The following is an 869,238-nucleotide window of genomic DNA, read 5'->3' as shown; positions in this document are numbered from 1 at the left end:
ATTTTATTGAGGTATTCAGTACCACCTTTAACAAGGAGAAAGCAGGAGCCATGTGTGTCAATCTTGATTAAAGACCTATTTGTCTTCTTTTAGAGATGGCACTAAAAGCAGATTCCTTTCTCACTAAGAAGTGGACAGTTAACTGGAGACTTAGATCCACAAGACAGGGCCTCTGGAGACCTGGCAAGAGAAGGAGATGGAAAGTACTAAGCCAGTAAGGGACCCTAGGGCTACACTCTTCCCAGTGCAGGCAGAGCTCTAATGTTGAACCCAGAGAAGAGAGGAAGGGTTTTTTTTTTTTTTTTTTTTTGGTCTGCCCAGAAAAAGAATAGTCCAAGGTCAAAGGATCTCAGCAGGTGCAACAGCAACATCAGGGGAGGGGGACTGCTCATTCTGTTTCTCCAAGCCACCCTGGGGAGATGGCTCCTGGCCCTTCTCTTTTCATGGGGCCAGTTGAGTGTAGTCCCTCCTGTTAACAAAAGTGGTCAGATAATCAGGGGCTGTCCCTCTAGACACAATCCAACCACTAGTCCTTTAAAAGTTAGAGTTTTTTTTAAAAAATCACATTTTAATTTTTTTTTAAAAAAGTATGTATGTATGTATTTATTTATTTATTGAGACAGGGTCTCCTTCTGTCACCCCAGCTGGAGCGCAGTGACGCAATCATGGCTCACTGCAGCCTCTACCTCCTGGGCCCAAGTGATCCTCCCACCTCAGCCTCCGAAGTAGCTGGGACCACAGGTGTGTGCCACCATGCCTGGTTAATTTTTAAATTATTTTTGTAGAGATGGGATCCCCCTATGTTGTCCAGGCTGGTCTTGAACTCCTGGCCTCAGGTGATCCTCCTGTCTCAGCCTCTCAAAGTGCTGGGATTACAGACATCAGCCACCATGCCTGGCCTACTTATTTATTTATTTTAGAGACAGGGTCTCACTCTGTCATCCACACTGGAGTGCAGTGGTGCAATCATGGCTTATTGCAGCCTCGAACTCCTGGATTCAAGAGATCCTCTCACCTCAGCCTCCCAAGTAGCTAGGACTACAAGTGTGTGCCACCATGCCCAGCTAATTTTTTAATTTTTTGTACTTTTTATTTTTTGTAGAGATGGAGTCTCTGTGTTGCCAAGGCTGGTCTTAAAGTCCTGGCCTCAGGCTATCCTTTTGCCTAAGCCTCTTAACATGCTGGGATTACAGGCATGAGCCACTGTGTCAGGCTAAAAATCACATTTCTTCATTTTATACATAACATTGGTGCCTAAACCAAAACCCTTGTATTATCATCAAGGGTCATCCTTGATTAACCGGCTTAATCCTTAAGGCCCACAACTGATCACCAAGGTGAGTTCTCATTCCAAAGGAGTGTCTACTTGTTGGGGCCATGGGTTGGTTCTCAGGTCCTATAAATGGACTTGTCCCAGGAGCCCCAACCAAGACTGTGTGACAATCCAATAAAATGTAGTAAGAAAGCCAGAATCCAATGGTCTCTCTTAAATGAGGCAGTGTTAATGGAGCAGACAGAGATTTATGTGCAAGAGGAAGAGACTAAAACATCTGTTTGTGGTAGTGCAAAAATTCAGAGAAAGTTTCTTTTGAGCCCATTTTTGCTTTCAGTTTGGAAACCCAGCTCCTGGGGCAATGGAAATACCCCTAGTATCCAATAGTTACAGCAGCAAGAAACCCTGTCTTCATAGGGAAAGGACAAAGACCCTGCTATCTTAGGCTAGTACTGCCAGTTTAAAGGCCTCATTAGACATGTAATGTTAGAAATGTTACATTTCCAATGATGGGCAGCTTCAGTGCCTTTGCACTTTGCAACAGAGTTTAAAGGCAATACTTTCAAAGCAGGAGTTTCTGCAATGTTGCCAATGACTTTAAAGTAGACGATGCCAGAACCTGGAATTTGGCATATCCCAAGGACTCCCTTTCCATCACCACAACATTCTTATGTCTAAACCATAGGAAAGACAGTTTCCCATTACTCCTTGCATCAAGGCTACTGTTGTTTTACTGAGGTAAGAAAATGAAAATGATAAGAACCAGAGGGCAAAGCCTGCCCTACCCAGTGGTGACAATAATGAGGGTGTGTCCAGCTGGGGAGAGGGCAGAGTCCCCAGATGACCTTGTTTGGGGCTGGCACAGGTCCTCCTTCCCTGTCTGGGTGCAGTTACATATCAACAAGTGTTACTGTTGATATATTATGTAAGGATCAGAGGGAAGGTCAAAAGCTTGCCTGCCCTTGGGAAGCTGGGTGGAGCTTCTTGGAGCCTTCAAAAAATAATTTTAAAAGACAATTTCCTATTACAGAAGCTATATGTATTCGTCATCAAAACTTAGCAGACATATGTGTATCTTTTATTATTATAATTAACAAAAATGGGAACATTCTATTTTATAACTGGCTTCTTTCACATAATAATACAGTATGGGCATTTTCTGGTGTCAATAAATATTTACCTATATCATTTTTAGTGACTGAATAATAGTTCAGTAGTATAGATCTACTGTACCTTATTTGAAATCTTTTATTAGGTATTTAGATCATTTCCAATTTTTTACTTCTATAAACATCACCATACTGGACATCCTTGTAAAACACATTTCTGTTGTCTTTGCCCATTTTAAAAAAGCTTATGATAGATATTGCCAAACTGCCCTCCAGAATTGCACATTTTCACTAGTCATAAAGTAGCATGTCAATTTGACTGTTGGAAATTGGTAGCTGAATGTGGTTTTAATTTACATTTCATTGATCAATGAAGTTGAACATTTTCCTCATAGACTTGTTGCTTGAGGCCATTTTCAAAAGGAAATAGGATCTCTGGGTGAGGAGTGTTCTGTTCCTCTAGTCTCCCTATCAGTGCAAGCCACTCTTTACTCAGTAAGGGAAAGGGCCAACCTGGAGAAACATCATTAAGCAGGCAAGACTCCTCACCAAGAACCCATCCTCCCAGATGAGATTCCAGTACACCCACTCACCCTGCAAAACCCACCGTCAAGGAAGAACTGAAAGCTCATTTATACTAGAGTAGAAGTAATTAATAGCACTTTTGCTGAGCTATCCTTCCCAGGCTATTTAACCCCTCCCCCGTGGGGAGGGGGGCGAGCGGGTATTTGACCCTTCTAAAAGCCTCAAGTGAAGGGAACAAAGCTGTCAAAATGACAGGCTTTCCTCAGGGGGTGGTAGAGATGTTTGGGGCAGGTGGAAGAAGCCAGCTTTTCCAGATCCGTAAGAATTCTGGCACCTTCCTTACCAGGATGTAGGCAGGCCTGGAGAAGAAGAGGCTGATCACTGGACAGGAGGCTTGTATTTCAGCATTAACCCCTGTATTCCCTGAGGCTCCATTCTGAACTTTAGTTAGGAGGTGTCTTGCAGAGTTCTTTGCAACTATTGGTGCCTAATGTGTGTGGATGGTGAGTTCCAGTGTGGTGGCATGATATTAAAATAAATGAACTAACACCTTTTCTGCAAGATAACAGGCTGCTTCAGATATAACATGAGATCCTAACTTGTGACTCAATAATATTTCTTTGGAGAGTTTTTTCATGGAAAAAAAATTACTGAAGGAAAAATCCTGTATTTATGAAGATGTTTTTTGCAACACAATTGGCCAAACATTTAGAAATGGGGTAGTAAATTATGGTACAATTGCTAGATTAAAAATTACACAATCATTAAAAATGATCATCAGGACATAGGAAAATGTTCCTTTATATAAAAGTAAATGAAAAATTTATACATATACATATGTATATATAAAAAATTATGCCCAATCATACTTTAAAATTTATATGTAGGCTGGGCACAGTGGCTCACGCCTGTAATCCCAGCACTTTGGGAGGCCAAGGCGGGCGGATCACGAGGTCAGGAGATCGAGACCATCCTGGATTAACACGGTGAAACCCCATCTCTACTAACAATACAAAAAAATTAGCTGAGCGCGGTGGCAGGCGCCTATAGTCCCAGCTACTTGGGAGGCTGAGGCAGGAGAATGGCGTGAGCCCGGGAGGCGGAGCTTGCAGTGAGCCGAGATCGCGCCACTGTGCTCCAGCCTGGGCAACAGAGTGAGGCTCTGTCTCAAAAAAAAAAAAAAATGATAATATAAGTAAATAAATAAATAAAAAATATATAAAATGAGTTCAGAAGAAAATACAGCTAAAAGTTAGCAGGGTTTATATCTGGGTTCTGACATTAATAGTAATTTAAATTTTCTTCCTCATTCTTTTTGCATTTTCCAAGTTTTTGGCAGTAAGTGTGTTACTTTTAATAATAATTTTTTAATCAAATAATTGTGAACACTTTTATCATTATGTGATTGTTGTACGGTAGAATATAAATGAATAAAAGCAGATTTTAAACACGTAGGTGTGCTATTACACATATTACACTTCCATTTTGGGGGGTATATTGCAGATGAGCCTCTCTCTTACACCAGTTTCCATTGGTGTTGGGACTATATTGTTTGTAGAACTATTACTAGTTACCTCTGTGATTTCTAGATCGAACAGGATATATTGTTTGGATAATATTTCTTCTGTTTCGGGGAACAGAACCAATATTATCCAAACAACATATCCAAACAATAGGATCCAACAATAGTGGGGAGAGGATAAGTAGGCAGAGGATTGTTGGATCCTACTGTTTGGATATATACAAACAGAGCTGCTCCTCCACACAGCCTGGGGGCTGTGTGAGAATGCTATTAATATGCAGATTATGACAAACAGCCCAGAATTGGTAGCTCACTTGATGCTTTTGAAATCACTTGTACACAGATTATCTCACCTCCCTCTCAACAACTCCAAAAGACTGATTTAGGTCAAGAACAGATGAACTTGTAATTTCATAGAACTGGAGGCATGGGAAACTAAGGAAACCTGTAATCAAAGTTGAACAGAAGGTCTTCAAACCCAAAGTACTTGATTTGAATTAATAGTGTTATAAAAGTTTTTTCAAAAATCTGAGTGGCGATGAGAGGGTCAGATGATGACCCAGCTGTGGGAAGAGAGGGTGGGGATGGGCAAAGAGCAAGGTATGTACATTAGTGCTGTGCTTCCTGTTCCTTTTCTACTCGTGAGCCCTCAGGCAAGTTACACAAGCTTCCTGAGCCTCATTGGCCTCATCTGTAAAATGGGACTGGTAATAAGAATGGGTTGTTTGAGGCCAGGCACAGTGGCTCATGCCTATAATCCCAGCACTTTGGGAGGCTGAGGCAGAAGGATTGCTTGAACCCAGGAGTTTGAGCAACATGGTGAGACCCCATCTCTACAAGAAAATTTAAAAATTACCTGAGCCTGGTGGCGCGCACCTATAGTCCTGGCTACTTGGCAGGCTGACACAGGAGGATCACTTGAGCCGAGGAGGTCAAGGCTGCAGTGGGCCATGATTACACCACTGCACTCCAGCCTGGGCAACAGAGCAAGCCTCTGTCTTGGAAAAACAGGAGAGTGGGGGGGTCTTGTTTGAAAACCAAATGAGTTAATTTGTATGTATAACATGTGCAGAGTATGCTCATTAAATGAGTATTATATTTCTCATTTTCTGAAAAACCAGGAAAACAGTACTTTCTTACTTCTTCTTCAGAAGATGGGGCCAAGAGGGTGGGGAAGCCCACAGCCATTGCCTTGTCTTAGTAGGTCTAGGAGGCAGGGGGAGGGCCTCTGCCATCCTTGCATGGTTGGGAAGAAGTAGAATTACACAGCAGTGACCCCAAAGGCCGACCTTGAGCAGCTGGAGGATAGGGGAGGTGGGCATCACTCACTTTGCAGTTTTGCCAGTGTGTCACTGTGGCTGACTGACCACCTCTGGCCAAGTTTGAAATAAAGACAGGGTGAGTTGAAATTCACATGACTGAGAGGCAGTGGAGCAGAGTGGTTCATGGTCTAGATTTCAGAGCCAGTTCAGCTGGGTTGGAATCCCTGTCTCTCCACATCCCGGCTGTGTGCACCTGGCCATGTTACTGAGTCCCCCTTTGCCTAAGTTTCCTCATCTGATGAAAAAGGAATGATGATGATGATGATGATAACAGTACCAACCTCTCAGTGCTGTTTTGAAGATTAAAGGAGTCCATTTGTATGAAGTGTTTAGAACTGCATCTGGCATGTGGCAGGGGTTTGCTCTTATTATTAGGCACACACTATGGAATGAATAGGAGAGACAATTTAGGTAAAAAAGGTATCTGAGATATTGTTTCCCTGGATCACAGTTTACACTTGTAGACAGGTGGCAGAGAGCTTCAGAAAGGCTTGTTCAAGCTCAGATAGTCAGATGGCAGGAGGGAGGCCGAGAACCTTGGCTCCTCAACCCTTGGTCTCTGTGCTCCCTATGTAGCCACACTTGTGAATCCAGGCAAAGTTGTGTCATGAATATGAGACATCACCAGCTCTCTCATTGCTATGTCACCTCTGTGGGACCCCAGGAATCTATAGGCTCCCCACCTTAGCTGGAACAAAAGCTGGAATAAAGCAGGTAACAGGGTCAGCAGAGTTACTCTAAGTCATTTGGGACTGCAGACAAGTTCATGGGAAAGGAAAGTTACTTGTTTGGTACCAAAAGCCACCAGCCAGCTAAAGAAACAACCCTGCCCTGGGGGTTAGAATGGCAGCCCCCGCTGAGGCAACTGGCCCAGCATTCCAGGGATTCAGACAACCCGAGAGCATGTACTCTGGAGGGAATATCGTGGCAGAAAACGGGGCCTCACAGTTGCTGCTGGTCACATGACCCTCTGGTAAAGGCTAAGCGCAAACAGCAGAGAAGGAAATCTGATTTTTCCATAGGAAGATATGCTCTAATAAGGTTCTGATCTTTTCAATATCATTCATTACTTAATATAAAATATTATGCCAAAACATAATACCAAATAAATACCGAAGTAAACCATGCTAATCATAAACAATTAGAAAACATAGAAAACATAATGAAGTAGAATTATCATTTTTATGTGGTTCTTTTCGGCTGTTTATGTGTATATAATATATAACTTGACACAATTTAGGTTATAAAGTACATTAAATTGTATATTCTGAATTTGGTATATTATTTCTTTTATTTATTATTTATTTATTCTTGAGACAGGGTCTCACTCTGACACCAAGGCTGGAGTGCAGTGGTACGATCATGACTCACTGCCTTGACCTCCTGGGCTTCAGCAATCCTCCCACCTCAGCCTCCTGAGTAGCAGAGATAACAGGTGTGTGCCATCATGCTTGGCTAATTTTTGAAATTTTTTGTAGAGCTAGGATCTCACTATCTTGCCCAGGCTGATCTTGAACTCCTGGGAGCAAGCACTCCTCCTGCCTTGGCCTCCCAAAGTGCTGGAATTACAAGGGTAAGCCACTGTTCCTGGCCTGCTTTTGGTATATTATAAGCATTTTTCCATGTCATTAAATATTCCTTAAAAATATTTTTAACAGCTGCAAAGCATTCTGTTGGATGGATGGACCATAATTCTTTGAAATATTATTAGGTTATTTTCAATTGTTTTTACAGCTACAGGAATGCAGCCCTAGATCACTTGTACTTCAATATGTGTGCTCACCTCTGATTATGTCCTGAGGTTGAAATCCTGACATGGACTGGCTACTGAGGTTTTGCTTCTGCCCTTAGGAAGGACTTAAAGCTCCCCTTTCAGGGCCCCTTGGGAATGAGGAGGAGAAGGGGTGAAGTTAGTGGAACAGATGCAAAATCATTATCAGGACATGGTGGTAAAAGGCGAGGGTGTCAGTGATGGCAGGTTGGAAACGCTAGTGTCCACATGGGGGCCTCTCTCTCTAGCTTCCCACTTTTGGGGATTCTGTTCTCTAGCCTTCTGACCTGCCATCTTAGAAACCTGTCTCAAATGACTTTAGCAAAAGGGAGGGTCAATTGGAAGAATCCTGAAATATCTTCTGTAATCAAAAGAAGGGCATTTGACCAAACCATGGGAAGGGCAGGATACAGCTGGCCCTGGACCAACCAAATAACCCCATGGGAGGGCAGGTTCTCAAAGAATATGAAACTTCCGCTTTGACCTCAAGGAGTTGGGGCAGGACAGTGCTCTCAGAAAAAGGAGATACTAGTTCCTGGAGAAAGGGAAGGCTCATGGCCTTTTGGGTGTTGTTTTCTAAGAAGATGAGGTGGCAAGATGGACTTGGGGCTGCTGCCTCCCACTAGGGGCGCTACCTGCCCATGCTGTGGAAAAGTCTGGGCATGGGAGCCTTTGTTCTGGTTTTGCTCTAGGCCTGAGGGAGGAACATTCTTTTAGATTGTCTCTCCGTTTCTTCCTGCTTTCAGGTTGGTGAGTCCTCTAGGACAAAGAGATTCAAGTATGGACCTTGGGGACAAGGGTGAAGGCAGCCAGTAGAGGGTTGCTCAGAGGTATACAATTAGCACTGTGGGCTTCCATAAGGTGCAGCCCAGCTCAACAACCTGAAGCTTTCACACAGAGATGTGGGGCCAAAATGAGTCAATAACAAATGCTGTGCTGATGCCTAGAGTGTCCCTAGTGCATATCTTTCTCCTGTACCTGTGGTAGAAGAAGGCTGGGAGTCCTAGCCAAATATCTGTCCAACTCTTCATCACTATCCAGAACAGAAGAACATGTTTAGGGCTTTTGAGACACATTGCCAAATTGCTCTGTTGAAAATGGAATATTTTGGGATCAAGTGAGAAGTCCAAACCAGGGGGCTCTTGCCAGTCCTGGGCATGTCATCCTCTCAATCAGCTTTAAGTAGCATGCCAGCATTCTGCACAGGATAGAGTTCTCCTTAGAATCAGTTGATCAGACATGACAGTCACAATCATACCAATGCTATTTGACAAAATATCATATTGCTTTCTTCAATATAATGTTCTTATATCATTTTAAAAAACAGCTCCTGCTTTTTTTTAAGTAAAAAAAGTTGCTAGGGGAATGGAGTACTTTCAAACGGTGTTGAATTCAGAAGAGCTTCATTGGGACCCTGTTTTGCTGTGCTTTTTGTTGCCACTGAAGTTTCCTTCTTGAGCACAGGCATTAGCGTTCAGGTTGTAGGCTTTCTGCTTTCTCAGGGGTTGGTATTTCTTTGAAGACTGGCCAAACATGGATGAACACTTCATTGCAAGGACTGCCTACCATGACCTCTCTAAGCAACAACATGCTGTGATTGGCAGTGGGCCAGGAGGGCATGTGACAGGCTCACACCAGTAGCCACAGACTGGTATTAGCTGAAATGTCAACCCCTGTGTGGTTGTTGTATAGTTGCATGATTGAATCAAAGAATATTAGAGCTGGAAGGACCCTTGGAGACCATAGATTTCAACCCTTTCCACCAGATCTACCCACCTTACAAATAAAGGAATTGAGACCCAGGGAGAAGAAAAGGCTTATCCATGGTTACACATAAAGAATAATCAGAATCAAGAATAAGGTGAGGCCAGGCGTGGTGGCTCACGCCTGTTAATCCCAGCACTTTGGGAGGCTGAGGCGAGTGGACCATCTGAGGTCAGGAGTTTGAGACCAGCCGGTCAACAAGGTGAAACCCCATCTCTACTAAAAATACAAAAATCAGCCGGGCATGATGGTGGGTGCCTATAATCCCAGCTACTTGGGAGGCTGAGGCAGGAGAATTGCTTGAACTCGGGAGGCAGAGGTTGCAGTGAGCCAAGATCATGCCATTGCGCTCCAGCCTGGGCAACAGAGCAAGACTGTCTCAAAAAAAAAAAAAGAATAGGCTGGGTGTGGTGGCTCACGCCTGTAATCCCGGCACTTTGGGAGGCCAAGGCAGGCGGATCACCTGAGGTCAGGTGTTCGAGACCAGCCTGGCCAACATGGCAAAATCTCGTCTCTACTAAAAGTACAAAAATTAGCTGGGCGTGGTGGCAGGTGCCTGTAGTCCCAGCTACTCAAGAGGCTGAGGCAGGAGAATTGTGCCACTGCACTCCAACCTAGGTGACAAGAGCGAGACTCCATCTCGAAAAAAGAAGAAGAAGAAGGTGAAATTTTTACAGTGTTAAAAAATAAGAACCATCAGCCTAGGATCCTGTACCGAGAAATTATCCTTCCAAAGAGCAGAAGAGGCTTCCAGTTTTCAGTCTGGCATGTAAAGGGCATGGAAGTCATCACTTCATCCTGGCAACAAGTAAAAAGCAAAACAAACTGAAAAAATAACTCATCCTAGATCTGTCAAGGAAGTGAGGTCACAGGACAAACTACTGCCCCCCAAATTACAGACAGACAGGCAGATAATGAGAATCCAAACTTACTGGAGCAGAAACTCACAAGCAGAAACCTCTGAGAGCCAGTGTCACTGCAGGAAAAACCTGCTCTATGATTAACAAACGAATGGCTGGAGGCTTGGCAATGACAAGTCTGAGAGTTAAGAGCCCCATGGACCCAGTTATAGGTAAAACAGTTTTGTGAGTTTACCTTCTGGAGCTCTACCAGGTTCTCAGAGTGAAGACTGAGGGAAAATCCCTTTATGTTCCTGGAGGAGGAAGGGAAAAGGAACCATTTTGAAATATACCAGAGCATTCTGGTCCCATTAAGGCCTGCCCCAAGAGAAACTATTTTACCAGGATCTACCCTATTGGGGTTTAATTAGAGCTGACCCAGGGAAGGGAAATATCCAACTCTAGCCTCTTTTCCCGTTCTGTCTCATGTAAGGGGTGGAGGGGAAACTGAGGAGCCCTTATAAAGTTCTCAGCCCTGATGCACAGGCTCCCTAAAAGACTGTGACCCAATTACAGGACTATAGAATGCTACCCCCACACCTCACACCACACCACTAAAGGCCTGTCTACCTAGTGTGTCATGCCTGCCTTTCAAAAAAAAATTACAAGGCATAAATTACAAGGCAAAATTACAAGGCAAAAAGTTACAAGGCAAAAAACACTGTTCAAAGGGACAGAGCAAGCATTAAAACCAGACTCAGATGTGGCAAAAATGTTGAAATTATCAGACAACATTATTACACCAGGAACATTATCAGGCCAGGAATTTAGAACATTGTGAGGCCAGGAATTTAAAACAACTATGAAGAATATGCTAAGAGCTCGCATAAAAGTAAGTAAACAACATGCAAGAGCAGATGGGTGCTGTAAGAAGAGAGATGGAAAATCTAAGAAAGAATAAAAAAAAAATGCTAGGCTCAAAAACACTGCAACAGAAATGAAGAATGCCTTTGATAGGCTGGGCATGGCTGAAGAAAAATCTCTTCAGCTTGAGGATTACGTCCATAAAGCGCCTAAAACTGAAAAGCAAACAGAAAAAGGACGGAAGAAACAAAACAAAAACAAAAACCCAGGACAGAATAGTGGGAACAACTACAAAACATACAATATTCATTTAATGGGAATACCAGAAGAAAAGGAAAGGAAGAAAGGAATAGAAGAAATATTTAAAACAATAATAACTGAGGCCAGGCATGGTGGCTCACGCCTGTAATCCCAGCACTTTAGGAGGTTGAGGTGGGTGGATCACTTGAGGTCAGGAGTTCAAGACCAGCCTGGCCAGCATGGCGAAACCCCATCTCTACTCAAAATACAAAAACAATTAGCTGGGCATGGTGACACACGCCTGCAATCCCAGCCACTTCGTTGGCTGAGGCACGAGAGAGAATTGCTTGAACCCGGGAGGCAGAAGTTGCAGTGAGCCGAGATCGCCACTACACTCCAGCCTGGGCAACAGAGAAAGACCCTGTTTAGAAAAACAAAACAAAAACAAAAACAAACAAACAAAAGATAATAACTGATAATTTCCCTCAAATTAATATCAGACACCAAACCACAGATCCAGGAAGCTCAGAGAACATCAAGCAAGATAAATGCCAAGAAACTTGCACATTTAGCGTATTATATTCAAACCGTAGAAAATAAAAGATAAAGAAAAAATCCTGAAAGAAGCCAGAGGAGAAAACAACTTAGTACATGGAGAAGCAAAGATAAGAATTACATCTGACTTCTCTTTAGACAGCATGCAATCGGCCGGGTGTGGTGGCTCATGCCTGTATTCCCAGCACTTTGGGAGGCTGAGATGGGAGGATCACTTGAGCCAAGGAGCTTGAGACCAGCCTAGCCAACATAGTGAGACCCCATCCCTACAAAAAATTTAAAAATTAGCTGGGCTTGGTGGTGCATACCTGTAGTCACAGCTAATCTGGAAGCTGAGGTGGGAGCATTGCTTAAACCCAAGAGTTCAAGGCTGCAGTGAGCTACGATGGTGCCACTGCACTCCAGCTTGGGTGACACAGTGAGACCCTGTCTCTAAAAAAGTTAGGAAAAAAAGAAAAGAAACCATTCAATTAAGAATAGAATGGCTTGAAACTGTGTTGAGTTGAGAGGAGGAAGAAAAAAACCCAACACCAACCTAGAAGTCTATAACCTGTGAAATTATCCTTTGAAAGTAAAAGAGAAAAAAAGACTTTTTCAGACAAACAAAAATTCAGGGAGTTTGTCACCAGCAGACCTGCCTTGCAAGAAATGTTAAAAGAAGTTCTTCTGAGAGAGCAAATGACATGGGTAAGTGTGATATTATGATAGCTATGTATTGGTCTTCGTCTTGTTACAGTCTTTTGTTATAATGTTGGGACACTTTAGGTCTCCAAAGCAGGCCTCAGGAAACAGAATCTCTCTCTCTGACCTTTTCCTGCCCCTCCTTCATCCACCAGAGAGGGTCCTGTCCCCTACCCTGGAGGAAGGAATGCTACACAGACAGACCAAAAAGAATCTGGACAGGCCTTGCCGAGTTTCCCCACTCAGTCTATTCCTATGAGATCCTACCCTTTCGGTCCAATCACATTTCTACATGGTGGTTAATCATGCCTTTCCAGTGACGTCTCCATAAAAGGCCCAAGAGAAGCTGTGTGCTTAGCATGCACCTGTAATCCCAGCTACGTGGGAGCTTGGGTGGCTGAGGCAGTAGTTCAAAGCCAGCCTGGGTAACATAGCAAGACCCCCCCTCTCTAAAAAAAGCAAAACCAAAACCAAAACCAAATGCCCAAGAGGACAAGGTTTGGGGAGCTTCCTAGTAGCTGAAGACCTGGAGATTCCTGGAGGGCAGTGCGCCCAGGGAGGGCATGGAGGGTCCATGCTCCTTTTTCCATACCTCACCCTATGCATCTCTTCATCTGTAATATCCTTTATAATCAGCTGGTGTCCAGCAGCGGTGGGGGCCAGCCTTGGGGACAGAGCCCTCAACCTGTGGGATCTGATGCTATCTCCAGGTAGATAGTGTTGGAGTTGAATTGGAGGCCACCCAGTGGGTATCCACCGCAGACTTGATTGCTTGCTTGGCGGTGGAGAGAAACACTTCTCACATGTGGTCACAGAAGTCTTCTGTGTTGATGACTGCTGTTTTGAGTGAGAGAACAGAAAAAAGCAAGTTGAGGGTTAAACATAAACACACACATACACACACACACACTCACAGTAAGGTATGCAGAGCCACATGAAGAAAAGAAGAGCATAAAATGAAAAATTTCCCATCTCTGCAGTAAAACACCCAAACAAAACAATAAATTCCCAAAACATCTGCTTCTGGACTGAGTGTATGTAGTTGGAAGAGGGAAAGGAAAGATGACCCAGAGTCGTTGGGGGAAAGATGTTGCCCTGAAGGAAAAGGGAAGGAAGGAGCCCCCAGGGCTAAAGGAAGGGGCTCAGTGACTTGGTCGAGCCTGGACTGGCGGGGGTTACTTCTGCTTGAGAGTGGGGCCTGGAACACCCCTACCCTGGGCGGAGAGAGGAGTTAGAGGAGGGCAAAACCTGCTCAGGGACGTCTGTGATGAGAAAAGGCCCATGAAATGGCGTCTCATCCAGCCACAAGCCGAGTATGGATCTCAGGAAAGGGCTGGGCATGTGGCTCATGCCTGTGATTCCAACACTTTGAGAGACCAAGACAAGAGGGTTGCCTGAGGCAAAGGAGTTTGAGACCAGCCTGGACAATATAGCGAGATCCCCTCTCTGCAAAATCTTTGAAAAACAATAGGCCCAGCATGGTGGTGCATACCTGTAGTCACAGAGACTCAGCAGGCTGAGGCCGGAGGATTGCTTGAGCCCACAAGTTTGAGGTTGCAGTGAGCTATTATCACACCACTGCACTCCAGCCTGGGTGACAGAGTGAGACCTTATCTCTAAAAAATTTTAAATTAAAAAACAGATCTCAGGGAGGGAGGCTTACTCTCAACTGGAGTAAAGGAAACAGCAAGAGAGGCCATGAGCAAGGGAGCAGCGAGTCTGTGGCAGCAAGCAGTGGCTGCTCAGAGGGGCCATGGGGCAGGGGGAGCAGAAGCCCTGGGTGTGGGATCTTTCTCATGGCTTTGCTGGGAAGCTGTGGGTGGGCTCCCCAGTTGGGATTCACTTTTTAGGGACTTTTCTCTATCAGCTTGTACTTCTGTCCAGGTCAGAGACTGCATGGTTTTCAATCTTTAGCTTGTGTTGGAATTACCTGCAGAGCTTGTGAAAATACTGAAGGTTGAGTTTCTGATTTAGTAAGTCTGGGGTGGGGCCTGAGGGTGTGTTTTTCTAACCAGTGCCTAGGGGCTGTTGCTGCTGCCTGTCGAGGACTACATTTTGAGACCCATTGAACAGGAAGACAATTTTATTTTATGTGACACCATGGTAGGCATGTGTAGCCTCTCATGTAACACTCACCACAGCTCTGCTGGAGAGGTGCTGGACAGTTTGTGAACCTCTGTTATGGGTTGAATTGTGTCCACCAAAATATGTTGATGTCCTAACTCCCTGGACCTCAGAATGTGACTTTATTTGGAACTAGGGTAGTTGTAGTGTAATTAAGATGGGGTCCTATTGGGGTAAGGTAATCTGATATGACTGGTGTCGTTATAACAAGATACAGAAGCACAGAGAGTGAAGAATGCCACGTGAGGACAGAGACAGGGAGAAGACAGCCATGTGACAACGGAGGTGGAAATTCAAGTGATGCACCCACAAGCCATAGAATGCTCAGGACTGCCAGGCACCAGCAGAAGCCCGGAGAGAAGGAAGGATTCTCCCCTACAGATTTCAGAGACAGCATGGCCCTGCTGACACCACGCTGTGGCCTTCTAGCCTCCAGAACTGTGAGACAGTAAATGTGTGTTGTTTTAAGCCACCCAATTTGTGTTACTTTGTTACGGCAGCCACAGGAAACTAATACACCATCAAAGCCAAACCAGCCTTAGGCTGTTCTCTCCAGGTGACTCAGCTGTTCTTTGAGTGCTGTGACTGCAACTGGCGGGACCTGGGATCCCTTCCTGAGTCAAAGAGAGCTATGGACATGAGGTGACCTGGTGCAGAAACATTGCCCAGTGGGGGCACTCTTTCCCGGATAGTGACGATTGGCCTAGTCAGCTCCTTTGACTGTGTGTGAGTGATAAAGAGGTAACAAGACTCATCAGAAGGAGCAAGCAGGGGGCATCCTGCAAAGCCATTCCAGCCACAGTCATCTCCTTAATGAAGAGGGGCTTGTCCCAGGTCTCCAGGAATCAGTTATGAAATTGTCCTGTTCTTCCTAATAATTAACTTATCTACCTCATCTGAGCGACCATTTGTGTGCCTCTCTTCTTTGCAATCTGGAAGGACCTAAAAAAATAAGAAGAATTCTAAATTAAAAATTACTATCTTCATTTCTCAGTTGAGCAAACTGAGGCTCAGAATGGTTAGGTAACTTATCCAGGGGCTAATAAACTGCAGAGATTGGTCCTAAACCCCTGGCTTCTATTTTACCATCGCATTCAAGTTATCTCTCAGGGGAAAGGCCCACGCAGAGTCTCTCGGTGTGAGGTGGCTTCTACTGTGAGCACCCCGCATATCAGACTATGTGCCCTGCAGAATGCACAATGGCCACACCATGGGCTTGGGCAGGGGCCAGCAAGCAGTTTCCTCAACAAGCTACTAAGAAAAAGGTGGCTGCTCCCTCTCTGTCTTTGGGGCCCAGAGCTTGCCTCATTCTTGCCTCATGCATGTCTGCATCATTCATTCAACAAGCACTTATTAAATACCTTCTATGCTTCCCAGCCTTTGAGTGTTAAGGGTTCATGCAGTTCTTTAATTTGAGGAGTTATCCTTCTCACCCTTAACCACTAACTCAGTATCCCCCTCCCTAAGCAAGCAATATGATTTTTACTATAGAGGAATTCATACAGGAAAGGGATTTATGCCTAAGGCTGTCCATGTATTGTCTGAAGAAGGTCTGCCTTCGAAAACATGTGTTCATGTGATGTAGAATATTAGAGGTTCAGAAAGGGAAACAGCAACTCAACAAGCTTTGGTGACTACTGAATCCAGTCCTTGGCATATCATAGGAGCTCAAGAAATGTTATGGACTAGTTGAAAGGATCTGGGCAATGCCTCTGTTAGAAATTATTTATCACCAGGACCAGTTAAAAATCAGTGTCTTCATTTATTTATTTATTTTTATTCATTCAAGAAATATCTATTGAGTCCCTACTGATAATGGAAAGGTGAATGAGTCAGTCCCTGCTCCTGAGAACATTAAGGAATAATCAACATGGAGGGTCCCTGGAACCAATGTTGCTAAATAAATAACCGACCCTGGGGAAGAGTAACCATACTTAAAAGGTATCTTATGCTGGACTGTGTTTAGTTCCTGAGAAGTGTCCCCCTTGGGGAGGCACCATGTGTAAGAATGGGAGTTGGGCCATTTGCCAGTTACTACTTATGTAATCCTAAATTATCTAAACTCATGAGCCTCAGTCTCCTCTGTAAAAGGGGTGTAATAATCACACCTACCTGACAGCGCTGCTGTGAGGATTTGAGAAGAATATGAAATAATCCATGTTAATAATCAGTTTGCTCAGTTTCTGGCACTCAGTAAGAAGACATACATTTAGTAGATATTTATGGGCTGAGTTCCTTGTGGAAAGGGATTACATTTTAGTCTCTTTGTTAACTACTTCGAGGAATAGGCCCATCAATCACACAAGAGGTGGGATCTATAATGACTCTTCATAATGATGTGGCCCAAAGAGTGTTTCTTGGAGCACCAAAGCCAACAAACACTTTCTTCATAATTAAATAATTCGAGAAACTCTGCTGGCAATGCAATTGCCTTCTCTTGAAGATTCATAAGGTATATCAGTAGATTAAGGATGTTAGAAGAGTTTGTAATGAAGAAACCTGTTTAACTTTATTTAGTTCAGTGTTTTCCAATCTTATCGGACCAATAATATACCCTGGAAGAACCCAAACTCCTGAAGCTTCAACTTGGAAGGAGATTCTGGGCAGAGAGATGGTTGATGCCAGAGCTCCTGCCTCTCCTGAGGGTTTCTCCTCCCCCATGGAGTTCTCACTTTACTCTCTGCTGTTGCCATCTATTGACTTCCAGGGTTGTTCTGACACCTCATTAAAACTCACAGTAGAGCTGATGCTGGCTGAAATATTACAAAGACTTTGCTAAACATCAGAGGGACTTCCAGAAAAATACAAAGAAACATCAAGAAACACATCAGGCTGGGTGCGGTGGCTCACACCTGTAATTCCAGCACTTTAGGAGGCTGAGGTGGGCAGATCACTTTAGGTCAGGAGTTCGAGACCAGCCTGGCCAACATGGTGAAACCCATCTCTACTAAAAATAAAAAAATTATCCGGGTGTGATGGTGCACTCCAGCCTGGGAAGGGCAACAGAGCAAGACTCTGTCTCAAAAAAAAAAAAGAAAGAAAGAAAAAGAGAAAAAAGAAACACATGGGATGCCTGATGGGAGTTGCAGCCCCGACACAGCCGGCTGCTGGCAGGCATTGTCCCCTTGAGACCCTGCCTCCTTTTCATCCCTAAAGGGCTGGTTGACCCATGATCAACCCAATCCCAATCCCCAATGCCAGCGGCCCCAAAGGAACCTGACCCTTGATGACCGCCCACACTGGTCTGGTGGCCACCGCTGGCTCTCTAAGATATCACGCTTGGGCCCTTGAAGCTTCTCTTAATTAACTGACAAGCAGACACTGGGCTGGACCAATTAAATGAGCTCAGGGATGGCTCACTGGAAGGAAATGCAGAGATACAGAACCAGATAATCTGACTCACATGGTCAGCCTCTCCAGGTTCTAGCTTATTTACCTGCAGAATGTCAGAGATAATGGATTTATCCAACCTCTGACTATAATTCTAAAAAATCCCATAGCTCGGATCTCCCTGTCAGATAATAAGTCAGTTCTACTGGATTATTTTTTAATGTAACAAGATAAAAATGCTACGTAGAACTTACTTCTTTTTGAGACAGAATCTCGCTCTGTCTCCCAAGCTGGAGTGCAGTGGTATGATCTCAGCTCACTGCAACCTCCGCCTCCTGGGTTCCAGGGATTCTCCAACTTCAGCCTCCCAAGTAGCTGTGATTACAGGCACATAACACCACGCCCAGCTAACTTTTTTTATTTTTAGTAGAGACAGGGTTTCACCATGTTGGCCAGGCTGGTCTCACTCCTGACCTCAAGAGATCTGTGCACCTCAGCCTCCCAAAGTGCTGAGATTACAGGTGTGAGCCATCACACCCCACCAGAACTTTCTTTAAAAATAAAAAATAAAAAAACAAGCCAAATCCCAGCACTTTGGGAGGCTGAGGTGGGCGAATCACAAGGTGAAGAGTTAGAGACCAGCCTGACCAACATGGTGAAACCCTGTCTCTACTAAAAACACAAAAATTAGCCGGGCGTCATGGCACGCGCCTGCAATCCCAGCTACTCAGGAGGCTGATGCAGGAGAGAATTGCTTCAACCTGGGAGACGGAGGTTGCAGTGAGCCGAGATCCCGCCACTGCACTCCAGCCTGGGCGACAGAGTGAGACTCTGCCTCAAACAAACAAACAAAAACAAAAAATAAACAAACAAAAAAACACTGAAGTTCTTTAGCTCTTAAAAAGTCTGAATTAGTTTTCCCCACACAGACATGGTCAGGAAGAAATTAAAAAACATGACTCTGACCTTGGACAATTTCAGTTTCTACCTGATCCCTTTCCCTCCCCTTCCCTTTCCTCCAACATTACTTTTTTTTTTTTCCCTGAGATGAAGTCTCGCTCTGTCGCCCAGGCTGGAGTGCAGTGGTGCCATCTCAGCTCACTGCAACCTCCGCTTCCCAGGCTCAAGCAATTCTCCTGCCTCAGTCTCCTGAGTAGCTAGGATTACAGGCGTGCACCACCATGCCCAGCTAATTTTTATATTTTTAGTAGACATGGGGTTTCATCATGTTGACCAGGCTGGTCTCGAACCCCTGACCTCATGATCCACCCACCTCGGCCTCCCAAAGTGCTGGGATTACAGGCATGAGCCACCTTGCTCGGCCCATTACTCTTAAAATTATAAGATCTCACCCAAGGTGGAGGAAATCACCTAACTCATCCAGGGATAAGAAGTTCTGTCAAAGAGTTGGTTTATTCCTTTACACACTTCACACACACACAATCCTTCCCCCATCCCTGACACCCTTTTCAACTATTTAAGGTCTGGGGGCTACTTCCGGGTATTTTTGGGTACCAGCAGGGAGACAGAAATGAGCAGGATTTATGGGAGAGTCAAATGCCCCTCTCAAAACAGTTAAAGGCCTTCCTTATAAATGGCCTCTCTCTGTAAATATAAAAACTAACTATAAGAATCTCAAACGGTCAGCCCTAAAAGACCAGGTCTTGTGGGATTGTAGAGTTGGCCGCTATGAAGGGAAGACTGGAAAAAGTGCCTCCAGAGACACAGGGGTGGTCCACAGCCTAATAGTTAAAATGCTCATCACTTTTAAGAACTTTCCTAACCCCTTTAGTTCTTTGATGCTAAGCAGGGAAGAGGGAGGCTTGGAGACCAGGGATGTCCTCCCAGGTGGTGCTGGGGCCTGGGTAACCCTCAGGGTTGCCCTCAGGAGCCCTCTGCCTCTTGAACACCGTGCTTGGTAGGAGTTATTGAAGGGCTGTGTACAGTGAGTAAGCCCTTTCTTGTCAGCAAACCTTCATCAAGTCTTCAGAGCGATACCTGTCAAGAAGGATATGATATTTAGGGTGATGGTGACTGGGTAGGGAAAGGCTGATTTCTTTCAAAATTGGAAATAGAAAAATACACTGAAACAGACAATTGTTCTTAGTGTTGAAATATCATCCTGATTTCTCTGATGGTGCTACTTCCTAGGAAGTCACTAGAGATGAGATCTGAGTGACGGTTTAGTTCACTGAGGCTCTACCATGTGGCAGGCTCTGCGCCAGGCAATGGAGATACAGAAAGACGTAATCCCCACTCTCACAGAGCCCAGGAACCAGTGGTTGTGTCAGACATGAACAGGTGATGTCACTGTCATGCAGTAAGTGGTAGGATGAGAATATGAACGGGGAGCTCCTGGCAACCTTCCATAGTCTCCTGCAGGATTTTTAGATGTGCGACCCCATTCCTCTCACAGTGCTTAATAGGAAACAGCAAAGACTAGGAAGACTTCTCAGGGACAAATCCTAGCTCAACGAACCCAGTACTGTGTAACTGTGATGGTCACCATTTGCCAAATGTTGTAGAGGGCATCTCTGTCTTTCTCTCTGTGGGATCCCTTACTTCTTAATTTGGTGACAGCAATCTAGATTCTTCCTGAAGAATTACTCCTTCCCTGTTGCCTTAGCCTTGATGGGGTGTTAAATACCACCCTTACACCCCACCTCTAGACACTTTATGCCTGAGCAAGGATTTCGCATGAGACCCAAGCTAGCCAAACAAGTGTGAAAGTAGTCAGAATCAAAATGGAGTCACTAATGTTAAGAAAACCCTGACAAATTGAACTCTGACAAATGAAAGAGGCTTCTCATGCTTGTATGCCTGATAACAAAAGACTGCAAAACCGCAGCCTTGCACAAAGGCCATCACAACCTTACACAAAAAATACTGCAAGGACAACTGCCTAATTACTGCCTGTCCAGTCTCACACTGAAGTCACCCATGTTATTGATCTTTGTAGCCCAAAATAATTATTTCAGGACAAGGATGTAATCCTCTTCACTTTTCCTTTAAAAACCCTTGTCTTCCTCAGTGTGGCGATTCCTCAAGGATCTAGAACTAGAAATACCATTTGACCCAGCCATCCCATTACTGGGTATATACCCAAAGGTGTATATGTGGCACATATACACCATGGAATACTATGCAGCCATAAAAGAGGATGAGTTCATGTCCTTTGTAGGGACATGGATGAAGCTGGAAACCATCATTCTCAGTAAACTATCACAAGGACAAAAAACCAAATACTGCGTGTTCTCACTCACAGGTGGGAATTGAACAATGAGAATACCTGGACACAGGAAGGGGAACATCACACACCGGGGCCTGTTGTGGAGTGGGGGGCTGGGGGAGGGATAGCATTAGGAGATGTACCTAATGTAAATGACGAGTTAATGGGTGCAGCACACCAACATGGCACATGTATACATATGTAACAAACCTGCACGCTGTGCACATGTACCCTAGAACTTAAAGTATAAAAAAAAACAAAAACAAAAACCCTTGTCTTCCTTTACTTCCCTAAATATGCACATAGTTTGCTATGGCACATTACCATTGCACTGCTTTATTCCTAAATAAACATCTTTTGTTTTAGAGAACCTCTCTCTGTGTATTATTTAGTTTGATGCAAGATTCTCCAAGGAAACTGAACTTGTACACAGACAAAGATGAACATGAACAAAGCTAATTTCATTCTGGTGGCAGCAACCTGGAAGGTCATCCATTAATTCTTGCTACCTGTATCCCACAAAACAACTTCATCCTATTCCTTCTTCTTTTTTTTTTTTTTTTTTTTTTTTTTGAGACAGGGTCTTGCTCTTTCACACAGGCTGGAGTGTAGTGGTGCAATCATAGCTCATTACAACCTCATTCTTGTGGGCTCAAGTGATCCTCTCACCTCAGCCTCCTGAGTACCTGTGACCACAGGTGCGTACCAACATGCCTGGCTAATTTTATTTTTTTGTACAGACAGGTTCTCACTATCTCTCTATGCAGCCCAGGCTGGTCTTGAACTCCTGGACTCAAGCAACCCTCTCACTTCAGCCTCCCAAACTGCTGGGATTACAGGCATGAGCCACTGCACCCACCCCCTATTCCTTCTTAGGGACAGGCTTGCTCATATTTTTCTATAGTTTTGGGGACACCTTCATAACCTCCCATTAATTTTCTTAAGTAGCCAGAGTTTCTGTTGCTCACAACCAAAGAACCTGGACTGACACAAGGGTTTGCTCCATGCCAGACACACTAGGCCTCACCCTCCCTGAGAGAAAGAATTATTAGGTTTCCATTTTGCAGATAAAGAGACTGATGTTGACAGTCTTACACACCAAAAACACACGGCCAGTCAATGCTGGAGCAAGCATTTAAATCAAAATCAGAACCCAGAGCGCAGTCTCTCTCCTTTTTGTCCCTTCATATCACCAATCCAGAGCCCTGCCATTCAGGTATAAGCTGCTGCTTCTAGATCTCACATTGGTATGATTTACAGTTTACACAATGTTTTCACACACAATAACACAGGTAATCCTCATGGCCACCTGGGAGGTAGATATCTTCATGACATGGGAAAATAGATTTACTGCAAGTCTGGTCAACCCACTTTTTTCCCTGCTTAAAACCGTTCTGTGTAAGGTGTAAGGAAGGGATCCAGTTTCAGCTTTCTACATATGGCTAGCCAGTTTTCCCAGCACCATTTATTAAATAGGGAATCCTTTCCCCATTGCTTGTTTTTCTCAGGTTTGTCAAAGATCAGATAGTTGTAGGTATGCGGCGTTATTTCTGAGGGCTCTGTTCTGTTCCATTGATCTATATCTCTGTTTTGGTACCAGTACCATGCTGTTTTGGTTACTGTAGCCTTGTAGTATAGTTTGAAGTCAGGTAGTGTGATGCCTCCATCTTTGTTCTTTTGGCTTAGGATTGACTTGGCGATGTGGGCTCTTTTTTGGTTCCATATGAACTTTAAAGTAGTTTTTTCCAATTCTGTGAAGAAAGTCATTGGTAGGTTGATGGGGATGGCATTGAATCTGTAAATGACCTTGGGCAGTATGGCCATTTTCACGATATTGATTCTTCCTACCCATGAGCATGGAATGTTCTTCCATTTGTTTGTATCCTCTTTTATTTCCTTGAGCAGTGGTTTGTAGTTCTCCTTGAAGAGGTCCTTCACATCCCTTGTAAGTTGGATTCCTAGGTATTTTATTCTCTTTGAAGCAATTGTGAATGGGAGTTCACTCATGATTTGGCTCTCTGTTTGTCTGTTGTTGGTGTATAAGAATGCTTGTGATTTTTGTACATTGATTTTGTATCCTGAGACTTTGCTGAAGTTGCTTATCAGCTTAAGGAGATTTTGGGCTGAGACGATGGGGTTTTCTAGATAAACAATCATGTCGTCTGCAAACAGGGACAATTTGACTTCCTCTTTTCCTGATTGAATACCCTTTATTTCCTTCTCCTGCCTGATTGCCCTGGCCAGAACTTCCAACACTATGTTGAATAGGAGCGGTGAGAGAGGGCTTCCTTACACCTTATACAAAAATCAATTCAAGATGGATTAAAGATTTAAACGTTAGACCTAAAACCATAAAAACCCTAGAAGAAAACCTAGGCATTACCATTCAGGACATAGGTGTGGGCAAGGACTTCATGTCCAAAACACCAAAAGCAATGGCAACAAAAGACAAAATTGACAAATGGGATCTAATTAAACTAAAGAGCTTCTTCACAGCAAAAGAAACTACCATCAGAGTGAACAGGCAACCTACAACATGGGAGAAAATTTTCGCAACCTACTCATCTGACAAAGGGCTAATATCCAGAATCTACAATGAACTCAAACAAATTTACAAGAAAAAAACAAACAACCCCATCAAAAAGTGGGCAAAGGACATGAACAGACACTTCTCAAAAGAAGACATTTATGCAGCCAAAAAACACATGAAAAAATGCTCATCATCACTGGCCATCAGAGAAATGCAAATCAAAACCGCTATGAGATATCATCTCACACCAGTTAGAATGGCAATCATTAAAAAGTCAGGAAACAACAGGTGCTGGAGAGGATGTGGAGAAATAGGAACACTTTTACATGGTTGGTGGGACTGTAAACTAGTTCAACCATTGTGGAAGTCAGTGTGGCAATTCCTCAGGGATCTAGAACTAGAAATACCATTTGACCCAGCCATCCCATTACTGGGTATATACCCAAAGGACTATAAGCCATGCTGCTATAAAGACACATGCACACGTATGTTTATTGCAGCATTATTCACAATAGCAAAGACTTGGAACCAACCCAAATGTCCAACGATAGACTGGATTAAGAAAATGTGGCACATATACACCACGGAATACTATACAGCCATAAAAAATGATGAGTTCATGTCCTTTGTAGGGACATGGATGAAATTGGAAACCATCATTCTCAGTAAACTATCGCAAGAACAAAAAAACCAAACACCGCATATTCTCACTCATAGGTGGGAATTGAACAATGAGATCACATGGACACAGGAAGGGGAATATCACACTCTGGGGACTGTGGTGGGGTGGGGGGAGGGGGGAGGGATAGCATTGGGAGATATACCTAATGCTAGATGACGAGTTAGTGGGTGCAGCGCACCAGCATGGCACATGTATACGTATGTAACTAACCTGCACAATGTGCACATGTACCCTAAAACTTAAAGTATAATAAAAAAAAAAAGAAAAAAGAAATTCCCAACTAAAAAAAAACCGTTCTGTGACTCAACACAGCCTACAAGATCAGTCCAAAGGCTCAGCGTGGTATTCCAGGCCCTGTGGCGCCCAGGACCGGGGCCTCAGGCCTGCCACTCCCTTTCTTGCACTTGGAGCTCCAGCCATATGGAACGACTCACAATTCCCTGAAGCTCACCAGACCGGTCTGGGGCCCTGAGCCCTAAACCACTGGGATGTCACCTTCCCATCCTCACCCCAAGTTATGGTTGGTGAATGCCTACTTAACTTCCACTGGACTGGCCTTCATCTCATGCCTATGAAGGTGATCCCTACTTACCTTCCAGACACAAACACAGCACATCTTCCTCTCAAGCCTCTTCTGTACCAATACCCCCATTGTACCCTAGACAAGAATCTGGGGTGGCTCTAGCATTATTAGATATTGTAGTGAGCCCTGGTGTTGACTCTTCAATATTTTTCCACCCCAACTAGTCACAAATGGCCATGGGATTTACCACGTTTCTGATTTATTGGTGCTCTTCTCTGCTCACCTGTGAGACTTGGGCCATGTTCTCAAGACTTCAGCCAGCTCTGTGCCCGTGTTCACCTGGAACCCCTTTCCTAATAGAGCCCGGGAACTGATGGAGCCTCCTTTGCTGCTTCCTGAGAAGGAGCCACACTCAAGGCCAGCCCGAGGCCAGCAGGCCACAGCTCTTGCTCTCGGGTGTCTGAGGGAGGAGGGAGTCCCTGTGGTCCTCCATTTCCTCCACCCTCCTGGCTGCTGGGGCTTCCCCTTTTGAACCCTGCCTAGCCATGCCTCGATTCTATTCCCTTCTCTACCTCGCCACTATCCCCTCACCATCAGAACCTCTCTGTCCTGGGTCTCTTTACGTCACAGCAAGCGCTTGTTAGCTGATTAACAATTAGCCATGGCCATGAGTTCATAGGCTCACCCCAAGGACTGGGCACCCCCTCCGAGCTGTTTGTACATTCACAGGGAATTCGCAGAAGCACTAGCCTTTCTCAATGAACAACTTGCCAGGCACTGTGCTAGATGAGTTGACATATGTTATCTCATTTTTTTTTTTCAGTTTCACTCTCGTTGCCCAGGCTGCAGTGCAATGGCTCGATCTCAGCTCACTGCAACCTCCACTTCCCAGGTTGAAGTGATTCTCCTACCTCAGCCTCCTGAGTAGCTGGGATTACAGGCATGCGCCACCACGCCCGGCTAATTTTTTTGTATTTTTAGTAGAGACGGGTTTTCTCCATGTTGGTCAGGCTAGTCTTGAACTCCTGACCTCAGGTGATCTGCCCACTTCGGCCTCCCAAAGTGCCGAGATTACAGGCATGAGCCACCGCGCCCAGCCCATATGTTATCTCATTTAATTCTCACAGCAATTCTGTAATTATTCCCTATTCCTATGTTGCAGATGAAGACGGAATAGCTCAGAAAGGTTAATTAACTTGCTCAACGTCTCACAGATAATAATGAGAGCTGGGATTCAAGGCACCTGTGAGGCATAGGCGGTGAGGACTCAGTAGTGACTGGGATGTGGCCTTGCCTTCTCTGCCTTCTGAAGAGCCAGTTCTGTTCAGCTCCTCCTATGAAAGGGCAACAGGACTTTCTGGGATTTTCAGGCATAACCCTGAAGTTCAGGTAGAAGTTGTTTTCCCCAAATCTTTTGAGCCAGGGGCTTGTAGCCTTCCCAAAAGGGAACATAGTGGACGCATGGCTAGCGGGGACCGAAAGCGGAAGCCCGAGCAGCTGGCTATCAACCCTCGTTTATAGCAATACCTCTGCGGGGTGTGTGAGAGAGCAAAAGCTCACAATATTGTGGGGAGCACTGAAGAGGGCCTAAGCCCCAAGCAGGATGAGTCAAGAGGATTCTGGCTCCTGAGCACTGTAAGCAGATGCCAGAGGCATCTCTGGCCCCTTCATGAGGTGGGCCTGTGGTGCCAGGCGGCCAAGCCCACTAGGTGGCAGCAGAGAACCAGTCAGTGGCCAGCGAGGTCTAGCAGGTACAAATCCTAACCCTGGGGCTGGTGTGGGGGCTGAGCTGCCTCACAGTAACAGTTCACACTATTGTTGCTACGTGTATTCTGTGCCACGTGCTGTACCAAGCACTCCCAACAGGATCTCGTTTAACTCTCACCATGAACCTATGAAGCAGATGCTGCTATTATCCCTTTCATTTCAGATGCATGCACTGGGGCTTTCAGAGGTTTGAGATTTGCCCAAGGTCACACACACTGAAGAGATGAAGTGCAGGTGGTTTGGACTCTAGAGCTCCTGCTGTTAGTTTGGGACTATATTGCCAGGGGAGAAAAGGAAGCCACTTGGAAGTGTTGAAAATGAAGGCAGGTAGGGCCTGACTTGGGCTGGCTTTGGTGTGGACTCTGAGGCCCAAGGCCAGCTCAAAAACAGAGACTAAGAGCCTAGTTAGAGGGAACTTCTAGGGGGCTTCCAGGAAACAGGATGTGGTAGGTTTTTCAAGTTGAGGTGCCCAGGGAACCCTTATTTGAAGAAGCGATAGCCAGCTTATCCTGTTCACATAACCCTGAAAGGGCCAGGCACCTCAGAAGCTGCAAACCACTCAAAGACCCAAAGGGATGCCTGCGAAAGAGCTGGTCAGGTCTCCCTCGTTGAGCTCAAAGAACAAACAAGGGCCAGGTGCGGTGGGTCGCGTCTGTAATCCCAGCACTTTGGGAGGCAGAGGTGGGCGAACCACTAGAGGTCAGGAGTTCGAGACCAGCCTGGCCAACATAGCAAAATCCTGTCTCTACTAAAAATACAAAAACTAGCTGGGCATGGTGGTGCATACCTGTGGTCCCAGCTACTTAGGAGGCTGAGGCAGGAGAATCGCTTGAACCCAGGAGGTGGAGGTTGCAGTGACCTGAGATCACACCACTGCATTCCTGCCTGGGCAACAGAACAAGACTGTCCCCCAACCCACCCACCAAAAAAAATCTCAAACAAGCTGGAGAGCATGTTCCCAGACTGGCCATCGTGTGCCCAACGTGCTGAGTCTGGTCCTGTAACATCCTCTGGGGGAGGGGATGATGCCAGCTGCCTGTCATCTCCACCCTGGAAGAATGCCAGGGCACACTCAATCCCCAAGTCAGCTCACATCACCAGAGAACTTGAATGAGACCTGGGAACTTCACCTTGCCCTGAGATCCAGGTCAGTACTCCCTCCTCTGTGGTCTTGCCACCAGTCATACATGGGCCAGGCTATTATAGAACCCAGCTCAGTGCAATGGACTTTTCAGCTCAGAACTGCATCCCTCTTTGTAGACTAGTACTCACCACTAGGACTTTCTGGGATTTTCAGGCATAACCCTGAAATTCAGGTTGAAGTTGCTCTCCCCAAATCTATTGACACAAGGGGCTTATATCCTTCCCAATTTTTGCACAAAATTCCCTGAGATAGCCTCCACTCTGGGAACTCAGTCTAAGTCATGCTCTATTGTTCTGCCTCAAGGTCTCCAACTGGTTGTTCTTTCTGAAATGCTCTCTCTCCATCTTTTCATGGCTGACTGCTTCTTACCATTTAGGTCTCAGTTTAAATTTTCCCTCCTTTACAGATAGGCTCTCCCTGTCTTGCCTAATAAAGATCAACCCTTCTTTGTTTTCTTTCTCCCTTACCATTTTCAGTGGTGACTATCCAGTATCTGGTGGGTTGGTACTGCCCTTACACAGGACAGCCTTTGTCCATAGCTCACGATGGAAACCAGAAAAATCACAGGATCTGAAAGGAATGGGTCCTCAGGTATTATGGGAAAGGGGACCTTAGAGGTCATTTAATCTAAGTCTTGAGCTGCTAGGACTGTCATATTCCTGTGGGGTTTTTTTTTTTTCTTTGTTTTGTTTGTTCACAATGGCTATGGAGAGCGGGTGAGCAAAGGTGACTGTTGTGTCCCACTGAAATGCTTCTGGGCTATCCAAGATAGATCATGATGTTAAGTAGAATCAGCTCTGGGGTCAATTATTAGGTGAATGCAAAAGTAACTGTGATTTTTGCACTGTCGGACTTTGCTGTTTGATATTAAATACATTCTTAAATAAATGTGGTTATGTTATACATCATTTTAATGGGCATTTCTCACTTTATGTATTTTTGCTAAAGACATCACTTGTTCTTTGTTGTATGTTTATTTTAGACTATGGAAATGTTAGACAAAAAGCAAATTCGAGTGATTTTCTTATTCGAGTTCAAAATGAGTTATAAAGCAGCAGAGACAATTTGCAACATTGACAATGCATTTGGCCCTGGAACTGCTAACGAATGTACAGGGTAGTGGTGGTTCAAGAAGTTTTGCAAAGGAGATGAGAGCCTGGAAGATGAGGAGCTGGCCATTGGAAGTTGACAACGACCAGTTGAGAACAATCATCGAAGCTGATCCTCTTTCAACTACACTAGAAATTGCCGAAGAACTCAACGTCGATCATTCTACAGTTGTTCAGCATTTGAAGCAAATTGGAAATGTGAAAAAGCTCATTTAGTGGTTGCTTCATGAGCTGAGCGAAAATTTAAAAAATAGTCTTTTTGTAATGTTGTCTTATCTTATTCTACACAACAACAAGGAAGAATTTCTCAATCGAGCTGTGATGTACAATGAAAAGTGGATTTTATATGATAACTGGCAATGACCAGCTCAGTGGTTGGTCTGAGAAGAAGCTCCAAAGCACTTCCCAAAGCCAAACTTGTACCGAAAAAAGGTCATGGTCACTGTTTGGTGGTCTCTGCTGGTCTGATCCACTACATCTTTCTGAATCCCGGTGAAACCATTATATCTGAGAAGTATGCTCAGCAAATCAATGAGTTGCACCGAATAGTACAACACCTGCAGCTGGCATTAATCAACAGAAAAAGCCCAATTGTCCATGACAGCACCTGACCACATGTCACACAACCAGTGCTTCGAAAGTTGGAATAAATTGGGCTATGAACTTTTGCCTCATCTGCCATATTCACCTGACCTCTCATCAACCGACTACCACTTCTTCAATCATCTTAACAACTTTTTGCAGGGAAAATCCTTCCACAAACAGCAGGATGCAGAAAATGCTTTCCAAGAGTTCATCGAATCTTGAAGCATGAATGTGTATGCTACAGGAATAAACAAACTTATTTTTCATTGGCAAAAATGTCTTCATTGTAATGGTTCCTATTTTGATTAATAAAGATGTGTTTGAGGCTGGGCACGGTGGCTCATGCCTGTAATCCCAGCACTTTGGGAGGCTGAGGCAGGTGGATCATGAGGTCAGGAGATCGAGACCATCCTGGCCAACATGGTGAAACCCTGTCTCTACTAAAAATACAAAAATTTGCCAGGTGTGGTGGCGTGCACCTGTAGTCCCAGCTACTCAGGAGGCTGAGGCAGGAGAATTGCTTGAACCTGGGAGGCGGAGGTTGCAGTGAGCTGAGATCCTGCCACTGCACTCCAGCCTGGGCAACAGAGCGAGACTCCATCTCAGAAAAAAAAAAATGTGTTTGAGCCTAGTTATAATGATTTAAAATTCATGGTCCGAAACCACAATTACTTTTGCACCAACCTAATTGATGTCTAAGTAGGTCATATTCTACCTGCAAAAAGAAAATTTCATCTATCCCTTTCACATAGATGGAAACTACTATCTCCAGTGGACAGTTAACACCAAAGGCATCACAGAGAACTCATGGAGCTCAGCTAAGGAGGTTTCAGGGATTTTTCTATTTCCTTTTCTTGATTATGAGAGTCTGGGACTAGATGCTCTCCAGACCTGTGCCTAAAGACTCTTCAACCCTTTGAGATGGAGATGAGGGAGGGAATAGGGAACCCAGTTTAGTTTGGATTTCAGATCCTTTTGTGGTTCATAAGCGTGATGATTGGGTTTCCATGTTCATGTGTGAGATATGCCTCCCTCAAACCTTGTTACAATGACATGGGCACCTTACCTATCTGACATGAGAAAAACAAACGTGGATTTCAGATAAACAAAAAATAACTTTTTTAGTGTATGTCCCATAGAATATGTGGACATATTTATCCTAAAAATATTGTATGGGACATAGTTGTATTAAGAAACTGTTCATTGTTTATCTGAAGTTCAAATTTAACTGGGCATCCTATATTTTATGTGACATGGCAATCCTATGGAGGAGGGACCAACATTTAAAATAAATGGCTTCCCTAGGATAGAGCACCGGGACTGGGGAAAACAGAGGCCACAGTCAGCTGTGACTTTTTGAAGGAAGGAATAAAGTTGGTTTCTTTCATGCCAATTTAGCAATTACAGACGACCCTGTCAGAAATCTAAACCCGTGACTATCATGGGACTCAAAACCAGGAAAAAAAATAAGTCAAAACGATTAAGAGCCAGAGAAGCAGTCTTCATACACGCGGCCAGCCAGCAGACAGAGGACTCTCATTAAGGAAGGTAAGAGCGTTGCCTTCTCGCCATAATCATAGTCCTCTTCTCCCAGAATAGGATTTGGGAAATTCTGGCTAAGTCCTCTGCCTACCCTCATTGCCCCGCTGATGTGTGACATCAACAGAATTTCTCCGCAACGTTTGTCAGTCTCCAACTTCAGAGGGCTCACAAAGCCTCCTCCTGAATCCTCTCTCAGTCCTCCAAGACTACCAAGAAGAAAAGCAATTATTCAGGATGGCATCTTGCTGGGGAGAAGCAGCCTCCCTGAGGTAGATGTGTTCTCCTGTCACTTAAAGAACCACTTCTCCTGGTCTGAGTAGTAAGAGGCGCATTTGCTGTTGCTGCATCATTTGCCAAGGCTCTGAGTTTGAGGTATGGGATGTATTAAAAACAATTTAATGAAGAATTAAGATTCCATTCTGTCATTTTGAACACAGGGTTCAGTCCTATATTATTCACTTGAGAGGATTGGTGAGTTTGACTTTCATTTCTTTTTTACAACTGGGAAGGGCAAATTACACATAAAATGTCCCAGTGGAAAGGGGTCATGTGTCGAAATCCCCACTCTTCTGTCTCACCTCTCCCTGTTGTTTTAAACTGGGGCTCATTAATATAATTCTATGGGGATCAGACCTTTGAAATTCATGAGGACAGTAAGACAGCAGAAAAATACACAATAATAAGGAAAGGAGCTTCCATTATTGGTTTTTAATGAGTGTACTTGAATTACGGCCACTGCAGTTTATGGATATTTTTTGTTGTTCATTTGTATGTGTTATAGTTAGAAAAAAAAAGAATCCTAGCCAAGGGACTTGAACCAGAGAGAAGCAGAAATTGACTTAAGTAGGAAGGGAAACACATTGTTAGATAAAGTCAGGTCCTGGGCTTCCTTGGCTTGTTTTGGGTGGAGTGCCTGGGGACAGGCTGAAGCCCCTGTGTGGGGTGGTTTCCTTTGCTGAAAAGCTGGGCTGGAAGATGTTGTGCTCAGCACTCAACCTCATGCACCCTCGCGAGGCACAGGCAACGGGTGCTCTGGGAATCACACGTTATGTATCATAGCCTCTGTTTGTCTGTGGATTGATATCCAATAATAACTTTGGAGAAAAATAACTCCTCTTATTTTGTTAGCCACAGCCCTGGGCCAGGGAAGGTGGAGAATCAGTAAAAATGCATTTTGTTTGTTTCTCTAGAAGTTTATGGTGCAGAGTCAAATTGAAGGCAAATGAGGAATATTTTTTCACCAAATAATAACCCAACTTGAAAGTCTTTTTGGCTTTTGTTTGTAGTTTCTTCTTTGAACTTAATTTTCAGTTAGTAGGAGGGGTTAGAAACCTGAGCTATTGCTAAAGCCCTTGATATGAATGAAAGAAGCAGGTGCAAATCCCCTCACAGTGAGAAACTAAAGGGTCCTGGCTATGGATATTGGTCACCTAGTGAGGATGCTGTTGTGGGTCTTTATGAGATGATGAATAGGGTGGCTTTGGATGCATTAATGATGCCCACATGCTCCTTCTGTTAGGTGTCCTGTGCCCTGACCCTACAAGATGCCAAGAGAAGATGCTCACTTCATCTATGGTTACCCCAAGAAGGGGCACGGCCACTCTTACACCACGGCTGAAGAGTAAGTTCAAAACCAGACCCAGCAGGGCTTCCAGTTTGCCGTTTGCTGACACAGCCTGCTGACTTCCACCAGCACATGCCTGCTCGTAAATCTCCCTAGTGTTTATCTCCCCAGACAGTAACATCCCTGGCAACAAGGGAAGGAGATTCTGTGCTTCTATAAGGGGCTCAGTCAAGCTTCTCTGAGGCCAAACAGGCAGGAAGATGGGAATGGTATAAGGTTGGATCTTGCCATTTTTGGGTGTACTTTTGACTATTGGGTCTTATCTGTAGGTTCCCAAGTGGAAAAACATCTGTTCAGGATCACAATGCCTCTTTCCTCAATCCTTGTTCTGTCTCCTCCACTCAAATTCCTGAAGGTGGTTTGCAGACAGAATAAAAGTGAGTTGCCAAGGAGCCAGTAAGGATGACGGGCAGGTGTGTGTGACTCAGCCCACAGCCAGACTCAAGAGGAAGATGGAGGTCACAGCCTTTGCAGTATAACTTTATCCTAAGGAAAGGCATTGGGTATTATGAGCGAATTAGAAATAAGTATTTATATGATTAAGCATTTCTAAATGCTAAGCATTGTACACTGGCGTGAGACACTGTTTTTATCTTTGAAAAAACTCACAACTTAGTGGGAGAGTTAGGCATGAGATTAATTTCAGCAAATGTAAGTGCAGTAATGAAAACCCAGAGGCTGCAGGGACATACTCTGTATGTGCTGGGAGTGGGAAAGGGACATACTCTGTACGTGCTGGGTGGCAGGGGCAGGGGAGGCCCCACCCTCTGTGTGGGACTCTAACAAGACAACACCCTCTTATGTGGTCTGTCCAGAACTCCCTGTGAACCTGCTCTTTCTTTGGAAAGAGCTGTTGAACAATCTTTGTTAACAGTCAACTGCAGGGACCAGCAAGATGTAAAGCCCAGCAAAGGCACTGAGGAAGAGTTCAGGCAGACAGCATTTCCTCAGAAGACCCTGGTATAGGATCCTCTAATATCCCTGGCCAATTGGAGATGAGGGTGGCGGTATCCTCTCAGAAAACGTCCTGACAGCAAAAATATACTCTTTGAGGGAGGGGAGCCCATTGCCCGTGCTATTAGTTAGGGTATCGTTTCAGCTTGTGTATAATCACTCAACAGACTCTTTAAAATATACTTTTATGTCTCGTGTAAAAATTCAAGAGTAAAGAGTTCAAGGCCTGTTCGTTTTCTTCTTGCTGGTTACTCCCTTGGGATGTCACTTTTGTCCCCATGGCTGAAGATGTTGTGCCATCACCTCCACATCTTGCCAACAGAAAGCAGGAGGTGAAGGAGAGGCTAGGACCATTCCTTTCAAGGGACACACGTCACTTCTGCTTATTGCTCCACCCCACGCCCCCCGCCCCGTGGCACCCACCCTGGTGGGTATCATTCTTGCTGTGTTGTAAACGAAGAAAGGTTTAGAGAAATTAGGAAATGTGTGGCCAGACATGGTGGCGCTGGGATTTAAATCCAGGTCTGTTTGCCTCCAGAGTCCATGCTCTTAAGTGTTATGCTGCAGGCCAGCAGAGGCAAATATTTGCACAATCCCATCCGACGAGAGGCTAGGGCAGAGGTCAGTATCTCTCAGTGTGAAGCTGGAGGCTGATGCTAGTCAGCTCAGTAGGCTGAAAGTGGAGTTGTCCTTTGCCATGTAGGGCCATCACACCCAGCTGGGGAACCTCATAGCCAGGTGTACCCACAACCTGAACAAGGTAACTTTCAGGGTCTAGTCAGGAAGAAACCAACTAGATGGTTCAACATAGAGACTTTAATATAAGAAGCTGGTTAAACAGGCATGGGACTGAGACTGAGGAGGCAAAGAAGGCATAGGGGCAACCAAGGCTGTACCCACAGAATGCTGCTTCTACCCCTGTGTCTGGGGGAACAAACGGAAGGGTGAGGCCATCAGGACCTAGAGTTGGGAGGACGGACACCACAGAAATGGGACCCAGATCTCTAAGGAGAGATTTTTGTTTGGCTGGTTCTGGTGTCTCAAGAGCTTAGAAGTGAGGGGCATGAATCAAATACTCAGGCCTCTGAGGTCAGCCAGTGCTCTGCGGGGGAGGGGCATAATGAAGCTGGCTCTGACAATGCCGGAAAACGAGCTGGTGCTTGGCATATACAGACAATGTGAGCATTGCTGGGGTGATCCTGACAGGAGCCGGAAGCACACTGGAAGGAGCTGCTCCTTCTTGATGCCCCAGGTTTGTAGGCACTCTTTAGAGTACACTAATGGGAGCCAGTGGGCAAAGGAGAAGTGGCATTTGCAGAGTCCAGTCCCAGCATCACAGAGCAGAGCATAGAAAGGTAGGTTTGGAGTTGAGGGACAATGGCTTAATAAAGGGCAAAGGGGGTTATGACCACTATCATGTGAAGGAACCCCTTGACTGAAGGCACAAGCTTTCTGTGTCTTGCAACCTGAATGACGTGCATAAGCAGGGTCAGGTGGGTTATCTGACATTTTCCTTGAGAACAGGAGGGAGCCTCTGGATTCCAGCACAAAAGAAAAATACCCACTCAACCCGTATGCGTGGGAGCTATCCTATAAAGAGAAAGTAATTCCTTTTGACATTTTGCTGTCTGTAGAAGGGTCAGATGGCCAACGCTTCCAGCACAATGAAACACTTAACTTCAGTCTGTGAGTGTAGGAACCCCTGAATACATGGAACATCATCATCTTGTGCAGGTACTGAAGGAGATCGGTCCAGAAAATAAGTAACTGCACATGGCCACCAATGTCAAAAGTCATTCCTCTCATGAAAAGTCCCTGCCCTCACTGCTGTTTGTTTAAATAGGTGGGATGGAGGTAGGGGAATGGGGCCATCTTCTTTTTTTTTTTTTTTAATTTTTTTGCATAAAATCCAGATCCTGCACAATGGGGCAATCTTCATTAAAACAATGCATCCCTAAGATCTGAGAATATTTATCCTTCTCACAATTGTGCCAGCAGGTGGAATGAAGAAGAATGATGCAAAATAAGTTCCCACATCCAGCCAAGAAGGACTACATACCTGCTTTGGGTATTATGTATCTCTTTGAAACCTCACTGGAGAGCAGTTCTCACAGTTGGGTGGACACAAGTCATCCATGGAACTTGTTAAAATGCAGATTTCTAGGTGCTGCCACCTAAGAGGCTGATTGGGTATGCCAGGGGTGGAGTCCTATGATCTGCACCTTAACGTGCATCTCAGGTGATTCTGCTGCAGGTGGTATTTGGAAAACACTCTGAGGCGCCCTGCCAAGCTGGGCAGTGGGTTCTTCCAATGTGTCAGGCATACCCTGGTGCTTTTCGCTCTCAGTCACTTGGGCATGTTGTGAGTACCATGTGACCATGCATAAAGTGCTGGAACAGAGCTCTGTCTGTGTCAAGATGTTCAAGTGGACGCCACAGGGTAAAATGAGAGCACAGGCATGTTGGGAGTTGAATCAGCTGCCTTCAGTCACGAGAACACACTGAACACTCCTTGTGACAGCTTCAGTTCAGGAAAGAGTGACTCTGCAGGAAAAGCACTGGCCTGGGAGACCTGGATCTGGCCCAAATTCTGGTGCTCACTTGCTTGGTCTCCAGTGCCAGTTGCTGTGAATGTTGGTTCTGCCACTTACTGGTTGTGCAGCCCTGGGCACTTGACCAGCATAATGTCAGCTGTAAAATGAACATCATTCCTAACTCAGAGGACTGTGGTTAGGATGAAATAAAAGCATATATGTGGGGGTGCCTAGCCCAGTGCCTGGCACAAATTGGTGCTCAATGAATGGTAGTCACTATGGTTATGGTAATGTTGATGAATCTTCATAGGTCTCAGCTTCCTGATCTATAAAGTGGGTGGACTGACCTACATAAGTCAGAGTTTCCATCTAGCACTGTCATCCCATGGTTCTCTCTATCCTGTTTGGAGATGGACAGGATAAGCTTGATGTCTCCTCAGCCTTGAGACAGAAGTTGTCCAGTAGATGGTACTGAGCAAAAGTCTCTCCAGCAGAAGCCTTAGTTAAACCTTGCTTCTCCTGTAGCTGCTCAGTCTCTTATAAGTCACTCAGCTCTGCAGAAACTTTCTTAGCGAGTTGACAACCACAGATAACAGAGTCAGTTCTGTCGATTTTGATCATGCTGTGATCAGGCAGATGTTAGCTAATTGATGATGCTTGCCCGGAGTGAACAGCTCCAGGCCCTGTTTCCAGGGTCTTTGTGGTAACTTTGTGGTAACTGTAATGCTTCCCAGGGGTCACTGAACACAGGGCCCAAGAAACTGGTGTAGACCCCCAGATTGGCACCCTGCTGCTTAGACAAGATCCTTCTCAATAAGTAATGCCACAGCTTTGCTGTAGGTTCAGCCCAGACACTTCTCCCTAGGGCTGCAAGGAGCAAAGCGGGGAGTTTAGGGAAGGGAGGGCACGAACATAATTGAGACGGATTCAAGTTCAAATCCAACCTCTGTTTTGTGCTAGCTCTGTATGATCACCAGCGAGTCATGTATCCTCTGCCTTTTATTTCCTCTTCTGTGAAAATAGGGGATGATAAATTGTGTCTACCCTCCAGTGTTGATGTGAGAATTGAATAAGCTAATGAATGTTTAGCACAGCACCTGGCTTTTAGTAGATGAGTCAGTGTTAATTTCTATTTTCTCTTTGTGGGCTGAATTGGAGAAAATGTTTTAAAACAGCCTGATGAGAAGAAAAGATAATTTAGCCCCAATAAATACATTGTCCACATAAAGACCAGTTACTATGGCACTTCTCGTACCTGGAACTTGGGTGCCTGGGCCATGCCAATTAGCAGCGTTCCTGTGGGCACACACTTGAGAGGCTCCTAAAGACCTGTGTTAGATCCAGGTGCTGGAGGCCTGGTGGGGTGCCCAGTGTGGGAGGTGGGAAACTACTTGGACACTGGGAGATGCTGCTCTGGGTAGTCTAAGTCCATACGAAGAGGAAGATCGATTTATGCTTCATCATAATGTAGAACAATGTTTCAATAACAAAGTGGATTTGTCTATCTCTTGGGCCAGGGCCGCTGGGATCGGCATCCTGACAGTGATCCTGGGAGTCTTACTGCTCATCGGCTGTTGGTATTGTAGAAGACGAAATGGATACAGAGCCTTGATGGTTGGTAAAGTTCCCACTGCTGAAATCCCTCCAGGTCCAGGGCCCTCTTTCCAGTTCTTTCCTCTGAATCTCTGTAGAGTCAGATAATTGCCTCATTATAACCTTCAGCTCTGATTCCGGCCTCTGATGCCTCTTTTGCTACATTGTACTTTGGCAACTCTACCTTTGCCTCTGCTCAGGCATGAACCTCAACCAGGAACTTGCCCTGTGTCTTAGTCTGTGACTATAACATAATACCAGAGACTGTAATTTATAAATAAATGAAATTCATTTGGTTTACAGTTGGGAGGCTGGGAACTCCAAGATCTAGGGGCCACACCTGGTGAGGACTTCTTGCTGTGTCATATCATAGTGGAAGGCATCACATGGGCAAGAGAGTGAGAGAGCAAGAGGGAGCTGAACTCATTTTTTTTTTTTTCTTGAAACAGGAAATCCTGGGATGGAGCGCAGTGGTGATCATGAGTCACTGTAGCCTTGACCTCCTGGGCTCAAGCCATCCTCCTGTCTCAGCCTCCAGAGTAGCTGGGACCACAGGCGCGTGCCACCACACTGGCTAATTAAAAAGAAACTTTTTTTTGTAGAGACGAGGTCCCACTATGTTGCCCAGGCTGGTCTCAAACTCCTGGGCTAAAGTGATCCTGCCTCGGCCTCCCAAAGTGTTGGGACTACAAGTGTGAAACACTCCACATATGGCCCAAACTCACTTTTATAACCAACCTACTTTTGCAATAACAAACACACTCCTGCAATAACAACATTAATCCATTCATGAGGACAGAGCCCTTGTAACTTAATCACCTCTTAAAAGTCCTACCTCTTACCATTGTTGCATTGGGGATTAAGTTTCCAATACATGAATTTTGGGGGACACATTCAGACTATAGCACCTGTCTCTTTGGTTCTACTCATAGCAGACTTGGGTACCTGGATGTTGTGTGTAGCTAAGCACTGACGGTTTATAGGGCACAGGGGAAGGGGTTTGAGGTTCCCTTATAGCAAACAGGAGTATATTAGACACCTCAGGTTTTACCACTTCTGGGAATTCTTGCTGGTTCTGTTACTCCACTTTGTGACCTGCTCTTCCTACTTTTCTTCTTCACCCCTTTCCTCACTGGTTACCTGTGAATTCGAAGTTCTTCTGACTCTACACTAAGCATCCCAGGATATCATCAGTGTGATGAGGAAACCATCCTCCCTGCATCAGCACAAAGGGTCACTTGTGTGTTTTTTAACAGGCTGCATCCTTCTTAGATGGCCAAAGGTTTTAATAGTATTTTTTTCTTCTTTACCCAAATATGCAGGAAGCTAACACAATTACACAATCCAATCTTCTGGTACCAGTATCCTCCATGAATGGGAAACATCAACTGAGTTTATAAGCTATAAAAACTACAGGTTTCAGCAATCTTGCTTAAAGCCAGGTAGCACTTCAGCACTTCAGCACCCGAAGGCATTCTCCATAGATCTCGCTGTCTCTCTTTCTTGTTATTACAGATCTGAAAGCTTTTCAGGTTGATGCATAATGGAAAAAAAGTATCTTTCCAAAAGATGTTGGAAAGTCCCATTCCTCATTCAGCAAGCACTTCATTTAGAGGAAAAGGTCCTGTGAAAGAGAGGAGGGTTGGTGTGGGGTGGGGATTGAAGCTTGGCAAGCTGATGAGAAGAAGGTGAGAGATACAACTCTGGATTCTTTGCCTCTTTGCCAAGAAACTTGGGCAGTCTCATGTCTCCTGTTCCCCAGTGTCTGTCTTTCCAGAGCATAAATAAAATACAAACCATCAAAGGCAAGTCAAGTCTGGGGGCTGACACACCCAGCGAGCATAGCCCTCTAGTGTGCTGACATCTAGTGGGAAGGAGGAGGAGTTGATGAATCTGAACAAGACTCCAATATTGGAGGAAATACTTGAGGAAAGCCTTGGGTTAGAAAGTTAGGGATAGAATTCCTGCTCATACGGCTGTCCACAACAGGTCAGTAGGGGAGGACTTTAATCTCTGCCATAGATCTCCATTTGTAACTCTAGCATGGGGTTATGACATTGCCTTGTAATTGGCTATTTACTTTTTGCCTCTTCGACCCCTCCGCTTTCCCCTATGTATGAACCGCAACAGAGAATATTTCTAACTCATCTTCATATCTCCAGTGCCTAGCACAGTGCCTGGCACATGGTAGTCACTCAATTGTGTTGCATTAGGACTTGGTCCCATTGTCTGCCATTGAGTTGCTTGGAGACTAGAATTCAACTTCTCCAAGATTCACTAGCTCTATTCTACACCCAGACATGTTGGAAATCTGTGATGTAACACAATGTATATCCATTTTTATTTAATACATATTTTCTTCTATATTTTGATTTCATTATATATTTGTATATCAAAAACAAAATGTTTAGTCTTTCAAGAAGTAAAGCTATACAAACTCAATATGTTGGTACTCATTTCCTAACTAACTATAATCATTAGCTTGATCCTATTGAACACAAATGCAGTAATTTTTCTTTTCTGCTTCAATGCTCTCATCTTAAATTCAATTAATTGAAAAATAACAGAGAGTCTTAATGTCATGTGCTCAGACACTGTGAACATTTTGCTTGGTAAGTTTCAAATTCAAACTCTATGCCTCCATTCCTCTAGGATTAGATCAGTGGTTTGTAGTTTCTGAGACTTTTTATTGAGAGGTAATCGTGTTTAAATTTCCTGGTTTATTTAATTTCCATATTTATTTTTTAAATTAATATTAAAATCTTATTTTGAGATTTTCATATATCTAGAAAAGCCAGTTTGGAGATCAGCAGTCTAAGAAGTTTAGGCAAAATTATGTAAAATAGTGCATTAAGTATTGCATTTAATTACATAATTACCTCCCTTTCTGTCTTCAGTGATTCTATTTTCATTTTAAAGCAAAGGGATGTAAATGACATTAAATATAAGCTTTGGGCATGTTAATTACTCCACCTTTAACAATCTTCATGAAGCTTGAAATGTCTACTTTTCAACTTCCATTTGTCCACAGAATAGTAGAGAGGCTGGTTGGAATTTAGATCTCTTAAAATTTCTCCCTTGGTTAACAATTCCCCTGAGCCCTGGAAAACATCTTTTGAAAGGAAAGGCTGCTTTTTGTAGCAACCTGTTTCTGCAAGAGGAAGTGGGAAATGATTTGTAATAAACTGAACAGTGGTTTTTATATTAACCAGTTTTACATCTTCACTTGGAAGTTCAGGACAAAATACTTTTGATTCTTGGAGAATTTCATGGCCCTTGCTCTCAGCTCAGTTTACACTCATGTGTCAAGGCACTGTGTTTTTCAATGCATGGTCAGTGGTCACCTGCACTGGAATACTTTGGGGTTCTTGCTAAAAGGCATATTCTGGGATCATCTCTGGTGGTGGGATTCAGGAATCTGTATTTTAAAATGTACACCCAGTTTTAATGTAAATACAGAGAACTGGCAGTGAACTGGTAGAGTGGATCATACTCTTAACCTATGGTGAGTGAGAGGCTTAAAAAAAAAGAAAAAGAAAAAAATTGACAAGGGCAGTTTTATTTTTTTTCCCAATCAGTACACCTTTTATATCCTTTTCGTTTATTGCATTAGTTATTTGCAACTTCCAGTATGATGCTGAAAAGGAGTGGTGAGACAGGACATCCTTGCCTTGTTCCTGATCTTAGCAGAAAAGCTTCAAGTATGATGTTACCTGCTGATTTTTTGTACCTAGATATTCTTCAGCAAACTTGAGTAAGTTTCCCTTTATCCCTAGTTTATTGAGAGTTTTAAATTATGAATGGGTGTTTGATTTTGTCAAATGTTTTTTCTACATCTATTGATACAATCTTGCAAATTTCTTCTTTAGTCTATTGATGTATCAGAATAATTCATCTCTCTTTTTCTTTCTTTCTTTCTTTTTTTTTTTTTTTTTTTTGAGATGGGGTCTCATTCTGTCACCCAGGCTGGAGTGCAGTGGCTCAATCTCAGCTTACTGCAACCTTCACCTCCCAGGCTCAGGTGATCCTCCCACCTCAGCCTTCCAAGTAGCTGGGACCACAGGTGTAAGCCACCATGCCTGGCTAAATTTTTTTGTATTTTTGGTAGAGATGGGGTTTCACCATGTTGCCCAGGCTGGTCTCAAACTCCTGAGCACAAGCAATCCACCTGCCTCAGCCTCCCAAAGTGCTGGGGTTACAGGCGTGAGCCACCACGCCTGGCCTGATTTCTCAATATTGAACCAGGTTTGCATACCTGGGATAAATCCTACTTTATCATGGTATGTAATTCCTTTTATACATTGTTAGTTTGACTTGCTAATATTTTGTTGAGATTTTTTGCATCTGTATTCATGAGAGATATTGAGCTGTAGTTTTCTCTTTTTGCAATATCTGTCTGGTATTAGGGTAATGCTGGCCTCATAGCAATGAGTTACAAAGTATTCCCTTTGCTTCTATCTTCTGAAAGAGGTTATAGAGAATTGGTATAATATCTTTCTTAAATGTTTGGTAGAACTCACCACTGAACTCATCTGGGTCTGGTGCTTTCTGTTTTGGAAAGTTATTATTGATTCAATTTTTATAATAGATATAAATCTCTTCAGATGGTCTAGTTCTTCTTGCGTGGATTTTGACAGATTGTGTCTTTCAAAGAATTGTTACATTCACCTAGGTTTTCAAATTTGTGAGCATAGTTCATAGTATTCCTTGCTTATCCTTTTCATGTCCATTATTATTTCTGATAATAGTAGTTTGTGCCTTCTTTTTATTTCTTAGCCTGGCTAAAGGCTTATCAATTTTATTGATCTTTTCCCAGAATCAGCATTTGGTTTCATTGATTTACTCTACTGACTTTTTTTTCTTTCTTTCTTCTTTTTTTTCTAGAGACAGGGTCTCATTCTGTCACCCAGACTGGAGTGCAGTGGCACAATCATAGCTCACTGTTACCTTGAACTCCTGGGCTCAAGCAATCCAATCCTCCTGGCTCAGCCTCCTGAGTAGCTAGGACTACAGCTAGCTACCATAGTAGCTAGGATTATAGCATGTGCCTCCAGGTCTGACTAATTTTCTTTTTTTTTTTTTTAATTTGTAGAGACAGAGTCTCACTATGTTGCTCCGGTTGGTCTCAAACTCCTGGCTTCAAGCAGTCCTCCTGCCTTGCCCTCCCAAAGTGCCGGCATTATAGGCATGAGCCATTGTGCTCTGCTGATTTCTTGTTTTCAATTTCATTGATTTCTGCTCTAATTTTTATTTTTCCGCTTACTTTGGATTTAATTTGCTGTTCTCTTTATTTTCCTAAGGTGAAAGCTTAGATGACTGATTTTAGATCTTTCTTCTTCTCTAAAATACACATTCAATGTCATATATTTCCCTCTAAATACTGCTTGCACTGCTAAGCAGTATCCCACAAATTCTGATATCATTTTAATTTCATTTAATTCAAAATATATTTAAATTTCTCCTGAGATTTCTCCTTTGACTCATGTGTTATGTAGAAGTGTGTTGTTTAATCTCCAAGTGTTGGGAATTTTTCAGTTATCCTTCTGTATTGATTTCTGCTTTAATTCTATTATAGTCTAAGTGCAAACATTGTATAATTTCTATTCTTTTAAATTTGTTAAGATGTGTTTTGTGGCCCAGAATGTGGTTTATCCTGGTGAATGTTCTGAGCTTGAGAAGAAAGTGTATTCTGTTGTCGTTGGATGAAGTAGCCTACAGATGTCTATTATATCTAGTTAATCGAAGATTTTGTTGAGTTCCACTTTGTCACAGTATATAATTCCTTTTATATGTTGTTAGATTTGATTTGCTAATATTTTGTTGAGTTTTTTTGCATCTATATTTATGAGAGATAACGAATTGTAGTTTTCTTTTCTTGTAATATCTTTGTTTTTGATATTAGGGTAATGTTGGCCTCATACAATGAGTTAGTCCTTACTGATTTTTTACCTGCTGGCTTTGTGTTATTTCTGATAGAGAGATGTTGAAGCCTCCAACTGTAACTCCAACTTCATAGTGGATGCAACTATTTTTCCTTGCAGTTCTATCAGTTTTTATCTCATGTATTTTGATGCTGTGTTCTTAGGTACATGCAATGTTAGGTGTTGTTATGTCTTCTTGGAGAATGAACACCTTTATCGTTATGTAATATCCCTCTTTATCCCTGATAACTTTCCTTGAAATCTCCTTCTGAAACTAATATAGGAACTCCTACTTTCTTTTCATTAGTGTTAGCATGGTATATCTTTTTCTATGCACTTACTTTTTTTTTTTTTTTTTGAGACAGAGTCTCGCTGTGTCACCTAGACCGGAGTGCAGTGGTGTGATCTCGGCTCACTGCAACCTCCACTTCCTGGGTTCAAGTGATTCTCCTGCCTCAGCCTCCCAAGTAGCTGGGATTACAGGTGTGCACCACCAAGCCTGGCTAAGTTTTGTATTTTTAGCAGAGATGGGGTTTCACCATGTTGGCCAGGCTGGTCTTGAACTCCTGAGCTCAGGCAATCCGCCTGCCTTGGCCTCCCAAAGTGCTTGGGATTACAGGTGTGAGCCACCGTGCCTGGCCTCTATCCGCTTACTTTTAATGTACATGTATCTTTATATTTAAAGAGGGTTTCTTGTAGAGAACACATAGTTGGGTCTTGTTTGTTGATCCACTCTGACAATCTATCTTTTAATTGGTGCATTTAGACCATTGATATTCAAAGTAGTTATTGATATAGTTGGATTGATATCTACCATATTGTTACTGTTTTCTACCTGTTGCCTCTGTTCTTTGTTTCTATTTTTGTCTTTACTCTTTTTCTGCCTTTTGTGATTTTCACTGGACATTTTATATGATTTCATTTTCTCTCCTTTCTTGGCATATCAGTTATACTTTTTTCTTTTTGAGACGGAGTCTCACTCACTCTGTCACCCAGGCTGGAGTGCAGTGGCACGATCTCAGCTCACTGCCACCTCTGCCTCCCAGGTTCAAGTGATTCTCCTGTCTCAGCCTCCTGAGTAGCTGAGATTAAAGGTGCATACTACTATGCTCATCTAATTTTTGTATTTTTAGTAGAGACGGGGTTTCATCATGTTGGCCAGGCTGGAACTCGACCTCAAGTGATCCACCCACTTGGCCTTCCAAAGTGCTGGGATTACAGGCGTGAGCCACCATGCCCAGTTCAGTTACACTTCTTTTTTTTTTTTTTTTTTTGAGACGGAGTCTCACTCTGTTGCCCAGGCTGGAGTACAGTGGTATGATCTGGGCTCACTGCAAGCTCTGCCTCCCGGGTTCATGCCATTCTCCTGACTCAGCCTCCCAAGTAGCTGGGACTACAGGTGCCCGCTACCATGCCTGGCTAATTTTTTGTATTTTTAGTAGAGATGTGGTTTCACTGTGTTAGCCAGGATGGTCTCAGTCTCCTGACCTCGTGATCCACACGCCTTGGCCTCCCAAAGTGCTGGGATTACAGGTGTGAGCCACCGCGCCCGGCCTTATACTTCTTTTTTACTTTTTTTCAGTGGTTTCCCTAGAGTTTGCAATATACATTTACAACTAATTCAAATCCACTTTCAAATAACACTATACCATTTCATAGGCATTATGAGTATCTTAAAATAAAATAATCCTAATTCCTTCCTCCCGTAAACTAAAAACAAAATCCTAAATCCTCCAAACAACTGAATGGACCCCCTCTTCACCAAGGGGACCCCAGGGAAACCTGAAAAACTGAGTCTTGGCCATGACGGGAAGGGAGGTGAGAGATGCCTCATTATACTCCCTCCCTTTTAGAGTTTTAGGTACAACTGACCAGCATTAATTTTAAAATAGAGATTACAGGACTGACAGAATGAACTCTTTGTGGCAATATCAAATTAGGAACAAGACAATGCAAGAAAAGGGTTAAATCATGCCCTTCAAACCATAAAAATTTTTTTTTTAATTAACCCCGTATAATGTGGTATACTTTCCAAACTGACTCTGGTATAGCATCACATGACAGATTGCAGACTCCCTTATCTTAAGCATTCCTTTATACTGACTTCAAGTCTTAAGACAGAGCTGAACTCTTTCAACCAACTGCTAACTAAAGAATACCTAAAACCCACCTGTGACTTGTAAGTCTCTGCTTTGCGATGTCCTGCCTTTTCAGGCTGACCCAATGTATACCTTCCGTGTATTGATTTATGATTTTTACCTACAATTCCTGTCTTCTTGAAACATATAAAACCAAATCATAACCCAACCACCTCAGGCACACTTTCTCAGGACCTCTTGAGACTATTCTCCCGGCCATGGTCATTCATATCGGCACAGAATAAACCTCTTTAAAATATTTTGCAGTTTTTTTCTTTCTGTTAACATTCCTTTCCCTTGTATCATTGCTGTTATTAATTTCAAGTGTATATAAGCATACATAATTAAATACATTGTTGCTATTATTCATTTTTGAACAAACTATTATCTGTTAAATCAACTAAGAATAAGATAAATATGTTGGGTGCCGTGGTGCATGCCTATAGTCTCAGCTACTCAGAGGCTGAGGCAGGAGGATTGCTTGAGCTCAGGAGTTTAAGACCAGCCTGGGCAACTTAGCAAGATCATGTCTCTTAAAAAAAAAAAAGAAAGAAAGAAAGAAAAACAAAGTTTTAGGAGGCTGAGGCAGGAGTATCACTTGAACCCAGGAGGCAGAGGTTGCAGTGGGCCGAGATCGTGCCATTATACTCCAGCCTGGGCAACACAGTGAGACTCTGTCTCAAAAAAAAAAAAAAAAAAGAAAAGAAAAAAAAAGTTTTTATTTTACCTTCACTTATTCCTTCTTGGATGTTCTTCCTTTATGTAGGTACAAGGTTCTGACCTATGTTATTTTCTTTTTCTCTAAAGAACTTCAAATGTTTCCTGCAAGGCAGGTCTACTGGCAATGAATTCCCTCAATTTTTGTTTGACAAAGTCTTTCTTTCTGCTTCACTATTGATGGATAATTTCACAAGAGTGTTCCTTTTGTAGATTCACTCTTCTTATCCTTCCCTTCAGAAATATTCTTTGGCCAACTATTGGGTCTCAGGTACTGCACTAGAGCTTTACTTCTAGTTAATTCCCACAGCAATTCTGAGAGGTAGGTAGGTATTATCTTCCTAGATGCAAACTCAGAATTCAGAAGGTAAAGTGATGAGACTGAAGGCACACAGCAAGCAAGTGGCAGAACCTAGATTAAAACTCATTCTTAAAACTTTGGCTTCCTTCTCTTTTCTTTAATGGATTCAGTTACTTCTTCTCACCCACTCACCTTTATCAATTTACATTTCAGGATAAAAGTCTTCATGTTGGCACTCAATGTGCCTTAACAAGAAGATGCCCACAAGAAGGGTTTGATCATCGGGACAGCAAAGTGTCTCTTCAAGAGAAAAACTGTGAACCTGTGGTAGGTTAAGATCCTTCATAAGGGTATTTTCATGAATGGCTGTTTTTAACTCAAGTGAATACAATTATTTCCATTTAAAAAGCAAGGACAATGTGAACGTACTCATTGCCACTGAACTATATACACCTAAAAATGGTTAAAATGGCAACTTTTATGTGTATTTTATGAGAATAAAAAATAAATAATAATCAACAACAAGGGAAGTACAGATATTTTCTTAATTGTGTTGTCACATACCCAGTGTTTCCAGGGTCAATAATGAGAGCCCTACATGTAAGATTCAAAGGAAGAATTTAGTCCTGGATACAATATTCTTTTACGTTTTTAGTTATATTTGCCTTTTTAATGGATGCAGATATATACAGAGGGGAGGGATAAAGTACCTATTATTTATTGTATAGAGCTGTGCTGTCTGATGGCTTAGCCACTAGTCACATGGTGCTATTGAACACTTAAAACAAAGGAGTTTGAAATAAGATGTATTATAATACATATCATATTTCAAAAATATTAGTATGTAGAAAGGAAGATAAATGGTTCATTAATGATTTTTATATTGATTCACCTTGAAATAAATATTCTGAAAATATTAGGTTAAATAAAATATTTTAAGATTAATTTTACATGTTTCTTCTTTTAAATGTAGCTACTAGAAATTTTAAAATTACATATGGCTGGGCATGGTGGCTCACACCTGTAATCCCAGCACTTTGGGAGGCCGAGGTGGGTGGATCACCTGATCTCAGGAGCTCGAGACCAGCCTGGCAAACATGGTGAAATCCTATCTTTACTAAAAATACAAAAATTAGCCAAGCGTGGTGGTGCATGCCTGTAATCCCAGCTACTTGGGACGCTGAGGCAGGAGAATCACTTGAACCCGGGAGGTGGAGGTTGCAGTGAGCCGAGATAGTGCCACTGCACTCCAGCCTGGGAGACAAGAGCAAAACTCCATCTCAAAAATAAATAAATAAAATAAAATTACATAAGTGGCTTGTACTATATTTCTATTGGACAGCACTAGTACATATACAACACAGCATAATGGTTGAGAGCACTGACTCTGGAGCCAAATTACTGTGTTTGATTCTTAGCTCCACAACTTACTAGTTGTGTGACCATGGGCAAGCGAGTTAACCTCTCTGTGCCCCAGTTTCCCATTCTGTAACATGAAAATAATAAAAACACTCCCAGAATTGTTGTGAGCATTAAATGAAGCCCTGACACATTTGTTCTGGATACAATATCCTCTTGTTTTATATTTGGTAGTATCAATGTGCCTTTAGACACAATTACAACGATCTCTGTGGTAAAGATGCAATGTATATAGTGTCTGTAAATAGCATTCAATGATTCGTTAGGGCTTGAGACTTTTACTGTCATGGAAAATCTAGGTATAGCTAAGCTTGTGAGATTTTGGGAACTCCTTAACCCTACTTTTCTCTACTCTTGCCCCCAACAATCAGCCTATATACTTGTGAAATTTAACAATTACTTCATTGGGCAGAAATTATATGTGAACACTTAGAAATTTCAGTCCACAGGGAAAGTATAAATATGTTAACTATTTTAACTTAATCCCTTCCTAGAAACACATACACTGTTGCCAAGCCCATATTCTCCCTTTCTTGTTCTCACAGGTTCCCAATGCTCCACCTGCTTATGAGAAACTCTCTGCAGAACAGTCACCACCACCTTATTCACCTTAAGAGCCAGCGAGACACCTGAGACATGCTGAAATTATTTCTCTCACACTTTTGCTTGAATTTAATACAGACATCTAATGTTCTCCTTTGGAATGGTGTAGGAAAAATGCAAGCCATCTCTAATAATAAGTCAGTGTTAAAATTTTAGTAGGTCAGCTAGCAGTACTAATCATGTGAGGAAATGATGAAAAAATATTAAACTGGGAAAACTCCATCAATAAATGTTATAATGCATGATACTATCTGTGCCAGAGGTAATGTTAGTAAATCCATGGTGTTATTTTCTGAGAGACAGAATTCAAGTGGGTATTCTGGGGCCACCCAATTTCTCTTTACTTGAAATTTGGCTAATAACAAACTAGTCAGGTTTTCGAACCTTGACCGACATGAACTGTACACAGAATTGTTCCAGTACTATGGAGTGCTCACAAAGGATACTTTTACAGGTTTAAGACAAAGGGTTGACTGGCCTATTTATCTGATCAAGAACATGTCAGCAATGTCTCTTTGTGCTCTAAAATTCTATTATACTACAATAATATATTGTAAAGATCCTATAGCTTTTTTTTTTTTTTTTGAGATGGAGTTTCACTTTTGTTGCCCAGGCTGGAGTGCAATGGCGCGATCTTGGCTCACCATAACCTCCGCCTCCCAGGTTCAAGCAATTCTCCTGCCTTAGCCTCCTGAGTAGCTGGGATTACAGGTGTGTGCCACTATGCCTGACTAATTTTGTAGTTTTAGTAGAGACGGGGTTTCTCCATGTTGGTCAGGCTGGTCTCAAACTCCTGACCTCAGGTGATCTGCCCGCCTCAGCCTCCAAAAGTGCTGGAATTACAGGCGTGAGCCACCACGCCTGGCTGGATCCTATATCTTAGGTAAGACATATAACGCAGTCTAATTACATTTCACTTCAAGGCTCAATGCTATTCTAACTAATGACAAGTATTTTCTATTAAACCAGAAATTGGTAGAAGGATTTAAATAAGTAAAAGCTACTATGTACTGCCTTAGTGCTGATGCCTGTGTACTGCCTTAAATGTACCTATGGCAATTTAGCTCTCTTGGGTTCCCAAATCCCTCTCACAAGAATGTGCAGAAGAAATCATAAAGGATCAGAAATTCTGGAATGGTGTCATTATTTGCATAGCAACATTGCAATTTGTTTTCCTTTGGCTACATCAACGTATCACCTACACTATTATTTATCTAATATTTCTCTTTCAGGCAGCTCATTTAAACTTTTTTTGGCTTTAATTCCTATTGCCATCCTGAGTGGAAAACCAGTATCATTTTCCATAGTAGAGGATAACTATAAAAACGAAGATAATGAAAGTAATTTTTTTAACCTAAGAAAATACTAATGGTCACAGAAGGCTATGAACCTGAGACCTGCTCTCTTTGTCAAACAGAGATTAACAAGGATCAGAGAAAAGTTAAAGGCTGTCTTTGACATAACTGGAAGGCTTACGAGAGTTTTAAAGAAATTACTTTCTCATTATATGATTCATTGCTATTTAACGGTGAGTCAGTAAACCACCTAAAAATCATCTTGTGTCATCAGAAACACTAGTGTAACATAACTGCATCATTTTCTACTAAAGACAAAATTTCACCAAAGGGGAAAAAGAAAACACAGGATAAAGAGACGTATTACACACATCGAAAAAAACAACATTTAACAAAATATTAAAATATTTCCCCACTCTTCTGATACTGTCAAGTCTTACTACTTAAAATAAGGCTTCCACCTCTCCCACTTCAAACAAATAAATGAATTCTAAACCAAAGAAACTTCATCAGGCATTTGGGTACCTCCTCCCCTCACCACGAGGTCTCTGCTGAACCTCAATCCTGTACACTGAGGAACCTGTGGCTTGAACCCTACATCCCTCCAAAACCCCCAGACTGTCACTCACTGAGGGTGCTCTCATTTCTCTGTGGAAAAGGCTCTCCTCACAGAGTTCCTCAGACAGTGTCCCAGGTGATGGACATGGAGACTTGGGCTGAGTCTGCCAGAAAGAAATTAGAAAAGTGAGATATTTTTGAAAGGAATAGAAAGTGCCAGATTCAGAAGACTTACTCCCCACTTTACAGAGGCACCCACACCTCTGAAGATGACTCCTTGGATTGGAAACCAATTGCAGGGCAACCCTGGGAGCCATGTGTTAAGGATGGAAGGTCACATGATGCAAGGAGCCTGGGTCATTACATCACCACTGAGAGCTCCTTATATATTCTGGTTATTAATCCCTTGTCAGATGGGTAGTTTGCTGCTATTTTCTCCCATTCATGGGTTGTCTCTTTACTTTGTTGATTGTTTCCTTTGCTGTGCAGAAGCCTCTTAACTTGATGTGATCCTATTTGTCCATTTTGGCTTTGGATGCCTGTGCTATGTAGGGTATTACTCAAGAAATCCTTGCTCACTCCAATGTCCTGGAGAGTTTCTCCAACGCTTTCTTTTAGCAGTTTCATAATTTGAGGTCTTAGATTTAAGTCTTTAATCCATTTTTACTTGATTTTTGTATATGGCAAAAGATACGGGTCTTGTTTCATTCTTCTGCATACAGGTATCTAGTTTTTCCAGCACCATTTTTTGAAGAGACTGTCCTTTTCCCAATGTATGTTCTTGGCACCTTTGTTGAAAATGAGCTCACTGTAATATATGGATTTGTTTCTGAGTTCTCTATTGTGTTTCATTGGTCTGTGTTTTTTTTTTTTTTTTTAAATGCCAGTACCATGATGTTTTGGTTACTATAGCTTTGTAGTGTAATTTGAAGTCACATAATGTGATCCTTCCAGTTTTGTTCTTTTTGCTTAGGTCCTTTTTTTTTTCTTTTCTTTTTTTTTTGGAGACTGTCTCTCTCTGTTGCCCAGGCGGAGTGCAGTGGCACATTCTCAGCTCACTGCAACCTCCACCTCCCAGGTTCAAGCTATTCTTGTGCCTCAGCCTCCCGAGTAACTGGGATTACAGGTGTGTGCCCCCATGCCCAGCTAATTTTTGTATTTTTAGTAGAGACGGGGTTTCACTATGTCGGCCAGGCTGGTCTTGAACTCCTGACCTCAAGTGATCTGCCTACCTCAGCCTCCCAAAGTGCTGGGATTACAGGCATGAGCCACCATGCCCAGCCTGTAGGTCTTTTGTGGGCTATCCTCTTTGGCTATTCTGGGACTTTGTGATTCTATATAAATTTTAGGATTATTTTTCTATTTCTATGAAGAATGTCATTGTTACTTTGATAGGGATTGCACTGAATCTGCAGATTGCTTTGGGTAGCATGGATGTTTTAACAGTAATTGAGTCTTTCAATCTGTAAACATTGAATATCTTTCTGTTTTTCTGTGTTCTCTTTGATTTCTTTCTTCAATGTTTTAGTTTTAATTGTAGAGATCTTTCACTTCTTAATTTCTAGATATTTTATTTTATTTGCAGCTATTGTAAATGGGATTACTTTCTTGATTTTTCAGGTTGTTCCCTGTTGGCATACAGAAATGATACTGATTTTTTTATGTTGATTTTGTATCCTGCAACTTTACTGAATTTATCAGTTTGAATAGTTTTTTGGTGGAGTCTTTAGGTTTTTCCAAATATAACATCATATTATCAGCAAACAAGAATAATTTGGTCTTCTTTCTTCCTAATTTGAATGTCCTGTCTCTTGTCTGATTGGTTTAGCTAGGACTTCTACTATGTCACCACTGAAGGTGACCCTAACCCATCTAAGAACACTTGGATTATGTCGGGGGGGAGGGGGGCGGTGGTTGGGGAATGGGCCTTGAAGAAAATTCATGAAATATTAAGACATTGCCATTCTGATACTGAAATCCAGGGCTGTTACTTTATGTATTTGTTGAGACCCTTCAGCGTTCTGTAACAGCCTGGACTGACTTAACACAAATGAGGAGAGGAGCCTTCAGGAAAGGGAGATCCTTGTGACCTTTGTAGATAGATAGGATGAGGCTTCCCTGCTGCTGAAGGAAACCTGAACTCAGGAAAATGAGCCTCACCCATAAGCATGGGCACAGGAGTCCTCTACTGCAGCGTGCCCTTCCTTTTTGCCCTGACATACCTGTGGGCTGGGAATGGGTAATGGCATGGCACTGCTTTGATCCCCTAAGCTTCCTGCAGGCCAGGGTAGGGACTAGAGTGACCAGAGCTCATGGCTGGTCTCCTCTGGCTGCAATAAGCATTTTCCACTTGCCCATATTCACTGTACAAATAATAGTACTTTTATTTGCATGGTGACCAAAGTTAGAGAGCATTGTTTTATAGAACCTGGGGTTCCCCTTCCTGTCCAGCCCTCAGTGGTGGTGACTGATGCTTAAGACGAGGCTCAAGTCTCTATGCATTTCCCTGCAAGATTCTGATATGGTCTCTCTGATTGTTTTTATAGTAAAGAGCAGGCATACTTTAAGGAGGGAAAAAGAGCTAGCCAAAAGATTTTCTGCCCAGGTTAAAGTCAGTGAAAACTCAGACTGATTATACAAATCAATGAAGCCTTCAAGCTACCTCTGGTGGAGACCAGTCCTCTGAAGTCACAAATGTTAAATTTAGCATTTAGTAAATATCTGGACAGGTTTACTTGTCACTTGAGAATATTGTAGACCTTCTCATAAAAAGAACAGAAGGGAGTCTCTAAACTTTCATTTCACGGTTCAACAGTTACATGACGATGCATCAAAATCTGTCAACCTCAAGTAACCGGTGCCAAAAACATCTTTAAAGTTTCTCAAAAGAACTTTCAGAAGGAAATAATGGGTCGTTTGGATGAAAACACTCATTTTTAGGAAAATCTAAAAGCGTTATCCCAAGAAGCTGTGAAATGGAATAAAAAGTGTGAGAAATGGAGAAAAAAAATGCTTGACAACTTGAAAACATAAAGAGGTTGTAAAAGAGAGCCCTTTAAAATCTCTTAAATCATATGGAAGGTGATACACTTGCCTGTCTTCTTTAGCAAAAATTACATGGGTGATGGCAACTTGAAATCAGACAAACACAAATCAGAAAATTGAGAACTTCTAGGTAAATCAAAAAGCAATTTGAAGAAATACACTGATGCTGTTAAATGTTTCCTTAAAAAGGCTTGAAGGAGAAAAACAAGGACTATTAAAAAGAAAATCAAATAAATCACTTACAGTTCAAAGAAATGGTCTCCCACCTGAGTAAGCATCTTTGTAGTCTAAAAATGTAGCTCATATGAAAATATCAGCTGTGTAACATCAGAAGCATGACGCCTACAGGAAGATGGCCTCGAGAAAGTCTCGGAAAGAAGCACTTTCTGCTATCAAAACTTGATCATTTCCCATGAGAAAAAATGCTCAAGAAAGTTGGATGGCAGCTTGGCACACTTAAGAGAAAGCTCACTGAAATAAGAAAAGAAAATGATCACAACAGACAAAGTTGACTAAAGCAGTTTAAATTTCAGGTTTTCCCAAGTGGTTCCTGCTGTTCCACGTGCAGGGGATCCCATGCATCATCATGTCTGCAAGGAAGGTTAAAACTGTAAGGGCTTACACATTTGGGTCACTAGGTTTGATTCAGGTTTACAGCAACCAACTCCTAAATATATGCTGGAGGACACCTGACCGTGTTTTCCTCACTTAATAATTTAATCTCTTTTTATTGTTTTTTCTTAGTTGATGGCACATTTGCTTAAATTCAAGCCTGAAAGAATTACAGTTCCTAAGATGGTGTTTTACAAATCCAGATGGTTTTTTTTCTTTTTTTTTTTTTGAGACGGAGTCTCACTCTTGTCACCCAGGCTGGAGTGCAGTGACACAATCTCGGCTCACTGCAAGCTCCGCCTCCCGGGTTCACGCCATTCTCCTGCCTCAGCCTCCCAAGTAGCTGGGACTACAGGCACCCACCACCACGCCCGGCTAATTTTTTGTATTTTTAGTAGAGACGGGGTTTCACCGCATTAGCCAGGATGGTTTCAATCTCCTGACCTCGTGATCTGCCCGCCTCGGCCTCCCAAAGTGCTGGGATTACAGGTGTGAGCCACTGTGCCTGGCCAAATCTAGATGGTTTTAATAAAATTCTTGACTATTTTTTAGATCATTCCATGAGACTCCCAGAATTAGATCCATTTAAGTACTGTATTTAGGCTGAATTAAATGGTTCACTATTATGTAAACCATAATTGAATTTTGTACGATCATGGAGAGACACAAATCAATAAAGGCCATTTATATATATGTTATGAACTGTTACAAAAAATGTGAATAACAATATTTACCTCAATAAATTTAGGTTTAATAAAGAGAACCCCGCCAAACCCAACAAACAAAAGAACAAAACAACAATACCCCCCAACTAAATTTATTAGTATTTTTATTAGTTTAGCACTAAATTAATAGATTTAGGGGAGGTAACACTTTGTTCATGATATTATTTGCTGTTTAAAAGTTTCTAAATTTTATACAGTCAAAAATAAAAGTTTTCCCTTAAAAAATACCTTTCTTTATCCTTCTCAATCTCAACAGTTTCTGTCTCATCTCTAGCATTACTAGATACCTGATTATGCCAAATATCAGGTCTTCACACCACTTTTCTGGCCCACCTAATATCCTGACTGGTCTCCCTGTCTTCAGTCAGGTGAATGATGGCAGCTACTATTTAAGTATTTACTATGTGGTAGGCACTGGGCTAAGTACTTTAGGTAAATTATCTCATCTAACTTCACAGCAATCCTGCAAGGTAACTGTCCCCATCTTAAGTTTGACTATTACTACCTTTGCTTCGAAAGCTTCAATAGTTCCCCCATATACTTTCAGAATATTTTTCAGTCCTCTATCAGCTAGCTCAACCTATTTTTCTAATCATTCCCTATGGGTCCTCTTAACCTATAGCATTTCATTCAAATTCAACTGCTGTGTTCCCTACGTGCTCCTTGGGCTTTTCTGAGACTCAGTCTTTGTGGGCCCAGTTATAAACATACTTGCAGTCATAGCACAAATGCCACCTCTTACATGAAACCTTCTCTGGAAACTCCCTGCTAAATTCTTATAGTTCTTTATTCCTCTAACTTATTATTATTTTACTATTTTTTGTATTGAGGACAGGATGGAATCCTACTCATCAATATCGTTCCTGCAACATCTTCTACATTATATGGTTCTCAATAAGTGTGTAGAATACATTTACAACTCTGGTAGATGCCTTGAATTTGTTTGATAATTACTTTAAGAATGTTTTACATGCATCATTCTTAAAGTAATTAAGATGATTACATACATCATTTGATTCTCTAATACTACTTCATACATTTTTAACTATATGTTTCTCACATTCACATTTTCTCTCCAGGTTGTAAGAACCTTCTAAACTATGCTATACCCTTCAACTTTTCTAAGCATCAAGCACCATGCTGTGGATAGTAAATGCTTCCTGAATAAATGTGTAAGAATAACTGGGGCAGATGACAACATTATAGTAACAATAAGCCAATAAGCTCAGATGATGGCAAAACTACTTCTGGAATGACTTCAGGTAAACTGTTTATCATTTCTAAGTTTTAGTAATTTTGGCTAACTAAAATCCCTATCAAATTTCTCAGATCTCTTTCAGAATTTGCCACTTTCTCAAGCTTTTAATGTTAAAAAATTCTAAATTTAAGTTGATCTACTGGATCAAGCAAACATTTCCACTGATTTTAGTGTACATATTCTAGCTATCACTACTTTAATCATAAAACTATTTCAATTAATTATTAAATACACCAATAAAATTGGAGACTTGGGACATGAGCAGGACTTCAGCTATTTAGTATTACACATGTATGTGTGTATATATATGTATATATACGTGTGTGTATATATAGGCATATATAAAACTAATCACTATATATAAAACTTATATATAAAATATATATAAAAACATATATAAAAAACATACATAACATATATATAAAACTAATCACAAAGGAAAAACTTTATGTGGGGGCAGGAAAAACCATAGGAAATGAGGAAAGGGAAGTGCTAATACACCAGAAGGAGGCAGGCTATTTCAGCATCTTTTAACTTAGTATTTTAGGTGATACAGAACACAGATATCCAAACGGCTTAATTCTATACTAAGTATAAAAACATGACTCTCCAGTATCACAAATCTTTTCAGGTGGCACTGTGGTGACGTTTCTTCCTTTTCATGTATGCCTTTATAGACGCCCTTTACAGAACCCTTAATAACACTAAACACAATGAATTCAGGAATTTAACTTTGTGCTCTAGCCACGATCTCAGAAATCCACATGACCTACAACACTGGAGGCAAAGGAATTTGGATTTTTGAAGATATAAATCCATTAATCGAATTTCTAGTTTAAAAAATGGAGCATTAGTTTTAAAAAGTAAACTAGACCTTAAATAAGAGGTTATCTAGATTTGTCACCCACCTACTCAACAAATATACATTGAATACAGTGTGCCAGGTGCTGGCACGATAATGATGATGATTGATAAGATTCCTGAAATTAAATAATTTCAAACAAGTAATTATAGTTTTGAAGAAGTGCTATGTTGTTCTCAGTCTGAGTGACTGCACAATATAATGATGCTGGCTGAGGTATGACAAGGACAGGGAGTTACGTAACATGTAATAAGAACCTGTAATGGAACATTAGGTCAAAGAAGACATCTGGGAAGACCTTCAAGTGTCTTGAATTTTCTAGAAACTAAAAGAAAATTAGAGTACAGTGAACAAGAGGGAGAACAGGTTGAAATGAAGCTGGAGAGGTAGGCGGGAACAGACTGAAGAGCTTTTTAAACTTTAAGTGGGGACTTCAGTACGAAGGTTCACCAGATCACACAGACCTTTGAAGGTCATATTAGAATTTTGGATTTAGGAGTTAGAAGAGATTTAGTGGCTGGGTGCAGCGGCTCACACCTGTAATCCCAGCACTTTGGGAGGCCAAGGTGGGCAGATCACCTGAGGTGCGCGGATCATCTGAGGTCAGGAGTTTGAGACCAGCCTGACCAATATGGTGAAACCCCATCTCCACTAAAAATACAATAATTATCTGGGCTATGGTGGTGCACACCTGTAACCCCAGCTACTCAGGAGGCTGAGGTGGAAGAGTCACTTGAATCCAGGAGGCAGAGGTTGCAGTGAGCTGAGATAGCACCACAGCACTCCAGCCTGGACAACAGAGAAGACCCCGTCTCAAAAAAAAGAGAGAGATTTAGCGGTTAATTAGTTTAGGTCCTTCACTGGGATTAAAGTTGGGCCATAGGTAATTCAGTAAATTAGTTTCTTAAAATGGCTTAAGAGAATTCTTCTGAGACAAAAGGCAAACAGTTTTGGGTCATTTTGTTTTAAAAGCTGAGTAGGTAAATACAGCCATTTGTTGAGCACCATCAATGTGCAATGCAATGCACTTGAAATACCACCCACTTCCCCAGGGCTTTCTTAACTGACAGAAAAAGGGGGAGACTGACTTGAGTAGAGCATAAACATGACTAGGAAAAGTACTTAGAGCATAAATAGCGGTTTCTGAGAGCCTTTAGTGACTTTCTAGGAATATTTTCACTACCCTCTCCACTTTGATAACAAATACACTTTGATGTAGTCTCAAAGGAAATCTTTAGGCCTATGCTTCCATATCATTTCCAACCCCCAACAATAACTTCATGTGATGAAGTTTAACAACATTATAAATGGAAGGATGAGTATACAGTTCAGTAGCTCAAGATAATGGATATAAAGATCCAATAAATATAAAAGCTACCTTTTATTTAAAACGAGGCATATTCTTGGGTGCGGTGGCTCATGCCTGTAATAACAGCACTTTGGGAGGCCAAGGTAGGTGGATCTCTTGAGACCAGGAATTCAAGACCAGCCTGGCAACATGGTGAAACCATCTCTACAAAAAATTAAAAAATTAGTCAGGCATGGTGGCCCATGCCCGTAGTCCCAGCTATTAGGTTAGTGAGAAAGTAATTGTGGTTTTTTGCCATTAGTGGCTTTTTTTTTTTTTTTGCCATTAGTGGCATTAGTGGCAAAAAACCCACAATTACTTACACACCAACCTAATACTTGGGGGGCTGAGGTGGGAGGATGGCTTGAGCTCAGGAGGTGGAGGTTGCAGTGAGCTGAGACTGCACCACTACACTCCAGCCTGGGCAACAGATGAGTCAAAAAAAAAAAAAAAGGCATTTTCTGAAATACAAGATTTAAGTGAAAGTAGTATTTGTAAGCTGGAAAGCCATGTACAAATGCTAGCTCTAATTCAAATTTCCCAGCCTTAATTCTTTCTTGTAAAGGACTGTCTTCAATTACATCCTGTATTCTTTCAATGGAACAAGAACACACGTTAAAAATGGTATTCAAACAAAGAAATACAGCAACTCAGTTTATTACATGCAGATTCTTCTGCATTGTTGCTAACAGTTCACTGGTCCAAAATTGCTAAAATACTTAAAAAACTATACATTATGTAAACAAAACATAAATAAGACAGCATAGTTCTTTGTACATATATTTAGTACAGGTTGTTAGGGATTCTGGAATATGTACAATTTTACATCATGGACTGCATTTTTCACAATGCATAAATATATATATATTTTTTTACAGAAACAAAAATAAGATTTCACTAATGACACGGAATACCATATCATAGATATGCTGCAACAGTCCAAATTCAAGAAGAAACATGTCAGTGTAAATGTGCAAAAGGCTAGCTTACTCTAAACTATTCAAACTTTGTTCACTTTATGTTCTACAGACAGGTAAATCCTGACTTTAAACACAGAACCTTGAAACCCTCCTCAGAACAGTAAGTGAAATGGAACAGATCTTTCCCTCCCCAAGAAAACAAAGCCTTGTTGCAAGCTAATGAAAAGATACATTAAAACACACACACACACACACACACACACACAAACACACACACACACACAATGTATAGTATGCTTTCAACAGTATAATAAACATTTAAAATTTTTATGGGAGTCAAAACAATGCCCCATTATTTAAAAACTGGCTCTTTTAGTCTAAATTCAAGATGCAGCTCTGTCAGGCTTCTCTAAGCCCGACGACTGAAAAGCAGGGCAGACAGACGCAGGACTTCGACTGGCAGATACAACAATCTGAGAGAGAGATGGAGAGAGTGAAGAAACCTTAGATGCTGGAGTATTTATGGTATTCAAAATGGCTCCTTCTGGGCTAACCAACAATTTTTTGACAGGTGGGTCCAAATGAAACACTGAAGTGCTACTTGGCAGTGGAGGATTACTGGGGCAAATGGCAGAAACCAAAGATGTCTTAGCCAAAAGGGTAGCTGGAGACTTAATTACTGAAGTCAGTGATACTGTTGGTACAGGAGGTGGAACAGGAACTTTAGCAGTTGTGTTTATGAGTTGTGGTGATGTATGTACTGTGGGTATAGAACTTGCATTCCCAAAAGAGTTTATAAATTTTGTAGGGCTTCTTAGAGGATGTTGTAGAGGTTGCCCACTTAAAGAATTATTTGATGTTAGTGTGATCTTCTGGGCAGAGTTATCTATTGGTGTAGATTGAATGCCTTGGCCACTGTTAAGAACTAAGGGGGCTCCATATTTTGGATTAGTAGATATAAGGAGAACATGGCTGCCAGCTCCAAGACCTTGTGGTGGAACAATAAACCGGGTTCCGTTAATCATAATCTGAGTACCAGGTGCCAAAGGTGTACTGGTATTGATGACTATTTTTTGCTGAATACAAGGTTCACTGAACTGACTCCCGACTAGACTAGTTACATTGGATGGTGCCGAAGCCGTGTGAATGGTAGTGCCACCTGGAGCAGAACTGTAACTGGGGGTTTTTACTAAAGCTTGCTGATTTGGCAGAGAAGCAAAATTGGAAGTATTAATTATTTTACCTGGACTTGGTGAAAGGGACGACAATTCAGTTTGAGGTTTATTTGTGTTTACATTTGTTGGCACTGTAGTTGAAATCCCTGGTGAATGAAACTGGAGTGAAGTCTGAGATTGTCTTTTAGAGATAGATACAGAACGTGTGGCTCCTGGTACTGCTGCCGAATGTGGAACTGTGTTTATTATTTTAGGGGATGTAGTCACAGGTGTAGGTAAGGCAACCGTAACAGGAATTTGCAAAGCTGATGTTAAACATTTAGGAGACACTACTGGTTGCGTAGTTGAAATCAGAACAGATGATGCAAGGTGTCCTGTTTTCACAGTTGATATAGCCACAGTGTTTCCGAGACTTGATGAGCAAAGTCTATTTGACAAAATAGGCATAATTCTTGAAGAGGTATCATTTCCACTGACTAAAACAGGAGGTCGTGCCCCAGCTGAAGCAGAGGCTGAGGTCACTGGAAGGGAACCCAAAGATAAATTTGCTCCAGTAACTGAAAGCACGTTTACTGCTCTTGCTGCAGAAACCACTGATTCATTAACAGGGGTAATATTCTGACTCACAAAATTTGAGCTTACTGGAACTGGATTACCACTTGTTGACAATGGCAAAATATAGCCTTTGCTACTTTTGTCTTCTCCTTTTGGGGTTACATTTTGTAATATGTTAATTGATGGTATAGCTGGCACAGTGCCTGAAGTATTTACAATTGCTTGACCTATGTTTAGTCCAATTTTCACATCTTTTATCTGAGACACAGCTGGTGATGAATTTATTTTTATTGGTGTGCCCACTGTAGATGGAATCAGTACTATTTGGGGTTGCTCTGGAGTCTTAACATATGCTTTATTCAATGGAGGAGGAAGAGCTTGTTTTAACGATTCTGCAACAAGAGTTGGGGTTGATGTACCACTGGGAACTGGGGCATTAATAAAAACTAATTTCTGGGCAGAAACACCTGTAGATGTCAGCGCAGGTGTCATATTAATTGCAGTTCCATTGCCAGAAGAAAGAATAGATGGAGCTGATACCAGCATAAGTTTCTGAACTGGAGTCCCACTGATTACATCTCCATTTGTTGCTGCTGTTGCTTCTGACCTTGTAACAGGGTAACTTTTTGTGATATAATCTACTTGTTGCTGTTTAGTTGGAGTATGAATAATATTTGCATTGTTTTGTCCAAAATTTGCTGCTGATATGCTAATTACACTTACCGAACTACTTGTTGTTGATGGTAGTAGAGTACTAGAACAAATAGAGGACTTCAAGGGAGAAGAGGGCATGTGTGAAGTTTTATCTATCATGTGGCCCAAATTACCACTGCCAGTGGGGTGGCCTAATGTAAGTTTGAGATTTTTCCCCATGGATGGGGTAAAGCTAGCTGGAATGGAAACAGAAGTCGGTGTTTGGCTAAAAGGTGAAAGACTAGATGTAGTAGTTGTTCCAGCTACAGGTGAAAAAGCAGAGGAAGAAGTTGTTGATTTTGGCACCAGAAATGCCTGAAGCTGAGGAGCAAAAGTGAAAACTGAACTTGAAGATACAGTATTGGGTGAATTTTGATCTGGGTTGGTCTGTACTTTTACAACTCCAGTGTTCCCACCTCGTGTCCTAACAAGAATTGACTGTGAATCTCTTATGCACACAGTTTTCAGCTCTTGCTTTGCTTCGGAAGAATCAGCAGTCTGTTGTGCAAAACAGTTGAAGGAACTACCAGGATTTGTAGACCCATTTAGTGTTGTTGTTGATAACAGAGGCTGACCTGTGGAGGAAATGGTCGGTGAAGCACTGGGCAAGGAGAATGTGGCTGCTGAAACTGCATTCTTGGCTTTTCCTGCCTCACTCTGGCTAGTCTTAACTGATGGTGTTAATAAGTTACTTACAGAGGTTACAGGCGACAAAGGCTGTGGTCTAGCACTACTTATATTTGATAAAGGTGTAATTGTTTTGTTGAAAACTGCATTTGGTAGTTGGGTAGAAACAGTTCCTGGTGAGTTGACAAAAACTGATGCTAAAGAAGAATTTATATTTGTTGTCTGTGGGAAAGATGAACAATGTTGTTCTGTACCTTTCTGTTGAAGTGGTGGCATTTCTTTTGCAACTGCTTTTCCTTCTTTATGCTGAATCACAAAATTCTTAGGCAGAATAAGAACTTGCTGCATGATTTTTTCTCCTGTTTTAGGATCCATCATAGGCTGCACCTGAATCTTTACAGAGCTATTTTGAAGATCTATTGGCAACCACTGGCCACAGGGCATTTTGTATACCATTTGTAAAGGACCTTTTGTATTGGTGTGGCAGGTCAATGCTGGCTTTATCGGGCTTGCTTCCGGAGGAGATAAAACTGGTTTTTCCACAGCAGGAGCATTTCTACCTGTGGAAGGAGGCAGTTGATTTGTTAAGGTCACTTTGTTCCCAATATTCTTTGCAAGCAAAGCCTGAATGGGTTTGGTCCCTTTCTGGAGAGTAGACACTGGTACTGAATCCAATGAGGCAAATGACTCTGGAAATGATGGCTCTGTATGCTTTGATTCACTGAAACAGTCAATCTGCACATCACTTTCTAGATTCTCAACTGTTGTCTCATTTGTGCTTAACTTTGCCTTCTTCCTTGGAGAAAGCTCTTTTGTGCTGTCATCCACATAACCAGTTTGTTTGGACTGTCGTTTAAGTGTTTTAAGCAGTGTCTTCGGTAAGTCTTTTGAAGGCAATTCCTTTTTCAACAGCTTGCTTCTAGCCATAGGAAAATCTATTTCTGACAACTTCATATCATCTGAAAATTATAAAAACAGGCATTTTGTTTATATAAAACAGCAACTAAATAGTAATAACATCAACTGTAAAAAGAAAGTCAATCTTTGAGCTGGCAATGTATTAAGAAATCTACTGCAGGGTGATTCAAAAGCCTTAGCACCACTGATGAAGACAAAGGTAAGGTCATCTTTGACATGATAATCTAGGTATCATAACCATGCCCAAGAAAAACCTATTATTGAGAAAATTTTTTTGGTCAAAATTTTTGGTCAAGAATTCTGCTAATTCTTCTGCCAGCGTAAGTGCAAAAAACTGTTTCATTAGAAATACCCAAGTCAACAATCAGGGCTCAGAATTTAATTTGGAAAGGAATCTAGTTCTCTTTTTCTAGCTAGGAACATTTTTGATACCATAGAGAGATGGTTCTCCAATCTATTCTATTTCTAGAGACTCTAAAGGACAAAAAATATCCAGCTTTTTCTGATGTTCATCCTTATAGTGAAAAAATTTATGTTCATATTCGGTCAAACTAGGTTTATAAGACATTACTCTTAATTTGCCAAAGATGGCAAACAATAAGTTAAAGCATTTCTAACCACTCTGTTGCCTATATTAACCTCTACATAACCAAAGAAAGTCATTAAACTAGATTTACATAACGTAATCTGATAAACTGAAATGAATTACAGGTAATCTAATCCATCCCTTTATCCTTATTAAAATGATGTGTTCATTCTGGTCTCATTAGGCCATCAACCATGGTAATTCCTGAAAAAATAATCTTCACAATATTAAGAACTTGTCAAATTCTATTTCTAAAGTAAATTTCAGATACAGTGCTTCAAAAATACTAATAATAAAAAGAAGAGCATGAACCAATTTCAAAGGGATTACAGATCAAGGGTGTGTGGTTTGTAATGGGCAATGACAGGCCTACAGTTTGGAGTCAAGCACTGGCTCCTGAAACTCCTAGAAATGTAATAATGACTCCAAGAAACTTTTTTTTTTTTTTTGAGACAGCATTTTGCTCTGTTGCCCAGTCTAGAAAGCAGTGGACAGCTCACTGTAACCTTAAATTCCTGGCCTCAAGTGATACTCCTATCTTGACCTCTTGAATAGCTGGGACTACAGGGATGCAACCACCATGCCTGGCTAATTTTTATTTATTTTTTTGTTGAGATGGGGTCTCGCTATGTTGCCTAGGCTAGTAGAAACTTCTTACAAGGATGTGGACACTACTTCTTCAAAACATAACAGATTTCCCTAATCAATGTATTTCATTGACCATATTATCTTTTGCCTTCACAGCAAACAAAAACTTCTCTTTGTGCCTTCAGTGTTGATTTAAAAAAAAAGTTTAATGCTTACCTGAATCAAAGTGATCTTTCTCCAGGATATCCAGAGGTTCTGTTGAGTCTATAGACTTACTGATTTCTCCCTTAGGAGAGTCTTTTCCAAGATCTCCTTCACCTTCATCAGTGGTCCATAGTTCTGTATTAAATGTATCATGATCAGGTTGTCTTCTGAAATCATCATAGTCTTTCTTCAGGCGGCTCCTGAAATAAAATGCCCAACATAACAAATAATACAGATGCATTAAATTCTTGGAATCTAAACTAACTTTTAACATTTTAAACTACATATGGAAATATTTTTTATTAAGTCACTAGAAATTATGCTTTAATCTTAAGCGTGTCTAAGACGCTTAGTTCAGTCTTGCCAATGCTCAGGAAGACAGAACCTATGGTATAGGCATAAGAAACTTGAAACTTAAAAAATTATATGTATCTGGCCAGGCATGGTGGCTCATGCCTATAATCCCAGCACTTTGGGAGGCCGAGGTAGGCGGACCTCTTGAGCCCAGGAGTTTGAGACCAGCCTGGCCAACACGGTGAAGCCCTGTCTCTACTAAAAATACAAAAATTAGCCAGGCGTGGTGGTGGGCACCTGTAATCCCAGCTATTCAGGAGGCTGAGGGACGAGAACTGCTTGAACCCAGGAGGTGGAGGTTGCAGTGAGCCAAGATCATGCCACTGCACTCCAGCCTGGGCGACAGAGCGAGACTCCATCTCAAAAAAAAAAAAAAAAAAAGAAAAGAAAAAAAATTATATGTATCTGCAAATTTCAGAATAAAGATTTGAACATACCATCTGATCATCTTTATAAAGGTTGCTGTTAGACCAATTAAATGAGACAACTAATTTTTTTTCTAGCTGCACTGACAGATTAGAGTCTTAAAATTACTGACTATAACACATCTTAAAAGGTCATTTAAAAAAGTTTAGCCAGAAATTCTAAGCACCAGTATCTATTTTTGTGACTATTATACAGAGAGTAACAAATCTATCACTTAATCCTGGGAGTAATTGTATCTAAACCTTTCAATCTTAATAGAAATATTTTAAAAAATTACGCCTAGGAAAACAAAGCTGAAAAGTAATCTTTCACAGAGATCTTTTTCATATAAAAACATAATAGCTTTATTTCTGAGAAACTAGAGATGGAAACATGGTATTTTAGAGATCCTTCATTATTCCTTTTGTTTTCAACTAAGTGTTCTACCTTATCCTCAACTTTTACCCTTAGTGTTGTTTATTCAAAAAATAAACATGAACATATGTTCTCCATTTCCTTCTTCCTTCCCTTTCCTTTTTCCTTTCCTTTCCTCCTTCGTCTTGCTCTGTCACCCAGACTGGAGTGGAGTGGCACAATCTCGGCTCACTGCAACCTCTGCCTCCCAGGTTCAAGCAGTTCTCCTGCCTCAGCCTACTGAGTAGCTGGGATTACAGACACGCGCCACCACAACTGGCTAATTTTTGTATTTTTAGTAGAGACGGGGTTTCACCATGTTGGCCAAGCTGGTCTCAAATTCCTGACCTCGTGATCTGCCCACCTTGGCCTCCTAAAGTGCTGGGATTACAGGCGTGAACCACTGCGCCTGGCCATGTTCTCCAATTTATTTTTGCTATACATTCTTATTTGTGCACATTAGATTTTAAGTCCTACCCCTGTCACTTACTAGTTGTAAGACTTTCAATTTTAACTTAGTTTTTAGAGACAGGGTCTCGCTTTGTCGCCAGGCTGGAGTACAAGTGGCACAATCTTGGCTCACTGTAACCTCCACCTCCCAGGATCAAGCAATGCACCCACCTCAGCCTCCTGAGTAGCTGGGACCACAGGCATGCACCACCATACCTGGCTAATGTTTGTATTTTTTGTACAGACACAGTTGCACCATATTGCCCAGGCTTTAAATTTTTTATTTATTTATTTTTTTTGAGACGGAGTCTCACTCTGCTGCCCAGGCTGGAGTGCAGTGGCGCGATCACAGCTCACTGCAAGCTCCGCCTCCTGGGTTCATGCCATTCTCCTGCTTCAGCCTCCTGAGTAGCTGGGACTACAGGCGCCCGCCACCACACCCGGCTAATTTTTTGTGTTTTTAGGAGAGACGGGGTTTCACCATGTTAGCCAGGATGGTCTTGATCTCCTGACCTCGTGATCTGCCTGCCTCAGCCTCCCAAAGTGGCTTTTAATTTTTAAAACATTAAAATTCCTTAATTTTCTAAGCATCAGTTTACTTATTACAAATGAGAATAATAATAGTACTTACCTCTCAGTATGTGTGGCACATAAATATTCAACAAATGTTAGTTAATAATTGCTTTCAGTTTATGTAGGTTTTCAATTATTGTTAAGGGTTTTATGGAAGCACATGAGGGCTGTGAAAGGTATTAGAATGGGTTACCAAATGATAATCATAAAATGAATTTCCCTTTCAATCTATAAGATTGGAATGAAAAAATATCTATGTGGGGATAGTATAAAGTTCTCCTCCCTTCTCACTCTCAGTAACCTTCTTGGTCTCAGTTAATGGCTTTACTTCTTATTTCAAGAAAAATGGAGGCAATCAGAAGAGAACTTTCACATGCTCACACCTCATCTGCAACTCACCTTAATGTATATTCCTATTCTCCATCTCCCTACCTAAGCTAACACCTCCATTTAAATGCATCCTCTTACCTAATCAAGGATAACACTCTACCAAATGTCCCTTCCTTTACCTGAATCCATTTTTTGTCTACTAAATCATTTCCATCAGTACACAAACATGTTATTCTATCACACAAACAACGACAACAACAAAACACACTCTCTTAACCTCTTTTCCTTCCAGATACTGCTCCATTTCTCTATTCCACCTTATAGCAAAACTCCATGAAAGAGGACTCTTCCATTTCTCTCCCCTAATTCTCCTGAATAGACTTCTAAGACTTTCATCCACTCTTCTACTACCACAGCTCACCAAGGTGATTAATATGATCCTCATGTTGCCAAATTAAATAATAAATTCTTATTTCTCATTTCCTCAACCCATCATGAGCAGCCCTCCTTTATGAAACATTTTCTTTACCTGGTTTCCAAAACACTTCTCTTCCTTGACTATCTTCCTGTTTTACTGAGCACTCCTTCAAAGTCTCTTCTACTGAGTCCTACTCATCTTGGCCACTTCTACATGCTGGAAGGTCTAATGCTCGCTTTTCTTTTCTTCTCTATCTATGCTCATATACTAAGTGATTTCTACCAGCCTTATGTCTTTAAATACAATCAAGATGCTGACAGCTCCCAAATTTGTACCTCCAGACTCCCTTGAACTCAGACTCCTATACTGAACTGCCTATTCAGTAACACCAATTAGATGTCTAAGAGCATATCAAAGTTAACATGTTCAAATCCAACTCTTCAATCCCCTCTACCTCTCAAATTTGCTACTCCTTGAGTTTCCCTTATCTCAGTTCATGGCAATTCCATTATTCCAGTTGTTTAGACCAAAAATAGTGGGCATCATCTTTTTCATTCCTCACTTTCTCTCATACTCCACATATCCAATCCTTAAGCAAATTCTACCAATCCTACTTTCAAGGTATATCCAGAATCCAGCCACTCCTTGGTATCTGCACTGCTACTATCCTAGTCCAAGCCTCTACCATTTTTCTCCTGGATTACTGCTATAGCATACTGGTTTCCCTGCTTTCATCTTTGTCCCATTACATTTATCTCCACCCAACAGAGTGATTGCTTTAAAACATAAATCAAATCATGTCCCTTCCCCGCTTAAAACCCTTCAATGGCTTCTCACCTCACTCAGTGTAAAAACTCAAATTCTTAAAGATCTACATGATCTGGCTTCCTTCCTCCTTACCTCTCTGACTCTTGCCTGTTACCACATTTCTCTTCACTCGCTCTGCTCTGGTTACACTTGCCTCTTTGCATCTCCACTAAACGCCAAACATGCTGTCAACTCTAGGGCTTTAGTACCTTCTATTCCCTCTGCTTTCCCCTCAGAAATCCACACAGCTCCCTTCCTCATTTCTTTAAGGTCTCTGTTCAAACACCAACTCATCAGGGAAGCTTTCCCTGACACCTGATTAAAGAGTAACCTTCATCCTGCCCAAATCAGCCATTTCTTAACCCCCTTACCTTGCTTTATTTTTCTTCACAGCACTTTTTTTGCCATCTGACATTTGAGTGTGTTTTTTTCCATGAGAATGTAAGTCACAGAGTGGAGACTTTGTTTAGTCAACAATATTTTCTCAGGGCTTAGAAAGAGCCTTGCACACAGTGGGCAGTCAAAAATATCTGCCGAATTACAAATGACTGGAAAACTACTAAATGATTCCAGGACATCATCCAAAAATCGTAAATTAAGGACCATAAAATAAGTAAAACAGATTATAACGTTAAAATTACCTGTTTCTTTGGAAAGCCTTCATTAACTTTGGTTCCCATGGCAGCAATTCATTTAAAAGACGTATCAATGTACTATGTAATTCTTTTACAGCTTGCCTCCGATGATACCATTTTCCCTAAAAACAATGTTTAAAGTAAATCCCTTAGATTTATTCTAAAAGTAAATGTCAAAACTTATTTTCTGAGTAAAATACAAAAATGCCAATACTCCATAAAAACGTATTTCTTCTTCAGAAGCTTGCAGAAAGGGGGAAAATATCCTGTAATAAATTTTATTCAATATATGTAACAATTCTCAATTCTACCAGAGAAATCTGAAACCTGTTTCATTCAACTTGAAGACAAAAATTTAAAAAATGTTTTAAAATTGCATCAATTGTAAATGTTTTAATAAATCATTTGTTAAATATATGTAAAAATACAAACATTTATATAAATTCATTAAGTAAGTACGACATGGGTCATTTCAGTAAAGTTACTGTAATTTTCCCAAAGACTGGGGAAAAGGGAGAGAAAAGGTAGGTTTGTTATCACGTCTAAAAGCAGTCTTTTTAACAAACTTCCTAGGAAATTTTACAATTATTTTATTTTACAATGTTTCTAGCCCAGAAAAGCAACCAAGCAGTTACTGTTTTCAATACCCTAATGCTATACTAAGAGTTAATAATTACTGATGTCCTCTCAATTTGCTAAGTATTAACCTAGGTATTTCACATATATATATATATCTAGAGAGAGCTCTAGCATTTACAAAAAGCCTTCTGAGATGTGTGCATTGTTATGTTCACTTTACAAATGATGAAAATAAGGCTCATAGAGATTAAATGACTTGCTTAAGGTCCTATAACTTAAACCCGTATCTGCCTGATTCTGAAGTCCAAGCTCTTAGAACCACATCACTACCTCTTAAAAAGTACATCACATGAACTCAATCTGACACAGGCTATAGAAACCTCTAGAAGATACACCTCACCTGTATATATAAAATTATTTGAATAACATAGGAACAATAAATTTATAGCTGCTAAGCCACAGTATATACCTATTATTACCATCACCTACTGTTACATAATCATGTTGGGTTTTTTTTTTTTGTAATGGCTTTGAGATATAATTCACAGATCACACAATCCACGTGTTTTCTTTCTAACAAAAGATACATAATTATATACGTTATGGGTCATATTTAACATGCATAAACTTAGATTTTGTCCTATAGCAACTGTTGAGTCCATTTGCATATAAGTAGAACACTAAGGCGGAAAAATTACCACTATCTAGAGCAAAAACTATTACAAACATGTGCATAAATTTCCCAACATATATAAGGAGATATATATATATGACCTTCAAATTTCAGTCATGAAAATTTTAGTCACATATAAACCTGTGTGACGAACAGTACAGTTTTACAAAAAATATTCTGTGCTTTAAACCAGCAGAATGTTTATGCACATAAACAGGTAAATTTCTACCTCTGAGGTTTTTATATCTTAGAAGAGGAATTGCTTACTAGAAGAGTAGGAAGATACGAGATTATATATGTGCATGTGCACGTAATGAACATGGAACCTAGGCTCATGACTAATTCTTGTTTCTTAATGGTATGATGAATCAAAGAATTAAGAAAAAAAATTCAAGAAAAGTAATTTTTATTTCATATATTAATCTAGATAGGCCTCTTTCTTGTTAAATGTGTTCTAAAGTACACAAAGGACCCAAGTTAAAAATGACCTACACCTTACAAGTTTATTTTTCTCAAAGAAATGTTATAGAAGTGTTTATTTTAAGCCATGAACACAAAACTATTAAATGATACATTATAAAATTGAACAGGAAGTAACTTTCATCTAGAAAAAGTGAACTTAAAATAGAAATTAGGTAGACTTGTAACCAACATTCTTCCACTTCTCAACTATTTGGCTTCAAAAAGTCAAATGGTGAGAGTGGAAGTAAATCTTTCCTAAGTTAAAGAGAGAAGAAAGAGGAAAGATATGATAGTAGGGAGACTATACTCTTTGTGGCAGAATTAACTGGAAAACTGTTCAAAGGCTAGGGAACACCAGGCATGCTGAATTCCTCACCGGGAGTTACAGGAGAAAAATGACAGTTGTAGAGTTACTCTGGGCAGTATGACTACTGCCTGGATTAGCAAGTGGTAGTGTGGTGGGGGATGCAGAAGGACTAGCAGTATTGTGGCACAGAAGACCTTACTAAGGCCTAGGTAGATGAGGCACAGGATGGGGAGACTGGGTAGCTGGGATGTTGTTATTTCAAGATATTTGTCAACTGTATTTATGCCTCTGTTGGATTACAATATTAATTTTTGTAGAAAAGTTTTTAAAAGATTAGAAAGTTTTTACCTTTTAATTTTATGTTTATTACTAATCTTAGAAATTTAATCCAACATGGAGAAATATACTACTGAACTAGAAGACTGTATATAAGGAAGGAAGCTTAAATATTATGATCAGAGAACAGACTTCTTTCATACAACTTACCCACTAATCTGTTTTGAAATGTCTGTTATCTTTTAACATTACATGTTTTGTGGCCTTCTTCTCTTTCTTTATGTATTTTCAGTCTGGGGTAGTGGTGGTATAGTATTTCATTCATAATTTGAAAATGCTTATTAAATCATTCTATATTTTGAAAACAAACCCAAAAGTTTATTATTTTCATAACACAAATTATAGAAAAGACTGATAAAATGCTTTGTCTAGCAGATACATATGAATATAATGACCACAACAAAGGGCACCCCTATACCCTGCCATGGAGAATGTGAGTCAAGTTTTTACGTTGCTCAAAAGCATGCAGAGGTTTAAAAAAGTTGAAAATTATCTGTTCTGGGATTGCTATTTGAGGTAAGGTGCTTTAATTACTTAGAGTAAAAGGGAAACTCACACTGCCTGTTTTATGTATCATCTGCTTTGGTCAAAACATGGTGCTTATAACCCCAATCAAATTAAAATAATGACACTGTCCCTTTCTACTTAGTAGTGGTCTCAGAGTTGCATGGTATACAATGAAATTAATGTAAAGAGAAGAAAAGTTATATAAAAGAAATTAGAGATGATAATCTGCCTTATCTTGGGTCTAATATAAAAATCTACTTAAAACTCAAGCAAATATTTATTGAACTTTAAATTAGGTCATTAACTAAAAGCTACTAATAGCTTTTCTGATTGATCAACTTTATTCATATACATGGACAAGGGAAAAACAAAGAACAATGATCATGTTTCATCTAGGATGAAATTATTAAAGTTGAAAGGAAACTAAAAGGGCATTTATTTTCTAGAAGAAAATGGTCTAAAGTTATACAGGGAAGTACAGTTGACCCTATGTATCCAACCACAGATATAAAATAATTTGGAAGAAAAAAAATGAATGGTTGTGTCTACACTAAACACATACAGACTTTTCTTTCTTGTCATTATTCCCTAGACAATATAGTATAACCAGTATTTAAATCACATTTACATTGTAGTAGATATTATAATACAGAGATGATTTAAAGTCTACAGGAGGATGTGTGTAGGTTATACATAAAGACTACACCATTTTATATAAGGCACTCGAACATACATGGATTTTGATATGAAGGTGGGGTCCTGGAACCAATCTCCCAAGGATACTGAGACACAACTGTATTTGCCGACAGAAGCAGCCATTAGACTAGAATTCTACACTCTAAATACTAACGTCTAATCTCCTTCCACTATACAATGCTGTATTTCTTGGACCCCACAAAGACAATTCCTAAAGAAGACATAGATTATATTGTATAAGTACCTATATTTACATGTAGGTATCTCTGTATTATAAGAATTAAAATCTCTAAGACTTATTTTAACTTTTAAAATTACAATAATAATTAAAATTATAATGACCTAAAGTTAAAGGTGAATTAAAAGCAAAACAGCAAGTTCTTCTGTCTTCAAACACAAAGACAGAATGTGGATGTAATAAAAATCAGAAAGGTTCTTAAGACTCTTTCTCTATACTGATTAATACAGAAACAAAGATAAAAATGGCAGATAGATAATTTAGTAAAAGATCATTTGTGGAGCAGTGCTATGACTTTCTCTAATAAAAATATATTTAATAAGCTTTATGCATCTAATTTTAGTTCTGACTTTCCTTTATAAACAAGTATGTGAATACAGGGATAAATTAACTGTTTCCATGTTAGAATTTTCACTATTTTCATAGGCAAACAATACTTTCTAAGAGAATCTCAATGCATTACATGAATTTCATAATTCAAATATTTACTGAAGGTCACTTTATAAAGGGACAAGTAGTATTTTTCTTTTATGAATCAATAAAAGTATGAATTTCAAGTGTACATTATGGAACCAAAGACATACAATATAATTTAAACTTGAAGCTTACCTTTCATGCTTTGTCATCCAATGTCCACGGCAGCTGCAGATTGCCAGCTCCCTTTCCATAAGATGGCCCAACTACCAAACACTGGAGGTTTTATAACCCCATAGGCATTGCTACAACAAGGAACTGGTCTATGGTCACAAGATTAAGTCCTTCATTATATCATGCAGTTTTATAAGTCTTTGAGTGTAACAGATTAATAACTTAAGGAATCATAAAGGAAAATAAAAAATAACTTACAAAACTACACAATATTGTAAAAAGAAAAGCTGCATCTCTATGTATGTGAAATGAGTGGGGAGGGAAACTTACCTCACAACTAAAAAACAACTGCATTCTGCTACAGTAATCTGGGATGGGTATGACAGCACCAGCATAACACTGGCTGGAGTGTGGCAAGGAGAGGGAGTTGGCAATCTACTGATACTGGGGACATTGGATACCTAAAAAGGAAAAAAAGAGGGACATAAATAAATTCTATATTAAATGTCTCATTACAACAAATATATTTTGCACACTTTAATTTAGATAGTTTGTACATTAAACTTAGGTGAAAGTCACTTGTATACAAGTCATACAGTTACTTACATAGATTTTTTTTGTAATATTATATCTAAACAAAACAGGTATCGGCAGTCATATGAAGAAAAAATTAAAATCATATAAAAATATACAAAGAATGCTTTTTAAAATGGAGATGGTATTATTGTGGAGATAACATTTTTATTAAAAAGAACAGTACAAAACATATACAACAAAAGTATGAATGCTTTTTTCCTATATGCTTTTATTTACAAATATGTTGTTAGATCACAGACACATGAAGCACAGAACATTTTTTGTTACAAGTTTAATTCTTGTCACAGACATAAATTCTGTGGTAGAGAAGGTATTAAATATCAATATATCAGGCTTTTCTTTTTTTTTTTTTTTTGGAGACAGGGTCTTGCTCTGTTGCCCAGGCTGAAGTGCAGAGGTACGATGTCGGCTCATGGCAACCTCCACCTCCTGGGTTCAAGCAATTCTCCTGCCTCAGTCTCCCTAGTAGCTAGAATTACAGATGCCTGCCACCACGCCCAACTAATTTTAAATTTTTGTTTTTTTCAGTAGAGATGAGGCTTCACCATATTGACCAGGCTGGTCTTGAACTTCTGACCTCAAGTGATCCACCTGCCTTGGCCTCCTGAAGTAGCGGGATTACAGGCACGAGCCACTGCGCCCGGCCATATTATGTTTTTTAATTAAAATGCAAATACCTTTTAGAAAAGCTAAATGGATCCCTACAAAAAGAAGTCTTATTTAAGCGTCTCGTGCTCTACTGACTGAGTTAGCTGGGCACTAAAAGATGTCTCATTTAAAATCACTAACTATATCCAAAGGTATAATCTAAACTCACATGTATAAAAACAGTATATAATAAACTGTAACTAAGTATTTTAATAAACTAATTATTTGACATTCTCCTTAGTCTAAGTACTATTAAATGAAAAGGTAATACTATATTCAATAAGTATTCACCTATTTTTCTTACTGCTTACCTACAGAAACTACCACCATACTAACATATTCCTGCATATTCACAGTTTTGGGGGTAAAACATGATGTTAATCATGTTGGTACACAGTCCCTGAAAAAGTGCTATTTTGACAGTATAATACATATAAAGATGAAAAAAGTTAAGAAGTATTTTAACACCGACAGAAGCTCTAACATGAACTATTATATATGCTATTATTTTCTCTTGATACTCTTACCAATTTTTACTTAAGACTAGGAGAAAAGGAACGCGTTTGTACTTTAAAGCCATCCCACACTGAATACATTTAATAGTATATCCAACATTTCCATTATATTTCTAAATTAGCATTTAAATAGAAAGCATGAAGGCAAACTACAACAATAACAATAATGATAACATTGCAAGTTTCTCTGTCTTCCAGCTTTGTAGAGGGGGAAAAACTGGGTGACAGGTCACATTCCTGGTAAGGTAGTTCACTATCACTGGGGAAGAAAACCTAACAATATACATTTAAGAGACAATGTGCTACCATTTTCATTTACAAAGAATGAACTGTGGACTAGAAATTAACCACTGGTTGAGTATCTGAATTTGACTGTTTTCAATAAATTGATGTTAAGCCAACAAACTGATGATATTTTAACAGATCCATATGTGCTATCAGAAAGATGGGTTCTCAAACAATTCACAGCACAATCTAAACCACAAAGTAATGGCATGTTTATTTGGCATAAGAGGGGCATAAAAAGTTCCAAGTAAGTGAAATTAAGACGGGAAATATTTGAAAAGCAGGGACAGTATCCTACTTACTTTTATTTTTTCATATTCTCTCACAATGCCTAACTCTGACAGAAAAGGCCCACAGTAAGTGTTCCACTACATAAGCACATTTCTCATGTAACTGAGGTTTCTTCCTTAGATACAAAAGGTTATTTAAGATTAAAATGTTCCTAAAATATAAGTCTTTCAGATTTTCTGACAATATAATGAATATAATCTAACTTGATGACTTGGGTCATCATTATGAACAAGTTATTTTGTTAGTTTTAAACTCCTAAGACCTGCTTTTACATATTTTTTTCAATTGTTTTTCAAAAAAATTATTCATTAGCCGGGCATGGGGGCTTATGCTTATAGTCGCAGCATTTTGGGAGGCAGAGGAAGGTAAATCACTTAAGCCCAAGAGTCCGAGACTAGTCTGGGAAACATGGCAAAACCCTGTCTCTACAAAATATCCAAAGATTAGCCGGCCATGGTAGTGTGCACCTGTAGTCCCAGCTATCGGGGAGGCTGAGGTGGGAGGACTGCTTGAGCCTGGAGGTGGAGGTTGCAGTGAGCCAAAATCACACTACTGCACTCTTGCCTGGGTGACAGAGTGAGACCCTGTCTCAAAAACAAATAAATAAATAATTTATCAGTGTTTCATGCTGTCAGTAAATCTGCCTTAAACATCTCCTGTCCTAATTAAAGGCAGCTGCTACTACTTATTAGAATTACATCTTAAAGAACTGGTTTCCCATAAGGTCTTTCTATTTTAAAGTAGTGGAACATCCACATGTGTACTCTGTGCTCTCTATTTAGGCTCCTTTGTGCTCTCTGCTGGATTCTGGGTTAATGTTCCTTCAATATATAATGTATAATTTTTTTCTTTTTCTACAGTCTAGTAAGATGCTAAGAAAGTTTTATTAATATTCAGTCCATTGAGTTTTGACATAATTTCCCAACTCACAAAAGGCACTGAATTAAAGTCTTTCCAAAGATTTTTATATCTTCTATAACACAAAAACTAAGAATGATGTAAAGCTCATTTTTTTACCTTAACCTTCATAGATTTAAATTCAATTTTCCAGAACCATGGAAGGTAGTAATCAAACTGTTAAACAGAAGACAATACAAATTTATTGGGACTTTGAAAAATGTTTGACATTTAAATTACTTATATGTGAATAAGGGTATGTGATACGTGATTGAAAAAGGTTTAGGCCAGGTGTGGTGGCAATCATGCCTGTAATCCCAGCACTTTGGGAGGCTGAGGTGGGTGGATCACAAGGTCAGGAGTTCGACACCAGCCTGGCAAATATAGTGAACCCCTGTCTCTATTAAAAATACAAAAATCTGCTGGGTGTGGTGGCACATGCCTGTAGTTCCAACTGTTCAGGAGGCTGAGGCAGGAGAATCACCTCAACCCGGAGGCGCAGCTTGCAGTGAGCCGAGATCATGCCACTGCACTCTAGCCTGGGGCGATAGAGCAAGACTCTGCCTCAAAAAAAAAAAAAAAAAAAGGGTTTAAAGCAAATTATAAAAGACACACTAGCCTGTAATCCCAGCACTCTGGGAGGCTGAGGCGGGTGGATCACCTGAGGTCAGGGGTTCGAGACCAGCCTGGCCAATATGGTGAAACCATCTCTACTAAAAGTACAAAAATTAGCTGGGCGTGGTGGCACATGCCTGTAATCCCAGCTACTCAGGAGGCTGAGGCAGGAGAATCGCTTGAACCTGGGAGGCAGAGGTTGCAGTGAGCCGAGATCATGCCACTGCACTCCAGCCTAGGCAAATGAACAAGACTCCGTTTCCAAAAAAAAGAAAAGAAAAAGAAAAAGAAAAAGAAACACTAGAAAGCTCTTGACTACAGAAGGATCTGTACTTAGGTCAACTCCTCTGAAACTCAACTCTGTGCTGGGATATATGGAATATACAGCATTAACTCCCTGCCTGATGTAAAAACAATGTACAATCTTTCTTTGGAGGAGAGAGGGTTTCAAACATTGTTTTCATGCAACTTTCCCTGATGGGATTCAAACCATCAAGCCAAACTGCAGTAAGTAGAAACAGTGAGCACTGTAAACCAAAGTTAAAATCTAGTTCTTAGTTGTGCAGAGTAGGATATGAATGAAGATAATGCATTCTCAAATAATTCAGTGACTACAGTCAACTGAAGCTTTGTTTGCCTTACCAGTCATATATGTCTGGTTCACATTTCCTATCATCTAGGTCCCCTTTTTCATTATTATTCTGAACATGTCAGTTAACATTTGATTCTCCATAAAATTCATGTTATTTGCCCTTCTACCCTACTCCCAAACAACATATTAATATAAACATGTAATTAAGGGAAGTGAGCAAATGTCTATGGTGTCTGGTGACTTATGAATAAACAGCTTGAAAATAAAAGATTAAATATTTTATAAAAGGACAGGGGCTAGCCCAACCAACCCTAATTAAAAATAAAAATTTTAGCACTTTGGGAGGCTAAGGCAGGAGGATCAATTGAGCTCAGGAGTTTGAGACCAGCCTGGGTAACACAGCAAGACCTTATCTCTACCAAAAGATACAAAAATTAGCCAGGTATGGTGGTTTGAGCCTTTAGTCCCAGCTTCTCTCAAGGCTGAGGTGGGAGAATCACTTGAGCCCAGAAGGTCAAGGCTGCAGTGAGCTAGCTATGATCGTGCCATTGCACTCCAGCCTGGGTGACAGAGCAAGGAGCCCCTATCTTAAAAATAATAAAAATAAATTAAAATAAATAAGTATTTTAACCCACAGGTTGAGGATAAAATCTTACTCTGTAAGTGAATTCCTTGACGATAGGAACTTAGTTTTAATCTCTGGATTCCTACCAAGTTCCTGGTACTATACACAGCACATAGAAGACATTCAGAAAATAGTTACCTAATAAATAAGGCTAGAATCTGTAACTAAGCAGGTAAAAAGCACATTTTGTCTGTTGTGCAACATTTCCAAAAGGTCGTTTTAATTTTTAAAAGACTTAGTGTAACTATTTAAAGGTAGATTGATTTTCTCCCACAGCTGAGACAGTTTTCAGTTTTGTTAACCATTAACGAGTTTACCAGAAGATCTAGAATAAAAAACATATCGTACACCTGATGTGACTGTTAAAACCCTAAATAAAACTAATTTTAAGAATAATTTAGAGATTATTACAACCAAAGCCATCAAGTAAAGTAATTAGGGCTTACTGAGAACTCTGAATATACTTAAAGCTCCTTATACTGTAGTACAATAGATTTTGTATTCTAAACAGCTGGCTATAAAATAATATTAAAAATATTGACTTGATACCTCACTGAGAAAATGGGACATGAAATGGAGAGAAGAGGGAAAATTCCATTATCCTTCAATATAATAGAATAAAATTTATTTTTTACAGGTGTTAGAAAATAAGATTAATGCACAATAATTTCTTTGCCTTATATCAGTATTCATATAGTGAAAGCCGTTATTAATGTTATAAAACCACTTATTACACGTAGTTTTATAACATAATTAACACACTACCATTACATGTGTAATAAGTGGTTTTATAACATTATATGTAGTTTTATAACATTATTTTATAACATTACTTGTCAATATTTTTCCATTTACTTATGTTATCGTTCCTTACAATATCTTCAGTTAAGAACATATCACATCATATTTCTAAAACTGAATAAAGAAAATACATATATAACCATATTGTTTGTAACATATTTCCTATACTAAGGGAAGCTAAGGTCAAGAATCTTTCTTAATCATCGATGGAATCACGAAGGGTAAAGGTTAACACAGACATTCAAAAGTTCCATCAAGTACAAGTCTTAATTAGAAGTATATTATGTAACAGAATTCTCTCTATGATGGGATCTGGTATTATGATTTCAGTGATTTCTACCTAACTTTCAAAACATCAACTTGTTTTCTCTCCAAGTAAGTTGGCAGCAGTGGACAGAATGAAAGAATAAGGCCCTTAGCAAATACAGGCTTTTACCAGGGTTTTACAACCTCAGCACAACTGACATTTGGGACAAGACAGTTCTTTGTTGTGGAGGAATGTCTGTGCATTGTAGGATCATTACAGTGTAGGATGTTCAGCAGCAACATTGGTTTCTATCCATTAAATGCCAGTGCCACTCGTTCAACTATGACAATGAATGTGTCCTAGGGAAGGGGAGCAAAATCATTCCTGATTGATAACCACTGGCTTATACAGAACTCTGTGACCAAAAAACTGGGGGAGTTAGCATCTCTGATCTAAGCTTCTGACTTCTCTAATATTCAGTCTAGCTAATGTACACCCTTTGGTTAGGTAAGAGAAGTATTATTATTGTATTCTGAATTTACCTTATTTTAAGAACATAATAAAGATTAATTTTATCCATTACTTGAAATTTCTTTAATTCTTTTTAACATACCTTTTTACATACTGTAATCATTATGTACATATTATTTTGTATGTCTTTTTGTTTTGAGATAGTCTTGCTCTGTCGCCCAGGCTGGAGTGCACTGGTACAATCTTGAGCGCAGTGGTGCGATCTTGGCTCACTGCAGCCTCCGCCTCCCTGGTTCAAGCAATTCTCCTGCCTCAGCCTCCCGAGTAGCTGGGATTACAGGCACGCGCCACTACAGCCTGGCTAATTTTTATATTTTTAGTAGAGACAGGGTTTCACCATGTTAGCCAGGCTGGTCTCGAACTCCCAACCTCGTGATCCGCCCACCTTGGCCTCCCAAAGTGCTGGGATTACAGGCGTGAGCCACCGCGCCTGGCCTATTGTGTATGTTCTTAAAACTTAACATTTCACAAATATTTCCGTATTGTAAAAATGATCTACCAATTTTGCTAGCTATATAACAGTGTGTTAATATTGTCTGGTTAGTCATCTCGCTACTGATGGACATATGGATTGTTTCCAAATTTCCACTACTAGGGGTGGTCTGCTAAATACACCATTGTGTACATTACTTTTGGGGGTAGGGAGGACAAATGGGGAGAACAAAAGTTAAATTCCAAATAGCATCACAGGATCAAAGCAAACAGGCGGTTGTGCTCAATATGTACAGCTTTCCTTACATATTGATTATAAAATTTAGAAATAAATAAAATCTTAGATCTTACTCAATGTTGAGGGGCTTATCTGATAAAAGATGTATTAGAAAAGATGTGGTCTTACATTTAAAATTTAATTATCAATATTTATAAGACTTTCATTTATCATCACATAACCCAGAAGAGGTTTTTTTCCTTATAAATAACATATTTATTGCAAAATTTTCACTTTTCCTCATGCCCAATCTCTACAAGGGTCTTTCCTTAATTGAAAAAGACTGAAACTTCTTTGAAAATCAGAACTATGATACAGAACATAAAGGGCATTAAACAAATATGAGGGAAAAGGGGATTATATGAAAAACTTAGAAATATAAGTTTGGCAAAATCTTCCAATTTTTATTATTTAGAAAGCAATACTGTCTAACAAATTTCAAGTACAATAAGATCAGGTAAAGTTATCAATATCTTAGCTCTATCTTTCAGGAAAACTAATAAATTTTCTACATTAAAACAGGTATTTTTTAAATAATTAAGCAAAATGCAAATTTTATCTGCTAACTAAAACCACAAAAATAAAAACAAAATGTTCTGATTTCTTCTTTAGATCATGAAAGAATGCTATCACGTAAATAATGATGAGAAAGCAAAAACTAAAGGGCTCTGTCAAACTACATATTTATCTCAACCAGAGGTCTCACTTTTAACAAATACCTGGTAGATAAAAAATTAAGTTCAGTACCACAGGATCTAAAGGATGATGAGGACTTTTTGGACTAAACCCCTAAATGGAGTGATGGGATCAAGTGAACTGCGTATAAATTGCAGAAAATTAAGCATTTTTCTCTTCACATTAACCATAAACAAAATTAGTTACTTTGCAAGAATGAGTAAACAATCTAAATTTTAAAACACTAAGTCTTCCAGTACAATGAGGAGTTCAATGACAAAACCTCTAAAAGGTTAAAAAGACTTTGTTATGTAAACATAAAGCTGCTCTAAAAAATAAAGTTTACTAATTAAAAACAAAAAAACTTTTAAAATGGAATGTTTACCTGAGTGAAAAAATGGGACCATTCTTCCCTGCTGCTTTTCTACTTTGGTAGGAAATACTATCTGGAAAGTCCCTGCAGAGAAGCCTCCTGATGCAGCTAGGTGTTTGTATTATATGAATCCATGTTAAATCCTCTATCACATGTGTAATTTCTATCTTTAGTAATGACACTTATGATTTATAAAAAGAAATATTTTATAAATATATTTCCAAAATATTATAATGGAATATATCTTGTTACTGGAGCCATTATCATAGATATGAATGTTGATAATAAAAGAATTGTTTTGACTCCAGATACTTAGTTTTGACAGTGATATACTCTTATGAAGATCAGTATTAATACTTCATTTGTCTGACAATAGTGAAGGAAGGCTTCCTATATATAACAATATAACAATATTGTTATTCATAACGATGACCCTCAAGTCATAAAGAAAAGGTTAAATTGTGTTTAGTACAAGGAGTCAGGGAAGTTTTTCCATTAAAATTGTTTTAGTATCAAAGGTTTACATTTCAGTTATCTAGAAATTCAGTTAAGTGGAACACCTTACTCCCAAATGATGCTAAAGAGGCAGTAAACATACATAACATAAAACATAACGTAACATAACATAAAGTAACATACATTACATAACATAAACATTCAATAAAGTTAATTCCTAGAACATCTATCGCAATCAATATTAGCTTTTGTAAAAAATAAGGAACAATAGATGCAAACTTTTATTGTCTATTTGCTTTATGCTGTGTGGCTGTTTCATTGGTTAAGATAGTCTGTTCATGTAAACAATCTTTTAAACAGTTTAAATTAAGGAGAAAGAGCTCTTATGTTAGTAATCTCAGTAAGATTATCCCTGCTAAGTACAGTTCCAAGAATTTCTACTTTTTGAAGGGTGGAAAACATATTTTAAAACTAATATGCAAACATCAGGGGGCATGGACAAGTTAAAAGTTTAGAGATACAAATCAAATCAACTAAACCCTAGGGTAATCTAAAATTTTCTGATTAACATGCCCTCAAGGAATACAATGTCAAATATTTGTAGTTTACGCTTTCTTCTGTTTTTTTGAGTCAGGCTCTGGTTCTGTTGCCCAGGATGGAATGCAGTGGCATGATCACAGCTCACTGCAGCCTCGACCTCCTGGGCACAAGTGATCCTCCTGCCTCAGCCTCCTTAGAAGCTGGGACTACAGGCATGCACCACCACGCTGAGCTAATTTTTTATTTTTTGTAGAGACGGGGTCTAGCTATGTTGTCCAAGTTGGTCTCGAGCTCCTGGGCTCAAGAAATCCTCCCACCTCAGCCTCCCAAAGTGCTAAATTTATAGGCCTGAGCCACTACGCCTGGCTGTGGTTTATGTTTTCTTTTATTCTTCTTCTACACAGTACCAATGGAAATGAGGTGAATGGCTTTACAGAAGCCTCTAGAATGCTTGCAGAAGTGTTTTTCTCCTATAATATATACCATAAGTACATAATTCAACTATGCTTAAAACTATGCATTAAAAAATGTTCTAATTTATAATATGGGAATAAATAAAAGTTATGCTTAACTGTAGCATAAAAAATTGGCAATTTTATTTAACAGAATTGTTTAGAACGAAATATGGACACCTCCCCAAAAACAACCTCTGCAAAAAACAGTAACACTCTGATATTTTAAAAAGACTATTCCTTCCCATTAAGGAACAGAATTAGTCCTTTCTGAGCATAAAACATAAAAAAAAAAAAAAACGCTCTGGCTACAGAGTAAATGACATTTACATAACATAAACATTTGAGGAATATATCACAGCAGTAAATTTTAATGAAACAGATGGTCTTCCACATCAAGAGACTGCCTATACACCTAAAGTGTATACATATAAAAATATAAGAATCTAAACCATTTTTAATGAAAATATTTCCAAAATATGCAGTTTTCCATATTCTCAAGTTAATTATTGAACATAATGTTTTCTTGCTAATTGATGACTATCATCATGAGCATTTATTCTCTCTCTTAAATTACCATGATACTCTCAGGGTTATCTGTCACACATGAGACTTCTGAAATGCTTAAGGCTGTTTCATCCTAGTACTAAGTAACTTCAGAAGGCTGTACTTTTATGGTACTGCAATCTCCTCCTTTCAGAGTGCTACCAACATGTCTTTCCTAACAACATATAAAATGACTAATACAAATCTGCCGATATCAAACTTGCTGAATCACTAACCATATTTTATACATATTTATATTAACAGGTTCTGAGCATAGATCTAAAAGTGGCTTCATGATATTCCTAAGGCGCAAAACGAAAGGTTTAAAAAAAACTATTTTCTTCAGGTTTAAAGCCTTTCCCATTTATTTACTGGTATGTAATTGTGTTTAAAATCTGTGCATAGCCCAACTATAAATGCTAGTTAAATAGGTGTTATTGATTTAATAAATAGCACAATTGAGTGTTTTACCAAGTATCAGGTGAATAAATATATGCCCTTAAACTCTAGTCTCTCAAGAACAATAAAAATATTAGAAAATGAAAGTAAAGATTAATTATAATTTAGACGATATAGTGAAAGTTAAAAAAAAAAACTTTCAGCAGATAAAGGTTCTTTAAAAAGTCATATTGTTAAGTATGTATCAAAATTATCTTGGGCAGTATTAAACAATTTACATCTGTTTTTATGTTACACTGAATTAAAATTTTATGTTACTAAGCAATAAACTTCCATTAAAAGCATATAATTATTAAGAATATTTGCAAGGCAAACATTACCCAAAAAACTACCAGTCAGAAAACAACCAGCCAGTATACTGGGAAATATCTAAAACCATACCTGATACAAACCAGGCAAACAAAATTAATTTAACTGCCCCTGGCACGATTTCTGTCTATTAAAAATGAAAACTAGACCACACAGGAGAAATAAAAGAAACAATGTTTCTATCTTTCATGGTAAATTTTCATGTAATCCAGGAAAACAAGATTTCAAAAAGGCTTTAGGAAAAAGCAGGAATAAATTTTAATGCTGACAATAATAGATAGAACTTTTGGATCAACACCTACCGATTTTTTTCTACTGTTTTCCAGATCTTTGAGTTCATTCTCGATTTTTGTGATTAATTCCCTGAGTTCATCAAGATTAGTGCAAATAAGCTAAAATAAAACACAAAAACACAGCTTGATAACACATAATATAAAACACCCAAAATGTGGTAACAGAAGTTGTTTTAACACACACTGAATTCACAATTATTTTTCTCTGTAATAGTAAAAAGCAAGAAAAGCTCTGCAGTTTATATTTTAAAATATATTTACTTGCTATGATGTATGAACTTCAGGCTTAGTATAAAAGAAGCTGAAATTTCAACATTGGTGGTTTCATCCCACATCCCCACCTTTCAGTTTGCTTTATAATTCGGGTACTTTCTTAACATCAACTTTCAGCCCAGAATGACAAAGATCTGGAAACTCACCCTAGATTTCACAGGTTGTCAAATCACCTTTAAGAAATGCTTCATCAGGCAGTCTCCCAGTAGGTGAATAAACACACTCTTGGAGAACTGTTATACCTTTGCCTTGGTTTGCTAACTATACAATTTAACAAACCTTAGTTATTGCTGTTGGGGTTGCTAAAAGGACTGCAACTATATGTAATACATTCAAAGACCTAAACAAAATGAAGTACACATTCTTAATATCAGTTTAGTAGTCTTTAATAAAACCATCTCCACAGACAGCATCTACTTCCTTTCATAATTGTGTGGCTCATTTCATTTCACCTGGTAACATTGGCAAATGGCCAAAATAATTATTAATTACTAACAACTAAACTAGCTTGGTTTAATTACTAAAGTTTTAGTGAACTGTCAGCAACAGTAACAAAAATATTAGTAACTACATCTTAGATTTTGTAAAATTATACTGAATTTCTCCAATTCATTCAATATACTTTTTTCCTAAAATAATTTAAGCTATTTTAAAAAAACTGTGAAAAAGAACTAGATTTCTGAAACAAAACTACAACCAAATAGAGGAAAAATCTCAGATTAATGAAAAGTCTTATTGTAATGTTTATACCATGTGATAATTAAAAAAAAACCGTACTTATAAATTACTAATTCACCATTAGCTTTTATCAGCCCCAAGTTTGTTACATTCATTAATTTCAGTGTAAGGGGACTGTTTTCCTAAAGGGCACTTTCTTTTGTTAGAAGAGCAAACAAAAACAATAAAAGCAAAAGTGGGTTACAACAAGATAATTCCTTGTGGCTACTGAGTGACAAAAATAAGACAGAGCCCCTTAAATTTCTTTTATTAGGTTAAACCATATGAAATTGCTGATATGCTTTTTATCTACAAAAATGGCAAGACAGTTCAACCTAAGAGATTAAGAAAAAATGATCACAGATAATTTGTATTAACAATTACATATTAGGAATATCTACATAATTTCAAAATCATAGAATTGACCAAGTAGGGAAAATATGTATTTAAATAACCCAGATTAAACAATTTGAGAGTAGAAACAATACAATGATGTAGTGGGACAGTGTAGCTGGTATTTATTAGAAACTACACATTCCAATTTGCCAAATTTACTTATGAAAGAAATGCTGATGGTCAAGCAGTGGACTGGCCAACCAGGTAAGTGGGTCTAGAACTAGAGAGCGTCTTCAACTTCTATTGTAACTATGAAGACTTGGAACAATGTTGTCCCTACCGTGGATTTTTATTAAGTATTCAGTGAGGACTAAACTTTTCATAGTATAATCTGCTATTATGATGACTGTGTCAAATTTGCCCCAGAGCTTGCAGATGGATGGCTATACCTCTTTCCACCAAACTTGGTGTACTTGTTAATATCAAATCATAGATTTCTTATTTGCACATATGGCAAACCACAGAGGAATTTTTACTTGCATCTCAGTTGTCTCACTACACAAGGAATAGGGTATATTTTGCATGCAGTTTGTAGAAATTTACAGGAACAATGAAGACATATACCCCTCGAACTAAATGAAAACATATACTCCAACTAAACATGCCCTAAAACATTTTGAGATCTTTTAATTACCAATTAGTTATGAAGTCAACAGGTATTTATGTTCCATTTAAAGGAACAGATAACACAGTCATCTCTTCATAGAAACTTACATGAACAATGAAGACATATACCCCTACAACTAAACATGCCCTAAAACATTTTGAGATCTTTTAATTATCAATTAGTTATGAAGTCAACAGATATTTATGTTCCATTTAAAGCAAGAGATAACACAGTTCTGAAGCCAAACCATGAATGAAATCACACAGCTTAAGAGCTACATAAAATAACACTGTCAAGTGGCTGTATCTAGTTAGTAAACTGTACTAAATTTTAGTACTTTTCAAACTTTAATGTGCATAAGAATTGCATGGGGATCTTAATAAAACAGTTTTTTGTTTAGTAGGTCTGAGGTGAGACCTTGGATTCTGCATTTCTAACAAGTTTCCAGGTATTGCCTGCAAATAACATTTTTGAGTAGTAAGGTACTAAATGACTATGAATTATAAATCAACATGGCTACTGGAACATTCTGGTACCATGGAGCTAATGAGTATGAAAATACAAGATTAATTTCCAAATAGGGAATGGCATATTGAATTAAATGTACGATGATAAGACAATTGTTTCTTAAAATATTTTTAGCTATAATATTTATTCTGAGGCTATATTAAAATGACGTTAATAGCTACATAACAATTAATATATTAAAACTAATATATATTCACTCTACATATATATTTAATGTATACCTAATATATATACCCAACATACAGAGTCAAATTAACCTTTTATAAAACTGAATAGGAACACAATTAGTTTGATTTATGCCAACTCGATGTCATATACAACTCTACTGCCTCTCTTCTGCCTCCGAAATAAGGCATATATGTGGCCATTACATTCAACTCAACTTCATATGATGTTTTTAAAAACAGAATCAACCCAATAAACAAAGTTCAACTTAAAAAAGGAGAACACAGATTTTTTTTTAAAAAAGCAAAACACCTTATTAAAACCTCCTTCTCATTATCTTGCATTTGAAAAACATATCTGAGGCACAGGGCCTGCAGGGGTGAACACGAAACTCCATAGCAGCTCAGATTACAGTCAGGTCACATTGCTAACACTTATGAGAGGAGGTTTTCAGTCAAGCCACATAGGTTACAAGAAGAGTTTTATCTCCCAGCAAGAACCTCTCCAAGGCTGTCACACTCCCTCAAGTTAACCTTTCATTTAATACAATCCATGGCAGAGCTACAAAATCACAGATCTCAGAGCTGAAAGGGACTAAAAATGTGTAATTTGTCCAAGCCTTAGCCTAAAGAGACCTATCTCCAATTCATATAAAAGGTAATTAAACTAACAGAGGTAAAGTGACCTAAGATGACACACTGATAGAGGAAACCACAGAACCCAGGACTTCTCCTACTATATTATATTCTTTTTAAAAGGGTCTTTATAACAACACAAAAATAAAGAAATCTAACAACTGAACTTGTATTATAGTTTTAGGATTTAGTTTATATCTAAGCTTTCATTTTTATTAAATGGTAATATTAAAAGGTCCCCTCTTCAACTCAACAAGCAGCAATATATGTATGTGGTGGGAGTGGGGAGGCCCTGCAGAGATAAAAAAAAACTCCATGACCATATCTCAGAACTACATAATAAATCATTCCTTACTTTACTGATACTTCAAACTAGAAATTACGTCCTTTGGATAGAAATTCAATAGGTCTGAAAGATATTTACTTGCTCCAAAAAAGGACATAAGGTAACATTAAAAAATACAAACAATATGGTAGATTATATTAAAAAGCAAAGCAAAAGGAAAACAATGTAGAAAAGTAAAAATGAATAGGTCCAGACAAAAGGGATCACACATTCACTCCCATTCTAATAAAAAGATCCTGTAATTTATTATAAAAATTATAAGTGAAATACTAAATGCATGGTATAAATTCAAAATTTATATTGTATTTAAACTAAAATTATAATAGCATCTGCTAAAACTATGCAGATGGGAAAATTTCTTTTTATTTCTTATCATCACCATACCAGCAATAAGGACTACTTAAAAACTTGCAAATAAGGATATCACTTGTGACGTGAAAGCCAAATTAGTCTGATAAACAACCATGTGATTAAACACAGATGTTTCTCTCAATGAACTATATATATTTTTAAGGGAGAACTATATTAATTTTAAGGGAGAAGAACTCCTGCTGTTAAAAGTGAAACAAAAAGCTGAGGTTAAAAATATTCATTTTAAGAGGGAGCAATTCAAAATAATGATATAATCAAAACATCTTAATACAGTAAGCAGTTAAAAAGCTGATTAAACTAACAGAGGTAAAATGACCTAAGATGACACACTGATAGAGGAAACCACAGAGAATCGCTTGAACCAGGAAGTCAGAGATTGCAGTAAGCCAGGATCGTGCCACTGCACTCCAGTCTGGCGGCAGAGCGAGACTCCGTCTCAAAACAAACAAACAACAACAACAACAACAACAAAACCCTAATTTTAATCTTGGTTTCAATTTGTTATGTTGCAGTACTTTATTTCTTATCCCTTAGTTTCTCCATTGGTTAGATGGAGAAGTATAGTTTTTTCAGAGGTATGTTAAGGATCAGTGAGTTTTTTTCTTATGTTTGAAAACAATGTAATATAGTCTTAGCAGCTGGATTCTGGAGTTCTTCTGCAAAGCAGCTTTTAAAATCAATCATGCATATGAAATGGGAGCAAGGGCACACTGCATGAAAGTTTTTTTTTGGTTATTGTTGAAAAGCAGACTTAGGGTAACTAACGCTGTTAAATTATTTTTAAAACTTATGTTATTGAGACTCAACACATTAGTTTTTAAAAATACTTCCTGTAACTTTCTGTCATAATTATGTACAAAAGATAAGTCATATAACATTAGATTTCTCTCTTAAATGTTAAATGAAAAGACTTTTTAGGAAAAAGTAACTATTAGGAAAACTGATATTCACTTTTCAGTCTAATCGTCTTTCTTTCATTACAAAACAGATAAGGGAAAAAGAATTTTACCAATCTAACAATGTCATAAGTAAATGTTAAAGTTGATATAAAAGCTTAAATCACCAATATTCTATAATTATCACTAAAAAATCCAACAATTTCCCCTACATGACAAATATATAATGCATCATAACAATAAAATAGGGATAAACATAAGTTTTCACTCTCATCAAACATAATGATGCAAATACTATTACTTGGTTTTCCACTTTTCAAATTCTTGTAGGCTTAATCATGTGCCACTTTCATTAAGACCAAATCCAAGATTTATTTCAAGGTTTTAAGTAAATGGAAAGAGTGCTAAGGGTCAATAATAGATGTTTTTATGCCATTTTTAATTGATTTTCCTATTCATAATTCAGTGTTTTTCATCAGAAGCGACTGACCTGCTTATTTGAAAACAATAAAAATGGCTAAAACGGTAAGCTGTATCGTTCAATCCTCACAACTCTACAAGGAAGGTACTATTATTACCCCATTGTACAAATGAGAAACTGGAATCATGGAGAAGTTAAATAACTTACCCCACAGAGTTAATCAGTGGTAGAGCTGGCATTCAAACCCAAGTAGGTAGCCTGGTTGCAGAACCCTTGTGTTTAACCACTATGCAGATTACTGGTACCCACTGAATCAAGGTCTTTTGGAGGATGAAACCAACAATCTTCATTTTAAATAAAGGTATCACATTATTTTTATACTATCTAAAGTTTGAGAACCACTGACATAACTCTTAGGAAAAAGTGGCACACATTTGGTTAGACCCTTTACAATATACAGTCGTCCCTCGGTATCCATGGGGTACTGGTTCCAGGACTCACCTCTGAACCCTGTGGATACCAAAATCCAAGGATGCTTAAGACCTTGATATGAAGTGGTATAGTATCTGCATATAACACATCCTCCCATATACTTTAGGTCATCTCTACATTACTTATAATACCTAATACAATATAGTTGTGATATAAATTGTTGTTATATCATATTGTTTAGGGAATAATGACAAGAAAAAAAATCAGTACATGTTTAGTATGGACACATTTAAGAAAATATTTTCAATCCAAGGTTGAATGCACAGATGCAGAACCTACAGATACAGAGGGCCGACTGTACACACACACACACACACCCACACCCACCCCACCCTGCCACACATACAAATCAAATCCACCATTTGAATGCTCACAGTGTATACTCTAAATAGGAGTAGGATGATTATTTTCTAAACCTGGGTGCAGATATTAGGTGTGTATATAAACATGGATTCTTTCTGAAGCAAATAGGGGGGCAAGTTCAAGTTCTAGCTTTAAAAAAAGTCAACAAAAACATTGTCAAACTAAAAAGCAGCTGAGGTCAAAACATTTTTAAAAACTCATTAGGACTTAAAAAAAAAAAACTTCACAATTTAACCCTTTCATTTATCTCTATCTAAGCATGCTTTCTGTCAATTTAAAGAAGACTGGTCCTTTGGCAAACTGGTCAGGTTTTACAAAAGGGATCTATTATCTATCCAAAAACAGGTTCATTATTTTCAGAAGCAAGATATTTCAGAATAAATAATATGAAGATCTTCTGACTAAATATTTCTATATTTTTATGTTTAATGCTAGAAATGTGATATTTAAAACACCTTGGACAAAACAAATAATTTACAGAATCTGAGGTGCTAAATACCATACCGCTAGAACTTTTGGGCAGGGAATAAATTCACTTTATTATATAATAGTCTTCTTACACGTGGAAGACTCAAATAAAGTAACACACTACATAAAATTATTTTGAGAGACAAAACTAAGTTTTGCATTTAACAGCAAAGTTTACTAGTGACTAGCACTATCTCCTATTTTATTAATGTGTGTATTTGAAGCAAATGATCTATTTCCCTGTGAGACAGTTGCCAAGTTTCTTTATGAGTAATGTCGTGGCATTCACATTGTAAACTAGGCATAAGAACCACTGCTTTCATGAGACTATTACTCCTCTCTATCCTCTCTCTCTCTCTTTTTCCCTCTCTGTTTTCTCTCCCTCTAGGACACCTTGAGAACCAGGAAGAGACTTATTTATTTATTTATTTATTTAGTTAGTTAGTTAGTTAGTTAGTTAGTTAGAGACAGAGTTTCCCTCATTGCCCAGCCTGGAGTGCAATGGCGCGATGTTGGCTCACTGCAACCTCTGCCTCCCAGATTCAAGTGATTCTCCTCTCTCAGCCTCCCGGGTAGATGGGATTACAGGCACATGCCACCACACCCGGCTAATTTTTTTTGTATTTTTAGTAGAGATGGGGTTTCATATAGGTCAGGCTGGTCTCGAACTCCTGACCTCAGGTGATCCGCCTGCCTCGGCCTCCCTAAGTGCTGGGATTACAGGTGTGAGCCACTGGGCCCGGCCAAGACCGTTTTAAACAGCTCAATCTGGCAAAATATTTTGACCATGACCCATGCGCAGCAACACATTTTACAATGCATATCCTTGTGTACACACATACAATTGAAACCAAAGTTTCACAAAACAATATATGAGCGTACATATTCACATTGCTATATGTAGCACACTTACTATATGTAATTGTGCTGATTTCTTTTCTAGTTTAATTTTGTTAGCTTAAAAAAGAAACACTGGTCATGCAATCTGCTAAAATGATTTCATGCCTCACTAATGAATACCACTGCAATTTTAAAAAACACTGGCTATGCAGCCTGTGCTGCTTAATATATGGAAAAGTCTATTCACTAAGATGGGTATAGAGGAAATATTAACAATGGGCCAGATTTGCTCTAACATCTACATTCCCAGGGCTGATGCTTTGAGGATTGAGAAAAACGTAAGTCGGAGAAATAGTAAACACAGGTGTGACAGCAGTGGACGCATGATGATGTAATACTAAAGCATTAAAATATATGTTACAAGAAGTGGTATAAAGGCCTCTAAGTGAACAGTAAAATTGTTATTTTTTTATTAACTACTCTGCAACCAAGGTTATATAATATATAAAAGGATTTTGTAGAAATGTTTGTAATTCATCCTAAGAATACCATTAAAAATATTCTAAAGTACTAAGAGAAAAACATGTCTATTTTCTTTAACTGTTGATTTAAAAATGTTAAATTTTTACCAGTTAGTAACTTCCATAAAAACACTCTCCAAAATAGAATTTTTACTGAAAATGAATGTGTCCACATTTTTAGATATATCTAACTATTAAACTCACATTATATATTATCAATATTTTCATAGCTATTGTCCCTTTATTTTCATCTCTACTTGACTTGAGACTCACAAATTCATCTGAACACCACTTTCATCTTTTGGTCATTAGGTATGAGTTTATAAAACTTTTGAAAATTGACTAGACACATGAATACAAAGACGTTTTTAAAGAAAGTGTTTATTGAAGAAAATACATCTTTTATAAAATAGAAAATAAAAGCATTAATTAGGGTGAGATTCTCTGCTTAGTATTAGCTACAAATAAAAAACTCCTCACTTAATCATATGGCAGTACATATAATTACTTTTTATTTCCACAGAAATGTTTAAAGACCATTTCAATTAACCTTTACTTAATATTCTCTCTGAAGATCATATACAGCTAAGAGTTGAAAGATTTGTTTTCCAAGTTAATAAATCTACCATTTATTTCTACAGTGCCCAAATAAATGAAAACGAACTATCTAGGCAATATTACCATCTCCAAATTATGATTTGTTCTTGGAAGAGTTTCATTCACACATTTGCTTTTATGCATTACATATATATATACATACACACACACACACACATACTATATAGTGTATATATATATTATTTCTATTAAACTGCTTCTAGGAAATGTACTAGTAGAGATTAAGATATAAAAAAGGGTTTTTACTATTAAAAGACAAAAATAGAGGTAAAAATTATGAAATACTAGCAGATTAAATCTTGGTTACATCTGCACTTGCAGGGAGAAAAGTCACTGTCAGAAACATTTCATTACAAGTATGTGTGCTACAGTTTCTTGGAATTCAGCCAAACTCTTGAGGAATGATATGAACACTGAAAAAATTGAAAAATTTCGAGACAAAGTTGAAACATTTACCTGAAACTCTGGTACAGTAGGTGACTTTATGACAGTTTTCCTCTTCTTTGTGACTGCTTTTTTAGAGACGGATTTTTTTCCTTTCAAGATTAAAAGAGAAAACCTTCATAATGCTGTTTATAGCACTTCATTAACAAAAAACAAATTACGCAGATCCTTGAAAGTTAAATTGTAACTAACAGATGGCTGCTAGTGAGTCAAATAAAAATGATGAATCAAAACAAGCCCCAGTAAAAACAAACATTAAACTATTAACTACCTGTTAACAGACATATTAACAAATGCTGTTTTATGTTTATATGAACTGAACTATTACCATCTCCAATGTGTTATACGGTAGAATCTACTGCAAGATTAGGCAAAAAAGTCACATTACTACTGCTTAATTAAAATCTACATTTGCAACTTAAGATGAGACTACATAGGGAAAAAAACCTTACCTTTAACATTGACTTCGCAGTCAGGAACTTGCATAAGAACTACAGCTGAAGACTATGGTCTCTAGCCAGCCTAATGTGAAAATCCCCTTAGCAGCTTAGGTAACAAAGTTTTTCTACTCCTTTAGCTCTGCACTCACCTAATAGGCTGCCCTTGGCGGTATCAATACCCAAAGTTTTAAAAGAAGATAAACATCTCCCTTTAAAGTGCACCTAGTTATTTGTGGAATCAGAAACCACTGGAAAAAAATAAACCTCATACTTAGAGCCAATTCACAGTATACACTGAAATATATCTACTTTTTGTATTTAACTTGACAAAAAAATACATACATGCATAAAAATTCTATTTTTAGACCAGGCGCGGTGGCTCACACCTGTAATCCCAGCACTTTGGGAGGCCAAGGCAGGCGGATCACCAGAGGTCAGTTCGAGACCAGCCTAGTTAACACGGCGAAACCCCGTCTCTACTAAAAATACAAAAATTAGCCGGGTGTGGTGGTGCGTGCCTGTAATCCCAGCTACCTGGGAGCCTGAGACAGGAGAATCGTGTGAACCTGGGAGGTGGAGGTTGTAGTGAGCCAAGATCGCACCATTGTTCTCCAGCCTGGGCAACAATAGTGAAACTCTGTCTCAAAAAAAAAAAAAAAAAAAAATTCTAGTTTTAGTTAGAAACACATTAAAAGTTTCCCCCCAATTTGTAATTAGCAAAATCAATTAACAAACTGTTAATTACTCAACAAATACTAGATACAGGACACTGTACAAGTTACGGGGACAACAAGGAAGTAAAAAAATTATAAAAAAGAAAAATCCTATCCTCTAGGAGCTTACAATCTACACAAGGGCACAAAAAATATTCAGCAATACTTTTCTGTCATTTTTAGTTCACAATCATTTGCAGACTAAAATCCACTTAAACGTCAATATTTTTTTCAAAAGGGAAAATGAATGAGTACATAAAGTAACTTTGCTGTACATAATCCTAATGCTCCTTTCCAAACATTTTCCTATATAATCATCTTGCAAGAAATATGTCAACTCAATTGACACAATTCCAGTTTATAATTTGTTTTTTGTATTACTTTTTAATCATATCGCAGAACTGTAATTTATAAAATTTCTAACTTTTGGCTCAATGAAATCCATGTATACTATGACTGAACTGCAAATTTTGAGTTGCTGAGGTTCACAGGGGTTTAACTGTCTTATTTTAATAAGTATTGACGGCTGTCATTTGACATCTGCTTTCAATTAAATTAAAATAACCCAACATATATTTCTTTATTCACCATTGTTATTTACTTCTGTGCTTACACAGTACCTTATAACAGAAGTAAACTCCTACAAAGATAGGTAAGTGGGTGGGCTGCTTAAATAAGCAATACTCAGGGAGAAGTGATTAAATTCTTGGTATCTCTATAATACAGCTAGTAATTGTTTCCTAAACTGAGTGCCATAAGTATTGCTGAAGGGGGCTCATGAATTTGAATGCCAAGATGCCTTTCCTCTATACACTGCCTTTACCATTTTTTAAAGTTCACAAGAAAAAACTGAATGATCTTGCTAACTTATGTATGGGAAGGTTTTATAAAAACTAATTTGGAGGAAATAAAATTCTTCCTCAACCTCTCCCCACCAGCCCTACTCTGATTAGCTTAAAAAAAAAAGCCATTTGGTTTTGTATTCATTTATAAGCACAACAGAGGTCACCCTTGATAGTCCCATGAATTTCATCTTATTGTTACACAGGCACTAAACACAGGTACTAAATTCTCAGTTAACTCTAGCAGCTACTCTATTTGAATGGACTGAGAAGCTAAGGTGGTTACTTGGTATTTCAGTTCACCACGTCATTAGGATGCTTAAATATTATTAGGAAATTGGAGGTAATGTTACATATTGGTTATAAGCTTGAGTTTTAGAACTAAACTACCTGGGTTTGAATGCCTGCTACAACCACCTACTATTATAGAGGTCATGTATAATAGCTACTACATACAAGACCTTGAGCAAACTGCTTTATTTCTTTGTGCAATTTCTTCATCTGTAAAACAAGGGATAATAGTATTACCTACTCTGTGAGAATTAAATGGGTTATAACATCCCAAAAGCTTATACTACTGCTAGGCACATGGTAGGTGATCAATAAATGTTAGCTATTGCTTTAGCTTTAGCTAAGCTATGGTGAGAAAAGCCTAAACAGAAAATCTTTTAATTTTCTTTAAATTCTTTTTACTTACTCCATCTCAGTTCTTCTTATGCATGTCCTCTAAACTACCACTCTACTTTGTACACAAATCAATGAATGTAATACTTAACTTAGAGTATTGTAATTGTCTGTTCTTATGTTTGTCATCCTTACTATACTGTAAATTATTGGTGACAGAAATCACATTATTCACTCTGTATTTACAGCATTTAGCACACATAATTCTAAGAAGTGATCCCTAAATACAAGAATCCTACTTTTTTCAGAAATGTCACCAACAGTCTAGGGGGTAGGAAAAGGGATGCAGGTAATTGTTTACAATTCTGAGGGTCCATTTAAGTCTATTTTATAGTGAAGAAAACACTGACAACGATTTTAAATAATTTAAACAATTCACCAAAGAGTTTCAACATGACCTAGTAGTGGTAGTAAGAAGATTAACATTTATTGAGAACCTGCTGTGTGTCAGATACTTAGTAAAGTGGTCTGTATAAATTATTTATTTCTCAATATAACCCTCCCAGGTAGGTAATAACTCTACTGTAATATGGGATAACTGAAGATCAAAAAGATTAATTAACTTACTCATGTGTCACACAGTAAGTAAGCACCACAGTCAGGGATTCTAACTACAAAGTCCAAGCTCCTTCCATTATGTAATTCTACTGCACAAATATCTTAAGTTACCATTTATTGATTCCTACCATGTGCCAAGCTCCAAGTGACATACTGTGCATTTGCTATTCTAATTAATCTTAACAATACAGCCAAGTAGGTATTACCTCACTTATCACAGATAAAGAAACAGGCTATAAACAGGTAAAGAAACTGATGGAGGAGCTGTAGCTAATATGCACTAGGAGCATACATGTGAAATTAGGTCTGTCTCACTTCAAAGCTGTACTCTTTTTATGGTAAAATACTGCATTCTTTCAAATTTTTGAAACGGATGTAATCTGCTTCTGTTTGGTTCAGAGCATTCCTTTTTATTAGGGTTGGATGACTTGTACATTTACTGTTTTTTAATACCTTCAGTATATATCCTGAAAAAAAACAATTTCAGTATAAATTTTCCTGTATTCTTCAGTAAAAAAATCAGCACTTCAAAAAAATTAAATATTATTTTAAAAATCGAGCATGAGATACTACAAAATCACGCCTTTATTTGGTAACTTGTTTTTGCTTCAGGACAAAATACATACAGGGCAAGTTACATACTACCAGTGGGCTTCCCTTCCCTTATCACTCAACTTGATCATATCCCAGGCCTTTTACTTCCACTGCCCTAAGTTACTTGGTCATATAAAATAGAATAAAATTCTCAAACCTAAAATTATGCTGAAATCAGAAGTCAAATTAAAACATACACAGTATTTCAATACCACTCTTGAGCCTAAAACAGAAAGTGTCAACCTGTACCTGGAAAATGCATAAGGAAACATTAATAAACCTTAGTAATTAATGTTACAAAAGTATACTCTAATGAAGCTTTCTAAAGCACTATGCTTAGAACAACTTAAGAAAAGAATGCCCAACCTGAGAGGGAAAATTATAACTAAAGATATATTTTATACTGTAACTGAGGCATAAAACTCCAGTTTTCTAGAATCTGGAAATATGCCTTTTATAAAAGAAATGGCATATTTCTTTACATAAGAAGGTGATTATCATCCCCCTTTCAGTTCCCCTTTCTCAGTTTCTTATTCCTCATTCTTTACCCCTCTCCTTCACCTGGTTTTCCTGTCTTCACTCCTCAGACCTCTGGGCTACTCATACTCAGACTTCCACTTTAAGCCAAGTGTGGTGGTGCATGCCTGTGATCCCAGCTCGCCTGTGGTCCCAGCTACTTGGGAGGTGGAGGTGAGAGGATGGCTTGTGCCCCGGAGTTCGAGGCCAGGTGGGCAACATAGCGAGATCCTGTCTCTCAGGGAGGGATAGGAGGAAGAAAAAGAAAAGAAAAAAAAAAAGGTACTTCAATGCTTTCCTAGATTTAGCCTTTCCATGTTTTAAAATTATCCCAACACATTCACTCCTCCCTCTGTACTTTCGCCTTAGGAACCTTAATAAATAAATGAATACTAAGATATTAATCATTGTTGCAAGTAAAAACTCAAGGGTATTTGTATTATTAAACAGTGAATTTGCAAAGTGCCTGGGATGTAAAGTCACAGAACTAGAGCCTAAACTTGTCTTTTATTTACTAAATGTGCATGTCTTGAGCTAACTACATTCTAGGAGTTTCTGGAGTGTTCTATCTCAAGTAAGCAATTTGACCTTAACAAAACAGTTTATTTTCCTTTTATTCTTCTTACCTATAAGCAAATTTCTTATCATACTGGTAATTCTTTAACCCTATCACATAATTCAGTAACTCCTGAACACCCATTTCTTTTTACCCTTTAACTTAGAATATTGAATCAGTTGCCAAATTCTGCTACTTATTGCAGCATCTCTCTCAAAATAGAATTTTCTTCTATCATTGTGACAGAAAAGTCACATAATCAATCCTTACCTGGATTTAGAATTTTTCTCGTTATAGTTATCATCTACCCCTTCATCTTACCCCTGCCAGCTTCTTTTCATAGCTCTTTAATGGTATCCTAATTATCTTGCAAGATCCTTTCTCCTAATCCTGTCACTTACTAGCTCTAGCTGTGTGACCTTGGACAAGTAAATATCTCAATTTTTAAAAATCTCTAAAATCTGTAATAACGGGGAATAATAGTAATATTTATTTTTTGAAGTCTTCATGAAGATTAAATGAGATAATATGTATAAAGGCTTAGAACAGTGCCTGGCATACAATAAGCACTCAATGAGTACTAGGTTTTTTAGACAAAAAGTAGAAGGATTGAAAAAATAAAAGGACATGGAGTATAGTAAATCCTTTCACTCTCTTTATATTTTGAAATCTTCAGCTGGTATGCTAAAAGTTTTCTCCATAAGACACATGTAGTTACGGTCTCTAGTGCTATCACTACAGAACTATATAATAACCTTTTCACAGATATGGGCCTGGAAATAATCAAACACTGTAGATTACATTATCTTCTCATCATTTCCTATAAAGCAGCTCATTACTTTTTACACATCTGATATATCTTATTTCAAGCTCAATTCCTTGCACTGGACTCTTGATTCAATTATTTAACATAGTACCACATGCCTAGAAAGATCACCCAAAAATGACACCCTTCTATCATTCGAACAGCTTCTAAAACCTCAACTTTTCCACAAAAGTTTTCTTTAATTGTGCTTCTTCCAGTGACACTTCACTTAATTATACCTATATGCTTTTGCTCGTGTTATTCAACATTTTCCACCTATCCAATTCCCATTATTCTTCAAAGTCCTTCATCCCTTGTAAAATCTTCCCAGACTAGCATAGCACATTGATTTTTTCTCTACTTGACCTTTTATTGTGTTGTCTTTATCTGTACTTAACTATTATTCACTTGAGGTCACTGACCACTCTTTAACTTAGTTTTTTCACCTATAAGAGAATAAGACCACTTGTCTTATTCATTTTAGTCAGTTTAGAGGTGCTACCATAAAGTGATTTGGGTGAAAATAATAACTACTGGCCGGGCGTGGTGCCTCACGCCTGTAATCCCAGCACTTTGGGAGGCCGAGGTGGGCCGATCACCTGAGGTCAGGAGTTCGAGACCAGCCTGGCCAACATGGTGAAATCTCATCTCTACTAAAAATACAAAAATTAGCCGGACATGGTGGCACACGCCTGTAGTCCCAGCTACTTGGGAGGCTGAGGCAGGAGAATTGCTTGAACCCAGGAGGTGGAGGTTGCAGTGAGCAGAGATCGCGCCAATGCACTCCAGCCTGGGCAACAAGAGTGAGACTCTGTCTCAAAAAAAAAAAAGAAAAGACAATAATGACTATTTGAGGGGGGAAAACTTTCCAAACAAAACTGGTTGAAAGTATCTTAAAACACCATAAGCTTTTTGTAACTGTTAATGCGTCTGTAACCTTTTTTGCATTTTTTCAGATTTTATAAAAAGTCCCAATTTTTAGAATTTCTAATTCATTTTAGCCAACTCTACTTGCTCTACACAATCTATAATAGTATATTATTGAAAACAACCAAAATGTCCAATAAGGAGACTGGTTAAATTAACTGCAAAATACAACAGGATCCTACACAGCCATTTAAAATGATGCTACAGGGACCTATTTATTGCCCAAAGATGTTCATGGTATACTGATACGTAGGGGAAAAAGAGCAGATTGTTAAAACGGTATGTATAGTATAATCCTATTCAAAAACACATAGTCTTTGAAAAAGTGTTGAAAGATACATATTAAGGAGTTAGTTTTAGTTACGTCTAGGTGAACCATATTAAATGTGTTCATTTATTTGTTCAGTATATTCCCACACAATGCATCAATCAATCTGCTAAAGTGCCAGGGATGCAAAACCAGAAATAATCCTTCTGTCCCTAAGACTGTTATAGAACAGAGAGGAGACAATCCTCAAAATAACCTAGAAGTAAATGCAACTATAATAAGTATTACGAAGGAGAAGTGTCTGGTGCTATAAGCATGAACAGCAGGGAAAATTTTAACAAGTCAAAAGATAATGGGAGGCTTCCTTAAGCAAGTGATAAAAGAATAAACATTTACTAGGTAATGAGGAAAGGGCTATTCTTTTTGCTTGTCTCTATATTCTTTAAAGAAAATGTACTGCTTTTATAATAAGAAAAAACAATGAAAGAAAACCAAATGATCTGAATTTTTTTTGCTCTGAGTTTTTTTTTACTCTTAAATAATTATTTTTAATTTATGCACAGCTAATCTTGCCTGTCTTGCTTAAATGACAAAGTTTTCAGAAACATTTAAATTTTGAAAACAGGTCATCAAGGAAAAATTTCTAATCGCCAGGACATATTTTTCTTTTCTATGATTGAATAAAAACATAAGATCAAGCATGAGATAATGGACATTATATTGTTTCCACTGTCTTCTATTTATTCTATAATGTTTCCAATAGTAAGGAACAGGCCTAAATGAGTAAAAATGAATTCAAAACTTAAAAAGGAGGAAAGAAACCCCAATTCTGAAAAGTAGATTAAAATGCTTAAATATTACCCAAACTGCCTCAAACTGTGCTAAAATTATCAAATCATTTTCAACCAAATTGTCTTTGTGCCTTCTACTAAAAATCACCTGCCAACACAATAAGAAGGCTTACTAAATTTGGAGATACTACCAAAAATTAAAGCCTGTATTACGCAACATAAAACAGACCAGATTAACCACATGTAGAACTTAGTCCACCCTAAGTGAAGGTTCATACATCAGTCATGAATGACACAGCTCATCCCAAAGCGTATTCTACAGAATACACAGGTTATTGGTAACCATTACTTGAAAAAAAGCTGTGTTAAAATAAATTTGAAAAAAAACACTACGTTAAACAAAATTAAGCAGTTTTCTTTTCTTCAAGACTTTCCAGAGTCTTTAATAAACAGGCCCAGAATAACTTAACAATTTAGAAGTTCAGAAGATTTTGAAAACTCAAAGTCTCAAATATAATTTATATGGTAAGAAAACCTGACTTCAACTTAAGGTTTTCTAGTCTTTGTTTTATTTAGTCTAATTCATACATTTTTCCGTAGAGATTATATGTTTGATTACAGGAGTAATTCCCACTGGGGATATTACTTAACCTAAGCCCCACTGGGGATGACTTAAACATTATATACACCATAATGCCCTTCTGAAATCTGAAGATTTCTGAATTTCAAAACAAATCTATTATCAGTTTTGCAAAATGGATTGTGAACCTCTACTAAAGGACAATGTGAATCTTTAAGAGGAGTATTTTCCAAACCTATGATGATGGAGCTCACTTTCAAAAAGAGTGAGAAAGTAAAGACTGGATTAAGGTATGCCCCAAACTGACTATGAAAGGCCTCAATGTCTCACACCTAATAAAGAATAACAGGGTAAAGCCTCAGATAGACAAGTGGATTGAAAATTACATAAAACAAATGTTTAGTTGTTATAATAACAGTTTATGTAACATTGTTATATCAATAAGGAATTCAATAACTGATGAAAAAAGGGAATTGGCCAATGTTTACCCAGTATTAACTAGGTAAGCAGACAAAACTGCAACTACCAGATCCAAACATTTTTGTCACTTAAGATCTGACTTCCTAAAATTTGCTCTGAGAATAAAATAAGTATACAAACAAGTGTATTCTTTTCTTCTATTTCATGCATGTAAGTCTTCTCTCCTCAACTAAGGTTTAGAGTACTTGCTGAATACAATTTATAAATTTGCCTTCCAAGTGTTTCTATTCATTTTTCTAGAACTGGATACAAAACTCCTCCTCCCAATTTTCTCTCTGATCTACAGCAGTGTCTATTTTATAAACCACTTCATTGCCTTTGAGCACATGAACAGTAGTGTAATAAACAATAAAGGGTTCTGGGTTACAATTATATTAATAATATACTATATACTTGAGTTGGGAAGTAGTTCTAATTTTAAAATATTATTTAATATTTTAGAGACTAACATTTCCTTTTTTTTTTTGAGACAGAGTCTTGCTCTGTTGACCAGGCTGCGGTGCAGTGGCATGATCTCTGCTCACTGTAACCTCAGCCTCCCGGGTTGAAGCAATTCTCCTGCCTTAGCCTCCCGAGTAGCTGGGACTATAGGCGCATGCCACCATGCCCAGCTAATTTTTGTATTTCTATTAGAGACAGGGTTTCACCATATTGGCCAGGCTGGTCTCCAACTCCTGACCTCATGATCTGCCCCCCTTGGCCTCCCAAAATGCTGGGATTACAGGTGTGAGCCACCGTGCCCGGCCTAGAGACTAACATTTCAAAGTGAATTTGCCAAATTCATCAAACTGAATTTATAAAAAACAAATGGATCGCTTATAAAATTTACAAGGCTTATTTCTAAAAGTAACTTTTAAACATTGTGGTTTTTCACCACCTGGATCAATGTGGACCATTTTGAAATTTTCAGTCCATTAAATTAAGCCTGTTTTTGGTAATATATTTTATACTACTTTATCAATGATACATTATATACATGTTTTAAAACACATTCAATTGTATTTAATGATTTAAATAACTAAAACATAACACCAATTATATTAGCTAAAAGATTCATTCCCTTATTTTCCAATTCATTACCAAATTTTTTCCAAATCTTACTTTTGCTACCGAAGAAAGAAATAAAAAGCTGAAATCCACAAACAATGATGATGAAGAGCCACCAGATTTTAATGTTAATTCCACTTTTTTTTTTCCCAATCAAGCAACTTCTTATTAGGGTTAATAAAGCTGATCATCTGCTTTTATCTCACTTATCTGCTTGATAAATGAGACATAAACTGATTTAAAAGACAGACAACAAGAAAAGCAAAAGCACCTAAGAAATTCAAAAGCAGAGCAATCAGCCACTGAAGACTTCATAGAACTTTTTGTTGTTTAAATAGGCTGTTGACAAATACATAGGGCATTTAAATTTGGTGAAAGACAAATTTACAAATCCTTTCACAGAAATATGCTTCAGGTCTTATTAATTGATGTAATTTTCTTATATTCCACATATTTTCTTGATATAAAAATATATACTGAAAACATAGTTCTGAAAAATACATGATGTGGGAAAAAACAGACCCAGGAAGATAATCTGACTACCCTTGGTTTAAGTAGCTAGTTGCTATGAACTTTAGTCCTGGGAATGTTACTTCCTGAAATCAGTGCTTTTCCTACTACACTGTACTGCCCTTAGCCTGAAAAAAAACAAAACAAAACAAAAAAAACACATTTCATCATAAGCGATGGGAAAGAAATTGGTCCAGAGAAAGGTAAAAACATAATGTCCAAACATGTTCAACTGAAAATTAAATTCAAACATACTGCATCAGTAATTTTTTTGTTGTAAGTATATAAAATGTCATCTGCTCTGGCTTTTTAACACATGGAATATAAAATAAAATTTGACCCTCAAATATACATGCATGCATACATGTGCATTTTAGTCTCTCAATCAAAGCATCCATGATGCATAATGGAAAAAACAATTTGAATTATACTTAAATATAACTCCCATCCATTTGTGTTAGCTTACCAGATTTGTGCTTCTTGTGTTTTGCTTTTTTTTTGATGATCAATAACTTATTCTGGATCTCAGGTTTGTAAGACTTGAATGCAAGAGAATGAAGACCTTCACGCTTTCTCTGTAAGTTTTCATTCAAAACATCTTTCAATTTCTTTTTTTTCTTTTTCTTCTTTTTTGCCCTCATTTTCGTTAGTTTGAGTTTCTTGTGGCTCTGTAGTGACTGCTCTAATAGAATATCCCTTACAACTTTGTGGCAGTTAATTTCTGGATGATCACTGTGACTTCCATTTACATGTATTTGGCAAGATTTTAGAGTATTTTCTTTTAATGGACTGGGTTCAATCTTTATTCTGGAAGCTTCACCGTGTTTTTCCTGATTTTCTATAAACCTTATTTCACCTGGACTGAGAGGCTCTCCAAAGCCAGTAACTTCCCCTGGACTCCCTGGTTTCTCTAAATTTTCTTTACAACAATCAGTTTTTTTAATTTCACAAGGCCTGCGAATTCTAATTTCATAGTTGGATTTTACTTCCATTTCAACAGAGATGTCATGATTATCCAAGATCATTTTAGCAGGACAGCAACCTGGATCAAAATTATTTTCCTGCTCTTTCTTGAAGGAAGAGGGCAGGCTATCTCTGCTACATCTATGTTCTCCATTACTTGTACTAACATAGTCACACTTCAATTTCTCCAATTTAATCCGAGGTACTCTTTGTATTTTAATGGGTGGAACTGGAAATTCTGGGGCCTGAAAGGGTCTCTGTTTATAAATCCGTACATCTGCACCACAGAACTGTGGAAAATGTACATAAGCATTCTCCAAATAATCATAACCAAGAATAACTTCCCTGCATTCATGGATAGGCTGTCCAAGCACAGCATCTTGAACTTCCTTTTGTGTTTCATACACAAAGTCACAAAGACCCTTAAGTAGCCATACTTTTTGGTAAAAAGGTAGTTCGTGAAAAGGTTTTTCTTCCAATGGATTAACTTCTCCAAGAACTTTAAAAAACTGAGGACACAACCCCAGTTTTTCAGCACAGTTATCAGGATTTTCAGTTTGCCCTACAGCAGTGTACCACTGTTGTACTTTCTGCCTCAGCGCTGCTTCCCAGGTCCTATAAGGCAAAGTAGGTCTTCGATGTAAGGTAGGTCTGCGATGGGGAGGACTTAATAGAGAAGTCATTATTTTCGATAGAAAAGCATTACACTGAGGCATCAGAAGACAACGTTCCAATTCGTAAAAGACTATTTCTGGCAAATTTAGAATTTGTTGAGCTAAACAAAGGAAATGCCCAATAGCTGGAATTTCCCACATGGTCTCCATACAAGTTGGAGCTGCTTGAGCTAGAAGTTTTCTTTCCCATTCTTCTATTTCCTTTTGACTAGCTTCTTCTGCTTCTTTTCTTTCCTGCTCCCGAAGCCTAAAGAAATTTAACAAATTATACTATTGTTATTTAGAGGGTACCATAAAATGATAAATTTTAAGTATATTTATCTTTAGTCAAAAAGGCAATCAACTGTCCTAGTTTTATTTATTTATTTATTTGACACAGAGTCTCGCTCTGTCCCCCAGGCTGGAGTGCAGTGGTGCAATCTCAGCTCACTGCAACCTCTGCCTCGCGGGTTCAAGCAATTCTCCTGCCTCAGCCTCCCAAGTAGCAGGGATTACAGGTGCCTGCCACCACACCCAGCTAACATTTTGTATTTTTTAGTAGAGACGGGGTTTCACCATGTTGGCCAGGCTGGTCTCAAACTCCTGACCTCAGGTGATCCGCCTGCCTCGGCCTCCCAAAGTGTTGAGATTACAGGCATGAGCTACTGTGCCCAGCCTGTCCTAGTTTTAAATATCAGTACAAAGTGTCTCATAAAAGTACCATTTTGCTTTTTTCAGATGAAGAAATACACATATCACTTCAATCTGAATTTGATGGAGGATTGCTGACATAATTATCCTCAAGGTAAATTCTTCAATTTATAATGTATATCAACTTCATTTACTAAATGAAAGCACAGTAGAATTTGATTACAATAATTTCTAGAAGTAATATGACTTCATATAAGAGCTGTAAAGATATTTATATTCTCTGACCCCATAATTCCATTCCTACAAAGTTATACTAAGAAAATAATTCAACAGAAGCAAAAAGTTACGTACTTACCAATGTTAACTGGAGTTTTATCATATAAGAAAAACAAAACTATGAAAAAATTGTTTTAAAATTGGGAAATAAACTGGAAATATTGTGTAGCCTCAAAAATTAAAATTATTAATATCATGCATAAATACAGAAAATGTCAGAATACAACATAGTACTTAATAATCATAATGAAAATAAGTATATATTAAGCAGGGAGGTGACAGTATTGCAAAAGTAAATAATTTCTAGGTTAATGGGAATATGAGTGCTTTTCTCCCCCTTAAGATTTTATTAGCACTACTATAAAAACTTAATTAAAAAAATGAAATTAGATGCAAAGATAGGTATTTAAGTCTTCGTGACCTTAGATTAGGCAATGGTTTCTTAGATCTGACACCCAAAAAATAAGCAACAAGAGAAAAATAGATAAACTGGGTATCATCAAAACTAGAAAATTTTGTGCTTTTAAAAGACATCATCAAGAAAGTAAAGACAACTCACAGAATGGGAGGATGTTTTTGTAAATTATGTGCTTAATAGGAGACTTGTATATAGAATATGTAATGAATACTTACAACTCAATAATGAAAGGACAAATAGCCCAGTTAAAAAATGGACAGGCTGGGTACAGTGGCTCACGCCTGTAATCCCAGCATTTTGGGAGGCTGAGGAGGGTGGATCATCTGAGGTCAGGAATTTTGAGACCAGCCAGGCCAACGTGGTGAAACCCCTTCTCTTTTAAAAACACAAAAATCAGCTGGGCATGGTGGCACATGCCTATAATCTCAGCTACTAGGGAGGCTGAGGCAGGAGAATCGCTTGAACCTGGGAGGCAGCAGTTACAGTGAGCCGAGATTGCACCATTGTACTCCAGCCTGGGCAACAAGAGCTAAGCTCCGTCTCAAAAAAAAAAAAAAAAAAAAAAAAAAAAGGTGAAAGAAACTTGAACTTGAATAGATGTTTCTTTAAAGATGTGAACAACAAAATGAACAACAAAAGCACATGAAAAGATGCTCAGCCTCATTATCAATTAGATAAATGCAAATCAAAACCAGAAGGAGATACTACTCCAAACCTACTTGGATGGTTATTATACAAAAGACAGATAGTAGTAACAAGTATTGGTGAAAAAGTGAAGAAACTAGAAACCTCATACACTGTAGGTAGTATAATTGCTTTTGAAAACGTTACTATATGATCTAGCAATTCTACTCCTAGGTATATACCCAAGAGAAATAAAAACACTTGTCCACATGACAGCTTGTATATAAATGTTCTTAGCAGTATTATTTACAAGAGCCAAAAATGGGAACAAATCAATGTCTGACACTGGCTATTTTCCTATAAATCAGATTGCAATCCAGTAAGATAAATACACAAATAGTAAGAACACTACTTTGGCAAATATCACAACTTGCTCTTTTATAGAACAGCCTACTTTTATATTTTTGGTTGAAATGTCATACTATAACTGTCATTAGTGATTTGGTATTTATATATATTACATTTGAGTACCTAAAAAATATTAAATATTCTTAATAAAATTCAACTATTTTCAAATGTGCTTAGAGTTTTATGGAGTTTTATTTTTTACTGAATGAGGATGGTAGTGGGCAGGTAGAATTTGGCTTCCTCTGTACAGAGCTAGGACTCCAAAAGCACACACACTCAGTAGAGGGGCATACTAGAAAAAAGTCCCTTCCCTTCCCCTCATCCTCAACTAGAGGACTGCAAGAAAATTTTTTTGTCTTCACAATAGGAGTGGTGAGGGGAAAAAAAAAATCTTAAGAATTTGTAACTATAAGCTGACTCATATGGATTTATTGCCCAAATTCACATTTCCTGAGTGCTCAGAAAAACATCACACTAAGAAATGAGTTTAATGTGGTTTCATGCCAATATTGCTGTCACGTACATGAACAACAACAAAATCAAATCTCTAAGGGAATGCACCTTAAGTCTAGACTTTAAGGAACTCCTACTACTACAGTGATAAGAAATGAGTTCACAGTCAAAGATAAAACATAAAAGGAATTAAGATATTAGGAGGGATAGGAAGAAAGAATCTGGCCCCGAGATAATAGATGTAAGAATTATAGGGCACAAGGAATACAATGTTCAGTGAAAAGAAACTGAAAACATGAGCAAAGAGAAGGAGATTATAAAAAATGACAAAGCAGTTTTGAATACAAATTAAAAAGAACTTCTAGAAATGAAAAATACAGAAAATAAAATAAAAACAGACTTACAGCTAACTCCTTGATATAGTTTGGATATTTGCACCCTCCAATTCTCATGGTGAAATTTGATTTCCAATGCTGAAAGCGCAGCCCAGTTACAGGTGTTTGAGTTATGGGGGTAGATCTCTCATGAATAGCTTGGTCCCATTCTCACTGCAGTGAGTGAGTTCTCACTCTACTGGTTGTCACAAGAACTAATTGTTAAAATGGGCCTGGCACCTTCCTCCTCTCTCTTGTTACCTTTCTCACCACGTGATATGTTGGCTCCCCTTCACCTTTTGCTAAGAGTAGAAGCAGTCTGAGGCATTCTCCTGATGCAGATGCTGGCCCCATGCTTCCTGTACAACCTACAGAACCATGAGCCAAATAACCCTCTTTTCTTTATAAATTACTCAGCCTCAGGTATTCCTTCACAGCAATGCAAAATAGACTAAGACACTCTTCAACAGCAATAACAGAAGCCAGCACACAATGGAGTATCTTTAATATACTCAGAAAATAAGTGCCAACAGAAATTGCCATTCAGAGTAAAAATATCTCTTAAAAATATAGACAAAAAGATATTTTCAGACCAAAAAAATGTGATATTTGTGACTGAAAAACACAATCTAAAGGAAAATTCTAAAGAATGTGCTTCCAGTGGAAGAACAGTGATCCCTAACTAAAGCACAAAGATACGAAAAAAAAAAGTAGTAATACATAGGTTAATTTACATAGATATGGCATAAATAATGATTTAAATGCTCTATGGAGTTTAAAAAGAAGACAAGATAGAATTCAAATACACGACAACAACAGCTGGGCCCTGTGGCTCGCGCCTGTAATCTCAGCACTTTGGGAGGCCGAGGCAGGCAGATCATTTGAAGTCAGAAGTTTGAGACCAGCCTGGCCAACAAGGTGAAACCCTGTCTCTACTAGAAATACAAAAATCAGCTGGGCGTGGTGGTACACGCCTGCAATCTCAGCTATTTAGGAGGCTGAGGCAGGAGAATCACTTGAACCTGGGAGGCAGAGGCTGCAGTGAGCTGAGATCACACCACTGCACTCCAGCCTGGGTGACAGAGTGAGACTCCATCTCAAAAAATAATACTAATACTAATATAAAATACATTACAGTAATAGCAAATAAGCTGGGAGAAAAATGATTAAACTGAAAAGGAAGAGACAGACCAAAGAAACACAAATCAATATCTAACATACAACAAATTGATTGGGCTGGGTGTGGTGGCTCACACCTGTAATCCCAGCATTTTGAGAGGCCGAGGTGGGAGGATAGCTTACGCCCAGGACTTCAAGATCAGACTAGGCAACATGGTGAGATTTCATCTCTTAAAAAAAAATGGGCCTGGTGTGGTGGCACAGGCCTGTGGTCCCAGCTATTTGGGAGGGCGAGGTGGGAAGATCACTTGAGCCCAGGAGGTCAAGGTTGCAGTGAGCTGTGTTCATGCCATGGCACTCTAGCCTGGGCAACAGAGCAAGACCCTGTCTCCAAAAAACCAAAACAAAACAAAAGCAAGAGACGAAAAACAAATTGTAGCTTCAGAAAGTAAGAATAGAGAGGTAGGAAAGTAATGGTGATGGTGATAGTTGAAGACATAATGGCTGAGAATTTTCCAGAACTAATGGGCACAAATCTTCATTTCAGGAAGCCCCCAAAAATAAATGAAGAAAGTAAGCCACATTTGGGCACATGATAAAACAATAATAAAACATCAAAGACATACACAAAAAAAAATCTTAAAAGATGCAGAAAAAAGGACAGATTACGTATACAGGAATGACAGACTGAGAGATCTATTAATAGCAACAAAATAAACCAGAAACAACAGAACAGTATCTTTAAAGTGCTGAATTAATTAACTGTCAAACTAGAACTGCATAACCAGCTAAACTATCATTCATAGATGAGAGTAAGTTAAAGTCATTTTCAATTAGACTAAAATGAAAACTTCCATGTAGTGTCTTCTGCTTCCAACCAAAATGAAGTAACAAAGAATCAAATTTATACTTTCATTTGAACCAACAACAAAAAAATCCTAATACATGAAATAATGGTTTTCAAGCAAAAGACAGTGATCCATGACACATTAGAAAGAGATGAGGTAAGCCCAAACATTGTTTCAGTTTATTGCCTTGAAAGAGTATCCAGATCACGATGCAAACAGACAGAGAGTACCCAGGCAAAGCCTAGCAGACTCCCTTATTGAGAAGGAGCCAAGAGTCCAGAGAGACCAAGGCAACTAGAGTCTGCAGGACATAGTACCTGCACAGTACCAATGAGTAGAGAGCTGCATAAAGAGAGAACTCTACAGATGTGCGGAGGATCTCCCTGGAGTATTCAGAGTACTGATTGGTACAGGGACAAACTTACAAAATATTAGAGAACATAGTGCCTGTTCCCACTAACCATGCTAGAAAACTAGACTCATAATTCACGGAATATTGGGTAGAATACTCAGGAAGGTCTTACCTTGGTAGTAGAGAATAATTAGACCTGGACTAGTGCTCAGGATCCAAGTAAAAAATCATAAAAGAGTCAGAATAATAAAGCTGTTTCCAACTAACTTAACTGCATTCCAGGAAAAAGCTCAAGATTTATAGAAATCCAAAAATATCCAGTGCTCACCAAGGTAAAATTTACAATGTTTGGCATTCAAACCAAGGCTACTAGGCATGCAACAATGCAGAAAAATCACCCATGATGAGAAAAATCAATCAAAACTGACCCAGAAATGATACACATATTAGAATTAGCAATAAGGGCTGGGCATGGTGGCTCGCACCTGTAATCCCAGCACTTTGGGAGGCTGAGGTGGGTGGATCACTTGACGTCAGGAGTTCAAAACCAACCTGACCAACATGGTGAAACTCTGTCTCTACTGAAAAAAAATACAAAATTAGCTGGGCGTGGTGGTGCATGCCTGTAATCCCAACTACTTTGGAGGCTGAAGCAGAAGAATTGCTTGAACCTGGGAAGTGGAGGTTGCAGTGAGCCAGGATCGCACCACTGCACTCCAGCCTGGGCAACAAGAGTGAAACTCCATCTCAAAGAAAAAAAAAAAAAAAAAAAAAAAAAGATTTAGCAATAAGGTCATTAAAGTAGTTATTGAAACTATATTATTCCATTTGGTCAAAAACTTAAGTAGAGACATGACAGATATAAAAAAGACCCAAACTACACTTTTGGAGATAAAAACTACAATGTCTGAGATGAAAATACACAGAATGCGATTTATGACAGATTAGACACAGCAGAAGAAAAGATTAGTGAACTTGAAGACAGAGATAGAAACTGTCCAAATTGAAATATACAGAAAACATACTTCTATAGTATATACTTAGAAGAGAAGAGATGATTACCAAAAGAAGTTCTAAAATGTGAGAAGAACTGGGAACAAATAAACTTAATCATGGGTAAATATGAATAAAAAATACATTATAAAAACAGTAATAATGGTTAGTTTAGGGGTTAAAAATGAGACAGAGCTAAATTATTAATCAACAATAATATATGAGATGGACAAGGCAGAAGAGAACAAAATTAAGAAGAGGAACAGAGCTTCCCTATCAGTGGAAGTAGGTGTAAAAGAATTCCACAGATAAATAGCAACAGATAATGCCAAATGGAAAAATCAAGAAATAGCAACATAGCATTTATTTAGAAATGTGAACATGATTACCAGAAGAAATAGCTAAAAGTTAAAGGTAGCTGATTCTGAGTCATGGGCTTGAAGTTCAGGTGGGTAAGACTGCTGCCTTTTAGTAGCCTTAAAGATACTCTGTGACTTTTAAACTAGAGAGCGTGTAAAATAAAATAAGTCTGAAATCAATTTTTCAAAGCTAAAAAAAAATCAAATGATTTAATCACGTTTATGTTAAATTTATAGATACTGTGTACTTTACCATGAAACTGAGTTTCTCTACACTTTATGTACTGAGAAGGGTAGAATATTTTTCTTCAATATACTGTTATTAACAACAGGCAAAGTTTTCAAGTTATTTCCCATAAAATTTAATTCAGAGTTTGTTTAAAAGTTTCTAATAGGATACTGTATCTTAGAATCAACCATCAGAAACTGGGTTTGTTTATTACTATTCTTGGCAGAGAAAACTGATTTTGGTTAATCTTGTCATAATTAATCCTGACTATGAGCTCACTATAAAATCACTTATTAGTTATAAAAACATCTCAGACTGTAAGTCTAGAAATTCTCCCTTTTTGGTTATACATATAAGTAAAATATAATGTTGTTTATGGCAGATTTCTATTTTCAAAATTAAATGTGACACTTTTTTTCCAAAGGAAATAAGATAAAGGAACTAGGAAGCGCCAAATAGTAGAATAGATGTGAAGAGTCAACACTAAGTAGGGAAAGGACAGCAAAAAAAAAAAAAAAATCTGGGAATCCTGAAGGCAGTGCATACATGACTAACATCAATGAAATACATTTTGTTCTGATAGAGAAGAGTGTTACATGTTCTGCAGAAGTGAAAGAGTGACAACTAGTGCTTGGGGAAGAAAATGAAAGGGAAAGTTGGAGTAGATGAAAAAACTTTTATGGACTTGCTTTGCCTAAAGCAGTGAAAAGCAACTTTTGGCCAATATAAAGATTGGTGATAAGGTAATTTCACAAATTATTTACCTGCTGCAAATATTAAGGACATACAGAAAGGTGAAATAACTTCCCCCAGGTTTTCCTAGCAGGTCAGTAAAAGAGACAGAAACACAGTTTGCCTGGTAGGCCAAAGTTAGCACCAATTGACTTGCTCCTAGAAGAGGAAGAAAATTCATGACACAGTTGAAGTGTGATAATGCCATCTGTGTGCACTATCTGAAGCTGATCAAGGGCTGCTACTCACACTGCTGCTGTTCCTCATACACTGTACCTTTCAGGGGAGGATTATGGAATCTAGCCTCAGACTATGAATACTAAAGAGATGTGAGGAAGGACAAAAAAGTACATGGCTGGTATAGGCCAGCATAAGGCAGAATAGCCCTTTACCTTTAGAAATACAACTATGGAGTCTCTTTCCTGATCCTCAGTAGTGTAGTAAATAGGGAATGGGAGCCTGCTGAAGATCCCTAGAGTTAATATACATAATCAGCCATTTTTAAAAAACTTTAACACTTATAGTTAAAAATTAAAAACAGTATCTTAAAAATGCTGAAGTGGCTGGGCGCAGTGGCTCACGCCTGTAATCCCAGCACTTTGGGAGGCTGAGGTGGGCAGATCATGAGGTCAGGAGATCGAGACCACGGTGAAATCCCGTCTCTACTAAAAATACAAAAAATTAGCTGGGCGTGGTGGCAAGCGCCTGTAGTCCCAGCTACTCGGGAGGCTGAGGCACGAGAATGGTGTGAACCCGGGAGGCAGAGCTTGCAGTGAACCAAGATCACGTCACTGCACTCCAGCCTGGGCAACAGAGTGAGACTCCGTCTCAAAAAAGAAAAAAAAAATGCTGAAGTACATCACATTTTGCTGGTAAGGCAAACAAAAAGCCACCTTCCAGAATTATTCTCATTTAAAAAATTTATCCAAAAGTACAGTACTAAAGGCAGATAAAGCAGTGCATGTTTCTAAAATACTAGCTCAAAAAATTAAGCCTTCAATGTTGGGAAAATACCAAAAGACTGCCTAAGGATATTTGCAAAAATAACATTTGCTATTTTTAAAAAGAGGGTACATAAACAATACTGAATAAACAAGAAAATTGGTTCAATTTTTTTTTTCTGGATCAGCTCTCATTTTTGATGTTGCTCCTTACTGGGCTGTGGCATGTTTGCCTGCTACTCTGTGAAATACTAATAGAAGCTGTGCCTAAGGTTATTTTAGCCATGCACGATTTGGGAAAAACACTAGATTTCCAAAAGAAAATTAAGTTTTAAAGTATCCTAACTTTACTATTATAGTTTTATAAACTTTTATTGAATGCTTACCATGTGTGACAACACAAAGAGGTGAGAAAACATGGACCTCACTCTCAAAGACACTGCAATTTAGTAAAAAAAAAAAAAAAAAAAAAAAAGGAGCTTTAAGAAATAATACAATGTACACAAATTGATGGCATGAAAAAGGGAAGCAAGATATTTATTTATATTTTCTAAGATGAATAACACATAATATTATATTTTAGAAAAATTAACCATTCATATCAAGTCCATCAGTCAACCTTCTTATTTATCTGACAACAACAGAATCTCCTCTGGCTAGCTGAAGCAGAAAAGGAATTTATTTAAGGATTAGTACGGAGCTTACAGAAGCTCTGTCAAGAGTCAGAGAGCCAAACTTAGGTGACAAAAAGCCAGAAAACAAGCCCAACCACACTTAGAAGGTTCTCCAGGAAAAACTACACGGTCAGCACTAGTTGGCACCTTTGATACCAAGAACCTGGAACAACCAGAAACTCCTACTACCACCTTTATCAAAAAATAAACCCTCTCACTCAAGATTGCTACCTGATGTTGTTCATACAATATCAAGTAAGAAGTATATACCTGCTCATATACCTCTACCTTACCTGTGAGGGGGTTCGAGAATATAAATTTTCTGGCATCTATCCTGGGAAGTTAAAACTTGTACTATAGGAAATTACCAAAATGTAAGAAAGCTATTTAAAAATGCTGGGTGGCCACAAATGATGAATATATATTTAATTAAGTCACTGCTACTTTGTGTTATAGAGAATATGAAAATAAATCACTTAATTATAAAGTCATAGTGTTTATTTTACAAAAATAATCACTGGAGTTTAAAAATCTGTTTCAATTCCAGTGATTTCCAGATCAGTAAAATACCAGCAAGTTTGTAAAAGTACATGAAATAAAGAGTACTAACAAAATACACACTGGCTGGGCATGGTGGCTCATGCCTGTAATCCCAACAATTTGGAAGGCCAAGGCGGGAGGATGGCTTGAGCCCAGGAGTTCGAGACCAGCCTGGGAAATATAGTGAGACCTCGTCTTTACAAAAAATGTAAAAATCTGCCAAGTGTGGTGGTCATGCCTGTAATCCCAGCTACTTGGGAGGCTGAGGTGGGAGGATAACTTGAGCCTGGGAGGTGGAGTCTGCAGTGAGTCGTGATCACATCACCCCAGCCTGGGAAACAGAGTGAGAACCTGTCTCAAAAAAAACCCACAAACAAAAAAAAATCCACTATTTCTGAAAATCCAAATGGTTTTGCAAAAAAGGAACAGTGAACAGATCTAGTATTTTTAAGACAACTAAAGTAGACTTAAGTTATCAAAACTGCTATCTAATAATGTCATATTCCAGATTAATAGAAATTTACTTGAGGAGAACCAACTGCCAGTTTTCATCGATTTTATTTTATTTTTTAAGTATCTAAAATAGCCGGTATGGTGGCTCACACCTATAATTCCAGCACTTTGGGAGGCTGAGGAGGGCAAATCACCTGTGGTCAGGAGTTCGACACCAGCCTGGGCAACATGGTGAAATCCCATCTCTACTAAAAATACAAACATTAGCTGGGCATAGTGGCAGCACCTGTAGCCCTAGCTACTCAGGAGGCTGAGGTGGGAGAATCACTTGAACCTGGGAGGTGGAGGTTGCAGTGAGCCAGGACTGCACCACTGCACTACAGCCTGGGCAACAAAGCAAGACTCCATCTCAAAAAAAAAAAAAGAAAAAAAAAAAGAAGTATCTTAAATGTGTTATTTACTTTCCTGTTTAATAAACAAGGTATACAAAATATTATTCAATGATTCCTTAATGGCTTTAGGTCATCATTATAAACAGAATGTGGTGGTGGTTGTGATTAGCTTAAAGACTATTTCAGCAATAAATTAATCAGCTCTTTCACTCAATTTTCTCAGACTTTCACTTAGAGGGCTGCTGTCTCCTAAATCAACAGGGTCTCTCTACACCAGTTCCCCCGAGACTGCCTGTTGTCCTATCAGCATTTTCTTGAAGATGGCCAGACTACCAAGCGTTTCTCAGTATTTATTCCTCTCTGTTCAACAGGCCATCACTCGCCATCTCCTTTATACTGGTGTCCAATGCTGTCCAAACTAATAAAGACAGCAATAGAGGAATGCCAGGATTTTAAATCTGGCAATCTAAGAAGCCATTATTTTGATAGCATATACTGCACAAGGAAGGTAATCAGCCTACTGTATAAAAATTAAAATATAGAGTGGGGAGCTTCCTTCCTTTAAATGGAATAGGTAACAAATTAGAAACCAAATTAGGTACATTTAAAGATTGTAAAAAATTTCTGTAGACCAGGGTTGGTTTAAAAAAAACTTCACACACACACACACACACAATGTATATATATATATAGAGAGAGAGAGAGTAAAAATTTTTAAAAATCTACCTTTTAGTTTGTGTCTGCCCAGATGATCAGCTGTAAATTATCAGATGTCCACCAGACACCAGATAAAGTATTACCATATTAAAATATATACTAAATTTTCAGGCTGCTGCTATCTTGATCTCAAACTTCTGATATAACAGGTGTTTTAACCTACTTAACAAAATGAAAACTGTTTTCCCCACTTCTTATGCCAAAGGTTTTAATTAAAACAACAACAATAACAACAACAACAACAAAACACCTTCCTCTTCTAACATGACCTTCCTATGATTTCAAAGTCCCTTCCCTATCTAAATTTATAAAATCTATACTCTCAGCTAGTCTCTGACTAACTCTTGACAGGGTATTAGATTGACAGATTAGATTGTTTGCCTCTAGATCCATTCTCCATCCTTCACTGTAAGGTTTATCTGTATCAATAGGCAACCTCATTCTCAGTCTTCCCTTGGGTTCATCAATGGAGAGACCTGGGAGGTAATCGGAAAGATAAAATAAAGTGGAATGAAGCATTTATTTCCCTGGCTCTCTCCTCATGAGGTTGCCTTGGGCTTTGTCCTTCAATAGAAGTATCTTCTCAAAACAGTCTCTCCTCTATAACTGTTTCCTGGGTACCAGTTACTCTCTCTGCTTGCCCTGGTTACAGCCTTATTTCTTAAGATTCTGCTACATTGTAACCCCTTTGAAAATAAACCCTCTTTGAAATATCCTAATTTGAATGTGCCACATGTTTCCTGGCAGAGGAGAGACACTGATATCAACACTGACAGATACGACATCCAGAGAAGATATTAAGCAGGCAATTAGGTCTGAAACTTAAAGGAGAGACCTGGACTATCTATCTATCTATCTATCCATCCAATCTATTTATCATCAATCTATCTATCCATCTATCTATCTATCTTCTATCTATCTATCTATCTATCTATCTAATTTAATCTATCCATCTCTGTGTCCATCCTCAAGGGAGACACAAGAATGTTTACCATAGCATTCTATAATAATGAAACAACAGAAATACTTCAAAATGTCCATCTCTTCTGGAAAATGGATACACTGAAATACAGTCACATGATGTAATACTATTACATAGTTATTATATAAGGCTTGAAATAAACTAGAACAAAACAGTTCAACATGAATAAAGCTCAGATACGTAAATAAATGGAAACAGAAAGTTGTAAGGGATAAAAGACTATACTTTGGGTAAAGTGTACACTGCTCGGGTGATGGGTGCACCAGAATCTCAGAAATCACCACTAAAGAACTTATTCATGTAACCAAACACCACCTGTTCCCCAAAAACCTATTGAAATTTTATGTATGTATGTATGTATGTGTGTGTATATATATATATTATTTTTAAGTTGCCAATTATATGAAGGTTAAAGACATGCAAAAGAATGTTATATATTATCTACAAATATATACCTATGTAATTAAAACATTAAAAATGCATGGAAATGACCACTTTTTGCGGTCATGATGAAGTAATTGAACCAAACTTACCCTCCTACTGTAAGCAGCTACAAACTGAACACAATATATAAAACATACATTTTCAGACACTGGACAAACAGTGCAGGACTGTGATCACCAAGAGAAGTGAAACAAATGAGATGATCCCTACAACTGCCCAGTGCTAGGACAGTTGGTTTGAATAGTTGTCCCCTCCAAAACTCGTGTTGAAATTTAATCCACAATGTGGCAGTATTGAGAGGTGGGGCCTTCAAGAGGTTATTGGGTCATGAGGGTTCTGCCCAAATGAGTGGATTAATGAGGTATCATGGGAATGAGGCTGATGGCTTTATAAGAAGAAGTGAGACTTGAGCTAGCACACTCAACCCCCTCACCATGTGATGCCCTGTGCAGTTTCGGGACTCTGCAGAGAGTTGCCACCAGCAAGATGACTACCAGATGTATTCCCTGACCTTGGACTTCACATCCTCTATAACTGTAAAAAATAAATTCCTTCTCTTCATAAATTACCCAGTTTCCAGTATCCTGTTATAAGCAACAGAAAATAAACTAAGACATCCAGCTTTCTGACTGAAGGCAGTTTTTAGACTATGAGAACAGAAAGTCGGGATCAGGGAGTCCAGTGGAGTGGAGTTGAGGGGATAGAGATTGACATCTGGGGAGGATGAAGCACCTGGAAGTTGTGAGATAATTCCAAAAAGAAGGAAGTTATACAGAACAGAAATCTATATTGTATTTTAAATTTTGAATTTTTAAAATTGTGGTATTGTTATTTTTATTGTTTTTTTCCCCAAACATGGGAAATATTTGGGAAATAAGCAGTTGGTTGGATCAGTGCATGTGGAACCTGCTGACACGGGAGAGCCGACTGTCCTGGCTGTGACTTCCTAGAGTTAAACTCCACAAAGTTAAATCTGACCAGAATATTAATAAGGTAGCAATTCGGACAGCCACACAAACTGGGGAGGTAACTGATTTCTGACCAGCTGAAGCAGAAAGTCTTCAGTCACCACTTAGGGGCATTTAGCAGAGGCCTGAGAGGCATTATGCTGTTGTAGGGCTGAACTGGAGTGAAGGCTATCTCAGACACACCCTAAAACAGCTTAAAACCTGGACTTTTCAAACTGTTCTACAAGAAATTTAACTGCTTGCCAGAACAAAGCCTAATCCTCCTCAAAGGAAGTAAATAAAACTCCAGACTCAACAAAGCAAAGTTCACAATGTCTAATTTCCAATAAAAATTACTGGACATGCCAAGAAGCATAAGAATATAACTAGGAGAAAAACAACACAAAGACTTAGAAATTACAAAGATGATGAAGTTAGAGGTTAGAAATTAAAACATGAAGATAATGAGAGAAATGAAGATATATAAAAAACAGAACTAAATGTAACTTTTAGAGATAAAAATTATATTCAGTAAACAGTTCACTGGATTAGAAACTGCAGAAGAAAATATGAGCAACCTTGAAAAGAGCACAGAGAAGACTGAAAGTCTATGGATCAAAGAAGCGAAATGAACCTCAAGCAAGATAAACACAAACACACACACATAAGCTCACACCAAATGCACATGACAAATTGCTGAAAGCTAATTATAAAGAGAAAATCTTAAAGGCAGTTAGAGAAATAAGATAGACCACCCATATAGGAACAAAGATAAGGAAGTCAGCAGGCTTCTTTTAAAAAACTATGCATAGTAAAACATGTCATACTTAAAGTGCTGATAGGAAAAAACCTGTCAATACAGAGTCATATATGTATATGCATTACACACACACACACACACACACACACCCCTCTCCATCCTTCAAGATGTAAGGAAAAATAAAAACTTTTTCAGACCAAAAAAACCTCAGAATTCATTGTTGGCAGACCTATATTACAAGAAATGCTAAAAGAGCTCTTTAGACAGTAGAAAAATGATATCAGATGGTATCATGGATCAATATAAAGGAAGGCAGAATGTTGGGAAGGGTAAATGTGTGGATTAAATATAAAATACTTCTTTTCATTCTTTGATTTCTTCAAAACACAACTATTTAAAGCACGTACAATAACAGTGTATTGGGAGTTTAAAACACATGTAGAAGGAAGGCATATGACAACAGCACAAAGAATGAAAAATGCTATACAGAGGCATACTGTCAAGTGGTACAGCATTATTTGAAACTGACCATGATAAATTAAAGCACATCCTGTAAATCCTACAGAAACTACTTTGAAAAAATAAAACAACGAGGCAGAGCATTATAATGGGCCAACACTGGAGATAAAATGGAATATTAAAGAATGTAAGCAATATCACCAGGGATAAAAAGGGACATAATAAGAAAGAAGTCAATACATCAGAAAACATAAAAGCCATGAATATCTATGCATCTAATAGCACAGTTTCAAATTACATGAAGCAAAACCTGACAAAACTCAGAGAAGACAAAAGGTTACTGTACTAAAGTTTGTATTTCTAGATATATTAGCAATAAATAATTGTAAATTAAATTTTAAAATGACTTACAATTGTATAAAAACCATGAAATATGTAGGGAAAAAGGTAACCAAATATGTAAAAAATGTGCACACTGAAAACTACAAAATACAGCTAAGAAAAAAAGAAAACAAAACAATTATCCAGAAACTGATAACTTCCACGTAATCTCAATCAACCTTCCCAGGCTTTTTCTGCAGAAATTAACAATATGATTTCAAAATTACACAAAATTGAAGGTCCTAGTATAGACAAACGAATTTGAAAAAAAAAACCCATAAAGTTGGAAGACATGCTATTTAATTTCAAGACTTACTGTAAAGTTAATCAAATCAATATAGTGCTAACATAAAGATACACCTATAGCTAAATGAAACAACACAGTTCAGAAAGACTCACAAATAATACGTTCAATAGCTTTTCAACAAAGATGCAAAGGTAATTCAGTGGTGACAGAATAGTTTTTGTTCAACAAATGATACTAAAGGAACTGGCTATCCATATGGAAAAAAGTAAAGTTTTTCCTTACTTCATACCACACACAAAAATTAACTTCAAAAGAATAAACATAACCAGAAAAATCAAAACTTAAAAAATTCTAGAACAAAAATTTCCATAACCTTGGGTACGCTAAGATTCCTTAGGTAGGTCCACAAAAACATTAAAAAAAAATGGATGATTTGAACTTCCAAGACAAAAAACTTCTCCAAAAACACTGAAAATGAAGGCCATGGACTGAGAAAACACTTGCGAACACATATATCTGACAAAGGGCTTATATCCAGAATACATAAAGAATTCTTGGCTGGGCACGGTGGCTCACACCTGTAATCCCAACACTGTGGGAGGCCGAGGTGGGCAGATCACCTGAGGTTGGGAGTTCAAGACCATCCTGACCAACATGGAGAAACCCCATCTCTACTAAAAATACAGAATTAGCCGGGTGTGGTGGTGCTTGCCTGGGATCCCAGCTACTCAGGAGGCTGAGACAGGAGAATCGCTTGAACCTGGGAGGCGGAGGTTGTGGTGAGCCAAGATTGCGCCACTGCACTCCAGCCTAGGCAACAACAGCAAAACTCCGTCTCAAGAAAAGAAAAAAAAAAAAAAAAAAATTCTTACAGTTCAATAATAAAATGCATGGGAATGAGAAACAAAAAAGTTAAGATGGGGTATCTTCTATAACAGAAGTACAAGGAAACTAGATGGCATTCATGGCTAATTCTTAAAAAACAAAATTGTTGGGTTGTGGGCACATAGGCTTTTTTAAAATTATTATTATTATTTTAAGGTCCAGGATACAAGTGCAGGACGTGCAGGTTTGTTACACAGGTAAACACGTGCCATGGTGGTTTGCTGCACCTATCAACCCATCACCTAGGTATTAAGTTCAGCATGCATTAGCTATTTATCCTGATGCTCTCCCTCCCTCTACCCCCCTTACAGGCTCCAGTGTGTGTTGTTCCCCTCCCTGTGTCCATGTGTTCTCACTGTTCAGCTCCCACTCATAAGTGAGAAGATGTGGTGTTTAGTTTTCTGTTCCTGTGTTAGTTTGCTGAGGATAATGGCTTCCAGCTTCATCCATGTCCCTGCAAATGACATGATCGAATTCCTTTTTATGGCTGCAGAGTATTCCATGGTCTGTATGTACCACATTTTCTTTATCCAGTCTATCATTGCTGAGCATTTGGGTTGATTCCATGCCTTTGCTATTGTGAATAGTGCTGCAATGAACATAGCCATGCACGTACCTTTATAACAGAATGATTTATATTCCTTTGGGTTATATACCCAGTAATGGAATTGCTGGGTCAAATGGTTCTAGATCTTTCAGGAATCATCATACTGCCTTCCACAACAGCTGAACTAATTTACATTCCCACCAACAGTGTAAAAGCCTTCCTACTTCTCCACAGCACAGGCTTTAATTTTATTTATTCTTTGTTCTATGCTTAAAATATTTTATAATTTAAAACGTTAACACTAAAAGAGATAGCTTAATTCATATAACTCCATTAAATTATCATAGTTACTATGATATTTAACAGAGGGTTTTCCTCCCATGGCTTATTCTCCCATGTTTATTTGATGTCAGGGCACACATAGATTGATTCATATTCATAGTTTCCTGCTACGCATTCCTGCTTGGATATGTAAATGTTTTCATTATCATATTAAACAATTTATTCAAAATGAATTCACTGCTTTTTCCCCTACCTGGACTCACATTTTCAAGTTCTTCTATTTTCTTTGCCAGTTTTACCATTTTACAAATCAAAAAATGGTATACTGCTTAGGAGCAAAAGCTCTAGAGCCAGACTGATTGGGTTCCAATCTTGAGTTCACTACTCAAAAACTGTATGACCTTGGGCAAGTTACTTCATCACTCTGTGCCTCAGGATAAATGCTGAATACAAGGAAGGTGCTTAGAGCTAAACCTGGCAAATACGCTCAATAAACATTAGCCATTCTTTTTTTTTATCTTATTGTTTATATCACTACTATTATTACAACTACTTTTTGACTTATCTTTGTCTCTTCCTTTGTTCTCCCCATATCAAGGAAGATACTAAGTCCTATTAATTGTTCTCAGGACAATCTGATTTCTTCCAATTTCTGGTGACCAGTATTGGAGGTGGTGACCAGTAGTGGAGATGTAGACTACTACAGCCTTCTTCGTACAAGCCTTCCTTTTCTTCAATTCTCCCCATTCCAATCTACTGTACGCTACTGTCAAGTTAATCTTTACCCCTTTCCATAAGCCCTCCTTTCCTATAGTAGGAGTAGTTCTGTGAAGCTCTGCACAAGTAAAAAAAAAAAATACTTTACAGCAGGTTTCCAAATTAATTACTGCTGGAAAAAGTATGATGGTAGAAAGTCTCAAGGCTGAGTTTTAATCCTACAAATTTCAAAGCAAGTTACATTTATTATTACAAGAAGAGCAACAAAATATTATAAATTGCCTCTGACCAGCATTAACAAGTCCTTATAACATTAGTAATCACTCCTAACATAGTTCGCAATTTGATTTAGTACTATAAAAATAACTAGTCTTTTTTTTGTTTGTCAGTATAGAAACATCAGTGTCACTTACCTCTCTGAGCCCTGGTTCTCTTTTTATAAATTGAAAAGTTATATAAATGCCATCACTCTTATGCTCCCAGACCCTAGAAGCTACCACTAACTGAGCACACGTTTTCCTGATCAGCCCAGAGTAAGCACAGTTATCCAGGATATTAATTCCAATGGAGGAACAGGCAGAGGTGAATTTATGTCATGCTTGAACTACATAATCTCTGGAGATTCTCCTGATTTTAAAGGTCTGTGATTCTGTTCTAAAACTACAAACCTATAGAAAATTCCTCTAATTTAAAACTTATAATTCACTTGAGAATGAATACTACTAGAAATCTAGAAAGCACTCTGAAATATTCTGTAGAAATTATTTTTGTATAGCTTCAAGATAAGTGGTTTTAAATTTTAAAATTATATTTTAAACAAATTTTATTGTGATATTTCATTATGAATTCATACTTTTGTAACAATGCATTTTGGAACACTACTAAAATGGGCCCAGAAATCTGATATGGGCATATAAAAATTATGCAGCTGAAATTATGAAATTTTTTTTTAACATTTACCTTTTTTCTTCTTTTGCTCTCAGCTGTTCTTCCTGTCTCAAAACTTGAACCATTATAGATTCAAAAACTCCACTTGTTAAGCCTGCCAAACTTCGCAGTGTTGACCGACGCCTTGTTGAGGTACATGCAGTTCCCTTCTCATCCTCCAATCCATAATAGCCTCTAGATGTAACTGCTATCGTTGTCTTTTCTCTCAAGTGCCTTGGAGAAGAATAAGTCAATTCACAAGGTCAAATCTTCTGGATAAGCAATAAACCCCCTTAGCCAGCAACTTAAGAATCCCTTTTGCTAAATACATAAAAGTATTTAAACCTTACTTACTTAGCTTTGTTCTAAATTTTTATCCTCCCTACACAATTTCTCATACTCCTGATGTCATAAAATCAGTCAGAGTGACAGTCTCTTCCCGACATAAAAAAAAAAATCTGAGACTGAAGCATTTAAAATATTGACTAAAGCACTATCTCTTTAATAGAAAACAAAGTTTATTGTTTGCAATATATTTCATACTATCTATTATTGGTATGAGAAAATGTACAATAATACAGAAACATTTGGAAAAAGAAAATGTAAAATGATACATAAACACTTTGAAAAAATTATAAACAGCCGGGTGCGGTGGCTCATGCCCGCAATCTCAGCAATTTGGGAGGCCAAGGCAGGCGAATCATCTGAGGTCAGGAGTTTGAGACCAGCCTGACCAACACGGAGAAGCCCTGCCTCTACTAAAAATACAAAATTAGCCGGGCGTGGTGGCGCATGCCTGTAATTCCAGCTACTCGGCAGGCTGAGGCAGGAGAATCACTTGAACCAGGAGGAGGCAGAGGTTGTGGTGAGCCGAGATCACATCACTGCACTCCAGCCTGGGCAACAAGAGAGAAACTCTGTCTCATTAAAAAAAAAAAAAAAAAAAAAAAAAATACAAAACTTAGTCAGGCATGGTGGTGAGCGCCTGTAGATCCAATTATTAATATATTAATACTTGGAAGGCTAAGGTGGGAGGACCGATGCTTGGGAGCTTGAGGCTGCAATGAGCTGAGATCATACCACTCCACTCCAGCCTGGGTGACAGAGTTCCTACCTCAAAAAAAAAAAGAAAAAAAAAAAGAAAATTTATATAAATTAAAAGTTGACCCTATAGTTATATTTCCCTGCTTTCCTACAGGCTTTAACATAAAATAGGCTAAAGGTTCATTAAAATGTAAATTTTTTTTTTTTTTTTTGAGACAGAGACTCTGTCACCCAGGCTGGGGTGCAGTGGTATGATCCTGCAGCTTCAACCTCCCCGGGCTCAGGTGATCCTCCCACCTCAGCCTCCTCAGTAGCTGGGACCACAGGCATGTGCCATCACGCCTGGCTAACTTTTGTAATTTTGTAGAGACAGGGTTTCACCATGTTGCCCAGGCTGGTCTTGAACACCTGGGCTCAAGCGATCAGCCCACCTTGGCCTCCCAAAGTGCTGGGATTACAGGCATGAGCCACCCCACCCAGCCAAACATAAATCTTTATGACATAAAATATAATAATTGAAGTCCTGTCCTCCTCGGACTACGTCAGAGTGATTTATTACACTAAATTAGAATAACTTTGTAACAACCTTACCCTCAGTGCCATCTAGGTCCCATGAACAGTATGAGTGTAGAATTCCACCAAACTGTAGCACCATTATGTGTTTCCTCTGCTATACGGAGATAACAGTATAACTAATTCAGCTTTAATAAGGGCATGAATGTTAAATTGGTTTTCCAAAAATACTGAAGAATTTGGGCTAATCTAGCATACCATTTTAGGCTGTGATCCTTCAGTATACAATGGCATACATCTGTATGATAGCTAATTGGGCCGGAAGTAAGGAATTGTGGACCCAGGGAAGATAGCTAACTGGCAACAACAGATACTGAATTGGTGTACTTGAATTTATTTTAGTATAATATTTTTAGTAGGTGAATTAATTAGCTATATAATTTTAACTACTTCTTCAATACTGATGAAAGAGAACATTAATGGACAATATTGCATTGAAAAATAATGACATCTCAGAGGTCACAGCAGGTATGTAGAGCATTGAGGATAAAAATTCAGTAAGTACACAGAACACTGGAGATAAGGAAAATTGAGAAAAATGGCAAGTTACATGGCTAAATTGTTACATAAGGTCAGAAACTGTATTTTACTCTTTAATTTCAGTTTTATAAGTAGATAAGATAAAGGTATAAACTTTCTAAATCAGTATTTTCTCAGAACAAAGACCAAAGAGAAAGTAATATCCTTTATTACTCATCAGAAATTAAAATTTATGAGCTTTGATATTTATTACTCATAATTAAAAGAAAATCCAACCAACCATGGTGCTGTTTCTCTCTCACCAACATGTAAAGATAAAAAAGACTGATATTACTCAGTGTTGGAAAGGATGTAAGGAAGGAAAAATTCTTAAACATTAGTAGAAGTGTAAACGTCTTTCTAGCAGTCAATTTAGTAATAATCATTAAAGTTTAACATGAACATATCCTTTGACCCACCATGCTTCTCAGAATTTATCCTACAGATGTAATTCAACAACTACAACCAAGAACACTCAGAATATTGCCTGTTATTTTTTAAAACACTGGAAACATAAATGTTTTTCAATATGAGACAGATTAAATAATGTACTGAACACTACAACATGGAACAGCATCCATCCATTAAAACAAATCAAGTATATGTATATGTATTCACTGTTAAAGATGTCCATATTACACTGCTAAATGTAAAAAAAGTTTCTGAACAAAATATATTTTTAACCCAAAAATAATTATATATGTGCATGTGTGTTTTTTTGTGTGTGTATATATACATATATCATGCATGTACAGACACACTACTAGATGCCATATGTGTATTAGTTTTCATATGATATGTACGCATACATCTAGTAGTATATCTGTACATGCATCTAGTAGTGTGTCTGTACACGCATGAGTTCAAACTCTCATCTAGACTACTGCAGTTGCTTTGTGACAGGCCTCCTGGCTTCTGCTCTGATATTCCTAGAGTCTATTCATATAGCAACCCAGGTAATCCTTTTAAAAACCAAACCAGGGCCGCGTGCAGTCACTCACGCCTGTAATCCCAGCACACTGGGAGGCCAAGGCGGGTGGATCACCTGAGGTCAGGAGTTCCAGACCAGCTTGGCCAATATGGTAAAACCCCATCTCTATTAAAAATACAAAAATTAGCTGGGCCTGATGGCACATGCACCTGTAGTCCAAGCTACTCAGGAGGCTGAGGCAGGAGAATCATTTGAACCTAGGAGGCGGAGGTTGCAGTGAGCCAAGATCGTGCCATTGCATTCCAGCCTGGGCGACAGAGGAAGACTCTTGTCTCAAAAAAAAAAAAAAAAAAAAGGCAAATCAGATGCCATTACCTTGCTTTGTCTCCTCCAAAGTCTTTCAGTTAGAATAATCTAAAGTTCTTATGATCTCCAAGACCTAGCATGATATGGCCTTCGCCTACCTCTCCAGGCCTAATTTTCTGCCATTCTGACCTTAGCTCTTTGTATTCCAGCTACAAAACTCTCCATTTTATTCTCAGTCATACCAACACATCTGTTTCCATGCATCTTTGCACTTGATCTCTCTCCTCTAAGACGCTCTTCCTCCAGATACTCATATGGCTACACTCTATCACTTCATTCAAGTCTCTGTTCAAATGCCACAACATCTGAAAGACCTTCCCTAACTAAGTTATTTAATAAACGATACCCTATCACTCTCTGTTCTTACACTAGTTTCTTTTTCATGTCACTTATCACTACATTGCATTATATAATTACTATTTTTTTGGTAATTATCTAATAAAATGAAAGCTCCAGGAGGATAGGAACTTTGTTGTGTTAATGACTGTCATCATGCCCTCAAATTGTGCCCTATATATCTATATGCGCATAGAAAGTATTTGGAAGAACACAAGCCAAGTTATTTTCCATTTTAAATTCACACACATAATTAAGGTTTAAAAATTCCAGTCATCTATATTGTCCATAGTAAAAGAATCCTGATTAAACATGTTACTATCTACTTGAGTTCCATTAATCAGTGAATAAAATAAGATAAAAAAATAAATTTACCTTTCAAATAGGATTGTCAAATAATCAATGGCCAAATAAATACACTAAAATAGCTCTCCCATTGCAAAAAACACACTAAAATAGCTCTCCCATTGCAAAAATTCAAGCTTTTTTTCTGTCTATTAGGGAAATCATTTCATGAAATCTGACAGTAGTTTGAAAATAATAATATACTGCTATCCATAAGCAAACACTAACCAATAATTATGGTTACTTATTGAGTTTTACATTTACTTTCTTTCCTCCCCTTTTTTTTTTTTAACACAAAGCATGTAAAGTCTTTTCTGTGTTAATACATTCCAAATTTCAGAATTCAGAGGCTTGATTCTGTTTAAAATTATTACAATAAGTCTTAACAAGAAAGTGAGTTGATATTAAGCTTTACTTATAGTTAATATACAAACTGACACCTACTCCCCTACTAAAAATAGATGTTTGAACACTTTTGCATTATGTGATTTTCTTTTGCTATCAAAAACAATGTACATGTGTCACCTATGAAAATTCTATCAGCACACTTAAAACTCAGGGTTATCTAATCTGTTTAAAAATATTCTAAATGAAGCCGGGCGCAGTGGCTCATGCCTGTAATCCCAGCACTTTGGGAGGCCAAGGCGGGTGGATCAAATGAGGTCAGGAGTTTGAGACCAGCCTGGCCAACATGGTGAAACCCCATCTCTACTAATAATAAAAAATTAGCTGGGCATGGTGGCATGCGTCTGTAGTCCCAGCTACTCAGGAGGCTGAGGCAGAAGACTCACTGGAACCTGGGAGACGGAGGCTGCAGTGAGCCGAGATCTCACCACTGCACTCCAGCCTGGGTGACAGAGTGAGACTCCATTAAAAAAAAAAAAAAAAAAACTAAATGAAGAGTTTCAATCACTTAGTTCACCTATCCATTTAAAAATATTAAAATGCAACTTTAGCCCTAAGGGTCCTGGAAAGAAATAGATAATATGTAAAAAGATGTGATGTTTATTTAATGAAGGGACTATTTACAAATGTGCAGGCAAGGTTGAGAGAAAATAGGAAGGGATAGTGAAGCACTCCAGGGCTAGCCACAGCAGAGAACTATTTTACCACTCTAAGCCCAATATGGGGAGGAGAGTGAATAGTTACTGGAACCCAGAGAGCGGTGACTGTAGGAGAAGCCCATAACGATGGAGCACAGTTACTGACAACTTGCAACCCAGCAAAAAGGAAGCTGTAGGAATAAATATGTCTGTCCTCTCTGTCCTCCTGTCAGTCCCTCCTATTGGCTGAACCCAATCAGAAGTCAGAGGTCAAGGCATACCAGTTTGATCCTTATAAATCAGCCTTCTGGGGCACAGAGCACAGTGCACAAGGGTAGAAAATGCATTTACAGGGCAAATGGAGATTAACAGCACAGCACACCTTAGGAATACTTTTCAAGAGCAACTAATTAAATTAGGAAAGACAGAAAATTTTACTGGGGAATTTTGACAAAAAAATTTGCATATTTGATAGATAAGCATCATCCATCTAAGCTTCTGTCTACATTTATGTATCTTTACAAGCTCTGTGCTACAACAGCCATTAAAACCAAGTATCAAAATAAACCTAACTTAAAACAAGCCTTTCAAATAGCTCTACAGCCAAGTATGAAACCAAGATTCTCAAAACTAATGAAGTATCACAATGCCCTCATCAAAAACTTTTTATACCATCAATAATGTTAAAAAAATTTTTAAATATGCTTATTTACTCTCTCATTTTAAGTATCTAGCTTAGCTTATGTTTTATAATATATAAAACATAATAGTAAAGTATCCATATATGATTTATAAATAAATATGCATAATCGAAGGTACATATTCAAAATGTTTGCTGCTTGAGAAGCCAGATCATGAAAGTCTGGAGACCACTGCTCTTATCTGCAGCTATAAGCTACCTCATACACAAAAAGGTTTTCAGGAAAAGAAGAAGTCTGCATACCCACAAAAAAGCACTTATCAAAGTCCATTAAACTTACTTTCTACTTGATTTTTACCTTCTATTTTCCCAGTCATTACCTTATTCCCCCTGAATTTCTTTTTCGTCTTCCTTCAGACCTCTAGTCCCTTGTCTGACTCTCATTTGCTGTAACATAATTCAACTTCTTTTAGCTATTCACATAGATAACCAGTTGAGACCCATAATACATGACTAACCTCTTCTCTTATCTCCCTGGACCAATTATATTTCTGTCTCAGGCATGTAGCCTCTCTCTTACATCTCAGCCAAAGGCCCCTTCACTCCTATACTTCTCCTACTGAGCAGGGTAGAAAAAAATAATCCCCTTATAATCTGTTGTCTAACTATAACCTCAGCTGGGCTCAACTGTATCTAATATGACTTCTTTGAAGGTGGTCAACTTCCTCTTTCATTCTCCATAACAGCAACTTCAAATGCTATCATTATTCTTTTTTTTTTTTTTTTTTTTTTTTTTGAGATGGAGTTTCGCTCTTGTTGCCCAGGCTGGAGTGCAATGGCGCCATCTCGGCTCGCTGCAACCTCCGCCTCCCTGGTTCAAGCAATTCTCCTGCCTCAGCCTCCTGAGTAGCTGGGATTACAAGCATACGCCACCACGCCCAGCTAATTCTCAGTATTTTCAATAGAGACGGGGTTTCTCCATGTTGGTCAGGCTGGTCTCGAACTCCCGACCTCAGTTGATCCACCTGCCTTGGCCTCCCAAATTGCTGGGATTAGAGGCGTGAGCCACCATGCCGGCTCAAATGCTACCACTATTCAAAAGCTTCATTCCATCACCTCGCAGGTGACTGCCCATAACTTATTTCAGAGAAAACGGCAGTTTTAAAGTAAGAGCTCCATTAACTTCCTGCTTCTCAAAAACCAAAATTATCTAAATCCAGGCCCATCCTTACTTTATGTTTCAGTGAAAAATGTGCCTCCAATCCTCTAATGAAAAATGAATCACTACACAGGTCTTCAGAATTTTTATTTCATTAATTATCTTCTAAGCCTTCAAACTCTCTTTCTCTATCTGTTAGCTGCTTTAGCATATAAACAAGTCCAAGTTTCCCTGAGGAACATCTAAGCTGCTGATCCAATTCATCTTTCATTCACATCTCAATCTATAATGTGGCATCTGCTTGGAGCTACTCCACTGAAATCCCTCTTCCCAAAGATCTCCCAGTTAGGAAATGCAGAGGATATTTTTCAGTTCTTATTTTAGTCAACCTTTCTATACCATCTGGTCACCCTTTGTTAAGAACTTGAATTGGACTTTGCAGAAAGAACAGTTTTAGATAGATAGGAAAGAGTGGAGAGAGAATACTAAATAAAGACAAAAATATTCATTCATATTATTCAAATATATTCATCAAAATATTTACTGAGCAACAGGGATTTAGCAAAGAACACGCTAACAATTTGTACATATGGAATTAAAAGTATAAACATCAAAGATGACTGATACATTCAGGCTGAAACAATGATAACACCACTGACAAAAATGTGAAAAGTCAAAAAGAAAAACAGGAAAACTGGGAAGGAGATTTGGGTTAGAAATATACTCAGTTTTCAACATTTTGAGATAACAATTACACAACCAACTGGAAAAGTTCTATGGACAAAAATATGAAACTAAAACTAAAGGCGGGGGGTTCAAGATACTGACTTAGGAGCCCTTAGTGGTAAGTAAAGCCATTAAACAACAAAAATAAATAAATACATATATAAAAATAAATGTATTTATTCCTCTCCAGAGGAGAGGAATACAAACAAAACCTTCCAAAGCCATTATTCATTTCTGCAACAGCAACAGGTAAATGACATAACGCCCCAAAGAACAACTGAAGACCACGTAACTTGGTTTTTCTGTTGTTGTTGTTGTTGTTGTTTTTGAGACAACGTCTTACTCTGTCACCCAGGCTGGAGTGCAATGGCACAATCTCAGCTCACTGCAACCTTTGCCTCCTGGGTTCAAGCAATTCTTGTGCCTCAGTCTCCCAAGTAGCTAAGATTACAAGCATATGCCACTATGCCTGGCTAATTTTTGTATGTTTAGCGGAGTCGGGATTTCACAGGGTCTCTCACCACATTGGCCAGGCTGGTCTCAAACTCCCGACCTCAGGTGATCTGCCCACCTCGGCCTCCCAAAGTGCTGGGATTATAGGCATGAGCTACCATGCCCGAGCCATGTAACTAATTTTTAAAAAATCGTTTTGCTTAGAATATATTTATTCTGTTTTTCTGAATTTAGGAAAGGCACAAAGGCAAATGCAAAGTTTTTATTTACAGAGAAATAGTATTTGAAAAGTGCCTTATCAACCTTGACAAGTTTGATAAGCATTTTTAGTAAGTTAGGGCTGCTCTGCTGAACATACTACTACTGCTACAGCTATTCCTACTTCTCAGGAGTTCTCAATGCAGGCAGAACAGAAGCTCTCTAGGTCACTAACTCTCATACTGTCTCAATACGCTAATGTTCCCTAGAAGATGCTAAAAATGTAATGAGTCTGCAAAGTACGCAGGTAAATACCTTGGCTTCCTGTCCCTGGCCAACTCTTCTATTTATCTCCTAAGCATTGATGAGGCTTTAAAGTAGCTGATTGTAAATTTAGGACACTTTCAGATTCAGACAATGGCACAAGGAAGAAAGGCAGGAAAGCTAGAGCAAGTCTTAGCGCCTGCCTACCTGAAATAACAGGTCTTAACAAAGAGATACAGGGACTTGGCAAGAGCTAAGGACATAATTAAAATGAGAAGAATGTAGCAAGTGGCTATTACAGTGTCCACAGAAAATAAGTAATGCTATCAACTTTTCATCTTTCACTTCATGAATGAGAAGAATACCACTCTTATTCCCCACAAACTAGTGATTTTTATTGTTTTCTTGCATATTTCTTATGCGAAGTGAACAAAACACGGGTGATGCAAATGTTGCTTCTGCTATACTTATTTAAAAGCCACATAACTAATGGAAAAATAAATACATGAAAAAATGGGGGTTTTTTTGACAGAGGACTCACTCTACCAAATATATTAAAATAAATTCTAAAGTCACAGTAATAAAGTTTAATATCAGAAGATGAATAGTTAGATCAACAGCACACCAGAGAAAGTTAGATCCAAATACACTAGAGACATGATAAAGAAAAATAGATCCAAATACACTAATAATATATCATAAACATGGTAATTCAAAATAATGGAGAAAGTTGATGTTGCAACAACTGGCTGGGTATTTGAGAAAAAAATTAAGCTGGATTTCAACCTCACTTCTTCACCAAAACAAATTTCAGGCAGATCCATCCATCCATTCATTCATTCCTTCATTCAACATTAACTAAGCACTTATAGGTAGTGGGGTAGGTTTGGCAACAACACAGACAACATTCCTGTCTGCTCTGAGCTTACATGGATAGCAAAGAAGATACACAAAAAGTAAGCACACATAATACATAATAAATAAGTTCAAACTATAAGTTACATACTGTACGTTTTGTAAAGGACAGTCAAGAACACTTACTTAAGTGGTAACAATAGAAAGAAATAGGCAAGATTTAAAATATACTTTAGAAGTAGGAAGAATCAATGAAAAATGCTATTTTTTTGGCTACAGCAACTTGGTGGATGGTCAAATCTCTAAGACTAAACTTAGTAAAAATAAACAAAAAAAACAAAAGTTCTGTTTTGAACATGTTAAAGTTTGAGATGGCTACTGGACACTCAATTGGATAAAAGAAACTATTAACAGTAGGATTGGCCTCTTAACAGTAGGAGACCTGGAGACTGGTGAAAGAGGGAGATTTTCTCTTGTACTGTTCTATTATTGTCCCAGATGTACACATTTTAAATTAATAAACTATTGCGAATATAAACACTAATCACTGGATTGCTAAAAAGTCTACATATATTAGTTACAATTCAACTATTTTCTTTAGATTTCCATAATATGTATACACATAATATTTTAATAATCTATATTGCAAATACTGTCAATCCTACCACCACAGGTATCTAAATGCTCTCTACTCCTTGAAATCTTTTATGATCCTTTTCTCTCCAGTCTGTCTCTCAGGAGAAAAGACTCCTTTCTCTCAATCCTTACAGCTTTTGTTCATAAGCAACCAAGCACGATGATTAAGTGCTATATAGCAAACTCAAAGTTTGCATTTAATTTTTTGTGTGTAAGTAAATAATACATGTGTATATATGACATAAAAAAGGGTTTAAATTGTTAATAAAAAATTAAGAGATTTCAGTTATCCTATAATTTATATACTCTTCTCATGAAACTTTTAAAATAAGTCTTGGATATGATTAAGAGCCTTTGACTTAAATATTACTATCAATCAAATTCCCTAGCCTGGAATTAATAAGTAGTAGAAATCACTAGCGTAGTAGAATTGTACCAAGGATTTAGATAAACTTAAGAATATAAATGGTTCTCATACTTGTCAGTAGTCTGTGGAATACCTTGAAATACTATCATATTTAATAGTTTTTAAATACCTTCTACTAGCAACGTTGTATTTTTTAAGGATTATGTTCTTATAAGTATTAAACTGTTACAAATATAAATTTGTGTCTATAAAAACTAAGCTGTCAAATTAAGCATATTGATATTGTCAATATGTTTATAATTTATTAATTATATTTGCCATAATTCTTTTTTTGGTTATTGGCAAAGTTGCTAAAAACAACTTGGTAGTAGACTAACTTAAATTGATAAAATTCTGTATTTAACATATTTTTTTCCCTGAGAACAGAGAGAAGATTGAAATTATTCAAAGAAACAAAACAACTAAGTCTGACAAATTATTTAGAGATGTAAATCTAGCATATTATCTCAATTTGGCAAAATTTCTCTTATATCTAGCATTGCTCTAGGATTTCTGCTATATATAAAACTAATTTTTCCTGATACATTTATATATATATAATCACCAGACCTAAAAGAAACATAGTCAAACGCAATTCTTTTAACTTGGAAGTCAAGAATAAGCAAAGCTGAAAATTGAAGTATGGGAAAAGATCAAATTGAGTCTAGTTTTCCCCTTCTCTAATTCATTTCATCTATGCATCCCTTGTAATTCCCTAGCTTAAAATCCTTCATACAACTCCCTAATATTAGCACAGCATATTAGGCCCTCTGTGATCTGGCTACATAATCTGGCCCTCACCGTCACACCTGTCACTACTTTTCTATATATAATTACACTCTAGCCAAACTAAACTACTGGCCATTCCCTAGCTACACACAGTAGCTCTTTTTGCCTTTGCACTTTTAGATATGGTATTCTTATTGCCTGAATAACCTCTACACCAATTTAGTTTATCCACTTGTGTCTTTCTACATCCATCTTTGAATCTCCCTATAGTGCCTATCAAATAATAAGCATTGTAAATATATGCTAAAAATAATGAACTGAACTTGTCTTACCACATTAACCACATACTACCTTCTTGCATGCTTTTGAACACTGTGTCCATCCCTTAAGGGAGGGTATGCTGTCTGTGTTCCATTTTAACTTATATGGTTTATTCAGAATTGTAAATATTAACTTCCTTTCAATAAAATATATTTTTAATATAAAAGTAATATGCTTATTGTAGAAAATCTAGGACATATAGAAAAGTTAAAAGAAGAAAATGAAAACTACCTAGGATCTTTCTAATTAACAATAACAACTACTAACATTTTCTTGGTTTTCCTGAATCTTTTTTCAAAGTGTACATACTTAATATTCTGACTGTAATGCACGCTTATTTCTGTAACATTCATAGGTCTCAGGTGGAAGACGATATAACAAAGGGTTTGGTGACAGATACTACCACTGGGGCTTATTAGCCTTTCCCAGTTAAAAAAAAAAACTTCTGGTAACTTAACATGAATTTTAAGATTCATATTATTATACAAGTTCCTGGAAAATGAAAATGGCTATTATTTGTTCTGGGCAACTCTCATCTTACAGAGGTAGCCTAAAGATTATCTGAAAGCTAAAATAAAACTATGAAAGGGATGACATTTTCTCTCCAAGATATGATTTTTCTTCCCTGCTCTAGTGTTCTTCTGGGAAATAAAAATAAATACAAGGGCACAAATACAAGGAGAAACAAACTATAAGGCAAAATACATTAGAATCTGTTAGGACATTTTTATTGTCTTAATTCTAAATCATTCTCAAATTAATATTTTCAAACGGAAGAACAATCTTTTTAAATAATAGTCTGTAAGTTCAGCATATTTCAAATAATACCTTTTTACTTATTCCAGAATAAATTCTTTTCAGCTTCATTAACTACCTTTTCTAAATTAAGCATTTCAGCTTTTAATATACATTATACATATTTTAATCATAACCCTAATCTTTTTTCTTTTCAGTTTGAAGACATTCAATCCTCACACAAAGTTCTGCCATTGGCTCCCTTGTATTTTTACTAGACTCTGTCCTGGGCAATTTCATTTACTCTATTTATTTATCATCCTTCAGCAAGTTACCCTCTAATTAAACATCTCTAGCCCTTGTCACTATGCTGGACTCCACATGCACTCTTATAATTCTCAGCTGGATATCTTCAAATTAATGCCTCCTCTCAGGTCCCCTAAGCATCACCACCAGCTGGGCTCAAATGCTTCTATTCATTTTGGACATCATCTGCTCCTTCATACTACACATTCAACAGTTTGCCATTTACCACTGATACCTGTTGAATTTACCTCTTTTGTATCCCCATCCACCTTTCTATTCCTACTGTTTATTATCTCTTGATGGAATTAACTCAATAATCTTTTAATTGGTTTTCTTCCCTCATTGTCCTTTCACTTCTGCCTTCAAACCTCAAAACACTACTAGTAAAATCTTCACGTTACTCCCTTAGTCGCAACCTGTGATGGATCTACACTGCCTAGATTCTAAATTCCCTAGCAAGCATTCACGGTACTTTATGATTGGCCCCAGACTATCTTTCTAGACTTAGCTGCCACTACATATCCTCACCATCCTATACTCTAACCACTGGGTATAAACTGTTCCCCTAGACTACTCTGTACTCTCCTGCCTCCATACTTTAACTTTTAATTATGCCTCCAAATACCTAACTTTTAATTATGTGTTTCTGTTTACCTATCACCTTGAAGGGACAAGGTAATGTTTGTCATTGTATCTACAGGGCTTTACATATTATCTAGCACATAATAGTTCAAATAATTGTTCAATGAACTACACATCTTCACCTATCATTATTCTACCCACTCTTCAAAACTTAGCTCAAAAACTATAATCTCTTGAATAAAATCTAATAAAATATTTTTAATCCCAGCTATCCACTCCCAATAGTTATCCCTCCTCTGCACACTATAATATAGCTCATCACAGTAGTATACATCCTCAAAGTATGCTCCTTAGAACATGGTCATTCATGAGCTGAACCAAGATTTATCACCTAAAATCTGAAAGTGATTATGTTTTCCCAATTTGTAGGGGGAAAAAACTAAGACAGTACATAGAATTTCTTCAATTAAAGGTTCCCTCCCATTATTTGTTTTAAACCTTTTAGATGTCCTAGAAAAAAAACATGATATAATTAAAAACATATTTCAGGATGTTGTGCAAATAGTACCATGACTTCTAAGTGTTCTGACAATGGAACAAGTTTGAGACTCATGGTTTAAACATACTTTACCTTTTACTATGCCTGTATATGTGTTTCTTCCTATCATCTTTTAAACCTGTTGGGGGTGGGGACTGCCCCCCGAACCCTAGAACAAAACAGGTGCTCAATAAATGTCTTGTTAATTGAACTCTTTCATACTTCTGTTACTGCACTTAAAACATTTTCTGAACCTTCTTGAAATAACTCTATTTTTTAAAGAATGGCTACTATAATAAATAGAACTACATGGAATATCAAGCTGTAACATTCTATAGGTTCTGAACATGAGGCAAATCCAGATTCTATTACCAAAGATCCCCAATTTGTAAAGATTTATATAAAAAAATGACAGAATCCAGTGGTAGGTAGGATGGGTCAGATTTACTGAGGAGAAATAAACATTTTGTTAAAATTTCCAATTACTTTATAGGTTTTGATCTTGATTGAGGATAAGCAAACCAGTAAGAATTCAAATTTAACTTAGGAAAAGATTAAAATAAAAATTCATTTTTAATTTGATTACTACTTGTACTTGGAAACCTCTATTTTCAAATTTTTGAGCCTTCATGAGGATGCTGTACTTTTTTTTTTTTTTTTCCACTCTTATCACCCAGGCTGGAGTGCAGCAGCACCATCTCGGCTCACTGCAATCTCTATCTTCCAGGTTTGAGTGATTCTCGTGCCTCAGCCTCCCAAGTAGCTGGGATTACAGGTGTGTGCCACTACACCTGGCTAATTTTTTTTGTTTGTTTGTTTAAGTAAAGATGGGGTTTCATCATGTTGGCCAAGCTAGTCTCAAACTCTGGGCCTCAAGTGAACTACCCGCCTTGGCCTCCCTAAGTGCCGGGATTACAGGCATGAGCTGCCACACTTGGCAAAGTATGCTGTACTCTTACCCCAATCCAAAAAATATTCTGCCAACTGAAAAGCAATTACAAAACCAAATAATCTTCAGCTATATTTTAAGAAAGTCTTTTTATCCCATACATGTACCATTTTTTTAACAGTAACTATGGAAATCAAGAATAATTTTAACAAAGATATACACAAGCTTATTTTCACCAAGATATTATCATAAATGGCAAAATTAAGAATTTAAATTTAGCTTTATTAGTGTCACTGGTGATGCATCTTTTCTAATGACAGCCTTTCAAAACAAGAAAAAGCCATCTTCAGGCTACATAGCAATATTCTTAAAGTTTTCAAAAATATCATCATTTAAAAATCAGCCTTGGAAGAGGTAAAAATTCATACAAATATTTGACGTTTTCTAAAGTTCTTTTCATAATTTCCTATTAAGTATTTTCTATTCCTTTCCACTTAGATGATCTTCTCCCTGTTTCTAATGTTAATTGCTATTTCTCACAGTTGCCTCAAATGGATGAATGAGATCCCTTCTAAAATATAACTTTCTTGAGAATAGATACGTTATCTAACAGAGAAAATTGTATCTATAGCAATGCGTGGTCAAAACTGTATTTTTGATACTAAAAATTTAAAAATCTGTGTTGGGACTTTCAAAATACGTTACCGCCTTTGAAAAAGGCAATATACACACCAGTAGCCCAATTTGGAATTCATTCTGAGAATTAATCAGCTTTTGGACACTGAAAGAGCAGACCTGAATTTTAGTCCTACTTCTCTTGAAAATATATATAGATAATATAAAAATCATAAATATTTATAAATTATTTATAGATTACATGCATTGCTGCTTTAAGCATCACAAAAAGCAAACAAAAAGATATTTCAAAAGGTAAAATAATAACAGAACATACTTAAGTCCTAATATTTTCTTCTCTCACCCCAGTGGGTCATCCTGTCTACTTCCTGAGATGCTGAGACTACTCTGGAAACCACAGTGAAGCACACAGAATTATTTGTAGTTTCCAGAAATACTATGCTGTTTCATGCCTTGCACTCACTGTAGTTCAGCATTCGGAATGCCCCAGTTAAACCTTCCTAAAAAGTTCAGTAGTAATATTCAACTCCTTCAAGAATCAATTCAAATATAAACACCTCTATGATAGACTAGTCTCTTTCTCTTCCTTACCTCTTCTCACTTGTCATCCCCACATTCACCCCTTCCGCTTCAGATTTATGTCATCTTCCTTTAAATTCCTCTTGTACTTTGTTCATATATCCATTACAGAATTATTCTATTTTTAAGTAACTGTTTCCCTACTCAACTACAAACCACTTAAGGGCAGGGAACTTATCTTTTGATCTCAGGGACATGAATGCCTAATTCTAGAAGATACTTAAATACTTGCACAATTATTCTACCCTAACACCCTCATTATACAGATAAGGAAACTGAGATTCAAGTTATATGCTGTGTCCAGGGTACTAATGCTATTGGGCTGCTCTCTAATGAGAATGTGGTATCCTCTTTACCTAATGTACCTCATTTATTGCTCACTAGAAAGCGCAGCAGTATAGGGAACGGCTTTAAAGTCTCTTTACACTTTGAAAATAAGTTCCTTTAGTGTCTTACAAATATATTCCAGAAGACAACAGAAAATTCAAATAATATCTAAGTGATTCATTGGTTTCATTTCTAAAATACCATATACCACTTTGAGATATTTACAAATAAGCTATGAGTCATCTATATGCTGAAAATCACACTCCCATGAACACTCTATAGAATATTGTTTTGAAACATCTATATACCTTAGTTGCATTTCAAACAGTTGTGACCTATGCTTTTCTCAAAGTTGTGCCCATTGGAAGCAGTTAGTAATGACTCAGATTTTAGGCTAGAAGAACTGATGTCCTACTATCCACAAGTGTGGTCTCGCAAACCTGATCTGTTTGCATACATCAACTACACAAAGGCGAGGGACTCGAACTTTAATTAACTGAGGTCATACTACTTTTTGCTACTAAAATAGCAAGAATTTTACCTCTACTGGCCTAAGAATGTCAGAAATACATTATTTTTATAAACTATAATGTTGTAAGTTTAATTTCTAAATATGGATACTATTAGATCACATGGGAATATAAGTATTCTGAGCATTAACCACTGAGAATGATGATTCTAAGCATTTAGAAATTTACCTTTATGTAGTTTCTTAGGCTGCTTTTTTTAAGACTAAGAAATGTTTATTATAGGCCGGGCGCGGTGGCTAGGGCCTGTAATCCCAGCACTTTGGGAGGCCGAGGCGGGCAGATCACCTGAGGTCAGGAGCTTGAGACCAGCCTGGCCAACATGGCGAAACCCTATCTCTACCAAAAATACGAAGATTAGCCAGGCGCGGTGACAGCTAATCCCAGCTACTTGGGAGGCTGAGGCACGAGTATCGCTTGAACCCGGGAGGCGGAGGTTGCAGTGAGCTGAGATCACGCCACTGGACTCCAGCCTGGGCTATAGAGGGAGACTCAGAGAAAAGAAAATAAATAAATAAATGTTTATTACACACAGAGCTTTTGAAAACACCAGTAATTCAAACCCATATGCTGTCTCTTAGCACTTTCATTCAGTCATTCTCTTGTCTCATTCTAAATCCCTATTCCCACATCTGATAGATCAGATGAACTCTAAGGTTCTTCCAGGTCTAAAATCTTGTGACATCAATCAGGAGGATACTTTATAACTTCAAAATAATAACGTGAATGGATTGTTTTTTATGTGAGTCACAGCAATAATGCACTGTGGAGACAAGGGTAACAAACATACTACAGAAATACAAAATTACTAAAGTATTAAAAGTAATTTACAAAGCAAATATGTGAATATTCTATTACTAAATAATCCTACTCTTATGAAAGGATTCAAGAAGAGGTTCCTTAAAGAGAGCTCACTTAACGAAGACAGGCACTATGTTAACTGTTTTTGGTGAAAAAAATCACCGTTAGTCTTGAAAATAGCATATGGGAAGCCAATGACAAAGGTTACTTTTAAATTACAGTGACAAATCAAGAACCAAAAAATTAACACAATTTCTAGGAGCTATTCTGTAAGAACACAAGTATAATGCCCAGTTTCAGATATGAAGTATACACTCATATTATTCAACGACTGCTACTACTTACATTAAAATGGCTAACACTTATACTGGGCTAACTATGGGAGCAGCACTGTTGATTTCACATTTATTAACTCATTAAATCCTCAAAGCAACTCTATGAGAGAAGTACTATTATTATCCCCGCTTGATAGATGAGGAAACTGAGGCCAAAAAGGTTAAGTGACTTGCTAAACTTAAATTCATTCTAATAGTAAACAGTCAAACTACTATTCCACTTCAACTACCAATACCAAAAACATTGAATTTTTCCACTCCCGAAAAATTTAAACTTTAGAAATTAACTTGGCTGACACAGACAATTATTATAAAACAATACATTCATTTTAGTATCCTCCTCTTGTGTTAAATAATTGGATATATGGGTGGCGAATACCAAGAGCACAGTATCATCTGACTTGCCTATGATTTCTGGTAGAATAAACATAAATGTATAAACTTTAAAAAATGTGTGTTGATGCATTCCCTATTATTGCAAAAATTGGGTGTCCTCAGATGAAACGGAGAGAAAAGATCAGTAGTATGCAAAAGTAACCATTAACCATTTAGTAACATTCCATAAATCTTCGATGACCGACATGGGTAGTAAATGATAAAATTATTTTTTAATGGTTTAAGACACCTTTTTACATAAGCCAAAATTATTTTTCTAGAGATATTTCATCCTAAACGCTGTTTTAAATGTCATGCTAAAACTGTCTAAAAGTTGCAGGTCCAACCTCCATCCCACAAAAACTGTTCCTCTGCCTACACGTGCAATTCTTCCTACGGGACCCATTCCATTTTACATCTGCAAACTACACCCAGCTCTTCAGCGCTGCAGACCCGGGTTTCCTTCTCAGTCTACGCGCACGGTTCGGCCCACACCCACCACACCCCTCCGGTCCCCGCCCAGCGCCGCTCCTCCTCCCGGGCTTCTCCAGCACCGACTCAGCACCTATCAGCGCCGCCCCCAGGCCCCTGGCCCAGCCCATCCTCGGGCACGTGTGAGTGTGTGTTTGTGTCAGTCTGTCAGTCCCACCGGGGGCCGGGCTCGCTTACCGAGAGAGAAGCGCTAACTTCTGCTCCAGCATCATCTCCAGCTTCTGGCCCTGTCTGGAGATCCAGTGGTCCACTCCGTGCAGGCGGTAGCACGTCTCCAGCATCAACCTGAAGTCCGCCACGAACTCGGTGATGCCCCCGTACTGGCCGCTGGCGAACTTCTCTTCCATCTTCAGCAGACACATGCCCTGTCCGGGCTGCTGTGGGAAGGCGCGACCGCCCCGGCCCCCGCTGCGCGGCCCTTCCGCCACCTCCTCCTCCGCGGTGGCAACGCCCCCCAAGGGCTGCAGAAAGGGGGCGGTGAGGCCCCGGTGCTTCTCCTGCAGGAACTCGCCCAGGATGCGGTAGCCCTGCTGTAGCTCGTAGGTCAGCTCCTGCTCCTTGCAGCAACCGCCTCCGATCACCATCGCCTCCATCTCTTCCTCCTGATCGTCCGCGTCCTCCAGCGAGGAGGCACTCCTTCCGTGGGCCGGCCCTGAGGTCTGGGCCGCCGCTGCCACCTCCTCCTCGTCGTCCTCTCCTTCGGCCACCGGTGGCGGCCGCTCTTCCTCCCCAGCCGGCTCCATCGCTCCCGGCGTCCCAGGCACACTCATACCCCGGCAGGCCTAGGCTGGGCGGTGTGGACCAGCCGCTCGAGGTGCTGGGGGACGCGTGAGCGCGAGCCACTTCCTCACGGCTCGGCCGCGGCGCGTAGCCCCCACCACATCGGGCCTGGCTCTCCTCAGCCGCCGGCTCGGCTCGGTGCGCGCGGGGGTCTTGAGCTCACCGCCGGCGGGGCGGGGTTACATGGCGCGCGAGGAGGGGGGAGAGAAGAGGAGAGCCTAGGTGCCCTCCTCTCCCCTCCCCCCGGCGGCGGCGCGCGCACGGCCCTCGCCGGCCTCACCCCTCCGCACCCCGCCCGCCTGCTCTTCACCGGCCAGGCCCTGCCGGGTCGCCGCGGCCTCGGCGCCCCACCCCCTCCCGGGCCAGCGGGGGGCTGGGAGGGGGCGAGGAGGAAGGGGGTTCTCCTCTCCCCTCCCCGGAGGGGGCCGCAGCGGCGGCTCCGGCTCCTCCTCTCCCTCACACCCCTTCCCGCCCCCCTCTACCTGCGGGGGACACGGGCAGAAGGAGGCGGTGCACGGACGGGGCCCGGCGACAACTGTCAGTTAGAAGCCCCGCTGGGCGGTGGGGGGGAGAAAGGGGAGGGGCAGGGAGAGAAGGGGGAGGGCATTCAGCCCCCCGGCTGGGAAGAGCTGTGGAGAGAAGCAAAGAAAGAGGCCCTGTCCCCATCCCCGGTGCGCATGCGTAGTAGAACAATTCACCCCCGCCTCCCGCTACCATCGTGCCCCGCCCCGCTACGCAAAAGGAAGAGCTTCGGCTCAGCTACAGGCCCAGAAGCCTGCTAGGGTTGCGCGGACCAATGATGTAATCAATCGTAGGCCAATCGAACATGTTGATGGAGGGGGAGGCAAGGCGCCTGCGCAGCTTAATTTGCTACCGCCTGGGAAGGTGGCCAAAAGGCTTTTTTTTTAAAGCAAGTGCTTCAAGAGGAAACTTCTTTTGCAAGACCCGTGTTAGCCCCCCAAACTAAAATTAAAGTTGCTAGATAACCTTTGTTAATGGCAAATGAATAGTGAGAAAGCGCAAAATGTAAATCTTCTCTACTATAAAATTTACATTCTGTTCCCACCCTTTCTCCCTTGTGACTGCGGGTCTTTTATATATAACCAGAATTTTGAGAAGTTTAGAAAGAAAGTTTAAGGACTCGACCATACGTTCACATGCAGAAGAAAAGGAGGTGATTTTTAGAACCCCAGCTCTTGACATCAATTCATATTTTGGAACTAATTCCATGTTTTCAGTTACAAATTTCCACCCTCCCGATTCTGGAGATCTGTTAAGAATAAAGAGAATGGAACCTCATTTAAACAAATTCTTGGGACTGAAAACAGTCAAAATAGTTCATGTCTGAGTTGTACAGCATTAAACAGTTGTTTGCATGGGTTGACAATCTCACTACATTTTACAATTACTGTTTAATGACTAAAAAGTGGACTCATCATTCACATTGGTTTACATGTTACTTAAAATTAGTTGGGAGGTAGGAATTCATGGTTCCATAAAGCAAATACTACTATTTCCTCATGTTCTATTTGAAAGACGCACATATTATTTTTTCTAGGTACACAGAACCCTCGTTAAAACCTAGAATTACCTAAACACAAAAACAAAATTACAGAAATCATGCATTTTAAAAGTAAAATGTGTATAACTAAATGATTAGGATACTCTGACTCTTGCAATTGTTTACTTCTCATTAATGTGAACTTTAAAGCAGTGATAAAATTTTTTTTTAACCTCAAAGCTGTTTTTGTCCAGTAAGTTAAGTATCACTCTTAAGTAAAATAGTGAAGCGGGAACGCTCTTTTAGTTAGGGTATTCACACTGTCCTCCACACATACCTTTTATCTAGTATTCGAGGTCTCCTCTCATCAGACATTTGTAATATATAACGCATTTACAGGGTTCTCTCCCCTCAGAGAAGAGTCTGTGGACTCTGAAGAGTCCACAGAAGAACCTCAGCTCACAGAAAAAAATGCAGGGATCAGTCTTACTTCAGCACCTGGCAACCAAAAAGTGTGTCTGACTAGACATTCCTCCTTTCTTTCGAGAAAGCCCAGGAATCTGAAGCCCAACGTACCCAAGCAAACATCCTCTACTCCTCTTTAGTCATCAGCCCTATTTCATGACTCTTGGACAATATTAGCTTACATTATTGAACCCTGTGCCACTAAGCACTTTATATTCATTGTCTCCTTTAATTCTCACAACAAGCCTATCAGCTAGGTATTAACCTTATTTTTCAGGTGTGGAAACTGCCTCTTAGTTTAAGAAAGTTGTTAACCAAAATTAAAATCTAGGTCTATACTTCAAAAACTCCAGGTGCCTAATTCCAAGTCATCTGGCAGAATTTCTAATTCCTCATACATAAAAGTGTAGGGAATTGCTAGAAATGTTGATAAAGGGTTTCTTAATTAAGATTATATAAAAGAGAAAGGTGTGGGTGAGTAGAAGGAACCTCAACTCTAGGTTATGAAGAGGTCAAGATGATAGCAACTTAACTATAATGAAAGTAGGATCGGGTCCTTGATCTTAAAAAAGAAACTCTATTACACAAGAAATATGGGCTGGGCACGGTGGCTGACACCTGTAATCCCAGCACTTTGGGAGGCTGAGGTGGACAGATCACCTGAGGTCAGGAGTTCTAGACCAGCCTGGCTAACATGGTGAAACCCCGTTTCTACTAAGAATACAAAAAATTAGCTGGGAGTGGTGGTGCGCACCTGTAACCCCAGCTACTCGGGAAGCTGAGGCAGAATTGCTTGAACCTAGGAGGCGGAGGTTGCAGTGAGCCGAGATCGTGCCATTGCACTCCAGCTTGGGCAACAAGAGCAAAACTCCATCTCAAAACAAACAAAACAAGAAATATGTTGGTTGTAGGTAAATTAGAAAATATAGGTAAGTGAGGAGAAAATTTGCCACTTAATCCTACCACCTAGAGAAAACCTCTATTAATACTTTGAGGTGGGATTTTTCTATTCATTCATCTATACTTTATTTATCTTAAATATACTAAAAATTGTGATCATACTATACATAATGTCCTTAATTTTCCTTTTTCCCCCATTGGTAATAATTACATGGAATGGACAGAATTGCATATCTAAAATCTCAACTTTATATTCTTGTCAACAATAGCCTAAATAGCCTGCCAATATGAATGAGTAGGGAATGGATTGGGAAAATTCTAAAGTAAAAGAAGTTCCAGACACAAGAGAGGTACAAACAACAACAGCAATAACAGCTACAATTTATTGAGCACTTACTAGGTCTTAAATATTTGCTAAATACATACACAGTACTCACAATAGCCCCAGGAAATTATAGATGTATTTAAGTTTTGGATCAATGAGTAATCATTAGCTGAATAGAAAGCTCTTTTCTACCCTACAATAAGCTCGACATTAAAGACCGACATTCCAATTAATATAATTAACCCTGGACTTATAGAACTGTTTTCTCATAATAATGCACATCTACTGCTAAATGACTACTCTCAAAGTTGTTTTCTTTTTCATGTTCAAAGAAAATTACATTTCTTTCCTCTCACTTTTCCAATAGAATACTCTTCAGTTCTACTCTAGAATCTATTAGGAAATTATTTGAAATAGAAATCAATTTAAGCCCTATAACTAGAGCTTTTTCTCTTGTTGAGCTGCTTTGCAGGGAGAAAATGGCATACATACACAAAATAATACTCTGCTGAAACACATAACACTGACTCCCAAGAATATTGCTTACTTACTCTTTGTCAAACACTGTTACATGCTACCAATATTAGATGTATCAGGACTCCCTTTTCAGTAACTATGGTTCTTGGAGTCCTGGATAACTTAAAAAAATAGAGACCTGTCTGGCTAAAGAAATTTAAAAGTTCTCTAACTCTCAACCGGACAACTTGGGAACTACAATATAGATATGTCCCACCCAGTTCCCAGGAGTACATTATGAAAAAGTTCATATACATCCCACATCCACTGCAATATCTCAAAATTCTCCTAGTAACAGCATCCTCCCATCACCACAAATACCAAGAGTATTAATCAAAGAGGGACAAGCCTGCCACTATAGCCTTCACTCACAATTCCAAAGATGTTTGTCCTGGAAATTCTATCTTATTTTTGTGAGCTCTTAGCATATTGTGATAGCATGACATCTTCACATCAAGTATACTGCTTGGCTAGCATCAATAATAGTTCAAACAAATAGCAACAATTTATATACTTTACATCAACTAGGGGAAAGGTGACAAACATTGTTTAAGACAGTTTGAAGCACAGGTTATCACCAAGGTCTGTGTTTGGAAGATAAAACATGCGAGATAAACAGAGGACTAACACTGATTAATTCTGGAGAAACATGGAGAAGAACTATAAACTGCTTAGCAGGGAGAAAACAGTTCTCTGATTTATAATAAAATCTATTCACAACACTTATTTGTAGTTACTTTTATAGTAGATAATATTCAAGTTATATTAAAGTGCTTCAAGCAAAATTTAGCAACTCCTGTAAGGCTTCCTGCTGTTCATCATCAAGTTGTGATACACATTCCAACCATAAATCTTCAGAAGTCTGTACCTGACGCACGACATTAGCTAGGCGTTTGGCACAAGGATCTTCATAGTTAATAGTCTCATTAATTTTTCCTTCTGCAATTATACTGATTATTTTGGGAAGATTGGAATTATTTGGACCAATTACAACTGGGTGGTTACTTTCAATTAGGTCACAGAGAAAACTCAAAGTCTGAATAGCTTCCTCTTTATCTTCATGCAGTGGAAGCCATGATAACCAGTGTGGAAGAACTTCATCTACATTTACACAGTTAGGCTTAAACTTCAAAATCTTCCCTATTGCTGAGATACAGTTCTCTGTAGCAATGACATTTTTTTTGGTTTTGGAATTTGCACACTTAATAACTTTTACCAGCAGTGGAACAGCTTCTGAACATAAAGAACGATAATCATCTCCACCAAACTGTGCCATGACACCCAGGCCATAAGCAGCAGCTTGCCTGACTTCAGGGTTGTTATCTCGCATATTTAGTAGCATTGGCCACCGAAAATATTCTACATATTTAAATGAAGTTGGACTGCAGTGCTCTATGATGTCATCAAATATGCACAATCCCCACTGTCTGTCTGGCCAAGGCCTACTTGAACAAATTAGATTTACAATTAATGGAAGTAGTTGTTCAAACCATGGTAAAATCTTTTCCTTATAAGTACTAAATAATGAGTGCAAAATATCTGATACTTTGGTCAGAATATAAACATCACATTCATCCTCATCTTGCAGAGACATCTCAACCTGTTGATCATAGTTTTCTTCCTGTCTTTTCACCTGTCTCAATTCTTGGTTTTTAAAGTGCCCTTCAAGTTTTGCTTTCAGTATTCCTCCCAGTTCTTCCAAGTGTTCATCATTAAGGCAACCATCTCCCATAACTTCAATGGACTTTGCAAAAGAATTCATTATTTCTGAGAGCACATCTGTATCTGGTTCAGTACCAATAGCCTTGATTAAGGGGTCACATATGAATTGCCACATCTGTGCAAGATACTCTGGGCCACGAATTCTTGCACATTCCAGGAGAAAAGGCATGGACTCTGCTGCTGCCACTCGAACATTGTCATGGAAATAAAATTTCAGTAAAGGAACCATCAGCTTCACAACTTGTTCTGTATATTCCACAAACCCTTCCCTTAACTCCTTAGCATAGTAAACCAACATTTGGCAAGCAGTTGCTTTTGCTTCAAGTCCTGAAGTTTTAATTCCAAAACTCTGCTGGTCTCCAAGATTTACAAATTGCCAGCCATCATCGTCACTCATATTTTCCACATCCTGTGTGTCTAAGAGAGCAACATCAGGTTTAGCTGAAGCAGTCTTAATAAGAGGCTCGATAACCAGTGGAAGGTACTGTTGAAAATCTTTTCCAAGAATTTTACACATTCTAGCCCATGCTGAAACCATGTAAGAGGTCTGAGGGTCATCATCTTCCATATTATTTAAGTCTGATTGTGTCTTCAACAACAGCTGCATCACATTTGATGCATCTTGCATAAATTTTTCCTTCCCAACAGCAAGACCAATATGGCTAATGCACTCGATAGTTTTTCCTCTCAGAAGCTTGAGTTCCTTCTGAACAGCAAGCTCAACAATGTGCTTTAGTGAGGGCATGAATATATCATAATATGGGACAAATTTTTCTTCTATTGTATCTGCAACTGATGCAATCGTTGTCACAAGTTGTTCCAAAGCCAACTTAGTTCCATTCCGAATCAACTCTTGAAGTTTAATCACCAAGATGGAATGTAGATTTTTCACCATACTATCCACATATAGAACTAGCAATGATTTAGGGCAGTCTTCAATAAAAATAATAAGAGCAGAAGCTGCATGTGACTGCACACGCTGATTACCTTGATTTTCCATGGTACGTAACAGAGCTGCAATCACTGTTTCATGAAATTTCTTTTGGAAATTAGGTGCAAAATCTGTAGCCATCTGTCCAAGTGTAGTACAGGCTGCAGCCCTCACCCTTGGATGAGGATCCTGAAGAAAAAGCAAAACGGAGTTAACTGTTTCATCTAGAATTGATTCCATTTGTTGATGGCATCCTTCTCCAATGGCAGATAAGGCCATTAATCCAGCATGTCGATACTTCCAGTCAGGGCTCTGAAGCATCTGCATGATATGCTCCTTGGTCATTGGTAAAACAACTTTTCCACCAAGCCCACAAGCCAGTCTGTCTAGTGCACTCTCCGCAGCAACTGCATTGCTGTCAAAATCATCTTCTTCCATTTCATCAGCATTTACCCAGTCCTCATCATCTTGTAGATCAACCATCATTGCTAATATATGAGGAACTGCCTGTGCAATAATATTTGTATGTTTTTTCAACATCGGAGTGGCAGTTTCAGACAAGGTCACTATAACTTCCAGGGCCAGCTGGCGCTGCAGATTACTAAGCCTAGAGTCTCCACATAACTTCAAACTCAACTGTAGAGTATCTTCTAAATAAGGACCCAAGTACTTAGGTACGGTATCTGCAATCTCAACAAGGGATTCTAGCACTGAATCATCATCCTGGTAGCATGAGTCATTCACAGCCTGTAAGATTCCAGGAAGCAAGTCTGCAAAGTCTTTGAAAAGAGCAATATTATTCTCATTAGCAAGTACAAATGCAGCTGCAGCTCTAGCGGATAATGTCCTGATTGCTGGATGTTCTTGATCTTGAATACACTGGTCCAACAACCGTTTGATGATATCCAAATCATGCCGCTCTTGGGTCCCAAAAATCCCAGGAAAGTGCCAGAAAACGTGAAGTGCAACTTCCCATAGAACCACATTTTTGGAGTAGATTGAATCAATAAGAAACTTCAGACCTTCCGGCCAGTGGTTAGTGCCATCCTCATCTATCAAATTCCTGGCCAGCACTGCAAAAATATCACAAAGTTTTTTTCTCATGCTAGCATGTGTTTCTAACTTAACAGCCAGAATCAGTTCAATCTTGACATCCCTCTGAACATCAGCAGGCAGATTTGGATAAACCTCCTCAAACCCAGAGGACAAAAGCCGTCGTAGCAGTGCGGCAGCCATTTGTCTCACCTCATAACCTGCTCTTCTATTTCTGACGGCATCTAAGAGGAAGGTAGTCTTACACAGACCTGGGATATTTTCATAGATTTCCTCTGCTTGTCTCCGCACCATACAGCTTGGATTGATCAGGTTCTTCAGAAGCTGGTAAAACTCTTGCTTTTCTGACACGGTCGCCGGCACCCCTGCAGACGCGGTCGCCGCCATTGCGCTCTGTCAAAGCTACCGCGACTGGGAAGGAGGGAGGGGGTCTGCGGCTCGAAGCAGTGACGTAGGCGAGGCGCCGGCGGGGATGGGCGGGGTGCTTCTCCCTCCTCTGCCTAGAAACTCTAGCTGCGCTCTGGCAGGCTGCGAGCTAGGTTTTGGAGAGAGGTGAGAGCCGTGTGGAGGCCAATGGCATCCTCCATTTGTTTTTCAATAAGATAAACGTGCACTTGCAGAGGAGAGAAGAAAAGCATTGATTAGAATGGGATCATGACTTTTTTTTTTTTTAGATGCAAGGTCTCGCTGTGTCACCTAGGCTGGAGTATAGCGGCGCGATCCCTGCTCACTGCAGCCTCAACCTCCTGGGCTCAAGCGATCCTCCCCGCCTCAGTTCCCCCAGTAGCTGGGACCACAGGCGCGCGCCACCACGCCCGGCTAATTGTGTTTTTTATAGAGACAGGGTTTCGCCATGTTGCCCAGGCTGGTCTCGAACTCCTGGGCTCAGGTGATCTGCCCGCCTCGGCCTCCCAAAGTACTGGGAATACAGGTGTGAGCCACTGCTTCTGGTCAGATTATGAGTGATTTTTTCTTTTATTTCTAAACTATATTGTTACTTTGATAATTTTAAAACAATAAGTCTATCTTGAAAACATGCCAAGTGAAAGAAACCAGTCACAACCACATATTGTATGATTCCATTCGTATGAAAGGTACCAAACAGGCAAATTGTATAACAGAAATTAGTGGTTGCCAGAGGTTGGGGGGAGGGGAGGATAGAGAATGACTGCTATCAAATAGGGTGTTTCTTTCTGAGTGATGAAATGTCCTAAAATTAATTGTGATGGTTGCACAATTCTGTGATTATACTAAAAACCATTGAGTTGTAAAATTTAAATTGGTGAATTGTATGGCATATAAATAATACTACAATAAAGCTTTATAAAATAATAAGTGTGATAATAAAATAATAATTACTTCCCCACTACCACATCTAATGCAGTAGAGTGGTAGCTCAAAATCTGGTGTGTGTCAGAATCACCTGGCCTGTTGGTTATAAAAAAGAATGGGAAAGACAACTGAGTAAAGTATGGTAGAAAGTGATCTGAACTAATAATCAGAAGACAGACTTGCATCCTGGCCTTGTCACTAAATTAATTTTGTATCCTAGGACAAGTTACTCAAGATTTTCCTTGCATCTTGTCTAAACTGAAATATGAAGGGATGCGGTTACTAGAATCCTAACTAACCATTAGTGGGAAGCTGCTGAGGTTATTCCAAGAAACAAATGTTGATGAAACTAAATTTGTTTCTTTTTTTTTTTTTTTTTTTTTTGTGAGATGGAGTCTCGCTCTGTCGCCAGGCTGGAGTGCAGTGGTGCGATCTCAACTCACTGCAACCTCTGCCTCCTGGGTTCAAGCAATTCTCCTGCTTCAGCCTCCTGAGTAGCTGGGACTATGGGCACATGCCACCACGCCCAGCTAATTTTTGTATTTTAGTAGAGACGGGGTTTCACTATGTTTGGCCAGGATGGTCTCGATCTCTTGACCTCATGAGCCACCTGCCTCGGCCTCCCACAGTGCTAGGATTACAGGTGTAAGCAACCGCGCCTGGCCAGTTTGTTTCTTTAATTCAGGCAGGTGTGTCAATCAAAAACAAGTTTCATTCCTATAACAATGATTAGGTCTTACTTTTGTATTAGCACTTGCCACACTCATTTTGACCCTTATACAGAATTGAGAGATTGCTAGGATAGGTATGATACTAAATTTAGGTGAGAAGTGGAAACTAAGGGAAGTTACAGGATTTGCCTAGGATGACACACCTGAGTCTCAATTCTACCTCTTCTGAAAGTGACACTGATGCTCTTTTCACCATATTGCTTCCCCATTAAATACTCTTGGTTTTGCAGCATGATCAGAGGCTTCACTTACTGCAAATTCTGTCTTAAACTTTTCCAAGCAGGCTTAATTTTGTTTTTGTAAAGTGCTGCCGCATATACCCACAAAAATTAGAAAGTCGTAGCTTTTAACCAGATGATAGACAAAGTAGGTAGTCTCATAAATTACACTGTAGCCGGGCATGGTGGCTCACACCTGTAATCCCAGCACTTTGGGAGGCTGAGGCAGGCAGATCACGAGATCAAGAGATCAAAACCATTCTGGCCAACACGGTGAAACCCCATCTCTACTAAAAGTACCAAAATTAGCTGGGCGTGGTGGCACATGCCTGTAGTCCCAGCTACTCGGGAGGCTGAGGCAGGAGAATCGCTTGAACCTGGGAGGCAGTGGTTGCAGTGAGCTGAGATTGCATCACTGCACTCCAGCCTGGCGACACAGCGAGACTCCGTCTCAAAAAAAAAAAAAAAAAATTACACTGTAATATGAAACAGAGCTATTTTCTAAAATAGCATTTCTCATTCTGTAGACTGAAAACCAACTGCATTAGAATTGCTTGGGATACCTATTTTAAAATATAGATGTTAGGGCCCAAGTTCCTATTAACCCAGAATTTTGGGGGGACTGAGGACTAAGAATGTACAATTTCAACCAGCACATTGGGTTTTTATATAAATACCAACATTTGAGAATCACTGATAAGATCAATTTTGGTTCTAAGATTATGACTACAGTTCTGCATTCATTGGTTTTCTTTCTTTCTTTTTTTTTTTTTTTTTTTTTTTTAGATGGAGTCTCGCTCTGTCACCTAGGCTGGAGGGCAGTGGCACGATCTCAGCTCACTGCAACCTCTGCCTCCTGCGTTCAAGCAATTCTCCTGCCTCAGCCTCCTGAGTAGCTGGGATTACAGGCATGCACCACCACACCCAGCTAATTTTTATATTTTTAGTAGAGACAGGGTTTCATCATGTTGGCCAGGCCGGTCTCAAACTTCTGACCTCAAGTGATCCACCTGCCTCAGCCTCCTAAAGTACTAGGATTACAGGCATGAGCCACCATACCTGGCCCATTCATTGGTTTTCTTACTGTTCCTTCAAAAAGTCTAACTGGAGGGCCTTTGCATTTGCCGTTTCAGGAAATGTTAATAATAATTAATTAATTACTTAATATTATATCCATTAGCATATGAAAGACATTGAAAAAAACCACAGTGATACACCACCACAGACCTACCACAATGCTTTAAGTTTAAAAGTCTGACAAAGCCAAGGGTTGCTGAGGATGTGGAACAACAGGAAACTCAGTTATATTTTTGTTGAGAGTATAGGTAAATTGGTACAACCTCTTTGAAAAAAATGTTTGAGCTGGGCGCAGTGGCTCATGCCTGTAATTCCAGCACTTTGGGAGGCTATTGGGAGGCTAAGTTGGGCAGATCACCTGAGGTCAAGAGTTCGAGACCACCCTGGCCAACATGGTGAAACCTCGTCTCTACTAAAAATACAAAAAAAATTAGCTGGACTTGGTGGTGCGCGCATGTAGTCCCAGCTACTCAGGGAGGCTGAGGCAGGAAAATTGCTTGAACCCAGGAGGCGGAGGTTGCAGTAAGCCAAGATCACACCACTGCACTCCAGCCTGGGTGACAGAGGGAGACTCCATCTCAAAAAAAAAAAAAAAAAAAAAGAAAAAAGAAAAAGAAAAAAATGTTTGAAAAATTCTGGGTTAAGATTATGCAAGTATTTGGCCGGGTGCAGTGGCTCATGCCTGTAATCCCAGCACTTTGGGAGGCCGAGTTGGGCGGATCACGAGGTCAGGAGATTGAGACCATCCTGGCCAACATGGTGAAACCCCATCTCTACTAAAAATACAAAAATTAGCTGGGCGTGGTGGCGCGTGCCTATAGTCCCAGCTACTTGGGAGGCTGAGGCAAGAGAATTGCTTGAACCCGGGAGGCGGAGGTTGCAGTGAGCCAAGATTGTACCACTGCACTCCAGCCTGGTGACAGAGCGAGACTGCATCTCAAAAGAAAAAGAAAGAAAAAGATTATGCAATTATTCAATTAGTCTCTCAGCAAGCATTCATTGAGGGTACACTCAAGCATGGTGCTGAGTTGCTGGTATTAAAGATTAAATTCATGAAGATATGTGAATCTCATAGTAAACAGAGATAGTAAATGTCACATAGCGTAGTGATCACTATAGTAATGATAAGCCTGCCATGGAGCCATATGGGGTTATGGAGGCAGCTAATTTACTCTGGGTATGGGGTTGATCAAGTAAGGCTTCCCAGAGGAGGTATCAGAGTTGACTTTTGAAGAATGAGTCCTCATTAACCATTTGAAAAGAGAGAAAGTTGTTTTAAGTAAAGGGTACAGCTTTTTCAGACACAGAGAGGCCTTCAGGTGTACTGTGATGAGAGTTCTGCCAGTGTTTCAGTAATGCTGGGGCGGTGAGCATGGGATTTGAGGGGGTCTGGGGATGATACAGGAAGCTGGAAGGAGGAAGACAGAAGGTTAAATAAAGGCCAGATCATGAAGGGTATCATATCTGTCAGGCCTCTAGCCCAAGCTAAGCCATCATATCCCCTGTGACCTGTACGTATACATCCAGATAGCCTGAAGTAACTGAAGAATCACAAAAGAAGTGAAAATGGCCTGTTCCTGCCTTAACTGATGACATTCCACCACAAAAGAAGTGAAAATGGCCTGTTCCTGCCTTAACTGATGACATTACCTTGTGAAATTCCTTCTCCTGGCTCATCCTGGCTCAAAAGCTCCCCCACTGAGCACCTTGTGACCCCCACCCCTGTCAGCCAGAGAACAACCCCCTTTGACTGTAATTTTCCTTTACCTACCCAAATCCTATAAAACGGCCCCACCCCATCTCCCTTCGCTAACTCTTTTCGGACTCAGCCCGCCTGTGCCCAGGTGAAATAAACAGCCTTGTTGCTCACACAAAGCCTGTTTGGTGGCCTCTTCACACGGACGCAAGTGAAATTTGGTGCCGTAACTCGGATCGGGGAACCTCCCTTGGGAGATCAATCCCCTGTCCTCCTGCTTGTTGCTCGGTGAGAAAGATCCACTTATGACCTCTGGTCCTCAGACCAACCAGCCCAAGGAACATCTCACCAATTTTAAATCTGGTAAGCGGCCTCTTTTTACTGTCTTCTCCAACCTCTCTGACTATCCCTCAACCTCTTTCTCCTTTCAATCTTGGCGCCATCTTTCAATCTCTCCCTTCTCTTAATTTCAGTTCCTTCCCTTTTCTGGTGGAGACAGGAGACATGTTTTATCCATGAGCCCAAAACTCCCACGCTGGTCATGGACTTGGGAAGACAGTCTTCCCTTGGTGTTTAATCACGTGGGGACACCTGCTTGATTATTCACCCACGTTCCAGAGGTGTCTGACCACGCAGGGATGCCTGCCTTGGTCCTTCACCTTTAGCGGCAAGCACTGCTTTTCTGGGGGGCAAGCACCCCCCAGCCCCTTCCCTCCGTGTCCCTACCCCTTTTCCACTTTCCTGGGGGGCAAGCATCCCCCACTCCTTCTCTCCATGTCCCCACCCCTTCTCCACTTTCCTGGGGGGCAAGCACCCCCTACCCCTTCTCCCCTTCTCTCCGTGTCTCTACCCTCTCTTTTCTCTCCACTTTCCTTGGGGGTAAGCACCCCCCAACCCCTTCTCTCTGTGTCTCTACCCTCTCTTTTCTCTGGACTTGCCTCCTTCACTATAGGCAACCTTCCACCCTCCATTCCTCCTTCTTCTCCCTTAGCCTGTGCTCTCAAGAACTTAAAACCTCTTCAACTCTCACCTGACCTAAAATCTAGCATCTTATTTTCTTCTGCAACACTGCTTGACCCCGATATAAGCTCGACAGTGGTTCCAAATAGCCAGAAAACGGCACTTTCGATTTTTCCATCCTACAAGATCTAGATAATTCTTGTCGTAAAATGGGCAAACGATCTGAGGTGCCTAACGTCCAGGCATTCTTTTACACATCGGTCCCTCCCTAGTCTCTCTTCCCAATGCAACTAATCCCAAATCTTCCTTCTTTCCCTCCCACCTGTTCCCTCAGTCCCAACCCCAAGCGTTGCTGAGTCTTTCCAATCTTCCTTTTCTACGGACCCATCTGACCTCTCTCCTCCTCCCCAGGCTGCTCCTAGCCAGGCCAAGCCAGGTCCCAATTCTTCCTCAGCCTCCGCTCCTGCACCCTATAATCCTTTTATCACCTGCCCTCCTCACACCTGGTCCGGCTTACAGTTTCGTTCTGCAACTAGCCCTCCCCCACCTGCCCAGCAATTTCCTCTTAAAAAGGTGGCTGGAGCTAAAGGCTCCTTTTAACCTGCTTTCAAGGTTAATGCTCCTTTTTCTTTATCCGACCTCTCCCACATTTATATTTGATGAAAAAGAGCATATATTTTCATCAAATATAAAAATCCAGCCCAGTTTATGGCCTGTTTGGCAGCAACCCTGAGACACTGTACAGCCCTAGACCCTGAAAGGTCAGAAGGCTGTCTTATTCTCAGTATGCATTTTATTTTATTACCCAATCTGCTCCCGACATTAAATAAAGCTCTGAAAATTAAATTCTGGCCCTCAAACCCCACAACAGGACTTAACCTCGCCATCAAGGTGTACAATAATAGAGTAGAGGCAGCCAAGTAGCAACGTATTTCTGACTTGCAATTCCTTGCCTCCACTGTGAGACAAACCCTAGCCACATCTCCAGCACACAAATATAACTTTCATAGGAGTGTAAAAATAAAAACTCAAGTGTGAAGACTGGAGGCATTTATGAGGCCGATAACCTACTTCAGTTAAGCTGGAAGTCTAAACCATACTAGTGGTGCAGGGAAAGAAAAGAGGGCATGGATTGGAAAGGTTTTAAGGAGTAGAATTGATAGCACTCAATGGACCAGGAGAAGCCTAGGAAATCTCCCTAAGTTCTGGCCTGGGTATCTGGTTGGAGGTGCTGCTATTTACCTATTTATGTACCTATATATAAAGAAAGAACAATGTTAATGCAAATCAAAAGACTACTAACTCTTCTGGAGGAAAAAGAGACTTCAGTGAGTCCCAGGGTCCATATTTTGTTCTCTAGTTGCTCTCAAGTGCTATAGTGATGGTTATCATCTCAGCAGTAGGAGCTAAACTGCATGCACTTTAGGAAAATTACTTATGATCTTGTACTTTAGAAAAACATAAACTGATTCAAAATCTTAAGTTGCTTCCTTTTTAGACTACATAATTCTTTTTGCATTGTCATTTTTCCCCTCCTAAGGAACACACATAATACTCAAGATTCAAGACTGGACTTGCAGATTTGGTTAGAGTTGAACAACTATATTAAAGTTTGTAATTAAAATTGGCTTTGTTTGCACTGGTGAGAGGCCATCTCAAGAATGTTCCCACAAAGTGGCTCAATACCAGACAATTCAGGTGTTTATTAGCAGCTTACCAGGTAGACAAAGTTCATTGTAACTTGCAAATATCTTCCAGGATCTGAGAGATTTAGAGTCAAATGAGAGGGATAGTATTAAGTTGGACATAGTTGACATTTTTTAAAAGAATAATTCAGAACCAAAAAACAAAACCAGAAAACAAAAAACACCATGAAAGCTCCCACTGACCAAAGATGGGACAATCTGAATATAAAAAAGAATAATGCCTGCAATGGATTAAAAAACATCAAATATATAAATAAAAGTGATGAGTATCTAATATGAAAAAAGGTTGCTAACTCATTGATCATCTCTGGAGATTGCTAGGTCATTGACTCTGATTTTTTTATTTTTTATTTTTATTTTTTAGAGATGGGGTCTCACTCTGTCACCCAGGCTGGAGTGCAGTGGCATGGTTCACTGCAGCCTTGACTTCCTGGGCTCAAGGGATCCTACTGCCTCAGCTTCTCCAGTAGCTGGAACTACAGGCACATACCACTATACCCAGCTAATTTATTTTTAAATTTTTTTAATTTTTAGTAGAGATGAGGTCTCACTATGTTGAACACGCTGTCTTGAACTCCTTGGCTCAAGCCATTCTCCCACCTCAACCTCCCAAGGTGCTAGGATTACAGGTATGAGCCACTGTACCCAACCCAACTCTGAAATGATAAAGAGAAATAATCAAGATCTTTCCTGCCTTTCCTGTACAAACTGTATTTCAAAATAACCAAATAGTTGATGAGGGAATGTTCTTCTTTATAGAATTCCAGCTAATAAATGCATAAAGGATATTAAAATCAGGAAATTTATGTGTTGTGGCCACTAATAAAATAATAAATTATCTAGGTAACAGTAACCAATGGATGTTAAAACCATTAGATTAAACACTGAGAATTTAATAATGGACGGATTAGGCTAAAGTCACCTAAAATCACTGATTAATCTTTATACGATTAAAGGTAGGATTAAACCAGAGATGCCATTTACCTGTTGTCTTTTAGCTCCACTTCCATACTTTCTATAATTTATTCTCTGATGCTAAGGTTAGGCCCTGGAAACAAAATTTCTCCTTTCATAGCTGGGTCACTGTTAGGTTCTATCAACAGAAGCCACTAGTGATTGAAGGATAAAAAGGGGACAGAAAAGGTATTAATCCTTCCTGTTTTTCCTGTTCTTGACTGGATTGCTCCAATAGTGGCCCTTCCTCCTGGTGGCAGCAGTTTCTTGCTTCTTGCAGGACTCTTAGAAACAAAAACAGCAAAACCCAGTCATATCCCATGTCTGCAGAGATACCAGCAGTAGCCTGGGGTCAAGCCTTCCTCAATGGTTTTACCCACAGCTCTGGCAAGCCTCTCCACGGAGTTCAAAAGTGCCAGTTCCACTTTGTTCCCTCAGCTTTAGTGGTGGCAACAGGTACTGCAAGTTGTCATCTTTCAGTTACATTTTGTATTAGTGCTCTTTGATCGTTGAGCTTCTTACACCTGTATAACCAATCCCCTAAATTAAATCTTCTCCAGAAGTACATAATGTGGTTTCTGTTTTTCTGATTGGACCTTGACTTATATGTCATTTAACGATGCATAGGCAGTACACAGAACCACCTAAAAAGAATTTTTATTTTATTCAGGTTTGTTGAGGTATAATTTATATGCAATAAAATTCACCAATTGCAAGTGTATAATTGATAAGATGGATTTTGATGGTGAAGTTATCATTACCATAATCATATATAGACCATTTTCATGACCTTGAAAGTTCCTTTGGGTCCCTTTCCTGCCCCTGGCCCCAGGCAACCACTGATCTGATTTCTGTTGCTATAGCTTTGTTTTTTCTAGAATTTCATATAAATAGAATTATTCAGCATGTGGCTTTTTGTATCTGGCTGCTTTCATTTAGTGCAATGCACTGAAATTCTTCCAGGTTAGTGCATGTTTGTTCCTTTATATTCATATGTCATATGAATATAGTGTTATTTCATCATATGAATATACTACAATTTGTTTATGTATTCATCAATCAATAGACGTTTGAGTTGTTCCCACTTTTAAGATATGAATAAAGCTCCTATGAACGTGTGAGTACAAGTTTTTGTGTGAAAATATGTTTTCATTTCTCTTGATAAATACCTACGAGTGGAATGCCTTTGTCATATGTTAAAGGTAGTTTTATAAGAAACTGCCAAATGCTTCCCAAAGTGGTTGCACCATTTTTCATTCCTAACAGCAGTTATGGGAGTGCCAGTTGCTCCACATTCTTGACAATATTTGGTATTGCCTTTTAAATTTTAGTCACTCCAGTGAGTATTTTGCAGTATCTGATTCTGATTTTAGTTTGCCTTTCCCTAAGGAATGATGGTGTTGCACATCTTTTCATATGCTTATTTGCCATTTGTATATCTTTGGTGGAGTGTTTATTCAAATCTTTTGTGTATTTAAAAAAATCTAGCATTTTGTCCTCTTAGTATTGCATTTTAAGGGTTCTTTATATATTCTGAACACAAGTTTTTATCAGATATATGTTTTCAAATATTTTTGTCCTTTTTTCCATAACTGTGTCTTTTGAAAATCAATAAATTTTAATTTTCAGGAAGTTCAGGTTATTAATTAAAAAATTTTAGGGTTTGTGCTTTTTATGGCCTATTTAAGAAATTGTTACTCAATTGCAGGTCGCATATATTTTCTCCAATGCTTTCTTCTATAAATTTTGAAGTTTTGCTGGGCGTGGTGGCTCACACCTGTAATCCTAGCACTTTGGGAGGCCGAGGCAGGCGGATCGCTTGAGGTCAGGAGTTTGAAACCAGCCTGGCCAACATGGTAAAACCCTGTCTCTACTAAAAATACAAAAAAATTAACCAGGCGTGGTGGCACATGCCTGTAATCCCAGCTACTTGGGAGGCTGAAGCAGGAGAATTGCTTGAACCCGGGAGGCAGAGGTTGCAGTGAGCTGAAATCACGCCACTGTGCTCCAGCCTGGGCAACAGAGTGAGACTCCGTCTTCCGTCTTAAAAAACAAACAAACAAACAAACAAAATGGAAGTTTTAGGTTTTACATTTATATCTATGATCTATATCAAGCTGGTTTTTGTATATGGTATGAGGTATGGATTGAGGTTCGTTTCTTTTTGCGTATGCATTTACACTTCTTCCACTTTTCCTCCATTGAATTACTTTGGCATCTTTGTTGACTATCAGTTGAACTACCAATTCTGAACCTTCTATTCTGTTCCAGTAATCTATTAATCTATGTCTGTCCTTTAATACCATACTGTCTTGATTTCTATTCCTTTACAGTAAATCTTGAACCCATGTATAGTTTCCATCATTTCACTTCTTTGAAAATGATTTAGTTTCTCATCCAAAAAGGGAAGGAGAATTGTTGTAGAATAAAAGAGATAGATATAAGACACAAAATATGCACCTCTCCACTCCCCCATTGAAAATATAAATTTGGGAAAATGTCTAGCAAAAATATTCATTGTTTGTTCATTTATTCATTCATTCTAATAATGTCTCCTTTTGTTATGATCACATTTCTTTTAAAGTTTCTAATTCTGGCTTTAGCGTAAATAGGAAATATCCATAACTCAATACGTTAACTTAGATCTTTTTTCTAGCTTTATTGTGAAGAATAATTATTAAATAAAATTCTAAAAATCATTGAACACTGTAACTTTGAGAAAGTACTTTCTAGGCTACAATAAATTGAACATCCTTTTAAGCTACCTAAAGTCCACACAATTTGTAAAATTTGTATATAATTAGGAACTTTTTGCAATCTATACTCACTGCATCTTGAAAGATTAAATATTAAGCTAGATAAAACTAAAAACAAATTCCTTAATTCTTTTCATTGTGAACTTATTGATTTAGAATAATATCTCAACTTCTTCACCCCACCCAGATCTTCTGCAAAAAATAGCCGAGGACAAAGATATTCCTGACATCTGGGACTACAACCTTAAGCAGCTTGTGTTTTAACTTAAAATAGTTACGTAAATATGATGTTATAATTGCTGATATTTTCAAGTTTTTAAATATAAAACTGCTATCTCTCTAAGCCTTTCACTTCATTGATTTATTCAGCAAATATTCATTGAGTACCTACCATATGTCAGGCACTGAGCTGGAGCATTGGGGATGCAATGCTGAATAAAACAGAATGTCTATCTTCATAAAGTTTACAATCTAGTCCGGAACTCCTTAGCTCATGCCAGGAAGAACAGCCATGTTGAACCTGTGGTTACCTCTTACCTCTAGATGTATGAGAAACACAGTAGTAAAACACCATTATCACCTTTAAGAATTGTGTGGCAATTCGGAATATGCAAAGTTGAATAAAAATGCAAAACTCTACATGAATACTCAATTGGATTATTCTCCAGCTGGTTGAGAATACTTACATAGTACTTGCAGGTATTAATTGATTTAATTCTTACAACAAATTTTTTAAAGGGTAGAAACAGGCATTGGAAAAAATTTTAAATACAGATTTAATAACTGACTCAGAGGAAAGTTATAAGAGTGATGGAGGATATCTGCCATCCAGACATTTGATGCTCATTTTGTTCTCCTAAAATAAGAATGTTTGAGCTGGGCGTGGTGGCTCATGCCTGTAATCCCAGCACTTTGGGAGGCCAAGGCAGGCGGATCACCTGAGGTCAGGAGTTCAAGACCAGCCTGACCAACATGGTGAAACCCCATCTCTACTAAAAATACAAAAATTAGCTGGGTGTGGTGGCACACGCCTGTAGTCCCAGCTACTCAGGAGGCTGAGGATGGAGAATCTCTTGAACCCGGGAGGTGGAGACTGCAGTGAGCCGAGACTGCGCCACTGCACGACAGAGCGAGACACCATCTCAAAAAAAAAAAAAAAAAAAAGGAATGTTTGGCTCCTCCCAAGGCTACAGAATGCCCAGTAGAAGCAATGCTTGGGGGAGGGATGGTGGAGAATGAGGAAAGAACCAAAGCAGAAATCAGATTGACATTTATTAGACATTTTATTAGCTATAAATTTAAGGAAAAAAGACACTCAGAAAAAAAATCTCACACTACAGACATATTAAACTGTATTGTAAAAATAAAGCACTCAGAAAAATATCTTTATAATATTACTAGTAGGGTTACAAAAGTGAAAATGTATCTGATTGATTAGACCTACTGTTTTGGACAGTTTCTTGTGTAACAGAAAAAATAAAAATTATATAAAGGACCTGCCCATTTGGGTAGTGTACTTGGTAGAAAGATCTTAAGATGCCAAAACATTTTTATTTGCATCTTCAGCTGGCATGAGAAATAATGCCAGGTGTGGTGGCTCTCGCTTGTAATCCCAGCACTTTGGGAGGCCAAGGTGGGCGGATCTCCTGAGGTCAGGAGTTCTAGACCAGCCTGGCCAACATCGTGAAAACCCATCTCTACTAAAAATACAAAAATTAGTTGGGTGTGGTGGCATGCACCTGAAATCCCAGCTACTTGGGAGGCTAAGGCAGGAGAATTGCTCGAACCCAAGAGGTGGAGGTTGCAGTGAGCCAAGATTGCGCCACTGCACTCCAGCCTGGCGACAGAGCAAGACTCCGTCTCAAAAAAAAAAAAAAAAAAAAAAAAAATCCTGGCTAAAACAGTGGAACCCTGTCTCTACTAAAAATACAAAAAATTAGCTGGGCATGGTGGCAGGCGCCTGTAGTCCCAGCTACTCAGGAGGCTGAGGCAGGAGAATGGCATGAACCCAGGAGACAGAGCTTGCAGTGAGCCAAGATCGCACCACTGCACTCCAGCCTGGGCAACAGAGTGAGACTCCATCTCCCAAAAAAAAAAAGAAAAGAAAAAGAAATTGTTTAGCCATTGAATTAGAAGTCCTGTTAGTATAAAACTGCCATTAGTGTACTGACCTGTTTGCAGCCATTGTATCGTGATATGTCTAATGTATTATTATATGTATACTTTTCAAGAGCTTGTGAAAATCTGATACATTAGAACTGTGACAAGTGTAATTGGTTAGAAGTGTAATCGGTTAAACTTGGCCACCATGTTGGCCAAACGAATTACTTTGCAAATAAAGGGTAGCCAGGACCAGGGTTTCTTGATGGAGGACTTTTAGTCCTGGGAGAGTCCTAGGCAAAGGGGGACCCTAACTTTTCCCTAACTTTCATCAACTTTTAAGTGTCAGAAAAATATTTGTTGTAAAAAGATTTTAACTATAAAGGTTAAACCAAATTCAAGTTAAACATTTTTAACAAGAATACTTTATAAGTGATGCTTTGTAATTCATATGCATTACATCATGATGAACATAATATTTGGTTGTCCTTTGATTATTGTTGCTAAGCTTTAAGTGGTGACTGCTTGATCTTTCTATTTTGTTTTTCTCCTTGAGATCAATAGCTTATTTTAGGGTGTTGATACTTTGACAAACTTCAGATTGTCCTTGTCTGAATCAGTTATTTCATCAGGAGTGGGGACAAAGGTGATTGTTTTTCTAATTCCGTATTTTTTCCTGTATTTATAAGCTGCTGTTATTCTGTAAAGAGGAGCTCTCCTTCATTTTCTAAGGCTAATTGGCCACTGTGAAGGAGTGCTTAATTCTTACTCTTTAATTACAATTTGCAGAGTAAGGAGTTAGTGTAATAGCCACCTCCAGTGGTGACAAATACGGTTGTTTTGTTATGTTTTGTTTGATTTTCTTTTTTGTTGATTCATCAGGAACTGTGAACGGTCAGATTTTACCCTACTTCAAAGTGAACAAGCTGGCCTTCCAGTTATGTTTTTCATCTCTGACGCAGGAGTCTCGTATCTTTTACCAGCGCTGGTAAAAGATACAAGACTCCTGCGTCAGAGATAAAAAAATAATAATTTATTACTCACAGCAAGAACAGTAGTCAGAGTACCAGCATTTTTTCCCCTCCAGTTCCCAACCCCCAATTCATACAGAATGATGCAAAGAGAATGACAGCTGCATGCACTGTGGGTTGTGTACAGGAGAGAAATGCAGAGCTCAGAGTACTGGAGTCTTTTATAATAAAAAAGCCTGACTTTTCCAAAAGCTTGGCTGCTTTTGCTCCAAAGGAGGACATTGTCTTTTCATTCTAGACAGTAACCATGCCTACCCTTTGCTCCAGAGGGAGACATTATTTCCATCTTCCAAGGCTATTCACTATTCAAACATCCTCAAAAAGATAGTTCAGCATGTCTTCACTCACAAGACGTGCGTAAGTGTGAGAGACCATGAGTATCATTATGTGCTAGTTGTTCTCCATCCTGGCATAAACCAATGGCAGTCAGGCTTCCTTGCTGTCTGGCTTCTGGTTGGATTAGCCAGAGAGGCATCAGCAAGGGACTGGAATGGGGGCTAGGGTATTTATTCCTATCTCTCCACCCCATTCTCTCCCACCTTGCTGCAGTTCTGGTTCTGGCTGCAGTCTATAGTTACCTTTCTTATAAGAGGACCCTCTTTCAGGCTACACACTCTTTCTAGGCTCATTCTCTCCCATATCTCCTTTAGGCCTATAGGTGGTAAAAGTATGTTATTGTTGCCAGATTCTGTCCCTTATTGTGTTCTCATAACCTTGCCTATATCTCTGTAAATAATCCCTTCAGTACACTTTCTTCAGTAACGCTTTCTAAATATACTTTCTGTTTCTTGCTAGGATCCTGACAGGAACTTACAGATTTAGTTAAGTTTCAAAAGAGAAAAACTAGAAATTAATAGAGCCAAGGGTTAGAAAGATAGTAGTTTAACAAAAAATGATTTTAGAATATAGAAATATTATCCCAGTATGCTAATTTGTGCTAATATATTTTCTAATCAAGGTTTATAATTTATAATCTAAGGTCAGTAAAATATAAAGAAAGGCAATAATGTAATTTATTACATTAGCAGGAAAAATAGTAAGAATCATGTGAACATAGCAATAGATACCAAAAAGCATTTAATCAAATTAAAAGTCAATGAAAATGAAATATAAAGGGTGTTTTATAAATGAAGAGTCTTAGAATGAATTGTAAAATTCATTTAAAATAATTTCTTTAAAAATGAATTTTTAAAAGTCCTTTATTTAAAACCAAACCATCATAAATAATAGAAAAACACTGCAGCACTGCTGTTCGAAGTCTGATCCCCTGACCACCTGAAACAGGATCACCTAGAACATTTGTTGAAAATGCAAATCTCTAGCTTCCACCCTGAGCTACTGAACAAATTTTTGAATCTGAATTTTTAACCAGCATCTCAGGTTCTCAGGTGATTCTTAGAACCACTGTAGTATAGTCATTCTTTTTTTTTTTTTTTTTAAGAGATGGGGTTGCCTAGGCTGGTCTTGAAGTCTTGGGCTCAAGCAATCCACCCTCCTTGGCCTCCCAAAGTGCTGGGATTACAGGCATGAGCCACCATGCCCGGCCATTCTTTTATAATACTTTTACATTTTGAAAATTAAAGTAACAGTGAGCATGTTAAAAATCAAATAGTACAGCACAGAATGTAATAAAAAGCAGAGGTTCCTGGTTCCATATCTTCCAACCCTGAGTCCTGCTCCTCAAAATCAGCTGCTTTTAAAGTTTTCTGTTTTTACATTTTCTGGTGGTTATTTCCATAACTCTGATTAATAGTCATTGTCTTTTAAAACAGTAACAAAATGAGACACACTCCTGTTACCATTCGAGGAAAGACTGTGCTAGAAGTGCTGTCAAAAGTTCTTTAGATAGAACAGAGAAGGAGACAGTCTAATCATAGGAAAATAAAAATCACTGTCACTTTTTTTTAATTTTTTTTTTTTTTTTGAGATGGAGTTTTACTTTTGTTGCCCAGGCTGAAGTGCAATGGCATGATCTTGGCTCACTGCAGCCTCCGCCTCCCAGGTTCAAGGATTCTCCTGCCTCAGCCTCCCGAATAGCTGGGATTACAGGTGCCCGGTCGCCATGCCCTGCTAATTTTTGTATTTTTATTAGAGACAGAGTTGCAACATGTTGGCCAGGCTGGTATCTAACTCCTGACCTCGTGATCTGCCCATCTCGGCCTCCCAAAGTGCTGGGATTACAGGCGTGAGCCACCGCACCTGGCCTTGTTGTCACTTTTTAATGTGACATGTATGTTTAGCTAAAAGCACTAGAGATAACAGTTAGATAAAAATATAGAGGATAAGGGCCGGGCATGGTGGCTTACGCATGTAATCCTAGCACTTTGGGAGGCCGAAGTGGGCAGATCATGAGGTCAGGAGATGGAGACCATCCTGGCTAACACGGTGAAACCCTGTCTCTACTAAAAATACAAAAAAAAAAAAAAAATTAGCCAGGCGTGGGTGGTGGGCACCTGTAGTCCCAGCTACTTGGAAGGCTGAGGCGGGAGAATGGCGTGAACCCAGGAGGTGGAGCTTGCAGTGAGCCAAGATCGCGCCACTGCACTCCAGCCTGGGCAACAGAGCGAGACTCCGTCTCAAAAAAAAGAAAAAAATATACAGATAGATAGACAGAGAGAGAGAGGATAAGGTAAATACTCAAAAATCGATAGCATTTCCTATTTTCTATTGACCCAAGATTAGGGAATACAATAATTTTTTTTGTTGTTGTTCCACTCTGTCGCCAGGCTGGAGTGCAGTGGCGTGATCTCGGCTCACTGCAACCTCTGCATCCCAGGTTCAAGCTATTCTCTTGCCTCAGCCTCCCAAGTAGCTGGAACTACAGGTAAGCACCACCATGCCCAGCTAATTTTTGTATTTTTGGTAGAGGTGGGGTTTCATTATGTTGGCCAGGGTGGTCTCGATCTCTTGTCCTCCTGATCCACCTGCCTTGGCCTCCCAAAGTAAAATAATTTTATGAAGTACAATGAAACAAATACTTGGATAACTGAATTTGGGGGAAAGAAAAGGTTATTTTGAAATTTTAGGAAGAAAATAAATGAGTAAAAGAGTCATAATTTGCTTCTAATGTTAAAGGCTAAATGCAATAGAAATAACAATTTTCATATTAATGTACCAGTTAAAGCACTATTCTTTAATAAAAAGAGCCTTTTATTAAAGGCTTTTTAGGATTTTATGGAAGTTGATGACACATTGATAAAGAAATTACTTTAAAAATAAAAGGTCAGATACCAAAAATATTAATGTGTTTATTTTATTTATTTATTTTTAAAGACAGTCTTACTCTATTGCCCAGGCTGGAGTGCAATGGCACAATCAGAGCTCACTGTAGCTTCCAACTCTGGGCTCAAATGATCCTCCCACTTCAGCCTCCTGAGTAGCTGAGACTGCAGGCATGCACCACCACACTCGGCTAAATTATGTTTAATTTTTATGCTAGAGTACCAATATCAGACACTGTTTTACAAAATGGAAACAATCCAAATCAGTAGTTATTAAATCAAATCCATGGAGAATGTAATAAAATAGATTTCAAAAGTAAATCCCAACTATCGTAAGAATTTAGTATGTGACAAGTCAAAAGCAAAACAATTGCTAGTCCTGGCATGAAGGATTTGGATGAGGTGGAAGTCTGAGATATCTCTCTTGCTGTCAGCTGGATTCCATCAGGTGACAGGTGTCCTATGTAATCTGGGAGATGTGTCACAAGTGGCAATTAGAGATATATATTTTGGCAATTGGAGATATCTAGTGTTTTGTGGTTACTAGTAAAAAATAATTAAAGTAGTAATATTAAAATATTTTTAAAACGTGAAGTTCAATGATAAAGGCCAAGTCAAACATTGGGGAGAACAAAAGTAAATCAGAGACAAAGTAGCAAGTGAGTCACAGGACGACTCAGACTATCCAGTCACTTTTTACCAATCTTCCTTGCAAGTTACTTTGGATACATTTTATTCACATGTTCGTATATGAGTGAATTTCATCTGAGGATGTTTTAAAAGCACCGATTGGCCTGGCCTGGGCGCAGCGGCTCATGTCTGTAATTCCAGCACTTTGGGAGGCCAAGGTGGGTGGATCACCTGAGGTCAGGAGTTCGAGACCAGCCTGGCCAACATGGTGAAACCCCTGTCTCAACTAAAAATTCAAATATTAGCCAGGTGTAGTGTGATTACAGGTGTGCGCCTGTAATCACAGCTACTTGGGAGGCTGAGGCAGGAGAATCACTTGAACCTGGGAGGCAGAGGTTGCAGTGAGCCAAGATCATGCCACTGCATTCCAGCCTGGGCAATACAGTGAGACTCTGTCTCAAAAAAACCCACAAAAAACAAAAAACTGATTGACTTCTGACAAAAAACAATTAACATTTAAGAAATATTTATGGGTCAATTCGTTTAATAATATGAAGGGATGGTACATCTCACACCATGTACATCAAAATAAGCTCTGGATTCCTGCAGCAAGATAGCTGACTAGACACAGCCAGGAAGAACATCTCCCACCAAGGAACCAGATCTTCAGACAGAAGGCATTGAGAGGGGTTGGAGGGAAGACACAGAGGCTGGGCTGAATGGAGTAGAAGTTGGGAACCCTGTGTGAGGCTACCACTACTTCTTGCCTGTGAGTTCAACAGGCAAGAAGCAACTCTCTCTTGCTATGGACCTCTGGAATCCCAGCAAGAGGAGACCCCTCTACCATTAGGGATACTTGAATTGGCAGGGAAAGCTGCTTAAGGAAGTGGTAGGGCCAGAACTCCAGCTGGAGAGGAGCTCAGAGGATTTGGTGAGGGAGTGTCTGGAGACGCCAGGGACACCCATCCCCCTAAGCTCAACTTGCTCCCATAGGACACTTTAGCCCTAGGTGAACTGTTAGACCTGAACTCTGAATGGTGGTCTTACCCATGAGACGAGGTCAGTTGGACCTGGGCAGCTCTTGCTCTGCTGGCCTCTCCTGGGGCTCCAGCCTGGCTGTGCCTGCTTGCAGGGCAGACCCCAGGTACCTCTTGAGGTCTGGATTGTAGCTTCTGCACTGGCAGACCAGGCCTGACTAGCAGAGTGCTCCAGCAAAGCTGCCCATAAACACACAGCAGCCCACTTGGGCCCTCCCCTCACTGCAGCCTCCGCCATCTGCCTTGCCTGCAGGTACTTGCCCACAACCATTCCCTCTCCCCCCATCACTTCGCCAGTGTATGTGTGTACTAGAGGTCCTAGCCTTCCCTTCTCCACCAGCACACACATGCACATGCCTCCTACCATGCCAGTGCTGCCAGAGCGAGTGCACCCCGCTTCCCCCTCTCCCCACTGCACAGCCATTGTCATGAGAGTATTGGCAGCACAGGGCCCACTAGCGTTAACATGCACAGAGCATGCACACAGTCCTGTACCCGCCAGTGCCCTGCCCCTGTGCTAACACCACCACCAATGAGAACACATGCACAGTCACTGGCAGGAGCCCCACCCCCCTTAGTCGTACTGCTACCACTGCTGCTGTAAACACTCACATGAAGGCCAGTACCCCAGCACCCACTAGCATCCTGCTGCAGCTGACCAGGATGTACCCTGTTGTGCTGCTGCTGACACTGCTGCTGACACGTGCAAAGAGGACTGATCTGACTGCCACTGCTCTACAAAGTGCTTTGGCTGGCACCATCCATCACAGTGTTGTGACCAGCAGTCTGGGAGCGTTTTGGTCCCTCCAGTGCAACAGGTTCCTAACCTTGAGGAGCCAGAGAACAAAGCTAGGGTCTGATACCAGTCCCCTAGAGTTAGAGCATGCAGTCAGGAGTCCTGAGCTGAGCCTTGGACCCCTAAAGCCTTCCAGTAATGAAAACAGTCCACTGAAGCCTCCTTATACCACAATCAAACCCCCAAATACGCCCAGAAATAAGGTTGCACACCTAAAACCATCTGATCTTCGACAATGCTGACAAAAACAGGCAATTAGGAAAGGACTCCGTATTCAATAAATTGTGCTGAGATAACTGGCTAGCCATACGCACAAGATTGAAACTGGACCCCTTCCTTATACCATATACAAAAATCAACTCAAGATGAATCAAAGACTTAAATATAAAACCCCAAACTATAAAAACCCTGGGAGACAACCTAGGCAATACCATTGTGGACACAGGAACGGGCAAAGATTTCATGATGAAGATGCCAAAAGCAATCACAACAAAAGCAAAAATTGACAAATGGGACCTAATTAAACTAAAGAGCTTTTGCACAACAAAAGAAACTACCAACGGAGTAGACAACCTGCAGAATGGGAGAAAATACTTGCAAACTATGCATCTGACAAAGTTCTAATATCCAGAATCTGTAAGGAAAAACAAACTTACAAGAAAAACAACCCCATTAAAAAGTGGGCAAAGGATATGAACAGACAATTTTCAAAAGAAGACATACATGCAGCCAATACATGTATGAAAAAAAGCTCAATTTTACTGATCATTAGGGAAATGCAAATCAAACCACAATGAGATACCATCTTACATCAGTCAGAATGGCTATTTAAAAGTCAAAAAATAACAGATGCTGGCAAGGTTTCAGAGAAAAGGGAATGCTAACACACTGTTGGTGGGAGTGTAAATTAGTTTAATCATTGTTGAAAGTAGTGTGTTGATTGCTCAAAGAACTAAAAATAGAATTACCATTTGACTCAGCAATCCCATTACTGCGTATATATCCAAAGGAATATAAAATCATTCTATCATAAAGACACATGCACACATATGTTCATTGCAGCACTATTCACAATGGCAGAGACATAGAATCAATCTAAATGCCCATCAGTGGAAGAATGGGTAAAGAAAATGTGTTACATATACACTATGAAAAGGAATGAGATCATCTCCTTTGCAGAACATGGATAGAGCTAGAGGCCATGACCCTTAGCAAACTAATGCAGGAACAGAAAACCAAATACCACAGGTTCTCACTTATAAGTTGGAACGAAATGATGAGAACACATGGACAAAAGGAGGGGAATGACACACATGAGGGCCTACCAGAAGGGTAGAGGTTGGGAGGAGGAAGAAGAGCAGAAAAATAACTCTAGTACCTGCATGATGAAATAATCTGTTCATCAAACCCCTGTGACACAAGATTACATATATAACAAACCTGCACATGTACCCCTGAACCTAAAATAAAAGTTAAAAAACAAAATAAAAAACCTAAATAGATGAAGACAAAATATTTTCAAAAGTCCATAAAGCAAATAAATTGTGTATCTATTCAACTTTGTTGGGGAAAAATAAGTTCTTCATCTTCAATGACATGTTGAATATTGGAAATCTTATAAGTATGCTTAAATAAATATAAGAAACTCAATTAGGTATAGCAAAATACATATCAGTTAGAAAGCAACAAAATATAAAACCATATGGCAAATCTTATAAGAATGTACCCTTTAAAGAAATGATACAAATATGCAAGACCAATAAATACCAATAAAACTCTTTTAGGATAATTTATAGAATGTGACTACACAGTAACCATGAAATTACTTAAAAAGTCAAAGGGTCAAAGGTAAAAAAAATTTACATCCTATATGCTAAATGACCAGAGAAGATAATTTATTGACAAAGAAATATACAATCTAAGTCACAACATGAAAAATTTCCAATTTGGTAGCGATTAAAGCAAAGCAAAATAAAGATACAACCACATTTCTACATAATTATCCCAGATAAATCAAACCAACAACACAGCACTGGTGAATCGTTGGAAAATAAGTATATTGCTGGTAGTCTTTGAGGACTTTGCTGAGAATCTACAGCAGCAGTTACAAGTGTTTGATGTAGCAATTTTGTTTTGAGCAATAGATCCTAAGTGGATGATATAAATGAAAACAAAAATCAGATGTATGTTTCTCTACAGTAGATATATGTTAGAGTACTGAAAATTGAAAATAACGATGGGTGGAATAATTGTTGAATAAACCATGATACTTTTTTCAAAATATATATATTTTTTATTTCAATAACTCTTCCAGTACAAGTGGTTTTTGGTTACATGGATGAATTGTACAGTGGTGAAGTCCAAGATTTTAGTGCACCTGTCACCCCAATAGTTTACATTGTGCCAAATATGTAGTTTTTTTATTCCCCACCTCCTACATTCTTCTGAGTCTCCAATGTTTGTTTTTTTTTTTTTTTACTCAAATGGTTTTTATTTTCCTATCTGACATTTCTAACAAAACGCCAGGTAGACGGAGTTAAAAAGAATCCACCGCACGAAAGGTAAACAAAACAGACCCTCAGAAACTCCCTGGCAAGGATGTTCCCCTCCCCAGATTGGCCCAGTTTCACCAGCAACTGGTCTCAGCTCAGCCTTATGCCTTTCCACTGACACCCCCCACCCCTCCACATTCTCGTGATTCAGACCAGCTGAGTCTCCAATGTTTGTTATACCACTCTGTATGCCTTTATGTACTCATAACTTAGCTTCCACTTATAAGTGAGAATACAGTATTTGGTTTTTCATTCCTGAGTTACCTCACTTAGAATAATGGCCTCCAGCTCCAACCAAGTTGCTTCAAAAGACATTATTTTATTTTTTTAATGGCTGAGTAGTATTCCACAAGTGTATATATACCACATTTTCTTTACTCACTCATCAGTTGATGGGCACGTAGGTTGGTCCCATATCTTTGCAATTGTGAATTGAACTGTGATAAACACATGCATACAAATGTCTTTTGATATAATGACTGACTTATTTTCCTTTGGGTAGATACCCAGTAGTGGCATTGCTGGGTTAAATGGTAGATCTACTTTTAGTTCTTTGAGAAATCTCCATTCTGTTTTCAATAGAGGTTGTAATAATTTACATTTTCACCAGCCACTGCTGATGAGTGTTTACTTTTCACCACATCCACGCCAACATCTATTTTTTTTTTTGACTTTTCAATAATGGCCATTCTGGCTCTGGCAAGGTGGTATCTCATTATGGTTTTTATTTGCATTTCCCTGATGATTAGTGATGTTGAGCATTTTTTCATATCTTTGTTGGCCATCTGTATATCTTCTTTTGAGAAGTATCTATTCATGGCATTTGCCAACTTTTTTGATGGGATTATTTGTTTTTTTCTTGCTGATTTGTTTGAGTTCCTTGTAGATTCTGGATATTAGTCCTCTGTCAGATGCATAGTTTGCAAATATTTTATCCCATTCTGGGTTGTCTGCTTACACTGATGATTATTTCTTTTGCTGTGCAGAAGCTTTTTAAGTTTAATTTGGTTCTATTTACGTGTTTTTGTCTTTGTTGCATTCACATTGGGGGTCTTGGTCACAAATTCTTTTCTTAGGCCAATGTCCAGAAGAATTTTTCCTAGATTTTCTTTTAGAATTTCTTTGGTTTCAGGTCTTAAAGTCTTTAATTCATCTTTAGTTGATTTTTGTATATGGTAAGAAACAGGGGTCCAGTGTCATTCTTCTACATGTGGCTTGCCAGTTATCCCAGCACCATTTATTGAATAGGGTGTGCTTTCCTCAATTCTTATTTTTGTACGTTTTGTCAAAGATCAGTTGGTTGTAAGTATTTGGCTTTATTTCTGGGTTCTCTATTCTGTTCAATTGGTCCATGTATCCACTTTTATACCAGTACCATGCTGTTTTGGTTACCATAGCCTCGTAGTATAATTATAATTTGAAATTAGGTAATGTGATGCCTCCAGATTTGTTCTTTTTGCTTAGGGTTGCTTTGGTTACTCAAGCTTTTTTTTTTATTCCGTATGAATTTTAGGATTTTTTTCTAATTTTATGAAAAATGATGTGAGTATTTTCTTTCCTACTTTTTTTTTTTTTTCTATTTTTTGAGATGGAGTTTCACTCTTGTCGCCCAGGCTGGAGTGCAATGGCGTGATCTTGGCTCACTGTGACCTCTGCCTCCTGGGTTCAAGGAATTCTTCTGTCTCAGCCTCCTGAGTAGCTGGGATTACAGGGGCCTGCCACCACGCTGGCTAATTTTTGTATTTTTTAGTAGAGACGGGGTTTCACCATGTTGGCCAGGCTCATTCTGAACTCCTGACCCAAGGTAATCCACCCGCCTTGGCTTCCCAAAGTACTGGGATTATAGGCATGAGCCACCTAGGCCAGCCTGATGTGGGTATTTTCACAGGAATTGTATTGAATCTGTAGATTCCTTTGGGCCGTATGGTCATTTTCACAGTATTCATTCTTCCAATCCAGAGCATGGGATGTATTTCAATTTGTTTGTGTCATCTATGATTTCCTTCAGTAGTGTTTTGTCATTCTCCTTGTAGAGCTCTTTCACCTTCTAGGTTAAGTACACTCCTAAGTATTTTATTTTATTATTTTCAGCTAATTGTAAAAGGGATTGAGTTCTTGATTTAATCCTCAACTTGGTCATTGTTGCTGTATAACAGTGCTACTGATTTGTGTACACTGATTTTTGTAACCTGAGACTTCACTGAATTAATTTATCAAATCTAGGAGTCTTCTGGAGGAGTCTTTAGGGTTCTCTAGGTATACAATCATGTCATCGGCAAACAGATAGTTTGACTTCCTCTTTTCCAGTTGGTGTGCCCTTTGTTTCTTTCTCTTGCCTGATTAGTCTGACTACCACTTGCAGTACCATGTTGAATAGAAGTGGTGAAAGTGGGTATTCTTGTCCCATTCTAATTCTTAGGGGGAATGTTTTCAACTTCTCCCCATTCATATGTTGTTGGCTGCGGGTTTGTCATAATGGCTTTTACTGTTTTGAGATATATTCCTTCTATGCCTAGTTTGTTGAGGGTTTTTAATCATAAAGGATGCTGGGTTTTATCAAATGCTTTTTCTGCATTCATTGAGATAATAATATCATTTTTGTTTTAAATTCTGTTTATGTGGTGAATCACATTTATTGACTTGCATATGTTGAATCATCCCTGCATCCTTGGTATGAAACCCACTAGAACATGGTGAATTTTCTTTTTGATGTGCTGTTGTATTTGGTTTGCTAGTATTTTATTGTGTTGACAATGTTTGCATCTGTTTATCAGGCATATTGGTCTTTAGTTTTCTTTTTTCATTATGTCCTTACCTGGCTTTGGTATCAGGTGATATTGGCATCATAGAATGAATTAGGGAGGATTCCTTCTTCCATAATCATTTGGAATAGTTTCAGTAGGGTTGGTACCAATTCTTCTTCCTCTTCTTCTCCTCCTCCTCCTCCTCTTCCTCCTCCTTCCTCCTCCTCCTCCTTCTTCCTTCTTCATCTTCTCCTTCCTCCTTCTTCTTTTCCTTCCTCCTTCTTTTCCTTCCTCCTTCTTCTCCTTCCTCCTTCTTCTTTCTTCTTCTTCTCCTTCCTTCTTCCTCTTTTCCTTCCTCCTCATTCCTCTTTCTCCTTCCTCCTCCTTCCTCTTTCTCCTTCCTCCTCCTTCCTCTTTCTCCTTCCTTCTTTTTCCTTCTTCTTCCCCTTCCTCATCCTCCTTCTTCTCCTCCCCCTCCTCCTCCTTCTCCTCCTCCTTCTCCTCCTCCTCCTTCTTCTTTTTTTTCTTTTTTGAGAGAGAGTTTCACTCTGTTACCCAGGCTGGAGTGCAATGGCATGATCTCAGCTCACTGCAACCTCCGCCTCCTGGGTTCAAGTGCCTTGAACCCAGGCACTCAAGTGCCTCAGCCTTCCAAGTAGCTGGGATTACAGGGGTGCACCAGAGTACCTGGCTAATTTTTGTATTTTTAGTGGAGACAGGGCTTCACCTTGTTGGCCAGGCTGGTCTTGAACCCCTGACCTCAGGTGATCCATCTACCTCGGCCTCCCAAAGTGCTGGGATTACAGGCATGAGCCACCATACCCAGCCCGAATTCTTCTTTGAATGTCTGGTTGAATTTGGCTGTGAATCCATCTGGCCCTGGAGTTTTTGTTGTTGTTGGCATTTTTTTTCTATTGCTGATTCAATCTTACTGCTTGTTATTGCTCTGTTAGGGATTTTTATTTCTTCCTAATTCAAGATAGAAGAGTTGTATGCTTCCAGGAATTTAACCATTTCCTCTAGATTTTCTAGTTTGTGTGCATAGAGGTGTTCATAGTCTTCTTGAATGATCATTTGGATTTCTGTGGTGTCAGTTGTAATGTCTCCATTTTCATTTCTAGTTGACCTTATTTGAGTTTTCTCTCTTCTTGGTTAACTAGTGATCTATCAAGTTTGTTTATCTTTTCAAATAACAACTTTTTGTTTCCTTGATCTTTCGTATTTTTTGTTTCCACTTCATTTAGTTCTGCTTTGATCTTTATTTTTTATTTTCTTCTGCTAGCTTTGGGTTTGTTCTTTTCTTGTTGCTCTAGCTCCTTGAGGTGTGATGTGAGGTTGTCAATTCGTGATCTCTCGGGCTTTTTGATGTAGGCATTTGGCACCATAAACTTTCCTCTTAGCACTGCTTCTGCTCTATCCCAGAGGTTTTGATAACTCATGTCACTACTGTCATTCATTTGAAGAATTTTAAAATTCCCATCTTGATTTAATTGTTCACCCAGAAATCATTCAGGAGAAGGTTGTTTAATTTCCATGTATTTGTATAGTTTTGAGGGTTCCTTTTGGAGTTGATCTCTAGTTTTATTTCACTGTGGTCTGAGAAGATACCTGATATAATTTCAATTTTTAAAAGTTTATTGTTTTGTGGCCTATCATATGGCCTATCTTGGAGAATGTTCCATGTGCTGATGAAAAGAATGTATATTCTGCAGTTCCTGTGTAGAATGTTCCATAAATATCTGTTAGGCCCATTTGTTTTAGACTGAACTTTAATTCCAGTGTTTATTTTTGATTTTCTGCCTCAATGATCTATCCAGTGCCGTCAGTGGAGTGTTGAAGTCCCCTACTATTATTGTATTGCTGTTGCACTCTTTTCTTAGGTCTAATAGTAATTGTTTTATCAATCTGGGAGCTCAAGAGTTAGGTGCATATATATTTAGGACTGTAATACATTTTTGTTGGATTGATTATATTATTATTGTATAATGACCTTCTGCAGTCATTATACACTAATAGCTACTCCTGCTTGCTTTTGGTTTCCATTTGCAAGGGATATCTTTTTTCACCCCTTTACCTTGAGTCTATATGAATCCTATGCATTAGGTGAGTCTCTTGAAGACAGCAGATATTTGGTTTGTGATTTTTTAAAATCCATTCTGCCAATCTGTATCTTTTAAGTGGAGCATTTAGAACATTTGAATTCAATGTTAATAATGACATGTGAGGTACTGTTCCAGTCATCACGTTGATTGTTACCTAGATACTTTGGTTTCTAGTATTTCTGGTATAGTTCATTGTGTTATTATTTTATAGGCCCTGTGACTTTTATGCTTTGAAAAGGTTCTATTCTGGTGCACATCAACTTTTTGTTTCAAGATTTAGAACTCATCTTAGCATTTCTTGTAGGGCTAGTCTGGTAGTGACAAACTCCCTCAGCATTTGCTTGTCTGAAAAAGACAACTTCTTTTTCTTTTATGACACTTAGTTTTGCTGGATTGAAAATTCTTGACTAACAGCTGTTCTGTTTAAAAAGGCTAAAGATAGGACCCCAATCCCTTCTGGCCAGTAAGGTTTCTGCTGAGAAGTCTGCTGTTAGTCTGAAAGGTTATCTTTTGTAGGTTACCTGATGCTTTTGTATCACTGCTCTTAGAATTTTTCATTCATGTTGACTTTAGACAGCCTGATGACTGTATGCATTGGTGATGTCCTTTTTGCAATGAATCTCCAAGGAATTCTTTGAGCTTCTTGTATTTGGAAGTCTAAATCTTTAGCAAGGCCAGGGAAGTTTTCCTCAACTATTCCCTCAGATAAGTTTTCCAAACTTTTGGCTTTTTCTTTTCCCTCAGGAATACCAAGGAGTCTTAGGTTTGGCCGTTGTACATAATCCCGTATTTCTTGGAGACTTTGTTCATTTCTTTTAATTCTTTTTTTCTTTATTTTTGTCTGTTGGGTTAATTCAAAAGTCTTGTCTTTGAGCTCTGAAATTCTTTCTTCTACTTGGTCTAGCCTATTGTTAAAACTTTCCTCTGCATTTTGTAATCCCCTAAATGTGTCTTTCATTTCCAGAAGTTCTGGTTGGTTTTTCTTTAAAATATATATCTGTTCAGAAAATTTTTCATTCATATCCTGAATTGTTTAAAAAATTTCTTTAAGTTGGTTTTCACTTTTCTCTTGTATCTTCTTGAGTAACTTAATAATCAAGCTTTTGAAATCTTTATCTGGTATTTCAGATTTCTTTCTTTTTTTTTTTTTTTTTTCTTGAGATGGAGTCTCACTCTGTCACCTAGGCTGGAGTGCAGTAGCACGATTTTGGCTCACTGCAACCTCTGCCTCCCAAGCAATTCTTCTGCCTCAGCCTTCCAGGTAGCTGGGATTACAGGTGTCCACCACCACGCCCAGCTAATTTTTGTATTTTTAGTACAGACAGGGTTTCCCCATGTTGTTCAGGCTGGTCTTGAAATCCTGACCTCAGGTAATCTGCTCGCCTTGGCCTCCCAAAGTGTTAGGATTACAGGCGTGAGCCATCGTGCCCAGCCTAGATTTCATCTTGGTTTGGATCCATTACTGGATAGCTAGTGTGATCTTCTGGGGATATTACAGAACCCTGTTTTGTCATATTGCCAGATTTATTTTTCTAGTTCCTTCTCATTTGAGTATACTATTTCTTCTAATTATTTTTTATTTCTTATTCAACTGTGTTTATTTTTTAATTTCTTTTTTTCTCCCTTGAGGATGTGACTTTAATGATTATAGTTTTTTTGCTTTTTTTTTTTTTAAATAACCAAATTCAGCTCTGAATGCTTTCAGGGTTAAACATTCTTTATGAGTTTCTTAGTTATAGAGAGTCTTTTTATGATGGCTTTCTCAGATGCTGGGTGTAGTAGCAATATGCATGGTGTGTGAGCAGATTCACTGTCTCCTGTGGGAATGGCAGAGGCCTCTTGAAGCTTATCTCACTCCCCAGTGGTGTGCACTTTTTATTTATTTATTTTTCCCCCAGTATTTCATTTACTGGGTTGAACAGTTCAGGCTTCAGGCCAGTAGAGCAGGTGTCCATGGTTAAACATTGGCTGTGGCTAAAGCAGTTGGGTAAACGCAATACCCAATGGTGGGCAGAGGTCCCAGCCTTGACAGAAATGGCTGGGGGAGTTCTCAGTGAAACACACTGAGGTCTTATCAGGAGGAAAAGTGGGAGCCACCTCAGCTTCCCTGCCAGTCCAGCTGGAAAGCTATCCACTTGCCAATCAAACTCCTGACCCAGTGTTCTGGCTATTCAGATCAGACAGGCACCTCTTTTCATTTGCAGGAATGTCGATATTCCATGTAGAGAGGGATGGTGATCTCTATTCCTCATGCAAGTCTGAACCTGGAGGGTACTCCTTCTGTGGGGATGCAGTCACCCTAAAGTGTTCCCAAAAGGCTGTCTACTGTTTGCACCCATGCTGAGCTCCTATGGGAGAAGCCCCAGCTGTGTCTGCAGTGGTGGGTGAGGGGAAGAAGAAATCCCCTTCTCCAAGACCCTTCATGAGCACCAGGGCTGCCTGTGGGGTAGAGTCATAGACTTTCCCCCACTGGGCTCAGCACTGCATCTGTACCTCTGCTGAAATAAACTTCCCACAAGAAGAAAGTCCTGTGACTCAAGGTTTGCCACCTGGATTCTTTTGTCCCATGGGGGTACTCCCTTGATATGGTGTACCCCTCTTTCCCCAGGAGTAGGAGTCCCTGAAGGCCAGACTACTGTGAATGTTGCTGCTCCTCTGTGTCTAGCTGTCCAGTTGGGCTGCCATCCTCCAGGCCGGTGCTAAGGAATGTCTGCAAGGGATCCAATGATGTGACCTGTCCTCAAGTCTCCCAGCAGTGGGTACCAGCACCAGATCAGATAGAGGTGGCTGGGGAGTGATGTAGACTCTGTGAGATTCTTTGGTTATAAATAGCCTTGATGTGTTGGCTTTCTCAAATGCCAGCTGTAGTAGTAATGAACTGGTCACATGGACAGACTTAGGACCTCCTGGTTAGTAGGGTAACGAAAGCAATTGTGATAGCTGAGGTCATGCACAAGTTTTCGCCTTCCTGAGCACTGTGTTCTTCTGCCTGAAGATGCTGTAGTGGCTGTATCAGCTGGCCTCCATCTTTGATCGTTTCATCACATCACTTCCTAAAAAATGTGCTCATGTGCCAAGCTACCTCTCTTCCTTCATTCAAGTATTTCCTGAAATGTGACCTTCATTTGTGCTTGCCTTCTGTTACCCAGGGGAAGTACTCTGGTATCTCAGGCAATGAGCAGGGCCATAGGGCTCCCAAAAGTTTCTGTCCTTTGTGTTAGGTGATTAGCTCTGGTGGAGGGGCAAAGCCAAATAGGGGCTGGGTCTGGCAAGTCCATGTTCTGGTTCTCGGTGTGCAGACGCAAGCAGTGGCCCCAGTGGGGATCGGAGAAGTTTTCTGGCTGCTGGAGCAATGTTCCATGAGGGAGTACAGCTGCTTCTGCTGAACAGAAGAGTCTACAAGGGGAGTGGGGAGCAGCAGGTGGCAGTAAGCCGCACCTAGTTTCCATGCACTTGGCAAGGCAGGTCTTGCACCTGGAATGTTCCACTAGCAGCAGCTCACTGGGTTTAAGGCCTATGATCAGAACTCAAAACTGCCGCAGACCATAAGCCTTCTCCATGGAGGCAGATATTGAGGCTTTCAGGCCACACTCCTCCTGGTCTGCCCAAGAAGCAGGGGCACGCAGCTCCTGCTTAATCTCCATTGGGAGCTTCTCTCGTCTTGTGACTGCTGCCTGAATTAGCTGGCTGACTTCTAAAGTGAAGTACCCTGTGAGGCAGGATCAAGAATGGCTTCCCTCTCTCCCCACTGGAGACTGGGAGTGCACACACAGCATGTCCCAATGCTACTCCTTCTCATATGCTCCCCACCGTTCACTGCATTAGCTCTAGCACTGGGTAGGGTTAAAACCTTCCCTTGTGGCCTGGATTGCCAGGTTCTCCGGTGGAAATGTATATCCCAGAGGCAGCTTCTCCCCGCTCACACTCTGGGGATTTTCAGGTTTACACCTGGCTCATGGTGTAGGCTGCAGCCTGCCGCTTCTTTCAAAGGGTCTGGTTTCCATCAGTTTTCCTGTTAAGTTTCTGTGTTGCTTCTTGAAATAAAGTTCACAGTGTGAATCTCTACACACAATTTTGTCTTTCCAACTGAGAGAGGCATGCTAAGGATGCCTCCAACCCGCCATCTTGGAAAAAACACCCACGATACTTTAAGACATGTTGAAATGTTTATATGGAAAAAAGAGGATACACAATATGTACATACTATATATACTTTGTATAAAAATATGGCTTTATGTTCATTGGGTTTTTTTTGTTTTCCTATAAAGTTTCTTAAGAGCTCTGATTTGTTTTAAAGATGTTGCTTTGATTTACATAACAATTTAGTGCAATATTCTAAGCTTGTGGCATTTACTCGATCTTTACCCCTGTTTTTTTTTTAATGGAAAAAATGATGTATCATTAAAAATAAAGAAAATGTGATAGAGATGTCATAATGGCTGGACCAGTGAATATGCTCCTTCTCATATACTCCCCACCACTCATTAAATTAGTTCCAGCACTGGATAGGGTTAACACCTACTTAACTCTTTGAGAATAATAAAAGACCTTTTCGATTAGCATCATCACAAGTGATTCATTGACTATGGGTCAGAACATTTCCTACTCTCAAAGAAGTTAACTTGTCTGAAGTCATACAATTAGAAAGCAGCAGCAGAAGACCGGAACTTAGCCTTTCTGGCTCTCAAGCTGTCCCTGGTGTGGGAATGGGATGCAAAGTACAAATGGAAAGGATAGATCATGAAGGAAAAAATGGACACGCTTTTACTGAGGAGGAAGAGATCCTGGATGAGATGCACGTGAGGTAAGTTTGCAGTTGAAGTGGTAGGTAGGCAGTAATTGAAGGAATTTTTTAAAACTAATGATCAGGCTGAGGTGGGCAGATCACCTGAGGTCAGGAGTTCGAGACCAGCCTGGCAAACGTGGTGAAACCCCGTCTCTATTAAAAATACAAAAATTAGCCAGGCGTGGTGGCAGGCGCCTGTAATCCCCCCTACTCGGGAGGCTGAGGCAGGAGAATTGCTTGAACCTGTGAGGCAGAGGTTGCGGTGAGCCGAGATCATGCCATTCACTCCAGCCTGGGGGACAAGAGTGAGACTTCATCTAAAAAAAAAAAAAAAAAAAAGATCTCTATGTCTTTATTATGTATTTATTTAGAGATAGGGTCTCACTCTGTCACCCAGGCTGGAGTGCAGTGGTGTGATCTCAGCTCACTTGCAGCCTCGACTTCCTGGGCTCAAGTGATTCTCCTGCCTCAGTGTCCTAAGGAGCTGTCACCACAGGTGTGCACCACCATGTCTGGCTAATTTATTTATTTATTTTTATTTTTTGTAGAATCGGGTCTTGCCATGTTGCCTAGGCTGCTCTTAAACTCCTGTGTTCAAGGAACCCTCCTGCCTTGGCCTCCCAAAGTGCTGAGATTTATAGTCAGGAGCCACTACACCTGGCCATGGTTGCTATTTCTTAGGGAGGCTATTGTCTATAAGTGAAAGGGTAAGAGTTTGAGGAAAGAGTCAAAGGTTTAGAAGAAGCCACGGGAGTGGTGGGGTGAGAGGTGAGGGAAATGAACAAAGATAAATATAAGAACAGAAAAGAAAAGAATTGTCAACCTTTGTCCAGTTGAGATTAGAAACCAGGTATTTACAGTGGTGACAATCCACCAATTCATACTCTAAAGTGAAAAAGCCATACCATTGGTTTGATTCCATTTTATAAAAAACAAAGCCTGTAGTGTGTGTAACACGTGTAGGAAAATGTGTCCCTCCTAGGGAAGAGAGCGCTTTGTTTCTAGAAGGAGAGTGTTTTTGAGATTAGGAGAAAGGACTGTCACTTTTACTCTCTATTCTTCTGTATGGTTTGAATTTTTTATGACAGAAATGTATTTTTTCCAGTACTTGTGTAAAACATGCAGACTGTGAAATGATGGTCTAGTAAGGGTTCCTGAGCTGGGGCATGTCTATGTCTCCACAGAGATCATTTAGGACCTATTCTACAGTAATTTGAAGCTTCAGAGCGAGCAAAAGTCCCACCTGGCTCCTTCTAGCACAGCTTGCATCTCAGCCTCCCAAATAGCTGGGACTACAGGCCCCCACCATCACGCCTGGCTAATTTTGTTTTTGTATTTTTAGTAGAGACGGGGTTTCACCATGTTAGGATGGTCTATGATCTCCTGACCTCATGATCCACCCGCCTCAGCCTCCCAAAGTGCTGGGATTACAGGTGTGAGCCACCGTGCCCGGCCTGGAACAGCTTTTAATAAACAGATGCAAGCACTATGGCTAGCTGATACCTCCCACCCCAGCAGCAGTGGGATCAGGTATCACTAATCTTCCAGAGCGGGCTCTGTTTTAGGCCACAGGTGCAAGCTGTGCTAGGAGCCAGGTGGGACTTTTGCTGGCTCTGAAGCTTCAAGCTACTGTAGAATAGGTTCTAAATGATCTCTGTGGAGACAGAGACATGCACCCAGCTCAGGAACCCTTTTTGTGATATTAATTCGTATGGGTTTTTTTCTTTTTCTTTTTTTCTCTTTCCCATTTCCAAGAAGATCCATTATGTACCTTTTCCTTGGGGATTACCTAGTAGGAGAAAAGCAGTTGTTCAAAGACAAACATTTCTCTTGTGTTTTGTGAAAGCTTCAATTCATCAAGGAGATTGTATTAGGTAGGGAGGGTGGCAAGGAGGAGGAGAAGGTGGGAGTCCTTGCATGGAAAGATATAGAAACAGAAAGTGGATATTTCTGCCAACTTTATGGAAGAGATGAAAGATGTTCCATGAGAATTGGGAGCTACTGTTCTGGTGTCTAGATTTCCACAGGTGTGGGGTATATAGGTGAGACTGAATGGTAATACCAAGGCTCCCAGCCCTGGAAAATATTACTGTGCCCAAAAGGAAGTGGTATGTTAACTACATACTCCCAGGGGACTAGTGGGCTTGGGTAACGAACATCTCAGTGGTGGCTTACGTGGATCAAAGCCTGGATAGGGTTTTCTATTTATTTTTCTCTTACTAAGACCCATGGGAACTTTTGTATTACTCAGTTGGATATTCCCTTGAAGTCACAGTTTGAGGTAAAGGCTTGAATGCAGGTAATTTACTTAGGAATTAATCCAATGGAACAATAGTATGAGACAGAAAGTAAGGGAAAGTTAACACGAGGTTGCATTATTTAGTTGGTTACTGCTATGGGCTCAAAAATTGTTCACTTGAAGGGCCAGGAACAAGCAAGAGAAGCATTCATTCATCTGCTCCTGCCCCCTACTGGTTGGGGCAACAACCTCTCTGGTTTGTGTGTATGGTAACTGCTGAGTAGGCACCTATGGGCACACATAACAAGGACTCAGAGAAGCCCTGAAGCAGGAAGTGAGAAAAACAATGCTTAAGTCTGAGGTGAGATACTGTCAGTGCAAAGAGGTGGAAGCCTTCAGAGACCTTTTTGTCACAGCTGGAATCTGAGCTGAGGCTTAGAGGATGTGAAGTGGGGCTGATACATGTTCCCTGTGGAGTCTGATACAGGGAAAGGGGCTCAATAATGACTAAGCAATATGGGGCATAGAGACTTAAACATTTTTTTTCTCCTGATTAAAAAAGTAATACAGGCTGGGTGTGGTGGCTCACACCTGTAATCCCAGCACTTTGGGAGGCTGAGGTGGGAGGATCACTTGAAGCCAGGAGTTTGAGACCAGCCTGAACAACATACTAAGACTCTGTCTCTACAAAAAAGTTTCTTAAAAAATAACTGGGCATGGTGGCACATGCCTGTAATTCTAGCTACATGGGAGGTTGATGCAGAAGGATCACTTGAGCCCAGGAATTTGAGGTTGCAGTGAGCTGTGATTGCACCGCTGCACTCCAGCCTGGGCAACAGAATGAGACCCCCCAATTCTAAAAAATGTAATATATATATCTTTGGAGTCAAAATGAATTTAATTTGATTAAATGCAAATGTAATCCTTCTGATTTATCCTTGTTTTTGGTCTAAGGTTTATTCCTGTTATAGTAACACAATGCCTCATATAACAGGCATGTCTTAGTCTGTTTTTGGTTGCTGTAACAGAATACCTGAGACTGGATAATCTATAAAGAAAAGAGGTTTGCAGTCAGAATGGCTATAATTAAAAAGTCAAAAAATAACAGGTGCTGGCAAGGAGAAAAAGGAATGCTTATACACTGTTGGTGGGAGGGTAAATTAGTTCAACCATTGTGGAAAGCAGTGTGGTGATTCCTCAAATTGCTAAAAACAGAACTACTGTTCAACCCAGCAATCCCATAACTGGGCATATACCCAAAGGAATATAAATCATTCTATCATAAAGGCACATGCACGTATATGTTCACTGCACCACTATTCACAATAGTGAATACATGGAATCAACCTAAATGTCCATCAATAATAGACTGGATAAAGAAAATGTGATATATATATATGTATATATATACCATGGAATACTAGGCAGCCATAAAAAAGAATGAGATCATATCCTTTGCAGGATCATGGATGGAGCTGGAGGCCATTATCCTTAGCAAACTAATACAGGAACAGAAAACCAAATATCGCATATTCTCACTTATAAGTGGGAGCTAAATATTGAGAACACATGCACACATAGAGGGAAACAACATATGCTGGGGCCTACTGGAGGGTGGAGTGCGGGAGAAGGGAGAGGATCAGAAAAAATAACTAATGGGTACTAGGCTTAATACCTGGGTGACAAAATAATCTGTACAACAAACCCCCATGACATGAGGTTACCTATATGACAAACCTGCACCTGTACCCCTTAACTTAATAAAAAGGAAGAAGAATAAGAAGAAAGAGGAAGAAAGAGGAGGAAGAAGAAGAGGAGGAGGAGGAAGAAGAAGAAGAGGAGGAGGAAGAGGAAGAGGAGGAGGAGGAAGAGGAGGAGGAGGAGAAAAGAGATGTGTTTTGGCTCTTGGTTCTGGAGGCTGGGAAGTCTGAGATTGAAGAGCTGTGTCTGTTGAGGGCCTCATGGTGCTTCTTAACATGGTGGAAAAACAAGAGACCACATGACAAGAAAAGAAGCAAGAGTGAAACAAGAAAGCGGAACTCACCTTTATAATAACCCACTCTTGTGATAATAACGCTCCCTCCCATGAGAACTAACTCACTCTTGTGAGAATGGCATTAATCCCTTCATGAGAGTGGAACCCCTATGACTTGAACACCTCTTATGGACCCTACCACCTTTTAACACCATTACTTTAGGAATCAAATTTCAACATGTGCTTTGGAGGGAACAAACCACATCTAAACCATAGCAAAGCACTAAACAACAACAACAACGTTAGTTCCTTTTTTCTAATCATACATCAGTTAAGCACACACATGTATATACATACTTGTCTAAAAAATATGAGGAAAAATTCTTAGGAAGTTCCGTGATTCCATTGTGAGTTTATACTGGTGTCATGTCAGCATTTGGCTCTGAATTTTCAAGAAACTGACCCGGGATCTCTTTGCTTCCCAAAATAGTTGTTTTGGGATCTGGCATGTATCCCCATTCATTATTCTGCAAAGAATCCCTGTAAAGATGGCTCCATTTAGAGCACAGCTCCTCAAACTTTAATGTGCACACAAACCACTCAAACTGATGCTCATCTACCATCTCTGCTTTGTGTTTCCCCTTGGCACTTATCTTCTAACATACTACATATATAACCTACTCATCCTGTTTATTGTTTGCCTCCTCTACTAGAATGTAGACTTAATGAAGGCTGACATTTTGTCTGTGTCTCTGATGATTCGCTCAAAGTAAGCACTCAGTGTCAGCACTCCAATACATATTTGTGGAATAAATGAATAAATACGTAAATTCATCAAAGTAAGTTGCATTTGAAAGTATAATGAGTATTTGCTAGATATGAAGCATTGTGGGAGGTAGTTTGTGGAATCCCAAGACAAAATAACACTGGAAATACTTGGAGTCTGAAAACATGCTCAGACTAGATGCCTCTGCTATGTGACCTCTCCTGGCTTTCAGTGAATTTAAACAGGCTTGGTGCTATCAGTCATGCTCTTACATCATGAGAGTAGCTTACCTAGAAGCTTTGTACTCTTATACCTGAAATAAGGTCAGCTGAGGAGGGTAGGGTTTTACTAGTACTGTTTTAAATTTTAGGAAAAAAAAGTAAGCTCTCAATTCAGCCTTCTTATTATAAATAAATCCAATCCCTGCCCCCCGAACCCCCCCCGCCCCCACACACACACAAAAAAAAAACACTGGGCAAAAACCAAAAACAAAACACTGGGACCCTCCCTTCAGGAGTTGACAGGTTAGTGGGGAAGACAGACATGTATAAATAAATGTAATAAAGACAGAATTATCAAAACTCTGGTACACATAGAAGCCGAATACTGTAAGAGCCCAAGGAATCAAGTCTGAATTGTGACTTGGGACAGCAAGGGGGTACTACATGAAGGTGGAAACATTTGAGCGATGGTAGAATTTTTACCGATGGGGATGAGGAAGAAATTTCACAGAAAGGGAACAACTGGAGCAGAGGCCTGGGGACATAAATATATTCTTAATGTTTTATTCAAGGGATAATAATCTCTATTGTAAATGACCTGTGGAGCACTGTGTGGACAATAAGTGAGAAAAGGTTAACTGGGACCTGATAGTATAGAAACATGAAAATCAGTCTTTCATATTAGGGTCTTCCACTGTAGCCACATATGAAAAAAAATACTTGCTCAGGCCCTGCATGAATTATGCATGTGTATTTGAAAAGCTCCCTAGGTGGTCCTGGTGGGAGCTAAGATGATGACTTAAAAGATGATGTGGAAGGCAGTGTGAGAAGTGAGATGACTGGAGGAGGGAGGAACTGGAGGCAAGGGATCTGGGTGGAAGATTTGCAAAACCAGGGGAGAGTTTGTGGAGAAAGAAGACAAATCCAGTTCAAGTTACTGGAGAGATTGGCAGCACTCTTATCTGCTAAATATTGAGGGTAACTCAAGATCCATAGGCTAGAAGCTAGGTTCAGTGATCCTTCCTCTTGCATTTCTGGCTCCATGAATTTCTCCTTTCTTTATTGGGAACATGTAACACAGATTCTAACTGGTCTTGGTATGTAGTATAACATAGTAATTAAGAAGCATGATATAAGGTCAAAGGACTTACCTTGCTCCATGACCTTGGGTAAGTCCTTACAGTTTCTAAGCCTCAATTTTCTCATCTGAAAAAAGGAAAAAATAAATATATTGAGAGGATTGAACATGCAAATACTTGGTTGAGTACCTAGCTGTGATAATCAAAGTTATGTATGCTCTGCTGCAGTAAGCATTAATCCCCAAATGCCTGTGGTTTTAGATGAGATTTATTTTTGAATCATGTTACTTGTCCACTGTGGATCAGCAGGGGGACTCTGCCCATTGTAGTTACTCAGGGACCCAGGCTGACAGAGTAGCTACCATCTTGAATATTGTTAGTACTTATGTCAAGGGGAAAGAGAACTCTGGAGGGTCTGGCACCAACAATTCAATGCTTGGTGCAGAACAGATACATGTCTGTAATCCCAGTATTCCGGAAGGCCTAAGCGGGAGGATTGCTTGAGGCCAGGAGTTCAAGATTAGCCTTGGAAACATAGTGAGACCCTGTCTCTACAAAGTTTAAAAAAGAAGAAGGAGGAGAAGAAGAGGGAGGAGAAGGAGGAGAAAAGAGATACATACCATCCCTGCTGACAACTTATTGGATATTGGCCAGGGCCAATCATATGGTCCTACCCAATACAGGAGGATTAAGAAGTGCAGTCCTACCATGTACTCAGTAGATGGGGGAGCCTGAAATATCTGGTAAGGCTTTATTACTACTATTTACTTATAACCTAAGATCTGCAATGTTAACTATCTTCCTTCCTGCACCTTGAGTCCTCTCCTTCCTGCCTCTTCCTTGAGTTCCCATTCCAGGGGGCCGCCGTCCAATAGCTCCTCTCACCTAACTGGCAACAGAGTCCTCACAGTGCCCTCTAGTGGCACCTAGAGCTACTTCATTAGCCCTTGGAGGGAACTTAATTCTGAGGCATCTGGAGCAAATTTACCCAGCAGGGCTGAATAACATTAATTGTCGAGTTTGCTTTACTTTGTAAGCCTCATAAAAGCATTCAGGATAAGCCCTTATGCCTTGAGACTACCCTTTCAGGAGCACTCTGTGGAATCTATCCTTCCTTTTTGGCAAGAATATCTAAACTTCAATAATTTAAAGGACCTAGATACAAAACCCAACATGTTTTCACTGTGTAGATGCTTTCTATTTTATAAACTCCCCTACTGTCTCCAACAACCTTTCCTTTCTTATAAACCATATAAATACTTACAGATATAGAGCCAAAACCATTATGTAATTCCTGAAAGCCTATCTGCAAACTCAACTAGAATAATGATCCTTAATTATGAGAACAGAGAGGAGTTGCTTCTGAAGGAACCAAAATGTCATGTTCCCAGTCTCCTATTATGGCTTCCTAACTAGAGTCCATGGACACCTGACCACAACAGTATTTTCATATAATTGATTTCCTTTGTAATTCCATGTATTGTATTTTATACATTTAAAAACTTTAATATGAGAAGAGGCCCAAAACTTCACCAGTCCTCTAGAGTCACTTGGCATCTTAAAGTTGTAAGATTGAAGTTGTATTTGCCAGTGTGAGGAAACATTTTAAATCTTGCCACAGGGTGGTGCTATTGCTTTAAGGGTAAGAAAGAGTAAGTCAGCAGGTTGAACAAGAATCTGTTACCTCCAAGAAGATTGAGAAACAGAGTGGTGATGTGGTCACAGAAACTTTGCGATAGTCTTAGTCTTAAGTGGCAGTTCCAAATTCCTAGCAGATAAAATGCAAATCCATTAACTAAGAAATTTTGGTCTAGTATATAAGATGTGGTTGGTAATGGGTTTTCCTATTTTAAAGTAGTATATAATACAAAAATTATATACCCCTCAAGGTTCTGAGGAGCTATTAGCCAAACAATTACCTAAACATTCATTCTACACAAGATTAAAGATTTTCTTCAACACGCAGGTGGGTGACTGTGGTATCGTTTCTCTCAACCGTGTTGTCAGAGTTTTATTTTTCCTGTTGGCTCCATTCTGGGTTTTTGTACGTAGACATCATACTTCACATGTACTGAATTCCAGCAAGGTGTAATCATGATGAGATGCACACGGCAAGTTCAAAAGTAGAAGACACAACTCCTGAATAGGAACTGATAAATCAAATGATGAAAATTGCACAAAGAACCCAAGGAACAAACATAAAACAGAGTTGGTTATACTGGCAAAAGCAACATATACTTACAGATAAGACAACTTACTTCAAAATAATCTGGGGGAGAAGGTATAGTCAAAATAAGATGATTATGTGATAATTGTTAAAGCAGGGAGATAGGTAATTTGGAGTTCCTTATACAATCTTTTTTTTATACATTTGAAGTTTTTCATTAAAATAATTAACATATCCATAAAATAATATAATGTTAAAGGGTTGAATTTTTGGTGATCAATGAGTATATACCAAGCCCTTATTGGAAGGGAAGGAAGGATGAACACTGATGCAGAAGAGGTTGTAAGTCACAGAAAACGGATAAACTTCAGGAAGGTGTGATACTGAGTTGTGGTACTCAATCCCTATTTAGATTACATTTTTTTTTTTTTTTGAGAAAAAGGTTTTGTAACATTTTTCTTTTTTTCTTTTTTCTTTTTTTAATTATACTTTAAGTTCTAGGGCACATGTGCACAACGTACAGGTTGTTACATATGTATACATGTGCCATGTTGGTGTGCTGCACCCATTAACTCGTCATTTACATTAGGTATATATCTCCTAATGCTATCCCTCCCCCCTTCCCCCACCCCATGACAGGCCCCAGTGTGTGATGTTCCCCACCCTGTGAACAAGTGTTCTCACTGTTCAATTCCCACTTATGAGTGGGAACATGTGGTGTTTGGTTTTCTGTACTTGCAATAGTTTGCTCAGAATGGTGATTTCCAGCTTCATCCATGTCCCTGCAAAGGACATGAACTCATCCTTTTTTATGGCTGCATAGTATTCCATGGTGTATATGTGCCACATTTTCTTAATCCAGTCTATCATTGATGGGCATTTGGGTTGGTTCCAAGTCTTTGCTATTGTGACTAGTGCCACAATAAACATATGTGTGCATGTGTCTTTATAGCAGCATGATTTATAATCCTTTGGGTATATATCCAGTAACGGGATGGGTGGGTCAAATGGTATTTCTAGTTCTAGATCCTTATGGAATCGCCACACTGTCTTCCACAATGGTTGAATTAGTTTACAGTCCCCGCAACAGTGTAAAAGTGTTCCTATTTCTCCACATCCTCTCCAGCACCTGTTGTTTCCTGACTTTTTAATGATCGCCATTCTAACTGAGATGGTATCTCATTGTGGTTTTGATTTGCATTTTTCTGATGGCCAGTGATGATGAGCATTTTTTCTTTTTTTTGTATACCAATGAAAAGTCTTATTTTTTTAGGTAAATTAGGTACAATAAAGGATCAGTATTACAACGCAAGTTCTACAACGCTTGAAACACATCAAAATGTCCTGCATACATTTACATCTTTGTCTTTTTCCTCATTTTCCTAATTAAGCCATTAATTTTCTCAGTATTGCACGCAAACAGGATAAATAAATCAGTATCCAATTTTTTTTCCTAAATTGCTAGTTTTCCTCTAGCATTATTTTCTATTCATTTTCCCTGTATTTGTCTTACCCTTCAGGAATATTACTTATTTAAAAGAACATTGAAGGCTAGTTTATGATGCTTACCATAATGTGTAACAATATTTGATTATTTATTTATTTTTTTTATTATTTATTTATTTTTTATTTACTTTATTTTATTTTATTATTATTATACTTTAAGTTTTAGGGTACATGTGCACAATGTGCAGGTTAGTTACATATGTAAACATGTGCCATGCTGGTGTGCTGCACCCATTAACTCATGATTTAGCATTAGGTATATCTCCTAATGCTATCCCTCCCCCCTCCCCCCACCCCACAACAGTCCCCAGAGTGTGATGTTCCCCTTCCTGTGTCCATGTGTTCTCATTGTTCAATTCCCACCTATGAGTGAGAATATGCGGTGTTTGGTTTTTTGTTCTTGCGATAGTTTACTGAGAATGATGATTTCCAATTTCATCCATGTCCCTACAAAGGACATGAACTCATCATTTTTTATGGCTGCATAGTATTCCATGGTGTATATGTGCCACATTTTCTTAATCCAGTCTATCATTGTTGCACATTTGGGTTGGTTCCAAGTCTTTGCTATTGTGAATAGTGCCGCAATAAACATACGTGTGCATGTGTCTTTATAGCAGCATGATTTATAGTCCTTTGGGTATATACCCAGTAATGGAATGGCTGGGTCAAATGGTATTTCTAGTTCTAGATCCCTGAGGAATCGCCACACTGACTTCCACAGTGGTTGAACTAGTTTACAGTCCCACCAACAGTGTAAAAGTGTTCCTATTTCTCCACATCCTCTCCAGCACCTGTTGTTTCCTGACTTTTTAATCATTGCCATTCTAACTGGTGTGAGATGGTATCTCATTGTGGTTTTGATTTGCATTTCTCTGATGGCCAGTGATGGTGAGCATTTTTTCATGTTTTTTTGGCTGCATAAATGTCTTCTTTTGAGAAGTGTCTGTTCATGTCTTTGTCCATTTTTTGATGGGGTTGTTTGTTTTTCATGTGTCTCTTGGCTGCATAAATGTCTTCTTTTGAGAAGTGTCTGTTCATGTCTTTGCCCATTTTTTGATGGGGTTGTTTGTTTTTCATGTGTCTCTTGGCTGCATAAATGTCTTCTTTTGAGAAGTGTCTGTTCATGTCCTTTGCCCACTTTTTGATGGGGTTGTTTGTTTTTCATGTGTCTCTTGGCTGCATAAATGTCTTCTTTTGAGAAGTGTCTGTTCATACCCTTTGCCCACTTTTTGATGGGGTTGTTTGATTTTTTCTTGTAAATTTGTTTAAGTTCTTTGTAGATTCTGGATATTAGCCGTTTGTCAGATGAGTAGATTGCAAAAACTTTCTCCCATTCTGTAGGTTGCCTGTTTACTCTGATGGTAGTTTCTTTTGCTGTGCAGAAGTTCTTTAGTTTAATTAGATCCCATTTGTCAATTTTGGCTTTTGTTGCCATTGCTTTTGGTGTTTTAGTCATGAAGTCCTCGCCCATGCCTATGTCCTGAATGGTATTGCCTAGGTTTTCTTCTAGGGTTTTTATGGTTTTAGGTCTAACATTTAAGTCTTTAATCCATCTTGAATTAATTTTTGTATAAGATGTAAGGAAGGGGTCCCATTTCAGTTTTCTACATATGGCTAGCCAGTTTTCCCAGCACCATTTGTTAAATAGGGAATCATATCCCCATTTCTTGTTTTTGTCAGGTTTGTCAAAGATCAGATGGTTGTAGATGTGTGGTATTATTTCTGAGGGCTCTGTTCTGTTCCATTGGTCTATATCTCTGTTTTGGTACCAGTACCATGCTGTTTTGGTTACTGTAGCCTTGTAGTATAGTTTGAAGTCAGGTAGCGTGATGCCTCCAGCTTTGTTCTTTTGGCTTAGGATTGTCTTGGCAATGCAGGCTTTTTTTTAGTTCCATATGAAATTGAAAGTAGTTTTTTCCAATTTTGTGAAGAAAGTCATTGGTAGATTGATGGGGATGGCATTGAATCTATAAATTACCTTGGGCAATATGGCCATTTTCAGGATATTGATTCTTCCTATCCATGAACATGGAATGTTCTTCCATTTGTTTGTGTCCTCTTTTATTTCGTTGAGCAGTGTTTTCTAGTTCTCCTTGAAGAGGTCCTTCACATCCCTTGTAAGTTGGATTCCTAGGTATTTTATTCTCTTTGAAGCAATTGTGAATGAGAGTTCACTCATGATTTGGCTCTCTGTTTGTCTGTTATTGGTGTAGAGGAATGCTTGTGATTTTTGCACATTGATTTTATATCCTGAGACTTTGCTGAAGTTGCTTATCAGCTTAAGGAGATTTTGGGCTGAGACGATGGGATTTTCTAAATATACAATCATGTCATCTGCAAACAGGGACAATTTGACTTCCTCTTTTCCTAATTGAATACCATTTATTTCTTTCTCCTGCCTGATTGCCCTGGCCAGAACTTCCAACACCATGTTGAATAGGAGTGGTGAGAGAGGGCATTCCTGTCTCGTGCCAGTTTTCAAAGGGAATGCTTCCAGTTTTTGTCCATTCAGTATGATATTGGCTGTGGGTTTGTCATAACTAGCTCTTATTATTTTGAGATACGTCCCATCAATATCTAGTTTATTGAGAGTTTTTAGCACGAAGGGCTGTTGAATTTTGTCAAAGGTCTTTTCTGCATCTATTGAGATAATCATGTGGTTTTTGTCTTTGGTTCTGTTTATATGATGGATTACGTTTATTGATTTGTGTATATTGAACGAGCCTTGCATCCCAGGGATGAAGCCAACTTGATCATGGTGGATAAGCTTTTTGATGTGCTGCTGTATTCGGTTTGCCAGTATTTTATTGAGGATTTTCGCATTGATGTTCATCAGGGATATTGGTCTAAAATTCTCTTTTTTTGTTGTGTCCCTACCAGGCTTTGGTATCAGGATGATGCTGGCCTCATAAAATGAGTTAGGGAGGATTCCCTCTTTTTCTATTGATTGGAATAGTTTCAGAAAGAATGTTACCAGCTCTTCTTTGTACCTCTGGTAGAATTCTGCTGTGAATCCATCTGGTCCTGGACTTGTTTTGGTTGGTAGGCTATTAATTATTGCCTCAATTTCAGAGCCTGTTATTGGTCTATTCAGGGATTCAACTTCTTCCTGCTTTAGTCTTGGGAGGGTGTATGTGTCCAGGAATTTATCCATTTCTTCTAGATTTTCTAGTTTATTTGTGTAGAGGTGTTTATAGTATTTTCTGATGGTAGTTTGTATTTCTGTGGGATCAGTGGTGATATCCCCTTTAACATTTTTTATTGTGTCTATTTGATTCTTCTCTCTTTTCTTCTTTATTAGTCTTGCTACCAGTCTATCAATTTTGTTTATCTTTTCAAAAAACCAGCTCCTGGATTCATTGATTTTTTGAAGGGTTTTTTGTGTCTCTATCTCCTTCAGTTCTGCTCTGATCTTAGTTATTTCTTGCCTTCTGCTAGCTTTTGAATGTGTTTGCTCTTGTTTCTCTAGTTCTTTTAATTGTGATGTTAGGATGTCAATTTTAGATCTTTCTTGCTTTCTCTTGTGGGCATCTAGTGCTAGAAATTTCCCTCTACACACTGCTTTAAATGTGTCCCAGAGATTCTGGTATGTTGTGTCTTTGTTCTCATTGGTTTAAAGAACATCTTTATTTCTGCCTTCATCTCGTTATGTACCCAGTAGTCATTTAGGAGCAGGTTGTTCAGTTTCCATGCAGTTGAGTGGTTTTGAGTGAGTTTCTTAATCTTGAGTTCTAGCTTGATTGCACTGTGGTCTGAGAGACAGTTTGTTATAATTTCTGTTGTTTTGCATTTGCTGAGGAGTGCTTTACTTCCAACTATGTGGTCAGTTTTGGAATAAGTGCGATGTGGTGCTGAGAAGAATGTATATTCTGTTGATATGGGGTGGCGAGTTCTGTACATGTCTATTAGGTCCATTTGGTGCAGAGCTGAGTTCAATTCCTGGATATCCTTGTTAACTTTCTGTCTCGTTGATCTGTCTAATGTTGACAGTGGGGTGTTAAAGTCTCCCATTATTATTGTGTGGGAGTCTAAGTCTCTTTGTAGGTCTCTAAGGGCTTGCTTTATGAATCTGGGTGCTCCTGTATTGGGTGCGGATATATTTAGGATAGTTAGCTCTTCTTGTTGAATTGATCCCTTTACCATTATGTAACGGCCTTCTTTGTCTCTTTTGATCTTTGTTGGTTTAAAGTCTGTTTCATCAGAGACTAGGATTGCAACCCTTGCTTTTTTCTGTTTTCCATTTGCTTGGTAGATCTTCCTCCATCCCTTTATTTTGAGCCTATGTGTGTCTCTGCATGTGAGATGGGTTTCCTGAATACAGCACACTGATGGGTCTTGACTCTTTATCCAATTTGCCAGTCTGTGTCTTTTAATTGGAGCATTTAGCCCATTTACATTTAAGGTTAATATTGTTATCTGTGAATTTGATCCTGTCATTATGATGTTAGCTGGTTATTCTGCTCATTAGTTGATGCAGTTTCTTCCTAGCATCAATGGTCTTTACAATTTGGCATGATTTTGCAGCAGCTGGTACCGGTTGTTTCTTTCCATGTTTAGTGCTTCCTTCAGGAGCTCTTGTAAGGCAGGCCTGGCGGTGACAAAATCTCTCAGCATTTACTTGGTTGTAAAGGATTTTTTTTCTCCTTCACTTATGAAGGTTATTTTGGCTGGATATGAAATTCTGGGTTGAAAATTCTTTTCTTTAAGAGTGTTGAATACTGGCCCCCACTCTCTCCTGGCTTGTGGAGTTTACGCCGAGAGAGCCATTGTTAGTCTGATGGGCTTCCCTTTGAGGGTAACCCGACCTTTCTCTCTGGCTGCCCTTAACATTTTTTCCTTCATTTCAACTTTGGTGAATCTGACAATTATGTGTCTTGGAGTTGCTCTTCTTGAGGAGTATCTTTGTGGCATTCTCTGTATTTCCTGAATTTGAATGTTGGCCTGCCTTGCTAGGTTGGGGAAGTTCTCTTGGATAATATCCTGAAGAGTGTTTTCCAATGTGGTTCCATTCTCCCCATCACTTTCAGGTACACAAATCAGACGTAGATTTGGTCTTTTCACATAGTCCTGCATTTCTTGGAGGCTTTGTTCATTTCTTTTTACTCTTTTTTCTCTAAATTCCTCACTTCATTTCATTCATTTGATCTTCAATCACTGATACCCTTTCCTCCACTTGATTGAATCAGCTACTGAAGCTTGTGTATCCATCACGTAGTTCTCGTGCCATGGTTTTCAGCTCCATCACGTTATTTCAGGTCTAATCTATGCTGTTTATTCTAGTTAGCCATTTGTCTAATCTTTTTTCAAGGTTTTTAGCTTCTTTGCGATGGGTTCAAACATCGTCCTTTAGCTCAGAGAAGTTTGTTATTACCGATCATCTGAAGCCTTCTTCTCTCAACTCGTCAAAGTCATTCTCCATCCAGCTTTGTTCCATTGCTGGCTAGGAGCTGCATTCCTCTGGAGGAGAAGAGACGCTCTGATTTTTATAATTTTCAGCTTTTCTGCTCTGGTTTCTCCCCATCTTTGTGGTTTTATCTACCTTTGGTCTTTGATGATGGTGATGTACAGATGGGGTTTTGGTGTGGATGTCCTTTCTGTTTGTTAGTTTTCCTTCTAACAGTCAGGACTCTCAGCTGCAGGTCTTGGAGTTTGCTGGAGGTCCACTCCAGACCCTGATTGCCTGGGTATTACCAGCGGAGGCTGCAGAACAGCAAATATTGCAGAACGGCAAATGTTGCTGCCTGATCCTTCCTCTGGGAGCTTCGTCTCAGACGGGCACCTGGCTATATGAGGTGTTAGTTGGCCCCTACTGGGAAGTGCCTCCCAGTTAGGCTACTCGGGGGTCAAGGACCCACTTGTGAAGGCAGTCTGTCAGTTGTCAGATCTCAAACTCAGTGCTGGGAGAACCACTACTCTCTTCAAAGCTGTCAGACAGGGACGTTTAAGTCTGCAGAAGTTTCTGCTGCCTTTTGTTCAGCTATGCCCTGCCCCCAGAGGTGGAGTCTACAGAGGCAGGCAGGCCTCCTTGAGCTGTGGTAGGCTCCACCCAGTTAGAGCTTCCTGGCTGCTTTGTTTACCTACTCAAGCCACAGCAATGGCAGACGCCCCTCCCCCAGCCTTGCATCTTCCTTGTAGTTTGATCTCAGACTGCTGCACTAGCAGTGAGCAAGGCTCTTTGGGCGTGGGACCCTCCGAGCCACACACAGGATATAATCTCCTGGTGTGCCATTTGCTAAGACCGTCGGAAAAGCACAGTATTAGGGTGGGAGTGTCCTGATTTTCCAGGTACCGTCTGTCATGGCTTCCCTTGGCTAGGAAAGGGAATTCCCCAACCCCTTGCACTTCTTGGGTGAGGCGATGCCCCGCCCTTCTTTGGCTCACACTCCGTGGGCTGCATCCACTGTCCGACAAGCCCCATTGAGATGAACCTGGTACCTCAGTTGGAAATGCAGAAATCACCCGTCTTCTGCATCACTCACGCTGGGAGCTATAGACTGGAGCTGTTCCTATTCGGCCATTATGGAACCTCTTTTTTGTATCAGATCTAAAAATTAGTTTTTATGAAACTTTAAGTCTCTTGGACTTCTGTTTGGGAATAGGTGACTTTGGAGTAAGGGAATTGGTGAGAGTCAGCAAAAACCAGGTGTTAGGAAAGACAGGAGACTCTCTCTTCAGCATTTTTAGGCAAAAGGGTCAGGAAGAAAGCTGGTCTTTCCTATTATCCTTGTAAATTCTTCATGGTTTTAAAAACAGAAGACTTAATTAGTTTATTTTTAGTAACTATGACCCACTTGAAGATATTTGTTTTGAGAAATCTATTATATGTTCACTGACAAAAGAACTTTTCAGGTTGTTATAAATGCATGTCCATGGAATTTAGTATTTTTGAAAAGGTCAGATAGAAAGGCTTTTTAATCCATGAGATTAACCATGGATTAATCTCCATATCTGCTCTAACCATGAGAAGAAAAAAAACGCCTTTAAATTGACCCTTCTTAGCATTCACAAAACCCCTCATTTTTTACTTTTAGCAGAATAACTAAGGAAGACCTATTGTTAGTTTTACAAGGACAAGTAGGAATTGCAACTTACTCTCTACCAATACAAAAGTAGTACTTTATCCTGTTGTATAAAATAAACAATTTATTAATGGTAATGCAATACAGTTTTATTTAAACCAAAAATACCTATAAGCCAATTAGTAATGCAGTCATTTAAAAATCATCTAATTAGTAAGCCGATTTTTTTTCTCCCATATCTTGTCTATCATTAAGATTCCACCATGAGGTTGGAGTCTGCAAGGGAGGATGTGACTTAAAGGAAGTGGAAAGCATGAATGTTGCCCTTTCGGGTTCCAGGGGATTGTGGGGAAGAAGGGAAACAGATTGAAGAGAGATGAAGGGTGAGGATCAAGTGGCCTAGTGTCCACTCTCTGAGCTTTGACCAGAATGAGAGCATTCATGTTGAGGGGCATTGCCTTGTTCCACATTTGGGGCTCCAGAGGGAGCTTCTATACCAACTGGGAGCAGCCACAGCAGACATCTCTGTGGCACAGCGTGATTGCATAGAGTTTGGGCCTGAATTAAGTTTTCCTGAGTTGTCCTTGGTTTCTAGATGGCAAAGATGAAAATCCCTGTATATTGCTGAAGGGGCATGAGGAAGGTGGGCCTGCTATGGGGTCTGCTATGGTAAAAATGGCACAGCTTAGGTAGGCATCATAGCTCAGGGCTGGATAGGGAAAGGCAGTGTCTTAGAGGAGTCTTCAGCATCAGTTGAAAGCCAAGGCAAGGCTGAGCCATCTGGAAGAGCATAACCTGGTTCTGAAGAAGCTGAGGTACCACACTGCACTTCAGCAGCACTGGCCAGGAGAAGGCACAGGGATGGGACCAGTCACCCTTGAGCACTCACCAGGGAGCGCTGGGGAATAGCCACTCAATGGCAAAGACAAGCAGTGGTCCAGATGCCATCACAAGGATTTGAGGACTTCATGTCACCTCTGCTGTCATTGAACACTCAGCTATTGCCCATGTTCTATGAACCCAGATGACAAAAAAGAGAGGCTCTGGAAGAAGGTGGTGAAAATTTGAGAGACTAAACTACTAAAAGAGATTTCGTGCTTATCTAAGGGTTATTTAAATTATTTCAGTAGATTAAGTTTATTGGAGTGGCATAACAGTTAGTGGTTCCTCTTCCCCACAATACCTGACAAGTGGGAGCACATGAAGGGAATCTGATTCATTATACACCAAAAAAGATATTACTGTACATGTTCTCTACACATCTAAGTGTAGTATAACTATTTTTGAATCCTTGTTTATACAACTGCTGTAAATAAATACAAGTATTTTATGTATAGAAACTAAAGACCTTTAAAAAATCAGAACCCTGTATAATGAAAAGATTAATGAAAACTCCTTTAATGGCCTCTTCATAGTTTAAGTTTATGATTGATACTGCCTTTACTTCAGAAAAGAGGTAGAGATAGTTAACAACAAAATAAGAATAGCTAATGCTGACTGAGTGGTTTTTCTTTCTGCTAGGTACTGTTTTAGATGTTCTAAAGTATATTGTTGAATCTACAAGGTAGCAGCATTGTATTATACCTATTGGACAAATGAGAGAAATGAGGCTCAGAAGGGTGGAGCAACTGGCCCAAGTTTTCATAGCTAGGAACTGGGAGAGATGGGCTACAAACCTACTTAGCTTTCATAGCCTGTGTTTTTAACCACTATGCTATCAGAATAAACACTTAAATATCTTAGGGAAAGAGGCAACAATTATATCCAAAGAAGGCTAGCATAGTCTTCATAACCAAACCTTAAATTTAGCTTACCAAACATCCAGAGCAACTAAAACTTATCTTTGTTTATCCGATGACCAGGAACTGAACTCAAAAGGAAATTATGAAAAGTAACATTAGACATTCTGCTCGATAAAGTTTACAAAAATTTTGCCAAAGAGCTCAAGAAAATAAGCATATCTGCTAACTAAGAAAATAAAGGTAGCTTGGACTTTTTGCAATGTGTCAGATATTATGCCAGATCCTTCACATGAATTATCTTCTCTAATGCTCACAATAAATGCTCTGAAGGTAGGACTTTATTGTTCTTATTTTACAGATGGTCACTGCCAGGACCAAGATGCTGCTAATGTATACTGGAACAGCCCCATGGTTTATCTGTGATTGGCATCCATCCTGACTGGTCTGTGCCTATGCTCTCACTTGTTATACATTTTAAATATCATCTCTGTCAACTTCCAGTGAAAACGTTAGGGAGTCAAGATATGTCCTCAACCAGTGAGAGCAATCCCTGCTTTGAAAGCACTTTTGCACGAATGAAATAGAAATACATAAACAAATAAATTCCAAAAATGTAAAGCCATTATTTCAAATGATTTTAAATGGCCAAACTGAATGTTTTGGCAGCTTGGTGACTTTATGGAAAAAAATAAATTGCTGATGAATTGGCAACTTGGTTAAAGTCCTTTTTTTGGGGAGTGGGAAGCAATAAAATGGGAGGATCGGAAAAGAGCAATTTATAATCATTAGGTTTGCTGTAGGTCACATTTTGTTTCTGATGTACGGTATCAAGGGATGTTGGTGGTGAATTTAAGTGCTAGGCATAACCCTGGGGCCAAGCAAATGGTGGGCAGGTATAGGAAACAGGAATTTGGCTCAGGCAGAATGAGTGGGAACTGAAGGGAGCCACTCTAGTAAGCATAAGTTCAATGAGGATGTCAAAGCAGGTCCAAGTATGGCCTGATTATCATAAGGCAAAGAAAATGAAAACAATTGAAGACATAATAAATGCCTGCTGAAGTTTTAACAGAAACACAAGTTTTTCTCTTGGCCCTTCAACTCATGGGAGAGTCTTTTAGAAACAGCACAAATGCGCTCTTTGTTTCTCCTTGTTTCTTCCTCCATCTTGTTGTTCAGAATGTGGATATCGAACGTGGTCCATCTTGGACCATGAAGTCAAATGTCTACAAAAGGAGCAAGAAGATAGAGAGAACTTGATCTCTGCACCAAACCATGATGCACCATACTACCTCTAGATCTTTGATATGGACTTTGATTTGGGGGGAATAAATTTCTGTGCTACCTGAACCATTATTGTGTTGGTTGTTGATCACCTGCATCTGAACTTAATCCTAACTAATAAATACCACTTACCATAGGTAAAGTTTACCAGGACGCAGACTGCAATGAAGATTGGCATGAGGAAGTATATTAGGGGGTGCCCTTGGAATCCACAATTGTGGAAGGGAAGGAGGCAGGATTGGACAGATGGAGAAGATGAGCTGTGATGTAATCACAACAAAAGCCCCAGCTGACTACATGAAAAGCTCTCATGCTGGCATGGTCATTGAGAGTTATCTTGAGTAGGGGATAGGTAGCCCAGCCTTTATGTGCTCATGCTGACCAGCCATTCTGTGTGGGCTGCATCCAGGGAAGGGAGTGTGACTTTGGTTGAGGCAGATCTTCATAGTCAAAGAACTTCCCAAAGAGGGATGACAGCTGAGGTCTTACAACAGGTTGGGGAACCTGTTCCTGGTAGTTGAACAGGATGGCACGGCACAGCCCCCAGTCTTAAAATAAGAACCACTTGTTCTTATTTTAAGATGATGTATTTTTGAGTTACTGATGGCTTGAAAGTGGTACTCAATCAGTTTTAATGCTTTCAGTTGCATGTAACAGAACATCCAACTTAAAGGAAAGGGGCAAGCTTGCAGGAAAGGATCTTTAAGTCATCTACATTTGGGTATAAATGACAGCCACAGAATATTTACCCTTTTTTGGAAGTAATTTTATCAGGAGACCAAAGCTTTTAGCTAAAAACATAAATTTCAAACAATAGGACAGTCATTTTACAGGAACAAAATAAATAATTTCAAAGAAACTATTACCTTCTTAAAGACTAGACCGCGATTGTGAACCCCTGAAGTATCCACAGATCCTGAGGAGTGCCCAGCTATCTTGACAAGGAAACGGAGAGTCAAGAAGTTTAGTGAGGTCAACAAGAATCCTGCAGCATCTCATCTTCCAGATCTGCAGCAGCCTGTGTTGCAGTCCTACTAAGCTGAAGGCTTAACCATGTCTGCCAGTTCAGGGTATGGAACCCTGGTTACTATTTACTTTCCTTCTTTCTTCCTATAGTGGATATTCTCCTTCAGTGGCCACACAACATCAAAGATTCGCCTTCATTTTTGTATTTTCTACATTGTGTGTACTACCTTCTCAATGTAGAAGCCAGAAAACTTACACATGCTCAGATTCCTGTATAGTTATAGTGCAATCATGTGACCTATTTTCTATGAATCATATGTATCCACATGAGACCAGGATTTCTTCAAGGGCAGTGTGACGAGATAGTCACAGACAGCGGGAGTGATCTTCTGGTACTTTATCCTGAGCATAATAGATGTTTAATGACAATGACAGTGACATTCCCCCAAAAGCACCCGCACCCCCACCTTACCCAAAGTGTGGTCTGGGCACTGGGTTTGGCTATGTGGCCTCAGAGTCTGGCCTCTGATCCTCCCAGAGAATCTGTGAGCTATCAGTTATTGTTTAACGAATCTCTCCACCTTATTTTTTTCTTAGACTAGCTAGAAAGGATTCTGTTGTTTGCAGCTAACAATATACTCCTGAAAGGCAAATACAGTCAGTAAAGGCCCATATCAGCCAAATCCCACCTTACATGTATTAGTATATTCTGAATTTTTCACTCATTAATATCCTGACTTCTGCTTTAAATCTATAGCCTTAACCTTGCACCACATGTCTTACATTCACTTTCTCTTTCCTATAAGGAAGCGGTGCTAACTGAATGACATGGGTGTCAGCAGAACATGCTGTGGCTTCACAACAATGGTTTGTAATATTATGAGATAGCTTTGTTCCTTTTCCTTTTTGTTTCTGATCTCTTTTTGTTTTTCAGGCAGATGAAATTGCTAAGGTAATCTTCAAAGGCAAGGCATCAAAATGGTCCTTTTTTTTTTTTTTTGAGACAAGTTCTTGCTCTGTTACCCAGGTTGGAGTGCAGTGATGTGATCATAGCATAATAATGCAGCCTCAGCCTGCTGGGCTCAAGTGATCCTCCCACCTCAGCCTCCCAAGAGCTAGGACTACATGCGTGCGCTAATTTTTTAATTTTAGTAGAGTTGGGGGGGGTCTTGTTATGTTGTCCAGGCTCATATAAAATCTTAGCCACTAGAAATACCATTTATGGCCAAAACCACATATCAAGGACTTGACTGCCCTTTCCCTACATGGGTGTTTCCCTGAACTGTTTTTTGTTGTTGTTGTTGTTTTGGAGACAGAGTCTCTGTTGCCCAGGCTGGAGTGCAGTGGCACAATCACGGCTCACTGCAACTTCCACCTCCTGGGCTGAAGCAGTTCTCCTGCCTCAGCCTCCCGAGTAACTGGGATTACAGGCCCGTGCCACCACACCCAGCTAAATTTTGTGTTTTTTTGTAGGAATGGGGTTTCACCATGCTGCCCAGGCTGCTCTTGAACTCCTGAGCTCAAGTGATCCACCTGCCTCAGCCTCCCAAAGTGCTAGGATCATAGGTATGAGCAACCATGCCCGGCCCTGAACTGTTCTTAACCTTCAAAATAGCGAGCAACGACCACTTCTAGCCTGACACCCAGTCCACAGGGAGACTCATGACTGTCTGCTCTCTTATTACTTAACAGCGATTGATTTTGAGATTGGGCAATGTTATGGGGATTGACTTATTGAGAATATTTTCTGACGTTTTCTTTTTTTGGAACTGCTTTAGAAGTGATAATGTGAACATTCTCCAATGACACATGCTTTTGCTGCTGCAATTATACAAGCGCAAAGAACTGTTGCACTTGGATGTGCCCAGGACCTACAGTCTTCCTCTTTGTGCATGATATGTGGGAGCTCAGGCATGGAGAAAAATATCAGAAAATCAAAGTTCTGACGGGCTTTGAGAGGGCCAGGTTAATATACTTTTAGTTTTACTTCTGTTAAGATTAGATTAAAAGTTCCATATTATCATCATCTTTAAGTGCTAATTATTTACAAGATTTCAATGAAAAATTCTAATAGAAGAATCCATATTTAAGATCTGCAGTAGACTGAATTAAAGGCCTAAATTCTTCATCTTTTCCTGTATCCATGCCATTTGCCACCTAACTTTTCAGTTTCTCCCTCTAAAGCAGGGTTTCTTAGTCTCAGCACTATCGACATTGGGGCTGGGTAATTCTTTAATGTGGAGAGCTGTACTGGGCATTGTAGGATGTTTAACTGCATCCATGGCTTCTGCCTAATGGATATCAGTATATTACTCACCACCTGCTATTGTGACAACCAAAAATGCCTCTAGACATTGCCAATGTCCTCCCATGGGGGACAGAATCTCCTCTAGCTGGGAACCACCACTTTAAAGGTGGGTAGTTCTCACACTGACTTCGGACTCAAGCAATGTAACTTTCTGTGTCAAAGAAAAACTTGAAATATGTTTGTGTAGTGAAGCTTGCTCTCTTGTGCCTCTTATATCACCATGAGCAGAATGTCTCCAGGGAAGCTGCTCTGTCTTCATTCTGAGCCCTAGAATGAAGCATCTGGGGCACAGCCACCTTGGCTGATTCAAGAAGTGTGTATCCAAAGAAGTATGATCCAAAGAAGTAGGACCACCCCAGCTACCAAGTCCTGAAGTAGAGTTGTTTCATCCAACTTCAGACATGTGAGAAATAGATGGACATTGTATGCCACTGAGATTTTGTGGTTGTTTGTTATGCAGCAAAAGCTGACTGATACAGACTGCTTAGCCAAAGTAAAGTATATCCAACTCTTAGTTATATTTATTGGATTTTTTAGTTGCTTACTATGTCTTGAGACTCTCCCTCACTCCTGTTTCCTTCCCTGATTGTAGCTAATCCTCTCTGTCAAGGATGCTTCTGCTTCAAACTAATCCTTCCAGCTCTCTTTTGAGAGATACCTGGAACCACTTGACCACCTACTTGATGTGAATTTAGGCAATGAAACTGGATTGTTTGTCCTTTTAGTATTGAATTTTATAGGGATTCTTTATACATTCTGGATACAAATCCTTTGTCAGATATATAAATTGCAAATATTTTCCCCAATCTGTTGCATTTTTTCAGTTTAATAGCATCTTCTGATGAGCAAAAAATAAAAGTAATTTTGATGAACCTAATCTATCTTTTTTTGTCTTTTCTGGTTAGAGCATTTTTTGTTCTAAAAAAGCTTTGCCTAGATTGCAAAGATATTCTCCTCTCTTTTCTTGTTTATAGTTGTAGCTTTAGTGTTTAGCTTCTATAGATTAACTTCATAGTCTTAGCTTTTGTATTAGGGCTATGAGCTACCTTGAATTAATTTTTGTGAATGGTGTGCGTTGTGGGTCAAGATTAATTTTCATTCATGTAAATACCCAGTTTTAGTAAATTTTAATATAATATCTTATGTTATTGAAAAAAGCAGGATGTAAAATATATACTGTAGGGTCAGAATCATTTTTAATCTTATTTAAAGAAATAGGAAATAAATGCAATCAGATTAATAGATGTTGTCATTGGTAGGACTTTGGGTGAGTTTTTTCTTCTTCCTACTTTTCTGTATTTTCCAGTTTTCTATTCTAAAGTTATATTAATTTAATAATTTGGAGAAAAGCTCTAGTTTTCTTTTCTTTTCTTTTGAGACAGAGTTTTGCTCTTGTCACCCAGGCTGCAGTGCAATGGCACAATCTCGGCTCACTGCAACTTCCGCCTCCCAAATTCAAGGAATTCTCCTGCCTCAGCCTCCTGAGTAGCTGGAATTACAAGTGTGCACCACCACGTCTGGCTAATTTTTGTATTTGTAGTAGAGATGGGGTTTCACCATATTGGTCAGGCTGGCCTTGAACTCCTGACCTCAGGTGATCCGCTCACCTCAGCCTCCCAAAGTGCTGGGATTACAGGCATGAGCCACCATGCCTGGCCGAAATTGCAAGAACCTTTAAGGTGATCCCCCACAAACTGGAGCTAGGATTAAGGTGGTTCCTCAGGCCTTTGTTCTGCCTACAATGTTCATGAGAGTTGCTTTCTAGGTTTGATTGCTGCTCAAACATTCAAAATCTGAAATAGCAAAGAAAGAAAAAAGAGGAAATCTATTCCAAAGCAGCTACTGTAACTGAAAGTTGAATGCATGCTGAGAAACAGTATTATAATTTGATATAATTTGATATTTCAGCCTTATTTATTCTGAATTCCTAAAGCTTTGTAGGTATCCAATGCATTATGAAAAAATATTATTTACCTAGAAGCCTAGGGTGCCAAAGTGTATACCTTCTGTGTTTCATTTGGCCTGTGGACAGGGGAAATATTACATAATTCTGTAACTAAGGCCATCTCTCTGCAACTTCTCCATAGCATTCTGTGTCCTTGACCTTTACATAGTGGGCTGTACTGTCCCTGTCACAATGCTTGTGCATTATTCTTCTCTCAACCAGACCTCCTTATTTACTCCTAAGTAGCTAACTCTTATATTAATATACTGTCTCTAAACCCCATTCACTCCACCCAGACCTTTGCCCCTTCCTTTCCTCCTAGACCACATGGTTAGTTATTTCTAGTAGATTTGTTCTATTACCACAACTACCTTTCCTCCTATAGTTTCCTCCTTGACAGTGCTAGCTTCCAGAAAACATTTTGCTACACAGCCTTGTAACATTGTCACCTGTCATATTACAACTGATATGGGAGTGCTGAGAAGGGAAGAGCATCGTCGCTTTAAATGATACGGAAGCGGAAGCGGGGAAGGGAAGTGCTGGGTAGAGTAGGGCGTGGTCCCTGGCTAGGGATCCACCCCCAAGGACCTAGCGAAGGACAGGCACTCCTGCCTTGGAGCCTAAATGTTGCATTTCCCAAGACCACCCTGGCCTGCCATGCCCCATCCTGTGCCTATAAAAACCTGAGACCCTAGCAGGCACACACACACAAGTGACTGGACAGAAGAAGACACAAATAGCTGGTCATGGAGAGCACACCGCAGAAGAGCATGCTGACAGGCACCAGCAGGCCATCAACCAGCAGAAGACGAAGTTTGGCCAGAGCAGTTGGAAAAGGGTCCAGCGGCAGGACTCCAGGAAAAAACCATCTCCCTTCTGACTCCCCGATCTGCTGAGAGCTACTTTCACTCAATAAAACCTTGCACTCATTCTCCAAGCCCACATGTGATCTGATTCTTCCGGTACACCAAGGCAAAAACCCCAGTGATACAGAAATCCCTCTGTCCTTGTGATAAGGAAAGGGGTGTAATTTTGAAGGTTAACACAATCCGCCTATAGACAGCAAACTAAGAGAGCGCCCTGTAACACACGCCCACTGGGGCTTCAGCTGTAAACATTCACCCCTAGACACTGCCATGGGGTCAGAGCCCCACAGCCTGCCAGTCTGTATGCTCCCCTAGAGGTTTGAGCAATGGGGCGCTGAAGAAGTGAGCCACACCCCCACTGCATGCCCTGCGAGGGGGACAAGGGAAACTTTCCTGTTTCACAACCAGAAAACAAATGGCATTGGAGGTAACATGGGAAGAATTAGTAAATAAAAATAAACAGAACTGCAATTCTATAGAGAATCTGACTAACCAGGATAGATTGTTTCCAGAAAGTGTCAAATTTCAGAAATATGTAATCTGGGCAATGAGAACAAAGACAGCTTTAAAAATATAAGGCAGGAAAAGTAGGATATCATATAAAGGTGGGTCATGTAGGGAAAATTTGGGAAAGACTCCAATGTCTGAGTGTCTTCAGTGGAAAATTAGGCCTCATTTAGCAGAAAACCTCCAGGTTATCTGATTCTATGAGGTTTGTGCCTTTTTATTATCTTTGAGCCATTTTATAACTGTAAATTTAGACAATGACTAGCGATGCAAATTATTCTTGTTCCTGTTGTGCAAACGATTTCTCTAGTGGAGTGACAATTGTTTTCCCTACCCCTGTCCCATGTGGAATAAGCCAGTTTTACTTTATTTGTTAATTCATTTCAGTATTCTTAAGTGTCTGTATATATGTGTGTGTGTATGGCTCTTAGAATTCTCCTTTGAACTGGTTGTCATGACTTACTTGGATAAGAGTAAAATAAGGCTGGGCACAGTGGCTCATGCCTCTAATCCCAGCACTTTGGGAGGCCAGGATCACTTGAGGCTAGGAGTTCAAGATCAGCCTGGGCAACACAGCAAGACCCCGTCCCTACAAAAAAAAAATTTGGCTGGGTGCAACAGCACCTACCTGTAGTCCTAGCTACTTGGAAGGCTGAGGCAGGAGGATTGCTTGAGCACAGGAGGTCGCGGCTGCAGTGAGCCTTGATTATGCCACTGCACTCCAGGCTCAGCAACAGAGTCAGACCTTGTCTCAAAAAAAAAAAAAATAAAAAAGTAAGTAAAATTTTGACAACGTTTATTTTATATTTGTATGAGTCATTATTCTGCCTTTAAAAAATATCTTTTAACAATAATTTAAAGACATTAGTTAAAAAATAAATTTAGGAACTGTGACAATAGGGTCTTCCTTGCACAAATGGGCCTAGCAGAAATCATGGCAAAATGCAAGTCCCAGTTTGAATCTGGGAACTTCGTTTCCACTCCAATTAGGTGCCAGAACCCTGAGTTAGTGGAGAAATGCCATGTACTCAAGAACTCAGATTTGGGGGCATTATGTGGGATTCCTGGCCACTCCACTTTGCATTTCAGAGGTTTACCACCTGGTGGCATTCCCCAAAACTTGGGGCTTCTGTCATCATACAAGGAGCAGCTATGGTTATTTATAAACCTTGTCATTTTGTAAGTGAGTATTATGGCTGTTAGGTTTGGCTAGCTGCTTCTTGTTTCAGTACAAAGTGGTGCAGCCCCAGAGAACTGCACCTGGAATGGAGTTGTGTCAGTATAGGGATTCACTCATTTTTTTCTAAGGTCCAATCCTGGATTGTAGTGCTATTCTCTTCCTCTGTTCCTGTTCCTGTGTTTCAGAGTTCAGAATGTTCCTAAAAGAAATTTCAGAATGAAGCAGACTGAAATAAGAAAATTCATTATTTTTTCCAGTCTACCATGCTACTCTAATCTAATTGACTTCCTGGTTATACTTTCCTTTCCTCTCTACCTCCCTCCTCCAGGCTCTCTTTGCTTGGAAGCTCTCTTTGCTTCCCTTTCTGTTATTTGCCTCACTTTCTACAGCCACATTCTGTTAATTTCACCCTAATGGCCCTCATCCTGGAACCATAATCTACCCTTAGAAATATACACTCACCAGGCCGGGCGCGGTGGCTCACACCTATAATCCCAGCACTTTGGGAGGATGAGGCGGGCCGATCACAAGGTCAGGAGACTGAAACCATTCTGGCTAACACGGTGAAACCCTGTTTCCACTAAAAATACAAAAAATTATCTGGGCATGGTGGCGGGCACCTGTAGTCCCAGCTAGTCCAGAGGCTGAGGCAGGAGAATAGCGTGAACCCAGAGGCAGAGCTTGCAGTGAGCCGAGATCACGCCACTGCACTCCAGCCTGGGCGACAGTGCAAGACTGCATCTCAAAAAAAAAAAAAAAAAAGAAATATATACTCATCAAACAGGACAATGGTTTCCCAGCAATCCTAGTTATGGTTAAATTATTCTCAACGTTTCCTTTTCCAAAAAATGCTGCATTTCCTCTTGATTCCACCCACATAATATGACTCCTCAACTTACACAAAGCCACGCATTATTTCTATTTTTTTCTTCTCAGAAACATTAGTCATCTTCAAGACTTCCTCTTCCAAGCTTCCCGTCATATGCATAGTTGCCCAAACCTGAAGCCTTTGTTGTCATCTTCCAATCTTCTTTCTCTCCCAGCTTCACTTCTTCTCTCAACCGAATCAATCCCATTTCATCCCCTCCTTTGTACTAAGACTCAGACTGTTTGAGTTCAGACACTCATTACTCCTTCCTGGCATTAACACAATGTCTTCATATCACTCACTAGAGGTGAAGATACCGTCCTAAAGATTACCTCTGTCCTTTCTTTGCTCTTGCTTTTTCAGTGATGCCTTCAGAGACATATTTCTTCTTTCCTTTTTTTTTTTTGGCAGGGGGTGTTATAGCAGCAATAGGACAGAAACATTTTTCAAAGGATGTGCCAAGGAACAGTTACATCCGGGCTTGTTAATTATTATTTGTAAAAACAATTTATAGGCTTAAATAACTGGGGAATATTGAGTTAAACAAAGATGATATGGTTTCTTCGCTTAAGACTTTCGGGCCGGGTGTGGTGGCTCACGCTTGTAATCTCAGCACTTTGGGAAGCTGAGGAGGGAGGATCATCTGAGGTCAGGAGTTTGAGACCAGCCTGGCCAACATAGTGAAACCCCGTCTCCACTACAAATACAAAATTTAGCCGGGCATGTTGGCAGAAGCCTGTAATCCAAGCTACTCAGGTGGCTGAGGCAGGAGAATCGCTTGAACCTGGGAGGCAGAGGTTGCAGTGAGCCAAGATTGTGCCACCGCACTCCAGCTCGGGTGACAGAACGAGACTCCATCTCAAAAAAAAAAAAAAAATACTTTCAAAGCCTGTAACATGATACTTATTATGAATTGCTAAGGGAATATGGGCTCCATCCTATTATTCAAGTATTATCTCATTGTATATTCTGAACAAAATATAAATTCTATTATACTTTTAGCCTCAGTGAGGAAAATCAAAAAAGCAGTTTGGAAGGTTAGTTTCCAGAATTTAAGATACAAGTATTCAATTGCAAAGGCTTTATATTCTAAAATTTCTTTAGAACAGGAAATTAATAAATGAGATATGTGGATGGGATTTCTTTGCAGCCCAGAAGAAATTCAGAAGGGGCCATTGGGCAAAAACACCTTTAAATGTCTGAGCCTCCAGGCTCTGACAGAGAGAAGAAGATTAATTTCAAACCTACTTATTATATCACAATTGTGCAATCCAATGGATACTTTTCAGTGCTTGCCTTACTTGTGTCCCTGTGGTCTTTTTGTCTTGGAATTCTTTCCTCTGTCAACTTCCATTACCCCATCCTACTATTTTTCCTTCTACCTTTGAGACTGCTCTTTCTCAGCTTCCTTTCTGTATTTTTTTACATAGTAATATCCCTAAAGAGTCCTTCTTACTCTGGCTCCTCTTATCATTCTCTGTACTCTCCTTCAACTGTACTACTTGTCCTGATAACTCAACTGCCCACCAAATGTCTCTGCAAAAGCCGCACATCCACTGTGAACTCAATGTGTACAAACCTAAACTCACCACTCACCCTAAACCACTAAATTCTCTAGATTCCAAATCAGAAGAGTCTCTTGTCTCCTCCATTTTAGTAAATGACACCACCAGCCCTCTATAGCTTTTTAGGTGTGGAAATATGATGAGGTTTCTTTTCAAATAGCCTGATCAATCCTTTATTCTTTAATTCATGGTACCCCCCACCCATTTTTTCTTTTTCTTTTTTCTTCCTTTCTGCCTTTGTTACATACCCAGACACACCACAGTACCGGGCGTTATCAGTACCAGCTCACATTCCTTTCCTTATTTGGAAAGAAGACTAGCTCTCTAGCTCATTGCAGACACCCCTACTCCTTTCCCCTGTCTCCCTTATATGCCCACCTTATCTAAAAAAGGTTCAAATGTTTAGCCAACTGGGACTAGTTTAGATTGTAGGGCCCGACCCCAGCCAATGGGGAAAGGGTACAGGGTCAGGACTTGCATTAGGAATAAAGGCTCTCATGCCCCTTTGTTCAGGTGTGCTCTCATGGTGACTGGCCAAGGAGAAGCACCCTTCTGTGCAAAAGTAAAATTGCTTGGTTAAGAATCCTTTGTTTGAGTGTTCAATTTCCTTAGGATTTTGGGCATTATTCTCAACAATTCTGGTGCCCAAACGTGGGGCTCAAATACTCTCCTTTGGGAAGGGGGTCTTTGGTCACCTCACCCAGGGGTCCCACTGTCTTGTTATGGTGGCCAGAGGGTGAGGGGGATCAGGGCCCACCCATTGTGATGAATAAATCTGGGTTCTCAGCAAAGCAGGGAGGAGAGGCTTGCAAGACCGTGGCAATAAGAGGACTAGGTAATTCTTGTACATGGAAAAAGGTAGGAGACTTCACAAAGGTGACAAAGTATTTCCTTGGTGGTCAGGATAATTTGGAGTTTGACAGTGTGTGAATGGGGCTAAGCATTATGGTTGTATGGAGTGAGTGAGTCTTCTCTGCGGTTTTGTGTTGCCATCTATCGACTAGGGGCAGGAAGAGTCACAGTAGACAAAGAGAAAGAAGGGTGCAAGGAGCCTCCAGAGGGGTGAGCTATAGGATATACAGGAAACCCTTAAAGGGAGAGGCTAAGCCTCCAGAAAGGGGGAGGTAAGACACCTCCAACACAACAGGTTGAACCCCCTCTTAAAGCCTCATTGAGCCTCTAGAAAGAGGGGGGTAGACACCTCTAACAGGAGAGGTTAGAGCCCCCCCATAACCCCTAAGATGGGGAATGTTTCATGTAAGACAGGAAAACTAAAGAGTCAAGAGAGCAATGAAATTCCTTCTGATAGCCCCTTGGGGCTTATGCTAAAGTATTGGAAAGATAATGAGAGGACCAAGTATAAACGAAAACAGCAGATGATAAAATATTTTTGTTTTATTTGGGCTCGAGAACCCATCCTGAAACCCTCACTTTTCTGGCCAAAATTTGGGTCAAATGAGGAGCGGATTTGTCAGCTCTTAATTGAGCATGTTAATGATAAGAGCCCTGTTTCCCAGGAAGAAATTGATTACACCCTCTATTGGTGGCAGGGACCTGTCCTCCTTTACCCTTTAGACTCCGGAGGGAGAAAGCCAGAAGCCAACCCCTCTGGCAGGGAAAGAGTTCCCATGTCTAGACAACCCACACCCACTAACACGTGGGACACTCTAGATCACCTTCCTCCATTCAGTACCCCCATCCCACTCCTCCAGTTCCTGTTTCAGGTCCCTCCCCTGCTTGTGTCACTCTTCCAGCTGCCCCCAATCCCGCCCCTCCGGTTCCCGTTTCAGGTCCCTCCCCTGCTTGCGTCACTCTTCTGTCCGCCCCTGATCCCGCCCCTCTGGTTCCCATTTCCGTTTCAGGTCCCTCCCCTGTTTGCATCATTCTTCTGGTTGCCCCCAGTCCCGCCCCTCCAGCTCCCGTTTCCATTTCAGGTCCCTCCCCTGCTTGTGTCACTCTTCCAGTTGTCCCCGATTCCGTCCCTCTGGCTGCGCTTTCGGGTTACTGCCCAGCTGTTTCAGGCCACTCCCTCACCTGTGTCACTTGCCCGTGTTCCATTCCCCCAGCTGCTGCTGCAGATCCCTCCCCAACCTGTGGTTTCTATACTCATATACTCATATTGCTCCTCCTCCCTATAATCCTCACTTTGCAGAATTACCATCTTGTGAGCCTGCCCCCCTCCTCAACAAAACTATTAAGTATCCCTCTTTAAAGGGGCTTCAATGTGAGATAGAGCAATGTAAAAAAGATATTCGAAACTTTCCATTTCCCTCCACACCTAAAGAGCCAGATCCAACTTTCTTTCCTCTAAGGGTGGTACCACAAGGACAGGGGGTGGCTATTGGCTTTGTAAACTCTCCCTTGACCAGTTCAGAAGTCCAGAATTTAAAAAAGGAGCTTAAGCCATTATTGGATGACCCTTATGGAGTAGCAGATCAAATCGATCAATTTCTAGGGCCTCAGATATACACTGGGCTGAGTTGATGTCCATTTTGGGTGTCCTCTTTTCAGGGGAAGAACGAAGTACGATTCGGAGGGCTGCTATGGTGGTTTGGGAATGTGAGCACCCTTCTGGTCAAAATGTTCCTCCTGCAGACCATACATTTCCCACCCGAGACCCCCAGTGGGACAATAACAATGCAAATCACTGGGAAAACGTGCAGGACCTAAGGAAGATGATAATAAAAGGAATTCGAGAATCAGTACCCCGAACTCAAAATCTTTCTAAAGCATTTGATATTCAACAGGAAAAAGATGAAGGACCTGCTAGATTCTTAAATAGACTGAGGGAGCAAATGAGACAATATGCAGGCCTTGATTTGGAAAACCCCCTTGGACAAGGAATGTTAAAACCTCACTTTGTTACTAAAAGTTGGCCAAACATTTCAAGAAAATTACGAAAGATAGAAAGTTGGGAGGACCAGCCTCTGAGTGAACTGCTCAGGGAGGCTCAAAAAGTATATGTGAGAAGAGATGAGGAAAAAACAAAAACAAAAACAAAAGACAAAACTCATGTTTTCTGCCTTCCAACAGATGGCTCCAAATCCATATATCTCTAAGTAGGGCTTTCAAGGGGCCAGAGATTATAAGGGGCCTAAACCCTCCTTTAGAGGACCAAAGCCTCCATCTGGAGGGTCAAGGTCCTCATTTAATAAGCCCCCTAAGGGGTATAGGGGAGCAAGGGCTGAGAATGCTAAGACTGAGACGGAAGAAGGACAAGATAGATGCTACAGATGTGGAAGAACAGGCCACTTCAAGAGGGAATGTCCTGAACTAAAGAGAGAGAGAGAAATTTTTACACTCATGACTTCTGAAGAACAATAGGGGAGTCAGGGGCTCTGCCTCTTTTATTTTGAGTCCCACCAGGAGCCCTTGATAAATTTGGAGGTAGGACCTAAACGTGAATTTATCACCTTTTTAGTTGATTCAGGGGCTTCACACTCCTCTGTTTGTTTCCCTCCACCTGGTCTTACCTGCTCTTCAGAAGAAGTTTTAGTCAGCGGAGTAAAAGGAGAAGGATTTAAGGCAAAAATTTTTAGAAAGCACAGAAGTCAGATATCAAGATCGATTTACTCATATTCAATTTTTATTAATTTCTGAAGTGGGAACTAATCTATTAGGAAGGGACTTAATGGTAAGGCTAGGTACAGGCCTTCGAGTGGGCCCTAAAGGATTCCTCACTTCACTACATTTACTCACTGCTGTAAATGAGAAATATATTCATCCTGATATCTGGTCAAAGGAAGGAAATAGAGGGAAATTCCAAATCTCTCCAATACATATCAAACTAAAAACTCCTGGGGAAATAGTAAGGAGAAAGCAGTACCCCATTCCTTTAGAGGGCAGAGTAGGGCTAAAGCCTGTAATTAAGGGTCTCATTAAAGATGGGCTGCTTGAACCCTGTATGTCTCCTTACAATACCCCAATCATGCCTGTCAAGAAATCAGATGGGTCCTATCGATTAGTGCAAGACCTTAGAGCTATTAATGAAGTAGTCCAGACCACTCACCCCATTGTTCCTAACCCTTACACCATTCTTGGCAAAATCCTATACAATCATCAGTTGTTTACAGTGACAGATTTAAAGGATGCCTTCTGGCATGCCCTTGGCTAAGGATAGCTGAGATATATTTGTTTTTGAGTGGGAAGACCCCCACTCAGGGCTGAGACAACAATATTGATGGACAGTCTTGCCCCAGGGGTTCACAGACTCCCCCAACCTCTTTGGTCAGATCCCAGAACAAGTACTAGAGAAAGTCACAGTCCCTAAGCAAATATGCCTGCTTCAGTACGTAGATGATCTTCTTATATCTGGTAAAGATATAAAGGGAGTAAGTGACTTCTCTACACATATTCTCAATCACTTGCAACGTGAGGGGTTGTGGGTCTCAAAAGGGAAACTTCAGTATGTAGAACCTGAAGTTAAATACTTAGGTCACCTAATCAGTGCAGGTAAATGAAGAATAGGACTTGAAAGAAGGGAATTGTTTCTCTACCCCTGCCTCAAAATAAACAAGAATTCAGGAAATTTTTAGGACTAATTAGATATTGCTGTTTATGTATTGACACATATGCATTAAAAAGTAAACTTCTGTATGAGAAACTTGCCCAGTGCAAACCTGATTGTCTCTTGTGGACTTCTGAGGAAATCCAGCAAATTGAGGAATTAAAAGAGATGCTCATAACTGCCCCTATTCTAGCTCTACACTCCCTAGAGTTTTTGTTAACGTAAATAATGGGGTAGCTCTAGGAGTTCTTACCTAAGGGCATGGAGGCAATCGACAGCCCGTGGCCTTCTTGTTAAAGGTCTTAGACCCAGTCACTTTTGAGTGGCCCCAATGTATCCAATCCATCACGGCTACAGCAGTATTAGTTGAAGAAAGTAGGAATTTAACCTTTGGAGGAAAGTTAACAGTAAGCACACCCCACCAAGTTAGAACTGTTTTAAATCAGAAAGCAGGAAGGTGGATCACTGACTCAAGGATTTTAAAATATGAGGCTATCCTACTGGAAAAAGATGATTTAATATTAACTACTGAAAATTCACTTAATCCAGAAGCCTTTCTGATAGGGGATCCAAACTTAAAAAGAGAGCACGCATGTTTAGATCTGATTGATTACCATACAAAAGTTCGACCAGACTTAGGAGAAACTCCCTTCAAGAGAGGGGGGCATTTATTCATAGATGGCTCCTCCTGCGTAATTGAAGGGAAAAGACATCATGGGTATTCAGTGATTGATGGAGAAACGCTTGAAGAAGTAGAATCAGGAAGACTGCCTAATAATTGGTCTGCCCAGACGTGTGAACTGTTTGCACTCAGCCAAGCTTTAGAACATTTACAAAACCAAGAAGGAACTATCTATACTGACTCTAAGTATGCCTTTGGGGTGGCACACACATTTGGAAAAATTTGGATGGAGAGGAGTCTTACCAATAGTAGAGGCCAAGATTTAGTTCATAGAGAACTAATTGCTTGTGTCCTCTATAATCTCCAATTGCCAGAAGAGATAGCTATTGTACATGTCCCAGGGCATCAGAGGGACTTGTCTTTCACAAGTCGGGGAAATAATCTCGCAGATCAGATAGCAAAGCAAGCTGCCGTTTCTTCTGAAATGCCTGTTTTTCATTTAACTCCATGCCTTCCTTCTCCTACTGCAATCCCCATTTTCGCTTCCATTGAAAAAGAGAAGTTAATAAGAATAGGAGCTAAAGAGAACACAGAAAGGAAATGGATATTATCAGATCAAAGGGAGATGTTGTCAATACCTCTCACGAGGGAGGTCTAGTCTCAATTACATCAGGGGACCCATTGGGGACCCCAAGCAATGTATGATGCAGTTCTCCAGGTTTATGGGTACATAGGAATTTACACCCTGGCCAAACAAGTTATAGATAGTTGTTTAATATGTAAAAAAGACTAATAAGCAGATTCTAAGGAAATTGCCCCTTGGAGGAAGGAATCCAGGGCTGAGACCATTTCAAAGTGTTCAGATTGATTATACTGAAATGCCCCCAGCTGGTTGTTTAAAGTACTTATTAGTAGTAATAGACCACTTTACCCACTGGGTAGAGGCTATCCCATTCTCAAGTGCAACCACCAATAATGTAGTTTAAGCATTAATTGAAAACATCGTACCCAGATTTGGACTAGTAGAAAATATTGATTCAGATAATGGAACCCATTTCACTGCACATGTCATTAAGAAGTTAGCCCAGGTACTAGATATAAATTGGGAATATCATACCCCTTGGCATCCATCCTCCTTAGGAAGGGTAAAGCAGATGAATCCGACTCTAAAAAACCACTTAAGTTAGTTTTAGAACCCGATTGCCATGGACTAAATGTCTTCCTATTGCTTTGTTAAGAATCCAGACTGCCCCTTGGAGAGATATTGGCCTTTCCCCTTATGAAATGCTCTACGGATTGCCCTACTTACACTCTACTGCTGACATCCCTACATTTGAAACAAAAGATCATTTCCTCAAAATTTATACACTTGGTCTATCCTCTATCTTCTCCTGCCTTAAGACTAAAGGTCTCCTAGCACAGGCGCCACCCCTGGAGTTTCCAGCACATCAACATCAGCCTGGAGACTATGTCATCATCAAATGGTGGAAGGAAGGGAAACTCGAACCAGCTTGGGAAGGACCCTACCTAGTGCTCCTAACTACTGAGACTACAGTCCGGACAGCGGAAAGAGGATGGACTTATCACACCCAAGTCAAAAAGACGCTGCCACCTTCAGAATCATGCACTGTCACTCCAGGGCTCACCCCCACCAAACTAACTCTAAAAAGAGCTTACTAATCACTTACTTATTTTCTTTTCAACAGAAGGTCATCTTGTCATCAATGTAACTCAGGCTAGCCAACCTTTAACCCTTCTGTTTGACGTCTGTTCAGTCATCCCGTGCGGAGATGAGCAAGCTCAAAGGAAGGTATCCCATGGTGATAAGTATCTATGTCCATACTGCAAAGAGTCAACCAAGTATAAGTATGGAACTTCAAAACGTCCCTGTAGTGACTGGGCAGATGTTTGGTGGACCACTAAGTACAAAGGGTGGACAGCCAGGCTGCCTGCTTCAAATAGGTTACAGGGACTAAGATAAAAACTCCAACTAGTCCGTGGTCACACCCCACCAAATTGTAAGCTGTTGCACTGTTACCCCTTGTTGCTGATTATAAATCATCCCTGGACAATAGCCCAAGAACCCTCTATATTTGAACGGTATGGGTTAGAAGCAGATGTTTCAGGATAAGGCCCTGTAGGAATCTTCTCCCTAAGGTTAGTTAAACCACTGGTTAACAATAATAAAGGAATTCAGGCCCAGAGTCCAGGAGACATGTGGAACCCAATGCTCTCCCCAAGTATAGCGAGTCCAACGTCCTCCTCACATCTCCAAAATGACCCAACCAAGGTAACAGTTGTGGAGGTAGAAAACTTAAGGCAAACTATAGCTCTAGAAACAGGATATCAAGATGCAAATGCTTGGCTGGAAACGATTAAATATTCCGTCCGCACTTCAAACAAAAGTGAATGTTACGCTTGTGTGCACAGTAAGACCAGAAGCCCAGATTGTCCCCGTTCCGCTTAGATGGTCTTCCAGCTGACCAGGCATGAGCTGTATGGTAGCTCTCTTCCAAAACCCCTCAGCCTGGGGCAATAAATCATGCCAAGCTCTTTCTCTGCTGTTCCCTGAAGTTCGACACCCTGTGGGTCTGCCCCCGAGGGCCATTCAGCATCCATCTTCCAATGCCAATTGTACTTCATGTCTCTCATGACAGGGAGAAAACTTGGCATTCCTGGAAGCCTTAACAGGATGCAGTAAGCTTAAGTCCTTCCAAGAGCTTACCCATCAGTCTGCCCTTAGCCATCCTCGAGAGGATGTGTGGTGGTATTGTGGTAGACCAATACTGGACACTCTGCCAAGTAACTGGAGCAGAATTTGTGCTCTAATTCAATTGGCCATCCCTTTCACCCTGACATTTCATCAACCAGAAAGGATAGGAACCAAATATCATCAAACAAAAGAGGCACTCCCCATGGGTCCTTCAATTCTCATGTTTATATAGATGCCATTGGGGTCCCAAGAGGAGTGCCAAATGAATTTAAGGCCCAAAATCAAATAACTGCCGGATTTGAATCTATGTTCTTCTGGTGGCTAACTGTAAATAAAAATGTGAATTGGATAAATTACATTTATTTCAATCAACCATGATTTATTAATTATACTAGAGATGCTACTAAAGGGATGGCTGAACAACTAGGACCCACCAGTCAAATGGCCTGGGGAAATAGGATAGCATTAGACATGATATTAGCAAAGGAGGGTGGAGTTTGTGTCATGATCGGGACCCAATGCTGTGCTTATATCCCTAATAATACTGCTCCTAGTGGGACCATAACTAAAGCATTACAAGGTCTTACTGCCTTATCAAATGAACTAGCCAAAAACTCTGGACTAAACGATCCCTTCACAAATTAAGTGGGAAATTTGTTTGGTAGATGGAAGGGACTTATGTCCTCAATCCTCATGTCTCTGGCCATTGGAATAGGGTTGCTTATTCTTGTAGGATGCTGTATTATACCCTGTGCCCAAGGACTAATATAAAGACTTACTGAAACAGCTCTCACTAAAACCTCTTATGATCCTCCTCCCCCTTATTCAAATGAGCTTTTCCTTCTAGAAGACCAAGTAGAACAACAGAGCCAAATTATGCTAAAAAGATTTGAAGAGAAAAAGTTATAAAAAGAAGAAGGGGAAATCTGTGGGATATGATGAGGTTTCTCTTCAAATAGCCTGATCAATCCTTTATTCTTTAATTCATAGTACCCCCCCACCCCTTTTTCCTTTTTCTCCTTTTTTCTTCCTTTCTGCCTTTGTTACATGCCCAGACATGCCACAGTACCAGGCGTTATCAGTACCAGCTCACATTCTTTTCCTTATCTGGAAAGAAGACTAGCTCTCTAGCTCATTGCAGACACCACTTCACCTTTTCCCTCTCTCCCTTACATGCCCACCTAATCTAAAAAAGTTTCAAATGTTTAGTTAACCGGGAATAGTTTAGATTGTACGGCCCAACCCCGACCAATGGGGAAAGGGTACTGCGGCAGGACTTGCGCCAGGAATAAAAGCTCTCATGACCCTTTGTTCAGGTGTGCTCTCATGGTGACTGGCCAAGGAGAAGCACCCCTCTGTGCAAAAGTAAAATTGCTTTGCTAAGAATCCTTTGTTTTGAGTGTTCAATTTCCTTAGGATTTTGAGCGTTATTCCCAACACATGACTTCTAAAACTGTTATTTTTTTCTGTAGTAATAATTCTTTATTTTCATTTGCCTAGTGTGCTGTGCCTTTATTAATTAGTCCCAATTTTTCATGGAGCAGCATAGCTACTGTCAGCAGGAAAAAATGTCTCGAATAATTGGTTCCATTTTGCTCCTAGAGTCTTTAATATTCCTGACTCAATCTGTATCTGTTTCTCTCTAGGCTTTCTGTATAACCCTCATTCTTCACTGTCAATCTGGAAAATCTCTACTTTTCTCCTGTAATGGATTCTACATTTCCTATATCCCATGTCTTCTACTTTTTGGGTTTATTTTTGTGAAGAGTCTGATGGTTATATACTTAATATTCAATTTTTTCTATTTCTAAGGGGAATCACAATTTATTTGTAGGTGGTAGTGTGTCCAGCCAAAACCTATATTTCTCAGTCCACCTTGCAGATAAATATGGCCCTGTAACATGGTTCTGGTTGCTATAATATAAGCAGAAGTTTTTGGGTGAGGCTTCCTAAAAAAGCTCTTAAGAAGATGGGAGGGGACAGTCTCAGCTGGCATGCACATTGTGTCCTTTACCCTTCCTTTTCTTCTTGCAGGGAATAAAGATGTGAGTCTTCCCATTGAGAGAGAATGTATATGTCACATGGACTTAATGATTTAGTTCTCTATAATTTAAAATTTCTCACCATAAATTGATAAATTGACATTCTAGTGCATACGTCACTCTATGGACCTATTTAATTAGAGTTTACCTTGAGAGATAAACCCAGTCTTGATATTTTTCAAATTAGTTTTCTTAGACTACAAGATTGAAGAAAAGACTGAGAAATTCTTCACAGCTTGTGAGGCTTTTTAGGAGTTAGACACTACCAGCCTCACCTGGCAACAATCTAAATACAAAAATAAAAATATAAATGAAATACATAATATAAAAGTAAAGCTTTTCTTTTGAACTTCAGGGGATTACATATTTGTATTAATAATACATAAAAGCTCCACTGAAGAAAAAATAAAATGTGACTTAGAGGCAACCCATGAGGAGGCGTAAAAGCTTTCTTCTTCACAAGGCTACCCCACGTTGGCTAACGATTTCTTCAACCAATTATATTCTCTCTTGAGGAATTTGAATGTGAGACATACAGAGAAGTACACAAATGGTCGAGAAACACAGAAACAGACAGCAATGCAGAAAACACTATAAAAGTCAAAGCCATGAGGTAGCAAAGTCATGAAATAAGCAGAAAATCATGAATAAGTTGAAACAATATCAGGTGGTATGAGTTGTGTTAAATCTTGATGATGATCCATATATCTTTGAAACCTGCTGAAAATATGTAGATAGTTTCACATTTCTTATTTTCTCATTCATCTTTATAATGTACTACTTAAGATGATCTTAGTGGGCCTATGTACCTTACAACTTTTAATAGTTATTAGCACAAATATTTCCCAAATCTATTACCTCATATTTGTGCCCATTTCCCTGCCCAGATTAAGCCTTCATTCTTATTCATATAGATGACTAGAAAAATAATTCATAGCTTCCCAGCTTTCACTTTTCCATCACATAACACAGATCTTATCATGTCACTCTCTCTGTGTTCATGAATAATGCATATGTGAGAACTGGATGTCATAAAACAGTGAATCATGGGGTTGGCTGTAGAACCATTCCATCCGTGTGTGTGCATAGGCCTGAGAGATTGAGAGTTGGAGGAGCCTTATCATACACTTTGAGTAGGGAGGTGAGAAGCAGAAAATTAGAGGTAGTTTCATTCACTCCTCTGGTTTCCATCACCTTGTATATGCTGATGACCTCTACTTCAATTTCTCCACCCTCTTCTGACCTTAGATGCATATAGCCAACTGTTTACCCCACATCTCCGCTGGGAGGACTTATAGGCCCCTGAATCTCAACATGTCTAAAACAAAGCTCATCAGCTTTCCCTTCCTGTGAGGGTGATTTCATTTCTCTATTTAGAGACTGGCATCACTATTTGTTCAAGCCAAAAAACCAAGAGTCCTCTCCCTTTTCTTCTCCCTCATTCTTCATTTATAAGAAATCATCAAGTTCTCTTAATTTTACTTCTTTAATGTTTTTTCAATCTGAGCTCTTCTCTCTATTTCACTGAATTACTTTAATCTGATCCATCTCTCTCATGTAGGTAATTCACAGGTCTTTCTCACCTAATCTAGGATCTTCCCAAATGCATTCACTATGCTGCATCCATCCACAGGTGGCTATTTAAGTAAATTATGATACACCTATACAATGTAACACTGAGTAGCCTTTAGAAAGAATGAGGCAGATTTGCATGTGCTGAATATTTGATAAAAATGCAAATAACTGAATAGCATGTATTGTATTATCTTCCTAGGCAAATTTACAAAGTATATGAAATGTTGTTGCTATAGTTTCATTTGTTTGCCCCCCTCCAAATCTCATATTGAATGTTGAAGCCCAGTGTTGGGAGTGGGGTCTAGTGGGAGGTGTTTGAGTCATGGGAGCAGATCCCTCATAAATGTCTTGGTGCCATCCTCTTTGTAATGAGTGAGTTCACACTGTGCTAGTTCCTGCAAGTGCTGGTTGTTAAAAATAGCCTGGCACCTCCCAGCTCTCTCTTTTGCTTCTTCTTCACCATGTGACCTCTGCACACACCAGCTTCACTCTGCCTTCTGCCACAAATGAAGGGGGCCTGAGGCTCTCATCAGAAGCAGATGCTGGTGCCATGGTTCTTGTACAGCCTGCAGAACCATGAGCCAAATAAACCTCTTTTCTTTATAAATTACCAGCTTCAGGGTAATTTATAAAGTCTGTTGTGTTGTTATCACAATACAAACAGACGAAGACAGCTGTCATATGCACATGTAGATGATTTTAATTATTTTTCTAAGGATTCCAAAGAAAATGCCTACAGGGAGAAATACTCAGAGCCTAGAGTGGTTGAGGCAGAGGATGTGGATACTTTCCTTAAAAGGCAGAGGGTGTGGTGACCTTCTGTTATGAAAAATTCTAAACATACACATAAGTAGGAAGAATAGATAATTCCTTTCTTCATGATCACCCAGCTTCAATAATGATTAACTTGTAGTCAATCTTGTTTTGTTTATGTCCTCACTCACTCTACTTCTAGTTCTACTGTTATTATTTTAAAGCAATTTTCAGGTGTTACAGAATTTCATTAGTGGAATACTTCAGTATATATCTCTAAGATAATGTTGTCCAACAGGATTCTCTGCAATGACGAAAATATCCTATATATGTACTTTCCAATACTATCTACGAGCCATACATGGCTAATCAAGCACTGGAAATGTGACTGATGTGGCTGAGGAACTAAACTTTTTAAGTTTTTCCTATTTTAATTGACTTAAATCTAAATGTAAACAGTCACGTGTGGCTAGGGGCTACACAACTGGACAGTATAGCTCTTAGATATAAGGATTCTTTTAAAAATTTATAACTAAAATAGACCAGGGCAGGGTGGCTCATACCTGTAATCCTAGAACTTCGGGAGACCCAGGTGGGAGGATCGCTTGAGGTCAGGAGTTCAAGTTTACAGTGAGCTATGATTACAATGCTGCACTCCAGCCTGGGGAACAGAAAGAGACTCTGTCTAAACAAACAAACAAAACAAAACACAACTGAAATATGTCACATCTAAAAATGAGTACCATTTCCCGAATATTATCAATTTTCAATTGCAGTGCTCAAAATTTTTCAGATATATCATAAATATTTTTTGTTTGCTTTTTTTGTTTTTGAAATGGGTCTTGCTCTGTTGCCTGGGCTTTATATAGTGCAGTGGTATGAGCATGGCTCATTGCAGCCTCAGTGTCCTGAGTAGCTGGGACTGCAGGTGCACATCACCATGCCTGGCTTTGTTTTGTTTTATTTTGTAGAGATGAGGTCACTATGTTGCCCAGGCTGGTCTTGAACTCCTGAGCTCAAGTGATCCTCCTGCCTTGGCCTCTCAAAGTTCTGGGGTTACAGGCATGACTCATTGGTCATAATTTTAATAGTTGCTTTGCTTGAAACTAAATCCATACACTTTATTGTTTGTTGATATGTTTCTTAAGTTCTTTTAATCTAAAGTTTTGATAAGGATGCATTAATTTTCATTTTATGCCAATCTACATAGTTTGAATTTTTAAACAATTTTAAACCATGAATATATCATTTTTAATCACTAGTGTACCATCAGAGATTGTCTAGGTGGTAGGACTATATGTCAATACTTGTTATTATTAAACAATGCTTGCCTTTTTTTAAGTACAAATCTTTTAATATAATTTCTGTGCCCTAAAGGGCTCTTCTTTTAAGCTTCTAAAATTTAATATCCAAATTCTTTTTTTCTATTTTTTTTCAACTTTTATTTTGGATTCAGAGAGTACATATGCAGGTTTGTTATGTGGGCATATTGTGTGATACTGAGATTTGGGGTATGGATTATCCTGTCACTTGGGTAGTGAGCATAGTACCCAATAGTTAGTTTTGCAGCCCATGCCCCTCCCTTCCCTCCCATTTCTAGTAGTCCCCAGTGTCTGTTGTTCCCATCTTTATGTGTATGTGTACCCGATGTTTAGCTCCCACTTGTGAGAACATGCAGTATTTGGTTTCCTGATCCTTTATTAGTTCACTTAGGATAATGGCCTCCAACTGCATCCACGTTGCTGCAAAGGACATGATTTCATTCTTTTTTTGTGGCTGTGTAGTATTTTATGGTGTACATGTACCACATTTTGTTTATTCAATCCACAATTGATGGGCATCTAGGTTGATTCCATGACTTTGCTATGGTGAATAGCACATTGATGAACATGTGAGTGCATGTGTCTTTTGGTATAATGATCTATATTCCTCTAGAATATACCCAGTAATGGAATTGCTGGGTGGAATGGTAGTTCTAAGTTTTTGAGAAATCTCCAAACTAATTTACATTCCTACAAAAAGTATATAAACACTTCCTTTTCTCTTCAGCCTCACCAGCATCTGGTTTTTTTTGTTGTTGTTGTGTTTGTTTTTTTTTTTAAACAATAGAATAGCTATTTGGACTAGTGTGAGATGGTGTCTTGTTGTTTTGATTTGCATTTCTCTGATAGTTAGCGATGTGGAGCATTTTTTTTTTATATGTTTGTTGGCCACCTGTATCTCTTTTCTTGAAAAGTGTCTGAGATAATTTCTCTTGCTGTGCAGAAGCTCTTTAGTTTAATTAGGTCCCGCTTAATCAATTTTTGGTTTTGTTACAATTGCTTTTGGAGACTTAGCCATAAATTATTTACCAAAGCTGATGTTGAGAAGGGTATTTCCTAGGTTTTCTTCTAGAGTTTTTATAGTTTGAAGTCTTACACTTAGATATTGAGTTAATTTTTATACATGGTAAAAGGTAAGGGTCCAGCTTTATTCTTCTGTGTATGGCTAGGCAATTATCTTAGCACCATTTATTGAATAGGGAGTTCTTTCCCCATTGCTTATTTTTGTTGACTTTGTTGAAGATCACATGGTTGTAGGTGTGCAGCTTTATTTCTGGGTTCTCTATTCTGTTTCATTAGTCTATGTGTCTATTTTTGTGCCAGTATCATGCTGTTTTGGTTACTGTAACCTTATGGTATAGTTTGAAGTTGGGTAATGTGATGCCTCCAACTTTGTTCCTTTTACTTAGGATTGCTTTGGCTATTCAGGCTCTTTTTTGGTTTGATATACATTTTAGAATGGTTTTTTTTCTATTCTGATAGGAATAATATTGAATCTGTAAATTGCTTTGGGCAGCATGGCCATTTTAATGATATTGATTCTTCTAATCCATGAGCATGGAATATTTTTCTATTTATCTGTGCTGTCTCTGATTTCTTTTAGCAGTGTTTTGTAGTTCTCCTTGTATTGCTCTTTCACCTCCTGGGTTAGATGCATACCTAAGTATTTCATTATTTTTGTGTGGTTATGGTGAACAGGATTGTGTTCTTGATTTGGCTCTCAGCTAGAATTTTATTGGTGTACAGAAATACTACTGATTTTTGTACATTGATTTTATATCCTAAAACTTTACTGAAGTCATTTATCAGTTCTAGTACTCTTTTGGCAGAGTCTTTAGTGTTTTCTAAGTATAGAATCAAATAATCAGCAAACAGAGATAGTTTTACTTCTTTTCCAATTTGGATGCCTTTTATTTCTTTCTCTTGGTTGATTGCTCTGGCTAGGACTTCTAGCACTATGTTGAATAGGAGTGGGCATCCTTGTCTTGTACCAGTTCACAAGTGGAATGGTTCCAGCTATTGCCTGTTCAGTATGATGTGGGTTTGTTATAGATGGCTCTTATTATTTTGAGGTAAATTCCTTCAATACCTAGCCTACTGAGGGTTTTTTATCATGAAAAGATGTTGGATTTTGATATGGTTTGTCTGTGTTTCTACACAAATCTCATTTTGAATTGTAGCTCCCATAATCCCTTATGTTGTGAGAGGGACCCAGTGCGAGATAATTGAATCATGGGGGCAGTTTCCCTATACTGTTCTGGTGGTACTGAATAAGTCTCATGAGATCTGATGATTTTATAAGGGGAAACCCCTTTTACTTGGCTCTCATTCTTTCATGTCTGCTGCCATGTAAGACGTGCCTTTCACCTTCTGCCATAATTGTGAGGCCTCCCCAGCCAGGTGGAACTGTGAGTCCATTAAACCTCTTTTTCTTTATAAATTACCCAGTCTTGGGTATGTTTATATCAGCAACGTGAAAACTGACTAATACAGATTGCATGAAAAACTTTTTCTCTGTCCATTGAGATGATCATATGGTTTCTATGGTTTTTATTTTTTTTTCTGTTTATGTGGTGAGTCACATTTATTGATTTCTGCTTGTTTAACCAACCTTGCATTGCAGGAAGGAAGCCTAGTTGATCATGGTCAATTAACTTTTTGATGTGCTGTTGGATTCCATTTGCCAGTATTTTGTTGAGGACTTTTGTGTCTACATTCATCACAGATATTGGCCTGAAGTTTTTTTTCCATTGTGTCTCTGCCAGATTTTGGTATCAGGATCATGCTTGTTTTGTAACACAAGCAAGGGAGAAGCCCCTTCTTGATTTTTTAGAATAGTTTCAGTAGGATTGGTACCAATTCTCCTTTGTATGTGTGGTAGAATTCAGCCGTGACTCCATCTGGTCCAGGGCTTTTTTTGGTTGGTAGGTTTTTGTTGTTGTTGTTGTTTTGTTTTGTTTTGAGATGGAGTCTCACTCTGTTGCCCAGGCTGGAGTCCAGTGGCGCGATCTCGGCTCACTGCAAGCTCTGCCTCCCAGGTTCACACCATTCTCCTGCCTCAGCCTCCCGAGTAGCTGGGACTACAGGCGCCCGCCACCACACCCAGCTAGCTTTTTTTTGTATTTTTAGTAGAGACGGGGTTTCACCATGTTAGCCAGGATGGTCTCAATCTCCTGACCTTGTGATCCGCCCGCCTCGGCCTCCCAAAGTGCTGGGATTACAGGCGTGAGCCACCGCGCCCAGCCGGTAGGTTTTTTAAATTACTAATTCAATTTAAGAATTTGTTGGCCAGGCACGGTGGCTCACGCCTGTAATCCCAGCACTTTGGGAGGCTGAGGCAGGAGGATCACGAGGTCAGGAGATCAAGACCATCCTGGCTAACACGGTGAAACCCTGTCTCTACTAAAAATACAAAAAAAAAAAAATTAGCCGGGTGTGGTGGTGGGCGCCTGTAGTCCCAGCTACTCAGGAGGCTGAGGCAGGAGAATGGCATGAACTCAGAGGTTGTAGTGAGCCGAGATTGCGCCACTGCACTCCACCCTGGGTGACAGAGTGAGACTCCATCTCAAAAAAAAAAAAAAAAAAGAATTTGTTATTGGTCTCTTCAGGTTTCACTTTCTTCCTGGTTCAACTGTGGGAGATTGTATGTTTCGAGGAATTTATCAATTTCTTCAGATTTTCTAATTTGTGTGCATAGGGATGTTCATAAATCTCTAAGGATATTTTGTATTTCTGTGGGATAAGTTGTAATGTCATCTTTGTCATTTCTGATTGTGCTTATCTGGATTTTTTTTTTTGTTTCTTTGTTCTCCCAGCCCTAGTGATGATAGCTTCTTTCTTCAATATCCGTATCCAGGATGCCTTTAGTGTTGTCTGTTTGTCTTGCCACTTCTCCAGTGCCTGTTAACAATTTTTTTATACTAAATAGGTAATAAGATATCATGTAAGTAATCATCAGTAAACTTTCAGGTCATCTGTCCATTTATCAGTTAGCTATCTTTTCCTCTGTTTACCTATTTTTCTTTCTATTGATCTAGCCAATGCATTTTTATCAGAAAATTTCCATGTTTTTTGTCTGTTTGTTTTTTTGAGACAGAGTCTTGCTCTGTCACCAGGCGGGAGTGCAGTGGTGCGATCTCAGTTCACTACAACCTCTGCATCCCAGGTTCAAGTGATTCCCCTGCCTCAGCCTCCCAAATAGCTGGGACTACAGGCGTATGCCACCACGTCCAGCTAATTTTTGTATTTTAGTAGAGATGGGGTTTCACCATGTTGGCCAGGATGGATGGTCTCAATCTCTTGACCTCATGATCTGCCCACCTCGGCCTCCCAAAGTGCTGGGATTACAGGCATGAGCCACCAGGCCCTGCCAAAATTTCTATGTTTTGTGGAGACCACTTGACAGTCTGACTTGATGTAAATAATTATCTTCAGAGTATAGTTTGAAGTATACCTCTGGTCCCAGCACATCTCCCTCACTGCCTGTTGCCTACCAAAACTTCCACCATTAGCGGAATCATCCTCTTGGGATAAATTTTCTATCTCTGAAGATTCTCTTAAAATGCAGATGTAATCACCTGATGAGTTCTTCCTGCCTGCATCACAGACAAAACCAGCTCACTGAGACCATGGTATTGCAGTAGAGAAAGAATTTGATTAATGCAAAGCCAGCCACATGGAAGATGGAGTTATTACTCAAATCTGTCTCCTTGAAGCCTTGAAGGTTGGGGTTTTTCAAGGATTGCTTGGGGGCAGGAGGTAGAGAATGGGGCAATCAACCAATGTTGACTGGTTGGGGATGCAATCATTTTGGTGTGGAAAAGAGTCCTCCTGAACTGAGTCAGCCTCTGAGCAGGGGCCACAGACTGGTTGAATCATGGGTTGTGTGCTCTGACCTGGATCCATGACCCATATTTCTACCAGTCTGTGGCCCCCACTTGGAGGAAGCCAGTCAGCCAGTTATCAGAAATACAAAAGTATGAAACAAAACCTCAAAAGCCCAATCTTAGTTTCCACAATAGTGATGTTATTCACATGAGTAACCAGGGAAGTTACAAATCTTGTGACCTCTGGAACAATGGCTGGTAATCGTTTAACTATGCTTACATCTTAGCAGAATTCAGGACCCTCTGGATGGCAGCAGGAGGCAGCCAAATGCCTAGGCAGATAGGGGTGGGTCCCCAGTGAAACCCCACCTCCAAGCCAAAAACAGTCTGAAGGCTGAAAACCCAGACTGCTGGTCCTGGATGAAACCCGCAACCCAGAGGGAGAACTTCTGTTCCTGTTTGCCTGCACTTTCCTGATTGATTATTTCTGAATAATGCCTTTTAACCAATCAATGTTGCCTTTTCCAATACTACCTAGGCCTGCCCCTTCCCCATTCTGAGCCTCAGATGCAGCCATATTGAAGGGGCTTACCACCCCCACATCCTCTCTCTGCTGAAAGCTGTTTCATCACTCAATAAAACTCCCTGTCTTGCTCACTCTTTGAATGTCAATGCATCCTCATTCTTCTTGGGTGCAGGACAATAACTTGGGAGCCAGTGTATAAGCCAGACTTGGCCTGGGTGGGCTGAGTAGGCAGGCCATCTCCTGCAGCAGGTAAAGGCCATCTCCAGCAGCAGGTAGTGTGGCTGAGTGAGGCCCAGGTGGTGCATCACCAGCCAGAGGTTCCTGGCTTGCAAAGTGACCAAGAAGAAAATTTTGTGTTACTCTCATAATCCTAACCTTGGCCTTTTGTTAGTTTTACAAAGGGGGTTTAGTTTTGGGAAGGGCTACTGTTATTCTTGCTTTAAGGTTCAACTATAAATTAAACTCCTCCCAGAGTTAGCTTAGCCTACGTCCAGGTATGACCAAGGACAGCTTGGAGGTTAGAAGCAAGATGATGTCAACTATGTCAGATTTCTCTTACTGACATAATTTTGCATTGGTGGTTTCAGAGATATTCCTCAGCATGTAGAGTATGGTGTCATTCATATCATAACATAGATTAGCAGATCATATTGTTTATTCACCTGTCAGAGCAATGGCAAAAAGGAGCACAGAGCATTGTAAGTTTTCATAACTTGAACATGAGCCCTTGTTTTCCCATTTCCTTGGGATTTTCTTGGTGACTTGTATACATTATGCTCTGAATGAGTGTGAATAGCGTGAGGCAGTTGAGGTGGGAGAAAATGAAACAGAAGATGGAGTGTGGCACAGGAGGCAATGTTAGAGTGTGGCAACTTCTCAGCCAGGAGGTGGTCTCAGAGCCATGGCCACCTGAAAAAGGGAAAGGAGCAGAGAAATGGCAGGAAGGAGTGCTGAGGGTAAACTTTGCTTATTTCAAAAGTCCTGTCTCAGACTGGTCCCCTGATGCAGAGATTCTGCTTAAGGGAAATTAAATTGGCAACAAATAATCTTTTCTGAAAACTGTGATAAGAAATTATTGCTTGCACCATAGCACTGGCCTTCCTTTCCTGTACTGTCATTCTGTATCAGTGTAAAGTTAGTCATAAGATCATGTTTATTGAGAGTCCTTGACCCAGGCAAACTCAGGATGTGGAATAATCCATAGACTGAGAAATTGTATTTCTTCTCTTATTAGGAAAGACTAGTTTCCCTTAAGCAGCTGTGGGATGGGAAACTGACAAAGACTTACTCATTTAGGCTCTGTTATTTACAACTCTTTTTCATTCCTGCTTACAAGGTTTTCAGCACTGACACTTTTTATCAGACTTGCACTTTTCTCTTCCTCTCCAAAATTTGTCAGAGAAATGTTTATCTATGTCAATATCTATGTCCAAATCTATATTTCTTTATTTTTTTCTCAGCACAGCTTCCCTTACAGAGGCCTTCTTCATATGCTAAGCAGCATTACAGAAGTACTAAAAAACTACAAAAAGATGGATCACTCTCACTATACAGGTATTTGATTGCTCTTAGGTTTTCAGAGGGACTTTATGGTCTGGAGCCTGATGTCCTGATTGCAGGCTGTGAGCGGAAAAGAGGAGAAAGGAAACTAATGTGATAAATAGAACAATTGGACTTCCACTCTTGTAGGCAGAGTGATGGGTTAATACTGAGTGTCAACTTGATTGGATTGAAGACTACAAAGTATTGATCCTGGGTGTGTCTGTGAGGGTGTTGCCGAAGGAGATTAACATTTGAGTCAGTGGGCTGGGAAAGGCAGACCCACCTTTAATTTGGGTGGGCACAATCTAATCAGCTGCCAGCGTGGCTAGAAAATAAGCAGGCAGGAAAATATTGAATATTAGGAATGGAGTTCTTTCATTATTTTGGGGTTTTCTGGAGTTGGCTGCTTAATATGATTAGACCCCAAAATGCTAAGGACTCTACTTCTATTAGTATAGAGAACACTGATAGTCCTTGATGTGAACTGTAGAGAGTTATGCAAAATAAATGCATTTGGCACTCCTGATTCATTACTTATGAGAGGCAAGGAGTTTAGTGACTCTATACGTAATACCTTTGACCATATGTGGAGAACCAAGGAACATAATGAAGCTGGTTGGTTGCTCCTAAGTTCAGTGGACAAAGTGATGAAAGAAAATTATGAACTCAGGGATTCTGTCTTCTGGCTTCAGAAGCTGATACTGAGCCTCAAATCTGCTAAGATTGCCCTGAGTGAGAGTCTTATCTCCTGTAGAGAAAGAGTTGAAATTGTGGAAAAACAGAGACAAGCTCTTATCATGCAAGTGGCTGACCTGCAATGAAAGGTGCATGCACAGCCTCACCATGTGTCTATTGTTAAAATGAGGGCATTGATTGGAAAAGAATGGGAGCCTGCAACTTGGAATGGGGATGTTGGGAGGACTCTGATGAAGCTGGAGACACTGAGTTAGTAAACTCTGATGAACCTTTTTTGCCAGAAGAAACAGCTTCCCCATCCCCAGTAGTGGCAACATCCCCTCCCCATCCTATGCTGCCATAAGCCTTTACACCTTTGCCTGAGGAGATAAACCCTGCCTTGCCTGAGGCAACAGTGATGGCCTCCCCTGATGGGCAGTTGCCTGGCAAGATAATGTTGATTTTCCTCAGTAGTCACTACTAACGACCCTGTTTTGCTTCTAGACCTATAACTAGACTAAAGTCCTGGGGGGCCCCTAAAGGTGAGGTTGAGATTGTGACCCATGAGGAGGTGCCCTACACTCAAAAAGAACTGCTTGAGTTTTCTAATTTACATAAACAGAAATCTGGAGAACAGGCATAGGAATGGATATTAAGGGTGTGAAATAATGGTGGAAAGAACGTAGTGTTGGATCAGGATGAATTTATTGATTTGGGCCCACTAAGTAGGGACTCTGCATTTAATGTTGCAGCTCAGGGAGTTAAAAAAGGTTCTAATAATTTCTTTGCTTGGTTAGCTGAAATATGGATAAAAAGATGGCCCACTGTGAATAAGCTGGAAAAGCCTGATCTCCCTGGGTTTAATGTAGAGGAAGGGATCCAAAGGCTTAGGGAGATTGGGATGGTAGAGTGGATTAGTCACTTTAGACCTACTCATCCCAGCTGGGAGGGTCCAGAAGATATACCCCTGACAAATGCCTTGTGAAATAGATTTGTGAGGGCAGCACCTACATCTTTAAAGAACCCTGTAATTGCTCTTCTCTGTATGTCAGATCTAACAGTGGGAACCATAGTCGCTCAACTACAAGATTTAAATACAATGGGAATAATTGGATCCCAAGGTGGCAGGGGCCAAGTGGCAGCACCCAACCGTCAAAGGCAAGTTGGGCGTAGCTACCATAATGGACGGCAGAAACAAAGGGGCAATCAGAATAGTCTGACTGGTGTAGAGCTCTGGCATTGGCTAATAAATCACGGTGTTCCTGGAAGTGAAATTGATAGGAAGCCTACTGCATTCCTACTTAATTTATATAAGCAGAAAACTTCGAGGTCAAATGGACAAAAGACTTATTTGAATTTGAATTATAAAAACAGAGAATCATGGCCCCTCAATCAATTTCCAGACTTAAGTCAGTTTACAGACCCATAACCCCTTGAATGAAGGGGAGGCCATGTCCCCTTGAATGAAGGGGAGGCCATGTCCCCTTGAGGAAGGACCCCACTACATTACTGACAATTTATGCAGTAAATCTTTCTCCCATCCTTCCCCAAGGAGACCTCTGGCCTTTTTCCAGGGTAACTGTGCACTGGGGAAAGGGAAATAATCAGATATTTCATGGACTACTGGACACTGGCTCTGAGCTGACGTTGATTCCAGGGGACCCAAAACGTCATTGTGATCCTCCAGTTAAAGTAGGGGCTAATAGAGGTCAGGTAATTAATGAAGTTTTAGCTCAGGTCTGACTTGTAGTGGGTCCAGTGGGCTCCTGGACTCATCCTGTGGTCATTTCCCTAGTGCCAGAATGCATAATTGGCATAGACATACTTAGCAGCTGGCAGAACCCCCACATTGGCTCCCTGACTAGTAGGGTGAGAGCTATTATAGGGCAAAAGGTCAAAAGGAAGCCATTAGACCTGCCTCTACCTAGAAAAATAGTAAATCAAAAACAATATCACATCCCTGGAGGGATTGTGGAGATTAGTGCCACCATCACGGACTTGAAAGATGCAGAGGTGGTGATTCCCACCACATCCCTGTTCAACTCTCCCATTTGGCCTGTACAGAAGACAGATAGATCTTGGAGAATGACAGTGGATTATCTTAAGCTTAACCAAGTGGTGACTCCAATTGCAGCTGTTGTACCAGATGTGGTTTCATTGCTTAAGCAAATTAACACATCTCCTGGTACCTGGTATGCAGCCATTGATGTGGCAAATGCCTTTTTCACCATTCCTGTTCATAAGGCCAGTTTGCCTTCAGCTGGCAAGGTCGGCAATATACCTTTACTGTCCTACCTCAGGGGTGTATCAACTCTCTGGCTTTGTGTCATAATCTTACCTGGAGAGATCTTGATCGCTTTTTGCTTCCACAAGATATCACACTGGTCCATTACATTGATGACATGCTGACTAGATCCAGTGAGTAAGAAGTAGCAAACACACTGGAATCATTGGTGAGACATTTGCGTGCCAGAGGATGGGAAATAAATCTGACTTTCAGGGACCTTCTACCTCGGCAAAATTTCTAGGGGTCCAGTGGTGTGGGGCCTGTTGAGATATTCCTTCTAAGGTGAAGGATAAGTTGCTGCATTTGGCCCCTCCTACAACCAAGAAAGAGGTACAAAGCCTAGTGGGTCTCATTGGATTTTGGAGGCAACACATTCCTCCTTTGGGTGTGTTACTCCAGGCCATTTATCAAGTGACCTGAAAGGCTGCCAGTTTTGAGTGAGGTCCAGGAGAAGGCTCTGCAACAGGTCCTGTCTGCTGTGCAAGCTGCTCTGCCACTTGGGCCATATGACCCAGCAGATCAGATGGTACTTGAGGTGTCAGTCACAGATAGGGATGTTGTTTGGAGCCTTTGGCAGGCTCCCATAGGTGAGTCACAGTGGAGGCCTCTAGGATTTTGGAGCAAGGCCCTGCCATCTTCTGCAGATAACTACTCTCCTTTTGAGAGACAGCTCTTGGCCTATTACTGGGCTTTGGTGGAAATTGAACATTTGACTATGGGTCATCAAGTTACCATGCATCCTAAACTGCCTCATGAACTGGGTGCTTTCTGACTCATCTAGTCATAAAGTGGGTCATGCACAGCAGCATTCCATCATCAAATGAAAGTGGTAAATACATGAGCGGGCTTGAGCATGTCCTAAAGGCACAAATAAGTTACATGAGGAAGTGACTCAAATGCCCACGGTCTCCTTTCCTGGCACCCTACCTTCTCTCCCCGAGCCTGCACCAATAGCCTCAGGGGGAGTTGCCTATGATCAGTTGACAGAGGAAGAGAAGACTAGGGCCTGGTTCACACATGGTTCTGCACGATATGCAGGCACCACCCAAAAGTGGACAGCTGCAGCATTACAGCCCCTTTCTAGGACACCTCTGAAGGACAGCAGTGAATGGAAATCTTCCCAGTGGGCAGAATTTCCAGCAGTGCACCTGGTTTTGCACTTTGCATGGAAGAAGAAATGGCCAGGTATGTGATTATATACTGATTCATGGGCCATAGCCAATGGTTTGGCTGGATGGTCAGGGACTTGGAAGCAGCATGATTGGAAAATTGGTGATGAAGAAATTTGGGGAAGAGGTATGTGGATGGACCTCTTTGAGTGGTCAAAAACTGTGAAGATATTTGTATCCCATCTGAGTGCTTACCAACAGGTGACCTCAGCAAAGGAGGATTTTAATAATCAAGAGGATAAGATGACCCATTCTGTGGACACCACTCAGCCTCTTTCCCCAGCTACTCCACCATCGCCCAATGGGCCCATGAAAAAAGTGGCCGTGGTGGCAGGGAAGGAGATTATGCATGGGCTCAGCAACATTCCACTCCCTAAGGCTGCCCTGGCTATGGCCACTATTGAGTGCCCAATTTGCCAGCAGCAGAGACCAACACCGAGCTCTCGATATGGCACCATTCCTTGGGGTGATCAGCCAGCTACCTGGTGGCAGGTTGATTATATTGGACCTCTTACATCATGGAAAGGACAAAGGTTTGTCCTCACTGAAACAGACACTTACTCTGGATATAGGATTTCCTATCTTGCATGCAATGCTTCTGCTGAGACTACCATCCGTGGGCTCACGGAATGCCTTACCCACCATCATGGTATTCCACACAGCATTGCCTCTGACCAAGGCACTCACTTTTTGGCTAAAGAAGTGCAGCAGTGGTCTCATGCTCATGGAAGTCACTAATCCTACCATGTTCCCCATCATCCTGAAGCAGCTGGATTGATAGAATGGTGGGAAAGCCTTTTGAAGTCACAATTACAAGGCCAACTAGGTGACAATACTTCGCAGGGCTAGGGCAAAGTTCTCCAAAAGGCTGTGTATCCTCTGAATCAATGCCCAATATATGGTACTGTTTCTCCCATAGCCAGGATTCACGGGTCCAGGAATCAAGGTGTGGAAGTGTAAGTGACACCACTCACGATCACCCTTAGTGAGTCACTAGCAACATTTTAGCTTTCTGTTCCCACAACATTACATTCTGCTGGCCTAGAGGTCTTAGTTCCAGAGGGAGAAACTCTGCCACCAGGAGACAAAACAATGATTCCATTAAACTGGAAGTTAAGATTGCCACCTGGACACTTTGGACTCCTCCTACCTTTAAGTCAACAGGCTAAGAAGGGAGTTATAGTGTTGGCTGGGGTGATTGACCCAGGCTATCAAGATGAAATCAGTCTCCTACTTCACAATGGAGGTAAGGAAGAGTATGCATGAAATACAGGAGAGCATTAGGGCATCTCTTAGTATTACCATACCCTGTGATTAAGGTCTTCCATCATGGAAAGGGCAGAGGTTTGTCATCACTGGAATAGACACTTACTCTAAATATGGGTTTGCCTATTCTGCATGCAATGCTTCTGCCAAGACTACCATCTGTGAACTCACGGAATGCCTTATCCACTGTCATGGTATTCCACACAGCATGGGAAATTACAACAGCCTAATCCAGGCAGGACTACAAATGATCCAGACCCTTCAGGAATGAAGGTTTGAGTCACTCCACCAGGTAAAAAAAACACAACTTGTTGAGGTGCTTGCTGAAGGCAAAGGGAATACAGAATGGGTAGTAGAAGAAGGTAGTCATCAATATCAGCTATGACCACGTGACCAGCTGCAGAAACGAGGACTGTAATTGTCATGAGTATTTCCTCCTTCTTTTGTTAAAAACATGTTTGTGCAAGTATACATTTGTACTAAAAAAATTCATTTTATTTCCTTTCTCCTTTATCATGTGACATAGATTTACTGACTTCACATCAGCATTTAAGTATTAACTTTATGTAATAGTATTTGGTTTGGGGATTGGGGTGTTTCCGGTTGTATGAAGGATAGTTGTATTATGTTAGGCATAATTATGACTTTATTATTGTCTTTATTTGAAGATTATGTATGATCTCAGGAGATGTGTAAGGGTTCAAGTTGACAAGGTGTGGACCTGTTGTAGTTAATACTGAGTGTCAACTTGAATGGATTGAAGGATACAAAGTATTGATCCTGGGTGTGTCTGTGAGGGTTTTGCCAAAGGAGATTAACGTTTGTGTCGGTGGGCTGGGAAAGGCAGACCCACCCTTAATCTGGGTGGGCACCATCTAATCAGCTGCCAGCGTGGCTAGAATATAAGCAGGCAGAAAAATATGGAAAGAGAAACTGACCTAGCTCCCCCAAGGCTATATCTTTCTCCCATGCTGGATGCTTCCTGCCCTCAAACATCAGACTCCAAGTTCTTCAGATTTGGAACTGGGACTGGCTCTCCTTTCTCCTCAGCCTACAGATGGCCTATTGTTGGACCTTGTGACTGCATGAGTTAATACTTAATAAACTCCCCTTTATATATATATATATATCTATTCCATCAGTTCTGTCCCTCTAGAGAACCCTGACTAATACAGGCAGCAAACACGTAACTGTTCACAGCATTTCACTTCATTCCCAGAATTGACAGGCAAGCAGTCATATGTCCTTTCTTTATGCTCATGGGTCCTATGGATGCAAGGTAGTGTTTTCTAAAAAAAATAAAATAAATAAAAAATAAAAAAGATAAGAAAATTTGAAGGTATCAGGGCTAGTTTTGAATCCTGGCTCTGCTCTGACGCTTATTCCACACCCCAGAACAAGTTATTTAATCCCTGTAAGTCCCACTGTGCTCATCTGTGAGATGGGAATATCAATCCCTACAATGTTGGGTTGCTAGAAAAGATATATGAGCTAGCACCTGGAACAGAGCAAGTACTTCATAAAAGTTGGTTTTTAGCCCTAGCCCTTTATGCCTCCATTTCCTGCCTTTGATCATCATTGGTGTGAACTTTTCTGCCTACTGAATAATAGAGAAATGCTTTGTGATGATAAGAACATAGCAAAGAACGAAGTGTGTAAATTCTGGGGCAGAGAAAATTCTCTGGACTAAACACACTTTAGCATACATGAACATCCCTCCGAATTTTATCAGGCTGGTGCCTCTATGTTTCAGCTTAAAATATACTTCCTGATAAGCAGAAAGACAATTTTAAGTAATAGATAAATAACATGTACACATGGACATACAGTGTGGAATGATAGACATTGGAGATTCCGAACGTGGGAAGAAAGCGTAGGGTAAGAAATTACTTAGTGAGTAAAATGTATATTATTCTGGCAGTGAATACACTAAAAATTCAGGCTTTACCACCACTCAATTTATCCATGTAACAAAATTGTACTTGTACTCCCTAAATTTATACAAATAAAAATTAACTTCTCTCTCTCTCTCTCTCTTCCTGGAGGAAAATAACTAGTAGGTTTCTTTTGGGTTGGATAGGACTTATTTGCTTTTCAACACCCAAAGAATAACTTTGAAAATGTTATTTTCAAAATAAATTGAGTGTTCCCTGGAAGTTGCTGTATTTTTTTAATTGGTTATTTTGGAGTAGTCTAGAAGACATCCCTACAATTATTGTTTAAGCCTTAAAATAAACCCTTTAGTATACAAATTTGAAAAAATTAAAGCTTTCTTGAAAATAGATTTATATATACTCTATCAGAGTGCAAGCAGGAAACAGAAGCTACACCAGTTACTTGAACATAGAGACTTTAAGGAACGGTTGGTAACTAGGTAACTGAAAGGATTAAATTAAAAAACAAACAAACAAACAAAAAAAACAACAATGAAAGTAACATGGAGATAGCAACTGCAGGAAGCAGCTACCACTCCTGGGGCTGGGGATAGCAGAGGGAAGTGCTTGGATTTAGTAGAAGTTAGAAACTTTGAGAAAGGGCCCCACAACTTGTGCTGGCTGTGAGCTGGGATAAGCAGCCCTGTGGGCCTGCCACTGAAACCTTTGAGGACAGGGCACTATTTATAGCTCACTTGTGTCTATGAGGTGGGGGCATGATGAAGCTGTTTTTGCAAAAGTTGCAAAAACTGCAAATTGGAATCAGCTGCTGCTACGGAACAGCATGGGTGAAGAAGCAATGCTGGAGTGATCTTACAGAAACCACAAGCTGACAAGCCTGTAGGGAACAAACTGAAAGGAACCTGCCTTTCTCTCTCCTCCAGCCTGGCTGTCTCCCTCTGTAACACCCTCTAGTGACAGAGCCTAACTGGAGCAGCTGGCAAAGCTAAAAATGGTGTTTTGAGTCCCAGGCCTGCATTGCATAAGTGTATAGAGAAGGGTAGCTGAGAGACAATAACTTAATGTAAAACTTGTTTGAAAATAGACCTCTAATGCAAAGGAAAGACACGTTGAGGAATTGATATCCTCTCATTCCTTTTTCTTCCCAACTTCTAATTCAAGGCTAAGAGAATGTTCCAAATTTTAATGGTATTTGGAGGATGATACAAGATGAAATGTGACCCAACATTTCTTTTCCACCTTGCCATGACTCCAGTGGCTCCAAGACATTTGTATTCCACAGACTGGTAAAATTTTCTATTTGTGGCAATTGACTTAGAGTTGATTGCTTTTTATTTTGTCTAGTGATAGCATTAAGTACCCAGTAGCATTTCATTAAAGAAAGAATATTTCAACACCAAAACTCAGGAAGAAAATAATCTCAGAGTAACGAGTAGTTCTTACATGGATGATTTTGCTTTTTTGAAAAACCCATTGTTAAAATGCAAATACTGAGGGACAGAAATAAATTAATATTTTTTATTTTTGTTTTTAAAAATACTTTATCTTATTTATTTGTTTTTATTTATGAGACGGAGTCTCGCTCTGTCACCCAGGCTGCAGTGCAGTGGCGTGATCTCGGTTTACTGCAAGCTTTGCCTCCAGGGTTCACGCCATTTTCCTTCCTCAGCCTCCCAAGTAGCTGGGACTACAGGAGCCTGCCACCATGCCCAGCTAATTTTTTTTGTACTTTTAGTAGAGATGGGATTTCACCATGTTAGCCAGGATGGTCTCGATCTCCTGACCTCGTGATCCGCCCACCTCGGCCTCCCAAAGTGCTGGGATTACAGGCGTGAGCCACCATGCTCGGCCTCTTTTGAGACACGGTCTTGCTCTGGCACCCAGGCTGGAGTGCAGTGGTGTAAACACAGCTCACGGCAGACTCAAATCACCTGGACTTAAGTGATCCTCCCACCTCAGCCTCTTGAGTAGCTGGGACTACAGCCACCACACCTGGCTAATTTTTAAAAATGTTTTGTAGAGATGGGGTCTTGCCAAGTTCCCTACTGGTCTTGAAATCCTGGGCTCAAGCAATCCTCCTGCCAAAGTGCTAGGATTGCAGGCATGGGCCTCCATGCCCAGTTGAACAATCTTGATATTCATAAATTTGCATGGGTTTTACAGTTACAGTAATTGTAATAATAATCTGTAATTATTAAGAGCTTACTATGAACTAGGATTATGATGAGCACTATATATATGATTTAATCTTCCTCTTAAGTCTCCCAAGTGGGTCCCATTATCATCCCCATTACACGTTAAGGAAAATGAGAATTGGTGAAGATGTGAGCCTAAGGTTACACAGCTAAGTGGCAGAGCTATGCCTAGAAGCCAGATCTTCTGACAACAAAGTCTGGCTGGGCTGCCTGGCTACCCATACCTCTCTGTCTGGAATCCCTTTTACATATTCCCTACATGGATTCCTACTGAAGGTATGGGCCATGGGCCCAGGCACCACTGACTTTATCATATGGCCCTGCCCTCCTGGACAAAGCTTGTTCTAACTTTCAAGATAAAGATTATATAACTTTCAGCTACAGCCTGGCTACATGTTGTTCCCTGCCCTTGTATTATTTGAGTTGTTTTCTTAAAATGAACAAACTTCTCTTGGCTTGAGATATTTATGTTACCATTCCTTGCATTCTTTCTGTTTTTATATTCTTTGCAAATAATCCTTGCTTGAAGTGTTCAAAATCTCCCCCAAGATGGGCACCCCTGGTAGACTCAGAAAGCCTGAGCTGCTGCTGTGCAGTCCAATATCTACTCATGCTGTTGAGGCTGGAGAAGGGGAGATGGAAATGGTGCTCATAGCCTTCCAGCTTTGTCTGGTTCAGTGGCTCAGTGGCTGTTTGCAGATGGAGTTTTCGGCTGGGGCTCAAGCCCTAAGGTTGGAATACTAGCTTCCCTGACTCCATGTTTCCTGCTCCTTCTGCTCCTTCTCTCACTGTTCTGAGTAGTGGTTCTGTACCATCTGCTTAATGCAAATAATGCAGTATTTTATTCCTCTTTAATGAACGTAGACACTTGTGATGGAAAGACACATAACACATAGCATGCACAGGGAGGGGATTTATGAGTTCTGACCCAAAGTCGGGGCAGTGAATGCGACCTCGTACACAGAAATTCATTAGAAAGTCTCCAATGTCAACATATGGCATTTTTTTACTCAGTACTGTCAGGTAGCTTTTATTTTATCCCTTTACTCGTGAAAAAACAGATTCAGATGCATTTGCCACAGGTATCATAACTAGCTAGCCACTGTCAGAATCATGATTACAATGGAAGGATTTTGATTCCTGTTCCAAGACTAGACTACCTCTTGGCAAAAATAAAAGCATTCATTCATTCTTCATTTATTCAGCACATATTTTTCTAATACTTTTTCTGTGCTAGGTTTTGGGGAATTCCAAAGGGAGCAGAACATGATCACTGATGTCATGGTGAATACAGCTCTGTGTCAGATCAGACATGAGTCAGATAATCATATAAATAAAAACATTAACTTTGTTTAGAAGTAAGGGAGTGATAGGTAGCCCCAAGAGGACAGATGACAAAAATGAGGTTAGTAAGAATTCATGTAAGATGGGTTAATCATATTAAAAAAGCAAGAATTTTAATAAACACCAAGCAAAAAAAAAAGTTTCTTTTCTGAAATCATCAATGATCAAGAAATCACCACTACACAATATATCCACGTAACAAAACTGCATTTGTACTCCTTAAATTCATACAAATTTAAAAAGAAATCTTAGATGTGTCAGTGTTTGAAGAAAATCATATCTTTTTCATCTGTGATGCCACCAATCAGATCACAGCTGATCTGATTAGAGGCTAGATTGCTAACAGCTGCTAGCTCCTTCAGGCTGCAGAGCTTGTGGTTAAATTTGATACTTAGGAACACAAATTTTTAAAAATAAATTGCTTATTCTGGTTTCTTTTAGCAGAGAAATTTTCCTCTTGTCACCAGGCAAGTCTACTTGGATTATTCCCCATGGTTAGAGTAAGAAAACCTTCTCTTTTCCTTGCCCTTTAGCTGGGCCTAGACTCAGTGGAAGTTAAAAGACATGAAGACACAAGCCTATGAGCCCTCAAACCATCTCTTCCACATAGGACACAGCCCCTCTGGCCTTTTCACTTCTGGAAAGTTGCTTTGCTGTCTCCCTGCCAAGTCCTAGAAGTCTACGTATTCATCTAGCAGCCTGTTTCCTTTGTGGGCTTCATGCAGATGAAGTGCTAGGTAACATTTTATGTTTCTCTCTTTACAAAAGTAATACAGGTTTCCTATAAAAAACATAGAAATGTGAGATGTCACCACTCATTGTTATCAAGTTTCTATTGTTTCTCTTTGTTTTTCAAAATTGAGAAAGAATGGAATTATAGACTCCTACATTTCCTTTTGCTTTAAAAAGATATTTCATAAAATAATTGCCCCCAACCTAACCTTTCTGGTTCTTTTAGGCTTTTAGACAAAGCAAATCAACTGAAAACCCCAGTTACAGTGGATTGTGGGGTGCAGGGGTGAGGAGAGAGGGGAGGCAGTGGGTTTTAATCTTGCTTTTACTCTATATTATACTTTGTGGTCTCTGTCAATGTGAAAAAGACTTGAGCATTCCATCACTGTTGGTATAATTGTCTTAGACCTCCAGAGCCACCACTTTTACATGTGGTAGTCTTGAGTTGTGCAGTGTACAATGTGCACAGCGGTACCCTTACTCACTCTTTCTGCTCTGTTCCAGGTCTATTCAACTTCTTTAGCCTTTCTCTTGGTCTCTTATTTACTGTTCAGCACCCCTTAGCCTGAAACTTCATGAGTAAATTTGGGCTTCCAAGTTTGGCCCTTTTATACACAATTTGTCTTTATCAGTGTGGCTAGATTTAGCAAATAAAAATATAGGACACCTGGTTACATTTTGGGGACATATTTATACTAAAAATTATTCACTGCTTGACTGCAATTAAGATTTATTATAGTTGGGCATCTTATATTTTATCTGGCAACTCTTATCCTGACCCTAGCTGTTTTAGGACTTAGATGTGTTTGCTGATCCCTCTGCCTGCTCAGGTCTCTTTAACCCTACCCTGGGTAATGTTCATGTCCTCTAGGGGACAATCGATTTTCTCACAGGAGGTGTAAGAAGCAAAGTTCTTCTGATTGAGGAGCATGGAGGAACACGATCTAGCTAAAATAAAGGAATCTTGCCTCACAATTGTCTATCACTAGCAATTTCCTATGTGTTTATATTATTTCTGTTACATTGCAAGTTCCTGGAAGACAGGGACTTGATTTTTTTCTTTAGTGTCACAGTAGGTTTTATTAAGATCAGAGAGATTCAATTGCAATCAAATCAATCAAGCTTTAATATACTGGCTAATAGACTTCTAAGAAAACCAAGCTTCCCTGAAAAAAAAGAACAATTAAATATTTTTTAAATTCAATTTATCATGCAAGTGTGAGTAATTTACTTTCATTTGTTCAAGTCTCACATAGCTCAATTTATAAGTATTGGAGGCTATAGGTTTAAGAAACATATTTGTGTAAAGTTGCTGACCCACATAGCATTTACCACCATACTATGTTGTTTATCTTGAGAGGCTGAATATACAAATAAACACTGGCCAGACCATATATGACAAAACAACTCTGACCATAGTCTCTGCAGCAACCAGCCCAGGAAGTCCAACCACAACCTTTGTAGCCATTGGCCCAAATTGGTCAGAACCTGGTCAGTGACTCCCAGCTTTCCTAATGTTTGCCCTCACTTCTAACCCAGAACCAACCAGAGCAAGAAATTATGCTCCCCAAACCAATCATAGAGGATGCCAACTTCTACACAACCCACATCCAGCTTCCCCAGGCCAACATCTTTTGATCAGGGCACGCTTGAAGCTTTTCCTTTTTTTTCTCCTATAAAGCTTTCCCACTCCTCTGTGAGTCTCTGTCAAACAAAAGTGATGGTACCTGACTTCCTTGCAAGCTCTGGATGAATAAACTCTACCTGTTCTAATTCAGATTGTCTTTGTCTATTTCCACAGTGTTTACTAGGATCTCTATACAGAATTTCTTCAATGGCAAGATTAACCCCGCCCAGGTTTAGGAAATCATTTAGGGCCACTGAATATCAAATACGGTCCCAGAAAAAGTGTTGACACTGGTTTAAACTTGAGTGAAGAGTCCCTTGATCTAGCTCAAATCTGTGATAATTTGATATTACTCAATCCTCTTTCCAGCTCATCTCAGCAAAAGTCTCACTGCTTGTCAGTGTCCTGCATACAGTCTGATTTCGGTGGTTGTTTTCTTTGTGGAACTAATCAGAGGTCATATGACATTTACCTCTGGATAGTTCAAATTGACTCTATTTCCTTAGGTCTATTTTGCCCTATTCACTGAGAAATGTATGGTCTCTGATATTAGATTGTTTCAATTCGAATTCCACCAATATCTTTTATTCATCTTGTGAGTCTGGAAAAGTATATGGGCTTATTTAAGTCTTAAATTGCTTATTTAAAAATTGTGATAGTGACATTAGCACCTACCTTATAGGGTTGTTTGAGAATTAAAGCATAATTTCTGTAAGACAATTACCAAAGTCCTAACATGTAATAGTTATTCAACAAGTAATAGCTATCATTATTACTATTATTACATCGAAATAGGTGCTTATATTTCCAAATTAACAATCTTTTGTACTTTTGATGTGACAATATGTGCATTAAGTGGTACAAAGAATTAAGGCATTGTCTTCATAATTACATGATAGCAACTTTCTTCTTTATTAGAAATCAAGCATCTCAGAACCTTCATGATTGGCTATTAGGCTTTTTGACCTCAGCATTGTCAATGGCTTTTACTGGTAGGGCAAGTTACAGCTAGTAACTTGGTCAAGGTTTTTGGATATGAACTTTACTTTTTAGAGTTTAAACCAATGTACATTTAAAATATGATACTCCAGAGGCACAGAAAAGTACATGACACAGCCAACTGAAGAGGTAGTATGTCCTAAAATGTTTTCTCTATTCTCTTTTGAACTCTATTATAATCAAAGAAATCTTTATGGTGAAATGCTCATTTTGCAGACATGCCGTGTGTTTTAATTTCAAAACTGAACAAAGGAAAAATCCCTGGGCATTTTATGTGCATTTTTGTTAATATGATCACAGATACAAAGTTAGTCATTCAATCCCAAATGAGACATGATCTCACTGGGAGGGAAAGGACACGTCAATCGCACTGCCCATGCACTCCTGTCTCCTCACTGATGTCAGGGATTTGTTCTGGGAAGTCTCTAGCAAACATTTTTGGAACAGGTATTTTGTGAGAATCTCACCGTTTTTGTCACAAAAGTCACTCAGTGGTCTAACTGGAACCAAGAATGGAATGAGTTACCTTATTAAAAATTTTAAATCAAAAAGTGTTTATTTTGTTTGGTGGGTTTCAGAAGAAATTAGAGGAGCAGCAGGTCATGATGGAGAAGCAGGGGATCTATCAGGAGCACCAGGAATGCTTTTTCAAAATATATATATTCTATTAGATTAAATGTTACTAAGAACAGGCCCTCAACACAGCCCCATATAGCATATTTTCCCACTTTTCTACAGTGGCTATTTTAAATATTTTCCATTCTCTTCAAATCTCTACTCCTGTCTCCTTTATCAACTACCCATAATGATGGCAGCAGCGGGCCATCTGGAGTGGCCACCACCATCATGCTGGCTGCAGTAGGGAGGCGTGGCCAGGGCTGCACACTCCATGGAGCCAGTGGCAGCTGGGGACAACCGGGAGCCCCACCTCTTTCGAGTTGGGGCGGGAGCTCCCTGGGTGCCGCTGCAGCTGCCCAAACTTCAGCTGCAGACCTGGGCCTCCTGCTCCACAGAGCAGGCAGAAGCCCCGTCCCCCCACCCGCCAGTCACAGTTGCAGCCACCCAAACTGCAGAGGCGGTGGACCCAGGCATCCCTGCACTTTTGGGGGCCTGGGAAGGCCCCCTCTACCATCGCAGGCTCAGAAATGCCTGCTCCCACTGACTGGCTTCTCCCTGCTGTTGGCACCCACTCTGATCTTAGAGCAAAGTCAGGGCCAAGCCTGGCCACTGTCACAGCCCAGCTGGGTGTGCACACGCTTGGGCAAGTGCTGACATGCCAGCCCCCTGCCACCTTGGCCCCCTCTGGACTTTGGGCACTGACAAGCATAGGAGAGAAGCTGATGGAGGGCTGAGGGCAGCTCAGTGCTTGTCTGCAGGCGCCCCTTGGCACCTACAGCATGGACTCCATGAATGGCAGCAGGAGCCAGACACGTTCCTTGGAGGAAGGGGGTGGCCTGAAGGCTGGGGGCCAGGCTGCCAGTCCCATGAACTGGCGTGGGAACTTGCGATGCCTTTTCTGGGCCCACCCATGGCTGTCCATGGACCAACTAGTGTGTGCACTTCCTCCCCTCTGAGGTGCATAGCCCCGGGCTCAGCCAGAACTGAGCAGATGTCAGGATGACTGGTTGCAGAGAGGAGCTACCCACTCCAGGGCCTCTTCTCTGCTGACAGCTGCAGAGACAACAGGACAACCTACCTGCAGAGAGGAACTACTCACTCCAGGGCATCCTCTGAGCTACTATTGCTCAATAAAGCTCCTCTTCATCTTGCTTGCCCTCCATTTGTCTGTGTACCTCATTCTTCCTGGGTGCAGGACAAGAACTTGGGACCCACTGAATGAGGCTAAAAGAGCTATAACACAATCAGGGCTAAGACATGTCCCTTGTTTGCCACATTGTGGGTGAAGAGAAGAAAAGAAGAGCTGAAGCTCTTTGGGGAGCTTAGACTTGGGAGCTCCCTGAGCCAGGGCTGTGACTCCTTCTTTGGGGCCTTGTGGTTTCTGGCATCTCCAAGCTTCTGGGTGCCACTGTGCTCCCAGTGCTAGCTGTGGAAGCTGTTTGCAGTATGCCTGGTCCAGCTGCAGCCTCACAGAGAGCTGGCACCTGGGCTGGCACCTGGAGCTGCCTGCCCCACTGCAGCAGCTAGCATGTCTGACTGTGCAGTGGCTGGACCCAATGCTTGCTCACACACACCTTACTGCTCCATGCAGTCTCCCTTGGCAGGTGTGGGATCCAGACCAGTAGTGTGAGCTGAGTGCAGTCTGTCAGGCAAAGTGGACAGAATGAGCCCCATGGGCCCAAGCAAAACTCAGGCAAAGGTGCCACCAGCCACAGGTTTCTGACCAGAAAAGCGACAACCTAAAGATCCTGTAACACTATTTAACAGGAAAAATACAATCACAAACTTCTTGTCTCCCAACCTATATACCTAATTGCATCTGTACCAATTCTTTCCTTGGAAAAAGACTTGACTCTTTCCCATCCTTCTACTCTGCTTCACCTCCTTTACTTTCCCTTTCCTCCATTATGAATTTCTAATTTTTAAAATTTTTTATTTCAATAGGTTTTTGGGGAACAGGTGGGTATGTGGGTACATGAATAAGTTCGTTAGAGGTTATTTCTGAGATTTTGGTGCACTCATCACCTCAGCACTGTACTCCATACCCAAGGTGTAGTCTTTTATCCCTCACCACCCCTCACCCTTTCCTCTGAGTTCCCAGAGTGTCATTCTTATGCCTTTGCGTCCTTATAGCTTAGTTCCCACATATAAGTGAGAACATATGATGTTTGGTTTTCCATTCCTGAGTTACTTCACTTAAAATAATAGTCTCCAGGCCGGGCATGGTGGCTCATGCCTGTAATCCCAGCACCTTGGGAGGCTGAGGCAGGAGGATCACCTGAGGTCAGGAGTTCAAGACCAGCCTGGCCAACATGGTGAAACCCTGTCTCTACTAAAAATACAAAAAACTAGCTGGGTGTAGTTGTAGGTGCCTGTCATCCCAGTTACTTGAGAGGCTGAGGCAGGAGAATCCCTTGAACCCAGGAGGCAGAGGTTGCAGTGAGCTGAGATCGCATCACTGCACTCCAGCCTGGGCAACAAGAGCAAAAATCCATCTCAAATAATAATAATAATAATAATAATAATAATAATAATAATAATAATAGTCTTTAATCCCATCCAGGTTGCCATGAATGCCATTGTTTCATTCCTTTTTTTTTTTTTTTTTTTTTTTTTTTGAGACAGAGTCTCACTCTGTCACCCAGGCTGGAGTGCAGTGGTGCCATCTCGGCTCACTGCAAGCTCTGCCTCCTGGGTTCACGCCATTCCCCTGCCTCAGCCTCCTGAGTAGCTGGGACTACAGGTGCCTGCCACCGCACCCAGCTAATTTTTTGTATTTTAGTAGAGATGGGGTTTCACCCATGTTAGCCAGGATGGTCTTGATCTCCTGACCTCGTGATCCACCCACCTTGGCTTCCCAAAGTGTTGGGATTACAGGCATGAGCCACCGCGCTCAGCCAGAAGTTTTTAATTTTAATAAAGTGTGTATTAGTCTGTACTCATGGTGCTAATAAAGACATATCCAAGATGAGGTAATTAATTTTAGAAAAGAGATTTAATTGACTCACAGTTCTACATGTTGCGAAGGCCTCACAATCATGGGGGAAAACAAGGAGGAGCAAGTCACATCTTACATGGAGGCAGGGAAGAGAGAGCTTGTGTAGGGGAACACCTCTTTATAAAACCATCAGATCTTGTGAGACTTATTCACTATAATGAGAACAGCATGGGAAATACCTGTCCTCCATAATTCAATTACCTCCCACCAGGTCCCTCCCACAACATGTGGGAATTATGGAAGCTACAATTCAAGATGAGATTTGGGTAGGGACACAGCCAAACCAGTGTGCATATTAAAATATTTCCACTTTCTTTCATGGTTTATGCTTTTGTTGTTGTGTCTAAAAACTCATCAGCAAGCCAAAGGCCACGTAAAATTTTGTCCTATACTTTCCTCCAGAAGTCTTGTAGTCTTGCATTTAGGTCTTAGATCCATTTTAAGTTAATATTTGTGAAAGGTATAAGATCCGTGCCTGTGTTCATTTTTTAGCATATGAATGTCAAGTTGGTCCAGCACCATTTATTGAAGACTATTCTTTCTTTGTTGAATGTCTTTACTCTGTCAAAAATCATTTAACTATATATTTGACTATTTCTGAACTCTCAGCTTGTCCCACTGATCTGTGTGTCTATTCCTTCATCACTACCATCCTGTCTTGATTACTGAAGCTTTACAGTAAATCTTGATATTAGGTAATGTGAGTCTTCCAATATGTTTTTTCTTCACCAGTATTGTACTAGCTATTCTAGGACTTTTACATTTCTAGACAAATTCACGAATTGGCTGGCCAATATCTATAAAACCTCTTGCTAATTTTTTTTTTTTTTTAGATGGAGTCTTGCTTTGTCACCCAGGCTGGAGGGCAGTGGCGCAATCTCAGATCTCTGCAACCTCCACCTCCTGGGTTCAAGTGATTCTCCTGCCTCAGCCTCCCAAGTAGCTGGGACTACAGGTGTGCACCGCCATGCCTGGTTAATGTTTGTATTTTTAGTAGAGATAGGGTTTCACCATATTGGTCAGGCTGGTTTTGAACTACTGACCTCTTGATCTGCCCGCGTTGCCTTTCCAAGGTGCTGGGATTACAGGCGTGAGCCACCGCGCCCAGCCTTATTTGTAGTTCTTATAGGTGGGGATTGAGGTTCTTCAATTGTTTTGTTCTATTTTATAAATAAGATTATAAAAGGCCAATGAGTGCCTGGCTAGAGATAAGTATAATGTGCTACCTCTTTAAAAAACTTTTCCTTCTATTATGGAACTTTGGAAAAATGTTAAAAACCTTTTGAAGACTTTCTCATTACAGAATCTTCAATGGTAGTGTCCAAGCTAGTCAGCTGGTTGTTGTGCTCCCTAAAACATGGGATTATTTAACACTATATACAAAAATGTTTGTCAATATTATTACTATTAGCTCCAAAACAGAAAAAAATGACTGCTCCCACTACCACCTGCAATTTGTTGAGTCCTATTATATGCCAGATATTAGTCTAATCTTGGAAGACAGCTAGTATTATACTCAAATCAAAGAAAAGGAAACAGAGGCACAGAGGAGTTATATAATGTGCTCAATGCCATAGAGCTAGATTAGCAGGAAGCTAGAATTCTGTTCCAAATCTTTCTGGGCTTCTTCTCAGTATATCTTTTCTATTTCTAGAGCTGTGGCCATTTTTAGGGGTCTGTTAACATTGTGAATAATTCTGTGTAATTTTCTGTTTATTATTTTTTTTCATTCAGCTAAGAAATTTATATTTCAAGATCTCTTCATTTGAAGTCTTCAGAATTAGTGTTTTTATATCTGTATAAAACCTCTCTCATTGCTCCATTTAAATAGATTTTCATGTGTAAGACTTCATAGGGGTAAAGAAGGCAGTCACAAATGCAAGGATCAGGAAAGTGTCACCTATAGGATCCTCCATCAGTTTTTCTACCTATCAAGGCTTCTGTGAGACTGGAGGTATAGGCTATCTTTGAAATAGAGGAAGAGTTTGGGAACCACTGTAACAAGTCAATCACTGTGAATGCACTGGGAACATGAGTTAGAACTATTAAAGATGGCTGAGTTTACCCAAACAGTGGACTTGGAAAAAAAAACCACACCAAACTATTATCTCATAAGAAATAACTACTTCCTTTCAGACAATGTAGTTACCATTCCTCTGAAACAGTAGAGGAAGATGGATTTAAAAACTTTCTAAGAGATAAGAAAATATAACTAGTCATTGGTCCACTGTGAAATAAGATGAAAATCAGATAATTAATCTAGTGTCCAGAAGAACCTGCCTTATCTTGGGATGACAGAAATGTATCCAAAAATGTATCCTCAGGGAGGGCCAACCTTCCTCTTAAAAAAACAAAGAAGTGGCAATTCCACAAGAACCTAAAACTCCAAAGAACTATAGAAACTTCACGTCCTCATGCATAAAATCTAAATAAGTTGACATATTTTTCTAGAGTCAATGAATATTTAAATGGATATATGGTATTAGTTATAATCATATTTTATGTCAGACATTATTCTTTACATTTGAACTAGCTTCTTTATATCTCATTATTTCAGCTCCAAGAAATAGAAATCTGTGTCCACCTAATTGAGACAAGCTGGTTCTCTACAGGAAGGTGCAAATTAGCTCAGAAGTCACAGATTGGTGGGGCATAGTGGCTCATGCCTGTAATCCCAGCACTTTGGGAGGCCAAGGCGGGCAGATCACTTGAGGTCAGGAGTCCGAGACCAGCCTGGCTAACAAGGTGAAACTGTCTCTACTAAAAATACAAAAATTAGGTGGGCATGGTGGCCTGTAACCCTATTAGGGAGGTCAAGGCAGGAAAATTGCTTGAACCTGGGAGGCAGAGCTTGCAATGAGCTGAGATCTTGCCACTGCACTCCAGCCTGGGTGACAGAGAGAGATTTCATCTCAAAATAAATAAATAAATAAATAAAATAAAATAAGAAAAAAAAGTCAGATTATCGATTAACTGTGACATGGTGGGGAAAAGGTCTTGGACATTGGGAAGACAGCAGTATGTCTAAAATTTTAAAACCAAGAGAGTCCTTTTTGGATGCTGCCTTAATTTAAAAGGGATTTATTATCCAAACTTAGTATCAGAATAACCATTTTCCCTCTGTTGTTTTTAGTAACAGTTGTATTAGGGTACAATTCATATAACATAAAATTATCCTTTTAAAGAGTACAATTTAGTGGTTTTTAGTGTTCAGTTGTGCATCCATCACCACTGTCTAATTCCTGAAAATTTTCCTCATCTCAAAAGAAACCTATACTCATGAGCAGTCATTCCCCATTCTCACCTCCCCTCAGACACTGGTTACCACTAACATACTTTCTGTTTGTCCCGATTTCCCTCTTCTAGACATTTTTTAATAAGTCAAATAATACAATGTGTGGCTTTTTGTATCTGGTTTGGAACTATTTCTCTTTTGCATTCATCTTCTAGACAAAGCTTTACAAGATGTTCCTGTTGTGCCCAGGAACTTTTGAACTCTCTGTTTTTTTATAAATTTCTACACCCTGTGCTTGAATCATCCATGTCAACTCTGAGTCCTCCCAGCATTTCTCTGTGGGCTGTACTGCTGATATTTCCAGTCTGGGCCCAACATGACTGATCTGACCCTACAGAGAAAAATCCCAATCAGATCGGAGTTCCACCAATTGTGCTCAGAAAGGTCATGAGAAGGCTTCTATGTGCTACTTCCTGTGGTTTTCCAATTAATATTAATATATTAATATTAATTATATTATAATTACATTAATTATATATAATTAATATAATTGTATATAATTATATTATTGTATATAATTATATATTGTATTATAATTGTATATAATTATATACTATATAATTATATATTGTATATAATTATATATTGTATATAATTATATTAATTATAATTAATATAGTAATAAGTGGTACATAAAATTATTTGGAATTACAGTTGCTAAAGAAAGCTCTCTGTGGCAGATTACATTATTTTGAGGCCAGTTTTCGAAACAGATCCTTATAGTTTGGTTGATGGGTTTAACACTATTATATACACATTCCTGCTTTGCCAAATGAGTAAAACATTCCACAAAGGTTATTAATAATATCAGATAACTAATAAACTGACAAAACCAAAAAGTAAAAGAAATTATAAAAATAAATTGAAAATCACCCATCCAATTACTTTGTAGTTAACAATTCTCACCTTTAGAAATGACTTTTTAATTTTCTGCTATTTATATTATCATTTTCTTCAGCTACAACAAGTATTATTTAAGGATCATGCTTATTCCTTTTTAATCCAACACACTAGTTTTTATTTTGTTTCTATTTTAAAATTATGATGGTATAAAAGCAAATTTTTAAAGAAAAAATTCATCTATAATCCTCATAATGCTAGGAAAATTGTTGCTATTTCCCTATTCATTTTTTTCTTTGATTTCCAGAAAACTTTTATAATTAATTGCCTTAAATGCCTCGATAATACATTTTCTTCTATATTTTTGTAGAAAAATGTGGGGAACCCCCACACATCAAGTTTCTTTCATATACCAGCTAGAAAAGATGCATTTGCTGTTTCTAAGTTTCTTATAAGTTTGTGCCTGCAAACACTGGAATCAGATAAATCCTATGTTACATGATTACTACAATTTTAAAAGTTTATTTCCATGTGGACCTTTTCATAGAATTTCTCCCAAGCATGCCAGCTGGCTTCATTAGAGCATGCAAGCAAGAGGGCAAGAGAGCACGAGCCAAAGAGAATACGCTCCCTTTCTGCTTTTCTACATACACCATTTTTTTTATAACTATAACACAGCTTGCATTCATTTGTGTGTTGTTCTTGTTCCATTTAACCCAATTAATTTATCCCATGTACTACAGAATGACTTTTAAAATTTCACAACAGATTATTCTATATTTTACATAATATTTTACTTACAAATTCTCCAACTGTTGTGTAATATGGTGGTTTCAAATTTTTCTGAAACATAACTTGGGTAAGGGGCATGCTGAGTCTACCTCGGGGAAGAAATGAAGGAGACTTTGGGCATGGGCAGGGCCCCAGAGACTGTTTTTAAAACTCTATCAAATAAAGGAAGATTAAGGCTAAGTTTAGAGCCTGGAAGTAGGACAGAAGGTCCTGGCCAGAACCTCTTGCTGATGTTAGAGGGAAGAGATTTGAGGTCCTCCTCAGCTCCTGGCACTGCATTAGAGGACAGTGCACACAAGATCACTCCTCTTCTGCCATCCACTTCCCAAAGAATTTCCTGTTGACTCCTCCCTAGGAGCAGCCACAAACTTAGGTTGACCAGATGGCTGCTTGATGGTTACATCAGGTACAGGTCATTCTTCCTGAGGGTTGGTGGAAGAGCTGGCCCATCTGCAGGGAGCAAGCTCTCTCCACTGGGAAAGGAGCACCATGGCCCTCAGGGCAGTCATTGGATTCAGTAGCACTGGCAGGAGCAGAGCTGGTGACTGTCATTTTCTGAAGCCAATGTATCTCTTCTCTAAATCTGCTTGAGTTCAGCTCTTCCACCTGGTTCCCTGATTTACTGCAGGGCCCACTGTCTACCCCATCAGCCAAATCCCATGCCTGGATGTCCGTGTGACACTGTCAGCTTCCTCAGCTCCTCAAATCCATTACAATGAAAAAAGGGTCTTGATGCTTCTGACCAAGTATTTCGTACTTACTTTACAGAGGAACACTTCTGTAAACAGACAATCTACTCCATGACCAAATATTGTCAAATGGTCAAAGGAATTAGTGAATAAGTGGATGACTAAATAAAGGCTTTTCTGTGTGTAGAAAATGGAAAGCTGTAGTAGTAGACTATTTAGTACTAGACTCTTCCATTTAGATTAAGCGTCTATTAAAACAATTCTGACCAATCACAGTTTACTGCGGATTGTTTGCATCTGGCACATAGGAAGAGTTTAATAGAACTGGTCTGGTTTTCACACTATGTTCACAATCACCAGCAACTTTCTTTTTCCTTTTTTTTTGTTCTGGCCAAAGACAATTATTCAAATTGGCAGAGCTGCTTTTTTGCCATGTTTAAAATAATAATATTTAAAAAATATCCCGATCTGGTTTCTTTAACAAATAAATAACAAACAGAAAAGGCGAGGAAGGTCAATCTTTAGAGAACGAAAGAGGCTTAAAAGACAACCAAATGCAGAAGAGGCTTTTGTTTGGATCCTGATGTAAACAAATAGAAGGTTAAAAAATATGTGAGAGAGACAAGAAAATCTGAACTCTGGAAGGAAATTTTATAACATTAAAGAATTAATGAGGCCAGGCACAGTGGCTCATGCTTGTAATCTCAACACTTTGCACAAAGCCGAGGCAGAAGGATCGCTTAAGCCCAAGAGTTTGAGACCAGCCTGGGCAACATAGCAAGACTCTATCTCTACAAAAATTAAAACAATTAGCCAGGCATGGTGGTATGCACTTGTAGTCCCAGCCACTCTGGAGGATGAGGTGGGAGGATCTCTTGAGCCCAGGATTTGACATTGAGCTATGATCACACCACCACACTCCAGCCTGGGTGACAGTGCAAGACCCTATCTCTAAAAAAATTTTTAAAAATTTAAAATAAAGAATTAGTATAATTTTTAAGGTGTGATAATGGAGTTTTTCTCTTTCAAAAAAGAGAGTCCTTATCTTTTATGGAAACATAATAAATTATTGACAGATAATTTGAGACAATGTCTGGGATTTGCTTCAAATGATCCGGAGAGGTGGTGGGAGTGGGTGGGTAGAAAGTGGACTAAACAAGACTGGCTGATGTGGCTGTTAGGCTGGCCATGACCTCTCATGTCCCACTTCGCCTCGAGGCCCTGACTCTCCCCACCTTCTGGCTACACCTTGCATCCTTTCAACTTCAGCTCCTGCTGGTAACTACCTCAGTTACTAATTCAGAAGTAGCAGGAACTTGGAGCCAGATGTCCCATCTCTTCTATAATTACATCTGACAGCTCAGGTTACTCTCTGCAGCACAGAAATAATACTCTCCATGCATCTGACAGGCTTAATTTAGCTAGGTGTCATTCAAACTTTTCTCATGGGCAGAAACCTGTTCTCAAAATAAAATCATACATAAAATGTCTGTATATGAACATATGAAAGTTGAGCCACTTTCATGGACACTGCTCAGCCCTCTCCAGGCCTGTGCCTCTGCCTCAATACTCAAGGGTTCTGCAAAAGAGAATGTGAAAACCACACATCTGTGTGCTAGTTCATGTCCAAGAAAGTGCATGTTCTAAGACCAGCTGGGAGGGATGATAGATGTGGGGCTATACCAAACAAGCGCTCCTCCTTGGAGCGTGGCTGGACTGAGCATGATGAGAAATGAGGCAGGAGAAGATACAGTCAAGGGTCTGTAATCTGACTTTGGGCACAGCTTCTGCGCCAGTCTATGGTCATGTTTTTCCTCCAGATCTGCTATTGTGGAGCCAGCCTTGGGCAACTTCATCCTCACTGTGAGACCTGCCCTACTCTTGCCCACTATGGTAGTTTGCCCATCCTACCTTGATATGCAAAGGCATTTTGCATTCAGGCTGCCCCCACTCACAATCACTTTCATTTTTCCCTGTACATGAGGATTTATTGTGTCACTGATTTACCAATGAGTCCAACCCCAGCATATGTCATGCTTTACAGAAAGTCTATGAGTTTTCTTATTTCTAAGAACTGGATAAATATTGGTCAGGTTCAGGATAGCTTACCATGTATAGGAGAATCATTTATTTGGGAACTTCTGATTTAGTAAGTGCTAAGCTACCTGGAACGATTCATGATTTCCTTCTATTAGAAGTATACTTGGGATGTGCCTCCTAAGGCCCAAGATTCTTTGTCAAAAAATAGCTGAAGAAGAATGCTATAGATATGGATCTTAAGGGCTGAACTTTCTGGATTCTTATTAGTATATTATGTTAATGCACATTCACAATTTTTCTCTTTGTCAACTTTAACATATATTCATCAGCTAACAAATTTAGCTGTAGTACTCGTGAGGTCAAAAACTTGAGGCTTCTTATTAGTAGTTGTAATTGTGGTTGTTGCTTTTTAAAAGACTTTATTTTTAAAGTTTTAGATTTACAGGAAATGTTATTGTTTTAACCTACACATGGTCCTTGTGTTAATGGCACAGGATCCTTTTTTGTTGTTGCCGTTATGGATGTAACTAAATATTCAATCCATTCAAGCCTAAGAATATCGATCTCTCTAAGACTTTAAAAACATCTTTTTTGTTTTTAACGCCCCTTTTATTTACCCTTCTTGGCTTATTTAACAGTAAGAAGCCAGAGAAGCTAAATTGTCTGCCTGATTGCTTAAAGCAGTGCTTGCCAAACTTCACTGAATAGCACACATAGCAAATTACAACATTTGTACAGCCAGCTGGGATAACCAGGAGAGGCATCTCCAATCTAAACTGACCTGCGGATTCTGGTTCAAGAAGAGCCTGAGGGGATCATATGTCCTTGTATCTATAACTCTTCCACACCACACATGGTGGAAAGCCCAAGAGGACTAGGATGGTGGATGGAACAGGAAACAGTTCATGGTGACAGGTGGTCCAAACACACCATGCTACATGCTCTAGGGCAGCAGATGCTAGTATTTGAGAGTACTGACTTTGTTAGTCAGATCTGAGTTTCTGTCTGGGCTTTATCTTGTTGTCATTCATTCATTTATTCATTCATGGAATGTGTCAAAGGATACCAGCAATAGAGTGAAAAGACAACCCAAAGAAAATAAAGTATTTCCAAATCATATCTAAGAGATTAATACCCAAAATATAAAAATAAGGTTTAACAAAAACAAACAACTGAATTAAAAAATGAATAATGACTCGAATAAACATTTCTCCAAAGAAAATACACAAATGGCCAATGAGCATATGGAAAGATGCTCAACATCACTAATCATTAGGGGTATGATTAGCAAATCCAAACCACTTCATACTGGTTAGGATGGCTATTACCAGAGAAATGAAAAATCATGTGTTGGCAAGGATGTGGAGAAATGGGAATCCTGGTGTATTGCTAGTGGGAATGTAAAGTGGTGCAGTCACTGTGGAAAACAGCAATGTCAGTTCCTCAAAAAGTTCAACATAGAGGCTGGGTGCAGTGGCTCACACCTGTAAATCCAACACTTTGGGACGCCAAGGCAGGCGGATCACAAGGTCAAGAGTTTGAGACCATCCTGGCCAACATGGTGAAACCCCGTCTCTACTAAAATACAAAAAAATCAGCCAGGCGTGGTGGAGTGTGCCTGTAGTTCCAGCTACTCAGGAGGCTGAAGCAGGGGAATCGCTTGAACCTGGGAGGCAGAGGTTGCAGTGAACCGAGATCGTGCCACTGCACTCCAGCCTGGTGACAGAGCAAGACTCGGTCTCAAAAAAAAAAGTTCAACATAGAAATACCACACGATCCAGCAATTTTACTTCTAGATACACATGTGAAATATTGAACATAGGGACTCAGATACTTCCACATCCATGTTAATAGCACATTATTCACAATAGCCGAAAGGTAGAAACAACCCCAAATGTTCATCAAGAGATGAATGGATAAACAAAATATGGTGTAGATATACAATGGAATGTCATTCAGCCTTAAATAGGAATGACTTTCTGGATGTATACTATAAGATGAATGAAACTTGAAAACATTATGCTAAGTGAAATAAGCCAAACACAAAAGGACAAATATTTTATGATTCCACTTATATGAGTGTGTTAGTCCATGTGCACTTCTATAAAAGAATACCGGAGGCTGGGTAATTTATAAAGAAAAGAGGTTTGGTTGGCTCACTGTTCTGCAGGCTGTAAAGGAAGCATGGCACTGGCATCTTCTCAGCTTCTAGTGAGGGCCTCAGACAGCTTACAATCATGGCAGAAGGTGAAGGGGGAACCAGTGCATCAGACAGCAACAGAGGGAGCAAGAGAGCATGGGAGGAGGTGCCAGGCTCTTGAAACAACCATCTCTCATGTGAACAAATAGAACAAGAACTCACTCATTAACATGTGGAGGGCACCAAGCCATTCCTGAAAGATCTACTACCCCCATGACCCAAACATCTCGCACCAGATCCCATCTCCAACATCAGGGATCACATTTCAATATGAGATTTGGGTGGGACAAATCTCCAAACCATATCAATGAGGTACCTGGAATAGTTAAATTTGCAGAGACAGAGGGTATAACAGAGGTTACCAGGGGCTGGGAGAAGGGGAAAATGGGGAGTTATTATTTAATGGGATAATGAAAAAGTTCTTTGTGATGACTGAAAGCTCTGGAAATGGGTAGTGATGATAATTGCACAACACTGTAAATGCATTTAATGATGGTAGATTTCATGTTCTGTAAAAAAGTTTTTTTAAAGATCAAATAAACATCTTCAGATATATGAAAGCTTTGACAATTTATTAGGCATTATGCTTGAAGCTTTATTTGTATTGTTTTACTTAATTCTAATAGTTCTATAAAGAAGATATAATCTCTATTGTATAGTTGAGGAAACAAAGACTTGAAAGACAGACTTGCCTAAGGTCAAAGACCAAGTAAGCGGGTAAACAGTGATTTAAACCTAGGCCCCCATATTTCTAAAACCCATGGCTTTTCCACTATATTATTTTTTTAAATTAGGTTGTAAACTCCTAAAGGCTATGATTACTATACTTTCTCTGGTTTTATAATATCCCTCCCTTGACTTCTAATCACATCCAATAGCACATAGCACTCTTGACTGAAAATGTTAAGACAATTTATTATTCCTACTGGAAATTTCAAATACTCAGACACTTTTAAGTATGTAAATTACATATAATTCACCATTTTATATCCAAAATTTGATTATTTCTCCTTTTAAATCTTCTTTTTATTTCAAAATATAAATCTGTTTTTATCAAAAATAAAATATGCGTTGATTTTTAAAATATTTTAAAAGTCCAGGCAAGTAAAAATGTCCTCATAATCTTATGCCCCAGAGATAATCCTCCAAACCATCATGTGAAAATTTAATCATTTTAACTTCATGCCAACTTATATAGTTTTGCAAATTAAAAAATAATAATTGTAATTTCTGTTTCAGTCCCTCTGGTTGAAATTAGCAACCACTACTGAAACAAAAAATTTAAAAGTCACACATTCAAAGTTTACAAAGCTAAGTATAAAAGAAATATAAGTAAACTTTTAAGTTTTTAGCATTTGTAACTCTGAGATAAATCTTAAAAGTTCACTAAGATTTTTGACATACCTGTATTTCTAAGTCAGTACATAAAATTTTACCTTATATTTTTAACTACCAGATACCTTATTTTGAATAGCTGTGTCACAGTTCAAGGTCTCAGGGAGACCTCGCTTTGGTTTCCATCTTTATGAATCGAAATATTTCTCTCCTTATTTTTCCTTTAATCAGGAGAAGGGGATTTGGTAGGCTGAGACATCTCCTTTGAGGATGCAAGGGTCTGTGGAAGGCTGGAAAAGCAGAGAGGAAAAGGCCTCCCAAGACACAAGACCCACACATTCCCGCTCACATGATCTTGCTTTCACTTCTGGATTGGGTTGCAGGTGCTGCTCAGCTAATACACCACACAGGCTGCAAGGAGGCAGAGCTGGCAGCGGAGACCTATTGGATCAGGGAATCACCCTCCCTAGCTACTCCCACCTTAGAAAGAGATTCAGTGGTCCAGGATGCTTTTGCCAAGCTAGAAGCCTATGCTTTGTCAACAGATTCTTAAAGCACAAAATCTGGTTTAAAAGCTTCTCACGCCAGACTTAGTTAGGTGACTCCTACAATATAACCCAGTAACTATGCAAGCTTCACTTGGTCAACAGGTCAAAACTAAAACTGACAAACTGAGCATCAATAACGGTAATAATTGTTGTGGATTGAAACATATTAAATATGTTTATAACTTTGAGTTCATAATGATGCCAATCACTTCTTGGCCTTTTGGCTAAGATCAAGTATAATGATGGAAAAAACAACAACAACCCTAACTGTTGACCTGTGGAAGATGCTAAGGAACCAACTATTTATTTTGAAAAGTAGTAGTAAGTAAACTGCAAGGCTCAAACATTTATCCTGACTTTACAATAGAAACTGTACTATTGGATAGCTAAATACCAGATGAGAAGACGTGTCTTTTGATATAACATGCAAAAAAGTAAATAAAGAAGAAATGATAGAATTGGAATACCATTTTGCAATATCTAATGAATTAAGGATATAAACATTGAGCTCCAGGGCTGCTGACAATGCAAACCAGACAGTATGTGCCTCTTGGCGAACAGCCCAACATCAACTTTGAAGCACTCTTCATTCTAAAAAATCAACCTTCATTCTGATTATCCTTTAGATCCAACTACTGATGTGTAGAAAGTATAGAGGACAGATATGCACATTTGGGTGATAAAGCTATAAATGAAAATAAGGAAGCAATTCCCCAAAAGGTTAGGACCGTGATTACTCTTAGTGAGGTGCAGGGGCCTGTATTTGGGAGGGGCCTCATAGAGAACTTCTGGGATGGCTGGTAAGGTTCTATCTCCTTTCATGGGTGCTCGTTAAAAGAATGTTTGCCCTCTAATGATTCATTAAGTGGCACATTTGTTTTATGCCTTTTTCTGCGTATGTGTTATTTTTAACAATAAAACACTTCTAAAGGTAAGTTAAGTCTGAAGACAATTTTGGCAGATTTAGGTTTGCAGTGATATATAGGGAGCAGAGTCAAGAATCAGTTCCAAGAGAGCAGGGTGGACAGAGGCATCATGTTCCAAGGGTTCTTCCAGAAAGCAAAGGGAAGCCCCAGCTGCCTGCTGGGAAATAACAGCCATGAGCTGTAGCTCAGGCTCTGGGGACCAGAGGAGAATGGAGGAATTCTGGGAACTGTTGGCTAGAGGGAAATTGGTAGAGAAGGTGCCTAGACTCATAAAATGTTAAGAAGGACAATATGATATGGCTTTGGATTCCATCAAAACCTATTCCTGCTGTGAAAACAGTTTGGCAGGCTGGGTGCAGTGGGTCACATCTGTAATCAGGAGTTCGAGATCAGCCTGGCCAACATGGCAAAACCCCACCTCTACTAAAAATACAAAAATTAGCTGGGCATGGTGGTACATGCCTTAAATCTCAGCTACTCGGAAGGCTGAGGCAGGAGAATCACTTGAACCTGGGAGGCAGAGGTGGCAGTGAGCAGAGATCGCACCACTGCACTCCAGCCTGGGTGACAGAGTGAGACTCCATCGAAACAAACAAACAAACAAACAAACATGGTTTGGCAGTGCCTCAAAAACTTAAACATAGAATCACTGCATTCTCTAGCAATTCTCCTAAATAAATGTACTTAAACAAATAAATGCACATACATGTTCAAAGCAGCACTATTCACAGTAGCCAAAAGGTAAAAGCAACCCAAATGTTCATCAAAGGATGAAAGGATAAACAAATTGTGATATACATGTAACTATAAATATTATTTGGTCATGTAAAGAAATGAAGTAGTAATACTTGCTACAACATGGCTGAACTTTGAAAACATCATAGTAAATGAAAGAAACCAGATACAAAGGGTCACATGTTGTATGATTCCATTTATATGAAATATCCAGAACAGGTAAAATCTATAGAGACAGAAGGCAGATTGGTGGTTGTCAGAGGATAGGGGAATGAAAAATAACTGTTTAATGAGTATGAAGTTTCATTTTGGGGTGGTGTTTTGGGGCTAGATAGAGGTGGTGGTTGCACAACAATGTGAATATACTTAATATCACCAAACTATAAGCTTAAGAAGACTATAATAGTTATCTTCATGTTATGTGTATTTGAACACATTTACTACAATTAGAAAAATCTCAAGTTTAACAACCTAACATCGCAACTAAAAGAACTAGAAAACCAAGAGCGAACAAATCACAATGCTAGCAGAAGACAAGAAATAACCCAAATCAGAGCTGAACTGAGGGAGCTAGAGAAACAAAAAAACCATTCAAAAGACAAACAAGTCCAGAAGCTGGTTTTTTGAAAAAATTAATAAAATAGATAGACCATTAGCTAGACTAGTAAAGAAGAAAAGAGAAGATTCAAATAAACACAATCAGAAACAACAAGGGGGATGGATATACCACTGACCCCACAGAAATACAAACAGCCATCAGAGAATATTATGACTACCTCTATGCACATAAACTAGAAAATCTAGAAGAAATGGATAAATTCCTGGACGCATACACCCTCCCAACACTGAACCAGGAAGAAACTGAATCCATGAACAGACCAATAAAGAGTTCTGAAATTGAGGCAGTAATAAACTGCCTACTAACAACAACAACAACAAAAAAACCCAGGACCAGGACCAGACAGGTTCACAGCTGAATTCTACCAGATGTACAAAAAAGAATTTTTATCATTCCTAATGAAACTATTCAAAATTTGAGGTGGAGGGGGGCTCCTCCCTAACTCATTCTATGAGGTCAGCATCATCCTGATACCAAAATCTGGCAGAGATACAACAAAAAAAGAAAACTTCAGGCCAATATCCTTGATGAAGATCCATGCAAAAATCCTCAACAAAATACTAACACACTGAATCCAGCAGCATATCAAAAAGCTTATCCACCAGAATCAAGTAGGCTTTATCCCAGGGATGTAAGGTTGGTTCAACATATCTAAATCAATAAATGTGATTCATCACATAAACAGAACTAAAGATGAAAACCTCCAGGATTATCTCCATCGATGCAGAAAAGGCTTTCAAAAAAATTCAGCATCCATTCATACTAAAAACTCTCCGTAAACTAGGTTTTGAAAGAACATACCTCAAAATAGGAGTCATCCTAATACATAAAGGTGGGTATGTAAGAAATAAAATGTTTTATTTTTCTCTTATCCTACCTCATTCTTATTTGAAGATTTTATTTCATCAGAGTGGCAGAAACAAGATTTCGGCAAATCTGGATTCTCCTCTCCTTTTTCCAGAGCTGTATCTAAATCCCTGAAGCTTATAAAGTGTGAAGACCTGGAGAATGCAGTGGTACATTAGGATCTGTCTCTGCCTCCCTGATAGCCCTGGAATCATCCAGAGGCTGAACTGGCTACTGGACTAAAAACATTGGTGCTGAGATAATATAGTAATAATGACAGATTATCTTTTCATAGTGCTTACCATGTGCCAGGAATTAACTAAACACTTTGCATATATTCATTAATTAATTTAATTTAAACAGCAACATTCAAGGTGGCACTCTCTTAACAAATGAAGTCAAATGACACATAAGTTGCCTGATTTGTACAAGGTCACAAAGGCTGGTGAATGGCAGAGCTAGTACAGGAACCCATGGAGTCTGGCTCCAGAGTCTGCATGTTTAACAAGTCCATCATACTATTCCTTAGGCTTCTCTGTGAGACTCCCTTCAAGAGGTCAGCAATCACTGCTGTTTCCCTGACACACTTGAGGTCTCAAGAATTTTTCTGCTGCTTCTATCTCTGGCCCCCTGTTTTGGGTATGCTCTGTTTGCTGGTCAGGCATGCCACCCAGAAATTGGGCAGAGGACCACTTGCCTTTCAACTCTCATCTACCTCCTTTTCTTTTTCTCTGACCTTCCCTGGGGAATCCTATTCTAGTCTCTAGGAGGAAAGCATTCTCTCTATTAATTTTGCTGTTTTCTTTAAACAATTTGTTTTGTTTTCAGACTTTGAGTTTTTAGAAGGCAAAGCAAGAAATAGTCTCCTTAAAGTATTTGTGTAAAAGAAAGGGGAATGGTAGGAAGTTAGGGAAGAAGACAGAGGGAAATATCAAAAAGAAAAAAGAAGCTAGGTAAAACATTCTGCCAGAGTGGCCTCTGGTTAAAGTGAGTCGATTTGACTACCACGTTTATTGTCTTTCTGAGTACTGCTAGTTTTCTCAGGGTGTCCCTAAAGACATTTCATAAGTGTACTCAACCAATCATCAACAATGCTTTGTTCTGTTCCCTGGAGTCAATGGATGTATACTTTTTAGTATCCGGGACTACCATCTCATCAGTGATGTAGTGTGGCTTTAGTCATTCTTTCTCTCTCACAGCATTCAGGTAGGAAAAGGGCGCTGTTTTTCAAAAAGCTGGGAGTCTAGTTTGGTAGATTGATTACAAAATGGCCTCTCTATTCTACTTTCTTATACTGATGCCCATTGTGATAAGACTTTGAAACCACTCTCATCAGAAAGTGAAGTCTACTTCCCTATTTCTTGAATCATGGCTGGCCTATGACTTGTCTAAGTGGCAGAAGTGTCTGTGCTCTTTCCCTAAGCCAAAGGCCTCAAAGCCCTTGCCCAGTCTACTCTCCCTTGCTCCTCTGCCTGCACCACAGGACAACGTAGCAAAGCCATTCTTCCCAGCTGAGGCTGTCTTCATCAACCAAAGGCCAGTCAACCACCAACAGGTGAGTCCCAGCTATGATAGAACCACTGACAAGATCAGCAGAATCCACAGACTTGAAATAAATGGTTGTTTTGAGCCACTGAGTTTGGGAATGGTTTGTTATACGGCACTACTGTGGCAAGAGATAAGTGCTCCAACTGTGAACTCTCAGTTTCTTAAAAGGTTCCTGGTTTGGGGACTGTATCTGTTTTTAAAGCTCACCTACATCAGTACTCTGGCACAAATCCCTTAAAAGACAGAGTTGAGAGATAAGAACACCCCACCTTAGGGCAGGGGTATAGGAACCTAGGAACTACTTTTGTGCTGTGAGCGGAGAGCAAAGACTCAACTTACCCATTTCAAAAATTGCAAAACATTGTCAGCCTTTCCTTAAAGCCTTGGGACCATAACAATTCATTTCTGTTCTTTTCTCTTTGGTCTGAGACAAGTAAAGAGGTATTGCTTGGTTTCACCAGAAATACCAACGTGGGCACTGGAATCCCAGACCCTAGTTTGAATATGACTGTTAAAATCATCTACTGTTGTTTCTCTTTCCGCAGTAGACCAGCCACTCTTCAAGGACCAAGACCATTCATCTGTGTCCTCAGAACCCAGAAAAATGCCTGGTCCAGAGAAAATATTCAGTATATGAATTAAATAATAAATAGATCAGGAGTGTCAAGACATTCAAATCTGAGAAATGGTAGGTAGATGAGAGTGTGGCAATCAGAGACTGCAAATGTTAAGACTGGCTTACAAAGGAAACTGGGATTTCTAGCGGGGAGGAGAAGCTGGTAAGGCAGGATGTGGTCAAGAATAGTCAATAGGGCCTGGCTAATGGTGTCAGATGCAGATGCTATGAAAGATGTGGAACTGGTAATTGCTTAATCAGAGAGTACTGGTTAAAATACAGGAAATCTGGGGTAATGAGGCAGAGAACCAGGATACTTTGAGGTCAGGGATGAAAACTAGAATTTTTTGGTTTTTTTTTTGCCTGAGAAACTTGCTGCTTTGAAGAGGCCCATGTATTAATTGCTTTGATCTTCCTTTTCTTACAGCTCTTTCAAGGGCAGAGCCCTCCTTATCCTGAAGGAATCTTATCCTTAGCTATAGTATGTACTCTCTGCTACAAAAAAGGAAGAAATCTTGAGGCCTATTGGCATTCTCCCTGAACATCATGAAGGTCCTCTGTGTGTGTGTGTGCGTGTGTGTGTGTGTGCATGCACGCGTGACGGGGTCTTGCTCTATCTCCCATGCTGTAGTGCAGTGGCACAATCATGGCTCACTGCAGCCTTGACCTCCCTGAGCTCAGGTGATCCTCCTACCTCAGACTCCAGAGTATCCGGGACGACAGGCATGCACCACCATGCCGGGCTAATTTTTAGGTTTTTTTGTAGAGGCAGGGTTTCACTGTATTGCCCAGGCTGGTCTCAAACTCCTTGGCTCAAGTGATCTGCCCACCTCCACCTCCCAAGGTTCTGGGATCACAGGCATGAGCCACCATACCCAGCCAAATGTTCTCATTAATATGGTAAACACAAATTGCTAATGGCCCCTTGAATAACTGAGATATAATTTTGTTAATTAAGGTTAATTTTTGTTGCCATATTTCTGGATTTCACAGAACTATAATTTGTTGTTACTGTAGTTGGGTTTGGAGGACTGACATAGGGTTGCAAACATCTCTTTTAACAATCAAGTAGGAATGGAATAATATCATAATAAACATCAGTATTTACCAAAAGGGAATAGTTGGCCACCTTTCACTCATACATGTATATTGCATTGTCCTCATTTTTCTCATTTTTGTCCTAGCCCAGTGAGAGCATTGTCTTGGGTCCATACCAGTCTATTGGTCTAAAACTGCTAGAATGAAGAATAGAAAATTGTTTAGTAGGCAGCAGTAACAAATCTTGCACTTTAATGGACTATAACAATGAATCACCAGAGAAATATGACATTAACGGCCTGGAGTTAACCACTCCCCCCAAAATTTATTGCTTCTATAGAAAATGTAGTGTCTTTTCTGTTGTCCTGGAGCTATCAAACCACACCTAAACTATTTTGATAAAGAATTCTTTGCCAAACCTGAGTGTGCCCCAAAATTAACCCTCAAGGTGATGGGAGGATTTGCAACCATATTATACAATGAACTAAGACTTATGAGCTGAGAGAACATGTGGGTATATTTGCAGGAATGAAGGGAATAGTGATTAAAGTGTATAACTTTTGAATGGTCTGCCCAGTGTACAAGCCAATGACTTACCCAGGAACCTTCCTCAGAGGGCCTCAGAGGCCCACCTTTTCCCCAGCAACCAAACTATGACCTTGCTCCTCGAGCCATGGTTGACCAAACCTAGGCCAGCTGATTGTCTCCCAGAGTTTGGAATTGGGACTTAGATAGTTTGAGTTGGTGTTTGGCTAAGGGAGTGTCAAGGAGAACTTATAGAAAGAGGTCTTCAAAATCAAAAAGCCTTCTCAGAGAGCAAGTATGTGTCCCTTACCTGAATCAAATCTCTCCTCTCCCTCTCCTCCTCCTAAGTAGAGAAAGCTGGCAGCCATTTGCCAAGGTTCTTGGTCTGAGGGATTCACATATCAGAAAATTATTTCAATCAGATAAAACTGTTAAAGAACCTACAAACTCTGAGAGGCTGTAGTACAAGATGATGTCAGGTGATTCCATGGATGGATTCTTTTACTTTAATGCTTATGTTGATTAGTTTATTTTCATGTATTTCAGTAAAAGAAAAAAAAATACTTCTAGGACATCAAGCTCATGAATTAATGAATATTGTTTAGAAAAAGGGCTAATCGGAGGAGCCAAGATGGCCGAATAGGAACAGCTCCGGTCCACAGCTCCCAGCGTGAGCAACGCAGAAGACGGTGATTTCTGCATTTCCATCTGAGGTACCGGGTTCATCTCACTAGGGAGTGCCAGACAGTGGGCGCAGGTCAGTGGGTGCGCGCACCGTGCGCGAGACGAAGCAGGGCAAGGCACTGCCTCACTTGGGAAGCTCAAGGGGTCAGGGAGTTCCCTTTCTGAGTCAAAGAAAGGGGTGACGGACGGCACCTGGAAAATAGGGTCACTCCCACCCGAATACCGCGCTTTTCCGACGGGCTTAAAAAACGGCAAACCGGGCCGGGCGCGGTGGCTCACGCCTGTAATCCCAGCACTTTGGGAGGCCGAGGCGGGCGGATCACGAGGTCAGGAGATCCAGACCATCCTGGCTAACACGGTGAAACCCCGTCTCTACTAAAAATACAAAAAATTAGCCGGGCATGGTAGTGGGCGCCTGTAGTCCCAGCTACTCGGGAGGCTGAGGCAGGAGAATGGCGTGAACCCGGGAGGTGGAGCTTGCAGTGAGCCGAGATCGCGCCACTGCACTCCAGCCTGGGCAACAAAGCAAGACTCTGTCTCAAAAAAAAAAAACAAAAAAAAAAACAAAAAAAAAAAAACAAAAAACGGCAAACCACGAGATTATATGCCGCACCTGGCTTGGAGGGTCCTACGCCCACGGAGTCTCGCTGATTGCTAGCACAGCAGTCTGAGATCAAACTGCAAGGCGGCAGCGTGGCTGGGGGAGGGGCGCCCGCCATTGCCCAGGCTTGATTAGGTAAACAAAGCAGCCGGGAAGCTCCAACTGGGCAGAGCCCACCACAGCTCAAGGAGGCCTGCCTGCCTCTGTAGGCTCCACCTCTGGGGGCAGGGCACAGACAAACAAAAAAGACAGCAGTAACCACTGCAGACTTAAGTGTCCCTGTCTGACAGCTTTGAAGAGAGCAGTGGTTCTCCCAGCATGCAGCTGGAGACCTGAGAACGGGCAGACTGCCTCCTCAAGTGGGTCCCTGACCTCTGACCCCCGAGCAGCCTAACTGGGAGGCACCCCCCAGCAGGGGCACACGGACACCTCACACGGCAGGGTATTCCAACAGACCTGCAGCTGAGGGTCCTGTCTGTTACAAGGAAAACTAACAAACAGAAAGGACATCCACACCAAAAACCCATCTGTACATCACCATCATCAAAGACCAAAAGTAGATAAAACCACAAAGATGGGGAAAAAACAGAGCAGAAAAACTGGAAACTGTAAAAAGCAGAGCGCCTCTCCTCCTCCAAAGGAACGCAGTTCCTCACCAGCAACGGAACAAAGCTGGATGGAGAATGACTTTGACAAGCTGAGAGAAGAAGGCTTCAGACGATCAAATTACTCCAAGCTATGGGAGGACATTCAAACCAAAGGCAAAGAAGTTGAAAACTTTGAAAAAAATTTAGAAGAATGTATAACTAGAATAACCAATACAGAGAAGTGCTTAAAGGAGCTGATGGAGCTGAAAACCAAGGCTCGAGAACTACGTGAAGAATGCAGAAGCCTCAGGAGCCGATGCGATCAACTGGAAGAAAGGGTATCAGCGATGGAAGATGAAATGAATGAAATGAAGTGAGAAGGGAAGTTTAGAAAAAAAAGAATAAAAAGAAACGAGCAAAGCCTCCAAGAAATATGGGACTATGTGAAAAGACCAAATCTACGTCTGATTGGTGTATCTGAAAGTGATGGGGAGAATGGAACCAAGTTGGAAAACGCTCTGCAGGATATTATCCAGGAGAACTTCCCCAACCTAGCAAGGCAGGCCAATGTTCAGATTCAGGAAATACAGAGAACGCCACAAAGATACTCCTCGAGAAGAGCAACTCCAAGACACATAATTGTCAGATTCACCAAAGTTGAAATGAAGGAAAAAATGTTAAGGGCAGCCAGAGAGAAAGGTCGGGTTACCCTCAAAGGGAAGCCCATCAGACTAACAGCGGATCTCTCGGCAGAAACCCTACAAGCCAGAAGAGAGTGGGGGCCAATATTCAACATTCTTAAAGACAAGAATTTTCCACCAGAATTTCATATCCAGCCAAACTAAGCTTCATAAGCGAAGGAGAAATAAAATACTTTACAGACAAGTAAATGCTGAGAGATTTTGTCACCACCAGCCCTGCCCTAAAAGAGCTCCTGAAGGAAGCGCTAAACATGGAAAGGAACAACCGGTACCAGCCGCTGCAAAGTCATGCCAAATTGTAAAGACCATCAAGACTAGGAAGAAACTGCATCAACTAACGAGCAAAATAACCAGCTAACATCATAATGACAGGATCAAATTCACACATAACAATATTAACTTTAAATGTAAACGGACTAAATGCTCCAATTAAAAGACACAGACTGGCAAATTGGATAAAGAGTCAAGACCCATCAGTGTGCTGTATTCAGGAAACCCATCTCACGTGCAGAGACACACATAGGCTCAAAATAAAAGGATGGAGGAAGATCTACCAAGCAAATGGAAAACAAAAAAAGGCAGGGGTTGCAATCCTAGTCTCTGATAAAACAGACTTTAAACCAACAAAGATCAAAAGAGACAAAGAAGGCCATTACATAATGGTAAAGGGATCAATTCAACAAGAAGAGATAACTATCCTAAATCTATATGCACCCAATACAGGAGCACCCAGATTCATAAAGCAAGTCCTGAGTGACCTACAAAGAGACTTAGACTCCCACACATTAATAATGGGAGACTTTAACACCCCACTGTAAACATTAGACAGATCAACGAGACAGAAAGTCAACAAGGATACCCAGGAATTGAACTCAGCTCTGCACCAAGCAGACCTAATAGACATCCACAGAACTCTCCACCCCAAATCAACAGAATATACATGTTTTTCAGCACCACACCACACCCATTCCAAAATTGACCACATACTTGGAAGTAAAGCACTCCTCAGCAAATGTAAAAGAACAGAAATTATAACAAACTATCTCTCAGACCACAGTGCAATCAAACTAGAACTCAGGATTAAGAATCTCACTCAAAACCGCTCAACTACATGGAAACTGAACAACCTGCTCCTGAATGACTACTGGGTACATAACGAAATGAAGGCAGAAATAAAGATGTTCTTTGAAACCAACGAGAACAAAGACACAACATACCAGAATCTCTGGGACGCATTCAAAGCAATGTGTAGAGGGAAATTTACAACACTAAATGCCCACAAGAGAAAGCAGGAAAGATCCAAAATTGACACCCTAACATCACAATTAAAAGAACTAGAAAAGCAAGAGCAAACACATTTAAAAGCTAGCAGAAGGCAAGAAATAACTAAAATCAGAGCAGAACTGAAGGAAATAGAGACACGAAAAACCCTTCAAAAAATCCATGAATCCAGGAGCCGGTTTCTTGAAAGGATCAACAAAATTGATAGACTGCTAGCAAGACTAATAAAGAAAAAAAGAGAGAAGAATCTAATGGACGCAATAAAAAATGATAAAGGGGATATCACCACCGATCCCACAGAAATACAAACTACCATCAGAGAATACTACAAACACCTCTACGCAAATAAACTAGAAAATCTAGAAGAAATGGATACATTCCTCGACACATACACTCTCCCAAGACTAAACCAGGAAGAAGTTGAATCTCTGAATAGACCAATAACAGGAGCTGAAATTGTGGCAATAATCAATAGCTTACCAACCAAAAAGAGTCCAGGACCAGATGGATTCACAGCCGAATTCTACCAGAGGTACAAGGAGGAACTGGTACCATTCCTTCTGAAACTATTCCAATCAATAGAAAAAGAGGGAATCCTCCCTAACTCATTTTATGAGGCCAGCATCATTCTGATACCAAAGCCAGGCAGAGACACAACCAAAAAAGAGAATTTTAGACCAATATCCTTGATGAACATTGATGCAAAAATCCTCAATAAAATACTGGCAAAACGAATCCAGCAGCACATCAAAAAGCTTATCCACCATGATCAAGTGGGCTTCATCCCTGGGATGCAAGGCTGGTTCAATATACGCAAATCAATAAATGTAATCAAGCATATAAACAGAGCCAAAGACAAAACCACATGATTATCTCAATAGATGCAGAAAAAGCCTTTGACAAAATTCAACAACCCTTAATGCTAAAAACTCTCAATAAATTAGGTATTGATGGGACGTATTTCAAAATAATAAGAGCTATCTATGACAAACCCACAGCCAATATCATACTGAATGGGCAAAAACTGGAAGCATTCCCTTTGAAAACTGGCACAAGACAGGGATGCCCTCTCTCACCACTCCTATTCAACATAGTGTTGGAAGTTCTGGCCAGGGCAATCAGGCAGGAGAAGGAAATAAAGGGTATTCAATCAGGAAAAGAGGAAGTCAAATTGTCCCTGTTTGCAGACGACATGATTGTATATCTAGAAAACCCCATCGTCTCAGCCCAAAATCTCCTTAAGCTGATAAGCAACTTCAGCAAAGTCTCAGGATACAAAATCAATGTACAAAAATCACAAGCATTCTTATACACCAATAACAGACAAACAGCCAAATCATGAGTGAACTCCCATTCACAATTGCTTCAAAGAGAATAAAATACCTAGGAATCCAACTTACAAGGGATGTGAAGGACTTCTTCAAGGAGAACTACAAACCACTGCTCAATGAAATAAAAGAGGATACAAACAAATGGAAGAACATTCCATGCTCATGGGTAGGAAGAATCAATATCGTGAAAATGGCCATATTGCTCAAGGTAATTTACAGATTCAATGCCATCCCCATCAAGCTACCAATGCCTTTCTTCACAGAATTGGAAAAAACTACTTTAAAGTTCATATGGAAACAAAAAAGAGCCCGCATCTCCAAGTCAATCCTAAGCCAAAAGAACAAAGCTGAAGGCATCACACTACCTGACTTCAAACTATACTACAAGGCTACAGTAACCAAAACAGCATGGTACTGGTACCAAAACAGACATATAGATCCATGGAACAGAACAGAGCCCTCAGAAATAATGCCGCATATCTACAACTATCTGATCTTTGACAAACCTGAGAAAAACAAGCAATGGGGAAAGGATTCCCTATTTAATAAATGGTGCTGGGAAAACTGGCTAGCCATATGTAGAAAGCTGAAACTGGATCCCTTCCTTACACCTTATACAAAAATCAATTCAAGATGGATTAAAGACTTAAACGTTAGACCTAAAACCATAAAAACCCTAGAAGAAAACCTAGGCATTACCATTCAGGACATAGGCATGGGCAAAGACTTCATGTCTAAAACACCAAAAGCAATGGCAACAAAAGCCAAAATTGACAAATGGGATCTAATTCAACTAAAGAGCTTCTGCACAGCAAAAGAAACTACCATCAGAGTGAATGGGCAACCTACAAAATGGGAGACAATTTTCACAACCTACTCATCTGACAAAGGGCTAATATCCAGAATCTACAATGAACTCCAACAAATTTACAAGAAAAAACAAACAACCCCATCAAAAAGTGGGTGAAGGACATGAACAGACACTTCTCAAAAGAAGACATTTATGCAGCCAAAAAACACATGAAAAAATGCTCACCATCACTGGCCATCAGAGAAATGCAAATCAAAACCACAATGAGATACCATCTCACACCAGTTAGAATGGCAATGATTAAAAAGTCAGGAAACAACAGGTGCTGGAGAGGATGTGGAGAAATAGGAACACTTTTACACTGTTGGTGGGACTGTAAACTAGTTCAACCATTGTGGAAGTCAGTGTGGCGATTCCTCAGGGATCTAGAACTGGAAATACCATTTGACCCAGCCATCCCATTACTGGGTATATACTCAAAGGACTATAAATCATGCTGCTATAAAGACACATGCACACGTATGTTTATTGTGGCATTATTCACGATAGCAAAGACTTGGAACCAACCCAAATGTCCAACAATGATAGACTGGATTAAGAAAATGTGGCACATATACACCATGGAATACTATGCAGCCATAAAAAATGATGAGTTCACGTCCTTTGTAGGGACATGGATGAAATTGGAAAACATCATTCTCAGTAAACTATCGCAAGAACAAAAAACCAAACACCGCATATTCTCACTCATAGGTGGGAATTGAACAATGAGATCACATGGACACAGGAAGGGGAATATCACACTCTGGGGACTGTTGTGGGATTGGGGGAGGGATGGGGAATAGCACTGGGAGATATACCTAATGCTAGATGACGAGTTAGTGGGTGCAGTGCACCAGCATGGCACATGTTTACTTATGTAACTAACCTGCACAATGTGCACATGTACCCTAAAACTTTAAGTATAATAAAAAAATAAAAAAAAAAGAAAATGGGCTAATCTCTTTAAGTAAGAAAAAGATGAGTTTAAAGAGAACTATTACATAAATAATAGTATATAAGAAAAACATAATGAGAATGAGTCACAAAGGAGGCTCAAGTACCCCCAAAATGTTTTCAACAAAAGCAACTGAAATGTTAATGCCCATTGATCTTATTAGTAATAGAAATTGACACATAATAAACCAAACAGTGAAACCCATTGAGGCACTGGGCTTTAAGAAACTGGCTTGGATGATTCAGAGAGTGGGTAATAACTAACATCTTTTGGGTGGATAAGACCTGTCAGGCATCATTTAAATGCTCTGCAAGCATTAATTTAAACTCATTTGATTTCTAGAACACCTTTATGTGGTAGGTGATTATTGTTATGCCCATTTTCTAGATGGGTTAACTCAAGGACAGAGAGGTTAGTAACTTGCCCAATTATCTGCCATTTGTAAGTCACAGAGAACCTGCTTTTCCTTAAGTCTGACAACCCAGTCTGCTTATTTTGAATGTGAACTGGATTTTGGTTTCTTGGTGCTATATATTAGTCATTTATAACTCCCCAGTGTTAGCACAATGCCCTGTACTTTGTAAGAAAAATGAAATAAAAAATAAATGAATGAGTAAAGGAATAGGTGTGATGATGGTAGCAGTTTGAAATGACCCTAAAATTTTCTCCACATTTATTTTCCACTTAAAACAATAAGAGTTAGGCAAACCAATCAAAGTACCGAATGGAAGTGCCAGGTCAAAGGATTCCCTTCTCTCACACACTGGGCTGTGGCCACAGCTAGGACTTGGCAAACCCTCAACTCAGCTTCTTAGAAGCATGATGAGGTAAACCGAGGACTTACTTGACTCTGATGCCTTAAAAAGTCCACTTTGCCTACTGTTGCCCCATGGCCCTTTCAATTTGACTACTCCATTGCTGTCATAGTTCTCTTTCCTCCATTAAGAATGTTCATAAGACCTGGAAGAAATTCTTCCAATTGGTCAGTTATCCTGCCAAGTGCAAGTATCTCAATTATTATTTCAGTGCTGCCTGGGAGACTTGGAAGAGGGTGTGGGAAGGGGAGAAGGGACAGTGACACTTTAGGCCTGTCTTGTGCAAGCCAGGCATAGCTGCCATGACTTCAGGGAACAGGGATTTCAAGCTGGGGCTCTTTGCTGGACTGTGAATGGAGTATTTCCTCCTTTCTAAGTTGTCTACTGTCCTTGGCAGTTAATCCATTGGTATATGATTCAGGAACAAATATGAAACTTTAATCCTTTTAACAAGTGAATTTAAACCTTTTGTATTAGGGTCATATCTAGGGCAGGGGAAATCCTTCATTCCATAGCTTCCTCCACTCACTTCTCCACTCTGCCTAAATTATGTACAAATTGTGTGCTCTATGGAAGGCAAGGCATTTTCTGCTTTCACAACTTGTGGCTATACTTGGCAATTATTAAATCAATATGTGATTCAGGAACAAATATGAACTTTAATCCCTTTGGCAGGTAAAGAAGACAAGTCTTTTCATATTCAGCTCAAGAATTTGGTCATGTTAAAGCCATACTAATCCATAGAAAAAAATAAACTTTATAATTCATCATATTGTTTTCCCACTATTCCCAAATGCTCACTCATGGACAGAGAGAAGGAAAACAGATACAGGTCCAGAATCTTCTTTTGACTTTTCTAATCTCTCTAATTAATTTTTTCACTCATTCATTTATTCATTCAACAGACATGAACCATCTTCTATGCTTTATACTTAGCTGGGCCTTGCTGGGCTTGATTCCAAGCTGCAGGTTGGTCCAATAGGCCAGCGGTCTCCAATAGGCCAGCGGTCTCCTTTTTGGCATCAGGGACCAGTTTCATGGAAGACAATTTTTCCACAGACCGGTTGGGGAGTGGGAGATGATTTGGGGATAAAACTGTTCTACCTCATAAGAATCATCAGGCATTAGCTTCTCATAAGAAGCATGCAACCTAGATCCCTCGCATGCGCAGTTCACAATAGGGTTCACACTCTTATGAGAATCTAATGCTGCCACTGCTCTGACGGGAGGCAGAGCTCAGGTGGTAACGCTCACTCACCCACTGCTCACCTACTGCTGTGCGGCCTTATCCTAACGGGCCATGGACTGGGTACTGGGATTTGGGAACCTCTGCAGTAGGCTATACAGGACATTTCTTTTTCCCTCACGGCAATGGCAGAAGTGCAAAAGGGCAAGCCCAGTTTCAAATCCGCTAACATCCCATTGGCCAAAGCAAGTCACATAGCCAAGCTCTAAAAATTCTATGTTCAGAGAACACAGCCTTCCAAAAGGAAGGCGAAATAAACATTTTCAGACAAATAAAAACTGTGAGAATTTGTCACTGCCAAAGAAAATAATAGAATTCTTCAGACAGAAAAAAATGAATACAGATGGATGCAGACACATGAAAAAGAATAAAAAACAACTTAGAAGGTAAATAAATTAATCTAAATGAATTTTGACTGTATAAAACAGCCCCAGTAAAGTTTTAGGGTATACACACTGTGTAAATGTGAACAGAGAATTTAATATATATAAAATTTATATGTGTCAGCAATTGTCATAAATGGTAGAAGGGCAAGTGGATTTAAATATTCTAAGGTCATTACTTTCTCCCAAAATTGACCCGTACAATAAATACAATCCTGATTTTAAAAATCAATAATATTTTTTGTGGGGGTGGACAATGAGAATGTAATAACTAATTCTAAAATGTATATAAGGATACAAAGGGTCAAGAATAGCAAACATGCACAGCTCAGTTATTAGGCTTGCATTGTCTAGTCTTTCAATACACGCATATCTTTACTATTTGAAAGGTGTTACAGCTGTCGAAGAATCGTCGTGGACCTGAGGATAATTTCTTGCAAAGCTGAATGCAAGGGTACTGTCATTCATAGTGTTGATATAAAAATACCAGAAATCTTCACTTTTGCTACCTAGATATAGCATTGGGCTATTATGTTACAACACTGAAATATATTCATTTATTTTTAAAATACTTTTATAAGAAAAAAAGAATAGCAAAGATAATTTTATCTTTCTTAACCTCTTATGAAAAGTGTCAAACATATACAAAAGCAGACAGAAAAATATAATGAACCTATTACCCATCTTCAATAGTTTTCAGTTCATGGTCAGTATTGTTTTATCTATACCCCCATGCCCACTTCTTCATGTAATTTACTTGTGCTTTCAGGGCCTACTCAGGTCCAGTCATGTATATACCACTTCCATTTGATAATGAAGTGTTGCTGTGCATGCCATGCCCAACTTTATGTCTCGGTGAATCAGATAATACCCAGTTATGATGAACCACTATAGTCACATGGTAACTTGGTAGTCTGTGGTCAAGTGTTGGTTTTTACTAAGGCCCAGCAGCAGGCAAAGGGCTGCCTCTCTCATCATCTGTGGTGATGGCAGGGCCCTGTCTCAAAAATCCTAAAGGCTTGTGCTGTCATTCACTTATAGGTGCCTGGCAAAGACTCCAAACAGCATCCCTATCTGCCACCGACACTTCAAGCACCATTAGATCTGCTGGATCATATGTCCCAAGTGGCAGAGCAGCCTGTACAGCAGCCTGGACCTGTTGTGGAGCCTTCTCTTGTTCTGGGCCCTAATCAAACTAGTAGCTTTTTGGTCACTTGAAAAAGAGGCTGGGTAACACACCCAAAAGAGGAATATATTGCCTCCAAGATCCAGATAGATCCATTGCCTCCAAGATCCAGATAGATCCACGAGGCATTGTGGCTTTTTCTTGGCTGTACGAAGGACCATATGCAACAACATTTTCTTCACCTTAAAAGGGCTATCTAAACATGTCCCATACCACAGGACCCCTAGAAATTTCACTAAAGAAGGCCCCTGAGTTCTAGTTGGATTTATTTCCCACTCTTTGGCATACACATGTCTTACTAGTCTAGAGTAGTTGCTATATTTGCTAACTGGGGCCAATCAGCATAATGTCATCAATGGAATGCACCAGTATTAACCCTCGTAGAAGGGAAAGGTGATCAAGTTCCCTGAGAACTAAATTATGACATAGAGCTGGAGAGTTGATATTCCCCTGAGATAGCACACTGAAGGCACATCGCTGGCCTTGCCAGCTGAGGGCAAATTGCTCTAGTAGGCCTTATGGACAGGCATGAAGAAAAAGCTGTCTGCAAGATCAATAACTATATATGAAGAAGCAGGAGATGCGTTAATTTGCTGAAGCAATGAAACCACATCTGGTACAGCAGCTGCAATTGGAGTCATCACCTGGCTGAGATTATGATATCCATTGACATTCTTCAAGATCTCTCTGTCTTCTGCACAGGCCAAATAGGAGAGGTGAATGGGGATGTGGTTGGAATTACTATCTGTCCATGCTTCAAGGCTTCACACTAATCTCTGCAATTTATCCAGGATGAAATATTGCTTTTGGTTTACTATTTTCCTAAGTAGAGGCAGCTCTCATGGCCTCCAATTGGCCTTTCCACCAAAATAGCTCTCACTCTGTAGGTCATGGAACCAATATGAGGATTCTTCCAGCTGCTAAATACGTCTATTCCAATTATGCATCTAGAACTGGGGAAATAACCTGGATGGTCTCAGGGACCCACTGAACCCACTGTGAAATGAACCTGAGCTAAAATTCCATTAATCACCTTACCTCCAAAGACCTCTGTTAGGAAATAAAAAATAAAAAACCCACAAACTGTTTTTTCCTCTGCTCTCACATCGCAGCAACAATCACCACAGAAGATCCGTGACTAAATGTGTGGGGATTTCTCCCCACCAAAAAGCAAGCAAGCAATTCTGTACCAACTAGGTGTCCTCCAATTCAATTAATTTTGATGCTTTATACCTAGAGATAACCTCAGAAACCACAAGTTGAGGGCTCAGTCTCTAAGACTGTTCTTCCTTCAGACACCAGTTATAAGCCCAGGCCTCTGGAACTTCTGATCAACTGGCTTCAAATTGGAGTTCCCACAACCTCTTTTTGGGGTTTATTTTGCTAGAGGAGCTCACAGAACTCAAGGAAATACTTGAGTTCTGAAGCACTGAAACCACAGGACCCCTAGAAATTTCCTCAAGGAAACACTTGAGTTCAGTGAGCTGCTCAGAGGCAAGGTGTTAGGGAAGGGGCATACAGCTTCCATGCACTCGTTTGGTGTGCCACCCTCCAGGAACCTCCAGGTGTTCAGCTATCTGGAAGCTCCCCAAACTCAGTCTTCTTTGTCCCTTTATGGAGACTTCATTGGATAGACATGATTAAAGCATGAAAAACTATGTAGAAATGTGATTGGACAAAAAGGATATGATCTAATAGTAACAGTCTGAGTGGGAAAACCCAGAAAGACCTGTATATTTAGATTCTTGGCCTCTATGTGTAGCATTTCTTCCTCCAGGGTATGGGACAGGACCCTCTCTGGAATGCGGGCCTTATGACTTACTATCAAACAAGGTAGTTCAGATAATTTCTTTATGGACAGAAAGGTGGGGGCTTATAGCTGGCTTTCAGGAAACAGAGTTCTGGTTTCTATGATTCAATCTGGGGAAGAAAGACTCTAGTTTCTAGCGATGGCCTTGAGGGAGAATGAGAGTCATAAATAGGGCCAGAGAAGGTCAGAGAGAAACTTTTGTTTCTGAGGCCTAAAACACCCTAACATTATAACAGAAGACTGTAACAAGGACTATGGGAGTTATGAGCCAGAAACTGTGAATGAAAAGATATGCATATTTACACATCTGTGCATAACATTACAACCTCGTGGACTGAATGGAAGGCCACAATGATGTTTTGGATCACCTGGAATCAGTCAGTTCAGAGCCAGTGTCTAAGTAGTTCTCAAAAGCTCTGATTATTTTCTTTTCCCCAACGCACAGTTACCCTGGTGAAAGGCAGTAGGTACCTTTGGGGAAAGCTGGGATAAAGATTAGCAGTATACATTTTTGGTAATTTACTTGGGTTCTTCCTAAAGGGAATCCAGCCTCTACTTCATTTGAGGGGTTCTGAGCCTATAAACTGACTCAAGTCTGGAAATCGATCAAAGGGCCATGTTTTTATGATTGGGGTTAGATGTTTGTTCACTTGACATAGTTTTTTGCTTGTATAGATAAAGTGAGAATTTAGTAGGCATCCTATTTCACTTCTAGGAACACCACGATCAAGTAACCAATGTTATAGGCCTGCATGAGTCAGACTATTACGATTGTTGCTTTGACTCTGCTGTCCATTGTGGTAACTACACCCACCTTGCTTTTGGCAGCTGAGTGCCACCATTTGGCCCCTGTCATCCTGGAATCCAATCACTCCTAATTCATTTAGGTTTTCTTATTGAATGGCTACAGTTACCACTCTGAAGTCTGGCCTACAAAGGAGAGCTATCACAAAGCCCTTCATAGATGCTGGGGCTACCCTCACAAATGTATTTCTCACATTCGTGGTGAAAGATAGGTCTTCTGTATCCTCCCAGTGTGAGTGAGTAGGTCTTAAATACAAATCTACTCTAACATTTCAATATTCCCATGCTGTGGTTTGAATGCATCCCTCATATTTCATGTGGTGGAAACTTAATCCCCAAATTCATATATTGATGACTTTTGGAGGTGGGGCCTGTAGGATTAGTTAAGGTCATTAATTAGGATTAGTTAAGATATTTAGAGTGGAACTTCCATGACAAGACTGGTGGCTTTATACAAGAGAAAGAAAGACCTGACCTGGCACGTTCTTGCCCTTTTGCCATGTAATGCCCTCCACCATGTTATGATACAGCAAGAAAACCCTCAACAGATGCTAGAGCCATGCTGTTGAACTTCCTGCCTCCAGAACTTTGAGCGAAATAAACTTAGTTTCTTTATAAATTACCTAGTCTGTGGCATTCTGTTATAGCAACAGAAAACAGACTAAGACACCCTAAGCCATTGAATCCTTCCTCTACATTAAAACAAGTGGGGGTCAGGCATTTCCAATTTGCCCATGGTTTAGCCAACCACCTAACCAAACAATTAGAGCCCTTTCTGACTCCCCAAACTGCAACATTACATGAAAAATCTCTACTTAGTGAGTTCATGTCAATAAATTCTGCATGATCCAAGTTTACGTTCCTTTCACCATTACCCCACACTGTTAATAGCCACTCCTGCATATGTTGCCAAGATTTCTGCTTGTATAAATTAGAAAACTCAAGTATTAATACCTTTTTTTTTTTTTTTGGAGTGTAGTACAACTCCTCATGGGTCACACTTTCTACCTCACCCTTAGGGGCCTGCTGAGACTTGAGTCTAATTACAGTTCTAGAAGCAAAAAGGGATGATGGGGTGGATTCTGAGGAGAAACAGTGTTGTCTTGCATGGCAACTGTCTCAGGACAGGCCATTACTATTTTCTCAGGAAATGCTGGGTTAATGCCCTTAGATGGAGGTGGAAAAATTGGTGGAAAGGCAGATACTACTGGAGTTGGAGAGGCCACATCTTCTGGGGGTGAGGAGGCCTCTTTCATTGGCAAAAAAGACCCATCACAATTTAGGAGTCTAAGTTCCCAGTGAAAAATTCTCCCTGGGACCTGAAAGCTTAAGGAAATGAATAACTCCTTCCTCCTCAGGCTCAGTGCCAAGGTACAAGGCCACTTGCACCAGCAGTGTGCGTGAGCGGGATAGCAGAAGCAGGAAGAGAGTTGGCCGGAAGACACGTACCCCCTGAAGACTGCGAGAGAGGCGATCTGGGTACTATGTAGCAGTCACATTGGACTGGGGCACTTCCTGTTTACAGGAGACTATAAAACCCCTGCCCCATCCTCATTTGGTGCTGACGCCGTTTTAGGCCTCTGCCCGCCTGCACCCAGGAGCTCATTCAAACAGCGTGTTGTCTGCTGGCACGCTCTTGGGGTTCGAACCAATACAGGAGCCTTGCACCCAGCTTCATCAAGATCTTCCAGTATGTCCCCATCCCAACTTATAGGATGCTATTCTTTCCCAATCAATGCCCTTACTTTAATAGTAGATACCCTGTGAGGATGGGAGTTCAACTTGCATTGTAATTCAGCCAATCATAGGATAAGGTTCTGCATTTGATTTTTCAGCAATTTCAGCCCTGTGGCTATAGGAGATAAGGCTGTCTTTGAGGGTATACCTATAGATTCTTAGGTCATTTGTGCAGTGCTTAAACTAGGAATTCAAATCTCTGAGCTCATCCTTTTCTTTCACTGCTTTATCCAGCAACATTAGGAGCAATAAACAAATGTCATTATGTTCCCTAATTTAAAAAAAAATGTCTAAAAGTATACAACATATAAAGTTACTTAGCCCATTACATTCTATAAGTTGTTGATTAGGTATATCCAATGTAGATATTTTGTGTATCTCTATAAGCAGGTTATGTCATGAACTTTCTTTACTACTGGAAATAGAGTCACTAATGTCTTTAAATCTAATCAAATTAGGGACCCAATTCCAGAAATCATAGAGCCAATTCAGAAAATTCATCTCTAAAATTCTATTCCTCTAGAACCACTCTTGATGCCAAAATCTATAGAAGTTAGGGTTTTCCAGAGGGACAGAAACAATAGGATATATATATATATATATATATATATAATTAAACAATAATAAGAATAATTTATTATAGAAATTGGATTTATGGAGATCAATACATCCCACGATTTTATATCTGCAAGCTGGAGAACCAGGGAAGCTGATGGTGTAATTCAGTCTGTCTAACAGTCCAAGAACCAGGATTGCTAATGTTGGCAGGAGGAGAAAGGTGTCCCATTTCAAACAGAAACAAAACAAATTTGCCCTTCATCTGCCTTTTTGTTCTATGTGGGCCCTCAGTGAGTGGATGATGTCTGCCTACATTGAAGGGGGTGATCTTGTTTACTCAACCGATTCAACTGCTAATCTCTTCTGGGAATATTCTGACAGGCACACACAAAAATAATGTTTTGCCAGCTATCTGGGCAACACTTAGCCTGGTCAAGGTGATGCATAAAATTAACCACAACTCAAATGTCCACCAACTGATAAATGGATAAGTGAAACGTAGCCTATTCATACAATGGAATGTTATTCAGCTATTAAAAGGAATAGAGTACTTTGCTACAACATGAACAATATGCTACAACATGAACAAACCTTGAAACAATGCTAAGTGAAAGAAGCCAGTCACAATCTCTGTCTTTCTCTATCGTCCATGGCAATCATTCACTAAGTCTTCTCAATTCAACCTGTTTTAACATTTCCAAAAAATATCACTTCATATTCAAAATTCGTTTGGTTGTGAGCAAAGGAAATTTACTCAGACCAACTTACACAGATATCCTTTTAGTAACAACTCCTGAGGTGTGTCTCTTCCTAAATTCCAAGGGTAAGAGAGTGCAGCCGACTCTCATGAAACACTGACCTGCCTTACTATGATCATCAATGAACTTCCTATAGTCAAAACTAAAGGACTCTTTTCCATTCTTATCCTACTTGACCACCCCACAGAATTTGATACACTTTATTCTTTCTTGAATCATGCACACATGCTCTCTCTCTCTCTCTCAGAATGGGAAAAATTGTTTTACACAAGAAGTTCCAATATAGGGTTTCTCCATGTATACATAATTCATTGGTTTAATAATGTCATCCATATTCCTTCCATGTTTTTATTCTACCATCCTCCTTTGGTCAGCTTTGTCCCTCAAAGTATCTCCCTTCACAGTCTCCAATAGCTCTGTTTTCTTTTAAATCTTAGGTCTTGCTTCTGGGGTCATTTTTGGGAGTTCCTGTAGCAGCTTGAAGCAGCCAGAATGAACAAAAAGGATCCTGTCCTCCAAATATTGGGGATCTGTATTTGGATTGCCAATCACTGCTTCTGATCACAGTGGTACAGACAAAGAAGTGAACAGCTATTGTTTCACCTCTACCCTTTTTGCAAGCCCCTCCCATCCATATGAGATGACTTCCAGGGGATTCAAAGGACCAGGGCCATTTTTCCTCCTTAATATTTTTGATTCCCTTTTGGGAACCAGACGTTAAAGACTAGGACTTTCAGAAACAACTTCATAGAGGGGGAAATTAGAAAGTGACCATGCATACCCAGGGAAAGGCTCAGGCTCAGAAAAGACCTGAAAGGACCTTAAGTTTATATATATCACACATACAACAATAAAAAAGAGTAAACAAAAACAATGACTAAATCTAGCAAACTCTGGAAAAGGAGAAGAACTTGATTTCCAGATTTACCACATTTTTAGATTCAAATGTCCAGTTTTCAATGTCAACCAAAAAAAAATCACAAGACATACAAAAAAAAAAAAAAACTAGGAAAGTATGGTCTATTCAAAGAAAAAAATAAATCAACAGAAACCATCCCTGAAAAAGATATGATGTCAGATATACTAGATGAAGACTTTTAAACAGACGTCTTAAAGATGCTCAATATTCTAAAGAAAGATGTGAAGAAAGACCAGAAAAAATATATGATACATGAACAAAATGGAAAAATCAATGATGATACAGAAAAACCTAAAAATAAACCAAAAAGAAAGCAAGGAGTGGAAAAATAAAACCAAAATAAAAAATTCACTACAAGGACTAAAAGACATACTTGAGCATCCAGAAGATAAAAATAGTGAAAGGTGAAGATAGAACAATGGAAATCACTGAGTCTGAGGAATAGAAAAAAGGCTGAAGAAAAATAAATAAAACCTAGATAAGCTGTAGGACACCATCATATACATTTTGGGAGTCTCTGAAGATTAGAGAGAGAGGCGGGTAGAGAGAATATTTTAAGAAATAATGGCTGAAAGCTTCACAAATGTGATGACAGACTTGAACATAAACATACAAGAACTCAACAAACTCCAAATAGGAAGAATTTAAAGAGACTCACCCAAAAACACATTATAATCAGACTTTTGAAAACCAAAGACAAAAACAGAATCTTGAAAGTGGCAAGAGAGAAGCAATTTGTCACTTACAAGAGATCCTCAATTAGAATATCATCAGATTTCTCATCAGAAACTTTGGAAAACAGAAGCCAGTGGGTTAATAAATTCAAAGTGCTAAAAGAAAAAAAAACCTGTCAATCAAGAATCTTTTATCTTGCAAAACTCTCCTTCAAAAGTGAGGAAGCAATTAAAATATTCCCAGATAAACAAAAGCTGAGTGAGTTCACTACTAAACCTGCCGTGCAAGAAATGCTTACATCTTGCAAGGTGAAATGTAAGAACACTAGACAGTAACTCAAAGCTATATGAAGAAATAAAAATCTCAATGAAAGTAAATACATGGACAATTATAGAAGCTAGTATTATTATAAAAATGGTTTGTAACTCCATTTTTGTTTTTTGCATGGTTTGAGATTCATACATTAAAAACTATTAGTCTAAAAGCTAGTATTATTGTTAACTTTGGCTTGTAACTCCTATTGACAGAAATTAAGGCTGTTGAGGCAGAAATAATTTGATAAAGGTTTATTGGAAGCCAAATGTGAGGATCAACCTGGGAAGACACATCAGAAAGTTAGGAGTGTTCCAGAATCTGTTACAAGTTGGAAGGCTTTTATAAGTAAGTTTAGGAGAAGGGAGAGGGGCTCCTCATAGTGAAGTTGTCCTTTTTCATTGGAGGGTACAATACAAAGATTGGCTGCAAAGTACGACATACAGGGCAACATACAGGTTAAAATGTCTATGCACAAGACAATCAGTGAAACTTCATGATTCAGAAACAAATCACCAAAACTTTATGATTCAGAAACAAATCAGCAGCCTTTTTGATGTCAGTAGGTTATAAATTAATCATTATACGTCAATAATTTGAGAAACTCAGATAAGATTCTTTAGTCATGAACAGGATGTTGCCATGAATCACAAGACTGCCCCAAGATAGGTTAATTTAAGAAGTCCTGTTTACTTTTAAAGTAAACTGCCAAATATGAACTGTAGGTTATCACCTCACATTTTATTTTCTACTTTTTTTTTTTTTTTTTGAGATCGCATCTTGCGCTGTTGCCCAGGCTGGAGTGCAGTGGTACAACCTCTGTCTCCTGGGTTCAAGAGATTCTCATGCCTCTGCCTCCCCAGTAGTTGGGATTACAGGTGCCCGTCACCATGCCCAGCTAATTTTTGTATTTTTAGTAGAGATGGGGTTTCACCATGTTGGCCAGGCTGGTCTCAAACTCATGACCTCAGGTGATCCAACCACCTTGGGCTCCCAAAATGCTGGGATTACAGGCATAAGCCACCATGTCTGGCCAATCTTCTAGACAATTTAAGAGACTAATGTATGTAAATAAATTATTACTTTATGTTTTGGGGCATGAAATATAAAAAGATGTAATTTTATGACATTAACAACTCAAAGAGGTGGGGACAGAATTGTAAAGAAGCAGAGTTTTGTATGTTATTGAAGTTAAACTGGTATAAATTCAAATTAGAGTATTATAACTTTAGGATGTTAAGTGCAATCCCCATTAAACCATAAAGGAAATAGCTAAAGAATGTACACAAAAGGAAATGGAAAGAAATTTTAAAATTTCACTGCAAAAAATCAACTAAACATGAAAGAAGACAGTCAATAAATGCAGGAAATGAGAGGCAAATAAGCTATAAGCCATAAAAAACAAATAGCAAAATGAAAAAAAATTAAGTTTCTCCTTATCAGTATATACTTTAAATGCAAATGGATTAAACTCTACCATCAAAAGACAGGGATTAGCAGAATGGATACATACATGGTCCGACTATTTACTGTTTACAAAAGACTTACTTTAGATCCAAAGATATAAACAGATTAAAAGTGGAAGCATGGAAAAAATATTCCATGCCAATAGTAACCAAAACACAGTAGGAGTGGGTATAATAATATCAGACAAAATAGAATTTTTTTTTTAACAGGGTCTCACCCTGTCACCCAGGTTGGAGTGCAGTGGCACAATCTTGGCTCACTGTAGCCTTGACCTCCTAGGCTCAAGCAATCCTCCTACCTCAGCCTCCCAAGTAGCTGAGACTACAGGTAAGCGTCACCATGCCCCGCTAACTTTTGTATTTTTTTGTAAAGATGGCATTTCACCATGTTGTCCAGGCTAGTCTAGAACTCCTGGGCTCAAGTGTTCCACCTGCTTCGGCCTCCCAAAATGCTAGGAGCACAGGCATGAGCCACTGCTCCCAGGCAAAATAAACTTACAGGGCTATAGTGGACAAAGAAGGACATTATATATTAATAAAAGACCCAACACAGCAAGAAGATATTCAATTATAAACATTTACCCATCTAAGGACAGACCATCAAAACATATAAAGCAAAAGCTTACAGAATGAAGGCGAAAAAGAGATAGTTCTATAACAATAGTTGGAGACTTCAATACCCAACTCTCAATAATGGTTAGAACAACCAGACAGAAAATAAGCAAGGAAACAGAAGACTTAAACAATGCAATAAACCAACCAGACTAACAGGTATATACACAATCCTCTCTCCAACAACCACAGTATACAAACTTTTCTCAAGTGCACATGGGACATTTTGCAGGATACATCATATGTTAGGCCACAAATTAAGTCTCAATAGATTTTTAAAAGATGGATATCATACAAAGTATCTTCTCTGACCAAATGACATAAAGTTAGAAATCAATAACCAAAGTCAAATGGAGAATGTATAAATTTGTGGAAACTAAACAACAAACTCTTAAACAACCAAAGTAAAAATCACAGGGAAAATTAGAAAATACTTATAGACAAATAAAAATGAAAACACAACATGCTAAATCTTATGGGACAAAGCAAAAGCAGTCTGTGGGTGGAAATTTATAGCTATACCTGTTTACATTAAAAAACAAGAAAAATGTCAAATCAACATCCTAACTTTACAAGTTTAGAATAAGAAGAACAGGCTGGGTGTGGTGGCTCATGCCTGTAGTCCCAGCATTTTGGGAGGCTAAGGCAAGCAGATCACTTGAGCCCAGGAGTTCAAGACCAGCCTGAGCAACATAGTGAAATCCAATCTCTACAGAAAATACAAATATTATCTAGGCATGGTGGCACATGCCTGTGGTCTCAGTACTCAGGGGGCTGACGTCGGGGAATTGCTTGAGCCTGGGAGGTCAAGGCTGCAGTGAGCTATGATTGCACCACTGCACTCCAGTCTGGGTGACAGAGTGAGATCTTGTTGGAAAAAAAAAAAAAAGAAAAGAAAAGAAAGAAAAGAAAAAGAAGAACAAACTAAACTCAAAGGTAGCATAAAGAAGGAAATAATAAATATTAGAGCAGAGGTAACAAAATAAAGAATAGAAATCAAGAGAAAAATCAGCAAAACCAAGAGTTAGTTCTGTGACGAGATTAAGAAAATTGACAAATGTTTAGTTAGTTGTATTAAGAAAAAAAGAGAGAACACTCAAATTACTAAAATCAGAAACAAAAGTGGGGATATTACTGCTAATTCTACAGAAATAGGAAGGATTATAAGAGAGTACTACGAACAATTGGGTATTGACAAATTGGATAACCTAGATGAAATGGACAAATTCCTTGAAACAGAAATCCTACCAAGACTAAATCAAGGAGAAATAAATAATCTGAATAGACCTATGACTAGTAAAAAGATTTAATTAGTAATGAAAAATCTTCTGACAAGGAAAAGCCCTGAACCTGATGACTTTGCTGATGAATTCCACCAAACATTTAGAGAAGAATACCAATCCTTCTCAAACTATCCCCCAAAAATTGTGGAGGGAACCCTTCCTAACTCATTCTATAAGGCCAGCATTACTCTGATACCAAAGCCAGACAAAGACACTACAAGAAAAAAACATTATGTCATAAAATTCATTTTGCTAATATTTTGTCAAGGATTTAAAAAACCCTTTTAATATTTTGACTATTTAATGTCAATGTTAACCCTTTTAACATTATGACTATTAATGTAAAAATCCTTGACAAAATATTAACAAAACTGATTCAGCACCATATTAACAGGACTAAATACCATATACACCATTACCAAGTGGTATTTATTCCTGTAATGCAAGGATGATTCAACATATGAAAATGGATTAACAAAATATACCACATTACACAGTGAATAGAAACAACCACGTGATCATCTCAATTGATACAGAAAAAGCATATGATAAAATTCTATACCCTTTTATGATAAAAACACTCAACAAACTAAGAATAGAAGGGAAGTTCCTCAACATGATAAAGGGCATTTATAAAATTTTCATGGCAGCATTCCACTCAATGGTGAAAGACTGAAAGCTTTTCTTCCAAGATCAGGAACAAGGAAAAATGTCTGCTTTGTCTGCTTCTATTCAACATAGTACTAGAAGTTCTAGCCAGAGAAATAAGGAAAGTAGAAGAGGTAAAAGGTATCCAAATCGGAAAGAAAGAAGTAAAATTCTCTCTGTTTGTAGATGATATAATTTTATATGTAGAAAACCCTAAAGATTCTACAAAAAAACTGTTGGAACTAATAAATAAATTCAACAAAGCAGCAGAATACAAAATCAACACACAAAAATTAGTTTTATTTCTATACACTAAAAATGAACAATATGAAAAAGAAATTATTAAAATTCTGTTTGTAATAGCATCAAAATGAATAAAATACTTAGGAATTAACTAAATAAGTAAAAGACTTGAACAATAAAACCTACAAAACATTGCTGAAAGAAATTAAGACATAAAGAAATTGAAACAAATCTCATGTTTGTGCATTAGAAGAAAATATTGCTAAAATGTCAATACTACAGAAAGAGATCTTCAGATTCAGTGCAACCCCTAGCAAAATCTCAATGATTTTTATTTTTTATTTTGCAGAAAAACCCATCCTAAAATTCATATGAAATTTCAAGGGATCCTGAATAACCAAAAACAATCTCAACAAAGAAGAAAGCTAGAAGACTCACACTTCCTAATTTCAAAATTTACTACAAAGCGACAGTCATTGAAACAGTATGGTACTGGCATAAAGGCAGTGCCATAGAGGCATAAAGTCAGACATACAAATCAAATAAATAGGATTGGGAGCCCAAAAATAAACCCTCGCATGTATGGTCAAATAATTTTTGAAAAGGAAGCCAAGACCATTCAATGGGGGAAAGAACAGCCTTTTCAACAAATGGTGGTGGAAAAACTAGATATCCACATATCAAAGAAGAAAGTTGAAACCTTACCTAATTATATACAAAAATTAACTCAAAATGGATTAAAGACCTAAATGTAAAACTTAAAACAATAAAACCCTTAGAAGAAAACATAGGGAAAAATTTCACAACATTGGACTTGGCAATGATTTCTTGGCTATGACAGCAAAAACACAGGCAATAACAACAAAAAAATAGATTGGTCTTCATAAAAATTTGTGCATGAAAAACTACTATCACCATCTGCTGCATAATCCACCTCTAATTGGTTTGTGAGTTTCTTTTCTCACACATGAAATTCTTGCATTATTTGAAATGGTTTCAGAGCAATTTATTCAGCATGTATCCCACCCTCCTGCCCCCCACCCTTTCCTTAGAGACAGGGTCACACTCTGTCCCTCAGGCTGGAGTGCAGTGGTATAATCATGGCTTGCTACAGCCTAAAATTCTTGGGCTCAAGTGATCCTCCTACCTCGGCCTCCTGAGTAGCTAAGACGACAGGCTCATACTTCCATGCACAGCTAGCTTCCTTCCTTCCTTCCTTCCTTTTTTTTATTTTTTAATTTTTTTTGTAGAGACAGTTTCTTGCTCTGTTGCCCAGACTGGTCTCAAATTCCTGGTCTCAAGCAATCCTCCGCTTTGGCCTCCCAAAGTGCTGAGATTACAGGCATGAGGCACCGTATTTGGCCTTTTTTTTTTCTCATTAATTTGTTCATTGATTCTTGTTCATACAGTCTTTTTACTTCCTTAGGTTACAATCCATTTATACCCAGCCGAGAAATTGTCTGTTTTTCATCTTATTTTTTCCAAATATTTTATAGTAATCTTACTTGTTAATTTCCCAGGTGAAATATAACCAGGAAAATTTTGTCCATTTCTAAATTCTGATTGTGTTAAATTCTTCTAGAATTTCATCTGGAAGTGTGGTAAACTATGAATTACTCAATTACTCAGAGAGGAATTGAAGTTTTTAAAAAGAGCTTTCCATTCAAGAACACATATTTTTATATATTTACTCAAATCTTCTTTTATATTTTGTATACATCTCACACATTTATTTTTAGGGGTATTCGGTGTGTTTTTTAATTGCTATTGTGGCTGGAATATTTTTTTGCCATCACACCTTTTAACAGGTTGTATAGAAACAAGTTAAACAGTAAGTTAAAAAAAAAGGCAACGGCATGAGAGAAAATAACCTGCAAATTATATATCTGATAAGAGATTAATATCCAGAATACATGGCAAACTCCTAAAACTCAAAAACAAACAAATGAATAAAAAACACAATTCAAAAATGGGCAAAGGAGTTCAATAGACATTTTCCCAAAAGAAATATAAATGAAAAGGTGCTAAACATAACTAATCATTAGAAAAATGCACATCAAAACTCCAATGAAATACCACTTTACACTCATTAGGATGGTTACTATCCAAAACAAAACTAAACAAAAGTAAAGGTTGGCAAAGATGTGCAGAAATTGGAACACTTGTACACTGTTGGTGGAAATGTAAAATTATACAACCACTGTGGAAAACAGCATGCAGTTTTTCAAAGTTAAAAATAGAATAAAAAATAGAATTACCATATGAACCATCAATTTCACTTCTGGGTTTACACCCAAATGAATTGAAAGTTGTTATCTCAAAGATTTATTTGTACACTTGTGTTCATAGAAGCATTATTTACAATAGCTAAAACATAGAAGCAATCCAATATCCATCGACAAATGACTGGATAAGTAAAATGTGGCATATCCATACAACGGAATATTATTTCAGCCTTAGAAAAGAAGGAAATTCTGCAATATGCAACAACATGGATGAACTTTAAGGACATTATACTAAGTGAAACAAGCCAGTCACAAAAAAAGACAAACACTGAATGATTCCACTTATATGAGGTACTTAAGAGCAGTCAAAATCATAGAAACAAAGTAGAATAGTGGTTTCCAGGAGCTGGGGGCAAGAGAAAATAGGGAGTTATTGTTTGTTTAATGGGTATAGAGTTTTTATTTTACAAGATGAAAAGAGTTATGGAGATGGATGGTGGTGGTGACTGCACAAAATTATGAATGTATTTAATACCACTGAACTGTATACTTAAAAATGGTAAGATGAGGCCTGGTGCGGTGGCTGATGCCTGTAATCCCAGCACTTTGGGAGACTGAGGCAGGTGAATCACCTGAGGTCAGAAGTTCCAGACCAGCCTGGCCAACATGGTGAAACCCCATCTGTACTAAAAATACAAAAAAATTAGCCAGGCATGGTGGCACCTGCCTGTAATCCCAGCTACTTGGGAGGCTGAGGCAGGAGAATTACTTGAACCTGGGAGGCGGAGGTTGCAGTGAGCCGAGATCATGCCACTGCACTCCCAGCCTGGGCAACAGAGTGAGACTCTGTCTCAAAAAAAAAACAAAGGGAAAGGTGATAAATGTTATGTATATTTTATCATCATAAAAAACTGGAAAAAATACATAATCTGCCTTATTTCATTTATTTCTATGTAATCTCTCTTTTCGTTATCAATGCTTTAAATATATCTTTATCTTTGGTATTATGCAGTGTCTAGTCATGAATTGCTTTATTCTGATGTATCTAATCATGAGTTGCTTTCAAAAAAAAAAACCCTAAATGGTATACAATATGCTTCCTCAGCATGTGGACTCATGTATTTCATCAATTCTAAAAGTTCTCAGCCATTATCTCATTAAATTTGTCCCTCCTTCATTTTCTTTAGTCCTTTCTTCTAGGACTCCAATTATACATATATTAGCTCTTCTCATACTATCTTCTAAATTATAAACTTCTTTTTCATATTTTTATCTCTTCTCTTCTCCTCTCCTCTCTTTTCCTCCACTTGCCCTTTCCTGAATTCTAGGCATTTTATTCTGTTCTGCTTCCAGTTAATCAGTTCTCTAATCACCTAAACCACTGTTAACTTGTCCATTAATTTAAGAAATTTCTACAATTATACTTTCATTTCTAGAAGTTTTCATTGTTTGTATTAAAAATAGTCATTTGTTATAGTCTACATACTCATCTTTTGTGAAGTATGCTTTACTTCTTTAAACATTTACACATAACTTTCTTACATTATGTATTTGAAAATACCCATATCTGTAGTTCTTAAAGCTCTAAATCTATCATTTGTTGCTGCTGCTGACTCTTCCTCATGGTGGCTTACCTTCATGCATGCCTAGTGACCTTTGATTCTCTTGACCATCTCTTTCCCATTAACTTATAAGAAACAAAGCCCTGGGAGAATATTTGGAAATTAAAGGAGTGCTCCCATTCTATTTCTGTCTTTGTTTCTGTATCTGTCTCTCTGTCTTCCTGTCTGTCTTTTTCTCTCCCCTCGACCTCTTCTCAGTTCACAGGTTCTCTCATCTCTGTTTGTCTCTCTATGTCATTTACATTCTCTTTCCTTTTTCTGAGGCCATGCAGTTCTCTACTTCTTTTTACGTTTTATAGAAGATGGCTGTCCCACAGTTTATATAATCCTCAGTTTCAGTCACACACGGGGACTAACTGACTGAGAAATAGAACCTGACTGATCCATCTCAGGCAAATGTACCCCCTGATCCAATCAGCTGTAACTACAGGTCAGGAACACATAGCACAAAGATGGCTGTGGACTTCCCAGCCCTGAGGAAGAGAGGACCAATTCTCAGACAGGAATAATTGAGCAAAAATATGTCTTCCAAACACCCTGTCCTCTCAATCCCCGTTGTTGTTTCTGCCTTCATTCATCATTTCACTACGAATGGCTGCAAACATTTCCTGACAACTTGCCTTTCTTCCAGCCTTTTCTTCTCAATCCACTCTCTACCAGAGTGATCTTTGTACACTGAAAATCGCATCATGTTACTTTCCTAATGAAAACCCTTCAAGAATTCTCTATAACCTCTATGACAAATTCCAGACTTCTTAGGTTGGCTGGAAGAAGTAATTTACTAATTCGAGTCCTAACGCCTAATCTTTTTCTTTACCATAATCCTTCCACCCTAACTCCAGACATTCCAAACAATATTTTGCTTCCCAAAATTTCCTGAGTCTCTCATTCCTCTCTGCTTTCACTCATGCTGCTCCATCTACCCACAGGGCCCTTCTTCCCCTTGCCAGCTTGGCAAATATCTATCCATCTATGAAGAAACAACTTGCTTCTTCTGGGAGGCTTTTTTCCTAAATCCAATTATCTATTGGGAATTGACCTCATTTTTTGTGTCATCCCTATTCTTTTTTATTTTTTATTTTTTATTTAGACAGAGTCTCACTCTGTCACCCAGGCTGGAGTGCAACGGCATGATCTTGGCTCACTGCAACCTCCACCTCCCGCGTTCAAGCAATTCTCCTGCCTTAACCTCCCAAATAGCTGAGATTACAGGTGCCTGCCAACATGCCCGGTAATTTTTTTGTATTTTTAGTAGAGACAGGGTTTTACCATGTTGGCCAGGCTGGCCTCAAACTCCTGACCTCAGGTGATCCACCCGCCTCAGCCTCCCAAAGTGCTGGGATTACAGACATGAGCCACTGCACCCAGCCATCATCCCCATTCTTATAAGCCATACAGTACCTTTCACACTCTAACCCAGTGATTTGTTTGCCTGCCTGCTCCAGTCGTCATTGAACTATTAGCATTTTTAAGGTAGGAACTGTGTCTTATTATCTTCATATTTCCATTTCCTAACACAGAACCTGGTACATACAGTGTTCAAAGAAATGCTTGTTGAATAGACGAATAATTTCTTCTTCCTGTGCTTCTGTGGATGTTTCAAATCAAAGGATCTCGTAGCCCTTGGACTCATATTCTGAAAGAAAGAGCTAACATAGAATGCCACCTCTAAATTTTTTCTAGAAATATACATATTGTATCTTTTTCAAATTGCCAATGTTAATTCCCTCTGACCATGGAGGATATCTGTGAGTGGACTAGAAATTAAGTTTTCTAAAGCTCTCAATGAAAGACCCCAAGCCAAATAGAGAACCAGTGGCATTTTCAATCTAAAATAATTTAAAACCTTCAACATAGGTGTCACTGAACTAAAGCTAAGTGAGGAGAGCTTAAATTCCAGCCCACTAGGTAAAATGGCATTTGAATAATCAAATTCCAGGAAGGGCCCCAGTTCAGAGCTCAGCACACATCTGAGGGCCTCAACTGTGTGTGTGTGTGTGTGCACACGCGAGTGTGTGTGTAATCTCCACATTTCCTAATAAGATCTTTTAAGTGAAAATTACTGACTGTAATTTTTTCAAAATACAGAAGTAATTTTTAATAAAATAAACAAAAAAAAACAAAGTTAACTTTATGTGTACTCAGCACACACATACACAAACACAGCTTTATTCAACATCTTATTCAATTGTGTAAGCTGCATTCCTCACTCAACATATTTCTGTGTTAATCAAGTTTTTATGACTCCATTATATTCCACATTATGGATGTATCATAATTCATTTATCCAATTCTCTATTAATAGAGAATAGTGCTTACTATGAGTTCTAGACATCTTATATATACAAAGCTTATTATTCACAACAATCCTATGAAGTAGGTACTATTATCCACATTTTGTATATAGGGAAATTAAGGCACAGAGAACTTAAGTAACTTGCCCAAGGTCAGATACTTTATACATGGTAGAGGTAGGCTCCAGAGTCTGCTTTTGATGATTATGCAATATTATTTATCTGAAACTGGGGTTAAATTGATTAGTAGCTGGTTGTGAGCAAGGATAAGTAGGAAGGTTACATTTTGCTGAGACTTTGTGTTAAATATGGCTAAGAGCACATGTTCTAAGTCAGGCTGTCTGGCTTCAAATCCCACCTTTGCTACTTATTAGCCCTGTAGCTTTGGGTTATTTGATTCACTCCCTATATCTCACTTTTCTCATCTGTGAAACAGGGTTAATAACAGTGCCTACTTCAGATAATACTATTAGCGCCAACTATTAAATACTTAAGCCTTCAGATAGATGATAACTTTTATTAGAACACCTTGATTCACCATGGGGCAATTTTCCTGAATTGTAGAATGACTCCCACAAAAAAAAAAACAAGAAAACAAAAAAACCTGCCTTTTTAAAACTCACTTAGCCTTCCAAGTCCAATCTTAGGAGATAAGAGAACTAGCCCTAACTAGAAATAATGGAAAACAGAAAGAAACATATCTGCAAATCAGTGGTGCTATATTACATATGGTGGGGAGGAAATGGTTCCATAATGCCCAAAAAGGTACCTGAACTGAAGTCACTGTCCTTAAAGTTCAGTCTTTGACATTGTGCATTTTCTCCTGATGTCAAGAGGGCTGGCTCAGGTTCCAGAGAAATCTAGACAATGGTGGAGTGGAAATGACAAGGCAGCTTTCCCAAGACAGAAAAGCATGTGAAAAAGTGAGCATTAACCCTTTTTCCCCACTAGCTTTTAAATTTGTTAATTTTTGGCATCCTTAAAGTCTCACTTCCCTAAAGCACAGCCTTAATTACCCTGCCTTAGCTGTGATTCAATAATAAAGAAGAGTTATTGAGTGCATGAAATGTGCTAGCACCTACACTTGACATTTATTATCTCATTAACTTACAGCAACCCAGTGAGGTGGAAGGAGCCAATGTATGCCAGAGGTTTTGTGTGTGCGGTTTTTTGTTTTGTTTTGTTTTGTTTTTAAGAGACAGGTCTCTCTATGTTGACCATGCTGGCACTCCTCCTACCTTAGCCTCCCAAGTAGCTAGAACTACAGGTGCATGCCACTACCCCCTGCAGAAAAAGTTTTAAATGGCATGCCCAAGTTTACTTAGGTAACAAATGACAGAGCCAGAATGAATCCAGGAAGCCCACACACTTAATGGCACAGTTTTACATGGCACAGCTTCTCCGTGTGGTAATGGTCAACCAGTTAGAAATGTTAAAGATGGAAGAAGCCTTAGGAATTCCCTAATCCAAAGTTTCCCAAAGTGCAATATATATCTCTATCTAGTATAAGAGGTGACTTTAAGGGGTGTAGAGATAAACATTTTAAAAGTAATATGTATGTTTTTATATTAACATATAGTAGAAAATATAGCTAACATATCAAAACTGTGATTTCAGTCACAATGTATTAATATGTGTAAGTGTTGGTATATCATAAGTGTTGTGTAAGTGTTTGCTATGATGACCTAGATCATTATGATGAGACTAATTTTTTAAGAGTCAATCTTGAAAATAATAATAGTAAAAGCAGTACACAGAAATAGCAAAAGTCATAAAATTGATTCTTAAGTTACTAAAGTTTGAAAATACTAAACTCTTCCAACTTCTTTGTAACAGCACAAGCTTTGAATTACTGTTCAGAATTATTAGGTTGAGCCATATTAAATTGCCATTTGTATAGCATCAGTATGGTCAAGTATTGGAAATGCCGTTTGGCTCAACCTAATATTCAAGGCTCTTCCTATGCTTATTAACTGTGAGAACGTGGGTAAGTTATTTAACCAGGCAATAAAGAGGGTCCAGCTCTTTGTCTATATTGGTTATTTTTGCTCCTTTTGCTTCTCTTGCTAAATGTCTCTGCTCTCAGGCCTGGTCCTGCACTACGTATCATCTCCTGCTCTGGGTGGGCCCAGAGAATGCCCCATTGTGGCATTCTTTCCACTGACCACAGGCATGGCCATGGAGGCTTTCACTGCCTTTCTCAAGACCAGAATAATTAGTGGTTGCCTCTTCAGGTGTCTCCTAGCCACCCCACACTGAGGGTGCTATGAGCAACTTGGGAATAATCTTTATCATTCATGAAAACCTTGATTCAGTGCTGGGAAAGCTAACCTTTCCACTCCCTGATCAGGTTTGTTTTCCCTTTATCAACTCACAGTATAAGCTTCCATCCCCATCTGCTGTACTCTCATTAGGCTGAGATTACCCTTATAAAAACATAGGTGGAAGCCGTCATCCTATCATATGACAATTTCTGCCCTGAAACACACAGAAAATTAAACATGTGCCCTGATTTAAAACAAAACAGCTCCAAACTCAGACTACTAAAGCTGGTGTATTCTACCTATAAGGAGATGCAGAAAGTAAAAGGTATTTTTCATTGTTGTGTGACCTTCTTATATTGGTAAGGACTTGACTGAAATTGATATCTGGAAGTATCCTGCCACTTGGACCTTTCTCTATTAGTCTTGGAGTGATATGAAAAGAATATTATTTCAAGTATTGCCGGGGTAGGATTCAGTGAGTCAATAAATCACATGCACAAAAGGTATTTTTCTTTGTGAAGAATAAGAATGTGAGCTACCAGATCAAAACTGACTTGGAAGGCAGAATTTTAACACATTTTTTTTTTTTTTTTTTGCAAACTAAGTGAAAAAGACACATTTGGAAAGTGATCACGTGCTGTTAGTGAGCAACTTAATCAGTTTTGTTCTGAGTTTGAGGGTAATTAACTAATAAGAAATCATGGTTCAAAACAATAAAACTTCAACATACAACATGAACATGTTCAAAGATGGTCATGAATGTCCATATTTGTGAACATAGAACTGTTTAGGCAGGTGCCTGACCTTCCCTCAAATCATAGATCCCACTGAGAGTCTCCTGTTTTCTGTACATATTCTCAAGCCACAGGTGTTAACTCCCTTTCAACTTCTACTAAAGTTTTCCTGTCCTCTGATAGCCATTTTTCACATGTGAAAACTCGTTTCCATCTTTCACAAATGTAGTATGCTACAGTGAGTGAAATTCAGCAAAGGCAAGATGAGACACAGCTGAGCGGTCAGAGAGGCATGCTCTTTGTCAAAGTAACTCCAGCTTTAAAATAACTCTCATTCAGGATCACTTGAGCCCAGGAGTGAGCTAATGTGATTCAAGCGGCCTCACAATCTGTTCAACAAATATTTTGGCATTACAAAAAGAACCTTTTCAAATTTATTTTTTAGTTTCCTTGGCAAACGGGTTAACCAAAAGGATCTTCTGTAGGTGGACAAGGATTGAGAAAACTAAGGAATTTGATCCATTGAACCTATTGTGACAGAAATGCAGTGGTTTTTTATGGACCTAAATAATTTGGGCAACATAGCGAGACCTTGTCTCCACAAAAGAAAAATTGAGGCCAGGCGCAGTGGCTCACGCCTGTAATCCCAGCACTTTGGGAGGCCGAGGCAAGCAGATCACAAGGTCAGGAGATCAAGACCATCCTGGCTAACACGGTGAAACCCCGTCTCTACTGAAAAATACAAAAAATTAGCCGGGCTTGGTGGCAGGCGCCTGTAGTCCCAGCTACTTGGGAGGCTGAGGCAGGAGAATGGCGTGAACCCGGGAGGCGGAGCTTGCAGTGAGCCGAGATCGCACCACTACACTCCAGCCTGGGCGACAGAGCAAGACTTTGTCTCAAAAAAAAAAAAAAAGAAAAATTGAAAAATGAGCCAGGCATCATGGCATGTATCTGTGGTCTCAGCTATTTGGGAGGCTGAGGCAGGAGGATTGCTTCAAGCCCAGGAAGTTGAGCCTGCAGTGAGCCATGATTGCACCACTGCACTCCAGCCTGGGCAACAGAGTGAGAGCCTGACTCCAAAAAATTAAAGAAAATATATGTAAATAAGTGAAACAATAAATAAAAAATAAACACACATGATGGGAAGGTATGATCTCAAACACACATAATGGGAAGGTGTGATCACTTGCAAAGAGTTATCATTGAAAAAGTTAAATTCATAAAAGCTAAGTGTCTACTGCAGCAAAAATTACATATCAAGTGAGAACGTAATTGTTTAAAAGTGCCTGAGACAGGTGCAGTGGCACATGCCTGTATTACCAGCTACTTGGAGAGCTGAGATGGGAAGATTGCTTGGGCCCAGAAGGTGGAGACTACCCTGGGCAAGATAGTAAGATCCTATCTCTAAAAGGAAATAAAAGTGGCTGAAAGAAAAAAAACTTGCTGAACATTCTTGTGAACATCCTTGTGTTCCAGTGCCCCAACTGCAGTCCATACTACAGAACTGTTCAGAGCCTAGAAGCTGCTGGAGCCAGAGGGTGGAGATGAGCCATAGGAGAAAACTGACCAGAGCTGCTAGAAGAAATAAACAACAATTTGACCTAATAACAAGAGCACTTAAAGAGATATAAATATAGCAAAATCAAAATATACTGGGGGGCTAACAAGCCATTATTTGTGAACCTCCCTTCCCACCCAAGTCACCTCCTTTATGTGTGGTAGGATGTCCCCAGTCTAAGATTTAATCTATGTTCAACCTTCCAGGTTCTGTTTTGGGATTTCCGTAAAAACTAACCCTTTTCTCACCATGGACTTTCAAAAGCCTGGTTTTAAACTCAGAGCTGAGCAATTCCTTTCTGCCTAGACAGTATCTGCCTTTCCTTCTCTAGGGCAATAAACCTCAGCCTCAAAGGCTAATCTTCCTGTCAGAGGGGTTATGAGAAGAATCCATTATCAAGAAAAGAAAATACTTCAAGTGGTATTTTGACATGATACCAGGACACAAGAAATGATTATACCCAATTCCCAGATAAAATTATATTATGAGCACCTCCTCAAATTTGCATTCTCTGGGACCTAGGGATACGTCCTTTAAAGGTGCATCAGGAGGGAACATGTCAGAGCTCAACGCTCTTCCTTTCCTAAGTCAAGTGCATGAGACTCCACACTCCTTCTGATTGTATGGCCTTGAACTCAGGAACTGTGCATCATTTTTCTTTGTATCCTCTGTGCTTTAAGCAGCACAGTGCACATTGCAGTTGTTTAGGTCCATATAAAACCACTGCATTTCTGCCACAATAGGTTCAATGGATCTAATTACTTAGTTTTCTCAACCCTTGTCCACCCACAGAAGATCCTTTTGGTTAACCACTTTGCCAAGAAAACTAAAAAATAAACTTGAAAAAGTTCTTTTTGTAATGCCAAAATATTTGTTGAACATATTGTAAGGCCACTTGAATCACATTAGCTCACTAAAACGTCTATCGCAAAGTCACAGTCTTATGTTACTGAATTCTTAGAATTCTTATTCTCCTCTAATCCCACAGAAACAAAAATTGCTTAAAGTTCAATCTATCTTTAAAGAAAAATATTAAAATTTGTAATGTCTGTGGATAACTAGGAGGCAAGAAAGTTGAAAACTGAAATCCTGCGTCATATATCACTAGTAGGTCTTACCTCTTATTGTTTTTTGACATAAAGCAATTATTGGATAATTCAGCTTGGTAGAGAGGCTGAATTGTGATATTTGGGGTGTCATAAAAGGCACTATTTGCAAGATCAAGTGGGAGACATAATACACAGAGTAAAAAATATGCAGGGATAGGAACTGTAAGGGAAAAAAACCCAAGAGACTACAGGCTAAATAAACCTAACCCATGGATAACTGAAGTTCTAGAATGAGAAATAAAAACAGATAGAGACAAGGTAATAATACTAAACTATTAGAAGAAAATTTTCCTGAAATTAAGAAAATTTTAAATCTGCAGTTTGAAGTATTCAAGTTATGTATAGGAATGCTGGAAAAAAAAAAAAAAGCCTGATAAAATTTCTAAACTTTTAGGATAAATTTTAAAACTTCCAGACAGAAAGAATCTATGCTATTATATTAATAAAGATGCTTTCTGGTGGCGAGTATCAGAAACATCAAAGTGACTTTAAAAATAAGGAAACTGTATATATACATATCTCATATACACACACGTGCACACGTACACACACAAAGCCCAGGGGTAAAGCCACTCTAGAGTTAGTTAATTCAGTGGCCTAACTGCACCAGTAAAGACAGACCAGATTTTTTTTCAAACTAATAATTCTGCCTTTATCCTCAGACTACCTTCTTTCATGGCAAAAATTACAGCATCACAATGTCCAAAAGCAGCAAACGAATTGTCTCTCCTCTTGTCTTAGTGGCAGTAGCTGTTGATTACCTAGCCAAGATCCACCATCTTAGTGGCAATAGCTTAGTGGCAGTAGTTGTTGATTACCTATCCAAGATCCACCATCCTCTTCTTCACTAAAAGAACCTTGATTTTGTGCCCAGCTAAACACACTTTCTAAGACTTCTTTTTGGTCAAGGGTGACCATGTGATATAATTTTGGACTATAAGATGTAAGCAGAAAGAAGTTTGTGTGATGGTTAGTTTTATGTGTCAACTTGACTGGACCATGGGGTCCCCAGATGTTTGTTTAAACATTATTCTGAGTGTATCTTCAAGGGTGTTTATGGATGAGATTAACATTTTAATCTGTAAAGCAAATTGCTTGCCATAATGTGGGTGGGCCTTATTCTATCAGGCCTAAATAGAACAAAAAGTCTGACTCTTCCCTGAGTAAGAGAGAATTTTCCAGCAGATGGCCTTTGGACTTCATCAGAAATATCAGTTCTTCCTGACTGATGACCTTTAAAGTGGGACATCAGCTATCCCAGTCTGCCAACCCATTCTGCAGATTGGACTTGCCAGCTTTCATAATACTGTGAACCATTCCTTATTTATATTTATTCATCATATATATGTACACACACATATATGTAAATATATATATTTACATTATATTCCATATATATATTCTGTTTCTCTGAAGAACCCTGACCAATCTAATATATTTTGCTAAATGGTTTCTAGGAAACCATAAGCTTTCTTGATATGAAAGGACAGTAGCATGTGGTACAGACATTATCCTACCTATTTTTCCTTCTTCTTGCTTTGAAGTGATGACTGGAGCTAGAACTGCAGCAGCCATCTTGCAACTACGAGGGAAAGGTCAAAGAAACTAGAGATATATATGCCTTGATATCAGAAATGCAACATCAGCAACTGCCTGCCTCTGGGCTTTTTGCTATCTGAGAAAACTATCCCCCAATTTTTAAAGGTCATTTTTGTTTTATGTTATTTTGAATTGAAAACTTTCCTAATTGATAGAGTAGTGATCTCAAATGCTAGAAAACTTTTCTAAAAAATATTTCTTACTAGACTTTCCTTGATGTATCATTGACTAGAGCAGAGTCACATGCTCACTCCTAAGCTAATTAGAAGTAAATGACCTTTTCATGATTGACTTAAACAAATCAAAATCTACAATTCCAGAACAAGAAATGGGATAAATACCATGGAGAATAGGATAATACCTGAGAAAATCAGTGCTGATGTTAGGAAGCCAGTAGATGTTGAGTGGGTAACCAAGAGTGTCTGCCACACTTACAAAGGAAAAAGAATCAGATTGGCATCAAACTTCCTGAATACATACTAAAATCTAAAAATGAATTAGGTTATTTCTATAGGCTACCTCCAAAAATGAGCTGAAACCCAAAAATTCACTGTCTAGCCCTGTCAGGATAAAAATATATATTTGCAGAAACTCAGGAATTCAGAGAACATTAATCACGTACTACATGTGAGAAAAACACTGCTAAACTACAAATGTTAGGACAGAGATTTCAAAATGAGGGGAGAGGAGAAGTAATAAGCAATACATCTGGCTCTATAAGTAGAAAAATGTAAGTGAATAGTGGCAGAGTGACCAAGAAATTATAATTTTAATTCTAAATAAGGATTTTTAAAACAAAAACTACATATTGCAAGGAAAAATATAAGAATCTTTGGGTCTTAGAGTATTAAATATTTCAATACTTGGTTCTTAAAATATGATTTAAAAAACTCTAGGATTTGATAGTAGTGGGTGGAAAACAGATTATGGGAAATGAAAGCATTCTAACAACAAATTAATTAGTTACAGTTTGTTTTCTTTTCTGTGTGGCTTGTTTTCTTTTCTTTACAGCTGGTTTTCATTTCCTTTCAAATTTAAAAGAGTGTATTTAACATTCCATCTTAAGGCAATGTGATAACCATGAATTCTTTGTGTGAGAAAGGAAAGAGGGAGGTTAATTTTTAATGAAAGTCGATAGTGTAGAGGAAAGAGGGTCTTCCCTGGCATCCTTCAGCCATTTACAACATTTTACAAAACAATGCAGGTAAGGGAAAAGCTTTCACCCATAACTAGAGGAAAAAAGGTTCTAGCTGCCTAGGTTACAGCAGCCTGTGATGTGACTCAAGCCTCATAATTCACATTTTTTAAGGCTCACAATAACTTAGAGTTCCAACAGCTTTGATTTTGAATTACTTATTTTCACAATAACACAAACAAAACTTGATATAATAAATGCATATATCCTTAGAATTGACAATATATATTTTATATGACCATGATTTGTACAAAAATTGTATTTGCTGCAAAAAACATTAAAATATAAAACAGTAAAGATTTTTAAAACCACAAACTCTGATCCTCATCCAATAAAATCAGAAATATATCATATAAAAATGAAGTGACCAAGAGGGCAGAATAGAAGGTAACCCGCTCATATCTCCCTATAAGAATTCTGCATCCATCCATGGTAAAAAGTCACTCTGCAGGAGCCTCAGGATTGAGGTAGGAGTTTGTGAAACCCTAGTCAAGTCCAAGACATCAGAGGATCATTTGCAGAGGGAAGACCTACACATAGGTGGCTGATCCACCAAGCTTGTTCCTGGGTTCAAGCCAGAAAATGACCCAGTCTCCCAAGGGGTTTGGCTACAACCCCACTTGGCCTTGATCCTGCAACCAAAGCCATCTGCCAAGGAGTCAAAAAGGAATTGTGCACACTAATAGAAAGGCTCATCTACCCACTGATAGTCGTGTTGGCAGTCAATCTGAACGTTGCTCTCTGGTTCTGCTCCAGCCCCCTCAGGTGAGGTCCCAGCTCAGAGCTGCTTACATAAGGATCCAGAGGGAGACTTGCCCATAACTTGCAGCCCAGTAGTCTGAGCCTCTCAGACAGGCTAGAGCTTGTAAACCTCTGTTCCACAACAGATACCAAGGAGGCCCAGTCTCAGCTCTAGCCTCTCACACTGCAACCAAGGAACTATTCCATCTTTACAGAAACTTGCTGGGAGAATGTGTCTCTCTGAGCCAATGAGACAGGGCTCTCCAGGTTCTGCCCCACAGTGGATGTCAAGGGGGCCCCATCTCAGCTCCACTCCATCCTGCTGCAGTTAGGGAACTATCCCATGTATGCTGAGACCTGCCTGGAGATGTATACCTGTTTAAGCCAATGAGAAGGGCTCTTCAGCTTGTCCCACAGCAGATCCTGAGGGGCCCTAGTAACCGCTCTGACTCCTCCTGCTGCACAGAACTATCCCATCTATCCAGAGACCTACTAGAAGATGCGTACCCATATAAACCATTGGGATAAGCATGCCAGTGTCTGTCTCACAGCAGGTCCCTTGGAGGTCCAGCCTCAGCTTTGGTCTTTCCTGCTGCAGTCGAAGAACTACCCTGCTTGTGCAGGGTACTGCTGGGTGGCATATATCTGTCTGAGCCAACAAAATAGGCCCATCAGCTTCCTTCCCATAACAGATCCTGAGAGGGACCAATTTCAACTCCAGCCTCCCTTGCTGCAGTTGGGGACCAATCCCACATGTGCAGAAACCTGCTGAGAGGCATGCACAGGTGGGATGGGTCCCCAACTGGGGATAGCCATCCATCTTGGCCACCAGGACAGTCTTCTGGATTCAGGTCCCTGTCCAGCATTCCCACACAGCCCAAGTACCCTCCTTGAGCCTTCCCCTGATCCTTCTGGGCTGGAAAGCTGTGCCAATCTCATAGTCCTCATGAGACTTGCAGCAAGCCTGTACTTAGAGCATCTTCTACTGCTGAGATGGCTGCAGAGGTCAGAGGCTCAGAGAAAACAATAGTCAGACTGTATAGAATCCCTACAAGGATAAGCACAAAGAAAGCTAGACTACAAAGACTAAAATATTAAATAAATACCTAACCTATCAATACGCAGACATCATTTCATGTTCATAGCATTAAAAACACACACGGAAATATGACTCATCATATGGAAAAAATAAGGTGCCAGAGGCTGACCCTAAAGTGATAGAGATATGCACTTTCTTAGACAAATAATACAAAATAGCTGTTTTAAGAAGCTTGATTGACTTCTACAAAATATACAGAAACAATTCAGAAATGTATCAGAGAAATTTAACAGAGATTAAAATAATTAAAAAAAAAAAACCAGAAATCCTGGAGCTGAAAAATACAATGAATGAAAGGAAAAATGCAATAGATCAGCAGAACTGATCAAGCTGAAGAATCAGTGAGCTTGAAAACAGAATATTTGAAAATATACAGTCAGAGGAGAAAAAAGAATGAAAAGTATAAAGAAAGCTTACAGGAATGACAGGACAACAATAAAAGAGCAATCATTCATGTTACTTAGTTAAAGAGGGAAATGAGAAAGACAAGAAGGTAGAAAGCTTTTTCAAAGAAATAATAACATAAACCTTCCAAACCTGGAGAAAGATATAAATATCCAGGTACAGGAAGGTCAAGGGTCACCAATCACCTTCAACCCATATAAGAATACCCTTAGGTATTACAATCAAACTCTCAAAGATCAAAGACAAAGAAGCGATTATGAAAGCAATGAGAAAAAAGAAGCAAATAACAGATAAGGTAGATCTGAAATGCCTGGCAGCAGACTTCTCAGTAGAAACTGTACAGGCCAGGAGAGGTGAGATGATATATTCAGAGTGTTGAAAGAAGTAAACTGCAAAGCAAGAATACTGTTTCCAGTAAAGCTATTCTTCAGAAATTAAGGAGAGATAAAGGCTTTCCTAGACAAACAAAAGCTGAGGGAATTTGTTGCTACCAGACCTGTCCTACAAGAAATGCTAACGAGAGTTCTTTAGGCCAAAAGAAAAGGATACCAATGTGATTGTTACACTAATACTGTAATTGCGGTGTGTAAATCAATTAAATCTTTACTAAGAAAACTAAAAGATAAAACTACTAAAAATAATAACTACAACAATTTATTAAGAGATTAGCAATATAAAAATGTAAATTGCAGTATCAAAAATTCAAAATGTGTGAGGAAAGGGGAATTAATATGTATAAGGTTTTATTTTGTTAGTTTGTTTCTTTTTGTTTTTTGTGATCAAAGATAAGTTGGAATCAGTTTTAAGTAACTTGTTGTAACTATAGAATTTTTTGTAATCTTCATGTTAACCACCAAACAAAAACTTATGATAGATATACTGAAAATAAAAAGCAATGAATTAAAACATACTACCAAAGAAAATCACTTAACCACAAAGGAAGACAGTGAGAAAGGATGGAACTGGAGGCCATTGGTAAGCCAGGCACAGAAAGACAAATATCGCATGTTCTCATTCATATGTGGGAGCTGAAAAAGTGGATCTCATGGAGATAGAGATTAAAATGGTGTTTACCAGAGGATGTAAAAGAAAGGCGAGGGAGGTAGGGATGAAGAGAAGTTGGTTAAAGGATACAAAAACATAGAAGGAATAGGTTCTAGTATTTGATGTATAGTAGGGAAATTATAGTTAACGATAACTTATTGTATATTTCAAAGTAGCTGGAAGAGAAGATTTGTAATGCTCCCAACAGAAAGAAAAGATAAATGTTTGAAGTGATGGCCATCCTGATTACCCTGATTTTCTCATTACACATTATATGCAGGTATCAAAATATTGCATGTACAACTATTAAATATCAATTTTTTAAAAATTTAAAAATCAAAAACACTTTTCAAAAAGAAACCTGTAAGTCCTAATGATGGTGGAGTAACCATAACACTCCTATACTGCCTATACACACATGAAAGAAAAATAAATTTCTATTTGGATAAAAGAAATACATGATATAAATAAATATGATCTTAAAAATTAGAAAAAGCAATCAAAAACCCAAACTAAGAAAATAAAAGCTAAAATTGATGAAATAGAAATGTTTTTACATGCAAGAAGAATGCATCAACTGAAAAGCTATTCCTTTGAGAAGACCAATAAAAACAACAAGCTTCATGAGCCTGATTATGGCCAAAACAAAATATGCCCACAAGAAAAAATATACATGATTAGGAATGAAAAATGATAACTATCAAAGAAATAAAGAGATTTTTTAAAAAATTGTAAGAGCCAGGTATGATGGCTCATGCCTGTAATCCCAGCACTTTGGGAGGCCAAGGCAGGAGGATGGCTTGGGGCCAGGAGTTCAAACAGCCTGTGCACCATGGTGAGACCCTGTCTCCCACAAAAAAACTAAAAAACTAGCCAGGCATGGTGGCTCATACCTGTAGACCTAGCTACTCAGGAGCCTGAGGCAGGATAATTGCTTGAGCCCAGGAGGTTGAAGATGCAGTCAGCTATAATTGTGCCACTGTACTCTAGCCTGGGTAGTAGAGTGAGACCCTGTCACAGAAAAAAAAAAAAAAATATATATATATATATATATATGTATATGAGTATTATATGCACATCTATCAAAACAAATTTGAAAACCAGGAGGAAATTGCTGATTTCCTAGCAAAATACAAATGTCTAAAATTGACCTAAGAAATAGAAAACATTAAAAGGCCAATTTCCATAGAATAGATTTGAAAGGCGATAAACCATAGCTGTCCAAAGATGTCTGTGTTCTAACCCCTGAATATGTTATTTTATATGGCAAAAGGAACTTTACAGTTATGATTATGTTAAGGATCTAGACATAGGGAAAGTACCTTGTATTAATTCCAGGTGGCCCCAATGATGTAATCACAAGGGTCTTTATAAGAGGGAGTGTGGTAGGCTGAATAATGGCCCCCAAATATATCGAAGTCTTGATCCTTGGATCCTATGAATATTACCTTATATGGCAAAGGGATTTTGCAGGTGTGATTAAATTAGGAATTTTTTTTAGATGAAGAGATTATCCTGTATTAGCTGGGTGGGCCCTAAATATAATCACAAGTGTGCTTGTAAGAAGGAGAAAGAGGGAGATTTGACCACAGTAGAGGGTGATGTCATCATGGAAGCAGAGAGAGATTTGAAGATGCTATACTGCTACCTTTGAAAATGAAGGAAAGTGCAATGAGCCATGTAATGCAAATGGCCCCTAAAAGCTGGAAAAGGCAAGGAAACGGATTCTCCTCCAGAGCATTCAGAGGGAGTGCAGTCCTGCTGACACCGTGACTTTAGCCCAGTGAAGCTGATTTTGTACTTATGACCTCTACAACTATAAGAGAATAAATTTGTGTTGTCTTAAGCCCCTAAATTTGTGGTAATTTGTTACAGTAGAAATAGGAAACTAACACAGGTGAATTTTTTAAAAAATTTTTTTATTTTTTATTTTTTACTATTATACTTTAAGTTTTAGGGTACATGTGCACAATGTGCAGGTTAGTTACATATGTACACACGTGCCATGCTAGTGCGCTGCACCCACTAACTCGTCATCTAGCATTAGGTATATCTCCCAATGCTAACCCTCCCCCCTCCCCCCAACCCACAACAGTCCCCAGAGTGTGATGTTCCCCTTCCTGTGTCCATGTGTTCTCATTGTTCAATTCCCACCTATGAGTGAGAATATGCGGTGTTTGGTTTTTTGTTCTTGTGATAGTTTACTGAGAATGATGATTTCCAGTTTCATCCATGTCCCTACAAAGGACATGAACTCATCATTTTTTATGGCTGTATAGTATTCCATGGTGTATATGTGCCACATTTTCTTAATCCAGTCTATCATTGTTGGACATTTGGGTTGGTTCCAAGTCTTTGCTATTGTGAATAGTGCCGCAATAAACATACATGTGCATGTGTCTTTATAGCAGCATGATTTATAGTCCTTTGGGTATATACCCAGTAATGGGATGGCTGGGTCAAATGGTATTTCTAGTTCTAGATCCCTGAGGAATCGTCACACTGACTTCCACAGTGGTTGAACTAGTTTACAGTCCCACCAACAGTGTAAAAGTGTTCCTATTTCTCTACATCCTCTCCAGCACCTGTTGTTTCCTGACTTTTTAATCATTGCCATTCTAACTGGTGTGAGATGGCATCTCATTGTGGTTTTGATTTGCATTTCTCTGATGGCCAGTGATGGTGAGCATTTTTTCATGTGTTTTTTGGCTGCATAAATGTCTTCTTTTGAGAAGTGTCTGTTCATGTCCTTCGCCCACTTTTTGATGGGATTGTTTGTTTTTTTCTTGTAAATTTGTTGGAGTTCATTGTAGATTCTGGATATTAGCCCTTTGTCAGATGAGTAGGTTGTGAAAATTTTCTCCCATTTTGTAGGTTGCCCGTTCACTCTGATGGTAGTTTCTTTTGTTGTGCAGAAGCTCTTTAGTTGAATTAGATCCCATTTGTCAATTTTGGCTTTTATTGCCATTGCTTTTGGTGTTTTAGACATGAAGTCCTTGCCCATGCCTATGTCCTGAATGGTAATGCCTAGGTTTTCTTCTAGGGTTTTTATGGTTTTAGATTGAACATTTAAGTCTTTAATCCATCTTGAATTGATTTTTGTATAAGGTGTAAGGAAGGGATCCAGTTTCAGCTTTCTACATATGGCTAGCCAGTTTTCCCAGCACCATTTATTAAATAGGGAATCCTTTCCCCATTGCTCGTTTTTCTCAGGTTTGTCAAAGATCAGATAGTTGTAGATATGCGGCATTATTTCTGAGGGCTCTGTTCTGTTCCATGGATCTATATGTCTGTTTTGGTACCAGTACCATGCTGTTTTGGTTACTGTAGCCTTGTAGTATAGTTTGAAGTCAGGTAGTGTGATGCCTCCAGCTTTGTTCTTTTGGCTTAGGATTGACTTGGTGATGCGGGCTCTTTTTTGTTTCCATATGAACTTTAAAGTAGTTTTTTCCAATTCTGTGAAGAAAGGCATTGGTAGCTTGATGGGGATGGCATTGAATCTGTAAATTACCTTGGGCAGTATGGCCATTTTCACGATATTGATTCTTCCTACCCATGAGCATGGAATGTTCTTCCATTTGTTTGTATCCTCTTTTATTTCTCTGAGCAGTGGTTTGTAGTTCTCCTTGAAGAAGTCCTTCACATCCCTCGTAAATTGGATTCCTAGGTATTTTATTCTCTTTGAAGCAATTGTGAATGGGAGTTCACTCATGATTTGGCTGTTTGTCTGTTGCTGGTGTATAAGAATGCTTGTGATTTTTGTACATTGATTTTGTATCCTGAGACTTTGCTGAAGTTGCTTATCAGCTTAAGGAGATTTTGGGCTGAGACGATGGGGTTTTCTAGATATACAAACATGTCATCTGCAAACAGGGACAATTTGACTTCCTCTTTTCCTAATTGAATACCCTTTATTTCCTTCTCCTGCCTGATTGCCCTGGCCAGAACTTCCAACACTATGTTGAATAGGAGTGGTGAGAGAGGGCATCCCTGTCTTGTGCCAGTTTTCAAAGGGAATGCTTCCAGTTTTTGCCCATTCAGTATGATATTGGCTGTGGGTTTGTCATAGATAGCTCTTATTATTTTGAAATACGTCCCATCAATACCTAATTTATTGAGAGTTTTTAGCATGAAGGGTTGTTGAATTTTGTCAAAGGCCTTTCCTGCATCTATTGAGATAATCATGTGGTTTTTGTCTTTGGTTCTGTTTATATGCTGGATTACATTTATAGATTTGCGTATATTGAACCAGCCTTGCATCCCAGGGATGAAGCCCACTTGATCATGGAGGATAAGCTTTTTGATGTGCTGCTGGATTCAGTTTGCCAGTATTTTATTGAGGATTTTTGCATCAATGTTCATCAAGGATATTGGTCTAAAATTCTCTTGTTTGGTTGTGTCTCTGTCCGGCGTTGGTATCAGGATGATGCTGGCCTCATAAAATGAGTTAGGGAGGATTCCCTCTTTTTCTATTGATTGGAATAGTTTCAGGAGGAATGGTACCAGTTCCTCCTTGTACCTCTGGTAGAATTTGGCTGTGAGTCCATCTGGTCCTGGACTCTTTTTGGTTGGTAAGCTATTGATAATTGCCACAATTTCAGCTCCTGTTATTGGTCTATTCAGAGATTCAACTTCTTCCTGGTTTAGTCTTGGGAGAGTGTATGTGTCCAGGAATTTATCCATTTCTTCTAGATTTTCTAGTTTATTTGCGTAGAGGTATTTGTAGTATTCTCTGATGGTAGTTTGTATTTCTGTGGGATCGGTGGTGATATCCCCTTTATCATTTTTTATTGCATCTATTTGATGGTTCTTTTTTTCTTTATTAGTCTTGCTAGCGGTCTATCAATTTTGTTGATCCTTTCAAAAAACCAGCTCCTGGATTCATTAATTTTTTGAAGGTTTTTTTGTGTCTCTATTTCCTTCAGTTCTGCTCTGATTTTAGTTATTTCTTGCCTTCTGCTAGCTTTTAAATGTGTTTGCTCTTGCTTTTCTAGTTCTTTTAATTGTGATGTTAGGGTGTCAATTTTGGATCTTTCCTGATTTCTCTTGTGGGCATTTAGTGCTGTAAATTTCCCTCTACACATTGCTTTGAATGCGTCCCAGAGATTCTGGTATGTTGTGTCTTTGTTCTCGTTGGTTTCAAAGAACATCTTTATTTCTGCCTTCATGTCGTTATGTACCCAGTAGTCATTCAATGGAGCAGGTTGTTCAGTTTCCATGTAGTTGAGTGGTTTAGAGTGAGATTCTTAATCCTGAGTTCTAGTTTGATTGCACTGAGGTCTGAGAGATAGTTTGTTATAATTTCTGTTCTTTTACATTTGCTGAGGAGTGCTTTACTTCCAAGTATACGGTCAATTTTGGAATAGGTGTGGTGTGGTGCTGAAAAACATGTATATTCTGTTGATTTGGGGTGGAGAGTTCTGTAGATGTCTATTAGGTCTGCTTGGTGCAGAGCTGAGTTCAATTCCTGGGTATGCTTGTTGACTTTCTGTCTCGTTGATCTGTCTAATGTTTACAGTGGGGTGTTAAAGTCTCCCATTATTAATGTGTGGGAGTCTAAGTTTCTTTGTAGGTCACTCAGGACTTGCTTTATGAATCTGGGTGCTCCTGTATTGGGTGCATATAGATTTAGGATAGTTATCTCTTCTTGTTGAATTGATCCCTTCACCATTATGTAATGGCCTTCTTTGTCTCTTTTGATCTTTGTTGGTTTAAAGTCTGTTTTATCAGAGACTAGGATTGCAACCCCTGCCTTTTTTTGTTTTCCATTTGCTTGGTAGATCTTCCTCCATCCCTTTATTTTGAGCCTATATGTGTCTCTGCACATGAGATGGGTTTCCTGAATACAGCACACTGATGGGTCTTGACTCTTTATCCAATTTGCCAGTCTGTGTCTTTTAATTGGAGCATTTAGTCCATTTACATTTAAAGTTAATATTGTTATGTGTGAATTTGGTCCTGTCATTATGATGTTAGCTGGTTATTTTGCTCGTTAGTTGATGCAGTTTCTTCCTAGTCTTGATGGTCTTTACAATTTGGCATGACTTTGCAGCAGCTGGTACCAGTTGTTCCTTTCCATGTTTAGCGCTTCCTTCAGGAGCTCTTTTAGGGCAGGCCTGGTGGTGACAAAATCTCTCAGCATTTGCTTGTCTGTAAAGGATTTTATTTCTCCTTCACTTATAAAGCTTAGTTTGGCTGGATATGAAATTCTGGGTTGAAAATTCTTTTCTTTAAGAATGTTGAATATTGGCCCCCCACTCTCTTCTGGCTTGTAGGGTTACTGCCGAGAGATCTGCTGTTAGTCTGATGGGCTTCCCTTTGAGGGTAACCCGACCTTTCTCTCTGGCTGCCCTTAACATTTTTTCCTTCATTTCAACTTTGGTGAATCTGACAATTATGTGTCTTGGAGTTGCTTTTCTCGAGGAGTATCTTTGTGGCGTTCTCTGTATTTCCTGAATCTGCATGTTGGCCTGCCTTGCTAGATTGGGCAAGTTCTCCTGGACAATATCCTGCAGAGTGTTTTCCAACTTGGTTCCATTCTCCCCGTCACTTTCAGGTACACCAATCAGACATAGATTTGGTCTTTTCACATAGTCCCATATTTCTTGGAGGCTTTGCTCGTTTCTTTTGATTCTTTTTTCTCTAAACTTCCCTTCTCACTTCATTTCATTCATTTCATCTTCCATCGCTGATACCCTTTCTTCCAGTTGATCGCATCGGCTCCTGAGGCTTCTGCATTCTTCACGTAGTTCTCGAGCCTTGGTTTTCAGCTCCATCACCTCCTTTAAGCACTTCTCTGTATTGGTTATTCTAGTTACACATTCTTCTAAATTTTTTTCAAAGTTTTCAACTTCTTTGCCTTTGGTTTGAATGTCCTCCCGTAGCTTGGAGTAATTTGATCGTCTGAAGCCTTCTTCTCTCAGCTTGTCAAAGTCATTCTCCATCCAGCTTTGTTCCGTTGCTGGTGAGGAACTGCGTTCCTTTGGAGGAGGAGAGGCGCTCTGCTTTTTACAGTTTCCAGTTTTTCTGCTCTGTTTTTTCTCCATCTTTGTGGTTTTATCTACTTTTGGTCTTTGATGATGGTGATGTACAGATGGGTTTTTGGTGTGGATGTCCTTTCTGTTTGTTAGTTTTCCTTGTAACAGACAGGACCCTCAGCTGCAGGTCTGTTGGAATACCCTGCCGTGTGAGGTGTCCGTGTGCCCCTGCTGGGGGGTGCCTCCCAGTTAGGCTGCTCGGGGGTCAGAGGTCAGGGACCCACTTGAGGAGGCAGTCTGCCCGTTCTCAGGTCTCCAGCTGCATGCTGGGAGAACCACTGCTCTCTTCAAAGCTGTCAGACAGGGACACTTAAGTCTGCAGTGGTTACTGCTGTCTTTTTTGTTTGTCTGTGCCCTGCCCCCAGAGGTGGAGCCTACAGAGGTAGGCAGGCCTCCTTGAGCTGTGGTGGGTTCCACCCAGTTCGAGCTTCCGGCTGTTTTGTTTACCTAAGCAAGCCTGGGCAATGGCGGGCGCCCCTCCCCCAGCCGCGCTGCTGCCTTGCAGTTTGATCTCAGACTGCTGTGCTAGCAATCAGCGAGACTCCGTGGGAGTAGGACCCTCCAAGCCAGGTACGGGATATAATCTCGTGGTTCGCCGTTTTTTAAGCCCGTCAGAAAAGCGCAGTATTCAGGTGGGAGTGACCCGAGTTTCCAGGTGCCGTCTGTCACCCCTTTCTTTGACTAGGAAAGGGAACTCCCTGACCCCCTGCGCTTCTGAGTGAGGCAATGCCTCGCACTGCTTCCGCTGGTGCACGGTGCGCACACCCACTGACCTGCGCCCACTGTCTGGCACTCCCTAGTGAGATGAACCCGCTACCTCAGATGGAAATGCAGAAATCACCATCTTCTGCGTTGCTCACGCAGGGAGCTGTAGACGGGAGCTGTTCCTATTCGGCCATCTTGGCTCCTCTCAGGTGAATTTTGATCTACCATTAAAACAAGGTGCCAGGACCAGATGTTTCATAACAGTGCTCTCTCTAACTCTTAAATAACAGATAGTTCTAATCCTATTTAAGCTCCTTCATTTATTTGATGAAGTCAGCATAATCCTAATTCCAAAGCCAGATGGAGAATATAAAAATGTAAAACTCTTACAAATGAACCTAGATACAAAAGTTCTAAATAAATTATTAGTAAACAAAGTCTAGCCTCTAATAAAATGAATATTATTAAGTTGTGTATATTTTAGGAATGCAAATGTATGATCTAAAATCAATCACTTATCACTCATTACAACAGCAAATTAAGGAAGATAAACTACATAATCATATCAATACTTACTGAAAAGGTAATGATAAAATTCATCCATCTCCCCTAATAAAACCTCAACATAACATAGAAATAGAAGGAAATCAATGAAAAAAAAATGAATGGCAAGTACATGAAATATAATAAGCTCTCATTCATTTAATATATTTTTAATATACATTTAATATACATTTAATATATATTTAATATATAGTTCCTAGTACCAGGCACACTCTGGTGATACAACAGTGACATGATAGATACAATCTGTGCTCTGCAAGGCTTACAGTACAGTGGGAGTGACTGGAAATTTATTGGAGGCTTTGATGTGGAAGAAGGATATGGAAACCCATGAGAAAACACTATGCTTAGTCAGGGCCATGTGACAATAGAATTTCTGCAGACAGTGACAATTAAATTGAGATCTGAAAAGTGAGAAAGATGTATACAGATTAAAGAGAGGTTGGTTGGAGAAAATATTTCTGGTACAGAGAATAACCCTTACAAAGGCCTGGATAGGAGAGAACGAAAGTAAGTTGAGTATGGCGGAAGTACAGAGCAAGAGCTCAGGATGAAGTGTGTAATACAAACTGCGAAGAAAGGCTCAGCCCAGATGAGGAAGGCTTTGGAAGCCAAATCTAGGAGCTTGGACTTTACCCTACATGCAATGTGAAGACATGGCTGGGTGTTAAATAGAAGAGTTGCACTGGTTCTTTTGTTTCCCATACCTCCAGATCCATTCTCTGCCCTGGAAATCAGATCCCCATAGGGTCTGTCACCCACTCTCCCTTGCCTACTGGCTTCCAGATGGGTTCAGCCAATGCGGTGCCTTTTCCCTGGGTCCCCTTGCTTCAGTGCTACACCCGATAGTAAATGTATCCCTCCTTGAACACAGGTCCTGCCAGGCAGCCCTTTTGTGGCTCCAGCTTTCACTAAGTAACTATTTCTTGTCTCTTCAGACCTACAGATAAATATGGCTTCCCCTGTTTCTAGTCTCTTTAATTCTGCCCACACCTCTGTAAGTAGCCCTTTCATCAAAGCTTTTCATTTGAACCATCTGAATTAAAGTCTATTTCCTTTTGGGACCCTGACTGATACAGGCATGATTAGGTCAGATTTGTGTTTTATAACAATCCCTCTGGCTGCTTTATGGAAAACAGATTGGAAGATGGCAAAGACCGGCTCCAAGGAGACCAGTAAGGAGGCTGCTGTAATTCTGGAGGTAAGAGAGGATGGTGGCCTGGGCTCAGGTAGCAGAACTGGGGTTCAGGAGTGAGGAGTTTAACTCCTGGCCAAAACCATATGTGTGATATTTCAGGCCCAGCCACAGGCAATTGCAAAGGCTTTGCCTGGAAGGCCTCATAGGAAAAGCTGCCCTTCCCACACCAGACTTGGTACAGAGCCAATGCATTGCAGTGTCTGAGGAGAGTTGCAGTCAAAGATTCAGGCCTCCTGGCCAGCTATGCTCTTATACATATCCGCATTCATGGCCCAGGCACCTCCATTTGGAAGTCTTCTTCTTTTCAGGGAAGCTTGAAGACACTTTACCCACTCTGACTCAGTACTCGATATTTTCTACTTGCAGCCCTCCCATTCTTCCTCACTTCTGGCTCCAGGGTCCATAAAACTGCAGGTGCCTTTTGGTTGGAGATCCCTAAACAGTGAGTTGACTCCACCAACACACTGTTCCATTGGGGGAAATGAAACAAAGGGGAGTCAAGGTTTGACTGTTACTTTCATTTTGGCTCATTTTTAATCAGCTACTCTAACACCTGAAAGCTTAGCTGAGTGGCTGATGGAAAGAAGCATGTAGATTCCAGAGATATTTGGACGATAGAGTTGACAGGATTTGGCCATTGATTAGATTGGGGGATGGGGTAGGATAGAGAACAGTGAGGGAAAATAAAAAGCCAAGGAAACTGCATAGGTGATTTGGGCAATAGAGTGGATGGTGGTGCCATTCACTGGACCATGAAACAAGGAACAGGAGCTGAGTGGCAGGAAAATACTTTCATCTGGGCATGACACTTCAGAGAAGCCTGTGGGTCATCCAAGACAGATATTCAGAAAACAGCTGGATATGTAAAAAGGAATTTAGCGGAGAGGTCTGAATTGTTACGTAGATTTGAGAATCATTCATTAATAAATGGTAAGTATAGATACTGGCATGAATAAAATGAAGCTGGGAGAATACATAGAATGAGAAGAAAAGATGGCCTGAAACTGAGGCTCACCATGGTCTCTTTTTAGACGTGTCCTCTTTTGGTTCTCTAGATAATTCTCCAATGATATGTTTTTCTATGACCCTCTCAAAACCTTTCTTAAACTTACTAAATAAAATAGAGACAGCAGGTTATAATGACAGAGCTTGGAACATTATAGATACTCAGTAAATGTGCACAACCTTCCTTTCTAACTCTGTATTTCTCAGGATTGTGTTAAGAATCCTGAGTTAATTAAGGTTCCTGGCTAAAGACAAAGCTATGTCTAAATGAAGGCAGCTGTTATCATACTTGCAGGTGCTATATTTCTTTAAATAATGAGTTTTATATATTTACTGTAAAGGATTCTTTTAGTTCACATATTATTTCTTCTAAACAGCAAAGGATACCGCCTTTAAACCAAACCAAACCAAATCATGCCTCTGAGTGAAGCTGTAGAATAATTTTTTTGAAACTTTAACATTTTAATTTTCTGTTAGCAAGCTAAAACAAAGCAGAGGCTAAATTCCATAGTCTCCAGAAATATGGGGATCGCTATATGTAAGTGTATTAGTCCATTTTCATACTGCCCAAGACTGGGTGATTTATAAAGAAAAGAGGTTTAGGAGCCAGGCACGGTGGCTTACGCCTGTAATCCCAGCTACTTGGCAGGCTGAAGCAGGGAAATTGCTTGAACCTGGGAGGTGGAGGTTGCAGTGAGCCGAGATGGCGCCACTGTACTCCAGCCTGAGTGGCAGGGTGAGACTCCATCCCCAAAAAAACAAAACAAAACAAAAACAAAAAGGGAAGGAAGGAAGGGAGGGAGGGAGGGAGGGAGAAGGTGAAGGGGAAGGGGAAGGGGAAGGGGAAGGGGAAGGAATAAGAAAAAGAAAAAGAGGTTTAATGGACTCACAGTTCAACATGGCTGGGGTGGCCTCACAACCACGGTGGAAGGCGAAGGAGGAGCAAAGGCATATCTTGCATGGCAGCAGGCAAGAGAGCGTGTGCAGGGGAACTGCCCTTTATAAAATCATCAGATCTTGTGAGACTTATTCACTATCATAAAAACAGCATGGGAAAAACCTGCCCCCATGATTCAATTACCTCCCACTGGGTCCCTCTAATGACAAGTGGGGATTATGAGAACTACAACTCAAGATGAAATTTGGGTGGAGACACAGCCAATTCATATCAGTAAGTTCATCCTGAAAGGCTGAGAGTAAAGCTATCATAAAGATGGGGATTTCCTGATTTTCTCATTCTGTTTATATTTTTACATCCTGTTTTGTCTAAAGTGTTCTTTTGAAACAAAGACCTGGAAAGAAGTCCAAGTAGACTCTGACCTCTCTTGCATCTCCTGTACCCATATTGGAGGTAATACAGACCCCATACTTCTATGAAAAGAATGCAGGTCTTGGAATCAGGCTGACTTGGGCTCAAATATGAACTTCATCACTAACTAGATATGTGAGCCTTAATTCTTCTGTCTTTGTAATGAGAACTTCTTTGGGGTTCTGATCTGGATTAAACAAAACATTGTGTATAAAGCCCCAGGCACATAGTAGGTGCTCAACATAGTAAGTGCTCAATAAGTGGTAGCCACAGTGATATTTATTATGAAGTGGGCCAGACTTTGGGAGGAAGAAAGAAGGTAAAGAAAGATATAGACCAAATGGGAAGATAATGTCATGGCTTTAAATTCACTTTTCATGGAAATTAGAAGAGATTGTGAGTAACAGAAGGTCACTTGGGGAGCTGTCCAGGGTGCAGAGGATGCCAAGAAATATTTATCTGATTGAAGAAGAGAGTTGAAAGTTCATTAAAACATCTGTTTACATTTGAGCAAAACCTCCTCTTAATAATTACTCTCAAAAGTTGCAAGCTAAAGTAACTAGATGATTCAATAAATATATAGATACCAGGCCTGAGGCTCAGAAGGACTGTCCAGGGTGGGTCACCAAGCTCCAGGCCACCAGACTAGCAACAAGAGTTAGGCTGCAATTCCCAGGAAGGAAGAATGGAAGCCATTATCCCAGAGGAATATAGAATAGGCTATATTCTATAGGGTGGAGGGAGGAAAGTAGAGAACAGTACCTGGTAACAGGGACTGCAGGGGTAGCTCGTTTTGTTTGTGTGTTTTCTGCCCAGGAACAATTTCCATATCTTTGGGTGACAGATCCCTATTTTACTTTGCCAAAATTACCTCTCCTAGTGAAGGTGCAGGCCTTCCCAAGGTTACCAATTCATTTTCTTCCTTTGAATGTTGAATCTTCAGTAGATATTTAAAAATGAAAAATGGTTAGTATGAATTCCTCTGAGCAGGAGTGCTTTGCAGAGCCCCTATTCCATCCTTATTACCAGATCCTGTTGTTTCCTAAACTAGATTCTCCAGGTTTCTTGCAGTTCTGTGAATTGCTCAATATCCTTCCAACAAATCCATTTTCTGCTTAAGTAAGTAAAAGACGGAAACCCAGTCACTCATCCCTGGGACACTGACTCACAACACAGTTTATATGAAAAGAGGGGATGCTCATCATCCCCTGAAGTTCAAGAACAGGCTGAGAAACATAGTGGGACTCTGTCTCTACAAAAAAAAATTCTAAAAATTAGTCAGGCTTGGTGGCACACACCTGTAGTCCCAGCTACTCGGGAGGCTGAAGCCAGAGGATAACTTGAGGCCAGGAGGTCGGGGCTGCAGTGAGCCATGATTGCACCACTGCACTCCAGCCTGGGTGACAGAGTGAGACTTTGTCACAAAACATAACAAAACAAATAACTAAATAACAAAACAAATAACAACTCCCTGGGAAAGCTGACTTTTAGCTTAATTCCTGCCCTTCAATATTCTCTATATTGTAAGGTGCTAAAAATTTACAAACTAGATTCCCAAGTTTCCTAACTAGGTGGTTTCCAGTTAGATTTTCCCAAAGGCAGGTCTCAGAGAAAGACCAGAAGGCAAAAGGAAGAGAGAAGCTATTTTTTCCTCCATTTTCTGTTTCTGGATCTGGCAGTAGCCACAGGCAGCCACAGGATCCAGACGTCTTGGCAGTGAGTCCAGTAACATCAAGGGGACTATGGGCTCCCAAGTTCTTGCAGCTTCTGTAAATGTGCAAATTCTCAGCCTCTTGAAAGGTAACAGCAGCAGTGGTTTCAATAGCAGCAGCAGCAGCAGCATTCACAAAAGGATGCTGGCAACCTCAGCAACACAGCTCTTTTGAATTCTGGGTACCATCACTGGCCCTTTTTGCCCCTCCTTGGATTTTATTCTCTCTGTTTGAATGCCTAGAGAAATTCTGCCTTTCTAATTGAACACCAATTAATAACTGAGAGTGATTTACTATTACACTTTTGGTGGGAATGTTAACACATGAGTACAATCAGTAAGATGCAGTACAATTGAACAGACTTGTGTTTAAACCAGGCTCCCCCATCTATTAGCAGTGTTATCTTAGGCAAATAACTTAACCAAACCTCAGTTTTCCTTATCTGTAAAATAGGGATGGTAGAATCCCTCATAGGAATGTTACATAAATTATGACATAACGTTTTATATGTAATGATATAATGTATGTAAAAAGTACCTGGCACAAAGGCATTCAACATATTTTGGTTTCCTACATCTCTTTCACCCAGCACTTGCTTGGTTATGGCTTAGGTGCATGAACACAGACACATTCCAGAGATGTTTGTCTCAGTCAAGCTTCTATCAGGAACTAGGGTACAATAGAAATGGATTACATGAGTAAGTCAGATATGGAGGAAAAATTAAGTAGTTGCTGACAGGGAGTGTTAAATGGGATTTCTAGAAAGGACACTTCTCAGAAGAGAAACATGATGCAAAACAAATTTTAAACCCTTACTTAGTGACAGCCTAATTCAAATCACAAACATAGGTCTATACTCAGAAAAATTATGTTCCTACATATTCTTTGGAAGAGAGAAACCCTGGCTGCTGGTCTTATTGTGGATACCTTCATAATTCACTTGGAAGATGGAACAGATTATTATTATTGTTATTATTATTATTATTATTTGAGACAGGGTCTTACTCTGTCACCCAGGCTGGAGTGCAGTGGCACAATCTAGGCTCACTGCAACCTCCACCTCCCGGACTCAAGTGATCCTCCCATCTCAGCCTTCCAAGTAGCTGGGACTACAGGCACATCACCACACCCAGCTAATTTTTTGTTTTTTGTTTTTTGTATTTTTGATACAGACAGCATTTCACCATGTTGCCCAGGCTTGTCTTAAAACTCCCGAGCTCAAGCAGTCTGCCTGCCTTGCCCTCTCATAGTGCTGGGATTACAGGCATTGAGCCACCGCACCCTGGCCAGAAGATACAAAATTATTTTGTATCTGTCTGTGGAGACATTTCACACTTATTATAATTTAGTATAAGTCATGGTGAATGTAAAGAGACAAATATGGCTTTTCACAAGGTGCCCCTTTGACCCTTCAGAGCACTAGATCTCTAAAATGAAGTATTTAGAGTCCAAAAGATATAAATAAGAATAAGAGGTCATGATGGTGTCTTCATGAGAAAAGATTAGGAATTAAAGATGTTTATGCTGAAATAGAATTATAAGATACTAGTAGTGGATGATGCTTTAAAGACTCTCACCTCTCATATTTTAGATGAGAGAACCTAAGCTCAGAGGAGGAAACTGTTCTTAAATTACACAAAAATTTGGAGGCAGAAATGTCACCAGGTTTCTTATATCTGGGAAAGAGACCAAAAAAAAGGTATTATCCTTCTGGAACAGTCTTGGCCAGAGCCTTTCTCCTCTAAGAGTGGGACTGGATGATGGAGCCAGGTCAGTGGTGGGTCTGTGCCATTGACTAGTGGAGAGCTCCCACATAAAAATATGCCACCCTTTGAGTGCGGCCACGGATGTTACAATCTAGTATTGAGTAAATGGACACTTGATTTTACATATCTCCTTCAATATATTTCATCATAATATTAACTGTCATAACTACAAATTATCAAAAATTCCCTACTTTTGAAAAATGTACATAAAATGAAGAATGATGGCTCTCCTCTGTCCTAGCAAGGGACAAAGATTGGCCTAGAAAGCAGGTCTCTTGATATCCAGTCCGATGTTCTTTCCAGTTTCCCCAAAATAATAGTAGCATTCAAAGGTATTAAAATATAGTGCCTTACATGGGTCCAAAAGGCAGATTTTGTTCTTGCTTGAAAAGAGAGCTGTAATAAATAGTCTAAATTTCTAGCAGGCATAGTAGAAGAACCTAAGGTAAATGTTTTAATTTTATGCTAATGGTTACTAAGGATTATCATAGAATTACCATTTTTGGGGAACTTGAAAAATAGGTGTGACAATTTGAGGGATGAAAAGATAACCAAAAAATAAATTTAGCTCCTGCTGTTGCCACTGAATGTGATGACAAATGATACAGAGAGGTCATTCTCACAAGACCTAGGCTAGGCCAAGGAAAATGAAGAGGAGACATCACACCAGCATTTAACTTAAGAAATCAGGTGTGTGGGTGGCTGTTGTGGTTGCTTTTAACGACTAGTTAAAGAAAAATAACAGCTTTATTGAAATATATTAATAATTCACATACACACAATTCACCCACTTAAAAGTGAACAGATCGATGGTGTTTATACTATATTCACAGAGTTGTGTAACTTCAGCCAGAATATTGGAATATTTTCATGACCTCAGATGAAACCCCATACCCATTAGCAGTTCCTCCCTTTCTCTCCCTTCTTCCTACCCCAGACCCTGGCAACCACTAATCTACTTTCTATCTCTTTGGATTTGCCTATTCTGGACCTTGCATATAAATGGACTCACACAAAAAACTCACTGATATGTAGTCTTTCGTATCTTGCTTCTTTCACTTAACAAAATGTATTACAGGCTCCTTCATGTTGCAGTACGTACGTACTTCACTGCTTTATACTGTCGAATAATATTCCATTGTGTAGAGCGTATACTGAGGAGTGAAAAACTGGGTCATATAAGAACTCTACGTTTAATCTTTTGAGGAACTTCCAGATTATTTTCCAAAGTGGCTGCACCATTTCACATCCCTACCAGCAAGATCTGAAGGTTCCAACTCTCCACATCTTTTTCAATACTTGTTATTATGTCTCTTTTATATTTTAACCATCCTATCATGTATGAAGTGATATCTCACTGTGGTTTTGATTTGCATTTCCTGATAGATAATGATATTGACTCTTTTCATTTATTGTTGGCTATTTGCATATTTTCTTTGAGAAATTGCCTTTTTTTGAAAGATTGTTTTGCTGGACATAAACTTGTTGATTGACAACTTTTTGTCTTTCAGTACCTTCAAAATGTTACCTTCTTGCCTTCTGGCATCCATTGGTTCTGATGAGAATTCAGCTGTAAGCATCATTGGCATTCCACTATACATGATCAGTCCTTTTTCTCTTACGCTTTCAATATTTTTGCTTTGGCTTTGGCTTTGGCTTTGAACATTTTTACAGTAATGTGTTGTGTGTGGATTTCTTTGCATCTATCTCACTTAGAATTCATTGAGTTTCTTAGATATGTAGAGTAATAATTTGTATGAAATCTGGGGACTCTTCGACCACGAATTCTTTGAATACTTTCTGCTCTATTTTCTGTCTCCTCTCCTTATAGTACACCAATTACACTTATGTCTGCACAGTTAATGGTGCTCTGACACTTTTTTCCCATTATTTTTCTCTCTGTTCTTGAGATAGCTTAATCTCTCTCAGTCTCTCTTCAAGTTTACCCATGTTTTTCTTCCTCCAAAACCAACACCTGAAGGTACCAAATAGAGAATAAAAACAGATAGATACTGAGGGAAGTCAATGCTGGGCAGAAAAGAACAGACATCAATTCCCATTTTGCGTGTGTGTGTTTTCACCATGTGGGGTGGCTAAAACTCTTATAGAAAATCCTAGTTTTACTGGCTTAAGAATCAGAGAAAAGGACTTGTGTTTGGGGAACTAGATCCACTGGAAAGTGAAGAAGAAACTCCCAGAAAGGAGAGAGCCAAACAGTGGGTCTCATATTCTAGGTACAAAATTTTCCCAAATCTCTGAGTGATCCTTGAACATGACTATTGGGGAAAGACTCAAAGCAAATTAGTTAAAGTTAAAGGAATTGAAGTAAAATTTCAGCTACATTCATCATAGTGGAAATACAGTGTTACAGTTTCATTCTATAAAAGTTAAATATATGCTTAAAATCAGTACTATTCAGAGGAACATTCAGATTCTGGAATTTCTACAACACATCATTCACAATATTGAGGATGCAATCCAAAATTATGCAACATTCAGGCCGGGTGCAGTGCCTCAAACCTGTAATCCCAGCACTTTAGAAGGCTAAGGCAGGCAGATCACCTGAGGTCAGGACTTCAAGACCAACCTGCCCAACACAGTGAAACCTCATCTCTACAAAAATACAAAAATTAGCTGGGCATGATGGTGGGTTCCTGTAATCCCAGCTACTCAGGAGGATGAGGCGGGAGAATCATTTGAACCTGGGAGGCGGAGGTTGCAGTGAGCTGAGATTGCATTATTGTACTCCAGCCTGGGCAACACAGTGAGATTCCATCTCAAAAAGAAATTATACAACATTCAAAGAAGCAGGAAAACATGACCAATTCATAGGAGAAAGATTAATAGAAAACAAGCTAGGATGACCCAGATGTTGGCCAACAATTATTTTAAACTGTATATTAAAATGATGCTCAGTAGTAAAAAGGAAAATATGCTCACAGCTAATAAAAAGTGGGAAATTTCAGCAGAAGAAAAGAGATTATTTTTTTAAAGCCCAAATAGAAATTCTAGAACTGAAAAACAAAACAGCTGAAATATAAAATTAACTGGGCAAGCTTAAGAACCAAATGGAATGATGGAGGAAAGAAACAATGGACTTAAAAGTCAATAGAAATTATCTGATTTGAAGAAGGCAGAGAAATAAATTTTAATTAACAGAGCCTATGGATCTGTGAGACAATTCAAAACTGAAGACCTGAAAGAAGAAGAGAGAGAGAATTGAGAGGAAAATCATGGCCCAAATTCCCTAAACGTGGCATAAAACATATAGTTACAAATTTATGAAGCTTAGAAAGAATTAGTAGAAAAAACACTCTTATTTACATCATAATCAAACTATGGAAGAAAAATATTTGAAGACAAAGAAAAATGACACATTGAATACAGGGAAACAATTAAAATGATGGCTGCTTTCTCATAAGAAGCAATAGAAGGGGAGTCACAAGACAGTGAAACAGAGTTCATGTCCCTTGTAGGGACATGGATGAAATTGGAAATCATCATTCTCAGTAAACTATCGCAAGAACAAAAAACCAAACACCGCATATTCTCACTCATAGGTGGGAATTGAACAATGAGAACACATGGACACAGGAAGGGGAACATCACACTCTGGGGACTGTTGTGGGGTGGGGGGAGGGGGGAGGGATAGCATTGGGAGATATACCTAATGCTAGATGACGAGTTAGTGGGTGCAGCGCACCAGCATGGCACATGTATACATATGTAACTAACCTGCACATTGTGCACATGTACCCTAAAACTTAAAGTATAAATAATGAAAAAAAAGAAAAGAAAAAATGTACACCAATAAATTAAATAACTTAGAAAAAAATTAAAAAGCATAATCAAACTAAATAAATAAATAAATAAATAAAGTACAAGGGCAAAGCTTGTCCACTTGGAATTCTGCATTCAGCAAAAATGTCTTTCATTATTGAAGGTGAAATAAGAGTATCAGGGAAAGAAAAATAAGAGAATTTATAACCACCATATCTGTGGTGAAACAAAACAAACAAACAAACAACAAAACTGAAATAAATTTTTCTAGTCTAAAAGGAAATAAGCCTTCCTATGTGCCAGGGCTTACCTTAGGCACAGAAATACAAGTTTGAGTATAATGAGGTTCACCAGGGAGTTTATAGCTTATAGATGAAATGGAAACCAAACATTGTACTTCATGGCAGTACCAATGGGAGCAGGAATGCCTGGCCTCAATAACAATAGGAGCCAGAAACCACACATGTATTTACTAAAATGTCTTTCAAGAGGGCACACCTGTAAGTCTCTGCATTTTGCCACTTACACAACTTCATCTTTGAGCGCTTACATAGGGTCAGATTACCTAACAATAGCTGTAAGCCAAGAGAAAATTGGAGGAGGAGAGAATTAATAGATACCTGATACAGGATATAAGGGCTAAGCTTTAGATTTTTCTATCCTGACTAGATCCAGGGTATTTGGTTTCTATTGTTTTTCACTAAATGAAGATAGGTCTTTCAACAATCCCGGCTTCTGTGGAATTAGCGGAAAATAAACCAAGAGCTAGAGACTCAAAGTATTTACAGTAGATACATTTGAGTAGGTACATTGCTCAAGTCACACTGTAACTGCCCAGTGGGTTCATTTTGCCTGCTGCCCAGATAAACTCAATTTATTAAGACAGAGGAATTGTAATAGACAAAAAGTTTAATTCATGCACAGCCAGCTAAACAGAAGACAGAAAATTCAGAGATTGGAGTTTTTTAAGGGCAATTTGGCAGGTAGGGGGCCAGAGAATGAGGAGTGCTGATTAGTTGGGTTGGAGATGAAATCACAGGGGGTCAAAGTGGGTTCTTCTTGCTGTCTTTGGTTTTTGGACAGGATTGCAGAACTGGTTTAGCCAGATTACTGGCCTGGATGGTGCTAGCTGGTGCATCAGAATTTTAGGGTCTGAAAAATATTTCAAGCACTAATCTTTGGTTTTACAATAGCGATGTTATCCCTAGGAGCAATTGGGGAGGTTTGGAATCATTTGGCCCCTGGCTGAGTGACTCCTAAACCAAAATTTCTAATCTTGTTGCCAATTTGTTAGTCTTACAAAGGCAATCTGGTCCCCAGGCAAGAAGGACATTCATTTCTGGAAAGGGCTGTTATCATCTTTGTTTCAAAGTTAAACTACAAACTGAAGTCCTCCCAAAAGTTACTTTGGCCTTTGCCCAGGAATGAACAAGGGCAGTTTGGAGGTTGGAAATAAGATGGAGTCAGTTAGGTGAGATCTCTTTCACATCATAATTTTCTCACTGTTACAATTTTTGCAAAGGCAGTTTCGATACCACAGTTAGATCAACAAATATTTTGAAAATGGGAAAAAGGGCCTTTTCAAATTAATTTTTTAAAGAGATAACCCCAGAAGGTCTTGTATGGGGTGGAAAAGCAATAGGAAAATTATATAATATGATGATTCTGTGAAACTAGTGGGTCAGAAATAAGTGTTTACAGGCCAGGGCCTGGTGGCACCAGAATGAGCTCTTGGAAGTAGCTGGCTTTGTGTGTTGGGTCCATATGCTGGTGCACCCATGTGGCTGCATACCTGATCTGGGTGGGTGCCGAGGCTAGGGAGCCTGAGGCATTGTCACCCCTGAGCATTGCCTAGGCATTTCTCGTGGCCCGCTAGAGACCAGTCCCACTCCCTTGTCCCCTCCTTCCCCTGCACTCTCTAAGAAGTTCATCTGCTCCTTCCAGGACTGTATGTAGCACCAATTACAATAAGGTCCAGATGCTTGAAGAGCACCTATGCAAGCACACGAGGAAGAGACCATTCATTTGTGACTATGAAGGGTGTGGCAAGACTTTCCTCAGGGTCTACCACCTGAGTCACAACATCCTGATTCATATGGGAGAAAAGCTGTTTATGCACTAGTGGCTGTGATAGAAAATTCAACACAAAATCAAACTTGAAGAAATATTTTGAACACAAAGATGAGATTCAGCAAACAACATATATGCAATTTTGAAGGCTGTAAAAAGATCTTTAAGGATCAGTAGCTGAAAATCCATCAGTGCCAGCATACCAATGAACCCAGAAAGGATGTAGGAAATACTGCCTGACCCAGCAGGCTGAAACGACACACAGAGGTTCAGGAGGGCTAGATATCAAAAGAGATGTTCCTTTGTGGCAAAAACATGGGTTGAACTTCTGAAATATGTGAGGAAAAAAAAACCCATATAGAGGAAATAACATGTGAATATGGTAGAAAATTTTTAAACACAAAGATTATCTTAAGCAATATATGAAAACTCTTGCTCCAGAGAGAAATGTTTGCCAATGTTCAAGAGAAGGCTGTGGTAGAACCCACATGACTGTATTTAATCTACAGAGCTGTATCCTCTCTTTTCATGAGGAAAGGCACCTATTTGTGTGTGACCATCCTGGCTGTGGCAAAAGGTCTGCAATGAAAGTCTCACATAGACATACCATTGCAACAAGAAGAAAATTAAACTCAGAGTAAAACCAACTCATGAAAAACGGAGTTCGGTGGGGTGTAATGGCTCATGCCACTTTGGAAGGCTGAGGCAGGCAGATCATTGAGGTTAAGAGTTTGAGACCAGCCTGGGCAATATGGCAAAACCCCGTCTCTACTAAAAATACAAAAATTAGCTGGGCATGGTGGTGTGTGCCTGTAGTCCCAGCTACTCGGGAGGCTGAGGCAGGAGAATTGCTTGAATCCGGGAGGCAGAGGTTGCAGTGATTCCAGTCACGCTATTGCACTCCAGCCTGGGTGATGAAGCGAGGCTCCATCTCAAAAAAAATAAAATAAAAAGAAAAGTACAAAGGGAGTTTGGCCTCTGGTCTCAGTGGATATACCCCTTCTGAAAGGAAACAAAAATAAGGTTTACCTTTGTCTAAAAATAGAAAGACACTGAACTGTACTAGAGACATGGTGCAATAAGTTAAACCTCAACTAAATATCACATTACTTTGTTTAAAGGACTACAAACCAGTGAGCTTTCTTTCTTTCAGAGGCGTATTTTTTAACTAAAATCACTGATGCAGAACAACAATGTGTTTTCCACGTGCACTTGGTCAACACCTATATCTTTACTGTGTCTCCTATGAGCAGGTACTGGACACAGAGGATGTAAAAAAAAAAGAAATAAAAATGAGGCACCATCAGGGATTTCCTCCAGGAGGCAGTGTCACTCTAGAAAGACACGAGTGACCCAGGGATTATGTCGCCAGCTTCAATTCAGTCTAGATTCCTGGCCCTCAGAGAGACATGACTGCTGAGGGCAGTAGCCTAAAAAAGGAAACCCCTGGCCTTTTGGCTGGATTCCTCTGTGCACCCCTCCAGGCCCACTCTCCACCTCCCACAACCCTGCTTTATGACCACAGAGGCTGACTTTCTAGGCTGCTCCACTGGGCAAACTTGCTCTCAGTCAAGGTGGTGGGATTTAGTGAGCTTTCGCTAAGTGATGCTTCATGGCCAACAACCTCAGATTATTACGATAAATATCACTTCCTATTTCACGTTACATAAGGGCTTGGGGTAGGTGGTACATCTGTGGCTGTGTGGCTCAGCTGCAGGTGTGGTGACACCACAGGTCTGTTGCATATGTCTGTCTTCTCATCCAGGGACCCCTACTGAAGGATCAATCATTCTTGGGGCATACACTGAAGTTAGAGCTTTTCTTTCCTGAGCTTCCTTCTTATCAGGATTTTGTGGTTGGCAGATCCCCTGTACTGAATCCTTAGCTGCTGCCTAACAACCCCTTCCTAGAGCTGTGTTCTCTGGGCCCAGTCTCTGCTCCTCCTTGACTCTTGGCTACAGAAAGTAGCACCATCCTTGAAAGAAATCCAACCCTGCCAGTACTGTGATCTTTGTCTGGTGAGCCTGGTGTTGGACTTCTCTGACCTGTAAGATTATATATTTGTATTGGTTTGAGCCACTAGGTTTGTGGTTATTTATTATGGAAGCAATAGAAAAGTAATAAAATCTCTCTCCTGTTTTCAGGTAGTAAAGGAAATCTTGAGCCTTGAAAAGCACACTCCTGGGATGATGAAAAGAATGCAACCACTGAGTGTGCCAAGTAGCTTAGCATCCGCTTAGCTCTTCCCGAGATTGTAAACCACTCTTCCTGATCTAAACCACTCTTCCTGAGATTGTAAACATTGCTCAAGGCTATTTACCTTAGAAATAAGGAAATTTGCAGACTCTATAAAACATCCCTTACAGTGGGTAAAACTCACTGCTGAATCAGTTAAACAATAAGGCCTTGTGTGAAAGGAAAAATAACGTGAGTTGGGGCAGCCCAAGTGGGAAATGCCTCTGCATAGGGGAGTGGCATGAGAAAACGACACTAGTGGAAAGGAGTAGGGGGTGTTCCATGGTGGGGATGAAGTTGCCCAAAGTAACCACCCTAACAATAGATGATCTGGAAGAAAGGACCATAGACTGGTACAGAAGCTGTACCCAAAGTCAGACTACAAATCCTCAACTTATCTTCTCCCACCTCATTTCTCACCACACTCAGTCCAGCAATACTCCAAGGAAGAACACTTCTTTGGTGTAGCTCCCACATATCTTCTCTCCTGGCTTGTGATATGCACCTGTCATAACTTCCTGGGAGGGGAAGACTGAAGGCTGTTTCTCTTAGAACATGCTGTTTCTCTTAGAACATGCTGTTTCTCTTAGAATTTTCTCAGATATGAACCAATGCAGGACATTCCTATAGATTGGTGGTTTTCAAATCTCTTCTGCAGAATCCTAGAATCTCGAGGCCTCCCGCAACTGGGATAGTTTAAGCAATAGTGATCTTATTCCCCTTACTTCTCCTTTGACTACAGGAGCTCTGCATCTATATGTTGACATGTATGAATTCTGTGTTGAGATTTTATTTGATGACAGTTTGTGCTTTTAAGAAAAATCTGAAAACTACTGAGCAAAATCAAGTTTAGTAGTGCATGGAGAGAATATTTTCTGTCCCAGACTTGCCTGAGAGCTCACTGTAGAAAAGACTGGGCATTTGATGCCAAGTATAGTAGTCCCCCTTATCCATGGGGGATACATTCCAAGACCCCCAGTGGATGCCTGAAACCATGGATAGTACCAAACCTTCTATATTATACTGTTTCCCCCCATACATACATACCTTTGATAAAGTTTAGTTTATAAATTAGGCACAGTAAGAGATTAGTAATAACTAATAAAATAGAACAGTTATAACAAAATACTGTAATCAAATTTATATGAATGTGGTCTCTCTCTCATTCTCAAAATACTGTAATATTTTCAGACCACTGTTAACTGCAGAAAGTGAAACTGCAAATAAGCAGGGAGTACTGTACCTGCTATTTCTCAATTAGTGCAGCTTATGGATTACTTTTCTAGGCACCAGGGATGGAAACAGAGAGGGAACTTGACCTCTGTGATTTCCACAAAACAAACAAAAACGAGGCTTATTGGTGTATAGCAGACTAGACAGTTCTAAATCCTGGCACCATTCAATTGACAGGCAGCACTTTCCTTTCTAGCTACATCTCTTATCAAAGAAAGAATGAACTAGCAAACAGGTTGAGAGTAAAATCAAACATTGGCTTGATGATCTCCCAGGAAGGGCAGTTGTCTGCTGCCCAGCACTTCTCTTCACCCATAAATCCACAATACAGCGCGTTGGGATCTGTCCAGTGATCACTGAATAAGGGGCATGAGGAGCACAGGTAGACTACATTTTCCAGAGATTTTCATTTTTATATACTGGATGCTAATGAGCAAACCTCTAATGGAGGACCCACTGATTATTTTTCTAAGGGGTTAAATACGTGTTCTAAAAAAAAAAGTGTTAAGTAAAATTTTTCAGAATTGGCTGTGGAGCACGTAACTCACTCTTCATACCATGTGGGGATGGTAGGCATTCTAGAATGTCTTCCTTCTATCCCTCAGCTCCTCTCTCTCTCCCCCTTCTTCTCAATCCAATCATCTTCCCCTCACAGAACTCTCACTATGTATCACTTCCTGGTGTCCCTGTTCCCTTCCTCAAGACATACCATCCTTACCTCTCCACAATACAATGTAGATTTCAGCCCTAAGTCATCCAGAATCTTGCAACCTGTCGTCACCTGAGACTTCGTATGCCTGTCACTAGGGGATCTGCTCTGGCTTCTGCTCAGTGTCCTCCACGAGGAAACTCTGGTCCCTTTCAAAGGGGGAGGAAGGAAATGGTGGTGCTTCGATTTCAGCTCAGTCTCTTTCCACGAAAGTTTCTTCACAAGAAGGCAAACACAACTTATTAATGAAAGAATGTCTCTTTTCTTCCTACTAGCTGCTCTGGTCTATGTGAAGAACATAGATCTTTATCATCTCGATTGTGACCTGACTTCTTATGAAATAATCACCCTGGTGTAATGGTCCTAAAATACTAGACTTCTTTCATGACCTGGATTTTTCAAATTAATGGTGTTTTATCATAATCTTTTTATTGTAAGGACTAGCTTAATTGCCTTGTGACCAGAGAACATGGTTTGTTTGAAACAGCAACCCTCATATATTCTGTTGGGAGTGTAAAATGGTGCAGCCACTACATAAAACAGTTTGGTGGTTCCTCAAAAAGTTACACATGGTATTACCATATGGCCCAGCAATTCCATCCCAAAGTATATACTCGAAGAATTGAAATCAGGTATTTAAATGAAAACTTGTACCTAAATGTTTACAGTAATGCCATTCACAATAGCCAGATGGTGGAATCAATTAAAATGTTCACCAACTTATGAATAAATAAATAGAATGTGGTATATCGACATAACAGAATATTGTTCAGACATAAAAAGGAATAAGGTACTGATACTTGCTACAACATGAATAAAAACATTATGCTAAGTGAAAGAAGCCAGACACAAAATATCACATAATGTATGATTCCATTTATATGAAATATCCAGAAAAGACAGTCCACAGAAATAAAAAGCAAATTGATGGTTGCCAGGGGCTAGAGGTAAGGGAAAATGGGGAATGGATGCTTTATGCATACAAGATTTCCTTTTGGAGTGATGAAACTGTTTGGAACTAGACACAGGTAATGTTACACAATATTGTGAATGTACTAAATGCTACTGAATTGTACATTTTAAATTGTTTAATTTTATATCATGTGAATTTTACCTCAATTAAAAAAAATTACTTTTAAGTGGACATTTTTGTAAAAGCTGTTTCATATTCTCCACATACTCAACAATAGTTATTTTTCCTTTTTCTAAAAAAAAATTACATGCATCCTAGTGGGTGAAAAGTAGCATTTCACTGTGGTTTTGATTGGCATTTCCCCAATGACTGATGACACTGAACATGTTTTCATGTGCTTGTTAGCCATTTGTATATCTTCTTTGGAGAAATCCCCATTGAAAGCTTTTGCCCATTTTAAAATTCGGTTACCTTTTTGGTTTTGAGTTATAAGAGTTCTTTACATATTCTGCATATTAGATCCTTATTAGATATATGATTTGCAAATATTTCCTTCCATCCTGTACATTGTATTTTCACTATCTTGATAGTGTCATTGAATCACAAATATTTTAATTGTATTGAAGCCTAGAGGTGGTGGCTCATGCCCATAATCCCAACACCTTAGGAGTACAAGGCAGGAAGATCACTTGAGACAATTAGCTTAGGAAACATTGCAAACCCCTGTCTCTATAAAACATACAAAAATTAGCTGTGTGTAGTGGCATGCACCTATCATCCCAGCTACTTGGGAGGCTTAGGTGGGCGGATTGCTTGGGCCCAGGAGGTCAAGGCTGCAGTGGGCCATGATCATGCCACTGCACTCCAGCCTATGCAACAGAGCAAGACTCTGTCTCAAATAAATAAATAAATAATTGTAATGAAATTCAATTTACCTATTTTGTTTTTACTTCTGCTTTTGTTGTCATATCTAAAAAATCTATTACCAAATCTAAAGTCATGAAGATTTACTCCTATATTTTCTTCTAAGAGTTCTATAGCTTTAACTCTTACATTTAGATTTTTAATCCATTTTGATGTATTTTGTATATGGTGTGAAACAGAGGTCCAACTTCATTCTTATGAATGTTGATATTCAGTTGTCTCAACACTATCTGTCAAAAAGACTATTCCTCAAGACAATTCCTTTCCTCACTGATTTTTACTCCCTTGTCAAGAACCAATTGATCATAGATGTGAAGGTTTATTTCTGGACTCTCAAATTTATTTCACTTATTTATATGTATATCCTCTGTCAGTATCATACTTTATTACTGTTACTTTATGGTAAGGTTTGAAATTGGAAAACATGAGTACTCCAACTTTATTCTTTTTCAAGATTGTTTTGGCTTTTCTGGGTCTAAAATTCTGTATCAGTTTTAGAATCAGCTTCTCAATTTCTACAAAGAATCCAGCTGGAATTTGGCCTAGAGAATGTGTAGAATATTTAGATCAATGTGAAGCATGTTGCTATTTAATAATATTAAGCCTTCTTAGTGATAAACATAGGATGTCTTTCCATTCATTTAAATCTTTTTAAATTTATTTCAACAACATTTTGTAGTTCTCAGTATTCAATTATTTCACCTCCTTAGTTAAATTTATTCCTAAGTATTTCATTTTTGACACAATTGTAAATAAAATTGATTTCTTAATTTTCTTTTCTGAGACATTGATATTGTGTAAAAATACAATTGATTCTTAAGTGCTGCTCCTGTATCTGTAGCTTTGCTAAATTCATTTATTACCTCTAATAGTTTTTTGTGGGTTCTTTGGGATTTTCTATATATAGAATTATGTCATCTGCAAATAAAGATAATTTTATTTCTTCCTCTTCCAATTTGTCTGTCTTTTATTTATTTATTTTTCTTTTTTTTTTTTTTTTTTTTGCCTAATTGTTCTGGATAAAATTTCTGGTACGATGTTGAACAAAAGTTTTGAAAATGGGCATTCTTCAGAAGACACCTCATACAGGAAAGCCCTGGCTGGCATCTGGCAGGTACCCCTCTGGGACAAAGCTTCCAGAGGAAAAAACAGGCAGCAATCTTTGCTGTTCTGCAGCCTCCGCTGGTGATACCCAGGCAAACAGGGTCTGAAGTGGACCTACAGCAAACTCCAGCAGATCTGCAGCAGAGGGGCCTGTTAGAAGGAAAACTAACAAACAGAAATGAAGAGCACCTCCACTTAGAGACCGCATCTGAAGGACACCAACATTAAAGACAAAAGGTAGATAAATCCAAAAAGATGGAAGAAACCAAAGCAAAAAGGCTGCAAATTCTAAAAACCAGAATGCCTCTTCTCCTCCAAAGGATCACAACTCCTCACCAGCAGGGGAACAAAACTGGATGGAGAGTGAGTGATGAATTGTCAGAAGTAGGCTTCAGAAGGTGGGTAATAACAAGCTCCTCTGAGCTAAAGGAGCATGTTCTAATCCAATGCAAGGGAGCTAAGAACCTTGAAAACAGGTTAGATGAATTGCTAACTAGAATAACTAGTTTAGAGAAGAACATAAATGACCTGATGGAGCTGAAAAACTCACCATGAGAACTTCATGAAGCATACACAACTATCAATAGCTGAATTGATCAGGCAGAAGAAAGGATATCAGAGGTTGAAGATCACCTTAATGAAATTAAGTGTGAAGACAAGATCAGAGAAGAAAGAATGAAAAGGAACGAAGTCTCTAAGACTCACATAGTCTCTAAGAAATATGAGAATATGTGAAAAGACCAAACCTGCGTTAGATTGGTGTACCTGAAAGTGATGGGGAGAATGGAACCAAGTTGGAAAACACTCTTCAGGAGATTATCCAGGAGAACTTCCCCAACCTAGCAAGACAGGCCAACATTCAAATTCAGGAAATACAGAGAACACCACAAAGATACTCCTCGAGAAGAACAACCCCAAGACACATAATCGTCAGATTCACCAAGGTTGAAATGAGGAAAAACTGTTAAGGGCAGCCAGAGAGAAAGGTCGGGTTACTCACAAAGGGAAGCCCATCAGACTAACAGTGGATCTCTCTCCAGAAACCTGACAAGCCAGAAGAGAATGGGGGGCAATATTCAACATTCTTAAAGAGAAGAATTTTCAACCCAGAATTTCACATCCTGCCAAACTAAGCTTCATAAGTAAAGCAGAAATAAAATCCTTTACAGACATGCAAATGCTGAGCAATTTTGTCACCTCTAGGCCTGCCTTACAATAGCTCCTGAAGGAAGCACTAAACATGGAAAGGAACAATCGGTACCAGCCACTGCAAAAACATACCAAATTGTAAAGGCCATCGACAGTATGAAGAAACTGCATCAACTAACGGGCAAAATAACCCGCTAGCACCATAACGACAGGATCAAATTCACATATTACAATATTAACCTTAAATGTAAATGGACTAAATGCCCCAATTAAAAGACACAAACTGGCAAATTGGATAACGAGTCAAGACCCATCAGTGTGCTGTATTCAGGAGACCCATCTCACGTGCAAAACACACACAGGCTCAAAATAAAGGGATAGAGGAACACTTACCAAACAAATGGAAAACAAAAAAAAGCAGGGGTTGCAACCCTAGTCTCTGATAAAACAGACTTTAAACCAACAAAATCAAAAGAGACAAAGAAAAGCATTACATAATGGTAAAGGGATCAGTGCAACAAGAAGAGCTAACTATATTTAGGATGCACCCAATACAGGAGCACCTGGATTCATAAAGCAAGTTCTTAGAGACCTACAAAGAGACTTGGACTCACACACAGTAATAGTGGGAGACTTTAACACCCGACTGTCAATATTAGACAGATCAACAAGACAGAAAATTAACAAGGATATTCAGGACTTGAACACAGCTCTAGACCAAGTGGACCTAATAGACATCTACAGAACTCTCCACCCCAAATTAACAGAATATACATTCTTCTCAGCACCACATCGCACTTATTCTAAAATTGATCACATAATTGGAAGTAAAACCCTCTTCAGCAAATGCAGAAGAATGGAAATCATAACAGTCTATCAGACCACAGAGCAATCAAATTAGAAATCAGGATTAAGAAACTCACTCAAAACTGCACAACTACATGGAAACTGAACAACCTGCTCCTGAATGACTACTGGGTAAATAACGAAATGAAGGCAGAAATAAAGATGCTCTTTGAAACCAATGAGAACAAAGACACAATGTACCAGAATTTCTGGGACACATTTAAAGCAGCGTATAGAGGGAAATTTATAGCACTAAATGCCCACAAGAGAAAGCAGGAAAGATCTAAAATCAACAAACTGACATCAAAATTAAAAGAACTAGAGAAGCAAGAGGAAACAAATTCAAAAGCTAGCAGAAGGCAAGAAATAACTAAGATCAGAGCAGGACTGAAGGAGATAGAGCCATGAAAAACCCTTCAAAAAAATCAATGAATCCAGGAGCTGGTTTTTTTTAGAAGATCAACAAAATAGATAGACTGCTAGCCGGACTAACAAAGAAGAAAAGAGAGAAGAATAAAATAGATGCAATAAAAATAGATATAGGGGATATCACTACTGATCCCACAGAAATACAAACTAACATCAGAAAATACTATAAATACCTCTACACAAATAAACTAGAAAATCTAGAAGAAATGGATAAATTCCTGGACACATACACCCTCCCAAGACTAAACCAGGAAGAAGTCGAATCCCTGAATAGACCAATAACAAGTTCTGAAATTGAGGCAGTAATTAATAGCCTACCAACCAAAAAAGTCCAGGACCAGACAGATTCACAGCCAAATTCTACAAGAGGTACAAAGAGAAGCTGGTACCATTCCTTCTGAAACTATTCCAATCAATAGAAAAAGAGGGAATCCTCCCTAACTCATTTTTTGAGGCCAGCATCATCCTGATACCAAAACCTGGCAGAGACACAACAACAACAAAAAGAAAATTTCAGGCCAATATCCCTGATGAACATTGATGCAAAAATCCTCAATAAAATACTGGTAAACCGAATACAGCAGCACATCGAAAAGCTTATCCACCATGATCAAGTCGGCTTCATATCTGGGATGCAAGCCTGGTTCAATATACGCAAATCAATAAATGTAATCCATCACATAAACAGAACCAATGACAAAAACCACATGATTATCTCACTAGATGTAGAAAAGGCCTTTGACAAAATTCAACAGCCCTTCATACTAAAAACTTTCAATAAACTAGGTATTGATGGAACATATATCAAAATAATAAGAGCTATTTATGACAAACCCACAGCCAATATTGTACTGAATGGGCAAAAACTGGAAGCATTCCCTTTGAAAACTGGCACAAGACAAGGATGCCCTGTCTCACCACTCCTATTCAACATAGTATTGGAAGTTCTGGCCAGGGCAATCAGGCAAGAGAAAGAAATAAAGCGTAGTCAATTAGGAAAAGAGGAAGTCAAACTGTCTCTGTTTGCAGATGACATGATTGTATATTTAGAAAACCCCATCATCTCAGCCCAAAATCTCCTTAAGCTGATAAGCAACTTCAGCAAAGTCTCAGGATACAAAATCAATGTACAAAAATCACAAGCATTCCTATACACCAATAACAGACAAACAGAGAGCCAAGTAATGAGTGAACTCCCAGTCACAATTGCTACAAAGAGAATAAAATACCTAGGAATACAATTTACAAGGGATGTGAAGAACCTCTTCAAGGAGAACTACAAAACACTGCTCAAGGAAATAAGAGAGGACACAAACGAATGGGAAAACATTCCATGCTCATGGATAGGAAGAATCAACATCGTGAAAATGGCCATACTGCCCAAAGTAATTTATAGATTCAATGCTGTCCCCATAAAGCTACCACTGACTTTCCTCACAGAATTGGAAAAAACTACTTTACTCTTCATATGGGACCAAAAAAGAGCCTGCATAACCACAACAATCATAAGTAAAAAGAACAAAGCTTTAGGCAACATGCTACCTGACTTCAAACTATACTACAAGGCTACAGTAACCAAAACAGCATGGCACTGGTACCAAAACAGATATATAGACCAATGGAACAGAATAGAGGCCTCAGAAATAACACCACACATCTACAACCATCTGGTCTTTGACAAACCTGACAAAAACAAGAAATGGGGAAAGGATCCCCTATTTAATAAATGGTGTTGGGAAAACTGGCTAGTCATATGCAGAAAACTGAAACTGGACCCCTTCCTTATACCTTATACAAAAATTAACTCAAGATGGATTAAAGACTTAAATGTAAGACCTAAAACCATAAAAATCCTAGAAGAAAACCTAGGCAATACCATTGAGGACATAGGCATGGGCAAAGACTTCATGTCCAAAACACCAAAAGTAATAGCAACAAAAGCCAAAACTGACAAAATTTCAAAGGGATCTAATTAAACTAAAGAGCTTCTGCACAGCAAAAGAAACTATCATCAGAGTAAACAGGCAACCTACAGAATGGGAGAACACTTTTGCAATCTATCCGTCTGACAAAGGGCTAATATCCAGAATCTACAAAGAACTTAAATTTACAAGAAAAAAATGCACAACCCCATCAAAAAGCGGGTGAAGGATATGAACAGATACTTCTCAAAAGAAGACATCTATGCAGCCAACAGACATATGAAAAAATGCTCATCATCACTGGTCATTAGAGAAATGCAAATCAAAACCACAATGAGATACCATCTCATGCCAGTTAGAATGGTGGTCATTAAAATGTCAGGAAACAACAGATGCTGGAGAGGATGTGGAGAAATAGGAACACTTTTACACTGTTGGTGGGAGTGTAAATTAGTTCAACCATTGTGGAAGACAGTGTGGTGATTCCTCAAGGATCTGGAACTAAAAATACTATTTGACCTAGCAATCCCATTATTGGGTATATACCCAAAGGATTATAAATCATTCTACTATAAAGGCACATGCACACATATGTTTACTGCAGCACTATTCACAATAGCAAAGATTTGGAACCAACCCAAATGTCCATCAATGATAGACTGGATAAAGAAAATGTGGCACATATACACCGTGGAATACTATGCAGCCATAAAAAAGGATGAGTTCATATCCTTTGCAGGGACATGGATGAAGCTAGGAACCATCATTCTCAGCAAACTAACACAAGAACAGAAAATCACAGAAAATCAAACACCCCATGTTCTCACTCATAAGTGGGAGTTGAGCAATGAGAACACATGGACACAGGGAGGGGAACATCACACACCGGGGCCTGTCAGAGGGTGAGGGGCTAGGGGAGGGATAGCATTAGGAGAAATACCTAAAGTAGATGATGAGTTGATGGGTGCAGCAAACCACCATGGCACATGTATACCTATGAAACAAAACTGCACGTTCTGCACATGTACCCCAGAACTTAAAAGTATATAAAAAATTTAATAAAATAAAATGTTGGGCTAAAAACAAACAAACAAAAAACAAACCAAAAAAAGAAAATGGGCACTCTTGTCTAGTTTCTCATCTTAGGAGGAAAGCTTTCAGTCTTTCATCATTGAGAATAATGCCACTGTGAATTTTTCATAAATGTCCTTTATCAATTGAGAAAGTTCCCTTCTTTTTCTAGTTCATTGAGTGTTTTTATCATTAAAGGGTGACAGATTTTGTCAAAAGCTTTTTCTGCATCTATTGAGATAATTATATGGGTGGGTTTTTTTTCTTCATTCTATGGATGTGATTTATTACATTGATTGGTTTTTATATGTTGAACCACTCTTGCATTTTTGGTATAAACCTCACTTAGTTATGACGTAGAACCTTCTTAGAATGTTGCTGGATTTATGCAGCAGTTCTTATAGGGCAGGTCTGCTAGTGATGAACTCCCTATGTTGCCCTGTTTTTCTTTATCTGATAACATCTTAATTTCTTAATGTCTTACTTTCTCTCTCATTTTTAAAGAATAGTTTTTCCAGATATAGAATTTTTGGTTGACAATGTTTTTCTCTCAGCCTTTTAAATATGTTGTCCCACTGTCTTCTGGCCTCCATGGTTTCTGAAGAGAAACTGGCTGGTAATCTTACACATGAGTATCCCTTATACATAGTGAGAAATATCTCAGTTGTTGCTTTCAAGATTTTCTTTTTGTCTTTGGCTTTTAACCATTTGGTTATAGTGTATCTCAGTGTGAATCTTTTGAGTTATCCTGCTTGGAGTTCATTGAGTATTTTGAATGTTTAGAATCTTGGTTACTAATCAAATTTGGGACATTTTTACCATCATTTTGCCAAATATTCTCTCTGTTCCATTCTCTCTCCTTTCCCTATAGGACTCTCATTGTCCACGTGTTGGCATGCTTGACGATGTCCTACAGGCCTTTTAGACTCTGCTCATTTTTTTCCTATTCTTTTTGCTTTCTTTTCCTCGGACTGGACCATTTCAATTGACCTATCACTGGTTCTTGCTTCTGACTGCTCAAATCTGCTACTGAATCCCTCTAGTGAATTTTTTATTTCAGTTATTCTACTTTTCAACTTCAGAATTTCTATTTGGTTCCTTTTTATAATTTATATCTATTATTTCTATTATTGATATTCTCTATTTGCAAAGACATAATTTTCATGGTTTCCTTTAGCTGTTTAAATATATTTAAGACAGCTGATTTAAAGGCTTTGCCTAATAAGTCATATATCTGGTCTTTCTCAAGAATGATTACTGTCACTTTTTAAAGTCCATACTTCTTTGTTTTAGTATCTCATAATTTTGTGTTGAAAGGTGGACATTTTGCACATTATAATACAGTAACTCAGGAAATTCAGTTCTCCACATCCCCATGGTTTGTTGTTGCTGCTTGTAGTGGGTTGTTGTTATCTGTCTGTTTAGTGACTTTTCTAAAGCATTTTTCTACAGTCTGTATTCTTTGTTATGTGTGGTCACTGAAGTCGGTGTTCCATTAGCTTAGTGGTCAGCTAGTGTTATGACAATGATTTCCTTAAACAACTAGAGCCAAAAATAGAAGCTGAAGAAAGAAAAAGAAAAATTATTCCCCTAGTGTTTTCAGATTGGCTCTGTGTTGGGACATGCCTTCAACGCATAGCAAAGCCATTTACAACTCTGCTTTGGTCTTCACTTCCTGCTTGCATGGAACTTGAAAGTCAGCCAGAGGTGAAAGCCTGGGGTCTTCTCAGGACTTTTCTGAACATGTCTACCTTCCTAGCAATGAGTGTTGTCTTCTTGATTCCCCACTATATGTGGGAACTTTTCAAAGTCCTTATTCCCCTCATGTATCTCCTTTTCTAACCTCTTTCTTCCCTGGCTTTTTTGATATGTCTATTGCTTGTTCTGACTGTTATCCCTTGCCCCAGGCTGCTGCAGCCAATACTTTTACCTTTTAATGCTTTTGGCAAATGCCACCTGAGAAGCCATGCCAGCCCTGGAAACACTTTGAATCAGATGAAACAAAGGCAACTCGTCACACTAGTCCTTAAGGGAGCCCCCAGACAGGCTGAAACACACAATCACAATTATTTGAGAAAAAGGTCCATTTAGTCCCTCTGGCACTAGCAGCATGCACCTGGAATATGGGCGACCATCTTGATAACTGCCATTGATCTGGGGGATAGCAGATGAGGGATAGCAAGTAGGCAATTTAAAATGCCACAGCACTCTCTTCTGCAATGCATCAACTTCTTCTTTCTTCATTAACTTTTCCATGGCTGTCATAAGCTTTCGACTATATGCAGAGTTCTGTGAAAGTTGATTTTGACAGTTTTCGCCAGCTTATTAGTTGTTTTTGTGGAGAGATAGACCTTGAAGTTCCTTATTCTGCCATTTTTGGTGACATCAATTGAAATAATTCTACAACTGACTTGATAGATAAGAATATGTTTAATTTTGCAAATGTTCCATGTGTGCTTGAAGGGAGTACGTATTCTCTACCTGTTGTATTGTGTTATTTATATATCCATGTGTCCCAGCTCATTGTGTCAACCAAAATTTCTATATTCTTCTTAATGCTTTTCCTGCTTGACAACATTGCTAAGACATAACAAATTTCCCACTAGGATAATAGATATTTGTATCTCTCTCTGTAATTACTTTTATTTTCATTTTATGTAGTTAAGACTGTGTTAACAGGTGTTTGTGGGTGGGGATTTATTTCTTCCCAATGAATTTAATTTTATCATTATTCAGTAGCCTCTGTTTTGTTTTGTTTTGTTTTGTTTTGTTTTTGAGATAGTGTTTCACTCTTGGTCTATGCCTAGGCTAGAGTGCAGTGGTATGTTTAAAGCTCATTGTAGCCTTAAACTCCTGGTCTCAAGCACTCCTCCTGCCTCAGCCTCCCAAGTAGCTGGGACTACAGGCATGTGCCACCATGCCTAGCTAATTTTTAATTTTCTTTTGTAGAGACAAAGACTATATTGTCCAGGCTGGTCTCAAATTCCTGGGCTCAAGCAATCCGCCCACCCCAGCACCCAAAACACTGGGATTACAGGAAGGAACCATCATGCCCGATGTATTGGTCAGGGTTCTCTAGAGAGACAGAAGTAATAGAATAGATATATAAAGGAGTTTATTAGGTATTAACTTACAGAGTCACAAGTTCCCACAATAGGCTGTCTGCAAGCTTGAGGAGCAGGAGAGCCAGTCTGGGTCTCAAAACTGAAGAACTTGGAGTCTGATGTTCGAGGGCAGGAAGCATCCAGGACAGGAGAAAGATGTAGGCTGGGAGGTTAGGCTAGTCTCTCTTTTTACATTTTTCTGCCAGCTTTATATTCGCTGGAAGCTTATTAGATTGTGCCTACCATAACTAAGGGTGGATCTGCCTTCCCCAGTCCACTGACTCAAATGTTCATCCCTTTTGGTAACACCCACACAGACACACCCAGGATTAATACTTTGCATCCTTCAATCCAATCAAGTTGACACTCAGTACTAACCATCACACCTGACCAGTAACTTCCTTGTATCTTTAGTATATGTCTCTTTAAAACAGCGTTACATGGATCTTTTCTTTTCAAGTCTAAGTATCTTAGCTTCTTCGACTGGCACCTTTAGTCCATGTAATGAGATTATTGATATATTTGTGTTAAATCTATCATGCTTTGTTTTTTCTCTTGGTATTACCTTTACTATGCTTTTTTGTCTCTTCTTTCTTGATTTCTGCTGGGTAGACTGCTATTTTTTTCTCATTCTGTTTTTCTCCTCTAATCATTTGGAAGTTAGTTATATGTCCAATTTCTATTATTCTGAATTTTTTCTAGAAATTTAAAAATGAATACAGAGCCCAAAATTCAGCAATATTTTTACCCTCTTCCTGAGCAATACAATATACTTGAGAACTCTCATTCCTATCATCATCTCTCCAGACATATAGGCTATTTTTGTAATGTATTTAGTTCTAGTTTGTTTTTCTTAACCTTACAAGATATTATTGTCAGTATTTACCATTAATATGTCTTAGCATTATCTCAATATCTATCATACTTTTTATTCTTCAATTCTGCTTATATCTCAGGCCTACCATTTGGGTTCACCTTCCTCCATGTGAAGTATATCCTTTAAATTTTCATTTTTTAAGGTCTATTGGTAGCAAAACATCAATTTGAACTTTCTTCCTTTGGGAATAAAATTGTGCAACCAGAACAAGTATATGTCTATGAGTCAGCAAAATTTTAGACAGTCACCCATATACCTTGCATCTACCCTGAAAGGAGGAAGTTAATAAGGCAGATTTGGGATTTGGGAAGTAGTGGGGTTAGGGATGAAGAACTATAAAAGTCATAAAACCTGGGGTAACCATATCTCAGTGTTTTCCTATTATTCTGGTCAAATGATTAATGACATTCTTTTCATTCTCAAAAATTTATGATTCAGATAACAAATTATATGGTTACTAGAATAAAGTCTGTACGACCTAACCCTTAGTCGTCCTGCCTTCTAGAGCCATGCTTTCATCTTCATTCAGCTAGCTACTTGAACAGCATGGAGTAACTTGTGGCAGTCCAATATTACCATTGAGAACAACCAGAAAGGCAGATCAGGAGAGAGCTGCTGAAGCACGAAGGATGAGGGGCTAAGATTCCATGGAGAGATTAGCTAACAGTAGTTAGCTACTTTTCACAATAGTTACAAGAGCATTGGCCAAGGCAGGGAATCTGTATTTTACCAAGGTAGGAGGTCACTGCCAGGAGACAGAGAAATCACTGTTGATTGGTGTTGTGGGAATGAAGAGACAAAATTGGAAATTGGAAGGGCCAAGCCCCCAGCAAGAAGAGAGGGCTGGAGAACTGAACCTACATATAATGAGTTTCCTCTTCAAAACACTTGCCGAATTATGCAGCTGCATGGGGGGCAAAGGCAAAAAAAAAAAAAAAAAAAAATCAGCCTCTTAAAAGCAGAGCTGTGGTTTTAGCAGCCTTTTTGGTTTTGTTCTTGTTTCATAAAGAGTCAAGAGTATAGTTCATGACTGCTGGGAGAAAATTGAATAATTTTTAGAAATTGTTTCATCCAGGCCACAGTGGCTCACGCCTGTAATCCCAGCACTTTGGGAGGCCAAGGGGGGCAGATCACGAGGTCAGGAGATTGAGACCATCCTGGCTAACACGGTGAAACCCTGTCTCTACTACAAAATACAAAAAATTAGCCGGGCATGGTGGCGGGCACCTGTAGTCTCAGCTACTCAGGAGGCTGAGGCAGGAGAATGGTGTGAACCTGGGAGGCGGAGCTTGCAGTGAGCTGAGATCACGCCACTGCACTCCAGCCTGGGCGACGGAGCGAGACTCCATCTCAAAAAAAAAAAAAAAAAAAAAAAAAATTGTTTTATCCAAAAAAGAGCATAAGCCAGGGGGACAAAATAGCAGAGAAAAAAAGCAAGATAGTAGAAGCAAATTCAAATATATCAATAATTACAATAGATGTTCCAGTTCAAAGACAAATTATTGTCAAACTGGGGAAAAAAAACTGTATACTACTTATATGTGACACATCTTTAATGTAAGGACACAGAAAGTTTGAAAGAAAAAAGATGAAAAGAGATACACTATGTGAATACTAACCAAAAGAATGTTTGCAAAGCTCTGCTAATGGAGAAAGCAGACAAATGGACAAAGCAGACTTTAAGGCATGAAGCATAATTAGAGATAAAAAGGGAAATTTTTGAAATAATGAAGGAGGGTTCAATATACATAATAAAGATACATTATTCATCCTTTGTAATTTCCTCAGTATTTGCAAGAATTCCCAGAGTAGAGTATGCTAATATTCCCTTGGCTGTTACTTGTCACCCCTCCCTCCTATTTATTGCACACAGCTCAATTCCTGATTCATTCTTGTCATGTTGGCATCCTGTCCGCTTGCTTCACTGCTTTATCCAAAGGGCAGACATAGCCATCTTTCTTCATTACTCACAAATGCAACACTATGGCTTGTAGCAGATGATTGCTCAGGTTTGGGGATGATTAAAGGGGATTACTGCACAGAAAATGAAACAACTTTAAACAAGATAACAGAGTTCCTTAGTTGTTTTTTCCAAAGGGGACTCCATCATAGTCACATTTTCCCAAGCCTGGTCAGCCATCTGTTGCTGTCTCATTTTCTCTTTCCCCTGGATTCCAGAACCCTAACATTCTATCCTTCAACATGCCATGAGAAAAACTAAAAAATTCCTATTTCATTTTACAGTAAACTTTTTTCTGGGGCCCCTTTGTTTCAAGTTCACCCTTCTAATCTTGTAGATTGAATGGATGTAGGGGCTTGCTAGGGTAACAGTCCATTACAATATCCTTCTAAGTACAGCAGCAGTCTTCCTTCCAATGTGTGATCTTAGGATGTGGAATCAGTCCAAGTCTTAAAAGAGCATTACTTCATCCCTTTATTTTCTGCTACAGATGCCAAACGAGATGGAGAGAGGGTGAGTAGGAGCAAAATTTCTCATGAGGTAAGAAGAACAACTTCTCATGGGATCTATAGTACAGGATTTGCTTTTGTGATAAAGTATTATCTTCTGTGAGATTTTTGAGATAAATAGAAAGAAAAGATGAACAGTGGGGAGCAGGAAAGCCCGTCAGATATGTTGGAATACAGAGTATTTCAGAGCTTTTATTTGCAGACGAGCTGCTTATTACTGATAGGCCAAAGGGGGTCGCAAATTTCTATTATAAAGGAATTTGGAAGAATACACTGATCTCTTAATGAAGTTTGTAAATTAAGAAGCCAACGGCCAAAAGTGAATATATAAATGGCAAAATAATTTCAAAATGAACAGTGCTGAAGTTGAAGTTTAGGAGTTCAACTCCAAAGAGAGCCAAAACATAAAGTTTAGGGGCAGAAGAAGAATCATAATTGCTGGTTTAAAATATTCAGATGGAGGGAGGACGCAGAAAGTAATGAGCCTTAGATGTTGACAGAATTGTAACTCTGTTGGCTCTTTACATGAGATTTCAAGCCTGCTAAAATCTCACCCGCCCAGATCTCCCTTCTAAGGCAATTTGGGTCTCTGCCAAACTTTGGTTAATAAAAAGAGTCTACAGACTCCTCCGAACACAGAGCTGCAGCTCTTCAGGGAAGAAATCAAAACAAGATCACAAGGTAAGACTGAATATTCTGGGAGATTTTTAGTCAGATTTTGCAAAGTTAAACCTTGGGAACCATGGAGAACTGTGTTGTTTTTTTTTTTCCTGAAAAATAAATGATAAGGCCAATTTGTTATTATTGCTAATAGCAGTAAAAGTCAATGACAATAGCTGTTACTAACTTATAATTCCATTTGCTTTCATTTGGGTGATTCGTAAAATTAATAAATTGCTGAAAGAGATTGTAATAGTTTTTATAGTAAATTCTGCCCCCTCCATGAAACTTTATTTTATTTTATTTTATGTTTTTTAAGAGATGGGATCTTGCTCTGTAGCGCAGGCTGGAGCACAGTGGCGTGATCCTAGCTCACTGCAGCCTCCAATTCCTGGGCTCAAGCAATCATCCCATCTCAGCTTCCCAAGCAGCTGGAACTACAGGCACACGCCACTATGCCTGGGTAATTTTTTTAGTTTATGTAGAGATAGGGTCTTTGCTTTGTTGCCAGGCTGGAAACTTTATAAAGCAAGTTGATAATTCTACTTCTAACTCCTAATGCTTACTCAAGACAAACATGCTTGCAATTGTTTACAAGTGGTTTTCAGTAAAAGGGGGACATCGCTAAGTGTGGTGGTTCAAGCCTGTAATCCCAACACTTTGGGAGGCCGAGGTGGGTGAATCGCCTGAGGTCAGGAGTTTGCAGCCAGCCTGGCCAAGAGGATGAAACCCTGTCTCTACTAAAAATAAAAAAACAAACAAACAAAATTAGCTGGGTGTGGTGGTGGGCACCTGTAATCCCAGCTACTCGGGAGGCTAAGGCAGGAGAATCGCTTGAACCCAGGAGGTGGAGGTTGCAGTGAGGCAAGATCATGCCATTACACTCCAGCCTGGGTAACAAGAGCTAAATTTCATCTCCAAAAAAAATGATGGAAACTTTGAATAAAAAATAGCTTCACAAAGAGGATTAGAGATGCACTAAATGAAGTAGTTTGGAATTGTTCTTTAGTTCTTTTTTCTTAATGGGACCTGACCCTGGACTTTAATCTCTGATCTGCACAGACAAAACCAATTCACTGAAACCATGGCATGGCAGTGAAGAGTTTAATTGACACAGGGCCAGCCAGCCATGCCACAGAGGATTCAAAGTTGTTATTCAAATCTCCCCAAAAATTTGGAGGCTAGGGTTTTTCAAGGTTAGTTTGACGGGCAAAGGGCTTAGGGGAATAGGTGCTGCTGATTGGTTGGGAATAAAATCACAGGCATGTGAAAAATGGTCCTCGTGTATGCACTGAGTCTATTTCTGGGTGGGAGCCACAGAGTAGTCACTGGTCATCAGAAATGCAAAAGCCTGAACAGACATCTCTGAAGGTCAATCTTAGCTTATACAATAGTGATGTTATTTACAGTAGTCACTGGGGAAGTTGCAAATCTTGTGACCTCCAGAATCATGGCTAGTAATCATTTTACTATGCCTACATCTTAGCAGAATTCAGGCCCCTCTCAAACTCCTAACTTGGTGGTCTTTCATTATTTTTACCAAGGTGGTTTACTTCTGGTGAAGGGTTATTATCATTTAAACCATACCCTAAATTTCTCCCAAAGTTAGCTTGGCCCAAGCCCAGGAATGACCAAAGGCAATATGGAGGTAAAAGCATGATGGGGGTTGGTTATGTCAGATCTCCTTCACTGTCATAATTTTCTCACTGTTATTTCTCACTGTCAGTTTCAAATACAAGAATTGAGAGGTACCACCCCCTCAAAAATAAACTTTTGTGGAAAAACAAGGAATTGATACCCTAAGTGGAGAAATACAAAAGCTCATCAGTTTTGCTACTATTCTTCATTTACAGACTTTCCTTTGAAGATTGTTTTCTTTTCTTTATTCCTTGCTTTATGCCTCCTCACAATTTTCTCTGCCTTTTCTTTCCATACATGAATATATGCCTCCAGACTATTTTAATTAAGAAAATAGCACAAATCCAAAAGTATGTCCTGTGGCTGCATACAAGTCAGAGACTTGAGAGTGAAGTGTCTAGGGCAAAGACCCGTATTTCCTCCTCTGCACTGTGCTTCTCCTGCTGAAGCATCCTTCTATGCCACACTGGGGTCCTATACTGTTTCCAACATTCTTACTTATTGCTTCTCAAATTTGTCTTTTGAATACTTAATGCTCCTCTTTTGATTTCCACCCAGAAAATGTACCTCTCTGAGTTCAGAAAACTTCAGAATCCTCTATTTCCCAAAGTTTAGGATGATTGAACTGAATCACACAGCTCGGTATTGTCTGAAACAGTTAAGAACTTCTAGCACAAGCATCGCACTTTCCTCAGCTCATATTTCACATTTTCTCCATTCTTCTCTGAAAGGATCCTGGACCTTCTACCAATCTTTGATTGGTTACTTCATAATTGATTTCTTAAGCAACCTAGATGTTTATCTCTTTCACATCATTGTTTAGCTTACAGTATCTACAGCCAGAAAGCACCTCTTTCCCTTTCCCATTTATAGAGAGAAAATAATCCTGAGGCAAACTTTCACTTAGGGGTTGAAATAGCCAGAACTGAAAATAATGGAAGAGATTGAGAAACAGGAAATGTCACTCTTGGCCAGGGTTTCCCAGTGATTAAGAAAATAGAGCTTACAACTAACTTCGGGGAAATAGGCATGAAATTCAATTGTGAAAAGTTAAGCTCCATCAGGGAATTAAATCATTACAGGGAAATACTGAAGAAGGGTCAGCATTGAGAGAATATATATATGCATATATATATATATACACATATATATTCTCCCTATATATATATTTTTTCTCCCTACATATATATGTCCCCATATATATATACCCATATATATATATATTCTCCATATATATATATGTATGTCTACATCAGAAAATATATATGTCAGTAAATCTGATACCATAAGGGTTTTTCTGGAGATGTCAGTCAGACTGTGCCAAAATCAATGTATCTTTCAGTCAAGTTGAAATTTTGGCAAACATGGTGGAAATCAAGAGGTTCATTGGAATTCACCTTCTTTGTATCTCAGTTTGTAGCAGGAACATTTAGAAACATTAAGACCAAATATAAACTCCTGGAACAGCAGAAAGAAATGGACCTTAATTCTATCAACAACAAAATGATTGGGTTGGGTTCAAGAACTTCAGGAAATCATGGTAGAACCTCTAATCTCTTCGGTTTCCTGTAGATTCTCTGGTGCTGATGTCTGCAAGCAAAAGTAACTTTTAAGGGGACACAACCTTAGTGGGCCTCAAAAAGTTCAGGCAAAGTTCAGTATGCAGGGAGTGGTAAGGGGGAGTGAGGAATTGGGGGCGCTTCCTCCCTATAGCGGACTCCTGGCACATGCTGCTCATGTTATTATCGGTAGATTACAATATACCTACGAAGGTATTTATTTTTGTTTTGTATTTTTTAAGTGAAGAGTGCAGTATAGCATAACAGTAAAGACACAAATTTTTAGAGGCAGTCAGGCCTCCAGTCCATCATCCATCATTGACCAGCTGTGTAATTTTGGATCTTACTTAACTTTCCTGAGCCTGAATTTTTTTCTCTTGTGTAAAATGTGAAACAAACAAGCAACAAAATCCCACTCAAGACAGGTGTTGTGATGGGTAAAACAAGTTAGAAGCAGTCATCAAAGGTAATTTATTAATCACTGACCATTTACTAAAAGTGAGACATTTATCTTCCACATTATCCCTCACAGCACCTCTGTGAGGTAAATATTATCTCCATTTATGAAATTGAGACAGTGGGATTTGAAAAGATTGCAGTACTAACCCAAAATCATAAAGTCGGTAAATTTCAGATCAGAGATTAAAGTCCAGGGTCAGGTCCCATTAAGAAAAAAGAACTAAAGAACAATTCCAAACTACTTCATTTAGTGCATCTCTAATCCTCTTTGTGAAGCTATTTTCTTATTCAAAGTTTCCATCATTTTCAAATATGAAAATATTGATGAAGTGACATTAAAACCTTCTATCTATTTCCTTCAGGGCTACATTCACCTTTTGCCCTAGGGAAAGAGTTCCTGCCAGCCATTGTTCTCTTCTGTAACTTTTTTTTGCCATTCCCATTGCTATTTCCAGAACTAAGGAGAAGTTCACCCACCAACTTGGCTGAGTGCTTTACTTTTAATCAGCACCCAGTTTACATCTAATTCCCCTCCATTTTGAACATTCCATAAATTAAATGATTGTCATAATTTTCCCTAGCCATATTAGTGCATCTGAGACGTTTTGCAATGGTAAGAATGTTTTGCTCATTATTTCCGACATAGTTCCTAGCAAAGATTCAATATTTCCTTAGAGTTTAACAGAACTTCATAGTTTTGTGTGTCTGCTGTGCTCAAATCTCAGCCACTCTAACTTCTTAGCCTGCTGGCTTATTACTGGCAATTGTTTAAGAAATGCTATTTAAGCTGTTTGTAATTTCTTTTTAGGGGACTACATGCTTTTCTCCACTTGTTCTTTTCTTTGGAGAATTATTAGACCCAAACATGAACTTCCTCAAATCTGAATTTATTAGTTCCAAAGTTTTTCCTCCCTAAATTTTATTTTTCCATTATCTCTTATACATATATATTATTTGTCCACGTTCTTTAGCAATCCTGTTTAACAATACTTGATCAGTAGTCAGCATAACTGCTTCATATTTGTAAATTATTGTTATTGTTATTATTATTATTATTTATTTTTGAGACAGAGTCTGTCACCCAAGCTGGAGAGCAGTAGCTCGATCACAACTCACTGCAGCCTTGACATCCGGGGCTCAGGCTATCCTCCCACCTCAGCCTCCTAAGTAGCTGAGACCACAGGCATGTGCTGCCTCACCTGGCTAATTTTTTTACGTTTTGTAGAAATGAGGTCTCACTATGTTGCCCAGGATGATCTCAAACTCCTGGGCTTAAGTAATCCTCCTGCCTCAGCCTCTCAAAGTGCTGGGATTACAGGTGTGAGCCACTGTACCTGACCCATAATTGTTAAGTTTCCTTTAGTAATATTTCATTCTAAACTTTTGAACAAGTTTCAGGCACAGAAATAAGTACCAATATTCATTCTGATGTAATTTAGTGACTATCTCCAGCTTCCTGTTTTTTCTCCCATAAGAAAAAAGGTCCATATTACCTGCACGTATGGTGGCATTATTTTTTCTTCACTGACTTATTCAAGAGCCATATGGTTTGTGGAAACTTAATCACAATTGTCAGTATGTGGTGGTCATTTAATATAAAAAATTAGATGCTATTAACTCAAAGGAGTATAAGCTGTTTTACAAAAAATGTTTGGAGGATACCATGCCTAGGACCTGACAGGTAATGCTTACATCTGGCTGTCCAATTATTATTACTTTCCATTATGTCAAGTGGAAGAATTTCTGCTCATTGCTATAAGGCCCATGAAAGCAGATTCAACATTTAGAAGCATTAAGGTCATTTGCACTGTGATGTGACAGAAAAAAATATTTTTAAGTCTTTATATTTCTTAATTCATAAAAGTATAAAACTTAGAAGTCTATTATTTTGTCAGCATCCAATTTTTTTTCTAGGCATTTATGGCAAAAGCTGGTAAAAGAGCATCTGGGTTTAGACCCGTTGGTTCTCCCTACTATCTAGGTGGAACCATGCAGCAACTAGTAACCTCTAGAATGGCAGTTCACTGTACATATTTTATGAAAAGTGTCTTGGCAAAGGAAAGGCTACCAATTATATTTATTTCTCTGTGCATCAGTGGGTACACTCAAGAAGAAGTCATATCTGTCCAGAGTGGGAAAATAATTTAGCCTTATCTTTGGGGAGAAGAGAGGTGTTTAACAGAGTCTTTTCATTTTAGTGGCTTTCACACTAAGCCCAGCTACCAGGTAAGTAAGGCTGAGCCAACTAAGAATTCCACAGAGAAATAATGAAGTCAGCAATTTGGGGAATAGCTGGAGTAGGAGTAGCCCATGAAGGAGGCAAAGTGAAAAGCTTGTCATACCATGGTGGTCAAGCTTCCAGACCTTTGACTTGCACAAGGCAGTTCTGTTAAAACTTTATGGAAATGAAATATCCAGGGTGCAGATTGTGGCTTATTTTATTCAGATAAATGACCAGGAAGTTTCATATCTATGAGAAGCCTCTGTACTCTTCAGTTTTAAATGGCTTGTAATAATCAAATTTAATTTCATCTAACAATGTTGTGTGTTAGCAGGCAGCCATTTGGTTGTACAAGAAAATCTCATGCTTTCTACCCAGGTGATATTCAAAATATTTAATAGCTGGCATGGCATTAGCAAAGAGAAATAAGAAAGGAACCAGCCTTGCAGCATACCAGCTAAATACCAGCATTGAGAGGGACTCTCATTTTGGCTTTTGACTATGCCAGCTAAGTTGAATGGTGTGGCAGTGAAAGTGTTGTGGAATATATTACATGCTTTACAAAACTTTTAATAACCTGTTCTATAATATCAGTTATTTCTGTCACTATTCAATAAGCATATCTCAAACATGAGGAAAAAAGCCTGCAAAAGTTATGCTTTCTGTAACTTTAGTCTTGGCACAAGGAAAAACTTTCACATATTTTTTGTTTTAGTCAAATTGTCACAATTTAGCACATGGAATCCCCTTTATACTAGCCCACTTGTTCTTTTAATATATAACCACAGAATTTTAAATAATGCATTCCTGCTTTCAGGCAGCAATTTCTTTTTAATTTTGAAAGTGTTGATGTTGTATTAACTGATTTTTTTTTTTACTTGGTAGCTACATTTGTTCCTGGAGGATAGGGAACAGTTGACTTTATGAGTAGAATATTAACTGAAGATTGATTTTCTTTCTTTCAAGCTTTTTAATTCAGAAATATATCATACACATAAACTAATATATGGAATGCATATGTAAGTGTAAGTTCTGGAGAAAAATAATAAAACAAATACCTGTGTATTTATCATCCAGTTTAAAAAATAGAATATTCCTTATACCTTTGAAGGCTCCTCTGTGTCACTACCTAATTGCATCTCCTTTGGTTTCCCCCAGAGGTAACAACCAAGAATTTGTGTTTATTTTTCCTTCCTTTACTTTAGGATTTTATGAAGTTTGATTTTCAAAGTCTTGGCAATTCATTTCATTTTGTCACTATTTGTCCCACAATGACTTAAGGCATGATTTACATGTATATGATATTCATAATCATTTTATAGATAAATTTATAAACACAAAAATTTTTTGTAAATGAACGTAATGATGTTTTACTGTTTTGCAAAAATAGAATAGTAATAACAGTACTATTACTGGTAATCTGCACTTTTTTTTTTAAAAGAGTACCTCAAAGAGTTACTTATAAGTTTTTAAAATCTTGTTCTGATACAAAAGATTTTCAGTTTATTTTTTCTATTTTTTGATATATCATGTTTTTCTATCATATATAATATTATTTTCTTGATTTTTAGCACAGGAATTTACATATCCATGTTATACTAAAATTTTCTTTAAAACATAACATTATTTAAACATTAAAATGTTTAAACAATTCAACCATAAAGATATTATTAAGGCAATGTCCAGAATACATTAGTTGTTTGCCATTTCTTTAAAGGATTTAGAAAAAGTCAATGCAGATTATACTTACATGAAAAATAAAGATAATTTATATCACTTATATACTTTTAGCTGCAACTGGGGAACACAGAACTGAACAAGGCTTAAAACTTAAGGACACTTTTTGCTCGCTTAATCAGAAGTTTAGTCGGGCAGTTTCAGAGTTGGTGTCAAAAATCAAGGATATCATCAAGGACTCAGGGTCTTCCCACCCTTCTACTCTACCATCCTCAGAGCATCTATGATCTCTCTTCATGGGAAAAAATGGTTAACCCAGCTCTGAGCATCAGATACTCAGAGGAGCCAAAGGAGTAGAAGCCAAGAAGCGCTTACTCCTCACATGCCCCTTATTTCAAGGAGAAAAATGTTCCCAGAAGTCCTAGGCCAACCCCTTCTCTTGGTCCTAAATTTTAGAGACTAAAGTCCTTCTTTCCCTATTTATATAAGCACTTAATTCATCCTTTCAGAAACTCCTCTTGTTATTCCTTGCTATTTCCTAAAGCTGCCTTCAGATGAAGGCTCCCAGAATCAATTCCAGTAGCATCTAGTGGCATATCTATGTAGTGGGAATAGAACTTAGGCACACTTTCACTGGCTCTAACTATATAACTGTAAAATCTGGAATAAATATCTTATTAATGTTTTATGTGTTTGAGAAATGTGCCACACCCAAATTAGCCTGCTTTTCTACAAAGGAACTAATTTAAAGATATATATTGCATCCTGTTTTGAAGATGGGTATCAAAATCCAAAGCTTTGCCATCTGAAAATCTCATGCTTCTCTTTCAAAACAAACAGCAAATCAGCTGATAGGATTTAGAGTACTGCCCAAAGAACTATTCTTGTTAGCATTTGTAATTAAGTCATGCAAACCACTTTAGGCTTTAGAATCTGGGTACTATTCCCAGAATCAAAAGTGACTTAATAGGCAAGTTCTCATCCTTGGTTAAGCAATCTGTTTGATTGTATTGTTGCCAATTTCAAATGCTCTCCTACTTTTTGGCATGTATTTGTGGTGAATTATGCATAGAAATAATTTTTCATGTATACATGCACATACATGGAATAGTATCTTTTCATGAACAAACAGGGTGATACATTTTGATATATCGGCATTACCTACCCCTGCAAACTGTTTTCCTTTGTGGATCTAAGGTATGAACTTTTCAGAAAACAATCCAAGCCAGGTCCAAAGCAGTGAACTCAGGCAGAATAGATTTTTTTTTTTTTACAGTTTTGTGAATTTATTTGATCTACTGACTCAGGTATATATAATACATGCTGTGGCTTGGCACCTGCCTTTCCCCTGTGTATTTCTCAGCAAAGCCTTTGTATATGCTGAGATTTGCACCCACCTCTTGTCACCCTCACCACCTTCTACAGAATGCTGTGCCAGAACTGATTTCCATGACTGAGATTTAATCACATTTTCTAAAACTTCCTCACACTACCCTCACACTGTGTTATAAGCTAGAAGGAAACAAATCAAGACTGCATCCTCTTACCCCCATCCAAAAAATGTGAGCAGTTTCATTGGTTCCTGGTGATGGGATATTGCCCTGTGTAAGAATGTATTCAAACAATTATTAAATTCTATACATGAAACATAAGGAATCACCAAAAAGTTCCATGATAAACTGAAACTCTACTTTTCTTCACATTTTATTTTTCTTTGTTGTTGGTGAATAAAGAAATGGCAGCAGGATAGAGGGAAGATCAGTCACAACTATTGCTCTGTGAGTTGAGAGACCTGAGTTCTGGTCCTGGCTCCACCACATACCCATTTACTAGCTCTGTGACCTTGGGGAAGACCCTTCGCTGGCTCTGAGTGGCACTTTCCTCATCTGTAAAATAAGGAGTTTTAGGCCACCTCTGCAGTTTTTAATAATGCTCAGTTGACTGCAAGAAGCATCTTGGTTCTGCAAATATCAAATGTTTATTTCACAAGTTCTAGGGCTACTCTAAGACTGTAAACTTCCATCCATATTGGACGGGTGATTTTTTTCCTCCTCCAAATAGTTTTATTGTCCTCAATGACTGACATTACAATCTTCTCTTTTCTCTTTCCTTTTGAAACAAGGTCTCACTGTGTCACCCAGGGGCTAGAGTGCAGTGATGTGATCACAGCTAACTACAGCCTGGACCTCCCTAGCTCAAGCGACCCTCCTACCTCATCCACCTGAGTAACTGGGACCATAGGCACATACCACCATGCACAGCTAATTTTTCTTTTTTACGTTTTGTAGAGATGAAGGCTCATTATGATGCCCTGGCTGATCTCACTTTTTTTCTTTAATATTCTGCAATTTCATAACTAATATATGAAGATGTGGATTTTTCTTCTCTCTCTCTCTTTTTAGAGACAAGCTCTTGCTCTGTAACCCAGGCTAGAGTGCAGTGACATAATCCTAACTCACTGCGGCCTCAAAGTCCTGGGCTCAAGCAATCCTCCCACCTCAGCCTCCCCACCAGCTGGGACTACAGGTGTGTGCCACCACACCCAGCTAATTTTTTTAATTATTTTTTTTGTAGAGATGGGGTCTCGCTATGTTGCCCAGGGTAGTCTTAAAACTCCTGGTCTCAAGAGATCATCCCACCTCAGCTTCCAAAAGTGCTAGGACTATAAGGCTTGAGCCACCACCCTCAGCCCTTTCTTTCTTTCTATCTGCTTGAAATTCATTGAAACTCTTGGATCTAAGGATTAGGATCTTTCAACAATTCTGGAATGTTGTCAGCCATTATTTCTTTAAATGTTGTTCCATCTCTGTTCTAGCATCTCCTTCTACCATTCCAAATAGTTATAAAACAGTCTCATTTTTCTTCCAAGTCTTTTACCCTCTTTTCGTATTTTCCACCTCCAAGTATCTCTGGATTATATTCTAAGGAATACTTCAGACATGTTCTCTAGGTCACTGACTCTTTTCACTTGTGTTTAATCTTCTGTTTAATTGAACCATTGAGTTTTAATTTCAGTAATATATCTTTTATGTCTAGATATTCTATTTGGATCTTTTTCAAATATACATGTTCACTGTTCATATTTTCAATCTTTTAGAATACTATCTAACAATATTAAAATCAGTTATTTCTGCTTGTTCTAATACACAAAGGCTTTGTGGCTTTCTGCTACCTGTTCCTTTTGTGGGTTCTCACCACGGTGTCTCGTATTCTCATTTGCTTTGCAAATTTTGACTGCAGACTACTCATTTGTCCTGAAGACTTTTCTGTGGGAATGTTTGGTGGTTTGTGTAGCAGCTGAGTTCTTCAAGATAAGACTTGTATTTGCCTTGGGGCACTGCCAACCTAAAACTACTTTATACTTAATTCTCTATTTCAGGCTTTCGGAAGCACACAAGTAGTTTGATTTCAGACTACAAACCCAGGTAGGGGCTGACTTGTCCTGAGAAGGTAAATTCTTAGAGATATGTGTTTCCTTCCAGCAAGGGCTGGAGTTGAGACAGACAAGGTTTCTGGATATTCCCTTCTGCCGAGTTTATTTATCTTGATCACCTTTCTATTGTGAATGTAGCCCTTTGAGAGTCCAGGTTTATGCAGCAGTTTACTGTTAGACTCTCCATCTTAGACATATCCTGAGCTTTATCTCCTGGTCCTGATTCTTTATGTAATTCTTCCTCTTTGTCTCTAGGATATAGTAGACAACTTTAGAAAAAAGCCAAGTTTGCTAGCCTCCCATTCATGCCCCCTCAATGTAGTTTGAAAAGATATTTAAAAATACATCTTGCAGCATTTTAGTTGTTTTTATCAGGAGGGCTGTTCATGGTAACTAATCCATTATTATGCTGGAAACAGCATATTTCATTAAATAACTTTATAATGAGTAAATATAAATGTAAACTTATGAAGCATATTTATATTAATAAGTTAATGATTTTGTCTTCTGTTATCTATTAGGCTTCCATGCAATATTCTTTTTTCAGAAAAGGATTCTACTCTTTACAAAGTTTTGAAAACTTCTTCCAACCATTAAGTGTAATGCTTTCTCCTTATAATGCTACTAAATCTTCTCTAGCTTGACTACCACTGATGGTATATGAACTGAGCCTCAGTCTATCACCCTCCTTACAGGGTCAAATAATTCAGGTGGAATGGGCCTAATGACATATTTTCAAACTTTTAATTTTGTTTTCTTACCAGTAAAACCTCTTCTACCTAGAAAACTTTCTATGTAGGGGTTTTCTGCTCTGGATGCAGGGGCTAGGGAGGAAGATCTGGAATGCAACGGATTTGGATTCCTCCACCCCTTTCCTGAAGTACCTCATGAACTCTGAAAATGTTCACTTGGGGTTTCAGCTATGAGGCCTTGGGCATTTACTTGATCCCTCTGTACCTCAGTTTCCTCATATATAAAAGAGGGATAATAATAATGCTACCCTAACAAGATTGCTGTAATAATTGAATAAGTTAAATATGTGAAGCACTTAGTACAGTTCTTGGCACATAGTAAACACTATATAAGGGCTAATTGTAAAAAATACAGGAGAGCTAGGCATGGTGGCTCATACCTCTAATCCAAGCACTTTGGGTGACCAAGGCAGGAGGATCACTTGAGGCCAGGAGTTCAAGGTTGCAATCAGCTGTGCACTTCAGTCCTGGTTACAGACCAAGACTCTGTCTCTAAAATAAAAAACAAAAACAAAAAAAGGGGAATTTTTATTTAACTCTACATGCTTTTGCTAAGTATTTCATACTCCTTTGAATTTTTACAAGATTCAGAATTTTTACATTACTTGTCCAATTTTATGTAAAATGCATTTAAAAAGTAAAAGAAGAAAATGATCTCAACTTTAGAGTTAAACTAAAACCAAAGGTCTCTATGTTCCATATTTTTTTTTCTTTTCCATACATTGCTTTCTTCTAGCAGTGAGAACTTTCTGAATCCATTAAACAACAGCCAGGCATGGTGGCTCACACCTGTAATCCCAGTGCTCTGGGAAGCCAAGGTGGAAGGATTACTTGAGGCCAGGAGTTCGAGACCAGCCTGGGCAACAAAGCGAGACCCTGTCTCTACAAAAATAAAAAATTAGCCGAGTGTGGTGGCACACACCTGTATTCCTAGCTACTTGAAGACTGAGGCAGGAAGATCCCTTGAACCTAGGAGTTCAGTGAGGCAATGATCATGCCACTGCCCTCCAGCCTAGGTGACAGAGCAAAACACTGACTCGAAAAAAAAAAAAAACAAAATCAGCTTTCAGATATTTGGGTACTAAAGAAAAAAACAAGTAAAAACAAAAAACCAAAAAATGCTGCAGACTCTGTGGACTTTTCTTTTCACTGTAATTTTGTGCTGCTGTAAGGTTAGTAGAAAGGAGAAGAGGAGATCACAAGGCTGAGGCAAAATTTGTGTGTTTTCTGAGGATGGTACCCTTTGTGTGAATAAGGGGCTAGTGCAGCTGCCAGTATAGAAGGGGCCCTGGGAGAAGGAAATAAATGGGCTAAATGAGGAACCTGTACAGGAGCACAGGAAAGAGTCAAGGAGGAAAATGCTGGCTTTCACATACCCTCCTTGTTTTGAAGACAAGGAAACTGAGACCTGGAGAGCTGTAGGGACTTGAGGGAAAGGAGAAAATCCTAGGTCTAAGCTTGGGAAGGGGATGCCAATCTACCTTTGCTTCTTCAAAGATTACTACAGACTTGATCCACTGGGGCCCTCAAAGTATGTGAGGCATGGGAGGGGGCCCAGAAGGAGAATAAAACAACTTGTACTGAATAATTTGAAATGTTCAGTCACACTAAAACTGCAGAGCCACAGGCCAGCTGGAAAGTCAGCTTTTAAAAATGCTTTACAAAGAGCACTGACCCAAGAACAAGAAGACGTGCATTCTATTAGACTGAGGCATTTAAGACTGTCATTTCTGTAAGTCAAAATGGTGAAGTAGTGCCAGCTTCATAACAGCTCAACCAGGGAATCTACCCCCACTGCTCTGCAGATCTTTGGGATTTGGGTAGGGTCCCCACATCTGTCTAGTGGATGATGCCTGCCTTACTTAGTTTATAGGGTTTCTGTAAGCACTGATCCAAATTACACGACATTTACTGAGTGCCTGCTGTGGATAATTTCTGGGGAAATAAAGATGACTAAAGCACAACCCTTGTTCCCAAGGACCTAGCAGTGGAGGAGGTAGGAAAACAAACAGAGTTGGATATATTATTATATATATAATAGATAAGGAAGGGAGAGAGGAAACTATAAAGTCGGCTTGATTGTGGGTTGCCAGGGAGATCAAAACATTTGAATTGGCCTCCAATAGTTAAACAGAGTTTCCCAGACAAAGGGATGAGGTAGCACTAGCGAGAGGAATAGTTTGAGCAAAGCCATGGAGGTGTGCAAGTGCATGGTGAATTGAGGAATGGTAAACAGTCTAATTGGTCTAAATGTAGAGAGTATGGAGGGAGGGGTAAGTAAGGTTGGAAAAGTTGATGGGGCAGGTAGTGCCAATGTATAGAAATGACTGGATAAGACCACATCCAGGAAAACCATGGCAAAGCACAGAAGTACTTTACAAGTGATAAGAACTGTTTACCTTAAAGACATAAAAGAAAGCTTCCCTAAAATCTCACACTATCCCTCCCTCTTCTCACGAGGGGTTTGGCTTGAGAAATAGATTGATCTACTAGGTATCTTTATAGAGTATTTCCTTTCCCTAGGAGAAGTGTTCTCCCCAGGGTCCAGGAAAGTGGCAGATGGAAACTTTCAGAGTGGTGGAGGGTAGGGGACAGGAAGTGATCCAGATTGGGTGAGGAAGGTGCTGTCTCATTATTCCCCAAACTTCTATCTTCCCTTTTTCCATATCATGTATTCTAATCTCCCTTAAGAAAGAAGTGAAACTGCTACACCCAAGGGAGTAGAGGATTGGTGTGACGCCCTCCCCTGTGCTCCCATTCCCCGCTTCTCCTCCACTTCTGCCCCTTTGCAAAATCTCCCAGAATGAAGTCATATTGTGTTGGCAAACTTAGTCATAATCCCCATTTCTTCTCCTTATCAGCCAGGACCTGTCTTCTTCCACTGATTCCACTGGTATTGCTTCCAGTACCCAGCAATATGTTCATTCATCCCACTATATCCTCATAGATCCTCTTCCCATTCAAGAGAAACCAAGCTTGACAAGGCCATGAATCAAATATAAGGTCCTGGGATTCAATTATGCCCCATTCTACCAATGTTCTCCATGAACTAAGAGAAAGAGCCAGATAGCCCTAATATCAGATTCTGGCTTTGCTACTTCTTACCTATGTGACGTTTTGCAAGAGCCACTATTTCTTCACTTCTAAAAGGGAGACAATCATATCCAAACTCCAGAATCACAGTGACATTGGAGATAATATACGTAGAGCATCAGTCTTACAGAAGACGCCAAACATTGCAGCTACTACTATCATCATTATCATCATCACCACAACCACCATTATTAAGCATCTGAATTAATGCAGACTCCTGGCTGGTCTCATCCCTTCCCTCTTATTGCCCTCCATCTGTTTGTCACATGATAGTCACAGCACTAGTTTAAAAATAAAAATCAAATCACATCCTATGTTACTCAAAACCCTTCTTTGGCTTCTCAATGCACTCTGAATGAAATCCAAGCTTCTTCCTTTGGCCTCCAGGGCCCAGCCCAACCAAGCTTCTGTCCCCTTCTGTCTCCAGCCCCTTCACATTATGCTCTCCCCATTGCCCGCTCTGCTCCAGCCACACTAGCACTCTCTGTTCACTGAGCACTGCGGCTTCTGTCCATCTCAGGGCCTTTGCCCCTGAAGTTTTCTCTTCCCTGTGTCTCTTCCCTTTCATATGTTCCTCACGCCCTTTGGGTGCAGTTTAAATGTCACCTTCTCTGACTACACTACCTTAGTACCATTCTACTTTATCTTCTTTACCAGTCCAATTCTTTTTTATCACTGTTCATTAATAACATATTTGTACAACTATGTGAATAACTTCTATCTCCCCAATAGAAAGTAAACTCCAGGAGGGCAAGACAGTTTGCTTTGTTCAGTACTGTATCCCCAGCACCTAGCCCAGTACTAGAAGCAGTATTTTATTTATTAATGTTTTTAGGCAGCACTCCATGCTGTAGTACAAGCAAATGCAAATCCAACATCATTTGTGCCCTCAGGATCTCGAGGAGGTTAGGATTTCCTTACAATGATTCCCAGTTGTGTCTCTTTTCAGAGAATTTACTCTCTAGGACATCAAAGGTCAAACTTTCTCTTTTCTGTATTATCTAAATTTTCCATAATGAGTATGCATTTTTAGTAAGAATTTCTCATAAACTCAGCATTGCAACAAGACTCATCACAGCAAATCAATCTGATTAAATGAATTTATTTTGAAAGTAAAATTCACAATAAAAGAAGAAAGTCCAACAGCCAACTTAACATTCTTAAAGGTATTAGCATTTAAAAGTGGGAAATTGCTAATCAAAGAGCATTGTCTGACATATAAGAGGTTAGTGATTCAATAAATGATTTTCCAGCTGATCAGATGTAGATAATATGACAATGTGAAATGAAAAAATTCATGCAGCACCCCATGAGTTAATGATGGTGGAATACATAGTCCTTGGCATGTAAAGGGTGCTCAATATTTGTTGGATGTAAGTTTCTGGAAGATTTCTTCAGCCAAAGAGAAAACTATGCAAATTTGCATCTTTGAAAATGACAGTACCTCATATATTTCTCACTGTTGTTGTTGTTCAGAGGTGAATGACCAACTAAGAAATTTCTATTTAAATTATTTTATTTAATTATTATTTCTTGACAGACTAAAATCTTTCAGGTTGTTTCCCTAATTTAAATGTATGTCATTTCCTCTGGGATGTTCCCCACCCACACACAAGCATACTCCTTACTCTTTCCCTCCTTTTCCTTCAAAAGCACTATTTCCTATGATTATCTAAAATGTGACTTTCCCCTGGTGATGCCATATTCTTAAAACCCACTCCATTTTCTTGTGTGCACATTTCCCAGGGCTAGTAGAGAAAGCCTTTCTAACCCCATCCCCCACCCTGGGCGCAACTACTTAAACTAATGTTTTTCCTTTCTGGTCACTAGGGACCCTGACCTCCTTTTCTGTTCACTATTGCCTCTGCTGCTGTCACCCTTGGTGATTTCATTGCTGTTGTCACCCTTAGTGACTGCTTTGACTCTTTAACACTCCTCAGCAGTTCACCCAAAAAATCTCATTCTGACCACCATCATCATCAGAACATCTTTCTCTCTAAGATAAGGAACACTGGAATTCTTCTGTTTATGAACAAACTCCCATCTTTCTACCTCCTCCACTCCCATTTAAAAAATTCCTTTTTGAACCATTTTTAAAAATTGTGGTAAAACATACATAATATAAAATTTATCATTTTGACCATTTTTAAGTGTACGGTTCAGTGGCATTCACATTGTTGTACAACCATAACCACTCTCCATCTCCAGAACATTTTTTTCATCTTCCAAAACTGAAACTCTATGCTCACTGAACAATAACACCACATTCCAAAGTTAATTCTTTTTTATATTCTCTAAGGATCTGTTTCAGATTTTTCCCACTTATCCTTAAAACTTCAAACCAATGCTTATTTCTCTTAATCTCCGTCTCTTTCAGAACCTACATTACAAAGATTGAAGCCATTTTATAAGACCCTTAAGTTCACATCCCTAGACCTTAAAACTTCACATCTTCTCTCATTCTCTCACTAGTTCCTCCTCTCCTGCAGGAAGAAGTGTGCCTCCTCCTTTTCAAAGCTGATCCTTCCACTTGTGTTCTTTCCCCCTCTCTTCTGTATCTCCTCTGGAAATATTATATAAGTTTTCCTCTTTTCATTGGCTACTTTCTTTCCGCATTGAAGCACACTCAAGAGTCTATCACATCCCAATATAAACCTCAATATTAATGACAATAATAATAACAAACATATTGAGTTTCTACTGTGCACCAGCTACTGTGCTAAGTGCTGAAAATATATCTTCTCATTTAATTCTCACAACAACCTAATGAGTTAAATTATGAAATTATTATGGGTAATATAACAGTTATTATGAAAATTTTCATTATTATTAAGAAACTGAGGCTTCAGAGACATCAAGCAACTTGTCCAAGGTCACCTAGCTAGTAAGTAGCATCTTCCCTTCTCCACACTACTGTGTAAAGATACCATTCTTTCTTTCTTTGTTCCCTTTCACTACTGTATTATACTTCTTGGAAATGTCTTATTTCCTCCTTCTCCACTCTGTGCAGTCCAGTGCAGTTGTTTTGAGATTCCCACCATACTTAAATGACTCCTCCAATGTCTCTTAATCTTCAACCAGGTCTCTATAGTACTCATTACCAACTGTTCCTGCTTTTTGAGACAGTGTTCTCTCTTAGCCTTCATAATATGAACTCTTCTTTTTTCTGCTTCTCTATCTGGTCTTCTTATTAACTTCGTTTCTCCTCTTTCCCCTTACATGTTAGATTTCCCAGAGTTTCATCTTCTCACAGCTTTCTCTTCCTGCTCCACACTCAGCCAAGACAATCTCATTCACTCCCACACAATAAACTATCATGCCTTCACAAATGAAGAGCAAATCCACATGGCTAAGTTTGGCCTCTGGCCACCTAGTTCCAACTCCCTGCTGAAATGTCCATATAACTGTTCCTCAAGTACCTCAAACTCCATCTGCCCCACATCAAACTAAGTCCCTGTCCCTGTCACTGAACTCCCCACCTGAGTTTCCTATTATTAACCACTGGAATTATGTCCACTTCCCTTCACCACCCTGCTTCCCCTCATCCCCAGTCCAGAGCAGCTACACCCACATCCAGAAAGAGCCGAGGAGGCATTGTGGCAGACGTGCCCCTAAACTGGGAGTGAGACTTGGGTTTTAATCCTGACTCAGCCACTTGGTAACTGCATGACTTAGTGGAACAGAACAGGAATCTTTGGGGCCCTTACTCACACTGACCTGCAAGGACTCTATGAAGTACCTGTAGCACTCATCATTCCATCCCCTCCTCGTTAGTCCCATTAACATTGCCCTCACTAGGTCCTCACTGCTTTTTGCCTGGGATATTTTAACTGGCCTCCTAACTATTCATTCTTTTTGCCTCCGTCTCCCTTCTTTCCTTCCTTCAGATGGTGCTTCACACAGACATAAAATTATATTCATAAAACACACTCTAGATGATGTTTCTCATTTGCTTTAGAAACTTTCAAAAGATTCGTGTTGTCCATAGGATAAAATTCAAACTCCTTATTGTAGCATTCATAGTCCTCCGCATACTGGTCCCAACATAACATGTGAAACTTCACTTTGTCTGAACTGAATTTCAAATGTAGTTGTGGTATGTATTTGGAAGGAAAAAAAAATCCCAAATGTATTCTTTTTTCACTATCTTTATTTTTTTCATTTTTGGTGACAAGAGTCTCACTCTGTGGTCCAGACTGGAGTATAGTGCTATCAGAGCTTACTACAACTTTAAACTTCTGGGCTCAGGTGATCCTCCCACCTCAGTCTCCCAAGTAGCTAAGACTGCACGTGCACACCACCAAGTCCAGCTAATTTTTAAAAATTTTTTCTGTAGAGACAGGATCTCTTTATGTTGCCTAGGCTGGTCTTGAACTCCTGGCCTCAAGTGGTCCTCCTGCTTAGGCCTCCCAGTGCACTGGGATTACAGGCATGAGACACACACCCAGCCCTAACTTATTCTTTATACCAAAAGTAACACTGAGTCAATCAAAGATTTATGTATAAACTATTAAACATTAAAGTTTTAGATAATATCATAAGTAAATTTATTTATAATCTTGGAAGAGGAAAGGTATTTTGAAGCAGAACACAAAACCAGAAGTTCTCAAAGAAAACACTGATTATATTTTACCACATAATATTTGAAAACTTATGTATGGCCAAAAAATGCCATTAGCGAAATCTAAACATAAATGACACAGGGGAAAAAGTTGTAACACAAATCACAGACAAGGGTCTAATTTCTTAGTTTAGGTAGAGTCCTTAAAAATCAATAATTTATAGAAATTAACAATACACATTTTTTTAAAGATGCTCAATATCATGAAATAAAGGAATAAAATTCAAAACTATCAGATATTTTACACTCTTTAGAAAGGCAAACATTTCAAAGGTAACGACACTCATTGTTGCTAGAAAGATGGAGAAAAGGGTACGCCCCTGGATTGTTCACAAAACTGTTAATTAATACAAGTTTTTGGAAGTCAATTCATTAATATCTGTCAAGCTATAAGATACATGTACCCTCTGATCCAGCAATTCCACTACTAGGAGTTTATGCTACCAATAAACTTATAAATATTTTCAAAGAATCACAACACACACCCACACACACCCACACCCATACACCCATACACACACACACACACACACACACACACACACACAAAACTGTCAGTTGCAACACTGGCAATATTAGAAAACAAAAACAAAAATAAAATCTGGAAACAGCCAGTGTTAATCAGTAAAAGACTCGTTAAGATATATTTCTATGATTGAATGCTATTTATAATGTTACTTGTAAAAGAATGTTTCTAATATGTGAAAATATTTATGATATAGTGTTAATTGGAAAATGCAAAAAAAGCTTAAAATATATTTGCAGTATGATTCTATTTTTTAAATAAAAGAGATGTGTATAATTTTTTACATAGAAAAAAGAATGTCAGGACCTACCACGCATACACTTTCCTGTCATTTACATATTTTCTAAGTGCACATGTATCTTTTTTATAATCATAAAAAAATTACTTTAAATGTTTTCAACTTTCTGTAGAAAAGAGAAAGGAAATTAAACAATCTGTGTCCTTCTATATTATATGTTATGCAATAAACACTGCCTAGAGCCTATATTGCAAAGATTTTATAAAAGTTAATGATTAACTAAGTGTAACTCTTTGACAGTGCTACAGCTAGGCCGGGTGCAGTGGCTCAGGCCTGTAATCCCAGCACTTTGGGAGGCTGAGGCAGGAGGATCACTTGCGGTCAGGAGTTCAGGACCAGCCTGGCCAACATGGTGAAACCCCATCTCTATAAAAATACAAAAAAATTGGCCAGGTGTGGTGGCATACACCTTGTAGTCCCAGCTACTTGGGAGGCTGAGACAGAAGAATTGCTTTAATCTGGGAGGTGGAGGCTGCAGTGAGCTGAGATCGTGCCACTGCACTCCAGCCTGGGCAGCAGAGGGAGACTCTGTCTCAAAAATAAATAAATAAATAAAATGAAAGTGCTACAGCTAAAATAATCTCTGTTTAGGATCTGACGGTAGGAAAAAGATAAGCTCCCACACGTTCTAATGCATTTAAGTAGCTCCATCTGCATTGCCTCATACATCAATACTGTCATCCAATGTTGCTTAATCCATGTGTGTGTGTGTCTATATAAGTAGAACTGGGATGTAACTGCCTTAAATACTACAATTGCTGACTACAGGAAACCTCATCATTTGAGACCAGCACTTTATAAATTAGGTGAGTATCATAACCAGTGTGCAGGGATATTTGCTGTATATCATTGGGAATAGCAGCAAAAAAGAACAAGTGATGTTCCTATTGCCATATGTTCTGAAATATTTCTGATATAAAAATAGGAGACTAATGAGTCAATTTTAGTATGAAAAAATGGTGAAAAGAGTGATCAAGGCAAAGAATTTGCAGGTTATTTGAAGAAAATACTTTTTCAGAATAGGATTTGAAAATATTTCCTGACTATGCTTTCGACTTATCATGTGGTTCTATAAAGGGTGTTGACTTTCTCTGTGTCAATGACTCCATTGTAAATGTGGTATTTTCAGCTTCTCTATCTTGCTCAATTATGCAAGCCAATACTGGTTTACGGCAAAGTTCTTCCAAGTGCGTTCTCTCAAACTAGTCCATGAGGGTGATAAGAGGGGAGAAAAAGGTTATGAGATCAAATAACTACTGAAAACAATAGTTAAACAAAGGTACCCATGAGTCTTCAATAAAGGACTATCAACACCTTTTCTATGCTAACATGACTCTGACTCTCCTAGAGATAGAATGTAGATTGGAACATTTCCCATATTTATTTGAAAATATAACTTTTTGTTAAAATATTCTAAGATTATTAAAAAAAGTAACTTTTTTGAATGACCAGGAATTGTTTTCTCTAGGATATAAGTATCTTTGGGTAGAAGAGAAAAAAAACAATCTCAAGGCAATGCAGTTTTTATGTTAGTAAAGTGTTACTTCATTATCTACTGTGTGCAGGTTACTATTTAAACTATTTTATATACAACTTAAAATACAACTACAATTGGGTTCCCTATCTTATTATTCCAAATGTGTGATTACAAATTAACAACCATATTCAGAAACTTATTATTTCAAAGAAGTTGGACAACTGCTTTGTGTATAAGAAAGGCTGAGTGTTTGGAGTTAAATTCCCAGTTCTGATTATTTTCTTCCTGTTTTGAGGAGGAAAGGGAGAAAGAATGGAGGGAGACAGGATAGGGAAGTACTGGCATCAAGATGGAAGTCAGGAGGCTAGATTCTGTTCCTGGTTCTGTTTCATAATCCTGGGCGAGGCACTTAATCTTCAGAGTTTCAGTCTACTCATCTGTAAAGTTAGGGGCTCAGTAAAATGATATGTAAGATCCTCTGCTTCTAAGCATTCTTGACCAACAAAGGTAGGAGAATCAGAGGAAGAAAATAAAAGTTCATGTGAAGTCTTCAAGCTGTGTGAGCACAACATTTACTCCCATGGCAAGACTGAGGGACAGAATAGGTAGTCTTCAACTGGCTGACCATTGAGGATTTTGCACATGGGACTGGATGTAAATAGGTGGCATGCACATAATGTTATAGCAGTTCTACCTAGACAAGATCATCTGGAGTTTCAGGCTCCAGAGGTTTGTCCAGGGACAAAATAAGGGTGCCTAAAGTTTACCTTCTAACGAGTCCTCTAACCCAAGAACTCAATGCTCTTCTTTTAACTGCTAGAAGAGATTATTCATATGAAGCTCATAAGAGATTTAAGTTGTAACCACTGCTGGGATAATTTGGTCTGTTTGTTTGTTTGTAGTGTGGCAAAACAGGAGGCCAATACTTAAAAAGAAGAAGCAATAATTATTGATAGAATTGCAGGCAATGTCAGAGAGTTTAAGACTGGAGAAGAAGTCCTGCTCCCTCCACAAACCACAGCACAGTGTCATACCCTAATGTCGAAGCCAGATTGCAGAACCATACTAAGAGAATATGGAATTTTCTGCAATTTATGATACAGAACTCCATATTTTTTCAGTACGATACAGTGACCCAGCTTGATCATCAAGGTATCACATCGACTGTCCCTTGCTTGAATCAAGTATTAAATTGGGGGTTGCAAGATGGTGATTTTCTGATTCTGAGAGAGAAAGAAGAAAGAAACCAGCTAGGCAAATAGGGCAAAGTCCTCGGCAGAACTGCTCTTCTAACAAAGAGCAGCCTGAGAGATCAAGCCGCAAACATAGATAAGGAAGCAAGCTCCAGCACAAAAGAGTGCCTTCTGTGTAATCAGCAAATTTCAAATTTCATATACATTCAGTTGGCCTCAGTGAACACATTCCTTTCCTTCTTTGGTTATATTCAAATAAGGAAGCTTGCTCAGGAGGGCATGCTTGGAACATGCCTACAGCTACACAGATAAGGGGAGTTACACTGAGCTAGGCATGTCCACAATGGAGGATTCTATCCCCAACACATGCACAGTAAGGGAAGTCAAACAACATGAAGTAACTTAGGCTACGAGCCCACATGCACACTGGAAGGACAGCGTGGGGGTTGTCAGAAATTCATGCCTTCTGCAAATGACACACCTAGTCCTAACCAGTTTTTCACACCTTATGTAAATAAAGTACCCCCTCCCCACTAGCTCATTTATAAAAACTCTTGTATTCCACTATAGAACAGTAACCCTTTTTCAGGGCCCCTCTCTGCAGCAGACAGCTTTCTCTCCTTCTTTCATTTATTAAACTTCTGCTCTAACCTCACCCTTGGTGTGTCCACCTTCCTTGATTTCCTCAGTTGTGGGACCAAGAACTCCGGGTGGCATCCCAGACAACGAGGCCTATTTCAATGCTATCATTCCTTCTGTAATGACTAGACCCCTCCCTATTCAACTAGCCTCACTAGTTTTTTAGTGACTCTGCTTTCTGGCACAACAGGATGTTCCATGTTCACCACTACTTTACCAGCTCCAGATCTGGAGCAGCTGTTCCTTTCAGTGGAGAAAGTACTAAGAAACTAAGATATGGGCACACCAATATTGCTGACTCATATTTAACATTCCATAGGTTTTCTCATGACTTATTTTATGTTTGTGTCTCCTTTCCCCTACAGTCAAAACCATGTAACATAATATATCTACTTATTTCCTCTATACTAAAGTATAACAAAACAGTCTCAGAACTTCAGTACCAGTATTTCCACTATCTACAAAAAGAGTCCAACCTTGTAAAATAGTTGAAGAGATTTATTCTGAGCCAAATATGAGTGACCACGGCCTGTGACAAAGCCCTCAGGAGATCCTGAGAACATGTGCTCAAAGTGGTTGATGTGCAGCTTGGTTTTATGCATTTTAGGGAGACATGAGACTTCAATCAAATACATTTAAGAAATACATTCATTTGGTCCAGAAAGGTGGGATAACTTGAAGCAGGGGGTGGAGGGGTTCAGCTGGGAGATGGGTAAGGGATAAAAGACTACGGTCAACTGGGATCAATAAAAAGGAATGTCTGGGTTAAAATAAAGGATTGTGGAAACCAAAGTTCTTATTTGCAGAGGAAGCCTTCAGGTTGTAGGCTTCAGAGAGAATAGATTATAAAATGTCAATTCTAATACAGTGGTATTTGTGTATCTAAACATATCTAAACACAGAAAAAGTAAAGTAAAAATATGGTATGAAGATTAAAAAATGGTACACTTGTATTGGGCAATTAACCATGAATGGAGCTTGCAGGACTGGAAAATGAGTCTAGGTGAGTCAATAAGTAGTGAGTGAATGTGAAGGCGTAGGTCGTTACTGAGCACGACTATAGACTTCATGATCACTGTACACTTAGGCTACACTAAATTTATTTAAAATTGTTTCCTTTTTCCATAATAAATTAACCTTGCTTACTATAACTTTTTTACTTTATAAGCTTTTAATTTTTTTAATGTTTTGACTCTTGTAATAACACTTAGCTTAAAATACAAACATCATACAGCTGTACAAAAATTTCTTCCTTTATATCCTTATTCTATAAGCTTTTTTCTATTTTAAACATTTTTAATTTTAATTTTTTACTTTTTACGCTTTTTCCTTAAAATCTAAGACACAAACACACACACCCTAGTCTAGGCCTACACAGGGTCAGGATCATTAATATCACTGTCTTTCACTTCCATATCTTGCCCTACTGGAAGTTCTTCAGGGGCAACAACGTGCATGGAGCTGTCATTTCCTATAACAATGTCTTCCTCTGGAATACCTTTTTGACAGAACTGCCTGAGGCTGCTTTACAATTAACTTGTTTTTTAATAAGTAGAAGGAACACAATCTACAATAATGATAAAAAGTATAGTATAGCAAATACATAAACCAGTAACACAGTCATTTGTTACCAAGTATTATATACTATGCATGATTGTATGTGCTATACTTTTATACAACTGGCAGTGCAATGGGTTGTTTACACCACCATCACCACAAACACGCAAGTAATGAATTGTTCTAGGATGTTACGATGGCTACAACAGCACTAGGTGATAAGAATTTATCAGCTCCACTATAATCTTGTGAGACCACCATTGTATATGTGCAATCCATTGACCAAAGCCTCATTATGCAGTGCAGAGTACCATATCCTAGCATGAATGCATAGTTAGAATACTATGTTCAAACTTCACTGAAATAATTATTTCCTCTATATGGTTATGTTACCAATTTGGTAGTGAGCTAGCCACAGTTGTTTCCGTTTGTTTTTAAGTTGAGACAAATGAACTAATATTATATTTTAATCCAACAGAATACTGAAAAATGAAGCCTAAAATGAAGTATTCAACCAACAAAATTTCCACAGCAAAGTGGAAGAACACAGCAAGCAAAGCCTTGTGTTTCAAGCTGGGAAGTAAGGACTTAAGTATCTCTGAATGTTTTACGCACTATTTTTATCTGTTATCAAATATTTACTACTCCAATGTTTATACATGCTATCTTATCAAAATCTACTAAGAATACAAGAACTAAAATAAAAAGAGATGGCACATAAGGGTATAATACAGCAGACTGGTTTTGAACCAACCATATATAGCCAACTTTGGCATATTTGATACATCACCAGGCAGGAATAGCTGAGATAATCTGAACCTGTGAATAGTGATAAACTTAATTATAGCCTTTTATATCAAGCACTTTTTGCTCCACACACCTCCTGCTGCCAAACCCCCAAAACCTTTTCCCTGATAAACTAGCAAAATTTTAAGCAGGTCCACTTTTATTCAACAAATATTCATTAAGACCTTTGGTGGTATCAGGCATGTGGTCTTAACTTGCGACTACTGATGAAGAAGAGAATAACAGATGAAGATATTTGAATAATCATCTTAGTCAATTTGTGTTGCCATAAAAATATACCGGAAGCTGGGTAATTTAACCCTTTTTCCATTTAGAAAATCAAAGTGCAGCTTGCTGCCAGCGCTTATTTAATTTTACATAAACATCTCTTTGAGGCTGAAGCAAATCTGATTTTCAATGCAAAAACAGAATACAAAAACTGTTCTTGGAGTTATTTCTAAACAGAACTACCATCAGCATTGTCTATTTCAGAAAAAATGAGATTCACCAAATGAAACTTCAGCAAGCAACTAACTGTTCAAGAAGTGTTCAAGAATGTTAACATCACATGTAGGAATGCTACATTTTCTAGGATTTGACATTTTCAGCGATCAAGAATTACTATATTTTATAAATGAAAATACCACTACTAAAAACAGAATGCTATAAATAGAATGATGTCTTTTGTTTCCAAAGTTGATATACTAGAGAGATGTAAAAATAATAATAAAAGCAAGATCTTTTGTGGCAAAGTTATCTTAAACACTGCAGAAGCGCTGCCAGTAATTATTCTCTGGGCAAATGGGAAAGGGTTAAAAACAAAAGAGGTTTATTTGGTTTACAGTTCTGCAGGCTGTACAAGAAGCATGGTGCTAGCATCTGCTTCTGGTGAGGGCTTCAGGCTACTTCCACTCATGATGGAAAGGGAAGGGAAACCAGTATGTGCAGAGGTCACATAGGGGGAGAATAGAGGGAGAACAGAAGCAGGAGAAAGAGGAGAGGAGGGACCAACCTTTTTTCAACAACCATCTTGCAAACTAAGAGTGAGAATTCGCTCTTGTGAGAATGGCACCAAGCTGTTCATGAGTGGTCTGCCCCATGATCCAAATACCTCCCACAAGGCCCCACCTCCAACAATGGGGATCAAATTTCAACAGGAGACTTGGTGGGACCAAACCAAGCAAAGCCAAACCATAGAAATAAAGCAGAACCAACAAATGATGCTCAAGTCTATCTAGCTGCAAACTCAGAGTTTGTAGTAAGACAGAAGGTAAGTAAAGTCAGGTGGCAGCTATAGCTCTGAGATTAAAGGGCTGTATAACTCTTTGATCCTTAAAATTATCTGTCCTAGGAAAGAAGCATGCAAATTTATTTATTTATTTATTTTCTGTTGAGACAGTCTCACTTTGTCTCCCAGGCTGAAGTGCAGTGGCGCCATCTCATCTCACTAAAACCTCTGCCTCCTGGTTCAAGCGATTCTCCTGTCTCAGCCTCAGCCTCCCAAGTAGCTGGAATTACATGCACACACCACCATACCTGGCTATTTTTTTGTATTTTTAGTAGAGATGGGGTTTCACCAGGTTGGCCAGACTGGTCTTGAACTCCTGGCCTCAAGTGATCCACCCGCCTCAGCCTCCCAAAGTGCTGGGATCACAGGCATGAACCACCGCACTTGGCCAGAAAGCATGCAATTTTAGGATCTGTTTTTCATATGGGAGCAGTAACACAAAAGTAAGTTAATGGAGCCTTGGTGAACAGGAAAGAAAATGGAGGATAAGGAACGATGGTGGGGACTGGCATAACCTTGTCCTTCATGCTCCTTTCCATTTCTCTGTACATCTTTAAAGCTAGAAGAGAAAGCAGAGTTAATATCATTTCTGTCTCATTCTGTCTTCCCTGAGACTCTGGCCCACCCACACTGTTCTTTGGTGACCAAGGAAAGCACTAATTTGACTGTGGTTTCTGAACAACCAGGAAATCACAGCTAAACCAATCCTTTTACTTGTAGCTGAGTCAAAATGCTCTCTATAGAAACAGTGACTCAGTGACTTTGCATCCCTAAATTGCCTCTCATAAAAAGTACATTTTCTTTGTACCTCAGGAAGTATGGGCTCTTTATAGAAACTGGAATGAGGGAGTGGGCTAGAGTTTATGCCAGAGTTGGTGGTATTGATACAAAAGTTAAAATGTAACCCCTCCTTTAAGGGAACAGTGGCCCTAACTACTTACCTATACCATTTAGAGGACAGTGATAAAAATAATCTCAAACTCATTTGTATGGCTTTACAAATACATCACATTATTTTAATTGTCCCTTAACAGATCTTTCTTTCCAATAATATTGGCTCAGTTAAATATTGTCCTCCCCTCTTATTTGCAGGAAATATGTACCAAGACACCCAACAGATGCCTAAAACAATGGATAGTAATGAACCCTATATATACTATGTTTTTTCCTACAGATACATACCCATGATAATGTTTAATTTATAAGTTAGGCACAATGAGAGATTAACAATAACCAACAAAAAAGTAGAGCAATTAGAACAACATACTGTAATGCAAATAATGTGAATGTCTGCTCTCTCTCTCAAAATATCTTATTGTATTTCACTGTGGGTAACTGAAATCATGGAAAGTAAACCCACAGATGGGGGCAAGCAGGATAGAGGTACTGCACTAAAACTGTGATTATTTAAACAATCCTGGTGAAAAATTTGACAGATATCTCTGCAGTATGTGACAGGTGTAAACTGCTTCTCAACTCAAAATGCAAGATATGTCATATCTTGTTTTTCTAAATAAGCTGCTGCTCTAAGATGCCAAGACACAAGGCAAGAAAGCACATTTAATTCCTTCTCTTCTCTTGAGCTACCAGGATCCAACACAAGCCACAGTTCACAATGCCACAAAACTTAGTAGCCAACCACTGCAGGTGTCCCCACAGTCAGTCCCACATTGTGGTCACCCCCAGGGCATTTTGCCTCTAATGCCAACAGGGTACAGGACTTCATGACCTGGAGGAAAGCCTCTCACAACCCTTCCCTTCCCAGTTTCCAGGAAGCTACTTCCCTACTTCCCAGGGTCAGGCTTTTCTCTTCTCCTACTTTCTTTCCCCCACATCCATCAACACTTTCTCTTCCCTAAAAATCCAGCTGTCTTCATTCATGGATCTAGCCAGAGGTCACAATATGGGAGCCTTGGGATAGATCCATCCAGAAGGAGTATTTTATTAGGATTGAATAGTGTTATTGATATTTTCTAATTGAGTCAATTTTTTAAAAATAGGATATTTTTAATGAAAATCTAAATGTGTATAGTTTCTCTAAAAAAATCCAAAGATCTAGAAACACTGGGTCCATATCTTGCATGGCAATAGTTGGCTAGAACTGAGTAGAGATCAACCCCTTTAGTTTGAGTCTATCCATAGAAGATCTGTTACAGTAAAGGAGATTTGACTTTATCCTGTAGACAGTAGGGAATCATTGAAAATGTTGAACTGAGGAATGATAAAATATTTTTACTTTACAGAGATCACATTGGTGAAGTGTGATGATAGTAGTGTGATGATAAAGTGAGGAGGCAAGAGTAGAAACAGAAACTGGTTAGAGGTCTACTGCATTAATCTAAGGGACTAATGATGAAGGTGTGACCTAAGACAACAGAATAGAGAGGACGGACTAGATTTCAGATATATTCAGAAGGTGAAATCAAAAAGACTTAATGACAGATTGAATGAATTGTAAGAATGGAAAGAAGGAAAAATAAATGATTCTCAGCTTTTTGATTTAAGAATTGGGTAGACGCCAGGCGTGGTGGCTCACGCCTGTAATCCCAGAACTTTGGGAGGCTGAGGCGGGCGGATCATGAGGTCAAGAGATTGAGATCATCCTGGTTAACACGGTGAAACCCCGTCTCTACTAAAAAACACAAAAAATTGCCTGGGCATGGTGGCGGGCGCCTGTAGTCCCAGCCACTCGGGAGGCTGAGACAGGAGAATGGCATGAACGCGGGAGGCAGAGCTTGCAGTGAGCCGAGATCACGCCACTGCACTCCAGCCTGGGCGACAGAGCAAGACTCTGTCTCCAAAAAAAAAAGAATTGGGTGGATAATGATAGATAGTTGTACTATTTCTCAAGATAGGCAATTCAGGAGAAATATATTGGGGGCAGAAAAAGATAAAGACATTTTTTATTATAAGTACTGCCATGGTTTGAATGTCCCCTCCAAAACTCATGTTGAAATTTAATTACCATTGTGATAGTATTAAGAGGTGGAACCGGCTGGGTGCGGTGGCTTATGCCTGTAATCCCAGCACTTTGGGAGGCCAAGGTGGGTGGATCACGAGGTCAAGAGATTGAGACCATCTTTGCCGACATGGTGAAACCCCGTCTCTACTAAAAATACAAAAATTAGCTGGGCACCGTGGCTCACGCCTGTAGTCCCAGCTACTCAGGAAGCTGAGGCAGGAGAATTGCTGGAACCCAGGAGGCAGAGGTTGCAGTGAGCCAAGATTGCACCACTGCACTCCAGCCTGACAACAGAGCGAGTCTCCATCTCAAAAAAATAAAAATAAAAAAAAAGAGAGGTGGGACCTTTAAGGGGTGATTAGGTGATAAGGGCTCTGCCCTCATTAATGGATTAATGCCATTGTCATGGGAGTGGGTTAGTTATTACAGGATTGGGTTTCTGATAAAAATGATGAAGTTCAGTCCCCATCCTTTCTTTGCTTCATGTGCACTCTCACCATGTGTGATGTCTTCCACCATGTGATGACACAGCAAGAAGGCCCTCATCAGCTACAGCCCCTCAATCTTGGACTTCCCAACCTCCAGAACGAGACACCAAATAAAACTCTTTTCTTTATAAATCGCCCAGTCCATGGTATTTTGTTATGGCAGCAGAAAAGAGACTAAGACCAGTGTACTTTAGTTTAAGGTAGCTGCAGGTCACCCAGGTAGAGATATCCAGAATTCAGAAGATATACACAGAAAGAGACAGCTATGCTTCAAAGTAGCTGGGTCAAAATGACTTGGGGAGAAAGAAAAACAGATAGAAAGCTCAGGAAAAAGACCAAAGATAGAGTTACAGTTTGGGGAGTCATCAGCCTCTAAAAAGGTGATTGAAGTCATTGGAGCAAGCATGATTGCCCAGGAAGAAAGTTTAAGAGTGAGAGAAGAAAAAAAGTCAAAACCCTGAGGAAAACCAACATTTATGAGCAGACAGTAGAGGGATAACTAACAAAGAGACAAGGTGCAGTAGTCAGAGAGAAACAAGAAGAACCTAGGGAAACTGGTGACATGGCATAAGGAAAGAGGGGTTCAAAGAAAGAAGTGGTCCTGAGAGTCCAATGCCACAGACAGGTCAAGGGTAGTAAGCAGCTAAGAAGACACCTTGGTAAAATCCGTGCTTGGGGAAGAAACAAAAGATGGAGTGATTCACCTCTGTGGTTTCTATCAGCCATAGTCTGGTTCTCTGAGTGGCAGAATTATAGAAAGATTACCAGGGCCCTTCCTATTTACTCACAAGAAATCCCTGAGGGATTCATGCTGCTGTTATGATTAAATTAGCTATGGGAATTTTCTTAAAATTCATACTAAGCCATTGCCCTCAGCGAGCAGGCAGGATAGAGACATGGAAAGTGGTAACAGCCCTTATATACATTTGAGCTGGCTCTTTGACCCCAGTGGAATACTCTCTCCTGCAAAGTCCACATGTCCATGCCAGCTTTGCACTTTCCTCTCCAGAACACAACCCTCACACTTTCAGCTTCCCAAAACACCAAAGCATATGTTCTTCAAAATTCTCCTGATGCAAAGTGTTTTCAATACTTCAAATGTAGTAACCCCCATCCTTGAACTATAACCAGTGCTTGTCCTACTAGATGCTAGCCCCCACACGTACATCTTTAACTTTCTTATCTCCTAAAGACTTCCACATCTTCAGTACTTCCTCAGTATTGTGACCCTCACTTTTAACTACCCAAGACTGATATCCTGTTCCCCCCAGAGTCCACACTCAGTATTAGGCATGCCTATCACATTCCCATGTGATGCTGACTAAAATATAAAGAATATAAGGAGTGAGTGTTCTTTCAGTTATCATATTATGCCTTTTAGCTCTGAAAAGACAATGTGATATAGTTGCTGTGGTTTGAATGTTTCCACCAAAACTCATGCTAAAATTTAATCACCATTGTAACAGTGTTGAGCGGTCAGATCTTTTTTTCTTTTCTTTTCTTTTCTTTTTCTTTTTTTTTTTTTTTTTTTTGAGACAGAGTCTCGCTCTGTCGCCAGACTGGAGTGCAGTGGCACTATCTCACCTCACTGCAACCTCCAGAGAGGTCGGATCTTTAAGATGTAATTAGGTCATGAGAACTCCACCATCATGAACAGATTACTGCTGTTATCATGGGAGTGGTTTGGTTATCAAGAGACTGGGTTTGTTATAAAAGTGAGTTCTCCGGATTTCCTCTCTGACTTACGTACTCACTGCTGCCTTCCACCATCAGATGATCCTCACCAGATGCCAGCATAATATTCTTGGATTTGCCTGCCTCTAGAAGTGTAAGAAATAAATTTCTATCTTTTTTTTCTTTTTCTAGAGACAGGGTCACACTCTGTCACCCAGGTTGGAGTGCAGTGGCATGATTATAGCTCACTACAGCCTCAAACTCCCAGGCTCAAGCAATCCTTTGGTCTCAGCCTCCCAAGTTGCTGAGACTATAGGAGCAGGCCACCATGCCCAGCTACTATTTTTTTGTAAATTTTTTGTAGAGAGGGTCTTACTGTGTTGCCCAGGCTGGTCTTGAATGCCTAGCCTCAAGCGATTTTCTTGTCTCAGCCTCCCAAAGTGCTGGGATTACAGGTGTGAGCCACAGCACCTGGCCAACAAATTTCTTTGCTTTATAAATTACCAAGTCTATGGTATTCTGTGATAGTAGCAGAAAATGAGTTAATACAACAGTCAGTAAAGTATTGTATTAAATTACTTGTCAGGAGAATAAGTACAATGCTGGCTCTGGCACTAGTTTTCTTTATGAATTATCTTTGGAAGTGTAAAAGCACTAAAATATAAATACAAGATACCACAGTTGATATTTCTGCATTAAGAATCAATGGTAGAGAGTTCTAGAGTGGGTGTGAATATAATTAAGTGGTCTTCCCTTATTAAATCAGTTGAAGATAGTTAAAGGTACCTACTCATCTGAATTGGAAGCAAGATGTGGATTAATTCAAAATAATAGCTAATAAAAGCTTTTCCACTTATCTTTAAAAAGCATTATTTTAGGAAGGCAAATCCTCTGGAGAATTTTTTTAACTCATAAAATGAATCCCAGAGTCACAAATAATATTTTATTTTCTGAATTACTGTGACTAATTGAAATTTGACTTCATTGTATAAATTGCTTGATAATTCATTTACTACATAATGTTAAAAATTGAGATCCTATGACTCATGTGTTACAATTTTCTTTTCTACCTGATTATGAAAGACTTTTTATGATTTTCCAAGTAGCAAATTCAATTTTCTTTTTGAGACTTAGATTTTTCTTTAGCAAAATGAAATAATTACCTAATAATTAACTTTTTTACTTTGACTGATTTAATTTGAATTTGCATTTTGTTAGTCCCTCAAATTGCAGTGTAGCATTTTCTTAGATGGCGGTAAGTGGATGGTGGTGGAAAGAATAGGTTTGATTTTAGGCACACTTCAGTCACAACTTCTCACCAGCTCTGTAATCTTGGGCAAGTGGCATGACTCCTGAGAGCCTCAGATTATCATCTGTAAAATGGGGACAATAATTCCTATCTTGCAAGATTATTATGAAGAATTAAATGGAGACATATGTAAAATCATTAGCACAGTGTTTGGCCCACTGTAGACACTTAGCAAATGGTAGTTATTTTAATATCAGTAACCTTTGTAGACATCAGCAATCCCTCCAAAATTATTAAAAGTGTTCTAGACAAGGAGAAAAGATTGCACATTTCATATGAGTAAAAGATCCCCCTCAATTAGGCAAAGGTTGATATATGTTGGATACAGGTTCACACTCCCTCATATGGAATTCTGAAAACCAAAATTTTTTTCTAAAGACCTGAAGTTTTTCAGAACTTATTTGACAGCAAAACATGACCTAAACTCATTTCTTGGTTAACTCCTGATGTGAACTAACATAAGGTCTTTATTTCACTTTGTGTAAATTTTCCTATGTTTCAATATAAAATTAACTAATTTTGATTATGGGGTGCTGCCCCCATCTCTTCTGGGGTGCTACATATGTGCACTATATGCTCTATATTACAATCCTAAAATCTAAAAAACTCTGAATTTTGAAACACAGCTGAGTTAAGGATTTCTGATAAGATACTGTGAACCTGTACTTGCTTTCTTGGTCTGCTACACTCAGGATTTGTAGAAGGATAAAGATGAATGGAATGAAACAGTCTCACAAGTTTTTCAATTGTTTAGAATCCCAACAGAAGGCCAAAGAAGTTTGCCCCATGTACTTTATGAAGCTCCGCTCTGGCCTTACAATAAAAAAGGAGGCCTGTTACTTTAGGAGAGAAACTACCAAAAGGCCTTCACTGAAAACAGGTAAGGGGAACTGTACATTCTCTGGCAATAGTGATAAGTATCTATTTGCCTTCACTTACCACATCTAAATATGCAATTATTTTTCCTCACTCTAAGGTTCCTTTTGGAAAATATTAAGAATGATGAACAGGTTTTTAGCTATTTTTAAAAGGGCATATAAAGAATTTTCAATAGCATGACAGAAATGATTATGTTATAATGTTAAGTGAAAACAAAAGTTACATAACTATGTGTAAATATGTTTACAATATTTTTAAGTGATTTTTTTAATCTAAAGGAAATAGGTTTAAGCATTAATAGTGCTTGCTTTTTGGCTGTTGAGACTGTGGGTGACTAGTTTTCTTCTTCCTGATCTCTAATGAGTGTGCTTCTACTGGGGAATAAGTGTGCCAAGAGGTATCAATCCCTTTGGACCATGCAGTGACCAAAGCCCTGGAGTCAATCACTACTCTCAGCAAGCAGCCTTAACTGGGAATCCTCAAAGGGGTATTTGTGCAGAGTGGGGATTGATGGTCCATCCCTAATCCCATCTGGTCTGCAGGTAGAAAGCACAAAAGACATCTGGTACTCGCTGCCTGTCAACAGCAGTCTACTGTGGAGTGCTTTGCCTTTGGTATATCAGGGGTCCAGAAATATACTAAAGCACTTCATGATTCAAGTATCACAGGTATGACTGGTTACAGGGGTCATGTGGGAGTGAGGAGGGAGGTATGACACAGGACCCCGGAAAGTGCTACTCCAGGTAGCAGTCCCAAGTCTGTGTCTTTAACGTGTACCAGAAACTTCTGCCCATTTGCAGCTGATGTACCCATCTAATAGTATCCAAAGTAGGTGCAAGGTAGCTGTTCTAATAACGCACATGCATTCTCTAGTTAGCACTCCATCATTATTTTGAAATACTTGCTATGGATTGGAATCCCATGGTCATTAGTTTTGGTGAAAATATGTCATCTTTTGGGAAAAAAACACATTTCCCCCCCAAATTTCAACATTTTGACCATGAAAGAAAAGAGCTCTTATATTTTTAAATATAATTCTAACACTTTATACATTTTAAGTAGTAGTTAAGATGGTTTTAAATTTTATCACGTCCTTGTATAAGGTTCCAAGTTGATGATGACTTCAAGAAGTGAAGAGATCATCATTAAAAAAAAAACTTGGCCAGGTGTGGTGGCTCACACCTGTAATCCCAGCACTTTGGGAGGCCGAGGTTGATGGATCACCTGAGGTCAGGAGTTCAACACCAGCCTGGCCAACATGGCGAAACTCTGTCTCTACTAAAAATACAAAAATTTGTCGGTTGTGGTGGTGTGCACCCGTAATCCCAGCTACTTGTGAGGCTGAGGCACAAGAATTGCTTGAACCTTGACAGAGGTTGCAGTGAGCCGAGATCATGCCAGGGCACTCTCGCCTGAGCAACAAGAGCGGCTGTCTCAGAAAACAAAACAAAACAAAACAAAACAAAACTTTACCTGGAAATTGCATTTGCCATTTCAAGCATTATTCCTGCTATAAATGTCCTAAATTCCAAGAAGCAACACTGAAGTTTCTCATTAAGTATTTCTAAATCATTTACTTTAGAAGAAGTTCATGTACAAATTCAGTATGTAACATTCTCCTTAATATTTTGTATACTATTTTTTTCCAGGCCCCATCTAAGTAGTCCCTAAATCTGCTCCAGTTTACCTCAGCAGGCTATAAAAATATTATCATTTTCTATGGGTATTTTGACACTTTTTAAAAGTTGGGAGCACTGCACTAAGTGTCCCTGTTATTTAGCCAGAGGAGAGAACAGGGCTTATATCCGCATTCTCCAGGACTGTCAGAAACTTCTGGGTAACTCCATACTTTATAGATGAACATTTATTTATCCATGTCTATCAAAATACAGTCCCTTCTTTACCACAGTCCCCAGACCAAGTGGTGTCATGAAGTGAAGGTTTCCTCAAGCAATGTCTGTTGCTTTCCATTTTCTTTTTCCCCACCAAACCCTCCCATAAGCACACTCACATGGCCTCCCAGGGCCTTCATGCAGGACACCAGCACCTTTAATCCCATTCAAGGGTCACATCTCAGCCTTTTTGCTATGTAAAACTTGTATCAAAGGCTTTAATCTAGCCAACAGTGACATACAAAATGCAACTCAAATTGCAAAAATGTTTTTTGAGGGAGCATTTTTTAAAAAGGTTGCCAAAAGAATTGTGCCTGACAAATTTTTGAATTCTTAACAACAGGAATTTCACCTATTACAGAGTATCTTGCTTCTCTAAGCACATACAATGATCAATCCATTACTTTTGCTTTGGAGGATGAAAGTTATGAGATATATGTTGAAGACTTGAAAAAAGATGAAAAGAAAGGTAGATTATTTTCTTTTTCTATAATGATGTAATAATGACTAATAAAAGTAAAACGTTTTAATAAATCTACCAAACTTTAAACAATGGATTAACTTAGACATGGCAAACAGGTCATGCTGTGTGCTAACTCTAATGCATTGGCAATGGGTGCCTGAATCCCTTCTATGTCAAGATGGATTCAGAAGCTTTGTCAGGTTCATCAGAGAAGAATGCTGACATTGAAATGCAGTATCTGTTGTGAAAGATGGAAAGAGGGGCCACATGTATTTGCTGTCTCTAAATTATCCACTAGATCTTTCTAGCCTTATTAGTATCACCAAAGTACAACCTTTATGCCACTGCTATGAAAAATATTTTAAATATTTTAATAACAACTATATTGGAGAATTCATCAGAGCATATTCGTGCATTTTTAAGACCTTTCTCAAAACCACAAAAGATTTGTTTTTATTGATATATAATAAAAGGGGAGGATATTTTCTGATGTTATGTGTGTGTTGGAACTGAAAACTTAACAAAATTGTGTCTCACCAGAGGGATTTTATGCATTCTCTTTCAGATAAGGTGTTACTGAGTTACTATGAGTCTCAACACCCCTCAAGTGAATCAGGTAATTTGGAGGGCTGGGTAGCTGTAGTGCTTGAATTCTTAACTATGGGGTACAGATAAATCCAAAACAATCCTTTTTGCCCCATAGGAAAAAATATAGTCTCAGAAGGTTATCTCCAACCCAAGCTCATGGTAAAACCTTAGATTCTCAGAGGATGCATTCTCATCCATTTTACAGCTTAATCGTTAGGATAAAGTTTTAGCTACACTTAATACAGATCCAAAACAAGAGTGGTTTATGCTAGATAAAACTTTCTGTCTTAGCCAGGGCTGCAATGGCTCAACAAGTTGTCCAGGGAACCCATCTCCTTCTATCTTGTGGTTCTGCCAACATCTACATGGTTCAAGAGTACTTGGGAGCATGACAATGCCTGGTCAGCAGGACACAGAAAAACAGATGTATGCATTCTATTTCCCTTTAAGGGTACAACCTAGAAGTTGCACCTAACACTTCCTCTTATCTCACATTGGTCAGAACTCAGCTGTATTACTACACTTAGCCATAAGAAGGTAAGCTGGGGAATGTTCTATTACTATCCCAAAAGAGGAATGAATATTGGGGGACACTATGAGTGGCTTTACATGCAGACAGGAAAGCTGATGCCCAGAGAAGTAACCATTAGGGTCACAACTCTCCAATTAAAAAGCATATAAGAAAACTAATTTCTCTCCGGTTTATAAGTACTCTCTACTTATCAGTGCCTCTTGAACTTGGGTACAAATACTTCTAAGATAACAGTTAGTGAATGAAGTAATTATTTTATGTAACATCTTAGACTCTTTTCCTGGGTGTTGAATTCATTTAAATAAAGATGAGTTACAGTTCTTAACTTTATCATTTATACTTTCTTAATTGTAAGGTGACGGTGTTGATGGTAAGATGTTAATGGTAACCCTGAGTCCTACAAAAGACTTCTGGTTGCATGCCAACAACAAGGAACACTCTGTGGAGGTAAAAAAAAAATTATCTATATCTATATCTATATATATGATTACAGAACTGTCATGAATAACTCCACCAACTTGTGTAGATTTGGGTGTTGGGGTATTTTGCAGAAGGATTTTTTTGTGTGCTATTGTATATAAAGCACAATCACTTACTACAAATGGCTTGCTTCTAGAGTAAGGAAGGGAGGAAAGTGGCATGTATGGCTTTGCTATTGAAAGTCTGCTCTCTGCCAGCAGCAGAGAATCACCTGGGAACCTGTTAGAAATGCAGGATTCTAAGCCCCCCAGAAATAAATCAGAATCAGCATATTTTAATAAATCTCCAGGAAATTCATATGTGCCTTAAAGTTTGAGAAGCACTGTTACATAGAATGATCTCAAATCCTTTCTATTTGGCTTTAGCAATTACTATGTTCCTCTAGGAAACATTTCTTTGTAAAATATCGTTTTCTTAAACAAATAAAAAAAAATTTCCATTCTGAGCCTGCTTAAGGGAGAGTCATAAGCGTTTCCATGTGCCAAGATTTATAAATAACCTAACATCTACATTCTGAACATAGAATTACTTGCATATTCTTCTTTAGTTAGCAAATGGCATTATTACGTTGGTCATGATGTGTAATTATAACTATTTTGACAAACAAGCCAAAGGTAGAGGCATGGAAGAAAACAGAAGAGAGCATAATATAAAAGATAAATTATACAAACACACAAAAATATAAAGCTGACTAACACAGCCATGTAAGGCCTTATTAACATAAATAGTGGATAGTAACCAGCATCTTCCTAAGCAAAACATTCCTAAACATATATAATCTAGTGTTTGGCATGTATAACTACTCAATAATAGAGCTACTTAGACTGAGCTCTATTATATAGCAAGCACTGGGCTAAATGTTTTACAAATATTATTTTATTTAATACTCACAGTAACTCTACAATGGAGTTGTTGTATTGGTCAACTGTTGCTATGTAACAAACCATCCCAAAACTTAGTGCCTCAAAATAATAATCATTTATATTTACTCATGTCTGTAGATATTTTGAGGATTGAATGATCTAGAAAACTGGTTAGACTAAAAAAAATGAGGCTTGAGAGATAAAGCAACATCCCCAAGGTCTCAGAGATAGTACATGTCAAAAGAAGGGTACAAATCCAGAACTGTTGCATCCAGATCCAATCACCCTAATCCATACTGCCTCTCTATGTTGACTATCAGTGAATCAAATCAAATCCACCCCCTACCCCTCTGGCCCTCTACTCACTTCTCCCCCTCTTCCCTCCACAACTCACTAAGCAAGCTTGCTAGAAATATCAAGTCATAAGTAAGTATTCCCCTTTAGTTTCCAATACAGGCAGGTAAAGTTGACTCTGAACTTCCCGTTCACATATGGATTTCTTTCTCTCTTGTTTCCTCAGCTCCATAAGTGTGAAAAACCACTGCCAGACCAGGCCTTCTTTGTCCTTCATAATATGCACTCCAACTGTGTTTCATTTGAATGCAAGACTGATCCTGGAGTGTTTATAGGTGTAAAGGATAATCATCTTGCTCTGATTAAAGTAGACTCTTCTGAGAATTTGTGTACTGAAAATATCTTGTTTAAGCTCTCTGAAACTTAGTTGATGGAAACCTGTGGGTCTTGGGTTGAGTACCCAAATGCTACCACTGGAGAAGGAATGAGAGATAAAGAAAGAGACAGGTGACATCTAAGGGAAAGGAAGAGTGCTTAGCATGTGTGGAATGTTTTCCTTATTATGTATAAAAATATTTTTTCTAATCCTCCAGTTATTCTTTTATTTCCCCCTGTATAACTGCATCTTCAATACGAGTATCAGTATATTAAATAGGGTATTGGTAAAGAAACTGTCAACATTCTAAAGAGATACAGTCTGACCTTTACTTTTCTCTAGTTTCAGTCCAGAAAGAACTTCATATTTAGAGATAAGGCCACTGAGGAGAGAAAGAGCCATAGCTTAAGTCTCTCTGTAGACAGGGATGCATTTTAAAGAGCTACTTAGAGAAATAATTTTCCACAGTTCCAAACGATAGGCTCAAACACTAGAGCTGCTAGTAAAAAGAAGACCAGATGCTTCACAGAATTATCATTTTTTCAACTGCAATAAAACACCAGGTTTGTTTGTAGATGTCTTAGGCAACACTCAGAGCAGCTCTCCCTTACTGTCAGGGGATATGGAACTTCAAAGGCCCATATGGCAAGCCAGGTAACATAAATGTGTGAAAAAGTAAAGATAACTGAAAAATTAAGAAAAATAAATCCAGTATTTGTAAAGTGAATAACTTCATTTCTAATTGTTTAATTTTTAAAATTCTGATTTTTATATATTGAGTTTAAGCAAGGCATTCTTACACGAGGAAGTGAAGTAAATTTTAGTTCAGACATAAAATTTCACTTATTAGGAATATGTAACACGCTAAAACTTTTTTTTTTTTTAAAGAGTACTGAGTCACAACATGTTTTAGAGCATCCAAGTACCATATAATCCAACTACCATGGTAAGGCCAGAAATCTTCTAACCTACCAGAGCCTAGATGAGACACCGAATTAACATTAAAATTTCAGTAACTGACTGTCCCTCATGTCCATGGCCTACCATCCCTTCTGACCCTGGCTTCCAGGGACCTATGTCTTTTAATACTCACTGTCACATTGGGCAAAGTTGCTTCTAATCCTTGTTTCCCATGTGCACTAGTCTTTTTGTATTCCAGCTTCCTGATAACACTGCTTACTGTGGAATATTCATTTGACATCTGTCTCTTTTCATTTCTTTTAACTACCATGCCTTTGATACGTCTTTTGCACCCGCTGAACTTCATTTCTGTATCACCTGACCTCTGGATGCCAAAACGTTTATACTGCTTTGTCTGTTGTACAATTTTAGATAAAGCTATTAATGGCAATATTTTTTTGCTAAACGTTTTTGTTTTTTACTGTCACTAGGGCAATAAAATTTATACTCAACCATATAATAACATTTTTTAACTACTAAAGGAATAGTTTTTATTTTAAAGTCTTAGCAATTTCTATTACAACTTTTCTTAGACTTAACACTTATGATAAATGACTAACATACTAACAGAACCTTTATGAAATATGACCTTTTCTGAAAATACATACTTTTAAATTTCTACTTTATTGAGACCTATTAGATGTAAGTGCTGGTAGAATATAAGATAAAAGAGGCTGAGAATTACCATACAAGGGTATTACAACTGTAAAACAATTTATCTTTGTTTCATTGTTCCGTCAATAATTGTTACCAAAGAGATAAAAATAAAAGCAGAATGTATATCATCCCATCTGAAAAACACTAATTATTGACATGTGCATCTGTACAATAAACTTAAAATGATTATTAAATAATCAAATATATCTACTACATTGTTCATATTAATGAATAAAGTATATTTTCCAAATGTATGTGAGACTATAATGATTTTATCATATGATGACTCAATATTCTGAAATTTCTTTTTTTATTATACTTTAAGTTCTAGGGTCCATGTGCACAACATGCAGGTTTGTTACATATGTATACATGTGCCATGTTGGTATGCTGCACCCATTAACTCATCATTTACATTGGGTATATCTCCTAATGCTATCCCTCCCCCCTCCCCCCACCCCACAACAGGCCCTGGTGTGCGGTGTTCCCCACTCTGTGTCCAAGTGTTTTCATTGTTCAATTCCCACCGATAAGTGAGAACATGCAGTGTTTGGTTTTTTGTCCGTGCGATAGTTTGTTCAGAATGACGGTTTCCAGCTCCATCCATGTCCCTACACAGGACATGAACTCATCCTTTTTATGGCTGCATAGTATCCCAAGGTGTATATGTGCCACATTTTCTTAATCCACTCTATCACTGATGGACTTTTGGGTTGGTTCCAAGTCTTTGCTATTGTGAATAGTGCCGCAATAAACATACGTATGCATATGTCTTTATAGCAGCATGATTTATAATCCTTTGGGTATATACCCAGTAATGGGATGGCTGGGTCAAATGGTATTTCTAGTTCTAGATCCTTGAAGAATCACCACACTGTCTTCCACAATGATTGAACTAGCTTACAGTCCCACCAACAGTGTAAAAGCATTCCTATTTCTCCACATCCTCTCCAGCACCTGTTTCCTGACTTTTTAATGTTCACCATTCTACCCGGTGTGAGATGGTATCTCATTGTGGTTTTGATTTGCATTTATCTAATGGCCAGAGATGATGAGCATTTTTTCATGTGTCTGTTGGCTGCATAAATGTCTTCTTTTGAGAAGTGTCTGTTCATATCCTTCGCCCACTTTTTGACGGGGTTGTTTGAGTTTTTCTTCTAAATTTGTTTAAGTTCTTTGTAGATTCTGGATATTATCCCTTTGCCAGATGGGTAGATTGCAAAAATTTTCTCCCATTCTGTAGGTTGCCTGTTCACTCTGATGGTAGTTTCTTTTGCTGTGCAGAAGCTCTTTGGTTTCATTAGATCCCATTTGTCTATTTTGGCTTTTGTTGCCATTGCTTTTGGTGTTTTAGACATGAAGACCTTGCCCATGTCTATGTCCTGAATGGTATTGCCTAGGGTTTCTTCTAGGGTTTTTATGGTTTTAGGTCTGATATTTAAGTCTTTAATCCATCTTGAATTAATTTTTGTATAAGGCGTAAGGGAGGGATCCAGTTGCAGCTTTCTACATATGGCTAGCCAGTTTCCCCAGCACCATTTATTAAATAGGCAATCTTTCTCCATTTCTTGTTTTTGTCAGGTTTGTCAAAGATCAGATGGTTGTAGATGTGTGGTATTATTTCTGAGGGCTCTGTTCTGTTCCATTGGTCTATATGTCTGTTTTGGTACCAGTACCATACTGTTTTGGTTACTGTAGTATAGTTTGAAGTCAGGTAGCGTGATGCCTCCAGCTTTGTTCTTTTGGCTTAGGACTGTCTTGGCAATGCGGGCTCTTTTTTGGTTCCATATGAACTTTAAAGTAGTTTTTTCCAATTCTGTGAAGAAAGTCATTGGTAGCTTGATGGAGATGGCGTTGAATCTGTAAATTACCTTGGGCAGTAGGGCCATTTTCCTGATATTGATTCTTCCTATCCATGAGCATGGAATGTTCTTCCATTTGTTTGTGTCCTCTTTTATTTCATTGAGCAGTGGTTTGTAGTTCTCCTTGAAGAGGTCCTTCACATCCCTTGTAAGTTGGATTCCTAGGTATTTTATTTTCTTTGAAGCAATTGTGAATGGGAGTTCACTCAAGATTTGGCTCTCTGTCTGTTATTGGTGTATAAGAATGCTTGTGATTTTTGCACATTGACTTTGTATCCTGAGACTTTGCTGAAGTTGCTTATCAGCTTAAGGAGATTTTGGGCTGAGACGATGGGGTTTTCTAAATATACAATCATGTCATCTACAAACAGGGTCAATTTGACTTCCTCTTTTCCTAACTGAATACCCTTTATTTCTTTCTCCTGCCTGATTGCCCTGGCCAGAACTTCCAACACTATGTTGAATAGGAGTGGTGAGAGAGGGCATCCCTGTCTTGTGCCAGTTTTCTAAGGGAATGCTTCCAGTTTTTGCCCATTCAGTATGATATTGGCTGTGGGTTTGTCATAGATAGCTCTTATTATTTTGAGATACGTCCCATCAATACCTAATTTATTGAGAGTTTTTAGTATGAAGGGATGTTGAATTTTGTCAAAGGCCTTTTCTGCATCTGTTGAGATAATCGTGTGGTTTTTGTCTTTGGTTCTGTTTATATGATGGATTAAATTTATGGATTTGCGCATGTTGAACCAGACTTGCATCCCAGGGATGAAGCCCACTTGATCATGGAGGATAAGCTTTTTGATGTGCTGCTGGATTCAGTTTGCCAGTATTTTATTGAGGATTTTTGTATCGATATTCATCAAGGATATTTGTCTAAAATTCTCTTTTTTTGTTGTGTCTCTGCCCGGCTTTGTTATCAGGATGATGCTGCCCTCATAAAATGAGATAGGGAGGATTCCCTCTTTTTCTATTGATTGGAATAGTTTCAGAAGGAATGTTACCAGCTCCTCTTTGTACCTCTGGTAGAATTCAGCTGTGAATCCATCTGGTCCTGGACTTGTTTTGGTTGGTAGGCTATTAATTATAGCCTCAATTTCAGAGCCTGTTATTGGTCTATTCAGGGATTCAACTTCTTCCTGGTTTAGTCTTGGGAGGGTGTATGTGTGCAGGAATTTATCCATTTCGTCTAGATTTTCTAGTTTATTTGCATAGAGGTGTTTATAGTATTTTCTGATGGTAGTTTGTATTTCTGTGGGATCAGTGGTGATATCCCCTTTATCATTTTTTATTGTGTCTATTTGATTCTTCTCTTTTTCTTTATTAGTCTTGCTAGAGGTCTATCAATTTTGTTGATCCTTTCAAAAAACCAGCTCCTGGATTCATTGATTTTTTTGAAGGTTTTTTTGCGTCTTTATTTCCTTCAGTTCTGCTCTGATCTTAGTTATTTCTTGCCTTCTGCTAGCTTTTGAATGTGTTTGCTCTTGCTTTTCTAGTTCTTTTAATTGTGATGTTAGGGTGTCAGTTTTAGATCTTTCCTGCTTTCTCTTGTGGGCATTTACTGCTATAAAATTCCCTCTACACACTGCTTTAAATGTGTGCCAGAGATTCTGGTATGTTGTGTCTTTGTTCTCATTGGTTTCAAAGAACATCTTTATTTCTGCCTTCATTTTGTTATGTACCCAGTAGTCATTTAGGAGCAGGTTGTTCAGTTTCCATGTAGTTGAGTGGTTTTGAGTGAGTTTCTTAATCCTGAGTTCTAGTTTGATTGCACTGAGGTCTGAGAGACAGTTTGCTATAATTTCTGTTCTTTTACATTTGCTGAAGGGTGCTTTACTTCCAACTATGTGGTCAATTTTGGAATAAGTGCAATGTGGTGCTGAGAAGAATGCATAATCTGTTGATCTGGGGAGCAGAGTTCTGTAGATGTCTATTAGGTCCACTTGGTGCAGAGCTGAGTTCAATTCCTGGATATCCTTGTTAACTTTCTGTCTCGTTGATCTGTCTAATATTGACAGTGGGGTGTTAAAGTCTCCCATTATTACTGTGTGGGAGTCTAAGTCTCTTTGTAGGTCTCTTAGGACTTGCTTTATGAATCTGGGTGCTCCTGTATTGGGTGCATATAGATTTAGGATAATTAGCTCTTCTTGTTGACTTGATCCCTTTACCATTATGTAATGGCCTTCTTTGTCTCTTCTGATCTTCGTTGGTTTAAAGTATGTTTTATCAGAGACTAGGATTGCAACCCCTGCTTTTTTTTGTTTTCCATTTGCTTGGTAGATCTTCCACCATCCCTTTATTTTGAGCCTATGTGTGTCTCTGCATGTGAGATGGGTCTCCTGAATACAGCACACTGATGGGTCTTGAATCTTTATCCAATTTGCCAGTCTGTGTCTTTTAATTGGAGCATTTAGCCCATTTACATTTAAGGTTAATATTGTTATGTGTGAATTTTATCCTGTCATTATGATGTTAGCTGGTTATTTTGCTCATTAGTTGATGCAGTTTCTTCCTAGCATGGAAGGTCTTTACAATTTGGCATGTTTTTGCAATGGCTGGTACCAGTTGTTCCTTTCCCTGTTTAGTGCTTCCTCCAGGAACTCTTGTAAGGCAGGGCTTGTGGTGACAAAATCTCTCAGCATTTGCTTGTCTGTAAAGTATTTTATTTCTCCTTCACTTATGAAGCTTAGTTTGGCTGGATATGAAATTCTGGGTTGAAAATTCTTTTCTTTAAGAATGTTGAATATTGGCCCCCACTCTTTTCTGGCTTATAGAGTTTCTGCCAAGAGATCCGCTGTTAGTCTTATGGGATTCCCTTTGGGGGTAACCTGACCTTTCTCTCTGGCCGCCCTTAACATTTTTTCCTTCATTTCAACTTTGGCGAATCGGACAATTATGTGTCTTGGAGTTGCTCTTCTCGAGGAGTATCTTTGTGGTGTTCTCTGTATTTTGTGAATTTGAATGTTGGCCTCCCTTGCTAGGTTGAGGAAGTTCTCCTGGATAATATCCTGCAGAGTGTTTTCCATCTTGGTTCCATTCTCCCCATCACTTTCAGGTACACGAATCGGACGTAGATTTGGTCTTTTCACATAGTCCCATATTTCTTGGAGGCTTTATTTGTTTCTTTTCACTCTTCTTTCTCTAAACTTCTCTTCTCGCTTCATTTCATTCATTTGATCTTCAATCACTGATACCCTTTCTTCCAGTTGATCGAATCGGCTACTGAAGCTTGTGCATGTGTCACATAGTTCTCGTGCCATGGTTTTCAGCTCCACCAGGTCATTTAAGGTGTTCTCTATGCTGTTTATTCTAGTTAGGCATTCATCTAATCTTTTTTCAAGGTTTTTAGCTTGTTTGCGATGGGTTCGAACATCCTCCTTTAGCTCGGAGAAGTTTGTTATTACCGATCTTCTGAAGCCTTTTTCTCTCAACTCATCAAAGTCATTCTCTATCCAGCTTTGTTCCATTCCTGGCAAGGAGGTGCGTTCCTTTGGAGGAGAAGAGGCACTCTGATTTTTAGAATTTTCAGCTTTTCTGCTCTGGTTTCTCCCCATCTTTGTGGTTTTATCTACCTTTGGTCTTTGATGATGGTGATGTACAGATAGGGTTTTGGTGTGGATGTCCTTTCTGTTTGTTAGTTTTCCTCCTAACAGTCAGGACCCTCAGCTGCAGGTCTCTTGGAGTTTGCTGGAGGTCCACTCCAGACCCTGTTTGCCTGGGTATCAGCAGTGGAGGCTGCAGAACCACAAATGTTGCAGAATGGCAAATGTTGCTGCCTAATCATTCCTCTGGAAGCTTTGTCTCAGACGGGCACCCAGCTGTATGAGGTGTCAGTCAGCCCCTACTGGGAGGTGCCTCCCAGTTAGGCTACTCAGGGGTCAGGGACCCACTTGAGGAGGCAGTCTGTCAGTTCTCAGATCTCAGACTTGGTGGTGTGAGAACCACTACTCTCTTCAAAGCTGTCAGACAGGGATGTTTAAGTCTGCAGAAGTTTCTGCTGCCTTTTCTTCAGCTATGCCCTGCCCCCAGAGGTGGAGTCTACAGAGGCAGGCAGGCCTCCTTGAGCTGCGGTGGGCTCCACCCAGTTAGAGCTCCCCGGCCACTTTGTTTACCTACTCAAGCCTCAGCAATGGCGGGCACCCCTCCCCCAGCCTCACTGCCATCTTGTGGTTCAATCTCAGACTGCTGTGCTAGCAGTGAGGAAGGCTCCGTGGGCAGGGGACCCTCTGAGCAAGGCACAGGATATAATCTCCTGGTGTGCCATTTGCTAAGACCATTGGAAAAGCGCAGTATTAGGATGGGAGTGACCCGATTTTCCAGGTGCCGTCTGTTACGGCTTCCCTTAGCTAGGAAAGGGAATTCCCCAGCCGCTTGTGCTTCCTGGGTGAGGCGATGCCTCACCCTGCTTCAGCTCACGATCCATGGGCTGCACCCACTGTTCTGCACCTACTGTCCAACTAGCCCCAGTGATATGAACCCAGTACCTCAGGTGGAAGTGCAGAAATCACTGTCTTCTATGTCGCTCACGCTGGGAGCCGTAGACTTGAGCCGTTCCTATTCAGCCATCTTGGAACCAAGACCCCAATATTCTGAAATTCTTAAGTGAAAGTAAGCATATTCCAATCTACCAATGTTGGTATCCGGAGTAGGTCATTACCTGATAATTTTTGTTATTCAAAACTAAGTAATATTTTCAAGAGAAGAGATTGTATCTTTTTCACCTTTGTACTGTCAGTGCCCATACTGGTGGGTGGCAAAAAGGTGTTCAGTGACTTTTACTCAGAATCAAACATCTAACAGGTACCTGCACCAGAACCTTGATCTGATCATTCTGACTCCTTAGGTAGATAACTTTCAACTCAGCTCACAAGTATTTTCTGTGTTTAATTTTCCTTTTTTTAAAAAAAAAAAAAATCCACCATCATTATAGTCAGTATAATTTGATTAAAATATTCAAATATGGGGTGGCATTTTTGTCACTTACCTGTATGTGTTTTCATGGTCCAAATACACATTACTGGAAAGAATTTGTTCATTTCATTGTATCAGTAAGGATAATTGTGTCAAAACTTACTTTTTCCTCATTTTATTTGTCTTCTTTAGGTTTTTATGTATTTACTGACTATCTTGAAATACTGTCAAGAAAATTTTATTTGAATGAGTAAAATGACTTAGAATTGGGAAGAAATAAGTAAGAGTTGAGATTCAGGAGGAATTTGGAAAGAAAATTGCCAAACTAATTTGAAAACAGCAGCTTGATTTAAAACTGAAACAATTTATTCATAATCCCCACTTCTGCAGAACAAAATAAGCCAAAAAATAATTTCAATCCTTGTGCCTCACACTGAAAAATTTCATGATGGATAGAAATCTTCAGCTGCAATCCCATTACTGGGTATATACCCAGAGGAATAGGAATACAAATCATTCTACCATAAATATACATGCACACAAATGTTCATTGCAGCACTATTCACAATAGCAAAGACACGGAATCAACCTAAATGTCCATCAGTGACAGACTATATAAAGAAAGTGTGGTACATATACACACTAGAATACTATGCAGTCATGAAAAAGAATGAGATCATGTCTTTTGTGGGAATATGGATGGAGCTGGAGGTCATTACGAATTTATAAATACAAGTAGACTGGGGTCTACTTGAGGGTGGAGGGTGGGAGGAGGGAGATGAACAGAAAAGTTAACTATTGCGTACTTGGCTTAATTCCTGGGTGATGAAATAATCTGTACAAAAAACTCCCAAGACATGAGTTTACCTATGTAACAAACCTTCACTTGTACCCTCTAACCTATAACAAAAGTTAAAAAAAAATAATTTTAAAAACAGAAATCTTCAGCTGTGGTATGCCAGCGGGTGGTTGGAGTAGTAGGCTTGTCCCAAAACTCCTTCTCCCTTCAAGTATAAGCCTATACATCCCTGAAATCTCATCTTCTAGCAGTTGTACATCAAATAGGTGCCATATGTACTGTGACTTTGCTAGGCACCATGACAGCACAAAAGAAACCTAAGCCATGCTCCTTGTTCACATGGAAATTAAAACATGTACCATATGTATTATTATTATTATTTTTAAACAGAGTCTCACTCTGTCACCCAAGCTGGAGTGCAGTGGCGTGATCTCAGCTCACTGCAACCTCTGCCTCCCAAGGTTCAAGCAATTCTCCTGCCTCAGCCTCCCTGGTAGTTGAGACTACAGGTGCCTGCCAGCACGCCCAGCTAATTTTTGTATTTTTTTAGTAGAGACAGGGTTTCACCATATTGGCCAGGTGGGTCTCGAACTCCGGACCTTGGTTTCCGCCCACCTCGGCCTCCCAAAGTTCTGGGATTATGGGCGTGAGCCACCGTTCCTGGCCCCCTAAAACGTGTACCATATGTATTATAACTCCAACTCTGCAGTACAGTTGTACAAAGGTGAGAAAAATCAGTGTGGATTTGTCATCAGGGAAAGAAATATAACTGAATTGTCTATCCCCATACCCTAACGCCCATCCCTATCTATTCTTATATCCATTCTCAAGGTCTTGTTAAGCAGGTTCCTCATGTAGGTCTTAGGTAAAAGGGGTAAATTCAGTTGTTTTAACCCCTTTAGTGGTCAGGATTGGATATGGGGACTTAGGAATCTGAGGAAATAAATCAAGAGATGAAAGTGAATGTGAGTTGGTAGAGGGAGGATTGATGAATTATTTCCTGCTGAAGTGCCAAGATGACTGCGTTGGTTAATATTAGGTGTCAACTTGACTGAATTGAGGGATGCCTACATGGCTGGTAAAGTATTATTTCTGGGTGTGTCTGTGAAGGTGTTGCCAAAGGAGAGTGACATTTTTGTTTGTTTGTTTGTTTTTGAGACAGGGTCTTACTCTGTCACCTAGGCTGGAGTGCAGTGGAGCAATCTCAGCTCACTGCAACCTCAGCCTCCCTGGCTCAAGCGATCCTCCCACCTCAGCCTCCTGGGGAGCTGGCACTACAGGCACGTGCTACCACATCCACCTAATATTTGCATTTTTTTGTAGAGCCAGGGTTTCACTATGTTGTCCAGGCTGCTCTCAAACTCCCGGGCTCAAGCAATTCACCTACCTCAGCCTCCCAAAGTGCTGGGATTATAGGCTGAGCCACCACATCCTGCCAAGATTGACTTTTGAGTCAGTGGACTGAAAAAGGAAGAACCACCCTCAATGTGGGTAGGCACCATTCAATCAGCCACCAGCACAACTAGAACAAAGCAGGTGGAAGAAGGGTGATAAACTTACTAACTTAGTCTTCTCACTCTCTTCCCTTGCCAGGCACTTGCTTCCTTTCCTCCTATCCTCTGACATCAGACTCTAGGTTCTTCAGCTTTGGACTCTGAGATTTGCACTAGTGGCCTCCCAGGGGCTCTTGGGCCTTCGGCCTCAGACTGAAGGCCACACTTTCAGCCTCCCTGGAATTGAGGCTTTCTGTCTTGGACTAAACCGCTCTACCAGCTTCTCTTTTTCCCCAACTTGTAGATGGCCTATTTTGGAACTTCACCTTTTAATCGTGTGAGCCAATTATCCTTAATAAACTCAGATAGATAGATAGATAGATAGATAGATAGATAGATAGATAGATAGATAGATAGATAGATAGTGTGTGTGTATATATATATATCCTACTGGTTCTGTCCCTCTGGAGAACCCTGACTAATACAAAGATGAAATACTTGTCCAAGTTTAATTACAGTCCCTAGCACAGAGGATGCGCCCACAAAGAGATCACGTGAATCAGTGTCCAATGTATTAAGAGCAGGGTTGGTTTGCTGCTTATAGGCTGTGCAACTTTGGTAAGGTAAGTAACCTCTCTCAATATCTATTTCTCCTCTGTAAATAGGGAGTACCAAATATTGTAATTGTCTACCTAATATCCACAACCACCACCCCTACTGCTTTACCAATAGACCCTCATTTTTTTTTTTTTTACCAGACAACAGTGCACACAACTAAAAATACACTCTTTCCCAGATTCCCATGCAGCTAGATGGGGTAACCATTTGGCATAGTTCTGGACAATAAAATATAAGCAGGATAATGGTTTAAGAAAAACTTCTTTTAAAAAGACATATTTGACTGGCATGCCCTTTTTCAGTCTTTTACCCCTTCTTCTCTTCCTGCCTGAGCCATAGATAGGATGCTGAATGCAGAGCAGCTAACTTCTGACCACAAGGTGATGAGCATGGGGACAAAGGCCTACACATTAGAAGCGGCAGGAGGGGCCCGGCCAGGCTCACGCCTGTAATCCCAGCACTTTGGGATGCCAAGGTGGGCAGATCACTTGAGATCAGGAGTTCAAGACCAGCCTGGCCAACATGATGAAACCCCATCTCTACTAAAAATACAAAAATTACTGAGTATGGTGGCGCACTCCTGTAATCCCAGCTACTTGGGAGGCTGAGGCAGGAGAATTGCTTCAACCTGGGAGGCAGAGGCTGCATTTACCTGAGATCATGCCACTGTACTCTAGCCTGGGTGACAAAGCAAGAGTCTATCTCAAAAATAAAAAAAAAGGCAGGAGGGAAAGATGAAGGAATCCTGGTGTAGTAGACAATATTGGCGCTCTGCCCAAATTCCCTTGGATTTCTTTATATTGGATTATTTGATACTATTTCCATATGTGCCACACACCCATACCACTATCTTCCATGTTCTTTCAATATCCAGCATTTGCAGCTCTTGTAAGGATTGCCTTTGTGGTATTGATGCTGCTTTGCCCCCTCGCATGGAGAGATGAAAATGTCTATGAGTTTACATTACTCCCACCAGTCTCACAAGGCTTTTGAAAGCCCAGCTCCCCAGTTCTTGGGTGGAATACCTCTGTCTTAAATTTCACTCAAAAATTCTCCCATGGGGCTCATGCTGAATCTGCCCTGTTCTGCACTTTAGCATGAGATCACGTTCTTAGATTCCTGCTTGTCCCTGCCCTGTCTTGCCCTGCCCTGACCTGACTGCCTTATCAGTATTTCTTGGGAATACTTCCTTAGTAAATCACATTATCATAATCCTTAACTCAGGATCTCCTCCTGGGGAACCTAATGTAAGATACCAGGTCGCATGTGACATTGGAGAGCTGCCATATCAATCTTGTAGTACTAACCGCAAACTTTATGTTGAGAGAAAAATAAACCCATGTTTGCTTAAGCTAGTGTTGGGTTTTCTGTTGAATATGCCTTAAAGCAAACTTAACCCATAGAAGACATGATGGTAACACCTGCTTCTCAGGCCACTGATAAGAATTGCCTGGCACATAGCAAGCACTCAGTGAAAGTTAGCTTAGAAAAACCAACCAACCCGACTGATAAGAAGAACACTTTTTCTTAGGTACAATTAGAACACAATCAAATGACTCCACAACTTTAAGAGAATTTATTTTCTGAGAGATAAAATAGGAAGCAGAAATCAGAAAGATGAAATCTGACAGGTATTAATCTACAAAACAAATCTACAAAACAAATAGGTATTTATTTATACTTCTCAACCTACAAATAGGTTTCATAAATTCTTTCATATATGTCTTAGTTCATTCAGGCCACGATAACAAAATTAACTGGGTAGCTTATAAACAACATAAACTTATTTCTAACAGTTCTGTAGGCTGGGAAATCCAAGATCAAGGCACTGGCAGATTCATTGTCTCACAAGGGCCTTTTCAACCTAGACAGCATCTTTTGGTCATAACCTCACATGGCCAGAATGGCTACCTAACTCTCTGGAGTCTCTTTTATAAGGCACAAATCCTACTCATGAAGCCTCCACCTTCATGACCTAATAACTTCCCAAAGGTCTCGCCTCCTAATACCATCACCTTGGGGGTTAGAATTTCAACACATGGGGGGACACAACCATTCGGACCATAGCAATATGCATGGAATATTACATTATAAATACAAAAAATGTAATAGTAAAAATCCTTCAAAAGATCATTGCATAAAAGTGCAGATGTTCCAAGACACAGGAATTGGATAACTAAAAATTATATAATAATTTATTAATATTAAATAGATCAGAAAAAAATAGAGAAATCAAAAGTTGTATATTGAAAAAAATCAATAAAATTGATAAACCTTTGTCTAGACTGATCAGGGAAAAAAAAAGAAAGAGGACACAAATTACCATTATCCATAATAAGAGAGTTGACATCAGTAGAGATTCTAAAGATATTAAAAATAATAAGATGGAAATATTATAGGCATCACTACATCAATAAATTTGACAGCCCTAATGAAAACAGACAAATTCCTTGAGAGGCACAGACTACCAAGATTCACTCAAGAAGAAACAGGAAACATTAATAGCCCTCTATCTATCAAGGAAATTAAATGTAAAGCTCAAAATCTCATAAGAAAACTTCAACCTTCATTAGTGAATTCTTCCAAGCATTTAAGGAGAAATAATATGAAATATATACAAACTCTTTCAGAAAAACTGAAGAGGAGGAAGTTTTATTTAATTTTTCTATGAGGCAAAATACACTGATATCAAAAACAACAATACAAGAAAACTACAGACCAATGTTTTTCATCAACATAGACACAAGAATTCTACAGAATTCCATAAAAATTTTAGCAGCCAGGCATGCTGGCTCACACCTATTATCCCAGCACTTTGGGAGGCTGAGGCAGGAGTATCACTTGAGAAAATGACGCCATCAGAAACAGAAATGAGGAGGTGAGAAACAGAAATTAGTACGAAGGAAGATAATGAGTTTGTTAGGACAGGTTGAGGGTCAACTGACAATGGGATTATTAAATGGAAATACAGTTGGAAATATAATTGGTACATTCAAAAATCTTGAAGCACAGTTGGTAATCAAAACATTAGTTGTCTTCCACCATCCCTTTATTCAACTCCTCCCTCGTATACTTTTCCATTCATTCTTAAGTAATAGACAGTCCTACTGTCATATTAAGTTGCAAATACAGTCTAAACTCAATAATTAGAATGTCCAGTTCCATGAATAGACAAACCTCTGAACTCAGTTTAGCCTCCCAAAGCCTCTGCTGGTTCACTCTGCTCTATGTGGCCCCTCATAGCATGTTGGGTTGCTCTTTCCCCACCCTGTGTGTATATGTGACTAATAAACCATTGCCAATCTCATCTGACTGGTATTGGCTGTTGTGTGTTCAGCCATCTCAAGGTCCTCCCTTTCCTTAACTAACAGAGTGGATAGGAAGTGTTCAGAACAGCTGGAAGCCTGCTGCAGGTTGAGGAAGGAGTAGTTAACAGACATCAAGGACTCTTAGACCCCTGATCCTCTTCATTCCTCACTCCACATTGCCCTCCACACTCCCCTGCCCAAGATCATCAGCTCCCAGGGTTTTAGCTGCCCCTTTATTGACTGATAACTCTCCAGACCAGATATCCTTCCTGAGTTGCAAGCCAGCTGTGCTTCCAATTGCCTATGGAACAGCACCATTTAGATATGATGCATGGTCACTGATCACCTGGACTTTAGGTTACTTCTTTGCATGATCTTCTCTCTCACAGCAAGACCTTTTGGGTCTGTAATATCTGAGACTGAGATAAAAAAGAGACTTGTTTTATCCTGAATTCTGACACCTGGAGTTGCCTGCCTGCCTGTAAGCGTTCTCTTTATCAATCTTTGGACTTTCCTAGTCCCCCCTTCCTGCCTAGGCTGAGGCCCTAAGCTGCTGCTCACTATTCAATCCTGACATTGAGCCTAATATTTGCAAAGGCTGGAGTCCAAAGAGATGTCAGTATTGTACAACGTCAAATTTATCTAAGACAAAAATAGTCAGGTTCTGCTTAAAGTACATGACATGATCAAAGCTTCCTTAACACACTAAACGTAAAGAGAAATGTGGCATTTTTATGGACTCAACTGTCAATCACATTTGAGTAGGACCATTCCAGAAACCACAGAACTAATCAATAAAGCAGCCACAGATTGTGGGTTACTTTTGTGTTGAGCCTCCATATTAATAGAAGCATGATAGACAAAAAAGAGCATGAACTTTGGTACTAGAGAGATCCTGGTTCTAATTTCAATTTCTTCCAGCTATGGGACTTCATTCCACTCTGAACCTCAGTCTCTTTGCCTATAAAATGGGGCTAATACATCACTTAGACAGGGATTTTGAGAAGATGGGATAAGGACATGACCGTAAGCACTTAGCACAACGCCTAGCATAAATTAGGTCAACCAGTGTTAATCCTATTTCTCCTCCTCCACATTCATTTATAATTTAAAACCCAACCAGCCTTTTTCTTTCCCCTCAAAAGAGGCCTACTTGTCAAAGAGTCACACTCAAGGAAAACAAACAAAAATGGCTAAGTTTCCTGCTGCTTAGGCTCAGAGGAACTGGCCAGATGCTCCCTTAGGTCAGAACATTGCAGCTGTGTGAGTCCTCAAACAGAGTGTTTTGTAAGTTAAACACAGCCAAGAGAGCTAACTATGTTTCTACTTGTTGGTGCTGATAATATGATATTGTGCAATAGTGGCCTTTGCTTCTGTTAAAAGAATTATTTTATTCCATGGCATTAAACAAACAGTTTGGAATTTTGGAATGAGCCTTAGCTGGGACACTACCAGTTTGGCCTAAACAGTATCTATTCAGTGAGCAATCTAAAGTAATTACGGTAAAGCATTTTAAGGAGAACAGGATGAACTGATTTAGTAATTCAGTTTCATGCAACTACAACTTATTTAATAGAATTTTTCCTATTTTTCCCTGGAACTATCACCAAGACCCCATTGCTAGAAACAAAAACAGTAAAGTACCCAATATTTGAAATTCAGCTATTTGGGGCAGCAGTCTCTCCCTTGACACATCCTTCCCCTTCCATGTAAAAGAGCACTAAGAGGTGATAGAAAAGTCATCTTTCTTTTTTTTTTTTAGCAGGGTCTCGCTCTGTTGCCCAGGCTGGAGTGCAAAGAGGTAATCACGGCTCACTGCAGCCTCAACCTCCCACCTTATTAAGTGATCCTCCCGCCTCAACCTCCTGAGTTGCTGGCACTACAGGCATGTGCCACCACGCCTGGTTAATTTTTTTCTTGTTTCTTGTAGAAATGAGGTCTCACTATGTTGCCCAGCCTAGTCTTGAACTTCTGGCCTCAAGTGATCCTCCTACCTTGCCCTCCCAAATTGATGGGATTACAGGTGTGAGCCACTGCACCTGGCCAAAAAGTCATCTTTTTGAGGAACACTAAGTTTGTAAAGAGGAAAAAAAATCCCCTTCCCTTTATTTATTGGAAACCAAAAGTGAGCATTTCCCATAAAATCAAAAAATATGGCTAAATTTGGGAAGCCAGCCAAAGGATACTAATATTTGATTACTTGGCTGGTGCCTGCTCTACTACAGGTCCTGCCCAAATACTACTGAGCCAGGGAAGGCATGTTTAGGAAAGAATCTGGAATGGTCCAATAACAGTTTGAGAAACTTTATAAGACTGTTCTTTCAGTATTTGACAGAATAATTATACCAAAAAAAATCATTAATTATAGAGAAGACTGACAACACTATCAACTAAATTGACCTAGTGGACATTTACAGAACATTCTACCTAACAAGAGCAGAATATACATTATTTTCAAAGCACCTAGAACATTCACCAAGAAACACAAAACAACTGAAATCACATTAAGTATGTTCTCAGGCTGGGCGCAGTGGCTCACACCTGCAATCCCAGCACTTTGGGAGGCTGAAGCGGGTGGATCGCTCGAGGCCAGGAGTTCAAGACCAACCTGGCCAACATGGCTAAACTCCAACTCTACTAAAATACAGAAAAAATAGCTGGGCATGGTAGTCCCCACGACTGTAGTCCTAGCTACTCCGGAGGCTGAGGCACGAGAATCTCTTGATCTTGGGAGGTAGGGGTTGCAGTGAGCCGAGATCATGCCACTGCACTCCAGCCTGGCCAACAGAGTAAGTTTCTCCCAAAAAAAAAAAAAAAATTATCTGACCACATTAGAATTAAATTAGAAGTCAATAAGAGAAAGATATTTGGAAAATCTCCAAGTATTTGGAAATTAAACAATACTTTTCCATAACTATATACCCCAAAAAAATCACAACGAAAATTAGAAAATATTTTATTTAAATGAAAATAAATGTAATATGTCAAAATAAGTGGGACACAGCTAGAGTAATGTTTAAAGGGAAATTTACAACATTAAATGCTTATTTTAGCAAAGTCTCAAATCAGTGCTATAAACCTCCACATTAAAAACTAGCAAAAGAAAAGCAAATTAAACCCAAAGCAAGAAGAAAAGATATAATAAATGGGAGAAATCAGTGAAATAGAAAACAAACAAAAAAAAATCAAATAAATAAGCCCTGGTTCTTTAGATAGCTCAGAAAAACTGATAAACCTGCGACTAGACTGATCAACAACAACAACAAAAAGATGTAAATTATCAATATCAGGAATGAAAGAAGAGGCATCACTATCAATCCCATAGGACAATAAGAGAATACTTTTAAAATATTTTTGTTAATATATTTGAAAGCTTAGATGAAATGGACAAATTCCTTGAAATCATTACTCACACTCACTGAAGAAGAAATAGATAATTTGAATAGCCATGTTTATTAAAGAAATTGAAATCATAGTTAAAACTTTGCCACAAAGTGAACTCCAGGCCTAAATGACTTCACAGGTGAGTTCTAGCCAGCAATTAAGGAAGAAATTATACCAATTTTACACAAACTTTTCCAGAAAAATAGAAAGGAGGGAAACAAAAACTCATTTTATGATGACAGCATTATCCCCAATAGCAAAACCAAATATGTTTCAAGAAACTAAAACAGAACAACCAATATCCTTCCTGAATATCAACTCAAAAATATTTAACAAAATATTGATAAGTTGAAACCAGTAATATATAAAACATAATACATTATTAAATGTGATTTATTCCAGGTGTGCAGGGTTGGTTCCACATTCGAAAATCAATCATAATCAAATTCATTATATCAACAAATTCAAAACCAAAATGATATCTTAATAAATACAGAAAAGGACTTGCAAAATTCAACATCCATTTGGGATTAAAAACTGTCAGCAAACTAGAGATAAAAGGGAACTTCCTCAACATGATAAAAATCATCTACACAAAACATAAATTTAACCTCATCTTCAATTCTGAAAGGCTGAATGCTTTCCCTCTATAACAATCAGCAAGGATGTCTGTTCTCACTATGTCTACTTTAATATTGTACTGGAGATACTAACCAGCACAATCAGGCAAGAAGAATAAATAAAAGGCAATAGATTAAAAAAAAGCAAAACTATCTTTATTTGCAGATGACATGATCTTATATATTGAAAATTCTAAAGAAGCAACGAAAAAAGTTATTAGAACTTACAAGTAAATTTAGTAAGGTCACAAGACATAGGGCCAATATACAAAAATGTATGCAGTATACATTTCTTATATACTATCAAAAAATAATTATAAACTAAAATGTGAAAAAATATATACAATAGAATCAAAACAAAAAATACATAGGAATACACTTAACAAAATATTTCAAGGCCTATACCACAAAAACCATAAAATATTACTGAGAAAAGTTCTTAAAGATGTAACTAAATGAAGAGCTATACCACATGTATGCATAGAAATAATCAATATTAATATGTTAATTCTTCCAAATTTATCTATAGATTTAGTGCTATCCCTGTCAATGCCACAGCAAGTTTTTTCAATAGAAATTGATAAGCTGATTATAAAATTTAAATGAAAATCTCAAGGACCTAGAAGAGACTCCTAAAAAAAGTTTAAAAGAGCACTTGAAGTCTCACACTACCTGATTTCGAGACCAGCTACAAAGCTACAGTAATGAAGACAATGTGACCTAAAGATAGACATATAAGTCAGTGCAACAGAAGAGTGTAGAAATTGCTCCAACCATATATGGTCAATTGCCTTTCAACAAAGATGTAAATCAGTGGAGAAAGGATGCTTTTTCAACAAATGGTGCTTGGATAATTGGACATCTGTAAGAAAGAAAGGGGGGAGAAAGGGAGGAAAGGAGGTAAAAAGCAGGGAGGGAGGGAAGGGAAGGAGAGGAAAGAAGAAAAGGTAAGGAAGCAAGGGAAAAAATGAACATCTGTCTTTATTTCATGTTATACACAAAAATTAATTTAAAAAGACACAGACCTAAATATAAGAGCTAAAACTATAAAACTTCCCTAAGAAAACGCAGGAAAAAATCTGTAAGAAAGAAGACATCTGTAAGAATCTGTAAGGGCATCTGTAAGAATCCGTAAGGGCATCTGTAAGAAAGAAGAGGGAGGGAGAGAGGGAGGGAAGGAGGAAAAAAGCATGGAGGGAGGGAAGGGAAGGAAGGGAAGGAGAGGAAAGAAGAAAAGGTAAGGAAGCGAAGGAAAAAATGAACATCTGTCTTTATTTCACGTTACACACAAAAATTAATTTAAAAAGACACAGACCTAAATATAAGAGCTAAAACTATAAAACTTCCCTAAGAAAACGGAGGAAAAAATCGGCACCTGACGCTGAGCAGCCGAGCATGCGACGTGGCCTGCACCTTGCACAGGGCCTAGGAACCCGTGGCCGCCTTGAGGGCTGAGGGTGGGCACTACCGACGCTGCCACGGCCAGGTTCAGCCCTTGTTGCACAAATTCACCAAAAAAAAAGAAAAATGAATGGATAAGAGAAAATGGTATTAGAACAGTGGGAGTCAGCAATAATGCACAGGAAGCTTTTTGGGAGATGTTTACTGTAGTCTGCCTGAAATTGGGACAAAATCGAACAAACGAGACTAGTTTAGTGCTTTGGAAAGTGTGAAAGCTGCTACTGAACTTTATTCTCCTCTATCAGAAGAAGTTACCAAAATTAATGAAGCTCTTGCAGAAAATCCAGGACTTGTCAGTAAATCTTGTTATGAAGATGGTGGGCTGATCAAGATGACACTGAGTAACCCTTCAGAACTAGATGAACTGATAAATGCAGAGGCATATGAGAAATATGTAAAATCTACTGAGAGGTGAAAATGGAACCCCTAGAAAAATTAGTATGAAACAAAATTATTTAAAAAGAGTACACACTCTATGATTCTATTTATATAGCATTCTAAAAGCCAAACACTATATTAGACAGTAGTGGTTGCCTAGGGCAGGGATGGATTACAAAAGGACAACCTTTTGCAGTGATGGAAATGTCCTATATCTTGATTGTGGTGGTGGTTATACATCCGTATACTGCTAAAACTCATCAAACTATATACTTTAAAATGATGAGTTTTACTGTATTAAAACTATCCCTCAATAAACCTGACTAAAAACTAAAGTAGAATGGCAGTCGGCCTGATGCCATGCAGTGTGGAATTCACGTACTAACCTGTGAGTGAAACCTTTGACATTTTTAGAGAGAACTGAAAGTGCAATGATTTTTATAGGGTCTCTTTGTTTGTTTGTTATTAACCAATTTGAAGTCTGGTACAATGCTAAATTCCGCAGTGGGACTGGAATTTGGTTTGCCTAGAATAACAGGAAAACGAACTGCTGCTTATAGTGAGAGGTGGTAGAATATAATGGTTAAAAAGAAAACATGATTAAAATAAGATGCAACTACATACCTATTCAAATGGCCAAAATCCAAAACACTAATAATATCAAATGCTGGCAAGGATGTTGCGCAACAGGAATTCTCATTCATTGGGGGTGGAAGCAAAATGATACAGCCACTTTGGAAGACAATTTGGCAGTTTCTTACAAAACTAAATATAGTCTTACCATATAACCCAGCAGTTTCGCTCCTAAATAATTCTCACTTAGTTAAATTCTAGTCAAATACTTGAGTTAAAAAATTAAATCCACATAAAAACCTGCACATGAACATTTATAGCAGCTTTATTCATAATGGCCCCAAATTAAAAGCAACCAAAATGCCCTTCAATAGATGAATGGGCAATCCAGACAGTGAAATGCTATTCAGCAATAAAAGGAATGAGCTATTAAGTCACAAAAAAATATGGAGGATCCCTAACTTACTAAGTGAAAGAAGCTAGTCTGAAAGGCTACATACTCTGATCCCAACTACAGTCATGCACCACACAATGACATTTCAGTCAGTGATGGACCATATATACCACTGTATCACATAAGATTATAATGGAGCTGAAAAATTCCTATTACCTACTTATGACATAATCATCATAACATCCTAGCACAACACATTCCTCATGTTTGTGATGATCCTGGTGTAAACAAACCTACTGCACTGCCAGGCATATAAAACTATAGCACATGCAATTATGTACATAATTTTTACATACACAAACATTGTACAACTGTATAAAAATATTTTATTTATATCCTTATCTATAAGCTTTTTTCTATTTTTTAAATTTTTTAATTTTTTTTTTACTTTTTAAACTTTTTTGTTAAAAACTAAGACACACACACCTTAGCCTAGGCCTACACAGAGTCAGGATCGCCAATATTACTGTCTTCCACCTCCACATCTTGTCCCACTGGAAGTTCTTCAGGGGCAATAACACACATAGAACTGTCACCTTCTATGATAACGAGGTCTTTTTCTGGAATACCTGGAAAAATCTGCCTGAGGCTGTTTCACAGTTGCCCTGAAAAAAACAAATAGAGAGTGGCGGCGTCTGTGATGGTCCGGAGCGAGGCCTCGGCCAATCTGGGCGGCGTGCCCAGCAAGAGATTAAAGATGCAGTACGCCACGGGGCCGCTGCTCAAGTTCCAGATTTGTGTTTCCTGAGGTTATAGGTGGGTGTTTGAGGAGTACATGTGGGTTATTAGCCAGGGGTACCCAAACATCCGTATTGAAGGAGAGAATTACCTCCCTCAACCAAGGTATAGACACATAGCATCTTTCCTGTCAGTCTTCAAACTAGTATTAATAGGCTTAATAATTGTTGGCAAGGATCCTTTTGCTTTCTTTGGCATGCAAGCTCCTAGCATCTGGCAGTGGGGCCAAGAAAATAAGGTCTATGCATGTATGATGGTTTTCTTCTTGAGCAACATGATTGAGAACCAGTGTATGTCAACAGGTGCATTTGAGATAACTTTAAATGATGTACCTGTGTGGTCTAAGCTGGAATCCGGTCACCTTCCATCCATGCAACAACTTGTTCAAATTCTTGACAATGAAATGAAGCTCAATGTGCATATGGATTCAATCCCACACCATCGATCATAGCACCACCTATCAGCACTGAAAACTCTTTTGCAGTAAGGGATCATTCCAAGAGCAGCGTGACTGACATTATGAAGGCCTGTACTGAAGACAGCAAGCTGTTAGTACAGACCAGATGCTTTCTTGGCATGCTCGTTGTACCTCTTGGAAAACCTCAATGCAAGATAGTTTTTCCGTGCTGGCATATTTTGGAATTCTTCACATTCATGGAGTGCAATAATACTGTATAGCTTTCCCCACCGCCCACAAAATCACCCAGTTAATGTGTGTTTTTTTTTAAGGTAGACATTACTACTTGTAACTTTTTTCCTTAGTCGTATTTGAAAAAGTAGAAAATTGAGTTACAATTTGATATTTTTTCCAAAGATGTCTGTTAAATCTGTTGTGCTTTTATATGAATATTTGTTTTTTATAGTTTAAAATTCATCCTTTGGGAATCCAGTTGAAGTTCCCAAATACTTTATAAGAGTTTATCAGACATCTCTAATTTGGCCATGTCCAGTTTATATAGTTTACAAAATACAGCAGATGCAAGATTATGGGGGAAATCCTATATTCAGAGTACTCTACAAATTTTTGTGTATGTGTGTATGCACGTGTGATTACCAGAGAACTACTAAAAAAACCAACTGCTTTTTAAATCCTATTGTGTAGTTCAAGTGTCATGCCTTGACCAATCTAATGAATTGATTAATTAACTGGGCCTTTATACTTAACTAAATAAAAAACTAAGCAGATATGAGTTAAATTTAAAAGTTTCAATTTATTGCTCAATGTTCCTGTTAACATTATATTTAACAATTGCTTAATTTTTTGTTTTTGATTTATGGATAATTTCTTAAGAGTACACACTTTAGACACACAAATAATGGTTCATTTACCATCTTTAGGATCATTGAAACTCATCTCACTAGAGAAAGTTCACTTGAACCTCTTTATAGCATTGATACTAGGTGAACAGAAATTACCTGGCTAATAATTTGTCTAACATCATATATCAGAATTGTATTGTATATGATGAACAAAACTTAAAATTTTTTTAATTTAATTTTTAAATACTGTTTCAGAGTTCTAAAAAGCCAGTTTTTTAAAAAACTTAAATTGATAAAGACTGTAAGAATAATTTAGCAGAAATAGAACCACAATGTAGAAAAATAGTCATGTAACAGCGGTAATAACATACTTCAGCTTCCATATAGGGATAGAAGTGGTAGAGCCAAAAGTTATAAGGAAGTTATAAGGTACAGGTTGAGTATCCCTTTTCCAAAAATGCTTGGGACAAGAACTATTTCAGATTTCATAATTTTTTTCAAAGTTTGGAATATTTGCATTATACTTACCAGTTGGGCATCCCAAATCTGAAATCTGAAATGTTCATGAGCATTTCCTTTGAGTGTCATGTTGGCACTCAAAAAGGTTCAACGTTGAGTCCACTTAACACTTAGGTGTTAGAAGACCTAACTTTCTGTAACCTTATAATTAATTAACCTTATACTTTGTTTGTCATCGAATATTTGTTGAATGCATGTCAGGTAATAGTCTTGATTGTGATAGCTTCAAGGTGGAACATACTGTAATCTCCAGATGCTAGGAAGTTAGTCTAATAATTCACTGCAGAAAATTGATTAAATGGCTGTCCTTTTAATTGAGTGTGGAGCCATTAACTTAAGTTCTTCATATAGTGACAAGAGTCCTTAGAGATTGTTATTCAAGTTCCTTAGAAATTGTTATTTAGGTATAATATCATCTTGTCTTTGACTAGAGCTTGAAACCTTGTTATCTGATTGTGTACCACTCCAAATTCCCTGCCTTCTGCAAGTTGAATGTCTTGCTGAATGTGTCTAGGGGTTCATCTTCAGTAATCGACATTCCACTAGTGCCAGTTAACTTCTTTTTTTTTTTTTCCAGTTAACTTCATGACATGTAGACATTCAAAACTTGAGCCTTGGATGTTCCTGTGGACCTGACAGTTAAAAATATAAAGAACCTAAGATTCAAATCCAACTTTCTCTGTTTGCCTTGGGTTGAATAACTTATCTTTTGGAGAATAGCTTTAAGTGGCTTGGACACTGATAAAATTCAGCTATATTGTTGACACTCATCTCTTTTGTCTTATGCTTAGCCATATTTAAATCTTAAATTTAATAGAGTCTAGTGAAAAAATGAGTGGGAAGAATGAATATAAAAGTAATAATATAAAGAAAAAGGGAAAGTAAACTATTTAGAATGTAGTTTTGTTATATTCCCAGCATTTCAATATTTATTAGTTACTTGTAAATTACTGTGGCTGTGTAGCTTATAAATGTCTGTGCACTATATTAATTAGAAGACCATAGAACATGCCAGCAGGTTGGCTAATGCTGTGGGGGATTTTACCACAGTTGCCATTGTGGAAGAAATTATCTGGTACATTAATAAAAAAAGTTGGTAAAACATGGTTTTATACCTCAGTGTATAAGATGTACAAGACAAATATGCTTATTTCTTTTTCTAGAATGTAAGTGATATTATTTGCTTATGACACTAACACTATGAATGACAGGAGTCAATCAGCCTTTACAGCTATCAAAATATAATGAGATCCCAATGATGATTCTTTTTTACTTTGAATGTTAATTAGTTTGGGACTTTGATTGGCTGGCAAACATTTTATCATTGTCAGAATTTAATTTAGATTTCAAAAATAGCTTGCAGGATTTTAAACATGGTGTGGTATTCTAAAGCCTTTTTTTAAAAAAAAGATCTTTTTGAGAGAAACAAATGAGGATTGTAAAGTTTGGGGACTTACCTCTGCAGCATTGTGAAAATAAACTTTTATTAAGCTGAAAAACAAACAAAAAAACATATAGAACAACTACACTAAAATAATAAAAAGCCGAGTATGGTAGATACATAAACAAGTACAATAGTTTGTTATCATTATTGATAACTATGGACTCTAGTTAGTAACAATGCAGCAATATTGATTCATCAACTATAACAAAGGTAACACACCAATGCAAGATGCTAATTATAAAGGAAGCTGTGGGGAGGTAGGAAGCAGTATAGGTGGGAATTCTCTCTACTTTCCACTCAATTTTTCTATAAGCCTAAAACTGCTCTAAAAAATAAATTTTATTAATTTATATACATATTTGTAAATGTAGATGATAGATGCAGACTACCTGAGTTTAAATCCTGGCTTTGTTCCTTACTTAGTTGGGTGAACTAGGCTAGTGATTTAATCTCAACTTTCTTGTGTATAAATTAGAAATACTGCAGTGACTACTACATTATAAGATTGTTTTGAGGATTAATATGTATAATTTCCTTGGAAACTTGCTATTTAAAATATGGTTCCTAGACATGCAACATTCTCATTCACCTGGGAGCAAGTTAGAAATGGAGAATTTCAGCCAGGTGCAGTGGCTCACACCTATAATCCCAGCACTCCGGGAGGCTGAGGCAGGCAAATCGCTTGAGCCCAGGAGTTCAAGACAAGCCTGGACAACATGGAGAAACCCCATCTCTACAAAAAATTTAAAAAACTAGTGGGTGTGGTAGCCCATGCCGGTAGTGCCAGCTGAGGTGGGAGGATCGCTCAAGCCTGGGGAGGTCAAGGCTGCAGTGAGCTGTGATTGTGCCACCGCACTCTGGCCTGGGTGGCAAAACAACACCCTGTCTCAAAAAAAAAAAAAAAAAAGAAAAATAAAGAAAAGAAAAGAATGGAAAATTTCACACCTCATCTCAGTCATACTAAATCAGCATTTTAACAAGATATACAGACTACTCACACATCATTGCACTGATTCATGTGAATGGTTCCCCTAGTCATGCACCATGGGGCCTCTGAGAAAAGCACAATATTGAACTCTATCCTAGCCTTCCAGAGATTTTTAACCTCTACTTCCTCCAAGAATTTTTGTTCCTGGACTTAGAAGTCAGGGCAGAGGCAAGCCAGGAAAGGCAGCAAACCAGTTTAACTTCCTCCTCTCTCTCGTTGTCTTATATCTTCTTTTGCCCCTTTGCTCTCTGCCCCAAACCTCACAATAGTTAACACCGACTTTACCCAAATATCAAACTAGCCAGTGAAGCTACTGAACATGGTCATTTAAAAAAAAAAAAAAAAAAAAGAACTTTCTTGGCCAGACGCGGTGGCTCACACCTGTAATCCCAGCACTTTGCGAGGCTGAGGCAGGCGGATCACGAGGTCAGGAGATCGAGACCATCCTGGCTAACACGGTGAAACTCCATCTCTACTAAAAATACAAAAAAAATTAGCCAGGCATGGTGGCGGGCGCCTGTAGTCCCAGCTACTCAGGAGGCTGAGGCGGGAGAATGGCGTGAACACGGGAGGCCGAGCTTGCAGTGAGCCGAGATTGTGCCACTGCACTCCAGCCTGGGAGACAGAGTGAGACTCAGTCTCAAAAAAAAAAAAAAGAACTCTCTCAACTAGGAAACCTCTTCAGCCATTACTCTTCATCCCTTATTTGTTTGGTTGGGTTTTTTTTGACAATACTAGGACTTGGCCAATCTAAAATTCTAACAAAGCAACTTGCCAAAACTGAGAAGATATCGACAATCTGCCAGGCAGAGCCATCACAGCTTCCATTCTCATGCTCAAAAACAGAGGCTCCTTCATAGTGTGCCAAAGGTTTATACTGTGTCAGTTAAATTCTAGTGAATAAGACCACAGTAGACTAAACTCTTTCCTAAAGCAACCGTCCTCCTTACAGATGCCTTTGTTTTTTTAAAAAATTATATTTTTAATTTTTATGGGTACATAGTACGTATGTATATTTATGGATTACATGAGACATTTTGACACAAGCATGCAATAACAATAATAATAATCACATCAGGGTAACTGGGGTTTCTATCACCTCAAGCATTTATCTTTTGTGTTACAAACCAATTATACTCTTTTTAGTTATTTTTGAATGTACAATCAAATCACTTTTTACTATAGTCACCCTGTTGTGCTAGCAAATACTAGGTATTATTCATTCTTTCTATTTTCTTGTACCTATTAACCATCCCTACCTCCTCCCCAACTTTCCCTGTCCCATTGCTCTTCCCAACATCTGATAACCATCATTCTATTCTACTCTCTTTCTCCATGAGTTCAGTTGTTTTTAATTTTTATCTCCCACAAATAAGTGAGAACATGCAAAGTTTGCCTTTGTGTGCCTGGCTTATTTCACTTAAGGTAATGACCTCCAGTTCCATCCATGTTGTTGCAAATGACAGAATCTCATTCTTTTTATGGTTGAATAATATTCCATAGGGTATATATGCTACATTTTATTTATCCATTCATCTGTTCATGGACACTTAGGTTGCTTCCAAATCTTGACTATTGTGAATAGGGCTGCAATAAACATGGAAGTGAAAATATCTCTTCAATGTATCAATTTCCTTTCTTTTGAGCATATAACTAGGAGTGGGATTGCTGGATCACATGGTAGCTCTATTTTCAGCTTTTTCAGAACCCCCAAACTGTTTTTCGTAGTGGTTATACTACTGTATATTCCACCAACAGTGTATGAGGGTCCCTTTTTCTCCACGTCCTTACCAGCAGTTGTTATTGCCTGACTTTTGGATAAAAGCCATTTTAACTGGGGTAAGATATCTTGTTGCAGTTTTGATCTGCATTTCTCTGATGATCAATGCTGTTGCACACCTTTTCATATACCTATTTGCCATTTGTATATCTTCTTTTGAGAAATGTCTATTCAGATATTTTTCCCATTTTTTGTCAGATTATTAGATTATTTACCTACAGAGTTGTTTGAGCTCCTTAGATATTCTAGTTATTAATCCCTTTTTAGATGGATAGTTTGCTAATATTTTCTCCCATTCTGTGGATTGTCTCTTCACTTTGTTGATTGTTTCCTTTGCTGTGCAGAAGCTTCTTAACTTGATGTGATCCTATTTGTCCACTTTTGCTTTGGTTGCCTGTGCTTGTGGGGTATTACTCAAGAAAGCTTTGCCCACTCCAATGTCCCAGAGAGTTTCTCCAATGTTTTCTTTTAGTAGTTCCATAGTTTGAGGTCTTAGACTTAAGTCTTAATCCATTTTTATTTTTGTATATAATGAGAGATAGGGTCTACTTCATTTTATGCATATAGGTATCCAGTTTTCTCAGTACCATTTATTGAAGAGACTGTCCTTTCCCCAATGCATTAAATATGTTATTGGTACCTTCATCAAAAATGAGTTCACTGTAGATGTATGGGTTTATTTCTGGCTTCTCTATTCTATTCTGCTGGTCTATGTGTCTGTTTTTATGCCAGTACCATGCTGTTTTGGTTACTATAGCTCTGTAGTATAAATTGAAGTCAGGTAATGTGATTCCTCCAGTTTTGTTCTTTTCGTGTAGAATAGCTTTGGCTATTCTGGGTCTTTTGTGGTTCTGTATAAATTTTAGGATTGTTTTTTCTATTTCTGTGAAGAATGTCATTGTTATTTTGATAGAGATTGCACTGAATCTGTAGATTGCTTTGGATAGTATGGATTTTTTACCAATATTGGTCCTTCATATCCATGAATATGGAATCTCTTTCCAATTTTAAGGTCCTTTTCAATTTTTTCATCAATATTTGATAGTTTTCATTGTAGAAACCTCTTACTTCTTTGATTAATTCCTAGGTATTTGTTTTATTTGCAGCTATTGTAAATGGGATTGCTCCATTGTTTTTTTCTTACATTGTTCACTCTTGGCATATAAAAATGCCACTGGTTTTTGTATGTTGATTTTTTATCCTGCAACTTTACTGAATTTGTTCATCAGTTTTTGAAATAGATTTGTGAGGGCAATGCATGCATCTTTGAAGAGCATTAGATTAAGAATATTGTAAAACACTCAATACCACAAAAATGAACAAGAGGAAAATTAACAAATCTATAATTTTTAACGCTAAATGCTGTAATTCATGATAAAGATATAACAAGAATATTTATGCATTAGATACTACAGAAACCAACTTTATGAAACAAAATCTACATGAGCTGCAAGGAGACTTAGAAACATGTTAATAATAGAATATTTTAATATATTAACTCTCAGCACAAAACAAGTAGACACAAAAAGTAAGGAGATAGCCAATCCAAACAATATATGTAATAACATATATCTTTTAGAGTTATGTTGAACCCTGTACCTGAAAATAGAGAATACAACTTTTCAAGAACCTATGTAACACAAATACTGGTCATATATTAGATCACAAAGAAAATACTACTAATTTTCATAATGTAGAAATATTACAAACAACACTCCCTGATCACAATATGATAAAACTAGAAAATACTTACAAAAATAAAATCAGAAAGGTCTTTCCACCTGGAAATATTAAAATCTTCTACTATTAAACAACTCTGGGTGAAAGAAGAAATACAGCTGAAACTATAGAATATTCAAACAATGACAATGAAAACAACTACATATCAGAATCTATGGGATACATAATAACAGCCACCAGAGGAAATTACATAGCAGCTGTTAAGAAAAAAAAAAATTACCCGTGACATTTGTTAAAACAGTAAAGCAGAATTTATTCAGGACTATTGCAATAGTTACAGGGACTACTACAGTGAGGTTTTGAAGTACAGGAGACTGACTGGGCCCAGCTCCAAAAAGAATAAGGAAAAGGGGGAATTTATACTCAAAGAGCAGAGTTGGGAGTAAGGGAGGTCAGTAGATAGAAAATTACTAAGAGAGTAGAGTAATCCTTGCTAAACTGACCTAAAAAGAATCTTGCTAACAGCAGGCCAAGGTAATCAGATATTACCTGGGAGATGGCTGAGAATGAGGAATTTGATCTTATATTTAAGGGTAATCAAATATTGAGGGTGGGGGATTCTAGCTAAGCTGAGTTAGCAGGATTCTTGCTGAGGACATACCTAAAGATAGTGTCTACCTGAAAAAACAGCTGAAAGGAATCTAACTAGAATTTTATCAAGGAAAGAATCTACACTTTTAATCAGTAAAGATAAATGATTGAAGATAAAAAAAAAAAAAACAGAACAATAAAATAAGCCAAGATAAAGCACAAGGAAGAGCCCGGGCACAGTGGCTCACGCCTGTAATCCCAATGCGAGGCCGAGGCAGGCAGAGCACTTGAGGTCAGGAGTTTGAAACCAGCCTGGCCAACATGGCAAAACCCCATCCTACTAAAAGTACAAAAATTAGCCAGGTGTGGTGGTGGGCGCCTATAATCCCACCCATTCGGGAGGCTGAGACATGAGAATCACTTGAACCCGGGAGGTGGAGGTTGCAGTGAGCTGAGGTCACGCCATACACTCCAGCCTAGGCAACAGAGCGAGACTCTGCCTCAAAAAAAAAAAAAAAGAAGCACAAGGAAGTAACTAATACAGATAAAAGCAGAAATTAATGAGGAAGGGAATAGAAAATTACAGTAGACCTAATTAATAAATTAAAATCTTGGGTTTTTGAAAGAACTAAGAAAATATACAAGCCACCAACTAATGTGATACAGAAAAAAAAAAGAAATCACAAATCTGCAAAATAAGAAATGACAAAGGGAAAATAACTATTGAAAGAAGAAATTTTAAAAATTATAAGATACTATTTTGTTGTATACCTCTATGCAAATAAATTTGAAAAACTAGATGGAGTGGATAATTTCCTAGAGAAATACAGATTACCAAATTACAATTAGCTTAAACAAACCACTTTCCATAGAAAAAACATAGAGAAAGTAAGAATTGCTCCTTACACAAAAACTATCAAGCCCACATGGTTTTCCAGGGAAGGCTTGGTAAGCCTTCAAAGAGCAGATAGTCCCAGTGCTCTATAAATTGTTCCAGAGCATTAAAAAACAAGCAAAACATCCCAATTCCCTTTATAAAGCAAGTGGCACTGGTACCCAAACCTGAAGTACATCATATATACCTAAAATCCGTATCTATCTATCCTAGAACCGATGTTTTATTTAATTGGGAAAGACTAGAAGCATTTCCATTATGATCAGAAAAGAGACTAACATGCCTGCTATCTCGATTACTATTCAATACTTAATTAGGGATACTGGTCAATGCAGTTAGACAAGAGAAATTACTTAGGAGCATAAGAATGGGTAAAGAAGAAGTAAAAATATTTCTACATTCCAATGAAAGACAGTATCCCTGGGTGACCCTAAAGTATAATAAAACTAACTTAAACATTTAAAAATATAATAAGATAGCAGAATATAAAATTAACATACAAAAATCAACAGCCTTCATATACACAAACAACCAGTTAGACAAAATACTACTTGTGATGACAACAAAGAAAACTAAATATTTAATAAGCTTAGTGTGAGATGTGTGAAAACTATGTGAGGAGAATTTTTTAAATACTTTCAAAAGGCACCAAAGTAGACTTGAACAAATAGATATTGCCTGTTCTTGGATAATAAACTAAATATTAAATTGTCAGTTCTTCCTAGTTTAATTTAAAAGTTCAATAAAATCTCAATAAAAATAACAATAAGCATTTTTATGGTATCAGACAAGTTAAAACTACAACTTAGCCAGGCGTGGTGGCTCACACATGTAATCCCAGCATTTTGGGAGGCCAAGGCAAGCGGATCACCTGAGCTCAGGAGTTCAGGAACAGCGTGGCCAACATAGTAAAACCTCGTCTCTACTAAAAATACAAAAATTAGCCAGACATGGGCCGGGCGTGGTGGCTCATGCCTGTAATCCCAGCACTTTGGGAGGCCAAGGCAGGTGGATCACAAGGTCCAGAGATCGAGACCATCCTGGCTAACTTGGTGAAACCCCATCTCTACTAAAAATACAAAAAAAAAAAAAAAATTAGCTGGGCGTGGTGGCAGGTGCCTGTAGTCCCAGCTACTTGGGAGGCTGAGGCAGGAGAATGGCGTGAACCCAGGAGGCAGAGCTTGCAGTAAGCCAAGATCGCGCCTTTGCACTCCAGCCTGGGTGACAGAGTGAGACTCCATCTCAAAAAAAAAAAAAAATTAGTCAGGCATGGTGACATACACCTGTAGTCCCAGCTACTCAGGAGGCTGAGGCATGAGAATCTCTTGAACCCGGGAGACAGAGGTTGCAGTAAGCCGAGATCATGCCACTGCACTCCAGCCTGGGTGAGAGAGCAAGACTCCTTCTCAAAAAAAAAAAAAAAGCTACAACTTATATGGAAAAACAAATATAAAAAATTAGCCAGAAGAATGCAAAAAACAAAAAGCAAAAGAGAGCAAATAAATAATAATAAGAGAGCAGATGCTATAACATACTATGAAGTCTCTATAACAAAAATAGTGTGGTTCTGGCACATGAATATACAAATAAACCAATTGAATACAATAGAAAGCTCAGAACAGACTTGAGGGCATTTGGAAATTCAGATCTGATAAAGCTGACACCTCAAATCATTAAGGCAAAGATGGGCTTTTTAATAGTTATCCTGGGAGAACTAAGTAACCATTAGAAAAAGATAAAATTAGATTCATATCTCACATGACATACAAGAATAAACTCCAAATGGATTAGGAAACTAGACATAAAATATAAAGCCAGTTGAAACTTAAGCCCCCACAAAAACCTGCACAAATGTTTACAGCAGCTTTATTCATAATTGCCAAAACTTGAAAGCAACCAAGAAGCCCTTCAGTAGATGAATGGGTATATACACTTTGGTACATCCAGACAATAGAATATTATTCAGAACTAAAAGGAAAGCAGCTATCATGCCACAAAAAGATGTGGAAGCAACTTAAATGCATATTACTAAGTAAAAAGCCAGTCTGGGCTGGGTGCGGTGGTTCACGTCTGTAATCCCAGCACTTTGGGAGGCCGAGGCGGGTGGATCGCTTGAGGTCAGGAGTTCAAGACCAGCCTGGCCAACATGGTGAAACCCTGTCTCTACTAAAAATACAAAAAAATTACCTGGGCATGGTAACAGGCACCTGTAATCCCAGCTACTACAGAGTCTGAGGCAGGAGAATCGCTTGAACCCAAGAGGCAGAGGTTGCAGTGAGCCAAGATCATGCCATTGCACTTCAGCCTGGGTGACAGAGCGAGACTCCATCTCAAAAAAAAAAGAAAGAGAAAAAAAGAAAAGAAAAAAGAAAAGAAAGAAAGAGAGAGAGAGAAAGCAAGAAAAAAGCAGCAGCCAATCTGAAAAGGCTATATACCATATGATTCCAACCACATGACATTCTGGAAAAGGCAAAACTATGGAGACAGTAAAAAAAAAATAGATTAGTCACTAATTTTTTTTAAAAAGTATACACACACACACACACACACACACACGAGTATCCTGATCATCTTCACTACCTCTCTACTCTGGTTGAATACCTCTCCTGTATACTGCCTGGCAATATGCTTCCTTTACTCTTCTTAGATGGTATTATAATTGTTTACTTCTCTGTGAGAGCAGGCATCACAACAGTCATGTTCACCATTTCAGCCCTAGCTCCAGCAGAATGTAAGAATATGGTAGGTACTCAAAAATTATCTGTTGAATGAACACAGTAATATGTGAACAAAATAAATCTATCCTCACTCCAGCTGATGACTGTATAGCAACAATTCCTCAAACCATTCTTTTCTGGAAGGGTCTGATTTAAGTCTATGTTGGAAAAACATAGCCAAGTTCCAATTAGAAAAGTTTTCCTGAACGTCAGACTGACCCCAGAGTGAGCAGCTAATTTTCTAGTGGCCTGGGGGTCAATCGTACCTTTTATTACTTTTCCAAACATACGAAGGAAGCATTAAACAGCTTGGCTGAGTTTCATCTGTGAAAATGGTCCAGCTCTGGCCCCTGGAATAAAGTATACCAGAGCCCCAGTTTAACATTCAGATCACTACTGCTATTTTCTTTCTTTACCTTTAAGAGTTTCTGAATCCCATTCACCCTGACCAGGAACCATTACACTATATATAACTATAGTTGGAATGTTCTTTTTTGTTTTCGTTTTTGTTTTCACTTTATTTATTCCTTTGAAACAAGTCACTTAATACAGCATTTAGATATTTAAAGTTATATACCTCATAAATAAAATCAATGCATCTTGATGACAATGGCAAAATCACATAAGAGTTGTAGAAAATGAAGTTAGACATCTTCCAGGTAGCAGCAGTGCATTACTTCAAACAATGCTGGCAAATAGGCAAAACATTTTTAAAACAAGTAAACACTGTCCATCTTCATTAAGAAAAAATATTTTCTTATGCTGTTTTCCCATCCCTACTTTTTCAAGTCATATTCTAAAGTTCTAATTTGACAGTCTTTACTTGTGGTTTTCTTTCTGCGTCAGGAACCTCTGTCTCTTAATACAGAAACTATAGGAATATTGTTGTTCTCTAACCATTTTCACGAGCTATTCATATTCATTCTGTATTTCGGCTGAATTCAAATTTTTTTCAAGGAAAAATACTACTCTGCTAAGTACATATTTCCTGTAAACAGCTGGAGTCCTGAATGGCACCAGTGTGACTGAAAACTGACAAAAATTAGGTCTACTGGTCCTTTAAGTAACTTATGGGCTAATAACATAGGCTATACCAGTTTATAAAGTAGACTCATGTAATCATATTAGAAATTCTGAGCCTAAGATTATCCTTTCTGTTTACCTACAACTTAATCAAATTATATCTTCACTATTCCTAAACTCCTATATGTTGGTTAGTACTTTTAAAAATATAAGTATAAAAGGGCATCATGGCAAAATGCTTATAATTCATGGTTTCATACTTTAATGATAAGCTTTTTCACCTATGGCCATGCTACATTCTATGACAAGAAATGGGGAAGAAGGGTTGAGTTGACACAAAGGCATTGCTTTAAAAATGTTTGGAAAAGCATAATTCATGACTAGGAATGCATCTATTTGACAATCTCTTCTTTATCAGTGGTACTTTGTCCTCTTGGCCCTTTTCTCCCTTCACTCTACCATGAGGGGGTTACCAACCTCCTTTAAATGTATATGAATCAAGACCTAAATCAGCACCCTACAATTCAACATCAATAATAATTTTAAGTCAAATATTCAAAGCACTGTAAGCAAAATGCTAGATAATTTTGAGAAAAATAAACACTCTCCCACAACCAGGGATATTTAATATTCTTTTATGTTGAATGAAATGTGCTGAAATACTGTAACATAAGAAAACAGCTTTAGTTAATAAACTAGCTTATTAAAATCAAGTGTTTCACTTTGGACTTAAAATGATGCCACTTGTATATGACACTTTTAAGGCCTCTGACTCAAAAATCAGCTTCCTTATAAGTCTGCTTGGAAACAAGTTTTAAGGATCGAATCTTTTAGAAATTATCAGGAACGTTCTTTTGAGTTCTCAGCAGGCATCTCTCCTGGAGAGGAATCCATTTGAGACAACTTTAAAGCAGCCTCCAACTCAGGTAGAGATCCGAAATTTACACATGTATCCAGGATAGGTGACTGACACTCATGGATGATCCCTGGGTCAGTCTCTGACCTCCAGCCCAACTTATCTTCCTAAAAGTCCCTGTGCATTTTCTTCTGTCCCTTCCTTCTGTGAGGAGTGTCCCTGTAATCAGCTGTCCTGAGGTACCTAGGACCCACAGCTCACATATTTTTAGCATGCTAGGCTAATAAATATGTGTGTTTGAATATTAATTATCTTTTCATATTTTCCTTTGAGCAAAGCAATACTCTATAATACACTCAAGTGAAATCAGATAAAGGCTTAGTTCGTGGCCAGGCACAGTGGCTCATGCCTGTAATCCCAGCACTTTGGGAGGCCAAGGCAGGTGGATCGCTTGAGGTCAGGAGTTCAAGAGCAGTCTGGCCAACATGGCAAAATCCCATCTCTACTAAAAATACAAAAATTAGCCAGGCATGGTGGCTCATGCCTGTAAGTCTGGCTACTCGGGAGGCTGAGACAGGAGAATCACTTGAACCTGGGAGGTGGAGGCTCCAAGATCATGCCACTGCACTCCAGCCTGGGCAACAGAGTGAGACTCTCTTTAAAAAAAAAAAAAAAAAACAGATAAATGCTTAGTTCACCTTTCGGCCCCTCTTTTTTCAATATGACACATTAACATCACAGATGACTTTTCTTGCTTCCCTATTATTGTTGAGGGCCCTTACCTTACAAGGAGACTGTCAGACAGCTCTGGTTAAGGGGGACCAATGAGGCCAAGGTTCCAAACACAAGTCTCAGATGGATCAAACAGCTTCTCTCTACTCTATGGGCACAAACTGCATCTGAACTATTTTTACTCACAATGCTTCTGACACCGAATATGGGGGCGGGGGGGGGAGGTTCTCACATCAACCAGTTCTCCAACTCTCCAGATACCAAATGAGTGTCCCACAATTCACTTCAATTCTGACAATAACTACCCAGAGGTAGTGTCAGACTCTACAGGCTTAAGGGTTCAGTACCACAAAACTACCCCCACTTCCAGACACAAGTCACGAGTTCAGGGGTTCACACAACCCCCTATTCAGGTTCCATAATTTGCTAGAATGCCTCAGAGAACTCAGGAAAACACTTTAGTTGCTCTTACCAGTTTATTATAAAGGATACAGCTCAGAAACAATCAAAGGCATAGGGCAAGGTATGGGGAAAAGGGTGCAGAGCTTCTATACCCTCTCTGGGAGTGCCACGCTCCCAGCACTTCGATGTGTTCACTAAACTGGAAGCTCTTAGAACCCCATCATTTAGGGGGTTTTATGGAGATTTCATCACATAGGCATGACTGAGGAAATCACTGGCCATTGGTGACTAACTCAATCTCCAGTCCCTCTCCCTTCCCCAGAAGTAGTGGGGGAACTTCCTTTTTTGAACATACGATAACTATGTTTTTATTTGTTTTTTGTTTATATTACGTCTCATTTCCTTTATTTTTTTAATTTTTTATTTGAATGGCTTTAGGAGTACAACTGGTTTTGGCTGCACAGATCAATTGTAGAGTGGTGAAGTCTGGGCTTTTAGTGTACACATCACCCCAATAGTGTACATTGTACCCAAATGGTGATTTTTCATCCCTCACTTCCCCTATCCTTCCTCTTTCTGAATCTCCAATATCCATTATACCACTCTGTATGCCTAAAAGACACTTTTTATTTTTATATTTTTTGAGATGGAGTCTCGCTCTGTCACCACGCTGGAGTGCAGTGGCGCAATCTTAGCTCACTGCAACCTCTGCCTCCCGAGTTCAAGTGATTCTCCTGCCTCCAAGTGATTCTCCCGCCTTAGCCTCCTCAATAGCTGGGATTACAGGCATCCACCATCACACCTGGCTAGTTTTTGTATTTTTAGTAGAGACGAAATTTCACCATGTTGGCCAGGATGGTCTCGATCTCTTGACCTTGTGATCCGCCCGCCTCCGCCTCCCAAGGTGCTGGGATTACAGGTGTGAGCTGCCACACCTGGCCGATACTCTTAGGACTACAGATATTCTAAGGGTTTTAGAAGCTGTGTGCAAGCAACCCCAAATTTTTTAAATTATTTTACAGCACCCTAACTTCTACACAATTTTGCTAATTGATCAAACAATTATATTAGCAATAAGCTCTTCCATTATATGTCCTGCTATTTGTAGCCCTCTGATATTGCCATTCTTATTTATTTTATTTACGTATTTATTTATCTTATGACAGGGTCTCACTCTGTTACCCAGGCTGGAGTGCAGTGGCATGATCTCAGCTCACTGCAACCTCTGCCTCCCAGGTTCAAGCGATTCTCTTGCCTTAGCCTCCGGAGTAGCAGGGATTACAGGTACACACCACCACGACTGGCTAATTTTTGTATTTTTAGTAGAAACAGGGTTTCGCCATGGTGGCCAGGCTGGTCTCCAACTCCTGACTTCAGGTGATCCACCCGCCTTGGCCTCCCAAAATGCTGGGATTACATTCCATTGCTTCTTAATCCAATCCATCACTCAGGAAATTTCCAAGAATTTGGAGGTCCTTTCCAAGAACCAGGGACAAAGATCAGCCAAATCTCCCATTCCTATTCATATTTTAACCATTCTGAAACAATGAAATCAAACTTTTAAATATTTTAATAACTTAATGAGATCATAATTTTAAAAATTTTAATAACTTGAGAATCTGCTGGGAGGTGGAGCCAAGATGGCCGAATAGGAACAGCTCCAGTCTACAGCTCCCAGTGTGAGAGACGCAGAAGACGGGTGATTTCTGCATTTCCAACTGAGTTACTGGCTTCATCTCACTGGGGAGTGCCGGAAAGTGGGTGCAGGACAGCGGGTGCAATGCACCATGCGTGAGCTGAAGCAGAGCGAGGCATCACCTCACCTGGGAAGCACAAGGGGTCAGGGAATTCCCTTTCCTAGTCAAAGAAAGGGGTGACAGACATCACCTGGAAAATCCGGTCACTCCCACCCTAATACTGCGCTTTTCCAAAGGGCTTAACAAACGGCAAACCAGGAGATTATATCCCACACCTGGCTCACAGGTTCCTACGCCCATGGAGCCTCACTCATTGCTAGCACAGCAGGCTGAGATAAAACTGCAAGGCGGTAATGAGGCTGGGGGAGGGGCGCCTGCCATTACCCAGGCTTGAGTAGGTAAACAAAGCAGCCAGGAAGCTCGAACTGGGTGGAGCCCACCACAGCTCAAGGAGGCCTGCCTGCCTCTGTAGGATCCACCTCTAGGGGCAGGGAACAGACAAACAAAAGGCAGCAGTAACCTCTGCAGACTTAAATGTCCCTGTCTGACAGCTTTGAAGAGAGTAGTGGTTCTCCTAGCACGCAGCTTGAGATCTGAGAACGGGCAGACTGCCTCCTCAAGTGGGTCCCTGACCCCCGAGTAGCCTAACTGGGAGGCACCCCCCAGTAGGGGCAGACTGACACCTCACACGGCCGGGTACTCCTCTGAGACAAAACTTCCAGAGCAACGATCAGGCAGCAGCATTTGAGGTTCACCAATATCCACTGTTCTGCAGCCACCGCTGCTAAAACCCAGGCAAACAGGGTCTGGAGTGGACCTCCAGCAAACTCCAACAGACCTGCAGCTGAGGGTCCTGACTGTTAGAAGGAAAACTAACAAACAGAAAGGACATCCACACCAAAAACCCATCTGTACGTCACCATCATCAAAGACCAAAGGTAGATAAAACCACAAAGATGGGGAAAAAACAGAGCAGAAAAACTGGAAACTCTAAAAATCAGAGTGCCTCTCCTCCTCCAAAGGAACGCAGCTCCTCACCAGCAATGGAACAAAGCTGGATGGAGAATGACTTTGATGAGTTGAGAGAAGAAGGCTTCAGAAGATCAAACTACTCCAAGCTAAAGGAGGAAGTTCGAACCAATAGCAAAGAAGTTAAAAACCTTGAAAAAAAATTAGACGAATGGCTGACTAAAATAACCAATGCAGAGAAGTCCTTAAAGGACCTGATGGAGCTGAAAACCATGGCACAAGAACTACGTGACGAATGTACAAGCCTCAGTAGCCGATGTGATCAACTGGAAGAAAGGGTATCAGTGATGGAAGATGAAATGAATGAAAGGAAGTGACAAGAGAAGTTTATAGAAATAATAATAAAAAGAAACGAACAAAGCCTCCAAGAAATATGGGACTATGTGGAAAGACCAAATCGATGTCTAACTGGTGTACCTGAAAGTGACAGGGAGAATGGAACCAAGTTGGAAAACACTCTGCAGGATATTATCCAGGAGAACTTCCCCAACCTAACGAGGCAGGCCAACATTCAAATTCAGGAAATACAGAGAATGCCACCAAGATACTCCTCGAGAAGAGCAACTCCAAGACACATAATTGTCAGATTCACCAAAGTTGAAATGAAGGAAAAAATGTTAAGGGCGGCCAGAGAGAAAGGTCGGGTTACCCACAAAGGGAAGCCCATCAGACTAACAGCGGATCTCTTGGCAGTAACCCTACAAGCCAGAAGAGAGTGGGGGCCAATATTCAACATTCTTAAAGAAAAGAATTTTCAACCCAGAATTTCATATCCAGCCAAACTAAGCTTCATAAGTGAAGGAGAAATAAAATCCTTTACAGGCAAGCAAATGCTGAGAGATTTTGTCACCACAAGGCCTGCCCTAAAAGAGCTCCTGAAGGAAGCACTAAACACGGAAAGGAACAACTGGTACCAGCCATTGCAAAAACATGCCAAATTGTAAAGACCATCGAGGCTAGGAAGAAACTGCATCAACTAAAGAGCAAAATAACCAACTAACATCATAATGACAGGATAAAATTCACACATAACAATATTAACCTTAAATGTAAATGGGCTAAATGCTCCAATTAAAAGACACAGACTGGCAAATTGGATAAAGAGTCAAGACCCATCAGTGTGCTGTATTCAGGAGACTCATCTCACATGCAGAGACACACATAGGCTCAAAATAAAGGGAGGGTGGAAGATCTACCAAGCAAATGCAAAACAAAAAAAGGCAGGGGTTGCAATCCTAGTCTCTGATAAAACATATTTTAAACCGACAAAGATCAAAAGAGACAAAGAAGGCCATTACATAATGGTAAAGGGATCAATTCAACAAGAAGAGCTAACTATCCTAAATATATATGCACCGAATACAGGAGCACCCAGATTCATAAAGCAAGTCCTTAGTGACCTACAAAGAGACTTAGACTCCCACACAATAATGGGAGACTTTAACTCCCCACTGTCAACATTAGACAGATCAACGAGACAGAAAGTTAACAAGGATATCCAGGAAGTGAACTCAGCTCTGCACCAAGCGAACCTAATAGACATCTACAGAACTCTCCACCCCAAATCAACAGAATATAAATTCTTTTCAGCATCACACCACACCTATTCCAAAATTGACCACATAGCTGGAAGTAAAGCACTCCTCAGCAAATGTAAAAGAACAGAAATTATAACAAACTGTCTCTCAGACCACAGTGCAATCAAACTAGAACTCAGGATTAAGAAACTCACTCAAAACCGCTCAACTACACGGACACTGAACAACCTGCTCCTGAATGACTACTGGGGACATAAAAAAATAAAGGCAGAAATAAAGATGTTCTTTGAAACCAACAAGAACAAAGACACAACATACCAGAATCTCTGGGACACATTCAAAGCAGTGTGTAGAGGGAAATTTATAGCACTAAATGCCTACAAGAGAAAGCAGGAAAGATCTAAAATTGACACCCTAACATCACAATTAAAAGAACTAGAGAAGCAAGAGCAAACACATTCAAAAGCTAGCAGAAGGCAAGAAATAACTAAGATCAGAGCAGAACTGAAGGAAATAGAGACACAAAAAACCCTTCAAAAAATCAGTGAATCCAGGAGCTGGTTTTTTGAATGGATCAACAAAATTGATAGACTGCTAGCAAGACTAATAAAGAAGAAAAGAGAGAAGAATCAAATAGACACAATAAAAAATGATAAAGGGGATATCACCACTGATCGCACAGAAATACAAACTACCATCAGAGAATACTATAAACACCTCTACGCAAATAAACTAGAAAATCTAGAAGAAATGGATAAATTCCTCGACACAAACACCCTCCCAAGAATAAACGAGGAAGAAGTTGAATCTCTGAATAGACCAATAACAGGCTCCGAAATTGAGGCAATAATTAATAGTTTACCAACCAAAAAAAGTCCAGGACCAGATGGATTCACAGCCGAATTCTACCAGAAGTACAAGGAGGAGCTGGTACCATTCCTTCTGAAACTATTCCAATAAATAGAAAAAGAGGGAGTCCTCCCTAACTCATTTTATGAAGCCAGCATCATCCTGATACCAAAGCCAGGGAGAGACACAACAAAAAAAGAGAATTTTAGACCAATATCCTTGATGAACATGGATGCAAAAATCCTCAGTAAAATACTGGCAAACCAAATCCAGCAGCACATCAAAAGGCTTATCCACCATGATCAAGTGGGCTTCATCCCTGGGATGCAAGGCTGGTTCAACATACGAAAATCAACAAACATAATCCAGCACATAAACAGAACCAAAGACAAAAACCACACGATTATCTCAATTGATGCAGAAAAGGCCTTTGACAAAATTCAACAACGCTTCATGCTAAAAACTCTCAATAAATTAGGTATTGATGGGACGTATCTGAAAATAATAAGAGCTATCTATGACAAACCCACAACCAATATCATACTGAATGGACAAAAACTGGAAGCATTCCCTTTGAAAACTGGCACAAGACAGGGATGCCCTCTCTCACCACTCCTATTCAACATAGTGTTGGAAATTCTGGCCAGGGCAATCAGGCAGGAGAAGGAAATAAAGGGCATTCAATTAGGAAAAGAGGAAGTCAAATTATCCCTGTTTGTAGATGACATGATTGTATATTTAGAAAACCCCATCGTCTCAGCCCAAAATCTCCTTAAGCTGATAAGCAACTTCAGCAAAGTCTCAGGATACAAAATCAATGTGCAAAAATCACAAGCATTCTTATACACCAATAACAGACAAACAGACAGCCAAATCATGAGTGAACTCCCATTCACAATTGCTTCAAAGAGAATAAAATACCTAGGAATACAACTTATAAGGGATGTGAAGGACCTCTTCAAGGAGAACTACAAACCACTGCTCAACGAAATAAAAGAGGATACAAACAAATGGAACAACATTCCATGCTCATGGGTAGGAAGAATCAATATCATGAAAATGGCCATACTGCCCAAGGTAATTTATTGATTCAATGCCATCTCCATCAAGCTACCAATGACTTTCTTCACAGAATTGGAAAAAACTTCTTTAAAGTTCATATGGGACCAAAAAAGAGCCCACATTGCCAAGTCAATCCTAAGCCAAAAGAACAAAGCTGGAGGCATCACGCTACCTGACTTCAAACTATACTACAAGGCTACAGTAACCAAAACAGCATCGTACTGGTACCAAAACAGAGATGTAGACCAATGGAACAGAACACAGCACTCAGAAATAATGCTGCATATCTACAACTATCTGATCTTTGACAAACCTGACAAAAACAAGAAATGAGGAAAGGATTCCCTATTTCATAAATGGTGCTGGGAAAACTGGCTAGCCATATGTAGAAAGCTGAAACTGGATCCCTTCCTTATACCTTATACAAAAATTAATTCAAGATGGATTAAAGACTTAAATGTTAGATCTAAAACCATAAAAACTCTAGAAGAAAACCTAGGCAATACCATTCAGGACGTAGGCATGGGCAAGGACTTCATGTCTAAAACACCAGAAGCAATGGCAACAAAAGCCAAAACTGACAAAGGGGATCTAATTAAACTAAAGCTTCTGCACAGCAAAAGAAACTACCATCAGAGTGAACAGGCAACCTACAAAATGGGAGAAAATTTTTGCAACCTACTCATCTGACAAAGGGCTAATATCCAGAATCACAATGAACTCAAACAAATTTACAAGAAAAAAACAAACAACCCCATCAAAAAGTGGGCAAAGGATATGAACAGACATTTCTCAAAAGAAGACATTTATGCAGCCAAAAAACACATGAAAAAATGCTCATCATCACTGGCCATCAGAGAAATGCAAATCAAAACCACAATGAGATGCCATCTCACACCAGTTAGAATGGTGATTATTAAAAAGTCAGGAAACAACAGGTGCTGGAGAGGATGTGGAGAAATAGGAACACTTTCACACTGTTGGTGGGACTTTAAACTAGTTCAACCATTGTGGAAGTCAGTGTGGTGATTCCTCAGGGATCTAGAACTAGAAATACCATTTGACCCAGCCATCCCATTACTGGGTATATACCCAAAGGATTATAAATCATGCTGCTATAAAGACACATGCACATGTATGTTTATTGCGGCACTATTCACAATAGCAAAGACTTGGAACCAACCCAAATGTCCAACAATGATAGACTGGATTAAGAAAATGTGGCACATATACACCATGGAATACGTGTATACCATGAATATGCAGCCATAAAAAATCATGAGTTCATGTCCTTTGTAGGGACATGGATGAAGCTGGAAACCATCATTCTCAGCAAACTATCACAAGGACAAAAAACTAAACACCACATGTTCTCACTCATAGGTGGGAATTGAACAATGAGAACACATGAACACAGGAAGGGGAACATCACACACCGGGGACTGGTGTGGGGTGAGGGGAGGGGGGAGGGATAGCATTAGGAGATATACCTAATGCTAAACGACGAGTTGATGGATGCAGCACACCAACATGGCACATGTATACATATGTAACTAACCTGCACGTTGTGCACATGTACCCTAAAACTTAAAGTATAATAATAATAAAATTAAAAAAATAAAAAAAGAATCTGCTGCTCGGCATCCCAAAGCACAATGGTTTAGAAGCCAAGTGTGTCTGACCCCTCCAATATTTGACTGTTTGCTTGGGGCTTATTGTTTTGCATAATACAACAACCTAAAATGTCTCCAATATTTTCTTTCTTTAGAATATGAAACATGACTCTCCTCCCCTTCCCCGTCTCCCTGTTTCCCCCTAGAGTTTTCTTTCTTTCTTTTAAAAAACATAGAAATATCGCTTCTAACTGGAGCATAAATAAAGACAAGTAAGATTCAATTCTTTTAACGATGTGGATAAAATTAGGTTTTCTTAAGGGCACTCTTAAATATGTGAGCTACATGGAGAAAATATTCACCCTGACACTGCTGCCTTCACTAGAAAAGCTGTTATGATTTGATGGATGGTAAATGAACAAGTCCTACAACTGCTGCTCTATTCATTAATTACTGAAGTAGGCTCAGCTATGAGAGAAAGGTAGTCCTCTCAGGCATTAGCCTGTTACCATTGCAGAAACAACTGACCACACCCTCCACGTGGCCTTTGTGTTCTCATTTTACCAGGGTGTAAGTCAGCTTCAAAAGGAAGATGGAGTAGGTATGCAAGTTAGAGACTGACAAACTGATTTCAAAGTCAGTCTTGAAATTGCCTTTAAAAATCTTTTCATGTATACTCCCACTCTAGACTTGCCAAAATGCAGAGATTCAATTCAGCAAATTATTCCTCTTTTATAGCCAGTTGTTGACGCTGTACTCTTTATCCCTAAAGGCTTGTGAATTATTTTTAAAGTGGAAGGAAAAAGAAGGAACATAATAAACCATGTTAACATTTCTTGAGTTTAAGAAACAATTTATTTTGAATTTTCCTGTTAGATGAAATGGCAAACACTGTTCATGAACTATATAACAGTTGGGATAGTCATAACATCCTTCCTCCTTGTTCATGAACCGGGAGGCTTATACCTGTCAATAAACATTTGAGTTGGTTTCCATTTCTTGCTATTACAAACTGCACTGCTATGAACATTCCTGCACTTCCTTCACATGTCTCTCAGTGCAAATGTGCAAGTGTTTCTCTAGGGGTGGGACTGCTGAATCATGGTTGGTATAAGCATTTTTATGCCACATTTTTTTCAAAGTGGTTATACCAGTTTATATGCTCACTCAAAGTATATGTGTTCCTCTTGCTTCATCTTCTCACCAACACTATTTATTGTTAGATTTAATTTTTGCCAGTCTCGTGGGTGGTGTAACATGGTATTATATTATGGTTTTAATTTGCATTTCCTTAATTACTAATGAGGTAGAATATTTTAATAGGTTAATTGGCTATTCTGCTTTCCTCTACTATGAAATGCCTATTCAAGATTTTGCCCATTTTCTATTGACTCTTAGAAAAAGATATATAAAAGTTATGTGTATATCCTGGGTACTGACCTTTTGTCAGTTATATCAATTGTAAATGTCTTTTCCCAGTTTGTGCCTGTGTTTTCATTCTCTTTGCTGTCTTTTGGTAAATAAAAATTCTTAATAGAGTTGAATTTATGAATCTTTTCCTTTATGGTTTGTCCTCTTTTCTCTTACTTAAGAAATTCTCTCCTACTTCAAGTCATTAAGACATTTTTCTATATCATTGCTAACAATTTCATAATTTTGTCTTTCACATTTAAATCTTAATGTACCTACAAGGGGTGCAGTGGCTCATGCCTGTAATACCATCACTTCAGGAGGCTGAGGCAGGTGGATCACTAGAGGTCAGGAGTTTGAGACCAGCCTGGCCAACATGGTGAAACCCCATCTCTACTAAAACTACAAAAGTTAGCCAGGCGTGGTGGCAGGTGCCTGTAATTCCAGCTACTCGGGAGGCTGAGGCAGGAGAATCGCTTGAACCCAGGAGGCGGAGGTTACAGTGAGCTGAGAGTGTGCCACTTCACTCTAGCCTGGGCAACAGAACAAGACTCAGTCTCAAAAAATGTTTTTTAATTAAAAAAATAAATAAATGCACCTAGAATTCATTTTTATCACATGGATGGATAGTCAACTTCCTTGGCATCATTTATTCAAACATCTACTCTTTCTCCGCTGATTTGCTTTAAGTTTCCATATATGCAACGATCTATTTCTTACTCTCTATTCTATTCCATTAATCTATTTGTCTATCTTTGAACACGTAGCTTTATAAATCCTAATACCCAGGATTCCAGTATAGCAAGCCTCCCAACCTGTATTTCTTCAAAAATGGCTTGTCCATTCTTGATATTTTGCATTTACATATGAATTTTAAAATTAGCTCTTCAGGCTTAAATACACAATTGAGACTTTGATCAGAATTGCATTGAATTTCATGCTCCCGTGACACTAGCATGAGTCCTTCCCCCAGTTCTACAATTAAGACTCCTAACAATTCATTTATCCAGCCAAAAAAATACTTACAAGAGCCTAGGATATGGCAAAAATTATAGTGAACAACATGGATACAACGGTGCAGAAAACAGAATTAGTCCCTGCATTTGTCAAGGCTTCAGAGAAGTGGAAGTTGTGGGAGAGGGACAGAGGGAAGAATAGTAGTGTACTAATTATTTTTCCATTTGTTTTCATTCCATTTTTCATTTGTAAGGTGGGTTAATCATTTTGAAGTCCCCTAGCTTACCTAGCCTTTTACTTTGTGTATTAGTCAGGGGTCTCCAGAGAAACAGAACCAACAAGATGTGATAGAGAGAAAGGGAGGGTTATTTTAAGAAATTGGCTCACGTGATTATGGAGGCTTAGTGAGTCCAAAATTGGATGAGATAGACTAGCAGGCTGGAGACTTAGGTAAGAATTGCAATTAGAGACCAAAGGCAGTCTGCTGGCAGAGTTCCTTCTTGCTCAATCAGTCTTTGTTCTATTAGAGCCTTCAACTGATTGGATGAGGCCCACCCCCATTATGGAGGGCAATTTGCTTAACTCAAACTCCACCAATTTAAATGTTAATCTTATTCAAAAACACCCTCACAGAAACATCTAGAATAATATTTGACCAAATATCTGGGCTTTGTGGCCCAGCCAAATTGACACATAAATTTAACCATTTTTTTTTTTTTTTTTTTAGACAAGGTCTTGCTCTGTTCCTAGCCTGGAGAGCAGTAGCACACTCATGACTCACTGCAGCCTTGACCTCCCAGGCTCAAGCAATCCTCCCTCCTCAGTCTCCCTAGTAGCTGGGACTACAGACATGCACCACCATGCCTGGCTAATTTTTGTATTTTTTGTAGAGACAGGGTTTCACTATGTTGCTGAGGCTGGTCTTGAGCTCCTGAGCTCAAGGTATCCACCTGCCTTGGCTTCCCAAAGTGCTGGGATTACAGGCATGAGCCACTGCGCCTGGCCAAACTATCACATGTTTTATCCTTTCCTCTTTCCTATGTCCTTGAATCCACTTTTCTTTCTTGTACAAAAGGAGAACTTGAGTAGGAGGAGGGAGAAAGGGATAAAAGGAGTATGTGTCAAGGACAACCCATCTGATTCCTTCTTTTTCTTCAGGTTTAAGCGGTGAAGAAGGGTTCAACTCTTCAGCCTACCTGACTGACGCTGAAGCCCCTGCAAGTAGCATTGTGTTCATATTCACCTCCCTCAAAAGCTCCTAGTTACATGCATAGTTTATGCTGCCAACCTTGCTATAACTAAAGAAAACAAATCTTATAAAGTAGAGTGTTTCTTAGGAGATGATAAATATAAAGTTGTTTGGAGTTTTTGTTTGCTTATTTCAAATCTGAAAGGGCCCACATAGACTTTCTATACTAAAAGAAATTTAGTTTTCAACCTGGAATAATAGAAATAATAGAAACTAATTATTTAAAGTCCTATAAAATCAGAATCTGATAAAGAAAAATTTGTTGAATACAAAACAAGAGGGCTCTTTGGGGGATATTGGGAACATATGTGTTTGTTTGTTTTTATTTTTATTTATTTAGTTATTTTTTATTTTGAGACAGAGTCTTGCTCTGTCACCCAGGCTGGAGTGCAGTGGTGCAATCTTGGCTCACTGCAACCTCCGCCTCCTGGGTTAAAGAGATTCTCCTGCCTCAGCCTCCCAAGTAGCTAGGATTACAGGCACTTGCCACCATGCCCAGCTCATTTTTGTATTTTTAGTAGAGACAGGGTTTCATCATGTTGGCCAGGCTAGTCTCGAACTCCTGGCCTCAGGTGACCCACCTGTCTTGGCCTCCCAAAGTGCTGGGATTACAAGTGTGAGCCACTGCGCCCAGCCTGTTTGTTTTTAATTTTTTGTAGAGACAGGGATCTCCCTATTCTTGCCGAAGTTGGTCTTGAGCTCCTGGACTCAAGTGATCCTCCTGCCTCGGCCTCTTAAAGTGCTGGGATTACAGGTGTGAGCCACTGCACTAAGACTTAAGTTTATTTTTCTAAATCTCTCTCTCACACAAATGAAAAAAAGATATACCAAATAACAAAATGTATCCTGCTTGTAAAATAATGTAAAACAGTTTCTTCAAGATGGGCATAAAGCTCAGCTTATACATAGAGAATAGCAATCTACAGCACTATAAGATAAATGTGCAATACACAAACCAGAATTCACCATGGCTCAATTGAACAGTCCACCATCAGAAGAGTTTACACTACCATCTAGTGGTTCATTTAGTGAAAAGACATTTGTACTCTTCAAAATGTTTCAGCTAGATAGGCAATCTAGTAGATACAAATAAACCACTTTGTCCTGAGAAAAAACAGGCTAAGATCAACAAAACAAACACTTAGATATATAATAGACCATGGTGGACAGGCTATTGGACTAAAAGCCTCAGATGTGACTTCTAGCTCTGAGATCTACTATTCACAGCTGTGTGACTTTTGGACACGTCATTTTACCTCTCGAAGCTTGTTTCTTATTTGTTAAATGAAGTGACTGCACTAGACTGGTGTTTCTGAAGTAGTAAATTATAACATACTAGCTAAAATCAATATAATAGATCATGACCAGATTTTTTTTTTAATTTAAACAGAACAAAAAAATCAGAGTACATCCCTTACTATGGGTCACAGCTAAAAGAGTTGGAAAGCCTCTGTGGTTCCTATCAGCTCTAAAACTCCATGTTCCTATGAATTGTGGACATCAGTTCTGCCTCAGAGTGCTGATACGGAGTTCATAGCAGCCTAATTTACAGTTACACATAACCTAGAACTGTCTGCTCACTGACCAGGGGTGATATCTTTTATTTCTCTCCTATAACTCAAAAAGACTCCAATCAAAATAGATGGAAATATTTTCCTGGCTGCGATTGTATGTTTTTTCTTTTCCTACAGAGACTACCACCAGTCTTTCTAATGCAATGTTTCTCAAATCATGGTCCAGGGACCAACTGCCTCAGATTCACTTGGGGTGCTTCTTTAAAATACATATCCTTGCCTCCCCTCTCCCACTACCAGACCTACCAAATTAGGATCTCTAAGCACACAGCCTAGTGATCTGCACTGTTTTCAAGTACCCTAGCTGATTCTTATGTACCCTAAACCTTGTGAAATTTGAGTTTGAGCTCTTGGCAGGTAATATTGTTGATCCATCTCCATCTTAATATCCTCTTTGCTATCTCTGTCCTTTCTGTACTCTTTACTTCTAAAAGAATATACTTGCACGTTGCTAGCTCAGAAGAACAGATCTCTAGTATCTAAGGAGAATTACGCCAACTGAAGTGCCAGTAATTTCCAGGTCTAAGATCTACAGTAGCTAATATAGTATCTGAAATAAAATATGATTTTTAACACATTAAGCTATACTGAACAGATAGTAGGTAGCCATTGTTCCTTTCCACATAATCATGCTTGATACTTATAAACAAAGCCCAAATACTTTTCCTCCCAAATTTCTTAATACTTTTGAGTATTTGTGGTCTTTATCCTTGCTACTCAAAATGTGGTCCATATACCAGCAGCAGCAGCATTGCCTGGGAGATTGTTAGAAATAGACTCTCAAATTCTACCCCAGAATTGGAATCATCTGCATTTCAACAAAATTCTCACAGGTGAGTTGTATGTACTTTAAACTTTAAGAAGCACTGCTCTATAAATAGTGGGCATGAAATAGTCAATCAGTAAATGCAAAGCAGCTGCAGCCAGGATTACTTTCTTTTTCTTAAAAAAAAAAAAAAAGAAAGAAAGAAAAAGCCTGTTGTCCAGGCTGGAATGGAGTGGTGCAATCCTGGCTCACTGCAATCTTGACCTCCCAAGTTCAAGCAATCCTCCTCCCTCAGCCTTCCAAAGTGCTGCGAGTACAGGTGTGAGCCACTACACCTAGTCAATAGTCTTTTAAAACCTGGAATCTGTTCTCTTTCTTTTCAAGAAAGTAAGGGCCCTAACACCCCTTCTGCCTATGTAGGAAAGCTAAGAGCAAACCACAGGAGGGGAAGTCAAGAGGGGGAGGGAGAAGACCACAAATCTCCATATAGTTGTTGAAGGTTCTGAATTAAATGAAGTGATTGCAGGTGGAGAAACAGAAATGGTTGTTATCACTATGAAGTCCCTGATATAAGAAAACAAGCAAGTCAACCCTAAAATAAACAGACACATAAAAAGACCAACTTAAATCTGGTAGCATGCTAAAACAAGACTATAGTAATGCTTCTCTAACTTGGCAATTGCAGCAAAGATTCCATTAGCTACCTACAGTCACCAAGGCAGATATTATTGTTTCCTGAATGTTCACCTGTTACATAACTCCTGTCACTGATGTCACAGTATTTCAGGGAAACTGAGTCTGTTTGGGGGAAATTGCCTGTACAGAAATAACACAATTTTAAGATTTGAGGCCTAAGGGGTTGATGTTTTTGGTGCTAATGGAAATAGAAAATAAAACCGTTCGAAACCATCCTGGCCAACATGGCAAAACCCCATCTGTACTAAAAATACAAAATTAGCCTGGCATGGTGGCGCATGCCTGTAATCCCAGCTACTTGGGAAGCTGAGGCAGGACAATCACTTGAACCTGGGAGGCGGAGGTTGCAGTGAGCCAAAATCGTGCCACTGCACTCCATCCTGGGCAACAAGAGCGAAACTCTGTCTAAAAAAAAAGATAAAACTGTAATTGTAATATCCTTGACATTAGAGGTAACTTCTTTCCTAAATGAGGATGAATAGAGAAACCAAATATCAATATCAATAAATGCCCAGTAAGATCAAATATTCCATCTGGCTCTTGGAACAAAGGAATCTCCTTCCTGTTATTAGGTGGTATCTCTCCTATGCTGACATCTCCTGCCCTGCTTAAACTAGTCTGCAGGTCTGTATCCACTTTCAGCTCTCTCTCTGGCTTGAATTTGAATTAACCTCTTTGCGAGCAGCCTAAATCTCTGTTTAACACATTCATATGTATCATGTATTCCACCAATTACATCTTCTTAAAGAAGCCTTTTCCAGAGTCTTCTGAAATGCTCCAATCTGAACTAGTTGCCTTCGATGCCTTAGTGCATTACCCTCATCCTAGAGTCTACATCATTAATCCTGGGAATTCCTTTGGTCCCATCTGTATCACCCATTTCATGTACCCTAAGTCTTCCTCTTCCTTGTTTTGGTGGAGCATATCCTCCAGTAACTTTCTGAGTATGAAAAGGTCTGCATGGTAGGTAAACTATGCAATTTTGCATGTCTTAAGATGTCTTTATTCTGCCTTCACATTTGATTGATAATTTGGCTGGGTACAAAATTCTAGGTTAAATTTTAAAGGCATTGCTCCATTGCCTCCTAGATTCTACTACTGCTTTTGAAAAATCTGAGGCCATTCTGATTCCTAGCCTGTTGTATTTGACCTTTTTAAAAAAGAAAACCTCTCTTTTTCTCTAGGAATTTATAGAATCTTCTCTTTGTCTCCTGAGTTCTGAAATTTCACAGTGATGTACCTTACAAACTTAAGTTGAAATGGATTCTTTTAGTTCCAGGGAATTTTCTTGAATTATTACACTGACAGTTTTCTCAGCTCTATTTTCCCAGTTGTTTTTGGAACCTCAAGTGTTAGACCTCCTAGAATGCCTTAATTTTTTTTCTTTTCACTCTTATATTTCATTTCCTTTATTTTTTGCTCTATCATCAGAGATGTCTTCAACTTTATTGCCTAATCCTTCCATTGAGTTTATTGCTTTTGTGATCACATGTTTAGTTTCTAAGACCTCCTTTTTATTCTGTAAATATTCTTTTATAGTGTTCTCTTTTTTCATTATTATATCTTCCCTCATGTCTCTAAGAATATTAATAATTTAAAATTGTTATTCTTCTCCCTACATTGTCTTTATCTTTTCCAAATTATTTTTTATGTTTGTATGTTTTGTTTTCTTTCTTTTGTATATAAAGCCTTCCTCAAATGTCTGATAATCTTTGGTTGCCTTCTCATATTTAACAGTGAGGGGCTAAAAAGCTAATTGGAAGCTCTGAGTATCTGAGTAACACTTCCCACTGTGAGCTCTGTCATTAGATATTCTACAGGGCCCTTCTAGTTGGGAACTTCCAATATCAGTAGGTGATATGCCAAAAGCTGTTTGGTAGCTAACCTGTCAGCCACTCTGCCTTCTATCTTTGCTAATAGAACACTGACTTTTTTAGATAATTTGTCCAATACAAAGTATGCAATAGTCCCAAGGAAGCAGCTAAACAGTGTATAATACAGCATCCAAAGGGCACAGCAAAGCTTTGCCATAGATTGGGGAAGCATCAATGCTAAAGGAATGCAATCCAGGAATGGATAGCAGAGCTGAGATGAAAGGTGTAACTAAAGCCACATAGGTAGCTATATCATGACTCTAGGCTATGTCTGTCCACTTGCAGCAATAATACAGGAAGTGACTGGGGAAGAGGGGAATCAAAGGAAATAGGAGGCACCAAAAAATATCAGAGGTACAGATACTGGGGAGGAAAACTGAGGCCAAAGGCTACTCTACACATAAAGCCAAGTTTGAGGGACGGAAGGGAAACCTGAAACTCAGAGACTACCTATGCAGCCTGAGCTCTTTTTGGAAAGCATGCATCAGGTTGCTGGTGTTACTGATTGGACTGCCACCACCTTCAGGACTGCCTCAGGAATTGGTGAAGGCTCGAGTCTGTAGATGGGAATCATCATCTGTAGAAAGTTGGGAAAGACATTGAGCAGAGGAAATAAGACAGTGACAGACAACATGTAGAGCTTGCTAGAAAGGGAAAATAATTCATATAAGGGCAACATAGTTGAAGCAAAAGGGAAAAGACTGATAATTACTTATACATACCATTATGGCCATACCTACTATAAAATATAAAAATACTTCCTTACTAGTTGGCAAAGAGCAGCTCTACTAAGTCCTCAAAGTGTCCTCCTTTCCTTACCCTGCCACCTCTTAGTCCCTCCTGAGATGGTCTAGCATAGAAGGCCTCTTGGACCCTGCTCCAGCCACTGTCCATTCTGGTTGCTAATGCTCATGCATCATCAGTTATTCCATATTTTGCTATGTTCCTGAGAGACTTAACCTACATTGTGGCTATATGTGTGCCTGTCTGAGTCATTCGATTGCATGCAAATGAACAAATTCACAAATATTTTTGCATAAGCAACCCAACCATTTAATACCTTTATAAATATGAGTGCAGAGATATTCCAAGAGGTCGTGGAAAGAATTTTCATCAATAAAGACGTCTTTCTCATACTAATCTGAGGCAACCTGGAGGCTCTCTGGTCTACATAGCAATTCTTTATATCTTTCCAGGTCTATGAGACATCTGTAGTATTTACCAACCTAACAAGCCCCAGTAAAACAGTTTCAACTCAGGTCTTCCTGTTAAAGATGGAAGATTGAACACAAGAATGTATCTCCACATCCTCCAATAAGATCATTAAAATGAAGTAGAGGGAATTATATACTTTTAAGGCATAATCTGTAAGGACAAAGAGATTAGGAGAAGAGACAACCACAACAAAAATGAGGAAGCTAAAAAGTAGATGGAAGAGTAGCAACCTACATGGAAGATACAAGAAATTTGAGCTGGTAGTGGAGAAAGTAAAGAATCAAAGCAAATCACACTGCATAATCACCAAAAATCTCAAGAACTGGCAGCAACAGGTGTCTCTAGAAATGAGAGGGAGAAGGGCAGTGGTGCAAAAGTGGGACTAAAAACACTGGTTGAAAATCTTGTTAAGGAGTTAGACAGCCCTACAACTTTCCCCAGACTCTAGTCAACTAAACATGGTAAAGATCACTGCAGAATGCTGAACGTTTATTCTCTGGTGAGGGCAAAACAGATGGTCTGTGGATTGAAGAGCACCAGGCACAAATGAAAGCAAGTGTTTTATACCACAACAAGGAGATAATTTAACAAAGCCACAGATGGCCAATAAAGATCTTTTTATTTTTAAATTTAACTATAACCAAAGAAATATAAATAAAAACAGGAAGATATTTTTCTATTAACCTGGCAAAGACTAATGATAATACCTAATATTAATGAGGACACAGAAAAACAAGCTCTCTGACATTCTGCAGGTGGAAGGTAAATTGCTAAAAATTTTTCTGGAGATGTTACATATCAAAAATCTTAAAATCGGAGCCCAGACAATCTACTTCTATGAATGTATCATATGTAAATTGGAATAGACATGTAAGATTTAAATAAAAGAATGTGTATAATAAGCAAAAAGAAAATCTGGACTCAATCTAAATGCCCAAAAGTAGATGATTAAACAATTACATATTTATACAATTAAATATCACTGAACTGTATAGTTTGCTTCTGCAACTTCAAACTGTACCCAAACTGTACTTTCTCCATTCTTTTCCACCGTATTCCATACCCTAGAAGGCTAATCTTTAGAGATTACATCAAACAGGTTCCCTCACCCTTTGGCTTCAGGTTGGGTTTTTGCAACTTTTATGTAAATCTAAAACTATTCTAAAAAGAAAAGCTTATTTTTTAAAAAGTATGTAACCAAATAATTTGGTTTTTACTTCCCATATCCACCCATCCCTTGAAGTATTTTTTGGTGAGATGTCCAACAGATAAGCAGCCAGAGTGATATAAACACAGAGAGGGAACCAAATGAGAGACTTTGTTTCCCATGGCAGAGAACAAACTCCAGGCAAAGAGGATGGGTTTTGTCTGGTTGCTCTTAGAAAAATTCTGAAATTTAGGTAAAAATCTCGAACGCAAATGAAAATAACATGTAATTTATCCAGCTCTTTTTCACCAACAAGTATGTAATTTGTGCCTTAACCTAAAGACATTTGAAAAGTTGGTACTGACAATTCTAAGTGGTATTTCCATGCTTCCTGTTCATTACAACTACAACTACATACAACAGACCTTTCATACAGTCTTTCCCAGCACCAAAGTGCAACCGTGGGGTTTTATTCTGTAATATATTTGACACTTTCAAAAGGCAACTCTGACTAACCCCTAAGATGACAGTAGGACATCTCCTCTGTTAAGGAAAAACCCCAAACTAGAATGTCATGGAGGGAGGCTTCCTTAACTAGGAGACACCTGAAAGGAGGGCAAGAATTAGGCAGGAGATGAGCACTCCAGGAAGACAGCAAAACTGACAAAGGCCTGAAGGTAAAAGAGCACGGTGAATGTATTAGTCTGTTTTCACACTGCTGATAAAAACATACCTGAGACTGGGCAATTTACAGAAGAAAGAGTTTAATTGGACTTACAGTTCCATGTAGCTGGGGAAGCCTCACAATCATGGCAGAAGGTAAGGAGCAGCAAGTCCCATCTTACACGGATGGCAGCAGGCAAAGAGAGAATGAGGAAGGTGCAAAAGCAGAAGCCCCTGATAAAACCACCAGATCTCATGAGACTTATTCACTACTATGAGAACAGTATGAGGGAAACTGCCCCCCATGATTCAATTATCTCCCACCAAGTCCCTCTCACAACATGTGGGAATTATGGGAGTACAATTCAAGATGAGATTTGGGTGGGGACACAGAGCCAAATCATATCAGTGAACTTGCAGTTTTCAGAACTATAATAATTTGGTATGCCAGAAATATAAAGTGTATGACAGGAAATGGTGAGAAATGAGGCTAGAGAGATAATTACTCGACTATGTTTCAGGATATATTTCAAGAAGGGGAAGTCTACTGTGAACAAATATGAAGAAAATAGTATTAAGTACATGTGCAGAAATAGACTTCAGATAGGCCAAAAGCCTGGGATGGCACACCAGAGAAACTAACCTTTGAGTCCCTCAGTGTCTCAGTAAACAACTAACACTGATGATAGAATGTATAAATACGTTGTGATATATGCATTCCATGAAATATTATATGGTAGTGAAAATGAATAAACTATTGCAACTATCAACATGGATGGATATTAAAAACAATGGGCAGATCACAGAAGAATACATGAGGTATGATTCCATTTCTTTAAGATTCAAAACCAGACAAAACCAAATAATACATTGTTTACTGATACATATACATATACGTGGTAAAATCTTGTAAAGAAAAAAAAGAAATGATTGCCCCAAAATTTAGAGTAGAGATTAACTAGAGGAAACAAAAAAGAATGAGAAGGACATGCAGAGAGCTTCAAAAACATTGGAAATGTACCATTTCTTTAGAAGGTCCATTGTAAATTCCAGTAGAATAATCAAGCAAAACCACTAGTGTTTGTAGCTTGCTGCATTACTACTGTATTTCTTCAATTTTAAGATGGATGTTTTGTGACATTTTAATGTCTTTAAAATTGGGATTTGCTATGGTTTGTATATGGTTTGGTTTTTAATTTTATCTTTATTATTTAAAATTTTTTTTAGAGTCAGGGTCTCACTCTGTCACCCAGGCTAGAGTGCAGTGGCATGATCATTGCTGCAGCTTCAAACTCCTGGGCTCAAGCAATCATCCTGCTTTACCACACCCAACTAATTAAAAAAAATGTTTTTGAGGGAGAGCTCCTGGGATAATGGTGGATGGGAGGCAGGACTAGATTGCAGCTCCAGACAGAGCAGCATGCAGAGGGTTGCACTGTGAATTTTAGCTCCAGATTGACTGCAAGAACAAACTAGCAATCCCGAGAGGACCCAGAGACCCTCTGAAGAAAGCAGGCTGCCCCTGCAAGACCCAGGAAACGCCCAAATAATGTGAGTGCCCCAACTGCAGAAGTGGGAAAGGGAGACCCTCCTTTCCTGAACACACACCCCCACTGGAGAAGTTGAAGGTCTGTTTGCAGGAGAAGTTTCTGACTTTTCCTGGAGCTGAGTCAAGTTAGAGAGCCAAGTGAAATACAGGGGTAGAAGAAGCAGCAGAAAGGCCCTGGGGGCTCGCTGGGTCCCCAAGCAGCTGGTTCCTGCCTGGCACCACAGGGATCCATTGGGGGGGTGGCCAGAGGAGCAGGGGGTAAAACTCCACAGGGAGAAGGAATTCTCTAGCCTAACTTTGTAACAATTCGAATGGGGTGAGAAGCCTCCTGGCCAGAACTCAGGGGAGGGCATGAATCCAGTGTGCAGACTTCACAGACAGGGGAAGAACTAAAGCCCTTTTCTTTCTCAGCTGGAAGGTGGATAGCATTGGGACAGTTTTCAAGCCCGTCTTGCCCTCCACCTGGAAACAGACTAGGAGCTGTTGGTGAGGACACAGTGGGAGTGAGACCGGCCCTTCGGTTTGCATGGGAGCTGGGTGAGGCCTAAGACTGCCAGCTTTCCCCCACTTCCCTGACAACCTGCAAGACTCAGCAGAGGCAGCCACAATCCTCCAAGGTATATAACTCCAGTGACCTGGGAATCTCACCCCCATCCCCCACAGCAGCCTCAGCAAGACCTGCCCAAGGAGAATCTGAGCTCAGACATGCCTAACCCCACCCCTACCCAATGGTCCTTCCCTATCTACCCTGGTAGCGGAAGACAAAGGGCATATAATCTTGGGAGTTCTAGGGCCCTGCCCACCACTGGTCCCTCTCCACACTACTATAGCTGATGCTTTCTGGAAAGCACTACCTCCTGGCAGGAGGCCAACCAACACAAAAATAGAACATTAAATCACCAAAGCTAAGAACCCTCATGGAGCCCACTGCACCCACCACCACCTCCACCGGAATAGGCACTAGTAAGCATGGCTGAGAGACCCATAGATGGTTCACATCACAAGACTCTATGCAGACAACCCCCACCACCAGCCCAGAGCCAGATAGACTCGCTGGGCAGCTAGACCCAAAAGAGAGACAACAATTACTGCAGTTCGGCTCACAGGAAGCCACATCCATAGAAAAAGGGGGAGAGTAATACATCAAGGGAACACCTCATGCAACAAAAGAATCTGAACAACAGCCTTCAGCCCTAGATCTTCCCTCTGACAGAGGCTACCCAAATGAGAAGGAACCAGAAAACTAACCCCGGTAATATGACAAAACAAGGCTCTTCAACACCTCCCCAAAAATCACACTAGTTCACCAGCAATGGATCCAAGCCAAGAAGAAATCCCTGATTTACCTGAAAAAGAATTCAGGAGGTTAGTTATTAAGCTAATCAGGGAGGGAACAAAGAAAGGCAAAGCCCAATGCAAGGAAATCCAAAAAATGATGCAAGAAGTGAAAGGAGAAATATTCAAGGAAACAGATTAAAGAAAAAAACAATAAAAAATTCAGGAAACTTTTGACACACTTGTAGAAATGTGAAATACTCTGGAAAGTCTCAGCAATGGAATTGAACAAGTAGAAGAAAGAAATTCAAAGCTTGAAGACAAGGTCTCCGAATTAACCCAATCCAATAAAGACAAAGAAAAAAGAATAAGAAAATTTTAACAAAGCCTCCAAGAAGTCTGGGATTATGTTAAATGACCAAACCTAAGAATAATTAGTGTTTCTGAGGAAGAAGAGAATTCTAAAAGCTTGGAAAACATATTTGGGGGAATAATTGAGGAAAACTTCCCCAGCCTTGCTAGAGACCTAGATATCCAAATACAAGAAGCAAAAAGAACACCTGGAAATTCACCGCAAAAAGATCTTTGCCTAGGCACATTGTCTTCAGGTTATCCAAAGTTAAGATGAAGGAAAGAATTTTAAGAACTGTGAGACAGAAGCACCAGGTAACCTATAAAGGAAAACCTATCAAATTAACAGTAGATTTCTCAGCAGAAACCCTACAAGCTAGAAGGAGTGGGGCCCTATCTTCGGCCTCCCCAAACAAAACAATTATCAGCCAAGAATTTTGTATGCAGTGAAACTAAGCATCATATATGAAGGAAAGATACAGTCATTTTCAGATAAACAAATGCTGAGAGAATTCACCATTACCAAGCCACCACTACAAGAACTGCTAAAAGGAGCTCTAAATCTTGAAACTAATCCTGGAAACACATCAAAACAGAACCTCTTTAAAGCATAAGTCACACAGGACCTATAAAACAAAAATATAAATTAAAAAGCAAAAACAAAAGAAAATAAAACAAAACAAAAAACGAAGTTCACAAGCAACAAAGCACATGATGAATGCAACAGTACCTCACATTTCAATACTAACATTGAATGTAAATGGCCTAAATGCTCCACTTAGAAGATGCAGAACCACAGAATTGATAAGAACTCACCAACCAACTATCTGCTGCCTTCAGGAGACTCAACTAACACAAAAGGACTCACATAAAATTAAAGTAAAGGGGTGGGAAAAAAAGGCATTTCATGAAAATGGACACCAAAAGCCAGCAGGGGTAGCTATTCTTATGTCAGACAAAATAAACTTTAAGGCAACAGTGGTTAAAAGAGACAAAGAGGTACATTATATAATGGTAAAAGGCCTCGTCCAACAGCAAAATATCACCATCCTAAACATATGCACCTAACACTGGAGCTCCCAAATTTATAAAACAATTACTAACAGACCTAAGAAATGAGATAGCAACACAATAATAGTGGGGGACTTCAATACTCCACTGACAACACTAGACAGGCCATCAAGACAGAAAGTCAACAAGGAAACAAAGGATTTAAATAATACCTTGGAACAAATGGACTTAACAGATATATACAGAATATTTCATCCAACAACCACAGAATATACATTCTATTCAACAGCACATGGAACTTTCTCCAAGACAGACCATAATATGATAGGCCATAAAACAACCCTCAATAAATTTTAGAAAATTGAAATTATGTCAAGCACTCTCTCAAACCACAGTGTAATAAAACTGGAAATCAACTCCAAAAGGAGCCCTCAAAACCACGCAAATACATGGAAATTAGATAACCTGCTCCTGAATGAGCATTGAGTCAAAAACAAAATCAAGATGGAAATTTAAAAAATTCTTCAAACTGAATGACAATAATAACACAACCTATCAAAACCTCTGGGCCCAGATGCAGTGGCTCACACCTGAAATCCCACCACTTTGGGATGCCGAGTCAGGCGGATCATGAGGACAAGAGATCGAGACCATCCCGGCCAACACGGTGAAACCCCGTCTCTGCTAAAAATACAAAAATTAGCTGGGTGTGGTGGCACCTGTAGTCCCAGCTACTTGGGAGGCTGAGGCAGGAGAATCACTTGAACCCGGGAGGCAGAGGTTGCAGTTAGCCGAGATCGCGCCATTGCACTCCAGCCTGGTGACAGAGCAAGACTCCATCTCGAAAAAAAAAAAAAAAAAAAGAAACCTCTGGGATACAGCAAAGGCAGTGCTAAGAGGAAAGTTCATATCCCTAAATACCTACATCAAAAAGTCTGAAAGAGCACAAGCAGACGATCTAAGGTCACACCTCAAGGAACTAGAGAAACTAGAACAAACCAAACCCTAACCCAGCAGAATAAAAGAAATAACCAAGATCGGACCAGAGCTAAATGAAATTGAAACAACAACAACAACAAAAAAACAATACAGGCTGGGCATAGTGGCTCAAGCCTGTAATCCCAGCACTTTGGGAGGCCGAGGCAGGTGGATCACCTGAGGTCAGGAGTTCCAGAACAGCCTGACCAACATGGGGAAACCCCATCTCTACTAAAAATACAGAAATTAGCCAGGAGTGGTGGCACACGCCTGTAATCCCAGCTACTCAGGAGGCTGAGGCAGGAGAATCACTTGAACCTGGGAGGTGGAGGTTGCAGTGAGCCAAGATCGCACCACTGCACTCTAGCCTGGGCAACAGAGTGAAACTCCATCTCAAAAAACAAACAAAGAAGAAACCAATACAAAAGATAAATGAAACAAAAAGCTGGTTATTTGAAAAGATAAATAAAATTGTAGACCATTAGCAAGATTAACCAAGAAGAAAGAGAATCCAAATAACCTCACTAAGAAATGAAACAGGAGATATTACAACTGACACCACTGAAATACAAAAGATTATTCAAGTGTACTATAAACACCTTTACATACATAAACTAGAAAACCTAGAAGAGATGGATAAATTCCTGGAAAAATATAACCCTCCTAGCTTAAATCAGAAAGAATTAGATACCCTGAACAGACCACTAACAAGCAGCGAGATTGAAATGCTAATTAAAAAATTACCAACAAGAGAAAGTCCAGGACCAGACGGATTCACAGATGAATTCTACTAGACATTCAAAGAATTGGTGCCAATCCTTTTGACACTATTCCACAAGACAGAGAAACAAGGAAGGAACCCTCCTTAATTCATTCTATGAAGCCAGCATGACCCTAATACCAAAACCAGGAAAGGACATAACCAAAAAAGAAAACTACAGACTGATATCCTTGATGAACACAGATGCTAAAATCCTTAACAAAATACTAGCTAACCGAATCCAACAACATATCACAAAGAGAATCCACTATGATCAAGTGGGTTCCATATCAGGGATGAAGGGATGGTTTAACATACGCAAGTCAATAAATGTGATACACCACATAAACAGAATTTAAAACAAAAATCACATGATCATCTCAGTAGATGCAGAAAAAGACTGACAAAATCCAGCATCACTTTATGATTAAAACTCTCAGCAAAATCAGCATACAAGGGACATACCTTAATGTAATAAAAGCTATCTATGACAAACCCACAGCCAACATAATACTGAATGGGGAAAAGTTGCAAGCATTCCCTCCAAGAACTGGAACAAGACAAGGATGCCCACTCTCAACACTCCTCTTCAACATAGTATTGAAAGTCCTAGCCAGAGCAATCAGACAAGAGAAAGAAATAAAGGGCATCCAAATCAGTAAAGAGGAAGTCAAACTGTCACTGTTTGCTGACGATAAGATCATTTACCTTGAAAACCCTAAGGGCTCCTCCAGAAAGCTCCTAGAACTGATAAAAGAATTCAGCAAAGTTTCCAGATACAAGATTAATGTACAAAAATCAGTAGCTCTTCTGCACACCAACAGCAACCAAGTGGAGAATCAAATCAAGAACTCAACCCCTTTTACAATAGCTGCAAAAAAAATACTTAAGAATATACCTAACAAAGGAGTCGAAAGACCTCTACAAGGAAAACTATAAAACACTGCTGAAATAAATCATAGACAACACAAACAAATGTTAACACAACACAAACAAATGTTAACACAACCCATGCTCATGGATGGGTAGACTCAGTATTGTGAAAATGACCATACTGCCAAAAGCAATCTACAAATTCAACGCAATCCCCATCAAAATACCACCATCATTCTTCACAGAATTAGAAAAAACAATTCTAAAATTCATATGGAACCAAAAATGAGCCCATAACCCACATAGCCAAAGCAAGATAAAGTAAAATGAACAAATCTGGAGGTATCACACTACTTTATTTCAAACTATATTATAAGGCCATAGTTACCAAAACAGCATGGTACTGGTATAAAAATAGGCACATAGATCAATGGAACAGAATATAGAACCCAAAAATAAACCCAAATGCTTACAGTCAATTGATCTTCAACAAAGCAAACAAAAAACATAAAGTGGGGAAAGGATAACCTTTTCAACAAATAGTGCTGGGATAATTGGCTAGCCACCTGGAGGAGAATGAAACTGGATCCTCATCTCTCACCTTATATAAAAATCAACTAAAGATGGATTAATGACTTAAACCTAAGATGTGAAACTATAAAAATTCTAGAAGATAACATTGGAAAACCCCTTCTAGACATTGGCTTAGGCAAGGATTTCATGACCCAAAAGTAAATGCAATAAAAACAAAGATAAATAGCTGGGACCTAATTAAACTAAAGAGCTTTTGCATGGCAAAAGGAACAGTCAGCAGAGTAAACAGACAACCCACAGAGTAGGAGAAAATCTTAACAATCTGTACATCTGACAAAGGACTAATATCCAGAGTCTACAACGAACTCTAACAAATCAGTAAGAAAAAAACAAACAATCACATCAAAAAGTGGGCCAAGGACATGAATAGACAATTTTCAAAAGAAGATAGACAAATGGCCAACAAACAAATGAAAAAATGCTCAACATCACACACTAATGATCAGGGAAATGCAAATCAAAACCACCATGCAATACTCCTGCAAGAATGGCCATAATCAAAAAACCAAAAAACAGTAGATGTTGGCATGGATACAGTGAAAAGGAAACATTTCTACACTGCTGTTGGGAATGTAAACTAGTACAGCCACTATGGAAAAGAGTGTAGAGATTCTTTAAAGAACTAAAAGTAAAACTAAAAAGATACTTGCACAAGCATGTTTATTGCAGCACAATTAACAATTGCAAAATTGTGGAACCAACCCAAATGCCAATGAGTGGATCAAGAAACTGTGGTATATATATATATGTGTGTGTGTGTGTGTGTGTGTGTGTGTGTGTGTGTGTGTGTGTGTGTGATGGAATACTATGCAGCCATAAAAATGAGTGAATTAACAGCATATGCAGTGACCTGACTGAGATTGGAGACTATTATTCTAAGTGAAGTAACTCAGAAATGAAAAACCAAACATCCCATGTTCTCACTGATATGTGGGAGCTAAGCTATGAGGATGCAAAGGCATAAGAATGACACAGTGGACTTTGGGGACTCGGGGGGAAGAGTGTGAGGAAGGCAAGGGATTAAAAGACTACAAATGTGGTGCAGTGTATATTGCTCAGTTGATATGTGCACCAAAATCTCACAAATCACCACTAAAGAACTTACTCGTGAAACTAAATACCACCTGTACTCCAATAACTTATGGAAAAATAAAAATAATAGTAATAATAATAATAAAATTTTGTGTAGAGAGGGGTCTTGATGTTTCGCTCAGGCTGGTCATTGCTTGAACTACTGGATTCAAGCAATCTTCTCACCCTTCCCAAATGGCTGGGATTACAGGTGTGAGCCACCACACTTAGCCCTGGATATGGTTTGTTTGGCCCTGTCAAGTCTCAGGTTGAAATCTGATCTCCAAAGTTGGAGGTGGGGCCTGGTGAGAGGTGTCTGGATCATGGGGATGGATCCTTCATGAATGGTTTGGTGCCATTCTCAAAGGAGGGAGTGAGTTCTCCCCCTTAGTTCCCGAGAGAACTGGTTGTTGAAAAGAGCCTGGCACTTCTCTTGCCATGTGATGCTAGCTCCTCCCTCACCTTCCATCAGGAACGGAGGCAACATGAGGCCCTCAACAGAAGCCAAGCAGATGGATGCTGACACCATGCTTCTTGTACAGCCTGCAGAACTATGAGTCAAATAAATCTCTTTTCTTTATAAATTGCCCAGCCTCACGTATTCCCGTATAGCAACACAAACAGACTAAGGCAGGATTGTATCTTAAAATTAATGTACAATATAGATTTTTCCTCCTAGAAACCTCTTATTAAAACAAAGATATGTCTTACAACTGATTGTGCCTCAGAATCAAGGAAATAAAATAGTTATCATGCTATAGAAGGCATGACAGTTTTAAGACAAAAATAGCTAAGCTCCTAGGGAGTAGAGTACAGGCTGTAGTTTACTGCATTGCAGCAAATTCACCTCAATGGTCATAACCTTTAAAAAGATTGTAACTTTTCCATTAATAGCCTGATCGCCACCAGGCTCGTGTATGTACAATCACAGCACTTTGGAGGCCAAGGCAGGAGGATTGCTTGAGCTCAGGAATTCAAAACCAGCCTGGGCAACATGGTAAAACTCCGTCTCTACTAAAAAAAATTTTTAATTAGCCAGATGTGATGGTACTTGCCTACAGTCCTGGCTACTTGGGAGGCTGAGGGCTGAGGTGGGAGGATCACTTGAGCTTAGGAGCCTGCACCACAGCACTCCAGCCTTGGTGATGGAGCAAGACCCTGTCTCAAAAATATAATAAAATAAAATAAAAATGTAAAATAACCTGATTGTCCTCAGGCTTCTACAGCCTGTAGATACAAATGAATCTAATTACTCTGGCCCCCACATTTTGTTAGTTCCAACCCCTCAGTGCCAAGCTTCAGGACTTCAAGACTCCCTTCTCTGAATATCCCCAGTTACTTCTGGGAGTCCTCTATGCTCAGGACTAGCTCTTCCATGTGCTTCTGCTCTGTCCTTTCTGTAGATGTCCATTCTGTGTCCAGCCACTTGACGGAAGTATCTCCTGCTGCCACTCTTAACTCTGCACCCTGAGAACCCTATCTTCCCAGGAGAGAAAAAATATATATGCCCGATCCAGGAGATATATCTCCTGGTACTCAAAATTTGTACATCTTTCAAATAAATGTCTTGCTAAATTTTCCTGCTTAGTTAAGGGTCATACATACAGAAACCTACCACTGGCTCCTTCAAGTAATCTGGATCCCCTACAGACTTTTTAGCAACATAGTTATCTTAGTTTTATGCTAGTATAACAGAACATCACAGACTGAATAATTTATAAACAATAGAAATTTATTTCTCATGATTCTGGAGGCTGGAAAGTCCAATATCAAGGCGCCCGCATCTGGTGAGGGCCTTCTTGCTGCATCATCCCATGGAAGAAGGTAAAAGAGCAAAAGAACATGAGAGAACAGAGAGAGAGAGTCAAACTCATCCATTTATTAGCAACCCACTCCCAGAATAATTAACCTATTCCAGTGATAACTGCATTCATTCATTCATGAGGGCAGAGCTCTCATGACCTAACCATCTCTTAAAGATCCCATCTCTAAACACTGTTGCACTGAGGATTAACTTTCCAACACATAGGTTTTAGGGGACACTTTCAAACCATAGCAACAATCTATGCCTTTGCTGTAACTGCATGTAATTCAAGGAGAGTGTTGGTTGGGCTGAAGTGGGTGAAGGAGAGTGAGAAGCAAGTGGCAGTCTTATCCTTTTTCAATCCCCTACTCCATTTTAAGGCATCCTCCAAATTTCTAGATCATCACTAGAGAAACATACCTAGATCCACCAGTGTTTCCGCAAGCACTCCAGTCTCTGGAAAAAAATACAGTGTTTACAGAGTCCTTGCTACTCAACGTAGGTCTTTATATACAAAGCTTTTATGTTTCAACAAGAAGAACCCTCATTTTTTAATCTACGGAAGTTCCTACATCATTTGATCATTTTTCTTTCCCTTCTTTCCATCCCTCATTCTCCTTATGATTCCTCTTCTACCTCTAAGACCTGAAAAAAAAAAAAAAAACTTCCTCCTTGAAAGCCCCTTCCTCCCTTACGTATTAACCCATGTAAATGGGCATGACAGAGGAGGGGAATACAGTTCTTCAGACACAACTGGACTCTGAATCTTAATTTGATTCCCCCAGTACCCCTACCACCATTATATACCACCAAAGAGGGTGAATAACAGCAATAAGCTCTAATGTTGATTTAATACACCTATAGTATATTTTGATGTCAGATAGGAAAATCCTAACCTATAGTACACCTAAGTATTTTTAAGCTAATTAGTCCAAATAGGAGAGCTGCTGAAAGAAAATATCATCCTCATCCTAAAAGAAGATCAACTTAACCACTGAAATATGAAGACTGATAGCAGTAATGCTTGCTGTTGTAAACTGCAGTCAATATTCCTGTTCATGCTGGAGAATATCTATGGAGAGGCAACTACATATATTATTGATGGAGCTGGGCTATGATGTGAGATAGTAGTGAAAATAACTTGCAAATTGAAATCAAATATAATATTCTGGCTTTCCACAAGAAAAGCCCAACTACCAATTTTCTCTTACTCTTAAAACATTCTGACTGGAGTAGGGTTTCAGCTATGTGCCTTATTTTCAGGCTCAATTAGATATTTAAGTATTTTTCCTTGCATTCAGCTAGAATTATAGTAGTTGAACACCAGAAAAAAACTGTTTAAATATTAGAAATAAAGCCTTAGAGAACTCACTAGGTTAAATCTAGCAGTGCAAATGACCAGACTGCAAGGTGAGTTGTCAGTTCTTTAGAAGCAATCTGAATCATCAATGTAATCAGAAAGCTCTATATTGATCATTTCTAACAAAATAAATGGTTAAAACTGCCGGCACTGATACAAGTTCCTAATCATTTCCAAACTCGAGTATCACTTACTACGATCTAACTTCTTCTATTCCCAAATAACCCAGACCTGCTGGAGGATATGGCTTTGTTTTCATATTCAAGCTTTAGGAATTTATTTATAGAACATAATATATACAGGCTTCTACATATAAAGAGAAAAAATCATTTTATTATACCACTTACCTTTACTTTACAAAAGATTAGTGTAATCCATCACCCTTACTAGAGACATAACACAGTTCTTTCTTTATCAAAAATGGGTCAGTGGTGTCCTCCTTGGAAACAAAGGATATCAAACCATTGTAGGATTACAAATAATCTCAAGCTTTTTCTTTATAGTTCCTGAATCAAATACTTTGGCTATTTTTAGTATTTAAATAAATAGCATCAAAAAGCTTTCAGTTTTATATGAAAAGTTTTATGAGCCTTTCTGTGTAATACAGAGGATTCCATTGTCTCATCTAGAGATGTGAAATTTTACAATTATGGGGTGAGTGTTTGGTATTTTACACCTTAAAAAGATAGCTTATACAAACAATTGGTTACTATCACTATAAATTAAATAAAATTTCATTTGATTGATCAATGTTTTCAAAACATAAATATTGTTTCGTATGTGCTTATGCATAAGCCTAATAAAATGGATGTTCCATTGTATTACTTCTTTAGCCAGGTTTACTCAGGAGATCAGAACACTGCCAATAAGGAGCATCCTTTCCAGAGGCTATTGTCTTTTTTTTTTTCTACTTTTATTTTAGATTCAGAGGTACATGTGCAGGCTTGTTACTTGGGTATATTGTGTGATGCCAAGGTTTGGGTTACGAATGATTTACTCACCCAGATACTGAGCAGAGTACCCAGTGGTTAGTTTTTCAACCCTTCCCCCGCCCACCCACGTCCCCCTCTAGTAGTCCCCAGTGTCTATTGTTGTCATCTTTATGACCATGAGTATCCAATGTTTAGCTCCCATTTATAAGTGAGCACATGTGGTATTTGGTTTTCTGTTCTTGCATTAATTCACCTAGGATAATGGCCTCCAACTGCATCCATGTTGCTGGAAATGACATGATTTCATTCTTTTTTATTCCTGTGTAGTATTTCATGCTGTATATATACCACATTTCCTTTATCCAATCCACTATTGATGGACACCTAAGTTGATTCCATGTCTTTGCTATTGTGAACAGTGCTGTGATGAACATATGAGTGCACGTATCTTTTCAATAGGATGATTTGTTTTCTTTTGCATATATACCTAGTAATGGGATTGCTGGATTAATGGTAGTTGTGTTTTAAGTTACTTGAGAAATCTATAAACTGTTTTCCACAGCAGCTGAATTTACATTCCCACCACAAGTGTATAAGTGTATAAGCATTTCCTTTTCTCCATAGCCTTCTTAACATCTGTTGTTTTTTGACTTTTTAAGAATAGCCATTCTGACAGGTGTGAGATGTTATCTCATTACAGTTTTGATTTGAATTTCTCTGATGATTAGTGATGTGGAACATTTTTTCATATGTTTGTTGGCCACTTGTATGTCTTCTTCTGAAAAGTGTCTGTTCATGTCTTTTGTCCATTTTTAAATGGGGTTATTTGGTTTTTGCTTGTTCAATTATTTAAGTTCCATATGGACCCTGGATATTAGACCTTTGTCAGATGCAGTTTGTGAATATTTTCTCCCATTCTGTAGGTTGTCTGTTTACTTTATTAATAGTTTCTTTTGCTGTAGAGAAGCTCTTTAGTTAGGTCCCACTTGTCAATGTTTGTTTTTATTGAGATTGTTTTTGGGGACTTAGTCATAAATTATTTCCCAAGACTGATGTCCAGAATGGTGTTTCCTAGGTTTTCTTCTAGGATTCTTATAGTGTGAGGTTTACATTTAAATCTTTAATCCATCCTGAGTTAGTTTTTGTATATGGTGAAAGGTAGGAGTCCAGTTTTATTCTCTATATGGCTAGCCACCTATCTCAGCATGATTTATTGAATCAGGAATCCTTTCCCCATTGCTTATTTTTGTTGACTTTGTCAAGTATCAGATGGCTATAGGTGTGTGGCTTTATTTCTGAGTCTCTATTCTGAGTCTCTGTTCCATTGGTCTATGTGTCTGTTCCATTGGTCTATGTGTACCCAGTACCATGTTGGTTTGATTACTGTAGCATGTTTCCAGCTTTGTTCTTTTCGCTTAGGGTTGCTTTGGCTGTTCAGGCTCTTCTTTGGTTCCATATGAATTTTAGAATAGTTTTTTTTCTAGTTCTGTGAAAAATAACATTGATAGTTTGAAAGGAATGGCACTGAATCCACAGATTGCTTTGCACAGTATGGCCATTTAAACAATTTTGATTCTTCTAATCCATGAGCATGTAATGTTTTCCATTCATTTGTATCATTTACGATTTCTTTTGGCAGTGTTTTGTAGTTCTCCTTGTAGAGATCTTTCATCTCCTTGGTTAGATGTAGTCTTAGGTATTTTATTTTTTTGTGGCTATTGTAAATGAGATTGCATTCTTTATTTGGTTCTCAGGTTTAACATTATTGATATATAGAAATGATACTGACTTTATATCCTGAAACTCTACTGAAGTCATTTATCAGTTCCAGGAGCCTTTTGGTGGAGCCTTTCGGGTTTTCTAGATATGGAATCATATCATCTGAAAAATAAATAATTTGACTTCTTATTTTCCTATTTGAATGAGAGTGTATGTCTTGATGTGGGATCTGGAAACTAAGTGTCTGAAAAGCTCAGTTTTGCTATGAGAAAAAAAACCATTCTCTATCAAAAGGAATCAAGGCTTAATAAAAGATTTCATATTTTACATTGAAGGATGAGGAAGCTTATAAAGAAAATAGGCATCAAGGTTGGTGGTTGAAATAATACAGAGAAGTAAAATCAAGTGCAAGTTCAGATTTGGTGATTTGGAGTCTCAACTTTGAAGAGACAATGTGTGTTCTATATTATGTAGCATAATTCAGGGATTTCTTTACCCTTTAGTCTCAGGTTTGAAAGAGGAGTTCTGATTCAGAGTCTGGGAGTGTTCCTGAAACCACTAGTGTTTCTACAGGCAATAGAGGAAAAGTCTACCCTCTGGAACAAATTGGTTTTTAGGGAGTCCTTGCTGCCCTATTCAGGCCTTTAAACACATAGCCAAATCCTCCATCAGTCTTCATGTTTACAAGAACAATTCTCACTTTTTAACTTAGGGAAACACACCACTCAGGACAAGGCAATAATAAACACTACTAAATTATGTGAAAGGGTTATAGAACATAAACTCAAAGGAGGGCTGAAGTTGATTTGAATGCACAGCTGGATGCTTCATTGTAGCCACATAGGCATGAGTAGGGCAAACTGCTGAAATTTGCTGAGGATCAAATTATGTTCCACAAGATCATGCTCGCAAGAATTACCAGAATATCCAACAAAATCACTAGAATCTAAGACTTGCTCAAGAATATTCTCTGAGAATAGGCAGCCATAGAATGAGCTAAGTGAAGCCCGACCACAAGACCTCACTGGATTAACGTCCTGATTTTTCCATTGCATAAGTTTACTCTCGGCAGAATTACGGTTGGGGGGAGGTTGGGGTGGGAGGTTAGCGGGGGAGAGTGGATCCACACTCTGATAGATCCTATTTAACTAGTTTTACTTTACTGTGCAGACTACCTCCCACAACAGGTAACCTTGAATGTAGGCAGACATGCTTCCAGAAATGTGAGTGGAGGTAGGGCGGAATAAAGAAAATGCAACTGCAAAACTGAAAATTCATATTTGCACAATCATGTTTAAATGATTTTCAAGTGTTGGAGCTGGTGTGGTGGAAAAGAGTTGCCTGACGCTTTGGTTTGAAGGCCAGGGCTTGTCATTTACCATGTCAGGAGAAATTCCTCTCTTTTCGACAATAATCTCCGCACTGCCTACCTCAGGAGGTCCTCGCGATGCCAAAATGCCGCCAGTGTGGGTTGCGCCTCAGCTGAGCACTGATTCTGCAGCCTAGCGGTTTGGGCGGGAAGTCCCACCTCCGCAACCCTGACCAGCCCGGCTCCCCACCCCCACCACCCGGAAGTGAACACCACGAGCTAGCGTGTCTACTTCACAGGCCAGGTCGTCAACTCAACTGCCAAGGTGTCCATTGTACCAGCTGGGCCATGGATCCCTCCCGCCTGAAATCTGACTCCACCCGCCAAGAGTCTGAGCCTGCAGGCCTAGATTTCGACTCTGCTGGCCAACATTATTTCTCTGCAGCCCAATAATTCAACTCTTTCTACCAAGAATTGGACCTGGACTCTCTTAACGAAGATCTTCTTTCCCAGTCCATGCCACATGCCAGGACAGAGACCTCTGTGGGCACATATGAATCCCACTCGACTTCTGAACTGGAGGATCTGACAGAGCCAGAGCAAAGAGAGCTCAAAACCAAACTCACTAAATTGGAGGCTGAAATTGTAACCCTACGCCACGTACTAGCAGCCAAAGAGAGACGCTGTGGGGAACTCAAGAGGAAGTTAGGCCTCACCGCCTTGGTAGGGCTGAGACAGAATCTGTCCAAGAGCTGGCTTGATGTTCAGGTCTCCAACACCTATGTGAAACAGAAGACATCAGCTGCTCTGTCCACCATGGGCACTCTCATCTGCAGGAAGCTTGGAGGCGTGAAGAAGTCGGCCACATTCAGATCTTTTGAAGGTCTGATGGGGACAATCAAGTCCAAAGTCTCAGGGGGCAAAAGAGCTTGGCCCTGACTGTCTTTCTTCTGCGGAGGGTGGGGTTGATCTGCTCTCAGTTTTGGGGAGTGGGGAAGACCCACTCCAGATTCCGGAGAGTGGGAATGAGCCACTCCCAGTTCTGGAGAGTGAGGATGACCATCTCCACTTTCTGGAACCAGAATGAGCCCCCTTGGTAACCTTGCCTGGTACTAAACCAGTGCAAGAACCCCCTTCCCTTATTACATTTGCAACTCTGCCCAACAAAAACAAGCAAGCAAACCACAATGGTAAAGTGGTTAATTCAGGAAATTGACAGAATCCAGTTTTGAGAAAAGAACACAGATATTTGCTACTTTTAAGATAGAGAACCCAAAGTTTTGTACCTGGTTATTTTTCACTTAAGTTTGTAGACGAAATGTGCCATTATATTAGCTTTCCTGAGACTGTATCTAATGGGCAAGTCAGTGGCTCCAGAGGGGTCTTAGGCCAAAGCCCAAACTCTCTTTTGGAAAACTAGCTTATTAGAAAGCCAAAGTAGAGTTCTGTTTAAGCTTGAAAGAGGTATGAAGTAATCTGTAGTGTTTTTTTGGTTTGTTTGTTTGTTTTCCCTTCCCCATTTCCTTCCTTCCCTCAGTCTCAAAGTCACCTTGAAAGCTTCACCTGGCCTACAACTTTTATTTGAAAAAGATGATCAAGAAAACTTCATCTTCTCTGAGACTCAGAAAAAGAGGGGAAAATAGTGGTAGTGCACTAATTGTTACATTACTAACACAGCTTTTGTAAAACTCGTTTGTTTTCAAAGGTCTGGACTAAGCAAAACAACAGTGTCAGTTTAGGAAATTATTACTACTTTGAACACAAACTGAAATTGCAACTTTGCCTTGTGCTTTGTTTATAATTTCTTTATATATCAAAATGAGTGTTTTAAAGTTTAACCCTTGAAGCAGCATGTCTTTGCCATAGCAGCACTTCACTTAAAAGGAAGAAATTGCCTCTCTGGCAGCAACTCCTAGTTAGTTACCACCTCCAGCTGACGGGCTGGAGGAAAACAGGTATAGCCAAATTCAAGAAAGATAAACCCCTGTCTCAAGGAACATTTTAAAAAGAATGTCTGTCCCCTGTGATGCTGGCTGTTATGCCTTTGAATGGACCTAACTATACATCTTTGCTCTTAACTCCAAGTCTGCCCTTCTTTTTAGGAAACCCTAAATGAGAAGGAAGCAGAATATAACCCTCTGGAGAGTTCAAAACAGTAGGAACCTGGACGGTGCTTGTTTGAATTTTCTGATATCTGATTTTCACACGAATATACTTTTTGTTTGTTTTCCTTTTCCATTTTCAAAATGCCAAGATCTGGGAGCCTCTTTCACTCCTCTAGACACACTGCCTGAGATAGAAGTTTGCATCTTATTGGCTGTGGGCAGAGACTAGGACCCTTATGGGTACATTTCAATAACCTCTCACTGCCTAAAATGGTAATCCCTCCAGCCTAAGAGGATGATTCTATTTTGTTGACTCTTGAACGCTCCCCCAACATTCCTTTGGTTTTCCTATAAGCAAAACCAAATACCACTATAAATACAAAAGCATTTGGTAAACTGTAAAGTTACTCATGTATCCCAACCCTCCACAGATTTCTGAAGACAAAGTTTTGCTTGGATTAAAACAAGATGTTTTACTATTTTGCATGTTCGATTTTTAATTTGTTGTGTTTATCAACCAAAATGGCTTTGTATGCTGGAGAACAAGAGGTGAGCCTGCAGCATACAAGAAATGAAAGTAGTCCAACAGGCAAAGGCTTTGACATATTTCAGGAAGGCTTGTGTTAGGGACAATCTCAGACTATTATCATGGGCCAAACCTGAGAGATATTATATTTTATTTAATAATTTCTACAACAGTAGTAAGTTTCCCCAATAAATTCTCAACTCCGTAAAAGTAGTAAAGTACATATTTATTTTTGTTGATCATTGTTTTCCCATTTCTGGCTTAGGATTGATCGTCAATAAATACACGTTAAATCAAGGAAGGAATTAACATCATATACTTCAGACATCAAATATGGAATCTAAGAGACTATCAACAACATGAACTTGTTCACAAGTTCCTTCTGCTTTTAAACAAAAATATCTTGTTTATTCAAAGCCAATCTGAGACCCTACTATGTATCAAGAACTGTCCCAGGTTCTGAAAGCATAGAATTAGACATCGTATGTGCCCTCTAGAAACACTTAGACTTTCAAATCATTATAATTCAATGAGTGCTAAAATAGAGCTGTGTGCCAGAGATAAAAGAAGTCCTGAGGAAGGGGTGTTCAACTCTGTCTTGGTAGGTCAGTAAAGACTTTAGGAGACAGAAAGTCTTAGAGGACTAGGAGAAGTTTGCCAGACAGACAAGAATAGAACATTCCAGACAACATGCAGAGGAACTGAGTCACAAAGGAATGTATAAGAATGACATATTCTAGGAACTAACACTGTGGCTAGAGAGGAAGGGGAAATGGTGTTACATGAGTGAGGGAGGGGAAATGGTGTTACATGAGTAAGAAAAAATAAGCAGGGGGCAAAATCATAAGTAGTCTTACATACTACCTTAGATATTAATATTTAAGCCTGTAGGAAATAGGCATTGAAGCACTTAAGTAAAAAAGTAACTATCAAATTTTTGTTTTAGATTACTCTGGTCATCAGAGAAATAGATTAAGTATTTTAGAGGTAGAATCTCTCAGACTTAGGAACCAACTGCATGAGGCGGGGCTTGGGGGGATAAATTTGCAAGATAATAAGGATGTAGAATTGAAAAGGCCTGATATTATTGAAGCTGGAGTTGCACATTCATTTTGCTTTGGCTTTTTCGTATCAGTGGTCATGGGCACCAAATAAAATGCTTCCATGAACATTTGGATTCTGGCTCTAAAGTTTCCTCGAGATTTCCTTTTTCCACCAGCTTCTACCCTTCCTATGCATTGGCTTTCTTCATCTTCTTCCCTGTCTACCCGCATAACTTGATAATCTCCACTCATCTAGGCCTATTTGGATTTTGTAGCCTAGCTTAAGTCTATTTAACTTGGCCAATTCAGGATGCTATTTTCAATAGTTTGTAGAATATGTGGATACCCAAAGATTCACATCCTTAGGTTTCGCTCAGTACCTGAGAACTACTAGATGGGAATGATACTGAAACAAAATTTCCTGAGGCTCTCAGTTTTCTGGGACTTTAATTGTCCATGTGAGTGAAGGGATTAGGATAGAAAATCAAGACAAGATGACATGGCCTTGATGTTTATGTCTTCCCACCCCAAATTCATAGGTCGAAATCCTAACCACAGGGTGATGGTATTGGGAGATGGGGCCTTTCGGGAAGTGATCAGCCCTCATAAGTGGCTTATCAACAAGCCAAAGGGAGCTTGTTTGCCCTTTTCACCATGGGAGGACACAGTGAGAAGGCACCATTCATAACCCAGGAAATAGGCCTTCACCAAACACTGAATTTACAGATATCTTGATCCACCTCCAGAACAATAAGAGATAAATTTCTGTTAAGCTACCCAGTTTATAGCAGCCCAGATGACTAAGATACAAGAATTGAAAGTTATACTTCCCACAGATAACACTTTCCATGCTGCTGGCAAGGATGATGATAGAATACCAATCCCTATGTTCATTAGTATCATACATGCCCCAGAAAAATACTAGCATCACTCCCAAAGAAATTCGCCAGCATTTTCTAGAGGCTCCTCTGCTTTCTGATCCATCAAAATGCCAAGTTCCAGATTTGAAAGAAAGTACTTTTATTACATGCTCTACTCTCAAGGCTTGCGTGGACTAAAGAGAGGTGATTAGCAACCACTGACCCAGAACTGTGCAGGTTTCCTGATAGTGCCAGGCAATGTGCTTGATGGCTCCACCTATCAAGGGGACAATGATGGCACAGGTTGATTCCGCTAAGGATTTGCATCTGGGCACAGAATTTCACTTTCTTGCCTGTGGACTGTAATGTAAGGAAAAAGGATGAGCATCACTCTATTGAAACAACTGTGGAAAGAGGATTTCATAAAGATGATAGAGTGGGAGGCACAAGAAATCTGTCTCTCTACTTAGATAACAATTGAGCTGGTGAATCAATGTGATGTAACAATTTTGGAACACTAGAATGTACTGAAGGCTTGCAACTTCCAGGGGAAGGCTTGAACAATAAATTGTAGTTAATTTCAGTACTCTGAACACAGTACCATCTACACATCCCCAGTCCCAGCCTTGTAACTGGCAAATGTGCATATGTTTCTGAAACAACCTGTACATAGCTTGTGAGAGCCAGGGTTGGCAAAAAGGACCGTGTCTTCCAGATACTAGAGATCTGTGCTCTGATCGATCATTGATTGCTGCTTCTGCTCACAGAGGTGCAGACAAAGAGGTGGGCAGCCATTGTTGTTGTACCTATCCCCACTGTGGCAAGCCCCTCCCCACTAGCTGAAGTGACTTCTAAGGGACTTAAAGGGCCAGTGCTCTTTTTTCTCCCCTTCATTTTTCTCTTTTTCCTCTTTTGGGAGCCAGACATTCAAAAACAACTGCATATATGGGAAAAATTAGAAAGTGATTGTGCATGCCCAGGGAAAAACTCAGAAAATACCTGAGAAGACCTTAAATTTATATTTCAGGTTAATCCTTGGAACAGAGATAGCCTACAAGAATAAAAAATAACAATAATAAACAAAAACAATAACAAAAAACATTAAATTCTGGGAAATGGGGGGAATCTAATTACCAGAGTTACCATGTTACTAGATTCGAATGTCCAGTTTTCAAAAAAAAATCAGAAGGCATACAAAGAACAGGAAAGTATGACACATTCAAGGAATAAAAATAAACCACTTGTTCTGAAAAAGAACACATGGCAGATATAGTAGACAAATACCTTAAAACAATCTTAAAGATGCTCATAGAACTAAAGGGAGATGTGGAGAAAAGAAAATTATGCATGAACAAAATGGAAAACAAATAAAGATATAGAAAACTAAGGGGAGAAAAAGAAATTCTGGAGTTAAGAAGAACAATAACTGAAATGAAAAATTCACTAGAGGGATTCAAAAGCAGATTTGAGCAGACAAAAGAAAGAACTAGTGAATCTGAGAAAAGAAAATGAAAATTATTGAGTCTAAAGAACAGAAGGAAAAAAACATTGAAGAAAAGTAAATAGAGCCTAAGGGACTTATAGGACACCATCAAGCGGATGAACAAAACAATGTGAGAATTCCAGAAGGAAAAGAGAGAGAGAGAGAGAAATGAGCAGAGAGTATATTTAAATAAGTAATGTTAGAAAACTTTACAAATTTGAGGAAAGATGTAAATATACACATCTAAAAAGCTTAACAAACTCCAAGAAAAATGCACTGACAGAGACTCACACAAAAACACATTATAATCAAACTTTGAAAGACAAAGACAAAGAAAGAATCTTTAAATCAGAAAGAGAAAAGCAATTCATCACACACAAGAAATACTCAATGAGATAATCAGCAGATTTTTCAACAAAAACTGTGAGGCCAGAAGGCAGTGGATCAATATATTCAAAATGCTAAAAGCACAAAAAGCAAAACTGTTATCCAAGAATCCTATATTTGGCAAAATTGTCCTTTAAAAGTGAGGGAGAAATTAAGACATTTCCAGATAAACAAAAGCTGAGTTAGCTCATTACCACTAGACCTGTGGCTGTAACTCATAGCCACATGAAGAAATAAAGATGTTAATAAAGGTAAATACAGAGGCAAGTATAAAAGCTAGTGTTACTGGAACAATGGTTTGTAATTCCACTTTTTGTTTTCTATACAATTTAAGAGATTAATACATTTAAAAACATATTAATCTAAAAGTTAGCATTATTGTAACTTTGCTTTGTAACTCCATATTTTATTTTCTACAAAATTTGAGAGAATACTCCTTGAAAAGAGCAACTCCAAGACACATAATTGTCAGATTCACTAAAGTTCAAATGAAAATTTACATTTAAAGAAATATTCATTTAAATACATATATTCATTTAAATACATAAATTCATTTAAATACAAAATGTAAATGAATACATTTAAAGAAAGTATTCATTTACATTTTTGGACTCACAATGTATAATAATGTAATCTTGTGAAAATAACAATCAAAAGAGGTGAGGGCAGAGCTATAAAGGAGCAAAGATTTTGTGTGTTACTGAAGTTAAGATGGTATAAATTCAAATTAGAGTGTTATAACTTTTTGTTTTGTTTTTTTGTTTGTTTTTTGAGATGGAGTCTCGCTCTGTTGCCCAAGCTGGAGTACAGTGGCATGATCTCGGCTCACTGCAAGCTCCGCCTCCCGGGTTCACGCCATTCTCTCGCCTCAGCATCCTGAGTAGCTGGGACTACAGGTGCCCACCACCATGCCCAGCTAATTTTGTTTTTGTATTTTTAGTAGAGACGGGGTTTCACCATGTTAGCCAGGATGGTCTCAATCTCCTGACCTTGCAATCCACCCACCTCGGCCTCCCAAAGTGCTAGGATTACAGGCGTGAACCACTGTGCCCAGCCTAGAGTGTTACAACTTTAAATATCAAATGTAATCCCCACGGCAACCTTAAAGAAAATATTTGTGGAATGTACACAAAAGAAAATGACAAAGGAATTTAAATATTTCACTATAAAAAGTAACACAAAAGAAGATAATAATGTAGGAAACAAAAGGTAAATAAGATGCATGGCACATAAAAAACATACAGCAAAATGACAGAATTAAATTCCTCCTTATCAGTAATTACTTTAAATGTAAATGGAGTAAACTCTCTAATCAAAAGACACAGATTGCCAGAATGCATAAAAATACATGATCTAGAGAGGTTCCAAGATGGCCAAATAGGAACAGCTCCAGTCTGCAACTCCTAGCATGACCAACGCCGAAGACAGGTGATTTCTGCATTTCCAACTGAGGTACCAGGTTCATCTCACTGGGGCTTGTCAGATAGTGAGTGCAGCCCACAAAGCAGGGCGGGGCACTGCCTCACCCGGGAAGCCCAAGGGTCCAGGAATTCCCTTTCCTACCTAAGGGAAGTCATGACAGACTGTATCTGGAAAATCGGGACACTCCCACCCTAATACTGCACTTTTCCAATGGTCTTAGCAAATGGCACACCAGGAGATTATATCCCACACATGGCTGTAAGCGTCACTCACCCACAGAGCCTCAATCACTGCTAGCACAGCAGTCTGAGATCAAATTGCAAGGCAGCAGCGAGGCTAGGGGAGAGGTGTCCGCCATTGCTGAGGCCTGAGTAGGTAAACAAAGCGGCCAGGAAGCTCCAACTGGGTGGAGCCCACCACAGCTCAAGGAGGCCTGCCTGCCTCAGTAGACTCCACCTTTGGGGGCAGGACATAGCTGAACAAAAGGCAGAAGAAACTTCTGCAGACTTAAACGTCCCTGTCTAACAGCTTTGAAGAGAGTAGTGGTTCTCCCAGCACCAAGTCTGAGATCTGAGAACTGACAGACTGCCTCCTCAAGTGGGTCCCTGACCCCCGAGTAGCCTAACTAGGAGACATCTCCCAGGAGGGGCTGACTGACACCTCATACAGTCCAGTGCCCCTCTGAGACGAAGCTTCCAGAGGAAGGATCAGGCAGCAACATCTGCTGTTCTGCAATATTTGCAGTTCTGCAGCCTCCACTCGTGATACCCAGGCAAACAGGGTCTGGAGTGGACCAGCAGCAAATTCCAACAGACCTGCAGCTGAGGGTCCTGACTGTTACGAAGAAAACTAACAAACAGAAAGCACATCCACACCAAAACCCCATCTGTACGTCACCATCATCAAAGACCAAAGGTATATAAAACCACAAAGATGGGGAGAAACCAGAGCAGAAAAGCTGAAAATTCTAAACATCACAGCCCCTCCTCTCCTCCAAAGGAATGCAGCCGCTCACCAGGAACGGAACAAAGCTGGACAGAGAACGACTCTGACGAGTTGAGAGAAGAAGGCTTCAGAAGATCGGTAATAACAAACTTCTCTGAGCTAAAGGAGGATGTTTGAACCCATTGCAAAGAAGCTAAAAACCTTGAAAAAAGATTGGACGAATGGCTAACTAGAATAAACAGTGTAGAGAAGTCCTTAAATGACCTGATGAAGCTGAAAACCATGGCACAAGAACTACCTGATGCATGCACAAGCTTCAGAAGCTGATTTGATCAAGTGGAAGAAAGGGTATCAGTGATTGAAGATCAAATAAATGAAATGAAGTGAGAAGAGAAGTTTAGAGAAAAAAGAGTAAAAAGAAACAAACAAAGCCTCTGAGAAACATGGGACTATGTGAAAAGACCAAATCTATGTCTGATTGCTGTACCTGAAAGTGATGGGGAGAATGGAACCAAGTTGGAAAATACTCTTCAGGATATTATCCAGGAGAACTTCCCCAACCTAACAAGGCAGGCCAACATTCAAATTCAGGAAATAAAGAGAATGCCACAAAGATACTCCTCGAGAAGAGCAACTCCAAGACACAGAATTGTCAGATTCACCAAAGTTGAAATGAAGGAAAAAATGTTAAGGGCAGCCAGAGAGAAAGGTCAGGTTACCCACAAAGGGAAGCATATCAGACTAACAGCTGATTTCTCGGCAGAAACTCTACAAGCAAGAAGAGAGTGGGGGCCAATATTCAACATTCTTAAAGAAAAGAATTTTCAACCCAGAATTTCATATCCAGCCAAACTAAGCTTCATAAGTGAAGGAGAAATAAAATAATTTACAGACAAGCAAATGCTGAGAGATTTTGTCACCACCAGGCCTGCCTTACAAGAGCTCCTGAAGGAAGCAGTAAGCATGGAAAGGAACAACCGGTAAAAGCCACTGCAAAAACATGCCAAATTGTAAAGACCACTGATGCTGGGAAGAAACCGCATCAACTAATGAGCAAAATAACCAGCTAACATCATAATGACAGGATAAAATTCACACATAACAATATTAACCTTAAATGTAAATGGGCTAAATGCTCCAATTAAAAGACACAGACTGGCAAATGGGATAAAGAGTCAAGACCCATCAGTGTGCTGTATTCAGGAGACCCATCTCACGTGCAGAGACACACATAGGCTCAAAATAAAGGGATGGAGGAAGATCTACCAAGCAAATGGACAACAGAAAAAACCAAGGGTTGCAATCCTAGTCTCTGATATAACAGACTTTAAACCAACAAAGATCAAAAGACAAAAAGAAGGCCATTACATAATGGTAAAGGGATCAATTCAACAAGAAGAGCTAACTATCCTAAATATATACGCACCCAATACGGGAGCACCCAGATTCATAAAGCAAATCCTTAGAGACCTACAAAGAGACTTACACTCCCACACAACAATAATGGGAGACTTTAACACCCCACTGTCAACATTAGACAGATCAACGAGACAGAAAGTTAACAAGGATATCCAGGAATTGAACTCAGCTCTGCACCAAGCAAACCTAATAGACATCTATAGAACTCTCCATCCCAAATCTACAGACTACACATTCTTCTCAGCACCACATCACATGTATTCCAAAACTGACCACATAGTTGGAAGTAAAGCACTCCTCAGCAAATTTTAAAGAACAGAAATTAAAACAAACTGTCTCTCAGACCACAGTGCAATCAAACTAGAACTCAGGTTTAAGAAACTCACTCAAAACTGCTCAACTACATGGAAACTGAACAACCTGCTCCTGAATGACTACTGGGTACATAACAAAATGAAGGCAGAAATAAAGATGTTCTTTGAAACCAATGAGAACAAAGACACAACATACCAGAATCTCTGGGACACATTCAAAGCAGTGTGTAGAGGGAAATTTATAGCACTAAATGCCCACAAGAGAAAGCAGGAAAGATCTAAAACTGACACCCAAACATCACAATTAAGAGAATTAGAGAAGCAAGAGCAAACACATTCAAAAGCTAGCAGAAGGCAAGAAATAACTAAGATCAGAGCAGAACTGAAGGAAATAGAGACACAAAAAACCCTTCAAAAAATCAGTGAATCCAGGAGCTGGTTTTTTGAGAGATCAACAAAATTGATAGACTGCTAGCAAGACTAATAAAGAAGAAAAGAGAGAAGAATCAAATAGATGCAATAAAAAATGATAAAGGGGATATCACCACTGATCCCACAGAAATACAAACTACCATCAGAGAATACTATAAACACCTCTACGCAAATAAACTAGAAAATCTAGAAGAAATGGATAAATTCCTGGACACATACAACCTCCTAAGACTAAACCAGGAAGAAGTTGAATCCCTGACTAGACCAATAACAGGTTGTGAAATTGAGGCAATAATTAATAGCCTACCAACCAAAAAAAGTCCAGGACCAGATGGATTCACAGCCGAATTCTACCAGAGGTACAAAGAGGAGCTGGCACCATTTCTTCTGAAACTATTCCAATCAATAGAAAAAGAGGGAATCCTCCCTAATTCATTTTGTGAGGCCAACATCATCCTGATACCAAAGCTGGGCAGAGACAAAACAAAAAAAGAGAATTTTAGACCAATATCCCTGATGAACATCGATGCAAAAGTCCTCAAAAAAATACTGGCAAACCGAATCCAGCAGCACATCAAAAAGCTTATCCACCATGATCCAGTTGGCTTCATCCCTGGGTTGCAAGGCTGGTTCAACATATGCAAATCTATAAATTTAATCCATCATATAAACAGAACCAAAGACAAAAACAACACGATTATCTCAACAGATGCAGAAAAGGCCTTTGACAAAATTCAACAGCCCTTCATGCTAAAAACTTTCAATAAACTAGGTATTGATGGGACGTATCTCAAAATAATAAGAGCTATTTATGACAAACTGACAGCCAATATCATACTGAGTGGGCAAAAACTGGAAGCATTCCCTTTGAAAACAAAACTGGCACAAGACACGGATGCCCTCCCTCACCACTCCTATTCAACATGGTGTTGGAAGTTCTGGCCAGGGCAATCAGGCAGGAGAAAGAAATAAAGGGTATTCAATTAGGAAAAGAGGAAGTCAAATTGTCCCTGTTTGCAGATGACATGATTGTTTATTTAGAAAACCCCATCATCTCAGCCCAAAATCTCCTTAAGCTGATAAGCAACTTCAGCAAAGTCTCAGGATACAAAATCAATGTACAAAAATCACAAGCATTCCTATACATCAATAACAGACAAACAGAGAGCCAAATCATGAGCGAACTCCCATTCACAATTGCTTCAAAGAAAATAAAATACCTAGGAATCCAACTTATAAGGGATGTGAAGGACCTCTTCAAGGAGAACTACAAACCACTGCTCAATGAAATAAAAGAGGACACAAACAAATGGAAGAACATTCCATGCTCATGGATAGGAAGAATTAATATCATGAAAATGGCCATACTGCCAAAGGTAATTTATAGATTCAATGCCATCCTCATCAAGTTACCAATGACTTTCTACAAAGAATTGGAAAAAACTACTTTAAAGTTCATATGGAACCAAAAAAGAGCCTGCACTGCCACAATCCTAAGCCAAAGAACAAAGCTGGAGGCATCACACTACCAGACTCCAAACTATACTACAAGGCTATAGTAAGCAAAACAGCATGGTACTGGTACCAAAACAGAGATATAGTCCAATGGAACAGAATAGAGCCCTCAGAAATAATACCACACATCTACAACCACCTGATCTTTGACAAACCTGACAAAAACAAGAAATGGGGAAAGGATTGCCTATTTAATAAATGGTGCTGGGGAAACTGGCTAGCCATATGTAGAAAGCTGCAATTGGATCCCTTCCTTACACCTTATACAAAAATTAATTCAAGATGGATTAAAGACTTAAATGTTAGACCTAAAACCATAAAAACCCTAGAAGAAACCCTAGGCAATACCATTCAGGACATAGGCATGGGCAACGACTTCATGACTAAAACACCAAAAGCAATGGCAACAAAAGCCAAAATTGACAAATGGGATCTAATTATACCAAAGAACTTCTGCATAGCAAAAGAAAGTACCATCAGAGTGAACAGGCAACCTACAGAATGGGAGAAAATTTTTACAATCTACCCATCTGACAAAGGGCTAATATCCAGAATCTACGAAGAACTTAAACAAATTTACAAGAAAAAATCAAACAACCCCATCAAAAAGTGGGCAAAGTATATGAACAGACACTTCTCAAAAGAAGACATTTATGCAGCCAAAAGACATGAAAAAATGCTCATCATCACTGGCCATCAGAGAAATGCAAATCAAAGCCACAATGAGATACCATCTCACACCAGTTAGAATGGTGAACGTTAAAAAGTCAGGAAACAACAGGTGCTGGAGAGGATGTGGAGAAATAGGAACACTTTTACACTGTTGGTGGGACTGTAAACTAGTTCAACCATTGTGGAAGACAGTGTGGCGATTCCTCAAGGATCTAGAACTGGAAATACCATTTGACCCAGCCATCCCATTACTGGACATATACCCAAAGGATTATAAATCATGCTGCTATAAAGACACATGCACACTATTCACAATAGCAAAGACTTGGAACCAACCCAAATGTCCATCAATGATAGACCTAATTAAGAAAATGTGGCACATATACACCATGGAATACTATGCAGCCATAAAAAAGGATCAGTTCATGTCCTTTGTAGGGACATGGATGAAGCTGGAAACCATCATTCTGAGCAAACTATCGCAAGGACAGAAAACCAAACACTGCATGTTCTCATTTATAGGTGGGAATTGAACAATGAGAACACTTGGACACAGGGTGGGGAACATCACACACCGGGGCCTGTTGTAGGGTGGGCTGAAGGTGGAGGGATAGCATTAGGAGATATACCCAATGTAAATGACGAGTTAACAAGTGCAGCACACCAACATGGCACATGTATACATAACAAACCTGCATGTTGTGCACATGTTCCCTAGAACTTAAAGTATAATAATAAAAAAAAATACATGATCTAAGCAAGATGGCTCAGTAGAAGCCCTAGTGCTTGTCCTCCTCACAAAGACAGCCAGAACAACAAATAAGGTATATTTTTACAAAAATAGTGGAGAGAGAGAGCAGAAGTACACCAGAGGAATAACAGAAACTTGGGATGGCCATATAAAGAAGACAAGAAAATGCCAGGACTGAACCATCTCATTCCACAACTGGAATCAGCTGGGAACAAGGAGGAACTTCTTCCTATAGTGAGGAAATAAAGCAAGAAGTTCCCAGCAGCTCCCATCAACTCCTTGGACACCTACAGACCTCACCACTGGAGTCCTCTGGAGTCCTCACAGACACTAAACCCAGCTAAGGGAGCTTCCTCGAGTCCACATAGCTGTGTTCTTCCCAGAGAAGGAGCAGACACTGTGGCTCACACAGCTACTGCACTATACCATCTTAGTGTTGGTACCATGGCTGGAGTGTGTCTTGCTCTGGGGTTGAGTAGCCAAGGCTCCCCTTCATGTCTGAGGCTAAGCCACCACTAAACCACCCCATCCCAGTGGCCTGACACACTCAAGCCAAGATGCAAGCTGCTGTTATACCCTTCTCCACAGAACCAAGCAGACGTGGAGCCACTCTACCTACCCCTACCACTGCCCCTTTGGGCTGGAGCTAAAGTAGTACTCTGCTTCCTGGGAAAATGATACCTTGGCAAGGCATGTCAGTCATACCTCCCCAGTGCCTAAGTTGAATCAGTCCTCTGCATTCCAGGAAATGGTGCCTTGGCTGCCCAGAGTAGTCGTGACCCCAGTACCTAACCTGAAGTGGTACCTTGCATTCCAGGGAAATAGCACCTGGGCTGCCCAGAACAATCACACACAACCAGGCCTGAGCTGAAGTGGCATATTGCCCCCTGAAGAATCAATACCCAGGATCAAGTTGAGCAGTTGTGTTAGGGCTGAGCTGATATAATAAAGAGGGTCATTATATAATGATAATGGGATCGATCCAGCAAGAGGAGTATATAACAATTCTAAATGTACCTGCACTGAATACTGGAGCACCTAGATATATAAAGCAATATTATCAGATCTAAGGGGAGAGATAGACTCCAACACAACAATAATTGGAGACTTCAACAGCCCACTCTCAGCATTGAACAGATCATCTAGAAAATCAGCAAAGAAACATTGAATTTAAGCTGTACTGTAGACCAATGTCTAACAGACATTTACAGAACATTTAAACCAACAGCTGCAGAATACAAATTATTTTCATCAGCATATAGACCATTCTCCAGGAGAGATTACATGTTAGACTATAAAACAAGTCTCAATATATTTAAAAGAATTTAAATCATATTAAGTATCTTTTCTGATCATAATGGAGTATAATAGAAATTAATAAAAAGAGAAACTTTTGAAATTGTACCAATACATGGAAATTAAGCAGCATGCTCCTGAATAATTAATGGGTCAATAAAGAAATTAAGAAGGAAATTTAAAAATTTTTTGAAACAAATGAAAATAGAAACAACATACCAAGACCTATGAGATGCAGAAAAAGCAGTATTAAGAAGTAAATTTATAGCAATAAATGCCTGCATGAAAAAATAGAAAGCTTTCAAATAAGCAACATAGCAGTGCATTTCAACAAACTAGAAAAGTGAGAACAAACTAAACCTAAAATTAGAAGGAAAGAAATAAGATCAAAGCACAAATAAAACTGAGACAAAAAAAAGTATCAATGAAACAAAAAGCTGGTTTTTTAAAAAAGATAAATCAGTAAAGTTCCACAAGTTAGACTAATCAAGAAAAAAGATCCAAATAATAAAAATCAGAAACAAAAAAAGGAGACATTACAACTCATACCACAGAAATAAAACGTTTCCTATCAAAGAAAAGCCCAGGACCCAGTGGCTTCACTGCTGAACTCTACCAAACATTTAACGAAGAACTAATTAACAATTCTTCTCAAAGTCTTCCAGAAAATTGAGGAGGATAGAATTCTTCCAAACTTATTCTATGAGGCCAGCACTGCCTTGATACCACAACTAGACAATAACTTTAAAAAAAGAAAACTATAGGCCAATATCCCTGATGAAGATAGATGTAAAAATCCTCAACAAAATACTAGCAAACCAAATCTAGCAGCACATTAAAAAGATAATTCACTATGATCAAGTGAGATTTAGCCAATGGATGCAAGGATAATTCAACATATGGAAATCAATAAACGTGATACATCTGATTAACAGAACCAAGAACAAAAACCATATAATCATTTCAATAGATGCTGAAAAAGCATTTGATAAAATTCAACATCACTTTATGATAAAAACCCGCAACAAACTTGGTATAGGAGAAACATACCTCAAGATAATAAAGGCCATATATGGCAAACCCAAAGCTAACATCACATCTAATCGGGAAAAATTAAAAGCCTTTCCCCTAAGATCAGGAACAACACAAGGGTTCCTATTTTCACCACTTTTACTAGACATAATACTGGAAGTCTGAGTCAGAGCAATTAGGCAAAATAAAGAAATAAAGCACATCCAAATTGGAAAGGAAGAAGTCAAATTGTTCTTGTTTGCAGACAACATGAACTTATGTGTAAAGAAACCTAAAAGCACCACCAAAAAAACTCTTAGAACTGATCAACAAATTCAGTAAATTTGCAAGATACAGAATCAACATTAAAAAATCAGTAATGTCTCTATATACCAACAGAGAACTATCAGAAAAAGAAATCAAAAAAGCAATCCCAATTACAATCACTACCAAAAAATACCTAAAAAAATTTAACTGAAGAGGTAAAAGTCTTTATAAAAAGAACTATAAAGCACAATGAAAGAAATTGAAGAGGACACCAAAAGTGAAGAGACACTCCTTCTTTTTAAAAATAGAAAAAAAAAAACTAAAATATGCATGGAACCACAGAAGATCCTGAATAGCCAAAGCAATCCTGAGCAAAAAGAATAAAGTTGGAACCAGGCATAGTGGCTCAAACCTGTAATCCCAGTGCTTTGGGAAGCTGAGGTAGGAGGATTGCTTGAGGCCAGGAGTTCGAGACCAGCCTGGGCAATATAGCAAGACCCTATTTGTATGAAAAAGAAAAAATGAACAAACCTGGAGGCATCACACAACCAGACTTCAAAATATACTATAAAGCTATAATAACCAAAATAGGATGGTACTGACATAAGAACAGACATATAGACCAATGGAACAGAATAGAAAACCCAGAAATAAATCCATGTATTTAAAGCCAACTAATTTTTTTTCTTTTTCTTTTTCTTTTCTTTTCGAGTCAAGGTCTCACTCTATTACCCAGGCTGGAGTGCAGTGGCAGGATCACAGCTCAATGCAGACTTGAACTCCTGGGCTCAAATTATCCTCCCACCCCAACCTCCTGAGTAGCTGGATTACAGGCACAGGCCACCATAGCTAGCTAATTTGTTGTTGGCTTTTTTTTTCTTTTAGAGAGATAAGGTTTTGCTATGTGGACCAAGCTGGTCTCCAACTCCTGACCTCAAGCAATCCTCTTGTGTCGGCCTCCCAAAGTGCTGGGATTACAGGTGTAAGCCACCATGCCCAGCCTGCCTATTGATTTTTGACAAAGAAACCAAAAACACTGATAGAGAAAGGAACAGTCTTGTCAATAAATCGTGCTGGGAAAACTGGATATCCACAAAGAGAACAATAAAACCAGGCCAGGCATTGATGGCTCGCACCTGTAGTCCCAGCACTTTGGGAGGCCAGGGCAAGCAGATCACTTGAGCCCAGAAGTTCATGACCAGCCTGGGCAACATGGTGAAACCCTTTCTCTACAAAAAACATAAAAAATTAGCCAGGTGTGGTGGCGCAAGCCTGTAATCCCAGCTACTCAGGAGGCTGAGGTGGGAAGATCGCCTGAGCCTGGGAGGCAGAGGTTGCAGTGAGCTGAGATCATACCACTGCACTCCAGCCTGAGTGACATAGTGAGAACCTGTCTCAAAAAAATGAAAAAGAAAAAAGAAAAAGAAAACCAGACCCCTATCTCCCACCATGTACAAAAATCAACTCAAAATGGATTAAAGACTTATGACCTGAAACTATGAAACTATTAGAATAAAATATAGGGGAAATACTTAAGACATGGGTCTGAGCAAATATTTCATGTTGAAGACCTCAAAAGTACAGGTAATGAAGAGAAAATAGACAAATCACATTATATCAAACTAACATAGCAAGAGAAACAATCAACAGAGTGAAGACAACATACAGAAAACTTGGAGAAAATATTTACAAACTAGTCATCTGACAAGGGATTAATATCCAGAAAATACAAGGAACTAAAACAAGTCAGCAGCAAAAATACCAAATAAACCAATTTTTAACTGGTAAAATGAACCACATAGACATTTATCAAAAGGAGACATACGAATTGCCCACAGGTATGTGAAAAACGTGCTCAACATCACTAATCATCAGGTAAATACAAATAAAACCACAATGAAATATCATCTCGTCCCAATTTGAATGACTATTAATTTTTTAAAATACTGATGAGGATTCAGAGTAAGGAGAACTCTTTTACACTGTTGGTGGGAATGTAGATTAGTATAGTTATATGGAAAACAGTATAAATTATCATCAAAAAACTAAAAATAGAACTACCATATGATCCAGCAATCCCACTACTGGGTACATATCCAAAGGAAACAAAATTAGTATGTTGAAGAGACATCTGCACTTCCAGGTTTACTGCAGCACTATTCACAATAGCCAAGTTATTGTATCAACATAGGTGTCTACCAACAGATGAATGGATAATGAAAATATGGTATATATACACAATGAGACACTATTTAGCCAGAAAAAAAGAACCAAATTCTTTCTTTCATGGCAATATGAATGAGTATGAATGGGATAGCATTCTGTTAAATAAAATAAGCTAAGCCCAGAAATGTAAATATGACATGTTATCACTCATATGTGGAAGCTAAAAAAGTTGATCTTATAGAAGTAGAGAGTAGAATATTGGTTACTGGAGGCAGAGAAGGACATGTGGGAGGGAAGGATAGACAAAGGTTGGTTAACAGATAAAAAGTACAGCTAGAAAAGAATAATAAATTCTAATGTTCTATAGCATTATACAATGACTATAACAATTTATTGTATATATATATACGATTTATTGTGTATATATATATACATATATATACGATTTATTGTGTGTATATATATACATATATATATATATATTTTTTTTTTTTTTTTTTTTGAGACGGAGTCTCACTGTGTCACCCAGGCTGGAGTGCAGTGGCACGACCTCGGCTCACTGTAAGCTCCGCCTCCCAGGTTCATGCCATTCTCCTGCCTCAGCCTCCCAAGTAGCTGGGACTATAGGCGCCCGCCACCACACCTGGATAATTTTTTTGTATTTTCAGTAGAGATGGGGTTTCACTGTGTTAGCCAGGATGGTCTCGATCTCCTGACCTCATGATCTGCCCGCCTCGGCCTCCCAAAGTGCTGGGATTACAGGCGTGAGTCACCACGCCTGGCCTATTGTATATTTTTAAATAGCTAGAAGAATTGATTTCAAATGTTTTCAACACAAAGAAATGATAAATGTTTATGATTGTAGATATGCTAATTACCCTGGTTTGAGCATTACATGTTGTATACATGTATCAAAATATCACAATGTAGCCCATAAGAATGTACAATTATCAGGTATCAGTTAAAAATAACGATAAAAGTAAAACATATGTAACCTAACTATATGCCATCTGTAAGAGACTCAATTTAGATTCAAAAACAGATTGAAAGTGAAAAGATGGAAAAAGAAATTCCATGCAAATAGTAACAAAAAGAGAGCAGGGGTTGCTATACTAATATCAGACAAAATAGACTGTAAATCAAAAAAGCTCATAAGAGAGAAAGGACATTATACATTAATAAAAGAGTCAATATAGAAAGAAAATATAAAATCATAAACATTTACTCACCTAACGACAGACCACCAAAATACATGAAGCAAAAACTGACAGCATGAAAGGGAGAAATAGAGAGTTCTACAATAATAGTTGGAGACTTAAATATCCCACTGTAAATAAAAGAACAACCAGACAGAAGATAAGCAAGGAAAGAGAGAACTTAACAAAATAAACCAACTAGATCTAACAGACATATACAGAACACTCTACCCAACAACAGCAGCATATACATTCTTCCCAAATGCACATGGGACATTTCCCAGGATGGATCATATATTGGGCCACAAGTTAAGTCTCAATCGATTTTAAAAGATAGAGGTCATAGGCTGGGTGCAGTGGCTCACACCTGTAATCCCAGCACTTTGGGAGGCCAAGGTGGGCAGATCACGACGTCAGGAGATCAAGGCCATCTTGGCTAACACGGTGAAACCCCATCTCTACTAAAAACACAAAAAATTAGTTGGGCCTGGTGGCGGGTGCCTGTAGTCCCAGCTATTCAGTAGGATGAGGCAGGAGAATGGTGTGAACCCAGGAGGTAGAGCTTGCAGTGAGCTGAGATCACGCCACTGCACTTCAGCCTGGGCAACAGAGCAAGATTCCATTTAAAAAAAAATAGAGGTCATAAAAAATATCTTCTCCGACCACAACAGAATAAACTTAGACATTAATAACAGAAGTAAAACTATAAAATTCTTAAATTTGTAGAATTTAAACAACATACTCTTAAATAATCAATGAGCTAAAATGATATCACAAAGTATATTAGAAAATACTTATCAACAAATGAAAACCAAAACACAATATACCAAAACTTATGGGATGCCACAAAAGCAGTCCTCAGTTGGAATTTATAGCTATAAATGCCTACAACAAAAAAATGAAAAAGATATCAAATTTTTTATACAACTTCACAACTTAAGAAACTAGAAAAAAGAAATACAAACTCAACACGAAGCTAATGGAAGGAAATAATAGAGACTAGAGCAGAGATAAATGGCAGAGAATAGAAACAAGAATAGCGAAAATTAATGAAACCAAAACTGATTTTTTTGAAAGATCAACAAAACTGACAAGGCATTAGCTAGATGGGGAAAAAAAACACAGAAAACTCAAGTTATTGAAATTAGAAATGAAAATGGAGACATTTCTATAGATTTTACAAAAGTAAAAATGATTATAACAGACTACATAAGAAAATTGGAGAAAGTGGATGAAATGGACAAATTGCTAGAAATACAAAATCTACCAAGACTGGGTCATTAATAAATAAAAAATCTGGATAGATCTACAACTAATGTTCAGATTGAATCAGTAATGAAAACAATTTCCCAACAAAGAAAAGCCCAAGACCGATGGCTTCACTGATGAATTCTGCCAAACATTTACAGAATTAATACCAACGCATCTCAAACTTTTCACAAAAAAATTGAACAGGAGGGAATACTTTGTAACTCATTCTATGAGGCTAGCATTGCCCTAATACCAAAGCAAGAAATCACTACAAGAAAACTGCAGACCAATATCCCTTATAAATATTGATGCAAAAATCCTCAATAAGATGTTAGCAAACTGAATTTAGCAGGATAGTAGAAAAGATTTTGTATCATGATCAAGTGGGGTTTAATCTTGAAATGCAAGGATGGTTCAACATAGAAACGATCAATATAATTGATTGTTTTGCCTCACATTAACAGAATGGAGGCAAAAAAAAACATGATCATCTCAATTGAAGCAAAAAAAAGCATTTGACAAAATTCAGTACCCTTTCATGATAAAAAACACTAAACAAATTAGGAACAAAAGGAAACTACTTCAACATAATAAAAGGCACGTATGACAAACTCACAGCAAACACTCAATGACAAAAGACTGGAAGCATTTCCTTTAAGAAAGGTGCAGAGAGTTGTGTGACCACCTAGACTCACACCTTAGCCAGGATTAGGGACAGGATATAATTCCAAGTAAGTGAGTATGAATCAGGTCATGAACTTATCTACCACAGAAACCCTCTCTACTTGTTAAATCTCATACCCCTGCCAGAAATGACAAAACTCACGAAGGTTAAGGTAATAGAAATCACCAATTCTTGTCTTCTGATTCTCCCTGCACATCTTCATGTATATCTACTCTCTCAGTTTTCTGGTGCCCTCAGCTCACCCAGACCATATTATTAACCCTATGCCACTTCAATCTCTCTTAACAACCCTGTGAGGGGAACCTGAGAATCTCATTAACTGGGTTCTGGATTTAGGGTCACCGTTGTCAAAACTCTGGTACCTGTTCTCACTAGAAAGTTATGGATCAGAAGGGCAGTCTTGGGAACCAGTGGGAAAGCTAGGGAAACACTACCACCCTGACCAGGAGGAAGAGCCTATGTTCATAGCATATTGTTGTTGTTTTATGAAAAAGTTTGTTTGTTCACCCAACAAACATTTGTTGCATTTTTACCATGTGTCAGGTACTGTTTAGGTGCTAGGGATACAGCAGGGAGCAAAACAGACCAAAATTCTGTTTTAGGCAGTGTGGTGGCTCATGCCTATAATCCCAGCACTTTGGGAGGCCAAGGCATGAGGATGACTTGAGGCCAGGAGTTCAAGACTAGCCTCAGCAACATAGCAAGACCCTGTCTCACTCTGTCGCCCAGCCTGGAGTGCAGTGGCACAATCTCGGCTCACTGCAACCTCTTCCTCCTGGGTTCAAGTAATTCTCCTGCCTCAGCCTCTAGAGTAGCTGGGATTACAGGCACGAGCTACCACACCTGGCTAATTTTTGTGTTTTTAGCAGAGATGGGGCTTTCACCATGTTGGCCAGGCTGGTCTGGAACTCCTGACGTCAGGTGATCCACCCACCTTGGCCGCAGGTGTGAGCCACTGCACCCGGCCAAAAAAATTTTTTTTAATTAGCCAGGTGCTGTGGCGCATGCCTCGAGTCCTAGTTAATTAGGTGGTTGAGGCAGGATGGCTTAAACCCAGGAGTTTGAGCTTACAGTGAGTTAGTTACAGTCACACCACTGCACTCCAGACAGGGTCAGAGCAAGACCCTGTCTCTTAAAAAAAAAAAACAACTGTCTTCATGGAGTTTATGTTCACACTGGGGGGGAAGTAAATTAAATTATAACATAATAAACATCCATATATCCATTGCAAGCTTAAGACCCAGCATAACTATTTACCAGCCTATTTACATACCCTCGACTCTCACCAGAGCCTTTCACGTAGCCTCCTGATGGGGTTGGTTGAGGAGCTGAGAAAGGGGTGCACCTTCGCAGCAGTCATTGTGGACACCTTCTCATTTATTCCTGGCCTGCTGTCATGCTGAACCTTTTTTCTCCCTCTAAAGTCCTTGCTTCTGTCTGACTCCAAACCTTTGGCTCTCTGCAGCCCAAATTTTGAGCCTACCTGTGGCCCTTAAAACTTGGTATTTAAACCAGGTATTCCCATCAAATGCCTCTTATCTTTTCCTAACAGATTTTTTCTGACTTAGTTTGCCCCTTGACCTCTGACCTTCTTGCTCGCTAAGAAAGCCTGATAAGCACATCAGAATCTTATAGAAGAAGATAGGCAACTCACATGTTTGGGGTCACCAAAGATTGGCCAATTTGCAATATGTACATTTGTCAAGGAGGCAAACATATTTATAAAAATAAAAGCTAGCATTTATATGCCACTTACTATGGACAAGGAACTATTCTAATGTTTTTCATGCCTTAATTCATTTAATCCTTATTACAGCTCTTTAAGATAGGTTTTTAATTATTCCTATTTTACAGATTAAGAAACCAAGACTCAAAGAAATTGATGGGGCTCAGGACATGCTACCCCGAAAATATGGCACCTCGGCATTGTGAACATTTTAAGCTGAAGAAATTTGAGAAAACAATCTGGGCACCTGTAATCCCAGGTACTCAGGAGGCTGAGGCAGGAAGAAGGTTGCTTGAGCCCAGGGTTTCAAGGGTGCATTGAGCTATGATCACACCACTGCATTCCAACCTGGGCAAGAGAGTGAAACCCTATCCCTTTAAAAAAAAAAAAAAAAAAAAAAAGGAAAGAAAAGAAATTTGAGAAAACAGCAGAAGCAGGAAGGCAAGTCTCACTTTCCTCACCTCCCTCCCTTCTCCCATCAAGCAGGTCATAAAACCTAGGAAGGATTTTCTGACCTTTCCCTGAAGCAGGTTATAAGACCCTCATGTGAGAAGTATCTTCCTATGTCTGGGAGAGAGGAACATCTTTATCTCTGAAGATAAAGGGTCACAGAGAAGAATCTGACTTGTTAAGATTCCAAGGACTTGCTAAGTTTCTCCCAGTTTATTACCATTAGATCACACCCTTTTTCCTGTCATATTTCTCCACAACTACCCATTCTTCATCAAACCTAGCATTAAAAAAAACCCACACACAACCCTCAGGTTTAATGGTTTCTTCAGATTTTTATTTCTGTATGAAGTCTCCAAGTCATGTAAAACTTACATTAAATAAATTTGCGGGCTTTTCTCTTATTAATCTGCCTGTTGTTACAGGGACCTTAGCCATGAACCTAAAATAGGTAGAAGGAAAGATATTTTTCCTTCCCTATGAGGTAAAGTAACTTTCCCAAAAACACACTGCTAATAAGTGGCAGAAATGGGGTTTGAACAAGGATTCTGAATATAGACCACCACCCTCCTTATCCATTATATGGCATATTTATAACACCTGACCCTCCAACCAACTAATCGACCTGGGCCTTGTCTGAAAGGCAATGGAGGTTCTAATTATTTTTGTATGTGATTAAAATAAATGTTCTTCCTTCGGATATCCATATAGCTAATTCCCTCACATCTGTATGGAATAAATTATGTCCCTCCCCAAATTTATATGTTGAATCCCTAATCCCCAGCATTCAGTGCAGTATCCGACACACAGCAAGTGATCAATAAATAAATGACAAGAAGAAAGAAAGCTCAGGAATTGACTGAGTCTTCCTCAGACCAAACTCCATGGGACAGGAAGGAGGCAGGGCTGAGCCAAGAAGAGGGACCTGGCTTATGCTTAGAAATGGGGTAAGCATGATGACAAATTACAGCTTCAACAAAAGATCAGGGTAGCTGGAGTCAGAAAGGCAAATTCATCCAAACCAAGAAGGCATCTTAAGATGCTAAAAACTGAAGAGCATGAAGGAAGCCAAAGACTAATTCTGCCATAGATCTGGTTGTTAAGCCTCGTGGCTCTTTTTTTTTTTCTTTCTTTTTTTGAGATGGAGTCTCGCTCTGTCACCCAGGCTGGAGTGCAGTGGCAGTCTCGGCTCACTGCAACCTCCACCTCCCGGGTTCACGCCATCTTACCTCAGCCTCCTGAGTAGCTAGGACCACAGGCGCCTGCCACCACGCCCGGCTAATTTTTTGTATTTTTAGTAGAGACGGGGTTTCACCGTGTTAGCCAGGACGGTCTCGATCTCCTGACCTCGTGATCCATCCGCCTCGGCCTCCCAAAGTGCTGGGATTACAGGCGTGAGCCACCACGCCCGGCCAGCCTCCTGGCTCTTAATCCTCTGCTCACCTCACCTGCTCAGGTGTTGCCTCCAGAATGCTTTAAAGTATTCTGTTCTGACACTCTTTTGACCTTAGCCCAGGCAGGATTGATGGTGATCTAAGGAAAGATACGCAAGTCTACTCAGCTCCTTCAAAAGTTTCCTTCTGCCTGAGCATAGTGGCTCATGCCTATAATTCCAGTGCTTTGGGAAGCTGAGGCAGAACAACCGCTTAAGCCCAGGAGCTGAAAACCAGCCTGGGCAACATAGCAAGACCCTGTCTCTATAAAAAACAAAAATTAGCTGGGTATGGTGGCACATGCCTGTGGTCCCAGCTACCAGGGAGGCTGAGGTGGGAGGATTGCTTGAGCCTCAGTTCAAGTTCGAGGCTTCAGTGGGTTATGATTGCACCACTGCATTCCAGCCTGGGTGACAGAGTGACACCCCATCTCTAAAAGAAAAAAAAAAAGTTACCTTCCCATCTAGAACTTCAGAGTTTTAGAAAAGAAAATCCTTAGCATGCTCTTCCAGGTGACAGCTCAAGGAGTCTCTTCAGACTCCACTGGAAATCTCTTGCTTGGGCCAACCTTCCCCTACTGTCCATCCCTTTGCCACTTGAATTTCACCTCTCTCCATGGTCCCTTTCGATGGCATCTTAGTTGTGGTTTTTACTCCGAGGTACTGTCTCTTGAATTACTTTACTCAGCAGTCTCTGAGCAGCCCAACCCTGCATCCCGGGCTCCTGCCCCTGCAGGAAGGGATTTAGCGAAAAGGAATAAAAAGAATATCTGTAATACACCCCTTCTTCCAGCAACCTCCCACACTCACACCTCTTCTTCAACACTAGGGGGTGCTACTCACATGGTCATTTTACACTGTTCTGCACTACACAAACTTCATTGTGATGTTCTTCACCCCCATACCTCCATCAGCCACAACTCTTGAAGAAATGTTTATGAAAGCCTAAATCTAGGATTCCCCCTGAAATGTGGATGAATTTTACACCAGTTCCTTAAGTTGAAAAATATTTGCCATTAATGAGGGCTTAAACCTTACCTGTAGAAATAATTTGCAATACAAGAAAAGGGTCAGGGAAATTGTTTAACTCCATAGAGTATGGGACTAAATCCATGTATTTACTTCCAAGCCAGGCAAGTAGAGGGGACTCTATTCTGATCTAAAATGAGAAGAGAAAAATGCTTCTCTCAAGGAAGAAGTTGTTTGTGGCAATGAAGGGAGAAGCAAGAGGATCAATGTTGAGGGTCAGCAGATGAAAAGAAAGGAAGTGAGCCAGGAGCTGCCGAAGCTGATCAAGAAAGACTCACAGCTTCTCACGAGGTGGCATCCTCCAACTCCCAAACTCTGAAGGCCTCCAGCTCTACATCTCATTACCTTCTTCCCAATCATCTTGTAGGGAGAATTTTCTGCCCTAGGCTACAGAGGCTCAGAAGTGAGGGAAGTTGGGGAAAGGAAGATTCCCCCATGCCTGGCATCCTTAGCTGGTCCCACACATCTTCCTATAAAAATACTCTTCATGGGCCAGGCGCGGTGGCTCAAGCCTGTAATCCCAGCAGTTTGGGAGGCTGAGGCGGGCGGATCACAAGGTCAGGAGTTCAAGACCAGCCTGGCCAACATGGTGAAACCCCGTCTCTTCTAAAAATACAAAAATTAGCTAGGCATGGTGGTATACACCTGTAATCTCAGCTACTGGGGAGGCTGAGGCAGGAGAATTGCTTGAACCCAGGAGATGGAGGTTGCAGTGAGCCGAGATCGTGCCACTGCATTCCAGCCTTGGTGACAGAGCAAGACTCCATCTCAAAAAAAAAAAAAAAAAAAAAAAAATGAGGTGGTCAAGTCCTGTAATTCTGGAACTCTACTTCAGAGGATTATGGATTAAACCTAGCTAACCACCAGGCAGACATAATATGGTTACTATGGAGAACGCATCCTGAGTCCCACATAACTTACTTCTGCAAACGAACCGCTGGAATTCTGCCATTCTGACATGGGGACTGCTTGTGTAACCCTCAAATGAGGGAGGAAGATGTATTGACATCTTTTGGACCTGTTAGATTCATAAGACAAGGAATAATTTTGTATCCTTTTTGCTTGAGAGCTTTTCATATTGCCTTTTGATCATTCTGGAGATCAAGAAATACGTTCCCTTCCTTCTGGTCAGGTTTTAAAGAATTCTGAGGCCTCTGGCTGGCACATTCACTGATTCCTATAGAATCAAAGCAATGATTTTGAGTCTCACTTGCTTAGAAATGTAAAGGAATGAGTAAAAGTCGGAAGGAAGTTTAATTTTAGCTTCTGTGGGCTTTTTGATCATGAAAACTAAAGCATATCTGATACAAATACACTTCTTTACTGAAGTTCAGAGAGTTAAGTTTGTCTAAATTCAAATTATTAAACTGCATTTTAGCTGCTTTAGCATAACTGTGTGAAAGAGCACGTGAAACAGAGAGAAAATGACTCATGCAGTCTTCTCAGTGAAGCTGAAAGTCTAGTTAACCCTGAAAAGATGCCATTACTAAGTGAGCTCTAGCTCATTGTTTATATGCAAGCTAGCCACCAAATCATATTTATCCTTTTTGGGAGGCCTTTAGCAAAACAATGGAATCAATTTCTAGTACATGAGAATATTTCCACACTGCAAGTTTTTCTGAAAAAAAGAAACTACATCATGATTTGAAAACAGGCTTTTTCATATGACACTTCAGTAACAAACATTTTCACATGTAAGAAATGTCCTGCACTTTTTTTTTTTTTTTTTTTTAGAAATCAAGGTCTCACTGTGTTGCTCAGGCTGGACTTGAACTCCTGGGCTTAAGCTATCCTCCCACCTCAGCCTCTCAAGTAGCTCGGCTTATAGCCACTGCACCTATGTTCTGCAAATATTTAAAGATTATTAATAAGTGTGAGGACAGTGATAGAGTCCAGTAAATGTCCATATCATGCATTTGAGTACTTGCTATGTGCCAAGGACTTCACATATATTATCTTCTCTAATTCTCAGTAAAGCCCTTTGAGAAAGGAATTAATACTCCCATTTTACAAATGAGAAAATCAAGGCAGATGTTAAGGAACTTGCCCAAGTCTTCATAACTTATAAATGGCACCGCAGACATTTGAATCCAGGTCCACCTGACTCAGAGCCAAGTTCTTAGCTACTCTGTTGCCTCCCAAATGGCAGAAGTTCTGCTGCCACTATTAAACATTAGCCATTATTACCAAAGATTGCCCAGGGGCTTCTGTATAATGCAACATCACATGCAAAGCATTTCTAAAGGTTTTCTCTATAAGGAAGAGGCCATTTGCTAAAGGAAGGCATTCTTGAATATTATCACCAGTTTAAAAAAACCTCTAAAATTAAAATAATATACACTTTTTGTGCAATAGATATTCTTTAAGCAAGCATCTTTTAGAAGTAGAGTATGAATAATGCAGTCTGCATCAAGAACAGGAATTACACCTTGTAGGAATATAGATGACCTGCTTAAGGATAGGGAGACAGGCAGAAACAAATGGACATGTACAGACACACTACTCTGCTACCACCCAAGAAAAAGAAGAGGCATGGTTGTGTGCCAGTCTCACCTCTAGCCTTGCACAGAAGCTTGTTAATACTGGGAGGCTCAAACCTGGTGACCTGAGCCAGCTCATTGCATGATCCTTTCTTTAGGCTGTGACTGAACTGTGAAAGTTTGTATTAGTCCCTCTCACTTCCCCCAGGATAGCTGAAAAAGCTGTGGAGGTCTTAACCCTTCCTCCTGGTAGATGAGCAATCCTATCAGTTCTTGTGGGTGGACCTTCATTTACCCCCTCTAAAAATGACTGTGGGGCTTCAGGAGCAGGACCGTCACCCTCCATGTCTCCTAAAGTACAATGTGTTGGAAACATAATCAGTTTGCACCCACCAATGCCCTTGCCCATTCCCAACCAAAGCTCTGGATATTCATAAATCATTATGACTGTTTGATTTCAGAGAGTTTTTGCTGAATTGCCTCTGAATCCCTCTGGATTGTTGAATAGAGGTAGACTTGGCTTCCCACAGCAGCTGCTAGCCCCAGCTGTATCTCCATCCCAACCTCAACTGATTGGGTGAACCCAGCAGAAGCCTGTCCTCAGGGGTCTGAATTTTCCTCCTGTAATATCTTATTCCCTAGGTTCAGGGACAAAAAAAAAAAAGATTAAAAAAAAAAAAAAGCAGACCATTGCCTTGTTGCCAGGGCAATCAAGCAGATTTCTCTGAATTCAGTGGCCCATAACAAAATATTCAATTTCGCCTTGCTGAGAGGCAGAGGTTGTTCTAGCTAGAGTAGAAGTTACTTTCCAAGAGGACAAAAATGGAACAGTATTTGCTATGTGGCATCAGGAGGTCTGAAAGGCCAAGTAAGTCAGAATCCATTAGAGAAGGCTACATTTGAAAGCTGGCAAGACAGAGAACTAATATGTAACCCAAATGCCAGAGATTGAAATGTCAGACAAACTGGATTCAGTTTATAAAAAGGTAAGAGGCAAATGAGGGCATCCAAGGGTATTGCTGTAAAAAATCTCAGGGTGTTTGTAAGTAAGGCGAAGCCATCATGAAACACAAAAGGATACTCAGCCAGATTTGTCAGCCTCATAGCAAAGTGTGCAGCCTTCTACCTCCTGCCCAGCTCTTGGGTTAGCTGGAACAGGTACTGTTTCCAGTTCTAGGCCCAAGTGTGTGCATCAGTGAGTCACATAATAGAAAAGCTCCTTCCTCAGGGCTGTGATATCACCTTGGCTACGTCCTTATATTATGGCCTACTTTAACCTCTACTTGACCACAGACTAGCTAAAATCTCAAGCTCTTTTTGCAGAAGGTCTTGTCTCAAAGCTTTGCAGATAAACTCATACAAGATCCCAAGTCAGCTCCCACTTAAGGGTCTGCAGCTGTAAGTGCTGTCTGACTGGCAGACAACCATCCCAACAAAACAAAAATCCAAACACCTTCTCATGGTCTTCAAGGTTTGGCTCATCAATTTTATCTTATTACCAAGCTTCACATGCTTACTTTTATCCAGCCTCAACAGTCTTTTTGTTCCCTGATTATGCCAAGCTCTGGTACCACCTCAAGATCCAGGACCTGCTCTGAGTCCCGCACTTTATAGGGTCACAATAGGGTCCCATCTTGCTGAATTTCTTTCTGCAAACTCCTTCCCTGTAGGGTGAGGTCTACATGCCAAGGGATACGCCTAGCAGGACCCAATACCTCCCACACTTCCAGATCACACTTGGGATTCCTGGGACCACAGAATGCTCTGCCCAAGTAGCCTCAAAAATGCTCCTAGGTCCTGCAAACCCTCTTCCCTAGGTCCAACCCCCTGCAGAGACCACGCTCACTGGTATGTACATCTTTAGACTCTGTTACACAGCATATCATGGAATACAGTGAAATGGAAAATGACAATTAAACAAAGAAATAAAATTACTCAACATGTTTAGTTAGTTCTGCTCAGAAAAATAGAGTTAAATTAAAAGCTGTACCTTCAGCTGTGCCCTGAAGGTACACCAAAGCTTTGTTAAACCAGAAAGCCTGGGAACCTCAGAGCTTGTCTCCCCCAAGAGGCCTTTAATTCTTGCCTTTTTCACTGAAAATGCAGGAACTTGCTCCAGGTCTTCCAAATATGCCCAGCACCTCAGAGGTTTGAGGATTAAACTCAGCATTTCACAGGTTGGCTGCTAAACTAATGCTACAACCCAACTTTTATCATTAATGGTAGAAACTGTCTCCTTAAAATATTTTCCAAATCAGAATGCCAATCATATTTGGATTCTGGCGCAGAGATTTTAAATATTTAGTACTTGCTATCTTAAAAAGAACTGCTCATGAACACTGGCTTGCTGATACATATTACATGATAAATGTAAATAAAAGTTATCAGATGCTACATGGCTATTCAAGGCCTCTATACCTCCAATTAATGTTAATTTTATTAAGGAATAGTAAGTCAATTTATAAGCTAAGACATCTGGCTAGTTATTCCAGAGGAAAATAGAGTTCATATTTCTGTTGTGCAAGTATTTCTAAATGCCACCTGCTGTTAACTTTTAAAAGCAATCTTTGATTTTTACTTCATTCTCTCTATTAATTTTTATAGAAATAGCAGAGAGAAACTGTATTTCAAAAACTCACTTCTGCTTATCTACATAGTTGTTTTCCTTTCTAAAGTCAACCACCTGGTTGGGTAAGGCAAGAGTGATGGCCATTTTCTTAGCTCAGATTTCTTAGAACACAGAACATGAAGCAAACTTTGTGCTAACTCTTTGTTAGCGATTCAGTCCCAGGGAGGTAAGAGTGAGGGGAAAAGGCAGGTGAGGCAGGAAAGGAGAAAATAGTAACGCAAGATTCACTGTGTGTTTACTGAGCTGGCCACACCTATGAAAGAGATCTAACAAGTTTCTTGGTAACGTGGGATATCGCCAGAGAGGCTAGTTGGAATCCCTGCCCCTTGGAATCTTTGTGGGTTTTTTTGGTTTTGTTTTGTTTGTTTTGCTATTTTTATTTTGCTATTTTTATTTTGCTATTTTATTTGCTATTTTTTTATTGAGATGGAGTCTCACTGTGTTGCCCAGGCTGGAGTGCAGTGGTGTGATCTCAGCTCACTGCAACCTCTGCCTCTGCCTCTCGGATTGAAGCGATTCTCCTGCCTCAGCCTCCCGAGTAGTTGGGATTACAGGCGCAAGCCACCACGTCTGGCTAATTTTTGTATTTTTAGTGGAGACAGGGTTTCATCATGTTAGCCAGGCTGGTCTCGAACTCCTGACCTCAAGTGAGCCACCCGCCTCGGCCTCCCAAAGTGCTGGGATTACAGGTGTGAGCCACCGTACCCAGGCCTCTTGGAATCTTTGAAGGGCAAGGAATTTATCTACCAGCTTTTTCCCATCTCCTTTCTCCCATTGGCAAAATTTGCCCCAAGAGACATTAAATTCATGCTGTGCCTGCCTGTCCTGTAAAGGCAAATTGATTTGATTCCTCCTACTAATGGAAATTAGAAAAAAAAGCATTAACAAACTGATCCTGCATAAATCCTAGAGGATAAATTGATGTGCTTCTGTAAAGATGATCATATCTGCCGGGTGCAGTAGCTCACGCTTGTAATCCCAGCACTTTGGGAGGCTGAGGTGGGTGGATCACTTGAGGTCAGCAGTTCGAGACCAGCCTGGCCAACATGGTAAAACCCCATCTCTACTAAAAATACAAAAATTAGCCGGGCGTGTTGGTGGGCCCTGTAATCCCAGCTACTGGGGAGGCTGAAGCAGGAGAATCACTTGAACCCGGGAGGTGGAGGTTGCAGTAAGCCAAGATTGCACCATTGCACTCCAGCCTGGGCAACAAGAGCAAAACTCCATCTCAAAAAACAATAATAATAATCGTAATCATAATCATATCCTACCCCCTGACATGAGTGGAACCACCACCAGACTGGGCATATGGGGGCTCACCATCATCTGCTATGATCCATCTGGTTTTAAGAGAAGTGGCAAGAATTGAAAGGGAATGGGATGAGGACCACCCTACCCCTCTCCTACAGGCATACATTCTTCAAGTCTGATAGTGGTGCTAATTCCTGCAATATTTTCTGGGTTAAGATATGGTTTTAATTTACATTCTTGTCTGAGGGTGAGGGTATAGTCAGTTTCTGACACTTCTACTTGGCTTTTCTGAAAATAACAGTTGTTCATCTACACAGTGCAGGGAACTCATGTGAGGGGTCTGATATCTGTTCCACTTGATACTCTTTCCATTTATATATTCAAGGACTAGGAAAATAACTACTCACTAATTCTACTGTGAAGTGAATTGGGGCTAAGACTCCATTTATCATCTGACCACCATAACTCCTATTGTAACTAGAGGACCAGAATGGCATTCAGGATCTCCTAATATAAGTACCAGCTTAGGCTTTATATCTCACAGATTTTAAAAGCCTGGATATTCCCCTTCCCTCTGGCACAGTTACTCTGATAAATGGCCACTGGTCTTTTTAGGGAAGGATCACAAAAATATTTGGTGGCATTACCAGGTTCTTCTTCAAGGGGAGGATTTCCTCTTGAGTCAATGGCCTCTAGGTCTATAAATCAATTTAGTTCTTGGGACTGGGTGATTTTTCCATAGCAGTACTGATGTCAGCTTTCTACTTTCCAGCTTTCAATTCTCTTTTGTCATACAAATCAGGCAACAACCTGGTCAATTATCCATTTATCTTGCCCCTAAAACTGCCACATATTCATGTAGGTCAAAAGACTCTAATTACCACCCTGACTTTGATGCCCATTACAATAATTATGTCCATCCCACCTCTGAGAATTAAGTCCTGCCACTGGTCTCTATCATTCTGGAATCCCATCATCCCCATTGATATTAGGCAGCCTGATTCCATGAACTGCAGAGAACAGGTACCAGCAAGCTTCCTAAAGAAAGGAATATATCTGATATTAGTGTATCTCCCATTGTTTTGGAAATATGAATTTTCTCTGGCTCCTTCCAGAGAAGACAGTTAGTAATGGGTTCTCAGATATATCCATTCTAAAGTTCCTACATCTTTGATTCATGTGTCTCCTTTACTCAATATAATGCCAAGATGTCTGACAACTTTACTCACATACTCTAGGGCATTATCACGTCCAAGCTTCAAGGAGCCAACCTAATAGTATATTTAGACCAGCCCTAGGTCCCAGAACATTGAATCCCGAGTCATGGGAGAAGATCCCATAACCAGTGAATTCTCTCCTATTCATCTTTATATTTTTCCCCCAACGTGATATCCTCAAAATCAACTCCTACACATGTTGCTGGGTTTCCTGCTTGTATATAACGGTCAAATTCAGCCATTTGTTTGATAAGTAAGCTATTTCTTCCCTGAGCAAGGACTGTACCTTCCCTCTCAGGCTATGCTGAAGTACAATCCTGGTTATTGGCCTGGAAGCAGTTGGGTGTGGTGGAGGCAGCTTGTGAGGTGAGCAAATATCATCTTGTTAGGCACCTGCTTTAGGTGAGATTCTTGCATAGTCTCTAGGCAGGGGGAAGCAGTTATCCTTTAGCAAAGGGGAGCAGATGGATTGCATTGGCCCAGAAACTTCAGGTGAATTTTCAGTTCAGGATTCTTAGGTTTATCCATTCAGATAGCCTTATCCCAAGTCTTTGTGCCCTCTTCACCATCTGGGACCAGACTATAATATAGTATATTCATTGAAGCTGCAAATTTAATTTCCTTTACATCTCTACTGTCCTTATAATTAGAATCTGGATCTGATTTTCTATTTGTTCTACCCTGAGGCCCTACTGCTATTGAGACCTCTGGTTTTTAGAGGATCCCTTAAGTTCACAATTAGCTTTCCTGAGCCTACCATTCTCTTTTTATAAGACTGGCACTGACACCAAAATTAGCCACCCATACAGCCTTATAATTACAATTTTCCACATGCTGATCTCCCAATGCCTCTCCTTCTGCCTTGTATCTCCTCCCAATAAACCACAAGCAAAAGCTGCATAAATTGTGATCCCACTGCAAGAGGTTATTATGGCTCCACTTGCCACTAGCAATGGGGTCTCCATTGCCTTTAGTCAATAGGCAATTGAAATTCCATCCTGAGAGTTTGCTTTTTTGGGCAAACACTAGAATTCATTTGCTTAGTCTTAGTTCCCTAAAAAAAAAAAAAAAACAAAGCCTGAGGGAAAGCTTTTATGCTAATATTTTATTAGAGGGTGCAGGGAAGAAAGAGTGAGGGAAAAAGAGGAATAGCGCTGAGCGTGGCAGCTCATGCCTGTAATACCAGCACTTTGGGAGGCCAAGGCAGGAGGATCACTTGAGCCCAGCCTTGGCAACATAGTGAGACCCTGTCTATATAGAAAATTTAAAAATTGGCCAGGCGCAGTGGCTCATGCCTGTAATCCCAGCACTTTGGGAGGCCGAGGCAGGCAGATCACAATGTCAGGAGTTTCGAGACCAGCCTGGCCAACATAGTGAAACCCTGTCTCTACTAAAAATACAAAAAATTAGCCAGGCATGGTGATGGGTGCCTGTAATCCCAGCTACTCGGAAGGCTGAGGCAGGAGAATCACTTGAACCCAAGAGGGAGAGGTTGAAGTGAGCAGAGATCGCACTACTGCACTCCAGCCTGGGTGACAGTGCGAGACACCGTCTCAAAAAAAAAAATTAGCTGGATATGGTAGCATGCACCTGTGGTCCTAGGTACTCAGGAGACTGAGGTGAGAGGATTGCCTGAGCCCATAAGTTTGAAGCTGCAGTGAGCTGTGCTCATGCCACTATGCTCCAGCCTAGGTGACAGAGAGAGACGCCGTCTTTAAAAAAAAAAAAAAAGCTGGGTGTGATGGCTCACACCTGTAATCCCCACACTTTGGGAGGCTGAGGTGGGTGGATCACTTGAGGCCAGGAGTTTTAGACCAGCCTGCCCAACATGATGAGACCCTGTCTCTACTAAAAATACAAAAACTAGCTGGGCATGGTGGTGCATACCTGTAGTCCCAGCTGCTCGGGAGGCTGAGGCAGGAGGATCACTTGATCCCAGGAGATAGAGGTTGCAGTGAGCTGAGATCCCACCACTGCACTCCAGCCTGGGCAACAGAGCAAGACTCTGTCTCAAAAAAAATAAAAATAAAAAATAGGCCAGGCATGGTGGCTCACGCCTGTAATCCCAGCACTTTGGGAGGCTGAGGCAGGTGGATCACCTAAGATCAGAGGTTCAAGACCAGCCTGGCCAACATGGTGAAACCCTGTCTCTACTAAAAATACAGAAATTAGCTGGGCGCAGTGGCAGTCACCTCCCAGCTACTTGGGAGGCTAAGGCAGGAGAATCACCTGAACCTGGGAGACAGGGGTTGCAGTGAGCACAGATCGCACCACTGCACTCCAGCCTGGGCAACAGAGTGAGACTCTGTCTCAAAAATAAATAAATAAATTAGTTAATTAATTAAACAGTAGGGCAGGGAAGGAGAAAGGGCAAACACAAAGGAGTGTATTACTAAGCTGACCACAGCTTTACAAGGCACGCAACTAATCGCTCAGTGTCATGGGATCTTTCAAGAAAGACCACATGAGTCCTGTGTCTTGAAATCATCTGTCAGGGAGAAGAAGGTGGACAATTTATCTGCTTCTCCTTTCTGACTCCTCTCTCTTTAGCCAAGTTTTCCCCACAGGGCATAATGCCTCAGTACTTCCGTGTTCTCTCTGGGCATCCCTTAGTTCCAGATGGATCAGACAGGGGTCTAAAGTTCCTGCCATTAGCAGCCAAGAACCATGGAACCCATAGGGTTAGACGGATCTGTAAAGGCACATAACCTAGCACAAGTGAGGGCACAATGACATCTCACAACTAGAGCCATACAAACTTATAAAAACTGTCAAAGAGAAACCAACCTGGACACACTAGTTAAAGAAACTAAAGTCAGATTCTACTCAGTAATTACTCCAGTAGGGAAGACAGTCCAGTGTAATCAGAGCTCAACTTCAGTCCATGTAGAACTCACTGGTGTTTTAAACAGAGAATGAGGGAGTAAGGAGGAGAAATGAGCTGGGGCTTGAGCAGTCAGGGAAGTGAGAAATTACAAAAAGTGGGTTGGTGGGTTGGTCAATGTGATTAAGCCATGTGGGTTTGCTAACTGGTGCTTAACTAAGTTAGGCTCCTACCCTCCCACAGAGACTAGGAGATTGTTCCCCTATCTTCAGGTGTTGACTGAAACAAATTCTTTTGGCAGCCTTGAGCTTTCCCAAGTAGAAACTTAAAAGGAAGGAGAGGGCTGCAGGTCATCCCAGGATAAGACCTTGAGCTACAAACTATGCTAGGGTTTGTTCGGTTCTCTTATTGTGTGTTTGGGTGGCAGGAGTCTGTAGGGGGAGGTGGGAAGGGAGATGAATGAAATCATTTATACTGAGTGTCTGCAACTCTTATAGGCCAAGGTTGAGGCTTAGTCAAAAAGAGCCCGAGTTTGGTCAAATAGAGTCTTTGTCAGGACATCCACGAACTAAGGGCTGTATAGTGTCTGATACATATCACTATTTGGCATCAGCCAATTCTCTTGTCTAGAATATTCCATACCATCATACAATACCATAGATGCAAAAGTGAGCCTTATAAAGCTAGTACCTTTACTGCCTTTCACTCATTTATTCATTCATTCATTCATTTACTTACTTATTACTTACTAACTTTCTTTGGCCTTTTATTTCAAGCATTTTTTAACTTCTGGAGAGATGATGATTATGTTCAATGAGATATATATAAGATAGCATCAATAAACATTAGTTCTCTTTTCTGTCAAACCTCACTAAGAGATCCTCTGATAACAACTCTTTGTTTTCCCAGGTGATTCTCTCAACAAATTTCCTGTTTAGTGGAGCCCTGGATTTTCTGACCCGTGTTCATCTATTTTGTCTCACACTTCTTTGAGTAGGCTAGGGCATTTAACAGTTCCCTGCCTGATTCACAGATGGAGTCAGGCCTTCTGTGACTCCTACTTTGGCCTTCTAGAGCCACAGATGCTCTCTTCAGATTTCAACTCTGCCCAGACCCCTGGGCATTCTCTTGCTAACATTCATTGACTCTAGCAGGCCAGCCCTGGCTCTTCAGGCCAACTCAGTGTCCTAGGGCCCTGGTTTGGAAAGGAAAGTTCAAAAAACCTTCACCTCAGTAAGAAAAGCATCTTCCTTTGCAGCTGGGTACCATTCCCTCAACCTTTGCAAAATAGCAAGAAAACCTGATAAATATCTCCCACTCTTCTCTGCGAAGCACTGGATAGCTACACTACAATTTAGTCAAGATGGATGAAGCTGCTGAACCTCTAAAGGAGTTAGTAAATTAGCTCTGGTTTTCCACTGTCCAAAGAGAAATGGGTGTTTGTTGTTATTGTTGTTGTCATTTAGGGGATAACAGGCATTACCTCCTACTTATTACAAATTCAGGTTTAGCATTATTGACTTATTAGATATGTGATTTTTAGAAAACAAACTCCTGGGCCAGGTGTGGTAGCTCACGCTTGTAATCCCAGCACTTTCAGAGGCTGAGACAAGCAGATCCCTTGAGCCCAGGAGTTTGAGACCAGTCTGGGCAACATGGCGAAACCCTGTCCTACAAAAAACAGAAAAATTAGCCAGATGTGGTGGCATGTGCCTCTAATCCCAGCTACTTGGGAGGCTGAGGTGGGAGGATCACCTGACCCTGGAAGGTGGAGGTTGCAGTGAGCCAAGATCATGCCACTGCACTTCAGGCTGGGTGACAAAGTGAGACCCCATCATAAAGAGAAAGAGAAAGATAGAGAAGGAAGGAAGGAAGGGAGGGAGGGAGTAAGGGAGGGAGGGAGTAAGGGAGGGAGGGAGGGAAGGAGGGAGGGAGAACCTCAGTCTACCTGCTTTAGGTTTATTTAAATTCAGTTTAATGGCAAAGTGACTTTGTGTTAAAACTAAGAGGAGCTTGCTACTCAGAAATTGTTTAATATTATAGTCAAGAATCTAAATTAGCTGAGTTACCTCCAAATTCTAATCCAACTTTGTGAAAAACCTACATGGTGTGCCTCAGAGGATATACCTCTACTGCTAAGATGCATTTAGACTTTTCAAACCTCTAGCTTCAATTGTTTTAAGAAATCTAAACATGAGATTGTCAAAATCACTATCACCAGAAAACATGGGCCAAGAGAATTCTTTTCCTGAGAGTCATTTATCTAGAAACAATAGATTGGGAATAATAGGTTGGATAAAGAAACGGAATTAGCTAGATGGGTTACTTTGTTATTATAACCAAATGATTAGAAGACTGTGGACAAATAAGAATCATAGTATCTCATCCTTGAGTTAAACATTTTTACTAACATCTACTTAAGAAATGCCTGTTGCGCTTTTTTGCAGACATTTTGGACTGGCCCCAAATCAGAATCTGTTAGTATGGCGTGTCAAGAATCTACATATTTTTAACAAAGCTCTCTAAGTGATTCTTGTGAACACTAGAGTTTGAGAACCAGGGTAAAAGGAGACGAGCACCCTCATACACTGCTGCTAAGAGGGCAAATCAATAAAACTCTCCTGGAAGGCAGTTTAGTAGACACTCTCAAGCAACTCTAAGTTACCCGAGTCACCAGATAAACTGACACTCTTTTCCCTCTATAAAACCCACTGCTGGCCATGGCCCATCAAGTTCTTAATGGCAATAGGCTACTCTTTCATCTGCTCTTGAAATTGTGAATCATCTGCTAACTAATGGTCAGTTGTGTGTGTCTTTTAAAAACTTTTATGCTGATTGATTTATAATATTATGTAAAATAAAAGAAAAAGAGTTGTTTCAGGGAAAAGAAATTTGAATACTTTGGACAGATTCTAAAGGCAAATTACACACATAGAAATGATGTCAAATCAGGAGTAAAAGATTGGGGGAGGGGTAGCAACTTTGAATAACTCTATACTCAGATTGCTTTATAAATTTTTTCGGTTCTTGCTCTGCCTTAAAAACACAAAAAGTAAAAATCTTAGACAATTTATTGTAGATGTCATTTATCCAGGAGTGATTACATAGACCATTGTAATCAGGGAACCCATTGTCAACAATAATAAATTCCTTGGCACTAAAATTTCATTTACATGAGGAGGAGGCAGAGCAAGACAGCTGGATAGAAGCCTCCACCAATCATCCTCCCCACAGGAACACCAAATCAAACAACTATCCATACAAAAAAGCATCTTCATAAGAGCCAAAATCACATGAGTGATCACAATACCTGGTTTTAACTTAGTATCACTGAAAGAGGCACTGAGGAGGTTAGGAAAGACACTCTTCAACTTCCAGGGCCACCACTCCCCCATCCCAGGGCAGCAGCTGTGTGGCATGGAGAGAATCTGTGCACTTGAGGGAGGGGGAGTACAGTTTTGCACTGGAACTCAGTGCTGCCCTGTCACAGTGGAAAGCAACACTTGGCAGAACTTAGCTGACATCTGCAGAGGAGCATTTAGACCAGACATACCCAGAGGGGAATCACCTATCCCAGTAGTTGGAACCTAAGTTATGGCAAGCCTTGCCACCACAGGCTAAAGTACTCCAGCATCCTAAACAAACTTGAAAGGCAGTTTCAAGTTAATTAGGCCACAAGGATTACAATTACTGGGCAAGTCTTGGTGCTATGCTGGGCTCGGAACCACTGGATTTGGGGGACAAGCAACCTGGTAAGACACCAGCCAGGGTGTCCAAGGGAGTGCTTGCACCACCCCTCCCTCAACCTCAGGCAGCACAGCTTGCAGCTTCAGGAGATATTCCTTCCTCCATTTGAGGAGAGAAGAGGGAAGGGTAAAGAAGACTTTGTCTTACATCTTGGATACCAGCTAAGACACAGTAGGATAGGGCACTGGGCAGAGTCCTGATACCCCTATTTCAGGCTCTAGCTACCAGATGATATTTCTAGACACACCCTGGGCCAGAAGGGAACTCAGTGACTTGAAGGGAAGGGCCCAGTTCTGGCAGGATTCATCACTTGCTGACCAAAGAGCCCTTGATCCCTGAATAATCAGCAGCAATATCCAGGCAGTACTCTCCATGGGCCTTGGGTAAGACTCAGAGATGTGCTGGCTTCAGGTGTGATGCAGCACATTCCTAGCTGTGGTGGCTATGGGGAGAGGTTCCTGCCTGAGAAAGGGGAAGTGAAGAGTAAAGAGGACTTTGTCTTGTAGCTTAGGTACTAACTTGGCCTCCATGGGGTAGAGCACCAAGCAGGCTCTTAGGGTCCCTGATTCCAGGCCTTGGTTTTTGGATGGCATTTCTGGACTTACCTTGAGCCAAAGGGGAGCCCGCTGCCCTAAAGGGTGAGTCCCAGGCTTGGCAGCATTCACTACAAGCTGACTGAAGAGCCCTTGGGCCTTAAGTGGACATCAGTAGCACCCTGGCACTACTCCCCATGGGCCTGGGGTGATGAAGGATGCAAGGAGAGGCTCCTATGCCTGCAGAAAGAGGAGGGAAGAGTGGGAAGGACTTTGTCTTGTTGTTTCAGTGCCAGCTTAGCCACAATGGGATACAGCACCAGGTGGATTTCTTGGGTTTCAAACTCCGGGCCCTGTCTCCCAGATGGCATTTCTGGACCTGCCTGGGGCTGGGGAGGATCTTGCTGCCCTGAAGGGAAGACAAAGTCCTGGCTGGCTTTACTACCTGCTGATTGAAGAGCCCTAGTGCCATGAGTGAACATAGGCAGTATAGCTAGGCAGTGGTTACCAAAGGCCTTGAGCAAGACCCAGTGCTATGCTGGCTTCAGGTCTAACCCAGCACAATCTGAATGCTGGGGGCCACGATGGTGCTTGTGTCACCCCTCCCCTAGCTCTAGGCAGCTCAGCACAGAAAGAGACTCTGTTTGTGTGGGAGAAAGTAAGGGAAGACAACAAGAGTCTTATGCCTGGTAATCCAGAGAATTCTTCTGGATCTTATCCAAGTCCACCAATATGGTACTTCTATGAGCTTACAAAAGCAACAGCAATACCGCACTTGGGGTGCCCCCTAATGCAGATATGGCTGCCATAGGCAAAAGCTTAAATCACAACACCCGAGTCCCTTTGAACACCTGGAAAGTCTTCCCAAGAAGGGTGGGTACAACAAGCCCAGCCTGTGAAGACTACAATGAATACTTAACTCCTTAATGCCCAGACATTGACAAACATCCACAAGAATCAAGACCATGTAGGAAAACATGACCTCACCAAATGAACTAAATAAGTCACCAGGGACCAATTATGGAGAGAGAGAGATATGTGACCTTTCAGAGAGAGAATTCAAAACAGCTGTGTTAAAGAAATTCAGTGAAATTCAAGATAACACAGAGAAGGAATTCAGAATCCTATCAGATAAATTTCTTTCTTTCTTTATTTTGAGACAGGGTCTCACCCTGTCATAGGCTGGTGCCCAGTGGCATGATCCCAGCTCACTGTATCCTCTGCCTCCTGGACTCAAGTGATCCTCCCACCTCAGCCTCCCAAGTAGCTGGGACTACAAGTGGGTGCCACCATTCTCAGCTAATTTTTGTATTTTTTTTGTAGAGAGGAGGTTTTGCCATGTTGCCCAGGTGGGTCTCAAACTCCTGGGCTCAAGTGATTCAACTGCCTCAGCCTCCCAAAATGCTGGGATTACAGGTGTGAGCCACTGCACCTAGCCCTATTGGATAAATTTAACAGAGGCCCACTAGCCTAGAAGAAAAAAATGGTTTTCTGGGCTAGGCCCAGGGCCTCTGCTGTGTGCAGCCTAGAGACTTGGTGCCCTATGTCCCAGCTGCTCCGGTTGTAGCTAAAAGGGGCCAAGGTACAACACTCAGGCCATGGCTTCAGAGGGTGCAAGCCCCAAGCCTTGGCAGCCTCAACATGGTGTTGACTTTGCAGTTGCACAGAAGTCAAAAATTGAGGTGTGGGAACCTCCAACTGGATTTCAGAGGATGTATGAAAACACCTGGATGTCCAGGCAGAAGTTTGCTGCAAGGGTGGGGCCCTCGTGGACAACCTCTGCCAGGGCAGTACAGAAGGGAAATGTGGGGTCAGAGCCCCCACACAGAGTCCCCAGTGGGGCACTGCCTGGTGGAGCTATCAGAAGAGGGCCACCATCCTCCAGATCCCAGAATGGTAGGTCCACCAACAGCTTGCATTGTGTGCCTGGAAAAGCCACCGACACTCAATACCAGCTTGTGGAAGCAGCTGGGAAGGGGGCTGTGCCCTGCAAAGCCACAGGGGTGGACCCGCCCAAGGCTGTGAGAGCTCACTTCTTGCATCAGCATGCCCTAGATGTGAGACATGGAGTGAGAGGAGATCATTTTGGAACTTTAAGGTTTTATGACTGCCCTATTGGATTTCGGACTTGCATAAGGTCTGAAGCCTCCACCCAGTGGACAGGTTGGTTGGAGTTTCTCCAGGGAACCCCTCCACCTGGCTGTCTCATTCCCCTCTCTAAAGAAGTACATCTAACTGCTGTTAGATTAAGGATAGGACAAAGACTGATCTTAACTGCTTCCTGTGACAGAGGGCACTGTTTTGGGAAACAGCAATCAAAGTTCCCTCAGAGGCCTATTTAAGGGTTCCCAGCAGAAGGGGCCATTGTCAGAGGCTCCGGTTGCATGACTGCTTGGAGTTTGATGGCCTGAAGGCAAGAACAGACAAACCGGGTTATTAGAAAACATGTATAAAATGAAACAAGGGGAGGGGTAAGGATTCCGTGGCCTTTTACCAGCTTGCAGAGAGAGGGAGGCCAAAAGCCTAACTGGCAGAGAAACTTTACCCTTTCGCTGGCATGTTGGGCTTCTGGGTTCTCTTCCCCTGAGTCCAATCCTAAGCCAACCAGTTTAAGGTTTGGGAAATTAACTTTTTCCATTTTGGAGGACACATCTGAGGTGAGTGTCCTGGAGGCACAATTGCCTATCTGTGAAAAGAGGACAGAGGAGAAGAAAGAAAAAAAAGAAGGCTTTTTTTTTTCAAAGGAGTCTCAGGGTTCAGGATGCATTCAAAAGAGGTACAGACTGAAGATGAATGGCTACCCATCTAGAAAGAGGGAAGCAGGTATCCCTGGTTTCCTTCTCCTCCTAGCAGATACCCAAGGTACATGAGGGAGGGAAGGAAGAGCGTCCTCTTTCCCTCTTCCATCCTTGCATCCCTGAATCCCGGTGACCTTGGCAGGTCCCACCATGAGTGCCAAAGCAGCTTGCACCCATGAAGCAGGGGGTTCCTAGAGAATAGGAATTATTCAATCTCATGTATGCCTCTATTCACCCTACTATCAGTAGCCTTGGAGTTCCCTAGATCTCATTTATGCCATGGATATTAACGTGGCCTTTATCCATGAAACAGGAAGCTTGGGCTTGGCTTAATTGGCAGGAATCAGCCATGCTTACCTGCGCTGTGCCTTTTAACCTCTGTTGTCATTTGGCTCTGGATCCAATAGATCCAGTTTTCTTTCGTAGGGCTTTGATCCAAAGCTTGGAATTGAGTTTGGGACAAAAATATGTCTCAGGGGGGTTGCATGGACTCCTTGTCATAAACCAAATGCTAAGATGAAACTGTGGAACTAAGTCCTCCTCCAACAGACAGGAAAGAATGTCTTGTGACACAACCAGAAAACTGGTGGCTATAGTTATGCTTGCTAAGATTTGGGTGCATGGTGTTTCACTTTGGTTAGCTCCCTTGGTCTTACTTTCCCAGAAAGGAAACGTCCGAGTGTTGGGTATCCTATTCATTCCCATCACCTTGCAGGATTTGCAGGATAACTGCTCAACTAGAATACTGATTCAGATTTTAACATTACCCATCCCTTTTGTTCTTTTTGAGCTGCAGCCAGGGATTGCTGGTCGGTTCACAGGGGCAAGCAGGGTTTAAAAACAAGTAATGAGTTTAGAATTTAATGATAAATGTATGATAAGTTTTGAAACATGATTTCTCTCTCTGCAGTCCTCATTTTTGTTAAAAAATCATCATAGGACTGAATGGTTTTCAGAACAGACCTTAGTCTTATACTTGGTCTGATTATTTGCATAAAGTGTGGCAAGAATAATTATTTCTACATAGGCCTTTTGGAGTGGCTTTGATGGAAGTTTCTTCTACAAGTAATCTCAGATAATACTAAAAAAGTTGAGCCCAACCATGGGTTTGTATCCTCAAACATCTGTGAATTCGGTGATCCTTTCCTGTTAAGGTCCCAAAATAAACTTGGAGCTCCTGAACCTGTTAGAAAGTGACACTCTTTACTGACCACAGGTCAGGAACCCTGTATAGGGAATGGATAGACAAAGGTATGAGGCCAGTTTCCCCACTGAGCTTTTATTGGCTCTGCAAGTTGAGATTGACTCCTTAAAGAGAAGCAAATCCTTCCAGTCAAAGCCTTGGTAAAATAACCACTTTCTCCAATTGTGTTCTGTTGCAAAAGAAAAATGAATTCTTATTGCACTGATGCAAACAACTATATTGCCATAAGAATACTCACAGATAGTTTCCAAATTCTAGAGGAACCAGGCAGAGAGAAACAAACATGCTCCAAATTTTGATCACAGGAGTGTATACCTTACTTAATTATTAAAGGCCACAAATAGTTCAAAATAAGTTTCCTTGACTCTGAAAAACAAAACAAGGATCAGTAATATTCCAAGCAAAAGTAAAAAAAAAAAAAATTTGCTTAAGGCTGGGCACAGTGGCTCACACGTGTAATCCCAGCATTTTGGGAGGCCCAGGCAGGCAGATCACTTGAAGTCAGGAATTTGAGACCAGCCAGACCAACATGGAGAACCTCATCTCTATTAAAAATACAAAATTTACCCAGGCATGGTGGCACAAGTCTGTACTCTCAGCTACTCAGGAGGCTGAGGGAGGAGAATCACTTGAAACCAGGAGGTGGAGGTTGCAGTGAGCCGAGACCCACCACTGCACTCCAGCCTCAGTGACAGAGCAACACTCCATCTCAGAAAAAAAAAAAGGTTTGCTTCAGCTTCCTGAGTTAGTCCATTTAGATGAATCTTGTTTTCCCTGATATTCATGAACATTTCCGCTCTTTATGAGTCCTGTACATTTTCCTTTATTCCAATGTTACAATCTCTAAAGTTATCAGAAGCCTGTATGTGAGAGCACCTGTTAAAGTTCTATAGCTTATTATAAACCACCTTTGAAAAGGATTAAAAGGTTTTTCTCCAAGATGGCTGAATAGGAACAGCTCCAGTCTACAGCTCCCAGCGTGAGTGACGCAGAAGATGGGTGATTTCTGCATTTCCAACTGAGGTACCGGGTTCATCTCACTGGGGCTAGCTGGACAGTGGGTGCAGGACAGTGAGTGCAGCACACTGAGCATGAGCTGAAGCAGGGCAAAGCATCGCCTCACCCAGGAAGCGCAAGGGGTCAGGGAATTCCCTTTCATAGCCAAACAAAGCTGTGACAGACGGTGCCTGGAAAATCAGGTCACTCCCACCCTAATACCGCACTTTTCCAGTGGTCTTAGCAAATGGCACACCAGGAGATTATATCCTGCACCTGGCTTGGAGGGTCTCACGCCCACGGAGCCTCACTCATTGCTAGCAAAGCAGCCTGAGATCGAACTGCAAGGCAGCAGCGAGGCTGGGGGAGGGGCGTCGGCCATTGCCGAGGCTTGAGTAGGTAAACAAAGCATCTGGGAAGCTTGAACTGGGTGGAGCCCACCACAGCTCAAGGAGGCCTGCCTGCCTCTGTAGACTCTACCTCTGGGGGCAGGGCACAGCTGAACAAAAGGCAGCAAAAACTTCTGCAGACTTAAACTTTCCTGTCTGACAGCTTTGAAGAGAGTAGTGGTTCTCCCAGCGTGCAGCTTGAGATCTGAGAATGGACAGACTGCCTCCTGAGGTGGGTCCCTGACCCCCGAGTATCCTATCTGGGAGGCATCTCCCAGTAGGGGCAGACTGACACCTTACATGGCCAGGTACCCCTCTGAGATGAAACCTCCAGAGGAACAATCAGACAGCAACATTTGCTGTTCAGCAATATTCGCTGTTCTGCAGCCTCTGCTGCTGATAACCAGGCAAACAGGGTCTGGAGTGGACCCCCAGCAAACTCCAACACACCTGCAGCTGAGGATCCTGACTGTTAGAAGGTAAACTAACAAACAGAAAGGATATCGACACCAAAATCCCATCTGTACCTCACCATCATAAAAGACCAAAGGTAGATAAAGCCACAAAGAGGGGAAAAAACAGAACAGAAAAACAAAATTCTAAAAATCAGAGTGCCTCTCCTCCTCCAAAGGAATGCAGCTCCTCACCAGCAATGGAACAAAGCTGGATGGAGAATGACTTTGACGAGTTGAGAGAAGAAGGCTTCAGATGATCAAACTTCTCCGAGCTAAAGGAGGAAGTTTGAACCCATCACAGGGAAGTTAAAAACCTTGAAAAAAGATTAGACTAATGGCTAACTAGAATAACCAATGCAGAGAAGTCCTTAAAAGACCTGATGGAGCTGAAAACCATGGCACAAGAATACATGATGAATGCACAAGCTTCAGTAGCCGATTCGATCAACTGGAAGAAAGGGTATCAGGGATGGAAGATCAAATGAATGAAATGAAGCGAGAAGTTTAGAGAAAAAAGAATAAAAAGAAATGAACAAAACCTCCAAGAAATGTGGGACTATGTGAAAAGACCAAATCTACGTCTGATTGCTGTACCTGAAAGTGACGGGGAGAATGGAACCAAGCTGGTAAACACTCTGCAGGATATTATCCAGGAGAACTTCCCCAATCTAGCAAGGCAGTCCAACATTCAAATTCAGGAAATACAGAGAACGCCACAAGGATACTCCTTGAGAAGAGCAACTCCAAGACACATAATTGTCAGATTCACCAAAGTTGAAATGAAGGAAAAAATGTTAAGGGCAGCCAGAGAGAAAGGTTGGGTTACCCACAAAGGGAAGCCCATCAGACTAACAACTGATCTCTCGGCAGAAACTCTACAAGCCAGAAGAGAGTGGGGGCCAATATTCAACATTCTTAAAGAAAAGAATTTTCAACCCAGAATTTCATATCCAGCCAAACTAAACTTCATAAATGAAGGAGAAATAAAATCCTCTACAGACAAGCAAATGCTGAGAGATTTTGTCACCACCAGGCCTGCCCTAAAAGAGCTCCTAAAGGAAGCACTAAACATGGAAAGGAACAACTGGTATGAGCCACTGCAAAAACGTGCCAAATTGTAAAGACCATCAATGCTAGGAAGAAACTGCATCAGGGGAGGAGCCAAGATGGCCGAATAGGAACAGCTCCGGTCTACAGCTCCCAACGTGAGTGACGCAGAAGACGGGTGATTTCTGCATTTCCAACTGAGGTACCAGGTTCATCTCACTGGGGAGTGCCAGACAGTGGGTGCAGGAAAGTGGGTGCAGCGCACTGTGCGCAAGCCAAAGCAGGGTGAGGCATCACCTCACCCGGGAAGTGCAAGGGGTCAGGGAATTCCCTTTCCTAGTCAAAGAAAGGGGTGACAGACAGCACCTGGAAAATCGGGTCACTCCCACCCTAATACTGCGCTTTTCCAACCGGCTTAAAAAACAGCACACCAGAAGATTATATCGCGCACCTGGCTCAGAGGGTCCTACACCCACGGAGTCTCGCTCATTGCTAACACAGCAGTCCAACATCAAACTGCAAGGTGGCAGCGAGGCTGGGGGAGGGGCACCCACCATTGCCCAGTTAGTTGTTTGATTAGGTAAACAAAGCTGCCAGGAAGCTCGAACTGGGTGGAGCCCACCACAGCTCAAGGAGGCCTGCCTGCATCTGTAGGCTCCACCTCTGGGGGCAGGGCACAGACAAACAAAAAGACAGCAGTAACCTCTGCAGACTTAAATGTCCCTGTCTGACAGCTTTGAAGAGAGTAGTAGTTGTCCCAGCACGCAGCTTGAGATCTGAGAACAGGCAGACTGCCTTCTGAAGTGGGTCCCTGACCCCCAAGTAGCCTAACTGGGAGGCACCCCCGAGAAGGGGGTGGACTGACAGCTCACACAGCTGGGTACTCCTCTGAGACAGAACTTCCAGAGGAACGATCAGGCAGCAGCATCTGTGGTTCATCAATATCCACTGTTCTGCAGCCACTGCTGCTGATACCCAGGAAAACAGGGTCTGGAGTGGACCTCTAGCAAACTCCAACAGACCTGCAGCTGAGGGTCCTGTCTGTTAGAAGGAAAACTAACAAATAGAAAGGACATCCACACCAAAAACCCATCTGTACGTCACCACCATCAAAGACCAAAGGTAGATAAAACCACAAAGATGGGAAAAAAACAGAGCAGAAAAACTAGAAACTCTAAAAATCAGACTGCCTCTCCTCCTCCAAAGGAACGCAGCTCCTCACCAGCAATGGAACAAAGCTGAATGGAGAATGACTTTGACGAGTTGAGAGAAGAAGGCTTCAGACGATCAAACTACTCTGAGCTAAAGGAGGAAATTCGAACCAATGGCAAAGAAGTTAAAAGCTTTGAAAAAAAATTAGACGAATGGATAAGTAGAATAACTAATGCAGAGAAGTCCTTAAAGGACCTGATGGAGCTGAAAACCAAGGCACGAGAGCTACGTGAGGAATGCAGAAGCCTCAGAACCCAATGCGATCAACTAGAAGAAAGGGTATCAGTGATGGAAGACGAAATGAACGAAATGAAGCGAGAAAAGAAGTTTAGAGAAAAAAGGATAAAAAGAAACGAACAAAGCCTCCAAGAAATATAGGACTATGTGAAAAGACCAAATCTACGTCTGATTGGTGTACCTGAAAGTGATGGGGAGAATAGAACCAAGTTGGAAAACACTCTGCAGGATATTATCCAGGAGAACTTCCCCAATCTAGCAAGGCAGGCCAACATTCAAATTCAGGAAATACAGAGAACGCCACAAAGATACTCCTCGAGAAGAGCAACTCCAAGACACAGAATTGTCAGATTCACCAAAGTTGAAACGAAGGAAAAAATGTTAAGGGCGGCCAGAGAGAAAGGTCGGGTTACCCACAAAGGGAAGCCCATCAGACTAACAACTGATCTCTCGGCAGAAACTCTACAAGCCAGAAGACAGTGGGCACCAATATTCAACATTCTTAAAGAAAAGAATTTTCAACCCAGAATCTCATATCCAGCCAAACTAAGCTTCATAAGTGAAGGAGAAATAAAATCCTTTACAGACAAACAAATGCTGAGAGAATTTGTCACCACCAGGCCTGCCCTAAAAGAGCTCCTGAAGGAAGCACTAAATGTGGAAAGGAACAACCGGTACGAGCCACTGCAAAAACATGCCAAATTGTAAAGACCATCAAGACTAGGAAGAAACTGTATCAACTAACGAGCAAAATAACCAGCTAACATCATAATGACAGGATAAAATTCACACATAACAATATTACCTTTAAATGTAAATGGACTAAATGCTCCAATTAAAAGACACAGACTGGCAAATTGGATAAAGAGTCAAGACCCATCACTGTGCAGTATTCAGGAAACCCATCTCACGAGCAGAGACACACATAGGCTCAAAATAAAGGGAGGGTGGAAGATCTACCAAGCAAATGCAAAACAAAAAAAGGCAGGGGTTGCAATCCTAGTCTCTGATAAAACATATTTTAAACCGACAGAGATCAAAAGAGACAAAGAAGGCCATTACATAATGGTAAAGGGATCAAATCAACAAGAAGAGCTAACTATCCTAAATATACATGCACCCAATACAGGAGCACCCAGATTCATAAAGCAACTCCTTAGAAACTTACAAAGAGACTTAGACTCCCACACAATAATAATGGGAGACTTTAACACCCCACTGTCAACATTAGACATATCAATGAAGCAGAAAGTTAACAAGGATATCCAGGAATTGAACTCAGCCCTGCACCAAGTGGACCTAATAGACATCTACAGAACTCTCCACCCCAAATCAACAGAATATACATTCTTCTCAGCACCACACAGCACCTATTCCAAAACTGATCACATAGTTGGAAGTAAAGCACAACTCAGCAAATGTAAAAGAACATAAATTATAACAAACTGTCTCTCAGACCATAGTACAATCAAACTAGAACTCAGGATTAAGAAACTCACTCACAACCGCTCAACTACATGGACACTGAACAACCTGCTCCTGAATGACTATTGGGTGCATAACAAAATGAAGTCAAAAATAAAGATGTTCTTTGAAACCAATGAGAACAAAGACGCAATATACCAGAATCGCTGGGACACATTCAAAGCAGTGTGTAAAGGGAAATTTATAGTACTAAATGCCCACAAGAGAAAGCAGGAAAGATCAAAAATTGACACCCTAATATCACAATTAAAAGAGCTAGAAAAGCAAGAGCAAACACATTCAAAAGCTAGCAGAACGCAAGAAATAACTCAGATCAGAGCAGAACTGAAGGAAATAAAGACACAAAAAAACCTTCAAAAAAATCAATGAATCCAGCAGCTGGTTTTTTGAAGAGATCAACAAAATTGATAGACTGCTAGCGAGACTAATAAAGAAGAAAAGAGAGAAGAATCAAATAGATGCAATAAAAAATGATAAATGGGATATCACCATTCATCCCACAAAATACAAACTACCATCAGAGAATACTATGAACATCTCTATGCAAATAAATTGGAAAATCTAGAAGAAACGGATAAATTCCTTGACACATACACCCTCCCAAGACTAAACCAGGAAGAAGTTGAATCCCTGAATAGACCAACAACAGTCTCTGAAATTGAGGCAATAATTAATAGCCTACCAACCAAAAAAAGTCCAGGACCAGACGGATTCACAGCCACATTCTACCAGAGGTACAAGGAGGAGCTGGTACCATTCCTTCTGAAACTATTTCAATCAGTAGAAAAATAGGGAATCCTCCCTAACTCATTTTATGGGGCCAGCATCATCCTGATAACAAAGCCTGACAGAGACACACACACAAAAAAGAGAATTTTAGACCAATATCCCTGATGAACATCAATGCGAAAATCCTCAATAAAACATTGGCACACTGAATCCAGCAGCACATCAAAAAGCTTATCCCCCATGATCAAGCGGGCTTCATCCGTGGGATGCAAGGCTGGTTCAACATATGAAAATCAATAAATATAATCCATCATAGAAACAGAACCAAAGACAAAAAACACATGATTATCTCAATAGATGCAGAAAAGGCCTTCAACAAAATTCAACAACTCTTCATGCTAAAAATGCTCAATAAATTAGGTATTGATGGGATGTATCTCAAAATAATAAGAGCTATTTATGACAAACCCACAGCCATTATCATACTGAATGGGCAAAAACTGGAAGCATTCCCTTTGAAAACTGGCACAAGACAAGGATGCCCTCTCTCGTCACTCCTATTCAACAAAGTGTCGGAAGTTCTGGCCAGGGCAATCAGGCAGGAGAAAGAAATAAAGGGTATTCAATTAGGAAAAGAGGAAGTCAAGTTGTCCCTGTTTGTAGATGACATGATTGTATATCTAGAAAACCCCATTGTCTCAGCCCAAAATCTCCTTAAGCTGATAAGCAACTTCAGCAAAGTTTCAGGATACAAAATCACTGTGCAAAAATAACAAGCATTCCTATACATCAATAATAGACAAACAGAGAGCCACATCACGACTGAACTCCCATTCACAATTGCTTCAAAGAGAATAAAATACCTAGGAATGCAACTTACAAGGGATGTGAAGGACTTCTTCAAGGAGAACTACAAACCACTGCTCAGTAAAATAAAAGAGGATACAAACAAATGGAAGAACATTCCATGCTCATGGATAGGAAGAATCAATATCGTGAAAACGGCCATACTGCCCAAGGTCATTTATAGATTCAATGCTATCCCCACCAAGCTACTAATGACTTTCTTCACAGAATTCGAAAAAACTACTTTGAAGTTCATATGGAACCAAAAAAGAGCCCGCATTGCCAAGTCAATCCTAAGCCAAAAGAATAAAGCTGGAGGCATCACGCTACCTGACTTCAAACTATAATACAAGGCTACAGTAATCAAAACAGCATGGTTCTGGTACCAAAACAGAGATATAGACCAGTGGAACAGAACACAGCCCTCAGAAATAATACCACACTCCTACAACCATGTGATCTTTGACAAACCTGACAAAAACAAGAAATGGGGAAAGGATTCCCTATTTAACAAATGGTGCTGGGAAAACTGGCTAGCCATATGTAGAAAGCTGCAACTGGATCCCTTCCTTACACCTTATACAAAAATTAATTCAAGATGGATTAAAGGCTTAAATGTTAGACCTAAAACCATAAAAACCCTAGAAGAAAACCTAGGCAATACAATTCGGGACACAAGCATGGGCAAGGACTTCATGTCTAAAAACACCAAAAGCAATGGCAACAAAAGCCAAAATTGACAAACGGGATCTAACTAAACTAAAGAGCTTCCGCACAGCAAAAGAAACTACCATCGGAGTGAACAGGCAACCTACAGAATGGGAGAAAATTTTTGCAACCTACTCATCTGACAAAGGGCTAATATCCAGAATCTACAAAGAACTCAAACAAACTTACAAGAAAAAAAACAAAGAACCCCATCAACAAGTGGGTGAAGGATATGAACAGACACTTCTCAAAAGAAGACATTTATGCAGCCAAAAGACACATGAAAAAATGCTCATCATCACAAAATGCCATCAGAGAAATGCAAATCAAAACCACAATGAGATATCATCTTACACCAGTTAGAATGGTGATCACTAAAAAGTCAGGAAACAACAGGTGCTGTAGAGCCTGTGGAGAAATAGGAATGCTTTTACACTCTTGGTGGGAGTGTAAACTTGTTCAACCATTGTGGAAGTCAGTGTGGCGATTCCTCAGGGATCTAGAACTAGAAATACCATTTGACCCAGCCATCCCATTACTGGGTATATACCCAAAGGATTATAAATCATGCTGCTATGAAGATACATGCACACGTATGTTTATTGCAGCACTATTCACAATAGCAAAGACTTGGAACCAACCTAAATGTCCAACAATTATAGACTGGATTAAGAAAATGTGACACATATGCACCATGGAATACTATGCAGCCATAAAAAATGATGAGTTCGTGTCCTTTGTAGGGACATGGATGAAGCTGGAAACCATCATTCTCAGGAAACTATTGCAAGGACAAAAACCACACACCACATGTTTTCACTCATAGGTGGGAATTGAACAATGAGAACATTTGGACACAGGAAGGGGAACATCACACACCAGGGCCTGTTGTGGGGTCGGGGGAGGAGGGAGGGATAGCATTAGGAGATATACCTAACGTAAATGACGAGTTAATGGGTGCAGCACACCAATATGGCACATGTATACATATGTAACTAACCTGCACATTGTGCACATGTACCCTAGAACTTGAAGTATAATAAAATATATATATATAAAGAAAAAAAGGATTAAAACAAGACAAAAATTGTCTGTGAATAGGAAAATATCCAGCATAGTTACAGTGAGAAAAAAAATTGACCAAGAAGTTTGGTTGTCTCCATGGCTTACAATAACTTAACATAAAAACCTTAATTATGATCAACAGCATACACTCAGACATTAGAATTTTAGAAATCCCATACAATTTTGGAACATATATTAGCATTATTCAGCAAGATATAACCTAAAGAAGATTGAGCATCATTTTGGCAATCCCATGTACATAGACATGTTGAATAATCCTTTTTATGTCTCTTTTCTGGACACTTCAAGGGCCTTCTGATGTATTCAAAAAGCCAGGTGCCAGGGAAGACAATTTTGTAACTGAAGTTTTATTTTGGGAAGGCTGTTAAATGTTCGAGGTTTAAAACACTTGGTATTATGAAACAGAATTCCAGACTACCATAAGTTATTTATTTTGCCAAAATGATGACTCAGAAATTTTAAAGAAGCATAAACCTTTTATAACCCTTTATAAATTTTGCCATAGAGCAGATTAGTGCCTTAGGAAAACCTTGTTATGCTTTTATTTCAATGCTCAATTTACAGAAAAACCAGATAATGCCCTTTTTGGAATTTAGACAATTTGTTCACACAAAGAACCTCTTCTGCAAGATTTCCACAGTTCTTCCACCACTTCTCTGAACCTTCAACTTTTTCCTAATTTAACTCAAAACAATCCTTTAACCCTAGGCAAAAGTTTATATTTCCATGCCTTCTTATAACCGTTTACTAAAAAACACATTTTACTGTTCTTACACACCTTAAATGTAAATCTATTTCCAGTAGCTCCAATTAACTCCTAGCAATTTTTACCTTTAAGGTAAAACTTGGTAAGCTGCCTTAATTGTGTGCTAACTACAGCCAAGGTCAGCCTTCTTAGTTAAGGACATGGTTAGTTCCATATGTCCCCAGGCCTTACCAGTTGTGAAGCTAGCAAGTCAAATAGTTCTCAAAACCCAAAAGGCAATTTGTAATCTCAAACACTTAGCAAACCTTGCATCTGACCTGCATTTTACCAATAGTCTTTAGTGCTATTTTTATTTCTTAAGTCATGTGAACTTTTTCTTAAAGATTAAAGTCTGGCTCACGCCTGCAATTCCAGCACTTTGGGAGGCTGAGGCGGGAAGATCACAAGATCCAGACCATCCTGGCTAACACTGTGAAACCCCATCTCAACTAAAAATACAAAAAATTAGCCAAGCGTGGTGGTGGGCACTTGTAGTCCCAGCTGCTTGGGAGGCTGAGGCAGGAGAATGGCATGAAGGTGGAGCTTGCAGTGAGCTGAGATCATGCGACTGGACTCCAGCCTGGGTTACAGAGCAAGACTCCATCAAAAAAGAAAGAAAGAAGGAAAAAAAAAGATTAAACTCATGTGAACTGAAAGGTACCACAGCTTTTAACTTCCCTTTAAACAATATTAGATCTAAGTGCTTGTCTTTCTTTAGGCCAAATTAATTAGATCTCTTTTTACAGACATCACACACAGTACACACACAGAAGGGCAGAAGAAAACCCAGGCACTGGGTGGGGCCCTTTAAGAGGCACCATTAGGAAAACATGCAGATATCAAACCAGAAATAAACTTATTCCCTAAGACAGGATTGCTAAACAAAGCCTTGCCACCAAAGTTATAAGAGTCAGAATGTAAAACAAGATGGAGGCTTGATTTCATAACCAAAACTTTGCAGAAAATATAAACAGTGATAGTTGGATGGACTGGCCTAGCAAAATATATTCTAAAAGAAAAAAAATAAACTTTAAAAGTTAACTTGTGGATGGGATAGAGAAGGGGAAAGAAAAAAAATAGTTTAAAACTGCCTGGGGAAAAACCTCTTATTCTTATGGAAGTGGTTTCTCCACCAGGGAGAAAAGTTTAATTATTTTCTGATGTTGCTGAATCTCTTGGCCAGGGAAGGGGAAGGCTCCAATGGTTCATGGCAGAAAATGCCAGCCAGCTACCCCCAGTGCCTTGGGCCATATGTTCAAGCCTGGCAGTGAGTTGGGGGGTGGAGGGTAGCTGCTGCTCACCAGTCAGTCCCGAAAAAGGAGGGAAAAGGCCATGAAAAGACCTGGGAGTGATGAGGGGTGGAGGCATGGTTTCCCCCACCCTCAAAAGTCTGAGGATGAAAAGGCTTAGAAGCAACAGGACAGGTTTTGAGTTCCCATTTCACTCACCACTTCTTGAGCCCCACATTGGGCGCCAAATTATTGCAGGACTTTTCCTTAGTTCAGCTAAGGATGGGGTCCTTGTCTGTCCCACAGCCACAAAAATTTAGGCTCACAGACTGAGGGGTGAGTAAAGCAGGGTTTTCTTGGGTGAAAAGGAAGAAAAGGAGGAAACAGGGACTCTTGCTAAAACAGAGTCCCTGTGAGAGTGCTTCCCACCTGCTGTTGGAATCTCAGGTTCCACACAGGAAGAGGAGGGGTCAGCCTCCTTCTCGCTGAAAATGGCATGAACCTCCAGAGGTTCCACCCCAGTGGACAGGCTGGTTGGAGTTTCTCCAAGTTGTCCCTCCCACCTGGCTGTCTCATTATGTGTAAGTCTCATGATAACCTTAAATCAAGAAACATATACACAAAAAAAAATTAACAGCAAGAAATTAAAGCATACAACCAGAGAAAATCACCTTCACTAAAAGGAAGACAGAAAGGAAGAAAAGAAGAAAGAGAAGACTATAAAACAACTAGAAAAAAAATGGCATGAGTAAGTCCTTACTTATCAGTAACATTGAATGTAAATGGACTAAACTCTCCAATAAAAAGACATAGAGGCTGGGCTCAGAGGCTCATGCCTATAATTCCAGCACTTTGGGAGGCCAAGGTGGATGGATTGCTTAAGCTCAGGAATTCAAGACCAGCCTGTGTAACATGACAAAACCCTGTTTTTGCAAAAAAAAAAAACTAAAACTTAGCTGGGCATGGTGGCAAGTGCTTGTAGTCCCAGCTACTCGGGAAGCTGAGGTGAGAGGATCTCTTGAGCACAGGAGGTCATGGCTGCAGTGAGCCATGTTCACACTACTGCACTCCAGCCTGAGTGACAAAGTGAGACCCTGTCTCAAAAAGGAAAAGAGAGAGAGAGAGAAAAAAAAGACCCAACAGTCTGTTGTCTAAAGACACACATAGACTGGTTCATCTTTTAGTCTTTCTATTCAAGAAAGATATAAGTAGTTTACACACCACAATTACAATGTTATAATATTCTGTGACATGCAAATGGAAACCAAAAAAAAAAGCAGAAGTAGCTATACTTAGACAAATTAAATTCCAAGACAAAAACTATAAAAAGAGACAAAGAAGGTCATTATATAATAGTAAAGGGTTCAACTCAGCAAGAGGATATAACAGTTGTAAATATACATGCACCCAATACTGGAGCACCCAGATATATAAAGCAAATATTATTAGAGCTAAAGAGACAGATAGACCCAGGCTGGGCGTGGTGGCTCATGCCTGTAATCCCAGCACTTTGGGAAGCCGAGGCAGGCGGATCACCTGAGGTCAAGAGTTCGAGACCAGCCTGGCCAACATGGAGGAACCCTGTCTGTACTAAAAAATACAAAATTAGCCAGGCGTGGTGGTGCATGCCTGTAATCCCAGCTACTTGGGAGTCTGAGGCAGGAGAATCGCTTGAACCTGGGAGGCAGAGTTTGCAGTGAGCCGAGATCGCACCATTGCACTACAGCCTGGGCAAAAAGAGCAAAACTCCATCTCAAAAAAAAAAAAAAGAGAGAGAGAGATAGATAGACCCCAATATGATAATAGCTGGAGACCTGAACACCTAACTTACAACATTGGACAGATCATCCTGAAAGAAAATCAACAAAGAAACATCAGATTTAATCTGTGCTATAGACCAAATGGACCTAACAGATATTTCCAGAGCATTTCATCCAATGACTGCAAAATATACATTCTTCTGTTCAGCACATGGAATACTGTCAAGGATAGGCCATATGTTATGCCACAAAACAAGTCTTAAAAATTAAAAAAAAAGAAATTAAGAATCCTCTCCAACAACAATAAAATAAAACTAGAAATCAATAACAAGGAATTTTGGAAACTATACAAACATATGCAAATGAAACAATATGCTCCTGAATGAGCAGTGGGTCAATGAAGAAATTAAGAAGAAAATTTAAACATTTCTTGAAACAAATGATAATGAAAACAAAATATACCAAACCTATGGGAAACAGCCAAACAGTACAAATAGAAAACTTTATAAGAAGTGCCAACATCAAAAAAGAAGAAAAACTTCAAATAAACCATCTAATGGTGCATCTTAAAGAAAAAAAAAAAGCAATAGCAAACCAAACCCAAAATTACTAGAAGAAAGAAAAGAATAAGGATCAGAGCAGAAGTGAATGAAACTGAAATGAAGACAATATAAAAATCAATAAATTGAAAAGTTAGTTTTCTGAAAAAGTGAACAAAATCAACAAAACTTTAGCCAGACTAACTGAAAAAAAAGAGAGAAGACTCAAATAAATAAAATCACAGATGAAAAAGAAGACACGCTTTTCTCCCACTGATGCCACAGAAATTGAAAGGATCCTTACTGGCTACTATGAGCAACAATATATCAATACATTGGAAAATCTAGAAGAAATGGATAAATATCTAGACATGTACAACCTACCAAAATTGAACCATGAAGAAATCCAAAATCTGAACAGACCCATAACAAGAAATGACATCAAAGCTGTAATGAAAATTCTCCCAGCAAAGTACAGCCCAGGATCCAATAGCTTCACTGCTGAATTTTACCAAACATTTAAAGATGTTTGGTAAGTACCAATCCTACTCAAACTACTTTTAAAAAATAGAGGAGGAGGGACTACTTCCAAACTCATTCTATGAGGCCAGTATTACCCTGATACCATAACTAGACAAAGACACATTTTCTTTAATTATTATTATACTTTAAGTTTTAGGGTACATATGCACAATGTGCAAGTTAGTTACGTATGTATACATGTGCCATGCTGGTGCGCTGCACCCATTAATGCGTCATTTAGCATTAGGTATATCTCCTAATGCTATCCCTCCTCCCTCCCCCCACCCCACAACAGTCCCCAGTGTGTGATGTTCCCCTTCCTGTGTCCATGTGTTCTCATTGTTTAATTCCCATCTATGAGTGAGAACATACGGTGTTTCCTTTTTTGTCCTTGTGATAGTTTACTGAGAATGATGATTTCCAATTTCATCCATGTCCCTACAAAGGACATGAACTCATCATTTTTTAGGGTGCACAGTATTCCATGGTGTATATGTGCCACATTTTCTTAATCCAGTCTATCACTGTTGGACATTTGGGTTGGTTCCAAGTCTTTGCTATTGTGAATAGTGCCACAATAAACATACATGTGCATGTGTCTTTATAGCAGCATGATTTATAGTCCTTTGGGTATATACCCAGTAATGGGATGGCTGGGTCAAATGGTATTTCTAGTTCTAGATCCCTGAGGAATCGCCACACTGACTTCCACAATGGTTGAACTAGTTTACAGTCCCACCAACAGTTTAAAAGTGTTCCTATTTCTCCACATCCTCTCCAGCACCTGTTGTTTCCCGACTTTTTAATGATCGCCATTCTAACTGGTGTGAGATGGTATCTCATTGTGGTTTTGATTTGCATTTCTCTGATGGCCAGTGATGATGAGCATTTTTTCATGTGTCTTTTGGCTGCATAAATGTCTTCTTTTGAGAAGTGTCTGTTCATATCCTTTGCCCACTTTTTGATGGGGTTGTTTGTTTTTTTCCTGTAAATTTGTTTGAGTTCATTGTGGATTCTGGATATTAGCCCTTTGTCAGATAAGTAGGTTGCGAAAATTTTCTCCCATTTTGTAGGTTGCCTGTTCACTCCGATGGCAGTTTCTTTTGTTGTGCAGAAGCTCTTTAGTTTAATTAGATCCCATTTGTCAATTTTGGCTTTTGTTGCCATTGCTTCTGGTGTTTTAGACATGAAGTCCTTGCCCATGCCTATGTCCTGAAGGGTAATGCCTAGGTTGTCTTCTAGGGTTTTTATGGTTTTAGGTCTAACGTTTAAGTCTTTAATCCATCTTGAATTAATTTTTGTATAAGGTATAAGGAAGGGATCCAGTTGCAGCTTTCTACATATGGCTAGCCAGTTTTCCCAGCACCATTTATTAAATAGGAAATCCTTTCCCCATTGCTTGTTTTTCTCAGGTTTGTCAAAGATCAGATAGTCGTAGATATGCAGCGTTATTTCTGAGGGCTCTGTTCTGTTCCATTGATCTATATCTGTGTTTTGGTACCAGTACCAGGCTGTTTCGATTACTGTAGCCTTGTTGTATAGTTTGAAGTCAGGTAGCGTGATGCCTCCAGCTTTGTTCTTTTGGCTTAGGATTGACTTGGCAATGCGGGCTCTTTTTTGGTTCCATATGAACTTCAAAGTAGTTTTTTCCAATTCTGTGAAGAAAGTCATTGGTAGGTTGATGGGGATGGCATTGAATCTATAAATGACCTTGGGCAGTATGGCCATTTTCACGATATTGATTCTTCCTACCCATGAGCATGGAATGTTCTTCCATTTGTTTGTATCCTCTTTTATTTCATTGAGCAGTGGTTTGTAGTTCTCCTTGAAGAGGTCTTTCACATCCCTTGTAAGTTGGATTCCTAGGTATTTTATTCTCTTTGAAGCAATTGTGAATGGGAGTTCACTCATGATTTGGCTCTCTGTCTGTTATTGGTGTATAAGAATGCTTGTGATTTTTGTACATTGATTTTGTATCCTGAGACTTTGCTGAAGTTGCTTATCAGCTTAAGGAGATTTTGGGCTGAGACGATGGGGTTTTCTAGATATACAATCATGTCGTCTGCAAACAGGGACAATTTGACTTCCTCTTTTCCTAATTGAATACCCTTTATTTCCTTCTCCTGCCTAATTGCCTTGGCTAGAACTTCCAACACTATGTTGAATAGGAGTGGTGAGAGAGGGCATCCCTGTCTTGTGCCAGTTTTCTAAGGGAATGCTTCCAGTTTTTGCCCATTCAGTATGATATTGGCTGTGGGTTTGTCATAGATAGCTCTTATTATTTTGAGATATGTCCCATCAATACCTAATTTATTGAGAGTTTTTAGCATGAAGGGTTGTTGAATTTTGTCAAAGGCCTTTTCTGCATCTATTGAGATAATCATGTGGTTTTTGTCTTTGGTTCTGTTTATATGCTGGATTACATTTATTGATTTGCATATATTGAACCAGCCTTGCATCCCAGGGATGAAGCCCACTTGATCGTGATGGATAAGTTTTTGATGTGCTGCTGGGTTCGGTTTGCCAGTATTTTATTGAGGATTTTTGCATCAATGTTCATCAAGGATATTGGTCTAAAATTCTCTTTTTTTGTTGTGTCTCTGTCCGGCTTTGGTATCAGGATGATGCTGGCCTCATAAAATGAGTTAGGGAGGATTCCCTCTTTTTCTATTGATTGGGATAGTTTCAGAAGGAATGGTACCAGCTCCTCTTTGTACCTCTGGTAGAATTCGGCTGTGAATCCATCTGGTCCTGGACTTTTTTTGGTTGGTAAGGTATTGATTATTGCCTCAATTTCAGAGCCTGTTATTGGTCTATTCAGAGATTCAACTTCTTCCTGGTTTAGTCTTGGGAGAGTGTATGTGTCAAGGAATTTATCCATTTCTTCTAGATTTTCTAGTTTATTTGTGTAGAAATGTTTATAGTATTCTCTGATGGTAGTTTGCATTTCTGTAGGACTGGTGGTGATATCCCCTTTATCATTTTTTATTGCATCTATTTGATTCTTCTCTTTTTCTTTATTAGTCTTGTTAGAGGTCTATCAATTTTGTTGATCCTTTCAAAAAACCAGCTCCTGGATTCATTAATTTTTTGAAGGGTTTTTTGTGTCTCTATTTCCTTCAGTTCTGCTCTGATTTTAGTTATTTCTTGCCTTCTGCTAGCTTTTGAATGTGTTTGCTCTTGCTTTTCTAGCTCTTTTAATTGTGATGTTAGGGTGTCAATTTTGGATCTTTCCTGCTTTCTCTTGCGGGCATTTAGTGCTATAAATTTCCCTCTACACACTGCTTTGAATGTGTCCCAGAGATTCTGGTATGTTTTGTCTTTGTTCTCATTAAGATAACTACAGGCCAAGATCCCTGATGAACATTGATGCAAAAATCCTCAACAAAATACTAAGAAACCAAATTCAACAACACATTAAAAAGAATATTCAAGCCAGATGTGGTGGCTCCTGCCTGTAATCCCACCTTTGGGAGGCCAAGATGGGAGGATTGCTTTAGTCTAGGTGTTTGAGACCAGCCTAGTTTTGCAGAGACCCTGTCTTTACAGAAAATAAAAAATCATCTAGGTATGGTGGTGCATTCCTGTTCTCAGCTACTTGGGAGGCTGAGGTGGGAGGACTGCTTATGCTTGGGAGGTCAAGGCTGAAATGAGCTATGTTTGCACCATGGCACTTCAGCCTGGACAAAAGAGTGAGACCCTGTCTCAAAAAAAATGTAAATAAATAAATAAATATAAAAAACATTCATCACCACCAAGTGGGATTTAATCCCAGGAATGCAAAGATAGCTTAACATATGTAAATCAATCAATGTGATACAGCATAGCAACAGAATGAAGGAGAAAACCTATATGATCATTTAAATGAATGCTGAAAAAGCACTTGATAAAATTCAACATCCCTTCATGATAAAAACCTTCAAAAAGCTGGGCCTAGAATGAACCTACCTCAACATAATAAAAGCCATATATGACAGACTCACAGTGAGTATTATACTGAACGGGGAAATACTGAAAGCCTTTCCTCTAAGATCTAGAACATGACAAGGATGCCCACTTTCACTACTATTATTTGACATACTACTGGAAGTCCTACCTAGAGCAATCAAACAAGAGAAATAAATTAAGGGCATTCAAATTGCAAAGGAAGAAGTCAAATTATCCTTGTTTGCAGATGATATGATACTATATTTGGAAAAACCTAAAGCCTCTACCAAAAACCTATTAGGAGTGATAAATAAATTCAGTAAAGTTGCAGGATACAAAATCAACATACAAAAATCAGTAGCATTTCTATATGACAACAGTGAACAATCTAAGAAAGAAATCAAGAAAGTAATATCATTTACAATAGCTACGAATAAAATTAAATACCTAGGAATTAACCAAAGAAGTGAAAGTTCTCTACAATAAAAACTATCAAACATTGATTAAAGAAATTGAAGAGGACACAAAAAATGGAAAGATATTCCATGTTCATGGGTTGGAAGAATCAATATTGTTAAAATGTCTATACTACCTAAAGCAATCTACAGATTCAGTACACTCCCCATGAAAATATCAATGACATTCTTCACAGAAATAGAAAAAACAATCCTAAATTTTTTTTTTTTTTTTTTTTTTTTGAGAAGCAAAATACAAAGTTTTTTTTTTTTTTTTTTTTTATTGATCATTCTTGGGTGTTTCTCGCAGAGGGGGATTTGGCAGGGTTACAGGACAATAGTGGAGGGAAGGTCGGCAGATAAGCAAGTGAACAAAGTTCTCTGGTTTTCCTAGGCAGAGGACCCTGCGGCCTTCCGCAGTGTTTGTGTCCCTGGGTACTTGAGATTAGGGAGTGGTGATGGCTCTTAACGAGCATGCTGCCTTCAAGCATCTGTTTAACAAAGCACATCTTGCGCCGCCCTTAATCCATTCAACCCTGAGTGGATACAGCACATGTTTCAGAGAGCACAGGGTTGGGGGTAGGGTCACAGATCAACAGGATCCCAAGGCAGAAGAATTTTTTCTTAGTACAGAACAAAATGAAAAGTCTCCCATGTCTACCTCTTTCCACACAGACACGGCAACCATCCAATTTCTCAATCTTTTCCCCACCTTTCCCCCCTTTCCATTCCACAAAACCGCCATTGTCATCATGACCCGTTCTCAATGAGCTGTTGGGTACACCTCCAAGACGGGGTGGTGGCCGGGCAGAGGGGCTCCTCACTTCCCAGTAGGGGCGGCCGGGCAGAGGTGCCCCTCACCTCCCAGACGGGGCGGCTGGCCGGGCAGGGGGCTGACCACCCCCACCTCCCTCCTGGACGGGGCGGCTGGCCGGGCAGAGGGGCTCCTCACTTCCCAGTAGGGGCGGCTGGGCAGAGGCGCCCCTCACCTCCCGGATGGGGCGGCTGGCCAGGCGGGGGGCCGAACCCCCACCTCCCTCCCGGACAGGGCGGCAGGCTGGGCGGTGGGCTGACCCCCCCACCTCCCTCCCGGACGGGGTGGCTGGCCAGGCGGGGGGCTGACCCCCCACCTCCCTCCCGGACAGGGCGGCAAGCTGGGCGGTGGGCTGACCCCCCCACCTCCCTCCCGGACGGGGCGGCTGGCCGGGCTGAGGGGCTCCTCACTTCCCAGTAGGGGCGGCCGGGCAGAGGCACCCCTCATCTCCCGGACGGGGCGGCTGGCCGGGCGGGGGGCTGACTCCCCCACCTCCCTCCCGGACGGGGCGGCTGGCCGGGCGGGGGGCTGACCCCCCCCACCTCCCTCCCGGACAGGGCGGCTGGCCGGGCGGGGGGCTGACCCCCCCACCTCCCTCCCGGACGGAGCGGCTGGCCGGGCAGAGGGGCTCCTCACTTCCCAGTAGGGGCGGCCGGGCAGAGGCGCCCCTCACCTCTCGGACCGGGTGGCCGGCCAGGCGGGGGGCCGAACCCCCACCTCCCTCCTGGACAGGGCGGCAGGCTGGGCGGTGGGCTAACCCCCCCACCTCCCTCCTGGACGGGGCGGCTGGCCGGACGGGGCGGCTGGCCGGGCGGGGGGCTGACCCCCCCACCTCCCTCCCGGACGGGGCGGCTGGCCGGGCGGGGGGCTGACCCCCCCACCTCCCTCCCGGATGGAGCGGCTGGCCGGGCAGAGGGGCTCCTCACTTCCCAGTAGGGGCTGCCGGGCAGAGGCGCCCCTCACCTCCCGGATGGGGCGGCTGGCCAGGTGGGGGGCTAACCCCCCACCTCCCTCCCGGACGGGGCGGCTGGCCGGGCGAGGGGGCTCCTCACTTCCCAGTAGGGGCGGCCGGGCAGAGGTGCCCCTCACCTCCCGGACGGGGCGGCTGGCCAGGTGGGGGCTAACCCCCCCACCTCCCTCCCGGACGGGGCGGCTGGCGGGGTGGGGGGTTGACCCCCCCACCTCCCTTCCGGACGGGGTGGCTGGCCGGGCGGGGGGCTGACCCCCCCACCTCCCTCCCGGACGGAGCGGCTGGCCGATCAGAGGGGCTCCTCACTTCCCAGTAGGGGCGGCCGGGCAGAGGCGCCCCTCACCTCTCGGACCGGGTGGCCGGCCAGGCGGGGGTCCGAACCCCCACCTCCCTCCTGGACAGGGCGGCAGGCTGGGCGGTGGGCTAACCCCCCCACCTCCCTCCCGGACGGGGCGGCTGGCCGGACGGGGCGGCTTGCCGGGCGGGGGGCTGGCCCCCCCACCTCCCTCCCGGACGGGGCGGCTGGCTGGGCGGCGGGCTGGCCCCCCCACCTCCCTCCCGGACGGGGCGGCTGGCTGGGCGGGGGGCTGACCCCCCCACCTCCCTCCCGGACGAGGTGGCTGCCGGGCGGAGATGCTCCTCACTTCCCAGACGGGGTGGCTGCCGGGCGGAGGGGCTCCTCACTTCTCGGGCGGGGCGGCTGCCGGGCGGAGGGTCTCCTCACTTCTCAGACGGGGCGGCCGGGCAGAGACGCTCCTCACATCCTGGACGGGGCGGCAGGGCAGAGGTGCTCCCCACATCTCAGATGATGGGCGGCCGGGCAGAGCCGCTCCTCACTTCCCAGATGTGATGGCGGCCGGGAAGAGGCGCTCCTTGTTTCCTAGATGGGATGGCGGCCGGGCAGAGAGGCTCCTCACTTTCCAGACTGGGCAGCCAGGCAGAGGGGCTCCTCACTTTCCAGACTGGGCAGCCAGGCAGAGGGGCTCCTCACATCCCGGACGATGGGCGGCCAGGCGGAGACGCTCCTCACTTCCCAGACGGGGCGGCAGCCGGGCAGAGGCTGCAATCTCGGCACTTTGGGAGGCCAAGGCAGGCGGCTGGGAGGTGGTTGTAGCGGGCCGAGATCACGCCACTGCACTCCAGCCTGGGCACCATTGAGCACTGAGTTAACCAGACTCTGTCTGCAATCCCGGCACCTCGGGAGGCCGAGGCTGGCAGATCACTCGCGGTTAGGAGCTGGAGACCAGCCCGGCCAACGCAGCGAAACCCCGTCTCCACCAAAAAAATACGAAAACCAGTCAGGCGGGGCGGCGCGCGCCTGCAATCGCAGGCACTCGGCAGGCTGAGGCAGGAGAATCAGGCAGGGAGGTTGCAGTGAGCTGAGATGGCAGCAGTACCGTCCAGCTTCGGCTCGGCATCAGAGGGAGACCGTGGAAAGAGGGGAGAGGGAGAGGGAGAGGGAGAGGGAGAGGGAGAGGGAGAGGGAGAGGGAGAGGGAGAGGGAGAGGGAGAGGGAGAGGGAGCAAAACAATCCTAAATTTTATATGGAACCACAAAACACCCAGAATAGGCAAGACTATCCTGAGCAAAAAGAACAAAACTGAAAGGATTACATTGCCTGACTTCAAATTATACTACAAAGCTGTAGTAACCAAAACAGCATGGTACTGGCATAAAAACAGCCACATAGGCCAACGGAACAGAATAGCGAACCCAGAAACAAATTCATACATCTACAGTAAACTCATTTTTGATGAAGGTGCCAAGAACATACATAGGGGAAATGATAGTCTCTTTCATAAATGGTGCTAGGAAAACTAGATACCCATATGCAAAAGCATGAAACTAGACTCCTATCTCACATTGGATACAAAAAAGTCAAATAAAACCGGATTAAAGACATAAATCTAAGACCTCAAACTATAAAACTACTAAAACAAAATATTGGAGAAACTCTACAGGACATTGGAGTGAGCAAAGATTTCTTGAGTAATACCCTACAACCATAGGCAACCAAAGCAAAAATGGAGAAATAGGATCACATCAAGTTAAAAAGCTTCTGCACAGCAAGGAAACAATCAGCAAAGTGAAGAGACAACCCACAGAATGGGAGAAAATATTTGCAAACTATCCATCTGACAAAGGATTAATAACCAGAATATCAAAGGAGCTCAAACAACTCTGTAGGTAAAAATCTAATAATCCAATTAAAATGAGCAAAAGATCTGAATAGACATTTCTCAAAAGAAGACATATAAATGGGAAACCAGTATATGAAAAGGTGCTCAACGTCATTGTTCCTCAGAGAAATGTAATTCAAAACTACAATGAGATATCATCTCACCCGTTAAAACAGCTTTTACCCAAAAGACAGGAAATAACAAAGGCTAGCAAGGATGTGGAAAATAGGGAACGCTTGTACACTGTTGGTGGGGATGTGAATTAGTAAAACCACTTTGAAGAACAGTTTGGAAATTCGTCATAAAACTAAAAATAGAGCTACCATATGATCCAGCAATTCCACTTCTAGGTATATACACAAAAGAAAGAAGATTAGTATATGGAAGAAACGTCTGCATTGCCATGTTTCTTGAAGCATTATTCACAATAGCTAAGATTTGGAAGCAATCTAAGTGTCCACCAGCATATGAATGGATAAAGGAAATGTAGTACATATACATAATGGAGTACTATTCAATTCAGCCACGGAAAAGAACAAGATCCTGCCATTTGCAACAACATGGATGGAGCTGGAGGTCATTATTTTAAGTGAAATAAACCAACCACAGAAAGACAAACTTTGCATGTTATCACTTATTCGCGGGAGCTAAAAGCTAAGACAATTGAACACATGGAGATAGAGAATAGAATGATGGTTACCAGAAGCTGGGAAGGGTAGTGGGGGGGGAGAAGAGGGGACAGTTAATGGGTATAACAACATAGTTCAATAGAATGAATAAGATCAAGTATTTGATAGCACAACAGGATGACTACAGTCAACAATAATTTATTGATCATTTAAAAATAACTAAAGTGGCCAGGTGCAGTGGCAAACACCCATAATCCCAGCAGTTTGGGAGGCTGGGGCGGGCAGATCACTTGAGTTAAGGAGTTTGAGACCAGCCTGGCCAACATGGTGAAACCCTATTACTACTAAAAATACAAAAATTAGCCAAGCATGATGGTGCACACCTGTAATCCCAGCTACTCAGGAGGCTGAGTCACAAAAACTGCCCGAACCCAGGAGGCGGAGGTTGCAGTGAGCCAAGATCGCGCCATTGCCTTCCAGCCTGGGTGACAGAGTGAGATTTCATCTCAAAACAAAACAACAACAACAACAAAAACTAAAGTGTACAATTGGATTGTTTGTAACACAAAGAAAGGATTAATGCTTGAGGTGATGGATACCCCATTTACCCTGATGTGATTATTATGTATTGTATGCCTGTGTCAAAATATCTCAGGTACCCCATAAATATATACACTTACTATGTCCCCACAAAAATTAAACACTATTTTTTTATTTCATCTAATTTTAGTGAGTGAATGTGCGTGTGTGTGTGTGTACAGAGAGAGACAGAGAGGGAGAAAAAGAGGGTCTTGCTCTGTCACCCAGGGAGTGGTTCAACCATTGCTCACTGCAGCCTCGACCTCCCAAAATCAAGATATCCTCCCATCTTAGCCTCTTAGGTAGCTGGGTCTATAGGTGCATGCCACCATGCCAGGCTAATTTTATTTATTTATTTATTTACTTATTTATTTATTTATTTATGTAGTAAAGACTGAGTTTCATTATGTTGCTCAGGCTGGTCTTGAACTCCTGGGCTCAAGCTAGCCTCCCACCTCAGCCTCCCAAAGTGTTGAGATTATAAAGATGAGCCACCGTATATTTATATTTTTAATGTATTTTTAAGTTAAAATAGAATGTTTTATATATATATTTATAAAATATATTATATTTCTCTATTTAACCAGCTGTTTTGATTAACAGGCCGTTTACCAGCTTCTGTCTCTTTGGTTAAGTGAGCTTCAATTCTTTGTGTCAAAATATTCATGTTATTTAATTCAATAATTAGATGTACATCTAGGCCAGGCATGGTGGCTCACACCTGTAATCCTGGCACTTTGGGAGGCTGAGGCTGGTGGATCGTTTGAGGGCAGGAGTTCAAGACAAGCCTGGCCAACATGGTGAGACCCTGCCTCTACTGAAAATACAAAAATTAGCTGGGCATGGTGGCATGCGTCTGTAATCCCAGCTACTTGTGAGGCTGAGGCAGGAGAATCGCTTGAGCCTAGAAGGCAGAGGTTGCAGTGAGCTGAGATCACACCACTGCATTCCAGTCTGGGCAACAGAGTGAGACTCTGTTTCAAAAAACAAAACAAAAAAACATGTACATCTAGGAATTTATTCTAAGAAAATAATCATTTATGTTCATAAATATAGATGTGTATGTGTGTGCTCACGTTGGCATTGATTATAGTAGCAAAACTCTAAAAGCTTCCTAAAATGTCCATCAATTGAGGTGTGTTATAATGGAATATTATGCAGAACCATCAAAAATATTAAAATAGGTTTACATATAATGAGAAGGAAATGTATTTTGTTAAGTGTTGAGCGAAAGCTATACACACATAGAAAAATGTCTGAGAAAGGGTGGGGAGGGGAGAAAGAGTTGGGCAGAGGAAAAGGGGAGAAATATTCTTTGTTCTGGAGAATATTAGGGTGAGGCATACATGTATATAAAGATTTATTTTCCTCAGAACACATTATAGAGCAAAAGCAATAAAGATATGTTACCTGGATTTTCAAAGAAAATTAAGATATTTACAGTGGATAAACTCTGCGGTTATAGTTGCTGGTGAAAAAGAACAGACTGTAAATTTTTCTGACTTGAATGTTGAAAATTAAATTAAGAATGCCTTCTATGTCTATAACTTCAAGTGATCATAATATCATATTTGAAACTCTGATGACGGGTTTCGACTTTTTAAAAAGAGGAAGAATTATCTGAGAGCAAGCACACCAAAACTTGCCAGCACACAAGAAGCACTTCAGATCTGCAGAGTGAACAGCCACAGGTTCTTCTCTTGCCTCTATACTGTGTTTATTTCTAAAGCAGGAAAGCCAAGTCAGAACAACAATCATCTTTCAAAACAATTTATCTCAGCACAGTGTTTGTCTTTGAGTTTTGTGTGCACTACATATTTGTTTTCTCACTGCACAGTTTTAGAATGTATTCATTTGAATTATTGGGTCCTTTGTTTTTTCAAGGAAAAGATTTAATCTTAACTACCTAGCTTTAGAAAGCAAAATCTCTCTTGCTTTTTTTTTTTGGAGACAAGGTCTCACTCTGTCACTCAGGCACTCAGGCTGGGGTGCAGTGGCATGACCACTGCTCACTACAGTCTTGGCCTTCCAGGCTCAAGCAATCATGACCTCAGACTCTCAAGTAGGTGGGACTACAGGCATGTGCCACCTTGCCCAGCTAATTTAAAAAAAATTTTTGTAAAGAAGAGGGCAGTCTCACTATGGTGCCAGGACTGGTCTTGAACTCCTGGGCTCAAGTGATCCTCCCTCTTTGGCCTTCCAAAAAGCAAAATTTTTTACCAATTTAGGATTTAATATGAACCATTAAAAAAAGGAGCTTTGAAAATAATCACATCTAGATTTTTTAATTTGTAAAGTAAAAAGATCAGTTTTCTCTCTCACAGTGTCAGCTTTCTATTCAGTTGTTTTTTTGTTATTTGCCAATGATCTTATTTCTATTTTAGATAAGTTGACCGAATTTTCTAAGCTCAATATTCAACATTTGGCTACAATTCATTCAGTTTTTAGCCATCTGAATATCTATCTGGCTGAAGTAATTTTTAAATCCCTAAATTTGTTCCAGGGGGTTTTCTAATAGTAATTCATCCTTTATTTAAGGTATTTTGCTCTTTATAATTGGGAGTAAGTTGTAATCTTAAAAGGAAGGTGGTTAATCAGAGAATTTCAAGTTCACAAGTGTAGAAGTGTAGCATTACCTCATTGGCCTTTCTAGCTGCCTACTTCATGGACAAAAATTAGATCCCTGTTTGTGGATAGGAAATAAAGGAGAAAAATAGGGAAGTTCAGGAGTCTTCAAGACTGAAGAAAGCCTTTAACAATGAAGCCAGGCAGTCCTGAAATGGAGTTAGACATCAATTGTGGACTGAATCGTGCCCTCAAACCCAAATTCATTATGTTGAAGTCCTAACCCTCAATGTGACTATATTTGGAGAGAGGGTCTTTAATGAGGTAACAAGGTTAAGGGAGGACATAGGGGTGTGGCCCTAATCCAATTTGACTGGTGTTGTTAGAAGAAGAGGGAGAGACACTGAGGATGCACATACAGAGAAAAGGCCACGTGAAGACACAGAAAGCAAGCAGCCATCTATCTGCAAGCCAAGGAGAGAGGCCTCAGGAGACAACCAACCTGCTGATGCCTTGATCTTGGACTTTCAGCCTCCAGAACTATAAGAAAATAAATTTCTGCTATTAAGCTACTCCATTTCAGGACTGCCTGGCTTCATTCTTAAAGGATTTCTTCAGTCTTGAAGACTCTCCTGAACTTCCCTATTTTTCTCCTTTATTTCCTATCCACAAAGAGGGATCTAATTTTTGTCCATGAAGTAGGCAGCTAGAAAGGCCAATGAGATAATGCTACACTCGTGAACTTGAAATTCTCTCATTAACCACCTTCAGTTTGTGGTATTTTGTTGTGGCAACCCTAGCAAGCCAATACAATGTCTGAAGCATTTAAATCACCAATATTTTAAAGCCATAGATAAATGCCCGCCAATAAGAATAGAAAGAAACACTTCTGGCTGGGCACAGTGGCTCACACCTGTAATCCCAGCACTTTGGGAGGCTGAGACGGGTGGATCACCTGAGGTCAGGAGTTTGAGACCAGCCTGGCCAACATGGCAAAACCCCATCTCTGCTAAAAATACAAAAATTATCCAGGCATGGTGGCACATGCCTGTAGTCCCAGCTACTCAAGAGGCTGAGGCGGGAGGATTGCTTGAACCCAGGAGGTGGAGACTCCAGTGAGCTGAGATTGTGCCACTGCATTCCAGCCTAGGTGACAGAGTGAGACTCCATGTCAAAAACAAAAGAAAGGAAGGGAGGGAGGGAAGGGAAGAAGGGAAGGAAGGGAGGAAGGGAAAGATGAAAGAAGGAAAGAAAGAAAAAAAAGAAACAAAGAGAGAGAAAGAAAGAAAACGAAAGAAAGAAAGAAAAGAAAAGAGAGAGAAAGAAAGAGAGAGAAAAAAACGAACGAACTTCTTAGAAGTGATACAACAGAAAGTAATTAACTGAAGACTATAATAAACTGGTTCTATACACAATAGAAAGTAGAATGACCATGGGTCTGGATGTTTTAATGACGACACCATGGTTGAGTTGACTGCTCCAGAACTGAGCCCTCTTCAGAGCCATCATCCTAGTCACTATGGACTGGAACTGATCCAGAAAAGATACAAGAAAATCAGAGGAATTCTATTTCCTCTATGTACTGCTATTATGTCTAGTATTGGCCTAACTAGACTTTCTTCTTCGATGGAGACAGTCAGGAGTCTCTTTTCTATGTCTACTAACTTTCTAAAACTATGGAACCGTCAAGTGCAGTGGCTCACACCTGTAATACCAGCACTTTGGGAGGCCAAGGCAGGAGGATTGCTTGCGCCCAAGAGTTCAAGACCAGCTTGGGCAACATAGCAAGACCTCATCTCTACTAAAAATAAGAAAAAAAATTAGCTGGACATGGTGGTGCACACCCGTAGTTGCAGCTTCTCAGGAGGCTGAGGTAGGAGAATCGCTTGAGCCTGAGCAGTCAAGGCTGCAGTTAGCTGTGATTGCACCACTGCACTCCAGCCTGGGTGACACAGCAAGACCCTGTCCAAAACAAAAAACAATGAAAAAAACAATGGGACATACAAAAATTGTTTATCAATATTTTCATAGTTGTGGTGAAAGTCATTTTTCTGAAGTTCTTGAATACAAAATCTGACAATGGCACATTCACTGCCTCAATTACATTCACTCTCTTTGTCTTTTGACCTTTCGATAATTAAAATTCATTTAGCATATTTGCTGATTTTTGTATAAAGTTATTGATATGTGCCAATTTCAACCACATTCATTTCCTAACCTATGACTTTTCTTCCACTGCTCTATGAATCTCAGAATAATTGAAATCCTCAAGGAATATATGTTAGGTATAATCCCCTCTTTTAAAAAACGTTGTATCTTGTTTCAGTTTATACCCGCCAATCTCAGTCTCAGAAAGCTAAATGAAAACATATTCTGGCTCTTTGTTTTGGCTTTTAAAAATTCTACACATCAGATATTTTCAATACACACACACACACACTCCAGTAGGTCTCATTATTTTCTATCTTCTCTTTCACATGCCCCTTTAGACTCTTTACTGAAGAACCTAAACCACATTGTAAGTCAAGCTCACTGTCCTCTACTTTCCCTACCCTTGTCTCACCTCAAGGGGTTCATCTCCATCCAGTCCTGCATTTGTCAATGCTGCAGCAGTCTGTGTTCACATAGCTCCTAATCACCTCTTTGCAATGGAGTTCAGCTTATTTCACTCCTAGGGGGCCTTGTAAATTTTAGAATCACCAGCTTCCCTCTCTGAATCATGTGGTTCCAGTTATATTGGTTTTGGGAGAGAAGTGAAGCAGGTCAGGCTGCTCTGCTGTTTACAGCCTGTCTCTTTAATTCTCTGCCCACTGCACTTGTAACAGGACTAACATGAGGCTGAAGAATGGCTAACAGTTTTCTGAAGAATTGGGAAAAAGCTAGAGTGAATTACAGTGTAAGAAAAGCATAGAACTAGGTGTGGTGGCATGTGCCTATAATTCCAGCTACTGGGGAGGCTGAGGCTAAATTCCTGGCTTGAGCCCAGGAGTTCAAGAGTAGCCTAGGCAACATAGCAAGACCCTGTCTTGGAAAAAAAAAAAAAAAAAAAAAAAAGCTCAGCTGAGAAAAAAAAATTACAGAAAAGCACAGAACTGGTGCTATGGGTCCAAAGGAAAAGAAATTAGCCTTTCATATGGGTCTCCTAGGGTGAGCACCACAGTTCCTAGACACGCTCCCACATTGTTTCAAAGTTCACTCTGCACAGAGAGCTTCTTCTTTACCCTTTTCAGTGAGATTCTACACTTTGCCACTTTAGGAATATCCTATTCCCTAACACAGAAGTGATGTACTTGTCCTAGACCCTGTGCCCTGTGCCCCACCACACCCTAGGGCAATTCACCTGAAGCTAAACATTTCCCTAAATTTTCATTGTGTCTGGAAAGATAGTACACAGAAGCTTCAGCAGAATTTTCGATTTTGGGAGACTCAAAGTATGCACACTTTCACAAAATATTTGCTAGTTTACAGTGAAGTTATGCCTCCTTATTCCTGTGTAAATCTAGTAGAAAACACATGTGCATGCATACACATGCATCACACATGCACGCATAGCACACATGTTCACACATTCAGACATACCCATATATGTGTGCATATACACAGCATACATACATGTATACATACATACATGCCTGCATGTGCATGCATGCACAGTACCATACCTTTCAAAAATCAGAAGAACTAAACAATATCTCATCAATACCCTTAGCTGCAGAACCTATAGAAGATTATAAATGTAGCTTTTCTTTACCTTTGGCCACATTAACGTTTTTTGTTGTTGTTGTTGTTGTTGTTGTTTTTGAGGCATAGTCTCACTCTGTCCCCAGGCTGGAGTGCAGAGGCATGATTTTGGCTCACTGCAACCTCCGTCTCCCAGGTTCAAGCCATTCTCCCACCTCAGCCTCCCGAGTAGCTGGGACTACAGGTGTGTGCCACCACTCCCAGGTAATTTTTGTATTTTTAGTAGAGATGGGTTTCTCTGTGTTGGCCAGGCTGGTCTCGAACTCCTGACCTCAGTAATCCACCTGCCTAGGCCTCCTGAAGTGCTGGGATTACAGGCGTGAGCCACCGCCCCCAGCCTCCACATCAAATTCTTATGCTTGGTTTTCACCCTAATTAAACTGTGAAAGAGGAGGAAGAAATCTTTTCCTTTTTAATATCTCTATACAGGTCAATCTTGAGGCCAGGGATAGAATTTATGCTTTCATTTATACCACCAATAGATAAAAATAAAAAGTCCCATTTTTCTAACAAGAACATCTATATAATTATGTGAATATAGGCATGCGTAAACATTTAATACACATACATTAAAGTGAACAAATCACAGGTGTATAGTTCAATAAACGTTTATATATATAAACCACCCTGTGGTCACTACCCAGGTCATAATATAGAATATTATGATCACCTAGAAGGTTCCTTTGCACCTTTCCCAGTTAATACGACCAATTTCTCCACTCCCCAAAGTTTTTACTTCTAACACTATGAATTAAGTTTGCATATTTCTGAACTTTACATGAAGTTAGTCATACAGAATATGCTTTTTTTACTCAGTGTAATGATTTAGAGATCAATTCATGTCGTGGTGTGTATCAGTAGTTCATTCTTTTTTGTTGCTATGTAGTATTCCATTATGTAAATATACTATAATTTGCTCATCCATTCTTGTATTTGTAGACATTTAGGTGGTTTTCAATTTGGGCCAATTACAACTAAATCTATTACAAACATTCTTGTACCTATTTTATTGGACATATTCACTAATTTCTATTGCATACATAGCTATGAGTAGAATTGTTCCTAGAATAGGTATATAGAAACTACCCAGCAGGTTTCCAACTTGGTTTAATCAACTCACACTCCACCAGCAATATATGAAAGTCCCAGATGCTCTATATTCTTGCTAACACTCAATATTATCAGCCTTCTAATCATTAGCACATTCTAGCGGGACATACATTTCCTTGATAGTGATATTTAGGATCTTTTCATATGTGTGGAGGCCATTTAGATGTCCTCTTTTGTGAAGGGCCTGTGCCTATTTTTTCTCTGCCCCTCTCCCACTGAGCCTATTTTTAATTAGGTTGTTGTTCACCCATATTATTAAAATTGTACTTATTTGTGACACATTTTAAGAAACTAAATACAGTCATCCCTGGGTTTACAGGGTATTGGTTCCAGGACTCCCATGTATACCAAAATCTACACATGCTCAAATCCCACTGTAGGCCCTGTGCATATTTGAAGTCAGTCCTCCATATAAGTGGATTTCGAGTCCCTCCAATACTGTATTTTTTATCTTTGTTATATTGAAAAAGAAATCTGCATATAAGTGAACCAATACTTATCAGCCAAAAAGATACCAATGACCAGTTACTGCTGGTAAACTTTGATCTACCTTAACCTTTGTGACTCAGTGTAATTTTTTCTAAGCCTAACTAAGGGAAAATTATATACTTTCTTGAGTGACTCCTCGGAATATATCATAGTGAAAGACATTAAGGATTACTGTTTTGATTGTTTAAAATTAATAGTAATTGCTATGAATAGCAATTCATAAAAATTGCTTTTAAAAAATCACAATACGGAGATGGATTCTTGCAATAGTTGCACAAAAATGTGAATCTATTTAATGCTACCAAACTGTACTCTTAAAAATGGTTAAAATGACAAATTTTATCTTATGTATATTTTATCACAATAAAAAATTGAGTGGTAATAACTTAAAAAAAAAATCACAATACAGTTGATCCTTGAACAACACAGGTTTGAACTGTATTGGTTCACTTATATGCAGATTTCTTTTTCAATAGATTTCTTTTCCAAAATTCAGATTTCTTTTTCAAAATTCAGCCTGAACCAGCAATGTATGAAACATACAACAATAATTTGTGGTAGACTGAGGGATTGAAAGATTATGAAAAATAGAGGACAAGATGTTACCAAAGCTATAAAAGGTTATCAATGAGTATTAATCTATTATAATTAGGGTTAGGAAGAGATGGTGTTTTAGATTAATTATAAAGATGACCAGGCTGGGCACAGTGGCTCACACCTGTAATCCCAGCACTTTGGAAGGCCGAGGCGGGCAGATCACGAGGTCAGGAGATCGAGACCATCCTGGCTAACACAGTGAAACCTCGTCTCTACTAAAAATACAAAGAATTAGCCAGGCGTGGTGGTGGGCGCCTGTCTGTAGTTCCAGCTACTCAGGAGGCTGAGGCAGGAGATTGGCATGAACCTGGGAGGCGGAGCTTGCAGTGAGCTGAGATCGCGCCACTGTACTCCAACCTGGGCGACAGAGCAAGACACTGTCTCAGAACAAAAAAAAAAAATGCAAAATTAACCAAATGTAGTGGTGTGTGCCTGTAATACCAGCTACTCAGGAGGCAGAGGCAGAAGAATCGCTTGAACCCTGGAGGAGGAGGCTGCAGTGAGCCAAGATCACGCCATTGCACTTCAGCCTGGGCAACAGAGCAAGACTCTGTCTCAAAAAAAAAAAAAAAAAAGATGACCATAATTATTCCCCTCCCAATATACACACTCCTTTGCAATGAGACTTTGCAGCTCCTCCTATCAAGAGGAAGAATCAATTTTCCCTCTCCTTGAATCTGGGCTGGCCTTGTGACTTGCTTTAGCCAATAAAATCTGTTGAGGTGATCCTGTGCCAATGCCAGTCTTGGACCTCAAGAGGCCTTGGAGGCTTCCACTGGCTCTCTTAGAACCCTATCCAGTCACTGTGTGAATAAGTCGAGGCTAGACCCACATGGTACACTGACAGATTATCTCAGGTAAGAAATACTCTGCCAGAAGATCCTGAGATGTGCATAGGAGACAAGTTTGACGGGTTATAAATTGTATTGCAATTTACAAAGGAAAGCACTTGAGGCTGGGTTTGGTGGCTCACACATGTAATCCCAGCACTTTGGGAGGCCGAGGCAGGTGAATCACTTGAGGTCAGGAGTTTGACACCACCCTGGCCAACACGGCAAAACCCCATCTCCACTAAAAATACAAAAATTACCAGGGAGCAGTGGCACACACCTGTAGTCCCAGCTACTCGGGATGCTGAGGCAGGAGAACCGCTTGAACCTGGGAGGCAGAGGCTGCAGTGATGCAAGATTGTGCCACTGCACTCCAGCCTAGGTGAAATAGCAAGACTCCATCTCAAAAAAAACAAAAAAAACTTGAGGTCAGGAGTTTGAGAAAGCATTTGAGTATCAACAAGAGCAAGGAAAATTCTGCCCACCTTTTTAAAAATGCATTTTTGTCGAAGCCCTGAAATCCTTGCCTGCCTGCCAAACAGTTTAGCTTTACTAATATCATCATTTTATTGTATTATAATGGGATTTATTTGGATAATTACTTAGATAATTTGTTGCATTTTGTATATATTACTTTATACCACTTAGTAGAAAATAGAAAAAGTGAAAGTACTGCTTATAATGACAGTGCAATTGGGAGCAAGATGGACTCATTAAGTTTGCCAAAAGCAATAGTCAGCTGGCACAGTGGCTCATGCTTGTAATCCCAACACTTCGGGAGACTGAGATGGAAGGATTGCTTGAGCTCAGGAGATGGAGACCAGCCTGGGCAACATGGAGAGAACTCATCTCTAATAAAAATCAAAAAAATTAGCTGGGTGTGATGTGTGCACTTGTAGTCTCAGTTAATTGAGAGGCTGAGGCAGGAGAATCACCTCAATCCAGGAGGTTGAGGCTACAGTAAGTCCTAATCACACCACTGCACTCCAGCCTGGGCCACATAGCGAAATCATATCTCAAACAAAACAAAACAGCCAACCAAACAAAACCCAAAAGCAATAGTCATTAGTTTCAACCTAATGTTTATTGGACTAAAGATGATCTACTGTGTACTCAATAATTAAGGGAAATAACAAAATTAAAGAATATGAGAAATATGCTAGATTAACTCAACTTTTGCTCAAAAACCTCATTTAAATGATAGTAAAGGAATTTTTAATGTAATTCAAAAGAACAGAAACAAGATACTAACACATCCTTAGAAGATGAAAAGCCTATGGATTACTTGTTGATCTCTACCCCAGAGAAACTCTGCACACAGTGGAATGTACAAGAATGTTTAGAACATTGTTTGTAAGAGTAAAAAATAGAAACAACCTGAATATACATCAAAAAGAGAATGATTGGCTGGGCATGGTGGCTCATGCCTATAATCCCAGCACTTTGGGAGGCTGGAGTGGGAGGACGGCTTCAGCCCAAAAGTTCCAGACCAGCCTGGGCAACATAGCCAGATTTCATCTCTACCAAAAAAAAAAAAAAAAAAAAAATTAGGCAGGATGGCATGTGCCTGTAGTCCTAGCTACTTCGGAGGCTAAGGTGGGAGTATCACTTGAGCCCAGGAGTTTGAGGTTGCAGTGAGCTAGAAACGTGCCACTGCACTCCACCCTGGCCACAGAGCAAGACTTCATCTTTAAAGAGAGAGAGAGAGAGAGAAGAGAGAATGATTACATTATGGTATACTTAAACAACGGAATATGATAGATTAGTAAAAATGAATGCCATGGAACTAGGGTCAGCAAACTGTGGCCCACAGGTCACATCCTGTACTCTGATACCTATTTTTGTAAAAAAAAGTTTTGTCAGAACAAAGTTTTATTCATTCATTTATATACTGACTGGAGCTGCTTTTGTAGAACTGTAGAATGAAGTAGTTGCAATACAGATCATCTGCCTTCAAGATCTGACATATTTACCCTCTGACCCTTTAAGAAAAAGTTTGTACTAGAGCTACACGTCAACACGAACAGATCCCAGAAAACTAATACTGATTTTAAAAAAGCAAGTTTTAAAGTTATAAAAAAATCATGTTAAGTTTAAAAAGATACCCAAATTTATTATTGTTTAGAAATACACATACACATATTAAAAGTATAAAGATGCACATGACAATAAATCCCCAATTCAAGACAATGTTTATCTCTTTGGAAAAGAGAGAGAAAAGGGAATGTAAGCAGAGAGGGGTTTTAACTATTTGAAACATTTCTAAAGCAAGGTGGTGAATACAAGAGTGTTTACTATATTATTCTCTCTACCTTTTAAAATATGGCTAATATATTTCATAATTTTTTTTCAGAGATGGGGTATTGCTCTGTTACCCAGGCTGGAATGTAGTGGCACAATCATGGCTTAGTGCAGCCACAAGCTCCTGAGCTCAAACGATCCTCCTGCTTCAATCTCCCAAGTAGCTGGGACTATAGATGTGCACTACCACATCTGAATAATTTTAAAAAATTTTTTGTAGACACATGGTCTCTGTAGGTTGCACAGACTGGTCTCAAACTCCTGGGCTCAAGCAATCCTCCCACCTCTATCTCCCAAAGTGCTGGGATTATAGACATGAGCCACCATGCCTGGCCCATATTTCATAATTTTAAAACTGTGGTTGTACTAAAAAGGGATTGAAAAATTAGATAGAAGAGTTGTGCAACAGATTCTATTTTCCAAAATTGGCTGCAATAATATCTTCCATCCCATGTGCTTTTCTTACAAAGTGACTTTGACACTCCTCCCACTGAGATGTGGGGTCTCTATTTACTCCCCTTGAAACTGAGTGTGCTTTTGTGAATGTTTTGATCAAAAGAATATGATAGAAATGACACTGTGGCCAGGCGTGGTGGCTCATGCCTGTAATCCCAGTACTTTGGGAGGCCAAGGCAGGCGGATCACTTGAGGTCAGGAGTTCAAGACCAGCCTGGCCAACATGGTGAAGCCCCGTCTCTACTAAAAATACAAAAATTAGCCAGACATGGTGGTGTGCCTGTAATCCCAGCTACTCGGGAGGCTGAGGCAGGAGAATCGCTTGAACCTAGGAGGCAGAGTTGCAGTGAGCTGAGATCACGCCACTGCACCCCAGCCTGGGCATCAGAGTGAGACCCTGTCTCAAAACAGACAAACACCACCAACCAAAAAAAAAAAAAAAAAAGAAATGACACTATATGACTTTCAAAGCTAAGCCACACAAAGTCATACAACTTCCACTTTGCTCACTAGAATTCACACCCGTCTTTGATGTCTTCAACCACCATGTAAGCAGTCTGACTGCCCCTGAGGTGGCAATTCTGTGAGAGTGTCCAAACTAGCCCACAGAGAGAGACCACATGGAGAGATCCTGAGACTTCTTAAGGAAAGGAAGAGAGAGAGGAGACAGGAAAGAGGAGAGACAGAGAGAGAGAGAGAGAGAGAGAGAGAGAGACGAGGGTCGGGGGGCGAGAGAGAGAGAGAGACAGAGAGAGAGACCTAGCTAGTTCCTAACTAACCGTGTCCTTGTTCTTCCAGTTCTGGCCCCATCTGATGATACTGGCATGAGAGACCTTGAGCCAGATTCAGGCTTTTAAACTGAGCCGTTTCTGAACTCCTGCTCCATAGAAACTGTTAGAGATAGTAAAGTACTTTTATTATAAATCTCTAAATTTTTTTTGCAAAGTAAGTTGCATGTGACAACCTAACTGGAAGTTGAACCTTAAGTTAACCCCATCATTAGGATGTTGAACCCTAAATGATGTCACACACAAAATTACAACAAATTTAAAGATCTAATTGTCTTTCTTTTGTGATTCTGGAATTGGGTAACATCTCATTCTATAAAACAGAATGGGTGTTCTTCCAAGCCGAGCAGAGGGGGTTGGCTTTATAGGCAAAGGGCTGAAGAAAGCAGAAAGCAGATTGACCATTTCAAAGTTACTTTCCTCATAGGGTTAAAACAGAGTGAACTTTTTTTTTTTTTTGAGACAGAGTCTGGCTCTGTTGCCCAGGCTGGAGTGCAGTGGCACGATTTCAGCTCACTGCAACCTCCACCTCCTAGTTTCAAGCGATTCTCTTGCCTTAGCCTCCCAAGTAGCTGGGACAACAGGCGTGTGCCACCACACCCAGCTAATTTTTGTATTTTTAGTAGAGACAGAGTTTCACCATGTTGGCCAGGCTGCTCTCGAACGCCTGACCTCAGGTGATCCGCTTGCCTTGGCCTCCCAAAGTGCTGAGATTACAGATGTGAGCCACCATACCTGGCCTAGAGTGAACTTTCTTATCATGCAGGCTCAGGTAAACTGGGGTCCCTCTGATTGGTGGCTGTGTTGCTATGAATTTCCTGGTTTATTTATTTATTTGTTTGAAAACTAGCCCCTTTCAAAGTTCAGTTTTATTATGTGGCACTTAGCACAGGTGACTCCATGCTGGTTTGGTCTGGTCTGCTGGGGGTTAGTAGAGGATCAGTCTAATAATTTTTTTTTTTTTTAAACAGAGTCTCGCTCTGTTGCTCAGGCTGCAGTGCAGTGGCAGGATCTCAGTTCACTGCAACCTCTGTCTCCCGGGTTCAGGTGATTCTCCTGCCTCAGCTGGGATTACAGGCATGAGTAGCTGGGATTACAGGCAAGTACCATCATGCCTGGCTAATTTTTGTATTTTTAGTGGAGATTGGGTTTCACCATGTTAGCCAGGCTGGTCTTGAACTCCTGACCTCAAGTGGTCCTCCCACCTTGGCCTCCCAAAGTGCCAGGATTACAGGTGTAAGCCACTGGCGCCCAGCCCTCCTAAATTTTGTTAAACACTGTCATCAGTATAAGAAATGAGCTAATTGATTCAAAGACCCTCAGAAATGTTCAGCAATAGGAATGACAAATTGCAGAAGGCAGAGGAAGGCATAAGATTGAAAATGGGGATACACTGCAAGTCTTTAGTGAGAATCCCAGGTCCCTACTCCTACCTGAGCTATCGGATTGTCCATAGAACCAGGGTCACTCACTGCAGAAAAGTAGTTTATTCTTTGGACAAAGTTCAAAGTTATTTGGACAAAGTTCAAGGGGAAGCCTCCAGAGAAACAAGAGGGTCAATTGAAAGCTAAAGAACATTGGCCAGGGAGGAAGGAGACCAGAGGTTTAAACTTTAACACTCTTTCATTGGTTACATGTCCTTGTGCAAATCATTTCACCATTTGCTAAAGAGAAGGTTAGACCAGAATGAGCTCTAAAGTAGATTTTCATAGTAAAAATATGTGATTCTATTAAAAAGAAAGAGCACACTTTTTAAAATATGACTAATTTAAGTAATGAGCAACCATATTAAGCGCTTTTTAGCCAATGGAAATTCTAGTGCATTTCTTGTAACATGTAGTCCTTTCTAAAATAGCAGTAGAGATTATAATCCAAATCCTCCAGTTAAGAGAATTTAATGGTTTCCCCGCCCCATGGGACCAATGATAAGAGTATGGAACACGATATAGGGAATGGAACGAATATGCATGCATCTAGGACTAGCGACTGCAAATATGTAACAACCCCTGAACCCAAAGCAACAGGTGAGGGAAAGATAGGTTACCAGAACATGGAAGAGCGAGTCACGTGGAGCAGGTCACCTGAAGAGGACAAGTGACATCATGCGAAGGCAAGAGACAGCCTGACTTGGTCTTGCAGGGAGAAAGCGACGGGAATATCCTGATCTCATTCTCTTCGTATCCTGCAGGTTTTTGTCTGTGCTCCCTCCCCGTTGGTCAACCTCAGTTGGAAGCTTCAGGGTACTGCCTCTATATTCTTCCTACTCTTGGACTCTAGGACTGCAAACAGGTAGAGAGTGGCCCTGGAGGAGAAAAAGGAAGACATCCAACATAAAAGGGCAGATGAAAAGGTATTAATCATAGCTTCAGAGGATAGGTTGTAATTCATTCTTTAAAAATAAGTTACTGGCTTTGAGACAGTAGTTAAGAAACAAGACATTCTGAAGTATAAGATTCTGGAATTTGTTCTACAATCAACCTTTTTCTGTTTTGCCTCTTGACTTGAACAAATATTGGATTATGACTGATGGTACAAACTTTAGTATTTGCTTTTCATCCATGTAAATAATTTCTCTTTATTTTCCCTGTTCATATCCAAATGGTTTCAGCTACACACTTGGTAGTAAGGTATGATATGCCAAAACTGTCTTGGCTGAGCACTGTGGCTCACTCCTGTAACCCCAACACTTTGAGAGGCTGAACCAAGTGGATCCTTGGGGGCCAGGAGTTCCAGACCAGCCTGGCCAACATGTTGAAACCCTTTATCTACTAAAAATACAAAAATTTGCCAGGCGTGGTGGTGCGTGCTTATAATCCAGCTACGTGGGATGCTGAGGCACAAGAATCGCTTGAACCTGGGAGGCACAGGTTGCAGTGAGCCGAGATTCCATCTCAAAACCAAACAAACAAACAAAAAAAAACCCAACTGTCTAATATTGCTGTTTTTGTCAGAGAACTATTTTGTTTTTACAACTGGGCAGATGCCTAAGCACACAACAACAGTACTGCAGCCAAAGAGAGAAAACAGTACACAGTACTACATGGAGAAACACAGGAAGGGTGTATTTTGTTACATATACAATCATTACTTGCAGTTATTTGTGTATACCCTAAGTCGCCTACTGCATATGTAAATTTATGTTTCCAGATGTAATTCATTTGGTCTACAGGACAAATACATCATTTTTGAGTCTTACATCTCTAAACTCTGTGCTTAACAATATAGATTGTTTGGGATCTATACACAAATCCTATACAGTCTCAGTACATACCTAATTTTGAGACAGTCGTCTTATCCCCTCCCCACCCCTGCAGTTCTCCATCAAAGCCCCATCACATTAAGAAAGATAAATCTCGTAAGAGTGTGTACAGGAGGTCTTAAAAAGTCCCTCTTTAAGAACTTTCCTATTTCTCTTCAATATGTCAAACTTCTATTTCCAGTGGTCAGTTAGACATCTCCAGCTAGACAGATGCTGTATTTTGGATGCATTTCAAATGCAACACAGCTCATTTGGAACTCGTTGTATTTTCCCGACTTGCCTCCTCTACAAGTTCAGAGCATCACCATCTGCTCGAGCCATCAATTTAAATCTCCTAAGCTAGAAACTTGGGAACTGTTCTCAACATTCCATTTTCCTCATCCTTTATATCCAAAATCCTATAAGTTTTATGGGCTCAATTTTCTAGAATACTCTGGAATACATCCTCTCCTCTCCCACTTACCGCCACTAATTTCACCAAAACTGACACAACTGCCTCCTCCGTAAACTTTCTGACAATAAGTTCTCCCCTCATATCCCTCTTCCTTACTTTTTCCCTAAGGCATCTGTCCAGATTCCTTTTGCTATTATTTCAAATGCATATTTAATTACATCCATCTACTCCTTAAAAATCTTAGTTTTTCCCTGGGGCCCACAAAAATCATCTGCTTTGAATGCTAATATTCACACACTGTCCTTTTCTATTTAGTCAACCATTCTCTGATTTGCAGTCTCTTCTGACCTGTAAAAAATGCACACTTTTTTGTCTTTGTTTAAGCACTCTTTCCTCTTTGGGCATACTCTGTTTATCTAAATCTTCTCCATAACAACAGTACTAAAATAATTTATTGTGTACTACTAAGGGATAGTATGCAAACCACTTTACAATCATTAGGTTATTTCAAGCACCATTTTACATTGAGGAAATTGAGGATGTAATTTGTACAAGATCACATTTTTTAAGCAAGCAGTAAAACTGGGATTATAATTCCGGTCTATCTCAATCCATGAACTGAACATTTAAATGCTACCTCCTACTACAATGTATCACATAACTCGTGTCAAGCTGTACGTTATCTTTAAGCTTCCAGATCATTCTAGTTCCCCTTTTCTTAATCATTCTAGTTCTCCTCTCATCTCTAATCATGGTTTGCGCCAACATCAGTGTTTAGTACTAAGTTATTCTTTAATATTTTATTTTTGTTAAATCTTATCTCAACTAGATTGTAATTTGCTTTGTGAGAAGTAACTAAAGAAAAAATCCTAACGTAACTCCACAAAGCCATAGAATAACGTTATAATAGTAAATAGCATAACCTTATAATAAATAGTTTCGCCTTATTGAGGTAGGTAGTAAGTGTGCTTTAGGTAGATTTGGTTGGTGCAAATGTAATTGTGGTTTTTGCCATCGAAAGTAATGGCAAAACCCCAATGACTTTTGCACCAACCTAAATATCATCTCATTTACATATGTAATAAATACTCAATATTTGCTTTAATTAAAATAGGGGTAGACAAGTAAATTATATTTAGAGGTTCTAGGTGACTGAAATTTTCACAGGGGCAGAAACCCAAAATATGTATGTGCAGTTAATTTTTTCTGTCTCTCCTGTGTTGGGCCATCTTTTTTTTCTCCTTTTTTTTGAGATGGAGTCTCACTCTATCACCCAGGCTGTAGTGCAGTGGCGTGATCTCGGCTCACTGCAGCCTCCGCCTCCCGGGTTCAAGCAATTCTCCTGCCTCAGCCTCCCGAGTAGCTGGGACTACAGGCACCTGCCACCATGCTCAGCTAGTTTTTTAATATTTTTAGTAGAGATGGGGTTTCACCATGTTGGCCAGGCTGGTCTGGAACTCCTGACCTCAAGTGATCCGCCCACCTCGGCCTCCCAAAGCGCTGAGATTACAGGCCTGAGCCACTGCGCCCGGCCTTTCTCTTCTTTTTCATGATATACTACTGGATTTGTCTGTGCTTGTAATTATTTTAGCTGTGTATTAGTTTATTACAAAAAAATGGTACTGTACCTTTATGGGAATAATTAGCACCTATCTGAATATTTAAGTTACCGATTTTGGCAAATATGAAGTCCAAGTTGTCTTGTTTTGTTTACCTTTATATTCTCTCTCCCTTCTTGAGAAGACATATTTTCATTTAAAATAAACCCACTTGGCCGGGCGCGGTGGCTCACGCCTGTAATCCCAGCACTTTGGAAGGCCTAGGCGGGTGGATCACGAGGTCAGGAGATCGAGACTATTAGCCGGGCGCGGTGGCGGGCGCCTGTAGTCCCAGCTACCCCTGGGAGGCTGAGGCAGGAGAGTGGCGTGAACCCGGGAGGCGGAGCTTGCAGTGAGCCGAGATCGCGCCACTGCACTCCAGCCTGGGCGACAGAGAGAGATTCCATCTCTAAATAAATAAATAAATAAATAAATAAATAAATAAATAAATAAATAAATAAATAAAAAATAAAATAAAATAAACCCACTCACCCCCACCCCGACTCCCCAGCTATAGCAGGGAAGGATTAAGAAGGCGGGGTGGGGGGATGGGGGAAGCCCTGTTAGGTAGTGCTGCGTTGGGCCCACTTCTGAGGGTTTAATCCTAGTAGGGTCTTTGGAGTTCTTTCTTCGGAGGCGCGTAGCTGTGCATTATTTAAAACTGTTTCCCGCAAACCCGCCATCCCTTAGGCCAAAGGCACCCCTAACGCGGAAGGTCTACGAACCGAAATGTCCTGAGTTAGAGAGCGGCCTTTCGGGCAGCTGCCCCGGCTTCTCCAAGGCCGGAGGGCCGGCTGGGAGCGCTGCAAGTCAGAGAGGGCGATCCCAGCGGGACCCGCGGCCTGAGGACAGGCCTGGAGCTGCCGCCTCCGCCAGGCGACGGGAAACCATCGGAAGTGGGTTTCCGCGCGAAAGTAGCATTGCGGCCAGGCGGGAAACGTGTTCGCGAAGCAGGAGGGCCCCCGGGGCCTTTCCCGGGCGACCCGACCCGCCAGGCCGCGTGGCGGGAACTTTCCTGTTGAGCGCGGTGGAGCGCACACATTTCCTTCAGTTCTTTCTCAGAAGTTTAGGCCGCACCCGCCCGCGCCCCCTTTCCACGATTATACAAGTGCACGCCAGGGTTTCTTATTTTTGGTGTGTTTTTGAGACCAGAGAACCATATCCGCTAAGCCTGAGGAGGCACCCGGCCCCTCAGCTCTGAAACGAGGCCTCAAAACGGCAACCGATGTGGGCAGCCGCGCAATCTTCCGAAACCCAAAGGCTAGAGGGCGTGCCCAGTGGCCAGGTGCAGGCGGTGGAGCAAGTAACGGCTTTTTTGGTAGCCCCGCCCCTCCGACCCGCCCTCTCCGCGCCTGCCCATTTTCGTTCCCTCGGGTCTGTAACCGTCTCCCGGGCCGCTTCCTCTTTAAGGCGGAGCCGGGCGTGGATCTCGCGAGATCCGGCTTGGCGCCGTGACCTCCATGTGGGAGCTCCAGCTCTATAAGTAAACACTCTGCGCGGCGCAGACATGGCCTCTTCCTATTTTTGAGGCGGTGTCTGCGGCAGCGCCTCAGAGTGGTTCCGGTCGTCTCTCCTCAAGTCGGCTAGTCGGGCGCGCGGGCTGAGAGTCGTCGCCGCCTGTCGGGCCCGGCGTCCGGTCGGTCCAGTGGGCGCGCTCGCCCGCCTGCCGCTGAGGGCCCGAGCCGCAGGGAAAGCGGCGCGGGCCGGGCGGGGCGCGGCGCCCAGAGCTCAGGGGGAGACAAAGGGGACCGGTTCCTCTCTAGGCGCCAAGATGTGGATACAGGTTCGCACCATTGATGGCTCCAAGACGTGCACCATTGAGGACGTGTCTCGCAAAGCCACGATTGAGGAGCTGCGCGAGCGGGTGTGGGCGCTGTTCGACGTGCGGCCCGAATGCCAGCGCCTCTTCTACCGGGGCAAGCAGGTGAGGCGCGCCCGCCGCGCCCCTAGCGAGGCTGGGGGCCGGAACAGCTGGGCTCCTCTGGACGCACCGGTCCGAGGGCTCTGTGCGTCGCGCGCGCAGGGCTCACCTGGCTCCGCTGCGGGTGGGCAGCCCCCGCAAGGCGCGGGGTGCGGGGCCCAGTCCCGCCGGATGGTGGGGAGTGGGTCCCTGCCAGCCCCAACTGGAGGTGCGCCGCGCGGGGTCAGAAGTGAGGGCGTCCGGAGCGCAAATATCTCGCCGTTTGTATTTGGTAGGACAGCGGCCGTAGGCACTGGGTGCCCAGGTCCCTCGCTTCCCGCACTCGGCGGGGCCTGGGGCCCCCAGAGGGCGGGGAGGGCAGAGGGCTCTGGCGGCCATGCCACCGCGCGGGAGACCCGGAGAGCTGGGTAACCCGGCTGAGCGTTCGCCTGGCTTCCGCGGCTCTTCCGCGTCTTCGGCTCTCAAACAGGGGAAACTCGGGCATTGAGCTCTCAAGAATAAGAACCCTAGCTCTGCTTCCTGACTGTGGTAGGATTCGCGCAAACTGAAGATTCGAAGGGTTTCCAGAACTTCTGGTCCCTCTCCCTCGCCGCCTTTCCTAGGTTTGGAATGTCTCGAGGGAGGTTAGAGACCTGGGCATGAAGAAACTGTCGGTTTAACCGGGGGCCGGGTTTACGAATGCCCTATATAAGCCAGGGGTTTTATTCCCGAAGTGAAAAGGAGTATAAGACTGTTTTGCTTTTCTTACTTCTCGCCTTCTAATACTCATCTCGTTCACGCTTTAAGCATAGCACTGCAGCGTAGCCAGCGGTGCATACTTGAAGGCTGTCTGTGGGCATCTCTGGTATTTTTATGGTCTGGCCAGTCTAAGTTTTTTTCCTATTCCACAAGTCTCTTATAATCTATATCCCTAGCCACTCAGACCCATCGTATTTTTCTTTGTCTTCATGTTGTTGTTAATACACTAAAAAGTTGGCATCCTGAGTTGGTAGACCACAGTTTGGCTCCAATCCTGTGGTTTTAAATAAGTGTAGCTCTTTGATTTGGTAGAAGTAGCCTACAGTTGCAAACTACTTAAAAGGAATATTTTCCTCCCCTTCACAGGCTTAGTCTTCGAAGACTGTCCAAAAATTTCATAGTAACAAATTACACTTTGGGAAGGAGCGAGCTTTTTTTTTTCCCCTTTCTTTCTCTCTTTAAAATAATGTTATAGCACCTTTGATTTGTGTTTGCAGCCAGTTTTGTACTGACTCCTTAGTGTTTGACTTGTAAAAACAGGTATTTAGTTGTAAGCTTTGCTTTTGAAATAATTGTACACTTGTTAAATACTACATAGATTTGCTTTGCTGTGCCTCAAGTGGCTGATACCGTTTCCTTTTGATCATAAGTGAAAAAGCATGTAATCGTTTGATGCATTTTATTTTCTAGCTGGGGACAAATAGTACATGAATTCCTAGGACACTGGTGATTTCAGCACCAGAGATAGAAATGAAGGATGTTTCTGGGCAGCACTCCTAAAATCTTTATTATCAAATATGCTAAAATAATTATCACATATGGGATTGGGTTAAATTCAAGGCAACAAAGTAGACTTTCGGTAAACCAGGAAGCTCATTCCAGATTCCAGGGAAAACTGAGGATAACCGTTGTACTTCCTCTTCCAGGGTCCTAGTGGGTAATTCACTACTTGGGTTTCTTCAGCCCAGTGATAAACCAGTAGGGAAGAGGAATAGACCTTTGGTGCCAGCCATTAACTTGGAAACAGAAAAGGAAGGTCATTGGTACCAGCTGTGTGTTCACTTTTTTATGCGCTGACAGGTAGCTATGGCAATGAGTGTTATCTTTCGTGGTCTTTGGAGCTCCACAGATGAGGTAGCCAGCCTGTAGCAGGTAGCTACTGGAATGGCATCACAGAAAGTCCCCGTCCTGTAAAATACCATGTCCTCATTGGAAGAAGGTACCCCTACTTCAAAATACTTTACTGCCACATAGTGAAAAATGTCATAAATTGTAGACAATACATTTATTTTTATTTAAGTGGTACCCGCCCCCCATACTCCATTCGTATGTTAGGCTCCAGCTTTTAATCTTTGGTATGTATCAGAATCGCTTGTGGATATTTATTATAGATGTTCAGCTCACCCCAGAACTGCAAGTAGTTGAATTTAACAAGACCCCACGGGAGATTCTGATAACACCAGAGGTTAGAAAATGAATGTTGAAAGATAGTCTCCCACTAGTCTCTTACTATTCAAAGTATGGTCCCTGGATTCTCAGGACCAGCAGCATTAGCTTTAGCTGAAATCCTCACGCCAGACCTACTGAAGCTGACCTACTGAAACAGAATCTGTATTTTAACAAGATCTCCAGGTGATCTGTATGTAGGTGAAGTTGGAGAAGGCAGTGTTAATTGACTCCATTTTTTTGTTGTTGTTGTTTTTGTTTTTTTTTAAGCCGGAGTCTTGCCCTGTCGCCAGGCTGGAGTGGCGCGATCTCGGCTTCCTACAACCTCTGCCTCCCGGGTTCAAGCGATTCCCCTGCCGCAGTCTCCCAAGTAGCTGGGACTACAGGCGTGCGCCACCACTCCTGGCAAATTTTTTGTATTTTAGTAGAGACGGGGTTTCACCATTTTGGACACGATGGTCTCTATCTAGGACAGGACCTCAGGTGATCCGCCCACCTCGGCTTCCCAAAGTGCTGGGATTACAGGCGTAAGCTACCGTGCCCAGCCTTGACTCCACATTTGAGGGTCAAAATGGAGACCTGCAATTCAGGGCTATAAGTTTTGGTTAGAGTAGGATAACATGCTGTGAACATTCTTATCTGGGAAGTTGAGTTTGAGGCACGCGGGGGATTGGGTCTTTTTAAGGAAGAGATTATGTTGGTGGATCTCTAAATCTTTTGAGAATCCAGAGCTTTTCCTATTTTAAAGGATTCTCTCTCGTCATTCTTTCACTCCTTACCACTATAGAGGTGGTCTTAAAATAGATAACAATGTGGGGCATGAACTATAGTTGAAGAAAAAAGTTGCCTCTCCCACTTGGTTTTCACACAGAATATAAAAGTACTTGCCTATTTAAAGGAATATCTATGTATATATTATATATGATGTATATAACATATATAATACACATATATATAATATGTGATGGATACGTGAAAGTTGTTATGCCCTTCACTGGCATCCCTAGTCAGTAGTTGCTTGGGAATGACTTCCCACTGCCCTCTCAGCCACTTCCACTTGGCATTTGCTTTCTAGTATTCCCTTATATCATTGTTGCAGTTCCTCTTGTTACCTGGAGTTTCTTCTTTCAACTCAGTAAAATTTCAAGAGTGGTCTGACAAAAAATCCTAACCATTTTTGCTTCTTAAGTATTGTAAATACTGCATCTCCATCTTCGAGTATGGCAGTTCTCAAACATTTGCTTTTGAGACATTGATGGACCTAAGTTACATGCTTCTGACTCACAGATGTTTGTGATTTCTAAATGACCGCTTCCTTTTTTCCCTACTTAGAGCTTAATTTGAGTGTCAGAGATAACTTTCAATCTTCACTTTCATTAAATGTGGAAGAACTTCGGTACTTTTCAAGTAAATCATCTCAACACTTCACAGCTCTTCATAATATGTGAAGCTTTGTGGAATAAAGTTGTGTGGAACTTGTTATTGCGGTAGATAAATGGTCGCTATTGTAGGAAGACTGGAGGAGTACCTATGAATTACGGAAGGAGTGGATAATCTGGGTTTAAAAAGCCTGTCATAGCAAGCATGAGGAAAGGTGGTTATATGTTACTGTGGATGTAACTTATAGGGCCTCATGCCGTGATATGCTTAGACATGGTGCTCTTACGACATTTTTTCCTGTCAAATCAAATTTTAAAAAGCACCACTTGAAACAGTTTGTATTTACTCCTGACCGTCATTTAGTAGAAACTAACCAGGAGTTGACTGTAGAAATACCCTCAACGTCCCTCTGACTCTGGTCCCTCAAACCTAAGTGGAAAAATGTTCTTTCAATTTCCAGCAGTTTTATCACTTTAACTGCTATCTTCATTTTTGGAAATATCCTACTAGTTAATTTGCATGTTTTATACTGTTAGAGTTTTTTTTAATTATCTTTAAGCACTTTCATTTAAAAATAGTCATAATGTTTGTCAGTTGTATGTTATGCTTTTTCAGCTCCTCCAGAATTAGTAAGGTATTTTGTTTGGGTTTTTTTGTGGAGGTGTTGGAGATTGTCAAAATGATGGTGTGAATGCAGTGTTTGCTCCTTGAGTTTTTTGGGTTTTTTTTTTCCCTCCACGGGAGTTCAAGACTAGAGGGTGTTCCTTTTTTTTTTTTTTTTTTAAATCAAGGAAGCAGTATTCCCATCCCTATCCTTATCAGAGCTTACTTGCTTACTGACTTGGAATACTACTTTGGCTTATTTAGAGTAAGCATGGTAACTTGTGAGGTAGTACATAATTTAATTCCCTGACTGGGAAACTTGTGAAATTCTTGATCCCTTGTTCTACTTGACAAATGTGAATACCTGTAGTGTTTGAGATTGTGCTTGTTGGGTTCTTGGACCACTTGAGTTCAAATTACTGATCTAGTAGATTAAAAGTTTTAAATTCAGGGCATACTTTTGTTTCCATTTGGTTGACTTCTCAAATATGATGTTACTATGTTAGAGTTGTGAATGTTGAAAAGTAATACATATGAAGAGTAGAAAATGAGCAATTTAAAAATTGATTATGTTTCTGGGAAAGTGATAGTTGTGGCCTGAAAGGAGTTTAGTTTTCTTATTTCACTGTATCATAGTGAAATTGCCAACTGAACTTTATAAAGAAACAAAATGGAGACTTAATTTCCTAGGGCTGTTGTACTAATGTATCAAAACCTGGGTGGCTTAAAACAATAGAAATTTACTGTCTCACAGTTCTAGAGGTCTAGCAAGGTGTCAGCAGGGCCGTCCTCTGATAGCTCTAGGGGGAGAACCCTTTACACTTTGCCGGAAATTTTCTTTCTTGGCTTATATTAGGTACATCACTCCAGTCACATGGCTGCCTTTTTCCTGTGTCTTCACATTGTCTTCCGGCTGCATCTTTCCAAATGTCCCCTTATTATGAGGATACTAGCCATATTGGATTAGGGCCCTAATGACTTTGTTTTAACTTAATTACCTCTCTAAAGACCCTATCTCAAAATGAAGTCACATTCTGAGGTACTGGGGGTTAGGACTTTAACAAAAAAATTTTGGTAGGGACGCAACTTAGCTCATAACAGTAGGTTTTACATTTCTTTTGTTAAATTTATTTCCTGATTACCTCTTTAAAAGACTGTTTCCAAATAAGGTCACATTCTCAAGTACCATGGATTAGGATTTCAACCCATAACCCTTACCAAAATATGGGTGGGTTGCAAATAATTTATTCACTATTCTTCCTGGAAGACTTCTTGATAAAACTTGATAATTCTTGCAGATGGATAGAATTAGAGAACTTCAGGCAAGTGGAGTAACATGAGCAAGAATTAGAATTATCCCTTCTTGGTTTTTTTTCTGCTTGACTTAAAAAATAAAAACCTACTGATAATGCTTTAGAAAGATAACATATTTGACTTAATGTGTTTTTTAAAAAAAGTGAAACACTGAGCAGATGACTTAATGTCTTTATGAAAAATAAGGTCATAAAACAGCTTTGAAAATTCACATTTCTTGAAGTTGATTCAAGCACTGATTAAAAATAAAACTTGATGAGAAATTAAATCTAGTTTAGAGTTTTTCTGTGTAGGTCATAAGGTCACAGCCACAATGAAACATTTTGGGATTTATTTATTTATTTGTTTATTTTGAGACAGGGTCTCACTCTGTTGCCCAGACTTGAGTGCAATAGCATGATCATGGCTTACTGTAGCCATGACCTCCTGGGCTAAAGTGATCTCCCACCTCAGCCTCCTGAGTAGCTGGGACCACAGGCATGTACAATCACACCCGGCTACGTTTTTTATTTTATTTATTTATTTTTATTTTTTGTAGAGATGGGGTTACCCAGACTGGTCTGGAGCTCCTGGGCTCAAGTGGTCCTCCCACCTTGACTTCCCAAAATGTTGGGATTACAGATGTGAGGCATGGAGCCCAGCCTCCCCCCCCCCCTTTTTTTTTTCTATTTTGACAGAGTCTCCCTCTGTTGCCCAGGCTGGAGTGCAGTGGCGCAATCTTGGCTCACTGCAACCTCCACCTCTGGAGTTCAAGAGATTCTCTTGCCTCTGCCTCCTGAGTAGTGGGATTACAGGTGCGTACCACCATGCCCAGCTAATATTTTGTATTTCTAGTAGAGACGGGGTTTCACCATGTTGGTCAGGCTGGTCTCGAACTCCTGACCTCGTCATCTGCTCTTTTCGGCCTCCCAAAGTACTGAGATTACAGGCGTGAGCCACCGCGCCCGGCCCATTTTTTTTGTTTTAATGGCTAGCAGTGTTCTCTGTAGTGAATATGGAGTAATTATTAAGAATTTATGGCTGGGTGCGGTGGCTCACGCTGTAATTCCAGCACTTTTGAGAGGTCGAGGTGGGTGGATCACGAGGTCAGGAGATCAAGATCATCATGGCAAACACGGTGAAACCCCGTCTCTACTAAAAATACAAAAAAAAAATTAGCCGGGCATGATGATAGGCACCTGTAGTCCCAGCTACTTCAGGGAGGCTGAGGCAGGAGAATGGTGTGAACCCGGGAGGAGGGGCTTGCAGTGAGCCAAGATCGCGCCACTGCCCTCCAGCCTGGGCGACAGAGTGAGACACCGTGTCAAAAAAAAAAAAAGAGAGAGAGAGAGAATGTATTGGGGTCCAGAGAAGACACTGACATCAGAGGCCATTAAGTATTAAGAATGGTTTTAAAATCTCTGAATTGTAGTGCTATGGATTTTAAGTTTGGCTAGGACATTTGAGCGACTAAAAATGTAGTAAGATACATTTTAGAGAAGCATTTCACTATTCTTTCTTTATTTTCTAGTTGGAAAATGGATATACCTTATTTGATTATGATGTTGGACTGAATGATATAATTCAGCTGCTAGTTCGCCCAGACCCTGATCATCTTCCTGGCACATCTACACAGATTGAGGCTAAACCCTGTTCTAATAGTCCACCTAAAGTAAAGAAAGCTCCGAGGGTAGGACCTTCCAATCAGCCATCTACATCAGCTCGTGCCCGTCTTATTGATCCTGGCTTTGGAATATATAAGGTATGTTGTTTTCTTCAGACTTACTGTTGTGAGAATACAAATAAATTTATTTTCTGTGCAGGATGTTTTGAATAAGTAAACACTGCCATTTGAAAGTAAAGATTGGGATGTTAATATCATAACTTTTAAAAGTAGTCTTTTAAAAATTGATATGAAATACGTAGACAAATGTACAAGATGTATATGTACAGTTTAAAGAGCAATAAAGGAAATACTTGTGTAATTGCACCAAGGTTAAGAAGTAGATTGATTTAAAATACTTTTTGTTTGTTTGTTTTTGATACAGAGGCTTGCTCTGTCACCCAGGCTGGAGTGCAGTGGCGCACGCAATCTTGGCTCGCTATGACCTCTGCCTCCCAGGTTCAAGCAAATCTCCTGCCTTAGTCTCCTGATTAGCTGGGATTACAGACGTGCACCACCACACCCGGCTAATTTTTGTATTTTTAGTAGAAACAGGGTTTCATCATGTAGGCCAGGCTAGTCTCGAACTCCTGACCTCAGGTGATCCGCCCACCTCAGCCTCCCAAAGTGCTGGAATTACGGGGGTGAGCCACCTCGCCCAGCCTTAAATACCTGTTTAAAGCCTCGTGTGTGTCCCTATCAGAACACTTCTCTCTCTGTCTCCCTAAGAGGTAAACTGCTTATTCTTTTATACTCTTTTTGTTTTTTATTTTTGCTACTTACGTATATTTCTCTAGGCAGTATGTTTTGTCTATATTTGAATTTTATATAATGGAATTCTACTTTTTCTCAGCATTGAAAGATTCTCTGCATATAGCTGTGTTTTATTCCTTTTCACTATTATGTCATTCCATTTTATTAACATACCACGGTATATTTAATCCATAATTCATAGATATCTGGGCTGTTTCCAGTTTCATCTGTTTTAAACAGTGCTGTTTTGAACCTTCTGTTATCCTGGTGCATATGTTCAAGAATTTCTACCTAGGAGTAGAAGTGCTAGTTGTTCACCTACAGGGTACTGCCAAACTACTATACTTGGTTCCATTGGTCTGTTTGTCTATCTGTGTTCCTATTCTCTTGCCTCTGCCTCCTAAGTAGTGGGATTACAGGCGTGTACCACCATGCCCGGCTAATTTTTGTATTTCCAGTAGAGATGGGATTTTACCATTTTGGTCAGGCTGGTCTCGAACTCCTGACCTCCTCGTCTGCCCTCCTCGGTCTCCCAAAGTGCTGGGATTACAGTTCTGAGTACTGTAGCCTTATAGACTGTTTTGATCTCCCTTTCTCCTATCTCCCCAATTTCTTTTCTCTTTCAGGGTCTCTTGGCTTTTAATATTTGCATACAAAAACTGTAGAAATAGCATATAAAGCTCTACAAATCTGATGGGATTCTATGGAGATTGCATCTATAGATCAGCTTGGAGAATCGACATCTTTACAATGTTGAGTCTTTTAATTCATGAACATTAAAAGACTTGACTTCTCCATTAACTTAGATCTTTTCTTTTTTTGAGACAGGGTCTCGCTCTGTCACCCAGGCTGTAGTGCAGTGATGTGAATACGGCTCGCTGTAGCCTTGACCTGCTGGGGTCAAGTGATCTTCCTGCTTGGCCTCCCAAAGTGCTGGGATACAGGCGTGAGCCACCGTTCCCGGCTAACTTAGATCTTTGATATCTTAATTAGTTCTTTCTTTACATATTTAATATTTTGCTTTATTTCTGGTAGCTTTGTTTTTGATGCAATTATTATATATGGTTATCTTCTAAAATAGTAATCTGTTTGCTGATATAGAGAAATGAAATTGATTTATTTGGCTTTTGTAACCAGCAACCTTTTCAAATCTAATAAATTGTGTAGAAATAATCGAATGGCAGTTTTGCTTTATCCTTTCCTATCTTTGTAACTTCTTAATTCTTATCAGTTGGGATAAATGGGCACCTATACTGTTTTTCAAAGCATTTAAGACCAAAAAATTGGTAGATGAAGTAAATTATTCAAGATTATTCAAATGGAGATAATTTTAGATATATGGAAAAATGCCAACAGATCTACATATATGTATATAGAAAGATTAAGAAGAGATAGAACCGTGTTTCCAAAGAAACTACCAGGCTTGGATGGCTGAATTGTTTTAAACCTATGAGGAGTAGATCATTATAATGTTACCTAAGTTGACCTACAACATAAAGAAGGAAAGCTTCCTATTGCTTTATAAATTGAGTTTAATACTGATACTAAAACATAACAAAAAGCACATCAGCTTCACTAACATTGACATAAAACCTAAGTTCTAGTCAGCAAATAGAATTATGGCTGTATTCGCTTATTTAACTTGCTTTTAAAAAATTATGGCTGCTTATTAAAAATATATTACTTTAAGCAAATATGGTTTGTCAGGATGTGGGGACAGTTCATTATTATAAAATGTTTCAATATAATTCATTGTACCAATAAGCCAAAGAAAACATATTAATTTAAAATGTTTTCTGCATTTAAATACAAATTTGAGTCATTAGTGATTTTTTTTTTTTTTTTTTTTTTTTAAAGAAAAGTCTTGGCCGGGCGTGGTGGCTCACACCTGTAATCCCAACACTTTGGGAGGCCGAGGCGGGTGGATCATGAGGTCAGGAGTTCAAGACCAGCCTGGCCAAGATGGTGAAACCCCGTCTCTACTAAAAATACAAAAAATTAGCTGGACGCGATGGCAGGTGCCTGTAATCCCAGCTACTCCGGAGGCTGAGGCAGGAGAATTGCTTGAACTTGGAGGGCGGAGGTTGCAGTGAGCCAAGATCGCGCCACTGCACTCCAGCCTGGGCAACACAGTGAGACTCAGTATCAAAAAAAAAAAAAAAGGAACTCTTGATAAGAGGAATAGACAGAATAGGTTAATATTTTAAACCACATTCTATACCGGTATTCCCTTTAAAGACGAGCTAGACAACGAAGCCAATTCATGCTTCCTTATTTGACATCTTTCTGGAAGTACTAGATAATGCAATTAGGCAGGAGAACAAAATAAAGTGTAAATATTAGAGAAGGCAAAGTTAACAGCCTATGGATACCTGGGAGAGCTGAGAAAATGTTTTAGAAAGTTATGAGCAGTCACTAAAGTGGCTATCTTCAAAGTTAACATTGAGCTACTGATAGCTCAAGGAATTAATACGTGAATTAGAACAGGAAAAAAATTTGCAATAACAAAAGGTAGAATCTGGGAATAAGTTAAGACTTACATAAATTAAAACAGTGCTATGTAGTGGTCACAATTAAGAGAGAATTTTTAGCACTGAAAGCCAACTTGCCATTTTTTTCTATATTACTCTGATTTCATCCACCTTTTAAATACCAATACTTAATAGCAAAATTGAAGATAGTAGAGAGAGTTCCCATATATCCCACACCTAGTTTTCCCTCTTAAGATCTTAAGTTAGTATGGTGTATTTGTTGAAATTAATGACCCATATTTTCTTAGCTTTTACCTCATGTCCTCTTTTTGTTCCAGAATCCCACTAGGATACTATAATGTGTGTAGTTTTTAAATCTCCTTTGACACTGACTGTGACAATTTCTCAGGATTTTTTTTTTTTTTCAATTACCGTGACCATTTTGAGGAGCTCTGGTCAGGTATTTTGTAAAATCTCCCCTTATTAGGATTCATTTGTTTTCCTTATTTGTCTGGGTTTGTTTTGGGGAGGAAGACCGCAGAGGTATTTTCATCACGTATATAGGGCACATACTATCAGTATTCTATTTGCTAAGTATAACTTAGGTTTTACATCAATAATAACATTAACACTGATGTGAACCTTAATCATCTGACTGGGGTAGTGTTTGTCAAGTGTCTCCGCTATTAAACTCCTCCCACACCTCCTTCCTGTCTTTCCATACTGTACTGTTTGAGAGAAAGTCACTGTACAGTCCACACTTAAGGAGTGGGAAGTTAATGTACTTCACTGCCTTGAGGGCAGAGTATCTACAAAAAATTAGTTAAAATTACTCAACATGGGAGGTGTATTTATTCAGACATTTACATCAGTATGAACTCATGATCAAATTGTTCCATTTTTGGCCTTTAGAAACTCGTTTATTTGATGGCTATGTCCCTTTGACATACCCCCATTATTGTGGGTGTTTTGTTTTTCTTAAGCATTATCTTACTTTCTGGCACTACAACATGCTTCAGGTACAACTTGTATATTTCCTGCTTCAGTCCTAGAATCAACCATTTCTCCAAGGTTCCCTGTTTCCTTTAATTGTCAAATGATAGAGGCCAGGCACGGTGGCTCATGCCTGTAATCCCAGCACTTTGGGAGGCTGAGGAGGGTGGATCACTACAGGTCAGGAGTTTGAGATCAGCCTGGTGAATATGGTGAAACCCCATCTCTGCTGAAAATTTAAAAAAAAAAAAAATTAGCTGGGCGTTGTGGCACATGCCTGTAATCCCAGCTACTCGGGAGGCTGAGGCAGGAGTATCACTTGAACCCAGGAAGCGGAGGTTACGGGGAGCCGAGATCGCGCCACTGCACTCCAAGCCTGGGTGAGTGAGACTTCGTCTCGAAGTAAATACATTAAAAAAAATAAAATCAAGATCTCGGCTCTAGGTATGCTTCTTACTGTTGGTGTGTCATTGCTTTTAGAGCCTTCAACAGACAGCAAGGAAATAATACATATTTGTACTAACCTGTGTATATATACATCTATGAATATTTATGTAACTATCTGTATATTAAGCTTACATTATTACTTTTCATCTTTGACCAGAGTTTAGAAGCTGCTGCTTTTGAATTGATTGTTTGGGCAGTGACAGGATGGATTTGCTTTCAAAGGAGGGCCAGTTTATGTATCTGCACATCTGAGATTAATCAAGGTTCAGCAGTTCGGGTCAACTTAAATTTCTGTTTAGCAAACTTCTCAATACTCCACTCTTCCTTCCTCTTCCTTCCCCAGTCTAATTCGGAAGAGCATCAGGAGAAATTACTTCTCTCAGGAGGTCTTTGCTTTTTATTTTCAGTGTTAGTGCTTTGGCTGTGAACTACAGAATTTAAACTCTATTTGACATCTCTTCTATTTCCTATTACTATGTAGTATAGATGTTAAAGACTTGAGCTTTGCCAGGAGACCTGGTTTCAAATTTCAGTTCAGCTGCTGCTTGGTTATACAAATTGGCAAGTAAATTTTACATTAAGGTTCCCTTTCCCCATTTAGGAGCACATTGGAATCTAGTAATAAAATTCTCAGAAGGTTGCTGTTCATACAATAATAAATTAAGAGCTGTGTTTAATCTTAGTTGAAGCTACTGTAGATTTATTTACTTTTTGGGGGATGAACCTTAGTAATTGTCATAGGTATTTGAAATTTTGACTGGTGCCTTTATATTTTTCAGATAGAAGTATATATTTCTGGATAGCTCATTCCATAAATAGGTGGATATCTAGCATATGTTTGTAATCGGTATTCTGCCTTCACAGAATTTTTATCACATACTGACTTGTTGACTAAACTGAAAACCATCTAGAAGCTGCTACTTTTGAAATGATTTGCTTTATTTTTATTTTATTTTATTTTTGAGATGGAATCTCACTCTGTTGCCCAGGCTGGAGTGCAGTGAGCCATCTCAGCTCACTGCAACCTCTGCCTCCCGGGTTCAAGCGATTCTACTGCTTCAGTCTCTTGAGTAGCTGGGATTACAGGCACCCACCACCATGCCCGGCTAATTTTTGTACTTTCAGTAGAGACGAGATTTCACCATGTTGGCTAGGCTGGTCTTGAACTCCTGACCTCAGGTGATCACCTGCCTCGGCCCCCCAAAGTGCTGAGATTATAGGCATGAGCCACTGTGCCTGGCTTGAATTGGTTTGTTTTATATTTGCATTGGGTTTCTTGTATTTCCCATAGTGCAAGTCTGAGTAGTTAATATATAAAAACTTTTAAGTTGATTATAAGTCACTTAAAAATTGGGTGTTGTATTGCTTTTGTCTTGAATTCTTGGTTATGCCACTTGGTAAATATATATTTTTTATACATGTAGAGCTTTCTGTAGTTGAAATTGCTTTATGGATGAGCAAACATTTTTGGACTTTTCCTTCTAACTGAAATATTTTTTGAACATCATGATAAGCAGGTACAAAAGATGAATTTTCAAATTAACTTTATTCAAAACTGGCATAGGTAAACATTTAAACAGTATGTTAAGATGAAATTTTAGGCCAGGCACAGTGGCTCACACCTGTAATCACACCTGTAATCCCAGGTCGAGGCAGGCAGAGCACCTGAGGTCAGGCATTTGCAACCATCCTGGCCAACATGGCGAAACTCCGTCTCTACTGAAAATACAAAAATTAGCTGGCTGTGGTGGCGTACGACTAATCCCAGCTACTTGGGAGGCTGAGACGGGAGAATCACTTGAACCCAGGAGGCGGAGGTTTCAGTGAGCTTAGACCGCGCCACTGCACTCCTGCCTGGGCGACAGAGCAAGACCCCATCTCAAAAAAAAGAAATTTTAATCTGAAGTTATTTATTGCCCAATATCATTATTTTGCTCTATTTGATAACTGAGCAATATTTAACCAGTTTCAGATATTTTCATATGTTATTGCAAGAAACTAGATACCACTAATGCATATGGAGAGCCTATGAAAGATTGTACAGAGGCTGGGTCCATCCATTCACATTATATGTGCATTTAACATAAATTGAATCACACTGGGTCTAGATTGGGAACTAATTTTCTGAAGCAAGATGGACATTCGAACCTAAGTTCTTTTTAATTTTGGTTTTTGTGTATGGAAGCTTTTTATGACGCCAGAAAGATCGTACTTTCAAATGGCTGTCATCCTGGCCTAAATAATGACTGTTTAGAATGATGATGGTAAGCCTTTACAGTTTAGCTGAGCATGTGGCACTGTTAAACTTCTTACATGTTTTCTTATGCTCATCGTATAATAGAAAGTGCTGGAAAGAGGAGAATTATCATTGATATCTTCTTATTTCTTTTGTCCACAGTACAGTTCTTGATGTTTAACCTTTTTGATTATGAAATGTATTAGACAATACAAAGCACGATCACTGTCTATAAACACCATCCAAGTTATGAAATAGAATAACAGTACTCCCAGGAACTTACCAGGTGCCTCCTCCTGATTATAACTCCCTCTTCCCTAGTTGTAACTGCTACCCAGACTTCTATGGTAGTCATTTCTTTGTTCTTTACTAACTTTCTTATTAATATTAACCTTTAACAACCTATTAATAATCTTTAACTTATTTATGCAACCCTAATCCCTAATTTTCTGGTTTCTGAACTTTATGTAAATGGAACCATATTGCTTTTGCTTTTTTTTTTTTTGAACGATCTCATTCTGTCACTTGGCTGGAGTGCAGTGGCATGATCATAGCTTACTGCAGCCCCAACCTTCTGGGCTTAAGCGATCCTGCTGCCTCAGCTTCCTGAGTAACTGGGACTACAGGTCTGTGCCACCATACCCAGCTAATTTTCAGTTTTTTGTAGAGACAAGAGTTTCACTATGTTGTCCAGGCTGGTCTTGAACTCCTGGGTTCAAACAGTCCTCCTGCCACTTCCTCCCAAAGTGCTGGGATTACAGTGTGAGCCATCACACCCAGCCCTGCATTTTAAAATTTGTGATTAAAGAAAGATGGGGCCGAGTGTGGTGGCTCATGTCTGTAATCCCAGCACTTTGGGAGGTGGAGGACAAGTGGATCACTTGAGGTCAGGAATTCGAGACCAGCCTGGCCAACATGGTGAAACCCCATCTCTGCTAAAAATATAAAAGGTTAGCCACTATGGTGGTGGATACCTGTAATCCCAGCTACTCAGGAGGCTGAAGCAGGAGAATTGCTTGTACCTGGGAGGCAGAGGTCGCAGTGAGCCAACATCGCACCACTGCACTCCAGCCTGGGCAACAGAGCAAGACTCTGTCTCAGGAAAAAAAAAAAAAAGGAAGATGGTACAATGAGAGAACAATTTTCAGAGAAGGAGAACCTGTATTCTCAGCTTAACTCCCACATTTTTTACCTGTGATCTCTTGAGCAAATGTATTTCATGTCTGGATCTCATTAGAAAATGGGAATTATTTTGTATTATAATTAAAGGAGGTAAAGTATGTAATGGTAAACAGCTAATGTTTACCAGCAGTATGGTAATAAGACTATACTCTGAGGGTTTGTGTTTTTTTTGTTTCTGTTTCTTTTAGACAGAGTCTTGCACTGTCATGCAGGCTGGAGTATAGTGGCGGGATCCACACCTGGCTAGTTTTTGTGTTTTTTAGTAGAGATGGGGGTTTTTGCCACGTTGGCCAGACTGGTCTCGAACTCCTGACCTCAGGTGCTCCACCTGCCTCGGCCTCCCGAAGTGCTGGAATTACAGGCATGAGCCACTGCACCCGGGCTATACTCTGAGTTTTAATGAGTCTTAACATTGAACGTATATACTTAGTAAGGAGACAGTTGTTTCATTTGTGTGTACTATATGCTTGCTGGGTTGGCACGTTACATGAATTTTCTCACTTTATTTCAAATACACTGCAAGATGCTGGGACAAATTAAGTAACTTGTTCATGGTTACACTTAGTGGGTGATAGATGAAGAACTTGAACCTAGGTTTACCTGCAGAGCTGGAGTGTTTTCTGCAAAACAAATGGTACCTAGCATATAGTAAAACCATCAAATATTTGCTGTTGGTATTTTCTTTTTTTAATGATTGCCCCTTGCCTCCCATACTTCAGGTTTTACAAATATTAGATATTTGGACAGGGGAAACTTTTTGTCTAAATGTGGCTTTTCTTTTTTTGAAATGGAGTTTTACTCTTTTTGCCCTGAAGTGCAATGGCACAGTCTTGGCCCATTACAACCTCCACCTCCTGGGTTCAAGTGATTGTCCTGCCTCAGCCTCCCAAGTAGCTGGGATTACAGGTGCATACCACCATGCCCGGCTAGTTTTGTACTTTTAGTAGAGACAGGGTTTCGCCATGTTTGCCAGGCTGGTCTTGAACTCCTGACCTCAGGTGATCCACCCACCCTGGCCTCCTAAACTGCTGGGATTACAGGCGTGAGCCCCTGTGCCTGGCCCTTAATGTGGCTATATCTTTGATGTGAACGAATGCAGCTCTTAAGTGTAGAATTATGTGGTTGGCTTAAACTTTTTTTTAGCTTTTTAGTTCAACTCCTCTCCTCCCCATGTTAATCTTTTAAAAATAATTGTATATTTATGATGTTTTGACATCTTTGGGGGCCTTACTGGCTGAGGAGAGACTGCCCTTCTTCCTAGGGCTAGCTTATTCCTAGAGGTAGTAAACAGCTGATCAGTGAGCCTGCCTTTCATATACAAAAACATCTAATCCCGAGTCCATGCACTTAACTACCTCCCTTATCTAACTCTTAAACACCAAGCCAATATTCTGCCCTGATCACCCACAGCCAGGTACCAAACAACTAGAGGCCACCCCTACAATCCAAAGCCCACTGACATTCAAACTAGCCATCTTGTTTCCCCTTCCTTGCCTTTCCCACGGAAAACACAATAAAGGCTCTGGGCCCTAATTTTCCCCTGTTCCCTCTGCCTCCTGACCAAACCTAGTGCTTTCCTATATTTCCCCTTCTCTTGGGGAATGAGTAATTCTTCTTTCAGTGGCATTGGCTTCTCCATGTTGTCACTTAGTTACATCAATAAATTAAAATCTCATGAGTATAATTCAGATGCTCCCACATAGGCAAATTCTGTTTTCCTCTTTTGTCTGCTATTTTGCTACTCCTTTAGCTAATTACTTCAGTTCTTAATTTGTACTAGATTACTTAGTTACCATGGCAGGATCTTCTGTGTTCATATTAATCATACAGGCCTAAGTATTTTTCCTCTGGACTGCCTTTAAAATCCAGGCTTTATAACACAGCTTTAACATCTTGCATGCGTCTTGGCCTATTCAAATTTTGCTTGACTTAGTATGTCTATCCAATGTGCAGAAAGTTTTGAATTTAAGAGCATTTCTGTCCCCACCCAGTTTATGTGCATTTCTGTGAGTGCTTACTCACAGCAATACTTAGTAGGGTACTTACTATATTTAGTAGGATAATTCTTTTTTTTGGCCAGGCAGGGTGCCTTGTGCATGTAATCTCAGCACTGTGAGAGACCAAGGAAAGAGGATTGTTTGAGGCCAGGAGTTCAAAACCAGCCTGGGCAACATAGCAAACTCTGTTTCTACAAGAAGTAACATTAGCTAGGTGTGGTGGCATATACCTGTACTCCTAGCTGCTCGGGAGTTTGAGTTCAGGAGTAGGAGGCTGCGGTGAGCTGTGATCACACCACTGCATCCAGCCTGGGCAGCAGATAGCCTGTCTTAAAAAAAAAAAAAAAAAAATTCTTATGCCCAGTTGTAAATCTAGGTTTACTATATTCAAAGAATGCCCTACCTTTGTGAGCTGATATGTTCTATGTGTTGATGTTCAAGCAATGGCAGTATTTTGAGGTTGATTTAGGTGTCTGTTAACTTTAGTTTATTGTTAGATGTTAAGGTAGCCAGCTATTAGATCTGCCTGCTAGTATCTTACATTTGATAGGCAAATTCAGTACTTCATTTGTGCTGCCTCGTGTTCCTTAGTAAGGTTGATATAGCTTAATGTGTTTTTGCTGTTACCATTTTAGTATCAACTATATGCTGCATTCTCTGCTACGCAATATTTTTATAGTAATATATGAAACTTACATTTTGATTTGCTGCGACAGAGAAGTAACCTCAGTTTATTCTCCCAAGTATGATGGACCTTAACATTGATTATTTTCATTTTTACTGTGTTGTCTACAAGAGACTAAATGTCTTTAAATTTGTCAGTGACTAGTATGGGAGAAATGAGCCTATGTTTATTTAATACATGAATTAATTTATGTAATGTATAACATGCTCCATCTCTGATTGTTTGTCATACCCAGCATGGTTGGCTGTTATGTTTTTATTTTTTCCTAAACTGTTCATTCTTGTGTAATATTAAACTTTATGTCTTTCAAGCTATTTCATTGCTACCATGTTCATTACATACACTGCCTTTGGTCAAATGTACCTCTTCTGGTAGTGACAGTTGATAGTTGTTGTTTAGTCTGTATTCTTTCTACCCTCTGTCAGTTTGTGGTTTGAAACCTTTTTATATTTTCAGTAACTTATTTCTAAGTTTCTCACTTACCTTTGAAGTTCCTGTATACCTGTCTTGTCATTTATATCAAGGTTCATGGTATGATGGCAAGAACATAAGCTTCAAAGTCAAGATGTCTTCAAATCCTAACCTTACATTTCATTAGCTTTAATCTAGAGGAAGTTACTTTCTCAGAGCCTTTGTTTCTGTATTTTGTAAAATAGGAATTAAACTTGTTAGGGTTAGACATATCTAAGTAAAGAACCTTGCATAATATCTGGCATACTGATATTTAACTTACTTCTCCCATGAGGTATGCCATCTATTAGACACCTTAAGAGTGGTGTCTTCTCCCTTCAAGGAAAAGATAACTTGATGAAATAGTGATCTTGTGTTGATTTCATTTTTTCCTTTTTAAGGGCTTAAAAAGAAAGTTGAAGGAATTTCTCTTGGTTATTGTCCTGAAAGGGCTCTGGCCATTTTTTTTTTTTTTCTTTTTGAGACAGAGTCTTGCTATATTGCCCAAACTGGAGTGCACTGGCACGATCTCCGCTCACTGCAACCTCCACCTCCCGGGTTCAAGTGATTCTCCTGCCTTAGCCTCCTGAATAGCTGGGATTACAAGAATGCTCCACCACGGCTGGCTAATTTTTGTATTTTTAGTACAGACGAGGTTTCACTATGTTGGCCAGGCTGATCTTGACCTGAAGTGATCTGCCCCTGCCTTGGCCTCCCAAAGTGCTGGGATTACAGTGTGAGCCACCATGCCTGGCCTGATCTTTTAAACAGCGTTTAAAAGGAGAGGATTTGTTTTTTAAACCTTTCATTTCATAACTCTTAATTCTCTGATACACCTGTTTTTTAATACTCCTTCCTTTTGTCAGATTGCATGGGTTAGTTGTGGATCAGCCACTGGAATTGACTACATCCATTTTGTGTCTTACAGCCCTGTTCATTTTTATATTTTATCTTTGTTCTTTGAGGTGGTAGATAAATGTATTTGCCTAGTGAGTTACTAACTAGTGATGGAACTTCACCATTTTGTATAGATGGGTTCATTAGACTCTTTTTTTATTGTGCATAATTCTCTCATTTTCAAGTTTTGTTTTCTTTTTAATACTTTACTGTTTTCTGGTTGGACTGTGTAAGTTATCTTTAGGATTATGAAGAAATTAATGGAACAGATTAGTCATATTAGCTTAAAGTCCTGGCTTTTCATTAGTGTCATTCTTACTGGATGACTTGCAAGAATGACTCTTAGGTACAAAAGAATTATATTTTCAAAAGTCTAGTGTATACGTCAGTAAGGCGTAAAGAAAACAACCTATTTCATTGAAGGAAATCAGGAAGATAGTTAGTTTTCATCTTAGTCAATAGATTTAAGATAGCACAAATCAGAAAGAATAGTTTTGATCTAATCTTATTAACCACTTTAAACATGAGTAGCTGCAAATATTGTTTACCATGATAACCCACAAATAACTTGAGTTACATTAAGGTTTTTGAAGCAGTAGACAAAATTAAGCTTCATTAACTGATTTTAAACTTTTTTTAGGTAAATGAATTGGTGGATGCCAGAGATGTCGGCCTTGGTGCTTGGTTTGAAGCACACATACATAGTGTTACTAGAGCTTCTGATGGACAGTCACGTGGCAAAACTCCACTGAAGAATGGCAGTTCTTGTAAAAGGACTAATGGAAATATAAAGCATAAATCCAAAGAGAACACAAATAAATTGGACAGTGTACCCTCTACGTCTAATTCAGACTGTGTTGCTGCTGATGAAGACGTTATTTACCATATCCAGTATGATGAGTAAGTGCTCAAGCTATTGAGGACTTTATTCATATTTTCATTTGTAGAAACCAAAGCCTTCTATTTCAAGATTATTTTAAATAGTCTTTCTGAAGAAATCCTTTAGAGGTTATGTTCATTTGTTACTTTTTGGTTTTGGTGGTTGTACTCTAATTTAAAGGTCCTTTTAGCTCTCGATTATCTCTGGTTCTTAAGTGGTTTATTTTTTAGTATCACAATACTGGCTTAATTTAGGGTGTATGGGTTTCTGTTTGTCTTTTTCTCTATTAGGTGGGCTTTTTTTGAGATGGTCTCTCTCTGTCGCCCAAGTTGGAGTGCTGAATGGCACGATCTCGCCTCACTGCAACCTCAGCCTCCTGGGTTCAAGTGATTCTCCTGCCTCAGCCTCCCAAGTAGCTGGGATTACAGGTGCATATCACGACGCCTGATTAATTCTTGTATTTTTAGTAGAGATGGGGTTTCATCATGTTGGCCAGACTGGTCTCAAACACCTGACCTCAAGTGATCTGCCCCCCTTGGCCTCCCAAAGTGCTGGGATTACAGGGGTGAGCCACTGTGCCTGGCTTCTATTAGGTATTTTGATATGTATTTTAACAGTATTTTGGAAACTGTATTTTATAATATGTAGTGTAATAGCCTTAGAGTGACATCTATATGTGTATGTTGTGGGGGGTGGGGACTGGGTCTCACTTTGTTGCACATGCTGGAGTACAGCAATGTGATCCTGGCTCACTGCAATCTCCGCCTCCTGGGCTCAAGCGATCTTCCCACCTTAGCCTCCCAAGTAGCTGAGAATATAGGCATATGAATTACCATGTTTGGCTAGTTTTTGTTTTTTAATTTTAGTTTTGGGACAGATTCTCACTCTGTCACTCAGGCTGGGAGTACAGTGATGCAACCTCCACCTCCCCAGGTTCAAGCTAGTCTCCTGCCTCAGCCTCCCGAGTAGCTAGCATTAGAGGCGCGCACCACCACACCTGGCTAATTTTTGTATTTTTACTAGACATGGGGTTTCACCATGTTGGCCAGGCTGGTCGCAAACTCCTGATCTCAGGTGATCTGCCCGCCTCAGCCTTCCAAAGTGCTGGGATTACAGGCGTAAGCCACCACACCTGGCCGGCTAATTTTTTTGTAGAGATGTGGTCTCACTATATTGTCCAGGCTGGTGTTGAACTCCTGGGCTCAAGTGATCCTTCCACCTCAGCCTTCCTAAGTGCTGGGATTAAAGGCGTGAGCCACTGTGCCCAGTGCAAAATTTTTTTTAAACAGCTTTTTATTGAGATAGTTCACATACAGTTTACCTGTTTAAAGAGTATAATTCGTTGTTTTTGACGTACTACCACAAACTAATTTTAGAACAACCCCCCAAAAAGAAATCTCATATTGATTATCAGTCACTCCCCAATCCCACTTCCCCAAGATAATAGGATTTATTTATTTATTTATTTAGAGACAGAGTCTTGCTCTGTCACCCAGGCTGGAGTTCAGTAGTGCGATCTTGGCTCACTGCAACCTCTGCCTTTCAGGTTGAAGCGATTCTGCTACCTCAGCCTCCTGAGTAGCTGGGGGCTACAGGTGCTTGGTACCACACCGGGCTAATTCTTCTATTTTTTAGTAGAGACAGGGTTTCACTATGTTGGCCAGGCTGGTCTCGAACTCCTGACCTCAAGTGATCCACCCGCCTTGGCCTCCCAAAATGCTGGGATTACAGGCCTGAGCCACCACGACCGGCCCAAAATAGGTTTTAAACTGTTAGGATGGAAGTGGTATTAAGAACTTGTCTTGAGGGTTTAGATTCTGACAGTAAACTATTGTCTTTATCCATTTAAAAAATTGTAGTACGAAAGTTAGTGTTGGGACAGATTTAGTATATTAAACACACTAAATGACCTTAAGTCACTAATCAAGTAATACATTAATATGTATGGAAAATATTATGCTACCAAATTCTTAACAAGTACGAGTTCGAAATCCTAGGACGCTTATTATTTTTCATACCACAAAACAGTATAACAACACTTCAGTATTCAGATTTCCAGGATATCTGGAAATGAATCAAGAGTAGATCCCTTTAATCTTTACTTTTCTGGTACTTATTGTGGTTGTGGCTAAGCGGCCAACACTGCTTACTTGACATGGTAGATGGTAATAGTACCAACGATTATCTGAGTATTTAGATCTGGGATTGGCCAGAACTGAACTGAGGCTGGGGTAGAAAGGGGTTGAAGTTGGTGTATTAATAGTAAGTGGTCTCTGGGTTTATAAGTGCTGTGTCAAAAGAGGTAAATAAGTAGAATGTTTCAAGTTCTTGAGATTTGTTGTGGAAAGGGGAGAAATAATTAGGAAAACTACTACCTTGAATCTGATTCTGGCCAATAAGAGTTATTGTTTGGCAAATAATATTATGCAGAATGACACAACATAGACATAGAATAAGGAACTTTAAATAGTGAACTAAGGCTTATTAAATTTTACAGTTTTAGGGGCTCTTAAAGTTGCTTTCGAAGTAAGACTATCCAATGGATAGGACCTACCCTTCAGTTTGGTGTATCTTAGAGCACAAAACACAGTACCTTAGCATATATTTGGCAGCTTTTTTTGTCAGTTAGAATGAATGTTAAGTAAAGGGGAATCTAAATCCAACATGTGTGAAAAGACTAAAATTACCTGCCCTAAATAATTTTACGTGATGGAATTAAATGTTTCAGTGCTGGCAACTTAAAGATATGATAGCTGAACTTTCTTTGAAAAATGAAAGATAACAGAAGCTTAGTAACAGGTAAATGTCACCTCTTTAAAAAGAGGAAAGGACTGTATAAAATATGAGATGTATAACATAAATAAGCTCCTGGATAAAATAATCATTATGAGCCCGATATGGTTGTGATACAAAGCATGTTAAAGTTTCATTCTTCGTGATCATTAGAAAAATGAATTATAAAATATAATGAAGTACATGTTGATTTCAGTAAGTCATCAAACAAGTTCTTCTTTGAATGGAGGATGCTTTGAAGAAAGCTGATATAGCCTAACAGTAGTAATAAGCAGATTTTTTATTTTATTATTATTTTTTAGACAGAGTCTCGTTCTGCTGCGCAGGCTGGAGTGCAGTGGCACGATCTCGACTCGCTGCAACCTCTGCCTTGCAGGTTCAAGCGATTCTCCTGCCTCAGCCTCATGAGTACCTGGGATGACAGGTGCCTGCCACCACGCCTGGCTAACTTTTGTATCTTTAGTAGTTACGGGGTTTCACCATGTTGGTCAGGCTGGTCTTGAACTCCGGACCTCAGGTGATCCACCTACCTCAGCCTCCCAAAGTGCTGGGATTACAGGTATGAGCCACTGCACCTGGCCAGATTTTTTTATTGAGTAGTAAGCTCCAAGTGAGTCGAACGAATGTGGTTGTCATATAGTTATGCTGTAAACCTGTTTTGCTTTATTTTATTTATTTATTTTTGAGACAGAGTCTTGCACTGTGGCCCAGGCTGGAGTGCAGTGGTGCGATCTCAGCTCACTGCAACCTCCGCTTCCTGGTTTCAAGCAATTCTCGTGCCTCAGCCTCCCAAGAAGCTAGGATTGTAGGCATGCACCACCACACCTGGCTAATGTTTGTATTTTTAGTTGAGACTGGGTTTCACCACGTTGGCTAAGGTGGTCTTGAATTCCTGATCTCAAGTGATCCACCCACCTTAGCCTCCCAAAGTGCGAGATTACAGGTGTGAGCCACCGCACCCGGCTAGTTTCATTAGAAGTAAGATACCTAGTACAAACCAGATGCTGCTGCTGTTGTACTGGACTGGCTATTCCCTACTAGGAATATTGTCCTCCAACTCCCATGCCTTAAAAACAATACCATCAGGACCTGGTGCATGTTCAGAGTGGGACTCAAAATGTAAAACTACAGTGAAGAGTAGCCAAAAAAACTAAATACTTAGCTTGAAGGACCTGGATTATGATAGTTCCCATATAATAAAAGCTCTTAAAAGAGATTTCTGTATAACACAGAAGGGAAGTTTCAGGATAACCTAAACTTCCTACCAGTCAAATCTCTCTGAAGATGGAGAATGGTCTGCCTTGAGAAGTGGCCAGTAAACTAGCATTGGCCATTTTCAACCACAGATGGGAAGACTTATTGGAGATGATGCACTGCAAAGAGAATCTATGAAGTTAGTAATTGTATTAGATGACCTGTAATGACAGCATGTCATTTTTACCTCTAAGCCAGTGTGTCTCAAAGCCACATTTTTGTACTTTAACTAAATAGGCTTTAAGTACTTATAGGTTACCATCCCATTGCATTTATGGCTTTATGGTATTTCTCTCAAAGAACTACTTTTTCATTTTTCTCCTAGAGTGATAAGCATTATTTGGCAAACCTGTGCACAATTGTGTCTCCAAACCTTTTGAGTGTAGCAGTGTAGTTTGAACAAGCTGTCATTTAGCAAAAGCAGGGAGATGTATTGTACATGAGATAAAAGAAACCTGCCTCTGGGATTATTCTGGGGTATGCAATGTTTGTCAGTTAAAATGGAGCTGTTTAAAAGCTGTTTTTTATAGTAATCTACATATCTAATAGATTACTAGACCAGATTATCAGTCTTTGAAATGAAGCTTCATTAAAACAGAATTCGTTGCTGAATTAGGCCAAGATAAATAGATATTCTCTTGCATTTTCAACTTCTACTCCAGTCAGAGCAGAGTTAAAAACAATTTTTAGTCTATGAGGAATGATAGCCATTATAGATTTATGATGTTTCTTCTTAGGTAGAGGAGTTTCAAACACCAAACCAAAAAAATTTAAGATATAGTAGAAGATGTAATTCTAAAATATAACTGAAATAATTTGTTTCCTAATTTATCTCTACTTTTCCTTCAAAAATTATAGATACAAACACTAACTTCATGAAAAACAGGTTATGTTAAGAGATTTGAAATGTTTTAAAATTTGAGTTTTACTAGTTGCTTGTAAATGGTCCTTTTCTATAGATTTCTTGGTGAACATAGGCTGAATTGTTTTTTGTTTGTTTCTTTGAGACAGCCCTGCTCTATATGGCCTGGGCTGGAGTGCCGTGGTGTGATCTTGACTCACTGCAACTTCTGTCTCCTGGGTTCAAACGATTCTCCTGTCTCAGCCTCCTGAGACACAGATGTGCACCACCACGCCCGGCTAATTTTTGTGTTTAGTAGAGATGGAGTTTCGCCATGTTGGCCAGGTTGGTCTTGAACTCCTGACCTCAAGCCTCAGTTTTGGGATTACAGGCGTGAGCCTTCCTGAATTGTTGAAGGTTTCTTGTGAATATTCGATTGTCAGCCTTAAGGCCTACATTAAGCTGTCAACTTTGTGGTTCACACCTTTATGCAGATAGTGCAAAGCAAACATTGGGTTCACATCATGTACAAAGTAGATAGATATTTATAAGTTTTTTTTCTGGATTGCTGTTCTATGTCACTTATCTGTCCTTAACCTTGTTTTGGTAGAACTCAACCTAATCAGTACTCAGAGAGAACTTTGACAGCAGAACTATTAAATTTAAACTCTAGAGATTTAGATTTCAAGGAATTCTTAAGTCATTTTTAAAACCACTCCTTTAGTGGGCACATACAACTTGGCTGTGAGAACTACCTCCCCTTACCCAAACCCTGGTTACTGGAGAGAGACTATACTTGAATGAAAACTCTTGTTTCTAGTGGTATTTTGAACAGAAAAGGGAGGAGGACTTAAGCAAAATGTTAAAGTAATAGAGGCAATTATAAATCATTAAGTGGTTAATATAAAAGAAAAAAGGGAGAAAACATCAAATTTTCTTGTTTCATTTTAGTAAGTGTGTACTGTTCAGTTTTATATCTTCCTCAATGTTGTGTATTCCCATCAATTATCCTTTCTGTAGTTAAGATATTAAAAGTTAAGATTAACATTTTTAAGGGCCCTAAACATCTAAATTCACAAAACTGACAGCAGTCTTGCAAGTAGAGACCCTGAAGCTATTGTTGAAGAGTCAGGATGTTGACTGAAGGAAGTAGTGGTCTTGAAGGGCAGTCATTTCATTAGTGTTTTTAATAATATCTGTGGCATAGCTTATGATATTTTAGAGAATGTTGTCTTATGTGCCGGACTCTGAGCATAACTTCTTACACAGATGCTATGTAATATTTAGCATGACTATAACGTTAGCTACATTAAATCTCATATGAGGAAACCAAGGATTAATTATATAATTAGCCAAGGGTCACATCTATTAAACTGTCTGACTCAAGAGCCCAAGAGTTAACCAATATGCAAGTATTGTGATTCAGCACAGACATGGTACATATAATTGATAGTAGCCAACTTTTGTATGTTGCCTTCAGAGGTCAACATTTTATATAAATATTTAATTGCAAGTATGACCTGAAGACTTGCTTTAGACTTTGCCTGGGATTTAAAGCAAAAAGCACACACGCAGCTTCTATTGAGCTAAACCGTAGGTATGTCAACAACTTATGTCCTGCCAAATTTTATCTGTACTCATCATTTGGCTGCTAAAATCTTTATCCTGCTTTTGTATATAAGAAGCATCTGCTTTCAGTGGATTTTATTTAGATTAATTTTAGTTACTTAGACTAGTGTTCCTCAACCCTGGCTACACATTGTCTAGGAAGTTTTCAAAATAATCGGTGCATGAGACCTCTCCGCATAGAATTTCTAGTATAATCCTTCTGAGGGAGCCCCCTTCCCTCTCCCTGGCATTGATGTCTTCAAAAGTTGTAATGATTCTAATCATTCCCTGTGATTCTATTTCATTCCCTGTGATTCCCTGTGATAATAATTCCCTATGATTCTAATGTCTAGCCGTGGTTGAGAACCACTGCCTTAGTTCATTGATTCTCAAAATAATGGTCCTTGGCCAGGAGCATCAGCACCACGTGTTAGAAATGCAAATTCTTGGCCTGTGCAGTGGCTCATACCTGTAAACCTAGGACTTTGGGAGGCCAAGGCAGGCGGATCACTTGAGCCCAGGAGTTCGAGACCAGCCTAGGCAACATGGCAAAACCCGGTCTCTACAAAAAAAACTCAGCCACCTATGGTGGTGTGCACCTGTAGTCCCAGCTACTCGGGAGGCTGAAGTGGGAGGATGGCTTGAGCCCAGGAGGTGGAGGTTGCAGTGAGTGAAGATTGTGCCATTGCACTCCAGCTTGGGTGACACAGTGAAAACCTGTCTCTGCCCCCCACCCAAAAAGAAAAAAAAAAAAGCAGAATTAAAAACAAAAGAAATGCAAATTCCTGGGCTCACTCCAGGCATATGATGAATCAGTCCTGGAGTTGGCTGAGCAATATGTGTTCTAATAAGTCCTTTGAGTGGCTCTGATGCATACTCAAGTTTGAGAACAAATCATTGATAAATTCCTTTTGACCCAGCCTTATCCATTACTATCAGGCAACTGCTGCCAAATAGCAGTATGGGGGAAAGGAGTTGATATATGACAGTTTAAGTAAATATATTTTAAAGACCAAAGATGATATGCAATACCTGAAGAATCTGAGCATTCATTCTTATTTTAGTATGTCTAGGTGGTTTGTGGCCAGTTTTTTTTTTTTTTTCCATTTTGTTTCCTTATAGACAAAATTATTGGAACTAATTCTTTTCTAAAATTATATTTCATTCAAGCTAAATGATCTGTAGTTGACTTTAAATGAGGGACCATTTCTCCACTATACAGTCTTTACCCATATTAATTTTTCATAGAAATTAATGTCCATAATGTATTTATGGGGAAATTTGTCTGTTAAATTCTTGAGTGGGGGAAATACTATGTAATAGTTGACTGTTCCGAGACCTAAGGTTTTTCTTGCTCTGTTGCCCAGGCTGGAGTGCAGTGGCACGATTTTGGCTCACTGCAACCTCTGCCTCCTGGGTTCAACAATTCTCATGCCATAGCCTGTCGAGTAGCTGAGATTACAGGTGCCTGGCACTACGTCTGGCTAGTTTTGGTGTTTTTAATAGAGACAAGGTTTCACCATGTTGTCCAGGCTGGTCTCAAACTCCTGACCTCAAGTGATCACCAGCCTCAGCCTCCCAAAGTGCTAGGATTACAGGCGTGAGCCACCACCTCCAGTCAGTCCTTCTAAGACAAGCTTCCTGAACGGGAGATGGGATTGAACTAGATGTCAGATTCTTCCCTGATTGTAAAATGCTTTTCCTTGAAATGTTTCTAGTGGATGAAGCAGCTCAGTCTCCGGTCATTACAGAATAATCAATCCATAAATTTTCAATCAGTTCAAAAGTTCTCTAAACATTGGCATAAGGTTTTGTTTTGTTTTGTTTTGTTTTTGAGACAGGGTCTTGTTCCATCACCCTGGTTGAAATGCAGTGGCACAAACATGGCTCACTGCAGCCTCGACTTCCTGGGCTGAAGTGATCCTCCTGCCTCCGCCTCTCATGTAGCTGGGACCACAGGTGCACACCACTGTGACCAGTTAATTTTTTATTTTTTGGGGGGGGGGGGGTAGAGATGGGGTCTCACTTTTGTTGCCCAGGCTGGTCTCGAACTCCAGGCTCAAGCGATCCTTTCACCTCGGCCTCCTAAAGTCCTGGAAGTACAGGCCTGAGCCACTGTGCCTGCCATGGCACGAAGTTCATGATGATATGGTCTAGGCTTTAATTTTTAGGCCATAGTTACCACACTACCACCTGTTCTCTTTATCCTCTTAAAACCAAGGATTTAACATGTACTGTTAGTCAGTCTTACAGTTCAGTTAAAAAGGTAAGTGTAAAGAAACTATTCTTGTTAGTGACTTGCTTTTCCTTTATTGCTTTATTTAACTCAGTGGTCTAATTTAGAGGTCTCGGGTTATAACTTTTAGCTGATTTCTATAAGAATAAAAGTAAGCTAGAAAACACCTAGTAGTTTGAACAAGGAAGTGTCTATGTAAAGAAGGAAAATTCTTATGAAAGTTAATTTGTCTGTATCTGATCTTAAGAATGAAGTTACCTTTGGCTAGGCAAGTTGCAGTCTTTAACTGTGGGCAAATGATCGCCAAGAGCCTTTTCATAGTGAAGCCCAAATTAAAGTAGCTTAATCCAGTAATTCTCTTATTAAAATAACACAGTGTGCCAAGCAGTATACAAATACTTTACCTGGATTATCTCATGTAATCTTCATAGAAACTCAGTGAAGTGTACATGTTTTCTTATGTGTAAAGTGGGAATAACTGAGGTTTAAAGAAGTAACTTGCTCAGTGTTAGAGAGTTAGTAAGTAGTAGGCAGATTCCAAAAAGCGCATGCTTGCAACTACTCTACCATACTACCTCTCATTTTAAGAGAAGCATGCTTTTAAAAAACTATTGTAAAACACCATCTATCTATGGCATATCAGTTTGTTTAAATAACTTAAAAATTTGTGTTTATCTCTCTAGTCAGAATGCTTTCACAGAACAGATACTATAAACCAGAGAAGTTCTTTTTCTTGTCCATAAACACCTGTATGTACTTCTCTGTGGGGGAGAACACATACTCTTTAGTATTAAAAGGGTTGCTTAAACCAAATAGGTTCAACTGCTACTTTTAATACAGTGTCAAGGCTTTACCATGGGATTGAAATCAAATGAAATGTTACAGCATCACTTAGAATTTTGTGGGTAACTTAGGCTAGGCTATAATTAAAAACTCATCTGGCAAACGTCTTAAAATATGTTGTCTTTGCTCCCAGCATTCTTTAAGATTTCTGGAGCTATTCTCAGTCTGTGGTACATGATTTTGAGTAGCCTTAATTATGGCTACTGCAAATAGAAGTCGGTGAGCCAATTCTGAATAAAATCAAGTGGTATTTTTAGATGAAAGTTTTTCCAAAAAGTAACAAAACTGATTTTCTTGAGTATATTGATGTAGTGATCTTTTTTCTAAGAGTTCCAAAAATGTTTTTAATAGTGTCAAATGTAATTATTTCTAGGTTTTGATGGGAGAGAGAGTAGATTTTTCTTGAATTAAGTGTCATGTCAGTCTTGAGTACAGGAGGGAACTAGAATGAGTTGTTTAATTTCAGAACCCTGGTAAAATAACCTGTCTGCTCTGTTGCTTCTTGGTTGTTATTGGTGTCTTTACCAAAGACTTAGAGTATTTCATCTAACTGTCTATGACTTGTAGGCTCCTGAGTGGATGGTAATCAAAAGGAGGAAGGAAGAAGTTAGATATGCATTTGATTTTCTCATTGCTCATGTGTTACAAGATCACTTAGTACTTAGAAAAAGAACTTTACAGATACCAGTTGATTTCACCTCTTCAAATTATATATCGTCCCTTTACATTTATGCTTCTCAAAGATGGTCAGAAACACTGCATTTTCACCCATGTAAGGTGTTTAAGAAACAGATTCCTGAGGGGACCCTCTCTCCCTGCTTCCTCACTGTGTGGGCCTTGGGTAGGGCCTAAGAATCCGCTTTTTTTTTTTGTTTAGACTGAGTCTTGCTTTTGTCGCTTAGGCTGGAGTACAATGGCATAATCTCAGCTCACTGCAACCTCCCCCTCCAGGGTTCAAGTGATTTCTCCTGCCTCTGCCTCCCAAGTAGCTGGGATTACAGGCACCCACTACCACGCCTGCCTAATTTTTGTATTTTTAGTAGAGACAGGGTTTCACCATGTTGGCCAGGCTGGTCTTGAACTCCTGACCGTAGGTGATTGACCTGCCCCGGCCTCCCAAAGTGCTGGGATTACAGGCATGAGCCACCAAGTCCAGCCTAGGAATCTGCTTTTCAAAGAGGTACCACGCTGGCCATTAAGTATACGGAGCAGTGGTTCTGTCACAGGCTACGTAGTTTAGGCACTAGATTTAGAATTTGGGTTGAGGCCGGTCATGGTGGCTCACACCTGTAATCCTAGCACTTTGGGAGACCAAGGTGGGAGGATCATTTGAGCTCAGGAGTTTGAGGCCAGCTTGGACTACATAGCAAAACCCTATCTCTATTTAAAAAAAAAAAAAAAAAAAAAAAAATTTGGTTTGAATTCCAGGTCTTTAGTTTATTATTAAGGTTTTTGTTTTCTCTTAAATTTTTCAGCTTTTAATTTCCTCATCTGTCAATAACTATTTGACCTGTGTTATTTATGTATTGATTGATTGATTGATGGAGTCTTGCTCTGTCTCCCAGGCTGGAGTGCAGTGGTATCATCTTGACCCACTGCAACCTCCACCTCCCAGGTTCAAGCGATTCTCCTGCTTCAGCCTCCTGAGTAACGGATTACAGGGGCGTTCCACCACATTCGGCTAATTTTGTAGTTTTAGTAGAGATGGGATTTCACCATGTTGGCCAGGCTGGTCTAGAACTCCTGACCTCAAGTGATCCGCCTGCCTTGGCCTCCCAAAGTTCTGGAATTACAGAGGTGAGCCACCACGCCTAGCCTCTTTATTTATTTTTGAGACAGGGTCTTACTGTGTCACACAGGTTGGAGTGCAGTGGCACAACCACAGCTCACTGCAACCTTGACCTCCTGGGTTCAAGTGATCCTCCTACCTCAGCCTCCTAAGTAGCTGGGATCACAGGTGCATGCCACCATAACTGGCTAATTTAAAAAATTTTTCTTTTTGTAGAGACAGGGTCTCCCTGTGTTGCCTAGACTGATCTCAAACTCCTGGGCTCAAGCAATGCTTCCCCCTTGGCCTCCCAAAGTGCTGGGCTTACAGGCATTAGCCACTGGTCCTAGCTCTTTCTTCTAATAATATTGAAAATAACCTAGTGATAATGGGATAAAACTTTTTGCTTTTCATTTACTAATTAATAAAGACAGGTTGTTTTGGTAAATACTCTTCCCCCCCCCCCCGCCACCCTTTTTTTTTTTTTTTTTTTTTTTTTTTTTTTTTTTTTTCCTGTTTTTGAGATAAGAGTCTCACTCCCGTCACCCAGGCAGGAATGCAGTGGCATGATCTCGGCTCACTGCTGCCTTGACTTCCCTGGCTCAGGCGATCCTCCTGCCTTAGCCCCGTAAGTAACTGGGACTACAGGCATACGTCACCTCACCTGGATAATTTTTTTTTTTATACAGTCTTGCTCTGTCACCAGGCTGAAGTGCAGTGGCTCAATCTTGCCTCACTGCAACCTCCGCCTCCCAGGTTCAAGCGATTCTCATACCTCAGCCTCCCAGGCAGATGGAATTACAGGCGTGTGCAACCACACTTGGCTAATTTTTAGTAGAGACAGGGTTTTAGCATGTTGGCCAGGCTGGTCTCGAACTCATGGCCTCAAGTGATCCACCTGCCTCAGCCTCCCAAAGTGCTGGGTTTACAGGCGTGAGCCACCATGCCTGGCCTAATTTTTTTTAATTTTTAGTAGAAGCAGGGTTTCGCCATGTTGCCCAGGTTGGTCTCAAACTCCTGGGCTGAAGTGATTCGTCTGCCTCAGCCCCGGTCTACATACTCTTAAATAATACTTAGATTTGGGCACAGTGGCTTATTCCTGTAATCCCAGCAGTTTGGGAGGCCAAGGCGGGTGGATCACTTGGGGACGACAGGCGTTTGAGACCAGCCTGGCCAACATGGTGAAACCCCGTCTCTATACGAAAATTTGCTTGGCTTGGTGGTGCACGCCTGTAGTCCCAGCTACCTGGGAGACTGAGGCAGGAGAATCACTTGAACCCAAGAAGTAGGGATTACAGTGAGCCGAAATCGCGCCACTGCACTCCAGCCTGGGTGACAGAGTGAGACTCTGTCTCAAAAAATAAATAAACAAACACATGATACTTATAAGTTTTATTTTTGGCATACTTTTTGTTTTGAGACAGAGTCTTGCTCTGTCACCCAGGCTGGAGTGCAGTAGCGCAATCTCGGCTCACTGCAAGCTCCGCCTCCCGGATTCACGCCATTCTCTTGCCTCAGCCTCCCAAGTAGCTGGGACCACAGGTGCCTGCTACCACGCCCGGCTAATTTTTTTGTATTTTTAGTAGAGATGGGGTTTCACCATGTTAGCCAGGATGGTCTTGATCTCCTGACCTCGTGATCTGCCCGCTTCTGCCTCCCAAAGTGCTGGGATTACAGGCGTGAGCCACCGCGCCCAGCCAGCATACATACTTTTTAACCTAATTATGTTGTTTCTACTATTAGCAAAATAGATGTCAGGCGGTCATACTTTATTATATATTTGATTAAGAGCTTTTTATATAAAAGCACAGTTTTATGTTTAGTAAGTTGGACATGTTTCCAGACATTTGTAGGCCTGGTCTCTCCCAAACACTCTATATTTTGAACATGGTACTTGCTCCTCAGTGAAAAATTGCTGTTTTACAGTATGATGGAAATATGCATACCTAGCTTTGAGAGTATAAAGGTAGAGGAGATATTTTAGTTCCTGAAGGAGAACAGCAGTATACAAGGATAAAGAAGCAGAAAATATGGGGCTACCTGAGAGTAGATTAATACGGCTGGAGTGTAGAAAGCATATAGTGAGTAAGAAGAAATGAAACTAAAGGTAAATAAAGATTTCCAGTTAAACATGGCAGGTTAAGATACATGTTTCTTTCCACTCCTTCCTAGACCATCCTAGAAGACAGTAAAATAATAAATCCATAAACCCCCGAGGACAAAAAAAAGGCACAGAAATCAAAACACAAGAGAAAGCAACAAAATTTTGGAAGGCACAACACTAATTAACATTGCCTAGTTTAGTAGGCCAGAGAAAACTGAAACCTATGGACGAGAAGCCAACAAACGAAGCAAGCAAATTGGTGTTGGAGAACCTTGGGGAAGGCTCAGGCCTTGAATTCACTAGGTACTTTGGAGGAAGGCATGTGGAATAGAACTAAAAACAAGAGGATTGGTTAATTTGTATTAACATTTTAACCACTTTTAACCCTACCTAGTGTTTAAAACAGGAAAGAAGACACGCTCTCCAGGAAATAGGATTCAATATAGGAGTTAATGGAAGGAGATGCTAGCATGAAAGCTGTGGACCAGGCATAAAGCCTTCAAAGCCTACAATCTGGACAAAGCAAGGTGTCCAGATTGGAATTTGACAGAGGCTCTAGAAGAAATGTTTCAAAGTTGCAAAAAGACAGAGTACCTAAGATGTCAGAACAGTTTTACAACGGTGTAGGAATGTAGATAAATTAATGATAGGTACATAGTAACAACCAAAAAGAGCAACCAAATACTCAAAGGAAAACACAGTTGTGGAAGGAAGGAAATGTAATTAAAGCATGCTTCATTACTTATCTGTGAATACTATTTAGTTAACATGTAAAAAATAATGATTTTACAAACTACATAGTTTCTATAATATGTTTAAGAAGAAGAAAAAGTTTGTCTCTGTTAAGTGTATGGATTCTAGAGCCAGGTGATCAGTTTGAAAAACGTCTCTTTTTATTACCGTCCAAATAAATAACTTCTATGCTTCATCTGTAAAATGGGGATAGAATAATGCCAAACTGTCCTAAGGGTTGTTATAAGTATATGTGAACACTTAATGCAGTGCTGTGTGTTAGTAATTATAAGACGAGGATGGAGGCAAGTGAACTGTATTTGGTGGATGTTAAGAGTAACAGTTTAACAACAAAAAATACAAAGCATGCTGTTTGAAAATGTGGAGGTAAATAAGATAAGAATGGAAAGTTTTCGCCTCTTGAGTAACAGGAGTTAGGAATGTGGTAGGTTGTGGCAGTAGACAGACTACTTGTCTTCATTGTAAGCCTTGAATGTCACCTTTTAAAGTTTGTACACATAAGGAAAAACTTCAAAAAATAGGAAGAGCCTTTTGTGTTTAGCCAGTGTTTGGATTTTCAATTTTACGGAAATCTTTAAACATTGCAGAACAGCAATATGATGAGCCCATCACCTTGCTTTAACAAACATCATCAACTCATAGCCAATTTTGTCTTACCTTTACCAGCACCTTTGAGCACCACTGTATTATTTTGAAGCAAGTCCTGAACCTTATATGATTTCCATTGCAAATGGCCTCATATGTGGCCCTAGAAACTGGATCCTAAGAAGTAAAGGTCTTAATAAAGACCTTTACTGACCAGCTGCAAGTAGTGCAGTTAGCTGATCGTCTTCAACTACAGCACTTTCTAACTCTGCCACAGTGTTTGAAGCAAAGCTATGCTCTTTCTTGGCCTCCCTCAGCCAGTGACCAAGTGTGACAGTGCTTCTAGATTTGGCAATTTCTGCCCAGTGTTAATTTCACACCTGAGCTTACCATTAGACTGCCCAAGATGTTGTCAGAGTTGAACAACACTCAGGCTTTTCCTGCCCCTTCCTTCTTTCAGAATGATAGACCAGCATCATGGTCTAAGGGCTTTTACTGCCTAGTTCTCCTTTCTTTCCCTGTCTTTCATAGGTGTTACCTTCATCTTGTCGTCTGTTTCCCAGAGTATCCAACGGACAAAGTGGCTTAAAAAGGATTCTTTTTAGAGTTTGCAGAAAAGAGTTAACATCATATCTGAGACTGGTATCCCTAAAATGGTCAGCTTATATGGGTTGGCCCTGGCCTGCTGTTTGGAAACCTTAGATTTCAGGAACATTCCCATTATTTTCTGATTAAAAATAGTTCTCTGTGCCTAAACTGTTTTTGCAAACAGTATGGTTTTTGCTGAACACTTGCTTCTGGGAGTCTGGAATTCTGGTATGTGCTAGGTGTAGTACCTGTTATCAGCCCCTAATTATCTTGAACGCTCTAATCTGCCCTAGCAGACAATATTTCCCATGTGTTGTCACACTTGGTTGTTGGAGGCATTAAGCATGCCCTGTGTGACTCTACTAGGAGATGACTCTTAGAGAGCTTGTGTCTGGTTTCCTCTGGTCACCTCATGTGCCTTTTCCCTTTGCTGATTTTGCTTTTCGTTGTTGTTTGTTTTTTGACTGTATTAACTCAGCCATGGGTATAGCTTCATGCTATAATGTGTAGAGGAGTCCTGTGAGTTCTGCTACATCATTGAACCTGGGAACAGACTTGGAAACGCTGACATACAAAGTGTAACAACAAATGTCACATAAAATTCCCAATGATTCCTTAACATCAAATAACCAATCAATGTTCATAGTGTACTTAGGTTGTTCAAATAAGGATCAAAAACAAACCCCACCCATTACATTTAGTTGGTAAGTCTCGATCTACAGATTTCTTCCCCTTCCCCCCCACCCCATTTATTTAAATAAACTGTGTCATTTGTCTTGTACAATTTTCTCAGTCTGGATTTTACTGATCACATTCCTGTAGTGATAGTTGACACATTCTTCTGTTATGTGTTAGTTTCCTGAGAAGCTAATAATTACGTCTAAAGTTTGATTTGATTTAAACTCTGTTAGATAAGACTGCTTGAGAGACAGTGTTTGTTTACCTATGGCATGGTATCCCATCAGGAGACACATAATACTTTTCTGTGGTAAGATTCAGGTGTTGTCAGCCTGATACACTCAAAATTTGTTACCAGCTTGTATTGTAATTCCCTAGAATCCTTCAAAGGTTGACCGGTGAGATTGATACTTTTCAGTATTATTATGAACTTCCAGTGCCTTTTAACACCTATTTTTAACCTATCCCAGTTGTTACTTTGATGCTTAGATTGTCTCATCTTTAGCCTTTGGAAGATCCTTCAGGTTTAAAGTGACATAATAGTTTTTGAATGTTTCTTTGTGTTCAGGTATAACAGAATGTTCCAGCTCTGGGTTCAGCCATGTCTAGGAATCCCAGTTATTTCGAATTGGAAATGGTATTTAGAGCTCATAGTCTGTGCTGCTTACTGATATGTGTTTGGTCATGTTTCTAGGTCTTTTCGTTGGAAAAGAACTAGGAAATAATACTTAAATATACCATGGGTGAATATTGATAGTTCCAATTAAATTTAGAGGAGGAAAGGGTTATAACTTAACCTCTGTGGTTTTATGTTTATTTTCTCTTAACCTGAAAATCACAGTTCCTAATGATATCACTGATTTGCTTTATCCTACTCATGGTAGTTTCAGACTAACAATACTTTCATATTGCAAACAATAGGACTACTGAAAAGTTATGTGTTTTTTTTTTGTCTTTAGGAAATATATCATTTGGGCTGTCTAGTGAACTTGGTGTGCTTTCACATAACTTGTAATTGTTTATCCTGGTGGTGTTAGGCTACCAGTTGTGTAGTTTCGTTCATTGTGCTTTTGGTTTTTAGGGATTTCTCACATTTTGTTAATTGTGTTTATAATTATGTGACACATTACATAGTTCTGTAGTTAAATCTCCAAAACAAAATATACTAAGAGAAATTGAGCTTCCATCCTGATACCTTCTATTCTGTTTCTTACCTAGTTTTTTTTGTTTTTTGTTTGTTTGTTTGTTTGTTTGTTTGTTTTTGAGACGGAGTCTCGCTGTCGCCCAGGTTGGAGTGCAGTGGCGCGATCTCAGCTCACTGCAGGCTCGGTCCCCCAGGGTTCACGCCATTCTCCTGCCTCAGCCTCCCGAGTAGTAGCTGGGACTACAGGCGCCCGCCACCTCACCCGGCTAATTTTTAGTTCAGACGGGGTTTCACCATGTTAGCCAGCATGGTCTCGATCTCCTGACCTCGTGATCCGCCTTTCTCGGCCTCCCAAAGTGCTGGGATTACAGGCGTGAGCCACCGCGCCCAGCCTGTTTTTGTTGTTGTTGTTGTTGTTGTTGTTTTTGAGACAGAGTCTCAGTCTGTCACCAGGCTGGAGTGCAGTGGCACGATCTGGGCTCACTGCAGTCTCTGCCTCCCTGGGTTCAAGCAATTCTCCTGCCTCAGCCTCCCACCTAGTTTTTTAAGTAACAATGTTAGTTTGGTTTATGCTTCTGTTTTAATAAAAGTGTATTGTGTATATATGCATTTGTATATATGCCATATACCCATATCTAGTGTGTATATGTGTATTTGTACATACATACACTAGATAGAAAATAGAAACTACACATACCGTTTGCACCTTATTTTTTTTAAGTTCGTGTATCCTGGAGATCACTTCATAGTATGTTTCTCATTTCTTTTTTATAGGAGCACAATATTCTATTATGTACCTGTATTATGTTATCTTAAGGGTTTCTGTTATGGACGTTTGATTGTTTTTATACCTGTTACAAATAGTGCAGCTATAAATAGCCTTGTGTATCTTTTCATCAGGATTTTATTTACGTCCAGGATACAGTCCTAGAGGTGGAATTCCTGGGTCAGAAAGTAAATGTATAGACAGTGTTTCTGGTAATTAACAGATTCCCCTCTAAGAGGGGAAAATACCACTTTGTATTTGTCAGCAATATATGAGAGTACTTGTTTTCCCATAGCCTGTCAACAAATTGTAATCAAACTTCATAAAATATTTTAAGTAGGTCTGTGTCTTAGAATCTTCATTCTGGCAGAAGTATGATATGGATTGAAAGGTGTGATCCTAAAGATGGGGAAATGTGTTGGGCCTAGTCTGAGAAAGGTAGATTTTAACTAAGGATATAGAGTTACATTAAACAATTCATTAACAGATTATCGTAAGTGGGACTAAGTAACTGGATAAAGGCAACATAAGATAAATTGGAGATAACTCTTACACTTCTAAGAGCATGAAGGGTTTTTCTCAGAGAATACTGAGCACCAGCAGATTATGGGGTAGGGGGATTCCATTTTGGATGCTTTGCATTTGAGGTGCTTCTGGGACATTTCAGTTCGGGGTGTAGATGGTTATATGAATCTGAAAAGTTTAGGCAAGAGTGGAGCTTTAGAGTTATCACTGTATATTTTAAAATATGTGTAGCTGAAGATGCCCAGGAAAATATTAGGTAACATTTGAGCGCATAATAGGTTCCCGACTTTAAGAGTAGTTTTATGTTCCTTTTCTGTTTTTTTGGGTTTTTTTTCCCCCTAGCAATTGACTTACTGTCTCCTTGGTTAGATTTTAAAAATGTATGCTTCATTTTCATGACTTATCTTCTGCAGACTTAACTATGTATGTGTATGAGTACAGATAGAATATATATAATCCACTATATAATTCTCTCCTGAGTTTGTACAAATTTAGTTTTGGTGCAGGAATAGCTTAAATTCCCTTGCTGTGGTGCCCTGTCTCCATATAAACATAACTGTATATACAATTTTAAAACTTTGTTGAGGTTCTCTACTTAGTTCAAAATCTTTCCATTCTGGGTATTTAATTTTGACAAAATTAGGTTAATGGAGGTGGTTCTTTTGCCACTGAAATATGCTTTTTACAGTGTTATTTAAAAACATACAGAATGATGATAATGTGTTGTCCAAGTAATTTTCACTTTACAGCTGAGAAAGGAATATTATCTGAAATAGAACAGGTTTCTGTCTTACATGGACTTAAGAATATTGAGGCAGGAAATGAACTTAACAACTGTGGAATTAGAAAAGCATTAAAAGATCTAGTTTAACCTCATTTTATAGATTGAGAAAAATGTTTGTTATTTTTCTGACCAAACCGTTGTGAAACAACATGAGTGTATAAATACCAGATGTTGGGCTACAGACTTTAAATTTAGGTTTGACCATTAAAAAATGGGATTGGCCGAGGCGGGCAGATCACGGGGTCGGGAGATTGAGACCATCCTGGCTAACATGGTGAAACCCCGTCTCTACTAAAAATACAAAAAACCAACCAGGAGTGGTGGCAGGCACTTGTAGTCCCAGCTACTTGGGAGGCTGAGGCAGGAGAATCACTTGGACCCGGGAGGCAGAGGTTACACTGAGCTGAGATCATGCCATTGCACTCCAACCTAGGCAACAGAGTAAGACTCCGTCTCAAAAAAAAAAAAAAAAGTAGGGATTGAAATGGAGAAGAGTAGAACTATAGACATAATTTTGTACTTGTCAGGTTCCTTCTTTAAGATTATTTCTGCATAATAAAAAAAATACTAACTGACATTTACTTACCCCCATTATGTACTGTTCTAAGTGATTTAAAAGACTTCTCATTTTAGTCCTCAAAACCACCGTATGAGATACAGTTACCATTAGGTACATTTTACGGGTTAGGAATATAGTCCAAAAGATTTGGTAACTTTCCCAAGTCTACACAGTGGCCAGAAGCTAAGTTGAGGGGTTGGTGGGAAGTTGAGGGAGAAGCTAAATTGGGAATCTAAACCTAGGCAGACTGAAAATAGAACATCTTTTGAGTGAAGACACCAGGATTGATACAAGGATCCAAAACCTTGTCACATGAGTTGAAGGAAATTCATTAAAAATGGTTTGAATTAGGAAAGATGATGATTGAGGCTGGCAGGGACATTTAGGCTAAGTGTTAGATCTGTTGTGGCAAGAGTGTGTCGATTTCTTCATGGACTTAAGGCATAGAATGAGTTCCAAAAGCTTATCTTTGATTCAGTATCAAGTACCTTCTCTTTCCTATGTCAGAACTACGTGAACACAGAGTGGCTTTTCTTAGAGTTAAAACTGCCCCCCAGCCCCCATCACCTACGTAAGATCCCACACAGGATTAATATCTATTTAATCTAAATGAGTTAGGTACACTATTAGAGTCCTGAGCTTAGGTAGTCCTTGTTTGATTTGGAAGAGCCAGAGCTAGCTGCTTCTAACTTCAGGCCCACTTTGGTTTTAAGCAGGCCACTCCTGGTTGGGTAACGGTTCAAGATTTCTTCCCTTAGTTTCTACCTTTTTAATGCTGCCTCACTAGGATATGATATTTAATATCATAAATACTAATTCCTGTATTTCTATGGCACAGTGGGTTTTTAAACTTGAGCATGCATCGGAATCACTGAGGGGATTTTTAAATGTAGATTGCTGGACCTCATTTCCAGAGTTTCTGACTAAGGGTCTGAGATGGAGCCCAAGAATTTGGATTTCCAGATGATGTTGATGCTGCTGATCTTGGGACCATACTTTGAGAACCACTGCTGTAGTAGCCTGGCCTACCTTTGATAGATTGAGCTTTTTAAGAGTAAGAACCAGATGTTACTCATTTCTTTGTCCCTCTACTACCTAGCAATACATAGGAGCAGCAGCTTTTTTGTTTGTTTGTTTGTTTGTTTATACTTTTAAGTTCTAGGGTGCATGTGCACAACGAGGTCGTTTGTTACATATGCATACGTGTGCCATGTTGGTGTGCTGCACCCATTAACTTGTCATTTACATTAGGTATATCTCCTAATGCTATCCCTTCCCCCTCTCTCCACCCCACAACAGGCCCGGGTGTGCGATGTTCCCCTTCCTGTGTCCAAGTGTTGTCATTGTTCAATTCCCACCTATGAGTGAGAGCATGCGGTGTTTGGTTTTTTGTACTTGCGATAGTTTGCTGAGAATGATGGTTTCCAGCTTCATCCATGTCCCTACAAAGGACATGAACTTATCCTTTTTTATGGCTGCATAGTATTTCATGGTGTATATATGCCACATTTTCTTAATCCAGTCTATCATTGATGGATATTTGGGTTGGTTCCAAGTCTTTGCTATTGTGAATAGTGCTGCAGTGAGCATACTTGAGGAGCAGCAGGTCTTAATTTTATAGAAGCCAGTGTGGACTGTTACTGATTTCTTTGGTCTGATGATATCAGGAAGTTAGGCCTAAAAGTGAAGAACCTGGCTCAGCATGATTGCTTATGCCTGTAATCCAAGCACTTTGGGAGGCCAAGATGGGAGAATTGCTTCAGCCCTGGCGTCTGAGACCAGCCTGGACATGGTGAGACCCTGTCTCCACAAAAAGTTTTAAAACTAGCCAGGCGTAGTGGCATGCGTCTGTAGCCCCCGCTTCTTGGGAGGCTGAGGTAAGAGGATTGCTTGAGCCTGGGAGGCCAAGGCTGCAGCGGGCATGATCACACCACTGCACTCCAGCCTGGGTGGCAGAGTGAAACCCTGTCTCTAAAAACAATAAATAAAAATATGTAAAATTGAAGAACCTTATAAAGCTTTAGGTTCAGGTCAGGTTAGGTTTGTAATACTTACTATTAGGAAATATACGTACAGCCAAGTTACTGATAGAATTTTTACATGGTTTTACTTTCTGATGAAATTTCTTGGCTTTTTTCTTTTTAAAATGTTCCTAGAGAGCTGGCTACATATAAAAACTAGAATCTGTTTTTTCCTGACTTTTTAATGATTGCCATTCTAACTGGCGTGATATGGTATCTCAGTGTGGTTTTGATTTGCGTTTCTCTAATGACCAGTGATGATGAGCTTTTTTTCATATGTTTGTTGGCCGCATAAATGTCTCCTTTTGAGAACTGTCTGTTCATATCCTTTGCCCACTTTTTGATGGGGTGGTTTGTTTTTTTCTTGTGAATTTGTTTAAGTTCTTTGTAGATTCTGGATATTAGCCCTTTGTCAGATGGGATAGATTGCAAAAATGTTCTCCCGTTCTGTAGGTTGCCTGTTCACTCTGATGATAGTTTCTTTTGCTGTGCAGCAGCTCTTTAGTTTAATGAGATCCCATTTGTCAATTTTGGCTTCTGTTGCCATTGCTTTTGGTGTTTTGGACGTGGAGTCTTTGCCCGTGCCTTTGTCCAGCATGGTATTGCTTAGGTTTTATTCTAGGGTTTTTATGGTTTTAGGTCTTACGTTTAAGTCTTTAATCCATCTTGAGTTAATTTTTATATAAGGTGTAAGGAAAGGGTCCAGTTTCAGTTTTCTACATGTGGCTAGCCAGTTTTCCCGACACCATTTATTAAATAGGGAATCCTTTCCCCATTTCTTGTTTTTGTCAGGTTTGTCAAAGATCAGATAGTTGAAGATGTGTGGCGTTATTTCTGAGACCTCTGTTCAGTTCCATTGGTCTGTATGTCTGTTTTGGTTACCGTAGCCTTGTATAGTTTGAAGTCAGGTAGCATGATGCCACCAGCTTTGTTCTTTTTGCTTAGGATAGTCTTGGCTATATGGGCTCTTTTTTAGTTCCATATGAAATTTAATAGTTTTTTCTGATTCTGTGAAGAAAGTCAGTGGCAGTTTGATGGGGACAGCATTGAATCTATAAATTACTTTGGGCAGTATGGGCATTTTCACAATACTGATTCTTCCTATCCATGAGCATGGAATGTTCTTCCATTTGTTTGTATCCTCTTTTATTTCGTTGAGCAGTGGTTTGTAGTTCTCCTTGAAGAGGTCCTTCACATCCCTTGTAAGTTGGATTCCTAGGTATTTTATTCTCTTTGTAGCAATTGTGAATGGGAGTTCACTCATGATTTGGCTCTCTGTTTGTCTCTTATTGGTGTATAAGAATGCTTGTGATTTTTGCACATTGATTTTATATCCTGAGACTTTGCTGAAGTTGCTTATCACCTTAAGGAGATTTTGGGCTGAGACGATGGGGTTTTCTAAATATACAATCATGTCATCTACAAACAGGGACAATTTGACCTCCTCTTTTCCTAATTGAATACACTTTATTTCTTTCTCCTGCCTGATTGCCCTGGCCAGAACTTCCAACACTATGTTGAACAGGAATGGTGAGAGAGGCCATCCCTGTCTTGTGCCAGTTTTCAAAGGGAACGCTTCCAGTTTTTGCCCATTCAGTATGATATTGGCTATGGGTTTGTCATAAATAGCTCTTATTATTTTGAGATACATTCCATCAAAACCTAGTTTATTGAGAGTTTTTAGCATGAAGGGGTTGAATTTTGTAGAAGGCCTTTTCTGCGTCTGTTAAGATAATCATGTGGTTTTTGTCATTGGTTCTGTTTATGTGATGGATTATGTTTATTGATTTGCGTCTGTTGAACTAGCCTTGCATCCCAGGGATGAAGCCGACTTTGATCGTGGTGGATAAGCTTTTTGATATATGCTGCTGGATTCGGTTTGCCAGTATTTTATTGAGGATTTTCGCATCAATGTTCATAGGGATATTGGCCTGAAATTTTCTTTTTTTGTTGTGTCTCTGCCAGGTTTTGGTATCAGGATGATGTTGGCCTCATAAAATGAGTTAGGGAGGAGTCCCTTTTTTCCTATTGTTTGGAATAGTTTCAGAAGAAATGGTACCCACCTCCTCTTTGTACTTCTGGTAGAATTCAGCTGTGAATCCGTCTAGTCCTAGGCTTTTTTTGGTTGGAACTTGTTATTGGTCTATTTAGGGATTCGACTTCTTCCTGGTTTAGTCTTGGGAAGGGTGTATGTGTCCAGGAATTTATACATTTCTTCTGGATTTTCTAGTTTATTTGTGTAGAGGTGTTTATAGTATTCTCTGATGGTAGTTTGTATTTCTGTGGAATCAGTGGTGATATCCCCTTTATCATTTTTTATTGTGTCTATTTGGTTCTTCTCTCTTTTCTTCTATGTTAGTCTGGCTGGCAGTCTATTTTGCTGATCTTTTCAAAAAACCAGTTCCTGGATTGTTGATTTTTTTTTTTTGAAGGGTTTTTCATCTCTCTATCTCCTTCAGTTCTGCTCTCATCTTAGTTATTTCTTGTCTTCTGCTAGCTTTTGAATGTGTTTGCTCTTGCTTCTCTAGTTCTTTTAATGCTGGAGAGGATGTGAAGAAATAGGAACGCTTTTATACTGTTGGTGGGAGTGTAAATTAGTTCAACCATTGTGGAAGACAATTCCTCAAGGACCTAGAACCAGAAATACCATTTGACCCAGCAGTCCCATTACTGGGTGGTGTATACCCAAAGGATTATAAATCATTCTACTATAAAGACACGTGCACATGTATGTTTATTGCAGCACTGTTCACAATAGCAAAGACTTGGAACCAACCCAAATGCCCATCGATGATAGACTGGATAAAGAAAATGTGGCACATATACACCATGGAATACTATGCAGCCATAAAAAAGGATGAGTTCCTGTCCTTTGCAGGGACATAGATGAAGCTGGAAACCATCATTCTCAGCAAACTAACACAGGAACAGAAAACCAAACACCACATGTTCTCACTCATAAGAGGAAGTTGAACAATGAGAACCCATGGACGCAGGGAGGGGAACATAACACAGAGGGGCCTGTCGGAGTGTAGGGGGCTAGGGGAAGGATAGCATTAGGAGAAATACCTAATGTAGATGACAGGTTGATGGGTGCAGCAAACCACCATGGCACCTGTATACCTAAGTAGCAAACCTGCACGTTCTGCACAGGTATCCAAGAACTTACATTTAAAAAAAAAAGAAAGAAACTGGAATCTTTCCTTTCTCTTTCAGGGAAAATGGAGACTATTGGAATATGCTAGGTTCATGTTCTTATAAGTACTGAAAATGGCAGAACTTGATGAACTTGTACAAAGATCAGAAAGAGGCCATCATCTAGTCCTGTTAAAACTTAAACTTGGGGCCGGGTGCGGTGGCTCATGCCTGTAATCCTAGCACTTTGTGAGACTGAGGCCGGTGGATCACCTGAGGTCAGGAGTTCGAGACCAGCCTGGCCAACATGGCAAAACCCCGTCTCTACTAAAAATTCAAAAATTAACCAGGAGTGGTGGCACATGCCTGTAATCCCAGCTACTTAGGAGGCTGAGGCAGGAGAATCACTTGAACCCAGGAGGTGGAGGTGGCAGTGAGCTGAGATCGCACCACTGCACTCCAGCCTGGCTGACAGAGTAAGACTCCATCTCACAAAACAAAACAAAAAACTTGAGGCCTGACATGGTGGCTCATGCCAGTAGTCCCAGTACTTTGGGAGGCCAAGGCAGGGGGTTGCTTGAGGCCAGGAGTTCTAAACCAGCCTCATGAACATAGTAAGACCCTGCTTCTACAAAAGAAAAACATATTAGCTGGGTGTGGTGGCACGTGTCTGTAGTACCAGCTACTCAGGCAGCTCAGGCTCGGGGATTTCTTGAGCCCAGGAGTTTGAGGCTACAGTGAGCTATTATCGTGTCACTGTACTGCAGCCTAGGTGGCAGAGTGAGACCTCGTCTCAGAAACCAAAACAAAACTTGGGTTAAAAAAATGTAGAGCAAGAGCTTATGTTTTTATCACCCTCCCCAGTCCCCTACTTTCCCAGCTAGCAATGAATGTCTTAATAAGACTTTAACAAGAATTGTTTTGCTCTGGGAAGTCAAATCATGAGTGTATATCATTTAAGTGCCATTACAAATATTCAGTCTCTCATTGCGAATATCTAGATTATAACAGTAATACGTGACTGAATAGATACATAACATATAGTTTATTCTAGAAAAATTGTGTATAGCTCCCTCAAAGTAGATGATTGTGGTTCTTGAATGTGGGCTGAACACTTACTTGCCTGACAACCTGCAAGCCATGAAGAGATCCACATCTCCAAGGCCTAGTGGGAATGGGGAGACAGTTCATGCTGATATAGAAACTACCCTGTAGGTATCGCAGTACAGGTGAGAAACCAACATGAAGTAACACCTGCTATTTAAGGACACTTCAACCTATTTTACTCTTTCTCTTAGATGATTAACTCAGCAAATTAGGTTTTTCTGTACATTGCATAAAACTTTAGTTGTCTTCGGTAATCATAAGCCATATGGTTTTCTCTCTCCTCAGATACCCAGAAAGCGGTACTCTAGAAATGAATGTCAAGGATCTTAGACCACGAGCTAGAACCATTTTGAAATGGAATGAACTAAATGTTGGTGATGTGGTAATGGTTAATTATAATGTAGAAAGTCCTGGACAAAGAGGATTCTGGTTTGATGCAGAAATTACCACATTGAAGACAATCTCAAGGACCAAAAAAGAACTTCGTGTGAAAATTTTCCTGGGGTAAGATTGTCTTCACTGGTGCCATTTAATTAACTGAATTGATCAAGGAATGTATTTTTAGGTATTAAGCACGTGTACCTTAGTAAAAAAAGATGGAGTCTATAAAAGATGGAAATTTCCATACTGAAGGAGAATATTTTTATAAATTCTTAAGAATTTTTAAAAGTTAAGAATGGCTTAGATCTTCAACTTTAAGGTTGGAGATACTGTTTGGAAGAATGTTGGAAATAACTGAGTGTTTTATTACAGAAATTCTTACTTCCTCGTAGGATTCTTATAGATTGAACAAAACAATATATAAAAGCATTTTAATAACTATAATTGCTGTGAGGATCTGTGTTGATGTAATAGCAGTGGATGACTACTTAACCAGCTGTCTGCTGGATTTCTAAGACTAGCTGAAATTTTCCTTCTTAGTGATTTTTCAACTTACAGAATTTAAACTTAATGAAGAGAATTCAGAATGCAAAATGTCACCTGAATCAAATCCTTCAGATATTTCTATCATCTTTCTTTTCTTTTTTTTCTGTCTTTCTGTCTGTCTGTCTGTCTCTCTCTCTCTCTCTCTCTCTCTCTCCCTCTCCCTCTCTCTCTCTCTCCCTCTCCGTCTCCCTCTCTCTCCCCCCCTTCTCTCCCCCCCCCCCTTGTTCTGTCACCCAGGTTGGAGTGCAGTGGCATGATCTTGGCTCACTGTAACCTCTGCCTCTTGGGTTCATGCAGTTCTCCTGCCTCAGCCTCCCAAGTAGCTGGGACTACAGGCGTATGACACCACGCCCACCTAACTTTTATATTTTTAGTAGAGATGGGGTTTCACCATGTTGGCCAGACTGGTCTCTACTCCTGCCCTCAAGTGATGTACCCGCCTCTGCCTCCCAAAGTGTTGGGATTACAGGCATGAGCCACTGCGCCCAGCTTTCTATCATTAATTTTTTAAGAAATACTTTCAGATGTTTCCCAAAGTGATAAAGTACTAGGCGTTATTTGAGTTACTTTTTTACACTTTGGAAAACATTGTCACTCTTTTTCTGTGTCTGCTGCTTCTGAATAATTTGCTGAATAGTCACTAATTTCCTTTTTAATAAATAAAATCTGTTAATCATTTCCAGTTCTTTATTATCAGTAATTACATAAACATCCTTGTATATGCATTTTTGTGCATTTCTTTTCTTTAGAATAAATTGTTAGATTTGTTTTATTGAGCACCGAGGGTTTTAGAATAACCCTGACAATTTTTGCTTAAAAAAAAAAAAAAAGAGAGAAACAGCTAAACGAATATTTGTGTCAAGTTCTGATTAACTGGATTAGTGATACAAGGTGACAAATCTTGGAACAATGATTAAAAATCTAAAGCGAGGATAGGCAAGCTTATAGCCCACTAGCTGCCTATTTTTGTAAATAAAGTATCATTGGAACACAACAGTGGCCATTAATTTATGTATTATCTGTGGCTATTTTTGTGCTCCACAGTATTGTTGAATAATTGCAACTGAGACCATCTAGCCTGCAAAGCCAAAACTACTTACTTTCTGGCTCTTCGTAGGAAAAGTTTGCTGACTCCTGAGATTTAAAAAAAAAAAAAAAAAATGATGCGAGGTGTTGAAAACTTAACATTTTAGAGAACAGATTTCAGAACTTCTTACAAACAAAAGTGTGATTCTATTGCTAGACTAAGGGTATAGCTCAGTCACAGACTTCTAAACAACTTGAAACCCTGATATGGATGCAAATCATGAAGAAGGAGAAAGCCCCTAAATAAACTGGCTATGTTAGGAGCCTTATAACCTACTTGAGTGTTGGAAGTAGAAAGCATGTGTACACAGTAGGATAACAGCACACATAGCATTGAGCTAAAAAAGCTTGCTATTAAAAAAAGATTTCCTGGCTGGGTGCAGTGGCTCATGCCTGTAATCCCAGCACTTTGGGAGACCAAGGTGGGCGGATCATGAGGTCAGGAGTTCGAGACCAGCCTGGCCAATATGGTGAAACCCCATCTCTACTAAAAATACAAAAATTAGCTGGGTGTGGTGGCACGTGCCTGTAGTCCCAGCTACATGGGAGGCTGAGGCAGAGGAATCACTTGAACCCAGGAGGCAGAGGTTGCAGTAAGCCGAGATCATGCCATTGTACTCCAGCCTGGGCTACAGAGCGAGACTCTGTCTAAAAAAAAAAAAGTTTTCCCAAGTGATCCTGAGGTATAGTTAAGAGTGGGAACACACTGGCTTTAGAAGTGGAACTAAGACTGAGTGGGCCAGGTGCCGTGGCTCACGCCTGTAATCCCAGCACTTTGGGAGGCCAGGGTGGGTGGATCACCTGAGGTCAGGAGATCGAGACCAGTCTGACCAACTAGTGAAACCCAGTCTCCACTAAAAAATACAAAATTAGCTGGGTGCGGTGTTGCATGCCTGTAATCCCAGCTACTCGAAAGGCTGAGGCAGGAGAATCACTTGAACCTGGGAGGCGCAGATTGCCGTGAGCTGAGGTCATTCCATTGCACTCCAGCCTGGGCAACAAGAGTGAAACTTCGTCTCAATAAAAAAAAAAAGACTTGAGTGGAAATTATGGATAGGCAAATACCGGCTTGATAAAGAGGATGGTTATGTGATAGCTATCCCAACAGTACAATAAAATGTAAAGTATTATTCTTTGTCATTAAAGTTTTTACTAGAAACATTAGGAACACAGTAGCTAAAAAGGAGCCAGTGTGGCTTATGGATAGAATTTTTTTTTTTTTCGGGAGATGGGATCTCGCTCTGTTGCCCAGGCTGCATAGCAGTGGCACAATCCCGGCTCCCTGCAACCTCCGCCTCCTGGATTCAAGCAGTTCTCCTGCCGCAGCCACCGGAGTAGCTGGAACTACAGGCGCATGCCACCACGCCCATCTCATTTTTTGTATTTTAGTAGAGACAGAGTTTCACCTTGTTGTCCAGGCTGGTTTCGAACCCCTGAGCTCAGGCTATCTGCCTGCCTCAGTCTCCCAAAGTGGTAGGATTATAGGTATGAGCCACCGTGTCTGGAGAAAAAAAAAAATTTTTTTTTTAATGATTAGAAATCTTTCATCCTCACTGGTAAGAATGGATAAATAACAGGTTGAAAGAACAAATGCATTCTGCTGTTGATAGGCATTTTGGGGCTGTTAGAAACAGTGCTGCCATCAGGTTCTTGTACCTATACCTGTATCCTGGCACTTGTGTGCATTAGTTTCTGTAGGATGTATCATGCCTAGGATTAAAATTACTAGGTTGTAGAACCTGTGCATCTTCAACTTGAGTAGATAGAACCAAGTGTCTGTACCAGGTTACAGTTCTGCAACAGTATGAGAGTTCCTGTTAGTTTTCTCATCCATGCTTAGTTTTTTCAGACTTCAGTTTCCACTAATCAGGTGGGTATGTAATAGTATTTCATTTTGGCTTTGATTTGCAATTCTCTGACTCCTAGTGGGGTTGAGAATCTTTTCGTATTTTTATTGACAAGTTGGATATATCTTTTGTGAGGACCTGGTTCCAATTTGGTGACTTTTTTGTTGTTAATTAAATAATGTGTCTGATTCATTTTTAGGAGTTCTAATTACGCAGACTAGACTATTTCAGTTATATGTGGCAAAATACTTTTTTCTAATTCTGTGGCTTGTCTTTTTCTCCTTACGATGTTTGAATAGTAGTTTTCTTAATTTTAATGCAGTTGAGGTTATCAAAGTTCAAGAAAGTTTTTTTTCCTTTATGCTTGTACTTTCTATGTCTTTCTTAAAGATACTCTTGTATTACCTTCTAAAAGCTTTGTGGTTTTGCCTTTCTTTAGGTCTTTAATTGACTTGGAGTAGATTTTTGTGTACAGTGTGAGTGAGGTAAGGGTCTAATTTAACTCAATACATATGAATAAACATTTTTCCTAGCACTGTTTATTGAAAAGCCCATTTCCCTCCCATTGATCTTCAGTATCACCTCTGTCATATCAAGAATCTTATATTTGGTGAATCCTTCTGACTTCTCTATTCTGTACCATGGGTCTGTTTTTTGTGTATCTTTGTATCAGTTCCACACTTTCATAATACAGCAGAGCACATGATCCTGCCTTGTTCTTCAAGTAGGTTTTATATGTTCTTAGCTCTGTGTACTTCCATTTGAATTTTGCAGTCATCTTTTCTCTTTCTGGTATATAGGAATACAAGTATCCTTTGATCTTGGATTCAGTAGCTTTACTAGATTTACTAATTTTAATTTACATGTAGATTGTTTCAAAATGTTTGGAATTATAATCATCTGTGAATTATTACATTTTTGTTTTGTCTTTTTCTTTACTTTTGATTTCTTCTTCTTGTCCTTATTCACCAGTTGGGCCCTGAATTACATTGTTAAAAATAAGTAGTGAAAACAGGCATCTTTTTCCCCTGCTTTCCAAGAGAAAACATACAAAATTTCATCAATAACTACAATGTTTGATACAGGAATTTTGTAGATATGCTCTCCTAGATTTGGTTTGACAGTGTTTTGTGTAGGAGTTTTACATTTGTATTAATGCGTGAAATTTGCATGTTAATTTTCCTATCTCAGTGTCCTTCACGGATTTATGCTAGTTTCACAAAATAATTTGGAATCTTCTTTTTCTTTCTTACGGTAGAGTTTTGTGTCCTTGTCTTGAATGTTTGGTAGAACTTCTCAATAAAGTCATCTGGGGCTGAGTTTTCTTTGTGGGAAAGTTCTTTTATGGTCAATTCGGTTTCTGTAATGATCAGAGGACTATTCATGTTTTCTATTTCTTGAACTAAAATTTAATTTTATAGGAATTTATCCATTGCATCTAAATTTTAAAATCTGTTGTCATAAATTTTTTTGGTACCTACATCTTTTTAATGTGTTAATCTGTTACGATGTTTTTTATTTCTGAATTTAGTTTGTGACTTTTTGACCATTCTCATCAGAGGTTTATCAGTTTTATTAGACTTTTACAAAGAACTAACCTTCAGCTTTGATCCTCTCTATTGTATTGAAGGTGCAAAGGAAGAAGCAAATAGAGGACATGATTTTTAATCTGCCTTGGAGATTTGATAAGGGAACTTGGAGTTAAAGTTCATGCTTGTTTCTGTTTTTAATTTGTGAGTACCAAAAAGTACATATGCTTGAACTGTCTAATTCTAGTTATCAAATTCTATTTTCATGTTGTCATTTTCTATTTATTTTAGCTTTGAAAAAAATTGAAAACAAGTTTGGGATTCAAAAACATTTTTTAAAATAATTTGTTCACTTACTATTGTAATATAATATTTACTACCATGTGAAGTTATGCTGATTTAGATATTTATAAGTAGTATTTGAATCCTATAGGAAGAAAATTAATTTACCTTATTAAAACTACAGATAAAGGCCGAGCATGGTGGCTTGTGCCTGTAATCCTAGCACTTTGGGAGGCCAAGGTGGGCGGATCAGTTGAGGTCAGGAGTTCGAGACCAGCCTGGCCAGCAGGGTGAAACCTCATCTCTACTAAAAATATAAAAATTATGGCCAGGTGTGGTGGCTCACGCCTGTAATCCCAGCACTTTGGGAGGCTGAGGCGGACGGATCACCTGAGGTCAGGCGTTCTAGACCAACCTGGGCAACGTGGTGAAACACCGTCTCTACTAAAAATATAAAAATGTTAGCTGGGCATGCTGGTGCACGCCTGTAATTCCAAGTCCTTGGGAGGCTGAGGCAGGAGAATCACTTTAACCCAGGAGGCTGAGGTTGTAGTGAGCAGAGATCACGCCGCTGTACTCCAGCCTGGGCGACAGAGTGAGACTCTGTCTCAAAAAGAAAGAATAAAAAAAGAAAAAGCTACAGATACATTTTAGGTTCAGTGTCATTTTTACGGAGTTTTATGTATTTACTAAATTTTTTTCATACTTAAGAAATTTCTATAGTGATATACTTCTTATTGAACATGGCTTCTTACAGAATATATACTTAATATGCATATCAAGTTGTAAGTCACTGGTCACTGTGCTTCGGCCATGCTGGCCTCCTTGTGTTGCTTGATCACGCAAACATGCTCCTGCCTTGGGGCCTTTGTACTTGATGTTCCCTCCTACACAGATACTCATTTGACTTACTCTGTCTCTTATTTCAGTTCTCTGCTCAAAAGTATCTTCAGAGTTACCTTTCTTGATCACCCTTTTTAAAATCACATACATACCAGACATAAGCTACTTAAATTATCCGTTACTCTTTTTCTGAATTCTGAATTCTTTATTTTATTTATTATCACCCCATTTGTATTTAGTTTCCTATTGCTGCTACAACAAATTACCACAAACATAGTAGCTTAAACAATAAAGCATAGTACAGTTTGGAGGTTAGAAATCTTAAATGGATTTGGATTTCACTAGGCAAAAATCATTGTTAGCAGGGATATGATTCAGTTTTGTAGACTCTAAGGGAGAACCCATTTTCTTGCCTTTACCATGTTTCAGAGGCCTCCTACATGCCTTAGCTTGTTACCTGCTTTCTCCACCTTCAAAGCCAACGATGTTGCATCTCTTTGACAGTTCTTTTTGTGGCTACATCCCCTTCATATTCTCTCCTCTGCCTCCCCTTCCCCTGTGATTATATTGGATCTGCGTGGATAATCTTCCCATTTCAAGGTTTTTTATGTGCAAAGTCTTTTTTGCCATATGAGGTAACGTATTTATAGGTTCCTGGAATTAGGACATGAACCTCTTTGGGGCCCATTGTTCTGCCTGTCATACCACTGGAATGTTAATGTTTTGTTTGTTTTGTTTGCTGTTGTGTGCCAGGCCTTGTTCTAGGCACTAGTTACAATAGATTTTCAGTACGGTATTTCATAGATTCCGAGAGAATAGTTTGTTGTGGTTTTTTTTTGGTATTTTAACATCTCTGAAATAAAAATGTATGTTAAATTTGCTGTTGGGCTGACAGAAGTTGAATTCTTTCAAAGATTTGAATTTGCTTGTTTACTAGTCACTTGGGAGTGCCATTTAACTTTAACTTAAATACTCTGCTTGAGCCTTTTTAGACCACATAGGTAGCATGAATTCAGGCCTCTGAACCGGACTGAATCCTAGCTTATCATTTAATTCTTGGAGGATGCTTTTTTTTCCTTATACCCAGTGGCAGTATTGAAACAAGAATTTTTTTTATCTGCAAGGTGTGGTTTACTTCTCATTTTAACTGTGAGAATGGGTTGGTGTCTAAGCTTTATTTGAAGGTGTTCCTTAGACACCTCATCACAGTCTTTTTTTCTTACTTGAAATTACATAATGTGTCTTATAGTTGCTGATTACCATTTGGTGTCCCAGCTTTATTTGGGAATTCTTAGACTGCCTGATTTCAGTCTAGTTTCTTTTTTATTAGCACATAAATTGTTTTACAAGTATCGGCCTATTAGATTCAGTGAAATAGGATATTTCCTGGGGAATGAATTGATTATATGCATGTTTTTATTATGATCAATGGCATTTAGTTTTGTGCATAAAGAGTGTCTTGATAAGCCTTTAACAAAAATGGTACATAAGTGAAAAAGTGGCTTTGGCCTTGAATTTGTGACATTTATTGAATCACTTAAAGTAGTACATGGAAAGCACCTGTTTGCAGGTAGGGTGGGACAGCTGGCAGTAGATTAGTGCTTTTAGCTAAAACAACTAAATAGCCCGATCAAATAGGCATCTCTTTGAATGCACCAGAGAATCAAAGAGAACCACTGCGGGTGTGTCTCTGGAGAGGTAAGAATCTCATAAGGCAGGTAGCTTTGTAGTTGTGTTTTGCCCCTAGGGAATCTGCTAATTCTGGATGCAGTGTAAAATCTAGTTCAGAGCAGCTAGGAGTAGGCTGGAAAGAGAAGTCAGCAGAGCTTTTGGCAGATATTTGGGATGCCTCAAGCATATGGCCTGCTTTCACCTTTGGGCTTTGGTTGAATACTGGACTTCTGCTGGACAAGAGGCTGGAAATGTAGTAAAAAGTGGCATTTTCAGCAGTCTTAGAAGGCATACACTAGATTTTAGGGTAACTGGTGTAATGGCTCCACAGAATATGTAGGTCTTTTAGTTTGAAAACTGGATGGCTAAGGCATGCAGGTAGACTAAATCTTACTTAAAGACTATAAACCAGCCTTGACTCAGCATAGATGCTGATTAAATGTTAAACCACCACAGTATCTCTCCAGCAGTAGGAAGGTTGAACTTTCCTTTATATAAGATAATATCTGAAGCTTTTGGTTCCATGATGGAGCCAAAAATGCCATTCTGCCAAAAGGCGGTGCCACATAATCAGAAAACAGAAGGAATGAATACCAATTATGGGAATAGACCCATAGGTGATCTTGATAATTCAAGTTATCAGAGAAACTTTCAAGTAACTGTGATTAATATGCTGAAAACATGGTGAATTTCAGCTGAGAATTGGAATTCACAAAATAATTATATGGAGATTCTAGAACTGAGAATTATAGTTTCCTAAGACCTTGTTAAATTGATTTAATAACAAATAAGGGCCAGGCACCGTGGCACACGCCTGTAATCCCAGCACTTTGGGAGGCCGAGGCAGGTGGATCATGAGGTCAAGAGATCAAGACTATCCTGGCCAACATAGTGAAACCCCGTCTCTACTGAAAATACAAAAATTAGCTGGGCGTGGTGGCAGGTGCCTGTAGTCCCAGCTACTCGGGAGGCTGAGGCAGGAGAATCACTTGAACCTGGGAGGCAGAGGTTGCAGTGAGCCAAGATTGCGCCACTGCACTCCAGCCTGGCGACAGAGCGAGACTCCGTCTCAAAAAATAAATTAAAAAACATAAAAAAATAACAAATAAGACACAGCAGCAGATAGGATTAGGAAACCAGAAGATAAGTCAATAAAAACTATCCATACTGAAACATGGAAAACACAAGAGTACAAGAGTGTTAGACACATAGGACTTGGTGAAAGGTGTGTGTGTGTGTGTATGTATATATATACACGTATATACGTATATATACACACGTATATATGTATATACGTGTGTATATATACGTGTATATACACACATATATGTATATATACGTGTATATATACACACATATATGTATATATACGCATATGTGTGTATATATGTGTGTATATATATATATATTTATATTTGGAATTCCTAAAGAAGAGAGTAGAGTGAAAACAGTATTTGAAAATATAATAGCCCAAAATTTCCAAAACAGATTAAAGATACCAGTTCAGGTCAAAGAAGTTCTGTAAGCTCTAAGCAGGATAAATATAAAGAAAATGCACAGTGGTATATCACAAACAAAGAATGCTAAAAACTAAAGATAACACAGTGAAGATGACCAAGTTTTCATTAGAAGCAATTTAAGCTAGGAGACAGTGGAATGGCATGTGAAAATACTAATTTAAAAACGTTCCCAGCTGGGCGTGGTGGCTCACGCCTATATAATCGCAGCATTTTGGAAGGCCAAGGCGGGCAGATCACTTGAGGTCAGGAATTCAAGACCAGCCTGGCCAACATGGCAAAACCGTGTCTCTACTAAAAATAAAAAAATTAGCCATGCGTGGTAGTGCACACCTGTAACCCCAGCTATTTGTGAGACTGAAGCAGGAGAACTGCTTGATCCTGGGAGGTGGAGGTTGCAGTGAGCTGAGATCGTGCCTGGGTGACAGAGCAAGACTCCATCTCAAAAAAAAAAAAATTTTTTTCCCAACTTAAAATATATTTTTCATGAAGATACCTGTCAAAAATAAAGCCAAAATAAAAATATTATCAAACAAAACCTGAAAGAATTCACCATCAACAGACAGGCACTAAGAGAAATAATAAAGGGAGTTATTTAAGTGGGAGGAAGGAGATTCCCGATGGAAACATGGAAATATGGGACAGAATTAAGAGCAGGGAAAGGGTAAATGTATGAGTAAGTATAAATAATTTTTTAAATAGTGAACTTTAAAATATACATTAAAAAATGCGTGACAACAATAATGCAGAAGATGGGGTTGGTAAATGAAGTCGTGAGATTCTGGCATCATTGGGGAAGTAGTGAAAGTAAAATTTAAAGTAGATTATACAGGTTTGCACAGTCCAATCTCTAATGCAACTACTAAAAATAAAGGATTTTTAACAAATTAACACACTGAAAGTGAAAAAATAAATATTAGTCTAATCCAAAATAAGGCAGTTGTGACTAAAAGAAGCAGATAAACTAGAAAACATACAGTAAAATGGCAGAAACAAACACAGCTGTATCAGCCTTTATATTAACTGTGAGTCAAGCATTTCAAGACAACGATCAACAAACTAGATTAAAATAAAAAAATCCACATGCTACTCTTAAGAAAGACTCCTTAAATATAAAATCACAGAAGTTGAAAAGAGGTGGATGGTTGGGATTGTAAGATGACAACAGCAAAGACTTTTCAAATCCCCTTAAATGTCCTGATAATATAGAGCAAAATATTACTAAATTATCTAATTCACAAACTCATGGACAACATCTACAATGAAACAGGATGGTATGGTATAACCCCCAAATAGCTGGTGGGATAGACAGTGGAAAGCTTCAAGACCTGTGTAGTATCAGTGGCTATGCAAGAGAAATATGTGTTGGGCCCAAGAATTCCAAATAATGAATTAGCTCAGCAAACTAATTTGAAAATAGTAGCTATGGTAGCCATCTTTTAAGGTAACCCCCAGTGATTCCTGCTTACTAATACTCACCCTCATGTGGTTTTCAGCCATATTTTACTAGAGTGGCTCTTTGTGACCAATAGAATATGGTGTAAGTGATGCTGTACCACTTCAAGATGAGGTTTTAAAAAGATACCAGCTTCCATTTTGGGTGCGCCCTCTTGGATCACTCCCTCTGAGGGAAGCCAGCTGCATGTGATGAGGCTATCCAGGCAGCTTTTTTATTTTCCCTGAGTAGAGCCTTTAAATGAGACTGCACCCCTGACCAATGGCTTAACTGCAGTCTCATGAAAGATCTTAAGCCAGAACTACCCAGCTAAGCTACTCCCAGATTCCTGACCCACCCCCATATGAGTAAGTACAAGCAGTTTGCAGTAAGATCTGAAGGGGCTAGAGTACTCTTTGAACTCTTTAAATTGGTCGGTTAAAGCTCCATTCCAGGACTAAAGCTCTATATTGAGAAGAAACTGGTGGGAATAGGTTCCAAACTAAGTAGGACCAGGAGAATAGAGACAAAGGAAAAAGGGGTCCAGTTAGAAATAGGGGAGGAGAATATAGCCAAAAGATTTCAGTAAATAAGCTTCCATGCTGTCTTTTTAAAATTGTTTTTGAGGTATAACTTACATTCAGTAATATGTACTTAACCCTTAAGTGTATCTTAAATACAGTGAACATTGACAAATGGATATATGCGTGTCACCACTAATCAAAACACAATGTTTTCATCACTCCCAGAAGTTCCCTTGGGTCCCATTACAGTTACCGCTACCATCTGTAGCATTGGTCCCAGACCGCCACTGATTGGTCTTCTATCAGATTAGATTTTAGTCTCCAGAATTTTGACTCTTTCTCCAAGAAATGTGTACTCTATAGCTGCTAGCAAAAAATGAAGTTAGACCCTTTAAAGGGTTCAGGAAATTTATCTTATGAAAATAAGCGAAAGGATCGATGTTAAATTCTGTATGAAGTTAGAAGAGAGTGAGAAAATAAGGAACAGTATAACATGCTTACAAGGAAAACATTCCAGAAAAGCATTAGTCAAGTAAAGGAGAGCCAAGGATTTTAAGTCAAGCCAAACTAGCCTTTAGTATAACAGCTATAGACAAATTGTCGTTAACTTCCAAAACTGGGGGAATATTGTTCTCATGAACCCTTCCTAAGGAATCTTCAGGAGAACTAGGTTCAGACAATCAAGATGACTGAAGATAATTTGAAATAAAGAGTTGTGCTAAACATTTAAAATATTTTTACATTTAGAAACAGAACTAACTGAACATAAAGGAGAAAGTATAGTATGTACTGGCTCTATGACCTGACACAGTTAGCTATATTATAACTAAAAACTAGAAGGGAAATATGTAAAAAATTTAAAGTGTTTTCAGTAATTGACAGCTGGCAACAATGTCTTGCGTGTAATGTTGGATAAAGCAAAGGAGTATTTGTAATATTCTAATTTTGGTATCCTTAAGAACTAGGATTTTTCTGGTTGGGGGAAAAAGGAAAAAAGACACATAATTTTTTTAAAAAGTAAATATCCTTTAGCCCTGAATTTGAATATAAAATACTAGCATGAACTCATGAGATGTTTTGTGTTTGAGTGTGTATATTAATGTGTATGTTTAAAATGTGTAGGGTACAAACAGTAATCAACCTAGTTGCAGTAAGCTTTCCTAGTGCCTAACTATGGTCTCAAAATACCTTTCCCACTGAAAGAAACTCCTGGCTGGGGGCAGAAAATGGGCAAGATGAACCTGGAATATCTTGTCATGCAAATAAGGAATCCCACAAAGTCTGCTAAGTTCTCGTCAGAAGGATTTGGGAGTCAACTGGAAGCTCCCACTGGTCAAAGATGAGACAATTCGAACATTGATAAGAAAAATAAAGTGGGTTGAGACATACCAAATATATTTAAATCCATGAGTCCATAGTAACACAGTCAGTATGGAAGTTGTTAGAGAATGATTTATTTTTAAAACTGCTAAGTCAGCATTTTATCTTTGTTATATGAGCTATACTACTGGGTCACCAACTAGTTTAATGAGGTCATTTCTCTGTAAAATTGTGCCAAGTAAATGAGATGAGAAGGGAATGATAGAATGGGAATATCAACATTTTCTAATCCCCAAAGAATTAATGTAGGCATTGAGCATTAGTAGCTGCCGTCAGGAGAGGAAAAGAGATAAATAAATAGGTGCTTCCTGATGGAAATAGACCTATGAAATTATCTTACCAAGAAAATGAACCTAAATCTGATGGAGATTGAGTCTTTAGCCCAGGAGTTGGCAATATTTTTCTTCTGTAAAGAGCCAGATAGTAAATAGTTTAACTTGGGGGCCAGATGGTCTGTCACAACTACTTAACTCCCCTGTTAACAGCATGAAACCAGCCATAGATAATACAAAAATCAGATGGCATAACTAAGTTCTAATAAAACTTTATTTTTAAAGTTTTTTGACCTACGCTCCAGATCAGCTACCAATGTACAAGAAATACGAATGACAGAAAAAACTGTTTAACCCATACTTTGGGAATGCAAATATCAAAAATCAACACTGTGAGAAACACTATAGGACAAATGGTTGGACTTGTTAACAGATTTCAAGGAGGAAAGAGATGGCATGTGAATTTATAGATTAGAGACTTTTCAAACACAGGCAAAACTGTTTTAGGGAGGTAGACAAGTGACATGATGAAAAAAATTAAGGTAAATATAACTCTTGGGAGGACATGAAGTTTTCGTTGTGAGGGGACAAGGTGAGGGTTTCTGAGGTAGTTGATATTCCTATGTCTTCTGTCATTCATTGGTGGTCACAACGGATGTGCATGTTGATAATTGGTTAAGCTATGCATTTATGCAGTTTTTTACATTTGTGTATTTCACATTGAAAGTTCTTAAAGAAAAGGTGGAAGGATGGAAAAAGTCTTCAAGCAAGTGCTAACCAAAAGAAAGTAAACTTTTGATTCAGAATGCATTACTAGAGATAAGATATTCAGTAAGATTTAGGCTTCTTAAATCTGTAGCTAATAAAGCAAAAGCCAACAGATTAAAAGGAGAAATGGGCTGGGTGTGGTAACTCATGCCTGTAATCCTAGCACTTTGGGAGGCCGAGGCGGGCAGGTCACCTGAGGTCAGGAGTTCGAGACGAGCCCAGCCAACATGGTGAAACCCTGTCTCTACTAAAAATACAAAAATTAGCCGGGTATGGTGGCGCAGGCCTGTAATCCCAGCTACTTGGAAGGCTGAGGCAGGAGAATTGCCTGAATACAGGAGGTGGAGGCTACAGTGAGCCGAGATTGCACCACTGCACTCCAGCCTGGTGACAGAGCGAGACTCCATCTCAATAAATAATATAAACAAACAAATAAATAAATGGAGAAATGTACAAATCCACACCCATAGTAGGAAACTTTGAAGAAGTATATACAAACAAATATGAATTGAGTCTGACAAGTATGGTTTAGTATTTGAAAGACTTTATGAAATGGGCATCTTATTTTTGCCTAGAAATTATATTTATTGGAAATTTATTTTTTGTAGATTTTTTAAATAAATTGTTACAGAATTATCCCATGTAATTACATTTTCACAAAAGTATATGAAAATATATTGCTTACATAAAAGAAATGTTAAAATTCTACCAAAGGAGAAAACAAACAGAAAACATACCTTATTTCTTGATAGAAAGGTTTAATATTGCACAGATTTAACAGGAAGTTATTTAAATCTTTCATTTTAATTGACAGAGTGCCATTTTATCTAGTCTTTAAATTTACAAGATAGCTACTTCTTACCAGATTATCTAATGAAGTCTGTATTTTTTTTCTCATATTACACTATGAATGTTAACTAATCACTATGGACTTTTCCTACTATTGAAAACAATAGTTCAGAATGATTGGAATAGCTCTAATCTCAATTTATAAATAGACAGATTTCAGTGAGATTCCAAACTGTCTTTTAATTATTATTTGTATATACCTTAGATTTTGCTGGCAGAAGTTAACCTTTCTTCCTTTTTTAAACAGGGGTTCTGAAGGAACATTAAATGACTGCAAGATAATATCTGTAGATGAAATCTTCAAGATTGAGAGACCTGGAGCCCATCCTCTTTCATTTGCAGATGGAAAGTTTTTAAGTATGGATTTTTGTTTTTGGGCTTAGACTACATGTGTTGTACATGATTGAACTTTATTTTTACTGGTCAGTGAATAACTTGGAAGGAAGTATAAAACTGTAGACCATACAAATTTATTTTCAAGACAACAGTTTTGATCTAAGATTCATTTTGTTTTAATGAATTTTTCCTAAATGATAAAGTGTTATTTTTGAAGAAATATATTATCTTGGTATTTTATTGCTATTATTTTATTTTAAAAATATTTATGGATATATAATAGTTGTAGATATTTAAGGAGTATATGTGATATTTTGATACAGGCATACAGTGTGTAAATGATCAAATCTGGGAAATTGGGATATTCATCACCTCAAACATTTATCATTTTTTGTGTGTGTTGGGAACATTCCAAATCTATTCTTTTAGTGATTTTGAAACATACAATAAATGTTAACTGTAGTCCCCCCATCGTGCTTCTGAATACTAGATTTTATTCCTTCTGTCCAACTGTATCTTTGCACCCTATAGCCAACCCTTCTTTATCCCCTGTCCCACTTCCCTTCCCAGACTCTGATAACCATCATCATTCTATTCTCCACCTGCACAAGATCAATTTTTTTTGGCTCCCACATATGGAAGAGAACATGTCACATTTGTCCTTCTGTATTTGGCTTCTTTCACTTAACATAATGTTCTCCAGTTTCATCTATGTTGTAAATGAAAGGATTCTATTATTTTTTATGGCAGAATAATATTTTATTGTATATGTATATATCATATTGTCTTTTTATCTGTTGATGCGTTTCTTGCTGTTTCTTCTGTTATAGATTCTGTCCAAAGAAAAAGCCTGTTTCTGTAATTTTGTTAGCCACCCAAGTTTAGTTTTTAATAATGAGATTTATTTTTACACGAGTAAAGCCTTAGAATTATAGTGCTGATTGAGCCTTGAATTTCTGGGAGGTAATAAATGAGGCTTATATAAACATTAGAAGGTTAGAATGCAGCTGTACCTCTTCATTTTACAGATTTTTCTTACTTGATATCAAATATTTGGTAACAGAGATAGGATTAGATTCTAGGTCTTTTAATTCATGGTGGGGCTTTTTTTGTTTGTTTTTTGTTTTTTGTTTTGAGACAGTTTTGCTCTTGTTGCCCAGGCTGGAGTGCAGTGGCGCAATCTCGGCTCACTGCAACCTCTGCCTCCTGGGTTCAGGCGATTCTCCTGCCTTAGCCTCTCGAGTAGCTTGGATTACAGGCACCCACCACCATGCCTGGCTAACTTTTGTGTTTTTAGTAGGGACGGGGTTTCACTGTGTTGGCCAGGTTGGTCTCGAACTCCTGAGCTCGTGATCCGCCCAACCCAGCCTCCTAAAGTGCTGGTATTACAGGCATGAGCCACCACGCCTGGCCTCAGGCATTTATTCTTAAAACTTCACACTTGATTATTCTTTTTGGTTCCTTTCTTTTCATTAGAAAAGCTGTATGCTGGCTGGGTGACAGCAGTTTGGGAGGCCAAGGTTGGTGAATCACCTGAGGGGTCAGGAGTTTGAAACCAGTCTGGCCAACATGGTGAAACCCTGTCTCTACTAAAAATACAAAAATTAGCTGGGTGTGGTGGCAGGCGCCTGTAATCCCAGCTATTCTGGAGGCTGAGGCAGGAGAATTACTTGAACCCAGGAGGCAGGGGCTGCAGTGAGCTAAGATTGGCGCCATTGCACTCCAGCCTGGGTGACAGAGTGAGACTCCATCTCAAAAAAAAGACCGGGTGCGGTGGCTCACATCTGTAATCCCAGCACTTTGGGAGGCTGAGGCGGGCAGATCACCTGAGGTTGGAAGTTTGAGACCAGCCTGACCAACATGGAGAAACCCCATCTCTACTAAAAAATAAAAAAATTAGCCAGGCGTGGTGGCGCATGCCTGTAATCCCAGCTACTCGAGAGGCTGAGGCGGGAGAATCGCTTGAACCCGGGAGGCAGAGGTTGCAGTGAGCCAAGATCACGCCATTGCACTCCAGCCTGGGTAACAAGAGCAAAACTCCATTTCAAAAAAAAAAAAAAAATGCTGTTTCCATGGGCTTTTCTTTATGAGATTTCATAGATATAAAAAATGTTTTAAGACTAGACTTGCTATAATTTTGTTCTTAATAGGGCGAAATGACCCTGAATGTGACCTGTGTGGTGGAGACCCAGAAAAGAAATGTCATTCTTGCTCCTGTCGTGTATGTGGTGGGAAACATGAACCCAACATGCAGCTTCTATGTGATGAATGTAATGTGGCTTATCATATTTACTGTCTGAATCCACCTTTGGATAAAGTCCCAGAAGAGGAATACTGGTATGATTATCAGGTTTTTGTTGTTGTTGTTCTTGCTGTGTAAACATGAAATATGTATTTGAACCACGAAAAGTAGATTTCTAAAGATACATAATATAAAAGTGCTTAAAATGTTATGGCCAGTGGTTACTTAGCATTCATAGCTCTATTCAATTACTGTAACAACCTCTGAACCATCTCTTGCTCCATTTTTTAATCCCTTCCGTTTCTTCTCTGATAATAGACTCTGTTCATTCAAAAATGCAAGTCTGATTGTGTTGCTTTGCTGCTTCAGATGGTTTATGTTGCCTTACAGGAGGACCCTGTGTGATATTTAGTTGCTTCTCCAGCTGTATTTCTTACCACTTTCCTCTTTCATTTCCCCAAATACTCTACACTGTAGCCAGATTAAATATCTTTCAACTCCTTAAGTAAGCCATGTTCTTTTTCAGGTTGTCACACTTGACATATTTTTATCCTGGAAACATTACCCTCTTTGGTTAACTTCAAGATGATACTAATCCTTCAGCTTTTCAGTTAAATGTGGCTTCCTCTGGTAATCCTTTATGGATGGTCCTCTACCCCTAACCATGTTAGATATCCTTGTTATGTTCTATAATAGTACTTAATATTTACTAAACACTAACAAAGTGGTTTATATGGATTACTGTATTTAATCCTGTGACGTTGATACATTGAAGAAGGCTCCAATTATACTTGCCAAAATCTATTTTTCTCCTATGGCATGGTGATAACTACAAAAAGAAGTTATTAGAAAAGAGACTGGGAAAAATGTGTCCAAAGTTGAACCTTTTAATACCATGTTAAGGAGGTTTTTTCTTTTTAAACTATGTGCCATATTGCTACTGGTGAGCGTTTTTAAGTAAGACAGACGACTGAGTCAGAAATAACTGATGTCACAAGTGGGTAATTGGTATCTGTGAAAAACAGATTGTTCCTTTGATCTCTCCCTAACCTGTTGGGAAGGCAATTGCTGTATTATGACAGGCTGTAGAGGTGAGAGAAAGGGGGAAAGGATATATCTTCTTCCTTTTACCTCCTACTACTACCTCATATGATCACACTCTGAATTTTACCATCGCTAATAACTATTTCCTCTGACGTCTCATATTTTCCTTCTTTCTTGTTCAATGGATGGCATATTCCTGCTTCTCTAAAATACACTCTTTCACCTGCTCTCACAGTTCCATAGTCTTTCCAGAAACTTCACTTCTTCAGTTAATTCCTCTCCCACGTTGCCATTACTAGATCATTCTCATTAGCATTCTAGAATCTCTTGAATTTTCAGAATACACACAAACCTTCCTTGATCCCATTTCTCCCACTGGCTGCCTACCCCATTCTCTGCTTCTTTCATGCAAAGATTCTCAAGAGCTATCTCTACTAATTGTTTCCATTTCCTCTCCTATTCATACTTCAGCACTCCAGTCTAGCTTTCCTTCCACTGTATCTGCTTATGTCAGGTTCACAGACACTTTTTATGTCTAAACCTAAGGGTCAGTTCTCATTCCTTACTCAACTGCTTAGCTGGTTACTCTGTTTTATAGATTTGAGATCAGGTAATCCCGATTTTCTACCTACTTCACTGGCCTTTCCTTCTTAGTCTCTTGTTGGGTTCCCGTCACCTACCAGATTTCAGAGCACCCCATCCACCCCCACCCCCAACCCTGCCAAAGCACCATCCACTTATTTTCTATGCTAGGGAACTATGCTTGTTCCCTAGATGATCTCGTCCAATTATGAGATGTTAAATACCAAGCTAATAGTTCTGAATTTATGTCTTCATATCTAATTTCCCCTGGGCTTTATATTCCTATATGCAATTGGTTAGTTGACTGGGATCACAAAATTAGTCCAGATGGAGTTCTTGATTTCCACAAACTCCCTAAAATCCTGCTCCTCCCCCAGTCTTCATTAAATAGTACTAATCATTTTATCTACTTGTTCATGCCAGAAAGCTAAACTTCATCCCAATTCTTCTTTTGTTCTTTCACATACTCTACCTCAGTAGATTTTGACAGTTCTTAATATTTCTCCATTCTCACCTCCCAGCCCAAACTACCATCTCTTCCTTGAACTTCTATAACAGATGTCTAACTAGACTCTTTGCTTCCATGTACTATCCGTTCTCCCATAGCAGCAGAATGAGCTTAAAAAGGCCTGAATTAGATCATTCGTCTGTTTGAAACCCTCTAATGTCTTCCTATTTCACTTAGAATAAAAAAAATCTAAGCCCTTACCATTTATGACCTGGTCCATGTCTACTCTCTAACTTCGGTTGCTTATCACTAACCTGTTTACTTACTAACCTTGGTCTCTACCCACCTTTATCTTCCTCAAAGCATACCATTTCTTTTTATGCCTCAGGACCTTTGCACTTAACTGTTTCTTTGCCAGGAATGCTTTTCTTAGGTTATCTACTGTAAGAAGCATACCACTTCTAGTCACTCTTGTCACATATAACCCTGATGTATTTCCACTTAACACTTTCTGAAATTCTTTCCGTGTATGTTCTGGCTTTCCTTCACTACTATGTACAAACATTTTTATCACAAACATTTATCCCCAGCACGAAAATAGTGCCTTGCACATAGGAGGTTCTGAACAAACCTGTTGAAGGAGTGAATCAATCCCAGAGATGACTTTAGGATGGTATAATTAGAAGAGTGTTTTGTATTACTCTGGAATATATCTCTACATTCGTATCAAGGTCTTTCGCTTCACCTGAAACTCCTTAACCTTAAATCTTTTCTGCTTCTCCAGATCATATTGTCTGGATATTTAACCTGTGCACTAATTTTCTCATCAGAGAGATAATACTTGCTTTAAATCACAGAATCTTTAATAAAGTTAGTTATAAAGATGAGCCCATCAGATAAAATACAGCTTTTCTTTAGGACAGTTTATTTTTGGAAGCCTTCCTGATTTCCTAACTAGAAAGGACTTTACTTCATAGTATTTAGTGCCTTCTCAAACATAATTTGCTCAAGATCAGGGACTGAATTATTTAAATTTTTCTCTCCTGTAGTGCTCAGCAAAGTATCTCATAATTGTATTGACTTGTGGGCATAGTCTTCTTTGCTCTAAAAGCTACATAGAATAGATAATTGTGAAATAGAAAGTATGGGCAAAGAAATTTAAGATTAATTGGGCAGTAGCCATTAGATCTTTGTTAGAGTATTCCCAGAGTTTCCTTTGCTTGGTGACATAAGAATAGCCTCCTCTCATTCTGTAGACATATACCTTGCTTTTTAGAAAAGATTCAAGGCAGTTTATGAAATACAAGTTACAGTAGGGTAATCAGTTACAAATAGGCTAAAGGACAAACAAGCATAAGCAATTAAAATGAAGCTAGCGATAAGGTTAATATAAACAAACATCCTTGAAGTCCTGTATACTTGTTATATAAACTACCATTTTTCTCTGGGAATTCTAATAACCAATTTAGATGGGGAGTTGTATCTGTTACACAGTTGAATGTTCTAGGAAGATCTAGCTACTTTTGTTTTAATGACAGGAACTTCAAATTTCTATTCTCAGGGTTAGTGATAAGTTTAGAGTTCATGGTATCATTTTGAATCTCATAGCTTTGAGTTTTGAACTGAATTTGAGGATTTATAAGTTATCTAAAGGAATGACAAGGATATTTTTAAAGCCAGCCTAACCATGTAAATATTTTGAAAAGTTTAGTATTTTAATGCCAGTTAAAGCTCTGTAATGTATACCAAATAATACATCTTAAAACTTGCTCTTACCTAGGAAGGCTAATATTCTGTTACTAGCTTTAATATGGTATTGTGAAAATGCCTTCGTTCTTTTTTTTCTTTTAAAGGTATTGTCCTTCTTGTAAAACTGATTCCAGTGAAGTTGTAAAGGCTGGTGAAAGACTCAAGATGAGTAAAAAGAAAGCAAAGATGCCGTCAGCTAGTACTGAAAGCCGGAGAGACTGGGGCAGGGTAAAGAAGAAATTCCCCTTTTTTTCCTAATAGCAAGTTATAATATATAATGTTTTAATACCAATAGTAGTAATGGTATAAAAGATTAAACAGTATCATTATTTGTTAATATCAATGGTACTTAAATTACATAAACAGTTGGGTTCCTATTCACATCTCAGAATTAAGGGCTTTCATTAAAATTTAACATAACTGATTTCTCAACGTTTGTTTTGCATCTTGTAGGGAATGGCTTGTGTTGGTCGTACGAGAGAATGTACTATTGTCCCTTCTAATCATTATGGACCCATTCCTGGTATTCCTGTTGGATCAACTTGGAGATTTAGAGTTCAGGTATGTTTTAACATTGGCTTAGTTGAAAGGGGAGAATTGGCTATCAGATTATAGCAATGTTAATGTCTGTTGATTGTAAGTGAACCTAACACACGACATTCACTTGTTAGAATGAAATATATTTTTTAGGATGGGTGTACTCTTCCTGGAGGTTAACAAAGGAACATACATCACAGAATTGGGCATTAGCTATGCATTTTCATCAGTTTGTTTTTACTGTTCTGTTATAGTTGTGGTCGTAACCATTATTGTTAAGCTTTCTAAACAGCCTTCCCTGCCAAAAATTTAGCATTTGAAATATTAAACTTGAATCATGTGGCAAATTCTCATTGAATGTCGTGGAACTCTAAGCTTGTTTCAGGTGTTGTTTCTGGGATTTATCCTCCTGGACAAATGCTAAGTCGTTGGGCAGAGGAAGTGCCAGCTAATCCGAGAATAAAATAATTTCCCATTTCCAATTACAGACACCCAGGATTCTGAATATTAAATAAGAGGGGCCTTTTTTTTTTTTTTGAGACAGAGTCTTGCTCTGTTGCCTAGGCTGGAGTGCAGTGGTGAGATCTCAGCTCACTGCAAGCTCCGCCTCATGGGTTCACGCCATTCTCCTGCCTCAGCCTCCCAAGTAGCTGGGACTACAGGCGCCTGCCACCACGCCTGGCTAATGTTTTGTATTTGTAGTAGAGACGAGGTTTCACCATGTTAGCCAGGATGGTCTCGATCTCCTAACCTCGTGATCCACCTGCCTTGGCCTCCCGTTACAGGCATGAGCCACCGCGCCCGGCCTGGCTTTAATTTTTATATTGAATGGCCCTGGTACTTAGACCTTTAATATAATATAACATTTAGATAACCTACACTTATCCCTTGGTATCTGTGGGTGATTGGTTCCAAGATCCCCTATAGACACCAAAGTCTGTGGATGCTCAAATTGCACACAAGCTCAGGCTTGTGTGGTGGCTCACACCTGTAATCTCAGCACTTTGGAAGGCCGCAGCAGCCAGATCGCTTGAGGCCAGGAGTTCAAAACCAGCCTCGCCAACATGGTGAGACCCATCTCTACTAAAAATACAAAAATCAGACAGGTGTGGTGGCAAGCGCCTATAATCCCAGCTACTCAGGAGGCTGAGGTAGGAGAATTGCTTGAACCCAGGAGGCAGAGGTTGCAGTGAGCCGAGATTGTGCCACTGCACTCCAGCCTGGGTGACAGAGCGAGACTCTGTCTCCAAAAAAAAAAAAAAAAAAAAAAAATCCTTTATACAATGGTGCAGTATTTTCATATAACCTATGCACATCCTCCTTTATACGTTAAATCACCTATAATACCTAATAGAGTGTAAATGCTGTGTAAATAGTTGTTAACACTGTATTGTTTGCAGAATCATGACAAGAAAAAGTCTGGACAGATTCAGTACAGACACAGCTGTCTGTTTATTTTTCCCAAATATTTTTTACTCTCTTGACTCGGCAGATGTGGAACCTGTGGGCCAACTGTAATACATAAAAATGGCTTAAAAAGCTATGTATATATTAAATACTAGTAAATAATTTATATTTTAAAAACGCGCCGTAGTTTTATCCTTTTTGTTTGTTTGTTTGGAGACAGAGTTTCACTCTTGTTGCCCAGGCTGGAGTGCAATGACACGATCTTGGCTCACCACAACCTCTACCTCCCGGGTTCAAGCAATTCTCCTGCCTCAGCCTCCCAAGTAGCTGGGATTACAGGCATGCACCACCACGCCTGGCTAATTTTGTATTTTTAGTAGAGACAGGGTTTCTCCATGTTGGTCAGGCTGGTCTCGAACTCCCAACCTCAGGTGATCTGCCTGTCTCAGCCTCCCAAAGTGCTGGGATTACAGGCGTGAGCCACTGCGCCCGGCTTCATCATCATTTTCTGTTTCTCAGAGGCAGCCACTTTAAAATTTTAGTTGTCTACTATGCATTTACCTTCTTATTTCTTTCTTTCTTTTTTTTTTTTTTAAGAGACAGGGTCTTGCTCTATCACCCAGGCTGGAGTACAGTAGCAATGACAGCTCACTGTAACTTCAGATTTCTGGGCTCAAGTGATCATTCCACCTAGCTAGGACTAAAGATGTAAAGATGTATACCACCATGCCTGGCTGTGTTTTTGTTTTGTTTTGTTTTTTGGTAGAGACAGGGTCATGCTATGTTACCCAGGCTAGTCTCAGACTCCTGGCCTAAAGTAGTGCTCCAGCCTTGGCCTCCCAAAGCACTGGGATTATAGGCTTAGTGGCAGCGGTGGTGGCAGGTGTGGCAGCAGCTTCTCCTCCTCCTCCTCCTCCTCCCCCCTCCTCCCTCCTCCCTCCTCCCTCCTGTCTCTTCCCTCCTCCCTCCTCCCCCCTCCTCCTGGATGCAGTGCCATAATCACAGTCCCCTCCTGGGCTCAAGCTGTCCTTTACTCTGAGCCACCAGAGTAGCTGAAACTACAGGCACACACCACCACACCCAGCTGATTTTTGTGTTTTTGTTTTTTTTTTGTAGAGTCTGGGTTTCACCATGTTGCCCAGACTGATCTTGAATCCCTGGGGTCAATTTCTCCTGCCTTAGTTTCCCAAAGTACTGGGATTACAGGTGTGAGCCACTGTGCCTTGCCCTACCTTCTTATTTCTATTAATAAATAATGTATTTATACTTTTTTTTTTAACTCATCATTTAGTTGTATTCACTTCTTTCTTTCTTTCTTTCTTTCTTTTTTTTTTTGAGACGGAGTTTTGCTGTTGTTGCCCAGGCTGGAGTGCAGTGGCACAATCTCGGCTCACCGCAACCTCCGCCTCCTGGTTTCAAGCAGTTCTCCTGCCTCAGCCTCCCAAGTAGCTGGTATTAGAGGTATACGTCACCATGCCCAGCTAATTTTGTATTTTTAGTAGAGATGGGGTTTCTCCATGTTGGTCAGGCTGGTCTCAAACTCCCGACCTCAGGTGATCCACCAGCCTTGGCTTCCCAAAGGGCTGGGATTACAGGCGTGAGCCACCGTGCCCGGCCATATTAACTTCTTTCTGTGGAAGATGAAACATTTAGTTCAATACTCTCTGGGTTCTCTTATCTTTGCAATAGTTGTATTATAATTTTGGTTGAACCAGTATTCAAAGTTTAGGTTATGACTTTGGATCTATAAATACAATGAAATATTGTATATAAATTGAATATACTACTATAAATATAGTAAAAATACACTTTGTGTATTTCTAATTGCCTTATTTTTTTGCATCTTTTTTTTGTATACATGTCTGTCACGTATTTATTTTCTAAACTCTGAAAGCCTCCTTATATAGTCTAAGATGACTATGAGGTTGTTTTCCTGAGCATCTAGTGAGATGGATTTGCTATTTAGAAAGTAGGGAAGATGTAGGAAAAACAGATTATTTTGGCCAGGGTTGATGAGGTGGGGAGATCAAATGGTACCTTCTGCTGAGGTGTTTCAAAAGCCAAAACCTTTCCAGGTTCTGTTGCTGTCACCTTCTTGTTGGCTTCTAAAAGCTTCTAAAGTGCCTTTCCACCCCCGCCCGCCGCCCCAAATTATTGTGCAAGCTTGAATTCAGTTTCCTTTACTCTGCTAAGAACAATTGTATTGGCCAGGCGTGGTGGCTCACACTGTAGTCCCAACACTCTTGGGGGCTGAGGCAGGAGGATTGCTTGAGCCCAGGAGTTAAAGACCAGCCTGGGCAACATGGTGAGACCCCTGTCTCTACCAAAAAAAAAAAAAAAAAACCAATTGTATGACCAACAGATGAACTGCAATACCTTTTCAGGGAGTTTGAAGTTCACAAAGAAGTGACACTTGTTTCAGTGAGGCAGGAATGAAGATACGAGGGGAAAAGCAGTCATCCATTGAAGTAGAAATGGATAGCATGTTTGGGTAATATTGAGTAGTTTTGGCTCAGGCATATATGTTCCTTGAAGGAGAAGCTGCAGATAAGGCTAGGAAAAATAGATAGGAGCCATATTTAGAGAGGGTAATAAATCATGTTGACTTGGGTTTGATACTGTGTGACCACTTAATATATTTTAAGAAGTTGGAAGTCAAAAGCAGAATTATTTTTAAAAGAATCATCCAGTTTGTGATAGATAGGATGGGTTTGAAGGAGCAAAACTAGAGGCAGTAAAAAAAGGATCTGTTGTGAGCATTCATGACTTAAACTACAATTGAACAGTGGAAGTACAAGAAGATGGATTTGAGAAATTTAGGAGGTAAAATCAGCAATCCTTGTAACCAAAAGGGTTTGAGGAATAAGGGAGAAGAATGGGGCTAAAATAACTCCTGCATTTTTGACTTCACGAACTAGGTAGGCAACAGGGCCACTATCCAAGACTAGAAATAAGAGAGAAACGGTATGGACTGCTGGTAGTCCTCTTTTAGCTGAGTTGAGCTGGAAGTTCCAGTAGACATAAGATGATTATTTACTAGTTATTGTGCAACTCAGAATTCTACGCAATCAGTTTTAGAATTCTCAGAACCTAAAGGATATGTTTGAGGAGATTTAAAATGAGAGAGCAAAAGATAGAACTCTGTGAGACGCACTTCTTGGATCTTTAGGTACCAGGAGATTTAAAATGAGAGAGCAAAAGATAGAACTCTGTGAGACTCACTTCTTGGGTCTTTAGGTACCAATAATATATATGAAAGCATTTTGTAAATGTATCTGAACTGTTCAGAGGTATTTTGAGACTCTCTTTAATTGTTTTATAGGTGAGCGAAGCAGGTGTTCACAGACCCCATGTTGGTGGAATTCATGGTCGAAGTAATGATGGGGCTTATTCTCTTGTACTGGCTGGTGGATTTGCGGATGAAGTCGTAAGTCATTATACAACCTTACCCATTAGTACCTGCCTTGACCATTTGTAAAATACAGTAGCTTTGCCTAGGATACATCAAATACTGTTGTGTCTTTTTAGCACAGTTTTTGTTGAAGTAATCAGTTTTATACAAGTTAGAAAGTAAATCATTTGACAGTGTTTATTCTTTACATGTACTGGTTTGACTTATATGTGTTTGTTAAGTGATTATTATAAGGTAAACACATTCTCTATAGAGCTTTTATTTTTTTTTCCTTTTTTTTTTTTTTTTTTTTTTTTTTTTTTTTTGAGATGGAGTCTCGCTATATCACCTGGGCTGGAGTGCAGTGGTGTGATCTCAGCTCCCTGCAACCTCTGCCTTTGGGTTCAAGTGATTTTCCTGCCTCAGCCTCCCAAGTATGTGAGATTTCAGGCGCCTGCCATCACACCTGGCTAATTTTTGTATTTTTATGTATTTATTTTTTGAGGCGGAGTTTTACTCTTGTCACCTAGACTGGAGTGCAGTGGCTCAGTCTCGGCTTACTGCAATCTCCTCCTCCCAGGTTCAAGCGATTCTCCTGCCTCCACCTCCTGAGTAGCTGGGATTACAAGTATGCACCACTGTGCCTGGCTAATTCTTGTATTTTTAGTAGAAATGGGGTTTCACCACAATGGCCAGGCTGGTCTCGAACTCCTGACCTCAGGTGATCCTCCCGCCTTGGCCTCCCAAAGTGTTGGGATTACAGGCGTGAGCCACCACACCCGGTCAATTTTTGTATTTTTAGTAGAGCTGTGGTTTCGCCATGTTGGCCAGGTTGGTCTCAAACTCCTGACCTCAGATGATCTGCGCACCTTGGCTTCCCAAACTGCTGGGATTATAGGCGTGAGCCACGGTGCCCATCCTCTATAGAGCTTTTTTTTGTCATTCTTCTTTAAGTTTTCTCTTTTAAAAAATAAAAACTGGTTCCAGTGTTAAATCTATAGAGTTTATTTTTTAAAATTAAACTTACTATTTTGAGATAGTTGTAGATTCACATGTAGCATTAGAAACAATACAGAGGGCCAAATCCAGTGGCTCATGCCTGTAATCCCAGCACTTTGAGAGGCTGAAGTGGGTGAATCTCTTGAGCTCAGGAGTTCAAGACCAGCCTGGGCAATGTGGCAAAGCCCTGTCCCTACCAAAAAAACAGAGAAATTAGCTGGGTGTGGTGGCATGTGCCTGTAGTCCCGGCTACTCAGGAGGATGAGGCAGGAGGATTGCTTGAGCTCAGGAGGTCGAGGCTGTAGTGAGCTATAATCATGCCAGCGCAGCACTCCAGCCTGGGTGACAGAGCAAGACCCTGTCTCCTTAAAAAAAAAAATGCGGGAAGGGGATCCTGTGCCCTCTACCCAGTTTTTCCCAATGGTGACATCTTGCAAAACTATATAGTACAAGATCAGAACCAGGATATTGACACTATACAGTCGGGCTGAACATTTATATTACCACAGTTTCCATTATTGTGTTGCCCTTTTATAGCTACACCTATCAGATGTAGCCCCCCCACTGCTTCTTAACCTCTGACAACCACTAATCTTTTCTCTTTTTCTTTTTTTTTTTTTTTTTTTTTGAGATGGAATCTTGCCCTTGTCGCCCAGCTTGGAGTGCAATGGTGCCATCTCAGTTCGCTGCAACCAGCCTCCTGAATAGCTGGGATTACAGGCGGCCGGTTAATTTTTGTGTTTTTACTAGAGATGGGGTTTCTCCATATTGGCCAGGCTAGTCTGGAACTCCTGGCCTCAGGTGATCTGCCTACCTCGGCTTCCCAAAGTGCTGGGATTACAGGCATGAGCTACCGTGCCGAGTCTTTTTTTTTTTTTTTTTTTTTTTTTTTTGAGGTAGAGTCTCACTCTGTCTTCCAGGCTACAGGGCAGTGATGCGATTTCAGCTCACTGCAACCTCTGCCTCCCAGGTTCAAGTGATTCTCCTGGCACAGCTTTCCGAGTAGCTGGGACTACAGGCATGCATCGCCATGTCTGACTAATTTTTGTATTTTTAGTATAGGTGGGGTTTCACCATGTTGGCCAGGCTGGTCTCAAACTCCTGACCTCAAGTGACCCGCCTACCTCAGCCTCCCAAAGTGCTGGGATTACAGGCGTGAGCCACTGCTCCCAGCCTCATTTCTTCCTGTAATTTTCTCACTTCAAGAATTTTTATAAATGGAAGTATGTAGCATATTATATATTAACCTTTAGGACTGGCTTTTTCCACTCAGCATGATTCTCTGGAGATTGTGGCATGTATCAATAGTTCATTTCTTTTTATTGATGAGTACTAGTCCATGGTGTGGATGTACCACAGTTCATTTAATCATTTACTCATGGAAGAACAGCTGGGTTCTTTTGAGTTTTTAGCTATTACAGATAAAGCTACAGTAAATATTTGTGAACAGGTTTTTTGTAAACATAAGTCTTTATTTCTTTGGAATAAATGCCCCAGAAGTGCAATTCCTGGGTCACATGTGGCAGTTGCATGTTTAGTTGTTTAAAGAAACTGCCAGACTGTTTTCTCCAGTGACTACCATTTTACGTTCCTATCGGCAGTATATGAGTGATACAGTTTCTCTGCATCTCAGCAGCATTCGCTGTTGTTGCTGTTTTTTGTTTTAGCCATTCTGATAGGTGTGTAGTGATATCTTATTGTTGGACGTGATTCGTTTGCTTATTTGCCATCTGTATAGCCTCTTTAGTAGTATAGCAGTTCAGGTTTTTTGGCCATTTTCTAATTGGGGTTTTTTTTTTTTCTTTTACCGTTCATCAGATATGTGGTCTTCAGGTATTTACTTGCTTTCATGGATTGTTACAAAGATGAATCAATTTGAGTAGTTACGGAGAGAGAACACAAAATATAGTATGTTTTCAGACAAATAGAAAAGCGTGCTGGCTTTCTGAAAGGCGGATTTGGCAGTGCATTTATATTAACATGGCAAAGTAAATGGAAATGGAAATATTTAGGTTCATCCTTTGCATTCTTCTTTAGCATCCATATTTTGAAGCTATATCTTTATGTATTTGTCAGAAATACAGAAGATGTTATATAGTTTATTACAGTCAGCTCTTGGAATTTTTTGAAGGCTTTATAAATAAACCAACTAGAAATGTAGTCTCTTTAACATTTGTTTTTAGTGTCTGAGCAATTGTATTTGATCTGGTCTCTGACATTTGTTGTATTTGAGACTTGGGCTAAATTATTTAACTCTGGTAACTCAGTTTCCCCATCTGTAAAAAGAAGAAATAGTATTTTATGTTGGGAAGATGATTACATTAACTGAGATAATTTATGTGGCCCTTTGCACATAGCACAGACTCAAATGTTAGTTATATTCTCTGTAGCAGAATATTAAATAAGGCCAATCACAGTGGCTCATGCCTGTAATCTCAGCACTTTCAGAGTCCGAGGTGGACTGATCACTTGAGGTCAGGACTTCGAAACCAGCCTGGCCAACATGATGAAACTCTGTCTCTACTAAAAGTGCAAAAATTACCCAGGCGTGATGATGCATGCCTGTAATCCCAGCTACTTGGGAGGCTGGGGCAGGAGAATCACTTGAACCCAGGAAGCAGAGGTTGCGGTGAGCCAAGATCACATCACTGTACTCCAGCCTGGATGACAAAGTGAGACTCTGTCTTTAAAAAAAAGAAAAGAATATTATCTTAAATATATGAAGTTTATTTTCTTGTTTCCATGTTTTTGAATATACTTACTGGTCAAACGTTAAAACATTTGTGGAGATAAGTACTGATGAACTGCTAATTGTCTTAGTTAAGTCTATTACATAATGTGAAGAAAAATTTTAGGACTAAGATGACATATAGGCCTTGATTGACAGCTAAAATGTGTCTGGAAATGTTTATATATTTTATAAGCATTTTCAACTTTTTGATCTTTCTATTGTAGGCAAGTATATCTATAGGATCAGGAAAAGGAAACCTGAATAAGCTTTTCACATTTAAGAAAAAAAGTTTCCTGAATTCTTGAATTTGGTATAAATTTCATGAAGCCAGTGATCTTTGTTCTGTCTGGGTGAATGGATGTAATACTCTTGCCTACCTGCTGATAACTGAGTTAATATTTTAGCCTAGTAACTTAAGAATTAATCAAATGCCAGTTTTAGTGCCTTGTATTTTGGTGACCTCTTCTGAGAAGTGAGGACCCACAAAGATGACCTGCATCCTCTCAGTTGTCTTGAGAAGTAGTTTGCTCAGCGTTCAGGAGAAGACTCGGAAGCCAGAGTCTGTTTGGTTTTGTGTCCTGGCTATGGAGCCATCTCTTTTCCTAGTTGTGTGATTTTAGGCGATTTACTGAACCTCTGCCACATCTGTAAAATAAGATTTATAGTACTTAAAGGCTTGCTGTGAGGTTTAAATGAATTAATTATATGTAAAATGCTTCTCCTAACACCACCTAACCCCCCAGTAGTAGATGTGTGTTACACTAGCAGTGGTACAGTTTTGCAGGGATGTAAAGGGTATTATGAGAGAAGTTGGTAACATTTGAGGCTATGGTCTAGACAACCTTGAATTAAGTCATTAAAGGAGTTTGGGGAATGTTTGTCTTCATTGTGCTTTGGAATTATTTATCTGATAGTCTGTAGGGAGGAGGCTGAGAAGTTTGGGATAAAGGTCTTCCACCTGATCTTGATGATGGCAAGAATGTGAGCATCCAGCTTGTTGTCTTAGGCAGTTGCTTTAGCAGCTTGGGAGAAGAATAGAGGTTGGGAATAACTGAAGAACTGAGTTACTTTGGGGCAGTGCTGTGTCCCTTGTGTAGATAGAGCTGCTTTATGTGAGCTCTTCCCAGGCAGCAGAACTTGTTTAGGCTACTGCCTGCCAGGCACAATTTAATGGATCATTGACTAGAAGATGCAACAAATTTAGGCTTATTATTTTTCCATAGGAAAAATATTTTATTTTTATTTTTTAATAGAGACAAGGTCTCGCTATGTCACCCAGGCTGGTCTTGAACTCCTGGGCTCAAGCAGGCCTCCTGCTTTGGCCTCCCACAGTGCTGGGATTACAGGCATGAACCATTGCGCCTGGCCTTTCCATAGGAAAAATAACCTGAAATAATATGGTTTGAGCTCTTACAGTCTTGACAGTTTTTTCCCTCGTGATAATATAATGTTTTTGTTGATGTAATGATTAAAGTACAAATGAGTTAATGGTACAGAATTTTAGCCATGTTTCCTTGATTTGCTGCTTGAAGAATAATCAGAAATGTTTTAAATACTATTTAGCTTACATTTGTCTTATTATGCTCTCTTACTTTCCATTACTTTTTCTTTATGGCACTCCCATAATAACTTGAAAAGTTGACAGAGTTATGAATATGAATATTGTGGAGTCTGTCCAGATACCGGGTGGAAGACTGGTTTTGATCAGTTTAAGAAGTATTCTAAACTGTTCTAGATGTACGTATTTATTAGAATTCCTTCTCATAGAATACATACTAAAGATTAAGTTTCGTAATACCTTGTTTAAAAAATATGTAGACCTTAATATTGGATTAACAAAAGGTGAAAGTAAATTTAAGGGTTTTGGACCAATAACACTTTAAGACCATGAGATGTTTATTTGTGGCTTTTAATCCAAGGGAAAAACAAAGTATAAATAATTGACTTCTATAATAAGAATTTAGTAGACACAACATCATTGTCTAAGTTGTCTAAACTAATTAAAATGATCTTGCATTAAAGAATCACTATTTTGCTAGTGTTAGTAGAATTAATTGTGCACTGATAGTTACTTTTCTTAATTTGTTTCAAGTACTGAATCAGATAGAGACAATAATATCCATATAAATTTGTAGCCGCTATAGAAGTAATTGGAGAGCTTTTGGCTTTTTTTTTTTTTTACATTTAGTAGATACTTTATACTACTTCTAGATTTTTCAAATTTTTTCCAAATTTCTTCTTAATGGGAGGCTTTTTACCTGAATGTGTGATATGGGTGAATCCACAGAATGTAAAATAAAGAGAACTTAACTATGCGGTTAGAATTTTAACATGAAAGCCAGGGCACAGTGGGTCATGCCTGTAATCCCAGCACTTTGGGAGGCCAAGGCGGGTGGATCACTTGAGACCGGGAGTTGGAGACCAACATGGCCAACAAGACGAAACCCCATCTCTACTAAAAATACAAAAGCTAGACAGGCGTAGTGGCACATTCCTGTAATCCCAGCTGCTTGGGAGGCTGAGGCAGGAGAATCGATTGAACCTGGGAGGCAGAGGCTACAGCGAGCCGAGATTGTGCCATCGCACTCCAGCCTGAGTGACAGAGCAAGACTCTGTCTCAAAAAAAAAGTTAATGTGAAGTTTTTAGGTAAATTTGCTTTTGTAGTACTTATTTATTGTCAATGCCAGAATTTGAAATTTGAGGCAGCACACTTAGGTATGATGTAGATGTCAGTTGGAAATTTGGTTATGGAGTGTTTGTTGAAGTGGTATTATCTATAAAGAACCTACAAGCTAGTATTGCTAAGTTTTAACATTGAATTGAATAAAATATAATATTTAAATCCATAAGACCTTACCTTGTTTGTAACATTCTGTTGATTATTTTACTACATATATAGCATGAGACTAACCATATTTGGAGATGTTGAAAAGTATAATTTAAAGTGAAAGTGTTAGGTCAAGTTATATAACTTGAAAGTATACTACACACAAGATTGCATTTAAATTTTGCATTATTTTGGGAGATGCCTCAAGAGAAAATGTCAGCTCATAACATCCTAATGAAATGTTTTGACTCTGAAATAAGAATTGATGAAATTATACTTGGGTTTGGCTTTCTTAATAAAGAAAATCTTCTCTGACAGGACCGAGGTGATGAGTTCACATACACTGGAAGCGGTGGTAAAAATCTTGCTGGTAACAAAAGAATTGGCGCACCTTCAGCTGATCAAACATTAACAAACATGAACAGGTACTACTATAGACACTGTTTAGAATTTGAACATTGAATAAAAGTTTCATTATAGGACTGTAAATTGTAACTTACGTTGCAGAGGAGAATTTCAAACTGGGAGTTAAAGATCTGAAATTAAAATTCCAGTGCCTGATTATGTAATTGTTTATCAGCATCCTAACATATCTTTATACTGTTATTTTTTAAATGCCATAATTTCTAGTCTTACTGAATACATGTGATATGCATTTGAAAATGTTGACAACTTTGAAGGAAAGGAGCCTGTGTAATTTAAATGAAATTGAGAATAAGGCGGCTTGTCTACTACTCCATTGGTCAAAGCTAAAAGTGACAAACTCCTTTTTAGAGTAAACTCAGTAATTTGAAATAAAGTTATGTTTGGGAGCCACATTTATGTACATAAATGAAACATAAGGTAACTTAATCAGATCTGTACTGAATATACTTTTAGAATGTCTGCTAATCAGATATCTTCTAAGAGTTGTTAAAGGGAATGTTCATTTAGTTACAAAAGTGATCTTTTCTAACTAAATCCCCTTAAGACATTACAAAAGAGCCACCGTGTGCTGATCTTTATTCTATAGAAATACTAATGACATCTCAGCTCCCATGGGTACAGAAAATTTATTAATTTCAAAATGTTTTATTTTATAAATGCATGCTAATACCAATATTAATAAGTAACCCAGACCACCAGATAGCAAAAATCACATTATAGTTTGTCCTACTGAAATTTTTGTAAACATTTCATAAAGTTAACAGTTTTTATATCCTGTTATTAAGGGTATTTTGTCGATTGAGTAAAAGTGAGTGTTTTTCACTTTGAGTCTAAATCACTCAGTTTTAAGTAGTGTCCCCTTAATTTCTGATTACTGTGTGATGTAAAGAATATACCAGTATGATTTCAAGACTTTCGTGCGTATCAATTTACATAGAATCTCTGTTTTTATGTGTTCTATATTGTTTCTGATAGTAGGATTATTTTTACTGAACCAGCAGAGGAGACAGGTCAGATTTGCTGGTGAAAACATTCTTGAGACAGGAGCTTAGCTATTCTTTTCTAGCAAGAAAGCAGTCCTTCAAGAAGAATGTCTTAAATATTTTGATGTGTTTTTGTCCATGAAAATGTATCTCAAATTTGCAAAAGTACTCTTTCAAGTTGTCAAATCTGAAAATTATTTTTCCCTTTAATAATCGATAATTTTGCTTGAAAGGAACTTCCTTCATAACTACCCACCATTGTAATGTACATGTTAAGATTCCTTTCACACTTTTGGACAATCTGATAAGTACCGCTACAATCTCATTAGAAAATAATTGACAAGCAGTAAACATGTTTGCTATAAAGAGGAGATAGTGAAAATGAAATATCAACTGAAAACAATTTAGGATTGAATTATCAGAGAGACTTTAACATCTGGTCAGTTTATACGTTAAGTTGTGAATACGCCTTGTGATTGTAAAAGTGCTTGGGCAAAGGTACCTGTATGTCTTACAAACATGAAAACTGAGGTGAAAGGCACTTTGCTCTGACCCATAGTATACTCTTTGCCCAGTAGTGTATGGTTGAATTCATTTTTGCTTCTTTGCTAAGAGGTAGTTCCACACCTTCTTGCTTCTGAGTTTATTCCTATTTCTTCCCAGCTTTTCAAACTTTAAGAAACTGAAGAGGGCAGCAAAGTAACCTGGCCATCTTTTATCAGGGCAGTCAGAGGCACCTGACTGGTTGAGTGGCAGATAGATTAATGGAGGAGCTTTGTTGCTGTATTGCCTAGTTTCATCCTCTTGGACTCTTTTCATATACTTGAATAGCCTAATTATCTGAAGCCAGAAGTGAGTTGACAGTGCCAGTTAGTGGTGGCAGTAATTATGACTGAAGGTATCTGTGAGCATTAAAGCATTCCATTCAGTGACATGAATGAAACTTACCCTAGCTCTTTAAGATAAAATAGGTGTAATATCTCAATAGGTATTCTGTAAGTAAGACGTAACACTAGCCCTAGAGTTGATGGCTGTGTTTTTTTCTACCTCTCAGAATTTTAATGCATCTTCCTTTTAGATTAAAAAAAAAAGGTAACTTGGGAATCTTCAACTCTTTGACCACAGCTATTTAAGTTATTTTTTAAAACAAAATACTTTCAAGTTTATTTACTCACTAAAAATATAACTATGATCAAGACATTTCTTTTCAATAGGTTAGTCATTTTCTCAACGTCTATTTTTTTTTAACTTGAGCCTGCATAAAAAGAATTAAACCCTGAAGAAGTATTTTATGTCATATCTGCTTTCACCAGATTGGGTATAGTTCTGTTTTTTGTTTGTTTTTTAAACCTTAAGTGTTCTCAGTGTTTTCTTTTCACTTAAGACGTAGGTGTCCTAGAGGAAAATGCTAATTTTAAGCTGATTCTAAAATTGTTATTTTAAAATAGTAAAAATAACTTAAATACAGATTTTGGTACAACTAGGTTCTCCCAAGAGTAAGGTCTTCTCTAACATCTAATAAGCTCATTGATTTACTACTATTAGGTGAATGCATATACTAAATAAGTTCCAGCTAAGTCAGGTACTACTTCCAATTCAGTGTTCTTCTTTGACCGTGCATTAATGCATTATCAGTAAAATGTAGTGATCTCAAGCAGCCAGAAGTCTTCATTGTCATTAGCACAGGCATTTGGATGCTTCAGGCTTATTGAAATTTATCTTTTTATGGAGACCTTTAAAGAACATTCTCATACACCACTTATTCTTAATATCTTTTAAACTTTAAGGATTCTCTATTGTCTGGAATGTGGAAAGTAGACCTGGGAAGGTCATTTGTACCTTGCTGACAAATTTATATTTCTGGATTTCTTTCTACATTATTCCAGCAATTCACCTCACACCCTTACCAAAGATCACTATTGAAAAAATCATTTGCTTTAGTTTTCCAACGTTCTCCCTTCCCCCAACAAACGTTATTTAAAGAAAAATTCCATGTATTTCTAGTTGTTTTCTATTATACGTGGCACAGATGTTATTACTTTCAGAAGAACCCTACAGGCTATCTGAGAACCAATCCCCTGGCTTGGGGGTGACATCAGAAAACTGATTTGTCTTCTCTGCTGGTGGGGGAAAGCATAATCCTATTATCTGGAATAATATGGAAAGAATCATAGAATCTTAACCATCAGGTAAGGTATAATTCACCTTTTAATTGAGCTAATGACTCGATTGTGTACTTGAAGAAAAATTACATGGTATAAAGACTTCTTTGTTGTTTTTTAGGGCATTGGCCCTAAACTGTGATGCTCCATTGGATGATAAAATTGGAGCAGAGTCTCGGAATTGGAGAGCTGGTAAGCCAGTCAGAGTGATACGCAGTTTTAAAGGGAGGAAGATCAGCAAATATGCTCCTGAAGAAGGCAACAGATATGATGGCATTTATAAGGTGCTCTATCTGGCATGACATCTTGTTTGTCATTCTTCCTGGGCTTTCAAGGCAGGGTTGTTGCAAGGAACTACTGTGGGTGGGCTCGAGGAAACAGTAGCCATCTTATATTGCTACTTTTTCTGGAAACTGAACAGATGCATAAAGCAAACTCTTAACTTCAGCACTTTACTTTTAAGGCTTATTTCAAGTTCCTAGGGGCAGAGTTGGGTTAAGATTTTTTTTTTTTTAAATGTAAGTGTATGTTCTCTATAATAAAGCCATTTAAGTAACTGGCTGTTGTATAACGATTTTTATATATCTTTTTGAATGATTTTAGTTGTAATAGATTTTCAAAGCAGCACATCATAGTAATAGATTTTCATTCTTTGTTTAAAAAGAGGCATTTGCTGCCATCTTTACGATACAAAATTCTGTTAATTAGCATAATCTTGTTACTCTATTAAATTTATAGCAGTCTGTCCTCATGGGAAGTACTGTAATAGGAATTAAGGTCAAAACTGTTTTAGTGAATATTCTTGACTTATTATCCTTACAGCAAAGCAGAATATTCAGAGGTTGCATTTAGTCCTGGCAAAGATTATTTTGATACCACTAATGTGATGAATAAGTCTAAATTTTAAATCTCAAACTGGCACTGAAATATTGTGATTTAGGTGGTGAAATACTGGCCAGAGATTTCATCAAGCCATGGATTCTTGGTTTGGCGCTATCTTTTAAGAAGAGATGATGTTGAACCTGCTCCTTGGACCTCTGAAGGAATAGAACGGTCAAGGAGATTATGTCTACGTTTACAGGTTAGATTACATTTGTCTAGGCTGCCTGTGTGTTCATAAAAATATACACCTCTTCTATCTACATGCCTTAACACTGGATATAACCCACAGCAATTGACTGGTGGACTATAAGGGGTGAGGAATAAGATCATGCAAATAGACAGAGGAAAAGAAGAGAAAAGGTAGTATCCTAGATGTCAGACTGCCCTGGGACCAAGGGTTGTGCTTGGGAAAAGTTGGACCTGTAAATTAAAAGTAAAATATTTCCAAATCAATTTGGAAATGACTTGAAGTGTGAGGGAAAGGGATTCATAAAATTTAGGTATAGGAGGCCCTGGAAAAGGACATTTATCCTAGAGGGCACAGGGGGTGTCTCTCTGGTAGGGGAAGGGTGGGGAGGTGGCTTTATAAGAGTGGTCTGCCTTCTCCCTTTCTCATTTTTCCTCACCCCTTTTCTCTCTTCCCCCGCAAAGCTGCTTCCCTGCCCTGCCACCACCTTTAGTGCTTTGTCTTTTTTCCCCTTTGCCCATGCTCAGCTGTTAACCCATAAAGACTTCGTTGATTTTGTGTGCATAGTTGATGGTATGGCTGCATTAATCCCTTCACTGCCTGTATACCCTAGAATTTGTCCCTGACACTGACTTCAGAGCATGGTTTGAGTTCATCTCCCATCATTCCCCATTGTTGTGCTTCCCGTAAAAACTGCCAGCTTTATCATTTCCCCTGGCTCTGCCCACACTGCATGTGTAGGGGCTGAACTATGGGCAAGTGTCTGACCACCCAGGCAGGTGAGTGTGTGTCTTCTAATGCAAGTCTGTTTCTGTTTTTGTTGTCTTTTTAAACTCATAGAATTGATTGTTGAAAATAAGACCATCAACTGCTAAAACAACTACTAAAATAATTCTTTTTAATATAAAAATAACTTTGTCAAATTCACTTTCAGAAGATTTTTCAGATGTCCCTGTTGAGAGCATTGTTCTAGATAGGTTATATTTGAAACTGTGAGCAGAAGCATGTGAGCCCATCTGCTATGATGAGTAATAGTCATTGAGGCCTGAAACATACAGTGCTTTAAGCATGACTGTTATTACAAAGCATGCTTCTCCCACCCCACCCACTCCCTCAAAGAAGGTAGCCATTGAAACATAAGGATGATAGATAGAATGTATTACTTCAAATCTAACTCTTAGCTGGTGGAGGATTTAGTAATTTAGTTGCTTTAGGTCTTGTAAAAGCTCCTGCCCCTAACTTTAGGAGATGAGAAGTTTGACCCTTAATGTTCTTGATATTTTTTTAGATCAACTCCACAATTTACTGTGATCCAATCTATCTGCTTTCTATCTGTTGTGCTCTATGATTGGTTCTCATTTACCTTCATTTCTGTATTCTACTTTCCTTAAACTTTAAGGAAATCTAATCACAACTCCTGAAGACTTATCTTTCTTAGATCTGAAACTTAAGATCAGTGTATTATAAAATGGAATCTCTTAGCAGTCACAGCTACATAAATTGGGATTTTAATAGTTGTCTGTACTTTGAATTCTTTTCCTTTAAATGTCTATTTCTTTTATGTAAAGTTTTTCAGTTTGGGGAACGTGTAGTCTTCCCCTCCCTTTTAATTTCTCACCAGGATCTAAACCCCCCTTCTCTGTGAAGCTTAAATCTGCATTGTACTCTCCCTCTTCCCCCCATCAGTATCCAGCAGGTTACCCTTCAGATAAAGAAGGGAAGAAGCCTAAAGGACAGTCAAAGAAGCAGCCCAGTGGAACCACAAAAAGGCCAATTTCAGATGGTAGGTAATGATTGCAAAATATAAATAATAATAACATACTTTTGTTGTTGTTGTTGAGACAGGGTCTCACTCTTGTCACCCAGGCTGGAGTGCAGTGGAAAGATCTTGGCTCACTGTAGCCTTGACCTCCTGGGCTCAAGCGATCCACCTACCTCAACCTCCGAAGTAGCCCACAGGTGTACACCACCACACCTGGCTAATTTTTGTATTTTTTGTAAAGATGGGGTTTCTCCATGCCCAAGCTGGTCTTGAACTCCTGGGCTGAAGGGATCCTCCCGCCTCAGCCTCCTAAAGTGCTGGGATTACAGGCAGAAGCCACTGCATCCAGCCAACATACTTTTTAATAAAGAGAAATATTAAGAAAATAAATTGAGACTTAAATGAAAGCAAACGATTTGGCTGGGGGGGCATGGTAGAAGATGGATCTTTTGTTTAATAGTGTCAGAGCCAAATAGCACGAAATAACAGTATCCTAAATTTTAGGGGAAATTACATGCTGTTTTATGTTGGTTATCTTTCTGCTAAACATTACTTGTGCCAGTTAACTCTTTTGTTTCATAGTTCTGCTTAGAACCACTTGTAAGTCTGCTGATACATTTTTAAAATAAATCTAGATGACTGTCCAAGTGCCTCCAAAGTGTACAAAGCATCAGATTCAGCAGAAGCAATTGAGGCTTTTCAACTAACTCCTCAACAGCAACATCTCATCAGAGAAGATTGTCAAAACCAGAAGCTGTGGGATGAAGTGCTTGCACATCTTGTGGAAGGACCAGTATGTGAAGATTTTTTTAAATAATAACATTCTGATATTAACAAATGATAAATAATTGTCTCATGAAGTCTGTTTTTCACACATCAGTCAAAACTTCATCCTCCTACCCGGTTTTCTAATCCAGTGTGACTACCTTTCAGAAATAATCTGAGGCAACACATATACATGCACCTAAATTTACTTTAAACCTCTTAGATGCTGGATTTTGACTTCTCTATGCCCAAAGTTACTTTACTTTGAGGTACTGTTCCTCAGAAGAATTTTCAGTTTGTGAAACATCATCATTTTAATCTAAAAATCACCACGAAAGTTTTTGTTACAGTTCAAAGTTACCTAACAGCATAAGTCTTAAGCACTTCAGCACAATTTTCAAAACCTACATGTTAAACTAAGTGGTAAAATTAACCAGATTATCTATTAAGTATTTTATGTTTTTAAATTTTCATTTTTTCTTAATCTTTAAATTAATCACATAATTTTAAAGTAAAAAGGAATCACAGTTAATTAATGTGTGGGCTTTGTGTTAAGCTGTGTTTTGCAAACAAGCCTTTCTTATCAAATCCCTAAAGTTGGAGTCTTCAAATATGAACTATCTCTTCATTCTTTTCTCACTTATTGTGTTTTTAATTTTACTTATAAATTTGAATCTTCTATTAAATATTGACCCCTTGTCATTTATAATCAATTACTTTTCTGTTTTCTTTCTCTCCAAAGTGTTGATGTGCCCCTATGTCTATATGTCTTTTCTATCTAGACTGAAAGCAGCAACACAAAAACTCTACAGAGTTTCCTTTGTGAGAGATGGTCATTATTATTAAGGAAGAATTTTTTAAATATGATTTTTAAACACTCCACAGTTTCCTTTGTGAGAGAGAGTCATTATTATTAAGGAAGAATTTTTTAAATATGATTTTTAAACTTTTAGAAATGCTGAAATTTATCAAATATTTGGATTTATATTGGAATCGTTACTTCCTTTGTCTATAAATGTGATACATTGAGTTATCTTTGGCAAAATGAAGCTTACATGTTTAGAGGACAGGGGAAAGTGATTACACTTTGAGAAGTGTTTACTTGTATTTTAGCCAAGACACCCAGGCATAAGCAGAGTCTGACTTTGTTAGGTCACACTCATTTTCACTTATAGGAAATTAAGATACAGGAAGCAGTTGTTAATCAGCCTAATTATTCTCTGATTGGGAAAGATAGGGCTTGTTAGTGATAACTGAGGTGAGTTTCCACTGTAGGTGGGAGAGAAGCAATTACAGATAGAGGAAAAAGCCACCTGAGTGATGTGAAAGTTGTCTTCCCTATGGGTAGTGTCCCACTGGGACAGAATCTGACCTTCCTAGGTCATATTATTGTGACCTTGCTGCTAGTGATTACTCTGGATATTATGTACTATTGCCCTGGACAAGTTTCATGCCCATTCTCTTCAGATAGGCCAGGAACACATTTATTAAGCCAGAAAAAAACAGGTGTTAGCCAACAGTGACTTTAAATAAATACATATGTGTATATATATTTATGTCCAAACTCCTTCCAAAGGCCCTGTGATCAGCAGCCCTACCTACATCTGTAGTCTCCTCTTAAACTAGTACTCTTGTGCCCAGATTGCTTGACTGCAGTGGTCACTGTTTTATTTAAACACGCTCGACGTCTTGATACCCCTGGGCCTTTACATACATACTGTTTCTCTGACTGGAATTCTCTTTTCATGTGTCTCACTCTTTCATATCCTTTAAGTCTGTATAAATAGATTCCTCAGAGAGATCTTCCCAAACTACCCTTTCTAAAATGGCAACTCTTTAAAATTTAGTTTAAAAAGTCCAAACAGATGGGGTTACTATGTTGCCCAGACTGATCTCAAACACCTGGGCTCAGGCAATCCTCCCGCTTCAGCCTCCTAAGTAGCTGGGTTTATAGGCATGAGTCAATTTGCTCTGTTTCGTCAGTTATTACTATCTGAAACTGTTTTTGTTTGTTTACTCTCCTGTAGGAACATAAGTTCCAGGAGAGCACCGACTGCCTTTTTATTACCACTGTAGAGATGAGTGCCTAGCACATTGTAGCTACCTGTAACTCAAAATACCTGTATTAGATATACCCGTATTATAGGAACTATGGAAGTACCAGGTTAAATATTGGTCATTAACAAAGGAGTTTGTTAGGGAGAGAGTACCTGTTATAAAGTTTTCAGCATCTCCACATAATTGCCATACTTTAAAAATGTGTTTATAATACTTTGTCTGTAATGTATTTGACTTTAATGATCCATGTTCATAAATCAGTTAATATGAGACATCTTTTGAAATGTGACATTCAATTTTTAAATTTGAAACTTGTAAGGTTTTTTTGTTTGTTTGTTTGTTTGTTTGTTTTTGAGACGGAGTTGTGGTCTGTCTCCCAGGCTGAAGTACAGTAGCATGATCTCAGCTCACTGCAACCTCCACCTCCTGGGTTCAAGTGATTCTCCTGCCTCAGCCTCCCAAGTAGCTGGGATTGCAGGCACCTGCCACCACGCCCGGCTAATTTCTTGTATTTTTTTCTAGAGACGTTTTTGGCCATGTTGGCCAGGTTGGTCTAGCACTCCTGACCTCAAATGATCCACCCGCCTCAGCCTCCCAGAGTACTGGGATTACATGTGTGAACCACCATGCTTGGCCTTACTTTTTCTATTAATATAAAAAATAAATATGAAATACACTCCCTTACTACCTAAAATAACTGAAGGATTATCTTTATGACTATTTAGGAAAAAAACTAGTTTTCCTTCTAGCTTAAAAAAAAAAAACAGCCAAGATGAAATGGAGCCAGTAATGGCTTTTGAAGAATACAGGGTATCCATTTGATCATGTTTACATTAGGTGGCTCTACTTTTTGTAATTTCGTCCTACTGTAAGTAAACATTAGCATCAGGAAGGTATGGGATTTTAGGATTGAGGTAAAATATGACAGAATAATCCTAGGAAAATAAATGTTTTGTTTATGGTATTAGATACTACAGAGTATTGTTTCCTAGTGTTTTTTTTTTTAAGCTCCTAAAGACAAATATTCAAGTTTTATAACAGCAGAAGATTGAATAGATAATACATGTTCATACATTGGAATACTGTGCAAAACAGCTTTTTGAAAAAAGGCAGTCAGTATGTAATGACCTTGAGACAAGTTGCCCATGATTTTTTTATTTTTTAAGTGAAAAATAGTTTGTCCCTGGAATGTGACATTTAGGGGGACATTGACTTTTTAACATCATATATTGACTTTGCAACTTTTCCTACCCAATACTCTGATTTAAAACTAATGTGTATGGAATGGGATTTCTTTATATAACTTTGCTCTTCTCAGGTAGTTAAAATCAAGACTACTTGATTTTTTTAAATAGAAGACTTTTTTTTTTTTTTTTTTTTTTTAAGATGGAGTCTCGCTCTGTCGCCCAGGCTGGAGTGCAGTGGCATGATCTCAGCTCACTGCAAGGTCCACCTTCTTGGTTCACTCCATTCTCCTGCCTCAGCCTCCCCAGCAGCTGGGACTACAGGCGCATGCCGCCACGCCCAGCTAATTTTTTGTATTTTTAGTAGAGACGGGGTTTCACTGTGTTAGCCAGGATGGTGTCGATCTCCTGACCTTGTGATCCGCCTGCCTTGGCCTCCCAAAGTGCTGGGATTACAGGCGTGAGCTACCGCGCCCGGCCTCTAAATAGAAGACATTAAATGTGACTGAAACATTTTTATTGCTAAATAATAGATGGATATATTTTGGGATACATGTGAAATTTTGATATGTTCATATAACATAATCAGGGTAATTGGAATGTTCATCACTATAAACATTTATCTTTTACGCTGGGAACATTTGAATTATTCTCTACTAGCTGTTTTGAAATACACAGTAGATGAATTTTATTAGCATATTATGAACTGCTAACTTTTCTTTCCTTATCCTTGGATACTGTTCTAGAATTTTCTGAAAAAATTGGAACAATCTTTTATGTGCGTTTGCTGTCAGGAGCTAGTTTACCAGCCTGTGACAACTGAGTGCTTCCACAATGTCTGTAAAGTAAGTAGAATTCCTTCCTCACTTTCCCTGTTAGGCATGAAGGCACACTAATTTCTATACCTGTTTTTAGCATGCTAAGAAGCATTTTCCATGAAGCAGGATAGTTGTGGAACCTTCTAGTTAAGAAGCATTTAGTTACGTCTTGGTGGTAAATGCATGTTTTAATTAGATAGTGATAATAATTCAAATATGTGTCATTTGAGATATCTATCATGTTTGGAATTTTGAGGAGGGGCTGAAATGGGAAAGAAGGTAAGAGGTCATTGCTCTTGTCTGTAATAGCTTATATGTTTTATATATTATAGTGCAAACTGGAGTGTTTTCATTAATAAATAATATAAAACAGTTTATACCTAGCATCATGCCCAGATGAATTGAATATTGTGTTTTCAGTGTGGTGTAAAAGGAAAGTTTGTGTTTTAGTCAAGCCAAGGTTTGAATCTTGCTCTACCCAGTGGTGATTATGTGCCCTAACTTCAGAACTTCAGTTTCTTTTATAAAATGGAAACAAATCTACATACGAGTTTGTGCCTGATCTTGAGTTAACTGTATGTTTAATGTATTTAGTACTGCTAAATATATATATATATATGTGTGTGTGTGTGTGTATATATATATATATAATTTTTTTTATTTTTTTGACGGAATCTCACTCTGTTGTTCAGGGTAGAGTGTAGTGGTGCGATCTGGGCTCACTGTAACCTCTGCCTCCCCATTTCAAGCAAGTCTCCTGTCTCAGCCTGCGGAGTAGCTGGGAGTACAAGCATTCACCACCCTGCCCAGCTAATTTTTGTATTTTTTAGTAGAGACAGGGTTTCACCATGTTGGCCAGGTTAGTCTTGAATGCCTGACCTAAGGTGATCCACCTGCCTCAGCCTCCCAGAGTGCTGGGATAACAGGCATGAGCCACCATACCTGGCTGCTAAGTATATTTTTGGAAGACTCACCATATGTGTTAAGTGATTTGGTAAAATATAAAATTCATTTCTAAGCAAGGGAATCCTGATTTTTTCCCCCCCTCTAGGGCTCTGTTTAGAATGGACAGGGTTAAAATCTAACCCAGAAGATTAGGCTAGTGGCAACCATATGTAATCTCTAACTCCACCATTTTAGTAGATGAGGAAACTGATGCACAAATTACATAAATAATTTACCTGAAGGCTCCCAATATCTGCCAGAGATGAAACTAAAGCCATGACTGTAGCCTTTTCCATAGTGCAGATTCAAGCCTTTATGTTTGTTCATTCTGTACATTTCTCTCATTACCAGTTTCTGGTTCCTATTTAAAAGCATAAGTTGCTGAGTACTTACATGCTTTATGCTCAGATTAAATTGGATGTTTTTGTTTTTACCATAGGATTGCCTACAGCGCTCCTTTAAGGCACAGGTTTTCTCCTGCCCTGCTTGCCGGCATGATCTTGGCCAGAATTACATCATGATTCCCAATGAGATTCTGCAGACTCTACTTGACCTTTTCTTCCCTGGCTACAGCAAAGGACGATGATCTGCCTGCTTTCACTGTGTTGTTCATGGTGGCTTTTTGGACAATAAAGAATCTAAAATGGGTGGGGAGGGTGGAAGAAATGGTGGACTGTATCTCTCACGTTCTGAAGCAGCTAATCCTCTTTCCCACATAGCCATCATCTTGTGTGTGTAGTAAGAGGCCCATTTCTCAACTGTCTTTTAAATATCTAAAGGTAGTTCCTGTAACAACTAGTTTTAATGAGTAAAAAGTCAAAGCCTCAGCTCTAGTTGATATCCAAGTTATGATTTATTTTGCAACTACCTCAGGACAGAAAAGATTTATGGGGATTTTAAAAATCATTGAATAACTAGTTAAATGAAATTTTAGCTACACACTGCCTCCCAAATATTAGTTGTGCCTGGTTCTTGTAATTTGATTTTACAGAAAAGGAAATGACACTTGAGATCCTTGGAATGAACACAGCTTCTAAAGTGTGCATATACTTTTTTAACGTCTCTTCTTCCATTACAATGTGTGTTTTGCAAGGACAGGTTCATTTTTTTTAGCCCACTTTGTGAACTCCATTGTGCTTTTTTCTGGTGTTTTATGCAAGTTGACTACTAATGACTAATGAGAACAATAATGAATGCATTGTTGCTGCATTAGTGTAATGTGGTGTGGTTTTGCACTTAAAAGAGGTATTCATATGCTCTAGTTGTAAATGTTCATGAAAATCCACTTCTGTACTAGTCGAACTGCTTTTAGTGTCTCACCAGTGGTTTTACATCTGCAGAGTTTTGAGGGCTGTGCTGACCTTTGAGAGGATTTGAAATTGCTTCATATTGTGATCCTAAATTTTATATTCACTATATTCCCTAAAGTATACCTTAATAAATATTTTATGATCAGAAAAACAGCTCATTTTGCTTACTTTTTTACACTTGTCTGGCTTATGTTATCAGTTTTAAAGGATCCTATATTTCTGGAGTTTTTCATTGTGCATCTCTATTGAAACATTTTTTTTACTTTGTACTGGTAATGAGAGCCAGAATGAAATCTTAAGCACTCAGAACAAATTTCTTCCTCAGTTTTTGTTTGTTTGTTTGGTTGGTTTTTTGAGATGGAGTCTTGCTCTGTTGCCCAGGCTGGAGTGCAGTGGCACAATCTCGGCTCACTGCAAGCTCTGTCTTCTGGGTTCACGCCATTCTCCCACCTCAGCCTCCCAAGTAGCTGGGACTACAGGCGCCTGCCACCACGCCCAGCCAATTTTGTTTTTCTATTTTTAGTAAAGACGGGGTTTCACCGTGTTGGCCAGGTTGGTCTTGATCTCCTGACCTCGTGATACGCCTGCCTTGGCCTCCCAAGGTGCTGGGATTATAGGCATGAGCCACTGCACTCGGCCCTCAGTTTGTTTTTTGTTTTTTGTTTTTAAGTTTATTCTAATAGGAAAAAAATTTAAAATGGTAATCTAGTGACCATTTTCTGTAGTTTCTGTCCTGTGTTCAGTTTTAGTCTAATCAGTGCTACTTATTTCACAGACATAAGAATGTTTTAAAATGTTGTTCTATTCTCTAAACTATACTGCTAGTCCAGGCATGGCGGCTTATACCTGTAATCCCTGTGGGACGCCAAGGTAGGAGGATTACTTGAGCACAGGAATTCAAGACCAGCCTGGGCAGCATTACAAGACCCTGTCTCTCAAAAAATAAAATCAGCAGGGTGTGGCAGTGTGTGCCTGTAGTCCCAGCTACCTGGGAGGCTGACGTGGGAGGATTGCTTGAGCCCAGGAAATTGAGGCTGTAGTGAGCCATGATCACACCACTGCACTTTAGCCTGGGTGACAGAGCAAGACCCTGTTGACCACCACACACCCCCAAAAAACTACATTGTTTTCATCAGAGAAAAGTTTTAATGTGATCCAGTCAGTCCTTGCATCCCTAAGTTCACAGCCATATAAATATCATTCATTGAATACTTACTTTGTACTAGTCATTTGTAGATATTATGTGTATTCATTGAATTCTACCAACAACAAATGCTATCCCTGTCTTATGGGTGAATATCAGTGGCACAAAAAGGTTAAATAACTTGACCAAAGGTCATACAACAATCAGAAGGTGGATCTGTGCCATAAACTTAGGCAGTCTTGTGTCCAGAGCTGGTGATGTTTGCTATATAGGCAGGCCCTCACTCTTGGATATATGGCCAACTAGTTTCAGTGCTTTTCCTGAATGTAACTAAATTCCACATCAGGTTGTGGGAAATACCTGGAACTATGTCTTTTAGAGCTAAACATTGGAATCATTTTTATTTTGAAGCATTGAATTTAAATAGGATCTTCTTAAATTGAAAATGAATCATTAAATTGCATCATTCATACTATATCCCCTCTCGTATTGGCCACATTTCTGCATGAAGAGTGGGAAATATCTTCCAGTTTCAGCTACTTGAACTGGTTTATTTCTACCACTTTGATTAGCAAGATAGCTGATTCCCACAGTTCCACTTTGTATTGTCTGAACTCTAGCTATAACATGATAGACTAGGAAAGAAGGCTGTGGCTTAGCATATTCACAGATGTGAAGAATGGCCCAAAGCTAAGCAATTATTATTATTGAACCTTTGAATCATCAAGGTTCTTTTACATAATATTTCACTTGGTATCTAGAAAATGGGGACTTTTAGGACACATAACCACAATACTAAACAGTTTCTTTACATCATCAAATATCTAGTAAATGTTCCAATTTCCATAGTCTCAAATGTCATAAATTGCTGTTTTGTTTTCAGTTGGTTTGTCTGAATCAGGATCCAAATAAAGACCTCACATTGTGATTAATTGCTATCTCTTAAGAATATTTTAATCTGTATACATCCCCTCACATCCCCTCAATCTTTCTTCCCCCTCTTCCCCTTTGCAATTAGTGTGTTGAAATTGGATTGTTTGTTCTGAAGCATTTCTGACAGAACATAGATAATGGAACCCTGTGGTGTAGTTTAACATGTTTCTCTTTATTTTCAGTTAATTGGTAGTTTAGAATTAAAGCATGACCAGATTCAGACTTGACTTTTGGGGGCAGGGGATGGGTAAGACTTTGTCATAGGTGATGTGGTTGTCCTTCAGGAGGTACATAATACCTGGTTGTCTCTTTAGTCCTAAGTTTGAAAGAAGCTTTTTTCACTGGAATTTGTTACATTTGGTAGGTTACAGTGATTACTATGAAGTAATCAATCACTTTAATTTGGATAGGATTTAAACTTTTTTTTCTGGTTTTACTCACTTCTAAGTAATATGGTTCACTCAACAAATATGTGCATGCTAGTGTTTGAGTATATTGGTAAACTTTTGGAAGCTGGCAAAGTTTCAGAAGCTGGCAATCTAAACATCCATAACTCTCTCATAACCCTGTTATAACAGCTAACAGAAAGGGGCCCTACCTATATACTTAAAACTTTGGATTTCAGTATAGATCCTGCTTGGAAGAGCTGAGTAGAGATCTGCTCTGATGCCCAATATCTGCTATTTGCCTATTAAGAACGAAACCTTTCCCTATTATTCAGGACAGCCCTGATTGCAAGAATTGAGCTTGGTGGCCCATTCACCATGAGCTTACACTGGAAAGAGTTACCCTTGCTTGCCCACTCTGTCTGGTCCCTACAGCTAGACTGTCACAATTCCTGAAGGAAGTGATATTTAGTAACCTGACTTAATCTAATCCTACACAGAAAAAAGATGATATACCTTCACTGGATATAAGAAAATCGGAAGCTTCTTAGAGGGACCATGCAGGCAGACCAAGTGACTGCTGTTGAAAAAGATGAAGATGATCTTTCTTACTCTTTCATGACTAGATTCGCAAGTATGAAATTGCATTGTGTTGACAGAATAAAGCAGGCTGCCATGTGAAGAGTAATTTGAGATTAAAATTCTTGGAAGTAAACATGATTGTGAAGACAAGATGCAACAGATGAAACAATTAGATACTGCCAAAATTTGAATGTATTGCTGAGTAATATTTATGGATATGCCACGGTTTATTCATCTGATGGATATTTGGATTGTTTACGGGGTTTTCCTGTTACAAAGCTGCTGTGAGCCATTGTCAGTCTTTGGAAAACTCTTATAAAATTATGTACTTACCATACAACCCATCAATGTCACTAATTGTTAACAAAAATGACATTTCAAAGTGGTTTATACCATTTTACATTCCTGCCAGCAGTGCGTGAGATTTATGGTTGCCCCACATCCTCTCTAATACTTGATTTTGTCAGTTTTTTAAAATTATAAACCACTCTAGAGGGTGTATAACTCCTGTGAGAGACAAGAATGGGTTGCATACTTGGTGACAGGAGAGTGGATTGTTTTAGCCATTTGTACTGTTCGCCAGGTATCTTTGGCTCAGAAGTGCACGTGCTAGGATTGTTCTTCCAAGCTTCCTTGTGTTTGCATAGGGTCATGTGACGAGTTGGCCAGTTAGTCGTGAGCAGATATGCTGTATACCACTTCTAGGCAGGGCATTTCCTTGCCCTTCAGAGTTTTCTCTCTTCTTCCATGGAGACTAGTAACCCTCCAGATGGGACTTTTCTGTCAGCTTAGATCTCAGAATAAGAATGGTACAGAGCACCCATCTAACTTGTGGTGAACATGCAACATGAGAGAGATGTAAATGCAAGACCCTAAAGTTTTTGAGTTGTTCGCAGAGCATGACCTAGCCTATCCTGACTGATAAAAACATTCCTAACTTCCTCAGCCTAACAGCAGGTATGGAATTGAATTCATTCTATATTTTATCTTGAGATGGTCTCTGTCACAGTGACGTGATCATGGCTCACTGCAGTCTCTACCTACTGGGCTCAAGCTATCCTCCTGCCTCAACCTCCCAAGTAGCTGGGACTACAGGCATGTGAAACCTGTAGTTTGGCCAGTTTTTGTATTTTTTATAGAGATGAGGTTTCACCGTGTTGCCCAGGCTTGTCTCAAACTCCTGAGCTCAAGCAATCCACCTGCCTCCGCCTCCAGAAGTGCTAGGATTACAGACATGTGCCACCATGCCTGGCCTGGAATTGAATTTAATTGGCCTTTTAATATTGAATCTAAAATTTTCAGTGTTTTAGAGCTAATTCTTTAATACCCAACTCAGTTGACTTAAGCGATTTATAAATTGGTTGGTAATGTAGTAGGCACCCTCTAAGATGGACCCCAGTGATTTCCTACCTTTGCTCTTCATGCCCTGGTATAATCTCCTCCCGTTGAGTGTGGGCTGGACTTAAATTGTATTGTAAACAACAAAATACAGCAGAAGTGATCAGATGTCACTTCTGAGGTTAGGTCACAAAAATACTGTGGCTTCCTACTTGGACCACCCTCTCTCTCAATCTGGGGGAAGCCAGCTGCCATGCTGTGAGCTGCCAAATGGAAAGGCACATGTGGCAAAGAACAGAGGTCTCCCGCCAACAGTCCTGAAGCCTACCAAAAACCACAGAAGTGAGCTTGGAAGTGGATTTGCCTCCAGAGGGTCCTTGAGATGACTTCAGCCCTTTATTGCAACCCTGTGAGAGACCCTCAGCCACAGGTACCCAACTAAATCATTCCTGGATTCCTGACGCAGAAAGATTATGAATGTTGATGTCTTAATCCATTAAGCCGTGGGGTAATTATTATGCAGTAAAAGATTACTAATACAGATAGAGTGGCCCTGAGTGCCAGTTTGCCCAGGAAAGATCCAATTTGCACTTGTTGCTCCAAAATTATTATGAATAATACCGTTTGCTTTTCCTCCTTAAAGTGCCCCCAGATTGGATAACATCACCCTCTTTACTCAATTGAGATCTTTTATGACATAACCGTGAATTCACTTTTATTTCTGAAATACTGTTTCCTTAACCACAGCCAAGAATTTTTTAACTCATTGATTTTCTTTAGGAGAAAATACAGGCATTTTAAGTAAGTCTCTAGCGAAGTCTCCAGTTAATAGATGAAAATGGTAACTGTAGAAAGTACAGTAATCCCATGGGCATTTTGCCTGGAAATTCTTTGACTCTAAGGAGCTTCTAAATAGATCTTTGCCAGTTTCTAGATGCCAAGAGAAATTTTTGAGGTGCCCCTCACTTCCAACATACATTTACCCTTTATCTATTTGTGTGGAAGATTGTGAGCTAGATTGTTCAAATACTTTATCGTTTGAATTTAGCTAGTTGATGTCTACTTAAGAAATCAGTAAATCTTAGATGACCTTTTGGGCTTATATCCACGCAATACTAAATTACCCCCCACCCCCAACATAAAATGTTTCTATTTGGGTCACAGATACTTAACAAAGTGTCACAAATGTGATCTTACCAAATCCATAAGTTATTATAGAATACTCCATTTCTATAAAGAACAATCCCAATTCATGTTAAAAAAAATTTTTTTTTTTTTTTTTTTTTGAGACAGAGTCTTGCTCTGTTGCTCAGGCTGGAGTGCAATAGCGCAATCTCAGCTCACTGCAACCTCCACCTCCCGGGTTCAAGCGATTCTCCTGCCTCAGCCTCCCGAGTAGCTGGGATTACAGGCATGTGGCACCACACTGAGCTAAAGTTTTATATTTTTAGTAGAGACAGGGTTCCACCATGTTGGCCAGGCTCGTCTCGAACTCCTGACCTCAGGTGATCCACCTGCCTTGGCCTCCCAAAGCGCTGGGATTACAGGCATGAGCCACCGCACCTGGCTTTTCTTTTTAAATTTTGAAGTAATTATAGACTCACAAGAAGCTGCAAAAATAGTACAGAGAATTTCTATGTATTTTTCACCCAGTTTCCCTCAGGGATAGCATCTTGTGTAATCATAGTAGGTTGTCCAGACCAGGAGATTGACACTGGTACAATAATAGTAAGAGCTTACTTGAATTTCACCAGTTTTTATATGAACTCATTTTTGAGTGTATGTACGTATAGTTTTATAGAATTTTATCACATATATACATTCATTTTTTACATATGTACATAGGGTGGTAGTGGTATAAACCACCACCATAATAGAAGATGGACTGTTTCATCATCAAAAAATTAATTCTCTCCTATTATCCTTTAGAGTCACAACTTTCCCCAACCCTAACTCATGACAACCATTGTTCTGTTCACCATCACTATAATTTTATCATCTCAAGAATGAAATATAAGTGGAATTTCATAGTGTGTGACTTTTTGAGACTGGATTTTTTCCCCACAGCATGATAACCTTGACATCCATCTAAGTTATTGCATATATCAAATAGTTTCTTTCTTTCTTATTGTTGAGTAGTATTCCAGTTTATTCATCTGCTCATGCCTTGAAGGACTTTTGGGATGTTTCTAGTTTTTGTCTGTTATAAATAAAGCTGATAAATATTGCTGTGCAGACTTTTGTGTGGACATAATTCTAGGTGGTATGATAAGTATATTATTAGCTTTATAATAAATCATTTCCCAGCGTGGCTGTACCATTTTACATTCCCATCAGTAATGTGTGAATTCCAGTGCCATGTATTTTTGCCCACAGTAAGTATGGTCAGTATTTTTATTTTAGCCATTCTAATAGATGTATAGTAGTATCTCATCATGGCTTTATTTTGTATTCTCCTGATGGCTGATGACTTAGTCATCACTTCATGTGTTTAGTTGCCATCCTACGTATCCATGAAGTGTCTCTTCAAATCTTTTGCCGCGTTTTACTGGATTGATTTTTACTGTTGGGTTTTAAATTTCTTATATGTTCTGAATACTGGTCTTTTGTTAGATTTAAATTTTTTTTAATTTTCAATTTTTGTGGGTACATAGTAGGTGTATATATTTATGGGGTACATGAGATGTTTTGATACAGGCATGCAATGTGAAATAAGCACATCACAGGGAATGGGTTACCCATCCCCTCAAGGCATTTGTTCTTCAACTTATAAACAATCCAATTATACTATTTAAGTTATTTTAAAATATACAATTATTATTGACTATAGTTGCCATGTTGTTGTATCAAATAGAAGGCCTTATTCTTTCTAACTAATTTTTTGTACCCATTAACTATCTCCACCTCCCCACTACGAGACCCCACTACCCTTCCCAGACTCTGGTAATCATCCTTGTACTCTCTTTGTCCATGGGTTCAATTATTTTGATTTTTAGATCCCACAAATAAGTGACAACAAGGGATGTTTGTCTTTCTGTGCCTGGTTTATTTCACTTAACATAATGATCTCCAGTTACATCTGTGTTGTTTCAAATGACTGGATATCATTCTTTTTTATGGCAGAATAGTACTCCATTGTGTATATGTACCACATTTTCTTTTCTATTCAGCTATTGATGGACACTTAGGTTGCTTCCAAATCTTAGCTATTGTAAACAGTGCTGCAACAAACTTAGGAGTACAGATATCTCTGATATACTGATTTTCTTTCAGGTATATACCCAGCAGTGGGATGGCTGGATCATATGGTAGTTATATTTTTAGTTTTTTGAGGGACCTCAAAACTGTTCTTCATAATGTTTGTACTAATTTACATTCCCACCAACAATATACAAGGGTTCTTTTTACTCCACATCCTCACCAGCATTTGTATTGCCTGTCTTTTGGATAAAAGTCATTTTAACTGGGGTAAGATAATATCTCATAGTAGTTTTGATTTGCAGTTCTCTGATGACCAGTGATGTTGAGCACCTTTTCATATACCTATTTGCCATTTGTATATCTTCTTTTAAGAAATGTCTATTCAAATTTTTTACCCATTTTTAATTGGATTATTAGATTTTTTTCTATAAAGTTGTTTGAGCTCCTTATATATTATGATAATTAATCCCTTGTCAGATGGGTAGTTTGCAAATATTTTCTCCTATTCTGTGGATTGTCTCTTCACTTTGTTGATTGTTCCCTTTGCTGTGCAGAAGCTTTTTAACTTGATGTGATCCCATCTGTCCATTTTTGCTTTGGTCGTTTGTGCTTGTGTGGAGTATTGCTCGATAAATTTTTGCCCAGACCAACGTCCTAGAGAGTTCCCCAATGTTTCCTTATAGTAGTTTTATAGTTTGAGGTCTTAGATTTAGGTCTTTCATCCATTTTTATTTTATTTTTGTATATGGTGAGAGGTAGGGGTCTAGTTTCATTCTTCTGCATATGGGTATCCAGTTTTCCCGGGACCGTTTATTGAAGAGACTGTCTTTTCCCCAGCATATATTTTTGTTAGATATTTGATTTACAGATATTGTTTCCAGTCTGTTAGTTGCATTTTTTGTTGTTATGTTAGTTGCATTTTCATCCTCTTAGCAGGGTGTTTCAGAAAAAAGCTTTTAATTTTGATGAAGTCTGATTCATCAGTTTCTTATTTTATATGCATCATGCCTTTGGTGTCAAACATAATTTATGTTATTTTTTTGAGACTGAGTTTTGCTCTTGTCGCCCAGGCTGGAATGCAATGGCACAATCTCGGCTCACCACAAACTCCGCCTCCCGGGTTCAAGCGATTCTCCTGCCGCAGCTTCCCAAGTAGCTGGGATTACAGGTGCCCACCACCACCGCGCACAGCTAAGTTTTTTTGTATTTTTAGTAGAGATAGGGTTTCATCATGTTGCCCAGGCTGGTCTCGAACTCCTGCCCTCAAGTGATCCACCCAGCTTGGCCTCCCAAAGTGCTGGGATTATAGGCGTAAGCCACTGCGCCTGGCCCAAACATAATTTTTTAAACTGTGAAGGACAAGAATCGTTTAATACCCAGATGGTTCCCCTTGCCATTGCTCTTTCCAAACTTAATTTTCTAAGTTTTTTTCTATTATTTCCTTTCTGCCTGAAGAACTTACTCTAGTAATTCTTTTAGATCAGGTCTGCTAGTGACAACTTGTCTTAGTTTTCCTTCTTACAAGAATGTCATCATTTCACCTTCATTCCTAAGGGATATTTTCACTTTCCTGGGTTGGCATTTTGTTTAGCACTTGAAAATATCTTGCCACTTCTTTCTGGCTTCCATGATTTCTGACAAGAAATCTGCTGTTACTCATATTGTTTTTCCCCTATGGATAATGCACTGCTCTTCTCTGGCTTCTTTCAAGAATTTTTGTCTTTAGTTTTTAGAAATTTGATTATGATGTGTTTGAGAATGAGTTTCTTCAGGTTTATCCTGTTTTGAGTTCAACCAGCTTCTTGAATCTAGATGTTTATCTTCTGTCAAATTTGGGGAGTTTCTAGCCATTACTTCTTTAAATGTGGTTTCAACCCTCCACTCCTTCTCCTCTTCTGCTGGAACTCTAGTGATATGAATATTAAATATTTAATTACTGTCCCAAAAGCCTCTGAGAGTCTGTTCATTTTTATTTGGTTTATATTCTGTTGTTCAGATTGGGTAATTTCTAGTGATTGAGTTCACTGATTCTTTTATCTATCATCTACATTTCTTCTGTTGAGCCCATCCAATAAGTGTTTTATTTGTGATGGTATATTTTTCTATTCTGGAATTTCCATTTGGGTCTTTGTAATGTTCTTTCAAGTTGAAACTGTCCTGTTTCTTGATAAGATCAGTAATTTTGCATTGTGTACTGGACATTGTGAGTACTATGAGACTCTGATTTCTATTTAAATCTTCTATTTTATAAGGAAATCAAGCAGTTTAGGTTCAGAGTGCATGTTCTGGCCCACTTTTATGGGTTGCATTTCAATGTAAATTTAGTTTTCAGAGCTTTTGCAGTGCTTTTCTAGTCGGCCTCGCTTGGGTGTTACCTAGAAGCCAATCTGAAACCTGAACGATAGCCACTCACAGTTCATTTTGCTGTGTTGAATTATGGTCGGTGTGATGCATGGTCTACTAGAGGGTCTGCCCAGGACTTCTTGCAAAGATTTAAAGAATCCATTTCTGTGGCTCCCTTTTCTCTTCAGTCCTACTTCAATCTCTACTTGGGGTGGATGGGGTGCTGCCTTTTTGCAGCCAATCACTCAGTGCAGGGCAGGCATAGTCTACAAGGGTCCACTCCACAGTCTTGGCCAGACCCAGTGACCAGGAAGAATGGGTGTGGTTTTCTCCCATGGTGTTCATGTGGAGTAGGCAGGTTTTTTTCTCCTGCAGCGTTACCCCTTTTCCCATTCATTTGGCTTTTTTTCTTTGTCTGTATCCATTGATGTTTTCTGGTTGTAGACCATTGCACCCAAGCCAAAAGAAAGCAAAAGAAGGCAAAAAGTAAGTATAGGAAAGACCCCAGGAAGCTTACTCCCAGGATATTCCACATATCCGAGAGTGCCTAGATTTTATTTATAATTAGCAAGAGGAATAGAGTGGAATATACTTGGCTCCATCTTGTGTGGAATTTGAAGTGCCCAAAGCAGCCTTTCAAAGACAGATTTTTAATCTAACAAACCATAACACTGTACCACAAATGAACTCTATTTCAGAGAAAACTGATATTTCATTTTATTTATTTATTTATTTATTTATTTATTTTTGAGACGGAGCCTTACTCTGTCGCCAAGGTTGGAGTGCAGTGGTGCGATCTTGGCTCATTGCAACCTTCGCCTCCAGGGTTCAAGTGATTATCCTGCCTCAGCCTCCCAAGTAGCTGGGACTACAGGTGCACACCACCATATCCAGCTGTTTTTTTGTATTTTTTAGTAGAGCCAGGGTTTCACCGTGTTGGTCAGAATGGTCTTCATCTCCTGACCTCATGATCCACCCGCCTTGGCCTCCCAAAGTGCTGGGATTACAGGTGTGAGCCACTGCACCTGGCCTAAGAAAAATAATATTTATTAAACACCTATGTGTCTATAGTATATGACAGACTTCCCAACAACACGACAAAGAAGCTATTTCTTTTCTTATTATAGCTAAACACTTCCAGCAGAAGGAAAGTAACATCTATGCTATGCTCTATGCTTATTGAGGTTTTTGTTTTTAAAATATGGAAACAACAAATACTGTAGCATGCAGATTATTCAGTATTGGTCATTGTTAAGTACTTATTTCTTAAATAAAAGAATAAGACCAGGCGCAGTGGCTCACGCCTGTAACCCCAGCACTCTGGGAGGCCGAAGTGGGTGGATCACCTGAGGTCAGGAGTTCGAGACCAGCCTGACTAACATGGTGAAACCCTGTCTCTACTAAAAATACAAAAATTAGCCGGGCATCGTGGCAGGCATCCAAGAGGCCAAGGCAGGAGAATCACTTGAACTCAGGAGGAGGAGGTTGCAGTGAGCCAAGATTATGTCACTGTACTCCAGCTTGGGCGACAAGAGCAAAACTCCATCTCAAAAAAAAAAAGAATAAAATAATACAAATGAAGCTGACATGCTTTCAGTCACACTTCCCATTCCCCTCCGTACCCAAGACATTACTGCAAAATTCTTGATACCTTTTCAGTCTTTTTTTGTACTTAATGCACCTATGTATAGGTCTCAATAAACAAAATGTAGGTATTTCAAGTGTTATAATGAAAACATACAAATGATATATTGCGTGTATTCTAAACTTCTTTTTTCATTCACCTTTATCCTTTAGCATAGTCTTCTCTTTTAATGGGTAAGCTTTGTCTCTTTACGTTTAAGACAAGTAGCTCACACTAGTTTTACTTCCCTCCAAATTATCTTTTTTTAAATTTATTTTTATTTTTTATTATACTTTAAGTTCTAGGGTACATGTGCACAACATGCAGGTTTGTTACATATGTATACATGTGCCATGTTGGTGTGCTGCACCCATTAACTCATCATTTACATTAGGTATATCTCCTAATGCTATCCCTCTCCCCTCCCCACCAACCCCATGACAGGCCCCAGTGTGTGATGTTCCCCTTCCTGTGTCCAAGTGTTCTCATTGTTCAATTCCCACCTATGAGTGAGAACATGCGGTGTTTGGTTTTTTGTCCTTGTGATAGTTTGCTGAGAATGATGGTTTCCAGCTTCATCCATGTCCCTACAAAGGACATTAACTCATCCTTTTTTATGGCTGCATAGTATTCCATGGTGTATATGTGCCACATTTTCTTAATCCAGTCTATCATTGTTGAACATTTGGGTTAGTTCCAAGTCTTTGCTATTGTGAATAGTGCCGCAATAAACATACATGTGCATGTGTCTTTATAGCAGCATGATTTATAATCCTTTGGGTATATACCCAGTAATGGGATGGCTGGGTCAAATGGTATTTCTAGTTCTAGATCCCTGAGGAATCACCACACTGTCTTCCACAATGGTTGCACTAGTTTACAGTCCCACCAACAGTGTAAAAGCATTCCTATTTCTCCACAGCCTCTGCAGCACCTGTTGTTTCCTGACTTTTTAATGTTCACCATTCTACCCAGTATGAGATGGTATCTCATTGTGGTTTTGATTTGCATTTCTCTGATGGCCAGTGATGATGAACATTTTTTCATGTGTCTATTGGCTGCATAAATGTCTTCTTTTGAGAAGTGTCTGTTCACATCCTTTGCCCACTTTTTGATGGGGTTGTTTGTTTTTTTCTTGTAAGTTTGTTTGAGTTCTTTGTAGATTCTGGATATTAGCCCTTTGTCAGATGAGTAGATTGCAAAAATTTTCTCCCATTCTGTAAGTTGCCTGTTCACTCTGATGGTCTCTTTTGCTGTGAAGAAGTTCTTTAGTTTAATGAGATGCCATTTGTCAATTTTGGCTTTTGTTGTCACTGCGTTTGGTGTTTTAGTCATGAAGTCCTTGCCCATGCCTATGTCCTGAATGGTATTGCCTAGGTTTTCTTGAAGGGTTTTTATGGTTTTAAGTCCAACATTTAAGTCTTTAATCCATCTTGAATTAATTTTTGTATAAGGTGTAAGGAAGGGATCCAGTTTCAGCTTTCTACATATGGCTAGCCAGTTTTCCCAGCACCATTTATTAAATAGGCAATCCTTTCCCCATTTCTTGTTTTTGTCAGGTTTGTCAAAGATCAGATGGTTGTAGATGTGTGGTGTTATTTCTGAGGGCTCTGTTCTATTCCATTGGTCTATATCTCTGTTTTGGTACCAGTACCATGCTGTTTTGGTTACTGTAGCCTTGTAGTATAGTTTGAAGTCAGGTAGCGTGATGCCTCCAGCCTTGTTCTTTTGGCTTAGGATTGTCTTGGCAATGTAGGCTCTTTTTTGGTTCCATATGAACTTTAAAGTAGTTTTTTCCAATTCTGTGAAGAAAGTCATTGGTAGCTTGGTGGGGATGGCATTGGATCTATAAATTACCTTGGACAGTATGGTCATTTGCACAATATTGATTCTTCCTATCCATGAGCATGGAATGTTCTTCCATTTGTTTGTGTCCTCTTTTATTTCGTTGAGCAGTGGTTTGTAGTTCTCCTTGAAGAGGTCCTTCACATCCCTTGTAAGATGGATTCCTAGGTATTTTATTTTCTTTAAAGCAATTGTGAATGGGAGTTCACTCATGATTTGGCTGTCTGTTTGTCTGTTATTGGTGTATAAGAATGCTTGTGATTTTTGCACATTGATTTTGTATCCTGAGACTTTGCTGAAGTTGCTTATCAGCAACTTCTAAATCTCTAAGGAGATTTTGGGCTGAGACTATGGGGTTTTCTAAATATACAATCATGTCATCTGCAAACAGGGACAATAGATCAGAAAAGATAATTGGGACTTCCCTCCAAATTATCTTTTCTGATCTATTTTCCATGTCAGTGTTTAGAATTTTAGTTATAGCTTATTTTTAAAATCCCAAGTTATTTTTAAAATATCTGACTTACTGATTTACTGACACATTTTATCTATTTCTTTGCTCACTATTTCTTGTTGAATACTTCAAGATGTTTTTGTGCCATTAGACCTTTCAGTGACAGTCTTTTTTTTTTTTTTTTGAGACAGAGTCTTGCTCTGTTGCCCAGGCGGGAGTGCAATGTGGCATGATCTCAGCTCACTGCAACCTCCGCCTCCTGGGTTCAAGCAATTCTCCTGCCTCAAACTCCCAAGTAGCTGGGATTACAGACGTGTGCCACCACGCCTGGCTAATTGTGTGTGTGTGTGTGTGTGTGTGTGTGTGTGTGTTTGTTTGTTGTTGTTGTTTTGTTGTTGTTGTTGTTGTTTTTGAGATGGAGTCTCCCTCTGTCGCCCAGGCTGGAGTGCAGTGGCACGATCTCAGCTCACTGCAAGCTCCGCCTCCCAGGTTCATGCCATTCTCCTGCCTCAGCCTCCTGAGTAGCTGGGACCACAGGTGCCCACCACCATGCCCGGCTAATTTTTTTGTATTTTTAGTAGAGACGGGGTTTCACCATGTTAGCCAGGATGGTCTCGATCTCCTGACCTCGTGATCCACCCACCTTGGCCTCCCAAAGTGCTGAGATTACAGGCGTGAGCCACTGTGCCCGGCCAATGTTTTGTGTTTTTAGTAGAGATGCGGTTTCATCGTGTTGGCCAGCCTGGTCTCGAACTCCTTAACTCAGGTGATCCATCTGCTTCGGCCTACCAAAATGCTGGGATTACAGGCACGAGCCTCCGTGCCCGGCCTCGCAGTGACAGTCTTTGAACGGTAAATATTCTCAATCTTAGCAGGTCTGAAAATGTCTTCATTTTTTTACGCTGGTTTTAGAAAGTTAAATTGTCTGGGTTCAGAATTCTAGGTTGCTAATTACCTTTCTTCAGCATCTTGTAGATATACCACTGTTTTGGCATCTGTTGTTGCTGAAAAAGTTGAATGTCAGTTTGATTGTCTTTTCTTTGAAGGCTATGTGTTTTCTAGTAGCTTCTGAGTTTCACTAAAATGTATCTAGATGTGTATTAATATCTATTTGTTCTGTTTTCGACTCATTGTGCCCCTTTAAGTTGAAAGTGCATATCTTTAGTTCTGGACATTTTTATTATCTTTTAAATATATTTCTCCTTTCCCATTCTATCTCCTTCTCGATGTCTTACAAGTTTTTCTTCTACCCTACACAAGTTAACATCTATTAAATCCTATTAAATCCTCCCTCTGTGCTGTGTTCTAGGTGATTTCCCTACTTCATTAGTTTTCTTTCTTCCAATTCCTTAAATTTTCTCATTAATTGTGTCTAGTCCGCAGTTTAACCTGTCTAAATAAGATCTAAGTAATTTTTTTTCGAGAACTATTTTAAGCTTGTTTTCAAGTTTATCTGTTCTTGTTTCATAACCTCCTGTTGTTATTTATTGATTTTAGTCTCTTTGAGCATTAAAACATACTTCTTTCAGAGTTCTTTTAATCTTTCTCTCATTTCTGATTCTTTAAGTGAGAATTTTGCCATTTGTTGGTCCTTAACATTGAATTTCATTTAAAAATAAATAAATTTGTATCTGCAAGCTTATCTTCTATAGGACTTTTCTTCTGAGAGGGTTTTGTTCATGGCTTCGTTATGGCTGCAACTGCTTCCTTTGGAGAAATTTTTAGATTATTTCTGCTGGGGTCTTATATGGTTTTCTGAAACTGAACCAAATGTTATGTTTTGTTAAATGGGACTCATTCACCATGCAGATAGTATGAATTGGCTCTGTATTCACATGCAGCCAAGACTCTTGTTGGATGACTTTGTTTCAACCCATGACCTGAGATGGGGAACTTGTTTCTTGCAATGACTCTGGACTAGTAGATACTGATTTTTCAGTCCTCATATTGGAACAGGGCTTTCCCAATTCTAAATGTGCCCATTTCTGCTCCTTACTATCCAATATGACTGCAGCCTCAATTCCTAATATCTATTTCCCACTTTTTTGTTTTGTTTTGTTTTGAGATGGAGTCTCGGTCTGTCGCCCAGGCTGGAGTTCAGTGATGCAGTCTTGGCTCACTGCAACCTCTCCCTCCCACATCAAGCAATTCTTCTGCCTCAGCCTCCCGAGTAGCTGGGACTACAGGCATGTGCCACCACACCTGGCTAATTTTTGTATTTTTAGTAGGGATGGGGTTTCACCATGTTGGCCAAGCTGGTCTCGAACTCCTGACCTCATGATCCTCCTGCCTCATCCTCCCAAAGTGCTGGGATTACAGGCGTGAGCCATCGTGCCCAGACTTCCCCAGCATTATTGAAACCCCCTAATTCCTAAGGCACAACGTATCCAGTCTAGGAACCTCAATGGGCCATGTGGTTTCAAGTTCTGTGGGTTCCCTCTTTATTTCTAGCACCTGCAGACTTCCTTTTCTTCTTTTAGAACCTATTTTTTCTATGGGAAATAGGTAAAGAGGAATATTTACTGAGGAAATTTAAGTGAGGAAAGCAGTAATATTTCACCAGCATGTACATGTCTTTGAAGTAGGGATGGGAATATTTCCATACATGTTCAGTCTGTATCCAAAAAGAGAAGTGAGTGCTGTTGGTATTATTCACCTCCGTAAGTGAAATAATGTCTGAACAATACCAACAGTACTCACATAAATGTCATTATCACCATTTTACAGAGAAGGAAGCAGTTTCAGAGAGTTAGTTACTTTCCCTAAGTCACAGCTAGTCATTAGTGGGTCTAGAATTTAAATTCAAAGCTATATGTTAGTTTTCACTATTTTTTCTGCCTCACTGTTTTTCGTTTATTTACTCAAGAATTTACTTTTACTTTATCTTATGTCCTTTTGCCCTTGACATCAGATTTGGACAGTATTCCAAAGAGACCTGGCCAGGCATGGTGGCTCATGCCTATAATCCCAGCACTTTGGGAGGCCAAGGTGGGAAGACCTGCTTGAGGCCAGGAGTTGAGACCAGCCTAGGCAACATAGGGAGACCTCCTTGCTACAAAAGAAACAAAGAACTAATATGCAACCTGACTAAATTTCATCTAAAAATACCTGACAATGATTGTTGCGTGATGCATATTTCTTTTAGAGACTCCCCTTATTTTCATACTATAATTACCATGGGCTTTTTTCTTTTTGTTTATTTTTTTATTTTATTTTTTTGTGGGGGACTGAGTCTCGCTCTTGTCACCCAGGCTGGAGTGCAGTAGTGCAATCTTGGCTCACTGCAATCTCCACCTCCCGGGTTCAAATGAGTCTCCTGCCTCAGCCTCCTGAGTAGCTGGGACTACAGGCATGCACCACCATGCCCAGCTGCTTTTTGTGTGTGTGTGGTATTTTTAGTAGAGACGGGGTTTCACCATGTTGGCCATGCTGGTCTCGAACTCCTGACCTCAAGTGACCCACCCACCTCGGTCTCCCAAAATGCTGGGATTACAGGTGTGAGCCACTGTGCCTGGCCGAGCTTCAGTCTTTTTTTTTTTTTTTTTTTTTTTTTTTTTTGAGACGGAGTCTCACTCTGTTGCCCAGGCTGGAGTGCAGTGGCACAATCTTGGCTCACGGCACCCTCTGCCTCCCAGGTTCACACTGTTCTCTCCTGCCTTAGCCTCCTGAGTAGCTGGGACTACAGGCGCCCGCCACCATGCCGAGCTAATTTTTTGTATTTTTTCTTTTTTTTTTTTAGTAGAGACAGGTTTCACCGTGTTAGCCAGGATGGTCTTGATCTCCTGACCTCTTGATCCTCCCACCTTGGCCTCCCAAAGTGCTGGGATTACAGGCGTGAGCCACCGCACCCAGCCCCGAGCTTTATTCTTAAATGCAACTTACTTCTGGGAAATAATTGCTTAAGGACTATATTGAGCCTGCTTAACTATAGCACCTTCCTTCAGCCTCTTCTCCCGAAATAGCCTCATGCTTAGTAGCATTAGGCTTGAGATTGACAGCACCTCTATGAATGGCAGACACTGTCCCAAGCTAACAGCTGTCTTTTTGACAAAATACAGAAATAGTGTTGCTGTACTGATGCAGTAGCTTACACTTGTAAACCCAGCAATTTGGGAGGCCAAGGCAGGAGGACTGCTTGAGCTCAGGAATTTGAGACCAGCCTGGGCAACATAGTACGACCTCATCTCTTCTAAAATTCAAAAAAATTAGCTGGACATGGTGGCATGTGCCTGTAGTCTCAGCTACTTGTGAGGGTGAGGCAGGAGGATTGCTTGAGCCAGGAAGGTCAAGGTTGCACTGAGCCCTTATTGAGCCACTGTACTCCAACCTGGCTGATAGAGTCTTTATTAAAAAAAAAAAAAAAAAGTGTTGCTAGCTAACCCTCCATTCCCACCCTCCAACATGTCTGATACCAGAGACTATACTCACTCCTTTGCTATTTGCAAGTTTATTTAATAGGCTACCCCAACTGCCTTGTCCATGGATAGAATTTTCTTCATTGTATCTTGGAATGCATATAACCAGTAAGCTTCTTTTAACCAATAAAAACATCTAGATTTTGTATTTTGCATAACATTGATATTCCTTTGTAGTTCATATTGGATGAAATGTCTTGAACACAAACAAGTTATCTTTTTTTTTTTTCCCCATTCTTTATGCAAGACTTTTAAAGAAAGAATCTGCATCTAGTTCAACTTTGGCTGCTTGCTGCTTCTGCTGCAAGTAGCAGTTTTAGATCAAGTTCCCAGTGGCAGCACCAGTGGGGGAAGTCTGCATTTTTTTAGGATGACTGACCTCACTCCTGGAGCTATTGGATTCCACCCTATTTTTGGGAGTTTATGACTTTGGTTGTTATTTAATGCACTTAAATCTTCTGAGTCTCACTGAGTTTTTTGTTTTGATTTTTCAAATGTTCTTCACAACTCTTTTGTAGGAAATTTAAAACGTTACACCCAGAACTGTACAAATATTTTACTAGTGAGGTTAAACTAAATGCAACAATGGAACAAAGAAATGAAAAGCACACTAAGATTTCACTTGTGTCAGTTCTGAAAACCCTAGACCTCTTCTTACAGCAACCAGAGTTTCCTTTCATGCAGTTCCACTTAAAAAGGAATTTGTAGGTTTTTTTTCAGTCCTCCATAGATTCTGCTGAATTCAGAAGAAATTGCATGCAATCCCTAGCTTTGTTCCAGAAGTTAATTTGTGAAAGAATGAAAGCCATGATCTTTTTCTTGATGTAGGTTGAAAATGAAATAATCTTTTGTGTGTATGAATTTGTACAAATACTTCCCATAGGAACAATGATATGCAGGGGTGTCCAATCTTTTGGCTTCCCTGGGCCACATTGGAAGAATTGTCTTGGGCACACATAACATACACTAATGATAGCTGATGAGCTTAAAAGAAAAAAAAAAAAAAAAGCAAAACCTTATTATTATTATTTTTTCTTTTTTTGAGATACAGTCTCGCTGTGTCACCCAGGCTGGAGTGCAATGGTGCGATATTGGCTCATTGCAGCCTCCACCTCCTGGGTTCAAGCGATCCTCCCCCCTCAGCCTCCCTGGTAGTTGGGATTATAGGCACGTGCCATCACACCCGGCTAATTTTTGTATTTTTAGTAGAGACAGGGTCTCACCATGTTGGCCAGGCTTGTCTCGAACTTCTGACTTCAGGTGATCCTCCCGCCTTGGCCTCCGAAAGTGTTGGGATTACAGGCATGAGCCACTACACCCGGTCAAAATCTTATAATGTTTTAAGAAAGTTTACAAATTTATCTTGGGCCACATTCAAAGCATCTGGGCCACATGCAGACCATGGGCTGTGGGCTGGACAAGCTTGATATGGAGGAAAAGGGTAGGATACTAGATTACCCTACAAAAGCCTATTAAACCATAACTTAGCAGTACTGCTTTTATGGAAAACCCTTTCCAGTTCTAGGCATCAGAGATCACCCCCTGCCCCAAATTCACAACATATTCAAACAAATGTTGGTATGGATAATTTGACAGCAGAATTGTAACAGAGATGTCAGAGACTTATCTCCATCCCCAGGGAGTTGTATGTATGGGAGGTGGGGAGTGGTGGGAAAAGCTCCAGACCAAAGGAACGTGTCCGAAGGCTGGGGAGTGAGAGCTTGGCAAGGTGAAAAGCAACAGCTGGGAGGCAGGCCCAAACCAGGACTAGAGGAGAAGCAGGGAGAGGGTATGATGAAGCACTCAGAGCAGCAGAGGATGAGAATGACATGTTATGAACAGAAGAGAAGGAAGAAAAAGGCCACAGTAAGGAAAAGAAAATAATATTCACACATACAAACATGCTCTACATTAATCTTACATAGAGGGATAGTGACCCGCATCCATAAAAGGTGGTCTTCCAGCCCCTCAACCTCCCATCCTGGAATACTGTAACGATCCAGGGATGTTGCCACCAGCCCTACTCTCAGGGGCTGCTGCTCTCTGAACACAGTTTTCCTTATTTATTTATTGAGTTGGAGTCTCACCCTCTCGTCCAGGCTGGAGTATAGTGGTGTGATCTCGGCTCACTGCAACCTCTGCCTCCCAGGTTCAAGCAATTCTCCTGCCTCAGCCTCCCAAGTAGCTGGGATTACAGGTGCCCGTCACTACACCCAGCTAATTTTTGTATTTTTAGTAGAGATAGGATTTCACCATGTTGGCCAGGCTGGTCTCAAACTCCTGACCTCAGGTGATCTGCCCACCTCAGCCTCCCAAAGTGCTGGGATTACAGGTGTGAGCCACCACGCCTGGCCTTCTGAACACAATTTTCAACCTCTCAAGACATTTTAATCCCTGGGATGTTCACTCCCTTCCCTATATCTTGTCTCAGATCTGGGCTCCCATGTGGTCCACTAAGTTCAGCAATCTTGCTGCCTAGTTGGTTGGGGAAGAGTGGAGGGTCGGGGAGAGACTTCTGTGACTCAGTGCTGGCAGGAGCAAGGAGCCAAGCAGATCAGAGCTCAAGGCCAAAGTGCCAGTCTGGGACTAACTGTAGGATCCCTGGCCAAAGCCAGGAAAAGGGGGCTTTCTCTTAAAATGGTAAGACTTGCATAAAAGATGCAAGGTTAACTAAGTCCAGCCTTATCCCTTAAAGGTCTAGAGTTATGGAAAGTTCCCTGAAATGTGAACAATGCAAGTTGAGAGGCAACCCTTTATCTGGATAAGGGGCATCAGGTTTCCAATGACAAAACTAGTGCCCCTCATTTAGAAAAAGGATTTATGTGCCACTGCGGGGTGCATGAATCCATCTGAGACAAACAATTTAGAAGCTGAAACGTGAGCCCTTTTAGTGATTCACAGGGCTCTGGGACAGAACTGTTGGTCAGACGTTGGCCAGGGTTTGGGCTGTTTCCTGGAGCATGTAGGTCTCATGGGTTTTCAGATGGGGCCAGGGCTCTTGCTCTTTATCACACCAGGCTACCAGGTGAGGATTGCTCTCAGTGGCCTGTGGTGGGTCCCAGGTGGAAGTGGCTAGGGCCCAGGGCTGTGAGGATGCAGAGGGGATACCCAGTTCATAGGATGGGTGCGCATGATGGCTTCAGGCTCCCAGTCTTAAAACTGCTCCTCTCCACTCCCGCTGCTTCACTTGACAAAAAAACCACCTCTGCTCAAACATGCACAACATTGTGAATGTACTTAACTCATACATTGTACATGAGAATGGTTAAAGTGCTACATTTTGTATTATGTATATTTTTCCATGATATATATTATGTATATTTTGTATATTATGTATACTTTCCATGATATATATTATGTATATGTATATGTATATATTATGTATATATATACAAATATAATGTGTATATATACAAATATATTGTGTATATATACACAAATATATATTATGTATATATATATACAAATATATATTATGTATATTTTTCCATGGTAAACAGAAAAATTTTAGGGGACACACTCTACACAAAGCCATTTCAGAGGCCCCATCTTCAAGCTCTGGCATTTTGTACATATCTTTAACAGAACTGCTCACAGCAGACATTGGAAATACGGGTTTCCATGGCAATGTGCCTCTTTGAGATCATTCAGTTTGTTTGTTTTTTTTTTTTTTTGAGATGGAGTCTGGCTGTGTCGCCAGGCTGGAGTGCATTGGCCAATCTCAGCTCACTGCAGCCTCGGCCTCCCAGGTTCAAGTGATTCTCCTGCCTCAGCCTCCTGAGTAGCTGGGATTACAGGCACGTGCTGCCACACCCAGCTAATTTTTATATTTTTAATAGAGACAGGGTTTCTCCATGTTGGCCAGGCTGGTCTTGAACTCCTGACCTTAAGTGATCCACCCACCTCAGCCTCTCAGAGTGCTGAGATGATAAGGGTGAGCCACTGTTCCCAGCCCACCATATTTCTTTTCTTTTTTCTTTTTTTTTTTTTTTTGAGACAGAGTCTTGCTCTGTCACCCAGGCTGGAGTGCAGTGGAGTGATCTCGGCTCACTGCAAACTCTGCCTCCCGGGTTCAAGCGATTCTTGTGCCTCAGCCTCCTGAGTAGCTGGGATTACAGGCACACACCACCATGTCCGGCTAGTTTTTTGTATTTTTAGTAGAGACGAGGTTTCACCATGTTGGCCAGGTTGGTCTTGAACTCCTAAGCTCAGGCAATCCACGGGCCTCGGCCTCCCAAAGTGCTGGGATTACAGGCATGAATCACCACGCCCGACCCGTATTTTTTATTTGTTGAACACATACTACTTGGAAGGCCCTGGCTCAGCACTGAAAATCCAACAATGGGTAAAATACAGTCTCTGCTAGAGAGACCAAAACAAAGAGACAAAAACCGAGTGAACATTAAAAAATTAATTGTGGGCCGGGCGCGGTGGCTCATGCCTGTAATCCCAGCACTTTGGGAGGCCGAGGCAGGCGAATCACGAGGTCAGGAGATCGAGACCATCCTGGCTAACATGGTGAAACCCGCCTTTACTAAAAATACAAAAAATTAGCCAGGCGTGGTGGCGGGCGCCTGTAGTCCCAGCAACTCGGGAGGCTGAGGCAGGAGAATGGTGTGAACCCGGGAGGTGGAGCTTGCAGTGAGCCGAGATCGCGCCACTGCACTCCAGCCTGGGCAAAAGAGCAAGACTCTGTTTAAAAAAAAAAAAAAAAAAAAAAAATTACGAATTGTGCCCAGGGTACAGGAGGAAACAAACCAAGGGCCAAGATAGAAGATAACAGAGAAAGCCTATTTCATGGGGATATGAAGAAGGTATTTTTGAAATGATGAAATACAGAGAATGGCTAGGATGAAATACAGAGAACGACTGGCAAAGCAAGGTGACTGGGGACAGGGCTCCAAGGGGCAGTGCCTTTCAGGATGAGATCCGGGGCAGGGAAAGACTGGCACAAGTGTTAGGTAACACATGAGCAATTAGTAGTGAAGGACAAGTGATTCACTTGACTCTTAATCGCCTGTGTTTGGCTCTGCTATGTTCTGGGGGCAAGTAATGGATAATAGCCATGGAAACAACCTTGGCACTCAACTACAAACACTGTGTAAAGTAAGTAGAAAAGAATTGCTGTTTGCTTCCATTATTTACTGTCATACACTTGTCCTTCCTAAGAAGGGGCCGTCCCAGGCCCTGATGGCTAGCTTGCACTAAGCAGGGTTTCCAACTCAGGAAGGGCAGAGTCCCCAGGTCTGCAGTTGCCATGGCAGCAGGGTATCCTGTTTTGGCTGATAGGTACTGGAGCCAGTAAGGCTGGGTCCAAATTCTGCCCCTCCCTCTTACTGGCTGGTAGTGGGAATTTAGGCATCTCTTCATACCCTTCCCCACATGTGTAAGAGTGGAACATTGTGAGGGTCAAATGAGGTAGTATATTTCAAACACTTAAAAGAATACCAAGCCGGGCATGGTGACTCACGCCTGTATTCCCAGCACTTTGAGAGGCTGAGGTCAGGAATTGGAGGCCTGAGGTTAGGAGTTCGAGACCAGCCTGGCCAACATGGCAAAACCCCGTCTCTACTAAAAGTACACAAATTAGCTGGGCCTCGTGGTGGGCACCTGTAATCCCAGCTACTCAGGAGACTGAGGCAGGAGAATCACTTGAACCTGGGAGGTAGAGGTTGCAGTGAGCCGAGATTGCACCAATGCACTCCAGCCTGGGTGACAAGAATGAGATTCTGTCTCAAAAAAAAAAAAAAAAAAAAAATTGCCTGATACCTGAGATGCTCTATTTAATAGATATCATTTAATTATTGTGTAAAAAAGGAACCGTGAATCCCTCACTTCTCTACTGCTTTGTTAGGCTAAAGTAAATTGTTGTATAAACTTTTTAAATATAAAAATAAGTGGAATACTTGCAGATAATTCAATAGAGCACCCAGATCACTAGCATTAAAGCCTAGGGATACTAAGTAATGTTGGAGGAAGCCGCCATGCAAGGAACCAAGTAGTCATGATTAGAGCATTTGCTTCTTCTAAGGCAAAGTCATTTGTGGCAGGCATGCTAGTTGCCAACCTAAAACCCGTTCTCCCCACCTTTTAAAAAATTAACATACTCCTGATTTTGTTTGGGGCAGTCACGTGCCCAGGTAACAGACTTCCCCACACTTTCTTGTAGCTGGGAGTGAGATTTGAACCAATTTTGGCCAGCTGCAGCAGTTACTGAGTGGAACATATTCGAAAACATTTCAAAAGAAGCAGATTTGGGTGGAAGCTGCCTTTTGCTCTTCTTTTTTTTTTTTTTTTTTTTTTTTTGAGACAAGGTCTCACTCTGTTGCCCAGGCTGGAGTGCAGTGGCGCAATCTCAGCTCACTGCAACCTCTGCCTCCCAGGTTCAAGCAATTCTCCCACCTCAACCTCCCAAGTAGCTGGGACTACAGGTATGCACCACCATGCCCGGCTAATTTTTTGTATTTTTAGTAGAGATGGGGTTTCACCATGTTGGCCAGGCTGGTCTCCAACTCCTGACCTCAGGTGATCCTCCCGCCTCAGCCTCCCAAAGTGCTGGGATTACAGGCATGAGCCACCGCGCCTGGCCTTTGCTCTTCCCTTTTAATCCTAACTAGAATGGGTATGTGATGCCTGGAAATGCAACAGCCTTCTTGAGACCATGCGGATGAAAACTTTATGCAAAGGAAGGCAGAGCGGGAAAACTGAAGGAGCACCAGTGCTTGGCTTATTACCTCTGGACTTAAATGAGAAAAGATAAATTGCTATTTGATTGAACTTCCATAGCTGGAGTACAGTTACATGCACTCTAACTCAGTTCCAACAAAAAGGGTCAAAGTGGTTTTCACTGTTGACCAAGACAACTGTTTCTTCAGCCAGTCAAAGGCAAAACTGATGATGTAACAATGGCTATTGGGTTGAGTGTTCTTATTGCCCTTCAGTTCCCACTGAATCTAGGGTGTAATGGTGGTAAAACTATAAAGTAGACCAAGAGAAAGGCATTCTTCCAATCAAAATGCTTTTATTAGAATACTAATAAATGCAGATTAGAAAAAAAAAACCTCACACAGAAAAAGAGGAAAACACTCAGAAATGTGATTACAGATTAGGCATTAGAGGAAAAAGAGTTCTTCAGGGTATACAAAATGTAAACATTTGCCCTGGGATTTCCCACAGATGGCACAGTCCACATGGACTCTTTTGGAACAAAAAAATGTCTATTAAGTCTCCAGGATAGCCTCTATAACATCTGCAAACTTGCCACATTAAAAGTTAAAGTTCCTAAAACTTTCTACGCAAAACACAAAATGGCTCCCAATCCAGGCAACTGGCACATGTGGAAGCAGAATACCAAAGCAAATCTGTCTTCCAACCATCAGCTTCGACTCCCTCCAGCTACTGTATTTACATTTACCTTGACAGAGATTACAGAGATATACACAGTATATAAAACTCCTACTTGAGGCTGGGGTGGGCGATGAAATCTTTCTTGCTTATCAAATGCTCTGGGGAGAGGCATCAAATCAGTCCTTTAAACTTAGGGAGAGAGGACTAAGAAGACGCCCTCTTTTGTTCAGAAAATGGAGACTCATAAACTTCCATGGGTGGGCAGGTACAAACCAGGTGCTGATCTCCATATATGTCATCAATCCGGGCAATCGTTGGCCAGAATTTGTTCTCTGGTTTCACGAAGGGCTGCAAAGGACAAAAGATGGAAATGCTGTGAGATGTTCTGAGAGGTTTCTCTTAGGGAAAAGGAGGTGGCAATGCTAGTCCCACAACCTAAGACACCATCAGCCCAGCAAATATTCTGAGAACCTAAAATCCAACCCTACATTACCATTTAAAAAAAAGAGGCATTTCCCAGGAGGCGTGTCCCTGATCACCACCCCTGTTAAGCATCCCTATGTGCTGTTGATATCTGGACCAGTTTATAGCAAAGTTGTGTTTGAAAGACTTCAACTGCTTAAAGAAGACTTTGGAATCTATGTTTATCTGCCCATTATATCCTTAAGTTTGGATATTTTGCTGACCTTCTCTTTTAACATAGGTCTAATTTATTTGCCATGTCATTTTCCATACAATTCAGTTGATTTAAAAGTTAATTTCTCGGCTGGGCGCAGTGGCTCGCGCCTTTAATCCCAGCACTTTGGGAGGCCAAAGCAGGCAGATCAGCTGAGGTCAGAGGTTCGAGACCAGCCTGATCGACATGGAGAAACCCCATCTCTACTAAAAATGCAAAATTAGGCATGGTGGCGCATGCCTGTAATCCCAGTTACTTGGGAGGCTAAGGTAGGAGAATCGCTTTAACCTGGGAGGCAGAGGTTGTGGTGAGCCGAGATTGTGCCATTGCACTCCAGCCTGGGCAACAAGAGTGAAACTCTATCTCAAAAAAAAAAAAAAAAGTTAATTTCTCATACTGTGTATTAAAATAAAAATTTGAACGATTAAAAAAAAGCATCAGCTGGGCGTGATGGCTCACGCCTGTAATCCCAGCACTTTGGGAGGCCGGGGTGGGCGGATCACGGGGTCAGGAGATCAAGACCTTCCTGGCTAACACAGTGAAACCCCGTCTCTACTAAAAATACAAAAAATTACCCGGGCATGGTGGCAGGCGCCTGTAGTCCCAGCGGGAGGCTGAGGTAGGAGAATGGCGTGAACCCAGGATCATGCCACTGCACTCCAGCCTGGGCAACAGAGCGCGACTCCGTCTCAAAAAAAAAAAAAAAAAGAAAGAAAAAAAAGCATCATTTTGTTTCCTCTCCTCTCCAATGAATACAGGATTTACCATTCTCATTATGTTTTTATACTATTACTGCACAGATCCATAAACAGCACATAGCATAATTTGGCACATTTTTAGCCTTCTCCCTACCTCACTCAAACAGACTACACAGAACCTTCTCCTCCATATAAGAATCAGAAAGGAAAGGAAGGTTGCATTGGGCGCCATCTCCGTGTCCCACAGTGGAGGGAAACACATTGGTCCACTGGGCAGGACTCATATTCAGTTTTCCCCCACTGTGTTCCCTATGGGTTCCCAGATCTGTGGTTGATACTGTGTGACCTCGCCTTTGAAAGCCAATTTCTTTGCTCCTCATTCCTCTTCAAGACCCTTGTTTCACAAGGTGCCCCACATATGGTTTCTGTAATGATGAGGCTAAGAGCGTACACCCCTCAGGATAGGAGCTGGCCCGTGCCTTCCCAGCTGGCACATTCAGATTCAGAGAACTTACGAGTGGGAATGCTGCCACCTCTCTGGAATAAGGCCGGTCCCAGTGGGAAGATGTAACGCAGGTCAGGGAGTGTGGAGACATCTGAGACAGAGACACGGACAGAGGAGGGGTCAGGGCAATACACTCTCTTCTCCTCCCACCCTGCACCTCAACCGTCAATCTTCTGACAGGAGCCCAGGCAGAGAAAGCTGTTGTTTTCTTTCAATTTAGGAGGGTACAATGTGATTTGTAATTGTGAAATATTTTAAATATCAGAACGTTATGGTAATAATCATCACATCTACCACCCAGCAAAGTCTAATGAGCATTCTGTCATATTTGCTTCATCTTTTAGAAAAAATTACCTACACGTTTGGCGCTGCCTGTATATCCCCGTCCCAGTGCTAACCACTCTTCTGAATTTGGTGTTTACCATTCTCATCATGCTTTTATACTATTACTGCATATGTTAATAAACTGCATATAGCATAATTTGGCTCATTTTAAAATCTGATATCATCATATGAGTGGTATTATCCACTTGTATTATAACTCACTATTATGCTCTTTGAAATGTTTATTGCCATTTAAAAAAATAGCCTAAATCCTGAAAGAAGCAGGTGTCTTCAGAGAGAAAAGAGTAATAAATGGTGGTAAGCATAATCATCTTGTATGCCTCCATGACTGCGAACTCACCTCTAGAGAGGTGCCTGCCTTCTGCAAGTCACTGGTCCCTGCCCTCTCCTACAGGTAGGCAGTTTGGGAACCTGCCCCAGCTGCTGCAGTCATATCAGACTTGTTCTCTGGCTTATAGCCATGAAGACACAACCACAGCCTTCATGGTATTCTCCACTCCTGATATTCCAGCTTAATATCTGGACTAAGAAGAAACTTAGGACTCTGACCAGGTGTAAAATTAACATGTTTTGGAAGCGGCAGAGTAATGCCCAACGAACTTTTCCCCAACATGGGGCATAAACATTGTACCATCCAGTCCATGTCAATCCAGTTTTCTCAGAGATAACTGCTCTAATATAAGAATGTATGCTTGTACAGAGTTTGTGATGTGAATATGTAAATTTTATTTATGCCATAATCTCACTACAGTACATCAAACAGAGATGCAGAATGTTACAAATTCTCCAACTAGACAGTTGTGGACAGCTTCCACAACCACATCATCCTTGAGTAACTGCTATGCTGTTCAAGATGATGGAAACTTCAAAGTAACAACTGCATCTTCTCAGAAGAATTACCTTATTCTAGGGAAGAGTATCCTCAGTTGAGAGTTCGGGAGTTGCTGGTACACTGTCCAGACATCATTTTCTAGTTTAAGGAACATTTCAAGCAAAGTTCCAGGGCCTACGCACCTTCAGCGGATTGACCCTGGGGTCGATGCGGCCCTCCTCAATGTCAGCAATTTCCTGCCGAATGCTGATCATGGCATCACAGAATCTGTCCAGCTCTGCCTTGTCCTCCGACTCAGTGGGCTCAACCATGAGGGTCCCTGCCACAGGCCAGGACATGGTAGGGGCGTGAAATCCTGCAAAGGGAGACAGGAGAGCTTGCCTCACTGAAGGTCAGTGGCCTACCCAGTTTGGAAGAAAAGTTCGTATCCCTTCTTATATTTTATCCTAAGAAAATCATCAGATACATTTGCAAATGTATGTATTTGGGGACTCATCTCAGTGCTGTTTATAGAAGAAAAATTTAGGAAACAACCTAATATCCAACAATGTGGGATCAGATAAGCAAATTTTACAGAGCACCTACACAGTAAATAGACAACCATTCAAAAGTACGTAAATGTGTTAAACTGGCTAAACATTCAAAAATATTAAGTGAAAAAAGCAAGCCACATAATGATATCCCATTTCTATATATAAATAAAAGGATAAAGTACTTATATAAAATGTGTGTATTTTATGAGGGAAGATGCCTTGAAGAAAACATAAAATGTTAACTCTAAATATGGCCAGAAAATGAGACTGGGATTTTTATTTCACTTCGATTGTATTTTAGAATCTTTCAGTAATTATCATGTATTATGTGCAATTAAGAGAAATAAAAATATTATAGCTTATCAAAAGTTAAATAATGAGATAACAAGTGTTAAAGACTCTGGAGCAAATCTTATTGTCCCCATTTTGTATGATAAGGAAACTGAAGTTTGGCCAGTATGTGGAAAGCCTTTGCCTTTACATTGAACACAGGCTCAGTGTGTTTCTGTTTCCAAAGGTTTTCACATGTAAGGTAGTGCAACAAGATACGTAGTCAAGAGAGACATTTCCAGGACAAAAATCAAAAACAACATTTTCCATTTCTTGTATTTTTTCTATAAAGCATTTTTTTTTTTTTTTGGAGACAGGGTCTTGCTGTATCGCTCAGGCTAGAGTGCACTGGCACACTCACGGCTCACTGCAGCCTCAACCTCCTGGGCTCAAGTGATCCTCCCACCTAAGCCTTCCAAGTAGCTGAGACTACAGGTGCACGCCACCATGCCCAGCTAATTTTGTTGTTGTTGCATAGACAGAGATTCACCATGTTGTCCAGGCTACTGAGCTCAAGCGATCTGCCTGTCTCTGCCTCCCAATATGCAGAGATAACAGGCATGAGCCACCACACCAGGCCTATGAAACTTTTAAAAGCTGAAGAACAACTCCCAGGTTGATACACCTCTGAACTAATCTTGCCCCAATGTGCAGTGGTTCTCAAATTCTGGTGAGCATCATTATTACATGGAGTACTTTAAAGTCACATCTGCATGATTTCAAACATTCTCTACCAACATTTTATTTAAAAATGTTCAGGCCAGGCGCTGTGGCTCACACTCCTATAATCCCAGCACTTTGGGAGGTCAAGGCCAGTGGATTGCTTAAGCCCAGGAGTTTGAGATCTGCCTGGGCAACATGGCAAAACCCCGTCTCTACAAAAAATACAACAATTAGCTGGGTGTGGTGGTATGTGCCTGTAGTCCCAGCTACTTAGAAAGCTGAGGTGGGAGAATCACTTGAATCCAGGAGGTGAGCCTGCAGTAAGTCAAGATCACAACACTGCACTCCAGCCTGGGTGACAGAGTAAGACCTTGTCTCTATTAAAAAAAAACCACTAACATCCAGATGAGTTGAAAGGACTGTAGGTGAGCACCCATATACCCACCACCTAGATTCTACAATGCTGTTGTTTGCTTTATCACATCTACTCATCCAGCCATCCGTCTTACTTTCTGACGCATTTCAAAGTACACTGCAGTCATTAGTACACTTCACTCTTAAACCCTTCAGCATATATATCATGACTAGAATTCAGTATCTGTTCACATATTTTTGTGATAAAACTTACAGTGAAATGCACAAATCCTAACTGTACCATTTAATGAATTTTGGTAAATACATACACCTTTGTCACTCAAACCAGACAGGGATTTTTTTTTTTTTAAGAGAACAAGCTGATTACCTATCACGTCTGCCCTTAATTCCATGTGTGAGCAAATTCAGTCCAACATATCCTGCTGTAGTGGTCCCCATATTTTGAACCACCTGAGAAGTTCTTGCAAAAAAAATTCCTGCATCTGGACCCTGATTCAGGAAGTCCAAGGTAGGGTCCAAAAATCTATGAGTCATAAAACATGCCAGGTGATTCTGATAATTGGTCTGATAATTAGCCTGGAACTGCTGGGTAAGGCAGTATGCCCCAAAATTGCCTGAAAAGACTCATACAGAAGCTGCGTGTTAAATAACAGATTATCAGCTCTCTTCCTTAAAAATTCACATTCAGCAGTTATGCTTAAGACCTGGAAACTGTGTTGTCATGTTCATTGTTTTTTGACTTAGCTATTCATTTGGTCTCTCATTTATTAACACTATGTGTTGAGTGCCTACTATGTGCCAGGCACCTGGACAATTCTGGGCTTTTGGACAAGTGTGGAAACGGTTCTATCAATCTTCAAAACAACATTGAGGTCAGGAGACAACATGATTCAGAAACACTGGGTGGTAACTTCAGTTACCACCTCCCTGTGAGCCCCTCCTCTCTCTCCTTGCAAATGCTGTTGCAGTTAGATGTGTGAAGTAGGCAAGGCATCCACAAAGTGAGTGTGTTTTCCTGAGTCGGCCATTACCCAATCGCTAGCCGGGAGGCTGTCAGGGGAAAGGAGTTCTACTGTCAGGTTACAAGAGTTGCCAAGCAGAGATCTTGAGGATGGGATTGGTAATTTCATTAATGAAGCCTTTCTCTGGCTTTCCCATCTATTATCAGTGTAACTGCATAATAAGATCATTCATTCAAGAGAGGAGTGAGTCACACACATGGGATTCCTATTATGATGCAGTAGTGAAACTATTAAATTTAAAAGATTTTTTTCTTTTTTTCCCAAAACAAGTCATTAAAACTCAGATAGGACTCCATATCCATTGAATGGCAATGTTCTCCCCAACTTAGCCTTTCTGAGAATTGAAAGATCCTTGATATTATTATCATTTTCATATTATTATAATAGTAACATTGGCTGGGCATGCTGGCTCACACCTGTAATCCCAGCACTTTCAGAGGCCGAGGTGGGTGGATTGCCTGAGCTCAGGAGACTGAGACCAGCCTGGCCAACATGGTGAAACCCCATCTCTACTAAAAATATAAAAAAATAGCTGGGTATGGTGGTGTGCACCTGTAGTCCCAGCTACGTGGGAGGCTGAGGCATGAGAATCACTTGAACCCAGGAGGTGGAGGTTGCAGTGAGCCGAGATCACATCACTGCACTCCAGCCTGGGCGACAAAGTGAGACTCTGTCTCCCCAACCCCCAAAAAAGTAATATGATCTTAATATTATAATATTAATAACATTGTTCACTAGGAAAATGTAGTGAGCTGAGCTGAATGAACACCCACTAACGCACAGGTAAAGTGTCCGTGTCTTTCAAAATGCTTCAAAGAAAGTTGCATTTTCTTTGTGAAAACTACTACACTTATTTCTTCATCTCTAGAAGCAGCTGAAACAGCTACACCATGACAGAGGTGGCTATAAAACTCCAATGCCATTTGTCTCTACCACTTCGATGGGTTACTTGCTCTGTCTCCTTCACCACTACACTCACTGCAACTCAAAGGGGTTTTAATTTTAATCATAAACACTTTTCTTGGCTTTCACTTTCACTTCACTTTCACATAAACACTTTCACTTAATGGATTCAAGATGCATATTTTAATATCTTCTGAAGGGCAGGACCAGTGCAGTCATAAGGAAACTTTTTTCTCTATTATTTTGGAGGTTGCCAAGAACCCTGAGCTCCCCATTTATCCCCCAGATCAGTTTACTGTGGTGCCTGCATTTTCCATTTGTGCTTTAGGAAGTGGTCCACAGCCAGCATGGGCGGCGGCATGAATGTCAAAAGCCACTTACCATAATCCTGGAGTCTCTTGGCCACATCCACAGCCTCAATATTTGCAGACTTTTTGAAGGGTCTCGTGTCCAAAATAAATTCATGACCCACATAACCTGTTCAGGAAAGTTGTTTAAGCCCAAGATTAGCATCAGCTTATTGTTTTACCCAAACAAATGAATAAGTAATTTAATGAATAAGTGCATCAGCTTTTTATGTGTATCAGCGAGGACCAAGAAGCCATGGGCACTGGGTAAGTTTATTATTGGCAATAAAGGTTTCATTTAGTCTTATTACAAATAAAAATGTTTAGCACACTGTGCCGATGTGTCTTATCTTCAGCTCACTACACACCTGTGAACCTGATTATGGCTAATGGCAGGTGGGGAGCATTACTGAACATATGACCGGAGGTGTCTGGGGATGAGATTATTTCTATTCTGCGGACATAAAATCTACTTGCAACAGTTAAATGCGTCGTATAGTCCTGATCCTTTTATACAAAATATTTCTAGAGCCATTGACACTTTTCAGCAACTTTACCCTCAACATCAAATAATTACTTTTGCGTATATATAGGTATGGATATATTAAACATATATCCATAAGACACATATAGAATTTTATGTTTCTTTGAAGGACTTTTTGATGTTTTGATTTCAGGCTGCAAACAAAGAATTAGAAATACGCGACGTCAAACAATATACCGTAAGTAACAAGGAGTTAATGAGGCCAAAGTCTGTGCGACCCAGTTCACTTTGTTCTACCAATGACATATCCCTTATTTGAAATTACAGATCTTTATTTGAGCCTCATGTGGGCACCCAAAAGTTTTGGATTTTCAGGCCAGGCACAGTGACTCATGCTGGTAATCCCAGCACTTTGGGAGGCTGAGGTGGGCAGATCGTTTTAGATCAGCAGTTCCAGACCAGCCAGGGCAACATGGCAAAACCCTAACCCTACTAAAAAAAGAATCACCTGAGCCTGGGAAGTTGAGGCTGCAGTGAGCCGCGATCACACGACTGCACTCCAGCCTGGGTAATAGGGGCAAGACCCTGTCTCAAAAAAATAAATACAAATTTTTAGAAAAAGTTTGATTTTCAGATTAGGGATATCTGACCTGTAGTTCATAAACAGGATTCTTCTCTAGGTCCAGGCTGCCAGTAGCTCCTCAGAATGAGCTACTGACCACACAACCAACATCAGGAATAAACCATTAAGTCAGCGTTTTAATAAATAGACCAATATTCCTCCGGGGCTTCCCAAATTCCACGGTCCACCAACTGATGAATTTCCTTCCAGGAAAGTATCTACTCATGAGATAATGATGTACTCCTTCTTCTTAACCCACTTTCCTCACTCTCAGCAAAAATGAATCCACTTACAGAGACTCAGAGCAAGCATAACTTCTCAAGCCTGTGAAGAATAGCTCCAGTAATTAATAGCCCCTGAAGACAGTCTACGAACTGCTCTGCTTCTTATAGAATGAATAAACACCAAAGAGGTGGAGCTGGGCTCATTGGCTCACACCTGTAATCCCAGCACTTTGGGAGGCTGAGGCAGGCAAATCACTTGAAGCCAGGAGTTCAAAACCAGCCTGGCCAACATGGTGAAACCCTGTCTCTACGAAAAAAAAATTACAAAAATTAGCCAGGTGTAGGGGCGGGTGCCTGTAGTTCCAGCTACTCGGGAGACTGAGTGAGAGAATCGCTTGAACCTGGAAGGTGGTGGTTGCAGTGACCCAAGATGGCACCACTGCACTCCAGCCTGGGAGACAAAGCGAGACTTCATCTCAAAAAAAAAAAAAAAAAAAAAAGAAGTGGTTTTGTTTGAAAATAAAACTATAAAGGGCGTAATACTCTGAATATACTGAAACTGCATATTTTTAAACCACGCTTGAAGAAAAAAAAAAAACTTCAAAAACATTGAAATAGGGGCCAGGCGCGGTGGCTCAAGCCTGTAATCCCAGCACTTTGCGAGGCCAAGGCGGGCGGATCACGAGGTCCAGAGATCAAGACCATCCTGGCCAACGTGGTGAAACCCCATCTCTACTAAAAATACAAACATTAGCTGGGCGTGGTGGCGCATGCCTGTAGTCCCAGCTACTTGGGAGGCTTAGACAGGAGAATTGCTTGAACCCAGGAGTCGGAGGTTGCAGTGAGCCAAGATCATGCCACTGCACTCCAGCCTGGCGACAGAGCAAGACTCTGTCTCAAGGAAAAAAGAAATTGAGACACGGTTGAGCGCCCGTCACTCAGGCTGGAGTGCAGTAGTGCCATCACAGCTCACTGCAGCCTTGACCTCCTGGGCCCAAGCAATCCTCTCAGTTCAGCCTCCTGAGAGTAGCTGGGACTACAGGTGTGCACCACATGCCCAGCTAATTTTTGTATTTTTTGTAGAGATGGGGTCTCACTATGGCTAGGCTGGTCTCAAACTCCTGGGCTCAAGTGATCCCCCCACCTCAGCCTCCCAAAGTGCTGGGATTACAGGCCGTGAGCCACTGCGCCCAGCCAAAACATGCTTTCTAACAATGATGGGGAATAAATTGTAAGGAGTATGATTCAAAAGCAGAAAATTCAGCCGGGCATGGTAGCTCACACTTGTAATCCCAGCATTTCAGGAGACCGAGGCAGGAAGATCGCTTGAGCTCAGGAGTTTGGGACCAGCCTGGGCAGCATAGTGAGAGCTTGTTTCTACAAAAAAAACAAAAAATTAGCTAGGTGCAGTTGTGCCTGCCTGTAGTACCAGCTACGTGTAAGGCTGAGGTGGGAGAATCATTTGAGCCCAGGAGGTCAAGGCTGCAGTGAGCCGAGATCACATCACCGCATTCCAGCCTGGGTGACGGAGTGAGACCTTTTCTCAAAAAAAAAAAAAAAAAAAAAAAGAGGTAGAAAATCCTATTCATGGGTAGGTAAACATAGGAAAAAAAATGCTGAAACAGAATAGTAAGTGGAATGTTCAAGGGGAAAATCATTAGACTAAGTTTTTATCAACTATTAATACCAGGACTCTTAAATGCTCAGCTGAGGATTGCTTGAGCTTGGGAGTTGGAGACCAGCCTGGGCAACAAAGCAAGAGCCTATCCTACAAAATATTTAAAAATTAGCCAGGTGTGTGGCAGACATCTGTAGTTCCAGCTACTTGGGAGGCTGAGGTGGGAGAATCGCTTGATCCCAGGAGGTTGAGGCTGCAATGAGCTATGATAATGTGACTGTACTCCAGCGTGGGTAATAAAGTAAGACCATCTCTTAAACAAAACAAAATGCCCTGATTGTGACAATGATTGGAGGACGAAGGCTAATGGAAGCTCACTGCTCGGAATGACACCAGACAGCAGGGAGGGGAGGAGGGGAGGGACACAGTGGGGGAGGAGGCACTCTTGCTGGCAGCGCAAGAGGAGAGTCTTCCAAGCAGAAGTTCAGTAATAGCTGAAAGGCACCATCAAGCCAAGCCCAACACAGTACTGCTAATACTACAGTGCCATCTGAAGAGGCCCCCACCATAGCCAAGAGGTTTAGGAAGAGCTCCATTTTCTAAATGAGGTTCAGATGTTATTTTCTAAATCCATACTCTATTGCGTTCAAATAGAAACTGCAGTGGAATTCCAGCATCTCTCTCCATCTCTATGTGAGCCCTGAAAGGGATGAAATTTCAACTTGGTGGCTGTCAGAAGCCAGATCCTAAGATGTTCTTTGCAGCTTTTAGGACACACAAACCTGCTATAGGGCAATGTTGGGGCGATATCAAGTGGAAACTGAATAAACCACTCAGCACCAACTTTTCGTGTTAACAGAGTAGGTGTTTCTGCTGGACCTAACAGTGACTATAGCTGAGAAGGTACCACGTGAAAGGGGCAAGGAGGACAGGAGGGGGTGGGATGAAGGAAAAGCAAGGTAAACGTTGGGTGGCTATCTAAGTGGGAACCACCGCCCCCATATGTTGATTGTCTTCTGAGGGTAAGAACAATATGGGAGTGTGCTGTGAAAAAATAGGGCTTTGTAAAACCCTCCTTGAGAGAAGGTACCAGACCTTACTTATCCCCCATCCTCAAGGTGGCTGCTGAGGAATAAATGAACTCACTGGGTAACTACTCTGGAAAGCTCTGCTGGGCAATCAATGCTTGGTCAAGGCTTTTAGCTGAAATCCACAGAACATGACTAACAGAATCAAACCTCCTGGCTGTTTCCCTGTAGTTCAAGTGAGAATGAGGTTTCCCTGAGAATGAGGTCAGGTAATTGGGACTGAGCAGGGTCACTTGTGAGCCAAGGATATGAGGGCCCAGCCCCTGAGGCCCCTGCCCACCCATACAGCAAGGGCCACCTGGAAACCTCCGCAGGGACAGGTATTTGCAGGCAAAGTTGCTGTTTGTCTGATGGAAAAAGAAAAAAAAAGGCAGATGACCTGAGGTCAAGATTTCAAGATAAGCCTGGCCAACATGGCGAAACCTCGTCTATACTGAAAATACAAAAATCAGCCGAGTGCGGTGGCGGGCACCTGTAATCATAGTGGGAGGCTGAGGCAGGAGAATTGCTTGAGCCGGGGAGGCGGGGGTTGCAGTGAGCCGAGATTGCACCACTGGACTCTAGCCTGGGTGACAGAGCAAGACTCTGTCTCAAAAAAAAAAAAAAAAAAAAGGATAGGCATATAAGAAATTAAAACATAAAGAAAACATTGGTATACTAACAAAGTCATCTCCTCCTACTAATGGGAACTCCATTCAGATCAAACCTTTGCCTCCTACAAAAGTAGACAGCTGTGGATTTTTGCAATTCTTCCGTTAAAATGTATCATCTTGCCGGGGCAATGGCTCACACCTGTAATCCCAGCACTTTGTGAGGCCAAGGTGGGCGGATCACCTGAGGTCGGTAGTTTGAGACCAGCCTGACCAACAAGGAGAAACACTGTCTCTACTAAAAATACAAAGTTAGCCAGGCATGGTGGTGCATGCCTGTAATCCCAGCTACTCAGGAGGCTGAGGTGGAAGAATCGCTTGAACCCGGGAGGCAGAGGTTGAGGTGAGCTGAGATTGCGCCATTGCAATCCAGCCTGGGCAACAAAAGTGAAACTGTCTCAAAAAAAAGAAGAAAAAAAAAGTATCATCTTACCTGAGGTAATTCCTTTCTTTCCTCATTCTAGCAGAATACAGTCATGCATCACTTAATGAAGGGAATACGTTCTGAGAAGTGCATTGTGAGATGACTTTGTCATTGTGCAAACAGCATGGTGTACTTACATAAACTAGTTGGTAAAGTCTACTATATATACCTAGGCTACATGGTACAGCCTCTTGCTCCTACTGCACTGAATACTGTAGGCAATTGTAACACAATGGTCCGAATCTGTGTATCTAAACATATCTCAACATAGAAAAGACAGAGCAAAAATACGACATAAAACATAAAAAATGGTACATCTGTGTAGGGCACTTACCATGAATGGAGCTTGCAGGAATGAAGTTGCTCTGGATGAGTCAGTGAGTGAGTGGTGAGTGAACGGGAAGGTCTAGGACATTCCTGTATACTACCATAGACTTTGTGAACGCTGTACACTTAGGCTATATTAATTTATTTAAAAAAACTTTTTTCTTCAATAATAAATTAACCTTAGCTTACTGTAACTTTTTCATTTTTGAGACAGAGTCTCAATCTGTTGCCCAGGCTGGAGTGCAGTGGCGCAATCTCGGCTCACTGCAGCTTCCTATTCCTGGGTTCAAGCGATTATTATGCCTCAGCCTCCCGAGTAGCTGGGATTACAGGTGCCCGCCACCATGCCTGGCTAATTTTTGTATTTTTAGTAGAGACGGGGTTTCACCATGTTGGCCTGGCTGGTCTCGAACTCCTGAGTTCAAGTGATCTGCCCGCCTCAGCCTCCCAAAGTGCTGGGATTATAGGCGTGAGCCACCATGCCCGGCGTACTGTAACTTTTTTACTTTATAAACTAAATTTTTTAAAACTTTCTGACTCTTTTGTAATAACACTTTAAACACAAATACATTGTACAGCTGTATAAAAATATTTTCTTTCTCGATATCCTTATTCTATATGCTTTCTTCTATATTTAATTTCTTTTTACTTTTTAAACTTTTTTGTTAAAAACTAAGACACAAACACACACCTTTGTCTAGGCCTACAGATTCAGGATGCTCAATATCACTGTCTTCCACCTCCACATCTTTTTTTTTTGAGACAGTGTCTCACTCTGTCACGCAGGCTGGAGTGCAGTGGCACCATTACAACTCACTGCAGCCTCAACTTCCCAGGCTCAAGCAATCCTCCTGCCTCAACCTTCCAAGTAGCTGGGACTACAGGTGTGCACCACCATGGTGGTTAATTTTTTCTTTTTTTCTTTTGAAGAGACAGGTCCCATGATATTTCCCAGGCTGGTCTCAGACTCCTGGGCTCAAGCAACCCTCACGGCTTGGCCTCCCAAACTGCTAGGATTGCAGGCATGAGCCACAGCACCCAGCCCCACCTCCGATATCTTGTCCTCTGGAAGGTGTTCAGGGACAGTAACACACACGGAGCTGCTATCTCCTGTGATGACAATGCCTTCTTCTGGAATACCTCCTGAAGGACCGCCCTGAAGCTGTTTTACAGTTAACATTTTTTTTTTTTTACAGTAGAAGGAATACACTCTAAAATAATGATGGGGGCCAGACGCAGTGGCTCACGCCTGTAATCCCAGCATTTGGGGAGGCCAAGGTGGGAGGATCACCTGAGGTCAGGAGTTTGAGACCAGCCCGGGCAACATGGTGAAACCCTGTCTCTACTAAAAATACAAAAATCAGCCAAGCGTGGTGATGAACGCCTGTAGTCCCAGCTACTGGGGAAGCTGAGGCAGGAGAATTGCTTGAACCTGGGAGGCGGAGGTTGCAGTGAGCCAACATCACACCACTGCACTCCCACCTGAGCGACCAAGCGAGACTCTGCCTCAAAAATAATAATAATAATGATAAAAAGCATTATGTAGTAAATACATAAACCAGCAGCATAGTCTTTATCATTATTATTAGGTACTATATATTAAATGTAAGTGTCATACTTTTAGACAACCCGCCTCAGCCTTCGAAAGTGCTTGGATTACAGGTGTGAACCAACACACCCGGCTGCTACTAAATAAAATTAAATGTGAGGAAGTTTAAAATATGAACAAATAAGCAATTAGGGAAAAAACCAATAGGATGCAGTTATATATCTTTTTAAGATATGGAAACAACATGATTTTAAGCTGTGAAATCAGAGAGTCAGCTGTGAAGGAGAATGAAGTAGACAGAACAGATGGGGGAACACAGTTACCCTGGATGGACAAGGCTGGCACTAAGAACTAGGGAAACATTGAGTGCATTGGCTACATATACTAAAACAATAAGGTCATTTTCACCTATCAAATCGGCCATGATACATTGTTTTCTTGTTCTTCTGTCTAGTTCTCAGTCCTCACTAGGCCCCCGTGTGATGGCCACTCTCATATGTTATCACTGTGAGATAAATTGGCACAAAGTCTCTGGGAAAAAAATTGAAGCCATGCATGTCAAAAGCTTCACTGCATTTATATCCTCTGAGATAATAATTTTTTTCTATGACTCTCTCGAAAGGAAATTATCAGGCAAAATTCTTTAAAATTTCCAGCAAAGGATACTCACTGCCACATTGTAATAAATGCAAACAAAGGAAAGAAAAACTATACAATTGGTTAAATCATGGCACATCTACACATTGGAATTGACAGTGCCACTTTCAAAGAATATTTAGTGACAGGGGAAAATGCTCATAATATACAGTTAAAAAATAGGCTAAAAACTGTATTTGTAGGCCGGGTGCAGTGGCTCACAACCATAATCCCAGCACTTTGGGAGGCCGAGGTGGGAGGATCACTAGAGCAGAGGAGTTCAAGACCAACCTGGGCAACAGAGCAAGACCCCGTCTCTACAAAAATATATATAAATAAATTAGCCAGGTGTGGCGGGTGTATGCCTGTGTTCCCAGCTACTTGGGAGGATGAGTTAGGAGGATCACTTGAGCCCAGGAGCTGAAGACTGCAATGAGTTGCCATGGCACCACTGCACTTCAGCCTGGACAACAAACTAATAAAACTATCTGTAGTATGATCAATTGTACAAACAAAGAGGAGAAGAAATACAGAAAATATTAGTAATGGCTATAACTGATTGATGGAACCATGGACCATTTACATTTTCTTTGTCATGCTTTATTATTTTCCAAAATGTCCATGTTGAGAATATATACATTATATAATCTGACAAAATAAATATTGAAGCTATTCCTTAAAGCCAATACACAAGCAGGATACATTTCACAGAGCAGGAGCTAAGCTAGATTTGAATTAATTAGTAGCTCTTGTCACTTCTTTAGTACCCACTTCACAGAAGCATTTTATTGTGTTGCTTAGAGACATGTTGCCCACAACTGTGTTTTCTGCTCTCTGGGGAGCATTTTAACCAGCACTTCTGGTTATTTGGTCCTATTCTTTTTCAAACTGTGGAACCACCCCTTTGGATACTGATTTATAAGGTAAGACCAGCCATTAAATTAAAGATCACAGCTATAGAGGTACATTCCACCTGGACCAGAGAAACCAAGATCCCATAAGCGCTTTGTTGCTGTTGCCCAGGTGCAGGCGGGTGGGCTGGTTCCTGACGTCTGTCTCTGTGATCTAAGCTCCAGGTCCTGGTCTCTGTCCTGCTCTTACTCTGGGCCCATAGCAAGGACTTGTACCTGGTTCTCAGTTCCAGCCTTTCCCTTCCAGGGTGAATTTGTTCCCCCATCTGTTTTTCTCTCAAAGGTATCTTCGCTGTCCCTTCTCACAGCTTAAAATCATGTTGTTTTCATAGTTAAAAAGAAAATATAACTACATCCTACTGAAGCAGCCCCCTCCTCCTTCACTACCTGCAAACATGGAATCCTTCTCCCCTCTCCTTCCCGACCTCCATCCACATCTCAGCCCATTTCAAACATCCAGCGTCTGCCTCACCATTGTGCCCAAACTACTTTCAAAGGCTACCAAAGGCTTCCTAATTGTTATAGACAAAGGTTCCTTTTAAGACTCATAATTTAAAATCAGATGTCAATCATACCTCAGTAAAAGTAGAAAAAATCTAAATAAACTTAAGTAAGATTAAATCAGCCACCCGCTCTTTACAGTGTCTCTCCTTTTTATGCGTCATCACGTGCATTTGTCTGTTGACTGCCAGAGAAACAAAGCAGGCGCAACCTCCACCCTCTCCTGGACCCTGGAGTCAGATGGACAGAGCCAGACAATACCAAGTGGGAGAGCAGCTGCTCCGGGGTGGGGTCAGGGGTGGGCAAGAGGAGGGAGTGGAGGCTGCAGGGAGGAGGTGGAGCCACACGGCAGCAGGAGGGCCAGGCAGGGGTGTTGAGGGAGAGGCACTGTGCCAAGCACTGCCAGGGTTCTAAAGCTGCCTCAGCTGTGGAGTGCCCCTCACCAGGCACCCGACTTCTGCCTCCCTCTTAATGTAGCCATCTACTTGAGGCGTTTTGTTCTGGCTTCTCACCTTCAATACTCTTTCCTGGGGCCTCACCACTTCCAGGACTCAGCTTTTAGGTCCTGAGCCCACAGCCCAATGTGTAAAAGGATGCCTGGTTTTTAGTTCCCTCCCAACACTTCCAGGGTGACTTTGTTCCCCTGCCTATTATTCCCTCTATTGTAAGCCCTAGAGGCTAGCTAACCTTCAATCACAGGTGTGATTACAGGATTGCAGGTGTGAGCCACCACCCCAGCCCCTTGCTACCTCTAAAGCATATTTCCCCCTTGCTGCTGTCTTAATGATTTTAACAGTCTCTTCATGAATCCCTACCCTCCCCTGCTCAAAAACCTTTAATGGCTATTGTCCAGCTCAAGGGTGAAGTCCAGAGCCTTCCAAGACCTTCAAGGCCCCACGCTACATTTCCAGCCTCATTGTCATTTGCTCCCTCTCCCCTATGCCATCCTTCACTCAGACCAGACAGCTTTCTTTTCTCTGGTTTGCTCCTGTGTCTCTGCTTACTCAGGCTGTCATCGGCTACGCTGGCTTCCAGGCCCATCTCAAATGGCTCCAGCAAGAAGGCGCTGTCAACCATTCTATCCTGCCTCTACCCAGTCTGAGTTACTCTACTCTTTCAAGGCATATCATAGCACTTTGTAAATAATTAGCTCATGGTATTTATGTACACATTTCAGTGTTGTGGAATCTTTATTGACCTGGGCTGCTGTGTAGACTAGGAGCCTAGGAGAAACCTGCATATAGTAACGCCCCTAAACAGTTAACTAAAGTGGTGTTATGGCTGGGCGTGGTGGCTCACGCCTGTAATCCCAGCACTTTGGGAGGCTGAGGCAGGTGGATCACCTGAGGTCAGGAGTTCGAGACCAGCCTGGCCAATATGGTGAAACCCTGTCTCTACTAAAAATATAAAAATTAGCCGGGCGTGGTGGTGCACACGTGTAGTCCCAGCTACTTCTGCAGGCTGAGGCAGAAGAATCGCTTGAACCCGGGAGGCAGAAGTTGCAGTGAGCCAAGATCCTGCCACTGGACTCCAGCCTGGGTGACAGAGCAAGACTCTATCTCAAAAATAACAAAATAAAATAAAATAAAATAAACCCGAGTTATTTCTAAGAACTCTACACTATTTTCTGATACGTGCTAAGAAATAGAAGTCTCTTGCCCATGTCAGAAAAGCGCATCTAGGTCAAACTTAGTTTGGCCAAGAAAAAAAACCAAAGTAATGATAGAAAAAGTTGATACTTGCCTCTTGCACCCCTGAAAAGAATTCTGTAGTGTTTTTCTAATCGCTTGGCCATGTAGTTGGCATTTAATATCGCAGTTTCCGTGGCCTGTTTAAGACCCTTGCCTCCCATCATCTGCAACAGACGGAAAAAGAGCCATTAGCCATTGAACAGGCAAACACGAATGTGAAGACACCAACCAAAAGACACCCCCAGATAAATTCCACCCACAAAGGAAGGCAGCCCACCATGACTCTGGAGTAAAGATGAGTGGAAAATTCCAACAAGGACATCTGTCAGATCCCTCTAAGCCTGTAATACATTTTTGTTTTCTTCTTTTAATAGTAGCTTTACGTTCTTTATTGTAGTAGCAAAGCCTACAACAGGGCAAGCTGACTACTGACTACTGTGTTATCTAAAGAGAGAAAAGAATTGTTCTTAAATTACACGTGTTTTGTGATTTTTATTTTGTTTACTATGAATTTGAGAGGTCTTGATAATTGCCAGGAATCCGATGGGATCTGGGCCAATATCTCCACGGAAGCAATTTTGTGTAGTTTATTTTCCCATTTTCCCTAGTAGAGGCTGCTTATGTTTAAAAACTGCTCAATCTTGTCCTGGTAGTTAAGAGTCCCTGTGATCATAAGGGATACACGTCATCACTGCAAAGAGCTTCAAATCAAGACTGCACCAATTCTTATGGCCTACTTTCTTCCCAGAGTACCTCACATGTGATGGAGTTGGCATATATATTAAATACATAACTAATGTAAAGAGAATGAGAGAGCACCAAATAAAACAACAGTAGTACATTGGTATCATTAAGGGGGTCCAAAGTAAAAAGGGGCCACATTGCTCCAGGCTGGTCAAAGAAGGGTTCCTAGATTAAGAGCCAGAACTTGGCTAGGAACTTAGAAATAAGTAGAATTTGGATAGGGAAAGACAAAGGAGAAGGTATACCAGGTGAGAAGAATGGCAGAAATGAAGGCGTGGAAGGGGAGGGCACATGACTGTCATCTGGGAGTGGATGTAGGGCAAGGTGAATTGTGACTCCATTTTTAAGCCCAAAACTTCTCTAGGAAGGACTTCGACTCTGTCCAGCCAACCGCTGGCTCTCAACCTATGTCTCATGGGGGGATTTTTTTAAAATGCAGACAGCTTAAGTCCAACCCTACATGTGCTCAATTTGGTTCTCCTTGGAATGGGGCCTAGGCATGTGCATTCTGAAAGAATCCCCTAAGGATTTCGTGCAGGCTAGTGAGAACCAGGTAAAGCAACAGGAAGCCACGAGAGACATGTGGGTGCCTAGGGTGAGTCTAGCAGTCCTGTAGGTGCGCCTGTGGAATTGCAGCAGGGAGAGAAGCAGCTAAAGCTAGAGTCCAGGGGATAAGTAATAACAGCCTGAAATAAGAGAAGGCCCAAGGCCAGAGGGGGCAGCTTAAACCCTACTTTATTTATTTAGTTTTTAAACTGAGGCACCAGCTGGTGTTCCAGGCATGTAGCCAAACCAACCTTGGGGCATTTATTTCCTATATGTGGGAAGTCATCTCCAACCCAAATATGTTCATACAAATAACCCAGATTTACAGAACCCAGAGAACAAAAGGGAAGTGGAATTTGATTCTGCTTACAAAGAAGCAGACCTTTATTCTGATTGCTTGTGTTGTTTGCAAAACAACTTGAGTATCATTTTTAAAAGCAAGTGTTAGTGTCTGAGGTACAGAATTGTTCCGGCTTCCAAGAAACTTTTCGTGAAGAATCATAAATGCCATGCTGTTCCAGAAATAAACAGTCAGCTCCACAGAGTCCTCTGGAATGATTGGCATAGCTGCGTTTTGGGGGTTTTGTTTCAGTGGGAGCCCGCCTTCCTTTAAAGAGGGGCACTGCTTTGGGGAGACTGCTTTAATTAGCAGCCAAACAAGTATTCTTATTCACAGTCTTGTCAGTCCAGGAGGTGGGCAGGGCAGTGTGAACAAGAACTGTAGAAAATCAGCTCTGGCCCTGGTGTTATTTGGAGTAAGACAAAGGAAGGAAGCCTGTACTCTGACTAATTATGCAGAGAGCACAGCGCCACAAACCCTAAAGGCCAAAGAGCTCTGGGAAACCACCAGAGAAGCAAATTTCCGCTATTTTTCATCTTCTCCTCTGGCCCCCCCAAGAAATATATAGCAAAGTGAGATATATAGCAGGATCTCAGCAAAGTGGAATAATTAGTACATGCACTGCTTTTCACTCGGAAGGGGCTATATAAATCCTGCAGGAAACCAAAGGACGCGGCCAGAACATCCATATGACTCATGGAACTTAGCTGTGTCTGGAAAAATATATCTGATGTTTCAGTTTCTCTGATGTTAAACCCACTCTGAGAACCCAAAAGAAGTAGTGTAATGAAGGAGAGATGAAATGATTTTTAGCTCATCTCTTCAGGAAGGTTTCTTCCACCCAGGCCCTCAGCAATATTCTTTGAACCACATCTCAGATCATGAATTTATTTGTTTTTAAGCCAAGAAGTCTGCAGTATCCGGTCCCCACGCATACCTGACGCCCCCACCCACCTGCACATACTCCCAGGCCTCACCTTGATATAAGCCCAGGAAATGGGCAAGATGGAACTGGAGCCCCATGGGGCCGCACTGACGGTTCCCACAGGACAGGCATCCTCATTCCGCTTTAGTGAAATGATGGGATGATTGGGCAAAAACGGGGCAAGATGTTTCTTCCTGTATTTTTTTTTAAGTGCAAATTCAGAAAATGTAAACGATTCAGTTTAATCTAATGGGAAGGTTCTGGGCCCTCCCAGAAAGCCTTGTTCTTAGCAGAGGAGCTCTGACAGTGGAAGGGACTCTCCACCTGCTGGGAGGCAGATGTTCAGGAAGCGATCCTTCCTTCCTTCCTCTTCTGGTGGAGGTCCACCAGCCATCAGTGTCCCAGGGCTCACCCAAGAACTGTGGTGGAGGGCTTGATAGAGGCAGGCAGCCATAAAACAGTGGAGTTCCATGTCCCTCCCTCCCACTCCCAGCCCCATTCCCTCACCCCTATACACTTTCCCAAGATGGACATAGGAGGGGCTGATGAGAAGATGCCCCATGGGCTGACATGAACATCATTCTCCCCACCTCCCTGACAGCTGAAGCACTGGAGCTCACACATTTACTAGAAATAATCATCATCAAAATGAATCTCACTTTAACAGTAGTCAAAAAAAAACAAAAAACAAAAACAAAACAAGAAAGAAGAAAAAAGTAAGAAGGCCCAGCTTCCAGCAACTCTGAAAACTGGCTTCTTTAGCATATTTTTGGGAGACTGAAGCAGCTCAGGAAAACAGCTGCTCTCATCATCATTTTCCCAAGATGATTTGATTTCAGTGTAAAAAGTTCTCCACAGCTAAGAAATATTCCTTCAGTCCTACTCTGGCTTCATCCAATTATTTCTAGTAACCAGGTTTGTTTCTTCCTTACTTATGTGTTACTTATCTCAACACCTTATATCTAATTCACTTTCAATGGAACCATTAGCTGATTTTAAAAAAGAAAAAAAAATGCTTGGAAGTCCAAAAGTCCGAAAGGCACTTTCTAGTGCCAATATTCCAGTTACAATACATATGCTCAGGTAAAGTTCCCTATTCATTATTCTGTTAATAAACCTGCTGTCTATGTGCAACTGGAAGCTCAGTGAGGCCAGATGCTATGGTTAATAAAATCTAATTACGCTTTTCTTTGGAAATCCCCTAAAAGCACCCATTTTGCTGCTCCTCCCCCAGCCCCTACAAGTGCACTACACCAATGAGGGTATCCTCAACACATGAAGACTTTGATGGGATGAGTAGTCTATTTAGGGCCACTCCTTCATTCTGTCTCCAAAGCCATCCTGAAACCAGCAGCCCAGAACTTACACTCCGATGGGCCCCATGCCAGGACCACCTCCTCCGTGGGGAATGCAGAAGGTCTTGTGAAGATTTAGGTGCGAGACATCAGACCCAAAATCTCCAGGGCGACAGATTCCCACCTACCACAAAGGCAAGGGCCAAAAGCAAAAGTCAAGAGCTTGGAAGCACCCTCCAGTGTGAAGGCCATGGCTGGCCGGTGCTGCCTTCTCCCCTCAGAGGAAAAGCAGGCAGAGCCACATCCATGGTGTTCACAGAAATGTCCTCTATACTGGCCCAGTTCCGTAGTCACAACCTGGCATCCTATAGGCAGAGTGCTTGTGGTTGCTATGGAAATAGCAACTGACCATTTAGTCCAATTTAGATTTAAAAATATGGATTTGAATACACAGTCTCTTCCTAATTATCCACACCACAACGGAAGAGAAGTGTCTCTAACACAAGAAAGGGCAGAACCTCCATGTTGTTGAAATAGGCAACTCTTCCCTGAGCAGCGCTACCTTCCCCTGCATGGTTGGCTTTAGTATGATGCACGTTACCAAATGGCACCGTTGGGCACAATGATGGAAGGGGCTGCAGGGGCACCAGGGAGGAGGCTGAACTGAGAGAGGGAAAGCAAGGCTTGCAGTTTTCCTGAGATGATCCAGATACCAGCCATGATATCCCACTAGCCTTCCCACCACTTGGGTGTTAGCACTAATTTTGATGGTGACCAAAGGTACAGAATTCATTTATGCTACAGAACCAATAGACAATCTCTGGATTACACTTGTGAAATGAATGAGAACCAAAGAAAGACTCTAAAATGGTAGGAAAAAAAAAAGAGGTCGGGCATGGTGGATCACACCTGTAATCCTAGCACTTTGGGAAGTTGAGGCAGGTGGATTGCCTGAGCTCAGGAGTTCAAGACCAGCCTGGGCAACACAGTGAAACCCCATCTCTACTAAAATACAAAAAAAAAAAAAAAATTTTTTTTAAATTAGCTGGTTGTGGCAGCATGCACCTGTAGTCCCAGCTACTCGGGAGGCTGAGGCAGGAGAATTGCTTGAACCCAGGAGGTGGAGGTTGCAGTGAGCAGACATCACACCACTGCACTCCACCCTTGGCGACAGAGTGAGACTCCGTCTAAAAAAAGAAAGAAAAAAAGAAAGAAAGAAAAAGGAAAAAAGCAAACACCAATAAGAGTCTCAAAGAGATTGTGTCACTCCTCTCCTGCAGGGGCTCCCAACAGCATTTCTTCAGAGGTTCACAGTACATAGATCCTCTGTCCCCCAAGTAATCAGGATTGGGCCCTTTGAGCCCCCATTTCACAGCTGATAAAGCTGATGCCAGGATAAGTGGCTTTCCAAGGCCATGAGAGATCAACAACCACCAGTGGTCAGGTCGTGGGTCTGAGTTCCCCCAGGCAGGAAGCCTCTCAAGAAGTCAGAATTGTTTTTTTTTTTTTTCACATATCCATTTTCTCAGTGGGAACTAAGGGCGGGCCTCTTCAGTTCCCACCTGAGCATTCATATTTGCCCCGTCTAGGTAGACCTGTCCTCCATGTCGATGGATGAGGTCACACACGTCACTGATGTTCTCTTCAAACACCCCATTGGTGGATGGGTATGTAATCATGATAGCTGCTAGGTTCTCCTTGTGCTTATCCACCTGTGAAAGAAAAGGGGTAGAGAAGGACATGGAGGGAGGATATGTTTCTTTCTTGGCCAAATCCTCGCCTTTCATTTTAAAGGATGAAGAAAGATGAAGTCTCAGTCTTTACTTCCCTGGAACTGTCTCAAAGTACAATGACAGCAATAAAAAAACCACAGCCATTACTCCCTTCACAAATCATTCCAAAGAAATAATAAGATCCTGGCTGGGTGTGGTGGCTCATGCCCGTAATCCCGGCACTCTGGGAGGCCGAGGCAGGCAGATCACCTAAGGTCAGGAATTCGAGACCAGCCTGGCCAACATGGTGAAACCCCGTCTCTACTAAAAATACAAAGATTTAGCCGAGCATGGTGGCGGGTGCCTGTAATCCCAGCTACTTAGGAGGCTGAGGCAGGGACAATTGCTTGAACCGGTGAGGTGGAGGTTGTAGTGAGCCAAGATCACACCACTGCACTCCAGCTTGGACAACAGAGAGAGACTCCGCGTCAAAAAAAAAAAGAAAAAAGAAAAAAAGAAATAATAAGATCCTTTCAGGCTAGGTCTCTATGGTCCAGACCAAAAGGACTATTCACAAGATTTTTGGACATTTTGGGCCCAACTCTCTAAGGTGGTTTTCCCTTGGTTCAAGTCATCTCAATAATGATTTCAGACGTTTGTGGTTCTAGGTGCGTCCATTCTCATAGTTAATCTCTCTGCTCATCTTCTCATATCCATTCCTTTCCCTTGCCTTCTGTTGAAGTTAAAATTCCCAAATTACAGCTAGATAGGAGGAGTAAGTCGTAGAGTTCTATACCACTGCAGGATGACTATATTTAACAATATATAATTTTGAATAGTTAGAAGAAGGATATTGAACGTTCCCTCAACACAAAGAAATGATACATGCTTGAGATGATGGATATGCTGATTACCCTGATCTGATCTCTATACATTTTATGTATAGAAACATCACTATATACCCCATGACTACGTACAACTATTGTCATTTAAAAAGATAAAGAACAGAGGCCAGGCGTGGTAGCTCACGCCTGTTATCTCAGCACTTTGGGAGGCTGAGGCGGGCGGATCACGAGGTCAGGAGATTGAGACTATCCTGGCCAACACGGTGAAACCCTGTCTCTACTAAAAATACAAAAAGTAGCTGGGCATGGTGGCACACGCCTGTAGTCCCAGCTAATCAGGAGGCTGAGGCAGGAGAATTGCTTGAACCCAGGAGGCGGAGGTTGCAGTGAGCCGAGATCGTGCCACTGCACTCCAGCCTGGGCGACAGGGTGAGACTCCATCTCAAAACAAACAAACAAAAAGATAAAGAACAGGAATTGAAAAAAAAAAAAAAAGAATTCCCACAAGGAGTGTTTCTGTAAATAAAAGTCTTCTTTATTCCTTCCTTTTACAGAAGGCAAGCATATATAAAAGTCATGTCCCTGTGTGTTTTCCTGGCCAGTGTATCAGAGCAGGCATGTTTGAGAACATGGGGGTGGCCAGGGAAGTCATGTCCTATATTACTATAATGGAAGGACTTAATAATTTCAACTACTGGCCTGGAACACTTGTTGGAGAAAAGCTTTGTGGAGCAATGGAAGGGTAGGGGTGGATCGAAGAGAGGTGCAGAATTGTGGATTTTCAGCTTCCTTTAGAAGGCAACTGCACAGAGTTCGCAGTCTCCATGCTTAATAACACCACCATCAAAATCACATTGCTATTCCACTGGTTTCCTTCCCGCTTAAGATGCAGCTGCCAGTCCGCTGGTGGGAAGCAGATACGGTTGCTAAGCAACTTCTTCCTGGAGGTTGGGAGGTTGAGAGTGGGGGTTGGTGGAAACCAAGCTGCATGATGAAAGGAATTCAGCATGATGGGGCTGGCACAGTCATGGATATTTGCAAAGTTGACATTTGTGTTACAATTCCTGACACGAAGATTAAGTGTAAGTGTGACTGCCATTTTGATTATTAAGTGGGGAAGGCGAGAAGGAGAGGGAAGATTGGGCAGAAAGAGGCAGGCAGGTTCTGCAAGGAGTACTCTTACTACCACCATGAATAATTCATTCAGTTTTTTACACAAGCTGGAATTAGAAAACGGGGATTTCTCCCTGTTGGTGATGGGAGGGGTAGAGTAGACTCTGGTCAAAGGAAGAACTGCAGACTTTTCATTAGAATGCAAGAGAAGACATTTACATAATCCATCAAGTCCCTGATCCCCACCAGCACTCCCCACCCCGGCCTCTCCCATCTGCTAAGGAGAAGACAAGTACCATGGCCTTGAGGTGAACTGCATCGATATTCCCATATTTATCCACCTCCACAGGCTGAATCTTCATGCCTGCCATGTGGGCACTTGCTGGGTTGGTCCCATGTGCTGATTTCGGAATGAGGCAAACCTACGGAATAGAAAGGAAGCAAAGAAAGAGCAAAATCATCACCAGACTATGAATAATGACAGAAAAGTACTACAACATGCTTGTAGCACAAATTAGACACCACCTGTTTTTATTTAGGCTGAACACTAGTGCTTTAAAATCTGCTACAATTTAATCATTTGTCATTGCAAAACAATGTCCAAAAAAAGTTTCCATATGAATCCCTAAATATTGTTCCCTAAAGATGCTCAGGAAATCAATACAATCTTCCCCTATCCCAGTACAATAAAAATAGGCCTGGACTTATTCTAACCTTGTCTCAGTTAGGATACACAGAAAGCACCTTAGAAGAACATGAGACTGGAAGTTAAACTCAAGGACTCAGGGCCCACATCACAGCTTCAGTGCTCTGCTTGGCTTAACCAGGACAGATGATAATGACAGACGTTAATTCCAAGGCCTCCCAGTACCAATACACCAATTATATCATTATTTATCGGATGTTTACTCTGTAATAAATTATTAGTTTCTATAAGAACCATAAACTAAGCATTAATAATGATCAACCCGGCCAGGTGCAGTGGCTCACGCGTGTAATCCCAGCACTTTGGGAGGCCGAGGTGGGTGGATCACCTGAGGTCAGGAGTTCAAGACCAGCCTGGCCAACATGGTGAAACCCCGTCTCTAGTAAAAATACAAAAAATAGCTGGGTGTGGTGGTAGGCGTCTGTAATCCCAGTTACTCGAGAGGCTGAGGCAGGAGAATTGGTTGAAACCAGGAGGTGTAGGTTGCAGTGAGCCGAGATTGCGCTATTGCACTCCAGCCTGGGTGACAAGAGTGAAACTCCGTATTTAAAAAAAAAAAAAAAAAAAGATCAACCTGGCCGTGCATGGTGGCTCACGCCTGTAATCCCAACACTTCGGGAGGTGGAGGTCAGGAGTTCAAGACCAGCCTGGCCAACATGGCGAAATGCTGTCTCTATTAAAAATACAAAAATTAGCCAGGTGTGGTGACGCACGCCTGTAGTCCCAGCTACTCAGGAGGCTGAGACAAAAGATTCGCTTGAATCCGGGAGGTGGAGGTTGCAGCGAGCCGAGATCGCGCCATTGCACTCCAGCCTGGGCAACAGAGCAAGACTCCGTCTCAAAAAAAAAAAAATAGATAAAAAAAAAAATGACCAACCCCTACCCTGGGTTCACACAACTCACTCACTAACAATGGTGGCCTGTGAATGACTGTCTAGAGTCCAGAGATGCAGCAGAAACATGGAGAAGGGGATGTTGCTTCAGGTTAAGGAAATCAAGGGAAAGTGCCTCAAGAGCTGAGCCTAAGTTAGAGCTTACAGCTGCACTGAATTTTTATGGAAGCTGGACAGTAGGTGCAATGCTAAAATTCTCAGACTCAAATCATCCTTCATTTCCTCCAAACAACCATGTGGACACAGGCTCTTGTAGAACTGATGATGTGTCCCAGTGGGAAAGTAAGTCACAAGGTTTTCCCCAACAAAAAGCATCAAGGAGAAGCCATGATTACCCTGAAAATCATCCTCCTATTTTTTATCCCACAGAGAGATGGATGGGCATTACTGAAAATAGGCTATGAAGTTAAATCTTAGCTTACAGCTCTTTCCTCAAAAACAGCAAAGGAGTCTACTTAAGAAAAATAAACGTGTACAAAAAGAAAACATTAGCCAAAGGCAAACATGAACTACTTTGCACTCTTCTATTGTCAGAAGGTTTGTGTCCCTTTAGAACGGCTGTTGGTCTCATACTGGTTATGTCACGTTGTGCTCAAATCCGTTTTCTTGTTTGAATGCTTCCCTTTTGTAGTTAATTTTTTTCTTTAATTTCTCAGGACCCAAGCTGGAGGCACTGTCCTCTCTCACAGGTATTGCTAGTCTACAAAAGGATCGTTGTATGAAAGGATCCCTTCAGGGCAGAATATTGATAAGAAGGAGAAAGGGGAATATTAAAAATAAATATAAAATATTCATAGAAAGCCAAAATGAAGAATTCATACCAGGTGAGTTCTGTTGAAACACAAACATGTGAAAACGTCAACCACCCTGTGGTACACTGAATAACGGGCTCCCAAAGACATCCCTGTCCTAATCCTCGGAACCTGTGGGTGTTTCCTTATATGGCAAGGGGGACTTGCAGATGGGATTAAGGTAAAGAAAGATCTTGAGATGGAAAAATTATTCTGGATTTTGGGCTGGGCCCTAAATATATTCTTAAGTGTCCTCATCAGAGGGAAGCAGAGGGAGATGGGACCACAGAGGGAGCGGGACATGTGCTGACTGAAGCAGGAAGCTCGAGCCAAGGAATGCAGGAGGCCTGCAGATGCCAGGAAAGGTAAGGAAACAGATTCTCCTGTCTCCCCCAGAAGGAATCAGCTCTACTAACACTTTGACTTTAGCCCAGTGAAACCAATTTCTGACACCTGGCCTCTGCAACTATAAGAAAATTAATGTGTGTTGTTTTAAGCCACTAAGCCTGTAGAAATTTATCATAGCAGCCATAGGAAACTAATACACATCCTGGTACAACGAGCAATGGAAAGAGAAGTCACAGTGGCTTTGTGAAGCAGTCATTTATATGTTGCTGTCAGACATTTCTGGTTTTCTATGAGGATTTAGAGGAATTTAATTATTCTTTATAATGTTAAGTTTTTCCTCAGTTTAAAATTGTAGTGTTGGCCGGGCGAGGTTGCTCATGCCTGTAATCCCAGCACTTTGGGAGGCTGAGGCAGGCGGTTCACTTGAGGCCACGGGTTCAAGACCAGCCTGGCCAACATGGTGAAACCCTGTCTCTAATAAAAATACAAAAAATAGCCAGGCATGGTGGTGCACGCCTACAGTCCCAGCTACTTGGGAGGCTGAAGCATGAGAATCACCTGAACCCGGGAGGCGGAGGTTGCCATAAGCCAAGATCATGCCATTGCACTCCAGCCTGGGTGACAGAGTGAGAGTCTCTCTTGGGGGAAAAAAAAATTGTTTTGTTGTGAGGGATATGGAAGTAACAGGACCCAGATTTGAAGTTTTGGTTTATCCAAAGCAAATCCAGCTTTTGGTGCATTGATGCCCATTTAGGGGGGTGCCATGTTTTCTAAACTCCCCAGGGTGCCGCGTGGCATAGAATAGCATAAGGTCATCTTTAGACTTGTTGAATGAGTGAAGGGTTAAGGAGATCTCCCGTGCAAGGGAAACTAATGTCTTACCACTGGTAAAATCTAACAACCAAAGGCCCCTACTTTGTCTCAGGCAGTTGGGAAGAAAAAAATATTCCCATACAGGTTTTGAGCTTTCTTTGTTGATTTACATATAACATAATTTGTTTCCTTTGGTCAATGTTTTCCCTTTGTATAGGAAACTCAGACTCTGAAGAGCAAACTTAATTGTTTTTCTTTAGAGTTTTTATTTTTTCGTAAGATCTGGAGGTCTGCTGAGTAAGTCAGGATTTGACTAACAAATTGAAATATTAATTATAAAGTGTTAAAGGCCATGCCTGGTACATGGTAGTTGCCATATAAGTGTTTGTTAAATAAATTTGTATTCTCCCAAAGTAAACTCATAAATCAAGAAGTTAGGCATTCCATTTTAGGAACCTCTGAAATTTAACCTAAGAGAAAATGTGAAAATAACTTCAAAAAGCAGCTTGAAAGAAAAGACCCATCAGGAGCCCAGGCACTTCTGTAGCACATGATTTCCCCACACTCCCTGCACATGACTTCCCCACACTCCCTTTCAAAAAAGAAGGATATATTTTGCTGGATTCCATTAGAATCTATTGTGTGGGAGCAGCTGCCTCAGACATCAGTGATGTGAAAAAATCTTCCCTGATTAGTGAATACTAAATCATTTTCTTCTCTAACTAAGAAAGTTGGCTTTAATTAAAAAAAAATTTTTTTTGAGAGGGAGTCTCACTCTGTTACCCAGGCTGGAGTGCAGTGGTGCGATCTCAGCTCACTGCAACCTCTGCCTCCTGGATTCAAGTGATTCTCCTGCCTCAGCCTCCTCAGTAGCTGGGATTACAGGCGTGCACCACCATGCCTGGCTAATTTTTGTGTTTTTAGTAGAGACAGGGTTTTGCTATGTTGGCCAGGCTGGTCTTGAACTCCTGACCTTAGGTGATCTGCCTGCCTCAGCCTCCCAATGTGCTGGGATTACAGGCATGAGCCACCATGCCCGAGCTAATTAAAATTTCTGATCCAGAAGGATGCCAACATTTCCAGGCTTATGAGCTTTGTATTTCTACCAGCTCAGTGGCTGGAGGGCTTCTCTGCCTCTCCCTTTCCCCCTCTCCCTGAAGCGCAGCACCCAGCCCCTCTCCCTCCTGCGGAGTGAAATGGCCTCTCATGACACTTCAGTGATGGCAGGATGGGCAATGGGGCCAAGAGAAACATCACACACAGTGGGTGGAGAAGGGAAGGAGGACAGGAAAACACAAAGAGAGGGAACAGGAACCAGAAAGAATCCACGAGTCACGGAAGAACCCCGCCCAGGCCAAACCCAAAGGCCTTTCATTCTTTCTCCTTGGCCTTTCCAGTTTGGTCCCCAGCTGCTGGACATTCACAGCTACTTCCTGGTGTCAGATTGGGGAATTTGGGAAATGGCGAGGGGTGGGAAGCATTACTGCGTGGAAAGAATCTGGATTTTAGCTGGCCCTTTGCCATTAGCTAGTCACCTGCTTTCTGCAAACACTGCTTTCTGCGGCCTCTCTCCACCAAGCAGTGGAGGAGTGGGGTGGAGATGTCACACAGGACAGGCTGCCCCTTTCCAGCATCCCCAGGCTCCTGGGCACCTCGTGGTGAAAGATACTAATGAAGAGGAACTCCAGAGACGACCTCAGAACATGGAAGCCGTGAGGGAAAAACAGACAGGAGAGAATCTGGCGTTGTTTTACTGGCTGGACACCTGGAGCTCCAAAGTTTCCTTTCTGATTCTGCGAAAGTGCCGAGACTCTCAGGTCCCAAGAGCAATTATAGTTCTAAACTAATCATTCCTTAGAAAGCTGAGAATTCAGAACCACAAATGAACAAACTGTGGGGGAATTTCAGGGTGTGTGTCTGTCTGGTTGACCACTTCACTTCTCTCTGGACTGGCAAGCAGTCCTTGACCAGGGTTTAATCATTTATTCAATTCACGAATGGCCTGTTTTTCAAAGATCTTTAGACATGAATTCTAGGGCCAGGTGCAGAGGGTCATGCCTGTAATCCTGGTCTCCCTAGCACTTTGGGAGGCTTCCTTGAGCCCAGGAGTTCAAGGCTGCAGTGAGCTATGAAGAGAAAAAAAAAAAAAAAAAAAAAAAAGGGCCGGGCGCAGTGGCTCACACCTATAATCCCAGCACTTTGAGAGGTCTGGGGGGGTGGATCACCTGAGGTCAGGAGTTCGAGACCAGCCTGATCAACATGGTGAAACTCTGTTTCTACTAAAAATACAAAAATTAGCTGGGTGTGGTGGCGTATGCCTGTAATCCCAGCTACTCAGGAGGCTGAGGCACCAGAATCGCTTGAACCCAGGAGGCAGAGGTTGCAGTGAGCCGAGATTGGGCCATTGCACTCCAGCCTGGGGAACAGGGCGAGACTCCATCTCAAAAAAAAAAAAAACATCCTATTCCCCAACCAAGATGAAAGCCTGGAAAGACACACCTGTGGAATCAGGATGACCTACGCAAGGGAAGGAGGGAAAAAAATGTTCCTTCTTTTCCCCTGTTATGAAAGGGAAGTGAAACATTTTCAGCATTCTTTATTGCAAATTCCAGGCAACTAGCCATAAGTAACCTTCCAGTGGTAATAAAACCAGAAATGGACTAAGATCGGGCCACTACCAATCCACCCTACTTACTTAGCCAGCCAGCACCACCCTACCCCTTTTGTCTGCAACTCTCTGGTATCAGCAGATGCTTTTGCCCTGCTCTCGGCTCCTAGGCGATGCTCCTATTAAGGACTTCTGCTCCACAGCTCAGTACAAACTCTAGCATAGCACTGGCCATCAAAATGAAGGAACCAGGAACACAGGCCTCCTCTGGCACAAGCTGAGGCCTGAGTTAGGTCACTGCTACAGGCACTGCCCCTGGGGGGGCTAGTGGTGTCCATTAGTACCTGCTGGTCCCCACAGTGGTCCCCAAGAGGCGATTGGGATCCTGGAGACCAGGTTCTCATATCCAAAGCAAACAATGAAGCAGGACCGTGAACTCTGCTTTATGCCTTTTTTGGTGCTTGAAGTTGAGAATCATCTAATGGAGAATTTATTTATTCAACAAATATTTTTTAAGCATACTATGACCAGAACTGGGCTTCAGCACAACAGGGGTTACTGAAGAATTAAAGCATGGTCTCTGCCCTTCATCCAGGCCCAGGGCCGGGGCTGAGCCAAAGAGAGGATGCTTGCAATGGCAACATTCCTGCCCTCTTCCTCCCTCTGCTCCCTAGAGAGCAGTTCCACAGCCAACTGGCTGACGTTTGCATTCTGGGTTTGAGCAAGTCTTTTATCTCTGAATGTTTTTCCTCAAAATGGTCAAGTGGGATGTCTTGGAAGCAAGGATCATAATGGCTAGTTCACAGAAATTTGTTTCTTGACTATATGTTCCCTCATCTGCTTCCAAGAAGGCTTGGAGGGAGTGTCCCACAGAAGGGACCCTGACAGCCAGGACCTCTGTGCCCCATGGTGAGCAAGCGCCACCTCCTGCCATACTCACCGTTCTGTGCCCCTCTCCCTTCTGGTTTAAGTAGGCTCGGATAGTGGCCAGTCCAGCATATTCTCCCTGGGCTCCGCTTGCAAAGACAAGAAGAAAAGGATCACGGTTAGGTCTTCTGGCTTTCATTTACTCATTCAATATTTACTGGGCCCTGGCCAGGGGTTCACCAGCACGTGACACATGGTCACTGTCCAGACGCTGAGAGAAGCTCATCAAGGAGCTCTGCTGGAGTCAAAAAGTCTTGAACAATCAAAACAATCAAAGCAACAGCATCCAGTTTGTGCACTACAGCTCAACCACTCCTACCCAAAGATGGAGCTTTCTATACCCTTGCTCAGGACCACGCATTGAAAATAGCCTTTTGTTATTATGAAAAATTTCAAAACCATACCAAAATACAGTGAAGAACAAAAGGAACTACCATGTGTGTGTCAGCCAGCTGTAACAATTTGGTTTACGGTCAATCTTGTTTCCTATTATATTTCTCACTAACCACTTTCATGCTGAACTATATATTTTGAAGCAAACTTCAAACATCCTATCATCAGTTCAAATGTCAATATGCAGCCTTCAAAGATAAGTATTGTTTTTAAAAATATAACTACAGGCCAGGTGCAATGGCTCATGCCTGTAATCCTAGCACTTTGGGAGGCCGATGTGGGCAGATCATTCGAGCTCAGAAGTTCGAGATCAGCCTGGGCAACATGGCGGAACAGTGTCTCCACTAAAAGTACAAAAAATTAGCCTGTGATAGCATGCATCTGTAGTACCAGCTCCTGGGCAGGCTGACATGGAAGGATCACTTGAGTCTGTGAGGCGGAGACTGCAGTAAGCCGAGATGGTGCCACTGCACTCCAACCTGGGTGACAGAGTGAGATCCCATCTCAAAAAATAAATAAATAACTACAAACACAACTGTCACACCTAGAACAATGAACTTCAGTTTTTTCCTTTTTTTCCCTTTTCTTTCCTCCTTTAAATGGGTAATGTGTCAACATCTTAACAAGGTTTAAGGAAGGCACACCTATGAGGTGAAAACAAATCATCACTCTATAATTTCTTAGTATCACCAAATATCGAGTCAAGGGCCTGATCAGCCCCAAAAGAATGAGGCACTTTTAATGTGACACCATTCCTGGCAGTCTCAGGTTCGGCTCTCCCAGGCCCCGGATGCAGATGGCTGTTAGGGGCTGGCCATCCTCATCTCAACGGTCCTGGAAGGCGCCACTTTCAGGGCATATGCAATGACTAACATTCCGGTGAGCAATGCTGACTCAATCGTAGACTGTTATTTCATGTTCCCAGTACCCCGTGCAGGAAGAGAAGGGAAATGAGTAATAGATGTATCAGTCCCATTCAAAATGTGTATGTCTGCAGAAGTTGAAGGCAAAAATTAAATACTAAAAAAAGAAGCAAAAATTTAAACTTTAAACAAATGAAAATTTAAAAATAAAATAACTTTTTTAATGTTACCCACAGAAAATAGGAAAGAATTTTAAAAAATGTGTATGTTCTCCATGCCATCACCCCCATTTTGCACACAAAGAAACTGAGGTCTGAGTGCTACATGCCAAATGGGCAACAGTGAGAGATGAAGACTTGGGTGTGGAGTCAGCCTGCCTCCCAGAGCTACGGGCTCCCTTTGCAAGCAGTGCTGCTCTTCTGAGCACACTGTGCTCTCCAAGGACGGAGAGTTGTGGGAGCAAATGCTGATTTTCTTTCATAGCAGAAGTCTTGTCTGATTGATAGAACTGGGGGGTTTAGCTAAAATAAAAAATAAAAAAAAAAAGAAAGAAAAGAAGAAAGAAAGCCTGTCTTACAAGACCTGAGTCACCCCGTTCCTCGTCACCCGCACTGAGTCAGCTGCAGCTATCTCCGCTCTCTTCCAAGAAGAAAGGCAAAGACTGCTCTTCTGTTTTCCTGGCTTCTGAAAAACAAGTCCTAGCCTATTTGAGGTTTTTTCATTTTGAGGACAAGAAAATGAATATGCCGTGCTTCAGGAAACCACTCACATCGCAAGTAACTTCATCTCCCTGTGCCTATGTGCCTGAGAGATGTGTAAAAGGGGGATAGTAACAGTACCCATCACACAGGGCAGATGTGATGAGTAGTGAGATCATCAAGGTCAAATGCTTCTCAGCCAAATCCTGCCCATTCTTCAACTGGCTCCAACTCTCTGCAAAGCCTTCCCTAAAGCCACCAATCCAGCTCTGTCACTTCCTCAGAGAGGCCTTCCCTGAAGGCAAGAATCTTGTCAACCTTGTTCACAATTGTATTCTCTATTCCAAGAACACTGACATAAAAAATATTTGATAGATTGATTAAAGAAATAATCCTCTACCTCCTCCAAATTATCATAGCATTTTACTCTACAATCTTATCTGACATTAATATCCTATACATGTACTGGACATAGAAAATTATTACCGATTTCACATTTACTTTGTATGCCTGTCTTATCTCAATTAGAGCATAAGCTCTGAAAGTAGGGTCTAATTCTCAGAGTTCTGTATATTCTTCAACAGGGAATATATAGAACAGTACTCTGCATGTAATAGTTCTGCAATAAGTATTTAGTAAATATTTTAAAAATTGAATTCCTCCAGCACAGGCAATCAATATGAATGTCATCCTTTCCCCTACAGTAAGGAACCTCAAGAAAAACATTTTATATTTACCCCTATGTTTTTCTCATGAATTCTATTCATCTGACTTTCTTGAAAGGCCAATCAAGGTGTAGACTAGGAATGAAGGAAGAGGCAGATTACTGGCTGTGAGCCAGTAGTGTAGGAGAAAGACAACATGCTAAAGACTTGATCAGAAATGCTGGATTTCTCTCTCTCTCTCTCTCTCTCTCTGGCCTTAAACACCTATAAAATCAGCTATGTTTCAACTCAAAAAGTGCAAATGATATATTCAAATGTGACACAAGGATTACTACTGGGGCATTATTAAAACAAATTGTTAGTGCCACCTGTTGGTAGAAAAGTCTTATGAAAAATAATTGCTTATCTACATAACCCAGACTAAGCAACCATCAGCAAACTATTATATATGGAGGACAGGCTAGGTCAGTGCTTTTCTGACATCTGTTTAAAATGAAGTAGTGAATGGTCTGGAGCTGCAGGGCTGGCCAGTGAACGGGGAGCCTCAGAAACACCAAGTTTGTGTGAGCACAGCTTAAACTGTCTTAGAAAAACAAGGCCCTCCATGCCGGGCGTGGTGGCTCACACCTGTAATCCTAACACTTTGGGAGGCCAAGGTGGGCGGATCACCTGAGATCAGGAGTTCGAGACCAGCCTGGCCAACATGGTGAAACCCCGTTTCTACTAAACATACAAAAAATTAGCCAGGCGTGGTGGTGCATGCCTGTAATCCAGACTACTTGGGAGGCTGAAGTGGGAGAATCACTTGAACCTGGGAGGTGGAGGTTGCAGTGATCCGAGATCACACCACTGCACTCCAGCCTGGGCCACAGAGTGAGACTCCACCTCAAGAAAAAAAAAAGAAGAAAAGAAAAACAAGACCCTCCAGTGTATGGCATTTACTCAGGCTGATTAAGGAGCTGCTGCTTAATGCAGAATGGGGAAATTGAGCAGACAACTTCTTCCAAAACTCAGATTCATTCTACAAAGAATCCACAAGAAACTCAATAGACTAGAAAAAGTAGAACAACTGAATAACAGGTATAAGAGCCCACAAGGTGAAAACAGTTGGAGTTGATGGAATTCAACAGTATTGTGATCACTATAACCCAGGCCCTTTCAGTATCAGTGTATCATCACATGTGTGCAAGTTCAGGAGAAACACTCAATGTAAACTTAAAAAAAAAAAGAATTTGTAGATGACATGGCAGAGATAGGGTGAGGGTGATAGTTCAGAAGAGCTAAAAGTTCTTTTGCCAAGGTTAGAACAGGAGTTCAAAGAAAAAACAAATTTTAAAGATTTTAAAAATTAATTTATCTTTCCCTTTACTAAGAACCCTAGCCAAACATACTGAGAATTAGAAATGGATGTTGTGCCGGGCATGGTGGCTCACGCCTGTAATCCCAGCACTTTGGGAGGCCGAGGTGGGTGGATCACAAGGTCAGGAGTTCGAGACCAGCCTGGATAATATGGTGAAACCCCATCTCTACTAAAAGTACAAAAATTAGCTGGGTGTGGTGGTGGGCACCTGTAGTCCCAGGTACTCAGGGAGCTGAGGCGGGAGAATTGCTTGAACCCGGGAGGCGGAGGTTGCAGCGAGCTGAGATTGCACCACTGCACTCTAGCCTGGGCATCAGAGTGAGACTCCATCACAAAAACAAACAAACAAAAAGAAATGGATGTTGCAGGCCAGGCACAGTGCCTCATGCCTGCATGCCTGTAATCACAGCACGTTGGGAGGCCGAGGCGAGCGGATTACCTGCAGTTAGAAGATCGAGACCAGCCTGGCGAACATGGCAAAACCCTGTCTCTACTAAAAATACAAAAATTAGCCAGGTGTGGTGGTGTGCATCTGTAATCCCAGCTACTTGGGAGGCTGAGGCAGGAGAATCGCTTAAAGCAAGGAGGTGGAGGCTGCAGTGATCTAAGATCGCGCCACTGCACTCCAGCCTGGGCCACAGAGTGAGACTCAGTCTCATGGCGGGGGCGGGGAGAAAAAACATCGTGGCTAACTTTATAGACACCATAAGCAATTTCTCAGATGGTGACTGCTTTGGAATATTTGGAGATGGGTCACTGTAGCTGCATGCTTTTTATATACGCAAAAAGTAACATGAAACCCATTTTGCAAGACTGCGGAATGCACTAAAGTAATAATTTATGGTGAACACCAGCAGTCACCAAAACTCCCACTGAATCACATTGTAATTATATGGAGAAAACAGTATTTGTGTTCTCAAATAGAATGTTGTATTTTTATATAAGTCAAAAGATGCTAAAAATGTGCCATAAGAAAAGACCACGCTGTGGATTCTAAAGTTTTAAAAATTATAGTACCAAGAAATTAAGATTTATATATTTTTGAATTACTAAATATCTAGATTGACCATATCTATTTTTGTTTTAATTTTCCCTAAATATTCTGAAAATCATTTTATAGTTTTTAACACACCATTATAGTTTGTGCACGGATGGCCACCTTTAGTGTGTGATTTCAGTGAAGTTTCCATTGAAGTTATTTATAAGCAGTGGACCTATTTTACTTCTTATATTTGAACTTCTTAAGAAGTTTCTTGACCAGGCATGGTGGCTCATGCCTGTAATCCCAGCACTTTGGGAGGCTGAGGTGGGCAGATCACCTGAGGTCAGGAGTTCGAGACCAACCTGGACAACATGGCGAAACTTCATCTCTACTAAAAATACAAAAATTAGCTGGGCGTGGTGGCAGGTGCCTGTAATCCTAGCTACTCAGGAGGGTGAGACAAGAGAATCACTTGAACCCAGCAGGTGGAGGTTCCAGTGAGCTGAGATCGCACCACTGCACTCCAGCCTGCGCAACAAGAGCAAAACTCTGTCTCAAAAAAAAAAAAAAAAAAGTTTCTCAGGGTATGTTTTTAAAAAAATATTTTATTACATTTAAAATGATACCTTTCATGAAAAATATTTATTTTATGAGTGATAAATTATAAGTTTAAATATGAGGTGAATTTGTTCCCTTCAACTACCTATAATATCTATAGCATCTAGCATACAGCCCTTTGTACAAAATGTAACATTTAGAAGCTAAAATATACATCATCCTCCCCCAAAATAATGATTTTCTTGTAGACATAAGCAAGATTATTCTAAAATGCATATGTAAAGGCAAAGTAACTGGAATAGCTACTTTTTTTAAAAAAAAAGAAAGAAACTGGCACAAATCAGTTCATCTGATGGCAAGGCTTATTAACAGTAGCCCCCTCTTATCTGCACGAAATATCTTCCAGGACACCCAGTGGGTGCCTGAAACCATGGATGGCACCCAACCCCAGGTGTACTATGATTTTTCCTATACATACATACCTATGATAAAATCTAACTTATAAATTAGGCACAGTTAGAGATTAACAACAATAACTAAGAATAAATAGAACAATTACAACACCATACCAGTATCACTACTCTTGTGCTTTGGGTACACTACTAAATAAAATAAGGGTACACTACTAAATAAAATAAGGGTTCCTTGCAATGAGACATTGCAGTGAGATCGTGCCACTGTACGATTTCACTGTTCCTTGAAAGCACTGTGATAACATAGCAGTTGATCTGATAACCAAGGCAGCTACTAAGTGACTGATGGGTGGGTAGCATATACACAGTGGATACGCTGGACAAAGGGCTGATTCACATCCCAGGTGGGATGGAACAAGATGCTGCAGGGTTTCATCACACTATTCAGAATGGTGTACAATTTAAAACTTAGGATGAATTGCTTATTTCTCAAATTTTCCATTTAATATTTTTGAGCCAGTTGACCATGGGTAACTGAAACTGCAAATAAGTGGGGACTATCATATATAGCTACAATAATCAAGTCTATGTACACAGAGATCACACATAGATCAATGGAATAGAATATAGAATCCAGAAATAGATCCACACAAATATACCCAACTATTTTTGACAAAGTTGCAAAAGTAATTCAATGGAGGAAAGATCGCCTTTTCAATAAATGGAACTGAAACACTTAGACATCCATAGGCACAATCTAAGTCTCACAGCTTATATAAAAATCACCTGTAAATGGATCATGGACTTAAACGTAAAACATAAAACTATGAAATGTCTGGTAAAAACAAAAAACAGAATAAAAATTGTTGGGATCTAGGGTAGATTTGAAACCCAAAGCACAATTCATAAAAGAAAAAAATTGATAAATTGAACTCCATCATAATTAAAAACTTTTGCTCCCATTAGGGATACAAGGACAAGCTACAGAACGGGAGAAAGTATCTGCAAACTACCATAGCCAACGAGCAGTAAGGACAAATGCTATTCAGAAAATGATGCTGGGAAAATGACATGTGGACATGCTGTCAATGTGCTTAAAAGTACGAAGGAGGGTTACATTAGGATGTTGAAAATCAACTGGGTTTTCATTGGTGCTGAGTTTAGAGGTGTGTGTGGGAATGCAGAGCCTTTCAGTGGCTTTATTATCTGGGGGAATTCCCTCTTTTGTGTGAGTCTATGGGAGAGACAGGGTCCTACACTCCCCTATGAAAGCAAAAAGGATTAGACATTCCCAGTCACTAAACACTAATAAGACATGGAGGTGTGAAACATCCTGTGCAATACTCCAGCCAGGACATTATGAATCTGGATGGACGGACCAAAGGAATGGGACAGTTACATATTTCCCACAGTAAAGATGGTGACTCTTCGCATGGTGAGACTCCATTTTCTTCTCTGCTGCCAGCCTTTCTTGGGTCTTACTCACTGCTGAAGTCTAATTCTCCAGCTTTTCCATCAACTCTGTGAACTGCCCAATAACTTCCCTGTAAATTATTTTTCTGCTGAAGTTAATGCAAGCCATTTTCTGTTGTTTGCAAACAGGAGCCCTTAGGTGGCACATACTGTTAAATGTTTCCTACAACAAGATCATGTTAAAGTCACTCATTCCCAGGCAGATCTCACAAACAGGTATTTCCTGCAGCCACCCGGGAGTTTCTCTCACCTCCAATATCAAAGTTGTTTTTTATTTGCTGCCCTTTTCAAAGCTGTCTGGCTCCAAGCAAATTATTCCTCTGGATCCCATCTGTCACGTGGACATAATGCTATCTATTTCACAGGTGAACTTAAAATTTTTATGATAGAATACATTTATGTGGGCCAGGCATGGTGGCTCACGCCTGTAATCCCAGCTACTAGGGAGGCTGAGACACAAGAATCGCTGTAATCTCAGCACTTTGGGAGGCTGAGGCAGGTGGAGGCAGGTGGATCACCTGAGGTCAGGAGTTCAAGATCAGCCTGGCCAACATGGAGAAACCCTGTCTCTAATAAAAATACAAAAATTAGCCAGGTGTGGTGGCACACACCTGTAATCCCAGCTACTCGGGAAGCTGAGACACAAGAATCACTTGAGCCCGGCAGGCAGACATTGCAGTGAGCTGAGATCGTGCCACTGTACTCCAGCCTGGGCAACAGAGCAAGACTCTATCTTAAAAAATAAATAAATAAAAGAATACATTTATGTGATTTAAAAAAAAAATCCATCATCAGTGCAGAAGGGTTATAAAGCAAAAGAAGAAGAAGAAAAAAGCAACTCCCATCCATCCTGCCCAGTGTCACCCCCCAGAAGGAAATACTTCACAGTTGCTTGTGATACATAAGGGTTTGGTGTTGGACATCTTTGATGTCAGACTCCCCTCATCCAAACTCTCCTTTACTTTGAGAAACAAAAACGATGCAAGTGAAACATCAGCTAAGAAACCGATATGGTAAAAATGATGGCAGTAAAGTGATCCTAACAACCACTGTCAAAATGACCCACTTCAGTTCATGGCACCTTCAGAGGACCACTCTCAAGAAAATAAGGGTAAAATGGGTGCAGATTCCTATCTACCAGGTGGAAAAAACAGGTGACTAACAATTTAATAGTACAAATACCTTGCAAACGGTATGATTTTAACCAGTGAAACTCCATGTATTGCATGTCTCAAGTACCCTAACGTTAGCCAGGTCTCTATCTCTATAGATTTAAAATCAAAACCCTCAACACATCACTCTGTAATGTTCTTACCAATCTGTATCAATTTGACGTAAGTTTAGTTCCATAATTAACCTTTGCTATCTAGTCAAAAAATGTAGATAAATCAGCTGGTATCAGAAGAGCGCCTCAGAGCAGTGGTTCTCACGCTCAGTTTAGTTCCCAGACAATAGAAAGCATCAACATTACCTGGGAACTTGTTAGAAATGCAAATTCAGGCCAGAACTTTGGGAGGCAGATCACCTGAGGTCAGGAGTTCAAGACCAGCCTGGCCAACACAGTGAAACCCCATCTCTACTAAAATTCAAAAATTAGCTGGGCGTGGTGGCGGGTGCCTGTAATTCCAGCTACTTGGGAGGCCAAGGCAGAAGGATGGCTTGAACCTGGGAGGTGGAGGTTGCAGTGAGCTGAGATTATGCCACTGCACTCCAGCCTGGGTGACACAGCAAGACTCCATCTCAAAAAAAAAAACAAAGAAAAGAAAAAAAAAAGAAAAGAAATGCAAATTCATAGGCTCAACTCCACGAATACTGAATCAGAAATTCTGGGGTGCAGTCCAATGTTAGAACCACTGCCCTAAAGTCTAACAAACTTCAAAAATCAAAATATACTCTTGAGAGTTAAGGAAATTGGGAAAGAGGAGTTCCTTCTCACTGCTTTACATTTCCCCAAAGACGGCTCTCCTCATCCCTCATCCTGCTTTTTTCCTGGCATTCTGACTGTTTCTTTGGGAAATCAGAGAGGGCTTACAGGTCTCTCATATTTGGCCCCCAGAGTACTCTGTTTCTGAAGATGCACTAGGCTCGGTGGAAAACTTACCAGAAATGATCAGTGACGTCAACCATGAGCTCAGGAAGGGAGGGGAGGGAGACGGCAAATAGTGGGCTTTTGACCCTCCCTGCACTAAATTGTTTGTGATATGCATATGATAGCCACATCCATCTTGCTAAACCTTTCTCTTTGGTGTTCCTCCAGGCCAAATTGCTCTCCAACCCAGTGATGCACATTAGAATTAGAGAGTTTTTTGCTTAAAAACTCTCCCACTTCTTAGCCAGGTGTGGTGGCGGGCACCTGTAGCATTGGTTAACTACTTGGGAGGCTGAGGCAGGAAAATTGCTTGAATTCGGGAGTCAGAGATTGCAGTGAGCCGAGATCATGCCACTGCACTCAAGCCTGGGCGACAGAGTGAGACTCCATCTCAAAAGAAGCAAAAAAAAACAAAAAACAAAAAAACCTCAAAACTCTCCCATACGGGCTCCACCCCCAGCGAAGATTCTGATGTAACTGGTTTGTGCAGTAGGTAGGGCATCTGTATTCTTCAAAGTCTCCCCAGGTAATTCTAACATGCAGCCAGGTCCAAGAACCTCTGGTAAACCTAGTGGTTTTCACAGGCTGGTGGCCAAATGAGCTGCCTCAGCATCACCCGGGGATTTGTTAAAAATGCAAATTCTGGGGCCCTACTCCAGACTTACTGAATCAGAAACTCTGTAGGGTGAGGCTTAGTAATTGCACAAGCCCTCCAGGTGATTCTTATGCACAATTAGTTCTGACAGCCATTGAGAGCCCTGTTCACACCTCAATTTAAGAATCTTCCCATGAAGGAGATTCTGGGAAAAGCAATGGCCACCTCCGTCTACATTAACAATCACAGTTTGCAGTTTTTAAGGACAAAAACAACTTCCTCAATTTTTTAAGCCAAGTGAGCTAATAATAATTCCAACTTGTCTTTCACTTTACATATCCATGGGAGGTGTTAATTACTCTTTCTGTCTGCCTTAAACATCACATCATAATTCTAAACTAGCAATTCCTAGAATGTACTTATGAGCTGCTGAATGATTTGAAGAGTGGCAAAGTGTTATGGAGAAAAAGCTGAAGCAAGCCCCGCTGGGCTCAGTGGGAAATGAGAAGGTAATTAAATATTATTTGGCTGTTTTCTACACCAAGCTGGAAACCCTCCCCGGGGTTTATGGATTGAACAAATAAATAGGAGAAAATAGGGATAAGCTTCTTGACATTTTTTCTTTCAGGCCCTTCAAACACCCTTGGGATCAAAATGTCCTAAGGAACTAGGAAGACCAGTGAAGGCTTGGCTACATCAAGCAAAGTTATCTTGACAAAATTTATGGTTATTGTCTTAATCCATCCAGGTGCTATAACAAAATGCCAAAAACTGGGTGGCTTATAAACAACAGAAAGCTATTTCCCATTGTTCTAGAGGCTGAGATGTCCAAGATCCTAGAAGCCAGCAGACTTAGTGTCTAGTGAGGGCGCACTTCCTGGTTCATAGATGGCTGTGGTCTTGCTGTGTCCTCACATGGTGGAAGGGGTAAAGAGCTCTCTGGGGTCTTTCTTAAAATAATGGCACTAATCCCACTCAGGACTGTACAACCCTCATGACCTAATTACCTGCCAAAGCTCCCACCTCCTAATGCCGTCACCTTGGAGTTTTCTTATTATTATTTTTTTTGAGATGGGGTTTCACTCTTGTCGCCCAGGCTGGGGTGCAGTGGTGCAATCTTGGCTCACTGCAACCTCTGCCTCCCAGGTTCAAGCAATTGTCCTGCCTCAGCCTCCCGAGTAGCTGGGATTACAGGCCCCTGCCACCACACCTGGCTAATTTTTGTATTTGCAGCAGAGATGGAGTTTCACTACGTTGGCCAGGCTGGTCTCAAACTCCTGACCTCAGGTGATCCGCCTGCCTCGGCCTCCCAAAGTGCTGGGATTACAGGCATGAACCACCGCGTCTGGCCTGGAGTTAGGATTTCAACAGGTGAATTTTGAAGGAATGCAAACATTCAATCTATAGCACTTATAAAACCTTTTTATGATCCATATTGACTGTCTATTCCTGAATTAAATCTCATTCATTTTTCTGTTGCTAGAGAAACCTACAACATGACTTGGTAGGAAGCCACATAACAGAGCCTTAAAAACCTTACATTTTCTAGATCCTAACCTTTCCCTTGAGCTGATGAATTCTCTCTTAGAAAGAAAATTCACCAAAGAGAAAGGTCCCTGCTGCAGCATATATGTGGGCAGGGAGTGACTGCAGAAAGAACAAAAGCCTTCTGTGCGCATAACACAGAAATGCCCTGGATGAGAAGACAGCGCGGAAAGGCACAGCAGCAAGGATGAGGCTGAGCCAGCAGCGCCACACGCAGAGAAATCCAGATGCAGGCCTGAAAGTTACATTTCATTCTGCTACTTGGTCATTTGAGAACCAGAGAGTTGTATTCTGAGTCCACTTGATGTTAAATATTATCCTATTCTGCAGAGTTTGAACTGGGTGCCTTGGGAGACTACCTCACTGTATTTATTAGGATGGAGGTGCTGCTAAGGCAGATGGAGGTGGTATGTTTTGCCTCCAGCCCCAGGGCAAGCTTCAAAGCCAACCTTATCCCATATCCATCAGCTGATGGAAGAACCCTCTGAGATCAGGAGAACCAGGTGCAAATGAGCCTGTAACCAACTTACTATCCATTTAGTTGTTTCACAATATGCATGTTCTCCACCATAAAAATATCTTTTTTGAATTGACTAAATAGCATACGATCAAGGCTTTAAAAATTTTAAATAATCTAAAAACATAAGGACAAAAAGTAAAATCACCTGATATTCTACCACCTAGAGACAACTGTTTGAGTCCCACCCTTTCATACATCTTTCCACCTATGCCCCTGTGCACACACACACACGCAGTTTTATGCAGCTAACATCTGTTGTTCTATATTTTATTTCACTATATTTTATTTTCTTATAATTCCCCTCCTCTCCTGCTCCCCATCTCTACGTTATTGATTTTTTTTTGCTCGAATCCTGATTCTTTCCTTCCTTTTGCTTGCTTTGAGCTTAATTTACTTCTTTCTCTGTTGTTTTAGGGTGGAAGATTAAGTTGGTTTAAGATCTTTCTTCTTTTACTTTTTTAAAACAGGGTCAACCAGGCTGGAGTGCAGCGGCACCATCACAGTTCACTGCAGCCTCAACCTCCTGGGCTCAAGCAATCCTCTGGCCTCGGCCTCTCGAGTAGCTGGGACTACAGTAACACGCCACTGTGCCCAGCTACTTTTTTAATTTTTTGTAGAGACTAAGTCTCACTATCTGGTCCAGGCTTCTTTTTTTTTCGAGACAGGATCTTGCTCTGTCACAGGCTGGGGTGCAATGGTGTGAACATGGCTCACTGCAGCCTAGACCTCTGGGTGTAAGTGATCCTCCCACTTCAGCCTCCCAAGTAGCTGGGACCACAGATGCATGCCACCACACCTGGCTAATTTTTTAATTTGTAGAAAGAGGGTCCCACTATGTTGCCGAGGCTGGTCTTGAACTCCTGAGCTCAAGTGATCCTCCCACCTCAGACTCCCAAAGTGTTGGGATTACAAGCATGAACCATGGCACCCAGCTCTTTCTTCTTTTTTAATGTAGTTATTTACAGCTATAAACTTTCCTGTTAGCACTGTTTTAGCTACAGCCCGTGATGTTTGATATGCGGTATCTTCATTTTAATTAGTTGGAAAGTACTTCCTCTCTTTTTTTCTTCTCTTAGAAAGAGTCTCACTCTGTTGTCTAGGCTGGAGTGCAGTGGCATGATCATGGCTCACTGCAGCCTCAACCTCCTGGACTCAAGTGATCCTCCCACCTCAGCCCCCAGAGTAGCTGGGACCACAGGTGCTTGCCACCATACTAGGCTAATTTTTTTGGAGAGATGAGGTCTTGCTATGTTGCCCAGGCTAGTCTTGAACTCCTGGGATCAAGTGATCCTCCTGCCTCAGCCTCCCAAAGTACTGCAATTACAAGCATGAGCTACTGCACCTGGCTTCAAAGTACTTTCTGGTTTTCCTTGTGATTCCTCTTTGTTCCACTGGTTATTTATAAGGGTGTTATTTAATTTCCACATATTTGTGAATTTTGCTCATCTTTCTGTTATTTCTAGTTTCACTCCATGTGATCAGCCTCTGTTAATCTGTTTTCAACATGCCCTTATGTTCCTAATGTTTTTGAAGAAATCATTTGTTTCTCTATGTTTTTAAATTTGTTGACACAGGGTAGCATATACTATTCCTTTATAATTCTTTTGATCTTATCTATATCTGGGTATGTTCTTTCTCATTTCTTATTTGTATATATATTTTTTTCCTTAGGCAAGAAAAGAGTTAACTGATTTCACTGGATCTTTCAAATAATCAGTTTTTGTATTTATTAATCCTTGTGACTATTTTATCTTCTAGGTCATTCATTCTAGCTTTTATCTTTAATCATTTCATTTTTTACCATCATTTTGGTTATGATTCTTTTTCACTTCCTCAGATGAATATTAATTAACTCTTCCATGTTCTCATCCCCAAATGCTGAGTCTCCTGAATCTGTCTTCTGAGTTCCTTAACTTTTCCCTCACAGCCTTAATCTGTATATTTTGGGTTTTTGTTTTGGAATATTTCCTCCAAGTAACTTTCCAAGTCACTAATTTTGTTTTCAAGAGTATCCCATCCTGATTATTTATTTGATAATTTTATTATTTTTTTGTAGATGGGGTCTTACTATGTCACCCAGGCTGTTCTCAAACTCCTGGCCTTATGTGATCCTCCTATCTCAGCCTCCCAAAGTGCTGGGACTGTGAGCCACCGTGCCCAGTCCTGATTGTTTAAAATTAAAACTCATGGTTTTAGTTGCAGAATGTCCTTTTTACTTAATACTGAATGTCAGCCAGCTCTGAGATCAAAGTTGTATTGCTATAACTAGTTGACTTTGCCTCACGCCAGTGCCTATAACACTGGCTGCCCGGGCAACCTATTCTGAGCACTCTCCCTGTGCTTCCTCTCTGTTGCTGGGTCCAGTGAGGTGTGCAGCTAAAATTTTCCCTTTGCTGGCTATGGCTCCATTCACCCTTAGGGCTGAGTTCAGGTTGTTGCAACATCTTCAGCAGCAGAACCAGTCTGCAAGCTGTCAGTCCTCTGTTGGGGGCAGTGGGAGCATCACTGGGAGAATCTCCTCATCTACAAAGGCTAGAATCCACACAGTCTCAGAACTACGGAAGACCTGGCCCCACTCTTCATTTCCCCTGAAGCACCCTGAGGGCCAGAGAGACCTTCGACCCAGGAACATTCCTTCAGACAACTGCCTTTCGTCTCAGGGTTTGTGGATCTCCATAAGCCAAGTTCTCTTCAGGCCCCAAAGTACTCTTACCCTCACCCTAGGGCTCCTTGACTCTTGCAGGCTCTCTGCTTCTATAATTGCAGGACCAGCCCACACTGGGCCTGTTCTGTTGATAACAAAATGTTGAGTTACCTTATAACAGAGTCCACAGTTGCAAGTCATGTAGTCTGGGAATGTGCAATAGAAAAAGCTTTGACTTCTAACGACACCCAGAACCAGGGATTCCTCCCCTCGGAACCAACAAGACTGGAAGAGAACCAGACCCTGCATGCCAGAACTTCTTCAGAAGTGAGGGGTCTACTGATCCGGAAGATGTAGGGCTCAGCATACCTTACCGTAAGCTGTCAAATCTGAAGCCCTCTAATTAGACCGTGCCAAGCCAGCATTCCCAAATTCCTTCCCCTGCCTTCTGATCCCTTAAAACTTGCCCCAGACCCCAAATAGAGGAGAGAAATTTCAGCTGACTCTTGTCTCCTTGCGGGCTGGTTTTGCAATAAATAAAGCCCTTCTTTTCTCAAAAGCTGATGCCATAGTTATTGGCTTCTGTGCACATCAGGCGGCAAGCCCATCTGCTCAATAACACTTCCTGATCCTACCTGCCTATCAGTCCACTTCTCCATTCAGGACCCATTCAGGCTGCCATCTTCCCCTGAAAGGCACTGGCATCTCTTCTTCTTCCTTAATCTAGTTATATAATACTTATTATCCATTTGCCAAAGGCCATGCCTACTATAGGCAACCTGTAGCAGACAGGATCATTGTCCTGCTCACAGGTCTTTGTTTCATCCTGAAGCTCACTTCCAGCTTCTGTGGACAGCTGCGACATAAAATGACCATATATGAACTCAAGCATCTCTGTCTCTCCACCTGAGGGTGTTCTCTGCCAGGCACGTTCTTGGTTGAAAGACAGCCCATAACTACCAAGCCTCAAGTATTGAGGGGTTAAGGCCCCCAGGGTGAAGCCCTCAACAAATGAAGAACAAGTGTTGCTAACTCCAGCTTCTCAGTCCTTCCCAGGCAACGAAGGAGCAGTTGGTAAATACTCTGGCTTCCTCAGCTCTTCACTGCGACAAATTGGAGGCATGTTCCATCCAGTCTCCCACAGTGCCACCAATGGGACTGAGCTCTAGAACCCCATACAGTGATGGTGATAACCTGGTCACGAATACAACCTTTTCCAGCTTTCCTCACTTCCCTGTCTCACCTCTGTACTTCTCCACTGTGCTTTCCGGGATCAGCAACCACATAAACTTCTTGTACTGAAGTTCCTGTTTCAGGGTCTGATTTTGGGAAACCCCAAATAAGACCCAAGCATACCAGAGGCATAGTGGCGTCTCTGATAGACAGTTACCAGCATTCAGGGCCAACTGGTATCTGGGTCAATAACATAGCATTTCCAGTGCAAAGCCCTCCTCTCCAGTCAGGGTCTATGTCTCTCTCATGGGTCAGGTCAAGGCAGATAATACAGAATATAAATCTAAATTGCACCATGGTAGATCATGAATAGTAGGAATGAAAAAGTTAATGTAAACAAAAATGGACTAAGAGTGGGTAAAGGTTAGACTCTCCAGGTTGACCAAAAGCTAATATTTACCAGAGAAGGCCACAGACATTATGCTAGATAAGGTGCAAATCCTTTATGTTTATTGTATATTTAGAGTTGCCTTTGTGCATCAAAAAACACTGTAAACAGTGAAAAGGAAATTCATGGAATGATAGGTAATGTTTGCAAATCATATATCTGATAAGGAATTAATATATAGGCTGGGCGTGGTGTTCGCGCCTGTAATCCCAGCACTTTGGGAGGCTGAGGCGGGAGGATCACCTGAGATCAGGAGTTTGAGACAAGCCTGGCCAACATAGTGAAACCCGATCACTAAAAATACAAAAACTAGTCAGGTGTGGTAGCGGGCACCTGTAATCCCAGCTACTTGGGAGGCTGAGGCAGAAGAATTGCTTGAACCTGGGAGGCGGAGGTTGCAGTGAGCCAAGATCGCTCCACTGCACTCCAAACTAGGCGACAGAGCAAGACTTCGTCTCAAAAAAAAAAAAAAAAGAAAAAATGCCGGGCATGGTGGCTCACACCTGTAATCCCAGCACTTTGGGAGGCCGAGGTGGGCGGATCACCTGAGGTCAGGAGTTTGAGACCAGCACGGCCAACATGGCGAAACCCTGTCTCTACTAAAAATACAAAAAAATTTGCCGGCCACGGGGGCAGGCACCTGTAATCCCAGCTACTTGGGAGGCTGAGGCATGAGAATTACTTGAACCTGGGAGGTGGAGGCTGCAGTGAGCCGAGATGGCGTCACTGCACTCCAGGCTGGGCAACAGAGCAGGGCTCCGTCTCAAAAAAAAAAAAAAAAGATATAAAGAACTGCTGGGCCGGGCGCAGTGGCTCACGCCTGTAATCCCAGCACTTTGGGAGGCTGAGGCGGGTGGATCACGAGGTCAGGAGATGGAAACCATCCTGGCTAACACGGTGAAACCCCGTCTCTACTAAAAATACAAAAAAGTAGCCGGGTGTGGTGGTGGGCGCCTGTAGTCCCAGGTACTCCGGAGGCTGAGGCAGGAGAATGGCGTGAACCCGGGAGGTGGTGGTTGCAGTGAGCCGAGATCGCGCCACTGCACTCCAGTCTGGGCGACAGAGCGAGACCCCGTCTCAAAAAAAAAAAAAGAACTGCTATAACTCAACAACAAATCTCCCAAGAAACCCAATTAAAAAATGGGCAAAGGACTTGAATACACGTTTCTCCAAAGAAGATGTACAAATGCTTGGTAAGCATATGAAAAGACGCTCAACATTGCTAATCATTGGGGAAATGTCCATCAAAACCACAGTGAGATACCACTTCACACCTACCAGAATTGCTATTACTTGAGGAAACAGAAAATAACAAATGTTGGTGGGGGATGTGGAGAAATCAGAACCCTTGTGCACTGCTGGTGGGAATGTTAAATGGTGCAACCCCTGCAGAAGACAGTACAGCAATTCCTCAAAAAATTAAACATAAAATTACCCTATATCCAAAAACTCCACTTCTGAATATATACCAAAATAAAAACTGAAAGCAGGGACTCAACTAGATACTTGTACATCAATGTAAAGTGGCATTATTCACTATAGCCGAAAGGATGGAACAACTCAAGTGTCCCTCAATTGATAACTGGATAAACAAAATGTGCTATATATATGCAATGAAATATTCCGCCTTAAAAGGAAGTAGGCCAGGCGCAGGAGATCATGCTTGTAATCCCAGGACTTTGGGAGGCCAAGGCAGGAGGATCACTTCAGGTCAGGAGTTCCAGACCAGCCTGGGCAATGTAGTGAGACTCCTGTCTCTACAAAAACTTTTAAAAATCACCAGGCACAGTGGTGCATGCCAGTAGTCCCAGCTAAGCGGGAGGCTGAAGCAGGAAGATCACTTGAGCTTGGGAGGCCAAGGTTGCAGGGAGCCAAGATCCTGCTACTGCACTCCAGCCTGGGCAAAAGAATAAGACCCTGTCTGAAAAAAAGAAAAAAGGAAGTAAATTCTGACACATGCCACAACATTGATGAACCTTGAAGACATTATGCTAAGTGAAATAAGCCAGACACAAAAGGACAAATATTGTATGATCCACTTACACGAGGTTCCTAAAGTAGTCAAATTCATGGAGCCAGAAAGTAGAATGGAGGCCGCCAGGGGCCAGGGAAAAAGGGAAAGAGGAAATGAAGCGTTACTGTTTAACAGGCCCTGAGCTTGAATTTGAGAAAATCAAAAAGCTCTCAGATGGATAATGGTGATGGCTGTACAACACTGTGAATATACTTAATGCCTCTGAACTGTACACTTAAAAATACTTAAAGCAGTAAATTTTGTGTTATGTATATTTTACCACAATAAAAAATACTTTAGAGTTGTGAAATACTACTAAGGCTACTTCCTAAAAATTATGCCATGGTTATATCTGAAATATCATGCAATAATGAAAAGGAAAGGAAACATTCAGATTCAAAACTTTTTGTGACTACAGAACTCTACAGACACACTGACTGACTCTAATTAGTCAGGTATAAATGAAATTACCAGGAAATGGTTCCTTGATGACACCTGTGACTGCACCTGCTATTTTGAGTATAACATCAGTGGCTGACATGGTATTCGAAATTCTCCCCCTGTGCAGAGTTGTCAAGAAACCTGTGTTTCTTCTTACAAAAAATGTGACGTGCATATAGGTCCCCTAGATTTCACTGGACTCTAGCCAGCAGTAAATCATGACAAATTAGCCAATATGTAAGCCCTGTTGTAGACACAGAATAATTATAAGACAAGGAATTTGTCACCCACTTGTGCAGAGATTAGCACAAATAAGCCAAAATAGGATTGAAACGAGGTTAAAAAAATCACTTATATATGGAATATGTGGTGTATCCCTTCCTTTTTTCTGCGAATTAAGACATCAAATTGCTTTACTCACCAGAAGCATGGCCCTTGTACTTTCTCAACAAAGAATAAGGCATTTTCCCATCTGTCACAGCAGCTTCTGCTCATGACCAGAAACATCCTTCATTCCTTTATCTAAGCCTAAACATTGTGCAAAGCCCCTGCCATGCTCAAATCAGCTCTTGGAAATGGATGGTATAGCTGGGAATCTCAGGAACTGGAGAAGACATCATTGCCAGGAACGACATCGTGATGTAGATCTCTTACCCTCTGCAAGATTGGGATAGGGTGTGGAGTCTCACTGTCCATCACATGAATGAGAAAAATTAGGACAAAGAAAGAACACCAGGTATGTAGGGAAAAGCAGCAGAGAAATGTCTAAGACACTGGTTCTCAACCTTGGCTGCAAGTTGGAATCATGTAGGGAACTTTAAAGAAATACTCACGCCTGGGTCCCTTCCCTCACCCCAGTCATTCTCCATTGAGATTATGATTCAATCTGGGATTGTGATGTGGGCATCAGGAATGTTATAAAGTCACCATGGGATCTAATTCCTAGCCAAGGCTGTATACCACTGCTTTAAGAAGACAAATTTCCTGATTCTTTGGTCAGTCTTCTGGGATCCTGGCTGGGATCACAATTTACTGCAAGAGCTAATAACCAGAATTAAAATAGTCGTGAAAAATCACTCTCCAATATGACAGTGAAGATGTGATTATATTCCGTCACTAGAGGGCGAAATTTCTTAATTTTCAACATTTAATAACTATCATAGACTCAAGGTTAAGAATTCACTGAGGTTTGTCTCTTAAAACAAAAGTAAGTAACGAAGTTCTAAAGAAGGTATACTAAAGCTTGACTTCCATGCTATCAGCTCCTACCTATTTATGAAGTGAGACTTTACGACGCAATTGAGAGCACTGTGTCCTTTCATTGCCACATACCCTCTTCCCAAAGGGTTTGTATTTTATAGGGTGTATTGTTTTTACAAAGTAAATGGCTTTGCTGTGTAGTCTATGTTACAAAACAGAAGGTAGGGCATCTTGAAACAGAAATTTTGCATTACTAACCAGCTCCCAGATGGGTCAACTCTGAGGCTGCTGGTAGAGAACTATACTTTGAGCAGCAGGAGGTGGAGAACCTAGGGGCAGATACCATAACTCATTTTCTAAAGATATTCTAAAATGTAAACTCACACACTGATAACATGATTCCTGCCCATCTATCATTCATCTATGTGTGTATGTATGTATGTATGTATCTATCTATCTATCTGTCTATCTATCTATCATCTGTCCATCTGTCATCTATCATCATGAAGGCAGACAGACCACAAATCCGGGGGATTCCAAATTGACTGTGTATTAGAATCACTTGGTTTTGTCTTAAAAATAAAGATTCTAGGCCGGGCGTGGTGGCTCACACCTGTAATCCCAGCACTTTGGGAGGCCGAGCCAGGCGGATCACCTGAGGTCAGGAGTTAGAGACCAGCCCGACCAACATGGAGAAACCCCATCTCTACTAAAAATACAAAATTAGCCAGGTGTGGTGGCACATGCCTGTAAACCCAGCTACTCTGGAGGCTGAGGCAGGAGAATCTCTTAAATGCAGGAGGCAGAGGTTGCGGTGAGCCGAGATCATGCCATTGCACTCCAGCCTGGGCAACAAGAGCAAAACTCCATCTAAAAAAATAAATAAATAAATAAAAATAAAAATAAAGAGTCTTAGTCTCAACCCCTGGAGGTTATGATCAGTACATCTGGAGTGGGGCCTGGAGTTTGTATTTTTAACAAGTGCCCAGGAGATTTTGCTGAAGGCTGTTGCTTTTGAAAATCACTGTTCTTCTTCAAAGTCTTTCCTTTACAAAGAAATTGAGGCTGGAAGAGGAGAAGGGACCTTTCAAAGTTAGTGACATTACCAAAGCAGGATCCAGGTTCTCCTGGCCCTGCTAAACTGAGACACTTGTTGGAATTCAGCATGTGTGCTTGATCCTTCTTCTTATGCTGTGTCACTGACAGGTGTAGTAAGCTAGCTTCCAAAGACAGCCCACAATGAACGACATCTACCAAAATTCACACCCAGGTGTTGTCCCCTCCCCGATTCAATCTGGGCTCGCCTCGTGACTTGCTTTAATAGAAAGACTAATCTGGAAGGGATGCAGTGTAACTTAGGAGGCTGGGCCATTAGAGATTTGCAGCTTCTCCATGCTTCATCTGGGAACATGCATTCTGAACCCCGACATTGTGCTGTAAGGAACGAGGAAGCTCAAGGAACTACAAGGAAAGCCCCATATGGAGAAAAACTATGGCCCTAGTGAACATCCTCAAATGCACTCCCAGCCCACAGCTCCTCACCAGCTATGTGAGGGAGAACACGATGCACCTTCTAGCCATGCTCTCCCCAGTGGAGTGGAACTGTCTAGCAAGTCACAGAATAACACAAATAAGTTGTTGTTCTAAGCCTTTAAGTTTTGTGGTGTATGCTATACAAGAATAGATTGCTGAAACAATAAGAAAAGAAATGCCCTTACCTGTTTGGCTGGAAACAGACCTGGTCATAACCTGTGAGTTCACACAAATCCTTCTCAAGCTCTCGGAAAAGCTGCTGATATCCTTGAGCTTGATCCAGAGGCACAAAGGGGTGGATGTTTGCAAATTCTTTCCATGTGATAGGCTGAAAAGAAAGAAAACAAAAATGCATATATACATATTATAATAGCAATAGCAATAATAACTTTAATAATAATGACGATGATGAGAAAAGCTATGTGCCAGGCACTGTTCTAAGTGCTATACATATGTTAATTTATTTAAGTTCCACCACAACCTTATAAGGTAAGTACCATTACTGTCTTCATTTAAAAGTGGGACATAGTTGTCCAAAAAGGGAACTTATACAAAAATAAAATGTTTTGCTAACTTTTCAGGGAAGAAAAGCCCCCAAAACAGATTTCTTTCCATGAAACACAATGAGTTGCTTCAGGTATGGTTGGCATAAACTCTTACATAGCAATAGATTGTTCTCTTTCTTCACTAAGTGGAACAAGAAACAAACACAAAAGTAAATGGGAAGGCCAGGTACAGTGGTTCACACCTAATTCCAGAACTCTGGGAGGCTGAGGTGGGAGGACTGCTTGAGGCCAGGAGTCTGAGATCAGACTGGCAAACACAGCAAGACCTTGACTCTATTTTTTTAAAAAATAGAGAGGGAAATATTCTTATCATGATATAAAATGATTTCTTTTGTCTGATATGATATGTCATGTCAGAATAAACGTAAGAAATGAAAGAAAGAAAAAAAAAAGCTTTGCTAAAATGGATCCTGGCCTAGTAGAGATACTTGCCAACCACAACAGCGAGTTGCACAAATCTTCTCTTGACTTGAATCCCTATCTTTCTGATACAGGAATGATTTCTAGAAAGACGGCTTAAGGTTCGTAATTCTACCTGAGATTTAGAACTACAAACAATTTTTTTTAAAAAAGCTTTTAATACGACAGGTTTAAAAGGGGGTGGGGGTGGGGGAGGGATAGGATAGAAAGGCATAAATACCATATACATTTAATTAATTTTATTAAAAAATAATAAGTTTACCCATACATTTAAATGATGAAGTCGTGAGAAATACAGGGTTACTCCCAAGATTGGTGAATAGCAAGGTAAAGAATTATTAAAATAGTTCTTCAATCACAGAATCACAGTCCCAGTAGATTTCACTAGTTCTGGGCTTAGGTGGAAGCTAGAACACTGCCCCTTGCTGAGTATCCACTTATAGAAGTGAGCTACTTACTGCGAGTTCAGACGAACTGTTCAGTTTCATGGTGCAGGATCCCTTTAAGAAGAACATCCAAAATGTATCACATTAGTGATTTTCTATAGTCCATCAATCAACCCTCCATTCTCCCAGCATGGCCACCCCTTTGTTGCTCTTGGAGCATATTAGGTAGGACCAAGAGAGGTGGGATTGGGGTAGCTTGGAAATGAGAAAAAAGGCCACAAATAACTACCAGTGGAATCATGCTGTGAACAAGGGAAATATCTTTATTTTCCAGTTTCTTCATGTACCGGACAATGTTTGTTTCAGAGTGGTAGCTGTGAACACAAAACACAGAATTAGAGGCCCCAAAAGTAGATATGAGTCCATGCACATCCTCCTGAAATATAAGACACACCGAAATCTACTTTCAAAATGCAGATCAATTTTGGCCATGGACAATATGTCAACTACACTCAGAGAGAAGGGCACAGACCCCCACAAACCTCAGAGGATGTCTTGGACAAGAAGCTGACTGTGGGTATGAGTTGAAGGTTGGGAAGAAGAGGATATAGGGCTCTTGCGAGTGAACTTCAGCCTGGCAATTATTCATCCCTGCTTCCTGACTGCCAAGGGAGCAGAGCCACCAGGAAACAAAGTGTGCTTTTCCCAAGTCAGGAACGGGATCGTTATGAGGATGAAATACTTGGGAGCCACGGCTGAGCCACAATAACCAGGCCACAGCAGGCGAAATCAGCAGCAGCACTCTACCTAGCTCCCTAGCTGATTACCAAAGCACAAAACGCAGAAGTCACACAAGACACACAAACCTGTTGAACACTTGATGGGTGAGGAATGGGCTGGTCCTCTTGAACACAGACCCTGGAATACCTCTGCACTCCTCTCCCATGCTTTCAGCAACCAGTTCCTGAAGGAGAAACACAGAGATGATAGGGCCAGAACTGTGCCTGGAGCCACATGTGGACATCCAGGCTTCTGGGTGGCTGGGCCACAAAGCACTCAAAATGGATCAAATATATAATTTTACTAATTTATTTATTTATTTATTTAATATTTTTTGAGGCAGGGTCTTTCTCTAGCACCCAGGCTAGAGTGCAGTGGCACGATCTCAACTCACTGTAGCCTTGGCCCTGCTGGGCTCAATCCTCCTACCTCAGTCTCCTGAGTAGCTGGGGCTACAGGTGCATGCCATCACACCTGGCTGATTTTTGTATTTTTCTAGAGACGAGGTTTCACCATGCTGCCCAGGCTGGTCACAAACTCCTGGGCTCAAGCAATCTGCCTGCCTTGGCTTCCCAAAGTGCTGGGATTACAGTCATGGGCCACTGTGCCTGGCCAAAGATGTAAATTTAAAAGCTAACACTACTAAAGCTTAGAAGAAAATAGGCCAGGCGCGGTGGCTCACACCTGTAATCCCAGCACTTTGGGAGGCCGAGGTGGGTGGATCACAAGGTCAGGAGATCGAGACCATCCTGGCTAACATGTTGAAACCCCATCTCTACTAAAAAATACAAAAAAATTAGCCGGTCGTGTTGGCGGGTGCCTGTAGTCGCAGCTACTCGGGAGGCTGAGGCAGGAGAATGGCGTGAACCCGGGAGGTGGAGCTTGCAGTGAGCTGAGATCATGCCACTGCACGCCACCCTGGGCGACAGAGCGAGACTCCATCTTAAAAAAAAAAAAGAAAATATAGGGGCTAATCTGCATGACCTTGGATCTGGCAATGGTTTCTTAAATGTGACACCAAAGGAATAAACAATAAACATACAAAAAAATTAGACAAATTGAATTTCTATAAAATTTGAAATGTGTGTGCATCAAAGAACATTATCAAGAAAGTTAAGAGACTGACTACCCACAGAATGGAAGAAAATGTATGTAAGTCATATATCTGATAAGGATTTAATATCCAGAATATAAGCAATACATGGCTTGATCCTCATTCCTTGCCAGGCTAATAATATGACTAATACAGATTTAATACTTGTCCCCTCCAGATCTCAGGGTGAAATGTGATCCCCAATGTTGGAGATGGGCTTGGTGCTGTCTTCACAGTAATGAGTGAGTTCCCACTCTACTAGTTCCCATGAGAACTGATGAGAAGTGATTGTTAAAAAGAGCCTGGCACCTCCCTCCTCTCTCTCTCTTCCTTTTTCTTTTGCCATGTGATGCCTGCTCCTCTCTTCCCCTTCCTTCATGAGGAAGCTTCCTGAAACCCTCACCAGAAGCAAACACTTCTTGCACAGCACAGCCTGCAGAAACATGAGCCAAATAAACCTCTTTTATTTATAAATTATTTAGCCTCAGGTACTCCAATGCAAATGAACTAAAATAATGGCCCTCTTGACCCCTTAGTGATGCTCCAGAAACATTTCTCAAATGCATGAACCAAATATCTGTGATTAAATTTAGTGCAGAGTTCTACAGAGAAGGAGCTAACTCAGTCCTGTTTATTAATTGAGGTTTAAAAGAGAACACTGTGATGCTTCTTTGATCATTTATGAATGTTATCTGGTATAACCCTTTGAAGTCCTCTCTCAAAGAGGGCACAGATAAGCAAGACAGCACCACTCAGCACTCTGGAAGGTATTTCTACTTCCTTTCATCTATCCATTTAACAAATATTGACTTAGTGATTAATACACACCAGGCAGTGTAGGCTGTTGTGATTAACACCTTGCCACAGGTCAAGGTAGCTACTGTCTGCTCTCTTTCACTCTCATCCCATGGAATGGTAACTTTTCTCTTGCTTTTCCCCACTACTTCATTATTTTAGAAAGCAACTCATTACACTGAACTGCTTATAGCTTTCGTGTACTCCCTCTCCCAGCCTTTGTGACTGCTTTCTCCAGTGTCTAGAACACTCAGACCCATCTTCCTTTCCCTCTTGTGCCATCTTGGTCTAGATAACTCCTGCTTATCTTCTTGGTAAGGAGCTCATCCTGTGAGCTCCCAGAACATCTTCACACATCAGTCACCTGGATTCTAATCTTAAGCTTGTTTATCTGAATCCCTAATAAACTGTAAGCACCATGAGGACAAGAAGCATGTCTAATTCACCACTGTGTCTTCAGGGCCTAGCATAGCACCTGACACATATTGGGTCCTCAATAAATATGTATTAAATGAATATCATAATTTTCCAATGAATGACATAACCAAGATACAAATGTCTTGCATCTTTGTATTAGAGGCAGTTTCTTTCTTTTTTCTTTTTTGAGATGGAGTTTTGCTCTTGCTGCCCAGGCTAGAGTGCAATGGTGCAATCTCAGCTCACTGCAACCGCCGCCTCCCGGGTTGATGCAATTCTCCCACCTCAGCCTCCTGAGTAACTGGGATTACAGGTATGCGCCACCATGCCTGGCTAATTTTGTATTTTTAGTGGAGACGGGGTTTCTCCATGTTGGTCAGGCTGGTCTTGAACTCCTGACCTCAGGTGATCTGCCCCCCCTGCCCCCCCGACCTCCCAAAGTGCTGGGATTACAGGCATGAGCCACCATCCCCAGCCTAGAGGCACTTTCAATGAAACACCGCTAACAATCTTTCCAACTAGCCTGGGTGCATAATACTGGCTGGAGCCCTACAGCAGTGACCTCCAGCTGTCAGCAGTGACTAGCAAGGGACAGTCAGTGGAATAATTTTAACAACAGCTACCAGGGTCACACTTGGGCCCCTTCTCCCTCACACTCAGGGGATAAGCTACTTTTGCTACCATCTCCAATAGTTATGATGAGGAATGCATGTTTTTATTTTACTTACTGCAGATGACTCACAACCAAAGATCCACAACAAATCGTCCAGATCTTTTTCATTGACTGTTTCATCAAGAGAAATACCAAGCTACAGAAACAAAAACAAAATGGAAAACATCAACTCTAAACTCCAGATCACTGGAGGAATCCCAAGAGAGGTCAAAGGGGAGATGGTGCTAAACAAAATCCCATCGTTCCAAAATATCAGGGTACAATTATATCCACGCTAAGGCTTAGAGGAAGGTGGCTAGACCAGTCCCAGGTTTCACAAGGCTTCGAGTTTTGCCAGCCACCTCTGAACTCTAACATTCCATGGCTGCAGGACACTCCTTTTGAAGCTAGACATGCTTATCTTTTTCTTCCCTTAACCCACTTATCAGAGATTGGAGAGATTTTCTTCCCTTAACCTGCATATCAGTTATCAGAGCCTTTATCTTAAAGTCAGTCATACTGTGAAGAGAGGAGTATTATGAGCAAAATATGTGCATTTTAGTCCCACTATGAAAACACTAAGTCTAAAAGAAAGCAAAGGGTGAATGATCCTTTACTGAAAAGACCACAGTATTGCATAATGTAAATAACACTTGTTTATGAAAAAATAGTACTGTGCCTAAAGTTTTCCTTTTGATTTTTTAAAAACAAAGAGAAAAGCTTTTAATGAGAAAGGATGTGAAAATTTGAAAAACTGGTAAAAATACTGAAAATTTGACTTACTGTGCCATCCTCAAAAAGCCGAAAATTGATCTGCCGCTGAGCGGCCCTGCCCAAGACCTCCTTCGCTGAGCAGCCACACTGAATCTTCAAGGTATCAAAGAACAGGTCATGCTGGAGTTGATGCCCTGCTCGCTTGAGACCTACACAAGATAGGAGAGCCCCCAAACTCTCATATAGAAACCTGCTCCTCAGCCATTGACATGTCACAGAATAATAAAGAGATAAATTCTACTAGACTCTTGTTGGTCCTAGGGAGTGCTTTGGTGATTGCTTTTTAAAAAACTAAACATGTTTATTATTATGCTGTAGAAAATTATGAAATACATATAAAAGAGTAAGGAAAATCACCATACAATTGCATTACTGCGTATATTTTGTTGTATTATTTCTCAAGAAATGGAGCAGGTAATATCAGATATATATATATATATATATATATATATATATATATATAATTATACCTTTTTTTTTTAAGAGATACGGTCTCACTCTGTTGTCCAGGCTGGAATGCAGTGGCATGATCATAGCTGATTGCATCCTCAAACTCCTGGGCTCAAGCTCATGCAATCCCCTTGCCTCAGCCTCCCAAGTAACTGGGATCAAGGGCTCATGCCACCACACCTGGCTAATAATTTTTTAAATTTTTTGAAGACAGTGATCTTGCCATGTTGCCCAGGCTGGCCTTGAACTCTGGGACTCAAGCAATTCTCCCACCTCAGCCTCCCAAAACGATGGGATTATAGGTGTGAACCACCACACCTGGTCTCATCTATGCTTTCCTATAGATCACTATTTTAAATCATATTTAATGGCTGTACAATAGTCAAACATATGGATGAACCATGATTTAATCACTTTTTTTTTTTTTGAGAGATGGAGTCTCACTCTGTTGCCCAGGATGGAGTACAGTGGAGCAATCTTGGCACACTGCAACCTCCGCCTCCTAAGTTCAAGCAATTCTCCTGCCTCAGCCTCCCGAGTAGCTGGGACTACAGGAGTATGCCACCACTCCCAGCTGATTTTTGTATTTTTAGTAGAGACAGGGTTTCACCATGTTGGCCAGGCTGGTCTTGAACTCCTGACCTCAAGTGATCCACCCGCCTCAGCCTCCCAAAGTGCTAGGATTACAGGCATGAGCCACTGTGCCTGGCCTATTTTTATTTTTTTATAGAGATGTGGTCTCGCTCTTGCCCACGCTGGTCTTGAACTCCTGGCCTCAAGCAATCCTCCTGGCTCAGCCTCCAGAGTAGCTGACATTACATACAAGATTAACCATGTCTAGCTCACTACATAGCAGCATTCTTCTGATTGCCAATGTAATGGGATAAATACTAGTTTATTGCTTTATTTTGTATTTCTTTCATTAATAATGAGGCTAAAATTCTATGTCTACTGGCCATTTATTTGTATACTTATTTCTTTTAAAATTACGTTTAATGTCTTTTGCCTATTTTTCTATTAGGGTGTTCATCCTTCTTATGTTTGGGGCCGGTAGGAAAGTAAGAGTTCTACATATTAAAAATATCACAGCTTGCCAGGAGCAAAAGAGAAAAAAATATTAACACTCAGTCTAGGCCAGGCATGGTGGCTCACGCCTGTAATCCCAGCACTTTGAGAGGCCGAAGTGGACGGATTACTTGAGGTCAGGAATTCGAGACCAGCCTGGAAAACATGGCAAAGCCCTGTCTCTACCAAAAATACAAAAATTAGCCAGACGTGGTGGTGTGTACCTTAATCCCAGTTACCTGAGAGGCTGAGGCAGGACAATCACATGAATCCGGGAAGTGGAGGTTACAGTGAGCTGAGATCGTGCCACTGCACTCCAGCCTGGGAGACAGACAGAGCAAGACTCCATCAAGCAAGCAAGCAAGCAAGCAAGCAAGCAAGCAAGCAAGCAAGCAAGCAAGCAAGAAAGCAAGAAAACAAGAAAGCAAGCAAGCAAGCAAGCAAGCAAGAAAGCAAGCAAGCAAGAAAAAAAGAAAGAAAGCAAGAAAAAGGAAAGAAAAAGAAAGAAAAAGAAAGAAAGAAAGAAAGAAAAAGAAAGAGAAAGAAAGAAAGCAAAACAACAAAATACTCAATCAAAGATGTTGAAAGTATTTTTCCTGGTTTCTCACTTGAGTTTTAATTTTGCATATAGTATTGGACATGCAATATTTTCAATTTTACTCAACTTTATCAATTTTATTATGCCCAAATGTTTTAGACAGATTACCAACTCACCTTCTGACAAAATCAAAGTGGCATTATGTACCCTCCTAGCAATATGCTCCAGCCCATGGGAACCATGGTAGATTGCAAACATGGCAGCCATATTCGCCAAGAGGGCCTAAAAGATAAGAACATTTAAAGAATCACGTGATGGAGGACAATTAGTGGGAGGGCGTAATTACTTGACTTGGGATGTCAAAACTGAAGACAGGGACAAAACAAAATGATCAGATTTCCTACATTCTTTGATAGTTGGGGACAATTAATATATAACCTGCCTGACTACCTGAAAGGAACCATCATCCAAGACTCCCTAGAGTTATTACTATACTAAACCTTCACATTTGACCATTACGAAGGGCTTCTTCCATGCAACAAAATCATGTCACCCTTAAGGGCAAAGATCACACTACCATCAGACATTGAGAAGCAATATTTAATGTTGGAAGACAGTGAAGCAATAAAGACCTCAGGGAGAAAAAGTGAGATCTGAGAATTTTACACTCAACCAGGCAATTCTTCAAGAATAAAAAGAAACAAGCAATTTTCAAACATTCAAGAACTTCAGGAATAAAATCATCCTAAGAACTTAAATAAAACACTAGAGGCTGAACTTCTGCCAACAAAGAGTTGAATAGAGAATTTGTGGCAAAGGACTGGCAAAAATGGAAATGCGCACTTCAGCTGGGAGCGGGGTGGTGTGCAACTGTAGTCCCAGTGACTCCAGAAGCCGAGATGGATCACTTGAACCCAGGATTTCGAGGTTACAGTGACCTATGATTGCGCCACTGGACTCCAGCCCGGTTGACAATAAAAAACCCTGTCTCTGCAAAATACAGTTGATGTTCAATACTGGGTCCATTTTGTTAGGTACATCTTTTTTTCTGCTAGACTACTAGAGGAAGTCTCTACGGAGCCAATGCAAAATAAGAAACAGTTTCCAAAGGTGAAGTCAGCAAACAAGGAAGTAAATGAGGAGAAAGAGACATCAGAAAACACGGAAATAGACATTCTTGTACTAAAAGTCCTAGACAAAGTGTAAACACTCTTATGGACTCCTTACAAAACAATCAGAAATAAATAAAGAAACTCCACAGCACTTTACAGCTGTGGAAAAGGCGAGGCTGAGGTAAAGAATCTGTGACACGCTGTGCCCAAATGCTCATGGCTGTGTTGCTGGAAACAGAAACCCAGGCCTGACATTCACAGAATGCCCTGGCAGCCTCCACCACAATATTGTAGAGGTTGGTTCATGTCCCTTTTTAATCTAGAGATGATTCCTTCCATAATCAGGAGGCTATATCACATGGCTGAACAACAAATTGATGAGAAGTATAAAACCACTTTTTAAAAACTTCAAAGGGCATTAGAATATCAAAAGAAGAACCAAAAAATTAAAATAGAGACCAAGAAAACGACAATTTCTTTCACAAATTGAACAAACTTAAAAATACAATGGGCTTGAATCGGTGGCTCACGCCTGTAATCCCAAGACTTTGGGAGGCTAAGGTGGGAGGATTGCTTTAGCCCAGGAGTTAAAGACCAGCAACAAGAACATAACAAGACCCCATCTCTAAAATAAATAAATAAAATAACAATAATACAATTAAGGTACTTAAAAGCATCAAAAGCTAATGAATGCTCAAAATCATTAGTTATTAGGGAAATACAAAACAAAACCACGATGAGATTATCACTTGACATCCAATAGGATGGCTATAAACAAAGGATAGGAAGTAACAAGCATTGGTGAAAATACGGAGAAATTAGAATATTCATATGCTGCTGGTAGGAAAGTAAAATAATGCAGCCACTTTGAAAAATGTCTGGAAGTTCCTCAAAATGTTAAATGTAGAGTTATATGACCCAGCAATTTCACTGCTAGGAATATACCCAAAAGAACTGAAAACATTACATCCATACAAAAATTTACACAGAAGTGTTCACAGCAGGCTTATTTGAAAGACCCCAAATGTTTACCAATTAATGAATGGATAAACAAAATGTAGCATGTCCAAACAATGGGATATTACCCAGCCATAGAAAAGAATTAAGTACACATTCATACTACAATATGGATGAACCTTGAAAACCTTATGCAAAGAAGCCAGGTACAAAAGGCCACACATTGTATGATCCCATTTATATGAAATATTCAGAACAGGCAAATCCAGGGAGACAGAAAGTAGAATAGTAGTTGCCAGGGGCTATAGGAAGGGGAAAGGGATGAGGAGTGACTACTTCATAGGAATAGAATTTCTTTTTGGGGTAATAAAAATATTCTGAAATTAAATACTGGTGATAGTTGCACAACCTTGTAAATAGAGTAAAAACCATTGAGCTGTATACTTGCAATTGGTGAAACTTATGGTGAGTTACATCTCAATAAAAAAAGCTAATAAAGTGTAAATTATTCCTTACTATACCTGACTTTAGAAAAGCCAACAAGGCTGGATGCAGTGGCTCACACCAGTGATCCCAACACTTCAGGAGGCTGAGGCAGGAGGATCGCTTGAGGCCTGGAGATCAAGACTAGCCTGGGCAACAAAGTAAGACTCCCATCTCTATTTTAAAAAGATTTTTATATTAAAAATAAGAAAAGCCAATGAAAGAGCTGCTCATTGTGGTAGAAGCTAAGAAATAAGAGAATATATGGCCGGGTACAGTGGCTCACGCCTGTAATCCCAGCACTTTGGGAGGCTGAGACAGGTGGATCACGAGGTCAGGAGATCGAGACCATCCTGGCTAACACGGTGAAACCCTGTATCTACTAAAAATACAATAAATTAGCTAGGCATGGTAGCAGACACCTGTAGTGCCAGCTACACGGGAGGCTGAGGCAGGAGAATGGCGTGAACCCGGGAGGCAGAGCTTGCAGTGAGCGAGATGGCGCCACTGCACTCCAGCCTGGGCGATGGAGCGAGACTCGTCTCCAAAAAAAAAAAGAAATAAGAGAATATAAAGAACAGAACATAACGAAAATTCAGACATCTGTAGTAATGCCACAAATTTATAGAAAAATTGTTTCTTTTCCTTTTTGTTTTGTAGAGGTGGGGTCTGATTCTGTCACCCAGGTTGGAGTGCAGTGGTGTGATTGCAGCTCACTGCAGCCTGGACCTCCCAGGCTCAAGCACTCCTACCACCTCAGTCTCCTGAGTAGCTGGGATACTCGTGTGTACCACAACACCTGGCTAATTTTTGTACTTTTTTATATAGACAGGAGTCTCACTATGTTGCCTGGGATGGATTTAAACTGCTGAACTCAAGCAATCCTCCTGCCTTGGCCTCCTAAAGTGTTGAGATTACAGGTGTGAGCCACCGCACCCTGTTTTTTCAGTTTTGTTTTAGACTGGGGCCTGCTGAGCCAGAATAGGCTCAGAGAGACTCCCTATAGAAAAATTTATTTAAAAAAGAATCATTAACACACTTTCAGAGATTAAAAAAGAGTCATGCCCCATCCACGGTGCGAAACTAAGAGTGGACTCCCCCACCCGCCCCAGTGACAAGAGAGAAGAGCAAGAGTGAGAAGAATGTGGAACAGCTGCTACAACAGAAGGCGGGGGTCAAAGACCTACAGCACAAAAGGAACAACTCAAAAGACACCAGTCATCTCCTAACAAAACAGGGAGACTTGCGTGCTCACAAAGAGTGAAACTGGAGTTATGAGTAATTCTTTTATGCAATCAACTATGAAAAGGCACATATGCAGTGAAATAGACAGTGAAGAGTTAGAAGATCATCAGAATCAGAGGATGAAAATCAGACAAGCTGGAGTATGGCCATCTCTAGGGCAAACATTTTAACAATTGCTGGAAAAGATACAGTGCTTTCAACCCAAGTTAAATAATAAATTATCAGCTATACATGAACTGGAAGAAATTAAGCAACAGGAACATAAGGCCGGGCACAATGGCTCATGCCTGTAATCCCAGCACTTTGGGAGGCCAAGGTGGACAGATCACCTGAGGTCACGAGTTCGAGACCAGCCTGGCCAGCATGGTGAAACCCCATCTCTACTAAAAATACAAAAAATATTAGCCAGGCATGGTGGTGGGTGCCTGTAATCCCAGCTACTCAGGAGGCTGAGGCAGGAGAATCGCTTGAACCTGGAAGGCGGAGGTTGCAGTGAGCCGAGATCACGCCATTGCACTCCAGCCTGGGCAACAAGAGAAAGACTCCGTCTCAAAAAAAAAAAAAAGAAAGAAACAGGAACATAACTGGTTCACTGCACACAGCCCAAATTCACCTGGAAAATGAACCTAGAGGCAGAAAACTGAGGCCCTAAATGGACTTATGATCAGAGGGAAACCTGGAAGAACCTGAGGAGAAACAGCAAGACAGGAGCAGTCAGCTGCACCGAAAGGAAAAACGTAAGCAGAGAATTCAACGAATGGAGGGTAAGCTACAGAAAGTGTGGCCATGATATAAAGATCACCATGTGGCCAGGCACGGCGGCTTATGCCTGTAATCCCAGCACTTTGGGAGGCCAAGGTGGGCAGATCATGAGGTCAGGAGTTCGAGACCAGCCTGACCAACATGGTGAAACCCTGTCTCTACTAAAAATAGAAAAATTAGCTGGGCATGGTGGCAGGCGCCTGTAATCCCAGCTACTCAGGAGGCTGAGGCAAGAGAATCGCTGGAAACTGGAAGATGGAGGTTGCAGTGAGCTGAGATTGGGCCGCTGCACGCCAGCCTGGGTGACAGAGCAAGACTCCATCTCAGAAAAAAAAAAAAAAAAAAAAACCCAAAAAAACAAATAAATAAATAAAGATCAGCTTGCTGTTCAACAGAGGAAAAGCCTGTGCCAACCAGCTTTCCTTCCTATGATACTGGAAGAGCTCATATTTGAAAAGAGGTGGCACCTTCCTGAGGCAAAACATAATGCAAAAGGACCAACTGAGGAAATGGCTCCAAAGACCCGTGGCTGCAGAACCAACTATAAGAAGATCTTATTGCCCACTGACTTCCTGGAGAAGCTTTTCAGAGGTGGTTCTAGACGCCAAAGCCCTGAGACGAAAGAGCACTCTACCTCCCATTGAAGCACCTGTGATATCTCTCTCTTGACACTTCATGGAAGAGATGCAATTACAATGGCCAGGCACGGTGGCTCATGCCTATAATCCTATCACTATGTGAGGCCAAGATAGGATCACTTGAGCTCAGGAGTTTGAGACCAACCTAAGCAACAAAGTAAGAACTCGCCTCTACAAAACATTTTTTTGAAAATTAGCTGGGCGTGGTGGAATGTACCCATAGTCCCAGCTACTTAGGAGGCTGAGACCGGAGAATAATTTGAGCCCTGGAGGTTGAAGGTTGAGGCTGCAGTGAGCTATGGCCATGCCACTGCACTCCAGAATGGACAACAGAGCAAGAATCTGTCTCAAGAAAAAAAAAAAAGAGGCCAGGTGCCATGGCTCACACCTATAATCCCAAAACTTTGGGAGGCCCAGGCAGGACCATCACTTGAGGTCAGGAGTTTGAGACCGGCCTGGCCAACATGATGAAACCTGCCTCTACTAAAAATACAAAAATTATCTGGGTGTGGTGGCCTGTAATTCCAGCTATTTAGGAGGCTGAGGCACAAGAATCACTTGAACCCGGGAGGCAGAGGTTGCAGTGAGCCAAGATTGCACCACCCCATTCCAGCCCGGGTGACGCAGGAACAGGACTCTATCTCAAAGAAGAAGAAAAAAAAAGGAGATGCACTTAGAATGGATCCTGTGCTCAGGAGTGGGCCTCCAACTGATCCTAGGGTTTGGCTGGGTTTCACAAACACTTCGACCTAAGCCCTGGAGCAACTTCAAGGAGCAGAACCCAGAACCCTGGTCAGAACCCAGGAAGCTCTTCCTGTTTTATCCCATCCTTTTAAAGAATGCCAGACATGGCCAGGTGCAGTGGCTCATGCCTGTAATCCCAACACTTTGGGAGGCCGAGGTGGGTGGATCATGAGGTCAGGAGTTCAAGACCAACCTGGCCAAGATGGTGAAACCCCGTCTCTACTAAAAATGCAAAAACTAGCCTGGCGCTGTGGCACGCGCCTGTAATCCCAGTTACTCAGGAGGCTGAGGCAGGAGAATTGCTTGAAACCGGGCAGCAGAGGTTGCAGTGAACTGAGATTGCGCCACTGCACTCCAGCCTGGGCGACAGAGTAAGACTCTGTCTCAAAAAAAAAAAAAAAAAGAATGCCAGTCATAATCTCCCAGTAAGAGTGCCTCATGACTACCACCATCCCCTCAAGCACAGTCATCTCAGATGCCCTTGCTTTGCCTTCCTCAACCCATTCCTGGAGAGGCTCCTTTTCAGTCCTAAGAGAGGGTGTCTCAACTGCCACCCATAACAAACCTGGCCCAAGGCCAAGAATACTAGAGACCCTGATATCCATCTTTCTATTTACATATACTTTAAGTGTGTATATAAAAGTGAAGAGTGGCCTCTTTTGTCTTTTCTTACGCTTTGCCTGTTCAGGATCTGAAGATGTGATTATGGGTAAAATGAAACTAATAATGCTTTTTATTTTTTTAATATTAAAACATGTATGGTGAAGAGAAAGCATAGGCAAAGGGTGTGCATATAAAGAACACCAGTAAAACATAGTGTCATTTTTTTTAACTTTTTTTGTGGGGGCAGGAGTTGGGGACAGAGTCTCCCTCTGTCACTCAGGCTGGAGTGCAGTGGCATAATCATGGCTCACTGCAGCCTCAACCTCCCAGATTCTGGTGATCCTCCCACCTGAGCCTCCCTAGCACCTGGGACTACAGGAGCATACCACCACTGCCGGCTAATTTATTTTATTTTATTTTTCATAGAGATGGTGTTTCGCCATGTCGCCCAGGCAGGTTTCCAACTCCTGGGCTCCAGCAATCTGCCTGCCTTGGCCTCACAAGGTGCTGGGATTACAGGCATGAGCCACTGCACCCAGCCAATACTGTATTTTGGTTCTCATAAGACAAAGAGCCTTCTACACCAATAAGATCTTGCCATTTCTGGTGTGCTCACTGCTCAGGAGGTGGTGAGTAAATGAACAAATGAATGAATGAATGAGTAGCTCATTTCTGTATATCGTAAGGCATTCAGTAGTCAGGTCAGGCGTGTGATTTACCTGAGCTGTACAGATGTTGCTGGTAGCCTTGTCTCTCCGAATGTGTTGCTCCCTGGTTTGAAGAGCAAGACGATACACTTCTTTCCCAGTGGCGTCTCTACACCAAGAATAGGGCATCCAGTTAGCACAGATAATCACAGCACTGGGGGATGCTATAAATAGAATTACTTCTTTCCTTCCCAGCTTGAAGTGAATTCAGCAAATGCACTTGGGTGCAAGTTCATAAAGAAACAATTTCTAAACGTTCCTCATCTAAACATGATTACTGATTTTTTTTTTTTTGAGACGGAGTTTCGCTCTTTCGCCCAGGCTGGAGTGCAATGGCGCGATCTCGGCTCACTGCAACCTCTGCCTTCTGGTTTCAAACGATTCTACTGCATCAGCCTCCTGACACCATGCCCAGCTAATTTTTGTATTTTTAGTAGAGATGGGGTTTCACCATGTTGGCCAGGCTGGTCTTGAACTCCTGGCCTCAGGTGATCCGCCTGCCTTGGCCTCCCAAAGTGCTGGGATTACAGGCATGAGCCACTGTGCCCAGCAGGATTACTGATTTTTAGACTGTACTCTGAGACACCAAGATATATACAATAAGTCTAGGAATTTTGAAAGAAAATTTTGCAGGAATTTCCCAGACAAATACAATAATGGTGACTGGGAGGATTAAGTTTCACTCTGAACTTCTTAGGAGACACAGGAAAAGTGGAAATATCTGACAAAATTGAAAAGACTTGGCTCTCTGTGGATTCTACACCACAGATTCCACCAATCACGGACTGAAAACATTCAAAAAAATAAAAAATAATACAACAATTAAAAATCACACAAATTTTATGAGCCGGGCATGGTGGCTCATGTCTATAATCCCAGCACTTTGGGGGGCCAAGGCGGGCGGATCACCTGAGGTCCAGAGTTTGAGACCAGCCTGGCCAACATGGTGAAACCCCGTCTCTACTAAAAATACAAAAATTAGCCAGACATGGTGACAGGCACCTGTAATCCCAGTTACTTGGGAGGCTGAGGCTCAAGAATCACTTGAACCTGGGAGGCAGAGGTTGCAGGGAGGCAGAGGTTGCAGTGAGCCAAGATCGTACCACTGCACTCCAGCCTGGGTGACAGAGTGAGACTCCGTCTCAAAAAAAAAAAAAAACAAAAAAAACAAATCACACAAGTTTTTAAAAACAATACAGTGTAACAACTATTGCATAACATTAGGTGTTAATAAGATGATTTAAAGTATACAGGGGCCAGGCACGGTGGCTTACACCTGGTAATCCCAGCATTTTGGGAGGCTGGGGTGGGCAGATCACTTGAGCCCTAAGACCAGCCTGAGCAATATGGTGAAACCCTGTTTTTACAAAAAATTTAAAAAATTAGTTGGACACAGTGGCCACGTTTACACCACTGCACTCCAGCCTGGGTGATGGAGTGAGACTTGGTCTCAAAATAAATAAATAAATAAAATAAAAAAAAAACACACTTCACATTATCATCACATCATTCACTAATTCAGCCTACTCACTTATGTTAAAGTCCAGCTCTCATCAAAGGTCAAAAACATAATTTTTTTTTTCTAAATTTCCCCAGTAATAATCCTGGAATGCATCTAGGTCCCCCGCTCCTTTTTTTTCCTTTTTTTTTTTTTTGAGAGGGAGTCTCGCTCTGCACCCAAACTGGAGTGCAGCAGCGCGATCTCGGCTCACTGCAACCTCCACCTCCGTGGTTCAAGTGATTCTCCCGCCTCAGCCTCCCGAGTAGCTGGGACTACAGGCGCCCACCACCACGCCCACCTAATTTTTGTATTTTTAGTAAAGACAGGGTTTCACCACATTGGCCAGGCTGGTCTGGGACTCCTGACCTTGTGATCTGCCTGACTCAGCCTCCCAGAATGCTGGGGATTACAGGTGTGAGCCACCGCACCCAGCCCTTTTTTTCTTTTCTTTTCTTTTTTTTTTTTTTTTTTAAGGAACAAAGACTACTTCTGAACATCTACATTTTTAATCTGAGAAGTTTCACCAATGAGAAGCAGTCAGGAAAGTACATTTGGAAATTTGGAAATTACTCAAATGGCCACGTATCGGAAGCCTCCAGGAAGGAAAGCGGAGCAAACTCAGTGTGTGCTTTGCAGTCTCAGTGCATTTGTCTTTACAGAGCCATATGGCATAATGCTTTTGAGAACGAAACTGTCGAGACACAAAACATGCCTAAAATATTTAGTCTTTCAAGGCGTCCATCAATCTAAGCAAATGCGTTATATGACTTCGATACCTTGTAAATTATACACAAAATTTTTCAAAAATTTACAAATTTATAGTATTTGAGAAGTACTAGCTCACATCCCAAACAGAATTGTTGTTCTGAATCTATGTTGTACATTTCCTTAACTGACTCAACATGGCCCAGTTGAATTCAGATAGAAATCAACACTTGTGATCAGAAGAAATCAGGGAAATCATAATCACAATAAAAGTAGAGAAACATGAGCCCCTTTACCTTGTTACCCCCACCATTCTTCCAGGCATCATTCTCACCAAGCTTTCTCGGACAGCAAAAAATGCTGCGTGGGGTCCCCCATAGCCCAGTGGCACTCCAAATCTCTGGGAGCTGCCCAGGGCGATGTCTACCCCAAATTCTCCAGGTGGCCTCAAGATGCACAAAGCTAAAAGGTCAGTAGCACAGCAGGCCAGGCTCTAGAAAGGAAGTGAGAGAAAAGGAACAAGGTTGCTACCTTTCCCTGAGAGTAGTGGGAGAGTAGCAAATTATCTTAACTACAGGAAGACGGGCAGAGTGTGTTCACATCATGTGAACTCCATTGCTCGTTCATTCATTCAGTAAATACATACTGAGTGCCCACCATGTGCCAGGAATCCGGGAACAGAAAAAAGTAGCAGCAAGGAGTCAGGAAGGAGAGTTTTACTATTCCATGTGATAATGATAAAGAAATTAAGGCACATGAAAAGACAGAGAGAGAGATAGGTAGACAGATACAAGTTGGGATACGCCTCCACGGACCCCCCACAAGAAAGGTATACCTACCCCACTCTGATGAGCTCTCTCCACGAGTTCCGTAAAGTCTTCCACCTTCCCCTCCGTGTCTGGGTACTGGAACAACACTCCGCTGACATCTTTTCCACTGAAGTCCATTTCACAGGGTAACTTCAGCTCAATGAGGACTCCAGTGTATCTGGAAAGACAGACAACAAAGAACAATCGTGCTTTTGGTTTATAAGGGAAAATTAATTAACATTTCTTTTCCAGTAAGACAGCATTCATTTTCTGTGCCCTCCCACAGTGGCCTCCCACCCCTGCCCACATCCGGTCCCACAGGCACTTCAGTGGTAACTACATCACAGCAACTCAAGCGCATCCAACAGCTCTGCTTCTGTTCCTCTCTTCTATCCTCTGACTCCCCTTTGCCCTTTCCTGTCACAATCTACTCCTGAGAGAGGCCCAAGAGCATTGCTTCCTAGGGCTAATGAGCCAATATTTGTAACAACAGAGCCATCATCTCTTTCACTGGGATCACTCTTAAGTGAATGGAAAACCATAAGTAAGACAAGGAGGAAGAACTTCCTTAGATTCCTGAAACTAATGCCAATTATATGTCAGAAACCCACCCCCTCTGAAGGGATGGTGGTATGGGTAGGGGGAAGAATGCTCAACTTTTACAAAGGGAAAGCAAATATCTACAAATAGTGGTTGTTGCGAGGATTGTTTTACCTGATTACAGCACGAAAGAAAAGTACTACACTTTAAACTATATCGCATCTTACCTAGGGACTCTGCGCAGCCTCTATAAACTACGTTTGCAAGGAATACACACAAAATCTTAACAGTTGTATGTGAGTCCCATTTTTCTGTTTTTCAAACGTTCCAAAACCTGATCAAAACAATATTTTTATTCTTTCTACAAAAAGAAAACAAAACGGGCCGGGCGCAGTGGCTCAAGCCTGTGATCCCAGCACTTTGGGAGGCGGAGGTGGGCGGATCACGAGGTCAGGAGATCAAGACCATCCTGGCTAACACGGTGAAACTCCGTCTCTACTAAAAATACAAAAAAAAAATTAGCCAGGCGTGGTGGCGGGCACCTGTAGTCCCAGCAACTCGGGAGGCTGAGGCAGGAGAATGGCGTGAACTCGGGAGGCGGAGCTTGCAGTGAGCTGAGGTTCCCTCAACTGCACTCCAGCCTAGACGACAGAGCGAGACTCCGTCTCAAAAAAAAAAAAAAAGAAGAAAACAAAACACAGCTTACTATAAAGCAATGGCAATTGTGTATTTCCCCACTCAATTCTGACACAGTTTACTTACCAGAGAGATCCCCAGAAGAAAGTGAGAGGTAAGGCAAAACTCAGCAACCCCAATTTAAACAGCAAAAAACCCTGTTTCAGATTCACCTCCAATCAGTTTGGAAGTGAGAAACAGAAAGAAACAGCAGAGATGAACATGACATTGTACTGAGTTTAAAACACGAATCAAATTAATTACTTGGCTCGAGTCTGGACAACAGCTATTGTCTGTGGGTGGCAACGGGGGTCAACAAAAAATGTCCTCCTCTTGTTGTGTCTGTTGAAAAGAAAAAGCACATTCCAACATGAACATTAAATAAATAGGACTATCTTCTAAGAATGCAAAGCAAACATAGTACCGAGGGTAAGTCTAAGCACAGTATAAAAAATACTGAGTAGGCCGGGTGCAGTGGCTCACGCCTGTAATCCCAGCACTTTGGGAGGCCAAGGCGGGCAGATTACCTGAGGTCAGGAGTTCGAGACCAGCCTGGCCAATGTGATAAAACCTCGTCTCTACTAAAAATACAAAATTAGCCGGTGCATGCCTGTAATCCCGGCTACTTGGGAGGCTGAGGCCAGAGAATCGCTTGAACCAGGGAGGCCGAGGTTGCAGTGAGCCAAGATTGCACCACTGCTGCACTCCATCCTGCGTAAGACGAGCAAAATTCTGTCTCAAAAAAAAAAATTTTAAAAAAAATTGAGTCATCAGTAACTAATGGCATTTACTGATTAGCATTCCTCATAGATCCAATTCCCATTCTAACCCCATTTAGAAAGTCAGTCTTAAGATGGTTCAATTTCTATGTTTATTCAATAACAATTTTTAAAAAATGGTTCAAAATGTTTCAAATATACCATGAGGAAAAAGAAAATAAAGCAAAGGACAGTGATTAGATACAAGTGTAAACTGGACAGGTGCGGTGGCTCACACCTGTAATTCCAGCACTACGGGAGGCTGAGGTGCGTGGATCACCTGAGGTCAGGAGTTCAACACCAGCCTGGCCAACATAGCAAAACCCCAGCTCTACTAAAACTACAAAACTTAGCCAGGCATGGTGGTGCACGCCTGTAATCCCACTACTCGGGAGGATGAGGCAGGAGAATTGCTTGAACCCGGGAGGCAGAGGTTGCAGTGAGCCAAGATCGCCTCACTGCACTCCAGCCTAGGCCACAGAGCGAGACTCTGTCTTAAATAAATAAATACATACATACATAAATTAATAAATAAAATAGTTTATTTATTTATTTTTATTTTATTTTTGGTGGGGGGAGAACAGGGTCTCGGTCTATCGCTCAGGCTGGAGTGCAGTAGCGCCATCACAGCTCACTGCAACCTCGACCTCCCGGGTTCATGTGATCCTTCCACCTCAGCACCCCGCCCCTACATAGTTGGGACTACGGGCATGTGCCACTATGCCCAGCCAATTTTTATATTAAAAAAATAAAATTGGCCGGTCATGGTGGCTCACGCCTGTAATCCTTATACTTTGGGAGGCTGAGGTGGGTGGATTGCTCGAGCTCAGGAGTTCAAGACCAGCCTGCGCAACATGGCAAAACCCTATCTCTACAAAAAATACAAAAATTAGCTGGGCATGGTGGCATGGGCCTATAGTCCCAGCTGCTTGGGGGGATGAGGCAAGAGGATTACTTGAACTGGGGAAGTCAAGGCTGCAGTGAGCTGAGATCGTGCACCCCAGCCTGGGTGACAAAATCAAACCCTGCCTCAAAAAAACAATTGAGGGCCGGGCGGGGTGGTTCACGCCTGTAATCCCAGCACTTTGGGAGGCCGAGGCGGGCAGATCACGAGGTCAGGAGATCGAGACCCTCCTGGCTAACACGGTGAAACCCCATCTCTACTAAAAATACAAAAAAAAAAAAACCCTTAGCTGGGCGTGGTGGCAGGCACCTGTAGTCCCAGCTACTTGGGAGGCTGAGGCAGGAGAATGACGTGAACCCAGGAGGCGGAGCTTGCAGTGAGCCGAGATAGCGCCACTGCACTCCAGCCTGGGCGACAGAGCAATACTCTGTCTCAAAAAAAAAATAATAATTCAAACAAATAAATTAACTCGGCCGGGCTCAGTGGCTCACGCCTATAATCCCAGCAATTTGGGAGGCCAAGGCAGGCGGATCACGAGGTCAGGAGATCGAGACCCTCCTGGCTAACAACGGTGAAGCCCCATCTCTACTAAAAATACAAAAAAAAAAAAAATTAGCCGGGCGTGGTGGCAGGCACCTGTAGTCCCAGCTACTTGGAAGGCTGAGACAGGAGGATGGCGTGAACCCAGGAGGCGGAGCTTGCAGTGAGCAGAGATCACGCCACTGTACTCCAGCCTGGGCGAAAGAGCGAGACTCCGTCTCAAATAAATAAATAAATTAATAAATAATAAATAAATAAATGAAATAAGATAAAAAGCAATTTTTTTTTAAAAAGAGGGAAGATGAGAATTAGCAAAAAGCTGAGAATAATAACCAGAGGGGTGGGTGGATGGCACTCTTTTGTTGCTGTGTCTCCCTGACAGAAGGGAGAACCTGAACCCACCCCCAACGGCTGCTCAGGAATCAGAAAGGCCTATGGCTGGAATGCACCGGAGGCCTCTAAACCTGCTGACCAAGTATGGAGCTCACTCCCCACCCCAGCTCTGCATAAGCCAAAAAAGAGGCTTACATGGGCATTCAGGGCTAGGGGCACAAAACCTAAGACACAGCAAGCATGTGTGCATCTTTCCCAACCAGATGACCATCTACATGAGAATTCTACCAGGAAGGTACACTCCTAAGTACTGTCAAGGCAAATAAAGGAAGCAGAAGAAATGGAGAACCATCCTGATTCAGTAAGTCCACTTCTAGAAATGGCTCTTCAGGAAATAATCAGAAGTTTTGACAAAGATTTATTATAAGGATGCACATGAAGTACTATTAATAACAGTAAGTGATGGAAATAAACTATATGTGTAATAGACGAGAGATTAAATAAATTATGGCACTTCCATGTAAGTGCCATGGAGATAATAGAAGTCCTACTCTATGGGCCTGAGAATCCACGCTTGACCACAGTGCCAGGACCTTTGTCACTACCCTCTTACAACCCCACCAAACAGAGACCCTCATGCCTTTACATTCAGCTATGCTGCCAAGGTTTGGAACAACGGAGAGGCTCCCGGGCACTCAGTCATGTGTGTGTGTTATGGGGGGATCCTCACATCTGACCCACACCTGCCCTCGAAACACCCTCACCCCCACCCCCAGCCACATCTATCCAAAGTCCACTCCTAATTGAGCTTCCCCCTCCCCTGCTCCCGCCCTCTGCCCTCCCAAAGCTAGGTGCCAAGTCAGCTGTTTAAGGTCACATTGCCACCCTAGCCTCACTGCCCTGCCTTGAGAGACCTCACCCTGTCCCCTGAACAACCCTGCTGGCCCCTGGAGCCACCCTCGCAGCCCCCAGGCCTGCGCCTGGCTGCTTCCCCATGCCAGCACTTCCCAGTGGGGGACGTGGCACCGGCTCCCTGTCCTTCCTCCCAAAAATAGTCCCCTCACCAAATATGCAGATGTCTTTACCCCTCGCCTGCCAACCTCAGCCCTCCCGTCTGATCTTCCCCAACCCCAACCAAAATCCGGGTGGAGACACCAAGAAGGACCCTGAGAGGAAATATCCAACCTCTAGGTTTTTGAACCTCTGGAGTTTTTCAGTTTCTTTGAAAAGTCATGCTCTAGAAAGCTGACTAAAGTAATATTCACAATATACTATAGAAAGAAAACAAGGCCAGGCGAGGTGGCCCACACCTGGAATTCCAGCACTTTGAGAGGCCTCTCACCTGTAGCACAGCTGCAGTGCCTCTGCAGCTGCAGTCCCCTCATCCAGCAGGGATGCATTGGCCATGTCCAGGCCTGTGATGTCACACACCATGGTCTGGTAGTTGAGTAAACTCTCCAGCCTCCCCTGAGACACCTCAGGCTGGTATGGAGTATACTGGGTGATCCTGCAAGGGAAACAAAAGGTCTTGTCCAAACTGACTCTGCTGTTTAGAGAAGCACACAAAATGCTATCATTTTAGAATTCAGTACCTGAAAATAATTTGCCTGACTTGAGGAGAATTACATAACACATCAGTAAGCTTCTTTTTGGCCTTTGTAAAGAAGCTTAGAATTAAATCACAGTAACAATATTACCCTTTGTTTGGGGATAAGCAGTACTTATTTTTCTATCTCTCTGGTGTTCTTGTTTTTTTGCTTTTTGTTTGTTTGTTTTTGAGACAGGGTCTCGCTTGTTTGTTTGTTTGTTTTTGAGACAGGGTCTCGCTCTGTCACCCAGGCTGGAGTGCAATAGCATGATCACGACTCACTGAGCCTCAACGTACAAGGCTCAAGAGATCCTCTGGCCTAAGTCTCCAAAGTGGCTGGGACAACAAGCACATGCCATCACGCTCGGCTAATTTTTGTATTCTTTGTACAGCCAGGGTTTTGTCATGTTGCCCAAGCTGGTCTTGAACTCCTGAGCTCAAGCCATCCACCTGCCTCGGCCTGCCAACATGCTGGGATTATAGGCATGAGCCACTGCACTTGAGGCTACCTATAATATTATAAACAGAAATTTCATTTGCTATTATCTTTCCCCTAGTTAAAAGACCTCATTCAATTTTACAATAGGAAAGCATCCAAGAATCTAACATGTATTACTCAAACATTTTATTTATTTATTTGGATATTTGTTTTATGTTAACCAGGAGAAGTTCTACATGCTAAGAAATTAATAGAGGTCTACTTAAGAATTCTCATTATCCAGTTACTAAGAGTCCATGGCAGTTAACTCTATGGCTACTGAAATTCCAGGATGGAAATGTTTAGAAGGCAACGTAAACATGGATTATAACTTTATCTCCTTCAATTATTAGCCAAGAATGTGGCTTTGGATATGTGAGTTAGCCAATTTAGTTCCTTCATCCTTACACGCGAGAGCTACCACACCTCACCTATTTTACTTGGGAGGTCAAGGCGGGCAGATCACAAGGTCAGGAAATCGAGACCATCCTGGCTAACATGGTGAAACCCGTCTCTACTAAAAATACAAAAAATTAGCCAGGCGTGGTGGCACACGCCTGTAGTCCCAGCTACTTGGGAGGCTGAGGCAGGAGAATCGCTTGAACCCAGGGGGTGGAGGTTGCAGTAAGCTGAGATCATGCCACTGTACTCCAGCCTGGGCAACAGAGCAAGACTCTGTCTCAAAAAAAAAAAATTAGTACATCATGAACATCTCCCACATCAGCAAATATTTTTTACAGCATCATTTTCAATGAATGCATAGTATTATATTTACATTGTCTAATTATCATTTCCTTTTTAGCAGACACTGCTTGTTTTTTCTGTTGTTTTCTGTGCTGTGATGAATTCCTTGGAACATTATTCTCTCTCTTCCTATTGTATATCCTGTGCCTGTCTTTATGGATACACTAAGTCTTTCCTATTTATCAGATGGACTAGCTTGTATGTGTGTATTCCTGCATGTGTATGTGTTTCTACACGACAAATAATGATTCCGAGTAAAATGAAAGTTTTTTGTTACCCAAGCAATCTAAGCACTTGGCTGGAGTAGTGCCACATCTGTCTTCACGGTGTCAAGCCATGCGTGTAGATCTTGTCTGATTCAAGATCACAACTGCCTGCATGTTGTCTATGCCTTTTGTATGACCCCATTTCTGTTCAGATTTCCCTTTCTATTTGCCTACACCATGTATTGTGTGCCTCATTCATTCCAGTTCACCACCCACTTAGAATCTGGCAAACTAATTTACAGTTGCTAAGCCAGTCTGTTCAAGCAAAAATCCATTCTGTTGTATACACACACACACACTCACTCTCTCACACACACACAAACACACACTCTCCCTCACACACACTCTTTCTCTCTCTCTCTCTCTCTCTCTCTCTCTCTCACACACACACACACACACACACACATACACATAGCCACACACCAACACTCCAATACAAGTCTCAGGAAATTATTTCAAAGTCTCTATATTGTACTGCTTGGAAAGGCAACCTCCCCACCACACTCCCTGTCAAAGATAAGAAGATGTTGGTTTCAAAGCTTTCAAAAAAGAAAGAAAGAAAAGTAGATGAAAGAAAAGTAGATGGAGGCTGGGCATGGTGGCTCACACCTGTAACCCTTGCACTCTGGGAGGCTGAGGTGGGCAATCACTGGAGCCCAGGAATTCGAGACTAGCCTGGGCAACCTATGACACCTCACCTCTACAAAAAAATCAGGCCAGGCGAAGTGGCTCATGCCTGTAAGTAATCCCAGCAGGTTGGGAGCCTGAGGCGGGCGGATCACGAGGTCAGGAGTTCGAGACGAGCCTGGCCAAATGGTGAAACCCTGTCTCTACTAAGAATACAAAAATTAGCCAGGTGTGGTGGCACGTGCTTGTAGTCCCAGCTACTTGGGAGGCTGAGGCAGAAGAATCGCTTGAAACCAGAAGGCAGAGGTTGCAGCGAGCCAAGATCATGCCACTGCACTCCAGCCTGGGTGACAGAGCGAGACTCCATCTCAAAAAACAAAAAATAACCATGAGGCTGGAGGATAGGTTGAGGCTGCAATGAGCCATGATCACGCCTCTGCACTCCCGCCTGGGTGACGGGAGTGAGACTCTGTCTCAAAAAATAAATACATAAAATACAAAACGTTCTCGTTTTTATAAGTTTGTAAAAACAAGTAGATGAACCGAAATGTAAGCTGATTTTCTCTGGGAGGTTAAGATGATTAACACTAAATTTTCTTTTTATTGTATGTTCCAAATGTTAAAGAAACCAGCTACCGTTCATTAACCATCTCTTATGTGTCAGGAACACATTTACCACCTTTTTTATGATTATGTTATACATGTTCTTTGTAACAAGTTGGAAAATCCAGATAACTATTGAGAAAATAAAATCACTTAATTTCCAAACTTTAACATAACTACAGTTAACATTCAGGTGCATTTTTTCCAATCTCTTCTCTACATCATAATCTATTTAATACTAAAAGTAGTACTGGCCAGGCATGGAGGCTCACATCTGTAATACCAACACTTTGGGAGGCCAAGGTGGGAGGATCACTTGCACCAGGAGTTCGAGACCAGCCTGGGCAACATAGCGAGACTCTGTCTCTACTAAAAATAAAAGAAGTTTTTGTATCTTAACTTTTTTCAGTTAACATTATTCCATTAACAATGTCTAACATAACATCTTTAAATACTATTCAAAAACATGATTTTAACTGCTCTATGGTATTAAACAATTTATGAAATAAATTATTTAAGTTATAATTTCTTCATGTAAATCTTAATTTATTTAGTGAGTTCCTTCCAGTTGAATACTACTTTTGATTTCAAATATTAGAAATAGCATAATAGTTAAGATCTTTATCTTTGTCTAAGGATACATTCTTAGAAGTAGAATTCCAAATTATATATGATAACTAGTTTTTTGGGGTTTTTATTTTTTTTTAGATAGAGTCTTGCTCTGTCACCCAGGCTGGAGTGCAGTGGCCTGATCTTGGCTTGCTGCAACCTCCACCTCCTGGGCTCAAGCAATCCTCCCACCTCAACCTCCCGAGTGGCTGGGACTACAGGCATGCACCACCACGCCCAGCTAATTTTTATATTTTTTTGTAGGGATGGAGTTTCACCATGTTGGCCAGGCTGGTCTCAAACTCCTGGGCTCAACAAGCTACCCACCTCAGCCTCCCAAAATGTTGGGAATATAGGCGTGAGCCACCACGCCCAGCTGAAGCCCTGGGTTTCAATCTTTTCTTTTTTTTTTTTTTTGTAGGGACAGGGTTTCACTATGTTGTCCAGGCTGGTCTCAAATTCCTGGGCTCAAGTGATCCTTCCACCTCAGCTTCACAAATTGCTGGGATAACAGGAGTGAGCCACTGTGCCAAGCCTTAATCTTATTAATTTTCTACAGTCATGCACGGCTTAACAGAAATATGTTCTGAGAAATACATCGTTAGGTGATTTAGTCATTGTTGTGTGAACCTCATAGAGTGTACTTACATGTACTTAGAAGGTATAGCCTACTACACACCTAGGCGACGTGATACAGCCTATCACTCCCAGGCTACCAACATGTACAGCATGTTACTGTACTGAATACTATAGGCAATTGTAAAACAATGGTTAAGTATTTGTGTTTCTAAATACAGAAAAGGTACAGTAAAAATACAGAATTACAATTTTATGGGACCACTGTCATATACACAATCTGTCACTGACCAAAATATCACTACGCAGGGCATGAGTGTACTTGTGAACTGGGATAAATAACTAAACGTTGCTCTAGCCAATATCTCTTGCCTCTCAATGGAAATAACATCACCTATATGAGAGATTTTTCTTAATGCTCAAATCAGACTAATGTACTGTCCAAAGGTTATTCAAGTGAATAACAGCAACTGTAAATTAGCATCTGTAAGTTATTTTGAATTCATAAGACATTCAAAAACTTTTAAAATCCCTAGCTTTCTGTCTATATGTGTCTGTGTATGTTTTAAGACTCAGTATACAGGCCAGGTGTGGTGGCTCACACCTGTCAGCACTTTGGGAGGAAAATCTCTTGGGGCAAGTAGTTCAAGACCAGCCTGGGCAACACAGAGAAACCTTGTCTCTACTAAAAATTAAAAAAAAAAAAATTAGCCTGGCGAGGGGCCTGTAAGTCCCACCTACTCAGGAGGCTGAGGCAGGAGGATTACGTGAGCCAAGGAGTTCCAGTTTACAGTGAGCTATTAGAGCACCATTGTATGCTAGTCCAGGTGACAGACGGAGACCCTGTCTTAAAAAAAAAAAAAAAAAAAAAGACCTAGTATATAACCAGTATTTTCTTTTTTTTTGAAACGGAGTCTCACTGTCACCCAGGCTGGAGTGCAGTGGTGCAATCTCCGCTCACTGCAGTCTCCTCTTCCTGGGTTCAAGTGATTCTCCTGCTTCAGCCTCCCAAGTATCTGAGATTACAGGTGCCTATCACTAGGCCTGGCTAATTTTTTTTGTATTTTCTGTAGAGATAGGGTTTCGCCATGTTGGCCAGGCTGGTCTTGAACACCTGACCTCAAGTGATCTGCCCACCTCGGCCTCCCAAAGTGCTGGGATACAGGCGTGAGCCACCGCACCTGGCCTAATCAGGATTTTCTTTTCTGTTGTTTGTATACAGGCTTGTGCTATGCTACCCAGGCTGGAGTGCAGCGGCTGTTCACCTGTGCGATGATTGGACACTACAGCCTCAAACTTCTGGACTCACATGATCTTCCTGCCTCAGCCTCCCAAGGAGCTGGGACCACAGGCACAAGCCACCATGCCTGGCTTAGGATCAGTATTTTCAATGACCCATTGGCTCTTGAAAAGTTGGAGTTTTTTTCATTTTCATCTTTAAAAAAGTTTTTAAAGCATATAGACCTTTCCTAAAAGCACTTCTGCAGAATTCTGTTTAGATATTATTACATATTTCCACTTAAAAGCTATTCAAATTAGTTACATCTTTTCCGTCCCTTATGTAATATTTCTCTCTCAATCCTTTCATAAGTCCAAGGTGAGGTTAATGTTATTTAGCATTGCTAAAGGTAGAGACCTTTAAAATTGTTGTCTTGCAAATATGCCAAATATGTAATCTCACTCCTTTTACATGTAAACTTCTTGTATTAGTCTAGAGGTTTTTGGCACTACTGAAATTAAACAGGTATTAATGCTCTTAACAATGATCTATTAAAGGACAGTGAGCCTTGGATCTGAGAGATGATAAATAACCCTCATTTCAGGAGAAAAATGCTATCAAAAGGCCTGCCATCATGTTTACAAGAGTTTGACTCAATTAGGTAAAACATAGTGATTAAGAAAATGTGCCTGTGATCTATAATGTCTATGTTCCAAATGACTAATTCAACTGGTTTGTTCCTAAATATATTTTAACATATAAAAAGGTATCTGCACATCCAAGAAGGCATTTAGTTCAGCTCAAATAGGATGCTTGATATATTCAACATGGCATTAATATTTAACCGAAAATAATTAGTGTTCTCTATCATTTTGGCTGTGACTTTCTTTTGGAATTGGGAAAGGGGGTTATGGGGGTTTGCAGGACAAACACTCCTGAGATTCTCTCATTTTAATCCTGCTGACAAAAACATACCAAACAGAAATAGCTACAAGGAAAATGTAAATGTTCTGATGTTATCAGTAGTTGAAAATTTGGAATAGTGAAACCCGTAAAATAAATTCTAGACCTGATGTAAATTTTCTTTCAAGAGCCCAAATGTTTGTTTTCTTTTGAGGCTATGTCATCCATTTATTTTCCCCTCACGTCTCCGGAATTTGTTGGTTCCATCTCTACGGAAACCATTCAGAAGGATGATAATGTGAAATCTACCACCCACATGTGCACAGCCCTCCCTATCAGCACTGGTGGGGTGTAATATCACTCTCTGGATCAGATCAGCTCTCAGAGAATAGAAAGAAATAGTATTTAAAATGCACCCGAAAAGTAAATGAAAAGTACAGGACAACATCATCTCCTTCTCAAAACACTGGCTGCTCCTATGGTAAATTAACATCCGCCCACAGCCAGAAAGCAATATGGTGAATATTCTTTATGGCCACCAAGAGCAAAGGCTGCTGGCCAGTATTCAGACAGCTGGAATGCTGCAGCCCGTTCATGTACTTTTGAGGCTTTTCTTAAGGGGGAAGAGAAACAGGCCATTTTCTTTTGAAATTAACCTTGGAGTTTACCATTCAAATTTTTACCAATACACAATGAAAAAGAATCCTTCATCAATGCAAACGCATTCACATACGCTACAGAGAAACTAGTTCTTTGATTTTCCTGTCCCCTTATTAATAAAGTGGAGCATATTGAAACTAAGAGTTATGTACAGGGACAGCAATACAGGAATGATTGTGCTGAGAAATCTGGCTCCTATAATGATATGATAAAAATAATTGCATCTACGACAAAGCACATGCACGCACCAGGATTACATTTGCAATGATGGAAAAGCAGACAAAGATGCAAAGTGTTTATCAAATTGTTAACACTCACTGATTGGGAGCATGTACTTGGGTATTTCAAAAGCTCCTGTTGGTACAACTTACGATTTCCCATTTAGTGAAGCCTGCATTCCCTTAAGTAAAGTTGGTTTTTACATATGTTAATCTGAAAGCCAATCTGTGCCCCTTGCTAGGAATACTTTGAATTGCAGAGGCAACAACTTACTCTGTCCTCATGTCATGATGATCCTGCTAGAAATTAAAGTTACCTCTTCCACAAACTAACTTTTAAAAAATCACCTAGGAATTATCACCATACTCCATCTATGTTTGATTTGTTTCCATGCTGGAAATGAAAAGTGGACACCTATATTTTCAAATAAGATGTCTTCCTTTTAAGACTAATTCATCATTTGAAATAAAATTTCAACTCAGTGTTTCTGGTGTATAAAATGGCACCAATCCAAAAAGATGGGAAAAAAGAGCCTAGGAGTCCCCACCTTTCCTCCTCCACAGTTAGACATTATTTCCCAATGAACAGCAGAGGCAAATGTCCTTAACTGCCCAGGCTGGAGTGCAATGCTGCGATCTTGGCTCACCACAACCTCCGCCTCCCAGGTTCAAGCAATTCTCCTGCCTCAGCCTCCCAACTAGCTGCGATTACAGGCATGCACCACCACGCCCAGCTAATTTTGTATTTTTAGTAGAGACAGGGTTTTTCCATGTTGGTCAGGCTGGTCTCAAACTCCCAATCTCAGATGATCCACCCGCCTCAACCTCCCAAAGTGCTGGGATTACAGGTGTGAGCCACCGTGCCTGGCCTTTTTGGTTCTTTACATCATACAGCAAACAGCAATGGAAAACAACAAAATAGCATGGAAGTGGACTAGAAGTATTTTCTCAAATGCAGAAGAAATGCTTTCAGTGTTGTTCTATCAGTGAGGACTGGAGTGGGCAGGAGACACAGACATGGATGGACAGACACACACACACACCACACAATCAGTGAGGACCAGAGTGGACATGAGACAGACACAGATGGACACACACACACACCCCTAGAAGTAGGAGTGACTTGGCTGGGCGCGGTGGCTCACGCCTGTAATCCCAGCCCTCTGGGAGGCCAAGACGGGTGGATCATGAGGTCAGGAGTTCAAGACCAGCCTGGCCAAGATGGTGAAATGCCGTCTCTACTAAAAATGCAAAAAATTAGCCAGGCACAGTGGCAGGCGCCTGTAATCCCAGCTACTCGGGAGGCTGAGGCAGGAGAATCACTTGAACTCGAAGGGCAGAGGTTGCAGTGAGCCAAGATCATCCCACTGCACTCCAGCCTGGGCAACAGAGTGAGACTCTGTCTCAGGCAAAAAAAAAAAAAAGAAGAAGTAGGAGTGACTTATCTAACTGTTGAGGTAAGACTGGAATAAGTAACTGAGCATGCATAGCTCAGGTCTCTCTCATATCTTTTCTAGAAGAGCCTGTCTACAGAATGCACATGTTCTCTTTCTCTGGAAAGTGCTAGCAATAAAGCTGATATTATGATCTCCAACACCATGTCTTTTTGTCAGTCAGTTGTGAATCAAAAATTTTGGGGGTGGGAGGGGAAGGGAACACAATTATCTGTCCCCCTTAAAAATCCTGACAGAAGGGCCAGGTGCAGTGGCTCATGCCTGTAATCCCAGCACTTTGGGAGGCTGAAACGGGCGGATCACCTGAGGTCAGGAGTTCGAGACCAGCCTGGCCAACACGGTGAAACCCCATCTCTACTAAAAATACAAAAATTAGCCGGGCGTGGTGGTGGGTGCCTGTAATTCCAGCTACTTGGGAGGCTGAGGCAGAAGAATTGCTTCAACCTGGGAGGCAGAGGTTGCAGTGAGCCAAGATCACACCACTGCACTCCAGACTGGGATACACAGCAAGACTCCGTCTGGGCAGGGTGGTCGGGGGGGAATCCTGAGAGAAGACAGTGGACCAAGATTCTCTCCCAGACTCCACCACTGACTCAATGAGATAGCTCAGAAGTAGCCTATGTCCCAGGGTCTCCAAGGAGGAGTAAAGGCCTGAATCTGCCCACCTGCAGGTTTCACATCTTACTCAAATACAGCACAGAAATTAAGCTGCAGAAGACGAAGAGATGACCAGATCCACAATTTAGCATCCTAGTAGATTTTATGGGACTGGAAGTGGGAAGAAACTTCTATTTCCTCAACATTTGAGCAAGAACATTTCTCGATCCAGAGAAACCTGGTAGGTTCCCGGACGTTGGAGACAGCACTGGGAGGTGGGTGTCAGTGTGGAGGCTCTGAGACTGCAAGGGGACAGATGGAGGATGGAGAGAATTATGCAAATCACAGTCATCCTTTTCCTGAACCGAGAAATACATTACCATCCTGAGTTCTCCAGTAAGTTCCGCAAAATCGTCTGTGGCACTGAGCAGTTATAATAGCCCATGCCAATATACGATCTCCAGATCTGGTTTTTGCTTGAAATGGCATGCAGAGTTGCAAGGATTTCATTTTCACCTGATTGTGGGAAAAAGAGAAATGTTACAGACAGATGTCTCAGAAAAGAGCTCTAATTACAGTTTAAATCCCTCATTTTGTTTGAGTATTTATGACAGAATAACTATATGGAAAATGTAAGAGTCATCCATCCAACCAACACTAAGTACTGTATGCGACATCTCAAAAAAAAAAGTCCCCAAACAACACTCAATTTCTCCTCAAGGTTGGCCCCCCCATCACTGTTTTGACTGTTCCTTATTCGGTTCTGTTTGCTAGAATTGCCCATTTTAACACTTGCCTCATTCCAGGCTTTTTCTGTTCCCTTTCTATTTCTGCTGTATATACGCTAAATAAAAATTCTGTCTTACTCCCAGTAAAATACTGTGTTTTACCTTCTAAACTGCCTTATACTCTCTGGAAGTAGGCACGGCTTCAGTCTAATTAACACATAATCTACATTTTCTCTAAAATTGTTCTACTCAGTTGCACATTCCTCCTTTGTGTCACTGAAAGGGCAACTTATAAAAAGGCCATCACTCAACAATAGAAAATATCAGTTGTAATCAAAGACCCTCATGCAGGGCTGTGAACAGTGGCTCACACCTGCAATCCCAGCACTTTGAGAGGCTGAGGTGGGCGGATCACCTGAGGTCAGGAGTTCAAGACAAGCCTGGGCAAGGCGGTGAAACCCCGTCTCTACCAAAAAAGGCAAAAAATTAGCCAGGCATGGTGGTTCACACCTGTGGTCCCAGATTCTTGGGAGGCTGAGGTGGAAGGATCACATGAGCCTGGGAGGCGGAGATTGTAGTGAGCTAAGATGGCGCCGCTGCACTCAAACCTGAGTGACAGAGTGAGACCCCATCTCAAACAAAAACAAAACCAAAAAAACACACCCTCATGCAGTTTCTACCAGCATTCTCATGAAGGCACTTTGGTTATTAAGAAGTATAAACGTACTTGGATGCAGGTGGGACCCTTTCTCGGGTCATTCATATAATCACAAAATAATACTAGCATTTGACATTTATTGAACATTATTCCGCCAGGAATTGTACCATATGCTTTTCGCGCAGCCTAGGGTACTGAGGATTGAAGACGGTCACTTGGCTGAGGTCACACGACTTTAAATTAAAGGATTACTAATCCAGTCTCACACTTTAACTCACTGGACTAAGTTGAGAGCTGCTACATGGACAGCTCTTATACTGAAGGGTCCTTTTTTGTTTTTTTGAGAGGGAGTCTTGCTCTGTCACCCAGGCTGGAGTGCAGTGGCTCGATCTTGGCTCACTGCAACCTCCACCTCCCAGGTTCAAGCGATTCTTCTGCCTCAGCCTCCTGAGTAGCTGGGACTACAGTCGCACATCACCACACCCGGCTAATTTTTGTATTTTTAGTAGAGATGGGGTTTCACCATACTGGCTAGGCTGGTCTCGAACTTCTGACCTCGTGATCCGCCCACCTCAGCCTCCCAAAGTGCTGGGATTACAGGCGTGAGCCACCGCGCCCTGCCACTGAAGGGTACTTTTTAGATACAAATGACATCATTTGGTTCTTTCTTTACCTCTCTGCATAGAGATAGATCATGCTACTAAAATTTAACTGGGATTTAACTACTTAGGCAAATGGCTGTCTTCTTTAAGATCTTCTTGGGGACTCAGTCACTTAACCCTGGGAATTGATTATTTTATTTTTCCTCCATCAGAGAAAAACGTAGGTACAGCAAAACCTAAGACAGCAAACTGGCAAGGAAGACACTTAACATTGTTTTAACCCTATTGAACTCTATCTGAATATTATTTGCATCAATCTTTATCCTCAAGTAAAATACTTTCACCCTCCACCACACACACACACACACACACACACACACACACACACACACACACTTCGCACTCCACATGCTTTCCAAGGAAATAAATTCACAAGAGATATGGTCCCCCTCCCCCTCCCCCTCCCCCTCTCCCCACGGTCTCCCTCTGATGCCAAGCCGAAGCTGGACTGTACTGCTGCCATCTCGGCTCACTGCAACCTCCCTGCCTGATTCTCCTGCCTCAGCCTGCCGAGTGCCTGCGATTGCAGGCGCGCGCCGCCACGCCTGACTGGTTTTCGTATTTTTTTGGTGGAGACGGGGTTTTGCTGTGTTGGCCGGGCTGGTCTCCAGCTCCTAACCGCGAGTGATCCGCCAGCCTCGGCCTCCCGAGGTGCCGGGATTGCAGACGGAGTCTCGTTCATTCAGTGCTCAATGGTGCCCAGGCTGGAGTGCAGTGGCGTGATCTCAGCTTGCTACAACCTCCACCTCCCAGCTGCCTGCCTTGGCCTCCCAAAGTGCCGAGATTGCAGCCTCTGCCCGGCCGCCACCCCGTCTGGGAAGTGAGGAGCGTCTCTGCCTGGCCGCCCATGGTCTGGGATGTGAGGAGCCCCTCTGCCTGGCTGCCCAGTCTGGAAAGTGAGGAGCGTCTCTGCCCGGCTGCCATCCCATCTAGGAAGTGAGGAGCGCCTCTTCCCGGCCGCCATCCCATCTAGGAAGTGAGGAGCGTCTCTGCCCGGCCGCCCATCGTCTGAGATGTGGGGAGAGCCTCTGCCCCGCCGCCCCGTCTGGGATGTGAGGAGCGCCTCTGCCCGGCCGCGACCCCATCTGGGAGGTGAGGAGCGTCTCTGCCCGGCCGCCCCGTCTGGGAAGTGAGGAGCGTCTCCGCCTGGCAGCCGCCCCGTCCGGGAGGGAGGTGGGGGGTCAGCCCCCCACCCTGCCAGCCGCCCCGTCTGGGAGGGAGGTTGGGGGGGGTCAGCCCCCCGCCCGGCCAGCCGCCCCGTCCGGGAGGGAGGTGGGGGGTCAGCCCCCCCGCCCGGCCAGCCGCCCCGTCCGGGAGGTGAGGGGCGCCTCTGCCCGGCCGCCCCTACTGGGAAGTGAGGAGCCCCTCTGCCCGGCCACCACCCCGTCTGGGAGGTGTACCCAACAGCTCATTGAGAACGGGCCATGATGACAATGGCGGTTTTGTGGAATAGAAAAGGGGGAAAGGTGGGGAAAAGATCGAGAAATCGGATAGTTGCTGTGTCTGTGTAGAAAGAAGTAGACATGGGAGACTTTTCATTTTGTTCTGTACTAAGAAAAATTATTCTGCCTTGGGATCCTGTTGATCTATGACCTTACCCCCAACCCTGTGCTCTCTGAAACATGTGCTGTGTCCACTCAGGGTTAAATGGATTAAGGGCGGTGCAAGATGTGCTTTGTTAAACAGATGCTTGAAGGCAGCATGCTCATTAAGAGTCATCACCACTCCCTAATCTCAAGTACCCAGGGACACAACCACTGCGGAAGGCCAGGCCGCAGGGTCCTCTGCCTAGGAAAACCAGAGACCTTTGTTCACTTGTTTATCTGCTGACCTTCCCTCCACTATTGTCCTATGACCCTGCCAAATCCCCCTCTGAGAGAAACACCCAAGAATGATCAATTAAAAAAAAAAAAAAAAAGAGAGAGATATGGTACTTTGCCACAGTAGAGTAAGGAAAGAGAGTCTTGAAGTTATTAGTTTCATGAGTAATATAATCTAACTACCTTATGGAAGATGATCTTGCCTTCTTCCATTGAAAGTTTAGGAAATAAGTAAAAATGCAATAAACCCACATCTGAGAAGATAGGCAAGGACAACATCCCTAGGAACAATCATGCAAAAAGTCCAATCACCTCCCAAATAATCTTCTTAGGGGCAGAATGATTCAGACGCCCAGTAGGAGGAAAGATTAATTAGCAGTGCCTTGTAGGCGAGTCCGGCTTCAATTATGATCCTGTGCAGGGGGGACAGGTCCCTGTTCTGCGTTGGTCCAGCTCTCCAATGACAACAGCCTGTGAAGGGCTCTGTCTGTCAAACTGAGTTTAGCCTTTGGAAATCAAGCTGGATAATATGATTCTTTTTACAATACAGTAAGATAATTCTACTGATGGTGTGGAAAGGTCACTGAGGGGAGACCCCGGCCCAGGGAGATACAGTAAGAGGCCAGCACTATAGTCCAGGAGGGAGATGGATAAGAGGAGTGTTACAAGTTGAATTGTGTTCCCAAAAATGATGCTTTGAAATCCTAACCCCATGGTACCTCTGAATATAACCTTACTTGAAAATAGGGTCTCCACTGATGTAACCAAGTTAAAATGAGATCATGCTGGATTAGGGTCAGCCGTAATCCAATGATTGGTGTCCTTATAAGAAGAGCAAAATTGGGACACACAGACACACATGCAAAAAGAATGCCATGTGATGATGGCAGCAGAGACTGGAGCAATGTATCCACAGGCCAAGGAGTGCCACGGACTGCTAGCAACCCCCAGAACCTGGGAGAGAGGCAGGGAACTGATCCTCCTTCAGAGCTTCCAGAAATGAGCCAACCCTGCCAACATCTTGATTTCTGACTACGGAACTGGGAGTGAACAGGTTCCTGTTGTTTTAAGCCACCTAGTTTGTGGTACTATATTACATGGCAGCCATAGGAAACTAATTTAAAAAACTGCATCAGTCATTTTTAGGAAACACGATAATACTCTTGGGCCCAGCTGGCCAGTTAAAAAAGGCTCAGGTTGGTCGGGCACGGTGGCTTACACCTGTAATCCCAGCACTTTGGGAGGCCAAGGCAGGAGGATCACTTGAGGTCAAGGAGTTCAAGACCAGCCTGGCCAACATGGTGAAACCCTGTCTCTACTAAAAACACAAAAATTAGCTGGGCCTGGTGGCATGTGCCTGTAATCCCAGCTACTTGGGAGGCTGACACAGGAGAATCGCTTGAACCAGGGAGGCGGAGGTTGCAGTGAGCTGAGATCACGCCACTGCACTCCAACCGGGGCAACAGAGCGAGACACTGTCTCCAGAAAAAAAAAAAGGCTCAGGTGAACTCCAGCACTTTGCCAGAGACATGGTTTCCCACACATCATTAAGATTCTACTAGTGGAAGTAATCGCCCCCCGATAGCATCATTCTCTTTACTAACTAACATTATCGTCTGGCTTAAGAGAGCTGGTGCTATGGTTCTGGGATGTGCTGGAAGTCTGTGCAGAGGGGTGCAGCAGCCTCCCCAACAATCCCTGAGTGACCCGGCCGGAGGTCAAACCAGCACCGCCAGTTATCCAGCCCAAAGATTTGCACTGATTGCTCTCTCTCTCACACGGCCTGGCATGGGAAAGGAAAGCAATATGGCCTTGCGGTCACGTTGTTCCACAAGCAGCACGGCTGAGAGAACCAACTCAATGGCTGACTTTATTTGGCTGCATGCCTGGAGAAAAATAATATTATAGTAGTTGAAATAATTAGAAATAGCTAAATGGACACTGATGGGAGCCAAAAGGGTTACTGAAACCAACAGTCCTCATAGTAAGTGAAGCTGCTAAGGTAATTCTTCCAGTGCAGGACTCTCCTTCCTCATACCCAGCCCCAGGAGACAAAATAGGATTAGAGGGATAGGAATTTGGCTATTGTGCCAAGAGCCACAATTACAGTCCCTCACTAGGTACTGTAGCAAAAATCTAGCTCCCGCTGCATATAGAGGTGCTCAAATGTGTTGTTTTGATTTTGCTTGTAGACTTTTGGAAGGTCTCTTTACTATGGTTTTATTTTCCACTCTTATGATAGTAGCCCTAGCTGTTATGTTCATTCCCACTGATAGGAAAGGTGGGGTTAACATTTTACGGGTCTGCAGCAGAGGCCACCTCCTGGGAAGGAGTAAATAGGCTCTCACCCAAAGGAAGGGGAAGAGTAGTACCCAAGTTTTCTGAAAAATGCACTTCAAGGACTCAGATTCAGGAAAGTCACAGAGGTGATAGAAGCCCTGGAGCTCGGGGCTAGAAGCTGAGAAGAATCCTGAACTAAATCAAACTCCAGATCGCTTCCCTCTGAGAACACAAAATGCCACCCCTCTGCCTGCCTTCAGCAAAAATCTATGCTCTCGCCCCATAGAGAGGTGCTCAAATGTGTTTAGATTTTGCTTGCAGACTTTTGGAAGGTCTCTTTACTATGGTTTATTTTCCACTCCTGTGATAGTAGCCCTAGCTGTTATGTTAATTCTCACTGATAGGAAAGGTAGGGTTAAAGTTTTATGGGTCTGCAGCAGAGGCCACCTCCTGGGAAGGAGTAGATAGGATCTCACCCAAAGGAAGGAGGAGGCTAGGATCCCAGGAAGGGGGTGGGGCACCACCCCAGTCCTGACAATTAGCTCCAGGAGACCAGTCAAGAAGCTCAATTGACTACAGAAGGAGCAGGATTGAAATAAAAAGATAAAAAATAAAAAGAAGCAGCTCAATTGAATGGGAGTATTGCGGAAGATAAAAATGGTAGTTTATTTTTTCACTTGACAGAAGAAGAAACACAAGAACTAAGATGGTGCCTGCCACTGTGTTTCAAGACTGACCACTTATATGGGTCTTTATAATTAATTATTTTGTTCTTCATTTATACTAATTGGCCTTTTAAAAATTTCAAGTGTTTCATTCAAATATGAAAATCATCAGAGCTACCATGGGGGATGGTGATGTCTGAAGTCCCTAGACTCTCAAGTAGAAGAGAGATTTGAATTTTCCTTTCACAAGAAAACCCATTCTCTCATACCTCTCCGCACAGGTGTCCAGGAGGTAATAGGTAAAGGTCAAGCCCCTTGCGAGAGAGCCCTGACTACAGCCCAGTTCCCATCTCCCTCCCTTCAGTCACCACCTGCCACTCAGGCACTGGTCATGCCCTGCCCCATGTCCTCAAACAGTAAGGAAGAGAAGATGCCACATTAGACCAGCCAGGAACCCACTGGCCCAATTCATCAGTTCTGGGTCTCCAGATACAAATCAGCATCCTGCAGAGCAGCCACTGATGTCTTACACACTTTAATCAAATACCTGAAATTCTTAAAAGGCAAACTAGTGGGCCGGGCGTGGTGGCTCATGCCTGTAATCCCAGCACTTTGGGAGGCTGAGGCGGGTGGATCACAAGGTCAGGAGATCGAGACCATCGCTAACACGGTGAAACCCCGTCTCTACTAAAAATACAAAAAAATTAGCCAGGTGTGGTGGCGGGCACCTGTAGTCCCACCTACTCGGGAGGCTGAGGCAGGAGAATGGCGTGAACCCAGGAGGCAGAGCTTGCAGTGAGCCGAGATCACACCACTGCACTCCAGCCTGGGCGACAGAGCGAGACTCCATCTCAAAAAAAAACAAAAAACAAAACAAAAAAAAAGGCAAACTAGCTTAAATAAAGAACAAAATATTAATTATCTGTAAGACCCAGAAGCATAAAAACTGTCAAACATGAGACAAAGAAGTTTCTAAGGTGATAAATATATACTCTAGTCTCTATAGGACCAGCCAAACTTCTCAAGCACCTGTGGACTCTGCCCCTGTCCAGCTTGGGACTAATGAGTTTTCCTGGATTGGTTCTCATGACAGCTTGGTAGTTATGCCCAATTTTACCTTCTGTTGAGAACAAAGTGAGTTAATAGAATGAGCTGTCCCCTATACAACAAGTTAATGGACATTTTTGAGCCATTAAGGGTAGGTCCCTAGTCACGCTTCTTTCCATTCACTCATCCATTGCCCAACACTACAAAACTTCCCAACAAAAACTTCCCAGCTAGAAGCCAAGACAGTCTGTGACTTGATGAACAGAGGGGTAAGCTGCTTCTTACTGTGATAAAATCTAAGACCTCAGGCTTCCACACCCACATATAATAAAAAGAATTCCCCAAACATACAGCCTAGTGAGTGTCTGAATTGTTTCAAATGTTTGTTCACTGGTTGCCATTTCTCAGACCCACTCATGAAATATCACTTTGGCCAGATCTGCAGGAGAACAAACCCAGTGTACCTAGAAGCCCAGAGTTTGAGTAACTTTGGTGTCAAGATAGCAATAGATGCAGAGAAAAGGAGAGAAGACAGAAAAGTCCATGATCAGAGATCTACCTGCTGAACCAACCTGAAACTGAACTTCACAGAATCCAGTGTCTAAGTCCAAGTTAAGGGACATGATGATGTCTAAATAAAACCCCAAATCCTAACTAAGGACACAATTCCTACCACTGTACACCTCTTCTCCCGTGGAAAAGAGCTACCTTTCTAGAGGAAACAGTATGGGGTCCTTAAATCCCAAAGTGGCAGCCTTTTCCTCCTGAGTAGTAAAAGAAGCATTCTGAGAAGGTGATTGTGCCATCCAAACCTTGGAAAGCAAATGGGAAAAGGGAAAAAGAAAACTAGATTTTCCCCCCAGAGCAAAGCTCACAGCAGAGCACATTCCTCACACTTTTCCTTTCAACTGGACAAAACCAGCTTGCTCCTGTGCACAAGCCTAATTCCTGAACATGAACTACAATGAAACTAACCAGGTGGAAAGAGACCAAATGAGAAAAGGGGGAATCCATTAAGAAACGCTTGAAGGCTGGGGGCAGTGGCTCACGCCTGTTAATCCCAGCACTTTGGGAGGCCGAGGCAGAAGGATTGTTTGAGCCCAGGAGTTCGAGCCTGACCAACATAGTGAGACTTCGTCTCTACAAAAAAAAAGTCAAAGAATGAGACAGGAGGATTGCTTGAGCCCGGGAGGTGGAGGCTGAGTGAGTAGTGATTGCACCAATGCACTCCCACCTGAGTGACAGAGTGAGACCCTGCCTAAAGAAAAAGAAAGAAACATTTGGAGACAAGATGGCATCTTCCGGATCCTTGCCTACAGCTATGCAGGGCAGCCAGCAGCTGTGCATTATTTTGCACTCTCAGCCATGAAGGAATTCAGGCAATCCTTCAGGAACCTACACAGTAAATTCTTTTCTTGCAGAATAAATGCCTGCTTCTGACCTTGTTTATTCTGCCTCAGAGCATTGCATAATCTCCTGGTCCTAATGTACCAAGAACAGAGTTCAGTGGCCTCTAGGCATCACTTCCTAAGAATCTGCAGGTAAGAACTTGCGCTGCTTCTGCTTGCTAAATTCTGCTTCTCAGAATTTAGAATGAATGCTTCCTCTTTACATCATTCCACATAAGAGCCCTTCTATAGCAACTCCTTTGCCACTGCGCCTAAAATAGCAACAGTTTTGCACTAACCACTGCATCAAATAAATACTTTCCAATAGCAATAAGGTGATTTTGCTGTTAAATATTCATTTTTTTTTTTTGAGACGGAGTCTTCTGTTGCCCAGGTTGGAGTGCAATGGTGCGATCTTGGCTCACTGCAACCTCCGCCTCCTGGGTTCAAGCGATTCTCCTGCCTCAGCCTCCCGAGTAGCTGGGATTAGAGGCACCTGCCACCATGCCCGGCTAATTTTTGTATTTTTGGTGGAGACAGGGTTTCACCATATTGGACAGGCTGGTCTTGAACTCCTGACCTCAGGTGATCTGCCTGCCTCGGCCCCCAAGTAGCTGTTAAATTTTCAATACATTACTAGGACTAGGTTTTAATATCCTGTTTATGTGAATTTCCACAAGAACTGGAAAAATGTCATTAAAATGGACAGGCAATCTGTATGAGTCAAGATACCTGCTACAACTAAACACACACACACACATGCACACATTGTTTCCCATCCTTAACCCGTTACCCCAAACATAACCCTACAATTTCTTTTGGCCTCAATTATAAGGGAAAATGTATTCAGGTTTTGCTTTTTGCTTCTTTGACAATCTAAAAATGCTATACCTAAAGTTTTACACTATATATATATATATATATATATATATATATACCCACAATATTATGTTATCATTTATATTTTAAAAATAATTATATGTGCATCTGTTTATATATTAGCAGAACATCTTTGTGATGATTCACAAGAAATTGATAATAAATACAAGATAATAGATGTGGGAGGGAGGCTTGCTTTTCACTATATATATATTTTTTTTTCTTTTTTTTTTTTTTTTTTTTTTTTTTAAGAGAGACAAGGTCTCACTATGTTTCCCAGGCTGGTTTCAAACTCCTGAACTCAAGCAATCTTCCAGTCTCAGCCTCCCAAAGTGCTGGGATTACAGGCATGAGCCACCCCACCTGGTCTCCCTGTATATATTTTTGTGCTTTTAAGTTTTGAACAATGTGCCTATATTGTGTATTTGTAATTAAAATGTTGGGAGGCTGAGGCAGGAGAATGGCGTGAACCCAGGAGGCGGAGCTTGCAGTGAGCCGAGATCGCGCCACTGCACCCCAGCCTGGGTGACAAAGCGAGACTCTGTCTCAGAAAAAAAATAAATAAATAAAATTAAAATGTTGCATGTAGAATGAAATCCTCCTTGTAAAATACATGGGTACACGGGTGTACATCCCATCGGTCCCAGGCATCAGTAGGCCATCCACAGACCATGTTCTGGGGAGCCCAGCCAGCAGCGCCTCACACACAGCAGCCACTAACCGCGTCAGAGCCTCCCTCACTCTTCGGCCTCCATGTGCTTGGCAAGACACTAGGAAAAGGTCTCCAAGGAAATCATCAGGACTGAAAACCAACACACTCGTATTTGAATTTGCCCAATGTCACCAGTTTGAGAAAGGCCTTTCTCTGCTAGAGGGTAAGGGGAAAGCTGGGGCCAGAATGTGAGGACAGAGACTGCCTGGGCAGATTGTTCTTGCCAACATCCTAATCCTCAGCTGTAAAGCTGAGAGGGAACCAGGGGGTGGGGCTGGGGTGTCAATCAAGATAAACAGACCATGAATGACAGCATGGCAGGACTTTCTTATCTTTCTGAAGGGAAGTCAGAATTTGGATGCAAATTCCATCTGCACGCTGATCCTTTCCCCAACATCACCCAGTCACTTATAGCACTCCTTTCTCTCCCCCATAGCCACCTGGATCAAGCACACTTACCCAGTCCATAGACCCAACTCCCTGTTACTTGTCAAGTTTCCTCCCTGGGCAGAGGAGGGTTTCACTAGCCAAGTCAGCTGAATCACAGAATGTGTTGAATCATTCCAGGAAGCCAAGCCAATCCATACGCTACGCTCTGCACAGTGTACAGAGGAAACTGAACCTAAAACCCTTGCAGACCAGCAGAGCTGTGCCATGTGTAAGGATGTGGTCAGGGCAGCAGCACGCAGGCCCAACCTGGGGCTCTGAGTCTCCTTGCTCTAAGCCTGCCAGGCTCTTCCCTGTCTTCTTGCTCAGCCAATTAATACCACACCTCATTCAGTCCTTCATGACCCTCAGGGGTTACCGCCCTCCTCAGGACACCTCCACTGAAATGGAGCTGAGGCGTGTCCCATCTATGTTTCTGATGACTCCTTGGTCCCTTGTCTCCGTATGAGTGAGCAGTCTCTGCAGCTCTTCCTGATCACCCGAGAGATGCATAGCTTCAAGACCCTACCAGCTGTAGCAAAACCAAAACAACATTCACAGTGGGGAGTGGGACAAGGGTTGATATGTCTTGTTATTTTACTCCTTGAACTTGGATCATACTCCTTCCTGTGGGAGGCCCCTTTTCATTTAATCTACAAATGTTAAGAAATGTACAGAGAAACATTGCAATTCATAGTATTTATCTGGAATACCAGCTGACCTATGTATTCAGGCCAAATGCTGAGTTTGAAATGAGAATCAGTGCAGGTCCCAGAGGATTTGTTTTCCCTCTTTGCTGCCCCAAAGGTACATTGTCATGGCCTACAGAGCAAGAACAAGAAGGAAGACTATGTCCTAAGAGTCCAACTCAAACAGTGTATCATGCTTGAGAAAAAGATAATTTTTTATAGATCAAAGGCATATGGGCTGGGCACAGTGGCTCATGCCTGTAATCCCAGCAATTTGGGAGGCTAAGGGAGGAGGATGTTTTGAACCCAGGAGTTTGAGACCAGCCTAGGCAACACAGCAAGACCCCCGTCTCTACAAAATGAAATAAATTAGTCCATGTGGTGGCACATGCCTGTAGTCCAGATACTCAGGAAGCTGAAGTAGTGGGAGGATCTGTTTGGCCCAGGAGGTTGAGGCTGCAGTGAGCCATGATCATGCCACTGCAGTCCAACCTGAGTGACAGAGTGAGACCCTACCTCAAAAAAAAGTCATATGGAGAAATTTGCAGTCCAACCCAGAATCACACCAAGTAAATTGTAATCTCTTATAGTAAATGCTCAGAAAATACAGGTGAATCAATGTGTTGCAATGAAAATTCACCTAAACTTTCACATATGGCTAGCCCAGGAACTCACCCATCACAGACTCATGATGATGAATCAATGCATAAATTGTTCTCACATTTGGTTCAACTACATCCCAAAATGTGTGAGCCTCAGTGAAACATTTATCAGTGGAAACCTGCAGCTATTAAGAAAGTTGTATAAAATAATGCAGTGTCTACAATAATTTCAGACTTTCCAAAATTTTATTTCTTCATTGTTCATTCAGTTAGTATGTTGATGATACAGGCATTGAGAATTCTTACTAAAATTCTCAGTTTGCATTTTTGTATGAATACTCTGGACTTACAAAAAGTAAAGCAAACTTGAGTCAAAATGAGTCAAAGTTATTCATACATCGTATAACTGAGACTTGTTTAAGCAAGGCACAGTGCTATTTCATGGAGTGGGAAAGAGGACATGAAGAATGGAAGTCACAACACAGATTCGCCCACAGCGGCTCACATCCCTGTTCTCTAGCACCCGCCCCGGTGCAGCCCGGGCCCTCACTCCCAGCCTCCTGAGGCGGGTCACTGAGCTTCCAGGCAGAATGTGGGTGGGGCTGCCCCACCTTTCTCTCAACCTCACTGAGCTGACTAGTGGACCTTGAAGTCCTCCCCTCGGCTGAACTCAGTCACCACATTTCTCTGTTCCTGCTTCCAAGTCACTGACTGATGGTGGGGTGGAGGACACTCAAACAGGCCTTACAAATTCCCGCTATTCAATCTCAGCAGACCCTCCCTGCAGGCTGATTGAGGGTCCTTGCCACCCAGATGCTCTCAGCAGACCCTATCTGCAGACCGATCAAGGGTCTTCGCCACCCAGATGCTCTCAGCAGACCCTGCCTGCAGGCCAATTAAGGGTTCTAGCCACCCAGATGCTCTCAGCAGACCCTCCCTGCAGGCCGATCGAGGGTCCTCGCCACCCAGATGCTCTCAGCAGACCCTGTCTGCAGGCTGATCAAGGGTCCTCGCCACCCAGATGCACACAATAGCTCTTCTGAAATTCACTTTTCCCTAGAGCTCAGTCTCAGCCTTCCTGTCTCTCATGCAGAGAGATCGTCAGAAATGCAGCCCCTCAACTCCTCCCACCTCGGAGGATCCTTATGTCTTTATGCAGACTTTCTTCCCTCTTCTGCCTAAGAAAGGTCCAGAATACGACACAGGGGTCCATAACTCCCTGCCTGAAAATATATCCTCCTGCCTCTGATGACTTCATCTCAGACTGCCCTGCCTCTCTCCTTCTGCATGTTTTATTTCCTTATATCCTGGCTTTTCTTTCTTCCTCACACTCCATCCCTGGGAAATTTCACTAATTCTCATGAATTTGTTCGGAAAACTCACTAAATCTGCAACTCCATCGCTTCTCTCTCTGGATCTCTAGACTCTACTTTGCAACTTTTGCTTCAACTTTTCCAAATGCATATTCCACGAATACCTCAAACCCAATTCTGCTCAAGCAAGACCCAATCTCTTCTTCCACTTCTCCCTGTTCCCCCTCTGTTAATCAATGACATCAACATCACTACCCCATCTAGAAACTGACCGACAGCCTCATCTCCTGCCTCTCTGGATCAACCACCATGTCTGTACAAAAACCATGCTTCTGGCCAGGCACAGTGGCTCACAACTGTAATCCCAGCACTTGGAAGGCCGAGGAGGGTGGATCACCTGAGGTCAGGAGCTCGAGACCAGCCTGGCCAACACAGCAAAACTCCATCTCTATTAAAAATACAAAAATGAGCTAGGCGTGTAATCCCAGCTACTTTGGAGGCTGAGGCAGGAGAATCTTTTTTTTTTTTTTTTTTGAGACGGAGTCTCACTCTGTCACCCAGGCTGGAGTCCAGTGGCACGATCTCAGCTCACTGCAAGCTGTGCCTCCCGGGTTCGCGCCATTCTCCTGCCTCAGCCTCCCAAGTAGCTGGGACTACAGGCGCCCGTCACCACGCCCGGCTAATTTTTTTGTATTTTTAGTAGAGACGGGATTTCACCGTGTTAGCCAGGATGGTCTCGACCTGATCTTGTGATCCACCCGCCTCAGCCTCCCAAAGTGCTGGGATTACAGCTGTGAGCCACCGCGCCCGGCAGAGGCGGGAAAATCTTGAATCTGGGAGGTGGAGGCTGCGGTAAGCCAGGATTGCACCACTGTACTCCAGCCTGGGCAACAGAGTAAGACTCTGTCTCAAAAAGAAAAAAATCCAAAACCATGAATCTCATGCATCTAATTCCAGCACTTTGAGAGGCCGAGGCAGGCGGGTTGCTTGAGCTCGGAGTTCAAGACCAGCCTGGGCAACATGGCGAAACTCCATCTCTACAAAAAATACAAAATTTAGCCGGGCGTGGTAGCTCATGCCAGCAGTCCCAGCTACTAGGGAGGCTGAGGAGGGAGGATCGCTTGAGCCTGGGAGGCAGAGGTTGCAGTGAACTGAGATCGCACCACCGCACTTGAGCCTAGGTGACATAACCAGACCGTGTCTCAAAACAAAACAAAACAAAACAAACAAACAAAAACAAGCAAACAAACAAAAAACCGCCATGCTTCTCCTGGGCTTCCCGAAGCCAGTGACTAAGCTCTGCCGGAAAACTAATGCAGACTCATTCATTCTCTGGAGATGTAAGACTCTTCCCATGGGCAGCTGTAGCTCCAGGACTCCATGTGGGCCTGATGGAAACTCTCTTAGATCTGTTCTGTACTGTAAGACTCTTCCTACCCAGTCTTCATTCTACTTTTCTCCCCTTCCACCACAGTTAGACCTGCATTAGTTTGGAGGCTCCCCTTCCCTCTCCTGCTTCTCCCCCTCCCTCTCCTCTGATCTCAGAGGCACTCTGCAAAACACAGGATCAATCCTTCCACTTCCCCCTATAGTAACTTTTCCTGTCTACCCATTACTTAGAGGGGGGAAAATAAATCCCTTTTGGCTCTGAGCCCTCCATATTGTGGCCCCATACCTTGTTTTTCATGTCCCTCTGCAATCTAACATTCTAACCACATGGTCTATTCACCATCCCTCAAATAACCACGTATTTCCACACTTCCATGCCTCTGCTCATGCCATAACTTCAGACGAAGTCTCCATCCTATTTGCAGACTCATCAAACTATTCAATATCTATTTCCTTATAAGTTATAACCTATAGCTGGGGATATCTTTATCATCTTTTACCTCCTGACTTTTGTACACCAAGTGCCTAAAGCAGTATCTTATCTTCTACAACTGACTCTCAATAAGTGCAGAATGGAAGCAGACGGAGGAAGCTGTAGAAGGAGATTTGGCAATAGTAGCTTAATAACCCACTGATAACAAAGGTGATAGCAAACACCAATCCAAAAACCAAAAGCTGAGTAGTCTAGGGCACTTTATGTATGGGCAAATGGTCCTATGTACCATAATAGTCCTCAAGAATAGCACTATATTTATAATACAGTATAATTGATTTCAGTTTGATAGCACTGAATATGTTTTGAGGTTAGAGTGAGTTATAGTCATACCGCTGCACTCTAGTCTGGGTGACAGTGCAAGACCCTGTCTCTAAATAATAATAATAATAGGATCTGGGTGTGGTGGCTCACACTTATAACCCCAGCATGTTGGCAGACCAAAATGAGAGAATCATTTAAGCCCAGAAGCTTGAGACCAGCCTGGGCAACATATTGAGACCCCCATGTCTACAAAAAAATTTTAAAAATTAGCCAGGTGCGGTGGTCCTCCTTGTGGTCTAAGCTACTTGGAAGGCTGAGGTGACAGGATTGCCTGAGCCGGGGAGGTCGAGGTTGCACAGAGCTGTGATCATTCCACTGTAGTCAAGCCTGGGTGACATAGCAAGATACTGTCTCAAATAAAATAAATAAAATTAAATAAAAATAAAATGTTTTAAAATAAAAATGATGATAATGAACAGATGTTATACTACAGTTGTCTAAACCCCTAGAATGTGCAACACCAAGACTGAATCCTAACGTAAACAATCTTCACTTTGGGTGAGGCCAGGCGCAGTGGCTCACCTATAATCCCAGCATTATGGGAGGCCAAGGTGGGTAGATCATCTGAGGTCAGGAGTTCAAGACCAGCCTGGCTAACATGGTGAAACCCCCGTCTCTACTAAAAATACAAAAATTAGCCAGGCGTGGTAGTTCATGCCTGTAGTCTCGCCTACTCAGGAAGCTGAGGCAGGAGAATCGCTTGAACCCAGGAGGCGGAGGTTGCAGTGATCTGAGATCATGCCACTGCACTCCAGCCTGGGTGACATAGTGAGACTCCGTCTCAAAAAAAAAAAAAAAAAAACACTTTGGGTGATAATGATGCATTAATGTAGGTTCAATTGTAGCAAATGCTCTGGTAGGCAATGCTGATAATGGGAGACTCTACGCTTGTGTGGAGGCAGTGGATTTAATGGGAAATCTTTGTAGCTTTCACTCAGTTTTGCCATGAACCTAAAACTGCTCTAAAAAATAAAGTTGTTCGGGCAAGGTGGCTCACGCCTATGATCCTAGTATTTTGGGAGGCAGAGTCGGAAGGATTCTTCCTGAGCCCAGGAATTCGAGACCAGCATGGGCAACACAGTAAGATTGTCTCTAGAAAAAATACAAAAATTAGCCGGGCATGGTGGCATGCGCCTGTAGTCCCAGCTGCTCAGGAGGCTGAAGTGCGAGATCACTTGAACCCAGGAGGTCGAGGCTGCAGTGAGCTGTAACCACACCACTGCACTCCAGCCTGGGCAACAGAGTGAGACCCCATCTCAAAAATAAAATTAAAAAACCCAAAATAGGCCGGGCGCAGTGGCTCACGACTGTAATCCCAGCACTTTGGGAGGCTGAGGCGGGCAGATCACTTGAGGTCAGGAGTTCAAGACCAGCCTGACCAACACGGTGAAACCCTATCTCAACTAAAAATACAAAAATTAGCTGGGTGTGGTGGTGGGCGCCTGTAATCCCAGCTACTCGGGAGGCTGAGGCAGAAGAATTGCTTGAACCCAGGAGGCGGAGGTTGCAGTGAGCCGAGATTGTGCCATTGCTCTCCAGCCTGGGTGACAGAGCAGAACTGGTTTTTTTTGTTTTTTTTTTTTTAAAAAAAAGTCCGGGCACAATGGCTCACGCCTGTAATCCCAGCATTTTGGAAAATCCCAGCACTTTGGAAGGCCGAGGCAGGCGGATCACTTGAGGTCAGGAGTTCGAAACCAGCCTGGCCAACATGATGAAGCCCCGTCTCTACTAAAATATACAAAAATTAGACAGGCGTGGTGGCAGGTGACTTAATACCAGCTACCTGGGAGGCAGAGGCAGGAGAATCATTTGAACCCCAGAGGCAGAGGTTGCAGTGAGCTGAGATCGAGCCATTGCACTCAAACCTGGGGGATAAGAGCGAGACTTCTCTCAAAAAAAAAAAAAAGATACTTTATCAAGATTGAGGATTTTTTTATTTTGTTTTGTCTTTTGTTTTTTGACATGAAGTCATTCTGTCGCCCAGGCTGGTGTGCAGTGGCGCAATCACAGCTCACTGCAACCTTCTCTTCCCTGCAACCTCCATCTCCCAACCTCCACCTCCCAGGTTCAAGCAATTCTCCTGCCTCAGACTCCTGAGCAGCTGGGACAACAGGCATGCACCACCACAGCCAGCTAATTTTTGTATTTTTAGTAGAGACAGGGTTTTGCCACGTTGCCCAGGCTGATGCTGAACTCCTAGCCTCAAGTGATCCATCCGCCTCAGCCTCCCAAAGTGCTAGGATTACAGGCATGAGCCACTGTGCCCAGCCAAGACTGAGATTTCTAGTTTGGGATTCTAATTTTAATAAGAAAGGAAAAACTGATCATAATTTATTTTAGGACTCAACACATTAAAATTTTTTTTTTACTTTTTTTTTTTAAAGAGACAGGATGTTGCCCAGGCTGGTCTTGAACTACTCAGCTCAAGCAATCCACCCACCTTAACCTCCCAAAGTGCTGAGATTACAGGTGTCAGCCTGTAATCTCATCACTTTTAAAACAAATATTTTCACCCCTCCACTTTTACCATGATATACTTTGACATTTATCTGAATATCCCCCAAATAATTGATAGCATAATTATTTAAGATTCCATCAGGGATGATCCTGCAACAATATTCAAGTGCTTGCCGAATTATGTCTTGCACATTGCATTTTTCCATTTCCTTTTTCTCAGTGAAGGTACTGCCTTTGCTTGAGTTTTTGTTTGTTTGTTTGTTTGTTGTTTGTTGTTTGTTTTTTTTGAGACAGAGTCTCACTGTTGCCCAGGCTGGAGTGCAATGGCGCGACTTAGCTCACTGCAACCTCCACCTCCCAGGTTCAAGCGATTCTTCTGCCTCGGCCTCAGCGTCCCAAGTAGCTGGGATTACAGGCATGCGCCACCACGCCCAGCTAATTTCTGTATTTTTAGTAGAGATGGGGATTCACCATGTTGGTCAGACTGGTCTTGAACTCCTGACCTCAGATGATCCACCTGCCTCGCCCTCCCAAAGTGCTGGGATTATAGGCGTGAGTCACTGCTCCCAGCTTCATCTTTGCTTCTTTACATTGAGAAGATATATTCCAACTCTTAACTCTGTCTTTCCATCCCATTTCACATCATTTCTGAACGCTCATGACATTTTACCCACAGCTTTCATGGCACCTAGAACTTTTTAACTGTCTGTCTGATCTATTTATATTAAGAAGGTAAGATGTAAGCCCCTTGGAGATAGTGACTATGTTTATTCAAATGTATATCCTCACTAGGCACGGTGGCTCCCGCCTATAATCCCAGCACTTTGGGAGGCCAAGGCAGGCAGATCACGAGCTCAGGAGTTTGAGACCAGCCTGACCAACATAGTGAAACCCCGTCTCTACTAAAAATATAAAAATTAGCTGGGCATGGTGGTGAGTGCCTGTAGTCTCAGCTACTCGGGAGGCTCAGGCAGGAGAATCGCTTGAACCCAGGAGGCAGAGGTTGTGGTGAGCCAAGACCGTGCCACTGCACTCTAGCCTGGGCAACAGAGCGAGACTCTGTCTCAGAAAAAAAAAAAAAGTATATCCTCAGAGTGTCTTTCAATAGTAGTCAGTAAACATTTAACAATTAGGCAACAAGGTGACAGTCCAATCTGCCTATTGAGAATTAATGACAAAAACAGAGCTTTTTCACAAGATGGCGCCGAAAGCGAAGAAGGAAGCTCCTGCCCCTCCTAAAGCCGAAGCCAAAGCGAAGGCTTTAAAGGCCAAGAAGGAAGTGTTGAAAGGTGTCCACAGCCACAAAAAAAAAGAAGATCCGCACATCACCCACCTTCCGGCGGTCCAAGACCCTACGACTCCAGAGACAGCCCAAATATCCTCGGAAGAGCGCCCCCAGGAGAAACAAGCTTGACCACTATGCTATCATCAAGTTTCCGCTGACCACTGAGTCTGCCATGAAGAAGATGGAAGACAACAACACACTTGTGTTCATTGTGGATGTTAAAGTCAACAAGCACCAGATTAAACAGGCTGTGAAGAAGCTCTATGACATTGATGTGGCCAAGGGCAACACCCTGATTCGGCCTGATGGAGAGAAGGTATATGTTCCACTGGCTCCTGATTATGATGCTTTGGATGTTGCCAACAAAATTGGGATCATCTAAACTGAGTCCAGCTGCCTAATTCTAAATATATATATATCTTTTCACCATAAAAAAAAATATATATATATATATATATGGACAAAACAGATTCTGCTGTGAGGGACTACATATACAAATAGGCAATTACCAGACCATATTTAAAAATAGAACTTTCACCCACACCTGTCCAGGAAACTAACCTGCTTACTTAGGATAAACAATCAAGGAAGCCAGCCTGCTACAAGTTAGACTTACAGAGAAAGCCAGATTGCTATCTCTAGTGACAATCCAGGAAACCGAACAACAACTTCCCTAACAATTGGCCCCAAATGGCCAGAACTTGATTAATAACTGATAGCTTCCCTAATTTTTGTCCCACTTCCAACATAGGACCAACCAGGCTAAGCCAAACATGTGCCCATAACCAATCACATCAGATGCCCGACTTCTAGTAAATCCTCAGACAGCTTCCCTTGTAAACAACCTCCAATCAGAACATACCTAAAGGCTTCCCTTTTTTCCACAATAAAGCTTTCCTCTCCTCTGTCAAAATGCAAGTCTGACTCCCTTGCCACAGCAAGCTCATTACAGCCTTTGTTTCTCTCATTTAGCTAATGTTTACTGTTACAGTCATTTAATGGAAATTTATTGGAATCATCCTAAAGAAGAAATAATAATTCCTATAAGCTGGGAATTGAATGAGTCGGGAATGGCCAAAGGAAAGCCTTGTCACAGACTGCGGGGCCTACAGGCAGGACCTGGCAATGGGCATCATCTGGCTAAAGACAAGTCGTGGCCTCGGCCTGGGGAACAGCTGCCATGGCCTAGTTGCCCCTGGGGTCAGTTCAGGAGAGCGCGCAACTAGGGTGACAAAGCCAACACCTGCAGCTGCATTACACAATGCTCCCTCCCTCTGCTCACTGCCCTCCATTAACCATTTAGTAGAAATCACTCTGGAACATTCAGCTGGCACAAGTCCATCATTCTGACAACTCATCTCCTCAGTTCTAGTTGAATAATGTGAACATTGGAGGGTTTAGTTTCTCCTCTCTCTTCCACAAGCAATGTGCAATTTTGTGTAAACTTTAATCCCTGCAGTTTATCTACGATGAGTTCAGTCTAGTTGCCTTGAGATGAATTCACTGAAAAGACTACACAGCGAGGCATACCATAGCTAAAAGTAACTGGCTTTGGTCATAAAGTAATTTTTAACTTTGAATTAATTATAAAATGAATACCTACACTGCAGAAAATTTCAAAACTGCAAAGTAATTAAAGGAAAGCTAAAACCACTAATAAGGGCACCATTCAGAGAAATCAGTGTTGCCAGTGACACATATCCTTCTAGTCCTTTTGTTGTTGTTGAGTGCGTGTGGATGGGGAATGCGGGATTCACTTCAACAGGACAGGATTTTGAACTGAATAGCTTTGCTTGTTTCTCTGAATAATGACTTACTTAGCAGCCAGTTCATGATCAAAGTATTTTTTCAAGGCACTTTCTGAATTGTCCAAGAAGAGGGGGAGCATCCTTAGTGACTGATGAACCACCCGTCCTCCCCTGGTTCTGTCCGGCCATTCTGTCCTATACATGTTAATCCCACTACCTCCAGCAGCCTCCCCCAGATTTATCTAGCAGAGCATCACTGCTCATTCTTCAGTATTGCACTTCCGTGACCCCTTCCCTTGCCCTAGCAGCAGGCCTGAGTGTTCCCACGTCTGTGCTGCCAGGAAGCTGCTGCGTTTCCGCTGGGGCAGTTGGCATATGGCAGGGTGATTCTAGTGCAACTGGGTTTGTGCACATCTGTAAACTGGATATTCCAGGTGAGTCAGGACAGAAGTTTTCCACTTTGTACACCCACGACCTTGCAAAGGACAAAATGAAGAGAGAGCAAAGTAGTGGATGGAGTGTGGACAGTGGAGCTGGGCTGCCTGGGTTTGAATTCTGCCTCCACCACTTACCAGCTATGACCTTGGGCAAGCCATGCATCATCTGAATATCACGGTTTCTTCATTTTTAAAACAGAAGTATTAATGGTATTTTCCTCATAGGGTTGTAATATACATTAATACACGAAAGCACGTTAAAGAGTGTCCAGTACATGGTAAGCACTACATAAATGTCTGAGATTACTGAGTTATGTGTAATAAGTAACCCAAGTATTTCCAAACTGATCACAATCTTTACTCTGCAATGAGGACATTTAACACTCCTATAACTAGCTCTCACTACAGTTTTCTCCGTACATGGCAAACAAATATTTAATCCAGAATTCCTTTCTGACTACACTACAACACAGGCATTCACATGAAACCAAGTTTGAGTAATGGTGTTCCACTATTAAATGGAAACGCTACTACCAGAGCTTACATGCACCAATTTGCTCTCCCCACCCGGAGAATATTCATTCACCATGACACGTGCACGCCTCAGAGTCAAAATTCATCCTTTGCAGATGCATCCTCCTCCACTCTCCCAACACCACCAGCTCACTATTCCAAGAATCAAGCTTTGTTGGAGAACTGGTCCATTTCAGGGAATGGGGGGACTTCTGATTGTGCAATATTTTCTGCGTGAATCATCCCAAACTAGATGGAACAAGCTCAAAATGTCACAGAAGCTGCTAGGTTTAAAATTTATATGGCATGGGCATGGTGGCTCATGCTTGTAATCCCAGCACTTTGGGAGGCCAAGGTGGGTGGATCACCTGAGGTCAGGAGTTCAAGACCAGCCTGGCCAACATGGAGAAACCCCATCTCTACTAAAAATACAAAAAATTAGCCGGGCATGGTGGTGCACGTCTGTAATCCCAGCTACTCAGGAGGCTGAGGCAGGAGAATGGCTTGAACCGGGGAGGCAGAGGTTGTAGTGAGTAGAGATCATGCCACTGCACTCCAGCCTGGGCAACAGAACAAGAATCCATTTCAAAACTAAAAAAATTAAGTTTATATTCAAGTTGCAAATTACTTTTCAGGAGCCCACTTCCACAGTGAAGAATCAGAATCCCTTAATGTTCAAATTATTCAGCTGGAACCAAGAACTAAACTAAAAAAGGATACACAACTTTGCCATGTTTCCCAGGCTCTAATGCTCTGAAAAGAACATTTTATTTTAGAGTATATATAATATAAAACTAGCTAACCTAAACATTCCCTGACTGTGAAAGTCTCAGGAAGGGATTCACTTGTTCAAATATTCACCTAAAATACCCTGCTTTAAAGATACACAACTCTTCACTCTTCACACATCAAATGAATTAGGATTCTGATTTTCTTTTCTTTTCTTCCTTTCTTTTTTTTTTTTAGACAGGGTCTCACTCTGTTACTCAGGCGGAAGTGCAGTGGAGCCATCTTGGCTCACTGCGACCTCCACTGCCCAGCTCAAGTGTTTCTGCCACATTAGCCTCTGGAGTAGCTGGGATTACAGGCGCACACCACCACACCCAGCTAATTTTTGTATTTTTTGTAGAGATGGGGTCTCGCCATATTGCCCAAGCTGGTCTCAAACTGCTGGCCTCAAGCGATCCACCTGCCTAGACCTCCCAAAATGCTGACTTTATAGGCATGACCCACTGTGCCCAGCCAGGATTCTGATTTTCTAAAATGGAAATAGATAAAGCTTCCCTCCGACCATCCCTAAATCTCAATTAGTTCAATTCAACAAAACATGCAGGTTTTCAATGACCATCAGATTTGAAACCAACAAAGGCAGCAGCCTTCAGCATAGCCTGAGCAGCCAACCTGAAGCAGACAGGCTCCATACCTCAAATGTCCACCTTCAAACAAAATAAAGCTTGCCATCTGCACACTATATCTTTTCTATCATAGCAACAAAATAAAACAGCTGCTCTCTCTTCATTTGACTCTAGAAGAAAAAGAGATAAGTATCTCCATGATTGAAAGTGAGATAACCAGATGAGATTTTTTTTAAGAGCTCTGTCTGTGCCCTTGACTTACGGATTGTCCCCCCACCCCATGGAAGTCAAATACCCACATAAAAATACCCCTGAAAAGCAATCTTGGACCATTAAAAGTATTTTAAACCTAAAATAAAATTCTAAGAAAGTCTATGACTAAACTGACCTTTCTTAAACAAATGTAAATCTTATTTGTGTGTTTTTCTAGAAAAACCATTCGGGGTAGGGCACAGTGACTCGTGCCTGTAATCCCAGCATTTTGGGAGGCCGAGGCAGACGGATTGCCTGAGGTCAGGAGTTCGACACCAGCCTGGCCAACATGAAGAAACCCTGTCTCTACTAAAAATATAAAATGAGCCTGGTGTGGTGGTGCGGCCCTGTAATCCCAGCTAGTCAAGAGGCTAAGGCAGGAGAATTGCTTGACCAGGGAGGCGGAGGTTGCAGTGAGCCGAGATCAAGCCACAGCACTCCAGCCTGGGCGACAGAGACTCTGTCTCAAAAAAAAAAAAAAAAAAAAGAAAAAAAAAAAGAAAAGAAAAACCATTGGGACTCGAAAAGTACTGCTGTCTTTCAGTTGGTAAATAATAAAATTTGGACGTGAGGTAAGAAAACAATTGGAAGATACTGCGATCTAAAGAAGCGTGGGGGAGGGAGGCCAGATGTCTGGTCACTTCCCCAGTTGCACGACCTTAGGCAATTCCTAGATCCTTTGAGTCTATCCGGGTCTGCGCAGGTAATGACACCTCTCAACCCAAAGTATGAGAGCACCCTGGCCGGTGAGAGGGTGCCTGGGAAGTGGGGAATCTGCTACAAAACGCAGGGGAAGCTCGCGGGGGCCCTAGGATAAAGACCAAGAACCGCACGACATCGACTCTCTCCTAACACAACACTGTCTGCTCCGAGAACCAAATATCCCACCTTCCCGCGGCTCCGGAGGTACCCGCCACTGTTTTATTTTAATCCACACATTCCCCGTCCTGAGCAATCCTAACCCCAGAGCTCGATCTTCAGGGAACCACAAAAGACAAATAGGCCAGAATAATCTAAGTCCAAGGGAGCCCTCCCGGCCACTTACAAACAGGGTCTTCCATTTTCAAGGGTCTTTTCAAACGGATGTTGGCAGGGACCGTCTTCTCGATCAATTCATCAATGCTCTAAAATTAAAACGCAAGGCAGAGGAAAGTGCCTCTGAGTTAAAAGAGTCACCTCTGTGTTTTGCGACTACAAAGCCTTGTGGGAACCTCATTTAAATCGCCTAATTAGGGTTCTTTTTAAAAGAAAAGGAAAACTCTGAGCAAGCCAGAATGATTTGGAGGAAAGAAAATCGTGAAGTGGGGTGGAGATTCCGCCACTCGGGGTTGGATTTCAGTTGCAACCGGAGCTAACCGGTAAGCCCACTCTTAATCAGGGGGTCTTCCTCCTCTTGCAAAGTTAAGGTCCATCCACAGGGCCACTTGGGCTGGGGGTGGTTTAAAAATGTACACTTTTGAGGCACGAAGACTGGGTGCAGGAGAAAGTAAGCAGTTAAGAAGTAAGAAGGCACGAGGACCAAAGGCACGAATTTGCTTCCACCCCACGGCCCGGGACCCAGGGTGCGGGGACCAGGCGGAGCGCAGCAGAGCTCAGGGTAGAAGCCGGGAGGCCGCGCAGGCAGAACCCGGGCAGGGCGGAGGGGAGGCCGCGGAGGGCCGGGTGGAGGTCCTTACCGCCAGCCCCAAGGTCTGCAGCATCTCTCTCTGGTCTTTGTCCCCAGGGCCGATGTGCCTCCGAGCGAAGTCGTCGTGTCTGGGCAGAAGGCGCTCCAGGAGGCGCGAGGCCCCAGCCGCGGCGCTGTCCCCGCCACCACTGCTGCTGTCCCGGCCCCGCGGCGCCCAGCACGGCCCCGATCCCCCAGCCAGGCGGCGGCCGCCCCCGACCCCGCGGCCCAGGCGCAGCCCCCACGCCCTGGCACAGGACTGCATGGCCGCGGCCACCGTCCCCTGCCCCGGCCCGCAAGGGTCAGCCGCGCTCTCGGCCCCTCTCCTGGCCTCGGTCCCCCGGGTGGCGGCTGCGTCCGGCCTGGAGCCCCTTTCGCTGGACAGTCGGCCGGACAGATGGATGGACGCTCGCGGGCAATGAATGGGCGCTGCGCTCAAACAAGACACTGGCGCAAAGTTGTGGCTCCACCCAAGGCACCTGCTCCGCACACTTTAAGCGGCGCCCTGGCGGCGGGAGGTGGGTTGGGGCCAGGAAGCCCTTGGCCAATGAAAGTAGACAGAGGGGGAGGGGGCGGAACTGTTCCCCCCCGCCCCCTCTTCCTACCCTCTTCCCAGCCCTTCCGTAGAGTCCCGCTTCCCCTGGACCGGAGGCTGCCATCTCCAGTCCTCCCCACTCCGACGCTGGCTGGTGCCGGGGGCCGGGACACTCCGTACGCCGCCCGCCAGGGTGTGGAGCCGCACTGGGGCAAGATCAGGTGGGACAGCCCAAAGACTCCGGGCCAAGTTCCTGGGGGACTCGGCGGAGATGGAAGACGATTCTCGAAGCTCTCCATTTCCTTAATTTTGAGGTATCTTTCCCTGTCACATTTCATCTCAGGGAAATTAATATGGGCAGATGGCGGTTCTTTTATCTTTGCGGGAGCGTGATAAAGTTACTCAACCTCTCAGAGCTTCAGTTTTCTCATCTCAACAGAGCTGGATGGGATTTTAAAAAGAGATTATATGTACATGGAAAGCACTTGAACAGTAGTTTTGAACACCCTCTCTATATTTCTTTTCTTTTCTTTCTTCTTCCTTCTTTCTCCTCCTTCTCCTCCTCCTCCTCCTCCTCCTCCTTCTTTCTCTCTCTCTCTTTCTCTCTCTTCCCCCCCACCACATGTAACGCTATGGCTCACGACTGTAATCGCAACACTTTCGGAAACCGACGCGGTAGGATAGCTTGAGCCCAGGAGTTCGAGACCAGCTTGGGCAACATTGTGAAACCCTGTCTCTACAAAAAATACAAAAATTAGTGGGGCGTGGTTGCGTGCGCCTGAAGTCCCAGCTACTCTGGAGGCTGAGGTGGGAGGATTGCTTGAGTCAGGGAGTTTCAGGCTGCAGTGAGATGTGATCGCACCACTGCACTCCAGCGTGGGCCACAGAACGAGACTCAGGAAAAAAAAAAAAAAGAAGTGTGTGTGTGTGTATATGGTTTTTTTAAATATATGTACTGTATATACATATACGTGTGTGTGTAAAACTACAAAGGATATTTTGTTGTTGTTTTTGAGACGGAATCTCGCTCTGTCGCCCAGGCTGGAGTGCAGTGGCGCGATCTTGGCTCACTGCAACCTCCACCTCCCGGGTTCAAGCGATTGTCCTGCCTCAGGCTCCTGAGTAGCTGGGACAACAGGCACGTGCCACCACGGGCGGCCATTTTTTATTTTTATTTTTAGTAGAGACGGGGTTTCACCGTGTTAGGCAGGATGGTCTCGATCTCCTGACCTCGTGATCCGTCATTACAGGCGTGAGCCACTGCGCCCAGCAAAAGTACAAAGGATATTAAGATAGATATTTTTCACTGTCGTCTTACTTTGAAAGTTAGCCATCTAGAACTGGATTTTTTGTAAATGTACCATCTCCAGCTGTCTCATGACAGTTTTAGCAAGAGAATGAACTTTTAAAATTCCAGTTCTAATATGGGGAAGAGAGGACAGAAGTAATCAGAACATTACTTGTACTTAGACTAGGGGAAAATAGAACCTGTTCTCTTTCTTGCTTATCTGCTAAGTTTCCTCCTCCAATCACCCTTAACAGATTCTGGGCTCCGTACCCAGGAGGCACAGACTATCCAGAGAGGCAGGAAAGTAGAGATGGAAAAGAGGGCAGGAAAATACACCACAAAGAACAGTAGGTAAAATGTCTGTGTGGCAGGCGGAGGCGGGTGGTGAGCTAGTAGGGCTGGGCTGAATGTCTCTGAAAAGTTTTTCGGCCATTTGGAATTGAAATTACAACCTTCATAAAAGTTGGGAGATCTCCTCAGTGCCAGATGGTGGGGGTTGTGGGGAAGGATTGGAGGGAGGAGGTAATCTGCATTTATTCCTATTCCTGTCTATGTTCTTTCTATGTATCAGAGGGACTGGAAGCCAGGGAACAATAATTCCCAGATCCCTTTGGCTCCGTGGTGATGGATGTTATTTGCCTTCTGCCAAAAAAAAAAAATGTATATATACACACACATATGTATATGAGAATTGAGGCCGGGTGCGGTGGCTCACTCCTGTAATCCCAGCACTTTCGGAGGCCGAGGCGGGCGGGTCACTTGAGGACAGGAGTTCAAGACCAGCTTGGCCAAGATGGCGAAACTCAATCTCTACTACAAATATGAAAAAAAATTTAGCCAGGTTTGGTGGGCGTGCTTGTAGTCCTAGCTACTCAGGAGGCTAAGGCATGAGAATCACTTGAACCTGGGAAACAGAGGTTGCAGTGAGCCGAGAGCGCACCACTGCACTCCAGCCTGGGTGATAGAGCAAGACTCTGCCTAAAAAAAAAAAAAAAAAGAGAGAGACAGAGAATTGGGAAATGGAACAAAGGTAAAAACTGTTTTCTTATTTTCTGACTGCAGCAGACAGATGCATGGACCGCTGCAGACATGACGTGCTTCCTTACCAGCACCCCACCTTGAGGTAGCTGGGAAGCTGTATCCACCAATGGGAATGTCCTGCAGTTCCCCAGCAGGAATTTCTGTGTACTAGACTAGAGCTTCAGTGGTTGACCTGAAGATAGCGTTGGTATTCCCTGGTTTTTGCTCTTCCAGTTCTTCCAATGGTTTTGTATGCACCCATTCCTGACATTTAATTCTCCTCTGCTTGAAATGCATTGAGTGTTTTTTGTTTATTCGTGTGTGTGATGTTGTGAAATACATATCTGGTATACATCCCATTTCCTGGCCTGCAACTCCTAAAGTCTTGGGACTCTCCAGACTCCTGCCTTTTTGTATGCTAATGTGACTAACAGCTTCAGAATAGGGCTGGTCACTGGAAAGACAAAGACATAATGGGAGTTGAGACTTTCAGCCCCACCCTCAACTTCTCAGTAGGGCAGAGGGTCAATGATCAATGCTTAATCAATCATGCCTTCCTAATAAAGCCTCTATAAAAACCCAAGAGCCAGACGTGGTGGCTCATGCCTGTAATCCCAGCACTTTGGGAGGCCAAGGCTGGCGGATCACTTGATGTCAGGAGTTTGAGACCAGCCTGGCCAACAGGGTGAAATCCCATCTCTACTAAAAATACAAAAATTGGCCGGGCGCGGTGGCTCACGCCTGTAATCCCAGCACTTTGGGAGGCCAAGGCGGGCGGATCACAAGGTCAGGAGATCGAGACCATCCTGGCTAACACCGTGAAACCCCATCTCTACTAAAAATACAAAAAATTAGCCGGGCGTGGTGGCGGGCACCTGTAGTCCCAGCTACTCAAGAGGCTGAGTCAGGAGAATCACTTGAATCCGGGAGGTGGAGGTTGCAGTGAGCCAAGATCGTGCCACTGCACTCCAGCCTGGGCAATAGAGGAAGACTCGGTCTCAAAAAAAAAAAACAAAAATAACACGCACACAAAAACCCAAGAGGACAGGTTTCAGAGAGCTTCTGGATAGCTGAATACACACAAAGTGGCACATGGGGAGAGGCCATGGAAGGTCCTCACCCCTTCTCCCATACCTACCTCGCCCTGCGCATCTCTTCATCTGTGTTACTTGTAATATCCTTTATAAAAAATCAGTAGACATAAGTGTTTCCCTGAGTTCTGTGAGCTATTCTATCAAATTAATCAAACCCAAAGAAGGGATCATGGAAACCCCAGCTTGAAGCTGATCCGTCAGAAGTTCTGGAGGCCTAGAATTGCAACTGGTGTCTTGGGGACTGAGCCCTCAACCCTTGGGATCTGGCGGTATCCCTAGATAGAGTGTCAGAATTGAAGTGGAGTGCACCCAGCTGGTGTCTGCCTCAGAACCGACTGCTTGCTTGTTGGTGGGGAGAAATCCCCATATATTTCGGGATCACGGAAGTCATCTTCTTTTTGTTTTTCCATTTTGACAGAGCCTTGGTCTGTTGCCCAGGCTGGAGTGCAGTGGTGCGATCTCGGCTCACTGTGACCTCGACCTCACAGTTTCAAGCAATTCTCCTGCCTCAGCCTCCGGAGTAGCAGGGACTACAGGCATATGCCACCACACGCACTAATTTTTGTATTTTTTTTTTTAGTGGAGATGGAGTTTCCCCATGTTGGCCAGGCTGGTCTCAAACTCCTGACCTCAAGTGATCCGCCCACCCTGGCCTCCAAAAGTGTTGGGATTACAGGCATGAGCCACCACGCCCAGCCAGATCATGGAAATCTTCTGTGTTGATTGTTGTAGTGTGGTGTGAGACCAGAGGAAGCACAGTTATAGTGCTTTTTCAGAACAGTTAGTTTTCCTGAATAAACCCAAACAAAGGCTATAATGGAAGCCAAAAGCAGATTGAGGAGGGCTTAATGTTTGAGTGAAAAAGGCAAGAGATTCCTGAGAGACACATTCACTCCCTGCCATTGTATGAGCTTTCAGGGAGTTTTTTCCTTTGCCTCCCCTTTTTTTTTTTTTTTTTTTTTTGAGTTTTGCTCTTGTTGCCCAGGCTGGAGTGCAATGGCCCGATCTCGGCTGACTACAACCTCTGCCTCCCAGGTTCAAGCGATTCTTCTGCCTCAGCCTCCCGAGTAGCTGGGATTACAGGCATGCGTCACCACGCCCAGCTAATTTTTTCATATTTTTAGTAGAGACGGGGTTTCTCCATGTTGGTCAGGCTGGTCTCAAACTCCTGACTTCAGGTGATCCGCCCGTCTCAGCCTCCCAAAGTGCTGGGATTACAGGCGTGAGCCACCGCACCTGGCCTGCCTCCACATTTGTTCCTCTCCTGCCCGTTCTGCTCTAGCACAAATATTTTGTCCTGAGCCAGCTTCCACCTCTTATTCAGAAGTCTCATCAGAATACTTTTCTTTTTTTTTTTGAGACAGAGTCTCACTCTGTTGCCCAGGCTGGAGTGCAATGGCGCAGTCTCAGCTCACTGTAACCTCCGCCTCCCAGGTTCAAACAATTCTCTTGCCTCAGCCTCCCGAGTAGCTGGGATTATAGGCACCCGCCACCATGCCCAGCTACTGCTTGTATTTTTAGTAGAGATGGGGTTTCACCATGTTGGCCAGGCTGGTCTCGAACTCCTAACCTTGTGATCGGCCTGCCTCGGCCTCCCAAAGTGCTGGGATTACAGGCATGAGCCACCACAACTGGCATTCATCAGAATATTCTTATGTAAAGTCTGAAAGAAAGAAGACTTAAAAATAAGAAGAAAAAAGCAAAGAGAAGAAAAGAAAAAGAGAAGAGGATGAAGAAACCCAGTTTGATGTTGTTAGAATCTGGTGGACAATAATGTAACAAACTTGGTGATATTTCGGGAACCATAGCCCTTGAAATGAATAAAGGGGCCAGGCACGGTGGCTCACACCTGTAATCCTAGCACTTTGGGAGGCCAAGGTGGGTGGATCACCTGAGGTCAAGAGTTCGAGACCAACCTGGCCAACGTGGTGAAACCCCATCTCTACCAAAAAATACAAAAATTATCCAGGCGCAGTGGCACACATCTGTAGTCTCAGCTACCTGGGAGGTTGAGGCAGAGAATCGCTGGAACCTGGGAGGTGGAGGTTGCAGCGAGCCGAGTTCAGCAGTGCACTCCAGCCTGGGTGACAGAGTGAGACTCTGTCTCAAAAATAAATAAATAAATAAATAAATAAATAAATAAACTTATATATGTGCAGTTGACAATGGTCTTTTTACACAGAGCTATACATATAGAAGTTGTTTATGGGGCTGAGCATGATGGCACATGCCTGTAGTCCTAGCTGGGACCCAGGAGTTCTAGACCAGCCTGGGGAGCCCAGCAAGACCCCATCTCAAAAAAGTTGGGGGGTGTTGATGCAGACCCTATACTTGAACAGTTTACAGGTGTCAAATTGTCTGATTCCAGAATTGCTCTGAATTCTGGCTATGGATAATATGGCGTAAATTCAGATGAACTTCTTCTTAGGCACTATGATGAAATTGGACCATATGTGAAATTTTGGAATTAATTGGAAACCCTTCGTATCCATGAGGTCTTGGGGGTACTGCTCCAGGAGTCCCAGCTATTTAAAAATTTAAAAATAATAAAAAAAAAAAAGCCTTGGCATGGTGGCTCAGGCCTATAATCTCAGCACTTCAGGAGGCTGAGGAAGGAGCATTGCTTGAGACCAGGAGTTTGAGACCAGCCTGGGCAGCATAGCCTGGCTGTCTCTACAAAAAATTTAAAAATTAGCCAGGGCTGGGCACGGTGGCTCATGCCTGTAATCACAGCACTTTGGGAGGCCAAGGTGGGTGGATCACCTTGGCCAGGAGGTCAGGAGTTTGAGACCAGCCTGGCCAACATGGTGAAACCTCATCTCTACTAAAAATACAAAAATTAGCCAGGCGTGGTGGTGGGCACCTGTAATCCCAGCTACTCGGGAGGCTGAGGCAGGAGAATCGCTTGAACTTAGGAGGTGGAGGTTGCGGTGAGCCCAGATTGCGCCACTGCACTCCAGTCTGGGTGACAGAGTGGGAATCCATCTCAAAAAAAAAAAAAAAAAGCCGGTGTTGTGACACATACCTGTGGTCCTAGCTATAATCACACCACTGCATTCCATCTTGGGCAACAGCAAGACTCCATCTCTTAAATGAGAAAGAAATCGCCAGGTGCAGTGGCTCACGCATATAATCCCAACACTTAGGGAGGCCGAGGTGGGTGGACCTCTTGAGGTCAGGAGTTCAAGACCAGCCTGGGCAGCATGGTGAAACCCCATCTCTACTAAAAATACAAACATTAGCCGGGCATGGTGGCAGGCGCCTGTAATCCCAGCTACTCAGGAGACTGAGGCAGGAGAATTACTTGAACCCAGGAGGTGGAGGTTGCAGTCAGCCAAGATTGAGACACTGCACTCCAGCCTGGGCGACAGAGCAAGACTCTGTTTCAAAAAAAGAAAAGAAAGGGCTGGGCACGGTGGCTCACGCCTGTAATCCCAGCTCTCAGAGAGGCAGAGGAAGGAGGATAGCTTGAGCCCAGGAGTTCCAGACCTGCCTGGGCAGTATAGCGAGACCCCATTCTCCACAAAAAGGAAAAAACAAACAAAAAAAAAAGACAAAGAAAGAAAGAAATCTTCGAACTTGGAATGGGAACATGTTTGTAGCTTGGAATGAATTTTATTATCTTGAAACCCCAAATCCCACTGAGTCTCCTTTGATAGGTAAACCCATTCCTCCTGCCCTCTTTCATAAACTGGCAATACCTTGCATGAAGATCCTGTAATGACTTCGCTAAAGGCACTAACCTTGCAATGGAATGTCAATGCTTCTTTGCTTTCAGATCCACAACCAGAATCAGATCTTACCATACCCCAAGAAGATGAGTAGAACATTTGACATCAGAGAAGCTTACACAAGGAAAGAATTGCAAAATGTTGCTAATATATATTATTACCAGAGGATTTCTATGGGAGTGGATTCTAAACCAGACAAAAAGGAATATAAAATTGAAATTATTGATTTATTTGTAGTACGAGAGATTCTGGATTCAGTGTGTTAGCTCAATCAGCCAGGAGTGGCTTTTTAGTTTGCTGAGTTGATTGATGAAACCATACTTAACAGTGCCTTCATTAAATTAGGTTAAGATACTAGGACTTCTGTCCAGGCACAGTGGCTTGCACCTGTAATCCCAGCACTTTGGGAGGCTGGGGAGGGTAGATCACTTGAACCCAGGAGTTCTAGACCAGCCTGAGCAACATGATGAGACTCCTGTCTCTACAAAAAATATAAAAATTAGCTGGGTGTGGTCGCATGCCTCTGTGGTCCCAGCTATTCTGGGGGCTGAGGCAGGAGGATTGCTTGAGTCTGGGAGGTTGAGGCTGCAATGCGTCATGATTGTGCCACTGCACTCCAGCCTGGGTGACATGTCTCCAAAAAAAAAAAAAACCTGTCTCAAAAAAAAAAAAGAAATCCTAGAACGTCCTTGGAATAGTAGAGAAGGATCTAAGTCTTGGTGAGAAAGGAATGTTGAAGTAGATTTGTCATGAGTAACACACTCTTCCACCCTTTCAGTGTATCCCTCAGAAGAAACCAGAGGACAATCCCTTCACCAGAGTACTGAGAAGTCCATTGGTAAGAGCAGCACCAGTGTTTTTGAAAAGTCCTGTGGCTGCGGTCCTCTACAGGTATAAGATGGTGGTACACAATGGAACTGTTGAGATGGGCGCCTTGATTCTAATGTTAATGATGGAATCCTGGAGTGGTAGAAGCCAAGTGGCAGCACTGGTCAATGGAGAAAGATGAGCAACGTTGTCATAATGGGCAGTGGATCAGAGGGGTAACCCGTCAGGTGATCCACAGGGATCTTTGGTGTTCACAAATTGATGGGCAGACTACTAAAGATGTAACTTGATCTGGTGAACAAAAACTTGATATAAGTCACCAAAATTGAGAGACCCAGCTTTTCAACCAATTCCCTAACTTCAGAGAGTTCACAGACCCAAATGAAGGGGAGGTTGAAAAAGGACTCTTGAAAAAAGATCTTACCCGGCTATGAGAATATACTATAAATCTTCCTCCTGAACTCCCCCAAAGATACCTGTGGCCATTTACTAAGGACACAAAAATACCCAGGCATCTTAGGTTACTAGAACCTAAGATAATGGTAAACCCTACATATCTAAAACCACTCTGGGCTGGACACAGGAGGCTGAGGCAGGAGGAGCACTTCAGCCCAGGATTTTGAGGCTTCATTGAGCTATGATTTTGACAATGCACTCCAGCTTGGGTGACAGAGCAAGACCCTGTCTTAAAAATAAATAAATAAAAATAAAGGCTAGGCTCACGCATGTAATCCCAACACTTTGGGAGGCCAAGGTGGGTGGATCACTTGAGGTCAGGAGTTCAAGACCAGCCTGGCCAATATGGCTAAACCCCATCTCTACTAAAAATACAAAAATTAGTTGGGAATGGTGGCATGTGCCTGTAGTCCCAGCTACTCAGGAGGCTGAGGCACGAGAATCTCTCGAAGCTACTAGGTGGAGGTTGCGGTGAGCTGAGATCGCACCACTGCACTCCAGCCTGGGCAACAGAACAGGACTCCATCTCCAAAAAAAAAAAAAATGAACAAATTGAAAATCAATAAATTTTTTTGACACATTAGGTAGGAACACGTAAATGGTAATATTTTTGATAAATTAAGGAAGGCTGAGTGTGGACAGGTTTGAGGGGGATGTCCAGAGCTTGCTTTACGGCAAAAGCTTACTCTCCAAAGGAAGGGACTGTGCCAGAGCTTTATCCCAGCTGAGGAATGGAATGCCTCCTACTCTAGCCTCCTCCAGCCTTCTTGTCTTACATAATGAAGGAAAAATAAAAGAAAACAGAATAAACAGGGGTCAGGGCTTAGAGGAAATCAACCAGCGACTCTGCAGCCAGAGAATACAGGACAGAAGAGAAAGGAACTGTATCACTGGAAAAACAATTGTGAAGTTCATAGCCCAAGACAGAGGGCTGTGAAAACACCAGTATTTAATCGGAACGTTATAGAACACACCCTGTTTCCAAAACTTAACTACACAGCAGGGCTTTCATAGTAACAACTGAAGGTGCTGCAATACACAGACTGCCCCTGAGGAAGAGTACCGTAGACCCCCTTATTTGTGGTTTCACTTTCCATGGTTTCAGTTACCTGCAGTTAACCACCTTCTGAAACCATAAATGGAAAATTCCAGAAATAAACAGTTCATAAGTTGTTGGGTGTTTTTTGTTTTTTTTTTTTGTTTTTTTTTTTTTGAGACAGAGTTTCACTCTTGTTGCCCAGGCTGTAGTACAGTGGCGTGATCTCAGCTCACCACAACCTCCGCCTCCCGGAGTCAAGCGATTCTCCTGCCTCAGCCTTCTGAGTAGCTGGGATTACAGGCATGCACCACCATGCCCGGCTAATTTTGTATTTTTAGTAGAAACAGGGCTTCTCCATATTGGTCAGGCTGGTCTCGAATTCCTGACCTCAGGTGATCCACCCACCTCAGCCTCCCAAAGTGCTGGGATTACAGGCATGAGCCACCGTGCCCAGCCAACAGTTCATAAGTTTTAAGCTACATGCTGTTCCACGGAGCATGACAAAATCTCACACTGTCCTGCCCCATCGCGCCTGGGATGTGATTCATCCCTTCGTCCAGTGTATCCATGCTGTTTTTGCTGTGCACCCTCAGTCACTTCATAGCTTTCTCAGTTGTCCCATTCTCAGATTGACCATCAGGATATTGCAGTTTGTTGTGTTTTACTTAATAATGGCCCAAAATTTCAGAATAGTGATGCTGGCAATTTGGATATGCCACAGAGAAGCTGTAAAGCACTTCCTTTAAGTGAAAAGGTGAAAGTTCTTGACTTAATAATATGTACACCATGGAATATTATGCAGCCATAAAAAAGAATGAGTTCATGTCCTTTGCAGAGACATGGATGAAACTGGAAACCATCTTTCTCAGCAAACTAACACAGGAACAGAAAACCAAACACCACATGTTCTCATTTATAAGTGGGAGTTGAACAATGAGAACACATGGACACAGGGAGGGGAATATCACACACTGGGGTCTGTTAGGGAGTGGGGGCAAGGGGAGGGATAGCTGAGGACAAATACCTAATGCATGCAGGGCTTAAAACCTAGATGATGGACACACCTGTAATCCCAGCACTTTCGGAGGCCGAGGTGGGTGGATCACGAGGTCAGGAGATCGAGACCATCCTGGCTAACATGGTGAAACCCCGTCGCTACTAAAAACACAAAAAATCAGCTGGGCATGGTGGCAGGCGTCTGTAGTCCCGGCTACTCGGGAGGCTGAGGCAGGAGAATGGCGTGAACCTGGGAGGTGGAGCTTGCAGTGAGCCAAGATCGCGCCATTGCACTCCAGCCTAGGCGACAGACCGACACGCCGTCTCAAAAAAAAAAAAAGAAAAACCTAGATGATGCGGCTGGGCTCGGTGGCCCAGCCTGTAATCCCAGCAGTTTAGGAGGCCGAGGTGGGTATATCACCTGAGGTCAGGAGTTCAAGACCTGCCTGGCAAACATGGTGAAACCCTGTATCTATTAAAAATACAAAAATTAGCCAGGTGTGGTGGTGTGTGTCTGTAATCCCAGCTACTAGGGGGCTTGAGGCAGGAAGATCTCTTGAACCTGGGAGGCAGAGGTGGCAGTGAGCCAAAATCATGCCACTGCACTCCAGCCTGGGCAACAAGAGCAAGACTCCATCTCAAAAAAAAAAAACAAAAAACCTAGATGACAGGTTGATGGATGCAGCAAACCACCATGGCACATGTATACCTATGTAACAAACAGGCACGTTCAGCACATGTATCCCAGAACTTAAAGTATAATAATAAAATAATTAATAAAAAGAAAAGCAAAAATAGTATATATGGACTTTAGTACTATTCAAGGCTTCAGGCATCGACTAGGGATCTTGGAATGCATCCTTTAAGGATAAGGAGGTACTACTATAATTTAGAAAATGCAAGAGAAGGAAAGTTGATTGTATTTTACTTGTTCTCACTATTGTTTTTTATTCTTTTCTGACGTTCCAAGAGTCCTTCTTTTGTCATTTGCTTTTTGTCTAGAGAAATTTCTTTCTTTCTTTTTTTTTTTTTTTTTTAGACAGAGTTTCACTCTTGTTGCCCAGGCGGGAGTGCAATGGCACGATCTTGGCTCTCTGCGACCTCTGCCTCCCAGGTTCAAGCAGTTCACCTGCCTCAGCCTCCTGAGTAGCTGGGATTACAGGCATGTGCCACCATGCCCAGCTAATTTTGTATTTTTAGTAGAGACGGGGTTTCTCCATGTTGGTCAGGCTGGTCTCAAACTCCCAACCTCAGGTAATCCGCCTGCCTCAGCCTCCCAAAGCGCTGGGATTACAGGTGTGAGCCACCTCACCCGGCTAGAGAAATTCCTTTAGACATTTTTTTTGAAGTTGGCGACCAATTGAGAATGACTCAATTTCCCTTCGTTATTGAAGGATATTTTTGTGGCATATAGAATTCTGTGTTAACAGTTATTTTCTTTCAGCACTTGAAAAACACCGTGCCACCTCCTTTTGGCCTCCATTGTTTCAGTGAGAAATCTTTTGTCACTCAAATAGTTTAACCTCTAGGGATGTAATTTCTCTTTTGCTTCTTTCAGGATTTTCTTCTTGCCTTTAGTATTCAGGAGTTTGAAGTTCATGCCAAGTTTGACTGTGATGTGACTTGGCATGGATTTCATTAGGCTTATGTTGTCTAATGTTCATTTAGAGCTTTTAAATCTGTAGATTTATTTATTTTTTGCCAAATTTCAGACATTTTCAACCATTATTTCTTCTCTCTCTCTTTTTTTTTTGAGACAAAGTCTCACTCTGTCTCCCAGGCTGGAGTGCAGTGGCATGAACTTGGCTCACTGCAACCTACGCCTCCTGGGTTCAAGTGAGTCTCCTGCTTCAGCCTCCAGAGTAGCTGGGATTACAGGCATGCACCACCATGCCCGACTATTTTTGTATTTGTAGTAGAGACGGGGTTTCACCATGTTGGCCAGGCTAGTCTCAAACTCCTGACCTCAGGTGATCTGCCCACCTTGGCCTCCCAAAGCGCTGGGATTACAAGCGTGAGCCACTGTGTCTGGCCTTTGTTGTTGTTGTTGTTTTCTTACATTAGAGACAGGGTCTTGCTCTGTCACTAGGCTAAAGTGCAATAGTGTGATTGTGGCTCACGGCAGCCTCAAACTCCTGGGCTCAAGCAATCCTCCCACCTCAGCCTCTCCAGTTTCAGGGACTACAGGCACATGCCACCACACCTGACTAGTTTTCGTCTTTTTTTTTTTCTTCTTCTTCTTCTTAGAGATGGAGGCTGGTCTTGAACTCCTGGGCTCAAGCAGTCTGGCCACCTGGGCCTCCTAAAGTGCTGCGATTACAGGCATGAGCTATGGCACCCAGCCTCAATCATTATTTCTTGATTACTTTTTCAGCCTTGCCCTCTTTGTCCTCTGTTCTGAGCCTTCAGTAGCATGAATGTTAGATATTTTGTTACAGTCCCACATGTCCCTGAAGATCTCTTCACTTTTTTCTGTTTTCTCTCTGTTGTTCGGATTGGGTAATTGCTATTGCTTTACATATGCATTCACTGATTCTTTCCTCTGTCCTTTCCATTCTACTGTTAAGTCCAGTCATAGATTTTGATTTTTAATTATTTATGTGTCTATATTTTTCAGTTCTAAAATTTCCATCTGTTCTTCTTTCTCATCCAATTTGAGTTGGTTTTTCATAGAATTTTGTTTTTTGTTTCTTTGGGTTTTGTTTTTATTTTATTTTGTTTTTTATTTTTGTAGAGACAGGGGTCTTATTTGTTGCCCAGGCTGGTCTTGAACTCCTGGCCTCAAGTGACCTTCCTGCTTGGGGCCTCCTAAAGTGCTGGGATTACAGGCGTGAGCCCATGGTACCTGGCCCTTGATATGATTCTGAGTACTATGACACTCTGGTTCTTATTTAAATCTAGTTTAGAAGAGAATTCTGGTATAATAAATATTTTACCTGGTTCCTGGTACAAAGTTCCTAAAACCCTTGGAATTTCCTGAGTGCTGGGAGTGTTTTTGTTATTTATAAGGAGCCACTTTTGATCACACCTGAGTTGATGCTAATGAGGTGTCTTAAGATGGGTGTCCTTAGATAGCCTCAAGATGGGGCTGGTCACCAGAAGGACCAAGTGATTAGAGGGTCGAAACTTTCAGCCCACCCACCAACCTCCAGGAAAGAGTGAAGGGGAAGGGAGCTAGAGTTTAATTAAGCTCCACAAACACCCTGAAACAGAAGATTTTATGAGCGTCCATGTTGTTGAACAGGTGGAGGTGATGAGAGGGTAGTGCACCCCAAGTACACAGGGACAGATGGTCCTGTGCTTGGGGCCCTTCTGGACCTTGCTTTATGTACCTCTTCATCCAGTTATTCATCCATATCCTTTAAAACACCCTATGCAATAAACCAGTCGATATAATAAAATGTTTTCCTGAGTTATATGGGTTATGCTAGCAAATTATTGAACCTTAGAAAGGGATCGTGGGACCCCCAATTTATAGCCAGTAGGTCGCAAGTGGGACTTGCAATTGGTGTCTGAAGTGGAGGCAGCCTGTGGGACTGAGCCCTTAACCTGTGGGATCTGACACTATCTCCAGTTAGATAGTATCAGAATTGAAGTGAATTATAGGCCACACAATTGGTATTTGCCATAGAATTGCCTGATGTGGTGGTAAAAACCCCCACACATCTCATGTCACAAGTGTTGTGTGAAAGTATACAGGAAAGAGGCTGGGCGCAGTGGCTCACACCTGTAACACCAACACTTTGGGAGGCTGAGGCGGGTGGATCACCTGAGGTCAGGGGTTCGAGACCAGCCTGGCCGACATGATGAAACCCCGTCTCTACTGAAAATACAAAAATTAGCCAGGCATGGTGGCAGGCGCCTGTAATCCCAGCTACTTGGGAGGCTGAGGCGGAAGAATCGCTTGAACCCGGGAGGCAGATGTCGCAGTGAGCCAAGATCGTGCCACTAAGCTCCAGCCTGGGCGACAGAGAAAAACTCCGTCTGAAAAAAAAAAAAAAGTGTAGAGGGAAGAGTGTTTTTCCCAACAGTCAAACTGTGTATGCTCAGAATACATGTCCTGGCCCACTTCTGTGGGCTGTGGTTGAAATGTCAATGTAGTTGTTTTTTTGTTTTGGGGTTTTTTTCTTGTGTGACAGCCGCAACTGACTGACTTTTAGCACCACAGCAACCCTGTAAACTTGGAAGCCATTGGCAGCTTCCCTTGACTTCCTGTTCTTCAACATTATTACAAACACCTGATTCCCCAGTTCAACCCCTCTGCTTGAAATACCCGGAGTGATTTCTGTTTTCCTACCTGAACTCTGATGGATTTCCTCTCTTATGTCAAATGAACACATCTAAAGCTCATTACAGCCATGATTTGGGGAGTAATTCCTAGTAGCTTATAGTTTCTGTACAAGTTTCAAAAATCCCCTGTGCATAGTTAGCTTGAACTGTTTAAACTCTAAAAACCTGAGTCTTTAGGTTGAGCTCTTATGTATCTGAGAATCTAGAAGAAAGAAGGTAGCCTAACTTTACCATACAGTTAGCTGACATGAGTTTCTTATAAAAATACATACGCTTTTCATGTACCACTATTTTATCTCATTAGAGATTGTCATTGTCTTATGGCTAGAAGAAAACATCTGTTGATCCATGTCATCTTTTGTGTAGTAGTGGAGGTAAATCTCACCATCTTGCCCAGCCCAGTCTTGAACTCCTGGCCTCAAGAGATCCTCCCACCTCAGCCCCCAGAGTAGCAGGGATTACTGGCATGGGCCACAGCGCCCTCTAGAAACTAATCAATGGAGAATGCATCAACTTAAATCTGTGTAACAAACCTTACCCTATAGGTGATTTTCCTGGTCACCTGCCCTGGGACTGTACCCACACCTTTCTTTCTTCGTCTCAAGTATTTAAGCCTGAATTCAAAGCCACCTCTTTGAGATTTTTTTTACTCCGGGAGATTTACTCATTTTTCCCTGCATGTCTCCCCTATATACACAAAATATTCAGGCTAATGAACTTCTGTTTTTCTCTCATTCATCTGGTTTTTGTTTACAGGGGTTCATTCCAACTAAGGACAGTGAAATGCCAAGAGAAAATTATTTTTCCTTCCCTACAGCACTCAACAAGGACTCTTAATCCAACCTCCATTCCTGAGTTTAGCATGCATTTCCTCGCAGATCCCAATTATAGGCAGAAAGAAACTAATATTTACAAAGGGCCTACTATGTGCCCAGTACTTTCAAACACATTAATAAATTCCAGAGAAGTGAAGTGACTTGCTTAAGATTCTGAGACCACAAAGCCAGGAAGGAGGGGTGGAAGCCAGGATTTAGCATGTAGATCCCAAGCCCTACAATTTCTGTCACATTACTGTTTTTTATTTTTCCAAGAGTGCTCCTAAATGAGTGTGAGATACCAGGCAGAAGTGAAGAAGCCTCTTTTTTTTTTTTTTCATTTTTTTGAGATGGAGTCTCTCTCTGTCTCCCAGGCTAGAGTGCAGTGGTGCGATCTCAGCTCACTGCAACCTCTGCCTCTGGGGTTTAAGTGATTGTCCTGCCTCAGTCTCCTTAGTAGCTGGGATTACAGGCGCACACTACCACACCCAGCTAATTTTTGTATTTTTATTTTATTTTTTATTTCTTGAGATGGAGTTTTGTTCTTGTTGCTCAGGCTGGAGTGCAATGGCGCGATCTCAGCTCACCGTAATCTCTGCCTCCCGTGTTCAAGTGATTCTCCTGCCTCAGCCTCCCAAGTGGCTGGGATTACAGGCATGTGCCACCACGCCCAGCTAATTTTGTATTTTTAGTAGAGACGGGGTTTCTCCATGTTAGTCAGGCTGGTCTCGAACTCCCAACCTCAGGTGATCCGCCAGCCTCGGCCTCCTTTAAGTGCTGGGATTACAGGTGTGAGCCACTGCATCCGGCCTTATTTTTGTATTTTTAGTAGAGACGGGGTTTCAGCATGTTGGCCAGGCTGGTCTCAAACTCCTGACCTCAAGTGATCTGCCTGCTTCAGCCTCCCAGAGTGCTGGGATTACAGGCGTGAGCCACCGCACCCAGCTAGAAGTGAAGTTTCTATATGAATGTCAATGTTATTGCACTAGGTTTAATGCCATGCTGTGACCTCCCAGATTCTTTTACTAAAGATGAGATATGACATATGCAGATTCTGGATTCCTAATAAAACAGCCAAGCAGGACTAGCTCCCAGGTGATACTTTCTTTCCCAAGAGAAGCAGAATTATAAAGGATTTAGATGCAAGGTTGGTACCTTAATATTCTTTCCTGGCTGGCTAAGTGTGAAGTGGGGAAGGAGGGAATGGAGGGATACCAGGGGCCCTGTCCAAAAATATCACTCCCCACTATAAGCTAATTAAAGATACATTTGTGTTAACTCGTTTCTCCTTTGAAAGCAATTACTGCCATGCCAAGCCTCATTAACAACTCAGTATGACTTCCTTTAAAGAGAAAATCCACTCAGCTCTTAACTGGCCCTGTGAGTGTCCAGCTAGAGTCCTTGGATTTATCGAAGAGTGAATTTATGAAGTAGATACTTCTTCGTTTATTACAATTAAAGAGGAAAGGCAGATTCGAAAAGATAACTGTGGTCACAGGTGGTAGAGAAAATGCACTAGAGGAGGACCCGCCTTCAAGTATTTCATTGACCAGCACAGGATTGTGAAAGGACAGAAAGCCAAAGACTGATTCAAAGCCCAGAGGCCACTAATTTACTGTTAAGGACACACGGGCAATGTGCATAGAGCATTCGCTTCCACACCTGGCTATTATTTTGTGTGTTTGTGTGTGTGTGTATCAGGATTTTAATGTACAGCTGGCCAGTGACTCAACACAACCCCATGGCTCTGAACTGTCTCATTCAAATTGTAAGTTTCACTGCATAAATAATAGGTACTGCTCTTTCTATAGATCCAATAGAAAATACTCTTTTGGTTCTAGCTCTTTTCCTTGAAACTTTGTTTATATTTAAATTTTTCAGCACCGGGCCCGGTGGCTCATGTCTGCGATCCCAGCACTTTGGGAGGCCAAGGCGGGTAGATTACCTGAGGCTTGGAGTTCGAGACCAGCCTGACCAACATGGTGAAACCCCCGTCTCTACTAAAAATACAAAAACTAGCCGGGCATGGTAGTGGGCATCTGTAATCCCAACTACTCAGGAGGCTGAGGCAGAAGAATCACTTGAACCTGGGAGGCGAAGGTTGCAGTGAGCCGAGATCGCACCATTGCACTCCAGCCTGGGTGATAGAGCAAGACTGTGTCTCAAAAAAAATACTGTTGCCCAGACTGGAGTGCAGTGGCGCGATCTCGGCTCACTGCAACCTCCGCCTCCCGATTTCAAGCGATTCTCCTGCCTCAGCCTCCCGAGTGGCTGGGACTACAGGCCCATGCCACCATACCTGGCTAATTTTTCTATTTTAGTAGAGACGGGGTTTCACTGTGTTGGCCAGGCTGGTCTCAAACTCCTGACCTCAGGTGATCCGCCTTTCTCGGCCTCCCAAAGTGCTGGGATTACAGGCGTGAGCCACCGTGCCCAACCAATTTTTTTGTATGGTTTTAAAGACAGGATCTCCCTCTGTCACCCAGGCTGGAGTACAGTGACATGATCATAGCTTATTGTAGCCTCTGACTTCTAGGCTCAAAAGATATTCCCATTTCAGCCTTCCAAGTAGCTGGAAATACAGGCACATGCCACCACTCCCAGCTTTGAAGTGTGTTGTTGTTGTTTTTAATAAAACTTTTTTTTAATGCAATGGATTTTTTAGTTTTGTTTTGTTTTGAGACAGGGTCTTGCTCCATTGCCCAAGCTGGAGTGCAGTGGTGCGATCTTGGTTCACCACAACCTTGCCTTCCCGGAATCAAGCAATCCTCCCACCTCAGCAGCACCTGCCCTCCCCACTGGGAAGCTAGGACTACAGATGCTCACCACCATGCCCAGCTAATTTTTGTATTTTTTTGTAGAGATGGAGTTTCACCATCTTCCCCAGGCTGGTCTCGAACTCCTGGCCTCAGCCCACGTTGACCTCCCAAAGTGCTGGGATGACTGTGTGAGCCACTGCACCTGGCCCAATGTGTTTTTTAGTGGAAAAAAAAATCGCACAGAAGACATTCATCCCCTGGCCAAGTCAGGGGGCTACCCCAAGTAAATGGCGATTTGCTGTGGGAATGGGAGCTGGATCTCAGTCCTGACCAAGATCCCCATGGATGAGTCCCGGCTCTGCCACTTACTGAAAATGTACGTTGTAGCAGATTACTTAACTTTATTCTGCCTCTGTTTCTCATTTGTAAAATACAGTCATTGTGAGTTTTCAATAAGTCATCATTTCCTTCCCTTCTTCTTCTTATACTACCAGAGTGTTAGTCTTTGCAAACCCAAATATTTAAAGAGACTGCTATTTTTATTTGCTTTTATCACAATGTTTCTAACTTGGGTAAATCAACATGATGCAATAAGATCAAGACCTCTTTGGTCTTTTACTGGGCTGAAATCTTGTAATAAATGCTCACAAGATATCAAATGGCAAAAACTATATCATTCAAAAGATGTGAGTATTATAAATCCAGAGTAATGTCTGGTACAGAATAAGAGAATTGGGGGGTACTTTAGCCACCCCCTAATCTCTGATACATATCTTTATATTAAATATCATGGATGGGCAGCCTCAAGCTGATTTGATGCCAGTCCCCTAGGTATTGAGCAAGTTGTGTAACCTCCGCAAACTCCTCCTGCAAGATCCAGGTCAGGAGCAGTCACTCAAACCCTAGGCTGAGCACGAATGCTAGAGGTTGGACCATTAGGAAGAAACAAGCCGGCACCTAGGCATCCTTTTACACAGGTTTTCAAAAAGACCCACTTACACACCTATCTGCCGGGGACGTTCTGCTTTTCTTTTTTATTTTTATTTATTTATTTTTTTTTTGAGACGGAGTCTCGCTCTGTCGCCCAGGCTAGAGTGCAGTGGCGCGATCTTGGCTCACTGCTAGCTCCGCCTCCCGGGTTCACGCCATTCTCCTGCCTCAGCCTCCCAAGTAGCTGGGAATATAGGCGCCTGCACTGCGCCCGGCTAATTTTTTTTTGTATTTTTAGTAGAAACGGGGTTTCACCGCGGTCTCGATCTCCTGACCTCGTAATCCGCCCGCCTCAGCCTTCCAAAGTGCTGCGATTACAGGCGTGAGCCACCGCGCCAGGCCTTTTTTTTTTTTTTTTTGAGACAGAGTCTCGCTCTGTCGCCCAGGCTGGAGTGCAGTGGGGCGATTTGTGCTCACTGCAAGCTCCGCCTCCTGGGTTCACTCCATTCTCCTGCCTCAACCTCCCAAGTAGCTGGGATTACAGATGCCCGCGACCACGCCCGGCTAATTTTTGTTGTATTTTTAGTAGAGACGGGGTTTCACCGTGTTAGCCAGGGTGGTCTCGATCTCCTGACCTCGTGATCCGCCCGCCTCGGCCTCCCAAAGTGCTGTGATTACAGGTTCCCGCCACCACGCCCAGCTAATTTTTTTGTATTTTTAGTAGAGACGGGGTTTCACCGTGTTAGCCAGAATGGTCTCGATCTCCTGACCTCGTGATCCGCCTGCCTTGGCCTCCCAAAGTGCTGGGATTACAGGTGTGAGCTACTGCGCCCGGCCTTTTTTGTTGTTGTTTTTTTGAGACTGAGTTTTGCTCTTGTTGCCCAGGCTGGAGTGCAATGGCCCAGTCTCAGCTCACTGCAACCTCCGCCTCCTGGGTTCAAGTGATTCTCCTGCCTCAGCCTCCAGAGTAGCTGGGATTACAGGCATGTGCCACCATGCCCAGCTAATTTTGTATTTTTAGTAGAGACGGGGTTTCTCCATGTTGGTCAGGCTGGTCTTGAACTCCCGACCTCAGGTGATCTGCCCACCTCAGCCTCCCAAAGTGCTCAGATTACAAGCATGAGCCACCACACCCGGCCTCGGGTTGTAGTTTTCTAGCTTCTGTATTTACAGATAGGTCAAGAAGAAGAAAGTTGGGACTCTTAAGTCAGAATAAGTTAATATGGTTATACATTTAAATGCTAATAATTCAATCATTTTAAAAAGGAGAGATTGATCAGGCATAGTGGCTCATGCCTGTAATCCCAGCACTTTGAGAGTCTGAGGCAGGACAGCTGCTGGATACCAGGAGTTGGAGACCAGCCTGGGCAATATAGCAAGACCCCATCTCTACAAAAAAGAAAAAATTGGCTTGGTGCGGTGGCTCATGCCTGTAATCCCATCACTTTGGGAGGCCAAGGTGGGCAGATTGGGCGGATTGCCTGAGGTCAGGAAGTCAAGGCCAGCCTGGCCAACATGGCTAAACCCTGTCTCTACTAAAAAATACAAAAAATAGCTAGGCATGGTGGTGGGTGCCTGTAATCCAAGCTGCTCGGGAGGCTGAGGCAAGAGAATTGCTTGAACCTAGGAGGCGGAGATTGCAGTGAGCTGAGATCGCGCCATTGTACTCCAGCCTGGGCATCAACAGTGGAACTCCGTCTCAAAAAAAAAAAAAGAAAAAGAAAAAAAGAAAAGGGCCAGGCGCGGTGGCTCACTCCTGTAATCCCGGCACTTTGGGAGGCCGAGGTGGGTGGATCACGAGGTCAGGAGATGGAGACCATCCTTGCTAACACAGTGAAACCCTGTCTCTATTAAAAATACAAAAAGCCGGGCGTGGTGGCGGGCACCTGTAGTCCCACCTACTCAGGAGGCTGAGGCAGGAGAATGGTGTGAACCCAGGAGGCGGAGCTTGCAGTGAGCTGAGATAGTGCCACTGAACTCCAGCCTGGGCAACAGAGTGAGACTCTGTCTCTTAAAAAAAAAAAATAGGCTAGGCACGGTGGCTCATGCCTGTAATCCTAGCACTTTGGGAGGCCAAGGCAGGCAAATTACCTGAGGTCAGGTGTTCGAAACCTCATCTCTGCTAAAAATACAAAAAATAGCCGGGTGTGGTGGCACACACCTATAATCCCAGCTACTCGGGAGGCTGAGACAGGAGAATTGCTTGAACCCAGGAGGCGGAGGTTGTAGTGAGCCGAGATCGCACCACTGCCCTCCAGCCTGGGTGACAGAGAAGAGACTCCGTCTCAAAAAAAAAGAAAAAAAAAATAGATAAAATTAAGTTGGGTTTTCTTTTTTGAGATGGAGTCTCACTCTGTCGCCCAGGCTGGAATGCAGTGGTGAGCCGAGATCGCACTACTGCCCTCCAGCCTGGGTGACAGAGAAGAGACTCCGTCTCAAAAAAAAGAAAAAAAAAATAGATAAAATTAAGTTGGGTTTTCTTTTTTGAGATGGAGTCTCACTCTGTCGCCCAGGCTGGAATGCAGTGGTGTGATCTTGGCTCACTGCAACCTCCGCCTCCCGGGTTCAAGCAATTCTGTGTCAGCACCCCCTAGTAGCTGGGATTACAGGCACGTGCCACCACACCCAGCTATATTTTGTACTTTTGGTAGAGATGGGGTTTCAACATGTTGGCCAGGCTGGTCTCGAACTCATGACCTCAGGTGATCCGCCTGCCTCGGCCTCCTAACATGCTGGGATTACAGGCATGAGCCACCACACCTGGCCAAAATTACGTTTTAAAATGTATATAATTAAGCCTAATATTAGTGGGGGGAGGGGATCACGGTGGAGGAATACACTCCCGAAAAATTTTTTAAAACAAAAATATTGAAAGGAACAGTTGTGAGTTGGTAGCCAAATTTCTTAAGGTCTTGCTTAGTTAGGCAAGGCTTAAAAAAGACAAATAAAAATTTAACAATGAAGATATTACATGAGAGGTCACATAGATGGCACACCCTGCCCTCTATGCCTAAATTCTCATATGAGTTGCATTTCCACCTTTCTGGCTCTTCGAGCAGCAACTTGGTGGTTGGCAAGAACAAGCTCCTTATGAAAGGCAGCAAAAAGGGAGCCAAGAAGAAGGTATTTGATCCATCTTCTAAGAAAGATTGGTATGATGTGGAAGCACCTGCTATGTTCAGTGTAAGAAATATTGGGAAATACTAGTCAGCAGGACTCCAGAAACGAAAATTGTCTCTGTTTGCTCAAGGGTCATTTGTTTGAAGTGAGCCTTGCTGAATGATGAAGTTGCATTTAGAAAAGTCAAGCTTATTATCGAGGATGTTCAGAGCAAAAACGCCTAACTTGCATGGTATGGATCTTAGCAGTGACAAAATGTGTTCCATGGTGAAAAAAGGGCAATGATTGCAGCTCATGTTAATGTCAAGACTGCCAATGTCTTGCTTACCAAGACTACTACTATTTGCTTTGCCTATTCTGTGTTGGTAAAAAACACAACAGTCGGCCAGGCGCTATGGCTCACACCTGTAATCCCAGCACTTTGTGAGGCTGAGACGGGCGGATCACCTGAGGTCAGGAGTTCGAGACCAGCCTGGCTAACATGGTGAAACCCTGTCTCTACTAAAAAAAAAAATAAAATAAAATTAGCTGGGTGTGCTGGCACATACCAGTTATCCCAGCTACTTGGGAGGCTGAGGCAGGAGAATTGCTTGAACGCAGGAGGCAGAGGTTGCAGTAAGCCAAGGTCGCACCACTGCACTCCAACCTGGGCAAGAGAGCAAGACTCCGTCTCAAAAAAAAAAACAAACCAGTCAGATACAGAAAACCTCTTACACTCATACCAACAAGTATGCCAAGGAGATGACTGAAAACATGACCTGAGAGGTGCAGAAAAGTGACTTGAAAAGGTGGTCAATAAATTGATTCCAGATAGCATTGGAAAAGACAAAGAAAAGGCTTACCAGTCTATTTATCCTCTGCCTGATGTCCTGATTAGAAAAGTGAAAATGCATGCAGGGCGCGGTGGCTCACACCTGTAATCCCAGCACTTTGGGAGGCCGAGACGGGCGGATTACCAGGTCAGGATTTCGAGACCAGCCTGACCAACATGGTGAAACCCCATCTCTACTAAAAATACAAAAATTAGCTAGGTGTGATGGCATGCCTGTAATCCCAGCTACGCAGGAGGCTGAAGCAGGAGAATCGCTTGAACCCAGGAGGCGGACGTTGCAGTGAGCTGAGATAGCACCAGTGCACTCCAGCCTGGGCGACAGGGCAAGACTCCATCTCAAAAAAAAAAGCGGCCCAAGTTTGAATTGGGAAAATTCATTGAGCTTCATGGTCAAGGCAGTAGTTCTGGAAAAGCTCTTGGGGACAAGACAGGTGCTAAAGTTGAATGACCTGATAGATATGAACCACCAATTCAAGTATCTGTTTAAAATTCAGACTTTTAGTAGTGACAAAAAGTCCTATTTGTAAACAAACAAACAAACAAAAACCAGTTACTTGGCCGGGCACAGTGGCTCACGCCTGTAATCCCAGCACTTTGGGAGGCCAAGGCAGGCAGATCACCTGAGGTCAGGAGTTCAAGACCAGCTTGGCCAAGATGGTGAAACCTCGTCTCTACTGAAAATACAAAAATTAGCCAGGCGTGGTGACAAGCGTCTGTAGTCCCAGCTACTCGGGAGGCTGAGACAGGAGAATGCTTGAACCTGGGAGGCGGAGGTTGCAGTGAGCCAAGATAGTGCCACTGCACTCCAGCCTGGGCAACAGAGTGAGACTCCGTCTAAAACAAAACAAAACAAAAAACAGTTACTTGATATTAGTAAAATGCAATGAAGACCCTTACTGCTACTTACAGGTGAATGATCAAAGGTCATTCCTGAGATTTGAGTCTAACAAATGGGAGGGTTTTGGCCGCCATAATGGAAACAGGGCTGTCCGTGAAGAGTGGGTCCAGGGTGTAGGAAGCTGACTAGCTCCAGAAAGGTGAGCTTGGGGGTTGGTGGGAGCATCGAAGGGGAAGGACAGAGCAGGCCAGTTGCTACTGTGTGGTGGAGGTCAGAGGTCAGGTTGAGGGATCTGAGCTCCAGAGCTATCTCCAGGGGTGGGGTGAGGGGAAGTGAGTTAGCATACAGTGTTCAAGCAGGCTGTTTGGGAAAGGATTCAACCACACAGATCCAACCAAACCTTGAGGGTCACCTATACTTGAGGAGCGAGAGCAAAGCTCCTTAAGGAAGCAAAAAAGTCTTGAGAGAGAGGAGGCAGGGCAGCATAGAGTCCTGGAGACCAAAGAGGAGAAAATGTCATAAATGGGGTGGGGACACTGACCAGACAACCCGGTGAGGTCAGAGGGAAGGGAAACAGGAAAAGACTGAATGGAATGTGTGCCCAGGAGATCCCTGTGACCTCTGAGGTAACAATTAACCCCAGGTCAGCCCATTTGTGCAAGGCTACAGAGTGAATGACAAGGAAGGAATGCACACGATTCCAATCACTGCTTATGATGGCCAGTGATTAAAGATGGGAGGAAATCCCACGGTGGCTCAAGGGAACAGGAACAAGTTTTCGGAATGGTCAGATTTTGACCCCCCTTGTGGCATTGGGCAATACACTTAAGTGGGTCACCTCACTGAGGCCTTTTCCTTCCACATGGAGTTTCCTGGCTTTGCTGGCCATGGTGGTGTAATCCAGCACTGCCTGGACAGAGCTTTACACCAACAGGTATCAGAGTCAATTCCAAAGTTCACTCAGTGGCCAGCTTGTGAAAAGAGCAAATAAACCATGGGTGTTTTATCTCAAATGCCATTATCTCTGCAAAAATGACCTCTGGAATAGCACATAGAACATCCTCTATGCATTTTAGAAAGTGAGTGCATTGGATATAAAGACACTGCAACGGCCAGGCACAGTGGCTGACACCTGTAATCCCACCACTTTAGGAGGCTGAGGTGGGTAGATCACCTGAGGTCAGGAGTTCGAGACCAGCCTGGCCAATATGGTGAAACCCCTGTCTCTACAAAAATACAAAAAATTAGCTGGGCATGATGGCGGGTGTCCTTAATCTCAGCTACTCAGGAGGCTGAGATGGGAGAATTGCTCGAAACCGGGAGGCAGAGGTTGCAGTGAGCCAAGATCGTGCCATTGCATTCCAGCCTGGGCGACATAGCAAGACTCCATCTCAAAAAAAAAAAAAAGATACTGCAAGAAGACGAACAACTCATCCATACATTTGAAAATATTGAAGCCCAGACACATACAGTCTTCACAAAAAATGAAGAGGAAAAAGGCCAAGTAGAGTCAAGATGAAACATATGCATGGGAGAAAAGAAGTAATTTTCCTTTACTCATCTTAGGGTCTCCAGCTGAGTCCCTATAAACTAGTCTGGCAAAAGACAGATTAGCATGAGTAAAGCAAACAGAAGTTCACTAACTTGTGCATCTTGCATGTATACATGGAAACACCCATATGAGTAACCCCAAGGGCTGGTTAGAACTGGGACTGATATAACATCTCAGACTAAACAGAAGAAAAGGAGTTTTGGGTTTCTGGGAATGGGGAGGCAAGTAGTGGGGAGATGACCAGTGAAAGTATAGTAAACAATGCTTGTTTAGTAAGATTTGTTCTGCAGATTTGAGTCAGTGCCTTTCCAATGGACAAGATTTGTTAAGAGTCGTCTTCTGGCTGGGTGCGGTGGCTCACGCCTGTAATCCCAGCACTTTAGGAGGCTGAGGCGGGCAGATCACGAGGTCAGGAGATCGAGACCATCCTGGCTAACACAGTGAAACCCCATCTCTAATAAAATACAAAAAATTAGCCGGGTGTGGTGGTGGGCGCCTGTAGTCCCAGCTACTCGGGAGCCTGAGGCAGAAGAATGGCGTGAACCTGGGAGGTGGAGCTTGCAGTGAGCCGAGATCGCACCACTTCACTCCAGCCTGGGTGACAGAGCAAGGCTCTGTCTCAAAAAAAAGAAAAGCAGCAGCTCCCAAGAAGAGGAACAGACTCAGTCAGTTTCCAAAGGTCACTCTTTCATGCCGGGTGCAGTGGCTCACGCCTGTAATCCTAGCATTTTGGGAGGCTGACACAGGCAGATCACCTGAGGTCAGGAGGTCGAGACCAGCCTGGCCAACATGGTGAAACCCTGTCTCTACTAAAAATACAAAAATCAGCTGGGCGTCGTGGCGCACACCTGTAGTCCCAGCTACTCGGGAGGCTGGGGCAGGAAAATCGCTTGAACCTGGGAGGCAGAGGTTGCAGTGAGCCTATATCATGCCATTGCAGTCCAGCCTGGGCAACAAGAGCAAAACTCCATCTCAAAAATAATAATAATAATAATAATAATATTTGTAACCTGGGCCCAGTGGCTCAAGCCTGTAATCCCAACACTTTGGGGAGGCCATAGCAGGCAGATAGGTTGAGCCCAGGAGTTTAAGACCAGTCTGGGCAACATGGCAAAACCCTGTCTCTATTTAAAAAAAAAAAGAAAGAGAAAAAAAGCAGTTGTGACTAGATAGCCTTTTCTCAAAGGTGGTTGCCCAGCCTCCTGAGTAGCTGGGACTATAGGTGCTTGGCACCATGATGGCTATTTTTATTTTATTTTATTTTTATTATTATTATTGAAATGGAGTCTTGCTCTGTCGCCCAGGCTGGAGTGCTGTGGCGCAATCTCGGCTCACTGCAACCTCCACCTCCAGGGTTCAAGTGATTCTCCTGCCTCAGCCTCCGGAGTAGCTGGGATTACAGGTGCCTGCCACCACACCCGGCTACTTTTTCTATTTTTAGTAGAGATGGGGTTTCACCATGTTGGCCTCGGCCTCCCAAAGTGCTGAGATTACAGGCATGAGCCACCGCGCCCAGCCTTATTATTATGTTATAATTATATAAATATTATATTTTAATTATATTAATGTTATATTAATATTACATTGTATTTATGTTGTATTTATATATAATATAAATATTATATTTAACAATATAAAATATACATTATGTATTTTATTATTTTATTATAAAATAAAAAATGGCAGGCACCTGTAGTCCCAGCTACTCAGGAGGCTGAGGCAAGAGGATTGCTTGAGCCCAAAAGTTGGAGGCTGCAATGAGCTACAAGCACATGTCACTGCACTGCAGCACGGGTGAGAGTGAGACCTGTCTGTAACAACAAAAAAAAGTTTTATAGCTCCCCTCTATATGAGACGGGGGTTTGTGGACTGGAGTTTTGTTAATTTATTTACCTACACTTTAACATATATAAAAGTGTTTAGAACAGTGAATGCCTAGTGCATGTAAATACTATCAACTCTTATTATTATTCCCCTCCTCTACCTAGTAGAATTCTTTTAGTTTTGCCCTTGGCAATCGCGTTCCCAAACAGTATCCCTCAATTGCTGTTCCAACTGAGGCACTCAGAAGGATAGCTTGTTTTTGTGTTTTGGGTAGAAGTGGGGAGAGGGGAGAAGCCTTTGGTCTGATACAGGAAATCCCGCCTGAATGCTGCCATCTAATGGTCACATTAAAAAATTAGATGCGCCCTAACAAAATAATCCAGTGTTTTCCCTCAGCAAAGAGCATTTTTTTTTAATACTTGAAGACTGTATTTTACTACCAATTTAATTTTTCTTTCTTCAGCAAAATCTGTTCATGAACCAAATTCTCATGGAACTTAAGATTTTGTTTGATTCTTTCCAGGACCAGAAATTCCAAAATTATGGGGGAAAAATGGAAAAAAAAATAATAACATTGCATGACAATGGACACTAAGTTCATAAAGAACTTCTTTTTAAAATGAGATATTATGAAAGAAATACCATGAAAAGAATAATCCTATGAGAACTGTTTTTAAGGACAGTAAATTTGAGCCTTGGGTCTTCATGATGGTACTACAGTTTATATAGAAAACTATGAATATACAAGACTCTGGGGGAAAAAAAGTCGGAATACATAATATTTAACATTGTGTATGACTAAAAATATTTTGAGGGGAGCGGGAAAAGGACAGCCAACTGAATCTTTAAGAATACAGAAACTATGAAAAATTCCTGGGTCAAAGCGTGCTCCAAGTGGAACCACACTTTGTGGGGGAAAAAAAAAAAACCCACAAGAAACTTCAGGTATTTTTTTTTAAAGAAAAGAAAACAGTACTGAATAATTGCAGTCCCTTCCAAAAAGGAAATCTTAAGGGGAAAAGATTTGAATAGCGTAAACGAGTCTGGCTCAGAAAGAAAACTAAACAACATATCCAAGATCTGTCCATAAAAGTAATGCCATTCATCTTTATTTTTATTTATTTATTTATTTATTTATTTTGAGACACAGTCTCGCTCTGTCACCCAGGCTGGAGTGCAGTGGCGCTATCTCAGCTCACTGCAAGCTCCACCTCCCGTGTTCACGCCATTCTCCTGCCTCAGCCTCCCAAGTAGCTGGGACTACAGGTGCCTGCCAATGTACCCGGCTAATTTTTTGTATTTTTAGTAGAGACGGGGTTTCACGGTGGTCTCGATCTCTTGACCTTGTGATCCGCCCGCCTCGGCCTCCCAAAGTGCTGGGATTACAGGCGTGAGCCACCGCGCCCGGCTGGTACATCTTTAATATTAAAGAAATGCACTGTAAAAAAGTTCAGTCTCAGAATTGGTTTTTAAAAGCTCATTTGTGCTCCCTTGTATGTGCGTAGTAAAGTTCCATGGGTTTGTTCACTTTCTAGTATTTCTCACTGACCAATTCCAAAGAAAAAGAGCAATTTAATACAGTGAACTGGCCACTGGCTGTTGCTATATAAGTGGTATACTGCTTCTCACTGGCTGTATCAAGGCTCATCTGGTTTGATTCACCTTTGCTTCAAAGTTCTTCTAAAGCTAACCTCACAGCCAGATACTTGGATAAGTAATCAACAGTGGTGTTACCAGAAGTCTTTATGTATCTTGTCTGTGCACTGTCATCTTTTTCCGTAAGTGTGGGATGAGGCCTGAATATTAATTCGATTTCACTAGCGCCATCCATTACTGGATCAATTTCCATTGCTGCATTGTTATTATCAAGCTCAAGCCCAGAATCATCAGTTGTTTTGGTTCATTTGTTACTAGGGCCTGCTTCATGATTGCTATGTGTGGAGGCATTACTACAGTGTGAACTGTCACCGTTATCTTCTGCTCCACTACCATTGTCAATCTATTTTTTCTTGCCTTGCTGCAGTTATCTTCAGTCCTTCCTCAATGCTGTGACTGAGTGCTTGCTGATTATTGTGCTTGCTGATCCTGACTAATACTCTCTCTTGATGAGCTTCATATTCATCATGACTTGGATAAATTTTGCTGATGAGTGCATCAAACTTTGGGTCTGGCCTTGGTGATCTTTTGGAAACTAGTTTTTTCCAACAGGTAAGACATTCTTTGTTGCCACTTCTAAGGGCTATGATGTTGCAGTCTGCACAGAAACGATGTAAAGACTCCTTTGTAGTCATGGTTCTTCAACATATCCAAACAAATTGGGCACATTAAATCACTGTGCAGACTTCGAGGTGAAACCACAATTTCTAAGCCATCTGTTATTGCCTTCTGTAAGAGAGTCACTGAGGTGTTCATTGTAACTCATATAAACTGAGTTCCCATGTTTTGCTTAATTGTTGAGTTCCTTTTGTTTGCACAGCCTGAGACATTGAGGCTCCCGCCCCAGCCAGGGGCTCGCTGGCCATGCAGGAGCGAGACTCGGGTAATCGGCTGCCGCGGCAGCTGGCGCCGCCTTACAATATAGCGAGCCGCAAAGAGCATTTTAACACAAGCCTCCAGGGTTCCAGGACACCCCACTCTCTCCCCACGGATACCAAAATCTGCGCATATCCGCGCATGTTCAAGTCCCTAATATACTCTGGTGCATATACTATGGTGTCAAATTTGTATGTAACCTACGCACATCCTTCCAAATATTCTAAATCTCTAGGTTATTTATAATACCTTAATACAATGTAAGTGCTATTTAAATGGTTGTTATACTGTGTTTTTTATTTGTATAATTTTTATTGTTGTATTACTGCTTTTTATTATTTGTTTTTTTCTGAACATTTTTGATCTGCAGTTGGTTGGATCTAGGATGTAAACTGCAAGTGTGGCAGGCTGACTGCACTGTTTTGTTACTAGAGGGAGTGAGAACACACTTGTGGACTTGAGCACCTTCCATTCACCAGTTGCTCCATGGGCATACTCTAATTCAGGTCTCCCCACAACCCTCTGAGTTAATATTTCTCTCCCCATTTTAAAGATGAGAAAATAAAGCCTAGACAGTTTAACTTGGCTTCTGTTTTGAAACTAGCTGAGAGATGAATTAGGGTTTGTATCCATGTCTATCAGCTTCAACCTTCATGCTTTTTCTTCTGTACCCCAGTGCCTGTTAAATTTTGGAAATCCCAGAAACAGCCCACAAACTTGGGTTAATCTCCTTAGAGATTTTGACAATGTCCTTTGAGAACCACTGCACTACAGAAACACAAAACCCTTTGCATATTGTCATTGAATAAATTGTACCATTGAGACCTGAACCAAGAGTTTTAGATATGTAAGTTAGAAACAGTAGATACTAGGTGTAGTCGGTGCAAAAGTAATTGTGGTTTTTGACATTGAAAGTAGTGGCAGCTGGGTGCAGTGGCTCACGCCTGTAATCCCAGCACTTTGGGAGGCCGAGGTGGGCTGATCATCTGAGGTCAGGAGTTCGAGACCAGCCTGACCGACATGGAGAAACCCCCTCTCTACTAAAAATACAAAATTAGCTGGGCATGGTGGCAGATGCCTGTAATCCCATCTACACAGGAGGCTGAGGCAGGAGAATCACTTGAACCAGGGAGGCAGCGGTTGCAGTGAGCAGAGATCGCACCACTGCACTCCAGCCTGACGACAGAGCGCGACTTTGTCTCAAAAAAAAAAAAAAAAAATTTTAGCCAGGCGTGGTGGCAGGTGCCTATAATTCCAGCTACTTGGGAGGCTGAGGCAGGAGAATCTCTCGAACCCGGGAGACTGAGGTTATAGTGAGCTGAGATTGCACCATTGCACTCCAGCCTGGGTGACAAGAGCAAAACTCCATCTCAAAACAAAAACAAAAACAAACAAACAAAAAAAATCTAATTTTAAAATAAGCTTGCTCTCAATGGTATTTTTTTTTAAGGGGTAAAGAAAAGGAAACTAAAAAAATAACAAAAATCTCGAAGCTCCAGTCAATCTAAAGTCCAATAACCTCTCTCTGTTTTTTTTTTTTTTTTTGAAACAGGGCTTTGCTTTGTTGCCCAGGCTGGAGTACAGCAATACAATTCTGGCTCACCACAACCTCTGCCTCCAGGGCTCAAGCAACCCTCCTACCTCAGTCTCTGGAGTAGCTGGGACTACAGGCACACACCACCACACCCGGATAATTTTTGTTTTTGAGACGGAGTCTCACTCTGTCGTCCAGGCCGGAGTGCAGTGGCGCGATCTTGGCTCACCTCTGCCTCCCAAGTTCTGCCTCAGCCTCCAGAGTAGCTGGGATTACAGGCATGCACCATTACGCCTGGCTAATTTTTGTATTTTTAGTAGAGATGGGGTTTCACCATGTTGGCCAGGTTGGTCTTGAACTCCTGAGCTCAAGCGATCTGCCCACCTCGGCCTCCCAAAGTGCTAGGATTACAGGCGTGAGCCACCACTCTGGGCCATATGTTATCATCTTTTATTTAACCAGACTCAATATGGACATGTAGTTTATTTCAGATTTTTACCAATACAAGATAATGCAGGAGTAAACAGCTGCATACATAAACCTAACACATATTTCTGTGTTCACATTCAGAGAAAAACATCAGTGAAACAAAAAGTGGCTTTAATCAAAACGGTCTTGAAGAAAACCAAGCATACAGGAAAAGACTTAAGAGAAAAATAACAAATAATCAAGCAGACTAAGCAGGGCCAGGCTTAGGTGGTGGGAGGTGGAGTTTGCAGTGAGCCAATATCACGCCACTGCACTCCAGCCTGAGTGACAGAGCGAGACTCTGTGTCAGAAAAAAAAGTAGACTAAGCAGTAAAGCTGCCCAATAATTAATCCTCTTGCCCTAAATGTTCCAATTAAAGTTACATTGACAGAAACTGTTTTCTCAGAGACTGGGCTCTGGCTCTTCCTGTGTGCCATCATGGCAAAGTTGGAAGGAATCAGGATGTAATACAAGAATGGCAAGCTCTCTTACTCTGTTTTGTGTTGTTATAACAGAATGCCACCGACTGGTAATTTATTTTAAAAAGAAGTTTATTTATCACAGTTCTGGAGGCTGGAAAGTTTAATATCAAGGTGCCAGAATTTCGTGAGGGCCTTGTTGGATGGGCAAGAGATGGGAAGAGGAAGCAGTCTCAACTCTTTCTTTTTTTTTTGAGATGGAGTGTCTCTCTGTTGCCCAGGCTGGAGTGCAGAGGCACAATCTCGGCTCACTGCAACCTCTTCTTCCCGAGTTCAAGCAATTCTCCTGTCTCAGCCTCCCTAGCAGCTGGGACTACAGGCACATGCCACCATGCCTGGCTCTTTTGTATTTTCAGTAGAGACAGGGGTTTCACCATATTGGTCAGGCTGGTCTCGATCTCCTGACCTCAGGTGATCCACCCGCCTCGGCCTCCCAAAGTACTGGGATTATAGGCATGAGCCACTGCGCCCGGCCCCAACTCATTTTTTTATCAGAAACCCACCTCCATGATAACTAACTCACTCCAGAGATAATGGCATTAATCCATTCATGAGAGTACAGCCCTCATGACATAATCACCTCTTATAGGCCCCAATTCTCAACAGTGCCGGGCAAAGGAAATGATCAGAAATCCATGTAATGTTTCCAGACAGGCTCGCAAATCTTAGGCAGAGCTAAGATTGAGGTGAAGCAGAGAGGCTAAACTAGACACGGTAGCCTGTAAAGTCTGGGCTGTGCAGTTGGGTAGATCAGCGTTGGAGTCTCAGATCTGCCAATTATAGGAATTATTATCTTGGGCCAGACATTTAAACTCCTTGACCTTCATTTTTCCACATTTCCTCATCTTAAAATGCAGAATGATAATGAATCTTCCTCAAAGTTGTTAGAAGGATTAAATGTGATATGGGATAGCTTCCATGCAGAGTAAAGTGAACGGCATGGAGTGGGTGTTCAGTAACTGACAGCTATTAACCAGGAAACACAGTTTTATCTAATTAGGGTAGAAGAGGCACTGTGGTTTGGCCTCAGAGGCTGAAACTAGATAGACCTCAATCCCAAAGCTTACAAAGGGGATGCAGGTGACAGTGGTGAGGGTCAGACCATGGGAAGCTAGGTCTCAGAAACCAGGGTGACCCATGAGGCCCATGAAGGGTGAGGGGACACAGGGGAGCACAGCCATGAGTTAAGTCCAAAAAGTAGGTCCTCAACAGAAACTCCTCTAATTCCTTTGATTCCCCCAAAAAGCCCCTAGACCTGTACAGCTTTTACTTAGCTCCTTTTGTAGGCATTTCCCTCTCTCCTCCAACTATGTTTGCCTAGGTTATGTTTCATGTTGACCAAACTTTCAATGTTTACTTTCTGCTTCCTGAATAGTATAGTCTTATTCCAGAAAGAGAATATAAGTCTTTTGTTTTCCTGGGAGGAGTGAGAGGAATCTAAATTCCTTCAGAAAAATATGGCAGCTCTCTTGATCATCTCATCATATCAAATTTATCCCCACACTCCCAGGATCCTACCTTTTCATTTACTTTATTTTATTTTATTTTATTTTTAAGATGGAGTTTCACTCTTGTCGCCCAGGCTGGAGTGCAATGACATGATCTTGGCTCACTGCAATCTCTGCCTCCCGGGTTCAAGCGATTCTCCTGCCTTAGCCTCCCGAGTAGCTGGGACTACAGGCATGCACCACCATGCCCGGCTAATTTTTGTATTTTTAGTAGAGATGGGGTTTCACCATCTTGACCAGGCTGATCTCGAACTCCTGACCTCGTGATCCACCCGCCTCGTGATCCACCCGCCTCGGCCTCCCAAAGTGCTGGGATTACAGGGGTGAGCCACTGCGCCTGGCCTACTTTATTTTATTTTGAAATAGGGTCTCCTTCCATCACCCAGGCTGGAGTGCAGTGGCACAATCATGGCTCACTGCAGCCTCAACCTCCCATGCTGAAGTGATCCTCCCACCTCAGCCTCCTGGGTAGCTGGGACTGCAGGCACACACCACCACGCCTGGCTAATATTTTTTATTTTTTATTTGTAGAGACAGGGTCTCCCTACGTTGCGCAGCCTAGTCTCACACTCATGGACTCAGGCAATCTTCCCACCTCAGCCTCCCCAGCTGTTAGGATTACAGTCATGAGCCACCACACCCAGCCTGATGCTACCTTTTAAATGCTTTGTGAATCTATACACTTCTTTAGACTTCACTATCATCACTATTATTCAAAATGCCTTCATCTTTTGCTAGACTCTCTGTCATCTCACTGGAGTCTTCATTTCCACTTGTGCCCATGCCCATCCTCCATTTTCAGCTAAGTAATACTGCATTATAAAACCCAACATTTGGCCGGGCACAGTGGCTCACACCTGTAATCCCAGCACTTTGGGAGGCCGAGGCGGGTGGATCACTTGAGGTCAGGAGTTCGAGACCAGCCTGATCAACGTGGAGAAACCCCGCTTCTACTAAAAATACAAAATTAGCCTGGCATGGTGGCGCATGACTGTAATCCCAGCTACTCGGGAGGCTGAAGCAGGAGAATCGCTTGAACCCAGGAGGAGGAGGTTGCAGTGAGCCGAGACCACACCATTGTACTCCAGTCTGGGCAACAAGAGTGAAACTCCATCTCAAACAAAAAAACATAATGTGAGCACATCTTCCCCTGGCTTAAAAAATTTCTAGTAATTCTGTTCCCACCATCTTGGTTCCTGTGGAGGCCTTCTGGGAATAGGAACAGGACTTCTGAAAGGAACTATGTCTGGAGAGCTGTGGTCCAAGGCCATTTTTGCCAGCTATAAGCAGGGTCTCCGGAACCAAAGGGAGTAGACTGCTCTTCTTAAAAGTGAAGATGTTTATGCCCATGATGAAACAGAAGTCTATTTGGGCAAGAGATGCGCTTATGTACACAAAGCAAAGAACAACACAGTGACTTCTGGTAGCAAACCAAACAAAACCAGAGTAATCTGGGTAAAGGTAACTTGGGCCCACGGAAACAGTGGCCTGATTCGTGGCAAATTCTGAAGCAATCTTCCTGCTAAGGCTATTGGACACAGATCTGAGTGATGCTGGACCCCTCAAGGATTTAAACTAAAGAAAAGTCAATAAATAAACGTGGATTTGTGCTCTTGTTTTTTTTTTTTTTTTTTTTTTTGAGATGGAGTCTCACTCTGTCACCCAGGCTGGAGTGCAGTTAGTGTGATCTCAGCTCACTGCAACCTCTGCCTCCCGGATTCAAGCAATTCTCCTGCCTCAACCTCCCGAGTAGCTGGGATTACAGGCGCGCGCCACCACAATGCCTGGCTAATTTTTTTTGTATTTTTAGTAGAGACGTTGTTTCACCATGCTGGTCAGGCTGGTCTCGAACTCCTGACCTCGTGATCCACCTGCCTCGGCCTCACAAAGTGCTGGGATTATAGGCACAAGCTACCACACTTGGCCTGTGCTCTTGTATTTTTAAGTGGATTAAAAAACTTACTACCTTAAAAAAATTTCTAATTGTTCTATTATCAGGATGATGTCGCAATTCTTTTTCTTTTTCTTTTTCCTTTTTTTTTTGAGAGGGAGTCTCGCTCTGTCGCCCAGGCTGGAGTGCAGTGGTGCGATCTCAGCTCACTGTAACCTCTGCCTCCTGGGTTCAAGCAACTTTCCTGTCTCAGCCTCCTGAGTAGCTGGGACTACAGGCGTGAGCCACCATGCCTGGCTAATTTTTTTGTACTTTTAGTAGAGACAGGGTTTCACCATATTGGTCAGGCTAGTCTCGGACTCCTGACCTCAGGTGAACCGCCCACCTGGCCCTCCCAAAGTGCTGGGATTACAGGCATCAGCCACTGTGCCCAGCCAATGTCACAATTCTTTAACATTGCCCACAAAGTCCTTTATGATGTGGCCAGACTCATCTTGGCAACTCTCCTCTTTGCTCAGAATGCTGCAACAGCACCAACCTTTTTCCAATTCCTGTAAGTTTTCGAGCCCTGTTCAATCTCAGGACCTTTGCACATTGCATTCCCTCTGCCCACAAGGCTCACTTCACAACTTTTCACCTAGCCAGTTCCTCCTTCAGTTCTCTCACTAATTTGTAACTTATTCATTGAAACCTACCCAAATCTTCCAAATTAGGTTATGTCTTTCTGTTTTACACTTTTATAACACCCTGTACTTTGTCACAGCTGCACTTATGACAATTCTAATTAAATAACAGTTGCTTGGCCATGTGTGGTGGCTCATGCCTATCACTTTAGGAGGCCCGGGTGGGTCACTTGAGCCCAGGAGGTCAAGGGTGCAGTCAGCCATGACTGGCACCACTGCACTCCAGACTGAGCAACAGAACCATACCCTTTCTTAAAAAGAAAAAAATAGGCTGCTTCATTATTCTCGAAAATCTAGCTCTTTAATTGACTTCATTATTCTTCATTATTATTCACTAATTATTGACTTCATTATTCTTCACTGTTCTTTAATTGGCTTCATTATTCTCGAAAATCTAGCTCTTTAATTGCTTCATAAGTCCAAGAACTTACGTTCAAAGGTATAAATCAAGTGCACAGCACAGTTTAAGGCACATAGTGGGGACCTGGTAAACAATGAATGTCCATAATTACCCATATTGCATCGTCAATCATATCTATGTGTATATGCACATGTGAACACTAAAAGATACAAAACTAGAACAAAAAACATTAGCTGATTTCCTGCATTCTCCCTGGAAGTTGGGGGTTGTTCTTTGCCTACTTAGCTAGTGGGAGAGGGACCCAACAGCTAAGAGACTAATTACAGTAAATCTTCTCCAAGTCTGACCCTGAAAAAAACGGCCTATCCATATAAAAAGAACTTGTCAACTAAAAAGGATAAGGAAAATCAGTCTGACTTTGGCTATCTCCCTATCAAAATTCAATTACCAACATGGTGAAACCCTGACTCTATTAAAAATTCAAAAATTAGCTGGGCGTGGTGCCATGCGCCTGTAATTCCAGCTATTTAGGAGGCTGAGGCAGGAAAATCGCTTGAACCAGAGAGGCGGAGGTTGCAGTGAGCTGAGATTGCGCCACTGTCCTCCAGCCTGGGCCACAGAGCAAGATTCCATCTCAAAAAAAAAAAAAAAAAAAAAAAAGATACAGGAACTTAGCCTTCAGTAATGTATCTTCAGATATAAAATAAACAGACTGAAGAAAATGAATGAAATGTCAAACATCTATTTCCAGTTATGATGGGCTGGTTTATTCAACCAATGTGCCCATTGATAATGACTAAAGGTGCTGAACAGGCCGGGCACAATGGGTCGCGCCTGTAATCCGAGCACTTTGGGAGGCCAAGGCAGGCGGATCACCTGAGGTCAGGAATTTAGGACTAGCCTGGCCAACACGGTGAAACGTCGTGTCTACTGAAGATACAAAAATTAGCCAGGCATGGTGGTGGGCACCTATAATCCCAGCTACTCAAGACACAGAGGCAGCATAATCACTTGAACCTGGGAGGCAGAGGTTGCAGTGAGCCGAGATTGCGCCACTGCACTCCAGACTGTGTGAGAGAGTGAGATTCCATCTCAAAACAAAACAAAACAAAAGAATAAAATAAAATAAAGAGACTGAATAAAATATAAGGCACATTTCCCAAAACATCGAGTTGCTGATATGATAGTAAGAAATTATTAGGATAAAAGCTAAGAGAAGGTGAGAACCCAGAGAAGCAAATGGAACAGAGAAGCACAAAAGCTATTCTTGCCCTGAGGATATTTGCTAGTCAGGCAACATCTAGTTCTGTTTTTAGTAGCCTCACAGGGCATGGAAACAGCATCCAACGTCTAGGGCTTTCCATGGCAAAAATGCTACTAGGTGACCCTTCCCATATTAAGTTGGGACACCATAGGCTATGCCCTAAGAGTGAAGGTGGACCAGCATCTCAGAACATTGGGAAAGGTTGCTTTTGCATTGACTATAATGGGAGTGGGGAGGAGGCAAAGCAAAATTTTTAAAATCCCATCTTTGGCCGAGTGCGGTGGCTCATGCCTGTAATCCCAGCACTTTAGGAGGCCGAGGTGGGCAGATCATGAGGTCAGGAGTTCAAGACCAGCCTGGCCAACTAGTGAAACCCCATCTCTACTAAAAACACAAAAATTAGCTGAGCATGGTGGTGCATGCCTGTAGTCCCAGCTATTCGGGAGGCTGAGGCAGCAGAATCACTTGAACCTGGGAGGTTGCAGTGAGCTGAGATTGCACCATTGCACTCCAGATTGGGCAACAGAGTGAGACTTTGTCTCAATAAATAAATAAATAAATAAATAAATAAATAAAATCCCGTCTTTGAGTAGATGTGGTCACTGGGCAGCTTTTGCCCAGGTTTGTAACCTGCATTTGCTTTGATCCAAAGAACTTCAACTCATGAAAGCTAGTGTCAGACTGAAAGGGCTTCAAGGCACCTAGCAGAAGCAAACAAAGATCTCCAAATGAAGCCACAAGTACTTTTTCTCACAAATACTTTTTCAAGAACAAAAAGTAAACACACAAGGAAACAAGACACTGTGGGTGCACTGGCATGCACCTGTAGTCCCAGCTACTAGAGAAGCTAAAGAGGATCTCTTGAGTCCCAGGAGATTGAGTCCAGCTTGGGCAAAATGAAAAGACGCCATGGATGATACACAACATAAACATCAAAAAGAAACTTGAAAAAGGCTAGGCGTGGTGGCTCATGCCTGTAATCCCAGCACTTTGGGAGGCCGAGGCAGGTGGATCACCTGAGGTCAGGAGTTTGAGACCAGCCTGGCCAACATGGTGAAACCTGACCTCTACCAAATATACAAAAATTAGCCGGGTGTGGTGGCAGGCGCCTGTAATCCCAGCTACTTGAGAGGCAGAGGCAGGAGAATCACTTGAACCTAGGAGGCAGAGGTTGCAGTTAGCCGAGATCGTGCCATTGCACTCCAGCACTCCAGCCTGGGCAACAGAGCAAAACTCCGTCTCAACAACAACAACAAAAAATTAGCCAGGAATGGTGGCACACACCTGTAGTCCCAGTTACTCAGGAGGCTGAGGCACGAAAATCGCTTGAACCTTGGAGAGGGAGGTTGCAGTGAGCTGAGATCAAACCACTGCACTCTAGCCTGGGTGACAGAGTGAGATTCTGTCTCAAAAAAAAAAAAAACAAACAAACAAAAAAAAACCTTGAAAAAAATTCAGACACTGGAATTATCATAATACAGATTACAAAATAATTATCATTACTATGTTCCAAGGAATAAAATAATCCAACCATACCAATTAGCAGGAAATAGCACAGAGAAACATGTTGAAATGGTCTATGTATATGGAATCAACAAAGTCACAACTGTGGGAAACTCTGTAGAGTTAAAGGCCCCAAGTTCTTAAACGCTTTCAACGCTTTACCATTAGGTAGGATGTTTGGTGTATGGTGTTTTGCAGATACCCTCTATAAGATTAATTTCTCTTCTATTCCTGGTTTTCCATGAGCGTTTATCATGAATAAGTGTTAAATTTAATAAATTATTCTACATTTATTAAGATGATATTTTCTCCATTAATTAGTATCTTCAATTACAGTAATTTGTCTTCTCATGTTAAAACAACCTAATTTGGCTGGACGAGGTGGCTCACGCCTGTAATCCCACCACTTTGGCAGGCGGGTGGATCACTTGAGGTCAGGAGTTTCAGATCAGCCTGGCCAATACGGTGAAACCCCCGCCACCGTCTCTACTAAAAATAACAAAAAAATTAGCCGGGCGTGGTGACGCACGCCTGTAATCCCAGCTACTCGGGAGGCTGAGGCAGGAGAATCACTTGAATCCAGGAGGTGGAGGTTTCAAAAAAAAAAAAAGAACAAAACGTCTCAAAAAAACCCCACAAAACAGAACAAAACAAAAAACCACATAACTTGGCTATGGTATTATTCCTTTCACATAATACTAGATTTTTCTAATATTTTGCTTACAGATTTTTCCGTCTAGACTCATGAGCAAAACTTGCATACACTTTTCCTTCCATTCGCTGTTCTCGTCAGGTTTTCCTATCAGGGTTATGCTAGGCCATTAAAAAGTTTAAAAGTGTTACCCGCTTTCATCTCCCTTCCCCCTTTTATTCTGGAACTGTTAAAGACTGGAATTATGTTTTCCTCTTATATATCGTTCAATTTGCCAGGGAAGCCATGGTGGCTTGGAGTCGTCTTTGTTGGAAGACTTTGGACTACTCTTTCAATTTGTTACTAAACTATGTAGGTTTCCCATTTTCCTAAACATGGAAACAGAAGACCTCCTACGACGTCCCCATTGCGGGAGAGAGGTCTCCGGCCACAGGACTGAGGAAAACCGCAAAAAGACGCGGTCACTACTAGGCGGAGTTAAACTATGGAGCCGGTACCCCCAATACCCTGCCCGGCAAGGCCGCCTCGTGACGTCCCCGTCTGACAGAGTCCCTCCCCATAGGGCCGCGACAGAACCACCGCACGATGGGACACGCGAGGGTAAGCTCAGGTCTCAGCGCATCGTGTGGGCGTCGGGACAGCGTCCTGGGCACCTGTTCCTTCCACCTGCTCAAATCTCTTTCCCTTCTATGAAGAAGGGGGCTCCGGACCCCATCCCCAGGGAGCAAGAAGACGCAGAGGACCGCGCCAGTTCAGGTGCCCCTGGAGAAATGGAATCTGACGGAGAAACTGATCTGGGGCGGCAGCCCGCTAGGTTCGCCTGACTCACTAAATGCTACTACAGCGCCCCACACGGACTGCCACGAGCGGGTCACGTGACTGGACTTTGGATCGGCTGTGCTGTGATCTCCGCGTAGCGCGCGGTTCAGCGCGCGAGACTATAGGCCTCTGGGCCGCCGGTGCCTCAGCGCGGTCACCAAGTCCACCCGCCTGGCCGCTTCCCTCGGCGCATGCGTAGCACACCGACTCCAGGATTGTTTCCCAAATCCCACTTCCGCCACTTCTTCCTCCCGAGACCAGCCAAGCGCGCCTGGCTGTCTGCCCTTCTTGGGCTCTTGGGGAGAACGTGGTCCGGGAACTGGCGGTCACGGGGAGGCAGCACAAGAGGTTTTCGCCCTCATCTGCTGGTGCAACTATCGCGACCATCACCCTGAGAGCTGGAGGAAGGGTGCCGCAGGCAAAGGGTGGCGCGCCTGCAGATTCGGTTCCGCGCTTGGGGCTCTCGCGAGAGCCGGCGCTGGAGTGTGGACCGCGCGTGCCGGTGACGCGTGGTGCAGACACGTCGCCGGTGCCTCTCTTCCTAGGCCTTCCTGGGGGTGAGCTTCCGTCCCAGATGTCTTCGGTCCTACACAGCTTCCATTTCTTTTTTTTTCTTTTCCTTTTTATTTCTTTGAGACAGGGGCTCATTCTATCACCCAGGCTGGAGTGCAGCGGCGCGATGTCGGCCCACCGTAAGCTCCGCCTCCCGGGCTCAAGCGATCCTCCCACTTCAGCCTCTTGAGTAGCTGGGACTACAGGTGCGCGCCCTGCTAATTTTATATTTTTGGTAGAGAAGGGGTTTCGCCATGTTGCCCAGGCTGGTCTCAACTCCTGGTCTCAAGTGATCCGCCTGCCTTGGCCTTCCAAAGTGCTGGGCTTACAGGCGTGAGCCACTGCACCCAGCCCTACGCCCCATCTTTCTGGGTTTCTGCCTGGTATTGTTACATCTCCAACAGGCTTAACTCAAAGCTGACTTTCCGCCTGTGCTGTATCTGCCCCATGGCCCTTTAGAGTATATAAAATATAAATGGCACTTTGGGAGGCCGAGGCAGGAGGATTGCTTGAGCTCAGGAGTTACTGACCAGCCTGGGCAACATAGTGAGACCACCGTCTCATTAAAAAATAATAATGCAGGCAGGGCGCAGTGGCTCATGCCTGTAAACCGAGCACTTTCGGCGGCCAAGGTGGGCGGATCGCCTGAGATTGGGAGTTCGAGACCAGCCTGACCAACATGGAGAAACCCTATCTCTACTAAAAATACAAAATTAGTTGGGCGTGGTGGTGCGTGCCTGTAATCCCAGCTATTCGGGAGGCTGAGGCAGGAGAATCGCTTGAACCCGGGAGACGGAGCTTACAGTGAGTCGAGATGAGCCACTGCACTCCAGCCTGGGCAACAAGAGCGAAACTCCATCTCAAATAATAATAATAATACAAATAAATAAATGTACACACACAAATAAATGGACTTGATAGCGATTTTTTTAGGTTTTCAGCTGCCCGATTCAAGAAATGTATTTCTTCTTGTCCCTGATTTCCGTCACCGTCCCAAGGCAGTGGGATTAAAGCACCACTACCGTTTTTAGATCCTTGTGTTTGGCATTCCATGTCCTCCTCTCAAGACGTTTGACGTAACTTTCTCCATCTGCTCTGTTGAAACATATGCTTCAAAATCTTTTTTTTTTTTTTGAGACGGAGTCTCGCTCTGTTGCCCAGGCTGGAGTGCAGTGGCGTGATCTCGGCTCACTGCAAGCTCCGCCTCCCGGGTTCAAGTGATTCTCCTGCCTCAGCCTCCCAAGTAGCTGGTACTACAGGCGCCCGCCACCAAGCCCGGCTAATTTTTTGTATTTTTAGTAGAGACGGGGTTTCACCGTGTTAGCCAGGATGGTCTCGATCTCCTGACCTCGTGATCCACCTGCCTCGGCCTCCCAAAGTGTTGGGATTACAGGCGTGAGCCACTGCACCCAGCCTACCAGCCTAGACCTAGTTTTAGTTCCTTTTTTTGCTTCACTCCATTGTAGCTTAGGAAACTAGTTTCAATTCCGGATTCTACCGTCTATCTGTATGACTGGGCCTTTGGTCAGTCTTTCTAAACTGAAGATTGCTCATTTTACAAATAAGTAAAAACTACCTGACATGTAGTGCAGGCTTTGTAAAGCACTCATCATGCTGCTTGTCATACTGTAAGCACTGATAGGGCATAGGAAACCCAACCCCCAAACATAGCACCTTGGAAGTTGAGAAAACAGCATATACTGGAAAGCCACTGTCACATCTCCCTCACCCGTCTCTGAAGCAGGCCATAAGGCCTAGGAAGGTCATCCTCTTATCTCTCTTGAAAACCCTCATGTGGCAGGTGTCCTGCCCTATATCAGGGTGGAAGGAATGTCACACAGGGACGCCAAGAATAATCTGAACAAACAGGTCTTGCTAATCTCATGCCCCCAATTTATTACCGTGAGATCATACCCGCTTTGTTCAATCATACTTCTGCACAACTATCCACTTTCTCAAACCTATGCATAAAAGTACACAGACTTTTCTTTGGGTCTTCATTTCCTTAGGAAGACTCCCCATCATGTAAAACTTATATTACACAAATTTGTATGCTTTTCTCTTGTTAATCTGTATTTTGTTATAGGAGTCTCAGCCATGAACCTTACAATGGGTAAGGAAAACTTGCTTTTTCTTCTCTACACACTCAAATAAATTAGTTTGCCTCCTTTTCCATGCTTACCCAATATAAAATAGTAAAATGCCTCTTTTTTTTTTTTTTTTCTGAGATGGAGTCTCGCTCTGTTGCCCAGGCTGGAGTGCAGTGGCGCGATCTCGGCTCACTGCAGCCTCCGCCTCCCAGGTTCAAGCAATTCTCCAGCCTCAGCCTCCTGAGTAGCTCGGATTATAGGTGCCTGCCACCACGCGTGGCTAATTTTTGTATTTTTAGTAGAGAAAGGGTTTCGCCATAATGTTCAGGCTGGTCTCGAATTCCTGACCTGAGGTGATCCACCCATCTTGACCTCCCAAAGTGCTGGGATTGCAAGCGTGAGCCACTGCGCCCGGCCTAAAATGCCTCTTAGTAAAACTTAATTTCTGTCCAGGCATGGTGGTTCATGCTTGTAACCCCAACACTTTGGGAGGCTGAGGCGGGTGGATCACCTGAGGTCAGGAGTTCGAGACCAGCCTGGCCAACATGGTGAAACCCTGTCTCTAATAAAAGTACAAAAAGCATTAGCCGGGCATGGTGGCGGTGCCTGTAATCCCAGCTACTCGGGTGGCTGAGGCATGAGAATCACTTGAATCCGGGAGGTGGAGGTTGCAATGAGCTGAGATGGCGCCACTGCACTCAAGCCTGGGTGACACAGCAAAAATCTGCCTCAAAAAAACAAAATAAAAAATTAGAAAAAATACTTAATTTGTGCTGTGCCACCAAAAAATGTGCATGCTAGAAACTGTACTTCACACTATGACATTTTATGTAACTGTCTTATTTCCCCCATGAGACTGCAGTGGTCTCAAGGGTAGAGGATTGACCTTGTCCAAATGTGTTTTCTAGGCTTCCATCATCTGCCACAGACTGACACATGTACTAAGTTGTACCCCGTAAATACTTCATAAATAGTTACTGAAGGCATAAATAGGCAGAGAGTAGAGTTTTTTTGTTTTTTGTTTGTTTGTTTGTTTACAAAAAAAGGGAAAAGAAAGCAAATGCTGAAAAAACTTGCTGTTACCATGCACGCACGACATGAGGTCTTTGTAATTGGTTCAGGAAGATTTCCTTCTCCCCATGCTCCACCCTCTTCATTACAAAGATGAAATTATTTTTGTGTTTAATATTTATTTATTTATTGAGACGGAGTTTTGCTCTTGTTGTCCAGTCTGGAGTGCAATGGCATGATCTCGGTTCACTGCAACCTCCATCTCCTGGGTTCAAGCGATTCTCCTGCCTTAGCCTCCCAAGTAGCTAGGATTATAGGCATGCGCCACCATGCTCAGCTAATTTTGTATTTTTAGTAGAGATGGGGTTTAGCCATGTTGGTCAGGCTGGTCTCGAACTCCTGACCTCAGGTGATCCACCCGCCTTTGCCTTCCCAAAGTGTTGGGGTTATAGGTGTGAGCCACTGCACCTAGCCTTTTTTTTTTTTTTTCTTTTGAGACAGAGTCTCACTCTGTTGCCCAGGCTGGAGTGCAGTGTCATGCGATCTTTGCTCACTGCAACCTCCTCCTCCCAGGTTCAAGCAATTCTTCTGTCTCAGCCTCCTGAGTAGCTGGGACTACAGGCACCTGCCACCACACTCAGCTAGTTTTTTGTATTTTTAGTAAAGACAGGGTTTCACCATATCGGTCAGGCTGGTCTTGAACTCCTGACCTCAGGTGATCCACCCGCCTCAGCCTCCCAAAGTGCTGGGATTATAGGCTTGAGCCACCACGCCCAGCCATGGCCTATTATTATTATTATTATTATTATTATTATTATTATTTTATTATTATTTTGAGACAGAGTCTTGCTCTGTTGCCAGGCTGGAGTGCAGTGGTGCTATCTTGGCTCACTGCAACCTCCACCTCCCAGGTACAAGCGATTCTCCTGCCTCAGCCTTCTGAGTAGCTGGGATTATAGGCTCGCGCAACGACACCCAGCTAATTTTTGTATTTTTAGGAGAGACGGGGTTTCACCATGTTGGCCAGGATGGTCTCAATCTCTTGACCTCATGATCCGCCCGCCTTGGCATCCCAAAGTGCTGAGATTACAGCCATATATTATTATTATTATTATTATTATTATTATTATTATTATTATTATTATTATTATTATTTTGAGACAGGTTCTTGCTCTGTCACCCAGCCTGGAGTGCAGTGGCATGATCTTGGCTCACTGCAACCTCTGCCTCCTGGGATCAAGCAATTCTCGTGCTTTAGCCTCCCGAGTAGCTGGGATTACCGGCACACAACACCACACCTGCCCAATTCTTCTACGTTTTGTAGAGATGGAGTCTCGCCATGTTGCCCAGGCTGGTCTTGAATTCCTGGCTTCAAGTGATCCTCTAGCCTCAGCCTCCCAAATTGCTGGGATTACAGGGATGAGCCAATGCACCCAGCCTGTGTTTATTCTTTTAAATGATAGTAAAGTACAATAGAGGGAGAGAATTGCAGGTTATATTTTTTGTTTGTTTCTCTGTTTTTTATTTAATGTCTCCCCAGAAACCTCCATAGGTGCTTTACTTTCTAGTTTAGTTCCTGCTAATTTTAATAGCTCAAATGTTACCCTATCAGGGGTGTCAGTGGGAGAGCCCTGGGGAAGTGGGGTTCCCTGAGGAGGAAAGTTTCTACATTCAGAAAAGACTTGGCTTGGGTTTTGTCAGGAGGTAAAAATGGGTCAGTGACTCAGAAAAGCTTGCCTAAAAGCTGACATCTAGTGTTCATTTCTGAAAATATGTCCTGACATAGTAACCCTGAGGTTTTCTATCCCAAGAACTGTTTTTATTGATTTTATTGTTACACACCAGGTTTCAAGACCATTTGACTACCCAAAGAAACACAACTTAGAAAATAATTATGGTTTTCACTTTGTTTTAATCACAAGACATATAATACTGCCAAAACAGGACTTTGGATCAACAGACATAATAGCAATTATTATTATTTTACTTATTATTATTTTTTTGAGACGGAGTGTCACTCTATTGCCCAAGCTGGAGTGCAGTGGCACGATCTTGGCTGACTGCAACCTCCGCCTCTCGGGTTCAAGCGATTCTCCTGCCTCAGCCTCCCAGGTAGCTGGGATTACAGGCATGCGCCACCAGGCCTGGCTAAGTTTGTATTTTTAGTAGAGATGGGGTTTCACCATGTTGGCCAGGCTGGTCTCGAACTCCTGACCTCAGGTGATTCACCTGCCTTGGCCTCCCAAAGTGCTGGGATTACAGGCGTGAGCCACTGCGCCTGGCCAGCAATTATTTTATTTATTTGAGATAGAATCTCACTTTGTTGCCCAGGTCTGATTTTGCAGTGGCACAAGCATGGCTCACCACAGTCTAGATCTCCTGGGCTCAAGCAGTCCTCCCGCCTCAGCCTCCCTAGTAGCTGATACCATAGGCCTGCACCATCGTGGCCAGCTAACTTTTAAAATTTATTTTTGTAGAGACAGGGTCTCACTATGCTGCCCAGGCTGGTCTCAAATTCCCAGACTCAAAGGATCCTCCTGCCTCAGCCACCTAAAGTGCTGGGATTACAAGCATGTGCCACATTGCCTGACTCCAGTTGATTTTTCATTTTTATTTTTATTTTATTTTTTGGGAAGGGTCTTGCTTTGTTGCCCAGGGTGGGGTGCACTTGTGCAATCTCAGCTCCCCGCAGCCTTGACCTCCTGGGCCCGGGCGATCCTCCCACCTCAACCTCCCAAATAGCTGGGACTACAGGTACATGCCACCATGTTGGCTAATTTTTAATTTTCTGTAAAAACAGGAGTCTCACAGCCCAGCATGGTGGCTCATGCCTGTAATCCTAGCACTTTGGGAGGCTAGGGCAGGAGGACCACTTGAGACCAGCCTGGGCAACAGAGTGGGACCCCTCTCTCTTTTTAAAATTATTTTTTATCTTTTTTTTTTTTTTTTTTTTTAAACAGGGTCTTGTTCTGTCACCCAGGCTGGAGTGCAGTGGTGTGATCTCAGCTCAGTGCAGCCTCAACTGCCAGGGCTCAAGTGATCCTCCCAACTCAGCCTCCCGCATAGCTGGGACTACAGGTGTGTGCCGCCATGCCTGGCTAATTTTTAATTTTTTTTGTAGGGATGGAGTTTCACCATGTTGCCCAATCTGGTCTGGAACTCACGGGCTCAAGCTATCCACCCATCTCAGTCTCCTAAAGTGCTGGGACTACAGGCGTGAGCAACTGCACCTGGCTGATCCATCATTTTTAATAGTGAGATATTTGAAATTTACTCTTTTAGTTATTTTGAAAGAGAAACTATGGCTGGGCGTGATGGCTTATGCCTACAATCCCGCGCTTTGGGAGGCCAAGGTGGGTGGATCATCTGAGGTCGGGAGTTCTAGACCAGCCTGGCCAACATAGTGAAACCCCTTCTCTACTAAAAATACAAAAATTCGCCGGGCGTGGTGGTGGGCGCCTGTAATCCCAGCTACTTGGGGGGGCCGAGGCGGGAGAAGCGCTTGAAGCTGGGAGGCGGGAGGTTGCAGTGAGCTGAGATCACGCCACTGCACTCCAGCCTGGGTGACAGAGTGAGACTCCATCTCAGAAAAAAAAAAAAAAAAGAAAGAGAAACTACATCGTTATTATTATTTTGTTGTTGTTGTTGGTTTTGGCCAAACTTTTTATTTAGTATGCTGTAGTTGTTTAACACACACTTAAATGGTCTTACTGGGGGAGGGGAAAGGAGAGGTTCCGGCAGATTCCCAAACAAATGTCAGAAAGGCAAAATAGCCAGCATTCTCCATTTGCTTTTTTGGGTTTACTGGGTGAATAGCACTTCCCTTACATAGGCATCTGATTTCAGGTTTTTCATACTGAGAACATTGAGATTTCAGCTGGAAGACACCCTGAAATCTTCTGAGTAGCATACCTCAACCACCCTCTAATAACTGACTTGTTTGTATAGGCAGAACGATTCATCTCTCCATTTTAGATGGCTAGATAAAACTACATCATTCTCTCCCTCTCCCTCTCCCTCTCCCTCTCCCTCTCCCTCTCCCTCTCCCTCTCCCTCTCCCTCTCCCTCTCCCTCTCCCTCTCCCTCTCCCTCTCCCTCTCCCTCTCCCTCTCCCTCTCCCTCTCCCTCTCCCTCTCCCTCTCCCTCTCCCTCTCCCCTCTTTCCACGGTCTCCCTCTGATGCCGAGCCGAAGCTGGACGGTACTGCTGCCATCTCAGCTCACTGCAACCTCCCTGCCTGATTCTCCTGCCTCAGCCTGCCGAGTGCCTGCGATTGCAGGCGCGCGCCGCCCCGCCTGACTGGTTTTCGTATTTTTTTGGTGGAGACGGGGTTTCGCTGCGTTGGCCGGGCTGGTCTCCAGCTCCTAACCGCGAGTGATCTGCCAGCCTCGGCCTCCCGAGGTGCCGGGATTGCAGACAGAGTCTGGTTAACTCAGTGCTCAATGGTGCCCAGGCTGGAGTGCAGTGGCGTGATCTCGGCCCGCTACAACCACCTCCCAGCCGCCTGCCTTGGCCTCCCAAAGTGCCGAGATTGCAGCCTCTGCCCGGCTGCCGCCCCGTTTGGGAAGTGAGGAGCGTCTCCGCCTGGCCGCCCATCGTCCGGGATGTGAGGAGCCCCTCTGCCTGGCTGCCCAGTCTGGAAAGTGAGGAGCCCCTCTGCCTGGCTGCCCAGTCTGGAAAGTGAGGAGCCTCTCTGCCCAGCCGCCATCCCATCTAGGAAACAAGGAGCGCCTCTTCCCGGCCGCCATCACATCTGGGAAGTGAGGAGCGTCTCTGCCCGGCCGCCCATCGTCTGAGATGTGGGGAGCACCTCTGCCCTGCCGCCCCGTCCAGGATGTGAGGAGCGTCTCTGCCCGGCCGCCCCGTCTGAGAAGTGAGGAGACCCTCTGCCTGGCAACCGCCCCGTCTGAGAGGTGAGGAGCCCCTCCGCCCGGCAGCCGCCCTGCCCGAGAAGTGAGGAGCCCCTCCGCCCAGCAGCCACCCCGTCTGGGAAGGGAGGAGCATCTCCGCCCGGCAGCCACCTCATCCGGGAGGGAGGTGGGGGGGTCAGCCCCCCGCCCGGCCAGCCGCCCCGTCCGGGAGGGAGGTGGGGGGGCCAGCCCCCCGCCCGGCCAGCCGCCCCATCCGGGAGGGAGGTGGGGGGGCCAGCCCCCCGCCCGGCAAGCCGCCCCGTCCGGAAGGGAGGTGGGGGGGTTAGCCCACCGCCCAGCCTGCCGCCCTGTCCAGGAGGGAGGTGGGGGTTCGGCCCCCCGCCTGGCCGGCCACCCGGTCCGAGAGGTGAGGGGCGCCTCTGCCCGGCCGCCCCTACTGGGAAGTGAGGAGCCCCTCTGATCGGCCAGCCACCCCGTCCGGAAGGGAGGTGGGGGGGTCAACCCCCCGCCCGGCCAGCCACCCCGTCTGGGAGGGAGGTGGGGGGGTTAGCCCCCCACCTGGCCAGCCGCCCCGTCCGGGAGGTGAGGGGTGCCTCTGCCCGGCCGCCCCTACTGGGAAGTGAGGAGCCCCTCTGCCCGGCCAGCCGCTCCGTCCGGGAGGGAGGTGGGGGGGTCAGCCCCCCGCCCGGCCAGCCGCCCTGTCCGGGAGGGAGGTGGGGGGGTCAGCCCCCCGCCCGGCCAGCCGCCCCGTCCGGGAGGGAGGTGGGGGGTTAGCCCCCCGCCTGGCCAGCCGCCCTGTCCGGGAGGTGAGGGGCGCCTCTGCCCGGCCGCCCCTACTGGGAAGTGAGGAGCCCCTCTGCCCGGCCAGCCGCTCCGTCCGGGAGGGAGGTGGGGGGGTCAGCCCCCCGCCCGGCCAGCCGCCCTGTCCGGGAGGGAGGTGGGGGGGTCAGCCCCCCCGCCCGGCCAGCCGCCCCGTCCGGGAGGTGAGGGGCGCCTCTGCCCGGCCGCCCCTACTGGGAAGTGAGGAGCCCCTCAGCCCGGCCAGCCGCCCCGTCCGGGAGGGAGGTGGGGGGGGTCAGCCCCCTGCCCGGCCAGCCGCCCCGTCCGGGAGGTGAGGGGCACCTCTGCCCGGCCGCCCCTGCTGGGAAGTGAGGAGCCCCTCTGCCCGGCCACCGCCCCGTCTTGGAGGTGTACCCAACAGCTCATTGAGAACGGGTCATGATGACAATGGCGGTTTTGTGGAATGGAAAGGGGGGAAAGGTGGGGAAAAGATTGAGAAATCGGATGGTTGCCATGTCTGTGTGGAAAGAGGTAGACATGGGAGACTTTTCATTTTGTTCTGTACTAAGAAAAAATTCTTCTGCCTTGGGATCCTGTTGATCTCTGACCCTACCCCCAACCCTGTGCTCTCTGAAACATGTGCTGTATCCACTCAGGGTTGAATGGATTAAGGGCGGTGCAAGATGTGCTTTGTTAAACAGATGCTTGAAGGCAGCATGCTCGTTAAGAGCCATCACCACTCCCTAATCTCAAGTACCCAGGGACACAAACACTGCGGAAGGCCGCAGGGTCCTCTGCCTAGGAAAACCAGAGAACTTTGTTCACTTGCTTATCTGCTGACCTTCCCTCCACTATTGTCCTGTAACCCTGCCAAATCCCCCTCTGCGAGAAACACCCAAGAATGATCAATAAAAAAAAAAATAAATAAATAAAAAAAAAAAAAAAAAAAAAAAAAAAAAAACTACATCATTATTGACTATAGTCACTGTATTGCGCAGTAAATCTCAAAGGCTTCTATCTGAAATTTTGCACCCTTTGATTAACAATTCCCCATTCTCCTTGTCTCTACTCTCCCCAGCCTCTGGTAGCCATCATTCTACTATCTGCTGCTATGAATTTGACATGTTTGGATTCCACATATAAGTGAGATCATGTAGTATTTGTCTTTCTATACCTGGCTTATTTCACTTAGCATAATGTTTTCCAGATTCATCCACCTTGTCACAAATGATGGTATTTACCTACATTTTTGTTTTTGGAGACAGGGTCTCACTTTGTTGCCCAGGTTGGAGTGCAGTGGTACAAACACAGCTCACTGCAACCTCAATCTTGACCAGGCTCAGGTGATCCTCTCACCTCAGCCCCCCAAGTAGCTGGGACTACAGGCGTGCACCACCACACCCTGCTAAATTTTTTTTGTTTTTGATACGGAGCCTCACTCTGTCACCAGGATGGAGTACAGTGGTGCCATCTCGTCTCACTGCAACCTCTGCCTCCCAGGTTCAAGCAATTCTCCTGCCTCAGCCTCCTGAGTAGCTGGGATTATAGGTGCACACCACCACGGTCAGCTAATTTTTGTATTTTTAGTAGAGACAGGGTTTAACCATGTTGGCCAGGATGGTCTCAATCTCTTGACCTCGTGATCCTCCCGCCTCAGCCTCCCAAAGTGCTGCGATTTCAGGCATGAGCCACTGTGCCCGGCCTGGACTTTTTTCTTTTTTTTGAGACAGGGTCTCACTATGTTGCTCAGGCTGGAGTACAGTGGCGCAGTCTCAGCTCACCGCAACCTCTGCCTCCCAGGTTCCAGCGATTCTCCTCTTTCAGTCTCCCAAGAAGCTGGGATTACAGGTGCCTGCCACCATGCCCAGTTAATTTTTGTATTTTTAGTAGAGACAGGGTTTCACCACGTTGGCCAGGCTGGTCTTGAACTCCTGACCTCAGGTGATCTGCCTGCCTCAGCCTTCCAAAGTGCTGGGATTACATGCTTGAGCCAACGCGCCTAGCCAAAAAAGGACTTCTATAGGAAGGACAAATAGGTTTCTCTAAAAAAGACAAATGTGTTTTTAGAAGAACAAATGGCAGACATGCAAACATTATCACAAACCAAACTTTCTTATATACGTGTGAGTGGTCTTTTTCAGGGTCATAAAACTGCCAGAGAGGGGATTTATGGTAGGTTTATTCTGGGTCTCTCCCCTGGGAGTAGAGACCACCCCCAAACAGGAAATTTATGTCCCTCCTCATTTCTCAGAAGTTTCTACTTTTAATCAAATAAGGGAAGTCCCAAGGAAGCTTCTTTCTGCATCTGTTCCATCTCAAATGTCTTCAGCTTAAAATAATCTTTATACTAACTCCGGTGTTCTAAGTGGGACCCCACAATTGTATATTTAATCACCTTGTGAAACTTGACAAGTATTTAACACAACATTTTCTGATTTGGAATATTTTAGAGAATGTGATTCATTAATAAATCATTTATCAAAAAAAAGAGATCATTGGTTTGACAGTGCTGGGATTACAGGCATGGGCCACCATGCCCGGCCAGTAGTATGTATTTTAGTTGACTGGCAAAGAGACAATTGTTCCCTTTTTTCCTTTTTTAAATTTCAAGCCTTGTCACTGAGTCATAAGACAATTGTTCATGATGTCATAAATGTAATTTTTACTTCAATAAACTATAATACACTTGTAGCATTCCAGGCCCTTTTTATTCCGTGTGTGTGTGTGTGTGTGTGTGTGTTCTTTTTTAAATTTTTAATTATTGGCTGGGCACAGTGTCTCATGCCTGTAATCCTAGCACTTTGGGACGCCAAAGCAGGTGAATCACTTGAGGTCAGGAGTTCAAGACCAGCCTGGGCAACATGGTGAAACCGTGTCTCTACTAAAAATACAAAAATTAGCTGGGTGTGGTGACACACATTTGTAATTGCAGCTACTCAGGAGGCTGAGGAATGAGAATCACTTGAACCCGGGAGGTGGAGGTTTCAGTGAGCCGAAATCGCACCAGTGCACACCGGTCTAGGTGACAGAATGAGAATCTGTCTCAAAATAAAAAAAAATGGTTTTCAGGCCTTTCTTTTTTTTCTTAGAGACAGGATTTCACTCTGTCTCCCAGACTGGAGTGCAGTGACACAATCATAGTTCACTGCAGCCTTGAGCTGTTGGGCTCAGGGAATCCTGCCTCAGCCTCTTGAGTGGCTGGGACTACAAGCATGCCACGTTGCCTAGCTATTTTTATTTATTTTTTATTTTTATTTATTTATTTTTGAAACAGAGTCTTGCTTTGTCACCCAGGCTGGAATGCAGTGGTGCGATCTGGCTCACTGCAACCTCCGCCTCCTGGGTTCAAGCAATTCTCCTGCCTCAGCTTCCTGAGTAGCTGGGACTACAGGCATGCACCACCACACCCAGCTAATTTTTGTATTTTTAGTAGAAATGGGGTTTCACCTTGTTAGCCAGGCTGGTCTCGAACTCTTGACCTCAGGTAATCCATCTGCCTCGGCCTCCCAAATTGCTGGGATTACAGGTGGGAGTCACCATGTCTGGCCAATTTTTAAAAAATGTTTACAGAGACACAGTCTTGCTATGTTGCCCAGGCTGGTCTTGAACTCCTGGCCTCAAGCGATCCTCCCACCTGGACCTCCCAAAATCCTGGGATTATGGGCATGACCCACCCCAACCATCCTGGTTTTTAGGCCTTTGTAACTAAATAATTTATTCACTCAAGTGACAACTCTCTGCTTCCATAGCAAAATACAAAGATTTATCAAAGATTTTTCCAGATAAAATCATTTAACTTTAGGCCAGGCGTGATGGCCCATGCTGTAATCCCAGCACTTTGAGAGGCTGAGTGGGTCAATCACATGAGGTCAGGAGTTCGAGACCAGCCTGGCCAACATGGTGAGACTCTGTCTCATTGTTCCTTAAAAATCCAAGAGTAGGCTGAGCGTGGTGGCTCAGGCCTGTAATCCCATAACTTTGGGAGGCCGAGGTGGGTGGATCACCTTGGGTCAGAAGTTCGAGACCAGCCTGGTCAACATGGTGAACTCCCGTCTCTACTAAAAGTACAAAAATTAGCAGGGCATGGTGGTGGGTGCCTGTAATCCCAGCTACTCAGGAGGCTGAGGCAGGAGAATCGATTAAACCTGGGAGGCAGAGGTTGCAGTGAGCCGAGATCATGCCATCGTACTCCAGCCTGGGCAACAAGAGTGAAACTCCATCTCAAAAAAAACAAAAAACAAAAAAAATTAAGAGGAGCTTCTGTTACAATAACTGTTTTAGTCAAAAAATCAGGTGAAAACAGAACTCAGTCAACTGAGAAGCAAAAAAAAGACAAGGTCTTAGGAGAGAAAAACAAAAAACAAAAACACAAAGGCCTTTCATATACGAACATGCACACATGCACACATACACACACACATCTTGGATGTTAACTTTTTAATTAAGCTGACTTTTAACCATTGAGCTCATTAAAAAAAAATTTTTTTTATCTTTTTTTTTTTTTTGAGACGGAGTCTCTCTCTGTCGCCCAGGCTGGAGTGCAATGGCTTGATCTTGGCTTACTGCAACCTCTGCCTTCCGTGTTCAAGTAATTCTCCTGCCTCAGCCTCCTGAGTAGCTGGGATTACAGGCACGCACCACCACGCCCGGCTAATTTTTGTATTTTTAGTAGTGACAGGGTTTCACCATGTTAGGCTGGTTTTGAACTCCAGACCTCGTGATCCACTTGCCTCAGCCTCCCCAAAGTGCTGGGATTACAGGTGTGAGCTACTGCGCCCAGCCTTTTTAAAATCTTATTACCATATTTCAGCTAAGACAAAATGCTGTTATTTCAGAAATACAGGCATTGCTCTTTCAGTTTGGTCTGGCTGGCAAAAAGGTGGCCTTGTTATGTAAATAGAGCCCCTTTAGTAGTTAAAATTTAAAATCTTTTCTTTTCTCTTATTTTTTCTCTCTTGTTGGCTGTTTTCCTCCCACTTCAGAGGCCTTGTTCCCAGTAATTTAGGGTTCCCCTTCTGATTTGACCAAGACAGAAACAAAACAGTTAAGCACAACTATTTCTGAGTGCTCTAAGTGTAAGCAGAAGTTAACACCAGCTGGTTGTTCATGCTAATTTTAGTCATTTAAAAGAATTTGCAAGACAAAATCCCAAACCAGTTTCTTCCCTAGTGACGGGGCCCAAGCCAGAGATCGCTCTCCACTGATACAGAAGCAGATGAACTCGCCTTCCTTGGTGGAAGCGAATGGAAAAACTCCCACAAAAAGGGAGGTTTTTTTTTTTTTTTTAAACAGCAAATAAACCTCAGACCCCCAGCTGAAAAATGCTGGAAGATCAGAGATTCCCGGAGGAAAGAGGTCCTGGACTTTGGCAAATTGTCTTGTCGGTTTGGGCTGTAAGGTGCCCAAGCCAACACCAAGCACCAAGAGGCGAACTGCTGCAGGCTGGGCCACTTTCATCTAGGATCCCTTCCTGATTACCAGATGTCAGTCGAGAAAAATGATGAGACAAGTCTCAATCATTTTAGGAGATTTATTTGTCAAAGTTAAGAAAGCGCCCAGGAGACAGGTCTATGCTTTCTCCGAAGATGACTTTGAGGGTTCCAAATTTAAAGGGGAAAGGGCAGGATATTGAGAAGCACACAGTTTTTACATAAACAAAAGAGGCAGGGAAAAAATATGGGGAATCTGCATTTTACCTAAGATAATACGGACAAAATGGGGTAGGGGAACAATCAGGTACACATTTTTGTCTGGTGGGCTGGGGTGACCGCACCTGTAAAGCTAAGCTATCAGTTTGCATTGTCGGCTGGGCACAGTGGCACACGCCTGTAATCCCAGCACTTTGGGAGGCTGAGGCGGGTGGATCACCTGAGGTTGGGAGTTTGAGACCAACCTGCCCAAGGTGGTGAAACCCAGTCTCTACTAAAAATACAAAAAAAAAAAAAATTAGTCAGGTGTGGTGGCGGGCACCTGTAGTCCCAGCTACTTGGGAGGCTCAGGCACAGAATTGCTTGAACTCGGGAGGCGGAGGTTGCAGTGAGCCGAGATCGCACCACAGCACTCAAGTCTCAAAAAAAAAAAAAAAAAAAAAAATTGCATTGCCATGGTGCACTTCTTTTTTTTTTTTTTTTTTTTCTTGAGACGGAGTCTCGCTCTGTCGCCCAGGCTGGAGTGCAGTGGCGTGATCTCGGCTCACTGCAAGCTCCGCCTCCCGAGTTCACGCCATTCTCCTGCCTCAGCCTCCCGAGTAGCTACGACTACAGGCGCCCACCACCATACCCGGCTAATTTTTTATATTTTTAGTAGAGATGGGGTTTCACCGTGTTAGCCAGGATGGTCTCGATCTCCTGACCTTGTGATCCACCCGCCTCGGCCTCCCAAAGTTCTAGGATTACAGGCGTGAGCCACCGCGCCCGGCTTCCATGGTGAACTAAGAACTCACCAGGAATTTCCTTGTGGGCAAAATATGGGGGAGGCACGTAGCTTTTCATCTTGTAGCCATCTTGTTTAGGAACCAAATGCGGGAGGCAGGTTTGCGTGACCCAGTTCACAGCTTGACTTTTCTTTTTGGCTAAATGAGTTTGGGGTCCCAAAATTTAATTTCTTTTCACAGATTAATGCCATTATAAAGAGCTTGGTGGAGGGAGCTTGCACTATCTCTTTTGCCCTTCTATCCCCACCATGTGTAACAAAGTGTTTCTCCCCTTTGAAGGATGCAACCTTCAAGGCATCATCTTGGAATCAGAATTGCCAAACCTGCCAGTGCCTTGATATTGGACTTCTCAGCCTCCAGAACTGTGAATAAATTTCTGTTTATGAATTATCCAGTGTGTAGGATTCTGTTATAGCAGCACAAAGAGATTAAGACACATTTAAATTTTAGGATTTACTCAATGCCTTCTGCTAGACTAAGATCCTTTCTGCAAATGCAAACACATTTTTTACTCCCTGGGCTTTAATTTAGGTTTCCTTTAAATAGAGTGAAATTACCCTATTTTTATGTATTTCCAATTACTCAAAAGTTAGATGTGGGGCAGTAAAAGAGTTAAATTCATTAACAGACATCTGTGGAGCAGCCTTTAGTTAACTTGAATGAGATGGCGTCCACTGTAACACAGATGTTTTGGTCAGTAGCTGGGTGTTCAAATGCATCCTTTCTATGGTGGGTCCTCCGAAAGGTTACAGACTTTTAACAATAATGCATCAAGTAATTAGGCATATATAGAAGCAATTAAGTTGATGATTCTGGTCATCAAATTGTTCCTGGCATCCTCAGAGGAAATTCAGAGGCTTGTGAATCAATACAAAGGAGGTTTTAAGTTAATAGCAACACAGGGGGATTGCACAGGTTTATCTGGACATTCATTTTTTCCAGTGGTCATGCTTCACTGTGGTTATATTTATGCTACATGGCCCAGTGGAAAGATGCAGCCTGTACTTGGGGCTTTTCATAGATACCCGATAAGGCAATATTTACACCCAGACTTGGTAAGAGGGCCTTGCACTTTACTGGCCCCTACGTATCACAAACATAAGTTTAAAAAACAAAATTTTAACACATATAAAACATAATTGAAGATCGAATTGGCTTTTGTTAGAGATTTATTTAGGCAACATCTCATCTAAAGATTTAGAAAAGGTGCTCTGTTGGGCATGGCAGAACAGTTTGTAAACAGTAGTTTGAACAGGAACAAGGAAATAGAATAACACAAAAAGCAGAATGGTTAACATCAAGTTACTTCAGGTTACTTTTTTTTTTTTCTGAAATGGAGTCTCGCTCTGTCACCCAGGCCAGGCTGGAGTACAGTAGCGTGATCTTGGCTCACTGCAACCTCCGCCCCCAGGGTTCTAGCGATTCTACCTCAGCCTCCCAGGTAGCTAGGATTACAGGTGCTGGCCACCATGCCCAGATAATTTTTTTGTATTTTTAGTAGAGACGGGGTTTCGCCCTGTTGGCCAGGCTGGTCTCAAACTCCTGACCTCAGGTGATCCACCTGCCTTGGCCTCCCAAAGTGCTAGGATTACAGGAGTGAGCCACCGCGCCTCGCCCAGGTTACTTTTCTTGTAAGAGTTAAAGTAGAGAGGACTGCCTTATCATGCTGGCTAAAACTGGCCTGTTTAGGGATTTTGCTGTCATATCTCTCCTGAGTTCTTTCTTTCTTTCTTTCTTTTTTTTTTTGAGAGGGAGTCTTGCTTTGTTGCCAGGCTAGAGTGCAGTGGTGCAATCTTGGCTGACTGCAACCTTCACCTCCCAGGTTCAAGCGATTCTCCTGCCTCAGCCTCCTGAGTAGCTGGGACTACAGGCATGCACCACCACACCCAGCTAATTTTTGTACTTTTAGTAGAGACCGGGTTTCACCATGTTGGCCAGGATGGTCTCAATGTTGACCTCATGATCCGCCCGCCTTGGCCTCCCGAAGTGCTGGGATTACACGCGTGAGCCACCACGCTCGGCCTATCTCTCCTGGTTTCTTGAAAGGTCATATAAACTTTAGCATGAGTGACTCCATTTTGATTTGGTCTGGTCTGCTGGGGCCTAGTGCAGGAGGTCAGTCTAAAACAATGACCTCCTATAAATCTCATTTAACACATACTAAACTGCTAAAGCCTTAGGAAGATAAACACTTCAGCATATCTCTTGCTTTATGTCCTCAAAAAAACCCACAACTGTGTCCAAATGCTATAAATGCTCCTCAGCTGTGCATGGCCAATGTCAGAGACAGATACTACTTCAAAGCCTGGGGAGGGTTTGAGTGGCAGAAGTACTTAAGCAGGAGACTGTAAAAATTATTTTGTCGGCCGGGCGTGGTGGCTCATGCCTGTAATCCCAGCACTTTGGGAGGCCAAGGTGGGTGGATCGAAGTCAGGAGTTCGAGACCAGCCTGGCCAGCATGGTGAAACCCTATGTCTACTAAAAATACAAAAAATTAGCTGGGCGTGGTGGCAGGTGCCTACAGTCCCAGCTACTTGGGAGGCTGAGGCAGGAGAGTTGCTTGAACCCAGCAGGCAGAGGTTGCAGTGAGCTGAGATCATGCCACTGCACTCCAGCCTGGGTGACAGAGTGAGACTCCATCTCAAAAAAAAAAAAAAGAAAAAAAATTATTTTATCAAATCCTTCCTTTCAGATAGTGTGATTGCAAGGGATTTTTTGTGCTTCTCTTCATATTTCAATGAGTGGTTCCAGGATCACTCATGAATTCACTTAGCACAGTATTTACAACACCTTTGGTTGAGAAACTTTAGGAATATTAAGCAATTTATACTATCCTTAAAGTTGTATATATACCTGTCAAAATCTAATACATGAGGCTAGGCGCGGTGGCTCATGCCTGTAATCCCAGCACTTTGGGAGGCCAAAGAGGGCAAATCACCTGAGGTCAGGAGTTTAAGACCAGCCTGGCCAACATGGTGAAACCCTGTCTCTACTAAAATACAAAAATTAGCCGGGCATGGTGGTATGGGCCTGTAGTCCCAGCTACTCAGGAGGCTGAGGCAGGAGAATCGCTTGAATGGGGGAGGCAGAGGTTGCAGTGAGCCAAGATCATGCCATTGCACTCCAGCCTGGGTGACAGAGACAAGACTCCATCTCAAAAAAAAAAAAAAAAGATCTAATACATGAAATATGGTGCTGTTTGCTGTTGGCCGGGCGCGGTGGCTCACGCCGGGCGTGGTGGTGGGTGCCTATAGTCCCAGCTACTTGGGAGGCTGAGGCAGGAGAATGGCGTGAACCTGGGAGGCAGAGCTTGCAGTGAGAGGGAGATCGCGCCCCTGCACTCCAGCCTGGGTGACAGAGTGAGACTCTGTCTCAAAAAAAAAAAAAAGAAAAAAAAGGTGCTGTTAATGCTGGCTATGGAATGGATGTTGAATGCTGAAATCATGTTAGTTTTATTTTCACAAAAATATTTAAGAGGCCAGGCGTGGTGGCTCACACCTGCAATCCCAGCACTTTAGGAGGCCAAGCAGGTGGATCATCTGAGGTCAGGAGCTCAAGACCAGCCTGACCAAGATGGTGAGACCCCGTCTCTACTAAAAATACAAAATTAGCTGGGCATGGTGGTGCATGTGTGTAATCCCAGCTACTCAGGAGGCTGAGACAGGAGAATTACTTGAACACGGGAGGCAGAGGTTGCAGTGAGCCAAGATCACGCCATTGCACTCCAGCCTGGGCGACAGAGAGAGACTCCATCTCAAAAAACAAACAAAAAAAAGATTTATTTACATTTTCCAGAAATTAAATAATATTGTTCATTTTTATTTAAGTCATTTTAACTTTAAATCTTTATATTCTTTTTATTATTTATTTATTTTTTTTTGAGACAGTCTTGCTGTGTCGTCCAGGCTGGAGTGCGGTGGTGTGATCACAGCTCACTGCAGCCTCCAACTCCTGGGCTCAAGTGATCCTCCCTCAGCCTCTCAGAGCACTGGGATTACAAGTGTGAGCCACTGTGACTAGCCCATATTCATTAACCATAATATATTTTGCCTTTTGGTAGTTCAGCAAATGTTAAAAGAAAAATAACTTTTAAAAAATATTGTGGGCCGGGCACAGTGGCTCACTCCTGTAATCCCAAGCACTTTGGGAGGCTGAGGCAGGTGGATCACCTGAGGTCAGGAGATTGAGACCAGCCTGACCAATATGGTGAAACCCCGTCTCTGCTAAAAATACAAAATTAGCTGGGTGTGGTGGTGCATGCCTGTAATCCCAGCTACTTGGGAGGCTGAGGCAGGAGAATCGCTTGAACCCAGGAGGTGGAGGTTGCAGTGAGCTGAGATCGTGCCATTGCACTCCAGTCTGAGCAACAAGAGGAAAACTCCGTCTCAAAAAAAAAATTGTGAAAGTAATTTTAATTTTTTAAAACAACAATTTTATTTTAGTTGCCTGGGAAAAACACAAGTCACAGGAAGGATCTGTGACTGTGCTTTCCCAAATAATTTTAGTTTTTAAATTTTATACAGTAATGTTAATAATTAAGATTATTTATGTTATGTAAACTATATGTAGTTTACATTTGTTGAGGAAAATATATGAAAATTTGTAGACTCGGAACACAATTGCATTTTATATTTTGAGTCATGTAGCTCAGGGATTGGGCAAGCTTTTTCTTTTCTTTCTTTTTTTTTTTTTTGAGATAGAGTTTCATTCTTATTGCCCAGGCTGGAGTGCAATGGCACAATCTCGGCTGACTGCCACCTCCGCCTCCTTGGTTCAAGAGATTCTCCTGCCTCAGCCTCCCAAGTAGCTGGGATTATGATCCCACCCAGCCAGAACCTTACTTTTAATAAAGAACAGAATATCGGCTGGGTGTGGTGGCTCACGCCTGTAATCCCAGCACTTTGGGAGGCTGAGGCGGGTGGATCACCTGAGGCCAGGAGTTCAAGACCAGCCTGACCAATATGGTGGAACCCCATCTCTACTAAAACTACAAAAATTAGCTGGGCTGGTGGTGTGTGCCTGTAGTCCCAGCTACTTGAGAGGCTGAGGCAGGAGAATTGCTTGAACCCGGGAGGCGGAGGTTGCAGTGAGCCGAGATCACACCATTGCACTCCAGCCTGGGTGACAGAGCAAGACTCCAACTCAAAAAAAAAAAAAAAAGAACGGAATAGATCAAGTGTTTGAAGACATTGCTAAGAAGGAAAAATTCTGGCCAGGTGTGGTGGCTCATGCCTGTGATCCCAGCACTCTGGGAGGTCAAGGCAGGAGGATCACTTGAGCCCAGGAGTTCGAGACCAGCCTGGGCAACATGGCAAAACCCTGCCTCTACTAAAAATACAAAAAATTAGCTGGTCGTGTAATCCTAGATCCTCAGGTGGCTGAGGTGGGAGAATCACCTGAGCCTGGAAGGTTAAGGCTGCAGTGAGCCGAGATTGTGCCTCTACATATCAGCCTGGGCAACCAGAGTGAGACCCTGTCTCAAAAAAAAAAAAAAAGGAAAAATTATATTGAAAAAATTTAAAAAAAAGAAAAATGTGAAAAAGTAGAGTCTCCTCATCTGAAAAATAGAATAATGGGTAGTTCCTTTCTCTTTGTATGTAACGCTATCCATTTAAAGAACTTAGAACTCAGTAAGTACTAAAGGACCGTTAATTCATTCAACAAGCATTATTTGATCTAGGCACTTAGAATACATCAATCAACTAAGCTGATGAAGATTCTTCCACTTGCGGAGCTCAATCTTAGTGGAGGGATGGAGGAAATAAACAGTGCAAAATAAATAAGTGAAGGATAGAGTATGCAGGAAGTTAAGTACTATGGATGAAAGAAAAAGTACAACAGTGTAGCAGGGTCAGGAGTGCTGGGTGGTGGGTGGCAGTGCTGAATGGGTGATCAAGATGTCCTTTTTGGGTTTTTTTTTTTTTTTTTTTTGAGATGGAGTCTCGCTCTGTCACCCAGACTGGAGTGCAGTGGTACGATCTCGGCTCACTGCAGCCTCCACCTCCTGGGTTCCAGCGATTCTCCTGCCTGTCTCCTGAGTAGCTAGGAGTAGCCTCCTGGGTAGCTGGGATTACAGGCATGTGCCACCACGCCTGGCTAATTTTTGTATTTTTAGTAGAGACGGGTTTTCACCACGTTGGCTAGGCTGGTCTCAAACTCCTGATCTCAGGTGATCCACCTGCCTCGGCCTCCCAAAGTGCTAGGATTACAGGCATGAGCAGCCATGCACGGCCAAGATGTCCTATTTGAGAGGATAATGATAGCTGAGCAAAGGCCAAAGGAAATGAGGACATTAGCCCAAAAAATATGTGGGAAAGAATATTCCAGGCAGAGGGGGTAGCTAAAACAGGCCCTAAGAGAGAAGCATGGGGATCTTGTAGGATAACAAGGCCACTGTGGTTTGAGGGAATGAATGGAAGGGGAGGGTCAGGCTGAGCTTAGAGAGGGTGCTCGGTATCCCATATGTGGCCCTCCAGACCACCCTTTACCTTCTTCCATCCTGCTGTGAGCCCAGGAAGGTGCCCTCTAGGGACTACACCCTTGCCATCTGGCTTTCTGTTGGATCTCCTAACAGGGCACCTACAAAAGAGAGCGAGTGAGGAGAGTCAGATCTGGGTATTCATCGCTCTTGCTCTCTCTAAGCAAGATGCTCACTGGCTGGCTGCATCCCACTGAAGGGTTCAACTCCTGACAGGTGGCTATTGCCTCAGTCCTCTCTGTTTTGGGGATCTGGTACCACTCAGTTCCTTGCCCTTTCCAGTGTAGGGATGCTATAAAAGCCCTGCTGTTACTAGACCCAAGGTTGCTGAACAATCATTCCTTTTCCTCTACTCACACCTTTTAAAATAACCCCTTTTAAAAATTCTCCTTAAACTATCTTAATTTGAACATGCCAGCTGTTTCCTGCTAGAACCATGACTAACAGAATTCAGGTCATTTCAGGCCTTGAAGGCTATTCTAAGGATTTTGGCTTTTACTCTGAATGAAACCAGAAGCCATGATAGTGTTTTCTGCAGAAGAGTGATGTGATCTGACTTAGCTTTTAAAACAGTCACTCCGGCTGCTGCATTGACACTGGGAGGCTGGGGCGGGGAGGGGAGTAGGGTAGAGGCAGAGACAGCTGTTAGGGGGCTCCTGCAATGACAATACAGCTAACTAAGGTGTTCACTGGGGAGGTGGTTGAGAAAAGGTCAGATTTCGGACATGTTTTGAAGGTAGAGTCAACATGACGTCCTGATGACTGGAGGAATGGAAGAAAGCAGGCTTTGGCATAAACAACTAAAAGGATGGAATTGCTGCCATTTATAATGGGAAAGGCCATGGTGGAGTAGGTGTAGAGAGGAAGATCATGAGTTCAGTATTGACACATCAATTTTCAGATGTTTATTGGACATCTGTGTAGAGATGTCAAGAAGGCAATTGGGGCCAGGCGAGCTGGCTCACGCCTATAATCCCAGCACTTTGGGAGGCCAAGGTGGGCAGATCACAAGGTCAGGATATCGAGACCATCCTGGCTAACACGGTGAAACCCCGTCTCTACTAAAAATATAAAAAATTAGCCAGGCATGGTGGCGAGTGCCTGTAGTCCCAGCAACTCGGGAGGCTGAGGCAGGAGAATAGCATGAACCCAGGACGTGGAGCTTGCAGTGAGCCGAGATCACGCCACTGCACTCCAGCCTGGGCGACAGAGCGAGACTCCGTCTCAAAAAAAAAAAAAAAAAGAAAAGAAAAGAAAAAAAAGGCAGTTGGATGTAAAAGTATGGCATTTGAGAAATGTATAACCAGAGATGAATGGCAGATAAAATGTAAACCCATGAGACATGGTAAGATCACCAAGAAAGTGAGGGTTAGATACAGAAGAGGACCATGAATTACACTTGGGGACACTCCAAATTAAATGGTGGTGAGAATAGAGAATTAGCAAAAAACACTGAGAAGGAGCAGAAACAGAAGTAGGGGAAAACCAAGAGAATGGGTGTCCTAGAAGTCAAATTTAAAAATCATGTTATACCAAGGTGTGATGGCCTGTGCCTGTAGTCCCATCTACTCAGGAGGGTGAGGTGAGAGGTGGAGGCTGCAGTGAGCCAAGATCAGGTCACTGCACTCCAGCCTGGGTAACAGAGTGAGACCCCATCTAAATTTAAAAAAAAAGAAAAAAGGCCAGGCCCGGTGGCTCACGCCTGTAATCCCAGTACTTTGGGAGGCCGAGGTGGGCAGATCACGAGGTCAGGAGATCAAGACCATCCTGGCTAACACGATGAAACCCCGTCTCTACTAAAAATACCAAAAAATTAGCCAGGCGTAGTGGTGGGCGCCTGTAGTCCCAGCTACTCGGGAGGCTGAGGCAGGAGAATGGCGTGAACCCGGAAGGTGGAGCGTTGGAGCTTGCAGCCACTGCACTCCAGCCTGGGCAACAGAGCGACAGTCTCAAAAAAAAAAAGCATGTCAGGGAGAAGACAGTGATCTTATCTTGAACCAATGGAGGGAAAAACCGGGTGAAATGTCTTTGAGATAGCATGGGATATGAGTCATTGAGTCTTTGGTGATTATAGATAATTCAGTCACCATTATGTTTATGACTTGTTGCTCTTATCATAATCTCTCATCACCTTGTCTCCTAAGTAGACTTGGAAGCTCGATATTGTACACCTTATTAGGAAAATACTCAATTGTCTTCTAGTATAGGAAAAATTCGTCTTGTGTGTGGAGTAAACATTTTTGCCCTTACCACCATGAATATCATGTTCCCTTTATCCTCACTGTGTCCCTCAAAACCAAGAAAACATCTGGGAGTAGAGCTCGTAGAATGTTTCAAATAAGCTGAAATTAAGAGTTTTGTAGCATTGAAATGGAGTCTTTACATCAAAGTATAACTTGAAAGAAGAAACTTAGCAATTACTCTGCCCAAATCCATTGATCGTGTAATCTTTCTTAGCTGAGAACGTTATGGAACAAAGGCCCGCAAGGGCCTGGCAGTTGAGACACTTCAGGCAGTTAAGAAAATTCATTTCACCTTTGCAGAATGTTTGGTACGTTTGGCCATCTGCCTCTGACAGGACAAAAGCCCTAAATTTAATACCTTGAAGAGCTAACGTTAAAGTGCAAAAACGAAGGTTGCAACAGCCCGACTTCGATACACTGAAAAGAACCAGGATACACCTGAACTTCCAATTTTTTCAATTTCAGCCCAAAGCCGGCCTGGTTCAAGGTTCAAGCATTCCTCAGAAATTTCCAGCGCACGTTCCCCATCTGAAGGCTCACACCTGCGGGAGTAGAACACACTCCACACCGGTGCCTCCAACACACGGAATTTGCGCTCCCAGAAGCTTACAACATGGTCATTGTTGAAGTGCTCCCCTTGAATTGGTCGGGCGTGGTGGCGCGCTCGTGTGGTCCCAGCTACTCGGGAGGCTGGGGTAGGAGCATCGCTTGAACCCAGGAGGAGGGAGTTGCAGTGAGACGAGATCGCGCCACTGCACTCCAGCCTGGGCGATAGAGCGAACCTCCACCTCAAAAAAAAAAAAAAAAAAAAAAAAATCCTTAGGGACCGCCCAGAGGCTGGTGACACCTGCACTGGTACCTCCATGGCCGCGCCTCTGAGGTCACCGCTCCAGAAGGTCCCAGGCCGGAGTGTAAACCTATTACTAAGTGGGGCGAGTGGACACCAGCAGGTCCCGCCCTAAAGGAGTCCCGCGGACGCTTGGGCCTCAGTTTCTCTTTCCTGCCCAAGTATCTCCCCAGCTCTGACGAAACAAGCAACTTCCAGACTGTGGCGTTAGCTCAGCGACTGCACTGAGCCGCCGGGAAGATCCTGGTCCCGACAGCCAGCTGACCCACATGCGTTGCGGAGGCGCTGACCACCCCACTTCGCTGGCTGCTGGGGGGTCACGTGAGGTCCTCGGGCGCCGCAGGGAGGGCGGCATCCAAGTCTTTCTGCGCGTGCGCGTGCGCGAGCGTCCGCTGTCACTTAGGTAGAACAGTCTCAAATCGCACCGTTAGTACCGGCCCCCTTTGCCTTTCTACCTTGCCCCTCCGAGTCCCGACCCAAGATCCCAAGTTATCGTCTTCCTCCTGCACCAGGGCCGGGACCAGGCAGCCAAGAGACGCGGAGACAGACTACTGGGACTGCGACGTCTCCTCTCATGTTCGCTGCGATATGCCGGCGTCGTGTTGAGCGGGCTGCGGACACAGACAGCCTGCCCGGCCCCACTGAGTGTTTGATCCCCATCCTCGCAGCTCTCTAGAGGACCAGAGTTGGCGGTGCAGCCCAGCGGAGCTTCGGTGGGTGCGGATGTCACTAGATGACAGACCCAGCCCTGTCCCTCAGCCCTCAGGGCCCTTTTCCCAAAGCCTACAGCCGCAGAAAGTTCTCTTAGGATATCCCCAGACCCTGCAGCCAGCTTTTCCATTTTTCCTTCCTGGGGCCAGTACTTTCTACAGCGTCTACAGCCAAAGTATCTTATCCCAGGAGGGCCTTTATAACCATCTGGGCCTTTGGGACTTTTCCCCACTTGTTAAAATCCATGGTCTTGGCCTTTCTAGTCGCCTGTCTCTCATGCTTAAGATAGTACATGCCTCCCATCCGTAAAAATGGATCATCCGCCGGGCGCAGTGGCTCACGCCTGTAATCCCAGCACGTTGCGAGGCCGAGGTGGGCGGATCACGATGTCAGGAGTTCAAGACCAGACTGGCTAACATGGTGAAACTCCGTCCCTACTAAAAATAGATACAAAAATTAGCCGGGCGTGGTGGCGGGCGCCTGTAGTCCTAGCTACTCAAGAGGCTGAGGCATGAGAATCGCTTGAACCTGGGAAGCAGAGGTTGCAATGAGCCGAGATCGAGCCACTGCACTCCAGCCTAGGTGATGGCCAGACTCTGTCTCAAAAAAAAAAAAAAAAAAAAAAAAAAAACTGTATACATTAAACTGATCCCACCTTTTTAGGCCTTTAGGACTCCACCTTAGGTTATCCTTTCCTCGTGGCCCTTGATTATTAACCCATCCTAGGGCCATCTTCTCCTTTTCAGGGTGGAGGTTTGTTTGGCATGCTTTCCTCAGGCTGCTTTGTAGAAACGCATGATTCAAAACTAGGTACAGGCCAGCGCGGTGGCTCACACCTGTAATCCCAGCCCTTTGGGAGGCTGAGGGAGGCAGATTGCTTGAGGTCAGGAGTTCGAGACTAGTCTGGCCAACATGATGAAACCCCATCTCTACTAAAAATATAAAAATTAGCCGTGTGTGGTGGTGCACGCCTGTAATCCCAGCTACCTGAGTGGCTGAGGCAGGAGAATCGCTTGAACCCAGGAGATGGAGGTTGGAGTGAGCTGAGATTCCACCACTGCACTCTAGCCTGGGTGACACAGCGAGATTTTGTCTCAAACCAGACAAACAACAAAAAAACAACATCAGCTATAAATTTTCCTTTGGTGTATAGGTTAAGCAGTTTTACCAAACAATATTTTTCTTTGAACTGCCCTGGCATTATGCAATTCTGAACTCTTTGAAGGCTCCTGCTTAGACTTCAGCTGCCACCATTAGGAAGCCCAAGAAGCCTGTAAACCCTGAATATCTGAGTTAGGCCTCAGTCAGTTTAGGAAGTTTATTTTGCCAAAGGTAAGGATGCACACCCATAACACAGCCTCAGGAGGTCCTGCTACATGTGCCCAAGGTGGTCCCAGTACAACTTACTTTTATACATTTTAGGGAGACATCAATCAATATATGTAAGATGAACATTGGTTTGGTCCAGAAAGGCGTGACAATTTGACGCAAAGGCAGACTCGAGGCAAAGGCAGAACAACTCAAAGAGGGGAGTGGGTTTCCAGGTCATAGGTAGATAAGAGGCAAACGGTTGCATTCTTTTGAGTTTGATTAGCCTTTTCAAAGGAAGCAATCAGATGTGTATCTCAGTGAGCAGAGGAATGACTTTGAATACAGTGGGAGGCAGGTTTGCCCTAAGCAGTTCCTAGCTTCACTCTTCTCTTTAGCTTAGTGATTTTTGGGGCCCCAAGTTTTACTTTCCCTTCGCAAGCCCATATGGAGAACTGAGGCCCCTGCCTGACAGTCCTAGCTGAGCTTACAGAACAACTTTCAGCCTTGGGAGTGAGGCCATTTGGACCTTCTTTGTTCTATACTTCAGAGAATGGAGTTATTTTTGAGATGTAGTCCATGAGTGTGGTTTGAGAAAAACAGCTACTAGCTGGTATGTTGCAATTGGGTGGGAATGAATGGCAAGCCAGAACTGACAGAAAGGGAAGAATAGCCATGGTATCTCTGTGAAGTGGACATTCCAGAGAGAGAAGTGGGTATTCCAAAAGTGAGTGGGCTTGTGAGGAGCAACGAAGACATCCATCATGATGAAACAACAATAAGACCAAGTTTTGAGCTGGGGTGGAGAACAATTCTCTGGGTGGCCTTAGACCCCAACCCAGTTCTTCTTTTCATGCTTGTGGTTTAATTATTATTACTATTTTTTTTTGAGACAGAGTCTCACTCTGTTGCCCAGGCTGGAATGCAGTAGCACAATGTCGGCTCACTGCAAACTCTGCCTCCTGGGTTCACGTGATTTTCCTGCCTCAGCCTCCCGAGTAGCTGGGACTACAGATGCGTACCACCATACCTGGCTAGTTTTTGTATTTTTAGTAGGGACGGGGTTTCACCATGTTAGCCAGGCTGATCTCCAACTCCTGACCTAAAGTGATCCACCTCAGCCTCCCAAAGTGCTGGGATTACAGGCACGAACCATTGCGCCTGGCCGTGGTTTTCAAGAATAACTGTAGAGCCAGGCGCGGTGGCTCACACCTTGTAATCCCAGCACTTTGGGAGGCTGAGGCGGGCGTATCACCTGAGGTTGGGAGTTTGAGACCAGCCTGACCAACATGGAGAAACCCTGTCTCAACTAAAAAAAAATACAAAATTAACCGGGCGTGATGGTACATGCCTGTAATCCCAGTTACTTGGGAGGCTGAGGCAGAAGAATTGTTTGAATCTGGGAGGCAGAGGTTGCCGTAAGCCAAGATCATGCCATTGTACTCCAGCCTGGGCAACAAGAGCGAAACTCCACCTCAAAAAAAAAAAAAAAAGAATAACTATAGAATATGCTTGGAATGCAATATCCTGAGATAGGGGAGGAACTGGCTGGAACAGCCTGGACTTTGTTTCTTTTTCCCCTAGAAGCGACATGTCCTCCAACATTTTAGCCCAGCAAGTCTTGTGGCCCCTGAGGATATAACCCAGAGAGGGCTGCTTTCTGGGATTTCTCGGCTGTGGTTCAAGTGGAGTACACACAGTTGAGACCCTGTCTGCCCTGGGCAGATTTCTTGACCCTTGGGGGACCAGCTCACAATAAATCCTAGGCTTCTGTTGCTCCTTGCTGCCTATCCATAAGCAATAAACCTGCTTCAGCTCATTCACTCATGGGTAATTTTTGTATAGCTATTATAAAAGGGGTAATATGTAATGCTAAATACTCCAGTAACAATCATGGGGTTCCATTAAGTATAAATTGTGTGCATGGGTGTTGTATATCATTGGACTCAAGTTGATAACCAGTGTACAGTGAAACTGATTAACACTGAGTAGTACCTGGAAGGAATAAAGAATAGGTAGTGGCTGGGCACAGTGGCTCATGCCTGGAATCCCAGCACATTGGGAGGGATCACCTGAGGTCAGGAGTTCAAGACCAACCTGGCCAACATGGTGAAACCCCGTCTCTACTAAAAATACAAAAATTAGCCAGGCGTGGTGGCACACACCTGTATTCCCAGCAACTTGGGAGGCTGAGGCAGAAGAATCGCTTGAACCCAGGAGGCAGAGGTTGCAGTGAGCCGAGATCATGCCACTGCACTCCAGCCTCAGTGAGAAAGCAAGACTCTATTCAAAAAAACAAAACAAAATAAAAAAAGAGTAAGTAGGTAGGTCCAGAGACTAAACATAGTGATATCTTGTGGTAGAAAGATGAATACCCATCACCTGTTTAGAAAGGCTTTTGCCTTATCCACTTACTTGTAGAGTCATCATACAGGAGATTGATAGTGATAGGAGGCAGGTAAATTTTTAGGCAGACAGGGATGGGTCCCTGGTGAAACTCAACCTTCGAGCTAAGGATAGTCTGAAGCCTGAAAACCAAGCTACAAGTTCTGGCTAAATCCACAAACCAGATTTAGAGATCCCATTCCTGTTTGGTATGCTCTTTCCTGATTGGTCTTTATCCTTCAGCTATTTTTTTATAATATATATTTATAATATATAATATTATATATTATATATAATTATATATATAATATATATATATGAGATGATGTATTGAATCATTACCTCCCTTCCCCAATTGGTCCTCTACACTTTCGTGCCTATTTCTGAATGGTGTTTTTCAAGCATACCCACAGACCAGTCAGCACACACTTCCCCATTTCAAGCCTATAGAAACCTCTAGACTCGGCCTCATCACTAGCAACCCACCTTTGGGTCCCATCTTGCTGTTGAGGGCTTTTCTTTTGCTCAACAAATTCTACTCTGCCTTAGTTACTCTCTGGTGTCCATGTACCTCATTCTTCTCGGCTGTGGGACAAGAACTTGGAGCTCATTGAACTACAGTAGTAAAAGAGCTGCAACAAGATCTAATACAATAATGCTTAAAGATACTATTATTAAATTACACTTAAAACATCAGGCATGGTGCCTCACACCTATAATCCCAGCACTTTGAGAGGCCAAGGTGGCAGGATTGCCTGAGGCCAGGAGTTTAAGATCAGCCTGGACAACACAGTGAAAACCTGTCTCTACAAAAAAATTTAAAAATTTGGCCAAGTGCAGTGGCTCACACCTGTAATCCCAGCACTTTGGGAGGCTGAAGCGGGCAGATCACCTGAGGCCAGGAGTTCAAGACCAGCCTGACCAGTATGGTGAAAACCCGTCTCTACTAAAAACTCAAAAATTAGTTGGACGTGTTGGTAGGTGCCTGTAATCCCAGCTACTTGGGAGGCTGAGGCAGGAGAATCACTTGAACCTGGGAGTTGGAGGTTGCAGTCAGCCGAGATCCCACCACTGCACTCCAGCCTGGGCGACAGAGTGAGACTCCATCTCAAAAAAAAAAAAAAAAAAAAATTAAAAATTAGTAGGCTGTGGCAATACATGCCTGTAGTCCTAGCTATTCAAGAAGCTGAGAAGGGAGGATCACTTGAACCCAGAAATTTAAGATGTAGTGAGCTATGATCACTCCATTGCATTCTAATCTGGGGCCTGGGTTACAGAGTGAGAATATATTTCAAAAAAAATTTTTTAAAATTACGCTTAAATTTAAAAACAAAGGCTCTTTCTCTTTTTTTTCTTTTTTCTTTTATTTATTTTTTTTTTGGGACAAAGTCTCGCTGTGTCTCCAGGCTGGAGTGCAATGGTGTGATCTTGGCTCACTGCAACTTCCGCCTCCCGGGTTCAAGTGAGTCTTCTGCCTCAGCCTCCTGAGTAGCTGGGTTACAGGCATGTACCCCCACGTCTGGCTAATTTTTTTGTATTTTTAGTAGAAATGGGGTTTTACCGTGTTAGCCAGGATGGTCTTGATCTCCTGACCTCGTGATCTGCCTGCCTTGGCCTCTCAAAATGTTGGGATTACAGGTGTGAGCCACCGCCCAGCAAGGCTATTTCATTCTTTTTTTTTTTTTTGAGACGGAGTCTAATTATGTGGCCCAGCCTGGAGTGCAGTGGCACAATCTCGGCTTACTACAACCTCCACCTCCCGGGTTCAAGCAATTCTGCTGCCTCAGCCTCCAGACTGGCTGGGATTATAGGCGCACACCACAATGCCCGGCTAATTTTTCTATTTTTAGTAGAGATGGGGTTTCACCTTGTTGGCCAGGATGGTCTCGAACTCCTGACCTCAGGTGATCTGCCCACCTCGGCCTCCCAAAGTGCTGAGATTACAGGCGTGAGCCACTGTGCCTGACTGGCTCTTTTTTTTTTTTTGAGGGGACACAGTCTTGCTGTGCCACCCAGGCTGGAGTGCAGTGGCATAATCTCGGCTCACTACAACCTCTGCCTCCTGGGTTCAAGCAATTCTCCTGTCTCCGCCTCCTGAGGAGCTGGGATTACAGGCGCCTGCCACCACACCTGGCTACTTTTTGTATTTTTAGTAGAGACAGGGTTTCACCATGTTGGCCAGACTGGTCTCAAACTCCTGACCTCAGGTAATCCACTTGCCTCGGCCTCCCAAAGTGCTGGGATTACAGGCATGAGTCACAGCGCCCGGTCTTCTTTCATTCTTAAATTAAAAAGTGTACACATTTCATGGCAGGCGCGGTGGCTCATGCCTGTAATCCCAGCACTTTGGGAAGCCGAGGCAGGCGGATCGCTTGAGCTCACGAGTTTGAGACAAGCCTGGGCAACATGGCAAAAATCCTGTCTCTACTAAAAATACAAAAATTAGCCAGGCCTGGTGGTGCATGCCTGTAGTCCCAGATACTTGGGAAGCTGAGGTGGGAAGATTGCTTGAACCTGGGAGGTTGAGGCTGCAGTGAGCTGAGATGGTGACACTGCACTCCAGCCTGGGCAGACCTGTCCAGACCCTGTCTCACACACACATACACACTATATATATGTATATAGAGAGTATATTATAATAATATTATATATAATAATAATATATAATAATATGTATTATAATAATATTATGTATTATATATTATATATGATGATGTGTTGAATTGCAACAGTGATTCTTGAAGGCATTTATAAGTTAAATGCATAGGTTCTTTAATTATATAAATGCACAATATTAATTCATGTAAGTATCACTTCACATCAAAGGCAGATTTTTTCAAAATATGTCTTAGTTCCTTAATTACTCCCAACATTCCAATAAAAAGCAAGCAGAAAATCCACTCTGCTTTTGATCATAAAGTGAAGACATAGAGAAAATTAAAGCCATAATACAAGTTAGAGACTGATGTTTTATATCATGTGCCCCCACCATGCATTTGCACCAGTTTTTTGCTGACGATGAAATATGAAGCAAACAGGCACACACAGATAGTGAGTCAGCCCAAATTAATGTAAACTATCATGGTAATAACTACTTAAAATTTATTAGGAGACCACAAGAAGTACAGAGCATGTTCAGAAACCCAAGAGCCAGCCTCCAAAAATGAAGCGAAAGAGAAAATATACAGGTCATTTCTTCTCCAGAGAATCAAGGGAGATTAAAATATTTCAACTGGGCTGGGTACAGTGGCTCACACCTGTAATTCCAGCACTTTGGGAGGCCAAAGCAGGTGGATCACTTGAGGTCAGGGGTTCAAGACCAGCCTGGCCAACTTGGTGACATCCCGTCTCTACTAAAAATACAAAAAATTAGCTGGGCATGGTGGCAGGCACCAGCTACTTGGGAGGCTGAGGCAGGAGAATTGCTTGAACCCGGGAGGCGGAGGTTGCAGTGAGCCACTGCACTCCAGCCTGGGCGACAGAGCAAGACTCTGTCTGAAAAAAAAAAAATAAGAAAATCAACTGAAGGTAGACTGTTAGAATTTGTCACCCTTCTGTAAAATTTTTACAAGTATTTGCATGCTAAGAAGACACCTTTCAGAGTTGGCTAACGACTGTTAATGAGCATCAGCCAGATACAAAGCCCTATTCCATGTCAGCTGGGGTTGGTATTTAGAAATCCAAGGTAAGCAGGAGGAGAGTCTGTGGCCATAGCATAGTTCAGTATAACTACTAGTACTTGTCTGATGCAAGTAATGTAACTAAATGTAAACAGTCATAAACAATAAGAATTTATTGGCTCATAAAAAGGCAAAATTATTGTCAATATAGAATCATTTTTCAAAATCAATGATAAGGCTGGGCACAGTGGTTCACGCCTGCAATCTCAGCACTTTGGGAGGCTGAGGCGGGTGAATCACGAGGTCAAGAAATCAAGACCATGCCGGGCCAACATGGTGAAACCCCCGTCTCTATTAAAAATACAAAATTTAGCCGGGCATGGTAGCGTGTGCCTGTATCCCAGCTACTTGAGAGGCTGAGGCAGGAAAATCGCTTGAACCAGAGAGACAGAGGTTGCAGTGAGCTGAGATCGTGCCACTGCACTCCAGCCTGGTGACAGAGCACGACTCTGTCTCAAAAAAAAAAAAAAAAAATCAGTGATTACTGTCATTCTATGTCTATATTTTCCAGAGTCCACTGGAGTTTAAAACATCAAAATTTGACTCCATAATTTGCTATATTGTTAGTATTATGAGCAATTGAGAAACTCATTTTTTACTGGTAATTAGTGTCTCTGAGGTGATTTCAAAGGTAATCATCTACATAATTGTCTTTAAAAGGATACAGCTATTGTGCAAATGTGGTTTATTATCAGAACTGAATGAATTATTTCATCTGGCAAAAAAATGTTAATTACAATTGAAATTTAAAGGTAATTCTACTTCAGGGACATAAATATAGTCATCTGGGTCGTAATTTAGTAAATTGCCTAATTGGCTTACTTCAATAGCCAAGACTGTGAAATAATTGCAATATAACATCTGTTTCATACAGTGTTTTACTGCTTTAAAAATGCTTCTACTTTTTTGTTGTTGTTTTTGTTTTGTTTTTTGTTTTTTGAGACGAAGTCTTACTCTGTAGCCCAGGCTGGAGTGCAATGGCGTGATCTTGGTTTAATGCAACCTCTGCCTCCCGGGTTCAAGCGATTCTCCTTCCTTGGCCTCCCAAGTAGCTGGGATTACAGGTGTGCACCACTGCACCTGGCTAATTTTTCGTATTTTTAGTAAAGACAGGGTTTCACCATGTTGGTCAGGCTGGTCTTGAACTTCCAACCTCAGGTAATCCACCCACCCCAGCCCCCCAAAGTGCTAGGATTATAGGAGTGAACCACCGCGCCCAACCAAATGCTTCTACTTTTAAAAATCAATGTATTGATATTCGTAACTCTTCAGGGAAGTCAACAGCACTGATGTAGAATCCTTATTTTTCAGATGAAGAAACTTGAGACACAGCTCTACAGTACAGTTGTCTCTCAGTATACACAGAGGATTGGTTATTGGTCTTATAACCATTACAGGACCCCCAAGTATAGCAAAATCCAAGCATACCCAAGTCCTGCAGCTGGCCCTGAGGAATAAGAGTATAGGAAAATTGGGCCCTCCCCATACAGGGTTTCACATCCCGTGAATACTGTATGTTCAATCTGCATTTGGTTGAAAAAAAGCAGTGTGTAAGTCGACCCATGCAATTCAAACCCATGTCATTCAAGAGTCAACTGAGGCTAGGCTCGGTGGCTCACGCCTGTAATCCCAGCACTTTGGGAGGCCAAGGCGGGCAGATCACGAGGTCAGGAGTTTGAGACCAGCCTGGCCAACATGGTGAAACTCTGTCTTTACTAAAAATACAAAAATTAGCTGGGCACAGTGGAATGGGCCTGAAATCCCAACTACTCAGGAGGCTGAGGCAGGAGAATTGCTTAAACTCAGGAGGCGGAGGTTGCAGTGAGCTGTGATCACGCCACTGCACTCCAGCCCGGGCAAGCAAGACTCCTACTCGGAAAAAAACAAAACAAACAAACCAAAAACGAAGTATTCTTGGCCAGGCTCAGTGGCTCACGCCTGTAATACCAGCACTTTGGGAGGCAGAGGCGGGCGGATCATGAGGTCAGGAGTTCGAGACCAGCCTGACCAACATGGGGAAACCCCATCTCTACTAAAAATTACAAAAATTAGCCAGGGATGGTGGCACATGACTATAATCCCAGCTACTCAGGAGGCTGAGGCAGGAGAATCGCCTGAACCCGGGAAGCAGAGGTTGCAGTGAGCCAAGACTGTACCACCACACTCCAGCCTAGGTGACAGAGCGAGACTCCATCTCAAAAAACAAAACAAAACAAACAAAAAGTATTCTCATTAATGTGTGGCCAGAAAAAAATTGTATGAAAAAAAGGAAGAAGGCTGGGCGCGGTGGTTCACGCCTGTAATCCCATTACTTTGGGAGGCCAAGGTGGATGGATCACGAGGTCAGGAGTTCAAGATCAGCCTGGCCAAGATGGTGAAACCCCACCTCTACTAAAAATACAAAAAATTAGCTGGGTGAGGTGGTGGGTGTCTGTAATCCCAGCTACTCGGGAGGCTGAGGCAGAGAATTGCTTGAACCCGGGAAGCAGAGGTTGCAGTGAGCCGAGATCACGCCACTGCACTCCAGCCTGGGCGACAGAGCGAGACTCCGTCTCCAAAAAAAAAAAAAAAAAAAGAAGAAAAGAAAAAAATGGAAGAAACAGGGCCAGACGTTGTGGCTTATGCCTGCAATCCCAGTACTTTGGGAGGCTGAGGCAGGTGGAATGCTTGAGTACAGGAGTTCAAGACCAGCCTGGGCAAATGGTGAAACCCTATCCCTACTAAAAATACAAAAAACTAGCCAGGTGTGTTGGCACGCTCCTGTTGTCCCAGTTACTTGGGAGGCTTTGGTGGGAGGATTGCTTGAGCCCAGGGGAGTGGGGCGGAGGTTGCCGTGAGCCAAGATCACGCCACTGCACTCCAGCTTGGATGACAGAGACCCTATCTCAAAAACAAAAAAACAAATCTCCATAACTGATTATTTTTGCTGTATGTCTTGCCTATTGGAGCCTCTGGAAAAAAGGAAATAACAATAAAAAGGAGGTACTCTCCACATAGAAATATACTTTTAGAGTTTTAAAAAACTGATTTTAGTTGCTAATGAGCTCTTGTAAAATCAGATGTCTGACCCATAAAAGCTAATGATTTCCAGCCAGATGTGCATATTTCTGAGTGGGTCACTTTGGGCCTAAATACTGACGAGATTAAAAAAGGCTTAATAAAGCCTTCCTTAGGCCGGGCATGGTGGCTTATGCCTATAATCCCAGCACTTTGGGAGGGAGAGGCGGGAGGATCACCTGAGGTCAGGAGTTCAAGACCAGCCTGGCCAACATGGCGAAAATTCATCTCTACTAAAAATACAAAAATTAGCTGGATGCGGTGGCGCACGCCTGTAGTCCAAACTACTCTGCAGGCTGAGGCAGGAGAATCTCTTGAACCCAGGAAATGGAGGCTGCAGTGGGCTGAGATTGTGCCACTGCACTGCAGCCTGGGCAACAAAGCGAGACTCAGTCTTAAAAAAAAGAAAAAAAAAAAAAAAAAAGGCTTGTCAGTTGCACTTGGAATATGGCCATCAGGCCTTGCAGCATTTTGGCTTTGCTTCGGTGAAGAAAAAGCAACAGGGCTTTTTGGAATCCTGATCCTAATTTCCTGGACCTGATTCTAAGCTTAAACTTGATACTTTATAGTATGGGCTTGTTAATAGAAAAACTTCAACTGAATTAAATTTAAAATAATTTAATTGAGCAGCTGGGCGTGGTGGCTCACGCCTGTAATCCCAGCACTTTCGGAGGCCAAGGCAGGAGGATCACAAGGGCAGGAGATCGACACCATCCTGGCTAACATGGTGAAACCCCATCTCTACTGAAAATACAAAAAATTAGCTGGGCGTGGTGGCAGGCACCCCTAGTTCCAGCTACTCGGGAGGCTGAGGCAGGAGAATGGCGTGAACCCGGGAGGCCGAGCTTGCAGTGAGCCGAGATCGCGCTACTGCACTCCAGCCTGGGCGACAGAGCGAGACTCTGTCTCAAAAAAAAAAAAAAAGTAATAATAATAATAATTTAATTGAGCAATGAATGATTCATGAATCAGGTAGCCCCCAGAATCACAGCAGATATTCAGAGAGACTCCAGGGATGCCTCATGGTCAGAACAAATTTACAGACAAAAAAGGGAAGTGACTATAGAAATCAGAGGTGAGGTCCTTAAGTGGATTCGTTACAGCTCCGCGTTTGCCTTATTTGAACAGTTTGAACACTACGCAGTGTATGAGTGGTTGAAGTATGGCTGCTGGGATGGGCCAAGACTCAGCTCTTGTTACAGGCAAATACTCCTAATTTAGTTTTCAATCTTGTGTACCTATTTAGTTAGGTTGCAGCTTGACCAAAAGGACTCAAATACAGAAGCACAGAGTCCTTCTCAGGCCATCTTTAGTTCGCTTTAACAATCAGCCCCTTTTGGTCATTTTCTCAATTTTTAGAGATTGACCAAAACTTGAGTCATTGATGTCACTATCACTGTCATAAATGTACTTATTAGATATTGAAACTCACTGGGAAACAGAACACTGTGGGCTTTGCAAGGTGGGAACAAGGACTCAGTAGAGGGTACCTTCTTATACTGGGAACGTCCTGTTTACAGGAGAAAAACAAAACGTGGTCTGTTCTAGGAGCTATGAGTTTCCTTAAAGTCTTCATTTGATTATGTCACATTTAACAGGAGCAACTCCATTTTTTTTTTTGCTTTTTTTTTTTGAGACTGAGTTTCGCTCTTGTTGCCCAGGCTGGAGTGCAATGGCACAATCTCGGCTCACCGCAACCTCCACCTCCCAGGTTCAAGCAATTCTCCTGCCTCAGCCTCCTGAGTAGCTGGGATTACAGGCATGCACTACCTACCACACCCAGCTAATTTTTTTTTTGTATTTTTAGTAGAGACGGGGTTTCTCCATGTTGAGGCTGGTCTCGAACTCCTGACCTCAGGTGATCCGCCCACCTCGGCCTCCCAAAGTGCTGGGATTACAGGCATGAGCCACTGCGCCTGGCCGAGCAACTCCATTTTTGTTTGGTTTGGTCTGTTGGGGCCTAGCGCATGAGCTCAGTCCAAAACAATGGCCTTCCATAATTTTGTTTAAAAAATTTACCCCTTTCTGGTCAGGTTCTCACTTAGCTGACAGTGTGACCAGAACTTAGGGCCTTAGCGCCATTTTCCGTTACCACCATTTTGGGTTTCTGGCCTCAGTGTGTCATTTATAGGTTACTGTGTCCTCATGGTTGCACATTTCTTTCAGCTCTTGTCATTCCAGTTGAACAGAGACCATTTGACATTCTAGAGATGGCTGCATGTAAACATTTAAAACCTTTGGGAGAATACAGTGCACCAGGGAAACTATTATTATTACTATCAGGAGGATAATACCAACAGTTTGGAGTATGTTCCTTACCCAGGGTCCCCATAAACCAAACCACCTAAAATCAAATAGATCAAAGAATGAGGCCGGGGCCGGGTGTGGTGGCTCACATCTGTAATCCCAGCACTTGGGAGGCCAAGGTGGGCGGATCACGAGGTCAGGAGATTGAGACCATCCTGGCTAACACAGTGAAACCCCATCTTTACTAAAAATACAAAAATTAGCCAGCCGTGGTGGTGGGCGCCTGTAGTCCCAGCTACTCGGGAGTCTGAGGCAGGAGAATTGCTGGAACCCGGGAAGCGGAGGTTGCAGTGAGCTGAGATCATGCCACTGCACTCCAGCCTGGGTGACAGAGCAAGACTCTGTCTCAAAAAAAAAAAAAAAAAAAAAAAAGAATGAGGCCGGAAGTTGTGGCTCACACACCTGTATGTAATCCCAGCACTTTGGGAGGCCGAGGTGGGTGGATCACCTGAGGTCAGCAGTTGGAAACCAGCCTCCCAAAGTGCTGGGATTACAGGCATGAGCCACCGCACCCAGCCAGAAAGGAAAATTTAAGAAGGTTAAGAAGGGAAGCCAGACATTGTTCATGCAGTGGAAGAGAATCAACAAATGGTAAAGGTCACACAGGTATCAACCAGAAAGTACTCATTTCCTAAACCGGGATTGAACCCAGCCCTCTATTGTAAAATGGGAGAGACCAAAAGAAAGTACCAGCACATGGTGGCTGGGCGTGATGGCTCACGCCTATAACTGCAGCACTTTGGGAGGCCGAGATGGGCAGATCATTTGAGGTCAGGAGTTCGAGACCAGCCTGGCCAACATGGCGAAACCCTGTTTCTACTAAAAATACAAAAATTAGCTGGACATGGTGGCACATGCCTGTAGTCCCAGCTACTGGGGAGGCTGAGGCAGGAGAATAGCTTGAAACCGGGAGGTGGAGGTTGCAGTAAGCCGAGATCATGCCATTGCACTCCAGCCTGGGTGACAGGGCAAGACTCCGTCTCAAAAAAAAAAAAAAAAAAGAAAGTACCACCATGTGGTTACAAGGTCAAGCTCCCAAGGACATAAAAGAAGATAGAGACCTCATCCAGTTTTGTTTTGTTTTCAGAGAAAGTTTGTAACTGACCAGTTTTCTGGGCTGGCTTGCCTATTAGCTAGCTAAGACAAACCAAATTTGACAAAGTTGCTCTGCTTAAAAAACAAAACTCAGGCTCTGGGACAGTTGCAGATTTGACTCGAAAGACAAAGCTGTGAAAACATCATGGATGCTGGCTGGACCAGCTGGGTCACAATTGCCTACAGAAAAGGGCTTATTTCTGATGGGACCATCTGAAATTGATCTGCTCATTGGCTCTTTGTTTCTGTTACAGAGACTGTTTGCATTTCTAAGTAGTGATTCCTGCTAAAGCTGCACACTGTGGGAGGGCACATCTCAGCAAGTGTGACCCTTCCACCCAGTACTGAGAGATCAGACTCTGGACCCTGTCTCAGGGCCATCTTACTGCTGCTAACTTCTTGCGTTTGGCTTTTGGTATTAGATGCAGTTTGCAACAGTGAACTGATACCTTGACTCTACTTCCTTTCTCCTGGTATACATGTTACAGGAAAGGGGTCCCGATCCAGACCCCAAGAGAGTGTTGTTGGATCTTTCACAAGAAAGAGTTCAGGGAGAGTCCGTAGTGTAAAGAGAAAGCAAGTTTGTTAAGAAAATAAAGGAATAAAAGAATGGCTGCTCCATAGAGCAGCCCCAAGGGCTGCTGGTTGCCCATTTTTATGGTTGTTTTTTGATGATATGCTAAACAAGGGGTGTATTATTCATGCCTCCCCTTTTTAGACCATATAGGTTAACTTCCTGATGTTGCCATGGCATTTGTAAACTGTCATGGCGCTGCTGAGAGTGTAGCAGTGAGGACGACCAGAGGTCACGCTCACATCTTGGTTTTGGTGGGTTTTAGCCGGCGTCTTTACTGCAGCCTGTTTTATCAGCAAGGTCTTTATGAGCTATATCTTGTGCTGACCTCCTATGTCATCCTGTGACTTAGAATGTGTTAACCATCTGAGAATGCAGCCCAGTAGGTCTCAGCCTTATTTTACCAGCCCCTATTCAAGATGGAGTTGGTCTTGTTCAAATGCCTCTGACACAAACAACTTAACAAGGCACCTTAATTTAGTGATTAAATGCATCTGTCCCCAGAAAGAGATTGATCTTTTCTAGGCTGCTACCTGGATAAGTGATCAGGATGAAAAAGGAGTGGAAAGTTATGTAAACCAATGTTTGTTTTTTTTTTTTTTTTTAGATGGAGTTTCGCTCTTGTTGTCCAGGCTGGAGTGCAATGGCGTGGTCTCAGCCCACCACAACCTCTGCCTCCCAGGTTCAAGTGATTCTCCTGCCTCAGCCTCCCAAGTAGCTGTGATTACAGGCATGCGCCACCACGCCCAGTTAATTTTGTATTTTTAGTAGAGACAGGGTTTCTCCATGTTGGCCAGGCTGGTCTCGAACTCCTGATCTCAGGTGATCCTCCTGCCTCGGCCTCCCAAGGTGCTGGGATTACAGGAGTGTGTCACCACGCCTGGCCTGCATTCCTCTGTTTCTTGTCCTTTATTAGCATTTGGAGATAACATACTTGCCATCAGTCCTGCAAAGTAATTGCCGAGGCTGACTCCTTTCACAGTGATTATGGCTTCCTGAGTCAAAATAGGATTTTTTCTGTGTCCTGAGGATGTGACTTGTATATAAGCCTCTCACCTACTTAAAATATGTTTGCAAATGAAATGTTGGTAGATTCCTGTTCCATTGTTTTCTCTACAGGATCAACTACTGAATGTTCTTACACAAATGTTTTGTTTCTTGCACCAATAAGAGACTTCACAATGGAAGGTAGTCCCCAGTCTGTGCTAAGTCTGTGGCTGTGCAACTTTTCAGAGGGATCTATATGTCTGTCTAACACATCAACTCCAACCACACTCAAGTTCATAGGGTTTGGGTATTACTGCATTGCAGCTGTTGTAAGAGTTTCTCATGGGTGGTCAAAGAGATGCTCCAAAGTTCAAATCTTCATGGTTCCAGCAGCCTATGCAATGACTGGGCAGTGCTAGGGGACAATTAGGCAAAGAGGCTACACCTGTCCCCACCCCTCCCCCCCACCCCCACCCAGCATCCCATCAAACTGCTTAGTGTGAAATTGGCTCTGCAGAAACAGAGCTCCCATCACCCATGTTGCATTATCACCTGGCGTCTTTTGTTTTGGTGTTGTCTGGTAGGAAAATGGACACAGGGTGCTGGCATCTTTGCCAATCTTAGTATTGCTGTCAGTATTAAACTGCCTGAATCTAAAAAGGGCTTGTTGTTTCTTTACCAATTAAATCTCTCAGCTTTGCTTGACAGCAGTGATATGCTTTGGCTGTGTCCCCACCCAAATCTCATCTTGAATTGTAACTCCCATAATTCCCACATATCATGGGAGGAACCTGGTGGGAGGTGATTGAATTATGGGTCAGGGCTTTCCTGCACTGTTCTCCTGATAGTGAATGAGTCTCATGAGGTCTGACGGTTTTAAAAACCAGAGTTTCCCTGCACAAGCCCTCTCTTTTTTGCATGCTGCCATCCACGTGAGACGTGCCTTGCTCCTCCTTGCCTTCTGCCAAGACTGTGAGGCCGCCTCACCCATGTGGAACTGTAAGTTCATTAAACCTCTTTTTCTTCCCAGTGTCAGGTATGTCTTTATCAGCAGTGTGAAAATGGACTCATACATTAAATTGGTACTAGTAGAGCAGGGCACTGCTGTAGATACCCAAAAATGTGGAAGCTACTTTGGAACTGGGTAACAGGCAGAGATTGGAACAGTTTGGAGGGCTCAGAAGAAGACAGGAAAATGTGGGAAAGTTTGGCACTCCCTAGAGACTTGTTGAATGGCTTTGACCAAAATGCTGATAGTATTATGGACAATAAAGTCCAGGCTGAGGTGGTCTCAGATGGAAACACGGAACTTGCTGGGAACTGGAGCAAAGGTGACTCTTGTTATGTTTTAGCAAAGAGACTGGCAGCATTTTACCCCTGCCCTAGAGATTTGTGGAACTTTGAATTTGACAGAGATGACTTAGGGTATCTGGTGGAAGAAATTTCCTAGCATCAAAGCATTCGAGTGGTGACTTGGGTGCTGTTAAAGGCATTCAGGTTTATAAAGGAAGCAGAGCATAAAAGACTGGAAAATTGCAACCTGACAATGCAACAGAAAAGAAAATCTCATTTTCTGAGGAGAAACTCAACCCAGATGCAGAAATTTGCATAAGTAATGAGGAGCTGAATGTTAATCCCCAAGACAATGGGGAAAATGTCTTCAGGGAATGTCAGAGGTATTCATGGCAGCCCCTCCCATCACAGGTCCAGAGGCCTAGGAGGAAAAAGTGGTTCTGTGGGCTGGGCCCAGAGTTCCTGTGCTGTGTGAAGTCTAGGGACTTGTTGCCCTGTGTCCCAGACACTCCAGCCATGACTAAAAGGGGCCAAGGTACAGCTCAGGCTGTTCCTTCAGAGGGTGGAAGCTCTAAGACTTGGCAGCGTCCA

The 869,238-nt window shown here is 40.9% G+C and overlaps 7 protein-coding genes, 1 long non-coding RNA gene, 1 other non-coding gene and 7 pseudogenes across 19 annotated transcripts; 11 read left to right on the top strand and 5 right to left on the bottom strand.

Moving 5' to 3' along the window:
* Positions 1-19,313: 19,313 nt before the first annotated feature.
* On the bottom strand, positions 19,314-144,855 carry BRD10 (bromodomain containing 10). Of its 6 annotated transcripts, XR_010130212.1 has the most exons (12): positions 144,035-144,855; positions 125,225-125,425; positions 104,911-106,328; positions 94,146-94,225; positions 85,041-85,130; positions 69,196-69,311; positions 64,816-65,003; positions 60,701-63,466; positions 58,568-58,702; positions 53,999-54,203; positions 50,759-50,851; positions 19,314-19,917 (listed from the first exon to the last, which is right to left on the bottom strand). XR_010130212.1 is itself a non-coding variant. In XM_019034004.4 (8 exons), the coding sequence occupies exons 1-8, from the start codon at positions 144,625-144,627 to the stop codon at positions 59,841-59,843; spliced, it is 6,312 nt and encodes a 2,103-aa protein (XP_018889549.3). In that variant the 5' UTR covers positions 144,628-144,839; the 3' UTR covers positions 59,179-59,840. The 6 variants fall into 6 exon arrangements, 4 of the variants coding, with proteins under 4 accessions (XP_018889549.3, XP_063552484.1, XP_063552485.1 ...); XR_010130213.1 differs by lacking the exon at positions 58,568-58,702; XM_019034004.4 differs by lacking the exons at positions 19,314-19,917; positions 50,759-50,851; positions 53,999-54,203; positions 58,568-58,702 and having other exon boundaries at positions 59,179-63,466; positions 144,035-144,839.
* LOC115935911 (small nucleolar RNA U13) lies at positions 30,458-30,564 on the top strand. Its single transcript, XR_004071502.1, has one exon. It is a non-coding gene; the product is annotated as a small nucleolar RNA U13 (small nucleolar RNA).
* MLANA (melan-A) lies at positions 30,979-51,193 on the top strand. Its single transcript, XM_004047783.3, has 5 exons — positions 30,979-31,036; positions 32,550-32,651; positions 37,660-37,756; positions 47,026-47,139; positions 48,777-51,193. The coding sequence occupies exons 2-5, from the start codon at positions 32,575-32,577 to the stop codon at positions 48,843-48,845; spliced, it is 357 nt and encodes a 118-aa protein (XP_004047831.1). The 5' UTR covers positions 30,979-31,036; positions 32,550-32,574; the 3' UTR covers positions 48,846-51,193.
* Positions 144,856-147,872: 3,017 nt separating the features above from the next.
* RANBP6 (RAN binding protein 6) lies at positions 147,873-552,684 on the bottom strand. 4 transcript variants are annotated; one of them, XM_055350597.2, is made up of 7 exons: positions 552,136-552,684; positions 551,527-551,819; positions 548,204-548,461; positions 364,755-364,866; positions 192,679-192,909; positions 190,832-190,886; positions 147,873-152,663 (listed from the first exon to the last, which is right to left on the bottom strand). In XM_055350597.2, the coding sequence occupies exon 7, from the start codon at positions 152,435-152,437 to the stop codon at positions 149,120-149,122; it is 3,318 nt and encodes a 1,105-aa protein (XP_055206572.1). In that variant the 5' UTR covers positions 152,438-152,663; positions 190,832-190,886; positions 192,679-192,909; positions 364,755-364,866; positions 548,204-548,461; positions 551,527-551,819; positions 552,136-552,684; the 3' UTR covers positions 147,873-149,119. The 4 variants fall into 4 exon arrangements, with proteins under 4 accessions (XP_055206572.1, XP_055206573.1, XP_055206574.1 ...); XM_055350598.2 differs by lacking the exons at positions 192,679-192,909; positions 364,755-364,866; positions 551,527-551,819 and adding exons at positions 163,872-164,019; positions 227,458-227,555; XM_055350599.2 differs by lacking the exons at positions 548,204-548,461; positions 551,527-551,819; positions 552,136-552,684 and adding exons at positions 163,872-164,019; positions 414,554-414,779.
* On the top strand, positions 237,259-241,172 carry LOC129524586 (uncharacterized; annotated as a pseudogene).
* Positions 351,958-394,523, top strand: IL33 (interleukin 33). The gene is made up of 9 exons (XM_004047786.5): positions 351,958-352,006; positions 352,538-352,656; positions 378,257-378,358; positions 387,040-387,165; positions 387,707-387,832; positions 389,400-389,525; positions 390,085-390,135; positions 390,995-391,086; positions 392,503-394,523. Exons 3-9 carry the CDS (start codon positions 378,268-378,270, stop codon positions 392,701-392,703), a joined length of 813 nt encoding a protein of 270 aa, XP_004047834.1. The 5' UTR covers positions 351,958-352,006; positions 352,538-352,656; positions 378,257-378,267; the 3' UTR covers positions 392,704-394,523.
* LOC109028217 (thioredoxin reductase-like selenoprotein T) lies at positions 414,758-415,585 on the top strand (annotated as a pseudogene).
* TPD52L3 (TPD52 like 3) lies at positions 462,498-467,261 on the top strand. 2 transcript variants are annotated; one of them, XM_055350603.2, is made up of 2 exons: positions 462,498-465,560; positions 466,215-467,261. In XM_055350603.2, exons 1-2 carry the CDS (start codon positions 465,194-465,196, stop codon positions 466,229-466,231), a joined length of 384 nt encoding a protein of 127 aa, XP_055206578.1. In that variant the 5' UTR covers positions 462,498-465,193; the 3' UTR covers positions 466,232-467,261. The 2 variants fall into 2 exon arrangements, with proteins under 2 accessions (XP_055206578.1, XP_063552486.1); XM_063696416.1 differs by having other exon boundaries at positions 462,498-467,261.
* A 90-nt stretch (positions 552,685-552,774) lies between the features above and the next one.
* UHRF2 (ubiquitin like with PHD and ring finger domains 2) lies at positions 552,775-646,394 on the top strand. 2 transcript variants are annotated; one of them, XM_004047791.5, is made up of 16 exons: positions 552,775-553,334; positions 560,323-560,553; positions 573,206-573,465; positions 599,823-600,041; positions 614,715-614,824; positions 616,954-617,140; positions 620,973-621,096; positions 621,322-621,429; positions 626,135-626,239; positions 633,080-633,186; positions 636,454-636,616; positions 637,273-637,413; positions 639,088-639,184; positions 639,799-639,956; positions 643,917-644,015; positions 645,373-646,394. In XM_004047791.5, the coding sequence occupies exons 1-16, from the start codon at positions 553,182-553,184 to the stop codon at positions 645,517-645,519; spliced, it is 2,409 nt and encodes an 802-aa protein (XP_004047839.1). In that variant the 5' UTR covers positions 552,775-553,181; the 3' UTR covers positions 645,520-646,394. The 2 variants fall into 2 exon arrangements, with proteins under 2 accessions (XP_004047839.1, XP_055206575.1); XM_055350600.2 differs by lacking the exons at positions 643,917-644,015; positions 645,373-646,394 and having other exon boundaries at positions 552,831-553,334; positions 639,746-639,807.
* Positions 646,395-671,509: 25,115 nt separating this feature from the next.
* Positions 671,510-784,569, bottom strand: GLDC (glycine decarboxylase). Its single transcript, XM_004065375.5, has 25 exons — positions 784,315-784,569; positions 783,684-783,762; positions 758,897-759,032; positions 749,317-749,481; positions 745,704-745,781; positions 744,255-744,402; positions 743,712-743,908; positions 741,222-741,318; positions 734,135-734,240; positions 731,915-732,054; positions 731,208-731,288; positions 728,261-728,358; positions 727,684-727,768; positions 727,467-727,508; positions 726,208-726,350; positions 704,429-704,504; positions 697,626-697,751; positions 695,222-695,371; positions 693,731-693,843; positions 692,417-692,558; positions 689,862-689,973; positions 679,119-679,214; positions 675,094-675,266; positions 673,745-673,825; positions 671,510-672,203 (listed from the first exon to the last, which is right to left on the bottom strand). The coding sequence occupies exons 1-25, from the start codon at positions 784,567-784,569 to the stop codon at positions 672,060-672,062; spliced, it is 3,063 nt and encodes a 1,020-aa protein (XP_004065423.4). The 3' UTR covers positions 671,510-672,059.
* LOC101128141 (large ribosomal subunit protein uL23-like) lies at positions 778,242-778,763 on the top strand (annotated as a pseudogene).
* Positions 784,568-808,524, top strand: LOC134756848 (40S ribosomal protein S3a-like; annotated as a pseudogene).
* A 5,188-nt stretch (positions 808,525-813,712) lies between these two features.
* LOC101131373 (E3 ubiquitin-protein ligase RING2-like) lies at positions 813,713-814,737 on the bottom strand (annotated as a pseudogene).
* Positions 814,738-820,015: 5,278 nt separating this feature from the next.
* On the top strand, positions 820,016-820,347 carry LOC101128504 (large ribosomal subunit protein eL33-like; annotated as a pseudogene).
* Positions 820,348-851,638: 31,291 nt separating this feature from the next.
* On the top strand, positions 851,639-855,088 carry LOC134756867 (uncharacterized). The gene is made up of 2 exons (XR_010130211.1): positions 851,639-851,963; positions 854,854-855,088. It is a non-coding gene; the product is annotated as an uncharacterized lncRNA (long non-coding RNA).
* An 11,187-nt stretch (positions 855,089-866,275) lies between these two features.
* Positions 866,276-867,736, bottom strand: LOC101133911 (PRELI domain containing protein 3B-like; annotated as a pseudogene).
* Between the last annotated feature and the right edge of the window lie 1,502 nt (positions 867,737-869,238).

The sequence above is a fragment of the Gorilla gorilla genome, chromosome 13, assembly GCF_029281585.2.
Source record: "Gorilla gorilla gorilla isolate KB3781 chromosome 13, NHGRI_mGorGor1-v2.1_pri, whole genome shotgun sequence".
NCBI lineage: Eukaryota > Metazoa > Chordata > Mammalia > Primates > Hominidae > Gorilla > Gorilla gorilla.
The sequence above is the reverse complement of the archived record's forward strand: the minus strand, read 5'-3'. Positions and strand labels throughout refer to the sequence as shown.

Coding starts and splice junctions, on each gene's coding strand:
- MLANA (XM_004047783.3), top strand. CDS start 32,575: ATGCCAAGAGAAGATGCTCACTTCATCTATGGTTACCCCAAGAAGGGG. Junction 32,652..37,659: donor TCTTACACCACGGCTGAAGA/GTAAGTTCAAAA, acceptor CTCTTGGGCCAG/GGCCGCTGGGATCGGCATCC. Junction 37,757..47,025: donor ATGGATACAGAGCCTTGATG/GTTGGTAAAGTT, acceptor TTTACATTTCAG/GATAAAAGTCTTCATGTTGG.
- BRD10 (XM_019034004.4), bottom strand. CDS start 144,627: ATGAGTGTGCCTGGGACGCCGGGAGCGATGGAGCCGGCTGGGGAGGAA. Junction 85,131..94,145: donor CTACTGTACCAGAGTTTCAG/GTAAATGTTTCA, acceptor GTTTTATTTTAG/CTTATTTGCACTAATCTTGA. Junction 65,004..69,195: donor AAGGCTTTCCAAAGAAACAG/GTAATTTTAACG, acceptor ATTTTATTTCAG/GAGCCGCCTGAAGAAAGACT.
- RANBP6 (XM_055350597.2), bottom strand. CDS start 152,437: ATGGCGGCGACCGCGTCTGCAGGGGTGCCGGCGACCGTGTCAGAAAAG.
- IL33 (XM_004047786.5), top strand. CDS start 378,268: ATGAAGCCTAAAATGAAGTATTCAACCAACAAAATTTCCACAGCAAAG. Junction 387,166..387,706: donor AAGGCCTTCACTGAAAACAG/GTAAGGGGAACT, acceptor TCTGGTCTGCAG/GTAGAAAGCACAAAAGACAT. Junction 390,136..390,994: donor ACACCCCTCAAGTGAATCAG/GTAATTTGGAGG, acceptor CTTAATTGTAAG/GTGACGGTGTTGATGGTAAG.
- TPD52L3 (XM_063696416.1), top strand. CDS start 465,194: ATGCCACATGCCAGGACAGAGACCTCTGTGGGCACATATGAATCCCAC.
- UHRF2 (XM_004047791.5), top strand. CDS start 553,182: ATGTGGATACAGGTTCGCACCATTGATGGCTCCAAGACGTGCACCATT. Junction 553,335..560,322: donor TCTTCTACCGGGGCAAGCAG/GTGAGGCGCGCC, acceptor TTTATTTTCTAG/TTGGAAAATGGATATACCTT. Junction 617,141..620,972: donor GTCCCAGAAGAGGAATACTG/GTATGATTATCA, acceptor TTTCTTTTAAAG/GTATTGTCCTTCTTGTAAAA.
- GLDC (XM_004065375.5), bottom strand. CDS start 784,569: ATGCAGTCCTGTGCCAGGGCGTGGGGGCTGCGCCTGGGCCGCGGGGTC. Junction 741,319..743,711: donor AGAATGGTGGGGGTAACAAG/GTAAAGGGGCTC, acceptor TTCTTGGTGTAG/AGACGCCACTGGGAAAGAAG. Junction 704,505..726,207: donor GTCTGTTTCCAGCCAAACAG/GTAAGGGCATTT, acceptor TGTCTTTGCAAG/CGGAGCCCAGGGAGAATATG.